At 39.9% G+C, this 1,153,433-nt stretch overlaps 2 protein-coding genes, 1 non-coding gene and 1 pseudogene across 3 annotated transcripts; 1 reads left to right on the top strand and 3 right to left on the bottom strand.

Annotated features, from left to right (window-relative positions):
• Positions 1-80,832: 80,832 nt before the first annotated feature.
• Positions 80,833-114,665, bottom strand: HNMT (histamine N-methyltransferase). Its single transcript, XM_008143485.3, has 6 exons — positions 114,428-114,665; positions 110,397-110,449; positions 95,295-95,402; positions 93,998-94,128; positions 90,619-90,712; positions 80,833-81,545 (listed from the first exon to the last, which is right to left on the bottom strand). The coding sequence occupies exons 1-6, from the start codon at positions 114,562-114,564 to the stop codon at positions 81,190-81,192; spliced, it is 879 nt and encodes a 292-aa protein (XP_008141707.2). The 5' UTR covers positions 114,565-114,665; the 3' UTR covers positions 80,833-81,189.
• Positions 114,666-331,963: 217,298 nt separating this feature from the next.
• Positions 331,964-334,856, bottom strand: LOC114232184 (60S ribosomal protein L4-like; annotated as a pseudogene).
• Positions 334,857-364,463: 29,607 nt separating this feature from the next.
• THSD7B (thrombospondin type 1 domain containing 7B) lies at positions 364,464-1,124,426 on the bottom strand. Its single transcript, XM_028148195.2, has 27 exons — positions 1,124,288-1,124,426; positions 955,149-955,959; positions 932,792-933,040; positions 919,252-919,421; positions 876,576-876,731; positions 865,471-865,668; positions 782,718-782,909; positions 780,532-780,766; positions 773,053-773,168; positions 747,989-748,118; positions 744,100-744,203; positions 639,892-640,086; positions 632,277-632,540; positions 594,951-595,129; positions 478,276-478,409; positions 469,570-469,720; positions 406,755-406,896; positions 405,035-405,150; positions 402,979-403,096; positions 384,887-385,032; positions 379,268-379,427; positions 378,066-378,239; positions 377,871-377,966; positions 375,340-375,422; positions 373,974-374,166; positions 370,503-370,590; positions 364,464-364,545 (listed from the first exon to the last, which is right to left on the bottom strand). Exons 1-27 carry the CDS (start codon positions 1,124,424-1,124,426, stop codon positions 364,464-364,466), a joined length of 4,821 nt encoding a protein of 1,606 aa, XP_028003996.2.
• Positions 583,934-584,038, top strand: LOC114232208 (U6 spliceosomal RNA). The gene has a single exon (XR_003618252.2). It is a non-coding gene; the product is annotated as a U6 spliceosomal RNA (small nuclear RNA).
• Positions 1,124,427-1,153,433: the final 29,007 nt, after the last annotated feature.

The following is a 1,153,433-nucleotide window of genomic DNA, read 5'->3' as shown; positions in this document are numbered from 1 at the left end:
TTCCTTTTACTTGTACCATTTTTATGATTATTGTTCTATGGTAAGAAAAAAAAATATATATATGTTGTGTGTGTGTGTGTATGTATATATATATATATATATATATATATATATATATATATTATTGATTTCAGAGAGGAAGGGAGAGGAAGAGAGGGATAGAAACATCAATGATGGGAGAGAATCACCGATTGGCTGCCTCCTGCATGACCCACACTGGGGATTGAGCCTGCAACTCAGGCATGTGCCCTTGGCCGGAATCGAACCCAGGACCCTTCAGTCCACAGGCCAACGCTCTACTCACTGAGCAAAACCGGCTAGGGCAGGGAAAAATATATTTTGAGTTTCCATCTAGGACACAGGAAGTGCTTTCCTGACAGAGTCCATTCAAATATCTGGCTTCCCTGGTGCCAAGTCACCTGAAAAGGGAGGAGAGCTGGGGAGAGGTGGAGGGCAGAGGCTCCCCAAGATGTCAACAGTGACTCCTCTCCAAGGATGAGTGCCCAGCAATCCCAGATTTGACTTAGGCTGACTCTCACCATTGCTTTGGCTATGGTTCTCTGATTCTATCCTTGCCATCCACTCCTATCCACACCCTCCTTCGGTTCACCTAACCTGACTAGTTTTGAGAGTACATGCGGTTTTATATGCAAGTTCTTTCTCAGGCAGGACCATGACCCATGACCGCCTCCTTGTTTCTACTCCTGATTTATCTTCTCTTGCTGTATAAGCTCTTCCACCCTGGCTGACTCTTAATCTGAGCACCAGTCTCTATGAACCTGCTTTTACCCACTGTAGCTTACCTTGCTTGTGTTAGGCATTTTCTTTGGTATGTGATTCTGTCTGCCAGTAATCATCCTCTACAACCTCCCTGATTCCCTATGCTCTCTTTGGTATCTAAAGTCAAGAGAAAATACTCCAAAGAAGAGTATGAAGAGGGGAAAGGGAAGTTATTTATAAACTTCAGTTCACTCTTATTAATTCTATAATTATTTAAGAGAGTTATCTAAGTCAGACCACTCACCTACCAACCCCACTAACCTTACCAGATAATCTCCAATTCTTTTGGGTTCTTTTGGGTGACACTGAGATCACTAAATCCCCAGCTACCTTTCAGAATAAAGCATTTGCCAGTAGAATGCTAATTCGTGGGTCTGGTGGCAGTGGCTCTTACGCTTTACTCCATTAGTATAATCTCAGAGCTTTCAGAAACCCCAAAGTCCAGGCTGCATGTCATAACAATTATATCCAAATTTCTAAGAGCAGGAACCAGACATCAGTATTCCTAAAATCTTTCCAGATGATTTCAAGATGCAACCAAATTTGAGAACCAGCAGCTGGGCTGAATGAGCAGCAAAACTGGAGACAGACTGGAGAGAGAATTAGATGGTCTGTCGGAAGGACCGGGCTCAGAATCTCTGCACCTCACTAGCTTTGCTATTTTGATAAGTCACTATACTTCTCACAGACCCCGCTAGCAGGGTCGCCTAAGACCATCGGAAAACACAGATATTTACATTACGATTCATAACAGTAGCAAAATTACAGTTATGAAGTAGCAACAAAAATAATTTTATGGTTGGGGGTCACCACAACATGAGGAACTGTATTAAAGGGTTGTGGCATTAGGAAGGTTGAGAACCACTGCTCTAAACCATGATTAGGATGGGGATTCATCAGGATTGGCTTGAGCCTCTTCCTCTAACATACCTGCATTATTTCTGTTCTAATATTGCAGAACCATTATCAAGTCTTATCTTTGTGCCTTTACCTACTAAAGTACTTAATGAACTACTCCTGTGTGATTATAATAGTTTGAATTTTTATAGTGAGCTATTGTGTATATTGAAGGAATGGCTGTCTAAAAGTGAAAAATCAGATATGATGGTAACTACCATAAAGGACATGAGGGTTTATAAACTCCATCTTCATTTAGAAATGGCTTCTACCTATACCCTCTTTCCTCTCTCTCACATATTTTCCTCCACGTACTTCCTAAATTACTTGTTTCTCTCAACTCTTCTCCAAATATAGGAGATAACACGAGAATTATTTACTGCTTTGGAAATAGTATAATAACATCCAGGCTATCTAAACAAGAACTGAAATTAAATATATGATACTTAGTTATAACATTAATGGAAACTTCAAAAGACTTGCAAAGAAAACTAGAAATCTTATTGTAGAGCCTAAACCAAATCTTGAAATAAGTGGAGAAACATAGGCTGGAATTGAAAAATTATGAAATTCTACCAAATTAATTTGTAGGTTCAATGTAATTTCAACAAAAATTATAAGTTAAGTTTGAGGTTGTTATAACTCAAAGAGTCTAAATTTCATGTGAGTGTGTAAATAAGTAAAGATAGCCAATGCTAATTTTAAAAAGAAAAATAATTATAAGTAAGTCATTTTGCTTGATCATAAACAATGGAATATTTTTAAAATAATTTAAATAGAGTGTTGGTGCACTCTTCAACCAATAGATCAGAATAAGAACAAAGTGAACACCCCATTGACTAATATTAGCCTATGGAGCATTTAGTATATGGAGACTGATAGGATGAATGAACAATAATACTTGCTTAAACAAGGAGATGTGCAACAAAATCCCCACTTCATGCACAAAAAAAATCCAGGTGGATTAGGAGACAAAGTAAATAATGAAATTCTATCAAAACTGGGAAAAATAATATAAATAATTACCTGAACTAAATATAAATAACTTTTAAGGATAAAAGCAATAAAAGAAATCATAGCCAGAAGAACTATCAGTAAATCTGACTACCTAAAAATGAAAAGTTCTGTGTCCCATATCAAGTAAAAGACAAAGGACACATTGGGAAAACACTTGAAACACTCATGATAAGTTATAGGAACCATCAATCTATGATTTGCTCATACAAAATGATCACATGAAAAAAAAAATCTTAAACCTAATAGAAAAATGGTCAAAATGACAGAGCAATCAATTCTTAACAAAAGGAATAGCAATGTCCAATTAACATATTTAAAATGCTCAGCTTCACCAATAATCCAATAAATATTCATTAAACAACAACAACAAATATTTCCTACCCTTACAATTGCTAGAGGTCAAAAAATTTCTCATTCAGTACATTAAGCCCTGGCCAAAAGGTTGTGGGTTTGATTCCCAGTCAGGGCAAATATCCAGGTTGTGGGTTCCATCCCCAGTCGGGGGGTGAGTATAGGAGGTAATCAATCCCTGTTTCTCACATGAATGTTTCTCTCTCTCTCTCTCTCTCTCTCTCTCTCTCTCTCTCTCTCTCTCTCTCTCTCCTTCTCTCTCTCTTCCTCTCTGTCTCATCAATTTAAAAAATATTTCAAGATGGTAAGTGTGAAAAGTGGTACAACCTCTACTGGAAAACAACCTGTCACTATGTTCAGAGTACCATAAAAATTATCTTTGATGTATTAATTCTGTCTGGAGATTCATCCTGAAACAATATCAGATATATACTCAATTTATTACAGTATATCACAGAGTAGGTTTAATGTAAATAAAATAACTCTAAATGTCAAGCAATTGGGGGAAATTTTAAATTATTGTACATCCAGATAAAGCATTACAGTTACTATATAGTACTCTGGCCACTACCAATAGCAGGCTGGGAGAGATGTAACGTTTTTTGCAAAGAATATTTAATAATGTGCAAAAGTACTCATAAAGTGTCAAATGGAAACCAACATGATGCAAAAGGATTACAAAGTATAGTAAGAATTTTTCCACCACATGATCATATTTAACCATAGTATGTATATTCTAGGTACTTCCATGTACATTACCCATTTGATCCTTATGAGATTGAAAAGGAATGTTGGGGTCAGATCCTCAGGTCTGTGTAAACAATGGCATAGGCTAGCATAGCCTAGATCAGTGGTCCGCAAACCGCGGCTCGCGAGCCACATGCGGCTCTTTGGCCCCTTGAGTGTGGCTCTTCCACAAAATACCACGTGCGGGCGCGCACGAACAGTGCGATTGAAACTTCGTGGCCCATGCGCAGAAGTCGGTTTTCGGCCTGGGCGAGTCTATTTTGAAGAAGTGGCGTTAGAACATTCAAGGGGCCAAAGAGCCGCATGTGGCTCGCGAGCCGCGGTTTGCCGACCACTGGCCTAGATCATAAATAATATGGAATCAGTGTACAACCTGATTCCATATTAGGAAGGCACTAAGAGGAAGTGGAACTGAAACTGACCAACTGCTCTGAATACACAGGATGTGTAAGGACAGAGAGGTGGGGAAAAGCGTCGCTTCAACAGAACAAGATCTTGATGTGAAGCAGATTTATCTTATGATTGTCTGATACAAAAAAGCTGCCATTCCTTCAGTATTCCACTCATTAGCTAGGAAGTGAGGCTTAACTAACATTTGCAAATAACACTTTTATTTTAATTAATATTTTAGGGAAGTTCAGGTATAATCAATGTGAAGCTCATTTTTTTGGAATCCTAGTTTTTCCTTTATCGTACTACCTTATGGTTAATGGTGTGAGGAACTCAGAAACAGTTCCAAAAGAGTCATACACCATATCAATCAAAAGTATCAAACACTGTGCATACTTTGTACAGGTTATTAAAACTAACCATCAAAAGTTTAACAATGAAAGGCAAACCATCAATGCTGCCCTAACTGGTCACGTGAGGTTAATGATGAGTGCAACCGATTGATCATACATTTAAGAAAAATAAAATATTTATAGTGAAAGACTAAATACAAATCTGAAATCACAGCAATATAACATAAATAAAAAAATTCTGCGAGTTGTCAATGCTTGGTCGATTTAGTTTTATTACAACTAAACTTCTCTCTTCCCTGTGAGCAGATTGCAACATAAATTGATATTTATGACATAACTATTCATAGTTCAGCATTAAGGAAACATCTAAAGATGCTTGTTACTTATTTATTTTTAGAATAACCTGCTGAAGGAAGGCACCGGGCTCTCTGCTGTGCCTTTCTCCTGGCTTGCTTCTTTGCTTTCTCTTAACCTCTGTTTATATGCTAAAGTTTGACTGCGGGGTGGGGGTGGGGGGGGGGGGGGTGGGGAGTGGTGGTGGGGGGGAGAACTTTGCAAGCTTTAGGATCAGTTCTTTCCTGTCCACCCACATATCATGACTCACATTCAACCATTCCAGCGCTGTCTGAACTTCCCACCTTGCATCCAGGGCTGGACCAGCTCAGCTGTAGCTTTCTCTGTGTCTCTCCCACTCTGCAATTGGAAGGAGCCCCAAGTGCTATGAATTCAGGATTTTTAACCCCTGCTGGGTCCCTGATGCTGTAAATAAGCCTGAACGTTCCTTCTCAGCTTCCTGTCTTTCTCATGCCTTCACTATTTCCCTCAAGACCCTTCCTCGCTCAGTGTTCTGCCTCACACTCAGTAAACACCTTCCAATGCATCTTTGCCTTTGTCAAGGAAAGCCGAGTTGCCCAAGAGTTTCCTCAATTTTTCATTTCCCTCTCCCGACTCTGTTCTTAGCACTCACAAATTAACCCCACAGCGTCCCTCCTTGCCATATCCACACCCAAGGTGGAAGAGAGTCCCCATCTCATCTAAGCTGCTTTCCTCAGAGGGGCCCTAGGGCCTGCTGCCTGCCTGCCTAGCGAGGCTTAAGCAAACACACTTTCCTGATGATTTTCTTGTTCTCTGTGTCATTTTCAGCCACATCCCTGAACACATTTAAATCGTTTTATCTTAAGAAAAAAAAAAAAAAAGCCAACAACAACCAAACGCCAAACATACACCTTCCCTTATATTAACCAACAACAGTCCCTTCACAGCCAAACTTCTTAGAAGAGACCCCCGCTGAGTATTCCACAGCTTGTTTCCGGTCCTCAAGCTTGCTCTACTTATGCTGGGCTTTTCCCTATCATTTCACCAAAACTGCTCTTGCTGGAGTCATTACAGCTCTTAAAGAGATCCCTCTAAACACAGTGTGGTTCCTCTGCTCACACGTTCACACTCAGACCATAGGATAAGGCCCAAACTTTGTACCACAGTGCAGGAGCTCTTCATGGTCTCGTCTCTGGTTAGATTTCCACTTCACCATCCTCACGTCCATTCTAGAGTCAGACACATCCGCTACTTAGAATGCCCCTGCTCTCTCCTTTGGACTACAACCTTCACCTGATTCACTCCTACTAGTGTTTCAGAGGCTCGGCTGAGAAATCACCTCCTTCAAGGAGCCTTTGCTGACGTCTGTCATCCCAACACCGCCTCTTCCCAGACTGGGTTACATGTCCCTTTGGTGTGACCTCTATCTCAGCATTTCCTATGTCAGGTTATAATTGTCTCTTCTCCTTGTCAATCAAAGTATGGTATGTCAATTCTAGGACAGCAGCATGGTATTTATCTGTATCCTGAGCTACTACCACGGTGTCTGGCATATAATACGTGCTCAAAAAATGCCTGTGGGATGAAGAAAGGAAAACTGGAATCAATAATGGTTGTGCACTGTCTCTCCAGGAAGGAAGCATCAAGGCAGTCATTCTTTTCTTTTCTTTTTTTTTAAATATATTTTATTGATTTTTTACAGAGAGGAAGGGAGAGGGATAGAGAGCTAGAAACATCGATGAGAGAGAAACATCGACCAGCTGCCTCCTGCACACCCCCCACCGGGGATGTGCCCGCAACCAATGTACATGCCCTTGACCGGAATCGAACCTGAGACCTTTCAGTCCGCAGACCGACGCTCTATCCACTGAGCCAAACCGGTTTCGGCAAGGCAGTCATTCTTGATCTTTCTCGATGATTTGCTTAATTATTTGACTCTTCCCTACTCCTAAAGGTACTTCATGATATAGTTTTCTTCCCTACTTCATGATATAGTTTTGATTTTTATAGATACAACCATTATAGTTTACTTGATATTTGGTTCACAAACACACAATCAGTAGGACAGTTTTTTCCATCCTGGAATGTGGTGGCTCTGAGCCATGCTCGCTCTAGGGGAGGAGGTACACACTCGAGCCTATTAAATCCGGTTGGATCTCCACCCCTTCTCTCTGCCTCTCTGCATCTCAGTTTCCTCCTTTAGAGTCAGCTCATCTGGAGCAATACTGTAAGTAAACAATGGAGTGCTGGTTAGCTATGATAGTTGTGACCTAGGACTCTGGTTAGGCAGCCGCAACAGAGCTAAGGAAAAACAACTGTTCCACTTGACCAACTACTCCTTCCCCCGCATTCTGAAGTCTGTTTCCTCCTCTCTCTTTCTGTCTCTTACTTTAAATGTCTTCACCTTCTTTGGTTTCTTTATTTAAATTACCTCTCACTACACCTGCTCCCACTCCCACACTCCAGCTCCTACTCCTTTGTCACCACAACCCTCCGGTTCTGTCATGATGTTGACAATTGTTTGTAATCCTAGAGTGCAAGTGTCATAATTGTCTTGTTCTGAGTTACAGCTCCAGTGGCCCTGCCTGGAAAGATAATACACAACCATTATTGACTCCAGCTTTTCCTTTCTTCATTCCACAAGCATTTTTTGAGCACCCAGTATACCCCAGACACCATGGTGGTAGCTCAGGATACAGAGCAATACCATACTGCTGTCCTAGAATTTATATACCATACTTTGATTAACAAAGAGAAGAGAAAATTATAACATGACATGGGATAGAGGTCACAACCAAGGGGCCCCAGAGTCCAGAACATAGCTAATAGGCTATCAATAATATCTGATGAATAGATAAATTGCACTATATTTTGATCATACTGGCCAACCAATTTTTATAGGATCTGCGGGGAGTTGTTTCACTTCAATGAGTTGCCTGGAAACTGTGTCTCTGCCCTCCTAATATGCAGAGAGCCTGTTTGTCATCAAATGGTGTTGGCTCTGGGTACCAGGGGTCATGGCTCCTGAGACTTCCCCTTTGCCTCCCATTCCACTGAAGAATACTGACAATTGTGTCAAAGAAGGTCCTGTGCTTGCAGAACACACTCTAGCCCATCTTCAAAGTTCTTAGAAATACATGAAAACAGAGAATATCGAGAAAAATAGGTAGTTTCTCAAATAAAGCCTCTGCCACAAAAAGAAAGAAAGGAAGGAAGAAAGGAAGGAAGGAAGGAAGGAAGGAAGGAAGGAAGGAAGGAAGAAAGAAAGAAAGAAAGAAAGAAAGAAAGAAAGAAAGGAAGAAAGAAAGGAAGGAAGAAAGAAACGTAATGAATATACAATCTATTGGGCATGCCTGGAGCAAAGAATTATAACCCAGCTCCCCACATTTTGCCAGGAGGTGAGGGAGCATGGCAGAACGTGTTCAAACACCAGTCATGCCCAGCAGTCCCTTGCAAGCTGGCTGGAGAAGTTGAGATTGACATCCTTGAAACCTAGTGAGAATACAAGTCAATATAAATGGTGGGCTACACTGTGCTTTACAGAGCGCCAGAGAGAGGGAAGATCAGTGAAGGCGAAAAGCTTCCCACAGGGAATGGGACTTAAGGAAAGCATAGAAGTGTGAGGAATAGGAGAGGCAATGCCTAGGGAAGGGGTCTGACCCAAGAGTAGTGCCCCGTGGTGGTGGGATTGCCATTCGCATAAGGGAGTATGGGAAGGATGGGACCTGAGTGGGCCCAATGCCCGGCATTGCATGTTGGAAGCCCCACATGCAAAAGCTCTGGCTTTCTGGTGGCTTCTCTGCTGCCTCCTACCTTCTCCATAAGAAAACAAAACTAAACCAACACTGCCACAGTAACAGCGAGAGAGAAAACACCCTCTACCCACAGGATTGGCAGCAGGTACAGAAGCCAGGCTCCTGCCAAAGGAACCATAAAGACAAAAGCGTCTGTAAAAATGCATCTGGCTGAGCACTTGTTATTTCCCATAAAGAACAAATGACAGCAGGACACAGAGCATGCCTGTGTGTGAGTGTATGCCGGGTATACAAGTGTTCATATGTGGTGTGTGTGCATGGGTGTGGCTGGGTACAATGTGTGTCCATATTGTGTGGATATGTGGTGTGTGCAGTGTGTCTTGTGTATGGTCGTGTGTGTGTGTGTGTGTGTGTGTGTGTGTGTGTGTGTGTGTGCTCGCGTGTAGAACCCACATCCCCATCCTCAGTTCTTGGCTCTCTAACCGAGAGAAGGAGGTTTGGGGTACAGTCCCCTGTTCCCTTTTCCACTTCTGGGTGCACTTAACGTCCCTCTTGTGCCCACTGCCCACCTGCGGGACCCTCCCTCTGGTTGGTTCTCTCCCCATGGCTGGAGGGGCCCTGCTCCCCCAGGAAGGCAGGAAGGCGGAGGAAGTGACTTTGATGGATGGCATTGCACGGAGGCCCGGCGCTGGCAGATTAGAGAGGCTGCGTCTCTGGTGCACACGCCTCCGTCAGGGGTTGTTCTGATGAGATAATTTTTCTCATTAACCTTGATAACTCCCTGCTGATATACGGATCTGTTTTCACTATAGGACTTTTTCCCCTTTGTGTCTTCATTCTACACTTTCCAGGAGGAGAAGTTGGAGCCCATTGGCAGCCTGTAGCTGCCCAGCAGCTGAGTAGTCAGTTTGCCAGCTTCTGGGCGCCCCGGACCAACTTGGAGGGAGCAGCTCAGCAGTCTCTCTCTTCAGCACCTGGGTTTTCTTAGGCATAAAGCTCTCAATAATTATTGACCAAGTGTTGGAGGGCGTGGAAGGTTTAGAGATTTAAGAAACCAGTGAGGGAGCAGGTGGAACTCATCTGCTCCCGCTCCCCTCTCTTCATTAACTTGCAGCAAAGCCCAGCTAGCTGCTTTAGCTCTTCCCAATCCCTGCTTATTTCAGACAGCCTCGCCCCTGACCCAGTTGCTCCTGTGCTGGAACATAGTGGATAGCACATTCAGGACCATTTCCTGGGGTGTCTTCCCCAGAACACTTTCTCTTCTCCCCAGTTAAAGGGAATTTCTGTATTGTGTACATACTTCCTTTGCAGTATTGATTACTATCAGGTGTACCCATTATTCCAGGCTTTGCCCTTGGTAGGCTGTGAGCACTTTGAGAATACAGGCTGTCTCTTCCATCTTTGTTTCCTCAGTTATTAATATAGTGTCTGTCACAAAACAAACACTTGATAAATGTTTTTTTGACTTTTGATATAAATTAGATAAGACACAAAATTAGGAAGTACCTTGATGCCTCATGAAGTTCAATGTTAAGGGAAAGTTAACAGAAGTTGCATTGTATCTATTTGGGGCCTAACACCTGCTCCTCTGGACACAGTATCTTCCTGGAGTTTCTCATAAGAGAGAGAAGTCAGGGCAAGTTGATACACGGAGGCTCTTAGTCCATTGTCATGATTGATTATGAAAATAGGGCCCAAGAATTTAGTATATTAAAAAATTCAATACTTTAATGAAAACTCTTCAAATGTGTCCTAGCCTTTTGCAAATATAGAGGTACATCTAAAGTCAATGAAAAGTGTTACGTTGGCTAGCGCTTTGAGGAAGCCTGGCAAATTCCAGCCAGAGCTAATTTCTGTTTTCTGCTTTCATCACAAGGCGTTCAACCTCTCTCAGTCTGTTCCTTGTCTAGCTAATGAGGTGAGGCTTTAACAAAATGAGATCATGGGAGTAATGTGCCTCACACAGGGCATGGCGTGCAGAAGACACGCAATAAAATTCCAGCTCATTCCAAAGTGAGAGAAAGACTGTTTAGACTAATTCCGGATATACTTTAATTTTTTATGCTTTGCCTTTATGCTATGAAATTAATAACATTATTTCCCCCATTTTGCTAATAAAACATAAAAGTTCAAAAATGTGATGTAGACCATGAATTATAACCCAAAGCTGTCTAAAACTAAATTTGTTTTCCTAATGATGCATTCTTAATGATACCTTAGACTTGGGGAGGGAAAATATCTGAAAGAAAAAAAAAAAAAAGCTGTTTGCTATCTGTTCCAAGGAATGAGTACACCTGTAACACTTTTCTTTTGATGTTGTGGTGCATTATCACTTCAACTTTCATAACATTATTTCATTAGATGAGAGTTAAAAACTGGATTTGTGGCAAATTGCTCTAGTCCTTATCACTCCCTTTTATCTTACACTCAGTCTTCTGCATTCATTTATATCACCTGCCTCTTCCCTTTGGCATCTGAACGTTGCCTCTTGAATATTCCTTTTATATTTCTTCTTGCAAAAGAGCCCTGACTATACCGGTTAAGTTCTTCGCAGCTTTACTCAAATAACAAAACAAAACAAAGCAAAAAAAAAAAACAAAACAAAAAAAAAGGAAACAATCCATATGTCCATTAACAATTGAATAATAAAAAAACTGTGGTATGTCCATAAAATGACATTTAGTAGGACTAAAATGAAATGAACTACCAATATAAGAAAAAAATATGGATGAGTCTCAAAAACATTAAGATGAGTGAAATAAGCCAGACACAAAGAACACATGGTGTGTGATTCAATTTATACAAGAACTATAGTTTTGTAGCTAAACTAATCTATAGATCAGATCCATGGTGCCCTTGAGTCAGGAAGTGGGATGGGTGGGAGACTGACCTTAAGAAACCTGGGCAGCTTCCTTGTGGTGCTGGTGGTTACACAAGTGTATATATTTGTTAAAATATATACTTAAAATGGGAACATTAAATTACATGTAAATTATATCTCAATTAAATTGATTTTTAAATTGGCTGTTGCTTTTCCCAGCATGAACAATAGCACAAAGCCTTTGATATAGGAAAATACCAGGTAAGGGGATAAGGTTAAACTATACCCACTTTGCAAACGTGCAGAGGGCTTAAAGGTAGCAAGCTTCCTCATATCTCCACAAATATTTGCTAAAGGATATTTGCCAAGGCCTGACGTGGAAGAATTCTAGTCCTGGGACTCTGATTTGTTTCACTGCGACAATAAAAGAAAGAGGCATAAGGAACATAAAAAGCTCAGACCACAGTGAAAAACATGATTCTGAGCATGCCAGGATTCTGAGGATTTTAACAGGAACTTAAGCCAATGGTGGCAAAGGACTGAGTAAGGAAGTGATAGAAAAACACAAATTAATTGAAAAGGCAGCTGGTCTTAAAGGACAGAAAATCCTATTACTCTTCATTTGAAATAAAGAAAGACAATTCCCAATATTTCTGAATGAAGACATGAGACTTGGTTAAGGAATCTAGTCCTTCAAATAGTCAGAAAATATATGACCCAAATACCACACACACAAACAAAATCTAAAATTGAAAAATATTCCACATGGGAGCTTTTATTTGTGATATTTGATCTGGAACTTGACATCTCATCAAGTTGCAAATAATGGAGGAAACAAAGGTTAGCTAAAGGAAATGTAGGCAGTTTGTGTGGGATCTCTGAAACTCACCCAGAATGCTTTACTTTATTGATAATTCGCATAAATCCCCCAGTGCAGTACCTGGCCCAGAGTGGGAGCTAAGCATGTCTTTGCTAGAAGAGAGGGAAAGAAAGAGAAAAGGAAAAACCATGTTTTAAGTGTTAGCTGAATCTATATACCTGAAGACCAAAGAAAAGTATTTGATTAAAAGTTCAGTAAGTAAAAGACATTAAAATATTTTCATCTACTTCACACCCTCCACCCTGCCCCGGAATAACCTATTAATTAGTAAGTGAAAAATGCATATTTAATTGGAGACATCTGTCATTATCAAAGGTGTAAATTGGGAGGGATGCTGAGAATGGATGTCTATATCCGCATTCCTCCCTCAGCAAACTCCGGGTGAGGAAGAGGAAACATGCTTACACTGCTCAGGGGACGTCCTGCCCTCGTCTAAGAACGTGGCCTCAGGAACAGGACACGGGCCGTGACTATTCAGTAGCCATGGCAGTTCAGATGAAGGACGATCAATGACTTCAACTCAAATGCACAGTTTGATTGACAGAAGATAATGCTCATTCAGTGGGAGATGTGAATTGGATTCATGATGTTAGAACATGAGAAAAAAATGTATGTCTTCCTAAATGAGAAAGAATAATCTCTTTGGTGAGTCCATCCTTTTAACTCGAGCCCCTTTGATAGTCCATGCTACAGAAGTTTGCACTTTCAAGTGATATTTTCCAGTTTAGATTCTTAGGAGTGTTCTTTGTTGGTATTACGTAGTAGGTTTTCTCAGAAAGAAGCGAGAAGGTGCCTTCTTTCCAGCAGGAGAGGGTAACTGAGCATTAGAAAGGTTTTTTTTGCCAGAAGCACAGAGCCTCGGATAAGTAATCTCACCCTTTCACCTATGGTAAATAAGCTATTAAAAATCAAGAAATAGGGTAACAGTTGGAGTGTGTGAAATGCACACACAATGTTGTGGAAACCTCATTTGTAAGACCATGAGTCTTCCCCCTTGTTTAGCCACAACGCTGAAGTCTACTCCATTTCTACTTTTGTTGGGGATTTTTCTCTGCCACCGGCTGAAGTGCTTTGCGCAGGAGACTGAAAAGCTGCCAGGGCTGGGCCATCTGCCTGCCAAATAGATTGCGCTCACTGGAGCTCTGCCAGATGAGTGTCAGTAGAAAGTTTAATTTCTGGACAGTCTGAGCCCTCGGTTCCTTTCTCAGTCTAGTAGAAATCACATTCCTATTTTCCAGAAATGCTCGTGTCTTCACCTAGTCTCACCTTCTATAATCTTGGTCCCAGTCTCTGGAGATCAGCGGGCTCAAGAGTGCAACCCATCTCTCCATCAAATCCAAAGCAGTGAAATGAGTTCGATGAAAAGGTTTATGCCAAGTGAGAAATCACCATGTTACATTTGATTACATTTGTCTGACCTTGAACAATCTTAGGAGCCAGAGTAGTCGTTTCAGTTAAGTAATTTTGTTTAAATTGCTTAATTGAGAAATAAAATTTCATGGAATTCCCTAGATTAATTTGCACTTATACTTAAGAGCATCAACATTTATAATCAATTTAAAGAGGAAATAGACCTAGAGCATTTTATAGTTTGCAGTGAAACCTAATTGGATTCATTTGGGCTGAAATAGGAAATATAGAGAGATCTGATATATTTTTAATTTCCCACATCTTAAGGACAATAATGGATATTTAATCTTTGTGAGGCACTGTGTTTCAGACTTGAAATTGTGGATTTCAGAGATAAAGTAGCTGATTTCCCCTTTTCTTACCTTTCGGGGAAGGCATTAGACAGGGCTAGATTGCAGCAGAAACTCGCAGGCGAGGTTGGCCTACACGTCGTGAGTAGGTGATGGATGACAAAGGAGGTGCCTAGGACCAGAAGGGGCCTGCTCTTGTCAGTCTCCGTATGTGCTGTCTAGGCAAGCCCTTCACTCTTGAAAGATATTTTAAATAAGAGTGTCAGGATTAGAACATTTAAGGAGATTCTGTCTGAGGTATAGAAAATGGATTTGATGGGGAATAGACAGGGAGAAAAGGGGAACATTTTTGAGCTCATGTGTCTATCCTAGTCAGAGATCCTGAAATTCTTAATTAAGACAGAAGAATAGAAATGGAGGAGAAATGACATTCTAGAGATGATATGAAAAGGATTTGGTGATCTAGTGGGAGAAGATGGGGAAAGTAGGAACAGAGAGAGATGAGGAAGTGGGAGAAAGCAAAGATGACTGACAGGTTTCTGCCTAGGGTGACAGCTAGTCCCCACACATCCAAACATCCAACTTTGTCTGGAGCTGTACTGGTTAATCCTGCAGTATCATCCTTTTATTCTTAGTGTATCCCAGTTTGGCAGGTAAATGTATATAAGGAGGAGAGGGGTTGAAGGGAGATTTTTAAATTATTATATTTGAGATGCCTGTGGTTCGATTGTATTTATTCACTCACCTCCTTTAAAACTCCCTTGACCATCCTATATAATAAAGAGGTAATATGCAAATGAACCCTCACACCCTCACAAGATGGCTGCCTATGACCAGGCCTGTAGGAGGGTTAGTGAGGGATGACCAAATGACTGAACAGCAGGCTGCATGGGGCAACCAAGCCAGCAGGGAGGTTAGTGAGGGATGACCAAACAACTGAACAGCAGGCTGTGTGGGGTGACCAGGCCAGCAGGGAGGCTGTGAGGGGTGACCAGGCCAGCAGACGGGGACAGCTGGGGGCAACCAGGCTGGCAGAGGGGGCAGTAAGAGGCAACCAGGCTGGCAGGGGGGGCAGTTAGGGGCAACCAGGCTGGTGGAGGGGTGCAGTTGGGGGTAACCAGGACGGCAGGTGGGGGCAGTTGGGGGCAATTAGGCTGGCAGGGGGGGCAGTGAGGGGTGACTAGGTCAGTGGGGGGGCAGTTGGGGGCGACCAGGCCAGCAGAGGGGACAGTTAGGGGTGACCAGGCAGGCAGGCAGGTGAGCAATTAGGAGCCAGCGGTCCAGGATTGTGAGAGGGATATCCGACTGCCAGTTTAGGTCCCATCCCAGGGATCGGGCCTAAACTGGCAGTCGGACATCCCCCAAGGGGTCCCAGACTGGAGAGGGTGCAGGCTGGGCTGAGAGCCCCCCCCCCCCCCGTGCACGAATTTAGTGCACTGGGCTTCTAGTCTTATATAATCCTTTAACCTTCCATTAACCCATTCCACTTACCTTGCTCTGCATTTTGTTTAATAGTAGCACTTAACACCTTCTATCCTACTGTATAATTAAGTTATTTATTATGTTTCTTGACCATTGTCTGTTATATGCTATGATGGAAGCTCCTTGAAGATAAAGATCTTGGTCTCTTCTGTTCACTGATGTATTCCAAGTTTCCAAAATAGTGCCTGTTATTTAGTAGGTGATCCATGAATATTTTTGAATGAATGAGAGAGTGAGTTGAATAAGTTCAACAAATATGTATTGAGTGCCCAATGTTTTTTGAGCTCATGCATCTGTCCTAGTCAGAGATGTTCATAGATTTCAGGATGTTCAAAGAAAGTGAATACATGTGATTCTGAGGCTCAAGAGAGGGACTGGACTAGAGTTATAAAATGTGTATTAGTTTTATGCAGATCATGTTTGAGCTATGACATGATTAATACCACATAGTGAAATCACTTTAAGTTTGATAAGAGGAGGACTTGGGACTGAGCCTAGAGATTAACAACAATTAGGAGAAGTTGTGGGAAGAGAAATTTGGATGAAAACTGAATAAAAGTGGCCAATAAAACAAGCAGAATCAAGAAAGGATAGTTTTATGGAAACTGAGGGAGACTAAAAAGAATTTTTGTAAAGGAGGGAGTTGTCAAAAGTATGAAATAAATTACATTATTCAAGTAAATCCAGAATTACCATTAAATTTATTGGAAAGATGGTTGCCATGGAATGGATTGTGTGCTCCTAAGATTCTTATGCTGAAGCCCTAACTCCTAATGTGACTGTATATAGAGATAGGCCTTTAAAGAGGTATTTGAGGTTAAATAAGATTGTAGGGTGGGGTGCTAACCCAATAGGACTGAAGTCCTTATGAAAATAGAGACACCAGGGTTGCACCCACACAAAGGAAAGGTCAGTAAGGACATAGAAAAAAGGCAGCCACCTGCAAGCCAAGGAGAGCAGTCTCAGAAGAAATCAACTCTTGGTTTCTTGGGCTTTTTTTTTTTTTTTTTTCATTTTTATTGATTTCAGAGAGGAAGTAAGAGGGAAAGATAGAACCAAAATGATGAGAGAGAATAATTGATCGGCTGCCTCCTTCATGCCTCTTACTGGGGATTGAGCCCGCAACCCTGGCATGTGCCCTTGACCAGAATCCAACCTGGGACCCTCAGTCCACAGGCCAATGCTCTATCCACTGAGCCAAACTGGCTAGGTAGTTTCTTGGACTTTTAACCTCCAGAATTGACATAAAATAAATTTATGTTGTTTGAAGCAGCCAGTCTGTGTAATTTGTTATGGAAACTTTACCAGACTAATAGAATGGTCATTATTAACATTGGACTAAAGACATTTTCAGAAGTAGTGAAGTAGTAAAAGCTGGTACCGTAGAGCTGAGGGATAGGAATTGAAATTAGGGGTGAGTATATAAAAGTGTAACTATGTAGGAAGAAAGAAACAGTCAGGGAACAAGAGAGGCTGTGTTGAAACCCAGGAGAGCATTATTGAAATGTGGTTGCCATAAATTTCCAAGAGACAAGCTGATCACCTGCACACTATAATATGCATAATTATGCATATTGATTACAGCATATTTCTTTGTTTTGTAACTGAAGAAAATCTTGGGAGAGTTTTTAATTTGAACCAGGCAGGAGAATCTCACAAGGACATTAGCGATGAAGCTGGGACTCTTTTGGTGGAATTTTGGGTCACTAAATCAGTTAGATCTCTCACTAATAATTATATCATGTTGATGCTTTGTCCCAAGCTGTATCGTTTAGGGTCATTGGAAGTCATCTCTCAAAAACTTTAATGCACTTGTATGTATTTTTTCTCAGAGTTTATCACTGACAATTTAAAGTCAGAACTGAGTTTTTCTTTCTGGAGAACACAGTTTACTCCTTTTCATAGAACTTCCCTGTATTAGCAGGTTATACTTTTTAAAGTGAGTTTGCATTCATTGTTTCCTAATTCCCCTCTCCCTCTAAGAATTTGCTCCTGCAGTTAGTTACTCCACATCTTTCCTGCATCACCAATTTCCCATCATAATACAAATGCATGGTTAGTCTCCAACACTAGACAATAATAATAAAACATACCTTTTAACATTACCCAAGGGTTCAGTTCTTTGTCCTCTCAGATACACAAATCATCTCCAAGGTGACAACTCCTCAACCTGGGCTTCAGTCTGGTAAGCTGAGACATTAAAATTTAAATAACAAAAAGTAAGCCATTAGTTTCCCATCACCATCTCTACCCAATTCTTACCATTAATATCCAACCTAGCAATAAGCAGCTCAATTCACCCAGGTGCTCACGCCAGAACTTCTTTTCTGTTTCCCAATGCATCACCAAAGCTGTGTTTGATCAATACCAACGTAAAAATTGACAAACAAAGGACCAAACCAAACACACACAGAATCCACGCAGTCAGAAAGGCCAGCAGGGAAGCCAGGGCTCTAGGCTGCTTCCCAGTTCCTGAAGGGTGCTCTTCCTCTGTTTCCCACTGGTCCCTGCACAGCACTCCTCCCTCCAGGTGAAGTGTGAACTCAAAGGAAGATTTAAGCTTTGCGGATTCCTCCCCGTCTTTGTCTCCAATTCCCCCCTCTCCAGATGTCCCGAGTTGGTCCCCACAGCTGACATGAACTCACCACTTATCTGCATTGAGCCTTCCCTGCCTTTTAAAAATGCCCCAAGGGGTGAAACGTATTCTACATTAATAAGAAAGGCAGCCAGGCCTCTTGGGTCCCCTGGGACCACCCACTGGAGGCTAAGCTGGGTCAGGCAGAGCTGCCTCCCGCCCACTTCTCAGCCGCACCACCTGGTCCCGGGCTGGTTCCGCCCACCACCCCCGACCCCAAGATCTTCACAGCACCAGCAGCGCGGGCCTCTGTGGAACTCGTTCTGGCTGAGACAACCAAGCACGCTAGGTGCGTCCCCACATTTGCATGTGTGGCCAAGGTCTTCCCTGTACATAGCGAAGGGCCCCCCTGGGCCAGGAGCGTTCCCCAAGCACAAGCCCTCCCGGAGCACCCTGGACCGGGCGGCTCCCTGCCTGCCCAGCTAGGAGACATTGCAGTTACTCTGCAAGCGGATCTGGGGCGGGCTTGGGGCAACTGGGACCTCTTGAGGCTGTTGCCCTTGCCGCGGTTGCACTGGACCCCACTGGCTGTGAGTCGGAGTGCCCATGCATCATGAACACCATTGGCCATCGAGGAAGACTTGAGGAGGCTCTTGATGGTGTACTTGATGGGTACACAGGGTGCAGAAGACGATGGCTCAGCAGCAGAGGTTCTGCAGACTGGAAACTCATTTGGGCCTCTAGGTCTTCTCCATGCTCTGTGGCAAGAGACTACGAAGGGCTTAAGGATACAAATGACTCCAAGATGTAAAAGTCCTGTCCCAACCACACACGGTTAGGATGCTGTCCCAGAGGAGAGAAGACTTTTCAATGTCACCCTGGAGGAGAGAAGAATCAGATTGTCAGGAAAGCACATTAGTCAGTGAGTCACAGCGGCTATATTGATGTTCTACTGCTGCACAACAAATGACTATGAACTGAGTTACTTAAAACAACCTTCTTCTGTTAGCTTGCATTTGGGCTTAATTCCGTTCTGTGCTCAGGATATCATAAAGTCAAAATCAAGACTGAGCTGGGCTCTTGTCTGAAGGTTTGGGGGCAAGATCCACTTCTAAGCTCACTCAGGACCTTGTTAGAATTTAGATTGTGGCTTACATCTCATGTCTGCCCTTTGTCACAATTTACAAATCCTCTGTAAGCTTAGGTTTCCTGATCTGTAAACTGGTAATGAAAATACACGCCTCACCTAGAGTTATTGGGAGGATCAATAAAAATACCTAAATATTTAATACACTGTCTTGTTCTTTTTTTTAAATATATTTTATTGATTTTTTACAGAGAGGAAGGGAGAGGGATAGAGAGTCAGAAACATCGATGAGAGAGAAACATCAATCAGCTGCCTCCTGCACACCTCCCACTGGGAATGTGCCCGCAACCAAGGTACATGCCCTTGACCGGAATCGAACCTGGGACCTTTCAGTCTGCAGGCCAACGCTCTATCCACTGAGCCAAACCAGTTAGGGCTGTCTTGTTCTTAATAAACGCTCAATAAATGGCAGCTCTGATTGTCCATATTATTATGTTATTGAAGAAGAAAGATGGGCAGGAAGTGGGAGTGAATCCCAGCAGAGAAGTCATAAGCCTCAAAATAGAACTACTAGTGAGTTGTCTTTAATGCACTTTCTCTGTGAGATCTGCAGCCTCAGACCTCCATAAAACTATGACATCATGTTTTCCTCCACAAATTCTATATTTTTATTTCTCTTTCTTTTCCTCCTTTCACGATTCGTGACTAATTATGACCACAGCTTTGTTCACGTATGTTAATTCATTCATTCTTTTATTTATCAATCACTCATTCGTTCGAAAAATACTTACCTGTGAACCTGCTTTGTGCCAGATACTGATCTAGGTGCTGAGGGTGTAATAGTTAATACAGGCACATCACTACCTTTATGGAGAGCACAGTCTGGAGGCAGAATAAAGGCTGTTATGAATGGTAATTGCATGTGCCTCCTCTTGTCACAAGTAGCAGTGACCCGATGAGCTATTTCACACAAAGGTCTTAATGAATCTTTCTAGGATTATTTATCACTAATGAAAAACTCCTAAAGAGGTGAAAGCTTAATCCAAATAAATGAATCTCTAATGACAGAAGTTCAGTTAACGTGGCACCAAGAATAAAACAGATATTTAAATCAAAGGCTCTGCATAGAACCCCCTAAATTCCACCACCTAGTTAACTCCTGTTCTACTGAGAAGTAAGGCTTTGACATTCTTTGCACATGGTGACTATTAATCAGGAAGTGATTCTCAGCCCCTTGCCCCAATGTGACATACTTTCTTTTCATATACTAGAGGCCCAGTGCATGGAAATTCACACACCAGCCTGTGCCCTCTGGCAGCGTGGGAGCCCTCGGGGGATGTCACCTGCCAGCTTAGGCCCACTCCCCCAGGAGCCCCGGGGATTGGGCCTAAGCCATCAGTCAGACATCCTTAGTGCTGCAGAGCCTCTCCTGCCACTGCCGTTGTGCTCGCAGCCATCAGCCCAACTTGTGGCTGAGTGGAGCTCCCCCTGGGGGAGCGCACTGTCCACCAGGGGGCAGCTCCTGCATTGAACATCTGCCCCCTGGTGGTCAGTGCACGTCGTTGTGACTGGTTGTTCCTGGTCATTCCACCATTGGGGTCAATTTGCATATTACCCTTTTATTATATAGGATAAGCTCAAGACAACTGAAATCTGTTTTATTTATTTATTTATTTTTTAAATATATTTTATTGATTTTTTACAGAGAGGAAGGGAGAGGGATAGAGAGTTAGAAACATCGATCAGCTGCCTCCTGCACACCCCCTACTGGGGATGTGCCCACAACCAAGGTACATGCCCTTGACCGGAATCGAACCTGGGATCCTTCAGTCCGAAGGCTGATGCTCTATCCACTGAACCAAACCGGTTTCAGCTGAAATCTGTTTTATATTTTAAATTATTTTTAAATATATTTTTGTTGATTTCAGAGAGGAAGGGAGAGGGAGAGAGAGTGATAGAAACATCAATGATGAGAGAGAATCATTGATGGGCTGCCTCCTGCATGCCCCCTACAGGGGATCAAGCCTGCAACCCAGGCATGTGCCCTGACCAGGAATCGAACCGTGACCTTCTGGTTCATAGGTCAACATTCAACCACTGAGCCACACCAGCCACGCTGTTTTATATTTTAAAGATGAAACAGCCTTCTTGACTAAATGAGCAAAGAAGGTTCCATAATTGGAAGACCAAGAGGCTTTTTCACTCTCAGCTGAGACATTTAAACATGGAAATTTAATTAAATTACAAAATGGAATGTGATCATTCAAGTTGAATGGAATTAAGTGTAACAGTGGTCCTCAAAACTTGCTGCACATTAGAATGACCTGGGACCTCTTTAAATTCCAGTGTCCATGCTCCATCCTAGACCAATTAAAAAAGCATGCTTGGAATTTGGACCTTAGTTTTTTGTTTTTGTTTTTCATTTAAATCTCCCAGGAGATTCTATACAGCCAAGGTTGAGACCACTGGAGCAGAGAAGGGGAATTACAGGGATTGCAGATGCACCCTGAAGGTTTAGCCAGATTTTGATAGATTGAAAGGATTATGAATGGCAGCCTGGCAAGAGAATAGTGTGAGAATAAATGGTCAGACTTGAGAATGGGGCTGAGGGCACCCTTCAGCCTCCAACCAGTAAGAAGCCAGGACCCTCAGCCCTACAACCTTCAAGGAAATGAATTCTGCCAACAATCTGAGTGAGTGTGGAAATGAATGATTTCCCAGTCAAGCCTTCAGATGAGAACTCAGTCTGGCTATCAGTTTGATTGCAGCCTTATGAGACCTTCAACAAAAGAGCCAGATAAAAAGTGCCCCAAATTCTGAGCCAGGAAAACTGTGAGATAAATATGTGTGTTGTTTTAAGCTACAAGATTTGTGGTTATTTGTTGCTCATTAACAGAGAACTGCTATACCTACCCAGAAGTACAAATCAAAATGCTGCTAAAGATGAGTCAAGCAGGTTCCAGGTGTAAGTTGTGACACTCCATCTTATCTGTAGCATTTGTTCTGTGGTGGGGGCTTCTGGCTTTCAATAATTCATTTACGGAAGGTTCATTGTGTAGAGTTATCACCTTGACTCATAAAAGCCCCTTCCAGCTGAAAAACAAGTGGGATTTAGGCAATTTGAGAACACCTTTAAAGATTTAACATAATTCACTTCATTAAAGAAAAACAGGTCAGTGCAATTCTCCATTTGTTCACCAGCATGAGATAGAGTTTTACCATGTGGATGTTGGTTATTGTAGGTACTTTAATCAATATGAGAAGGGATGACCAGTTCTTATCTTTTGAAGGCAAATTTAGGATACTAGAGGCCTGATGCACGAAATTCAAGCAAGGGGCTCGGCCCTCACAGCCCCCGGATGCCTTGGCCCTCGAAGGCCCTGGCTTTATCTGGAAGGTTGTCCAGATGGTTGTTCTGCTGTTTGGTCTAATTAGTGTATTAGCTCTTTATTATATAGGATATTAATCACCTACAAACAAGTGAAAAATGCTAGAAAATAATATCTATCTATCTATTTATCCATCTATCCATCTAATTATCCATCCTGATTAATCTCTTCTAAATTCTGTTACCCACCTTTTAAATAAAGAAAAAAGAGAGTCCTTGTATAAGCACACATTTTAAAAATGACACTGAGTCCAGCTGAAACTGGAAGTAAGTGGCAGTCCTGGGTGATAAATGAAATTGCTTAATACAAATCAAATATGGGCTATAAAAAAGATAACTTTTGAAAACTCTCCAAATGCAAAATGGTATGATCCCTTCATCCAGTATTCTCTGTGCAGAGCACTTGGGGAACATTAACTTTTTTCAATTACTGCTTTGTAGGACAGTTCAGAGTTGAACATAATTTATAACCAATGAAAACTAGAGATATTGTGATTTAGAATTATTCCTGCAATTATGATGATATAGCTAACAATAATAGTTTATGTTTGTATATAGTTTTATAAGGGTGTTCATGTTAATAATCTTATGCAATATAAGACTGAGATAATTCATTCTCCACTTGACATTTGGAGAGAGGGAGAGAAAAAGGGAGAGAGAGAACAAAGCCAAGATGAGAGTAGAGATTTTACACTTTCTTCCCTGAGGACTTATCATTATCCTGCCCATATAGCTAACACATGCAAATGTAGAGACACCACTTTTGCTTACCCAGGAATACCAAGGAAAAGGAGATTCATCAGATTTGTTGGGGAAAAATCCTGATTCTTTATAACATTCCTTCTTCCATGAGTGTAAATTTTGAATCTTTGAGCACTAGAATCCATTCTTTGAGGAAGGAACCAGAGCCAGAAAAGGTTTCATATTTTATCCAATAAGAGTAGAATTGACCAGGGGTAGCAGCTATCTATCATTCCTTCGGGTCTTACCCTGTTCCAGCCACTCTGAACATATCATCATTAATGCTTCCAAGAAACGTTATGCATGTGAGGAAACTGAGGCTCAGAGAATTTAGGGTATTAATTTATACCATACTCATAGCTGGACAAATACTATATGTGACATGAGGGATTTAAATCCTGGTCTCCTTCATGCAAAAGCCCATGCATTTTCCATTACAATAGGCCTCTACTTGAGAATTCAGTTCTCTCTATTCTCAGCTATGGCAACTTTCTTATCAATGAGGCTGAGCCTAGAGTTCTGCATTAGAGATAAAATCAAAATTGGTCTTTATCTTATGAGGATTTATCCAGACTGTTTCTCTTCCACAAATAGAGTTCAGGCTTATGAGAACATACAAGAAAAACTGCTCTCTCGTGGATGAGTTTTTCTGTGTGTGTGTGTGTGTGTGTGTGTGTATGTGTGTGTGTGCACGTGTGTGTGTCCATGTGTCCATGCACAGGCAAACACATGTCCCTGCTATTATAGATGCTATAAGAGGTGGATGCTCTCTCCAATGTTTCTGCATAGTTGTGTATATATGTACACATATTTTTATCTGAAGTGTAAATTTCATTATTTCTAGATGCGGGCTTTCCTCAGCGTGTATTAAAGATGCCTGTTGGAAAGTCCACAGGGACTGGACCACAGTAAGGCATGTCAATATGGCTGGACTATGCTTCCTAAGGGCATCCGTCTGGCATCATGGAGCCTGAGCTTCCTTGCTGTTTCCCCTCAGGAAAGGTAACGGAAGTTCACAGGCACAGAAGGACACTATTATAGATACCAGACTTTGGGCGGAGCCAGGGGTACAATGTGGTACAGTGAGAATTTACATGACAAATGGAAGGCTTTTCTTGGAGTTTTAAGAACAGAAGGTGCAGACCGACACAGTCGTCTCTCAGACATGCTTTAATGAGCCTGGGCCGTTGGGTGGTTGGCTGCTCAGTAACAGGATGTGTGTGCAGGGAGAATAGAAGCAAAGGATGCTCAGGCTCTGCTTGGGCAGGTGTCTCCACAGGGAAGAAAACGCGAGTCATGACACTTGAGCTAAGTTGACGCCGCTGCCATCACCCTTGGAAAGCAATTTGTGGGCAGAGATCTAGGTTGTTTATAAAAATGACATGAGCAGCAGCTTCGAGCTCAGGAGGCTTCGTGGGGATAGATAAAGAGGAGGATTACAAAGGCTAAAGCTTTTGTTTAAAGAGAGATTACAAAGCATTTAGTTCAGATCAAGTCGGCCTGAAGCTTAACTGCTAAAATGTGCCCCTTTTCTCTGTTCTGTGATGAGTTTTGCTGTTAAACTTAGTGCTCAAACCTGAAGATGAAGATGAGGCTTTCTTTAGAATAACTGCAGATGAGATTGTTGCTTTTTCCCTTCTGTTAATATGACTTCAGGAAACATGAGGATTAGAAGAGACTCTAATCAACTGCCTGATATTAGTTGTTCTAGTAACAAGGGCAAATATGTTTTTTCAATGCTTGAATATAGAAAGGAAAGCATGCAGCAGAAGTAGGTGCAACAAGGTTAACACCTACAGAGGTTTTCATAAAGTTCGTGGTTTCTGTTCGGAAATTGTCCAAAGTATAGACTGACCATGTTGAGAGAGTTAAAAATATAGGTTTAAGAACATTCAATCTATTTTTCCCTCTGAGACTGAATTGGATTGCCTGCATGGCTGATCCAGTGACTGCAAAAGCCTACACATTCAGCAGGTGACTTTAAAAAATGAATTGACCAAAAATTCAGTCAATTTGTCAACTATTTCTAGTATTGGCCTTTGTTCAGCTAGGTATCATTCCTGATCTCCCCTATGTCAGAGAAACTTTTTGCTTCAATGAAACTTTCTCTCTCTTTGGAAATTAAAACATAAAGAAAAATGATAGCATTCTAAAGGAGCCACGTACAAAATTAGATGCCTGTGACTTATTAATTCAGTCATTAATACAACATTGAGCCTGGCTGGTGTGGCTCAGCAGTTGAGTGTAGACCCAGGAACCAAACGGTCACTAGTTCAATTCCCGGTCAGGGCATAAGCCTGGGTTGCAGACTCAGTCCCCACGGGGGATGTGCAGGAGGCAGCCAATCAATGACTTCCTCTCTCATCATTATTTTTATCACTTTATCCCTCTCCCTTCCTCTCTCTCTAAAAAATCAATAAAAATATATTTTTTAAAAATTTAACATTGATTCATGGAATACCTAGTAGATGCCTGGCTCTATTCTGAGCACTGGAAATCCAGTTAGGACAAATAGGACAAATTCCCTGCATTTAAGTTACAGTAAGGGAGACAGAAACTACATAGTAAACAAGTATATATAATAATATATTTTCAGATTGTGGTATTACTGAGAAATCAAAGGAGATAGAGCATACACTGAGTGGCCAGATTATTATGATCACTGAATGCAAAATAATCTGGCCACTTAGTGTGTGTGTGTGTGTGTGTGTGTGTGTGTGTGTATGTGTGTGTATATATATATATATGTATATATATATATACACACACATATATATGTGTATATATATATATATATATATATATATATATATATATATATTAGAGGCCCGGTGCATGAATTTCTGCATGGGTGGGGTCTGACCAGCCTGGCGAGGGGGAGGGGACATGGGATGGGCGGTTGGCCAACCTGCCTGTTGGTCAAACTCCTGGTCGAGGGGACAATTTGCATATTAGCCTTTTATTATATAGGATATACACTGAGTGGCCAGATTATTGTATGTTCAGAGATCATAATAATCTGGCCATTCAGTGTAGGTAATGGAAAGGCTATTTGATAATGAATGTCAGGGTAGGCTTTTTTGAGGAGATGATATCTGAGCAGAGACCTGAAGATATATGTAGGAATAGGCTGTGTGCAGATATAACAAAACAGTGTTCAACAGAGAGGGAATAATAGTGTAGGAAGGGAATAGCACGTGCAAAGTTCTCAAAACAGAAACTAGCTTGGAGTGTTGTAGAAACATCTAGGAGGCCTGTGTGGCTGAAGTGGAGAAGGTGAAGAGGAGCATAGCAGGAGTAAGGCTGAAGAGTAGCAGAGGCCAAGTTATGTAGGCCAAGGGAGGTAGGTGAGGAGGTAGGCTTTATTTTAATGTGATGAGAGGCAGTGAAAGATAATTGCAGGGAAGTGACATAATCTGATGTGTGGTTTTAAAGAGCTCTGTAGAGCCCTAGCTGGTTTGGCTCAGTGGACAGAGCATTGGCCTGTGGACTGAAGGGTCCCAGGTTCGATTCTGGTCAAGGGCACATTCCTGGGTTGCAGGCTCAATCCCCAGTGGGGGGCGTGCAAGAGGCAGCCAATCAATGATTCTCTCTCATCATTGTTGTTTCTATCTCTGTCCCTCTCCCTTCCTCTCTGAGATCAATAAAAATACATTTTAAAAAAAATAAAATAAAGAGCTCTGTAGAGAATAATCTATAGTGTGGCAAGGGTAGAAGCAAGTAGACCAGTTGTGAGTCAATTTCTGAAGTCCATGAAGAAGATAATATCTCAGAGGAGTGTGATATTTGAAGAAGTGAACAGAAGTAATGGGTCTTGATTATACATTGAGAGCAAACCCAACAGAACTTTCTGATGGATTAGATGTGGGGAAGTTGGGGTGGAAAAAGGACTGGAAAGAATGGAGCCATCTAGAATTTTGCTGTGCACAACCTTCATCTGCGCACAGGCCCCAACTGAGCTTTAGCAAGTGGATGATTGTTGATGGCTTCAATGGTGTGTGTGTGTGTGTGTGTGTGTGTGTGTGTGTGGTATCAGTGGATGGGGGTCACGGTGGGAATAAAGAGTTTTGATATGAACATGTTATGTTTTATATACTTCTGAACTCCTACTATTACTACTAACTACTCAGTTAGGGACAAGTCTGGTCAGAGAGAGGTCTGTATGGGAAATAAAAATTGGGGACTATCATGTAAATGCTACAGGAGATCATGGTGATGGAAGATCACTGGGGGACTGACAACAGGGTCCAGGACCAAGAATGAGCAGGACAATATTCAGAAAAGTGTAGATGAAAAGAAACTGACAAATAAAACTGAAGTAAAGCCATTTATGAAATAAATAAATTTCATAGAGAATAAAGTGAAGAGAGTATTTTAGATCTTGCTGAATGGTTGACTAATATATGGACATTGAATTAACTGATGAATCTAGTGAGATCAAGGTGTTAGTAACATTGGTAAAATTTGATTATTGAGGAAACAAGCCAGATTATAGAGTTAAAAAAATGGAAAGTAAGAAAGTTGAAATAGCCCTGACTGATTTGGCTCAGTGGATAGAGCATTGGCCTGCAGATTTAAGGGTCCCAGGTTCAATTCCGGTCAAAGGCATGTACCTTGGTTGCAGGCACATACCCAATAGGGAGTGTGCAGGAGGCAGCTGATCGATGTTTCTCTCTCATTGATGTTTCTAACTCTCTATCCCTCTTCCTTCTTCTCTGTAAAAAATCAATAAAAGGTATTTTAAAAAAAAGAAAGTTGAAATATCCTATATAATAAAGAGGTAATATGCAAATTGACCATCATGCCCTCACACAAGATGGCCACCCCCATGTGGTCACAAGATGGCCTCCCCCATGTGGTCATATGGCTGGAAGGGGAGGGCAGTTGGGGGTGATCAGGCCAGCAGGAGAGGGCAGTTGGGGGCAATCAGGGTGGCAGGGGAGCAGTTAGGCGTCAATCAGGCAGGAAGGGAAGTGGTTAGGGGGTGATCAGGCAGGCAGGCAGGCAAGTGGTTGGGAGGCAGCAGTCCCGGATTGTGAGAGGGGTCCCAGAATGGAGAGGGTGCAGGCTGGGCTGAGGGACACCGCCCCCAGAGCACAAATTTTGTGCACCAGGCCTCTAGTTGTAGATAAAACAGTCAACGGTTTTTCTATAAAGAGAGAAGAATAAATTGACAATAGCTGCAAATAGATGCAGGACCAAGAGATTTTTTAACAACATATTTATATTTCTTTTGTTGACTGTCGCCAACTATTAGAAAAGTATTACATAAATCGAGTCCAAATGAATCTTTGGTATTTTCAGGTCTCATTTTAGAGTTCATGTTTCTTGTTAAAATGTCAATGGTTAATTTCTTTCTCTAATTCCTCAAAACTTCTTGAAGCCTTGTTCTACTAAAAATGTGCTCATAAATAACATTTTATCAATGAAAATACCAGGTTATGATTCTGTAATTGTTAATTTCTGACATGCCCTTCCCCAATTTATCAGTCTCCTTGTTTTCTGTTTTAGAAAGAAGACAAGCTAATTTAATTCCACAAATACAATATTTTTCCGTGTATAAGATGCTATTTTTTTTTTTCTAAAATCATTAGACTCAAAATCAAGGGGCGTCTTATACAAGGAAGTCAGCAGAGGAGGGAGTTGCGCGGGTGAATAGCTGCCCATACCTTGTCAAACAGGCTTCCTCCAATCACGAGCCTTATTGTTACTGACATCAGCTTATGCCATAATTGGAGATGGAGGTGGAGAGCTAGCAGTTGCAACAGGGACTGGAGCATTCTGAGCTCATAAAGTTGTCAAAAAATAAAAAGATAAATACCATTAAGTGATTGTCTTATTCTGCAAAATTCAAACTGAATGTAATCAGCTATGTAAAAGAACATGGAAATAGAGCTGCAGAGAGACAATTTGGACCTCCTCCCACTGAGTGTATGGTCCTTAAGATGCCAAAAAAAGAAGAAGGCCTTAAGAGGAAAACCAGCAAAATGTTTAAAATATTGATCTTAATTTTGGGTTGGAAAAGTGGGGGGCATCTTATACATGGGGATGTCTTATACACAGAAAAATATGGTAGTTATTGAGCTTCTATCAGCATAACAATAGGCACTAATGATAGAGTATAAACCTCATTCTCAACCTTTAAGGAATTCCTAGTCTAGTGCGGGTAGAAGATAATAAATCAAGAAGGGTGGGATAACTCCAAATGGCCACAATACAGTCTAAAATAGCTACCAAAATGAGGTATTACGAGGGTCCAAAGTGCTAAGAGGATTCAAAGGAGTGATGTTAGGGATTAGGAATGAAATGTGTGATTCTGTGCAGACCACACACAATGTGGTATAGATGTTAATGAAGAGGAGGAGGAGAAGGCGAAGGCAAAGGAGGAGGAGGAGGAGGAGGAGGAGGAGGAGGAGGAGGAGGAGGAGAAGGAGAAGGAGAAGGAGAAGGAGAAGGAGAAGGAGAAGGAGAAGGAGAAGGAGAAGGAGAAGGAGAAGGAGAAGGAGAAGGAGAAGGAGAAGGAGAAGGAGAAGGAGAAGAAGGAGAAGGAGGAAGGAGGAGGAGGAGAAGGAGAAGGGCATGTTCATTTGAGCATCTACAATTATATTAGTTACTGCTGACATGTCTATGGGAACATAGCCAGGAAGGGTCTTCATTCATATGCATGTCTGGTCTCCTGCATTAATGATTCAAATAATTAATTATCTAATAATACTAATTAGAACTTTTAACAAAAGAGGCAGTTTTTATGGTTTGTTTTGCTTCTTCAGGGGAATAAAGGCAGTTTTGGAAAACCTCTCTTGAATTTACAAAATAAAGCAAATACACAGGAGGGAAAATATCACCAAGGATTAAGGAAGCTCATGTGTCAGGATCAGAGTAGGAAACATGAAGAGGCTTAGCAAAATGAATGAAAGAGCAGTTGCTTCTTTTCTGCCCCTGAAAATACACTTAAAAACGAAATCACAAGTTGAGGAGTAAAAGGTAGGCCATTGCATGATGAGGGGAGGTAGAAAAAATAGCAGCAAATAGGATTTTGGTTTGGTTTTTAGAGGATTAAATAGGGCTGATGCCAGGAACATGATGACATATATTTCCCAAAGCAGAAAATCAGAATCAGCCTAGAAATAAATTTTGGGAAGAATATAACAGATGCATTCATTCATTGATTTAGTCTCTAAACATATATTGAATGGCTATTATAGACCAGACACTGCTAGGGAGGCATTGGTAGAAACAATGACAAGCCAGTGAGGTCTCCCTCAAGAATATTCTATGGGTGACTCACAAAAAAACAAAAACAGCCAGTAAACATGGTGATATATATTGTGAAACTATGTATGGGCCACTAAGGAAGTGTGGAGAAAAGAATTCTTTATCTGTCTGGGCAGTCTGGAAAGGTTTCCCAAAGGAGAAACCATCTTGAACTGGGATGTGCAGGATGAATAGAAATCGGCCAAAAGGGAAAAGATTAAAAATAAAACATTAAGGAGAATTCAGGAAATGTTAAAGTTTAGACAGAAAGCTTTTCAGCAAAGTCCTTTTATTTTCTACTCACAATTACATTAATAATCAAATATTATCCTGTTGATTTCTCAGTTTGGTGTGAATGAGTTTCTTTGCCTTTAATTGTTCAAGTGTCAAGAATATAGATTCAAGATTTGTTTTAGGAGGAGGAAACAAAGAGATTCTTATGAAGTCAAGCTTGTGTCTCATCTTGAGGGACCCATCCTTTGTTACCCAAGACCATTACCAGACATAATAACTTGATATATCATCTCCTTTCTCATTTGAATGTAAGAGGTGGGCTGTCTCTTTTCTGCTACCCAGGTTTTATAAAGCAGCAAGCAGGCAAAGTTCTCGGGAGGTTTAAGATATAAACCCAAAGAAAATGCTAAGTTCACCTTCCCATTCCCTGGCTGTAAATCATGCACTGGAGTGTGCCATGCTGTTCTAGTGATAGCATCGTCAGTCCCTTATACTCACAAATGAAAGAAGCACTGGCGCATAAAAAGTGGTCAAGCAGAGCTGTTCATGGGACATTTGACACAAATTCACCTACTTCATAATTTTGTCCTGAGTGAACCCTGAGTTCACAGCAGAGTCTGAACAGCAATATGGGAGCGGCCTCTCTCCCTCACAATTCTGCTACTTGAGGATGGCAGAATAATGGAGCCAACATCACTTGATGCACTAACTCTCCACCAATGGTATGAGTGGCTGCAGTTGGGATGCAGAGATTGACTATGGGGATTGGTGGGATTTTATAACAATTACCAAAAACTAATTTTCATTCAACCTCCATTAACTATGATGTGCTATATATTAAAAGTATTACTTACTAGGGATAATTTATTCATGACCTTTGGAAAATGAGGGATTATCTTGTCATGTATTATCATACAAAATCCTTTTTCTTCATTATCTAATAGCAAACAGTTTTAATAGGCCTCTGAAGATCTATTTGAAATATTCAACCTAATGCCGAATGCCTGCAAACATACACCTTGTGCAGAGGAAATGAGCTGCTTTTCTTTTTTCCTTGGAGATCCTGGCTTTAGATAAATAGACTACTAGGCGATGTGGAATGTTGAAAGCTATATTTGGGTTTCAACCCCTTATTTCGAAGAAGAGTTCAAGTTAAGAGGATAGTTGATTGTCCTAAGTTCATGGGCAAAGCAGAGGCAAAGCCTTGATTCACACTGAGTTTCCTGCATACTCTGTCCATAACTCTGTCCTGCACATTGACTTAGTGAGAACAGGGGTTTAAAAGCAACTACTGTCTCACAAGCCAAGATAGGAAAACCCACACAGGGTGAGAGGAGAAAATTCATAACATATACGTGACCCGTGCTGTCATCTAATACTGTGCTGCTAGGAGATGAAGTATTTGGTTCTGTGGAGAATAAGAGAGGTCTCTCTGGATTCTAACATAGGCCATCTTACATGTGTGTGATTATCTATCAACAAATATTCTTTACTTAGAGTGTGCCTACCACCTACAGAAGTAAAGGTAGCTGTTTTCTAGGGATCTTGGGGCTGGGGTGGGGAACTCTGTTTCCTACCTTCAGGTTTCTATGAGAAAAGACTTCACTTGGTGTCTCTTCACCCTACACACTCACATCTTCCCAGGCTGGGCATGATCTACCTCATTGGAGCATTTCAAAGAGGAACTTGGCATAACTCAGCTCCTTATTCTTTTCCTTCTCTTTGGAACCTATCTGGTCAGCTCTTGGTCTTGTGTTACGCTTAACAATAAAAGTTTTGCTCTAAGGGGGGTAGGGGAGGTGGGGGGGAGGGGGGTGGAGTCTGTGATTTCCTCTTGATGCTTGTGACCAGAACTATCAATCTAATATGAAGGCTCAGTATAATGAAACCCAATTTGCCTCAAACCATGTGAAGTTTTCTATTAGGTTTATTAGTAATAAAAGTGGCTGACATCAGGCGAAGGAGGGCTAGGTCGACTTCTCTCTGACTCAGGTTTCTCTTGTAGAAAAGATAATTCTATCTGTTCCAATTGCCTTACAGGCTCTATATCACTCTGGCCTCTACCTCTATCCCCTCCCCTACCACACAAATGGACTTCAGATTGGTTCTGTATTAGTTAACTACTAAGTTCTTTCTGTGTTTTACTGTATTTGAAGAGCACATGTCAGAGATTTTGGTGCTGACAAGGCCCCCAAGTACAAGTTCTAGAAGCTTCAGTTCTAGGATGTTAGTCCCACAGAAACCCAGGGACAGGGAGAAACTTTCTCTCAGGGTAGCTCTCATAGGCCTAATCATTTTCCATAGCAGGGGCTTTGTTAACAGACACTGAGGCATTGGAGCTAGAGTGCCTGGCAGCATGAGAGTGTGAAATATGCTTGTAGAAAGAGCCATTCTCAATGGAGGATGGCCAGGGACATGGGAATCAGAGGAGAAATGGAAATTAGAAAAGTTTACATACACTGAGTAGGGAATAATAGGCTTCGTGCTTGGATTGCTGCCATTGCAGATTTCTAAACCTTAGAAAACTCTACATATCAAATGGCACTTTCTGGGATCCCTCTCAGATATGATCAAAGTCCAGGGCCCAAATTGACCTTCGTTTAAAAAAAAATCTCCCAATTGCGTTTAAATTTACAGTAGATGGCCTCCTTAAGCAGGCATTGTCTAGACATCCCTTGGAGCCCAAATAAAAAATTTCCCCATATACCTACTTCTTTCAAATATTGAATCTTGGCTATATTCTTTGGCAGCCCTAACGTTTAGGCTTCTTTGACTGAAATTAGGGCTTGAGGACTGGGAATTCCCTTTCTTTCTTTCTCAATTTGCAGCAGGACTAGAATAATCTCTTAAATTCTAATATGTCTTTGAACTATTTAGAAAGTGAGGAACATGCTGGAGTTAAAGTAGAACTAATTCAACTCCTGTGGTCCAAAGTAAATGCCTGATGGACAACACTGGCTGTGACTTCTAAAGGACCAAACTCTATTCGGGCATTGAGGAAACTAAACTCAGCAGAATACAAAAAGGACTTTACTTTATTTTCATACCCAAGGACAAGAAATTTGATTTTGGACTTTAATTACTTTGAATTTTGATGTATTAAACCATGACTTTTCAAGGAGATCAAGTCTATGGACTTATTTTCTCCTAAGGAATTTGATCCTGGAAGGGAGTTTATATTTAGGTATTAGGAGCTTTATTATTGGATTAATTTTGTTTCCTGGCAATGTGCTTAAACAGAATGCAGGATTGGAAAAATAAGCAGGTAAATTCAAGGTGGCTACGGTGGCCTTAGAATTAGTTTAATTAATGACATATTTCAGTGGGAAGTCAGCTTCACTGTCATCAGCAGCCTGAGAAGGGTCATCATTGGAGGAGTGATTGGTATGGGGAGATCTTTATGGAGGTAAAATTAAATAAACCTAATGGGTCGACAATCTCCTCCCCCAAGGAGAGAACCATATCATTTTGACCATATATTTAAGGTTAAACCAAATAGGTTAAGGGAACTAATGTTGTGGGAATATTGATTAGGAAGCTTCCTTTATTCTGGTTTATGTTTCCAAGGGAAGCGACATCAATCAGAGTAACCTCTTGGTTTCTCTCTCCAAGGCAGATGGACTAAATGATCAGAACAGTGGGCTAGGGAGAGGAACTGGGGTGCTCAGTTCCTTCTTGATCTCCCTTTGGGCTCTCTTTGCCTTAAGAGAACACGTGTTCTTCTCTGCTCTTGGAAATTTTTTATTTTGGCTTCAAAGGATGACTAGACAATGCCTGCTTCAGAAGACCATGGACTGTAAATGTAAACACTAAGCTAAGCTTAGTGTTTGAGGCTTCTCTTTGGAGAGGCTTACGAATTCTCATACTATTCAAGGTTGGGGTGCAGTATTATGAAATGTACTATTGCTTTTCACTTAAACCACAATCTCTATCACCTCTGTAATTGAAAAAGTTGACATTTTGCTCTCTCTCTGATTTGTTGTGCACACTGGAAAAAAATTCTATTTAAGCTAGATGAACTTTGTCAAATTACTTAACCTCTCTCAGTTTCCCCAGGTGTAAAATGGGATAACACCTGTGCTTATTTTTACAGAATAATTATAGATTAAAAGAGTTAATGTAGATTTCTTAGGAAAATGTTATATCAGTGTTTGCTATTAACTCTTTATCTTACTTATCAATTTGTACAAAATTTGGAGAATGGGAATGAGAGATGCTTTTTATTTGGTCTCCTATGAAGTCTAACAATTGGTACTAGGTACACACATGATTATGACATGGCCCTGGCATCAGTATAATGGCAGACACAGACAAGTAAATCAATAATTGTAGTACAGCATGTGATATGTTATTTTAAAAAAAAAGGCATGTTCTATGCTTTGTAGGAACTCAGAGATGGAAACAACTGACAATTCAAACATTACTACAGCTGTACCCAAGAAAAAAAATGTGAGTTGTAGCCTAATATTTATCCCCAGAGTTAAACATTCATTTTAGTGCTCTCCTTCCCCATTTTTCTGCCACACAGTGATCTATGCTCTGTCACCACTTCTTGGCTGCCATCCTGGAGTTCCAGATTCAGTCACAGGTTGGCACAACAGCTGAGGCACACATCCATGATGAGCTGCCAAACCACCAGCTGAGGGTTGAGAACATCACTGGCTATGTAACAAGGTGGAAAAAATTGAGCTTATTAGAAAAGAAAGGACATTGTATACCAGATGAGTACTGTGGTTCCAAGTAGTGGAAGCTATCTTAAAATGATTAAGCAGAAAAGGAATTTATTAAAAAGATATTGAGCAGTTCACAGGATAATTGAAAGCAAGCTGGAGACTAAGTGTTCAGGGAGATGCTCCAAACCGGTCTAGTGAGAAAACTGCAGCTGAGGCCACTGCATAGTAGACAGAGCGACTTGGCCCACCACCACTTGTGCCTCAGGACTTCACTGCTTCTGCAACCACTGTTGCTGCCTGTAGCGATGCCTCTTCTACCCCAGCAAAGCAATTTGGCATATTTTACAGCCAACACAAACCCCGAATACTGGGCATTTCTCCTTTCATCTTGCAATACAGAAACAGAAAAATCGATTCTGTATGATTCTTCTTTTGCCACTACTTACTTTCTGTAACAATTTTGCAAAGGTGCAGCCAGTTGGTGGAGTCCAGTTAACATGCCTGAATTCCAGCTACAAGGAAGCTGACAAAGCCAATTTTCTGGCTTTTCCCTACGGGTGGTGTTAGAAAGTCTTAGGCAGCCAGAAAACATGACAAATGTCTAACATACACTAAGAGCCTTGGAGGCGGAATGAGGACTTTTAAAGACTTGATTGAATAATGATTGATGCCAGTAAATATTTTATGAGGTTTTTATTTCTTTTTAAAATTAATAGAGGGGGATAAATGGTGATGAAAATAAAATAAAATTTTAAAATTAAATTAAATTAATAGAAAGGTTTTATTTTCCTTTTTTCTTTTATATGTAAGTTTGGAACCAGAACTCAGAAAAATACATGCAAGGCCAATCACTTCCACTCTGGGTTTCCTTTATCCAACATTCGCCACACAGTGATCAGCCTCTCCTTTAAATATTAAAACAAATTATTTTGAAGGTGCATCAAGTCATTAGCCTACTTGGGGCACCCACTGGCTTGATATTTAATGGAGTGTCATGGTAAAGTTCTCTCTCTGCCCTTCCAAAGTACAGTGTTAAGGATTCTCTTGTACAAAGAGGATAGTGTCAGATCAAAGCCTTTTGAAATCTGGACTAAATGATCTCTACATGCTTTCCCTCACCCGATACAATGATCGCACTGGACATTATGGCCCTTGATCAAATATATCATTTTATTTGTGCCTCCAAGGATTATGAATTTAGGATTTGATACAAAAATGTTTTTATTTCATAGATAAGAAACTTTGGTAAAGCTTTCTACCCTATACTGAGAAACTTCAATACTATCAAATAAATAATAATAAAAAATATTAGCCATTACTATTATTGGTTTTGTTTTCTTCTTTACTTCTCTCATAGTTGAAGTTATACTCAATCTCTCAGTCAAAGTAAAATCCAGATGCTCCCAGAGAACCCCCCCACCACCACCACCACCACTCTCTCCTCTAACACCATTGTACTCTGTTCTCCTATTATAACACTAATCATAATTTCATGGATTGGTTTGTATTAGTCATATATTAGCTCTTCCCTCTGCCATCACCCCCACTGTGACCAACTTATGAACACATAGGTAAGTTGCTTATACAAGGCAGAATTTCAGCAACCATTTATTAGATTGAGTTAGATATTAATTCTTATTTTGTCTCATCCTCTGGCCCTTTGTTAATTAGACATAGACTCTAAAGGATTTTAATAGAATACTGAGTTATCCCTCCATGTAACTTACTTATTTTTATAAGGGTAGGGGTTCCTTAAAAACAATACATGTAACAACCCTTGAGAAAGTCAGGCAAGTAAGGTCTCATGGTCCAAAAGAGAGGTAGAATAACACGTTGTGTTTCATAGAGGAAAAAAAGAAGACTTTCCTGGTCCCTCACAGAAAGATGACAGTGCGCTAAGAGAGCAGACTTCAAGAACCAAGTAGGGTACAGTTGGGTTGAATTCAGCACCAAAAAGTAGGGCACAGGAAAAGTCTTTGATGGAAGCTGGCCCAGTGAAAACCAACAGTGTTGGGTGGACATTATCAGCCAAATTCTTCAATGACATTTTTTGGTCATAAAAATTATTGGGTGCAGAATCTGCAACAGACTGATTAGAAAGTCAGCCTCTCCTTCTTTGGATGTGGAAGTCAAGAGAAGAGGCTGGCCAACTCTGTTCTAAACTTCCTCTGGGGATTTCATGTGGCTTTGCTTTAATTTGGAGAAATGAAGCATGTCATTGAAATTATATGCTGAGTTATAATTTTAAAGCTATAATTATGTTTTTACTATTATGACTGTGCCAGTGCACGTGGAGAGAACACTGAGAAGACTGTCACCACCATGGGGAAATATCTAAGAGTATAAAATATAAGCATAGGGGATTTAATATGTTCGTAGATAGGCTTACTTCAGAGTAAGTTCTATTTGCTATTTATTCTTCCTCTCAGGACCCTTTGAGGGAAGGATCACTGGCTCTTTGACCTGGAAGAAACTTGGAAATTTCCCATTCATTTAATATGGCAAAGAAATATCCTGAAGGCCAGTGAGGAAGTGAGGCCTTATAGCAAAGTCACAGAGTGAAAAGGAGAAGTAGGAGGGGAATCAGATCTCTTTCATCTAGTAACTAATTGCTCAAAGACACCAACCTTTGCTTTCCCCCTAAGCACCAGGCAGTTTCTTTCAAACTTTCCTTTTCAACAGAATTAGTTCTCAAATTTTAACAGCCATGTTGGGAAGCAACACAATTCTAATATTAATTACTATAGATAAAAAAGGAGGTAGGCTTAAAAATATTTTACTATATCTATAAACAAATACAGCTAAGGAGCTAATTTTTTCTTTGTTACCTTCCTCCCCAATTACAGTCTAAAAATAGCCTGTCCTAACCAGTCCATTTTTCAGAATACTAACACTTGTCTTTGCCTCTCTTTAACATTGGACATCTGTGGGCCCTGCTTTGGCTTTGCTCCTAATTACTATATGATTAGCTCGCTCTTCATCTGTTCTTGGCTGTTTAGTCAAATGGACTTGTTATCTCTCCCCTACTGATGATGAGTTGGGGAGGTGGGATAGCTGAAACAAGCCCACTCAGACCCAATAGATAACCTTGTCCAATATTAATGTCTCATATGACCAAACTATCACTAACTACCCCTTAAAGTATTCCCTTTAAATCCTAATCTCTTATTTAATAAAGTTCCTAAATTAGCAATCAGGGCTCTATATGGTTTAGGCAGGCAAATCCTATGAGTTAATCCTCTTAAACCAATTTGGGGGTCAGAGCTTAGACCTGGGTTGTTTCTTGAGAAGATATATCTATTTTTTTAAAAAAACATATGTTTTTATTGATTTTATAGTAAGAAGAAAGGAGAGAGAGAGAGAGAGAGAGAGATAGAAACATTGATGAGAGAGAGTCATTGATTAGCCACCTCTGGGAAATCAAACCCAAAAACTAGGCATATGCTCTGACTGAGAATTGAACTGGTGACCTTTGGTGCATGGGACAACACTCAACCAACTGAGCCACACTGGCTAGGCAGTTATATCTAATTTTAAGGTTGTATTTGGCAGCTTCATTTGAGGAAAATTTACTAAATAGCCTGGTATGTAGCTTTCTCTGGACACCTTTGTGTTTGGGTGTGTTTTTCATACCATACAAAGTGGTAGATAATCCAGACATATTGAACTGAATAGAAAACAGAACCTAACCTGTACAGCAGAAAAATGTCTGAGACTCTTTGACTTATTCCCATACATCTAAAAAGTCATAATTTGTTTATTCTTCTCCCCAGTCTCTACTTCTAACCATCTACTCACTACTGGTGAGAACAGGGCCTCAGAAGAATTCCACACTTAGTTTAATGCTCTACTATTGCTGTCTTGAAATGTAATAATTTAATATTTGAATGTGTGCTTTGTAAGTGAAGTCCACAGGTAAAGAAACATACACTAGTATTTGAGCAAAGGATATATATGCATGAATGGTAATTACTTTGTATTTGAGTACTTAAATGGACTGTTTTTCTGCTTTTTGAGCAAGACATCCCACATTTTCATTGCTGTTGTGAGTGAGAATGGCATATATCTTAGTCTCCACTTCACCTGGGACATTTATATTTACATATGGCCCTATAACCTTTGTCTTGGCTTGCATATTACTCATATATCATCTCAATGACTAAGATCCACTTTCTCTCCCTTGTACTAGCAGTTATTTAAACTTCTTTTTAAGCACTTACTCTGTTCCAGACATTGTACTCACTGCTTAACCTACATCATTCTTATAATCATCATGGTGGCTCTCTATGATCACTGTTCTCATGATCCTTATTTTAAAAATGAAGAAATTGAAATTTATGTTAAGTAATTTGTCCAAAATCACCTGATATGTGTTGGAGTCAGAATTTGAACCCTGGCCAACTAAAGCCAGAGCAAAAACCATAGAGTCATAAGTGAGAAATACCTAAAGAATGCTCAACTCAAGATCATGATTTGAGTATTATATTCTTATTGACTTATTCCATTATTTTATCAGTGGCCTTTTAACCTATTTTTTTTACTTATTTTGACTTAAAATATCTTCAATATAGTACTGTATAGTCTGCTAAAATCCATCTTAATGAAGCTAATAAGCATCGATGAGATGATAATAGACCAGTAATCATCTGCCTTATCTAATTTCATTTTCTTTATTAAAAGTCAGAAGTATTTGAGTAACCTGTTGTTCTGCTTAAGGTCCTAATTTCACTTAAATTCACTAAATCATTCCTATTTCTTGGTACTCCTTTTCTCTAAGACTCAGCTTAAAAAAACTATACAGTACAGAAAGTTCAAAATCTGTAGAACTCAATTTCTAGGACCTGATTCCAAGAAATCATCCATGGTCTTCATACAATTCTGCAAATATGTCCAAAAACTGTTCTCTTCTGTCCAATTCACTCTTTAACTCCAGAAATTACCCAAAAGACTCTGCTGCAAGACACTCACTCTTTCCCTTGACTGCCGCCCAGGTCACTCCAAGTTCAGAACTTAAGATGATATTTCAGGCTGTGAATGCAAAGCGAAGAGTTCCCTTTTCACTTCTTTTCTCATTTCCCCCCATTGCTGTGAAGTCTAAATAAAACCTACACTTTCTATAGTGTTCCAGTTAAATGTGCTCATGCGGAGCTGGAAACTGTGGTACAGAACCTGGAGATCTGCCTGGTGGCTGTCATATTGCTGGCACTCCACTGTCCATGATGGAGAAAGTGCAGGGAGGTGCTTGCCCTCTTGCAAGTACTGGAATGGGCAACTCTGCTTAGAATTCATATATTTGCCTGCCTCTCCCGATGAGTAGCAAATTTTCATCTTTCTTCCCTTATGATCTTTGATCTAGAAAGTGCAAAACGTAACTATTTTCAGGAGACTGATTTTTCTATGGATCTATTTTCTGTCCCACATGAGTTTCCCTAAAGAAGAAGCTCTCGACTAGCAAGGAGAGAGAATGTGACAGCAGCAGGAGGCCACAGAGAAGGAGAAATGAGTCTGCACACACACAAGTCACCAGAACATTTATTACCACTGAGTGTGCGTAGGCTGTGTCCTCTGGCTGAAAGCAGTTCCACAGAGAAGAACCTCACTTGAGAAGCTCATTTTTAAAAAAAATTTTTTTGCCATTTTCCAACTTGCTCTGGCCTTTGTGCTGATAGCCTGACAATGTTTATTGAAATTAGAATGATTTCGTGATAGTTTTTACACCAGCCCTACTATACAAGGAAGAGGAAACTACTTGTGACCAAGAGGCAACTACTCACCCAGTGAAGAACTACATCCTTAGAGCTCTCCCATGACTGCCAGCCATAGTTACATCACCAAAGCTTGTGGCACCAGCGGGCTGGGAATGAAGGAGGTGCTGACCCATCATAAATTACTAGGCCTTACCTCCAGGCCAGAGACAGATCCTTAGGCCTAATGGACACTATCCTCTCTCAGGAGGCTCATGCCATCAAATGCTGAAATATAAGCATCACTAGTCATCAATCACGTTCTTATCTTTCACACCTACTCCACTCCCAGTACTGAGGTTTCCCTTCCACATCCCCTTTCCCAAACACTTCCATCGTCCCTCTGGGACACATGAATCCAATGGGCAAGTTGCCTTCACCCTCGGCCTGTTTTGCACAAGTCCGTCCATCTCTTTGTTTTGTCTGAACCCTGTTTCCCTTAGCCAACTGAAGAGCGGGGTAGTTTTATCTCATAACAGGGACAGGAGGTGGAATTGATGTCTCCATTTCTCCTTGCAGCTAATTCCAGACCATTCCTTTCTCCTCTGAGGAGGACAGAACCCTTCTATTCCGTCCTATAGTCGTTCACCAACATTGAGACATTACTTCTCATTCACTGAATATTTTAAGCCCTTGTTCATTGTCTTAATGTCCACTCAACATTGACCCCACTCCCAGAAAAGACCATGTCTATGTCTTGCACAGCCCACTGGTCTCTCACTTCCTTGAATTATTTCTTGATTTCAAATGACCTTAACCTCCATTTCACTTCAACGACCCATTTCCACATATCTGTATGAAAGTGTGATTATAAATCTATGACCCCAAATTTCAACTGAGCTTTCAAAAGTGCTTAACAGTCTAACTTGACTATGCTACTAAGCAAATTTTTCTTTGCACTTTAAAATATAGTTCACATATTCTCCACTCTCCTCATACCACTTAACCTTCAACTCTATTCAACTTCACTACCTTGAAGACCTTGCCTCATACCACAGAAATAAAACAGAAGTGATTAAATGGGACCTCTGGTGTGGCTCAGTTGGTTGGAGCATTGTCCCATACACCAAAAGGTGACAGGTTCCATTTCTGGTCAGGGCACAGACCCAGGTTGCAGGTTCCATCCCCAGTGGGTGGGGTCGTGTGCAGGAAGCAACCCATCAATGCTTCTCTCTCTCTCCCTTTCTCTCTCTCTCTTCCCCTCCCTCCCACCCTCACTTCCTATCTCTAAAATAAACTTTTTAAAAATGTTCAAATTTTCTACATGAAAACTCATCTTTCTCTTCTTTCCTCCTGGCTTTAAAGGGGAAAAAAGTATCCTTTACAAATATTAAGATTCCCAGATATTCAGGTTCCCTCTCCCCATCCCAGGGACCTCTCTATATGTTACATCTTCTTTCTCTTAAATTTTAAGTATTCCCCCTTAGCATTCAAACATGTTCATGAAGTTTTGCCTTGATCCCCATCCACATTCAGTTACTACCCCAAATTTTCAACTCCCCTCTTATAGTTATCTACCTAGACATCCTTAACTTCTCTCTTTCACTCATACTTAACATCTAATTTAATTGCAAATTATACCAGCTGTAGCTTCAAAATATTTCCAGAATTTTAACTTTCTCACCATGTCAACCACTGCCATTCAGTATAAGCTGCTCTCATTCCTTACCTGACCACAGCAATAGCCACCTGATTGCTCTTCCTGCTTCCCTGCAGCAGCCCCTGTTGAGAATCCCACAATGGCTTCCCATATCAGAGGAAATACCAAGTCTTGAATAAGGGGTTTCAAATCCTGACATAATCTGCCCCACCACCACTATGGACCTCACTTCCTACCCCTTTTCACTTCATGTGCTTTACTTCAGCCCAACTGGCTGCACTGCTGTTTCTCAAAGCTGATCTTGTACAGGTGCCTCAGTTCTTTTGTATGTGTTGCTCCTTCTGACTGTGCTTCCATATACACTGAGTGGCCAGATTATTATGATTACTGAACGCATAATAATCTGGCCACTGTGTGTGTGTGTGTGTGTGTGTGTGTGTGTGTGTGTGTGTGTATTAGAGGACTGGTGCATGAATTTGTGCATGGGTGGGGTCCGGCCAGCCTGGCCAGGGGGAGAGGACATGGGCGGTTGGCTGGACTGCCTGCTGGTCGAACTCCTGGTCGAGGGGACAATTTGCATATTTTCCTTTTATTACATAGGATATACACTGAGTGGCCAGATTATTATGCATTCAGAGATCATAATAATCTGGCCACTCAGTGTATATTATCTCTCTTACTTCCCATAGGGAAGTCTGCATCTTATTATTTCCCCTTCAGTCTCATATTTATTACAAACTGGTTTGCCTCTTTGACTTCTAAATTTGCTCTTAAGATCCTCACCTCTTTTGCTAAGTCATTATCTAACTTTACCTCTTGAATCACTTCTTGTGGCTTCTGTGATATGCCTTCTGTGTTCCCGGTCTTCAGCCTCATCACTTCTTCCTTTTATGCCACCCTTAAATTGTACAGTTCTTCAACGACCTTTTTTCTCAGGCTTTGCTTTCTCTCCAGATTATTTCATTTCCTCCCATGGCTTTATTAATAGCATATATTGCTGATAGTCTCACACTTATTCTCCTTACTAGCATTTTCTTCTGAGCTTTAGGCCTATGTTTTCATTAAGAATCTCAGTATGATATGTGAAAAACTAAATGCCAAAGTTACTTATTCTTGGGTGTTACTTTCCTCAAAAAATAGTACCATTGCTTAACTTAGAAAACTGGCAGTCTTTTCTTTTTTCCTTATTTCCTACATTCACTTCATGATCAAGTCCTGTCCACCAAATCCTGTGTTCCATACCACGCCCCGTGTCTCTGTCTTGTCTTCATCTCCTTTGTGAACATTGCACCAGTCATCTAAATGGTGTTTGTATTTCTACACATGTCTCCTATTAATCTGCTCTCTACACAGTCTCTAGTATTATCATGCCACTTTCTTGCTTAAAACACTTTCAAACAACCCTTATCATAATTAGATTATAAAGTCCATCCTGATCTTGCCTGTAATTATTTATTTTGCGTGGTACCTTATATCTCTTCCTCATACACATCAGTACTTATGAATGGCTTTTATTAGGGCATCTATTAAGTGTACTGTGGTAGCAATTTAACCTATATTATCATAACATTTTCATATCTTTCATGCAAAATGAGCATTGATGTCACTAATTTTTAGATGAGGAAATTGAATTCCAGGGAAATTAATCCTGGCACTAAAATAATATTGAATGAATGAATGAATGAATGAATGAATGAGTTTTCCCAAGAACACATATCTAGAGCTTCTCTACCACACAGGCTGTTAGGATGATTCACTTGACAATTTTGTGAAGAGCATCTTTATATATATAAAAGCATAATATGCAAATTGACCGACTGAGGAACGACCAGTCGCTATGACATGCATTGACCACCAGGGGGAAGATGCTTAATGCAGGAGCTTCCCCCAGTTAGGGGCCTGCCAGCCAACCTCTCAGTCCCTCCCCCCGGCTGGCAGGCTCCGATTCCCCTATGGGGATGGGGAACTGGGGGTGGGTGGTGATGGATGCAGGCAGCACCAGGCCAAGGCGGGTGCAAGCAGGCCCCCGATCACCCTGCTGGACACCCCACACCCAAAGGGCGACCGACAGCTGAGGGTAGGGCCGGCTGCCAGCAGCTGGGGAAGATTGGCCCTGATCACAGGCCAGGCCTAGGAACCCTACCTGTGCACTAATTTTGTGTGCTGGGCCTCTAGTAAAGTAATAAAATGTAAATTTTTTAAAAATATATATTTATTGATTTTTTACAGAGAGGAAGGGAGAGGTATAGAGAGTTAGAAACATCGATGAGAGAGAAACATCAATCAGCTGCCTCCTGCACACCCCCTACCGGGGATGAGCCCACAACCAAGGTACATGCCCTTGACCAGAATCGAACCTGGGACCCTTCAATCCATAGGCCAACACTTTATCCACTGAGCCAAACCAGTTAGGGCTAAAATGTAAATTTTTAAAAATCATAGTATATTTTGGAAATTTGTGTTACCCTATCTTACACAGGCATTCTTGTTATTTGGGAAATAAATAGTTAAGAGGCTGAGTCCCCATTATTAAATAATTTATCTTCTCACAATGTAGGCAAGGCTTACATATATTTTAGGATGATTCACTTGACAATTTTGTGAAGAGCATCTTTATATATATAAAAGCATAATATGCAAATTGACCGACTGAGGAACGACCAGTCGCTATGACATGCATTGACCACCAGGGGGCAGATGCTCAATGAGATTGGACGTTAATGAGCACTAGCCTTAATTCTCATCACATTTAGATGCTTTCTACTATTATTTATGCTCCAACTTTCTATAATCCCTGAAGTGCTGTCTGAGAATTCATAGAGAAAAATATAATATGCCACCTATAAATGTTGGGGAGACAATTGGGGAAAGTCCTCGTGCATTCTGTTGAGTAAGGATACAGATAAAAAGGGCTCCACCCAACCACCCTAATCTACCAAATCAAGTAATGGAGTGTCATAAATTACAGCCAGATCTCAATGTCCTATTTTAGAGTGCCCAGCAATGGACTTAGTTCGGCATATATACAGAGTTTGTCAAATCTGATACTATAAGATAGTATCTAACCAAAGAGGTTTTCTCTGACACTATGTCCAACCCACCCTGCAACTCTTCACCTCTTTCTTCTGGCTCCCCTTTAACATGATTTGTTTACTCTCACCACCTGACACTGTAGATTCATTTGCTTGTCATCTGCTTGTTTTTATCTCTTCTCTGTCTTCCCCAACTAGGATGTAAGCCTGGAGAGAATAGAGACTTTGTTTCATTTGATGTTGTGTTCCTGATCAGTAGTATGGGTTAGGGATTGGCAGCAACTGACTAAATAATATGTTCAATGAATGAATAATGAAGCATTAGGTTGAATACAGTCCATTCTTTAACTGACTTGGTGATTAGGATGGTCATTTTAACAATTCTCTAATATTATCCTTTTTGACTGGATAACTATCTTCTCTCAATTTTCAGGATCAGTTTCCCTGCCCTTAGGAGACACAGCAGCCCCACCCAGTGTCCCCAGGGAATATGATCAGAGACGTGGACCATGCTCTCTTCAGAGGCACTCAGAGAGCCTCCATAGTCAGCTGTCTGGTGTCTCAGTGGGTCTCACTTCAGGCATGGCTGGCTCCAATTCAGGGGATCACCAGCTCATCTCCAAATGTGCTATTTATGAGTACTGAGTTCCAGAACCCAAGAGGCCACACACTGGCTCCATTCAGCTATGACATTGTGCCCAAAAGCTACTGCAGTTTTCACTAAATTACGGAGCAAATGTCAGACTTCCATTGCATTACCAGACACACATCTTACATGTCCTCTTTATTGGGTTTTTATATCTTGAGGGGGTCTTAATAGGATGAAAGGAAGGCTTGCTAGGTGCAAATGAGTGCTATTCAACTATTTAAAGGCACATTTAATTAAACTGGATTCATTGCCTGCATGGGGCAAGTTAAATGAAAACTAAATAGATGGAGTATGATTACATATTATTAAGAAGAGAGACAGCTCTGGAGACCAAATTCTTTTAACACAACATTAAGCTGAGCTCATTTCGTATGCACAGTTTAGCACTGGCCTATAAGGAGAACGTGTTTTGAGAAAATCAGCAGAATGGTTATGAGCTCTAAACAGCTTTTAATAAAAAGCTGTTTTAGGCTAGGAGTAGCTTCTAAGCTTCACTTAAATATGCTAATGAAAGAAAATAAAGTTTCCCACTGATTCCAGGTTCTCTTTGTTTTCCATCTATTTTTTTTTTTAATATCCATCTCACCCAGGCTACTTTTCACCTTATTTTATTAACTCCTAGAAATGCTCCAGATTCCTTATTTATAAGATGTCAGGACTTGCTGAGAGTTGGGGGGAAAGATACCTGAGTTTGTCAAATTGGTTATTTTATTAGAATTGGCTCTTTGAGTCTAATAATTCCATAGACTGAAATAATCCTAAGCTTCTAACTGTTATCTAGAGCTCTTCAACCAAGTGGACCCACCAAGTTTGTCAATAATAATAAAAATAGTTGTTATTTGTTAAGTCTCTATAATGGGTAGTTGCTTTACATATACCATCTCATTTGATGCCCACCATCTCCCTAGAAGATAGATACCGTTATCCCCATTCTACAGAAATGGAAAGAACAAGGCAAATAGTCAATGGTGTTGCTCATATCCAAACTCATGTCAGACTGACTTCAAAATCCCTGCTCTCTCCCTGGCAACACCTTCTCTGACCCCATCCAGGGAATTACAGCCACGGGGGAAGGGGTGATATTTGAAAAGCATATAAAATAGTCAACATAATTTAAAAATACGCACACAAAAAAGCTTCCAATGACTTTCAAAGAATAAACCTCTTTAAAAAAAGTTTTACAAGATCCTCTTGGTTGCTGGGCAACATGTTTAAAAAGAAGTTAATAAACACTGATTTGATTTATCCCTGACTAAGTTACAATCTTTGACTTCACCTCACCATTCCCTGTTCTGATAGCAACATGTTGGTGTAATTTCGTGGAATCATCTCTCCCCCACTTTCTCTATAGTTCCATGACAGTGCATGTGTCCTTGGTCTGGTCAACAGAATCCCAGATTGGTTCATGATACCCATTCCAAGAAAGGAGCGTCAGCCCTCATACTTTAAATTTCAACTACTGAGGAAGAGATCCTCTCAAAGTTGCTAAGCTGGTAGACTATATGCCTGACAATGCTAGTTGTTCTCTTGTCTTCATGAGGGAGAGCCTGCCCAAAATAAAGCCAAACCCAGAGGTGGAAAGGCTCAGAATTCCAGTGATATTGTTTGAAAACCTGCAGCCAGAAACACAGAAAGTCAAATGCCTACAAATGAACTTTACAAGTTCACAAACCAATCAATTCCATTTTATTATTAAGCCAAACTGAGTCATGTTTCTATCACTAGCATCTGAAAAAGTATGCCCTCTTCATCCCCACCAGTTCAATAGTTGTAGAACCTGAAACTCAAGAGGGAGAATGATTTTCTCAAAATATTGACTCCTAGTTAGTGACATATTTAAGCCTAGAATTCAGAGCTCCTTCCTCCCAAGCCAGTTTTGCCATCCTATATCACTGATTCTGAAAGTTTGATCACCAGACTTTAGCCGTATCAGCATCACATGGAACTTGTTAGAAATTCAAATTCTCCAGCCCATTTCAGATCCACTGAATCTACAACTCCAGGGGCTAGGACTAGCAATCTGTGTTTAAAAGTCCTTCAGGTGACTTGGATGCCTGCCCATGTTTGAGAACTAGTGCTCTAGATTACTGTTTTCTGAATTTTTGAAATGGCAGATACATTTCCTATAAATGAAATATTGCATAGGAACTCAATATAAATACCAGTTAAGTGCAAGTTATTTTGTTTGAAATAGAGCAAAGAACATAGAGACCTGCTTGTTCTTGGAGACATCTGAGAACCTTTTCAAGGAAGTTCTGGGACTCCATGAAGCATAAGTCTGATAAAGATGGTGAGATAGTATGTTAATGAGCACTAGCCCTAATTCTCATCACATTTAGATGCTTTCTACTATTATTTATGCTCCAACTTTCTATAATCCCTGAAGTGCTGTCTGAGAATGAGCTATTCCCAAATCTCTATAAAAAGAGCTTTTTGAGTATTTACAGAGTCAGAAGGGGAAGCTGGGACTGGGAGAGAACAGTAACAGAGATCTCCCTTGGCAGGTCCCAGGTCATGTTCCAGCTCAACTCCAAATCCAAATATGGATGAAAGAAGCAAAGAGGTGACAGTTCTTTTAAAAAGGCTCACACCAAAACATTTGGTCTGGGGTAAATGGTGTGGGAAACTATTTCTATTCCTCTCAAACATGGATTGCTCTAAATCTTATAAATTTAATAGGGCTAATCCTTGACAAATTTATGAGAAACAGAATTGTTATGGAACCTGGCACTTTCCTTGCTCTATGCTCACCCAGCCTTGCCTGCAGGGACTTGGTTTCTTCCATAGACAACTGTGTTTAATCACCCACATATACCCTGTTCTCAGTCACTTGGTGTTCTACCTTTCTAGGGATGTTTGCAGGGGATAGGATGGTGCTCAACAGAAAGGGAAATGTATGCTGAGTAAAAATTGTCATTATCTCTAAGATGCCCTGTGACATTCAACTGAGCCCATTTCAAAAAATTATTTTTTGTTTTTCTTTAATCCTCACCCAAGGATATTTTTTTCCATTGATTTTTAGAGAGAGGGAAAGACAGAGAGAAACATCGATGTAACAGAAACACATCAACTGGTTGCCTCCTGCACAAGCCCTGACCAGGGCCCAGGCTGGTGAGAAGCCTGCAACCGAGGTATGTGCCCGTGACTGGAATCGAACCTGGGACCTTTTGGTCCACAGGCCAATGCTCTATCCACTGAGCCAAATCAGGTAGAGCCCCAAAATTCTTAACATTATTTTATTATAAGTTCACTTATTACTAAGTTCAACTATGACCTTTCCTATAAAACTATCTCTGCCTCCCTATCTTTCCTGTCATTACTTTCATGTTCCCATTGATTCTTGCATATGGCTCTGTTGTAACACTTAGCATACTATTCAATACTAACAATATTTTTATAATAATAGATAATATATTTTATATTTATTATTATCATTTTGGGATATATCTCTTCAAAATGTGGTGAGAGTAGGGACTGTATTGTTTCATCTGTGAATCTCAAGAGCCAGGCACAGCATCTATCACACCAAAGGTGCTCACAATTTTTTTCCCCATTCTCCCAAGATCAGTTAGGAAGTTCACCATCTTAAGAACTTAATAACACCCACCATGAATCTAATGCCTAAAATTAGCCGGGCCCATTTTCAGATGAGGAAACTGAAGCTTGGAGACTTTGTAAGAAAGCAGCTGGTAGAGAAGGGACTTAATCCCAGTCTTGTTTGATTCCAAAACTTTTGCTCTTATCATTCCTGCGATCGGAGCAGGCACCCGGCTGGCGCCAAAGGCCCGGAAAGCCCCGGGCAGCTTTTTGGGCCTTGGGCTCCGCCGCACCCCAGCCGGGTCCCTGTGACCCGATCGCAGGGGCTAGCCGAACACCCAGGTCGGCTCCCTCCTGCGATGGGAGCAGGCACCTGGCTGGCGCCCAAGGCCCGGAAAGCCCCGGGCCTTGGGCTCCAGCTGCACCCCAGCCGGGTCCCTGTGACCCGATCGCAGGAGCGAGCCGAACCCCCAGGTCGGCTCGCTCCTGCGATCGGAGCAGGCACCCGGCTGGCGCCCGAGGCCCGGAAAGCCCCGGGCGGCTCTCCGGGCCTTGGGCTCCGCCGCACCCCAGCCGGGTCCCTTCGATCGGAGCAGGCACCCGGCTGGCGCCCGAGGCCCGGAAAGCCACGGGCGGCTCTCCGGGCCTTGGGCTCCACCGCACCCCAGCCGGGTCCCTGCAACGGTTTCCTGGTGGGCGTGGTTGATGGGCGTGGCTTGGTTGGTGGGCGTGGCTTGGGCGTAGTGAAGGTGCGGTCAATTTGCATATTTGGCTATTATAAGGTAAGATCTATCTCTCCCTCTCAGTCATTCATTCATCTCACACTTAAGGAGGCCTCTTAGCTTGGCATGTGGACATTCTGAAGGGCTGTCCTCCAGGGCCCTGACTCTCCTAAGCTTAGAGAAGAGTGGAGAGAAAGCTCCTAAATCTGCAACAAGTAAACAGGCAAACACAAACCTTTATGATAAAGGCTCTTGTCTTGGTTGTACATAGTACTTTTCTCCTAAAGAATATAAAACTCACCCAGCCAGTGTGGTTCAGTAGTTGAGCATTGATCCAGTTGCCAGTTTGATTCCCTGTCAGGGCACAAGCCCAGGGTTGTGGGCTGGATCCCCCAAAGGGGGCATGTAGGAGGCAGCCAATTGACATTGCTCTCTCATAGATATTTCTCTCTATTCTTCTAAAAAATCAATAAAAACATACTTTTAAAAAAAGAATACAAAACTCTGAGAACATAAGCAGTGAGATCATAAAGAGATGATCCTTGTTTCACTAGTTTTCTCTTACAGAAACAAAGCCCATTCCTTCACAGCATTCTCAGGCTTGGAGGAAGATCAAATCAAGCAGATCATCTTGGCGCTGTTCATTATCCAAGGCCTGCTCTCCTGTCCACTGCTCTAATTGATACTTTCCTGAGCAGAAATACCTCCAGGCTGCATGCTCTGCACTTTCTCCTCCTTTTTAATATCAACAGATTTGAAATAGACACACACTGCAGCAGAGTTGCTGGAAGTGTTATAGAAGCCCAGAAGAGATATTTATGAAAATAGTTTACCTTCTGCTATGACAATAACAAATATTCACAAACTCAGCAGTTTGTTCACTTTGTCTGAAGAGATAACCAACAGTACAGTAGCAATTTAAGAAAAACTTTTGGGGGGTGGTTACAAAATGATTTTATTTTTCTTAATATTATTCCATACAGTTGTTTGTTTGTTTTTTTTGTGGCAGGGGGAGGGTGACATAATTTCTCATGCCAGACACAATGTTCTTCTGGCAATGATAAGTATGGCAACCTTGGGAATCCTCCTCAAATGTACCAATATTTTAGGTCAGACTTTTCCAAACTTAATGTAACCAAACTATACTCACAGTTTATATTTGACAAATATAATGTTGTCAATTTTTGATAGTTAATTATGACTGACCTTTTAGTTTCATGAGTAATTTTCTACTTTCTGGATAATATCTTTCTGAATATATTAAGCAAAGGAGAATGCAAATCTAACTCAATGATGACTAGTTTGTAGCCTTTTTCTAGGAAGAGAATGAAAATTCCAGAAAAAATGTTTTAAAACAGAAAGATGGAAATTATAGTCCCTTTAATGACACTAAGTTCCTGGCAGCTAAAGTTTGTGTAAGACTATCTGCAGCTACACCACCAGTTTACTGTAATCTTGAGATGGTTTAAAATAATGAGCCCATGTGACACAGGCTGAATGACATAGTAGAAAGAGCAAACACCTAGACACAAATCCCCACTCTCTTACCTACTTGCGGTGGCCTTCAGAAAAATTCTAAACTTTTTGAGATCCATTTCCATCAGCATAAAATTAGGACAGTCTTGCCCACTTTGCATTCTATCTAATAAAAGAGAAACATGCAAATTGACCATACCTCTGTTACGCCCACAAGCCATGCCCACCAACCAATCAGGAGCAAGTATGCAAATTAATCCAAAATATGGCAGCAGCCATGGAGCTGGAGCAAGCAGGAGGCTTGGGTTGCCCCTGGCGATGGAGGAAGCCAAGCTTCCCACCCACCCTGGCCTGCCCTGGCCTCTGCTCAAGGCTACAAAGTTTCAATTATAGAAGATAAATAAATCCCAGATACCAGGGCCTCCACTTGGGCCACTGTGGGGTATGGCCAGCCTGCAAACCACCACAGGCCCCTTGCCCAGGTGGCCCCAAGCCCCAAGGAAACCCCCACCCTGATCTGGGACACCCTTCAGGGCAAACCAGCTGGCCCCCACCTGTGCACCAGGCCTCTACCCTATCTAATAAAAGAGTAACATGCAAATTGACCATCACTCCAACACACAAGATGGCTGCCCCCTGTGGTCAAAGATGGCTGCCCTCATGTGGACACAAGATGGCCACCACAAGATGGCCAGCAGGGGAGGGCAGTTGGGAGGGACCAGGCCTGCAAGGGAGGGCAGTTGTGGGCAATCAGGCCAGCAGGGGAGGGCAGATGGGAGGGCCCAGGCCTGCAAGGGAGGGCAGTTGGGGGTGATCAAGCCTACAGGGGAGGGCAGTTAGGGTTGACCAGGCCAGCAGAGGAGGGAAGTTGGGGGCAAACAGGCCTGCGGGAAGGGCAGTTTGGGGAAACCCAGGCCTGCAGGGGAGGGCAGTTGGGAGGACCAGGCCTGTAGGGGAGGGCAGTTAGGGGTGACCAGGCCTTCAGGGGAGGGCAGTTAGGGGTGACCAGGCCTGCAGGGGAGGGCAGTTAGGGGCAAACAAGCTGGCAGGGGAGAAGTTAGGCATCAATCAGGCTGGCAGGGAAGTGGTTAGGGTGTGATCAGGCTGGCAGGCAGAAGTGGTTAGGGGCAATCAGGAAGGCAGGCAGGTGAGCAGTTGGGAGCCAGCAGTTTTGGATTGTGAGAGGGATCCCAGATTGGAGAGGGTGCAGGCTGGGCTGAGGGACACCCCCCCCTCCCCGTGCACAAATTTCATGCACCGGGCCTCTAGTGGTTCTATAAGTTTCAAATGACAAAGAAATATGGGATAGTTCAGGATACAAAATGTTCCAAAAATATTAGTAGATGTTCAATAAACTTACTCATGTTTAATAACCATATTCTTGGAGAATGAATTTCATCTTTCACTATATTTGTCTTGTAGTTATAGTTTCAATGCTATTAGTAGTTGTATGTATTTCCTGTGATTTCTTTGACAAATTACCAAAAACTTAATGGCTTACAATAATAATGTATCCTCTTACAGTTCTGGAGGCCAGAAGACTCAAATCAAGATGTTGGCAGGGCTGTGCTCTCTTAAGGCTCCAGGGCAGAATCCTTCCTTGCCTCTTCCAGCTTCTCTTCACTCCACATGTTCCTTGGCTTGTGGCTGCATAGCTCCAATTTCTGTCTTCATGTGGCCTTCTACTCTTTGTCTCCTACTGTCTTGCCTGCTATAAGGACACTTGTCATTTGATTTAAGGTGCATCCAGATAATCCAGAATAATATCATCCTGGAGATCCCTAACTTAATTACATCTGCAAAGAACTTTTACCAAAGAAGTCACATTCATAGGTTCCATGTATATCTGGTCACATGCTTACCTTCATGGGGACCACCACTCAGGCCACTGTTAGTATATTGTGAAACTGCTTTAAGCCAACTTAAAAGATAAATTCCACTAGTTGCATAGGAGGGTGGCTCAAAGTCTTTAAGTAAACTAGGACCCGAGTGGATTCCTAAAAGGTAATGGATGTCATGAGATGATAATAATGAAAAGCTGGGCAAGAAGATAGAAGAAAATGAACTTAGGCCAAGTTGTCTCAGTTTGTGATAAACTTGGGTGAAGGGACTTTTCCTGGACTTTGATAGCACCAGCTATGTAAAATGTTTCATTTTCTGAGCACAGAATATTTAAATATTAACATCCGTCTGGCTAGCTCTGAACTATTCTGCATACAGATTTCCTAGAACCTTCCTAACTCAAATATTTTCCAAAATCCCCAGGTAAAAGTAGGGTCATGGCAGTGAGTGACTAACAGTGAATCAATCTTATACATTTTAAAGAACTGCTAGTTTAGCTGGAAATCAGACATGCCCCCTTCCTCCCCTTTGAGACTGATTTTAATAGAGATATTCCCAAGCAACTAACAGCTGGACTCATAAACATTGGCCTCTATCATATCTCCTGGGGAAAACCCTTAATGTGTCCAGTATTGACTGTTGTAGTATTGGGGAATGCTGTCTGTCTTTCTCGTGCACCTTAGGTCTAGGGGTTCTCATCATTGTCCTTTGTAGTGAAAAAGAGAAACTGTATTTGAATAGGGCAGAAGAATGATGCATCATCTGTGTTATGCATAGCATAGGTCCTAAGTAAGCTAACCCAAGTTCCCAAGGGTTACAGCTCTTCCATTCTTACCAAACCAGATGCTAGTGATAAAATTTTAGTGTCATCTAACATACTTTTCCAGACTCATTAATAGCCTTCAACAATTTAAACCTTGGTGCTCAGTCTCTTGCAGATATCCAGCCTTCCTGCACTTACATGATCCTGTTTTCTTTTTGTTCAATCTGATCTTCAAATACAAATCCTGTACTTAGAAAATCTGATCTATCTCAGAGTTCTGGCAGTATGAATCCCTTTCATTTTCCCTGAGTCTGTTTCAACCCTTATGCAAAAAGAGGTTACAAATAGACCTAAAAAGTGAAATGCAAATGTTCACCCACCAGTAGCAGCCAAGCTCCAGACATGGCCCAGCCAGAATGTCCTGTTATATTAGGATTTTACAACTGAATTTTTGAACTGCTGCTGTTTATATCTTCATTTGAGATCATCCCCCACTCTAACTTTTTGTAAGTTCATTGGGCAAATATATGTATACTGTGTGTGTGTGTGTGTGAGAGAGAGAGAGAGAGAGAGAGAGAGAGAGAGAGAGAGAGAGAGAAATATGATCTTGATGGGGACAAAATGAAGTACAAGGATTAATGAATAAGGTCTCACCAGGGAGGTATACTCACAGGGAGAGAGTCAGGGACTAGGTGTACAGCCATTTCTTTTCCCCTGAATGTTATCTTCTGGATGTCATTTCTGTTGCAACTGTGAAAAGATTTGGGGCATCTAAGGATACAAAGCTGGGGTCGTCATGATTGATCTGAGTGTAGGGGAAAGAGTATGAGCCTTGGAATCAGAGAGAACTAGATTAGTTTAAATTTTAAACCTAGTTTTTCTTTCTCAAATAAGTTCCTTAGCGTTTGATTATTTGCATCACTACTAAGTTGAAGAATATACCACCTAATTCAAAGCATTACATGGAAGATTAAACAAGAGTTGAAGCTTCAAGTTTTATCATAATAAGAATTCATTACCTTGTAACTTGATATAAGCTTAATAATTTATAGATTGACTATGCATGCTATCTTTAACTCAGTGTCTTTGTTTCCTGCCCTATGCCTTTGGCTTGTTGTCTCATATTCTTGTGGTTCTCAGGATGCCATAAACTTTACTCCCTGACAAGTTACTTGATGGATGCTAGAGATGTAGATGAAGGTACTGTCATTTTCAGAAATCTCTTTTTAAGTAAATATACAAAATGCATAGTCTTACCTTTCATTTGCCTTTAAAAATAAACCAATATAGATAGAACTTTCTGACATACTTAAATGCTAGTTTGAGATCACTCAACTCATTTGCATGAATGACCTCTACTTGAACTCATTTCCCTGGAAATAAAAGTTTAGTGCACTACTAATTCAACTTAGAAAGTAATTGGAAGACTTCAGCAAATGAGGAAAATTCTAATTTTATTGGGACCGGGGACTTAATTCAAATGAAAAAAGCTTCATTGATGACATGAGTTAATTGTGCAGTTAACATGAAATAACCTTACCTAGCATTACAAAGACTCTAAAAGCATAATTTGCAAGTATCAATGATTAAAAGTTCTTTAACAGAAAATCGCATTTCTTGAATTTTCTCCATGTTGTACATTAAAGGACACAGCCAGTGGTTACTAGGGAATCTAATACTTTATATAATATCATGTACTAGAAACCTATTGTAACCCCCAAATCCAGGCGTTAAGATAGGGTTTCTGCAAATTCCAAGATACCAAACTCTCTCTTTTGCAAAATTCTTACCTTCTATCTTTAAATGCTGGAGAGTTCAGGGCTCATTCCCAGAACCTCTAATCTAATTACACACCTGCTTGGAGATTTCATCCATTCCTCTGGCTGTTAATACCATTCATATGCTACCGATGGCCAAATACTCCATCTCTCCAAGGTTGAGTCATATATCAACCTGCCTACTTAACATCACCCCTTGGATGCCTCACAGTCATGTCGAAAGTAACATGTTCAAAATTAAATTCCCTCTCAGGTTATTTTCCCTAGAAGCAGAGCTTCAGACAGGGATTCTCAAGTGATTTATTATATTGAGATTGATTTAGTGATAGCCAAGTGATTTATTTGGTGAGTGCTCTCAGGAGAAGGGGAGGAAAATAGGAGAGGGCTGGGGAAAAGAGCTAAGTGAGACTGGCTTCAGCATGGTCCCATACACTAAATTTGTCTTGCTTTGAGGCAAGGAGGTTGGCCTTTTATAACCACATGTCAGGTTCCTGCCTCCTCAGGGCTGGAACGTTAGAGGACATACCTTCCAAGTACTGCAGCTGTTTTACTGAGGAAAAGTCCCCAGAGAAGTTGGCAGCTGTGAGCAATTCGCATCTGATACTCATGGCATCTGGGGAATGGGTATATCCTATCTAATAAAGAGGGAATATGCAAATTGACTGTCACACTAACAAGATGGCTATGCCCACAGCAGAGTCAAGGATTCTGTAACACAAGATGGCTGCGCCCACAGCAGAGGATGAGTTCCCGTAATGAGCCTTAATGAGCAATCAGCAGGGACCTGAGGCTGCATGGTGCTGGGCTGGGGCAGGGGACCTGAGGCTGTGCCCGCCGCCTGGTGGGGCTTGACAGGGGACCTCAGGCTGTGCCCCTGCCTGGCAGGGTTTGATGGGGGACCTCGGGCCACATCCCCCGCTGGGTGGAGCTTGATGGGGGACCTCAGACCGTGCCCCCGCCCAGCAGGGCTTGACAGGGGACCTTAGGCCATGCCCCCTGCCCAGAGGGGCTTGATAGGGACCTCAAGGCATACCCCCTGTCCCGGCTCAGGCCTGGGGGACCTCAGGTTGTGCACCCCCACCCCGGTGCCGAACCGGGTGACCTGATGGGGGTGGGGCTGGCTGGGTCTAGATCTTGCCCAATGGGGGTGGGGCTGGCTGGGTCTGGGTCTCACACAATTTTGAGGCGCACGTGGGTGGACGGGGACTTGACTCTGGTTCCCGTGGTGCACCCCAGGCTCTGACAGGAGGAAGATTTTCATATACATTTTACTAATTTTCTTTCATCTCTGACACTTGTATTATAAAGGAAGGGCAAATAGCAATATTAAAATATTTCCTCTAATTAATTCCCTTTTAATGTGCATGAATTTCATGCACGGGGTCACTAGTCTGCCAATAAAGAGGGTGAAAACAGGGCACCAGTAGCATCCACCATGGATTCTTAATTGGCCCCTTAATTCATAGTCCATATCTCTACAATTTATATCTGAAATCCAAACACATCTCTTCACCTCCATTCCAATATCCAGGTTAAACCAACATCTGGACTAGTAAAATGCTTCCAACAGGTACTCCTATGCCCACCCTTACTCAGCTCAATGCATTGTTCTCATGAAGCCAGAGTTTTTTCTTTTTTCTTTTTTAAAAAATTGCCCACAAATATAATCACCTTCAAATTATTTTATGGCTTCTTATTGCCTTCAAAATTGATTTCAGATTGAAGGCCACAATCTAAAAGGCACTGAAGAATCAGAAGTCTACCCCCAATACCAACTGAATCAGAGGTCTCTCTCTCTGATTCCTCTGACGCTGCCCTTTGGTCCATTCAGAGATCATTAGGAGCTTCTGCCTTGTGGCCTTCCCTCCTCTTGTTTCCTCTGGTGCAAATATTTTTCTAGATTTCTTTGTTTGTTTGGCTCCTTTTCATTACTCAGGTCTCGAGTTCAAGGACACTTTCCTGAATGAGGCCTCTCCTGACCTACTTAGCTCATTCACAGCACTAATCACAATCTGCAAGATTATTTGTTCTCTAGAAACCTAACTAGCGAATGACCTGGATTTGGTGTATATAAAAACAGAAAACACCTTTCTGTTAACCTTGATCTCTTGACTCATTATCCTCCCCAATGGATAATCCCATACCTTTCTTTGATCCTCTCAGGCATTAAAATTCCAATTTGTGAAACATCTACACTTCAATTCTTTGACTTGCACTACTTAATGCTTTTTAGCTACCCCCACTTGGGCCTGCTTCAGGCTAGAAAGACTGCCTTAGACCGAGAGGGCATGATAAGCTTCTGTACTATTTCCCTTAGCTTATATTCCCCTCCTGCACCCACCCACCTGTGTGGACTCCCTGTGTCTCCTGTGGGGAGTTGGAACAAGGGCAGAGCGGAGTGAGACATAAAAAGACTTACTTCACTTGTAACTATGACCTGGCATCAGGGCCTTCTGTGTTCTAGCCTGACTGTTTATTCTTCCTCAAGTTGATGACACCCTATCTGCAGCTGTTTGACACAGTTCATGCCTCAGATGCTGGCTGATTACAACCCCTTCAACTCCTGGCTTCTCATGGCCTACTCCCCCAGACAACTATGCTGGGGTCACCTCACTCCTTTGAATAATTCTCTTTTAATTTTTTTTTAATTTTATTTCAGAGAGGAAGGGAGAGGGACAGAGAGATAGAAATATCAATGATGAGAGAGAATCATCGATCAGCTGCTTTCTGCACTGCCCCCCACCCCCACTGGGGTTAGAGCCTGCAACCCGGGCATTAAACCGAGACCTCCTGGTTCATAGGTCAAAGCTCAACCACTGAGCCACGCCAGTTGGGCTGAGTAATTCTCTTTTGAAATAACACAAGTACAGGTCCCTTCTGCAGAGACTATATCTGGAGAAGGGAAAATAATTCAGTCTTGCAATGCCAACTCCAGGTCTTGCGAGTCTGTCTCAGTCCATTCAGGTTGCTGTAACAAAGATAACATAGAATTTGTGGCTAAAAACAACATTTATTTCTCAGTTTAAGAAGCTTGGACGTCTAAGACCATGGTCCAAGCAGATTTGGTGTCTGGTGAGAAGATTGATGGGCATCTTCATCTTCTCACTATGATCTCACATGGTGAGAGAAGAGAGGGATTTCTGTGGGGTCTCTTTTATAAGGGCATTAATCCCATTCATAAGATCTCCACTCTCATGACCAAATCACCTCCTAAAGACTCCACCTCTAAATATCATCACATGAGGATGAGGCTTCAACATGTGAATGTTGGCGGGATACATTTAGACAATAAAACATATTTCTGCCTGGCTGGTGTGGCTCAGCAGAAGCATTGGCCCAGGAACCAACAAGTCACTGGCTTGATTCCTGGTCAGGGCACATGCCCAGGTTGCAGGCTCAGTCCCCAGTATGGGGGGCTTGCAGGAGGCACTGGATCAATGATGCTTCTATCTCGTAGATGTTTCTATCTCTCTATCCCTCTCCCTCCTTTTTTCTCTAAAAATCAATAAAAATGTTTTAAAAATTCCAATGAAGCCTGCTACCAACCATTACTCAAGGTCATTTGGAGGCTTTCAGCTACAAGTAATAAGATATCAGACTTAAAGTCTCCCGGACGTCTGCTTTCTGAGGATTAAACTTTCTGAGGATGAAACAATCTGCTCCCCTGCACCATGGGCTGTTCAGTGACAACACTCTGCCCGCCACTCTTAACTCTCAGGCCTCTTTTGTTTCCTGCTTCTTATAGCCGGGAGGTGAGTTCTGGCAATACATAACAGAACCCGCTCTATCCAATCCTCTTGCATAGCCAGCACAGAAGATTTAACACTTTGATTTGAGGTACATTATTCCTACTGTTTTCAGCTTTAGGGCTTCAGTTAAAACTCCAAGGCGGGGTGCTCTGGCCGCGTGGCTCAGCTGGTTGGAGCATTGTCCTGTGTACCAAAAGGTGGCAGGTTTGATTTCCATCAGGGCACATAACCTAGGCTGTGGGTTTGATCCCCAGTTCGGGTGCATACAAGAGGCAACCAATTGATGTTTCTCTTTCACACGTTTCTCTCAAAATCAATAAAAACATATCTTCAGGTGAGGATTTTAAAAAAACAAACTCCAAGTTGGGGAAAGCCCCATTTAATACCCGGTTATTTTTCTCCTTAGGCCTGTAACTCTCATTAAAATATACACTATGAAAGCTGGGATCTTACCCATCTAGCTCTCTGATTAGTCCTCAGCACTAGCCCAGTTCTTGGCACATAGTGTATGCCAAGTAAATTTTTGTTGAGTAAGTTAATGGTGCTATGTATATAAACTTTTTTGTTTTTGCTTAATTCTGTAATTATTTAAAACTCAACTCTCAGGATGACAGAGACAAGAGGGAAAATTATGCAGCAGAGACAAGAGTAGGGGACTGATGTTTAGATTATAACCTTTCCTTAGGATTTGAAGGGTCTCAGCAACCAGTCAGTGTCAGGGATTTACAACTCCCCACTGATTCCCTATTTTTTTTTTCTTCAAAATGTAGTGTTAAGACTGTTTAGTACTTTTTTCCTACCGTAGTTCTTGGCCAATTTTTCCCAAGTTATTCATCTTCACATCTGCTCTCCCTGGAAGAAATGCTCAGCATAAAGTGATCTGTGTGATTCTGCAAGGAGAGGGGCCCTTTCCCTCACCAGGCAGGTATCACTCTCGCCAATGATGTCCCATTCAGCTGTTCTCACCTCCCTCTCAAGACTTCAGAGGGCCACAATAATAGCTCTGTCTTTACTACACGAGGCAGAAAGAAGAGGGTTATCTGGAAATTTTTCTCTATTTTGGGGTTATCAACACATCATAGTTACTATAATAATTATCATCGTCATTATTGTCATGGCATGTTAGCAAACCATCCTGCCAGAGTCTTTTATGTAGTAAAAGTAATAAATCTCCTTTCATCACCACTTTTCTTTGTCAATACACATACTGCTTCTCCAGCTAACTAAGCAAACTAGTGTGAGTTTTCATGGTCAGCGTTGCAGTGAGTTTTGCACTACATGTTCTGGAGGAAGAAGAGCTGGGGATTCCACACTGGAAGCTGAGCCACCTCATGAGAAGGCATCTAGCTTCCCTGAGGGGCTCCTATGCATCAGATTATGATTTTGCCAGGGTCAGTGCAGGTGAAATGCTGATTGAAGACTTGGAAGAAGGTCAAGAGAAAAAAGTATGTGGGAAATCTAATAAAAACAAACATCCATGGCTGGGTGGCTCAGCTGGTTGGAATGTCTTCCCAAACACTAAAAGATTGCTGGAGATTGCTGGTTCTTTCCCCATCAGGGCACGTATCTAGGCTGTGGATTCAATCCCCAGTTGGGGCAGGTATAGTAGGCAACAGATCCATGTTTCTCTCACATCAATGTTTTTTTCTCTCTCTTCCTCTCTCTCTCTAAAAGCAATAAAATCATATTTAAAAAATATGTTGGTAAATCTCAGGCTGCTTCTTCTTCTCCTCTCTAAAAATCAGTAAATATATTCTCAGGTGAGGATAAAACAAACAAACAGTATTTGAAAAGGACAAGGACAAAGCTCAGTTCCGAATTTACATCCCCTACCCAAGTTTCTCCACAACTAATGGAAAGAAAAAGAAGGAGCCGAAACCGGTTTGGCTCAGTGGATAGAGCGTTGGCCTGGGGACTGAAAGGTCCCAGGTTCGATTCTGGTCAAGGGCATGTACATTGGTTGCGGGCACATCCCCAGTAGGGATGTGCAGGAGGCAGCTGATCGATGTTTCTCTCTCATCGATGTTTCTGACTCTCTATCTCTCTCTCTTCCTCTCTGTAAAAAATCAATAAAATATATTTTTTAAAAATCTTTAAAAAAAAAGAAAAGAAAAAGAAGGACAAGGGTAGAATTATTTCAAAAGACATCCATGAAAACCACCAAGTTTATTATTAAAGGAAGTGAATATTGAGTCTTTTTTGAGACTGGCAAGATCTGAAAGATGGGTATGAAATCATTGCTCTTCCCTAACCACTGGGAGCCCCCAAGCTGTAAAAATGAAGTCCCCTGTGTTCTGGTAAAATATCTAGGAACCAAGGAGCACCTGGATTAAGTACAGAGGTAGCCTCTTCTTCCCTGAGAAATATGTGGCAGTGAGACCTCATCTTTAGGGACTGTGATGATGGTTGAGTTCTCACTGCGGAGACATTTTCTTTGGTTTATGCTACTTTTTCATTTGCTGCCTCTTATAACTGTATTGACATAGCCAATTGTGTGACCACCGATGTGCTTTTATGTGATCATTGATCTAACTTAAATGAATGCAAGACTGAGAAAGTTGCCAAAATATGTTTACACTTTATGTACAGTACATTATTTTGTTTTCATAATAAACTTTAAGTTACACATCCTTCTATCATCTAGCATCTCTCTGGAGCCTAATTGCCCGGATCTGTATTCTGGTTCTACCCAATGCCTCCAATGGCTGCTCATTTGGCAAATTTGTGCTGATTTGAAGAAGATGAACTTTTCTCAAAATGCTTTAGTCCGATCTGTCCAAAAGTGTCATAATACAATGATTTGGTTAGAATAAACCACTTTACTGCCATCTCCTGGAAAATTACCCTATTCAATACACAATTCTACCATGACTATAATGGGAATGGTGGATCCTTAGATGGGACACCTTTTATGGTGCACAATATACAGAACACCTTAGGTCTGTTACGGTTTAGCTATGTGGACTTAAGTAACTATTTAACCTCTCTCTGTTTCTGTAAAACAAAGCCAATGATAGGGTTCTAGGAATTAAGTTAATTAATACATATAAGTACATAGGTACTTGGCAAATAGGAAACACTTAGTAAATATGAGTTATATTAATTACTAATGAAGAAATAGAAATAGACTTTGATTAAGTAGCTTTTCCAAGGATATCCAAATGCCAAGAGGAGCTGGGATGTGAACTGGGTCAGGTTTCGCTCATCCAACATTCCTTTACTTGCCCCTACTTTATGCCAACTTCTGTGTCAGGGATGTGGCCTGTGGTCAAACTTCATCAACACTGAGGTTTAACAGGATGGAAAGCAGCTGTGTAATAATCCTTTACCAGGAGGGATGGTAGAGATATACTTCTACTTGCATTTAAATTTTTAAACAGCAGTTTCCTCCAGAAAATCCTGTGGTTCTGCTCAATTTCCTCTCCTGTTACCAATCTTCTTGAAAAAAGAGTGTCCCATATTTACTACCCAATGTGGGGCCTACTGTAATTAGAGCCTTTATAATATGATCTTCTAGAACTATGCTTAATAGCCCTTTTGAGAATTTATGGAGTCTTGAAATCAGAGCCCCAGTCATAGGAAGGGAGTTAGCAAACAGCTGTGAGTGCTGCGTCCTTGGCACTCTAAAATTAAGAGGTCAGGAAGATGAGGAAGGCCTAGAAACAAAGCTTTATTAGTCACGTTCTCCTGAGAAACAGACCAATAGGATTTCTATAAAGATATGGAGCTATGTAGACAAAGATTTATTATGGGAGACTGGCTGTTGTATGCAAGCTGGAGGTCCAGGGAAGCCAATTTCAGTCCACACCCAAAGGCCTGAGAACCAAGTCATACTCCTTCACTTAAATGTGGAACCTAAAAATCAAAATAAATGAACACGCACATCAGAAACAGTCTCACAGACACAGAGAACATTTTGATAGTTGCAAGATGGGAAGGGGAGGAGAATTGGGGGTGAGTGCAAAAGGGGAAGGGATTAAGAAGTACAAATTGGTAGTTATAAAATAGTCACAGGGATGTAAAGTGCAGTGTGGGGAATAGAGACAATAATCTAATCTAATAATAGACAAATATGCAAATTGACCATACCTCCGACACACCCACAAGCCACGCCCACAAGCCACGCCCACCATCCAATCAGAGCGAGCATGCAAATTAACCCAAACCAAGATGGCTACAGCCACAGAGAGCAAGGTTTCCTAGGTAACAGAGGAAGCCAAGCTTTCCGCCTGCCCTTGCCAGGCCTAAGCCTCCACTCAAGCTAAAAAGTTTCAATTATAAAGGTAAACAAATTCAAACAAATGGCGGCAGAATGGAGCTTGAGAGAGCAGTCCAGGGTTGCCGGTGGCAACAGGGGAAGCAAAGCTTTCCACACACCCTGGCCAGGCCCACCCGCTTAAGGCAACAAAGTTTTAATTATAACACCAACACAAATGGCTTCAGGCCTCGGAGGGAGCCCCAGGCTTGGCTCTGCTCCAGGCTACAAAGTTTCAATTGTAGATGGAAAATAAATTCCAGATACCAGGGCCTCCGCTTGCATTGCCAGGGTGCGTGGCCGGCCTGCAAACCACCACAGGCCCCTCACTCAGGCCGCCCCACGCCCCAAGGGTACCCCACCCTGATCAGGGACACCCTTCAGGGCAAACCAGCTGGCCCCCACCCCTGTACCAGGCCTCTGTCCTATCTAATAAAAGACTACTATGCAGATTGATCATCACTGCAACACACAATATAGCTGCCCCCATGTGGTCAAAGATCCTGCCCCCATGTGGACACAAGATGGCCACCACAAGATGGCCAGCAGAAAAGGGCAGTTGGGAGGCACCCGGCCTGCAAGAGAGGGCAGTTGAGAAGGACCAGGCCTGTAAGGCAGGGAAGTTGAGAGGGACCAAGCCTGCAAGGAAGGGCAGTTGGAGGTGATCAACCCTTCAGGAGAGGGCAGTTAGGGGTGACCAGGCCGGCAGAGGAGGGAAGTTGGGGGCAAACAGGCTGGCAGCAGAGTGGTTAGGGGGTGATCAGGCTGGCAGGCAGAAGCGGTTAGGGGCAATCAGGAAGGCAGGCAGGCAAGCAGTTGGGAGCCAGCCATCCTGGATTGTGAGAGGGATGTCCACTCAAGCTGTTTAGGCCCTGATCGGGCCTAAACAGGCAGTCGGACATCCCTTGAGGGGTCCCAGATTGGAGAGGGTACAGGCTGGGCTGAGGGACAACCCCCCTCCGTGCACGAATTTCGTGCACCGGGCCTCTAGTATCATAATAACTATGTATGGTGTCAGATGAGTACTAGGTCTATCAGGGTGATCACTTTGCAAGTTATGTAAATGTTTAATCGTTAAGTTGTAAAAAAAAAGTTCATACTATATGATTTCATTTTTATGAAACTGTAGACACAGCAAACTGATCTCTAGCGACAGAAAGCCAATCAGTATGTTTGGGGACAGTGGGGTGGGGATGGGAGGGAGGGAGAAGTGAAGGTGATTACAAAGAAACACTAGAAATCTTTGGAGGGTGATGGATATATTCATATCTTAAATGTAGTGATAGTTGAATACATGTATACATATATCAAAACTTATCAAATTATACCATTTAAATACATGCAGTTTATTGTATGTGAATTATACCATAGTAAAGACATTTAAAATAAAAGAGAGAGAATGAAATTATATGAAAATGAATGACAGTAAGTATAGAAACTCTTTCAAGGAGAGTTTCTGTAAAGGGAAAGACAGAAATAAATGGTAGTTAAATGAAGAAGTAGAATTAGTTAGACAGGAATTTGTTTAGGTAGGAGAATGAACAGTAAGTTATGTTAATAAGAAAGGTCAGTAGAGAAAAGAAAACCATGGTTCAGGGAAAAGAGGAGATAAATGCTGCTGTGATGTTTGAGCACACTGGAGAGGTTGGCATCTAGGGTACAAGCAGAGGTATTGGTCTTAGCTAGTAGGACAGTGCAACAACAGTACCACGAGAGAAAGCAGAGTATATGGGGACAGATGCTAGTATGTGAGCAGATCTGATAGGAGTTTGCAGATGTTGTCTTCTGGTTGCTTTTATTTTCTCAGTAAAATGTGAAGCTGAGGAAGAGGAGGAATCAAGCAATCAACTAAGATAGGAGGGTAGGGGAAGAGGTATTGGAGATGGAAATAATCTACTTGTAGAGTGAGAGAGAAATGGATATGGAAATATAATTTTAGTTAGCAGTAAGTGTCCGCTTGAGATTAGTGGTCATGAATTTAAAGTGAGGCCACTTATCAGGGTTTTATGCTTTTCTTTAGTCGTGTTCATTTGCACAGTTGCAGGCATGGAATAGACAGAGAGTTGGACTGAACTTGGGCTGTGTTTTTGACTATGATGAAGCTAGACAGGGACAGAGAAGTCATGGATATATGCTATTGAGGGACTATAGTTTTTGGTCACAGAATTAAGGCTGGATAAGAAGAGGAGTGAATCCTAGATGGGTCAGGAAAAGTGAAATATTGATATCATTGATATATTGTGGGTCCTGAAGGGGTCAAATGGAGGTTGGAGAGGGAATACTGGAGGGAATGTGCTGGAAAGATAGCAGGTGGTGGTAAGAGACCGTGATGCTGGAAATAGAGGAAATAGAGGACATGTGGTTCAGATCATGATAAGGGCTATGGCATAATCATAGAAACAAATGTCTGAGGAACATAGACAGGAGGATTATAGGAGAGAGTAGCTCAGGGTCTGAGAAACCGTGATATTGGAAATATCATATTAGATTAGGACATTGTTATCACCAAGAAGCAGAAGTGGCATAAAAAAGGTGACAATAAGTCAGGTTTAAAAATCTTCAAAAATTGAAAAGTGGCCTGACCATGAGTTGATAACTATAACAAGGAGGACTGGTGTGTGGAATAGCCTGATCATCTGAGATTCAAAGCAAAGTATTTCCATGGAGAAGAAGAGAAAATAGGAAGGAATGTGCAATGAGGTGGTAGTATGACAGCCATCTATTCTGCAAGGCCAGTGTATGAGAGTGCAGGAGAGCTAAAAGCTATCATTTGAAAGGGCTGTGGGAGGCACCGTATCCGAGAGAGAGAGAGAGAGAGAGAGAGAGAGAGAGAGAGAGAGAGAGAGAGAGAGAGTCAGGGTCCAGAACATAATGAGTCTAATCATAATGGACCAGAAGTTTTATAAGTCACAGTGGTAGAGTTTTGGGAATTGGGTTTAATTAGAAGATGTGATCAGAAAAGGAGTTCATGGGGTGTACAGAGTAGATAGGGAAGGATAGCCTGGAGACCAGGGCTTCTTGTGTGGCTTTCTTTAGTTGAAACTGACTTTATTTTAACCACTGACTTAGAGCTTTGTCTAATTGTGGGGGAACTATTATGGGATAAGGTGCATAGCCATAATATGTGCTGGGTTGTGTTTAAGAGATAATCTCCCCTGGTTATGATGCACTAAGTCCAAGAAGTAATGTATAGAAATTAGGTGGAAAGCAGAGTTTGGCTCAGGGTGGTGAGATCTCTACAGATTAAGAAAAATTTGTATGGAAATGGAAGAGAGGTTATTAGAGTGTAATATATCAAACCTGAAATCAAGCCTGTTTTGTTGTCAGGGGAAAGATCCTTCCACCATCACACCAAAAACAAATATGATATGTTCTTATTTTGGAAATATAGATTTCAAGGGTGAGAGGAGGAAGAAATGGACTTATATAGATTTTGAGTCCATACATGAGTGATTGATACATATTTTGAAAGTCAGAGAGCAAAATTTTAATTTACTTTTTTTCACAAATTTGACTTACTTTCTGTTGCTTTCAACCTCTCTTCCAGCTAATGGTAGAAAATATGATACCGTCATTTTTAGGTAAATTTAGACAAATGACAGGTTACTTAGTCATATCAAGTAAAAGCTCAAAGTCAGAAACATTTTCTCTACCTATCCTTCTTTCTAATCTGAACACTATAAATTGGGGGAGATTCAGCTTCATTCTTGGGGAGAACAAGTGCTTATATTTGATCTGTATAGCGACAGTGATGTGACACAGTGCCATGGTCTCTGTCAGCAGTGAAATGTGATCACTGGCATCTGCTGTGCTCTCACAGGCTTCCAAGCAGCCCTCTGTGGTTGCATATCATCATAACGTGAGATCTGTTTGCCATGTCTCAGCCCTTGCACACCCATTTGGGGGATCGCGGGTAGAGTGGATTGGAATCTTGGGAACACTTGCTCCTGACACTCTTTCTTAATCCTATGGCTACACATAGTGAAGTGTGGTGTCCTTTGTTGCCCTCTTTGAGCCAGACTTAGTCATGCTCTACTAGAAGTGACAGTGTTACTCTGCGGTAGCTGCCTGTGATTGCACAAGGATTTCTCCTTGTGGCTTGCTGTCTCACTGGGCTTGACCCAGGATGGAAGACCCAGATGCACTGTACTATCAAATCTCAATTTTAAAATGGATTTTTTTTGTGTTACCTCATATATTTGGCATAACGTTGGGCATATGTTTTTCTCTCCCAAACTCCAAAATAAGAATTCTCTTTTATGTCTTTTTTTTCCTCTCCTATAACCATACTCTCTATTCTAAGTTCAACTCCTCTTTAGCTCATGAAGACATGGGGACTTGGTCAGCATAGGGAGAAGAAATCATTACTTATTGAAGTCATATGCTTTATCTCTGGAGTAAGACATTTGATGCCCTTGTTATTTGGTTCTCCATGAAGAAAAATTTGGGAGTATGTTTTAGATAAGTCACATGGTAAGTTTTTAGTTTCTCCTGATTTATCTATTTTTATTTAGTGAAAAGTTTGGGTTGATAAATGAAATAATATATATGGCAATTGGCATATTCTTTGAAAGAAAGGTGCTATTGGAATGGAAATAATTGTTTTAAATTCTCGAAAATGAGAAAGAGAGAATGAGCAGATGGCTCATCATGCTTTCACTGGCTTTCAGGTTGGTTCCAAATGGCACACTATTGCCTGGGCAAATATTTGGAATCAAAATGACCCTATTCCATTTGTTCAGAATATTTCAATACTCTGTTGACTATGCAAGTCATGCTCACTATTATAAAAAGTCATAAACTTGCTAGGAAAATATCTGTGATTTATTGGAGCGACTAGAATGGATTTTGAGAAGAAAGCAATTGAAAGAACAGGTATCCACCATCAAAGGGCAAAGATACCAACAGGGAAAGTAAAGAGACTGAGCACATGGTGGAATTTGAGTGAAAGTGGCAGACTTTTATCTAGGTGTGGACAAACTCTCTAGGCTACATCGTTGTAGAGACAGGACTATTTTCAAATGAAAGGTGGGTCTTGAATTGTGGATTTTATTCTAAATAAGCTAAAAATACTATTTTGTAATTTTGATAGAACCCATTATCTTTATAAATAAATTACATTTACTCTTCTTTTCTTAGTTAAACATGAAATCACTGTATTTTGGAATAGCTCTTAAGAAAACAAAGTAAAGCAGAATGATACATGACTGCAGAGCAAAGTACTTGGGCCTAAAAAGAAAGAAAAAATTAAAGCATAGTTACTTAGTGATATGAACTTAGATTTGGATGATGGGAACTTGCCATCTCAATGCTCTTGCTTATTACTAGAGATTATTTTAGGGGTGCATAGAGAGAGACTAGAGTGTGGCACAACCTATGCAATTTGATCGGCCCAAGTCTGTTTGACATTAAGCAAACCTTAACCTGTCTTAGTTTTCACATCTTGCTGAAGTATCAGTTTTCTTTCTGTGAAGTGGAAAAATATTAAAACCTACTTTATAAATTTCAGAAATGAATATATATATATATATATTATTGCTTAGCATAGTACCTGAAATATAGATTTAGGAATTTTCATGTAGTCCCTCCCAGTAAATTTGCTATGCAAAGGATTGAACCGGTATTGCCTGCACTATTTAATTTTCTTTAAATGATGTTAGGGAATAAATTCAATAAAAGAACCCACTTGCTCTGGTTTTTATCACTTAATAATTGAAGGCCCAGTGTTCTGTTGGAAGAAGGCTAGAAGGACCTAGACATTAGAGTTTCCCTGAAATAAAAAGCAGATTTATTCCTTCTCGCTATGCTTTGGCTGCTCCTATCTCTCTAAGCAATTGGTACCTTCTGGCTATGATTTTGTATTTGTCACTGTTAGAAGCTATGCAAGTCTAAATAAGTCCACCCCACCCCAATGATCATGACCACTAGTGGTCATTCCTGTAATAGGAATCTATTTTTCTCCTCATATTGTGACATATCCCAGAAAAGGGCTCTGCATTGGGGAATTGGGAGTTTCTAAGGCAAACAAACAGTGGAATTCTTCAAGATCCAGCTCAGATGTGTCCTGTTTATGAAAATGTCTCCTTAATTCGCTCGCAAGAATTAATTGCTTGCTCTGGCTGGTGTGCTCAGTTGGTTGGGCATTGTCCTGTGCACCAAACTGATTTGTTTCCTGGTCAGGGCACATGCTCAGGTTGTGGGCTCCATCCTTGGTGGAGGGCGTGCAGGAGGTGGGGCCTAGTTGATTTTAGCATCTGTGTTCTGCACTATCTCTCTCCCTCTCTCTTAAAAATCCATTTTAAAAATATTTTTTAAAGAAAAAAAAGAAAAGGACCTCTACAGCTTTGTGGTTGTTTTCCATGAGCACAAAATCCTGGGGCTTGTGCTTAAAAAAGGGCCTAGTTTCTTTGAGAAAAAAACACAAAAACAAAACAAAACAACAACAACAAAAATTAAAAAAAAAAAAGATTAATTGCTTTTGCTTTACACGCCCTCAGGTAGTTTCTATATACAGCATAATTTTGCATTTATGTCTTACTTCATCTTTATATTTGTATATTTTTATGTTTTCTTACTCTGTATTTGTTTTCTTACTTTTCAGTCTCCCTGGGCAGTCAGCACCTCAGAGCCAGGCCAAGGCTCCGTCACTGTGGCTTTCCCATCCCACCCAGCATCTGGTCTTGCCCTCAAGTATCCAAACAAGGTCAGCCCCTATCACTCCCTTCCTGCAGGACCCTGAGACTTGAAACTTGGTTCTGGTGATTGTGTCCATGAAAATGCCTGTCCTTAAACTGGGAATTGGGGCGATTTCAACTGTAATTATGCAAAACTCCATTTGGAAGTAAATAAAGATAAAAGTCTGTGGAACCAGTGCCTGTGTAATGCAGAAAGCACTGGTCCAGCTGACATCCAGCTCCTTGGCTGAGAAACCTTGCAGACTGTAAAGCTCGCCTCTGAGCAAAGGCGCTTCTATTTACACAGTTGTGGCTGTTTCTGTTTCAAATAGACATTTGCTTCTCCAATGCTCCTCTCCCTTCTCAGTGATGTTTTCTTACTGTTCCATGTAAATGCTTCTATTTTTCAAATTATTGATCTAAAGGGGGTGGGAGCAGGAGTTCTTTGCAGGAAAGGAAAAATCACGTGGCATATGAAGTCGCCTTGCATTCCTGACTTTTGAGTTTAGTTGTTACCCTCCTAAAAATTAAATAATGTCGTTTTAAAGCACAAAACTGTGACTGTTTCAAACTCCATCAGTATCTAGGCCCGACCTAAACATACTGTTCTTGGTGAGAAACGATTATGTCTTGCAGATTCCTTTTAATACTATGTGCACAAGCCAGCAGACCTTTGTTCTTTTGATTGGAAATGTAAATCATACTTAAGAATTGTTCCAAAAGAGTCCAGAGCTGAGTCCTTGGACACAAAGTTGCAACTCGCTGCAGATTCTGATAGTTGAGTTACAACTCACTGAAAACCAGGGGTTTAAAATGGAAGCGCTGACAAACCTTCGAGCAGGGGCAGCACAAATGGCGCCTCGATAATTTATAGGCTACAGGCAGCTCTTGGGTTTATTATCACAATGACAAATGCACTGTCATTGTTAATAGGATATTTCCCAGCAAGGACTTCTTGTTATGCAAGCCAGGTTCGGTATGTCATGCAGCATGATAGCAATAAAGTCTACAAGAATTTGTAATGAACTTCAATTACTAATAGATTATGGTTAATGGGAAATATGTGCAGTAAAGATATGGGTTTTTATATGCGCCTTCTGGTATTCTACAAGGCAGTGATTTATGCTACAATTTATGTTAACATTTTCTACTATGAAAAGGCCCAATTTGGTAGAAAGCCACTTCATCCATAACAAATATTTAAGATAATTTTGCACATCATATAAATGAAGCTATAAAATTAGATATTAATCTATTTAATTTTAACCTTTTCATTGAAAAGGGAGAATTTTTTTCTCTCCTGAATAGTACTGTTAACAATTCTTGCTATAAAACAAAAGCAAGAGATATATTGATGTCTTTGAGTTAAATGTAACATTTTGTATGTGAATTTCTTGTTTTAAATTCCTGCTGTGAGGGCCCCGTTAAGATTTTATATATACTTGCTTATGTAAATACTATTTTAAATTAAGAAAATCCACAAGTTTCTTGTAAAATTAACATGAATTTATAGTCCACATCATGATTCCTTCACTGCAGAGATTGAGGGCTGTGATATAAGTGTGGAGGAGCATATTTAAATTGACAAAAACTGACATTAAAAAATGCTAACCACAACTTAGCCAAGTATACGTGAAAAACAAAACAAAAAAACAACCAATCATTTCTTTTTCCAGCATATCCACAATGTATATACTCCCTGCCTATTAACCCTCTAGGTTATTAGATTCATCTGTGGCAGTATCTCAGAGCTTGTGTTCAGGTAACCCTGATTTTATTGTTATAATTGTTCTATTTTAATACCAGGTTATTGTTAATCTCTTACTGTGCCTAATTTATAATTTTTTTTTCATAGGCATCTATGCCTAGGAAAAAACAACAACATAGAACATATGGGATTTAGTACCATCCATGGCTTAAGGCAGTGGTCGGCAAACTCATTAGTCAACAGAGCCAAATATCAACAGTACAACGATTGAAATTTCTTTTGAGAGCCAAATTTTTTAAACTGAAATTTCTTCTAATGCCACTTCTTCAAAATAGACTCGCCCAGGCCGTGGTATTTTGTGGAAGAGCCACACTCAAGGGGCCAAAGAGCCGCATGTGGCTCGCGAGCCTCAGTTTGCCGACCATGGGCTTAAGGCATCCACTGCGGTTCTTGGAACGTATGGCCTGTGGATAAGGGGGACTACTATGGTAGACGTCATGCCGGTTAAACATCTGGGATCCACGTGATTAATAAAATAAGCACACTTCTCATCTTGATATTTTCGCTCTATTTGGGAAAATAAATAATGTCCTCGAAAACAGTCATCCACTCTCATAGGCCCAATATAACCTGTGTTGAGTTTTTTAAAGTTTTTCTCTTATTTTCCTCAATGTTGCTGCTTTTTAGATTAGAAAGAAGATTCTGAAAAAGATGGGAAAGACTTGGGTCAGATTAATTTACTTGTGGTAGTTAGGGCATGGGTCCAGCCACTGGAACACCAAAGAAGTTAACATTGTACATCGAAGGCAGACAGTTATTTCTCTCTCATGTAGCGGTCTGAGGGAAGAGAGTCCACCCCTGATGTGGCAACTGCTCCGTTGGGCCCCAGGACCCAACTCCTTCTACCTACTGCTTTGCATTTTCTAGACAGTGCCACTCTTCTCTGCGTGGTCTGAGATAGTTCACTATCACATCTACCTTCTAGCCATCCAGAGGGAAGAAAAGCAGAAAGAGAACATACCGGTACATCTCCCTTTGTCCACATATCCCACAAATTGTTGCTTCTCACATCCCATTGGCTAGAATTTGGTCCTCTGACTACATGTAACTCAAAAGGAATAGGAGAAATGTAGTCATCTGGGCAGCCATGGACCTAACTTAAAAGAAAAAACACATTGTGTTACCATAGAGGGGGAGGATTGCTATTAGGAATCAGTTTCTGCCACATCACCTTCAACTCTCTGGCCAGCTGAAAGAACACAGGTCTCATCATTTGCCATTACAAAGTCTCTTTCGTTATGGATATTCAATAACTGAGGTTATGTTTACGTGAAGACAAAATAACAGATCGATTCACTGGGATTGTTCTCCCCTGCCCAAAAGGCAGGCCACAGTCATATGGGAGCTGCCTTTCGAAGGTAATACATTATTGGATCAAATGTGATTAAGTCAAACAGATACTCTCTTGGAAACAGAGTCACCAGGTGAGATCAGTCCCCAGGAAATAGAATGGAATTTCAGAAGTTGGTAGATAATTCCTAAAATTAAGCTTGGAGAGTTAGGAGAGAAAGGAACAGAAAATCAACAAAAATCAACATTAGAGGCAGCCAAGATAAGGTGGTTAAGAAAATGGTCTCTGGGGTTGATCAGTGTGGGTTGAAATTCTAGTTCAGAATTCTCACCAGCTGTGAGAATGTAGGGGAAGTTATATAAGCAACTTAAGCCTTGGCTCCTTTATTTATGAAATTGGAATAAAAAGACTAACTCATAAACTTGTTATGAGAACGAGATTAAATAATGTAGCACAGTGCCTAACTCACCATAAACCCTCAAAAAATATTAGCTGTTATTAATGTGGAGGCCTTAAAAGTATTTAAGGTTTGTTTAATCTAGCAAAGAATCTCCTTCCATGATCAACCCCTTTTCAAACTGGAAATCTAGAAATTAAGGAGACCAAAGAAAACATATGGAAACAGGTGAGCCTGGGAGCCAATGTTTACTTCACCATCCTAAGACTCACAGATGGGAAACTCATGGATTGCCAAACTTGTCCAAACAAATCTACCCCATGAGGTTTCTTCTGAGGCAGTAAGACCTGGCTAATTTCCTTGTCCTGTTTTCTGGGTATCTTTTATACAAGGAGAAAGAAGTCGAAACAAAACACAAAGAGAGTAAAGCACCTCTCATTAAAAGCTGTCGTGGGGTAGATTAAGCCTCTTGGAAAACAGTAGCAATATCTTGATAAATCAGCTAAGGCTGCAATGTGCTTGTGCTGATAATAAGTAGTGTCGAACAACTGCCTCTTCTACAGAACCCTGGGATTTATATCCAGTCTGTCTGCGTTGGAAACTAGAGAATTAACTCATGAAACTCATCCATCAACCCATGGAGAAAAAGGAACCACAGCATAGAAATGAAATTAGCATGGCATTAGTTAGCTGTAGGACATAAATAGAGGTACTGACATTTTCCTGCATCTTCTGTATCATATCTTTGGAGAACTCACCCAGCTTGGACTGTAGTTGATGGCCACTGTGATTTATCCCAACATTTTCTACCCAAGGAAGGTTGTTTGCAAAGTCCTTCAAGTAACATTAGGATGAGTCCGGAAACACAGATAATTCTTCAAGAGAATATGATCATGGGAAGACACTGCTTGTACAGAATATTCACAATGCGTCATTGAAGCCTCCAGAACAGAGCATCACTGTATTTATTAATCCATTGCTGCAGAGATTACGGCAATCTGACATGCAGCCCTAATGAATTTGGGGCATGTTTGGAAATTGTGACTGTCGTTGCCCAGGGAGCCTCTTAAATCAACTCCCTTTTATTGCAGTTGCCTTTTCACGGTGTATATCACATTGAGAAATGGATTACACAATCCGTAGCTTTAACTACCCTGCATTAGTTGATCTCATACTGTGGATGTGTCCCTCAGTGTATGAATCATGGGGGAGCTAGGACATGGTGACAGATAATTCAAACATGAAATTGGTGATTCCTGGAATGGGGTAGGAATAATAGAGAAATAAAAACAAAAGTTAAGGCAAAGGGATGGGAGAATCCAGGTATTTGTTATTAGATTATAAAACAAACTTATTAGTGAAGCATAGTGTTAAGAAAGAGCTTTATTTCACCTTTCAAGGAAGATGATTTTTTTATAGTACACTTTGACCCTCCAATTACTTCTTCCCTTTGTAATCAGATTCCTTTCAGTTTGCAGATGGACATTTGGAGGCAAAGGTAATTTAGTTCTATGAAGTCTTATTCTTTAAGACAAGCTGCATCTAAGATGAACAAGAACCATAAATTTAATTTGCCCAATATATAGACATGCAGTGTGAAGTCAGATGTTGTAGGGTCCAGTTTACTTCCTGTTACAAACTTGATTTGAGAGCTGAGTTAAGCCATTGAATTACCAGTATCTTGGCTTCCTCACCATCAACATGGAGTAATAATAACCAATCTTTTAAATGCATCAACAATGAAATGAGACCTTATATACCATTCTAACTAGGACATTTGGGAGGCTTGAGGCAGACACAAGGATACCTTGGGGGAAAAGGTATTTGTTTTCAGGATAAACAGGAATTGGAAATGACAAGGAGCAGAATTTGAGACAGCCCATCTCATCTCCTATTAAAGGCCATATGGTCTTATTCTCTCTGCAAGTTGGCTCCATTCCTCTTTCTATGGTATCCTAGTGAGCTTCTCCCACATGTGGGCCCCAGTGGCAACTTTGGACTTGAATCTATCATGACCTTTTGGTTTACTTACTATATAGAAAGCCAACCAGCCTCCTAAGTGTTTTTCAAATATGTCAAACTCACTCCCACATTGGGGCCTTTGTACTTGCAGTTCCTTCTTCCTGAAATGCTCTTCCCCTAACTCTTCACCTATCTTGCTCCTTCACTTCATTTAACCCTCTGTGCAAATCTCACCCTTTTAAAGAGGCATTCCCTGAACACTCTAATATTATACCATCTGGTATTCTTTTTATCTACTTTTGTTTTCTTAACTAGAGGCTTGGTGCATGAAATTTGTGCACAGGGGGTGTGTCCCTCAGCCCAGCCTGCACCCTCTCCAATCTGGGACCCCTCGAGGGATGTCCGACTGCCCACCGGGATTGGGACTAAACGGGCAGTTGGACATCCCTCTCACAGTCCAGGACTGCTGGCTCCCAACTGCCCACCTGTCTGCCTGCCTGATTGCTCCTAACTGCTTCTGTCTGCCAGCCTGATCACCCCCTAACCACTCCCCTGTTAGCCTGATCGACGCCTAACTGCTCCCCTGCCAGCTCAATTGACCCTAACTGCCCTCCCCTACTGGTCTGGTTTCCCCCAACTGCCCTCCCCTGCAGGCCTGGTCCCCCACAACTGCCCTCCCCTGCAGGACTGGGTCCCCCCCAACTGTCCTCCCCTGCAGGCCCAGTTCCCCCCAACTTCCCTCCCATGCTGGCTTGATTGCCCACAACTGCCCTCCCCTGCTGACCATCTTGTGGCGGCCATCTTTGACCACATGGGGGTGGCCAACTTGTGTGTTGGAGTGATGGTCAATTTGCCTATTACCTCTTTATTATATAGGATTTCTAAGAGAATAAAAATGATCCATTTCATACTTTTCAAAAGGAACCACTTCAATCAAATACTGGCCAGCCTATGAATTGCCTTCTTATGTCATCTGTCCCACCCATTGGCCTATTCAGAGAGAGAACTGAGATGGGATCAGTTCATACAGTACAGAGTGCAGGTACTTACAGTGTCAGGCAGGCAGATTCCCTAAGTGGGGCTTAAGTGGTCCAACCCTGATGGCACCTTGAGTTTTGTGAAGCACCAGCTAAGACACAGAGAGGCCATATACCTTTGACTAGAAGGTCAGAAACTAGATTGGCTTTTCTCAGTACTGGCTCTCTGGCCTTAGTCATAATTTACCTTCATTTAATTATTTTCCCTGCTCTGAAATTTTTATTGAATTTTATGAGCAATTAATAATATACTTAATGTTTTTTTCAATTCCCTTTGAGCCTTTTGCTACTTTATGAGAATATTTATGTAGTTTAACTTCTGAAATCCTCATAACCATCTTGTGAGGTAGGGACTATAAGTATCTTCATTTTGAAGATAAGGAAATGTGGGAATAGAGAGAGAATAAGTTGCCTGAGATTGCTCAGTGAGTTAACAGAATCAACATTCAAACCCAGGAAGCCTGATCCAACCTCTTCATCTAACAAGATTATTTCATACATTCATTCCCCTGCGGGGTTTAGCAAAAAAAATCCTTATTTTCTTAGAAACCACATTCTGAGGGGGTAAACACATGCAAATGTGCTTTTAAAATGTCAACATATTTTGAGTTAGCTATTCTTAAAAAAATCTAAAATATAACAAACATACCCTTGGGCCTGTGCAGTTTGACAGGCTTAAGATCTAGTATTCTCTATGATCTATGCATCTGTTTTTATGTATATACACTAGAAACTTAAAATACTTTGCCCAAATTGACAGTTTTCAATGAAGACATTTGCCAATTTTTATAATAAGCAATAACCAGGCCCTAAAACACTGTGCTCCACTTTAAATAAGTTAAAGTTTATACTAATACTAAGGGCAACAGTTTTGATTTTTTTTGTGTGTGTGTGTGTGTGTGTGAGCTATGCTTACAATAAGAATATAAACACATAGGTATAAAAGAAATGCTTGAAAAGAATTCGCTGAAAACCCATTATTTATCATCTTCCATATGTGTGGCACTATGTTAAACACTGAGAGATGTACAATGATGCATATTACAATGTTCTAAATTTATGTCACAGGCTTTTTTGGTGAACCTCAAGAATAAACTTGAAAAGTCAGTATGTGACTGCCTCAGTCCTTTGTAATATCATGCAGAGTAGACAGAAACCAATAGTTCTACCCCTTGTACCTATGTACCTTTCTACCACCAACTGGTATGTACTCTTTAAAGAGGATTGAGTGTTCCCATTACATTATATTGAAGCAAGTGCAAATTTATTTATCCTTGTATTTTTTTAAAGATTTTTTGTTCATTTTTTGAGAGAGAGCAAGAAAGAGAGAGAGAGAAACATTAATGTGAGAGTGAAAGATTGATTGGCTACCTCTTGTATGCCCCCTCCCACTGGGGATCAAACCTACAACCAGGGCATGTGCCCTGACCCAGAATCAAATCAACAAACTTTCCATGCACGAGACAATGACCAACCAACTGAGCCACACTAGCCAGAGCTATCCTTGTATTTTATAGTAAGGGCTGCATAGGGATGAGAAAAAGGCCATATTTACAAATATCCATCTATGGGCTGCTATTCTTTTCTATCTTCAAGTAGCATGTTAGTTCTAGTCTTGTTTTGTTTTGCATTTGCACTTTTTAGAAAAGGCCGTAATTTTCTCTGTAGAGTCTTGATTTCCATCATTTTGGCAAAATTGTTCAAGGTCACCATGGTCCATATTAATTAATCATGTGTGCCTCATGGATTTCCTCTGTCAGTAGTACGTATCAGTATGATTAATGGTTCAGAGTTCATATTTAAGAATCTGATTGGATAACTGTCATTTCATTTGTTGGAAATTATAATTATAATTCAAAAAACATTGATGAAGTTGTTCAAGAAAAGAGGGCAATGCAAGTCAGTTTTACTTATTCTGAACAACACAGTGTAGTCATTTTTTTAATGCAAATAGGCTCCGTACTGCAGTGTACTCCCTGGGCCTCAGCCAAGAGATTAGGGAGGGACATGAACTCTTTAAAGTGACTATAGGCAGCATTAAGTGGTAGCTCTGTACTGTGAAAGAGAAACTATCAGACTGTGTTAAAGGCTTCATTCCTGGAAAAATGAGTTCATGAGTGCTTTAGTAAAACATTATTTTTGATTTTTTCTAACAGGGAGTAATAGTTAACTTACTTACTTTAAAAATATATTTATTTATTTATTTATTATAAAATCAATTATTTACTTATATAAAGAGACTAGAGGCCCGGTGCATGAAATCCATGCACAGAGGGGTGTCCCTCAGCCCAGCCTGCACCCTCTCCAATTTGGGTCCCCTCAAGGGACATCCCTCTCACAATCCAGGACTAATGGCTCCCAACCGCTCACCTGCCTACCTGCCTGATTGTCCCTAACTGCTTCTGCCTGCCAGCCAGATCACCCCCTAACCACTCCCCTGCCAGCCTGATCAATGCCTAACTGCTCCCCTGCCGGCCTGATTGCTCCTAACTGCCCTCCCCTGCTGACCTAGTCACCCCTAACTGCCCTCCCCTGCAGGCCTGGTTGCCCCCAACTGCCCTTCCCTGCCGACATGGTCACCCCCAACTGCCCTCCCCTGCAGTCCCGGTCACCCTTAATTGTCCTCCCCTGCAGGCCCAGTCCCCCCCAATGCCCTCCCCTGCAGGCCCGGTCCCCCCAACTGCCCTCCCCTGCAGGCCTGGTCACCCCCAACTACCCTCCTCTGCTGGCCTGGTCACCCTTACCTGCCCTCCCCTGCTGGCCTGATCGCCCACAACTGTCCTCCCCTGCTGGCCATCTTGTGGTGGCCATCTTGTGTCCACATGGGGGCAGCCATCTTGTGTTGGAGTGACAGTCAATTTGCATATTTCCTCTTTATTATATAGGATGTACTAATTTATGAGGGTCATGGGTATTTATTATTGAAATTTAAGTAAAGGAAATCAAATAAGTTTTAAAAAAATCCCCTGAAATCTTACTGTTTTAGTAATCAATAAAAATAAGATAGAAACTATAATTGTTGGATGTACAAAGACAAATACTTCACAAAAGGGGGAAAATCAATAAACATACTTTTTTGGTGTTCAAAGTATCAATAAGCATCTACTTTACTACTATTTAAAGAATACATAGTATATACTTTATTGATATTCTAGGAAATTCCAGTACAATCAATAAATGGAAAGGATTTTATTGTCAACAAGCCAGTAAAACTTAGTTGTTTCATTTTTCCAGCATATGTGGTATTTAGCCTGCAGGTAGTCTCTTTACTGGAGAAGGTATGGGATAAGAACAGCAATTTCATATATGATTGTACATGGAAGTCCAAGAATATCTTGGGATTTTCTAGATTTTACATATGAGACAATACTCTATTTATATTACGAGGTGTATTTGTAATCTTTAATACAGACATAAATGATCCACGTTGTTTAAAATTTAATTTTTGAATACATTCTTCTCATGATTGATATTTATGCCTCAACCACTATGAAACTCAGACTGTTATTAAAAAGAACCTTTCCATCTTTCTTTACACTGAATTCAGGCTCTTGCAGATCTTTTACAATTTCTGCTTTGAGATCAGGTGGGGCTGTGGTACTAAAGTTGCAGGTTTCTGTCAAAAAATCCCAAAGCAGGTCTCCATTTTCATTGCCATCAATAAAACAGTCAGATATATCCATGGTGGACAGAAGGTCATAACACTCATACTTAATCTCCAACTTGTCTAGCATCTGAGTGACGTCAGTGGATGTGATGTACTGGCAGAGGTCATCTCGGGGTAAGCGGGATCCATACTTTCTCCATAGCTTGTCCCAGGCACTGTCTCCTGTGAGAAAACAAAGTCATGCTTTCATTCACTCTTTCTTTCATTTACCTACCCTGCCAGGCAGTGCATTAGATACTTGGGATAAAATAGTCAATTAAAAAAATATCCTTGCCTTTGTGTAGCTTTATTCAAGGAGTGAGGAGTTGGGGGTAGGGAGAAAGTTAAATAAATAAATAAATAAATAAATAAATCACATATCAGATGATACTAAGTGCAAATGATAACAAATCAGAGCAAAAAACAAGGAAGTCAAAGATGGTCTGCTGTTTTACATAGGGTGGTTATAGACAGTCTCTCTTATGACATGACATTTGAGCACAGACATGACAAAACATCATCATACGTAATAAAATGGTAATATGCAAATTACCATCACTCCGCTACGCCCACGATTGGGCCGGCTGGAGGCGCGGGGGGTGGGACTCAGGGTGGCCGATTGGCTGGCGATAGGAGCGGGGGGCGGGGACTTGCGAGTCCTTGACCCCCGCTCCTCCCGCCAGCTTAAATGGCCAGCGCTGCTTAGGCCGGCGCTGCGGAAGACGCTGGTGGCGGAACTCAGGGTGGCCGATTGTGTGGCTGCTGGCACCAGTTTTCCACCAGCAGCAGTTTTCCTCTGGCCACCCGCCCGATCGGAACGCCTCCCGATCGGAGTTCCTCTCGGGGTGGCCTATCAGGGTGGCCGATCGTGCTGGCGGGAGGCGCTCTGATCGGCGGGTGGCCAGAGGAAAACTGCTGCTGGCGGATAACTGGTGCCGGCAGCCAGGTGAAGGAAAAGTCTATTGCATGAAACTTCGTGCAACGGGCTCCTAGTCTATAATAAAGAAGGTTAATATGCCAATTAGACCAACATCTTCCCGACGTCATTCCGGACATCCTTCCTGATGAAGCCGGGGCCGAAGGGATGCCAGCCCGGTCCCGCGTGCCTGCAGGCGGCCCAAGGGAAGTCAGCCGGGGTCCCAGGTGCCTGCTGGTGGCCGGAGGAGGGAAGATTACTCCAGGAAGCGGTAAGAGCAATTGCAAAGGACTTGAGGCAGGAACATGCTTGGCATGTTTAAGAACTAGTTAGGAAGCTGGTGAGAATGGAATTAAGTGAATAAGAAGGAAAGTGGCAGGAGATGGAAAGCCACTGAAGTGCTGTCTGATAGAACCTACTGGACTGAAGGCATGTTCTGTATCTTCATTGTCCCATAAAGTAGCCACTTGTGGCTATGGAGCATTTTAACTGTGGCTGTGTGACTGAGAAAATGTATTTTATGTTATAATTCATCTTAGGTTATTTAAATTTCAGTATCCAAATGGGGCTTCCATATTGACATTAGAGTGACTTAACCTGATTTGCATTTTAATAAGATCACTCTGGCCACACAGATGAGAAGCAAGTATAGGGGCATAAGGACAGAAGCTGGGAGAACAGTAAGAAGGTGACTGCAATCACCTGGGTGACAGACGATGGTAACCTGGACCAGCGAGCTTGGAGGTGATGAGAAGTGGTTGGATTTTTTATATGCTACACTCCTACATACATTGCCAGTTGCCAACAATTTCCTTACTGGGTGTGAGTAAAAACAAAAACCAAAAAAAAGTCAGTAATAACCCCAATAATTTTGACCCAAGCACCTAAAAAGAGAAAATTGCCATTATTGGAAGTGCGAAGAATGAGGGAGGAGCAGTTGTACATGTATCACATTTAGAAATGTAAATCTGAGATACCTATTGGGCATCCAGGTGGTGATAGAAGCAAGACAGGTGTTTGTTAGTTTTGAGTTCAAAGGAGAGCATGTAAGAGTAAAAACTGAAATCAAAAGTCAGAGCACAATAAATACAATAATGATTTACTCAAACTAAAGACTCATGTCTATCCATTTACTACATTCTGCTTTGGACTGCCAATAGCTAGGTTGATTTCTATGGGTTTTGTCCCCAACTTTAGAGGATGTTTTAGCAATATCTGTTGCATTTACTTTTAAAAACCCAGCCCAGTGTAGAAGCCTAGAGAAGCCTAAGGGAGAGAGACAGGCTGTTGGACTATTCTTCTGACATTTCATAATTGAGATGAGGTTTGTTATTTAGTCTTCCAGAATCTCAGTTTTATAAGATGGGGACAACCATACTTACCTCAAGTGCACCGGAAAGTATTAAATGAGATACTTTAAGTGAATCATTGCACAATGCTAAGCACACAGCAGGTGTGTAATTAGTACTTACAAAATAAATGAACATATTAGTTTGATAATTTCTACTGGTTATAATCTTGAGACTGTGAAAAAGCAAACTTGCTGTTCAGAAATCAATGATTATAATAAATCAAAACAAATGAAAATCGATCTGTGGACCTTCTAATACATGCCTGTAATAATGGCTGTTACATACACAGATGGTACAGTGAATTGAAGGTGGACACTAATGCCCAACTGCTTGAGTGTGAAGCCTGGCTTTTCCCCTTTCTAAACTTTTTGAACCTGTGCCTCAGTTTTATCAACTGTAATGCAGGAATAATAATAGAATCTATCCACAGAATTTCTGCAGGGATTAACAGTTTAAAATGTAAGACACTTAGAACCATGACGGGCATATAGTAAACATTGTTGAAGGGTTACATAATTAAGCTGGACTTGGCTAGAGCAATAAAGCAGAGAACTATATTTTCTATGAACTTCCAGGATTAAAAGTAAAGATTTCAAAGGCCTGAATTTATTTTGGTTCCCAAACCTCTTTTATGATCTAATGAAAGTAACCGGCTCTCTGGTAAAGTACACAAACAAGACACATCCACACAGTTGTGCATATAATCACAGGATGCTCAAACACCCCTGACCTTCATCCTCAGACTAAGCTGAAGTCCCCAGATTTAACTAAACAGAAGAGACTACTCAAGGCAGGAAATAGTAAATAATAAATAGCCTAGATAACTGATGTTCCACTTGTATTTCAGAAGATTAAATGATAACTGCAGGATATGCTCTAGGAATTGGAATGAAGCAGAAAACAATAAAACCTCAGTTCAACGGGAAAAAAATGAGGGTCATGAGTATATATTAAAAGATCTTTCATTCCAATACAGTGATTGCCATCCCGAAAAAGAATTTGCCTTACAAATAAGACTTTATAAGAACATAAATATTTCAGCGGTTGAGGAGAGGCTCTGTTATCATAATTTTTTCAACCTGGCAGAGGAAAAAGAACAAAACACTAATTGCGGAAAATGTGCTGGTGGTGTCAGCGTTCTGTGACTCGGTGCCTTTTCTGAGCTGAGCAATTATCCACTTTCTGACGGATGCATTATCATAACGGCTCTCGGTGGGCACAGCATATGGTGTTACTTTTGTTTTCAACATGGAATAAACCAGATTGTTTTCTCGCACTGTATTAAAAATCACACACAGGATTTACCTCCTTTCTTATTCAGGTAAGGAGAGGAAAGGACGGAAAACTTGAGTGCTCTCCTTCTGGCTTAGCTCCCTTAACCAGACACATTGCATATTAATTAACAACTCATTCAACTAATACCTGGCTACTACATTTGCAGAAAAACAAGTCACTGACATCATTTTAGTGTGTGATACACCTCTTTTGTTCTTAGTTTTCTTCTTTTTATTTTCAAATGGAATCTTTTATCTTCATAATCAGGAACTTCTGCTCATTATAGTTAAATGAAATGGGCTAGCTCTGTAATGGGTCCTTAGCAACAAAGAGGCAAGCCTCTCTCCCATTCAAGCAACACGAACTCTAATGGGCTGACCAGCAAATGCTGGCATTTAATTCTGACTTCAATTTCTCTTTCTTTTCTTCATGAGTTCCACTTGCCTACCCTTCATTGCTTTTGTCCACCTATGTCAGTGTAGACTGTGTGTGTGTGAATATGTAATCTTCTTTATTGAGTCTTTTATTTCTGTTTATTAAACCTAGCTTCAAATCTCCAGAACTGTCTATGTTATCTATCCGATTCCATGTCCATCATGTAGTAAGTTTTAGCTAAAACATGGTATTTATTTGTGTTTTTATTTTGGAAGGACATTCAGAACAAGTAGCTTGGATAACATAAAGGAGAAGTAATAAGCAATTATTCAGTTCAATTCAAACACATTTACTGGGTGTCCTCTAGGTGCCAAGGGCTTTGCAAGATCTGAGAGTAGACGTAAGAGGCAGAGCCCCCTGCTCTCAAGGAACTCTCCTTAAACTCCCCACATGCCTCTAATAGGAAACTCAGCACACGGCTGAAAGTGTTCACACGTCTGGTCTGAATCCTCCATTAAATTAGCAGCCTTTCAAAGGAAAAGGAAAAGTCGTCTTTGCAACTTTCAGAGCCCAGCAGTGACGGACTACAGGAGCTCAGTAAAAGCTGAATGAACCATGTGTACACAATGACCATCCTGGGCAGCCAGCGTGGAACTGAGCATTCTGTGTTTTGAATACGGCTGAGCACACCTGGATCCTTAGCCAAGCTAGGTACTCTGCATAATTAAATCTAGACACTGACCCCATATTTCATTATCTTCTAATGGAATAAACTGCAAAAATGAGTATCTATATGGTGCTCAAATAAATGAGTAACTCAGTCTATTAAGAGGAAATAAGTTGTCCTTTCAGTAACAGGTCAGTGACTAAGTTCAACAGACAAGAGCCTTAGCTGTGATATTTAATATGACCACATAGAACAAGATGTTAATACAGACATACCTTTATCTGCCTGGATAAGACAATGGCTATATGAGTGCTCTTAGAAATTTAATTTAATGATGAAATTTAATTTAGGCTTTCGGAATCTGTCTACAATGAGCACTCAATTTTCTTCATTGCAGTGAAGCTATGAGTGACAATATTGCCCTGGAATCAAGGAAATGTACAAACAGGTTTCTTCACTTCTAGGTAATTATAAAGTGGATTCCATTTAGAGAGTGACTGCGAGAAACCTGATAAAAACAGAGCCTAATGTGAATCATTTTGGTGTAGGTGTTCCAAGTTTTAGGGCAACATTTAAGTTTAAGGAATGTTTTCATTGGACAAGTATGGAGAGTGGGGTTTCAGGAATTATAATTTGGGCTGAGAAGGCTGTTTAGGGCAATGGCTTTTATACAGGGGTGAGGAGGGAAGTTGACTGGGCACCTCAGATGGCCTGGAGAGCTTTCTCAAGCTTGTTTACTATCCACAGAATGGGCTGGCAGACAGGGATTAGAAATGAAAATGAAAAAAAAATGACTAAATAAAAATGTGGATCAACCCTATACATGTTGATTGACAATTATATAATACAAATCTGACTGGACATTTCCTGTGATTAAACTTGTTTCTACTGTTGGAAACTGACCATGACTATTTTTCTAAGCGTTGACCCATATGTTTATATTGGCTGTATTAATACAACAAAGCAATTTCTGCCACTATTATAAAAGGAAACTGCAGCCACTTCTATACACTAAGTGGGCAATATAATTTATCTTGGGAAAATATATTGTTGATAAGAGAAATTTATAGATTTATCAAGGTGAGAGAGATAGAGTAAAAGGGAGTTTGCTCTATGGAAGGGGGAAGTAAGGAGTTGGTATCTTAGAGAAAGTACTGAGCTAAGAGGATATGGGTGAGGTCTGAGAGAAGTTATGAATAGGTGAAGGGAAAGCGGGCCCCAACTGAGCAAGAGAAAGGCTGGAAAAAGAGTGGCTGTGAGACGTTGATACTAAATTCTGTTTCTGCTATTCTTCCTCCTCATAGACGTCAACATCTCCCCAAATCAAAGAACAGTGCTTTGGTGAATGAAGGAAATAGAGCTATGCCCATGTTTGGGGTAAAGCAGAACAGGATCAAAAAAGGAAGCTGCAGCACATGCAAGGTTTGGCCATGAGAAATCCAAAGTTGAACTGTGAGAAGTTTGGAGCAAACAGTGGCTGGCAACCATCAGAAGCATGACCCAGGTTTCCTCAGGAGTCACAGAGCAAGTGATAGATGAACAAGTCACTTGGGATGAGGGCTTCAGTCATTTACTCTGGATTGTTAAGAGTTAAGTATTAGTCATCCAGGTTACACTAAGTTGATGACAATTTTATTTCCTTACAGGTGGAATGTTTTCTTTAACTGCAAAAAAACAAACAAACTATATTGCATAAGATGGTTTGTTTTTAATTTTTTACTTATACTTAATAACTCTCCTGATAAACAGAAGCAATAAAGCTATAACTTTTAGCCTTAATAGGGAAGTGGAAAGTCCAAAATAAAATACCTAAACCTATTTTTCCATTTGCTAAGTGGTTCTTTAAAAATAAATGTATATATTTCTTCTATAGCTGTATAAAATATTCTAAGAAAGAAGTGTATATGGTAAAGAAAGGAAGTAATGAGTTGTTACTAATTCAACAACTATTATCTGTTGCATGCTTATGTCTAGGATCAGTAACCATTAACAATATTTCCTCTTTGGGATACCTATCTACAATGCTATGTGCAGTAATGAAGAATTATGAACTGCAAACCGAAAAAGTTAGTAAAATATTTTCACCATCAAACCACACTGACTAAATAATATTTGACTTAAAATACTTTAGAAAAAGCTAACTGTTTTTAAACCTTTACTCCTTTTCTTTGATTTTCCCCATGAAAGTATATAGACATAGTACACATGAATCACATATATGCATAGGTGCAATAATGTAGGTATGATTATCCAGAAATAGCCCTTGAATAAACTTAGATTCATAGACCAAATTCACACTGCTAGGAAGTGCCTCAGCATTCTTGCTTCATGTATCATCATATGTTTCACTGGGCCTGTTTTAGTTTGCACATTTCTCAATGCCAATATACCATGGATTATATTAACTGATTCATGATATAGCCAGCAGAATCTTGTATCCATAAGGACACTTAGTCAATTCTCAGTTGTTTGTAGACTGCTCATGCCACTTTCTAAACAGGCTGTCTTTTTCTTATTGGTAGACATTTACTCAGAGAAAGCTGCCCCTTGACACTTGAATACTTTACTTCTGAAAATATTTAAGAATAAACCGAACATAAGAGTGGGTCTTCTATGGATATTCAATACATTCTAAAATCAAACATATGACTTCTGGATGAATTGCTGTTCCTGTCTACAACACTTTTTCTGTATTATTGATACAGATTGTCAAAAATAGGCTGCCTTTAATGTTGATAATTAAGTTTACTTTTAAATTGATAAGTGTAGAACAAAGTGCTTTACCCAAGTCCTAATTTGGAGAGATTAGCAGAAAGCATCCAGTTCACATAAGCACTTCTAAATAGGAAGACAGAACTCTCCCACTTAAATGAGTATTTTTAACTAACCAGAGATAAAAATAGTATATCAAAATGTTCCCTTGGGGAAGAGGTTGTGTACAGGAGTGCTCACTTGCCAGACTTCCACATGAGTTCAAACCCTGGATTAAGGTTAACAACCATGTTTATCATCCTTAAAGCCATTCTTCATATTTAAGAAAAAATGGATTTTGTGACATAGATTTTTGAGTACGGGGTCTGGTATAAGCTTAAGAAGATAGAAACTATTTTATATCTACAATTAACCTGCCTTGCACTGCATGGACAGTCCATAAAGATTGACAAATGAAAGAAATTATAAATTAATGAATTCAACAATTACAATGCCTCATTTGCTAACATGTTTACTTATGCTCTCTGTGTGGTACTTATTGTATCCCTGGAAGCAACAGGAGAGGATCAGATGCCTTATTTGAAAAATAAAGCACATAAAACAAAACAAGTGAACTATTTTTAACTAGTGACCCGGTGCACGAAATTCGTGAACATTGAAAGGGGATTAATTAGAGGAAATAATTTAATATTGCTATTTGCCCTTTCTCTATAATAGAAGTGTCAGAGATGAAAGAAAATTAGTAAAATGTATATGAAAACCATCCTCCAGTCAGAGTCTGGGGCTCACCATGGGATCCAGAGTCAAGTCCCCGCCCATGCACATGCACCTCAAAATCGCGTGAGACCCAGACCCGGCTGGCCCTCCCATTGGGCTAGATCCAGACCCAACCAGTCCCACCCTTGTCAAGCCCTGCCGGGCAGGGGGCGTAGCCTCAGGTCCCCTGGCCCAGCGCCAGGACGGGGGGCATGGCTTGAGGTCCCCCAGCCCAGACCGGGGTGGGGGGCGAGCCTTAAGGTCCTCCGTCAAGCCCCGTCAGGTGGAGGACACAGCCTGAGATCCCCTGTCAAGCCCCTCTGAGTGGGGGGGGGGCGCAGCCTCAGGTCCCCTGGCCCAGCACTGGGAGGGGGGGCGCAGCCTTAGGTCCCCCGTCAAGTCCCGCTGGGTGGGGGGGCATGGCCTGAGGTCCCCTGTCAAGCCCAGCCAGGCAGGGGGCACAGCCTCAGGTCCCCTGGCCCGGTGCTGGGGCAAGGGGTGTGGCCTGAGGTGCCCTGTCAAGCCCCACCTGGTAGGGGATGTGGCCTCAGGTCCCCTGGTCTGGCACCAGGGCAGGGGTCGTGGCCTGTGGTCCCCAGCCTGACACCAGGGTGGGGGGCACGGCCTGAGGTCCCCTGTCAAGCCCCATGGTGGTGGGGGAGGGCATAGCCTCAGGTCCCTGCTGATTGCTCATTAAGGCTCCTTATGGGAACTTGGCCTCAGCTGTGGGTGCAGCCATCTTTGTGATGGAGTGATGGTCAATTAGCATATTCCCTCTTTATTAGGTAGGATAGTTATTTGAGAAAACCTATAATGAACAGTATTGATAATGGCTCTAGAAATGCAAATTAGCCAAATATGATGGTACCCCAAATAGTTTAACCTTTATTTATTTATTAATAAACATCACAGAGGGTAAAGAGAGAGACATTCAATGGACACAAAAGAGCAAACAAAAATATTTAGTATTTTTAGTCTCATTTAAAAAGTTATTAACAGTTGTATTTGCTCTATGAGATATAAAAAAGAATTTACATATAGATAACAAATTTTCTCAGGAGAAAGAAATAGACATTTAATGCCAGGAGACTCCCTTAAATTGGGGGCTGTTGTGAAGGCCTTTCCTCATACGGCCTTCAAACACATGCATCCATACATATATGCACTACTGTTGTCTATTCAGGCTTGATAAAAATAACTTACCTGATACAAGAACAATAAGAATCTTAGCATTGGTAGCTAAGAGACTATGGAAGAACTTCAGGGTAGCTGGGATGTCTTTTACATAATACAGCATCTAGAAATGAAGGAAAAGAGACATGAGACACTTTTCTACATCAACATCTTTGTGTGCTTGGACCAGATACTCACTAGAAAGTTTGATTTTCAAGTGGAGTGGATTTTACTGGACAAAACACTTAAGATATCTAAAAAGTAAAAATGTTATATGGAGAGATAGAATAAACATTTTTTGGGGAAAAGGGAAACTTTTATTTGCTCAACTAGAGCCAAATGGTTTTACATTTACTCTTTCTGGCTTTAATAACACTGACATCTACAGCTGGAGACACTCAGTCTCTGCTCCACGTGGAGGTGATGCTTCTAGGCTTACTCCATATTTGGTGCCTTTTAATTTTCTGGGAGAAAATGGTGCCAGCACCATAAACACAGACTCCATTTCATGGAACGATTCTTTAAAATTAAGCCCTTTGTACCTTTGTACTAGCTTCACCATGTGCTTACAGGTGCTTTTTTTAAATCATGGAAAATGTGAAAAGCTCTGACGTTGACATATTCTCTAGGAAAGGATTGGATAAAGCATGAAGTTACATGCTTGGTCACAGGATGCTAAGAGTCAGTCTACCCATCCTATATAATAAAAGCCTAATATGCTAAGTGTCCAGTCGTCCCATCATCAGTTCAACCAATCAAAGCATAATATGCTAAGGCTGCTCAACCGCTCACTATGACATGCACTGACCACCAGGGGAAAGACAGTCAACCGGGTCGACCAGCCACTATGATGTGCACTGATCACCAGGGGGCAGACTCTCCAACCGGTAGGTTAGCTTGCTGCTGGGGTCTGGCTGATTGGGTCTGAGCGAGATGAGCCAGACACACCCTGGAGCCCTCCTGCAGTCCCTTCCCAGCTGGCCAACCTCCTGTGTCCCTCCCTGGCCCCGATTGTGCACTGGTGGGGTCCCTCAGCCTGGCCTGCATTCTCTCGCAATCCGGGACCCCTTGGGGGATGTCAGAGAACCGGTTTTAGCCTGATCCCACTCAATGCAGGAGCTGCCCCCTGATGGTCAGTGCACTCCCACAAGGGGAGCACTGCTCAGCCAGATGCCAGGCTCACAGCTGGCGAGCGCAGCGGAGGTGGCAGGAGCCTCTCCTGCTTCTGTAGCAGTCGGACATCCCCTGAGGGCTCCTGGACTGCGAGAGGGCACAGGCCGGGCTGAGGGACGCCCCCCGCCCCTGAATGCACGAATTTTGTGCACGAGGCATCTAGTTTTTAATAATTCTGGACCATCTCTGGTGAAGTGCAGAGAGAGGCCTATACACCCAACAGAGAGAGAGCTTGGGATTATATAATAGCAATGGAAAATTATCCCTCAGGGCTTGAATTCTTGGCATCTATCTTCATAGATACTTACTTCTTATATTTCATATTCATCTCTCTTGGACAATAATTCAATATTCTATGTAGATTCCCATGATAGAATTTATTATTGCATAAAACAAAACCAACTTGCCTAGCCAGTGTAGCTCAGTGGTTGATGTGTCAGCCTACACACTGAAAGATCACAGGTTCAATTCCTGGTCATACCTGGGATGCAAGTTTGATCTCTGGCCCCAGTTGAGGCCCATGCAGGAGATGACTGATTGATGTATCTCTCTCACATTAATCTCTCTCTCTCTCTCTCTCTCTCTCTCTCTCTCTCTTTCCTCCCCTCTCTTTTTGCCTCTCCCTCCCTCTCCTTTCCACTCTCTCTAAAAATCAATGGAAAAAATGTCCTCAGATGAGGATTAATAACAACAACAAAAAAAACACACACAACATAATCTATGCCCCTCTCGCTTGAACATGGCCTATGCTGCCTCAGCAGCATATTTCGTATTGTCATTCCATGGTGTTCACCACAGGGACCACACCTAGGCAGGTATCCAGGTACAGCTAGTCCATAAGATGGCTATGACATGACATGGTGCAAAGTGGAGGTAGACCATACTAGATGCTCTGAAATTTGATCTAATAGACTCTGAGATTCTCTGTAGTTGACTATGAATATTAAGTTGAAAGAATGTTATGAGAGTGTCAGGACTATGAGGAACAATGAAGAGACAGAGCATGGCACAGAAAAATGCAGAGTAGACATAGAATAAGAGAGGAATAGAGTCATAATTCAGAAGAAGCAGTTGCTGTAAGAAAAATCAAATGCGGAAGCTTTGAGAGAAATGGGAGAATGACTTCTGAAGCTGCAAAATTTTATAACAGGCCAAGAATAGATCCAGAGCATAAGCGGAGAGACTAGCTTTTGATAAAAGGAGGATTTGTAATGAGATGAACGGAAGATACGATGGGTACAGTTGCAGCTTTGTTTATAAATTTGGAAGGCAAAGAAAGATGAGTTTCCATCTGATGGTTTCTCTTTTCCCTATACACTATGAAGTAAGCCATTGGTTGGGAATGAGTGGTGGGATAAGGGTTACAGGAGGTGTAGGGGAGAGAGGGAGGTATAAAATAGGTGTATGAGGAGGTGGGAAGCAAGTCTAATAGAGAAATATCATAGGCTCACTAGGCACTCCCTTACAAGTAAAGGATTTTGTCAGCTGAGAGAGCAGAGGTGTAGGATTGCCTGAATATGCCAATTTAAGTTTATTCTTTTGGAGTAACTGTTCTTGTGGACTATAGAAAATAAGAAACATGTTGTTATTAATTGTGGTATTTCTAAAATATACACATCTTCTAAGGGATGCCCATACACCCATATGCTATGCAGAAAGAGCAGTGGAAATATGTCTCCATACTATCTACTGAATAGTTACCCCCTTTAGAAGAAATATACTGCCAGTGCTTGACCACGGAAATAAATTCCTACTGAATGACTAACTGATTTTAATCACTTAATTAACCTGAGGAATCATCTAACCTGCCCCTTTTGTCACATGCACACTAGCCAGGTCATCAACAGAAGGCAAAAGCAGGAGGAATTCAGAAAAACTTTGAGACATTGGTCCATCTAGACCATTAGAGTTACTGGAGAACTGTGTTAGGATATGTTACACTCTGCAGTCCTCAAATCTACTGTCCTCAAATCTATCTATGAACTTTCAGTCCTATGAAAATTAATTAAGCCAACATTGAAAAAAATCAATAAGTTTTAAGTAGAGAAAACTGGCTTTTTTTTAATGTTACAGAGAATTTCTTAGTATTATTAACATCTTTATCCTCAATTTGAATATGCTCACTTACAAAATCAGATTCTCATTTTTCTTTTTAAAGTTAGAATAGTAGGCACTCTTCATATATATTTCTGAAAAATCTCCTTTCTGAGCATTTGTAACGATAAATACTTCTTACCTGAATCATATGAATAAAGTCCCACTTCTGAAGTTCTCTATTCTCCATCACTCTATTTTGATATTCAGATGATGTCTCCTTATGCCAAGCAAACTTTATGTTCTCAAGGTTTGATGACTTGGCTACAAACTCTAAAATACAGAAAAGAGGTGGCACACAATCTATTTTAATTGCAAATGTGCAAATGTAGAACCTATTTCCACTTAGAATTTTAATGCAATCAATGTTATATACATAACAAATATAAAACACAGTTTTCCTTTTTATATAGCTCTGGAAGACCAGAGAGTTCATCTTGGTTTTTTTCTAGTATTAAATGAATTTAGAGATGAAAGAAAGTGTCAATAAGAAATAATTAGGAGGACCCTGATCAAACATAGGTTATATTATCTCAGTATTAATAGGGAATCAACTCATGGGTTTTACCGATGGAAAACTGATATAAAACAGGTGATATGATTTTGTAGCCCAGGAGTCAGCAAATATGGTGCATGGACCATATCTGGCCCAGTACCTATTTTTAAATGAACTGCAAGCAAAAAACATACGATTCTAGGAATGGCTGGGGGTTCGGGGGTCAATTGGGGAAAAAGGAGACTTATGTAAAACTTTAAACAATAAAAAACAAAACAACAAAAAAATAAAAACAAACAAACATACGATTCTACTTCCTGACTCCATGCCTCTGTCTTTTATATCTCATGCCATTACACTTTTGACTGAACAAAATCAAAATAAGAATATTATTTTGGTATATGTGAAAATAATAACAAATTCATATTTTAGTGTTTATAAATGAAGTTTTATTGGAACATAGCCACAGTCATTAGTTTATATATTCTCTATGACAGCCTTTGTGCTACTATGGTAGAGTTGATTAGTTGTGACAGATTCTGTGGTCTTCTAAATTTAAAATTTTACAACTTTTTGGCCTTTTTCAGAAAAAGTTTGCAGATTTCTATTATAACCTATTAATCGTAAGACCTTTAAGGACAGAGATTCTGATTAAATACTTCTGAATGAATTAATAACTCCGTCTCTAAGAATAAACATCAAAAATAATAATTGATGGCCAGTGAATGGATGGAGAGTCAATAAGTAAAGGACTTTAATTATTCACTGTTCATATTCTGAGGTGTTTATCCCTGCCAAAGAAACAAATTGATTAGGTTCTTCTCCATTAAGCTTACTAAGAACATACTACAATAACAATGCTATTAATGATTAAAGGGGCAAATTTGGGATGATAAGCCTTTTGGGATAGAATTTGACATATAGCACCATGGGTTACAAGTACCTTTGTACTTGGCAATTTGTTCAGCACTTGGTTCAACAACTTCATTGTTAATATGAACTCCTGGGAATTGATCCTGCACTTTGGTGAGAATTTGAAGATCAATTTCACCTGGAATACAAGCATAGGAAACAGATCACATTGGTCCAAAAAGAAATGATTAAGAATAATTTGAGCTAGTTTATTTGTCTTAGTTCTACTAGGAAAGTCCAGCATGTATAAAGAATAATGCTCAATTGTTTCCCTGCCACATTGTCTATGATGCAGAACAGCTAGATTGTATGTAGCAATAATAATGTAATTTGAGGAGGACTATGATTGCTAATCATTCATTCATTCACTCATTCATATAACATTTATTCAATATCTATTATTGCATTACATTTAATCTAAGATGCCATAGATCATAGGATATAATCAATCCTTACTTTTGTATCAGTGTCAGAAAAAAAAACCCGTTAATTATAATTTTAAGATATCATTAACTGGAAAATGTATCCCAATTTCACAGATGTTAAAATATAAAAAATATGTACCTTAGAATAAACTAGGCTAGGCAAGAAGCATACCAAAATATATGTTATATGCAAAATATGTCAGGTACAAAAAAGGGTACAAAAATATGTCAGACCATGGAAGAGAACCCTGACTGGGCTGAGGTGGGAAGAGGAAAGGAGACAGTGAGGGAGAGGATAGGAAGAGGCCAAAGAGATAAAAAGCTTCATGGAGAAAGACCACTCCTGAGCTCTGTGTTATAGGGTAAGTAGAAGTTAGCCCAGAGATTTCTGGGGAAATGAGGAAGGAACTCCAGGTAGAGAGGACAGGAAGATGGAGGCATGATAAAGGAAGCAGAGCATTATACATGGGACTACTGGCAGTTCAGAGTTCTGAAATATTGGGCAAGGCACAGCCTCCAAGAAAGAGATGATACCAAAGAGGTAAATGGATAGGAGGTTTTAGTGCAACTGATATTTAGTCATTAATTCATGCATCAACTATTAATTGATTATTGACTATGTGCCAGACACTGTACTAGGCTCTAGGAAATGATGACAAGAAGAGACACAGATACCTGCCCTGATGAAAATTTAGCCTGTAAATGATTGCGAGAGATGGTGGTAAGTTGGATGGATTTGAGTCCCAAATCTGTTTTCTTCACTTACTAGGTATATATGACCTTTGGCAATTTGCTTTACCTCTCTAAGCTGTAATTTCCTCAACACAAAAATAGCAATGATGGCACATAACTTATTGGCTGTGAGTGTTACATGAGTCAAAGCATATAAAGCACAGTGCAAGACAGAGTTGGCAACCAATAAATGTTAGCTGTTCGTTTTTATTATTATTGAGTTCCTCTTTTTAAAAATATGTCTTCTTTCCCTATTACTGATACTCCAAATTGAAGTTTTGCACTTTTACTCTCTTAGGTTATGATGTTGACACCTTCACTAAACCAGACCTATGTGCTGGCAAGACTAGTGTATTAAAATGATTTTAGTCTTTAATGTTTTGGGATAAATTACATTGACAGCACTTTTTCATGGTTAAATATGGCAGGCGACAAAACCATAAATCATGAGACTTGGAGGTCTAAGAGGAAGGGGATGAGGAAGATAAATCAGGAACACAATATGCTAATGTGAGACAGGAAGGGAGTATAATGGTGTAATAAGAGCCCCAAGTACTGGTAATAGGAGATGGTGGGGAACTGCAGGGAGGAGTGGGATGGAGGCTGAAATGGAGAATGAAGAACCTGTGTGACAGTTTTCTCCAAAGCTGGCCGTACCAACGTGAAACCTTTCATTTCTTCCTTTTCAATTCCAGCTGCCATTTATTGCTCACCTACTATTTATCTAACGTTGTACAGGGACTTTAATTGGAACATCTCATTTAATCCTGGTCACGATACTGTCACAAACTCCACAAGATTATTCCCAACCAGAAAAGGTGCCTTGAGTAATTTGACACTCAGGGGGTATTAGTAAGCCTAAAGTTTAAGGCACATTTGGCTAACTCTAAAGTATTTGCTCTAATTATTTAATAATGAGACCAAATACTAAAAGGGCACAGGAAGTTTTTATTCTTCTCCACAGTAACTATTTTTGAAGGGTAAATAAAATAACTAAGGCAAAGGCTGCTAAGAAAAGCTGTAGGCTAATGAGAAACAGAGAGATTCCCACTTGCCCCAAAAGACCAGAAGCCAAAAGTTCTGTTCTTGCCTCTACCACCCTAGCCATATATTTTTAAATTAAAAAAAAAAATCAATTATGAGGACCCCAATACCACATTTGAAACTCAGATAGTTGAAATGCAATCATTTTCCCCCTGGGGCTTGATCAGCTCTTCCCCTAAAATGGACCCGGACATTTTGGTACTCTCCAAATTGCAAAATGTATCTAGCATATCCTTAGGGTATGTTCCTATCTTGTCACTTTCCTAACCAGCACAATGATCTGCCACAGTCAGAGCCAGCCAGTCCCTTCTCCTAGGGCAGTGGTCGGCAAACTGCGGCTCACGAGCCACATGTGGCTCTTTGGCCCCTTGAGTGTGGCTCTTCCACAAAATACCACGTGCGGGTGCGCACCTACAGTGCGATTGAAACTTCATGGCCCATGTGCAGAAGTCCGTGTGGCTCTGTTGACTAATGAGTTTGCCAACCACTGACCTAGGGCAATGATAAAGCACACAATGCAAGAATTACAATTGAGACATAGAAAGCATGGTTCATATAACAACCTCTAGAGTGTGAGCCCACGTGTGGACATGAGCCATCCATGTAGTTACTGTTAGATTCCTAGCAGAAATGAATGAACAACAAGGGGAGATAATGAAACTATTTCCTCTGGAGTTAGCAGATAAAATCCATTTCTGAATTTGTAAGTTCGGGTGACTATATTCCTGCTTGCCAGGGACAGTTCCACTTGATGCTTACTGTGCTAATGCCCTATCTGGATTTATTTCTTATTTTAAGTTGTTTTTATTTCTAAAAAAGTATTATTATTAAAATTTTAATTTTGAAAATAGGTTTTTAAAATAACTGTTTAATATATAGACAAATATAATAAACAACTTGTTTGATAATAAATATTTTTAAAAGTTATAATAACTTTAATTATTTTGCCTACTCCCTCCAATTTTCACTCTTAAAAGTATTCCAAGTTTGACAATAAATAATGTCACCATGCTCATAAGTCAGTGCTGTATTTGTTTCTTATAATGGACTCTATTATTCTTATTATAGATAGATAGATGATAGAGAGATAGAGATAGAGATATAGAGATAGATAGATAGATAAAGAAAGAGATCATGTAAGATAATATATTTATTGGTAACATATCCTTCATAGTTTATTTTCTAGTATCCTTCAAAAATAGTACACCATTATACTCCCTTCCTGTCTCACATTAGCATATTGTGTTCCTGATTTATCTTCCTCATCCCCTTCCTCTTAGACCTCCAAGTCTCATGATTTATGGTTTTGTCGCCTGCCATATTTAACCATGAAAAAGTTCTGTCAATGTCATTTTATATATGAGCTTATATAAAATGAAGTTCATATATATCATTTTTTGTTTTAAAAATGATATATATGAACTTCTTCCCCAACGAAAAGAGAGTTAATAAAGAGGTAGTTCAAATGTTTTATAAAATTAAAATCTAGTCTAAAAATTTAGCATTTTGTTATATGTATTTTCATGGTACATCACCTATACTGTTTAATATCCATCTAAGCTTTGCTCTTTCCTTCATCCTCCTTCCCTGGCCATCTGCAAGTTTTCCTGTTAAACGTTTCTTTACATTCTCTTTCTCGTCTCTACTAGCAATGCCTTTGTTCAGGCTCAAATAATCTATCTCTTGGAATATTGCGATAATATCCTAAAAATTCAGTCTATGTTTTCTGAACTTTGACTTCCTCAAAGCCATCACTACAACAATTTAAGACCCCAATCACCACATTTTGAATCTCAGATAGCTGAAATGCTATCATTTTCCTTCTGCTCAACAAGCTCATCCCTGCTTATAACCTCCTAATGATTAAACAACTGGGTAAAGCCCAAACTTCTTAACTAAGCATAGACCACCCTGCCTGGTTCCTTTTCCTCATGTCTCACAACTTCATATTTTGAAACTTTTGGCTCCAGAAACCAGATTCTTACATTTCCACCCTTCTCATCCCTTCTTTGCCCCATAGACCCATGCTCTTCCACACTCTATTTTCCATGCTATCCCCTCTTACAGGATTATTCTCCCCTTACTTCCTCACTTCATCTGACTAACTCGTATGCATCTTGAACACTTCCACAAAAGACTGATGCCTTGTAGTCTTTCCCATAGAGCCTGGAAGTATCACCAGAATCCTCAGACAGAAACTACCCATCAGTTGACTGGCGATGGCAACACAGATAAAATGTTCTTGAGTTCCTTGATCTTATTTTACTCGCTAGGGGAGGCTTGATTCCAATGAGTTTCTTAAACAGAATCAAAGACTCTAAAATGGTAGATTGAACAACATCAATCACTGAGAAGTATATGAGGGGTTATCAGACCCTAGAACCATGAACCAGCAGTAAAGAGATTTAAAAAAAAAAAAAAAAAAAAGGAAGAAGACCATTTGTTCTTTCTCAACTGAATCCTTCTGAGCAGGAGCTATAACATTATGAATGTGCTCCAGTATCAGACATTAAGCGCTCTGTAAATGCTTTTAGAGAACACACAAGCTAAGCGAATGTGCCAAAAAGGGGGAGAGTAAACTAGAAATAAGTCAATCAAATAATTCAGAAATTCTGAGCAAAATCAGGGGTAAACAAAAGAAATGTGGAAGCCAACAGCCTGCTTTTTCATTGTGCATTGCAAAACCTCCTGGGAATATTAAATTTGAGACCCAGAAAACAGCATTTAAGGGAAATAAGGCAATACATGTTTATTTTATAGTCAGTCTCCTTTCACAGATGATTTCATTAGGCATTGCTTGATCATAATTCTGACAACTGTAGACTACCTATTTTGGACATCCTAAGCCTTTAGATATATAATGTCAACAGTTGTCTGTTTTCCTCAAAGATTTGGAACAAAATACACAAAGTTTCTTGTGACAAATGGAAAAATTATAATGATTAAACAAATCTATTCAAATATACAATCCTTCTTTTCTTCCTCTCCCCTTTTCCCCTCCCTCCCTTCCCTTCCCCTCTCCTCCCCTCACTTCCTTTCTGCTCCTCTTCTGCTCCATTCAGTTTCTCCCCTCTCCCCTTCATGACTACCTAAGCAAACTAATAATTTTGGTGTCTGCACTTTATGATGATGTAACTGATTTTCTCAGTTGATCAATATGTGGAACTTGAGTAAAATTAGAAAGATCTAGACATGCATCAACACCAATCACAATTTTCTATTAGGCTGGATTGTGGATTTTTTTCTATTCTGTTCACTCCTGTGTTATTTCTATCAAACAGAATATGCTGACTTTTTTTATTTGGAAAGTTAAATGAAAACTACATTTCAAACTCTCCTTCCTTGAAAATCTCTTTCCTTTGTATCTCCCTTTCTTCAAATCAGCCACAACTATAGGATGACTTCTCATGTCTCCTTCCTGGGCTATGATGAGTGCTTTGCTTAATTTTTTCAGACACATATTTTTGTGGTTATAATAGTTTGCTTCCATATAAGTCATATTTTAAATGTATCATGTCTATATTTAAAGAGGGGCATAAAATTGACATCCCTGATACAGAATTTATAAAAAAGTTCAAAAACAAGAAAGTGGAGGGATGGGAATTTCATCTTTTAGACAACATTTCTTTAGATCCTGAATTTCAAGTATTATATTTAATGAGATAGCAGAGACATGTAGTTTTTGCTTAGAATCCAAGGTCATCTGATTAAAAATGGAAAAAATTAAAATATTAAAGGCTAAAAAGAGAAAAACTAAATATAGTATTCACCAGAATTACTTCATACAAAAATTTTTATATCTCTACCGCTTAAATTACACATGTATAAATTTGGAATAATATGGTCTATGCTACAGGGTCATTGCAAAGGTTAGAGACATTATTTGGAGATAATTTACCACAGTTCATGATATATAGTAATTACTCAATAAGTTGAAGTTATTATACATTAATTCAAGAAATATTTTTGAGCAACTACTGAATGCCAGGTGCTAATCACTGGAGATTGAGCAACAAATAAAGCAGACATAAACATCCAACCTTTAGGGATGGTGTTAAGTCCCATGGAGAAAACCAAGGCAAAAAACAGTGAGAGGAAGCCTTGAAGGGGGTCTCTGTGATTTCCCACTGGGTGGTCAAGTACACTTCATGGAAAAGGTGACATTTAAGAGAAATCTGAAAGGGCCTGGGAATGAGGGAAATGAAGATTGCCCTTCCTAAGCGGGAAGCTCCATACTAAAATGACAACTTGGAAAAGCACCCATCGTACATTCATGATGGCTTGTCCTTCTAACTGAGCCTATGCTACATGAATCACAAATCCCAACTTGAGAACCCTGTGGCTTCTCCAAATGAGAAAATCTACAGGTCAAGAAAACAGGGGATTAAAGACTGTCAAGATATCTCCTGCCATTTGATTTCCATTTATTCCTGCTTCATTTCTCATATCAAAATATATGTGAATTCTTCAGATTATCAGCAGGAAAAATTTATTTTATTACATGTTGCATTAAGATGATTATCTTCCTTGTTCCCTCTACTAGAATACAAGCACACAAAAAAAATTGTTTCTAGGAAGAAAAATTGCCCAGATAACCTTGTGCTTAGTGATGAAAAATAATTTCAGCTATGGGTTTGCAACCAGTGGGAAAACAATCTGATTTTAAGTTGCAGTGTGAAAGATATAAGATTCTTGACAAGATCACTTCTTTTCCATTCTCTTTCTCTCTCTCTCTCTCTCTCTCTCTCTCTCTCTCTCTCTCTCTCTCTCTCTTTCTCTTCCGCTCCCCTACACCCTGGTGCCTCAGTATTGAGGTAGTTCTCTCAGTATGGGAAAATGATTGTAGAATATTAAAATAACTGTAGGGTCTCAGGAAGGGGATTATAAATATAAATTCTGAGTCAAAAGTGCATTGCCATTTGCTTTGGTGTGCCTTCTGGCTGTTGGCCCAGGAATAATACTGACTGAATGAATGCTTTGCAACTGCAGGAGGCCTAAGAAAAGCCGTGCTATCAAATTGTTTTATGAAATATAAACGTAGAGAAAATGCCCCAAAGGGAGCTGAACACTGAAGTATAGAGATATTAGACAACTCAGAAAAGACTAAATTTTGCCTTAGCTTTTTATTTATAAATTTTAAATAATAAGATAGTTGACTGCTACTTCAGCACAAACATAGAGAGATAAATAATATACATATACTATTGTAATATTTCTGTGATATTGAGCTACCCTTATTGAAGTGCTAATGTTCTCCTACCTTGCTCTCACCAATGATAGGCTTTACAAGACGAAACTACTTGAACTGACAAAGGCAGTCCAAGGTAATCACGAGTCGGTGACGTCATCAATACCAGTGCGCCTGCGCAGGCTCCGCACTCTCGCGGGCTCTTGTGCACTTTCCACTCCCGCCTCTTGCCCTCAATGACCTTCACTGTCTCTCTCCTGAGCTGCACTCCATTGGCCCTTATTAGTCATTTACACCCCAGCGTGAGTAGAGAGTCTGAGTGCCTGCTGTCCTAGTGGAAGAAGCAGCAAGAAATAATCAACAGAAAACAAGAGAGACAGCGGACAACTACTGTCCTTTCGGTCAGCATCACCCCCCGCCTCATCACGGAGAATGGGCTCGGCAGAGATGCTCGGCTTCAACACAGGTGCGCTGTTCTTCCAGCATCTGTGCAGGTGTGATAGATACTCTTACTGGTGAGTCAAACGTGGCCGGTCGACGCCAGTTTGTCAGGAAAACCTGTGGGAACAGCGCTTTGGGCGTCAGTCCCAGAGCTAAAGGAGCTGTCAGACGCCAGTGCGTCCACTCCTTACCATCACTCTCATCCCCTGTAACATTATTGGATTAGTTGAACTTCTTTTTCCTGCCCTTGGATATGAATAATTAATACTATAGAAAACCTGGAACATAGACAAAAGTATAGGTAGAAAATAAATATCTCACTACAAGAGAAAGAAAAAGTTAGCGTTTAGTTTATTTCCTGGGTGTTTTTTTATCCTTTGAACAAATAATTTTCTTTAGACTACACATGTGAGTTCATTATGTATATAGATTATTTTTACTTTCTCACTTGCGAGTTATACCACAAATATGTCAAAATTTAAGTGAATGTGTTATTTGTAGTGGTGATACTATTTTCTAAATATACGTGCAATAATTGATTTAACTTTTTATAAATGATATAAAACACATGAAAGTATACATTTATATATATATAGTTTTATATAGATAGTTATACTTAGTTTTAAGTTTTTTGCTATTATGAGACAGACAACAAACCATAAAATGTTATGCAAACAATCATCATTTTTTCAAACTTATTCCAAGAACCAGAATTAATGGTTAGAATGAGACCCTTGATCTTTGATTATATGGAAAAACAAAACAAAAAACCCCATCTAAGGTGCCAGCTGCTGAGAAAGGATGCAGGCTGAAGAACTATAGCACATTCTTAGAGGATCCCTGGGGGGCAAGACCAGTCCAGTTGCTGGAGCCCTGAGAGGCGGGGTCAGGGGTCCCAGAGGAGGTGGGGCCTGGGTAGGTGGGATGCACACAAGTTCAGGAGGAGGGGCTGAAGCAGCGGTTGGTTCTGTGATGGGACAGCAGGGGAGTGGCTATTTACTAAGCATGTCACTGTTTTAACAAACAGCATGACCAGGCCTTTGTGTATTAGAAGATAGTAGAACCGTTCTTGATACATAATGCCACATTACTTTCAGGAACATTTTGTTTCCTTTCATACCCTTTCCTTTTGTACATGAAAGCTTTCATGTCATTGTAACCTCATCACTATTGCATTATTGGCTTTCTGAATCTTCTCAAATAGTTCTCAGTAAATATCTGAACTTTTCTTCAAATAGTTTTAAAAATCTTTTATATTAAGTATATTATTAGCAAATACTTTAACATAATTTCCATCAGTTTATTACTGTTAGAAGAGACTAAGCTGCAGAAGACCCTGGGTGTTGACCCCAAGCTCTATACCCTCCACACCCCTTGTGGCAGGTATTGCTGGGTTCAGTATGCATAAACCGAGGATGACAACAGACCCCCACACCAGGGCTGCATGAGTGTTTGCGTTGAATCAGAAAGTTTTATTCAACAGTATATGTCAAGTGGAAGCCTATTCCCTAAGAGACTGTCCCAAACTGGAACAAGAACTGGCAAGATACAAATTTATCTTTCAGCAAAATCAGATAACCACATGCCAGGGACTTTCAGTTACATTTTAAAGAATTAAAACTGCATGAAAAACACTCAAATATTAACAAAAACAAAAAAGAATGTGGATCTCCCTTTTTTTTTTACCTATTTTACCTAAACCAGGCTGTTACTGCACTTATTAATTCTAAGGCTGTATAACTGAGTTTGTTTTTCTAAGTATATAGTCATTTAATCTGCTAATAATGATAGTTTCGTCTTCATCTATTCATTATCCCATGTTTTTCTGTTTCCTGTTGAATTAGCCAAAACAATCTTGTTTACTCTGGTTTTAATGACAATGGCTCCAATGTTGTGTAGTAAGTAAGCATCATATTCAGTTGTCTCAAATCTGAAATGTATTTGTCTTTAACCAAAATATTTTCATGTTCACTAGAAAGTTTTACATACAATACAATGAGATAAACTATTTTTTTTTTGGTAAAAATATATATGGAAAATAGTTTATTTTTAAATAATATAGCTATGAATGCCTTTATATCCAAGGCCCCAAACTGGTTACCTGAAGTAGACGGTCCTAAATCCTGTTCTATTAGTGAATCACTAGAGTTCATATCCTTCTTAATAATGGAGTAATTGTTAGTATGCTGCACATAAGTAAAACAGCTCTTACTCCTTTTAAGTAATAAGCAATTAAAATGAAGACTAAAAATTGTCTGCATATCTAGAAGTCCTATATAAATTTTACTTCCTTAATTATATCCAAACATGGTCTTAGCCACACCACTCAGGAGAATTGCCCACCTCTTTCTAGAAGGTTATTCACAAGATCATACTTTTTTTTAAAATTATTATTAAAAGCATCTTTAACAGCCTAACCACCCAAGAAACCAGTGCCTAAGTCCCTTCCATAGTATGTCTGATAAATATTTCTCCAGCCTATGCTGAGATGAAGTTTACAAGTTCATATGTCTATAGGTCTTTACCTCTAAAAATGTGTGCTCTCATTTCTGGACAGGTTTGATCATTAGTAAACTCTAATACTGAACCAAGAAATCTTTCTCTCTTTTACCACTGGCCCTTTAGGGGCAAATATTCTGGAGTTTGATCAGCAGGAAATATTTGAAAATGGTGAAAGGCAGATTCATATTCTTATTTTCTGGGCAAAAATTCCCCCAATTCTCTATATTTCTCCAATTTGCTGATAATAGGTTGTTGACTTACTCTGAATCACTGGAAAGCACTAACCTTTTCTACTTACCACCTCCTGGCTGCGAAAGCTGACATACTGGCTCTTCCAGTTTCTGCCTTAATTATTTGTTTCACTTCTACCAGCTCTCTTAGAAAACTAAACCTCTGTGTCACCTTAATATGTCATTTATGAAAAGAGAAAAGATTAATAATTTCATAAGATTAGGTTTTCAAACAGCTGGTGATTATTGAGTACCTGATCTCTCCTTTGCCAAGTCAAAAATTAACATCTATATTGTTTTGTACAATTTCTTGGACTGGACTAAAATCAAGAGACCCGAGTTTTATTCTGTCTTGGTGGCATCAGTTTTCTTATTTGTAAGTTGAGGATGTTAATGGTCTCTAAACTCTTTATTTTGTAACCCCTGTAGGAATGCTGGTGTCCATATGTTGTAGTACAAGAAAACCACCTAAATTCTGTCAACGTAAGTCAGAAAAATTATTAACAACAACAAAAAAAATGTTATGCAGGAGTTCAAACCACTTGTGCTTCATATGTGAGTTGCTTCAGTGGATTAAAAAACTATAAACATATGTATATACTATTATGTAGGGTATGGCAATTGAGTTGGTACACAATAGGTTAACAAGAATAGAAGTAGAAAGCTGGATAAAATAAGACTGAGTTATAGTCCTGTCTAACCCTTATAAAACTCTCTGGCATTTGAAGAACCGAACAGTGCAGCAGATAAAATGATTCTCCTTTAAGCAGAGCCCAGAGCAAGGAGAACACATTGCCCACACTGCCTTCTGGAACATTTTGTGAGGCAAAAGTGTATACACTATAAATTAATAGCATTCTTCCTTACCAAAAAGTTTCTTTTTCTTTATGTAACATTTAAACAACACTCTTTAAAGTTGAATAATAATGGACCTCTGTTGAGTGGCTTAATTTTAGGAAGCATTAATGTTAAAGATGGACCAAAGAGCATATTCTATGAGACTTAGAATAAATGCAATTGCTCTCAATATCTGAAAAGCAATGCTGATATGAATACTTTGAGACCTTGAATAAGGCAATCTGAGCTGCTCATTGTATTTCATTAAAGCTCACAGGACACAACTTTATACTTCCCAGTTTGACCTCTGTAAAAGCTACATGGTCTGAATTTTTGTCCATGATTTGCTTTTCTCCTGATTTTCTCTCTATTTTTTTGTTTTTGGTTCACATATTTATTTCATACATTTTCCTGTATAATCTATGAACAGCAGTACTACTTATCAATTGTATTTTATTTACATGGATTACTTCAAGGAGACATCAAAATGTTGGGCACTGATTTCCTTTCTTTTGAACTGCTCAGAGTCCTAAGCAGTTATTGCTTGGCTTCTAACCTGAATTTTCAAACATCTCTTCAAATACCTTACATTCTCTCCTCACTGAAACCTTTTTCCACACAAACATCGATCCCTACAGAAGAGTCAGGAGACAGAAAGGGTACACAAGCACCCCCTGCTTGTGTTTCTGAAAAGGAAATCAAATAGGCCACCAAAGAGCATGAGCATTAAGTGATATAAAAAGCAGCAATTTCACATAGGGAAGTTTTAGTTTGCTTTTTGTACATTTTTCCATTGTGGTGGGGAAAAGTGGTAGCAGCATTATGAATGCAGAAAGGATATTTGCAACAAAGATATGCAGAATATGATCTGCAGGTGTCAGGTCAACCAAGAGGAGAACATCTAGGAGGTAAAACCAGAGAGGACTATAAGCTAAGACTGAGGATAGAACCCAGTAAGATGCATTATGGGAGCTGAGCCAAAGGTACCAGACAGGACCAATGACCTTGTTTGCCAGGGATTAGAGTTCAGTGACTGATTTGGAAGGATACTTAAGCCACAGGATAATGCAAAAGTCTCAGACCCAATGTAGACTGGAACTTCTAAGGAGACCATTTCTCTAAGGCAAGGATAGAAGTTTCTCACCCAGGTTGTTCATCTGCAAGGTGCTTGAAGTTAGGTTATCAGGTGAGCATCTCCCTGTTGGTGTTTGAGCACTCAAACTAACTGAGTGGGGTGTCTTATACGCCGCCAAGCACTGCTCTTTTGTGCCAGGGACATCTAGACCTAGGGATTTTAAATGTATTGCTTTTGATTTCATGGAGCTCACTTCAACAGTGAAAGCTAAGTATCAATAGCTTGAATTTCTCTTGAATTTTTTCTTGTATTTCTAATAAATTTCTTATGAAGAGTGCCCTTAATGGGCACCCATATCATCCCCAAGGCAGTGCCTGTTTTTAATACAATGTTAGGGCTCAGTCAGAAGAACTCCAAGTATTGTTCTCTTTGTTTTGATAAATTCTTTAAATGAGCTCTTATGTGCACCTTTATGTAAGGAATCACTGTGCAGGCCAACTGTTCCTTTCTCTAGATAGCTTATAAGCATCTGGATAAATTTACATTAGAAATTCAATTAACTTTATATTAAAAGGTCAATTAATTTGGCCAAGATAGAGATTGTTTTTAATTACTTTTCCTTGTAGGGCTTCTCTTCTTGTCCAAGTACAAGTGACACTATCAAATGATAGTATCATTGCCTGTTGGGTGCCTGAAACTCATATGCAAAGCACACTGGAAGTGACTGCCTTGGTTAAATGAATTAACTCTGGGCAATTTATCACTCTTATAATCCTTAGGAATTATCTTACCAGTAAGCAATAATGGAATATTTTAGCTCAATTTCTATAAGATCATTCATGGCAATATCCTTTTTTATTTGTCCTTGTTATTTTCTATTTTCTTGGTGAAAGATGATAATAAAGTAAAATTATTTTAAGGGTTAATCCTTATTACATTATATCACAGTGTATTTAATGATAAATGGACAAATAATAGCATGAAAAAGTACTGTCTTATTCCATTAGCATATTCTTGGTTATTTTTGTGTTAATATGGGCCAACAATTCACTCTTTCATGTGGTACTAAAACTCTTACACTTAAGAGACTCAAGAGATTACCACTTGTCCCTATGTAACATCCACTTGTTACCAAATGGTAACAAATACTAAATAGTGATTGTTTGAAAAGAAAACAATAAAGAAAGAGGGAGGGAGGGAAGGAGTAATATAGAATAATATATATGACTACATTTTCTAATAAAAGGCTAATATGCAAATTGTCCCCTCAGGAGTTCGACCAACTGGGACTTCAACCGCTCCCTATGATATGTGCTGACCACCAGGGAGCAGCGTGGAATGAAGGAAGGCCCCGGCTGGCAGCCCTGATCGCCGGCCAAGCCTAGGGACCCTACCCATGCCCACATTTTGTGCACCGGGCCTCTAGTGTTAATATATTAACTCAGGCCTCCAGATGACTAGCAACTTAAAAATAAGGCAAACAACTCAGGAGTTTGATATGAGGCTAAGTGTGATGATGAAATTTTTTGTTTTGTTTTTGCAAAAGGGAACAGCCTGCACCTTATAGGAGCAGTAACAATGTGCTAACCACTTTATAAATGTTATCTACATAATTCTCACTACCACTCTATGAGATATGATTCATTGTTCCCATTTTGCCGATAAGAAAACTGAAGCCTAGGTTTCGGCAAAGGCCACACAGTTCATTAGTGGCAGAGTCAGAAACTATGCCTACCTCAATATTTCTTTCCAGACTCCCCATTTTCCCCTAAGGTAAAGGCACTGGCTCTAAGAGTAGTAATACAATGAAAAGCTTTTAAAAGGGGGCTGGGGAGTGTGCTGAATTTTTAGAGGGCAGATTTGGAACAAAATCAGAGGAAGGGAATGCATTAGGCAAGTGCAACTCAAAGAGTAGGTGCACAAGAGGGTAAATCAGTTATGTCATTCAGCATAGTTTTCCCCATAGCAGCAAGTTTTCAAAGAAGGGAGCTGTGCATTTATTTACATTCCAGTGCAGGCTTCTTATCTCTGCTTCTCATCTCCTCCTGGACTGTTTGCAAACCAGCATCCAGTCCACGAACCACACTTTATTTTTTTTTTAAATATATTTTATTGTTTTTTTACAGAGAGGAAAGGAGAGGGATAGAGAGCTAGAAACATCAATGAGAGAGAAACATCGAACAGCTGCCTCTTGCACACCCCCTACTGGGGATGTGCCCGCAACCAAGGTACATGCCCTTGATCGGAATCGAACCTGGGACCCTTTAGTCCGCAGACTGACGCTCTATCCACTGAGCCAAACCAGTTTCGGCACGAACCACACTTTAAAGTGGGAAAAGCTTAAGAAATGTCTTATGAAATTTTCCTTTTCTGTGAACAGTTAAATCATTTTGGATAAAAGTTAACCAAATATATCCTATGTTTTTCCATTTATGAAAAAGAAAGCTAGATCTTATCCACATTACAGATAGTAATGAAGGCTGATGTCATAAACCCTTTAGATCTATGGGGACATTAACCTTAGTTGAAGTGGTATTGCCCTTACACGTTTTAATAAGCTAATGTCTTCCAAAAGTAGTTTCCTAAAGAATGTACAATATTACCATCAAACAACATTAGTTTGGAGTGAAATTCAAATTTTAAAATATGTTATCCATACCTGCACCTCCACCAATGCTTAGAATCTTAATTTCTGATTTTTTGTCTCCAATCCTGAAAAAAAAAAAATGTAGTTTAAGAAAAATGTGCTAGATGCTTGGAAAAATCTGATTATTAAGTCTAGTTGAAGAGAGCAGCCTAAAATTACAGTGAACAAAAGCTAGGCCAACATGAAAGATTCCAATTTTTTCAGTAGTTATCTTGCTGCCTTTAGAAATCTTTAGAAATATAGGTTCTATTCAATAACAATCTTGAACTGATAGACATTTAGAAACACTCTATAAACATCTCAGAGGTAAGGTAAATCATTTGTTGAGAACTGATTTGGAGAACAAGAAAAGAAAAAGTGAATCCTTGAGTCTTGGGATGTAATTAGGCATTCGCTGTATATGGGGAAAGGCTGAGGTGATTCATACTATGTCTATGGCTGCCTTCTTTCCTTTCTTCTTGCTACTTCTTCTCAATAAACAGGCAAACATTTATTGTATGTCTAATCTAGGTACTGGGAAGATAAAGATGAATAAGACACTCTTTTGCTCTCAAGCAAAATGTGAGATGATAAAGCCTGACATTATAGCTCTAGTATTAGAAATAGAGTGGAATTTATGGCCTGGAAAACAACACTATGACTTGCTTTAGGTTGATGTAAAGGGGTCAGAAACAAGTCTGACTGCACAATGACTGCCAAGTTTCAGGCTTGGCAAATGCACAATGACTTGGTGAAGCATGGTGCCCAAAAGGGAACTGGAGAATATAGCTTGATGGCAATGTTACTAGTATGTGTTCTCAGGGCTTTTCTTCTTCTTTTTGTTTTTTGCTTGTTTTATTTTGTTTTGATAAATCTGAATTCAATGGACATTTTGATATGCAATATTTAATCTGGGTGAGAAAGAGATCGGGATAAATGATGTATTCTGGAGAATTATTGTCATAAAATAATGGTCAAAACAAGAAGAGTAGATTCTAATCACCCAAGGATATTGCAAATACTTAGAAGGGTAGTAGGATAATGAGGCAATACCGGCTTTTAAAAGTCACTGTATTATGGGACATACAAAAAGCAGACAGGGAACAGCAAAGCTCAGAGATATGATAGGAGCACTAGAGAAGGAGAAAGCCATCTGTAGTGTCAAAGGTGGCAGAGTGTACTACTGACATTTTTTTAAAAAAAAGAAAATCTCCATTGAATTTGGCAATATTAATATATTTGATAATATCAGTTTAAAAGTAGGTTGAGGGAAGAAGCCAGATGACATGGGATTTAAAGTGTGCTTGATAAAGAGGAGAAAGATCCAGAGAGATTGCTGAAATAGGATGAAAGAGTGAAAAGAAAAGGGGTAACTGCTAGAGGGGAGACATGAACTGAAAGTATGTTTGTTTGTTGTGCTTTAGGATGTAAACAAGTCTGCTCTTTGGCTAAAGTTAAAGAAATTGGAAAGTCCCAGTTCTCAAGGACTCTTATGAATGAGTTGCCTTCCTTAGTTCTAACTATCTTCCAACTCATAATCATGAGTCTTAATATATATACCCATTCCTATTTATGTTCTTGGTTAATTTTTTAAAATGCTCATATGTGTGATAGCATAGTGAGGCTATGGATCATATGGGTGGGAAACCTTTTTCCTGCCAAGGCCCATTTAGACATTTATAACATTTGCAGGCAATACACAATTATCAACTTAAAAATTAGCCTGCTAGCCTGGCTGGTGTGGCTCATTGGTTGAGCACTGACCCATGAACCAGGAGGCCATGGATTGATTCCCTGTCAGGACACATGCCTGGGTTGCGGGCTAGATCTCCAGTAAAGGATGTACAGGAGGCAACTGATCAATGATTCTCTCGCATCATTGATATTTCTCTCTCTCCCTCTTCTTTCCTCTCTGAAATCAATAAAAATATATTTTTAAAAATTAGCCTGCTATATTTGGTCAAACATTTAATTAACTCACCCATAATGCCTTGGCAGGGTCAGACCAAATGATTTTGAGGGCCTTATAAGGCCTGCTGCCGGCAGGACATTCCCCAACCAGGATGAAATCCCAGTTTAGTGATTTGTTACCTTGAGCCAGTTATTTAACTTCTCTGCCTCTTTTTTACCTATGAAATAGGATAATAATAATATGTTATAGGATTGCAATAATGGTATCTAACTCATGGGTGAGTATGAGGATTAAATTATTTAATTCATGTAAATCTCTTAGACATGTGTCTACTCATGACAAGCACACAGCATATATTAGCAATTATTATTTAGAATTAGGAAAGAAAATTCCATCAGAAACAACTAAAAGATTTTGGCAGAATGTTGCAAGTGGTTGCCTCTGGAAAATGGGTGACAGGGTTGGGAGTGGGTAGGGCAAGAACCAGTTTTTTTGTGTTTTCTTTTTTTGTTTTTGCTGTTGTTGTTATAAGCTTTTTAGAACCATTTAACTTTCAAAGAAAGTTTTTTTAGAATGAAAAATAAAGCAGGCATGTTGTGTACTTACATAACTTAGAAACAACTTTTAGAAGCAATTTTAAAGTTCCTTCAGCTAAAGCTCATTCCAAACATCACCTTGGGCAGAGTAGCGGGGGGATTATTTTTTAAATAAATGATACTTTGATTTAGATAATTTCTAATTATGTATTACCATTATAATGAAAACTTATTTATGCCTTTGAAAGTTCTTCAGTCTTTTACATATTCCACATTCAATATTTCCAATAGGATTGTATACACCTTGAAGAGAAGGGTCATCATTTATTATGTATATCCATTCATGGTGCCTTCAAACCACACTGATGGCTAAAGAAAACCAAGTGTCTGGATAAGCTACAGACATTTAGTTCTGCAAAAGGACTCAGAAATTAACTCATTACTTTTAATTTTAGAAATTAACAAGAAGACCCAAAGAAATAAACTATAATTAGAGCCCAGATAAGAAGTTTGTATTTGCTGTCTCCTTTGATTTTTGCACCATTCTTCTATTACTTCTTAATTATTAAAATTATATAATACTCTACTTTTAAAAATCACATTTGAATTGTATGTCACCTGTAAATTGAAATATTAAAAAAATTAAAACATATTAAAAACTAAGCCAAAAAAAAAAAAATAGGAAGGGAAACAATCCCATATACATCCAGCAACGTCTCTCTGTTCAGGCAGAGTACCATATTGGGGAAAGAATCTCAGGTCTATAATAGAGAAAGCCAGCAAAAGATAACATTTCATTTTCCCTTGCTGCTGCTGATTGGATCTGCAGTCAGTCATTTCTTCCCAGTTTTCCATCATTATTTCCTGAAGCAGAGTAAGTTACAGCAATCCACCCCTACATAGGTGATTTGATTATCTTTAGCATGTGGAATCTGTTACTCCCATAATACTTATCAGCCCTGGCACAAATTGAACACATTAATCACCAAAAAAAGCAGTCTGCTCGAAGGATAGGAGCTAGTGAGGTTCACTGGTAATGGGAAAATGCGTTTTCTTTTGGGCCACATTGCTAATATTAAGTTGAAAGGAAAAGACATTTTTTTGGAGCATGATAACTATAATAATGGATAAGAAAAATGAATTTAAATGGATATTAGCAGAACTGAGAGGCACCCACTCAGTCCTCAGGGGCAAATAGTATTTGGTAATTATTTATATTTGATTCTAATGAAAAGAATATTAGACTCCTTTGGGGGCATTTTTTTTTTAATGCAAAATTTAGAGGAGGGATGAAAAAAATCTGAACTCAAAGATTTGCATCTTCTCTTTTCCCAAATAAACATGGATTTGTGCCTTCAAATAGTTAATGCTTATCTTCATGCAGCTGGAAATGCTGCACAAATAGGATCCTTTGAATGTTTAAAGCAAAAGTCGAACTAAAGAATCACAGGAAAAGGAGTCCAGTGGGAGGCAGAGGGAGCGGAGCTGAGCAGGCATTGCTATCAGTGGCGGTTCTTATCCCCCTCGCCCAGCCTGCAGGGCTGGGCTCCACCCATCTATCACTGAAAGGAAAACACGGAGGCTTGTTCCCTTGACAAAGCGTCCTTTTTTGTTACCTTGCTATAATGCCTGGCAGCTTCTTGTCCAGGAATTCCTGCATGCACTGGTGTTCCGTGGAATTGCTGAGAAACCTCCGAAAAGATTCAACGTATCTGCTGTGATCTGAAAACAAGCTCCTCATGGAAGATGCCATGTTTGGTTTTCTGAGGAAGACAGGGAGGGAGGGAAGGTTTAACTTCCCCTCTCCTTCTTTTCCCAGTTCCTTTTTTCTCTCCCCACCCCCACCAATTTGTATAAAAAAAAAAAAAAAAGCTTGCTGTTTTGAATGTAACTGGCAAGGGAAAGGCTGGTGTGCAAAGCTCGTTACTAAGTCAGCCTTCAGTCTTTGTATGGGACTTTGCACTGATACTTTAACCCCTGTTTTAAAACTCCCAAAGTTCAGAGTATTGTAAAAACAAATTACATTCTAATCACTTCCTGTTTTGTCAGCAGCTGTCCAGGAGTAAGTTCCAAGTGGGAAAGTAAGTGGCTGCTTTCAGGGCCAAAGGTGACAAACAGAAGTAAACACGCCAGCTCCGAAGAGCTTTCTTAAATTTACAGCTGCTGAAATTTTTGACATATGACTGTCATCACTTTCCTGCTTTCTGTGGATCTTTATGCCTTCATGTCCCTTAACGGTTGAACTTGAAACTCATCTGCTGCATTTCTTCAAATACTGATTAATTTGTTGTGATTTGGGAAGTCTCTTTAGAATAAACTATCAGAGAAGAACCAGAGAGCTATTAGCTAGAAGGTCTCACAAGCCTATGGGGGGAGTGGATGGGGAAGGAGGGATTGGGAGAGAAGTCTTAGGGCAAGAATGCAGGGCACGAGGGTGGAAGCTGAGTTCTAAGTGCTTCTGAAGGTGGATCATAGATGCTTAGGGTTGGATGAGCCTTTAGAGACCCAGTGGTGTCACCCATCAAAATGTTAGGGTAGGTAGTTAGAAAGATTTGAGCTGGAAGAGGCAGTTGAGGCTTGGAGGGAATATATGTCAGATGAGACAAACCAAAAATAGACAATGGAGATGCAGACCCCTATGTGAGGAGGAAAAATTTAGAGCCCTCCAGCATGTGGTCTAACCGGTGGCATAACACCCAGGTGAAGGAGCCTAATAGTTTCAAGATACATTTTTTTGAGACATGAGGGAGGGGGTGACTTGCTCCTCACCTAGGGGTGTTCCAGGCCAGGGGTGTACATTCTCTGAACTTTCAAATATCGGGGTACTTAGTTTGGTTTCGGCCGGCTGAGTTGCACACTCAGGTTCTGAGTGTACTTTTTTCCTACAAATAAGTCCTCACCTGCTTTTGCTGCTATTTGTTGTCTCTTGTTTAAATTTGTCCCTACAAGCAAGACAAGAACACAACTCAGAGGCACAGAGTACTGTCTCTGGCCAGAGGCTATCTCCAGCCAGAGACCACCCCGACCACTCATGACAAAGAGCCTCCAAGTGTTAGAGTGCCCAAATGTTGGGCCTTTTACCCGGAAAGTGGTATCAAAGGAAGCCACCCTTTATCCAACCTAGGATTATTAATAATAGTATACAACTCCTGGAGGAGTTGTGAGAATTAAATGAATTAATCTATATACATCTCTTAGAAATGTGTCTGCCTAAACCATTTCCTCATTCCTCTGATTCAGTTCCAAAACTGCCCTCTAAATATTCAACATATTCCCACACCCTCTTTTATAAGCATTTTATGGTCTCACTACTTCCAGGCGATGGCTTTTATCCTAGGGGAAAATGGGAAGTCCAGAAAGGCACATTGCTGTGGGTATAGCTCCTGACTTGGCCACTAATGAACTTTGTGACCTTGCTCATCAGTGAAATGGGAACAATGAATTATATCCCATAGAGTTATGAGAATTTAAAGAAATAATTTTTATAAAGCATGTTATTACTGCTCCTGTAAGGTGCAGGCTCCTCCCTTCTGCAATACTAAAACAACAAAAATGTTTTATTTATAGACACTGAAAATTGAGTTTCATATCATTTTCATGTCATGAAATAGTGTCCTGCTTTGGATTTTTTTCAATCATTTAAATATATAAAAGTTATTCTTAGCTCATGGGCTGCTTGTACAAAAAGCTACTGGGCTGGATTTGGCTCATGGGCCCTAATTGGCCAACTCCTAATCTAGCTCTTAGGCCTCCATACATAGGCTGCTTAACACCCGTCTCTATCCAATCAGCTCCATCTTCCAAAAATGGACTCTCTAAGTTTTTCTATTACCATCTTCCACTCTTCTCTATAGAACTCAATCCAAATCATTCATCCATGTATTCATCTACTAAGCAAATATTTAGTAAAGGTCTACTGTGTGCTATTCTGCTGAGAAGAAATATCCTTGACCTTATCTTCAAAGTTCCTGCCTTTAACTAAAACCCAATCTTCTCCTGAATTCATCACCTGCTTCTCTTGTCAAATCTTCCCCAACAATCTGCTTTTAATGTAATTCTCATTAAGGATTTTTCTCTCCATTCTCAATACTTCTACCCTACTTAATATTCTCTCTTTTTTTTTTTCATTTACTGTGCTATTTTTTTTTCCTTTTTAAGAAAAATGCAGCATTTAAAACACCCTTTTAATTTGTTTTTAAATATTTTTAAGGTTTAAAGTGTTTATTTATTTCCAATTAAATCCAGTAGAGCTTTATTCTATTATGATCATTCCCTAATTTTGTTATATTTTTCCACTTTTCAAAAAATAAAGGTAGCCAATTAATCTTAATTTCTATTTTTTTAAATTTTTATTGAATTTATTGGGATGACATTGCTTCATAAAATTATATAGGTTTCAAGTATACATTTCTATAATACATCATCTGTATATTGTGTTGTGTGTTTACCACCCAAAGTCAAGTCTCCTTCCATCACCATTTAACTCCCCTTTACTCTCTTCTACCTTCCCATACCCCATCTTTTCTTCTGGTAATCACCACACTGTGTCTCTGTTTTTTGTGTGTGTGCATTATTTTTTTTTTTACTTAATCCCTTTAATTTTTTAATCAATCCCCATCTCCTCAGACAACTGTGTCAGTCTGTTCTCTCTATGAGTCTGTTTCTGTTTTACAACTTTATTTTGTTCATTAAATTCCATATCTAAGTGAAATCATATGGTACTTGTCTTTCGCTGACTGTTTTATTTCATTTAGCATAATACTGTCCAAGTCCATCAATGCTGTTACAAAAGGTAAAATTTCTTTCTTTTTTTATGGCTGATTACTATTCCATTGTGTAAATGTACTACAGCTTTTTTTATCTAATCATCTAGTGACTAGAGGCCCAGTACACAAAATTCATGCATGGGGGTGGTCCCTCAGCCTGGCCTTCACCCTCTCCAATCCGGGACCCCTCGAGGGATGTCTGACTGCCGATTTAGGCCTGATCCCGACATCCCTCTCGCAATCCGGGACCGCTGGCTCCTAACCGATCACCTGCCTGCATACCTGATTGCACGTAACCACTCTGCCTGTCTGTCTGATTGCCCCTAACTGCCCTCCCCTGCCAGCCTGATCACCCCTAACTGCCCTCACCTGCCGGCCTGATTGCCCCTAACTGCTCCCCTCCCAGCCTGATCACCCCTAACCGCCACTGTGGCTTTGTCTGGAAGGAGGACCAGAGGACTGGATGACTGGAAGATGTCCGGTCAACCCGGTCTAATTAGCATATTACCCTTTTATTAGTATAGATAGGTATCTGGGCTGCTTCCATATCTTGGCTATTGTAAATAATGCCGCAGTGAACATAGGGGTGCATATATTCTTTCATATTAGTGTTTTGGGTTTCTTCAGATGTATTTCCAGAAGTGGAATGGCTGGGTCATAAAAGAGTTTCATTTTTAATTTTTTGAGGAAACTACATGCTGCTTTTCACAGTGGCTGCACCAGTCTGCATTCCCACCAGCAGTGCAGAAGGGTTCCCTTTTCTCCATCTCCTTGCCAACACTTTTTATGGTCCTTTGCCCATTTTTTAATGGAATTGCTTGATTTTTGATGTTGAATTTTATAAGATCTTTATAAATTTTGGATATAACCCCTTATCACATGTATCATTGGCAAATATGTCCTCCCATTCAGTGAGTTGTCAAGGAAACCTGAGTACTGTACAAGCTTAGCCTCTTCCTCAGTAAATGACATTGGGTAAATTATCTAACTGCTCTAAACTTCTCCTTTCCCATCCTCCCACTATATAGAAGTATGGGGAATGAAGGTAGAATGACCTTTAATATTTCTTGAAATTCTACTTAGTCTTCATATTTTGAAAAAGATAAATAACTATAGGTTTATAAAACTAAAAATAGATATATTCATAACTAATAGTACCACTGTATCCAAATAATCAATAAATCATAAGTAATAACATAAATAGTATCTTGGTAAGGAATCCCTTGCCTTTATATAAAATGTCATGAGCCACATTTTATCAATGAAAGTTGCTTAAGCTCATACAGCTGGTAATAATGCCATATGTTTTGTTGTTTTAATGGTATAGTTATTTCAATTTCACTTTATTAATGTGGAGTTTATAATGGTTTTGTTTTAATTAACTTAGACCATTTTTTAAAAAGCCCAAAATAACCAAAAAGGAGACAAACCAAAAGAAATAATGAAGAAGAAATATTTGGGGAGTTAATTAGTTTACAGGGAAGAGGGTAGATGCATAGACACATAATGTTAAAAGCTATAGAAGAGTAACCAGTGATATTATAGAGACATAAAGCTTATATGAACTGTTAAGGGTAGTAACAAGTAATGAAACAAGGCAAAGAAGAAATAGTCAGAGAACTTAGTTCCCATTTAATAAATAAAAAAAGTAAAAAGTCACTGGAAAGATCTAGATCCCCTTTCAAAGATAGAGGTTGGTAAATATTTAGAACCTGGTAAATTATCAGAAAACAAACATGCATAAGAAATAAATAATGCATTTCATCAAACAAGCTTTGTCTGAGTCCAAGATTCAGATTATCTTAGTTACTGAGTCAGTGACCCTAAGAAGAAGGTCTAATATTGAATTAGGGATCGGGTGAAGGTTAAGGGTTCATGTAAGAGAAAGTTTGCCAAAGACAGTGGTAATGCTAATACAACTTCTCTGGCATTTGGTTCAGAGACAAGTGCTGAAGTATATACTGGGCTGGAATGGTCTCGCATCTGGGAAACCTTACCTTTGCATGATCCAGAGACAAAAACCCATGGGACCCAAAGATTACTTTTTAAAAAATCAAAGCATAATCTTTAAATAATGAAGTACATAAATCTCAACTGTACAGGTTGAGAAAGCTTTACATATGTGTACATCCTAGTAGATTAACTCATGTCTGCAGTTAATAATTTGTCCTCCCACTTCAAATAGCCACCATTCTGATTTTTATCCCCATAGATTAGTTTATCCTGTTCTTGAACTTTATATAAAAAGGCCATACAGAATGTCTTCAGTTTCTTTTGCTCATTATATTTTTTGAAACTCACCTATACTTTTTTTTTGGAGGGGAAGGCATCAGAAGTTCATTATTCTTTATTGCTAGACATTATATACTAGAGGCCCAGTGCATAAAAATTCATGCACTGGATGGGGGCATCCCTCAGCCCAGCCTGCCCCCTCTCACAGTCCGGGAGCCCTCAGGGGCAGGAGGTGACCTGGCGATCAGGGGAAGGCGACGACTCATCACACCTCTGCTTTTGCCACTGCCAGCAGCGCAAGCCTCAGCCGGCCCTAGTTACCTGAGCCTCGGGTGGCCCTGGACAGCTGGGCAGCTGCCATCTGAGGCTTGCCTGCACCTCAGGCTGGCCCTTGGCAGCTGGGGGGCTGAGGGGACTGGGGAACACCAGAGGCAGGCACGTGGAGCGGCCTGGCCGGCCTGGTGGCAGGCATGGCCTTGCCATGTGCCTGTTGTCCTGGCGGGGCTGAGGGGACTAAGCGGCACCATCTTGTGGCTATGGGCGCCTCCATCTTTGAGGGCGTGGCAGTCAATTAGCATATTCCCTCCTTGTTGGCTGTGGGTGCTGCCATCTTTGCAATGGTGTGAGGGTCAATTAGCATATTCCCTCTTTATTAGATAGGATTGTATAAATATCTCATATTTTTAATATTTTTAATTGTCACCCAAGGATATGTTTGATTTTTTTTTTTTTTTTTTTTAGAGAGAGAAACATTGATGTAAGAGAGAAACATAGATTGGTTGCCTCCTATATGCACCCTGATCAAGAATCAAACCTCAGATATGTGCAATCTAGGTATGTACCCTAAGAATAGATCTTCAACCTTTTGGTGCATGGGACGATGCTGAAAATAACTGAGCCACCTGGCCAGGGAAATATTTCTTTTTAAAAAAATCCTTATTCAAGGTTACGCTCATTGACCTTAGAGAGAAGAAGGGAAAGAGGGAGGGAGAAAGAGAAAAAGGAGAGAGGGAGAGAAAGAGAAACATCAATCAGTTGCTTTCTGTGAGGGAGGGAGAGAGAGAGAGAGAGAGAGAGAGAGAGAAAGAGAGAGAGACATCAATCAGTTGCTTTTTGTATGTGCTCTGACCAGGGATGGAACCCACAATCTAAGTATGTGCCCTGACTGGGAATCAAATCTGAAAGATTTTGGCGTATGAGATGACTCTCCAACTGAGCCACATGCCAGGGTGATATTTCATATTTTTCTCTTAATGGGCATTTGGGCTATTCTAATTTTTGGCTATTATGAATAAAGTTGGTGGAAACATTCCTTTACATGTATTTTGATGGATATATGCATTCAATTTTGCTACCATGACTGAAACTTATGTTATAGGATAAGCAAATGTTTGGCTTTAGAAGGCATTGCCTAAAAATTTTGTAAATGTCCACAATCACCAGCAAAATATAAATAAGGATATTAGTAGCTTCATATCCTCATAGATTCTTGGTATTGCCAGTTACTTTTGATTTATTACTTCTGCGGGATCTCTTGGTGGTTTTAATTTGCATTTTTCTCTGAGTAATGATTTTGAGTGTGTTTTCAAATACTTGTGGGTCATAAAAGGTGTATAGCCTTTTATAAATGACCTGTTGAAGTCTTACATCCATTTTAAAAACTGTATTGTTTCTTTTCTTGTTGATTTATAGTATATTCTAGAAGAGTCTTGTTGTGTTGTGTGTGTGTGTGTGTGTGTGTGTGTGTGTGTGTGTTTAATAGCTTGAAATCAGCCATGGTGGAATTCTTTACTCTATGGAAATTGGCAAATGCTATGAATCAGGACTTCGCTCCCCCCCCCCTTAATATCTCACAAGGTTAGATATTAAACAATTAGCAGCACCCCACTGCTTTTAGTCCTGTGATTATTTACAAAGCAGCTGCCATGACCTTGAACCTTCTTGTAAACTGACTGAGTTAATGTAATGCGGCCAAGTCCTCCTTTCTCCAGTCTCATAAACTTTCAGAAAAGTCTGACCAATTAAAGTCTGCAAGAGGTGGCCCCATCGTCCAGCATTTCTTTTTTTTTTTCTTTTTAAATATATTTTATTGATTTTTTACAGAGAGGAAGGGAGAGGGATAGAGAGCTAGAAACATCGATGAGAGAGAATCATCGACCAGCTGCCTCCTGCACACCCCCTACCAGGGATGTGCCCGCAGCCAATGTACATGCCCTTGACCAGAATCGAACCTGGGACCTTTCAGTCCGCAGACCGACGCTCTATCCATTGAGCCAAACCGGTTTCGGCCGTCCAGCATTTCTTAATCAATTAATTACTATTATCTAGAGACTGTTCTCAATATAGCTCCCAAGTCTCCCACTAACTAGTATGACACTGGGCAGATCATTTATGTACCCTGAGTCTCATTTTCTTACCTGTGAAGTAGAAATAATAATCTACCTTACAATATTTTGTGAAGATTAAATGAAATACTATGCATAAAGTGTTCAGCATAGTGTTTAGTATATAGTAATCTCTCTGGTGTGAGACAGACTTCAGTTTCTTCATGTGTAAGATGAAGACATTAATGTTTTATGAGCCAGGTTCCAATCCAAATGGCAGAGTCCATGCCAGTGAGTCCAAAGGGAATTTTTAGTAATTATAGTAAGCTAATGGTAAATGTACTGGGAGAACTGAAAGGACAATTAGAGATGGAGAGGCAACCCACCAATAAGATCCTGCTTCCTTTGGGGCTGGAGGCATAAGGGAGAACATTGTGTTACCAAAGCTCTGGACCCGGGGCTACCTAGTATGAGCTAGAATGATGGAGGGGCACAGGCACCCTTGGAGAGGTTGCCTGAAACCTAAGGAAATGAGCAGAAATGCCGACCATCTCCCTTCTTCCTACCCTCTCATCTTTGCCAGTTTCCCCCTTACTAAAACTAACTGAAAGCCACTTGGCAAGAAAGCTTGGGCAATGTAACCTACAGGATTCAGTTCCCTATAATATTGAATAGAGCAAGGGAAGGACTAAATATGGATCTGACTCCATGCAGGCAATGGGCAGCACAAGTGCCACTAGGTTAATTTATTGTGAGAGTTAAAATTTTTTTAAAGTATAAAGCAAGACACCTATAACATTAAATGCTCAATGAAAGCTAGATAATGCCAGTAAAATTGTAAGAGTGAAAGTTATTTTCACCGTATTATGCTATTAGTATATTACATGTTATATACTTGATACTATTATAGTCATTATGATAGCTACAGGGTCAAAGGAAGGCGGGTATTCATGAAATCTTAAAGAGCTGAGATGATTGACTGTGTCCATTAACTCCCTCGGAACATCAGGAGGATCGGCTTTGTTTGAGGAGGGTATTTGGTTGGAAAGTATTTTTTGGAATCCCTCAAGGTTCAATAAGTTCATCAGAAAGAACCATCTGTGGGCAGCTGGGACTCCTCTAGTCTCTGAACGTTGGAGAGCTTGGCCATGATGTGGGTCCATAGGTGCCTCTCTCCTCAGGACTCAGATGGAGTTAGTAAGTAGAGTAGTGCCTGCACTTGTGACTCTACTTATTAGCTCCCTGTGCAACTTTGACCAAATACTTAATTCTGTTAGGCTTGAATTTCTTCACATGTAAAGAACTCAATCACATCATCTCACTTCCACTTCTAAAATTCTGATTATTTGGGTTTAAACCCATTACTCAGAGGTGTGTGTGGCTGATATTTCAGTATGGAAGCAGGATAACTCTTCTCAGAAATTTAGCACTCTGTATGCCTCATTCTCTGACTCTTTGTTACTCCTCCTTCCCTAAATTCAAAGCTATTTTTCCTTTTTAAGCATAGATTATCTATATAATAAAAGCCTGAACGACCGTTATGGCGGAATGACCAGAATGACCAGTCGCTATGATGCACACTGACCACTAGGGGGTAGACGCTCAATGCAGGAGCTGCCCCCTAGTGATCAGTGCGCTCCCAAGGGGAGCGCTGCTCAGCCAGAAGTGGGGCTCACAGCTGGCTAGCACAGTGGTGGTGGTGGGAGCCTCTCCCGCCTCCACAGCAGTGCTAAGGAGCAGCGATCAGGTGGGCAGTAAGGATAGAGGGGTCCTGGACTGTGAGAGGGATGTTCACCTGCCAGCTTAGGCCCAGGCAGATACCCCTGAGGGGTCCCGGACTGCGAGAGGGCGGAGGCCGGGTAGAGGGACACCCCCTGCCCCCTCCGCCTGCCCCCCGCCCCCCTGCCATGCATAAATTTCATGCACTGGGCCTCTAGTATCATCATAATGCACTATTTGGAAAACAAAGGAGATCATAATAATTACCCATATGCTCTCAGATAGTAGAAAATAATAAAGGTCTGTTTATTGATTGGCTAATTAAAAACAAAACAAAAAAACCATAGGTGTGTATATGTATGTATGTTCTTATTATTTCCTGTGTAGGTATCTAAGAGTTGTTGATATCAATAGAACCTGAAGAATCAGCTCCTTTCCCAGGATGGCTTATAAACAGACGTTATACATGGGTGTCAGCCAGTTTAAGTAGCTAGAAGATGGCCTTCCATGAACATAAGTGCTGTTACATTTTAGGGTTATCAATTCTGAATGCATTTTGTGCAGTCAAATGAAATTTACAGTCAATAAACAGATGATTACAGGAGGAGGTATCATATATACTAAGTGCATATAAAACCTCTATTCTGCTAGTCCAAATACATACTTCCATTTGTGTGGTTCTAGCAGCAAGGAAATGCCGATTGGGTCAGAGGTGGTGAAGGTGCATGTAATTAACTTGATAAATTTTGAAAATATGATTTTGAGAATTCTAAATATATGTGTGGGTTATCTTGCCTCTGAAATGTCATGCCACCAAAAAAAAAAAAAAAAGGCCACAGTGATTTTTGCCTCCCGTCTGCTTTTAGTTTGGATGCCAAAGAAACGTTGGTTGGTATTTCAAAGTTAGTTAAAACTTTTCACACTATTGAGCCATTCATTAGTCAGATAAACACTAAAAAGCTCACCTGATTTTCATAATAATGCTGTAGAATCATTTTCCTAAGATTCATTTTATCACCTTTTTATCTCCAGTCAAGAGTAAGAAATGAATACATATTGGAATTTAATTTGTTTAGGGAATTCATTTTGTTTAATTTGATTTTAAAGTACTAACTGCAATCTGGCATTGAGAAGAGATAGCTTGAACTCCTTAATAGTCTTATCCAGAGAGATTTCCATAGTGAAAATGGAGGGAGAGGGGAAGTAGATATTGATGATATTTAAGCAAATCATTTTAGAAAACCCATAGAATGAACCAAAACTATGTGCAAAAACTCAAATTGGGATTGGAATTCAAAGCAAGGTCTCAGTGAATACAGAGCTGCTAAATGGCAGACAGAGGGAAGAATAAATGAGCTCCAGCTTTTGAGAAACTTAATTAAAAGTTATATCAAACCTGGGATTCTCCTGAAAGATTTTGTTCTTACTTTAATAAAGGTTGTTTCTCATTGAGAAGCAATTCTAATTTTATACTAGGATTGCAGTTCTGTGCTGAAAATGGCTTTTCTATGAGATCTTGTTCATTTTTTCAAACACAATATATCCCCATCCCCGGACCTTTCTCTGGCATCCAGACAGGACAGCATTTGCCAAAACAATGATAGGAATGCTTGGAAAATCATAGCTCTTCTTTGAACTTTATTACTATGAACTACAGAACAACAAAAATCCAGACCAAGGGCGCTCAGACTAAAGCAGTGTTCTCTCTGTCAGAGGCCACCTTCATAACAGGCAGTATGAAATTGAAAATTCCAAATCAGGAAATAGTGCCAGAGATCTCATTTCCCATATATTGAAGGAGGGAAATTCGACCAATTCAAGGATGAACACATCAGACAGGTTTTCCCTTATGAGGCAGAAGGTTATTAACTACAGATACATATCTTTATTTATTCTGTGCCTTGTTCCACAAATGATTTGATAAGACTAACTAGAAAAGCACAAATCTAGTCCTGTTAACCATCGTCAAGAAAGATGGCCCCCAGCACTTCCTGAGAAATTTCCTCAAGAGACTTTGGTTTTGCCAAATGTGTGTGTTTTGCTTTCTGTAGTGGATTCAATATTTACCAATACGTTGCAAAGTATAAATAGCAAACCAGTTGAGCAAATGCCCATCTGGTTTCCTAATCTCCTGGTTTTAAAAAAGAGAAAAATAAATTGCCTTTGACTTGAGGAAAAACATGGAAGAGAGAGTTAGTGGCTCCATTCCAGATCTGATCTGATCACAAACTCTTTGAACAATCCATGAAAGTCATTTCATCAGAGAGATGGCCCTTGCCCATAATCCAATACCTTTCCTGGACCTGACCCCTCACTGATATTCTCGGATATCAGTGAGATATTTTCCTTCAAAACATTTGTAAAACATGTCCTTCATTAGGATGAAATACCAAGGAGACAAGAAATTGTGTTTGAGCCTTGGGTGGACTGTGTGTTTCTCTGGTGCCTCTCATAGTTCCTGATTCTTGCTATAGTTTAAATTAATAAGAGGAGTGAACTGCTATGGAGTGCCCATACTATGTTCCAGAAAAGCTGTTCTGCCTTCCCTTTATCGGCCAGAGAGAGACTTTTTCTCCCTTCTTTCATTCCTCACTTTGCATAGTAGGAAGACTGTGTCTCATGTCAGATACATGGGAGTCCAGCAAGGGTGCAGGCAGCAGTGGGAGGATATAAAGCCACTCTTACTACCTTAAGAGCGAGGAGAAAGGTTTTCTCTTATAAAATTTGGACAGGCTGGAAAATTAGGATGATTCTTGTTTTTTTTTTCTTCACTTTAATATAAGAAACTTAGTTTCCTAAGAAGCAAAATGTGCAAAAAGTTGTGGAAAGAGCACTAAGTTTGTTATAATGGAATCCTTAAAACAGCAGAGCTGGGACTATTTCAGAGACCATCACAGCCGGTGATGTTTCCCTCACTGTGTATTAGAATCCCCAGTGGAGACTGAAATCAGTGTCTGCATGCCTGGGCCCCAGCTCTAGGGATTCAGACTCATTTGGTCTCTGTGGTATTTTGTCATTTTATTTGTTCTCAAAGTTCCTCAGGTGACTCATCTGTGCTGCCAGGTTTGAGAATGACAAATATGAACTAAAGGTGTAAGGAACATCTGTCACTTTGTTTGGCTACTCAGCATGGAAACCCAGGCCCTGTGCTCAGGGAATCCCCCACCTCGTGAGTTGTACTGGAGGCAGCACCTTTCCTCCAGGTTCCCAGCCTCCCTTGCAGCTAGAAGAAGGGTGTGAGTGAGGCTTCTTAAATCCTGAACTTAGCATGGGAACTGGAGACCCCAGAACGCTGAGGTCACAGGGACTTGCTGTGCCACCAGTGGCTGTGGCCCCAACAACAACTTTTTAGGGCACAGTGGGAACGAGTCCACCACAGCATCAGCTTCAGCAGAGTAATGTCCTCGTCACATCATTTCCAGGTATCACTTTGGGCTTGTTTCTGACAAGCAGTCCAGGATCCACTTCTCCAGACCTCCCAGTAAGAGAATCCAAATTCTTCAGAGGATTAAAGTAAATAAATGCTGCTTCTGCCTATATCAGCTGGATTCAGTTTCTGTTGCTGGTAAAGAAGGATCTTGAATACTACAAATGCTTTCTTTCTTATGATTTTTTTTTTTAATCTTAAGTACCTCAAGAGCAATATGGGAATACCTAGAATTAAACCAAGCCTGCACTTCTCTGGGTTCTCCGTCCCCTTCAATCAGAACAGCTCAACTTAACATTTTCTTATGAAAATGGGTTTCAGGGGGTGGGAGGAAGAGGGAGATTGAAAACTACATTTGGGTGGCAGAGAAGAAGTTCTTTATTCTCTATAAAATTCCATGAATTTCCCTGGACTTTCCCTGGATACAAAAGCAGAGCTGTTCTTCCACACTTGGGTGGAAGGTTGCAGTTTTAAGTGAGCCAAGGTGATTTCCTGCTCCTTCTCCAACATGGAAAGTTTGTCGAGCTTGTCCCAAACAGACTTGAATCTTCTCTGGTGTGTTGCAACCCCCCATGTAAATAGTGGACTAAAGGTGCTTCAGGACTAATGGTGCTTCAGTATTTTAGCACAGTGGTATGTGTTGTTAATTTACTGAGATTTATTTTTTATTTTATTTTTAAAAACATTTATTGTTGAAAGTATTATATATGTCCCCTTTCCCCCCCATTTACCCTCTCCAGTCGTCCCCCCCTCCGCAACCCCTCTCCCTGTCCCAGGCCTTCAGCATCCTATTGTTTATGTCCATGGGTTATGCATGTCTATAATAATAAAAGGGTAATATGCTAATTAGACCAGACAGCCAAACGACCTTCCAGATATCCTTCTGGACGAAGCTGTGGCGGCAGAGGCTGAGGCAGAGGCAGTTAGGGGTGATCAGGCAGGCAGGCAAGCAGTTAGGGGTGATTAGGCAGGGCGGTTAGGGATGATCAGGCAGGCAGGTGAGCGGTTAGGGGCAATGAGGCAGGCAGGCAAGTGGTTAGGAGTGATCAGGCAGGCAGGCAAGTGGTTAGGGGTGATGAGGCAGAAAGGCAAGCAGTTAGGAGCCAGTGGTCCCGGATTGTGAGAGGGATGTCCGACTGCAGGTTTAGGCCCAAGGGATGTCCGACTGCAAGTTTAGGCCCAAGGGATGTCCGACTGCAAGTTTAGGCCTGATCCTGCAGGAATCAGTCCTAAACCTGCAGTAGGACATACCTCGAGGGGTGTCCCAGATTGTGAGAAGGTGCAGGCCAGGCTGAGGGATCCCCCTCTGTGCACAAATTTCTAGTCTATATATATAAAAAGCTAATATGTAAAGTGTCCCCTCAGGAGTTCAACCGGGAGACCAAGAGTTTGATCCCTTGCTATGATGTTCATTGACCACCAGGGGTGGCGCAGAATGAAGGAAGACCCCAGCAAGCAGCTGGCAGTGGCAACCAGTGAAGGAAGGCCCTGGCCAGCAGCTGGAAGGCCCCAATCAGCCCTGATTGCCGGCCAGGCCTACGGACCCTACCCATGCTTGAATTTCATGCACTGGGCCTCTAGTATACATATAAGGTCTTTGGTTGATTACCTCCTACCCACCTACCCTCCTCCACCTTCCCTCTGAGATTCTGCACTCTGTTCCAGGCTTCCATGTCTCTGGATCCACTCCATTCATCTGTTTATTTTGTTACTTAGATTCCACATATGAGTGTGATCATGTGATACTTGTCTTTCTCTGACTGACTTATTTCACTTAGCATGATACTCTCCAGCTCCCTCCACGCTGTCTCAAAGGGTAAAAGATTTTTCTTTTTTTACTGCTGCATAGTATTCTATGATGTAAATGTACCATAGCTTTTGTCCACTCATCTACTGATGGGCACTTGGGCTGTTTCCAGATCTTAGCTATTGTAACTTTTCTGCTATGAACATAGGGATGCATACATTCTTTCTGATTGGTGCTTCAGGTTTCTTAGGATATAGTCCTAGAAGTTTACCAAGATTTTTTCAAGTCAAGAAATTGTGTCTATTGTTCTTAACAAACGAAACTTAGATGTCCTCATGTTTTTTTTTTTTTTAATAATATGATCAATTTCATCTTCCATCCAGAAACAGGTGTTTAACTTTCTTTTTTAAGGTGATTTGTGCCTCTGGTATTTACTGGCTAATTCTTATTTTCATTCCTGATGTTAAAATGTGACTGTGTTCACATTTTTCTCTTGAGAAACGGGGATCTTTGATGGAGGGCTGTGGTTTGTTGCTCTTAGCTCTTCCATGCTTACCACTGTGAACTCTCAATTATCTCAAGCTTCATGTCAGTTCACAACTTCTTCTTCTGTTCTTTTAGGTCGTGATATTTCAGGTGACTATTAAATACTGATACAAACAGGTATATGTAAAAAAATAAAACAAAACAAAGTTTTTCTAGTTTATATTTGTAACCAGAAGCTTGGAGATTCAGCATATGTCACATTTCTGCCACTTCTTAGCCATGTCACTATGGACAAATACCTATTTCCACTAGAATTCAATCCTTTTTTCTGTAAAATAGAACAACTAATACTCTTCTGCCAACCTCCTATGATACCTGTAAGGCTCAAATTATAAAATAAATTCAAATGATAGAACATCTAAAGTCATCATAAATTATTCTATGCATGCAAGATGAAATCATTATTACTAGTACTGTCAGTATGAAATCTTAAATCCATTGGTGAGTTTGTTTCCTGGGTATAAATGAACTAAACTAGTCCATTCAATGGAAGAAAAAGCTGGTTCTTATCACAGGAGGCTGTCTTATGCCATAGGTATGTGATTAAATTCTGAGGTGGTACTGAAAACTTATGTAATCTTTATGCTTCAAGGATATATAAGCTTTGAATGACTTGCTTGCTTCTAATATATTATTTGCAGAGAGATTCAGCAGTAATAAAAATAGTTGAAGGACAATATCCCTTATATTTCCATTTATATCAATTTGTATATACACAAATATCAATTAAAGAATAAATTTTATTAAGTACCTTCAAAGGATAACACCATATAATTCTACTAGAGGCCTGGTGCATGAATTCATGCACCAGTGGGATCCCTCAGCCTGGCCTGCAGGATCGGGCCAAAACTGGCTCTCCAACATCCCCCAAGGGGTTCTGGGTTGGGAAAGGGTACAGGCCAGGCCGAGGGACCCCACCAGTGCACAATCGGGGCTGGAGAGGGACACGGGAGGTTGGCCAACTGGGGAGGGTGTGTGGGAGGACTCCAGGGTGTGTCTGGCCTATCTTGCTCAGTCCTGATTGGCCAGACCCCAGCAGCAAGCTAACCTACTGGTCAGAGTGTCTGCTCCCTGGTGATCAGTGCATGTCATAGCAACTGGTCGACTGGTTGACTATCTGCCCCTGGTGGTCAGTGTACCTCATAGTGAATGGTTGAGTGGCCTTAGCATATCATTAGCATATTACGCTTTGATTGATTGAATGGATGACTGAACACTTAGCATATTAAGCTTTTATTATATAGGTTGGTTACATAAAGATGGATCAGTATGGGTTGTAAGAGCTCTAATTTTTAGCCCTAAATGCTTAGATCCTGCTCAGTAATTAAGAAGCCATCAGAAGTAATTGAGAAGAGTCATAGAATATCAGCAGTGTTTTAGTAAGAAGTAAAGACTGATAGAGAAGTATCATGATATCAGCAATATTTTAGTAAGAAGAAAATATTAATTGAATGTTAACAATAAGGAATTAGAAGGGTGAAATATAATTTAAAATTCCCTTTCAAAATGGGAAATTGAGAGAATAACATTTCCATAGAAAAGAAAGACCTGGTTGGGCATTTTATATGAACCTTTGGAACATGTACAAGTCCTCAAATATGGCCAGAATGAAAAGAGGAACAATGAGTACAGAGTATTATTGACTTGTAGCCACTTTTAACAAGCACTGCCACCTGGTGACTTGTGACCCCATTTCCACAGAAGGAAGAAACCCAGGTAATTCTTGATTCTGCAGGCTAAGCAGAATTGAAGCAAAATAGAGTACTGACATGTTATACCAGAAACCTATTTTTGAAGCTCAGTGGTTAAGAGCCATTAATATTGTGCAACACTATAACATGTCTAGTCCATAAAGATCTTCTAGCTGTAACTATCTATACTTTAATGCCGTGGTCGGCAAACTGCGGCTCGCGAGCCACGTGCGGCTCTTTGGCCCCTTGAGTGTGGCTCTTCCACAAAATACCACAGCCTGGGCGAGTCTATTTTGAAGAAGTGGTGTTAGAAGAAGTTTAAGTTTAAAAAATTTGGCTCTCAAAAGAGATTTCAATCGTACTGTTGATATTTGGCTCTGTTGACTAATGAGTTTGCCGACCACAGCTTTAATGTATTCTCATGAAACTCACAGCCAAAGCTGGGATCTAGCAAGATTTCTGATAGCACTAGGTATAGGTTAAAACTGTACATCCCATCACATATGTTTAAATTACTCTTTTCCATTTCCTTTTGCTTCAATAAGCCTAATATCTCTCCTGAATTACAAAGTTAATGCAAGAAATAGGAAACAAAGTAGTTAAGGAAAGAGTAAGTTATAGGCAGACTGAATTACAGTGAGGAAGACAATGAAAATGAGCAGCCTAGCCCAGCAGGTGTGGCTCAGCTGTTGAACACTGACCTATGAACCAGGAGGTCACAGTTAGATTCCTTGTCAGAGCATATACTGGGGTTGCAGGCTCGATCCCCAGTGTGCGGCATGCAGGAGGCAGCTGATCAATGATTCTCTCTCATCATTGATGTTTTATCTCTCTCCTTCTCCCTTTCTCTTTGAAATCAATAAAAAATTAAATTAACTAAATCAATTAAAAATAAAAAGAAAGCATTTCAAGGAATAAGCTTACAATTGCATGTTTCCAAAACAACATCATGATATGGGTGCAAAGCTGCTGCTGATCTTGGTTCTGAGAGGGCCAACATTCCACACCCAGAATTTCTAATCATACCCCAAGAACAACAGGCCATTTTAGGATTTCTTGATACCTTTTTAACACCTTTTGCTGCTTAAAGATTCCACCCTATTCTCTACACACTCCTTTCAGAATCTCCTCTTTCAAAGGTTCCTCATGCTGGAAAGCCTTCCAAAATTCTGCCCCAGCACAGACAACATTTCTCTTCACTGTGCCACCATGACTTGCATTTTGTTTTCATCTTACTATTTTCTTATCAACTCCTCAGCATACTCCTATCAAAACAATGTGTATTCTTATCTGTTTAAATATAAATCAGTATTACTGTATTTTTGCCTTCTTTGGATCAGACACTTTGTGCTTCAATTCTGTATTCAAGATATTCTTTTGATTGACAACTGCTATATAATACCTCTCACATCTCAGAAAAATAATTCTGGGGAGAAATTGCTAAACATGTGACAGACCTAGACACCAAGTTCTGTGAGGTTAGGGAATGAAAACAGACTTTATGTAAGCATGTGCATGCTGGGAACACCCATGGACCCTGAGCTCCTAAGTAGTTCTGAGGGTCCTCCTAAGTCAGATGCATAGATGGACTTGGCCAACAAGTGGGTTTTAGCATGCAGGTCGACCAAAGGTTTGGCTTTTTTTTTTTTTAATCAAGTATCCCTTTACTAACAATATGTAGACATAGTTTCTGAGGTTCTTCCATTTTTCTAGAGAGGACTCCTCCACCTTTACTGAGAAGTATAGCTCATGACTACCGTCAGTGTTCAGGAAGCAAGGAAAGAGAGGGTGCCCAGGAAACATAAGGTTAAATATGCAGAATGTGAAGGAAATAGAGATCATCTGAGGAAGAGAAGAAAGATTAAAAAGCAAAATAATAATATTACTAACAATCTTAAATGTATTATATCCATAGGACGAGGGTTTTATAAAAAATGAAATTAAAAATATAATCAATAGCCAAGATAAATGCAATAGAAAGGTTAGAAGATAAAATTAAGAACATTTTCTTAAAATAGAGTAAAAAGGCAAAACAAAACAAAAAGTGGAAGAAGGAAGTGGAAGAGATAGAACCAGATAAATGGCATGATGAGAAAGATTTGATGGACGGGAACCATGAGCCAAGGAATTCGGGCAGTCTCTAGAAGCTGGAGAAGACAAGAGAATGGATTCTCCCTTAGATCCTCCAGAAAGGAAGGCAGCCCTGCCAGCACCTTGATTTGAGCTCAGTGAGATGCATTTTGGACCTCTGGACTCCAAAGCTATAAGACAATTAATCCATGTTGTTTTAAATCCCTAAATTTGTAGTAATTTGATTTAAAAAAAAGCAATAGAAAACTAAAAAATACCATGTTTCATTTTTTTTTTTTTATTCTCCTCCTTGGTCATTTTAGGACAGTTACTCCAGTCTTGCTATCCTTGTCCCAAATACCTGATCTGTGGGAATCTGCCTTTCCCACAGTTCATGGCCTCTGCTTTGCTAGAACACCCAGCCACCTTTACTCACCGTGCTTGGACCAGTTTAACTCCTTGTTGGCCTTGAGTCCCCAGCTACAGGGCATCACTGGATTAGTTTAAGTTCTGGCTGTCTTCACTCACACCCACTCTTAGCCCTTGAAGACAGCATTGACAAGGATACGAAACCTCCTGAGAGTCTCTGGCATCATCCTATGGACAAAGGGGGTTTCATATTATGTCTTCTTTTCCCTCCTCGGTGCTCAGATGTACTTCTGTGACAGATTTAAACACATGGCTGAATCCTAGTTATTTTGATCAAACTCTCTATGCAGAGTTTTTAAACAAAAATGCCATCAGCTTCCCAGCTCATCTCTGACTAAATTTTGATGTCAGAAAAATTATCCTACTGGGGCCAGTTCTTGCCAATCCTCAATAACTACTAAGTAATGGTGTTTCTTTTAGAATTGCAAAGGATTGCAAAGGCTGCTGAAAAGTGGAATCTTATGGGAAAAGAGTAAGTGGGTTATTAAGAACATAAATAGCCCTGGCCGGTGTGGCTCAGCTGGTTGGAGCATTGTCCCTTAAGGTCACTGATTAGATTCCTGGTCAGGGCACATACCTAGGTTGCAAGTTCAGTCCCCAGTAGCAGTGCAACTGATTGATGTTTCTCTCACCTTGATGTTTCTCTCTTTCTAAAAAATCAGGAAAGAGTAAACATATCCGTGGGTGAGAATAAACACACACACACACACATACACACAAAAAAAAAAACAAAACAAAACACACAAACACATAGATAATGAGTGAGAGAGCCCAAATCAGACTGCTGAGTGCACAGGGCTGTTAATAATGCGGGAAACTTGAGAGATAGGAGATACCTCACAGAGTCAGGAATCTTCAAGAGTTCATGACCTAAATCATGAGAAAGTACCTGACTTGATAGAAATTTGCCCCAAATACCCCTTTCCCTATGACCTAAGACTAAAATCTAATTATAATCAGCATGAAATGAGGCCTGGTGGGCCTTCAATATCCACAACCCCTCTCTGATCTCTTTTATAGAGCACGTGGAGGTGGCCTGCAAATAAATGTAAACAAAACTTGCAACCAGGATTTTGCATCAGGCTGACAAACCTCACTTTAGAAGACAAACAAACTGCCAGGAATAAAGGAGAGACTTTCCTGTCTCCTATGATTCTCCAAGGTTGTTTTTATTAAAATGGAAATTTCCAAGGCTTTATGCAGGGCTCACATGTTGATGAAAGGGCTGCCTCACCAGCAACAGAGCTATAATTGTCGTCTCTTGTTCCTGAACTCAGCACTTGGCTGTTCATTAATTAACAGTGCACCTCGTGAGCATAGCATTTCCAAGCTGTGGGCTCCTAGATAATACTTCAGTGAGCGCGGTGTCGCCTGCATTAGTATTGCCGCTCCTTGCTGTTAAGGACTCGTAATTATAATTTTATTCATTTGGCACATCTATATTGAACTTCTAGTGCAATGAGCCACTTTATTAGCTGCTGTGGAGGAGAAAGAGATAAGATAGAATCAATGTCTTAAAGTACTGAAAGTTGGCAGCTGGGGTGACACCCAGAGGAAATGTAGAGTGTGTGGCCACCACATTGTAGTTAAGAATACAAACCCCAGATTACTCTCCTCTACCCTTAGCTTTCTGTTTTCACTATCAATGAAAAGTTTCCTTAATAATTTTAGTTGCCAATTAGCAGATTCAAGAAATGTTTGGGCAATGTTATTAAACTCTATTGAATACTGTGGTTGGTTGGTTAACCCTCATAATAACCTTATGAGGAAATGGTATGTAACCTATTATATGTAACCTCCATTTCCCAAGTTTTAATGATATTGTCACAAACAAGTTTCTAATAATTGGCTATAAGTTACATTTTACTTGCTTCTGCCAAAACTCACCAATAAAGTATTAACAGTGAATACAGAGTTAGAACATGGTTCTTGAGTTCAGCTAAGAGCCAAGAACTCGAATGTAAGAAGTTTATCTAGGAAGTCACAGAGGTAGAAAATAGTGAGCCAGCTGGGCTTCATGGACTCAGGAAACAAGTTACAGAGGCAACAGAAGGGCCCTTGGAGCTTAGGAGAGAGAAAGCAAAGGCATGAACCTGAGAAAGAAGGAGTGGGCGGGGCGGGGGCGGCGGGGGGAGGGATAGAGAGAAAGAGAAAACTGGGTCCCTTGTCTTAAGAGTTTTTATCTGTTTTCTAAAGGCAGGAATTTTAGGGGAGGTCTCAGGGTAGGATTTCAGTGGAATATTCATCAACTTTCCAGTTGTGTCCTTTCAGAGTCATGGTCTCTACTGATTGGTCAACACTAAGGTAGGGAGTCCTTAGTCATTGCATCTGGTCCTAATGTCAGCTATGGCATTACTTCTCCTGGTTTTGCTGCTTTTCAGGGCCTGGTGTTGAAACACAAATGAGGCCTAGATATTATCTCTACTAGTAATTTGACCAAAACTCTGTCTCTGTGGTCAACAGCCAGAGGCTTTGTTCCTAAGATTGCTTGATGTGGGCCAGAACCTCATTGTCCTCAGGTTTTAATGCTGAAGGGAGTGATCCTGCAAGGGCATGTATTGGAGTCCTATGAGGCTATTCTCCGGCCCCCTTTTTCCTCTTCTAAGATGGTCTAAACTACATGACTAGTGACATGCTAGGGAAGAAAGGCTGCCCTAGGGGTGAGGTTCTAGCCTACAATACTTGTTTTCCCAGTTTTGCCCTATTGCTAAGCACCAGAGACTTTCCATCCTGGTGACGTTCTGTACTTACCTAGCCTTCCTGGTATGCTCATTCCTGTCTAACTGCCTACCCTAATAGAAGGACTTCTAGGAAACTGTGTATTTCTAGGCTAACAAATCATCATTTATGCAACCCTGCTCTGCAAAGATGAGTAAATTGGGCTCTGTGAATCAGTGAGTTACCAAGGGTGCATGCATGTAAGAGATAGACTAGATCATACTTTAATGTATTTTTTTAAAATTGATTTCAGAGAGGAAGGGAGAGGGAGAGAGAGATAGAAATATCAATGATGAGAGAGAATCATTGATCGGCTGCCTCCTGCACGCCCACTACTGGAGATCGAGCCCACAACCTGGACATGTGCCCTTGACTGGAATCGAACCTGGGACTCTTCAGCCTGCAGGCCGATGCTCTATCCACTGACCCAAACCAGCTACGGCTGAATCATACTTTATACTCTGACTCTAAGAACAGTGTCTTCTCTGTATTAGAGCTAATCGATCTCTTGTCTAATTTTAAAAGCATCACTGTTATCCCACTTGTGTATGTAACTACATACTTTCACAATCACAACAATTAGTTTCTTCTGGCAGATAAGCTGGAAATACAGCAATTGAGTGCCAGGATAGAAAAGAAGAGCCGGGCAGAGGAGTCAGGACCTGAAAAGGGCCTCATGAAAGCAAAGGGCAGCACAGTGAACCACAGGGACTCGGCAGACCGGCCTGAGGAGGGGGCAGTGCCAAGCACAGGCCTCCCTATTCCTCTGGGCTGAGCAGAGTTAGATGATATATTATGTGCTCAATATCTAGTAACTAGACCACAAACTTAATCACTAAGTAGATATCCATACAAATATTAACCATATTAATCTATGCTAAGCACTATGCCATTGGTTGGTGATTTTCATCTATTTATAGCCTTCTCAATGATCCCTTAAAGTCCTTTGCGACAAAGAATGTTTCTTGCTTCTGTACTCTCTTATTACCTAGCTTATAACTCATAATTAATAGATTTTGTTGTTTGAAATTCCAAAGGAAATGGAAATTCAACTATTATTAACCAAATGGATTTTTCTGGAATAGAACACTACCCTTTCTTATGATTTCCCTTTCTCCTCTTTGAATATGACAGGGAGAGACTGCATTTTAATTTTTATGTTTTGCAGGATTAAGGAGACCAAACCCTCAACTTCCTGGAGAAAGTGCTCATCTACTACAGCTAAAATATCTCTTCTTGGAAGGCTGTGACTTCAGAAAGGTCAGCACTTGCCTTTTTCTAAAGCAGTGAATATTTCATCTCCCTTACTTTAGACAAGTTTTGAGTCTCATATTTTTCCTGCATGATGCCCAGTCTGTTCACTCTTAGCTCCTTTTTCCTCTCTCATCTTCAAGTGAGAGCTTCAAATTGCACAGGAATCCTAACTGTAGCATCCATTTTACTCCTGACATTTCTATGAGCTTCAAGTACCCAAGGAGAATTCTGTTTCCCTGTGTTTACCAACTGAATTGGTGTGGACAGAAGGGCGCACACCACACACCATTTGCAGGCACTATTTCTTATGATCAGTAATTTTAAAGCAATATACCTCCTCAGGCTCTTAAATATGTCATTCCAGGAGCTGCTGCTCCCTTTTTCCCATTTCCTTCATCATCCATGTGTCAGACATGCCTTAGGCCTGCTGGGCATCTGCTGTTTATCAGTGGGGCCCTCTCTGCCCCCAACCCCCTGATAAAGCCCTCTGAGGAATGAATTATGGAAAACACAGGCGCCAACAGGGGATACAATCCAAAATGTTTTTGTTCCCAGCTTGGCAAAAATAGATAGTGAATTAACTAAAGGTTGGCTCACTGTGGGCCCTGTTTATAAGCATAATATATAAAAATACAATAACTCTTCTGCTCCTGTGGATTCTAAAGTTCTCTGGATACCCTGAAATGTTGATTTTGTTCATTTTATTTAACCAGTGAATTTTTTGAGAGAAAACTCTGGACTGGACATTTTGTATAATTCTGATGGTATTTTGATGAATAAAGCATGGGAAAGGCAAGGCCATAGACTTACTCGGGGAGAAAAACATGTAACAGATCATTAGAGCAGAGTGTGGCTAGAACAATGGTAATGCAGTAGGAGTGCACAGGAGAGACACTCAGTGCAGCCTAATGGAGTACGGTAAAGGACCAAGGAAGTCTCTGGAAAGACAAGGTGCCTAAATTGGGAATTAAAGATTGGTTAGCCCTCGCCAGTGTTGTTCAGTGGCTAGAGCATTGGCCCATGGACCAAAGGCTTGCGGTTTCGATTCCTGGCCCTTGTTGGGGCGAGTGCAGGAAGCAGCCAATTGATGTGTCACTCTAACATTGATGTTTCTCTCTTTATCCCTCTCTCCCATGTCCTCCCTCCCTCCTTTTCACTGTCTCTAAAAAAATACCAATGGAAAAAATATCCTTGGATGAGGATTAACAGCAACAAAAAAGTATCTTTTTTTTAAAAGAGAGGAGATTGATAGGAGAAAAAAGAATTATTAATTCTGTTGTCCTCTAGGTTCTATGTATTATTAGCACACCCTAGGAAATCTGTATCTACTTCTTCAGAATTCATCACACCTGGTGAATTCCATGGGCCTCTGCCCCCATATAATTTCTGTGCATTTGCTTAATTAAGACACTGTGATAGACTGGGCAGACATTTCCTGACAATTAATAATCAGCTGGAGGAACTTAAGTCATGAAGCAAAGCTGTACAAATATGCACTTATCCTCTTATATAATAAAAGGGTAATATGCAAATTGTCCCCTCTACTGGGAGTTTGACCAGAGTTCGACCAGGGGGCGGGGCAGGCCCACCAACCACCGTGGCCCCTCCCCCTGGCTGGCCCACCCCTGATCACCTCCCCTGCTCCCTATCGGGGGCGGGGCTGACCAGCCAACCTCCCATATCCCCTTCCCCAGGCCAGCCCTGCCCAATTGGCTCTGATCGGGGTCAGCCGGTCGGACCCGAATTTGTGCACCAGGCCTCTAGTCCTATCTAATAATAGAGTAGTATGCAAATTAACCGTACCTCCGCGACAAAAATGGCGGCCCCCATAGCCACAAGATGGCGGCGACCAGTACGCTCATCCCCGCCGGAGTTCCCCAGTTCCAGGGAGGACTGCTGCTGAGAGCCGGGCAGCTCAGGGTGTCCGGCTGGGAGGCGTCTGCGCCCCCCACACCGCCAACCCCTCTGGGAGGCCGCCCGGGGTGTCCGGCTGGGAGGCGTCCGCGCCCCCACGCCGCCATCGCCGCCCGGAGGCCACCCGGGTGTCCGGATGGGAGGCGTCCACGCCCCCACGCCGCCATCGCCGCCCGGAGGCCGCCCGGGTGTCCGGATGGGAGGCGTCCGCGCCCCACTCCGCCATCGCCGCCCGGAGGCCACCCGGGTGTCCGGATGGGAGGCGTCCACGCCCCCATGCCGCTAACCCCTCCGGGAGGCCGCCCGGGTGTCTGGATGGGAGGCGTCCGCGCCCCCATGCCGCTAACCCCTCCGGGAGGCCGCCCGGGTGTCCGGATGGGAGGCGTCCGCGCCTCCAAGCCGCCAACCCCTCCGGGAGGCCGCCCGGGGTGTCCGGCTGGGAGGCGTCCGCGCCCCCAAGCCGCCAACCCCTCCCGGAGGCCGCCCGGGGTGTCCGGATGGGAGGCGTCCGCGCCCCCACGCCGCCAACCCCTCTGGGAGGCCGCCCGGGGTGTCCGGATGGGAGGCGTCCGCGCCCCCACGCCGCCAACCCCTCCGGGAGGCCGCCCGGGGTGTCCGGATGGGAGGCGTCCGCGCCCCCACGCCGCCAACCCCTCCGGGAGGCCACCCAGGGTGTCCGGATGGGAGGCGTCCGCGCCCCCACGCCGCCATCGCCGCCCGGAGGCCGCCCGGGCGTCCGCGCCCCCAAGCCGCCAACCCCTCCGGGAGGCCGCCCGGGGTGTCCGGCTGGGAGGCGTCCGCGCCCCCAAGCCGCCAATCCCTCCCGGAGGCCGCCCGGGGTGTCCGGATGGGAGGCGTCCGCGCCCCCAAGCCGCCAACGCCTCCGGGAGGCCGCCCGGGGTGTCCGGCTGGGAGGCGCCCAGGACCCCACGCCGCCATCCCCTCCCATAGGCAGCCTGGGGTGTCCTGATAGGAGGCGCCCAGGACCCCACACTGCCATCCCCTCCTGGAGGCAGCCCGGGGTGTCTGGCTGGGAGGCGTCCTGACCCCACACCGCCAACGCCTCCCAGAGGCAGCCCGGGGTGTCTGGCTAGGAGGCGCCCAGGACCCCACGCTGCCATCCCCTCCCAGAGGCAGCCCGGGGTGTCTGGATAGGAGGCGCCCAGGACCCCACACTGCCATCCCCTCCTGGAGGCAGCCCGGGGTGTCTGGATGGGAGGCGCCCAGGACCCCACACTGCCATCCCCTCCCAGAGGCAGCCCAGGACCCCCACACTGCCATCCCCTCCCAGAGGCACCCCTCAACCCCACCCCGCCAACCCCTCCCAGAGGCAGCTCTAGGTATCTGGCTGGGAGGCACCCGCGCCCCCCAGGGATCGAGTCAAGTACTGATGATTCTTCCAAAGGAAAAGTTTAGAGAAAGAGAGGATAGAAAAGGAATAGAAGGAGAAAAGTAAGAAAGGACAAAAGATGAAACATCAAGAAAAAGAAAGAGAAGAAAAAAAGGAAGAAACAACCATAGGATATCACCTTTCCAAGTCTCATGAAATTCCTGTTTAAGGAGTTTATTTTATGATTCTTTTAGTTTGGGTTTACATTTTTACTGTTTTGTCAAGACCACAGCAGGTACACTGTCCAATATGTTTTTTTAAATAAATTTTATTGATTTTTTACAGAGAGGAAGGGAAAAGGATAGAGACTAGAAACATCTATGAGAGAGAAACATCGATCAGCTGCCTCCTGCAGTATGTGCCCCCAACCAAGGTACATGCCCTTGACCAGAATCGAACCCGGGACCCTGAGTCTGCAGGCCGACACTCCATCCACTGAGCCAAACCAGTTAGAGCAGTCCATTATGTTAAAGAAAAAACCCTATCTAATAAAGAGAGAATATGCAGGGGAGGGCATTTGGGGGTGACCGGGCTGTCAGGGGAGAACAGTTGGAGATGATCTGGCTGGCAGGGGAGCAGTTAGGCGTCGATCAGGCTGGCAGGGGAGTGGTTAGGGTAGTGATGGCGAACCTATGACATGCGTGTCAGCACTGACACACGTAGCCATTTCTGATGACATGCGGCAGCATGTCGAGGATGAAACATTTGCTGCTCCTGAGGATGAAACATTTGCGACTAGAGTCTTGGAGTTAGTTTTTTCCTCAAAGTGACACACTACCCGAGTTATGCTCAGTTTTTTGGCGAAGTTTGACACACTAAGCTCTAAAGGTTGCCCATCACTGGGTTAGGGGGTGATCAGGCTGGCAGGCAGAAGTGGTTAGGGGCAATCAGGCAGGCAGGCGAGCAGTTGGGAGCCAGCAGTCCCGGATTGTGAAAGGGATGTCTGACTGCCTCTTTAGGCCCGATCCCTGTCGGGCCTAAAGAGGCAGTCAGACATCCCCCGAGGGGTCCCAGATTGGAGACTGTGCAGGTTGGGCTGAGGGACACCCTCCCCCAGTGCACGAATTTTGTGCACCGGGCCTCTAGTATATAATAAAAGGCTAATATGCAAATCAACCGAATGGCAGAACTACTGGTCGCTATGATGCGCACTGACCACCAGGGGGGCAGATGCTCAATGGAGGAGCGCCGCTCAGCCAGAAGCTGGCTTGCGGTGGTGGGAGCCTCTCCTGCCTCTGTGGCAGTTGGACATCCCTCAAGGCCTCCCAGACTGTGAGAGGGCACGGGCCAGGCTGAGGGACTCCCCCATCCCCCAAAGTGCACAAATTTTCATGCATGGGGCCCCTAGTATTTATATAAAATGTAGTCAGATCATTACCTTTTCATGGCTCGATCAGCCAAAAGTTGAACAGGCAGGTTGTTGTAGTTGACAAGTTGTATTTTCAGCTTTGGTTCTTTTCCTAATTGTTAAAAACCATCAAAGAAGAAACACGAAAAGAAAAACACACATTCTGAGGTTTGGCAGTTTTCCTTTTGCATTAGGTATTTGGAATCCAACTTAACTTTGGAGAATTTTCCTAAGAGTAATTGCTCGTTAAACTGGGATTAGTTACTTAGAGAGATTTGTGGTAAAGGCCTTTACAAATATCTTTATTTAATCAATGTAGGTTTGGCAGAGTTCTGCCTAGAGATGGCAGAGTGGGCAAAATGCGTCTCGTGATTATCTTGTAAAATGTTTTGGATTCACCAATGCAAAGTGGGATGGTTGAATTATGCACAGAAGTGACCATATAGTATGGGTTATTTACCTTTAGTGAATTCATAGAAGATTTAAGACTTTGCACCAAGTGTTTTCCATCTATAACAATTATAAGGCTTTGGAGATATTTAAGTTCTCATTTATATTCTCTTATGGATGGACTGATTTCTTGTACCCCAACCCACCGTTTGGACTGAACCATGAGACAGGAGTCTTAAGGAAAGTTAGAAACAGGAGCAAGTTCTATTCAGACAGGAGGGAAAAGTGAAAAACAACGCAAAATAAAAAAATCCCTTCCTGCCCTGAGAGATCCTGGAAGAAGAAGAAAGATACAAGTAGAACAAAAGGTTCGTTCTATGCCCTGCCTAGGAACATAGAAATTGGTCTGGAGTAGCATACAAATATCAAGGGAATTGTTCCTTCTCCTGGTCAGACTCTGGGACCAGAGTCTAACTTCAGCTGAAGTTAGATGCAATATGGCCCTGAAGCAGTTTTACAGGGGAGACTGCAGGATAGGTTAGGATGCATGAGCCCAAGATATAAGTTCTGGCTCCCCATTGTCTGCATAAGTTTCCATGGGCCTCAGGGGGATGTGGAAGTGTTGAGAAAGGAGTGGGTCAACTTTCAGAGGCTTAGAGTCAGGATGAATAACGTGAGGATAGAATTGGGGACACACATGAATGTCTGCAACCATGGACTACAGGGATGGGTGCCAAAGTTTCACTCCCCCCAAAACAGAAGTAGTCATAGCTCAGCAATCACCAGTGTAGGGAGAGGTGGACCACTCTGTCCACAGCAGGGCATAGAAGGCATCAGGGTAACCTGCAGATTTGAGCTTTCTCCCCCTTTGGCTGCAAGGGCAGAGTAAACCCCTCATATGCCTGGTGACATTCCAGGGGAGATAAGGGAAAGAGGGGAGGGAATCTGAAAGTCTGAGCAGCATCTAAAACAGCTTGTATTACCTAAATGGCTTTCCATTGCTGGATCAGGTCAAGATCACATGATTGCCTTTACTAAACTGTAGTTTATAAACACTAGACCAGCTATAGAACACTAAGAAGCTGCATTGTTCACCTGTATTTGACTATGACATGAGTATATGTCTTTGCAGCCCTACTTGCCCGTGTTTTCTTATTAAATTCCCAGAACAGCCCTGGAAGTTGGTATCACTATTTTTCAAATGATGAAACAGTGTTAGAAAAGATCAAATAACTTACCCATAGTTTCACAGCTAAATGTGTAATGTAAATTAGAGTATAGATTAGTCTGAAGCAAAAATCCCTGGTCTCCCAATGATAACGCATAATTTCCTTTTTTCTTTTTTCTAAAGGAGAAACATATGCTTCTTTGTATTTGAAAGAAAGAAAATAGAATAGATGGATTTAATGTGCCTTTTGCCTTCAGGGATTCTTACTGGGACCTGAGGGGAGATATAAAGGAAGAGAAGTTGCCTTCTAGTATGTCTAACGGTCACCTGCATAACTGGGGGATGAGTGCACGCAGTGCACCCACAAATGACAGGGTTAAAGGCTATTTGTTGGAGAATGAAGAACACAAAAATATTGATTGCTCAAGATGTAGCAAGCAGCATGTGGTGTTGGTTTAATTAGGAGAGGAGAGAATAGAGCTGAACAATTCAATGCAACAGGCATTATTAACCTCCTATTATATACATGGCAAAATGTGATAATAAGATGATGCATAGATCATAACAGGGTATAATAAGATATGCTTACAAGCCAGTGCACTGAAACGGATTTTCCCCCCTGTTATTAAAGCAGCTTCTTTCTTGCTGCTCTAACCTTTGTCAAATAAAACTAAAGGCAAAATCTTCACCTGTGCAAAGGAGATAGAGCTGAAAGCACCCAGGAAGGATTGAGCCACTTAATAAATTTGCAGCCTCGTTTCACCTTGTCACAATCTTGCTCTCTGTACTGCCATATCTGTGGCCTCTATCGCATATTATGCTTCTCTTATTTTCTTTATACTCTTCTTATCCAGTTTGGCTTTGTTTGTTGGCTCTTATGCAACCTACACAAGTGGAATTCTCCTTGGACTCCTCTGGCTCAAACATAAATTGAAAAACAACAACCCTGGCAATGGCCTGTTGGACACATTTCAGTGCACTCATATCTCAAGGAACTGAGTCAAAGAGGCCAACCCGTTTTTACTGTCAACCTAAAGACAAAAGCACTTCAGGGTTACGAAAAAGGCTCACTTTGAAAAGATTGTATGGAAAACAACAAAAGGCAATGGAATTTTACTGTTTTCAGCAAACAACAAATTAAAGTTTAGACTATTAAATCAGATCTCTGGGAAAGAAAAATGGGCCTTCCTTTGTACCCTTTAGAGAGGAGCAAAACATGCTGAGTTTAACTCCCCTAGGAGAATTAACTGGGAGGGGAAATGTGTCCTTAGGAGATCCTCACAAAGGGATGAATGGTACACCCAGCCCAACCTGCATCCAAGCTAGACTAGACCAGCTTGCTTCCTGGATTGGCAGGCCATGATTATCAGCTCATTTCAGTGATACTGGGGGATCTGATACATACTTGACCCAACCAAAGCCTTGTGCTGAGACTGATGCCCTGAAAGGACCCCAATGGCATGTAGGAGTTGCATGGGGCTCGGTCCTAGGGAAATAAACCTGTCCAAGCCATAGCTTTTCAGGATGCTTAAGGTTTGCATAGGATTCCTTAGAAAAATAGTAGAGGGTGTGAAAGGAAGGTATCTGTGCTATGCCATGCATCTTCTTCCAGCATCCTATTCTCACTCTCTTTCTACCCATTCCCACCATGACAAAAAACAGGAAGCATGCACAGGTACCTCTTCCCTTCTCAAATATACACAGAGATGCTGTACACAAATCCCGGGAGTGCATGTGCAATGTGAGGGTTTCAAGACTGCACATACATCCTCAAACTGGCTTTTCCCTGGTTCTCTAGATCTAAATCGTAAGCTCTATGTTGCCTTCCACTTCCTCATCCTTAGGTGAACACATTGCCAGGCAAAAGCAGGCAGGCAAATTCTGCAGAAAGAACTTGAAAGTGACATAAGCTAGAGAACATTCTGAAGATCTAGAAGAGCTAAGAAAAGGAAGACTTTTTCTTTCTTTATTTTTTTTTTTTTACCATGTCTAGGAGCACAAGGGCTACAGTAGAGATTGGATAATTATTCTCCAAACCCATTTCTTTACCCTGGGCATATTTTAGATAACATTTCCCAATCCCTGCTGCAGTTAGGTGATGTATGACTGCATCTGGCCCTGGACATGAGCAGAAGTGATTTCTGCTTTTGGCTCCTTACCCTCCTTTGCAAAATCCTCTTTCTCTTCCTTGTTGCTGCTGGATATTGACACTCAGGGAAGCCTTGGAAGCTTACAGTGAAGATGGTTGGATCCTCTTCCAGCCTGGATCTCTCACAGACTATGTACGTCATTGTTATGGACTGAATTGGGCCCAATCAGAAATGTATATTTTGAAGGCTTAACTCCCAATGTAACTGTATTTGGAGACAGGACCTTTAAGGAGGTAGTTAAGGTTAAAATGAGGCTGCAAGAGTGGTGCTCTAATTCGGTAGAACTGGAGGTCTTATAAGAAGAGGAAGGGACACCAGAGCTTGCTCTTTCTCTCTTTGCGCAAGCACAGAGGAAAGCCATGTGAGGACACAGCGTGAAAGCAGTCATTTGTAAACCACAGAGGCCACACCAAAAACCAATCCTGTGGACACCTTGATCTTGGACTCCAAGCCTCAGAACTGTGAGCAAATACAGATCTGTTGTTTAAGCCCCTAGTCCGTGGTGTTTTGTTATGGTAGCCCGAGCTGACAAATACGAGCGTAGATCCTGCTGTCACCCCACCCATGCTATGGATTGGATTTTACATGATGAAAAAGAAACCTCTTTTGTTGTTAAGCCACTGAGATTTTAGGCTTTATCTCTCACAGCAGCTAGTGTTTACTTTTCTAATGCCAAGACCAAGTAGAGCTAATCAAGTTTGTGATAAACCTTTTCTCAAAGTGTACAGGCTAGAATTTAATACAGTTTTGCCTCGGTGCAAATGATTCCTTGGGGTCAGCTTCACAGGTTATTTTTAAAAATAAATAAATACAAAAGGAAAGTTAACACCGCCGAAACCGGTTTGGCTCAGTGGATAGAGCGTCGGCCTGCGGACTCAAGGGTCCCAGGTTCGATTCCGGTCAGGGGCATGTACCTTGGTTGCGGGCACATCCCCAGTAGGGGTTGTGCAAGAGGCAGCTGATTGATGTCTCTCTATCATCGATGTTTCTAACTCTCTATCCCTCTCTCTTCCTCTCTGTAAAAAATCAATAAAATATATTTTTAAAAAATGTATTAAAAAAAAAGTTAACACCTCTTTATCCATTTATTTTTGTTTTGTCTATAGTGTACATGATGATTTAATATGCATACACATTGTGAAATGATGACCACAATCAAGTTAACACATCCATCACCTCATAGTTGGCTTTTTTTTTTTTTTTTGGTGGTGCAAACAGTTAAGATTGGCTCTCGAAGTAAATTTCAAGTATGCAACACAGTACTAATAACTATAGATACCATGCTGTCCATTCAATTCCCAGAAACTTTCATCTTATAACTGAAAGATATTTGGTCAACATCTCCCCATATTCCCACCCCCTGACAACCACCATTTGACTCTGGTTCTGAGTTTGATTTTTTTAAAAATTCCAAATAGAAGTGAGATCACATATTATTTGCCTTTCTGTATCAGGCTTATTTCACTTAGCATAAATTCCTCTGGGTTCATTCATGTTGTCACAAATGACAGGATTTCCTTCTTTCTTAAGGCTGAATAGTATTCTAGTATATGCATGTATATTGTTATGTGTGTGTGTGTGTGTGTATACATATATGTGTGTGTGTGTGTATATGTATATATATATAAAACATTTCTTTATCCATTCAGTTGTCAACACACTAAGGTTGTTTCCATGTCTTGGCTATCCTATCTAATAAAAGGGTAATATGCAAATTGACCATCACTCCAAGACACAAGATGGCTGCCCCCAGTGGTCAAAGATGGCTGCCCCCATGTGGACACAAGATGGCCACCACAAGATAGCCAGCAGGGGAGGGCAGTTGTGGGCAGTCGGGGGTGACCAGGCCAGCAGAGGAGGGCAGTTGGGGATGACCAGGCTGGCAAGGGAGGGCATTTGGGGGGGGACCAGGCCTGCAGCGGAGGGCAGTTGGGGGGGACCAGGCCTGCAGGGGAGGGCAGATGGGGGGGACCAGGCCTGCAGTGGAGGACAGTTGGGGTGGGACCAGGCCTGCAGTGGAGGACAGTTGGGGGAGACTAGGCCTGCAGGGTAGGGCAATTGGGGAGGACCAGGCCTGCAGGGGACAGCAGTTGTGGGTGATCAGGCCAGCAGGGAGGGCAGTTAGGGGTGACTGGGCCAGCAGAGGAGGGCAGTTAGGGGTGACCAGGCCTGCAGGGGAGGGCAGTTAGGGGTGACCAGGCCTGCAGGGGAGGGCAGGTTGGGGCAATCAGGCCATCTGGGGAACAGTTAGGCGTCGACCAGGCTGGCAGGGGAGTGGTTAGGGGGTGATCAGGCTGGCAGACAGAAGTGGTTAGGGGCAATCAGGCAGAGGCAGTCGAGCGGTTGGGAGTCAGCAGTCCTGGATTGTGAGAGGGATGTCTGACCGCACGTTTAGATCGGGCCTAAACGGGGGGTCAGACATCCCTCAAGGGGTCCCAGATTGGAGAGGGAGCAGGCTGGGCCGAGGGACACCCCCCTCCCATGCACGAATTTCATGCACTAGGACTCTAGTTGTAAATAATGCTGTAATGAACATAGTACGGCTATCTCTTCGAGATACTACTTTCATTTCCTTTGGATATATATATATGCACTGTTTACTCCCACAATGCCAGGCAAAAAACAAACATTCAGTGACTGTTTTTTGTTTTTTGCAATAAACATAGGGTATTTGTCTTTCTTCAGCTCAGGAAGGGGAGTATCAATCAAACAGATTTAAGCACACAGTATGGTGCATGGCCTTAGGTCTAGACAATACTGGGTTTAGTTCTTGATTCTGTCATTTACTGGCTTTGTGACCCTGATCAATTCACTTAACTTCCTTGATCGTCGTTTTTCTCCTAGGTAAAATGATGATATTAATAATATACAGTGTCTGTAAAATGAAGTTTAAGAGTCTGCACACCTTCCTATAATAGTTCAAGAGTTTGTTCCAGGGACTCAATTCATGTAGCTGATGGTTTTATCTCTGAGGTTCCCAAAGACTAATTCTAGAGATAAAATCTTTAAAATACCTCTCGGGAAAGGTAGATCCCAAAGTGGCCTCCCAAAGGGAAGCAGCAGAATGTTTCTCCATCAGCCTGTAGCCTGATAGAGTATGAGGTTCAAGATGAAATCTTATAAAACCGAAATCTGTTAGTATATAGCATCATTTTATTAAGAACCTTAAAGAAGTGACTAATAACATACATATTGAGAAATTGCTTCAATATAATTTTGTTAATTAATAAATTAGCATTTGTATAGTTTATCTAAAATCTGCATATAAAAGAAGCAAAGGGTTATCCTTGGTCTACAGCCAGATAGTTGCTGACAAGGTAGTTTTTAAAGGAATCTCATAGAATAAGTGATCCTGACTAAACTTCCATAAATGCACTTAGGTGTCATATATGCTTTTGTTAGAAGTGCTGATTTCCCACTTAGGGAGATATATTCAATATGGTGTTAATACACAGAGTTTTCACCAGACTAGCTCTCTGTGGAATCTGCCTTCCTACTTAAGTCAATTCCCTGTGCTACGCTAAATATCCCACTGGCTCCTGTATTAGTTCCACAGGCTGCTGTAACAAAGTACTGCAAACTCTGGATGGCTTAAAAAATATAACTTTGCTCTCCTCACAATTGTGGTCAGAGTCCAAAACTAAGGTATTGGCAGAGCCACCATTCCTCTGGAGGCTCTAGGGGAGAATCCTTCCTTGCCTTTTCTCTTACAGTTTCTGGAGGTGGCATGGCAACATAACTCCAATCTTTGCCTCCATCTTTGCATGGCCTTCTTTCCTGTGTCTCTGAGCCCCGTCCTCTTCTTTCAAGGACACTGGTCATTGGATTTATGGCCTGTTCTAAATCCAGGATGATTTCATCTCAAGATCCTTTTATTACATCTACAAAGACTCTATTTTCAAATAAGGTCACATTCTGATGTTCATGTTGTACATAAATTTTGAGAGACATTATTTAACCCCCTACACCACCCAATGTTTTAACTAATTTCTATTTGATTAAGGATGCCTAAGGTTTATTTAACAACAATAACATCTATTGTGAATTACTAAGTTTCTCATTAGAAAAAAAATATTGTCATTAGCAGCCAACAGAAAATGTGGGCCAATAAAAATCCTACCTCATTACCCATGTTACAGAGAAAAAAAGAGACATGGAGACATAAAATATACTTTGAGGGTCTGTATTCTCTTACAGCTTCTATATAATTCAATCTTTACTTTGAGCTTTTTTCATACCTTACTTTTAAATTTTAGCTTAAATTAATGTTTTATTGCCTTCAATTTACTATTATATATCTTTCTTTTTCTTTTTTTTTATACCACCAACTGGTTTGTGTTTATGTGTATAATATTTTTCTTAATGAGGAAAAATATCAAAATTTAAAAATTAGGTCAACAAAGGTGACTTTATTAAATGTCTCTCTCTAAATATATCCAGGCATGAGCTAAGGATAAGAACAATGATGACTAAAGGCTGTTCTGCCTTCAAATGCTCTAAGTCTACAAATGAGCCTGCAACCTTACAGCAAAACAAATAAACACAGCAGACTGTGGGGAATATTTCACTCTACAAAAGGTCTTCCCTCCTCACTAACTATGAAGAACCTGGGGTGGTTGGAATTTAGTAAAAGAAAGTGCCAGGAGATCATTGCTGCTGCCCCTGTGAGCCACCATGACTGCCCAGCACCATGGGAGACAAGGGTCCCCTCACAGAGTGGACTCTGGCCACAAAGAGCCTCTGCCCATCCTTCTCTGCCTAAACTGTCCTTAAAATAAATGTTATCCCTTTGTAAATCTGCACTTTGGTAAAGAACTGTCCGCCGCTTAGGGCATGTCTGTGTAGAAGAAAATATTTTTAATAATTTTGCATATATTCTTCTAGTTTGTCTCCTTATCATTAAAGTTTCTGGTTTGTTTTTTTAGCCCTTGAAAGTCAGTGTTTTGCCTGCATGCAAATGGCTCATGGTGCTGGATTCTTCCCATAAACCATGGAGTTTATGTCTCGTGCATATCGGGTCTTCTGTGAGTCTCCACATAAATGGACCCTGAGAACAGAAAGCTGCTTTCTCTATTAGTAGGACTTGGCTGGTCCAGTTTTCCTTCTTGCTTTGCTGAGTTGGATCCCAATGTGTCAAATCTCAGATGCATTAGAGGATTTGGCTTTCCTACCTATGCCTTTGTTTGTACTATATTCCTGCTATCATTTCCCATTTAACTTCTTAGGTTTCTTAATTTCAAAACATATTTTTGTAAATAATTTGGGTAAAGAGGTATGGAAATGAAGTGAGAAGAGAATGAATTTTTTAGCATTCTGGAACAAGTTTGTTTGTTTACCCTTATGCATTTATTTGTTTGCTTTCCAAACACTACATTTTTTGGTCCCAGGAGCTCTTGACAAGGAGCTGTTATGCATTTTCATTGATGAAATATATTTCTATGAATCTGGTGTTACAGCAAGTTCTATAGTAAAAATCTGTTTACAATTGTAGCAGAGGACCCCTGAGGGTGCCACTCATGACTTCTGTTCCTATTGCTGACCTTCCTTAAGGAACTGAAGTTCTTCGAGACCAATTTTCCACTAGACCCCTATTTCCCTCCACAAAAAAAAAAAAAAAAAACAAAAAAAAAAACTACATATTTCCAAAAAAATAGGACCAAGAATTTTATTCTCTTATGCATTAATTAGCAATTCACTGTAAGAAAGTTTCAAGGACAGGGGTGAAATTACAACTGCAAAACTTACTCTTTGTATAGACTTATGAAGGGCCTCTTTCCTCACAGACTATGGGAAATTGAGTATGTATTTTATCAATCAAACAAACTGGATTCATCCACCAATGTGAGTGGTAGGTGGGGTAGGATATGGTTTTATTCCCTTTTGCTCTTTAACATAGAGCCACTTTGACTGTAGGAGCCAAAATCTCTGTCTGCCTGGTCCGTCATGTTTGGTATAGTCAGACAAGACGAATGACAATGGGATATTTCCTCTAGCCAGGGTTTATGTATCTGTCAAAAGGAGAGAAATTGTCATTTCAGGATCCAGACTTTGAAGGTAGACAAACCAGAGTTTCATTTTCAATCCCCAGCCTTTCCAAGTTGTGTGATCTTCAGCAAGTTTCTGAAAATTTTGGCAATTACGAAGAAGCTTCTGTAAATATCTGTGTGGACATATGTTTTTCAACTCCTTTGGGTAAATACCAAGGAATGCAATTGCTGGGTAATATGATAACAATATATTTACTTTTATAAGAAACCTCCAAACTGTCTCCCAAAGGGGCTGTACCATTTTGCTCACCACCAGAAATGAATGAGAATTTTTGTTGCTCCACATCTCCACCAGCATTTGCTGTTGTCAGAGTTCCAGGTTTCCGCCATTCTAATAGTTGTGTGGTGGTTTGGTTTGGTTTTGTCAGCTATAAAGCAGGATATTAATATTACCAGCAAGTACCAGGTCCCTGTTGGGGACAGTTGGCATCTGAAAAGAGTAACTGCTTAAAACAACAATAAGAAAACAAACAGCCTGATTAAAAAATGGGTCCAAGATCTTAACAGACAACTCATCAGAGAAGTCATACAATAGCAAATAAGCATATGAAAAGATGCTCTACATCATATGTCATAAGGGAAATGCAAGTTAAAACAATAAGATACCACCACACAACTATTAGAATGGCCGAAACCTGGAACTCTGACAACAGCAAATGCTGGTGGAGATGTGGAGCAACAAAAATTCTCATTCATTTCTGGTGGTGAGCAAAATGGTACAGCCACTTTGGGAGACAGTTTGGTGGTTTCTTATAAAAGTAAATATATTCTTACCATATTACCCAGCAATTGCATTCCTTGGTATTTACCCAAAGGAGTTGAAAAACATATGTCCACACGGATATTTACAGAAGCGTCTTCGTAATTGCCAAAACTTGGAAGCAATCAAGATGTCCTTCAGTAGGGGAATGAATAAAAAAACTGTGGTATATCCAAACAGTGAAGTATTATTCAGTGCTAAAACAAAATGAGCTATCAAGTCACAAAAAGTCATGGAAGATCCTTAAATGCATATTACTAAGTGAATGAAGCCAATATTAACAGGCTACATAATGCCTGATTCCAACTATATGACATTCTGGAAAAGGCAAAACTATGGAGACAGTAAAAATGATGAGCATTTTCCAGGGGTGGGGACTGGACGGAAGGATGTGGATAGGCAGGAAAAGGAGATGTTAGGGTAGTGGAAATACTCTATATGATACAATAGTGATGGTTCTCTTTTCCTCTTTTCTTCCAAATATACTACAGACTGGTAAAGAATGCCCAAGTTGTTTTTGTTCTCAGTATCTAGAGAATGGTGATCAAGTTATTTTCTGCTTATAAACTTGAGTGGTTTACTCTTTAGGATGAAGCTGATATTTAAGTTTTTTAAAAAATATGGCCATAATTTATGGGCATGAAATAACATGACAAAAAATGTGAAGGTAAATTATAATCCAGTGACATTAGATGACTTGCTTTTTTTCATCTACTGTGTACTTTACTTTCCTTGCTAATGTTATTTCCTCTCCCAGGCTTACCATCTTTGTTCCCATCCCTTTTTATTAAAATCTTGCCTTCACATCACAAGTAAGTGCTATTCCTTTAAGAAACATACACTGGTTTGCCAAAACTTTATTTTGTCTTTTCCTTCTTAAACCTTTATATCACTCTCATGGCTCTTAACAAATTGAAGCTTGTATTTTAGATACCGAAATTTCTATCTTGTCTTTGATTATGGACTGTGCGTTCTCTAAGGACAAAGTGTATTTCCACAACTGCGTATTCTTCAGAGAAGGCTTGAATGACCTCTTGTATGTATTAGGTGTTTGATAATAGATGGACATCTGGAACAGTATCAGAAACCAAGATTTCATTATTTTCTATAGCACATTAGGGTGACTTACAGAATAACACTGCTTATTTCATCTACACAATGAGATAAGATTAGATTAGTTCAGGGTCCCTTTTGGCCCTTCCCTAATTCCCTAATTTCATTTAGAAGGTAGAGGATTCAATTTGTAAGTAGTAATTTTATAATTCTGTTTCATAATTTCCATTTAGAGAAAGCTAACATTCCATGATCTTACTCTTGCCGGATTATTTCTCAAGAATCTCAATGGAGCTAAATAAAATTCACCCACACCTTTGAAAAATGGAAATGTCCAATGATCCTCACTCTACTTTCTCTTTTATGCTTTCACCCCGGTGATTGCCCATTTTGCACCAAGAAAAAGCACCTCATTTCATAAGCACTTTCTAAAGCATAGTGAGAAATAAAGTTATAAATATTACATTCTATATAAAGGAATACTACTACAAATGCATCCACAAAGAACCAAGTTCATAAATGCTGGTATGTCAATTATGATGGTAAAATATGTATATATATATAATACATGTGATGTGATGGGTGCTATTGGAGTGGCTTTGGCATTTTTATTAACATTTATTTTTATGAAAATAGATAAAAAATGAAATGTCTGCTGTAAGCTGTCACACAAAAATGGATAAATACAAAAGCAAGCATAAGAGTATTCAGCAGGGAATTTTGGTCCTGAACAATCAAGTTTCAGGAAAATCTTACGTGGTTCATAATTTTAGCCCTTTTATTATGCAAAGCTTCCAATTCAATTTCACAATGCAAAGAAATGTCTGGGATGGTTCTCAATTTATATTTACTGTTCTGTGGATCTACTAAAAGATGCACTAACTTGAAAGAGACTATTCAAATTACCTCTGAACACACTTTTAGATCCTCAGTGGTAAGCAAAAGTTGACAGAGTAAAATGTATTATTCTTAACAAGCATCAGCATTTGAGACTTTAGAAAAACTGGAGCAAATGATGATTCAGTTGCAGAGCCAGACAAATGATTTCCAAGTCGACAAATTCAGAGAAAAAGTTGCTGATTCTAGTCAAATTGCCACATGTTGCCACTTCCTTTCACATGTGTCTGGCAGAAAAATCTCCTACCCATTAGATTAAAGTGCTTGTTATTTTGAACCCCTATCTGCTGAAAAATCAGGATCTAGGGAACCCACTGACAAAGCCAAAGATGAGAGTTGAGGTGCCACGTTCGAGAAACTGAGAGCCCTAAATTCTGGACCTCTATCCCCCCTCTGCTTCTTTGTCTCCCTCACCCTCTCCATTCTCCTTCTTTCCCTTGAAAGAGTTGCCTATATTTGCGAAATTAAATTTCCCTTCTCCCTCTCCTGCTTTTTGTACAATGCACTTTGTTTAAGCTTTTGTTCCCATCTCTTCACCAAAACGGTCTTTAGTCAACATCATCAATGACCTCCCTGCTTCAGAAGCCAGCCCTTCAGTCTCAGTTCTTATCTAATTTGATACAGCAATGTGACACCTGATGGATTACTCCCTACTCCTCGAAGCGTTTTCTTCTCTTGTCTTCCATGTCTTGGCACTCCTAGTTTTCTTTCTCTCCCTAGTTTCTCTTTTTTAAGGTCCTTTGCTGGTTTATCTTTTTCTTTCTTATAAATTTCATTGACCCGCATCTCTTACCGGCACTATCTGTACTCGTTGCCTTCACGAGTTCATCTTGTCTTGTTATAACTCAGTAATGTGTAATGTTAGTGTAGACCTCTCTGCTGAGATGCAGAACCAGAGATCCAGCTGTCCACTCTCTGTCTTCACTTGGATGTTCTATAGTTATTTCAAACACGACATGTCTAGAGCCAGACTTCTGATTTTCACCTCACCCTTACCAAGCCTGATTCTGCACAGACCATCCCAACTCAGTTCATGGTGACGCCATACCTCTAGTCAGGGCTGGGATAAAACTGAAGCAGGATAATTTCTAAGGCATAAAATTTAAGACATTCAGCATATCATTCAAGTGCCTACTGTGCTTTTGCATGACCCTGAGAAATTGTGTGCCCTCAACACCTCACTTACCTCACCCTGTCCACCCTGCTTCCCCTTGCTCAAGCCAGACACCTTAGCAGTATCCTTTATGCTTCTGTTTCTATCACTCCCATGTCCAATCGATGAGGAAATCCTGTTGGCTTTACCCTCAGAAAGAGAGCGTAATGTCCTGAGGCTGCTCTTCAGGGGAAAGTCTCCAGGAGTGGCAGCGATGGTCTTTTGGGATGAATTTTAAACATCTTGCAGCTTCTAGGAGAAACAACTAGTCCCAGGGTGTGCAGTGGTCTGGTGTGTTCTGGTTGCTATGGCCTTAGAGCTTGCAGATGTCAGATTGGGGTCCCAGGTTTCTACACCAGGAGCCTGTAATCCTGCCTTGGGGTCTTTCAGGTCCTGAAAAGCTATATAGATTTGTGGCCCTTGTATGTCCAGTTCACTCCCCCCTCTTCTGGCATCTCCAGTCTCTCCCCTGCACAGACTTTGGGCCAGAACCTGTCCCACTGGAACTCTGGGGTGAGTGGCTGGGTGGCTGGGGGAGGTGTCCGCGAGTACTGGAGTCTGCATGTTAGGTGGTGCAAGTCAGACTCCTTACTGATGGGCCTGGGAGGAGGTGCCTCCAGCACCAGGACAACCCAGGTATTTCTCATTTCAGGATGCCCCTGCCACTACCGAGATCCTTAGAGATCAGGATTCCTCTGGGAAGCGTGGTTGAGTCTGCGGCACTTCAGTCCTGAATCTGCCTTCTGTAAGCCACCTCTGATGCTCAACACATTCCAGCCCCTTCTTTCTCTGCCCCTCCATCAGGACCCGCTCTTACTCCTGCCACACACCTGAAGTCACTAGAGTACCCTGCCGGCTCTAGCCGTGCCAACTTGCTTTCCTGGGAAACCCTACACTTGACCCAATCTGACCAGGCCCTGGCCAGGGTCCAAGGCTGTTCCTCTACCACCAACCACCCCCCAAATATATATTTTTGGCACTCTTCCTTTCAGGCATTTGTAAAATTTGTTTCTCCTTCCCCTTGAAATTAGGCATGGCTGTGTGACTAATCCTAGGCAATAGATCGTAGCTGGATAGGATATTTGCTATTTCTGGCTAGCACATTTTATTGTTAGTTGAGATACTCTTCCGCTACTGCCACAATTGGGTATGCTCCAGATGGTAGAGCTTCCATCAACCTGAGCCCGAGAATAAGAATAATACAGAGTAAAGCCCTCACAGACATGCACTGGCCATGTAGTTTAATATAGAATTAAAGCTTAATGCTTTAAAGCCACTGAGATATGAGGAGTTGTTACCATATCATAGCATAACCTGTCCAGATTAATATAACCAAATTACCTCTAGCTTGAAAGCAAGATGATCAAATAAAAAATTGTATACAATAGAAAAAACATAAATAATATCTAAACTTATGAAATATCCAGTCTTTGAGAAATATGCTTTCAATTACTTAGAGGGAAATACATACTAGTATACACACACACCTGACATGCCTAAGAGGCTTCATTCTAGACATAGCAGATAGTCTTGTGTGTTTGGTTAGATAACTCTAATGATGTTTATAGTTACATATCTACCTAGTCTGAGCTTATCTTGTTCTGCCTTCCTGGCCAACATGATCATTACCTATCTATGGGCTATGCATTGGACTTTGAGGATAATCGAGAATGAAGATTAGTGGGTACAAAAGAGCCTATCAAAGTATTTGGTGCTATTATTGAAGAAATAGTTACAAATGTCAAAAACAAGGGGGTAATTTAAAAAAAATGTTTAAATATTATGCTTTTCCTAAAGAGAGGAATTTAAAATTCTGAGATTGTTTTCACAAAGGAAGGTCGATGCATTGTTTCAGGGACATTTTCCATCCTCAGTTAGTAGTGACATACAGGCATACCTTGGAGATATAATGGGTTTCATTCCAGGCCACCACAATAAAGCGAGTGATCCTCCTTTTTTCTGGTGGAGAATCTTGTCTTTAGTTTGTAAAAAATGGAATATTTGTGAAGTGCAATAAGTGATGCTCACTAAAATGAGGTATGCCTATATTTAGGTATGAGTAGAAACAACTGCATTAGACTTGATTATTGTTGTCCGTGTTAAGCAGGTTAGAGGCTGAGGGCAGTAACATCATCAGCTCTGCACACTGCATTTGATACAGTCAAAGGGCAGGCCCATCTGCCCAGGTGCCTTAATTACCCTCTCCCCTATTCACAAGGAATACCTTTCCAAACATATCCTAAGCATCAACTCCTCTGTAGAGCTGTCCTGATTCTTCTGGCAAAATTAGTTGCTCAATTATCTTTATCTGCTAATGATGTTAGATACAGAATTACAGCACTCATCAGGCCATCTAATTCTTTGTTTACATGTCTGTCTCCCCAACTAACCTGTGGGCTTTCTCAAAGACAACAGTTTCATCTTCATCATTTGTGTCTTCTTCAATGCTATTTGTTATGACAGTGATAATGTCAGAAAGGGTTTGGGGTAAGAGGAAAGAGGAATGACTAAAGGGAATACAAAAAAAGGTGAAGGAAGCAAATAAGCAAGGCTACAAGGGAGGGAGAGAAGGAGGGAGGGAGGGAGGGAAGGAGGGAGGGAGGGAGGCTGCACCTGCAGGCCTTTCATCACAGGTCTCCATGAGTGGGCACAGGCTTCCGCACCAGGAGAGCAGGAGGACAAGTGAAAGCGGGTTTCTCTGAGTCAGGGTTGGCATGTTCCTCACACCCAACAATGCAGTCACATAGTTGACTGTTTCTAAGATAGTCTAGCTCTTCTCACCAGACGTCCTAGTTCAACATGTGAGTCTGTTGTCTGTTATATCACTGATTTCACAGTCATGAAAACTAAGGTTGATGAATTTTATAGTTACAGGGAACAGTTTACTTTGCTAGGTTATTTTAGTTTTATATACAATTGACCCTTGAACAATGTGGGGGTTAGGGGCACTGATGTCCTGCATAGTTGAAAATGTACGTGTAGCTAAAACTGGTTTGGCTAAGTGGATAGAGCGTCGGTCTGCGGACTGAAAGGTCCCAGGTTCGATTCCGGTCAAGGGCATGTACATTGGTTGCGGGCACGTCCCCAGTGGGGGATGTGCAAGAGGCAGCTGGTCGATGTTTCTCTCTCATCGACGTTTCTAACTCTCTATCCCTCTCCCTTCCTTTCTGTAAAAAATCAATAAAATATATTAAAAAAAAGAAGAAAAAAAAAAAGAAAATGTACGTATAACTCTCTACTCCCCCAAAAGTTTAGTAATAGCCCAGTCTTGACTGGAAGCCTTACAAATAACATAAATAGTCAACATATATTTTGTATGTTATATGTATTGTATACTCTGTTATTACAATAAAGTAAGCTAGAGAAAATAAAATCTTAAGGAAGAGAAAATACATTTACTGTACTGTATGTATTTGTTGAAAACCCAGGTTGTTCAAGAGTCAACTGTATAAGGAACTCAGGTGTTTTATACTAGACTAGAGGCCCAGTGCATGAAATTTATGCACGGTGTGAATGGGTAGGGTCCCTAGCAGCTGCTGGCTGCCGGGTGGGGTCTCCCTTCCCCCAGCTGCCTTCTGCCGCCACCACCAGCTGGGGTGGAACCGGCCAGGGGGAGGGACCGCAGGCTGTTGGCCGGCCAGCCTCACCTCCTGGTCGAACTCCCAGTCAAGGGGACAATTTGCATATTAGGCTTTTATTATATAGGATGATAAGTTGATTTGATATATTTTACCAACATACAAATAAGAAAGACTCCTTTGAGGTGGACTATAGGATGTTGCTAGGCTCCAGGAGGGTCTCAGGCCTCTGTGTGAACAGCCAGAATGTCTATTATACTTGTTTGGCCAGTTCCACAATTTCTAAAAAACAGTGATGTTTTTGCAAAAAGTAAATTGCAAAACTAAATATTTTACATACTGTGCCCCCACTTATTGAAATCTTAAAGAATGGAAACTCTTTAAGTTTAAAATAGAAATATTATCAAGGGGAAAAATTCAAGTTTTAAGAGTTAATAAATTGAAGATTGATTATGATTTTAATGTTCATGTTCTTGATCCAACAATATTATTTCCAAAAATTTATGCTACAGGAATACTAAAACATGTGCACCAAGTTAGGGATAAAAATATGTGGCAAAATTATTTGTAATCATGCAAAATTCAAAACAATGCAAATGGTTTTAATTGAGAATTATATAACTATATTTAATGGAGAGTATATAGCAGGTTAAAAAAGGATTACTTTGAATAAGCAAAACCAAAACAAAACAAAACAAAACAAAAAGATTAAATGATGCATTTCCAGTGAAAAAAGTTTCAGGGTCATATGTATATATCATTCTATTTGCAAAACAAGCAAAAAATAAAATAAAATCAAAAGCTGTATGCCTATACAACACGTACACCAGTACACTGGGGGTGCCATTAATATTTACATCTGAATTATCAGCATGGTTAAGGAGTGTCAGGAAACCAGGATGTATAGCCACCTTAACTTAAGGAACTTTATATTCTGAATTAAACATTGTTGTAAGTTTGTTTTAAAGTGAACATGCACTAATTATAGTAATGACATTAAATTTTCCATACCTAAAGAGTTTTCCATCCATGAAAAGAACATTCAGATAATCTTTCCATCTATGAAAAGAACATTCAGATAAATTTGGGTCTGAAGTCTGGTACCTCCAGTTGTCTCAGAACTACCTCCCTTTGTGCTAACTCCTGTAGACTGATCTGTCTTCTTTAGAACATGCCCACAACATTTTAAATTTATGTTTCACCAGGACATTCTTTTTTCCTGCTCTCTTATTGTCAGAACACACTGTTAATCATTCCCGACAATCTGATCACTGCAAAGGTCCTAGGCTTGTCAATTTTATCTTTTATCACCCGCGTATCCATAGCAGCAGATTTATAGTACTATACAGTATTTATTTTCTTTCTTTGGGTTTTTCCAAATATACTTTTTTTTTTTTTTAGTATCTATTTAAATGGATGATGGGTGACCACTATCTTTTGCTGGTTATGTTGCTAATGAGGCCAAGGCAAGGGCCTTTGCTGGGTTTCTTCATTATCTTGGTTGATCAGTCCTATTTTTGATATAAGCTGAAAGCTACACTCACAGGAAAGTCTTTCTCTTCTCCTTTTATTCTTTTTTGTTAAGCCTCACCTGAGGATATTTTTTAGAGAGAGTGGAATGGAAGAAAGGAGGGAGGGAAAGAAACATCAACATGAGAGAGGCACATCAATTGGTTGCCTCACACACACACCCAGACTGGGATAAAATTTCCAACCCAGGTGCATGGATCTACACTCTAATCAATGAACAATGCTGGCCACTACTCACAGGACAGTCTTTCAATAGCTATTGGTTACATGAAGACTAGAAAAAAAGGGGTCAATACAAATCCATTCATCTGACAAAATACATAATTCAAGGCATATGCATTATGAATACTGAATCAGAGGTATTATCTTCATATTCAAAGACTAGCATATAATTATTAAGGACAGAAATGTAAAGAAAATGAACAACTGGATGATAGAAATTATTCATATTTATTATTAGAAATCCTATTTGAAATCCAGACAAAAACAACTGAGTGGATAAAAGCATGTCAGACAATAGGGGACAAGGAATATGAGAAAATTAAAACTATTTTCTCCACTAAATTTAAATGTTTTTCACCAAATTCCCTACTTGACTGACTGAATAAATTTGGCTCTGCAAGGATGTGGACTCAGAGAAATTCTTGCTGTCATTGTTTTAATCTGTGATGCCGCTAGTCTGGGGTTTGCATGCTGTACTGGTCACACATTCTCTCCTTCAACAAACATCAATTGAACATGAAATTAGACTTATGGTACATTTCAGAATAAGTCAAAGGTTGTGAAGTTTCCATTTAAGTTTTAAAAAATAAGGTTTTTTGTTTGTTTGTTTGTTTGTTTGTTTTTAGTGGCTTAAAACAACAACATTTATTATCTCAGTTGCTGTGAGTCAAGAATCTCAGCATGGCTTAGCAGGTCCTTTGGCTTAGGGTCTCTCACAAGGTCCCAGTCAAGTCAGCTGGAACCACAGTCATATCAAGGCTCCATGAAGAAGGTTCTTCTTTCAAGCTCTCTCACATGGTTGTTGGAGGATCAAGTTCCTCAGGGGCTGTCCAATTGGAACATGTATAACAGCTAATGGTCAGGAAGATGGCAGAATAGGAGGGACCAGGAATCTTGTCTTCTCACCCAGACAACAATTATACTGGCAGAGTGTGTCCATTTTGGAACTCTGGAGTCTATTGAAGGCTTACAATTTCCATGAGAATACTTGAATAGTAAATTTCAGCTAATTATGATAAATTTCAGCTCTTAACACAGTAGCATCTATCCCTCCCCACCCATAGCCATGTGACAGGCACTGGTGCACAATGTTCTTGAAGCAGATGGACACAGCAGGTAGGAGCAACTGTAAAAAAAAAAAAAAAGGACCCTTTTCTCCAGATATCATGAATTGATATTCTGATCACTGATTGCTGCTTTTGATCACAGAAGAGTAGACATAGAGGTAAGCACCCATTGTTTTTACACATACTCCATTGTTGCAAGCCCCTCCCTCTGCTGATGAAGTGACTTCTAGAGCATTTAAAGGGCTAATGCCCTTATCCCACTTTATTTTTCTATTTGTTCCCCCTTTGAGAGCCAGGTATTAAAGACTAGATTATTCAAACAAACTTTTTATATTGGGAAGATTAGAAAGTGACTATGCATATCTAGGAAGAAGCTCAGAAAATACTTTAAGTTTATAGCTTAGATTGACCCTCATCCAGAGATAGTCTACATCAAGTAGAGAAATAAAAACTAAAAATTTCAAAAAGAGCAAACACTGGGTGGGGGAGAATCTGATATCTTGAGTAAAAACAGTATTAGATTCAAATGGCCACAAAGGCACACACACACAAAAAAAAAAACAAACAGAAAAATATGGTTCATCCAATGGGGAAAACAAAGAAAGAAACTGTCCCTGAAAAAAGACCTCATGGCAGATATACTAGACAAAGACTTTAAAACAAGTGCCTTAAAAATACTCAGAGTACTCAGCCTGGCCTGCATGGCTCAGTTGTTGAGTATTGACCTATGAACCTGGAGGTCATTGTTTCATTGCTGGTCAAGGCACATGCTGGCGTTTTAGGCTCAATTCCCAGTAGGGAGTGTGCAGGATGCAGTCAAACAATGATTCTTTCTCATCACTGATATTTCTATCTCTCTCTCCCTCTCCCTTCCTCTCTGAAATTAATTATATATATTCAGAGTAGTAAAGGAAAATGTGGAGAAAAGAAAATGTATAAACAAAATGGAAATATCAGTAGAGATAGAAAATCTAAAGAGGAAATCTAAAAATTCTGAAACTAAAAATATAATAACTGAAATGATAAATTATAGCAGGTCCTCAAATAACATCATTTTGTTCAACATCATTTTGTTATGACATTAATGAGATCAATAGGAACTTAATTCTTATTTATATTAATAGGCCTATGGTAAATTGATTTTGTTATATCATTACACTTCAAATCATAGAACCTGTTTACAACATTGAGAACTCACTACAGAGTGATTCAAAGTCAGATTTGAACAGGCAGGAGAATTGGTGAATTTGAAGATAGGACAATGGAAATTTCTGAGTCTGAGAAACAGAAAAGAAAGATTGTAGTATAAAGGTCCTAAGAGACCTGCGGAATACTTTCAACCAGACCAACATACACATTGTGGAGTTCCAGAGAAGAGTAAGAGAGAGGGACCGAGAGAATATTTGAAGAAACAATGGCTGAAAAATTCCAAAGTTTTATGAAAATTATGAATATAAACATCCAATAAGCTCAACAAACTCCAAGTAAGATGAACTAAAAGAGATACATTCTGAGAAACATTATGACCAAACCTCGGAAAGACAAAGAACACACCTTGAAAGCAGGAAGCCAGAAGTAAATCATTACATACCAGGGCTCCTCAATAAGAAGATTTCTCATCAGAAACTTTGTGAAGGCAGAAGGCAATGGGTCAACATAGCCAAAGTGCTTAAAGAAAACGTCTGTCAACCAAGAATCCTATATTCTTCAAAACTCTTTAAAAAGTGAGGGAGAAAACAAGACACCCAGATATACAAAAGTTGAGGAAATTTATTAGACTTTCCATGCAAGAAATGCTCAAGGCAATCCTGCAGAGTGAAATGGAAGTATACTGGACAGTAACTCAAAGCTGTATGAAGAAAAAAATATCTTGATAAAGATAAAATAAAGATACCAAAAAGCTAGTATTATTGTAATATTAATTTGTAACTGGACTTCTGGTTTGTTTGTGTTTTTTTTTTTTCGTTTTTTTTGCATGATTTTAGAAACTGATACAGTGAAAACAATTATTAGTCGAATAGGTAGCATGTAACTTTGGTTTGTGACTCCATTTTGTTTTATACATAATTTAAGATACTTATGCATTTAAAAGAATGTTTATGTTTTTGAACACACAATGTATAAAGATGTAATTTGGGGGATATCAGCAATCAAAAGGATTTAGGATAGAGTGATATGACACCTGAGGCACAGTTAACAAAAGAAAAAACACACAAATTGGACGTAATGAAAATATAACATTTTGGTCATCAAAATACACCACTAGATTAAAAAAGCAACTGACAGAATTAGAGAAAATATTTGCAATAAGGGGTTAATACCCATAATATATAGAGAATTCCTAAAATTCAACAACAAAAATGAAACAACCTGATTCAAAAATGGACAAAGGACCTAAATAGATATTTCTCCAAAGAAGATGAGCAAATGGCCAATAAGCAAATGAAAAGATGTTCAATATCACTAATAATATGGGAAATACAAATCAAAACCACAGTGAGATAACACCTCACACCCAATAGGATGACTGCTATCATAGAACAGACAACAAGAAGCATTGGTGAGAGTGTGGAGAAAGTGGAACCCTTGTGCACTATGGCGAGAACATAAAATGATAGTCACTCTGGAAAACAGTATAGTTCCCCTCCACCCCCCTCCAAAAAAAAAAAATTACCATATGATCCAGCGATTCCACTTCTGGGTATATACGCCCCCTCCCCCCCAAATAATTGAAAGCAAGTTCTTGAAATATTTGTACACCCATGTTTATAGCAGCATTATTCATAATAGATAAAATTTGGAAGCAACCTCAGTGTCCATTAATGGATGAATGAATAAGGAAAATGTGGTGTATATATGCATTGGAATATTAATCAGCCTTTAAAAAGGAAGGGCATTCTTCAATATATCGTATCATGAATGAACCTTAAGGACCTTATGCTACCTTCAATAAGCCAATCACAAAAAAAGATAAATACTGTATGATTCAAATCATGGAGACAGAAAGTAGAATGGTGGTTGCCAGGGATTGGAGTCTGGGGAGATGGGGACTTACTGTTTAATGGGTTCAGAGTTTCAGTTTTACAAAATGAAAAAATTATGGAGATAGAAGGCAGTAATGATTACATAACATTATGAATGTGTTCAATACCATTGAACTATGCATTTAAAATTTGTTAAAATAGTAAATTTTGTTATATGTATTTTTGCCACAATAAAAAAAATTGAAATAAAACACTAGTGGACAACATTATCTTATGTTTCAGAGGACAAATAGAGTACTGTAAGGACATGTGTTTCAGTGTCTTCAAGTAAACATTTTGTATATATCTAAGTTTTCTCCATTATTTTTGAAACATTTATTTTCATTTTGACAAAAATATCTCAAAAGTGTTTTAATAATTTACTTTCTGAGCAGAGGAATTGGGGCGTAACAATCATGAGTTCATCTCTTCATGACTAAGGCTCATCACCGGAACGCCTCAGCATTCGGCCAGTGCTTTTACAATGTGATACCTGCCCCTGCACCAAATGACCCCAAACTGCTTTGTAGGTGTTGATTTTACCACCAATACTGTTTCCTTCTTCCTTCCCATTTTGTATTCTAGTGTATCAAATTCTAAATGTTTGTGTTGCTCACTAAAACATCAGAGGAATAAATTACTATGATAAGTAATCATCAAACTAAAGAGTTAAGGCAATGGTATGTTTTTGCCAGAGGGTGGATGGATAAACTTACTGTGTAGATAGCAGAAGTTCTCAACCCTGAGCATGCCTCAGAATCATCTGGAGGGCTTGTTAAAATACAGATTGCTGTGGGGCCATGCCAGATTTTCTGGTTCAGTAGGTCCCAGGTCGGGGGTGGGGGCTGAGAAATCACATTTCTAACAATTTCTCTGTTCATATTGCTGGTCTGGGAAACATACATTGAGAACTGCGCCACAGCACAGTGGGTTAGAAACAGTTTCAAATATCAGTAAGATTTTGAGGTTTTAGGAAATGTTAGAAATATCTAGAAGTCTACTAGTAGAAAAAGGGTAATGTTACTTTTCTTTTCACATATCGGACATTACATTTGTGGAGTTTGTAACACAAAGATGGGGAGCTGCTAAAAAAAAATCTATGAAGTAGTAAAAATTATAATTTGGTACATTACAGTTACATGTGAGTTCACTAAGAGATTTTTGTAAGATATATTAAATACATCCATTGTTATAAACTGTTACCACATCATATAAATGTGGTCTCCAAAACCATCTCATGTTGCCACTATAATAGGCTGGCCTGGATAAACCAATGGTTTGCCCCTGTGAGGCATTCCTAATGTCTCTATATTCTAATTGGTTGCCACTAAAGTACTTTGCCAACAGATTTTGTTCTTAGATAGTGCACAGCACTGAAAAGAAAATCACTTTGCAAATCCAGTGATTTCATGGACCACTGGGCTCTCTGCATTCTCTATTACCCAGTTTACTTTTTGTTCATTTAATGCATTGAAAACAACATTGATTTAGTTTGTTGGACAATTAGGTAAGATATTAAACTAAACATGTACATATAAATATGTCAAGTAATTATTTTAAGAACACATCTGCAAGGAGTAGCTGGAGAAGGTACTTTGTGAAGGTTTTTTTCTCCTGTTTTCTCTAATAGTTCAACAAACCTAAACTTTTGTAAATAATACACCTTTTTCTAAAGTGTAAGCAGCAAAAGAATTTTCTATAATGAATGTTTAAAAATTCATTTCTAAGGAAATTAGCTCTTGTAAACATCCTGGAATATGTCAGGAAATTACATTGGTGTTTGTTAGAATGAACATCCCAAATCAAATTCACTATTTGCCAATATTAGCTCAGGCCTGGTTTCTAGTCTCTGTAAGCGTCTTTCTTCCTGGGCTGTGGCAACGCAGTGACCTCCTGCAGCCTCACCAGTGCCTTGACTCTCAGCACTAATCCTGAAATGTTGCTGGGGACTTTTATATGGCTACGTGTCTGGAGCTGCGGTTCAATCCCTTTTACTTTGTTTCTGCTTTAATGTCCTACCTTAGTTCTGGTAAATGGGCCTCACTCTGTTCTAAGCTTTAGTTTGAACCCTGTTCCTCATGTTTTGTTATCTGCCATCGCCCTCTCTCAAAGGGGTACCCCAGTACTAGATCATGGCCATTAGCTTGGACCCTCCTCTGTAATGACAGATAGCCCTCATCCCAATATGCTGTCCTTCCTGTAATTGTCTCATATTCTATCCATTGTTTGGGCAGGCCTACATTTCATTTGAACTCTGTGTATATCTACTTACCTAGAGCATAACCTGCTATCATTATTGTATTGGGCGTGCTGCTTTGGTCTCTATTTATAGATGTGATGAGATCCATTCACCCTGATTCTATTCAGTGATTGAGTACTTTTCCAAATCCCAGCCCTTTCTCACCTGAGCTATATGATAATCAGTAACTGGACTTACCTGGTTTGTTCATTCTGAAAACAAACTTTATTGGATGCCTAGGGCTCTACTGGCCACTGGGGAGATGGATATGAACAAGACAAAGTTTCTCTCTTGAAGAAACTCATTCTGGATGACAGAAAAAAAACACAAAGAATTGAAATATAATATTTTAACAGTAGGTTCGCTCCAATAGGTAAGATATTTGCCCTTCAATAAATATTCGTTCTACTAACATTTACTCAAAACCCACTATGTGCCAAGAATTTTACAACACACTGGGACTGGACTTAGAAGTTCCCTTGGGGAATTGGGAGTGAGATCCAGACATTCACCCTGGCCTGAATGTCCAGACCTCTTACCTCCCAGAGACTAATGAAATGTCCTCTGGCTCTAAAAACTCACTAGGAAACCTTTATAATTGATAGATTCTGAACATGGTTTCTGCTCCCTCAATTCCCAGATGACGTACCTTGAACCCTGATTACTATAGAATCAGCTTTCTTTCCAGAATCTCTGAATCAGGTGTCGGCCTGTTTCAGTTCACCCTTCTGGATTAGCTGGAGCTGGAAATCCTCAAGGGATGAAAGTTCTGCCAGTTAATTGTATGCCTGTTGGAACAGATGGAAAGAACCCTGGAAATAAACCTACTTAACTTTCAAAAGCCAGCATTCACCTCTGAGTAGCAGAGTTGCCTGGAGCGTGTGTTTCTGTTGGAAATGACCACCAGGATGAGCCTCATCCCTCCTAACTCGTTGAAAGCTGAGCAGTCACTGGAACTCCCTGCGTGAAGAGTGACTGTCAAGGACTTCCAAAACCTTCTTTAGGCTGCGCTGTTAAGGCTGCCCATGGCCTTGGGCTGGTGGAGTGACAGCTGGGCCTGTGATAGACACAACAAGGGTTTCTTAGGACATCCTAGGGGAATGTGAGGTTGCCCTGGTGCCTTTAACCCCAACTCGAGAATCAGTAGACATTTTGCCAGGCCCTTTGGCTCTTCACCCCCAGTTCTAAACCAGTCCTAGCCCACCAGAGGATACATCTGAAACAAACCTGGAAGTAACTTCCCTATTCATCAGTGTTTCTGAAGTTTCTTGAGGATTCTGAAGAGAAGAGACGCGTGTTTGGCTTAGAGAAGGCAGGAGGGCTGAGGTGAGGAAAGGGCTCAGAGGCAGCGCCATCAGCGTAGGGTACTCCAGAGACTTGCAGCAAATAGGACTAAAGCAAGCGACATCCTAAATGCTAATTTCCATTGTGCTTTTGAGATCTTGAAAATACAAAACCAGTCATTTAACTTCTTGTATACTCATCCATAAAACATACACATTCTACCTCACCACGTTCTTCCCATGATCTAATAAGAAAAAGCATGTTAAAGTGCTAAAAATATTTTGAGAAGTTATGTAAACAACAAATTATTAGGGTAGGTGAGAAATTATAGTTCTGTCATTCATCTCTTTCCCATTTGCTTACTTCCTGAGAAGCTTTTATAAACTTTCCTTTATTTATTTATCCACTAGTAGCCCTGTGCATGAATCCGTGCACCAGTAGCTCGCCAGTAGCTCTCTGCCCACTACTCCACCCTCCTGTAGCCCCCCCGTCCCCCCTCCCTCACGCCCCCCCTCATACCTTGCTGCCCTGCCCCTGCTGCCCCACCCTCCTGCTGATCCGTGATCCCCTCATTATGCTTCACAGCGTAACAACAATTTGCATATTACATCTTTATTACATAGGAGTCCCCCCTTATTTATGAGCATACATGCTTTATGTAAGGTTTAAAATATTATTTCAGAGTCAATCAGGTGTTTCAAAAATCTAGCTGTGTTTCTTATTTGCTCACAATATTTTGTTTGGAAAAAACTGTTCTTAAAATAAAAAGGAAAAGAAATGTGTATAAAATTGTGCTATGATCAAGGCCAACCATAAACAAATGCTTGCAGGCCAACAGAACAAGTATGTCCTGCACTATGGATGACTTCCCAGCGTATCATAATAGTTCCTTAAAGCTGTTATGAATTGTTCCATAAACCCATATTTAGAGACTTTTAAAAATGCAGATTATTGGCCTGAGAGGCCATTTTTGTCTCCAAAGGAACATTGGCAGGCTGTCGTGCCAACCTGCATTTGAGCTGCTTTCTCATTATGATCTTAGTGAATTCTTGACCAGATGGACTTGAACAGCTGCCACCCATGCCCAGTAAGTAAGTCCCCTTGCTTGAGAAGACAAAATAGCTCATTTGTTTGCAATTCCTCACTGAAAGGACACAAGGGCAATTTTCTACATTGTGAATTACTTCTATCAGAGCAACAATTTCCCTGAAAAGACCAAAGCTCATTGTGCCGTTCAAAAACAAACAAGAAATATGCACAAACATTTTTTTCAGGAGTCTTATAATTTGTGCCCAGATGAGACAAGTTCCTTTTCAGATTAAGTTTTTAAAAATGTTCTTTAGTTGCCATTATGTTAAAGCTGACATGAAGGTTATAACTGAGAGAACCCCTCTGAAATAATAATGCTGTACATTTGTAAAGCACTTGATTCTTTTCAAAGTGCTTTCAGACACATTATTTCAATTGATCCTCAATTAAGGGAGGCAGGGAAAGTAGGTGTTTTCATTCATTACTTTATTGATAAAGAAATATGTTTGCTCCACAAATACTATCTGAATATCTACTAACTCCATTGTATTATACTAAGTATTATGGAGGAGAAAATAAAATATGTTTCTAAAAGGAATTTATTTTGTAGATAAGATATAAAAACGCAAAGCTACATAATAAAAAATTACAATATGTTTTAAAAGATGACAAAAGACAATACATGGTTAAAACAAAAGACAATCCATGGTTAAAACATTATAATGAACAAACAGTGCCCTGGAGGATTCAGGTATACTTTGTAAAGCAGATGGCACCTGGAATGTACGTGCCTGGAAGGAGACTTCAAATTTGTGAAATCCATGAGAATATCCACTGCTTGGCATCACAATCACATGTTCATATAACCTCAGAATATAAAAGATTTTAGCATTCATCTAATTTAATGCTTATACTCAATGCTGGAACTATTTCTATGGAACCCCAGACAAAAATGTTGGAACAGCTATAGATTTTAGGAAATTCTATTTCACATGAAATTGCAATTTCTATCCCTATAGTTCTACCCCTTGCCGACTGGAGCAACACAACACTAATCTGTTTTATTTTTCTGTGGAAAGCCTTTAATACATCTGTAGACACTATCAGATCTTTCTTTAGTCTGTTCTTCTTTTCATTAAATCTTTGAACTTCTCTGGGTACTAACATCATTATTACACTGCTGAACTCCTGTCTTAAATATACAAATTATCTGTAACACTTGCCATTCAAAATTGATACACTATTGTAAGTATACAGAGTTTAATAAGATTCTTACATCCTGGGCTTAAAACACTGTAGAGTTTAATTCACTTTTAGTATGTAAGTTAATACTGCTAGTATGAACATTCCTCACATGCAATAGTAACTATCATGCAAAAGCTGCTTAATTAATATGCCTGGAATAAGTTGTGAATGCTTTTCTAAGGAGCAAAGCCTTTCCTTGATTGCTTATTTTCCCTTAATTTTTTTTTTCTTTTTCTTAAGTCTTTCATGACCTAAGCACACCCACCCAGATGATGCTTGCTTAAGGAATTAATATAAAAGCTTCAATATAACAATGATCCTTTGTATTTTATTTCTCATTTTTATTAACTGGGAAGATAAAAATTAATAGCTCATATAAATTAATAAGCCAATACTGACCTCTGGTGTATAGTGAAGAAATTGCTTACTGGATGAACAAGTGCATGCTTGGGAAAAGTTTTAATGTATGAATATTCAAAGCAAAGAAGTTTTTTGAGTTATAATTACAAATCTAGAAATTGTGGAATATAAAACTAATTGAATAGACAACTTCTCTATGTTAGCCTCTGGTGGTAAACTAGTAAAAAGAAAAGGAGAGAATCGCTGACAATAGAACAACCTCATTACAGAAAGTTTTTGGCCAGCTTTTAAGCAACTCTTAACACAGAGTTAAGAAATGATCTACCCTCTTGCTCTTAACTCCATATGGACTAGATTTTTTTTCTAAAGGCCTGTTGTGAATTTGTCTTTGTTTCCTCTTTAGATGACAGGTGTACATTTATTGCCGGCCATGCCCCCAAATGCCTCTCTGCTTCTTTCAGACACAAGATCCCAGAGTCATCTTATTTGGTCTTTTTTATTCTCCTGGCATTTTCCAAAGCTCTACCATATGCTGGGATATACTTGTTTTATAACTTGAAGGCTGACATTGTTAGAGTGGTTCTTATTTGAGATCATTCATTCTCTGTTTTCAGTATGTATTCTTCCCTCGCACTCCATGCTCAAGCCAAATTATCCACTTCCCTCCCCCTGGGCAGAGCCACTATGGAGTGCACAGCCAGGACTGCAAGCTGAGTCAGTTACCCTCCGGAGAGGTCAGCCTTGCAGTTTCAGGGCTCCGCTGCTACCAGCAACTCTTGCTGGCCTGCCCTCTCCTGTAACAGTGCTCACAGGATCTTAGAAACTCACTTGTTGGGGGAGTCTCACTGGGCCAGTAGCCCACGGACCCAGATTCTGATTTAATCCCGGCACTACCACTGACTGGCTGTGAGAGCTTCTGCAACTCACTTTGGCTCCTAGACTGTAGGTTTCTCTTCCTAATCTGTCAAGGGGGTGATTCGACTAGGTCAGTGGTTCTCAACCTTCCTAATGCGGCAACCCTTTAATATGTTCCTCATGTTGTGGTGACCCCCAACCATAAAATTATTTTCGTTGCTACTTCATAACTAATTTTGCTACTGTTGTGAATCATAATGTAAATATCTGTGTTTTCTGATGGTCTTAGGCGACCCTGCTAGCGGTTCTCAACCTGTGCTGTAGAGCATAAGACCATCGGAAAACACAGATATTTACATTGTGATTCATTAACAGTAGCAAAATTACAGTTATGAAGTAGCAACGAAAGTAATTTTATGGTTGGGGATCACCACAACATGAGGAACTGTATTAAAGGGTCGCGGCATTAGGAAGGTTGAGAACCACTGGACTAGATGGTCACCAACATCCTGTGGTGCTGCAATCTACGATTCTTAAATCTGGACTCAGGAAGCCAGCTGGGAACCCTAGGTTCTTTACTGCCTGTAGTGCTTTCTCAATTCCTTTCTCCTCCCATCCTCTAGTTTATTTAGATGTTTCCAGTGTGCTCTTCATGTGTACTAAACCATTGTACTGTATTTGCCATTTTTCCTTCATTGGCCTCACATACGACAGGCTGTTACTATGTCCTGAATGAATTGAAAAAGAGTACGTTTATCCTACAGGTTTGTATCTGTCGTGTATTCTTTAGTAGTTCCTGGGGCCTGGAAGCTTTGGTGTCAGCATCAACTTTGTGTACTAATTTTACAAACCAGATAAAATGTTAGAATGTTGCCTCTAAAAAACTCTCAAATGTAATGAATAGAATAGTTCCTACTCACTTGTTGGGGGAGTCTCACTGGGCCAGTAGCCAATAACTAGGTGCGTTGGCTACTGGCCCAGGGAGACTCCCCCAACAAGTGAGTTTCAAGCGAGAAAGTGGAGGACCGGGATTGTTAGTGGGAGCCAAATCACTCTCTATAATAGAATGAGAAGTTGTAGTTCCTTCCCACTGTCAGGCAGATGAGGAAGAAGTGGGTAAGAAGAGAGTGGGAACATCCTATCTAATAAAAGGGTAATATGCAAATTAACCATCACTCCGTGACAAAATGGCTGCGCCCATGGCCACAAGATGGCGGTGCCCAGTCCTCTTAGCCCCGAGCCCCAGCAGAGTCCCTAAGTCTGCCCAACAGTGGCAGTCCAGGGTGTCTAGCTGGGAGGCGCCCACCCCACACACAGCAATTCCTGCCCAGTGGCGGCAGTCCGGGGTGTCCAGCAGGTTGCCTCTGAGCTGCGTGTGATCTGGGGCAAAGCGGGCAGCGGGGCTTTTGGCCAGGGTGTCAGGCCGGCAGCAACCCGCCCCCTGAGCCGTGCGGGATCCAGGGCGAAGCGGGCCACGGGGCCTGGGGCTGGGGCGTCAGGCCGGTAGAGACCAGCCCCCCAAGCCATGCGCCATCGGGGCGAAGCAGGCCGTGGGGCTTTTGGCCAGTGTGTCAGGATGGCAGCGACCTGTCCCAGAGCCGAGCGTGATCGGGGCGAAGTGGGCCAAGGGGCTTTTGGCCAGGGTGTCAGGCCAGCAGCGACCCGCCCCCCCAGCCGCACGCCCTCCGGGGCGAAGCAGGCCCCGAGGCTTTTGGCCGGAGTGTCAGACCGGCAGCGCCCCGCCCCTGAGATGAGCGCGATCGGGGTGAAGCAGGCCGCAGGGCTTTTGGCCAGGGTGTCAGGCTGGCAGTGACCCGCCCCCCGAGCCGAGCGTGATCCGGCGCGAAGCTGGCCTTGGGGCTTCTGGCCTTGGTGTCAGGACGGCAGTGACCCGCCGCCCGCCCCCCCCCCCCCCCCAGCCGCGCGCCCTCCGGGGCGAAGCCGGCAGCGGGGCTTTTGGCCGGAGTGTCAGGCCGGCAGCGCCCCGCCTCCCGAGCCACCTCGATCTGGGGCGAAGCGGGCCGTGGGGCTTGGGGCTGGGGTGTCAGGCCAGCAGCGCAGTGCACCCCCAATGTGCGATCTTCAGGCCAGGGAAGGCACCCACCAGGCTATCCACAGCCAGGCTGAGATGGGGTGTCATCTGGGTGGGCTGAGATGGCAGCCTTGGGCTGGGGTCTCAGCCTGGCCAGGGCCAGAACCCCTCCAGCGGTGGCAGCCTGGGGTCTCAATCATTGAGTCACACCAGCCAGGCAGATATAGAGGAATCTTAAATGTTTCTTTTTTTATAATATATATTTTATTGATTTTTTACAGAGAGGAAGGGAAAGGGATAGAGAGCTAGAAACATCTATGAGAAAGAAACATCGATCAACTGCCTCCTGCAAACTCCCGACTGGGTATGTGCCCCCAACCAAGGTACATGCCCTTGACCAGAATCGAACCTAGGACCCTTGAATCTGCAGGCCAGTGCTCCATCCACTGAGCCAAACCAGTTAGGACTGTCCAATATGCTAAAGAAAAAACCCTATCTAATAAAGAGGGAATATGCAAGGGAGGGCATTTGGGGGTGACCGGGGTGTCAGGAGAGGGCAGTTAGGCATCGATTGGGCTGGCAGGGGAGTGGTTAGGGGGTGATCAGGCTGGCAGGCAGAGCAGTTAGGAGCAATCAGGAAGGCAAGCAGGCGAGTAGTTGGGAACCAGCAGTCCTAGATTGTGAAAGGGATGTCTGACGGCCTCATGGATCGGGCCTAAACAGGCAGTCAGACATCCCCAAGGGGTCCCAGATTGGAGAGGGTGCAGGTTGGGCTGAAAGACACCCCTCCCCCTGCCCCATGCACGAATTTCGTGCACTGGGCCTCTAGTGGATTAATAAAACGGTTTGAGGTTGGAGATCATATGGGGTGAAGTCCCAGGGAATGTTTCCAGCCCTTGGGGTGGTCAAAGGAAATTGTGAGAACTTGGCATTAAATTTGATTTGACTAAATGTGCTTGCTTTTGCAACTCCCTGTTTCCAACTTTCAGTAAACTCCTCTATGCTCATAAATACCTTGCATGGGTAGTGTTTTGTGGCAAACAATGAAGAGGATAAGTAGTATATCTGGGTCTCTGGTTCTCATCCTTCAGGGCACTTTAGAATCACATGGTAGGCGGGGGCGGGGGTGGGGGTGGGGGTGGGGTTGGGGGCTTTTAAAATCTGGATGCTGATGTCATACTCCAGAGAATCTCTGGGGGTAGAGCCCAGAATCAGTACTTCTTAAAAGATGCCAGGGGAATCTAATGTGCAACCCTGATAATGAACCACTGGCCAGGATGTGAGAAGCAATCAACATTATCTGACAAGGTTCATGACAACATGATGCGTATACCTGAGCCATAGAAGAGATAGGCAAAGACCACGGTGAGGCAAGAATAAAATAGCTCCACATTGACTTCTTACTATTTAAACAAATTAACTAGAAGCCTCCTTTAATTGAGAAAATGCACCCAATTGGAAAGGCAACTCAAATAGTGATGAAAATAGCACTAATTTACTTAATGACTAAGTATTTCAATTCGACAACTTGCGAATAGACTCACTACCTTCCAGAAACCATTCTGCCTTATTTGAAAAAGGCTGGAATTCATGTATATGAAGCATTAATTTCACAATATATTCAACAGCTCTCTGACACCTTGGGTGAGGAACTTCCAATTGTTTTACCTGCAGGACAGCAGTATTTATACTGTTTAATTCTGACCCACCCACTTGCACAGACTGTTCACTTATGTTACCGTCATAGGCAAGTGATGCAGGATGAGAAATATAGCTCATCTGTGAAATTGGACAATACATTAAATCTGTCTTGGTCCTTAAGCCACAGTAAGTACCATGTTTAATTGGGTTTATAAAATGAGATCTTGTTCAGGGCAAGGATCAGTATGGAAGAGAAGCTATAATTGATGCTAAATTAAATGCCCATGTTAAAGCTAAACTGTTACATGCACAAGTCAGTAATTTCAGAACTATGACTCCCCAGTGAATCACCAGTTGACCTCTTTGTGTGACATCAAATGGCATAAAATTTTACAAGCCTAATCTGACTTATTTCCAATTATATGCCCCCAAAACATAAATGGGAATCTCTCTCTCTCTCTCTCTCTCTCTCTCTCTCTATCTCTCTCTCTCTTTGCATTTTCTGACATTTTTTTCTGTAGTGCCAAGTAAATGGATGGTGTAAAAGCTCAAATTATGGAGAATGAAAAAGTTTGCCAAATTATTAATATCTGGATCTTAGGATTTATCAACTATGGCATATCTAAAAATACAAAACCCACCTTTCCTGTTTTTGTGGAATCTCTGGATTTGGAAATAAAAACTTCATTGCATGCAGAAGTGCCCTACCAGGCACAGTTTTCATGAAAGAGATTTAAATGGCTGCTTTAATTTGTAGACCAGACTGTATGAGCCAGGAATCTAAGACTAATGAGCTGCTTTCTCAGAGAATTGCCTCTTCTAAATAAACAAGGCCTTTTGCACTGACCTGGGAATATGAGTTGTGGCTGAAAGACTAATTATACTAATATTATAATGGACACATTCACAATAATATGAAAGGGTGTTCTCTCCATCTTCAAAATTAGATGCTCATTCAAATGCTGCTGTAAGTGAAAATTTCTTTTCACAGAAAAGAATACCTGGAAGGGCCATCCAGAGACAGTCTCAAAAGCAACACTGGGCAGGGATTGACAAGGATTGAGGGGATCATTTGGCCAGGGGTATTAGTGGCATAGAAAATATTCCTGAAGTTGGAGATAGCAAAACCCTTGGAGAATTGTTGAGCAGGTTAGGTTGGCTTCAGTGAAGACACCATATGGTCTAAAAGGAGAAATAAAGATGTTTATGCATTTATGCAGCATTTAAAAGGTATGTCCATAGATAGAAGTACAATCCCCACAAAATGAGAGTTGTATCCCATGCGAGTGGTGGGCTTCCATGTAGCTACCTGGAAACATTAAATATTTAGGATTATGTTCAAAATAAGTTTGAAACACCTAAGAAACTAGAAGTTATCATTTGCTACATGTATATGTGGGTACACACACACATAGTTTTATTCAGGGAATTTTCCCAACTAAATTCTATATAACTATATGCTATTTTTCCCCCAATATTAGTCTATATGTCTACATAGGTTTTATTCTATATGATTTTGGCTGCTTTCAGATTGCACATATAGTGTCAAATGATCATTGAAGAGAATCAAAGAATCTTCAATAGGCTCTAAGGAAAATTTTTTTTAAAAGATCAACAAATGTATTAGTAGTTACAGCAGTGACATTATCATGCAATACTTTAGAGAGGCAGCATTTATTTAAATATAAAAAATTCTGGTTTGTTTGATAAAAAAAAAACCCTTAATAAAGTAATCCCAAGCCTGTACATTTATACTACTGTAAAATGTTTATGGGCATTCAAGTATAAGAAGAAATTAGACTCAAAGCATGCCTGGGTATCCCATATGGATGCACTGCATAATCAAGGTCAATATAATTTCTCACAGGCTGTTCCACTGGGTTAGCCAATATACTGAAGCCAATTTACCAAAGAGATTTTCTAATTTAGCAGAATTAATTTCTATACTAATTAAACAGCTTAAGACATCAAACATTTTTCTTTCAATTGGAAAGTCAAACTCTATTTCTATAAATAAGAAAAATGAAAGGCAAAATAACCATTTTTATTCTAGTCACGAAGAAGCGAGAATTTTCTGATAGATTCTAGACTCAAAGTTGTCTCCATGCCCTGATGCTTCAGGTAATGGTGAGGGTATCATGAAAGATGCATTTGAATGACCATTCTAAGCTCCATTTAACTTCCATTGTGTGCCCAAAACCTCTGGTAAAAGCAGATGGAAATGGGAAGAATTTCTAAGCCACTGAGCAGCGTTCTGTTGAAGGTAGAGTTTTGTGGGCCTAAGAAGACTAAAGGAGAAGGAAAAGAATTTGGATGATTGTCAAAGAAAAATAGAGAAGGGAAGCTATGTAGTAGTCCTGGTTAAGAAGGTCTCACCTATTGTGTTTGGTTTTTTTTCATCATTTTTTTTTCTTTATTGATTAAGGTGCTACATATGTGTCCTCATCCCCTCATTGCCCCCCCCACCCCATTCAATCAGGCCCTGAGGGGTCCTAGAAAATCTACATATGTATGTATATATAGATTTTTTAAATTATTTAACTATACATAAACAAGCCTACCTAATAAAAGAGTAATATGCAAATTAACCATCACTCCACTACACCCACCAACCAATCAGTGCAAGTATGCAAATTAACTCCAACCAAGATGGCTGCCGCCACAGAGAGCAGTAGGGAGACTTGGGTTTCCACAGCAAGGTTTCCACACACCCTGGCGGGCCCAGGCCTCCACTCAAGAATACAACGTTTCGATGATAGAATATAAACAAATCCCAACAAAAATGGCTGCGGCCACAGAGCGAGCAGGAGGCTTGGCTCCACTCAAGGCTACAAAGATTCAATTATGGAAGATAAATAAATCCCAGACACCAGGGCCTCCGCTAGGGTCACCGGGGGGCGTGGCCAGCCTGCAAACCACCACAGGCCCCTCACCCTGGCTGCCCCATGCCCCAAGGGAACCCCCACCCTGATCCAGGAAACCCTTCAGGGCAAACCAGCTGGCCCCCACCTGTGTACCAGGCCTCTATCCTATCTAATCCTCCTATCTAATAAAATAATAATATGCAAATTGACCATCACTCCAACACATAAGATGGCTGCCCTCATGTGGTCAAAGATGTCTGACCCCAAGTGGACACAAGATGGCTGCCACAAGATGGCCAGCAGGGGAGGGCAGTTGGGAGGGACCAGGTCTGCAAGGGAGGGCAGTTGGGGGCAATCAAGCCTGCAGGGGAGGGCAGTTAGGGGTGACCAGGCCAGTAGAGGAGGGAAGATGGGGGCAACTGGGCCTGCAGGGAAGGGCAGTTTGGGGGGACCCAGGCCTGCAGGGGAGAGCAGTTGGGGGGACCAGGCCTGCAGGGGAGGGCAGTTAGGGGCAAACAGGCTGACAGGGGAGCAGTTAGGCATCAATCAGGCTGGCAGGGGAGTGGTTAGGGGGTGATCAGGCTGGCAGGAAGAAACAGTTAGGGGCAATCAGGAAGGCAGGCAGGCGAGCAGTTGGGAGCCAGCAGTCCTGCATTGTGAGAGGAATGTCCGACTGCCCTACCAGGTTCGGGCCTAAACGGGCAGTTGGACATCCCTCGAGGGCACCCAGATTGGAGAGCGTGCAGGCTGGGCTGAGGGACACACACCTCCCATGCACGAATTTCATGCACCGGGCCTTTAGTGATAAATAAATTTGAGTTTATTGGTAAACATTAAAAGATAGTGGTTCACTTTAAATTCCTTCCAGATATACACCCAGTTGTACCAATACTATCCTATCTAATAAAAGAGTAATATGCAAATTAACCATCACTCTGCTACAAGCCACGCCCACCAGCCAATCAGGAGTGAGTATACTATCCTATCTAATAAAAGAGTAATATGCAAATTGACCATCACTCCAACACACAAGATGGCTGCCCCCATGTGGTCAAAGATTACTGCCCCCATGTGGACACAAGATGGCCACCAGGGGAGGGCAGTTGTGGGTGATCAGGCCAGCAGGGGAGGGCACTTAGGAGGGCCCAGGCCTGCAGGGGAGGGCAGTTAGGGGCAAACAGGTTTGCAGGGGAGTAGTTAGGCATCAATCAGGCTGGCAGGGGAGTGGTTAGGGGGTGATCAGGCTGGCAGGCAGAAGTAGTTAGGGGCAATCAGGAAGGCAGGCAGGCGAGCAGTTGGGAGCCAGCAGTCCTGGATTGTGAGAGGGATGTCCAACTGCCCGTTTAGGCCTGATCCTGGTAGGGGTCCCAGATTGGAGAGGGTGCAGGCTGGGCTGAGGGACACATCCCCCATGCACGAATTTCGTGCACTGGGTCTCTAGTTTACTAAATAATACCTCATTCTCCCATGTAATTGAACTGCCACATAGATCACATATTATTTCTGATATATATTGGATACCATTTCTGGATTCCCTAGTCTAGTTCTCCTGTCTTATACAAATACAATGATGAATTAATTATAATATTTTCTAACGAGTTAATCAATATGGGCTTCACCTTGGCTATTTTTGGTAATGTAGTCATCTTTAACATAAACTTTAAAGTTGGTTTCCCAATTAAAAATAGTTATTGCATTTATGGTTGGAATTCCATTAAAATTATATACTAATTCAGGAGAATGAACAATGCCCTGAAATTCAACTTTCTCATCAAAGACTGTGTGTTCCTTTCAGATTTTGTTTTGTACCTTTAAATACAGTTTTATAATAATTTTACTCATGTAGACCAGTGACTCTTAAACTCAGTACCTCATTGGAATTACTTGCAAGCTTTAAAAAATGCCAATGCCCAGGATTCGCACCTAGAAATTCTGATTTGTTTTGTCTGAGGACATCAGAATAATTTTAAAGCTCCCCAAGGTAATTTTAATGTAAAGCCAAGGTTGAGAATCATAAATATATATACTGTGCCATTCACATTAAATTTATTATTAAGTATTTTATTCTTTTCCAATAATATATCTTTAATCACCTTTTTGAATCTTTTCTATGGGGTGTGGCCCATCCAAATTTCCTGCTTTTTAATTTAGCAATAAGTACTTTGTTAGGAATTCATTCATTTACTCTAGGGTTTCAAATATATTTCTATAGAGTTTCATATTCTCTTTTCATTATTATAATTATAATAGTAATTATTGTGTTGCATTTGAATCTACTTATGTACATTTTTTTTAGGTTTTCTTCATTCTCTCTGGTAATTTTATTTTACTGGGTATATATTATGATTGTTCCACCTGATCGTCCTCTCTCTTGCTGCTGACCCTATTTTTCTTTGTCCTGTCATTGGGACTCATTTCTGATTATTGGAAAAATACAGATGGTATAAAAAAGCGGCTTTGCCCCTGTACTTGCTCTGACAGGCCCCTGCAAAGGCACCTGGAGGAAGCCTCTTGCTCTTTGTACTCTAAATACTGTTTACTGCAAATGCACAAAATCCTCTGCTTACCTTTCAGCTCCTTCACTTTGGGAGGATCAGGAAATCCAGCACCTTATAGGAGACCTGTGTTGCCATCCTCCCCATGTGCCCTCAGATCTTTGAAAGCCAAGCTGTTCCCTGGAAAGCTCACTTTCTCATCAGTGCTCACCCCTAGGCTCTACAGTGTTCTCTTGTTCCTAGGTCTCTTGCCTACCCAAGAGGGAGAAATGCCCACATCCCTGCTCTCAGTTGAAGCCTGAGCAGAGGCTCACGTGGCCCAATCCCTTCCTGCTAGAGTAAAGAGGAAGCTAGTTTATTCAAGATGCCACATTCCTTACAATGGTAGGATAAGAGAGCACTTAGATCACACTTCACAGCGTTTCATTGAATCTCTCAACTTGCCTCTCTTTGGTGCACATTCAACTTCACCCTCCCCTGAACTATCTTGTCCAAACTCATATCACAAAGATATTCTCCCTAAATTATAGATCTGTGTAATTGGTTTCATACAATTATTTGGCTAGCATTGAATAAGGAGATAAAGAAAAAAATCATGCATGCAAGTACATATTAGGAAAAACAGGGCTTAATGGGCATAAAAGGTATATTCAAAATCTTGTATATTAATTATAAATACACTGCATAAAATTTGATCCTTAAAAACTTTTTTTTCAGTGCTGATATCAAACCCATGCTCCATGTTAAGTAGAGTGTTTTATAGTTATTCTAAATATCAAAGAGACATCGTAAGTTTAATTGGGGAACCTCATATAAATAGCTGTTGTATTGAATTGAACTTATTTTGGTAGTGTATGATCCTATCTAATAAAGAGGGAATATGCTAATTGACCATCACTCCATCACAAAGATGGCTGCACCCACAGCTGAGGCCAAGTTCCCATAAGAAGCCTTAACGAGCAATCAGCAGGGACCTGAGGCTACGCCTTCCCCCCACCCCCATGGGGCTTCACAGTGGACCTTGGGCCGTGCCACCCTGCCCTGGCATCAGGCGAGGGGATCTCAGGCTGCACCCCAGTCCCAGTGCCAGGCCAGGGGACCTGAGGCCATGCCCCCTGCCCAGCGGGGCTTGACAGGGGACCTCAAGGTGCACTTCCCGTCCTGGTGCTGGGCTAGTGGACCTCAGGCTGCTCCCTCTGCCCCAGCGCCAGGCCAAGGCACCTCAGGCAGTGCCCCCCACCCCGGCACCAGGCCGAGGGACCTCAGACCGCACCCCCCCCCCGGTGGGGCTTGACAGGGGACCTCAGGCCACACCCCCATCCAGTGGGGCTTGATGGGGGACCTCAAGGTGCACCCTCATTCTGGGTCCAGCGAACTCAGGCCATACTCCTGCCCAGCGGTGCTTGATGGGGGACCTGAGGCTGCGTCGCCCCGCTTGGCGGGGCTTGACGGGGGATCTCAGGCCATGTCCCCCACCTGGTGGGGCTTGACAGAGGGCCTCAAGGCACACCCTCCGCCCCAGTCTGGGCTGGGGGACCTCAGGCCACGCCCCCTGTCCTGGCACCAGGCCAGGGGACCTGAGGCTATACCCCCATCCCGGTAGGGCTTGACAAAGGTGGGACTGGCTGGGTCTGGATCTAGCCCAATGGGGGTGGGGCCAGCCGGGTCTGGGTCTCACGCGATTTTGAGGTGCATGTGGGTGGGCAGGGACTTGACTCTGGGTCCCGTGGTGTGCCCCAGACTCTGACAGGAGGAAGGTTTTCATATACATTTTACTAATTTTCTTTCATTTCTTACACTTCTATTATAGAGAAAGGGTAAATAGCAGTATTAAATTATTTCCTCTAACTAATCCCCTTTTAATGTGCTCGAATTTCGTGCACCAGGTCACTAGTCTATAATAATAGAGGGTGAAACTCATATGTAAATTAGGTTTTTTGTGGTTGCATGAAATTTTGAACTGGTATTGAAGCATAGTGGTCCCTCCTTTGGAAAAACTGCTGTTTGAAACTGCTGTTTGAACTACTCTGTTATTCTTAGACAGTCTCTTATTCCGTGGGTCAACTCTGTTATTTTTAGACTGTAAAATAACTTTATTTTTTGCTTGAATAGAAAAGATAAACTTAATTGTCTGACCTTGCAAGCTAGCCACCTAAAGGGGCTGATACACTATATTAATTTACATATTCTGCCAAATGTTTGTTCATCCAAGGTTACAGGTGTTTGATTAGATATAACATGTACTCAAAGTTACAAGTTGTCTGTATAGATATTACAGGTGTTTGATTAGATATAATATGTATTCAAGGTTACAAGCTGTCTTACATGAGGAACTAGAAGGATATAAAAAGGAACTACTTCCTCCTGTGTGGTTCAGAATTTGACAGAGGTAATCTGGTCTGAACCTGCGCACAATAAAGATGACTCCTAACTAATTGGCTCATTAGGTGTCCTGTCGTATTGCATATTGGCGAGCTGGACAGGATATATATATATATATATATATATATATATATATATATATATGTATTTTCCCCCCTGGAACTTAAACACCCCAGGCTAACTACCAACAAAAACCAGGGTGAAAAATGGGGGTAGGGGTATAAGCATAATACTTTTCTCCTCCTAATATTTCTATTTTAGCTATAGAGAAATGGATTTTTGCATCTCTTCCAGTTCAGGGAATATGAAAAGAACTAGTCTGGTCTCACTCTCTCTTCACATTGAATAGTCTCCTATTGTGTGAGGCTTGTATTTGTGCACCTGAAAAATACTGGGTCACATTATTAGTGGAAAAGGTAACTAGGCCCCCCAAAATAAAATAGGATTTTCCCAGGTTTTTAAATCTAGTTTCTTTCCCTTTACTCTGTCTTGACTCAGACACAGCATGCACTTAGACTTCTGGCCCCATATCGCCTGTCATTGTGGAATAAACTCCAATGTTTTGCAACTTCTCTGCCTAAGTTTTGATGGATAGGACATACCAGCTGTGCTTCCCAGAATCACCTCTATTCATTCTCACATTCCATTTTGACCTCATTTTCCAGAAGTATTTCCAAGTAAGTTGTAACAGAGAAGCCAATATTATGGGAATTTTTATACCTCTATTGATGCCATTAATACTCCAGATCTTCATATGGAGATTCAGGTTTATTTTCAATATGTTAGAATGTATGAAGGAAAGAGTAGGTAGATCACTGTCATTCCCACTCCCAACAATCTGTAGAATTACCGCCATTGTTAAGCTGGCTAATAACTAACTTTTTAATAGAACCATTTTCCAATTAAATTTAACACTGATATTGCCTTTGCATACATATAACATTAGACTTCATGCATTAACCTCAGTGCTCACAACATATTTTAGTTATAATTTCTACAAATTTACACTTTCTTCATGTCTAAAGTCATCTACAAAAGGCCTGGATTTTCAAAGATTGAATTCTTTTGGATTTCAAATCAAAACTGGTTTGACTGTCAAATGGTTAAAAACAAGTTAATTTTATTAAAGATTCTAACAGGATTACATTTAACATTCATTACCGTTAGTAATGGTAGATGTGAGAGATATAAAACCATAAAGCCCATGTCAACATTTATTACCATTAATAATACTAGATGTGAGAAATATGAAGTTACTGCAGTTCAGTGAGGATTTTGACATGTATAGTTGTCTTACTCAGTTTGAACTGCTGTAACAAGACACCATAGACTAGGTGACTTAACCAACCGACATTTATTTCTCACAACTCTGGAGGGTGGGAAGCCCAAGATCTGGTGCCCATAGATTAGTGCCTGGTGGGAGCCTACTTCCTTGTTTATAGAGGGCCATATTCTTCTTGTGTCTTTAGGAGGTAGAGAGAGAAACCTCTTTCAGGTCTCTTCTTATAAGGGCACTGATCCCATGATGAGGGCTCCACCCTCATGACCTAATTACTTCCCAAAGCCCCACCTCCTAATACCATAACATTTGGGCATGAGGCCTCAACATATAAATTTTAGGGAAACACACACTGCCAGGAACCAATTCCAACATGTCATAATTACAAGAGTTTCATCAAAAGGTTGGTGAAGCTTTGGGGGCTCAACAAGGGCTGAGCCACATATGTAATTGCCTGTTGGAACGGCTGGAAAGGCACTTTCCCCAAACCTGAATAGGATTGTTTGCTGCCAGACAGCTCAGGGCATCTTACTCTGCATGTTATTGCCTCCTGTTGGTCAAACACCTGAACATCTGTAGGCTATTCCCCAATCTGACAATGCTTCTGTAAACCCTACCCTTTGAAACCCTACCCTTTGAAACCCTACCCTTTGAAGTGTATTATCTCCACCTTGCCTTAGAACAAATTGTGTTAATAAATAGCAAAGGGTCCTGAGTCAAGGGGAGTCTTTAGCTCCTTTAGCTGAAGCTCCTCTGACCCCCAATGCCTTTCAAAACTATCTTTCGTCCTTGGACTCCTTCTTAATCTACGCATCAGCCTTTCTCCATATTGCTGCACCCTTCATAGTGCTGGGACAAGAACCTCGGCATTAATGGCGACCATGAAGGGACACCAATATTAATGGATGCCCACCCAGGGGCACCAACAACACACATTCAGTCCATAGCGACAATTAACACTATTGATGCTCCAGCATAGATACAGATAGAGAATAGATATAGATATAGATATAGATATAGATATAGATATATAGATATACAAATTTTTCAAATATATCTTCTAATTAATTTCAGAGAGGAAGGGGAAGGAGAGAGAGACACAAACATCAATGATGAGAGAGAATCATTGATAGCCTGCCTCCTGCACACCCCACATGAGGATTAAGCCCACAACCCTGGCATGTGCCCTGACCAGGAATTGAACAGTGACCTCCTGGTTTATCAGTGGACACTCAACTATTGAGCCACACTGGCCAGGCTCCAGCAGATATTTTGAATTCCTTTTACTCTTTCTGTAAACCCTCTACCAGCTGCTTTGCACTTTGCTTCAGAAGGCCTGCACCTGAGACTCTCTTTGGAGACCTCCTCAGAGCAAAAAGTCTGCAATACCTGACATTCAGATTCAAGTGTCTGAAAATCTAGCCGTCCCAGCCTCTAGCTCAGTGGTTCTCAACCTTTCTAATGCCGTGACCCTTTTAATACAGTTCCTCATGTTGTGGTGACCCCCAACCATAAAATTATTTTCGTTGCTACTTCATCACTGTAATTTTGCTACTGTTAATGAATCGTAATGTAAATATCTGTGTTTTCCTATGGTCTTAGGCGACCCTGCTAGCGGTTCTCAACCTGTGGGTCGCGAGGAACTGTATTAAAGGGTCGCGGCATTAGAAAGGTTGAGAACCATTGCTCTAGCTGGATGAGGCTGAACCTAGACTTTGTCTGAAATCACATCCTTACTTGTCTTCTCTCTTTCCTATCTTGCCTCCCTTCCTCCTTCCCTGTTTTCCTCTGACATCGCTTTCTTAATAAAGTACGTACTTCTGCCTGAGGCCTCATCTCAAGGTCTTCTTGAGGAGAGCCTGACCTAAGATAACATGTAACAGAGAGCCTTACAATAAAGTAAGAGAATGACATTCATAATTAGAATATGAGCAGAGCCCATCATGGCACAGACCTTGTACAGATTACTTCCTAAATCAACGGCAGCCCAGTGCTCTTTAGTGATTCCTCAGAAATATCTGTGTATGATTAGAGAAGGGAAATAACTCTCATGCAACTGGGAACAAAAATCAATGAAAGTGGATTTATTACAAGGATTCCCATTTCTGCTCACAGGTTACTGAGGTCTCAGGAAGTGAGGGCTGCATGTTGAGTAGGTAAGGTGACACCGGCGCAAAGGTGAAGGAAGTTGGCAATGTGTTTTATATCAAAATTTGGAACGCAACACCAGAAATCTGTTATATATGTAAATTTGGAATGCGGTGCCAGAAGGTATCTTTTACAGGATTTCACAGAAACTCAAATATAGTTATAGGAATTTGTTGAATTTAAGAAATAGTTTGTCTAGGAATAGGCAATGGAGCACAGGAAGGATGGATCTGGAAAGGGCCGGAGATGGCAGAGGACTTCTGCAGTCTGGGAAAAAATAAACTAAACTGTTTAAGTGATTACATCAGAAAGGAAGGAAATGGAAATAAATTTGTCTTTAATTTGCTATAATTTTCTTTGTTCTCCTATGAGTTAATTTTCACTAGATTATGAGGTTATATATTTTTCTTATTATTCATTTTACAAACATTCTGTTCTGAATATTTACAATCACACAAGAGTAAACTTAGTAAAATTTGGAGCTGTGTGCTTAGATACTCCTAGGCCTGGGATGCTAACATCCTGAGGTAGTACTTCTTAACAGGCCTAGGAGTAATTAGTTGTATCTAAAACATTTGAACTAATTTATGCCTTTAAATGGATCTCATTTTTCTCTGCCACACTTCCCCATTTTCCTCCAAGCATCTATCTTCCTTTGAATGCCTGCCACTTCTTTGTCTCAGGAAAGCTTAAATTTATTTCCAGCAGATTCCCTCACATTCACATGAAAAACATACATCTGCTGTGTGTTTCTTTTTCCCTCACATCTCACTGAGAGTCTGCTAGCATTTTTCTGATGATTTATGGAAAAGTAAATATAGTTTTCAGCGCTATTCACCCCATGTAAATTTCTAATGATCCCAAATGTGAGGGTGTGTATGACAATGACGCCTTGGTAAAAAGCCAGCTGCTCTTTTCATTTGAGCAATGGTTTCATATTATTCAACTCACTAAGTGAGCTTGTTTGTTTCCACAGCTGTTGACTTCATCTCCCTCTCAATGGATGAAAAGAAAGAGAAAAAGGAACTGCTTCCCTCCACATTCCTTCCTAGCTACCTCTTTCCTAGGTGGTAGACTTATCCATTATTACAATCAGGGACCTTTGGAGCTAGAAAGAATCTAATCGATTATAACTGTCAAGTACCCTCTTTGTGAAGTAGTTTTACTTTGCATACATTATGTGTAATTAACCACTTATTGTCAGATAAGAAAATTAAGGCTCAAATTCATTAGGTAGCTCGACTATGGTCACAAATATTATGGAGTGAGAGTTTGAGTCACTCCTTTCTCTCACAGATAGAACTGGAAGGCCTATTAAACTTATCGAACTTAAGGTCTAAGAATGGCTATAAGCCATAAAATAAACCTTTTGTTAGGCTTCTAGGCTTACATTCGTATACTTGGTTTCAATCTTCAAGCAAGGGAGCTACTGCCCGCTACCAAGAGGATGTGGGGCCTCACAGGCTTAGGGGTCCTGTGGTTCAAGTGTCTGAAGGGCATCTATGACATGTTCCAACTCCCAGTCTCAAGGCCTCATTCCTTCCTTACCAAGGTCCTGACTGCTGCCGAGGACACTTCCCTCATGGCAAACTCAGCTTCTCTTGAGGCTGACGACTGAGTTGGTCCTGGGCCTGGTCTTCACATGGTCCATCTCCGGCTGTAGGAGGTCTGTTTAAAAGCTGTGAAGGGGCCGAGACTGGTTTGGCTCCGTGGATAGAGCGTTGGCCTGCGGACTCGGGGGTCCCAGGTTCGATTCCGGTCAGGGGCATATGCCTTGGTTGCGGGCACATCCCCAGTGAGGGGTGTGCGGGAGGCAGCTGATCGATGTTTCTAACTCTCTGTCCCTTTCTCTTCCTCTCTGTAAAAAATCAATAAAATATATTTTTTACAAAAAAAAAAAAAAAAAAAAGCTGTGAAGGGGTTTTCTGACTTTCGCACTGTTCCTGAAGTTGACCAACTTGAGCCTTTCATTTTCTCTTTTGCGTTTATTATGGAACCCATCCACAGTCTTTGTAATTACCATTTACCTTGCACTTCTCAAAAGCCAAAGAAAACTGCACTATCTAGTGTACCCCCTTCTGTCAGTTTCCTAAGGCTGCCATTATGAAGTACCACAAACCGAGGAATTTATTCTCTCACAGTTCTAGAGGCTAAAAGGCCAAAATCAAGGGATCAGCAGGGCTGTTTCTGAGGGAGGAAGAATCTGTTCTTTGCCTCTCGTAGCTCCTGTCTGTTTCTGGGTCTGGATGTCCCCTTTTCATAAGGACATCAGTCAGATTGGATTAGGGCCCACCTTAATGACCCCATCTTAACTTGACCTTCATAAAGATCATATTTCCAAATAAGGTCACATTTACAGGTACTGGGGCTAGGACCTGTATCTTTGGGGGACACAATTCAACCCATTTAATGATTTTAATTGACCACAGGTGAAAGCTTAGCAGTTACATTCCAGGGACTCTCAAGGCTCCACAACCACCTCCGATAGGATCCTTATTGCCATTCAGCTAGTGACATAACTCTAGAACCCCATCCATAGAGCCCAGCTCTATTCCCCCCGACCCCCACCCTGCACTCTTGGTACCAAATGTCTTATGTAGGCTTCCCAGAAGCAGACCCTGGGATACAGCTTCATGAGCAAGGGATTGGCTAAGAGCCAGGTTACTTGGAACACTGAGTGCCGGAAGCCAATTCCAGCATGTCATAATTACAAGAGTTTCATCAAAAGGTTGATGAAACTTGGGGGCTCAAAGAGGGCTGAGTCACATATGTAATTACCTGTTGGAGTGGCTAGAAGGCACTTCCCCCAAACCTGAATAGGATGATTGTCTGCTGCTAGACAGCTCAGGGCATCTCAATCTACATGTTATTGCCTCCTGTTGGCCAAACACCTGAACAGCTGTAGGCTATTCCCCAATCTGACAATGCTTCTGTACCCTACCCTTTGAAGTTTATGTCTCCACCTTGCCTTAGGACAAATTGTGTTAATAATAAGCAAGGATCCTGAGACAAGGGAAACCTTTCGCTCCTTTGGCTAAAGCTCCTCTGACCCCCAGTGCCTTTCAAAATTATCTTTCATCTTTGGACTCTTACTTAATCTACGCACAGCCTTTCTCCAGATTGCTGAACCCTTCTTAATTCTGGGACAAGAACCCTGGCAACTGAGGATTCGAGGAGGCCCAGGATGCCTCCTGATAGGACTCAGTGTGTGTGGAAGTAGGGTGTCCTGGTATGTGAGGGGAGGTGCCTGGCAGAGGTCATTCTCACATCAGTGGCAGCTGCAAAGGCTGGGAGGCAGCTCCACTGTAGGCTGGGGAGTGGCAGGAACCAGCCCTTCAGGGTCAGCACAACAGAGCAGCAGCTGCTGGTCCTGCCTGAGAACCTGTTCATGAGATTCCCCGAGAAACTTCCAAAACAAATATCAGAGAAGCCATAGTGGAGATGCACTGAGGCCTTGCAGTAGCAGGGTTGTAAATACAACCAGATGAATTAATGCTTATTGTTTTACCATGCCACACTTTTTCTTTTTAATGCTAGATGGGTATGGCAATCCTTCGTTAAAGACAAAATTATTTTATTTTCTCCACAGTGGAATAGACAATTCACAGGGCTAATTAGAAACAGTGGATGAAAACTAATATGAAGAAATAGATTAAGTTGAAAATAATAATTAAAAGAGATCAGAAAGGGGCAGAAAGAATTTGGAATTTACTTGAAGGCTGGTAGAGCAGGGATATATGAGGAAAAGATTACATAAATCCTCTCTTTGAAGAGGGAAGTGTGCAGGAAGAGAAGAAACAGCTGTCAAAATGCTCCATGCCAAACACTTAGGTATTCCCTTGAGGTGAGGTCTTGGAGTGCAGATTAAATGTATTTGAGGAAACCAAGATTCCAAGAGGTTAACAGATTTCTCTCAAAATTACACTGCTGAGGATTTTGAGAGCGATAACTGAGAAATAGGTGTCTTTTATTTTTATTTTTTATTTATTTTTAATTTTTAAAATTTTGTTTTTGTAGAAAATAACATTTGAGCTTTTATTGTTTCATTTTTAAAAAATAATTTATCTTGATTATTGAAAATATTACAGATGTCTCTCTTTTTCCACCCCATTAACTCCCTCCTTCCCATTTCCTCTCCCTCCTCTGGCCATCACTGTACTATTGTCTGTGTCCATGGGTTACGCACATAAGTTCTTTGGTTTATCCCTTCCTGTTATCCCCCTCCCCCTTCCTTCTGAGAATTGTTAGTCTGTTGCAGGCTTCCATGTCTCTGGATCTATTTTGTTTGTCAGTATATTTTGTTCATTACTTTCCACATGTAAAGGAGATCATGTGATACTTGTCTTTCTCTGACTGGCTTATTTCTCTTAGCATAATTCTCTCCAGGTCCCTCCGTGTTGTCTCAAAGGGTAAGAGATCCTTCCGTAATGTATCACGGCTTTGTTATCCACTCATCTACTGATGGACATTTGGGCTGTTTCCAGATCTTAGCTATTGTAAATTGTGCTGCTGTGAACACAGGGGTGCATACTTTCTTTCTGATTGGTGCTTCAGGCTTCTTAAGATATATTCCTAAAAGTGGGATCACTGAAATAGGTGTCTTTTTTACTACCAGAATATTCTATAGCTAATTTTAGATTTAGGTTCTTATATCCCAAACCGTGCTCAAATCCGCCCACCTCCACTTTCCCATTCTTATCAGTAGGCCTCGTAAATTAAGTAACTTAATGTGATTTCTCAGATGTATTTAACTAACATTAGCACACAACTGCCATGTAAGTTGCTTAGGCAAATTAGCACCAGTTTTGCTGCATCAGGGCCAATGTCTCCCCCATATCTGACCTTTTAGTTGGAGTGTACTTGTTGGAATGTGTCTTACACTTTCATCACTTGTCTCCTGTTAAGAGAGATTTGTGACCACTGACATGAAGCTTTCTCAGAGAGACACTCAGGTGTGAGGCAGCTAGCTTCTGAGTAGGTAACTTCCGGACTTGTGTTTGGGATTGCCCTCAACTGCTAAAATAAAATTGGTAAAATTTGTTTGTTTGTTTGTTTGTTTTTGGACACATGTGAATTTAACATCTTTAGAATCAAGTCTAATATGCTCCAAATGTAATGCTTAACCCACAGAAAGCAGAGCAAGTTAGGTCAAGATTGTGTTTCAGCTTTCTACTGCTTTTATGGGGCTCATCCGAGCTTTTGTCTCACTGGATGAGGGCGCCCTCTCGTGGCCACAGGTCCCACTGGTTTGGCAACAGCAGGGTAACAATGAAGGTTGCAGGCTTTGCAGAAACTGCAGATCAAGCCAGAAGTCATAAACCCTTCACTATCTCTTCACACTCCAGTTGCCTGGCCAGCTAACCTTACATTTGCTAAACTTAAGCAAGATTGTGTTTCTTTTAAATAAAATATTTCTATTTGAAGAAGGGATTTCATTCTATTTTGACAAAGTCGCATTGGAAAATGACTTGGAAATGTTTACTTTGAAGTGTTACCTGAAATACTGCTTCCAGAGCTGACCATTGCTTTCCTGGGACCATGGCCCTCACTCATGACAAGGAGGGTACTAAAGCTCACGTTCTGTAAGAGTCAAGCTTAGTTCTTCTCTGAATATGAGCTCTTCCTTCTCAGAGTGGATCCCTATATTTTGAAGTATCAGCATCAATCAAATCATACCCTTTTCTTCCAGTTTTAATTCCCTCTGTGCTGTTTCTATACAAGAGAGAGTATTTTATAATTTATTCAACTTATATTATATTTCAAGATATTGGCATATGGAAAAAAATTAGCCACCCCCCCTCAATTTCATTATCCACTAGCACCATTATTATTCTAATGCATTTTCTTTTATTCCTTTTATATGCATACTAGTACATGTATATGCCTACAATACATTTAAAATTTATGATTGTCTATACTATATGTTATATAATATGTTATAATTATATATACTATATATTGTTTTGTTATTGATAGGTTTTGGGTAATGTGGATCAATTATTCCCAGAGTGAATTATATTCAGAGAATATGCTATAACTATTAAAAGCTTAATAACAAAAGATCTGGACTAAAGTGGACCTGGCGTGCACCTACATCCGATTTATTTCTTTCTCCTGGAGGCAAATGAGGTTATTAAAATGTAACTTGTTTCCCATTATTTGTGTGCCCCTTCCCCAAAGATAAACTACAATGAGGAGGAAGAGAATTTTATACCTGCTAGATTGCTGGCTGGTACAGATATTCTTAGCGAGTTCATGCTGCCGCAGGCTCTTCAGGCCATTCTCCTCCTGTTCGCCCAATGAAACTTGATCTACATACACTGACCCCCTGGAGAATCTATAACTGCCTTGAGTCACATTCCATTCTGGTTTTGTGTTTAGTTCGCCAATCATGTATATAGTTTATACTGAGGGAATTAGGGTCTATTTTGGCCAACCAGGCAGCCCTGGCAATTTGCCACCATTGGACATTCAAAGTCTCAGAAATCACTCCACACCCTGGGGGCAGTACCCTTCTCTGAGTGGGCTGGTTCCTCAGGGGAGCCCCACAAAGCCCAAAAGCCAGGCTGTTCTGTATCTATTCTCTTCTTAAATCAGAGAAGGCAATGCCCCGAGGAGAGTCCATAAGTGTGAGGAAATACTGACATTGGTCACAAAGATAAAGATAGATTCTCTGGAACAAAATGGGCTCAGACTTCCAATAGCAGCAGAAATCACAGCAAGTTCCCCATTATTTGGTCCCCTTGTTGTCAACTGGCAATGGGGAGTCTGCACTATAGAACTGGGGAGCATGAGGGCCCCTGCTTCCAGACTCCCTGCTTCCAGAGAAGGAGTTGTCTGCTGCTTTCACACCAGCTTTGCCCTCTGCCCAGGCCCTTTGAGGCTTCCTCCCCAGGAGGTAGGAACTTTAGTAGAGAAGCTGGGTAGATAATTGGGTGAGATTGCTTCTTATATTTTACCCCAATTTGCATTATCACTCAGCTTCACATCAACGTCTTTACATATATAATTTTTAAACGAAAAGAAAAATCCTCTTCTTTTAGGTTTTGTACCTGAAATTATTGTGAACAATTTGGTTGCTATTGGTCAGTCACATTTTAATTCTCTTAAAATATACTCACATATTGTTGTTATTGTTATGTATCTGGCAGGCACACACTAATGTATGTTGTCGTAGAATATGCTGATGGGTATTTAATGCCAGAATAATTACTGTATTTTATTTCAACTTTAATCCACTGCATGGGACCTCTTCTGAAAGTACATATACAAAAATGATTATTCCCAGTATGGCCAAAATGTTATCTTCCTCTCTTTTCATTCCTGGAGTACATTATAGTTTATCTTCCCTCTGTAATTTTGTAATTACTGTGAGTGAAAGAAAAATGAAATGATGCTTAATTTGCTAGTGCAAATATTTCAAAACTTCATAGGTTAAAGATGCCACAAAAACATTTTTTTTTTCCAAATGGTTTTTGCCACTGCTTTAATAAAAGAATTGACTAAAGATTTGCTGTCTGATTTGAAATTATGCTATTCTCAGAACATCTTTCTCTGTGTGGTTAAAATTTATAACCTTCATGTCCTCATTTAGCTTTATAACTTGCTATCTCTAAAATATTTTAAGATATAAGAATTTCCTTTCCCTATTCCATTTTCCTAGTGAGATCTTTAATTGTTCTCATTTACTGAAACAAGTTTAAAAGTTGAACACACATGAGGGAAACATTAAGGAAATAGCACAGAGTCATAACTGTATTATAACCAAACATTCATTTATTGAGCATTTACTAATTGCCAAGCATTTTGCTGGGCGCATTGCATTCCTTCCTCATTTATTTCTCATAGCACTCTATGAGCTAAGAAAGATGAGATGCTCACTCTGCTGGCGGGGAAATGGATCTGGAAAGGTTATTTCTTTTTCTAATATCACTCTCCTGAATGTAGTGACTAATTGGAATTCAGTTCTGTCTGACTTCACATCCTGAGAGCTTGATCATTACCCTTTACTGCCTCATGTGTTCCATGTAAATAAGAGAGACAATGCACTGGACTCACGTGTGCCTTCTCTTCGGTACCACATGGCTATATGGCCTTTGGTTTGCCTTCTACATTTACCCTGAGCCACTCTTGCTTTCTGAATACTGAGAGTTCTCTAAGTCCCCATTCTCTTCAGATAATTTCAGCCAATGTCACAGCCTTAAATATTAACCAAACACTGTTATTTCCAAGTGAATACATCCAGCCATGACTGCTCCTCAAATTCCCACTTTGGCTATCTAACTGCAAAATCAGCACCTTCTCTGGGATGTGTAATAGACATCTAGATTTCATGTCCAAACATAAACCTGATTCCTCTTTGTCCCAAATCTGATGCTTCCCCTCACTCCAAATCTTAGTAGAAATATTTCTGTTTACCCAGTTGCTCAGGCCCCAAATTTAGGAGTCGGCCTGGATTCCCTATTTCTCACCCACCCTACATTGGGTCCATTAAGCCTGTTAGTTTCGTTTTCACAATGCATCTTAAATTGAGCTCTTGTCTCTTTTGCAGCTACCATGCTGGGCTAAGCTGCCATTATCTCTCTCCTAAATTACTATGGTGACTTCTGGCTTGTCTCTTTACTTGCATTATTATTTCTTTACCAAAACCAAGCCCAGGCCATTTTCCAGACAGGAGACCCACTGATTTTTTAAAAAAACATTTATCAGATCACATCATTTTCCACTCAAATTTTACAAAGGATTTCTATCGCATGAAGAACAAATACAGAGTATTCACCAGTATCTACCTGGCCCCAGGTGACCTTGGTCATCTTTTGGATTGACAGCATGCCACTTTGCTTCAATTGCTCTACACCTTTGCACTACTTTTCTTCCTACCTATTGAACTCTCCTAGCACTTGCTGCTTTTGGGCTTCTGATTGGCTATTTCCTATTCCCCCAGATATTGATGTCTATCTTTGGTCAATTCTTTCATCTGTGAGCCCTCCCTCTATGATGCTCCCCCACCACACACTCATGTGTCACTCTGTCTTCAACCAGTCTTTATTTTTTTCCTATGGCCCTTACCACAACCTAATCCATATCACATATTTCTTTCTGAACTTATTTACTTTCAATTTTCCTCACTAGAATGGAAACTCCATAGGAGTATGTATTTCGCCTGCTTTGTATTCCAAATGTTTTAAAGTGTGCTTGGCACATAGGAGGCAATAAAACTAAATGGTGAGTAAAATTATTTAAACATTTTTAAAATTAAAGTTTATACTTACTATTCTTGGATTATGCTAAGAGCAATTGGCTTTTCTTTAAGATTTGTGAGAAATACATGTTGTGCCAATCTGTTAAAAGTACACTTACAGATGGAGAAGTAGGATGAGAGAACATGGAAGGCTGGGCTGACCATAGCCTTAATCTTCATTTCGAATGGCAATGTAACAGCCACGTGAAGGCGGCTTTTCTACCTTGTGTTAAGCCACTACTGACTACACTGCCCATATTTTTCTTCCACTTCCCTTATATTCTATTCTATAAAATATATCCTCTTCTTCAAATATATAGCTACTTATATACAAATGTACTATGGGATTTATTATATTATTGTAATTTATTTATCAAATTCTCTGGACTCGTTGGTGTACAAGCAAAAAGTAGCTACTTGTTTTTTTTGTTTTGTTTTGTTTTGTTTTTAATTGCTATCAGAGAGAGAGAGAGAGAAACATCAATGATGAGAGAGAATCATCGATTGGCCGCCTCCTGCACGCCCCCCACTGGGGATCGAGCCCGCAACCTGGGAATGCGCCCCCGACCGGAATCGAACCCGGGACCCCTGAGTCCACAGGCCAATGCTCTATCCACTGAGCCAAACCGGTCAGGGCCAAAAAGTAGCTACTTGTTTTATCCACTAACTTTGAAATTCTCTTTCTTTCATCATTTTTCCACACCTGGAGGTTAGGAAAACTGTTTGGCAGGCTCTATTGGTAAATACAGTCTCCTGTGAACCAGCAGATCTCCTAGGTAGGTACCTGAGAGAAACAGTTGTACAAATATGTTCACTGCAGTTTTATTCATAATAGTCAGGGCCTGGAAACAAAACATTCATCGATAGTGGGATCGGTAAGCAAAGGGCAAATTATTTACACCAGGGAAGTCTATGCAACAGTAAAAAAGTAGTGCTGGTACAACATCCCGGATGGCACACAGAGACATAACACTGGGGGAAAGAAGGTTAAACACAAAAGATTTCATATGTACAATTCCGCTGTGTAAAGTTCAAGAAGAGTTACCCATCTAGAGTGGAAGAGGTCAGGATAGTAGTTATTTACTCAGATCTGCCAGGTGGTGACACATGTATAGAGATATGTAAAAAGTTATGTAGCTGTATACTTAGAATTCGTACTATGTGAACAATTTCTTCAAAAGAAAAAATAAAAGCCAGTCTAGGTTAGTATAAAAAAATTTCAACGCCCTGTTCCCTGCTTCCCAACCCCTCTCGGGGCTTGATCTGGAGTTCTCCAGACTTAGAGAGCGGTAAGAAGAGACACTGAAGTTTTCCTGTCTCTTTCTTTTTTCTCATCCTCACCCACTCACTAGCTGCACTCTTCAGAGTCAGGCACAGGACTGAGGAGGACTTGCAGGAAAGGCCAAGTCTTTCTCAGTGGGGGCTTGTGTGACAGACGGACAGATTCTGCCTCTCTATCCTTGAGTGGAGAGAAGGGTTTCCTCTTACCCTCACATTCGGTGGCTGGGACCCTGCAAATTCAATACACAAGAGACAGATGAACAGGAGAGAAGACAACAGAGTTTATCGTCGATCAGAACCTCAAACCTCAGGGAAGGAGGGGGTCGGTGGGAGTAACGGGGAGAGATCAACCAAGGGACTTGTGTGCATGCATATGAGCCTAATCAATGATAGAGTTTATTCTTGCAGAGTACATGCAGGAAAGACACAGTGATGAGTAACTCCCAGGGGTAGTAAGAGCTTGGGATTAATATATCTAATTGAGTAGATGATGGGGAGGGGGAGAAAGGTCACTTATGGGGAAAAATGACTTTTCGGAAAGATAAATAGGTTTTCAAGAGGAAAAACAGGACATAAGAAAGCTTGTGATAATGTTTGTCTATGCAAGTTTGAGTGGCCTCTCCGTCTGCAGGGCCATAAAACTCCTCTGGAGAAGGAATTTGGAGTAGGTTTTATTCTTGTGCTTCCTTCTAGCAGTAGGTCTGTCCGGAAGAGGGATTGATGGCAGGCCTATTCGTATTTCCCAAAGTTGCTTCTTTTAGTCAGGTAATGGAAGCTCTGAGAAAGCTTTTAAATTTCTTTTTCTTCTTTTTTGCATCTGTTGACTCTTAAATGTTTTCAGTTTAAAATAACATTTGTCATGAAGTGGCATATTTTGGGGTGGCTTATTCTGATCTGCTGTTGTCAGTTCTTGGGGGCACCTCCAAGAACTGACCCTTCAGAGGGCACCTCCCACTGCACCTTTCCTGAGCAGGAGCAGTGCGCCCCCTGGCGGACTCTCAGAGCCACCTCACCCTGGCAGGGCAGCCCCCTCTGGCATTAGGGTTTTTTAGGATGACTATAGTTCAGCTACCTCCTATAAAATGAGCTTTTCCCACATGAAAACTGTTACCACTCCCTTTGTCTTTCTAACTCTAGAATTGCAGGCTGCTCCTGTTAGGTTGTCTCTCTCTGCTCTGCGATACAAACACTTCGGCCAGCTTATCACAGAGAGGTTTCCTGTCTGCATCTGGTTGCTCTCCCTTCAGACTCCAGGGGTTCCTGTCAGGCTCCTGAAGCTTGTCTTTGGGTGCAGCTTTCACTGGTCTTGAGGTGGTGGGGGAGGCAGTTTGAGGGAAAGAAAAATAGTGCAATTTGCTAACAATTCTCATCAAGGAAAACCTCATCAATCTCCTGTGTTTATTCTCCTGGCCTCCTCTTGTTTGGAGGTACATAATGGGCGAAGGTTTTCAGGGCCAGTGTGGGGACCACCCATCAGGGAAGCCTGTTAGAGGGTCTGTCCTCTTCACCTTTCACCCATTGTCTTTACTGTTTGAATCCTAGGGAAATTTCAGAGACCATTGGAAAAAAAGCATTTCATATCTGTTATAAAATATATTTTGATCTACTTATTTTAGACACAACTATCCCCCCCCCCTATATTATGCACAGACTGAGAACAGAGACTAAAATGTCTATCTTTGTATCCACAGTGCCTAGCTCAATTCTGGTAGGCCTGATACTTAACCAGGGGAGCTGGTAAAAAAATGCATGGGAGTTATATTTGTTCAGGAAGAACACACCAGTCCCCTACATTTATTATACTTTAAACATTGATAGAAGTGCAATCTGAATGCCTCTGCATCTGGCAGGACATGCTACAATAGCAAATAAAACAAAAGTCTCAGTGACTTAAACACAAAAGTCTTACTTCTCACACATGCTACATAATCATTGTAGATTTGCAAGGGTTTTCTTCCTATCAGGGTGACACTGGGTTCTGGGCTGATGGGAGCTTTATTTCCACATGTTTCCATGATCCCAGACATAGGGAAAAAAGGGAAAATGTGAATCACATACTGGTATTTTAAGATTCTGCTTAGAAAACACATGCTAATTGTCCTCACATTTCATTGACCAAAGGAAGTTGCAAGGTGAAGACAGATGTCAAAGAGATGGAAAAGTCTCATTCTCTTAAAGTGAAGGGCAATAAATATTTGTGAACAATACTTCAATCTGGCATACAGTGTTAACCACAAACAGAATTAACCACTATTCTTTTTTTTTTTTTTAACCTCTGTTCATATTGACTATATTTGCCTCTGGCGCTTTTTCTTCTATTATAAAATGATGATTGTGTTTCATAACTATGGGTTGCTATATTCTAGTCACTGTTTCAAATATTTGAATATATAATTTTATCATCACAATAAGGCTATGAGTTTAGTACTACTATTATCAGAATTTTAAAATGAGGAAATATAATTTCCAAGCAGTTTGTTAACTTGAGAAAAACCACACAGAGGAAGAGTGATTTAAACTCATCAAGTCTAGTTGCAGAGACTGTAACCTTGACCATTATGTCTCTGTCATTCTATCTATCTATCTGAAACACACTATATAATTCCTATATATAATTCTATATAGCATATATCTGAACACACATCTAGGTATACATAAATGTATGAGGTATGCCCCTTTGAAATTTAGAATATTATAAAATGTTGCAATCTCTTTTCTAGATTTCTGTCTTCCTCTGGACTCTACCTTGTCTGAGTATTATGACTTGGTGCATGTACTTCCAATCTTACTTGGCACATTTTCATAGCAAAAGTATTCATAAGGAATATATTATTTTGTGTTTTATATTTATACTAGTGACCTGGTGCATGGATTCGTGCATATTGAAAGGAAATTAATTAGAAGAAATACTTTAATGTCGCTGTTTGCCCTTTCTCTATAATAGAAGTGTCAACCAAATTCAGAATCGAAAATGACAGATCGAAACACACGTGTGATTGGCACCAATGAGAGCTTTATATGTATCATGCATGTGTGAGTCAATGTTTATTTTTAAATTGCCAGTGTGCATCATATGTACCAGCTGGTCGGTTGGTCGGATGGTCAGATGGATGTCCGGTTGGTCACTTAGCCTTTTATATATATAGATAGATGATAACGTTTGCCCTTATTTTTGAAGTACTAGTGTATCCTTTGTTGATACATACAGACCTAGTTTATTCCTTTTAAATTCAGTGGCCCAGGGCCACCCAAGGCTGAGGTAACCAGGGCTGGCTGAGGCTTGTGCCTTCTCCGCAACAGCGCTAACAATGTCAGACTGCTGGCTTAGGCCCGCTCCCAGCAGTGGCAGCAGCAGAGGTGTGATGGGACATCACCTTCCCCTGATCACCAGGTCGCCTCCTGCCCCTGAGGGCTCCTGGACTGTGAGAGGGGGCAGGTCAGGCTGAGGGATCTTCTCCTCCAGTGCATGAATTTTCATGCACTGAGCCTCTAGTCTTAATAATAAAAGGCTAATATGCAAATGGTCATTATGCATGATCAGCAGGAGGCTTTGTCCCCTGCCCGGCAGGGCTTGACGGGCATGGAGCCAACTGGATCTGGGTCTCGCCCAATGGGGGTGAGGCCGGCCGGGTCTGGAACTCATGCAATTTTGAGGCATGCATGGGTGGGCAAGGATTTGACTCTGCAACCCAGGTGCGCCCAAGACCCTGACAGGAGGGAGATTTTCATATACATTTTACTAATTTTCTTTCATCTCTGACACTTCTATTACAGAGAAAGGGCAAATAGTAATATTAAAATATTTCCTCTAGCCATAGCTGGTTTGGCTCAGTGGATGGAGCATCTGCCTGTGGACTGAGGGGTCCCAGGTTTGATTCCAGTCAAGGGCACATGCCTGGGTTGCGGGCTCAGTCCCTGGTGGGGGAGCGTGCAGGAGGCAGCCAGTCAGTGATTATCTCTCATCATTGATGTTTCTATCTCTCTCTCCTTCACCCTGCCTCTCTGAAATCAATAAAAAAAAAAAAAATTCCTCTAATTAATTCCCTTTTAATGTGCACGAATTTCGTGCACCAGTCCACTAGTACATTAATATTGATGCTCAGTCATTCTCTATTAATGCATGTATGTGGCCATCCTTTCCTCCTCCACACCAGCCTATAGAATCAAAGGTCCAAATTACTGTTTTATAAGAATATGTAAAACTAAAGAGTTGTATGGATGTGAGTAGCTACTTTTTTATTACAAGCAAAGCTACACTGTTATTATGAGAAGTTTGTGAGTCAGGAATCAAGTAGGGGGAGTTAATTAATTGACCAGATACCTAATGGTATTCTGTTAAGAGAGGTAATATGTCCATCTTTCTATTGAATTAATAAAAAAAACTGAGAGAATCTTTAAAGTTTATAGTTTGAAGTGCTCTTTCTTTTTTTTTTTTTTACCCATTTATCTAATTTTCTCTTATATTAAAAATTTGAGTCCTATAAATAACATACTATAAGTTTCTGGGCCAATACAAAACAGATTCTTGTGGTGTTGACTATAGACCCCTATTCCCTGGGTCTGAGGACTGACCACCTGAGTTACGAGGCTAGAGTTCCCACTTCCATTGGCCAGGAAACATGACAGACCTCAATGCCTGCTGCAACCATGGCCACACACATCCTTTTGTTTTAGAATACTAACTTTTCTTTTGATTTATTTTAATAATTATTATTTTGCTATTTTTCCAAAACAGATTATAACTACACAAAGTTTCTTACTTTGAGTGGCTCACTTCATGTTTATGGTTATAATATGGTTCCCATTAGATTGTTCTGGATCTCTGTTTAAACATTTGGGTCCCAGAAAAGAAAAGAATGGGAACATTTAAATTATAGTATTATGATGTCAGATGACAAATTCATTTTTTCTGTGATCAGTAAAAAATGAGACTCCGTTGGAGGAAGTAGTGTGGCATTGTACTGAAGTTGTCCTATCCATGTCGATTGTTACAAACCACAGTACCTGCAGGACTGCTTTTCTTCTATAAGATAGGGATGGCAGTGGCTGGCACCCCTTCCCCGTTCCAAACAAGCATTCATGCCCTCATACAACGACATAGTGCTGCATCCCACGAGGGCAGCTGGGAGTACGACCCTGGCTGGCACTCTGTGCACCAGCACTGAAATACTACTCTCAGAAGAATGGAGGATTGATGTGTACATCCCATCTATCACCCTTGTCCCTAAGCACCTATCTTCTGAAGTTTGCAGCATTAGCTTCTACTGGGTATTTATTGGACTTGGACTTTGCCCATGATGTCTTAACTGTTGGTCAGCCCTCCCCCACTCTATCTCACTACATTTTTCTAAGAGCCCTCACCATTTCTGGCATGTAGCTGGCTTTCTTCCTCTATTTCCAATGTGGTATAAATATCTTCTTATGGATTTGGAGTAGTTAGAAAGATGGTGGGGAAAGTAATTAAATGTGCAAGGCCAATTTGCCCTGTTATATTGAAATATGCCACTTAGTAATGTCCATGTTTAATTACCATATTAACCTTTTAATGAATATTGCTATATAATAGTTAGAGGTGTATTGGGCTGAGACTAAGGACAAATAGACCTGTTAATAAGTTCCACATGATCTTACAAAAGCTACTTTAATCAATCTGGGCTACAGGTTTCTTACCTGAAATATGAGATAAAAGGGACTTTATGAGTTAACCCTCACATTTATATAAAAGCTCATTCCTAAATAAAAAGGGAGTGTCATGCCCTCTGAAATTTGAGCAGATTTCAGCAATACAAAACACCCTATGTGTGCCCACTTTGCTTATCTATTTCATGGTAATTGTTCATTTATAGTATCTTATGTTGTAGATATTTTAGGGACCATTTCTTCTGATGATCTTGATGAAAAAATGTTATGCCCCATTACTCAACATTTAGAACTAATGACTGTGAGTCGAGCTTGTTGTCAGCCAGCTCTCCTTTTTATCTCTAGAACACTTATGATGGCAAAGGGCATTTTTTGAGATCTCTTGAAAGATGTTAGGGTCAAGAAATGTCAAGTTTATGAAGTCCTTGTTCCCTGTCAATTTTTCAACAAAATATTTAGTCGCATTCCAGTTGATAGGCAGGGACTGCTTACTATGAAGCGCTATTTCACTAGGGAAATAGCAAACAAGACTGCTACCTATAAAGGGAGGTGGTACTTGTTCTCCTAACAGTCCAGTTCATTCATTGCTCATGCCTTCGTAAGTCATGCAAAATGTTCTGATGCATAAGATGTTCTTTTGGATTGGTATACAAGATCAATTATATGAACTAAATTGACCATCTGAGTTTTTCAAACATCTTAATTATCTTATATCCAAGTGTTACCTTGGACACCCTACCAACCAGTGCAGTAAGTCCTTCTAATGTAGCCATGACAGGGGGCCATCGGCCTTTGTCCAACATGTCTCATTTCAAAGAAATCTCTATTATCAACATAGATATTTCTGTTTTTGAACAAGTTTTTTAAGATACGTTTACTAATTTCTTCTTGGTTCTACCAGTTGGTCCTGATTTTTCACCTATACCCTCACCCCTTATCTCCTTATCTTTCACCCCTTAATCTGCAAAGAGAAAGGAAAGATCATAGAGAAAGGAAAGGTTTTCCTCTTTCATTCATGCATGTAAATCACCTGACATGTCAATTAATGTATATATAATGTGCTTGTGTATGTGTGCATATTTGTGTTTTTCATATTAGGCTCCATGCCACATACCAGAATGAAATAGTGATCAAAGTAAAAAATTATTTTTACCAATGACTTTGCCAGTTTCCTCAATCATCTCTTAGATGGAAAATGTTTATCTACTAGTAACTTCCACACAAAAAATGCCTGAGAATGTTCATAGATTCTTAAGAGTTTATAACTATTTTTATTTCTATAGTCTGATATTACAAAGAAAACTGAACTGAATATAAAATAATTAGATAATAATTTTTAAGTTCCTTGAAGATATTTATCTATTGTAGTAATGCTTTCTATAGTTTTGTTGCTCAATCTAATTTCAACACAGTTTTATTTCTAAGTGGTTTTACTTGTTTGAAGCCCACAGAACTTCTTATTTATCTTTAAAGTCCAATAATTAAATATGGAAACATCTAGGAGTTGATTACTCAGGTTTTCTATTAGGAATGTTTCCTTGAATTATAGTTTCAAATATTGGTTTTCTTTTTATATTTTCTTTTTCTTTTTTAGAGGCTCCAATTATATACTTTTTTATAGACTCCAAAAAATGTATACACATTTTGAATTATTATAAAGTCAATGTTTATTAACATATTTTTCCTTTTCAAAATTTAAAGGAATCTATAGAAAAGTGTGTATTCATTTTTTGGGGGGACAACCTATATATGTTACAATATTCTTTGCCTCTTTATTACTCTCACTGGACTCTGTTAAATTTTATTTTATCCCTATTATCTATACTATTTCTATTGAACTTTCAGTTGTATCTGTTTTTCTTTGAGCTTCTTATAACCCTTTTTTCTTCTGAGGTGACCTTGTTTATTTGTTTGTATATCTACTTATCTATTTAATTTATTTTAAACTCAGCACTTATTTCACATATCTCCTGGTTCTGAGTTTTCAAATTTGTGATTTGTGACTTTTACTTGTTCAATTAGTTGTTAGAAACAGTCATATTTTGGGGCCCTCTCTTCAGCTGCTTCCTAACTTTTTTATCATTTAATCAATGGGAACCCCCTCTTTCACATTGCCTGCCTCATTTCCCAAAACCCAGAAACAACTTTTCCCCAGGGCTATCTCCTCTGGTCCCTCACATACTCCAACCTTTTTCTTTTTTTTTCTCTCTTTTTGCTCCCCAGTAGTCAGTGTTCTGATATACCAGGACTGAGACCTATGGTCAGGTTTATCCACTCACAGGGTTTCTTTCCTCAAGATGCTCAATCCTGATGGATGTAAGCTGTATTATCCTGGGGGAACCCATGAATCACTTGTTTTCTGTGCAGTCCACTCCTGACCTGCCAGTTGAATGGACTCCATGGTCTGTCTTATTTATGTGCCCAATTAGCTACTTAGAGATAACTTGAAGTTCTAGTAGTCTCTGTCTTCTAGGTAGATGTGATTGTGCCCTCTGGGATATTTTATTTCTTTTTTTGTAGTTATCCTGTATGGTATTTTTAATGATATGTGGTAAGATTAGGGGACCATCATTTTTTTAAAACCTCTTCATGAAAAGGTTCTGAGTTAATGAGTTTAGTTATTTTATGTTCATTATATTAAACTAGAGGCCTGCTGTACAAAGATTTGTGCGAGAATGGGCCTTCCTTCTCCTGGCTGCTGGCACTGCCTTCGCTCTGGCCAGAGCTGCCTTTCTGCCTTCCCATGCTGCCCAGAGGCCCGGAGCAACTGGGGTGGTGTGGAAGGCCATGGTGACGATGCAAGCATCCCACCCCACCCCCCGCTGCTCAGTGCCTGTGTATGCAAATTGACCTGTCATCTTTGTTGGGTTAATTTGCATACTCACTCCTGATTGGTTGGTGGGCGTCACGAAGGTATGGTCAATTAGCATGTTACTTTTTTATTAGTGTAGATAGATTCTCAATTGGTGATTAAATTAATAGGCCCTAGCTGGTTTGTCTCAGTGGATAGAGCATCGGCCTGCAGACTGAAGGGCTGAAGGGTCCCAGGTTTGATTTCGGTCAAGAGCACATACCTCTATTGCAGGCTCCTCCCCCGGCTCTGGTCAGGGCTCATAAAGGAGGCAACCAATCGATGTTCGATATGTCTCCCTGTCTCCTTTTTTTAAAAAAGATTTATTTTATTGATTTTTTACAGAGAGGAAGGGAGAGGGATAGAGAGCCAGAAACATCAATGAGAGAGAGACATTGATCAGCTGCCTCCTGCACACTCCCTACTGGGGATGTGCCTGCAACCAAGGTACATGCCTTTGACCAGAATCGAACCTGGGACCCTTGAGTCTGCAGGCCAACGCTCTATCCACTGAGCCAAACCAGTTAGGGCTGTCTCCCTGTCTTTCCCTCTCTTCCACTCTCTCTAAAAATCAATGGAAAAATATCCCTGGGTGAGGATTAAAAAAAAATTGAGTTAATAGTAGAACAATAATGAAAATGATGATGATAAGAAGAAAATAGGTAGAGCCTTACTAGTATTTTTAAACTTTCCATAGTGCTTTAAGATGGTTTTTATATTTATTTATTTATTTATTTATTTATTTATTTATTTTTGTTGTTGTTGAATAGGTATTTAAAAAGACTGAGAGCTAATGCTATTACCCTGATTCCCAAATTCAGATAAAGTCAGTAGAATTGATGATGTTTTCTATGATCTAACTTGTTATGGTCTATTAGGTGTGTAATAGCACATTACAGTTTGTCAGAGAAAATAAAAAGAGAAGGAAAAGTAAGCCATGTCAGTCAGGGGATATTTCTCACTTTGTAACTGTTTTTTTTCATGTTGTAATTGAATTGCCATTTCATCTCAGTTCAATCTATGTGGTTGAATAGATAATTTATCATACTTTGGACCCGTCTCAGTCTCTCCCTTAATGCCATTTTATAAGATGTTTACATCTAGAAATATTGGCAAATTCATCTTTAATTATCACACCAAAGCTACCATGGCATTTTAGATGGTTAAGATGTAATTCTATACTTCCTTTTCTTTTCTTTTCTTTTCTTTTTCTTTTTAATGTTTTTATTGATTAAGGTATTACATATGGGTTCTTATCCCCCCATTGCCGCCCCACCCCCCTGTTTTCTGTGTCCATTGGTTAGGCTTATATGCATGCATACAAGTCCTTTGGTTGATCTCTCCCCTTTACCCCCACCCTCCCTACCTTCCCTCTGAGGTTTGACAGTCTGATCGATGCTTCTTTGTCTCTAGATCTGTTTTTGTTCATCAGTTTATGTTATTCATTATATTCCATAAGTGAGTGAGATCATGTGATATTTATCTTTCTCTGACTGGCTTATTTCACTTAGCATAATGCTCTCCAGTTCCATCCATGCTGGTGCAAATGGTAAGAATTCCTTCTTTTTTACTGCAACGTAGTATTCTATTGTGTAGGTGACAGAAGGAAGGACAAGAGACATATGAAAACATGCTTGAAGTCACTAATTATCTGAGAGATGCAAATCAAAACAACAATGCAGTACCATCTCACACCTGTCAGAATGGCTATCATCAACAAATCAACAAACAACAAGTGCTGGCGAGGATGCAGAGAAAAAGGAACCCTCTTGCACTGCTGGTGGGAATGCAGACTGATGCAGCCACTGTGGAGAACAGTATGGAGTTTCCTCAAAAAACTAAAAATGGAACTCCCATTTGACCCAGTGATCTCACTTCTAGGAATATATCCCAAGAAACTAGAAACACCAATCAGAAAGGATATACGCTCCCCTATGTTCATAGCAGCACAATTCACCATAGCTAAGATTTGGAAACAGCCTAAGTACCCATCAGCAGATGAGTGGATTAAAAAACTGTGATACATCAGTACTTCCTTTTCAACAAAAATTCAGCACCTTGGATATAAGAAATATAGGTAAAGAGTGGATGTCATCAATTGAAACATCTATACATCTCCTCTGGAGGTTGGTACTTCCAATAAGTGATCAGCTCATTTCTCTTTGTCATTACGTGGACCTGCACTATTAATTTTAAACATTTTGTTTGAAAGAAGTTAGTAACCCGAAACTTCAAGGCATATAATACCAATCAAAGAGAAAGATATTTAAAATCTACATTCAAATTTTCTCTAAAACATATGCAAAATATTAGATAACAGCAGTATATCAGTTCAGTGAGGCATAATTAGTTTGGATCCATTGACACTTGGATATAAAGAGCATTATATTTGGTCTTTCTTTCAAAAACCAAGAATTTAAGGAATCCATTTAGAATGTTCTCATTTGTTACAATTAATGTTCAAATTAAAAAAGGTATCTGGATATACAGAAAATTATAAGGAACAAATTTACTAAATTGAAATATTTTCCTGAGAAAACTGACTATTGACCAAAGTGGTATTTTCTTCATCCTTGATTAATTATGACATGATTCAAAAAGTTATTATTCTAAGCTCAAGCTTCCTCTGTGTTCCTCTTTTAATCCAGTGGATTTAACCAGAAGAGTGCATTACCATTACCTATAAAGATTTTTAAAGAATATAAGAAAAATTAGAAAACTTGTTTGGAAAGCAATGTCATTATCCAAATACAAAGCATGCATTTTGTATGCCCTGAAACCTACCAGTTCTATTTCTACAAATCTGCATGACAAATATACCTGTAGAAGTGCACAGGCATATTTTTAGAAAAGTATCTAGAAAACTAAAAAAACAAATAGCTATCAATAAGATTGCTTAAATGCATAATGGTATAGGTATATTAAGAAATACTATGCAGCCCTAATCAGTTTGGCTCAGTGGATAGAGCATCGGCCTGAGGACTGAAGGCCCCAGGTTTGATTCTGGTCAAGGGCATGTACCTTGGTTGCAGGCACATCCCCAGTAGGGAGTGTGCAGGAGGCAGCTGATTGATGTTTCTCTCTCATAGATGTTTCTTACTCTCTATCCCTCTCCCTCTCCCTTCCTCTCTGTAAAAAAAATCAATAAAATATATTTTTTTAAAAGAAATACTATGCATCTTTTAGAAAGAAGAAAAAACATAAAAATATGCTTTCAATTAGTTTTGTGATAAAACCAATTGCAATTGAACAGATATGCTATAATGCCATTTATGTAAATATATATCTGTGTAAATATGCACATATATGCATATATACACATACATATATATATATATATACCGTATACTGTGTGTATATATATATGTATATATATATATATATACATACACACACACACACACACACATATCTATGGGGTACACACATGAAATAGTAACAACAGAAGGGGAAGGTGAGTTCAGAAGATGTATTGGTATCTCATAGTTACGGTTTTTTAAAACATTCTATTCTAATATTGATAACAAAATTTAATGCAAATGTTTGAGCTCAATGCCCAGAAATTCTATTCTGTTTTAATAACCTGAGGTATGGCCCAAGCACTTTTACAATTTTAGAAACTTCACAGCTGACTTTTATGCATACCACCTTTATTTTCTGAACATAAACTATTTAATGGGAACCACACTAGCATTATGCGTCCAAATGTTGATCAAAAACAGACATAACGCTTGATCCCCAGTATGGGGCATGCAGGAGGCAGCCAATCAATGATTCTCTCCCATCATTGATCTCTCTCTCTCTCTCTCTCTCTCTCTCTCTCTCTTTCTCTCTTCTCTCTCTCTCTCTCTCTCTCTCTCTCTCTCTCTCTCTCTCTGTGTCTGTGTGTGTGTGTGTGTCTCCCTTCCTCTCTGAAATCAATAAAAATATTTAAAAAACAAGCAAGCAAACAAACATAGACATATGCCTTGACCTGTGTGGTTCAGTTGGTTGAGTGTCCTCCCAGGCATCAAAAAGTGGCAGGTTGGATCCCTGGTCAGGGTGTGTGCAGGAGGCAACCGATCAATGTTTCTCTCTCCCAACAAGGTCTCTCTATCTAAAAACATCAATAAAAACATACTTTTTAAAAATCAGACCTAACATGCACACATGAAACTCATAATCTATGGAGTGTTATATTCAATTTATTTGCAATAACAAATCTACCCCAAAATATTGATGATTTACAACAATCAGTAGGTCAGCTCTGGGACCCAAGCTGAAGAAGCAATAGCCACCTGGGTCTTCTTATGACAGATGACAGGAATGTAAGTGACAGCTACCAGGGGTCTACTTTTCTCATGACAGATGTCAGGAATGTATGTGAAAATAGGCAGATGCAGGCAAGATCTCTGGAAGCATCTGTTCTTCTTCAACTAGAGTAAAACCCAAAGTCCTTCCTTTGACTAACAAGACCCTATGTGATTTGTTCATCAGATACATTATTACCTGTGGATCTTCCCCTCGGTCCCTCTGCTGAGTGTACTCTGGCCTGGGGCTAGTCTTCCACTCCAGACGTGTCCCTCTCCTGCAGCTCTGAAGTTGCTATTTCTTCTCCTCAGCATTCACTCATTATTTGCAAAGGAAATTCAAATTGAGAGAAGAATCTTTTATTCTCTGTTTTTTAAAATATTAACTTTTATAGGTTTATTTAAAGTCATATAGGATGTTATTTGAATTTATAATAGAATGGGTGCTTTCTAAAAATTAATAAAATGAAATAATTTTCAAATTTCCATTTCCTCAAATCCAAAGAAAAGGACATTTACAAAGTATCTTCCTGACTGGTATTTAGGATTCCTGAAGAGTGGCTATTGAGTTACTCTACAGACATCATTTGAATTTCAAATCAAGCAATGTCTTGCTACCCATAAAACAAAAACAAAAAAATCCCTTGCAAAGTACAGCTATGGCTTGCATATTATCTTCTTTATCAGGCGAATAATGGGACAGCTGAAAATTGTTTCAGCCTCATGACAAAGATGGGAGAATCACTTTATGGTTTCCAATTATACTAGCTAAAACCGACGTGAATTTTCCCTGAAATATTCTAGCTTTTGCAGAGCCTTTGCTTCCATCTTTTAAACACATCCATTTCCAGTATAGTTGAATAGTTAAGTGCACCTCATTTTGCATTTTGTTTCCTGTGATATTTACATTACAATAGCAAAGTAAGATAGAGCCAGAATAGCACCTTGATGTCCCAAGTATCAGTTCATTTTGATAGCACATTGATTATCCCCTCAACCCTTTCATACTATTCTTGTATCACTTGCCTTTTGGCTTGTTGGGGAGGGGGAGCATGCCTTCCTTACCCTCCTTTAGTCCTTATGGCTAGACTAACATAAAAATAAAATTGACACAAGACTAGATTAACAGGAGAAAACCCAATTTAATGCATGTGCATGGGAAAAATCACAATATGATGTTCAGATCATATAATGACGCTAAATGATTGAATTAGGCACCTTTTAATACTTTTTAGCCAAATAAATAAGTTTTTGAGAAATTGACAGGACAAAGAACATTAATGCTCTGCTGGTCAGCAAGGAATCTAAGCAAGCTTAGTGCTTGGATAGTAAATTAGTGAAGGCGTGGCAAAGTTTCTTTACATAGGTCTTTTCTACCTGGGGTTTATAACTATGTGATCAGGTTGTCTCAGCCCTCAGGAGCAGGGAGGGCACCTATGGCATGGAGATGTATATCCTGCACTTAGAGAGGCAGAGGAGGGTCAGAGAGCTCCTGCCACTGCTGCTTCTCAAGTGATTTTACTTTTAAACAAGCAATCTTCCATTGTGAAACATCTTGGGCAGCTGTCCTGGGCCCTGACAGGCCCAAAAGAGGGCATTGGCCAAAAGTCCAAGGGAAGGAGGAGAAAGAGTTCTGATCCCTCAGGTTGCCTGTCACAGTTCAGCAGTAGCTGTGATCCCCTGCTAGGCGCCCCCTCTTTCAGCTGTAGCCCTTGCAAATCCTGGCTCCACCTCCCCTCCCCTTCAGGCCTGGAAGAGGTAACAGCTTCACACTGTTTTATTCCTCTGTGCCACACCGCATCTCATTGGTTTCCTTATCTTGGCCTCCTGCTTTCTCAATAGGGCCCTTGTTAAACCCTTACAAGGACTCTATCCTTACACCATTCGTTTTCTCCCCAGGACCATGGCTTCACAGAGTCATTTATCATGCACTGTGTCCTACAGAAGTTTTAAATAAAAACGATAAGGGTGAGAATAAGTTATGATTCTCCAACTGGCTAGTCTATTTCAAATCATAAAGATGGGATTCAACTAACCTATCCTCTCTTTCCAGGAGACTTGTTCTCCATGTTCTTCTGAAAACTGGGTTGACCTTGGTCTTGCTAATCCTCTTTTCCAATCTAGGTCCCCAACCGTTCAGCTCTGCAAACCCATTGGACCTGATGTCCGTTGAGAAACTATGTGGCCTACTGGCTTGCTTTGTGTGTTTTTGTTTGTTTGTTTTTTCCCTATTGGAATAATCTATAGCTTAAAAAAATCCTTTTGTATATGCACAGGATATTTGCTGTGGTTATTTAAACCCATTAGGCCCCCTTTCTAATGACATAATACATGAATATATTATTATTTTGCAATAATATGAAATATTATCTCAGATAGTATAAAGCCCACAGAGTAGAATGTAAGAAGTCCTCTTTGTTACCTCCAACCTTATAGTCTTCAGAAATAACTGCTCTTTGACAGTTAGCTAACATGCATTTCTGTTTTTAACATCAACACAATCATGTATAAAAATGTGAATGTATGTTACATGTATGGTATATCTTATATGTATGTTATATAAAGGCATGTCTTTATATGAATATTGCTATATGTTATATATTATCATACAAAAGGCATAAACTCTGTATCTCAATCTGTCTATCTAGAGATGTCTTGGGTCTCTTTCCAAGTCTGTACATATTATTATAATTTGTAAGTATTGCATAACATTATACAGAATCAATATATTTTCACACTATTGCAAACAATGTGGTAATAACAAAAATAGATGGTTTAAGGGTACACAAAATATTTGAGTAAAATACTATGTACACCTTTTGATAATGTTAAAATTATATATAATGATTTTTTATTTTTATGTAGAAATTTTAGCTTATGTCTATGTAAAAATACATCTTTAATATAATACTTTCTATATGCTAATCATCATGATACATTCTTTTAAATCTTTATTTTTTAACAAGTTATGCTACCAAGTTAGATTGTGTTCTTGTTTTAGGTGGAAACCAAATAAATGCTCTGAGGGGTAACTGACTTGTTTAGAGTCAGATAGTAAGCAGCTGTAATTTTAATCCCCATCTCCTAATTCCATATCTAGATTTTTATATCACAGCTACAACGATTGGAAGATAGAAAGGAAATTCAATTTATAGATTAATTGCCCATAACAAGTGACTTTCAACAACTGTGAATGCTTCGTGCGAATCTCATTGAAACCTATTGTACCTGCAAGATTTCCTAGGAAGAACTTTGGAGATCCCGTAGATAGGAAGCCTCTAAAAGACACCTGCTAGGATCACATAATATGTCCTAAGGCTTCTCCAGGAGTTCTTGGGCTAAGTTTCCTGTAGTCGCCACCTTATTTGAAGAGCTGTGAACTCTTATAGGTATGTAATTTGTGATAAAAAACAAAACTGCTTTAAATCAAAACTATACCCTCTATAGCTGTGTCACAGCTATAGTTATTCAATGATTTTCTCAAAAGGTACTGAAATTAATATTAAATGTTCATGTCAAAAGCCCGCAAGCCGCTAGCTTTCATCTGAATACATTTTTAAAAACAAACATGATCAATAAAAGATATTAAAAGCAATTACTTCTAAGTTCTATAATTCTAATTTTAAAAATTCAATATCTTCTGGACTTCTATAATTCTAGTTTAAAAAATTCAATATGTTGTCAACATTATTTTTTCTTATTTATTATTTTTGTTTCCTATTCTTTGAATTAACCACTTTCTCCAGTGGTCCTGCCAACCTTCTTTGTTTCCTTCTTCCTTCCTTACATTGTTCCTTCTTTCCTTTGTATTTTATATTTATTTTTCTTTGTATTCATAATGTCAATTTTTCTTGCATGCCTACAAATTCTTGGTTTTCTGTTCATATTTAAGAACAAGGCAGTGAAAAGTTGATGGGGCTTTGGTTTTAGAGGACTGAGGATTGTCAGTTGGTAGAATAACTATGGGAGAAGTGGATAAACTATCTTATTAACTAGGGAATTTTAAATGATTGAAGCTGGATATCTTTGAGCCCACAGTAGTTCAGCTACTTCTTCAAAAGGTCTGTTTTAGTTACTTTTTTGTATTCTTATCTTAGAAAGAAGAGAAGCATGTGATCAAGCCACCATTTAGGAACACTTCATTTAACACCTATTTTTTTTTTTTTACCTTTCTAATTTCTTTATTGATTAAGGTGTCACATATTTGTCCTCATCCCCCCCATTCCCAACCCCCACCCCACCCCCCTGTTGTCCTTAACCATTGGTTAGGCTCTGTATGCATGCACACAAGTCCTTTGGTTGATCTCTCCCCCCTACCCCCACCCTCCCCTACCCTCCCTCTGAGGCCCGACAGTCCGATCGATGCCTCCTTGTTTCTGGGTCTGTTCTTGTTCATCAGTCTATGTTGTTCATCATTTCCCCTAGATGAGTGAGATCATGTGTTACTAGAAATATACTTATAAGAACCGAATGTGAGACGAGCAATAATAGTTATGCTGACAGGAAAATGAATCAGTCTGTAGTGAGTTTCTTTCTGGACCAACAGTTCTTTTGAGACCCAATTTCAATGTCCATCAGTTCCTTATGTGTACATATCGGCACTGACTTTTCAGCTCTGGAAGGTGGACAAATGGTGGTAATGCAGGTCTGACTCCCTCTGGTTTGGTCTCGCCCGGATCCAGGGGCGCACGGCCTCACCCGGACCCGGGATCCAGCTTCACCCGGACCCAGGGGCACGCGGCCTTACCCGGACCCGGGATCCAGCTACACCTGGACCCAGGGGCGCGTGGCCTCACCCAGATCCAGGGGCGCGTGGCCTCTCCTGGACCCAGGGGCGCGGCCTCACCCAGACCCAGGACCCAGCCTCACCCGGATCCAGGGGCGCACGGCCTCACCCGGACCCGGGATCCAGCTTCACCCGGACCCAGGGGCGTGTGGCCTCTCCCGGACCCAGGGGCGCGGCCTCACCCAGACCTGGGACCCAGCCTCACCTGGATCCAGGGGCACACGGCCTCACCCGGACCCGGGATCCAGCTTCACCCAGACCCAGGGGCGTGTAGCCTTGCCCGGACCCTGGGGCGCGCGGCATCACCCAGACCCGGGGGCACACGGCCTCTCCTGGACCCAGGGGCGTGGCCTCACCCAGACCCGGGACCCAGTCTCACCCGGACCCAGGGGCACGTGGCCTCACCCGGACCCAGGGGCGTGCGGCCTCACCCAGACCCGGATCCAGCCTCACCCGGACCCAGGGGCACGGCCTCACCCGGACCCGGGACCCAGCCACACCCGGGCCCAGGGGCGCGTGGCCTCCCCCGGACCCAGGGGCGCATGGCCTCACCTGGACCCGGGGGCACGCAGCCTCTCCCAGACCCGGGACCCAGCCTCACCCGGACCCAGGGGTGTGCGGCCTTGCCCGGACCCAGGTACGCGTGGCCTCACCCGGACCTGGGACCCAGCGGGGCCTCGTCTTCTTGATCCCAATTCCTGTCGGTCAATTCCCTCTCAGCAATTCCTTCGGCCATCCTCTCAAAGCTCCGGGCTGCCACCACAGAACTCGCCGGGCAGCGGGCTCGGCGAAGCTCCGGTGCGCCCGATGCACGGCGGCGGGCCGGTCCAAGGTCGCTGCGGTGGCACTCAGGCCTGCAGCGGCGACCAGTCGCCGGGCGAGCGCACCCGGATCCGGGACCCAGAGGGGCCCCGTCTTCCCAATCCCAACTCCCATCGATCAACCCCCTCCCAGCAACTCCTCCGGCCATTGTTCTGGATGGTGTCTGCTCTGCCCTCCAGTTGCAGTCTCAAAATTGTTGTGGTAGGCAACAATCAGGTGTCTGCCCTATGCCGCCATCTCGGTCCTCCAGAAGATTCTTAAGTAACCTTATAAATGTGGTTCTGAACACTGTGTCATCCATTAGTTTACTTTCCTTCATCCCTTCTATTTGTGACCTCCTTCGGTGTCTCCATCTTTTGGCTGCCTCCCTATGTTGATGGAGTGGCTTTGTGTGGTCAGTGACCTATAGGGGCCAGTAGCTCAGCTTCCCCAATCTCCCTAGGTGGTCGCTCTTGATACCCCCCTTTGTGGGCTGAGTGCAAAGTCTTGGTGTTGTTAAGCCTTGATTGCTGTTGGTACACTGGGGAGGGATTTGAACTCCAGTCTAGTTGGCTGTGAGGATCAGCTGTGTCTACACTGGGAGACAGCCTTATTCAACTAGACTTGCAAAATTGTAAAAGCCTCTGTGCTCAGCTTGGATGGGGCAGAGTTTCAGGGTGGAGCCTACAGCCTTGGCTTCCCATCAGCCCCGCCCCATGAGGTTCCTGGGTCTCAGTGTCCCTCTGTACTCCCTGCAAACACCTCTGAGAGAAAAGCGCCCTGGTGTTTCGCCCGCTGCCAAACAGTCTAATCTCTCCCCCAATGAATCTGGATTCCCAGATTCTCGCCCGGAACTGGGTTTCAGTGTAGTCGGAACTGGGGCTCAGCGCAGTCTGGCTCCTTTGTCTCCTTCCCACCAGGGCAATCCAGCGGCACAGTCAACAGACCATCCTCTGCGCACATTCCCATGCGCGCCTCCGGTGCTCTGCCCTTCGCCACTCCCCTGTGTCTCTGCCTCACAGCCCAGGTTCCCCCAGCATGAGCCTGGCTTCCCAGGGTCTCACCTTGAACTGGGGTTCAGTGCAGTTGGAGCTGGGGTTCAGCGCAATCTGGAGCTTTTATCTCCTTCCCGCTAGAGAACACTGGCCAGGCCATCAGCCGCCCCGTCTTCTCGGGCTCTATCTTCCCCGCATGTGCACCTGCTCGTGTCTTCGCCCGTGTCTCCATACCTCAGGCTTTTACGGCTCCTCTGATTTTCCTTGTGGTTTTCTCTTTCCTTCTAGTTATGGGCATTTCTGTCAGCCAGGTTTCCTGTGGTTCTGGATGATGTCCGTTTTGACCTTTAGTTGTATTCTTGAAATTGTTGTGCCAGGCTGCAGGTTAGGTGCTTAACCTATGCCGCCATCTTGGTTTTCCCCATTTAACACCTATTAACATTATTTTGGAAATTGCTAGACTCAAGTGACACGATTACAAAACTGGACTTTAAAAAGAGCCCATATTGTTTTATTGTTGTTAAACCAAAATACATTTTATTACTGGAAAACAACTTGTTCTCTAGTTTTTACTATTTCTCTTAGTGGTACTGCTGCTCTCCTTGTATCCCATATTCAAACGCTTGAAGTTGTCCTTGGATGCTCATCTTCCTTCTGGAATTAGTTCAGTAATTTATATTTCAGCTGTCCCTCATTTCCATTTCCCCTGTAACCCCCCCTCCCATTTTGCCTGGACTTTTAAAAGTTCTCTTAATAAATAAATCATGCTTGTCATAAATGTGACCATACTTGAAGGAAGATATAGTATATCTACTCTAGAGCCAAGTAGAACTTGGTTCAAATCCTGACTTTGTCACTTACAATATGAATGAAATACAGAATTTATGCTCTCTAAACTGTAGTTTCCTCTTCTATAAAGTTGATGCAATCATATTTCCTACAATAAAGGGTTTTGAGAAAGGTTAAATGAGATTTTAAAATGTAAAACACTTCATCCATGCTGACACATAGTAAGTACTAAAATGTTACCTATTTATTTTATTTTATTATTTGTCAACTTTTACGTATTACATTTAATCCAACATTCTTAACACATATTTTCTCTTTTGCTTAGCAAAGTACTTCTAGATTCTTAATGAGAAATCATCAGCTTCCATCATTTTGCTCTATCTTTAAGCACTTGCATTCCACACCCCACCAACAATCTGAAAATCACAGATCTCTAAAACATCTTTTTGCATGGCGACCTCATACTGAGATATCTTGATTTTTCTCCTAATTGCTTAGATAATACAGCCAAGATGTCTTAGCTGATACTGAAGGTACTTTTCTGTTTGGTCTCTATCTACTTTGGATTTTTCATTGCTGCCCCATTAATTCTCTTCATTTCAGCAAAATTTATCTGCTTATTATCTGCATGAATACCATTATATATTCCTGTCCTTGTCCTTGTCCTTTTTTTGATGAAATACTCTAAATTATTTCTGGAATTCCCAATTCCAGTTTTCATCCCTAATTGAAGTGTGAAATTATATGTGCGTTTTTTTCACTTTTATGACATGCTTTGTAGTACTTTTTTTTTTTTTTTTTAACAAATATCTAAACTTAAAATTAGGCACCAGATATACTTCATCATTATCAGTATGGAGATGGTAAGTAAGGAGAAGAGGACTATTTGTAGCAGGGTGTTTAAAAAATTCATCCCTTTGATGCAACCATTCCAGTTGGCAAAATCTGGAATGAAGAATAACCCAAAAAGCAGAAAGTATTATGCAAACAGCTCTTTATGATGCTAGTTTACAATTGCAAAAATTTCAAAATAACCTAAATGTGCAGCTATAATGAGGTCATCAAAAACATCACAGTGCATTCATTTGGTAAGGAAATGCATAATGTTAAAAATTAGGTTGTAATCTGTCAGAAAAACAGGGGGAAATGCTTGCCTTTACATTCCTTACCATTTATCAAGTATTTGCTCTATGTAGAGTTGGGTTAAGAGGTTACACATACCCATTAATTTCATTCTCTCTATATTACCTGATGAAGTTAGTATTCCTATGGTTTTTCTATTAATCTATTTACAGCAAGGCTCAGCTCCCAGGCCATTGCCAAGGTAGTTGACCTGAAGTTGTGTACTATGTTATGGGTTTTAGCTTTCCCTAAGGCAATCACCCATTTGCGGATCAGTTGATCTTCATAACGTTTAGAAACTAATACAGCATGGGCACTGACCAGTAAGAACAATGCCACAGCCAATAAGAATAGACACCTGCATAGCTATGCAATAGGACCTTAGCAGTGCATAGTGGGTGAGTATCTGCCCTGGCAATTGGGGGTTAGAAACTTACTCATGCTATTCTGTCCCCTTTCAGTCACTCTTTACCAACGAACTCAGAATTAGTATTAGACTCTTAGGAATCAACTTGTACTTCCATGGGTGGCTGAGCAACGTTTTAATGAGGCCCTTGCTTAACACATTGAACGCAGTTTTCTCACGAAATCCCAATAACCAAGATAAGTAGGGTTTCCAACAAGTTATATTGGGAAATCTGTACAGAGTTCTTAATGAAGAGGCTAAGATAATTACAGACTTTTAATTAACTACTTAATTGCTCTGAATTAGTAGATATCCCAGCTTGTATAGCTTTACTCAGTTTTGTGGTTGACAAAATACATTCTCTTCAACTTTCTTTCTATTATTCTCTAATATAATTAACCATTTCCTTGTACCAGAGACCTTTTCTAAGAGACATTTAATTATTGTTAATCTGTAGCTCTTGTTTTTAATCATAAAAAAAAAAAATTAATGGCTTTAGCAGCAATAAGCACCTTAGTTTAGAACTGGGTCCGTGTAAGTTATAGAATACTGAGTCATGTGACCTTAAGACTAATATAGCCTATTTCTTAAGGAGATGAGAAACCATGCCAAATGTCTATTACCAGTAAAAGGAAAGCATTAGTTAATGTTTTATGAAACATTCCATTCTGGGCTTTGTTATATGTTAATGCATTTCTTCTCATCATCACCTCCTCATTATAGGAGAGAGAAGTGCATCTTAAATGGACAATTGAATTTAACCTTTAATTCAGGCCAGTGAAGGGGAAAGCAGTAAGAATCTACTTCAAAACAATTTTTTTCATTTACTGGACTTATTCACACAAGCTTGAGATAAAGAGCCATTGATCTCTTTCTGTTGGCTGTGGAAATAAAGAATTGTAGAGTAGAAAACAAAATTTTAATTCAATGTTTGATGAAAGAAACTAAGACATGTTGTCATAATTAATGTATGGCATGTAATATAAATTATCACACAGTTGTCCTTTCTTGATCTATAGGCGGGATAAAATATTTCATTGTCTCCCACTTTCTCCCACTGGTTGTTTTTAATAATTATTGCATCCACTTGATCATCTACTCTTTTATTATTTTATTTAATAAACCCTTATTTATCACCTGGATGATCTAATTCAGAACAAAGGGGAAAGGAAAGTCCCTGACCTATTACAGATGCTCTTGATGAAAATCTATCAGATGAACAATCCAAAAGTGATCCCTTTTTGAGTCACTGTCTACAACCCAACTGGGAGGGAATAGAGGGGACCAAAGTTGGAGAGGAGAGAAAGGTAAACTCTATCTGAGGAGACGGGTCAGTGAAATAAAAATCAGAAAAGTGAATTAAATATGTTTAAGACCTATTTGTTGGTTAACATACATGTGGCTGCTGTGTTCTTATGTAACACAGAGAAAATCAAAGGGGTTAGAGACGAAGGGGCTATCAGCACTCCTCTTCACTTGCTATGTGAACTCAGGCAAGTCTTTGATTTCTTTAGGCCTCAGCTTATCAGTGACTAAGTCGACCCACCTTATAGTGTGGTAAATAAGGAATGCATAGATATTTCTTAGTAGAGTGCTTGCCATTAGATACTAAATAAATATTACCAACCAGTCCAGTCTAAGTTCTGAATTGAGCTAGCTGCTTCTTTATAAAAGTTATATTCTATCCCATTTCAGTTTTCTAAAGGTTCCCTATGAGCGAGGAAGGAAATAAAATGAATTCTTGGGTAGACCCTTTCCTGCTTGTCTCTGACAGGGCTCTCTGACTCCCAGGCTCTACTCCAACGTGGCCTTAGTTCCCTCCATAGGGACTGAGCTGACTGCACTGCCCTTGAAGACTTCTTTCATATAAAGCTCCATGAATTTCTCTGAGGGAGGTGCTTTGCACATTCACTGGGAGTTGTCCTCATACATGGTTTCAAGGGTTCTTGCAGTTTGCAAAGGTGAGGACGGGGAGGAGGGGAAAGAAGGACTCTGGGTGGGGGCTGGCTCTCCCCAGGCCACCATAGCCCAGCCTGTAACACTCTAGTGCAGATTTCTCTTCTCTCGGATGTTGAGAAAACAGAATCATCTCCCCCACCCCCACCAATGTCTATTAATCCTCAGAACCTCTGAGTATGTTACATTATATGGCAAAGGGGAATTAAGGTAGCAGAGGGAATTAAGGTCACTAATCAGCTGCTCTTTACATACAGATATTAGATATCACCCTAGATGTCATAGTGGGCCCAATGTTATCACAGAGCTCCTCTATAATAGGAGAGGGAGATAAAAGAGGGAGAACAGAGAGATGGCAGTATGAGTAGCCCTGGGACCAAGGTTGCTGGTTTTAAAGATGGAATAAGAGGCCCAAAACTGTGGGCAGTCTCTAGAGGCTGGAATAGGCTGGAGAATGGATTCTCCCTCAGAACCTCCAGAAGGAATGCAGACCTGTTGATATCTTGTTTTTAGCCCATTGAGACCCACTTCAGATTTCCAACTTTCAGAAATATTAAGGTAATAAATGTGTTGTTTTAAGCCACTAAATTTGTTTTGTTACAGCAGCAATAGGAGACTAATACTAATAGGTGTTTTAAGAAGCCTCAGAATGTATGTTTTGTAGTGGGGCGATTCAGAGCTGTGCCCTCCCTCTCCACATTTACACAGAGGCATCGGCATTGAGATACTGAAGGGCGGTCTTGCTGGCAGTCAGCTCACACCCCTGTGCCTGGATTCAGTACCAGAATCAGTGCTGCCATGAACCTCCCGTGGAAGCTATTTTGATGTGACAGACGTGGTGTTTTAAGGTATGAATGATAATTGAAAACAAACCTATTAGTAATTTTGGTCTAAATTTCTCTCTAAAATTTTTGTCAAATTAGACAATGCTAAGGGGCACAGCTTCATTAGGGGGAGTTAGGAGAGCATGTTTTCACTTGTGATTTCAGTGCTGAAAGTGGGCCTAATTCTTTAACTTCTCTGCTACCCAAAAGATGGCCCGGTGGGCTGCATGTATGTGAGACAGGTGTACAGAGGGGGTTTGATGAGTATATGTCGTCAGGAGCAGGAAGTTGATGTGGGTTTTGATAGGCTCACTTTTTAATTTTATTTTATTTTTCTATTTCTAAGCTTGTGGATATTTTATTTTCCTGTGGATCTTTTCTTTCCTTTTTTTTTTTTTCATATTCTTTTTTAATGTTGACACTATTACAAATGTTCCCCCTCCCCCCAACCTTTCCTACCTCCCCCAAGCACTGCCCTCTTCTCCCCAGGCCTTCACCACATTGTTGTCTGTTTCCATGGGCTATACATATATGTTTTTTGGATATTTTCCTCCATTCCCCCACCCCCATCTAAACTCTGTCAGTTTCACTATTTTAAAAGCAAAATTTAAATACCAATTACCAATACCCCCAAATTTCCGTTCCAGAAATGTTATCTTCTGCCATTAATTATGATTCCCACTAGATGGCAGTATAGTGTAAGCAAAAAGAAAATCAAGGCTCAGCCTTGGGTTGTCTGGCTGCTGTTTCAAGAGGAGAGGAAAATCAAGCATGCCAAAGCAGTCAACTTAGAAGGGGAGGGCTGTCCCAGACTGATTCTAGGGCAGTGGAGTCCTAGAAAGAGCATGGACTTTGTGGGCCTCAACGCCTATAATTCCTAGCTGTGGGATCCGGACAGATACTGAGTAACATCTCAGACCCTCAGTTTCCACATTTGTACAGTGGATGTGGATATTCGTGTCTTATTTATAGGGCCATTATGAAAAATAAAATAAAGTGACACATTAAAATCTTGGGACACAATAGGCAGTCAGTTTTTAAGTTTGTTCTGTCCTCTTTGTAGAGAGAAAATAAAGTTTATTTAAAATTTTAGATCTTAAGTTCTAAAAAGAAAGGTCTTAAAAGGTAAGGAGAAAAGATTCATTCTTTGCTCTGCTTCAGTTTGGCCAAAACTTTCCAAACAGCAATGCTATAACCTTTCCTTCATGCCCTCACATGCAGTTGCTGTCTTCCCCATCTCTCCAGGACAGTTGAAGTGCACCTTTTGTGAGCTCTGTAATGCCAGCCTGCCCTCCATGGCCTTGACTTAGGCAGGGGATCACAGTGGGACTCCAACCTCAGCATTTCCTGCTTCCTACGCCTGCAGCCAGTTGGCCTTCAGTTTGTGGGTGCACCAGGAGGTTGCCTAGGGAGCAGAATTTGATGATGTAGTGAGTTGAATGGTTACCCCCAAAAGACAGGTCCACCTGTAACCTTTTTTAGAAATAAGGTATTTGCAGATGCAATTAAGTATTCTGGGATGGATCATCTTGATTATCCAGGTGAGCCCTAAATTCAATGGCCAGTGTCCTTAGAAAGGCAGAGGGAGATTGAAGACAGAGCCCCGAAGGCCAGGAGAGATGGAGGCAGAGACTGGAATAATGCAGCCACAAACCAACGAATGCCTAGAGCCACCATGTGCTGAAGAGCCGGGCATGGATCCCTTAGTCTCCAGAGGGAGCATGGCTCTAGCAACACCTTGCTTGCAGACTCTGGTCGTCACACCTGTGAAACATACATTTCTGTTGTAGTAAGCCACCAGGTTTGTGGTAATTTGTTACTGCAACCCTAGCAAACAAATACAGATTTATATCAAGAAAATTTCTGTCTCCAGATATATTTCCAGTGTTGCTAAAAATTTTATCGTTAGCAAATTTATTTCTGTAGTTTAAAGTACAGCCTCTTTTAAAATAAAATACATAAGGTCCTTGGGAAAGGTAATAGATTTCAGAATCAATTTTTCACATTGCACTCTCTGTGACTGCCTGGCTTGGATGTGTAGCAAAGCACTGGGCATGTAGTTGGAAGGCAGTCATTCTAAAGAGGTGAAGGGATTTGGCTTTAAAAGAGCAGCTTGACTGGCAAAGCAGCTTGTTTGGCATTCGGCCCAGTTCTTCCTCTTCAATGCTCCTCAGTGAGAGAAGCCAAGGTTTGGAGAAATCTCAAGCAGTATTGCCATCAAAGAAGATCCCACGCTGGGCTAATTTCATTATGCCCCCTTGCCGTCAGGTAAGGCATCCATGAGACCAATGAAACATGTCCCCCAAACTAGCACCTTCCCCTCTCACATGATGCAGGCTCCCGGAATCCCAGAATTCCTTGCTAAATAGCTCCAAGCCCCTTTCCAAGGCCTCTGCACGCTTCTCCTCCAGGTCTCCCTCCCCGGGGTGCATCACACTATCAGTGTGCACACTCCTGGGTGGTTAAATTAAAGGCCCTTCTCAGCACAGACCGGGGCATGAGGTGGACCGAAGAGGCTCCCTGGGGTTCAGGACCCATCCCTTTTGGCACCACCACATTCTGGGCAAGAGTTTTGATAATTCTGTACTGAAATATGGCCTTCCTGGTCTTTATAGAGATATATTTGTCAAGTGAGGAGGATCAAGCCTATTTTATTAAACTGTTTGTTAGCTTGGTATAGAAATTCAATAGTCAGACAAATGAATGTGGGTCTGCATTTGTATCCTTGCCCTGTGCCCAGCAGAGGTGAGAGGGTGGCCCTGACTCTGATTCGCACAGAACTTTAATAGCCCTTGGAAGGTGAGGTAGTGAGCCAACGGCAGTCCATAAAGGGCAGGGCGTAAAAGACCGAATCACGGTGCTGTAAGTGCCATGGGAGAAAGGACTTGGAAAGGAATTGGTAGTAAAACTTAAGAACTGCATCAAGCCTGTAAATGACTACAGGGTAGAAAGCAGATACAGGCTTCCCCATCTCTCAGCTATTTGAGTTTAGAAAAGACACATAAAGTCTTTGAACTGCAATTTATTCAAATACTATAAAACTGGGATGTGTAAACCCGTGCCAAAGAGTTAGAATGAAAACTCAGAAAGGAGTAAACTGAAGTCATTGCCGTAAGTGAGGGCATGTGGGGAGGGCTGTATACATTGTACTAACAATTTCTCTCATGATTTTACAGGATGAGACTTGGCATGAGGTATATTACACTGGAATGTACACCTCACTCAACACATCAAATGTGTCGGGGAAAAGAGGCAAAACTGTTACCCAAAGCTGAGTATTGCCTGGACATATACCTATGCGTGGTGAAAGTGAGCTGCCTGGGAAAATGCTGTAAAAGTGATTGCTTCTCTGGTCTACCCATTTTAACCCCGGAGCCATAAATGTGAGTTTTAAGTGTGATTTTCAGTTTGGGTTAGATCAGACCAGACATCTCTTTGACATGATACAGAGGGAGGGTTATTATCACTATTTTTTTAATAATAGTGCTCTTTCTAATGTATGAGAAAATAGCTGGGCTATTAAAAATAAGGCTATGTATATGTAGTTCATTAAAAAGCAACTTGGGAATCATTACATATGGTAAAATAAAAGTTATCAATAGCACACTCTTAAATTTCATTCTCTACTAATATCTGGTGGGTCCTTGGTCACCTGGGAACACTGATGGGAACTTTGTTTTGTTTTGTTTTGTGTTTTTTCCCAGAGTTCCTTACTTCTTTGTCTTAGCAGAACTTAATTTCCTCTGTGGCTGCATCTCCTGGGTCCTTCCCAGGTGGCTGGGATGGTGCTTCTTATATCAAGGTCTTCACTGTAATTGCAGAGATTTTTCTTTCCTACAGCTACAGCCATGGAAAGTTCAGGCTTTAAGGAACAAAGTCTGTACCAGGTGTTCCTAAGGGGGACTCTTCTTGCACTCTAGTCTGCAAAAAGCTGGCTGCTTGCTGTGGGTTTTTCAATCGCCAGGGAGGAATGCCTGTCTTTCTGCTTTCTTGGGTCAGCTTCCTTACTTCTGTCTCAGCCTCATGTGTTTGCTCTGTCTGCCTACTTGACTGCACACTGTTCTTAAAGCAGTGGCAGTGGGTGGTATTTTAAGCCTCATGACATTTTTTTTCTTCTTTCTGTATTCAAACAGGAGCTCTCCAATTAGGTCATAGCTAAATATTGATTCTCTGTTAAGCAGAAACATAAGTACCATTTTATTTCTCGTGTGACACCATTAAGCATCCACCTTGGCTATCACAGTCCAAGTGTTATGATCTTTTACTATTTCTTACCCAGTAGTCATTTGGCTGCTGAAACACCCAGGATAGAGAAAGCTGAGAAAATGAGAAGAGAGAGCTGACACTGTATCACTAGGCCAGAATACTATAGCTTAGTGGTGGTCGACGACTTCGATTTTAATTTTTAGGCCTTATCCAGTAAGAGCTTTCTTGGGAGCTTCTCAATAGGTGTGATGAGTGTGGAACGCTAAAAGATGTAGTCAATACAGTAAAAGTCAGAATCAGGGGACAACAGTATCTTTACATGGGAATGACGAGCAGATTCCAACAGTGTCAGATGCAGGATGGACACATCAATTTCTGCCCTGAAGTTGGACAACTTGCCGTGTAGGTGCAGGATGGGACATGGATCTGAACAGGCAGATGTTTGCAGATGTTCCGTCTCACACCAGGACTGGAGGCTGATGTGGCCTGCAAAGCTCTTCACACTCGGCCTTTACCTTCCTGCCTAGCCTCATATCTGATGACATTTTCTCCCAACCCACTCCCTTCACTCGGGTAATGGGGTGTTAGATTTTAGCTCAATATAAGAGGGAATTTCCTAACAACAGAGCTGTCTAAAAATAGAATGAACTTTCTCCAGAAGCACCAATAACAGGGCTTCCAGCTGAGGCTTAATAACCTTTTATAAGGTAATTGCAAAAGGGATTGAAACAGTGTAACTAAGAAAATAGACTTTGGAATAAAAAAATGTTCAAAGTTTCTTTTTTCGATAGATGCATTGTTTTGGGCGGAATGGTGGTTTCTGGAACTCAGTGGCCTAGTTTCCAGTGCAGGTCTGCCAAGTACTAGCTGTGTGACCTTGGTATGTCATTGAAGCTCTCCTGGCCTGAATCATCTCATCTACAAAAGGTGGACAATAAAACATTTCTCACAAATACTATACTCAGCGTTGTGTGAGGATTGAGCACATAAACACACAGGAAACTCTTAGACCAATATCTGACATATAGTAAGCATTTAATAAATGCTAATAATTATATTTAACTCCTTAAACCTATGTTTTATCCTTGGTAAAATAAAGATAATGTTTTCCTTTTAAATTTCGTTTGAAAAGGAAATGAAGTATGATTAACATAATGTTTAACATGCTAAACAGTTGTGATTATTAGTGATGAAATGTTGTGCAGAATATATCTAATATTTCTTATACAACCCTGTATTAAATGAATCTCCAATGGCCAGACAGCAGAGGGATTTTCTAAGCATTCTCTATGGAGGCAGATGCCTATAGCTTGCATAGAGGAAAAAAAAATTCATCATTCCATCCAATTTAATGCATTAATGATGGGGGGTAGGGGTAGGAAAAGGATGTGGGAAAAAGAAATAAAGAAAACAAAAACTTGAGGAAAATAATTCTCGTTCCCAATATTCAAGGAAACAACCTATGGACAATAAGGTACCAAAAGAGAGATAAAAAAGAAAACCTGCATAAAGACAGACACTCCTGTGGTGATGGCCATAGGGAAGGGGTGGGGTGAAGGGGCGGGGGTGGGTGAGGGGCGGGATGGGGACATGTGGATAGTGTCAACAATGAAAGTGAAGTTAAGAAGAGAAAACTGCACTAGAATCATATCCTCTCTGATAGGCAATGCATTTGTTAGTCCTCATTATCACTGTATTTTAATTGGTTTTGAAAAATATGCATTTTTCAGGTTGAAGAATGGAAATTGATTTCAAAGTCCCTACATAATTTCCCCCCTATATTCTAAAAACTATGAATTCCTATTCAGTCTAATCACCTACAGGGAATTGTCAGTATCAAGACACATGTGAATTGTGTTTCTCTGTGAATAATAATTTCTAAATACATCTCTTGATGTTGTGGAGTTAAAGATATCTCTAATACCCATCTTTTAACTTCTCTCTTCTATTCTGGTATTAACATGTTTGGACCAAGACACCTATCTATTCCCAAAGTTTCAAGGCTCCTATGAATTGGAATTGAGCTCTCCCTTCAGCTGCATTGATTTTAGCTTTCTAATTGAGCAATTCATTTATACCTCTGTGTAATAAACACTAATTCATCTGCATGCAGGGGGCCTACAGAAGATACAAAGGGGGGATAAGATCTCACCCCAGATTTTTAAGTTAACATACTGTAGTTGGGATGGAGGAAGGATATAAGAAATCCTAATTAATAATAGACAAATATGCAAATTGACTGCACCTTCACTATGCCCAAGCCACGCCCACCAGCCAAGCCACGCCCACCAGCCAATCAGGACAAGTATGCAAATTAATCCAACCAAGATGGTGGTTAATTTGCATATCAAGACAGCATAGGAAGAAGCCAAGAGCTACAGAAGGGAGCAAAGCTGCGGAGAAGCAAGCAAGCCAGGGGGAGGAGAAGGGAGGAGCGCAGGCGGGGCCGGGGGAGAAGGAAGGAGAGCAGGCGGGCTGGTGGAGAAGGCGGGGCAGGGGAGAAGGGAGGAGCACAGGCGGGGCGGGGTAGAGTGCAGCAGGAAACCCTATTGCAGGATTCTTCCTGCAACGGGAATGCTAGTATGTCTATAAAATAGTTAATTATTAGCACAAAGAGTTGGCTGTTCAGAAAGTGGACACCATCAGGACCTTGGGGTTCAGTGATGACTCTGGACTGATGTGGGGGAGTCATTCTTCAAAATGGTGCTGCTCCCAGGTAAGAGCAAGCTCTGGCTCCTGACATCAGTACTCCGTGACAATGGGCAGACTAGCCTCACTGAGCCTGCTTCCTCATCTACAGAATGAGCACAATGATGCTTCCTCCCCTGCTGGTTGTAGAACTAAAGATAATGTATAGATGATGTCTGTCATCCTATATAATAAAACCCTAAAATGCAAATCAACCAAACAGTGGTACGACCAGTCACTTTGCTGTGCAATGACCACCAGGGGGCAGATGCTTAATACAGGAGCTGCCCCCTATATTAAGTGCACTCCCACAGGAGGAGTGCTGCTCAGCCAGAAGCCAGGCTCAGAAGATGGGCTCACAGCTGGCGAGTGCAGCGGTGGTAAGGAGCGAGGAGTCCTGGACTGCGAGAGGGATGTCCGACTGCCACTTAGGCCCGCAGTCTTAGACTATGAGAGGCCACAGGCTGGGCTGCGGGACCCTCCTCCCCCTGGGCCTCTAGTATGGAAATAATAAATAACTGTGGGCTTATTACCTTGACCTTGACATGTAGTGTAGCTAGGGCTCAAAAGGATAAACGGAATTCAGAGGCACACACAGGACTTGAAATCTGAGTATGTATGACATGGAGGGGAAAAGGAGTAGACAGCGGTTGAGGGTCAAGGAAATTTGGAAAAAATGTGAGCAACCGAGAGAGAGGGCATTGAATCCCACACTAGTTGTATTTTTTTTTTTTTAATATAAGCAGGAGTGGATCTATTTCTTAGAAACTGAGAAGTGTGTAATGGGGTATTTTCATACAAAATTAGCTACAAAAATGAGTGTTTCTTTCAAATGAGGATATAAATCACAACACATTACACATTTTAAAAGGCTGACAGTTTCCAAAAACATTACAAAATTTAGGAAAGTAGTATAATGTAACTGTGAACCAGAAGGAATATGTCCCACTAAGTTGCTGTTATACAGACCCCAAGTCAAAGCTGCAAGACGTGGCAGTCTTAACCGGGTTGGGTTGAATAGCACACTTTTGCTGACTTTAAGATAGCATATGACCTTGCGAACGTGATCTGCCGTGCGGAGCTTTCAATGGTAATCCTCAGTGATTCATGGCAAGTCCACCTCTGCACAGAGACAGGTTGGAACTCCAGTTTGGAAAGGTGAGTCTAGTGTTGTTATCACTAGAGAAGCAACGCCTGTGGTGAGACCAGCACCTGGAAGTCACAAAAGTGAGAAACATCAGGGAGTACCATGGACAAGGATGGAGAGGGATGACTCTGAGGTGAGAGAATGTTGACCTCATAGGACTGAGAAAATGCATCGTGAGCAAAGTAGGTCTATAGTTGTTCATCCTATCTAATAATAGAGTAACATGTAAATTACCATCACTCTGCTATGCCCACGATTGGGCGGCGGGAGGCTGGGGGGCGGGACTCGGGGTGCCTATCCAGCCATTGAGAGGCATGGATCCGCTGCCACTGAGGGGGGCTACCCTGCTTTTGAGTGGCGCAGGGGGCGGGACTCCCTCCCCCTGCACCTCTCAACAGCCAGATCCGCGACCGCTGAGGGGGCCTGCCAAGGACACCCAGCTGCGCCTCTCAATGGCAGGGTAGCCAGGTGTCTGTGGCAGCCCCCCTCAGTGGCTGTTGAGAGGCGCAGGGGGCGGGAGTCCCTCCCCCTGCGCCTCTCAACAGCAGGGTAGCCCCCCTCAGCGGCCGCAGACCATCAAAAGTGGGGGAGCTGGGTGCCTTTCTGCTCCGGCACCAGCGGACAGGCACCCAGCTCCACTGCAAAAAGCGAAAGCGTGTAGGGGACCCTACACGTGCATGATTCAATCATGCACTGGGCCTCTAGTATGGAAAATAATACAACAACTAATCAGCAATAATTCAGGAATAAACTCTGTGTGTCATGTACTCACAACTGTAAAACTACTTTTCCCAACCCAGCATACACTGAGGCTTTAACAAGGAAGCAGCTATTGTCTGTAAGAAAGTCTGTCCACTTCATCTTGGCCTTGGATATCTGGAGGCAAATGCATAAGTGGTTTGGGAGAAAGGAAAGTGCCCCTTTCCAGCCTGATTGACCACATCAAACACAGAAATGGAACAGATAGTTACTCCAGGGCTATGTGGTTAGGAATCCGGGAAAGTCTGGGTGGCACCAGAATCTAAGGATACCCCACTTAGCCTAGACCCTCCTAGCAGAGAGAAAGCCAATTGTGATTGGTTATTCTGGGGTCTCTGCAAATCACTATGGGGAGCTGTGGTTCTGTGGACATGTGAAGAACTCATGTTGCTCAGCTTCAAAGTCTTCTCCTTAAATTTCACCCCAAGTCCCAGTCACAGCCACGACGGGGGACTGGAAGCAGATATGGTGTCCGTTGAAATTAGGCTCTTCCACAGGGTTGAGAGAAAAGCATTTCACAGACCCAGGCAGGAGAGGTTGTAGTGTGGCAAGGTTTCTTTGTGATACAGAATCAAAGGAGTTCCCCTCCTGGGTTTTCAATGTCTGATCTCCATCTGTCCTGCCATGGAAAACGTCTAGTGTTGTCTTCAGTAAGACCAAGACAAAGGCCAGTGTCCAGAGTTCCCGCTTCATATTAAAGCTTAGTCCTTTCAGAGCCCAAGTGGTCTTCCGTGGCCCTGGCAGCTGTTGGACCCACATGGTGGCATGTTCCCAGATGGGAGAGACCACAAACGAAGGAGGTGAATGTGGGTCATGTGAGCACAGTGAGGGGAGAGGAAAGGGGAGGGGGAGTGCTCTTTGCTCTTTGTTCCCTTGGGGTTTTAACCAGGACATTTAAAAAAAATAACCAATCATCTTCCTAAGCTTTCAGGCTTGCATTGGCTCACCCCCTAGCTAGCCAATGATCTTTTTCCCAGGTTAGACTGACAGGCCTCTATGGTCAAGCACCTCCCCCTGTGCGATTTTGACTTCTAATGCACTTGTGTTTATCTCCCCCTTTGTTCTATCCCTTCCCCCAGTTGTCTTCTGTAAGTGTGTGTGTGTGTGTGTGTGTGTGTGTGTGTGTGTGTGTGTGTGAAGCTGTAGCTTCCTGGTGAAGCAAACAGGCTCAGTGTCCCAGCCCATTAGGCTCAACAATGTCTGACTTCCCTTGCTCTCTTTCTATTTATCCATAACTAGCTACCTGGTAACAGATAGACAGCAAATTAAAGAGTGTTTTCCCACAGCGCCTCTGCTGAGCTGGCCTATGCTGAGCCTGGGTACTAGCTTCACCTGATTTCCAGGTGAGATGAAGAGTGACCATCTAAATCAGGGGTGGAGAACCTTTTTTTCTGCCAAGGGCCATTTGTATAATTATAACATCATTCATGGGCTATACAAAATTATCAATTTAAAAATTAGCGCACTATATTTGGTCAAACACTTAACTCACCTCTAATGCCTTGGCAGGGCCAGACCAAATGATTTCATGGGCCTTATACAACCTGTGAGCCAGATGTTCCCCACCCCTGATCTACATTAAGTGTGGGTACCTGGCCAAACCCAAATAAGAAAAGCATTTCAGCCATGGAAATGAGAAGCAGGAAACATCCATATTCTATCATCAATAGGCAAGTGGACTCAACCTACCACTCTCCTGGACACTAACTAACCTAGAGAATGATTCCAACTCTTTGGCAGAAAATTCACTTTCTTCTTCTTTTTTATATAATTATGGTTGAGATTATTACAGATGTCCCTCTTTTTTTTCCCCCATTACCCTCCTCCACCCAGTTCCCACCCCGCTCCAGGCCTTCACTACTCTATTGTCTGTGTCCACAGGTAATGCATATATGCATATAAAATCTTTGTTTAATCTCTTCCAACACCCCTTTCCTCTGAGAATCATCAGCCTACTCCATTTCCATGTCTCTGACTCTATTTTATTCACCATTTTATTCTATTAGATTTCTTATTTGTTTATTTTGATTTTTAGATTTAATTGTTGATAGGTATGTATTTGTTGACATTTTGTTGTTCATATTTTTGATCTTTACCTTTTTCTTCTTCTTCCTCTTCTTAAAGAATACCCTTCAACACTTCATATAATACTGGTTTGGTGGTGATGAACTCCTTTAGCTTTTTCTTCCCTGTGAAGCTCTTTATCTTACCTTCAATTCTAAATGATAGCTTTGCTGGGTAGAGTAATCTTGGTTATAGGTCCTTCCTATTCATCACTTTGAATATTACTTGCCACTCCCTTCTGGTCTGCATAGTTTCTATTGAGAAATCAGCTGACAGTCATATGGGCATTTCCTTGTAGGTAACTAACTGATTTTTCTCTTGCTGCTTTTAAGATTCTCTCTGTGTCTTTAGCCCCTGGCATTTTAATTATGATGTGTCTTGGTATGGTCCTCTTTGGGTTCTTCTTGTTTGGGACTCTGTGCTTCCTGGACTTGTAAGTCTATTTCTTTTCACCAGGTAAGGGGAGTTTTCTGTTATTATTTCTTCAAATAGGTTTTCAATATCTTTCTCTCTCTTCTTCTGGCACCCACATAATGTGAATGTTGGTGTGCTTGAAGTTGTCCCAGAGGCTCCTTACACTGTCTTCATATTTTTGGCAATTTTTTTTTTTTCTCTTCTGGTTAGGTGTTTTCTGCTTCCTCATATTTCAAATTATTGATTTGATTCTCAGAATCCTGTACTCTACTGTTGAATCCCTATATTCATTTCTTATTTAATCATCTCATTCACTAACAGGCAAGCATTGTCATCTGCTTCACAGATGATCCAATAGACTCTAAGTTTAGCTACTTATGCAAGACTACATGGCTATAAAGTAAGTACCAAGCCTATAATAATGATATGTAACATAGTATTTAAATAGTTTAACTAAGTTATCTCATTTAATCATCAATACAACCCTATAAGGTATAGCTGTTATTACCATCCCCAGTTCACAGGTGAGGCCACTGAGGCAGAGTGAAGTCAGGTGGCTTGTGTGAGGTCTCACAGCTTATAAAAGGGGGGCAGGCAGGATTTGAACAAAGACAATTTAAGTTCTAGAACATATACTTACCATGTGTTATTCCAACTCTGAGATTTCAAACTATGACTTCTGATTCTACCCACAGTCATCCTCCTTCAGCTCACTCCACAACCCTGATCTACACTTACTGCCAGATCCCCTCCCATACAGGGGGCGAATCTATTTCAAATGCCGATAGAAGTAAGAGGAAGAAGCATTTGGTGGGGAAGGTGACCAGTCCATTACTGGAAATGGAGATTTGTGAATGCCCCTGAGGAAAAGAAGCCTTTAGGGACCTGCCCTAGAAATGTAGATTTGAGAGTCAGCACCAGGAGGTAATAGAGCCATGAGATGGGATCTACTTAGGTATAATTATGTAATTAAAATAATGATACCTTAGAGTCATTTGGTACTTTATAATTTCCAAAACACTTTTACATACACTATTACATTTAATCACCTGTAATATTCTTAAATTGAAGTATACCGAGCCTGCTGCATTTTACAAAAATGTTTATTCGATATATAAAAGGACATATAAAAGGACATAATATAGGAAGGCAAGGAACCTGGAATTTGTTGCATAAACATGCTGTGTGCCAAGAAATGTGCCAGATGTTTATGACATTATCTTACTTAATCTGACAACAAATTCTGAGGGCAAATCATGTCCTAACTGTACAGATAGAGAAATGAAGGCTCAGAGAGTTAATGAAAATTGCCCAAGGTCACACTATTAGCAAGTGGTCAGGCCAGGTTCTCCCAGGTCTAACTGTGGAGTTTGTTCTCTTAGGCAACAGCACAACATGCTTCTTTTGCAAAGTTTTTCCACTTCTGCCAGGTCCTCAGCAGATGACACTGCCCAAATGTATATTTTTAGTTCCTTTTAATCCTCACCCAAGGAAATTTTTTTCCATTGCTTTTTAGAGAGTGGTAGAAGGGAGGGAGGGAGGGAGAGAGAGAGAGGAAGAGAGGAGAGAGAGAGAGATAGAGCGAGAGCGAGAGCGAGAGACAGAGAGAGAGAGAGAGAGAGAGAGAAAGGTGAGAATAAAACATCGTTTGCTGCTTCCCACACACCAGTTACTGGGATTGAGCCTGCAACCCAGGCATGTGCCCTGACTGGGGAATTGAACCAGCAACCTTCTGATGCACAGGATGATGCCCAACCAACTGAGCCATACCAGACAGGACTCAAACTCATTGGTTTCAACCCTGACACTTGCTGTGTCTTCTCTACTCAATCACCTACTGACCAAGCCTGATTGCTGGCAACTTTGGCTAAGAGATTTAGGGTCAGGAAGGCTGTTTAAATAAGCATGACACCATACTAGATACTGACAAAAGCCCACCATGCCAACTTGGAATAAATGTGTTTGTTGGATCCAGTCTCCCCTGGGCAGGCTCCAGGCTACATGTTCAAAGCTACTTTTCAAGCACCTAGAATGAGGAGTCCCACTTAGGGGCAGTGTGGTGTAGTGGTTAAGACTAACTGGTTTGGGGTGAATGTTGTATTCAGATCCTACCCCTATTCTTTACTTACCTTGTAGGTTTGAACCATGATTTCTAAGATATGTGAGACTCAGATTCCCCATTTATGAGATTGAAGAATGCCACCTACCTCAGGGTTGTTACATAAATTAACGAAAATGAAACATTTGTTACCTATGGAGTACTCAATGAGGCCATTGCTACTGTTAATACTTTTATCACTAGGAGTTACAAGTATAAGATTTTTGAAGATTTATGAGCCTTTAATTTTACTGTAGTTGCTTAGTGGTGATATAGACCAGCAGTTCTCAAACTTTACTATATATTAGAATCACCTGGGGAGCTTTTCAAATTCAGATGCCCATTGCATCCTAGTTTAATCAGATGTCTGGGTGTGGGAACTAGGCATCCATAGTTTTCAAAGACCCCCAAGTGATTACAATCTGAAGCAAAGTTTGGAAACCATTGACACAGAGGTGTTTTCAGTGTTTGTAACACCTATTTCAAAGGCAAAAGTCTGCATACCGGTTGACCCACCAGGACAGGGCAGTGACCCCAGCTTCAAGGCTCTGGTCTGCCTCCCCATGCTCTATGCATGCCCTTCACTGATGGAACTTTTGCTGCGCCTTCTGCAGTAAGCTGATGAAGGCAGAAGAATGGGGTGTATTAAGAAGCAGGGAGCTGGTGGGGTGCTTGTAGAGGTCACAAATTCAGGAAAATAGGGGCCGAGGGATTCAGGCCTCTGGGGCTCGAGATGATAAGAGCAGTTATTCAAAGCCTAGTCAGTCCCTCTCTGGAGCCAGAGGCCTTTCAATTACCCAGGATCTCCTCCAGGATAATCCACGTCCACTTTTGTCCACTTTTAACATACTAAGATGGAAAAATGCTGAGCTTTACAGCCAAAGCTGGCAATGCCCTTTCTCAAAGGAATTAATGAAGAGGGGAGATGAAAGGTGCCAAGAGGATATTCTTATGCAGACTGTCAAAGATAGAGCTGGGCTCTATTTAAAAGGCAAGGACAGATTTTAATCAGTAATAACTATGGCAATAGGAAGAGTGCAGCATGAACCGACTCAGCTTCAGTTTATGACTGTGCATACAAAAAGGAGGATGAGGGAATGAATGGGTGGGGGTGAGCCAGGGAAGTGAAAATTTACAAAAGGTTTGAAATCTCTCTGGGTTTGCTAACTGGGCTTTTAAAGTTCAGCTGCTACCTCCTCCCCCAGACTCAGGGTGGGTGGGCAGGGGCACTAATGTTAGGTGTTCACTGGAACAAACAGCAAATTCTTTAGGCAGCCTTGAGTTTCCTCAGGCAGCACTTGGAGTTAGGGCCATCCTAGGGCTGTGGCCTTATTGAGTTGTTAGAACCCTGTTAATGCTGTTCAGTCTTTATTTTTCTTTTTGTTCAAGTGTTTACAGGCCAAGGTTGAGGCTGATGGAGAAGAAGAGCCTGGCGAGGGAGCATTTGGTCTGGGAGAGAGTCTCCTTCAAGGCCAAGGATTGGTGAGTGTTGTTTATAGTCTTTCCTTCTCCTCGGTGTCAGCAGGTGACTTTCTGCCATTTGGTAGAATGAAGGCGAAATTCACCTCTCTGTAGCTTGTGCCATGTAGCTCATAGCAAAGCAACTAGGAGGTCATGGCTTGATTCCCGATCAGGGCACAGGCCTGACTCAGAATGGAAGGGGCTGTTGCCCTTGACATCAGGGCCCCTCTTGTTTAGCACTGACTCAGGACCCTTGCTCTTCAGTTCCTCTCTTCTTCTTACCAAACATGTGGTTCCACTCAGCCTCTCTGCTATTTTGGAGAAAATATGCTGAAAAGAAAGTGGCAGCTAGTTCAAGAAACCCCCACCAAAGTAGGAGTCCTGGCCTTCAAGGCCTCAGACCACTTGTCAAGATCCAGCCCCAGGACCACAGAAGCTGCAGTGTTGCCATGGCAGCAGAACTATTCTAACCCTTCCTGGTTGCCAACTCCCTGGAAGTAATTTTTTTTAGGATTCTGCAGAAAAGGACAAAACCACTGCTACGTAGCCAGTTGGGAAAGGCTGTCACTTAGGCGATTCACATGCTACAGCCTGGTCAGGGCAGGTGCCCCTCCCCCGAGACTGGCACGATGGGGAAGGATGAGGGTACCTGGACTAGACTCACTGGTGACGTTGCAGCTCTGCCAGTGACAGACTGGATGTTGCTTCTCTGTGCATCTGCTTCTAATCTGTAAAATGGACTAATAAACTTGAGATAATTATATAATTAATATGTATAAAGTACTTAAAACAGTCCCTGACATAGAATAAGCACCTTTTAGGTATTCGCCTTTGTTGTCCCAAAGTTTCCGATAATCTTCCAGTTTTCTTCCCCCTTTGCCAACAACTTATGCCGCTGATTACAGACTTTTCTTGAAATTTCTTTCCTTATTTTCTGTGACTCAGACCCACTTCTGCCTTCCGATTTCTCTTCTTTCCATGTCCTTATTCCTTCCCATGTCTCACTCCCCACCCAAATTAGGCTATGCCAATGCTCTGTTCATGGCCATCTTCCTCTTGGTCTTCACATGTTCCCTTAAAACAGTTTGTTTCTTTCTGTAGCTCCTTCTCTCATGACAAGATAGATGACTTGGTGCCTCTGTTCCTGCCCTGGGATGGCATCTGCCCTTTTGGTTGGAACCTGGGTATTGATTCAGTGGTTGATCAGCTTTGACATCAGGTAGACTTTGTTTGGACTTTGCTAGATGAATGACATCATCATCAAATCACTTAACTTCCTTACGTCTTAGTTTTCTTTCCAGTAAAGCAGGGGTTATAATAGCTTCTGCTTAATAGAATAATTACAAGCACTAAATGAGTATTTTATATCAAATGCATGGTAGAGTGCCTAATGCATGAAATGTGTTCTAGCTAAATGATTTGACTTCTCAAATCCAATGTATTGATAATGCAAATTAATGCCCAGCTCCCACAAAAACTGGCTCCTGTTCTAAATTTCTTATTACTGTTCATGGTACTGTCTACCAGGTTCTTGGTCACTTGTCTGCATGAGGTAATTATCCTTGACTCTTTTCTCTTTCACTCCACATCTGATGGGTCATCAAATTCTGCTGACCTTAGTTATTCAGGTTCTTGCTAATATCTATCTCCCTTCTCCCAGTTTTATTGTCACGGCCCTGTATCTTGTTTGGTTTAATATGGAAGTCTGCTAGAGTCTGAAGCTCTACTACCTGTATTGCTACTGGCAAAATCAGGGTCACAGACAATGGTCAAGGCCTAAATAGGATGGATGTGTATGTGTGTTTAGAAATTTAACATTGAATATCCTCATTCTTTCTGGTATGTCACAAATCCCACCATTTGCATTTTTATTCTGTTTGGTGTCTGATGTTTTTGCTTTTTGTTTGTTTTTTATAACCTCTGTTAACCCTGTTAATGCCAATCCTTGGATGGATAATGAGTAGAATTGTCCAAAAGTGACCGTGGCAGCTGGTTGGACATTGGGACCTTCATCAAAACTCAAATTCCGAAGTGGCCTCCTCCATCCACAGAGGATTCTGCAACAACTTATGAGCCCCGGGGTCTCCAAATTCTGGCTACCTTCCTTCCCCTGACACGTCCTGTAAATAGCTTGCACCCCAGATTCAGACTCATGTGACCAAGTAATCTATCCATTCATTCTCTATGACACATAATTTTAATGTGCGACTGACTGAGCCAAGGGCTGCCCAGGTTAAACATTATTTCTAGGTATGTCGGTGTGGGTGTTTTCTGATGAGGTGAGCATTTGAATCCTGCACTCAAAACTTGTAAATCGGATGGTGTGATACTCATGCACTTTGGGGAGGGCGATCTGTTAAGGAACTAAATAGAGCAAAAAGAAGGAGAAAAGAGGAATCCAAACCTTTTGCTTCCTTCCTCCTGCCTGAGTCTGAGTCTCCTCCTGCCCTTGGCCTGGGATTATACCATCGGCTCCTCTAGTTCTCAGGCCTTCAGACTTGGACTGGAACTACATCACCAGCTTCCCTGGTCTCCAAGCCAGCAGACAGTAGATCATGAGACTTCTCAACCTCTATGACCACCTGAACTAATTCCTAATAATCTCTATCTATCTATCTATCTATCTATCTCTCTATATATATATATATATATATATATATATATATATATATATTTCAGAGAAATATCTATCTATCTATCTATCTATCTATCTATCTATCTATCTATCTATCTATCTATCTATATACACACATTCTCTGGAGAGCCTAATACATCCATTGATTGACTAGTCTACCCTCCCATCCCATCCCCATTTCCTGTAAGAAGTGAGAGTTAACAAGGAGAAGTGGACTGTTGACTACTGCATGGTTCTTGTCAAGCTCAGCTCTGTGCCTTTGACTGCAACACACTTCCTGTGGAATGATAGCAGAGTCAGAGATCCCATGATTTCTTTTTTCCTTGCAAATCTTTGGTCTATTTAAGCTTCCCTAATAAAGGGAGGTTCCTTAATTCGTACCACGTGGAGTTGTAAACTTTGGACCTTGCCCTGGGCGTGTTCCAGATGGCAGGTCAGGAGTGGTCTACCTTTTCAAAACAGCCTGCTAGCCTGTCCTGTAAAGCTCTTTATAATCCTGGGACTAACTTTTCTCTCCCATTAGTCCTTCCAGTTAACCTTCTATGTATATTGAGGAACTCCCCCTTTTAAATTTACTACCTGTGGTTTGCTGCTTCTCCCCATTCCTCTTTCCTCCTGTGGAAATCGGCTCACCTTCTACCATCTACTCTGCAGTCAACCTTCTCCAGGAAAGCATCCCTTAGAGAACAATTCAAGGAAGGTCTCTTTCCCTAGATCGTCTCTTCCACACCATCTTTATGGCACAAAACACACAGAGCCTTGGATTGTGAATATTTGAATACACTTTTTTTGTTGTAAAATCCCCTTCTCCTTCAGAAATCAGACTCATCGTTGTATGTCCATAGTTAGCACACACTATTTTGTTCAAAGTCTTCAGTAAATGTGTGGTAAACTAGGACTTCTGTGTCTTGGCATATATGAAGAAAAAGATGGACCATTGAAATGTTTGGGGCTTTTCAAACTAACACAAAGCTGTGGTTTTGTTTTGTTTTGTTTTGTTTTGTTTTCTGTTTTTATTTTAAAGGCTGCACAAAGCCAATAATTTACTGGATGCAAACTATAATTACAACCTTTCCCTGCCATTCTGACTCATTGGAGACATGTCTTCCAAGTCTAAATGCCTGGCAAGTCCTCTGAAATGAGTTTTTATGTGTTGTCTTTTTAAGGTGCACATGGTGAATAGCCCCGATATTTTTATTTGATTGGGTTTGGTCTTTAAAACACTCTCAAACAATTTGGCTGGGCAGTGGGCCTCACCTCCCAGCCAGCCTGCTTATCAACAAACCAGCCATTTTCTGTGTTAATGTCTTTTATATTCAACCATATTTCAAAAATGAGTGAATGCTCACGATGAAGTCTGCGTGATAAAATGTCTTTCACCTTATGTAAAATAAGGCTACATCAACAGGGTGTAAAACTTCTGGATGTAATGTCAAAACAATCTAGGTGTTTGACACAAGCCATTCATCCTCCAAGTATTTTCCTTTTTCTCCCACAAGATGTTTGGTATCTTTTAAAATACATTTTCAAATTCATGATTTTTAAACCGATTTGTTCTAGCCTAAAATAAGAATGAGTGGAAAGCAACACTGTCTATATCCATATTCTAAAAGCTAATTTTATTGACTAGATTCAAGTAGACATAAAGTAACTAAAAATTTCACTTCCAGTCGGCAGTAACAGAGATTGACTTTACCTTCTGTATGGACTGGGTTTGTGCCCTTCCTCAAATTCATATGTTTAAGCTCTAACCCACAGTGTGATGGTAATAGGAGGTGGAACCTTTGAGTGATAATTGGGTTGAAATGAGGTCACAGATTTAGAGTTCCCATGATGCAATTAGTGTCTGTATAAGAAAAGGAACAGTAGCCAGAGCTCTCTCCATCTTACTCTCTACATGTGAGGACAGAGCAAGAAGGCAGCAGCCATCTGCAAGCCAGAAAGAGCGTCCTCACCAAATACCGACTGCCAGCACCTACACGTCCCATCCTCCAGAACTGTGAGAGTAAATGTCTGTTGTTTAAGCCACACGGTCTACGGTCTTTTTGTTATAGCAGCCCAAGTTTATTAATACACCCTCCAGTCTTAAACAATCCTATATAATAAAACCCTAATATGCAAATCGACCAAACAGCAGAATGACTGTTCACTATGATGTGCACTGACCACCAGGGTGCAGACGCTCAACACTGGAGCTGCCCTCTGGTGGTCAGTGTGCTCCCACAGGGGGAGCACCTCTCAGCCAGAAGCTGGGCTCACTGCTGGTGAGTGCAGCGGCAGTGGCAGGAGCTTCTTCTGCCTCTGCAGCACTGCTAAGGACCCCTCTGCGGATGTCCGCCAAGGGATTTTGGACTGCGAGAGGGCACAGGCTGGGCTGAGGGGAACCCCCTCTCCCCAATGCATGAATGTTGTGCACCGGGCCTCTAGTTAAAAATAAGACAGATATGCAAAGCAATAATTTTCACACATTAGACAACAGCGATCAATGTGCAAAACAGTGAACCCCTAGAGAAAGGAAGCAAACAAAATGAACCCTATGATTGTCCCTACTGACTGAGTAGAATTTTGAGGCAATAATGGAAAGAGAGCAACAGGAATGGAGCCTGGCAGTCTATCTGAGTTGAAGAGAACACATTTGGATTTCTGGGAGACCAGGGGAACTAGAATTCTGGGGGCAGAATACTAGAGACAACAGAGCTTCACAAAGAAAGAGTTCTAAGGATCTTCAGAGAGTTTTGCTTTCAGCCTTTAATACTGATCAGTGCACATGAACAAACTACTGATATCAAGCAAAGAACCATAAAAAAGATGCAGGAAGAATAATACCAGGAGCTCACGCAGGGCCAGGAACAGTTCCTAATTTCATCAGCCAAAGTGGAAATATCTCCTAATATATGTGCATGAAGTGGAGTCTTCAAAAGGCTGCTACCTTATCAATAGGGTAAATTAGCTCCCATATAAAGGGAGCTAATTTATATAAAGGCTGCTCTTCCCCAAAACTAACACATTTTTAAAAAAAGCTTCAAAAGGATAAAACAAATGATTTAACTGTATCCCAGAACAAAGATCCGAAATACTTAACAGAATTAAAAACAAACAAACAAACAAAAAATGCAAGCATCTACAAACATAAAATTCACAGTATCTGGCATACACTGTCGCATGTACCCTAACTCACTGGGGAAGGAACGAAATAAGAGGATGCTATGTGAGCTTTCCTTTTCTAATATTTTATTTAGTGAGGATGATACAGCAGGGGAGCACTGAACTAGATTAACCTACCTTTACTGTCTCTTTCTCAAAGTCTGTGAGCTCCAGTGCACAGCATCTGTTGTTTCAGCTTTGATTTAACATTGAAAAACACAAATATTTAGATCTTTGTCACTATCTCTGAATAATCTATGAAGAGGGGAAAATATATACATTTATAATCACTGGCTGGATTTCCATGAATGGCAGGGACACAGTATAACCCACCATTTATGCCACCAATAAAATGCATTTAAAAATATTTCCTTTAGGATTTTCTGAGTTTGTAAAATGCAAATAAATAAGATATAATATTTCTCATGTTATTCTCTTATTTTAAAAAATAATAAAATACAAATAACTCACCATGTTCCAGCATCCAACTTACACCATTCATTTAGCATGCTGTAACGGAACTAGCAGGTGATTTGGAGCCAGACACATCCAGAGTTGGTTCTACTATTTACTATTCCCATGACTGCACAAGTTAAACTCCCTGAGCCCCAATACACACCTTTATAAAATGGAGATAGTGCTCTCACTGGTTTGGCTCAGTGGATAGAGCATTGGCCTGTGGACTGAAGGGTCCCAGGTTGGATTCTGGTCAAGGGCACATGCCCAAGTTGCGGGCTTGATCCCCAGCAAGGAATGCGCAGGAGGCAGCCAATCAGTGATTCTCATCATTGATGTTTCTATCTCTCCTTCTCCCTTCCTCTCTGAAGTCAATCTACACTAATAAAAGAGAAATATGCAAATTGACCATCCCTCTGATATGCCTACCAGCCAATCAGGAGCAAGTATGTAAATTAACACAACAAAGATGGCAGTTAATTTGCATACACAGACACAGAGCGAAGACTGAAGACAGCATAGAAGGAAGCCAAGCACTGCAGAAGGGAGCAAGGCAGCAGAGAAGGGAGGGAGCAAGGCAGTGGAGATGGAAGGGAGCAAGGCAGCGGAGAAGGGAGCGAAGCCCCCGAGGCGGGCTTCACTCCCTTCTCTGCTTTGCTCATGCCCCAGGAAGCCCTATTCTTGCTGGAATCTTCCTGCAACGGGCCTCTAGTAAAAATATATTTTTAAAAAATAAAAAAATAAAATGGAGATAGTGATACCTCATAGGATTATTGTACAGATTAAATTAGGTCACAAAAATAAAGAATTTCACTCAGCTCTTGCTATTTAATAGGTGATCAGCAAATGTTAGTTCTCTTTTCTTCCCTCTCTATATTATTATTGCCTAAATATCTTAGTATAACTAAAAATTTTAATCCAGTAATGAGCAGATTTATACCTTTACTCAATATTTGGGAAAATAAGTGTTTGCTTCCTGATCAAGATGGCAAACTGAGGCACATGCGAGCCAAAATATCATTGGAATTAGAATATATAAGTACAGAATGGAATAACACCTAATAGCACCAAGAACGGGGAGAATGCCTCAGTAAGTCAGATATTCTGGAAAAGTGGATGGAACCACACTGACATATAAGCCAGAATCCAGGAAAAAGCCAAAAGAAGGCTACATTGGAAATATGAGCTGCTCCCTGACAGAGCCCTGGAAAGACTCCAGGCTCAGAATCATTAGGCAGGGTTGGGGGATAATTATCTGAATAATTCATTTTGAAACTGTCTATATAAAAAGCAAAGTCCATTGACTCTTTAAATTCAAGTACACATATATACATCAAGAATCAGAAAGCAGTGGAATTTGCCTCCCTAACTAAAGGTTAGAAATGGTTTTCCAAAGATTTTGAACAATGTGTCCATGTACTGTTGGGTTCCTATCAGAGTATGGTGCCTAAGAGTACTCTCTTTCAGTAGAGGGAAGGGAAGCTTATCTACCCACTCCTACCTGTGCACCTAAAGGGAAAACTGACAGCCACTTGTCCTGCCCTGTCACCCAGGACAGTGGCCTTGTGGTCAGCCCTTCAATTTTAAGAAGGGTTTTTTGTTTGTCTGTCTGTTTTTGGATTGGTTTAAGAGCCATAGTCAGATTGTCACAAGAAGCTTAGATCAACTATCCAATCATCTATGGTCATCCACCTCATTGATTACAAATAAATGTGATAGAAAAATCAAAGGCAGCTAGGCATTGGAGGAAAACAAATGGCTTGATAGGAATATCAAAATGAATACACAGATCAACCAATTAAGAGAAAAATAGATATTCTTCAGTGAAGATTAAATAACTTTAAAAATTACAATTTTTATTTTAAAAGAGAATTGAGATGATATTTATCTTCATTATAATAGAACTCATAGCGGGAAATGGCATTGAGAGAACACAGTAACTTAATTTAAAATGTAATTTAAAAAGATGAGAAATGAAGGTGAGTAAATCACTTAGGACCTACCTACTTCCAGCAGGCTCTTATGAGTTGGACAGTTTATCTAGAGTATAATACAATCAATTTATTTTCCAACAAAATTGAGAGTTAAAACCATGGGAGACAAATTAAAGATATAATGTTAGAAGTTGCATACCTAATAGAATCCAATATTGCAATTTAAAATCTGGAAGATTTAAGTTCAGACTGAAAAGTTAATTAAGAAGGAGGAAGGAATAACATTAATTAAGAAAGAGGAAGATAATAAAATTTACTGGAACTAGAGAAAGAAATGTTTCACTGAAGTATGAATGAAACAAGGTTTAAACTGAGACACATCCTTATGAAAGTTTAAAAATACAAAGATAAGGAGATCCCAAATTTTCCTGAGAGAATAAGATGAAATATATCAACAATAAATAAACAATAATGAAATTGGTATCACACCTTTCTTTTTTTTTCTTTTTTTAAAAATATATTTTATTGATTTTTTATAGAGAGGAAGGGAGAGGGATAGAGAGTTAGAAACACCGATGAGAGAGAAACATTGATCAGCTGCCTCCTACACACCCCCTACTGGGGATGTGCCCGCAACCAAGGTACATGCCCTTGACTGGAATCGAAACTGAGACCTTTCAGTCCGCAGGCCGACGCTCTATCCACTGAGCCAAACCGGTTTCAGCAGTATCACACCTTTCATCAAAAGCACTAGATACTGGAATAGTAATTTAAAACCATGAAAAAAAAAAAAAATCCCAACCATACATATTAAGCTTGTGCGAGTTAGAATAGGCTATGTAATGCTGAGGTAACAAATGATTCTGCTTCAGTTACATGTCCATCATGGTTTCTCTGTGGCTCTATTCCACGATGTTTTTACTCCAGAATCCAGTCCCCTCTGTGAATCATGGCTGTTTTGATGATAGAAGAAAAGAGTGTACCAAGAATAACTGGAAGATTAAAGTGGCCCTATTCATCAAAAACTATGACTTAAAAAACAGAAGATTTCAGTTATGTCATAAAGCCTGGCTTCTTCTAATCAAGAGAATAGAGATGTGATGAGAAACCATTAGATAAAGAGCTGTACAAGGCCTTGGTCAAAATATAAATCAGAGAAAATGTGGCATGCTTTGAACAACTGATAGAAATTTTAAAAAGATAATTATTTTGACTAATGCTGGAACATTCTCTTTTCATCAGCATATTCTACATGATGTTGAATTATATTTCTGTCTATGGGTTCAAGCACACTACTTGGTTCTAAAAGGAGCAGTATTTGGATAATCAAATTATCTATACTACTTATTGGCATCCAGGTTTTTAGAATCTCAGACTATTGAGATATCTGAATTATGGTTTTATACTATAAACTATATTTTATATCTCCAATAATGGTACAGGAGGAAAGAAAGAGTAGTTTTTTTGTGGGGTATGAAGTCCATCCTTTTTTTTAGGTATAAAGTTGATGGAACAAAAACATTAGCCCAGGTATTTTATTTACATTTTTGTAGATTATTTAGACGAACTATAATAATACAAGTCTCAAAACTTAGAATAAAGAGAAAGACTTGGTAGGTGGTAGAATAAGGGAACTGAATTTTTAATCTTCAATCTATAATAATAAATGCATAATATGCTAATTAGACTGGATGTCCTTCCAGATGACATTCCAGATGAAGCCGGGGCTACAAGGGAAGCCCGGGTGCCGAGTGCCAGAGGGAAGCCAGTGCTGGCAGCAGGGGGAAGGAAGGCCTAGTCTTGCACAAATTTCGTACATCGGACCTCTAGTATTTGAATAAAAGAGAACTATCTTAAGTTGATAAATCAAGCCATGGGGTCATAGCTCTATTATTAAAACATTTTTTTAAATAAATCTTTATTGTTCAGATAATTACAATTGTTTCTCCTCCCCCCCCATATCTCCCCTCCTCCCACTTCCCACCCTTCCCTCTGCCCTTACCTACCCCCCTTGCTATCCTTATCCATAGGTGTATGATATTGTCCAGTCTCTTCCTATACCCCCCACACAGACACCCCCTTCCCCTGAGAATTATCAATCCACTCCCATTCTATGCCCCTGAATCTATTATGTTCATCAGTCTATTCTGTTCTTCAGATTTTTAACTCACTTGACTTTTAGATTCATTTGTTGATAGGTATGTATTTGTTGTTCATAATTTTTATCTTTACTTTTTTCTTCTTTTTCCTCCTTTTAAATGATACCTTTCAGCATTTCATGTAATACTGGTTTTGTGGTGATGAATTCCTTTAGCTTTTTCTTATCTGTGAAGCTCTTTATCTACCCTTCAATTCTGAATGATAACTTTGCTGGATAGAGTAGTCTTGGTTGTAGGTTCTTGCTATTCATCACTTTGAATATTTCTTGCCATTCCCGTCTGGCCTGCATAGTTTCTGTTGAGAAATCAGCTGATAATCGTATGGGTGCTCCCTTGTAGGTAACTAACTGTTTTTCTCTTGCTGCTTGTAAGATTCTCTCTTTGTCTTTTGCCCTTGGCATTTTAATTATGATGTGTCTTGGTGTGGTCCTCTTTGGATTCCTTTTGTTTGGGGTTCTGTGCGCTTCCTGGACTTGTAAGTCTATTTCTTTTACCAGGTGGGGGAAGTTTTCGGTCATTATTTCTTCAAATAGGTTTTCAGCATCTTGCTCTCTCTCTTCTTCTGGCACCCCAAAAATTCGGATGCTGGTACGCTTGAAGTTGTCCCAGAGGCTTCTTACACTATCTTCTACTTTCTGAATTCTCTTCTCTTCTTGCTTTTCTGGAGGCGTGTCCTTTGCCTCTTTGTATTCCAAATCTTTGACTTGATTCTTGCGTTCCTCTAGTCTGCTGCTGGGTCTCTGTATAATATTTTTTATTTCAGTCAGTGTATGTTTTATTTCTAGTTGGACCTTTTTCATATCCTCGAGGGTCTCATTAAATTTATCGGCTTTTTCCATGAAATTCTTGAAAAACCTTATAACCGTGGTTTTGAACTCTATGTCCAGTCATTTGTTCTCCTCCATTTCTTTTGTTTGGGATCTGTTTCCTTGCCTCCTCATTTTCGCTGCTTCCCTGAGTTGGTAGGGTAACTTTGTGTCCTATTGGTTCAACGGGTCAGCCTCCCAGTTACCTGAGGTGGACGCTCTTGGTGCACCCCTTTTTAGACTGTGTGTACAGCCTTGTTGTAGTTAAGTCTTGATTGTTGTTGGTGTCACTGGGAGGAATTGACCTCCAGGCCAATTGGCTGTGAGGACCCGCTGTATCTATAAAGGAAGAATTGCTGTGCTGGAGACACGTTTATGGGCCGGGACTTGTTCCAGTAGGGCTTTGGCGCTCACTGAGTCTGCTTCTTGAATGTGTCCCTTATGCGAGTGGTTGAAATCTGGTGTCATCTCACACCAACCACAAGATGCCCTCGTTTCTGGGTCTCCAATGGGGTGTAGGTCAGCTACTGTCTGAGGCCACTCAGCAGGAGTTACAGCAAAAACTGCAGTTTTCTCCTCTTTGCTTGAGTGGTTTTGGAGCAGTCTGACTGGAGCTGCAGTTTATTTGGTTAAGCTGCCACAGGGCAGGCCATTTATATGCAAAAGCTGCTGTTTGGAGCCTGGGCGGGTTTGTAGAATGTGCGGGGCGGTTCTCAGGGCGGGGCGGGGTCTCAGGGCGTCACTAGGCTAGGGCGTGGCAAACAGCAATGGCTGCTAGTCTGCCTTTTCTGCCTTTTCTGCCTTTCCACGTTTCCAAGTCCCTGCGTCCCATGCTCCAGCGCAGTAAACACTGATTGCTGGGCGCACCTCTGCAAGAAAGTCACTCTCACTTTCCGACACGATGGCCGAGAGTCCAGCTTCTCCCTGTAGGTGTCTGGGTCCCCCGCGTGTCCCCAGAAACTAGATTTCAGAGCGATTGGGAGCTTATCTCCCTGCGGGTTGGGAAAAAAAGCCGCGCGTCCCATCGCCCACCACCAGCCCGATTCACGCGCCTCCGTACCTCAGCCCTTCCGCATTCTTTCTTTTTCCTTCTTAGTTGTAAATCTACCACTCAGCCAGCTTTCCCGTGGTTCTGGGTGGTAGACGCTTTGTCTTTTAGTTGTATTTTTGAAATTGTTGTGCACGGCGCAGTTTAGTTGTTTAACTTTGCTGCCATCTTGGTTCTCTCTAAAACATTTTTAACCACTAGAAATCTAAAAACATGAATAGTTAAAAGTAGTTACCTGTGGGGTAACTAGGAATGACAATTGCATCATGGCCTTTTTCATTAAATTTTATACCATTATATGTACATATTATTTTTATAATAAATGTTGATCAAATTATAGCAAATTTGATGAAATTTAGACAATTTTTAAAGTTGGGGGGTAATGGGGGGGTAAGGACACATATGTAACAACTTAATCAATAAAGAAATTAAAAAAAGAAGATAACCATTAGAAAAAAAAAATCAAAAGTGCCTAAAAGCTATCATAATATTAACATGGCAAGGTTATTTGATGACTGGGGCCTTTGTTGAGATACTGAATTCAGGAATGATTAGTACGTAGTAAATACACATTTACAAGTTATATTGTATATAGTTATTTTATCAATTTATATGTCTCATACTAGTTTTTTTGATAGTCTTATCCCTTTACTAAAATCAGATTTACCTCCTCACAGGCCCTGGAGGAAATCATGCTGCTTTTGACTATCTTGTCTTTGCTCATTTTTTCTGAAACAATTAACAAGTTGTGTCCCTTTTATAACTATATTATTTTTCTTATCAACTATTCCCTTTCATCTAACCATGTGATAATATTTGGAGAACTCATTATGTGCCAGACATCATTCTAGGGATGGTGATGGTGCCATCATATAAATGGCTATCAAGGATATGTTGCCTTTGAGAGGCTTATAGGCTATCAGAGAGGAGGCAATTTCAGGACATTGTGGTAAATTTGAGGACAAAGGTAAGTAAAGATATTTTAACAATACAAGAAAAGGGTTTCCTGATCCACCAAGTAGGCTCTGAGAGATGTCCCAGAGTAAGTGATATTTGAGTTGCTCTTTAATGGCTAGAAATTGGTGGTCAAATAGTGAAGAATTAGATGCAGCTTTCTATGCAGAGGGAGTACCAAGTGCAAGTTATGGAGACAACAGACAGGATGGGGTTTTAGGGTAAAATTAAGCAGTGTGTGTGCCTAGTCCGGAAGTTTTATGTGAGGGAATGGATGAGGATTCAGCCAGAGGTGGAAGTAGTGCAATCACAGAAGAGTTTATTCTGGAGCTGCTACTTCTTGAAGAAGTAACTAGAGCTTACAGACCAGAGTAATCACTCCCTACACAAGCCTTTCTATTCAGGGTTATCTTTCTCTCATCCAAAATGTCAAGCACTTTATTTTTCCTCACTAAGACTCTATATTTCAGGAGACAGAGACTATGGTTTATTTGTATCTTCCATAGATATTAGCATTGTTCTTGGTTTACAGTGGTGCTAAATATATAGTTGTTGCATAAAAATGTGATAAAATTTTTAAAAAGACATATAAAAGCCAGAAAAAAAATGTGATAAAATTTTGAGTCTCATTCTTAAGATGTCAGCTAAATGGATAAACACAGTGTCATTGTAGATGTATTTATTTCTTCCGTATGAATTTTGCACATTTGATTTTAGAATATTTGCTTTTTGGGGTTGCTGAGATTGAATGAGAAATGCAAATGAAATGCTATACTACTTTCTCAATTTACTTTTTATAATCAAGACTTTCCCAAAGTTTACAATGGAAATGCTTTCTTTCATCAGAATATGCCTACATATTCAAGAATAACATTCAAGAATAAAATAAAGGTTAAAAATAGCATTTTTTTTTCTTGTCAGTCCAGACTAACAAAGTATTGTGGCATTTTTAGCAAAGTCTTGATTCTCATTTTCAAACAAGGCTTGATTTATCCTCTAAATTCTGTGCTATGCATCAGCCAGACACCTCATTAAAACCTGGGTTTATTAAAATCAAGGAAATAGCAACTCCTAGCATTGTTTCTATAATGTGCACCATCTATAACAAACCCAACAAATAAAAATGGAATGACTATAGAGTAAGAAAATAACTAATTAGTGAGATTCATTATAATGAAATAAGAGAAGTTAGAAAATACAACATGAATAATGTAAGGGCAGAATATTTTGCATATGATCACATGGGAACTCTAGGAAAATATCATACTAGGTTCAAATAATATAGAGCATTAAGTTCCCCACAAGAACAGATAAATGATTTTGTCACTTTTCCTTTCGATTTAATTAACTCTTTTTATGCCATGGTAAATTATGCTATTGGTTATTTTATTATGCAAAACAATTTCCCTCTATGTCATCATTACTACTGTCTAGACCATATGTATGGCACATAGTAAGTGTTTAGTAAATTTTGGTTGTCACCTTTTCCTGATACAAACGACAGGAAAGCCAAGTCAGAATAAATTCCATTTTTTTTTAAAATGTACCTATCTGCTGCCTACCTTACCCTTTGCATCCACATCTCTCACCTTTTCTAACTACCACATTATGTTCACATGGTTTTGTAAGTTGAATGATAGTGTGCCCCTGACTATTCCCCCTACAAACATTTTCTTTCTCAATTTTCTCTGAAGAAGTCACTCACTAGGCATTCATTTCCATTGTAAATGGTGGTCACCAACCTTAACCAGACTGTCATTTCTATGTTTCTCTATGCAACTCTTACCCATTTCCTATAATCCTCCAACACCTACCTCTGTGGGACTCACAATGGGAAATCTATCTGGTCTCCCATTTCTTGGAGTAAACAAATGCTAAAAGAAGCAAAGTATTTCAGCTTTTTGTTATGAAAACCTCAAATCTTCCTACCCTTAAGCCCATCCATTCTGCCTTGCCTCCTGTCAAGGTCAAAGCAAGGTCTCTCTTCCCATCTAAGGCCAGTCTCCCTGGTACTCTACTGCCTTCTCACAACTCAGATCCTTTTGATTATCTTCCTTTTATTAAAAAAAAATCTTTCTCTACTAACTTGTGCATACTAGCTTTTCAACACTATACTCCAAACTTCCCTGTTTAAAAACAATAAAACCCCCCACTTGCCCTACTTTAACTTCAGCTGCTACACTCTCTGTGCTCCCCTTTATGGCCAAGTCTTTTTGAGCTTTCTGGTTGTCTTTAGTTCTTCAGCCTTTGTGCCTCAACCCATGGCAAACTAGCTAACTTGCTTATGCACTTGTCCTACTTTAGGATGTCACCAATAACTTTGTCACATCATTTAACCAGACTCTTTAGTTCTCTTTAGCTTTAATCCTCAGAAACTTTGGCACCACAGGAAAGAGCTAAGCTAAAAAGCAGGTCTCATTGCTTTCCTTAGAAAGGCCTGCTTGTATGGTTGGCCCTCCTCGGGAGGCATCTGGAAACTTGGATTTCAGGGTTCCTACTATTCCCAGAACTAATAAGAGGGGTTATCTATACCTAAACTGCCTGTGCAAACAATAGGGTTTATGCTGAAAACTTCCTTCCTCAGGGAGTCTGGAATTTTGATCTATGGCAGGCAGAGATTGCCTAAATGACCAGCCCCCAGTAAACACTCTGGCCACTGAGTCTCTAATGAGCTTCCCTGGTTGGCAGTGGTTTACTTTCATTGTCACAACTTGCTGCTGGGGGGATTGGTGTGTCCCATGTGACTCTCCCTAGGAGAGGACACTTGGGAACTTATGCCTAGCTTCCTTTGAACTTACCTCTTGTGCCTCTTCTCTCTGCTGGTTTTTCCCTGTATCCTCTCACTGTAGTAAATTAGAGCAATGAGTTGTCCCATTAGTCCTCCAAGATAACCATGGAACCTGCGGAGATGGTCTAACGCAGACACCCACTCCTTTTTAAAAACTCCACCTCTGGCAGCACACTCTCCTGGTTTTCTTCTTTCCTTTTTGTCTCTTAATTTATTTTTCTCTCCATGTCCATTAACTGTTAATGTATAGTTGGTGATATGTAATTCATTATAGCATCACCAGTGACAGTTTTTAACCTCTAAACATATCCTGACACTAACTAGCATTATTTGCTCCAAGGCACAATTATGATCCTAGCATACCTGTGTGTTTCCATTTCTTTTCTGATCTACTAGTACAATCTTGTTATGGATTGAATTGTGTCCCCCAACAGTCATATGTGACTGTATTTGGAGATGGCACTTTATGGAGATCATTAAGGGTAAATGAAGTCATAAGAGTGGGGCCCTAATCCGATAATACTAGTGTCCTTGTAAGAAGGGAAAGAGACACCAGATCTCTCTCTCTTTCTCTCTCTCTCTCTCTCTCTCTCTCTCTGCACATTCACAAGGAAAGGTCATGTAAGTACACAGTGAGAAGGTGTCTGCCTGCAAGCCAGGAAGAGAAGGTGTTAATCCTCCTGACACCTTGATCTTGGACTTCCAGCCTCCAGACTTGTGAGAAAATAGACTTCTGTTTAAGCACCATAGTTTGTGGTGTCTTTTAATAGCAGCCTAAGCTGACTATTGCAAATCTGTTCTCCATATAGCAATCCGAATAATCTTTAGCAATCTAACGCATAAAGATATATCAGGGCATGTTATTTTCTACTTAAAGTTTCAATGGCTTCTTACTGCTGTTCAAATGAAATCCAAATTCTTTACTATTGCCTACAAAGCCATCTACACTAATAACAGAGAAACATGCAAATTGACCATCATTCCTCTATGCCCACCAGCCAATCAGGAGGGAATATGCAAATTAGAAGGACAAAGATGGTGGCAGGTGCGAGTGGCTGGGCTGGGCAGGACGCCTGCTATGAGAGGGAGGGTGCGGGGTGAAGGGATCTATAGGAGCGGCACTCCAGCTGCAGCGAAGACAAAGATGGCAGACTCCACTGGAGTCTGCAGCGAAGACAGCAGACTCTGGCCTGAGTCTGCAGCAAAGACGAAGATGGTAGTCTGCAGTGAATGGGAAGATTTGTTTTCTTTGAAGATTTGTTTTCTCTAAATGGATAGAAGGCACTTTTCAAGAGTTCCAGATTTTACCACCAGTTTATTAACTCCAGTGGAAAGATGGCTTCATTCTCTTAGTATCTGCATATCAAAAAAATAAAAAACAATCAATATGTAAATGTCAATAAGAAAACAACAACTAATGTCTACCTATTGGACTAATCACTTATTCAATGAGAAGGGATAGAATGATTGGCCAGACAATGCGCCTATTCTTATATCCTGAGGAAAGTAGATTAAGAATGGATGGCTCTCTGGAGGACGTAGGAGAGACAGACTGGGTATACGTGCTGATGAGCTGGAACAGTATGAGGTAGCAAAGAGCTCATGTACTCACTTAGCCAATAACTAGCTGAATGGCTTACACTCCCTGTTTCTCAGTGTTTTCTTTTCCCTTCCTACCCATTAGATTTATGGTACCAAGTATAATGACATAGAGAGACAAGCTATTTGAAAACTTTTAGAATGCTGTACACAATTCGCATATTAACTTCTTCCAAATTTTATTTGTTAACTTTAGCTTTTCATTGTTATTTCCCCTTTACCATGACAAAGCCTGGCTAGATGACTTCCAGGTCACTTCACATCAGAGAAAGCTAAGTTTCCAAAGAGGAGAACTTCTGCTATGTTGTTTTAACAGATATTTGTATCACAAATGTCATTAAAGCTCCAAGTAGTAGTGCAGGAATGTCATTCTCTGTATGTTCCAGGAGAGGGCTCTAGTCTGTCACCTGCCCCTGTCTACATATTCTGTTGCATGATGGCTGCCTTGTCTCAGTTACCTTTTTTTAAGTGTGAGAGATACTCTGCATCCTGGGGTCCATAGCATATTCCCAAAGCAGAGTAGGAATAGTAGTCATTTATTCCATAAAGCAAGTTCTTCAGCCACCTATAAATACAAGATGACTGAAATATGACACAGACTGAAATCTGAGGGTCACATCAGTTAGATAGCAAATCAGAATGCCAAGGAAATTGAGAGAACATATTTCAGAGCATGATCTTCCTACATCTCTTTCTCAATTTTTTTTTTTTTTTACACAATAATCTCACTTTGGATCCAATCCAAATTTTGCCCCAAGATATTTAGAGGCTACACTTCTTTCAAGTCCTAATCTATAAAAGAGTTAAGAATAAGAGAAAAGTTTGCTTTATTTGATACATGAGCCACAGTTGTTTATGCAACTTGTTTCCTGCAGAAGTAACTAGGTTTATGGAAGGAACATGAGGATTCATTGTCCAGTGAATATCCTTTCTCTAATCCAGAAATCCAGGCTTAATTTTCAAAGGGATTTGACCCAATAATTTATGCATGCAATTTATTCATTCACTCAGTGAATGAATATTACTTTAACATGCTAAGCACCCTTATACTCTGGAAATTGATTGATCAATAAGCTAATGTCTTTAGATCTGGAGGAGCTTATGATCAAGTGGAAGAAATAAATCTATAAATTTTCATTGTAATTTAATATAAGTGCTAAAAGACATGTATGAATAGAATGTAAAAACACAGAAGGAATGAGTTGAACTCCCTGTAGGTGCCTAGAGGGTCTAGAATATTCTAATTATCTAACTACTGGAAGATTGCAATAAGAATTAGTGAAGGGCTATTTAGAACTATTAGCCCAAGACTAGATCTTGAAATAAATAAGGTGAGATTTTCTGCAGTTTAGATGAGTCCTAGTTAGAGTAGGATGACTGTCTAATATATACTCAAGCTGAGAAACTTTTGTGAGTCAAGGAAAGCTCTTTTTTAAATTACTCAAAGATAGCAAGCTTGTCTCAGGCTATCTTCTACCAGAAGCAGACTTGGAGACAAAAATATGAAAACAAGTCATTTATTTGGGACATTACCCCAAGAAGTAGCAGTGGGAGAGTGAAGAACTAATACAAGGACAAGAGGGAAGCCAATAGTAGATACATATAATGCAAGTTACCGCTATGGCCAACTGGGGTTCAATCCCACTGAGAAACGAAAAATATCAGTCAATACCTCAGAGCTATCCTCCAAGGAGTAAGGCATCTAGGCTGCTTACTCTTCAATGTCCATTTTCATTGAGGCACATCTCCAGAGGCATAAATAACTACACACTTCTGGCCTGCCTATCTTTTGAGCCAAGAACAAAGCCCTTATAGCGATAGTCCCAAGTGCTTACACTGAGATACCTTAGACATGGACTTAAATGTGATATCAAGGGGAAACTAATAGCATCTGCTATAAGATGTTAGCTAAGTCTGTCCCCGACAAACTGGGACATATGATTCCCCTGCAGATTAGGGGTACATGTTTGTCCATCTCTCCTTGAGCTGACTATGAATCTGAAGAGTTCAAAGCAATTAAATTTTAGGGAGGCAAATAAAACTTCCATTATTAGATTTCAGCTAAGATCTTCTTCTTTTATCTTGCTTATATAATTCCACAACTACCTAAAAGCTCACTGGATTGCTATGTTCCTTCATTCAATTACATTTGCTCCATCTGCACTTGCTTATGAAACTCCATAATTACCAAGAACACATTTAATTAAGCACTTTTTTAGTCACTTAGCATGAAGTTGTGAAAGTTGTATGAGTGAGAATCAGTCACGTGAGACAAATACCAAAAAGCATAATAGATCCACCTGTTTGGAATTGGTGTAATAAAATGAATGTCTAAAGCATTAAGTATTCTGAGGAACAACTTATACTTTATTGTTTTACAAAACAACTTTTAAGTCATCATCAATACTCTCAGTAATTAATGAACACCAGATGGAATATGAAATAGAGCCACATTCATCAGGAGGTGTTTTCTTAGAGTTAAATGAGGCAGAGCTTGGAAAGTTTTCATCTCCTGTAGTCTTGGTTCAAGATCCATTTTTACTTACTTTGGAGAAAATCTGGATGCATTCCTTGATCTCTCTAATACCCAAATATGAGATTTAGCACTTTCCTTCCACTCAGCTATTCTGTGATCTGACCACAAATACCTTTGAGCAATTTTCCTTACTCTGGACTAGGAAGACAGAACAACATTGAGAATCTAAACAATGGGTGAAAAGAGGAAGAAAGCAACTCATATCATGCCATGTGGCTAAATTATGAAAATGAATGAGTTTGTGGTTACTCCATGGATCTCTGCTTGGGGTTGAGGTGTATATTTACAGCTGAAGCATATAATCAGTAATTAGTACTTCCAAATGGTACATAAACAGAGATGCTGAGGTCCTGAAGGACAGGGAACCAGGAACTCCAACATGCAGGAAAATGATTGAAGATCAGTTTTGTAAGATAGGCGGTCCATGAAGATGCAATGATTGTGTTCTGTGATAAGAAGGACAGATTATTTGTTCTTTAGATTTTTCCCATAACTTCCCTTGTAATGGAAACTTTGGGAATTCTCAAAGGGAATGGAATAAACTCCTTGGTCCAACAATGAAAATTTCACTGGTAGAATAGTTTCCGAGGAAGCTAGTGGAAAAGAGATGCAAGTCAACCAGAGGTCATGATCAGAGGTGAAGCACAGGAGGATGGGAAAGCTCTTCTAAGAAGTAACAGATAAGTGTATATGCATAGCTCAATTGGTTATACTCCAGGTCTTGAGTTTGATTCTTATCCAAATCAGTCAGAAAGTTAGAAATGAACCAATTTCCACCATTTGAAACCAATGATATATTAAGCTACTTTCTTAATTGACCTAACTATCTTCAATTTCAAATCTGAGATCCTGGTCATATAGTTTCCATTAACTGAATTACTATTACCCATTGCCTTTGCCCTTTAATTTACCTACATGATAGATCTACCTACATTAAAACCAAGTCTAACCCTCTCTAGGGAGATTCTCTTTATCTTTTGAATCCATACTTATCTCTCCTTCTTTTGAAATATTTTGATATTCATGATCTGTTTCATGCAATTAATTACTAAAATATAGTCTGTTCTATAATGCTTATTATTATTTCACATGCATAGATTTATATCTCCAACTAGAGTGTAGATTCCTCCAGTCATGACTGTGACTTATTTTTTTTTAATATTTTATTGATTTTTTACAGAGAGGAAGGAAGAGGGATAGAGAGTTAGAAACATCCATCAGCTGCCTCCTGCACACCCCCTTCTGGGGAAGTGCCTGCAACCAAGGTACATGCTCTTGACCAGAATCGAACCTGGGACCTTTCAGTCCACAGGCTGACGCTCTATCCACTGAGCCAAACCAGTTAGGGCATGACTGTGACTTATACTTCTGCATACCCATATCATTGAACACAGAGTAACATTAGAGTAATATGGATTCATGAACTTTTGAGCTAGAAGGGAGATTTAACTTAAAATCCCAGATTTAAGGATGAGGCAGCTGAGACTCAAAAAAAGAAAACAACTTGTTCAATGCCTTTTAAGAGTTAGTTATAGTGTCAAAACTGGGATATGAAATTTCTGACCCAAGCCTAAAGTTTATCTATTATGCCAGATAGCCTGCGAGATCTGATGGGTAATGGGACACATTTAATGACTTTAAAGTCCTGGAAATTCGTGTGAGTATTTTCCAAAATATAAGGATCAGACCTACCACCTAGGGGGTTGAAGGGGGAGCCCTCTAAAAGTTGGCAAATTGAAGTGTTTCCCTCAAAAGAACATTTAACCTGTTTCGGTGGGAGCAGAGGCCTTTGGTTTTTCTCACCCCTGCCTCTGCTCTCTGGTTCTACCTAATAATCAGCAAGAAGGAGGGCTAATGTCATGTCAAATAAATCACTCTGTCTGACCTTGAGACCATCTTTCTGTCTTCCCTAGCAGTTAGAAAATCTATAAATTTGGTAACAAGTGCCAAATGGAAAAGGTCTAGCTACGACTCAAGACTTCATAAAAAACCTGTCTGTCCTTTCTAGCTATAAATCATTCAGCATTTTTTCAGCCACATAAGAACTTTCTTCCAAAGAAAAAGGAACACACACACAATAAGAGAAGAAAGGGATGGGGCAGACAAAAACACGAAGTGGCACAAAATAGCACAGTCTCTCTTTTGCAAAGCTCACACTGCCTGACATTGTTAGAGAGTGGGAATTTTTGAGCATTCCAGAGAGGCCGTGGACTATGCCCCAGATAGAGTTGTCAGTGCTGACACCAGGCCAAGCCTTGAGATATGGTCTCATGGCCCCTTCCCAGCACGTAGGCCTTCTTTCACAGAACACTGTCAGCTTTCTGAAGAACAGGATGACCCTGTGAATAACATGGTCGTCATTGGCATGATCCTGACGTTGCTTGGGAAAAACTGTTTTGTCTTGGGTTACTTGTTCTGCAAAAACCAGATGTGGTTAATATGCTTAAAAGCGGTCCTAAACAAAAGGTCACTGCTGCTCTCTGGTCTCCCTGTGTGGAGAATGGCAGAGCAGTCGCCAGGTCGTCTGGCCGCCCGGCTAATAAAGGCTCCCTAAATTTTAATTTGGTCTGGGCTCCAGTGGTTGTTCACTCGCATCTGCTCCACAACAACATCCAACCTGATCCCCATGCCCCACCCAAAGATAAGGATGTGACAGCTGCCTGTCTGCAGACACAAGTGTGAGCTGCTGGAAATACACAACATCTGGATTCCTCAAAATCTGATGGCAAAGATTAGCTGGAAAGAGTCTTGTAGGGACAGTGAATATTGAGCATAGGCACAACAGCTGCTTCGGAGTAGCAACAACTGGGACTTATATGGGTGTGCATTTTTCTTGAACCCTGAACAAATAGAGCATTCATCTTAGCAAAGGTTGGCTAATTAATCCTATATTTGAAACTTGAAGTGCTTCTAATCAGTTTCTGGATTTTAAAATTTGTTTTGGGCCCGGCCGGCGTGGCTCAGTGGCTGAGCGTCGGCCTATGAACCAGGAGGTCACAGTTCGATTCCCGGTCAGGGCACATGCCTGGGTTGTGGGCTTGATCCCCAGTGGGGAGCAGAGCATGTAGAAGGCAGCCGATCGACGATTCTCTCTCATCATGGATGTTTCTATCTCCTTCTCCCTCTCCCTTCCTCTCTCTGAAGTCAATAAAAATACATTAAAAAAAAAATTTGTTTTGGACTATTTTCTCTCTCTGCTGGGCTAGGAAGTTGTCAGAGCTGCCTTATAATAATACTCTCTCACATTTCTCTTTTTTTAAAAAAATATATTTTATTGATTTTTTTTTTTTTTTTTTTTTTACAGAGAGGAAGAGAGAGGGATAGAGAGTCAGAAACATCGATGAGAGAGAAACATCAATCAGCTGCCCCCTGCACACCCTCTACCGGGGATGTGCCCGCAACCAAGGTACATGCCCTCGACCGGAATCGAACCTGGGACCCTTGAGTCCGCAGGCCGACGCTCTATCCACTGAGCCAAACCGGCTTCGGCACATTTCTCTTTTAAAATGTACTCACAAAGTTGTGTTTCTTATATGTGCCAACTTATAAAAATCACTAGGTATCTCTCACGTTTTGAATATCTTAGAAATAATGTTGAGACTATGCTCAACAACGAAAGGAAGTTGGAAACCAATTTATGTTTATGCCTCTCTAAAAACCACTCCTTTAACATGCCCATGATTTTCTTCCTATTATCCTAAATCAAAATGATTCCTGGAGCCAAGATAATAAGGCCTGTCCTACAGGGTGCTGATTAATTATAAAATAATTTGTCACTGAAATATATGATATTTATGAGCATGTATATTTTAGCATTGATTTATAACACAATTCATTGCAAACTAAAGCTGATTTATTCTTCCCAGCTTTCAGTGCTATAATACATTTACAGTCAATGGGAGTTCGTGTTGCAATGCAGGGCCAGGACTAAAGTGGAGTGAGTGAGGGTCCCAGGCGATGACACTGCATCTGCACAACGCTCCGAGTGCTTTCTTACATCTGCACGCTGGAGTTTCGCTGGCTCCACCTGAGTTCCAGCCCTAGTTGCAAATTGTGCCCTACATTCTTCATCAATAAATGATCAGCCATACTGTCTTGAACTGAGTATTGGAGTGTTGTCTACCCTGACAGAGCCTCTCCTTTTATCATCTCTTTGTGTTCTAGTAAACAGTTTAGATCTAAAAGTGTCTGATTAAATGTTTTCCGGTGATAGGAATGGATCAAAGACACAAAAGAAAATATATTAGAAGCTAAAATACCAACTATATAATGAATGAAAGTAATGGAGGAAAACATACTAAAATAACAGGAGGTTGTTGGGATTGGGGAGTGTTTAAAATGATCAAGGATATTATAAACTTCCCTGGCTGGGATAGCTGACCAACCATTACTTGAAGTGTAGCTGGAAAAACTGTGGGTAGTAGCATGTTCCAACTTCAGGGGATTTGAAGCAAACAGAAGAAAAATGGCCAGTTTCTGGATCTGGCAACCATCTCCTCAGAGATTCACCTATAAAAACTTAATATAGCTGTGATTCAGCTATTTCTGGATCTGTTTTGTGAGTACCTACCTTGTTCTAGATATTATGCTAGATGTCCATCACAGTTCTCTCATTCTCACAGCAACCTGTTTGTTTTACAGATGAAGTTACAGAGTATCAGAGTGATTATGGAGATTGCTTGCACCCATGAAGCTAGCAATTGTTAGAACCTGGACTTTAACACACGTTCATTGTGTAATGTAATTGTAAGATGTAAAAACAAAGTAATTTCTGTAATTAAAAAGCCAGAATGATGTTATAATCCATCAGTATATACTGTGATTAGCCTTATGACTTGGGCTATATTTAAACATCTCACCTTCAAACCAGACCACTATACTGTATTGTATGTATTCTCACTGAATTTCCCAGTAGAAACTATACACTATACTGCACTACACACACACACACACACACACACACACAAACACAGATTCAAGCAGAAACAAGTTTTCTCATTTCAATATGCAGAATTAAAAACCAGCTTTCTAAGTTTGCATAAACTTGCAAATAATCAGCTTCCCTATAAACTTTTAGGAAAATAAATATCTCAGTTCAAGTAGTAATCACAGCAATGTTACAGGGGCTCAAGCAGATCCAAGTTTCTCATTTTAGCATTATAAACCTTATTCATCAATAAGAGATTGTTCATTTGGATTTGCTTTTAATATAATTAGAGAGGAGCTTCTATATCTTGGGTTCACAGGAAGTAAAAATAATAATGCTCTCCTGAATAAAGGAAACGTGTCTGACCCCATAGTTAGGAAGATATTTTTTTCTAAGTTGCTTCTTTCAGATTTGGGGGATAAGTTTGTGTCACTCCATCTATTCTCATACATCACTATTTGTGTTTGGAAAGGGAGCGTGCCCGTGGGAGGTTGGGACTGAAATTTGTTGAGCATCTTATATTTGACTGACCCTCTGTTTAGCTCTTTATGTTATTTTTTTCATTTCATACAAAATTTGATGATACTCTATATTTCTCAGATTTCTTCTGGTTACAGGTGACAGAAATCCAACTCAAAGTGGCTTAACTAAAAAGAGGTTTATGAAACAGGCTCACATAACCACAAATGCAGGGGTGGGCTAGCTGCAAGCACAGGTGAAGCCAGGGGCTCAGACACTATCGTCCGACACAGTACTAGTCTCCAACTCCAAGGTCTACATGGTGTTGTCCTGGCTGAGTTCTCCATCAGCCTCTCAAATCATATCAGCAAAACGGCTGCCAGCAGTTCTAGTCTTACATCGGTATCTCATCTGGGCCACAGAAAGCAAATTCATCTCTCAGAGTTACTTCATTGAGTCCTAGGATTGGGTACAACTGGCTCCCTGTGGGCCACATGACCATCTTTGTATGAGCAACATTGACAAGGAGAATTTGGTGCTTGATTGCCCAAACGTGCATTCTATTAGCTGTTTAGTGCTGAGTCCAGAGAACACTCCCTGAAACACATGGGCTTACTTTGGGGAAGGGGAGCGTTTCCCAGGGAAAATCAGGACTTATCAGAGAACAGGGGGATGGGATAAGCATAGAGTTGCTGGATGAAATACAGGGTTCTTATTTACATTTTAATTTCACATGAATGATGTGTATTTTTTAGTATAAGTATGTCCCAAATATTGCATAAATTTTAGCATAAATATGCCCCATGCAGTATTTGGGACATACTTTCACTAAGAAATTATTCATTGTTTATGTGAAATTCAAGTTTAGATGGGTGTCTTCTATTTTCATTTGCTAAGTCTGACAGCTTTAAATGAGCAGAAGCAGCAAAGGTCCACCATAGAGATCCTACTGCTTACATTTTTCACTTGAGAATGTTATAGCCCAGAGAAACTTCATACCAAGCCCCAAATCATATCTAGATTAAATATCTTGACAGGATACAAGTCCATGGCTATCTGCTTATAAAGCCCCCATTTATCCTATTTACAACCTTCCTCATCCCACACCCCTTAAAATAAGAGGTGCCAAGTGTTCACTGGAACTATGGGACCAACCTTGGTTTTCAACATAGTAGTGCTCAGCTGGGGTGAATCAAAATGACCTCCTGAATTATCAACACTAACTTCAGTAGGATCAGCAGACATTGCAGCTCCTAGTAATTAGAATAATTCAATTTAGCCAATGGTCTTTTTTATTTTATTTTATTTTATTGATTTCAGAGAGGAAGGGAGAGGGAGAGTGAGAGAAGGAAACATCAATGATGAGAGAGAATCATTGATTGGCTGCCTCTTGCATGCCCCACCCTGGGAATCAAGCTCACAACCCAGGCATATGCGCTGACCGGGATTCGAACCGTGACCTCCTGGTTCATAAGTCTAGGCTCAACCGCTGAGTCAGATGGGCAGGGCTAGCCGATATTCTTTAAAATGTACAGTTCCCACCAGAGACCTACTTGTTCACTTGGCTTGAGAGGAGTATTTCAAAGCAGACAGAAGGATGATCTGAGCAGGGATATGGAGATCACACAGAAATTCACCTCCACCACATCAGCTTACCAATAAAGAGATATCAAAAGAGGTTTGGCCGTGCCTGGAGCCAGAGGGTTCCCAGGGGCAAGGAGAGTCGACCACCTGGGCTCAATGGAGGAAAAACCCAACAGAGAACTTAAAGAGAACAGAATTCTGGTTGGAGTGGCTTTAAGTACATAAAGCAAACAGCAATTTCAGACTTAGTGCTGTCATACCAGTGATGCCTGCTTGGTTGTCATTTCAGGAAGAAAAATGCAGCTGCTCCATTTCATCTCCTGATACAGTGTATTTCCAATTTTCATCACCTCACAAAAATGAGTATATTAAGGCTAGCTGAACCTTCTATTCTAATTACCAACCTTCTTGCTCTGCTTACACATTTCCCTCTGAAGACAAAGTGCAAAGAATTAAGAACATAGATGGCAAAAGAGCCAGGAGCATGCCTGCTTTCACGGATTTATTCGCTCATTAGGATGGATTAGCCCCTATCACTTACAGACACTTGGTCTAGATGAAACCAAAACAAGCAGTCAATTCAGACAAAATAATAAGACATAATAATAAAATCAATAATAGGATTCAGTTAATGGGCCATTCTGCTCAGTTCATCTATGTTTCCTGAATGATCCAACACCACCAAGTTGACATAACCAGTAACCATGACAACACTTATTTAACACTTTCAGTGATGAAGGCTATAAATACTCATATGAGCTTATTTAAAATTTACAACACTAAGGTAGATTTTATCTTCACATTTCGCATTTCAGGAGTCTGGTTCCAAGGTAAGTAATTTAACTTGCTCAGTGACAGAGCTGGGGTTTTAACACAAATCTATTCAGTTTGGAAACCCATGCCATTAACCTCCACATCACACTTCCTCTGTAGACTGCAAAATAAACATAAAGGCTGCAAAATAAACATAAAAACAAGGTCAAAAAAATTTTTAAAAGATCTTAAACATGTTTTAAAGCATATTTATTCACACATTTGCTACTCATCAACATAACTGAAGCAGATGACCTCTAAGATTCCTTTCAGGAAAACAATCACCTGGGGCCTAATACCCTCTAGGGATGCCTGTCAAACCCTTCCCTGTAACAGGCCCAGGGCTCCTGTTGGGGCCTCACCTAGCACTTCCTTCCCTGGCCAGCACCTGAAGGCCCAGGCTGAATCCCTGGAATGGGCACTGCGGCTCTCACTGTACAGAGAATCTGTGTGACAAATACCTCTGGTAGAAGGAGGTCAGACACCTCACCAACCACCACATCCTGGGCCTGGATGTTCAGTGGCTGCTCCTCTCTGAAATACCCCTTCTTATTTCCAGTGCGTCATGATCCAGCAACAAGTCAATTTACTGGTGAGTAAACTACTATTCTTCAGGATATAATTAAGGAACTATCCAGACATATTTTGGTGGTAAAACCTACATACGGGCTGGTATTCATTTTTCTTGATGCCCCACAGTTCCCAAACTATAAATAGCACCACTGCTTAGCTGTTTAGGTGTGCCAATCCTGATGGATTGGTGAGGTAACGGATTACCTGTGGCTGTGGGGTTTTTTAGGTTAGACCAGTGGTTGGCAAACTCATTAGTCAACGGAGCCAAATATCAACAGTACAACGATTGAAATTTCTTTTGAGAGCCGAAAAACCTACTTCTGCGCATGGGCCATGAAGTTTCAATCGCACTGTACGTGTGCGCCCGCACGTGGTATTTTGTGGAAGAGCCACACTCAAGGGGCCAAAGAGCCGCATGTGGCTCGCGAGCCGCGGTTTGCCGACCACTGCCCTGGGTGATTCCTAAACAGACACAGTGCTAACCATGTTCTAATCCAGGCGTCCTCAAACTACGGCCCGCGGGCCACATGTGGGTGTTTTTGCCGTTTTGTTTTTTTACTTCAAAATAAGATATATGCAGTGTGCATAGGAATTTGTTCATAGTTTTTTGTTTTTTTTTTTAAATTATAGTCCGGCCCTCCAACGGTCTGAGGGACAGTGAACTGGCCCCCTGTGTAAAAAGTTTGAGGACCCCTGCTAATCTTTAAAACAACTCATCAGCCTAAGCATTCTTACTTCCTCTTTGCAGGTGAGAAAACCAAAGCTCAGTGAACTTTATAACTTATCTGAGCTTAAAAAACAAAACAAAACTGGTAAAGTCAGCAAGATTTCACTCCACATAACCGGATCCTGCCTTTGTTCACAGACATGGACAGAAAACTCGCCTTCTTTCTGTATTGCTGCTGATTGGAGTAACTGGACACAGAATCAAGGGGTGAAGGAAGGCTATGGCATTCCTCCAAGGAAGTATAGCGGAGTCATTAGGGACTGATTGATTGCTCTGCAGCCAGACAGACCCAGGTTCAAATTCTGTTCCTGCACCATTAGCTTTGTGACCCAGGCATCAACATGTGTTTCTGATGCTTTGAAATCAGGGGCCTTGCTGACCCAGAGAGGCTGCCTTTTCCAGGTTACCAATTCCTGGAGATGGTAAAGGACTCACCTAAGAGTGTACCTTTCATCTGCAAACCAACCAATCCAGAACCGATACCCCTAAGGCCTCCTTATTGGGGCTCTTACACACCTGGCCACTTTCTTTCGGCCCTAATCACACAGCCCAGGTGTCTTATAACTAGGGGCAGCCCCCACGCCCTAGAACCACCTGAAATTGCTCAAACCAGCCAATCCAAAGCCTCCTGACCCTGCCTCGCCTGTTCCTCCCCCCGGAAGGCACAAAAAGGCCCGTGTGCACATTTCCTTTCCTTTGCCCTGCCTGATCAACCCTGGTGCTTCCCTGTGTAGCCTGGCGTGGTGTGGCGTGGCGTGGCGTGGCGTGGCGTGCCTCCTCTTGGGAACTGTGAGTGACAAACTACCTTTTCAATTATAATCGTCTCCTGATCTGTTGGCTTCACCGTAATTGAATAATAGTAAAATCTACATTTTAAAACATGTTGGGAAGTTGATTTCACCTCTCTGAGCTTAATGTTTCGTGTGTTTTTCCTGTAAAATTGTTGGTCATAAGTTTCTACATGAGAATGTGCATGAAAGGCTCAGCACAGGGTCAGGGCTTGTGGTAAGAATGCAACTATTGTGGATATCTTTAATTGGATCATTATTATCATCGCAGTGTGCTCCTGGCAAGCACAGACCAAATCTCATTCACCTCTGCATCTCCAGCGGCCCGCACAGAGTGGCATTCAAAAATCATTTGCTGAATTTCGGATGGTAGGGCTTTTCTTTTTCTCAGCGTCCTCTATGACTGATGTTAAAGAGAGGGTTGAGGCAACCTACCTTTATTCTCCGAGTGCTTTAAATTATCAGCACCTGCACAGAATGGCTGAGCAAAACCTTTAGTTCTTGGGTGTATGTATTTTAATCTATTTATTTCCTTGATAATTAATGTGAACATAATAAGCATTTACATACAAAAAAAAAAAAAAAAAACACCAATTCTTCCATGTGCAGTTTTCTGGATCCTGCCCTATACATGTTCAAGAATTAGAAGCTTGGAATATATTCTTTGAGGGGAAAAAAACTTAGACATTCTTTTAAAAATTAAATAAATAATAAATATTCTTCCCTCAAAACACGGTGTCTGCTGGGGACAAATGATTGCCACACAAAGTGGAAACAGCATGCATCCTTTATAAACAAGGTTCTTCTAAAATTACTCTGACTTTTTATTCTAGTTGTGAATTCTAGAGGCATCTGATAGCACAAACCCTGGGGAGCAAAGTGGGGCCACTCTCAGGAAGGCTCTGGACTCAAATGACAATTAGTGAGGAACGCAATGAACTGACTTTCTGTCCCATATGTGCAGGCTCTGATCTGCCTCCAGCATGGATTTCTTTGCCTGTGTTGGGGAAATGTTGCCCAGTCCGCCAAGCAGGAAGGGCTGATGTTAAGAGCAGATACTGTCGTGTCTGGGCAATAATTCCTCGGAAACCCAAATTCTCTGTGATAGTTCCAAAATTCATGGTAGCTATGGGAGAACAGAATATAAGAGACAAGGATGTTTTAACAATTTCTAAATGCCATTAGCACTGATTCTAACTGGCAAGTTCATTACATGGTGACGGCTACAGAGTGCCCGGGCTGGCCTCCTCTCCTCAGTCCTACCTCTTACTAGTACCCTCTCAGTGAGTTGATGCAGACTGGTTTAAGAAAGAACTTCAGCCCAACCGTGGGGCATGGTGGTTGAGCATCAACCTATAAACCAGGAGATCATGGGTTCAATTCCGGTCAGGGCACATACTGGGGTTGGGGGCTCAATTCCTAGTAGGGGGTGTCCAGGAGGCAGCCGATCAATGATTATCTCTCATTGATGTTCCTATCTCTCTCTCTCTCCCTCTCCCTTTCTCTCTGAAATCAATAATGTGTGTGTGTGTGTGTGTGTGTGTGTGTGTGTGTGTGTATATATATAATAAAAAGGAAAGAACTTCAATTTCCCTCTTTCAGGTCATAGAACGTACTTTTTTGGTGGTTTATTTGTGTTGCAACATCTATTCCTTAGGAAAATTTGGGCCAATATCAGTAACACACACTTTATTAATAATTTATGTGCTTTGAAACCCATTGCTTGGCCTGTGCCAACCAAATTCATTGCACTCATTATCTATAATCCCTACCAAAATTCTCTAGGCTAGACATGCCCATTTGACAAATGTGGAACCTGAGAATTTGAGAGGTTAAATTGGGGAGCAAAAGTCACTCAGATATAAGTGGTGGCTTAGGAACCCTACAGTTGATATGTTCTTGTACGACATCTTGTGTTTCTTTCTTTTTTTTAAATTTTATTGTTTAAAGTATTACAGATAGTAGTACATATATCTCCTTTTTTTCCCCATTGACAAATTACTATTCATTTTCAGTGTTTGCCAGAGTTTTAAAAAGCATTTATTTGATTTTTTAGCATAGAGATTCACATTATTTCTGTCCTTCAGCATATTAAGAAACAGAGGGTTGGTTTTCAGGTTGATTCAGATTTGTCAGATTCCATAGCATTTCCGTGGAAAGTTGATATTTTAGTTCTTGTCCAACTTCCAAAGTGAATGTCTGCCTCTATGGTTTTTCCTTTCCTGTGAGAACATTCTACTCAACTGTGAGGAGTCCAGGCGTGAACGAGCCCCCCTCCTGATGTCCCCTTCCCCAAAGCTGAGCTGGGATGGCAGATGTTTCTAGATTTCATGAAGACCCGGGATTAGGTGGTCTTTGACAAGGCATTCAATTTGGAGTTTAGCATTCTTTCATTCAGCAAGTGCTGCTGGGCTGTTGATAATGCCTGGGGCCTAGGCTTTTAATCAGGATGTTTGGATGTTTGTTCTGTCTTGCTAAAGTGATTTCTTCAGCTTAACATAAAAAACAATAAGAATTATCAAACAGGAAGCTGCTTGAATGCCAGCAGAACAAGCACTGGATACAAGCTAAAGCTAAAAGGTTTAATGAGTGTCACCCACTAAAGACTCCTCATAGGGATAAAGGTGAAATGGAAGGGAGAAGTCTGGATGAGCTGCCTTTATCAGCAGCCATATTACCAACCACCATTGTGGCAGGATTTATTCCCTTCTTTCTTCTCTCCTTTTTTTTTTTTTCTTTTCAAGTGTTTTAAGCCTTAGAACAAAGGGGTATTTTTTGTTTTCCCCCCAACCTTATTATTAACAGTTAATGCTGAGAAATTGGAAATCTCAGAACCAATGTTCCTCTGTGGCCTCAGCTGTTTAGTGGTGACAGCAGGCTCTGCCATGCTGTACCTTACCGACTTAACTTGAGGATTTAACTTGTTGAGGACTTGCCTGCCAATATAGCCTAAGACTTTTGTTGCTATTGGAAATATTAAAAAGAAAAAGCAGACTGCTATGGAAGGAGAAATGGAAATAGCAGATTGCAGAGCTGGAGAGCTGCTATTGTACAATAGCAGATTGTTGGGTATGAGTGGCATGACGATGCCAGGTCAAAGGGTTTGTTTAGTCCTTCTGGGCTCTGAAAAGACACCATCAGGAGTGAAGAGAAAGCTGAGAGATCTAGGGTTATGATGAGCAGGTTTGAAGACTCTCAGCCTACACCTAGACCTTATCTTCTCATCTGTGCCAGGCAGGGTAAGTTAAATAAAGTCACCGACACACTTTTTTTTTTTTCTATTGGTGAAAACACACCAATAGAAAAATACAGGAGAAAAAAAGTTTATATTTCCTAATCTAAACCAAACAAATTTTGGCATATTTGCTTTGAGCTACCTTTTCCCCCTTAAAATTGAACATTTTTCAATTATCATTATAAAAAATGAAAAAAAGATTCTTACAGAAAATTTAAACAATTATAGAAGCACATAGAGTATATGAGAAGATGCTCCATATCACTTGTCACCAAGGAAATACAAATTAAAACAACAGTGAGACAACATTACACACCTATTAAAATGGCCAAAGTCCAAAACAGGACATCACCAAATGCTGTGAGGATGCGGAACAGCAGGAATTCTCATTCATCTGGTGGGAGTGCAAAGTGGTACAGCCACTTTGGAAGACAGTTTGGCAGTTTATTACAAAAAAACACATGCTGTTACAATATTCCAGTTGAAAATTTATATCCACACAGAAGTCTGTACAGGGTTTTTCATAATCCTATCTAATAAAGAGGGAATATGCTAATTTACCCTCACGCCGTCACAAAGATGGCGGTGCCCACAGCCAATAAGGAGGGAATATGCTAATTGACTGCCATACCCTCAAAGATGGCAGTGCCCACAGCCACAAGATGGCAGCGCCCAGTCCCCTCAGCCCTGCCGGGGCAGCAGGTGCGCAGCTGCACTGTGCTCCTGCCTCCAGAGTCCCCCAGTTCCCTCAGCTCCCCAGCTGCCCAGGGCCAGCCCGAGGTGCAGGCAAGCCTCAGATGGCGGCTGCCCAGCTGCCTAGGGTCACCCGAGGCTCAGGTAATCAGGGCTGTCCGAGGCTTGCACTGCCGGCAGTGATAGCAGCAGAGGTGTGATGGGGCATTGTCTTCCCCTGATTGCTGGGTCACCTCCTGCCCCTGAGGGCTCCTGGACTATGAGAGGGGGCAGGCCGGGCTGAGGGACGCCCCCCCTCCAGTGCATGAATTATCATGCACCAGGCCTCTAGTTTATTCATAATTGTCAAAACTTGGAAGCATAAATATGGCCTTCAGTAGATGAATGGATTAATAAACTGTGGTACATTCAGATAATGTAATGTTATTCAACATCTTTCATCATTTCTTTTTAGAAATAAGCTATCCATGAAAAAACATAGAGGAAGCTTAAAAGCATATTACTAAGTGAAAGAAGCCAATCTGAAAAGGCTACATACTGTTATTCTGTGGTAGGATAGTAAGAAGTGAGGAAAATTCCTGAGCAAGTGGAATAGAGAAACTGAGAAAAGAAAAATTAAACAAGGCCAAACAGTTTGGGCAATTTGCAGCCAGCTTAACACAAGACCTTATCTTCCCCAACCAAGGATATTTGAGAGCAAATGGTTAATACCTCTTCTCCCTAACCAGAGAATACAGGTAAGGGGGAAGGGGGGAAAGATGGGAGAGTTTTATCTCACCCACTGAACAAAGAAGTCAGCTGTTTTAGGACTTGCAAGATAAGCTACAACAATATAAAATGAGGACTTTGAAACCTAATCTGGAAGAGGACTCTTTAAACCTATAGGAAGAAGGGTATAAAACACCTCGAACTCCCTCCAGGCATGTGCTCAGATTAGCTGTTGCCTGCTTGTGCTTTATGCCAAGTGTATTTTTTTTCTCTCTCTTTTTTTAAGTGAAACAATTTATTCTTTTTTTTTGCCATTCTTATTTTCTTTTTTTCCCCTTTATTAAGGTATTACAAATGTGTCCTTATCCCCTCTTTGTCCCCTCATCCCCCCACTCATGCCCTCACCCCCAGTGTCTGTATCCATTGGTTATGCTTATATGCATGCATACAAGTCCTTTGGTTGATCTCTCCCCCTTAAATTTGCTTTCTTTGCTTCCTTAATAAACTCACTTGCTTTGCTTTAACACTGCTGTCACTGGTCTGAAAACTTTCTTATGAGTCTGACAAGAACCTAGGAGGACAGCCCTCACCCTCTGACCCAGGGTGCTCTCCAATAACAATTCCAACTACATGACAATATGGAAAAGGCAAAACTATAGAGATAGTAAAATGATCAGCAGTTGCCAGGGTGAGGGAGGACAGAAATGAATAGAAGGAGCACAGAGGATTTTTATGACAGTGAAACTATTCTGTATGATGCTATGATGGTGGATACATGTAATTATATATGTCAAAACCCATGGAATATTCTACTCCAAGAGTAAACCCTAATGTAAACTATGGACTTTGTGTGACAATGGCGATCAATGAAGATCATTGTAACAAAATATCTGTGGGCTCGTGACAGTGGGGAAAATTAAGTGTGTTGGGGATAGTGGATGCATAGGGGATATATGAGAACTGTACTTTCCAATAAATTTTGATGTGATGCTAGAACTGCTCAAAAAAATTAAGTCTATGAACACACACACACACACAACACACACACACACAAAGGTGAAGTACTTTTTAAAAAAGAAACATTACTTTCACCATCTATATATTTTTATTGACATGATTGGTTATTATTCTCTAGATATCCAGATAGATGAATGGTTTATAAATAGATGGATAAAAATAGACAAACAGATATAAATACTTTTATAAAATGAATTTAAAAATTACATATTTTAATAAGTTGTTGACTATTCTGGATATTTTGCTCTCCATATAAACTTTAGAGTCCATTTGTGGATATCCATAAAATAACTTGCTGTCTACTTTGATTGGGTTTGCATTGAATTTGGGAAGAACTGACATCTTGACAATATTTAGCCTTCCTATCCATAAGCACAAAATCTGTTTTTATTTAGTTCTTTGATTTTGTTCATTAGAGTTTTATAATTTTTCTTATATGGATCTTGTACATATTATGTTAGATTTATATCTAAGTATTTTATTTTTGCAGGTGCTAATATAAATGGTGTTGTGTTTTTAACTTCAAATTCTACTTGTTCATTGCTGGTGTCTAGAAAAGCAGTTGACTCTTGTAGCTATTTTCTCTCTTTTCTGTGTCCAGTGTGGCTAGAGAGCGGGTCCAATTCCTGAGTAGAGGCAGCTGGGGATTGAGAAATAAAAGAAAGAGACAAGACACAGACATAGGAAGAAAAGCTGGGGCCTGGTAGACCACTGCCCTCTTCTGATGGAGAGACGGTGACCCAGAGCCAATGCAGCGTGTTTATTTTATACCCCCAAATACCAGGAAGTTTCACCAAAAGGTCAAGACAAAAGAGATTATTTGCATTCTTGAGTAGGCCCTGAGCATTCCTGGTGCTAGGCTGGATTTAGATATCAAAACCCACTTCCCCACACCATGGGCTGAAATGAAGGTCAAGCTGACAACACCCTTGCCCTTTTGGCAAGGCATGTTCCCAGGGCGTGGCTTTGCTGATGCCACTGGGTTCAGCTGACAATAATTAAAGAATGCCCATGTGCCTTCCCAGGGGGCCCTCTACAGACTTTTGTACATTATTTTTGTATCCTGCAACCTTGGTACAATAGATTATTAGTTCTGGAAGTTTATGGTCAGTTCTTTCAGATTTTCTCCTTAGACAATTATGACATCCATAAATAAAGACAGTTTTATTTTTTCTCTAACAATCAATATTTTGTCTTATTTTCCTTTTTTGTCTTACTGCATTTGTTAAAAGGGGATATCCTTGTTTTATTCTTGATCTTAGTGGGAAAACTTTTAGTTTCTCACAATTAAGTGTGATGTTAGCTATAGGTTTTTAAAAAAAATATATTTTATTGATTTTTTTTTACAGAGAGAAAGGAAGAAGGAGAGATAGAAATATCAATGAGAGAGAAACATCAATCAGCTGCCTCCTGCATGCCCCCTACTGGGGATGTGCCTGCAACCAAGGTACATGCCCTTGACCTGGAATCGAACCTGCGACCCTTGAGTCTGCAGGCCGACGCTCTAGCCACTGAGCCAAACTGGCCAGGGCTTAGCTATAGGTTTTTGAAGATGTTCTTTGTCCAATGAAGGAAGTTCCCTTTTATTCCAAGTTTGCTGGGAGTTGTTATCATGAATGAGTATTGTTATTAGTTGACCTCCATATATTGTATTTTTTTTGCAATTAATATTTTTAAAGCTAATATGTTTCAGACTGACTTAATCTCTCCCCAGAAAAAAAAAAAAATACCTTTTGCTTCTGTTACATGGTTAGGTTAAGCAAATTACCTAGAGCTAATGTGAAATTGGAATTCTGTGAAAACTACCTATTTCCAATTTGCCTTTATTTTAAGTGCATGGCCCTCTTAGGGCCTTTAAGTATGTGGCCCTTTGGAATTGGTTGCAACTGGAAATCTGAAATATATACCAAGGCTCTTTCTCCTTCTTGGTTACTGAACTCTAATTTTTGTGAAATAGCCCAAATCTTCCTCAGACTCTCAATTTCTGTACTTCGGCTCAGATTTTTAGACTCTGTGCCACAGCTTTGAATTAGCAAAGTCTAAAGTGGAAAAGTGACACAATGTAGGATTTACCTCTTTGTAATGCCCTTCACTCTATGTTTTTAGCTCTGCACTCAACTTTTGTTTTTTTCTCCAGTAGATTTATATATAATGCATATTTAGTAATATATTTATTTTGTCCATATTTCTTGTTATTTATTGAAGGAGAGTTGGTCTAAATTGTTTGTCAACCAATGCCAAAAGTGAGATTTTTGTTTTCTTTGTTCTTGAAGGACATTTTAGCTGGATAACATTTTTTTGGACTTTATTTTTTCCCCCCGAACTTTGAAGTCATTGTCATTGTCTCTGACATTAAGTAATGCTTAGAGAACTCTCAATCTGCTCCTGATGATGATTTAAGTCTTCTGCCTGGGTATCTAAAAAGAATCTTTAGCCCTGGCTGGGTGGCTTATCAGTGGTTCTCAACCTTTCTAATGCCGCGACCCTTTAATACAGTTCCTCATGTTGTGGTGACCCCCAACCATAAAATTATTTTCGTTGCTACTTCGTAACTGTAATTTTGCTACTGTTATGAATCATAATGCAAATATCTGTGTTTTCCGATGGTCTTAGGTGACCCTGCTAGTGGTTCTCAACCTGTGTGTGACCCACAGGTTGAGAACTGCTTCTGTAGAGCCTAAGACCATATTTTTCTATTTTATTTGTAGTATTTTCTACCAATTAACATTGTGGAGTACTGTCTGTTGAATTTCTTTAACCTGTTTTTACTGTCTTTGTTTTTTTCTGTATTTACTATGTTTATATCATGTTTTTATCTATGTCAGTAACTTGAAAAACAGAAATGTTTATTTTTGTATTTCCTAACTTACTTAATTCCATAATAATGTTTTTTTTTTTGTTTTCTAGGTAACTTTTTGTTGTTTTAATCCTTGAATTATAGTTTCATCTATCATGAGCTCAATTTCTCCTTTTTGCATGCATAGTGAATGTTTTTGTTAAGGTAAAGCTGGCTGCCACAACAAAGAAATTAAAAAAACAACAACTCTATAATGGTTCACATGTGAGAGAAGTTTATCTCTTATATGGATGTTCCTGAGAGTGAGCAGCTTTCTGCCCAGTTTCTTTTCCAAGAACCCAGGCTCTTTCTATCTTGTGGCTCTACCATTTTCAACACATAACTTTCAAAGTCTACAAATTTATCTGTATCAAGCTGGTAAAAGGCAAACAACCATATTGTAATTCATGTGGAATGTGGAATTTTTTGATGGGCCAGTTCTTTCTTCCTTTCTTCTCTCTCCTTCCTTATTTCAAATCCCCCTTTCCCCCACCCCCTTTTTTTAGGTTGGCCTAGTTGCTAAGATTGCTTTATTTTCTATTTTGTTTCTCTGTTTCTTTTTGGGAGTCTCAATCTACACATTCCATCTGCCCTGACAAATTGTGGTTAACTTTAAGACTCTCCCCAGAAGCACATTTTTGTTTTTTTTTTTTTTTTTCCTTGCTTTTTCACCAAGAGCAGTAGTGATACTTTGTATTAATTCAATTTTTCTAGAGCCTGAGGAAATGGCAAAGATATGGGTAAAACTCAGCTGAGCTGTTGTATATTCTTAGTTGGAATAGTTCAAATCTTTTTTTTTTCTCCTGAGACTTTTTAATGGGAGTAATGAAGTAATAACATTAATTCCTCCTTGCTACGATTATGGTGAACTTGTGGCAACATTCTGATAACAACAGACACTGAGGGATTAGTTTTCCCAGAGTCACTGCACTTAAGGTGGGGAAGGGTGGAAGACACAGTTCCCTTTGCAACACACCTTAAACTCCAGCACATACTGGTATTTTTGTCTTCATTATATAGGCTTCAATCCCTTATATCTCTCCAAGAAAGTCAGTTTCCTACTTCATGTTTCTTTTCTTTTTAAAAAATTTCCTATTATAGGAATTTATAGTCATCTTTCCAGTATTCTTCCATCATAGTCCAGAGTAACCAAAGTGCTCTCAATTATTCAAGTTGTTTTATTATACAGTCACATGAAGCAAAATAAACATGTCACCTGATGCTCCCTGACTGTAAACAGGGCAACAAATTATAGGTTCTGGAAGATAAGAAACTACCTTACTTTAAAAATAAATAAATAAATGGTCCAGCCACATCCCTAAAATAGGAAAGTGATTCCTAAACCATATACCCCCTCGTTGGGCATTTTAGTTCTTTCTTTAGACCAAAGCCACATAGAAAACTTAGGGCTTCCCTAATGGAAAGGTTGCCTTGGTTTAATTGAAATAAGTGAGAATTTTTACCTCAAGCCTCTTCTTTTGGTAAGTGAGTAATATTTAAGGATAATATATTTATAGCCCAATTAGATTTATTAATGAAGACAGCTATCATGTTCCCAGATAGAGAAACAATTATGTAAACAATGGTACTTCTCAATAATGGGAGATCATTAAGCTTAAAAAAATATTTCAGTAGTTGTGATTGACAAAGCAAAGACTATGATAAAATGTCCTAATGAAGTTGTCAGTCCTACACAGTCAAATACAGCATCTATGCTCTTCACCATTTTAAAAAACTTTTCATCTGAGACTATTTATTTATTTATTTATTTCAGAGAGAGGAAGGGAGAAGGAGCGGGAGAAACATTGATTGGTTGTCTCCAATATGTGCCCCAATCAGGGATCAAACCCACAACCTGGGTATGTGCCCTGACCAGGAATCAAACCTGTGACCCTTCAGTGCACAGGACAATGCACACTCCAACCAGCTGAGCCACACTGGCCTGTGCTATGCTCTTCAGCAGGGATATGCTCTGTCTATTATAGTGTCTGGACAGAGGGAGCAAATAAATGAGAGTGGATATGACTACTTTCCTGCAAAAAAAAAGGTTATAAGGTGGTAGATACTCAAGTTTAATCAACTCCCAGGATAACCACTTTCAAGTAGAGGCCCCCATCCAAAGGGCACTTCCTAAGATACTACACAAATTATTTCTTTTTCTCCCAATGGAACTTAAAGTTTTGAGTTTCCTTCATGAATTCATGCCACTTAAAAAAAAATCTCAAAAGAAATATGTATCACATTGAAATTCTACCAAGTTCTAAGCAGCCACATTCTTTTTTCTTAGCTCAGCTTCTAATTACTATAAAATTTTGACAAGTAGTTCACGCACTCAAAATTCTGTGTTCTGCTCCTCATAGATTCCCAGAGCCTTTAATCATCTCAGCACTGTCTGCTGTGTCAGCAGCGAACAGGGGAGCAGTGCCACAGCCAGGAAGGAAAGGAGTCCCCCAATGCCGCTTGCTTTCAAGCCTAGAGTGGCAGACAGGGTACGGAGTGAGGCACTGTCACAATGCTTGGGTGTCTTTTTCAAACGCCTACTGAAATATAATGAAAGGGGAAAATTTTCATGAAGCTGAAGAATAAGAGAAAGCAAAAAGTTTGAGACATACATTTTTCTTTTAGAGGAGTCAGGAAATAGCAACTTTGAAATCAAAGGATGTTTAGGGCTTTGAATACATGGTCAGGTCGTTTTAAAGTACCTACTCTGCAAAGATTCATGTAAGATTACAAAGAGGGAGAACACTATGATTTTAATTTCTCAGCACTTCATAGTTTATTCATCCAATATTTACAACTTTGAATTGTTTATCTTCAATGAATTAATAATTCATAAAAGAGATTGTCCATTTATTCATTCACTTAGCAAACTAGTGTAGAATCACTTTACTAGGCACAGGAAAAGATACATAGTTTGATGTCTACTTCATTCTATGTAGTGAAATAAATCATACTAAAATGTTTATGTAGCATTGCTTAAATTACATACAAACATACTCAGCTTAAATGTTTACACTTTATCGTTTGAATTGTGGGAGCAGATAAAAATAACTAAGTAGGAAACGTATGTAAAAATTTCAAGTTCTTCCGCGTTTTCTAGGGCAGGTCAGCAGAGGGAAATTGGAGTGTGTGAACTCTGAGACTTGACTGTGTTTGCATCCAGCTCTGCTTCTCTTCACCTGGGCAAACTTGGCCAAATAATTAAACTCCACATTGATTTCATCATTCTGAAATGTGAACACTAATAACACTTATTTCATGTGGCTTTTGTGAGGAATAATCAAGTTAAGATATATAAAAAATTTAGTGTGTTACCTGTGTCATTAAGTGGTAAGTGGAAGCTATTATTGCTTAAGATACATCATTTAAATGTTTGATAAAATTCAGCCATGAAACCATCTGTCCTTGGTTTTACTTGGTTGATAGTTTAGTTTTGTGTTTAAATATATTTTTTATTGATTTTAGAGAAGAAGGGAGAGGGAGAGAGAGATAGAAACATCAATGATAACAGGGAATCATTGATTGGCTGCCTCTTGCATGTCCCCTACTGGGTATCGAGCCTGCAACCCAGGCATGTGCCCTTGACCGGAATCGAACCCGGGATCCTTCAGTCCACAGGCCGAGGCTCTATCTACTGAGCAAAACCAGCTAGGACATTAATTACTAATTGAATCTGTGTTTTTTTTTTTAAAAATCACTAATCTGTTTACTTATAAATTTAGTCTATTTTTTCTTGCCTAAGTTTTTGGGAATTTGTGACTTTTTTAGAAGTGTCCATTCCATCTCAGTTCTTTAATATATTAGCATACAACTCTTAATGGTATTGCTTTTTCTTTTTATAATCCTCATCCAAGGAAGTGTTTTTATTGATTTTATAGAGAAAAGCAGGGAGACAAAGAGAGAGAAGCATTGATTGGTTGCTTCCTATACTGGCCCTGAACAGGGATTGAACCCATAACCTAGGTATGTGCCCTGACCAAAATTCAAACCCACAACCTTTTGGTGTATAGTACAACACTCCAACCAATGGGGCCACCTGGCCAGGACTAAAGTATTCTTTTATAATCTTTTGTGTTTCTGTAAGATCAGTCATAATGTTTCCTCATTCATTTCTAATTCACTTCAAATTACTCATTCACTAGTAATTTGAGTCTTCTAGTCCCACCCTCATGCCCCTTAGTCAATCTAGCTAGAAGTTTGTAAATTTTAGTGCTCTTTTCAAAGAACCTACTCATTTTATCAATTTTTCATATCTTTTGTTATTCTCTACTTCATTAATAAGTAGTCTAATCTTTATTACTTCCTTCTACTTGGTTTATGTTTAGATTTCTTAATTTTTCTCAGTTGTGAATGTATAGAGTTAGGTTATCAATATATTTCTTCATTTTTTAAATATAATTTACCTCTCAGGACTAATTTAGCTGCCTCCTATAAGTGTCAGTTTGTTGTGTCTTCATTATCATTAATTTCAAAGTATCTTAAATTTATTTTTCTATTTCTCTTACCCAGGGGTTATTAAGGAGTGTGTTTTTAATTTCCACATATTTTTGATTGTCCCAGATTACTGAAAGCATAATGACACACCATAAATAAAATATTTACAATTTCTAATGTTGAAGAGAATATGAAGCAACTGGGTCTCTCATACACTGATGATTTGAGTGTGACATTGTCCCACCAGTTGAAAAAACAATTTAGTAATATTTTCAGAAATTGAATACATACTAACATGATGACTCAGCAATTCTACTCCTATTTACCAAAGATAAATGAAACTATATGTCCATAAAAACTTGTAAAATAATGTTTATTACAGCTATATTTATAATAGTCCTAAACTGCAAGCAATTCAAATAATAAGTGATAAATGAAAAAAAGACATTTTGGAAAATTCACACAATGAATTCTCAGCAATAAAAAGGAATGAATCACTGATAACACTCAACAATACAGATGGATTTCAAAGAAAATTATGTCAAATAAAAGGCGCCAAACACACATGAAGTTCTAGAACAGACAAAAGTAAGCTATGGTAATATGGTGACATAAATCAGTGACTGTCCTTATGTGTGTCAAGAAGGGGCATTTTGAGGGATCATTGTCTAGAAAAGTGTTAAGAAGGGGGAGTAATGCCCTAACAGGTTTGGCTCAGTGGATAGAGAGTCGGCCTGCAGACTGAAGGGTCCCAGGTTCGATTCCGGTCAAGGGCATGTACCTTGGTTGTGGGCACATCCCCAGTGCGGGGTGTGCAGGAGGCAGCTGATTGATGTTTCTAACTATCTCCCTTCCTCTCTGTAAAAAAAATCAATAAAATATTTTTTTTTAAAAAGAAGGGGGAGTAATGGAAGATTTTTGTCTGGAAAAGGACACAAGGGAACTTTCTGGGATAATGGAAATATTGTATGTCTTGATTGCAGTGGTATTTACATTGGTATAAAAAATTCTCAAAATGTATTGAACTGTAACTAAAAATCTATGCATTTTATCAAATGTAAAGTACCTCAACTTAAAAAGAAATTTAATACATTACTTTTTAGTTCTTGAAAAAACAAGACTACCTAAAGATAAAACCTCATAAATAAAAAATTAATTAAAACAAAGACACTAGGATAAAGGAAGTCATGGTTTAAAATATATTGAACCTATCCTATAAAATAAAAGGCTAATAATGCAAATCAACCGAACGACAGGACGACTGGTTGCTGTGATGCACACTGACCACCAGGGGCAGCCGCTCAATGCAGGAGCTGCCCTCTGGTGGTCAGTGTGCTCCCACAGGGGGAGCACTGCTCAGCTAGAAGCCTGGCTCATGGCTGGTGGGCACAGAGCCTCTCCCACCTCAGCAGCAGTGCTAAGGATATCCAACTGCCTAAGTCATCAGTCAGACATCCCCTGAGGGTTCCCGGACTGCGAGAGGGCACAGGCCGGGCTGAGGGACCCTCCTTTCCCCACCCAAGTGCATGAATTTCGTGCACCAGGCCTCTAGTTTAAATATAGAATTTAAATTCAATTATTTTAGAGATTATGGTTCTGGTATAGAATATAAATTTTTAAAATTTGATCATGAAAAAATTAATATACATTAGGGGGTCAGGTGTGGGAAAAAAAGTTTAAGTACATTCATTTCATCAGCTTTAACAAATGCTTTTTTTTATTGGTATCAGAGAGAGAAAGGGAGGGAGAGATAGAAACATCAATGATGAGAGAGAATCATTGATATCCTGCCTCCTGCACACTTGCTACTGGGATAGAGCTTGCAACTCAAGCATATGTCCTGATTGGGAATCAAACCCTGACCTCCTGGTTCATTGTTCGATGATGCTCAACCACTGAGCCACACTGGCCAGGCCATATAATTAGTTTTTATCATAAAAATATTGTTCTAATTTTTGTAGGTAATCTTTTATTATGTATGTCAACTGGATGCTTGTGAATATATATGTCGAACATAATTTTTGATAAAAAAATTTGAAATAATATCAATTTTGCCCTGACTGGGTAGCTCAGTTGGTTAGAGTATCATCCCCATATGCTAAAATTGTGTGTTCAACCCCTGGTCAGAGCACATACTGTACAAGAATCAACCAATGAATGCATAAATAAATGGGACAACAAATCTCTCTCTCTCCTCCTCCTCCCCTTCCTCCCCCCTCTCTCTAAATTAATAAAAATTGAAATAACTTTTTCTATATCTATCTAAACTGTATAAATATAGGTTATAAGGATGTATTTGTTTATTTAACATGCTCAATTATTATTAAGTATCAGGCTCAACTATTAAAGGTATGCATTAGAATTTATAAGGATTTTTTATGATTATAAAAACTGAATATTTACTTTAAGTAGTCAAACAAAGGTAGAAAAAAATCCCCAGAAATCAGAGATATTAATACCAAACTTACAGAAATATATTTCATATCTGAGATAACCCTGGGGACTGGCAGAAACTAAAGGATTTCTGCCATCCGGAGCAGCATGAGTATATATGAATATTCTAAGAGCTTCTATCAGCATGACAGCTCCAGACTCTCAATCCCTGCATGCTTCTGTTACAAGTTACATGTTCCCAGACAGAAAACTCTAATGGGCCCATCTTGGATCAGGATCTAGAGTGAATTAGTTGACTATGGCCATGAAGATAGGACAATGTTTAACAGACCTGGACAGGTGGCACCCACTGCGGTGTAATTCTCACAGGAGAGAAAATAGTTGTGAGCTTGGAACACGCACCAAGATGTGCCTACTACACCAGATGTCTAATTCTTTTTTTCATCTTTTGCACTCTATTTAGAGCATTTGTTATTTCTCTTTTTGAAATTATTTCTTGCATGTATCAGAGAAAGACTATCTGGATTTATCTAGTTTTAGGTAAGTCATTTTTCTTCAGTTGTTCTAATGGCAATGACTGTTTTTTAAAACATATATTTGAAGAGACCTCCAGATCAATTAAATAAAAGATAAACTAAAAATGAGGCATTTTACACTGTCTCACTTTTAGTCTTCAAGCATTAAACCAATAACCAATTCTAAGCTTAGATTCAGGGAACCCAGTTCAGCACCCAATAATCATTAAGTAGGTGATGTGAAATTACCTTTTAAAGAGTTACATTATGAGGCAATTGATTAATTTTTATCTCCATTATCTGGATTTATTTAAAGAAATTCCTCAACTGTAATTATTTGCCAATAATTTTAATTCAATTATTTTTTAGCATTAAACTTAGAGTTAACAACTTGACTTACAAATTAGGAATGAAAATGTTAATTGAAATTCATCACTTTCTCATGTTAATATTTTATTGCACATATTTCTGGCTTCATGAGGAAAATAGATTTACTAATCTGTGTAGTTTTCTCATGCTGCCATAAATTCAAACCTTAATTCTGGTCCTTTAGCAGCTATATAATTGTGTTCAATATACATATGATTTATTTATATGAAATGTATTTTTAAATTTTTTCAATTACAATTGGCATAATATTGTATTAGTTTCAGGTATACAATGTAGTGATTAGACATTAATAAATCTTACAAAGTGCTCACCCCAATAAATCTAGTATCCATCTGACATCATACATAGTTAGTAAAATATTATTGACTATATTTTCTATGTTGTACTTAACATCCCGGTGACTATTATTATAACTATTATTTTGTACATTTTTTGCATATTTATAAGACTTTATTTGAGCCAAACTGACAGCATATGCCAGGAGCAAGATCTCACTCTTCCTGGCAGTGATGCCCCAGGTTGGGAGGCCTGTGTAGGGCTGGGACTCCTTCAGGAGTGACCGCTGCAACTGAGATATCCTTCTGATTTTTTTTAAGTTACCATAATCATGATCTTGATTCTTTTATAATCTTTTAAAGTCTTTGTAAATCTGTTTATCTGTGCATTAATATATGTGCACATTTTTATTTGTAGGAATATTTTTTTCTTATTTATCTTTGTTTTTAATTACACATATACATAGTGCATGTTTACTATAGAAACAGTAGAAAATACAGATAACTAATTTTAAAAAGCTTTCCTATAGTGATAATCATCATTGGCATCTAAAATGTATATTCTAAGAAAGTGGTTTTACATAAAACAATATGTATTGATTTATTATTTTTCTCTTAAAGCATGTATTTTTAATGTTAAAAAGATATATATATGTATGTATATATATGTATATATATATTCATATATTTATTTAAAAAATTCTTTATTGTTTAAAGTATTACATATGTCTCCTTTTTTTCCCCATTGACCTCTCCCCAGCCACCCCCACCCCCCAGCACATGCCCTCACTCCCCTAGTGTCTGTGTCCATTGGTTATGTTTATATGCATGTGTACAAGTCCTTGGTTGATCTCTTATCCCCTCCCCTTACCTTCCCTTGCCTTCCCTCTGAAGTTTGATGGCCTGTTCAATGCTTCTATGTCTCTGGCTGTATTTTTGTTCATCAGTTTATGTTGTTCATTAAAATCCACAAATAAGATCACGTGATATTTATCTTTCTCTGACTGCCTTGTTTCGCTTAGCATATTTTAATTGCCACACCATGGTTTTGGGAACTGCTCCTCCTATCAGTCTCTATATGGCTTCTTCTTTATATTCTTAGTTATAGGAATTCTGATCAGCTAGTCTTCAGGTGGTTGTCAATGAAGTCTGTTCTATAATTTAGTTGTGATTTTGAAGTGGTCTTAGGAGGAGGATAGTGTAGAGTTTACCTATTTTGCCATCTTGACCAGAAGTATGTAGTGTATTGATAATGAAAACATTAAGGCAGAATATCACACATAGTGGTTGCTTCATAAATGGCTTCAAATCTTATAAGGAGTTTTTTTCTATAAGATAAAGATAGAAATGCTGACATAATGGATTTTCACTGAGTCTTTGCCTAAGAAGAGTGATGGGGGATGGCTAGAGAGACAATTTTTTTGGTTAATGGTAGGAGACATAAATAAAGGCAAGGATAGACAATCTTACGAAGAGCAAATGAATAAGAGTGAAAGCTAATAGTTTTCGACTTCCAGAAGTCATATTCTTCTTCAAATGTATGGAATTTGTGGTGCTTTCAAGTTAACAATGTGTTTCTTGTTAATTTTACCCACATTCTGTGGTGACAAATAACCTCTTATATTGCCCCTTTCTATTGTCCCTATGTCAGACATTTCTTATTAAATTTGGTTGCGGTATCAAATAACCCCCTACATCTCAGTGACTTCAACAAAAGTTTAGTTTTTGCTGTATTGCATGTCCATCATGGACTAAATGCAACTTATCTTTATTCTGGGTCACAGGATGAAGGAACAACCCCCATTTGGACATTTCCAGTCTCATGTCAGAAGAAAAAGGGAACACTAAAAGAAAGATAATGGCTCTAAAGTTTCTACTCATTAGTGACACACATGATTTCTGCCCATTTTTATTGGTCAAAACTAGTTACTTGTAAGACAGAAACTAATAAGTTTGGTGTATAATTCTCCCATAGGAAAGGGTAGAGATTATTTTGCGTTATAATATAGGGCCTATCTTTTCCTCCTCTTCAATAAAAAGCTTACGGATTAAATAAGTGATAAAATAGAACTAGAAACATACTGTATATTCATATTTTACTCTGATTTTAGTTAATAGTAGATTCCAGTATTTTTTTTTTTTCATTGCCAGGGTAAACCTAAACAAAGAACTCTCTCAAGTGTCTAGCTAATATATCTAGATATATAAAGGTTTGCACTTTGCCATTATTATGCTGTCAAATATTATCTTTAGCTTACATGGATTCTTATGCTACCAATATTTGGATAACTATTGAAACCTAATTCTAAGGAGTATTTCTGAAGTTGAAAACATGTAAGAGTTAGGAAAATAATTAACTTTAGAAGGCAACTGAGAAAACTAGCTTTGTCAGCTCAGCAAGATCACTGCTGACATCTGCTGGATGGAAAATTAAGAAAAAAAATTAGCTTGAGAGAGCTGTTTTGATTGGCATATGTTACATTAAAAAATGGTTTTCAGAACTGGCTATTAATTTCTTTTTGGCCATCCAATTAAACTTGAAACTCATTCTTTTATGATGTTATGATGATAGCTATGACAGACTATTTAATATTAACATTTTATTGAAAAATCTGAGCAATCCCTCTGTCAGTATATCTTAAACATCTACTGTATGCTGAGTGTTGTGACATGATGGGAAATGAAATCTCACGGCTTCCAATATTAAGGTTATTTATTGTACCGGAAACTATATTAATTGCTTATGTATAATGTTTCACCTTTTCCTATTATCAAAAATTCTGAAGGTTCTAAGATTTTGCTTTTCTTGCAAGCTAACAAGTTAGCCTGCCAGTTTTACAGATGTTGGTAGATTTACATGACATTCCTAGTCCAGTCAGAAAAAGAACTGTTTATTACTCATAGTGATAGCATTAGCTAAGGTAGCTAGAGTAGTTGCATGTTTTTTACAGTGTACTTCTAAATCCCAATTCCCACACAGCTATGTGAAGAGTCCCAGAAAGCACTTATACATACTGTGGGTTGTGTTAGAGAAGAGGAGTGCTATGAGTAGAACCCTAATCTATAATAATAAAAGCGTAATATGCTAATTAGACTGGGACAGCTGAACGACCTTCTGGACGTCCATCCAGATGAAGCCGCGGTGGCAGGGGCCGAGGCAGAGGCAGTTAGGGGTGATCAGGCAGGCAGGCGAGCAGTTAGGGTGGTCAGGCAGGCAGGTGAGTGGTTAGGGGCGATCAGGCAGGCAGGCAGGCGAGTGGTTAGTAGCCAGTGGTCCCAGATTGCGAGAGGGTACAGGCCAGGCTGAGGGGACCCCCTCCCCCTGTGCACAAATTTTGTGCACCAGGTCTCTAGTCTATATAAAAGGCTAAGTGACCATCCGACTGTCCAACTGTCTGACCAACCTGTACCTATGATGCACACGGACCACCAGGGGTCAGACACTCAAAGCAGGAGGTGCCGAGCTGTGGTGTCTTGGCAGCAGCAGTTCTTGGGTGATACAACCTGGAACCAGAGAGGAGGGAGCCCAATTCCTTGCGGGGCTGCGTGATTCCACCTTCAGCTGTGGGTTATGTTGTTCCTGGGGCACTGTTGGCCCCGAATCTGGTTTACTGTACACTTGCACTTGCGTTCCATACCCTGTACAACAGCAACTTTGCAGAGTGCCCTCTTGCACTCCGGGACCCCTCGTGGATATTGAAGAGCCAGTTTGGCCCGATCCCCACAGGCCAGGCCAAGGGACCCCATCTGCTAGAGGGACCCTGCTCACTCTGCAGATGCCCTTTGAGCTGCAGTGCTGCCCCAGGTTCAGCCGGCCAGGGAGGGACCACAGGAGGTGGGCTCCAGGGCATGTCCAGCCCATCTCATCCAGTCCCGCCCCACCGGCCACCACCCGGGACTGCCTGCATTAGCCCTGACCCCTGCACTGGAGGCAGCACCGCGAGCCGGAAGACCCAAGCATGAGTTTTCTTTATTCTTCCCCTCTCCCCCTCACTCTGTAGATGCCCTTGGAGCCGTGGCGCCACCCCAGGAATTCTAATTTCCTTTCAATGTGCACGAATCCATGCACTGGGCCACTAGTGTTTCATAATAGAAGTTTATAATAGGCAGTAAGCATGACTGTCCTTTGTTGCATAGGGAAATGTTATCTTCATTACATTTGACGGTAAACATATTTGTCTGCTGTTCTGGATGGAAACACTATCTCTATGTTCCAAGGCTGTTCTTTTCTATACAAAACATCCTTAAAAGGATAGTAAAAATAAAGGGAAGTAACTGCTTTCCTTAAGTGATATAAAAAATTTGAGAGATCCCTGGAGAATTATCTCCCCACAATATCTGCCCAAAATTGCTACCCTCTTGACTCTGGTGAGTTTCCCCAAAAGTATGCCACTCTGTTGGCCACTCTCATTAATCTGAACAACATGGGTTTGTTTCATATATTATTTATGTGACCGTCATTGTGAGGACTCCAAGCAGCAGGACAGTCTTCAATATTGACCATTCCTCCCAGCTGGACTAACCTGGCTGAATACCAAAAATCATCAGGGTCTACCACAGAAATCTATATAATTTTCTTTTTAAATTTCTGCACTGACCTTTCTACTTGGTCCAAAACCTTAATCCAGGTGCAGTAAGATGATCAGTGACCATACTGACTCTACCTTGTACCAGAGGAAGAGTCTAGAGCAATTTTATTATACGTCACAACTGTAGCCATTGAGTTGTTGTTGATCTGAATACATTCCAGAACTGAGACAGTGTTATTGATCATGTCAGCTAAATTAGAAGCTAACTTCATGCCACCTTTTCTAATTGGATGACTTTCATTGTAGGAGTAACTATCCACAGTGTATGCATAAATGATGAGTCATTATCTCGCCAGGAACCTCCTTGGAATAACTGAGGGTGACCAAAGTTATTGGGGAGATTTCCACAGTCATGTAAGCACTACATGATCCTAGTGGTAGTGTTTTTCTTAAATACTCTCCTGGTGACCGGATATTGTTCTCTTCACTGCCACAAATACAGTGCACGCCTTTCAGTATCAGCAACTTTGCCATTTTTAAAAATAATCATTCCCTACTCAAAAAGGTCTTATACAAAAAGGTCAGGTATGACAGGAAAAAAAGGCATTTCTATAAAACTTATTGAAACCTGTTAAGTTCCCCAATGTGGCCTGGTTAGGTCACTGTATGGGACTCAGTGAACAATCTAGTCAGCCAGAAGATAATTATCCTATGATCGAGGACCACGTCAATCCAGCATGAGAACCCAGGTGGCTGAAGCAGAATTAAGTTTATATCCTTTATGCCTCATTTTGGCTGGACTTCTCTCCAAAGGGTATACCAACCAAGCTTGCCTGGGTTTCCGCTAGGAAATAACAAGAAGCTTCGTGCCCATGAATGATAAGGGAAGAATCCTAAATTTTCCAAATGGGTCTGGTTAATCTCCCACCCCTTTGATCTTGATCATTACCCAAGAAGAAGCCACAAGGAGTTGTTCACTTTCTTAGCACAATTGGATTCTGTGACCAAACTGCCTTACTACAGTGTGTAGGCAAGGGGGAAGTGAGAAGGGTGTAGTGAAAAATTGTTAATCAATTTTTGAGGGGAATGTTGTAGTGTATAGTAGCAGATATATGTGGATGAAAGAGAATATAGAAATTTCATGAAATACCTTAATATTCAACTCATTGTTCAGTGACCTTTGTGATTAACAATCAGTTAGAATGCAAATGGTTGGGAAGGTGAAACACATGAGGAGAATTGGTTTCAAGGGCTATAATTAATACAACTGATGGTATAGGAATGCTGTAACAAGACAAAGTATAAAAGGTGGTGAAGCACCACTGTTAGCTTTAAGAAGGGGTCAAAGATTTCATCTAGCGAGTCTCCAGGAGTGGAAGAATCTGAAGGAGTGGATGAGAGCCATGCCCTTTTGAATATAGTGCCCATACCACAAAAAAGGGGTAAAATTCTGCCACGGTCATGAGACTGGCAAGTCATGGTAATTATCATCCTCTATATTGTGTCCACCCTATGATAGTGGATGTATTGACCTATGTGATATGATGGTGGCAATCTGAGCAGTACAAGTTTGAGCAGACTTATCAGAAAGTGGACCCTAAGTGTGCACATCTACATGAGTAACCAAAATGACTCTGTGAGTAGCCATGATTTGTTTTTGTTTTGTGGCCCAAAGAGGGTTTACTTTAATCTGCCCATCTCTAGTGTGCCAAGTGGCATACCAGAACATCTAGGCCATTAGCAGGAGCCCAACAGCCAGTAAAAATATAAGACGGGCCATAACTGGTTTGGATCAGTGGATAGAGTGTCGGCCTGTGGAATAAAGGATCCCAGGTTTGATTCCAGTCAAGGGCATGTACCTTGGTTGCGGGGCACATCCCCAGTAGGGGGTGTGTAGGAGGCAGCAGATCGATGTTTCTCTCTTATTGATGTTTCTAACTCTCTATCCTTCTCCCTTCCTCTCTGTAAAAAAATCAATAAAATATATTAAAAAATATATGTACGACAGTTCACCAAGAAGAGTATTACCTGCAGAAGAGAGCAATTATATCCATTTTGGTTCTTCCTAGGTGGTGCAGAGACAGAACAACTGCAGCAGCCCAATGGGCACCACTAGGTTACAGCTTAGGTGTATCCTCACATCTAAGGTACACAGGCTCAGGCAGTGTATTGAGAGCACAACTGAGCCAGCAGCTTTGTTTAAGTAGTGGAGAAGAAGATCAAGATTCCCCCAAAGTGATAGTTGTCAGGTTTACTGTAAAGCCAAGATGGCAGCCCCAGGCCAGGCTGGCTGTGTTCTTAAATATACCAGATCCATTTGACAAGTGAGGCTTGATGGACCTTTCACACCTTGCTAACCATGGAGATGACTCGCACTAAATGGAAATATCAGGTTGAGGAGTCATCGAGCTTCCATGAGTCCACAGTCTACTATCAACACGAAGCCAATAGCAAGCCAATAACTGCTTTTCCATAGCGTGTATCTGGTAACCATGTAAAGGAGGCGGCAAGCCCAAACCCAAAGGGGTGCCAATAGATGGAGGCTGCCTCTCTTGGCAAGGAATCTAATCCACAAAATCATCAGTCGCAGAGATTTGTAACTTAAAGAGTCATTAGAGAAATACAAGTAAGATGAACACAGTGAAACTGTACCTGGGCACAGCACAGCCAACCTGCTGAAATCATGAGATTAAAAAGAAAGTTTTTAAGGCAGTAAGAGAAAAAATGATACATAAGTTGTAACAGCAATAAGATACTGGCTAACATCTTGTCAGAAACAACAAAGGTACAAGGAAAATGAAATCTTTAAATTGCTGAAAGAAAAGGTAATTCTATATCTAGAAAAACTACCCTTCAAAACAGGGGGCAAAATGAAAACATTTGTAGGTGAAGAAAAAAGTAGAGAATTCATCTCAAGCCCCTTGCATTGCAAGGAATGCTAGAGAAAAGTCTTCACTCTGATGGAACTGATGATAACAACTTTTCTCCAGATGCCAGAAACAAAGATCACTGGAAATGGTAAATGTAGGACATGAAATATAATTTTCTAATTATTTTTTAAATGAAATATATTTAAAGCAAAACTTTAACACTGTAAAATATGTATATAATGTATATAGATATGAATATATACCAATATCACAAAAGGCAAGGTACTAAACAGAAATATTCTATTGGTGCGAAGTTCCTATAATCTACACAAAGAAATAACTCTAATTAGATTGTGATAATTTCCAATTCATATCGTGTTCCCTAGAACAACCACTAAAGAAAATAATGCAAGTAAGTACAGCAAAAAAGCCAAAAACATTTGCTTAAACCCAAAGCACAAAGGAATGAAGAAACAGAGTAACAAAAAAACAAGATGAGCCAAATAGAAAACAAATACTAAATGGTGGCAGATTTAATATATACATAAAAGCATAATATGCTAATTAGACCAGACGTCCTTCCGGACGACCCTCCGGTTGAAGCTGGGGCTGCTGTGAGAGCCAAGCCCCTTGCATGAATTTTGTGCATCAGGCCTCTAGTATATTATATAAATAGACTATAAACTACAATTAAAAGGCAGATATTATTGGACTGTATAAAAAGTAAGACCAACTATTTACTTCTTACAGAGATGTGTTTTGAATATAAAGTTAGAGTAATTTGTACTTGATATTCTTTTTGACAATAGGCACCCTAACATAGGTAGCTAAACTTAAGCCTTAAATTAGTCTGCAAATATTCACAGATAAAAAGCATAGAGACTGAGATGAAGTCAGATTAGAATTTATTATTGTTTGTAGTAGTGTTACTCCTATTATTATAGCAAAAGTGCAGTCCCGAGTCCTGAAAAGAGTGAAAATATGAATGACATTTTAAAAGAAGAAAAAAGTGCAATTGATAAGAAATTGGATAGAAAATGAAAGGGTTAAAAAAAAGGACTTATGACTTATTACAGAGACATTTTTAAATTAATAGTTACTGAGGAACCCTTTTGTGTTAATTCAGTTGTTTCAGTGGTTGGCATAAAGGAAGCAAATACAGTTTTGTGTGTTTGATTTTCTTCTCCCCGATTTGGCCTCAATTAGTGACAAATGACTTCAAAAATGGGGAGAGAGCATTAAATTGAGGGAAATGGCAGAACCCAAGAATATCATGAGAGTAGAGTAATAATAGAGTTTCTACCAATTTTGTTCATAAACCTGTTTTAGAGCTAAATTTTCCCTTCTGGTAAGATCAAAATGCTCAGCCGTATTTTTCTTCTCCTTAATCTTCCTAGTTCTTACAAGTTATTTTATATGTAATGGAAAAGCTTATCTTGCTGAGGGAGCAAAACTCTAGATATATAATTGTTATAGTACAAAGAACCCACAATGTGGTTGCCATCTCACTTCAATATATAGAGATAGACAGCTTACCATATTATGAGAATGCGGAGTAAATTCCACACATTCAACTTCAGTGTCTATAACTTATGAATAAATGATACCTAAAATCAAAGCAGTTTTGGTTTTTCCATGAAGAGACATGTTCATCTTAAAATCACTAGGACTCTGCCTGGAGGGTTGGATTGATTGGAGAGCATGTTGTGCTTCATTACCTTTTTTTTTTTTTTTTTTTTGCCAATTCTCATGGGAATATTTTCTGAACAGATTTTCCTTTGATGTCTATAGTGCCCTATGTTTAGATAAGTTTTATAAGCTCATAGAAGAACAAGAATTTGCCTCATGGGGATAATGTCCCTGAAAAAAAGACATCAATAATCCAAATAAATCCCAACTGTCCTGAGGAGATAAGATATGAAAGAAGAAGGAGAAAGCTGAATATAGATTGAACATGAGACATTAAGTACATAAAAGACTATTCTAGAAAGAAAACTGCCTACCATTTGAATACATGCAGTTTTAGACATTGATATAGTGATTTACTAGAGCAAACACTGCAAGGTTGATAAGAGTTACTGTATCTTCTGAAAGTATGTATTGTAAGTCTCAAAACATATATTGCATTTTAAAGTTAGTTGAGAGAACATCATGTAAAGTAATTCTGCAATTATCCTCCCTTATAATCCTGCTGAGATGTCCTCAGCTGAAGCAAAGGGCCTTCATGTTCAATGGTAAATATAAAATATTTTGGAACGTAAATTTGTTTCCAGAGAGTTAAAAATTACAGTCTTGATAAAAAAATATATTTTGAATAATTACTGCTTTTGATTCTTGGCCTATATTTCTTCATCTGGGTGGAGTCTGCCAGGACAGAATTAAGCCTCATTAGGACTGTATTCTATTCATGTAGTGGCTTACCTGTTTAACCCACTCAAGGCATGGGGATCTTGACTCTAATTTTATAAGAAGGTTTTCATTCATCCCGTAACAAAACAGGGAGGACTCTTTACTTAGGGAATATTTGAGAGGACAAAAAGAAGACAATAAGAGCTATATAACATTTCAATTAAACACATAGTATAATGAATTCTAAAGTAATTCAGTGGTTTGTGATGTCTATTTGCAATCCTAATTACCACAAAACTGGGGGAAAAATCATCTCAAAGATGTGCTAAGGGACTAGTTTCTATCTTCTCTGGTATATCTTTGGGTGAGCCCTGTGATCGGCTACATTGTTTGGTTCTAATTATTTATTTTGTTTCTATTTTTGCTCATGATACAGCCTTTATCAATGGATTTCCTACAAGTTATGTTTTACTTCCATAGGTTCTGCTCAATGCTAGATTCCTATTTTTCATATTATCAGAAATAGTTGTAGACTCTTGCATGCCTGTACTCTCTACCTGAGGCTTATTGCTGTACTCTCTCCTGTATCCTCTCTGTGTGATCACTATCATCCCAGGTGCTGTTGAGATGGGAAGGGCATTTCAAAACCACCTCAGTGGGAGAAATCTTTTTTCTGCCCAGAGACTTTATAGAAAACTAGAGGCCTGGTGCATGAAATTTGTGCACGGGTAGGGTCCCTAGGCCTGGTCAGCAATCAGGGCCAATTGAGGCCTTCCGGCTGCTGGCCGGGGCCTTTCTGCTGGCTGCCAGCTGGGGCCTTCCTTCCCCGGCTGCTGGTCACTGGCCAGGGCCTCCTGTCCCTGGCTGCTGGCTGCCAGCTGCTGGTTGGGGCCTTCCTTCATTCCACGCCACCCCCTGGTGGTCAGCGCATGTCATAGAGAGTGATCAAACTTCCATTCTCCCGGTTGAACTCCCGTGGGGACACTTTGCATATTAGCTTTATATATATATGGATGTTCTCCAATCTAGCTAAGTAAGCTCATGTAGAGCGGTTGTTCACAATTATGAGGTTCTTTATTGGTTGGTCCTGGGAAGTCTCCAGTAGTTTAGAGGTAGTTGAGAGCTATACGTATTTATTTCCTTTACAGTCTCTTTACCAGGTAGTAGGTTACAATGTAAACAAATTCTGCTATACATATCAAGGTTATTATCAAGCACAAAAGTATTCACAAAAATAAACTTAGAACATGTTCAGTAATATTGTTGCAGTCCCAGCTCTCCGTCCATTCATTGTTCCAACATCACATTTCATGATCCCTGTAAACAAATGTGGCATCATTCTAGAGTCAGCATTGACTTAATGTTATAGGTTGGGGCAAATGTAAACATTTTTGGATTGGTGCTTGTGATGGTTAGTTTTATGTGTCAACTTTACTGAGCCTTAGAGTGCCCAGATATTTGGTCAGCTCTTATTCTGAGTGTTTATGTGAGGGTGTTTTTGGATCAGTTTAACATTTAAATCAATAGGTGGAATTAAGCAGACTGCTCTTTCTAATCTGGGTTGGCCTCATAACATCAGTTGAAAGCCGGAATAGGACAAAAAGGCTGACCTTCCCCCGAATAAGAGGATATTCCTTCTGTCTATCTGCCTCTGAGCTGAGACATTGGTTTTATCCTGACTTTGGACTCAAACTAAAACATTGGCCTTCAGACGGGAACTCACAGCATGGGCTCTAGGGAGGTTCCAGCTGGCTTTCGCAGATCCTACATCTTGTCAGCCTCTGTAATTGCTTTAGCCAATTTCTAATAATAGGTACATATTATAATCTCTACTAGAGGCCCGTTGCACCAAGATTTGTGCAAGAATAGGCCTTCCTTCCCCTGGCTTCGCTCCCGGCCACCTGAGAGCCGCCAAGTCCCTGCTCCTGGGTTGCCAAGGAGCCACCAAGTCCCCACTCCCGGGCCGCCCAGGAGCCGGCAAGTCCTCGCTCCCGGCTGGAGCACCGCTCCTGTAGCTCCCTCCACCCCTCCTCCCCCTCATAGAAGGCATCCCGCCCCACCCGTGCCTGCATATGCAAATTAACCCGCCATCTTTGTTGGGATAATTTGCATACTCACTCCTGATTGGCTGTGGGTGTAGCAGAGGTATGGTCAATTTACATGTTTGTCTATTATTAGGCAAGATTGGTGATGCTTCTTTGGAGAATGCTAAAACAAGGGTAAAATGCAGGTCTAGTTTCAGAATCCTAAATTTAAGACAAGAATTTGTAGTATTGAACCTATTGTGTTTCCCAATTCTTACTTTGTTTTTGCAAAGGTGTTGGAGTGGGACATGTTGTGGTAAACAATACTCTCCTCCACACCCATCTTACATGCCACTCAGTTCACTGATGAAAATGCATTTTATTGTCCAGTATGTTAACTATTAGGGACTCTGTTGTTTGCAGGTAAAGACAGTGAGAGCCTCTGCACTGGGAGCTCACAGGACAATAGGCTGGTGTATTCCCAGGAAAGGAACTCACTCAGCGCCCCTAGGTTGTAGATTAAAAATAACATAAATATGTTGTCTGTGCTGAGATATTTTAAAATCAAGTACAGACAATATAACAAGACAGGTCCCTTACTGCAAGTACTAGTATATGAGCAGCAAAACCCTTTCTATGTAAGCCAGTGATTTCCCCTCAACAGCGGTAACTTGAAGCCTATTTCACTATTCCATGTCCTGTATTATGGGGCTAGTCAAGGAAGATGACATTTCATATTAGGTATACGACCAAAACTTCAGATTCAGGCTCTCTTACCAACACTTTGAAGAGCATTTAGAGACAGGCGTCTTTGTGACACATTCTTACAGGCCCGTATTCAGAATCTCGGCTCACAAGCATTTCTGAAGATATGCCGTTTCATTGCCCAAGTATAAATGCGTCTTGCAACATTTCATGGAAGGGAATTTCATGGCTTCTGGGTTGCTTTGAATATGCAAATTCACAGACACAAAACACATTCACTCCATATTATTCCTGCCTCTCAGTTGGATAGCTCTTTCTTGAAAGTAATCCAAAGAACTAAACACTCTTCTTCATATTCATATTTATTCCTTTGGGTAAGAAAAATGATATACAATTCTCAGTCTCTTTCATTATTTAAAAAAATACCACTGAGCTTGCGGCTGGTGCCCAATGCCTCCTAAAACCCTGGCATATAGACAGGATCGCTAGAAATGAACATCTCTTCCCTTTTGATAATAGCCTTGTATTTAACACAGCCATTGCTGGTCATCGTCCAAGGTTGACTCAGTTTAGCAGTGCCATCAAGGCACGTAATTCAATTATTGCTGACCACTCACTAACTACGCTGCTTTTTAGCATCCAATGCAGTGATCCACCTCAATTCCAAGTATAAGAAACTCCTGCTTCAACACAAAGGCCATATCCAAATGAAGTATCTCTCCTATCAGTTTGGCCCTCACCACGGAACAGCAACAAATTGAATAAGCAGAGTGCTCTGGGGGAATACTTCCTCCTGTGTCCTTCCCAAGTGACCCAGGCTGTCGGGAGAGCTTCTGCTCCTTTTGGAATTTAAGGTATAATCACAATACTTCTTAATTAATACTTCTTAATTATGATCACTATTTGGGCTAAAATTTGGGCCATTTCACCTGAATACAATCTGAAATGAAAGCATTGGGCACCTAGTCCCCAGACTCAGTCCGTCAACTTCTGTGAAAAATAGTTTTCATCCTGTAGTACCAGGCCTTAAAGAAAAACGTCAGTCAGTAACTTGACTAAGTTATACTGTTATCTGATTGCATTTAGCAGCCTGTTTACTTAAAACAAGTAACCTAGAGATACATTAAGTGGGATCCCTTCTAGTATATGAGAATCTACTGGTAATCTCTCTGGCCTATTGAATAGACTGCTGTATCACTTTCTACATTTGATGAGACAAACAGTGAGAGAGGAAGCAGTAATTCTATGAAGAATTTTGCTCTTGCATCCTCCTCGCCCGCTCCAGAGTGATTTTGGAAGCCAAGTCCAGAGAGACTGCTGAAGACTGTGAATGCCAGACAGTTTTGTTTTGGGCAGTTTTGGTTTTGTTCCTGGGGCCTAGAGCCTGGAGGGCACGGGAGGAAGAGGGCCACACCTTCAGATGCTTTCATAGACTTTGGCACAAATTGCATCTGGAAGCAAGTCTTCTAGGGCTGGGTGGAAAGTGATAATATTGAAAGCTTATGTGGGTAACAGGGAAGAAATCGGAGGCAGAAGACAAAGAATACAATGACCTGGGGTGACTTGGTGTCACTCCAGTCATCCCCCAAAAATGACAAAGCGGACTTGGTTAGGAGAGATTAGAGCGCCTGCATGGACAGCAGCAGCAGGGCAAAGCACCTGCTTAGTAATCAGATCAGTAGCTGCCTGGGCACTGAGATAAGGAAATGCAAATGCGACAGGGTTAAGGGGGAGAATAATGCACTGTGTCTTCAACTGACAGTTCTGATTGTCCTGTAGGCTGGAGAGGATCAGCTGTCTAAGGAGTGCACTTCTAAAAATACCCAGCAGAAACCCCAGGCCGCTCCGCTGCTGAGAAATCGGTGCCCTTTCAGGCAGGGTCCCTCCTTTAAAGGAGCACTCAGCTTTGCAGCACTTGCTGGTGATAAAGTGACTGAGGAGGAGGGGCTGAACAGATGGGCTGCTAACAGGCTGTTTCCAGGTCAGCATTTTGGAAGCCATGGCTAAGATGGGTTTGGATTTTTCTTAAAGCAGTATTGGTAACTGTTCAGGGGAGAGTTCTGGAATCACAGAGTATAGATTCACATTCTAGCTCAGCCACCCACTGTGTGAGGAACTTAATTTCTCTGCCCTGGTGCACTCCACCTATAAAATGAAGGGACTAACGTTTCTGAGAGGATAAAAGGTATGATGTGTATAGAGGGCTTAGAGCAGTGCTTGGCACAGACTGATGCCTTAACAAATGTTTGTTATGATTTCTTGTGGCTCCCTCATCCTGGTATGTGCCTCGGCTGAAAGAAAATGTGCTTTCTCTTGACCATGAGAATGTACCTGATGGTGTGGTCCTTTTCCATGTGCCTTATTAAGGGAGGGATTTAGGTGGTGATTATAGGAAGGAAGACGAGAAAGAGACCTCCAGGGCACGGTGACGCCCCCAGAAGTCTATTCATAGGAGAGTGACAGTCTCCTGCAGACAGGATTGGGGATTATCGCTCTCTTTGTCTTCTTTACTTTCCATATTTAACTGATGCTTCAAAGCTTCCTTATGTCCACTCCTGGCATTTTCATCCCCTGCTTTAGTGAGTTCCAGGTGTCACAACAGGATAACTTGGTGGTGCTAACATATTTCCAGAAATCTTTTGAAAAATACCTTTTGAAGGGAAGAAGCCAAGTACTTCACACAACTAAGCTGTCACAGGTATTGTGAGGGGTCACAATCTTTTGCTAAATGAATAAAGTAACAGCCTCCCACCTACAGCTTATATCACCCTGTCAGTTCAGTTTGCTTTCTTGCCTGTTTTCCCTTCAGAACATGAGGCTGTCGGAACTGAACTGCATTACTTTTTGTTGAGGCACCTGCTTTATATTCATTCACTGTGTGGCATTTTTATGCCAAGAAAACCACATTTGCTGTCAGGAAATGACCCTAAGGTAATAAGCCATGAATTATCTTTAAAACCTGTAAAGGAATTTGAATTTATAAATAAGTTATAAAATAATTTGCAGGCACTGTTATTTCCCCACCAGATTTACCTAAACAGACTATTTTATGACAAGATTGATTTATTACTTAAATTATTGTAAAGATGGCGAATGGCTATTTCAATTTGTATTTACTTTAAAACTGGGAGAAGAGTACAGGTAGAAAGTGTGAGGTGAAGCTCTAATATAAAGTTCAATGAAGAATTAGAGAAATAATTTTAAAGTGAGCAAGCACTTACAGTACCTCACATTATGTTTCATACTAGAGGCCCGGTGCACGAAAGTTGTGCACGGCGGTGGGGGGGGGGTCCTTCAGCCTGACCTGCACCCTTTCCAATCTGGGAGCCCTCAGGGCATGTCCTACTGATGGCTTAGGCCTGCTACCCATGGTTCTCTGCTCTCTGCGGGGCCTGCCTGCTCCACACCACAGAGATGGGCAAGCAGGCCCTGCTGGGTGTTGCCTGTGGGCTCGCTTGCCTGCTCGCAGGTCGCTGTGGCTATGGCCAAGCAGGCCCTGCTGTCTGTTGTCAAGCTGTGTGGCCGCCCTCGTCTCCTGGGGCTGGCAATGGTCCCAGGAGCCTGTGGTACGGCCGCCTTCGCCTCCTGGGGCTGGTGATGATCCTGGGAGGCTGTGGGCTTGGCGCCCATCCCCGAGACCCAGGCTGGTTGGCGCCGCTCTGCCCTGGCCACTTGGCGCCTGCATATGCAAATTAACCTGCCATATTTGTTGGGTAATTTGCATACTCACTCCTGATTGGCTGGTAGGCATTGTGGAGGTATGGTCAATTTGCATATCTCTCTATTTAGTGTAGATAAGTGTAAAAGATGGGAAAATTTGCTTTAAATCTGGTATAGAATAAAATGTTTACACTTTATACCTATGCACTCACATGGGTATTTCATATCAACAAATATATGCTATGAAAATCATTGGGATCAAAGATGTACCAACAGTGCCTTTTTTTTTTTCTCTGCCAGTAATAAGTGTTCTTACTATTTTGTAACAAAGCTCTCTCTAAAGAATACTTACCTGTACATCTCATGTATGTGTGTATATACATGTGTGGCTATGCATACTATACAATAAAAGCCTAATATGCTAAGTGTCTAGTAACCAATCAAAGCATAATATGCTAATGATATGCTAAGGCTGCGCAACCACTCACTATGACGTGCACTGACCACTAGGGGGCCGACAGTCGACCGCTTGACCAGTCGCTATGATGTGCACTGACCAACAGGGGGCAGACGCTCTGACTGGTAGGTTAGCTTGCTGCTGGGGTCTGGCCTATCGGGATTGAGCGAGTTGGGCCAGACATGCTCTGGAACCCTCTTACAATCCCTCCCTAGCTGGCCAACCTCCTATGTCCTTCTCCGGGCCTGATCATGCACTGGTGGGGTCCCTCGGCCTGACCTGCGCCCTCTCGCAATCCGAGACCCCTTTAGGGAGCCAGTTTCAGCCTGATTCCACAGGCCAGGCCAAGGGACCCCACTGGTGCACAAATTCGTGTACTGGGCCTCTAGTATGTGTGTGTGTGTGTATGTGTATATACATACATATATATATCCAATTCACTGGTGCGATTAGTCATTTTTTTGCCTGCTAAACTGTTCATTTGCCTTCTCTGTATATTTTTAAAAATTTCAGTAACTTGAGTGAAACTGTTGTAATTAGCTAGTGATTAAAATAGGAATGAGCAAAGGGAAGCCAGACATCACAGGGATGTCATTTGGGCAGCTTCACCAGAAATCTGCAATTTCACACTCTCCAGGGAACAATTAGCCCATTCCCTGCAGATCACTGGGGGAAAGGGTCCAACAAAGGGGAGATAGATGCATGCCCAGTGAAAGGGTGACATCGGAAAGGTACTTGCCTGTCAGTCAAACCTGGGGATAGATGGTTGGCTAGAATGAGCAGGGCCACTATTTAGTTTATGAAAATTGGAGGATATGTACTCCCCGCAAACACACACACACACACACACACACACACACACACACACACACAAAGAATTCCCTCTCTTGTTGCGCTTGACTCTTGACTCATGGGGCTCGCTTGTTCCTGCTTCCTTGCATTTACCCATGTTTCCTCCATAGTCATGTGGCCCTGCAGTCCCTACATGCAGTGGGCTGATGGACTATAGTGGGGATTCAAACTACGCTACGCTGGTGCTGGATTGAACTCTGCTCCAACATGGAAAGGAAACTCAGGACACTCGCTCTGATTCTAGCTCTGTTGAAGCCCCAGCTACACTTCTTCTATGACTGGACAAAGGGAAATGGAACTTTGGATTTAATTCTACACAAATGAAAATTGCCCATTCTCCAATGGGAGTCTTGGAAAATTCTTTTTCTTAGAACATTTCAAGAATTCCATGCCCACTAGAAACAGATGGGGACAAGGCCCTCTCCCATTTCCACTGGTAACACAAGTATTTGGAATGGTGGTAGAAAGAGAGTAACCAGTTTTTCAGAGTTGTACTGTATATTTTAAAATGCATAAAATTGAAGAGTAGATTAAAGAAGAAATGGAGGTGAAAAAAAGATAAGAGAAGGGGGAAAAGCAAAGGAGAAAAGTAGTTTAAGAAGGTAAGCTACCCTAGTTAGGTGGCTCAGTTCATTGGAACATTTTCCCATACACCCAAATGTTGAGGGTTCGATCCTGGTCAGCATTCCATCCCTGTTTGGGTCATGTCTGAGAGACAACCAATTGATGTTTCTCTCTCAGTTTGATGTTTCTCTCTCTCCCTTCTTCCTCCCCCTCCCTCACTCCATCCCTCCATTCTTCCTTTCCTTTCTTTCTATAAAACTCTCTCCATTCTTCCTTTCCTTTCTTTCTATAAAACAAAGCAAAACAAAGCATATCTTTGGGTGAGGATTGAGAAACAAAAAAGGAAAGCCATGGGATTTTGAAGTAAAAGAATTGGAAATTAGAGAAAGAAATGGAAAAATATAAGATTAGTATGGTTTTATAAAAGAGAAAAAATCTAAGCCTTAACCAGTTTTGCTCAGTGGTTAGAGTGTTAGCTTGCAGAATGAAGGGTCATGGGTTTGATTCTGGTTAAGGGCATGTAACTTGGTTGCAGGCTTGGTCCCCAGACCTGTTTGGGAAGTTTGTAGGAAGCAACCAATAGATGTGTCTCTCTCACATTGATGTTTCTCTGTCTCTCCCCCTCCCTTCCATTCTCTCTTTAAAAAAATCAGTGGAAAAAATATACTCAGGTGAGGATTAATAAAAAAAAGAGAGAGAGAAAATATAAAATAACAGATAAAAAGTAGAAAGTCCTACTTACCATTTTGTAACAAAAGCTCTCTCCAAAGAACTAACCAGTGCATAAATGTGTGTATCCTATCTAATAAAAGAGTAATATGCAAATTGACCATCACTCCAACACACAAGATGGCTGCCCCCTTGTGGACACAAGATGGCCGCCACAAGATGTCCTGCAGGGGAGAGCAGTTGGGAGGGACCAGGCCTGCAAGGGAGGGCATTTGGGGGCAATCAAGCCTGCAGGGTAGGGCAGTTAGGGGTGACCAGGCCTGCAGGGGAGGGCAGTTAGGGGTGACCAGGCCTGCAGGGGAGGGCAGTTAGGGGCAAACAGGCTGGCAGGGGAGCAGTTAGGCATCAATCAGGCTGGCAGGGGAGTGGTTAGGGGGTGATCAGGCTGGCAGGCAGAAGCGGTTAGGGGCAATCAGGAAGGCAGGGAGGCGAGCAGTTGGGAGCCAGCAGTCCTGGATTGTGAGAGGGATGTCCAACTGCCCGGGCAGTCGGACATCCCTCGAGGCGTTCCAGATTGGAGAGGGTGCAGGCTGGGCTGAGGGACAACCCCCACCTCATGCACGAATTTCGTGCACTGGGCCTCTAGTGTGTATATATAATCATGAAGCATCCATCTTATATAAAAACTGCTGTTTGAAATTTTAACCCTGCTATTTGGCTTCTGTAAATGCTTGCTTGCTTAAATAATAAGGAAAATGAGACTACTCGCATTTCAGAGAGGCCATTAAACTTTCCCCAGATGAATTATCAGTGCTGGCACCACACCAAGCCTTTGGTCAAAGTCTCAAAGCCCCAGCACATAGGGGCTCTTTAAGAACTTGCAAAGGGGACCAGAACAGAGCCCCATAGTTGGGAGACAAAGAGGGTAAAAAGGTATAAATACAGGAAACTTCCTGTGTGATGGGGCCCAGAATTTGAGAGTCATTTTCCTCTGGGTCCTCGCGTAACAACAACAACAGCAATAATAATAATAATAATAATAATAATAATAATAATAATAATAATAATAATAAATGTAACTCCATCTCTCTAAGTGTTGCTTGGTTCTTCTCCGGTTTTCTGTAACAATCATATATACGTATATAAATCATATATATGAAAATTTGATGAATTATACACCTACCTTCTTCTAGTTTTATGTTCAAATATCTTTACCTCCTTCTATAATCAAGGTTGCTACATGGACAAAGATGATATCTGGAGTTTAAGCCATCTTAACTTCAATCAGGCTATAAGAAAGTTGAAGAAAGGCAGAGAGGCTGTGGAATTAAGTCAACTCCCCTTAAGCAATTTCTCTTTAAGTCACATATAAGACTTAGTAATATATTCATATGCCCACACTTCCTTGAAAGGAAGGCTATAAAAAGTAGTGGAAAGTTGATTATATTGTAACTCTAAATAAAGATTGAGTTCTGTTTTTATGGAAGAAGTAGAGAACGGATATTGGGTGGCAATTTGCAGTATCTGACACAGTGAGTTAAAACTATTCTACTTTCAGCATTTATCAGGGTTCTTGACACACAGTCAATAAATAGGGAAGTGGCCACCCAGCCCAATTCATGATTACAAATAGCAGCTTCCTGGCACATAAAACACAACAATGACAGCAAAGACAAACGGTCTGGGTTGCCTACTGTCACATGTGGAGGACCTCTGTAGCCTTCACGGTGCCTTGTGCTCACGTGCAAGATAAGCTTAGCATTTGGTAAGCTCTCTCGCCCACCCCCCACCTGCAATCCTAAATATCCAACCTTGAAAGATTTGCTGAATTGCTGAACAATGCCCATGTCAGTGAAGCTTTGCCTGGGGAAAGACATGATCACTTTGCACATAAAGCAGGGAATGTCTCTATGCAATTTCAAACCACTTGGTCTTCCTTCATGGGTTTGTTTTTTTTCCCCCGCCTCAGGTAGCCACATCTCTCCCCTCTGTTCCAACCCCTTCTTATTCAGAAGGTTCTCGTGCCTTCTGTTTGGGCAAAACCCTTACTCAGAATCCCAAAGCTTTCAAATCTCATCCACGGTAATACCCACTCGGGTCCAGAAGTCCTTCAAATGAAGAACACAGTGTCTCTTAATTAATCTCACTTCCTGTTGAACCAACCTTGCCTATTACATGTTATGTAGACATTAGATGTTTATATCAGTTATAGCAAGGTTCTGGACTCTTAGCGGAGTCTAAGGCACTGACATGTGTTTGAGTTTGAGCTCTAGTGTAATAGAGATTGTAAACTCATGAGATTGGGCTTGTTCTGCTTGTTTACCAGTGAGTGCAAACTATCATGGTCAAGCCTCGCCTTTGTGCTGCAGGGCCCAGTGTACTTTTGCTGCAGCTAAGTGTTCTCTCCTTGGTGCTTCTGTCAACAAAGGCCCTTCTGGAGTCTTTTTGCTCCCATTTTTCTAGCTGCTTTGTAGTAAACATTAAAAACATAAATTTGTCTTTTTTTTTTTTTTTGCGTAAGTAGCAGGGAGTGTGCTTCCCACAGGGTTAATAGAAATAGCTATCATTATCTTACCTTTCTGTGTACCAAGTACAGCACTAGGAGTCTTGGGGATATTATTTCATTTCATGCTCTAAATCAGGGGTAGGGAACGTCTGGGGCCCACAAAATCATTTGGTCTGGCCCTGCCAAGAGATTATGGGTGAGTTAATTAAATGTTTGACCAACTATAGCATGCTAATTTTTAAGTTGATGATTTTGTATGGCCCTCGAATGATATTATAAATATCCAAGTGGCCGTTGGCAGAAAAATGGTTCCCCATCCCTGATCTGAATAGTTCTTTGGACTAAGTATCTTGAGTATAACATAACTAAGATTTTGGAGAAGAAAGGAACCTAAAATACTCTGATGGAAATTCTGTAGTATTTTCACTCATACAGATAAAATAAAACTATAAATTATGTTTAACAATTTATTAGATTAACTTTTTTCTATTTTGACAATTTTATTATAATTTTGATGGTTAAAATTTTTCCTACCCAGCAATCCCTGTCCTGCCTCTGAAAGACTGAGAGCAAGGTAGACCTGCCTCTGTTCTTTGGCCACCTGAACCTTACCTAACTTAACATATTTGTGAATTGTAGGTGAAGAAGCTGAAGCTTAGAGACATGAAGTAACTTGCCTGAGGTTAGGTAACTAGTAGCAGGACAGAGATGTAAAATAAGAACTGACCAACCACAAGTGTTTTCCTAATCAGTATGCTATTCAGTCTTTTAGATTCTTAATATTAGGAGAGGTTTTCCCAGAAATGAAGAATAAAAACTCCTTTGGGTTAAAGTTTGAATAACCAGATTATTCATTAAAAAGAATGTGCTGGTAAATGCTTTGGAACTAGTTATCATCCACCCTCCCCCCACCCCAAACACACAAAACAACCACCAAAACAGCTCTAACTTTTAGCATCTTCAGATTTCTATGGTATAAATATTCACTCCATGGCTTATTTCAAGCTATCAATGTGACCGCATTGAAAGAGAAGCTGAGAAAAGATGTGAGCAAAAGGCTCTTTTAGTATGAGCCGGCACATCACAAACTCAATAATAATTAGTAAAAATATCAGAGCCCTGCATTAACAATTAAAATAGATAATCAAACTGTATACTAAATAATGCAGTACGTTTTGTGAGAAAGACAGATTTTTCACCAGGTGCATCAGAATTGAATCCTGGCTGTACTCCTAAATAGTTACACGACCATGTGACTGTGGGCAACCTGTCTTCTCTGAGCCTCAGTTGCCTTATCTCTTACATGGTGATAACCCACCTGCCTCTTGAGATTAGTTGAGTATTAAATGTAAAAACATGGAAACTGCCTGGAACAGGGTGAATGTTATAGATATTTAGATCCCTACATATTAACACAAACTTATTTTCATTCATTTCATTGGCAAGCATTTATTAATATACACAAAAGAACCATTTTTACTGGCTTTATGAAGTATATCTTTCTTCATTTTCTTAATTATAAAAAAAGCCATTTATTAACCTTTTCCAACTTTTCAAAGAAATTTTAATATGATAATTATTTTATTTTTCTTTAATATCACTATTATAGGCAATATGTTAACAAGCAAAACTAACACAAATTGGTGACTACTACCCTAGTCTCAGTCTTAGGGAGGCAGGAGGGAATGGAAAGGTCTGCTCCATCTAAATACAGAGGCCATTACTCAGCTCTGACAGTTACTGTGCAAGAACATGCAGGCTCAGTATTGCCAGATCATTCCATTTCTGAGAACCAGAAATCTGAATCTGTTTGTGAAACCTCCTAATTTTTACTCATTTTAATTTTATAACTGGAAGTTTGTACCTTTTGACCACTTTCACCCATTCTGCACACTCCCCCCCACCCCCACCCCTACTTCTGGCCACCACCAATCTGCTCTCTGTGTCTGTGATTTCATTGTTTTATGTTTTCAGATTTCACATATAAATGAGATCATCTGGTATTTTTTTTCCCTCTGCTTGACTTATTTCATTTAGCATAATTCCCTCAAGGTTCATCCATGTTGTTGCAAATGTCAGGATTTCCTTCTTTATATGGCTGAATAATATTCCATTCACATTTTCTTTGTCCACTGAAGCACACTTAGCTTGTGTATGTGTCTTGGCTATTATAAATGATGCTGCAGTGAACACGGGGGTGCTTATATCTTTTTGTTTTAATTTTCTTCAGATAAATACCCCAAAGTAAAATTGCTACATCATATAGTAATTCTATTATTATTTCTTGAGGAGCCTTCATACTGTTCTCCATAGAGACTACAACAATATATTCCCACCAACAGAGAACAAGGGTTCCCTTTGCTCCACATCCTCTCCAACACGTAGTTCTCAACTTTTTATAATAACCATTCTAACAGATGTGAGGTGATATCTCTCCGTGATTTTAATTTACTGATGTTGAACACCTTCTCATGTACCTGTTGGCCATATGTATGCATCTTTGGAAGAATGTCTGTTCAGATCCTCTGCTCATTTTTAAACTGGATTCTTTTTTCTATTGGGTGGTATGAGTTATTTTGGATATTAACCATTTATCAGATATAATGTGCAAATTTTAATCCCATTTGGTAGGTTGTTTTCATTTTGTTAATGGTTTCCTTTGCTGGGCAGATGTAGACCCACTTGTTCATTTTTGCTTTTACTGCTAATGCTTATGGTGTTAAATCCAAAAATTCATCACCAGGGCCAATGTTAAGGAGCTCTTAAATTTTACTCTAGGAATTTTATGATTTTAGGCCTTACCTTTAGGTCTTTAATTCATTTTTGAGTTGATTTTTGTGTATGGTCAACTTTTATTCTAATTTTCATATATCTTCTTTTAAAACACCATGAAACCACTGCTGGATAGGCCAGATCAGTTTGTGGCTACTGAGTTAATGGATGAGGATGTCTTGGGGAGCAGAGAAAGCTGGGAGAGGAGCCTGAGCAAGGGGTAGAGGCAGGGACGTGAAGGGAGTAGCGTGCCAGAAGCAGGGTAGGGAGCGGTCTGGTGGAGAGAAGCAGTCTTGCTGTAGACAAGCGTGGATCAGTGCCATTGGGAGTAATTGAGCATGGTTTAGAGAATTCTAAGAATTTTTTTTCTTCCATGGAAAATGGGCACTTTGTAATCATATAAAGTGATGTAATTAATCTGGTAATAGTTGAAGGTAAATCTGAGAATGGGAAGAAGTGCGTGTAAGTGTTTTAAGAGTCTCATCCTCAGTGCCAGGCTGCCTGGACGTGCATCTGGCTCACCACTTTATGGTTCTGTTACTGTGGAGATGACGTTTATCTCTCTGGGTTTCATGATAATTAGGTTGCTGTAAGGATTTAATAAATTACTGATAATGAAGTATTTAGGTAGTACCTACTACATAAGTATTCAAAACATGTTAGCTATTATTTTAAGTGTTTAAATAAATAAAGGAAATGAATAGTAGAAACATTGTGGAAGAGGTCACTATAAAATGCAGGTGCACATTCTTCAATGAAAGAATCAAAGGCATTTGATGGCCTTAAAAAGAGAAGGAAAGGGAAATATAAAAGTAATGACTAAGGGTATTTTTCATTTTTTAACTTGGCTAATAAGAAAAATGTCCTACCTTGACAAAAATAAGGAATTGTAAATGAGGAATAATCTTGTGATCAGGGGAAGAGGAGTTTAATTTTAAATATAAGTAAAATTTGAGATAAGATGAAATAAAATGTGCTGTCAGCAGTTAAAGATGTAGGACAAGAGGTAGATTGAAGTTTAAATGTGGCACATTGAACGGTGAAGGATGTGCAGCACCTTATGTTTGGTGTTAGAAGAAAAACACGTAAAGCTATCTATGCCCTGCCCTAACCGGTTTGGCTCAGTGGATAGAGCATCAGCCTGCAGACTCAAGGGTCCCAGGTTCGATTCCAGTCAAGGGCATGTACCTTGGTTGCGGGCACATCCCCAGTCGGGGGGGGGGGGGGGGGGGGGGTGTGCAGGAGGCAGCTGATCGATGTTTCTCTCTCATCGATGTTTCTAGCTCTCTATCCCTCTTCCTTCCTCTCTGTAAAAAATCAATAAATATATATATATATATTTTAAAAAATAAACTATCTATGCCCTTCATTAAACAAGATGCAGTTTATTTAATACTAGAAGCCTGATGCACAAAGATTCGTGCTAGAATGGGCTTTCCTTTCCCTGGCTGCCGGCACTGCCTTTCCACTCCAGCCCAGCTCCTTTCCGCTCAGGCCCCAGAGCCTTCTCTTTCGGTTCTGGGAGCTGCCTCTTTGCCTCTTTCTGCTCCGGCCTTACCTTCCCATGCTGCCCAGAGGCCCTGAGAGACCGGGAGTGGGGCAGAACGCCTGCGTTGTTGCCATGGCGATCATGCAAGCATCCCATTCCTGTCGGTGCCTGTGTATGCAAATTAACCACCATCTTTGTTGGTTTAATTTGCATATCTCTCCTGATTGGCTGGTGGCATAGCAGAGGTATGGTCAATTTAAATGTTTGTCTATTATTAGGTAGGATGGACAATTAGTCAAAGACACAAAGGGCCATTCTGCCAGGGAAGCACTGAAGAAATGGTGGCAATAAGTACAGGGGAGAATTCAAGGATCAGGTTAGTTTGGCCGGAGAAGGGTGGCCCTTTGGTTGTACACATTGTTGAAGAAGAAAAGATTGGTTAGGGGCAGATTAGAGAGGGTCTTGCTGTCAGGACGAGGACTTTTAATGCATAAGATGAAGCATGTGCACTGAGCATTTTGGCAGTGCAGTAATACAAGGAATCTACTTTTGAAAGATGATCATTTTTTTTAAATAAGTGACTGAATACATGGAGAAGGCAAATAACTACATGAACAATTTGTATAATTTAGCATTGACTATGTGCAAAGTGGAGGTGGTGAACTTGGAAGTGCCTAGAAGTGCCTTTATTTATTTTTGTTGATCCTCATCCGAGGCTATTTTCCTATTGATTTTTAGAAAGAATGGAAGAGAGAGGGAAAGACAGAAATAAATATCTGTTTGAGAGAAATACATTGATTGGTTGCTGCCTGCATGTGCCCTGACCAGGGCCCTAGCCAGGGAGGAGCCTGCAACCAAGGTATGTGCCCTTGACCAGAATCAAACCGGTGACCCTTCGGTCCTCAGGCTGGCGCTCTATCCAATGAGCCAAACCAGCTAGGCCTGGAAGTGCCTTTAAAGGAAGCAGTTAAGTTGTGCAAAACAGCCAGTCCCCAGGAAAACATCTATAATTCAGAAAAGAGACTGGGTTATAAATTACAAATTTAATAATCACCTAGAAATCCTTGTTGAAACCAGAAAGTAAATGAGATTGTCAAATGAGCAAATTTACAAGAAAAGATAGATGCTCTAGCTGGTTTGGCTCAGTGGATAGAGCATTGGCCTGTGGACTGAAAGGTCCTGGGTTTGATTCTGGCCAAAGGCATGTACCTTGGTTGCAGGCACATCCCCCTTAGGAGGTGTGCAGGAAGCAGCTGATCGATGTTTCTCTCTCATCAATGTTTCTAACTATCCCTCTCTCTTCCTCTCTGTAAAAAAATCAATAAAATATATTTTTTAAAAAAGAAAAAAGATAGATTCTGTGTTAGAGCTTTGGATGATGCCTACATGGAAGGAGTAGGAGGCAAAACCTTCAGTGAATAGGACAGAGAAAAAGGGGTCATTGAGGTAAAGGAAGAGCTAAGACAGTGCCTGTCATGGGAAAAAAAAGACAGAAAGCTGAGCAGCAGAGGGCCAAAGTCGTGATTGAGCATGTGTTCCCGGGTCCCCTTCATTCTTCTCCTTCAAAGAGAAGAGGATCTGTGGGGAAAGGAAGGTGCCCGCTGAGCTCTGCCTCACACTTAGGGGGCAGAATAGGAAGAGCCAAAAAGGCTTCAGAAGCCCAGTGTTCCAAATTACAACTAGCAATGCAATTGAATTTCTTAGAAATTCATCTACATCATATTAGCCTGTACAACTTGTTTAGATGTTTTTCAAGTTGCTTACTTTTAACAGAAATGTCTGGTTCTATGTAGACATTTGTTGGTAATGTAAGTCCATTGCACCAAGGAAACCATTCTGTAGTTCAAGATTTATCAACCTTGGCACTGCTGACATTTTGGACTGGATACTGTGTTGTGCCGGACTGTCCTGTGACTTGTAGGATGCTTAGTGGTATCCCCAGCCTCTATCTGCTAGCTGCCAGTGGCATTTTCAACAGGACAAAATGTTTTAGTCACCAAGTACTCTTTGGTGGGCACGATTTCCCACTACCCCTGCATTGGGAACCATCCCTAAAGTTTACTAATAGCCAGAGCATTTCCTTCCTTCCTTCCTTCCTTCCTTCCTTCCTTCCTTCCTTCCTTCCTTCCTTCCTTCCTTCCTTCCTCCCTCCCTCCCTCCCTCCCTCCCTCCCTCCCTCCCCTCTCTCTCTCTCTCTCTCTCTCTTCTCTCTCTCTCTTCTTTCTTTCTTTCTTTCTTTCTTTCATTTTTTTTCCTCTGCAAGGGGAAATAATATAAACCTAGGCAATGAAGTTGCTGGAGCAATAAAATTATAATCACCAGATTTGTGACATAAAGATGTGACATATACATAAACGTACATAGATTTGCAGAAAGAAAGAAGTTATGTTTTCAAGTATCTAACGCGTGGAAAAGGCTGAAGTTATAAAACCACAGAATAAATTAAGCATTATATCTAAACAGATATGCCAGAGGGTAAGATTTTCATTTAGTGGCAAATACAATTAAACAGACATTTAGTTTGAAGCAAATCAAGTCCTCCATATATCTGGTGGCATCTTTACACTGATACAAATTGCAGTGAGAAGCAATTTGTATAAATCACTATTATTCCAGAGAGAGAGATATATATGGACCAAGCAATTCTAATGTGACAGATGTTGTAAATGTCATCATTATGGTTTTTCATTTCAATTAAAACAGTTCAGAGACTTCCTCCACTGATTATATTAAATAGAGGATTAGAGCTTTTCCTGTTGGAAAAGACAACAGCCTTGTCACATAGCTAATTTCTTCACGCAGGTTGAGCTTTCTTACCTTCCTGTGGATACAATGGGCTCCATAATATGGTTTTCAAAACAAATACATTGGATCAGAAATCACAGGTTAAGAAAAAGAAAAATTTTGTCAGTATGTAAACAACTTTAGATAAGTATATGCTAAATAATGAATCTTCTATTTTTCATAGCACTAAATGTTAGAATGCACAATACAGTGTCATGTCAATGGTTCAAAACGTCTTAATTATCATATGCAGAGACCGTGAGAGCTGTCTTATAGCAGAAACTGGCAATGAGATTTTATTCCTTCAAATGCAATGAATGATGTACAGCAGAATTATCTCTGTAAATATTTCAGAGTATATTTCTGTAAGGCTATTTCATGAGAAATATTATTTCTGCTTAAGATCTAGATCTTTCCTAAAATAACCATACACTGCTATCTGTTGGAGATGAGTTGGCTATGTAATCATAACTGCAAAATACAAACTTTATTTTGAGAACCATTTCAGAATGTCTAATCCAAATCAGAATGTCTAATACTTATTCTACACATAATTATATATATATGTAAATATAAATATACATATATATATATATATATATATATATATATATATATAACTAGTATATAATAATTTTATGTATATTATCTATTATATACTGAGTGGCCAGATTATTATGATCTCTGAATGCATAATAATCTGGCCACTCAGTGTATATCCTATATAATAAAAGGCTAATATGCAAATTGTCCCCTCAACCAGGAGTTCAACCAGCAGGCAGGCCAGCCAACCGCCCATGTTCCCTCCCCCTAGCCAGGCTGGCCGGACCCCACCCATGCACGAATTCATGCACTGGGCCTCTAAATCACACACACACACACACACTGAGTGGCCAGATTATTATGCACTCAGAGATCATAATAATCTGGCCACTCAGTATATATACATGCATAAGTACAAATTAAAAATTACTCTGAAAGAACACATACACATGAAACCTGTGTCCTTGACTTTACTAAATCTTATGTCCTGAATTTTCCCCCAATTTATCTGGTGACACTGTGACTGTATTTGGTGATAGGACCTATAAGGAGATAACTATGTTTAAATGAGGTCCTAAGTATGAGGCCCTAAGTGAATATGACTAGTGCCCTTTCACAAGGTAGAGACAGGTGGGATGCCTGTGCTCAGAGGAAAGGCCATGCGAGGACACATTGAGAAGACGGCCATCTGTAAGCCAAGGGGAAGGGATAAACCAGATCTGTCTCAGGATAAACCAGATCTGTCAATACCTTGATCTTGGACTTCCAGCCACAGAACTGTGAGAAAATAAATTTCTGTTTTTTACGGCCCCTAGTTTGTGCTTGTGATATTTTGTTGTGACAACCTGAGCAGAGGAGATCACCTTTCCCTGAATTTCCCCAAACCTCCATGCTCACTGCTACCATCTCTTACACTTATAATAACACATAGACTTTAAAAGACTCTGCCTCTACAAATATCTCCTAAATTCCCTAGAAGCACATATGTTTCTATCCACAAATGAGAATTTGGTAAGACTTGCTTTGCTGTTTTTTCCCAGTGGAATAGCAGTGCATATGGGCTTGTCAGGACTCTGTAAACCATTGGTTTTAACGTTAGTTGCCTAAGAAACACAGGGGCTGCTGCCATCTTGGTCATTGCTCCACAGTGATGGTCATATAAAACCTGAAGGAGACTGGCTTGAAGGACTAGCCTGGAATATCTATTGCTGCTCTCATATTCCAGGTGCCATTTCTGCAGCAAAGCACAGTGCTGTTCCCAGCACCTTTGTGGCAGTTGAGCACAGATCTAAAAGCAGCCGGGGCAGCGTTCCTGTCAGTATGGAGCTGGTGATCCAGTGAGAGAAACAGAAATTATCTTGTAATTAAAATGACAGAATTTTCATATATTGGAAGCACCTAACCTAATCTTGGAGGTTTGGGATGGCTTCTCTGAGGAAGCCCCTTTAGGGCTCAGGCAAGACTGATGAGTACAGGTCACCTGCTTGACGAGTTGGCCAGTGATGGACTTTAGAGAGGACCTGAGGAAGCACAGAGCTGAAGGAACCAGACAGCACAATGCCTACATGGCTACCCTGAGGAGGCACAAGGGGGCTGCATAGGCGGGTGAGAGAAGGGATGGTAAGAATACATACCAAAGGAGGACAGGAGGAGGCCTGGTGCAACATGATGTTTTCAAACCACATTTTGTGTCTGGCAAAAGGGAAAAGAAAAATCCACTTTGTAACCCTTCCAGGTGATTAATTTTACTATGTCATATAATTATAAAACTAATTACCTTGAAGTGATGATTTGATATGTGTATTGGCAGTAATTGAGCAGTCAAGTGAGATTAATTCAATTGATTATATAAGAATATTTCTTTGGAGCTGGTGCGGAGTCTGCTTATATTGAATCTCTTGCTTGAAATATACGCCTGTGGGAAGCAATTAAATTGTTTGATATGGAGCTAGAGAGTGTGTTCAAAATATGTAAAACCGACCCCTGATAAAAGTCCCACTTTGAATCAGATGATCTCTTACTAGTAGTTTGTTGCAGCCCCAGAGGTCAGCTGCCTTAAGAATCACCACTCCTGAGAAAAATTCCTTGCTAAACTAGAGAGTTGCCCAGAGTTTGGGAGCTGAGATTGCAGGGACCAGAATACCACCCCCTGCCATGTGCTGTGCCTCCGGCCGGAAGGTGAGCGTGTGCCTTTCCCTGTGCGGCTGAAAGCCCCGCTTAGTCTTATAAGAATTATATCTTTGATATCAGGTCAACTAGTAAGTGTATTCTCAGCTAACATTATTATTCCAGAAAGAATGCTGCTTATTTTGGAAATCATTTCCAGTCAAAGTAACTTTTCAAAGTGTTACACAGCTGGCGCTTCAGCCACAATCTATTATAACCCAGCCTAATAATTTCAGCAAATTCATCTTAAATGCAAATTGCTCACCAATGCTTTCAGCTTATAATTTATATCTGAGAAACTTATTATTGTCTACCCAGAGCAGTTGAAGTTGTTTAAGGTAGGAAATTAGAGATGCCTTTAAAAAGGAAAGCTATGTAATTAAGGATGGCCCTCAAATTACCTCCAGGTTATCACTCGATTCATAAAGCAAAGATAATTGGGGAAATGAGACTTCGTTTGTTTTAAGGTTGTATTATGTTGAGCTACTTGGTGGTTCCTACAGTAAAGATTTAAATATTGTGGGTAAAAGAAATCTTGGTTTGCCCCAATTTTACTCTCACCTATTTCCCTCTTAACTCTGCACTGAACTTAAAAAAATAAAATGAGATAAAAACAGCTGCTCCTGGGCGGCATGCATAGCATAGTCTTCAGCAGTTTATTAGTGAACATTGACTGTATATGAAACATGTGCTAGGGGCTGGCTGGGTACCAAGAGTATGAAAAAGATGAATAAGAAAAATGCTTTTTTTCCCAAGGGGAGTAATGGAAGAGAGAGAAAGGTACCTTAATAAATTTAATACCAACTATGAACTGACAGGTGCTAAAAGTGGCGAATGAGAAGTGACACCAGACCGAGGCTTTAGTGCCAGCTGATTGTGAAAAATAAGGAAAATGTACAATGATGTTTTTATCAAGTTAAATATATTTAATTTTTTGAGGAACATCATATTGTTTTCCATATTGGCAGAACCAAGCTACATTCCCATCAATAATGCATCCTCACCAACACTTTTTTGATGTATTGATGATAGCCGTTCTGAAAGGCGTGAGGTGATAGCTCATTGTGGTTTTAATTTGCTTTCTCTGATGATTAGTGATGTTGAGCTTCTTTTGGTATGTCTGTTGGCTATCTACATGTATGTCCTCCTTGGAGAAGTGTCTATTCATGTCCTTTGCCCGCTTTTCAATTGGATTGTTTGGGGGTTTTGTGTGTGTGTGTGTGTGTGTGTGTGTGTGTGTGTTGAGCTATATCAGTTCTTAATAAATTTTGGATATTAACCCCTTATTAGATGTGTAAATATCTTCTCCCTTTTAGTAGGTAATCCTTTTGTTTTGTGGATGGTTTTCTTTGCTGTACAAAAACTTTTTAGTTTGTTATAGTCTCATTTGTTTATTTCTTCTTTGTTTCACTTCCTTGGGGAGTGAAAAGCCAAAGATTTCACTGCCTGTTTTCTTTCCATGAATTTTACCCTTTAAATGTTAACAATTTCATCATTTTAAATAATGACGATGTCTATTATTTATATATTCTTACCCCATAAATAGGACCTTTAACATAATATTGAAAAGAATAAATCATGCCCTAGCTGGTTCAGCTCAGTGGCTAGTGTGCCCGCAGACTGAAGGATCCCGGGTTTGATTCCACTCAAGGACATATACCTTGGTTGCAGGCTCCATCCCTGGCCTTGGTTGGGATGAGCAGAAGATGAGCAGAAGGCAGTCAATTGATGTCTCTCTCTCACATTTATATTTCTCTCTCTCTGCCTCTCCCCTGCCCTTCCACTCTCTCTAAAAATCAATAGAAAAATATCCTCAGGTGAGGATTAACAGAGAGAGAGAGAGAGAGAGAGAGAGAGAGAGAGAGAGAGAGAGAGAGAGAGAACAAAAATCAATGGAAAAATATCCAAATATCTTCGGGTGAGGATTAACCAAAAAAAGCAAAACACAAAGCCATGTCTCCATTAGCAATGATAACTCATGTACATAATTATATTAGGCTAAGGGAGTTTGCATTTATAATGAATTTGTTAGCAGTTGTCATCATTATTAGATATTGAATGTAATAAAATGATTTATATATTTTCTGAAGTAATTTTTTTATTTCCCTTGCTTTAATCAATAAATTTGTTTTTAAATGTTAAGCCATCATTGCATTCTTAGGAATATACCAGATATCACCATGATACTTCAAAAATTTATATTTTATTAAATACTAGTGGCCTGGTGCACAAAACTCATGCACATTAAAAGGGAATTAATTAGAGGAAATATTTTAATATTGCTATTTGCCCTTTCTCTATACTAGAAGTGTCAGAGATGAAACAAATTAGTAAAATGTATATGAAAATCTCCCTCCTGTCAGAGTCTGGGGCACGCTGTGGGACCCAGAGTCAAGTCCCTGCCCACCTGCGTGTGCCTCGAAATCATGCAAGACCCAGACCTGGCCAGCCCCACCTTTGTCAAACCTTGCAGGGTGGGGGGCATAGCCTCAGGTCCCCTGGCCCAGCGCCAGGTGGGAGGCACAGCCTCAGGTCCCCCGTCAAGCCCTGCCAAGCAGAGAGCGCAGCCTCAGCTCCCCTGGTGCAGCCTCAGGTCCCCTGGCCCTGGTGCTGGGGTGTGGGGCAAGGCCCTAGGTCCCCTGGCCCAGCCTCAGGTCCCCCATCCCTATCTTGAGGGCATGAGGGTGTGACAACTATATGCATATTAGCTCTTTATTATATAGGATAGTTGATATACAATATTATGTTAGTTTCAAATATACAGTACAATGTATTAATGCAACATTTATATACCTTACAATATAATCAAATCACCACAATAAGTCTAGTAAACATCTGTCACCATACAAATTTATTAGGATATTGTTGATTATTTTCTCTGTACTTACATTACATCTCCATGAGTTATTTATTTTATAACTGGAAGTTTGTACCTTCTTTTACCCTTTACCTTTTTCACCTGGCCACCTAGCTCTCTTCTCTGGCAAGATGTGCTCTTTATCTATAAGTCTGTTCCAGTTTTAATCTGTTTTTTGTTTTTTTTAATACTTTTAGATTCCACCTTTAAATGAAATTGTATTTGTCTTCTTCTGTCAGACTTATTTCACTTAGCAATAATACCCTTTAAGCCCATTCATGTTGTCCCAAATGGCTAAGTAATATTCCAATACACACACACACACCACATCTTTATTATCTATCAATAGACACCAAGTTTGTTTTCATATCTTGGCTATTATAAATAACTAGAGGCCTAGTGCATGGATTTGTGCACCAGTGGGGCCCTCAGCCTGGCCTGCACCCTCTTGCAATCTGGAACCCCGTGGGGGATGTTGGAGAGCTGGTTTCGGCCCGATCTCTGCAGGCCAGGCTGAGGAACCCCACTGGTGCACGAATCTGTGCACTGGGCCTCTAGTATGCATATAATATCTTTGGTTATCTTTGGTTAATCTCTTCCCGCCCTCCCCCCTACCCTTTTCCCTCTGATCTTCATCAGTCTGTTCCATGTTTCCATCCCTGTATGATGAGCGTCTGCCCCCTGGTGGTCAGTGTGCCTCATAGCTACCGGTCGAACAGTCGAATGGTTGAACTGTCACTTAGGCTTTTATATATATATATAGATATATATATATATATATATATATATGCTATAATGAACATAGTAGTGCATATATACTTTTGAATTAGGTTGGTTTTTTTTTTAGATAAATACCTAGAAGTGGAATCTGGGTGACATGGTAGTTCCATTTTTAATTTTCTGATGTTTTCTATAGTTGCTGCCCTAACGTACAATCCAACCAACAGTGCACAATGGGTCCCCTTTTCTCCACATTCTCTTTAAAACATGCTATTTGTTGATTTTATGATAATAGCCATTCTCACACATGACACTGTGAGGCGATATCTCACTGGGTTGATTTTTATTTCCCTAATGATCAGTGATGTTGAGCATCTTTTCATGTTTGCTTCCTATCTGTATGTCTTCTTGGAGAAATTTTTATTCAGGTTTTCTGCCCATGGTTAATTTTTAATGTCGAGTTGAATGAGTTCTTTATATATTTTGAATATTAGCTCCTTACCAGATATATTGTTTGCAAATATCTACAAAGTTTATCTAGAGTTGCAGTACCAATTTATACTTCCAATAGCAGTATATGAGTGTTTCCATTAACACTTGATAGTTACTTATTTTTAAAATTTTTATTTTTATTTTAGCCATTTGGCAAATGGGTAGTGATAACTCATTGCGGTTTCAATTTCAGTGTGTTGAGGACTAATGAAATTGAGCACTTTTTCATTTACCAGTCACTTGAATATTCTATTTTATAAATTGCACATTCAGGTCTCTTCTCATTGTGCTGTCTTTCATTTATTGGTTCATAATAGTCCTTCATATATTCTGGATACATGATATATATTCACTATACTTTTTATTTTACTTTTTCACTTTCTGTAATGATGTTTTTGATAAATAGATATTTTAAATTTTAATGTATGTTATCTATCATCTTTTATTTCATGGTTTAAGTTTTTATGTCTAGTATAAGCAATCTTTGCCTATCTCAAGCTTAAGATATTCTAACATATTTTCATCCAGAAATTTTTATTGATTTATCTATTACATTTAAAGTTACAGTCTTTTTGGAATTGATTTTTGCATATGGTGTGAGGTATTTGTCAAGGTTAAATATTTTCCTATATGGTTATCCTATTGACAGAATTAATTATTAAGTATATTTCTTCACACTATATTACAGAGTCATATTTGACATAAATCAAGTGACTATATATGTACAGACTGTTTTTCTGTATTCTCTATTTTAATCCTCTGATTTATTAATCTGTCTTGCAACACCACCACATGACTTTAATTGGTATAGTTTTATAAGAAGTTTTGACATCTGGTAATAAAATTTCTCCACTTTATTTTTCTTCTATAGATTTTTCTTATTTACTTTTGGGCCTTTTCAGTCTCATATGCATTTAAGAAGCAGTTTATGAATTTATACACACAAACACACACATTCTGAGATTTTTCTTTAATTTATAAACCAATTTGGAGATAATTGGCATCTTACACTTCTACATATTGTAATTTATAAAGCTCCATTTAGTTAGGCAGGCCACCTTTAATATCTCTCAAAAATGTTCTTTAATTTTTCTGTGTGTATGTCTTTCATGACTTTTAGTTTCTTTGATTTTCAATCATTTTTATGGTAATTTAAATGGTTTAATTTTTAAGAAAACATAAGTTTGTAATTTTATCTATTACTACATAGACATATTCACTTATTTACATACTAGGGACCCAGTGCATGGATTCATGTACATTGAAAGGAAATTAATTAGAAGGTGGTCGGCAGGGCGGAGCAGGGTGGGGAGGAACTGGGTGAGTAGAGCCCGACACGCCCTGGAGCCAACATCCCATGGTCCCTCCCCAGTGTCTGCAGAATGAGTGGGGTCCCTCCGTCAGGTGGGGATCCCTCGGCCTGGGCTGTGGTGATCGGGCCGAAACTGGCTCTCTGACATCTCTTGAGGGATCCCAGAGTGCGAGAGGGAACTCTGCAAAGTTGCTATCCTACAGTGTGCGAAACACAAACGCAAGTGTGCAGTAAACCAAATTTCGGGCCAACAGTGCCCCAGCAACAACATAACCCACGGCCAAAGGTGGAATCCCGTGGCCCTGCGAGGAATCAGGCTCCCTCCTCTCTGGTTCTGGGGTGTGTCACCCGAGAACTGTAGCTGCCAAGTCACTGCAACTTGGCAGCTCCTGTGTTGAGTGTCTGTCTCCTGGTGGTCAGTGTGCATCATAGCTACCAGTCAGATGGACACTTAGCATATTAGCCTTTTATATATATAGATTGCCTTTGAATCTAGAGACCTTATTAGATTTATTTTTTTAAATTCTATTTTTAATAATAAAAATTGTTCTGTTTACATAATGATGTTATGTATGAAATAAAATATTTTTTAAATTTTTTATTGATTGATTTTAGAGAGAAAGAAAGGGAGGGAGAGAGAGAGATGTGTTGTTCTACTTACTTTTGCATTTATTGGTTGAGCCCTGACCTGGGATCACTCAACCCGCAGCTTTGGCTTATTGGGACAAGACTAGAACCAATTTTGCTACCTTGCCAGGGCAGGATCTTTGTTTTTAATCCCCTGCCCCACCCCCCACCCCCCACCAAAGCATGTGCATTATTTTTCTTGCATTTACAATAGGGAGGACTTTTCCAGAGTTGTACAATGTTGAGTGCAGGTGGTGATAGTGGAGGACTTCTTTATCTTGTTTGTGAACTTGAGGTAAACTAAATAGTTTACTATTCAGTAGAATGTTTACAATATGCATATTTTATATTGTTTTTAAAGTGAATTGTGCACAAATATTAAGTTCAGTCTAATTAAAGGTTACATATGTGTATACTTTTGGATCCACCAGTGGGTCAAGATATTTGCAGTATACCCCAAGCATCTCAGAACACTAATATGTGCCCCTCTACCACTCCTATCAGTGCCTCTGGCTTAGTGACTGAATGCAATTGGTATTAAATGGGCAAGGGAGCTCACTGATGAAATTTGAAAATTGTTTTCTGGAGGCTAGGAAAATGTGAAGCTTAATCTGGTAAAAGGTAATTATTCAGCTTTTTTTCTCCTTAGAATTCACTTTTGCTCGTTGTTCTGTTGAAAAACATTAGTTCCGCACTGGACAGGTAGCTAAGTTAGTTAGAGCACGATCTCCATATGCCAAGGTTGAAGGTTTGATCCTTGGTCAGGTCATATATAAGAAGCAACCAATGAATACATAAGTATACATAAGTGAAACAACAGGTCTCTGTCTCTCTCTCGCGCGCGCATTCTCTCTCTCTCCCCCTCCATCTTTAAAAAAAAAAAATCAATAAAAATTAAAAAAAAACAAGAAATTCATTAGTCCCCATGTCAAGTCTCAACAGCTACCATATTATTGTAAGATTATATCAATTCAGTCATACTTCTTCTATAATCATACTTTTTCTTGAAACATATGATACTTTTTCTTCCTCTTAATATAAGACAGCAGTAAAAAAAAAAAATGGGTAAAGAATGTGAGAAAACTCCAAAAATAACATAATATGTTGGAGTTTTTATCTCCAATTATAGATGGTCAAAAAATAAAATTGTAACATTAAGAAAAATCATCAACTTTAAAATTTTTATAGTTTTTAAAATCATTGAAGAGCTACAGGAAAAAGAAGTCAAAATAATTTTAGAGAAATGTTAGCCCTTCAGAGTTGAGCAAAATCCAGCAACATTCTTTATTTCTTAATGCATTTGTTGAGTCTACAGAAATAATAGGGCAGAAAAGTAAGTGTTAAGAAGAGGGACTTTAAGGAGAGAGAAGAGATTAACTGAGAGTTTTACCCCTGAAAGTTGGCTATCAGGCCTGTTAACCAGTTCTCCACATAAGAAGTTTGGTGACTTAATGGTTCTGGACAATCGAAGGCTGATAACAATGAAGCTAAGTGATTTAGAGAGAAAGCTTGATGAAACCAAAAATTGAAATTTTACAGCTGAATAATATAATATTTGAAATGAGTAATTCATTTGATTGCCTTTAACAAAGACTGGACACATAAGAAAAAATAACACTATTAACTTTTAATAGGGTCATTTAAATTTCAACTCATGGAGAGAGAGAGAATTAATTCATTCTTCCTTCACTTTTTTGTTCTATTTGGGCCCTCAATTGATTGGATGATGCCCACCCACACTGGTGAGGGTGAATCTCTTTCCCAGTCTACTGAGTCTAATGCTTACCTCTTCCAGGACTCTCCTCACAGACACCCCCAAAATAATGTTTTACCAGCTATGTGAGTCTCTTTTAGCCTGGCCAAGATGACACATAAAATTAATCAATACAACAAATATCACTGGAGAAATTGAATATCCATGTGGGAAAACAATGTTTATAAAATTAATTACCATTGATACAACCCTACCATACTCCTTACACCAAAAGTAATGCAAAATGAATTATAAACATGAATGTTAAAGCTAATATTTTTAAAGCTTCTAAAGCTAAACATAGAGGTTTCTTCTGTTGAAGGAAAATATTTGTTAATTTGGACAAAAGCATTAACCATAAAAAATGTTGAAAATTGGACTTAAAATTAAAATATCCTGCACACCAAAAAGATAAAGGCAAGGAAATAAAAAGATAAACCACAGAAAGTAGATTCATAAAACATATATGTGGCACAGGATTTATATCTAGAAATATTTAAAAATCCTACAAATCAATAAAGAGCAACTTTATATATGTATGCCCAATAAGCATATGAAAGGTTTTTAAGATCATGACAAATACAAATTACATCCAAAATGTGATTTTAAAATCAAAACAAAAACTTACTACACCTGCCAGATCAGCTAAAAACTCCAAGGCTTTGTGAGAATGTAGAGCAACTGAAACTTGTATGTTGATAATCTAAAATTGTACAGCCACTTTGGAAAATTGTCTGCTAGTCTCTAATCAAGTTAACCAGGCTTTGAGCATATGAACCAACAATTCTCCATATATGACTGTGCATGACTTGCACAAGAATATTTATTAAAATTTAATTTATGAAAGTACATAGTTAGAAACAACCCATATTTTAAGCAATAATAGATTGGGAAAACAATTTGAGGGCCCCAAGACCTCCAAATATACTAAAAATCCCAAACTGTTGAATAGATGCAACTTTGATGGGGGACTGGATGAAATCCTAAGAGAAATCACTCCTACCCTGCAGTGAGCTGAATGTTTGTGTCTGCACTTCCCCACCCCAAACCAAAATTCAAACATTGAAACCTAGTCCCCAATGTGAGGGATTTGAAGGTGGGAGCTTTGAGAGTGATTATATCATGAGTGTGGAGCCCTCATGAATGGGATTAACTGCACTTATAATAAAAGGCCCAAGAGGTTGCTCTCCCCTATTCCTGTAATGTGGAGGTTAAAGGATAAAGAGAGCTATGTGGGAATGGGGACTATCCCATGTGCTAGTGCCTTTATCTTGAATTTCCCAGAACTGTAAGTTCTTACACTTCCCAAAACCATAAGAAATAAATTTCTGTTGCTTATAGGCCATGCAATCTATGGCGTTATGTTCTAGAAGCCAGAACAGACTGAGACATCCTCTTCCACTTTGATTTTAGAATCCGTTCATGGGGGAGAACATTACTACTTAAAGGAGCTTATTGCCTCCTTTAGAATGCTCCTCCTGACCTTGAAGAGGTCAATCTCCTAGATGTTGCCATCCATAAGTAATTCTACTATTCAATCCAGCCAGCTTTTTATTGGTTATAAGGACATTTGTTAAAAGAATGCTGAATTTAGTGAGCTTATGTTCACACTTTATGTGTCACAAAACGAGTTTACTAGTTCAAGGTGATTTTGTGTGGAATACATGGCAAATCGTAATATATTTTGTTAACCCATGAAGGGAGGTGCTGATAAAGGTATGGGACAGAAATCTGATGCTGGAATATATTTCCATCTGTGTGACATTGATTTCTTATCCTCTCTTTGATGAAGGGTCCAATATAAGCAATCAGCCATCTGGTAGTTAGCTGGTTTCCTTGGAAATTGGTTTCCTTTATTAGCAGGGTTTGTACTCAACAATGATGATATGTAGCTAAGCTTTGGTGAGGGAAATAACAGGCTATTGAGCTATGTATAACCTCCATGACTATCATCAGGGCCTCATTGTACATGAGCCCACTGAGCAAACACCAAAGTACCTGGGGAAAGGGGCAGACTGACATCAAACAATAGATCTTGTGCATCTAATTATTACGAGTGTCCCATGTTGTGGATATATCCTCTAGTGGGCATTTATGTAGAACATGAATATCATTATACTCTGTGCCAAGATAGTCATCAACTTTACTCTCAAATCTGGACACCAATATTTTTTAAGTCCTTAACTTACCAGCCAGCATATAACATCACCTATGAATCGGTGTCAAGCATCATGAGCCATCTCTATCTTATGTAAAGTGAACAACCAGTCCACTGGAAAGATACACCATACTCACCGTCTTTCCCTTTTCTCCGTTTCTTCTGGTTATAGAACACTGTGCCTATTCACTCATAATCCAGATTTTCTTTTCCATTAAGTGATCTTACAGTCCTTTCTGTGAGGTCGTAAGTAGGATGAGGAAGAGACAGCGAAGCAGCAAGAGTAGGCACCGATATACAAAAGGAACAGGGCCATTTTGTACAGTTTACACATATATTCAAGACCTGCTAGTGTTGGATTGCATGTCATTTCCACTTTGTAATTCAATGGCTGCTGAAAATATCCCAGTTTTATAACTTGGTAAATTAGATAATAAATACTTAACAGGAAATTTCGATTGCAGAGGTACTTGGTGTCCTAGAGCAGTGGTCAGCAAACTCATTAGTTAACAGAGACAAATATCAACAGTACAACAATTGAAATTTCTTTTGAGAGCCAAATTGTTTAAACTTAAACTTCTTACAATGCCACTTCTTCAAAATAGACTCGCCCAGGCCGTGGTATTTTGTGGAAGAGCCATACTCAAGGGACCAAAGAGCCGTATGTGGCTCGTGAGCTGCAGTTTGCCGACTACGGTCCTAGAGCCATGCATTCCCTTTCTCCTAGTATCCAGTAGCAAGCTAGGGGCTGCTTTTCAAATGGAGTATAGTTGTCAGACAAAGAGGGAAATGAATATGTGACCCCACTCCAAAGTCCTCAAGGTCTGCACTATGATTCTTATATGGGAGCTTACTAAATGTTTCATTGAGCATCTCTCCAACACTGATATGTCCAAAAGAGTGTGTCTATGGGTCATTAGTCCCAAATGACAGGGCAGCTTGCACTGATGCCTGTACTTGCTGCAGAAACATTTTGCTTAAAGGCCCTACTCAAAATGGGGGGGGAGGGGGCTTTCAGTTAACTCAGTAAACATCTTGAATCAGCATGCCTGAATACATTATAGTTAACCCCAAATCTAGAATGTCACCACTACTAGGTCTCTTTCTTCATTGGAGAGCAGGGTAAAGACTAGCAGTCCCTTTGTACTTTATAAAAGCTACCCCACATGCTATAAGTCAGTAGATTCAGAAACCCTGATGTGGCAGGCCTCTGAGTGTTCATGGTTTGCCAACCCGCTGGAACATGTATTCCTTCCTATTCAGTAGGCACAATGAGGACAATGTTATCAATATAATGAACTTGGGTCATGTTTTGTGGGCTCTCAGGAAAATCAAGCTCTATATTATGGACAGAGAGCAGGAGGATTAATATAGTCTGGTGACCAGATCATAATAGTATACTATTGTAATTAATATGTTAAGACAAATGGCTTCTAACTAACTTTCCTGATAGAAAAAACATTCTTGTTAATATTTGTATTCTAGGTTCCAAGGGCTGTGTTTGTGTTGTTTTGCTCCAGAAAAATACCACTTTTTTTTTTTTTTTTCTGGAAAGACAGCTATCATTGACATCACTATCTAAGTTTGTGCTAATGTAACCTAGGAGACATCTGGCTTTCGCCTTGTTCAGACAAGAAAAGGAAATGAAAAGCCTCATTCTATGAATTAGAAGACCATATTTTGAGAACCACTGATCTGGAACACGCAGTTGGTTACCTGAACCAATTGAGTAGGGTTCTCAAATGACAATCTTCAGACTAAAAGCATCACTTAGAAACTCAGACATGCAAATTGGTGGGCTCCATCAGAGACGCAGTGAGGTAGAAGTTTTGGGGGTGTGCTCAACAATCTGTGTTTTAAGAGGTTTTCCAGGTGACTCTGGTGGATGTTATGTTTTAAAAAGCTCTGTTCTCTTTACTATTATAGCTGTGCTAAGTCTTAATTCTTGGGTAAGGTAAGTCACCACAGGGTAAGTTTTAGCTTTCTCTGGACTCATTATGAGATGAATTGGAGTAAATGGATAATCTAGCACCTGGTTTCTGTAAGTTCCCTTTTTGACTTGTGAAACATATTAAGTTTTCAGTACCTAAGCCTTAGTATTAGTAGAGTCACTGCCTAATCATGTCCAGAAGTGTTAGGGTATGCACGAGGCCAGAATGGGTAAAGAATTACAAATTTACTGTTACATCTGTGAGCAGAAGGTCTGAGACCAAAATGGCATCAGCGAGGCAGAGTAGGGTGAGCGGGATATTTATATCTCTTGTAAGGGTCAGTCAGAGTAACTGGTCGGACCAGCTGCCGGTATAGGCGGTACACTAGAAACTGGGTGAGGCAGTTTACTGGAAACCAAAAGCCATTAATCATGAGACCTATAATAAGAATAACAGGAAAACCGCTAGGAGGGGCAAGAGCCCCACGCAGAGCATAATGGAGCTCAAGAATGAGCCTAACACGAAGGTCTGTGTATTTCCATTTTTGTAGTGTGCAGAGATGATAGGAAATGGACACAGGTATCTTTCAGGGGGACCTCAAGGTAACCTGTATAGTATACTGCATGGTCATATTGTTTCCTTTTCTATGAAGGGACACTAGATCCATAAACTAGCTTGGTTAGATCTTAGTATAGTATAAGAGCCCACAATTCTCTACTGTGGTGAGCCATATCTGTGTCACCAGACCGAGGATATTTTTGTCCTTAGTAAACTTTTAATCTATTTCATTTCTAGGGAACTTGTGATCAATTAACAAACATCAAGAGAACCCCATGGGTCCAAATACCATGATTACCACCCTATCCCTGTGAATTTTTGTGACAGTTATGCCTGATTTTAGCTGCTGTTTTAAGTTCAGCAACCTGATCTTTTCCATGTTGGAACTTACAATTTTTATTAAAAACAGGGAACCCAAACCATTGCAGCATCCTCCACCATCACCTCTGACCTACAGAAGTCAGCCAATACATAACTAATCATGAAAGCTGGTGTGCTCTTGCCAATGCATTCCTTTTTAAAAAAATTTTACTTTCTTTTATTGAGATACTAGAGGCCTGGTGCATGAAATTCGTGCACGCGGCGGGGGGTAGTGTCCCTCAGCCCAGCTTGCACCCTCTCCCATCTGGGACCCCTCGAGGGATGTCCAACTGCCTGTTTAGGCCCGATCCTACCTGGATCGGGCCTAAACGGGCAGTCGGACATCCCTCTCACAATCCAGGACTGCTGGCTCCCAACTGCTCGCCTTCCTGCCTTTCTGATTGCCCCTAACTGCTTCTGCCTGCCAGCCTGATCACCCCCCTAACCACTCCCCTGCCAGCCTGATTGATGCCTAACTTCTCCCCTGCTAGCCTGTTTGCCCCTAACTGCCCTGCCATGCAGGCCTGGTCCCCCACAACTGCTCTCCCCTGCAGGCCTGGGTCCCTCCCAACTGCCCTTTCTTGCAGGCCTGGTCGCCCCCAACTTCCCTCCTCTGCCGGCTTTCTCACCCCTGACTGCCCTCCCCTGCAGGCTTGATCACCCCCAACTGCCCTCCCTGCAGGCCTGGTCCCTCCCAACTGCCCTCCTCTGCTGGCCATCTTGTGGTGGCCATCTTGTGTCCACATGGGGGCAGGATCTTTGACCACATGGGGGCAGCCATCTTGTGTGTTGGAGTGATGGTCAATCTGAATATTACTCTTTTATTAGATAGGATAGAGGCCTGGTGCATGGGTGGGGGCCGACTGGTTTGCCCTGAAGGGTGTCCCCGATCAGGGTGGGGGTTTCCTTGGGGCATGGGGTGGCCTGGGCGAGGGGCCTGTGGTGGTTTGCAGGCTGGCCACACCCCCTGGTGACCCAAGCAGAGGCCCTGGTATCTGGGGTTTATTTATCTTCTACAATTGTAACTTTGTAGTCTAGAGCGGAGCCAAGCCTTCTGCTTGCTCCCTGGCGGCAGCCATTTCTGTTGGGACTTATGTATCTTCTATAATTGAAACTTGGTAGCCTTAAGTAGAGGCCTGGGCCAGCCAGGGTGTGCAGAAAGCTTGGCTTCCTCCATTGCTGGGGGAAACCCTAGCCTCCTGCTCTTTCCAGCTCCGTGGCTGCTGCCATTTCTGTTTGGATTTATGTATCTTCTATAATTGAAACTTTGTAGCCTTGAGTGGAGGCCTAGGCCGGCAAGGGAAGGTGGAAAGCTTGGCTTCCTCCATTGCAGGGGAAACTCAAGCCTCCCTCCTGCTCTCTGTGGCTGTAGCCATCTTGGTTGGATTTATTTGCATATTTGCTTCTGATTGGCTGGTGGGTGTGGCTTGTGGGTGTAGCAGAGTGATGGTTAATTTGCATATTACTCTTTTATTAGATAGGATAATTGACATACAGCCCTATATAAATTTGAGATATATAGCAAAATGACCTATATATATTGCAAAATTATTACCACTATAAGTTTAGTTAACATCTAGTATCTCATATAGATACAAAAAGAGGTGTGTTTTTTTTCTCTGTGATGAGAACTTTTAGAATTTACTCTCTTATCAATTTTCAAATATTTTATACAGCAGGGTTAAGTATACTCATCATGTTGTACTAATCTTATAACTGGAAGTTTGTACCTTTGATCACCTTCCCCCATCACCTACTTTTGTTAAGCACAAATATGATCTTTTCCTATGAGTTTGGTAGGTTTGTCGTTTGTTTAAAATTCTAGATATAAGTGAGAGTTTACAATATTTCCTTTTCTTTGTCTTATTTTACTTAGCATAATGCCCTTAAGATTCATTTATGTTGTTACAAATGGCAGGAATTTTTTTTTTTTTGGGTGCTTAATAGTATTGTCTGTATGTATTTGTCTATATATAACAATATATTTTATCTGTTCATCTGTTGGTGGACACATGTCTTAACTATTATAAATAACTAGAGGCCCAGTGCATGAAATCCATGCACGGGGGTGGGGGGGTGGGGGGTGTCCCTCAGCCCAGCCTGCACCCTCTCTAATCTGGGACCCCTTAGGGGATATCCAACTGCTGGTTTAGGCCCGATTCCTCTCACATTCCGGGACTGCTGGCTCCTAACCACTTGTCTGCCTGCCTATCTGATTTCCCCTAACTGTTTCTGCCTGCCAGCCTGATCGCCCCCTAACTGCTCCTCTGCCAGCCTGATTGAAGCCTAACTGCTCCCCTGCCAGCCCGATCGCCCCCAACTGCCCTCCCCTGCCGGCCTGGTTGCCCCCAACTACCCTCCCCTGCTGGCCCGGTCACCCACAACTGCCCTCCCCTGCTGGCCCGGTCACCCACAACTGCCCTCCCCTGCTGGCCTGGTCACCCACAACTGCCCTCCCCTGCTGGCCTGGTCACCCACAACTGCCCTCCCCTGCTGGCCTGGTCACCCACAACTGTCCACTCCTGCTGGCTTGATCGCCCACAACTGCCCTCCCCTGCCAGCCATCATGTGGGGCTATGTGAGGGTGTCATGCGAGGACCACCTAGGCTTTTATTAGTATAGATGTTGCAGTGAACATGGGGGTACAGATGTCATGTTTTATATTTTTCAGTTTAAAGTCCATTTTGTCTAAGTATAGTTATGTCTGCTTTGCTTAGTTACCATATATTTGTTCTACCCTTCCTTTCAGCATATGTGTTTTTAAAGCTAAAGGAAGTTTCTCAATAGGTCTGTACTTCAAACTCTGATCTAACTCTCCTATAAGCCTACAGGAAATAAGTAGTGATGGTAATTGATCCTGAGGAGATATTGCATCTACTGTGATACAATTTTCTGAAGTTATTATACAGAAAAATGGCTAATTTCCTTTAAAGGGGGTAGAAATTATACCTTTATTGGCAAAGAAATTTCAGGGGTGTTGGTGGTTTAAAGTTTCAGAATTATTTCTATCTGCTCAAATGCCCTGTCCCATATCTTATAGTCCCACTACTTTCAGACCAGTGGTCTCATTTTAAGATAACATACCTACAATAATTACATTCAAACCTTGGGCTTATGCATCACCCATAATTATCTGGGAACACCAGCTGCCATATGAATATTTTTCACTCATATTCTGAGTTGACTGGTTCTAATTTTTCCTTTGCTGGTTCATACTGTCCTTCATGATTATAAACGCTTTTTTTCATCATGGAAATGAAAGACCATAGGTGATCTCCCAATGTCTTGCTCTGTTTGCCTTCTATACCACCGGTGTTAGTCTGGGTAATTGTGAATCCAGTGCATGCCGTCAATTACTTGGGCAAGAAAGTAATTTGTGCTTCACTTAAACCTAGAGTAATGCAATACTGAGTCCCATTTCATGGGGTCACTCTGGTACAAATTACTTTATCACTCTGAATTTTTACAGGAAAGAAGTGGCTTTCTTAAACAGTTGATTTATTTGAGTTTAATAAAAGTAATTTTAAATAAATTAGTAGGATTAAGGGAACTCAACAGGCATAAGCAAGTATCTATCTTATGCCTCGAAGAGCAAAGGAAGAGAGACAGAAGGAGTAGGTACTGGAAGCCACAGGGAGAGCCTCTAGTTGTGCAAGAAAGCCACTTGACAGAGCTGTGGCTTTTATTAGAGGGAAGGAATCAATTTATGGCAATCCAGCAGGGAGGCTGTTGACTGAATAAATATTCTCTATTTGCTATTCGATTGCCTGCCAGTACCTCTCATTGGCTGATGCCTACCAGAATGCAGAGTTCAAGGGACCCCATTGATATAGTCCATAAATACAGTCTTCAAGAGTCAGTGAAGCCTGGCTGGTGTGGCCCAGGGTTGAGCATCAACCCATGCACCAAGAGGTCATTGATTTGATTTCCAGTTAGGGCACATGCCTGGGTTTTGGGCTCATTCTCCAGTAATGGGTGTGAAGGAAGCAGCTGATCAATGCTTGTTTCTCACTGATGTTTCTATCTCCCCTTCTCCCTCTTTCTCTCACTAAAATAAAAACAACAACAATTTTTTTTAAAAAAGTCAAGAGTTGAGAGCAAGTTTGAAGAGAAAAAAATGGAAACATCTAGCACATGCTCCCATTTAAGTTTTCTTTATCATACAGAAAAACCTTATATATCCTGTTTTGAATTTATTTGAAGTGATTTTTTTGGGGGGTGGTATTATTTCAAATGGCATCATTTATTGCATTTCTAACTATTTGCTTTTATTATAAAGAATTGCAGTGGACACCAACATTTTATTTATTTTTAAATATATTTTTATTGTTTTCAGAGAGGAAGGGAGAGAGAGAGAGATAGAAACATCAATGATGAGAGAGATTCATTGATTGGCTGCCTCCTGCATGCCCCCAACTGGGGATCAAGCCCACAACCCAGGCATGTGTCCTTGACCAGAATGGAACCCGGGACCTTTCAGTCCTCAGGCTGACGCTCTATCCACTGACCCAAACCAGCCATGTCTGGACATCAACATTTTAATTTCCTATCTGACTAACTTACTAAATTATCTTATTAATTTTAATAGTTTGTAAATTCTTTGTATTATCTGTTTGCATTATCTGTTTACAACGTTTCATCTGTAATAATTAATTTTTTCTTTCACAGTATTTATAATCCACCTTTCATCTTTTTTTGTTTTTCCTTTTCGCTGCCTCTTTTATCAGGTCTTTGTCAAAAATAGGCTGACCAACGTGATTTAATGTTTATGGGATAAACACATTTAAGTTTATGCAATAGGCTTCTTTCCTTCTTGGTGGATTTCTCTTCTGCTGGCTTCTTTTCAGCTGCTAGTTTCCTGCTTGCTGCAATCTTTACCCCCACCTAGGGTTCTGATTCTTAATACAAACAGTCCTTTCATTACTTCCTTGCAACAGGCTTCTTGCCTGGAAACCTCTTCTCAATTGATTTGGTTTCAAGTGATGCTGTTGCCTTATCTACCTGGAGTTTGTGACTGTTGACCTGGCAAAGAATGGTGTTACAGCATATGGCCTTTGCATATGGGTTTAGCTTCAACTTGATTCTCAGGTTTTTCTGTGAATTCTTTTTTAGGACTCTGCAATTAATCTTGTGTGGTGCTTTTCAAATTCTGCTAAGGTTTGAACCAAGAATCTTCACATGGGGAAATTGTAGCTACTATGAGGGAGGCATCTTAATGCCAAGTGCCATGCAGATCATCTAACTTGTGAAGGGCACATCTAGTCCAAATGCAGTAATGTCCCACATGCCCTCTAGAAGTAAGTTCCAAACCATTCAATTCGCTACTGTTGTCTTCATTTAAAAAGATGCAAGTTCTACTAAGCTAGATATAATGATTGCTTCTCATTTTGCCTTTGCCAGCTCTCCTTTGCTGAGAGGCACTGACCCTTTGCATATATCAGGCCTTAAGTTTCTTAAGAAGCTAAGCAGCTTCCGTGGTCTTTTCATAGCTTTCAAATTTATCTTCAACCACAAAAGGAAGTTCAAGAACTTCCTTAACACAGTGACCTTTAGATGTGACCAGCATTGGTAAGATGTCATATTGCTTCTGTGTAGTGTTCACTCTGTGCCAGGTTTGGTTGCTGAAAACATGTGGCCCCCACAACACGTATTTCCAAAAACACCTTCTCCAGAACTGTGAGTATCCACCATCTTGAACTCTGGGAATTCAAGCCACCACTCTGCCAGGATCCAGGACTCAGCTGATAGCTGACATGCTAATTCACTAACAGCACAGGGCGCCTGTTGTTTTGTACAAGTTGGTGTGAACGAGGTTCACAATAGCTGGTCAAATAGGAGCCTTGAACATAGCAGGCAAAGTGAAATTTCTGCCAAGTGACCCCACTTTTGGGTATCAGTGAATGAGCACACACCATAGTGGGGAGAGGAGAAGGCCAGGCTCCTCTCAAACCAGAGCCTCCAATAGGAAATGATATCCCCAACTTATTGAGCTGGCTAGACCTTCTTATATGTGATATTGTAAACAAATGGTGATACCAGGATTCCTTGTTTTATTTTACATTTAACATAAGTATTTTAACATTTTAGTGTATATTAAGAATTTTATCAGTTTTTATAAAACCATTTTATCAGGTTTCTCCATTATCTATTGCTGCATAACAAATTACTTTAAAAAAGATTGACTCAAAATAACAATAAACATATATTATCTATGGGTAAAGAATCTGAGAGAAACTTAGGGGTATGATTATGGCTTGAGGTCTCATGAAGTTGTAGTCAAATGTCAGCCAGGATGCAGTACGTTGCCATCAAAACATCAGTCAGAGTTGGAGTCATCTGAAAGATTGGAGTTGGAATATCAGCTTCCAAAATTGCTGACACGTGGTTTGCAAGTTGGTGCTTGTTGTTGTATGGAGGCTTCAGATCCTTTCTTCATGGGTGTCTCTGTAAGTTTGCTTGGGTGTCCTGACAACATAGTAGCTGATTTCCCTTAGAGTGAACAACCCAAGAGACAGCAAGGCAGATAACAAACTATTTCTATAACAGCATTCAAAACCACTCACTCCTATTTCTATATTATCTGACTGGATTCACAGATCACTCAATACAGTGCGAGAGGGGATTACATAAGTGCATGAATAACAGGAGGTAAGGATCATTGGGGGGCATTTTGGAGGCTAACTACTATTATCAAGTTAGTATTTTCCTTCTATTCCTTCAATAAAGATTTTTACATAAATTATTTTTATCTAACTATCTTTCAGTATTTATTGAGATGATCATGACAGTTTCTTGTTTTAATATATTAATGTGCTTCATTATTTTGGCTTATCATTGATAATCAATCATATATATATTTTTTGATGAATCTCCAAAATAATCATGATTTATCTTGCTAGGTAAAATTTATTAATATTTTCTTTTGAATTACACTTTTAAAATTGGCTCATGACTTTCCTAACTCATTTAGTCTTTTGTTGTTTTGGTATCAGTGATATGCTAGCCTTGTTAAATGAGTTGGAAAGTGTTGCCTCTTCTACAATTCCATTTAAATGTTTGTGATCAGTATTTGGAATTACTTTTTGAATGTTTGCTAGAACTTACCAGCAAAACCATCTGTGCCAGTTCTTTCTTCTTTAGGAAAATATTTAATTATTAGTTATAGATCTTAAATATTAAAACATCTGTTCAGGTTTTCAATATTTTTGAGTTTTATTTTTCCTAGGAATTTTATGTAAAGCTGTGCATTTTATTTTGGGGAAGTTGATCACGCTTTTCTCATTACTTTTCGTGCACCATGCCATGCAATATGTCCTTTTATTTCATTCTAGATAGTCTTTATTTATAAGTCTTCTTCCCTTTTTCTCTTGGTTAGTCTTTCCAGAAGATTATCTGTTTTGTAGTATTTTTTTTAAAAGCCCAAGCTTTGGTTTTATTGACCCTCTTACTTTCCTGTTTGTTTTTTTCCAAAAAATGTCCAACTGCATATGCCAGTTTGTCTTTGTAATTTACTTACAATTATGGTCATACATGTTTTATCTATGCATGGAAACACACATACTTGTCAGAAAGCTTACTCTTGAATGCATGGGCTGGGTGCTGGCTGTGGAAGAACAAGCAAGGTCATGCTGGTCTGAAGGAGACTGAGTGTAGGCAATTCAACCCAGAAAGCTTGATAGCTATCTGGGGAACATGTACCAACAATAGAAGCAGAGTGAGCAATAATTGAATAATTCTTAACATTTTGGAACTGGGTACAATGACCAAATGAAAGACAAGTTGGAAGCTAGTGAGCATGTTCTGGAATGACTGCCCGAAGCCCAGAGGATGTTCAAGGCATTGTTTTTATGGGACAGCCATTGCTTGCTATGTGTATTGGACTGACATAAAAGTTTAGCAGCATGAGGGCACACTGGGTTTTGTCTCCTGAGCTGCAAACTCATAAATTACTAGTGAACAGAATGATGAAAGAGTCTGATGATAATTTTGAACTCAAGTGAAAAAACAACCCACAAACTTATCCTTTATGGTAAACTAAACCCATCAGCCAATGGATGATCAGAGTTATAAAGAAAATCTGTCAGGTGAAGCAGTTATAGGGCCTTGGTAACCATCAGCATGACACAATATTTGATGGAAACCACATTTCTGTTGCATTAAAACATCCAAATTTATTTTTAAAAGCATGACTTTCTTTCATTTCACTTTTCAGCATGTAGCAAGATACCATTCTGACCCATTGCTCCTGAATTTTATATGATTGAATGACTTTCTTAGAATATATACAATAATACATTCTTTGCTCACCAGCCCCCAAAGAACAGTGTACTTTAGCATATACGTTAGACAAATGTCTGCTCATCTTAGTTTCCTATGTAAAAGGGATTGAAATTGGTTCCACCAAAGAAGCAAAATCAACACACTTAAAGGCTGGGTGCAGGATATTAACATTTCAGAGCCTAAAGTGTCCTAACTGGTTTAACTAAACAAAGCTATAATGGGCATTTCAGAAAACTGCTGGAAAGGAAAACCAATTTTGTTTTTGAATTGAATCCAAACAAATCCAGAACCATGTGTCTGTACTATGCATATCCCTGCTAGAATTTGCCTGTCCTTATATCCAAGGGAAGATACAGTACAGAGCCATTAAGAGGTGATATCTCATTTTGTTAAAAATAAAAGAAGCTAAACAGTAACTCCTAGGATTCTTCAGTGATCCTGCTTGGGGCATAGCCACCTTCCCACGCTTGACATCATGAACAAATCTGTCCAAAGATGTCAGTTTGCAGTGTGATACCAGTCATTCTTAACGTTGGCTAGGCGACCAGATTACAGGTTATAGCCTGTCTGTTGATTAAAATATTAATTCCTTAACTACTTGCAGGCCTATTCTAGTTAATTCATTACAACTTACTGATTTAAATAATCATCTTTTGAAGAAGTGAACCTCATCTTTAAACAGAGGATAATAATTTCTTGCCTAATGTAGTGAGTTGCAATATATTAACTTTTGAGTGGTTCCAGATATATTCTTGTTGGTCCTAAATTTGGGTTCCCCAAGGAAATGCCTACAAATATATGTGTGCACACAGTGCATGCACACACATGCATATTTGTTTATACACACACATACACATTCTCAGACAATTTTACAGTCAGGAAAAAATTTTCATAAATTGTTTTTAATGGCAATGGCTTTGAATCCTTTCAACTGGTAATAATCAGCTGAAGATTTCTCTCCTTTCCTTAAGTCCATTCTTTCCATTTCTTTGTAACTTTTTGCCATCTCCTATCTGCTATTCTAGTTGCATATTCCCTGTTTACAATTTTGTAATGTATAAATATGGTCCTGTTAAATAGATGTTAATGAGACTATTTAGATAAAGGGTCTGGTCATAGGAGACTTGGTGGGGAATACCTATTACTCTATTTTAAAGAAATCCTCTATAAAATATCTATACAGAATATATTTACTAGGGGTGCATGGTTACACACACACAGAAAGTCTTTTGACTGATCTCCTTGTGCTTTGAAATATGCAGCAAATCAATAGTGTTTGATAGATATTTGGAGATATGAGAAATAAATTGAAGATGTACATTTAAGAACAAGAGAAAAATGAGGCTCAAGTGGCTATTCATCCCTGAAATCACAAACATACTCCTGAAAAACAGACATAGACATATGAAACCCTGTTGTAGTCATGGTCCTTCAGAAACACAATTCTAATTTTCTGTGTGTCAAAGGTCTCTTTGGGATTGTGTCCAGCAGATATTATATTTACAAGGAAAACACAGCAAAATTCAGTATTGGTCAGATATGATATGAACTACTAGCATAAGGTAGTTCATATTTTAATATTAGATTGCACTACTTTTTTATATCATTTTATTTGAAGCTGAGTTTTCATTGATTGTTGTGATCAAAATGAATTGTGCATAAAAATCAATATGGAAAAGGAAATGAGGGTGGCTGCATCTAATTTGATTCCAAGGTTTAAGAAGTTCCAAGAGCACAAGTCCACTTAGTATATAATTGTGGTTATTTATAATTTAAAAATTAATTTATGTGTATTTTTAAATGTTACTAAGTTAAGCATAAATTATTAAGTTGTTTGAGCCTAACTACCTCATAAACAGAACGGTTAGGTATTGCTTCTAGCTATTGATCTCCATGAAAAAATTACTGAGACACTAAGGGTCCTGTTGAACTATTTTAATCTGTTGAATTTTCTTTGAGAATAATCAAGAAAGGCCAAGTGAAAGTCCAGGAATTATTTGAGTTTGTGTGTGTGTGTGTGTGTGTGTGTGTGTGTGTGTGTGTGTGTGTGAGTGATTCGTAAACAGTGGCTAAATATTTCCAGGTCCCCAGTCTCTAAATACGCATGCATTTAGGCAGGGTTTTCTTAATGAGGTATTTGAGTAGCATGGTCTGCTTTCCACAGTTGTACTCTGGTGTGAGATTGAGAGGCTGCTCCATGGTAGACATGGGATAGAAGCCTATTAGTAGGAAGATTCCTAGTGATTCGGCCCAATCATAAGGATGTGTAAATGCAAAACCCTTTTGAACTGCTTGATAGAGGAATTGATACACACACACACACACACACACACACACACACACACACACACATCACTTTGGACTGATACATTCTTGGACCATTCTAAGAATGTGAAAATTATCTTAAATATCTGGGCCAGCAATGCCAAGCCAATTAACTATCACCTTTTCCTCTACCCATCAAAAAGTCTTTACTATTCAGTGTGTAGTTCAAATTCCAAATTTTTCCCGAGTCCTTCCTTAACCCCTCAAATGATATTTTTCATCTTCCTGTGCACCGATTATACCAGTGTTCCTTAGTGTTTATATGTGCTTCACCTAGTGTGTCTATTTATTGGAAATAGTAATAATACCTAATGAATCTTTGTCAAATTATCTTAATGAGCCTCATAATTTTAGCCATAGCCACAAATAGAATGGCTTTTCTTCTCTTTTGGAAAACAGATATTAACAATTATGATTGGTGTCCACTGCAGGACTACTTAACCTTATCACATTCATATAAAATAATAATAATTCTGTAACATATCTGGGCTACAAGCATGAACAAAATTGAGATCCTTGCCCTCATGGTATTAACAACTTAGTACAAGAAAAAAATAGTTTATTATCTATAAAATAAAGGTATATAGTAAATATAATTATTTTAGTGATAAGAATATGAAAAAAAAGTTGAGGATGTTAAGAAAATTCAGAATATCAACAGGAATAGGCTCAGTTTGTTTGTTTGTTTGTTTGTTTGTAAAGGACTGGATATTATTTTAGGCTTTGCAGGCCGAGAGTCTCTGTTGCACCTGCTCATCCTTGCCCTGTAGCACAAAGGCAGCCATTGGCAGTAGCAAATGAGTGGGCATGGCTGTGTTCCAGTAAAACTTCAAAAACACACACAGTTGGCTTATTTAGCCAATGAGCTATAATTTGAAGACTCCTGGGTACCAGTATTGAATTATCACTGGGGAATACCTCATGGAGAAGGAAGAATTTCAGCAATGTTACTTTTTGTGCCATTTTCCTGTATAGTTTTAATCATAACATTTATTACCATGTTAATATGTTACATGTTTTATTTGAGTGTTTGTTGGCAAACGTTTCCTCTCCCTCTCTAAATACCATGATAACAGTAAGCTGATCTTATTTTGCTCATCACTTAGAGTAGTGTCTGGAATATAATAGATATTCATTTAATATTTGTTAAATGAATGAGTAGAGAGTGAGTGTTATTTTAAAAAGGGCATCCAATATTCAGTTTTAGCAAATTATTACCATAAAATATTGAAGCATTTGTTACCAGATTTTCTGTTTCAAGAGAAGCTACCAATCCAAATTCTTGTGTAAAATCTCTCAATTTTAAATGACCGCAACTACTTTAAAAATATAAAAATATTTGCATGCCAAACTAAATATTTCTATAAGTTAGTTATCTGGAACTTCTTCTATGTACTTATGGAGGAAAGCAATTGGTGTTTTTAGTCTCTTTTCTACACTGTGCAATATGACAGGTGACATGGTAATTTGTTAAGGTCAGTGGTTCATAGCACTGCCAGGTCACACTTACTTCTTTGGACTTCCTACCCATATACTCTGACTGTAAGAACTACATGTGATGAAATTGTCTTTACTGTAGGAGAAATATGCTATCATAAGAAAAAAGAGTTCACAGACTTCATGAATACATTTAGATTCTCTATCAGCCTATGGAAATTGTTTTTCACTCAGATCTCTTTACTTGGTTTTGCTCTACAGGGGTGAAGGCCCCATATCTTTGGGATTGTACAGTATAATTTTCAAGTAAAGTAAAAGTCAGAGGAAATAATATTTTGTTGATTCTAAAGTATACCTCCTAGCACTGTGCCTTGCCCATGGTAGATGTTTAAGAAATATGGATTGTTAGAATGAATGAATGAAATATGTATTAATTATTATAGTTGAAAAATAAGTATTAACTGGAATAAAAATATTTTGAGTAATTACTTCAAAAATTATTGTACTCAAGCCATGGATGTTGAAAATTTAATATATAAACACAGATTCAATACCTGGATAATTGTTGAATCTATAATAAATGAAAAACTTGAATAAGCTAAGGGCCGTAGCTGAGTATGTTATATAATACTAAATATAAGTAATATTTATTGTACTTTTGAAATGTTATTAATACTAATTATTTTATATTTATTATTATTGTAATAAGGTAAAGTATTTATCACCAATATCATAATTATGCAAAAGTCATATGATCTATACAGTTTTAAAACTATGGCAAGTGATTACTGTGTACTTACTCTCAGATGTACTAGTTTATTTCTCAGTATCTAGGATTACTCATTTCACATCATTTTGAAGATAACAGAAAAGAAAAATACATGATACTCTAACCTATGAGATAAAAGGCAAGAGATCAAATATTGACTTTTTAAAAGTTTCTGATGCTTTGCTTTGGGGGTCAGGTTTGGAAAGGACATGAATGATCTTTTTGTGTATTGCTTTTAAGGGACAAAATTATCACAGATACTTAAATATGTAGATGATATTTAGGATTTTTTTGTTGTTGTTAAATTACATTGACTTAACAAGCTGTAAGGAGAACTATTAGTACATACTTGTTAGAGTCACTGAAAGAGGAACGCACGAGGCCAAAAGGGGTGAAGAATTATGAATATATTAGGTCATCTGGATACCCAGATGGGCTGAGCCCCAAAATGATGCCAACAGCCAGGGACAGGGAGCTGGAGATTTTAAAAGACTCTAGGAGGGATTTTTTTGGGCAGAGAATTCTCTGGGTGGTCCTGACAGGAAAGATAATTTAGCCAATGAGCTATAATTTGAAGCCTTAGCAAGTGAAGTGTGGTCTGAAGGTCAGTTCCCAGGGGAGTGTGTGTCCATTCAATTATTTGATCAGACCTAACAATACTGATAATTTTAGTTTCTCCTACATTTTTATTTCTTATTGCAGTATAATTAACATGTAACATTCTATTAGTTTCAGGTGTACAACATAATGATTTGATATATGTATATATTGTAAAATAATCACTACAATAAGTCTAGTTAATATCCGTCACCACACAGTTACATTTTTTAATAGTGAAAACTTTAAGATTTATCATAGCAACTTTCAAATATGTAATATATCATTATTATTCTTTTTTGTTAATCCTCACCAAGGATATTTTTTCCATTGATATTTTAGAGAGAATTGGGGCTGGGGGAGACAAAGAGAGAAACATCCAATGTGAGAGAGACACATACTAGATGTACCAGTTAATAATGCGGTTGTTTTTTTTTTTTTTTCAGTAGATGGAGTTACACATATGTTGATATATATGCAATTTGATATGTATGCTATTTTGTTGTATTGACAGAAAGCTTCAAAACTTCATATGTTAAATTTGCTGAAGGTGTTAACACCATAGATATCTTTAGGCTTAAAAATGTCGAATTTTGTGCCAAAAAAAGAGCATTTGCGAGAAGTTTTAATTCATTACCTTATTTTGAAGAAAAGTTATTCGGGAAGCCGATGGTGAACATGCTCCATCTCAAGATACTTGTGAATGCTGGTTTAAACGCTTTAAAAGTGATGATTTCGATGTGAAAGACAAAGAACGTCCAGGTCAACCGAAAAAGTTTAAAGACCAACAATTACAAGCATTATTGGATGAAGATGCATGTCAAACTCAAAATCAACTTTCAGAAAGATTAAATGTTGCTCAGCAAACAATTTCCAATGGTTTACAAGCAATGGGAAAGATTTTAAGGGAAGGAAAATGGGTGCCACATCAACTGAATGAAAGACAAATGGAAAACCGAAAAGTCAGCAGTAAAATGTTGCTTCAATGGCAAAAGAAAGTCTTTTTTGTATCAAATTATGATTGGCGAGGGAAAGTGGATTTATTTTGAGAATCCCAAATGTACAAAATCATGGGTTGATCCAGGTCAACCATCAACATCGACTGTAAGGCCAAATCGCTTCATAAAGAAGACAATGCTCTGTGTTTGGTGGGATCAGGAAGGTGTGGTGTATTATGAGCTTCTAAAACCAGGTGAAACCATTAATACTGATCACTACCGACAACAAAATAATTAATTTGAACCATACTTTTATCATAAAATGACCAGAATATTCCAGAAGATGAGGCAAAGTAATTTTGATTTATGATGACGCACCATCATACACTTCAAAACCAGTTAAAGACACGTTAAAAGATCTTGCCTGGGAAGTATAACCCACCCCCTGTATTCACTTGCTCCTTCAGATTACCACTTGTTCCAATCAATGGCACACGCACTTTCTCAGCAGCACTTCAAAACGTACGAAGAAGTGGAAAATTGGGTCTCTGAATGGTTTGCCTCAAAACAAGAAAAGTTCTTTTGGGACAGTATCCACAAATGACAGGAAAGATTGGGGAAATGTGTAGCTAGCGATGGACATTACTTTGAATAAAGCACTTTTGATGTTTCTCTTGAAATTATCATGTTTTCTTTGAATACAAAAACCATCATTATTAACCGGTCCACCTAGAGGATTGGTTGCCTCCTGCACACACTTTGACAGGACTGGGATGGAGGTACATGCCCTTGACTTGCCCTTGACTGGAATTAAAGCTAGCACCCTTCAGTCCATAGGCCGACTCTATGTAAACTCAGCTAAGGCACTAATATATCATTATTAACGATAGTCATCATGCTGTACATTACATGTCCAGGACTTATTTCTGTGAACCTTTTGACCACTCATCCATTTTGGCCACCCTCAATCCTGCCTCTACCAATCTGTTCTTTCTATGAGTTTGGTTTTTGTGTTAGGTTTCATATAAGTGAGGTCATACAATATTTTTTTCCCCTCTGTCTGACTTATTTAACTTAAGGGCCTCAAGGTTCATCCAGGTTGTTTCAAATGGCAGAATTTCTTTCTGCTGAATCATATTACATTTTATACCACACACACACACACACACACACACACACACACACACACACACACACACAGAGGCCTTTAGGACGTTAGTTTTATTCCAGATTACTTTAATAACAAAAACAATGCAATGCAACAAGTAACACAAGTTTATGGTTTCACTGTGCATATAAAATTTTTCTTTACACTATACTACGGTCTATTAAGTGTGTAATATCATTATGTCTAAAAAAAACAATGTACATACAAATTTCAGAGGGAAATGGGAGCAGGAAGAGATTAACCTAGGAATTTATATGCATATATGCATAACGGATGGATACAGACAATAGTGCTGTGAAGGCCTGGGGAGGGGGAGGAGTGAGGCGGAAGGGGTCATTGGAGGAAGAAAAGGGGACATTTGCAATACTTTCAACAATAAAACATACTTTATTGCTAAAGAATGGTAAAGATCATATGAGTCTTTTGTAAAAATGGTACCAATACTTGCTCAACCAAGGGTTGCCACAAACCGTAAATCTGTAAAAAGTACATTATCTGCAAAGCTCAGTAAGCAAAGCTCAATACAACAAGGTAAACCTTTATGCCACACTTTCTTTCTACACTCATCCATTGATGGACACTTAGGTTGTCTTCATGTCTTGTCCTATATAATAAAAGCATAGTATGCAAATTGTCCCCTTGACCAACAGTTCGGCCAGGAGGTGGTGCTGGCCGGGGGAAGGGAGGTAAGCCCCAGCCAGCAGCCAGCAGCCACTAGGGACTCTACCTCTATTATAAATAACAAGAGGCCTGGTGCATGAATTTGTGCACTGTTAGGGGCCGGCAGGCCAGGGGGAGGGGATGCTGGAGGTTGGCTACCAGGCCCTGTCCCCGATCAGGGCCATATTGGGGTTGGGCTGGCATGGGGTGGAGGGGCCGTGGGAGGTTGGCCGGCTGTCCCCACCCCTGATCTGGGGTGGGGGGTTTGTCGGGCCTGGGCTTGCTGCGGGGAGGAGCTGCGGAAGTTTGGCCAGCCGGCCAACTGGCCCGATGCAATGCATATCATAGGGACCAGTTATTCTGGTCATTCTGGTCGCTTGGCTTTTATATGTATAGATGCTGTAATGAATGTAGGGGCACAGATATCTTTGCAAGTTATTATTTTCATTTCCTTTGGATAAATATCTACAAGTGGAATTTCTGGGTCATCGAGTTTCTGTTTATAATTTTTTGAGGAACCTCCATGCTATTTTTCATAGTGGCTGCACCAATTTACATCTCTACTAATATTTCACAAGGGTTCCCATTTTTACACATCCTCACTAGCATTTATTGTCCCTTGTCTTTTTTACAAGAGCCAGTGTACCCAGTGTGAATTGATATATCATTGTGAATTTGATTTGCATTTTCCTGATGATTAGTGGTGTTAGTAAACACCTTTTCATGTACCTGTTGACCATCCATATATCCTCTTCAGAGAAATGTCTATTCAGATTATCTGCATATTTTAATTGAATTGTTTGCTTTTGAGTTCTATGAGTTCCTTGTATATTTTGGATATTAACAACTTGTCAATTACATGATTTTCAAATGTTTTCTTGCATCCAGTAGGCTGTCTTTTAATTTGATTGATCATTTCCTTTGCTTTGCAGAAGCTTTTTAGTTTGATGTAGTCATGCTTGTTTACTTTTGTTTTTGTTGCCTTTGCTTTTGTTGTAGAAAAAATCTACAAGAATGACTAAGAAGGTTACAACCTCTGTAATCTTCTAGGAGTTTTATAGCTTCAGGCCTTACATTCAAGTCTTTCATCCATTTTGAGTTAATTTTTGTATATGGTGTAAAATAGCGGTCCAGTTCCACTCTTTTGAATGTGACTATCCAGTTTTCCCAGTTCACCCTTTATTGAATAGATAATCCTTTCCCTATTGTATATTCTTGACTCTTTTGTTGACCATATATATATATGGGTTTATTTCTGGGTTTTCTGTTTAATTCCACTCATCTATATTTTTATGCCAATAGCATACTATAACTTTGTCGTGTAGTTTAAAACCAGGAAGTGTGTTGCCACCAACTTGATGCTTTCTTAAGATTTCTTTGGTTATTCAGGATCTTTTGTGGTTTCATACAAATTTAGAAGTGTTCTATTTTTGTGAAAAATGCTATTGGAATTTTGAAAGGGATTGCATTGAATCTGTAGATTACTTTAGGTAGTATGGATGTTTTAGCAATATTGATTATTCCAATCCATAAACATGGAATATTTTTCTATTTTTTGTGTCTTCAATTTCTTTCATCAATGTTTTATAATTTTCAGTACACAAGACTTAGACCTCACCGGTAATATTTATTCCTGGATATTTTTTAAAGCATTTATAAATGGGATTATTTTCTTAATTTATCTCTTTATATTAAAATATAATTTTCATGAGAAGTTATTTCATTTATACAACATGATGATTTAACTTTATGTACCTATGATGTTATTGCCATTGTAAGTTTAGTGCAACTAAATCATCTGCTTGTACAAAGTTATTACAAAGTGCATTTCCATGATTTATTTATTTTAAAACTGGAAATTTGTTTCTTTTATTTCCCTTTAGCTTTTCACCTATGGACCTCTCCTATCTCCCCAACTCCTTTGGCAACCATCAGTTTGTATTCTGTCTATTAGTGCAAAGTTTCTTTTTGGTTTATTTTTGAGTACAGAGGTGTTTTTTGTTTTTGTTTTTTTGTTTTTGTTTTTTTTATTCTGTTTCTTTTTGGTTTTATATTTTTAGGTTCTAGTTACAATGAAAATTTTGGTATTTGTCTTTGTTTGACTTATGTCACTTAGAACAATACCCTCTAGGTCAATCCATGTTGTCTCAAGTAGCAACGTTTTATTTATTATTTAATCTGAGATATAGTCTCGTGTGTGTGTGTGTGTGTGTGTGTGTGTGTGTGTGTGTCACATCTTTTTAAAATCCATTTATTTATCAGTAGTCATCAAGGTTGCTTCTATGTCTTGTCTATTGTAAATAATGCTGCAGTGAGCATAGGGGTTCATATATCTTTTCAAATAATTATTTTTGTTTTCTTCATATAAAAACCCAGAAGTGGAATTGCTGGGTTGTATATTCATTCTTTTCTTTTCTTTTCTTTCTTTCTTTCTTTCTTTTTTTTTTTTTTTTTGAGAAAGCTCCATGTCATTTTACACAGTATAAAGGCCACCATTTAGTAATACCACCAACAGTAATCCCACCAACCACGATTCCCTTTTCTCCACATCTTAACCAACATATATTTGTTGACTATTGATGATAGTCATTATGAAGGGTATAAAGAGATATGTCGTTATGTTTTTAATTAGCATTTCCTTGATGATTAGGGATGCTGACCATCTTTTCATATGTCTGTTAGTCATATCTATGTCTTCTTTGGAGAAATGTCTATTGAGGGCCTCTACCTATTTATATATTTTTTATTTCAGACTAGAGACCTGGTGCATGAAATTTGGGGGTCGGGGGTGTCTCTCAGCCCAGCCTGTCCCCTCTCCAATCTAGAACCCCTCGGGGGATGTCAGACAAACCGAAGTAAGACATCCCTCTCACAATCAGGCACTGCTGGCTCCCAACCACTCTCCTGCCTGCCTGCCTGCCTGATTGCCCCTAACCACTTCTGCCTGCCAGTCTAATCACCACTAACCACTCCCGTGCCGGCCTGATTGATGCCGAACTGCTCCCTGCCAGCCCGATCGCCCCCAACTGCCCTCCCCTGCTGGCCTGATTGCCCACAACTGCCCTTGCCTGCCGGCCTGGTCACACCCAACTGCCCTCTCCTGCTGGCCTGGTCGTCCCCACTTCCCTCCCCTGCTGGCCCGGTAGCCTCCAACTGCCCTCCCCTGCCAGCCTGGTCACCCCCAACTGCCCTCCCCTGCTGACCTGCTCACCCCACTGCCCTCCCTTGCTGGCCTGATTGCCCACAACTGCCCTGCCCTGCCGGCCATCTTGTGGTGGCCATCTTGTGACAACATGGGGGTGGCCATCTTGTGATGATGTGAGGGAGAGACGCCACCTAGGTTTTTATTAGTATAGATTACTTGTTTTTTGTTCTGATGTTGAATTGTATGAGTTCTCTATGTATTTTGGATACTAACCCATTTTAAGATATATAATTTGTGAATATCTTCTCCTATTCAGTAGGGTGTCATTTTATTGTGTTTATAGTTTCCTTCACTGTGTAAAAACTTCATTTTGATGTAGATTCATTTATTTTTGCTTTGTTGCTAATGCTTGGGGAAACATACCAAATAAAATACAGCTAAGACCAGTGTCAAAGAATTAACTGCTTATGTTTTATTTTTTAAATTAAGTTTAGTAGGTAGACAATATTATAGTAGAGTACAATATAGTGATTTGACATTGTTATACCTTACAAGTTGATTACCAACTAATTCTAGTACTCATCTGTCACAATGCATACTTATCACTTTTTTTTTTTTTTTTTTTTTTTTTAGTTTCAGGTCTTACATTTAGGTCAAACCCATTTTGAATTTATTTTTGCATATGGTTCAAAACAGTGGTCCCATTTCATTTTTTGCTAGTATCTGTCCAGTTTTCCCAACATTAACCATTGAAGAAACTGTCATTTATCCACTATATAGTCCTTCCTCCTTTGTTATAGATTGCACATGTAAGCATGAGGTTATTTTTGGATTCTCTGTTTTGTTAGATTAATACATGTGTCTGTATTTGTGTTAGTACCATAGTGTTTTGATAATTATAGCTTTGTAGTACCGTTTGATATCAGCTAGTATGATGCATCCAACTTTGTTTTCCTTTATCAAGATTACTTTAACTCTTTGGAATCTTTTATAGTTTCATATAAATTTTAGGATAATTTTCATAGTCCTATGAAAACTACAATAGTATGTTAATAAGATTGCATTGAATCTATAGATTGCTTTGGGTAGTATGGAGATTTTAATGATATTAATCCCTTAAATCCATGATTGCAATATATCCAGACATTTATTTGTGTCATCTTTAATTCTTTCAAAAATATTGTATACTTTTCAGAGTACAGGATTTCACCTCCTTCGTAAAATTTATTCCCAGAAATTTATTCTTTTTTTGATGTAAATATAAATGAACTTGTTTTCTTAATTTCTCTTTCTAATAGTTCATTATTGATGTATAGATAAACTACATATTTCTGTATATTAATTTTTTTATCTTGAAAGTTTACTAAATTCATGTATTCTGACAGGTTTTTGGTAAAGCACTCAGAATTTTCTACATACAGTATCATGCCATCTGCAAATAAGAAAAGTTTTACTTCTTTCTTTCCAATTTGAATGCCTATTATTTTTCTTGTCTCATTTCTATGGCTATCACTATTTCTATTATTATTATGTTGAATAAAAGTGGTGAGTGTGTGCTTCCTGATTTTAGAGGAATAGCTGTCAATGTTTGACCAATGATTATGATTTAGCTGTGGGTCTGTTATACATAGCTTTTATTATGTTAAGGTATGTTCTTTCTACACACATATCATTAAAAGTTTTATTATAAACTAGAGGCCCGGTGCACAAAATTCATGCACTGGGGGGAGGGGGAGGGTGTCCCTCAGCCCAGCCTGCACCCTCTCCAATCTGGGACCCCTCGGGGGATGTCGAACATCCCTCGGGGGCCTAAACTGGCAGTCAGACATCCCTCTCACAATCAGGGACTGCTGGCTCCTAACCACTCGCCTGCCTGCCTGCTTGATTGCCCCCTAACCACTCCCCTGCTGGCCTGATTAACACCTAACTGCTCCCCTGCCGGCCCGATTGCCCCCAACTGCCCTCCCTGCCAGCCAATTTGGTTCGATTGGTCAGTTTCTATGCCAGTCAGTGTCAAAAGCTCCGCCTCCTAGGCAGGCATCGGCTCCTCACAGTTGACTCAGATTTGGTTCTGATTGGTTGGTTTCTATGCCAGTCAGTGTCTCTGGGCCTATCAATGGAGCCTGATCAGAAAGGCAGGGCTATTCAGCAGCCCCGGTGGAGGCCTGAAGAGAAATGGAGGTACGGCTACTGACCAGGCCTGGAAAGAAAAAGGCAAGTGCTGATCAACAGCTGCCACAGAGGCTATGGATCAGACCCTGCTTCTTTCTTCAGGCCTCTCTCTGGGCCTGATTTGCAGCCCCCTCAGCAGTCAGTGCTGGGTCACTGTGCCTGCAGCTGTAGCAGTCAGTTCTGGGTTGCCACGGCAACCCAGTGCTGACTGAAAGACTGCTGGTTGGTTGAGCCTCCAGGTCATTGCAGATGTGACGGACGCAGGGTGTTTATATATTAGGATGGATGTTGAATTTTTTCAAGTGGTCTTTCTAAATCTACCAAAATATCATGATACCTATCCTTGGTTTCATTAATGTGAAGTATCATGTTAATTGATTTGCCAATGTTGAACCATCCTTGCATTGCTGGAATAAATCCTTGATCATGCAATATCTTATTGAAAAATTTGTATCTATGTTCATCAGTGATTTTGATATAATTTTCTATTTTTGTATAGATTTTTTCTGGTTGTGTTATCAGTGTAACATTGGCCTCAGAATGAGTTTGGAAGTATTCCTTCCTCTTAAATTGTTTGGAATAATTTAAGAAGAATAGGCATTATTCACCTTTAACTGTTTGATAGAATTCACTTATGAAGCCCTCTGGTCCTACACTCTCTTTGTTGGGAGTGTTTCCTTATTACTGATGCAATTTTGTTATTAATAATTGGCCTGCACAGAATTTGTTTCTTCCAGGTTTAGTTTGGAACTTTTATGTTTCTAGAAATTTATCCATTTCTTTCAGTTTGACCAATTAGTCAGTACATATTTGCTAGTAGATTTTTTTTTTTTTAATGATCCTTTGTTTTTCCATGGTGTCAGTTGTAACTTCTCTTTTATTTATGATTATTTATTTGGGCTCTTTCTCTTTTTGTCTTGATGAGTTTTGCTAAAGGTTTACCAAGTTGGTTTCTTTCCAAAGAATGAGCTCTTAGTTTCATTGATCCTTTCCATTGTTATTTTAGTTTCTACTTTGTTTATTTCTACTTTGATCTTTATTATCTCCTTCCTTCTAATAACTTTGGATTTTGTTTGTTCTTATTTTTATAGTTCACTAAATTACAAAGTTAGATTGTTTATTTCGGATTTTTCTTGTTTCCTGAGATAGGCCAGTATCACTGTGAACTTCTTGAAAATGCTTTTGCTGCATCCCCTAAATTTTGGAAAGTTGTGTTTCCATTTTAATTTGTCTATTATATATATAATAAATTCCTATAAATTATATAAAATATATCATATACAAATTATTTATAAATAAATATATACAATTTATAAATAAATATATAGATAGTTCTTTATTGAGCCATTAGTTGTTTAGTAGCATGTTTTATTAGTTTTGCTGTGTTTGCTTTACCCTTTTATTTCTTATAATTTCTGTTTTTATAGCCTTGTGATTCAGATAGATGGTTGTTATGATTAAATCATTTTGAATTTATTGAGGCTTCCTTGGTGTGTGGACTAACATGTGATTTATCCTAGAGAATGTATGATGTGAGAAGAATGTGCATTCTGCTGCTTTTGGACCTCAGGTTCTGTAAATGTCTATTAAGTTCATTTGGTCAAACATATCATTTAAGATCAAAGTTTCCTTATTGATTTTCTGCCAGGATAATCTATCCATTGATGTAAGTAGAGTATAAAAGTCCCCTACAGTTTATATAATTCTATTTTTATAGGTCCAATAATATTTAATTTATATATGTAGGTACTCCTACATTGGGTGTATAAATATTTACAAACTAGAGGCCCGGTGCATGAAATTCGTGCACGGAGGGGGGTTGTCCCTCAGCCCAGCCTGTACCCTTTCCAATCTGGGACATCCCTCTCACAATCCAGGACTGCTGGCTCCCAACTGCTTGCCTGCCTGCCTTCCTGATTGCCCCTAACCGCTTCTGCCAGCCAGCCTGATCACCCCCTAACCACTCTGCTGCCAGCCTGTTTGCCCCCAACTTCCCTCCTCTGCCGGCCTGGTTACCCCTAACTGCCCTCTCCTGCAGGGTTGATCACCTCCAACTGCCCTCCCTTGCAGGTCTGGTCCTTCTCAACTGCCCTCCCTTGCAGGCCGGGTGCCTCCCAACTGCCCTCTCCTGATGGCCATCTTGTGGTGGCCATCTTGTGTCCACATGGGGGCAGGATCTTTGACCACATGGAGGCAGCTATATTGTGTGTTGCAGTGATGATCAATCTGCATAGTACTCTTTTATTAAATAGGATAGAGGCCTGGTACAGGGGTGGGGGCCAGCTGGTTTGCCCTGAAGGATGTCCCTGATCAGGGTGGGGTTCCCTTGGGGCATGGGGCGGCCTGAGCGAGGGGCCTGAGGTGGTTTGCAGGTGGGCCATGCCCCCTGGCAACGCAAGCGGAGGCCCTGGTATCTGGAATTTATTTTCCTTCTACAATTGAAACTTTGTAGCCTGGAGCAGAGCCAAGCCTGGGGCTCCCTCCCAGGCTCGCAGCCATTTGTGTTGGGGTTATAATTGAAACTTTGTTGCCTTAAGCGGGTGGGCCTGGCCAGGGTGTGTGGAAAGCTTTGCTTCCCTTGTTGCTGGCGGCAACCCTGGCCTGCTCTCTCAAGCTCCATTCTGCCGCCATTTGTTTGAATTTGTTTACCTTCTATAATTGAAACTTTGTAGCTTGAGTGGAGGCTTAGGCCTGCAACGGCTGGCAGAAAGCTTGGTTTCCTCTGTTACCTAGGAAACCTTGCTCTCTGTGGCTGTAGCCATCTTGGTTTGGGTTAATTTGCATACTCGCTCTGATTGGATGTTGGGTGTGGCTTGTGGGTGTGTCAGAGGTATGGTCAATTTGCATATTTGTCTATTATTAGATAGGATGTTATATCCTCTTATTGGGTAACTCCTCAGCATTTTATAAAAGCCTTGTTTGTCTTTTATTACAGTCTCTGTTTTAATATCTAGTTTATCTAAATGTAAGTATAGCTACACAGCTTTTTTTTAAGTTCCCATTTGCATAAAGCATCTTTTTTTCCAGCTCCTTACATTCAGTCTCTGTGAGGCCTTATATATGAAGTGAATCTATTGTAGGCAGCATATGTTTGGGTGTTGCTTTTTAAAAATCCACTCAGCCAATCTATTTTTTTATTAAGTTTAGTCCATTTACATTTAAAATAATAATTGATAGGAATGGTTAGCATTTTGTTAATTGTGTTCTAGCTGTTTGGTAGTTCTCTGTTCCTTTGTTCTCTTAATTTCTTCCTTTGTGATTTGATGATTTTCTATAGTGGTATGCTTAGATTCCTTTCTCTTTATGTTTTGTATATCTACAATAGAGTTTTGCTTTGTGGGTACCATGACATTACATTAAAAAAAATTATATTTATTACTGTCATTTTAAGTTGATAATCACAACTTCAATTTGAATGCATTCTAAAGCTCATACTTTTATTCCCACCTTCCCATCTCATGTTTTATGATTTTGATATCACAATTTACTTTTTTATCTTCTGTATCAATTCTATTTATTTATTTATTTATTTATTTATTTATTTTAATGAATCTTTATTGTTCAGATTACAATTGTTTCTCCTTTTTCCCACATATCTCCCCACCACCCAGTTCCCACCCCCCCTCTGCCCTTACCTCCCCCACCTGCTGTCCTTATCCATAGGTGTATGATTTTTGTCCAGTCTCTTCCCATACTCCCCACACAGACACCCCTATCCCCCTGAGAATTATCAATCCACTCCCATTCTATGCCTCTGATTCTATTAAGTTCACCAGTTTATTCTGTTCCTCAGATTTTTAATTCACTTGACTTTTAGATTCACTTGTTGATAGATATGTATTTGTTGTTCATAATTTTTATCTTTCTTCTTCTTTTTCCTCTTTTTAAAGAATATCTTTCAGCATTTCATATAATGCTGGTTTGGTAGTGATGAACTCCTTTAGCTTTTTCTTATCTGTGAAGCTCTTTATCTGCCCCTCAATTCTGAATGATAACTTTGCTGGGTAGAGTAGTCTTGGTTGTAGGTTCCTGCTATTCATCACTTTGAATATTTCGTGCCACTCCCGTCTGGCCTGCATGGTTTCTGTTGAGAAATTAGCTGATAATCGTATGGGAGCTCCCTTGTAGGTAACTAACTGTTTTTCTCTTGCTGCTTGTAAGATTCTCTCTTTGTCTTTTGCTCTTGGCATTTTAATTATGATGTGTCTTGATGTGGTCCTCTTTGGATTCCTTTTGTTTGGGGTTCTGTGCGCTTCCTGGACTTGTAAGTCTATTTCTTTCATCAGGTGGGGGAAGTTTTCGTTCATTATTTCTTTTTTTTTTTTTTTTTTAAATTTCTTTATTGATTAAGGTGTCACATATTTGTCCTCATCCCCCCATTCCCATCCCACCCCTCTCCCCACGCATGCCCCAATCCCCTGTTGAACTTAACCGTTGGATAGGCTTATATGCATGCATACAGGTCCTTTGGTTGAACTCTCCCCCTCCCTCCACCCTCCCCCTACCCTCCCCTATCCTCCCTCTGAGGCCCGATAGTTCGATCGATGCCTCCTTGCTTCTGGTTCTGTTCTTGTTCCTCAGTCTATGTTGTTCATCATTTCCTCTAGATGAACGAGATCAAATGTCACTAGATATATACTAATAAGAACTGAATGTGAGACGAGCAATAATATTTATGCTGACAGGCAAATGAATCAATCTGTAGCGAGCTTCCCCCTGGACCAACAGTTCTTTTGAGACCCAATTTCGATGTCCAGTAGTTCCTTATGTGTACATGTCAGCACTGACCCCTCAGCTCTGGATGGTGGACAAATGGTGGTAATGGAGGTCCGACTCCCTCTGGTTTGGTCTCGGCCGAACCCAGGGGCACGGCGTCACCTGGACTAAGGGGCACGTGGCCTCACCCATACCCAAGGGGCGCGTGGTCTCACCCGGGCCTGGGACCCAGCCTCACCCGGATGGATCAAGGGGCGCACGGCCTCACCCGGACCCAGGATCTGGCTTCACCCGTACCCAGGGACGCTTGGCCTCTCCCAGACCCAGGGGCACGTGGCCTCACCCGGGCTTAGTTGCACAAGGCCTCACCTGGATCCAGGGACACATGGTCTCTCCCGGACCCAGGGACGCTTGGCCTCTCCCAGACCCAGGGCCACTTGGGCTCACCCGGGCCTAGGTGCACGAGGCCTCATCCGGATCCAGGGACGCATGGTCTCACCCGGACCCAGGGACGCTTGGCCTCTCCCAGACCCAGGGCCACTTGGGCTCACCCGGGCCTAGGTGCACGAGGACTCACCCGGATCCTGGGACACATGGTCTCACCCGGACCCAGGGATGCTTGGCCTCTCCCAGACCCAGGGCCACTTGGGCTCACCCGGGCCTAGGTGCACGAGGCCTCACCCGGATCCAGGGACACATGGTCTCACCCGGACCCAGGGACGCTTGGCCTCTCCCCGACCCAGGGCCACTTGGGCTCACCCGGGCCTAGGTGCACCAGGCCTCACCCGGATCCAGGGACACATGGTCTCACCCGGACCCAGGGACGCTTGGCCTCTCCCTGACCCAGGGCCACTTGGGCTCACCCGGGCCTAGGTGCACGAGGCCTCACCCGGATCCAGGGACACATGGTCTCACCCGGACCCAGGGACGCTTGGCCTCTCCCAGACCCAGGGCCACTTGGGCTCACCCGGGCCTAGGTGCACGAGGCCTCAGGCGGATCCAGGGACGCATGGTCTCTCCCGGACCCAGGGACGCTTGGCCTCTCCCAGACCCAGGGCCACTTGGGCTCACCTGGGCCTAGGTGCACGAGGCCTCATCCGGATCCAGGGACGCATGGTCTCACCCGGACCCAGGGACGCTTGGCCTCTCCCAGACCCAGGGCCACTTGGGCTCACCCGGGCCTAGGTGCACGAGGCCTCACCCGGATCCTGGGACACATGGTCTCACCCGGACCCAGGGATGCTTGGCCTCTCCCAGACCCAGGGCCACTTGGGCTCACCCGGGCCTAGGTGCACGAGGCCTCACCCGGATCCAGGGACACATGGTCTCACCCGGACCCAGGGACGCTTGGCCTCTCCCCGACCCAGGGCCACTTGGGCTCACCCGGGCCTAGGTGCACGAGTCCTCACCCGGATCCAGGGACACATGGTCTCACCCGGACCCAGGGATGCTTGTCCTCTCCCAGACCCAGGGCCACTTGGGCGCACCCGGGCCTAGGTGCACGAGGCCTCACCCGGATCCTGGGACACATGGTCTCACCCGGACCCAGGGATGCTTGGCCTCTCCCAGACCCAGGGCCACTTGGGCTCACCCGGGCCTAGGTGCACGAGGCCTCACCCGGATCCAGGGACACATGGTCTCACCCGGACCCAGGGACGCTTGGCCTCTCCCCGACCCAGGGCCACTTGGGCTCACCCGGGCCTAGGTGCACGAGGCCTCACCCAGATCCTGGGACACATGGTCTCACCCGGACCCAGGGACGCTTGGCCTCTCCCAGACCCAGGGCCACTTGGGCTCACCCGGGCCTAGGTGCACGAGGCCTCATCCGGATCCAGGGACGCATGGTCTCACCCGGACCCAGGGACACTTGGCCTCTCCCAGACCCAGGGCCACTTGGGCTCACCCAGACCTAGGTGCACGAGGCCTCATCCGGATCCAGGGACACATGGTCTCACCCGGACCCAGGGACGCTTGGCCTCTCCCAGACCCAGGGCCACTTGGGCTCACCCGGGCCTAGGTGCACAAGGCCTCTCCCGGATCCAGGGACACATGGTCTCACCCGGACCCAGGGACGCTTGGCCTCTCCCAGACCCAGGGCCACTTGGGCTCACCCGGGCCTAGGTGCACGCGGCCTCATCCGGATCCAGGGACGCATGGTCTCGCCCGGACCCAGGGACGCTTGGCCTCTCCCAGACCCAGGGGCACGTGGCCTCACCCGGGCCTAGGTGCCCGAGGCCTCACCCGGATCCAGGGACACATGGTCTCACCCGGACCCAGGGACGCTTGGCCTCTCCCAGGCCCAGGGCCACTTGGGCTCACCCGGGCCTAGGTGCACGCGGCCTCACCTGGATCCAGGGACACATGGTCTCGCCTGGACCCAGGGGTGTGTGGGCTCTCCCAGACCCAGGGGCGCTTGGCCTCGCCCGGGCACGGGATCCAGCGTCATCCGGGTCCAGGGGCACTTGGCCTCACCCGGACCCGGAGTCCGGCCTCACCTGGACCCAGGGGCATGTGGCCTCAGCTAGACCCAGGGACGTGAGGCCTCACTTATACCCAGAGGCGTGTGACCACACCCGAGCCCAGAGGCGCGCAACCCCGCCCGCACCCGGGTCTCAGTGGGGCCCCGTCTTCCCGATCCCAATTCCTGACGGTCAATCCCCCCTCAGCAATTCCCCTGGCCATCCTTCCGGAGCTCCAGTATGGCTGCTGCAGAACTCGTCGGGCGGCGGCTCGGCGAAGCTCCGGTGCACCCGGTGCATAGCGGTGGGCCAGTCTGGCGTCGCTGCGTCGGCCCTTGGGTCTGCATAGGTGGCCGGTCGCCGAGCATGCGCACCTGGCCGCTTCCGGGGCGTTGAGATTCTTGACGGACTCAGAGGTCAGCAAGCGCGGAGTCTCCCACCCCATGTCTCATAGGGGCTCGTCTGTCCGTGCTTGGCTGCCAGTGGAGCCGTCCCCTCAGCCGGAGACCGCCGGGGGAACTGCGCCGAGTACGTTCCAGGCCGCTGTTGTATCGCCTGAGCCATAGTTCTTTTGTGTCGCCTGAGCTGTAGTTCTTAAAGTGTGGTCTTTGGGTCACCGGCATCAGCATCATCCCACATACCCCTCTTTTATTCTAGTTGTAGAGCATCTACTCAGCCAGCCCTATGGTGGTCTTGGATGGTGTCTGCTCTGCTCTTTTGTCGTAGTCTCAAAGTTGTTGTGGTAGGCAACAATCAGGCTTCCGCCCTATGCCTCCATCTTGGTACTCCTTTGTATAGTTAAGTCTTGATTGTTGTTGGTGTCACTGGGGGGGCTCTCTTTGTCTATAAAGGAAGAGTTGCTGTGCAGGAGACACGTTTATGGGCCGGGTCTTGGTGCAGCAAAGCTTTGGCGCTCACTGAATATTCCCGTTGAATGTGTCCCTTATGCACGTGGTTGAAATCTGGTGTCATCTCCCACAGACCACTAGATGCCCTCGTTTCTGGGTCTCCAATGGGGTGTAGATCAGCTACTGCCTTAGGCACTCAGCAAGGATTACAGCAAAAACTGTAGTTTCTTCCTCCTGTCTGAGTGGCCCTGGAGCAGTCCGACTAGAACAGCAGATCATCTGGTCCGCTGCCAGAGGGCAGTCCACCCACATGCAAAAGCCGTTGCTTGGGGCGCAGGTGTGCCTGCAAGACTTGCGGGGCAGGTCTTCAAAACGTGCGGGGCGGGTCCCAGGGCGGGGCGGGGTCTCAGGGCGCCAACAGGCCATGGTGCGGCGAGCCTCGATGGCTGTGAGTCTGGTCCTTCTGCCTTCCATGTATCTAAGTCCCCTTGTTCCGCACTCCAGCGCAGCAAACACTGATTTCTGGGCGCACCTCTGCAAGAGTCCCGCCTCTCCCCGCAGGCATCTGGGTCTCCCGGGGTTCGCCAGAAGATGGGTTTCAGGGTGATGGAGAGCTAATCTCCCTTAGGTTTGGAACAAAAGCCCCTTTCCCCCGCCACCAGCCAGACCCACGCACCTCCACACCTCATCCCCTCCGATTTCGCTGGGTGCGAGGCAACAGAACAGCCTTTAACCTCCGCCGCCATCTTTTTCAAACTTCTCAATTTGTACTTCTTAATCCCTTCATTTCAGTCAACTCTACTGAAGTCTAGTGCCGCCGGGAGGTGCACGGAAAGGGCGCCCGGGCCTCCATCCTGTGCGCGGTGCTCGCGTCCCGCGGAACCAGACGCGCGAGGGCCGCGCGGCTGGGACGGGCGCTGGGCGGCCGCCGATCTCCAGGCACCGCCATCGCCGTGTTCCGGACGTCGCCGCCGCGGAGTCCCCCCAATTTGTACTTCTTAATCCCTTCAATTCAGTCAACTCTACTGAAGTCTAGCGCCGCCGGGAGGTGCACGGAAAGGGCGCCCGGGCCTCCGTCCGGTGCGCGGGGCGCGCGGCCCGCGGCACCAGGCGCGCGGGGGCTGCGCGGCGGGGACGGGTGCTGGGAGGCCGCCGGGCTCCGGGCGCTGCCGCTGCGGCGGTGTCCCCAACGTCCCGGGCCGGGCAGCCTGCGGGGGCGGCGGAGTTGTGAAAGTGAGTGAGTTTCCCAGGGTTTCGCCCGGAATGGGGTTCAGTGCAATCGGAGCCGGTGCTCAGCGCACTCCGGAGCCTTTATCTCCTTCCTGCCAGTGAACTCCGGCCAGGTCATCAGCCGCCCCCTCCTCTCCGGTTCCATCCTCCCCGCAGGCGCGTGTGCTCGTGTCTCCGCCCGTTTCTCCATACCTCAGGCTTTTACGGCTTCCCCGACTGTCCCCGTGGCCTTCTCCTTCCCCCCAGCTGTGGGCATTTCAGTCCGCCAGCTCTCCTGTGGTTCTGGACGATGTCCGTTCTGACCTCTAGTTGTATTTTTGAAATTGTTGTGGCCGGCTGCAGGTTAGGTGTTTAACCTATGCCGCCATCTTGGTTTCTGTCATTATTTCTTCAAATAGGTTTTCATCATCTTGCTCTCTCTCTTCTTCTGGCACCCCCATAATTCTGATGTTGGCTCGCTTGAAGTTGTCCCAGAGGCTTCTTACACTATCTTCAACTTTCTGAATTCTCTTCTCTTCATGCTTCTCTGGAGGAGTGTCCTTGGCCTCTTTGTATTCCAAATCTTTGAGTTGATTCTTGCAATCCTCTAGTCTGCTTTTGGGTCTCTGTATAATATTTTTTATCTCAGTCAGTGTATGTTTAATTTCTAGTTGGTCCTTTTTCATATCCTCAAGGGTCTCATTGAATTTATCGGCCTTTTCCATGAAATTCTTGAAAAACCTTATAACTGTGGTTTTGAACTCTATGTCCAGTCGCTTGTTCTCCTCCATTTCTTTGGTTTGTGATCTGTTTCCTTGCCTTCTCATATTCTCTGCTTCCCTAAGTTGGTAGGGTAGTTTTGTGTACTAGGTGTCCTATTGGTTCAACGGGTCAGCCTCCCAGTTACTTGAGGTGGACACTCTTGGTGTACCCTTGTATACTATGTGTCCCCCAGCAGGAGCTACAGCAAGGGCTAGTTTTCTCCTCCTTTGCTTGGGCGGTTTTGGAGCAGTCTGACTGGAGCTGCAGTTAATTTGGTTGAGCTGCCCCAGAACAGGCCATTTATATGCAAAAGCCGCTGTGTGGAGCCTGGGCGGGTTTGTAGAATGTGCAGGGCGGGGTCTCAGGGCTGGGCGGGGTCTCAGGGCGTCACTAGGCTGGGGCGTGGCCAACGGCGATGGCTGCCGTCAGCCGTCTCTGCCTTTCCACTTTTCCAAGTCCCTGCGCCCTGCGCTCCAGCGCAGTAAACAATGATTGCTGGGCGCACCTCCCCAAAAAAGTCACTCTCACTTTCCGACCCGATGGCCGAGAGTCCAGCTTCTCCCCGTAGGTGCCTGGGTCCCCCGAGTGTCCCCAGAAACTGGATTTCAGAGTGATCAGGAGCTTGTCTCCCTGCGGGTTGAAGAAAAGCCGTGCACCCAGCCGCCCGCCACCGGCCCGATTCGCGTGCCTCCGTACCTCAGCTTTTCAGCGATTGTGCTCCTTTCTCTTCTTAGTTGTAAATCTTCCACTCAGCCAGCTTTCCCGTGGTTCTGGGTGGTAGACGTTTTTGTCATTTAGTTGTATTTTTTAAATTGTTGTGTGAGGCAGCAGATTAGTTGTTTAACTATGCCGCCATCTTGGTTCCTCCTCTCTTCTGTATCAATTCTAAAATCTTTGTTTTTATAATTGTTTTTACTACTTATGTCTTCTAACTTTAAACTAGCTTTGTAAGTGATTAACTCGCCACTTTTACAGCTTTAGATTATTTTGAATTTTACGATATATTTACCTTTACTAGTGAGATTTATATTTTCTATTTTTACATATTTCCCTTTTACTATTTAGTACCCTTTTGTTTCAGCTTAAATAAGTTGCTTTGACATTTCTTTAAAGCAGTCTAGTGGTGATGAAATACTTCAGCTTTTGCTTGTCTGGAAAACTCTTTAGCTTTTCTTTAATTCTGCAGGGCAATTTTGCCAGGTAGAATATTACTGTTTGGCTGGTTTATTGTTTTCAGAACTTTGAATATATCCTGCTTTTCCCTTTTGTCCCAAAAGTGTTTGCTGAGAAATCCCAGTTTATTGGAGTTCCCTTGTATATAACCAGTTGTTTTTCCCTTGCTGCTTTTAAGATTGTCTCTTTGTACTTAACTTTTGATAACTTAATTATGTGTTTTGGGTTGGGTCTCTTTGGGTTCCTCTAATTTGGAACACTGAACTTCTTAGATCTGCATGAGTGTTTTCTTCCCCTGGTTAGGAAGGATTTTAGCCATTATTTCTTCCCATTCTTTTTCTCTTTTCCTTCTAGGACCCTAAATGCAAATATTGGTCCACTTGGTATTTTCCCATAAGTTCCTCAAACTATCTTCATGTTTCATTTGTTTTTTCTTTTTGTTGCTCTGATTAGATAATTTTTTCTATCTTGTCTTCAAGTTTGCTGATTCTTTTTTCTACTCTATCTAGACTTCTAATGAACCCCTCTATTGTATTCTTCAGTTCTACAATTCTGTTTGGTGCTTTCATATATTTTCTTTCTTTCTGTTGAAATTCTCTCTTTGTTCATGCATTGTTCTCCTGGACTTAGTAAACATCTTTATGACCATCATTTTGAACTCTTTATTAGGTAAATCACTTATCTATGTTTCATTAAGGTGTTTTTATAATATTTTTCTCATTTGAAACACATTTCTTTGTTTCTTTATTTTTCGTGACTCTCTTGTGTTAGTATCTATGTAGTAGATAAAACAGCTACCTCTTCCAGTATATATTTATTTTTTAGTTAATCCTCACCTGAGAATATATATATATTTTTTCTATTGACTTTTCCTTTTAGAGAGAGTGGAAGGGACAGAGAGAGAAAGAAACACTGATGTGAGAGACACACATCCATTAGTTGCTTCCCTCACGTACCAGGTCCAGAGCCAGGTATTGAGCCTGCAACTATTAAGGCCAATGCCATGCCCTTGACCGGAACTGAACCCAGGACCCTTCAGTCTGAGGTTTGATATTCTATTTACTGAGCCAAACCAGCTAGCCTCTCCCAGTCTTAAATAAGTGACTTTTGTAGGAAATGAACTTTTTTTTTTTTTTCAGCACTACCTTAGCTCTTGTTTGTCTGCAAGTACCTTTGTGATTTTCCTGAGAGCAGTCTACTCTGTGCTTGGTGGTTCCCAGTAGCTGAGAGTGTGTCAAGATCTGTCATGTCCTAAAGTGGGTAGGATCTAAATAATAATCTAGATTTAAGCTGAGTGGACATCAGATTCTCAAGCAGTAGCCTTTGAAGTATCTAATTAGGCCTATTTCATGGAAATACGAGGAGGTAGGCATTTCTGTCTGTTCCCTCTGCATTGAGGCACAGGGTGATAACCAGTTAAGACCTGTTTGTTTGCTTCTATTCCACTAAGCACATGAACACAAGTCCCTCTGTTCACCAGAACTACATTATCAAAGAATCTCAGCCAGATTGCCAGATGTGTGCCCAACCTCCTTTCTTGGGGATACTGGTGTCTGGGGTGGGGCGCAGGGAGAGTCAAAGATGGTACCCGCCAGCCTCCCTGGTCTCTGATGAGCATTGCAGTCAGGCTGCTAGGTGTGTGTTTAATTAGAAGTCTGCCCTTCAGGCTATGGCTCTGAAGACAATAAGTCCCTTCCATGTGTGGATGAAAGGGGCCACATGCTGACCTGACAAGCTCAGGGGAGGCCTGCATGGCAGTCTTGCAAACTCAGAGACCTAAAGTAACCACAAAGGATGGTCTGAAATTAAACTTTAACTAAAACCAGTTATGGTGGGCAGTTACATCCTAGGCCGGTATCTTCACTGACAAAGTCAACCTTTACCTTAACTGAGCCTATTTCTTTTTGCATCTATGATAACATACCATTGAAATGTCTGGGTAACTTGTAACTTCCCTTTTTCTGGAGCCCCTGGGGCACAAACAAATGTGGTGGGTGCCAGGACAGATACCACAAATTTCTTCATTATCATGTTAATTGTTCCTGGACATAACTAAGTATGTGTCCATCATTTTACTTTTTATCCAATCCCAGTGGTTTCCCCTGCTTTGCTTTATCCAACCTCCTTAATCTATCACCAATGAATTTCATATAACCCAACTACATCCCTCCTTTGATTGCAATGTATAAATACAGATGTAGCCCGCCATTCTCTGGAGCATTATCTCAATTCGTTGGGGTTCTGCTTCCCGGCATATGTCAACAGTTTGGCTCAAATAAACTCACAAAAATTCTTTACAGGTTTCGATGTTTTTTTTGTTTGTTTTTGTTTTAATGTTAACACATAGAAAAACTGGGTGTTTCTGTTTGCTGCTTCTGAGCTCTGCCCTGGATGCAGGAGTAGCTATGGTCCCATTTGTGCCCTTTAATCACTTTCTCGGTTTGCTACAACTTAGAGGGTCTTTGGATACCAGCCCCTTTGGCTTGCAAAGCTAGGTGTTTTGGTGTCATCTTTCAGGTACAGGTCTTAAAACTTAGGTTGCCAGATACTGGGTTCAAACCTTTTGCTCCTCAGAGAATAATGGGGGGCTGTGAGTTCCCTTCAAATTATGGATTGCCATGCCGAGAGTGGGGTTTATGGTGAGATTTTTGTCTCAGCCATTTTTTATCCATTTTTATGTGTATCTTTCCTCATTTTCCTGAGGTGTAAGAGTTGCTCAGTTAGTTTACCTTCTTTCAGAGGGAATTGTTCCAGATATAGTGTGTCTGTGGGAGGAGGTTAATTCAGATCCTCCTACTTTGCTATCTTTAACTTGAATTCCATTTTACATTTATTGTTTATCTTAAGAGGAAAAAATTATCTTTATTCTGTGGGTCAAACAATGGGAACAGAGAGCTTGTAATTTGTGTGGGGTAAACATCACATAGGTGATGAAGGGAACAGTCAGATTTTGATTTCCAAAGCAGGATCTCTTGAACTACTACAAACAGTATTGAAAGTTTAGCTAAAGTGAACTAATAAAAGGGCAACTTTAGGAGCTGTTTACTCAACCACACTATTGGCAGAAGATGGTATCTTTTTAAGGACTCTTGTTTGAGGCATTGAAGTGTTACATGGTTAACAGAAGCCATACTGCAAACATTCTCTATCTTGCTCATTGTATCGCTTCTCTAACATTCCCATTTTCTGAGGTCTCTCAGGTCACTGGCATGTCAGCATTTGCCTTATTATAGTTGTTTGTTCTAATATTGACTGAGCTTTAAATATATCTTAAGAGCTACTTCTGTGTAATTGTGTTTGACTATTTTGCAGTTTGCTAGATAGAGCTGAGACTGTGGGGTAAAATTCCTTTTCTCTGTGAGTGATTTCAGCTTTCAACCTCTAAAACAATGAAACAGGGAAACTGTTATTAAAAGTGTGTTTTTCAAAATAAGGGCACTTCAGAAATGAATAAATCTAGAAGAGTCAACTTCTCAGTCTCTTGAGCACTTTATTTGTTATAAATACAAGTCAATACCACAAGATGGCACCTTCTTACTTTCAACATCTACTATTACAAACAATTATCTTCATAAAATGGTTTCAGCTTTTAACGTGTTTTAGATATTATTGAAACCTTATAAAAGCAAGACTTGCTATAAACAGGATCGGTGTTTGATGTATATTAAATGAGGTCAGATAATTAACTTCAAAAAAAGAATTTATAAATATTCGGGTAAGAAAATTGAAATTACAAAAGCAGAGTCTGTCATCATTAAACTGAATTACAACCGTGTGATTAATTCTATATCTACGTTGCTAAGTTTTTGTTAAAATGCAGTTTTAGTAATCAAATAATCTACCTCATTCTCCAATATGACCACCTATTTCATTTGTACACCATCACACTCAATACACATTTCATTTAGAAACCACCCAGTTTTCATCTATCTGTCAATTATTCACATTCCATTTCTTTCAATAGATGCAATCCATGAAGTGCCATCACCCCCCGGCTACAAAACAAAATACAATATTTAAAGGTAAAAACTCAGACAATTTCTGAAATGGCAGCCCAGTCTCTCTGTGTTCATGAAAATAGTCAATGCAATTTGAAGGTCTCTGAACTAATGTAAACTCTAGAAAACTCAGTGTTTGAAATATGGAAAGAATAAACATTTGCACTAATATAGTGCGTAACAATGCAGTGTCAAACTCGCCATTTATAGTAAATGTCTCGATTGGACTTTCCTCTGGATTGTCATCATGCTGCTGAAGATAAAGATTACTCAAGTCTGTGGGAACTCCATCACGTTTTCTTCCTCCCATTTCCAAACAGGAAGAGAAGGGTTTTCAGGTCCCTTGAGAAAAATCAAAAAATTAAACACACCCACAAACAACGTGAAATCAAAATGGCAGACCGAATAGTCCTTGACTCCATGTCCAAATGAAGTTGAGGCAATATTACTTTTGCAGTATTTGTATTCTGCCTAATATATCGCACTGTGAGATTCCTCAAAAAACTGAGAAGTCTGAGAGCTACAAAAGAGAAAGCAGTTAAGGCAGTCGATGTCTACATTTGGATTTCCTTTTCAGGTTACATGTCTAAGTCTCCATCGTAGGCGAAGGTCAGAGGCTTCTGTTGGGGAGGTGTGCTTTGATGTGGTTTTGGTTTCTTGCTGCAAAGGGAAAAGAATTCCTGAGATAAAGTTCACAGAGCTGTTTCATCTGCCAAAGACAATTGTGAGGTTTAGAAAGTCGATCAGTTCAATGACAAAATATTATTTTCTCTGGACTTGGGGTTTTCTTACTTGACTACTTTAATGCTAGTTTTAGGAGAAGCCTCGTCTTTCAAAATCTTAGAAATAGTTTAGGGGAAACAGTGACCTTGGTAGAGGGCTACTTTCTTTCTTGTTCCTTTTTATACACAGTAATGTGAGCATCTGCGGCTCACTAATTCCTAAGCTATTGCAGCCTTCATGTTGCAGGTGTTTAACATCCCAAGCTGCTGGAGTAGCCATAATCTGATGCCTTACCCTGGTCTTGTTTTTAAGTAAACACACTTCCACTCTGGCCTGAAACCTGGCATTGAGCTGCCAAATCACCTGAGCTTGTCAGGAAAATTAGGAGGAGTCTGCACCATGCAATGCCATTCTCACCTGGTGTGTTTTACCTGAGGCCACCCACTTTGCCAGGTCAGGAAGAGCTGTTGCTCCTTCTCACAGAGAGAGAAGCTGGAATTGGTGCCATTCCCAATCCACATGGTCATGCCCCAAACAACCTCCCTGACACTCTTTGATGCTTAGTATGGGTGAACCTCTATGTTATGAATATTTATAGTTTGAATTGCGCCACACACTGCCCTACCTTCCTGATTCCTTCTTCCTCAATGCCTTTGGCCCTGCCTCTAGAGCCCAGATCTCTTTTAGGTTATCCTCACTAGCAGGGAGCCATCTCACTCCCTGTCTCCAAATTATAGTGACACCTATTAAATAAGTTCATAGTTAGTGCCAAGCTCTTCGATGGGCATTTCACATAAAATATCTCAATAAATCCCAGAACAATCCTGAGAGGGAGGCACTAGAATAATGGCTACTTTACAGAGAAGGATGAGAGAGGTTACTGAACCTCTCTCTGGTCACTGAGTGAGTGGCAGAGCCTGGATTCTAAGCAAGACTAACACCCAGACCTGTACATTTACCCTCTTCTATACCTGCCATACATAGGCATCTGGTAGAAACAACTTTTTTGTGTATCTATAAGAATTTGTATACTCTGAGTGAATTTAAATTACAAACAAACATGTTGATGTATACAATTCAGTGACATTTAGTACATTCACCATGCCCTGTAACCACCACCCCTATCTGGTCCGTGCACATTTTTATCACCTTAAAGGGAAACTCTGCACCTAATAACCAGTTTCTCTCCATCCTGCCCAGCAACCACCTACCAACGTTCTGCCTCAGTGAATTTGTCTATTGAGGATATGTCACATAAATGGAATCACTAGTGTACTAAATGTGGACTTTTTCATCTGGCTTCTTTCATTTAATGCTTAAAACAGAGAATTTTATGATAGGAACTTTATCATCGTTAAAAAAAAATGTTTGATAAAATTAATAATGCTTGTCAGGAGAATGTCCTAGTTTAAAATGCTTTAGTTCTAATTTAAGGAGAAAAACATTTTAAGGGTTGAAGCATAAAGCAACTTAATAGGAGCTAAAGAGATAAATTAAAATGATTAAATAAACTATTAAAAGAAACCAGGAATCCTATCGGTGTCCCCACCCTAACAGCTGCCAGGCAATGGGTGCTCAATGGACAGCTACACATTTTACATAAACTACCTCAATCAATCCCAGAACAACCCTGAGAGGGAAGCAAATAATATCCAACCAGGGAAGTTGAAAGGCAGCAACATGCTTTAGAATTCTTTGTAAAGGGACCCTCAGCCTCCAATTCCCAGCTTCCCAGGTATTTCCCACTTCTCCAAAAGGTATTTATTGCATCATTAGACAAGTAACATTCAATTTGACTTTATATTAATAGATACATCTATTCCAGTTGCTCTAGTCACATTGCTGAGTCAGGCTCTAGTATGGAAAATGGACCCAGATTGAAATTGGGTCCTGAGTACTCAAATCTGAAACATTTAAAGGGACTAAGAAAACACTCCAATAAGAGTTTAGGACAACTTGGAAGTGACAGCTTGTATACCCACCCTGGGGGTTACCTTAATGTCAGAAAGAATACCTGGGCATTCCTCTGAAATGACAGTAGAAATGACAGTAGGGGTCCCCTCTCTCACCTATTTTTTTTCCAGGGCAGGGGAAGAGAGGGAGAAGAAATGTAAGTGCTTTCAGAGAATTTTTGGCAATCCACTCTTAGTTGGCATTTGCTAAATGTAATTAGTCAAAGTGAAATGGAATTTTATGATAATCCTTTGGGGTCTGCATAGTTTTCTGTTGGGAAATCAGCAGATATTCTTATGGGAGCTCCCTTGCACATGCCTGACTGTTTATCTCTTGCTGTTTTTAAGGTTTCCTTAGTGTTTAGCTGTTGGCATTTTAATTATGTGTCTTGGTGTGGGCCTCTTTGGGTTCATCTTGTTTGAGACTCTCTTGCTTCCTGAACTTGTATATATGTTTGCTTTGCCAGGTTAAGGTATCTAGTCATTAGATCTTCAAATAGGTTTTCAATCCCTTGCTTTCTTTCTTCTCTTTCTGGTACCCCATGATGCAAATTTTGGTAGTTTTGATGGTATCCCAGATGTCCTTTAAACTACCTTAATTTTTAAAAATTCTCTTTTATTTTTGCTGTTCTGATTTTGTGTTTTATGTTACCCTGTCTTCCAAATCACTGATTTAATCTGCTTCATGTAATCTGCTGTTAACTCTCTCTAAGGTATTCTTCATTTCAGTTATTGTATTTTTCATTCCAGATGGTTCTTTTTTCATGGTTTTTATCTCTTTGTTGAAGTTTCCATTGAGATTTCTTATTCTTCCCTTAATTGATCATACTTATAACCAGTTTTTTGAGTTATGTTTCCTTTTCATTTAGTTTTTTTTCTGGAGTTTTACCCTCTTCTTTAATTTGTGACATGTTTATTTGTCTCCTCATTTTGGCTGCTTCCCTGTGTTTGTTTCTATATATTAGGTAGATCTGCTACATCTCCCAGTCTCCACAGAGTGGCATTATGTAGTTGGTGTCCTGTGGATGCCAGCGGCACATTCTCCCTGGTCACCTGAGCCAGGGGTTCCAGAGTTGTCCCTTGTGTGTATTCTGCTGTAGTTGAGCCTTGATTACTGTTGACATAACAGTGGGTGGGATTGACTCTCATGCTGACTAGCTGTGAGGACTGGCCAAGATGACAGTGGACAAGCTGTTCTTGTTGTTTGAGGATAACCCATTGGAGATGGATTTGCTATAGCAGGGTACTGATGCCTGCTGAGTTTATACTTGGGTGTGTCATTTTTGGAGCTGGTTGCATGGTGCTCTGAAGCTGGACATGAGGTGTGTTGGTTGTTGGTTCTGGCCTTCCTTGATGCAGGCCAAGATCAGCCTTGGCATGTGCCCACCCTGGGGCCATGTGGGAGCAGCTAAAAAGTGATCTGCAGTTGGTCACCACCTGTGCTGGGTTTGGAGGTGCCTGGGAGATGCCATGCTGTGAACAGAGGCAGGCTGCCACTAGCAGTAGTGTTAAGTCAGCTCACAAGAAGTACACTGCATGCCAAGGCTAGCTGTAGCGTGTTTGGACCTTTGAGAGATTTTAGGAAAGTCAGCAGCAGAAGCTAAGACAGTCTGTTTGTGTGGAAAATCCACTGAAAGAGATTCAGGCCAGTCTCAATGTGGCTTCTTTATATTTTTAGTTATAGGACTTCTGTTCAGCTACACTTCAGATGATTCTCAGTGATGGTTCTTCTATAACTTAGTTGCAATTTTGATGTGGTCGTGGGATGATGTGAGCACAGTATTTACCTCCTCTGCTATCTTGACCCAAATTCCCCAGGAGACTTTTCTTTAGAGTTCCTGCTCCCTTTCTTTTCTCTGTTACTTATATTCATTATTCCCTTAAAAGTGCATTTTATTTTTATACATACCTCACCTCAATTTTGGTATCAGAAAAGCTATGATCACCTCACTCACCATAAATTAGGACCCAGAAATGCCTGCCACATAGGCCACCACCAGCCATCTCTAATCCATCATGCAACCTGGCTGTAAGAGATCATTGACCCATTTTAAAGTGACCACAGTCATTTGCATCTTAGCAAAGTATAAACCCATTCAGCCAGAAAAGTGAGCTCATTATAAACTGACAGGCAAGCTGCTAGCAGTTCTTAGCACAGTTGAATTTAAGCCACAAGGATTCATCATCAGGCTAGTGGAGATTAAATAGTTTGATGAAAGCCAGAAACTGTTATTTAGGCTGACCCTCTGGAAGTGGGGGCACTACTCTCAAAGTTCAGCAGAGTAAAAGCCCATTTCCTGAGTTGTTCTGAACAAGGCGGAATGGATGTCATTATCTGGAATAACTTCCAGGTACTATGTCTAGATTAACTACAAACTCACCTAGTGGCCATCCCCATTAATTACCTCATAGATCTTTATTGCCAGGGGAAGTAGAACATCAGCAATATTTCAAAAACTTCAAACACTAATGGCAGAGATACACAGTAGTTTCTGAATAAAGTGGTTCTTAAGAAGAGTATTTTTCTATATTTTCTCAAAAGCATTTCCAAAATGTATTATAAATTGCTTTCCTCTAAAGTATACACCTAAAGACCTGGCATATTATAGCAGTTGTCTTGTCCTGAGCCTTTTACTTTGGGAAGAAATATAAAACCTTTAAAACTGTTCTCCTCTAACTCTTTTGCAAGCTATTTAATAGAATTATATGTTTGAATTCTTTAGGCAACTCATAGGTAAGGGCATATACTATGTGTTTTGAGATCAATTAGATTTTTTCCAGGTCTGTACCTTAATTTACTTGGGAATGAAGAAGCCTCTAAAAATGTGAAAGCAGTAAACACTGCATTCTGTCTAAAGAAATTTTAGGATTACTTAATAAAAAGAAACTATGGAGACTGGACAGAGCATATGCTCTGGAGTTGGGCAAACCCAGAGTAGAATTTACCAGGCTGATGACCTTAGGTTTATTACTTAACTTTCCTGAGGATCATTTACTCTCTTTAAAATGGGGATGATGATAGCAACATCTCATTAGATTGTTGTGAGGCCTGACTAAGGCAATCTACTTCAAGTACTTTGTTTGACATATAAATATTAGACATTTTTCCTGACATTTGTCTCTAAAATTAATGAGCAATACATTATTGGTTGTACTTATCTACTCACTTATTCATCCACTTATTCTTTTGTTCAATACACATTTATCAAACTTGTGCTCTGAAAAATATGTCAATAAAGCATAGTAATTATAACTCTTCCCCTCCTTCCCACAAAGTCCTTGAGGTTTGGTAGAGGAGGAAGATGCTTATACAAATAACTACAATACCAGTGAGGAGTAAATGTCATGGGGGTGGGGGGAGGCATGGCAAGTTAAATAAGGAAATGTTGACATTTAATGTTTACTGGGAAGAACTGGTGGAATGCCAATAGATAATGATAAAAAAAAAGTCATTCTAGATGAATGGGATATAAAGAGTAAACCATGGAAGCATAAGCCTCCTTTTGAAATTAGAAAGTTCCATCCTAAGTTTTTTTTTTTAATATAAAACTTTAAGAAGTAGAATTATTTAGAGTAATGGTTTTCAGCCTTGGTTGCATATTAGAATTACTTGAGATACTTTAAAAGATCTAAATGACCTGGCCACACATAAGACTAATTAAAATAAGAACCCTCTGGGGTTGGAACCCAAGTATCAGTCCCCTGGAGGTGGCAGGAGATGCCAGTGAACACAGTTGCCAAGCTGAAAGCTACTGATAAAAGTCAAAATAAAAGAACGTTATTTCAAATGAGAATAATAAAGATAATGATCTCTCACTCACACTATTCAACAATTTTACTGTTGGTGATTATTTTGTTGGTTAAATGACCCTGACATGTTTCCTCTTAGTATAACGTGCTACCCATAAAAACGCCGAGTATAAATTAATAATTCGTACTTACCAAACAAGGTAGGAAGTAAATACTAGGAAAATCATGATAAGAAAACCACCACCTGAAACACCATAAACCCAGATTTTTACTCGGCCATCTGTTTAAAATAGAGATAAAATAACAAGCTTAGCATACAAAATCTTTTTCTCATCTGAATGTATTATTCATTTTCATCTGAATTTCTGGTCTTGCACAAGTCAGAAACATCCAATTGTGACACCTATCAAATGTAAATGTTATATCATCTATCAAAAATTTCACAGTGCTAAAGAAACACTGGCAATCATTACTTCATAAAATCTAACAACTGGTGAACTATTTTAATTTATCTTCATGTGTGTATTGTCTTATACATGTAACACGTCTTGACTACATAAATAGAACAAGAAAATAAGTTGTAATTAAGAAACAATCTGCATGCAAAGAGAATCACTATGCCTATTTTTGGTGACTTTGCTTCCTGAATAATGTTGAGCGAACAAAAATGTCATGACCAAGCAAGCTAATCTATTTACCAAATTATAGTCATATGTGTACAAATATACATTATTTGGGATTTTATTATTTGCTAGAGTTAAAGAAAAAGAGATTAAAGGAAAAAATAGATTAACCAAAAAGTCTGATCAATGGAACACTATCTCATTTTACTATGAGATAACTCTGACTTGATTGTATGCATGTTTTTTCTATGTATGTTAGATATTTGACTTGGAACTCTAAAAGTTTATGTGAGCATAGAGTTAACTAAAGTCAGAATTGGGCTGATAAAGGAACTGTATTCCTTTCTGAAAGATATTCACACACATTAACTACAGGTTTAAAAAAATACATTAACATCTAATTCTAAATGTTTCTGTAGGATAAAAAAACAATCAAAATTTGTTGAAAAATATTTCTTTAGAATAAAACCATAATATGTTCAATTATATTATGACCATCTATAGTAATTTTTGACACTTTCAAGCATCAATCTGGTTTTAGGATGAGATTTCAATGTATTAATGCTATTTTTCTTTTTACAAAGCTTTGATTCTGATCTCTTGAAACACTAATGATGAAATCCCCCAGTCTGAGTTTTTTACAATGACAATTTATAAAAGCCTTCCCTGAGTGAGAATGCACCTTTAATCTTACTACCCCTAAGCCTAACGGAGTTGAAGTATTAGGAGAATCCAATGCTTTTAAATCCCCAGTGGAGAGGGATGTGGTCCATGGCCTTTAAAAGCATGTTCCTTAAAAAATAATTAATATATTTTTTTATAAAAACATAATGGATAGGGCCAAATTTCAAACTATTAAAAGATATGTAGTGAAAAATAAGTCTTCCTGCCCCTCTATCAGTTTCTGACCCATGTGCTATCACTGTTACCAGTTTCCGTGGGAATCATTTCACAGTTGTTTCTACATATGTAAGCATATGTATACACAAACACATTTTTTTAAAGACACAAATTGTATATACCATTCCCTTTTGATTTGTACATATTTTCATAAAACTATTTCATTCTTTTTAATATATCTGATATAATGTATAATTGTATTATTTTTGCTTTTCTCATTTATCCTATTTACACATATTTATGTTGTTTCCACTCATTTGCTATATAACAAGCAATTGTGTAATGGGTAGCATTTACATACTTATTTGGTATATATATATATTTGTATGACGAATTGCTAGGAGAGAATTTTCCATCACCATGCATTATCTATATTGTCCAGATGACCTCCTAGAGGTTGATCCAATTCACATTCTCATCATGAAGACCTCTTTTCCAAAACTAAATATATATAACATATATGCTTATATACATACACATAGACACACATGTATATTTGCTTGTATCTTATTGATGCGTTCATTTGACTCCTCAAAGGTTAAGGACCTTACTTGTGGATTTGAAGACTCATTTCCCTGGAACCTTACCCTCATTCTCTTCTGAAATATGGTCTACAAACAACAGGTGAATCTGGCTACCTTTCATTTCATATATCCTTCAAAGAACTTAGTCACAATGTGAATAAGATTTTAAAACAACATTTATGGGATACCCAGACATCTAGGGCAGTGGTCGGCAAACTGCGGCTCGTGAGCCACTTGCAGCTCGCGAGCCGTGGTTTGCCGCTCTGTTGACTATTGAGTTTGCCGACCACTGGGATAGGGGCTTTATCACAAGGAACAACAACAGCCTGTAATTATTGGAATCGAGAGTCTAGCTCAGTGGTCAGCAATCTCATTAGTCAACAGAGCGGCTTGCCGACCACTGATCTAGGGGAATCAAAATTGAGTTCAGATATTGTAGTCATCCTTAAAAATTGGTTGAGGAATATACATCTTGTTTCTCCCACCAGATCTAGGGGTTATTGGGGCTGGGCTCTGGTTTCTGCTTCATTTAAGCACATCATTAAGGCACTTTTGGTCCAGCAAAGGCCTAGGTTCTGGAAGGAAAGTAGCCAGGGTATATTTTGCCTGAGCTTTGTCCGTTTTTTTCTTCTCCCTGCCCCCTCAGTTATGCCACTTTGCTCAGTCATTAGCAGCATTTTGTTTCTTAGAAGAGGCATGTGTGGTAGGCAAAATACCCTGCGTTCATTTCCTGCCCACTTGACAAGGTGGGAAGCAGAGACCAGTACTATGAAAAGGCCTGAAGGACCTGCCTTTCAAACCTTGCTGTCACTTCCTAGTGGCGTGACTTTGGTAAAATTAATTTGTGTGGGCAGTTCCAGACTCCTAATCTCCAAAATGTGAATAATTGCATCTCATTAGATTGCAAGAACATAATGAGAAGATTCATGCAATAGAGTAAGCACAGACCCACGGGGTACATGGAAAGCATCTAATAACTATTCATTCCTGTTTAGTAACCACCGATTCCGGAGCCCTGCAGGCCTGACACTGTGCTACTACCCACAACAGTCCTACAGGGTAGGTGCCTCTGGATGGATCTCATCAATGAGGAAACAGGTCCATAGAGGAGAAGAAATTATACTCGATGGCAAAACAGACACATTCTGAGCCATGATATCAACAAGGTCTGCCTGTGACCATTGCTTCACTACACATTGAGTGTTGCTCAAACCAGATAGTGTCCTTGGACATTTTCTAAGGTATTTGCATGTTCTGGAGAATCTATTCCACCTTTTGATTTTAATTTAAATTATATACACAAATTCACAGTTGTAGAAGCATATACTGTTGCAGAGATAGTTTATCATGAAAAAAATATTTTAAAGGTTAATATTTTGGTTATTTCATTATCTATTAGACTGAAGTTGGCAGACTTCTCCTCAACAATCTATGAAAATGTTTACATTTAAAAGAGATTGTGCATTATCCAATGTTCAAATTTGGGAAACCTTGCATAGACCATATTGCCCTTTCCTTCTTTTCCTCCATTCTTTCAGTCATGAATATTGGTCACAATATAAACCCTAATGTCCCATAAGAAAACTTACATTTCTTAACACATAACTGAAATGTACCTGGATCAAGGGGCTGAATAGACCATCCTTTAAAAATATCATGTATTTTTGAATTCACAGGTCTGTTCTTCCCAGCAAGGTTTTTCACATGAGCTTTTCTATCCTCTGAGCCAGGGACTTTCATGCAGTAATCCAGAAAACCATTTGATCTCATTATCTCCGTATAACCCTTCTCACAACCACAGACTCCGCCCTACAGCAGAAAAGATATTTTTATGATTACTCGTTGAGTTGTGTAGATAAAAAATAAGTGTTGAAATCACTTGATATTTGCATATGTCATGGCAATTTCTGGGTGTGCTTTTTCTTTCAGCAACAGTCTTGCCAAAGAGATGAAAATCCAATAAAGTCAACCCTTAAATAAATCACCAGCTTTTTTTCCTAGTGGTTTACAATTTGTACACCTTGCAAATATGAAATCACAATTATTTGTCAATAGAGGGTATTAACTATACCTTTTTCTCTCTTGTGGAGATCTTTAAGGCATTTAATCAAAATATCCTCAACTCTTCCCCATCCCCAGCTGTTTAGATTCCTGCCCTTGATACTGAGAAGCGAAGCAATAGGAATTATGTGCATATCTTCTTTGAGTTATGAGCTCTGTTGCTGTCCCAGCTGCTGAATGTCTCTCTCACCTGCTACCCTTGATCAATAACTGGTCTGAACTACCTCCCTGCTTGTAGGCTTGGCTCTGCACTCAAGGAGGGCAGCCCAATGAGAAAAAAAATTTCACCAAAGGCACATGTGTGTGACAAGAAACCTGTTTCAGGAACATGACATAACTTTAAAAATTATATGTGCACTGCACAGTTTTTAATAATTCCTGAGCAGTGGTAGATGGGAGTTAAAGGAGAATGATTTCTGCTTTAAAATATATATTCATGTTCGTATATATGAACATGCATGCCTATATGGTACTTTTTATTCATAGGCATTTATTTAACTTATTTAAAACGAACTAAAAACTTACATTATAGTATTTATAGTGTAATCAATTTAACATTGAGCACATACAAACATGCATTTATAATAACTTTCAATAACTTTCCAAAGAATTTAGGTAGATGAAAGGCTAAGAATCAAGGAATAAATCAATGGAGAACACTTATTGATAAGTAGAGCTAATATAAATTAGATATCTGAAAAACAGATTTAGCTATAGGCAGATTTATAGAAAAAGACTGCCTGCCTTAACACATATTCCCGCAAAGAAATCCTTAATCACTGTGACTACTCCTGCCAGTGCCTCTAGATGGTATCGTGGGCACATGGAGCTGCTGCTTGCTGTAGTGACTGGAAGGCATCCAGCCACATGTGTGCAACGCAACAATTAAAACTCGGGCGGGCGTCTCCCGCAGGGACTCACCTGAGTGCAGTAGGAGAACGGTTTTCTGCAGGCTGGATTGCACTGGCGAATGGCGGCAGGGCGTGCCTGAGGGGAGCAGCCTCCTACAAAGGAAATCCCATCATCACTTGCAGATTTGTCTATGATAAACACTAAAAAACAGTTTTTCTCTCTCTGGCACTGGCCACTTTGTAACAGTACTCGTATTATTTTTTAAATCCGTTTGCTGAACATGTGGCCCAGTCTTACTTTATTGATTACTCCAGGCTGGATGGATAGAGATGGGAGGCTCTGCTCACAGAAGCTATTTATAGATTTTTTATACCTGCTGCTGGCAGTATGATTCCATCTTACAGCTGTGCTGGAGGGTGAAGGCTATGAGTGCCAGCATCAGTAAAAGAATCGGCGACATCTCAATTTAAGTTTAGGAGCATAAAATGTATCAGCTCGAGACTTACTCTACATATATTTTTCTCCAGTTCTGGAGGACCCCACCTAGGCACTGGGCCAGTTCCCAGCAACCACTTGCTAAAAGAAAGCCACTAATCAATGTATGACACCAGAATATCAAACACGTTGGCAACATTTTAAAACATATTTCAGTTAGGATATGCATACCCTTTGACCTCCAACCCCCCCCACACACACACCCTCTGACCCCCACACTTATTTTTAAGAGCAAATGTAGAAGCACCAGGAGGGGAATCATACATCTGATCTAGTATGTATAGTACTTGGCACAGTAATTGCATATTTGTGAGTAAGTGGATAGAATAATGCATGCCTCTACAATCTGAAAACCACTCACATACTAGTCTTGCCTTCCTGGATTGCATGTACTAAGCAAAGAAGGTGCATACTATTTGAGGGAAGTATTTAAACCTTATTTATAATATTGGTTGCATTTATAGACTGTAGTCTTTACCTTACTATTGTTAACCAGTTATAGTTTGATTTTGTAGCTAGTAAAAGCTTTGGGCATAAGGCAGTGTAGAGAACAGTCAGGACACTTTCCCTGAGAATGAAGCAGATAAATTCTCACTGTTACTTGGAAAAGGAAATAATCCACACCAGAATTAGCACTTTGGTGTGGTTATGAATTTGGGCATTAGTGGCAATAACCACACAGTCCCGTTGCTACCGGTTGAGTTTGGAGGGGGTGCTGCCCACTCTTTAAAGCAGCAATGTCCAAAGTGCGAGTGTGGGCCCCTGTAGGAGGGCATCTCTAGGGAAGAAAATGTGTGAACTTATCTAGTTTATATAACACTTTTAAGAATGAAATTGAGCTCCAGTAACACTTAGCAATGATACTAGTACGCTGAGCTCATGCATCAGGTGTCCACGTGCACTCTGTGCGGAGAATTTGTGGTGAGACGGTGCCACTTTAACTCTCAGCATATTGCAGAGTGTGTATGCATTCTGTGTTCCTGGTAAGGCTGATTTACAACATGTTTACTTTTAATAACTGATGAAATGTACAAGTAGCTTAAAATAAATTACCGTATGAATAAACTATGGGTTAAAGGGAATACCAACAATGCAAAAACACACGTACAAGGAAAAGACAGAGCTGACCCTCCTATTCCTACAGAAGAATAGACGTTCTCCCTACAATAAGTTCTTTGCCCTCCCAGTACTATGTAAAAATAATGGCAATTTAATTTTCTCACATAAGAAGGCATAAAAAAACCTTTAAAATTGTTGAGAAGACTAGACTATAGATCAAATTGTATCCATCATCGTGAATGAGGAACACTTCCTCAGTCTAAATTTAGATATTAAATAGTAACATGGAAAAGACTGTAAAATTTCAGAGGGAAGGAGGGGTGGGTGAGAGGGAAGAGACCAACCAAAGAAATTGTATGCATCTATGCAAACCCCATGGACACAGACAACTGTGTAATGGGTGGCAGGGGGCAGGTGTGGGCTAGAAGGGGTCAAATGGGGAAAAAGGGGGACATCTCTAATACTTTCAACAATAAAAACAAATTTTAAAAATAGTAATCATGACTAGCACAATCTTCAAAAACGAAGCTTCCAACGAATTAATATATGCATGTATAATTTGCAGCAAATTTTTGTACCATTAACAAATATAATATTTTAAATTTTTATATGTCCTAATATACCCTTTTAATTTAAATTTCTGTACATTTTATAATATAACTTATAAGCATATAATATGATATATAAACATGATATGTTGAGATAAGTCCTCAAAATCTTTTTACTAAGAAGGTACATGATTTAAAATTTTAGAGACAATTGTTTTAAGTTGGCATCTGTCTTTTTCAGTCTTTCTCAGATAATATTTGAGAAAAAATTATTGTGTTTCAGCTTATTCCTTTAAGTTGTCTGCTATATTATGATGGGTCTTCAAATAGAATTGTTTGCTTTCTGAGATGCAAAGGTCTAATGACAACTGGACAAGAAGATAACCAAAGGCTGTCTGTTCAGTGTTACCTGGCTTATAATTTGTAAGCGAATTCTCTTCACAAACAGCAACACTCAGATCTTTAGGAAGCACCCACATGAATCTGAGGTAGGAATACCTGTGACATTAACGCCATCTGAACGTTGGCACCATACGGTTCGTTCATTATTATCCCAAAGACTCGCTTTCCATGTGTAGTGATAACATTTGCCTCCTGCAAGCAAGTATGACAATAGCGGTTCCATTACCCCCGACATAAGAAAAGAATACACTTAAGCAATCAAAGCTGAGAATTGAAAAGTGCTCTTGGTACCTGTACAAGGACGTGTTTCTAGAACCTGCTGGGGGCAGCTGTCTTGGTTTTCAAAAGACTGAATTATAAATGTCCTTGACCTAGATTGGCGGCCCATGGTCTCGAAGCTTCTTCCATCGATGCAGGTTAATTCACACGTGCTCCACTCCGACCAGCCCGTTAGATGACAGTCTCCTGGATGGGTGTGCAGTACAGAGCGGGGGCAACAGCATGGAAACTGGTACTTGACAGCATTTACAGGGACAGGGTTCACGGGAGATGGCTGGTGGGGCAGTGGTAGGGTGAGTTCCATAGGCCAGACATTTTACTTTGACGAATTTTCCAATTAGAATGTACTCAGAATGATGAATTAATTGATAGTTTAGTCTACTTTAGAAAGATAATGCCAAAACTAGATTGGCATTGCTTTGCTTCAAATCATAGTCATATCTAAAGAATACTACATATCTGCTAGTGATATAAACTTTTAAAAAAGGGAGATGTAGAGGTTAAAGGAACTAAGTTTTCAAAGAGCAGCACAACATTGTAAAATTGAGGTTCACAGAAACCATAAAAAGAGAATAAGTTGGTTATTAAAGTGAAACATCTTTGGGCCTAAAGAATGTCAAATAAACTAAACACACACATTTGTGTGTATATATGTACAAAAGCATATGTGTTTACATACATGCACATGTACATGTCATACTATAAGGATATATTAAGTCACCTTAAACTTATGCCATATACCCTAAGTTATTAGAATTAAAATAAATTCATACATTTTATGCAAATAATAATGCCCTTCACAGTTACATAGAACGTGGCTGTGTGACAGAATGCTTTCATAAACATGTAGCCTGATTTGTCCCCACCACGCCATCCCCCTGAGGTTCATCCACTCAAGGATTCAGTCAATAGTGTTGGAGTACTGGCCAATGTGCTGTCAGGTCAGGTGTTGTTGACACATTTTCTAGATGGAGCAACCATTGCTCAAAGGGTGAGACCATACGTCCCAGGGAAAACACCAGGGAAGTGATAGAAACAAGATTCTAACTTGGCTCTTAAATTTCCAAGTCCAGGGTTTTTCCCCTCTTGCCTCCATTGCCAGCATATTCCAAAGTTATAACCAAAGTTAAAAATTAATTAAAGTTAATAAAAAACTAATAGAAAATAAATAAGGTCATCATGGAGGGCACTCCCCATTGTTTGAGGCTGCATACCTGGGCAGGGCACAGAACACAGCTGCTGCAGGGTGCCATCCTGCCAGGGCACTTCTTTACACTGGGCATCGTCTACACGTACAGCTGAGCTAGCGACCGAGCCATTGTGGACCACACAGGAGCGGCTGCGGATCTGGACTCCCTCCCCACAGTCTCCGCCCTGGGAGAGGAAAGGATACTGTCAGAATCACCCAAATAATTAGTAGCTCAGTTTTGACTTGTGCTACCTCTTGCTAAAAGAAAAAAAAAAATGGTAAACCCTAGTTGTATATTTCAGCAACTTCCTCCTCCTGGGAGTTCTCTTTCAATTCTTGACAAAGCACCACTAAACAATTCTCTGAGAGCGAACAGAGAAGCTGAAGAAGAAATGCAAATTTATGCCGTGGAATTTCTCTTCTCAGAATGTGACCATTCATTCTGGAACTCGGCTAGAATTGACTGAAAAAGAAACACCATTCATAATTTGTATAGGTGTATGGGATAAAATGGCCTAGAATCTATAACCACCCCTCCCCCAGGAGAGCATGTACAGCCATGGGCCAGACATTCCTCTTTTACTTTTTCTCTTGTAGGCAGCTCAGTACTTCCTCATATGGATTAGGTTGGGGTTTCCCATGCAACAGTGATTTTCTCTATTGCCATGAGTTGTTTTCCCAGCATGCCTTCTGTGATGAATAACGTCCTTTGAATATATTTACAAAGCCCACTCTGATTATTCCTGGCAATTAGAAAAAAATTACATGGTGTCCCACAGGAAGAGAAGCTTAGAATTGAAAGGCTCTTAGTGGGTGTCTGGCCCATGCATCTGCCTGATGAAAGGTTTCCGGCTAGAACACTTGTCAGGTACTCCTGAGAGGAGCGGTCTTTCCTCGGCTTTAGTCAGGTGCTCACACTTCAAACAGAATTCCATTGGATATTTCAATAACTTAGGTGATAGCTCTCTTTTTGCACAATAGCTTCAAAAACCCGAACCTAAGGTCAACTTTTCTGCTAAGGAGCCGAAATCCCAAGAGGGCAAGAGTGAGGGTAAATTAACTGAAGCAAGAAGGGAAGGAAAGTGAGTATAAGGTAGTGTTATCATGCCGGCCTCACTTCCAAAGTCAGCACAGCTGCTTTCTTGGTCGCCTACATCCTCTTTCAGACAGGCCACGTGGTGTCACCATGCCTCAGTACCACCCATGGTGGGCAAGGGAGGAAGAAGGCAGAGGCATTTAAATGCCAGCTCCTCCTTGGATCCTCTTTTCATCTGCCAACTTTCATCCTAGGGAGTATTAACTGCTCTGTGCCTCCAAGGTGTGCTGCTCAGTTTGCACTAAGTCCAGAAGTTGAGAGAAGAGCTAGAGCCTTTCTGACTACTGCTGGCATGGTTGAGGGGGGACAAGGAGAGAACCAGAGAGAGGGAGAGAGGAAGGGAGAGATGAGAAAGGGGGGTTAAGGGGCAGAAGAAGGCACTGTGGGAGAGTGCTGGAGCCCTGTACCTCTGTTCCTGCAGTCATGAATGACATGCTGCATAATCCATTATTAGGGAGCAGCATGGTAACTGCTCTGCACTGGGCACCTGGATTTCACCTCCTTACCCCTTCTCCACCGCAGGGCTCAGAAACTGCATCGCCTAGACCTTGGAGCTGCTGTGGCTCTGGCAGTGGCAGGAGCAAGAAAGGTCAAGGTGGTCAGCCAAAGCGGTCAGGACATTGTTGCAGATGTGCAACAGGTTATCCAGGGCTGAGGGGCCTGCGGAGCCCCGCCCAAGTCAAGGCACAGTTCGTGTCAAGGCAGGTGGTAGGTAGACCACTGGAGGTACAGGAGGGCACACAGTGGCTGCCGAGACACATTCATCAAGTAAGAAAGTTAGGGGTCAAAGGCATATTGGCAAAGAAGAAAAGGCGCCACTTGGAGGAGGTCCTGATTATAGGAACTTAAAGCCTAAAAAGCCTGCGTAGGCACGTTACCTGGGACCATCACAGTCCCTTCTAAGACAGCAATCCCCACACTTGATCCATCAATGCCTCATAATTGCTCTAATCTAATTTCTACAGCTGTTGTGAAATTGTCAAAAATGCACTCTAATTTTGAACCCTAGTGCATTTTTTAGAAGATAAGTGGAGGTTCAAAATCAGTTCATGGTAGATTCAGTCAAAGCAAATGCTGTAGAAAATGTCTACTCCCTGAAGTAGGAAATCACTAGAAGGAGTTAAATTTCATTGTGGGGGAGTATTCTCCCTATCACTTGTTATTCTACAGGAGGGATCTAAGAATTGTCTGAGGTGTGTGTTTTGCTGAAGAGCAAAGACTTTGTGGACTTGGAGAGGAGTCTGAGATCCCGCAGCAGGTATGAAATTTGAAAACCCTGCCACCTGGAACCTCAGTAACAGAAGATGCGATTGCTTTGCATTTTGTCTGACATTCCAGGAGATGGAGTATAAGGAAATGGCAGGAAACAAATCCACATAAGGGGTCAATTTGAAAACCAAGACAAACTATAATATACTCCTCGGATGTATCCATATTTAAGCTTAATCTCTCATACCTTTGACAACAACAGCCACAGTAGGAAGATAAATCAGCATCAGAATGATCATTTCGCTCATGGAGCGGGCATGAGCTCGCTCTCGGCCCTGAGCCTTACACACTAGGGCCTGAATAGAGCCTGGCTTCTCAGAGCAAGATGATCATCTGCGAGGATTCTCTCATTAACTCTCCACTGTCCAGAGCACTAATGGACTCTGTATGCTCTTAATTGGCATCACCAGATGTGCTTAGGCAGATGGTGTTAATAATCATAATTATAGTTTTAATCAAGACTATAATAGTAACTATAATAGCAATTACAATTTATGAGCTCTTCTCTTTGCCAAGTACTATGCTAAGCACTGCATATGAAGTATCTAATACCTTCCAAAAATCTCCAGCAAAACTTCTACTATTTCTACTCCAATGATACAGATTTTGAAATGGAGGCTTGGAGACCTGGCAGGTGTGTCTCAGCGGTTAGAGTGTTGGCTCAAAAACCGAAGGGTCAAAGGTTCAATTCTCACTTAAGGGTAGGTATCTAGGTTGCAGGTTCAATGCTTGCCTGGTCAGGGCTTGAGCAGGAGGCAACCAATTGATCTGTCTCTCTCACATCAATGTTTCTCTCTCTCTCTCTTTCTCTACCTCCCCTCCTTCCCTCTCATCCACTCTCTCTCTTTTAAAATAAAAAAAAGCAATGGAAAGAAAATATCCTCACTGAGGATTAAAAAAACAACAGAGGTTTAAAGAGTTTAGAGACTTTGCCAAAACTGCAGAGCTAGGAACTGATAGAACATTGACTAAAATTAGGGTCTAGACTCCAGAGTCTGAGTTCCTAAGACAGATTGACCAACCTATGCCTGGATATGTGTTATCAGCTAAAGAATTTGGAAAGAGTTACAAAAACACTTAAAAAAAAGTGAAGCCTGAGGATAAACACTTCTGTTTGCTGATCTCTCTCCATATAAGATAAGGGCACATCAGCAGTGCCCTACGCAAGCTTCTCTGATTAAGGTTTGATACTGCTTGATGGTAACCAGCCACTTCCCCATCATCGCCACCTTCAGTGAATGAGCAGGTTACATACCTGCATTTGGCAGGTTAGGCTATGCTAGGACAAGAAGACACAGAATCGCAATTGAGAGAGAAATGCTTTTTCCTTTGTGGCAAAGGCCCACTTGTATTTGGATCAGTAATTCCAAAACTTCAGCTTACATATAATTTTAAGAAAAGGCAACTCACTGAAAAGATAATTGTGCTTTCTGACTCAGAGAATTCACAATTAGGCTTCAGGAAAAGCAGAAATTCAATTTGAATGCAGGACAAAGCAGAGGCACATATCCTGATCCCCTTTCTCCTTTTGCCCCTGCTTTTCTCTGCATTACCTCCCTTAGTCATTCTCACTTCTGAGTGACTGTCTTTATCTACAGCTAAGAGTTCCTAAATACAGCATCTTGGAAAGCTTCAATCCCATTCCTCCTTCTTAGGGAAGAATGCTGATTGGCCCCGTTGGGTAAGGTGCCAGAGCAATTAACTACAGACTTGTTTCCTTCGAGCTTTGCCTGGATGAGGTCTACCTCCAAATTTCCTCCTAACTGAGCGTGTCAATTAGTGGGAATAGCCTCCCCGGGAAATCTGAGGAGCTCTGAAGTTTCTGGACACAGCTGCTCTTATGGTCTCCAGGGCCTCCAAGTCTGGGTGTTGCTCACCGATGCTATCACCCGCTTTTCTCACCCGCACTGCTGCAGAGAATGTTCACCGCACACCACTCTTGCCCCAGTGGTTCTGCCAAAAGCTCAGTAGCAAACAACAGAATTAGAGATTGCATTTGGCATTTCCCATAATGTTTCTATGGGACAAGATGGAGCACTGGTCTATTAAACAGAAAGAAAGGAAAGGAAAGGCTCGATACCTGAGAAGATAAAAGGGAAAGTACAGAAGAACCGGTAAGTTATAGTAACAGTTGTGTGCCTGGTAAGACCTTGAGCATGGAGTGTCAGTACTCTCTCCCTCCTTTCTTCCTCCATTTCTGTTTCTTTTGTCTCCCTGCCCCTGCAATGGGCTCTTGCATTCTTGGAGCTGATTTTCTCTACTCTGTCAACATTTAGTGCAATTATAAGGAGAAACATTCCTTTCATTCTCTTAATTGTGATTCCAAGCATTACTTTAAAATTGCTGAAGTAGTTTAGGAAAGAAGGTTTCAGATTAGCGGACAACGTATTCATATTTAAAACCATTAGGCTAGTATTGAATTACTTAGCATGGTTACCTTTTTTTTTTCTGTAAAAAGGAGACTGAACAAATGTACCACACATTTTTGTTCCTCTGGGACTTATTATAATACATGGGCTTTTAACTTGTGTGAGATGATAATGCTGCGAGACAATGTCATTTGACAGGGACAGCAGACATCTTTATGAGACTACTCTGCAGATTGCTTAATGCATAATGGAAATTATTGTTACCTAATTATAATAAGCTTTGGAATATGAACTAGAGGATAAACTAGTAAAGAAAGAAAACAGGAAAAATCAATGTGCTTTTTCTTACACAGGAAGCTAGAGAGAAAATGCAGTGGAGGATCTTTGCTGATCCAGCAAAAGCATGTGATATATTATGATGTTTCTAGACATTTATATTTCAGGCCAATAAAAAAGTAATCATTGAGGAAAATGTAGTAACCTTGGTTTGTGTAATAATGTTAAAATATAACTTTCATACCCATTTGGTTTTCTGCCCATACGCAAGACTTTGTCTAAGCCTAAATGTGCCTCTTTAAGAAATACAGTCTACAGCAAGCTGTGCTATTTCCATAGCATCAGGGTTTTGCCTAATTAAATAATAATATTTCCAACAAGCCAGGAAAATAACAGAGAATTCTTGAGGATGCCAAGGAGATTGACAGTCCTGTGACCTGGCCCATTATAATCAGCGCCTAATGAATGGCTCTGCATTTTCCTGGCAGTATCACGCTGCTTGAGGTTAAGCCATTCATTGTATTTTTCCATGTACTCCATTGCATAAAAATACATTGTGCCTGGCCGCTGCTGCTGTGAAATGTATTCCGCCAGCGCACAGGTTTGAGCAGAACATTCTCGGTAGCAGACCTACCTCCAATTTACATGCAGACCAGTTGCTGAGGACCCAGCTGTAGCAGGGGGTCACCGGGCAGGCTTTCTGCTGGGCGAGCTCTGGGGAGCACGGCCGTCCTTCCCCTTGGGTTGGCAGCATGATAAATCGAGTCCGGCTCATTCGACCTAAAATGTTAAGGAAGATGTCAACTTTTCAGGTAGAATTTAGCTTAGAAACGGAACTAAAGGACAGGATGTTGCCTTACATACATAAGTCTTCGTTGAAATACACCAAACTTTGTCATGTCCAGCTTTCAGTTTTTCTGCCATTTTAATTTAAGTTTCTACAGAGACACAGCTTATCTGCATAATTCGTAGGATCTGAAATTCTGTGTCTTCTACTCCCTCAGTGTTCCCAATTACAAACTCTGTATTGTTTCCAAATAGATTGATCCTGTAAACACGGGCAGAATGCTAATTCATTCAAACAATATTTATTTGTAGTAGCATCCTGCTGTGTGCTAGGGATACAGTAATGAAATACAGGAGTACCTTCCGCCCTCACAGAACTTATGTTTTAGGCCGGGATTACTAATGTTAAAAATAGAGACAGTTGCATCTTCTTTATCTGTTAGGTTCCAAATTATCAAGTAAGGTAAAAGTTGCACACAATCTGAATTACCCTGGAAAATTCCCTAGGAAGTGCTATCCCAGCGTCCCAATAGTTTTTCTCAATTAATTCAACATGGCAAATTTTCTTAGAGTTTAAAACCAGTGGCTTTTGTGTGTGTGTGTTTGTTATTTTTTCACTGAGCACAGGGTAAAGTTTTTGCTTTATGTAAAGGAGCCATGATGTTTAAAAAACATGTTCAAATTCTGGTATTCTATTTCATAATTTAAAAATTGGTTAATAAATATAACTGAGGAAAGGGCTCCCATGTCAACCTATGCCCACTCCTAGGCATTAGGTCATAAGCTCTTTAGTTGGAATTGTGAATGGAATTTAAGTGTCTGTCTCTCTCTCTCTCTTAATACCTTACTCACTCTTACTTTTCTTTTACTACTGAGGTACTATGCATATGTAGTTTCATTACCATTATATCTGTGAATATAATGCCCTTCCATTGTTGTTATAAAATTATGTATTTGTGACAAAATATTCAAGAACAAACCTAGGGTTCTATTAGAGAATATTAGAGGGATGCAGCCCATTCTGGGATGGAATCAGAAAACATTTCCTTGAGCAGTGGAACTTCAAGCAGAAACTTCCAGCAGTGCAAGCCAACATGATGTACAGAGAGTGTCCCATGCAGAAGAAAGAACATGTGAGGAGGTCATGATATGAAAAGAGATAGAATATGTTTGAGGAATGACAGAGGCCAATGTGGCTGGAACACAGAGTCAGGGAAAGAATCGGTTGAAACAATAGCTGGTAAAGCTATTAAAAGTGGGGTATTTTAGTCAATTCCAAAACTTCTACATTTGTATCTTAAGAGAACTGAAAAGCTAGTGATGACTTCACTGCCATGTAGAATTCAGGTGCTGGGTAAGATTTCAGGCCCTGGGTAGAACAATTCTCAGATGCTCTCAGGTTCAGAGTTAAGCAAGCACTGCAGCATTATTCACACTTTCAGTGGACTAGGCATCTTACTGGCCTCTGGAACATTATCATAGATTTGGTGATAAACTAATGACCCTTGAAGAAAACCAGGAAGTTCTAACCACTGAATTCTAAATTCCTTGGGGTTTGGGCTTCTGTCCCTAACATAGTGTTTCATATATATTAAGCACTAATCATATTTTTGTTTAATTCATAAATTATCTACATGATATTATCTGGTATAAGCAAATGTGTAATAATGTAATAATACCAATACAATTATTATTTGCTAATTCTAAACACTTTATAGACACTGATTCATTTAATAATCATAACACCCCTAGAGGAAAATTCTATTATATTCCCATATTATAGATGAGAGAACTTACTGTAGGCACAGAGAGTGTAAGTCACTTGTCTAAGGTAAAAAAAAAAAAAATGAGTAAATTGCAGAACAGAATTCAAATTCGGAAGCTTTTGACCCAGAATTTGATGTATTAGTCATGATGCTAGGGAGACACAGGTAAGACAGAAAGGATAGTACCAAAAAAGATGTAAAAGAAACTTTGGAGATGATAAAATTGTGTCAAACATACTATGGGTTTGGTGAACAACAGAATCTACCCATTCTACATCCTTGGGCAGTGAGTGGAGCATATCTATTTGGACAGATATTCTTCCCAGCATCACTAAATCAAATCATGTAGGTTGGACATCACCTCATTCATGTGACATGTTATCTCTGCTTGATGAACATGTTTTGCTCAAGATTTTATATTAATTCATGCTTATACACTCTTTAGTATTATAATAACCTTTATGCTTATGTTCTTGACCTAAATAACCATTACCTTAATGTCATTATAATTGTATTTTGTTCTAGGTCCACCTTTGGAAGAATAATGATAATGTAGTGTTACCTTTATCATAGCTAAAGAGTCTCTATTTCATTATAACCAAATAACTTCAAGCTTGTTCTTGAATTGATGTCATGTGGATGGCCATTATTTTATAACTATTTTATTTATTCCCATTAAAGTGACAGATATCTTCTCCTGGACATAGGGGTGGAGGGAACCTGCCTAATGGATTTGATACTTCAAAAAATAACAGCATTATTTTTTTCCCTAAGGTAGTCTTAAAAAATCATTTGTTGGCTGATAGATATATGAAAAAATGACCAACCTCACTAGCAATTAGGGAAATGCAAATCAAAACTATAATGAAATACCACCTCACACTAGTTAGAATGGCTATTATCAACAAGACAAGCAATAACAACTGTTGGAGAGGTTGTGGAAAAAAGGGAACCCTCATTCACTGCTGGTGGGAGTATAGGCTGGTACAAGCATTATGGAAAGCAGTCTGGAGATTCCTCAAAAAATTAAGAATAAAATATGACTCAGCCAATCTCTCTCCTGGGTATATACCTGAAAAACTCGAAATCATGTATTCACAAAGATCTATGCACCCCTATTTCATTGCAGCATTATTTACGGTGGCCAAGACATGGAAACAACCAGAGTGTCCTGCGATAGAGGATTGGATAAAGAAGATGTGGTACATATACACAATGGAATACTATTCAGCCGTAATAAAGGATGAAATATTGACATTTGCAACAACATGGATGGACCTTGAGAACATTATGCTAAGTGAAATGTCAGTCAGAAAGAGCTAAGAACCATATGATTTCACTCACATGTGGGATGTAAAACTGAAACTTGTGAACACAAAAAGCCATGTGGTGGTTGCCAGAGGGAAAGGGTTGGGGGAGATGAGGGTCCTAACATATGGTGATGGGAGAAGATGTGACTTTGGGTGGTGGGCATAGGGTGCAATGTACAGATCTTGTAACATAGAAACCCACACCTGAAACCTATATGATCAATATCACTCTAATTAATTTAATTGAAAAAATAAATTTAAAAAATAAAATCATATTTAAAGCACAGCCATATTATTTTTCTACCTTTTACTATCCAATCACAAAGATAAGATTTTCAAACAATGCTAATTACTTCCAAGGACATATTTTTTAAAAACAAAAAGCACATAACAATCCTAAATTTTGAAGTATGAAGAATGTTATATTTAATTATCTAATACTAAACGTCAGTTAAAATTTGCTAATAAAAGAGCAAGAGTCTAATAGGTAACTCCTGGCCCTGATGTTTCTGTGGGGTACTTGAGAGCTCTTAACATGTTCCTTTTTCTTTTTACGTCAGGGATATTTGGTTGTATAAATTAAATAATTGGAGAAAGTACCCCTCAAAGTAGGTACTCTTTCACAGGTCCCAAAGTTGTAAATATAAATGTATCTACGTGGACAGTATAACAAGGAGGCCTGCCATCTCTGATGACAGTGGTCAAATACTACATGGGATTCCAAACATCAGACTGGATGGGATATTCAACCAAACTGTCTCTCAGCAAGGGTTCTTCTAAAAGGGACCCGATAGCAGGGATTGTTCTGGTGAAAGTAAGTTTTAATGAGTGGGGAAACAGTGGAGGTAGCTGCCAAATTAAACATATTGTAAAATGTGATATAAAATAGAATATTATAGAAAGAGAATATTAAAATAGTTGATGTGTGGTGAAAAGAAACCAGGACGTGGCATCAAAATTTTCTATTTAGAAACAGTTCTCTCAGATTAACAACTAGGAACTGCTGTGACAACATGAAAGTACTTTAACTCCTCTGAGCAAAAATTCTCTCTTCTGTAAAATAAAATTAAACATACAGAAACTCCTTATTATCTGAGGATAATTCATGCTGGGGAAAATGCCACTTAAAAGTGAATCTATTTAAAATGGGAATTAAATTATCTTAAATAATAAAATGTCTAAGTGGGCCATTTTCTGGAACTAAAGAGTTTGCAAGTGTGTTTATTTGATCTAATATAAACTACCCTGCTGATTATAATTGCAACTATGCAGTCATTAGGGAAAAGAATTCATCAGCTACTGATATTTCTTTCATAATTTTATGATTACCCAATAAAGAGATCCATTGTTTTATGACTGGCTTGAGCAGTTTGATTATAGCATCTTTGGCCTTTGAGTCACTTTTCATCAATTTTCTCAAGAGCTCCCTTTAATCTTTGGTGTAAAGATCACTCTATTTTGTACTTCATTTGCAACTAGAGATTGACAAACAAATACCTTGATGCAATGACAGCACATGTGTGTTAATGAGGATGTTTGTTGACTAGGGCATGGCTTTATAAGGGGTCAGTTCACTGGTGATTCAGATGGACTCCTTTGACTTATCTCACACTAATTATATGAATAAAACATATATAAACTATATGTAAAATATAGAAGGTACTTGTTAAAATTTTTAATATTTTTAACTATTTGTTTTTAACAACTATTTCAATCAATTCTGAGAATAAGCCTGAAATGGTTATATAAAGCATGCTATCAGTATGCTATTGGGTTTATAATACTAAAAGCACATGAATACGAAATCCATAATAATCTAGCCTAATAATTTAGCCTGTTCTCAATCTACCAAACCCCTTATATCCTGGTCTGGACTGCTTTGCCCTCCAGAGTGAAGGTTGCTGCCATATATATCCTCATGTTTCCAGACAGTGGGAGATTTTCTTGAACACTCTGGACTTCTCTTTTTTGGGGTTTATTTTTTTAATATAAGCATAATATAGGGGTCTAGGAATTTATTTGGAACCCAAATTCAGTAATAGATATAGATAATCTGCTTAAAGAGAAATATCAGTGAAATATAAAAACATAAATTGACTCTCTATTCATCCACTCTTAAGGCTATAAAAGAGAGCAAAGCACTCCCTACAAAATATGACTCCATTTAATAAAAACCAAAATTATCATAGGGTAAGTTTTCTAGCAATTCTCTCTGAGCCTTTTTTCTCTCCTCCCTTGGGAAATATTTGGAACTCATTATAAGCAACAGTGATATTGAGCCTACTATTAAATTAGCAATAATTACTTGCAATGAAGGAAAAAGGGTTGCCTGGTAAGACCTCATTAAAAAAAAAAAAGACCTCATTAAAAAAAAAAAAAAAAGACAATGAGGCATACTAGGTTTAAGCTGCATATAGGTTCAAAGCATATTGTCCCAGATCACATTTCCATTGAACTCATCTGTAGTCAAACTTCATACTGCGGCTTCAGTGACAACATGAACATGGAAATTTTAAGCAGTAAAAATTCTCAAAACTTGTTAAAACTTGTCAGTTTGTATAGTCACAAAAGGAAATGGAGTCAAATGCAATGGTTTTCTGTTCTGACCATACCTTCAGATCTAAGTAGCCAGCAACCATGCACCTTTGCAGTGCCATGTTTTAACAATGGCTCTTCTGTGATCAATTGAATTAACTGAAAAAGATGGTTTAGATAGCTCTGGGCAATTTAAATATGACCCAGGCAAATAATGAAAAGTATGTATGTAAAAGAAAAGGGAATACAATAATGCAGAGAAAGGAAGAACATACCTATTTAACCTTACATAGTTCATTAAATAAGCTATCTGAGCCATTTACATGAATGCACCTGTAAACCCCAATCACCATAGACACAAATACAATAACAGAAGATGAACTGACTTTGAGCTTATAACATGTTATTTGAATACTAGAGGCCCGGTGCAAGAAAATCGTGCACTGGAGGGTGGGAGGTCTCTCAGGCTGGTCTGCGCCCTCTCCCAGTCCAGGATCCCTCAAGGGATGTCTGACTGCCGGCTTAGGCCTGCTCCCCCGGGGATCAGGCCTAAGCCGGCAGTCAGACATCCCTCTTGCAGTCTGGGGCTCTCGCACTCTAGGACCCCTCGCTCCTTACCGTCCGCCTGCAGAGGCTCCCGCCTCAGCTCGCCAGCCATGAGCCCAGCTTCTGGCTGAGCAGTGCTCCTCCTGTGGGAGCACACTGACCACCAGGGAGCAGGTTTTGCATTGAGCATCTGCCCCCTGGTGGTCAGTACGCATCATAGCGACCGGTCATTCTGCTGCTCAGTCGATTTGCATATTAGGGTTTTATTATATAAGATTATTATTACTGGTTTTTTACCTAGGCATTATTTCTTTTGAATATGAATTAAATATTTAAGACATATGCCCAGTTATTGGCAGGAAGTGGCCTTCCAGTGCTGACATCTATAAGGGGTTGGTGAACTTTTACAGTGAGGGAAGGGATTCAATGTCACTAACCTCAAGTTGATGGTGGTCATTCCTAAAAATTAGGTTATTGAATAAAATGTTTCCGTGTTTAAGTATTTTCTCCTGTGAATTTATGCTTAAGAATTTGGCACCTGCCAGAAAATACTAGCAGATGAAAAGGAAGCAAGGGAAACTAACAAAAATTCATTAAGAGCTGATCATGCCAATCTTTTAATCAATTTTAATAACATGTCTCTGTATAATATCTATTGTCATTATAAAAGTATTTCTCATTATGGAGGGAGGGACTAAATTAATTGAATATGATGTGCTATGACAGAGATGAATAGCATATTCTTGCTTAAGTTTTTACTCTTCCTTATCCTGATTTGCTCCCCTTCCCGAGAGCACCTGCATTCCCCAGTGCCCCTCAAAGAAATCATTGCAACAAGAATCCCAGTCTCATACTCTGCTTTAAACATGGTTATTAATATTCTCATTTCATACATGATAAAATGAAGCTCATAAAATTTAAATAATATTTGCAAAATCACACAGCTAGAAAGATTGGAACAAGGTTTGTCCAACAGCATATGCCTTCCACAGATCTCAATCTCATTCGGTCCAAGTCAGGTATTAGATGGTTACCTGTATTCATAGATTTTATATTTTCCTTTAGTAAAAAGTAATTATAAGTATTGTGCTAACAGCTTTCTCTGTGGTAACTCTTCATTTGCTTTTGGGTACTTGTTAGTTAGATTAAATTTTGAAAGTAGTGGAAAGTTAGATTTTTTATAAAATGCTCAGTTAATCTCATGTAGCTCTGTATGCTAGGTAACTACTTTTTATTCTCTTAAATATCATCTGGAATTTTTATCCAAGTTTTTAAAGTGCAACATTTGTTTTAAATATATACCCCAGTGGACATGGATTTATTTTCTAACGTAACTAAGTGGAGAAAAATTATGGTCCTGACCTGCAGTATAAGACAAATCTCTGGCAAGGTTAGAGATGGGAGACGCAGCAATGGGTCTCATTCATAGCTGCAGTCCATGGGTTTCCTGTGGAGAGGGTTTTCCTGGCTTATCTGACTATTGCTTCCGGCTCCCAGATACCTTTCATCCTAAAGAACACTCAATTTAGGCAAGGTACAGATTCCATAGCTTTTCAGAATAAAACAGACTAGGCCCAGCCACAACCATCTATTTGGGATGGTAGTCAGCTAAGGAAGGAAATTATAGACACAGTTTTCAAGTCAAGATAGTCCATCACAGGACTGGGGTAGTTCTTTCTAGGGCAGAAGATCAGGTACTCTTGGTTTTGCTTGTAAATAAAGAACTCCAGACTTCTCAGTGAGGAGCAAATTTATATGCTTTGATCTCTTACCTCAGTAACACATGTGAGTCCCATTAAAAGCTATTAAAACTTGACGAACCACTGTAAATACATATATACAGCAGAGATACTCCAAATGAGGTGCTCCCCTTGGGATGAAATATGAGAAGGTCAGAGAGAGTGCTTTTGACAATCCTGGATCTACTCTGTCTATCATAGTCACACATTCCCTATCTGGAAGACTGGCTCCCTGCCTGTATCCCAATTTGATGGAGTAGATAATATGCAACATTATTGATCATGAAAGAAGTATTCAGAGAGACTTCTTTTTCTATGTTTTTTGTTTGTTTATGGGGGTTTGGGGAATTTTTTTGTTTGTCTTTCTTAATCCTCACCTGAGAATACTTTTCCCCAATTACTTTTAGAGAGTGGAAGGGAGGGAGGGAGAGAGAGAAATATCAATGTGATGTGAGAGAGAGACACATCAATTGGTTGCTTCCCACACATACGCCAACCCAGGCTGGGGAATGAACCTGCAACCCAGATATGTGCCCTTGATCTACCATTTGGTGTGTGGGCTGACGCTCTACCACTGAGCCACACCAGTCATACCCTTTGTATTGCAATCTGAGGTTCATTTCCTCTTATTTTTAAATATACATATAAATCATGAGAATTTTTGTAAAGTGGTATAGCACCCAGCCCAGGTCCATGCACATAACAGGAACACTTATCTGTACAGAGTGTCAGTTGCAAAGGGGCATATGGAACAAAAGGCGCTTGGAAACACCTCAACTTGGTTCATGTCTTTCCTCTGCTACTTAAAAGCCACATCACCTTAACCAGGTTGCTTAATTCTTATCAGCTCACCTGTAAAATTATGCCTATACTTCATAGTACTCCTGTAAAAAATTACTAAAACATCCCTGGCACCAATAATTGTGCCTTTGCACAAATGACATTGCAAAGTACTTAATGTAATATTTTATCATTTCACAAATTAAAAAAAAAATAGTGCAAAGGAGTTCTGCAGAGACCAGCTCCAAGTCCCAGGACTTGCTATGGAAATACCAGCTCTAACTCACACGTGTTCTGGTTTCTTTTTTCCATTCTACCATTTAGCTTCCTGTTCTCTTGTCATAGGAACTAGTTAACTGATACAGTAAATAAGTTTGAACTGTTACAATGATTGGACTGTGTCTGATCAAGAACACCACACTGCTTGCTTTTGAAATCTAAAAAAGAAAAGCTGGAAATTTAAAAGTTGTGGGGCTTGTAATTAATATTAGATTATTTTTTCATTATGGGCTACAGTTGATAGAAAAATGATATGCCACTTTGGAATCACAAGAGGCAGGCTAGATGACATAGTATAGGAACATATTATAAACTCACATACATTGAGTTAAAAACATGAAATAAGAAAAAAAATCATAGACTGGGATTAAGACCTTTCTTAGAATGTTATTACGTAATCATCATGAGTAATTCATGAGATGCTAAATTTAGGGAGTTCTCCATTCCACTGAAGTGATGCAAATTCAACAGACAAAGACTAGGACTAATCCAAATATTAAGCTCTTCTATTACAAGCTTTGATCTTTGAAATCTATCTAAAAAGATCCCTCCAGTGGAAGCTTAGCATCAGTCTCTCTCTCTCTCTCTAATGTAAATTAAATTGGATTCAAACTGTTCTGACCTTGAAATCTTTAACACAATTAGAAAGTATACATGCCCAGCATCAAGTGTACATTAAAGAGACACTCCAGACCCTGGGAGAGGAAGAAAGAACTCATTTAAAAATTGCCCCTCAGGCCCATGTGGTCCTGTGGATTTGAAGGTGAGGTGTGGCTCCTGGGGCAGCACGGCCAGAGATCCAGCTCGCTGGCTTTCGCCTGACAACCCAGTGAATTCATGAACAGAGACAACCCTGTGAGCCTTTGCCTTTGATAAAGAAGTCAGCCAAGAGCCACAGCTGCTGAAGTCAGACTCCCGCGCAACTTGCTAGCCCACTTTAACGTGACTCCATCGTCTCTACCCCCTCTTGTGGTCTCTGCCCCATTGCCAGGACCAGGGGGAACAAAGCAAGCGACTGCTACAAAAAGACAGCTGCTGGCAGACTGTCTTAATAGACAAGCCGCAGGTGGTGCCCAACCTTTTCAGCTCCACATTTTGGTCTCTTTTAAGAAATGAGTTCACCTGCGCATTACCATTCTGCTTGTGATTATCGCTTGTTTTAGGTTGTGCTGTGTGAGGATTAGGGAAACCTCACTGTCTGCCAGGGTAACCAGAGGAGTGGTGCTGGAAGGCTGGAGCTGGAAGATTGGGATGGGGAAGTTTGGGAACCGGTGAGGGATAATATAATATTCCACAAGGCTGTCTTAGCAGAGTCCTGAGGGTAGATGCTTAACATTTCAAAGGCCATGTTTCCTATTTTTTGGTACTGCTCTATTCTTTTTAATATTGAGGGTGGGCACAAATATAACCCAAAATACTCATGTTTATATATTTCTCTGTGGGTCCTAACATAAAGCAGAACACTGGAGGGTTTGTCAGATTTCAGGATCAAGGAATATTTTTTAAAAGGCATTATTATACCTGATGATTTAGGAGATCAAAACATCTAAGGGTTCAAGAAAAGAGTCCCAAGAACTTATCCTACTAGAGCAACGTTTGTCAACCTTTTTCATCTCATGGCACATAGGAAATGATTACTAAAATTCTGCAGCACACCAAAAAATATATTTTTTGCCAAGCTGTCAAAAAGTAGGTATACTTTTGATGTGTTCACGCCAGATGGCTATTGTTCTTGTTGGCTTTTGTCATTTTTTTATTAGGCAATCAAAGGGAAAAGAGGTCAGTGCCCCTAAGTAGTCAGGTATTGCATGTTTTAAAAATTCTTGCAACATACCAGTTCAAAATTGCTGTGCTAGAGCATCTGAAATTGGCTAGAGGTGATTTGTAACTCGTGCTTTATCTATGCACCAATGGATACTATTTAGATGATTTATAAGTGCTTTACACACTAGATTTCTCAAGTAGTTAACATTCCTTCCCTGGTTCCATTGTGCATTCATTTACACAATGACTTTTCCTACGGAATCTTTGATTGTTTATTTTTGTTTATTATTCTAAGGATTATAAAAGGTGAATTTACATTCTAATTGCCTAGAATTTTCAGATTTGGAATGAGTTTTTTGTTTGTTTGTTTTTCTTTATAGTAGACAAGCAGGGTCTGATGAGTCCACATCACTAATAGAAAACTGTTTGAAAAATTAAAAGTGAAATTTTAATGTTACACTTACAATTTGGGGTCTTATTTTTAAAGGTCGTTTGTTAGCATAACATGACAATCTGTCATGTTTCACTGAGCACAGTGGCAGAATGAAGACTTTCAGGAAAATTATAACCAACATTTTCTGTCTCCTTACACTGAACATATTATTAGGTGATGATACCTAAGTTTTCTGTATTTAGTTGGGGGAGAGGGAACAGGCAGGGGCTGGATGCCTTTGGATATGGGATCTAGTCTGTAAGCTCTTCCCGTTCAAGCTTCCCCTGATAGTCCAGAACCACCTGTGCAATGACAGATATTAAGAGAAAATTCTCCAATGTGCCAGGTACTGTGGTTCATGGGAACTGGGGATATTCACCCATGAAAAACCAAACAGTGTGTTTTGCCCCTTAGACAGACAATCATTAAAATTTAATTAATCCCCTGGCCGGGTGGCTCAGTTGGTTGGAGCATCATACATGCACCAAAAGTGTTGAGGGTTTGATTCCCAGTCAAGGCATATACCCAGATTGCGGGTTTGATCCCTGATCAGAGCAGGTCTGAGAGGCAACCATTCAATGTTTCTCTTCACAGCCATCAATACTGCTGTCTTGTCTGTGTGGGCCTCTGCTGGATGTGTGACTCTTACAGTGGTCAAGGGTAGAATGAAACAGTAGAGAAAGGATGAAGTCCTGTATTGTCAGCATGGTCCATTTTATCTACCTTTCTCTCTCTCTCTGCCTCTCTTTCTATGATGTCTCTATCTCTCTGTCTCTCTAACATGTCTTTCTTTCTCTCTAAGATCAATACACATATTCTTGGTTGAGAATGAAAAAAAATTAATTCATGCATGATAAAAAGTAGTAAGATGCAGTAATGGGGGTGATGATGAAATGCTTCACACAAGGAAAGGTGCCAAGGTACAGGGCAGTACCCACTCAAGGATGCGCCTGAACTATGCTACACTGGAGCACAGAGAGCCACTGGACAGTGGAGGGTGATGGGGACAGAGAGGCAGGCATGGTGAGCTCCTGCATGTCCTTGTGGACCATGCTGACAATACAGGACTTCGTCCTTTCTCTACTGTTTCATTCTACCCTTTACCACTGTAAGAGCCACACATCCCAGCAGAGGCCCACACAGACAAGGCTGCAGTGTTGATGGCTGTGGGATAACCTTGGTGGGTCACCACTAGACAAAAGAGGAACCAGTCATTCTGAAGAAAGACATCACCGATGTGAATGACGCCTCTCATGTGTATGAGTCTTTAGTGAACTCATCAACATACAATATTACCTATTTATTTATTTCTTTACTGCCTATTTTTCCTCAACTAGATTGCAAGCTCCATGAGAATAGGGAAAGTATCTTTTATTCCTCTACTGCTGCAACCTCAGCTCATCCAACTGTAACTGGCACATAGGCGTGTGTTTGTGGAAAATGAACTGATGACTTTGAAGTCAAGAGGAAAACAAGGGTTCAGATTTGCAATTTTACAAGTTCACTTAAGCTATGACTATAGCATATGGATTTTTAGTGAGGTAAAAGGATGAGATATGAGAGTGGGAGATGAGAGTGACTGAGCCTATGGACTAATCTTTAAAAGATTCTAGGGAGTTTCTGACAGCTCTTTCTAATACTGGTGGGTAGGAAGATGGAGCTGGACATTAACATATACTAAATTAGCATATTCCAGGTACCTTCACACATCACATCATTCAGTTCTCAAATCAAAAACAGTGCCTATAATATGTGCATGAATTCCATTTTATAGTTGTAGAAGCTGCGATTCAGTGTGGGAACGATGCCAGGGTCCCTGGATAGTCAAGGCCAATGGGAGCACAGAGGCCTTGTTGTCAAATACACCAGAATGGCCAAGGCCGCGTTGAGCATGAGCCTAGTCAGGGTGCCCAAGGCCAGGATACCGTACACAGCTGCAAGGCCGCAGCGATCTCATGGTACGCTGTGCCCTTCTGTAACCCAAATGATTGATGTCACTGTTGGCAACTCGCCTTCTTTGTCTCTGTAGTAATAAACAGGTTCCTGACCAGCTAGTGAGAGAGAGCAGCTGGGCAGAGCAGAGGCTAGGGAGCTCAGAGAAGCAGAGGCAGAGGCGGTAGGCACAGAGAATGTAGCGTGTATGTGTGTAGGAGACGCTAGAGCGCTCAGACTGAGTTGAGAGCTGGTATTACAAGGCTAAGAGCTCAGAGAGAGCTCAAATATTGCTACCATGTTAACCAGCCAGTGTGCTGAGCCAGAGAGCTTAGGTACCACTATGATGTGAGGCGGTGAGTCTAGAAGGCAGCGTGCGGCTGTTAATAGCTGTGGGTGCAGAGACTAGTGCTGCTTTGTGGGAAAGATGTACATTTTAACCAGCCGGTGTCAGGCTGCCTGCCTGTATGGACTTTGCTGTGAAGGATTGTCTTGTCTGATGTCTATGTGGCCATTGGCTTCTCAATAAAGACTCAATCTTATATACTCACAACCTCTCATGGCTTCTCCGTCTAAGACCTGGTGTCCTAGGAGGCCCAGCCCAAGGAAGAGGGTCTCGGACCCAACACTTGTAACTAGTGAGCCAAGGATAAAGGAGGAGCTTGGACTAAATGGGAAGGGTTCAAGAAGGAACCAGCCCTGGCATAGTTGGGAACAATTGAGAAGAATATATGGACTCAGAGCAACTCAGATCAGCAGAGCCGTGCAGAGAGTCAGAGGGTGCTCCCGCTGTCTCTGACACTCAGAAAACTTAATCGGCTTAAACAGCTGCACTATGAGCCTGAATCCACACAACTATAAAGTGGATGCCCATGGAAGTTACGCCATGCTGCTGATCAGAAAATTTGAGGAACTCTAGATCAATCACTGAAATGTTGGTCCTAAACTTACTATTTAGTCTTCAGAGGTTCTTTGCAGGCTCTAAATTGTGCAGGAAATGCACATTCTGTTTAGATATTGAAATTCCTATATTTCATTTTGAGTCATGCTCTTTGCAGAAATAGTTTTCAATTTCCTTAGCTACCTTTTCCTAATACATAGTCTGCTACTGTTTTTAGCTCTGCCCTTTCCAGGATCTTCAGTGGAGTCCACAGATGAGCCCCTTTTCCATGCTGCATCCTGCCTCCATTTTTCAGATAACCCCACATAAGGCCCCCAGCACACGTCTTCATGAGTAGCTCAGAAATGAGCCCATTTCTAGTGCCAGTGATCCAGGCACAGGACTTTTAGACAACTGCTTGCAAATATCGTGGCACCCCCTCCTCCACCCCAATTTCATGATGCCTCCAACTTGCAGTTCATCTTGCTTTCTTTTCCTCTGATTAGTGCCTTGCCACATAACTGGATTTCTTTCTAGGCCCCTATTCCAAATTTCTGACATTTACTCATGATAAATTGTAACTCTCTTTCAGGAGTAGAGAGCTATTCCAAACCACATTTGTGTTCATTCCTGTTAAACTCTTTTTGTAAAATACGTTTTTTTATTGATTTTAGAGAGAAAGGAAGGGAGAGGTAGAAGCATTCACTGGCTGCCTACTGGGCATTGAACCCACAACCCAGGCATATGCCCTGACTGGGAATCGAACTGGCGATCTCTCAGTGCATGGAATGGCACTCAACCAACTGAGCCACAACAGTCAGGGCCCTGTTACGCTCCTGCTACACTCCTTGCATGGGCACATGTTGTGGTCCCTACTGTAGCCTGGTGGCTGGACTGTTGTGCTGTCTGTTTCTGATTTTGACTGCCTTCTGCATTCCTTGCCATTACGGAAACTTCATTTCCTGCCCTACCACCGTGCATAGAGCTGGGGCATGGGACTAAATTTTGTCTAGTAGAATACAAATGGGAAAGATGTATGCTTCTTCTAACCTCTTCCATAAAAACCTCCACAGAACCAGCTGGGTATAACTCTCCTGAGAAACTTGTTTATTTTAAAGTGGTAGAGCCTTGGAGAAATCAAGATGGTGGCATAGGTAATCACCTATACTTGCTGCCTCTCACAACCACATCAAAACCACAACTAAACGGCAGGATAACTACCACCCAGAACCTTGGGAAAGCTGGCTGAAAAGAAGTTCCACAAATAGAGAGGTGAAGAAAGCTCATTGAGACTGGTAAGAGGTACAGAGGCACTTAAAGTGCTGCCCCTGGATGTGCTGCTCTTTAAACCAGGAGGGAGATACAAGCTCCTGCTTGCTCTGAACTCCAATTCCGGGCGAGACTCTGGGGGACCCAGGCACATAAGGGGAGAAACTGGACTGTCTGGCATCAGGACAGGAACGGGAGGGCAGCTTTCTCTTAGAGGTGCTCGCAGCGATCATTGTTCCTGCACTGAGGCGCAGGACGAGGAGAAACAGGGACTTCTCAGGTTTAGGGCAGCCCTTGCTGTTTGCTCTGCCCTGGTGATTCCCAGAGACCCCCACCCCACCCAATTTACAACCCCACCCAAGCTGTGCGCATCGGCTTTTGCATATGAATGGCCTGTTCTTTAGCCTAAAAGGAACTGCAGCCAGGTCAGAGAGCCCCAGATTCCAAAAGAAGGCCCACTACCTGCAGCAGCAGCAGCTGCCTTGCTTCACAGCTGGGCCTCATCTGGGCACTTCCAAACCCCATACAAAGAGGATGAATCTGTAGATCTCTCTGTAGCTCCTGTTGGGTGGCCCCAGACAGTGGCTGACCTTGCACCTCCTTGGAGATCCAAGAGCCAGTGTACCCAGTGGTCAAAGTGAGACCATACCAGATTACAAATCTTCACATCTATAAGAGACACACTCAAGGAGCAGACTCAGTGAGCACCAAAGCCCTACTGAAGCAAGTCCTGCCCCATAAGGGTGTCTCCTGTGCAACAGATCTTCCAGTGTAGACACAGCTGGTCACCACAGCCAATTGGCCTGGAGGTCAATTCCTCCCAGTGATGCCAACAGCAACCAAGGGTTAACTACAACAAGACTGTGCACACAGCCCACAAAGGGGTACAACAAGGTGACTGGGGAGGCTGAAACACTGGACTCTATAGGACACCAACCACACAAGGCCACTCTATCAACTCAAGGAGACTTAGCAGCTACCCAGTACATAGAAACAACCACAGGGAAGCAGCCAAAATGCGAAGACAAAGAAACAAGTCACAAATGAAAGAAATGGATGAAAGCAAAATACTAGATATAGAAGAGTTCAAAACCATGGTTATAAGGTTACTCAAGAATCTTCTAGAAACCTCTGAGAAATTTAGTGAGACCCTCAAGGATATGAAAAAGGACCACTCAGAAATTAAGCATACACTGACTGAAATAAAGAATAATGTAGAGATCCAATAGCAGACTAGAGGGTCCCAAGAATCAAGTCAAAGATTTGAAATACAAAGAAGCAAAAAACACCCAACCAGAAAAAAAAAAAGAAAAAGAATCCAAAAATATGAAGATAGTGTAAGGAGCCTCTGGGACAACTTCAAGTGTACTAACATCTGAATTATGGGGGTGCCAGAAGAAGAGAGAGAGCAAGATATTGAAAAACATATTTGAAGAAATAATGACAGAAAACTTCCCCTACCTGGTGAAAGAAATAGACTTACAAGTCCAGGAAGCACAGAGAACCCCAAACAAGAGGAATCTAAAGAGGACCACACCAAGAAACATCATAATTAAAATGCCAAGGGCAAAAGACAAAGAGAGAATCTTAAAAGCAGCAAGATAAAAACAGTTAGTTACCTACAAGGGAGTACTCATATGACTGTCAGCTGATTTCTCAACAGAAACTATGCAGGCCAGAAGGGAGTGGCAAGAAATATTCAAAGTGATGAATAGCAAGAATCTACAACCAAGTTTACTCTACCCAGCAAAGCTATCATTCAGAATTGAAGGTCACATAAAGAACTTCACAGACAAGAAAAAACTAAAGGAGTTCATCACCACCGAACCAGTATTATATGAAATGCTAAAGGGTATTCTCTAAGAAGAGGAAGAAAAAGGTAAATATAAAAATTATGAACAACAAAGTGACAACAAATACATATCTATCAACAAGTGAATCTAAAAACCAAGTGAATAAAAAATCTGAAGAACAGAATAAACCAGTGAATATAATAGAATCAGGGGCATAGAAAGGGAGTGTACTGACAATTCTCAGGGGGAAGGGGGTGTGGGGGGTGCAGGAAGAGATTGGACAAAAATCTTACACCTATGGATGAGGACAATGGGGGCGGGGTAAGGGCATGGGGTGGGGTGGGAACCTAGTGGAGGGGAGTTGGGGTTGGGGGGAGAGAGGAACAACTGTAATAATCTGAACAATAAAGATTTATTCAAAAAAATAAAAAATAAAAATAATAAAGTGGTAGAGCCTTCATCAATCTGTATTCTTAATTGACTTTGTGAAGCAAAAGCTACTCTACCCTTTTCGTGAGTGAAAAATTAGTCTAGTCTATGATGTTAAGCCACTTTGATGTGGGCGTTTGTTTACCTGACACAGGAGCCAGCTTTACTTATACAAAACATACTTCTTCCAAAAACAATAAAGGCCAACATTTGTATAATTGGTTGAGCTTCTGACCTTTTGAATAAACACTGCCCCACATGGCCAGCAGCTCCCCTGGCATTGGCCACTGTTCCCAGGCAGTTCTTCAATCTCTGCCTGATCGTAAAGAACTGAGAGGAGGCTAGCTTCTCTCTACTCCCTGTGTCAACTTCATGTTGCCTCCAACTGGCCAACATGCCTTAATGCCCGTTTGTCAAGCTACAGCATACTGAAAGATACTCAAAACTAAATTGTTTAGTGTGAACATACATAGGGAACCAGATACCTCCATGGCCACAAGTCTGTGAGCACTCCGTCCAAGCTGTCCACTCTGAGAGCTGACAGTTGACCACACATTCCACCTGGCAGTGAATGCTCATTCTCTGTGGCTTCGCCAAGTTATGCTGCGGATGGAAATGAAATATGATTTCAGCGGATAATTCAAATCAACATCAAGTCAAAACATTATCCTTCTATGGGAAAGACTGCCCTTTATTCTAGATAATAATCATTTTCATTTTTTGGGGGGGAGGGGGATATCCTTTCTTATTTAAATTGATGGCAATTGCATAAAATGACTGTCCTTACCTCACAAAATCAAAATTGTCAGCCAAAATTTCTTTTTATAAACTGTAGAAGAGACCTGCAATTAGGGTGCTGGGAAAGCAGGCGGTTATATCCTCTTGGTCCCCTACTCAGCCAGCAGGGGACCAAGAGGATGCTCAGTGTCAAATGCAAGCACCCTGCACTTCTGGGTGAGCCAGAATGAACAGCTAGCTGGGCTAAAACATAAATAAAAAACAGTAAAGCCCAAATCAATAACCCATCTAAAGTTTATTAAAAAGACCAATTATGCTAAAAAAAACATAATCATGGGCTTAATCATGAGGAAAGTTGGTGATAGAGTTTGCTTTCCTCTCATCCACTCTGAAACCCCTATCTAGGCAAAATCTACAAATTGTCTAGTGATCAAAGTAGAAGAGGTCTTAGCGAAAGAAGAAACACAGGAAGAATAATAAAAAGTTCTGTTTTAGGAATCACATACCATGTGCACATTGAGGAAAACTTTGACTTTCAACACATGTTAGGTGTTAGCAAGCTGAAATTAATGGTGACTTGGCAAGTGGGCAACATGGCAATTACCACAGGGAATGTATGATCCATACAAGAGTATGGGTATTCTAGTTAGGTTAATAATTTGGGACTTCTTTAAACTAATATTTTAAAAAATATTTGTTGGACATATGATATTGGAAAGCAGAGAAACTGGTTTTTCTATTAATGAAAACTTTATATCTTTCTTTGTATCGAAATAAAAGATTTATTATACATATTGAATGTAAGATTTTTCACTTATTTGGAGTTGTTGTACATTGTGAATTTATTTTTCTTGAAGCCTACAACTTCTTGAGAAGCAGATGAGATGATGAAATAAAATGTTAAAATAAATCACTGACTTCTGGGAGACAGAACTCTGCCATGTGTTAGCCAGTTTCAGAATTTCACCAAATGGGACATCTGATTTCAGATGGTCTGGTCTCAGAGTTGGTGTTGGTCTATAGCTATGTGTTTGGTTTAGAGACTGTGTGGTCATGACAATACTTAACATGCTAAATCATGTTAGAGGAGGAAGATTTTGTTTTGATTTTAATTCTACTTGTGTATTCCCCTTATGTTAGGAGACATGGGACAACAATTATTTTGCTAGTTTATTAAAAAAGTTTCTGTGGCAATCTAAATTAACTGGCCCCATATTTTCAGTTTATTTGAAAGATTGTTTTAGTGATTCCTATAGTGTGAAAGCATATTGTCATGTTTATTTCTATTATATTTCCCCCATAGTGCTTTTCACTTGTACATTGGGAAGTAATGCTGACTTCTTTGGAACAGCTTTTATACATACTTTATATAGTTTATCATAGGTAGAAAAGGGAAACAATTCTGAACCTGCTCATTTGAAACTTGGTAGGGAGACATTTTAACTTAGTTTGAAAAGGAAAATACAACTGAATTAATTATATAACAATCAGATACTAAGAAAGCAGACTATTCTAATAGCAAATGTCAGTGTTCATCTTATATGGAAGTGACAGTGTTTATCACATATGCAGATGAATCACCTGCCCAATACAGAGTCATATCTAAATATTAGAGTCACCTGACGTCAATAGTTTCCTGGTCAACAAGTACATCTAAATAATTCCCTGAAAATCATACAAAATAGTTTTTAATTAACTCACATCCCTAGTGCCAAATGACCTTTCCCAGTCATTGTGATGAAGTTGAAACTAGTGAGATATAACTTTACTATTACCAATTGAAAACAAACATAAACAAATTACCTGCTCACATTGGTCCATGCCCACTGGCTTGCCGTCACTGCGCACACAGCTCAGAAGGCGGGTTCTGACGCCTTGCCCACAGGTCGCATTTTCACTCAGCTGGCACGTGCTCCACTCTACAGGCATAGAATCACCACAGTGAGTTTCAAAATTCTGGGCAGGTGAGCAAAATACAACCTAAGGTTATCTGTATTGGTGGAGGACGGTGTGTACATAACTCTAAAACCACTTCAGCTGTGTTTAAAGACATCATGCAATTCTTTCATAGAAAAACAATCAAATTAATATGAGTGAACTAACTTCCTATGTGTACTTTAAGGTAAAAAGGCCAAATCTTTGTTAGAAACCATCTCACAGTTGGCTGGGAAGGAAAGGAAAGACACTCACTAACCAGGATCAGAAAGGAAAACAAGTTTGTCATCCTCTAGTTGCTGGGGATAGTTGAGAGAGAAAATAACCCAGAAACAAAGCTAGTCTTTGATGTGAACTTGAAAATGTTTTCAGGGAATAAATATAATTAGCTAAACAATTTGGTACAGTGAAGCCAAAGAGGCACTGTAGAAAAGGAAGAGTTCAACCTGTTTAGAACTATATGGCCTATTCTCAAAATTCTAATTTTTAAAAATTATTCTCATCAAAGAAGATTTTATAGATTTGGCTCATGGCATTACAAAGTAGACAACTTTGAGTTAGAATATATTCTCCTGCTTCTTAAAAAAAAATTGTTGGTGTGGGTCCAAAGGAAGATCCTTGATCATATGCAATGAGACCCTTTTTAAGGAGATTTTCCATAATTGTTAGATGACCAAAGTTTAATAGGAATAGCAAAATTTGTATAATGAAATCAGTGTTTTAAAGACATGCTCTTCCAGTAAAGCAAATTTAATTGTATTTCAGAAAAAATTTATATGAAAACCAAGGTTCTGACGCACCTTTAAAAGAGGAAAACATGAGATCATCTTCACCTATAAACACAATCGTACAGCCCCACAGAATTTTCCACAAAGTTTTCTACATGAGAAATCTCAGCAGCGCCCCTGGGATGTCAGTGGGGAATTTGCTCCAGAAACCAGTATTGCTCTGGGGGCAGTTTAGATATCAGTATTGAGTTCAATACTGAGACTTAACATGGTTTCACATTTTGTGGCCTTTTGTATATCTGTTACTGCAGGAAATGGTGGGTAGCAGATCAATGTATCTCAACAGTCTTTGGTATTAGACACTGTGGTGTCCAGGAAAAAGCTAAGCATTTGGCTGAATAATGAGGCTATTATGATTCCCACTGCCTCTCAAACAGCCATGTCTGGCAGGCCTACCATTCATTCTTACTGAGACCCATAGAACAAGTGCATCACAAGTTTGAAGTTCTTGAAGTAACAGAGACCATTAAAGAGCTACATTCTGTGACAGAATGATTATATTCTTTTCCTAAATGGTAAAATATTCCATGATATTTTTTATTGTTTCAGTTCATCGTGGCTTAATTCAACTTGATTCTGAAACTTTGTCAAATCTTTGTAAGCATCTTTGAATTCAGAGATTCTAGGTGGTGTTGCTGAATCTACATGGTGAGAGTGGGCATGTAGAGGGACACTGGAAATGTCAAATCCTCAGCCTGCCATGCAATGGATTTGCACATTCTACTGGCAGTCCTAATCTGGAGAACGAAAACCCATGCAAACTTACTCCCGTTAGTCAGTGCTACGGGAAAAGGACATACCTGTCAGATTGTACTGGAACTGGAAGCAGTTTTCATTGAGGAGGCAAGGCCGCACCTGGGAGTCTTCAGCACATGTCCTGGAGCTCAGGGAGGGTCTCAGCAGATGGCGGGTTCTTCTCTGCATTGTGTGGGGATCACATGACTATGAAAATCAAAGAGCAGGCAGAGTTAGGAAAACATGAGATCATCTTCACCTATAAACACAATCGTACAGCCCCACAGAATTTCCCACAACGTTTTCTACATGAGAAATTTTTTCTGAAATACAATCAGAGTTCGTTGATAAATCATGATTATCTGTATACATGTAGGCATCTGTACAATAAATACAGGGAAGAGACTATTGGAAATATTAAACATAATATTTAGAACATAAAACCATTCTGTGATTCAATGTAAGTAGTTTTTGGTTTTGTCATTTGACCACTCTTTCTTTTTTTTCTTTTTTTTCTTTTTTTTTTTTGTTGTGGCAAAGCCTGCATTTTTAATCTCCCATGCATAATTAGGCACATGGAGACCATTTTCATCAATTAAATGTACTCTGTACTCTCAAATAGGCTGCCCCTTTGCAAGAGATTAATTCATTTTGAATGTTTAAATTAATGTAAAAAGGAAGACTGTCCTTTTGCCCTCAGATAGTCTAACCCAATAGAAATAACCATACAGAACATTTTAATGAGAAAGTCATTTTTAAAACCCTGGAACAAACAGATACACAGAGAGTTATGAAACCAGTATTGCCAATAGACCAGAACTTTCCTCCTATTTGGGATGCTCTCTGAGCCACCAAAGACAAGCCACTGCATGCCGTGGCCTTTTCAACAAAATAAGCATATACATGTGAACTTCAGAGATCTCCTGCAAATATCACTTTTCCTGTGGGTCCACATGTTCTCTCATATAATGCCCTTGAACCTAGTAAACATACCAGCCACATCTTCAAGCTCCTTCTATTGGAATAATCTCCTTTCAGCCGTCCTACATCCTCTCCTTCCCCTTCCTCAGAACACTAATCAGGTCTTCATCAGTAATGGTCGTTCTTTTACTAAAGATAAATTCTCTTCTTTCCCAAGTAACATTTCACCCATGCTTAGAAATTGTCCTATATATGTTTCTAAACATATATACATACATACACTTACATGTTACACCTGCCCTTATATTATTATTATTTGTTGTTACCCTGGCTTCTTCCCTTTTTATAAACTCATTGAGGGCATGGTTTCTACTTGTCATATCACTTCCTGAAATCTTGGTATGTAGTTTACACAGTGGCTGTTCAATAAAGACCTTTAAATAAAGTCAAAACAACACAATTCCAGACCCAGAAATCTAAAGAGGTGCAGACATGCTTAAACCCTGGGAGAAATAAAAATCTTTGAATTAAGGCAACCGGACCATCATTTTAGTATTTGGGATATTTTGTTTATTTTTATTCCTTTTACCTTTTCAGATATTATAGCAAGAGCACAGCCTGTAAACTGAATCTTCGCTGCTATTAATCAAAATGATAATGTTGGATTGCACTGAACTATGCAGGGAAATGCCACTTTAAAAAATTTTAAGTGTTTGGAGCCATTGAAAGACATTTACTACTCATGTGACTTTATAGTTGGATAACCTGTCAATACTTGTAATTTTATATTTTAATTGTATTGAGTGATTAAGAAGTGCCATTAAAACTAGATAATTATTAATTATCTGTAAATGAATCCCTTGCTAAATGCTTACTAATAATTTAGTATTACTTCACTAATTAATTTGTTCACATGAGAAGGAATAATAACTTAAGTAATTTGCCAGTGAAATAATATGAAATTATCTCGGTAGATACTCCTGATTACTTCTTTTCTACCTTAAAAAATGTCTGGACCAAGTGAATATGTGTAAAGACTTAAGTGCCAGCTTAGTGTAAACCATCAAATAAAGCAAAAGAGAAAACAACACACGCACACATGCCTGTACAAATGAAATTGCTAGGTAACCTTGAACAACTCACTTACATACTCTGTACCTCATTTCTTTATCTAAACCTAGGTAAGAAAGGGGTATCTTACCTAATAATAGAGAAACATGAAAAGTGACTGTACCTCCGCTACGCCCACAGCCAATCAGAGTGAGTATGCAAATTAACCCAACAAAAATGGAGGTTAATTTGCATACACACCTGGGTCCTGGGAACCTCCTCAGCACCTAGGTCACTCCCAGACGGCCATTGGGCAGAGGCTTTAGGTTTGGGAAGGGGTTGAGCCTGCGATCGGAGGGGCAGGGGTCCCCCTTCCCAAGCCTAAAGCCTGGGGCGGAGGCTTTAGGCTTGGGAAGGAGCCGAGCCTGCGATTGGAGGGAAGGTGAAAAAAATCAATGGAAACATATCCTCAGGTGAGGATAAAAAGAAAAATAAAGAAAGAAATATCATATCCTTTGAAAGACACATCTTGAAAATGCTTAAAGAAAGTTGTCATTTTTTCATGGTGAAGAGACTGGAGTCCGTGTTGATGAAAATACCTTGGTGGCTGCGGTGACTGGCAGTGGCTGCAGCAGTGGGGTGATGGGGCTGGCGCCTTCCCCTGATCAGTCTGGTCGCCTCCTACAAAGGGAGGCCAGACTGCGGCTTAGGTCCACTCCCAATGGGGAGTGGGCTTAAGCCATCTGTAGGACATCCCCTGAGGGCTCCCAGTATGTGAGAGGGGGCAGGCTGGGCTGAGGGACCCCTCTCAAGTGCACAAATTTCGTGCACCGGGCCCCTAGTCACTTTATAAGATTTAAAATTTTCCTCACAATATTATCCCACTCTAGTCTCTAAGACTGCTGGATATGGTTTTAAAATATCCTCTGGAACCTTACCTGTCATTCATAACCATGTAGAAGTTGCTAACCACTTTCTGGAAATTAGCATATTGAAAACTAGCACTGCAGCTAACACTAATACTTCTTCTATAAAAACAGGCAAAGAGGGGAGCACGAGTAATAAGATCTATGAACACAATCCAACTTAAACTTAGGCAGTATTTTCATATTCCACCTGCTCCCCTGGTGATCCATGCACTCCCACAGTGGGAGCGCCGCTCAGCTGACCGACCAGTCCCGGTGGCCCACTAGCCCTGTGCCAGCCACTCACTCCTGATGGTCCAATCTCTGGAGAACAGGCCAGGCACCAATGGACCAGTGCTGCCAGCAAGATCCCTGACAGCGCTGCTGGCCTCCTGGAAGTCAGCCTAGGACACTGAGGCCACTTCCCCTCCCTAGATGCTCCACAAGGAAGAAAAAATATAAAAGTGGCCTCCAGGTGGCTCCCAAGAACCAGCACTGATGTCAGCAGGAAGGATCCAGATCCCGGGCCAGTAAGAATGTCCCACAGCCCACCCGGAGGGCCAATCACATCCGCCCCCCACACCCTCTTTGGGACCCCACCTGTGCACAAATTCATGCACCAGGCCTCTAGTATTTATATAAAGACATTTTGTCAAGTTTCTGAATAAGAAAGCAAGAAAGCAATGTGTTGAATACTAACCTAAAGTAAACTCTAAGCCACTTCCATGATAAACATCAATGTTATGTAGCTCAAGTTCATTTGCTATGAAAGGAAATGACCAATAAGACCAGTTATAGTACTCCTCACTTATCCACAATTTTGCTTTCTGTGGTTTCAGATACCCAATGTCAATCATGGTCCAAAAATATTAAATGGAAAATTCCAAAAATAAGCAATTCATAAGGTTTAAACTGTTCATGGTTCAAGTAGTATGATAAAATCTTACACCACCTCACCTGTTATGTGAATCATCCTGTTGTCTGGTGTATCTACACTCTGTATGATTCCCACCCATTAGTCACTTCATATTTGTCTCAGTTTTCAGATCAATTGTAGTGGTATTGCAGCACTGTGTTCAAGTCACCATTATTTTACTTAATAAGGGCCCCAAAGATTAATGATGCTGACAATCTTGATATGCCAAATAATATTCCTTTAAGTAAAAATGTGTGTGTATATGTATAGGAATAAAAGATAGCATATAAAAGGTTCAGTACTATCCATGGTTTCAGGCATCCACTGGAGGTATTGGAATGTATCCTGCACAGATAAAAAAACAACAACTACTATAGTTTCTTGTACATATGACCCTTTATGAGATTAGATTTTCTAACTGATTACCTTTCAAAACCAGCACTTACCTTAAAGTTCAATCATTCCTTACGACATTATTCCTTCACACTTTTTGTCCTTTCTAGCAATAAGGCCTTTACCCATAGGTCTGACCTGAATATTTGTATTTGTCAAAATTAAATCAAATATCCCTTCTATCATCCTCTACTGACTTCCTTGCTCCCCTATAAATGGAACCACCTTATGTAGTACACATTTCCACTGCACTTGTACATGTATTGATGAGTGTGTGTTCCTTCCCATGGGCTATGTAAAAAAAAGAGCCCATGTCTTAATTTTCCTGGAAATTGAGAGGCTTGTTCTGTGTCTTCCATACAGTATGAAAATAATAAATATTTGTTGTGTAGAATAGTTTGGTTTTCATCAGCAATATGACTTGAATTTTGTAAGTGGCCATTAGCAAACAAATGGTCAACCCGGGACTGTGATCATCTTGTCTGAATGTAAGGATTCTCCATAGGTCTCTATCTGAGGGAATACAATCATTTCTGTAATTTTCATAAATTTTCTATAAAATTTAGATGACAGTTCCCAGAATAATAGTCTATCACTAAATTAATAAACTTATTAATAAATCAATATTTATTTATCATCCTATATAATAAAGAGGTAATATGCAAATTGACTGTCACACCCTCACACAAGATGGCCACCCCCATGTGGTCATAAGATGGCCACCACAAGTTGGCAGGCAGGGGAGGGCAGTTGTGGGTAATCAGGCCAGTAGGGGAGGGCAGTTGGGGGTGATCAGGCCAGCATGGGAGTAATTATGCGTTGATCAGTCTGGCAGGGGAGTGGTTAGGGGGTGATCAGGCTGGAAGGGGAGTGGTTAGAGGGTGATCAGGCTGGCAGGCAGAAGTGGTTAGGGCAAATCAGGCAGGCAGGCAGGCGAGCAGTTGGGGGCCAGCAGTCCCAGATTGTGAGAGGGATGTCTGACTGCTGGATCGGGCCTAAACTGGCAGTCAGACATCCCCAAAGGGATCCCAGATTGGAGAGGGTGCAGGCTGGGCTGAGGGACATTCCCCCCCGCCAGTGCATAAATTTTGTGCATCAGGCCTCTAGTATTAATGATAACAGATAACTTAGATATTTTAAATAAATCCATGTAAGAATGTGTAATTTGATATTTTTATCATTAACACTGAACTATTAAAGTTTAATAAAACCTGGCATAATTCCAAGTACTTGTGAATTTAAGTTACTCTGAAAATATCTTGTCTGGAGATGAACATGACTCCAAGACCTTGCCTTGTCAGCTCCCATCAGATATAGACACCCAATGCCTTTATTCTGTTACAGGGTTTATCTGATAATTCTGAGATGGACTCTCCCTCAGTTAGCCAATTAGCCTTCCTGTCTGCAGCTGTGCTATTTCTCTCTATATCTTTCATGAGGCAACAATGGATATATGCTCTGAACTTGAGTTTCATTTGGAAAAATGGGGTAAAAAGATTCACAAAATACCATTGCAATGTATTATAAGGAAATTTTAAATAAAATTAAACCCGTTCTCACAGGTTGATAAGGAATGAGAAAACCTCTAGGGGAGAAAAATCCAAGACTGGAACATTGTTAGTCATACCTTTCATATTTAAATTTTATTCAGAGATTCTGAGGGGATGGCTACAGAAGTAAAAAGTTCTTTGCACTTTACAGTGCAATAAGGAGAGCAATGTCAAAAATATATAGACAATGTGCTCAATAAAATTAAGTGTCACGTTATCTCCACAAACCTCAAACTATGAACAGGTGGGACCAATGATTGAAGTTACAGGACCTCTGTGCTATCAGCTCCCAATAGGAGAAGGCAGAAGGTAAAAAAAAAATAGCATCTGACATATTCCAGAACATCAAAATGGAAAATTAAACCTGAGAGGAGATATGAAATATCTCAAAGCTGTAACTATCAAGGTTCCATGGAGAGGTTGGGGATCTGATGCAGTCTGGGTCCCAGGGACTCTTAACATTAATAAGTCAAAGCCCCCTTCCAGGAGGATTTCCTGCAAGAGAAACTTGTGGGAAGAGTTTCCAAACTGAGCAAAATAGGGAACTAGTAATAAAGAAAAAGGAGGGGCCAGTAAACAAAGCAGGGAAGGAAAATGAATCCAGTAAAATCTCAAAATAAGCTGTTTTATTTTTGAACACTGAGAGAGAAAGAGAGGGAGAGAGAATGAGAACACACCTTGGACCATGAAGATGGAAGTAGGAAAAAACGACTTCTAAAAGTTCACAAAAATTGATTTTTCAGAAAAGTAAGCAAAGAAAGGGATCAAATTAAAGCTCCACAAAACAAATTAAAGCGTGGCATAATTCCAAGTACTTGTGAATTTAAGTTACTCTTCAAATTTCTTGTCTAGAGATGAACATGAGGAAAACGAAAATAAAGGTCAGAAATAGCAACCCCATATATTAGAAAGTGCAGAGAAAAATAAAGGTATGGGAAACAGATGAAAAACTATTTCAAAACAAGCTAACAGTCATTTAGGAAATGAAAGAAGATATGAAAGAATAACACAAATAGGAATTAGAAAAACCAGAACTGAAATGATAAGCCTCAATAAGTAGAAATAAAACTAAAATCATTTTCAGAAATAAAGAGAAAACTAGGAGAAACAGAAGAATAAAAATACAACAAATAATGCCTTAGTAAAACAAAAAATGAAAAAAGAAAGAACTGAAATTAAGTGAAACTTTTAAAAAAGAATTTGAGAATAACTAGTGAGTAGGAAAGTGAGGCAAAATAGATGCCACATGCATAAAGTAACATTTTATAAAAAGGAAAACCTAAGAGAACAGAACAACACAAAAAGACTTAAGAAAATTCTAAAGTCTTAAAACTGCTATTTAAAGGATATATCAGAATCACTAATTCTGAGACAAACTAGTAAAATTATTGTTTTAAACATATTCTTTTAATATCTAGGCAGAATATGAGGTGGTTTATAAAGGCAAAACAAATTCAGATTATCATTAGACTTTGACAGGAAAAATGCAAAACCATCTATATACACTGAGTGGTCAGATTATTATGATCTCTGAACGCATAATAATCTGGCTACTCAGTGTATATCCTATATAATAAAAGGCTAATATGCAAATTGTCCCCTTGACCAGGAGTTTGACCAGTAGGCAGCCCGGCCAACTGCCCATGTCCCCTCCCCCTGGCCAGGCTGGCCAGATCCCACCCACCCGGTCACACACACACACACACACACACACACACACACACACACACTAGAGGCCTGGTGCACGAAATTCGTGCACGGGGGTGTGTGTCCCTCAGCGCAGCCTGCACCCTTTCCAATCTGGGACCCCTAGAGGGATGTCCGACTGCCCGGTGGGATCGGGCCTAAATGGGCAGTTGGACATCCCTATCACAATCCAGGACTGCTGGCTCCCAACTGCTCGCCTGCCTGCCTTCCTGATTGCCCCTAACCGCTTCTGCCTGCCAGCCTGATCACCCCCTAACCACTCCCCTGCCAGACTGATTGATGCCTAACTGCTCCCCTTCCAGCCTGTTTGCCCCCAACTGCCCTCCCCTGTAGGCCTAGTCACCCCTAACTGCCCTCCCCTGCAGGCCTGGTCACCCCTAACTGCCCTCCCCTGCAGGCCTGGTCCTCCCCAACTGCTCTCCCCTGCAGGCCTGGGTCCCCCCCAACTGCCCTTCCCTTCATGCCCGGTCACCCCCAACTTCCCTCCTCTGCTGGCCTGGCCACACCTAACTGCACTCCCCTGCAGGCTTGATCGCCCCCAACTGCCCTCCCTTGCAGGCTTGGTCCCTCCCAACTGCCCTCTCCTGCTGTCCTGATCGCCCACAACTGCCCTCCCTTGCAGGCCTGTTCCCTCCCAACTGCCCTCCCCTGCTGGCCATCTTGTGGTGGCCATCTTGTGTCCACATGGGGGCAGGATCTTTGACCACATGGGGGTAGCCATCTTGTGTGTTGGAGTGATGGTCAATCTGCATATTACTCTTTTATTAAATAGGATATATATATATGTATATTGAGTGGCCAGATTATTATTCGTTCAGAGATCATAATAATCTAACCACTCAGTGTATATAAAAGCTTAAGTGACCGTTGCAACCTAAACAACTGAATGGACGACCGAACAGGCTGCATGGGGCAACCAGGCCAGCAGGGGGCTTAGTGAGGGATGACCAAACGACTGAGCAGCAGGCTGCATGGGTGACCAGGCCGGCAGGGGAGTTAGTGAGGGACGACCAAATGACTGAGCATCAGGCTGCATGGAGCAATCAGCTCGGCACGGGGGGTTAGTGAGGGCCAACCAAACGACTGAGCAGCAGGCTGTGTGGAGTGACCAGGCCGGCGGGGGTGGGGGTGAGTGAGGGGTGACCAAACGACCCAACAGCAGGCTGCGTGGGGTGACCAGACTGCCGGGGGGACAGTTAGGGGTGACCAGGCCAGCAGGGGGTGGGCATGATCAGGCAGGCAAGCAGGTGAGCCATTAGGCATGATCAGGCAGGCAAGCAGGTGAGCCATTAGAAACCAGTGGTCCCAGATTGTGAGAGGGATGTCCGACTGCTGGTTTAGGCCCAATTCTCGGCAGTCGGACATCCCCTGAGGGGTTCCGGATTGGAGAGGTTTCAGGCTGGGTTGAGGGGACCCCCCTGTGCATGAATTTTGTGCACCGGGCCTCTAGTAGTAAAGATACACAAAGAAAAAGAACCAATCATGATCTAAAGATTTTATATCCAGAAAAGCTGTCAATGAAAAGACCATAGATAAACTGTTGACAACATGCAAGAACTCAAGGAATATCATTTCCATGAGCCCTTTCCTAGGAATTTACTGGAGACTGAATTTTATGGCAGGAAAGTCATCAACATAAAGATTACTGGTGAGCCAAGTTCACACGTAAAACTTAGATACAGGCTGAATGCTCTCAAGATAGAGATAAATACAACAGTAAAAGAATGAGGAGGGCCTATGTAAAAACGTTAACATTTTTAAGAACTTATGTTAGTGACAAGTATTGGTATTATTATTACGAGAATGTTTTCTGTATTATGTGGGATAAAGCAAATGTGTAATTATGATATATATTTATCTCCAGTGTCCTTGACAAAGTCAATTCTTAGTATAGAGAAAAGGAGATATAGATGTAAGATGGAACTTAAGAGAACTCTTATAGTTCATCATTATAAACTCGTGAAATATTTCATCTCCAAAATAAGGGAAATAATAGTATATATTTCAAAGTTCTGTCTTCTGAAGTGGACTACAAGGAGTGGAAACGAATAGCAGGCATGGGAATCCTGGGACATTAAAGAGCCCTTTCCATTAAAAGGGGCCAGAGCTTTTTAGAGAAACAAAGAAAATGTGGAATATGTGCCTAACACATCTTATCAGGTAGCAAGGAAGTTAACGATGGCCACCAGTCTTTATTAAAATGTTTGTGGAACAAATTATCTGAGTATGAATATAGCTAATAACTGAAAAGGTTTAAAACACATCAAGTTTATTTAAATCTATAATTTTATAACTACACAAAAATAGTCACATGCAGTTAAAGATGCTAGGAAAAAAACTTATTTTGAAAACTGGTAAGTAAAGGGCAAGTACACATTTTTCATGCTGCCTTTTCTAAATAGAATGGATCAGTAGTTAATTAAATAGCAGTTGGGGTAAAATTTCGCCTTACAGAAGTAGTTCCACAAGTGAGTAAAGATGATAGAATTGGGATGTTCCAAATTTTTCTAGTACTTCCTAAATCATAAAGACTCTAGGAATTGATCACCAATGACAGCTAAACTAATAAAAAGAGATAATCATACACTGTTTGCCTTCTGAAAAGGAGCACACATTCTATGGTCTTGCTAAAATAATGAAATTTGAATTTAATTAGACCTCTATATACAACTCCCAACTTACAGGAATTTTAAGGACAGAGGAACATGTAAGCCTCACCGTGGGGATGAAATTTACCAGTTAGACTGGGTAATTCTATAGGAGAGATGGCCTGTTTTCCATATCAATAAATTGCTAGCGCCCTAGCCTGTTTGGCTCAGTGAATAGTGTCGGCCTGCAGAATGAAGGGTCCCAGGTTCCATTCCTGTCAAGGGCACATGCCCAGGTTGTGGGCTCGATCCCCAGTAGGGGGCATGCAGGAGGCAGCCCATCAATGATTCTCTCTCATCATTGATGTTTCTATCTCTCGCCCCCTCTCCCTTCCTGTCTGAAATCAATTATATATTCCTTAAAAATAAATAAATTGCTAGGAAAAAGGAGAAAGAAATGAGAGGGAAAAACTAGATAAAAGGAGATGTAAGGCATTATAAAAACAGGCAGAGCTAAGCAATTATGTCTAGTCACACGGATTCTAGTTCTAAAGGAAAAGATAATCACAGAAGTCAGCTCAGCGTTGGCTTTGAGGGAAGTGAGGAGGTTATAATTAGGAAAAAAACTGTGAAGCACTTTGTGGACAGCTGACAGGTTTCCACCTCCTACGCTGGTGGCTGTTTGATGACTAAACTGAACATTGTTTTTTTTTGTGGTTTTCCATATTTGTACTAAAATCAATATTTTAAAAAGTTTAAAAATTTTCCCCTGTCATCCTTGGTTTCTTTTCATTTTGGGATATGAGAGCAGACTTTTCCGAAGTGTGCTGTTTTCTGGTGTGTTAATAGATCTGAAATTGCAGACGGATCACGAGAATTCTCGCTTCACATTACACAGTGTTTTACAAAGTATCATACTTTAAAAATATATTAGCTTGTAAGAACATGTAATAAATAACTTCAAAATGCAATGGGTATTCAATTTTAAAGCGTGCCTTTAACATTTATGTAAAATGTTTTTTGTACTCGTTCAATAGAAACGTATCTGGCCACTGGGTAAAGCTAGCAATAAAACTACTGGTCTGCAATGTGTTAAGACAGAAAAGGGTTTGATAAGCAAATGCATTTAGGACACATTGAGATGCAGAGTGCTAACAAGAATTTTTACAATAGATCTTTACTGGGTTTGCAGACTCTTCTATTACGTCACTAAAATTTACTCTCCTTTCTACCTGGGCATAGAACTGGACCTCATTCCCCAGCCTTCCTGGCAGCTGGTGTAACCATGCAACTGAGTTTTGACAAATGAAAGGAAGTGGGAGGCTGTGTGTGACACTCCATTCCTGACCCTAATGCCTCCCATTTACCTTCCTCCATTCTCTTCACCCTCTCCCATGACCACGGTGACTTTGGATGTCAAGATGGTAGACCCTCCATTAGCCTAGGTCCCAGAATGACTGCATGAAGCAGCAAATGCCCTTTTTCCTTTGACAAAACCCTCTTAGGACTGTTTTGTGGGAGACAAATAAATTATATTCCATTTGGGGTTATATATTTTGGGAAGTTACAACTACTTCACTGTACATTGTGACTCTCTAAGAGTCTCAGATCTTTAGTATCAATTTCGCATTCTATAGGACACATTTGGGGAAATGGACTTACAGATTTAAAGATATGAATGAACATGAACTTCTTTGTAAATTATAAAGTGGTTAAATTATTATCTATATGAATCAATTGCTATCCTTGAAAACTCTTCTAGTAAGGTTTCCAAACACTTTAAACAAATAGTTTTTGAGAATACATTAAATGCAAGGCACTGCACCAATGAATAAAACATCACCTCAGGGAGGATTTCCTTTTATTCTCTGGATTTTCAAGAGATCATATCTTGTCTCCATGAAAGACTTACAATTACATTTTAAAAGGACATGTTTAAGGATTTAAAAGGAAATATAGTTATTTCATCCTCCCTATAAAACAAAAGTATTACTGAACTTGCCTCTGAGGAAGTTAAGTTCAATTTACTAATTTGTGTGTGTTGGAAGGTAAGGTGGCAGGAGGATGAGGTTGGTCTCAGTCATTCAAAAAAGTGTTTTTTCAAATGTTGAGTTGTGACGTATTGCTGGGTTGTGAACACTCTATTAATAACTGACACTTTTATAATGCTTACTAAGTGCTGGTCACTGTTTTACATTCTTTAAATTAACTCATTTCATTGTCATAATAACCTTATGATGCAGATCTATTATTTCCCTCATTTTACAGCTGGCACAGAGAAGTTAAGTAATTTTATCAAGCTCACACAGCTAGAAAAGGGAAGAACCAAGATTCCAACCCCGTCAGTCTTATGCTAGAGTCCATGCTCTTTACTACACTACTACACTATCTTGGTTTTCAGTTTATTGGATCAAAGACAGCACCTTTAAAACTCATAGCATAGCATAGAAAATGTCTGTCATATACTCAAAGTGAGAATATTTCCTGAAATGGTTATTTCTGATTATATATATATATATATATATATATATATATTATACACACACACACACACACACACACACACACACACACATACACACACACACACACACACTAGAGGCCTGCCAAGAACCAATTCCAGCATGCAATAATTACAAGAGTTCCATCAAAAGGTTGATGGGACTTGGGGGGCTCAACAAGGGTGAGCCACATATGTAGTTTACCTGTTGGAAACTTCCCCCAAACCTGAATAGGATAATTGTTAGCTGCCAGACAGCTCAGGGCATTTTATTGCCTCCTGTTGGCCAAACACCTGAACAGCTGTAGGCTATTCCCCAAACTGATAATGCTTCTGTATTCTACCCTTTGATACCTTACCCTTTGAAGTGTATATTTCCACCTTGCCTTGGGACAAATTGTGCTAGAATAAAAGCAGGGTCAAGTCAAGGAGTCTTCAGTTCCTTTTAGCTGAAGCTCCTCTGACCCCCAGTGCCTTTCAAAATTATCTTTCATCCTTGGACTCCTTCTTAATCATCTACGCACAGCCCCTTTCTCCAGAATGCTGAACCCTTTGTAAGGCTGGGAAAAGAACCCCGGCATTATGGCAACAGAATGTGTGACTGGACCTGGACCCTTACAGCACCAACACTAATGGAAAGCTTCTGGAAAAAGAAGGATTCGCCTGAGCGGAAAACACCGGAATGATGGTAAAGTTTCTGTGCGTAGAGCCCATGTCAGCTTCAGAACCCCACAGATCTGTAAGTGCATGAGTGATTCTTTGTGTTTAAGTCAGATTATTATAGGGGAAAATTTGGTCAAAAGGCAAAATTATCAAGAAATTGGAATATCTAAAGGTACTTTTTAAAATCAGGTTGAAAAAGAGTACCGTGGTCATCTTTAATATGGTTTCTTGTTCAAATCATGAAAAACCTAATTTGTTTGGAGGATCAAAATTCTGAAATTTCTAAAAAGCCACCAGATCCTCTGCCCCTGGAGAGGAGAGACTGGGCAGCTAGAGAGATTAAAGCTGTCAGCTCTCTCCCCAGGAGATTACTCAATGTTTTGTTTAAAAATTATAGAAGAACTCGCAGGGAAATGCAAAATTTGGCAAAGGTCACCTTGGGTGCTAGTAATTACTTTGGAAAGCGAAAAAGGAAAAAATTTAAGATGAAGAAGAGGGGAAGACGCAAGAGAAAGCAAGAGAGTGGGAAAGATTGAGATTAATAGTGTGCTTAGAGAAATCAGTCAGAAAACATTAAGAACCTTATGATTTAACTTATATGTGGGATATAAAACTGAAAGCAACAAATAAACAAATAAGAACTCATTGATGCATACAACAGCATGTGGGGAAGGAAAGGTGGGGAGATAGTAAAGGGTGAAGGGGGTCACATCTATGGTGACAAAAGGAGATTTGACTTTAGATGGTGATCACACAATGCAATATGCAGATGATGTATCATAGGATGGTATATATAAATATGTCATGGTTTTCCTACAGTGTATCATGGTAAAAAAATATTTAAAAGCCACCAATCTAATAAAAATGCTTATCAAAAAAATCTTTTCATTAAATAGAGTGTCATGATCATTATTGCAAAACTGTGTTTTATTATATAGGTTTGTTTTTTTTCAAGTATAAACTGTAACAGTTTTTAAGGGGTGGATGTTCATTCTTTCTAGAATATTTCTACCATAAAAACTATTTGTCTCTTTAAACACTAGGATTCATTTCAGAAAATAATTATTAAGTTTGTACCTAGAAAACTCACATTTATTTTCAATATATTTCAATATAGTTTAAATATAAATCTGTAAGTAAAATTAATTTCTTAAATATATCCATTCTTATAGGAAGTGGTTAGGGGTTTAGGTTGATACCTGCATCCTTTCTCGATAAATTGGACCTAGTCGAAGGGGAGACCAACAAGGGATAGCTGTGTCAATTCTCCATATATTAAAAGAGCAATTACATTCAGGAGATTCCCTTCCACAGGGTTCTTTAAGACAGACTAGATCAGTGATGGCGAACCTATGATACGCGTGTCAGCACTAAATATTTAGTGTTTGGTTTATTAAATATAATTATATATAACAATTATACATTTGTGTTATTTAAACTATAAATATCGCGAAATAATGTTTTTTCCTCAAAGTGACACACTACCCAAGTTATGCTCAGTTTTTTGGCAAAGTTTGACACACCAAGCTCAAAAGGTTGCCCATCACTGGACTAGGTCCTAGTCACTAGTTACTAGGAAGTGGAGTCAAAATTCAAAAACTGTTTTTCACCATTTAGGCATGTGCTAATACACATGTATCATGGTCATAAACTGGAAGGGAGAGAAGGTGGAGTATCAGACGGGGAACCCCAGCAGAAAGGCACCAGAAGCATCTATGTTTTAACTCCTCTCATCTATGATCTGGTCATTCTCTTTACCTCAGCCAACCTCTTCTGCAGATACCCCTACTACTAGAATAGAGGTTCTGCAAGTGTGGTCCCAGGACCAGCATCAGCAGTCTGAACATCATCCTGAAACTTGTTAAAATTGCAAGTCATTGTGCCTTATCCCAGACTCAATGAATCAAAAACTCTGGGGATTCTATTTTAGTCATCAATTTACTGTGGCATGGAAACATGGAATACACTGATGAATGTCAGAGGGAAGGGGGAGGGGGCTGGGAAGGGAATAGCCAAAGAATTTAGATGGATATATGCATTCCCCATGAACACAGATAATACATTAGTGAATGCCTGGGGCGGGGCCTGAACTGGATGGTGGGAGACAAGGGGGTAGAAGGTGGGGGAGGCATATGTAATACTCTCAACAATAAAAAAGAAAAAATCTGGGGTGTGAAAAAACACACCACTCCTGGGGTGGGGTTGAGTTATCCATGTTTTAATGAGTCATCCAGGTAATTTTGAAGTACTATCTAGTTTTAGAACCACTTTCCTCAAAACACGGTTTCAACTTTGTATGTACAACAACAAACTCCTAGTTTCCTACCCCCAGCATCCTCTTCCAGTCTTTCCTACCTATGTTAATGGCACTCCAGCCATCCAGAGCTCAGGTCAGAAACTTGGAAGTCATCTTTGACTCCTTTATTTTTCTTACCCCTGACAACCATACCTGAGCAAGTCCTTTCAGCTCTAACTTCAAAATAGAATTGATGATCTATGTACTTCTCCCCATGTGCACCACATCTACCTTGGTCAAAGTCACCTTTCACTTAGATTATAGCAATAACCTCATAACTGTTTTTTCTATTCTACAGATTATGTTGAACTCTGGGGCTAGAATCAACTTTTTCAAATAATACAAATTAGAACCCTTATTTCCTCTCTTCCATACCCTCAATGGTTTCCCAACTTAGTGTGAAAACCAAGTCTGATTCGATGGCCTACAATGTCCTACACTATCTCGTCCTGCACTACCTCTGAATCTCATGGCCTTCTACTCTCCTGCTTGCTCACTGCTCCATTCGCCACTCTGGCCTCATAGGTGTTCTTAGGGAACTCCAAGCATTCCCTTGTCTAAAGGTTTTTGTTCATGTTCTCCCCTCTATCTGCAATGCTCTTCCAGTGCCTGCATGATTTGCCCCCTTATTCCTTCAGTCACTGTCCCCTATTAGAGAGACCTTCTTTGACCATGCAATATAAAATATCAGTAACTCCTCCATGTCACTCTTTGTCCCTCTATGTATTTTCTTCTCCATATCGCATTACTGCCTGACATTCTACATATTAAATTAATGTTTTTGAAGTGATAAATTATATATTAAGCTCCATAAAGGCTGGGACGTGGTCTTGTTGATTGTTGATATTCCCAGGACCTGAAATAGGCCCAGGCCCATAAGAGATGCTTTCAAAAGACAGTATAATAGTGAGTGACAACCCAAGCATTGCCAGGGCACTCTGTCTTTCTCATTGGCTCAAATACAGAAAACAATTATTACTCAGCATTCCCAGGACTTTAAGATAGTTAATGAATTTAATGAGTATAATAAATGTAAGTACTCTGAGTTTCTGGGAGTTTTGGGGTTTTACAAGTACAGTGAACTATTATTATCAATGCATTTTGTACAGGTAAAAAATAGCATACAATAAAGTAATATCACTATGACATCATAGCAAACCTGATCAGAAATTAAAACAGTGAAAACTAAGGTGATCGTCAATCAGAAGGGCCAGAGGTTGGATTTCTGAGCCCTACAGTGATCTGTTTCTTTCTACTTTACCCTAGATTTGCGGGGTCCAACAAATATCTATTAAAGAATAGGCTCTTATAGCTTCTGCTTGTCCTTTGAGAGTTTAAAGTGATAATAACAATGGAAGCTGAAAACATATTCTGGATTCTGTCCTATATCCTAAATAATAGCAACCGGCAACATTTCAGCGTATGACCACATGCCTGGTACTGTAGTGAACATTCCATGGGGATTATCTCATAAAGCCCTTCTCCCTTTATCTCACCTCCAAATAATCTAGGTGTACTTTTAATATCCTTGGTATTACAGATGATGAAATAGAAGCTTAGAGCATATAGCAACTTTATATTCAGTGCTCAAGCCAGGATTTGAATCTGGGAGCACTAATTTGCTCCTCAGTATCTTCAACTGTAGTGGTACTTGTGCAATATTTTATGGTAGGGGCAGTGGGAAGAACAATGCGTCACAGAGCTATATTGTGATTGTGGTTATTGGACCTGCTATTTATTTCAACCTGGAAAGTGTTTAGTATGGACAGCGGTAATTAGAGATGCAAAAGAGAGAGAGAGCAGATGTAAGGTACTATCACTTATTAACGAACCAAAAAAAACCAACAAGATAAATCACAGACTGAAGAACGGAGAGTCAGCTAGGGATGGAACAGTGAACCCGGCCTGCTGCCTGCCTTTAGGAACCTGCAGGTGCCCCTTGCCCAGGGTCCGACTGATCAGATTTAGGGAGTTAATTGGAAGCAGGAGTGCCAGACACATCTCTGTCAAATGGCACTGACAAGAGCAGGGCAGAAGCTATGATATCATCAAAATGATATAACGTTCCTCGTAAGGCTTTGCTGGACGGAAGTTAGGATAACACATAAATGTCAGGAGAGTGTTGCTTAGCTAATATGTTTGAGTGGGGATTTTAGAATGGTCACAGACATCCCTACATAGTCCTTGTGGCTGGTATTTGACTAAGAAATTGTGAAGGTACATATTTATAAACCAATCAGAGGCCCTGGAACTGATGAATGATATATGGCATATCCGATGATAGAATCTGAGGTTGTCACCTGTTTATATTATTGTTGGAGATTGGGAAAGAAGAAAGGATTTAAATAGAGACCAAAAATACAAGAGTTGTGAAAGAGAAATAAAGACCAAAGTGATTAAAGAGATATTGTCACAAAATGCACCCATGTCTGGATCCAATAATCAAAGGAAAATGAATGTTAAAAAGGGCTTCAATGTGACGATTGGGAACATGGGAATATGGCCTATACAATGGTTATACATATTGTATCAATGTGATAAATCACTGTTCTATGATTTTGTTAGAAAATAGCCTTAAACTTAAGAAATGCATGCTGAGTTATCAATATTAAGGGTAACAAGGTATGATGCCTTCAACATATGCTCAAATGGTTCAGAAATTATAATAGTGTATGAAAATATACACATGTATACCACTGTGTGTGTGCTTGTGTGTGTGTGTGTAGAGGGGTGGCAGAGAGAGTTGATCAAGCTTATGTGGCAAACTTAAAATTTCAATGTACATATTTTCTTTCAGTTTGAAATATTTGAAATAAATGTTCTTCAGTAAGAAAGAACTATAAATGGCACTGATGCACCAATATTCAGGAGATGCTAATAAATGATAAAAATGAAGCATGCATTCATAACTACATGCTACTCAGAGAACCATTAAGTGGCAACTCCTATTTGAACCGAGGGCACACTAACTTTTTTTAAAAAGATTATATTTATTGGGGTGACATTGGTTACTAAAATTATATAGGTTTCAGATATACCATTCATCATCTGCATCTTGCATTGTGTATGCAGACATACATCATCTGCATATTGCATCATGTGATCACCATCTAAAGTCAAATCTCCTTTTGTCACCATAGATTTGACCCCCTTCATCCTTTACTACCTCCCCACCTTTCCTTCCCCACATGCTGTTGTATGCATCTATAAGTTCTTATTTATTTGTTGCTTTCAGTTTTATATCCCACATATAAGTTAAATCATAAGGTTCTTAATGTTTACTGACTGATTTCTCTAAGCACACTATTAATCTCAAACTTTCCCACTTTCTTGCTTTCTCTTTTATCTTCCCCTCTCCTTCATCTTTTGTTTCGCATATGATGCTTACATCTCTTTCTTCACTCTAATCCCCAACCATTCACAGACCAAATGAAAAGTCAAGCCAAAATAAGCTATAGCCCTACCTGGTTTGGCTCAGTGACTAGAGCATTGGCCTTCAGACTGAAGGGTCCCTGGTTCGATTCCGATAGAGGGCACATGTTGGGTTGGGGGCTCATTTCCCAGTGGGTGGCATGTAGGAGGTAGCCGATCAATGATTCTCTCTCATCATTGATGTTTCTATCTCTCTCCCTCTCCCTTCCTCTCTGAAATCAATAAAAATATTGTAAAAAATAAGCTATAAACTGCACTGGGGCTCCTGCCTGTGCTGGACCCCAGGATGCTCCCTGGAATGAGAATCCCAGGACAACAGTTCCGGTCTCTGCCAGCTGCGTAGGAGTGCTGGGCCACTCTGTAGGCCCCAGAAGACTAAAAGAGGGTCACTTTTGTGTGTTTTCCTTTTACTGTTCGAGTCTCTCTCTCTCTCTTCCCAGTCCCCACCATACACCAAAGAAAAGTGTCACACTCTGCATCCAGAATGTGTCTGGGCTCTCTCTCTCCTGTTGCCTTTCCTTTCCAAGATTATTGGCCCCTTTCCCGTAGGAAGAACCTCACCCTTGGTTAGCCACAGCCTCTTGATCTGCTAGAGGAAGATGCGTTATTAAGCTCCATACCCAAGCTAACAACACAGAGGTGCCCAGGGGACTCACCTCGGTTTATTCTTTCTATTCACACCATTGTTCTAGGCTGTCATTCTTAATCTTCTCTTTTTTTTTTCCTTTTTCCCCATTCTTTCTCATTACTCTTCCACTCTTGCTGAAGTAACCCTTACTCATCTCTGAGGTTTCCATATGGATATTCTCTCACTAGAAAATTTACTGATCCTCCAAGGGGTTTGAAAATGTGCCAATATGTGCTCTCATGACATCCTGTGCTTTTCTCTTTTAATCATATGCTTCTAGCTCTCTGCTCTGTTTAAATTGATTAGGAGCTTTATGTGTCTCTCATAAAATTAGGTATGTTTTTTCAGGACAAGGAATCTTCATCGTCATAGCCTAACATAGCATTGTCACATAGTAAGCTCTTAATACTTGTTGAGTAGAAAACATTTACAATTTATTTTTGGACTTATGTGCTAGTCACTGTGTTAAATGATTTAGACATATCAATCCCTGCTCTAACTTCCAATTTTCCTGACTTTGAGGTTAAATAATTTGCCCAAAGTGCCAGTGATAAGAAAGGAGACAGAGAAGAAAGAGAATGCAATGCATTTGGGCTATTTCTAAATCTCAAATGTATTTTCTATAATTGTCTAATCAGCATTGCTATGGACTTAACACTTGCCTTTCAGCATAAAATTGAGCATCTGGAAAATAAGACAAACAACTCAATTGCATTTTATCTGAGGGCCTTCTGGAACAGAAAAGTAATACTGGGGATGGGAATATGATCTCCATAAAAATCTATAATTATAACTAATTTGAAGTTATGAACACTCATAGCGATTGTATCTGCAACTCCAGCATTATTTTCTATTAGTACCATATAATAAATGTAGTGTTTAAAACTTAAAACAACCCTACAGTTAAATATGAAGAACTAGAATGATGAGAGATAGAGGGGAAGAAAAAATGGCGACGGAATAGAGTCGGGTTTGGAGTCTGTTCCTGGGGCGGAGAGTCGGAGCAGCAGAGGCTCGCAGAGGGAGTGTATGTGGGCAAGCCAAGGGACAGCTAAACTCCAGGAGAAGGCGGGGGAGTGCTGGGCAGTGTTCCTCTGACCGCGCAGCACCCACAGGGGCTGGGTCCCCTCCTGGAGCTGCGGGCTCGCCGGGCGCCTCGCCATCTTGCAAGGAAAGGAGGATTTTAGTGGAAACCTGACTTTCCGGGACAACTGCAAACACTGAACTGCTGGGAGCACCAGACCACCGGTCCCCTATCAGTGCAAACATTTGGATTCAAAGAAACTCTTCACTGCACCACCGAAAGGTCAGATTTTGTCTGAAATAAGCTGCGGTTTCTGATCCCCGCGGTGGGTGAGGGAAGCGCTGGGTGAGGGAAGTGCGGCAGCCGCAGGACCGGCAGGAGCCGGGAGGTCTGTGCCTAGAAAAATCGGCGGCAGTTGGAACTGCCGTGATCCGTGAATGAGGAGGGGGGTCTTCTGAGCTGCTAACAGAAGTGACCTCTTGAAAGCAACTCATTTTAATCTGACGAGGAGGGTCAGACTAAGAATTTTCAAAGGAGTGCAGGCTCCTTAGTCTGGGGCACAGACCCACGGTCCGCACACCTGGGCTCTTTCCGACTCTGATTGCTAAGCCCAATACAGAGGTAAACCCAGGTGGAAACCCTGAAAGACTGCAGAGGGAAGGTGTTTTTTCGGAACCTGGGGCCAGAGCTGCGTGTGACCATCAGAGAGGCAGCTCTGAGGCGCAAACCTCCACAAGCTCTGAGGCGAATACCTCCACAAACCTGTAGTGAGTGCCATAGAGGGGAAAAAAAAAAAGAGCTAGAGAGGCCCGGAAGTCAATTCAGAAATACTGCCACCCAGGGGCTGAAACGGTAATTGTCTCTGGTGTAATCAAAAATAATTACGAGAAATTAAGACAGGGCTGGCTTAAAAAGCAGGACTGGCTTCCAACACTGAGGAGCCCTGGAATGAAGCTGAACTGAAATACCGCCCAGACTGGGAAAAAGGCGTACCAAACAGAATAATAGAGGAAGTGAATGACAGCCGCTACTGCACATTTTAGTCTTCCTATTTTTTAATTTTCAATTCTTTTTTCAATTTTTTAAATTTTTTATTCTCATATTTTTTTATTTTCATTTTTTGCATCTTTTACTTAAGAAACTAATATTTTTTTCTTTTTCCTCACTTGATTTTCACCTTTTTAATTATTACATTTTTATTTTCAATCAGCACTATTATTACTATTATTTTACTTTTTTTTTTTTTAATGTCATTTGATTTTCTCTTTCTTTTATTTTTGGATTAGTGTCCTACATTCGATTTGCATCTTTCCCTTACAATCGCTTTACCCTATCTCAAAGCTAACATTATGCCATCACTCTCCTCCTAACCTTTCCCCTTTTGGTCCCCAGTTTATCTTAACCCTTTCTGGCTTTAGATTTTCCCTACTTTTTCAGTTTACTCCCTGCTAAAACTTCACCCTACTTATATATCTAATTCCCAACCCCCTGCTCCAAATCCATACAAACCTCTCTCTACGCTACCTTAAAAAAATTATTTTTCTCTCGGGCCTTTTGTTGTTGTTTGCTTGAATGTTGATTAGATTGAATTTTTATGCTTTTTTATGAGATTGTTTTGATTATTCTTTTTGTTGGTTTGGTTGGTTCTTTTGTTTGCTTTGTTTTTGTTTGTTTTTTACTTTTGTTTTCCCTTGCCTCACTTGATATTAGCTGCTGTTGCAGTTTGTATTAATCTCCAGGCTCGTGTTGCTGGAATTTGCTGGGAATAGTGGTTGTTCTAGTGGAGTTTACTCCCCATATATATAGTTTGTTCCCCTTTTCTCTCTTAGTATCATTCTTGTCTCTCTTATTTTTTTTTCTTTTCTTTTTCTTTTCTGTTATTTCTTTTTCTTTTCTTTCTTTCTGCTCTTTTCCCAAGTTCAGATTCACACTCGTTGTTTTTTTTTTTTTTTTTTTTTTTTCGTTGTTGTTCTTTCTTTTTACTCTCCCTCTTCCACTCCTATTCCCTAATTTGTCTTTCTCTGGTGGTTACCTTTATTGGAGGTTATTAATATCGTGAATACAATTCTGTTCAGTGCCTTGTCTGTTGTGCCTGGTTGTGTTGTATTTTATACCTTTAAATCAATGCCAGAGAGAGAAATCTATATAACCAGACATCCGGAGAAGAGAGACCATGGGGAGACAAAGAAACAGCCCCCACAGGAAAGAGAAGCAGGCATCACCAGAAAAGGAAGTAAATGATTTAGAGGCAAACAACCTATCAGAGAAAGAATTCAGAGAAATGGTCATAAAGTGGCTGAAAAGGATGGAAGACAAATTCGACAATATGAGTAAGAACCAAGAAGAAATGAAGAAGAACCAAGAAGAAATGAAAAATGACATCGCTGCTGTAAAGAACTCAATAGAAAGCATCAAGAGTAGACTAGATGAAGCAGAGGACCGCATAAGTGAGCTAGAAGACAAGATGGAAAAAAATACCCAATTACAACAGCTTCTAGAAACAAAAGTTAGAAAGATTGAGGAGAGCGTAAGGGAACTTCGGGACAATACAAAACAAAACAACATCAGGATAATAGGGGTGCCAGAAGGAAAGGAAACTGAGCAAGGAATAGAAAACCTGTTTGAAGAAATAATAACAGAAAACTTCCCTGATATAGGGAAGAAAAAACCCACACAAATCCAAGAAGCTCACAGAGTTCCAAGCAAAATGAACCCCAAAAGACCGACGCCAAGGCACATTATAGTTAAGTTGGCAAACACCAACGACAAAGGAAGAATCTTACAAGCGGCCAGAGAGAGACAGACAGTTACATACAAAGGAACCCCCATCAGACTAGCAACTGATTTCTCAACAGAAACTCATCAGGCCAGAAGGGAATGGAATGAAATATACCAAGTCATGCAAAGGAAGGGTCTAAATCCAAGAATACTGTACCCAGCAAGGCTATCAATTAAAATTGAAGGTGAAATCAGGAGCTTCAGAGACAAAAAAGGACTAAGGGAGTTTATCACCACCAAACCAGCAATGAAAGAAATGCTAAAGGGTCTGCTGTAAAAAAAAAAGAAAGAAATAGGAAGCAAAGAAGGTACACAGGGGTATAGAATAAAAATGGCGTCAAATAAGTACCTATCAATAATAACTTTAAATGTAAATGGACTGAATGCCCCAATCAAAAGACACAGGGTAACAGACTGGATAAGAAAACAAAACCCAGATATCTGCTGTCTACAGGAAACCCACCTCAAAAAAAAGGATGCATACAGACTGAGAGTAAAGGGATGGAAAAAGGTTTTCCAGGCAAATGGAAATGAAAAAAAAGCTGGGGTTGCAATACTTATATCTGACAAATTAGATCTCAAAGTGAAGGACATAACAAGAGATAATGAAGGCCACTTCATAATACTAAAGGGAGAAATCCAACAAGAAGAAATAACTCTGGTAAACATATATGCACCCAATACAGGAGCACCAAGATACATTAAAAAACTCCTGGAAGATATCAAAGGAGAGATTGACAGTAATACAATCATAGTAGGAGACTTCAATACCCCACTATCACCATTGGACAAATCCTCTAAACAAAAAATCAGCAAAGAAACATCAATCCTAAATGACTCACTAGAACAGATGGAATTAATCGACATCTTCAGAACATTTCACCCCAAAGCCACAGAATATACATTCTTCTCAAGTGCACATGGGTCATTTTCAAAGATAGACCATATGTTAGGACATAGGCAAAGTCTCTCCAAATTCAAGAAGATAGAAATCATATCAAGTATCTTCTCAGATAACAATGGCATAAAACTGGAAATCAACTACAATAAAAACAACCCAAAGAAATCAAACACTTGGAGACTAAACAGCATGTTATTAAACCATGACTGGGTTACCAAAGACATCAAGGAAGAAATAAAAAACATCATGGCAACAAACGACAATGAAAACACAACAATCCAAAATCTATGGGACACAATGAAAGCAGTCCTGAGAGGGAAGTTCATAGCTCTACAAGCCTACTTCAAAAAACAAGAAACAATGGTAATAAATTACCTAACCCAACAACTCAAAGAGTTAGAGAGAGAGCAACAAGATTAGCCCAGTGTAAGCAGAAGGAAAGAAATAATAAAGATCAGAGCGGAGATGAACGACATAGAGACCAAAGAAACAATACAAAAGATCAACAAAACCAAGAGCTGGTTCTTTGAAAGGATAAACAAGATTGATGGACCTCTAGCCAGGCTCACCAAGAAGCAAAGAGAGAGGACCCAAATAAACAAAATCAGAAATGAAAGAGGTGAAATAACAACAGACCCCGACGAAATACAAAGGATTGTTACAAAATACTACGAACAACTCTATTCCAACAAACTGGACAACCTAGAGGAAATCGACATATTCCTAGAAAAATACAACCTTCCAAAACTCAATCAGGAAGATTCTAAACAGCTCAACATGCCAGTAACTATGGAAGAAATTGAAGCAGTCATCAAAAAGCTTCCGGCAAACAAAAGCCCGGGGCCAGATGGCTTCACAGGAGAGTTTTATCAAACTTTCAAGGAAGAACTAAAACCTATCCTCCTCAGACTATTCCAAAAAATTCAAGAGGAAGGAACACTTCCAGGCTCCTTCTATGAAGCCAGCATCACCCTAATACCAAAACCAGATAAAGACAATTCAATGAAAGAGAATTACAGGCCAATATCCCTCATGAACATTGATGCCAAAATCCTCAACAAAATTCTAGCAAATCGGCTCCAGCAGTACATCAGAAAGATCATACACCATGACCAAGTAGGATTTATTCCAGGAATGCAAGGATGGTACAATATCCGCAAATCAATAAACGTGATACATCACATAAACAAATTGAGAGATAAAAATCACATAGTCATATCAATAGATGCAGAAAAAGCATTTGACAAAATCCAACACCCTTTCTTGATAAAAACTCTCAACAAGGTGGGAATAGAAGGCTCATACCTCAACATAATAAAAGCTATTTATGATAAACCCACAGCAAACATCATACTCAATGGGCAAAAACTAAAACCATTTCACCTAAGAACAGGAACAAGACAGGGATGCCCACTCTCACCACTCCTGTTTGACATAGTACTGGAAATATTAGCTATCGCAATTAGGCAAGAAGAAGAAATAAGAGGCATCCAAATTGGAAAAGAAGAAGTGAAGCTGTCCTTATTTGCAGATGACATGATATTGTACATAAAAAACCCAAAAGATTCCATCAAAAAACTAATAGACTTAATAAATGAATTCGGCAATGTAGCGGGATACAAAATTAACGCCAAGAAATCTATGGCTTTTCTATACACCAATAATGAACTTACAGAAAGAGAGACTAAAAAAGCAATCCCATTTACCATCGCACCAAAAAAATTAAGATACCTAGGAATAAACTTAACTAAGGAGGGAAAAGACCTATACGCAGAAAACTACAGGACACTGAAAAAAGAGATAGAGGAAGACGTAAACAGATGGAAGAACATACCATGTTCCTGGATTGGTAGAATAAACATCATTAAAATGTCCATACTACCCAAAGCAATCTACAGATTCAATGCACTCCCCATCAAAATACCAACAGCATATTTCACAGACCTAGAAAGAACTCTCCAAAAATTCATCTGGAATAAAAAAAGACCCCGACTAGCCTCAGCAATCCTCAGAAAGAAGAATAAAGTAGGTGGGATCTCAATACCAGATTTCAAGCTGTATTACAAAGCCACTGTTCTCAAAACAGCCTGGTACTGGCACAAGAACAGACATATTGATCAATGGAACAGAATAGAGAACCCAGATATCGACCCAAACCACTATGCTCAATTAATATTTGACAAAGGAGGCATAAACATACAATGGAGTCAAGACAGTCTCTTCAATAAATGGTGTTGGGAAAACTGGACAGATACATGCAAAAAAATGAAACTAGATCACCAACTTACACCATACACAAAAATAAACTCAAAATGGATACAGGACTTAAACATAAGACGGGAAACCATAAAAATACTAGAGGAATCCACAGGCAACAAAATCTCAGACATATGCCACAAGAACTTCTTCACTGACACTGCCCCTAGGGCAATGGAAGCTAAAGAGAAAATTAACAAATGGGACTACATCAAAATAAAAAGCTTTTTTACAGCAAAAGAAACCATCAACAAAACAACAAGAAAGCCCACTGCATGGGAAAACATATTTGCAAATGCTATCACTGATAAAGGTTTAATCTCCAACATCTACAGGCAGCTTATGCAACTCAATAAGAGGAAGATAAATGATCCAATAAAAAAATGGGCAACAGACCTAAACAGAATATTTTCAAAAGAAGACAGAAGGAAGGCCAAGAGACACATGAAAACATGTTCAAAGTCACTTATTATCCGAGAGATGCAAATCAAAACAACAATGAGGTACCATCTCACACCTGTCAGAATGGCTATCATCAACAAATCAACAAACGACAAGTGTTGGCGAGGATGCGGAGAAAAAGGAACCCTCGTGCACTGCTGGTGGGAATGCAGACTGGTGCAGCCACTGTGGAGAACAGTATGGAGTTTCCTCAAAAAACTGAAAATGGAACTCCCATTTGACCCAGTAATCCCACTCCTGGGAATATATCCGAAGAAACTAGAAACACCAATCAGAAAGGATATATGCACCACTATGTTCATAGCAGCACAATTTACAATAGCTAAGATTTGGAAACAGCCTAGGTGCCCATCAGCAGATGACTGGATCGGAAAACTGTGGTACATCTACACAATGGAATACTATGCTGCCATAAAAAAGAAGGAATTCTCATCATTTGCAGCAACCTGGATGGAATTGGAGAACATTATGCTAAGTGAAATAAGCCAGTCAATGAAAGAAAAATACCACATGATCTCACTCACTTAGGGATAGTAAAGAACATTATAAAGTGGTGAACAAAAAGATAGATACAGAGACAGTAAAGCATCAAACAGACTTTCAAAGTACAGGGGGAAAGTTTGGGAAAGGTGGGGGAGTTATGAAATCAAACGAAGGACTTGTATGCATGCATATAAGCATAAACAATGGACGCAAAACTCTGGGGGGGGAGGGCATGTGTGGGTGTGGGGTGGGGGGGTAATAGTAAGATATGTACACATATAATACCTCAATAAAAATATTTAAAAAAAATATGAAGAACTAGGAAATACTACTGGGATATGATAAACCCAACACAGTAAAAGCACATTACATTTTTTTTAAGAAACTGCAGTTCACGGAAAATTATTCATAGATATTTTTCAAAGTAATATGTTAGTGTAACCTAAAAGGAAAGGAGGTTAAGACTTGGGGAGAAACACATACATTTTAAAAAGCTGAAGTGTGTACAAAAATCAACAAGACATTTCTATGTCCATTATGACTCCTCAGACATACCGTTTTGTGGAGAGGTTCCTGGCAATCAATGCTGTAATGTGCCGTTGGTGGAAGTACATGTTTACATTCTTTTTCCATGCAACCAACATGGGGGATGGAAATGATTCAAAGAATGACTTATAGGATAACCTTCATGTACTGTAAACATGTTTAAAATTCAAAGTGAAAATATGGCCTTTTCTTTTGGACATGAAACACACAATTGGGATGGACTAGAAATCACAAGTGAACTAGGATACAGATCACAAATCGAATTCAAAACCGCTAACACGTCGTAGTTTGATACTGACATTTTAATAGCTGCCATGATAATGAAATATCATTGACCATAAAGACAGATCTCAAAGAGACTAAGGAGAGGAATTACATCATTTAAGAAAAATTATATTTTACATTTCACTATTTTAAAAAGTTGAAATAGCCTCTCCTTTCATAATTCCTGAAGATAACTCTGGACCTTCTTCACAAAGCTATGAGCAATGAGAAATATTATAAGTGAATTTGGGTTCAGGCTCTGTTGTTTTATAATTTTCAGTATTACTAATTTTTTATGCATTTGTAGCCACCAATAAAAAAATCACATTCAATATCTCAAAAAGTGGATTATTATATTGACTTTTATATATCAGTGAACTGAGCTTCAGAGTGTCAGCGACCTATCAAAGTCACATGGCCTAAGCAGAACAGACACCAGAACCTTGAAATCCTGCTCTTCTTTCTGTTCTGCTCTCTTCTTGAATGCCAAGAACAGCATGAAGTACTGTCTTCATATACTTGCTTCATGAATGATGTTTTACCAATATTAATTCAATAGCAAGAAGAATAGCTTTATTATTATAACAGTGGCTAATTAGTCTTCATTCCCCATTTTAAATTATATGGGTGACTAAAATCTTCCAAATAGACTCGACAGTGATCTGGATGTTCTTATGTCAAAATTATCCTATAAGAAAAGTTGAGATTTCACAAATCTATTTCAGCACGTTGTGATTATGAAGGGGGCCATTGACAGAAATCTATTTCCTTAAAATACTAAAGTCAATGCCTCTAGAAATAAAAGTCCTTTCTCCATGTTTCTGTTTCTTCACTCAGAGACTTACTCTATACAATTCACAGTGAAGTAAAGGCAATGCAAAGAGATTAGTCTGAGATCACTTTGAAGAACAAAATTATTCTACAAATGCAAAGTCGTGTCCAGGCTGTGATTATGGGGCACTCAGGAGAGGGGTGGGGGTGATGCTGGTCTGGGCCATGAGAGAGCAGTTCCTCAAAACATCTTCTAAAGGAAAATGCAGGTCATCCAGTTCCAACTCATCACCAATTACCCTAAGGTGGGAGCCACTCAATCAAGTGCCACCAGAAACAAATTGAAAATTGGTGGAGCACAACATAGATGACAGTCAGACTCCAAAATGCGAGTCAGGGAGCATGAGGACGGCTGATGACATGTGTGGCACAAACAGAACTCCCCATTGCAAGGAGTCTCCACTTCCCATCATCATGGACGCAGAGGGAAAGGATATGTATAAAGGAGAATGGGAGAGTATTCCCTTAAGAAGCATGGAGTGTTCCCTTAGCTGGAGGCCCATGAAGACCAGAAAGAGGCAAAGGAAAGCAACAGGTAAGATGGGAGGTAGCAGGCCACTGTAAGTTTAGAAACTCAAGCACAGTTAATGGAGACAAAATTTCAGAGCATTCAATTGAATAGACATGACAGCTTTTCAGATTAGAACAGTTATGAGCAAGTAAGTCAAGCTGAAAGAATACAGTTGCCGTATTTTGAATTAGGCACTATTTCAAATTCAGAGCCTGCAACCTCAGGTCGTATGAGTCTGATTCGTTTCTTCACGTCTGCATCTTTCACTTTCCTCACTAATAAAAAGGAGATAATAATGCTATATGAACATTAAATGATTTAATACATAATAATTTATTTCTCTCAGGAACCCCTATCACAGAGAAAAATTGTTTGTGTTTTATTTTAATTGACTTTTACTTATAAGAGTGGTTCCAAGGATACATTGAAACCAATGGTCTACACTTTTTCCAACGGTGAATGGTGAATTCCCATTTTGCTTCTGATGTGCCCTGAATTCTAATGAAATTAATGGAGTTTGGAGTAGACAAAATGTGTCTACTATGGTTCCTATATAAGTGTGTGTGTGTGTGTGTGTGTGTGTGTGTGTGTGTGTGTGTGGAGAGAGAAAGGGGAGAGGATGAGGGAGGGAAAGAGAAAGAAGAGGGGAAGGGGAAAGAAGAGGGAAAAAGAGAACATAAAGGAGGCCAAAAACATTGAAAAATATTAACTTTTTGTGGCCCCAAGACTGCTGGGAATACCCAAGTCTTCCAGGAATGATAGCTTGGTAGGAAAAAGGCCAAAAAAAAAAAAAATATGTGAGGAGCCAATATGAGCAGTGAAAATCACTCCATATGCTTCTAGTATATTTCTTCTTGTTATACATTAAATTCTTTAGCTTCTATTAAATAGCAAAGCTTTATAAAAGCATTCAAAATAAATTTCTTTGAGCTAGATGCTTGTCGATATCATATGAGAATATATGAAAAAACAAGAAAAAATATCTAAGGTTTTTTTAGAGGGTTGTAAATCATTGAATTATGAGTTACACAGATATTTACAAGCTTGGCCTAGATAGGGTATAGTAATCTATAAATGCTGTTCAAGTGATTTATGGCGCAACTGTTCTATCACATTAACAATAGCAGGAAATGTGTTTAATTTATTCTCAGGGATGCACATTTATGTTATTCACAACAAGCCATTTATGGGGAAATGTGAAACCCTTAAACGAGAGTGAGTGAATCTCTAGTGGGTTTTGAACAGTTATAACTGTCTAATAAATGCTTGTATCCCAACTTACTGTACAGGCCAATGTAAATGTTCACTAGCTATCCTGTAAGCACTTTATGCTGTGAATTAGTGAACAGCCCTGGGATGCATGGCAGAATCAGTAGTCTGAAGTTGTCTGGGTCCCGAATAATAAAGAACCGACACTCCTGACTGAAATTTTACAAAAGCATGAAACAGAAAAGCATGCTTTATACGTGGTCCCACAGTCCAGCTTTGTCAGAGGGAGCAGAGTGATAGTGTAAGGTTCTGAGGACCTCTTGGCATTTTTGGCTACTGTCTGGAAAGTGAACCACCTGACAGTCTACCACATCAAGATGGAAATAATATCCTGGGCCTTTCGGGTTCTTTATCAAAATATATACATGCACACAGTTTGGTGGCTGAGATGAAGAAGAAGAGTTAAAATAAGAGACAGGAATAGGGATGACAGGGATCGAGAGGGTGAAGAATAGGGAGCCCCATGCTAAATTACCATTGGCTTTCATATGTTCTATCATTTATTTCTCCCAGGAACCCATGGATGTATAGTTACCCAAATAACTATATTATGTATGTGGAAAGTGAAGACTCTAGATATAATTGAAACCCTAATACTCAATCTCTTACCAGTAAACAGTGTAGCCCCAATTTAAAATAATTAAACTGGAATTGCCCAAGCTGTGCAGCCTTTACAGGTCTTAGCTTAGAAAACCCAGAACAGAATGTTGCTCTTTCATGAATTTACACAGCTAAGCTTTGTAAAGTGGAATTATTTAATGTGTTGGAAACAACACATTGCATTGACTTTGGGTAGTTTATTCTTGATGGTGGCTCCAGTTTCCCTAGCTACATGTTCTCTGTCTCTTGGCCACTGGCCAGGTCATTCCTTTGATTATGCAAAGACTTGAGTGAACTAGAAGCCTGATAAGTTCTCTTGTAGGGAAACAATATTTCACAAACAACCACCTTCTTTTATAAAATAATGGTTTTCTCCCCACTTTTTCACCCGGCACCTTCTTAGATTAATAAATGATGTTGATAGCTAGCTCATAGAGCCCATGCATTTAAAACACACACTCGAACCCACTGCTATGCACAGAAAGGCCATACCCTGAGGCCCGATGAACTCTGGAGAGTTCCATGTTTTAATACTGGTTGAAAGCCAGGGGATCATCACAGTTGTTGTTTTTTATCATAGAGGCAGAATTCCTTTATTCTAATGCCATTACGACAGATTATATCATAGGGCACAATCTATTTTCATGTACCATTCAGTTGTCCATGGAATTAGGAATCTGTTGTATTAATTACAATAATATTATATTGCAAGAATTTGCTCAACAAAAATGTCAGCCCATTCCTTTCAAACTAAAGTTGTCTGGATCCTGAATAATAAAGCACCTACATTCCTGACTGAATTTTTACAGGAGGATGAAACAGAAAAACATCTTTTTTTTTCTCAATGAGAATAAAGTATAAGAGTTTAATTTAATAACCAAGTAATTCTTATTACTATTTCTCTGGAAAGGTAAAAGTCTGAGTAGGGAAGAGCAGAGAAGCAGGCAAAAGCTTTATAAAAATAAAAGTACTAGAGTGTACTTTATTTAAAAAGATTTTCCTCAAAGTTTTTTACTAACCTTTTTAATGGAAGAAAGAGTAAGTTAGTGTTGGTAACTGACCAGACCATTACCAGCTGCTGTAGTCTAGGAATAACCCCTTCGCCTTGTATTCTCACCTACTGTGTGAACATGACTGCAGCATGTCCCCAATCCTTCACAGCATGGTTGGGAGATCCTATAGGTGAAGTTGTGCGATTATAATGAACATTTCTCTCATAGTGGATTTTCTTGGCACTCATCAGCACATTCTGAAGAATCTAGTTTTATTCTGTTTTGATATTTTCTCTGGTGACTGTGTGTGTGTGTGTGTGTGTGTGTGTGTGTGTGTGTGTGTACATGCAGAACAATCAGAGGGGAAACACATATATGTCATTGTGTCATAAATTTTACCATGTTTATATAGTTCCCACTACATCTAACTTTTTTCAAAGTTATGCTGAGATTTACTCTCAAATCACCCTTAACATTAATTACTTCCAATGTAGTAATCTCCATTCTAATAGCATTTCAAAACCACACAACATGTAACCTCATACCTATGATCTCAGAAACTGGGTTACTGGAAATGCTAGTTTCAAAATATTTCTTTTTTGTGAAATACTATGCAATAGCTTAGATATTTATGAAACAAATGAGCAAACATTATTGTACCCTTATATTATATTGATTCTATGGTAATGTACACTCTCTAGAATCTCTGAAATCTATATATATAAAAGGCTAATATGCAAAATCCCCTCAGGATTTTGATCGCTCGCTATGACGTGCACTGACCACCAGGGTGTGGTGCAGAACAAAGGAAGGCCCCAATCAGCCTTGATCGCTAGCCAGGCCTAAGGACCCTACCCAGGCACGTATTTCGTTCACTGGGCCTCTAGTTTATATATAATCATTTTGTTTAATTATCTCATTTCAAACCTTTAAATGTGAAATCTATAGTAACAGAGAAGTAAATGTACTTATCAATCCATTGTTACTGTACCTTAGAAAAATCCCACATAGTATTATCAACTTTGAAGAAGAAGAAAGAAGAAGAGGAAGGATAGCAGAAAGAGGAGAAGGAGGAAGAAAAGGGGAGAGGAGATGGGGAGAGGAAGAGAAGAGGGAGGAACAAAAGGAGGGAATGGGTTGGGGAGGGAGGAGAGAAAGAAGAAAGAGAAGGAATAAAACAAGGAAAATTAAAGAAACTATTCATGTTAGGAACTCAGCATAACTCTTTAACTCAATTTGTATGCACTTTGATGAATTTGATTGAAGTCAATTCATTTTATTTTGATATATACGCCGGAAAATACGGTAAGCTAAATACAAGTTGAGATATACCTAGAACTCTTTGATACTCTATTTGTGTATGTTTCACTATAAAGATAAGATTTTGGTGTCAGGAGCTTTATCTGTGCCTCTGAGCAATCAGATGATGTTTGAACACACAACTAAGTGAGGTGTAATTAAAGGAATATCTTTAATCAAAGTTTTAGGAGTGTGCAGTTTTCAAAACACATATTAATTCTAAACACATATCAATTCAAATATAATTCCTTAGTCTGCCATTCCAGACCTTAGTTCTCTGCACTCAGTTAAGTGAACCCTGCCGTTTGGTAACTGCTACATCGCACACCAGCTAAGACAGTTTCTGCTTGTTGCTGGGGAGGTGGCGCCATCCATCCGCATTCATGCTTTCTGTGTGTTCATTTTCTGTGTGCTCTCCGTGCTTGAAGACACATGACTTTCACAACCTCTCAGGTTTACAATAATTTCATTTTCTCTCGATTCCACAATAATATTTAAAGGGTGAAATTTACTTTGTATTGTTTCCTGTTTTTGTGTTATTTGCTTATGTATATAACTTTTTCTTCATTAATTTGCTGATTTTTTTAGGGATTAAGCAATATATAAACTCTCTAAAGCTTATACTCAGTACTTAATAATTTGAATGAACTATTAAATAATCCATCTAATATAACCTTAATTATATATATGTGTGTATATATATATATATCACCTAAAGAAGTTTGTAATAAATAACATTACTTTTTAAAGTTTTGTGTGATTAATAAGTCATTCATGATCGATATATATTTTCATTACCACATATGGAAATGGGTATACACACACACACACACACACACACACACACACACACAGGGGTGGGCAAAGTAGGTTTATATTTGTTCATATGGAAAAATAAATAAATGAATAACACAAGATTAAACTGTGTTTCATGTACTCACAACTGTAAACCTACTTTTGCCAAAACCTGTATGAATTCCTTTTAATATTAGATTCCCCCCAAAGGACAATCAACAAAAAGGGATAATAGCCTATCTATAAAAGATAGTTCATTGTGTTTTAAAGTGAAAGTTGACTACTTCCAAAACCAAGCCATTTAGGCCATGGGGCCCATTTTACAATCCCAACCTGGACAGTAAAATAAGTCAGCAGCTCTGCCCAAATGCTAAGACCAATTCCAGCCCCATTTAATCAGGAATCCTTGCCGGAGGCCATCCAATGACCAGCCTGGGCAGCAGACCATGCCACCAGTTCTGCATGATTGAGCAGAGCCACCATCTTTACCTGACCAGAAACCCAGCCACAGGCCACAGGCAGCTGTAGAGGCCGTCCTCAAGCCCTGTCAGACAGAGAACCTACCCAGCAGCCTCTGGCCTGCCTGACCATGGAGCTTGGCAGTGACCATGAGCAGCCTTCTAACCCAGCCTATATGACCATCCCACTGTGGAGCTCCACATATAGCCCCACCTGGAAACAGAGCCCATCCTATAGCCCTGCCCAATTGCTGAGCACAGACTGTGGCCATACCCAGGCAAAAACACCTGCCAGCAATCCTTCCCAACCATGCAATCCAGCAGTTTACACTGCTCTCACATGAAACACAGCCTGTAACTCCGTACAACCAGAAGTCCTACTTGAATGTGGAGATCAGCCAGCAGCCCCCCAACTACAGAGGATGGGCAACAGCCCTGCCCATCTAAAGACCAAAACAGTAAGCCACCTGCCTGGAAACATTACCAGCTGGTCTGTCCATAACCCCAAACTGAACTGACTAATGAAGGGAACCTTTAAATGCTGGAAGAGGAGGCCACTTCCCCCGCACACTCCCCCCCCCCCGCAAAAAAAAAGATACCAATGCAAAGATAATAAGATTAAGAAGATGGTCAATAATTGATTCTAAAGAAATGGAGATCTATGAACTATCTGAAAAATATTCAGGATAATCTTAAAATGTTCAGTGAATGCACAGATAGACAACTAAACAAAACTTGTCAATGCATAAACAAAAATAGAAGTTCAATAAAGAAACAGTAGCCATCCAAAACAAAACAAAACAAACAAACAAAAAAATAAATCCACACACAGAAATCCTAGAACTGAAGAATACAATAATTGAACTGAAAAATTCAACAGCAGAGGAGGAACCAGTGAACTCATGAGAAATCACCTAAAATTAACCAGTTAGAGGAGCAAAATGAAAAAAAAATATATATATAAATAAATATATATATAATAAAGGAGTGAAGAGTCCATAGTACTATGAGACAACATCAAAAGAAACAATAGACAGCCACAGAACATTTTTTCAGTCCATGATGGACTGCATCTACAATAGGGATCCCATAGATTATAGTGGAGCTGAGAAATCCCTATCACCTAGTGATGTCATAGTCCTTATAATGTAGTATTCCAACATATTACTCGTGTGTTTGTGGTGATGCTTGTGTAAACAAATCTGTGCTGCCAGTCATATAAAAGTATAGTGCATATAATAATTGATAGTGACAGTGAACAAATATGTTTTGGTTTATGTGCTTACTATAAGTACTTTTTAAAGTGTACTTTTTCTGCTTATAAAATTGTTTGCTGTAAAACAGTATGTCATGTTATGCAGACAGCAGCCTCATATATCTTGTGTTTACTTTGTCTCTCGATTGCATTATCTTACCTTGTGCTTGATTTAATCTGTGTTGTTTTGTTTATTCTCTACGGGCTTATAGCCTAGGAGCAATAGACTATAGCATATATCCTAGGTGTGGAGTAGCTAAACCATTCATGTTTTGTGTAAGTATATGATGTTTCCACAATGCCAAAATTGCTTCATGACACATTTCGCAGAATATCATGCTGTCATAAAGTAACAAATGGATGGAGACAAAGGGACAGGAAATTTATTTTAAAAATAATGGCTAAAAACTTCCCAATTGTGGGGAGATGAATGGGCATTCAGATTCATAATGCTCAAGTATCCTCAATATATTGAACCTAGAAAGAATTACACCAAGACACATAAATTGTCAAAAGTCAAAGACAAAAAGAGAATTTTGAAAGCACAATGCAAACATAAATGAAAATATATGAATATATAAAATCACCAATGAAAGTAAGTATATAGTCAAATCCAGATACTCTAGTATTGTAATGGTGGTGCATAAATCACTTTCAATTTTAGTTTAAAATAACTATAATTAGAATAATTTAGTTTTGAGTGCACAACTTTAAAAAGATGTAAGTTGTAACAATGACTTAAAATGTGAGGGGGAAAGAAAAAAATGTATAGAGTTGTTGCCAGTGGTTGGCAAACTCATTAGTCAACAGAGCCAAATATTAATAGTACAACGATTGAAATTTCTTTTGAGAGCCAAATTTTTTAAACTTAAATTTCTCCTAACACCACTTCTTCAAAATAGACTCTCCTAGGCCATGGTATTTCATGGAAGAGCCACACTCAAGGGGCCAAAGAGCCACATGTGGCTCGCGAGCTGCAGTTTGCCGACCACGGTTGTATACTATCAAAGTCATGTTGTTGCCAACTTAATATAGGATATTATCCCTATAAAGTATATTATGTAATTCCCATGGTGACCACCAGGGAACACTCTGTAGTAGGTACACAGAAGTTGAAGATAAAGGAATCAAAGAATACCACCACCAAAGTCATCACATCACAAAGGAAACAAGAGAGGAAGAAAATGAGCAGATACAAAATATGAGAACACAATGAACAAAATGGCAATAATAAGGCCTTTCTTGTCAATAATTATTGGAAATATAAGTGGAATGTCTGAATGGAGTAAAAAAAAGATATAATGGTATGTTGCCTACAAGAGTCACTTTAGCTCTAAGGACACAGGTTCCATTGAAAGTGAAAGGAGGGAAAAAGATACCTCATGCAAATGGAAACCAAAAGAGCAATAGTGGCTATACTTTCATCACTCAAAATAGAACTTAAGCTAAAAATAGTCACAGAAGATAAAAATTCATTAAGCTCTAACCAGTTTGGCTCAGTGGATAGAGGGTCAGCCTGCAGACTGAAGGGTCTCAGGTTCGATCCCGGTCAAGGGCATGTACCTTGGTTGTAGGCACATCGCCAGTAGTGGGTGTGCAGGAGGCAGCTGATTGATGTTTCTCTCTCATCAATGTTTCTAACTCTCTATCCCTCTCCCTTCCCTCTGTAAAAAAAAAATCAATAAAATATATTTAAAATATTCATTAATATAATAGTGAAGGAGTCAATGCATCAAAAAGATGCAAGAATTATAAATATTTATGCACCTACCACTGGAGCACCTAAATGTATAAATCAAATACTTACAGAAATAAATGGTAAATATAAGCAACATAATAACAGGGGCTTTAATACCCACTATCAAGAAAGGGTAGATCATCCAGACAGAAAATCAATAAAGAAACAGTGAATTTGAACAACACTATAGACAAAATAGACGTAACAGATATATAAAGAACATTCCATACAGCAATAGTATAATACACATTCTTCTCAAGTGCACACAGAAAACTTTCCAGGACAGATCATATATGTCAGTCCACAAAACAAGTTCTAAAAAAATTCAATAAAATTGAAATTATATCAAGTATATTTTCCAACTACAATGGTATGAAACAAAATATCAACAACAGGAAGAAAATGGAAACTTGAGAGGAAGAAAAGATGGCGGCTGGCAGGACAGAGGTGAGGGAGAGGAAGTGAGTGAGTGAGGTTATGAAAGGAGAGTGTGTGGATGTGTGTGGTAAGTGTGTGAATGAGTAAGGGACAGTTAAATCTCACAGGAACAGCAGGGGCTGGCAGACCAGGCTCTCTTGGACAAGGAGAGACTACTACCGCTGTGGGCACTCCCTGGACTACAGGACTCAGGCATGGAGTCCATGCCATCTTGAAGGGGACAGCTGCCTTTTCTAGGAACTCATCAGCACCACCACCCAGACAGGACTTTGACACTGCCCGCAACCCAGCAGCCACTCCAGCAAAAATCCTGCTACACCAGTTACAGACCCACGGACCCTGGGACCTACACCTCCAAAGGTGCACCGCTCCGGCAGCAGTAAGTGCATCTTCCCCCTCCCCAGCGGCAGAACTCAGGACACCACTTTCATGCGTTTCCAGCTGCACAGGCATCCAGGGCACACCACTCCTTAGGCAGTGCCTAGGAGCCACAGAGAGGCACTGCTGGGTGTGATTCTGTACAGACAAGGGCGCACTGCCCTGCAGTAGAAATTCTGAATTTCCTCTGCCTGAATAACTGCCCACAGACACCTCAGCTGTGTAACTTCAGCGCCAGGGCGCCTCAAAGTGCATCAGAGCTCTGTGCCGGCAAATCACTGCCACAGACGTGCACAGTTCCAAAAGGCAGGCACCCTGAGCCCATATAGCCACAGGGTCCTCTGGGGAGCTGCTTTGAGCCCCTGCTGGGTGTGATTCTGCACAGACAAAGACGCACTGCCCTACAGTAGAAATTCTGAACTCCCTCCTCCTGAACAACTGTGCACATACGCCCCAGCTGCTTAACTTCAGCGCTAGGGCCCCTCAAAGTGCGTCAGAGCTCTGCACCAAACGCACCTTCAGCCCGCGCGCATTTCTAACAGTCAGGCACCCTGAGCCCATCTATCCACAGGGCGCTTGTGGGAGCTGCTGTGAGTCCTTGCTGGGTGTGATCTTGGACAAACAGGGATGCACTCCCCCTGGCAGTAGAAATTCTGAATTCACTCATCCTGGATACCTGCACACAGACACCTCAATTCCACGGATTCAGTGCCAGGGTCTTTCAGAGTACTTCAGTGCCCCTCGCTGGCAAACGCACCACAGGTGCCCCTGTGAACCTCCACTGGGAGCGTGCACATATCTACCACAGGTGCAGCAGCAAAAGCTGAGTCTGCCCACTCCAAAACTACAAAACTCTGGATACCACAGTCACACCTTTCCAGAACGCAGGCCTCCTGAGACCCATCACCCCAACAGATGGTTCCTGGGTGACACTGTGACTCCCCACTGGACACGCACAATTTCAATCAAGGGTGCAAGACAGCAAAAATTGAGACAGCCCCCTCCACGGCTGCTGACTTCTAGACACCACAGTTGTACCTTTCCAGCTCACAGGCCTACATCAAGAGAACCCAAATAGCTCAAGTGGGGAGCTACATTAGATTACCAAGCCCAGGAGACCTGAGAGATCACACCAGTAGCACGATCTCCACAAGAACCTGAGTATCAAACCAATTGGACCTACAATTAAAACGTTACAGTAAAGCATGGGAAGACAAAAAAGCAATCCCCAAAGGAAAGAAAAAGAGGAATCACCAGAAAGGGAGTTAAATGCAATTGAGGCTAGCAGCATATCAGAGAAAGAATTCAGAGTAATGGTTATCAGGATGTTTGAACAGCTGGATGACAAATACACACAACTCAATAACAAATACACACAACTCAATGAGAACTATAAGGAGCTGAATGAGAATGTCACCAACATGAAAAGGAACCAAGAGGAGATGAAGAATGACATAGCTGCAATAAAGAACACAATGGAAGGCTTAAATAGTAGACTAGAAGAGGCTGAGGACTGCATCAGCAAATTAGAAGACAAGGTAGGAAAAAACACACAAACACAGCAGCAACTGGAAAGAAGACTTAAAAAGCAAGAGGAAAGCCTAAGGGAGCTTTGGGACAAAACAAAATGGGGGGAAGATGGTGGCTAGCAGGACGGAGTGGAGAGAGAGAAAGTGAGTGAGTGAGGGTATAAAAGGAGAGTGTGTGGTGTGTGGTTGTGCATGGGGTGTGTGAGAGTGAGTGAGGGAAAGTTAAATCTCGCAGGAGCAGCAGGGGCTAGCAGAAAGCCTCTCCTTGACAAAGAGAGACTACCACCGCTGTGGGCACTCCCGGGACGGCGGGACCCTAGCACAGAGGGAGCCCACGCCATCTTGAGCAGAGAACGGCCTTACGTAGAAACTCATCAACACCAACAACAAGACAGGCCTTGGAACTGCCCCGCGACCCAGCACCCAATCCAGCCAATATCCTGCTACCCCAGCTGCAGACTCGCGGAACCTGGGACCTCCACCTCCAAAGACACAGCTTTCCGTAGCTGTAAGTGCAACTCCCCCTCCCCAACAGCAGAACCCCTGGTTCCTGCCCGCACGCGCACGAACACGCACTCGTGTGGTCTCATCCCCAGGACACTTCACTCTGGGTGCAAACCTGAGGATGAGATTCTGTGCAGACGGGGCCCCTGGCCCCGCAGTGGAAATTCCTTCTACCTTCTTCCTGGAGGGTTGCCAACATTAACCCCAGCTGTGCACGCACTTGCGCATTCTCAGCCCCAGGTCACTTTACTTCGGGTTTGCACCCGAGGTTGTGATTCTGCGCAGATGGGGGCACGCTCAGTGGAAATTCCAAACTCCCCCATCCCGGAGGGCTGCCCACATTAACCCCAGCTGCCCCCAGCTGCGTGCATACGCACTCGCACGCGCTCTCATCCCTGTGACACTTCACTCCTGGTTTGCACCCGAGGGTGAGATTCTGTACAGACGGGGGCCCGCGACTCCGCAGTGGAAATTCCTTCTTCCTTCTTCCTGGAGGGTTGCCGACATTAACCCCAGCTGCGCACACACTTGCGCGGTTCTCAGCCCCAGGTCACTTTGCTCAGGGTTTGCACCCAAGGGTGTGATTCTGTGCAGAGGGGGCACGCGGCCCCTTAGTGGAAATTATGAATTCCCTCTTCCTGGAGGGTTGCCCACATTAACCCCAGCTACTCAACCGTAGTGCCAGGACCCCTCAGAGAGCATCAGAGCTCTGCGACCAGAGAGCGTACCTCCACAGATACTAACACACTGAGCCCAACCAACCACAGGGTGCTAGTGGGAGCCACTGTGAGCTCTCCTTGAGTGTGATCTTGAACAAGCAGGGGTTGCATGCCCCTCCAGCAGTAGAAGCTTTGAATTCACTTACCGTGGATACCAGCCCACAGGCACCCCAATTACCCAGCTACACTGCCAGGGCCCTTCAGAGCCCTTCAGTGTGCCTCACTGGCAAAAGTACCGAGGGTGCTCCTGTAAAACACTGCTGGGAGTAAGCACCTATCCACCACAGGTGCAACAGAAAAAGCTGGGTCTGCTCACCCCACGACTGCAGATCTCAGGGCACCACAGCCACGCCTTTCAAAGACCAGATCCCCTGAGCCCCAACACCCCAACAGACGATACCTGGGGGCCACTGTGAGTCCCTGCTGGGCATGTGTGATTACAATTAAGGGTGCAAGACAGCAAAAACTGGGACACTCCACTCCATAGCTGCTGACTTTTAGACACCACAGTTGTACCTCTCAAGCTTGCAGGCCTACATCAAGAGAACCCAAGTAGCTCAAGTAGGGAGCTACACTAGATTACCAAGCTCAGGAGAACTGAGAGATTACACCAGTAGCACCATCCCCAAAAGAACCTGTGTAGCAAAGCAAGTGGATCTACAATTAAAACATTACAGGAAAACATGGGGATAAAAAAAGGAAATTCCCAAAGGGAGGAAATAGAGGAATCACCAGAAAGGGAGTTAAATGAACTTGAGGCTAGCAGCTTAACAGAAAGAATTCAGAGTATTCGTTATAAGGATGTTTAAACAGATGGATGACAAATACACACAACTCAATGAGAACTCTAAGGAGCTGAATGAAAATGTCACCAACATGAAAAGGAACCAAGAGGAGATGAAGAACGACATAGCTGCAATAAAGAACACAATGGAAGGCTTAAAGAGTAGAGTAGAAGAGGCTGAGGACCGCATTAGCGAATTAGAAGACAAGGTAGGAAAAAACACACAAACACAGCAGCAACTGGAAAGAAGACTTAAAAAGCAAGAGGAGAGCCTAAGGGAGCTTCGGGACAACACAAAACAAAACAACCTTCGAATAATAGGGATAAAAGAAGGAGAGGAAGAGAAGCAAGGAATAGAAAACCTGTTAGAAGAAATAATGACAGAAAACTTCCCTGACATTGGCAAGAAAAAAACTATCCAAGAAGTACACAGAGTCCCAAACAAGTTGAACCCCAAAAGACCGACACCAAGACACATCATAATTAAATTGACGAACACCAATGACAAAGCAAGAATCTTAAAGGCTGCCAGAGAGAAACAGAAAGTTACCTACAAGGGATCTCCTATCAGAATATCAACTGATTTCTCAACAGAAATACACCAGGCCAGAAGGGAATGGAATGAAATATACAAAGTCATGCAAAACAAGGGACTGAATCCAAGAATACTATACCCAGCAAGGCTATCATTCAAAATTGAAGGTGGAATCAGAAGCTTCACAGATAAAAAAGGGCTAAGAGAGTTCATCACTACCAAGCCAGCAATGCAAGAAATGCTAAAGGAACTGCTGTAAAAAGAAGAAATAGAAAGGCAAGAAGAAAAACAAACACTAAGAAAAAATATGACAACAAACAGGTACTTATCAATAATAACATTAAACGTAAATGGATTAAATGTACCAATCAAAAGACATAGGGTAGCTGAATGGATAAGAAAACATGACCCATATATTTGCTGTCTACAAGAGACCCACCTTAGAGCAAAGGATTCACACAGACTGAGAGTGAAGGGATGGAAAAACTTTTTTCAGGCAAATGGAAATGAGAAAAAAGCTGGGGTTGCGATACTTATATCAGATAAAATAGACCTCAAAGTAAAGGCCATAATAAGAGATAAGGAAGGCCACTACATAATACTAAAGGGAGCAATCCAGCAAGAAGATATAACTCTGGTAAACATATATGCACCCAATGCAGGAGCGCCCAAATACATAAAAAATCTCCTGGAAGATATCAAGGGAGAGATCGACATCAATACAATCATAGTAGGGGACTTTAATACACCACTGACATCAATGGATAAATCCTCTGGACAAAAAATCAGCAAAGAAACAGCAATTCTAAATGTCACACTAGATCAGATGGACCTAATTGACATCTTCAGAGTATTTCACCCCAAAGCCATGGAATATACGTTCTTCTCAAGTACACATGGAACATTCTCAAAAATAGACCACATATTGGGTAACAAGCAAAGTCTCCCCAAATTCAAAAAGATTGAAATCATATCAAGCATTTTCTCAGACCACAATGGCATAATATTAGAAATAAACTACAATAAAAACATTCCAAAAAATTCAAACACTTGGAAACTGAATAGCATGCTACTAAACAATGATTGGGTTATCAATGAGATCAAAGAAGAAATTAAAAACATCCTGGAGACTAATGACAATAAAAACACAACATTGCAAATCCTATGGGATACAATGAAAGCAGTCCTTAGAGGGAAATGTATAGCCCTACAGGCCTACCTCAAAAAACAAGAAAAAATGGTAATAAATCATCTAACTCAACAACTCAAAGAATTAGAAAGGGAGCAACAAGAAAAGCCCACAGTAAGCAGAAGAAAGGAAATAATAAAGATCAGAGCAGAAATGAATGACATAGAGACCAAAAAAGCAATACACAAGATCAACAAAACCAAGAGCTGGTTCTTTGAAAGGATAAACAAGATTGATGAACCTCTAGCCAGGCTCACCAAGAAGCAAAGAGAGAGGACCCAAATAAACAAAATCAGAAATGAAAGAGGTGAAATAACAACAGACCCCACAGAAATACAAAGGATTGTCAAAAAATACTATGAACAACTCTATTCCAACAAACTAGACAACCCGGAGGAAATGGACACATTCCTAGAAAAACACAAACTTCCAAAACTTACTCAGGAAGAGACTAAAAATCTCAATAGGCTGATAACTATGGAAGACATTGAAGCAGTCATCAAAAAGCTTCCAGCAAACAAAAGCCTGGGGCCAGACAGCTTCACAGGGGAGTTTTACAAAACATTCAAGAAAGAGCTAAAACCTATCCTCCTCAGACTATTCCAGAAAATTCAAGAGGAAGGAACACTTCCAAGCTCATTCTATGAAGCCAGCATTACCCTAATACCAAAAGCAGATAAAGACAACACAATGAAAGAGAATTACAGGCCAATATCCCTCATGAACATAGATGCCAAAATCCTCAACAAAATTCTAGCAAATCGGATTCAGCAGTACATCAGAAAGATCATACACCACGACCAAGTAGGATTTATCCCAGTGATGCAAGGCTGGTACAATATCTGCAAGTCAATAAACGTGATACATCACATAAACAAATTGAGAGATAAAAATCACATAATCATTTCAATTGATGCAGAAAAAGCATTTGACAAAATCCAACACCCATTTTTGATAAAAAACTCTCAGCAAGGTGGGAAATAGAAGGATCATACCTCAACATAATAAAAGCCATATATGACAAACCCACAGCCAACATCATACTCAATGGGACAAAAACTAAAACCATTTCCCCTAAGAACAGGAACAAGACAGGGATGCCCACTCTCACCACTCCTGTTCAACATAGTACTGGAAGTATTAGCCATTGCGATTAGACAAGAAGAAGAAATAAAACACATCCAAATTGGAAAAGAAGAAGTAAAACTCTCCTTATTCACAGATAACATGATACTGTACATAAAAAACCCTAAAGACTCCATCAAAAAACTATTAGACTTAATAAATGAATTCGGCAATGTAGCAGGATACAAAATTAACACCAAGAAATCTATGGAATTTCTATACACCAATAGTGAAATTACAGAAAGAGAGACTAAAAAAGCAATCCCATTTACCATCGCACCAAAAAAATTAAGATACCTAGGAATAAACTTAACCAAGGAGGTAAAAGACCTATATGCGGAAAATTACAGGACACTGAAAAAAAGAGATAGAGGAAGATATAAACAGATGGAAGAACATACCATGTTTATGGATTGGTAGAATCAACATCATTAAAATGTCCATACTACCCAAAGCAATCTATAGATTCAATGCACTCCCCATTAAAATACCAATGGCATATTTCACAGACCTAGAACAAACTCTCCAAAAATTCATCTGGAATTAAAAAAGACCCTGAATAGCCACAGCAATCCTGAGAAAGAAGAACAAAGTAGGTGGGATCTCCATACCAGATTTCAAGCTGTATTACAAACCACTGTTCTCAAAACAGCCTGGTACTGGCACAAAAACAGACATATAGATAAATGGAATAGAATAGAGAATCCAGATATTGACCCAAACCACTATGCTCAATTAATATTTGACATAGGAGGCATGAGCATACAATGGAGCCAAGACAGTCTCTTCAATAAATGGTGTTGGGAAAATTAGAAAGATACATGCAAAAAAATGAAACTAGACCACCAACTTACACCATACACAAAAATAAACTCAAAATGGGTCAAGGACTTAAACATAAGACGGGAAACCATAAAAATACTAGAGGAATCCACAGGCAGAGAAATCTCAGACATATGTTGAAGCAATTTCTTCACCGATACCGCTCCTAGGGCAATGGAAACTAAAGAGAAAATAAACAAATGGGACTACATCAAAATAAAAAGCTTTTGCACAGCAAAATAAACCATCAACAAAACAACAAGAAAGCCCATTGTATGGGAGAACACATTTGCAAATGTTATCACTGGTAAAGGTTAATCTCCAACATTTACAGGGAACTCATACAACTTAATAAAAGGAAGATAAATGTTCCAATAAAAAAAGTGGGCAATGGACCTAAATAGAAACTTTTTGAAAGAAGACAGAAGGAAGGCCAAGAGACATATGTAAACATGCTCAAAGTCACTAATTATCTGAGAGATACAAATCAAAATGACAATGAGGTACCATCTCACACCTGTCAGAATGGCAATCATCAACAAGTCAACAAACGACAAGTGCTGGCGAGGATGCAGAGAAAAAGGAACCCTCGTGCACTGCTGCTGGTGGGAATGCAGACTGGTGCAGCCACTGTGGAGAACAGTATGGAGTTTCCTCAAAAAACTAAAAATGGAACTCCCATTTGACCCAGTAATCCCACTTCTAGGAATATATCCCAAGAAAACAGAGACACGAATCAGAAAGGAAATATGCACTCCTATATTCATAGCAGCACAATTCACCATAGCTAAGATTTGGAAACAGCCTAAATGCCCATCAGCAGATGAGTGAATTAGAAAACTATGGTACATCTACAAATGGAATACTACGCTGCTATAAAAAAGAAGGAATTCCTACCATTTGCAGCAGCATGGATGGAACTGGAGAGCATTATGCTAAGTGAAATAAGCCAGGCAATGAAAGAAAAATACCACACAATCTCACTCATTTATGGAAAATAAAGAACATTATAACCTGATGAACAAAAAGATAGATACAGAGGCAGTAAAGCATTGAACAGACTGTCAAATTACAGCAGGAAAACTGCGGTGTGTTGGGGAGAGGGGGAAAGAGATCAACCGAAGGACTTGTATGCATGAATATAAGCACAACCAATTGACACAAGACACTGCGGGGGGGGGGGGGGCGATGAGGGCATGTGACAGGGGGTAGGGGAGGCTGGGGGAAGTCAATGAGGTGGGGGAAAGGAGATATATGTACTACTATATGTAATACTTTAAACAATAAAAAGAAAATGGAAACTTGACGGATATGAAGACATGAAACAACACATTCCTGAATGACCAAGGGGTCAAGGAAGAAATAAAAATAGCTCTACAAAGATATCTTGGTACAGAGGAAAATGGAAACAACATACAAAAGTTTATGGGATTCAACAAAAGCAGTTCATAGCTCTAAATATCTCAAATTCATAACCCGACATTATACCTCAAGGAACTAAAAAATATCATATCTAATAAAAGGGTAATATGCAAATTAACCATCACTCTGTCACAAAGATGGCGGCGCTCATAGCCACAAGATGGTGGCACCCAGTCCTCTCAGCCCCGCCAGAGTCCCCCAGTCCCGGGGGCGGGGGAGGGGGGCCGTGGAGAGCGGGCAGCATGAGCAGGCCGGACCTGGCCCCCGGAGCTGGAGTGGACAGGGACAGGGGGCTGGCCCACAGCCTCCGTGGCTGAGTGCACGCCCGGAGAAGAGACGGTGGGCCCGCCTACCATGGAAGCAGCACGGGTCCCTCCCACCTCCTGTGGAATCGGCACGGGTCCCTCCCGGCTCCCGCATAGGCAGCATGGCTCCCGGCGGCGTGCTGTGGTTCCCGCTGGCTCCTGCGGAAGCGGTGGGCAGCCTACTATGCATGATATCGTGCAATGGGCTACTAGGAAAGAAATAATAGATTAAGCCCACAGTTAAAAGAAGAAAAAAAATATTAGTCTAGGAATAAATAAAATAGAGAATATGAAAACTATTGAAAATATCTATAAAAATAAAATGTGATTATTGAAAAGATAAAAAATTACAAACCTTTAGAAAGACTTACCAAGGGAAAAAAAGAAAGGACTGAAATAAATAAATTATAAACAAAAGGGAAAACACTACAACTGATACCACAGAAATCCAAAAGGCCATGAAGGACTACTATAAACAAGTACCTGCTAACAAACTTGACACTTAAAAGAAATGGATCGATTTCTAGAAATATACAACCTCACAAGACTGAGTAAAGAAGAAATAGAAAATCTAAATAGACCAATAATGATCTATACTAATAAAAGGGTAATATGCAAATTGGTCATGATGCCCTCACAGTAACAACCAAACAGCAGGCTGCATGGGACAACAAGGCTGGAAGGGGGGTTAGCGAGGGACAACCAAACGACCGACCAGCAGGCTGCGTGGGACGACAAGGCTGGCAGGGGGGTTAGCGAGGGACGACCACACGACTGACCAGCAGGCTGCGTGGGGTGACCAGGCCAGCACGGGGGGCAGTTGGGGGCAACCAGGCTGGCAGGCAGAGGCGGTTAGGGGTATTCAGGCTGGCAGTTAGGGGCGATCAGGCAGTCAGGCAGGTGAGCAGTTAGGAGCCAGTGGTCCCGGATTGTGAGAGGGATGTCTGACTGCCAGTTTAGTCCCAATCCCTGGGATTGGGCCTAAACCAGGAGTCGGACATCCCCCGAGGGGTCCCGAGTTGGAGAGGGTCCAGGCTGGGCTGAGGGGATCCCCTCCCCATGCACAAATTTCATGTACTGGGCCTCTAGTAAGGAGATAAAAGCAATAATTAGAAACCTTCCAACACAGAAACCCCCTCAAACCAGATGGCTTCACCTGTAAATCCTATTGTTTAAAAAAGAAATACTACTAATCCTTAAACTCTTCCAAAAAATTGAAAAGGAGAGAACACTTTCAAACATTTTATAAAGCCAGTATTACTTTGATAATAAAACTGAGTGCAGAAAAAAAAAAGAAAAAAATTAAAAGGCAACTTACGGAATAAAAGAAAATATTGGCAAACTACATATCTGATAAATAGTTTACATAAATTCATACAGTCAATAGAAAAAAATAAAGCCCTTTAAAATGTTCAAAGGACTGAAATAGACATTTTCCAAGAAGACATAAAAATGGCCAATAGGTACATGAAAAGATGCTCAGCATCTCTAATCATTAGGGAAATGCAAATCAAAACCACAATGAGGTATCACTTCACACCTGTTAGAATGGCCATCATCAAAAAGACAACAGATAACAAATGTTGACAAGAATGTCGAGAAAACCATTTTGCACTGTTGGTGGGTATGTAAATTGGTGCAGCCATTAAAACATTACGGAGATACCTCAAAACATTAAAACTAGTACCACCATAAGATTCAGCAATCCCACATCTGGGTATATATTCAAATAAAGTGAAATAACTATCATGAAGAGATATTTGTGCCCCTATGTTCACTGTCAAATTATTCACTATAGCCAAGACATGGAAATAGCCTATATATCATATATATATATGATATACACATACATACACACACATACAATGACATATTATTCAGCTGTAAAAAAGGAAGGAAATCTTGCCATTTGCAACAGCATGTATGAAACTTGAGGGCATTATGCTAAGTGAAATGTCACACAAAGACAAATACTATATGATCTCACTTATATGTGGAATCTAAAACTGGATTAGAATAATGGTTGCTGTGAGCTTAGGGGTGGGGAAAATATGGAGATATTTCAGTTATAAGTAATTTCTTGGGATCTAATATACAGCATAGTAACTACAGGTCACAATAATATATTGTATACTTAAAATTTGATAAAAAATAGATATTAAGTATTCTCACCATACACACACACACACGCACAGAAGGTTATCTCTGTGATGTGATGAATATTTTACCTAACCTTATTGTGGTTATCATTTCACTACATATATATGTATATATATATTTATCACAATGTATACCTTTAAACTTTCACAATGGTATTTGTCAATTATTTCTCAATACATCTGGTAAATAAAAAGCCCTCTCCTCCAAATAAAGTAATGCATTTAAAAAACAAAAAGTGAAAGTCTTGAACAGGCATTTTACAAATAAGATGTCTAAATGACCCATAACATATGTAAATTTATTCACTGTTATTAGTCATCAGGATAATGCAAATTAAAATAACAATGAGATATTATTAAACACCCAATGGAATAGCTAAAATTAAATACACACACACATACAAAACTTGAAAACACCAAATGTGAATGAGGAAGTTTAAGAATTAGAATTTTCATAAATTGCTGGAAATTATATAAAATGATTCTATAACCTTGAAATTTATTTGAATGTTTCTAATAGTAGGTATATATCTATCTTGTGACCTAGCTATTCCATTCCTAGATATATGCTCAAAAGAAATGAGTGCAAATATTAAAAAAAAAAAAAAACACTCACAGAATGGTCACAGTAGTTATATATTCCCCAGGGAACTAAAGTGGAAATGACCCAAATGTTCACTAACAAGAGAATATATAAATAAATGGTGCTATATTTCTACAAAGACATAGTATGTAGCAACAAAAATGAACAAACTAATGACCTCAACGACACTCATAAATCTCAAAAACAATATAATGAGTGAAATCAGCTAGACACAAAATAATATATACTGTGATTTCATTTATATAATGTACAAATAATATTAAGCTAGTAAGATCAGACATAAAAGCATACATTCTGTGTACTGTGTCGTTTCATGTTTGTTTGTTTTTTATTCTCCTCACCCAAGGATATGTTTTTATTGATTTTAAAGAGAGAAGAAGGGAGAGAGAGTGAGAGAGAGAAACATCGACTGCCTCGTGTACATGCCCTGATTGAGATCAACCCACAACCTAGTTATATGTGCCCTGACTGGGAATTGAACCCACCACCTTTTGGTATAAGGGACAATGCTCCAACCAACTGACCACCTGCCCCCCCACGCCCCCAACTAGGAACATACTGGAAGTTCAAGGCAGAAAACTAATAGATATGACAGATGTAAGTCTAGAGGCTAACTTGGGACAGGGAAGTATCTGTATAAAATGAAACAGCAGATCAAGGTGCATGTAGGGTGCTGGAATTGGCCTATATTTTTATCTGTTGGTGGTTAATCAGATGTATGAAAAGTAAAAATGAATCAAACTGTACCTTTAAGATTTGTGCATTTTAATGTATGAAATATATACATCAGAAAACTTAAAATTTCCTAGAATTGGAAAGGGAAAATGCTCATATAATACTCAAACTGTACTACATTGGATAATTGAAAAATTCAGTAAGAATAAAAATATATCCAATGATGAGTGGTGTTGTAGGAATAATAATGATGGTATTAGAATGCACAAATGCAATTGAACTTGAAATTTTGTCATAATGAAGTAAACAAAAACTTAAGGTATCATTCCAACCTTCTTGAGGTGATATATTCCAATTACAATGCATCAAATAAAGAGTACCATGCTCTGAATAGCAAAAAAAAAAAAAAAAAAAAAAAAAAAAGTCTAATAAAAAGAGAAAAACATTAACATTTTCTATGTGGAAATCTACAAATATTATATGATCATATAATAGAGAGAAGCTGACAATAAAATAATCATCTAGGTCTATAATTTCAGATTATCTGGACAACGAAAGATTTGGAGAGAAATAAAACCAGCTAAATATCCCTGATATACAGTGTCCATTATTTTGTTTAGAAGTTTATAACAGAAAAAAATATATGTTCAAGACTTTTTTTGTAAATATGAAGGATAATCAGTAGTAATATTGAATTACTCAAATACATAGAAAAATGCAAGGCATAATCCATAAAGTCATTGGAAACAGTAGAAATGTCAAGAATCCTTTTTTTAAAAAAGTAAAAACAATATATACCAGTTATAGTTAAAATAAATTTTAACACTCTTATGAAAAGCCAAAAGCATTAATTATACTTGTAAAACAAGTCTTTTTAAAAAGAAAATTAGCCCAGCCAGCATGGCTCAGTGGTTAAGCAAAGACCTATGAACCAGGAGGTTACAGGTTCGATTCCCAGTCAGGACACATGCCAGGGTTGCGGGCTTGATCCCCAGTAGGGGGTGTGCAGGAGGCAGCTGATCCATTTTCTTATCATGGGTGTTTTTATTTCTCTCTCTCTCTTCCTTCCTCTCTGAAATCAATAAAAATATATTTTTTTTTAAAAAGAAAATTATATGGGGGAAAAGGAATGAGTGAAGATAAAAACACATGAAAATGAAAGTAAAGTAGAAAGATCTATGTCCAACAAAATAGAATAAAATGACAAAGTTCTGATGTAGCAAAGGTCAATTAAAAATATTGAAGCAAATATTTATGAAGCTGGTTGTGCTAAATAACAAGGTATCAAACTATAGAAATAAAACACGATTATAAAGGCAAGGAGAATTTGACAGAAATACAATCATAACAGCATACTCAGATCGCTGTCAGAATATAATTTTTCAAGTTGGCTAATGATAAATATGGAAAAAATAATATTGAAAAACATGTAATATATAGAGCTGAATTGTCTATAAACACATAACATGAATTCTAAGAAAGAAAATAAATTGTGTGTTTGTTTCAATCATAGTAGAAAACTAATAAATGATCGTACAGCATCCCCTTAGCAAACCTTACTACATTTTTAAAAGCAAGTAGTAATAAAAAAGATTAAATAATTAAGAAAGCCTTTGAAATTTTAAAACTTAAATATAATTTGTGAAACAACTATTTAGGACATAAGAATGTTTGCAATTTGGTGGGCTTTTCAGGCAGTAGTGAAAGTGAGAATACTTCATATCAACTTTAAGGTCAGAGCCAAACCCTAAATATTCCAGCTGGTTTCATCCTGCACAAATTCTATTATAGGTAGATCCTATAATAATATCCTTGATATTAATATCCTTGAGTGTTTTCATTACTGCAAAATACAGTAAATATACTAAAAATGTTTTATTCTAGTTGGAAAAATACTATATGTACCTTAAAACCCAATGAAAATAGGTTAAATGCAAGAACCAAAAATAAAAAAAAAACCCACACAATTACAATATAAATGTAGGAAGACTAGAATTTATCATGAAATAAAAGTTTGAAAAATAACTTATCTAGCATAAATTTCTGACAAATTGAACTAATATAAATAAAGAAAAAATAAACAAAAGGTAAATGAAAGCAGATACAATAATAGATACAAAAAGTCTCTCCATAAGGGGATTTTTAAACAGTATATAAAAATGTTCCAACATTAACTCAAGAGAAACTAGAAACCCTAAATGGACTGATAATCCTGGGAAATTAAGTAAGTGACTAAAAGTTGTCTACCAAAAGGCTCCAAGCAGTTTCACAGATAAATTCTTTCAAGTACCACTTTTTTTCTTAGATTAAAAAAAACAAAAAAAAAAAAAACACAAACATTCAGAGTTTATTTTACAGCATGTGATATACCTGACTTTACTTATAATAGTAATAGATGAGAAGGAAATTATGTCAATCTCAATTATACAAATATAATGCCAAAGCACTATAATGCTTTATTATATAATATAGATACTAATATGTTTAAAAAACAAGTAAAAAGAATGAGTGCTACATTAAAAAATGTAATTCACTGTAAATGATTGGAATGTGTTTCCTGGGAAAGCAAAAATGCCTAAAAAACCTTTCAAAGTATCTTTAGTACAGTGATTTACACACACATAGACACATATACTTACACATGGAAGTACAATGTGACCTCAATACATGCCAAATATTTATTAAAGAAAATCAAAAGCCTATGCCTGATTAAATCTCATCCAAATATAGAAATAAGCATGCTACTCTCATAGTCAGATATACTAGGCAGGATATGGTGCCTGTCATGCACATTCCTGGGCCAGAGGGCCTCACCTGCCCACAGTTCCAGCTCGGAAACCAGTCATCGAGCTGACGCCCTACATTGCTGTGTCTTGGCCAAAAAGTCTTTGTCTGGTATTAGCCATGTTAACTAGCTCAGCCAGTGGTCCACTTCTTTCCAAGACTTGTGTAAGAGAATGTTGTGAGTACTGTTCAGTGAAAAAGGAATGTTAGAAACCCAGCTCAGACATGCAGAGTGAAGCACAGGTAGGTACTGACAGCAAAGAGAAAAATCATAGGGAAAATGGAAGAGAGATGTGGAACCAGCATACAATAACTTCACTTCAATTTCCTATAATTATTTAAAATACAAATGACTGTTTTGTGGTCTTAGTTTTGTTTTTTAATCCTTGAAGCCCAAAGAAAAATATTATAAACTAGAGGCCCAGTCCACGAAATTCATGCATGGGATGAGGGGGGTATTCCCTTAGCCCATCCTGCACCATCTCCAATCCAGGACCCCTTGGGGGATGTCCGACTGCTGGTTTAGGCCCGATCCCAGGGTTCAGGCCTAAACCAGCAATAGGACATCCTTCTCACAATCCTGGACCGCTGGTTTCTAATTGCTCACGTGCCTGCCTGCCTGGTTGCCCCTAACTGCCCCGCCCTACCGGCTTGATTGCCCCTCACTGCCTCTGCATGCTGGCCTGATTGTCCCTAACTGCCCAACCCCACCAGCCTGGTCACCCCTAACTGCCCCCCCCCCCCGCCAGCCTGGTCACCCCTTACTGCCCCCCCCTGCTGGCCTGGTCACCCCTCATTGGACATCCCTCGAGGGGTCCCAGATTGGAGAGGGTGCAGGCTGGGCTGAGGGACACGCCCCCCCCCTCCATGCATGAATTTCATGCACCAGGCCTCTAGTATTTTAATAAATAAGAGAAAGAAACAATGTATTTTTAAGTTGATAGATGGCCACCACAAGATGGCAGGCAGGGGAGGGCAGTTGGGGGTGACCAGGCCTGCAGGGGAGGACAGTTAGGGTCAATTGGGTCAGCAGGAGAGGGCAGTTAGGGGTGATCGGGCCAGCAGGGGAGGGCAGTTAGGGGTGACCAGGCTGGCAAGGGAGGGAAGTTAGGGGTGACTGGGCCAGCAGGGGAGGGTAGTTCGGGGTGACCAGGCTGGCAGAGAAGGGCAGTTAGGGGTGACCAGGCCTGCAGGGGAGGACAGTTAGGGACAATTGGGCTGGCAGGGGAGCAGTTAGGCATTGATCAGGCTGGCAGGCAGAAGTGGTTAGGGGCAATCAGGCAGGCAGGCATGCAGGCGAGTGGTTGGGAGCCATCAGTCCTGGATTGTGAGAGGGATGTCCCAGATTGGAGAGGGTGCAGGCTGGGCTGAAGGACACCCCCCTCCTGTGCACGAATTTCGTGCACCAGGCCCCTAGTTTTGGAAATAAAGAGATTAATATGAAAGACTGTGCATGTAATAAACTTTGAGACCACTAGCATTTTTTTCCTATTTTGTTTTTAGAATATTGTAAACTGGTATTATATGATCTAGATAATATTATCTGAAGACTATAGCCAGAAATCAACAATTTTAGCCACTCCATTCTTTTTCTGTCCATCTCCACTCTCCTCCTGAAAGGACTCCATTTATAGTTATGTTAAACCACTTGTTAATATTCCATGGATCATTTGGACTTTACTCATTTTATTTCATCTCTTTTTTTTTATTTGCATTAGTGTAATGTCTATTACTATGTCTCAAAGTTCACACATATTTTATTTTGCAGAGTCTGTTTTATTACTCCCATTTGATAAAGTGTTCATTTCAGACACTGTATTTTAGAACTCTAAAAGTTATATATGATTCTTTTCCAGATCTTTTATTTTACTCATAATGTGCATATTTTCCTTTAAATTCCAGAGCATCCTTAAAATATTTATCATAGCTATTTTAAGCTCTTTCTCTTCTATTTCTTCTTCTATTGACTTATTTTCCTCTTGCTTATGAATCACAAGTTGTTGCTTCTTTAGGTGTGTAGTAATTAGGTATAAGACATAGAAAAATACACGTGTAATAGGAATGCAGCTTCATGACTTTTCACAATGTGAAAACACCCATATGACTTGACCAGAGCTCAAGAGACAAAATATGTCAGCACTACCTAATCCCATAACATGCCTTATAGTCACTAGGCATTGTGAATGTTACATTTATTAACTTTTTGTGTGTTATTTTCATTTAAATGTGGTGAGGTTTAGTTTGGCAGACAGTAAGGTTAATTATGGATGAAACTGATTTTTTCTAAGTTTGTCTTTAACTTTCATTAGGAAAATTCTAGAGTAGATTTTACTCTAGGGTCTCCTAAGACGTAAACCTTTTGGTCATTATCAGATGTCCTGATAATGAAGGATGGCCTTGAAAAGGTATCTCTGTGTTGGCTGGATAGAAATAAAATGTCTCCCACATCTGTGTGAGCTTTAGAATGTTTACACCTGTCAGCAATCTAGAGGACATTCTTTGCTTTTACTTAGACAGTTTCACTCTATACATGTATAAGTTAGAATTTGTTTTATTTATTTATTTCTTCCAGTCTGCTTGTTTATTTTGATTTTAGATTATACATATAAGTGAAATCATATGCATTTGTTTTTCCATCTGATCTTGCTCACTCAGCACAATACCGGCTAGGTACACCCATGTTGTTGCAGATGGCATGATTCCATTCTTTTTTATTGCTGAGTCATATTCCATTGTATATATTTTTATCCATTCATCTATTCATGAACACTTAAGTTGCTTCCATATCTTGGCTATTGTAAATTATGCTGCAATGAACATATGGTTATATATGTATTTTTGACTTAGTATTTTGGGTTTCTTTGGATAAATGCCCAGAAGTGGAGTTGCTGGGTTGTTCTTTGTCTCATTATAGCCTTTGTTTTAAAGCCTATTTTGTTTAGTATAAATATTGCTACCCCAGCTTTTTTGTTTTGTTTTGATTTTCATGAAATATCTTTTTACATTTTTTCATTTTCAGTCTCTGTGTGTTTTGATCTGAAGTAATTCTCTTCTAGACAGGATATGTAAGGGTCTTGTTTTTTTATTTTTAATTGAATTTATTGGGGTGACATTGGTTAACGAAATTATACAGGTTTGGACAAGAACGCTAAGAAATCTTTATTTAGATATCTAGATTATTTTGCCTAGCCTTACCCTCTTCAGTATTTTGCCCTTCATATTTCAGCTTCCTCTACTTCTCAGATCTCTGATCTCTGGCTCCTCCTATGCTTTTGTTAGGCTCTCATTCCTGGCACCATTACCCAGACTATCTCCTTCCGGAAACCATGACGATTGTTAAGGCTCATCTCACTTGGTTTATCTTCCCTCAGGATTATAGTTCATGCTACCTGTTGTCCAATGTCTGAAAACTGTTGCATTATATATTTTGCTCTTCTTTTTGTTGTTTACAATGAGAATGTTCATCAGTCTAATCCCCAAAAATCCAATAATATTTGATTATTGCTAGAAGTAAAAGTTTCCTGCCCTTTACAGTTCTTGTTGGTCCAGCCTTGCAATCATGCTGGTTTAATCATCAATAAGTTAATTAATTTTGATACTTTGTATGAGTCATGTTTTTAATTTTTTGAAAAATAAACTCCTACAAAGTATAAAATGGTATTTTGGCTATATTTTGCTGTAGTTGTGATTAGTCATTTTCTCTTAAGAAAAAATATATAAACATTCATGGATAAAATAATGTGAAATGTGGGATATACTTTAATGTCATCTATAGGAGAAGGACTAAAACAGTGATGGCGAACCTATGACACACATGTCAGCACTGACACGCGTAGCCATTTCTGATGACACGCGGCCGCTGAGGCGGCCGCATGCCGAGGATGAAACATTTGCTGCTCCTGAGGATGAAACATTTGCGAAATAATGTTTTTTCCTTAAAGTGACACACTACCCGAGTTATGCTCAGTTTTTTGGCGAAGTTTGACACACCAAGCTCAAAAGGTTGCCCATCACTGGACTAAAAGGTGGAGAATAAGAAATAAAAATGTCATATGTAGATAATTGTTGAAACACGTGATCAATGTTGAGCTGGTTGATCAATGTGTGGGGTCATTATTCCATTTTTTGAGAGAATTTCTACTATAAAAAGACAAAGTCAGGTAGAGAGATTGGGAGAAAGAGACCAAAGGATTGAGAACAATGAGCCCTTATTTAGACTTCAAATTTGTGGTAGTGAGATTCAAAGAAATTAGACTGTGTAAACGAGAATGATAATATATTGAATTTTAAAAACTGGAACAGCCCAAAGACTGCTTTCATCTAATTGTCATTTGCTGCTACACTGCATGACATGAGGCACCCTTTCTGCAGGGCCTAATTGGTTCTGGAAATATTAATGGTTCTGAGTGATACTGATACCATTGCAATTAACCCAGTTATTAATACTAGGAAAGAAGCAAAGGGAAGGCCAAATAGTATAGGTATGTTATTTAGATAGCTTCACCAGGAAGCTAAGCTTTACACTCTCCAGGGAGCCACCAGCCTATGCCCAGCAGATCTGTGGGGGAAGGGACTAAAGAGGGGGAAAGAGATGCAAGCCCAATAAAGTTGGAGGGACTGGAGAGGATGCTTGCTGGCGATCACACCTGGGAATAGGTCATTGGCCCAAATAGGTGAAAGGCCAAGAAATTTCAGATATTTTATCCCCTAAACACAGGGGTTCACGTTCACTCTCTTGGTTCTCTTGGGACACTTGTTGCAGGTGGAGCACTCTCTTGGCTCCCCTGCACTCACCCACATGGCCCACGGCCAAGTGAGCCCCACAAACAAAGGATTGATGGATTGTAATTAGCCTGAGGCTGTACTGGACCTGGCTGCAACATGGATTGGAACTGGCTTTGCTTCTAGCTCTACTGAAACCCCAATTACACTTCTTCCAGAACTGGACAAAGGAAAATGGGACTTTGGAAACCCAGGGGTATAATTCCAGGCAAATAAAAACCACTCATTCTTGTGATATCTTAAGAAAATCCTCTTTCTTGAGATATCAAAAATACTCCACTGTCAACACTCAGTGAGAAAAGGGATACCTCAACTTCCCCAATAACAATATGAAACCTCACAGCACACAGAGGTAAAATACTCCATTCACCTTGAGTAATGAGTTACTGGCTTCTTACAAAAATCAGTATCAATTTAGCAGAAGCAACCAAAACTTTCACTTCAGTATATATAAAATTTTAATCATTCTCCTCTGGCTTTTAGTTGTGAGCCAAAGAGAAGCAGTAGGCAGCTTGGTCATGCTCTAGACTGTGAGGATACGTTGATGAAGAGCCTGCAGCTGAGCACTAGTAGAAACATTGGGGAAATTCGCTTCCCTGGAAACATAACTTTCAGGGATACTTAAGGTACTGAAAATGCTGAGTCATCAGTAATGGAAGTCATTGTTGATGGCATTTACCAAAAATAACACTGGAACACCATGAAAAAAAGATATTTTTCTTAACCTCAACTGCTTAATTCTTGACCATGTATCAGAAAATGAGTGCATTTTTCTTTCTCTTCTAAAGAAGTGTCACTGCTTGCAGGAGTAATGGCAGTGTGCATCTGCTGATATATACCTGCATTGGCTTTCACTAGATTACCCTGCACTCATAAAGAGCTGGAGAAAAATATATAAATAAGATGTATTTTGGAAGCACACTACTAAGTCTATGATAGAATTCAGATTTTGATTATACTGAAGCCCTATGTAGTGTTCCTTCCTGATTCTTCTTTAGAGATTGTCCTGGTGATGGATGATGCAAAGATCCGAGTCACTGTTTGACCAGGAGGCTGCGCTTGAACCACTGTGTATTGAATTTCCATTTCCCACAGTGTATGGGGATGCAGGCTATATCTAGCCAGCCTTTGATGCATTCAGCTTGAAGTGAATCAATAAAAGTTCAAATGGGTTGGCTAAACTTGAGTCCTCTTTCTGGAGAAGGATTCCAAAAGCTTGCTTCTGTAAAGTATGTATCAGTTTGGTAATTCTTCTCCAAGAACCTCTTTGCTTCTTTCTATTAATATGATTGATTAAGATATTCCTTTGTCAAACCTCCAAGGAGAGTCATAAATAGAAAATCTGTATTATTTACTGGAAATTTTCTGCAGGGATTGCTGGTATAAATGAAGAGAACCATACAGAGAAATGTACAGGGTGTGGCAAAAGTATGTTTACAGTTGTTCGTATGGAAAAATGATACAATAATTAATAAATAATAATACAAGAATAAACTCGGTACTCACAACTGTAAACCTACTTTTGTTCCACCCTATATAGACTACCTGGGTTTATATAGTCACTGTGCCTTTTACTAGCACAAAAAACAACAGGTCACTAACCCCTCTGAGACTTAGTTTATTCATCTATACATTGGAGGAATAATAGTATCTATTTAATAGTGACACTGTGCAGATTAAATGGGATAATAAGTGTAAATGCTGAATGTATTGTCTCTAGCAAATGGAAAGCATCTGTAAATATAAGCTAAGTTCCCACATGATATTGTCATTAAAGTGATACTGAGAAAGAACATGACTAGAATGCAATGACCAAGAGACTTGTGACCCAAAGAGTGTTCTCCAAAGTGGTTTAATTAGCATCACCTGGAAACTTGTTAGAACTGTAAATTCATGGGCCCTACCCTTGACCTACCAAATTGCAATCTCTGGGATGGAGCAGAAGAAAAGTATAAATATATTTTTATCTCAGGAATATTCTGCTTTTTTCTTTGAATTTATTTTTTGTTTTGTTTTTTTGTTTGTTAAGTGTTTGGTTTTAAAGAACTGCCCTGGGAAGAAAACAAAGGAGAGTAAAAAACAAAATATAGTGAATTGGTTCCATTAACATATGTCACCCTGCAGACTATCAAAAGAGAATTTGGTAAAATAATGGCCAATATTGTACTGTAATTCAACATGGTATAAAAAACAATTATCCAATAATAGTTTCTATTTTTTCTCAGAAAATGCACATTAATGTGCTAATTAAACTTTAAGCACAAAGATCCAGCTTGCTAACTTTGCCATTATCATGATCATGATCATCACCAAGTACTGTTTAAGCATCTATGATGTTGGCACATTATGCTAAGATGTGGCAATTTATTAAAATTATGCAACATATATAGAGATAGAGAAACTTATAAGTTGTGAGTACTAATTAACATTTTTTCACTTTAAAATCTTTATTTATACTAGAGAACGAGGGACATCTGAGGAAGAACATGCTCTGTCAGACCTGAGTGACCATGGATAATGTCTATCATCAGAACATAGTGTTGTTATAACTCCAGCACAATGTTGTTTACTGAAGATGTGCTCAATGAAAGTTACTGTTGTCATAACTATTATTGTTATTGCTATTACATTATTATTATTACATATCTTCAAAGATACAACCCCATAGTGACAAGCAAGTACCTATGTCATTTCCAGACACACAAAAGGAGATTAAAATATTTTCTCTGTCACCAATTAATAAACACTCCAAATATAGAGTGACTATGTTTAGAAAAGCAAATTTAAAGAAAAGTGTCTCTTAGAAACCCAAAGAAGCAAGCACACAATGCCAGTCATCAGGACACTGCATGAAACACTCCTCCAGCAAACATTTTCACTCAGTTATCAGCACTTTGACTTAAGAGGGCAACATTTTCATTGCAAAGTGCTCACAGCTTAATGGATTCTGCTGTGAGCAAATTAGAAAAAATGAAGTGAGAGAAATCACGACCTTTACATTTAATTAAACTTCTCCAGGTTGTTAATTCTTCTCTAAGTTGATTAATAAAAAGTGTAGGCTACCACACTTTCTAAACTGTGACGATATGTACTCAGTATAATCAGACAGATTATTATAACTTGCTAAAATAACTCACTTGGTTCTTTAAAAAAATGTTGCATCTTAAAGCAAGAGAAATATTGAGTCTAAATCTACCTTAATTCTTCTAAGAGAAGTGAACCAAGGTTGTCAGAGCAAAGGCTCTGGCTTCCTCAGACAGAATAAGGTTCAGGCCCAGCTGCATCGCTTAATCACTGTGGACCCCTGTGAAGCTACTTAGCCTTCCTGAGGATCAATTTCTTCATTTGTATAATGGATTTCATTTGTATGAAGATTTTATTCAAGCTTTCCACAAACATCAATAACACCACTGAATTCGAAGTATCCTAATTCTTTCCTCCCTCATATTTGGACCCATAAAATATGTTCCTTATCCTAATTTTATTTTTTAGTGCTTTAGGCAGAAACATAAGTCTAATACAACATTGGAATTTATCTTCTGAGAATATTAAGGTGAACCACATTAGTTGAAGAATATTCATTTTGGCATATTCAGTTATGTTTTCATTTTTTAAAAGAATAACAATGAAGGCTAATTCTTTGGACTTCAAAAAAGGTTTGTTTTTGTTAAGTTCTGGGAAAATATGGCCAAAGAACACCACATCTTTGGGAACACAGCAAAAGACATCACTAACAGAAGCTAAATTACACAGTGGAGTTGAGCTACTAAGATAAAATTGATTCTGCCACGATAAAAATGGAACAGAACCAAGAGATGACAATGAGAATTGTCTGAGTACTTAAGAGACCACTTTAACAATGGGAGTGCGTTCGAATCCTAGCATCATCATTATAGGCTCATTTTCCCTCTTCGGTTCCCTTGATAAATGCCTAAAAAGAGGCACTGGCATTTTAAGTTGCTCAGTCTTGATAGCTGAATTTTTTTTTTTCTTTTCCTATCTTAGGTAACAATATTTTCCTCTAGAACTAGAAAAATGGTTTTGAGAGCAGCACTGTGAATGTCTAGCGAAGGCAGCCCCGGAGGATGAGGGCATTGTCAGGGGAAGAGAGTTACCTGTGGGCACTTGCTCCAGGTTCCCCACTCGGACATGACGCATTCATTGGGACACAGAAGCGAGCAGGGCTGGGTTTCTGGAGGCATCTCGTCCAGGTTGCAGAGGCTGTTATTTACTGCTCCGCCTTCACTGGAGGCAGTGTTCACACATCTGCGAGGCAAGATCACAACATAAGGCGATTACTTAAAACAGAAGAAAGTACATTTAAAATAGTTATGATGTGTCATAGTTACTTACTCCTCAAAATAACGTAAGATGAGCAGAGAAACCAGGAAAAATATTCCAGTGGGCCTTCACGGAATGACAACTCTGTGCTGACCCTTTTATTCCGCAGAGCAGGAAAGATCAACAGGGACAGGAGATAACTACTGTCCTTGAACACCTCTCACTCTAAAGAGACCTACAGTATATTTGCTCAGGTCCAGCACAGAGTGAATTTTCTTTTTATTGTAGCAAATCTTGAAGGCGCTCCTTTTCAGAATGAACCCATCACTGTGTAATAGCCAGGACCTCTGGTTGCCATGATTCTCTCAGATCTTCCCTAGACTTCTATCTCCTATCATATCATCCACGCCTCCCTAACCTGTGTTCAACACATTTAAGGTCATGACAAAGTAAAGAATATTAATTGAACATGTTTTTCTTTTAGGTGTTTTCTGTAATTCAATAGGAGGTTTTGATGCCACAAACCAAAGGACAATGAGCAAGCACTTTTGTGCACAAGATATAGACGCACACATTATAGTTGTTTGGACTCCCTGGTGTCGGGCTTTGAGACAAATGCTGGTGAAAGCTAAATCAATGATCATGATGTTGATACCACCAAATGAAAACCCAAGTCTTATACCACTATATACATTCACCAGAATGGCTTAAATAAAAAACATGAAAAATATCAAGGGCTGGCAAGAATGTGGAGAAATTGTAACTCTTCTCTAACTCAGCTGGTTGGAGCACAAATTCTTTGGTAAATTAGGTGTCAGTATCTACTAAAACTAAACATATACATCCAGTGTATTCCAACAATCCCAATTTTATATTCCTCTGCAAAACAAATGTGGAAAAATGTGTACCATAACATGACTGAAAATGTTTATGGCACCACTATTCATAATCAGCCAAACTAGAAACAGTTTACCTAGACAATGTAGCCAGCAACAGTAAAATAAACACATTGTGATAAATTAACCCAAATAAATGCTATACAGTGGTGACAATGCATGAACTATGATTGCATACAAGAGCATGGGTAAAGCTTATCCTATATAATAAAGAGGTAATATGCAAATTGACCATCACGCCCACCCTCGCATAAGATGGCCACCCCCATGTGGTCAAAGATGGCCGCCACAAGATGGCTGGCAGGGAAGGGCAGTTGTGGGTGATCAGGCCATCAGGGGAGGGCAGTTGGGGGTGACCGGGTCTGCAGGGGAGTACAGTTAGGGAAAATCGAGCCAGCAGGGGAGCAGTTAGGCGTCGATCAGGCTGGCAGGGGAGTGGTTAGAGGGTGATCAGGCTGGCAGGTAGAAGTGGTTAGGGGCAATTAGGCAAGCGAGTGGTTGGGATCCAGCAGTTCTGGATTGTGTGAGGGATGGCTGACTGCCAGTTTAGGCCTGATCCCCTGAGAGGTCCCAGATTGGAGAGGGTGTAGGCTAGACTGAGGGACCCCCCCCCCCCCCAGTGCATGAATTTTGTACACTGGGCCCCTAGTAAATATAACATTAAACAAAAGAAGCTAGACACAAGAGAACATTCTTTATAATGCCATTCATATAAAGTTAAATGGACAATCTCCTTGGTCTCAAAAATCAGAATAGTGATGACATTTGGGGTTACTGACTGACAGGGGCTTAGGTGGTCCTGGTAGTATCTTGTGTCTTGGTCTCTGGGCAGTTATAAAGGTGTGTTCACATTATGAAAAGTCACCAAGCTATACCCCTATGATGTGGCCTTTCTTTGTATTTATATTATACTAGAGGCCCAGTGCACAAAATTCATGCACTTGGGGGGGGGGGGTGCCTCAGCCTGGCCTGCCCCCTCTCGCAGTCCGGGGAGCAGACCTAAGCAGTCAGTCGGACATCCTTAGCGCTGCCACAGAGGCAGGAGAGGCTCTAGCCACTGCAGCTGCGCTCGCCAGCAATGAGCCCAACTTTTGGCTGAGCGGTGCTCCCCCTGTGGGAGCTCACTGACCACCAGGGGGCAGCTGCTGCATTGAGTGCCCGTGCCCTGGTGGTCAGTGTGCATCATAGCGACCGGTCATTCCACCATTCGGTCGATTTGCATATTAGCCTTTTATTATATAGGATATCAATTAGATTATTTTAAAAATATTTTTTCAAAAGTGTTTAATAACGACTTGGTATGTACAAGCTCTTTTGCTAGGTGTTGGGATAAAATGTTATTCTTTGTTAATAATAATTCACATAGTAAATATTTTTAAGGGATTACAGTGCACCAGGCCCTTGCCTGGATGCTGGGGCACACAACTGAAACAATGACAGGAAGGTTCTTTATTGTTACCAATATGTTCTTGGAGTGATAATGATCAGAGTAAAGGTGAAGATGACCATGATGATGGGATAAAAGGTGCCATTTGCTGGCCTGGTTATTTCAGACACAAGGCCACACCAAGGAGAAAACATCTTAAGCGGGGTGTGCAGGAGAGCTTTTGGTACTCCCCAAATCATGCTGTGCTGAAGTGAATTGTCCTACAGAGTAGGAGTCTTTTTACATATATATATTAATAATTGTTTAAAATTTTAGGAAAATCTTAGTCAATCACTAGTCAATCACTATTAGTAGTCAATCACTATTCCAACAATCCCAATTTTATAGAGGAATATAAAATTGGGATTGTTGGAATACACAAAACAAAATAAACTTTATTAGTGCTAAGTAATGGGAAAGCAATGTATAAAGGAGGGTAGGAGAAAACAGCAGACAGAGAGAAGATATAAGTATATAATGCTTTCCTATATTGGGAGGCATGATACAGAGTTATCCTTAGACTTTAATTTCTCCCACAGTAATAGTCAATAGTGGAAGGAGGGACAATGAGGTGGCTTATTTCTCCTTCCCTGGACAAATTTAAAGCTCGAAATTGCTTTTCATTTTGACTGCATACTCTCAGCTGATGTCCTTTTATCATTTCACTGAGAAGAAGAGGTAAGGCTACTTCTGGTCAATGGTGACTAATTGAACTTATGCATTAGTCTTTTTTCATCTCCATATGCCACAAAAACAATATCAAAATAATTTGTTACACACACACACACACACACACACACACACACACCAAGAGGGAGGGAAAGGCATTATCCTGTGAGGACAAAGAAAAAGAAGACAAAGGCAACAAAAGGAAAATGGATGGGCTAGTGCTAACTGCCTTACCTCACCAGGAAAGCTGAATACAAATTCTTCAAGGAAAAACAAGGAAGTACCTCCATTTACACCACAGAACACATGAGCTATTTGGGAATTTGTGTCACTAAGAAAAACTGGAGAATTCATTGAAAGTATGTTTAAGTACCCAGTCCCTGGGACCCCCTCCCCTAATCTACACAGCTCAGTGTTAGTCCCTCTCTGCCAGTGCAGGAACTGAAAGTTTATTAGCTAGAAGAGGTCATAACAAAGGCCTTTTGATTAGAAAATACACAGTCCCATAACATCATACTGAAAACAAGAATTAAGTTCAAGTTTACATACTGTAAAAATCACCACAAACTTAATGTCTCGAACAATGTAAATTTGTTATCTGATAATTCTGAAGTGCAGAAATCCAGCGTGAATCTCACTAGGCCAACTTGGTGCTTTGGAAGAGCTACATTCCTTCCTGGAGCCTCTAGAGGACAATATATATATATTAGAGGCCCAGTGCATAATTGAATCATGCACGTGTGTAGGGTCCCCTACATGCTTTTGCTTTCGATCACGGGGGATCTGGGTGCCTGTCCGCTGGTGCACCAGGCCTTTCAGAAGCCTCCGGCATGGTAGAGGCTTCTGAAAGGCCTGGTGCCTGAGCGGACAGGCACCCAGCTCCCCGCTTTTGCTTTCGATCGCAGGGGAGCTGGGTATCTGTCTGCTGGTGCACCAGGCCTTTCAGAAGCCTCCAGCACGGCGAAGGCTTCTGAAAGGCCTGGTGCCTGAGCGGACAGGCACCCAGCTCCCCCGCTTTTGATGGTCCGCGGTGGGACGTGAGCTCGCTACCCCAGAGGCCACTTGCCGCCGCTGGCGACGTGAGCTCAATCGGCTACCCCGACCACCCCGAGTCCCGCCCCCCGACGCCTCCTGGCCAATCGTGGGCATAGCGAAGGTACGGTCAATTTGCATATTTGTCTATTATTAGGTAGAATGGAGATATATATATATGGTGTAACACTTAATAATACGAATTTTTTTCAATAGATGGGAGTTACACATATATTGATATATATGCAATTTGACATGTATGCTATTTTGTTGTATTGACAACAAACTTCAAAACTTCATATGTCATATTTTCTGAAGGTGTTAACATTATAGATATTTTTATACTTAAAAATGTCGAATTTCATGCCCAAAAAAGAGCATTTGTGGGAAGTTTTAATTTATTACTTTATTTCGAAGAAAAGTGCTGCTGAATACTTCGGGAAGATTATAGTGAACATGCTCCATTTCAAGGTACTTGTGAATGCTGGTTTAAACACTTTAAAAATGATGATTTCGATGTGAAAGACAAAGAATGTCCAGATCAACCGAAAAAGTTTGAAGACCAACAATTACAAGCATTATTGGATGAAGATGCATGTCAAACTCAAAAACAACTTGCAGAAAGATTAAACATCGCTCAGCAAACAATTTCCGATCGTTTACCAGCAATGGGAAAGATTTTAAAGGAAGGAAAATGGTTGCCACATCAACTGAACGAAAGACAAATGGAAAACCAAAAAGTCATTAGTAAAATGTTGCTTCAACAGCACAAAAAAAACTCTTTTTTGCATTGAATTGTGACTGGTGATGAAAAGTGGATTTATTTTGAGAATCCCAAATGTACAAAATCATGGGTTGATCCAGGTCAACCATCAACATCGACTGCAAAGCCAAATTGCTTCAGAAAGAAGACAATGCTCTGTGTTTGGTGGGATCAGGAAGGTGTGGTGTATTATGAGCTTCTAAAACCAGGTGAAACCGTTAATACTGATTGCTACCAACAAACAAATAATTAATTTGAACCATGCTTTGATCGTGAAATGACCAGAATGGGCCAGAAGACACGGCAAAGTAATTTTGCTTCATGATAATGCACCATCACACACTTCAAAAACAGTTAAAGACACGTTAAAAGATCTTGCCAGGGAAGTATTAACCCACCTGCTGTATTCACCAGACCTTGCTCCTTCAGATCACCACTTGTTCCGATTGATGGCACACACACTTTCTGAGCAGCACTTCAAAAGGTACGAAAAAGTGGAAAATTGGGTCTCTGAATGGTTTGCCTCAAAACAAGAAAAGTTCTATTGGGATGGTATCCACAAATTACCTAAACATGGGAGAAATGTGTAGCTAGGGATGGACATTACTTTGAATAAAGCACTTTTGATGTTTCTCTTAAAATTATGTTTTCTTTGATTACAAAATCCACATTATTAACCGGTACACCTAGTATCTACACTAATAAAAGTGAAATATGCACTGGTTTGAAATATGACTGTACCTCCACAATGCCCACCAGCCAATCAGGAGTGGGTATGCAAATTAACCCAACAAAGATGGTGGGTTAATTTGCATATGCAGGCGCAGAGTGGCTGGGCAGGGTGGGAAGCCTGCTATGAGGGGAAGGGTGGGGGGCGGAGAGAGCTATAGGAGCAGCGCTCCAGCTGGAGCAGAGAAGACTGAAGGCTCAGGCCTGAGCAAACACTGAAGGCTCTGGCAGAAGTGAAGACAGAAGGCGGTGGCCAGAGCGAAAGCCTGGGTCCCAGGTTTAGGAGGAAAACCAGTGCTGACAGCCTGGGGAAGGAAGGCCTATTGCACAAATCTTCATGCAATGGGCCTCTAATCCTCCCTAATAATAGACAAATATGCAAATTGACCATACCTCCGACACAACCACAAGCCACGCCCACCATCCAATCAGAGCGAGTATGCAAATTAACCCAACCAAGATGGCTACAGCCACAGAGAGCAAGGTTTCCTAGGTAACAGAGGAAGTCAAGCTTTCCACCTGCCCTTGCCAGGCCTAAGCCTCCACTCAAGCTACAAAGTTTCAATTATAGAAGGTAAACAAATTCAAACAGAAATGGCAGCAGAATGGAGCTTGAGAGAGCAGGCCAGCATTGCCCCTGGCAACAGGGGAAGCAAAGCTTTCTGCACACCCTGGCAGGGCCCACCCACTTAAGGCTACAAAGTTTCAATTATAACCCCAACAGAAATGGCTGCCGGCCGCGGAGGGAGCCCCAGGCTTGGCTCTGCTCCAGCCTACAAAGTTTCAATTGTAGAAGGAAAATAAATTCCAGTTACCAGGGCCTCCACTTGGGTTGCCAGGGGGCGTGGCTGGCCTGCAAACCACCACAGGCCCCTCGCTCAGGCCGCCCCACACCCCAAGGGAACCCCCACCCTGATCCGGGACGCACTTCAGGGCAAACCAGCTGGCCCCCACCCCTGTACCAGGCCTCTATCCTATCTAATAAAAGAGTAATACGCAGATTGATCTTCACTGCAACACACAATATAGCTGCCCCCATGTGGTCAAAGATCCTGACCCCATGTGGACACAAGATGGCCACCACAAGATGGCCAGCAGGAGAGGGAAGTTGGGAGGCACCCAGCCTGCAAGGGAGGGCAGTTGAGAAGGATCAGGCCTGCAAGGGAGGGCAGTTGGAGATGATCAACCCTGCAGGAGAGGGCAGTTAGGGGTGACCAGGCCGGCAGAGGAGGGAAGTTGGGGGCAAACAGGCTGGCAGCAGAGTGGTTAGGGGGTGATCAGGCTGGCAGGCAGAAGCGGTTAGGGGCAATCAGGAAGGCAGGCAGGCAAGCAGTTGGGAGCCAGCAGTCCTGGATTGTGAGAGGGATGTCCTGGATTGTGAGAGGGATGCCTGTACCCTCTCCAATCTGGGACCCCTTGAGGGATGTCCGACATCCCTCGAGGGGTCCCAGATTGGAGAGGGTATAGGCTGGACTGAGGGACAGCCCCCCCTCCGTGCACGAATTTCGTGCACCGGGCCTCTAGTATACACACACACACACACACACACACACACACACACACACACACACATTTACCTTTTCCAGGATAACAAAAGGAATAATCTCCTTTCACCTTGTTCTAGAAGACGACATGATTTGAGTACTGGCACCAGCACATGAGGCAGCTTGTTATCACAAGCCCACGAGGTTGCTGGTTTGGATGCTTCTTTCTTCCTGGAATCCTCTTTCTATAGAACCTCATTTATTTAGGTCCCTCCTCAAATATTGCTGGTCAATCTCCCCTAAATAGTATCCTTCATCTCTCTGACCCAATTTTATGTTTCTTCTTGGCATTTAGTAGCAAAGACTTTCCAATATATTTACTTATGTGTCTATTTTTTTCTCTGCTACTATACTCTAATGTCTTTGAGGACAGGAACTGTTTGTTCACCATTTTTATCCCCAGTTCCTAGAACAGTGCCTGATAATGGAAGGGAAAGATTCAAAGGCTATTTTTTAAATTAATAAGTGATAGCAGTCATGCATGAACCATGAAGATGTCCTCCAGTTTGTAGGTTTTAAGAAAGAGAACAGATAAGCTGTTTCATGTATTACAATAGCATGCTGTTGCCCTTACTGGTGATTGTTCAGTGGTTAGAGCACCGACCTGGGCACCGAAGGGTCATGGGTTCTATTTTCAGTCAAGGGCATGCACCTGGGGGGCAGGTTTCCATCCCCAGCCCTGACAGAAGTGCATGTGGGAGGCAAACAATCAGTGTGTCTCTCTCATATTGATCCTTCTCTCTCTGTTACCCTCCCTCTCTCCCTTCTACTCTCTCTAAAAATCAATTAAAAAAATATCCTCAGGTGAGGTTTAAGAAAAAAAAAAGAGCATGCTATTAAACTCAATAATAGTTGCATTGCTAAGTACCTGGAAAATCCGCTTCACATATTTAAATGTGATCATACACATAAATCACATGACACAGTGAGTATGTGTGAGTTAGCAAGGATCTCATAACAAAATGCCACGGACTGGGTGGCCTGAACAACAGAAATGTACGTTCTCAGAATTGTAGAAGTTAGCAGTCTGAGATCAAGGTGTTGGCAGAATCGCTTTTCCTGAGGTCTCTCCATCCTTGGCTCCTGGATGTCCCTCTTCTCACTGTCCTCACCCAGTGTTTTCCTCTGGGTGTGTGTCCTAATCTCCTCTCCTTATGAGAAACATGGCAACACAGCCAAACCTCCTAGTTTGTTGACAGTGATGGCCAGGAGTCAGTGGAGGGATGCCGGCCGCTCCATGCCATCGGCTTCCCACCAAAGGCACTGGCAGGAAACGGTAAGGATTGTGGCTTCCTTGCTGAGGAAATCCCACCCCCTCTTGGCAGTTGAGGGCACATGTGCTCCACGGATTCTTAAAGACGAGCAACAGCCAGAGTACACTGTGTGAAAATCAGAGTGTGCTTGGCAAACAATGCTGTTGCTTTTACAGAAATGTCGAAGTCCCACTGCCCCCTTTCCCAAATGCCTCCGTTTCCACACACCTGATTTTCCTAGATTGCGTTCCTCCGCCACAGCGCAGGGGCCTCAGCTCGTTGTGGATTCTGCATGGGGACCAGTGTTCTACAACCCAGGAATACTGATTGCACTCGCTGTAACACGGGACTGCCTCATGCACCTGTGAAGAACAGCAAAGGAAAAAAAGTATGTTAAACTATCCAAGTTATAGAAAAAATGCCTCTCTTTTTGTAATGCCTGCTGAGCATAACCTGAGAACTACACTCTGGTCCAAACAGCCAATTATATCCCTCAAAGCAAGATATATTCGGCTTCTCTGAAATTACTGACTTGCCTAAAGAAATATACCGGGGAAATCAACTAAGATACGATGGCATGCCTTTGCAGAAGAGAACAAAGGACAGTCATTTCCCTTCAATGAGAATAGGGATTCCATTATCATTTCATTTCCTCAAAGAGCTCACACAGCATCTATTAGCCGGTTCAGCTCTCAATTATAATGGTGTATTGTATTCTCAGATGTACTTTAAGATGTCAATTGAAACAAATACATGTAAGGGAAATTTACTCCTGAACATAAGAGGATTTTAGAATGCATAAGAAAAGTGGTATTTTTGCACTGAAATTTTCTTTTTAGGCTCCCAAATGATCAATGCTAGCAGGCAATAATTTAGCCTCCTGGGCATTGCGGCTTCATCTGAATGTAGCTATTTGTAGGATGTTTTCAGAGCATAGCTAAAACACACAGACACACACACGCACAACAAATGATGCCTAACTGTTAGAGGCTGTGCATGATTGCTGACTGTGAATACCCACAATGTCATGGTAAATTCACTAGATGCCATAAATTAATTCTTAGATTACTTCCTATGTATTTGTTTGTAATATTTTTTCCTGAAATTGATGGGTAGTTAAATGCATTTGTCTGCCTCTTAGAGGTCGAATTTGAAATGTATTAGTTCTCAATAGAGAGCACAGTGTTCTTCCTCAGTAAGAAAAAAAACACACAAAAAACTGTTCCCTGGCGTGATATGTTGCCATAGCCCATAACGATGGCTCTAGTTCAGCCTGCTGCTAAAGAGTGGCTCAGCCCATTACCCAAATAGTTAATTAATGCCTTTCCTCTTAAATAAGAATTTAAGCCTGGATCCTTTCCTCCCCTTGCCTTTCTAATTCCATAAAATTGTAAATGATGACTAGGCAGTGCTATCCAAATAGAACCATTACTTCCGAGTTTCTACTAAATGCAGGGGAGAGCACTATGTAATGGGATAATCAGAAGATGAGATTGGAGCACTGTCAGCATGTTAGATGGAAATCAAATGAGAAAGGGTTATTTGCGAGACTACATCTTTGGAATCACAAATAATGTCAGAAACTATTTTTATCTGCGGGGTTCTATTTGGCTCTCATGTAGAGTGCACACGGATAAGGGAAGCCACGAAGTGAAAAATATGTGAGGGCAAAATGAAAGGAGATGGAAAATAGAAGTGGAAATGGGTGTAGGGAAAGTAGGAATTAAGTCATAAAAGAATCACATTTCTTGCTGTGAATGCCGACAGGAATGAAATGAAAGGGTCAGAAGCAGTGCCTACATTAGAATAACGTGTAAGGAAGGAAAGTGCTAAAAAAACCTCATAGGATGCTAGAGGTAAGAGAAAAATCTATAAAATTGAAAAGACATGACCCCAACCGAACAGACACTGGGAAACAGAGCTGACAGCCACTGAAGGTTTAGTTGACCCAACTGTACCCTGGACATGAAGCTCTCACTAAGTTTATAGGTTCATTCTATAAGCTCCTTAATATGTATCAGACAATTCAAAGAAAGCTTGTTGATTTACATATGAGATACAAGGAAGTCTGTCAAACCACTTTGCACAAACAGGGGATGGAAAAGAAACTGATTATAAACAATTTCCCCCACACCTCCCGATGTGTCCATCTGTAAGCAAATGGTGGGCTAGCCCCCCTGAGATGAACTATCGATACTAAGCAGAGCGTATAATTCCAGCCATCAAAAGCCCAAGGTCAGATGGAAAATGAAAAAGGGCTTAGTTGCATGTACCTCTTATATAAACCTTGAACGCTTGGTGATAGATTGATTTAATGCTTTTATTCTTCATGCCCCAGCGATCTCCACCTGTGGCAGAGTCGCTAACCTCAGTGACGAGCTGCTGGAAGACAGGGAGTAGGTCTATGTAGGACGATGGTGACCACCTTCTTGATTAACGGTGGAAAAATAGCTCCTCTTAAAGAAGGTTCTCCAGTCCCATGGATTTACTGGACATGACCCCATATGCATCAGCCATTTTAATGATATTCACACTGTCACTTCTAGATGATAAATCGCTACCCTTCCCTCAAAGCACAGCAAATCCCACCACTTCCGCAAGGCTCTCCCCATGTTGCCAGTTTCCCAAGTTTCCACGCCTTTGGTACTCAGTGACAGTCTCAGTTTTTAGCACACTTGCAGCTACATTATAATGTCAGGTGCACATGCACAGGGTGGGGACAGTGATGGTAGCTAGGGCCAACTGTGGGTTCTAGGGCAGCAAACACATTTGAAAAAGTCATCACTTTGATTCCTCTATATGTTTCCTATTCTCTCATACTAGCATAGCCCTTTTTTTCACCTCGGTCTTAATACCGTATGTGTTTACTTTTTATCTTAATATTGAGAATATGCTCAGGGAAATACAATTTGTATTCTCCATACCTAAATATGCTTTTCTATCAGCACATCTAACCAGGAGTCAGATCTGCAATAGCAACGTTATTTATGTGACTACTTAAAAAAGAAACTTGTGAGTCTCAGGCAGGCTGGGACGACGTTTCTATGACGTCTGTATTTCACAAGTCATGGAGAGGACAGTAGTGCTCAATAAGCACTTATTGAATTAAAACTAATTTTTGAATGTGCCCAGGTTGCTAAATGATTCTTAGTTAATTTTCTAGAGAAAATAAGCCCACTAAATGGAACATGTAAGAGGTACTTTACAAAGCTCAAAGGACAATAAGAAGGAATAAAAATGAAAACTTTTCTTTCCATTATGGGCTTTGGTGAAGAAGAGCAATCACTATTTTATCAAAAGGCACTACTCGATGATTTTGTTAATGGAAAAAAAGGTCCTCCCTTAACAATTGTGAGAATTGTCTCCTTAGAGCCCTTGTCCGCCAGGCAAAGGAATCTTACCTACAGGATCCACAACAACTGGAAGAGGCAAAAAGGCAGCTCACTCATTTGTGGGATACAAAGAACATTATGAACTGATGAACAAAAATAGATACAGAGGCAAAGAATCATCGAACAGACTGTCAAACTACAGCGGGAAGGCAAGGGAGGGCTTGGGGCGGCGGGGATAAGAGATCAACCGAAGGACTTGTATGCATGCATATAAGGATAACCAATGGACGCAAGACACTGGGAGGGGGGTGAGGGCATGTTCTGGGGGGGTAGGGGAGGCCGTGGGGAGGTCAATGGGGGAAAAAAAGGAGACATATGTACTACTAATTGTAATACTTTAAACAATAAAATAAAAATTTAAAAAAATGAACTACCCAGACACCTGATTTCTTCCCCTGTCAGTCCTCTATGTTCTCCCTATTTCATATTGCTACTCAGTTGCTGATTATAGTTTTATAATGAAAATGTGTTAAAACATGGGCTTTATCAGGGAATCATATGGAAATGTTCTGAAGGAGAGAAATGAGCCATGGGGAAGTTAAATGAAAATCATGCTTTAATGGCATGAATTAGGAAGAAAATAACAGTTTAATAGGGTCATCGAGGCTACAAATGCCACTGAAAAGTCTAGATCCTCTGAGAGAGGTAACATTACGTTCTCCTGGTAATGAGTCCTATTTATTACTTCTTCATTGGAGAATTCTGTTTTTACATTTTGATAGTTCTGGAGTCATAATCATAATGGACTCATTGAGTCAAAATTTTAATAATTATTAAGTAGGCCACTGCTCATGGTAACTGATCAATTTTAATTTGGTATTGTTTTCTGATACCACTCTTCAACTTCAGACTGACTCCTATGGGGGAAACAATTGGAATCTAATTGGGCATCAGTGACTGTCATCATTACATATCAGAATCTTAGGCTTCAAGGGCTCAGATAAAGCAAACAATCCAACAAACACAATAATAACAAAGACAAATCAAGGAAAAGTCATGGTCTCAGCTTTTCTGTAGAGGCAATCCTTTGCTCCAGTGAAGCTGCTATCAAGACCAAGGACTCTGGCTACTTTGAATTTGAAAATTGGTTCAAAGGCCCATCTGGGGCCATAGTCAGGGGCTTTCCTATGGGAAGCGGGGAGGAACTGGTCCCCTGGAGTGATGAGCTCACAAAGCATTAAGGATTCCCCTCTCCTTCAAATGTTGTGAGCCCTTAACATAAGATGTACAAACTTGCCTCTGACCAGGCCTAGGGTCCTCAGCCCTTACCTACTCTTCCCCTCTTTCCTCCTCCAGGCCTCATGCTCTCCCTTCAGAAGGATCTTCTAGGCAACACCTTCCTTCAAGTTACCAAATTTGCCCCTTTTCTTATTCAATCAGAAACTTAAGTTATATTCTCCTCCATTAGGACCTGTCTGACTGACTGGAAAGTATCACATTTACACAACTACCCATTAACTTTTCGCTTCCATTTTTATTAACCAGGCATTTAAATCTGTTTATTCACAGTGTGACATATGCAATTAAACCCAGAAGCTTTGCCCTGTGCCCATCAACAGTCCCCGGTCAGTACAATAATGCTGTGTAAAAGATTATCCTATCTAATAAAGAGGGAATATGCTAATTGACTGCCCCACCCTCAAAGATGGCGGCACCCACAGCCAATAAGGAGGGAATATGCTAAATGACTGCCATGCCCTCAAATATGGCGGCACCCAGTCCCCTCAGCCGTGCACCTGCCTCCAGAGTCCCCAATCCCTTCAGCCCCGCAGCCGCCCAGGGCTGCCCGAGGCTCAGGTAACCAGGACCGGCCGAGGCTTGCCCTGCTGGCAGTGGCAGCAGCAGAGGTGTGATGGGGGCATCACCTTCCCCTGATGGCTGGGTCACCTCCTGCCCCTGAGGGCTCCTGGACTGTGAGAGGGGGCAGGCCGGGCTGAGGGACCCCCCCTCCAGTGAATGAATTTTCATGCACCGGGCCTCTAGTAGCTTATACGAGACATTCTATGTCTTAGGTCTTGATTATCACAGTCATTTGAGTTAGACAATATTGGTCTGACCTCTATTTACAGGGAAAAATAACTAACATTTACAGAAACTAAGTTAGTCACTCATGGCTGGTCCCCAAAGTGAGATTGAGTATCCCAATCTGGTGACGCTAATTGTGCACTGGCTGCCTGTTTAGCTGGTTCAGGCACATCACCATGCTCTTAGAGACAGTCAATATCTTCTCAGTGACAAAGGTAATGTTAATATTTATAATTCCCAAAAAAGGAAAACCAAGAAGAGAACGTTCAAAGATGTCTATGTAGTAGATGATGCCTATTTGCTTTATATAGCAAAAATATTGCATGAACAATGCATTCCTTGCCTTTGGCTAGAGTTTCCTTTCACAATTTCAAAAACCCAAGAATTGTCTCAAAAAACTAATTTTCAAGTATAAAGCAAGAGCAGGCCCAAGTGCTTTAGATGATTGTTGTCCTCTGTGTGAAGATGGTGCATTAAAAATTATCCACAAGTATTTTAAATTGTTATCTATGGAAAAACCATGTCATCATGTGCTATGGGCTGCTGAAGAGTGCACCATTTGAGGTAAGGGTTTTTCTGGAGATCTTGGAGTCCAGGGATCCATTCGCAGGGGTATGGATAACTCCTTTGGAGCCCAGATGCTCAATTCTGAGGCCCTGTGGCCGCCCTCTTTGTGGCCGCCCCGTGGCCACCCTGGGCATTTTCACATACTCGCTTCTTTAGCACAGCAAACCAAAGACTTCCTCAGGATGCTCTGAGCTTATCACCATGCCTGCTTTGTGAATTTCACCATTGATTTTAAATATTATATGCTTTGTTTCAATTTTGATGTTAAATTATAAAATAAACCTAATAACACTAAATCAGCATTACCTGCAAAATTTATTGACAAGTAAATTGTTGAACTTTAGCCAATAAAATGTTTATCATACTAATAATGGCGGTAGCTACTAGTACATTCTCCGTATCTTAAAAACTGCAGTTTCCAGCTGGATGTGCAGACCCTGAGAACTACAGCATTAGTGCAAGGGGCTCTTGAATGCATTTCCCTACCCAACTCTGTCTGTGGTCTTAATGAATAATATAATATCAGACATGTTACCACCACTAGTAAATGAATGTACACGATGTTGTGATTAATGTAGTTTTCATTGCATGTGAAAGAACTGCTGAATTTGAAAGCACTGATTAGAAAGTTTGTCAATGTAGGTTAAGAACATAAAGTCCTCATACCAAAACCCCAGGGAACCACTGCCTTTATATGTAAAGAAGAGAAGAGATGGACCACTAGCAGGCTATGCCCTAAAAGAACATTACTCTTTACATTTTGATAAAAGATATGTTGCACAGAAGAGCCATTTTTTTCTAAAAGTGGATATTAAAGAATATTTTTTGCTGATAAGTTCTAAGCTCCCGATTCATTACCTTACATTTCCTAATGGTCTACAGGACTAAACCCCTTCCCTCCACCCTAAAGATCACTGATAAGCTTTTAAGCACAGCATCCTCAGAGTCCAGACCAACATCCATGCACAGCTAAACCATCTCCATCACCCACATAGTCCTATTTTCCTTCCCATAATGGAAGAGGGTGGTGAAGGGTGGGTAGAAAGACTTAACAAGACCACAAGTCATGTACATCTTCCCCTCCCCCACATTCCCTGCCTTTTTGCAGGAACTCACACACAGCCCATTCACTATAGAAGGTACATAATAGAGGGGAGCCCCAAAGCCCTCATCTAAAAAGGCTTGGTCAAAGCTCTGTTATCTGTGCTGATGGACTTTAGATGATCTATAAATGCAAATAAGTAAAAATGCTCCAATTAAAGCATAATAGTATATAGGGTGTCCCCAAAAATGTATACACACACTTAGAATAATTATAAAGGCTGTGTTTATTAAAATACATTTCATTTTCAAAATTGAGCTGTCAGCTGTTAAAGTGTGTATATATTTTGGGGACACCCTGTGTTTCTCCCTACAGAAGATTTACATTTCTTATTGTGTGTATTTAAGCAACTATGAAAGTAAACTGAAAGGGCAGAGCAGGACAGTACAAAATGTACTGTATCCTCCATCCTGTGTAACTATGTCCTTGATATGCAGTTACCAAGCCCGCCCTTAAATCAGCCAATAAGAATGCAAAGGGAGATAATCAAAGGCCAAAAGAATACTAACCGCCTTCTGTCTTTGTGTAACTGGACCCTAGCCCTCACCCGACCAATCAGGGTCAGCCAACTCAGGGGTCCAACCCTCCCCTGCCCCAGACCACTTTAAAACCTTTGTTCTGTTGAAGCTTGCTCTCTCTTTCCACCTCGCCGCTGCGCCGGTGGGTGTGTGTGGGACTGAGCTCGAGCTAGCTCGAATAAAGGCTCTTTGCTTTTGCATCGGACTCTGTTCCCTGGTGGTCTTTGGGGATCACGAAATCTGGGCATGACATAAACCATGGCCTTGAAGTGTATTGCATAGTAATGGACTATCGGCAAGAGAAATGATCATTCTGCAGGTCCTGTAAGGGCATGGTATCTGCAGTAAAGCTTTAACACACGTGTGCGTGACCATGAACATGAGCACTGATCGGCCTCCCTCTGTGCCTGGTGTGTATCACAGAACTGAGTGAACACACTGACATGGCCAGGTTGGGGCAAGTTGAGCTGCACGGCACACACTCTGCACCATAGCACAATGTAAACAGTCATCGCAAAAAGAAGGAGAGAAGGAAACTCACTGCAGAATCTGGACTGCCTTCCCCGACACCCTGGGGGTGCTGCCTACCGCCATGCTGTGCAGAGGCAAGACATCAAGTGGCATTTGGGAGACTGCTCACAGCACACCATGGGCGACAGTCTTGGTGGCCCTCTGGGTTTTCATTGAACAGACTGAAGTTATCAGTCAAGTTGAAGTAAAAAAAAAAAAAAAAAAGCAACACTATGTCAACTATGATTGATACTTCCAGCAAACTGAAAGAACTGAGCCCATAGTTCTTTAGAGAAGAGGTTATAGATAAGCCTTGAGGACATTATGCAAAGCGAAATAAGCCAGTCACAGAAGGACAGATACTACCTGAGTCCCCTTCTACGAGCTACTCAAATAGTCAAACTTGTTGAAGCAAAGAATAGAATGGCGGTTGTCAGGGCATCGGGGGAGAGAAAAATGAGGAGATCTAATCAACGGGTATAATATTTCAATTATGCAAGATGAATAAGTTCTAGGGGTCTGCTGGACAACACTGTGCGTGTGGATAAGGACATTGTATTATACACAAATGCATATAAGGTGTTTTTAGCACAGTAAAAAATTAATTAAAAAGAGGTATGTGTCTCAGAGGGAATTGGACTTCACCCTGGAATCCTGACTGGGGGGGTGGGAACTTCCGTTGTAAACATCCAAGAGAAACTGTGTAGGAGTCTAGTGCAAATATTAGATACAGATAGATACTAGATACCAGAATATGACCACCAGACATCAGGTAAGAAAGGAAAGTTTTCTTTCTCTGTTGCAATAAAAAGCAGTGTGAAATGAAGACTGCTCTGCCTCCTGGCAGGAAACAGCAGTTTTATAAGTTATGACATAAGGCGGTGCTAAAGCAGAGCTTAACAGATCCCAGGTCTCAGAAACAGATGTCTGAAGGGTAAATAAGTCACAATGGTCTAGAGCACTGTTTGGGATTTATTAAGAAATGGAGAACAGGGGTTTAAGCCTGAAGCTTGCAACTGTCAAACAGAAGTGGCGGCTTTGGGGGAGACCTTTGCTTTCCTTATTGGCCTTTGCTAGGAGAGGTCTTGTACAGCTCCCACTGGTTCTCAGTAGTTGGGAGCATCCACATTATCCCTATATGCTAGGATACGTGCGACTTTCTCTTCACTGAATAAATGCAAGAAGCCTATGGGCTTCAAAAAGATGTGCTTTTCAATTATGCCCAGAAAAATCAATGTAATTTGGATTATACAAATGTATTTGTATAAAGAAGCAAGTATAATTTAAATTGCATACCCCTTAGGCAGAGAAATCCCATGTTTATGTGGCTGGACTATTGCATTATGAATGGACAAGAAGAGTAGCCCTAGTTAGGAATGACCTAAAATGAACTACTTTGGAAATATAGTCCCCCAATTTTATTTGGAGTATCTCAAATGGGAAATTTGATGAGATAGAATCTCATTGTAGACAGTGGGAGCCACTAAGACTTATAAGATTTATATCAAGAGAGCTACTCCAAATAAAGTGGGGGGACTATATGTCATTTTGAATATGAGAGGGATAGGAGCGTGTGACTGCGCTGAGAAAGGCAGAAATAGCAACAGGCTCAGTAAGAGGTTATGCTTATGGATTGACTGCTATTTTCACAAAGCTTCCAACATAACAAGGAAGAAAAGACACCCAGATTTGGTAGTGAAAATGAGAGTCAGCCCGAAGATCACTGCTGTTTTTGGGAATCACTTAAGATTAGTATGTTCTAGAACCTAGGGATACATTAAAGCGCCCCTCTCCCTTTTTTTTTTTTTTTTTTCCTCTCCCAACAGAATTATGAAGAAAATGATGAGGCATCAGCCTCCCAATGCCCTGAATTCCAGGGAGCTTTGCTAATGAGCAGATTAGCAGAAACCCTTGGGTACTGCAAAAAAACACTTTTCCATAAAGTATTTATCATCTTCTTTCATCTCATGTTGGCTGACTTGGGACACATCAGATGCTGTGTGTGACCTAAAAAGCAATCTGGGCTTTGGAAGGTTTGATCATTTACGGATATTCTCAGGGGGCAAGCACAAAACTGGCTTCCAGCACCACATCTGAAAGGCAGCCCCATAATTGATAAGAAGTCCCTTTTCACGTGTTTCTTATCATGCGAGGAGCTCACTCGGCCCACATGCTACAGTCTCTTAATCATTGTCACAGACAAACCTGTCCTACTCTGAAGCAAACCATAGTTCTCACATATCATTTACCCTATTAAAGAGAACAGAACAAAAGAAGGAGCCATAAAAAATTGGCCATTATTAGCCTGGCCAGTGTTGCTCAGTGGTTAAGCCTCCACCTATGAACCAGGAGGTCAAGGTTGATATCCAGTCAGGGCACATGCCTGGGTTGTGGACTCAATCCCCAGTAGGAGTCATGCAGGAGGCAGCCAATCAATGACTCTTTCTCATCATTGATGTTTCTCTCTCTCTCCCCTCTCCCTTCCTCTCTGAAAGCAATATATATATATTTTTAATGGCCATGATTCTATCTAGTAAGACCAACATAAAAAGGAGAAATATAAGAATTATAGTCTGCAAACTCCATTCATAATTTGGCTAATTTCTAATTGATCCTATCAGAACAGGCAGGAGGAGAGGAGGTCGCTGTATCTTTCCATCTAAGAAAAAATAGACATAATTATTAATTTCTTATGGTCTGGGAAAAAGAGAAAACTAAAGCTTACTACTATGAAATACCCTTAAAGAGATTATTCGCACAAAGATGTTCTGTGTTACACACACAGACACAGGGATCTTTATCTTCTTCTGTAGATAAATATATGAGAAAGCAACTCTTAAGCTACTTTGTGCGCCAACAGTTTTCTTGCCTGTTAAAATACAAGGCCAGGCACAGCACAAATGGCTTTTTAAAATATGAACTCTTAGTGTGAGTTCTCCCATAACAGACCGGATGTGTCTGGGGCTCAGTTAAAGTGAAACGAAGAGCCACAAGTGGTGTTTTATAACCAAGGAAGGCACAGCCTGACCTTTGCAGAAATGAGAGGCGAGATTGATTGGATAATGGAATCCCTGCCATTCACTTACGTGGTGATGAATTGGGATCTTGGCACTGATTTCCGCCCTAATTCCATCAGTTGGAGACCCTTACTGGGGACTAATTGAAAGCTGCTGCTTTATGGAATACAGAGTATCTTGTTGGAAACATTCTTCCGCTGAGGCAGACAGTGAAGAAGAGACAAGGACTGATGTGGCCTTTTTGGGTCTTCACAAAATAAAAACAGGGGAAGAACACAGAAGGAAAGTGATAGTTTAAGGTAGACTTGTATCTGGCCTCCATTTTAAGAAACAACTATTACTAAATACAACATAAATAATGAAAATATTCCTGGGTACTCGCAACATGGGTTATTTGGAAAACATGACAACGGAGGCCTTAAAATGTGTTACAGAATGATCAATTAACCCGTTTACACAAAGTTGGCGCATTTCTACACACTAGGCCTCGATAAAAAGGTAAAATATAACTACAAGTGTGCATATACAACTGACAGCCCTTCTCAGATGTTTACTCAGGACTAAGAATTCCAGAAATCATATTTTCTGCAAACAGCCTTTCCTTCTGCCAAAACACACACACTCAAAACAGTAACAAAACTTTATGCTCCATGTCCCTGGTTTATCCGCTGTGCTCAATAAATGTATATGGGCATAAATAATGAATGAACAACTGCAGAAATATTTTCTGTGCATGCTTCCTGAAAAACATACCTAGACCAAACCATAATGCTGGTATCACCAGAAGTTAAAAGTGTCGCCCTCTTCGTAATTATTTTTACAAGGATTTTAGTATCATGCATCAATAATTCAAATGTAATTGTTTATAATTAGACTCTGGTCGCAATATTTGAAAGTGGATATCCAGATGAATTCACAGAGTCTTTCTGATATTTCTTAGACATATGTAAGTTCAAAGTTCTCTCATTTCTGAATTCAGTTATAATTTCTCTAAATATAATGCCTGTAGTACCCCATATCCACATCATAATTATGGATGCCATGACTTCATTAAGAAAATACAAGCTTCTAAAAGGATTGAGTTTTTCTTCCCTTGAAGGCAGGTAATATTCAGAGTGGTCAGCACTCACCAGGCCTAAGTAAAGGTAGGATCTGCTGGCATGAAGGAGCCAGGCTCACAGTGACAACTGAATCTCTCAGAAGGCAGGGACTATATCTCTGGAGTTGCACATCTCTATGGTGTAAATAGCATCTGATATGCACTGGGCCATATGGCAGGCTCATAATAAATAAATGTTGAACTTAACTAAACTCTAGGAAGCATAAGGTTTATGGTTCTAGATCTGAGCTTATACCTGACTTGGTGGGGGTTGGGGTCTGGTAAAATATTCCTCCTTATCAACCGAAGGACTTGTATGCATGCATATGAGCATAACCAATGGACACAGACGGGAGGTGGGCAGGTGAGTGAGGGCATGTGCTGGGGGTTGGAGGTGGCTGGGGAGAGGTCAATGGGGGAAAAGGAGACTTATGTAATACATTCAACAATAAAGAACTTAAATTAAAAAAAAATTGTTTCACCAAAAAATAAAAAATTCCTCCTTAACAGGAATCGACACTGCTTTGGATTGATGAAATGGCATCTGTAGAGCAATTTAGGAAATGGGCACCATCAAGTAGTCTACTTGTATTGGATTCCTGCCCTCCATTATTGGATTCCTTGGTTGGATCCATTAAATTGATAATGTGGTCCTCTATGGGGGTGGCTGCATTTCAGTGATGGGAGAAGGGATCCTTTATACTGTGTGAAAGATTATCTGTGGTCTAGTGTGCAGAGAAGTATGAAGGAAGCTGTGAGAATGGGGTTTGGCTTCAGGTTCCGCCATTAATTTCCTGGCAGCTCACTTAAGGGACTTTTGGGGTCTAGCTTTCCTCTTTATAACCTGACATTAGAACTTATTTTTAAAGGAAGAACAGCATGGTACATGAGCTTTAGACACTTTGAAAGAGTTCTCTATAATAAATAATATTGGTTTTGAGTAAGATTACCATTACGGCATGGAGTTGAAGTTTTGGAGCTGGAAGTAAACTATATGTGATCATATATTTCAACTGCATAATTTTCATCAAAATTATACTTGCACTCTCATGTAAATTAACCTAATAAACTTTGAATACTTTCTAACATTGCACCCAAACATGGGAGGTAACATTGAAAGAGAGAGACAAATGCCTTGATGTTTTACGTGCTTTTTCACCTTTCACATACCTAATACATTGCTGAGAAAAGTAGATACCCAACCAGGACCAGCTAAGCCAGCAGAGCAGCCAGAGTCACTCCAAAAACAGCAGTATTATTTCTGATAAGGATGCAAAGGAGTATTTACAGATTTCATAGTCCTATCAATTTTGACATTTCCCTTGAGCATGAAATTATTCCTCCTAAAAAAGAAAAAGTCTCTAATTTTATAGCTGAGATATATAAAGTGTTCTATGCTGAAAGACTTAATTAAAAACCATTATTAATTTAGGGATCATTTACTACATACAAGGTGGAGTATAAGATATTGGTGGGAATAGACAGAAAATAATGAATATCATAAAAATTATTTTTCATTAAAGATAAGTGTAACTGGATACCAAGTTATAGTCTTTTTACAGTTTCAGCTTTGAACAGGTGCAGCTATACCTCTCATCCTTACTCATGTGTTAATTTATCAGACAGGTATTAAATTCTGCTATGTAAGGCTCTTACTCTCCTTAGATGCTAGATAAAGAAAGATGCCATGAATCCTTTCTTCTCAGGCACTAGTGTTGGAAAACTATGGCCAATGGACCAAATTTGGCCTGCTGCCTATTTCTGCTTTTCATCTTTAAAAATGGGATATAATTTACATATCATTTAAGTTCATTCTTGAACATGTAAAGTTCAGAGGTGTTGTGTTTTTTTTTAATATATTTTATTGATTTTTTTACAGAGAGGAAGGGAGAGGGATAGAGAGCTAGAAACATCGATGAGAGAGAATCATCGACCAGCTGCCTCCTGCACACCCCCTACCAGGGATGTGCCCGCAGCCAATGTACATGCCCTTGACCGGAATCGAACCTGGGACCTTTCAGTCCGCAGACCGACGCTCTATCCATTGAGCCAAACCGGTTTCGGCAGAGGTTTTTTTTTTAATACATTTGCTAAGTTGTGCAACCATCACCCGCTATTTCTAATTCATAGTATTTTCATCACCCCTCCTCCCAAAGTCACAACCCATATTCTCCTTCCCCTGGCCCTTGGAAACCAACCACCAATCTACACTGTTCCTCTATGAATTTTCCTTTTCTAGATACTTAATATGTTAACTGAATCGTACCATACAAGGCCTTTGTATCTGGTTACTTTTACTTAGCATAGTATTTTCAAAGCTCATTCATATTATAGCATACGTACTTCATTATTATTTATAGTTGAGTAACATGCAGTTGTTTGATAACATATATGTTAATCCATTCTTCAAGTTGATGGGCATTTGGGTTGTTTCCATCTGTTGGCTCCTATGAATAATGCTGCTATGAACATTATTATTCTGTATGGATGTACATATTGATATTATTATATTTCCTAATATCTGGCCTATCATGGAAAATGTTCCATGTGAAAATGAGAAGAATGTATGTTCTGCTGCTCTTGGGTAGAGTGTCTTGTATTTATGTAGTTACCTTTAGCTTTACTGGTAATCTTTATTTCTTCCTTGTATTTGAATTTGAATGACTGTCAAGTGCTCCTTCATTTCTGTGTGGAAAAACTCCCTTTAGTATTCTGTGTAGGACTACCAATACATTCTTTCAGTTTTCATTTATTTTTGGACTTTCTTAATTTCTTTTTTTAATTTAAAAAATAATTGAATTTATTGGGGTGACATTTGTTAAAATTATACAGGTTTCAGGTATACACTTTAATATATCATCTGTATATCATATTGTGTGTTTATCACCCCAAGTCAAGTCTCCTTCCATCACCATTTATTCCCCCTTTTCTTCTTCTATCTTCCCCGCCACTCCTTCCCTCTGCTAATCCCCCTACTGTGATCTGTGTGCATGAGTCTTTATTTTTCACTCTGCTTAGTCCCTTCACCCATCATCCAATCCCCTCCTCTCTGACAGCTGTCAGTCTTTTCTCTATGTGTCTATTTCTATTTTGTTTGTTTGTTTATTTTGTTCATTAGATCCCCCATATGAGTGGAATCATATGGTACTTGTCTTTCTCTGACTTATTTCACTTAGGATAATATTCTCTAAGTCCATCCATGCCAATGTACCACACTTTTTTATCCACTCATCTAATGGACACTTGAGCTGCTTCCAAATCTTGGCTATTTTAAATAATACTATAATGAACATAGGGGTGCATATATTCTTTTGAATACGTGTTTTAGGTTTCTTCTAATATATTCCTAGAAGTAAAATAATTAGGTCACAAGGAAATCCCATTTTTAACTTTTTTGTGTAACTCCATACTGCTTTCCACAGTTGCTGCACCATTCTGCATTCCCACCAATAGTGCACTAGGGTTCTCTTTTCTCTACATCCTCTCCAACTACTTGTTTGTTGATTTATTGATGATGGCCATTCTGACAGAGGTGAGGTGATAGCTCATTGTGGTTTTAATTAATTTGCATTTCTCTGCTGCTTAGTGATGTTGAGCATCTTTTTATCAGTCTATTGGGCATCTATATGTATGTCCTCTTAGTAGAAGTGTCTATTTAGGTCCTTTGCCAAGTTTCTAACTGAACTATTTATTTTTTGGTGTTGAGTTTCATAAATTCTTCATAATTTTGGATATTAATCCCTTATCCGATGTATCATTGGAGAACATGTTCTCCCATTCAGTGGGTTCTTTTTACATTTTGTTGATGATTTCCTTTTCTGTGCAAAAACTTTTAAGTTTGACTTGTTTATTTTTTCCTTTTGTTTCCCTTGACCGAGGCGATGTATCAGAAAAAATATTGCTATGGGAACTGAGATTTTACTGCCCATGTTTTCTTCTAGGATTTTTATGGTTTTGAGTCTAACATTTAAGTCTTTAATCCACTTTGAGTTTATTCTTGGTACAATATCAACAAATCAATAAGCATGATACACCACATAAACAAAATGAAAAATAAAAACCACATGACCATATCAATAGATGTAGAAAAAGTATTTGATAAAAACCAGCACCCATTTATAATAAAAACTCTCAGCAAACTTAGAATAGAAGGAAGATACCTCAACATAATGAATATCCAGAAATCAGTTACAATTTTATATACTAACTAGTGACCTGGTACATGGATTCATGCACATTGAAAGGAAATTAATTAGAAGGTGGCCAGCAGGGTGGACTGGGAGAGATGGGGCAGACATGCCCTGGATCCAACCTTCTGTGGTCCCTCCCTGGCATCTGCAGAGTGAGCAGGGTCCCTCCGGCAGGTGGGGTCCCTCGGCTTGGCCTGTGGGGATCAGGTCGAAACCGACTCTCCCACATCCCCCAAGGGGTTCCGGAGTGCGAGAGGGCACTCTGCAAAGTTGCTGTCATACAGTGTGTGGAACGCAAACGCAAGTGTGCAGTAAACCAAATTCGGGGCCGACAGTGACCCAGCAACAACATAACCTATGTCTGAAGGTGGAATCGCCATCCCGCGAAGAATCAGGCTTCTTCCTCTCTGGTTTCAGGGTGCGTCACCCGAGAACCACCGTTGCCAAGTCACTGTAGCTCGATAGCTCCTGTGTTGAGCGTCTGCCCCCTGGTGGTCAGGGTGCATCATAGTGACTGGTTGGACAATCAGACACTTATAGATATAAAAGGCTAATATGCAAAGTGTCTGCATGGGAGTTTGGCCGGGAGACTGGGAGTTTTATCACTCACTATGACGTGCACTGACTACCAGGGTGTGGCGCAAAAGGAAGGAAGGCCTTGGCCAGCAGCCAGCAGCCAGAGAAAGGAGGCCCCAGCCAGCAGCCAGCAGCTGGGAAAGGGAGGCCCCAGCTGGCCCTGATCGCCAGCCAGGCCTAGGGACCCTACCCATGCATGATTTTCATGCACTAGGCCTCTAGTATATAGATAATGAACTATCAGAAAGGGAAACTAAGTAAAGAATCCCATTCATAATTGCTTCAAAAAGTTAAATACCAAGGAATAAATTCAACCAATGGTATAAAAGATCTGTACTTAGAAAAGTATAAGACACTGAAGAAAAAATTAAAGAAGATACAAGTAAGTGGAAGCTTATACCATGTTTCTGGGTAGGAAGAATTAACATCACTAAAATATCAATACTACCCAAAGCAATCTATAGATTCAACAAATATACCAATGGTGTATTTCACAGAACTAGAATAAATATTCCAAAAATTTATATGAAACTACAAAAGATCCCAAATAGCCACAGCAATCTTGAGAAAGAAGAACAATGTTAGAGGAATAGTACTACCTGATATCAAACTATACTACAAGGCCACCCACAGTAATCAAAACAGCATGGTATTGACATAAAAACAGATATATAGATCAATGGAACAGAATAGAGAGCCCATGAATGAACCCACACCTTATAGTCAATTAGTATTTGGAAAATGAGGCAAAAACATACAATGGGCTAAAGATTGTATGTATGTTTTGTACATATCTGTCCAATTTTCCTAATACCATTTACTATTCAGCAAATGGTATTAGGAAAATTGGACAGATATGTACAAAAATCTATACTAATAAAAGCGTAATATGCTAATTAGAGTGGTTGTCTTCCAGACATCTTTCCAGACAAAGCCGCAGTGGCTACAAAGGCCAAGGCTCAGGCAGCCATAACCAGCTGCAGTGGCAGCAGCATTGGGGTTATGGGGGTGGTGCCTCCAGAGGGAGGCCAGACTGGGGGCCAAGGCACAGGCAGTTTGGGGTGATCAGGCTGATAGGGGAGGGCAAGGTAGGGGCAATCAGGCTGGCAGGAGATCAAGGTAGGGGCGAGCAGGCAGGCAGGCAGTGGGGTTAGGGACAATCAGGCAGGCAGGCAGGTGAATGGTTAGGAGCCAGCGGTTCCGGATTGTGAGAGGGATGTCCGACTGCTGGAAGTTGGACATCCCCTGAGGGGTCCCAGATTGAAGAGGGTGCAGATTGGGCTGAGGGGCACACCCCCCCACCCCCCAGTGCATGAATTTCGTGCACCGGGCCTCTAGTAAAAAATAAAACTAGACCACCTTTTTACACCATACACAAAAATAATTTTAATTTTTGAAGAGTGTTTCTCTCTAGTTATAGAATTCTTGGTTGAATCCTCTTTGTCAGCAGTTTTGAATATGTCTCATCACTGCCTACTGATGATCACTCAGCTGTTAATCCTGATGTTGATGATCACTTGTCAATTGTAAATCACTCTCTTTTGCTTTTGGGAAGATTCTCTTTTTGAGTTTTTATTATATCCTAATTGTAGATCTTTTTTAGTTTATCCTATATGGTATTTTTTGAGCTTTATATCTTACATAGAACTAGAAGCCCAGTGCACGAATTCGTGCACCAATGGGGTCTCTTGGCCTGGCCTGTGAGAACAGGCCAAAACCAGCTCTCTGACATCCCCTGAGGGGTCCCAGATTGTGAGAGGGTGCAGGCCAGGCTGAGGGACCCCACCAGTGCACTATCAGAGCCGGGGAGGGATGCAGGAGGTTGGCCAGCTGTGGAAGGACCGCAGGAGGGCTTCAGGGCGTGTCCAGCCTGTCTCACTCAGTCCTGATCAGCTGGACCCCAGCAGCAAGCTAACCTACCAGTCAGAGCATCTGCCCCCTGGTGGTCAGTGCATGTCATAGCAACTGGTTGACCAGTTGACTGTCTGCCCCCTGTTGGTCAGTGCACATCATAGCAAGTGGTTGAGTGGCCTTAGCATATCATTAGCATATTATGCTTTGATTGGTTGAATGGACGACCAGACAACTGGACACTTAGCATATTAGGCTTTTATTATATAGGACTTTTGAGCTCTTGAATGTGTAAATTTTTTAAATCAAATTTAGGAAATTTTAGCCTTTACTTCTTCAAAATTATTTCTGCCTCTTTTGATATTCTCTTTTTTTTCCCTAGGACTTCCATTATGCATATGTTTGTATGCTCTACAAGATAAATACAAAATTATTTCTGCCTCTTTTGATATTCTCTTTTTTTTCCCTAGGACTTCCATTATGCACATGTTTGTATGCTTTATAGTGCCCCAGAGATTTGAGGCTCTATTTTTCTTCATTCTTTTATCTTTCTGTTTATCATATTAGTGACTTGATTTGGTACATTTCTCAATTCATTAATTTATTTATCCTCACCCTTTCTATTGATTTTTAGAGAGAGTGGAATGGAGGGGGAGAGGCAGAGAGAAACTTGGATGTGAGAGAGAGACTTTGATTGGTTGCCTCCTGCATGCACCCCAACCAGGGCCAGGGATCCATCCTGTAATCAAGGTATGTGCCCTTGACCAGAATTGAACCCAGGACCCTTCAGTCTGTGGGCTGACACTCTAACTGAGCCAAACCAACTGGGGCTGATATTATTATTATTATTATTATTATTATTATTATTATTATTTTGCCTACAAACATCAACTGATTAGTATCTCTAGTAAAATTTTTTAGTTTTCATGCTTTTTAACTCTAGAATACCTATTCTTCATTATAATTTCTACATTATTATTAATATTATCTATTTTGTTTAACATCATTCTTATATTTCCCTTTAGTCCTTTAAACATATTTAAAAATAGCTGATTCAAAAACCTTTGCCTAGTAAGTGTAACATCTCAGCTTCCTCAAAAAGTTTCTGTTGACTGCTTCATCTGTGTGAACCAAGTTGTTGGGCTTTTGTTGTTGTTGTTGTTTTGCATGTCTTATGATTGATTTGTTAAAAATTGGAGATTTAAAATAATATAATATGGCAATTCTGGAGACCAGCAGCTTCTTGTATTCTTTTAGTGTTTGTTGTTATTGCTAGTTTTGTTGTTGTTGTTGCTGATTTAGTGACTTTTTGAACTAATTCTGTGAAGTCTGTGTTATTTGTCTTGTCCCATGATGTCTTCAATAATCTGACAGAGATTCCCTTTAATGCTTGGGACTGATGAGTCTTCCAGTCTTTGATGAGGGGCTCTATGTATTTTTTGTCCCCACAGAAAGAGCTGTTCTTACTGGGCCAATTCTAAGTCTGGCCAAACACAGACAGCATTATGAGTGGGGTCTTCCAGGGGGCCATCAGATAGTCAAATAATGAAAATTCTTCAAAAATAGGATTTTGAAGAAGTTCCAAACCTGTTCTGCCCTCTCTAAATAGTTATCAAGCTAGTTATTTTTTATCATAATTTTGGGCAGCATTTTTCAAGGCTATTGTGGTGCTGGAATTGGTGACATGGGAATAACATAAGTTAAATGCAATAAAACTTTCTAAGATTCAGCCACTTTTATTGAGTACGTGCTCCCCAGATTGCTGCAGTCTTTGATTAATTTATAGAGTTCTGATAAACTGATTTGGACTATTTTTGCCAACGATCTTATTGCTTTTATGCTGGACAGGATTTTGTGATGTCCTTTCTCTACTATTTTGACTGATTGCCTGCTGTTTTACATCAAGTTTTATTGAGTCACATCCATGCTCATACAGGTATGTATTGTCTATAACTACTTCTATGCTACTAGGAGAAATTTTAAGAGAAATCTCATTGCCTGCCAATATGTATTTGCTTAACCTTTCTCTGTGTTTCACAGGCCATTTTATATATGACATCATAACCTATGTTAAACTTTTATTTTTTAGTTTTTATGTTGTATGACCAAATTATGGAGGAAAATCTTAAATGGGATCTTCTTTAGTGTAAATTTAAATAAAAATAAAATATACTAAGAAATAAAGGATTGATTCATCAGAAAGAAGTAATCATGAAGTAGGAGAAAAAAATGCCCATCATCTTCAACCTAAAATAAGAAAATGACTTTTTGGGTTAAAATCTAGAACTATCCACCTATTTGTGTGTGGTGTGGTACAGACTCTTCTAGCAAAAAGTCATTTTTCTTACTCAGAGAAATTTTTTTCCATAGGATTTTAAGATATCTTGAAAAATTGTTATAACATTCTTAAAAGTTAAATATGAGAACAGAAATGAACATTCAATTTTAGCAAATTGGTCCTCTATATAAGCTGTTTATATATGCTCAGAACATGAAATGAAAGACAACTCTAAGAAGATCATGTAATGATTTTGTATACCTTATGACCAGAAAAAGCCAACTTGAGTATTTAGAGAAGCTTAGACAACACAGACGGTATGACACCATAAAATTCTTCAAATTTTCAAGTCTGTTACCTAAGTCTCAACAGAAGGCTGGGTGTGTCTGGAGTTGCAAATTTTCTACTCTCCCTAATGCATGGGACCTAAACAACCTATCCTTCCCTGTTAGCTCTTATAAACACTTACACATGAAAAAACCTGGATGCTCTTTGACTGACAAACTCACATTAGCTGTGCTTAGCTTCTGTCCCCTAAGGCATCATGCACATCATTCTTGTCTACTACTCAGGGGGCATCCGGAAACATTACTTATGTTTTCATTCATTATATGACCAACAGCATTTCAAACAAAAATTGGGCTGCTCAGAAATAACATGTGACTTTATTAAAACTATAATACTAACGAACTGAGATTTATATGAGACACTGATACAATCTTAAAAAAAGATTAATACCTTTAAAAATAAGGAGAGATTTAGAGAACTTCTGATATTCTGAATGGTATTTGATAAGAATTTGGTGATTCTAGAATGTGAATAGGAAGCTGTGTGTGGGCTTTTCAATGCTACGTTTGGAGCTACAGAGTCATGCACAATGCCATCCAGTACACTCTGAACGTAGAGAGCAGATTCAGTATCAAAACCATTTTCAGAGCCTGGTATATTCTGAAACATTACAGCATTGTTGTTGTTGTTTTCATATCATGAAATAAGCCAGCCATGGCAAATTGAAGAAGCTATAAATCATTTTTCTAGGTTTCTGAAATAGTCATTTTGCTGATGTAAAGGAATTCGTTCAATAGCAACAGACAAGAAACTGACTCTCCTCTGTGACTATTTTTTCTCTCTCCCATGTATGAACAATGTTTTGATCAGGATTTATAAAGAGGGGGGGAAAAAAAGGCTGATTTGTGAAGAAAAACACCAAGGCTTCTTTTCACTAAATGAAAACAATAAAGATCAAAACGGATTGCAACACCAACCTGAGCCTTTGTAGAAGTCCATGTTGGCAATGCATGACAAGCAAAAGGGAAAGAAAATTATATATTCATTAGTTGAGCTGCTGTTATAATGCAAAATTGAAAAAAAAAAAAAGAACACCTGAAAATCCTTTTCCCTGGTTACTCAAAATTAATGGTTTACATTTCAGGTAGTGTTTGAATGTTTCCTTCCTGATTCTCAAACAAAAACTCCCTCTAAGTGGACATCAAACACATGATTCTGTGGGAATAAAGAGCATATATGGATCTGAGAAAGCTGAGCAGATTTTCTCTGCTGTCCCCTGGCTATGAGAGCTGATTCCTAAAACCAAAGCCTAAGGAAATACAATAAATCTCTGAAGCTTAACTCAAATTCCCTAAAATGTGTCACAGTTACAGCTCATCAATCTTGGCCAAAAAAGAAAACAAAAAAGACATAAGAAATGTTATTTTTGAAGAATATAGCACATAGAGACTAGACTAATTCTTGGAATGTGGATTCCATGAACCTTGTTCCTTCTGCCCACTCCCACCTACCCCCCAATTATCTCTACTTTGTAACCTTACCACACTTTTAATTTTAAACCTATTTGACTCATTATTTAATTACTATCATCTCTACAACTAGACTACGTTCCCTGAGGGCAGAGTTAATATCATTTTATTGTTGTTGTTCATCATTATACTTCCAATACTTATCCAGTGCCTGGCATAAATATTTCAAAAATATTTGTAAAAAGATAAAAGAAATAATGTAGTTCCAAGGCAATATACATTACACATATTTGGATACATCTGAAAAATTATAGGCCAAATCCAAATTTCATTTCAATTTGAATTCAAGTTTTACTCTTTTATGTAACAGATCAGAAATCTTTAATTTACAGAATAATATTTCCAAAGAAACTAAGCTGGGTAGGTTAATTAAACAGCCATATACCTGGCCTCTTGGGAACTCTAATCACATTTGTATTAATCCATCATCACAATTTATAAATAGTGGTTGTTTGTAACCAGAAGTCACTGAGTCCACAGAGCTTTACAAACTTAACCAGACTTACTATCACTATTTCAAAACCATTACTAAAATTGATACATTTTTCCAGCTATAATTATATAGGTTAATCAAAAGAAGAACATCTTCATCTTTAGTTAGAAGTATAAAATAATTAAAAGTGCTCAACAATAAGGAAGTCTGGGAAGATATAATTAACTCAGAGTTAGGTCATCAATGAACAGTAAACACTGTTCACATAATTATTTTATTGCACATTAGTATTAACTATATGGAAATGATTTATTCTCGGATTTAATATTGCTACCAAATCTTGATGATTACTGCTCATCGATTAGAATTTAGATCAAGGAACACAAAAATTTGGATATATCACTGCTTCACCCTTTTCGTGTGTTTTGGCTTGTCCAGAGCTCTGATTTAGCAGAGTTCTAGGACAATGGCTCCATAGTTCAAGGTTGCTAAACCTTTTTTAGTTCCTCATACTTATACAATAAATATGTACAACTATGTCTAAATAATGAAAGCATTATTAATATTGAAGGCTAAGAATTCCTTCAATAAATAATGATGGGTAATATTTTATATAAATGGTTAAACAAGTTTCTGTGGGGGCAATAAATAAACAGAACCTCTTTGCTATTCCTCATTACGTACTGAAGTTTTCCGAAGCAGTAATAATCTTATTAGATATGAGAATTTGACTGTATTCTTATGAACTACGTTGTTTTCCTGAAATTACATACATTACTTTTTTGAAATTCTTACTGTCACAATTAATCTCTGGTTAGTATACATCATTTTTGGATAGCATTAATCCTCTATTCTTCTGCCTCAAAATTCTTTCAGATATTTCAACCACCTTTACCTCTACATGCCGCCTTCATCTTTCTCCTTGGCTTAGTCAAACTGCTTTTTGGTATTTCTATTTCATTTTATTTTATTTTAGGTTTTTATTGTATTTTATTTTTTATTAACTTTATTGGGGTGACATGACATTGATCAACATAGTATATAATTCAGGTGTGGGGTTTTTTCCTGTATATAGCACTGTGTGCCTACCACCCAAAGTCAAATCTTCTCCCATCACCATATATTAGGACCCTCTTCTCTGCCCACCCCCTTCCCTCTGGCAACCACCACATGACTTTGTATTCATGAGTTCAGTTTTATATCCCACATGTGAGTGAAATCATATGGTTCTTAGTTTTTTCTGAGTGACTTATTTTACTTAGCATAATATTCTCAAGGTCCATCCATGTTGCAAATGGTGGTATTTCATCCTTTCTTATGGCTGAGTAGTATTCCATTGTGTATATTTGTCACATCTTCTTTTTATTTTATTTTAAATCTTTATTTTTGAAAGTTTTACACATGTCCCCTTTTTCCCCCATTGATCCTTATAGCCTGCCCCTGCCCCCTGCCCACATCTTTATTCAATCCTCTATTGCAGGACACTTTGGTTGTTTCCATGTCTTGGCCACCATGAATAATGCTGCAATTAACATAGGGGTACATATATCATTGAGAATACATGTTTTGGAGTTTTTCAGGTATATACCCAGGAGAGGGATTGCTGGGTCATATGGTAGCTTTATTCTTAAATTTTTCAGGAATTGGCACACTGCTTTCCATAGTGGTTGTACCAGTCTACCTTCCCATCAGCAGTGAATGCGGGTTTCCTCTTTTCCACAACCTCTTCTACACTCATTATTGCTTATCTTGTTGATAATAGCCACTCTGACAGGTATGAGGTGGTATCTCATTGTATTTAATATGTATTTCCCTAAGTGCTAGTGCAATTGAACATCTTTTCATATATTGGCTGTTCATATGTCTTCTCACGTAAGGTATATTTTCAGGTCCTCTCCCACTTTTTGATTAGGTTGTTTGCTTTGGCCTTTTGGCTATTTCTATTTTAAAATGCTGCTACCATGTCAGCTATAATGATCCTATACAGAAATTGCTTAACTTTCCCACTGGGCCAACTCCATTTCCACATGTCTAAATACTAGTCTTTCCATGAAGCTTAGTTCAGGTCTTACTTTCTCTTACCCTCTAAATTTGTGCTTCCACATTCCCCTGAATTCTGAGGCACAACAGAAAGTGCCTCAGATTTAGCTTTTTAGACCTAAGTTCTATCTCCCATGGAATCCGAGTCTGTTTTGAGATGGGGACACATAGCATATACATCAGACAAGCCCAGACCAATTCACTTGACCACTCAAAACACTGCAGGGGCTCCTGTCTCACTTGGAACCATACCCATGGTTCTCTTAGTCATGGCCCACTGAGCTCTAAATGACTGACCCTGCCTATATCTCTAAAATTATGTCCAACTCTCTCCCTGTAGTCCTTCTGCTCCAGCCCATGGCCCTTCATGCTGCTCCTCAGACACAAAGAGAAGCTCACTTCTGGGCTGTCCCCTTGGGCTATAATATTCTTTCTTCAGGCCATCACAGCTTCCCTCTCACCTCATTCCTGACTGTGCTCTGATGTCATCATCTCCTCCCTGATCATTCTATTCCTCTACCCTTGTCTATTTTCTTCACACTTCCCATCATTACAACTATTTATTTATATGTTTACTTTTTTGCAATCTATTTCATCAGAATACCATATAAGCTTCATCAGAGCAGAGCTTTTGAGTGTTTGGTTCTTAGATGTATCTTAGCATATGACACAAGGGAGGTATTAAAATATTGTTTATTACATGGACAATTACTTCCTACATGTTAGGCACCTGGTAAAATGTCTTAAGCATGGGCTGAGAGTATTGACAACTACAGAATAAGAAAACTTGGTAAAAAAACAACAACTCTGAAGCTATATTAGATTACATGGAGTCAACTGTGGTTATTACACTTGAAGAAATAGGGATAGGTGTTAGAATTCCATTTTCATGCCATCTGATTGTTCAGCACCTGAAATATCAGTTATGGTAATTATGATAATTAAAGCTGCTTTCTTGGAGATATGAAAACATCACTCCCCACCCCCCCATATGTGTGCACAAACCTCCTATACATTTTCACAAATATTGAATTTCAGTCAGATGCATTAACATGAATGGAGAAAAATGGTATACATGTATACAGGGTGGGGCAAAGCAGGTTACAGATGTTTCATATGAAAAATAATACAATAATCTATACTAATAATAGCCCAGATGGTCATCATGCCCTCACACCGTGATGCCCTCATGCCGTCACAATCCCACAATCCATCACCAGGAGGCTGCGTGTGCAGTGGGTGCGCACGGGTGGGTGTGGACTTAACGCTGTGTGCACGGCGCAGAGGCGGGGCCCAGCGGCCACTCCGCATGGCCAGGCCTGGGGGGGGTCCCACTGTGGGACCCCCAGCTCCGGCCTACCTCTTTGGGGCAATCCATTGAAGAGCCCCAGATGGGTGGGCAGGGCCTACCTCTTTGGGGCAATCTTATCCCAGGGCTCCTGCAATGAGAGAGGGCACAGGCCAGGCTGGGGGACCTCCCCACTAAGTGCACGAATTTTGTGTACCCGGCCTCTAGTTAACAAATAATCATACAAGAATGAACTCACAATGTGTACTCACACTGTAAACCTACTTTTCCCCCACTCTGCATAAGTAATGAATACTACTGAGAAAAATTTGAGCCTGAAATATTAACCATAACTAAAAATGAACAGAATTGTTATCAACTTTTACATATTAAAAATTTTCACAGTATTTATTAACTGTACTCACAACTTTTAATAGACCCAAACACCATAAAGTTAAATATAATGCTAAAGAATATTTGAAATCCTCCTTATAAAAAAATTGGAGAAGAATAGGGATTTTTATGAATAAATAGTTAAGGAAGATTCAATAGGCAAAAGCAAATTTGAATTCTAGGAGGATAAATGAATTGAATGTTTATTTCTTGAAATATTATAATTAAACCAAGACATACCATATACTGTTATTCTCACTACTTTAATATGGGACCACATAAGAGGAAATGCTATCATATTGCTTTATATAAAAAATATGTGAGGTGCACATAATCAATATGCCTTTCAGCTTATTTTAGAACCTAAGAGATGCTAATGACATATTTATTACAAATCTATGTGTATGCTTCTACATATCTTAGAATTTGAGGGAAAAAGAAAACATGTTGATAGCATATATTTTTAATAAGCAGTACATAAAATGTTTCCAGAAGTTATGTATTTATTTTGTATTTGGTACATGGTGGTCAGAATGAATTAGGTATTGTACACAGTTTATATTCTAAAGAAAGGTAGAAAAGTTGTATGCCACAAACACAACTCAAACATGCTCCCTCTTTCCTTAAAGCATCTGTATTTTGCTGTCTCCTCAAAGACCAAATGAGAAAAAAATACATTGCCCAGGAATTTAATCAATGATGTTTTTCTAAGGGTGCAACTTCTCGTTGGTCATAAAATGCTATTCTATGCTCACAATGACATAAAAAGGATTGCTATATACTATTTAATAGCCACCAATGTCTTCTCAAAATAAATATACTGCTGTTAGAACCCTGGTTCTCATTAAACCTCTGAAATCTTCCAAAAATAGGTAAGGAGTCAGAAAAATAAATGTTTTCTATTTTACGGTATGGAAACTATAAATAGAGGAATGAAACTGGATCAAAGGCAAAAGAGGAAATGAAAGGATTAGGAAATTAATCTGTTTTAAATTGTAGAAAATCAAAGCTGGAACAAAACAAACTCCTTTCCTAATATTATTGTGTGCGTGTGTTTGTTTAGATATTTGACTAAACAAGAGTGACAATGGAGACAGAAAGGTCCTAAAATTGGAGTTGCCAAATCAAGTGTTTAGTTAAAGTTTTCCTTATGCTTCCATCGAATAAGAGAATCAATTAGGCAGTGAAACAAGCATTATCATCAGAGGCAAATTGCTGGTTTAGAGGGCCCCTTAATCATATGCAACTTGCTGAAATCTCAAAGCGATAGAAAGTCCAGTGGCAGCCCAGGCTAAGAGCATGCATGCTATGACTACATTAAAACCAATATAATCATCTATCAGGGAAATCATTACTTTTTTCTTTTGCAGAGAGCTATTTACATAACAATTACAATACACTGCTTTGCATATTCTTAGACCAGGTCCCTAAACAAAGCCTTTGTTTAAATGGAAAATTTAAAACAAACAAACATGCAAATACCATAAAGTAATAACTAATAACAACAACTAATGCTCTGGTCACTTTATTTAACTTCTTGCTATATTGCCTAATAACAAGAAATCTTTTTTTTTTTTTTTTGTAAGTAGAGTGTTGAGACAAAGGATGAGTAATTAATTGAGTTAGTGGATTAAGGTAAATATGAAAGTTACAAAATAACATGACAATGAAGCTGATTTTCACATGAATACAGAGAGAAGAGGTAGATTTAACGAGTATAGGAATGGCAGGTTCTACTCTTTATTCTACTTGTTCCCTATGGAATAATGATGTGGAGAATGAGAACATTCCTAATGCCAGAGGAGTCAGGAATCACATATTCTGAAGAAATTAAATTAGCAATAGGGAGTTATCTATACCCAAAAGCTATTTGGTGGGTTAAATAAAACAAGTATACTAGTATATTATATTTTCCATCTAATATTTTTAAGCTACACTGTTAATAAAATAAGCTATTTCATTACAGAGACTTGTATCATGTATCCTATACAATAAAGAGCTAATATGCTAATTAGACCTGACAGCAGAACAACTGTCCGGATGACCTTCTGGATGAAGCTGGGCTGCGAGGGCTGAGGCAGCCGGCCCCTTGCATGAATTTCATGCATCGGGCCTCTAGTTTATATATAAGTACTGTTATATTATATGTATATTATATAAGATAAATTACATAGATATGTATGTATATAAATATGAATGTCAGATACAGATATATACCATATATATATATATATATATATATATATATATATATATATATATATATACACACACACATATATATATATTAGTTAGAGCATGTATCTTACCTGAGCAAACAGTATGTGGTCAGATACACACTTCCCCATCTGAGTATTTTAAGATGTATGAATTAAATTCTTATATCAAAACCCCAACTTGCCTACTATTTTGACTTATTGTCATCAGATTTATCCCAATGACTATGATTTTATCTTTGCAGTCACTAAGTAGCTAGTTTATAGACTTTTCACTTATTGTGAAATTTCTAAATGACTCACTATCAAAAAAGCACAAGTGAGATAATAAAATCTTGCAGATAAGAGCATAGTCAGAGTAAGAAAGAAAAACAAAGAGGCAAGGAGAAAGACAACCATACTCTGTGTCTTGAGACAAACTCTGAGGGATATGAACAACATATTTTGTCTCTATCCCCTCACCAAACAGTTTAATTCTTTACAGCAAATCATTTAATTTCTAACGCTCTAGGAAATCTTACCTTAGAGATGTTCATTTTCCCTCAAGGGTTTTGGATCCCATTAAACTAAATCTAAATTATATGTGTTTTGTAGAAATTTAGTAAGTTATAAAACATAGAAACAGAATAATGTAGAACAATTATTTTCCTTAATTTAAAAGTTTTGCCTTTTCTATAATTAGTAATAGTGATTATAACATCAAAGATCTAGAATTTCTCTTTTAGGAGCAAAATCAGTAATGGCTTTATGTGTTTAGAAAAAAAATCTATTTTTATTGGCATTCAATATGCAGAAAAACTAGCAAAATACATTTTATCAAGGTGATTCTATGATATCCCAAGGTGCAAATTTAAAATGATTCTAAAGTAATTGCAAGGCTTGTTCATTCATTCATCAGACATTTACTGAATATTGTGTTCTCAATATTATTCAAAGCAATTAAATTGGTAAATCAGAGCCCCTAACTCACTTCTTTAAGATTCAACTCCAAAAACATGATTAAAATAAGCTCTCCTTTCCAAATACACCTTGCTCTTTCAGAATGAACACTCTGTTTATTTTATATACATTTAATCATCTCGATTTGGCTGTGAGTTCTAGAACAAGGCTCATTTCTCTGCCCATAGAACTACTTGATATTCCGTGAGCATAATACCACAATTCGCCCGAAGTCTCCATGTCACTCAAGCAAGACACTGTCTCTACTAAGAATTTAAAATGATGCTGAATTAAGCACAAAACACTAGGCAGTGGTATAAAGCACCATGAGTATTAGGGGGACATCATCACAGAGGGTCCTTTGTTTTAAGTTCATCTTTAGCCCTTGCAGTTAACCGCAGGTGTACAAAATTGCATGCAGGTATAATTGCACCTGAAATGAGTCTACTGCAGGTGTAACTGGTCAGTTGTATCCTCTGAAGGGACGCCTTGGTTAATTATACCAATTATTAGGTAATTATAGGTATAATGATAAGAATTTCCATCCAACTTTATTGCTTCAAAAACCCTAATGCAGAAACTAAGACATGAACATAAGCTTTTTGGAAAATTTTCATTAAGTGAGAATGCGTCTGGATTCTGAGTGTTTAAGACCTGAATTTCACATGCAGTCCTCAGCCTGGGTGCCTGGCTCTGACTTAAGTCATTGTTTACTGGAATCATACCCATACCATACTTCCTCCAACGAAGTGATGTGGCAAGGGCATCTGTGTTAGGATACTTTCTTGGGTTCAGTATTAAGTCTAAATGGCATCACTGCCTTTTACTTTGATGAGACATTTGATTTTCAGAGCCCAGCAATGTAACTATTATATAGTCAAGGGCTGTTTTCAGAAGAGAACAGGGCATGTGCCGCACCAGTTCAGGCCTTACTGCTGTGGGATAGGACGCCTATGTTTCCCTAGCAAAATTAGCGTGCTCACTGTGATTTTGTCTTATTTTCTGGCTGTGCAAATAATGAGGCTGCATTCTATAAACCACCACTTAAAAAAGGAAGATTTAGGCTACAAAAACACTTCGTACTGAGAGAAAATCTATCCCAAGGTTGGCATGTTTGGATATTGGAGAACTGGTGGGTCTGGCTGGTTATAATCCAAGATCACTGGTGCCTGCGCTCCTCAGTATCCTGATTCCAATAACCAAGCTCTGGACATACTCCTTGTGGGATCAAGCCTGTATCATCGAGAGCCTGGTGATCGGTCCTGCTCCTGTTCTCATGTGCGTCAATCGCCTTTGTGCTTTACAGAAACCGTTTGCTCCTTCCAGGCCTCTCGGAGTCCTGCTTCTGCATCCCGGCCCCTAAGATCAGGCCTGTGAATACTGATCACCAGAACTCCCCTTTCTGTGGCATCTTTGGATCCCCAATTTTGCCTGCAACAGTGTAGCTCATCTCCCCATCTTGGTAAATAAAAGAAAAGAGCCTAATGCTAAAACAGCATAATAATCCAACCAAGACCAATGACCAAGTTGACTTAAAGCTCTGTCTTGTCATGTGAGGGTCATCTGAGAAGTCCAGGAAGTATCATTCCTGTCACAGGTCAGTCCGATTTCTGTTCTGCTCCAGCGATACCATTCCCGGGACCACAATATGAATACTGCACCTTCTCAGGGAGAAACATGGGGAGGCCTGGTAGGTGATGACGCCATGGCCAGCAATATCCTCATGCAAATCTCATAAATGGTTTAAGAGATCATATTGCAGCATCTTCATGGTCAAATACAAGACTGAAAATCTGTGAAACATTCATCTTTTATAAAGTTTTATAATCAAAGATATTTGTAAAAGATTGCATATATACATGTGTGCACATACATGTGTATGTGTGTGAATGTGGGTGGACACCCACCCACATACATTTTTGGGATACCCACCCACATGCACAGAATATCCCAAAAATGTATACACACTTTGAATAATTATAAAAGCAGTGTTTATTAAAATACATTTCATTTTCAAAATGTAATAGAATCAGCTGTTAAAGTACATTTACATTTTTTGGGACACCCAGTATATATGTGTGTATAGATACACTCTTTCATAGCGAACATTTAAATAAAAAGTTCTGAGATTTCCAAATAGTAGGTTGAAGTTTTGTTAAAATTCATGTTTTTTAAACTTATTTTAACATGAAACCATTTGGGAGCAGAATATGTGAAAATAGCTGGTATGAGATCCTTGGAACTTGCTAGGAGGATGCTGTTCAAAGGTTGCATTTGTGTACACGGCGTACTCATTTTGGGTCCCTAGAACTTCTTTACCTGTGAGTCAACAACTGACTATTGGAAAGGGTAGACACATGTCTATAGCTGACTGCAAGAGCATCAGTAGGATGCTGATGTTTTCCTATAGGTCTGCATGGCTTTTAAGCTCTAATTCTCCCAGGTGTACTACAGGACATGTGCTAATAAGCAGTAACTGGTTTTCAATTAACTATCGATATTTACAGGTAGTAGTAAAAAAGATTTTAAAGGCTCCTTTCTAGTTAATTTTTCCCACACACCACTTAAAAGGCACTCTCTATCCTCTTAATGTTAATTGGATCATTATCCACTTGTCACTCAAATTTCAAATGCATGGCAGGACACTCCCCTGAGCACTGCCACCTAGATAGATGGCCACACTATAAACCCGCATCTCTGTTCTCCCTCCTCATCTCTACCATGGCAAGAACAAAATGCATGGAACAGACTGACAGCTGTCAGAGGGAAGGCAGTTTGGAGGACTGGATGAAAAAAGGTGAAGGGATTTAGCAAAAATTTATATATATAACTATATATAATTAGTTATATATTAGTGCTGATAACCAGAGGAAGAGGAGGGTGGGGGTAGCTGGAAGTGGGAAAAGGAGGGAAAAATGGGGACAGAAAGATATTTTGCTTGGGGTGATGGGCGCACAATGCAGTGTGCAGATGATGTTTTATTGAGTTGAACACTTAAAACCTGTACCCCAATAAATTCAATAAATTTAAAAAATAGTGTGATATCTAAAGGACAGTTTAATTCTGCTAGTGATTTTTTAAAAATATCCCTCTCTAAAGCTTAAAATTTCATTTGAATTTCTGAAGTTTCCTATGTTTTGTCTAATAACAGGTACATTGTGGATGTCTTTTTTTTAATTAGAAATTTCTTAAAAATATCCAGTTTTCTTGAACATTCTATATTGCACTTGCCTGTCAAATGCTGGTTTATTCTTCTTGAAGATTCAACTCTTACCTTACATTATTTATGAGGCCCCCTCCCTGCCAAGCACAATGAAATGATTTATCCTTTATCTTTTGGATGATCATTATTTCCTGAGCACTTGTAGGTCTTATATTATTAAATACATTTTAGGTGGAGGAACTAATTCCTAAACTACACTAAAAATCCCCACTTGCCAGTATGTCATTGTATCCCTAATGCCTGTCACAAGGAATTATCCATTCTTTTATTTAGCCAACAAACGTATATACAGAGTGCCTCATTAAATCATAATGATCATATCTGATTGTTCAGAGTCCAGTGGAGAGAGAGAGGGAAGGGAGGCAGGTAACAGTCATGTAAAACAAACAATTCATTAATTTGAAAAGTGTCTTAGAAAGAAAAAGGACTAACTCTGCTCATGAATGTGGGAGAATCCTAGAAGGTTTAACTTCACCTCTATCACTGGAGATAAGTAGGAACTTAATAAGTGAAGAGACAGATTTTCAGGTAAAAATAACTGCATGTATGACACTTTCAGTGACTGGAAGACCACTGTTAGCTTAACGAATGCCAGGGATTTTGGTGTGGCTGGAACACAGAGGGTGGAGGAAGAGCTACATGGCAGAAAGGGGAGTCGGGAAGCGAAGACACTCCCGTACTTTGTGTGCCATCCCAATTAGCGAAGTCCTGATGCCACGGGCCAGGTCACACTGCAGTGTGTGGTTGTGAAACTCCTAAAAATTCTACTAAAGTAGGTCCACAGTGGAGTCCAGGAATGTGTATTGTAACACCTCTGGTGCCTCCTCCGATGCTGCATGCCCTCAGGAATGCGGAGAAATGCCCTGTGTCAGGGGGTGATGCAATAGGCAGTGTGGGCTGGATTAAGCTGGGGGGTTCAATCCTCCACTGCCAGAGGCTGCAGCCTCAGGTTGGGCAAGGGCTGTCGGTGATGATTATAAACAGCTTCTTTAAAAAAAAAAATATATATATATATATATATATATATATATATATATATATATATTATTGATTTTTTACAGAGAGGAAGGGAGAAAGAGAGAGTTAGAAACATGGATGAGAGAGAAACATCAATTAGCCTCATCCTGCACACCCCCTATTGGGGATGTGCCCGCAACCAAGATACATGCCCTTCACCGGAATCGAACCTGGGACCCTTGAGTCCACAGGCCGACACTCTATCCACTGAGCCAAACTGGTTAGGCCATGAACAGCTTCTTTAGTTAGTTAGTTGCTACTATTCTTTTTTTTACAAGTTTTTATTTTTTTATTGATTTCAGAGAGGAAAGGAGAGGGAGTTAGAGATAGAAACTTCATTGATGAGATAGAATCATTGATCGTCTGCCTCCTGCTTGCCTCACACTTGGATTGAGCCAGCAACCCAGGCATGTGCCATGACTGGGAATTGAACAGTGACCTCGATGTTCAATCACTGAACCATGCCAACCAGGCAGTTGCTACTACTCTTGCATAGAAAAAGAACCTATCTGAATAATCTGTTAGGGCATTTAGAAGTAAAGACACGGCACTGAAATATATTTTGTTTGATTCACAAGATTCCACCAGACATCACTCTTCTCTTGTTACATAACATATTAGCCCAATTAAGCCTCATAAAAATACTATGAGGTGGTCATCGTCTCTAACCGAGGAGAAAACAGGGCTCAGAGAGGTGAATGACATGCTCAGCGTTACAGGATGCATATGTGATAAGACTATGCAGATTCTTTATTCTACACCATGCTGCCTTTGGAATAACTGCAAAGTAACTTCCAAAGTATGCAATGAAATACAACAGACCTCAATCTTGTGCACAATAATGTTGAACATGAACTTGATATTACTGAAGGTTAAAAATATAGGTATCCAAATAGCTTGTATCAGGATTGTTCTTACTGCAAATGACAAATACACGCCCAAGTGATTAACGCAAAATGAAAATTTATCGATTTTTATGCCTAAACATTCCATGGTAGGCTCCAGGTAGTACTTGATTCTGGTACTGAAATATGACCCTGGAAACACTTCTCCCTCCCTATCGCTTATCTCCACACTCTGTCCACACTCTGGTGCTGGCAGGATGGCTTCCTCCAGGGCGCTAGCTTCATATCCTCCCAAGTTCAAGTCTAATGAAACAGCACCTTTTCCCAGCCATCTCTGCTAAAGATCATTGTAGTTCTTATTGGGTTATGTCTCCTCCTGAGTCAACCTCTGAAAGCAGAGCTCCTCAGTCCTCTGAGTCTCCACGTGGGACTCCAATTTTCCCTTTGGATCCAGCAGAGTTAGTAAGTATTACCACACATCACAGACTGCTAGTGGGGGAAACGTGGTTGGTTCTTCCAAATGAAATTGGATTCATGGTACCAAAACAGGGGGATTCAACTTGGAGACAGCAACACTAGAGAATATACACTGTGATTGGCTAAAGAAAACAGCAGGGTAACTGAGTGTGGCTGTAAATTATTATGACAGAATATGCATGGTGCCAGGTGGGTTCTGGAAATATAGGGGGGCACTTTGTAAGGTATCTGATTGCCTAGCCACTATGCTGTAATACTAAAATTAATACAAAATAATATTGAAGAAAAAATGATAAATTATGACAAAATAAGTTCAGCTCATATCAGGAGTTGGGGAATGTCTGGCCCGTGTACCCTGTGAGGCCCATGAAATCATTTGGTTTGGCCCTGCCAAGGCATTAGGGGTGAGTTAATTAAATATTTCACCAAATATAGCAGACTACTTTTTAAGTTGATAATTTTGTATGGCCCATGAATGATGTTATACATATCCAAGTGGCCCTTGGCAAAAAAAAAGGTTCTCCACCCCTGAATTAGATAATACTTTTTTTAACCTTTTGCACTCGGATGTCGAGTGTGACTCGACATGGTTAGTATTAGAATAAAGGAATTGAGAAAAAAGCAAGCGAGTGCAAAGGGTTAATTTCCTTATTTCCTTAGGATAACACAACACGAAAGTAAATGAAAATTTATTTTACAACTAGAGGCCCGGTGCACAAAATTCGTGCATGGAGTGGGGTTGTCCCTCAGCCCAGCCTGTACCCTCTCTAATATGGGACCCCTTGAGGGATGTCCAACTGCCCGTTTAGGCCCGATTCCAGTGGGATCGGGCCTAAACGGGCAGTCGGACATCCCTCTCACAATCTAGGACTGCTGGCTCCCAACTGCTTGCCTGCCTGCCTTCCTGATTGCCCCTAACCGCTTCTGCCTGCCAGCCTATCACCTGCTAACCACTCTGCTGCCAGCCTGTTTGCCCCCAACTTCCCTCCTCTGCCAGCATAGTCACCCCTAACTGCCCTCTCCTGCAGGGTTGATCACCTCCAACTGACCTCCCTTGCAGGCCTGGTCCCTCTCAACTGCCCTCCTTTGCAGGCTGGGTGCCTCCCAACTGTCCTCTCCTGCTGGCCATCTTGTGGTGGCCATCTTGTGTCCACATGAGGGCAGGATCTTTGACCACATGGGGGCAGCTATATTGTGTGTTGCAGTGATGATCAATCTGCATATTACTCTTTTATTAGATAGGATAGAGGCCTGGTACAGGGGTGGGGGCCAGCTGGTTTGCCCTGAAGGGCGTCCCGGATCAGGTGGGGGTTCCCTTGGGGTGTGGGGCGGCCTGAGCGAGGGGCCTGTGGTGGTTTGCAGGCCGGCCACACCCCCTGGCAATGCAAGCGGAGGCCCTGGTATCTGGAATTTATTTTCCTTCTACAATTGAAACTTTGTAGCCTGGAGCAGAGCCAAGCCTGGGGTTCCCTCCCAGGCTGGCCGCTAGCCATTTGTGTTGGGGTTATAATTGAAACTTTGTTGTCTTAAGCTGGTGGGCCCGACCAGGGTGTGTGGAAAGCTTTGCTTCCCCTGTTGCTGGCGGCAACCCTGGCCTGCTCTCTCAAGCTCCATTCTGCCGCCATTTGTTTGAATTTGTTTACCTTCTATAATTGAAACTTTGTAGCTTGAGTGGAGGCTGAGGCCTGGCAAGGGCAGGCAGAAAGCTTGGCTTCCTCTGTTACCTAGGAAATCTTGCTCTCTGTGGCTGTAGCCATCTTGGTTTGTGTTAATTTGCATACTTGCTCTGATTGGATGGTGGGCGTGGCTTGTGGGCATGTCAGAGGTATGGTCAATTTGCATATTTGTCTATTATTAGATAGGATGGTTTATATACACACACACACACTGATTCTACAGGACTACTTTGTTAATATGGATTGAATCCATTAAAATAAAATTATTCTGGCCGAAACCGGTTTGGCTCAGTGGATAGAGCGTCGGCTTGTGGACTGAAGGGTCCCAGTTTCGATTCCGGTCAAGGGCATGTACCTTGGTTGCGGGCACAAGATGTGCAGGAGGCAGCTGATCGATGTTTCTCTCTCATCGATGTTTCTAACTCTCTATCCCTCTTCCTTCCTCTCTGTAAAAAATCAATAAAATATATTAAAAAATAATAAATAAATAAAATAAAATAAAATAATTCTGTAAACAACTGAATTTTGTTATTTTGTTTTCAAAATAACCCACTGTTCAGTCAAATTCAAGCCCTTTTGTATATAAAACACACCCACGAAACAAACTTTAATTTGTGTGCATATACAGCCACAATAATTCTTCAGCCAAATTACACTAGTTGGTTCTTTTAATTCTTTAATCAATACTTTCTTCTATAAATTCCTACCCTTTTCTTCCCTTTCCAAAAATCATTCGTTTCTCTAAAGAAGGTGGAAGGTTTGCCTGATCTGTCTCTTTGGTGGTTTCTTTTAGATTAGAAAAGCTTTACAAAATTCCTGGGAATTTTCCCCTTTAGTGATATTTTATGTTCTTTTGAGTGTATGTGTTAATTTTCAATCAGCTGATTGTTCAAATTTCAGTTCAAGCCTCTAAGACATGCCCACTATGCTCAATAGCCCCTTATTCAAAACATTTATCACAATGTGCTAAGTATTAATACCATAATCATAAATTTAATTAATTGCACAGAAAATAATTCAATTAAACTAAACATAAGTTTCCTCTTCCATAAACCAAAAACTCATTGAGGTCATAGTTCCAGCACTGTCTTGCAAATATGAATTGTTAATTGAATAAATTAACATATGATAAGCAGTCACGTATGTGCTAAGTGAATATTTTCTATTTTCAAAATGTTGACTTCACTCCAGTCTCCTGGATCATAGAGTTAGGAATGGGCCCCAGGAGCCCCTCTGACACTGGGGAGAGGAAGGAGAGGGAGAGAGAGGAAAGGCCAAATGGATGTCAGGGTGGGAGGGGCTGGCTATGTGCAAACCTTGGAGCTGAAGTGTCAGAGCGGGAAACAAAGACCCAGGGACAAGAGAAGAGGAACTTACAGACGAAGGAGGCGAGGGGCTGGCACACCAATTTAGCAGAGGCGGTGAAGCTGGCTTTTACGTGAGGCCTAAATAGAGATGTATGCCTATGTTAAGAGCTAGGAACAGCGGGAGTAATTTGGCTACATAGACACTCACTTATGCAGACCCCTCTGACTCATTAAATACTTAAATGTGTCAGCAGCTCTTGGCTTACCAGCTTTTCTTCCCATTAGTCGCCACACTTTCTGACTATAACATTTTCATTGGTAAGCATGACACATTATGAAATTTTCCTATTGATGATATTTCAACAAATTAAATCACACTATTATGTTTGCAAAGTGTGGCCCTCATCCATCAACACAACAAATTACAAATGTGAAACACTACTCAAGCCGCATAATGACAGCATAATTTAAACTTGATCCCTGAGTGCAGTTAGGAGTTTCAAGAGAAGAGAGGAGAAATGTACATGCCTGGGCAATGGATAAATAAGAATAAGTAAAAAAAAAAAAAGCCGAAACCGGTTTGGCTCAGTGGATAGAGCGTCGGCCTGCGGACTCAAGGGTCCCAGGTTCCATTCTGGTCAAGGGCATGTAACTTGGTTGCGGGCACATCCCCAGTAGCGGGTGTACAAGAGGCAGCTGATTGATGTTTCTCTCTCATCGATGTTTCTAGCTTTCTATCCCTCTCTCTTCCTCTCTGTAAAAAATCAATAAAATGTATTAAAAAAAAAAGAATAAGTAAAATAAATAAATAAAAAATAAATAAAAAAATAAATAAAAAATTCTTGGAAAGGGGTTTGTCTAGTGAAATGTGTGCCCCAAAGACATGCTGATAAGCTGCCCACCAAGGTGAGGATTAATTCCTTCTACCAAGAAGTGGAAGCTCCCGCCTCATCGATGATCTGGGGTAGTGGTTCTCTTTTGTGATGTTAGGAGTTAGAATAAACTGGAATGCCTGGGGTCAGTGAGAGAAAGTCCTGGAGCTTGTGCATGGTCTGTGTCTCTTTATTTCCTCTTTAGAAATCCATGTTCAGACACCAGCCCTTGAAAGTATTCTGCTCATGTGAATATAACAGTCATGTGTGGCCCTGCTAATCTTGATACTTTGAACCTCCTAACTGAAAAACAAACATTAATTTTGTACTACCTGAGTGCCAAGCATATGGGGAAATTAAGTCAAACTCAAACCAACTAGCAATCACAAAAAGACAAGCCAACAACCCCACAAAACATGAAGCATTAACTCTTCTTGTCTTCGATTCAGTTGCTGACATACATGAAAAAGAGCAGCAAACTACCCAAGAATGTTGCGTTCAATTATCCCCATAATTCAAGGGGATACCAGTCTTAGAGCAGTGATGGTTTTCAAAATATTTAACAACCTGTATAACTATGTGACATAATAAATATATATATATATTTGGCCCAGCTGGTGTGGGTCAGTGGTTGAGTGTCACGATTTGATTCCTGCTCAGGGCACATGCCCCGGTTACGGGCTCAATCTCCAGGGAGGGGCATTAAGGAGGCAGCTGATCAATGATTCTCTCTCATCATTGATGTTTCTATCTCTCCCTCAACCTCTACGAAATCAATAAAAATATATTAAAACTCTGTGTGTGTGTGTGGGTGTGTGTGTGTGTGTGTGTGTGTGTGTGTGTGTGGTCTCTGTCCTTAATTATTGATATAAATAAGGATGCAGCCACCATCTATTAAAATTGTAGAGGTTTCTGTACTGGACTGTGTGAGAAGGTGATAAGGCACCTGGTATTCCAAACTAGCTTGGGTCCAAAACCAGTAGTAAGTGGGAGAGAAATAAGACTAAACAGTGAGCTCTAACAAGCATGGGCTCGATGCTCCGCCAGGCAAGCAGGAATTTCCAGTGGCCTATGGCAGGGGTGGCAAGGAGGCAGTTCCACATGAGGAGCCTTCATGAGTTGGACAATATCTCTTAAACTAACTGCAAAGCTTCTCCATGCTGGGCTGATATTTTCCAATGGCGTAGTCAGTATCCTATTAGTATCTCAATGCGTTCTTTTACACAGAGGTTTTGATGTCAAATTTCTGACATTTTGACAGGCTACAAAACTCATAGCAGCAGGACTTGCTGTTGGTGCTGTTGTTCAGGTTTCAATGCAGTAAACACGTGTGCAGTTTCACTTAGTAGACTGTAAACAGGGTTGCATGAAATCCAGAAATTGATTAGTCTACTTCAATGGGGAAAATCCATAGAAACAACCTTGACATGAAATTAAATCTCCTCAATGCATTTTTCAAACTAAGAGGCATGTGTTGAGAACTTATTTGTTCAGGATATGCTATAGTAGTGGTTTTCAACCTCATGTTTAGAATCATATAATGATCTTAACAAAAGGATGGTGCCTGAGTCCCACCCTACAGCTTAAGAGAAGAGTGTATTCCAGAGGTCTGTAAGTAGAGACTGAAAGAACCAGGTCACAGAGGAAGGAAAACAGCAGAATGAAAAAACCATGACCAGCTTAGAGCCATCATGAAGAACTCAGTGGAGCTGGATGTATAATTGACTGAGCACATTGGGTTCTATGAGCATGAAAAAAGCAATGGCAGGAAGAATGGCTATTGAGCAGGCAATCATTGGGCAGGCAGCTAACTGTGTCTGCCACCTACTCCCAGTATTTCAAATTATGCTTACAAATTTTCAGAGTGAGATGGGAAACTTACCAGAGCATAGTTTGAAAATGATGGTATTTAATCCTATCAATTCTTCTTGTACCCTTCCTATTCTATGTGAACAGACAAAAGTAATTCACAAAATGTGGGGTTGCATTCAATTTCTAAGCTTCTTCCTACCTATTGAAACCCATAATTTAAGACACTAAGGGAAACTTCAAAGGTGAGAAGAAATATAGCTTTCTGGCCTTGAAAATATGATAATCGTGAAATACAATAACATCGTGGACACAGGGAAAACATTTGAAGATTTTATCAACAAATAAAATTGATGTGTCAAACATTGAACTTTCAATTAATGATAAAGAAGGCTATTAAAATAACAACTGCCACCTAAAATCAGAGTACTGAGCAGATGCACAGTCCATTTCTATCTATATCCGTAACACTGAAATAGTATTTATACAATTATATCGGCCTAAGGAAAATACAGTCCTTGCAGCTCTTGTGGATTGTGGCATTTGCAATGTCAGACACTAATCCTCTGGGGCATTCATTCAAAACACACACGTCAGTTTAGTAGCCACCCTGTGGAACATCCACTACCATATGGTAGGGATATTTAAAGATGAACGAGATGCCATCAGACAGATAAACAACTAGTTTGGATGCAGTTGGCCAACACAAATGGTATTAATAGACAGTCTAAATGCTGGGATGACCTATCTGGAATAAGCGCATATTGCATCACAACACGTAATTCTAGGTACTCCGCCTGGCTGTTGAGAGGTTTCTAATCAAAATCTGCTTTGTCCTCATTCAAGTAGCAGGTGTTTCTGCTACAAAACTTGGTCCTCTGAAGCAGGTTTATAACAATGCCAATGAAATAATACAAAGGGGTGGAAAGTCTAGAGCAAAAGGAGATGCAACTAAGGTTTCTAACTGGTGAGGAATTCCACCTTTGCCCCATCCTTATTCTCTTCCCTCCCTTAACCCAAAAAAGTACAGAAAAAAGCTACTGGAAATTGCTTTCTTTCCCTCATCTGCAGTCCCTTCAACAAAGATCCATCAATCACTTCCTACTTTTTAGCAAAAAAAAAAAAAAAAAAAGTACTAAACACAGAGGAAAAGACCAAGTATGCAAGACAGTCACAACTCTGGAATTTCTGCATTGTTATCAGCCTGTTTTTGAAGAGAACAAATTAAGACACATTCATTTACCTACATTTCAAAAGAAACAAGTACAAAGTTAGACATTAAGCTTAGCTCTTTCACATTGAGATGCTGTTTATACAGGGCATCCATGGGGGTGTCTTGGTTACTGCACCACAGGTGGTTTATCTGAGCTGGTCCAAACCTCAGAAAAAGATAGCCCAGTCTATATATCCTCAGGCTGAATTCAGAAGAAAGGGAGGCTGTTCAGGTTTATCAAGTTCAGGGCCAAGCAGGACTTGCGGGGCTGCGCTTGATGACCCCCACAAGGAGAGATCTGAGCACAAGAACATAGCACAGGATTGGAGTGCGGCTGCTCCACAGCTCAGGGACACGTGCCAGCAGAGCCTGCCCTGCTGGGGGGACGCCCTATCACTGCTCTGCTGTGTGGCACAGTGCCCATATGCTAAAAAGCTCCCTGCCTAATGGGAGAGATTGTCAGAGAAGCCTCAAAACCCAGGCAGATGCCAGCGTCCCCTCTTCTACTGCTGTTCTCCCAGAAACAGCTCTGCCAGATGGCATGTTTACCTCCTCGCACATACTCTGATCACAGGAAACAAACAAGCTGAAACACTAGCAACTCTGTCCCTGTATCAGCTCTGCCAGTGAGAGAGGAATTCATGGGCGAGGGAAGAAGTGCAGAGAGAAGGCACAGAGGCATAGGGTGAGTGTGGCTCTGCCTTCCTCCAGGCTTCCTTTCCTTAGACAGCTTGTGTTGCCTTTTGCATGGTCTGTTATAATTCACCTATTGAATAATCCCTCCACCCAACAGAGTTCAAGGGTCTTAGTGACAATGATGGTATCACTGACTTTCGTGGTCACAGTTCCTACGTGGCACGATGGCTGGCACACAGTAACTGCTCAACAAATATCTGCGTTATTGTTTTAAAAAATGATGCTGTAAGGATGAGTTGGGCTAGAATACCTATTCAATGACAACAGTACAATTTCCCTTATATGAGGCCCTGAGATCCCACGACAGCTCCTTCTCACCCAGGAATTCACAGAAATTACATGTCATCCCATGGGCAGTGCAGAAATGGCTCTTCACCTCTGTAGCAATTTTTACCTGTGCCAGCTGCACTGCCAGGTAGCAGGGAAAACAGCCCCAAGCCCAGCCCCAGGTCAGACAAATTACTAGAAATAAAGGGAGAGCTAAAATTTTATTTCCATCTGACCACAGAGTTCACCCCTAAAAGACCATGAGACATTATTTTCAAACAATTTGAAGATGGTAATAAAGCCCAAGTACTGATCATTTCTGAGGAGTCATCCTGATCCATCTAGCATATTACATTATCCAATGTAATTCTGTGTCAATTTCACCACCCTCTAGCATTATGAAAGTAATGACCTCTAATTGTGATTTAATATGAAGCACCGCCATGTTCATTGGTTCCCTGGTGCAGATCCTATGCCACAAAGATGCTGGAAATAAAAGCACCTTACACCAAAGAACAGCATGCGAATGGTCTGGGAAATGAAATCAAGCAGTAAATGACCGTAGCATTCTTACAAGTGCTTCTGCTGTGAGAGGGCGTACCAGGGAGACTACAGACACAAAGTTATGGCTAGAATTCACAGACCTCTTTCTCTCATACCTTTAATGGAGAATTGGAAGTTAGTTTCAGTTTTGGATTAAGCTACCCTCACATGAGCAAAGAAACTAGTTCACTTACTTGTACCTAATTTACTCCTGTTAAATAGGGACGTGTCATTGTGTATGGACAGAGTTACTATGTAAGTCTCTAGGAAACTGTTAACTTTCACCACAATTAGTTCTGGAAGTTATCGTCACCACCATCATTATGATCCGTGTCATCCTCTGATGGAACGGCACATAAAGCTAGGTAAGACCTCATGCGATTGAACTAATTCTAACTTTTCTTTTTCTCCTGCGAAGAGAAGACACACTCTGCTAACTAGTGTTATTACCAACCAACTGGAGAGGAAAATGAAAACAGCAACGCCTCCTGACTCCAAGTTTAGATTTGTTTCACCCAAATGTGAAATAATATGAAGTGTTTTAGGCCGTTAAGGCCATTGAACAGGGTTCTTCGTCTCTTAGCATCTCTCTTGCCAAGTCCCGGGACAGCGCGTCCCATTCCTCAGGGCTCTGTGTGAAAGGAAGAAGCAACAGGCACTGAAAACTTACAATGCTCTTTTCCCGACATCACTCACTCTCCGAGGTGTACATTTCCTTTAAAAAGTAAGGCTGACAAAATAAAGTTGTGTTTTTTTAAAAAATATTTTAAGTATTCATGAACTGTTTCTATGAAGACACTTCTAAGTAGATTTGTAAAACATTGTAGGAAGGTCTGAATGTATAAAAATAGACACCTACCTCTGACAGAGGCTTTATTTTCGTTTCCTTTTAATGTGCTATAGACATTTACCTATTAAGTTTCAGCCCCACACTTGTCCTATATTTACCTTCAAAATGCTCGGGCTAGAGCCCTGCAAACTATTATTTTCAAGCTTCCTTGCTAGCAAGTCTCTGGTTACATTCTGTCGCTTGGAAACACTTATGCCAAAATGGAAATCAGTAAGAAGACATTCTGCTTCAGGCAAACCCTCCTTCAGTGGCGGCAGCAGCAGCCTAGTGCACAGACCATTCCGCCGAGACACTGGGAATAAAAGGGTCTTATTTTAGATAAGCAGCAGCCCAAGTTCCAGTAATGAAGCATTTCAGAAGCAGCTGCCAGCAGTTCCATCAAATGCAGAGACAAGAGCTCCTGCTCACAGCCTCCGGCCGTGGTTTCAGGGGCCCTGAAGCTGAGGGTTCTAACAATCTTAGCGGCAAGATTGCTCTCTGGGCACCCAGCCCAGAGACGGCAGCAGCTGCCTGACATCTGAGTAATGCCTTCCTCCCCTCTGTCTTCTCCAGCTCTTGGAACACTTTGTAAACGTTCCTACCAAAAGTCCCTCCTCCGACTTGCATACCTGACATATTTTCCTACTGGGCAATAACTGATAGACACACCTTACAATGTCTGTTCAAGCCGGATCGCTGTTTCCATGGTACAGATGAGGAAAGGGATGCTTAGAAGCGAAGTGACATGCTCAGGAGAATCTGGCTATCAAATAAAAGAGCTAGACTCAGAACTCTAGTTCTATTGAGCTCGGATACCCTGATTACTCAATGTGAAGAACTATCTATTTAGACTTGTTATAAAAATTTCAGTTGTATTTTGATTTTGAAATCATACATGATAAATTTACAAAACTCAGGACAATACAAAAAATAAACATCACCTTTTAAGTGTCCAGATGAATTGTGTAGCACTGTGGTCACTCCCCATGGACTTGACTTGATGTGACATATGATACAGTATCTATCACATATATTAGTACTGTCATATCTATCAGCACTAAGAGCAGATGCAAGGTCAACTGGAAGGCATTCATTAATTTTCAGTCACAGAAAGTGGAAGAAAAAGAAATCTATGTATACAGTGAGGCATGCAAACAGAAAACAACTAAATTACCACTTTGTAATATAAAATTGTATTTTACAAAGGTAAGTGGAATGATACAGTCAAACTCCTGAGTCTGGCAGAATTGATGACCCCTCACATTGCCTCAGGATAATACCTGCCTCCCAAGATCAGGCTCTGATCACACAGACGCCCACCTCCCATCTCTGCCTCATCTGCAAACTCTGCTCCTTGTCTGGACAACGCCTGCTCATGTGTCAGGTTCCAGAACAACCCTCACCTCATTTCCTCCAGCTTTGCCTCAGGATCTGTTTTCTAGGGTACCTTGTATAAGACAGATGGCAAAGAAAATCATTCTTAATGAAAAAAAAAGTACTTATATTAGTTATTTGTGGTAAAATTTATATTACAGAATTTTTATTAGATTTAATATATGACTATATACTTGTAAAGTATATTGAAAGTTTGAAATTAACAATGCACACAATATATTTACACCTAGTATTCAGTTTTGGATCATGTTTTTTCAACTATAAATTATTAGAAGATGTTATCTTTGGTTAAGCCTTGATTGTTGCGTGAGGATGAATTTTACACTCTCCATTTCCTCCACCTCCAATTAAAACATAAAACCTATAGCAGTCATCAGTTTTTCAACACTCACTTGATGATGCCCTTTATGAGAGGTAATGCAGCAAAACTTCCTCTCTCCCCAAAATTCCTGACCTCAAAGAAATTCATGCAGAATTGCAGTGTAACCTGCTGCTTATTATAATTTAACTGGTTGAATGTACTAAGTATGGGGGATGAGTTAGAGAAATAAATAGTATTGTTTAAAATATATGACCAATAAGCCCCAAATGGCTTAAAGAAACTTGAATTCTTTAATATGGAAAAGAATGAGGAAGACACTGGTAAGTATCAGGGGTTGTATACCATTCTGAGGTTTTCAATGGTGTATCTTGGATAGTTTCACCTTTTTTTTTTTTTAACTATAATCCAGCCAATATCAGAAGATGATTAACAGTTCTTTAAACCTTTTGATACGATCCTAGATTTGCCTCTTTAATGATATGAAATAAGAGAATGTATATAACGGCAACTATTCCAGACTGCCTGAATTTGACTCCTGGCTCCATAATTTAGTAGCTGGGTGATTTTAGGCAAGTCATTTATCCCGCTTATTCTTAGCTTACTCATCTAAAATGAGGACAATAATACTGCCTCGTTGGAGTGCTATGAACATAAAATGAATTACTACATGTATTTACAATTGTGCCTGTATGACATTAATCTTTAAATACATAATATCTTTTATCACTGGCATTTCAAGGTCTTTTAAAACTCTCTAAGCCTCATTTAAAGTAAAGCAACTTATATAATACACACAATTCCATGAATGATTTATGAAAACACTTAATATGAAATGAAAGAATTTTACTTCTAATAAAACCTTGTTGAGAGAGCTGGCTGATTATACCCTGCAGACAAGTTTAAAATTGGTCAGCATTATTTGATGACATTGAAAAATGACCAAAGGTAGGTGATGAGTTGAGAATTGTTTATTTGTGACAAACTGCTAGTTCATCCACTGGAATAGTGATTTTGTGGCCATCTTGCTGGACACATTCACTTTCCTCTGCTCCAGTGGCAAAATCCCTTAGTTTACCAATTGATGTTTGCAGACTCAGTTCAGAGCAGGTGGCAAATCAATCATACTTTTAAGGGAGAAATTGTGAACGTGAGGGAGACGGAGCAGCACTGAAATAATAAACTCTCCATACACCACTGGCTTGGTCTGAAACTACACATTCAGGTATGGAACACCAGGGATTCAGGGAAAAGTCGGAAGTCTTGAAGAATCGAGGATTTGCCATCCCTTTGAGTTCATTTGTTAACGAACACAGAGCTTAGTAACAGAAGACACCACCTTACTGGATGGGGGAGTGTAAGTGTAGCCTTTGCATATGTCGCTGGCTGACTGTGAAACTACAAGGAAACCAGGTTATCAGACACTGAGCAGACCAGACCCCATACACACTGCAAGGCAGACAGATTTAAGTCCAAGAATTTAAGTCCAAGAATTTATTTTATGATGGTTGTTGTGCCTGTTAAAACAGCACAACAACCCTCATAAAATAAAACTGACATAAATGAAACTACAACATGTCATCTACATTATCCAATTTCTTACAAAATAAATTACTAGGCCTGCAAAGAAACAGGAAAGTTACCAATGTACAGGGATAACATGTTCAATAGAAATTGACCCAGAATAGATTTAGCAAACAAACTACAAAGTATCTATTATAAGTATGCTCAAGTTTAAGGATAATGTAATCAAAGAAAACTATGTTCAAAGATTTAAAGAAATCCTACCTAATAAAAGAGTAACATGCGCTGAAACCGGTTTGGCTCAGTGGATGGAGCATCGGCCTGCGGACTCAAGGGTCCCAGGTTCGATTCTGGTCAAGGGCATGTACCTTGGTTGTGGGCACATCCCCAGTGGGGGGTGTGCAAGAGGCAGCTGATCGATGTTTCTCTCTCATCGATGTTTCTAACTCTCTATCCCTCTCTCTTCCTCTCTGTAGAAAATCAATAAAATATATTTAAAATTAAAAAAGAGTAACATGCAAATCAACTGTCACTTAGTGATAAAAATGGCCATGCCCACAGCCAATAAGGAGGGAATATGCAAATTGATGGGCCAAAATGGTGGTGCTGGCCAGAGCCATGGAGCCTGTGGAGACTGGGGGGAAGGCTTGGTGTCCTGGGTCACCCCAGAGCAGAGTGGGAGATGGGCAGGAAGGCTTGGCATCCTGGGTCGCTGGGGAGGGCAGTTGGGGGGATCAGGCCTGCAGGGGAGGGCAGTTCGGGGGGACCTGGCCTGCAAGGGAGGGCAGATGTGGGGAAACAGGCCTGCAAGGGAGGGCAGTTGGGGGGGGGGGGGACCTGGCCTGCAAGGGAGGGCAGCTGGGGGGGACCAGGCCTGCAGGGGAGGGCAGTTGGGGGGGAATCAGGCCTGCAGGAGAGGACAGTTAAGGGTGACCAGGCTGGCAAGGGAGGGCAGTTAGGGGCAACTGAGCCAGCAGGGGAGCAGTTAGGCATCGATCAGGCTGGCAGGAGAGTGGTTAAGGGGTGATTAGGCTGGCAGGCAGAAGCGGTGAGGGGCAATCAGGCAGGCAGGTGAGCAGTTGGGAGCCAGCTGTCCTGGATTGTGAAAGGGATGTCTGACTGCCCATTTAGGCCCGATCCCATCGGGCCTAAAAGGGCAGTCGGACATCTCTTGAGGGCTCCCAGATTGGAGAGGGTGCAGGCTGGGCTGAGGGACACAACCCCACTCCCCATGCATGAATTTCATTTACCGGGCCTCTAGTCTTACCTTATAATAGACAAATATGCAAATTGACCGCACCTTCGCTATGCCCAAGCCACGCCCATCAACCACGCCCACCAGGAAACCGTTGCAGGGAAGCTGGGGTGTGGCAGAGCCCAAGGCCCGGAAAGCCGCCTGAGGCTTTCCCGGCCTTGGGCGCCAGCAGGGTGCCTGTGATCAGGTCGCAGGGACGCTGGGGTGCGGCGGAGCCCAAGGCCGGGAAAGCCAGCAGGGTGCCTGCTCCGATCGCAGGAGCAAGCCGACCTGGGGGGTCAGCTCGCTCCTGAGATCAGGTAGCAGGGACGCTGGGTGCAGCCGAGCCCAAGGCCACCGCCCAGGGCCAAGCCGGGACCCTGAAAGAAGGTAGAAGGCGGTGGCCACAGCCAAGGCCTGGGTCCCTGGTGCCGGCAGAAAACTGGTGCAGGCAGCCAGGTGAATGAAGGTCTATTGCATGAATCTTCGTGCAACCGGGCCTCTAGTATGGAAATAATGAACAAATAAATGAATTTGAGGATAGGTCAATACCCAATCCAAAGAACAGAGATAGAGAAAGAGTTATGAGAATAACAAAGTTTCAGGAATTTGTAATATGATATCAAGCATTATAACACTCAACAGTCTCAGAAAAAGATGAGAGAAAGGGAAAGGGAAATATTTTAACAAATAATAACCAAATTTTTCTAAGTAAGTAAAAAATATTAACTATATACCCAAGAAGCTCAAGAAACCCCAAACTTCATAAACTCACACGAGACTGCACCTAGACATATGAGTCTCCTGCTGGTAGCCAAAAAGTACAGAGTAAATCTTGAAATCAGTAACTGAAAAATGACCAATCATATTAAAAGGAAAAACTATATGATTAATGGAAGAATTCTCTTCAGAAACAGTGGAACCCAGAGACATTGGAATGCCATTTGAAGCACTGACAGAAAAAATAATCAACAAAGAATGTTATATCCAGAAAAAAATCATTCTTCAAAAATGAAGGTGAAATAAAGACTTTTCCAAAATAAAGAAAACCAGAAAGAATTTGTTGCTAGGAGAACTTCACTATAAAACATACTGAAAGAAGCCCTGTAGGCTGAAGAAAAATAACCCAAAATAATAAGTTAGCTACACTGGAAGAAATAAAGGGCACCAGAAATCATGAGTACAGGGTAAATATATAAAATACACGCACAAGCACATATATTTTTTTTAACTGCTTTAAGACTTACAATTATGTAAAGCAGAATTTAAAATACTATATTTTGGTGTTTGTAATGCATGAAGATGTAAAATAGATGACAGCAATACAAAAGGATGGGGGAGTGGAGCTATGTTTGTGCAAAGTTCCTATATTTTATCAGAAGTCAGTGTTAACTTATATTATAATAAAGTAAAGATGCTATAATTCCTACAGAAATCACTTTAAAAAGAGTATTGAAATATAGGAAAAAGACAACAGAGAGGGTGAAATGGCCATTAAAATAGATAAAAGAGGACAGAGAAGAATAGAGGAATAAATAATAATTGAGAGAATTAGAAAACAAGTAGCCAAATACCATCTCTCAATCTAGCCATATCAATTATTATATTAAATGTAAATTTACTAAACACGCAAAACAGAAATAATTTTCAGATGGATAACATACAAACTCCAACTATATGATATCTACAGCAAATAGTTTAAATTCAAAGATATGAATAGATTGAAAAATAAAGGGATGGAAAAAGTTAAATGAACCTAACAGTAAACGGAAGCAAGCTGGAATTGCTATACTATTCCAGGAAGAACAGACTTTAAGAGAGGAAATATTACTATAGATAGAAGTATCATATTTAATGATAAAATAAATGGTAAGCCTAAAACAATTATAAAAGTAGAAGCACCTAACCACAGGCTTGGCTACAAATTAACACGAGGGAAATTTTGAGAATAATGGAAGTATTCTAAAACTTGATTTGGGGAGCAGCCCAAACTCTCACTATATACTTAGAATGGCTGGATTTTATTGTACATAAAGCCACACAGAATAAAAGAAAACCCACATACACTCAGAGAAAACGAGGCCTCTAGGCTATTCAGGCTGTCACAGGGTTGCCGGCCCTGGGCAAACATTTTTGGTGATGTTTCTGTCTATCTATGCAGTTCGAGGCCTCCAAAATCAATGTCAGCACCTTTTTGTCAGCCTCATCTCATATGATCCTGAAAAAGAAATATTGTTCTATGGACGAGAATGACTCACTGGCCAGGTTTGCCTTTCAGGAAGCAGACCTGGCCGTGCTTCCCCAGGAGAGGGGCAAGCCCTGGGACCCACAGGGAACCCAGTGGCGAAGACCCACCCTGAGGCCAAACAAGGCAGGCTGCCCTGCAGGCCCAGGTCTAAATCCAACTCAGGACCCCACCCAGGAGGCCCTGCTGACCCGGGATGGTTCTAGGCACAGGGTGTTTTCTAGAAGCCGGGCCCTCCAGCTCACAGTCCTTGCCCCGGGCCAGGTCCACGGGCAGTGTTGAGACTACACTTATGCCTATAAATTCAGTTGAACGAATCCACTTTAAAGAATTATTCCTTTCAAACAACTGAAATCTAAACTCAGTTCAACTGATCAGTTTTCAAATAACACTTTCCCTAGGGTGCCTAATTACCATTTAACAAATACAGGGATTACTCTCTACCAGCCACTATTTTAATTGATTAATAAATATTCACTTATTTCATTATTATACAAACCTCATGAAGTAGATACGATTATCTTTTTTTTCTTCTTCATTTTAAAGATGAGGAAACAGATGCACATGAACGTTAAGTAATCTGTTCACGTTTACACGGCCAGTTCGTGGTGACGGGATTTAATCCCAGGGAGTCTGCTTCGACAATACCTGCTCTTCATCACTACTCTATATTAATTAAAGCCCATATGTGCAGAAAATTTATTGATTGGAGTAATGCTTACAGACCAAGCCATCTTCCTATACAATCTACTTCATCTAACATAGGAAGAAAAACAAAAACAAAAAAAGGAAGGAAAAAAGTGAGAGAAGGATGAAAGGAAAGAAAATGGATTTGAATATATCAAGAAGAATTCAGGTTTGAAATTTATTTCTTATGTGAAGGGAAATTATAACTTTTCAAGGAGTTTCATTCCAATGTATTACCTATTCCGGGCCCTCATTAAAGTCACAAGGGAGGAAGTGGGGATTGCTGACTTCACGGAGGCTAAGCCAACTGCTCAACATGGCAGAGCTCACTTACAGAGCAGTTCTGACTCGGCCTCACTGGGCTTATTCCCTCAACCCTCACGCCAGGATTTTCAAATCACTGAACTCCAAATTCAGGGGAATCTGTTGCCGTCAGGGAGAGACCATGGACTTTGTGGTCTGACTTATATTCTGAAAATCCCAACCCCGTAAAGGGTGACTTGACCTCCCTGTGGCTGCCAAGCTTGGGCTGTGAGTGTAGGCGGCTCTATTTTCAGCGGATTGAAGAGAAGCCTGAAGGTAGGACTATTACTCGGTGGCCCAGGAGTGAAAGCCATTTCCTCCCCACGGCTAGCTTTGTTGTCAAATGCCGGTTGGCAAAGAGGCCAGATTTCGGATGAATGAGAAGACTCTGTGCCTGGAGGGACTGTCTATTTTTCTCTCATGGATATAATTATGAATTGTGCTGCCCTCCCAAATACCTGCCCGCTGCTGGTGTCCGCCAGCAGAGTCTGTATTGTTACGTTAAAGTAAACAAGACTGTCTCCCGAAAACATCAATTATGTGATTGTTACTTCTTGCAGGCAGCTGGCTGCTGAGTGTTAGGCTGTCAATTCACCTTTCTTTACATTTGCTGTGCAGGACTCCTTTCTGCCTCCTGTATTGTGCATTTTTACTATTAGCGGCCTCCTGAGATAGCAGCCAGGCAGGCTGGCAGCAGCTCCCAAGACATTCCCAGACAGCACACATTTAAAGCCCACTGAACTGGGTCTTCATCAAGAGGTCATCCCCAAACTCGAATACTGCATGATACCGTAGAGCAGTGGTCGGCAAACCGTGGCTCGCGAGTCACATGCGGCTCTTTGGCCCCTTGAGTGTGGCTCTTCCACAAAATACCACGTGTGGGTGTGCACGTACAGTGCGATAGAAACTTCGTGGCCCATGCGCAGAAGTCGGTTTTCGGCCTGGGCGAGTCTATTTTGAAGAAGTGGCGTTAGAACACTCAAGGGGCCAAAGAGCCGCATGTGGCTCGCGAGCCGCCGTTTGCCGACCACTGCCTTAGAGAGTTGGGGAGAGAAAGATGTCCACTCTCTGAAGCTTGTTGTGTGGTAAATGCCAACGGACACCTCTGTTCGTGGGCTTTCTGGAAACCCCCTCCTGAGCATTTATCTGAGACTTTCCACATCCCCTTTGCTCTCCACAAAGCGATGGGTGAGAGAAGTACAGTCAAAGGCCAGGAGACTCCGTCTTCCTAGAGAAATAAAAGGGTGACTTTAATTGGCCGACACTAGTTTAGAAATAAGGATTTAAATATGTTCTTATCTGGAAGTACTAAAAAAAAATTAGGAGTAGGGAAGAAAATGCTTATTCCGACTAGAAAATTATTTCCCAATGGGCGTTAACTCTAGAGCAAGGCCCCGTCAAGTGTAAGTGATGATGCTCATGGCACAGAGACAGCTAGGCCTGCGTGTGCCCACAAGTCACTGCTGAAACAGCCACGGGCTGTATTAACCACTTTCTGGTTTCTATAAACCTGGTACTTGAACATCTGCCTGGCATGCATACGCCAGACATTCCTGGTTTTGGACAACCTAACGGTATATGCCTGCGTCACTTCGCCATGACCTCCTGCCTCCATCATGTAACCCAGCCACTCCTCAGGAGGAATTCTCTTTAAATGCAAACCACTTCATCCAGAGCCCACATCCCAACCACCTTCTTTATCGGGCTCTCACACTTGAGGCTGCTATCCTCCTGCCCTAATCCCCCAGGGCCAGGTAACAGACAGCTTGGGTGCCCCAGAGCCTGCTGAAATGATTCCAACTAGCCAGTCCCAAGCATGCTCACCTAGCCTCACTCACTCCTTCCTGCGGAAATCACAATAAAGGCTCTTGCCCAGTCCCCCTCCTTCACCTCCCCCCGCCTGCCTCGTGCCAACCCTAGTGCTTTCCAGTGTGGCCCTGGGTAGCGTGGTGTGTTCTGCTCTTGGGACTTATGAGCAACAAATTATCTTTTTCAATAGCAGTCATCTCTTGATCTATTGGCCTTACTGTAGCTCCAATTTTCTATTAATGCACAGTTTTTTAAAACACTGGCTATTTCCCAGCCAGCATGGCTCAGTGGCTGAGCGTCAACTTATGAACCAGGAGGTCATGGTTCAATTCCCAGTCAGGGCACATGCCTGGGTTGCAGGCTTGATCCCCAGCAGGGGACATGCAGGAGGCAGTCAATCAGTGATTTTCTCTTATCATTAATGTTTCCATCTCTTTCTCCCCGTTTCTTCATCTCTGAAATCAATAAAAATATATTTAAAATAATAATAAAATACTGGCTATTGCCCCTGCTGGGTAGTTCAGTTGGTTGGAGCATCACCTCACACACTGAAAAGGTAATGTGTGAACCTGGTAGGGAAGTGAACCAACTGAGGTTTCTCTCTCATATTGAGATGTCTCTTTCTCTCTCCCTTCTTTTCTCTCTAAAATCAATAAACATATCCTTAGGTGAGGAGGATTAAAAAGCACACACTTATGGCTACTTATTATGCAAGGTTACCATACCTTGTATCTTATCCCACAAAGCTGGTTACATATTACTGGTTCTTGGATGATCATGTGACACATAGCAGTCCTCCATAGACTAGACAGCAAGCAGCCTATGAGTCGGTCTAGTACAAAAGTTCTATGAACTGGACTTCCCTGGTTGCCAGTGATGGAGAAGTAATGGACCCACTATGGTAGACTGATCAATCACTGAGTACTGTCCACCCCTGCAACCCAACGCATGGTCCTTGCCCAGGGGCTTAAGCAGCTCCTGGGATCCTGGGGAGCTGCAGACACTCAGGTCCCTCTGATGAGCTACTGCATCAGAACATGCATTTCAATGAAAATGTGTAAATTTGTATGCTCATTAAAGTTTGAAAAGGACCGCTTGTGGTGGTCCTGAGAATGGAGCTCTCAGCACCACACACTGCTGAACTCTGGAATCCTTCCATGTGTTTGCACTGAAGCCATGTTTCCCACGGGCTGCTCTGGCCTGTGAAGGATTGCGGCGGGGATTCTAAGCAGATCTGTTCCCGGGAAATGTGGGACTACCCTGACAGGAAGATTTGGCTCAAGGACTCTCCTGACCTTGCAGAATTTCCCTAACACTTCTTTCTAAGATGCCCACACCAACCTCCCTTTCTTTCCTCTCCCCTTTGCTCAGGGTCCGACCTGCAGTGTGGTTCAATGGCTCCCCCAGCACTGCTGCCTTTTCCCTCACAGGAACTTCCTCCAATAAGTAAATTGCTTACATCTTTAATTCTGACTTGGAATCTGCCTTTTGGACCATCTGGATTAACAAACAGGTCTATACCATTTTAAGTGGCAGCTTTCCAAATCGACACAACTACATAACTGACACAAACAACAATAACAATGACAACAGAAAACTGGCTGAGCTGTAATTACCTGGATAGACCCACATCCTTCCTCACCAGCTAAGCAGCAGTCTCATATACCCCTTCCTAAAGTTACAATGAAAGACTGAATATCAAATATATGTTTGACTGGATAACTACATAGAAAATACCCTCCAAAATGGACAGTTTAGCAGATCTATAGTAAGGATTTAATTTTTGTTTGACTCAGTCATATTTGTGTTAGAGTACTAGCCGTCTTAGGTTAAATAGTAATAAGCATCCTCGTTTAAAGGATAGGTGTCAGGGTTACTGCTGTTACTCTGCGCATGCTCATGAAGAAAAATTCTCACCCTACATGGAGTAGATGTAAGGAAATAATCTAACACCAAGCCTGGAACCCAATCTTTCAGCAGTGCAATGAGAGTGAAAGGAGAATGGCTAGGCCTTATCAGGCGTCCTCAAACTACGGCCCGCGGGCCACATGTGGGTGTTTTTGCCGTTTTGTTTTTTTACTTCAAAATAAGATATGCGCAGTGTGCATAGGAATTTGTTCATAGTTTTTTTTTTTAAACTATAGTCCGGCCCTCCAACGGTCTGAGGGACAGTGAACTGGCCCCCTGTTTAAAAAGTTTGAGGACCCCTGCTAGATTATATAGATGTAATAATGACTATTCTAAAAAATACACAGAAAAAAAAAAAAACAAGATTCTCCAATTAAATTGTATTGAACATACATACATACACACTTGGCTTAAATTTTTTCAGTACTCTAAGAAGTTTATAAATTCAACTCATCATCCTGAAATTAAGCATAAACCATGGCCCATGGAGTTGAAGATATTGCACAGGGCTGAGACTACCAAGGGTCAAGTTTAGTAAGAAGCTACATTGTATTCACTTTGTCCTGAGGTTTCACTCACAGACTCAATGTAAGACTTTTCAAATGCTGAACTAACTTCCTTCCTCCCTTCCTTCCTCCCTTCCTTCCTTCCTTCCTCCCTCCCTCCCTCCCTCCCTCCCTCCCTCCCTTCCTCCCTCCCTTCCTCCCTCCCTCCCTCCCTCTCTCTCTCTCTCTTTCTCTCTCTCTCTCTCTCTCTCTCTCTCTCTCTCTCTCTCTCTCTCTCTCTCTTTCTCACTGGCTATCTGTCTGTCTCGTTGTCTCTCTCTATACATGTATATATGTACACAAACACCGATATACATATATGCATTTTTGTATCTATTAGTAAGGATTTATGTTGCACAGTCTGACTTACTGATTTAGAAGCCTGCTAAAGTGTAAAATCATTATGATGAAAGAACATTAATGTTGGAAGTACAGAAACTACAAGGATTCTGTCCCCAATGCCTAGAACTTGAGTTCATCATCACTGGTTTTATTATCCACTATATTTTCAGATTATACTAAAATGTTTCACTCTGCATCATTTATTGGTTTATGAGTTTCTTATAGTATTTAGGCTTAGGATAAGCACTGAGAGCCAACAAATCAACACTCTTAGCCTGTGATTGATCATCAGTGTCCATTTAATCCTTTCCTGTTTAAATCACTCCATTCATTAGCCAGACCACAGCTGCCAAAGCACTTCAGTGCATTCGGGGGAAGCTCAGCACTCTTCACTGAGGGGATGCCCTGCTTAGATTTCTAGAACTTCCCTCACAATTAGCAGCTAAATTTAACTTACCTCTGCTCCTCTGTGGCTTCGGAGATATTAATTTCCTTGCTAACCCACGATTAGAGGAGTAAATCATAGGCAATTTTCTCAAGGAAATCTTGAATTAAGTGCGCATTGCTTGAATGGTTCCTCTACGTATAATCATAGTGTGAGGAACCCAGGACCCCTTCCTCTGTGTCTGGGGGAGAAAGTGAGACTCTTAAGTCCTATTCTACCTTAAGGCAAGTTTCCCCTCTCTGAAGCCATCTAAAGAGGTATCTACTAATACAAGTAGAGCAACGTGAAGTGAGACATGGATTCATTTTCATAATATGTCATTGAATAAAACCCAATAAAAACCTTTTGCAATTACATATTTTGAACCCTTCAATAAAATACTTTTACCAAATGTATTGTGTGTGTGTTTTAAGAGATGGATGTAGATAATGTAATATTGAGGTGACTCTAATTTAGGAATGAATTCATTCATCATTCTCTACTTCCTGGCCTTGCATTTACTGCAAATACTTTGTGGGAAGAGAGATACCCTAGTCTACTAAGACAGGCCATGTCCCCCACCCCTTGGTGGAATCTCCTCTTTTCAATATATGGATACCCATCAATGTTGATTCAAGAGACACATTTTCTTTGCATTGGTGGTATCTAATTGCAAAAGGATGGATGTAGTGAAATCTTGGTTCTATGATTTGGGGAAGGATGCTAGGCAGAGCAGTATACTTCCCTGAAAGAGCCGACCTTTTAAAGTAAATGTCACAATTCAGTGTGATTCTAAATGTTAACTGTCGCTGCCAAACAGTTTATTCTACCCCATGTGAGGTACCAGAATGTTTAATCATACAAATCTAACAAAACTGGAAAATGTTCCTGGTTTTTTTCTTTATAACATAAAAAGCCACAAAACCTGAAAGGTACTAAGCTTCCAGTCACAATGCACATTCTCAATAATCCTTTCTTGTGTGACCATCATGTCCTAGGCCAGTGGTCGGCAAACCAAGGCTCACGAGCCACATGTGGCTCTTTGGTCCCTTGCGTGTGGCTCTTCCACAAAATACCATGTGCGGGCACGCACGTACAGTGCAATTGAAACTTCATGGCCCATGCGCACAAGTCGGTTTTCGGCTCTCAAAAGAAATTTCAATCGTTGTACTGTTGATATTTGGCTCTGTTGACTAATGAGTTTGCCTACCACTGTCCTAGGCTCTAGGCCAGCCTGTACCAAGGCACTGAGCGATGGACCTACTGGATATATAATATGCACTCATCATGTGTGCTAAAATGCTTAGAAATTTCTGTGATATATTTTATTAACATATATTTTATAAAAATAATACATATCAATGAGTGCTTACTGAATGTCATATTGTCATATTGTCCGTAGTCCTTCCAGAAACCCTCAGAAATACATATTAGCATACAGATTTAAAAAGCAACTATAAGTGACCCTCAGTTTGCACTGGTAGTAAGTGACAGAGATGCAAAGCAAGATGTTAGACCTTTCTGATTTGCCTCAGCTGCTGTGTTGGTGTGGAAACTCTAGGCCCAAGGACTTCAAAGAACAAACTGTGGCACATGTTAAACCAAAGTGAGAACTTGGTCATCTGCCTGAATGTGGACATCCTTAATATCTAGATCTTGCTACTGGATCTTTGCCATTGAGTCAGAAATATGGGTCTGAATTATACACATAATTGCTTTAATTTTTATTTTCCACGACAGAGCTAAACATGTAGCCAAAGTTTATACTCGGCTTGTGTTAGTTTATGTTATTCTGTCTTATGCACTCAGATTTGTTTTGCTATTCAACCTTCAATTCTTTACTCTGAGATTTCAAAATAGGGACGCTAATTAGGTCAGTATTTCACTGGCGAGTAGTAACAGTTTTTCAAGGAAAGGTCATTTTCAATTGGAAATGAGGGTTTTTATCTAAACTCCATGCTTAAACAGTGGATATCTTAAAAACTATCTGTTCTTGTTAATGTTTTCTCTATATTATCAAGGAATAGACACCACTACAATCCCTTATTATTCTATTTTTTTAAAATAAACTGCATTCCTTTTGACTTAGAATATTTTATGCTCATCTTTCTCCCCAGGATTTATATAGTTTTAATATTCTCCTCATTGATTTCAGATCATATTGTATTGCCCAATCTCTTGCAATGTGATCCTCCTCCAAGAACTTCCAATAATTCTTCAAGTTGTGCAGGAGGGCTGTGGGGGAGGGGCTACACCTACTTACTTTCTTGTGATTCAACACAGTCACCACATGGTATTCTCTGTCCATCCTTTCACACTCCAGCTCATGTTCCCCGTGGTTTATATGCTCTGTTCACGAAGTCACATGAAGGAACTTTGACATGTTCATGGCTCATGGAGCCCTGGGAGAGAACACTGATATCCAGTGATAGGTACTGGTGGGGATGTAAGCAGTTCAATCCTTGTTAGATGTCAATCACATCTTCCATATGAAAACCCTCCAGTGCTGACAGGCTGGCTGTCTTTCCATAAAATGCTAAAAGATCTTAAGTAGAAAATGACATGGATTTTCTAATGTAAATTTAGAAGTAGATACAAAATTAGAGGAATGAATTGTAATGATAATGAAACACTGGAATGAAGAAATTGCTTTGTTGTTTATGAGAGCACTGAGCATAACATATTTGTGCTTTAGCTAGATTAAAAATCTCCATATTCACCAAGATATGTTAAAACTAGTAGCCTGGTGCACAAAATTCATGCACAGGATGGGGGGGAGGGGGTGTGTTCCTCAGCCCGGCCTGCACCCTCTCCAATCTGGGACCCCTTGGGGGATGTCCAACTGTGGGATCAGGCCTAAATCAGCAGTCGGACATCCCTCTCACAATCCAGGACCCCTGGCTCCAAACTGCTCACCTGCCTGCCTGCCTGATTGCCCCTAACCACTCTGCCTGCTGGCCTCATTGCCCCCAAGTGCCCCCCTTTCTGGTGTGATCACCCCTAACTGCTCCCTCCTTGCCAGTCTGATCTCCCACAACTGCCCCCCATGCTAGCCTGTTTGCCCCCAACTGCCCTTCCTGCTGGCCTGATCACCCCTAACTGTCTCTGCCTCAGCCCCACCACCATCATTTTGTCTGGAAGGATGTCCAGAAGGTCTCCTGGAAGGTCTTCCGGTCTAATTAGCATATTACCCTTTTATTAGTATAAATATTCTCACATTACAATCACCATTTCACTTTGTGTTGACAATGAACAACTGAGAGTAAAAGAGGAATTGGACACTGAACTAGAATACACTGCAGAAGCCAATGTCCTCTGGACATCACTATCACAAACATATAATTAGTTCCATTACATCAATCATTGCAATTGGCTGATCATGCTTCAGCTGCTCATACCAGACCTCCACATTTATTCCTCTCCCAGGAAGAGCCACTCATCTACCCCAAATTTCCTGGTAGTTTGGACAAGTGTCCACAGACACTTGTGAGCATACTCCCTTCCCCCAGTATGGTGCAGCTCACTCTCATATGGGACCTGAGATACTTTTGCCCTCTCTTGGAGTCTCATAAAAGCTACCATGAACATCATGAACATAATTTCCTCAGATGTAATACTCGCCTCTGTCCCCTCTTACTCACAACTAGTCCAGGTGGCCAATTCCTACCTCTTCCCCTTTCCCCCTTTTGTCTCTGACTGGGTAGAGGATTTCTATAATAACTAAAAAATAACCTATAAACAATTAAAAGCTCCGCTCCCACTTTCTATTCTCTCTTCAATAATAAAACATCTCCATCCAATAGATCCAAAGAAAGGTCACTGGCCAGTGAACCTATAAGCTCTGACGGTTAGTTTGGGATTGGTGGGACATCTTGTCCTAGATTATCCAACTTGGGAAGATACATGGGATCACTTGATTTGATGCTTTCATTTAAGGATAAGAGACTGAGACCTCAGAGGCATGTTCAGTGTCTCAGAGCTACTTGGTTATGAAATCAGTTTAAATTGTCTAAATCATAATGAACTCTCTACCTGTAAAACAAGATTCCACTGTCTCCTTACAGAGATGTGATATACTGAACTCCATAGTTTAAACTAATCTTTTTACTCCCTGAATTTAACATGATACCTTGGCACATAGGGAGTAGGGGCTCAAAATATTCATCCTCAATGAAATCAAAGAGGGTAGTCTAATCTCTAGATCACTGTCATTTAATAATTATCTAAAATATTTTTAAAAACGTAAGAAATCACAAGGCATATTAGTTATCATACTACCATATAATATGTGGTTGAGTTCTTTATGCCTCACATCGTTCAAATTGCCATGGAAGCAAAGCCAGTATTCTGTGGTACAATGAGTCCTTTATGCTGCTTCATGTCCAAGATTGCAAGGAGAAAATTACCATCAAATCTTAGTTCTCAACAGGAAGGTTAACTTCTGTTTCATCTTAGTGGAAAATATTCCTTTGATATTTTTGAGACTTAAAAGGAAACCAGCTATCCATGAAAACCAATGTTCATTTACTCTCTTAAAGTTGCACATGTGTGACTTTAAAAATGGGAGCCAATGAAGGAATCATGAAACCTTTAGAGAAACCTTCCTGTGACTTAACACTGCCTTTATTTCGTGAGGGTCACTTCAGTCGGTAATTTCTGGCAGTTGGAATGGCGACACTGATGTTATGAAATTTTTTTCGAAGGAGTCAACAATTTTTCTCCATATGCCAGAGGAAATTCTTCATTCAGGAAATTTATTTTTTGCTATAGTCTATCACAGAAAGGTAGTATGCAATTGATAATTTTGGGAATAGATCCAGCCTCAAAACAGAGCTAAAATAACCATAGTTAATAATATGATGTTTTAGGGCAGGCGTCCTCAAACTACAGCCTGCGGGCCACATGCGGGTGTTTTTGCCGTTTTGTTTTTTTACTTCAAAATAAGATATGTGCAGTGTGCATAGGAATTTGTTCATAGTTTTTTTTTAAACTATAGTTCGGTCCTCCAACGGTCTGAGGGACAGTGAACTGTCCCCCTGTTTAAAAAGTTTGAGGACCCCTGTTTTAGGGTAATCTACACCAAGTTGGAACAATCTCTCTTATAAAACCCTAATATGCAAATAGACAAAATGGAGGAACTACTGAACAACAGGTCACTATGATGTGTGCTGACCACCAGGGGGTGCATATGGAACATGGCGGGCACTGGCCATGGCGGGATGGTGGAGCAGGTCAGCGGGGGCACCAGACCAAGGTGGGGCACCAGTTGCTGTCATCAGGGCGAGCCTCTGGTGGTTAATGAAAACTCTTTGTTCCCGCGTGCCACAGTCCCACCTGGCACTCTCACCTGCTGCCCACATCAGCTCTGCTCACATCTGCTGCCAGCGCTGGAGCCATTGCTCACACTCACTGCCAGCTCCTGGCACCAATCGCTCAGCGCCATCAGCATGTGCAAATGGTGGCTGCCGGCCCTGATCGCCCCTCAGGACTTCTCCACCTCCCCCTGCTCCTGAGGGGCAATCAGGGCTGGCAAGCCGCCTCTTACACCTGCTGCCGGAGACGGCCCCACTTGCACCCGCTGCCGGCACCAGCCCAGCTCACAGCCAGTGCCGAAGCTGCCGCTTGCACTCGCTGCCGGTGCCTGGCACCGGTCCTGATTGCTCAGCACTGTCAGCAGGTGCGAGCGGCAGCTGCCAGCCCCAATCGCCCCTGAGGGTTTCTCCACCTCCCCCTGCTCCTGAGGGGTGATCGGGGCAGCAATTGCTGCTTGTACCCACTGCTGGCGCCAGCCCCAATCGCTCCACACCATCAGCAGGTGCAAGCAGGGCTGGTGCCATCAGCGCATGGGAGTGGAAGCAACAGGAGTGGAGTTGCTGGCAGAGAAGGTGGGAGGGGCTGGGCGGGGGCGTGGAGGATGGGCTGAGACCCGCTCCTGTGCCCACCGTAGCCTCTCAGCTCACAGTTCCTTTCAAGGTGCACAAATTCGTGCACTGGGCCCCTAGTACCATATAATTTCACTTAGATGTGGCATCTAAAAAACAAAATAAACAAACTGATAGATACAGTGAACAAATTGATGGTTGCCAGATGGAAAGGGTTTGGGGGGTTGGATGAAAAAGATGAAGGGATTAAGAAATACAAATTGCCAGTTATAAAAATAGTCAATGAGATGTAATGTACAGCATAGAGAATATAGTCAATAATATTGTGGTAACATTATATGATGTCAGATGGATACTAGACCTATCAGAATAAGCATTTCATAAGTTATATAAATGTGTAATCATTATGTAGTACACATTATCCTATCTAATAAAGAGGGAATATGCTAATTGACTGCCATGCCTTCAAAGATGGCGGCATCCACAGCCACAAGAGGGCAGCACCCAGTCCCCTCAGCTCCAACAGGGCGGCAGGCATGTAGCATGGCTGGGCCTGCCCCCAGGCAGGTCTGGCTGTTCCAGGCACCTGCCTCCGGAGTCCCCCAGTCCCCTCAGCCCCCCAGCTGCCCAGGGCTGCCCCAAGGTGCAGGCAAGCCTCGGATGGTGGCTGCCCACCCGCCCAGGGCTGGCGCAAGGCACAGGCAAGCCTTGGATGGTGGCTGCCCAGTCATCCAGGGCTGCCCGAGGCTCAGGTAACCAGGGCCAGCTGAGGCTTGCGCTGCTGGCAGTGGCAGCAGCAGAGGTGTGATGGGGGCATCGCTTTCTCCTGATCACCAGGTCACCTCCCACCCCTGAGGGCTCCCAGACTGTGAGAGGGGGCAGGCCGGGCTGAGGGAACCACCCCCCTCCAGTGCATGAATTTTCATGCACCAGGCCTCCAGTGTAATATAATATTGTTTGTCAACTGTAACTGAAAAATTAAAAATTAAGACCATGTTAAATATTTTTATGATTTATGATTCTTTTGCCAGGAAGTAGTGGTAAGAAAAAGTAATTTTATTAAAAGTTATTGTACCACCAATGGTCATAAGTAGACCTTTATCTTAACAAGCAGAAAAAAGGCTTAAAGTGTGTGTGAGAGAGAGAGAGAAAGAGAGACAGAGAATGTGTGTGTGTGTGTGCGTGTGTGTGTGTGTGTGTGTGTGTGTGTGTGTGTGTATAGAATTTCACCTGTAAGAAGTCTAAGAAAAGAACCAACAATCTTTCTCAAAGTATTTACTTGTATTACAGTTTAGGAAGGGTTGGCCTAAATGAGTATTTTTTAACCTAATTGTGGATAATAAACCCTTAGGGAACCTAATGAAAATTATTACTGTTCTTTGCCTAAAATTTTTCCTTCAAATTCAGGTGACTCACTGACCCCAGAAGAATACGTGGACTAGATGACTGGGATTCCTTAGGAAAACCTCTGAGAATGTTAATTTCCAAAGCCCCAAGGCCAAGTACATTGTAGGCACTCAAATATTGTAGCTGAAATAAAAATTATCTTTTTTAAAAAGTTAATGAGCAGAAATTAAATCCATTTTTAATTTTCCCTTATTCACAGGGTATTTACAACATAATGATCACTTTAAAACTCTTCCAATTATAAGAGTTTATTTTATAAACAAGTGAATCTGAGATTTATGTTGCCAAAAAATGATTAACTGTTTCCCAGGGTTTTTAGAAATGCAACAAAGTAGAAAAGTTTTTGATATAATGGTAATTATAACTGAAAATAATTTAAAAGAGCTGGTTGCATGAGAGAAATCTGCACATAATAAAAGCTAGAGTATAAGGAAAACTACAATATGGAAAGGACACAGATATGTGGGAAATGGGCCCACAATTTTGACAAAGGGCCCTGATTAACATATCTAGATTTAAGTTTATCTTTAAAATGTGAGAGGAGACAGATCCAGATTAGCTGGAGTGAAAAGAGCATTGATGTGGTTATCAGGAGACCAGCTTCTAGTCCAAATCCATCATTGTTTGACTGTACACGTCACCTGAGAGCACTGGGCCTGGAATCTATGCATTATTGCAAGATGAGGAGGCTCATTAACTGAGCTTGAAAGTCTTTTTTGGCAATATTAAGAAAAATAACACTAACCTCTACTTGCCAAATTTCAAAGACTCCAACTATATCTTTTGGGCACATAATGTATTAAAAAATAAGAGTAAAACAAGTAAAATGCAAATAATTAAGTCTAAATTGAAGTGCTATTCACTGGAATGAAAACTAGATTTTATTTAAAATAGGAAATTAGGTAAAAAATTTAAATTTGCAAATGAATGTAGCAAGCTTACAATGGGGTAGAACTTTAATTTTATTTATAAGTTGTGTCAAAATGTACCATGTAAAAGTTGATGCACATATATTTGCCCATATATCAATATCAAAGATATATTTAGAACAAGAATTCTGTTAAGAACCATGTGCATAGTCTCTTTTAGTTTCATAACCCCTCTCTCCCCCCCTTCTCCCCCCCCACACACTGTTCAGAGCTATGGGGTTAGGGGTATTTGCAGAGGTTAGTAGGCAGTTGGGTTCTCAGAACCCATAGGCAGGCTCTTAAACCCGTCATTGGGTGGTTATTGAGAAGTGAATTTCAGATCTTTTAAATTATTAACTTACTCACTCTAGAGGTTGAATGTTTGGCCCTATTTATGTGGAAAGGAACCCTTCTCTAAAAGCAGAGGGAGTAAATAAACCTCAGGGTAAAACTTCTTGGATTTTGGAAGTATTATGAATGAAAGATTAAGGGAGGGAGGAAGATTGAGTTTCCTGCCAACACCAAAAGAGGAAAAGTGTCCAAGTGGGCAGAGTGGATATGATAGCTGGGGATCGGAAGGCAGCAACTTCTAAGGAAAATAAAGAAGGCAAGGTGAAGGGCCTGTTGCCTTATTGTCTGGATATGGTGAGTATTATATCTTCCATCTATTCTGTGGGTTATTATTGAATTTGAAATGGTATATTAATTGAAGCTTTTATGCATTCCCCCATGCATTACTAAATAGAAAAGATTACTAATTGGCTGAATTAACACTTTGAGTACACAGTACTTGGCACTACCACATATAGAGAGACAAAAACAAACAAACCAGTAATTACATTAATGTAAGTGATGAGAGACAGAGTCTACCCCATATCCACACAATGCAAAGCAGCACTGGGTGTGGTTTGGGTTGGAGATGGTGATTAGAGCAGCAATGCTGGAGATGAAGGCATAAAGCATGGGTATCAATGCATGGAAGTTATAAAGCAGAGAAAAGAGAAAGGGATTGGGTGGACAGGATGGGGATTGAACAAAGTCCACTGTTTGTGGGAAAGAAAGGAGGTTTGAATGAAATTTTAGATAACTGACAAAAGATTGTCCACACAGGTGTGGCACCAGATCATAAAAGCCATGGTTACAAAGCTAGAGGAGTTCAACCTTCTCTTGATATAATAAATGGTAGCTACAAAAATGATTATGGAAGCAACAGAGCTTAAAAAAGTTAATAGTAGATAGCAGGTAAAAACATGCAGGACGAGTAAGGAGGTACTGGGCAGGGATGGTCAAGTGTTTTAATAAATGCTTCCTAGAAAAATGAGATGACCATTTTGCCTGTGTCTGCTAAACTAGATCCTTAAAAAAGGGCAGAGAAATAAGGAGACAAGAGCGTATTCCCTATCCATATATCACATCATCACAGATTGATTTTATATTAGAGTTCAGAATAAAACCACAATTATAAGATCTCAGCTAAGTACTAACCTTATTTTATTTCCGTACTTAACTTCCAAAAATAATGACATATTAAAAAGTGGCAATAGTACCAATTTTATTCTTTAAACGGTAAATTTTTAAGGAATATTTTTAGTTGATACAATCCACTCTCCTATATCTAAGGAATATTCATCTATTGTATTCTCAGGTGCAAAATAAAGATATTAAGGAAATATAGGGATCCGATCATCAGAGAATATGCCATTCATTACATTCAGCCTACCATGCTCTAGTTAATAAGGCTCTGAATTAGATTAATAATTTTTAATTTAATTTCAACAGCAAAGATTAAATTAGTAACTTTCCGTTAACCACAGCTTTAAAATTGAATAATGAATGCCCTCGCTTCATGCCTCTTGGTTAACCAAGAGGCAGGAAGATTGATTTCTCTTGGGGAAAAAAAAGACATGCTATTGTTCAGTTTATTTACTAGTAAATATTTATATTAAAAAACTTCATGCATCAAATGTCATTACTAAGCAGATGATTCCATGTAAAGAAAGGGCAAAGCAGTATGAAATGGGAGGACTTGAGCCGAAGTTTTAACATTATTGTTTTCCAGAGGATGCAGGGGGCCTAACACCCAGTGATGTAACACTCTTCCTAAATTACATTCTGACAAAAATGGAAAAAAATAAAAAAGGAAAATAAAGTCGGGGCAGAGAACAACACATTTCCATTATGTTATTATTGTCTGCCTTTGAGATTTCAGACTTTAAAGGTTGTCAGCATGTTGCCTCCTATCTGTGCGGCCTTGTTTCTCTCTGATCCACAAACCAAAGGGAAAACTGGACTCATGAGCGGGCCTTCACCACCACCCACTGTTTTATTTGGAGATGATAATGGATCTTCCTTATGGAGGAAGGTGTGAGTCATGAGTTCCCTCACTTATGTCCCTGCTCGAATGTGCAAAGTGGCCATGGCAGGGGGGCAGGAGGAAGCCACTCCCACGACAGCAGAAGACAGGGAGAGCTGGGTCCTGGCTTACTCAGAATGTTCTCTGATTACATATAATAAAGTTAGTCTCGTGTTGACATTTAACCTGCATCTTGGTGGGTAAACTCATAAGACCCACTCTACAAGCTATGAGCAAAAGCATTTGTTAAAACTATAAAGTAAAGGTCTCAGTAAATTTGGCTCCTAATTCTAATAAATCTGTTTCAAAAAAAAAAAAAAACAAGGAAGATTTGAGGAATAGTATGAATAAAACATGAAAACAACAAAGATCTGCTGTTCAAAAATATTTTCATTTGCCATCACATTTGAAAATACACCATTTCTAAGTGCTAATTTCTTATGTTATCTATTAACTGCTATTTTATGTTAGACACTATACTTGGAGTTATACAAACATTATCTAATTTAATCATGGCTAGATTCCTGGAAAGTACTCATTGTGAAACATTTTAGAGAGGAGGAAGGAGGAATAAATGGGGCTCAATGACTACTCAGCTATTCTTGTTTCAAATCTCAAGCTCTTTCTATTAAGGCTATTTACCTCCTACTTCCTCTTTATTTAGTTTGAATAAGGGCTAATTTTTCTTTGCAAGGCAAACCATCCTGGGAAGATAACAATATTAAGCATATCAACCACTTATTCTCTTATACCAAAGTGTGATTTATTTTAATTTAGATAATTTATTCCCTAGAGTTTGTTTGGCTAATGCTAGAATAGGGGTGGGGAGGGGAGGTTGATAAAAGTAACATAGAGAGAGATGTAAAAGGCTCCTAGCAGGCACATGGACACAGTGGACATTTGGTGGATAGGGACAGTGAACCTAGAAAATAGGTAAAATAGAAAGAAAAGGAATTTTCAAAAATTAAATTCATTATTTTGCAATTAGCCAGTTCTGCTTAACTGGGGTGGTTTTACAAGTTGTCATATGAAGTTTCATTTCCCTTCTGTTGTAATACTAGATACGGATTTGTACCCTAAGTAGCAGAAAAGGAATTCAGGGTTAAATGTAAAACTGTTGTGCGGACGAAAGAGGCCACATGCTAACCTGACAAGTTCAGGGCAGGCCTGTGTGGCAGTCTTCAAACTCAAAGACCTAAAGTAACCACAGAGAATGGTCTGAAATTAAACTTTAACTAAAAGCAGTTTTGCTGGGTAGTGACATCCTAGGCTGGTATCTTCCCTGACAAGGTCAATCTTTACCTTAACTGAGCCTATTGTCTTTTTGCATCTATGATAACATATCCCTGAAATCTCAGGGTAACTTGTAACTTCCCTTTTTTTCCAGACTCCTCAGGGAACAACCAAATGCCTTGGGCGCCAGGATAGGAGACCATAAATTCCTTCATTGTTATCATTATGTTAATTGTTGACTGTTAACTATTCTGCACCCACCTAAGTATGTGTCTATCATTTTACTTTTTATCCAATCCCAGAGGTTTCTCTGTTTTGCTTTCTCTCCCCCCTCCCTTCTCTAATCTATCACCAATGGATTTCATGTAACCCACCTACCTCTCCTCCTTTGCAATGTTTAAAAATAGATGAAAAACCACCATTCTCCGGAGCATTATCCCAATATATTGAGATTCTGCTTCCCGGCAATTGTCCACAGTTTGGCTCAAATAAACCCACAAAAATTCTTTACAGGTTTGAATGTTTTTACATTAACACTGTTAAGGATGGATACAGTGAAAAATAGAGCTAATCAAGAGATTGCTCTGGTCTTCCTTATTGAAATGCAAAGACCAACTCAGGCCAGGACCAGATTAGAACTAGTACGCTTTAAAAAAAAAATAAAAGGGAAAAGAAAAAGAACAGCTTTAGATTTTGCAAAAATCAAACAGCACTGATTGCTTAATCGAATCAGATAATAATCATAGCATGTAGAATACCAAAAAAAAATTAGAAATTAATGGAGCTGTACATTAATCTGCTAGAAACCACTTCATTCATTTTCTTTAAATAATTTTCCCAACTTGTCATCCGTAAAAAATTACCTTTCTTTCAATTAACATCAAAAGTAGGGAAGGAAAAATCTCTTCAAAAGGAACTGGAACAGAATTTCAACCAGGGAAGCATATAACAGGTCTTGGCTCAAAGTTGTGACAAACATAACAAACTGGCTTCCAGAAGCCTGGCATGAGGATGCTTGTCAACAGCTAAGCCTTCGAACCAACCCTGCATCCGAACTTGTATCCACATGATGCCAAGAAACAGTCCACCGAGAGCAAAACACTGAGAACAGGGGATTTGAAGGAAGCAGGTAAAGTCACTGTGTGCATCATCTGAATAGAACTGACTTCACTTTTTTTTTTTAATTTATCTTTTGTTGAAAGTATTACAGATGTCCTTTTCTCTCTCTCATTGACGGCTTCTAGCCCGAAGCCACCCCCCACCCCAGGGCTTCACCACACTATGGTCTGTGTTCATGGGTTATGCATATATGTGTATAACTTTATGATTAAACTCTTCCCATTCACCCACACACCCCTGCCTTCCCTCTGATATTCAACACTCTGTCCATGTTTTTGTGTCTGGATCTATTTTGTTCATCAGTTTATTTTGTTCTTTAGATTCCACATATGAGTGAGATCATGTGATACTTGTCTTTCTCTCACTGGCTTATTTCACGTAGCATAATACTCTCCAGGTTTCTCCATACTGTCTCAAAAGCTAAGAGATCCTTCGTTTTTACAACTACATAGTATTCCATGGTATAAATGTACCACAGCTTTTTTAATCCACTTGTCTACGAGGGGCACCAGGGCTGTTTCCAGAACTTATTATAAATTGTGCTGCTATGAACATAGGGGTGCATACATTCTTTCTGATTGGTATTTTGGGTTTCTTAGGATATATCCCTAGACGTGGGATCACTAGGTCAAATGGGAGTTCCATATTTAATTTTTGAGGAAACTCATACTGTTTTCCATAGTGATTGTACTAGTCTTTATTCCCACCATCAGTGTACCAGGGTTCTTTTTTCTCCTCGTTCTTGCCAGCACTTGTCATTTGTTGATGGTAGCCATTCTGATGGGTGTGATACCTCATTGTTGTTTTAATTTGCATTTCTCTGATGATTAGTGACTTTGAGCATTTTTTCATATGGCTTTTGGCGATCTGTATGTCTACTCTGGAGAAGTGTCTATTTAGGTGCTTTGCCCATTTTTAATTGGATTGCCTTCCTTTTGTCAGGTTGTATGAGTTCCTTATATATTTTGGATATTAACCCTTATCAGATGTATCATTGCCAAATATGTTCTCCCATACAGTGGGCTCCCTTGTTGTTTTGCTGATGGTTTATTTTGCTGTGCAGAAGCTTTTTATTTTGATGCAGTCCCATTTGTTTTTCTCCTTTGTTTCTCTCGCCCTAGGAGATATATTGGTAAACATATTGCTATGAGAGGTGTCTGAGATTTTGCTGCCTATGGTTTCTTTTAGGATTTTTATGGTTTCACAACTTACATTTAAGTCTTTGATCCATTTTGAGTTTATTCTTGTATATAGTGTTAGCGGTTCAGTTTTACTTTTTTACATGTACATGTCAGATTCTTCCAACACCATTTATTATTGAAGAGACTGTCTTAACTCCATTGTATGCTCCTGCCCCCTTGTCAAATATTAATTGAGCATAATGGCTTGGCTTGATTTCTGGGGTACTCTGTTCTGTTCCATTGATCGATATGCCTGTTCTTGTGCCAGTACCAGGCTGTTTTATTTACAGTGCTCATGGGTTGGCTGAAATAACATCATCAAAATGTCCATACCACCTAAAGCAATCTATAAATTCAATGCAATCTCTATTTAAATATCAATAGCATATTTTACAGAACTAGAACAAATACTCCAAAAATTTATATGGAACCAAAAAAGATCAAGAATAGCCGCCGCAATCTTGAGAAAGAAGGAAAAAGTTGGAGGGATCACAATATCAGATATCAAGTTATACGGCTTGACTTTATCTTTTTCCTTTAGTTCCTAGCTGTCACATAAACCCAGATTAATGGACAAAGTCAGAAATAGTAATAGTTCTATCAAAAAAGTTGGCCACACCTATAATTCCTGATAGTATTTCTAGTAGTGAATTCAGAAAAAAAGATGGACCTGTTTTCTCTTTCTCCCTCTTCACCCTTCACCCTCCTCCTCTTGCTTTAAATCTAGTTAAGAGGAAAATATATTGCTATTTCTTTTGTGTGACATATGGGTCACATGTATGTGCACATGTGTGTGCATGTGTGTGTTTCTTTCTGGAGATCAGCTGAAAAGCTTCCTCTTGGCTTAGTTATAAGGTGCTTCATTACACAGTGTTATTATGCACATAGTAAGTATCCAAATTGGGAATGGCTTATGTGCTGGTGAATCCATTCTTGGAATAATCTGGGACAATCTGTCTTTAACTTAAAAATACAAGACCATACACAAACTCCACTCCCATGTTCAGTGAAGCATTATTTGCAATAGTCAATATGGGGAAACAGTTAAATGTCCTTTGATAGATAAAGGGATAAAGAAAATGTGGTATATACATACAATGGAGTATTATTTAGCCTTAAAAAAGGAAAGCCCACTATATGCAACAACACGGGTGAACCCTGAGACCAGTATGCTAAGTGAAATAGTCACAGAAGGACAAACACTGCATTATTCCACATGTATGAGGAAACTAAAGTAGTAAAACACACAGACGCAGAGAGGAGACTGATCATTGCTAAGGACTGGTGGGAGGGGGCATGGTGAGCTGCTACTCCACAGGCATGGAATTTCAGCCACACAGAACAAGCTCTAGAGATCCGCTACACAACCCTCTGCCTTTGGTTAACAGGGCTGCGCTGTGCACCTAAATTTTAGCAAGAGGGTAGATCCCATGTCAAGTGTTCTTACCACAATGAAAAATATAGGGAGCCAACGGAATAATTCTGTCAACTGTCATTAGTCTAGAGATCTCAAATCAGATTTAAGACAAACCATTTAAGTAATTACTTGTTACTAGTGTGACTAGAAACACAAATGTAAATAAAGGTTTGAATATATCCTACTCTTGCTTATAAAGGGTTTATTTGGATAACCCAGAATATACTTAAATGTATTCTTTTTTACAAGAATTATCTTTGTAATAAAAAATCATAAATACATGCATGCATAGTTATTTTAAACTACGTATGGGCTGTCTGGACCAGTGGTCTGCAAAATGCGGCTCGCGAGCCACATGCAGCTCATGAGCCGCGGTTTGCCGCTCTGTTGACTAATGAGTTTGCCGACCACTGACCTAGACTCTTGATTCCAATAATTACAGGCTGTTGTTGTTCCTTGTGATTAAGCCCCTCTGGACTATGCCCATTATCCCCTGGCACCATCAGACCCCAGATGGATAAACTTTCATGTAGAAGATTAGCATATTTATCACGTTCTCAACAACAATGCTGTTAGAATTCTCTGAGGGACAAAACTAAGTGAAATGAAATAAAATAAAGCTCCAGCACCCCATTAAAATCTTTAACTTTTAACTTCCTTTCTAACATCATTAGAAATGGGTTTTTTTAAAATATAGTCCCATAGTCTTGTTATTTAAACTGTGAATTGTCATCAACTGAAAACATAATTAAAGTGTACACTTTGACTTGTATACCATCTAGCAAAATAAGCATTCTGATAAGTCATCGTCGCTGTCAATGACTCATAGTAACTCGCCCTTATTCGTTACTTAATAGATTTCTTTCTTTTCAATGTTAGTGGCCAAATGCTAAGGCCAGAAAATACATGTTTTAGCTACTAGTATACTCACTTCACCATTATTTATAAGGTCATAATCCTTATTAGCTTGGTGATTACTCTGATCTTATGTTCTGTTTGATCAATTTGCATTTCTCCTTGGTGAAACTCAAATTACCATTGATTTTTCTGATGGATTATTTTTTTTAACAAATACCAATTGTTCTAGAGTTGCTCTCTGAGATACCACACAGAAAAAACAAAAAGAAGAAACACACACACAAACAAAAGAATGTTGTTCTACAGGGGACTTCAAAACCAGGTGTGGTAGATCAAGTGGTGTGAATGCAGCGATGGAGGAAGGAGACAGTAAAGGAAGAAATGATGAGTGACCTTACATATGGACAGTGAGCTCAGACTGGCAAAATATAAAAACATCCCACATTGGGAATGTATTTATGATGTGTGTATATGTGTGTATGAGTGTGTACATGTGTACACATCAAGAATAACTCCAGCCCCTTTAGTTCCTAGCTGTCACATAAACCCAAATTAATGGCTCAGTGGTTGAGCATCGACCTATGCACCAGGAGGTCATGGTTTGATTCCCAGTTGCAGGCTCAATCTCCAGTGGAGGGCGTATAAGAGGCAGCCAATCAATGATTGTCTCTCATCATTGATGTTTCTATCTGTCTCCCTGTCCCTTCTTCTCTGAAATCAATAAAAATATATTTAAAAAAAGAATAATTCTAGGTTCCAGATTTCCTTTTTTTCTCTACAGCTTTATTAACGTATAACTGATATACAATAAAAGCTGCACACATTTGAAGTATATACGAGGTTTGACATATGCATGTTATGATTTGACATATGCATATCAATCTATGATACCATCACCACAATCAAGGTCATAGATATAGATATCATCTCCAGAAGTTTCCTGTGTCACCTTTTTTGGGTGGTATGAAGCCTTAAGATGAGAATCTGCCCTCTTAACAAATTTTTAAGTGCACAACACTGTATTGTTAACTAAATGTTAAGTGCATAACACTGCATTGTGTATATAGGCACTATGTCAGGATTTTCTTTTTTTAACCATTTAAATCAGCACTAATCTGGACCATATCGCCTATGAAGTGACTCAACAGTGATTCTTAAAGCCACGGTAAAGATTTTCAAATATTCATATGATTTTACTTCAGTGAATATAATTACAAAATAAAAACAAAATAACTTACGGTCACTAAGACTAATTGGTAAATAGCAAACAAGCAAAACCTAATGAACTCTTTTCAATTGGTTATGGATTTGGGTTGGTTAATATTTTCCTGAGAAGAGATCTAGGAGACCAACTTGTGTTTTCTATTTGTAGTATTATAAGCCACCTAGAAAAAAAAAAAAAGTAAAGTTTCTCCTTGAATCCAATATTAACATAATAGAAATTATGTTAACATGAATGCAGCTTCAACTTTATCTCTAACATCAGAGAGCTGAGGGCAGCCAGAATAAGTGCTGCTTTGGGAATCCTGGAAAGTTCATTCTAGTCCTGGATTTGCCTGTCATGCTAAGAAAATCATATTACATATCTGTGGCTCATGCTGAAGAAAAGGTAGAATTTTCTCGTGGACAAAGTTCTCCCTTCATTAGCATTTGGCAATTTCAAATTCAATCCTAGTCCACTCCGTTCTGGTGATTTGCAACTCTCCTCTCATGCAATGCACCAGTGACCATTCCCTTCTCCAAAAACTGATAGGGCATGTGCTAGTGGATCCACCTCAGATTTGTGCTTCTGAATAATATGCTACGTTTATATACATGTACACAAATGAAATGGAGAAAATGAGAATGAGAACAACAATGTGAAACGGAAGTCCCATATAGATAGAGGTCATCATCTTTATCACAGACATCTATTGTGGCGATCATTATTTCTCCCGAAACAGTAACATTTGGGCCTCTAACAACTCTATGTCCAATTTCGCTATCAGTCGGTGAATATTCTATATTTTATACTGTAAGCAGTTGCCAAAAAATGTGTAGGTCTAATCTTAAATAAATCTAATTCTATATCAATGTTTTGAAACTCAAAGAATCTTTTCTCATGGAAGATATACACATTATATATACAGGGTAGGGCAAAAGTAGGTTTACAGTTGTGAGTACGCAAAACACAATTTATTCTTTTTTAACAAATATTTTTAATGATTTTTAGAGAAAGAGGAAAGGAGAGGGGGAGAGAGAGACATTGATGTGAGAACCGAACATTGATCAGCTACCTCCTGCACATCCTCTACTGGGGATTGAGCCCACAACCAGGGCACATGCCCTGACCGGAAACAAACTGGCAACCTTTTGGTGCATGGGAAATGCCCAACCAACTGAGATACACTGGCCAGAATTTATTCTTGTATTATTATTTATTAATTGTTATATTATTTTCCATACAAACAACTGTAAACTTACTTTTGCCCTACCCTGCATATATGCATATGTACCAGTATACATATTGTGATATGTATGTATGTACATTAATATCCTATATAATAAATAATAGACAAACATGTAAATTGACCGTACCTCCGCTACACCCACAGCCAATCAGAGTGAGGATGCAAATTAGAAGGCCAAAGATGGCGGCCACCCAGCTGCTCCAGGCATGAAGTGGCCAGGCGGGGCAGGATGCCTGCTATGAGAGGGAGGGCGGGGGGCGAAGGGATCTACAGGAGCGGAGTGCCGCAGCAAAGACAAGACTGCAGATTCCGGAGTCTGCAGCAAAGACGAAGAAGGCAGACTCTGGCCGGAGCAAAGGCCTGGGTCCCGGGTGCTGGAGGAAAACCGGTGCTGGAAGCCAAGGGAAGGAAGGCCTATTGCACGAATCTCTTCGTGCAACGGGCCTCTAGTTCTATATAATAAAAGGCTAATATGCAAATCAACCAAATGGTGGAAGGACCAGTTGCTATGATGCACACTGACCACCAGGGGGCAGATGCTCAACACAGGAGCTGCCCCCTGGTGGTCAGTGTGCTCCCACAGGGGGAGCACTGCTCAGCTAGAAGCCGGGCTCACAGCTGGCTAGCGCAGCGGCGGTGGTGAGAGCCTCTCCTGCCTCTGCAGCAGCACTAGGATGTTCGACTCCCCCAAGGGCTCCCAGACTGCAAGAAGGCACAGGCCTGGCTGAGGGACACCCCCCGCCCCCTGAGTGCACGAATTTCATGCACTGGGCCCCTAGTTTATTTCATAACATCCTTTAAGTAGAAGTTCTGATTTTATTACAAATGTTAATATCAGTGGAACTATTTCACCTTTTTGTTCCACCTCAGCATTGAGCATTGTGCTATGCTTCAACTCTAAGTATCCAACTATTGACTGGGAAGCTGCAGCTGAGTACCTTAAAGAACCACAAACTAAGCATGTCTGGAACTGATCGCATCACATCCAAGCCCTCAAGGCGTTTCTGTCCACTAATGTTGTTAGCATTTCATCAGCCATCCAAGCTTGAAAGATGATGCTTCCTTGGCCCTCTCTGCCTCCTTTCAATCCATCAACACATCCTGTAAATTCTGTCTCTGAAATGATTCCTAAGGCCATCACCAGTGTACAGACAGCTCACTGCTGCCTGCCTCCCCCAGGGCTGCAGGCCATTGTGCTTTCCCCTGTCCCGGGGCTTTTCTTCTGTCTACTACTTGTTAAAATCCTCTTACAGGCTCAGCCCTGTTGTTACTTCTACGAAATCTTCCCCAAATTCATCAGCTAGAATGAATTGTTCCCCCTTAGTGCTTTTGAAAATTCACCTATAAAAATATAGATAATAACTGCAATTCAACGAAACAGGGGCTACGTGCAAGTGCCTTTGGGTAAGAGTTAGAGCATGTCCTCTTCGGAGTGTGCTGCTCCTGTTGCCCAGCACATTCACCACTTAAACTCTCTGCTGGGATTAGGGGCTTCTCTCTCTCACACACCAGGTCATTAGAAACAGGCACTCGCGAAGACTCTGGAGACAAGCTCTCTTGGGTTTGAGTCCTAGATCCATGACTACTAGCTGTGCAGCTAGGACAATGATGTAAACCCTCTGGAAGGTTTAAATATATGTATAGGCATGATGGTAGTACCTTCATCACAGGATTATTCCAAGAACTAAAACAGATAATAGAGGTGAAGCATTCTGCTCATTAGTTTGAGCTCTTAAGGTTATGATGCCCTTAAGCAGGAGAGCCACTAGAGCAGAACAAATGACAGTTTGGTGCAGCAGAGTGCCAGAGGATGAGGAGCTACTGGTCTCAAGGCATCAGGTTGGGGACATTTCTCAGTCCCAGAGGACAAAAATATGCTTTCATAGCTATACCCATGACTCTGCCACTTAATAACTTCCCACATTTTCTCTCTCATCAAGCTGTTTGTTAGAACCAGAGCACCTTGCATGTTTTATGTTCCAGGAGTCTGACCTACAATTCGTCAGTATTTCAGAAAACCTAGACTGTATTGGGCATAAAGATCTCTTATACCCTTCTTTTATGTCCCTCATTCTTGTCACCCTTCCTGTTTTGGAACAAGGTGAGAAGTTGGAACACAATCAGGTTGGAAAAAGTGGTTCTGAGATGTACAAGAGGAGAGAAAGTCAACATGGAGGTTGGAAGGAGGAATAGATATCTTTAGAAGGCTAATGAGCCTTCCAGATGGGAAACTATTGCCAGAATGCCAGTCATCACTAAAAATGCCGTTAGGCACACCCAAGCCCAGGACTAGCTATATTAGCATTTCTCAAATTATGTCCCATGCATCTCCTGTGATTACTCAAGGCGGGTTCTATGATTAAATATGCTTAGGAAATATAACCTATTTACCCTGTCACCTGAAGATTTGTACTGTTTAAATGATTATAAATAAAATACATAGAAATTTAACTTAGTTCAATCCCATGTTTTTGAAAATTATTTGAACACAAGAATTTATACAATCAGCTCTAAAAATATTAATGAACATATTAGTGAATATGCTGACTAGTCAACAGTTTTGTATGCAAAATAAGCCATATGGCTAAGATCTTATAGAATGCTATTTCTATTATCCCAAAGGAACCACATATCAATTTTAGAAGAATTGCTCCTGAAAGCCTTTGCATGTGTGAATATATAAATAGGATCTGCTATTTTATTTATGTAATCTCCAATTTATTTATTTAGTTATTTAGTTATTTTTATCCTCACCCAAGGATATGTGTTGTTTTTATATTGATTTTAGAGAGGAAGGATATGGGAGAGAGAGAGAGAGAGAGAGAGAGAGAGAGAGAGAGAGACAGACAGAGACATTGATCAGTGGCTTCCCATGTGAGCCCTGACCAGGGATCTAAACCACAACCTAGGTATGTGACCCAACCAGGAATTGAACCTGCAATCTTTTGGTGCACAGCATGATGCTCCAACCAACTGAGTCACCTAGCCAGGGCTGAGATCTCTGATATTAAATACTAGAGGCCCAGTGCACGAATTCATGCAGGGGTGTGGTCCAGCTGGCCAGACCCAATCAGGGCCGATTGGGTGGGGCCAGTCGGAGGGAAGGGCCATGGGTAGTTGGCAGGCTGACCCCACCCCCGGTCAAACTCCCAGTCCAGGGGACAATTTGCACATTAGCCTTTTATTATATAGGATTGTCTCTATCTCACACATTCTAAAAAAAACTGTTCTTATTTAGGAGGCTTTAGGTTTGGCAAACTATAGCCCGTAGGCCAAGTCCAGTCCACTGTTTGTGTAAATAAAGATTTTTTGGGGACCCAGAGATGCTAATTTACTTATTTATTGCTTATGACTGCCTTTGCCATACAACAGCAGAGCTGTAGTCTTGGCAGAGATCATGTGACCTGTGAAGCCTAAAATATTTAGTATCTGAATCTTTTACAGAAGAAGCTTGCTGACCCTGGTTCCTAGGATTATTTTTTATTTAAATTTAGGTCATATCTTTCTAAATGTAATCTTACAGAATTTATTATTCATATTAATTCAATTTTCAGCCTTTTTTACTATTACAGATATAAAGCTAAAACATCAAACATTGGTATTTCTCTACAACCTGCAATAGTTGTAGCATTAGGAAAGCCTCAGTATTTTGAGAGGGAACTACGAGTTGTATGCATAGAACTTCTGGAAGAAAAAAAAAATTTTTTTTTAAATTACGATGATCTTTACAAAGTTGTCTCTGTACAAATAGATACGTCCCATTGTCCTTCACAGGATTAAAATTTTGATCTTGTTAATTTATTAATGCACTTAAATTTAGCCACTTCTGAACACTAATGAAAAACTCTATTTGAATTATAATTAATTGGAAAGTTCTTGAGAATTGCAATTTAGCTTAATCAAAAGTGAAAATTCTGATCTTTTCTCATGAGAGATATAACTTCAGAGTAATTGCTCACTATGTAGAACACTCTACATGTAAATTTAATACAGTAATCTAACACAGCTAGTTTTTTTAATGAATTGCAGAATTTGATGAGACCTACACAAGGACTACGGAAAAGGTTTTGTTTTGATATTTTAAGTTAGCATATTGTACTGTTAATCAAAATGAGTCTTTGAAAACTTTATAAGAACATGGGCACAATTTTTTGGTGAACATTAAGATGATAAATATGATTTTAAATTGCAGATACAAGAATATCTTGAGCATTTCTTTGTAGAAGTACTAATGCTAGTCTAATATTGTATTCTTATTCCAAATGTTAAAGAGCACCCCAAAAGTATTTCAAAAGCAGTAAGTCTAAGACCTTCGCATTGAATGTTTATCTAAATACCTATGAACAAAGACTCCAATAGGACTGTTAGAAACACACATGGAGAGTGGATGACATCACTCAAGCACAACGAGGACACTGGCCTGTCTTAAAAAGGTTCCTTAGAGTCTCTGAAAAAGAATACATAAGAGACTTACACTTGGCCAGAATTACAAAGAGCTAAAAGAAAAGGTGAGTAGAAATGAAATATGAGTCCTTAGAATTATTTTTTTACTATCATTTGAGTCTCAATATAGCCATAGACTGCAGTACATCATTTTTGTGTATTATCATGTGCTAATTCAATAATATAGATATTATTACCACCATTTGTTTTTTGTTTGTTTGTTTTAATCCTCACATGAGGATATTTTTCCATTGATTTTTAGAGACAGTGGGAGGGAGAGGGAGAGACAGACAAATAACCATGTGAGAGAGACACATTCACTGATTGCTTCTTGCATGCACCTCAACCAGGGCCTGAAGCCTGCAACTGAGATATGTGCCCTTGACCGGAATTGAACCCGGGACCCTTTAATCCACAGGCCTATGCTCTATCCACTGAATAAGACTGTAGATATCATCATTTATGATGAGGATGTCAGGATTTTATAAGTTTAATCTTGCCAAAGATCAAATACTAGTGAAATGACTACAAATCTTAAGACATGTCTAATGGATTCAATGCCTAGGACATTATAACTGTGTCCTAAGACAATGATGGAGAGGCTCACTACTTAGACAAAATGATGGACCAAGAATGCACAATTTTGTTAAAATTTGATTGTCACCGAAGGTGTCTGTGTTAAGGTCTAGAGTTGGGAGAGGAACACAAAGCTTGCAGGGTAAACAAAGAACACATCTTGTGAAATATCTGGCATTCCCATTTATCCTGGTCAGGTCCATTTGTCTGTGTGGCCTCTCTCTTGCAAGTTGGGGGAAAGAGTACCACTGGTTAAGCTAGCAAAAGACAAAGAAAAGGTAGATCAAAGGGCACAGACTTTGACAAATAAAACCTGAAACCAGTTCATTTCCTTCCTCCAGGTCTGATGACTTAAATGACACTGACACAAATGGAAAGAATCTAGGGGGAGGCTGGGTAATGGCACACAACTAAGTTTTAGGAAAGCCTGGACATTTCCAATAAATAGAAGACTGAGTAACAACTCAAGAGCAGTATTTACCAAGAGGAATTATAAATAGCACAGTAAGGAATTTTGGTTATTAGTGAAAACAGCTTTCTGAAAGTGAGGAGCAGAAAGACTTGTCTTGAAAAGAGGTTAAGTAGCATTCTTTAAAAAAAACCAAAACCTTAAAGTTGCTCTATAATGGAATTATTACAAGAAAGTAAGAAATCTAAGGGGAAAATGCAGTTTCATTTCTTTTTTCTCCACTACCTCTCCCCCACCCCCTTTCCAGAGGTTTTACACTCATCCTTCTACTTCGAAGGTAGTAGTTTTCAAAGTATGGTTTGTGGACACCTAGGAAGTCCTTGTCATACATACAGAGGGTCTATAGACCCAAAGTATTTTCATAATAATGACATATTACTGGCTTAAAAAACACAGATAACATTTGTAATGATGATGTCAAAGCAATGGTGGGTAAAACCACTGGTACGAACATGAATCAAGGATGGCAAACCATTGTCCTAGTAGTCACTGTATTCTCCACTACTATGCACTAGGTCAGTGGTCAGCAAACTGCGGCTCGCGAGCCACGGTTTGCCGCTCTGTTGACTAATGAGTTTGCCGACCACTGACCTAGACTCTTGATTCCAATAATTACAGGCTGTTGTTGTTCCTTGGGATTTAGCCCCTATCCCAGCGGTCGGCAAACTCATTAGTCAACAGAGCGGCAAACCGCGGCTCACGAGCCGCAGTTTGCAGACCACTACACTAGGTTATAGATCTTTGTATTATGCTGCATGGCTCATCTTAAAACACTTCTACTGCATTCTGAAGTTTGATGGTTCTCACCCAGTAAGACACTGGTGCAAATGAGTTACAACACTAGCTCCTTCGATCATGGAACATTTTACTTAAAAGAACATCTTATAGACAAACAATGATTATACAGACTTCAATATGTAGCAGATCATTTTTCAAAAAATTAAGTGAGTCTGTTACTTAAAACAAGTAAAACATGAATAGTATTTATTTATAATGATAAAATTCAAGTGTCAAGCAAAAATTAAAATTAAAAAAAAAAACAACACTTGTATTTGCCCGCCATAAATTTGAGAGCTTCTCAATACTTAAAGACTTTTATGATAAGATTAGTGGAGATATTAATGAGTAGGAATTTTTGATACTATGTAGTGAAACGTTAACATTTAGGCACAATTCATTCAACAAATATATTCCAAATGATCAATGCATGAAGTTACAAAATAATGTATGGATTAATGATGTATTCAAAGTTCCAGAGAGTCCAGTGGATTTTACTGTAACTGAGTATAAAAGTACATTATTATGATTTCAGATTCCACATTGCAACCAAACTTTGAAAAATATAACTTGTCAAGTTTTGGTACAGTTTCAAAGACTACCCAAGGTTCTTGAAAAACATCTACTAAAATACTCCTCCTTTTTCTGCCATATATCTATGTAAGGCTGGAATTTCTTCCTATACTTCACTGAAATAACCCATTGTAAAAGATTGAATGCAGGAACTGATGTGAGAATTCAGCTACCCTCTATGATACCAGATATATTTAAAAAAAATGTAATGCATGTCACTTTTTAAAATGATTTTTTTCTTTTAGAATATGTTATTTTTCATAAAAATATTACTAATGTTTGCATGTAAAGGATTTAACTTTAATTACATACTTTTAAAAAATGAATAAATTCTTTTTCAATTTCTCACTTTAAATTTTAGTATAGTAAATAACCCCCAAAAAACAAAATATCTTTTGAACTCTTGTAAATTTTTAAGAGAGTAAAGTACCCTGAAAACCAGAAAATTTGATAATCACTGTTTTAAGGGCACTTGCCTAAAAGAAACTCTCCCAATTTCTTTCCCATTTCAACTGAAATAATGTAATAAGTGCTCCACAAATCTCCCACTCTGGGAGTAAGACCAGCAATTAATATTCATGAACACCCCCTTTGTACCATAAATACTAGTAAGCCACCAGAAGATGAACAGGAGAAAGATGACTAAACAAGGGCCTCAAACTTAAACATGTGCAGATTCTAAGTATGTGACATAAATAAGTAAAATAATCTCTATCTAAGGATTAAGCCCTTTCTGTTTTCTTGAAACTCTCCACATTATTTTTTCATCATTTGTGTTATCATTTTTTACAAAATTCCAAAAATAATGCTTTAATCTTAAAGCTACCCTATGAAAGTAATAGTATAAGTCTCAATATAAATGGTCATTGACAGGACTGCCTTCTGTCTTTCCCCACCCTCCCCCAGTACAGAGAAACCCTCTCTGGGCCTCCTCCAACTGTACCCCTTCCCCACGGGCGAATAACCTGCGGAGTCAAGGGGCCATGCCCATAGAAGCCTGTTCTCTGCCTCCTAGAGTCTGTCAGACCACATCCTACAAACTCTGGGCCCCACAATTCCCTGCCAATTGAGTCTAAGCTACTTCCATGGCTCTTCCCTACTCTGTCCTCCTGAGAGGTAGGACTGAACCCCCGACCCAGGTGAATAACCTAGGCCTGCAGAATGGGCATGGGGGTGTGTCTGCAGCAGGCAGAGCTTGTACACATAGACTGGGGTCTGGGACAGGGTCGGGCTGGAAGAGAAGGAGCTCATAGCACAGGCTGGAGTCTGGCTCACCCTGCAGCACCACCTTCCACCTCTGAGCTTGGAGAATCTCACAGTTGAAATTAACCTTCTGGATTGTTAGGAAGGCATATCTGCTAAGGTAGGAGATCAAACCTAGTTTACACAATACAGTAGTTTTTTTAAAATAATATCTTATGAAATACAGGTATTTATTTGTATTCTCACCCTAGTTCACACATATTAAGGCATGAACCTGGCTACTGTTGCTTGGATGGGTGTAGGAGAGACTATGGGGAGAGGGAAGGAAGATGGCCATTATACTGATACTAGAGGCCCAGTGCATGAAATTCGTGCACGGGGGGGGGGGGGTGGGGGTGTACCTCAGCCCAGCCTGCACCCTCTCCAATCTGGGACCCACCGGGATTGGGCCTAAATGGGCAGTTGGACATCCCTCTCACAATCCAGGACTGCTGGCTCCCAACTGCTCACCTGCCTACTTTCCTGATTGCCCCTAACTGCTTCTGCCTGCCAGCCTGATCACACCCTAACCACTCCCCTGCCAGCCTGATTATTGCCTAACTGCTCCCTTGCCAGCCTGTTTGCCCCTAACTGCCATCCCCTGCAGGCCTGGTCACCCACAACTGCCCTCCCCTGCTGGCCTGATCACCCACAACTGCCCTCCCTTGCAGGCCTAGTCCCTCCCAACTGCCCTCCCCTGCTGGCCATCTTGTGGTAGCCATCTTGTGTCCACATAGGGACAGGATCTTTGACCACATGGGGGCAGCCATCTTGTGTGTTGGAGTGATGGTCAATCTGCATATTACTCTTTTATTAGATAGGATAGAGGCCTGGTGCATGGGTGGGGGCCAGCTGGCTTGCCCTGAAGGTATCCCGGATCAGGGTGGGGGTTCCCTTGGGGCGTGGGGTGGCCTGGGCGAGGGGCCTGTGGTGGTTTTCAGGCTGGTCATGCCCCACAGTGACCCAAGCAGAGACCCTGGTATCTGGGGTTTATTTATCTTCTATAATTGAAACTTTGTAGCCTGGAGCGGAGCCAAGCCTCCTGCTCGCTCCGTGGCTGCAGCCATTTCTGTTGGAATTTATTTATCTCCTATAATTGAAACTTTGTAGCCTTGAGTGGTGACCAAGGCAGGCCAGGACTGCAGAAACTTGGCTTCCTCCATCGCCGGGGGCAACCCTAGCCTTCTGCTCTCTGCAGCTCCATGGCTGCCGCCATTTCTGTTGAAATTTATTTATCTTCTATAATTGAAAGTTTGTACCCTTTAGTGGAGGCCTGGGCCCGCCATGGTGTGTGGAAAGCTTGGCTTCCTCCATCACCAGGGAAACCCAAGCCTCCTTCCTGCTCTCTCCGTGGCCACAGCCATCTTGGTTGGGGTTAATTTGCATACTCGCTCCTGATTGGCTGGTGGGCTTGGCTGGTGGGCATGGCTGGTAGGTGTAACGGAGTGATGGTTAATTTGCATATTACTCTTTTATTAGATAGGATTTTCAGATTCACCTGAAACTTGTCAGACATTCCGATATTAAAATCCAATTTTAATGCAAAAATTCCTATTTTAAACATCTTGACAACTAAAAAACCAAAACAAAAAAACATTAATACCTGGTAGCAAACACTGCACAGTCCAAATTACGCACTCTGCAGTCGAGAGCTTGCCAACATCTGGATGGCAAGACACTTTGTAATGTGGTGGTGTTTCCAAAGACCTTCTCCCAGAATCCTCATCAGCATTGTTACCGTAGGCAGTGAGTTATTAACAAAAGGAAGGCAGCAAATGAAACCTCCTGATTAAGGAGGAGAGGCAGCTTTTTATAGTCATTCTGGTGTCCATCAGATTAACTGTGGGAGGAAGAAGATGGAGCAGGAGAAGTCCTTTTCCTAAGTGCATGTGCAATAGAAGCCTGATGAGGAAGCGGAACTAGAAGACATGTAAAACAGGAGCCAAAATGGGACCATACAGGTGGGAAAATCTGGGGAAAAGATCATATAGGTTTCTAAAACCCCAGAAAATCCAGGAAAGGTATTAAATAGGGGACAGCACTAACATAGCCCCAGGAAAATCCAGTAAAGAGAGTGGATAGTTTGAAAGAAGGCCTGCCCTTTCCCAAACCCAAGGCAATATAATTAACGCTTAACAAAGGCTCGTCTCTGGGTGGCAACTGGGCACCATCAAGACTTGGCGGCAGATGTAAAGATGGGGGAATATGGCACAGAGAAGTTAAGTAACTTGCCCAAGATCACACAGCTAAGAATTTGATGCCAGCTCTGAGCAGAGGTTGAGCTGTACTATTGGAGCCTTGGGAGCCATTGCAGCTCTGGGCCTAACCCTTGGCCGGGTATGCACAAGTGCGGGCCTGTGGCCCTGGATTCTAGACTTCCTCCATAGCCAGTCGGAGCTGAACCACTGTGGATGAGAAATCAGGCATGGTGTATGGGGACAGATCGACAACAGACAAGGTCGACCAGCTTCTGCTACCGGACCCACTGGGGAACCACGTCCTGGAGTACAGCAGCCTTTTCAAAGAAGCTCTAATCAATCTTACCACCATTGCTCAAATCCTCTTTCATGAATTTCCCTGAAATGCTTTTCCCATGACACCATAAGAACCTATTTCCAGACCAATCTTTCTCTGGTAACAGCATCATGATTAATAATGATATTAATAATAACAGCTATTACTTACAGAATGTCTAATACACACCAGGCATTCTGTTAGGTCCATTGAACACATTATCTCAAAAGCATTCATATGCTTTGTTTTGTTTTTGCATCTATGGGAAAGATTTGGAGCTTAACTATTAAGTTTCACCTAGTCCCCTTTATGTTATTCTTATTAAGAAATCTGTTTATCCTTTTGCATGATGACTTGACTATAGCAAGCATAAAGTATGTACATGTACATTAGGACAATCTACCTGGTCTGTGCAGGAATTAAAACTTAGTACAAACTGCACTTAAGTAAGTCCACTCCCCATATTGATTCCAGGGCAGTAATTCAGTAACAGGCACCGGGCAAGTGTAACCTGAACCTTTCTGAGTAATATAGGCATTGGGCATGAAACTCTTCTGCTTCTATGCCAATAAAGTGTCATCTCTTGATTATGACTCCTTTTATAGTCATTTTATAATGCCTTTATATGGTATTCTAGATGGGCTATAAAGTAGTTAATCAGAATTAATTAAAATTTATACTTGAAGTGTAAATTAAGTGTATCTTTTCTCCCCAATCTAACCATATACATTAGTGCTTTGTTCACTGTAATGGTGATAATTTTAGCAAGTTGTTTAAACTAACTCTCCCTTCCTCATGGCAATCTGAAGGGTGCAGCTAATGTGTTAGCATCAAAGCATCTCTTACAAACTCATTAGAGAAGCACGGTCCTCTTTGGTTCATCATAAAGTAAAATAGAGCAGAACATTGTCATCTGCCCATTGCCAAGCAATGAAACCCCTGGCCTTACTGTGAACAAAGTTTACAGTTTTCAAGAATGAAGGGCATTAAATACACACAATGAATCTTCCCGCTGCCATGCTTTATACTTTCCAATGTCAATTTTCGCCAGCTGTGATAGTTTCTTCTGTAACATCTGCTAGAGTAGAAAAGATGCACAGTGACTGTACTTAAGCACAGTCATTCTCTTTTAAATGATTAAGGCCAACTGGATTATGAGAAATTCATGACTTACAAATGATATAAATTATATAAAGATTGAAAATGATCATAACTTACTTTTAATTAAGTAATAAGCCAGAACAGATTTTCCAGTACTTTTGAATAATACGCATTTCAAATGACAGGCAATGGCTCATGCAAGGAGGATCATATATTAAGTTAAAAATGTTCATATTTCATTTTTACATTCTAAAGCACTTTCTAGTCAGTTTCTAGACCAATTGCTTCTCCATAATTATTCGGTATTTTGTTTAGTTATGTTTATGGTTTGGTTTCTTAAATATAAAAATGCCGATTCTAAAGTTTACAATTTGGAGAAAGGTGGGAGGTGAGTATGTCCACACAGGTTCATATTCATGTCACCAAAGATCCCAAATTTGTGGATTATTTCCCCTGAACTTTATTGAATTTCTTATTTCAGATTCACATAGACATGGATGGCTTTAATCACCACATGCAGAAAAATCACCATTTTTAGAAGAAGTGAACAAATATACAGAGTTAGCAATTCCGTTTTCATAAAAAAGCCACTATCTCTTTTTCACCAAAAAGAGAAGAATGAACCAAACTGATACCGCCAGGCTACTGAATCAAACTCCCCCCTTAGTCTAGGAGCCAGGGATCAACTGTGCTTATCTAGTTGCTCTGAGTTATAAATTAAGCACCATAAAGAAACCATCAGGGCAGTAAATGTCTGGCTAAATATGGAATCTGAACGTAGAGTATCTAACTACACATGTTCACAATTACAAAAACACCATGGACTGGGTGGCTTACAAACAACAGAGATTTACTTCTCTCAGTTCTGGGGGCTGGGAAGTCCAAGATCAAGGTGGTGGCAGATTCTGTATGTGGTGACAGCCCATTTCCTGGTTCACAGATAGAGGTCTTTTCCCTTTTTCCTCCCTGGGAGGAGGTCCAGGTTGCTCTCTGGGGTCTCCAGAATAAGGGCACTAATACCATGATAGCTTTGTCCACATGTCCTCATCATATCCCCAAAACCCCACCTTCCAATGCTATCACAATTGGGAATTAAGGTTTAAGGTGGACTTTTGGTGGACAAAAACATTTGGTCAGTAGCATGGATACTGCAAATTCAGAGTCTAGTTTCATCCCTCAGGAGCTTTTTATTTTAAAGCAACTCTAAATATTTTAAAGCAACTCCATATCCAAATTTAAGTATATAAATCTCCTTAAAGGAGCAATTTTCACTACTATTTCTTTTCACAAATATGGGCTCTTATTTCATTTTTATACAAAACTAGAGGCCCGGTGCACGAAATTCGTGCACTGGGGAGGGTGTCCCTCAGCCCAGCTTGCACCCTCTCTAATATGGGACCCCTCGGGGGATGTCCAACTGCAGGATTAGGCCCGATTCCACAGGAATCGGGCCTAATCCTGCAGTTGGACATTCTTCTCACAATCCGGGACTGCTGGCTCCTAACCGCTCACCTACCTGCCTGATTGCCCCCTAACTGCTCCCTTGCTGGCCTGATTGCCCCCTAACTGCTCCTCTGCGGGCCTGATTGCCCCCAAATACCCTCCCCTGCTGGCCTGATCACCCCCAAGGCTTTTATTAGTATAGATATGACCCTGCACAGAAAATTTTACTAACCCTGCTTTACAATAAGGGCTTGACGATTGAATCATTAGGACCAGACACCAAGATTTCCTTTCTTTGAATAGTGGAGGGAATACTTATCTTGTCTTTAAGTTGCCCAGAAATTAAAATGAGATAATGACTTAGAAAAGTATAAAAGCATCACATAAAGACAACTGTCTTTTTAATGAAGTGGCAAAATGAAAAACACTTTTTATTCTCCCCTTCCTTCCTTTACAGCTTTTATTTAAACTTTGAAATTTATAAAAATTTCACTCCAATTTTCATTTCTTTATATTCAACATTATTTTGTATTGGTTTCAGGTTTTATATTAGTTACAGAATAGTGGTTAGACAATCATATACTTTACAAAGTGTTCCCCGATATTTCTAGTACCCACCTGGCATCATACCATCATTACAACACTACTGACTATATTCCTTATTTAAGTGACAATGGGTTTACAGGTTCCTTTCAATCTTTCTTTTGTGTTTTTTTGTCCTTCCTTTTCTTTCTCACTTCTTCCCTCATTTTCTTTATATAGTATCTCAATTGGCCATCAAAGATCAGTGAAGGCACTGGGACACGCTTCATCCATTTTACAGAAACTGAGGCCAATTCCAGTTGGCTGTGGAACTTGATTCAGGAAGCCCTCAGAGCACACAGGAAGCCCTCAGAGCCATGCTCTTTGCGCTTCCTAAGGGGCAGCGGCCCAGCAAACAGAACAAACCTTCCAGTCAGGCTTCGGAGCCTCTTTCTCAAGCACCTCTTCATTGCAGATGCTCCACATTCTTTCCTCTCCCCCCATTCTTTACTGCCCCCCCTTCTCCGAAGCAGGTGGAAGGCTTCCCACTCACTGCCTAGGCATGCTCTGCTATGGGGCAGGGTGTAGCGAGCTTGCTTTTGGGTGAAGGCAGGAGCAGTAGTCACTGCCTCTGAAGTGTGAAGGCCGCCTGAGCGAGGCCCATTAGCACTGGGAGCTTCTCTGAATCACGTCAGTCAGTCCCGTACCCTGCAGTGCAGCACCCCTTCACTGAGGTGGCTCCATCCCTCAACCCCCGCCTCAGGGGTGAGGGTCCTTGCCCCTCTGCCAGGAGTCCTTCCATGCCCCTTGACCCCTGGCTGGGCCCACCCACATCTTGGGGGCACTGCAGAACCTCCGTCTCTCTGCAGATGAAGCAGATCCCTGCCCTAGGTCTCCACAAAGCTATGAATCTGTGGCCAGAGGCCTGGTCTGGGTCTCAGCAACCACATGCCTGCAATGTTCCCAGGGACCCTGGGAGGGGCTGGGCGAGTCCTGCCACGCCCCACCCAGGGTGGCGATGGCCCCCGGATCCCCCGGAGCGCCTGGCTCAGCCGGACTCGCCCCCCCAGGGTGGCGATTGCCTGGCTCGGAACGCACACGCCCCCGCAGGGTGGCCATCGCCTGGCTCGGGACCCCCAGCAGCGCCTGGCTCGGACCGCACATGCCCCCGCGGGCTGCCCCCGCGGGTGGCGATGGCCGCCCGGGACCCACGGCAGCGCCTGGCTCGGGTTGCACACGCCCCGCAGGGTGGGGATCGCCTGGCTCGGACCGGACACGCCCCCCCGGGTGGCGATCGCCGCTGGGGACCCCCGGCAGCGCCTGGCTCGGACCGGACACGCCCCCCAGGGTGGCGATCGCCTGGCTCGGACCCCCGGCAGCGCCTTGCTCGGACCAGACACGCCCCCCGGGTGGCGATCGCCTGGCTCAGACCCCCGGCAGCGCCTGGCTCGGACCGGACACGCCCCCCCGGGTGGCGATCGCCTGGCTCGGACCCCCGGCAGCGCCTGGGTTGGACCGGACACGCCCCCCAGGGTGGCGATCGCCTGGCTCGACCCCCGGCAGCGCCTGGCTCGCACCGGACACGCCACCCCGGGTGGCGATTGCTGCCCCAGACCCCCGGCAGCGCCTGGCTTGGACCGGACACGCCCCCCCGGGTGGCGATCGCCGCCCCAGACCCCCGGCAGCGCCTGGCTCGGACGGGACACGCCCCCCCGGGTGGCGATCGCTGCCCCAGACCCCCGGCAGCGCCTGGCTCGGACCGGACACGCCCCCCCGGGTGGCGATCGCCTGGCTCGGACCCCCGGCAGCGCCTGGCTCGGACCGGACACGCCCCCCAGGGTGGCGATCGCCGCCCGGGGACCCCCGGCAGCGCCTGGCTCGGACCGGACACGGCCCCCAGGGTGGCGATCGCCTCCCGGGACCTCCGGCAACGCCTGGCTCGCACCTGACACGCCACCCCGGGTGGCGATTGCTGCCCCAGACCCCCGGCAGCGCCTGGCTTGGACCGGACACGCCCCCCCCGGGTGGCGATTGCTGCCCCAGACCCCCGGCAGCGCCTGGCTCGGACCGGACACGCCCCCCCGGGTGGCGATCGCCTGGCTCGGACCCCCGGCAGCGCCTGGCTTGGACCGGACACGCCCCCCCGGGTGGCGATCGCCTGGCTCGGACCGGACACGCCCCCCCGGGTGGCGATCGCCTGGCTCGGACCTCCGGCAGCGCCTGGCTCGGGTTGCACACGCCCCGCAGGGTGGCAATCGCCTGGCTCGGACCGGACACGCCCCCCCGGGTGGCGATCGCTGCCACAGACCCCCGGCAGCGCCTGGCTCGGACCGGACACGCCCCCCAGGGTGGCGATCGCCTGGCTCGGACCCCCGGCAGCGCCTGGCTCGGACCGGACACGCCCCCCCCGGGTGGCGATCGCCTGGCTCCGACCCCCGGCAGCACCTGGCTTGGACCGGACACGCGCCCCCGGGTGGCGATTGCTGCCCCAGACCCCCGGCAGCACCTGGCTTGGACCGGACATGCTCCCCCGGGTGGCGATTGCCGCCCAGGACCCCCGGCAGCGCCTGGCTCGGACCGGCCACGCCACCCCGGGTGGCGATTGCTGCCCCAGACCCCCGGAACTAAGAGGATTGGGCGCCGCCATCTTGCTCTTCTCAACGGCCGGATAGGCCACCCGGAGTCCCGCCCCCAGCCTCTCGCAGACCCAATCATGGGCATAGCGGAGGTGTGGTCAATTTGCATATTTCTCTATTATAAGGTAGGATGATATTCAGTTCTATTTATCCCTGCCATCTACTCACATTACAAAATGGTTTCACAATGTTGAACAGTCTACTAGTACAAAAGGTTTAGAAACATTCTGGAGGAATACAGAGGAGCTATTACACGTGCCTTTCTTCATCGGTGTTAAGAACCCACACCTCACAATTAATTTGTCCACCATCCAGAACTGAAATGTCAGTGCTGACATGTACACATAAGGAACTGTTGGACATTGAAATTGGGTCTCAAAAGAACTGTTGGCCCAGAAAGAAACTCACTACACACTGATTCATTTGCCTGTCACCATAACCATTATTGCTTGTCTCATTTTCGGTTCTTATAAGTATATTTCTAATAGCACATGATCTCACTCATCTAGGGGAAATAATGAACAACATAGACTGATGAACAAGAACAGACCCAGAAACAAGGAGGCATCGATCGGACTGTCGGGCCTTGGGGGGAGGGTAGGGAAGGGTAGGGTAAAGGGGGAGATCAACCAAAGGACTTGTGTGCAGGCATATGAGCCTAACCGGAGGTTAAGGACAACAGAGGGGTGGGGGCATGTGTGGGGAGGGGGGTGGGATGGGAATGGGGGGACGAGGACAAATATGTGATACCTTAATCAATAAAGAAATTAAAAAAAAAAAGAACCCACACCTCTATGTGCATAATTCCAGTATGCCTTTAAGTTACTGGTGAAATACTAGAGACAGGTTTGCATGGGCTACATAGAACTAGGAAACAGGAGACACATGGCATATGAATGTATTGCTTATCTCATTTGAAGTCTGCTTATTTAGCATATGAATGAGGCAGTGGAAGGATGGTTATGCCAAATAACTTGCAAAATGGAATGATAACACCCAAATGAAAAAGAAGCATCATGGAAGAGCTCTAGTCAAGGCAGTTCATATCCTCAGAAGGGAAGGATTTGGTCATCTTTCTTAACATAAAAGAGACTTTCTGATATTCAATTTAAAACATTGCTTAATTTTTCTATCTCAATATAAGGCTCAAAATGTTACTTAAATCTAGCGATGCTTCTATCAAATTAGATGTCAAAAAGAGTAAAATGAAGAGCGTAGAGTAGATGTTTTTGTTCACTCAACATGCACACCGCCATTGGTCTAGGAAAAGGCTCCCCCCGCCCCCACCCCCGGCATACAGCAGCATTTCAAATGGACTCTGCAGACCAGCAGCTTTGGTACCACCTAGGAACTTGTTAAGACTGCTCTTCCCATTCACCCAGAACTACTCACTCAAAGTCGGCATTTTTAGGAGGATCTGTCACGTGATTCATATGCACATTAAAGTTAAGAAACGCTGCCCTACTACACCCGTGTCTCATAAGTGGATTTTAGGTGTGCCTCAGACGTGGATGTTACAAATTCAGTCTGGTGTCTCAGACCATTCACTCATGCCCAAATCAGGTGTGAATGCACATCCCAATTTGCCAGATTTCTATGTGTGTCATGAAGTTTAAATCATTATAGATTTCTATGTGTTTCATGAAGTTTAAACAATAAAAGTTTGTACCCCTATGTTCATAGCAGCACAATTTACAATAGCTAAGATTTGGATACAACCTAAGTGCCCATCAGCAGATGAGTGGATTAGGAAACTGTGGTACATCTCATCTACACAATGGAATACTACACCACTATAAAAAAGAAGGAACTTTAACCATTTGCAACAACATGGATAGAACTGGAGAGCATTATGCTAAGTGAAATAAGCCAATCTGAGAAAGATAAATATCACATGATCTCACTCATATGTGGGATATAATGATCAGCATAATTTGATGAGAAAAATAGATCCAGAGACAAATGGTAGGGGAGGTGGGGGGGGGGTTAGAGAGCAACCAAATGACTTATATGTATGCATATTAGCATAACCAATGGACACATGCACTGGGACAGTGGGTGCTTGCCCAGGGTGAGAATGACTGGGGGGAAGGGGCTCAATCGGGAAAAAAGGAGACATATATGAAAGTCTAGATAATAATTTTTAAAAAGTTTGGGTAACACTTGTTTGAACAAATCATGTTTATCCCATGACTGCTTCCAGAGATAAATTCAGGAATGCACACAAAAGCCAACTTCAGCCAATGAGGTGTGAGGTGAGGTCTTTCTGGGAACCAGGGAGGCTCTGGGAAATGTTTCTTGCTTCCAAGATTGCCAAAGGAAAGGCACTCTCTTATTCTGCTGGCCACTGCTCCTTCAGAGACTACATTGAAACTGCTAACATCCAAAGGATGAAGCCATGGCTGAAGATGACAAAGCAGAAAGACAAGAGAAACTATGTCCTTTATGACACTGCTGAGCCACAGAAGCTGCCATCCCCAGAGCCTGCATTACCACTGGATTTCTTGTTATATGAGGCAATGTATTCCCTTACTGTTTTAGCCAATTTGGGTTGAGGTTTCTGTTAGTTGCAAATCATCTATCTATCTATCATCTATCTATCATCTATATATATATATAAAAGCCTAAGCAACTGGCTGACCAGTAGCTATGATGCACACTGACCAACAGGGGGCAATGCTCAATGCAGGAGCTGCCTAGCTGCAGTGACTTGGCAGCTGTGGTTCTTGAGCGACGCACCCAGAACCAAAGAGGAGGGAGCCCAATTCCAGGGTGCATCACCCAAGAACCACCCTCTCGCAACCCGGGACCCCTCAGGGAATGTCGGAGAGCCAACTTTGGCCAATCCCCACAGGCCAGGCCGAGGGACCCACTGGTGCATGAATCTGTGCACCGGGCCTCTAGTCTAATATAAATGAGGAACAGGCAATTATGCCCATTGAGTCCAAACTGATTTTGCGTGTTTTTAAAGAATGTAATGCAGGTGTGATGCCATGAGCATTACTATCTACACTTCAACCTATCCAAGCACTCGCTCAAGTCTCCAGGAATGCAAGTTCCCAGTAGGAACTCCTGGAGCCATGGTTGAGATGAGCCTTATCAATATCTCCTCCTGGCACATCACTGTTCTCAATGTGTTTGCTGAAAGAATGGAAGAGTGAATGGATAACAGTGCAGGTGCACAGAATTTAAGTGACCTCGCAAAACATTTACAGTTACCTTGAATTCCATTTTATTTCTACACCTCTTCCTGAAAGCTAACAGAGCTCATTAATCAATCATTGTTACTAAGAGTCCCTGTCCACATAATGTACTTCCATAATTTTACCCACCACATTACAATTCTTTTTTAAATATGTTTTTATTGATTTCACAGAGAGAAAGAGAGAGAGAGAGAGAGAGAGAGAGAGAGAGAGAGAGAGAGAGAGATCAGCTGCCTTTTGCACACCTCCTACTGGGTATTAAGCCCACACGTCAGGCATGTGGTCTGACTGGGAATTGAACCAGCGACCTCCTGGTGCATGGGGCAATGCTCAGCCAACTGAGCCACACTGGCTGGACCACCTTACGTTTCTATAGGTCTGCTCTCAATGCCCATAATTGAGGATATACATGTGATATTTGTTGATTAATGAAAAATAAAATACATTTACTGTCATATCATACCACCCCAAACCATAGGTTCATTGGACATCTTATATTTTATTTTTCTACACAGGGGTGTTTGCACAGCCACCAGGTAAGTCCTGTCATGGCTGAGGAAAAGGAAGTTGTTGGAGGACACATGATCAGTTAAATCATCTCCCAAAAGAGGTCACTTGCTCATGGTAAATGCCACTTGCCTTTGATAGTGCAGAGAGAGCCAATGTCAGCGGAAATGGTGCAGGATGGGGTTGGTGTGCCCCTTACCTGTTTTCCTAAGAGAATAATGAACATGTGCACATCCATGTCACCAATATTTTTTATTGCAATCGTGTTCATTTGGAGGGAAGATGTGTTCAAAGAGGAGAGGAACAACAATGCACCAGAGGCAGGACCCCTGTTCTAGTTCACAGTCAGGTGTCAAGTCACGTCCCTGAGCCCCCATTGCCTCATTCACAAGATGATGGGGTTGCATTAGACAGCAATTCTCAGCCCTGGTTTCATATTAGACAATCCTCAAGTGGGGCTTTTAAAAACAGACAATTGGATCCCACCATCCAAAATTCTGTAGTTGATCTGGGTTAGGGAGCAGCAATGTCCAGCTTCTAACGTAAATCTAATGTGCGCCGTGATTTAGAACTAGATTAGATGCCTAGAATAGGCTTTTCCATCTTGAACTGTCTATCATTCTAGCATACAATTATCTTGGAACTTCTTAGTTGTGCTCAGATATTTTTTTTATGCATGAAGAATGCCGCCTAAGAGTCTCATGCTAGTCCCACTCTTTGTCTCCTGCTTACACCTACCTCTAGGCAAGAGAAACTATACTTGGTACCAGACATAGAAAAAACACACAGTATGATACACAGTATCTAACAGGAAAAGAAAGCAGATATAGGTAGGGCTGTTCTGAAGCCTTCCGAATGATCTTATTTCTATCTCATGAATTGGGGCACAGTTGGTCTCTGTACTCAGATTTACTCTTTCCCATCACCTTGGTCCAGCATCCATTGATCAAGAGCATGGGATCAGTTTCAGGTGAAACCAGATGAGATTGCACAGCCTGATGATTATAAATCCACTTTACTCCAAATGCAACTACCCAAAGTGTATATCCATCTGACCATTGGGCTGTAGTGAAGTGTATTTGTATTGGAAAAAAGTGGGCTTCTGATTATAACATAAACAGCACAGACAACACACTGCCCTCAGTAAACATAACCAATTGAGCAACTTCATTGTCTCCATTTTAAATCACATGGTAATAATACCCATAGCAAATGCTCACTGTGCTCTGGCTATATTTCAACTGCCAGTATCTGTATCTCCATGCCCATGAGCTTTTTTTCCAGAACAGAGAAGACTGGCTATGCTTAGCCCCAGTGCATAGCCTTAACATTCCCTTCAACCAGGAACTCCCAGAAATGTCCCCATTAATATCCCAGCTTCCTGGATCACCAAGTGCAGTAAATCTTGGGCGTGTGTTCTATACAGGCTCCCAGAGTTCCCCCTAGTCTTGGTGGCCACTATGAGAATCTCTTATTGGTTTTTTCCCTTCCCTGTAGCACTTCTTATTCATTTCCCTAGTGGCGTTCCCTTCAGTTGATAAATACATTTTTGAATCCTGTCTCAGGCTCTGCTTCCAGGAGAACCCAACCTAGAGACAACACCATTACCAGCTTCCAAAGTGCTCTTCAGGAGCCAGGAGGGTGGCAAAGAGAGACAGGCAAAAATTGAAACTAAAAATAAATGAGAAAATAATACAATAGGAAAAGTAAAGCAAGGAAAGGTAAAAGGTTAGGAGTGGGTTAGGGAGGGGCAAAGTATACTATTAAATAGATGATCAGAAAAGACACATTCAGAAGTTAAAAACATATAGAGTATGCAGTTCACATGTCCTTTTAAATAAACAAAAAATACAATTTTAGATCAATAATAACTTCAATTTAGTTGTATTCCATTGCTCCAAAAACAGAGCAATGCAACAACAATTTCACTGTTGGCCATTCTAGTTAATAGCACATGTTCCCTGCTGGCCCCAATTAAAAGAGTGCATTCAAGGGTAAGCTTAAGTCAAACTTCTCTCCTTATACCACTGCTCAAATTAATTTACCTTCAGGTCTAAGGGTGACAAGATTGTGTCTATTAGGGTGGAAGTTGGCTTTGTACAATCCTGCTGATTTGTAACATTCTTTGAAAGCAGACTTTGCTATTGGTTCCATACTTGCTTTCAGCACAGGAGATAAGCAGACTTACCTTGTTATCTAAGAGAAAGAGCTTTCTCTTCAGGGAGGAAAGCAACAACTTCAATCTGCCTTGGGCAGTCTTTCCTTAAATGACAGGGGAGCATGATTTTAATCCAATGTAGAGGGAATTTGCTAAGTAGCTTCCAGAGAAAGGACATAAGAATAAATCCAAATATCTAATTTCATTAAAGAATGCTTGGAGAATTGTAAATTGAAAGGCAGTTTCTGTTAAAAGACACCAAATTGGAATCAATCAATTGATTTATACAATCATCCTGAGAAAGTGAAATTATCATTCTTTATGAGAAGGCCTGTGTGAGGGATGATAAGGAGATAGAAAGATAGAAGCTCTGCCTCCTGGATCAGCAGCAGGTTCCCTGGCCTGAGGGCTTTGCTGACTGAGCTTAGAGAAGTGTGGCCAGAACCAGGTCATGAAATCTCTTATAAAATACACTAGAGGCCAGGTGCACGAAATTTGTGCATTCGGGTGACGGGGGTCCCATAGCCCTGCCTGCACCCTCTCGCAGTCTGGGAGCCCTCGGGGAATGTCTGACTGATGGCTTAGGCCTGCTCCCAGTGGGGTGGGGAGGAGCAGGCCTAAGCCATCAGTCGGACATCCTCAGCACAGCTGCAGAGGTGGGAGAGGCTCCCACCAACGCCGCTGTGCTCTCCAGCCGTGAGCCCGGCTTCTGGCTGATGGCATTCCTCCTGTGGGAGCGCACTGACTACGAGGGGACAGCACCTGAATTGAGCGTCTGCCTCCTGGTGGTCAATGTGCATTATAGTGACCGGTCATTTCGTCATTTGGTCTATTTGCATATTAGCCTTTTATTATATTACTAGAGGCCCAATGTACGAAAATTTGTGCCAAAGTAGGCCCTCCTTCGCCCAACTGCCAACACCAGCTTCTCTCTGGCACCCAGGACACGGGCTTCCCTCCTCCTGCCACCAGCAGGCTTCCGGGACCTGGGCTACTTCCCTCCTCTGGCTGCCCGCAGGCACCTGGGACCCGGGCTGGCTTCCCTACAGTCCTGGCTTCATCAGTAAGGACGTCCAGAAGACCTCCAGTCTAATTAGCATATTACCCTTTTATTATTATAGATTATATAGAATTATATAGTTTGTACTTTATCCCAAAGGTAACAAGAGACCCATGAAAGACTTTATGTATGAATAGATTCGTGACGTGGAGAGTTTACTGAGGCTGCTGTGTAAGGAATAGAGTGTGTGTGTGTGTGTGTGTGTGTGTGTGTTTGGGGGCGGGGGAAGGCAGAGGAGATTAGAAACAGAGGAGAGAGTGGCTATGATGGTTGCTTAGGAGAGAGGTGAGCAGAGTCCAGTAGAGAGGTAGTTAGTGCTCATACTTGCTCTCTTTAGACACAGAGATGAGGCTTGGGAGTAAGTGGCAGGCACCGCTCTAAGGTGACACAAGAAGTGCTGAAGCAAACATTTAATGCATCCATATGGCTTTCATACTTCTTTTCATGGTGTCAGGCAGGTCATATGTCAAGTCTTTATCTATAATTATATACTACCTGTATTTATGAACCATGTGAGAATTTACAAATTAAAATGAAATGCCAGTTATCTACTGAAGCTGAATATATGCCTATCCTATGAGCTAGCAATTCTACTCTTAGATGTGTACCCAACAGAAATACACAATTATGAGCACCAAAGCCAGGTACAATAATGGTCATAGCTGTGTTATTTGTAATATCCCAAACTAGGGGAAAATTCAAGTGTCCATCCATCAACAATGAAAATGGATAAAATGTGGCATATGAAATGTGACAAGATAATGGGATATACATAAGGACATGACATAAAGCAATAAAAATGAACAACAATGACCCATATATATGCTGTCTACAAGAGACCCACCTTAGAAAAAAGGACTCACACAGACTGAAAGTAAAGGGCTGGAAAAAAAATTTTTATGAAAATGGAAATGAAAGAAAGCTGAGGTAGCAGTACTTAAATCTGACAAAATAGACCTCAAAGTGAAGTCCATAACAAGAGATGAAGGCCACTTCATAATTCTAAATGGATCAATACAACAAAAGGCTATAACACTGGTAAACATATATGTACCCAATACAGGAGCATTTAAATACATACAAAAACTTCTGAGGGATATCAAGGGAGAGATCTACAGCAATACAATCATAGTAGGGGATTTTAGTATCCCACTGACATCACTGGATACATCTTCTAGACAAAAAATCAACAAGGAAACAGAAATCTTAAATGACACTCTAGAACAGATGGAACTAATTGATATTTTCAGAACATTCCACCCCAAAGCTACAGAATATACATTCTTCTCAAGTGTACGTGGGACATTTTTAAAGATAAACCACATGTTAGGACACAAGCTAAGTCTCTACAAATTCAAGGAGATTTAAATCATATCAAGCAACTTCTCAGACTATAATGCCATGAAATTAGAAATCAGAGACAATAAAAACACTTAAAAAAATAAAATACATGGAGGCTCAATAGCATGCTATTAAACAATGAATGAGTTACCAAAGAGATCAAAGAAATAAAAAAACACCATGGAAACAAATGAAAATGAACACACAATAATCCAAAACCTCTGAGACACAATGAAAGCAGTCCTGAGAGGGAAATGCATAGCACTATAGGACTATCTAAAAAAAAAAACAAAACAAAACAAAACAAAACAACAACAACAACAACAAAAACCACAAGAAAGACTGGTAATAAGTTATCTAACACTATAACTTAAAGAATTAGAAAGAGAACAACAAGGAAAGCCCAGAACAAGTAAAAAGAAGAAAATAATAAAGGTCAGAGCGGAAATAAATGACTGTGAGACCAAACAACAACAACAACAATACAAAAGATCAATAAAACCAAGAGCTAGTTCTTTGAAAGGATAAATAAGATTGGTGGTCCTCTAGCCAGGCTCACCAAGAAACAAAGAGAGAGGACCCAAATAAACAAAATCAGAAATGAAAGCAGAGAAGTAACCACTGAAACCACAGAAATACAAAGAAGTGCAATAAAATACTATGCATGACTTTATTCCAACAAATGGGACAACCTGGATGAAATGGACATATTCCTAGAAAATTATAACCTTCCAAAACTCAATCAGGAAGAATCAGAAAACCTGAATAGGCAGATAAACTGCTGATGAAATTGAAGCAGTAATAAAAACATTTCTAGCAAACAAAAGCCCCAGTCGAGAAGGATTCACAGAGGGGTTTTACCAAATATTCAAAGAACTAATACCTCTATTCCTCAAACTTTTCCAAAAAATTCAAGAGGAAGGAACACTTCCAAACTCTTTCTATGAGGCCAGCATCACTCTAATTCTAAAACCAAATAAAGACACTACAAAAAAAAAAAAAAACAAACAAACAAACAAACAAAAAAACTACAGGCCAATATCACTGATGAAAATAGACACTAACATCCTCAACAAAATTTTAGCAAACCGGATCTGGCCATCCATTAAAAAGATTACACATCATGACCAAGTGGGGATGCAAGGCTGGTACAATAGTCACAAATAAATAAATGTGATACAGAACATAAACTGCAAGACAAAAATCACATGATCATATCAATCAATGCAGAAAAATCATTCAACAAAATCCAACATCCTTTTTTGATAAAGAAAACTCTCAGCAAAGTGGGAATACATGGAACATACCTCGTCATAACAAAGGCCATACATGACAAACCTACAGCTAACATCATACTCAATGGGAAAAAACTAAAACCATTTCCCCTAAGAATAGGAACAAGATAGGGATGCCCACTTTCACCACTCTTATTCAACATAGTTCTGGAAGTCCTGGCCATAGTGGTAAGACAAGAAGAAATAAAAGGCATCCAAATAGGAAAGGAGGAAGTAAAACTCTTATTATTAGCATATGACATGATAAGGTACATAGAAAACCCCAAAGACTCCATAAAAAAACTACTAGATTTAATAAATTAATTTAGAAATGTAGAAGGATACAAAATTAATACCCCCAAATCCATAGCATTTTTATACACCAATAATAAACTCTCAGAAAGAGAAACTAAAATAAGATCCAATTTATCATTGCAAAACAAAAATTAAGATACTTAGGAATAAACTTGACCAAGGAGGTAAAAGACCTGTACTCTGAAAACTACAGGACATTGAAAAAAGAGATAGGAGAAGATATAAACATTTGAAAGAACATACCATGTTCATAGATTGGTAGAATCAACATCATTAAAATGTCCATACTACCCAAAGCAATCTATAGATTCAGTGCAATCCCTACTAAAATACTAACAGCATATTTCACAGACCTAGAACAAACACTCCAAAAATTAACATGAAACCAAAAAGACTCCGAATAGCTGCAGCAATCTTGAGAAGGAAGAACAAAGTTGGAGGAATCACAATACCAGATATCAAGTTATATTACAAAGCCACTGAATACAAAGTGTGGTACTGGCACAAGAACAGGCATATAGATCAATGGAATAGAACAGAGAACCCAGAAATTGACCCAAGCTACTATGCTGAATTAATATTTGACAAAGGAGGCAAGAACATACATTGGAGCAGAGACAGTCTCTTCAATAAATGGTGTTGAGAAAATTGGACAAGTATATGCAAAAAAATAAAACTAGATCACCAACTTACACCACACACAAGAATAAACTCAAAGTGGATAAAAGATTTAAATGTAAGACATGAAACCATAAAAGTCCCAGAAGAAACCATAGGTACCAAAATATCAGACATCTCTCACAGCAATATGTTTACCAATACATCTCCTAGGACAGTGGTCGGCAGTTTGCCGCTCTGTTGACTAGAGTTTGCCAACCACTGTCCTAGGACAATGGAAACTAAGGAGAAAATAAACAAATGGGACTACATCAACATAAAAAGCTTCTGCACAGCAAAAGAAACCATCCTCAAAATAACAAGAGAGCCTGCTTGGCAAACATATTAGCCAAGGATACATCTGATAAAGGGTTAATCTCTAAAACATATAGGGAACTCAGGCAACTTAACAAAAGGGAGACAAACAATTCAATTAAAAAATGGACAAAGGACCTAAGTAGACAATTCTCCAAAGTGGACATACAGATGGCCAAGAGGCATATGAAAAAATGCTCAAAGTCACAGATCATCTGAGAGATGCAAATCAAAACGATAATGAGATATCATCTCACACCTGTCACAATGGCTATCATGAACAAATCAACCAAAGACAAATGTTGGTGAGGTTGTGGAGAAAAGGGAACCCTGGTACACTGCTGGTGTGAATGCCGACTGGTGCAGTCACTGTGGAAAACAGTATGGAGTTTCCTCAAAAATTTAAAAATGAAACTCCCATTTGACCCAGTAATCCCACATCTAGGAATATACCGTAAGAAACCTGAAACACCAATCAGAAAGAATATATGGACCCCCATGTTCATAGCAGTGCAATTTACAATAGCTAAGACTTGGAAACAGCCTAAGTGCCCATCAGCAGATGAGTGAATAAAAAAAAAACTATGGCACATTTACACAATGGAAAGCTACGTGGCAATAAAACAGAACTCTTACCATTTGCAACAGCATGGATGGACCTGGAGAGTATTATGCTGAACTAAATAAGCCAGTCAGAGAAAGATAAGTATCACATGATCTCACTCATATTCGGAATTTAATGAACCAAATAAACTGATGATCAAAAATAGACCCAGAGATATAGAAGCATGAACAGACTGTTGAACCTCAGAGGGAAGGCAGGGGAGGGTGGGTGGGAAGAAATCAGCCAGTGAACTTGTATGCATATATGCATGACCTGTGGACATAGACAATGGGGTGGTGAGGGCCTGGGGCGGGGGGAGGGTGTGTGTGTGTGAAGGGGTGGAGGAAGGGAGTGGGCTGGAAGTGGTTAATGGGAGAAAAAAGAGAACCTATGTAATACTTTCAACAATAAATATATATTTTTAAATGAACATATTGCTACATATCACAACATGGATGAATCTTACAAACAAGTTGAGAAAAACAGGCAGACACAAAGTAATTCAAAATACAGAATCCATTTATGTCAAGTGTTTTGTATGTTAGCACTAACTTATAGTGTCCAAATACTGAGAAGTAGTTCCACATGGTGGGAGGCAGTGGTGGTGAAGGAGGTGGAGTACAAAGCGGTCTCTGAGATACTGATAATGCGCAGTCTGCCCTCCATATCCACAGGTTTCCCATTCACAGATTCAATGAATCACCACAGAACAAAAATATTCAGCCCCGCCAGGACCGCTCAGTTGGTTGAGCATCACCCTTTGCACTGAAAGGTCACTGGCTCAATTCCCAGTCAAGACACATACCTGGGTTGCGGTTCAATCCCCGGTTGGGGTGAATACAGAAGGCAAGAGCTCAATGTTTCTGATTCACATCAAGTTTTCTCCTTCTCTCCCCTCCTCTCTGTAAGCATCCCTCAGTTGCAGATTAAAAAATATACATTTGGGAAAAAAGTTCTGTTGTTGCTGACGTGTACATGTAGTTAGGCCTAGGTTGGTTGCATCTGTGAACATGTACAGACGTTTTTCTTGTCATTATTCTCTAATAAATTCAGTATAATGCCTATTTGCACAGCATTTGCATTGTGCCGGGTATTATAAGTAATCTAGAGATGTTTTAAAGTATTTGGAAGGATGTCCACAGGTTATATGCAAATACTACACAATTTTATGTGAGGGATTTGAGCATCCATGAAATTTGGTATCCTCAGGAAGGTCTTAGAACAAATCCCCGTGGGTACCAAGGAATGACTGTTATTTCTTGACGTAGGTGGTAATTGGATGGAAAGGTTCACTTAGTGAAAATTCTAGAGCTCTACCCATAATGATTTGTGTATCTTTTGGTTACACTCCTTAATAGAACCATTTATATGGAGACCCAAAGAATCACAAATTCTTAGGAAATTAGTTATAAATATGTAAAGAGTTATATTCCCTTTTGCCACTAGAAAAATTGCAATGCCGAATAAGTTGTTTAGAAATAAAATGAAACAGACTTCCCATACAGGAAGCAATGACAGCAGCTTTTACTATGCCTTCCAGCTGAGTTATTGCAACTAAATTATAGGACTTTAAATGTTTTAGTAAACTGTTTACTTCAGCAGCACATCTACTAAAATCGAAGCGATACAAAGAAGATTAGCATGGCCCCTGCATAAGGATAACATGTAAATTTGTGAAGCATTCCATATATTTTTAAAAAGTTTCAGTATATAAAATACAAAAAAGAGAAGCAATTTGCACAATTTAGTTGTGAAAGGCAATATGGTATAGGTGAAAGCCAACTGAATTTGAAACAAATTATGTGTTTGAGACTAAGGAAAAAGAATCCCACCTAACATTTATCAAGCACTTGCTATATGCCAAACAAGGAGATAGGATATTTATATTTATTTTCATTTTATATGAATGCAATAGTCTTTGAGGTAGTTGCCATTGTTATACCCATTTGACAGATTATAAAACTGAGACTAAGAAAGGTTGAATACTTTTCTCACTCTTCCACAGCAAGTAGATGGCAGGGCAGCATTTGATCTCAGACCTGATTGACTCTTAACCCCTTATATTCATCGTGGTGAAGTTGGGCAAGTAATTTCTATAAGCTCTAGACTCCTCTTCTGCAAAATGGGAGAGTCTTCCCGGATTTACTGAGTGGCTAATTATGGTTGTGTTCATTGTTTAGATTGGGAAGGGCAGGCTAAAGATAAAATCTTTTCCAGAGCTAAATTCAGAGGAAATGGTAGCCTCAGTGCCAAGAATCTTCCTCCCGGCAGTGTTCACCAACTTGCCTAATCAGAAGCCTGGCACAACAATTTCAAAAATGCAACTAAAAGTCAAGACGGACATCATCCAGAACCACAGGAAAGCTGGCTGACTGAAATGCCCACAACTAGAAGGAAAGAGAAAACTACAAGGAAAATCAGAGGAGCCGTAAAAGCCTGAGGTATGGAGACACAGGCAGAGACACGGTCGGAGACAGGAGCACGCGCGCATGCGGGGAGGATGAAGCCAGAGAGGACGGGGCAGCTGACGGCCTGGCCGGCGTTCTAAAGCGGGAAGGAGATAAAAGCTCCAGATTGCGCTGAACCCCAGCTCCGACTGCACTGAACCCCAGTTCAAGGTGAGACCCTGGGAAGCCAGGCTCATTCTGGGGGAATCTGGGCTGTGGGGCTGAGGCACAGAGGAGCGGTGAAAGGCAGAGCTCCGGAGGCGCGCACGTGAATGTGCGCAGAGGACAGACTGTTGCCTGTGCCGCTGAATTGCCCTGGTGGGGAGGAGACAGGGGCTCTGGACCGTGCTGAACCCCAGTTCCGGCTGCACTGGGCCCCGGTTCTGGGTGAGACCCTGGGAAGCCAGGCTCATGCTGGGGGAACCTGGGCTCTGAGGCAGAGACGCAGGGGAGCGGCAAAGGGCAGAGCACCGGAGGCGCACATGGGAATGCGCACAGAGGATGGTCTGTTGACTGTGCCGCTGGATTGCCCTGGTGGGAAGGAGACAAAGGTGCCAGACTGCGCTGAGCCCCAGTTCCGACTACACTGAAACCCAGTTCTGGGCGAGAATCTGGGAGTCCAGATTCATTGGGGGAGAGACTAGACTGTTTGGCAGCGGGCAAAGCTCCAGGGCGCTTTTCTCTCAGAGGTGTTTTCAGGGAGTACAGAGGGACACTGAGACCCAGTAACCTCATAGGGCGGGGCTGACAGGAAGCCAAGGCTGTAGGCTCCACCCTGAAACTCCGCCCCATCCAAGCTGAGCACAGAGGCTTTTACAATTTTGCAAGTCTAGTTGAATAAGGCTGTCTCCCGGTGTAGACACAGCTGATCCTCACAGCCAATTGGACTGGAGGTCAAATCCTCCCAGTGTACCAACAGCAATCAAGGGTTAACAACACCAAGACTTTGCACTCAGCCCACAAAGGGGGGTACCAAGAGCGACCACCTAGGGAGATTGGGGAAGCTGAGCTACCGGCCCCTATAGGTCACTGACCACACAAAGCCACTCCATCAACATAGGGAGGCAGCCAAAAGGTGGAGACACCGAAGCAGGTCATGAATAGAAGGGATGAAGGAAAGTAAACTAATGGACGACACAGTGTTCAGAACCACATTTATAAGGTTACTTAAGAATCTTCTGGAGGACCAAGATGGCGGCATAGGGCAGACGCCTGATTGTTGCCTACCACAACAATTTTGAAACTACAACTGGAAAACAGAGCAGACACCATCCAGAACAATGGCCGGAGGAATTGCTGAGAAGGAATTGACCGATGGGAGTTGGGATCGGGAAGACAAGGCCCCGCTGGGTCCCAGATCCAGGTGTGCTCGCCCGGCGACTGGTCGCCGCTGCAGACCTGAGTGCCGCCGCAGCAACCTTGGACCAGCCCGCTGCTGTGCACCGGGCGCACCGGAGCTTCGCCGAGCCTGCCGCCCAGCGAGTTCCACGGCAGCCGCCCCGGAGCTTTGAGAAAATGGCCGAAGGAATTGCTGAGAGAAAATTGACTGACAGGAATTGGGATCAAGAAGACGAAGCCCCGCTGGGTCCCGGGTCCGGGTGAGGCCGCGCGCCCCTCGGTCCGGGTGAAGCTGGATCCCGGGTCCGGGTGAGGCCGTGCGACCCTGGATCCGGGTGAGGCTGGGTCCTGGGTCCGGGTGAGGCCGTGCCCCTGGGTCCAGGTGAGGCTGGATCTGGGTCCGGGTGAGGCCACGCTCCCCTGGGTCCGGGTGAGGCTGGATCCCGGGTCCAGGTGAGGCCGCACCCCTGGGTCCAGGAGAGGCCGTGCGCCCCTGGGTCCAGATGAGGTCGCGCACCCCCGGGTCCGGGTGAGGCCGTGCGCCCCTGGGTCCGGGTGAGGCTGGATCCCGGGTCCACGTGAGGCCGTGCGCCCCTGGATCCGAGTGAGGCTGGGTCCTGGGTCCAGGTGAGGCTGTGCCCCTGGGTCCGGGAGAGGCCACGCGCCCCTGGGTCCGGTTGAAGCTGGATCCCGGGTCCGGGTGAGGCCGCACCCCCGGGTCCGGGCGAGGCCGCGCGCCCCTGGGTCCGGGTGAAGCTGGATCCCGGGTCCGGGTGAGGCTGTGCGCCCCTGGATCCGAGTGAGGCTGGGTCCTGGGTCTGGGTGAGGCTGTGCCCCTGGGTCCAGGAGAGGCCACGCACCCCTGGGTCCGGGCGAGACTGTGCGCCCCTGGGTCCGGGTGAAGCTGGATCCTGGGTCCGGGTGAAGCTGGATCCCGGGTCCGGATGAGGGCGCGCGCCCCCGGGTCCGGGCGAGGCCACACGCCCCTGGGTCAGGTTGAAGCTGGATCCTGGGTCCGGGTGAGGCCGTGCGCCACTGGATCTGGGAGAGGCTGGGTCCCGGGTCCGGGCGAGGCTGGATCCCGGGTCCGGGTGAGGCTGTGCACCACTGGATCCGGGTGAGGCCACGTGCCCCTGGGTCTGGGTGAGGCTGGATCCTGGGTTTGAGTGAGGCCACGCGCCCCGGGGCCCAGGTGATGCTGGGTCCCAGGTCCGGGTGAGGCCACGCGCCCCTGAGTCCGGGTGAAGCCGTGCCCCTGGGTCCGGGCGAGACCAAACCAGAGGGAGTCAGACCTGTATTACCACCATTTGTCCACCATCCAGAGCTGAAAAGTCAGTGCTGACATGTACATATAAGGAACTGGTGGACATTGAAATTGGGTCTCAAAAGAACTGTTGGTCCAGAAAGAAACTCACTACAGACTGATTCATTTGCCTGTCAGCATAACTATTATTGCTCGTCTCACATTCAGTTTTTATAAGTATATTTCTAGTAACACATGATCTCACTCATCTAGGGGAAATGATGAACAACATAGACTGATGAACAAGAACAGACCCAGAAACAAGGAGGCATCGATCGGACTGTCGGGCCTCAGAGGGAGGGTAGGGGAGGGTGGGGGTAGGGGGAAGACATCAACCAAAGGACTTGTGTGCATACATACAAGCCTAACCAATGGTTAAGGACAACAGGGGGGTGGGGTCATGGGGGAATGAGGACAAATATGTGACACGTTAATCAATAAAGAAATAAAGAAAAAAAAAACGAAAAAAAACAAAACAAAAACCACCTCTGCTAACAATACACTGTAACTGTACTGACCACAGTCTTCAGAGCAGGACCTGGGAAACTCTTACTATACCGACTTCCCTCCAACCCACAGTGATTTTTCTGTTCAGTAATGGTTTAGAAAAAATAGACTATGGATTTCAAAAGATCTAGACAAGCTTCTCAGAGAGACTATGTTTATCTTGACTCTTAAGTCATATTGAAAATATAAATCATGATCCAACAAATGCTTTTCTGCAGGGACCTATGGAAGGATCTCGTCAGGATCTAGGTAATTTGTTTTCTGGTGATTTAATATAGGGACAAATACTGAAAATCTAAAGCATACAAATTTGCCACTGGCAGACAAATCAGCCCTGGCGCTCTACTGCACAGCTTAGTGATTGTAGTCAATTATAACTAATTATAAACTTTAAAGTGGCTAAGAGACTAGATCTTAGTTATTCTCAACGCAAAAAGGAAATGATGTCATGTGACCTGAGAGATGTGTTAGATAATGCTCTGGTGGTAATCAAATTGTAATATATAAATGTATCAAATTAACACCCTGTGCATCTTAAACTTATAGTGTTACATGCTAATTGCACCTCAGTTAAAAAGGAATTAGCACGCCATTTAGAGTCTTACTTTAAATAGGTCTCAAGCAAGTTATTTTTTAAAGAAGGTGCTGTCCACCCATCAGTTAGCCTTTTAATTTTCTAACATGAATGTTTTGGCCTGGCCGGGTAGAGTGTCGTCCTGTATACCAAAACGCTATGGGTTCAATTCCTAATCAAGGCACATACATCGGTTGCGGGTTAGATCCCTGGTCAGGGTGGGTACTGGAGGAAACCGATGGATATTTCTCTCTCAAAACGAAGTTTCTCTCTCCCTTCCTCTCTCTAAAATCTTTAAAAAATATATTCTCAGGTGAGAATTTTGAAGTATGTTTGGTATAACGAAATGCTTGTGGTTAAAGTCACATCCATTTTCTTTCAAGGCACTACAGAGGGACATTTCCATTCTGTATTGAAAGTTTAAATGACAGGCTGATTCAGAAAATACATAAAAATTAGGTTCTGCCAATATTTTCTCTAGAAAAGTACTTAAGAATTTCTACTTGATGTACTTGATTAAGAAGACAGTTTTTCAAAACTGCAAATACAGATGATGTGATTTTCTGCTAAGCTGATGTTATCTAAAATACTATTTCAGGAGTTTAAGAATTCAGGACCCAAAGATAATATGAGATACTAGAGGCCCAGTGCATGAATTCGTGCATGGGTGGGGTCCCACCGGCCCACCCTGATTGGAGCCGATTAAGCCAGGCCAGTCGGGGAGAGGGGACACAGGAGGTTGGCCAGCTGGCCCCGACCCCTGGTCGAACTACCTATCGAATTCCTGGTCAAGGGGACAATTTGCATATTAGCCTTTTATTATATAGCATGGGAGCACATTGAGAGAATTCCAAAGACAAAATGTGCCTGCTTCCCAATTTTACAGCCAACCCCTGCCCAGCCAATCTTAAAAACCCTGTTTAGGGACAGCATTTGTGACATTTTCCAAGCCTGTCTAGTATAGAACATTCTAGAAGGGCAAAAAATATCTTGATTAACAAGTAAACATGAGTTTGAACACATACAGAGCAGCAATGCCCCGTATTTAAAAACACAATAAAATGCAAGACAGAGTGGACACCAGGTATAGGGAAACTGCTTCTCATGAAGGACTTTGGCAGCTCTCAAGAAAAATGAACAAAGTTGCAAAAGATTTTAACAAACCTGAGGCTTTGGAATGATCAAGAATAGGGGATGAGTGAACACAAATGTGGGGGAGAGGAATCTCTTGAGAAGAAAAGACAATTTTTCTTAGACATGGTGACGGGGCAAAAACAAAAAAGAAAAGCTGCCTCTTCTCTGAGCCCCTCAGCTCAATTAGCACAACATCGTGGCCAGAGAGTTGGCAGCCAGACACAGAGGATGCAGATGGCAGAACACTCACCCTGAGGAGCCCTTTCACGGGGCTGCCGCTGACACGGGGTGTCGTTACCTGGGCTTTGGGATAATAATTACCATCTGGGGGAAAGGTAAAATGTTTTAGGAGTATGTGCCTCTATTAAGTCACCTTATGTAGCCCTGAGAACAAATCACTCTGCATCCCTTAGTTCTGTGACATGACATTTCATACTTAACAAAAGGTGAAGCCACAACCCTCCACCCCCGGAGCCATGCAAGAACAGCCCACCTGAATGTACTTAATCATGGGTGGGCTTGGGCTGCCTTCCACGTTCACGCTCAAGAAGACTTCTTGCTCATTGCAGTCTGGGGCTCCTGCCAAAGTCCTAAGTCCAAAGTGATCAGACTGTGCCAGGAATGGTTTGGATTAGGTGAGAATAAGTGCGAGTGTGGCTAGCTGAAAAGAGGAGGCCACAATTGGGTAAGCTGAATTAAACCTAACTGTCGATGTACTTTCATGAGTAAACACACATTCAGACACAATGACAGCTAGCCTATTTCCATATCCTAACATGTTGCTAATACTTAATGAAGCAGTACTAAAATGTGCCCAAACTATCTCTCTATAGAAACCCTTTCACATCTGAAAGCCTTCTAGGGGAGAAATGTTCCTGTTAAAATGTATCTGTATATCTTTGAAGAAAAAAGTACTCTTGAAAACAATTTTACCCTGCTATGAAAAATAAAATGCATTTTACTCATTATTTCCAAATTTAGGCCACTTCTCTTTAGGGAGAAGACACACCTTTAAAATAGCAATTTTTCTAGAGATCACACATATTTAATTTGTATCTGCTCAGTCTGTTGCAAGAATAAAAACTCTTTCAAAAATGTATTTAAATGGATAGCATGCATTCGTAAAAGTATAGGTAATGAATCTCAGCCTAAGATTTTTATTCAAACACACTGTGAAAACAAGATTTGCAACAGATAAACACAATATAATTTTCTGGAAGTCTCTTGCCTTCAATTGTGGGAAGAACTCATAAAGGGTAATGCAAGCCCAATGAAGCTTTAATGTCCCCATATTTAATTTTCTGTTAAGCATAATTCCAAAAGAAAAAAGAAAGTATCACAAAAATATATAGCACGAGTGCAGTTAAATCCACCCAACACATTACAGATGGCAACAAATTAAAATGCATTATGTATTTTATTATGCTCAGTAGTGTCAAGGCCATCAACCAACTGATCTGATAATCCATTAAACTATTTAGAAGAAGTTTTCCTCTTAGATGAGAGCTCTGGGTGAACTGCACGCTGCAGCAATTTAGCATCACAAATATATTTAGCAGAAAGCTACTCAAGTATTGCTGTCCTATCGGCACTTCTAGAGAAAGAGCTATCTTGTTGATAGGTTTTGGTGTCAAAGAAAGGCTGTTTAATGAGAGACTATAAATGTTGATTTCACTAACAGATTCAGAACAGTATACACGTTATATTATACCAACCTTTCCTTGCACATCACTGAGTTAAATTTCAACGGGATCCAAACACCAGGATTTTTCAGGCAAGTTTTTTTAAAATATATTTTTATTGAATTCAGAGAGGAAGGAAGAGGGAGAAATAGAAACATCAATGATGAGAGAGAATCATCAATCAGCTGCCTACTAGGGATCGAGCCCACAACCCAGGCATGTGCCCTCGACTAGAATCGAACCTGGGACCCTTCAGTCCACAGGCTGATGCTCTATCCACTGAACCAGACCAGCTAGGGCTCAGGCAAGTTTTGAATGACTCTGGACAATAATATTTTGGAGGTTCTTATTTCTTTTCTCTAGATGAGTTGATGTTTTTGAGAATTCATATGAAAAATCACAGCATAAGAGACCAGAGTTCTTACATATTTTGTCTTGCTATGGAACTGTCTACCCACTAATCCAAAGAGAAGGCTTCTTTTCAAATAAAGCATCCAATGGATATAATTTGACAATCCACTAGGGGCTTGAATGCACTACAGAAGTAGAAAGACAGCCCTTGCCCTCAAAAAGACCTATGGAGAAACAAAGAAGGAGAATGAATAAGCACATGCAGGTATCTAACATTTACGTAGGCATATGCATAATAGGCAGCCCATACACAAGACCCGTGGTCGGCAAACTGTGGCTCGCGAGCCACATGCAACTCTTTGGCCCCTTGAGTGTGGCTCTTCCACAAAATACCACGGCCTGGGCGAGTCTATTTTGAAGAAGTGGTGTTAGAAGAAGTTGAAGTTTAAAAAATTTGGCTCTCAAAAGAAATTTCAATCGTTGTTCTGTTGATATTTGGCTCTGTTGACTAATGGGTTTGCCAACCACTGCACAAGACAAAGTTTAATATGTGTTTTTACAAACAGTATGCCAGGCTCAATCTGACATATACTGAATTTTCTACATGCACAGGTGCTAAGGATATGTGCCTCTTTTACTGGTTAATTCGGTTCCAATTTTTATACTCTTGTGGGTGAATGGATGATAGTATATTAATATGGTTCCAAAAATAGGAAAATAAATCTGAACCTAAAAACCAATTGGAAAGAAGACAAATGTCCTAAAGCCAGTTGTAAAATTGAAGTTTACAAAAGAGCCTGAAGTGGGTATACCTCTAACTAGACCATATTTCCAGCTTAGAAAAACGAATAGCGGCCTCTTCTACAGAAGCATCAGCATAAATAATAGAAGCTTGGAGATATTTCCTAAATAATGAAAATTCCTGAAAACCCTATTTATTTTCAAGTGAATGAAGAAAATGTGGATAACTTCAAAAGAATTCTGTATATAACATCACATACACACAGAGGGTTCACGCTTCCCACAATTATACTTATAGGCAGGTATGTGCTTACTTTAGAAAAGTTTCTTTGAAAATTAGGGTTTTTCACACTAGTATCTTCCCTTTGCTATTCACAGACTTACAAGTGAGAGGGGTAGCTATTTCTTATTGCTGTTACCAATTAACTTCTGTTAAAACATAAGTATGGATTGGGGTGAAGTTTTTTTATTTGAGTTTAATTAAACCATATACATGCTAGATATCTGAAACCTCTTTATATTAAAATATAGGCAATACTAAATTCAATTGCTGATCATTAATGTCAGGATTTATTTCTGAGCATCACAAAACACAATCATCTTTGGAATGCCATAATGTCTTTCTGGAACTTAAAAGAAACATTTCCTGCAGACAGGCACACATGAACTTAATTTTAATTCATAGAATTTATCTAAATTGTGCAACCTGGGGTTATCAGTTTGTACTACTTCGTAAGTTTACAGGTTTTATATGTAAATGAAATGTTTAGAACATGTTTCCTTTAAGTCACAGGAGCTTACAAGTACATTTATCTCATTCATACTTTCAAATTTGAGAGACACATTTCTACACATTTGCCTTTGTGTATTGAAAATACTGTCCTAAAGTCTGTGGTCAAATAAAGTCATTTTATTCCTTTGATAATTTCCTAGTTCATAAAATAAACATATTAAAATAATATTTAATACCAGTGTTATAAGGACTTAGCTTTCATTGTTGCTTTTCAGAAAGATATAAGAATTACTATACATTATTTATAACTACAAATTCTTAATAGTGTTTCCATTTTAAATTCCCAGAAAAGCCTCTGGGAATGGTCAAATACTCTTCATAGAAAATATTCATTTGAAAGTCTTCCTTCTGACCATAAGCTTGTACTGAATTAAGGTGTATCTCCTCAGCTTATTTCTTCTCTGATTATCTCTCTCCTACTTTCATTAATCAAATCCCTTCATTAATCATCCCTTCACCAAACTACAGTACTTGGTCCTCTGCCTTATTTTCTCCAATAGGTTTATATTTGCTTTTTGGGAGGAAAACGAGGTCATTATTTTACCACATAACCTTAAAATACAAGACGCATCACACTGTGCCCTGTCTTAGAACTTAGCTGCTTTTATTGGAACGATAAGTTTTTATTTGTAATGCGTTATATGCCTTTTGTCAAAACTTAGAAAGAGTAGCTAGATATATTGGTCTTGAATTGACAAATGATATCTAAAGCCAAGTAGTACCAGACACACTATTAAAATTAATTAAGAATAGATGCATGAATTTCCCTTCCATTAGACAACCTGTACAGAAAGTCTAATCAAAATGGGGTTAAGATGACAGAAATTAATATACTAGAATTAGTAATACAAGCCCGCATAGCTATTCTGTTGAAGCAGTTCTGGAGTATAGAGACTCTACATGCCCACACAAGACACACTTCACCTCTTTAAGAATAAAGAACTTCTAACTCTCATCACCTTGTTCCCTGCCTATTCAACTAGATTTAAAAAATGTATGTCAGCCCTAATCTAATAATCAGTATGCAATTGTGGGAGAAAATTTAGTTCTTTATTATAATTCTTACCTAAATTTAGACTCTGTTATATGGGTAAAGTCAACTGAAATACTCAAACCAACTGTGCTTAGGATGGCACTTTGGTTAGACATCTACATGGAAGGGTATTTAGGGTTCCATTTTATGAAAACAGCTTTGATTTTTGGGGAAACAGGTAGAGAAATAGCTCAGAAGAGACATGAAGAGCTATGGAAACACTGGCAAGACTGAGAACAACAACAAAAAATCAGAAGGAAGAGTTAGGGAAAGGTAAAATAGAACACCATTTTTGCACTATATGATGAGACCAGTAATTATATTTATGGCCATATTAATTGACATTCTCCCAACATTAGTACATATGCGCAGGTGTATGTGTATTATGTGTATCTATACACATCACTTTTATTATCACAAATAATCAAATTACATTTCAAGATTATTTAAAATCAATTGGATGTAATTTTTGTAAACACGATTACTGCTAATAATACCAAGTTGAACTCAACACTACCCAGGAGTGCCCAAGGCTTCTATGACTAATTGTATTATATTAATATCTGCTGCTAAACCCCTCTCTTCTGAACTTGTGATAACCTTTTATGAGCTGCTTCTAACAAGATAATGGCTTCAATTTCAATAGGAAATAATAACGAGGATGATTCTTTAGCTTTTTATTTGCTGCTTCATGCACTTTACCTGATTCTTGAGATCCAGTTTGGGACATGGGCGACCTCCATTGTAAGGTTTTTCTTTTAGCCATTTGGATCGCATTCTCACGCCAATCCCACAAGATGAACTGCAAGATCCCCAGCTGGACCAGTCGCTTAACTTGCAATCAAATGGGCAGGGGATGGCACATTCTTCTTGAATATAACCTGAGAGAAAAAGACCCAAGAGAAGGGAGGAAAGTCTGATCAAAATGTACTGATCAAATTCACTTGCTGTTCTCTTATTAGAGCTCAGGTTGCTCAACAATACTGCCACAGGGACCTTATAGTTTTCTACTCAAATACACAGACAAAAGTTCTCAGAGACAGATACTTATAATTATATCTGCAACCCAAATTTGTACTTCATAGACAATTCTGGGATGGAAGGAGCAGGAAAAGTACACACTTAGTCCTTTCTGATAAGAAGAAATGAGGCAGTTCAGGGCTAATGATACCATTTCCCTCACTGAGCACTGTGTCCCACCAATTCCTATAATTCTGTCTGGAGATAAGGAGCATAATAGAGTCAATCTGGATATTATTGAAAGAGCAAAGTAGAGGCACAGTGAAAGGGCATCTAATGAGATATTGGACTGGAATCAAGAGATATGGATTGAAATACAGATGCAGATGTTCTAGCTTTACTTGGTCTTGCTCTTGTCCTCAGCCCAGTTCTTGCTATCATCTTTCTCTAGATAATCTAATTATTTAATTGTAACCTCAAATGACCACTATCAGATATATATTTCTAAGTCTGATATCTCGAATGAGCTCTATACAACCTACTCATCCACTCAAGCTGGATGGCCAACTACCCCCAAATTCAACACGTCTAAAGCTGGGTCCATTGACTTCCTCCTAGACCATTCTATTATATTCCTCTTAATTAACTACAACATATCTAATTCTTATAGGCTGATGGGCATGCCTACATAACCTTGGTTTTGGGCAGGACCCGTAAATGTGATAGGATGGTACTCCTGTGATTAGGTTTTAGTGTGTAGCAAAAGGGGAAGGGAACTCACAGATAGAATTAACATGACAAATCAATTGATTTTGAATTTACTAGAAGAGAGATTATCAGGGCGAATGGGCTGGATAATTGGGTGAAAAACCTTAAAAGAGTGATTGGGCCCTTTTTGTGGAGGAAGATTCTCCTGCTGGCCTTGAAAAAACAAACAGCTGTGCTATGAAATGCCTGTGCATTGCCACATAGCAAGGGACTGAGAGCAGCCACTTGGCTGTCAGTCAGCAAGAAAACAGGCCTCAGCTCTACTGGCGGGAAGAGATGAATTCTGCCAATAATTCCAAGGGAGCCTTCCCCAGTGAAGCATTTGCTGAGACCTAGGCCTTGGCCCACACCTTGCCTGTAGCCTGGTGAGAAACGTAAGCAGAGAACCTGGAGAAGCCACATCCGTACTGCTGACCCTTGGGAGCTGAGCTAATGTTTTGAGCGAAGTCTGTGGGTAAGTTTTTGATGCAGCAACTGAAAGCTAACAGATTATCCAAAATAAAAAACCTGAGTCATCTTAGGCCTTCCTCCATGATCTCACACATGAATTAATAGGTGTAATGAGTTCTTATGTCAAAATGTCCCAAACACAGCCCCTACTCAAATCCTTTTGTCAGTCCCTGGTTCAAGATCTTAGTTTCTGGTCTGGAATACTGCAATAGTCTCTGCACTAGACTCCCCTTTTCCCTAAGCATTCTCTTTTAATATTGGTCAGTCACTCTGAGGAAAAAGTTTCTCTTTTAAAGCTGTATCAACTATAATGAACAGTAAATTTAATAAATAATCTAAAAAAAAGAAAGATAAAAATACATGATTTATGCTGCTCCTTTTAAACTCTTTGCTGACTCTCCATTGCCTTGAAAATAAAGTGCCAATTAGTTTGCAAAAACTATACAATTCTTTACAAGAGCCTCTAAACAAGGGATTTCATCTTGACTGTAAAATATATTCCTATTGCCCAGGACATACTACAGGCCAATTTGACCAGAGTCTCCGAGATGGATCTAGGCAGCGGTAGTTTTCAAAGGTCCCCCGGGGAGTTTAATGTGCAGGCAAGGCTGAGAACTGCATCCCTAACTTGTTTTGCTCCTGACCTTCCCTCTCCTCTGTCTCAAAATCTATCCACATAGACTACTCCATATTCTTCAGCAATATTGATGCCTTTCCTCAAGCAAAACTACTCTTTCTGTAGCCAGTTTAGCCTTGCTGGCTCATTTTTATTTTTATCTATATTCGCATGTTGAATGATTTTAATTAGAGAGCCTCTAATACACTGTTTTATATTTTTTCCTCCTGATAAGACACAAACCTAGAGGATCTCTACGACACTCAAGGTCATAAATTCAATGAGTATAAAATAGTTTTGAAATTCAACAGGACTAAGCAACAATGACATTTATTTTTCAGGATAGTTATATCCATGCTAGAGTATACCCCAAAGGAAAGCCCTTAGTGAAAACCATTAACAATTGCATATTCTCATGTCTATCGCATAATTGAAAAGATTAGTTTTACCCACATACTTGAGACTTACAATTTTTGGCAATAGAACATGATTACATGTGGCTACATACAAGGTTAACCTGCCAAATGAGAATTCAAATTCCTGACTATGGAAACTTCACTAATGTTTTAAAAACTCATTTCCATAAAATATATTACAGAATAGCTTCTCTGGCAAATTTCAAAAATATAAATCCAACTGATATAAAAGAAACTGTTTTTCTATCAAAAATATTCTACAGTCCTGGCCGGTGTGGCTCAGTTGGTTGGAGCACTGAAGAGTCCTGTGTTTCATTCCACGTCAGGACATGTACCCAAGTTGCAGGTTCAATCCCAGGTCAGGGTTCTGACCGCATGGGAGGCAACGAATCGACATTTCTCACATCAATGTTTCTCTCTCTCTCTCTCTCTCTCTCTCTCTCTCAAATCAATAAAAACATATCCTTGGGTGAGGATTTAAAAATATATATTTTATACTATAATTCATATGCAGAATATATTGATTGGACCATCATATTATTTAGCCTGGAGATGTTTCCATGTTCTAGTTTAGTTATCTGTATGCATATGAAGTTAGATATGAAGTATTTACTACATAATTATTAGTAGAGCATATACCCAACATTGTGATTTTGTAAACAATATACATTACAGATAGCAGGTACCCAAAAAGTATCTGTTGTTATTATGAATACAGATGAACTAAATAAGATCTGTGATTATTATCTCTATCTATGTTATAATATTTAATGACATACTCATTCAGGCTGAAACCCAGAGACCTGGAATGGCTTTTCAATCTACATTGCTAACCCCCAAATATTGTTCTTTAGGTTAGTGTAATGAACATAGGAAAAACACAGCTCAATGTATAAGGCTGTCTTCTTAATGAAACTACTTCCCAGGATATTACCTACTGTAATTTTTTTCCCTCCATCATCTGAGGACTAACACATTTTTCTCTCTATAAGAGCCTCTTTTGAAGGATTAGAAAAAAAACATTGATGATATTCATAGCATGAGGAAAAAACCTAGTTTAATTTACTTATATTTTCCTACTGTGTAAAGTAATGGCAAATACAGTGCATGTTCTATTCATTGGCACTTTAATAATGAGAACACAGGACCAAAAATAAGACAGGAAAAGACGAAGAAAGTGCTGATTGTCTCTTCCCCACTTCCAAGTGAAGATCTGGGAGAAATTTGTGAGTTAAAATAAAATGATGTTTTCATTTCTCCATATTTAAAGATTTACTGTTTTAATTTATACATTTTAATACTACTATTTATCTAGTAATGAATGTACCATACTAAAAAGTACCTGATGACTTACATCAAAGTACTTTAAAGTATATATTTGTTTAGAAGAGGTGAGGAATATGGGGGCGGAAGTTTTTGACATGGTTGCAAGAAAGACAATTTGAGAAATTAGATCAATACTTTGCCCTTGTATTCAAGGGAAGACTGGCAGTATTGGACATTTATTTAAAATATCCGTCCATTAGTGTATGGAGATATAGGTCAACCTCAGTAAGGTTGTCAGCTTGCTTTGGCGAATTTACATTTTCACCTGAGAATATTGCCCATGAATACTAGTTACCTTCTTTCAAAGATGATTCCAACCCTGTGTAGGCCTCTGTAAAGCCCAAGAGGAGAGAGTTGGAAAGTACCTACATTCCCATTATTTCTTCTTTTTTAAAATTTGAGTTATTAAAATAAATATTTTGAAATCCCATTTGCGAGTAGAAAAAATAGTCTTTACTGCATATTTAAAACCTCGTCAGCATAGACGCTCCAATGTTAACATTATAAAGTGATGGTTATGGTACTGTACATAACAAAGTATCTTATTTGGACCCAAAATCAGATACATGAAATTCTGCTGATTTAGAAGTTATATAAAATTCAAATAATTATATTGACAAAAAATGTTTGCCTAGATTCCTTGAAACTCAAATATATTCCTCAGAATAATTATTTATTAAGTTGTATTCCGTTTACCAGAAAAAAATCATTTAAGTGTAAAGCACTTTTTAACAATAAAGCATGTGAACTTTATTTTAAATGTAGGTTCAAGGTCATCTGGGCCAAAAGCTTTATTTTCTAGAATGGGCAGAAATAGAGAAATAGAAAGGGAAATGGAACCCAGACTTGACTGTGATACTCAGCTCACTATCAAGTAAAAAAAACAAAACAGCATTATGGCCCCAGAATGTTCTCTTTAGTGCTGGAGTGACAAGGTAGAAAATCAACTCCTACTCGTAAAGAAATTCATATTTTGGAGGATATCAGGCTTTTGACAAAAATGTTTTAATTGATTTTAGAGAGGGAGGGAGAGGAAGAGAAACACGTCCCCTACTGGGGATTGAGCCCACATCCTGGGCATGTGCCCTGACAGGGAATCGAACTGGCAACCTCTTGGTTGGGAGAATGACTCCCAACCAACTGAGCCCAACCAGCCAGGGCGAAAAGATCAGTCTTATTAATGAGAAGGGAAATAAAAGGTACATAATCAACTACTTAAATTATATGATACAAATAATATATGCAAATTATATGACAGTTTGAGGTAATATAAATGGATCCTGGTTTCAATTCCTGTGAGAATATTTATTGGGGTAATTTGTGGCAGAAACAGGTTTTTGACTAATTGTTTGATCTGGTTCACTTGCTATAACTAAAAGGATCAGTATAAATTTAATCAGCCAACCAAATAATATGACAAATGGATGTTTTAAATTGAATTGTCCAGGCAAATTCATCACGATGGCCATCTCCCGTTGTTCACATAGACAGAGTTTCAGCATTAACAACCTTGTGCCAGGTTCTCCGGCAGACAAGAAAGATGTTTTTCTCTTAGAAGATATTGAGGATATTAGGGATAAATGGAACATCAGACGCAGAACAACCTGAACTGTTCCATCAGGACTGTGTGTGCTAAGTGGTTTCCATCAGTGCAAATAAGCACTGTTAAAATTGAAGAAGTGACTGAATGAGTTAATCACATAATAAACTCAGCATTTGAAACATTACAAAGGTATACAGATTGTTGATACAAGCTGATATTACCAAGGAATTCTTGGAACTGTGTCTGTAAGAGCCTGTGTTTCTTGCCCTGCGAAAAATCTTAAATTGTACCAAACATTCATCTACATTACCATAAAGTTCCAATAGCTGATCTCAGAGCATGCCTTGTATTTGTTAGAGCATGCCAAATATTTCAGGGTTTGATCCTCGAGATGTAGTGTAATTGTACTTCGCAGCTTCTTGAAGTGAGGGGGGAATCTTAATTTGCTTTAGCCAATGACATGTGAGCAGAAGTGAGGATGTGACTTCTAGGTGAAAGCTTTAAGAGCCCTAGTGTAATTTGCCACACTATTTCTTTCCCTATGCCCACCAACTGGAAATGTTCCAGATAGTAGCTGCTCCATCAGGCAAGGTCCTGGACTTAAACAGAGTGCCCCAGGCAACCCAATTTTGATAAAAGATGTACATAGACGGTGAGTTATCTTAGTGGCATTGATCCACTAAGAGTCTGACACTGTCTGTTACATTCTGTACTACACCATAAACCATTGCACAGTTCATGCATCAGCCTTGGCATAGTAATCTATACCTTCAGCAAATGAAATAAAAAGCCATATGAAATAAATATTTAGAATATTTTGAGAGTCTATATATAATGCTCTGAAAAAATAAGATTAAGCTGTGTCAGCACTTAGCACAGTCTGAACAGAGACACCATCAAATTAGAATGTGACTTTGCAAAAGTTGAACCAAATGGATATATATTTCAGGAAAATTTATTATTTAAAAAGGACTGGTAATATGGATTATAAATCAAGGTCTAACCTTATGTGATCTGGAATGGAAATTTAAATCTTAATAATTCAGTTTCCTTATGTAAAAATAAAAATGTAATAATACCCACCTTTTAAAAAAACCTCCTTTCATTCTGTAAGAATAAAATGTAATAAGTAGAAGTTTGTGGAAAATTTCAAATATAAATCAGATACTAATATTTTGCCACTACTAAAAACTAATAGCAGGATAAAAAAATGCATTTTTCTTATCCTCTTTTTAGTGCTAGTGATTGATAGAGAATATAATTCTGTGGAGATGCTTTAGCAAAAAAAGCTAAAGGGTAATAATGATCGAATTTGGGTGCCAATTTACATTCCAGATCATTTCCAGGCAAATTAAAGCCTAAGATAACATTGAAAAGATGAGAGATTCTGTATTGGATCAGTAAAGCAATTGTTGTTTGAGCCCATCTCTGCCACCAGCCAAGGCCAGACACTCATTATCCCTCACCTGGCTCATGTTCATGGCCACTATAGTGGACTCCGAGGCCCCCAATCTGTTCTAACCCATTCCATGTCTGATCGACTGCTGTACTAATGTTCCCAAAAAAGCAACTCCAATATATCATAGTTTAACTCAAAGTAAATAACCTCTAAAGCACAGCAAAATTAAAAAAAAAATGACATGCAGATGGCAATCTAGGCAGGAGAGATACCACACATTAAATTAAGATGGGAGTGAACCCAAAATCTCCAAAAATCAAGAGAGAAATTCTCTGTACAAGAATTTGAGGCTGAAAGAAGTATAAAACTGGCTAAGTCAAGTGGTTCCACATGGGCTTTCATGCTAAGGATTCAGAAAGTTGATTAAAATGCCTGATATTAATTCAGGTGGGCTCATGAGTGTAAGAAAAGACAGCATGAGAACAAGTCACCTTCTTAATAGGTAAATGAAATATTTAGAAGTTAAATTAAAATGACTAATAGCTAGGCTTTAGACTTAAAGACCACTAAATATAATATTATATACATAAATATATACATATATGATGTACATATACACATTTTCCTATATTGTATTTACATATATATTGTTAAAGAAAACATTTAGCCCTAGCTGGTTTTGCTCAGTGGATAAAGCATTGGCCTGCGGACTGAAAGGTCCTGGGTTCGATTCCGGTCCAGGGCATGTACCTTGGTTGCGGGCATATATCCAGTAGGGTGTGTGCAGGAGGCAGCTGATCGATGTTTCTCTCTCATTGATGTTTCTAACTCTCTGTCCCTCTCCCTTCATCTCTGTAAAAAATCAATAAAATATATTAAAAAAAGAAAATATTGAAACATGATAGACTCTTGCTGATAATTAGCTCTCACATGTACACACAGCTAATATACTGTCTAAATGGAAATTACTATCTTCAGAATGACCAGTGAACCAGCTCTTTAAATAGCAACTTCATTTTCCAACTGTTGAGACAGGTTTAATTAACTAATTCTAAAAATGAATAATGGTCAGTTTGTGAATAGATAGATGCTTCTAAATATCCAGGGAATTTAGAAAAATATAAGCTTAGAATAAAAGGGTCTTTGTCCTTTTTGCTTCATCTGGGAGGTCCTAAAGGAAGTTCTGACCTGAATCCAGACATTATATTGGGCCAGCACACAGGATTTATTTATTGTTTGCCTCCTTATTTATTTTCTTGTTTATTTACATAAGGTGGGCAAATAAAGGTTTACAGTTGTTCATATGGAAAATAACACCATAATTAATAATACAAGAATAAACTGTTTTCGATACTTACAGCTGTAAACCTACTTTGCCCCACTCTGTATATTTATTCTGAGGCCAAGAGTTCAATATTGAGGGATTTCCGATGAAAATAAAGATTTCTGGCTTCTCTTGAATATGTTGAGGATCTGGGGACGTCTGGGTCCTTATTCTAGCATGGCACCAACTGTGCAGCAGGGTCTCTTCAGATGAAATTTCCCTTTGGTGTCCTCTGCTGCCCCTTAGAGTGATAATCTAAATTTCTAAAGTAAGGATTTCTCCCCCAACGAAAGCAATGCAAAAACATAACTCATAATTCCAGTATAGAAGCAGATGAGGAAGTGCTGCTTGTATTGTAGGAAAAGGCAGAAGATACAGAGACCCAGCAGTCAGGGCTCACAATGCTCATCACACGGACACATCTACGGGAAGTCTAGATGGAAACCTCGCTTGGAAGACACCCATGCAAGAGAGAATTTCTAATGCTTAAGCTTCATTAGGTGGATTGAGTTCTACTTCCATCAGTACCCTGCATATCAGTAACACCAGCACATAAAGATAATTCCTGAAGGTGGCAACAAGAGGCATAAAAAATACCTGGAGCGCATGACTACCTAGAAGAGTGGTTGGCAAACTGCGGCTCGCGAGCCACATGCGGCTCTTTGGCCCGTTGAGTGTGGCTCTTCCACAAAATACCACATGCAGGCGCGCATGTACAGTGCGATTGAAACTTGATGGCCCATGCGCAGAAGTCAGTTTTTGGCTCTCAAAAGAAATTTCAATCATTGTACTGTTGATATTTGGCTCTGTTGACTAATGAGTTTGCCGACCACTGACCTAGAACAAGCCAACCTCCACCATGAAATGATATGATTGCATGAAACACACTTCAGGGATGAAACTCCATTTTTATTCGCTGGAATGTTGGGTCATCCCACAATGATTTGTATTCATGAACACTAACACAAGCTGTTATTATAATTCTAAATTATGGATTACAGGATGAAGAAAATTTACCTCCAAAAGTTGCTTTAACCAAAGAACTGCATCTTTCACTGGGCTAATACAGAAATCAATGTGCTGGAATGAATTCACAGTACATTAACTCCTTGCAAGTTACTGTAAAAACTTCTGAAATATCGCTAAGGTGTAAAATTAAATATGACTCCCAGCTTAGATTTATACTGAATGCTGGTAATGGTGAATTTGTTTCACTTACCAATAAATTTATTTCCCAATGGATTGCACACCAGCTAATCCAAAGACTTATATTTAGGCTTCTCTTGCCTTCTATAGCCAAACAAATATCTTATGGTTTTATTTATGGATATTTAATGATATACCTTCTAAAGGAATAAAAAATTCAGGAAGTGTGAGACACTTATTTTCTTCTAAGAAAATTGGAAGTCGGCAATCTCTTAATTACAGTCATCGTGTCCAGGAGCCGTGGATATGAATACTTTCAATTCACAGAGAGAGAATCTTTCAACCACTAAAAAAGTTTCAAGAGCAACCAGAAATCTCCCTTGAAAAAAGAGTTTATTAGTTTCCTAGGGCTGTGATAACAAACTGTCAGAAACTTGGTGACTTCAAATGACAAACATGTATCCTCCCATAGTTCTGGAGGCCAGAAGTCTGGAATGAAGGTGTTAGTAGGGCTGCACTCCCCCCAAGTCTGTGGGTGAAAACCCTTCCTTACCCTTCCAGTTTCTGGTGGCTCTTGGCATTCCTTGTCGTGTGGCAGCATAATTCCAATTCTGTCTTTTCCTTATATGTGCCTCAGATATGTCAAATATCCCTCACCTTCCAATTATAAACATGCCCATCATTAGATTTAGAGCCCACTGTAGATCCAGGATGATCTCAAATCAAGTTCCTTAACTTTGTTACACCTGCAAAGTTTCTATTTGAAAATAAGGTCACATTTACAGGTACCAGGGGGTTTGGGACTTAAACATATCTTGTGGGGGAACTTAATTCAACTCACTAAAAAGTGAAATAAAACCTATAAGGAAGACAATATAACACATGGATAGAATCTGGCCTTTGATATCAAGCCAACCTAGGTCTCTAACTCACAACTGGAGGCCTGATGCATGAAATTCATGCAAGGGGCTCGGCCCTCACAGTCTGGGCTTGCCTCAGCCCTTACAGTCTCGTCTTCATCCGGAAGGTCATCCAGAATGCAGTCCTGTCTGGAAGGTCGCCGGCCATCTGGCCTAATTAGCATATTATGCTTTTATTATTATAGATAGCTGCTTGAATCCCCTAAATTTCAATTTTTATTATCTACAAGAAAGATTGGCACATTGTGGCCTGAAGGTCAAATACAGCCATTGCCTGCTTATTTTTTTTGTTTGTTTGTTTTTGTTTTTGGAAATACAGTTTTGTTGGAACAGAACCACACCCAATGTTTTAAGCATGGTCTATGGTGGCTTTTGCACAGCAAGAGCAATGGTGACTAAAGGTGATAAAGACAGTATGGCCCACAAAGTTTAAAATATTTACTATGTGGACCTTTATAGAAGACATCTGCAAACTCTGATTTATAAAATGGGGATGATAATAGTACCCACAGCGTAAGATTATTATGAGGATCAAGTGAGAGCACTAAGCAGGGCTGACCACACAGCAAGCACTCAGTAAGTTGTTTCCATTAAAGAGGCATGGTGCCATGGTGGATAATAGCATGTACTTAGAAATAAGGAAGACCTAAGTTCAAAGTCAACCAGAACACTTGTTACTAGTGGTATTAGTTTGTGTCTGTCATTCAACATTTTCAAGCCTTGATATTTCTGTCTGCAAAATGGAGGTAATTATTACACCTATGCCAAAGAATTTTTCTGTAGACTAGATGGTCTGAAACAAGGAGTTAGCCATTGCCATTACTATTATTATTCTCCAAAATCATGGGTATAAAAGAAAAGGTATAACATCATCTTCAGTGTATGAGATGGGGAAGAGAGGTAGAAAGACAGTAACAGACATAGAAACCCCATAGTGGAGGAGATCCAACATCTTGAGTCTTTTTAAAAATGATGTTTTATTCTCAAGGTCAAAACTTGTGTGGCATGCAGGGATGGGTGGAGCACTCCTGTGAACTTTTGTCTATTTGTTGATCAAATACACAGAGCAAATAATGATAAGCTTTTGGTATGTGGAAAGTAATAAATTCCATGCTAATTAGAGCAGGCATATATAAAATAATGAACAATTTGAAGCTTGACGGCCACCAAAGATGTGAATTAGGTCAAAAGACCTTAACAACTTCACTTATGTTAAAATTATTATGACCCCCACACTCCTAACCAATTATGTTCCTCCTTCCATTTTCTCTATCCTGATCCTATTTTAAAGTCCAACTTCTTTGGCTTCCAGGGACGTCCATATCTATCCATTGCATAAGGGCACATGGAGTTCTGTAACTTCACAATGCTCAAGATGGGGTAACAATTTCACAAAGTCAAGATATAATTCAGGAAGCATTGAAGATAGTTCCTTTGTTTTATTTTATGCTCTACAGCCATCTAAACTTTGAAGGGATCTCATTACAATCATCATCAGCTTAGGAAATTGAGGCTATACCTGTGTATATTTTGAAATATAGCTTTGATCCAAGAAAGTAATGAATTATTCCATCTGAACTTAAAATGTACTGCACTCATTCTTTCCATGTCCTAAATTTTGATGAATTGAAAAACAGATGAGATAAAAATCTTCAAGTCTTGTCATTCCAGAGAACTGAGATAGTGCCAACTAACCTATTTTAGGATATACATTTCTTTTGCAGATGTTGGAAATGATCAGGTGAAATAAATTTACACTTAGATTATTCAAAATTCAGGGACCCAATATACAGACCACAAAGTCAAACCTTTGGCTCTGGCCTGGATTCCACATGGAGACTCAAAGTCTGAGGGCTTGTCAACACTACAGTTCTGTATACAGATACATGGAAATGAAAAGCAAAAAGAGGAAAGTGTTGGAAGAAAACATTCTCAGTATTTAAAGGCTACCAATTGCTACTATCTTGGCATACTTCTCCTTTTTGGCTAATGGTTTTGTATTTAGTGTTGTTGTTGCTTGTTAAATTGTATTATCTTACTATCTACCTAGTAATCACACTGCAGTACAAGATGCCAATATTGGACTAAATATATAGCATTCTTAGTTGACTGGCTAAGACTAGAATGAAGCCTGGATAATTTATCACTATTGGGAAGGATATATAAAATGCTGAATATGTGTACAAGGTGAAATGCTGTAAGTATTTTGGGGAAAAGAACAAATTAATCTACATAAAGAAGAACAGAGGCCATTAATATATTAAGAGACACACTCTAGAACCAAATTACATGGGTGAGGAAACAAATGATGGCATTCCCTAGTTGAGAAAGCTTACGCAAGTTCCTTAACTTCTCTGTTTCTTATATATAACATAAGAATGAAAATAATATCTGACTAATCCTGTTGATAGCAGAATAAAATGAGCTACTAGAGAGAGAGCACTTAGAGAAAGGTATTACATATTTATAAATGCTCAATGAATGTTGGCCATCATAATTTTTTTTTTATTGATTAAGGTATTACATATGTGTCCTTGTCTCCCCAGTGTCCCCCCACCCCTCCCACTCATGTCCTTGAGACATAAAACATAATGACACAGAAAACTATTATTATGACCTTCCAGATAACTGTTATTTTTCTCCTGTTCAAAGCCCTGCAATGGTGAAACAGCAATGAGAAAAATGGTATATTTAATATCTCCAGTACGGTAATTCATTGTTCCAACACTTTGAATCATCTCAAGAATTTGACAAAATTTTAAACATTTTAGTTAATTCCAATATGATGCCATATCAAGATTGAACTGTTGGGCCTGGCATTCTATTCCTATTAAACAGATGTCATAAAATAACATAAGCAAAATCCCCAGCAGAGCACCTAATACGTAGTATATATTTAAAAAGCCAACATACTGCCCCCCACCTTCCCTAATCATGATTCCACTTACCCAAGAATAAACCCCGGAGGGCTAGACCTAGCCAGAAGTGATAGAACTGATTGCTACTCACATTGATAATATAAGTGGGAAGGAATAAAACTGACGAGAAATCTGAAAAGTAGCTGCTGGGACTTAATTGTCTTAGATATGAGGTTAAGGGTTTTTTGTTGTTGTTGTTGTTTGTTTTTTACCTAAAAAGACACTTTTGAGAAAGAAGGGGATAGAGAGTAAAGTGTTTGCAGTATAGACAGGATTGAAGAATGGGATTAAGTATTTTAGGCTATGAATTATAATAGACAGATAGGCAAAAATGAAGTTCTAATAGGAGAAACAAGAAAAAACGTGTTTACTAGTAAGTCAAACTTGAGGAGTGGGAGGAAATGAGACAGGAAAAAAATATAAAAATATATAAAATTGAGAACAAGACTAGAATCAAGAGTAGTAGAAGCCTGAGTCCTTGAAAGGAGAAAGTAATAGAATAGAAATTGAAGAATAATAATTGTAACCACTGTTATCTGTAGCTCAACATCCAGAATAAAATAAACACAGTAAAGCAAAGACAGGTCAAATCAGTATAGGAAATATATTCTGCAGCTGCATCCCCACATCACCCTGTCTGCCTACTAAACAGCATCGCTACCTGAGAGGAACTATCAGCTGTTAAAGGACCCATTCTTTTTGGGTGTTTTGTAACTTGGCCTGGGTTGCAAGCCCATTGCCTTTGTCCCGAAGGGCTAGGCCTAGCCAGAAGTGATAGAACTATAGCAGGTTATCGCAACGCTATGGCAGTGACTAATTCTGACCAAAAAAGTCCATGGACATATTATTAAAAAGCTTGTGAATCTATAACAATAAAAGCATAATATGCTAATTAGACCGGACAGCCAAAAGACCTTCCGGACAAAACCGGGGCTGCGAGGGCCGAGGCAAACCGCCACGGCTGCGAGGTTGGAGCCCCTTGCATGAATTTCGTGCATCGGGCCTCTAGTATTTTAATAAAGAAGAAGTGGGCAATGGGCATCAAAATGGGTCACTGAGATCAATTCCAGAGAAAGTGATATAGTTTATTTTCATGCACTTACTAGACTGGTAGAGAAGAAGAGGATATTATAGGTAGAAAGTACTTTGACAAAACTCTCTCCTCATACTCTTGTAAACAATTATAGGGAGCTAGATGGATATTTGTAGTTACAAACAAAGTTGATTAATGGATCATCATGTCTTCCTGTGGCTGAACGCTGAGGGGTGAATGCTCAATCCTTTTCATTCAACATTTTGATTAAGAACTTAAATAACGACACAGATGGCATGCTCATCAAATTTGGGGATGATGTGAAGCTAAGAGTTATCGCTAATATGTTGGATGTCAGAATCAAGATTTAGAGTGGTTAAAAAGCTAGAATAATGAGCTGTAACTCATTATATGAAAGGTAATACAGAGAAAAGCACAGTTCTACGAGACTGTGCCCAAAAGGTGACTGAACATCTATACTCAGAATGGGAGATGCAAAATTTTATAGAAGTTCCTAAAAAACAGATTTCAGGATTTTTTTTTTACTGCAAACTGAAAAATGCATTAATATTTACTATACAAAATGAATTATGCATTTTGTTTAATGTAAATCTCATATACCAAGAAGTATTTGAGATGGCTTACAAAACAAAACCTACACAAAAGTACTATGGCCCAAAGAAAGTAGGTGAATAGAATTCTGGGAATATTATACTCATATTCATTCAAGAGACGTTACGTAAGTCTCTACTCTGGCTGAAAGTGTGTCCCTTCTCAATTGTACACCTCCCCAGCCTTCATTTTTTAGATCCCTAGAGTGGCCTCCTCTGACTCCCCAATTTGAGTGATCACACCTTGCTATTCTTTCACAGTACCTAATCCTTTTCATCATAGCACTTAGGAAAATGATATAATATTATATATTCTCTGTATATATTTCTTTAATATCTCCCTCAACTTCCACACTGCTAACTCCAAGCTCCATGAAGGCAAGGATCACATCCGTTTTGTCTGTCACTATATGACCAAGGTATGCCATAGTGTTTGGCACATAGGTGTTTAATTATATGCCCTGAATTGATGAATAAATGAGCTAATAATTGATGCTAATAATTTGGAAAGGGAGGAAACCCTACAAAGAGATGCGGTCTAACAGAAACCATGCTCTGCATGAAAGTCTGGCTCCATTTCTGTGAGAAGGTACAACTGGTCTGATGGAGAAGTTTGCAAAAATGCTCTTTGAATAATTGAAGAAACTGCTTTGCTTTAGGGCTTAAAAGATAAGTAGAAAAGTTCACCTTTTAGAGAAAAAGACATCAGACGGAGAGAAGAACACAGGCAAAGGAATGGAGTCATGCAAGAACAGAAGGTGCATGGGGAACAGCGGGAGGAAGCGCAGGGTGGCTGCAGCATATGAGACATGAAATGTGTGGCTGAAAGTGACATTGGGACATCATGTTCCTTTTGCTGTCATTTAAGTGCTCTCTGCCAAATGGAAACATAGTGGAGAAAGGAGAGAACACTCAGGAAGGGGCTAGAAACTGCATATGAGTCAGACTACAAAACACTCTGTATATTTAGCCTGGAAAATGAAATATTTATACAATTTCAGAGTTTTTAAATCCTCTTATGCAAACAATATTTTAGATTTGTTTTTCATTTGTACATATATATGAAGCCACTTCATCACGGAGCCAGAGCTGCCATGCCAGAGGAACAGCCTTGCACATCTTATACCACAAACCACTAAAATGTTTAAAAAAAAAAAAAAAAAAAAAGGCAAAGTGACCTTTGAACTAGGTCTAAAGCAACCTCATTAAACTATTGTAAGGATAACAAGAAAGCAGATATTATGACGACGGGACTGACAACAACCAAACTACAAATTAAAAACTGTTCAGAATTAGTGTCACTATGTTAGCTTATCTAGAAATACCCCTTGCATTTGTCTTCTAATCAGAACTCTATTTGGGCTTCTGTCTGAATCAGTGCTTCCTGAATAGCTTTTGTTTGTGTGTGTGTGGGGGGGGGGGGGGGGGGGAGAGGAATCTCAAATATATGCTTATTGCCTCTTACTTTGGCCTTTTATTTTTAAGTTAACAAATTGAATAAAGTTAATTTGGCACCAATGGATGAATAAAGCTACATTTAGACTTAAAGTAAAGATCGCTCCAGGTTTAGAGCTGTCCAACTGACTTGTAGCGATGAGCTCTTAATCAGTGAGGAGGCTGTAGGCACACGGTGGACGATGCTCCTACCACCATCTCAAACACAAATATTGCTTGAGGTTTTGAGGTCATAGTTTCCAATTGTCAACAGTATTCACACCACCTACCTTGCCACCTAGAGGCTATTCCAAATCTCTAGTTATAAAAACTTATTTCTTCTGACTTTAATCAAATATTTCCAATTGTGGTATTTTGTTTTTTTTTTTACATCTCTAACGATGGTTCTGCTCAGTCCACTCTTAAGCTGTACCTTACCTTGTCAGTGTCACAAGCCATCACTGGCCCAGCTTTCAATGATTCAACTCCAGCCTGTCTCTAATGCTAATCCCCTCCGCTAATCAGTGTTATCTGCCTTGAATACTCAATTCTATTTAGCATATGAGTTCCTACATGAGTTCACTCCAACTGAAATGTCTAACCTCGTCTTCTATCACCTACCTATACCTCGATCACACAATACTAGTTATATTTACCAAGAGACCATGCACCTTTTCCTTCTTCAAGAGTCAGATCAAAATCCTCTCTCTTCTGAGACATTAATGCTGAGACCATCCCTGAATTAGTTCATCACTGTTTTCCCAGAATACTTCATATTTATTTTCTGGTATGTTCCACATTTCATTAAGTTTACCTATTTACAAGACTATTCCTAACATAAGACATTCTCAAAAAAAATTCCTCCAAGTAAATCAAAATCTCTAGTGTCAATATTTTAGATGTGTCTGTGAATGTGTGTATGTATACACACATATGCAAGAAAACACATACATACATGTGTAAACATACATAGAAATGTTAACCTATTTTGCACTAATTATTCTTTTGAATTATAATTACTTTATTAGATCTCAGATTTTTAATTTTTTAAACTTTTGAGATATAATTCACATACATATATTTAAAGTGCACAATTCAATGCTTTTTAATATATTTATAGAGTGGAATAACCAATTTTATTTTTTTTTATTTTTATTTTTTTTGGAATAATCAATTTTAGATCAATTTTAGAACATTTACATAACTGCCCAAAGAAACCACATATCTATTAGTAGTCTGCTATGGACAGCACTGTGTCCTTCCCAAATTCAGATGTTGAAACCCTAACCCCAATGTGACGGTGTTTGGAGACAGTGCCTTTGAGAGGTGATTAGGTTTAAATGAGGTAGGGAGCTGGGGACCTCATGCTGAGATCAGTGCCTTTTATAAGAACAGCCACCAGAGAGCTTGCTCACTCTGCAATGTGAGGATACTGCAAGAATGTGGCCATCCACAAGGCAGGAAGGGAAAGGAGCTCTCATCAGGACCAAACGTTGATGGCATTCTGATATCAGACTTCTAGACTCTAGAACTGTGAGAAATACGTGTATTTTTTAAGCCACCCACTCGGATATTTTGTATGACATCCTAAACTGACTGATACAGAATCTCTCCCTGCACTCCTACCCCCTCTCTCCCTCTCAGGCCCAGACAAACACTAATCTACTTTCTATATCTATAATTTTGACTGTTGTAGACATTTCATATAAACAGTATTATACAGTATGTGGTCATTTGGGACTGACTTCTTTCACTTATTGTAATGATGTTAGGATTCATTTATGTTGTAGTACGTATCAATAAGTCACTCTTGTAAGTACCCAGTAATGTTCATTTTATGATATGCTGCGTTTTATCCATTTATGATAAAAATATGAGGTGTTTCCACTTTTCAGCTCCCATGACTAATGCTGCGAAATATTTGTGTATGTTTTATGTGAACGTGTTTGTTATTTCTCTTGGGTATATATCTAATTTCTGTTGGGTCATATAGTAACCATGTATTTATCTTTTGAAGGAACTGTCAGTTTTCCAAAGCAACTACAACATTTCACATGCCCACCAGCCATGTATACGGTTCCAATTTCTTCACATCCTCATTGACATTTTTAGTCTTTTTTATTGTAGCCATTCCAGTGGGTGTGAAGATATGTCTCATTATGGTTTGATCTGAATTTTCCTAATGACTAATGATGTTGAGCATCTTTTCATGTGCTTATTAGCCATTTGTATATCTTCTTTGGAGACAGATATATTTAAATACTTTGATCATGTTTCAACCAGGTTGTCTTTTTATTGTTGACTTATAAAACTTCTTTATATATCTTGATACAAGTATCTTATCATATATCACATATATATATATATCACCTAAAACTATTTTCCCTTTTGTAAGTTGTCTCTGTACATTCTTGATAATGCCCTTTGCAATGTGTTAAAATTTTGATGAAGTGTACTTTTAGTATCTACACTAATAAAGGAGAAAGATACAAATTGACCATACCTTCGCGATGCCCACCAGCCAATCAGGAGTGAGTATGCAAATTAACCCAACAAAGATGGTGGGGTAATTTGCATATGCAGGCACCGAGGGCCCGGGGGCAGGGCGGGATGCAGGCGTTCTGCACCACCTCAGCCGCTCAGGGCCTCTGGGCAGTGTGGGAAGGTGGGGCTGGAGCGGAAAGAGGCGGCTCCAGGGCCAGAGTGGAAAGGCGGTGCTGGCAGCCAGGGAAAGGAAGGCCCGTTCTTGCATGAATCTTTGTGCATCAGCCTTCTAGTTGTATATAAAATGACTTTACCTAGCCAAAGTCACAAACATTTACAGCTTTTTTTCTTTTAAGAGTTTTATAGTTTGAGCTATTACATTTAGGTTTATCATGCATTTCGTGTTAATTTTTGTATATTGTGTAATCAAGGGGTCAAGGTTGATTTGTGTGTGGACATTCAGTTGTTCCAATCCAATTTATTGAAGAAACTATTATTTCCCCATTGAAGAGTCTTGGCACACTTCTGTAAAATCAGTTGAGCATAACTGGATTTCTAAGTCTTTCATTTATCTATACATCTATCCATATGTCAGTACTCCAGTGTCTTGATAACTGTAGCTTTGTGTAGTAAGTTTTAAAATTGGAAAGTGTGAGCCCTCCAAGTTTTTTCATTACTTTCAAGATTATTTAATTATCCTTGGTGCCTTGCATGTCCATGTGAATTTTAGGATTACTCTGTCAATTTCTATTAAAAAAGTCAGCTGAGATTTTTTAACAGGGATTGGGTTGAATCTATAGATTTGAAGGGTATTGACATTTTAACATTATTAAGTCTTCTGGTCCATAAACATAGTACATCTTTCCATTCACTTTGGTCTTCTTAAATTTTTTCAAGTGTTTTAAATTTTTTAGAGCATATATTGTTTTGCTTCTTAAGTATTTTGTTCTCATTTTTGTTATTATCAATGAAATTGTTTTAACTTTATTTTCAGATTTTTCACTCACTTGTTATATTGATCTTTTCTTTTTTTCCAGCTTTAAAATATAATTGATAGTATACTGATACTATATCTTGCAAAACTGATAAATTTCTTTATTAGCTCTAGTAGTTTTATACAGAAATTCTTTAAAATTTCCTATTTACACGATCATGCTATCTGCTAATAGATACAGCTTTACTTCTTCCTTTTTAATCTAGATACTTTTTATTTCTTATCTAATTGCCTTGTGTAGAACTTGTATTAGAGTGCTGAATAGAAATAAACAGTAGACATTCTTGTTTTATTCCTGATCTTAGGGAATTGAACTACGTTTTTAAAGCAATGCACGCAAAGAGTTATTTTGCATTTCATTATAAAATATCTACTTGTTTATATTTAAAAAAAAAGAGAAAAAGACAATCAATTCCTTAATTAAAAAGCCTTTGTTTAGAAGTTCTGTTTACTTTCTAATTTAAGATAAGACATGATGTTATTTATTTCAATTAGGTTAAAAGAAAAGCTGTACATGAATTTAATCATGGATCCTTAATGTCTCCCCTGAGAAGGTTTACAACACACACTGCCTTTTTCAGGAAGGTACTTCAATCTAATAATAGATACAAGGTTATAAGGCCATAGAAATGCCTTGTCATTGTCTACCTCCAATCACTAACAGAAAAACCCTGACACTATATCTGGACATTATTCTGGATAAGAAAGATAGGTATGTGAAACTGTTTGACTGTTTGAGGTCCTGAATTTTTTGTCTCATTGTAATTAAGAAAAACTAAAGTATGGTCTGACTCAGAGAGGGAAGATAATCCCAAATTTGGAAGTACTTAAAATAGCACTATATTAGACTGAATATTTTCAATGAGTAGTATTTATTTACCTTTCTATATTGTTATATAGGAATGAGGCTGACTACATAGATGTTTGTTAAAAGAATATATGAATACAAACAAATGAACCAATATTCCCAATGTATTCCTTCATTAGGCGAGTTCTTAGTCTGAGTGCCTTAAACACTGTCAATAGCAGAAGCCTCTCTTCAAATGAGATCTTATTAGTAAGCCTTTGTCTCTAGGGACCATTCAATAGGTCAAAATTAGAAAATAGAATATAAGAAATAAACAAGATAAAGCTAATATATGATCTGAGACAAGGGGATACCACATACCCTGCAAAAACAAATAATAATGGTTTCACATATCATTGTTCAAGGAAATAACTAAAAACAGTTTTTGCTTCCTTCATTACATTTTAGCCAATAACATTTGTCTAATAGTTTTTGGAATTATGATATCCATCATTCACATAAATACCCTCTGTGTAGGCACACATAAAAAGAAATAAAATAATACTATGTGAATGCTTCTAACACTTGAGAGAAGTTTTCCATTCTTTTTCATTTTCATATCTTTGAAGTTTAGCTAAAAAACATTAACAAAATTAACATATTGTGGCAGGCTGAACAATAGCACCCAAAGATATCCAGGTTCTAATCTCTACAACCTGTGAATGTTACCACATATTTCAAAAGAGGCTCTGCAGTTGGAATTAATTTAAGAATATTGAGATGGGAAGATCTTCCTGAAGTATCAGCACAGGCTGGGTAACTCTAAGTGTCTTTATAAGCAGAAGGCAGAGGAAGATTTGATAGAACTGATACAAACAGAGAAAGACATGAAACACTGAAGCAAGATGCTATACCACAGGAAGAGGCCATGAGCCAAGGCGTGTTGCTCTAGAACCTGGAAACGCCCCCCCCCCCCAAAAAAAAAAAAAGATTCCCCCCTAACGACTTTAAAGGTAGCATGGCCCTGACTATACCTTGATTTTGATCCAGTGAAACTGACTTTGATTTCTGACCTCGAGAACAGTGATAGAAAAAAAAAGTGTTTTAATCCAATAAGTATGTGGTTTTGTTAGAGCAGTCATATGCATTTGTATATTACAATTCTTTATTCAGAAGCATGGATTTATACTCTGTATTATATTATAAAGTATTGAGTATAAATGATGAACCGACACTTTTCTAGGTGGTTGTAAGGATAGAATGATGAGGTAGGCACAGCCCCTCCATGGGGAGCACACACCCCTCTGTGGCTGGATAGGCTAGCAATAAAGTCGGCAGGTAAAATATGAGAAGCAATAGGACTGTACCTGTATCTTGATAAGGGATGTAAACCAGATATGTTCAGGGAAAGGAAGGCCCGTTCTTGCATGAATCTTTGTGCATCAGCCTTCTAGTTGTATATAAAATGACTTTACCTAGCCAAAGTCACAAACATTTACAGCTTTTTTCTTTTAAGAGTTTTATAGTTTTAGCTATTACATTTAGGTTTATCAGCCATTTCGTGTTAATTTTTGTATATTGTGTAATCAAGCGGTCAAGGTTCATTTGTGTGTGGATATTCAGTTGTTCCAATCCAATTTATTGAAGAAACTATTATTAACTATTATTATCCCTAATGGGCTCTAAGGGATGGGCAAGGGCTGGCTGGCAAGACTGCCTGTAATTTCCCAGAGGAGGTAATATTTCTAATGTAAGTCCAGAAAGGTTACTAGGCACCAACTACAGAATTAGGTTTCAAGGAGAAAAAAATTAAAGTTATAGCACAAGTAGAGTGTACAGGTACAGAAGGCAAAGCCCCATGAGAGTGAGTGGTATATACTGAGGTGCAAAATTCAAAGATAGCTGGAGTTCAGCATGGAAAGGAAGAAGGATGAGGCCTTGAGGGGTGGAAAAGGGTAAAGTCATGAAGGGTTACAAGTCCATGCTAGGGGTCTGGACAATAAGTTGACACTGAGAGTTTAAACCTTATGTGGGCAATAATCAGATTTGCCATTTGGGCAGTTTCCTCTCACTGAAATAGGAGGAGAGGATGGCAGGAGGAAGGACTGAGTGAGGATCGTGATGGACAAGCACTGCCTTGAATATCAGGAAAAGGCAAGAGAAGTATGAACTAAAAAGACACGCTGAGATGGAAGACATGGCTAGAGAGAAAAATCTCTAAAGCAGTAATATCATGGCAATTGTTACAGCAACATGCACAGTAAAACAAAAAAAAGAAAAAGAAGCAAAATCTCAACATGAAAAACAAACATTTTTCACCTTGTCAAAATTAAATTTCCTTGCCCTAGAGTAGGCACTATTAATTCCTCCTCAAACAGTGTTGTGAAAACATTTGCAATGTCTCAAGAAACAGAAAGGTGTAGATGATTTAGAAAACAGGTCATTTGGCAAAAAAAATTGAAATGGCTGTTTTTTCTTTTATACAAAAGAGGGTGGAATATAATTATTCAGTCCCTTCTGTGTGATGGACTTATGAGGACAGCACACAATAGGTTAACAGAAACCACTCAGTAATTTAAAACTTAACACATGCACAGAAAACATAAAGTTTCTAAATGTATTAAGATTAAATTCACATACTTTTGAGTGACTGCAAATAAATGAAATTATAGTTTGTCACAGAGATTATTTATGTTATTTAGCTTTGTCTTCTATCTATATCTCCTTATCTATAATAATAAAAGCATGATATGCTAATTAAAGCAGATATCCTTCCAGACATACTTCCAGACAACCTTTCAGACGAAGTCGGGACTGTGAGGGAAGCCCAGTTCCCGGGTGTCTGCCGGCCAGAGGGAAGCTGGTGCCAGCAGCTGGGGGAAGGAAGGCCTATTCTTGCAGGAATTTCATGCATCAGACCTCTAGAATATGATAACAAACTAATAAAATTGCTACAATAGAATTAAGCTGCAAATGCTGTTATTTTTTGGAATATTAATGGAGATAATTAATTGCCTATCAAAAGAAGTAATATTTTATCTGGAATCAGATATAAAACAGATTGCATTTTTTTATAATTTGATGAATTAAAATTTATTCACACCGTTATCACTGGGTCACTTGGAAAATTGTTTTTCTGCATTTTCCATTCTTTCAAAATCATTACTTGTCCACTTGTAGCAATGCAATTTCATTTCTTCAAATCCCAAACTGTATGTCAACTGCAAAATAGAATCCCATATTCTGCAGAGTTTACTTCATGATACAGAGCTATTCTACTCAAAGAGCTATTTAAACACACATATCCCATCTGATGATTGCACTTAAATTAGATCCAGACTCCTTTGCTTTGTCCTATCAGATTCTGCCAACTTCTTCAACCTCACATCACAAGACTCTCGCCTCACATCCTACATTCAAACCACAGGACTTCCTTTGTTATTTTGACCAGAATGGCTTTCCGATCTACATCCTCTTGACATGCTTGCCTACTAACTAAAATTACCTTGAATATACTTTTCGCATGATTGCCTGCCTTCTCCTCATACTCTTCACATCTCAAATTTATGTCATTTCAGTGAGGTTTAGGGAAGGTAGAGGTAGATGGGAGGACGGAAAGAGATTAACCAAAGAATTTATATGCATACTAGAGGCCTGGTGCATGGATTCGTGTGAGGTCCCTCAGCCTGGCCTGCGGGGATCGGCCCGAAACCGGCTCTCTGACATCCTCCCAAGTGGTCCTGAATTGCAAGAGGGTGGTTCTTGGGTGATGCACCCCAGAATTGGGCTCCCTCCTCTCTGGTTCTGGGTGTGTCACCCAAGAACCACTGCTGCCAAGTGACCACAGCTCAGCAGCTCCTGTGCTGAGCATCTGCCCCCTGGTGATCAGTTAGCAATGGCTAACGTCATAGCTACTGACTGGCCTGTTGGCGAGTTGGCCGGTCACTTAGGCTTTTATATATATAAATATACATAACCCATGTACACAGACAATAGTGTGGTAAAGTCCTGGGGGTATGGGGTGGGGTGCAGGGGGTCAATGGGAAAAGAAGGGGGACATATGTAATATTTTCAACAATAAAGATAAATTTAGAAATAAAAAATAAAAAATAAACGTTTCTATTCATAGCAGCTTAAGAGCTAGACAAGACTAGAAATTCCTTCTTATTATTAAATTTCTATTCCCTACTAGAAAATAAATGGCACAATTCCCTGATTTATCCATAACTGTATATCCAATCATATAAGGTGTTGGGTCACAGCCCCTCTGCTAGGGGCTGGACCTCTGTGGACACTGGGAATTGGATGAAGACACGAGTAGCCGCAAGCAGATGGGAGAGACTTTACTGAAGATAGAGAAGCCATTGCTAACAAGGAGCCACCAGACAAAGCAGTTCAAAGTAGCTCCCCACAGCAGCCGCACATGGGCTGGTCAGCAACACATCTTGATACCAACTCAGACAAAAGAGGCTTCTTGCCAAATAGTGACATCAGTATTTGGGTTATAGAAAGGTACGCCTGCTCAGTGCCTTCAGGGAAACTGCTGTGTCATTGCCTTTGCTCATGGGTATGGCAAATAGGCCTTTATCATCTGGCATACTTATGGCTGGGTTCCTACAGAAGGGGGCCAGGTTTCATACATAGCAGGTATTCAGTATTTAGGTTTTTATCAAATGAATGAATAAATAAACCAATAGGTAGGGGCATCAGAATCATGGTGGAGTAAAACATTCCTCTCCTCTCTTCCCTTTTTATAACAATGAATTAGACTTCTGTTGCCAAACAGAAGGCCTCCAGCACTACACTAAGAAACCTGCAGGTTTCTAGTTCATCTGTGCATCTGAAAAATAAGTAAAGGGAGCTGGTGGAGGCTGCAAATCCAAGGCAGTCAGTGAATTGCCCCACCCCCACTGGCTGCAATCAGGAAAGAAAGAACCAGGAGAGCACAGGACTGGGCAGATACCCAAGGGCAAGAGAATTTTAGAAAGCCCAACCTGTCTAAAGGGAGGTTCCAGAACACATTGGAGTTGGATAGGAAGGAGTTTGGATACAGAGAAGAGGGAAGAAGTTGCCCAGGTGGATCCTCCTCCCTAAGATGACAAGGCAAGAGGTTAGGCTTTTTGTGGTGGCAGTGGCTACCCTTCTGGCAGAGGAGGTAGAGAGCAGTGACCTTTCCTGAGGAGGAGGTAATAACCACAATGAAATATCTAGAATATATTCACCGAACATAAAAAAGGGAAGACAACATACCACCATGAGAAACCACCAATTTACAAAAGCAGGTAGAAACAGAAGAAAAAAGAAACAATGAAGATAAAAATCAACTAGAAGACAAACAATAAGATGGCAGTAACAAGTCCTTACATATCGATCACTCTAAATGTAAATAGATTGAATTCACTAATCAAAAGGCAAAGAGTAGCTGACTGGATAAAAACAAGCAAACGAAAAACACAGAACAATGGGATACACACAGCAATACCTAACTATATACTGCCTATAGGAAACTTATTTCATCTCCAAAGACACCCACAGGCTCCAAGTGAAGGGATGAAAGAAGATATTCCTGGTAAGTAGAAACCAAAAGAATGTAGATATAGCCATAGCCATACTTATTAGGTTAAAAAAAAAAAAGACTTCAAGTGAAAAATGTAACAAAAAACAAAGATAAAAGACAAAGAAGGTCATGCTTTAATGATAAAGGGGTAAGTACATCAAGAAAATATAACAAACATAAACATATATGTAGCCAACATCAGAGCACCTAAATATATGAAGCAAATACTAACAGATTGGAGGGAGAAATAATGACACAATCATAGTAAGGGACTTCAATATCCCACTCTCAGCAATGGATAGATTATTCAAACTGAAAATCAACAAAGAAATGTTAGAATTGAAACAAAATAGACTTGACATAGATAGAACATTCTACCCAATAGTAACAGAATACAGTTTTCTCAACTGCACATAAAGCATTCTCTAGGCTAGATCATGATAGGACATAAAACAAATCTTAGCAAATTTAAGAAGATTGAAATCATATCAACTATTTTCTGACTAAAATGGTGTGAAACCAGAAATCAAGAAAAAAGCTAGAAAATCTATAAATATGTGAAAACCAAACAACACACTTCTGAACAAGTGAGAAATCAAAAGAAAAAGTTATCTTAAAACAAATAAAAATGGAAAGACAATATATCAAACTCTATGGAATGCTAGAAAAGGAATTCTGAGGAAAGTTTATGGTGATAACTGAATATATTAATATATTTGAAAGATTTAAAATAATTGAATTTTACTAGTATACCTCAAACAACTGGAAGAAGAAAAAAAATAAGCTAAAAGTTAGGAGAAGGATGGAAATAATCTAAAGGAAATAAATATTGGCATAGAAATGAAATGAAAACTGAAAAAAAAACAAAACCACAAAAGGATAAAAGAAACTAAGAGCTGGTATTTAAAAAACACACACACACACAAAATTGACAAACATTTACCTAGAACTGTGGTCGGCAAACTGCAGCTCGCGAGCCACATGCGGCTCTTTGGCCCCTTGAGTGTGGCTCTTCCACAAAATACCATGGCCTGGGCGAATCTATTTTGAAGTGGCATTAGAAGAAGTTTAAGTTTAAAAAATTTGGCTCTCAAAAGAAATTTCAATTGTTGTACTGTTGATACTTGGCTCTGCTGACTAATGAGTTTGCCGACCACTGACCTACACTAACTAAGGGAAAAAATGGGGAGAAGACTCAAATAAAATGAGAAATGAAAGAGAAGACATTGCAACTGATACTACTGGAATACATAGGATCATAACAACTATATGCCAACAAATTAGTGTAAAAGAAATGAATAAATTTATAGAAACATACATCATACCAAGACTGAATCTGGAAGAATTAGGAAATCTGAATTGAATCAGTAATGAAAAAAACATTCCAACATGGAAAACACTAGGAACAGATGGCTTCACTGGTGTTTTAAATTCTACTAAACAATTTAAGAATTAGTGTTAATCCTTCTCAAACTTTCCAAAATAATTGTAGATAAGGAAAAACTTTAAAATTCATTCTACAAGGCGAACATTATCCTAATACCAAAGGCAGATATACAAATAACAACATAGATCAACATCACTTATAAATATAGGGCAAAAAGTATCAATAAAATATCACTTATAAATATAGATGCAAAATGTATCAGTAAAATATTTGCAAACTGAATTGGACACTTTAAAAGGATTATACACCATGACCAAGTGGGATTAATCCCTGGGATATAAGGATGGTTCAGCATATACAAATCAAACACAATAAATTCCATTAATAAAATTAAATATAAAAATTAAAAGATCATCATAAAAGATTTAGAAAAAGTACTTGACAAAAAGACAACATCCTTTCATATTAAAAAACAAACATTTTTCAACAGATTGGGTATACAAGGAACATAACTCAACACAATAAAGGCCATCTATGACAAATCCACAGCTAACATTATACTCAACTGTAAATAACTAAAAGCTTTTCCCCTATGACAGTGGTTGGCAAACTCGTTAGTCAACAGAGCGGCAAACCGCGGCTTGCGAGCCACATGTGGCTCACCAGCTGTGGTTTGCCGACCACTGCCCTAAGATAATTAATAAGACAAAGTTGCTCATTCGCACCACTCTTATTTAGTATAATATTGGAAGTCTTAGCTAGAGCAATTAGGCAAGACAAATAATAGATATCTTAACAGGAAAGGAAGAAGTAAAATGACCACTATTTTCAGATGATATGATTTTGTATACAAAAAATGCCAAAGATTGAAAGAAAATACTGTTGTAACTAATAAAAAAATAGATAAAGTTGCACAACATCAAATCTACCTACAGAAATCAGTTGCATTTTATACACTAATAATGGACCATCTAAAAAATAAATAAAAAATTATCCCATTCACAATAGCATCAGAAACAATGAAACATCAAGAAATAAATTTAACCAAAAAGTGAAAAAGTTGTACAAAGAAAACTACAAGAGTTGTTGAAAGAAATTTAAGAGGACGTAAATAAATGTAAAGCAATCCCTGTTCATGAGTTAATTAATATAGCTGAAATGTCCCTACAACTAAAATCCACTTATCTATATATATAAAAGCCTAAGCAACTGTTCCACCATTACTTATGACATGCACTGACCACCAGGGGACAAACGCTCAACACACAGGCATGAAAACATGGAACAGACTGATGAATCTCAGAGGGAAGGGGGAAAGGGGGAGAGTGGGAAGAGATTAACCAAAGATCTTATATGCATACTAGAGGCCCAGTGCATGGATTCATGCACCAGTGGGGTCCCTCGGCCTGGCCTGCGGGAACTGAGCTGAAACTGGCAGGTTGACATCCCCTGAGGGGTTCCAGATTGCAAGAGGGCACCGGCCAGGCCGAGAGACCCCACTGGTGCATGAATCTGTGCACCTGGAAAGCTAAAGCAATCCTGAGAAAGAACAAAGCAGAAGGTCTCACACTTCCTGGTTTCAAACTATACAACAAAGCTATAGTAATTAAAACAGTATAGAGGAGAAAAAAGATGGCGACCAGCAGGAAGGTAGGGAGGGAGTGTGAGAGAGTGAGGAACCCATAGAGGAGAGCGTAGACATGTGTGGTGTGTGTGTGTATGGGCTAGGGACAGTTAAATTCTGCAGGTCTTCCAAGGGGCTGCCAAACCAGGCAGTCTTAAACGGCAGAGCCCCGCGCACAAAGAGGACACTGCTCGGTGGCTGGTGCGGGCACGGAGACCACGCCATCTTGAGAAACAGAGCTGCATGAGACTAGGATCCTGGCTTCAGACACAAACCAGGACCCTGCAGCCACTGGGGACAGAGAACTGCTATCACAGCTTCAGACCAACAGACAACAAGAATCCAGACTTCCCGGCAGCAGATTTCCGTGAGTCGAAGAGCCTATCCCCCTCCCCGCAGGCTCACGGATAGCGCCATAGTAATGATAGACCCGCCCCTCCTCCAAGCTGCAGAGTGCACACGCACAGACGCGCTCCCCTTCAGGGAATTTAGCGCGCAGGACACAGCTCCCCTTTAGGGAATCTGAGAGCGTGCACTGAGGGCTCCCCTTCGGGGAATTTGGCGCGTGGGACGCAGCTCCCCTTCGGGGAATCTGAGAGATCAGTACACAGAGGCAGCTCCCCTTCAGGAATTTGAGAGTGTGTGAAGCCCTAGCTGGTTTGGCTCAGTAGAGAGAGCACACACAGGATGCAGCTCCCCTTCAGGGAATTTGGCATGCTGGACACAGCTGCCTGGGATTCCTGACTCACAGTGCATTCACACTAAGAGCCAGTGACTCCAATTGTTGGTGCATGCACACACAGGGACCCTGATTCTCAATGAGAAGCCGCACAAGGCAACAGAGACTCTGACACTCGATTCTTGGTGCAGACACAGGGAAACTCTGACTCCTGGCACATGCTAAGGAACTCATTTTCGGCACATATCAACAGTGTAGTGCAGACAGGGCCCCTGATTCTAAGTGTGCACACGAGACCACACAGAACACCGGGGACACTGACCTTGGGCAAGCCTGGTTCCCACCAACCAACGGCAGCCACACGTCCTAGTGTCAGAGCACTTCAGTGAAACTCGGGTGGTGCGAAGTTCCCACAGCACACAGCCCAGGTCCACACAAATTAAAGCTTGAGCTTTCTGGTGATAGTCAGAATGGGGAGATGAAACAATTCACAGAGGAAAGAAAATGAGGAGTCGCCAAGAAAGGAAATTAGTGAAACTGAAGCATGCAACATGACCGAAAAAGAGTTCAGAGTAATGGTCATGGAATTTATACATTGGATGGATGAGAAAAATCAACAACTTATGCAAGAATCAGGAAGAAATGAAAAGTGATATAGCTACAATAAAAAACAACATGGAAAGTTTCAACAGTAGACTAGAAGAAGCAGAGGACTGAATTAGTGAGTTAGAAGATCAGGTACAGAAACAAGCTCAATCTGAACAGCAATTGGAGAAAAAAATTAAAAAGCAGGAGGAAAGCCTAAGGGAGCTTCAGGACAACATGAAACGAAGTAACATAGGTATAATAGGGCTGCCAGAAGGACAAGAAGAGCAGGAAGGATTAGAAAATCTATTTGAAGAAATAATGACAGAAAACTTCCTGGATATGGGGAAGACAAAAGTTACACAAGTACAGAGAGTCCCAAGCAGGATCAACCCCAAAAGACTCACACCAAGACACATCATAATTTCAATGGCAAATATAAATGACAAAGAGAGAATCTTAAAGGCGGCAAGAGAGAGACAGAGAGTTACCTACAAAGGAACACCCATCAGATTGTCAAATGATTACTCAACAGAAACACATCAAGCTAGAAGGGAATGGAAGGAGGTATACAAAGTGTTGCAAAGCAAAGGACTGAATCCAAGAATACTCTATCCAGCAAAGCTATCAATCAAAATTGAAGGAGAAATCAGGTGTTTTGAAGACAAAAAAAGGCTAAGGGAGTTTATCACCACCAAACCAGCAATGCAAGAAATGCTAAAGGGAATACTGTAAAAAGAAGAAATAAACAGGTAAGAAGGGACACAGACACAAAAATAGATATGACTACAAACAAATACCTTTCAGTAATAACTTTAAATGTAAACGGACTAAATGCTCCAATCAAAATACATCAAGTGGCTGAATGGATAAAAAAACATGACCCATATATATGCTGTCTACAAGAGACCCACCTCAGAACAAGAGACTCACACAGATTGAAAGTGAAGGGATGGAAAAATATCTTTCAGGCAAATGGAAATTTAAAAAAAGCTGGAGTAGCAATACTTATATCTGATAAAATAGACCTCAAAGTAATGCCATAACAAGAGATAAGGAAGGCCACTTCATAATACTAAAGAAAGCAATCCAACAAGAAGAAATATTCTGGTAAACATATATGCACCCAATATAGGAGCACCCAAATACATAAAAAAAACTTCTGGAGGATATCAAGGGAGAGATTAATAGCAATACAATCATAGTAGGAGACTTTAATACCCCACTATCACCATTGGACAAATCCTCTAAACAAAAAATCAGCAAAGAAACAGCAATCCTAAATGACTCACTAGACCAGATGGAATGAATTGACATCTTCAGAACATTTGTCCCCAAAGCCACAGAATATACATTCTTCTCAAGTGCACATGGGTCATTTTCAAAGATAGACCATATGCTAGGACATAGGCAAAGTCTCTTCAAATTCAAGAAGATAGAAATCATATCAAGCATCTTCTCAGATCACAGTGGCATAAAACTGGAAATCAACTACAATAAATATAATCCAAAGAAATCAAGCACATGGAGACTAAACAGCATTCTATTAAACAATGACTGGGTCACCAGAGAGATCAAGGAAGAAATAAAAAACATCAAGGCAACAAATGACAATTAAAACACAATAATCCAAAATTTATGGGACACAGCGAAAGCAGTCTTGAGAAGGAAGTTCATAGCTCTACAAACCTACTGCAAAAAAACAAGAAACAATGGTAATAAATTACCTAACCCTACAACTCAAAGAGTTAGAAAGAGAGCAACAAGAAAAGCCCTGTGTAAGCAGAAGGAAGGAAATAATAAAGATCAGAGCAGAGATAAATGACATAGAGACCAAACAAACAATACAAAAGATCAACAAAACCAAGAGATGGAAAGGATAAACAAGATTGATGAACCTCTAGCCAGGCTCACCAAGAAGCAAAGAGAAAGGACCCAAATAAACAAAATCAGAAATGAAAGAGGTGAAATAACAACAGACCCCGACAAAATACAAAGGATTGTTACAAAATACTACGAATAACTCTATTCCAACAAACTGGACAACCTTGAGGAAATGGACATATTCCTAGAAAAATATAACCTTCCAAAACTCAATCAGGAAGAATCTAAACAACTCAATAGGCCAGTAACTATGGAAGAAATTGAAGCAGTCATCAAAAAGCTTCCGGCAAACAAAAGCCCAGGGCCTGATGGCTTCACAGGAGAGTTTTACCAAACATTCAAGGAAGAACTAAAACCTATCTTCCTCAGACTATTCCAAAAAATTCAAGAGGAAGGAACACTTCCAAACTCCTTCTATGAAGCCAGCATCACCCTAATACTAAAACCAGATAAAGACAATACAATGAAAGAAAATTACAGGCCAATATCCCTCATGAACATAGATGCCAAAATCCTCAACAAAATTCTAGCAAATCGGCTTCAGCAGTACATCAGAAAGATCATACACCATGACCAAGTAGGATTTATCCCAGGAATGCAAGGATGCTACAATATCCGCAAATCAATAAACGTGATACATCACATAAACAAACTGAGAGATAGAAATCACATAGTCATATCAATTGATGCAGAAAAAGCATTTGACAAAATCCAACACCCTTTCTTGATAAAAACTCTCAACAAGGCGGGAATAGAAGGATCATACCTCAACATAATAAAAGCTATATATGATAAACCCACAGCAAACATCATACTCAATGGACAAAAACTAAAACCATTTCCCCTAAGAACAGGAACAAGACAGGGATGCCCACTCAAACCACTCCTGTTTGACATAGTACTGGAAGTATTAGCCATTGCAATTAGACAAGAAGAAGAAATAAAAGGCATCCAAATTGGAAAAGAACAAGTAAAGCTGTCTTTATTTGCAGATGACATGATATTGTACATAAAAAATCCGAAAGACTCCGTCAAAAAACTAATAGACTTAATAAATGAATTCGGCAATGTATCAGGATACAAAATTAATGCCAAGAAATCTATGGCTTTTCACCAATAGTGAACTTACAGAAAGAGAGACTAAAAAAGCAATCCCATTTACCATCGCACCAAAAAAAATTAAGATACCTAGGAATAAACTTAACTAAGGAGGTAAAAGATCTATACGCGGAAAACTACAGAACACTGAAAAAAGAGATAGAGGAAGACGTAAACAGATGGAAGAACATACCATGTTCATGGATTGGTAGAATCAACATCATTAAAATGTCCATACTACCCAAAGCAATCTATAGATTCAATGTACTCCCCATTAAAATACCAACGGCATATTTCACAGACCTAGAACAAACTCTCCAAAAATTCATCTGGAATAAAAAAGACCCCGAATAGCTGCAGCAATCCTGAGAAAGAAGAATAAAGTAGGTGGGATCTCAATACCAGATTTCAAGCTGTATTACAAAACCACTGTTCTCAAAACAGCCTGGTACTGGCATAAGAACAGACATATAGATCAATGGAATAGAATAGAGAATCCAGATATTGACCCAAACCACTTTGCTCAATTAATATTTGACAAAGGAGGCATGAACATACAATGGAGTCAAGACAGTCTCTTCAATAAATGGTGTTGGGAAAATTGGACAGATACATGCAAAAAATGAAACTAGATCACCAACTTACACCATACACAAAAATAAACTCAAAATGGATACAGGACTTAAATATAAGATGGGAAACCATAAAAATACTAGAGGAATCTACAGGCAGCAAAATCTCAGACATATGCCAAAAGAACTTCTTCACTTATACTGCCCCTAGGGCAATGGAAGCTAAAGAGCAAATAAACAAAAAGGACTACATCAAAATAAAAAGCTTTTTTACAGCAAAAGAAACTATCAACAAAACAACAAGAAAGCCCACTGTATGGGAGAACATATTTGCAAATGGTATCACTGATGAAGGTTTAATCTCCAACATCTACAGGCAGCTTATGCAACTTAATAAAAGGAAGATAAATGATCCAATAAAAAAATGGGCAACGGACCTAAAAGAATCTTTTCAAAAGAAGACAGAAGGAAGGCCAAGAGACACATGAAAACATGCTCAACGTCACTAATTATCCGTCACTAATTATCCGAGGGATGAAAATCAAAACAACAATGCGGTACCATCTCACACCTCTCAGAATGGCTATCATCAACAAATCAACAAAAGACAAGTGTTGGCGAGGATGCGGAGAAAAAGAAACCCTCGTGCACTGCTGGTGGGAATGTAGACTGGTGCAGCCACTGTGGAGAACAGTATGGAGTTTCCTCAAAAAACTAAAAATGGAACTCCCATTTGACCCAGTAATCCCACTCTTAGGAATATATCCCCCAAAAACAGAAACACCAATAAGAAAGGATATATGCACCCCTATGTTCATAGCAGCACAATTTACAATAGCTAAGATCTGGAAACAGCCTAGGTGCCCGTCAGCAGATGACTGGATCAGAAAACTGTGGTACATCTACACAGTGGAATATAAAAAGAAGGAATTCTTACCATTTGCAGCAACCTGGATGGAATTGGAGAACATTATGCTAAGTGAAAAAAGCCAGTCAATGAAAGAAAAATACCACATGATCTCACTCATTTATGGATAATAAAGAACATTATAAACTGTTGAACAAAAAGATAGATACAGAGACAGTAAAGCATCAAACAGAATATCAAATTGCAGCAGGAAGGTTAGGGAGAGGTGGGGAAGATAAGAGATCAACCAAAGGACTTGTATGCATGCATATAAGCATAACCAATGGACGCAAAACTCTGGGGGGTGAGGGCATGTATGAGTGTAGGGGGGAGCAATGGTAAGATATGTACACATATAACATTTATAAAAAAATTAGGAGAAAAAAAAAGTATAGTATTAGCATAAAAATAGACACATAGACCAATAGAACAGATTAAAGAACTGAGAATTGAATCCCCATATGTTCAGTTAACTAGTATTGGACAAGGGAGCCAGGAATACCTGATGGGGAAATGGCAGTCTTTTCAATCAATGTGTTGGGAAATCTGGATATACACATGCAGAAAAATGAAACTGGACTGCTGTCTTACACAACTCACAAAATTAACTCAAAATGTATCAGAGACTTAAACCCAACTCTTAATTCCATAAAACTCCTAGGAGAAAATGGAGGGAATAAGCTCCTTAACATTGGTCTTGGCAATGATTTTTTTTTGGATATGACACTAAAAAACACAAAACAAAAGAAAAAAAAATGTCACTACATCAAATCTCCAAGCTTTTGCATAGCAAAATAAATAACAAAATGAAAGGCAGCCTACAGAATGGGAGAAAATTTTTTCAAACCTAACCTTGTATAAGGGGTTAATATCCAAATATATAAATAATGCATACAACTCACAACAACAAAAGCCCCAAAGAAATTAAACAATAGGCAGAGGAACTAAATAGACTTTTTCCAAAGAAAATATCTGAATGACCAACAGGTATATGAAAAGATGCCAAACATCATTAATTATCAGGGAAATGCAAATAAAAACTATGAGATATAACCTCACACTTGTCAGATGAGTAACATTAAGAAGAGATAAGTGTTAGCAAAGATGTGGAGAAAAAGAAACCCTTGTACACTGTTGGTAGGACATAAATTGGTTCAGTTGCTATGGAAAACAATATGAAAATTCCTCAAAAATTAAAAATATAATCCTATATAAGGCTAATATGCAAATTGTCCCCCGACCGGAAGTTCCACCAGGGGGCGTGGTCTGCTGGCCAGCCAACTGCCTGAGGCCCCTCCCCCCAGCCGGCCCCACCCCTGGCTGACCCACCCCCTGATCATGGGCGGGGCTGGCCGGCCAACTGGCCCTGATGGCCCCAATCGGGACTGGGAAAGATGACCCATTCGGCCCGGATCACTGGCCAGGCCAAGGGACCCCACTCGTGCACAAATTTGTGCACCAGGCCTTTTAAGCAATATAACCAACAATATTATGGTATAACCAAACTTGGTAAAAGACTAGAACTTCTTTTGTAAAATGGGTCTACTATTGCCTTGTGATGTGTTTAATGTTTCTGAAAGTCAAATCACTGAAAGCAATTCTATAAACTAACCTGGGAAACAGAAAAATGGCAGCACCAATTTTTTAAAAAAATCATTAAACTTTAAATTGCATTCATATATTGATACAGGTATATCCTAAAGACAAGCTAATACATTTACAAAAAAGGCAATAAATCATTTACCTGACTTGTATGAAAGAATTAAATTCAATTTGCCATTTCTGGTATTATTCAAAAAGCTTATTTAAAACATAAGACCTTGATAACAGAGACTAAGAATCAATCATTTCCCCTCTACCCCACCCCCGCCTACTATTCAAACACAAATTCTTTCTTTTCATACCCTCTATAAAATTCCTAACTTGTTTAGTCTCTTAAAAACAGTAGTAACCCTCCCACACAAATAGAGCAGGAAATTCATAACTCCATCATAATGATGCCTCAGCCTCTTCTATCAACTCTTACCCCAACTGTATTTAATCTTCATTCTTTTCTCCATTCACCCATATTTTTCAACTTCTCAAGTTCAAATAATAAAAAAGCAAAAAAAAAAAAACAAAAACAAAAAAAAAAAACATCTTCTACCTGATTACCATCTCAGAAAACTCTTCCAGATTGCCTAATTTATTTTTGTTCTTCAGTTCTACTCTACTAATCAATTAAATTAATTTTAAATGGTATTTTGTAAAATCCCTTAGAAGTTTGGGACCATAGCACCAATAAACACCACAAAATATATTTATTTGTATTGGGATTTTGCTTTCTTGGTTAACTGGAGCAACGATGCTCACCACCAGCACACAAGTGGCCAAAGGTGAAGTATAGACTGAGACCAGTAATGGATCCAAAACACATTCAAGATAATCATGGATAATCATGAGATATGTGCATTCATATGTCCATATTTTACTAGATGCACTGTGTTATTGACAAAGGAGAACTGAAGCCATTATTAAAGAACAAAGCTACTAATTCTAGACCTTAGACAAACCTCCTGGGCTGTATGTCAATGTTCTCATTTCTTACTCCCCATCCATGTCCTTACCAGAGCTACTGCAGTGGGAGGGGTCAACAGGCCTTCCGTTTTTATCAGAGCAGGCTATTGCTTGAAAGCGCACGCCCTGTCCACATTGTTTGCTGTCTCCTTGTACCCGCAGTCCTCGCTGAGGCTCCCTTCTGCTCTCAGGAAGAATGCAGTCTGACCAATTTCCAGATGGTTGGGATATAAATACATCGCAAGGACACAGTTCTGTTTCCACTAGAGGGTACATGTCAGCATCCTGGCACTTCTCCTTCTTCCTGCTTTTTCCTGTGCCAATAAGAAACATTGATGTATTAATTTCATATCTGCTGTTTTGTTAAAATTCACTCACAGTATTATATCTAAAAGCTCTTAACAATATTGTCTTAAATAATATAAAGTCTTTCTTATTTTCATTCTTTTGTGCATGAAATTAAATCCTAGGACAATGGAAGCAAGTCCCAGAGTAATTGTGAAATTCAAGTTAACTTGACAAAAAAAAAAATTGTTTGATGTTGGGGAGTGGCACAAGATAAAACGAGAAAACATTTGCTACAGTGGCTCAACAGCTAGAAAATTCTTGTCAATGTATTTATTATTTTCCCTACAATATGTTGATAAAAACAGATTGATTACCTTGTCACCATTTTCCTTGAAAGTTTTGGTTGCCAAGGAAACTAACAAAAGGTATAAATATTGACTCCTTTTCCTTTTTTTCAAGTGACTTTTTAAAAACAGATTATTTATTCAAGGAGCAAAATAATATCCTCCCATACCATGGAGTGAGTCTGGGTGTCACTTAGATGTGATAGACAAAGTGGAATTTATTTTGTTTCCCATTACCAGGCAGTTTACAAACATCAGCAGAATCAATAGATTGAAATACATGCTAAAATCATATTGAATAATTTAATCTGAAAAAAAAAAGCTATGGCTTCTACTTTGAGAGAACTTTCTTGCTTAAGTATTCTGAATATGACTTTACCTTACCAAATGACTTTAATGAACATTTTAGTTGTAGTCTCAACTTTGAATAATGACAATGTGGAGTCATTTTTCACAGCACTGAGTACCAGATACCCATGTTTAATGGATTCCAAGTCAGCCTGTAACTTGATTTAACTTTTCCACCAATACACTTCCTCTAGATTCCTAAAAATTTCCCTAGATCTAGTAATTCCACTTTTTGTTTCCTCATTAGTGGGTCATTAGCTAGCCAGGGCTGTTTATTAAAAGTGGGCATCTTTATTGATCTATTCCCAGTCCTTATGATTATTCTTTAATATATTTTTATTGTTGATAGTGTTACAGATATCTCCCGTTTTGTCCCCCTTCACCCACTCCTCCCAGCCCCTACCCACTCACCCCCAGGTTTTCACCATCCTATTCCCCGTGTCTATGGGCTATGCATATAAGTATGTAAGTTCTTTGGTTTATCTCTTCTTGTCCCCCCTCAAAATACTCGATACAAGCTAATACAGAGACAACTTTCTCCTTATCAAACAGTTTACATTATACACAACAATTCTATATTTGTCACCTAATGAGTGGCTTTCTGGCCTTTTGTGATTTTTTAATTATTTTTAAACTAGAGGCCTAGTGCATGAAATATGTGCCAGGGTAGGGTCCCGAGGCCTGGCTGGCGATCAGGGCCTATCTGTAGAGCAACTGCCAAGGCAATCAGGGGCTGCCCTGAGGCCTGCAGGCAGCTCTTGCATTGAGTATCTGCCCCCTGGTTGTCAGTGTGCATCACAGTGACTGGTCATTCTACCAGTCTTTCTGCTATTTGGTCGATTTGCATATTAGGCTTTTATTATATAGGATTATTAATTGACTTGGAGAGAGAGAGAGAGAAAAAGAGAGAGAGAGAAGAGAGAGAGAGAGAGAGAGAGAGAGAGAGAGAGAGACAAGCAACATTGATTTGTTGTTCCATCTATTCATGAGCTGCTTCCCATAAGTGCCCTTACCAGGGATTGAACCTATAATCGTGGCATATTGGGACAATGCTCCAACCAACTGAGAAATCCTGCCAGGGCCTTCTCTGATGCTTATGGCCACAATAAACAAGGGTTTTTACAGGACCTGAAATGATCTTGCAAAAGCTTCAGACACACCACTGTGCCTCTGTGAGGATGTATTCATTCACTTTTCCCATTAGAGGTACTTACTAAGAACGCGTTTGAAAAACACAGTTCCTATCATGGCTTGAAATTGTACTGGTTGAGAGATGTACAAATAGGTGGTGAATAGCTCCTTCCATCAGCATTTAATTTAACTTACCCAAGTCAATTATCTCCATCTCTTCTAACTCCACTGTCTTCTCAACACACTTAACCCTGAATTCATAATCTACCTATTGGTTGAAACCACTTACTCTTGCCAAACTAATAAAACAAAGCCCTGGAATATCTTTTTGTCCCTTATATTTCAGACTTGGTTGTTTAATGACAGTGCAGAGTGAAACTTTATCATCATTCTTAAAAGATCCTTTCCAAGTTCTATCACACCTTACCTTTTTGTCCCTCACCCTTATGCCACCTCTCCACTATTTCTCTGGTAACACCTTACTTGTTTTGTTTTTTATTTTTTCTTCCTCTATATCTCCCTTAACTGATGGGCTTCCTGGGGGCATTGTCCTAGATTCTCTTCTTTTCTGATCCTAAATTTTTAACAACATATGGTATAATGTTTAAATAACCATCTAGAACTCATAAATCCCTCATTATTATCTTCAGCCCATATTTCTTGCTCAAGTGTCTGAGCCACAGAGTAGAAATCTACACCTAAAATACCAATCAGATTTAACCTGGCAAAACCCACACTCATCCTCTTAGTACCTCTTTCTCCTTCTCATTTCCCAATTATATCAACATGACCAAGTCAAAAATTTGTCATGCTTAACTCATTCTGTTGTATACCTATATCTATTTAATGGCAACGACCTATCATTCCAAATACCTATATATCTCTTGAATTATCTCATTGTTTCCATTATGCCCAATTCCACCCATACTTAGCTCACCTCCAAATCACCAGCTTAAATCACAACAGCTTCTTCCAAAATTGTATTGCCACTTTGCCTCATCCCCTTCAATCTATTGCCCACATTGCAGTCAGGACCAGCTTACAAAGATTGAAATCTGATCACATCATCCATCTACCTTAAACTCTCCAGTGACTTATCACAGTTCATGGAATGAAATCTGGCCTCCTCACCATGGTTACCAAGGACCATAGGATCTAAGCCCATAAATGTCTGCCTCCTGCCTGCATTGGACTACTCTGCCTCTGGCATGTTTGGACCAAAAAAAATACCCCCCCCCAAAAAACGGCTATAATAAGTCATAAGTTCCAAACTGGGCAGGTCATGGTGGGTAGTCATGCTCCAGGCCTATAACTTCTTTAGTGAAAGGTTTTTAAGCAAACCCTGCCCATTGTTCTTATGAATCTAGTTCAGACATCTTTGAAACCACAGAACAAAAACCCCTTGAAGGTGTAAGCACCCTTAAGAAAGCACGTAATCTTGTAATCCACCCTTGCCTTGCTTTTCTCCCCCCTCATATAATCTTCCTTAGGTTCTCTCCTTAATTTCAAATGCATACAAGAAACTGCAAAACTATTCTTCTCTGGAGCTTTTCAGATCTTGCTCCCTGGCATATGTTATCAGTTTTGGCTCAAAACAAACAAACAAACAAACAAAAACAAACACTTATAAAAATTCTCTACAAATCTGGACACTTCTTATGTCAACACATGTGACAAGCTAGTAAGATTGAGCACCTTTCAGTTCCTAGAAATTATCCATTTGGCTTCTGGCCTTTGCATGACCTACTCCAGACATTCTCAACAGTTCCGTTCTCCCGCCAAAGCCTAGTTACTGCCTACATGTTCAGGTCAAACTAACAGACTGCTTCCTCCAGAAAGCCACGTGGAATATACTCTTCATCTCAGGTCTAGAAGAGGTGTTCTTCTCATATAGTTAGTTGTAGGCAAATGATGGCTCTCTAAGGAAGTTCCTATCCTAATCCCTGAACCAGTAAACATGCTCCATTAAATGGCAAAATAAACTTTGTAGATGTGAATAAGACTACAGATTTTTGAGATGAGATTAGTGTGGATTATATGGTTGGGCCTAACCTAATCACATGGTCTTAAAATCAGAGGACCTTTCCTGATTGACTAGAAAGTCAGAGAAAAATATGACTATGGAAGAGTGGACGCAGAGAAGCAATATTACTAGATTTCAAGTTGGAGGAAGGGAGAGCCATGAGCCAAGGAATGTGAGCAGCCTACAGAAGCTGGAAAAGGAAAGCAAACAGATTTTCTCTTAGTGCCTCTTGAAAGGAATTCAATCCTGCCAAGATCTTGTTTACAACCCTATGAATCCATGTCTGACTTCAGACCTACAGAGCTGTAAGATAATAAATTTGTATTGCTTTAAGCCAACACGTTTGTGGTCATTTGTAACAGCAGCAAATAAGAAACCAATACAACACCCTTTGTAACAGCGATTGGAGCATACTGCACTGTGTTGTACCACTAAGCAGGTACTATATTGGTCAAAATCTCTCCCATTAGACTGTAAGCTCTAACTTAGGATCATGTCTAATTCCCTTGTAGTATTCTCAACGCCTCACACACATAAGTGGTAAACAAAAAATGTTTATGGAATAATTGAAACAAGAACATTTTGAGAAGGGAGAATGAAGGAAAGAAGTGAGTAAGTGAGATGAAAAGAGAGAGAGGAGGAAGAAAGAACATGTTAATCACCAAGGCAACCTAAAGTTCCTGGCAGAACTAATATTCTGTCAATATACACTCTCTCTATATTTATGATTTACTTAACTACATGGAACCACTGTTTGACCAACTTGAGCAAGTTAGTTAAGCAGAAATGGTCTCACAATAAGGAACAACATTTCTTTATTTTGATTACCTTCTTGTCAATATTAATATTAACCTTTGGATTCAAATTAGCTACTACTAATTAAAAAAAAAATCAATCCCTACTACAACTCTAAAGACATTTTTCTCCTTAAGTCAGAGGAAAATTTGTGACTAATCCCACAAAAAATAAACAAACAAACAAATATAACTATGTTTGTATTGGTTATCTAGTTACTATATATATTAAAACCTGGACATATCTTCTATATGATGGATTATTTCCAGCATTATGAAAACAACTACTCTGATTACCAGTCAATCTAAAACCTGTGATGATTTAGTTTAGATACAATGCACAAACACCCAGATATGTAAGTCTTCTTTTAAAATGTAAAAAAAGAAAAATAAGCATCCTCTATGGTCCCCTATTTAATGGAGAGGCTAGTATTTGTGTGTGCGTGCCTCTCCATGTGAGGCTGTGTTAAAGAAGCACATTGTTTTATGGTCTAAGTTCATGCCTTTTTTTTGTCATTAATGCTCTTGATTGCTTATTAAATTTACTACCAAATTACATGGAGGAAAGCAAAATACAAGAAGTATATCACAATCAAAATAAGTCTTCAGAAGTTGAAAATTTCAATTCACTACTTTTTTTCCCCAACAAAAATACGAAATGATTTATTTGACTGATTTTGCAAAGCTCCTATTTAAGTAAGTTGAGAAGTTATTTTGGTGTAACTTAGATGTTAAGACACACAAAAGATCATTCAGCTAGCTAAAAGCATGGCAGTTAATAACTTAGAAAAGAAATTCTAAATACTTTTTAGTACAAGTAATTTTTAAGATAGAGTTTGCAGAAAAATGTTCAATATTTCCATAAAAATAGATTTTAAATAAATTAAATTCATTAAAGTTTTGAAAATGCACCAGAAAAACCCTATGCTGTTCGTAAAATGAAAAAAATATCCTAGGATTTTCAATATTTTATTTTCTTAGTTTTCAAGTATAAACTATCATTAGCAAACTTCAAGACAAGAAAAAACTGGTCACTAATGAAAACATTTTCCCCCTTTATAGGAGATTCTTGTTCACCTCAAAGATATAGGTGAACCAGAATAACGTCTTCTACATCATGATGTATGAACATGCAAACCAAGTTTCACTGCCCTGTGAATTTGAAACTATTTCTGTCACACACATGTACCCTATTATATTGTTTTATCTTAGAAACGTAAGCAATACTGCTTAAAATCACATATGCAAACATTTTTATAGAAGAGAAAGCATAAAGTACAGCATATTTTATTTGATGTTTCTATATGTGATCATAAGTTTCACCTACACTTCTGAATGAGCTCCTGACTTGTATGCAGAAATACTCTTAAAGGCTCTCACCTGTTAAGTAAATCTATTAGAGTGAGTTACATTTAAAACAATCTTATAAGCAATGCATTCCAATAAAGGGGTCTTGTACACAAGAGAATCTGCACTTGAACTACCGACAAGAACAAATGGTCATTGTGCCGAGGTCAACACCGATTTTATTATGCCAATGATTATTTTGGCATTTTTCCTTTGGCTGCCCATTGCCTGAATTAAATTTTCTACATATAGAAATACACATATAATTAAGAGAAGTTTTGGCATGTCTACCTAGACAAGTAGTAAAATGCACTACTGCTCCAGGTATTTGTACATTGCAAGCAAAAAATGCTGCAGGACCTTGATTAAACTAGTAATTGCTTTAATTTCCATTAAATTTCATGGATGCAAACAGAATCAGTAATTAATAACATACCACAAAAGCAGAATCTATGTATGTAACTTGATTTTTACCTCATACTACTAAAATTTTTAAATGCTAAATTGCTCATGAGGTAATGGCAAAAGACTATGATATAGGTTAGATATACCTTTGATGTTCTTTATAAATTACCTATTGTTTCCAACCTTGCTGGAATCCTGGCACCAGAAACTTAGCCATTAACTACTCCCGGAAAATTGGTAAATATATTGCCATTTATGACTACAAGGTGGGGCAAAAGTAGGCTTACAGTTGTTCATATAGAAAATTATACCATAATCTACACTAATAAAAGAGAAAGATGCAAATTAACTGTACCTTTGCAGTGCCCAACAGCCAATCAGGCATGAGTATGCAAATTAATCCAACAAAGATGGCAGGTTAATTTGCATACACAGGTGCCTAGCGGCTGGGGGTGGGATGCAGGTGTTCCACACCACCCCAGTCGCACTGGGCCTCTGGGCAGTGTGGGAAGGCAGAAAGGTGGCTCCGGGCCAGAGCGAAGGCGGAAAGGCAGTTCCAGGCCAGAGCGAAGGTGGAAAGGCGGCTCCGGCCCGAGTGAAGGCAGTGTTGGCAGCCAGAGGAAGGAAGGCCCACTCTTGCACAAATTTTTGTGCATGGGCCTCTAGTTAATAAATAATAAAACAAGAATAAACTCCGTTTCATGTACTCACAACTATAACCCTGCTTTTGTCCCACCCCATACAAAGTTTATAAAGCTGTATAGAGTGTGTCATAGCTATAGAATTGCCCCATTGTTCATTCGTTTCACAAATATTTAGTACATAGGATGTGCTAAGTAGAGGCACAGAGGATAATAATGGCACGGAGGGGTGGGAGATGGGGAGACCTGACACCGTTTCCTGTCTTTCTGGAGCTTACACTGTCCTTGGAAAGTTCAGGAGTGCAGCACTGGGCTGCAGCTGAGACGTGGAAAGCACATCTTACCTGTGAGCTGTCGCCGTCTGCTTCGGGTTGTTTCACAATTTGTGGAGCAGGACGTAAACTTGGACCAGGCAGTGAAGGTGCAGTCGTCTCGACATGGGACCGTGCATTCTTGCACAAGGGGAGGCATGCTATTTGCCTGCTTGAGGCATTCAGTCATTTCTGCTGACTGGTTATCATCAGAGATGCAAGAGACAGCTAAAAAAGAATACACATGTGGATTATTTTGTTTTTAGTAAATTAGTCTGCTGCTGCTTGTTTGATAAAAATAAAATGCTCCAAGGTTTAAAAATTTAGTTGTCACTGTGAATGCAAAAGGTCTTCAACATAGCTATCCTTATTTCTCTCTGAAAATTAAATGTTTATTGTTGCCATGGAGGTATTTGATTATTTAATTGGTTATTAAATAACTTTCAGTAATTTATTATATATGTCCTGCCTGTAAGCATCTGATCTCGAGGGATGTCACAAAACTAGGTAAGAGAACCTGTGAGAGTAATATGTAGACAAAACAAACAAAACACATGCACACACACAAAATCGTCAGAACTCTTCTTAGGGGTTCTTGTCAATTTTCTTGTTTAAATGTCACTTATGGAAGTGGTCCTGTTTTCACTTCACACATTATTTAAAAAAGAATTTCTGCTGTCAATAAGTAAACTTTTCTTCTCATTATTAAAATTTCAGAAACAGTTAAAATTTTTAATTTTTTTCAAGTAGAGGCATACCCTATTCAGATAATTCCCACTACAAGTATCTTATCAATTGCAGATAACACTCCAAAGTTTCTTTCACATAGTTTTTATTTATTTTTAATTTATTTCAGAGAGGAAGGGAGAGGAATAGAGAGATAGAAACATCAATGAGAAAGAAACATTGATTGCTGCCTCCTGCATGCCTAATACTGGGCATCGAGCCTGCAACCCAGGCCCATGCCCTGACTGGGAATCGAACCATGACCTTCTGGTTCATAGGTCGATGCTCAACCACTGAGCCCACCAGTCGAGTTTTCACATAGCTTCTTAACTAGACTGCCTCTAGTCATATCATAAAATAACTAAAATAGTTATGAACTTTTGCTTATATTTTGATTTTTGGACTTACATTTATTTAATTATGAATGAATGATATGTTTGTATATCTTTTATTCATCCTGGTTAACTGGGAACTCTCTAAGGATATATTTTTATATTCTCTAGACCAGTGTTTCTTAATCTTTGCATTATTCATGTTTTAGATTGAGTAATTTCTTGTTGGTACAAGAGTGTTTCTTGTGCATTGTATCTCAGGCCTCTACCTATTAGATACCAGTAGCACACATACCCTCTCAGCTGTGAAAACCAAACATTACTCCACACACTGGCAAACAGTGCCCCAAGTTGAAAACTATTCTTCTAAATGATTCCTAACCATGGACATCTCTGAGAATACAGAAGTCCCATGGCATGGCTTCAGAACTGCTCTATCAGCTTCTCTGGGGGAGAAACCCAGGAATATTTTGACTGTAAGTGCCCCAGGTGGTTTTGATCAACCTGCCCACTGACCACCCATATTTGGTGTGGTGCCGTTGGACATGTATGTCAGTGGCTATTTGCTGAGTTCATGACCACAAAGAAACCATTGAGTAGAATCATTTTATTACAGCTCTTTAAAATTTGCCAAGTTACAAGGGATGAATAAACTACAGCTTAGGATCAACATGGTTAAAACTCTTTATATAAATGATTCCAATACAGGGTTAATGTACATAGGGGTTCCTTTCAGTGGCCCATTCTTATATTCTGAATTATTTTCTTTAATCTGAGCACAACAAAGAACAAGTCCATCTGAATAACATTTTTTAAAAACTGGTAAAAGCCAAACCTACCTAATGCTTTAAGACCAAGGAATTAGCTAAGATGACAATGGATGGATACACATTACTTCCCGGTGACAGGCCAGGCTATTCATTCATTTTGAATAGTTTTATTTTTAACCACATCTTGGGGACAGAATTCATCATACAGCAAGACAACATCACATGCATTTTTTAAATTGGGACTATTACAGCCATTAATGATGAACACAGCAAAATACTTTCTTAAGTAGTGTACAAGCAAACATTATCTGAATTGTATGTTTAGCTAAACAACTTAGAATCAATTTAGGAGACTTTTATCAGGCAAGGTTAATTTTCCTCCAAAATGGAAATGTACTGAATAACATGAAGAACATTAAATACTTTTAAAAAGCATTGCTACTTTTCCAGTGATAAATTAATTTATAGTATTCAAAAGAAATACTAGAAAATAAATGTCTAAAATTTGAAAGCTATGATAAATAACATTTCAAGTTCTACAAACTATTTAAAGTAGAACACACTAGACTTATGTCTATTGGAAGTATTTTGCATTAATAAATGAAAGAATAAGAAATTTTAAAATAGCTATAACATTATGTTGGAATTAACAGACATCATTATCAAATGGCATGAATGCAACTACAAATCTAAACATCTGGGATTTATATGTACTAAGATACGTTATTTAAGTTTTTATGCTTTCATTTCCTCATCTTCAAAATGAATATGATAAGGACATCTATAACAAAGAGTTGGGAGCATCCTTAACACATTATCTCATACAGACTAAGAGCTCAATAAATGCTAAAATTATTATTGTCCTTTATATTTGTTTTTTAAATTTGTTTTAAATCAATCAGGCTCTTGTTGTCCTACCAAGTATATATGGACTTACTTTTACTCTCCACGCCTCATTTCTTCCTTGGTCATTCTCAGAATCCAAAGGATAAAGGTGAGGAGGAAACCTGATTCTGGCACTACACTATAAATCATTAGTCAGCCAATATATCAGATAAACCCTGAACACATCTACTATATTAACAGAGCTGCACAGAGCAAATCAGATCCATCACTCCTGTAAAAACTGATGTAGTAAACTAGCCTAATGAAGACACTGGAGGCCTTACGTGCCACAGAATGCATTACAAATGGTAGCATAAAGTTGAACAACACCCACACTAATCTGAAGAGCACTGCTCTATGTTACTAGTGATGATCAAGTAACCTGAGCAACTGACACACTACAGGTCATGCAATCATCAGTTTTGTCTAAGCATTAAGGTTTTCAAATTTCTTCAAATTCAAGATTCTGATTTATTTTTAAGTGTGAAAAGAGTAACTAACAAGACAAAAACAAGTCAGATACAGAATGGTGGTTATCCGAGGGGAAAGAGGGTAAGGGCAATGTGAAGTGAGTAAGGGTTCAAATATATGATAACAGAAGGAAACTAGACTTTGGGTGGTGAGCAGTCCACAGATGTTGAACTATAATCTTGTACACCTGGAAATTACATAATGTTATTAACCAATGTTACCCCAATAAATGTAGTTAAAAATAGCTAGAAACAAACATTAGAACAAGTTAAATGAAGCATTTTTCTTCTTTGGAATGTTCTAATATAAGAGCAATCATTTATTTAATAAACATTTTATGAAGGACGGCTTTGAACCTTCAAAAAGGTTAGGAAAACACTGAGGCAACAGCAAGCAAGAAGTTTGCAGAACTGGAAAACGGAAAGATAAACACACAAAGAAAATATTTAGAGAAAATAAGGATAACTGGTATCCAGATATACAACCCAATTCAGAGCCCCTTCCATAGGGCAACTATGGGCAAAGGATATTTTTAAAATATTACTTTCTACCCACAATATAGTCCTGTGACTAATATTAAAGGTGTATAGACTCCCTAATCCAGAGAACCTCTTTAGCAGAGTGCTGCTCAAATTGCAGGCCTTGGTGTCAAATGAAACTAATGGTGATTCTTGATTTTTTTTTATTATTACCTTGGGCAAATTATGTACTAGTAAACTCTTTTAAGACCCAACTCATCCAGACTATGGGGATGATAATACCAGCATCATATAATAAAATTTTAATACATAAATTAATACAGATATAGTGCTAGGAAGAGAACTGAACACTTAGTACCTTAATACATGTGCCCTGAGAGTGATACATTACTATGAAGAAGGTTATTGGAAATGAAATGTAAGAAATGGAAATAAAGAACCCAGCATCACTTGTCTTGGTTCTTGAGAGAGAAAGAATTTTCCAAATACCACCCAAACCTTCTTGACCCCTAAGAAGTGTGACTGGAACCTTCTTTGAATTATAATGTTAAAGTCAGCAGCTTCTTCCAAAGACTGCATGGCCCTCCCAAGGAGATGGTTATATTTCCAAATGAAGCCCCGTGCACTCTGCTCAGTGTCAACAAAATTAGGCTACTGCATAAGCTTGCAACTCCTGGAAAAGCCAGAAACTGAAATCTAAGGCCTGTAGGAAATTTTTCCCTGAAGTACCAAGATTAAACTACTTAACAACGCTTAGCAAAGAGCTTAATGAGAGGAAAGTGAACATTTGTACAAAAGAGTGCTGGCCAACTCTACATCTTTCCACCTTACTTACTAGTACTTAGGTGGTCATGGCCAGCAGAAACAAGTACCATGCCCTTCTGTGCTAAAGCTGGATTCACGAGGATTTTAATATCTGAGTAGTCTTTAGGGACATCTATCAATGCTTTCCTGATCATGAGAACCATTTGGGCTTCACTACTGATCAGAAGAGTAGTAAACATTAATCAGAAAAAAAACAACTTATGCCCTGGGACTAGGAATGAACCTTGGTAAGGACATTTTCTCTCCCTCCATGATGGACTAGACACTAGACTTTGCATATATACCTGGATCCTTACTAACTACACCTTCTGCCCTAATAGACCTTATTGAACACCATCCATTCATCCATCCATCCACTTATTTGGTTATATATATATATATATATATATATATATATATATATATATATACACACATACACATATACACATATACATATATATATATCCACACATGTAAATAATTGAGCTTCCAAAAGGCTAGAGCAGTGGCAGTGGTAGTGGCAGGCAGGGAGACAGATAATGGTACCACATTGCTGTTTTCCCAGTAGCAATAATCAATGGCATAGAAGATAACCTGTAAGTGGGTACTTCAGTCTTAATGGAAAGAATGTACAATGTGCAAGCAAGAAAAATAGGCCATTACTGAGGACTCATCTGTCAGACATCTGCCATTTAGTTGAGCTCTGAGTCCTGGGCCTTTCAGATCATAGCAAACCACTTGTAGGCCACAATCTAGAGAAAATATTTTTCTTTTGGTGCTTTTAAGTATTTAACAAACTGTATTAAACTAGTGGGAAAGGTCTTCCCATTAGGAAAGAGAGAGGCAATTACTCCTGACTCTTTTCATCATATACTAGTATTTCTACCTGAACTGAACTGTTTAAGAGGAGTGGCTCTTCAGTGCTAAATGATATTTATTTATTAAACTAGAAATATTGTCAGGGGGAAAACTGCACTGCCAGGTAAAATTAGTTCAAAGAGCTCCAGAACAATCTCATCACCTGGCACTGATGGAAATTTAGCATATTAAGCTCTGGGCAGAAAGTGTTTAGAGCAGCTGCCTGGGACATCCGGGTATTCTCGTTAAGGAATGATGGAGAAGCAGGTGGGTCAGCCAAGCCGCTCAGACAAGACCTCTCAGACAAGAGCTGTCACTGGTCAGTGGGTGTGGAGGGTCACTTGGAACCCGCCCCAAACCTCCGTGAAACTCGAGATCAAGCTTCCTGTTCCTAGTGCCCAGAAATGCACATCATACAGAGAACTGAGTTCAGCCACTTCATCTTCCCCTTAATTACTACACACACGAGCCTTGAGAAAGCATCACCAGACAGGGGAGAAGAGACACTAATTGCTTTCTCCTGTTATCCGAGTTTCAATCCTAGCTGCGTGGAAAAGCACACCCTGACACGACATGCACAATTACCAGAGAATTTAGTAAAATAAACAAAACCAGAGTATTGCACGAATTCTCTGTGTCTCATAGTTAATGTTTTAAAAGGAACTGCGGTTTGTGTGGGATGGTTAGGCAGCCTCCTTAGGCTTCCATGAAGACTAAAAGCAGCAGATTGTTAACTACAAGTAAATGGCTAGTCTTCCATGCTATCTCTACCCCCCACCCCCACAAAAAAAAACCCACAACTGACAGTCTGACAAGCCATTTTACAAGTATGTCTGCCTTCTTGTCAATTATTATCTGAAGAGGGTGGGGGTTGCGGGCCTTGTGATAAGAAGCTATAATTTCTGCCTGGAAAGACTACATGAGGACATAGCCTGCTGTTTCAGATCTGCCCGCGCTCACCACCTTCACCAAGGACATCCACATCACTCTTCCGAAGTTGCTCCTGACCAGCGTTCAACTCTCATAGTTGGCAAGAAAGGGCAGGAAGAATTCCTTTCAAGAGGTCATGGTCTTCAGGACATGGAGCTCCTGAAGAGAGGAGCTCGCTGTCCTGCAATTGTGAGCAATTTTAGTTCAGGACCAGAGCCCAGTTTGCATGCACATCAAGGAGTGGAGGGGGTGGGCACTAACGCCTTGGCTCAGCCCACATCCAGACAGCATGTCCTAAAGTCAGGCCCTGCACCAGTGGCCTGGGACACACAGATGGAACCTGAAATCTCATTTCTCTACAGGCAGGGTCCTGCAAGAGCACAGTGCCAGGGCCTCAGGCACTGGGCAGTCAGAGGCGCCTTCCTGGGTGGCATGTGGAGGATGAGTGGCATGTATGCAGTGAAGACAGCATGAGCCAGGCCGGGGCTTGGCTCAACACCTGCCTGTGCAGAGAAACAAGCCATGTGATGGCCAGCTCCCTGCCCTGGCCCTGCACAACTGTAGACTCTCCCATTCCCCTTGGCCAGTGGTCAGCAAACGGCGGCTCACGAGCCACATGCAGCTCTTTGGCCCCTTGAGTGTGGCTCTTCCACAAAATACCACGGCCTGGGTGAGTCTATTTGAAAGAAGTGGCTTTAGAAGAAGTTGGCTCTCAAAAGAAATTTCAATCGTTGTACTGTTGATATTTGGCTCTGTTGACTAATGAGTTTGCCCACAACTGCCCTTGGCCAAGCCTCTAACACTTATAATTACATGTTTGCATGTGAGTAGAGAGGTCGTAACTTAATGACACTATGACACATATTAGGCTGCCCTAATATGTGTGGGGTCCAGTGTTAGAACACAAGAGGTCAGGAAACACAAGTCTCAAGAGTTAAGTGATAAGAAATTAAGCAATGTGCAATAGATGGCTCTATTCTCCTACCTTAACATATATGTCTATATACTGTCTGAGGAAGCCAGGTTCCAGGGTAAATTCTGGGAGACTTGGAGTTTCAGACTGGATGAGGCAGCCCAAGGACTGTGGGCACCGCCCTGGGTCCCTGGCCTGCTCCTTTCTTTTCAAAAAATGCACTCCACCCCAGGAGGGAGGGACCTTCCTGCACTGTGAGTAGGCACTGCAGTCAATCCCCCAAAGCTCAGTTCACACACCAGCTCCACCCCCAGCCCTGCCCACCCTCAGACCTGGGCTGTACACACAGGCACTGCCAGCTTTCCTCAGAGGTCACACGCAGAGAAGAGACGCCTGCATGTTGTTGGACAGGCTCAGAGCCCTTTGGTCAGGGAATTCAGCCTGAGTTTAAGGAGGACCGGAGGAAGCATGGGCTGTGGTGAGACTACTCACCCATGGGAAGCAGAGCTGGAAACAGGCCAGACAAGGGCCCTCTAAGGCATGGAGGCCGGGGCAGGCCACCTCTTGCTGAGTCTAAGGACAGAATTACACTCCACTCCAATTATTTCATTAAAGACTGACAGAATCACCCTTAAGAGCTCCCTTCCTAGTAGGTAATCAGGAAAGGTACAAATACCAATGAACATTATCTCAGTTTTGGCCACTTTAATTAGCTTTCTTCGTGTTTTATATATATAACTATATTATATATAATACTAAATATATATATATATATATATATATGTATATATATATATATTCAGTATATATATATATATATATATATATATTAGGTAAATGCACAGTCTTGTTCTTCCAGTCACTTCCCCTCTACTCTCCAGGATGGCATCTGAGTATCCTTGGCAGCCAGCAAGGGTCTGGGATCTGCACAATATCCTTCTGAAGCTCCCTGGGGCTCTGCCAGCATCTGTAATAAGCGGCCTTTGTCCACTCGGTGACTGTTCAACCTTGACATTCATTGTCAAGGTCTCAGCTAAGGCTAAAAAGGTCATGACAGTTCTCTCAGCCTGGTCAGGGGCCATCATCCTCTAGCTGATGAGTGCTTGTCACATCTTGGTGTGGAACATTTAGCTGGGGTATGTGACTGGAGCCCAGAGAGATCGAGAGTAGGGGCTCCTGTTAAGCCTGCTAGGCCGCATCATCAGGTGCCAGCCAGCATCCTCAGGTGCCACGCCCTCCTCAGGGCAAGGGAGACCTGCTGAGGCTCTCTATGGCACAGGAAACTCAGAGGGCATCTGGGGAGGCAGTAGGGCCCTCCTTCTGAAGTGGGGCCCCTGTCAGTCATCTCTTCCCAGAGTTCCAAACAAGATATGGAGCAGAAGCATCTCAGCTTTTCTCTTTTCCTTAGCGAACGCTCCACTTCTAGAACATCAGCCTGAGTCAGGGGAAACCATGACACAAGTTCCTTTTGCTTCCCTTTCCCATCCCCCCATTTCTTATTTTTTCCTTCCCATCACCCCCTGGCAAGAAGAGGGACCTTTTTCTTTTACTTCCTGTCTGGAAGACTTCCCATGCCATGTATCCATCTGCTAGCTGAAGTGGCATTTATGCCCTTCCATGAAGCCATGAGGACACTCAGAATGCAGGGAGAGAAATCTGATTAGATTAAGGATGTGAACTGAGAAGCATTTTAAAAATATAAAGCCGGTCATACACAGGCTTCACCAGTAGGTGCAGGGGCCCAGGAGCTGAGTGGGACAGATGCTGGCTTTTGTGCCTATGTCTCCTAATAAGTGACCAACACCCATTAACCTTTTGCACTCGGATGTCGAGTGTGACTCGACACGGTTAGCATTAGAATAAAGGAATCGAGAAAAAAGCAAGCGAGTGCAAAGGGTTAAGGTGCCACTAAATACAGTTGGTGGGTTTTTTCAAGCCCATCGTGGAAGGGGAGGCAGGGCCGTGTACAATGTGCCTGGGGAGGGCTCCGTGTTGGGTGCTGGAGGACTCAGATGCTCCGCTGAGGAGCTGCTGGCCCGGTGTAAGCACACTATGGTCTACTGTGCTTTGCTTAATTGCACTTCACAGATGTTGCTTTATTTTATTTATTTATTTTTTTTTACAAATTGAAAGCAAGGCCCTCCACCAGTAAAAAGATTATGAATCGTTTTACTGTGTTGGTCTAGAACCACACCAGCAATATCTTCAAAGTATGCCTTTATCAGGAAAGCCCTATGAGATTTTTTTTAAATGCTAGCATATTTTGAGGTATTATTGTTTTCCTGTTGCCACTGTAACAAATTAACAAAACCTAGCAGCTTAAGAGAGCAAAAATTTGTTTTCTTACGATTCTGGGAGTCAGAAGTCCAAACATCAGTCTCACCAAGCAAAACGGTGTTGGCAGGGCTGGCTCCTCCCGGAGGCTCCAGGGAACACCAGGTACCTTGTCCTCTCCAGCGCCCAGGGCCGCCTGCACCCTTCACTCCTGGCACCTTCCTCCAGCTTCCCGGCCAAGCTTGGGTGTAGTATCACCTCTCCTCTCCTCCTCGCTGCCTCTCTGCTCTGTCATCACGTGGCCTCCCGCCTCCCTCTTATAAGGGCTGTTGTGATTACATTGGATCCACCTGGATAACCTCCCAACCTCAAGATGCTTAACTTAATCACACCAGCAAAGTCCCTTTTGCTGTGTAAGGTATATATTTACCGGTTTGGGGAGTCAGACCTTGGGCATTTTGGGGGGCTGTAATTGAGTCTACAAGACAAGGGATGGTATTTCTTCCCAGCCCTACAGCATTGCTCATCCTCTAGAATAAGAATAACCTGCTTCATGCACTCCCGTAACAGGAAGAAAAGCAGATTTGACGCAAATTTTCCATGATTTCTCCGTCCCTGCTCTCACACAGGTTTGGTTTGTTTTTAGTTACTTGATTGTTCAATGACCCTGCCTGCTTTCCATCAACCACCAGGCTACCTTTAGAACTGCTCCCCTCACACCCTGCTGGGAGTCCTTAGGGAAGACAGACTGGTAGACTGATTTTTTATTCTAGACCAAGCATAATTAGGAGTGTGCATTTCAATAAATAAAAGTGCATTCCAATGACAAAGCGGGTCGGTCTGAGCCATGTAAAATGCAAAGCCACTTTCTCCCTTGCAACTATCCTGCTTCAGTTTTTGAAAATCTCAGTTTGGAATGTCAATTGCAATATTTCCAACACGCAGAGAAATACTGGAGCTGGAAGGACATGAGAACAGGTAGAAAACTTCTCTATCTGGGAAAAGAAGGCTAACTCTGTGCTTTCCTTCACAGCAAGCTTGTTTTGTTGACTCTCCAATGGGGACGTGCTCTGAGCGAAAGCCGCCGGAGCCCTGCCGCCATCCACCCCCTGCTCAAGAGCCAAGGGCTGGCAGCGTCAGGATGCACATCAATATGGTCACTTGGATGCTGCGTGGAAGTCGCCCAGCTTGTCTGAGCCTAGGCAGTCTGGCTGCAGAGGAGGGGAAAGAACTGCCTTATCCCCTCCCTAAGTGGCCAGCACTGGTGTGGGGAGGACCAGGAGCCCTGGTAGCATTGGAGGATCAGGAAAGGTGGCCCCAGCACTGGTATTTCCCTGCACAGAGACTGGGGTCATCCCTGCCCGACTAAGCCAACTTCTCCATTTAAAGAGCCAGGCCCTTTCCTTCTGGACCTTAGTCATCTCAGCTCAACCAAACAACCCCTCCATGCACCCTAATTCACTCAGCGAATATCCTCGCAATTCCCTTTCTGCGACAGTTGTAAGTAGTAGAGAACACATTTGTACAGTACTTGCTATTAGCTAACAGAGTCTATTTAGAAGTAAAAGCCAGTTATTGCCACACCCCCGTGCTTTCATGCTTTCACTTCCCCCTTCGTATTGTCTCTCCCAGTCAGAGCACACTGTTGAAAGCACAGTATTTGGAAAGTCCCATTCTTCAAAAGCAGCATTTGAGTAAAGGGTGTGCTTATTATTACATGCTGACTGACATATATGCAACTTTTGAGGGGAACAGCATGAGTTGTGGAAATTGAATTAAACAATAAACCCCTAATTGCTTGTTAGGGTGCTTTAATTGACTCCTAAGTACCATATGTGAAGCTTCGAGGCTGCAGGAGCCCAATTATAAGCTTGCTTATGGAAAGATACAACTCATTTTGCATGTTGGAAATATATCCCCTAATTATTGTTGCCCTCTCAGAAAAAAAATCAAATAAAGAAGAAATGCTTTGTAAGCTAATAATGTATACTTAGTCCTTAGGTAAACCCGAAGCACTTTATTTAGGTTCTAATACAAGAGCAGAAAAATGCACAGTTAAAAATTCTATTTGCTTCCATTTCCGAGGCCTTTGTTAAGTCCTGGAGCTCTCTGTGTTCACAGCCAAACAAAGCAGTGTACACAGGTATGGCTCTTGGTTTCAAGGTATCTGCCCCCTAGCTTAAAATGATTGACAAGAATAAACATTTCAGGGGAAAAAAGAATAAAAAAAAAAAAAAAGAAAGAAAGAATAGCAACACATGTGAGGATCACACAATGGGAAGAGGAAGAGAGATCTTAAATCTCTGGTTGCTGATCTTGTGTGGCAAATTCACGAAAGGAATGCTAGGAATTGTGGTCGTTACTCAGCCAAGGTTGGAAGACAAGTGATCAGGATCAGCTGTGGATCTTGGGGAATGGGTGATAACCATGGGACACACAGGAGATCCAAGTTGCCCTCTTAGTAAAATCAGAAAATCAGGAGGTCCCACACAAGTAGCCCGAGCAGCTTCAAAGACTGAGTGGAAAAGGAGTAATCAGTGGAAATGCTAAATCCAAAAAGAAAAGTAGTAAATTGTCCTTCCCAATGCAGCTTGGTAATGATGTTTGCATGAACACAAGTTGTCCTGGAGTAGCTTTACTAGTAGATTCTCAGGATCTCCATAAGCCACAATGAAACCCCCCAAAATAATATGTAAGTACAAAGAGTAGCTTGCTTGTTAAGAAAACTACAACATGAGTATCTTAGTCCCCAACCTCTCCATCCCCTAAATCAGTGGTCGGCAAACTCATTAGTCAACAGAGCCAAATATCAACAGTAAAACAATTGAAATTTCTTTTGAGAGCCAAATTTTTTAAACTTAAACTTCTAACACCACTTCTTCAAAATAGACTTGCCCACGCTGTGGTGTGGAAAAGCCACACTCAAGGGGCCAAAGAGCCGCATGTGCTCGCGAGCCGCAGTTTGCTGACCACTGCCCTAAATAGACCAATAAACAAACAAACAAACAAACAAACAAACTCTAAATAGAGGGAACATAAGATGCAAATTGAGCTTGAAAAGTGCCTCTCTGAGTCCCTTCTCCAGTAGATAATATTGTAACCTACAACCCGGTGCATGAAAATTCATGCACTGGAGGGGGGTTCCCTCAGCCCGGCCTGCCCCCTCTCATAGTCTGGGAGCCCTCAGGGGCAGGAGGCGACCTGGCGATCAGGGGAAGGCAACACCCCATCACACCTCTGCTGCTGCCACTGCTGGCAGCGCAAGCCTCGGCCAGCTCTGGTTACCTGAGCTTCGGGTGACCCTGGGCGGCTGGGCAGCCGTCATCCAAGGCTTGCCTGTGCCTCAGGCGTCAACTGGGCAGCTGGGGGGCTAAGGGTGGGTCTGGCCTCACTGCGTGCCTGCCACACACCGGTCCCCCCCAGCGGGGCTAAAAGGACTGGGGAACTCTGGCAGGGCTGAGGACACTGGGTGCTGCCATCTTGTGGTTATGGGTGCTGCCATCTTTGTGATGGTGTGACAGTCAATTTGCATATTCCCTCTTTATTAAATAGGATTGTGGGAACCCTAGTCAGAGTACATGGGATGACCAAGGCCCATTTGCCATGCACATGTGTACATGAGAGGATGCAACCTGTATGGTTAAAGTAGCAGGAGCGTCACAAATTGGCACAAGGCCTCTTCTGTTTGAGCATGTCTCTAAGTTGCCAATGACCAGCCAGGAGGGCTGGACCACTTTGTGTGACTGTTTTTGTGGGGCTGCTTTTTGGGGGCTACTTTGAAGGACTACTGTGTTTACAATAGTAGCAATGGCTCCTATAGTAGCAATGGCTACTCGGTCTACAATAAAGTCTCTCCAGTATGTGCCTAAGACTTTCCATGTCTTCCTCGTCTAATACCTGGTGTACGAGGACCTATACTCCCACACCTATATTATAGAAAGCCATTATAAGTGCATATAAAACATCACATATAGCAAGATACTTATCAGCAATCACTTTATATTGCGCGACAGTGAATATGACAGAGTCATCATGGCAACATAGCTTTTTACACATCTCTGCTTTTACAATTGCTAGAGGAGCTGCATTTAATTCAGTTGACTTTATTTCCCTTAAAAACTTTTCAATAGGGGAAGAATGCTAATGATAAAGTATTTCTTTTGGGGATGATGAAATACTCTGGAGTTAGCTTACTTAAAGTAATGGTTGAACAACATTATGAATATACTAAATTGTACGGAGGCTGGGGGAGGTCAATAGGGAAAAAAGGAGACATATGTACTACTATTTGTAATACTTTAAACAATAAAATAAAATTTAAAAAGAGTGCAATTTTATTTCAACAAAGCTGCTATAAAAATTCTGAATCTCAAACAAATAAATGTAATTTTAGAAAAAGAGCTCAGGAGTCATGTCACAAAATCATGTGAGTTAGATGCTGCATTTTTAGAAATCCTAGGGATCAGAAGCATTGACCACCTAGCAAGGAATTTATTCTCCCCAAAGTTATGCTCAAATCATTTATATTAACTTTATAAATGAGAGTGTGTCCATAAATAATGGATTAAGATTTTATCAAGAATGAAGTTCTTTTTATATGCTTCTGGTTTGCAAAGTTTTGTTTCTATTAAATTTTGTCCTGCATTAAGAAAAAAAAAAGATACACGCCTAAAATTTCTGTGGTGCCATATTTACTAAACTGAATTATGTAGAATGATATCTGGAGAATACAGTCAATGGAACTATGAAACATAACAGCAATATAAGGTAGAATATATGCCCTAAAAGGGTTCATAATCTACCTGAAATACCCAACTCCCAGTATGTAGAGAGAAAACACTAAATATATAATTATATATGAACCACCTAGATTTAAGTGTATACAGAATGCATAAGCATTGCATGGTAGAGTTCATTTCTTACTGTGTTATAAAATTATGTCAGGTGAGACATCATCTAACTCCCCTTATCAATGTGCGCTCTTTTCCTTTCCTTCTTTCTATATCACAGCCTCATTAGAGGTGTAAACTCACAATGAGATGCTTTCTAGTATTTTCAAGTCATTTTTCTCACAGCCACTAAATGACATCAGATCAGTTTCCTTTGGTAATATCCCCGACATATAAATTCTGTCTTATGCCTAATTAAGTCCTCAATTCAAATAGTATGAAACTTATTTGACATTTCTTTTTTATATTTGGAAAAGTAAATTATACACCCTCCTTTCCACAGAATATCCTACCTAATAATAGACAAATATGCAAATTCACCACACCTTTGCTATGCCCAAGCCATGCCCACCAGCCAAGCCACGCCCACCAACCAATCAGGATGAGTATGCAAATTACCCCAACAAAGATGGCGGCTAATTTGCATATCAAGACAGCTTAGAAAGAAGCCAAGAGATGCTTAAGGGAGCAAAGCTGCGGAGAAGCAAGCAAGCCAGGGGATGGGGGGGAGGAGAAGGGAGGAGCAGAGGTGGGGCCAGGGGAGAAGGAAGGAGAGCGGGCGGGCTGGCGGAGAAGGCGGGCCGGGGGAGAAGGGAGGAGAGCAGGCGGGGTGGGGTAGAGTGCAGCAGGAAACCCTATTGCAAGATTTTTCCTGCAACGGGAATGCTAGTTGCCTATAAACCATGCAATATGCTGGAAGCTTTAAGCTCCTCCAGCCTCTATTTTATGTACATGTACAAGGGAAATGTATATTTGGCAGATGTGAAAGAATAAATCCACACACGGCATGTAGAAGGTGATTTATTTCATTATTAAAGGAATATGGCGGTATTTCCATATGTTTCACCTGTATCTCTGCCAACAACTGTTGTACAACCAACTCCCAAATCAGGAGAAGAAATGGGCTGGGCATTTTTTAACAGGTGCGCTGGGTTTGACAGATGGATGGTACTTTAGTTACCTGCTGCACTTCACATAAAGGCACAGGAAAGAGTTGGGCCAAATCACTCTAGCAAGTTATTCTAGATTTTAACAAATGTACCTACTCTTGGAGTATTAGAGGTAAGAATCTTAAAAGCCTGTGTAAAACAGGAATGTTAACTATTATCTGCCATGAAGTAAGCTATCTTGATAATAAGTATTGTATCATTCATCAGGAAGCTAAATGTTGTCATATAATTAATCCAATAACAGCAACTAAGTAACAAATGAGACGTGAAACACGAATTTAGAAATAATTTGGTGTTCTCTATTGAAAAACAACTGCAAAGACCCAGGATATTAATTACCTCATTGCTATAGAGAAACAATAAATCAGCATAACATCCACATTTATTTCCCTCCCTCTCCAAAGTATACTACATTTTCTCATGGCTCTGTCTGCTTAAAACCTCTTCTAAGGAACTCTGCTTTTTCTGCAGATGATTTCCTCTCTGTAGCTCACTGTGAGTACTCATGCTTTACATGGAACCATAATTACTGCTATTATAATAAAGTGTCTGTTATATACAAAGCTGATGCCATGTCAAGAAGACATTTGTTTTCATTTCGTTGGGTCTCCTCCTCCATAAACTCTGCCTAGCTACTGCTGAAATTATGTTTATTCATCTACATTTCCTCTTCGGTCCCTCAGGAGACCATGCATTTGCTACATCCTTTATGAAAAAACAAAATTTGTTACACTTTAATTCTCTTTTAGAATCACAAACTTAATAAAACCCCATAATAAAAGTATGAGTAATGGTGGATTTAGAGGATCATATTGTAGTTCTTTCGCACTATATATATTCAAGACTAAGTCATACGACAGTTTCTCTTACAAGACTTTTTAGTGAAAAACAACTCACTTCATATAATATGTAGATGGATTCCTAAAAAGTTGTATGAAGGAAATGAATCTATTTTAATGCAATAGGGAAACCTGCTATTTAAAGGCTTTCTCTCCAGAAAAGTGCTATTTAACTTCAAAGATACATTTTTTTTATTGTCTAAAGTTTTACATATGTCTCCTTTTCCCCCAATTGACCCCCCCTGGCATTCCCACCCCAGGCAAGCCCCTACCACCCCAGTGTCTGTGTCCATTGGTTATGCTAATATGCATGCATACAAGTCCTGTGGTTGCTCTCTAACCCTCCCCCCCTACCATTTGTCTCTGGATCTATTCTTGTTCATCACATTATTAGTATGTTGATCATTATATCCCACATATGAGTGAGATCATGTGATATTTATCTTTCTCCAACTGGCTTATTTCGCTTAGCATAATGCTCTCCAGTTCCATCCAAGCTGTTGCAAATGGTAAAAGTTCCTTCTTTTATATAGCGGCATAGTATTCCATTGTGTAGATGTACCACAGTTCCCTAATCCACTCATCTGCTGATGGGCACTTAGGCTGTTTCCAAATTTTAGCTATTGTAAATTGTGCTGCTATGAACATAGGGGTGCATATATCCTTTCTGATTGGTATTTCTGGTTTCTTGGAATATATTCCTAGAAGTGGGATCACTGGGTCAAATGGGAGTTCCATTTTTAAGTTTTTGAGGAAACTCCATACTGTTCTCCACAGTGGCTGCACCAATCTGCATTCCCACCAGCAGTGCATGAGGGTTCCTTTTTCTCCACAGCCTGGCCAGCACTTGTTTGGTGATTTGTTGATGATAGCCATTCTGACAGGTGTGAGATGGTATCTCATTGTTGTTTTGATTTGCATCTCTCAGATGATTAGTGACTTTGAGCATGTTTTCATATGTCTCTGGGCCTTCTGTATGTCCTCTTTAGAAAAGTGTCTATTTAGATCCTTTGCCCATTTTTTGATTGGATCATTTATCTTCCTTTTGTTAAGTTGTATGAGTTGTCTATAAATTTTGGAGATTAAACATTTATCGGGAATATCATTGGTAAATATGTTCTCCCATGCAGTGGGCTTTCTTGTTGTTTTGTTGATGGTTTCTTTTGCTGTGCAGAATCTTTTTATTTTGATGTAGTCCCATTTGTTTATTTTCTCCTTAGTCTCCATTGCCCTAGGAGCTGTGTCTGTAAAAATATTGCTTCAACATGTCTGCTATTTTGCTGCCTATTGAGTCTTAAAGATTTTTATGGTTTCCCGTCTTAAATTTAAGTCCTTTAGCCATTTTGAGTTTGTTTTTGTGTATGGTGTAAGTTGGTGATCTAGTTTCATTTTTTTTGCATGTATCTGACCTAATTTCCCAACACCATTTATTGAAGAGACTGTCTTGACTCCATTATATGCTCTTGCCTCCTTTGTCAAATATTAATTGAGCATATTGGCTTGGGTTGATTTCTGGGTTCTCTGTTCTGTTCCATTGGTCTATATGTCTGTTCTTGTGCCAGTACCAGGCAGTTTTGAGAACCATGGTTTGGTAATATAGCTTGATATCTGGTATTGTGATCCCTTCAACTTTGTTCTTCTTTCTCAGGATTGCTGTCGCTATTTGGGGTCTTTTTTTATTCCAGATTAATTTTTGGAGAGTTTGTTCTAGATCTTTGAAATATGCCATTGGTATTTTAATGGGGATTGCATTGAATCTATAGATTGCTTTGGGTAGTATGGACATTTTAATGATGTTGATTCTACCAATCCATGAACATGTTATGTTCTTCCATCTGTTTATGTCTTTCTCTATCTCTTTTTTCAATGTCCTGTAATTTTCTGAGTACAGGTCTTTTATGTCCTTAAGTTTATGTCCTTAAGTTAAGTTTATTCCTAGGTATCTTAATTTTTTTGGTGCAATGGTAAATGGGATTGTTTTTTTCATTTCTCTTTCTGTGAGTTCATTATTGGTGTATAAAAAGGCCATAGATTTCTGGGTGTTCATTTTGTATCCTGCTACATTGCCAAATTCATTTATTAGGTCTAGTAGTTTTTTGATGGAGTCTTTGGGGTTTTCTGTGTATAGTGTCATGTCATCTGTGAATAAGGACAGTTTTACTTCTTTTCCAGTTTGGATGCCTTTTATTTCTTCTTGTCTAATCGCAATGGCTAGCACTTCCACTATTATATCAAACAGGAGTGCTAGAAGTGGGCATCCCTGTCCTGTTCCTGTTCTTCAGGGAAATGAGTTTAGTTTTTGCCCATTGAGTATGAGGTTGGCTGTAGATTTGTCATATAAGGCTTTTATTATGTTGAGTTATGATCCCTTTCTTCCCACTTTGCTGAGAGTTTTTATCAAGAAAGGGTGTTGGATTTTGTCAAATGCCTTTTCTGCATTGATTGATATGATTATGTGATTTTTGTCTCTCAGTTTGTTTATGTGATATATCACATCTATTGATTTGTGGATATTATACAAAGATACATTTTTCAATATAAACAACCAAAGTTGTACTTATGTGAAAATGAATTTGTTTAAAGTGATATATATTTCAAAATCAAATAACCTCCACTTTCTTCTGTGTAACTTTTTACCTGCTAAATGAACTAAATTAAGAATAAAACTGCCTTCCAATTTTTTTACCAGTTATGAGTTAAGTCAGAAACTTGATTTGTTTTTACCTCTAAGCACTGAGAAATAATTCATCTTAATGTGACTAACAATATTCAAACCATACATTTAGGTATTTTGAGGTAGTAATGACTACACCCATGATTCAAATGATCAAGGCTAATTGGAGCCTGTAACTAGATCTTCTTCTGGTAACACATCCTTTTACACATTTGCTTGAAGTCTTTGCACCACTTAATGGAACTTGTTTTCAGCCTGAGTTCCATGCCATGACCAGGACCCAAGCACAATCTGTGGAGGCAATTTGGCCAGTCAGGAGAATGCATGCAGCTCTGATTTCCCTCTAATAGCTGCATGACCACTGGGGGAGGTTCATGGAGACTTAAGCATATTCATATGTAAAAGAAAGTTGGACCAGGATGATCTGGATTCCTTCCAGCTCTAATAATCCTTGATTACATTATTGGTACAGGCCTGTAGAAAGCATTCTCAGGAGTATTGCTAAATTTTCTATGGAGAATTGGCAAGATTAGTATAGCCAGCTGGTACTTAAGTAGGCATTTATGCCGAATTGTTTTTATTTCACTACGTGGCATGTTGTTAAGTACACATTGCATGGTAACACATGGAGGAAAACATTCTACAATTTTTGTAAAAAAAAAAAAAAATCCATGCTTCACTTAGGAAGGCATTTTACATAAAAATTTTATGTTAATTGAACTTCCAAGTAAAGATTACAGAGTGGAAGCTTGAATATACTTCTACTTCTTTCTACAGCCTCATCAAAACTTTGTTAAAATTAAGAGAATAAAAATGCAGAATGGTGTCATGATTTTTGAAGCTGTAATTCCATAAACGTAAGGATTGGACAGACCAAAGAAAATATTAAACTCTAAGGTGGAAATAGCAAAGCCAAGGATTAATCTGTCATCACAGAATCTCTAAAAGTGGGTTTGAATTGGGGAAATGGGTGTGCTTGGAAAAACAGTCCAGAGTGTGTTTATTAAGCAGTCAGACCCCCAGCTCTCTCACTCTCATGCTCCATTCTCTTTGCAAAAGACTGGAGGTTAAAAAGCACCTGGAGGCCAAAGCCTAGTTGAGATTACTTGACCATTGTCATACAGAATACTGAAACCTCTCCTCTTTTTTTCCTATCTCAAGTCTCAGAACACTGACAGTCAAGTCTTCTCCTCTAGGCAGAAAGTTTTAAAATCTTCTCTGAGAAATCCAAACAGTGAAAGAGAAAAGATCCAACTATGTTGGCATGAAAGTTTCCCAATTAATCAGCCCAGCTAGATCACCCTACTCTGAAGCTCACAGGGGCAGCCAAATACATATAATTCAGCTGTCAGTTCTATAGAGAAGCAGAAATCCAAGGGTTACCAGATACTTGAGAAAAATTTCTGACATAAAAGACAGTTGCCAATACTTACCATGAAATAGAAACCAAGTTGGAACAAACTGAACTATTGTAAGGCAGAAAAACTTTGATAACAGAAAAAATATACCTAAAACCATTTTCTACCATGAAACTGGAAATGAATACTCGGGGGGGAAAATTGAGCAATAAACACTTTTTTTTACAAATTAAAATGACGTAGAGGAAATTAAAAGAGAAACTCAAAAAGTATAAGATTAAGTTGAGGAAAACTTTCAAAATAGAGTAAAATGACAACTAGGTAGAAACTAGGAGGGAAAAATATTTAGAAAATTTATCCAGGGATCTAACATCTTGATTTTAGGAGTTTTAGAGCTAGAGAACAAACAATGCAGGGGAGAAAATCATAAAAAAAACATTTAAAGAAATTTTAAGAATATATATTTTCAGATTTAAAGGGAAAGGTGAATGTCCATTAAAGACAATTTATGTACATCCATATGAGGGTACATTTTAGAGAAGTTTTAGGACAATATGAACAAAGATCTCAAAAGCTTATAATTTCTTGCCTCTAGTGAATCCTATAGGAGATTAGTTGCAAAATTATAAAGGAAAATTGTTTCTGACTTAGAATTTTACACCTTACTAGAGGCCCGGTGCACTAAATTTGTGCATGGGGAAGGCTGTCCTTAAGTCCTGCTTGCACCCTCTAATAATCTGGGACTGCTGGCTCCTAACCGCTTGCTTGCTGGCCTGCTTGATTGCACCAAACCACTCTCTTTGCCTGCCTCATCGCCCCTAACCATTTCCCTGCCTGCCTCATCACCCCTAACCACCTCTGCCTGCCTAATCACCCCTAACTGCCTCTGCCTGCTTGCCTGATCGCCCCTAACTGCTTGCCTGCCTGATCGCACCTAACTGCCTCTATCTGCCTGCCTCATTGCCCCTCATATTACACTTTTATTATTATAGATAGTTGCCTTGCTCCAAGTTGTAAGGACCTGCTTGTCATTGAGATAGAAAAGTTTTAATTTTTATTCTTGATTATGGCAATTAACTAACACAGATGGCCACCAAAAAGGTGACTTACCAAAAGGTTTATTGCAAATGGTGCTGTTAAGTCCTCTTCTGTGAAAATGTGCATGTTGTGCATTGTATCTGCCTGGGTACATGAAAGAGTGAAGTTTCTGTCTGTCTTTGCAATCATATGAGCAAATTGTCTGAGACCCCAGCCCAGTCTGGTTTGGTGCTCACAGAATAATGAATCATAGAGCTCTTTTTTTTTTTCTTTGCTCCATTGGTGGAGATTTCCTGGAATTTATAGGATATCTTCCTTTTAATTTTTCCTCTACACTCTGACTTATGTCTATCACCTTTGCTTTCCCTCCATCCCCCACCTGCAACAGTAACTTGCTCCAGGCTCACTTTACTCTAGTGTCTAGGAGATCACGTAACGTATCTGCCACCAAAACCATGATTCCCAGCATTCCTGGTGCTCCCCGAGCTCTCAGCTTCCACTTCCAGCCCAAGGCCCCTCACCTCCCCTCCCTCAGCGTGGATGCTAGGCTTGCATTGCCGGGGCCACGCCATCAGTGTCCCACCCTGTCCACTATGGGGGTTGCTGTCTTTGTTGTGGAGTGATGTTTAATTTACATATTACTCTTTTATTAGATAGGATAATTCAGGTATGAGAACACAATGAATACATTTTCAGACATTAATGACTATGAAAATTTTACCTCCACATCTTTTCTCAGGAATACAGAAGGATGAACTTCTCTAAAAGAAGACAGTAAACCAACAAAGAGCAGAGGACAAAGAAAAAGTGAGGATGCTTTTCAAGAGAGATCCAGTCCAGGTTGGGTAGGTCAGAAATATCCAGGAGAGTTTTTCTGAAATATGAAACTGATTATCTGGAGAAAATTAATCAATGAAAAATGTGTTGGTTTTTTTTCAGTGCTGAGAAGATGAAAAACAAAGCCAAGAAAAAAATCTAGAAAATTAACATGCCAGGGATCATAAAGAGTTGCATGGAAAGAAACATTATCATAATTTACTTACACATAGTTAGCCTTTCAAAAATATTTATATTATAATTATTCATTTAATTACAAGCTGCATATATTGATCTAATAAAAAATAGATAATAACACTATGGGGAAATGGGAAGTGTACTGCATAATAAGGGCAGGATGAGGGGAGAGCCAAATCTTTATTGTTCATAGTGGAAAGGCAATAGGTAATGCTTAAATTTGAACATATAAGAAGACACAAACAACTTATTTTCTGGAGATGTAGTTTAAAAAACAACATAATCAACTACAGTTGATAAAAGCATTTGACTTTGAGGGGAGGCAAGTAGAGGCAAATATCACAGAACTATTTTTATTTTTAATTTTGTTGCAGAACTATTTGACCTTTTAAATTTGGGGCATGTGTACATTTGCTAAAAATAAAACAAAAATTAAAATGAATGACTGAATGGATAAAACAGATTAAATCTAAAATCTTTAAGACAGTCTCACAAGAATATAAAATGGCATATAAAACTATATACATAACATACTGGATTATGTATCATTAATACATTCTTAATAGGCCAAGTCTTTTTAATTTGCCTCCTTTTGTCAATAAAATACAGTGGAGCATAATTTAGTATTTCAATCCTTTGTTATTCTACCTATTTATTTCTTGTATTTCACAACCAAAACAACATAAAGAGGCAGATTTTTTTCTTCTGATTTTATCAAAATAACAGAAAGTTACTAATTATTTTTTAAATTAATGGCTTACTATGTGTCCGTGTTCTATTAAGCATTATGAAGTAAAAACACACAATAATAGAAGCCCAATCCTTGGCTTTTGATAGCTAAAGTTCTTGGTTGGAAAGAAACTAGGTTAGATGGATGATATAACTTATTTTTAACCTCTAGAATGAGAAACTAGAATAGGACACACACACACACACACACACACACACACACACACACACACACACACACACACACACACACACACACACACACCTCTATTGGTGACAGAGATCAAAACGGTGAGGATGAATTGCAGTGCTTATTGGCTCATAAGGAGAGATGAACCAACAGAAACACCAGGGCCCACTAAAAAGAGTAATTGTTACTGATGTGTGTGGAAAGATAAAGCTGGTTACTTAGAAGTTCCCAGCTCACTTTCATTATTTCTTATTCTGTCTCTTCAGGACATTCCACTCCCTAAAATTACAGATTTAGAGATTACACAATTTCAGATTTTATTTCTACATTCCTATTTCTCCATTAATAGAAGAGTAGCATTAATTTCTGTATCCTTTTGATTTCACAAGTCAGAAAGAAACAGTTCAGTGTAAATCTAAGAGAGTAGACAGAAATTCTGATATGTGAGGGCATCTCCACTCCTCCAAGCTCCTGCTTATTAAACAAGTAATTCCAGAAATCAATATGAGAGACTGCCCAGAACAATGAATAAACCCAAGCCAAAATAATCTCATTTTATTCTGAGCCAAACAAACTCATTTGTGACTATAAAGTACCTGCTTCCTTTCAAAAGGGGGAAAAGTGATGCAAATGTAAAATATTGTCTGTTGGTTATTTCAAAACAAAACAAAACAAAACAATAAAGCAAAACAACCAGGAAGAGATAGTGGGCAATAAAAACATCTAAGAAAACAGTTGGGGGCCTGGGTTTGAAAATGGTAAAATATTCTTAAAATATTTGGCTTTAAAACAGTTAAGTCGACTGCTAACAACCGAATCTCCCAGTGATCCATTTACATGGGAAAGTTAAATCATTCTAAAACAGTGGTCGGCAAACTCATTAGTCAACAGAGCCAAATATCAACAGTACAACGATTGAAATTTCTTTTGAGAGCCCAATTTTTTAAACTTAAACTTCTTCTAACACCACTTCCTCAAAATAGACTCGCCCAGGCCCTGGTATTTTGTGGAAGAGCCACACTCAAGGGGCCAAAGAGCCGCATGTGGCTCGTGAGCTGCAGTTTGCCGATCACTGTTCTAAAAGAAAACAAGATGATTCAGCGATCTGTGTCCAAATGAAACTGAGTTTGAGAAATTCCAAGCAGAGCTCTAAGGCTCTGCCATACTTAAATATGACTGAGGATTCTGAAAATTACATGCTGGCAGTCTTTTTCTGGTAGGGATTCCAAATGCAAGTAACATAATTTTCTGGATAGGTGGAAATTGGGAATTAATGAATCAGGAAAAAGCTACAACTTCCTACCTAAGTTTAAGATGAAAGCTTAGTTTCCTTTTAAGTTACTTTTCAAATGGTGGAAACTTAAACTTCATCTGTTCTATTTATTTATTTATTGTTTATTATTTTTCAATTACAGTTTACCTTCAACATTATTTTGTACTAGAGGCCCAGTGCACGAAATTTGTGCACGGGGGTGGGGGGGTGTCCCTCAACTCAGCCTGCATCCTCTCCAATCTGGGATCCCTCTCACAATGCAGGACTGCTGGCTCCCAACCGCTCACCTGCCTAGCTGCCTGATTGCCCCTAACCACTTCTGCCTGCCAGCCTGATCACCCCCTAACCTCTCCCCTGCCAGCCTGATAGATGCCTAACTGCTCCCCTGCTGGCCTGATTGCCCGTAACTGTCCTCCCCTACAGGCCTGTTTCCCCCCAACTGCCCTCCCATGCAGGCCTGGTCCTCCCCAACTGCCCTCCCCTGTAAGCCTGGTTGTCCCCAACTGCCCTCCCCTACAGGCCTGGTCCCTCCCAACTGCCTTCCTCTGATGGCCCAGTCATCCCTAACTGCCCTCTCTTGCCAGCCTGGTCGCCCCCAACTGCCCTCCCCTGCAGGCCCCATCCCTCCCAACTGCCCTCCCCTGCTGGCCTGATCACCAACAACTTCCCTCCCCTGCAGGCCATCTTGTGGTGGCCATCTTGTGTCCACATGGGGGCAGCCATCTTGTGTGTTGGAGTGATGGTCAATTTGCATATCACTCTTTTATTAGATAGGATTGGTTTCAGGTGTACAGAACAGAGGCCAGACAATCACTTCACAAAGGGTCCCCACCCGACACCTCCAGCACCCACCTATGTTGTACCCCACATTCCCATGATTATTTTGTAACTACCAATTGGTATTTCTTAATCCTTTCACCTCTTTCACTCAGCCCTCCACAGTACCTTCCTTCTGGCAACCACCAGTCATCTCTGTATCTATGAGTCTGGTGTGTGTGTGTGTGTGTGTGTGTGTGTGTGTGTGTGTGTGTGTTATTTTAACAGTGAATTGCTCTTGGTTCTATAATCTCCAATTCTTCAATTCTGTTGTCTAAATTAGCACACTAAAAATGAAAATGCTATGATTAACCTAATTATTAATTAATTAACAGGAGGGGTGCAAAGGGAAGGCCAGGTAATATAGGCATGCCATTTGTACAGCTTTGCCAGAAAGCTGCTGTTTGACACTCTCCAGGTCTGCTCCCCACAGATCATTGTGGAAAGGGACTAGACAATAGATGCCTGCCCAGTAAGGTCTGGGTGATGTGGGAAAGTGCTTGACTGTCAATCACACCTGGAGTGAGTCATTGGCCAGAATAGTTGTGGCTACTATAAGGGCACAAACTCTGAAATATATAAGCTCCTAAACAAAGAGGGATTTCCTCTTGGCCTTCTAGGGCTCCTAGCTCTCTTGTTGCAGGGGGCACACTCCCCTGCACTTGCCCATATGGCCCACAGCCAGGTGGACCCCACATACAATGGACTAATGGACTAAAATTAACCTGATGCTGTGCTGGACTCAACTCCACCACGAAACACAAAATTTGGACACTGGTTTTGCTTTTAGCTCTATTGGATCCCCAGCTGCACACATTCCAGAACTGGCTTAAGGGAAATAGGACATTGCAAACTGCAGTATATAATTTCATGCAGATAAACCTTTCTGCCACATCTCATTCTCCCGTGCAAGTCTTAGAAAATTATTTTTCTCAAGATATCACAAGAAACCCACTCCCACTAGCAATGGAGAAATCTCACCCGTGCAATTCAAAGATAACAAAAATATGTCTGGAAAGTAACCCAAATATTTGAATGTGATATCATTGACAAAATGAGTTTGTGTTGAAGTCAACTGAATTGATATATTATCCTTTTACAAACAATGAAATGTAAGTTAGCTGAAAAATCCAGAACTATTTTAGGTAATACACCCCTTATTGATGACAGGAAAAACCCAAAGTGTTAGATAAAGGCCTGACTTACTAATTCACACTTTTTTTTAGAGAAAAAAAAATAGGGAGAAAAGAAGAGAAAAAATAGCATAGTCTTCTGATAGCAAATCTTAGAAAAATAATCTATAATTTCTTAAAATCTGAATACTTAGGTTCATTTATAGATATTTTTCTTTTATATATCTTAAATCTATTTCTCTTTATTTTGGAAGGTAGTTCCTTTTTCTTTCATTAACAGAGACAGAAAACAGTGAGCTCACAGTCTCTGCATAATATTTAAATATATGAAAGCTCTTCTTCCTTCTCAATCATCCACCATCAAAGGAATATGTCTCTGCATTCTTTAGAGCCTTCAACTACATAGCTAACTCTTTCCAAGATTTTCAGGCAAACTCTGAATGGGATATATTATGGATTAAACATTTGTGTCCTCCAAAATTCCTATGTTGAAGCCCTAGTCCCTAAAATGAAGGTGTTTGAAGATGAGGCCTTTGTGGGATAATTAGGGTTAAGTTAACTCATACTGGTAGGGCCCTCACATTAGGATTAGTAGCCTGATAAGAAGAGGAAGAGAAACAAATCTCTCTCCCTCCACCTGCACACACCCAGGAAAGACCATTCGAGGCCCGAGCAATAAGGACGCCATCTGCAAGCCAGAAAGGAAGTCCTCACCAGAACCTGACCCTCTGGCACCTAAATCATGGACTTCCAGCCTCCAAAATTATAAAAAAAAATAAATTCTGTTGTTTGAGCTATCTAGTTGCTGTTTTCTGTTGTGACAGCCAGGGCTGACTAATACAGGTCATGAGTATTACAGAATTTTGAAGCTGGAAAGGTGCTCAAAGATGATTTATTCCAAGGATTAAAAAAAACACTTTAAAAACTATTTTAGAGGTGGTAACTCTAATTTTACACTAGCCCTATCACTGTTCACTGCATTACTCCTGTCCTAACCACACATTTGCATAACTTCCTTCATGCCTAAGACTTGATTTCTGCGAACCTTCTCCTTTTAAGCATGAGAAACTAAAGTTCAAAGATATAAGGTGACTTGGCCAAACTGAGTAATTAAATGAAAAAGTAACTAAAATGAAAAATGGGTCTAGAATAAGGTGACCAGATTTTAACATTGGTAAAGTGGGACACCATTGATGGGGGGGGGGGGTAAGGGGGGGTTCTTTTTTTTAAAAAAATATATTTTATTGATTTTTTACAGAGAGGAAGAGAGAGGGATAGAGAGTTAGAAACATCGATGAGAGAGAAACATCGATCAGCTGCCTCTTGCACACCCCCTACTGGGGATGTGCCCGAAACCAAGGTACATGCTCTTGACCGGAATTGAACCTGGGACCCTTGAGTCCGCAGGCCGACGCTCTATCCACTGAGCCAAACCAGTTTTGGCCCGGGGGTGGGGGGTGGGGGGGTCCTTGATTAAAAATTTGGTCTATATTGTAATCACTTTTGTTTTTTTTAATAAAAGGAAATTCACTTCTTAGATCATCATTGAATTTGCATCCTCTTTTCTTACTCATTATGTTAAAAATCTAAAAAAATAATTTAAAATTTTATTATAAATTATTATATACATATTGCTTAAAAACACAGTAAGTAGGTACATAATTACATGAACATATTTTATTGTTAGTTTATAAATTAAATTAATTTGATTGTTATAAAGTAACTATATTTTAAAAATTATTTTAATCCTATATTTCTTTCTAAATAATAACAATACTAACTTGTATTACTTTTCCTCTGAATTTGCCGTAACGTAAGTCGTAAGTGTCACTTTCAAGGCCAGCGCTAGACATTTTGCCACCACTATAAAATATAAATAATACAAGTACTGTCTGCTAAATTCAAGAAAATTTATGTATTTATGAAATAAATAAATAAATTACTTACCTAATTATCTGAATAGCTGATTTGTAATGACATCACTTGTTTAACTAGCTTACTAGCACGCAGTACGATGTGTATTGTCTGAGAGACAGTTACAAAATGTTTTCATCGTTGCCAATCCCAAAAAATGCCATTGTTCATTAAGTCCAAACAATGGTGGTCGAATTCTAACAACTGATCAACAATGCGAACTTTGATAAGCAGTTCTCGATAATCAGTTGTCAACAATTATTTGTTATTATTAAAGTTTAACATTATAAAATTAACAAAAATAATATAAAACTCATATCCTGGCTAAATAGCCACATGGCCGCCAAAAACCGTATATTCTCTTCCTGTTCTCCCACCGTTCCCTAGCTTGTCGTGCATTCTTTCCAAAAATCGGAACTTTTTTAAAATGCTGCGGGACGCGGGACAAATTTTTAAAAATCGGGACTGTCCCGCCAAAAGCGGGACGTCTGGTCACCTTAGTCTAGAATCTAGATCTCTTGATACTCTATCTGGTTTCCTACTGCACAGCATGTAAGGGATATGTTAGTTAGCTATCGCTCCAGGACATGGGACTAACAAATAACTTGGCTCCCTGAAGCGTATGTGCCAGGGGAAATTATCAAGCAAAATGAAAAAAGAAAAAAAAAAAAGTGGTAATTTATTATTCATTTTATCTATTCATCTGTCCAGATGATTAATTCTGAAAAAGTAACTAGTAACTTTGAAGATAAAATATTTTCGTTCTGGAAGTAAACAGGAAAAACAAAAATTAAGAATCCTATATTTCTTTTTTTAAAATATATATTTTATTGATTTTTTTTTTACAGAGAGGAAGGGAGAGTTATAGAGAGTTGGAAACATCGATGAGAGAGAAACATCAATCAGCTGCCTCCTGCACACCCGCTCCTGCAACCAAGGCACATGCCCTTGATCAGAATCGAACCCAGAACCCTTCAGTTCACAGGCTGATGCTCTATCCACTGAGCCAAACCCGTTAGGGCGGAATCCTATATTTCTTGATGTAGTTCTGTTAATAATGACTTCAGAAAGAATTTAAAGGGTTTTTGGTAGGGAAATAAAATAGCAAAGGAAATAACAGAAGAAGAAATATAGTTATAAAAATTCTCTAATTTAATATTATATTAAGAGTGTGAATATATCTATTAAAGTGTCTATATTTTCATCTTATTGCATTATGTACTTCCCATAAATATTAGATGGTTATTGTAATTAATGTCCCCGGAAGTTTCCCTTTCTGTCACCTGTGTGCACCTGTTCTTTTCTTCAAAATATGCTAATGGTATACAATCAGTAAAAGAAAAATGGGAGAAAAACTAGGCAGTGATATGCTTTTCTTATAAGTCTTGCAAAGATCTGAAAAGGGCAAATAATCAAAGAATCATTATCTAGGTAATAGGTCCTTGTGCTCCTCTAAATTAATGTGTTTATCAATAAAAATAAAATGTAACATTTGTAAAATGTGAACATTTACCAAGAAATTTCCATAGATATTTTATTATTTTATCCTTCTCCAAACTCTGTGTAATAGGTAATGCAGAAAATTGTCTCTACTTCACAGAGGAGGAAACTGAAGCTCAGAACTGCTAAACCTTATGTCCTACAGAGTCGGCCACGAATCCAAGTTTTCTGCAGTCATGCTATTCAATATTTCACATGGTAGAGGGTAATTTTCTGAGGACATTGTTACATTCATTTAAAAAGTTCATAGATATTTGGATTCTAAATGTTGAATGATATTTCCTGTTGTAACCATCAATCTCTATTTCTAAACTGAGTAATTGACATAGGAAATATTTCCAATCTAGTATTTCTAACCCAATTATATAAGGTTTGGATCTTTTTAAGAGGAATTTCTTTATTTGAATTTCAGATTTATTTTACTTGCCTCTTTTACACTTAGACAAGGATTTATTAAATTGATGACTCAGATTTTTTGTATTAATATTATACAAAATATTTGTTTTCATAATGTCATGTCAAATACAGAAAAAGCCACTTATCATCTATCAGTTCTAAACTGTTTAAGATATACAAAATAATTTGTCTCTGTCACTATGGAAACTTCATCATGTCCTTGTTGGGCAAGTCAATTTTTAGTAGGTTTAAGAAAACGTAGCAGTTACTCAGTTAATGTAGCCCTACATGATATATTTTTAAGTCTACTTTTATCCATATTACTGGATTTCATATTAATATTCCTATATTATAAGTGACTTAATCATTCATTGATTTATTCAGTATTTTAATAAAAATATTTTGAATACCAACTGTCTTCGGAGTTCATGTGTTTGTGAATGTGGGGTGGGAGAGTGAAGGTAAGTATGGACCAAATCCCAGCTTCTAGACAGGACCTTAGAGTAGAGCAGGAGAGAGATGGCATACGCACATCTACAAACAATACCAGGCTCTGGCCAGTGTGGCTCAGTTGGTTGGACATCTTCCTGTGCGCTGAAAGGTTTGATTCCCATCAGGGCACATGCCCGGGTTGCAGGCTCCATCCCTGAATCCCTGGTAGGGGGTGTGCAGGAGGCAGCCTATCAATGGTGTGCTTTCACATTAATGTTTCTCTTTCTCACTCTCCCTTCCTCTCTCTCTAAAAAAAATCAATAAAAATATATATTTTTTAAAGTGAGCACCTGGTATATGACCTGTGTTTTCAGAAGTTCATGGTGCCCAAGGAGGGGGTAAATGTTCTAGCAACTGTTGAAGGTTAAATAGCCCACAGGCTATCATGCTCTTTTAAAATGTACGTCTGGAGTAAATCCAGATCAGATAAAGGCCAAAGCCTGGCTGTACCATCCTACTGCCCTCCTTCAGTAAGAGCTTACCCTGAACCACCCACCCCCATCGTGGTGGTCTTCCTTGGTGGAGACATGGTTTAAACTTCTGAATAATCTCTTTTGATTTTACCCCCTTTTCCTTTGTTCTGATGGCTTGATACTGATTCCCCTCTGCTTTAATTTAATTCTTGTATTATTTCTAGATAAAGATGTTTTTTCTCTCCTGGTACAAAGCCCTACCAAGCCTTTCTCCCACGCAGCCTATCAACGCCCTGGTCCACCCACCATCTGCTGCTCACCCACCTCTGGACTGAGTGGTGGCAGAGATGCTCCTGCAGCTAGCTCCTTCTCAGGACCATGAATGATGGCTAGGATTTTGCCTGATTCTATGAGGGAAGGAGACATCCTACAGAGAGGGAATGGCATCAGCTAATTAGTTCTTCTCAGACGAAAGCCTAAGGTTTGTGTGGGAAGTGGGACTATACAAGTAGGCAGAGAGGCCCTGGATGCTCTATTAAGGATTTTGGTCTCCACAGGCAACGGGGAGCTATGGACTCTGTTTTGTCTTGTTTTTCAAGAGAGGGATATGTGTTTTAGGATAGCTAGTGAATGTCCATAGCAAAAGCCTTTGAAAAGAGCTGCAGGTGCTCAGAGAACCCTCAGGTCCATACATTTATGACCAAGACACTGATTTAATGATTCATGAAGGCTGACATCCAGGTTGTGATACCTGGAAAAGTAAAGTTACCATAGTCACCCACTGAGTATGTGTTTACTAACAAGCACCTTCTCAGTGGGGTGACTGTGTTCAGCACTGAAGAGCCAAGGTGTAAGACACAGCTTCTGCTCCCAGTGGGTCTACAGCAGCTCCTGATTGCTCTCCCTTCCCTTGAATCTCTGGATGGTGACATGTGACACCAAAATTAGAAGCAGAAAGTCCCTGAAGCTGCCAGTGGATCATCCGCTTACCTGAGAGCCATTCTCCAGAATGCATTCCCCTTGCTTCCTGTGATGCTCTGTTTCAAAAATCAATAGCAGGCTTTCTATTGTTTAAGATATTTTGTCAAATTAATTTGACTTATTCACATCCAATCTTAAATAAATATTTATACAGTTGTAATAAGTTTACATCTACATTATCTACTGCCTAAATCAGCCCCTTAATTATGACCACAAATGCTCTCACAGCTGCTGTTACATGAGCGTGAAAGGTCAGCTCCATTCTCAATCACTTTATAAAATAAGAGAGAGACCAATAAGGTTCTCTGTAGAGCCTTGGCTGGCAATTAATAAAATGTGTCTTTTCAGGGAATATGTCCATGGGGAAATTTCAGTGGAAATCTCAGAATTCCTTTTTTTGTGGTAGTGGGACATAAAATGTCTTCTACACTACAAGAGAATTTTTTAAATTTATTATTATTATTGACATTCTTACAGATGTCCCTCATTTTCCTCCCTTTTGTCCCCCTCCATCCAGACCCCACCTTCCTCTCACTTTGGTTTTACTCTTAAAAGATATATTTGAAAGTGGCAGAAAGAGGCAGAGGCTCAGAATCAGTGTCTGAGGGCACAAATGCTCACTTAAGCAATGGGGGTGGGGGTGGGGCTGGGGGGGGGGTGGGGGTGGGTAGGAGGGAGGGACCTGAAGAAAACATGAAAAGAAAAAGTCAGCATGGAAAGAAGGAAAGTGTCAGAGCAAAGGCACAAGAGAATAAGGAGAAATATTTTGCTCTGAGAGGTGAATAAGTGATAATATTAAAATGTGCACTTAGAAGGGGACTGGCAGACACACAGGGTAAAGCCACACTCTCTATTCGAAATGTTCTAACAGGTTAAGAATGAGCAGTGGAGTAAAATATCATTGCAGCTCTTCCCACGTCATTATTACATAGATTATTAACATTTTATCACTGTTATTTGTCTCATCCTACAACACTGTTGAGCAGTGTCTTGACATTTGGGATGGAAGATTCGAGAGTGGAGGTTGTGGCAAGTGGGCATGCTTTTAGTCCTCGAAAGAGAAACAAGTTAGACTACCCATCTTCTCAAATTTCGTTTTCAAACAACTTTTTCCAGTGGCTTAACTTAAAATTATGTCCAGATGCCCTCAGAACTTGCAAACCAGTGATGGGGAGAAGAGAGAGCACTCAATGTGTTAAATCACAATAAAGACATCGAAGGCCCAACATTTTGCTGCAAATCTTAACATTCATTGTCTAATACACAAGCCACTAAGTTAGATAACGCAGCCTTCAGTTTGTAGGTGAAGAATCTAAAGCTCAGAAAAGCCTATCATGTTTCCTTAAATAAAAAACTAGCAAATTGAGGTGCCAGATTTATATGCGTAGCAGCAGGGCAGCTGCCAAACTTCACAGCATGTGGTCACTGCAGTATACTTAGCAGCTTCCAAACAGGAAACAGACAGTTTGAAGCCTAAGTACATTTGAAGATGTTTAATTGTACAAATAAATCTTGTGGGTTTTTTTTTTAAGTCTCATTACATATTTTCCTTAACATTGAATTTCCTTAATACCCAACTAAATATTTTCCTGGGTATTTATTGAATCTTTCCTTTAGTGAATTGTACACATATAATGTCAGAAATAGGTTTTGACTAGTATAATTAGAAAATACATTTCCTATTAACAGCTAATACACTTTCAAGCCAAGGCAGCAAGTGTGCTATCAAAGATAAAAATGTGTAAGAGTGTGTGTGTGTGTGTGTGTGTGTGTGTGTGTGTGTGTTCACGTAAAAGAAGTGTTGAAAGTACTTTAGCTTGAACAGTGGGCAGTATGTATCAGGTATCTGCTGCTGCATACAAAGTACCCAAAACAAAGATTTAAAAAAACTGTGGGTTGCCCAGGCAATTTTCCCAGGCTTACTTATGGGACTGCATTCCACTTGAGGGTCGGTTAGAAGCTGAGCTGAGCTGCCGTAGATGGGGTAGCTGGGCTTCCTTTCCACGTGGTGTTGCTCCCTCAAAGAGTATAAGGCTTCCTCAAGTGACGGTGACAGCTATCCAAGAGGGCACTCCAATGAACAAGCATGTATCGAGTCTATGCTTGTCATCTTTATTAATGTCCTATTGACCAAAGCACTTGACATGGGCAAGCACAGAATGCATGTTGGAGGAGTCCTTACACCAAAGGACACAGATACAAGGCTCTGATATTTATTAGTGCCTATTAAAATAACGCTCTACCACAGAAACCTTTTGGGATGTGAAAATAGCTTTCCTTTGCAGCCTTGTTGTTCAGACGAAAAAAGATATAATCAGATGCTAGGTTTTTGAGGATTTAAGGGAAAATATATCTAATATTTGAAATAAATTCCCCTATGTTAATTATAACATTATTCATGGTGGTCAAGACATGGAAACAACTGATGTATCCTCCCATAGGTGACTGGATAAGAGGCTGTGGTACTTATATACAATGGAATATTACTCAGCTGTGAGTAAAGATGAAATATTGCCATTTGAGACAACATGGATGCGTCTTTAGAATATATGCTAAGCAAAATAAGTCAGAAAGAAAAAGTCAAGGACCATGATTTGAATCATAAGTAGATATAAAACTGAAAGAAACAAGTGAAGAAACAAGACAAGCAGACAAAATAAAACTCATATGCTAGGCAAAATAAGCCAGTCAGGGACAGACAAGTATCACATGACCTCACTCCTATGTGGAATCTAATGAACAAAATAAACTGATGAACAAAATAGATCCAGAGACATAGAAACATGGAACAGACTGTGGAATCTCAGAGGGAAGGCAGAGGTGGGTGGCTGGGTGGGTGGGAATCAACCAACCAAAGAATTTGTATGCATATATGCATAACCCATGGACACAGACCATAGTGTGGTGATGGCCTGGTGTGAGTGATGGAGTGGGCAGGAAGAGGTCGGTGGGGAAAAAAAGGAGTCATATGTAATACTTTCAACAATAAATATTTAAAAAACAACTCATAGATACTGACAATAGTATGGTGGTTACAGAGGGAAAGGGATGTGGGGGTAGGGAAGGGTAAAGGGGGTCAAATATGTTGTGACAGAATAAGATCTTACTTTGAGTGGTGAGCACACAATGCAATATACAGGTGATGTATTATAAAATTATACACTTGAAATCTATGTAATTTTATTAACTAGAGGCCCAGTGTATGAAATTCATGTATGGGTAGAGTCCCTACTGGCTGCTGGCTGCAGCCTTCCTTCATTCTGCACCACCCCCTGGTGGTCAGCACATATCATAGTGTGTGATAGAACTCCCGGTCAGTCTGTCGGTCAAACTCCTGAGGGGACACTTTGCATATTAGGCTCTTATATATATAGACGTGACCCCAATAGACTTAATTAAAAAAAAAAGTCAATTTCTAAAACAAAATGGGGCAGGGGACCAAAGTTCTAGCCCCTGAACAGAGGCCCTAGACCAGGTATAGCTGTGAGACGTGGATATGTGTGAAAAATAAGGGTCCTGAGCATGAAGATATGCAAAATTGGTAACACTCCACAGTGCACCCTTGTGAGAATATTTTCACAGTAAGAACCCTGGTGGCCCAGTGATGCTCACTGCCGATTAGTACTATGTAACTGTTTGGTAAGTGTGGCTTAGTGGTTGAGCATCAGTCATGAACCAGGAGGGCACAGTTTGATTCTAGGTCAGGGTACATGCCCGGGTTGCAGGTTAGATCCCCAGTAGGGGTCATGCAGGAGGCAGCCGATTGATGGTTCTCTCTCATCTATGTTTCTATCTCTCTATCCCTCTCCCTTCTTCTGTCTAAAGTCAATAAAAATATATTAGAAACAACAACCACACACACACACAAAAAAAAACCAACCAAAAAAATGAAAACACACTACAGGAGCATCACAGCAGACAAGCCTCAACAGCACCTCCCTGCCTCACTGAGAAGCCATGCCTATAGTGGATTTCACAGATGTCTGTCCAACTCCTCCTGATTGGATGTGCATGACAACTACCATGTCTGTGATCTTTACAAAACAACAAGATAAAGCAGATGTAAAAAGACCATAGTGCTAGCTAAACTGTACAGAATGCTTACTTGATTACATGTGCTATTCCACACACTATATAGTTGGATACTATTACCATTCCCATTTTATAGACAAGGAAATAGAGGCAAAAAAAATGGTTAATTAATTTTCCAAAGCCAAGGAGCTGTATGACACAGAGCTATGACTCAATTCCAGATCCTGGTTTCTCAACCACTGCTCATGTTGCCTTCTGAGGATATCAGTTAATTAGAGAAATTAATGGTGTCATTATATTCCGATTTTAAAAGCATTTGTAAGTTGGATATTGTCTAGTAGAATGTTCTAATCTTAACCATATTTCTGGCCCCGTCCCAGATCCCTCTGTCTGTGCAAAGATACATTACTTTTTCTCAATAGTGAGCTGACATTTCTTATATTTTATTTCCTATTTTGAAATACTTTAAGAAATACATATAGATGCTACAATATATATTTACAAAAGAAATACTTTATTCTTATTAAATTACTAGAGGCCTGGTGCATGGATTCGTGCACCGATGGGGTCCCTCGGCCTGGCTTGTGGGTATCGGGCTGAAACTGGCTCTCCAACATCCCCCGAGGGGTCCCGGATTGCAAGAGGGTGGTTCTCAGGTGATGCACCCTGGAATCGGGCTCCCTCTTCTCTGGTTCTGGATGGGTCACCTGAGAACTGCAGCTGCCAAGTCACCACAGCTCAGCAACTCCTGCCTTGAGCATCTGCCCCCTGGTGGTCAGTGTGCATCATAGCTACCAGTTGGTTGGTCAGCAGGTCTCCTAGGCTTTTACATATATAGATTCCTGCTTATGAGTATGTATTTAATTCCTTGTAAAATAAATATAAATCATATGCTATTACTTGTTTTGCAACACAACTTTAATGGGCCATTCTCATGGTAGCCTTTTATGATCCTTTGAATTCTGTGTTATCCTTTGTAATGCCTATTCTGTGTTTCATTTATATTTAGTTGATTTTGACCCTTTATTGTTTCCTTGGTTGGTCAAGTTAAGGGTTTGTCAATTTTATATTATTTTTCAAAGAACCAACTCTTATGTTGGTTAATCTTTTTTATTGTTTTTCTGTTTCATTTATTTCTGCTCTTATTTTCTTCTGCTAACTTTGGGCTCAATTTGTTTTATTTTTTTCTAGTTCCTTAAGATGTGGAATTAGATTCTTTATTTGGAATCTTCCTTGCTTCTTTTTTATTATTGATTGATTGTGGAGAGAGAGAGAGAGAGAAGAGAGAGAGAGAGAGAGAGAGAGAGAGAGAGAGAGAGATTTGGTATTTCATTTACTCATTTGTGTATTCATTGGTTGATTCTTATATGTGTCCTGATAGGGGATTGAACTGAAAAAATTTGGCATATTGGATATTTGGAACAATATTCTAACTACCTGAGCTACCTATCCAGGGCCTTTCTTGTTTATTAATGTATGTATTTATTGCTGTAAACATCCCTCTTAGAACTATTTTTGTTGCATACCAAAAGTTCTGGTATGTTGTGTTTCTATTTCTGTTTCTCAAAAAAATTTATTTCCCATTTAATTTATTCTTTGATCCTTTGGTTGTTTAATGTATTATTTTTATTTAACAGTTTGAAATCTCATAGCATCTGCTGAAAGCTTTACTATTCATTTTAGGGAAAATGAAAATGCATTCAGAATATTCTCTTTTGATTAGATGATCAAGGCACAGGAAAAGAAAAACAACTGTTTAGATACCCAGAGGGACCTGAAATTTGAACTTCATTCAAAGTAGGATTGAGTTTATGAGCTGTTTTTTGAACAAAAGTAGTTCCAATTTAATTCTAAATTTTATAACTAAAGAAAATCCAATTTTACCATAGATTTCATAATATGATATATATCCATAAAGGCAATCACTAAATGACTCAGTGATGATAAAACCTGTGGAGCAAACTCTTAACTTGTGTCTATTTCCTATTTCCAGTTGTACCCTATTTTATTTAAAAGAAGAAAATTATAAAATTATTTCCTGGACATCTATAACCAAAACTAAATGTAATAATATGTTATTTTATATTGTTTACCAGAGGGCTTAAATCTATAGTAAAGAAAAATCCATTCAATGGTCAAACTATGAATATGATTATAAGTTATTGGCTTTTACCTGTAGGTACGTATTCAGTTTACTTTTCCTCTAAAAATAGACAGTTTTAAAAAGTAAAGTATCATGCTTTATACACTTACCAAAATTAAGATATCCAGGGTAAAAATATGTTTTCTGACTGCATTAATTATATTTATGCATTGGATGTCTGAGATCTGTGAGACCCTGGGAATGCAAAGGCAAATAAGACACTACTACAGACCTTAAGAAGCTCATAATCTCATGGGAAAGCTGAATATATAAACAGATAACTATAATAACATTGCACATCGTTGCTTGGAAGCAAAGGGGAGAAAAATACTAGCTCTGCCTCTAGGGCCAATCCTTTTATTATAAACAGGATTAGTTGAGACAGAGAAGAGTATCAGACATCAGACCCAGTTGGAAGACTGGAAAAGCAGGCCATATGACTATAAGATCACTTTCTCTAACAAAAAGTGACTCAGAGATTGATTTGAAAGTATTGTATTTTTCTCTTGTAGCTATAGCCTGCTAATTTTTCCAAAAATAGACCTCTTTTTCAACCATAAATGGAATCTCCTAAATTATGTAAAACTAGAGGCTCAGTGCAAAAATTTGTTCATGACGTGGAGCCGGCGGGGGGGGGGGGGCAGCAGGGGAGGGGTTGGTCCCTCAGCCCAGCCTGAGTCCTCTCTCAATCTGGGATCCCCCGGGGGATGTCCGACTACAGATTTAGGCCCAATCCCTACAGTCAGACATCCAGCAATTGGACATCCCTCTCGCAATCCAGGACCACCTAATAGCTCCCCTGCTTGCCTGCCTGCTCACCCCTAACTGCTCACCTGCCTGCCTGCTCGCCCCTAACCATTCACCTGCCTGCCTGCTCAGTGTGCGTCATAGCAACCGGTCATTCCAGTCGTTCCAATCATTCCACCTTAACATTTGCTTAGGCTTTTATATATAGAGACTAGAGGCCCGGTGCACGAAATTCGTGCACAGAGGGGGGTTGTCCCTCAGCCCAGCCTGTACCCTCTCCAATCTGGGACCCTTCAAGGGATGTCCGACTGCCCATTTAGGCCTGGGATCGGGCCTAAACGGGCAGTCGGACATCCCTCTCACAATCCAAAACTGCTGGCTCCCAACTGCTTGCCTGCCTGCCTTCCTGATTGCCCCTAACCGCTTCTGCCTGCCTCTCACAATCCAGGACTGCTGGCTCCCAACTGCTTGCCTGCCTGCCTTCCTGATTGCCCCTAACCGCTTCTGCCTGCCAGCCTGATCACCCCCTAACCACTCTGCTGCCAGCCTGTTTGCCCCCAACTTCCCTCCTCTGCCAGCCTGGTCACCCCTAACTGCCCTCTCCTGCAGGGTTGATCACCTCCAACTGCCCTCCCTTGCAGGCTTGGTCCCTCTCAACTGCCCTCCCTTGCAGGCCGGGTGCCTCCCAAATGCCCTCTCCTGCTGGCCATCTTGTGGTGGCCATCCTGTGTCCACATGGGGGCAGGATCTTTAACCACATGGGGGCAGTTATATTGTGTGTTGCAGTTATGATCAATCTGCATAGTACTCTTTTATTAGATAGGATAGAGGCCTGGTACAGGGGTGGGGGCCAGCTGGTTTGCCCTGAAGGGTGTCCCTGATCAGGGTGGGGTACCCTTGGGGTGTGGGGTGGCCTGAGCGAGGGGCCTGTGGTGGTTTGCAGGCCGGCCATGCCCCCTGGCAATGCAAGCGGAGGCCCTGGTATCTGGAATTTATTTTCTTCTACAATTGAAACCTTGTAGCCTGGAGCAGAGCCAAGCCTGGAGCTCCCTCTGAGGCCAAAGCCATTTGTATTGGGGTTATTATTGAAACTTTGTTGCCTTAAGCGGGTGGGCCTGGCCAGTGTGTGTGGAAAGCTTTGCTTCCCCTGTTGCCGGCGGCAACCCTGGCCTGCTCTCTCAAGCTCCATTCTGCCGCCATTTGTTTGAATTTATTTACCTTCTATAATTGAAACTTTGTAGCTTGAGTGGAGGCTTAGGCCTGTAACGGCTGGCAGAAAGCTTGGCTTCCTCTGTTACCTAGGAAACCTTGCTCTCTGTGGCTGTAGCCATCTTGGTTTGGGTTAATTTGCATACTCGCTCTGATTGGATGGTGGGTGTGGCTTGTGGGTGTGGCTTGTGGTGTGTCAGAGGTATGGTCAATTTGCATATTTGTCTATTATTAGATAGGATAAGGATTCTGAAAGGTTTGAAGGAAAACTTCTATGTGGTTGAAACTTCTATTATATTTGGCAGAAGTAGGTATAAGATTCTTTTATTCACATGTTTTTATTTATGAGCCTATATCTAGAAAAAGAAAAAGGATTAATGTAGGTGAATTTGCACTGCTTAAGTATTTAAAAGCATTCCAGGCAAAAAAAAACTGACTATCTGATTTACAATTCACTCTAGAGGATCTAGAAAAATGATTCCCATAGGGAAATCTATGCCATTATCCAGGATAGAATATACAGTCAACTTCTGCTTAGAAGACATTCCAACTTGCATGGAACAGGGCATGGCTGGTCAGGTCAGTGAAGGAGATACACAGGGAGTCTGGGATGAACCGCTTTTGGATAACTGGGACAAAGGTTCATTATCACCAAGAAGCTAATAGCTAACAGGAGCAGCAATGATTTGACAGTACCTCCAGTAATTGCACATCTTACTAAGTGCTCAGGTGAGTTTGTCTGTTTCTCCCTAAGTTAGCATTCCACCACACTCATTACTCATATTATTTCTGACTGTTTTTTTCTTACTACCCACATTTCCATTTACTCCTGTTGTCGTTCTATCACTGCCTTTCTGTCTTTTCCAATAATGAGAATCTTACTGGGTCAATCAGTCATCTCAAATGAGAAGAATTTTAATTAGACCAATTAACAGGTGCCTAATCTATTTTTGGCTAACTCAAAAATTTTACTGTAGCCCTAGCTGGTTTGGATCTATGAGTAGAGTATGGGCCTGTGGACTGAAGGGTCCTGGTTCAATCCCAGTCAAAGGCACATCCCTGGGTTGGGGGCTCAGTCCCTAGTAAGGAATGTGCAGGAAGCAACCAATCAATGATTCTTTCACATCATTGATGTTTCTCTCTCTCTCTTCCTCTTTCTTCCCCTCTGAAATCAATAAAAATTATTTTTAAAATTTACTGTATTCCAGGGGACATTATCTCTAGGAGATATTAATCAGATTTTATTCCATCATCAAAAGAGCTTTGGAAAATACACAGCAATTCTACCTGTTAGAAACTCATAATCTTACCTAATAATAGACAAACATGTAAATTGACCATACCTCCACTATGTTCACAGCCAATCAGAGTGAGTATGCAAATTAACCCAACAAAGATGGCTGTTAATTTGCATATGTACCTGGGTCCCAGGAACATCCTTGGCACCCAGTCACTCTGAGCCGGCCATTGGAGGGGCAGGGGCTGAGCCGGCGAACAGAGGGGCGGGGGCCCCCTGCCCAAGCCTAAAGTCTTAGGCTAAGGCTTGGGCAGGGGCTGAGCCAGTGATCAGAGGGGTGGGGGTCCCCCTGCCCAAGCCTAAAGCCTGGGAAGCCCGAGCCGGCGAACAGAGGGGTCGGGGGCAGCAGCCAAGCCGGCGATTGGAGGGAAGGGGAAAAAAAATCAATGGAAACATATCCTCAGGTGAGGATTAAAAAAATAATAATAATAAATGTCATATCCTATGAAAGACACATCTTGAAAATGCCTAAAGAAAGTTGTAATTTTTTCATGGTAAAGGGACTGGAGTCCATTTTGATGAAAATACCTTGGCGGCTGCGGTGACTGGCAGTGGCTGCAGCAGCGGGGTGATGAGGCTGGCACCTTCCCCTGATCAGCCCAGTGGCCTCCCACTGAGGGAGTCCAGACTGCAGCCTAAGCCTTCAGTAGGACATCCCCTGAGGGCTCCCAGTATATGAGAAGGGGGCAGGCTGGGCTGAGGGACCTCTCCCCAGTGCACGAATTTCATACACCGGGCCCCTAGTACATATTTATATCAGGAAGGCTCTAAAATGTTCAAGTGAAAAAAAAATAATCACTGTTTAACTCAGCTTAATAATTAACTAAATTTATTTGAAATGTAAGACTTTATTTTTTCTGAACACCTTTATCCCTCTGAACATTTTAAAACATTTCCACAAAGAGAGTAATCTTAACTACAGTTTGGCTGATAAGGGGTCCATGAATTGTGGGTATAATGCCAAGAACACATAATGTATCTCAACAATTTACATGTCAGGAACCAATGATGGACATTTGCCTTAAGATAGATGCAACAACGGTCCTTGCTGGTTTGGCTCAGTGGATAGAGCATCAGCTTGTGGACTGAAGGGTCCCAGGTTTGATTCCAGTTAAGGGCATGTTACCTCGGTTGGGTTGCAGGCTCCAGCTGACCCAGGCCCTGTTTGGGGCTCATGCAGGAGGCAACAAATCAATGTGTTTCTCTCACATCTATATTTCTCTCTGCTTTTCCCTCTCTTTTCCAACTTCTCTAAAAATCAATGGGAAAATATCCTTGGGAAGATCAAAAAGAAAAGAAAAAAAAAAAGATAGATGCAAGTTCTTTTAGCTCATCTCATGCTATAGAAGTTCCACACTATTGATCTTCCACATTTTATCTATTTCCTTAACTCTACCAAGATTCACTCATCTGGTGCCTCATTCTATCAAAACTCTATTTTCTCTTCAGTTGGAAATCATTCCTAATAGAAATATTTACTAAAGTGATAACCTACTCTGCTTATGCAGAGATAGTTGGGCAGTTTTTAATTATGCCAAACAATTAATCAAAGTTTTAGAGTCTAGGACTTGGTTGAAATCTCAGAAATACTGTAGTGTCCTGATGAAAATATAGTACTTCATTGAAGGGTGATAAAACAGTATATCAAATGTATGACTTTAATATCCAATGTTAATCAGATCTTGCTAATTATTTATACAGGTTATTAAAAGACACATAAAATTCATACCATGTTCTGCTACTTGAACTTTAAATGTTGGAACTCCTCAGGGCTAGGCCTTGTGCTTCTGTCTCTTCCTACTTGACAGTCTCCCTCTCTCTTACACTAGAACTGCTGACCTAATCTCAAAGATTCAGTTATCAAAGGTGATATCAATGATTACCAGGGTTGAATCTGCAACTCAGATTTGCCTATTTAGCTCTAGTTGACTACTAAATATCTCCCTAGGCCTTTTTTTTTTTTTTCAGGTCTTCAAGTTTCACATGTCTAAAGTTCTGTTAGTGCTGTTTTCTGCCACCTGCTCTACTCTAGTGCCTAATTTATCAGTGGATCCCCATCAGTACTGTCATTGCTCAAGTCAGAAACCTGAGTCCTGTCCTGGACATTTCTCTCTTTTTTTACTCCCATATCCAATCAATCCTGGGTATTATACTTTTTTAAATTGATTTTTTGAGAGAGAGAGAGATTTGTTGTTCCACTTATTTATGCATCCATTGGTTGATTTTTGTATGTGCCCTGACTGGAGATCAAATCCTCAAAAAGGTTGGCTATTCTACTTTTAACTATTTCTTCAGCACTCACTGTTCTCTCCATCTCCACTGGCTTCTTGATAATCTATTAACATGTCTTCACTCAATTACCAAACTAGCCCCTTACTTTGTCTCTCTTAATCCAATCTTCCTCCTCTCCTCACTCTGACTAGTGAGTGCTTCCCAGTGATTTTTCTAACAAATAGAAATCTAATAATGCCGCTCTTTCATCGTAGAGTCTAAATATATTAACATGGCTTAATGCCCCTTTGTGATTGCCCTTCCCCCCACTGATACAGCTTTACTCTGACCCACTCTCTAACTCTCCCTATTGCTAGCTATAATTTAGTCATGATATTCAGTTTCAATTATTTCAATGAACTAAACAACTTCCTTACATTCAGATTTACTCACACTATTCCCTTTCTTGGAAAAAGCCTATTTCCTCTTTATCCAGTACTGGCTTAAATTATATTTACTAAAGAAAACCTTCCAGGATTCCTCAGCTTTATTATACTCCCTCATTTACTCTGAACTTTTCCTTTGTAACAGCTATAGACTAATAATTGATTATTTTATAAATATCTGTTTAGTACATAATCACTAATTAAGTTAAAAGGTGTACAAGGGTAGCGTTGAATACACCTTGTTCTCCATACTATCTATCCCTAGTACCTTGGTACATAGCAGACTATCAAACAGTACATCTTTTTCAAATAAATTAGTGAGAAACAGCTAATGTTTAAGTAACACTTATAGTGACACATGATAGCAATATCACTCTTTCCAGTCCCAAACTGTGTGTTCCAAAGTAGAAGTCTGGGAAACAGTCTAGAAAATTATGGTTAACACATTATGAATCATCTGAAATTTAGCGACAAAATAGACACCTTAAAAAGAAATTTATCCCTCTTAATTTCTGGCAGTTCTTTTGATGTTATGACTTTAGCATATTAAAGTTCTCATTGGCTGATCATTAAGCAATATTTTGATAAAGTATGGGCTCATTTTTAACATGAGAAAGAGAGAGAGAAAGAGAGAGAGAGAGAGAGAGAGAGAGAGAGAGAGAGAGAGAATAGAATTAGAAATAACTATCACAATTAACTAGCTGAGTATTCAAGAGTCAAGGAAAAATGATCTCAATAATATGTTCAGCACAGCAGGTAACATCAATAAACTACTCTGGAATGGAACTGGAAGCAGAGTTTGCAATAACTGTAAGTGGGTCAGACAGCTTTGCCCTCCTGGCATAAGTTTTTACGGCAATGGAAAGGTTCATGAATTAAAGATAGACCTTTCTAAAATATTACAAATCTAAAGCTATCACCTGGCACATTGTTTAACAAATTGCTAAGGATTTTTATGAACTTTGCACATGCCAGGGATGATTTTTATAAACCCCATTGAATTTAATCAGCTGAAATGGAATGCAATCAGCATCACAAATTAATAATATTCATTATCATAATCATTTTGTTCCATAAAGATATGGCAATCGAGTAAAAAGGCTATTAAAATCACAAAAAGGTCTCCATAGGGAACATAATTTAATTTAATTAGTAGATTACAATGATTGCTTACATATGATTTCCCAAACTAATACACTTGAATGGATGCTTCTGAAACCATTTTCCATTTTGATCACAGAGTCAAATAAAGGATTTTGCCATAGGACAAAATGCATCATCTACCTTATTTAAATTTATTCTAGTCTGTGAAAATACACACGCACACACACACACAAGCATGCATGCACCCACACATGATGCATTCACATTCAGAAAATCACAATTGTAGATGGCCATACTTATCATTTCATACTTATTTTGTTATATTGATTTCTTTAAAAACTTTCAGATTTATTAGCACTTTTTAAAAGCTCAAGTAAAAAATATCAATTTAAAATATCAATTAAAATATCAATTTAAAATATTGATTAAAACATCAATTTAAATTAGCACAATTTAAAAGCTCAAGTACAATATCTTGTAGCCAGCAATATGCTATCTATATTCACAAGTTAGTCTAGTTGCAAGAAAATAGCATTGAAAAATGCAATATTTAGATTCCAGTGCCTTAACTTTGACCTCGATTAAGTTAAACTTTGGAAGTTAAAATCTTTCTCTCTAAAAGATCGGGAACAAAACAAGGATATCTAGTCTTACCACTTTTATTCAGCATAGTTTTGGAAATCCCAGCCAGAGCCATTAGACAGTAAAATGAAATCAATTAGACAGTAAAACAAAATACAAAAATACAAAATGGAAGAAGTAAAACTGTCACTGTTTGTGGGTACCTGATTTTATATTTAAAAATCTTAAAAACTACACCAAAGAACAGTTAGAACTAATAAACAAATTCAGTAGTGTTGCAGGGTACAAAGTCAATAGATTAAAAATAATCTCTGTTGCATTCTATACACTAAAAATAAAATATTGAAAAAAAAAGATAAAAAACAATCCAATTTACAACTATATCAAAAAGAATAAAATACCTAGTAATAAATTTAACCAAGGAAGTCAAAGACCTGTACACTGAAAACTATAAGACCTATGAAAGAAAATTTAAAAAGCACAAACAAATGGTAAGAAGTCCATGCTTATATATTAGAAAAGTTAAAATTTTTAAAATGTCCATATTACCCAAAGCAATTTACAGCTTCAATGCAATTTATATCAAAATTCCAATAGTATTTTTTCACAGAAATAGAACAAACAATTATTAAATTGGTATAAAACCACAAAAGACCCACCAAAGCAATCTGGAAAGAGAGCAAACCTGGACCCATCATTCTCCCTGATTTCAAACTATGTTATAAAGCAATAATAATCAAAACAGTATAGTACTGGCTTAAAAAGAGACACAAATAGATCAATATAATTGAATAGTGAGCTCAGAAATAAATCCATACATACATGCTCAATTAATTTATAAGAAAGGAGGCAAGGATATAAAATGGGGAAGAATAGTCTTTTCAATAAATGTTGATAAAAAAACTGGACAGCAAACAAACAAACAAACAAGCAAAAACAACACTGGACAGCCACATACAAAAGAATGAAACTAGACACTATCTTACACCATACACAAAATTAACTCAAAATAACGATGTGGACATAAGACCTGAAACTATAACACTTCCAGAAGAAAACATAGGCAGTATGCTCCATAATATCAGCCTTGACAATGATATTTTGGATCCAACTCCAAAAGCAAAGGCAACAAAAACAAGAATAAACAAGTGAAATTACTTCAAAGCAAAAAGTTTCTACGCAGCAAATGAAACCATCAACAAGAGGAAAAAGCAACCTATTTAATGGGAGAAAATATTTCCAAATCATATCTATATATATAAAACCCTAATATGCAAATAGACCGAACCACGGAACAACTGAACAACTGGTCGCTATGACCACTAGGGGCCACACGAGGAACATGGCAGACATCGGCCGCAGCTGGATGGTGGAGTAGGTGAGTGGGGGTGTCAGACATCGGGGCAAGCCTCTGGTGGTTACTGAAAATTCTTTGCTCCCACACGCTGTGGTCCCGCCAGGTGCTTGCACCTGCTGCCAGCACCAGCTCTGCTCGCACCCACTGTCAGTGCTGAAGCCACTGTTTGCACCTGCTGCCAGTGCCCAGCGCTGGCCCAGATCACCTGACTCCATCAGTGGGTGCAAGCAGCGGCTGCCGGCCCCAATCACCCCTCAGGGCTTCTCCACCTCTCCTGGCTCCTGAGGGGCAACAGGGGCCAGCAGCTGCCTCTTGTACCCGCTGCCTGCGCCAGCCCCGCTCAAACCTGCTGCTGGCGCCTCGTGCCGGTCGCGATTGCTTGGTGCTGTCAGTGGGTGCAAGGGGCGGCTGCCAGCCCCAATCACACCTGAGGGCTTCTCCACTTCACCCTGCTCCTGAGGGGCAATCAGGGCAGCAGCCACCACTTGTACCTGCTGACGGTACTGGCCTGTTCACAGGCGCTGCTGGCGCTGGTGCCAATCACTCCACACCGGCAGCAGGTGTCAGTGGGCCGGCGCTGTCAGTGTGTGGTGGCGGCAGGAGCAGAGCAGCCAGCAGACAGGGGACCAGGGACCATGGCAGCAGAGGGTGAGGGGGGGCGCAGAGGATGGGCCAAGACCCACCCCTGTGCCCACCACAGCCTCGCAGCCCATAGTTCCTTTCAAGGTGTACGAATTTATGCACTGGGCCCCTAGTATTCAATAAGAGCTAATACCTAAAATATGTTAAAAACTCCTACAACTCAGTAGCAAAAAAAACACACAACACACACACAAAACCAAAACAAATAAATAAACAAACAAACAAAAACACTCCAAACAATTTTAAAGATGGGCAGAGGAACTGAATAGACATTTTTCCAAAGAAGACATACAGTTGATCAACGGGCACATGAAAAAACGCTCAACATCACTAAAAATTAGGAAAATGGAAATCAAAATCACAATGAGATATCAGCTCACACCTGTTAGAATGGCTACTAGCAAAAGACAAGAAATAAGTGGGGTGGATATGGGGATAAAAAGGACCCCTATGCACTATTGGTTGGAGTATAACTTGGTGCAGTCACTATGGAAAACAATATGGAGGTTCCTATATATAGGAAACTAATATAACTACCATATGATCCAACAATTCCAATTCTGGGTATTTATCCATAGAAATAAAAACACCAATTTGAAAAGATATATACACCATTTTGTTCACTGCAGCATAATATACAATAGTCACAATATGCAATCAACCTACGTTTTCACCAATAAATGAATTGACAAAAAAAATAAAAAAAGAATAGTCTACACAATAGACTACTACACCATAAAAAATAATGCCATTTCGCCATTTGTGACAATATATATGGATCTTGCGTGTTACATTAAGTGAAAAAAGTCAGACAGTGAAACACAAATGTTGTATTATTCCGTTTATATGTGCAACCTGGAAAACAAAATAATGAGCAAACAAAACAAAACTCACAGATATAGAGAAAAGATTGGTGACTGTCACTAGTGAGTGAGATTAAGGGGTACACAAACTGGGTGACCGGGTTAACAGGTAAAATCTCCCAGTTAAAAAATAAATAAGTCATGGGGCTGTAACATACAACATGGTGACTACAGTTAATAATATTGTACTGCATTATTGAAACTTGCTAAGAGAGTAAATTTTAAAAATTCGCATTTTACAAAAAATTGTAACTTTATGGTGACAATGGTAAGTAGACTTATTGTGGTAGTCATCTCACAGCATGCAAATATGGAATCATTATGTTGTTAGCCTGAAATTAATATAATGTTTTATATTAACTATAATCAATTAAAAATAAAGTTGAATTTTTGAACTCTCCCAGCCCCCCAAGTAAAACTCAAAAGGTAAAGAAAAAAGAGTTCTTAGAAATAGGATAATGAACTGTTCTACACAGCTCATGAAATAATACTACTGCATCAGATATACACTTTGATTTAATGTGCATTGGCAGACAATTCAAAAAATATGGCTGAGCCCTTATATGACACACAGACTCACTGCAAAACTTGAATTACTCATATGTTTATCTTATAAAGCACAGACTGGTGCAACATAAGGACATTCCTAGCACACTACAGGGGGGCATAATCTGTAACTGTTTAAAATGATAAAAGGCTAACAAAACGGACTGAACGCTGCACATCGAGGATTTATGTTTAACAGCAGCAGGAAATAAAACAACTAAAGAAAAGCATGAGTCTGAATACCTGGCCCTAGAGTTATGGAGTCTGTCAGTAGGCTTTCAGTGGCAAACGATTGCTTTGTAGTTACTAAATCATGCTTGGCTTTTGACTCTGCCTTGTACAACCTGTATCTAGATAGTCTACTGTTGACAGTTTAATCATATCTTTTGTTGAGTGTCTATTTAAACTGGATATCCATGAAATTGTCCCCTTGGTTTTTCACAAAATCTTTCTTCACATGAGAGCCTTTAAGATGGGTCAAATGCCTCCATGTAGACTTTCTACATTGTTGATTTAACACAAATAAAATGATTAATGGTCCAATTTAAGTGCAGCCACTGTAAAACTGATCTAGATTCCCTCTAGCAAGATTATGTATTCTTTTTAAATAAAGCCCCTACAACTCAACAACAAAAAGAACAAATAACTAGATTTACAAATGGACAAAGGACTTGAGTAGACATTTCTCTGAAGAAGATTCACAAATGACGGAAAAGCACAGGGAAAATACGTTCAATGTCACTAGTGATTAGAGAAATGCAAATCAAAACCATAATGAGATAACACCTTACACCCATTAGATGGCCACTATCAGAACAGCCCCAACAAACAAACAGAAACTAGAAAATAACAAATGCTGATGTGAAGATGTGGAGAAATTGAAACATGTGTGTACTGTTTGTGGGAATGTAAAATGGTGTAGCTGCAAGGAGGTTTTGTTAGGAAATTAAATATTAAATTACTAGCGGCCTGGTGCACAAAATTTGTGCAGGGGGTGGTGGTGGTGTGTGTGTCCCTCAGCCCAGCCTGCACCATCTCCAATCTGGGACTGCTGGCTCCAAACTGCTCGGCTGCCTGATTGCCCCTAACCTGCTTCTGCCTGCCAGCCTGATCAGCCCCTAACCACTCCCCTGACAGCCTGATTGATGCCTAACTGCTCCCCTGCAGGCCCGATTGCCCCTAACTGCCCTACCCTGCAGGCCTGGTTCCCCCCAACTGCCCTCCCTTGCAGGCGTGGTCCCTCCCAAATGCCCTCCCCTGCTGGCCTGATCTTCCATAACTGCCCTTCCTGCTGGCCATCTTGTGTCCACATGAGTGTGGCCATCTTTGACCACACGGGGGTGGCCATCTTGTGTGTTGGAGTGATGGTCAATTTGCATATTACCTCTTTATTATATAGGATTGTATGATGCAGCAATCCATTTGTGGATATATATCTAAAAAAATTGAAAACAGGATGTCAAAGATATATTTGCACACCCCCATGTTCATTGCAGCATAATTCATAATAGCCAAGAAGTGGAAATAACCTAAATGTCCATCAAAGGATGAATGGATAAACAAAATGGCATACACTCATGATGGAGTATAATTTAGCCCTAAAAAAGAAGAAAATCCTGTCCTATGCCACAGCATTGGATACATCTTGAGGACATGATGCTGAGTTAAATAAGTGAGTCACTCAAAGACAAACACTGCAGGATTCCACTTATATGAGGTATCTGAAATAGCTGAACTCTTCAAAATAGAAAAGTTGTTTTATTGAGGAGAGTTGTTTTATAATGGGAATAGCATTTTTGATTGGCAAGCTAAAAACAACTAGAGACCTGTTGCACAACAATGTAGATGTAGTTAATAATTCTATACTGTACACTGAAAAATGGTTTTAAACGTTAATTCTATTTTTTTTTACCACAATAGCAAAAGGCCCATGAAAGAAAGGTAAAGAGTGTAAAGAAAGGTACACAAGTCTAAGAAGAAGCTGAAGACACCAAACTCTACACAGAAATGGAGGGCAAGTTCTGCATCCACTGCCCCCACCACACCAAGCAACCCAGAACACATCATCCAGGTGCGGGGTGCAGGTGTTTATTAAGCTTAAAATATATACACTATGTCTTGTTTATACTTATTTTCTTCCACTGCTTCTTACTCTTTTGCACTTATTTATTTATTTAGCATCTGCTGAATTGCTCCCATCAAAATTTCTTTCCCATCTCATAAACTCTCTAGTCCATGGAATACACTTGCCCCTCTGTCCTCTGGGCTAACTGTTCTCTGGGCCTGATGCACCGCTATTTATATGTTTTTATTTAATTACTCTTCTTGGTCACAGTCACTGTTCTTGGGTCCCAAATTCATTCCCTCTCTCCTGTTCCCTTTCTTTCTCCTTTTTTCTCTCTCTGTTTTTAATTTTTTTTAATGTTAGCTCTTATTTTTATTGAGGAAATCAATAGCATTTATTCTTACATTGTATTATTTTTCTTCTTTCTGTGTCACATCTTTCAATTATTTCAGAAAGGCCTATGTAAAGACAGCATTATATGTTTCTGTGTGTCTGATCCTTCTTAAGTTTTATCTTTTCCTCACACATAGGTCAGAGAGTGTGGGTTCGGCATAAAATTCTAGGTGGCACATTATTTTCCCTTAGCTCTCTGAGGGCCTTGTGCCAGTTTCAGCTGCTAATCAGCAAAGTGGTATCAAAGTCTGCTTCGTTCCTAGAGTCCTTCTTCAATTAACTCCTTTTCATAGTAGTTTCTTCCATTTGTTGAGTTTTTCTTCCTTGCTTTGGTGATAGTGGCTTTCCTTAAAAGCTTGGTGTCTAATTATTATTGTATTTGTTTATAGTGGAGGTTTTCTGTTAAACCATTTGATGTATTAATGTACCCTACATGTCTGAGGATGGCAGTTAGGGAAGGCAAAAGGTTCCTTCTGTAGCTTGTATTCACACCTGTTTTCAGGAGGACTAGGTGGCTGGATATGTAGTCAAAGAAGCCCTGGGGTCAGTCCCTGAACAGGACACTCCCTATAACACTTGGTAATTACCAGCTTTTCTTTTCCATAAAAGTTACCAAATACCAGGCTCCATCACAACATCCATCCCTGTCACTGGTGCTTGACCCAGAGAAAGCCTGTTACTGTTCTCTACGTGGTAACAGATCAGCCTTTCATTTATACTTAGACTATCCCCCTGCTCTTTCGGCTCTTTATATCCACTCCTTTGAGACGTGGTATCCCCCTGCCTTTGCAGCAGTTAATTCCAATGCAGTAGAGAAATCGACTCATTCAAGCTCATGATGTTCCCTCCACATGAAGGAAGCTCCAGTGGCTGTAACACTCCTGGGTCATCTCTTCTATTCATTGTCTCTTCTCTGGAGGACAGGAGATTCACTCTGGGGTATTTGGAATCATGTGGACATACAAAATCTAGTAACTTGCTTTTTCTTTCCTTATTAAAATGTGGACCTGCCTGCAGAAATCATGAATCTCCTTTGCTCATCTATACAATGGATATAACAGGCAGCAACCACAACTCCAAGTGTGGGAAGGCCTGTCTCAGTCTGGTGCTGAAATGAATGGTAAATCTGTTTCAATCTTATAATCTGAAACTCATTTGTCCCCAGAAGAAGCCATATTTTCTGATAGCAACATATTTAACTAACACAGAAATATTTAATTCTGCGTGTTTTAACCCATTTTCTTTTTTCTCAATTCATTCAGAGCTCAAAGAGGAAAAAGAAACATTATTTATTAAGTCATCTTAACACCCAGCGTATGTAGTCAAGAACACTGCTTCCATCATCTATATAAACATTTTTGTTAAGATGTTGATTTTTTAAAATTGATTTGGGAGAAAGAGGAAGATAAAGAGAGAAAGAGAGAGAGAGAGAAGCCTCAATTTATTGTTTCACTTATTGATGCATTCATTGGTTGCTTCTTGCATGTGCCCTAATCATGGCTTATTGGGACAACACTAACCAATAGAGCTTCCTGGCCAGTGCTATCAAAACCTTTATGTTAGCAATTTCTGGTCCATCAAGGACCATTGCAAAATAATGAAGTTATGCATTAAAGTTATTTTTATATCATTTCTAAGGATTATGTATCGGAGTTGTATACTATAATATGTGCTCAACCTAACATCAAGAATCCAGAGACATGCAAGCATGCGACAGACTGAGGATCCTCAGAGGGAGTAGGGGGAAGGGGAGGAAAGAGATCATCCAAAGAACTTATATGCATATATACACAAGCCCATACTGGGGTGAAGACCTAGGGAGGGGACGGGAGTGGAGAAGAGGGGGGTCAATGGGGGAAAAAGAGAAGATCTGTAATGCTTTCAACAATAAAGATAATTAAAAAAAATTACATTCCCCTTGTTTCCAGACAAATAAATACATATATAGTCTAGTTCAGAGGTTCACAACTAGAATAACAGTGTTCCTCTAGTTAAAATTTAAAAATGAGAAGCTTGTGGTTGTTGCGATGACTGATGGCATTTAGTACCTAGGCACACAGAAGCTAGACATCCTGCATTACCCAGAGCAGCTCTGCACAGCAAAGAATCACCCTGTCCAAATGACCAACAGTGCCAAGGCTGAGAAACACCACTCAACCCAACACTGATTAATCAGATAATTGTCTTCTGAGTCCCTTTTAAACCATTCACATACCTCACTTATGAATATTAAAATATATTTCATCACCCTGGCCTATGCACTGAAAGGTTGCCAGTTTGATTCTTTAAAAAAAAAATAAAAATATATATATATATATATATATATATATATATATTTTATTGATTTTTTACATAGAGGAAGGGAGAGAGATAGAGAGTTGAAACATCGATGAGAGAGAAACATTGATTCAGCTGCCTCTTGCACACCCCCTACTAGGGATGTGCCCGCAACCAAGGTACATGCCCTTGACGGGAATCGAACCCGGGACCCTTGAGTCCACAGGCCAATGCTCTATCCACTGAGCCAAACTGGCTAGGGCGATTCTTATTCCTAGTCAGGGCACATGCCTGGATTGAAGTAGGGGCCATGCAGGAGGCAGCTAATTGATGTTTCACTCTCACATCTGTTTCTCTCTCTCCCTCTCCCTTCCCCTCCCTCTAAAAATCAATAAAAAATGTATTTCATCTGTAACTTGAAAATTTTAAGTGATGTCTAAATTTTCCTTAAATTATACATATTGAAAATATATCTTCTATTTATATTTATTTGATTAAAGGAAAGTTCTGAATATAAGAGCACAGTTCAAGATAAAATGTCTATAACAAAGGAACTGATTTCAGCTTGTATTCACTATAAACCATAATATCTTCCATATGAAGTGGATCTCCAATATACCAGACATTGAACCAGTAAGTTCCTGTGTCAAAATAATCCTGATGTAATTAGACTTTCATTCTAGAAAAAAAAAAAAGAACACGAGGATATCAGAGGATTAAGCAAACTGCCAAATATCATTTGGTTAGTAACTAGAGAAATGGGGATGAAATCTCAGGTCTATCTGATATTTAAAAAATAAAGCCCATTCTGTTCTGTCAAGTCACTCTGCCTCTCTGCATTGCTAAATTAGGGAGCAGGGAGAGAGCTACAGAGAGGTGTGGGCAGAGCCATGTCTTGATAATTACTTGGCTCAAAGCACTTTCCTTTATTATTCTCATCAAGAGACCCATTTATTAACAGTAGCTGACTTTTAAATTTACCAAAAACCTTAAACCAGAAGTGAAGAGCCTTTCTTTAACAAAAATTCAATTTAGAAATTAGGACAACCACTTGAACCCCATGCTTTTCTCTCTGCTTCTTCCATTCCCATGTTCCCAATATGGGAAGGAAGATTCTCTCTTGACATGTAACACTTTTTCCTCTTCCCCTTGAACTCAGTGGAGCATTCAGGAGCTCATGCTTCCAGCTCTCCTCTCATTACTTTGTGCTCCCACCAGCACACCTGCTCCAGCCACTCCTGGATGCACTGGCTGCGCCCACCTGACAGTGACAGTTGTGCTTCTTTGTCTGAGCAGAAGGACTGCACTTCTAACGGCACAGGACTCCGACTGGTGACACGGCTCTTGGGAAAGAAGTACCAGAAGTCCGTCCTTAATTTGTCTTCAAAGATATTTATTCAGAAAAAAAGAAGTTGATCCTTTGTCAACTTTTAAGAGAAAGTTCAGACTGTTACTTCCTTATGTCATGGAGAAATAGATTTTAAGTTTCTTGAGAGTGGAGACTGTATATATTATATATGCTACCTTGTGACTACAAACCAGTAGTTAGTTAGTCATAGAATCATGGAAAAGATAACTGCCTGAGGCCAACAGACTTTAATAAAATCCCTAAAAACCAATTAACCTCCACAGACATGAGTTTTAGCACCCTTTCTATACTTCTTCCCTTCCATCAGCAAGTTAATTCATGATTGCAGTATAGAGGCAGTTTTGGTGTGTCAAATTCAAACCTCCTTCTCTACAGTACTTAGTACCATATCCTAAGCAGAATTTTGGTTTCAATGAAGCAAGATCAACTATCATGTTAAATTAATATAGTTAATTAAAATATATTGGATTTTTTTCTTGAATTTAACTTGCATTGCTTTATAATTCATAAGCACTGTAAGCATAAAGAACATTTTTTTTAGTTTTATGTATTTAGAAGTATAAGTAGCATTAAAATTAAACTAATGTAAGTCAACACCAAGTATGTGGAGCAGTTTATCTCCATGACACCATCCTTAGTTTCTTCTCTTCCTTCTCCTCTACCAATCCCTCCACTGAGAGTAGGGCAGCCCTCCCATGCCTCAACCTTGAGAGCACTGGCCCGTACCTGCTTTGATCAACAGGATATGGTAGAAGTAATGATGTGTGACTTCTGAGGCTAGGTCACCAGGGGCCTGGTAGCTTCCCCTCAGGTCACTTGGAACACTTGCTCTGAGAGAAGCTAACTACCATGTAAAACATCCAACCCTTTTGAGAGTGCAATGATATGATGACACCTCACGAGCCATTCAGAGTGACTATACAGAACAAGAAATCTTTGACGGGCCCCCACCTGTTCCAATAATTCTTGACTGGGCTTCAAACAAGTAACTAAAGAAGCCCTCAGCAGTCTTAGCAGCTGGTTCAACTGAAACTGTCTGAGGGATCCCAAGTGAAAAACACTGAAGTCAGCCAATTCCCAGAAGCTTGAAAACTAATAACATGATGTAATTACAGAGCACTATGTTTTAAGTTTTTTACATAGCATTAAATAACTGGAAGTACAAGCATAAGAATATGTTTTTTCTTATTTAAAAAATGTTAAAATATGAAGCCAACCTTAATGAGTTCTCGGTGGCCAAATCTGGAACAATTAGAGCTGCAAAATAATGATAGTAGTGGATTATAATTCATTGAATGCAATAAGTCTCCATGGATCCATACTGGTATAAATAATTAAACAAAGAAATTGATGGGGTTTGGGGGAAGAGATAATACTTCTGGTCCAAAGTATTCAAATGAATAAATATAGTAAGAATGATGGAACTAGAAAATCAACACTTGACAAATATGACATTTATACATTTTGCTGATAAGATTTAAAATCAATGGGCAAAAGAATAATAGTAAATAAGATATTTGAATAGTCTCAAAGTAAGATCCCACAAAATTATTTATTAATTACAAGAGAAATGCCTGCTTCACCATGGAGAAACCTGCCAGCTACCACATTAACAAAATGATCAGAATCAAGCTGTAACAAGACATCTTGACATCACACAACTCCTGACTTGATACCATTTTTGCCAAAAAATATATAACTTCAATCTAATGAAGAGAAAAATGTCAGACAAACTCAATCTGAGAAACATGCTACAAAGTAAATGACAAGTGATCTTCACAATTGCCAGGGTCATGAAGGAGAAAGATGGAAGTACTGTCTCAGATTGAGGGAAATAAAGGATAAATGACAATTAAACACAATATAGGATCCTGGATCAACACTTACACACACACACACACACACACACACAAAATCAATATTAATGGAATAATTGTGAAATTTGAGTAAAGTTTGAAGATTATTAATAATATTATATCAATTATACTTTCCTAGTTTAAGTAATAATTATAGTATTATTTAATGTAATATGTTAACAACAGGGAAAACTGGCATACAAATAATCAGTGCATTATTTTACAACTTGTTTGTAGGTCAAAATGATCTTAAATAGAAAGTAAATATAAAGTTGATACATTAAAAATTTGGATGGAGGAGGATTAGGAGTGGCTAAGCAGATTCTTTTTTTTTTTTTTTATGAACAGACATTTACATAGTAATTTTTAATGGCATAAAAATAATGGGACTTTTTATATATGTAACTAGAGGCCTGATGCACAAAATTCATGCATGGGGGTGTGTGTCCCTCAGTCCTGCCTGCTCCCTCTTCAATCCAGGACTGCTGGCTCCCAACTGCTTGCCTGACTGCCTTCTTGATTGTCTCTAACCACTTCTGCCTGCCAGCCTGATCACACCCTAACCACTCCCCTGCCAGACTGATTGATGCCTAACTGCTCCCCTGACAGCCTGTTTGCCCCTAACTGCCCTCCCCTGCAGGCCTGGGTCCCCCCCAACCGCCCTTCACTGCAGGCCCGGTTTTCCCCAACTTCCCTCCTCTGCTGGCCTGGTCACCCCTAACTGCCCTCCCCTACAGGCTTGATTGCCCCCAACTGCCCTCCTTTGTAGTCTTGGTCCCTCCCAACTGCCCTCCCCTGCTGGCCTGATCACCCACAACTGCCCTCCCTTGCAGACCTGGTCCCTCTCCTGCTGGCCATCTTGTGGCAGCCATCTTGTGTCCACATGTGGGCAGGATCTTTGACCATATGGGGGCAGCCATATTGTGTGTTGGAGTGATGGTCAATTTGCATATTACTCTTTTATTAGATAGGATGCTTCACTAAAGTTTTCAAATAAGATGATTTGTAGCTCAAGGTTGACACACACAGTTGTGTGGTCTTCTGTTCAAAAACATGACTTTAGAACTGAATTGCCTATGCTGTGGTTTATCTCATTGTGGCCCTTCATGTTCCCAGCACAGAGGACAAGACCATGAAACAATGTGCTGTTATAGCAATTGATAATAATGACAGTTTCCAAACATCTTGCTTTTGCTTTATTTTGCAACCTATTGTGGAGGTGGAAATGGAAAGGATGGAACACTCTAATGCTATCTCTGTCAGATGTTTCTGATGCACAGTGTAGATCCTTGCCTGTACCATGGATGGTACAAAATCCTACCCAATTGAAGCAAGAGTTGAACTTATGTAGGTTAAAGTGGAGTAAAACAGATGTCATCATTCAGTTCCAGCATCGCTTCCAAAGATAGTAAAAGTGGAAGTTAGGGAGAAGGTAGCTCACTTACGACCTTTTCCTGCTTTAGCTCTTTATATCGCAGCCTTGGCAGGCAGTTAATTTTCTTAATGTCAGATATAAATATTAAACTACAAATAGGCCTCAAATATTTAAAGTGACCTTGAATATTTTTTATGATCCAATCCTCATGATCAACTGATACCCTGACTCTTCAGTATTGATAATTGAGAACTTTCTTCTACTGTTTCAAGAAAGCAACACAACTTTTAATGATCAACAAACTTTTTGACTTCTTTCATATTTTTCTAATTAGTAAGCATCTTGTTCATCTTTCTGCTCTTAAATAATACTCATTAATGGTCTACCAGGCGTTCATATTATCACCATAAGGAAGCTACAAGAAAATATATAAATAAATAAATTGGTAGAAATAAACTACTACAAACTAAAGAAGAAAAGAAAAACAGACATTTCAAACTTGGAAGAAAGTGATGTTGATTTATTTAGGGGCTGTAAGCACAAGCTATTAGCTTTCACCAGAAAATTCAATGTAGACAAGAAAAACTATCTCTAAGAGAGGCCCATAAAAGAAATGTTAAGATAAAAGAAGCAAGAATTGATGTATCAGTTGCTAAGCTGAGCCTTCATGGAAACAGCAGGAGGATGAAGATCAGATAGTGTTTACAGAGCCCACGGAGAACACTTCTTCTTCAGCCATTTATTACCAATGGTCAGGACTGTAATTACCTCATCTGTGAGCACTCAGACAATCCCAACACTAGGCAATTCTTGGCTTGAATAAGATTAGGAGCAATTTCTAATTTATGAATGCTTGTATTCTTAAAGTTCATTATGTTAAGGTTGACTCAGTTTGAATATACAAATAACTAGTTTATGTTCCCATAGAAATAAAATGTTCCTGGGGGTATAGCATAGAAATCTATTTAGCCCAATTCTAATCATATGTATCTTCTATAAAAGAACCTATAAGGGGAAAATGGACTCAGAAATAACTTTGCAATGCCAGAAGCATATGTCCTTACCAGATGTCCTGTTGAGTTAGGCACTGGTACAGAGCTGCTGGGGCAGGAGATGAGGGAATTGGGGGAGTAAAAGCATTTGTTAGAGGCATAATAATGAGTCAATATTGGGCTGAAGGGACAAGGAGTTAATAATAAGGAGTTAATATTGGGCTGAAGGGACAAGGAGAATTTTGCATAAGACATTGGGGGGAGTGACAGAAGAGACCAAGGCTCTTAAAAGTAGAATCAAGGAGTGGAGAAAAAGATAGGCAGAGCGTATCCACTCCTCTCATCAATTTCCTTCTCTCCCTATCTGCCTTCTAACTCCTGTGGAGATGATGCTGGGATAAGCTGAGAGGGAAGAAAAGAAGAGTGATGGAACAAAATGTACCAAATATGCTTATCACTTTCCTCATTTTTCTGGAAGCTAGCATTGAGCTAGAAAATGATGATATAGAACAAGCCTCAGCAATCCATAGTCTGTGGGTCAAATTTGGGCTGCTGCCTGTTTGTAACTAAAGTATGATTTGGGTGACAGATACATCCATATGTTTGGGTATTGTCTGTTGTTCCTTTTGTGCTAAATGTCAAAGTTGAGTAGTTATGAAAGAAACCATATAGTTCACAAAAACAAAAATATCTGCTATCTTGAACTTTACAGAAATAGTTAAGATCCATAATGGAGAATGGGTTTGGGTACTGAATTTTAAAAGTCCTATAAATAGAGAGAACTTTTCCATCTAAAGCCTTTCTTCTCTTCCTCACCCCATCATGACTATGCATATCCTGCTACAGGCTACTGTGGCCTGGAGGGGGTGCAGCAGAAAGAGACCAGGGACAATACAGAAGAATACCAGAAGACTAAGAGATCATTGAAGAAAGGTTAATAAGCAGTGGTACAAAGTGCAGAACCAAGGACAGGAAGTGAGGAGAAAGTACCTGGGAAATCAGAGGGAATGGGTCATTTCTAGCTATCCAAGGAAAGCTTACTTTTTTAGAAAAGGTCAAATAAGGCTCCTTGAGACTCTCTTTTCTCTAGTTGTCTATGCTATACAATGTTAGATTTGTCTACTTTCTCGCTCTCTTTCATGCACATGGGAATTTTATTTTCTCAATTGTGCAATAGCTTTTTTATATATAAGGAGTATATGTCTTATATGTCTTTTATGATGTCTGGCGCAGTCTAGAAACAGGCTGAGTAACATACTACAGATTTACTGATTGATGAATTAGGTACAGAAGCTATTTATTCATGTAGATGCATTCAGAGGTAAGAAAATACAAAATTTAATTTAGTGAGGTGAGGATCCCTGAAAATTCTGAGAATGTACTGATTAAAGAACCGTTACTTCTTACAAATATTTTCTAAATTGTACTTAATTTCAAAAAGGTACAACTGGAAAACAAATGCATTTTCATGAAAGATTTTTGTTTCTTAGCCATTTTAGGAAATTATACTGTGAGAAGTCTGACATTTTATCATTATTTTCATCTTTCAATATTGGCTCTCCATTGCATGCTTGTTATTCTATCACATATAATGTTTCAAGTGCTTACATGCTGAGGAAAATATTTCATTCCAATGATGAAAGAGCCAGCTAAAAGAGAGCCACATAGTCAACAGAGTCCAAACTTTTATAGCATAGACAACAGAGAAAAGTAGATAAAATCCAAAACTCATAATGTAGCTAACTAAAGAAACCAGATCCAGATATACTGTTCAATCTCCAAGGGCTCTCAGGATTTTTTAAAATATATTTTTATTGATTTCAGAGTTGAAGGGAGAGGGAGAAAGAGATAGAAACATCAATGATGAGAGAGAATCATTGATAGGCTGCCTCCTGCACACCCGCCTACTGGGGATCAAAAGTGCAACTGGGCATGTGCCCTGACAGGGAATGGAACTGTGACCTCCTGGTTCATAGGTCAATATTCAACCACTGAGCCACACCAGCCTACACTGGCTGGGTGGCTCTCAGGATCTTTAAGGAAATTCTCACCAATACGAAATTACATTTTTAGCATCATACTAACTATTCATTTAGCTAGCTTGCCATAAATTGCCCTTAAGGGAAATTAGAATGTTGATTAATGCAATATTACCATGGAGCTAAATAAGGTAATAACTGCATAACATTACTGGAGATAATTTTATTGAAACATTATGTAATCTTTATGTCATATTATTAGCCCTGTTGAAAACAGTCTATGAATCATTATGAAACCTTTTCAAAGGAAGAAATGTAATTACCACTAGTGTATATTCTGCTATGATTTCTTCAATCATGTTTTAGGCTGAGAATAAAAATATTTTGTTTCTGTTTACACACTAAAGAAAAATAATGGGATAATTAACGGTGTCCTGTTTACAATTTAAATGTTTTATATTAAATTTCAGCAGTTTTTCCTTAAAATGCAATACAATTCACTTTAGAGTAAGAGGACAACTAAAGTCTGTTGCTATTGGAAACTGGCTACTGTATTTGCTCATAACTTTTTCCTGTCCAAATTTTAGTAGAGAAACTCTTATGAGATAAATGAATCCAGTTAAAAAAATTAGCCATTTTAAAATTTATTTTTTGAAATAATATGCTTTCTGCCCTGGCTGGTGTGGCTCAGTTGGTTGAGTGTTCTGCACCAAGAGGTAGCTGGATCAGTCCCAATCATGACACATACCTGGGTTTTAGGCTTGATCCTCAGGAGGGGGTGTGCAGGAGGCAGCTGATCAATGCTTTTCTCTCACATTGATGTTTCTCTCCTTCCCTTTCCCCTCCTCTCTCTCTGAAGTCAATAAAAGCATTAAAAATGTTTTCTTCATCTAATTGATTAGATCTACCTATGTTTATCTAAGAATAAAATATTAAGTGGGACAGAATCATGCCCCACTTACAAAAGGAATGCAGTGAAAATGCTAATTACTTATAAACACCTAATTAAAAAGTAAAAAAACCCATATCAATAAGGCAAGACAGTGCAAGAGCTTTGATATTCTTTGCCTCAGTGTTGTATTGAAAATTCATCCAGCTAAGAAAAAATTGTCAAATTGGACTTTCCACTTTTTGAAATGTCAGCATACCTTTCACAAAAAGCCCCCTGAAGAATAATCTGTAAACTCCAAAGGCCACATCTGTAGAATTTGACAGCTTTTATTTTATAATGATTAAGTAATGCTGTTTAGCTATTGTGCTACCAAGAAATACATGTGTAGGATTAGAAATTATAATTAACTTCATTCTCTAACAATTCTGAAATTGTTTCTTAAAAACATCTTTTTACTACATCTAGCTTTACATATTTTATAGTTGGAGCTTATTTAAAGCTACCTACTATAAATACTTGTCTAACTCATATTTATTCATCTACCTATGATAAGCTTGCAATAAATATTCAATGATGGAGAAAGTTAGAGGAGAAAGGTAGAGAGATGAGGGAAGAGGTACATATGACATAAAGGATTGCAAGGAGAGGAGGAGGTAGGGGATAAGGGAGATAATGGAGAAAGGGATAGAGGAGTTGTAAAGAATATGAAGAGGGAGTAGAAAAGACTCTATGGAAGGAAAAGGAGAAATGCATCATTGGAAAAGTTTCAGTTGGAGATTGGGTTAATTAATCAGAGTAAGATTATACTGGGTTTCCACTTTTTAGTATCATATCATAAGTTTAAAAACCACTATAATGAGGTACTTCTAATATTAACAATAACAAACCAAAACTAACCAACCAAGTCCTGAATGCATTAGGTGTTTGGCATGGGCCAACACTCTTGGGTAAGACCAATAGGAGGCACACTATGCTCAGCCAATGGCACTGAAAGTCTCGGTCTTGGCAGTGGCCAAACTGTTCCAGCTCTCTCTGATGCATGCCTGCTCTCCAAATCAGGGACTGCAGTAGGAGGATATGCAGATCCTGCAAAAACTACACTCAGCTTTGATTTAGAAATAACAACCTGCTAACCACTAAAGGAAGGAAGGATGGCTTAGTCAAATAGAAATAAAACCATTAAATGTGTGGATAAATGTGTTTTCCAGGAAAGAATCAACAGGTTTAAATGTTCTATCATTGACCCACAGAGAGATTTTTATGCACTTATTATTTCTACACTTAAACATTTATCACAAAGCTCATTTAAGCATGCCCGCTGTGAGTAAAAACACAACACACAAAACTACTTTCTATTTTTTACTCTTAGAAAGTCTTATGTTTACAAATAAAGAAGGACACAAACATATAGACGTACAAGTTAACATATTGACAAAGAGCCTTTTAAACTACTATTTTTTAACTGCATGTTTCAAGGGGGGGTGCGTTCCTCTGACATTCTTATATTGATTTGTGCTGGTCTACTTGCCATTTTGTGAAGACTCAAGTCACTTTCACTTGTGAACATCCAATTTCATCGGCTATTTTGTTTCCAAAGAAAGTTCATTCCAGTGTCTTCTATTTATTTTGATATCTCCAAGCAGCTCTGTCTGCATCTGACAGAACTGAAATCAATGCTTTGTACCAACTGACAATTTTTCTTACTAAGGACTGGCAGGTATGATATTGGGTGGATTTCATATTTAACAAATACATATATGGAAACTCATAAGGCCACTCTTCCCTCTGTCAATCATTCAGCCCATTTCATTTAGGAATGTAAATAACCTTGTGTAACCTACTATGGAGTCTCTTTAGTTAAGCTTACTAGCACATTGAGCATAAGTTACATCTCAGGCAAAGATGTAGGCATGTTTACATATTGTGCTAATGCTGTTTGTTTTTTTCTGCATTATTTATTCCCTCCACCCCTTCCTGAAAAAACAAACAAACAAACAAACAAACAAACAAAAAACAACCTAATTTTTTTTTGGGGGGGTTCTATCCCTTCCTATCTATGCTCATGTAGCTCAATAGAAGCCAAGCTCCTCACCACTGCCAAAGGTAGGCTAGAATAGTCTAAAGATAATACTCCTTGAAATATTGTTTGAATTAAGAATGCAAACTTAAGCAAAACAGTTCTTGATAATCCATATAGACAAGATTAGTTCTGAAATGGGCTTATAACCCAATCCAAGTCAATGGTACATGAGAGATTTTCAAGGGCTTCTAGGAAAACATTTCCTTCACACTTAAGAGAAGGCACTGGGAAATTACTTCTCTTTTGGCAACAAGAGGATATATTTGGAATTGTGCAGCCACAGAGAAGCCAGTGAATGAAGGAGGTACAGAACAGAGTTAAGATAATTAGAAAAACAATGAGGCAGACACAAAGACTGGATTTCTGGGCAGTAAGATAATTTGGGTAGAATTTTTAATTACTTGCATCAAAATAATCCCTCCAAATATTTTATATCATTTTATGTATTTTTGTCAAATAAGAGAAATGGGTTTTATTTCCATTTTACTGATATTAAACTTAGCTAACATGTATTGAATGGCAGGCATGGTACTATTTGTGTGTTGTTTTTTTTGGTGTGAATTATTTCATTTAGCTCTCAAAACATTATCTGATGTCTGTCATCAGATAATGATGACATGAAACTGATGAAGGATACATAATCTCACCAGGTGGACAACCAATATAGAAATAATGCATGTCTGGCAAACCCCATCACCAGGTTTCCTTCAGCAATGTCACTTTGATGGATGTAGGCATTTTTAACCTGTTTCATTGTTGTCCTTGCTTCTTTTTATGGGAAGCAAAAATGGGAAATTTAAAAAAAAAATCAAAACTCTAAATGAAAGCAAGCCAAAGGAGAGGTCAATTGATTGCTTCCACTTCCGTTTGGAGCATTGATTCTCCTGGCTCTGTCTGTGACTGGCTTTAAAAAAAAAAAAAAAGAGGAGGCAGGGATGACAAATCAAATCCACAGAGGCGATTTCTTATTAACCTGCATCTGCCTGTCCAGTAACTACTTTTTACAACAACACAGTTTTGAATAGACACATCACTTCATGCCAATGCCTACGGCAAAACCACAGGCTAGATTAAAAATAGAAATACTGAATTTGATAAGTTCTGTCTTAGTGTCTCATGGAAACTGAGCCACCAGTTGAATGCAGTTAACTATGAAATGGATTTGCTGACCTCTCTCCACACGGAGGAGGCATGTATTGATCAAGGTGACTCAATGTCTGAGGCTTTCTTCCTCTTGGGAGAAAGCTTCTCAGAAAAGGGTTGGAAGAGGAAGCTTGGATTTTTGTTCTGGCTCCCATTTTAATTTGTCTTCTTGGTTCTTTCTGTTAACCAGTCCCCTCTTGATTTGATTAGTTTTTCCCCTGACTTATACAAAACATACTTTCTGTTAACTTTCATTTTTCTACAGGCTGCATGCACATTTTTCTTAAATGGTCCAGTTATAGAATCATATGAATAAGTAGCAATTCCTCCAATAAGTCTATCTGTTAGTAATCATATCACTTATATCCCTTGTAACTATAATCATTTTGAGTGTATGAACGATAGAGGTTATTTTATTGTAGCTATTTCACAAGGTGTCTGATAAAATTCAAAGCAATGAATGAATGGGTTCTGAAATATTCATTAATTTCTCAATGAGTGGAATGAACATTATGAATTTCATTAATTATTTGCTGACTTCATTTTCCTCCTTAAGTAATATTAATTCAAGCATTGTAGATGTGACCAGGGATATATAACTCATTAAAGAGGAGGTTTAATATTGTTATTTCATTTTTTTTATCCACTAATTGAACAAACATTTCTTGAATGCCAATCATGTGTCCAACTACACAAGGCTGCTGGGCTGTATATGTTAAAGGGGTTGATCTCTGCCTTAGGGCATTTAGGAGAGGAAAAGGCAATGAAAAACTATGAAATAGTGGGATAACTAAAGGGAAAATGGCACTGTGTGTCAACTGCCCAGTGTAATCTCTCCCTTTTTCCTCTAAAAACACTATATCCCTAGGAGTTTTGACAACTGGGGGAAAGATGATCAATTACTCCAATGATGATGTCTCTTTTGTGACTACTCATTGCTCTGAGCCTCAGAGAGTGATGCATTTTTCTATTTAAAGTTCATGTTCAGAATGATTATAACCCAGAGAAAACATGAAAATAAATGAAAGGTGTTTCTGCTGAAAATAATGCAGAATTTCGCCTTGCTAGAACCTGAACATTTATTCTTGTCAAATAGAATCTCATTTGTCTTCCTAATTTTTTTCATATAAAATGATGAATATTCCTCTGTGAAATTTATAGAATTAATATCTTTCAAAATTACCAATTTGCCACAGTTTGTCTCCAGTTTGGCTTAAAGACAAATTTGTCATCAAGTTTCTAGTCAAATTCATTCACATAAGCAAGAGACTAAGCACTCATCTCGTTATTACTACCTAATGAAAATAGCTTCCTTCACTCCTTCAATAGCTAATAAGTGTCAAATAAGTGATTCAAGCCCAGAGCTGTGTACAGCCAAAATCCTCTCTTCAATGCCTCGCAGTACCTTCCAGCATAGTCACCGAAGAGTAGATGCTTTAATTAATTCTTTTGATTAAAAATAAGAAAGTTATTTATGATAATTCAATGGGGAGTGGGTTAGTGCTGTGGGGTTATTTTAACAGGAACTAATGAGGAAGGACTTCCTGGGACTATGAGAGGACACTGAGCCCCGAGCTTCTGGTGAAAGACACTGGGTCCAGGGCAGCTAGAAGGCCAGGCTATTGCTCCCTGGCGCCTGGCTGAATGGTCATTCTATCACGCCTCGCTGCCTCCATCTTTGTGTTTGTCCCAGGTTACTCTGTCAACTGTGCTATTTGTTTTTTTCTCTCGTATGTGGTAGATTATTTTTAAACCCCTGGTATTCTATTCACTCATAGTTCTTTTCATTCAAAATTGCTATGTGTAACTGCGTGTTGACTGGCTTGGGCCAGTGAACTTGTCCAGGAGTCAGGAATATGGCACCAAACGATACCACTGTGGTTGGGTAAGAGCTGCCCTTTCAACAAGAGGTTTGTAGTGACTCCCCTTTACAAAAGGTGTGTGAGTGTCAGACAGTATTCTTAATGTATTTATGATTGATAGAATGACACACCCTCCCCTCCATGTCTTCCCTCAACAATTAAAACTAGGTTTCAGTGCCCGCAAGACAACAAGGTGAGACATTGTGACAAACAGAGATGTTCCAAGTCTGGAAAACAGAATGAATGAGAGGGCATTTCTTATATCCAACCTAAACTTACCATAACCATTCCCATGGCTATGATTAAGCAGTATCTGGTCAAATCTCAATTCTAGGTCAAAATATGCTTTTATCTCGCCTTTAGTTAAAAATCTGTCAACTAACGTTTATGAAGTTAAGAACAAAATTATGGATGTCAGCTCTGGGATGGGGCTGCATGGGCTGGAATCCTGGTTACCTACTGTCCTGCTGAATGACCTTAGCAGCGTCCATTTCCCGAAGGTTTCATTTCCTCTTACACAAAGAGGGTTCAGTAACAGGAGCCCTTACAGGATTTACTGAGCTAATCCATATAGTTAGAACAGAGCTGAAAAGCACCTTCACTGGCTGCTGTTATTACTATGTGCCAGGCTCCCTGCTATGTGCTTTCCTCCTGTAATTGCATTTTAATCATCATAACATCTCTACTCGGGGGGGGGGGGGGGGTGTTATCACCCATCTTTGACAAAGAAGGTGCTAGATCTGAGACTGGAATTAAAGGTTTCACAGAAACTTCCAGTCCAGTGATTTGAGACTTTATAAAAGCTTCTACTCAAAATCAAGATAAATTATGTTAGTTTAAATTATGATCCTACACCAGGTTGGAAAAGGGAACTGAGTTTTGGAATGAGCAAATGACTTTTTAAAGTTCCAAAATTATATTCCCACAGTGGTATTAACACTCGACAGCCTTAATGCTCTACAACCTTAAAACCCTGCTTAATTCAACATATGAGGAGTAATGGCAGCGCATAGGCAGCCACAATGCAAAGTCTTGGAGTGCATAAAAAGCATCTGCTTCCCCATAATGTCTCAATGAATCATTATGACAAACAGAAATAAAGCCAATGCATCTCACTATATAGCTGATGCTGCTTTTCTGCTCACGAGTGCAGAAGTTAACTATTATGAACAGATGTGCTTAGATTGGACAAGAATTTATACGCCATGAAATTCAGCATGAACTAAAACAACACAATATGGTTGGTATATTTGTATTTTTTGGTGAGCATTAAAGGGATACACTGCTCACCATCCCAGAGTGTTGGTTTGAGTGCCCTGAGGGCTTGATTTTCCTACTGCCAACCACTTCTCAGACATATTTCTCCAGAAGAACCCACTTCACACATTGTCACACTGCCTCACGCCTATGGTGACAGTGACTGGTTAGCTCTGCTGTTGATATGCCAGGCTAACGAGGCCAGGATTATGGCTACCTTCCCCATCTGGAGGAGTTAATTTTATTCAGTATCACAGTAAGACTTTCTCACTCTTTCTGGAATACATGACTAGAGAATAATAAGTATGTGGATTCATTAGCACAAGCACAATGCTTTCCATATAAACCTTAGCATGCATATGCATGTGCTCCATATAAAAAGCATAAGGTATGTGAAATAAATTATTAATTAATTAATTAGTTCAAAAGGTACATATAAAAATATAAAGAAGTCTTACCACTCAATAGCAAAAATATAAAAATGTTTAATCCAAACATTGTTTAAAAATGGGCAGAGAATCTCAGTAGACATTTTTTTTAAAAAAGACATTAAGATGGCCAACAAGTATGTGAAAATATTCTAAAAATCACTAATCATCAGAAATGCAAACCAAAACCACAATAAGATACCACCTCACACCTGTTAGAATGGCTATGATCAAAAGACAAGAAATAATAAATTATAGCAAGGATGTGGAGAAAAGAGAACCCTTGTGCACTGTTGGTGGAATTGTAAGTTCAGTGCAGCCACTATGGAAAACAGGTTCTTCAAAAAATTGAAAATAAAACTACCATATGATTCAACAATTCCACTTTTTGATATGTAACCAAAGGAAACAAAACCACTAACTAAAAATGACATATGCACCTTCATGTTATTTGCAGCATTATTTACAGTAGACAAGCTATGGAAACAACGTAAGTGTCCATTGATGGATGAATGGATAAACACACACACACACACACACACACACTGGAATAACATTAAGTTATTAGAAAATGAAATCTTGACACTTACGACACATTAATGGAACACAAGGGCATTGTGCTAAGTGAAATAAGCCAGACAGAGAAAGACAAATACTGTAAGATCTCATTTATATGTGGGATCTAAATAAAACAAAAACAAAAAACAAGCTCAGAGATATAAAAAGAAATTGGTGGCTGCAAGAGGTGATGGTGGGGAATGGGTGAAATGGGTGAAGGAATTCAAAAGATATAAACTTCTATTTATAAGATAAATAGGTCTTGTTAGTATAATGTATAGCAGAGCAACAACTATGGTTAATAATACTGTATTGCATATTTGAAAGTTGTTATGGGAGTAAATCTTAAAAATTCTCATCAGAGGAGAAAATCTATAACTATGTAATGTGACAGACGTTAACCACACTTATGGGGATGATCATTTTGCAAAATATAAAAATACTGAATCATGTTGTGCACCTGAAACTAATATAATTTTATATGTCAATTACACCTCAGGAAAAAAGATACTTTAGATTTACCCTGTTCAATAAACGAGTTATTCACTGTTAAGATCTGGGCTACGCAAAGATGGATATAAAACTTTTCCTGCTGCACAGTGCACAGAATTTAGCCTATAAGAGAAACAATCCTCTAAATTATAGCATATGTTAAGTGAAAAAGTGAAAAAAAAAAAAAACTCGTGTAGGGCTAAAGAAGAAAATAAGCGTTGTGAAACATTCTATAAAGTAAGGGTTAAAAATAGGCTGACTTCTTTGTAAAGACATTATATAACTAATCTCAAAGCTACTTTATTGAATAGGTATTAGTATTGTCATTCTCAATACGAGAAACTTGAGGTTTAAAGAAATTAAGTAACTTGTCTCAGACACAGGCAAGTTCTAAGTCATAGAGTCTGGATGAGTTCCCAAATGCATTTTGCTGCACATCTCTGGGAAACCAATAAAGAGGAAGAATAATTCTGTCTTCGAAGCTATGAAGGTTTCATAGAAAAAGTGCCATCTCATTAGGGCTTTGAGAATAAGTAGGATTTTATCAGTCAAAGAAGGATAGGGCTATTCAAGTTGAAGGAGTAGTTGGCTCAAAGCTAGGAGCAGAGAGAAATTAATGAGTTTGCACTAATTGGGACATACTTCTTCCAATCCACCTTTGAGAGCATTTATATGTATACATATATGATAATATATAAATATATCTCTATATGATAAAAACTCCTCTTCCATTTAGATATCAAAGCATTATCTGGGGCATTTGCTAGAAAGTTAGAACTACAACACTAGTCCAAATATTATAGTCAATTTCTATATGGCCCAAATATACAGAGATTAACTCAAAATTAATCAGGCTTTATGATGGACAAATTCTGCATCTAATGTTATTTCCTTACACAAAGATTGTAAATCTTCCTGAAGGTGTGAGATTTTAAAATAATTATACTTTCTAATAACTTGGATGATTTTTTAGAGGAAGAGGACAATTTTTTTCTTGGTATAAATATGGTAAAGTAGGTTAAAATATTTAAAAGTTCTGTTCCATTGGAAAAAATACATTGATATATACAGAAAGAATATAATATTGGAATATATGAACTGGGCTACAACGTGATATAATTATATCTTGTATATAAATATATTTATATGTGTGTGTATATACATGCATACACACTATATATAGTTATGGTCACTTGTGTGAGATCATGTGCTAAATACGTGTACTATGACAAGAAGAAAGAGTCTCTATGGGAGTGTCTATCAGTTAGGACTTATATTCGGCTATTAATAACAGAAATCCAATGATAATGGCTTAAACACATTAAATTAACTTCCAGTTTTATTCTCTCCTGTAAAACAAATCAGTGATAAGCGGTCCTGGCTGAGGGAGCAGCTCCTTTAGGCTCCTTCTGCCATTGTGGTCTGAAAACCGGAGAAGAACCAAGCAACGCTTAGAGAGATGGAGTTACATTTATTATTATTATTATTATTATTATTATTATTACGCGCGGGCCCAGAGGAAAATGTTTCTCAAATTCTGGGCCCCGTCACACAGGAAGTTTCCTGTATTTATACCTTTTTACCCTCTTTGTCTCCCAAATATGGGGTGTTTCCGGCCCCCTTTGCAAGTTCTTAAAGAGCCCCTATGTGCTGGGGCTTTGAGACCTCAACCAAAGGCTTGGCATGGTGCCAGCACTGATAACTTTCGTCTGGGAAAGGTTTAATGGCCTCTCTGAAATGGGAGTAGTCTTATTTTCCTTATTATTTAAGCAAGCAAGCATTTTCAGAAGCCAAAATAGCAGGGTTAAAATTTCTAACAGCAGTTTTTATATAAGATGGATGCTTCAGTCTTTCGTCCTGCTACATGCCCTCCATCCTTAGGGCCACAGAAGACAGCCAGGGCTCCATCGGCAGTCTCACCCCCAGCCAGGCAGGAGCCAGCTTGAGGGCAAGCCACGTGAGCCCCAGTTAGGAATATTTCCCCAAAACCCTTCCCAATATTCTGCTGATAACTTATTTGCTACCTCTGTCTTCAAGGAAGCCTGGGAAACAATGCATGTTTTTAAAGCTAGGAATTCCCTAGCTTTAAAAAGTCACGTTTCTGTTATTAAAGAAAAAGAGAAAAAATGAAATTTTGCAGGTAGTTAAAGGATCCACCATAGTAGGACATGAAAACTCCAAACTGTTAAATATGTTGAGACAACAGCAGCAATAGCAATGATGATATCTCTACAGTGCTTTATACTTTGGGACATGCGTTGCAGTTTACACAATATTGAACACAAAGTGACTAAACAGCAATGGCCCAGACCACAGGGTTTTGGGCGCACAGATACTGAAACGCAGAAAGTGTCACTGAGGGATTCATAACAAGAGCTGCCAAGATCATTGTAAACCACCCACTCCTCCATAGCTATGGTGCACAGTGGCAGGTGAACATCATCCTCAGGTGAGAGGTACAGCTTTAGGTATCATCATGCAGCCACGTTCATTACCAAGCGGGGAAGGAAGTCAGCAGCTGCACTGCACACTGGAGGCAAGAAGAGATAAACACCCATTCCTCTAAGCTTTGCCAAGAGCGCTGTGAGCAAGTGCTTTGAATAAGAGAAAAGCCAGACTAGGGCCTCTCTCTGTGGATATTAGTAAGAGCTTGAAGCTGGATGTGAACCTCCTGGTAAAGATCATATGCAGTGAGACCCAGGAGCCATAGCAGCCTTCCCAAGACAAAGAAGAAGATTACCAAACAGAACAGAGTATTTCCAAAGCCAAACGTGTTGCACATTATTCCCAGTGCCTTCATGAGGAGCAGCTGGCTCTCAGGACCCTCACACTATCCATCCTTCACAGAAGTAACAAAGCACTTTTTTCCTTCTTTCTTTCTTCCTTTCTTCCTTCCTCCCTCCCTCCCTCCCTCCCTCCCTCCCTCCCTCCCTCCCTCCCTTCCTTCCTTCCTTCCTTCCTTCCTTCCTTCCTTCCTTCCCTTCTTTCTTTCTCCCTCTCCCTCTCCCTCTCCTTCTCCCTCTCCCTCTCCCCCTCCTACTCTCTCCCTCTCCCTCTCCCTCTCCCTCTCCCCCCCCTCTCTCTCTCCCTCCCCTCTCTCTCTCCTCCTCCTCCTCCTCCTCCTCCTCCTCCTCCTCCTTCTCCTCCTCCTCCTCCTTCTTCTTCTTGGTATTCAAGAAGACCCAAGTTTAAGAATGTTCTATGTTCTTCATGGAATTATAGAGAGGGTAGAGATAGCTTGTAGGATGTACTACACTCCAATAGGGTAAAGATTTTAGGGTCAGAAACAGTAAGACAGATAGGCAACTTCCATTACAAAATTCTGCTTAATGAGTCTTATTTGCAGATATGCTACTTTTGCATATTGGATGCAATTCAATCTTTATAACATCCTTTGAGGGAACTATTCCCATTTTAGAGATGGGCAAACTGTGGGGCACGGATGTAAAAAAGTTAAAATCAAGGTTATACAGCTATTAAGTCTAGAAACAAAATTGAAATTCAGCTAATTAGATTCCAAATGTTGTACTATTTCTGCCAGAAAGGAGTAGAGAAATCCTGTTGGGTTGGGGCTTTCCAATGTTATTGTCATCCAGTGTACATTCTCCTCGGCTGTCAGCAGTAGCATGACCTCAAATCAGGCATTAAGCCTCAATTGCCTGCACGCTTTGGAAAGGAAAGATTCTCATTGTCCTGTGGTTAAGTCTGAACTGGGGCAGTCAGGGAATGGAGCCAGCACATAGAGAGTGGAGCCAAGCAGAGAGCTCAAGCTCGGATGACATTTGTGTCCCCAGATTCAGTCACACTTGATGCAAGATCTAGACCCTTGAGTGAGACAATGTTTCTTGTTTGTGTAATTAGCCTAGTTTGTTATACTTTCTGCTATAGTAATAAAAACAATCTTGACTAATAAAGTTATTTTATAGAAGATGAAATTGTTATGTAGTTACTATGAAGTAATTAATGTTGATTAATTAGAACTCAATCAGTGTATAATTACATGTAACCCAGGACCAATGCTTTTCAGCGGCCAAGTGTTTTGAGTTTGTAAAACTGTTTTACCTTGAGTTGATTTGGGACCTTTTCCCTCTCTGGAGAGGTTGGTAGATAAACTATAAAATTATTTGATTAGAATATTCTAGAGTCTTGTATTTTTTTAACTTGGCATCACTCAATCCACTAAAATGAGTAGTTCAGTTACTGTATTCCATAAAGCCCCTCTGTAGGTAAGTAATTGCAGGAAATATAGTCATACCATATCATGAAAAAGGTTTGTGTGTAAATAGGATCATATACAATTATCAATAAACACTACTGAATGCTCTATATCAGTATATATAAAAAATAAAACTTGACTGCTCACAGATGTTTGGAAAAAACAAAATTAGATACCAGAAAATTACTATGTACTAGTGCCATTTTACTGATAAAAATAGTATCTGATCAATATTCTGCAAAGATAAAGATACAGGAAAAAATCAAGATATAAAAAAAAAATTATGTATAAACATCACCTGAGAAAAACTGTCAACTGCTTGCAGGGATCAATGTAATGTTATGAATAAGAATCACATTTACATATGATTTCAACTTATACTCTAAATTCTACAGACTTTTTCCCTATGGTTTTACTTTTACTCTTTAAGTACAGGTTATGTCAGAACCTTCCAACTCAGAGAATTAAAAAGCCTTAATAATCCACTGGGAGTAATAAATTTATATAGTGTTAACAACACTCAATGATTATAAATTCTAGTTTTGCTGGCCCACTCTCCCCTTATTCTTTTCCTAACCCAAATTAAGGTATACATAAATCTGTTTGCTGCTTCTTCATAGCAATTAGTTCTTACATAGATGACTAATTTTGGTGAACCTAGATTTTTTTTCCAACAGTTTGGAAAATATATGAAAAATTGGAAGGAATAAACTCAACGGGGAAACTGTTAGAGCGAATTCATAATAACTTTCCTTTTGGCTAATGTCAGAGGTTATTTTTAGCACAGAAATGAAGACTGGATCTCAGTTAAGATAAATCATTTAACCTTTACCATGTTTTAAGGATTCATTCGAAGCTACCACTTATGGTAATCTTCTCTTTCACACATGCAGCCTTTGCAAAAGTTCTAACACATCTGTGATGATATATACCTCTTTGCTATAATAGCTAATATATTTCTACCAGATTTATCCTGCTGAAGTAATATGTTTACCCAAGTAATAAATCTGAGATGATATCCAAGACTATGGCATGCACACAATACAAGCCTTAAAAATCAAAATAAAAATTTAATCCAGGGTTGAAAAATTCACATGGAAGATTAAATATAGAAAATTCTAAAACTAAGTGTACAATGGGAAAAATTTGGCTTAGATGTTAAAACATAACACTTGGGCTATTACAACAGTGAAATTACTAAAGTGTGAATAAATGGATCAAAGCAAAAATAGGTTTCAGAAACAGACCTTTATATAGGAAGTTTGATAAGCAACACACACACACACACACACACACACACACACACACACACACATACATATATATATATTATTGATTTCAGAGAGGGAGGGAGAATGATAGAAACATCAATGATGAGAGAGAATCTTTGATCGGCTGCCTCCTACACGCCCCCTAGTGGGGATCAAGCCCACAACCCAGCATGTGCTCTTGACCTGAATCAAACCTGGGACCCTTCAGTATGCAGGCCAAAGCTCTATTCACAGAGCCAAACTGGCTAGGGAGATAAGCAACTTTTCAAAGTGGGGATAACTGTCTGACTACTTAGGAAACAAAACATCTGATCTCTACTTCAATCTTTCCCTCATACATAGTCCAATGCAATACAATCATTAAATTTAATTTTTTTCAATGTAACAGGAAAAGGAAGTACAGGTAGATATTTTATCCTCTTGGGATAGAGGAACTTTTCTAATATAATATCAAGTATAAAACCCCCAAAGTAAAAGTTGATATATATGCCACCAGAAAATGTTTAAATATATATATATATATATATATATATATATATATATATATATATCAATGACTGAACACTAAAATATATATATCAATGACTGAACACTGTTTAATAATTTTTAAAAACACATAAAAAATTCTAAATGAGGTCAAAAGACATACAAAATTGGGTACATAATTGAAAATTACATGACAAATAAATGCTTACTATTCATTAACATAGTAAGCATTTATTTGTCACGTAATTTCATATATACTTTTATATTCATAAACATAACTCTTTTAAATTTTAGGGAAAGACAAAAAGTCAAACAGTGACTATATAAATAGACATAACTTTGACAGGTAATGTTTACAAAGGAATATAATTGGCTAAGAAATACTAGCAATTGAAGAAATATAAGCACAAAAACAAATGCTCACTTATTCAGTAGGATTGACAAATCCCACCAGGCGTGAGTAGCCGCAGCATTAGATAAAGGAGGGAAGGAGGGAACACTGTTTTATGCTGTTGTTGAGAGCATAAAATGATACAACACTTCCAGAAGACAATTTGGAAATATTTATAAACTCTCTAAAGACAGCATTAACTCTGACTCAGCAATTTCACTTCTAGAAGTAAATTCTAAAATTAAAAGTGGATACAATTGTAGTTCAATGCTCTTTCTAATAAACTTCACATTAGTAATAAATTGGTTACTACAAAATAGAGCATTCATATCATCAGTAGCCTTGCATCAATAATAAAAGGACTCTTAGAAGTGTCTGTGTCTAACAGGAACTATTAGGAAGTGAAGAAAGCAGGTGTGTTCCTGTGTGTGTAGGGAAAACGATGTTTGAAAGGTTGCTCACTAAAGTGCAAACAGTGGTTTCCTCAGTCTGATGAGATTTCGGGTGATTTTTATTATGTTATTTTTTTCACAGAATTCTATGTAAAAGTAAAATTTTTAAAAATACATAGTATATTTATGATCATAATAAAGCACATTATGAAAACAAGGGAATTACATAAATATAAAACAAGCAGAAGAAGGAAGTTGCTTGTCTAATATCTGTAATTTGACAACTATGTGTTAATGTGTGCCAATAGACAATGTAGGACTATTCGTAATGATTCTGAATGAAATATAAAAAAAAGCCCTTTTCACTGTGGTGTGTTAAATGTAATTCTACTCTGTCACTTATAAAGCTCCTACATAACGTAAAAGCAGAGAATCGCTTCAGCCAGGTCTCTATTCATAGATGAAAAAAGCCTAAGAAGAAAGTAAGTTGAATTGGAACCTGATCAGAAAGCTCAGCCAGTAAAAGGCATCGCCAAACAGTTTTAAGGTGTCTGCTCCCTTATTCCTGGTGATCTGTTTCACTTGGAGCTCAAATAGGGTAGAGCCATTCCCATCACAGCTGGGGTTGTGGCTTGAGTTTGTGAGTGTGAGTGCCCATGTGTGCAAGCTGTAGGGGGAGGTGGGAGGAACAAAAAGGGATTAATTTAACACCAGGAGCAAAGATAATGGAAAGCTTCCATTCTTTACTGTGCATCACACATATTTTTCAGATGAGACAGCAGGGACAGAATGATAAAGAGCATATATGATAGGAAATGGTTGCCCTATTTGCAACTATTCCCAGAAGAATTCTTACCTCTTGCTGGCAGGTGGTAGGTCAGAAGCTTTCATAAAAGCGTCCCCAAGAGGGGACATCCCTACTGGTCAGATTCTGGAGTTCACTGACTGCCAAAGGCACCAAAACCAAGAATGATAAGCCCTAAAATACATGCCCATCCAACAGTTTACTCTGATAAGAATATAATTTATGCTTGTGCAAGGTTAAGTCTAATTTATGCCTAGCAGTATTCAAACTGCATACAGAGCAATAAGATAATCTTCAGTGTCATTTACCTTTCATGAAAACATCTGTGTGGCTTCCCAGGAGTGGGGAAGCCTGATAGCATTTTTATGAACACATCTCACATTTGGCATTTGACATGCCCATTCCCACAATTTCAATAAATAATATGTCAACTTATCCAGAGAATTCTCATGGCTTTTCTAACGTGTATGAGGGTAAATGAACACCACCTTTGATTCTGTATGAAGTGGAAATCGATATTGATTCAGAGCTCCCTCTTATTTCTGGGCGGTCAAGACATGTTCCTAGGAAGTTTAGTGTCTCTTGTTCTTTGCCTGTTTGTGATCCTAATGCTTCCTCTTCTAGCGGGGACCTGGGAGTTACCTTGACTGAAGGAGGGCTGGGGGCACCCACATCAGTGGTTTCAACAACACAAAAAGTCAGCCTGAGCTCTCCCACTAAGGTTTCCTATGTGTTGCTAAACCTGAAAGAGCTTCTAATCACAAAATAACCTTTCCCTTTCAATATATAAATGAACAACCAAGAATCTCAAGGCAAATGAGGAAATCCACAGTTTAATAAAGAAAGAACAAAATGAACAGAGATAATGCAGATTAGAGAAGATAATTTGAAGTATTCCTGTTCTCAAAAATTTAAGAGGATATTGCATCAACTTAAAAATTGTTATTACTTGAAAATATTGTTCCATCTATCTATCAATCATCTATTTTTCATGTCTTCCTTATATGTTTTGTGCAAGGGATGATCAGAAAATAAGAATGAATTCTTATAATTTTTAAAAATAACATAACTTATTTACAAATACTCAGTAAACATATTAAAAATACAATAGGAATGCTGCAAACCATCTTAGAGACCTGGATAATAAAATAAAAATTAAGGGAAAGGGAGATAGACAATAAGAAAAATAATTGAACTACAGAAGGTACTAGTAAATAAATATAGACAACATATACAGTATAAAGCTATCACAAAAATATAGAAAAAAGAAGCATAAAAAGAATAAAATATAATTCTTCTTTACAAAAGAAATATGCAAATCTTTAAATTTTGCCCCACTAAGTATAGAGCAAAAACTTAAACAACAAAACAATAAGATCTACTTTTACAGTAAACTATGTAGATAAGGGTGAGAATGAAATGATGGTAATGATAAACACATTGGTGAATACTTTTTAAATTTTAGAAGTTCAGGTTAAAAAAAAAAGCTTAAAGGTTTGGAGAAAATAAAATAAAAATTCACAAAAGCAGACTACCTCAAATAACTAAGAAACCACATGACATTCCATCATATCTAGTTGCCCAGAAACTTGGCTATATTTCCCAGAATTCCCTTGCTTGTACATGCAGGAAAGGGTGAGCCACAGGAAAGATTCTTAGGGATTTGAAAGGAGGAAGGGAAGCAACAGCTATTTTTAGCTCATAGACATTGTTACTGATCTGCTGACTGGATAGAAATCTAGAATTTTTCTATCTTCCCCTGGATACCCCTTTTGCTTCTCTGACTCCTGGGCCAGGTTGTGTGTTTGACTCTGACAAAGAACCCAGCTTCTGCAGGCTGTCCTCAATACTAAGGGTATAGACACAGGCCTGCGTTTCAATCCTGTGAAGCTCCAACTAGCGCTTGTGGCCTCCAGTGTACGCATGGCTGTTTTTCTTGAGTGACTGCCCTGTAGACCTCAAACTTCAGCGTCAGATAAGAACAGCCTTACAGAAAGTGCCCAACTAGCTCCCACGACTGCATAGGCCAACTCCCGTAATGCATCCATAACTCCTGCTGATTCTGCATCTCTGGTTGGTCCTGGACTGAAACAGTGAGTGTCTGATTAGCATAATATTTCTGACCTGCAACCAGGAGCAGGGTGGGGGAGGAATTACTTCAAAGCCAGAATGCCATTTTAATTTGAGAGGAAAATAAAATCATTTTTGAGTACATAAGCACTCAGAAAATTTAACACTTCAGGACTCCTGAAAAATAAGTCAAGCAAATCCAAGAAATGGAAGTAGAACTAAATGCATGTTCAAGTCGTATTTTTATAATCATGTAGTGATGTGGAAAACCCCACAGATATGTCTCCAACAAGACAGCATTCACCATAAGACAGACTGTACACTCAGTATGCTCAAAATCACAAGTATGATTATGTTGCTCAGATGCTAAGAAAAACTGACATATTTTAAAAAATTGAATAAACAAACAAAAAGAAAACTCCAGAAAATTAAAAATTAAAAAGAGAGCCATGGTTCATAAATGAAACAAGATAAACATGATATGATGTGAAGCAATTAACAGGGTATGTTATAATTTACTGGAAAAAACAACAACAGCATACATATATCAGTGAAGAAACTGTGGAGGGATAAGGAGGCCTACTGAGACTATGAAGTCATGTGATTTGCAATTTTTATTTCACTTATAATAGGTATTAATTATAATAGTTATCCTACAATTTATTATTTTATTTTTTTAAAAGAATCTTTTAGAAATTATAAAAATTTAGCCTTTAAATCAACCTTTCCCAAATATTATTTTAAAATCTAGATTAATATCAGAAAATGTATTTTCTGTTCTGAAAATGACTCCATAAGGCAAGGCATTTACCTTACTCTAAAAAGGCAAGGCGTTTACTTTCATTAAAATTGTTGCACCCTCACTTCTGAGCACATTATCAGTGCTGGACAGATCTAACTTAAATTAGTTAATTAATTTTAAAAATTTAGGAAGAATTAGTTTGCTGTTTAGATATCAGTAGACATTCTGATTTTTAGGATAAAATTTGCCAACTAACATTGCAAATAAATTTATGGTAATTAAGAAGCACAAAGTTACAATAATGATTTCAATTTATTAATGTCTCTGGATTTTTAGACTTTAAATTAATTTTTGAGAATGAAATCATTGTTTTTGAAACTAAGAAAAAACATTTGAATTATAGAAAATCTCTCATGTTCATCTGTTCTTTTTGTTATTGTTGTTATTATTACATTCATATAAAGTAAAAGTTTTAAATTTTAAAAAATAGCTTTATTTCTGGAAAAATGAATTTAGAAAAAAAGTATTTCTTTATATAACATAACTAGAAGCCTGGTGCATGAAAATTCATGCACTGGAGGGGGGATCCCTCAGCCTGGCCTGCCCCCTCTCACAGTTTGGGAGCCCTCAGGGGCGGGAGGCAACACCCCCATCACACCTCTGCTGCTGTGACTGCCGGCAGCGCAAGCGTCGGCCAGCCCTGGTTACCTGAGTGCTGGGCGGCCCTGAATGGCTGGGCAGCCGCCATCCAAGATTTGCTTACACCTTGGGCCTGCCCTGGGCTGCTGGGCAGCTGACATCTGAGGCTTACCTGCACCTAGGGCCGGCCCTGGGCGGCTGGGGGACTGAGGGCAGCTCAGGCCGCAACATGTGCCTGCCACCCCTCTGGCAGGGCTGAAAGGACTGGGGGACTCCGGCGGGGCTGAGGGGACTGGGCGCCGCCATCTTGTGGCTATGGTTGCTGCCATCTTTGTGACAGTGTGATGGTCAATTTGCTTATTACCTCTTTATTAGATAGGATTAGAAAATAAGGAAAAATCCTATCTAATAAATAGGGAATATGCAAATTGACCATCACTCCAACACACAAGATGGATGCCCCCATGTGGTCAAAGATGGCCACTACAACATGGCCAGCAGAGGAGGGCAGTTGTGGGCGATCAGGCCAGCAGCGGAGGGCAGTTGGGAGGAACCAGGCCTGAAAGGGAGGGCAGTTTGGGGGGACCTGACCTGCAGGGGAGGGCAGTTGGGGGCAACCAGGCCTGCAGGGGAGGGCAGCTTGGGGCAACCAGGCTGGCAGGGGAGGGCAGTTAAGGGTGACCAGGCTGGCAGGGGAGGACAATTGGGGGTGACCAGATTTGCAGGGGAGGACAGTTAGGGGTAACCAGGCCTGCAGGGAGGGCAGTTGGGGGTGACCAGGCTGTCAGAGGAGGGCAGTTAGGGGCAATCGGGTTGGCAGGGGAGCAGTTAGGCATTGATCAGGCTGGCAGGAGAGTGGTTAGGGGGTGATCAGGCTGGCAGGCAGAAGCGGTTAGGGACAATCAGGCAGGTAGGCAGGCAGGCAGGCGAGCAGTTGGGAGTCAGCAGTCCTGGATTGTGAGAGGGATGTCCGACTGCCCGTTTGGCAATTGGGCAGTAGGACATCCCTCAGGGGTCCCAGATTGGAGAGGGTGCAGGCTGGGCTGAGGGACACTCCCCCTCCCATGCACGAATTTCATGCACTGGGCCTCTAGTTTTATTAATAAATGTATATCCACTTTTCAATCAGAGAAAAAATTAAATGTAAGTTACAAATGAATGAGAAACTTTTACAAATTATTATTTGGAAATACATTTGTATCATTAATATTTTAAAAAACTGCAGTAGTTATAGCACAGTATGAACTTATATTTTAAGAGTGCCTTTCTGGGTGCCAGTGCGGCTATCCACATGTGTTCTTCTAGAGAGATGCGTGCCAAGTTACTTTTAAGCTCATTTGAGAAGTGAGATTGTGGTTGGACAAATGAGGGTTAAGGAATGAATTTATACTGTACTGTGGTTTTTTTCTTTTCTATTCAATGGTCATAACTTCATTTTTTAATAGATAAAAGATTTAAAACATAAAAATCATCTCCTTTTGCCTCAAGGGCATCCTTCCAGCAATTTTTTCTTCTTTCTACATCATGAATCATTCCCTTCAGCTGTTATTTTCCAGTATTAGAAACAAATAAAATAACCAACCAAACAAAAAATCACTTGCTTGACTTCATTGTTCCCTATTACCCTATTTCTTTTCTTTATTTCTTTTATTTTCTATTTTTATTGATTTCAGAGAGAGGAAGGAAGAGGGAGAGCGAGATAAAAACATCAATGATGAGAAAGAATCATTGATTGGCTGCCTCCTGCATGCCCCATACTGGGGATCAAGCCCGAAACCTGGTCATGTGCCATGACTGGGGATGGAACTGTAACTTCATGGTTCATGTGTTGATGCTCAACCACTGAGCAACACTGCCCTGGCTTTTTTTTTTTCCTTTTTTAGCAATCATGCTCTTGCAGTCTTCCCAAGCCACCTCATAACACTGTTTTTATCAAGTTCAACAATGATCTCCAACATGTTACATCTTATGGACAAATCTCCAACCCATCTTACTTGTGCTTTTCATAACATTTAGCAGTCAATCCCTCCTCCTCCTTGAAATATGTCCTTATCTTGGTGTCCAAGGCTCCATGCATTCTTCTGGTTTTCCTTCTTTAATTGGTCTCTTGTCTCCTTTGCTGGTTTCCCCTCATTTCCCCAACCTCTTAGCCTTAGCTCAATCCTTGGATGCTTCCCTAGCTACATGGAATACCTCGGTGATCTCATCCAATCTCATGGTTTAAATATCAACTATGTGCTCAAGATTCACAAAGCTGTATGTATCTCCATTCATCTTAGGATGACCTTTCTCTCATATCATTCATCCAATCCTTCTCCAAATCCCAAGAGCCCTATTCTCAAAACCTATTCAAACCCTGAGCATTTTGTACCTCTAGTGTAGCATCTTAGTTGAAGTCACCATCATCATTCCCCTAGACGGTTCTAGCAGCTTTTTAATTGGATGCATGCTTGGATGTTTCCACTTATAGTCTACTATCCACTCAACAGACATGTAAGTCAGATCATAGCAGTTTTCTGCATAAAGCCTTCAAGGCTTCCCATTCCACTCAGAATTAAAATCAGAGGTCCTTCAGAGTCTCTCCTCTACCTTTCTGACCTTCTCTCCCCCCTTCCTCATCCTGGGCTTTCTGCCCAAGTTTCACTGTCTTTTCCTGTTCCTTGAATGCATAGGGTCTTTACTGTCTTGGGGTTTTGCATTTTCCAGATATAAGCATCATTCACGTCCTCCCGTACCTCCAAATTTTTGCACAAATGCCACTTTCATAGCAAGAGCTTCCATGATTAACATATTTAAAAGTAAGTCGTTTTGCCCTGGCCATGTGTCGCTCAGTTGATTGGGCATCAACCTGTGCACTGAAAGGTTGCCGGTTTGATTCCCAGTCAGGGCACATGCCTGGGAATCAGTAGGGGCTGATCAATGTTTGACTTTCACATCAATGTTTCTCTGTCTCTCTCCCTCTACCTTCCTCTCTGTCTAAAAATCAATTAAAAATAAAATAAAATAAATAATTTTCCTTACCACACTCGTGCATTCCCTATCCCTCTTTCCTGGTTCATATTTCTCCAGCACTTCATTTTATTGATAATCCATTTCTCTTTACCACAATATAAATACCAGGAGATAAGAAACTACTGATTTTGTTTACTAATACATAACAGTTTCTAGAACTGGTACTTATGATGTAGTTATTGACCATGAAACATTTGTTTAATCAATTAGTAAATAAATAAGTGAATAGCTTAACAAACAATCATGCCTGAAAGAGTCCTTACTATGTATTGAAAGCTGGGGTCCAGAGCCAATCACGGTGGCCAGGATAAAAAAGCAAGAGCAGCAATTCAAAGGAAGCTGGAGGCCGATGGGTTAATGCCCATAATACACATTAAAGAGCCAGCTGTGATTCTGTGCTGGGTGCAATAATTTATTTAGAGCCAGTGGAAGGGAGGTTTTCATGTTGCTTTATATAACATAAGAAAGGTTATAAATTCCAACTATCAAAAGACTTTAATCCTTTTGTTGGTGGTGAGAATTGCAATAAAGAACTTCATACCTAGCATAGCCACATATACTTCACAGATGGTTTTTAGAGCTTAAATATTTTCCCCACATAGCCCCCCCCCCCACCCCTCCCTGGCCTCTGTCCTCACTGGCCTGTCTTGGTCTCCACTCTCCACAGTCATCGCAAGAGCTCTTTCAATTTTCTTCCCATATACATTATTTTTCTCATATTCAATATCAAATCGACCCATCATCACAAACATAATTTTTGTGTGTGTGTGTGTGTGTGGTTGATTTCACTTTTGCTTTTTCCAGCACGTGCCATCTATGTACAACACTGCTATTCTCTCATGAATTCTTATAAATTTACCATCTCTAGATTTTCAGGGAGTATAAATTACATATTGGGGACAACTTATTTCCTTTATTTCACATAGAATTATTAATACATTTTGAAACTTTAATTTTCCATGTGGAAATGTCCTAATGAATGATTGCTGGATTAAAGAATCTTATTATATAATCACTGGATCAAGTTGTGACACTAAGAAGGTAGGTAAAATAGAGATGGCATACCACTTACTTATCATTCAAAAAAGGAAAGGAAGGAAGGAAAGAAAGGAAGGAAGGAAGGAAGGAAGGAAGGAAGGAAGGAAGGAAGGAAGGAAGGAAAAGCTACATTTTCATAACATTTTATACATTACAAAATAATTTGCCCAAGTTCTTTATTATAACATTAAATGATAATGGTATACTCAGAACGGATATTTTAGTTAGAATAAGTTAAGTTATTTTTCTTTCTCTGGTTTAGAAACTTGCAGAGGGCAGGGGTGAGTAGGAATAAGAAGCAATTAAAATAGAATTAAGTTTATAAGTGCTAAGAATAATGAGATTCATATTTGATTTCCCTTAGCACATAAAATGTAGAGGAACAATTCCATTCTCTATGCAAGAGAATTGTGAGAAATCATAATCAACCTTTATCTATTCCAATGCATTCAATAAAGTAGATAAAATGTTTTTCATCAAGTACATAACAATGAGACACAGCAATGTTCCTGTAAGAAATATTGCTCAATATTTTATTGCCCAATTGAGAGAACAGATGTAAAAGGTTGCATATCCTATCTAATAAAAGAGAAACATGCAAATTGACCGTGCCTCCACTCCGCCCACCAACCAATCAGAGCGAGTATGCAAATTAACCCAACCAAGATGGCGGTGGCCACAGAGCTGGAGCGAGCAGGAGGTTTGGGTTGCCCCTGGTGATGGAGGAAGCCAAGCTTCCCGCCCACCCTGGCCAGCCCTGGCCTCCACTAAGGCTACAAAGTTTCAATTATAGAAGATAAATAAATCTCAGATACCTGCTTCCAGCCCACCCTGGCCTCCACTCAAGGAGGCACTGAAAAAAAATAAAGGAGGGGCTTGGAGCTTGGGTCGCTGGGGGCCATGGCCAGCCTGCAAACAGCCATCAGCTCCTCACTCAGGCTGGCCAGGCACCCCAGCGGGGACCCCCACCCTGAAGGAGCTGTGGCCAGCCCGAAAAGAGCCCTCAGCTCCTCACCCAGGCTGGCCACACCCCTATGGCCCGATCCCAGTAAACAGGCAGTCAAACATCCCTCGAGGGGTCCCAGATTGGAAGGGGTGCAGGTTGGGCTGAGGGACACCCCCACCCCATGCACGAATTTCGTGCACCAGGCCTCTAGTAATACATGTTTATAGTTTAAGAGAAATTTCTCAAAAATATAACAAACCTATAGAAAGAGAAAATTTAAATATCACATCTACCATTCACTTAGCCAAATCAATTTCTCATAGTGAATAAAGAAAAACCTAAAATGTAGTAGCAACTAATCAAAGTTAAGTATAGATACAATATTTAAGTTTAATATTATAAACTAAAATATTATATCTTGGCCTGACTGCACCATAGTCATTTAAGAACATAAGTTTAAACATTTTTAAAAAGGGTGATAAGAGTATATTGCTGTTTTTCAATAAAAGATAAGTTTCCCCAAATCTTTCTGTATCTTAATAAAGTAGTTGATAGTTTTTTTATAAACTTGCACTCTGAGATTTCTTGATCTAAAAACCCTAAAAGCAACCTTTCAATAGTACAAAATAAAATCAATAGCTCTTACAGTTCATCATATATTTATACATGTTTAAATAAGAACTACAGCAAATTACTTTAGTAAAATTCCTATAGAATATTGTTATGCTACAGAAGTTAGTCACTTTGGATTAAGTCCAAGAGAGTGAAAAGAGAAAATGATGTACAATATCAATTTCAAGGGCATGTAATGTCATGATGGAACTATTAAATATTAATTGTTAATTATTAAAATTGCCATATTTATGGAATCACCTATTGGTGATCCATTTATTTCCTTTTAGGTATCTGAGTATTTCTTACCTGAAATCTGTGGTTTTAAAACATTTCCCAAATCTGACCAGGCTGAGCTCAGTATGCTTACTTATAAAGTGTCCATAAAAGGCTGGGAAAGGATGAGAGGACAGTGGGGCAATCCCACTAGATATTTTATGAGGTTCCCCCCTGACCTTCATATCTATAATTTTTTAAAAGAAAACAAGAGTGAACAAATCCACACATTAAAATAATGATGATGATAATGATGATGATGATGATGATGAAACAGTTTACTGAAGACACAAACAGTCAAGGCAAACAGTAAACATGAGCCAAATATTTGATTATGCCAATAGGAAGGAAGCCCATTTGAAGAAGGTGGGTTTTTTGAGGAGCAGCTGAGTGTCTCAGAATGGTCCAAGCAATGAAGAAGGAAGCCAGAACATCCATGAGACCCAGGCATTGCAGCTTGCCTCTAGGGACCAACGCTACTTGTGATGGTTAACTTTTAGGGCCAACTTGACTGGTCCATGTGCTGCCCTAATATTTGGTAAACATTACTTTAGTGCCTATGTGAAGGGGATTCAGGGTGAGATTCATGTTTGTATTGATAGACTGAGTAAAGCAGGCTGCCCTCCCCGACGTGGCTGGGCCTCATCCAGTCATTAAAAGAATAAAAGCCCGAAACACCAATGACTGAATAAGTGAGAACTTCCCCTGCATGTCTGTTTGAACTACATGTTTTTTCTTGAGGTCTTCCTGGATTCCAAGCCAGTCGACAGGCAGACTGGAACTTAAACCCTCAGCTCTCCTGAGTCTCCAGTGCGTTGATGCAAATCTAGGCACTTGTTAGCCTCCATAGTCATGTGTGTTAATTCTTCATTACAATGATCTCTATATGTATTATATATGTTATATTTCATATGTAACATATAGTACACACACATATATATATATGTACATGCATGTCTGATATTTCCCCCTGGAGAACCCTAACTAATATAGCATCCAAAGCCTTATTGGGACTCCTGAGTGCACCTGAGTGCACCATATTCTGCACCTGACTCTGCATTCATTGCCTCCTCTGATGATAGTGAGAGATGCAAGAATGTTCTTCACAATAACTTCAGTTTATATGACCTCATATGTGCAGAGTCAAAACTTGTCACTTAGAATTCAAATGTAGTATTGGTGTCAAGCAATAATTACTAAATATAAATCGCACAAAATGTTTTAAAATTCTATCGGCCATTATAAGTTTAGAGTCCATGGCAGCCACATTACTTTCAATGCAGAATCTGGAAAAGAGAATGTCATCTACAGCATAATCACCTACCTTCAATAGCTCCATGAATGAAGTCTTACTAACTCACATGTTAGCCTCTCACATTGTGGGACATCTCTATTTTGTAGAAAGTTCTGTTAGCTGGGTAGCATACTGAGTCATTGTAACCAAGAAAGAAACATCAAATGATTTTTAAAAAATATATGGTAAATAAGAAAGATCACATTTCATTGTAATGAGTCAAGCTAAAGGACACTAGCAAAAATTCTAGTTAAACATAGTACAAATGACTTATTAATTTGCAAACAACATGGGATGTATTTTCTTCATTGTCTAGAAGCTTATGGTTTAACAGAGGATATTTAGAAGAAATTTGTGATATGAAATATGTGAAAAAACAAACCCAGTTCAAGCAAAATGGATTTTTTTCTCCCAAATAATATTGATGCACTTATAACAGGAGGATAATGGTGTCTGACTTATGATGCTGTACTATGTCACACTGATAGCCATAAGACATATATCAATCATTAAAATAAAAACTTCATTCCTGGCCCACATGGCTCAGTGGTTAGAACACCAGCCCACACACTGAAGGGTCAAAGGTTCAATTCCCAGTCAAGAGCACATACCTGGGTTGCAGGATCAATTCCCAGCCCTGGTCAGGATGAGTGGGGGAGGCAACCAGTCAATGTGTCTCTCTCACACCGATGTTTCTCTCTCTGTGTGCCTCTCTCTCTCTCTCTTTTCCTCCCGCTCTCCCTTCCACTCTCTAAAAATCAATGGAAAACATATCTTCCAGTGAAGATTAACCAAAAAATAAATCAATCAAAGGAAGAACTCAATCCTTGTTGATTGAAAGAGATCAGGTCATGCAGGACACAGTTCACAAAGCTTAATCTAGGTTGGCAAATGAAAGATAAAATATTTGGGCACTTCTAATATTAATGGAAGCAAATTAGTATCAGCATTTAAAGAAATACAAGCCAGGAAATTCCACTAATGAAAAATACTTTCTCATTTCAGTAGGGCAAAATGCTCTATTTAAGGCTGACATGTTTTTCACTGTCCATTTGGTATTTTTGTACTGTTTGAGGGGCAGGGGCATGATATGTAGAAGAGTTCAAAATTCCAAAGGAAATCTTTAAAGGCAACAGATAAAAAGGAAAGAAAAAATTGGTGTATGTGTGTATTAAATATATTTTGGAGAAAAAGACTTAGAATCTGCCATTCTAATATAGTATTATAGACTAGATAAAATAGAAAGGTATTTATTCAATTGACAAGTTATGTAGATTATTTAAGCTATTTCTGTAAAATTTGTTGCTATGCTATTGCTGGTTTGTTAGTGTTCTGATTAAAACAGACACTGCTATTTTTCTATAGTGACTCCAATGAGAAAATGGAGATAATTACAAGTTCGTCTAACAAATAATATCTGAGACATGTGAGCAAATAGCACAGTGATGGGAGAGAATAAAGCAAACATGAAAGTAGTATGTTAGTCATTATTTAATATGGGTATATGTATATGCATGAGTTCTATATTTGAAACCCAATAATAAAAAGTAAAAAAGTCAGCATTAGAATTTCGTGACACAAGAGAACATAAGCAATGTCATAATTTTCTAGATATTTATTTGATGCCTAAAATGAGCCAAACAGTTGTATAAGGTAAACATAATTTCAGCACACCATTAGGAGAGAGATAAGTAAACCAACAATAATAACTAGTACTACAAGAGCCCGAGAGAAGGATTTTATGGGAGAGGAGAATCTCCTATTCCAGAAGAACAGTAAAGAGTTTGAGAAAAGAGAGAGGACAACCCATCTGGGAAAAATAAAGTGCATTGCTGAATTAGGTACTGGAGGGATAGGGCCAGGTAAGGTGAGAAATGAAAGTGGGGCCAGGCCATGAATAGCCCTATATTTCATGTTTTAGATGTAAAAAGGGATGTATTAAAATGTTAAACAGGTAGTGACATATGAGATATTAATTCTAGAATAATCATTTAGAAATCTCAAGCATACATTTAGAGAATAATATATTATAGGCCAGATATGATGATGAGGACTTGAACTACTAGTACATTGGCAGTAGTACAAAGAGAGAAGAGAATAGATTTGGGGAATAATGTGTAGGATCTCATGCTTAATAAGATATGATTAGTTAAGAATTGAGAAGATTGCAGAATAACTTCACAGTTATGCTATTTTTAAAATATGAAATATAGGAATATAAAATATAGAATATTGATATACATATCAGGTAGGGATTTAAAATTGCAATCCAGAGAGTCAATTCTGATTAACTTGAGAGAGAGAGAGAGAGAGAGAGAGAGAGAGAGAGAGAGAGAGAGAGAAGGATATGAGGTATTTAAAAGAATATGAAAAATATGAATTCCACATCTCAAAACAAAAACTAGGGCAGTTCCTAATTCTTAATAGCAAGAAGATTCTCTTGAAAACACCAGTTTTTAAGAAAGAAGAAAATTCTCTTTCTGGTGGAGATCGGAGTAATAATGTACAAATTTAACCTAAGAGACAAAATAAATGAAGAGAAAGTCTTCCTTAATGTAGAAAAGACCAATGCAGACTAAGGTCATGATGAAGTCATGAACCAGAGCAATTAGAAAGAGCTGAGATGATGTCATTACTGCTGGGAGTGAGGAAAAGGTGAGGGTCTTTATGTCCAACAAATATTGGTAGTTAGCATGAGGTAATAAAACCTAATATGAAAAAGATAACCTATATAATAAAAGCCTAATATGCTAAGTGTCTGGTCAGCCATTCAACCAATCAAAGCGTAATATGCTAATGATATGCTAAGGCCGCTCAACTGCTCACTATGATGAGCACTGACCACCAGGGGGCAGTCGACCTGTCTACCAGTCCCTATGACGTGCACTGACCACCAAGGGGCAGATGCTCCGACAGGTAGGTTAGCTTGCTGCTGGAGTCTGGCCAATCGGGACTGAGCAAGATGGGCCAGACATGCCCTGGAGCCCTCTCATGGTCCCTCCCTGGCTGGCCAACCTCCCACATCCCTCCCCAGCCCTGATCGTGCACCGGTGGGGTCCCTTGGCCTGGCCTGTGCTCTCTCACAATCTGTGCTAAGGGAACCACCCCCCGCCCCCGAGTGCATGTATTTCGTGCACCAGGCCTCCAGTTAGTTGATAAAAAGAGTAGTGGAGACAAAATTATCCTTCTGGTAATTTAAGGAAGAAGTAGTTAATAAATGCAAACTGTGTTAGCTGTAGATTAGATTGTTACAACAATGCCACTATAAACTAATCTTAGCAGATTCTGGAATCTAAACACAGAATAAATAGCTCTTTACGGAGAATATAATTATACCATTCACTTCAAAACCCAGACTTTTAAGGGAACTTGCTGATAAGGTGGCACAGTACTCAAGTTTTTAGTCAGCATAACTGTTTCAGAACTAAATCATGAGTTTGAAGTTTTGCATGTGTCATGTTACCATCCTCCATCCAATTGAAAATTCTGAAGTGCTCTGGAACCACTTATTGAAATAAATTATTGTAAAAAGTCTCTAGTGGTTCTCAACCTTTCTAATGCTGCGACCCTTTAATACAGTTCCTCAAGTTGTGGTGACCCCCAACAATAAAATTATTTTTGTTGCTACTTCATAACTGTAATTTTGCTATCTTTAATGAATCGTAATGTAGATATCTGTGTTTTCCGATGGTCTTAGGTGACCCTTCTAGCGGTTCTCAACCTGTGGCTCGCGACCCAGAGGTTGAGAACCGCTGCTGTAGAGCCTAAGACCATCGGAAAACACAGATATTTACATTACAATTCATAACAGTAGCAAAATTACAGTTATGAAGTAGCAACAAAAATAATTTTATGGTTGGGGGTTACCACAACATGAGGAACTGTATTAAAGGGTGGCGGAATTAGAAAGGTTGAGAACCAGTGCCTAGCACAACTACAGATTACAATGTATTTATAATTAATTTACAGCTATACATATAGGAAACCAAACAGTTTATGTTACTAACAATAAGCACAAGTTGTAAGAAATATTATTTATATGGGAAGCATTCTGATAAGTCCTTAAAATAAAAAGGAATTTTTAATTTATATCTGTTTAAAATCATGAGAAAATAAAGCTAACACTACACTTCTGATTGCAGAAATAGGATTCCTGGACCTTGCCACTACTGATATGCCAGAACTGTGCCAGCTGTAACTTCTGCCCCCCAGGAATGTCTCCAGATGTGGCCAAATGTTCCCTGGGGGGCAAATTCACCACTGGTGGAAAACCACTGCTCTAAAGAGAGCAAAGCAACACCTATGCCCCCACTGCTATGGTAAGGAACAAAACCCTACCACTTTCACGTAAATTGATAAGGAGGCATCTGATAATTACAGAAGTTCAATTCACAGTCTTGACGTCAGAGAATCAGGTTGTATGGTATTTTATCATCACCTCATTATCTTACACTAGAAATACACTTTTGAAGCAATTAGTAAAATGAACGCACTATAAAGTTGATACAGACTACTCTCTAGGAGATTAAATGCTCATACGCAGAGTTCTACTTTCCATTACTTGATTTAAGCATAAAGTATTTTATAATAGTAATTTTAATACGTTATAATTTCTGTTTTTGCCTTCACAGAATAAAATTACATATACATTATACATATTTTCATTCACCATATTTTGGGCAATGTCCTGAACTTCCTATTTTGGTACACAGTATAATAATTATTGAGCAAAAATTTATTGAGCAAATATTATGTTTATAACTTAGGGCTATTTGGGACATTGGCGATATAAAGATGAATAAAGTTCATTGTCTGTATTTCAAGGGTTAAAAATAAAATAAGGGGGGCATTCAAGATATAATCTATAATAATAAAAGCATAATATGCAAATCGACCGAACAACCGAAAAGCAGAATGACCGTCCAGATGACTGTCCTGAAGATGATGCTATGACACGCACTGGTGCCAGGCCAGTCAAGGCGGGTGTGATGCGATTGGTTGGGGGGCCCTGCCATCGCCCCACGATTGCCCCCTCAGAGGGAGGCCCAGGCTACCCAGTCAGCGGTGCTGCTGTGGGTGGATGGGGCCTCCTTCTATGGGGTGATCAATAGTAGAGCCCTGGCCGGGTGGGCAGGGCTTACCTCTTTGGGGTGATGGATGGCGGAGCCCCACAATCCATCACCCTGTAGAGGGAGGCCCAGGCTACCTGGCCGGCGGCACTGTGGCAGGTGGGTGGGGCCTCCCTCTCTGGGGCTATCGATCACGGGTTCCAGGACTGCAAGAGGGCACAGGCCAGGCTGAGGGACCCACCCTCCCGAGTGCACGAATTTCGTGCACTAGGCCTCTAGTATAAATATAAAACATAAAGTATGAGTAATTAGGGAGTGCACCCCAAGAAGAGCTTACCCACAACTGGAAGAATACAGTTATTTAGAGAAGGAGGTGATATCTGAGATGGGGCCAGGAACAGGTATAAGATGACAATAAGTAGAGGAAGATAAGAAGGATACATCCAGGCTGAAGGAGAAATGTTAAGTTGCTGAGTGCTTTGTGTGTTATAAATGGTGCCTGGGAAATGGCTATTTGGTACCAACTCTGGGAGACAAAATAGGAGAAGTGGGTAAGAGCTTAGGAGGATATTTAAGGTAATGACTTTCATTGGGAAAGACACTGAAAATTCTTTGGCTGGTGAGTGTTAAAAGCAGATAATGTTACACCCTGGCCTGTGTGGCTCAGTTGTTTGAGCATCATCCCATGCACTGTAGGGTCTCCAGTTCGATTCTGGGCACATGCTCAGGAAGCATGCAGGAGGCAGTGGTCAATGTTTCTCTCTCTATCCCTCTCACTTCCTCTCGATCTAAAATCAATAAAAAATTTTTTTTTTTTAAATCAGATGAATTCCTCTACACAAAACTTAAGGGTGGATTTCTAAGGAAAGTGCCTGTGATAAGAACATTATGGAGGGTATTTTTTAAAAAAAACCAGGACTACATTAACAGTGATCAGGAGAAGGGAGGCAGACACAGTGGAGTTTTATAGAGATGAAATTCACAGGGCTAGATGGCTGGCTATCTCTATCAACAGATGAGCGCAGATGCAACCATTTGAGAATGAAAACTTGGGATGAAAAATCCAGCCTCTGGAAGGAGAAAGTAAGTTCATTTTTGGAAACAATAAATTTGAACTATCGATATAGTGTCTTCAGCAAGTGAGAATTCTAATGATCAGGAAAGAGAGATCTTTCCCTTGAATTGAAGACTTGGTGATCCTCTCGAGAGCTGAAATCCTGGAAAGAGCTGGAGTTATGTGGGGAGACATAGATGGAGATGATAAAGGTAAAGAGAAGAACTAGGAAGAATGATGTCATGTAAGGGTTGGGTGGAGAGAGAGAGAAGTCAGGCTCAGAGATTGGGACATAAGTATTCAAGGGAGGTAGAGAAGCACCGGGGAAAACTGGACATGGGGATAGTGGTGAGGGGTCTCCAAAGGAAAGCCAGACCCTTGTGGTATTAAAAAAAAGATAACTGGATTTACGACGAGAAGACCCTGGGTGAATACTGGGAAGGGGTTTCTTGCACACTGAGCTATGTAACAAAGCTCTCTCATGTTTTTTCTTCTTCACTGGCCCTACATCTGTGTTCTGAGAATTTCCTAGGGAGTTTAGAAAAAAGGAAAACAGACTCTTCTTTCCAAATCCAGAAAACCTCTACATTCCGTCCCATCACCTTCTGTCTCCAGAACCAAGCTCACATCCGTGTGTTTTTATGTTTTCCCCACTACTTATTTCTATTTTGTCTTCATATTTGCATAATATGGTCATATTTTCACACTTTGAACTCTGAGTTATAATGCTAATTCTTTGACAAATATTCTTTAAAGTCATCACTTCAACATCTGTTTCCTTTCAGTCTGTAGTTGTCAAAGTACACTGAGTGGCCAGATTATTATGATCTCTGAACGCATAATAATCTGTCCACTCAGTGTATATATATAGATGAGGCTCAGTGCATGAATTCATGCATGGGTGGGGTCCGGCCAGCCTTGCCAGGGGGAGGGGACATGGGCGGTTGGCCAGCCTGCCTGCTGGTCGAACTCCTGGTCAAGGGGACAATTTGAATATTAATCTTTTTATTATATAGGATATACACTGAGTGCCAGATTATTATGCATTCAGAGATCGTAATAATCTGGCCACTCAGTGTATAATTTTGTTTCACCTACAATTACTTTGCTAAGACTAGACAGAATATTCTGTTATGTCTACTCAATTGCGAAATCATTTCTTCCATCTTTAGTTACACATTTACTTCTAAAACATTAGCCATACCACATACACATTTCTTTAAAACTTCCCCTCTATGATTTTATGATCATGTGCCATATTTCTCAATAACAAAAATGAGTTAGTTGGTATGTCATAAAAAAATAGACCCTCTGAGCAAATAGGTTTGGGAAAATTCTCTGATGAAAAAAATGGTGATAGACTTCTTTACTGCAGCGCTGTAAGGGCCTTCAATATGCTAATTCCACACCGAGATCTCCAGAGGGGTTTAATTTGGTCACAGAATCCTTCTTTTTTCCATGTAACCAATGAATCTCTCCACTCAGTTACTTTAAAACCATGCTCTGTGACATGACATCCTCCCTGGATTCTAAATACATATTCCTAACCTCCAAGCTTCGGAAAAGGAAAGGAGATTAGCATTTCCTGAGCAACAATGAGCACTGGAAAACGCAGCAAGAAACTGGAATCATTATCTCTATTGCAAATGAAAAGAAACCTGAGGCACAGAGAGGCGAGGTCTTTTATCCACACCCATGAAAGGAGTCAGTGGCAAAACCATGAAACCTTGAGCTAAGGGCCTTGATGTTCCACAGTGAAGAAGACGTATTTTCATCACACCAGGTTGCCTCCAGGCCTTAGGCCTCTCCTTTGTGTTTTCCCCCATAAAGAACTGACATCATATGCAACCTTTAAACAAGTGATTCAAAAAGGTATTTCTAGATGTGATTATTCTCACATACTCAAATACTGCATCTCTCTCTCCCTTTCTCTCTATTTTATGTCAGTTATTTATATCAATTATTTATGTTCTCTTTTTTTTTTTGCATCCATAGTGTCCATTTTCATGGGTGTAAAACAATTAAATACTGCCGATCCATCCCTATCCTTTGTTCTATATGCAAAGTTAGCTATTAATTCCAACTGATTTTTTAAATGCCTTTTATGTGTATTTCTTCTAATTAATTCCTAAAGTCTGGTACAGGCTTTCAAAGCCTTTGTGGTATAATTTACAAAAACTCCATGAACCCCAAACTTTCTACTTATAGTTCCTCCTTTCAAGAATTTCCTATGAGCTTGATTATTCTCTGTACCTAGTGAATTTAATGAACTCCAACAGGTTTATAATTGTTATTCCTCACGCATCTGGTTGAAACACTGTATTTTATCACACCATGTGAATCCTTCATAACATGGTTGGCCTGAGGTGGCACTTATTTTGCAAAGTTTGTGTCCGTTTGAATTCTGAATAGCAATGAAGACAAGTTTGAGTTGTTAGAGACTCTAGAGCAAGTGGGGCTCCTCCTGCTCTTGCTGCTACTAAAGACTATTGCAGTTTCTGTTTTCTTTTAAAAGGAAAATAAAAATGTAAAAACAGCCCTAGCTGGTTTGGCTCAGTGGATAGAGGGTTGGCCTGTGGACTGAAGGGTCCCGGGTTCGATTCCAGTCAAGGGCACATGCCCAGGTTGCAGGCTCGATCCCCAGTGTGGGGTGTGCAGGAAGCAGCCAATCAATGATTTTCTCTCATCATGGATGTTTCTATCTCGCTCTCCCTCTCCTTTTCTCTCTGAAATCAATAAAAATATATTTTTTGAAAATGTAAAAACATTGCTTCCTTCCCCTACAATCCTAAAATGGCTCCTGGGCTACACAGAAATGCATACCTTGGCCTTAGTAACCATAGGGTGAAGGGAAGCCATGAGATTCACATGATTTGAACAGACTAAATTCTGGCCCTGGACAAGAGAAATGTAATCCTATTACATTTATACAGTTTGCAGTAGACTTTAAAATCCATGTTAATATTCCTGAAGGGAAGATAGTTCTGTAACTGAGAGCCAGGCAGTCAGAAGAGAAATATATTGCTCCTAGTTTAGCAAATAACTGCATTCCGCAAATGAAAAAAACATTACTCCCTACTCACCCTCACCCTCAACAGGATTTAATCAGGGAGGTATTAGCTGGGATGTGACTGAGGTGGGGGTGGAATGAAGAGATACTTTGGGTTTTGCATTAGAACTTATTAAGTTAAAAATGGAGAGGCCGGTGCAAGATGCCATGTCTGAATCTGTACGTAGTCAACATTGTGTTACTAAAGCGTCATGCCTTAGGTCACCCACCTTCTTTAATATATATTTTTAATTTATTTCCAACTTTTTTAATGGGTTCATATTTAACCTGCAGCAACCATGGAAGCCACTAAGTTAATCCTACCCTAGGACATGCCAAGGGAATGAAAAACACCTCCCAGAATCATTATTCCCTGAGACTAAGATGTAATCTTTGCAATCAGTCATTTAAGTCACATATTTCCATGTCTTTAAGTTCATTTTTTTAAGATGTTTTATTTTCTTTCTGAGCTGCCTTGTTACCTTGGTGATTTGTGATATTTGGTGAATTCCTTCTCTGTCTAGGCATCTATGTATGAGTGGCATTTCTCTAGTAGATTAATACAAATAAGTCAATTCATTATTTTCCAGTAGGTAGTGCTGATTCACAATCTGTTTGTTTATTGATCTGTGGATTTATTTATTTATTTATTTATTTATTTATTATTTTAGCTCTCTTGCAGTTCTCTGACTTTTCAGACCAATTCTGGGTGGTGGAAAATGGCCTGTGCTCCCTGGGAAGGTGGGCACTGCCTGTATACTCAGATCACCCTGGTCCCAGGAGACCAACCCCTCAGGGGAATGTGGTGAGTGACTGGGCTCCAAATCCATGAAATCCCAGTGCTGTTTCCTGCAGCCAGATGCTGCTGGCAGTGTGGCAGTGGTTCATGGCGGGGACGGAGCGGGAGGCAGCCGGCTTCTTTGTTGTTTTGTACTCCTGGTAATGGCAACCAGTGACATTCCAGGGTATCCCTCTGTACCCCTACCACAGGACCAGTCACAGAGTGCATTTGCTCAAGGAAAAACAGTGACTCTGTAGCACCAGTTCTTGGGTTTGCAGGTAATGTGTTCCACAACCTGACACCAAGGGCAAAGGGGGGCGAGCTCTGGGAGGTTATGGGGTGGCTTTGTTTCTCCGTCTGTAATGTTGGCCGCCCAGCAGCAGCGGCGGCACCATTGTGCTGTGTCCTTGCCCAGGTCTCAGGGCTCAGCTGCAGCTGGTACTCCCCACTCCTGCAGGGACGCTCACTGAATAGCGTTGTTCCTCCTGCTGAAGGGAGTGCTAGCCACAGTCTGATTCATCCCCTCCTGGGGCTGAGCCTTGTCATGAGCTCCTACCTGTAGGGCTGCCTATGTGGCTTGTCTCAGCATTTCTCCCTTTTTACCTCCCGGTTCATTCTCACCTTCCTAACTTTAGATGCTTCCATGCACAGATCTCAGAAGTGTTTGTGCATTGAGCAGGGAATCTCTTGGCACAGATCTCAGAAGTGTTTGTGCATTGAGCAGGGAATCCCTTGTTGAGTTATATCTGTTCAAATTGTTTAAACTTCAAGGGGAGAGGGGAAAGACGAAGGGGATCTCTCACACAGCTATTCCTCTGACATCACTCCTGCCTAGCAATTTCTTACCCCCTCCCTCTATAAAAATAAAGGTAATCCAGAACTTATTTTGAAAGTGGATCACTTTGCCAACTTATTTTTCCAGAAAAGCACCTTCATTTTAAAGCGATTCTTTGACTGCAAAGAAAATGAACAGATTCCATCAAAACTATTATGTAAGAAGACTATGCCTTTCCTGGTGACAAAAAAAAATAAAAAAAAATAAAGAAGAACAAAAAGATTTGACAGAGATAAGAGATCTGCCTTCTTTGGTCCATATAAACAGTGCTCAGTGAAAATGAACCAAAAAGAATTCAGGTATTTCATAGAAGTCAAGAATATCTCAGGACAACTTGGATATATAATACCTACTCTGTTTCCATTATATTGTTGTCTCTATGCTATGATAGTGTACACTTATAAACTAATGAATGAGAATATAATATCCAAAAGAAACATACTGGCAAGTCCATTAAGCCAGTTTTCAAGTGGTCACTGTGAACAGCAAAATAAGAATCAGACCACATCACTTCATAGACAAATTCACTCCCTTCAGGAATGTCAGCATCTTTCTTTTTTCTTTTTTTTTTTTAGAATTAATGTTTTACCCTGTTAAGGTCAATTTCAGCAAAGTATGTTAGAATATTTAATTTTCTTCCTCTTATGCTTTCATTTGCCATAAAAGCTGAGCTACCATCCTTCTTTATTCAGATTCAGCAAGAAGCTAGACAGAAATATACCTCTGTCTCTGAGACAGCAAGGACAGTGGGCCTTAAAATGTTCATCTCCATGGAGAAAGTATAGACTTAAGCTACTGCTATAATCCTATAGTGTATACTACACAAAGGTGCCATTTTAAAAAACACATTCATGTAGATAGTGCTGATCTAGCTAAAGGTAAGCAAAGGTCTTGTAACAACAAGATTGTATTATTACTATTTTCTGACAGATGGAAATAAATTGCTTTTTGGAAGCCGTCTTTCCTATAATTTACACAGAGTCACTGCCTATACAGCCTCATCACAGTACTGTATCTAACAACCTTGCTTATTGGTAAAAGTTCACACAGGGCCATCATTTGCAAAGTGTAACTATTATGAACTGAATTGTGTCCCTCCCTAAAGTCATGTTGAAGCCATAGCCCCAAATATTGCTGTATTTGAAGGTAGTAAAGACCACTAGAAGCAGTTTGCTTTTAGCTGGCAAGTCCAACAATATACATTCACTGTTCTCTATCAGGGACACAGTAACTCTCCAGCCCTGTTTTAGAATTTAGTTTGTGGTCAGCTTGACCAGTCTTTTCTCTCAATAAGATACCATACTTGTCCATTACATTAATGACATTATGCTGATTAGATCTAGCAAGAAAAAAGTATCAACTAATGTAGACATTTTGATAAGCCAGTGGGGGAAGAAAATACTTGAAAAAATCCAGGGGCTTTATACCTCAGTGAAATTTCTAGAGGTTCAGTGGCATGGGGCATTTTGAGATACCCCTTCTAAAGTGGCAGGTCAATTGTTGCATCTTTCCCTCCTACAATCCAAATAGGCCTCTTTGGATTTTGGAGACAACAACTCTTCATTTGTGTGGGTTATTCCAGCCCATTTACCAAGTAACTAGAAAAACTGCTAGTTTTGAGTAGCACCCAGAATAAGAAAAGACTCCAAAACAAGTTGAAGCTACTGGGCATGCCGCTCTGTCACTTGGGCCACATGATCCAGCAGATCCAACACCACTGAAGTATTAGTGACAGATGGGGACACTCCTTGGAGCCTCCGACAGGCTGCTGTAGGGGAATCGCAGTGCAGGTCCTTAGGATTTTAGAGAAAAGCCCTGCCATCTGCTGCAGATAACTACTGTTCTTTGCAGAAACAGCGTTTGGCCTGTTACTGTAGAGACTGAAAGCTTAACCTTGGGCCAGGTTATCATGCAACCCGAGCTTTACATCATGAATTGGGTGTTACCTGGTCCACCAAACCATAAGGTAGGGTGTACAGTAGTACTCCATCATCAAATGGCTGACTGGGCCAAAGCAGGCTCTGAAGGCACAAGTAAGTTACATAAAGAAGTGGGCAAATGACCATGGTACCCACTCCTGCTACACTACCTTCTCCCTCCCAGCCTGCACAGAGGGCCTCATGGGGAGTTCCCTGTGATCAGCTGATAGAAGAAAAGCCTTAGGTCTGATTTACAGATGGTTCTGCATGATATGTAGGTACAACCCCAAAATGGACAGCTGCAGCACTAGAGCCCCTCTCTGAGACATCCTTGAAAGACAAAGGTGCAGGGAAATTTTCCCAGTGGTGCACCTGGTTGTTCACTTTGCTTGGAAGGAGAAACAGCCAGATGTGTGACGTACATAGACATTTATAGTCTGTGGCCAATGGATCTGCTGCTGGGTCGGGGTCTGACAGGAACATGATTAGAAAATTGGTGACAAGGGAATTTGGGAAGAGGAATGCAGGTAGACTTTTCTATATGGGCAAAACATGGGAACATATGTGTAGCCCACATAAGTGCTCACCGAAGGGTGACTACACATTCTGTGGACACCAGAGAGCCCCTTTTTCCCAGCTATACTTGTCATCACCCAATGGGCTCATAAACAAAGTAGCCATAATGGCGGGAATGGAGGTTATATATGAGGTCAGCAACATGAACTCCATTCACCAAGGCCTAACTGGCCATGTTCACCACTGAGCATGCAATTTGCCAGCAGCAGGTTACCAACACTGATTCCCAATATGGCACCATTCCCCAGAGTGATCAGCAGCTAACATAGTGGCAGGTTGATCACATTGGACCACTTCCATCATAGAAGGAAGAGTATTTTGTTCTCACTGGAATAGATACTTATTCTGGATATGAATTTGCCTTCCCTGCATGCAATGCTTCTGCTAAAACTACCATCTGTGGACTTACAGAATGACTTATCCATAGTTATGGTATTCCACACAGCATTGCTTCTGACCAAGAAACTCATTTCATAGCAAATTAAATGTGGCAAAGGGCTCATGATCATGGGATTTACTGGTCTTATCATGATATATACTATCCTGAAGCAACTGGCTGGACAGAATAGTGGAAAGGCCTTTTTAAGACTCAGTTATGGCACCTGCTAGGTGGCAATCCTTGCAGAGCTGGGACAAGGTTTGACATGCTCTAATTTGACATCCAATAATATTGTTTCTCCAACAGCTATCAAAGGACAGCAAAGCAATAATTAGGAAAAATCATTTCAGAAAAGATGTGTCATTAGAGACCCAAACTAAGATCATCCACATCCTCATATTCCAAATTATTTTGTATAGATGCAAAAGTTAGACGGTGAGAAAGGCTGAGAGAGGAAAAAAAAAATCAATTGAAATATGGTATTGCAAGAGAGCTCTATAGATACCCTGGACTGCCAGAAAGATAAACAAGTAGGTCCTAAAGCAAACTAAGCCTGAAACATTGCTAGAGGCAAAAAAATGACAAAACAGAAGCTGTCATACTCTAGACACATCACAAGAATGCAGGGTTCTTTGGAAAGACAATAATACTGGGAAAACAGAAGGCAGCAGGAAACAAGAAAGACCAAATATGAGAAAACAGACTCCATAAAAAAGCCATAAGCATGAATTTACAGGAGCTGAGCAGGGCTGTTGAGGACAGGACATTGTGGACATAGAGTCACCAGGAGTTGGGCAAGCTGACTCAATGGTATGTTGTAACACACAAAACTCACTCTTGCCCCTAGGACCCTTAGTAACACTTTTGCTTCCTGTGCCCAGAATCCTATGCGCTGCTGGCCTATAGGTCTTAATTCCAAAGAGAGGAAGGCTTCCACTAGGACGGTGGTCGGCAAACTCATTAGTCAACAGAGCCAAACATCAATAGTGCAACGAGTGAAATTTCTTTTGAGAGCCAAATTTTTTAAACTCAAACTTCTTCTAACGCCACTTCTTCAAAATAGACTCGCCCAGGCCGTGGTATTTTGTGGAAGAGCCACACTCAAGGGGCCAAAAAGCCGCATGTGGCTCGCGAGCCGCAGTTTGCCGACCACGGCACTAGGAGATACAACAATGATTCCACTGAACTGGAATTTAAGACTGCTGCCTGGCCATGTCGGGCTCTTCATGACTCTGAATATATTTCCTGTGCTGGCTGAGATGACTGATCCTGACTAATACAATAATCCATGAAACAGGAAGAGAAACTTAATTCTAAAAATGCCTTTTAGAAGAATTATGAAACCAGTGTAATGCAGTTGGTCCCACAAGTTCTGATTTCGCTACACACATCCCTTGAGCGACAAAGTGATCAGATTTTAAGATTAAAGCACTTCTTACCAAACCTCATATTACTAGCAAGGAGAGAAGTCTGATGACTCTTTCAGTGTTTTTCATAGATTTCAATATACAACCCTTCCAGACATTTCACTCAGATCCAGAAACCTATTCATAATGACTTCTAGAAATTCAATAGTTCCTTTCTATGTATATATTACATATAGGATATTATATATATATATGTAATTATAAATATATATATATATATATACATATATATATAAAACAATAAGGTTTAAGTCATGATTATTAAGATTAGTCAATTAATTCAGTTATCCTTTCATTCATTCAACAAATATTTAATTAGCACCTAAGAAATACAATGCATATTATTGAGTCTAATCTTGACATATCCTTCATTCCTTGGGTAACATCCAACATGCATTTGGAAATCATAATTGGGGTATGTTGATGACTTAGAATAGATATTTGCTTACACTGCACTAGACCTTAGATGCACTAGCTGGTTATGGTTAAAATATAGTATAACATCAGCATTAACTGATACCAAACTTCAACTCAAACACTTACAAATAAGACAATCTAATAATACCGCAACTTACTCCAATATAAGCATAGTCAACAATTTATAAGAGTAACATAATGTAAATCACATTCTAATAGCAAATCTGTTTGAAAATCCTCTTACCTCTTGTTTGCACCCCTTTCCCACAGGCTTCGCTGGTGCTCATTATTCCCTGCCTGACAGATTCCGGCACTAAGGTACAGGGGCTCCATTTCTGTGGCTTCCACCTGTGATTACAAAGAACAGGGAACTAGAAATTTCACCATGACAAACACACAAAGGACATACTTGAAATGGATAAGTGGGAAATCCAAAAGCATAAAGATAGTAATTCAATAAAAATGGATTTGAACCCAACGCCATAAAATGGAGCCCTGGTATGCACTTGAGATAATAATCCACTCTGCCTCAGGCTCACGGTTAATGCCCTGATTCCATTTTTTAAAACGTGGACATTTTGCACGTAAACCTTAGTTCATATAGCAAAGTGGCCATAAAAGCATTAGAAGCACAGATCAAATCTAGAGTGCTAACCACTTTATGAACTTACAATTGTTAGAAAAAGAGAGAATTCTTATGTTCCATTAGAGCATTAGAGAATCAAGTTTCGAACAGCTAAAAGTGCCACTTGCACACCTTTTCACTTGATCTTCTAGTTCAATATTTTAGAAATGTGTTTCCTAGGGCTTTGAAGTAACTCAAACAACTCATAGGTTGTCGAGTAAAAGGGAGGTGGGGGAGGCACAGGTACCTATGTATGTGATAGTTCATTCCAAGGAAGAGGAATTGATCCACCTCTGATGAATTACCGATATTTCTATTCCTGCGAGGAAATAGTCTCTAAGGACCCTGTCCGGCTTTTCCCTGTTTTTCCTTCCTCAGATCAACAAAACTTTCTATTTTTATGACCCACATGACAGACTGTGCCTTGTGTCCTTAGCCTGTCTATTTAGAATGTTCCATAAAACCCAAACCTTAAGTGAAGCCACAGCTTCTGTTCCTTTGCTTAATATATTTTTACACTTTTTCTATATCAGCCAATACTACCAACAAGAGATGTTAATTCAAAGAGTAAAATAAAAACAGGGAGTAAAATATCATTGCCCAGCCTTGCAAGATGAAAATGTTCTAGATATTTCTTGCAAAACAGTTGCATAAAATTAACACTACTATAAAGTACATTTAAAAATAGTTAAGATAGTAAATGTTATGTGTTTTTTTACCATAATAAAAAAAAAGTCTTAGTGAAGAAAGACTTTCTTTACTCAGGAAAAGTCAGTTTAATGTCCTTCTTAGTTATGTGAACATAGCTTGAGATAGTACGTGGAGATCACCTAGCATAGCCAGCCATTAATATCAGTACTCACAAACTCCCTCCCCCCCCCCCTTTTTTTTTTTTACATTAAGTGGGTCTCTTAGACAATTGGAAGCAAGTGAGGCAGAGATGGTCTGAAGGGGAGATACAGACCATCCTGCAAAATCAAGCCAAGTACATTAAAATATAAAAGTGAAACAAATATATCATTGACTTTATTCAAGTGGCCTCCATATTGGGAAGAATTGGAGAGAAATCAGAAACAGCTAACTAGCAAAACCTGTCATTTTTAAATAAATCACCTGTTGATTTTAAGTAGTTCTAAATTTTCTTTGTATATGCATAGACTCATTCAGTATAATTCCAAAACACAGAAACTGATACAGTAAGGGTTTTTCAGTCTGACTTTTCAACTAGGATATGTCATCTATTCAGATCTCTTAAATGTACATGGGCTTTCTACACCAAAATGAGACCAAGGAATGGAATCTAGTTTAGTATTCTACAGAGACGGAAGTAGAAGGAATGACTTTTCAGGGCTCTCCTGTGAAAGCCTCAGTGTTGGGATGAGGAACCTGAGCTCAGGGCAAGTGATATGTCCCAGACTGCACAAGTCAGGGAAGGCCAGTTTTCAATCCCACATCCCTGGATGCTCAACCATGGACCCCTGGCCAATTCCATATAAGGATCCTCGCCCATGCTGCTTCCCCATTCCTGTACTAACCTAACATATTGGAGGAATGCTCAAACTCACAGAAATATTTCTGTGGACAATTTGTTTCTGTTTTAATTGGTAAATGTGTTACTATGTCACTTTAATGGAGTAAAAAAGAATAATCACAAGATAACGATAAAGGTCTACATTAACTTGCTTCCCTAAATACCAATGATGGGGAAAGCAAAAACTAAATTGGAACCAAATTACTCAAAATTCATGGATGCTTTACTAAGGAGCAGAGAATCACGCTGATAACTGGGACATATATTAAACCACACACACCAGGAGAAATGATACATTGATCCAATCCACACACAGTGGAACTGATTTCTGGGGAAATGGCAGGAGGTCGATGATGGAAACTAGTTCAAACATGAGTGGCTAAATTGAAGTGCAGCAAGAGAGTCAGGAGAGTGGACAATAGAAAGGAAGAGCCCACTAATAGTTCCTAGGATTTTCTCTGATTATAATAGCCCTTGGTTCATAAAAATGTGAAATAATATTTGATTTGGCTAATTTTTTTCAATTGGCTACTATCCCCCAGCGATCGTTAGCTGGGCTCAGAAGTTTCAATATTTACATACATGGCACAAAAGGATGGATATTGACAGAGCTTCCACAATGCTCCTGTGGTTGATGAGGAAAAACTAGTAGTCTGGGCATGTTCCCAGTGTTTGTCTACATCCTTCCCAAACTGGTCATCATATAGAAACAATAGGAGTACAGGGATGATAAAACCAATAGGAATTTAGATTTCTTCAATGAGACTCTAAACTTTATCTAATGTAAGGATCATCTTAAAAGAAGAAAAATAACTTGTATTTTTATTAATGAATTAGTCCTTGAATTTCATAGATTTAAGATGTAGCTTCTTAAATAATCCAGGGAGATATTAGGCATTTTTGGTAAAGGCAGTTTTAAATGTGATGATAACCAAATGCCTTTTAAGATCATGGGATTTCTTCACAAACCAGTAAAACCCAACAGTGAATTTAATGCAGATGTCCTTTAAAGCAATGTTTCAATCCAATGTTGAAAGAGTGGAAGTTTATGTCTAGACACACAAGCCTCAGGTATTGCTTTTTATAACCACCAACTTGCCAGAAGGAACATTTATAGTTTTTATAGTTTAAAAGTTACTCATTTTCTTTTCATTTTTAACATTTTATCCATAGGTTAAACTAATATTGCTAACTAGATCTTTTCTTAAAATGTGTACATAATTAAAATTGAGAACCAAAACAATTTTTGAATTATATACTTATTAAATAAGTACAAATTTGGTTTGTGGTTCTTGATAAAAAAAGGTTTTAGGATGAGAATAATGGAATGAAGTAAGTTACCTTTGCATGGGTGCCTGTGTGTGTGTGTGTGTGTGTGTGTGTGTGTGTGTGTGTATGTGTGTGTGTGTGTATCTGTGGTTCAGGTAAGGACCTCACCCTGAATCTCCTTGAATCCTGATCCTGAAAAGATGTCCTGAGTGGCAAAACTCCAGAAGCTCATTTACTATCAAAACATGTCTGTTTCTTTTTCCTATAAATCAGACTGTCATATTCTTTATCCCTCAAAATGTATTCCAGATAGGAAGGGGAAAAAAGTAGAGGTATTTGAAGATAAACAACATTACCTTATCTTATCTCTCACTAAACAACCATCTATATATATGTAAAAGCCTAATATGCAAATTGTCCCCTTAGGAGTTCGACCTGGAGACTGAGAATTCAATCTCTCGCTATGACATGCGCTAACCACCAGGGGGCAGTGTGGAATGAAGGAGGGCCCCAGCTGGCAGTTGGCAACTGGGGAAGGGAAGCCCTGGCTGGCAGCTGGAAGGCCCTGATCGGCCCTGATCGCCAGCCAGGCCTAGGGACACTACCTGTGCAGGAATTTCGTGCACTGGGCCTCTAGTATATTATATAAAAGAAAATGTCATAATTTATGTTGAAGTTTAATGATTATTCCAAAAGGTAACTAATTACCGATATGTAGGGCACAATGAAACATCTTCACACTCTCGCTCTTCAAATAAGGTGTCTGGACATTCTTGGCCTCCATTAGCTGCTTCCTGGTTGATAATCCTGTATCGAGACTGTCTTATTGTGGCATTTCCTGTGGTAAAGGAAAAATAAAATGAGAGTGCTCTTTTATGTGGATGCAGAGAAAAATCCAGGGTTAGAGAGCCACTGAAACAAACAAACAAACAAAAAAGAGGTGAAGTAAGAACACGTGGAAAGACTAGCGGGAAATGAGAATAAAAGCAAAAACCAGCAGTTAATACTCAATACACACTTGGTGATTTCAAATCTAGGTGTTCAAATATGCTAAGGCATAGCTTAAGGTTTTGAAATTCATCGGAATCCATATTGCCTATGGCATAATCTGAGAGGTCACAGAAACCCTCTTTCATCTCAAAACAACAGCTCAGGGCCTAGCATTTTCCAAGCACCAAGTCACTCTCTGGGGTAAGGCATTTCTCTCTCTAAGCTACTTCTTAAAAAAAAAAAATAAAAATATATATATATATATATATATATATATATATATATACTAGAGGCCCGGTGCATGAAATTTGTGCACGGGGGTATCCCTCAGCCTAGCCTGCACCCTCTCCAATCTGGGATCCCTCTCACAATACAGGACTGCTGGCTCCTAACCGCTCGCCTGCCTGCCTGCCTGATTGCCCCTAACCACTTGTGCCTGCCAGCCTGATCACCCCTAACCACTCCACTGCCAGCCTGATTGATGCCTAACTGCTCCCCTGCCAGCCTGATTGCCCCTAACTGCCCTCCCCTGCCAGCCTAGTCGCCCCTAACTTCCCTCCCCTGCAGGCCTGGTCACCCCCAACTGCCCTCCTCTGCAGGCCTGGTCACCCCTAACTGCCCTCCCCTGCTGGCCTGATCACCCACAACTGCCCTCCCCTGCTGGCCTGATCACCCACAACTGCCCTCCCCTGCTGACCATCTTGTGGCAGCCAACTTGTGGCCACATGGGGGCGGCCACCTTTGACCACATAGGGGCAGTCATCTTGTGTGTTGGAGTGATGGTCAATTTGCATATTACTCTTTTATTAGCTAGGAGATATATATATATATATGTGTGTGTGTGTGTGTGTGTGTGTGTGTGTATACATATATATTTATTTGTTAATTTCAGAGAGGGAGAGATAGAAATATCAATGATGTGAGAGAATCATTGATTTGCTGCCTCCTGCATGCTCCATACTGGGGATCAAGCTCTCCACCAAGGCATGTGTCCTGACCAGGAATCGAACTAGCGATATCCTGGTTCATAGGTGGACTCTCAACCACTGAGCCACACAGGCCAAGCTCTAGGCTACTTTGTAAAATACAAACACTCATAAAAATAACTACATTAGTAACATATTTATGGGTATTAGTTTATTAGATTTTTTATTCCTTTATCACCTGAGACAATATATATGTAATTGAGATTTAGGAAAGAGGCACTAAAATTGTGACAAAATATTGTTTAATTCAATGTTTTGCTAAGGAGCAGAATAGTATTAGAGTCAACCTGCTAAAAAGACAGTTGATGTTCACTTGAATGTGTTCTAGCATTTCTTATAACTTTAGATGCCTTCTGAATCAACAACAGCAACAAAAGCCAATTATAGTTACAGTGGTTATCAACTATTTTAATTACTATGTGTAACATATTACATTAGGTATGAAGATACCAATTCTTCAACTTACAACTAAACAGGAAAAGAAGGGGCCAATAATTCACAACTAGGTCTGAGTCATTGTAGAACAAGAAGTGTCAGACTGGGGTGTAGTGTTAGGAGAATGCAGAATAAAGCATCATCTTGCATGTTTCTGGAAAGGGGACATCTCATAGAAGAGGCAGAATTTATTCTGGGACTTGAAGGCTGAATAAGAAAAAATTGCTAAAGCCATTTCAAGCTAAAGAAACAGTTTGAGAAAAAGGCACTGAGATATAAGGGACATAGGATTTACAGAGAAAGACATGTAACTGCATTCAGAAGGCAGATGTGTATATGGCTTGTGTGTATGCACAAGAGGGGTTTATAAAAAATGGAGAGATGGGGAGTATAGGGGAAAATGGAGTTAATCTGTAGGTTTGGGACAGATACTGGACCTAACCATGTTAAGAAGAAAAGTCCTAGAAAGCCAAGTAAACTAAGTGGAGTGAAAGAAAAGGGAACTAAAAGGAGCCTTTATTAAATTATTTATTCACATGGCTGTTAAAAACTCATTACTACAAAAAGACATAGTGAGAAGTGACTGATCCATTCCCTGTCCTCCTCCCCAAACATTATGAACTGTTTCTTATTTGCTTCTTCTGTGGTTACCTCCAAATCTATAAATAACATGCTGATGGCATTACTTTTTTATTTATTAACTTTAGACATCATCGATTGACTTTCTGCTATACTTGATGAGAATTTACTTTGCACCATCGTTCAATTTTTTTATAATTATATCGTTATTTCTACGTGTTTACTGGTTATTTAAAGGCTTTATATAACCCATTTCTTTTCAGTCCCACTGCTCACTGCTGCCTTCCATCAGACCAGCCACCTATGGTCTAAGAAGACTTCCTGGGTAGACGGCTTCCTCTCTACTGCCACCCACACTCCTGTTCAGTTAGGTCATGGCTTCCTGTGATGTCATCAGCTCCTCTGTCCTTCAGCCTTTGGCCACTAAGTCTTCCATAAATTAATTTAGATCTCTCATCCACTGATGGTCCTCTTCTTTTTTGTTGACAAGGAATTAGGGCTTCTAAAATTCCTTTCTATCATTTTAATGAGGTTAAGGGGAAAAGGGAAGACTAACACATTTGTACATTTCATGCTCTTGAACTGATCAGTTAAGGCATGCATGGAATCTTTGCCATCTGCTCCCTTTTTTGGTTGCCCTCCTTTCCCCTGCTCTGTAACAAGAAGGCTGACCATAGAAGGAGTCTGCTCATCCATTGGCTTCTAGTTTGGTTTGGCCAATAGGGATTGGGCAAACAATGGAAGGAAAAAAGATGGCAAGAGGAGAGAGAAAGATCAGAGTATTTATTCCACCAGATTTCATCCTCTGGATCACCACAAGTTGGCTTCCCACCCTATAAAAAGCCACAGTTCCTATGGAGTGGCACCTCCTACACCACTTCCTCTGAGTTCTACTAACAGCTCCTACCTCTATCAGCTTTCAGGATTGGGGCTGTCACTAGGGCAAGTACTGTCAGTTTACATTCATCCTGTCCACTGCTTTGTAAATAATCCATTTAATTTTCTCCAGTTGCCCCATTTGACAGCAAATGCTTATATTATCAAAGGATAGATGCTACTAGTATTTGACAGAGAGGGGTGCTATAATTGGTTCCTCCTGAAATGTAGTTAAGGCCCTGTAAGGAGTACAGAAAAAAAAAAAAAAGATCAGAAAAAAAAGTATAATTAAAATTGCTTGCAAAATAATATTAAAGTTATCTTCATTTGGGTAGGAACACTATTTTTAAGTAATTATGCCTATGGGGAAAAGTCTAGTCCCCCACTCTCAGTTAATTCCAATTATACTGTACTTATGCTAAAAACTATTGTTTACCTTTAGGATTTACACGTGTGTGTGTGTTTGTGTGTATGTGTGTGTGTGTGTGTGTGTGTGTGTGTGTATTTTATCCAAGTGTTATCTTTGGAGATAAAAAATAAAGACTGGAGATGATAGAAAAAATAAGGGATGCCTTTACTTCATATTGAGAGACAACATGACCAGTGCCTCTTCCTTCACAATGCAGCCACACACACACACACACATATTAGTACACACAAACACATGCACAGTGCACATTTGCACACAGAGGTATTCTGCTTTATAGTTTAACTAGAGGCCCAGTGCACAAAATTTGTGCACTGAGTGGGGAGGTGTCCCTCAGCCCAGCCTGCACCCACTCCAATCGGACATTCCTCTCACAATCTGGGACTGCTGGCTCATAACAACTCACCTGCCTGCCTGCCTGATTACCCCTAACTGCTTTGGACTGCCAGCCTGATTGCCTCCTAACCGCTCCCCTGCCAGCCTTATAGCCCCCTAACCGCTCCCCTGCTGGCCTGATTGATGCCTAACCATGTCCGCTGTCGGCATAATTGACACCTAACTGCTCCCCTGCTGGCACGATTGCCCCCAACTGCCCTCTCCTGCTGGAACAATCACCCACAACTGCCCTCCCCTGCAGGCCTGGTCGCCCCCAACTGCCCTCCCCTGCAGGCCTGGTCGGCCCCAACTGCCCTCCCCTGCCAACCATCTTGTGACAATGTGGGGGCAGCCATCTTGTGACAATGTGGCGGTGGCCATCTTGTGGTGGCCATCTTGTGACAATGTGGGGGTGGCCATCTTGTGACAACGTGGGGCAGCCATCTTGTGATGCAAGGTCATGGGAGTCAATTTGCATATTACCTCTTTATTATATAGGATTATAAGTAAATAAATTCAAACTTTGGGGAAAATAGTTGCATTGATTTTCATGCCCTATAGATACTAAGGTGAAGGTTGAGAAGGGGAAAACAGTGGCTTTGCAGGTGGAAAGTATTTGTATTACAAATATATGTAAAATATAGTGGAAGTTTCTGGGTATTATAACTGTAATCTATACCAGATCCAATTCTGAGCATTTTTAATATATATCATTTTATTAGTATAATACTTTATGTTGTTGGTATTAGTACTATTATTATTATTATTATTACACCCATCCTATCTAATAAAAGAGTAATATGCAAATTGACCATCACTCCAACACACAAGATGGCTTCCCCATGTGGTCAAAGATAGCCACCCCCATGTGGACACAAGATGGCCACCACAAGATGGCCAGCAGGGGAGGGCAGTTGGGAGGAAACAGGCCTGCAAGGGAGGGCAGTTGGAGGCAATCAAGCCTGCAAGGGAGGGAAGTTGGGGGGGACCAGGCCTGCAAGGGAAGGAAGTTGTGGGTGATCAGGCCAGCAGGAGAGGGCAGTTGGGAGGGACCAGGTGTGCAAGGGAGGGCAGTTGGGGGCGATCAAGCCTACAGGGGAGGGCAGTTAGGGGTGACCAGGCCGGCAGGGGAGGGAAGTTGGGGGTGACTGGGTCTGCAGGGAAGGACAGTTGGGGGGGACCCAGGCCTGCAGGGGAGGGCAGTTAGGGGCAATCAGACTGGCAGGGGAGCAGTTAGGCATCAATCAGGCTGGTAGGGGAGTGGTTAGGGGGTGATCAGGCTGGCAGGCAGAAGCAGTGAGGGGCAATCAGGAAGGCAGGCAGGCAAGCAGTTGGGAGCCAGCAGTCCTGGATTGTGAGAGGGATGTCCGACTGCCCGTTTAGGCCCAATCCTACCAGGCTTGGGCCTAAACGGGCAGTCGGACATCCCTCGAAGGGTCCCAGATTGGAGAGGTGCAGGCTGGGCTGAGGGATACACACCCCCATGCACGAATTTCGTGCACCCGGACTCTAGTCCTATATAATAAAGAGCTAATAAGCAAATGGCCATCATGCCCTTGCGCCCTCAATGGGGGACCTGAGGCCATGCCCCCTCACCTGGTGCTAGGCCAGGGGACCTGAGGCTGTGCCCCCCACCTTGCAGAGCTTGATGGGGTGGGACCAGTCAGGTCTGGGTCTTGCACAATTTTGAGGCACGCACAGGTGGGCGGGGACCTGACTCTGTGTCCTGTGGTGTGCCCCAGACTCTAACAGGAGGGAGATTTTCATGTACATTTTACTAATTTTCTTTCATCTCTGACACTTCTATTATAGAGAAAGGGCAAATAGCAATATTAAAATATTTCCTCTAATTAATTCCCCTTTAATGTGCACAAATTTCATTCACCGGGCCACTAGTTTTATAAATAATAGAACAGAGAGAGAAAAAGATAAATAATTTGCACAAAGTCACCTAGCTATGATTAAAACTGCAGCTAAACAGACATCAAAAGTCATGATTTTTTTTCCATAAAAGAGGCTTAATAGTAAGATAAAGAGAGGAACATTCCAAGTATGAGTCCACATAGCAGGTCCTCTGTTATTCCCAAAGGATATCTCGTCCTTTCTAATAAATTCTTCAATGACACCCTATTTGCAGAAGGCTTTATGTGTCAATAAAAATACAGAGTTGTGGGGCTTAGTGAGTGATGGTACCAACCTCATTAGGCCTATGAAAAAATAACAATAAATTAAAGTGCCTTTTTACAAACATAAACTACTGCTCCAACATGATTATGGCTAATAAACATCTAATCTAAATTCAATCTTGATTTATACATATTTTATAATTACTAAGTCAGCAGGCATACGTAAGTTGTTATAGTCAAAGGCAATAAATTTAGAAAAGGTGGCAACTTAAAGATCAAAAACAATATTTAACAGGAAATACATGAGTGGGATACACATCTGGAGGAATATTTATAGATTATAAGACTGTTGTAAGGCCTACAACAGTCTTTCCTGAAAAGATGGCAGCAAAGGCGGGAAAAATCAGCATGAGTAGAGTATTTATGGGTGATTCATGGCCAGGTGAGCTGGGGCACATCACACAGAATTAAATAATCATGATTTTGCCTTAGCTTTTTTGGCTCAATGGATAGAGCATTGGCCTGTGGACCAAAAAGTCCCAGGTTCAATTCTGATCAAGGCACATACCTTGGTTGCAGACTCCTCCCCAGCCTGGGCTCTGGTCAGGGCTCCTGTAGGAGGCAACCAATAGATATTTCTCTCTGTCTTTCTCTCTCTCTTCCAACCTTCCTAAAAACCAACGGAAAAATGTCCTCGAGGGAGGATTAACAACAACAAAAAAATCATGCGTGTTGATCCCTGGTGCTGGGTTATTCAGCAATGACTTGAAGTAAAGCACTGATTCCCTAAGTTTCCAATTGATCTGAAATGTGAGAGTACGGGAAAAGCAGGTAGAACATGATGAACATGAGCACAGCTTACAGAACAGTGTTGGATATGAACACTGGGAGATGGATCCTAAAGGCAAAAATATGTACAAAGTAGAGGCAGGATAGGTATTTATCAGCAACTCATAGCAATTAGTTCAACACCAGTCTTCAGAATTCTGATGGTAGATTTTTAAAATATGACCACTTGCCTTTCCCTTATTTCTCAAATACCTTCATTACTCATAGGTCTAATAAATCTCAATGACTCATTGGCTTCATGGCATCAACAGTCTTCCAAGCTAATTGTCTTGTAAGGCTTGGTTCTCCTCTGGTACTCTGTTTCTCAGCACCACTTACACTTCCAGGTTACCATTCAACAAACAAAACCTCAAATCTGCTGATTACCCCTCTAATTGATCTTGAAGCAAAAGGATGGCACCAATCCTATATAATAAAAAGGTAATATGCAAATTGACTCTCACACCCTCACAAAGATGAACGCCCCCATGTGATCAAAGATGGCCACGCCCATGTGGTCAAAGATGGCCACCACAAGATGGCCAGCAGGGGAGGGCAGTTAGGGGTGACCAGGCCGGCAGGGAAGGACAGTTGGGGGCAATCGGGCCGGCAGGGGAGCAGTTAGGTGTTGATCAGGCTGGCAGGGGAGGGCAGTTAGGGGGTAATCAGGTAGGCAGGCAGGTGAGCACTTGGGAGCCAGCAGTCCCAGATTGTGAGAGGGATGTCTGACTGCCGGTTTAGGCCCGATCCCTGTCGGGCCTAAACCGGCAGTCAGACATCCCTCAAGGGGTCCCAGATTGGAGAGGGTGCAGGCTGGGCTGAGGGACACCTGCCCCTGTACCCCCCAGTGAATGAATTTCATACACCAGGCCTCTAGTGATATATAAGTTGCATATTATAAAAACAACCACAGATGAAATACTTTCTGGGGTTGAGCTTACCACCCTAGTATCTGCTAGACTTCAAGTAATCCCTTTTATCTAGCTAAGCCTCAGCTTCCTTGGCTATAGAACAGTTCAAATAAAAGTTTATATTTCACATGATTGCTGTAAGAATTAAATGTTACTGCATGTAAAGTATGTACAGACTGCCTGGTATAGGAATCTTCTCTAGCACATTATGAGTTCAGGAGAGAAGGTGCAAAGAAAGATTTAAAAATAGTAGAAGAAAAGCTTTCATAGTTGAGGCTGTTTCTAATCAAAAGAAAAATATAACAAACCACTCTTCCATTGAGTACTGGGTCTTGTCCATGTTCTGAGCATCTAGGGGACAATGAATGACTTAAAATAATTCCAGGCCCTTGGTAAATTAAACTACAATTGTCATGCAATTGTTACCAACCATCTTCTCATAGCATTGATTAGGGTGATCAAACATCCTGTTTGCTTAGGGAAGTTCTAATTAATGCCTGTTATGCTGGCTTAAATATTAATAGCTCATTCACTCACTTTCAGAAGTGCCTTAGTTTGTATGGAAGGTTATATGAATCCTCACCACCCCATGAGAATCTAAGAAACATGCACATTTTGTTTTTCATTGTGGCATTGAGTTACATTTCAAATGTGCAGAAAAGGTAGACTGCACTGCTAGTCTTAAAATTATCTATTCAATGTGATTACTGGACCTTTATTTCTTGCCAGAGTTTCTGTTTGAGATGGCAGTTCAAGCATCTGAAGAAGACTGTTGTGTGCCCCAAGCACATTAGCTCATAAATCATTAAATCAAAAATTAAAGGGAAAGACAATTGACTGGAGCTCCTTTATGTTTTCTTGATAGAAACATCACAGAATTCTTTATATGCAAGCCCTTACCATAGTTTTTAGTTACTAAGTAACTAAAGAGAACTGGTGTTTACTCAAAGTAGAGCATGAATGTGAAGAGTAAATAACTTTCACTTGGCAAAAAATTCCAAATGGTCATTAAGAAGTCTGTTTCTAAGCCAATTCCATAGACAGAGATCTCAGTATGATGTTAGGTAGCCCATGTTTCTTCAACATTAAATCCCCTAAAAAGTACATTCTCTCTACCTACTAATTATGCACAAAAGAATACCCCTTTCTAGTTTATTCACAACTATTATTGATATTGAGTTGAATTTCTTTATAAAAAAGGTACAAACTAAGCTCACCATCACCCCAATTATCTCCCACTAAAATTTGGAAAAACAGAGACTGTGACCCTAAGTTCTCAGAGGGAAGCACTTACCACATACAGGGTTGTTACTGTTGATAAATATTTAGCAGGTGTCTGCTACATGTAGGGTGTAGGAGATGCACCCCAGTGCTGTGTGTTATAAGGAAAGGCACACACATGCATTATTAAATCTCCCAGTGAAGCAGAAGTGAAACTTAATGGATGGATAATAATGTAGTTCTCCATAGTTTTATAACCATTCAAAAATGATGACATAAACTTATTTATTTATTAACCAAAGGCCATCAATCCACTATGTTCTCTCTGTTCAAGGAGAAATGAAGGGCTTGAGTGGTGAAAAATACAATGCCCTAGAAAAACTATGAGTGGGAAGTTTTCATAGACTTCCTTCCTATTTTTCTGGATGTTCTAAATATAGAGCAGACACATTAGAGCAGCCTTCTCCCCCCAGAATTCCTGCCCAGCCTAAATATCTAAGTACTCAAACTTCTCTCTATATACATATGCAATTAAACAGCACTGCAAAGATTTTCTGCTAAACTTCCAGGAATGTTCAAAATAGGCTACAGGATATCCATATACTTCTTTCATTCTGAAATGTTGCCTGAAAAAATGTATGCTATATTCTTAAATTTTCATAATCACCATTCACTTTGCAACAGAAGCTAAATTCAATGGCTCTGGCAAAAGACAAGCCTTCAGGGCACTTATTTCTAATACCAGCTCATTACAGGATTGCTATGTGACCTTGGGTGATGCACGTAACCTTTCAGAGTTTCCATTTTCTTGCTTGTCCTCAGTGGGTAATTCTGTTGAGCTAACGCACAGGACAGCTGTTAGGAATGCCTAATTAAATGGGATTTCAAGCATTTTGCAAAGGTAATACATATATCACTAACCACTTAAAATTCTTTATAGACAAGCCCTTGCCATAGATTTGAGGAGGAATAACTCATGCTTATATCTGCATAAACCATCTAGGATGGCAGTCCAGGCAAATAAACAGTTTCTCTCTATGGTAGGCACCACCCACTCCCTGAATCTATGCAATAGTTCTCATTTCTAGAGACTACCTCTAATATCCTCTACTTGCTGTCCTCAAGCACTACTGCTCTTAAAACACCTCCAGTTTGAAGAGCTAACCTTATCAAATTGTGACAGTCTAGACTCTGGTCCTTCCTCTCTCAAATATCACAAGTGAAGTCACACATAGGTAAGTAAGCTTGAGGTCTACTGGACCCATGAGGAACTGAACCCTAGCTGCATATTAGAATATCAAGGGAGGCTTTTATAGACTCATATTGTACCCTCCCCAACCTAAACCATTTAAATCAGTATCTCTGGTGGGTAAAGCCCAAGCATTGGTGTGTTTTAACAATCTCCAGGGCAATGGACCACTGATTTAGCACATTTAAAGCTAACATCTCTTATTCATCCAATATGTAAAACAAGAAAAAAAAACAATGCAGCATGGTTAACCAAGCAATAGAAAACAAATGAGCACCAGCTAAATCATTACTGCTCTCAACACATTTAAAAAATGCAAACTGCCCTCTAGCTAAGTACATCATAATGGGCATAATTGGAAATGTGTACTATAAACGACCAGGGTTAACAACACAGTTTATAATGACAAGTTGTACTTGTCTTTTCTTCTTGCCAATGTGTGTGAAATAACAGGCATTTGTTTCCCCCCATCCTGGCCCCTTTTCGTTTCAGCAGATGAAATGTCTAGTGGCTGCCGGCTACAAGGCTCCCTAATGTGCTGCACTCCATCATCATTGATACTGAAACCCACGGCAACACCATATTGCACTGTATATTAGCAGGTTTTTGAGGGCACAGGTGTCACCTAGGGTACAAGCTCAAGATGTCACCATCATTATTAGGCATGGATACTGAACTACATATTAGAAAAATCCTTTTAAATAATCCATGTGGGTGTTATGTATTAATGCTTTATATCCTCATTGGCATTAAAGGATGCTATTCATGCCTAGCACAGAGCTGACAGCTAGAGGACAGAAGGGCTTCTAGGTCAAGATTACGTGTCATAGCAGGGAGGACACAACTTAGAAATGCACAGCTAGCAACTTCAGCTCCTCAGCTCCTCTGATCTTACAGGATGTTGCCAGCTATTTGCTGTATGGAGATGGCCATATTCTAAATGCTCCACCACGCATCATGGCTCAACCACATAAATCCTGATTTCTGAAACTTTTTGTAATGCCCTTTCCAGGATGCCTCCACCTATAAAAACTGGTTCACCTAAATTTTTTATTGGGGGGGATAGTGGTAAGACAAGTTAAAGAAAAAATAACTGTGCAAGCAAGTCAATTAAAATAAACCATTTAATTTTTAACTACAAATTTTATCAGTGTCGACAAAGACACTTAATTATCCATTTTATGCACATAGCATGTGTTACTGTTTGTCTTGCTGTCCCCACTGTTTTGCAGCATTAACATAAACTGACTGGCTTTTAAAATTCCTCTTATGATTTAGTGTTGATAAACTAATATGACTTTTTAACATGAGTGATTCTGTGAACTTGGAAAAATTACTTACCTTCTGGTGCCTCAAAGAGAAATAATTAGTTGGGGCTTTGAAAAAATAGAATACACACACACACACACACACACACACACACACACACACACACATATACACACACACAGCAATATAAAGTAGTTCAGGGTTTGGTGTCTGGTAAGTATGCAAAATGGTTAGTTGGTATACAGGTTAGTGTGGGGGATTGGTTTAGTGTATTTTCTCTTCCTCTACATCTAGATAACCTGTATGCTTCCTTGGAGACTGTGCAGAGGACCAAGTCTTTCAAGAATTCTTTCCAACCCACCTTCTTTTCATGCTTCCATGTCTCTACAAAAATCTAGGTTGGACTCCTTTGTCTTTTTGTCTCTCTCTGCCTCCAAACAGTAAGCATCTATAGGACTTACTATAGTTCATAAAACCTAGTAGACAATAGTAAATTATTTTTTGAATAAATGAAAAGAATCCATGATTAGATAATCATATAACCTTCTACAATTATTTTTTCTTGAATGAAAATCTGGAGACATTAGTTTCTACCCAAGAGGCAGAGTACATGTCTGAAGAAGCACATGGAAACTAGAATGCTGGAGAAGTTTGGTTTTAATTCATTTTATAATGTTTATATTTTTAACTTAACAAATTTTCAAACATATCAAATGAACTCAATGTATCCACCCATTATTATCAATAATTACATGGCAAGCTTGTTTCATCTATACCTCTGCTCATTCACACACAACTGAATTATTTCAAAGAACATTTAGCTACCACATCATTTTATTTGTAACTATTTCAGAATAGATTTATAAAAGATAAGGGCTTATTTAAAACATAACCATAGGAGCACTATCATACCTTGAAATATGAATACCAATTATCCTAAAACACTTCAATTATCCATCTGCCATTGGGTTACAATTTGTGTCCCAATTATCAAATGGGTTATAATTGATTAAAATGTCCTATAGGTTTCTTTTCCTTTCCTTTCCGTTTCCTTTGCAAGTCTCTTTGAAATGCTTGCAAAATATTTTTAAAACACATGACAAAGAAAGGTAGAAAATTAAGGGAAAATTTTGGATCATTGGCCCTTGGAAAATTTATCTATTGCTGGTGGTGAGACCTGGACTTTTAACAGCTATGATAAATTAGGAAATAAGAAACAAAGCCTGAAACCAGAGCATAGGGCAAGGTTTGGTCAGTGAGACCCCTACACACACACACACACACACACACACACACACACACACACACACGCACACTCACAAGTCTTTGGTGTGTGGACTATAAAAAAATTCTGCTCTCGCCGAAACCGGTGTGGCTCAGTGGATAGAGCGTCGGCCTGCGGACTGAAAGGTCCCAGATTCGATTCCGGTCAAGGGCATGTACCTTGGTTGCGGGCACATCCCCGGTAGGGAGTGTGCAGGAGGCAGCTGGTCAATGTTTCTCTCTCATCGATGTTTCTAGCTCTCTATCCCTCTCCCTTCCTTTCTGTAAAAAAAATCAATAAAAATATATTTAAAAAAAAATTCTGCTCTAAACTAGAGAAAGACTGGGAGTGCTATCTGTCTTGGCTTTCACTTTAGAACTAACAGAAAAAAAATAAGTCACCAAGAGATTTCCTAAACAGATGCCTCTATTAATTAATATATGTGTGGAGCTAAAATTCCCACCGCACTACTTGGAAGACAAAACCCAAGACATAACTGTTTATAAGGTATTCTGCATTGTTCTGGAAAAAAGAATAATGAAATCCTGTAAGGAGGAGATACTGTTCTAGAAATTGAGAATATGGCACAAGAACAGAAAAACAAACAAACAAACAAACAAACAAACATTAGTCCTGTCCTCATGAGCTTTCCATTCTAAGGAAAGGATAAAGAAAATTAAAAAATAAATTTTAGCCCTGGCCCATGTGGCTTGTTTAGTTGAGGGTCATGCATTGAGAGTCACTAGTATCTGCCCAGATTGCAGGCTGATCCCTAAAAGGGGGCATGTAGGAGGCAGTTAATAGTTGTTTCTCATCAATGTTTCTCTCTCATTCTTCCTTCCTCTCTCTGTCTCTCTCTAAAATCAATAAAAAACATATTTAAACATAAATACAGTTCAAATATTTAGTGTTTATTTGGCAATTAAGTGTCATGCAAGAAAATGTGGATGAAAGTTAGGGAGTGTGTGTGTGTGTGTGTGTGTGTGTGTGTGTGTGTGTGGCAGGGGAGGGAGGGAGTTGTAATTTAAAACTTCAAAAGCCTCAATGAGAAGGGAATATTTGAGCAAGAACATGAAGGAGTTTGGCAGGTCATCTATATAATATCTAGGGGAAGAGAAGTCTAGGCAGAGCTAATAGTAGGTATAAAGGCCCAGGGTCAAATTCCAGAAAGAGAAAAGGAGACAAGATTGGCTGGATTGCCTTGGCCAGGTTGCTCAGTTGGTTGGAGCTTTATCCCCCACCCTTCCAACCACAAAGGTTGGGGGTTTGATTCCTGGTCAGGGCACACACCTAGGTTGAGGATTCCATCCCTGGTTGGGGTTCACTGGGGCCTGCATGTTCTGTTGGTCCTGAGAGGAACAGATAGTCATGTATGTAATGAGTGAGATCCTCTTGGTTTGGGGTATTTTTTTCTTCTTGGAAGCATGTACTTGGTGAGGTGAGAAGGAAGGGTTTGCTCTGTCCTGGAGTCCTCACAGTTGCTTACTGGTTTTGTTTCTCTTAGCACTTAAAGCCTTTGAGCAAGAGGAAGCATTTGCATAATCATCCAGTTACATGAACTCCGTGGGATGGGCAAAGAGCCCAGTCATGAAGACAGGCTATTAAGCAATGTTGAGTTATAGTAATTTATATGCTCACCAATGATGCACATTTCTTTTAGTCAAGAAAACAGATTCTCCTCATTACTTCTCAGATAATTGAATGACCTCATAATTTTCTTGGCTCCTAATACTGTCTAACCTCATTATTTTCTGTACTATTTTTGTAAAACACATAGCTGATATTATCACACCAATGCTTAAAATTTAAATGGTCTATCAGAATTCCATGTAATGTCCAATCTTCTTAGAATAGCTTAACTATTTTCATAAGCTGGCTCCTGCATATTTCTCTAACTCTATTCTCATCACTCCCTCATAATGCATTACGCATCCCAAGTGTCACAAGCTGCCTGCCTGTAATTCATTTAATTAAAATGTACTCTCATACAGTCGATCCCTGCACACACATGCCCTCTACTACCTACCTGTAAGAATGTCTACCCCATGTTTACTTGGAAACTCCTGATATAACAAATCTTACCTCCTATGGCCACTTAGCTAGAATTAGAGCCCCTACTCTTTGGCTGCAAATACCCTGTGCTCATTCCTTATAGAAAAACAAAGTTTGCATACTTGATTCCCCTGTTAAAAAACCCTATGATTTAACTAACCTTGTGTTAGTCATCTTAATGTTATTAGCAGTTGACATAGAACTTGGTATATACTAGTAATAAGCCATAAAGAAAGGATTTGCTAAGTTAATGATACATTCATCTATTATCATTCATTCAATAAATGGTTAGGCACTTCCATTATGGCAGCCACTATTCAGTGTGTGTAAGCAGTGCACAGCACTTAGAGACTACTAACTGCCCTGAGGAAAGTACCAGGGTAATGAGCAAGATAGAGAAAGGGGGGTCTCTAGTTAAGTTACCAAAGAAAAACTCTGAGTCATGACTTTTGAACTGAAAACGAAGTGTTGATCTAAAGCACCTATGCCAAGGGCTGGGAGAAGAGCGTTTTAGGGAGAAGGGGTAGCAAGTGAAAGGTTGAATAAAATGGTCAGAAAGGAGGCCGTGGCTAGAGAAAGGTAAAGAAAGCAGTACAAGGTAGGATGTCTGGTCACAAAGTTGCAAAGCAACAGACGTGAGGGTGAAGCTCTCCTGATTATTCATTCCTTCATGTGGAGGTGATCCACTTCTATAGCCTCATTAGCTCAGGACTGACAGCCTCCCTCACTGTTTCTCCTTTGGGAAGAAGGAATGGCATGTAACTCATGACTTTGGGAGGAGGAAGTGGGCATATGTGGCTCCTCCTTCCCTCTCCTTTTCTTTCTTTGGGCTACATCTGCTCAGAGGAAGCACGTACTCTGATCTTTTCTCACTCATACCCAATCAAGTGTTGAGGTATACAGCATGGGCTGTGACCAGGTGGTTAATCCTGTCTAATTTTGGGGTTGAGAATCAGCTGCTATTTTGATCCCCTTCTGCTCTGACTCAATTGTTTCTGAATCAGGATGGGAGGACTAGATGAGTGAAAAAAGTTAGACTTCCTCAATATCCAAGACAATGTATGAGCTTGTTGGTCACACACTCTTAATTCTAAGTATCTTTTCTTTATTAAAATAATAATTTAATGGCTTGACCTTGAGTACTCATGCATCCTATAACTTACTCAGGGGAGATGAAATATAGAAAAGAAGACAAGGAGGGACTTAGCAATGCTGAGTTAGCCTCTACATGTAGGATAAGTAAGCCCTAGGGAGTAAGTTGTCTCATGAATGCTACATGTCAGAGCTATGCTAAAGATGAGTATATATAGTCTCAGAGAGGTAAACTAAATAAAAACACCAGGAGTCCATTATAGGTATGTTAGATTCTATAGGTCAAGCTCCTTCCACCACACATGAACAAATTAGTGAGAAGCTTAAAACAGAATATAATTAAGAGCTTTACTGAATATAATCAAAGCTCAGTTCAAAAAGTGCTGTGGTCATTCAGCAATGGGAGAGAATATTGCTGGCTCAAGTAAGAAATGAACAGAACTACTCACAGAACTTGTCATTGCATTCATGTAGTCTATATATTCCTACTTTGGTTATCATTCACAAGGCCTCTAATTTTTTTAAAAAAAGCATATTTTAAGTATCTGGAAAATTATATATAATGAGGAAAATCTCAAATGGCAGAGAATCTATCATTCCTAGCATATTGATTTTGGAATATTTTATTCCATATCACTGTAAACATGTCATTCAGTACATATTCTATCTGAACCATCTCCATGTAGCAACTCAATTTTGAAGGAACTTCAAGAGATTAGCAGAAGATCCAGTGATACCTTTTCCATTAGGAAACACTTAAAAGCTATTTGTTAAACTTGAGGAATCTACTTGATTTTGAGCTTGAATTTACTTCCTTCTTGATTTGTTACATAAATTATTTGATGTTCTTATACAAACTAAAGTTCCAAATTGACATATTAAGATCCCAACATTTAACTTTACCTCTCACTCTAGGCATTCTAGGCTTTGTTATAGTAATGCAAATTAAATAGTTTAAAAATCTACTATCATACTAGCTAATCCAGTCAGTCAAAAACCTCCTGAAATCACATCTAATTGAGAATCATATTAAAATGCAACTAAAGTCAAGGAAGTGAAAAATAATGTATTCTTTTTAATTGTAGAAAATTATTTAATAAATTAACACCCTGTTAAATCAAAACTAATTTATTCTAGTTCTTCATAGGAAGTACATTGAAAGTCTAAAAATAAACTTCTAATTGGAATGGGTACCTTGGTTTCCGAAAGGCAATTCATTTAACTCTATAATCAAATAAGGATTATATTGTGTTATACTGTATTGTCTGCAGAGAATTCTCCAGATATGAGAAAGAAACCAGCCAGAAGTAAAAACATTTGAAAAGAAAGAGCCTTCACATCCAAAGAAACACAGGTTATTTATTTATTTTATTTTTTTGCTACTAAGGCTAACAATAAATCATTGTAAATACCCATGTGAGCCTTAGGATTTATTTATGGTAATGTAGCTTGACTGCTGAATAAAGAAGATTAATGATGCTTTAGAGAAACTATTAGATGCAAACTAAGAAGACATAACTGTGGATTTCAGGTGTAAAGACAGAACTTCATGCATTAAATCGGCATTTGTTTATTCTGTTTGCTTTTTTGTTTATTTGATTTTGTTTGATATGTTAGTTTATTTTATAAGACAACCAGGACAACACTGTTTATGATTGAGAATTCCTAGGCATGATAGCCTAGGCACTGTACTAAGAATTCAAGTACAAACAGACTGCATGTTTTGTTTGTTTAAAGTAAAATATTTGGCCCAGATCATGCTCAAGGAGAGAGAGTCCTTTCTCTCTTCTCCAAGTTTCTGTTCTACAATAAATGTTATTCTACTGCATTTATATTCCCTGGAGCTTCATTTTCCTTCTCTGCATTTCCACCTTATTTACAACAGCTCTCCTTTCCATCTGAAGCTCTACAGTGGCTTTTGCATTGGAAATAAGGAGGTTGGCTTTGTTCCTCCTCTGCCTAGAGGTCAGCACTGGTGGAAACATAAGTGAGGAAATTAGTTATATTCTGCATTCTCACCCAAAGCACTTAGCTGGGATGTCATGGAGAGATCAGTCTCTGTGGTGAACAACCACTTGCCCTAACTGAGCAGAGCGCTCCCATACTCAGTTCCTGCTGCCTTTCGACACACTGTCCCCTTCCCTTCTAGACGGGGCCTGATGATAAGGGAGCTGATCTACAGGCGGCTGGGTGATTGAGGGACTGGAACAAACTGGGCCATCAGACTCTTTTTCCTTGTAAATTGAATAAAGAGATGCATGGGAAGTTTGTGTGAGTGTTAAGTGCTTGATTCAATTTTGTAGAACAGGGTCTGGGCCAGCGATTCTGAGCTCTGTGTCTGCTAGTTATGAGCACAGAGACTCAGAGCAAGCCTGTTAGAAGGGAGGGGGTAGCAGGTGTGCACAGAGGAGCAGAGGGAGCTGGAGGAGGAATCAGCCAGCTCTGAGAGTTGAAAAGAGGAGCCTCAGTCCCTTTTGCATTTCTAGTCCCCATACCACCCACGTGATCATCTTTTCTTTTTCTTTGGCATCTATAAGAATTGCTGTTATAACTTCCCAACAAGCCCCTTTCTGCCTAAGGTAGCTAGAGGGATTGGATCCTTGAAAACTGAAATAGATTCTATCAGAAAAATATAGCAGATGCAAGTTACACATTTCTCAAAGAATCCAGTGGCCCATGGTTAAATTATTTCTATAGTTCAGTGATTATCAAGCTTTTATATGTCTTAGAATTACTAAGGTAGTTTGTTTAGATGCCTATTTTGAGGTCCCAGTCCCAACTTCTAAATCAGAATCTCTTAGGGTTCTAGCAAACATTCTTGGTGATTCTGAGTTGGAAGTCACACTTTCAGAAACCTGATGAAATTATCTTAAGTTTTACACTTGGGTCAATCTAGGCCACCAAAGCCTGCACATGACCATGATTTTGCATTTTAACATTATACCCTTGGGTTTCATTAGGAAAACAAACAATGAAACCCTACTCCATTTTCTATAGATATATCACTTCTATTGGAGTCCTCTGTTGAAATGGGAAGTTACAATAGGAAATGCCCTTTAGGAGTTAGCAATCGAATAGCCTTTGCTTCCCATGAGATACTCATAAGATTTCATTAAAAATAATGATAAACTGACTTCATTAAAAACAATAAACAAATGAATGAATGAACAAATCTATAATAATAAAAGCATAATATGCTAATTAGACCGGACATCCTTCCGAATGACTTTCCCGATGAAGCCGGGGCTGCTGGAGTGAGGCAGAGAAGGCAGCTGCCTGGGTGGTGAGGGCCGAGCCCCTTGCACGAATTTCGTGCATCAGGCCTCTAGTAAATAAATAAAATGAAAGTACATGTTTTCCTTTTAACCACATTTGCCAAGTAACCAGAACAAACCTGATTCTAAGTGCACATATGCTATCTCCGGCATCATCATGTGTGTTTTTGTAGTAAGTCACACAAATCATTTAAGAAAGAAATTTAGTTGGAAAGGCAGATCACCTTTTTTTTTTTTTTAGAAGTTTGTTACATTTGCTTAAGGATGCAGGTTTTAACTGGCATCCGTTTATTTGACACGGGTTTACTGAATTCTATTCTGTGTTAAGTTTATTGTGAGGCACTTTGGGAATGAAAAATGAAAAGGCTGCAGGCCCCAAGGACTTCACTGTCTTCAGAGAAGAAACAAAATACATTCAGAGAAGAAATCAAGTGCTAAAATGCAAGCCATTCATTTGGGGACTCAAGAATGAGGACTAGTTACTTCCAGCAAGAGGAGCAGGATAAATTGAATGGAGGAGGCAAACGTTTACACCTGGTAGAATGGACAAACAGTAGAGACTAAGAGAAAGATATTCTAGATGGAGGGTCATTCTGATTTTCCTTACTACCTTCCCCCATGGCACCATGGATTTCTGCAAAGCACATACCACGTTTTGTTAACTGCATAGTCATTTGGGTAATGTGTTCAATCGCTCTATCTTCCTCCACTAAACTGTGGTCTCCATAATGTCTAGATGTGCTTTTCAGTCACCACTCTATGCATATGTAGTACCTAATCTAGCAAAGTGCCTAGAACACAGTGATTGTTCAGCAAATGTTAACTCCTAAATGAGTGGTCAAGAGACTAGGATTCCACATGGTTTTGCCATTTATCAGTTTTGCAATCTTGGGCCCTATTTCTAAGTCTCTGTATCCTCATATGTAACATGGGGTTATGATCATTCTTTTCATATAGGGTTGAAGAAAGAATTAAATAGGATAATGTATATCAATGCTACAGGTATTACTAATTTGGTAGAAAAAGGCAGTGATATGAAGCCAAGCCAAGACAATTAAGTTACAATGATAGCTTGTTACTAATAAGAGTTAGAACTGGTCCAGCTTTGTTTTCTGTAGTACTGTACAGGCTCACTAGGCAAGGCAATGTAGCAAGTTTAATTTAAACCAGGTATCTTTGCTTCTATTGGACCAGGTGACCAGGATTGCTTTCCTTGAAGATCCTCATTTACAGAGCAGGACTCATGGAACAGCTGTTCCTTTGTCATCAAATTGTTCTGACAGTCAATGAGATAGTGCACATGAAAGCAATGTGTGGCAGGACTGTAACATGCGGAGCCTGTTAACAAATCCTATATAATAAAAGTCTAGGAGGTCATCACAAGATGGCCGCCATGACATTATCACAAGATGGCCACCACAAGATGGCCACCACAAAGATGGCTGCCATCATGTCATCACAAGATGGCTGCCACAAGATGGCCACAACAGATGGTCACCACAAAATGGCCAGCAGGGGAGGGCAGTTGTGGGCAATCAGGCCAGCAGGGGAGGGCAGTTGGGGGTGAACAGGCCAGCAGGGGAGAGCAGTTGGGAGTAGTTGGGACCACAGGGTAGGGCAGTTGGGAGCAACCTGGCCAGCAGGGGAGGGCAGTTGGGTGTGACTGGGCTAGCAGGGGAGGGCAGTTGGGGGCAACCAGGCCTACAGGGGAGGGCAGTTAGGGGCGATCAGGCTGGCAGGGGAGGGCAGTTGGGGGCAATCGGGCCAGCAGGGGAGCATTTAGGCGTCAATCAGGCCGGCAGGGGAGTGGGTAGGGGGCGATCAGGCTGGCAGGCAGAAGTGGTTAGGTGCAATCAGGCAGGCAGGCGAGCAGTTAGGAGCCAGCAGTCCTGTATTGTGAGAGGGATTTCTGACTGCCGGTTTAGGCCCGATCCCTGGGGTCGGGCCTAAACCAGCAGTTGGACATCCCCCAAGGGGTCCCAGATTTGAGAGGGTGCAGGCCGAGCCTGAGGGACAACCCCTGTGCACAAATTTTGTGCACTGGGCCTCTAGTCTTCTTTATAAAATTAATTTACTTATTTTTAAATTATTGTACACATGCAATATTTTATGCATTTCAGATGTACAACACAGTGATTCCACATTCATATACCTTACAAAGTGAACACGGCAATAATCCTAGTAATCATCTGCCCCCATACAAAGTTATTAAAATATATTGACTATATTCACTTGCTATACCAGGCTTCAGGTTCTTGAATTGTAATAAACAAACCAGATGAGCTGTGCTTAGGAATATGAGAAATAACTTGTTGTGAGATGAATACAGGCAGGCCCTGGAGTCACAGAAATCTAGATCCCAACCGTGGCTTTGCCTCTGACATGTTGGGTGATCTTGGATCAGTGATTTTATCTTTTTGAGCTGGGTGTTTCTCACCTGTTAGTCATGTACAATTAGACCTACCTCCTGGGGCCATTGCCAGAAGTAAAATAAAATCCCAGCTGGTGATACTGTGAACTCCAGGTCTCTACAAATGTATATCAATCTCTGGCCCAGAAGGAAGTGGAAAGGAGGACGTGTGTGGACTGAGAATGCTTCCCTATCAGCTACTGTTTTCACTAACATATGCTGTGAAGAAGTGTAGGTATGCCAACTAAGAGTTCCAATCTCTGAGCAGCAGTTCTTATCAGTGGTCTCCCTGAATGTGGTCATGAGACTTTAAAAATAATGTTCCATTTATTTTTATTTTCTTGCCAAATCAAATCCACTTCCCACTGGGTTTTAGTAGAGACAGGCAGAAGAAAAGAAAAAAAAGAAAAAAAAAAAACACCCACATAGGAGGAAAATTTTAAAAGAAATTAAGAGAATTATATCTCTCTTTTTTCCCTATGAATTAAGAAAAGTGTCTTTTATGAATTTTATTAGCAGAAATCCTCAGTTTAGTAGGAGTATGATTGAGAAATGTAACCTCTACAAGTCCAAGTGTTTATAATTCTTCCTATTAAGTTTTTGGGAATATTTACTAGTAGAGAACTAGGACTTTGTGGTGATCTGTGATCTATGGGTTTTAAATTACAGACTAAAGGAGGTATGTTGCCCCTAGTGGAATCAAAGGGGCGACATGCCTCCTTTAGTAAAATCAAAGGCACCTATACTCTGTATTATGAGACATGTGCTTGGGCCATATATGTGAGATGCACATCTTATTTCATTTTTCAAAGAATACTGCGAATAGGTAACATCCAAAATGTACAGAGTTGAAAACTGAGACTTAGGTTAAGTCACTTTCTGGAGGAATGTTATTAGGTTATTACATTCTCTCCAACATTATTTTGAGGACATGTTTCAGGCCCCAAATCTTGATCTCTCACACACAGTAGACTCCTCATTATTTGGGAGTAAATTAGTACTTTATTCTCTACTTCCCAAGCGGACAAACGTACAGATGAATCTGTGGGGAGAAAGACGGGATCATGTGTGCTTGAAAGGAGTAGGTAAAGAGAAAGGGTGGCGACAGTTTGCCTTTGAGTAGAAGAAATTCTCAAGTCCAGATGAGGAGATGTTTGACTTGTTTGAAATTCTGAATGACCCATACAGGGGTGGGCAAAAGTAGGTTTACAATTGTCCATAAGGAAAAATATGTAATACAAGAATAAATAATAATACAAGAACAAACTTTGTTTCACATACCCACAACTGTAAATCTACTTTTGCCTACCCCTCTACTGCTCCCAAGGTGTGAACTAACAGGAGGGTAAATAGAATTGAAGTGGAAAGCCGGAAGAAATCTGAAAATTGAATCTTTGCTCCTCCAAGTCCCTTGGCTGCCAGGCTGTGAAAAGAATTATCCAGGCTTGAAAAAAGTGGAGGCCAAAAGAGACCACAGAGGTTTAGAACTATTTTTATTTCAATGCCAACATTTAAATAATTAAGTGACTTTCTGGAAATTGGAGTAAAATTTAATATTGCTAGAAAAGCAATCATTTCACATGCCCTATGATGTCTCCATCCTTAGCCAGTGCTAGGAGAAGACCCCTGGGTGGCAGAGGGATTTTTCTTGAGTGTAGAATACGTGCAATAGCAGTAGCTGAAATAATCTGTGGCCATGAGGGTGCCCCGGCTCAGCAAAACTAATATACCTCCTGAGGGTCAGCAGGACCTAACTGCTCCCCCATCAATATCTGGCTGCCAGTGGGTACCCTTTTTAATTCAGTCATTTCCTTTCTTATAACCATTTAGCAAAGGAATTATGCTTATCTTTCATGGGAAAAAAAACTAAAAGAAATAGTGGAACCTCAGTAAAATTCCACCATCACAGATTATTTTATCTTCGTAAACTTTTCCAATATTTATCTTTAAGAGTTGGTATGCTTTGCGGGTTCATTACTATTAAAATTCAAAAAGCCGGTTTCGTAGATGCTGGCTTCCAAATGGTTCCAAATATAGATTATTCTTCTGTCCTACTCTGTCTGGAAATGGCAGCCCCCTGACTTCTCTGAACCAGCCCTGCTCATTCAGTTCACTCATGTCAGAACTTCATTCAGAAAAGTACGTTTTGGAGAATTTCTAGAAGAGATTGTTGTTCCCCCCTTTGAAAGATTAGCTAAATATCTCACTGTATTTCCAAAGCTCTTTTATATTCAATATATTTATTTCTGATTCTATCCATAAGCAAAGCTCACTGGATGCTGCTTCATTACTGCTTTGACAGTCATTAAGAAAAGGAGATGGCAGTTATAAAACTTTGCACAGGTGCCCCGTCACTGCTTACCGAAACACTGATGATGATCATCTTCAGCAGCGGTCACCACCCTTTTGCCAGTCACTGGGAGGTGGTTTGAAATGGCAGTCAGATCTATGCCAATGTTGGTCACATGGTCATGCCACTCCCAGGAAGATGTGTGAGAGTCAAAGTACTACATTTGGTTGATCCCAGATTCATTGACCTGGGATTCTGCACAGAAAGATGTTAATGCTCTCAACCTCTGTGATGGATTCCCTCTTTGCAGAATGACACTTTTTTCCTTCCGCCAGGAGGTTAGTGCAGCAACAGCGAGGGCCATACCCTGCTTCAGAGGACATGGCTATCAAGCGAAGGCCAGGGATGTGTGGCTGAGCCCCAATTGACTCTGGGCACTAAGGTTAATATTCTCTCCATCCTTCCTTTTCTCGGATGTGCCTTTTCTTACTGTGACAATGGTAAGATCTACAGGTCCAAGGCCAAGGTGTGAGACTAAGGAAGAGCAACTACATTATTAACTCCTGGTCTTAGGCTTAAATGGAGCTTTGAGGCTAGGACCCTTTATATTTCCATGTGGACTAGCTCATCAGGGAACCGTAATAAATATGGGGGGAAAGTCCTGTTCTAAGAAAGAGGATCATGTTACCGAAGTGCTTCTGTGTGCTTATTAGGACTTGGTATTAAGGATTCTGGGTCATAGTCCTATAAATACACCCGGGGGACCAAGCGTAACCATTAAAATAAAGAAATACAAATGCACACGGGAGCAACAAATAAATGGTGATGGTGATGATGTTTTATAAGGAACCACATATGAATGGTTCCAAATGCCACGCAGGGTTAGCAGAAGATGAGTACTCCTGTCGTGCACACCAGTGAAATCACGGCACATCACAACCGAATATGTTTTCCCTGCCTAGTTCCGATGGATCTGAAATTCAAGACTTCATTTACCAATGTGACAAACCTTGTTCCCAGGAAGGGTGCCCCCGTTCCACATTCTCTCACTGTTTAGCGGTGGGGAACACAAGCACGTGGTTAGGAAATAAGGCAGAAAGAAAAAGCATCCGCCTACCTGGCTGGCACAGCCTCGGGCAGGGCGTCCACTCGCTGAAGGCGGTCACAATGCAGTCTTTTCTGCACGGGAGGAGGCAAGGGCGCACTGTTTCAGGGCGAGTGGAGTCTGGACATCTGTCAATGTGAAGAGACCATATCAGTGCCTGCTGGGGAAAGTAAGTGCTTTAACACAAAACTGTAGGAGACAGAAAATAGCGCCCTGTTGTTTTTTTAGAGGCCAGGAAAGACAGACCCAGAGCGGGGAGCTACTGCCCAAGGGCTCTCAGGCGGAGGCAGAGCAGAAGGAGGCCTCAGCTCTCTAGTCCCAGACACCACATACTTTCCCCCAGACCAGGAAAAGCACAGCCCCTGAAACTAACCAAAGACAAACGCCAAGAGGGGTCTCCCTAGCAGCATCAATTCAAACAAAACAAAAAAATTGATTTTTTTTTTTTTTTTAGAATGAGCACATATTTTTTAAAGTGTTTTATTCAGGGTAATATATCAAATCAGTGATATCATTCAAAATGAAGAGGAAAATGCAAGGAAATATATGTCTATTTACAATAGTCAGGTGTCTCTTTAGAACCTGTAGATTGATGAAGTGGAGTAAGCAAGATATGACAGACTGCAAGTAACATATATACTGACTAGCATTAGCATGAGAAGCACTTCAATGATCTTGTTGATTATTCATTTAATGCTCATCTTGGGATGAAAAGTAATACAAATAGTCCATGGATTCATTTCACTGGGAAGAACTAAAGTCTCAGAATATGGCAAACAAGTTTTTTTTTCTTTTTTTAAATGATAACATAGGGCTAAAAACCACATTTATTATCTTCTAAAACAATGATATGCCAGGAGGAAAAAACAGAAAAATACCTCATAACATGTTTGCACTTTAAATTCTGTTCCTCATAAGTTTCTAATACAAAACCGAGATGCAGTATGCACAAAGCCTGATGGTGTGAGCTTTGGTATTAGGTGCCCAGTGCAGCATTGCGTTTTGCCTACATTCTTTCATTTATCCCTAATGACAAAGTAAAAGGCACTATGATCTTCCTTTTCAGATGGTACCACTGAGGTGCCAAAGCCACCTGGGGACAGAGTACTTGAGAAAAATTATAAAGCACCAGGTCTAGCAAGTTCAAACAGACAATTAAAAGTCCTTCCAGTACAAGAGAACAGAAGATGTAGCAGATAAAATTCACAAGAAAATACTGGATTAAAAAAAAACAAAGAGGTAGCCCTGGCCAGTGTTTCTCAGTGGTTAGAGCATTGGCCCATGCACTGAATGGTAGGGGGTTTGATTCCCAGGCAATGGCAGGTACCTGCCTTGCAGGTTTGATTCCTGGCCTGCTCAGCGCATGTAGGGGAGGCAACCAATCGATGTGTCTTTCTCACATCAATGTTTCTCTATCTCTCTCCCCTTCTCTCTCTCCCTTCCACTCTCTCTCTAAAAAAAAACAAACAAACAAAAAAAAACAATCAAAATTATATCCTCAGGTGAGGATTAACAATAACAACGACAAAAAGAGCTGATGAGAGTGTGAAGATTCAGATGAAAGCCCACCAATTGATTTACAAAATTACAAATATGCAAACACAGAGATTGTCCAAATTTCAAACACTAAGAAAAAGTAAGAGAAGCGATGATAATGGTTGAGGGAGAAGAGGAAGGAAAACAGATTATCCAAGAAGAAAGAAGAATCTGATTAATATTAGACCTCATGAATTTACATAGTTATAAAAATGAAAACATCTTCTTTGTTTTAAATCGTTAGAAACAATACATAGACAAAACATGGGAGATGGAGTCTGGCTGTGGAACAGAATGTACATGATATTATTCTAGCACTCATAAGACACAGTGGGCAAAGGACCGGAGATGGAAGGGAGAGAGGAGGAAGTGTAGAGGAATTAGTGTGAATGGGCTGCATTCATTGTTTGCATGAGATGAATCAATGAATGGACATTTTAAACTGAGAAATGAAGAGATATATAAAGGATATCGGAAAAAATATATCATGTAGCATTAGAAACTAACCCTCAGAAAGGGAGAACAGATAAGATATTTACATGGGCTGGCCCATATTGACATAAAGACACAGTGGATAGATAAGAAACTAATAAAGCTGTAGCCGGAGGCAGGGCAGGGGAGCAGGGGTATCTGAAGGCTTCCTGTTGTTACTATTATATATCTCCTTGTATATTGTTAAGATTTGTAAACCATGTGAAGGCTTGCCCAGTCAAAATAAAGGGAGAGGGAGGGAAGAAACCTGTAACCACTATTAAGAAGTGGTTGTATCTGGGATGTGGGGTACTAAGCGAAGGAGATAAGTTGGGGACTGGTTGCTTTCCATCATCCGCAAATAAAATGTATTATTTCAGTTCTATTATAGAGCATAACATTTCTTTGATGAAAATGGAAAATATACTCACAGAAAATGAATTACTCAATTCCTTATAGTGGCATTTTTATTAATTATGCTTAACACACAAAAGCCTGTCTACCAAATAGTTCAATTCAATGAATCTAACAACAAAAAGAAAAAAAAAAAGAATATCCTTAGAGTGTCTTTATTAGCATATAGTGTTATTTAAACAAGCTACTCTGGTAGGAAAAATTTATGTCATACTTTAGTAGAGATAGCAAAAAAAAAAAAAAACCACACCAAAACAAAACAACTAAAATCATTCCCAAGTTCTTTATTCACACTCTGAAATATACTGAAATTAAACTGAATTGCTGTGAATTCTAACTCCTCTCCAGCCTCTCCTGGTATTTGACTGGAAATGATAGTACAACCTGAGTGAAGCCAACACCCTGTGTGCATAGTGGGGCAGGAGGGCCCACAGCATCCTACTGCACACTCACCCAGACACTCAACAGAGCTGAGAAATGTGTGGTGGTAGCTGGAGACATGCTGCAGAGGCTGGCGTGCTCTGCAGGGACGTGGCTCACTTCCGTTACGAGTGAGAGGTCATCTTTCTAGGGTACTGATATCGTCTGCTTTATTTAAACTGTTTTAGCATCACTCACAATAATCACTCACTGAGCCTAATGTCAACTCTCCACAGTATGGCCCCCTTTCTCTCCGTGTTCCTCCACTAGGCCCATAAGAGAGAAATGGTATCTCCTCAGTGGCAAAGGTCAAGATGCTCAGGTTATATTGCTTTTAAAGAGTCCATGACCTAAAGGCTTTGTTGGAATGTCTACGGCTTCAAGGATCATCACATTTTCAATATCCATGAATTTCCTCTTAGTCTTTAAAAATATTCTCTTTGACCATTAGCAACTTATGTGCCCTCCCCTTCTAAAAACTACAGGGTTTTATTTTCTGTACTCTTGTATTGTCACTGACTGAAAAAAAGACTTTTGACATATTTTGTGCTGCTGTTTTGTTGTGTGTGTGCAAATGCACACACAAAATACATACACTAACTTTGAATGCTTTGATCTTAGAACTCCATCTTATGTCATAACTTAAAAATGCCAGATCTTAGTGCATTGCAAATATTAGTAACAGTAAGTCAATGATTGAATAGTATCCTATGCTTTTGGAGCCTGAAGACAAATCCCTGGGAATATTGACAAATTTATCCAACTTTTTCCAAAACAAAATTGAAGCCTTAAAGTGCAAGGAAACATGGATTCACTTTTTAGAAAACCAACTATGACCCTTGCCTTTTGTCACAATTGGTTGTGTTCTTGATAAAAGGATGAAGGCATCTCAACTGAACACATATATTTTCCTGGACTTGCACTGGCGTATTCTATAATGATTGTTTCTCGGTCTCCCTGTAGGCCAAATTTCCTTATAAGCATTGTGAGGAAATGTATTAAATTGAGCTACGAAGACTTGTCACTTTTCAGTTTGCCTCCATAATCAAGATGCAGACACACAGTGTTCCATCTTCTTGAGCAGACCTCCTACCCCAGGACTGATGTTCCAGCTCACTCAGCTAAGGGGGCAAACCTGACAACTGTTTAAACATTAAATGTTTCACTGGAACTTTATATTCCTATAGCTCACAAAATGCCAGGGGTTTTTACATTAAAGGCAGAGAGTGACTTATCAGGGCCTTTGGAAAGCTTTGAGTTGTGTGTTTTTAATCTTATTATTATTTTTCTACATTGCAGCTGAAAAAAACAACATTGAATCATGAAGCAAACCAAACAAAACCCCGAAAATATACCAACAAGCTCTCACTTCTGTTTCAGTTGTGCCCTAGCTAGTTCTCATTTTCTGATATGATCAGTTCTATTCCTCATACAATGGTAACATTCTCACCTACACAATTGCATGGAAACCAAAACACCAACCCAGGGAAGCAAGAACTTGCAAGGAATTCTGTGCATCCCAGTGCAGTGAGTTTAGAGATAAAATGCATTATGTTAGCTGATCCAGTCCATGGAGGCATGCTTCTTTCATTGTACCCCACGGCCACTGTGTTTTAGGAGATTTTCCTCTCCTTTCCTTTTTCTCTTGCCCCACCCCCACTTCAAGGATTTCACAAATGGCAGGGGATCTTTCTCCACTGCAATGGCTTTCACTTAAAAATGAACAAAGATATTTATTTTTTAAAAGGGCAGAGAAAAGGATATTTTCTACTGTTGATAATCTCACTATCTCACGATGTGTTTCACTGGACAGTATATATTATTTTCTTAGCTCAATCTCATTAACCTCAAGAATTTTAATTGACTTGACTAAAGTCAATCAGGCTCCTTATGTTTAGCAGGATTGTTTGGAGATGTACAGTAAGAATTACAATTAGGGTAAGTCTCCAGCCTCATTAACAGTGCAAAAAGTAATTAGTAATATCTCTGTGAGTGTGTGTGTGTGTGTGTGTGTGTGTGTGTGTGTTAGGGAAAACATCTGTGCAATTCATTTTTCTTGTTGGTAAACTGAACAAAATTGGAGGTTATTCACTGGAATAATAATAGTTTAGTTTCACTTACATAAATGTTTAAAGAAAAGTATATTCATTTGTGAATAATGTTTTAAACTATGAACTTGTGTTCTTGTGATTTGGGGGGGGGCATAAAAATATCATTGAGTTAAAAGTTGAGTAAGTTGATGTGCTAGACTTTAATTTAAAAAACCTGTCTCATTCAAAGTAATTATGAGGATAGAAAAGGAAATAGAGTGCTATTTGAACATATAATCCGACTTTTCATGCCCAAATAGCCTTTACAATGTAATGATAATTTATTTGCTAAATGTCAGTCTCAATTCCAATGCTTTTTTGCTAAGAAAGAAACAAATTGTATTCCCGTCAAGGAAATTGTTATCTGTTGTGATTCAGAACTAAGCAACATTTTGTCAAAGGTAGGAGATCAGAGTTCAAGTATGCAAAAGGTTCTCATCACTATAAAGAATATTGTTGTATATCATGTAAGGCTTATTTCCACATCTAGGACCTATTTATTTTTATTTGTATATCAAAGTTAATATTTCATGTATCCTTTTTTAAGCAGTTGAATATTTCCATTATAAAAATAACATTATTAAGGCTGCAATCCTTTCCAAGATAAAACGAGTTCTCTTCATACCTTTTTAAGCCATTTAGGATTTTACCATAACCTCAGTAATTAGATAGTCACCTCAAGTAGGTGATATGTAAACATTATTTCCATGTTTAGCTATAACTAACTCCCATGGATACCAGGCGAAGGATACCAGGCAAGTTTCAACACACAACTGACATAATTCGATGTTAAAGAAACATCACGAGCAATGTAGCAATGGATGCTAAACAGGAATAAAATTTATGAGTTAATAAGAGCAGAAGGCCACATGTATGATCTCTTCATTCCTCTTCACGGCAGTCCCCTTTGCCAAAATTTATTATGGTAGATAAAATATATTTTTGAGGCAAATAATAAACATCATCTACTCTCATTTTTCTCTAGTTTATATCCGAGCCTTGGCAAGCACATAGGTCAAGTTAATTCATAAATTCTAAAATGCTTATAGAACACTAATACACGCCCAACACTGGTCTAAAGTCTGGGGTCCTTACAGTCGAGAACATCAACCCCAGCGCTTTGGAAGGCACAGTTGGGGGGTGGGGGGAGATGAGGTCTTCCTGACCGTGCTTCACTTCAAGTCACAGTTATCTTCAATTACACTCCCAGAGCCAGCTGCCCATCGGCGGCTCCACTACCAGCAGCATCTGGCCAGTTTGTGCGATCTCTGCCACCAGCAGTTCATTTCCCTTAACTGAACGTCTATGACGTTCCTTACGCAGGGCGAATGTGGTTTCCATGGCAGTGTGGATGAGGCCCAGAGCCTGTCATCATGGTGCCCCAAGATGAGATGAATCAGGTGTCTGAGTTGCCCATGGCAGCAACACAAATTGGATTGAATTAGGCAGGAGAGCAAATGCACTTGCCTTGGTTGCCAGGAAAGGCAGTGGTATAATTAAGGGCGATGGGACCAGGGCTTAATGCTGCCAGGATTTGTTCTGCTTCGATTTCTGCTTCTTTCTGAGCATCAGCTTCATTCTCCTCTCTTACTTTTTCCACCAAGCCTAACCAGGCTATGGAAACTCTCAATTCATATAGTTAGAGCATCAGGAATAGAAAAAGAGACGGTTTCATTTTCCCATTTTGAAAATTCCTTGGGAACATCTCCAACTTGCCTAGTGTGCACCAGTCCATCCTGGTGACCACCACTCCTGTGGCTGGGTGGGGTCTTCACCACAAATAGGGGACTATTCAAACATGGCCACTTGGAAACCTCTATGGATAGGCCAGTTAGCCAGTCTCTGCATACTGCATAGGCCCTTCACGTTTTCTTCCCCACGAGATTGCCCGCATGAACTTGAGGAAGAGTTATGTCTCTTTATTTGGTCTAGAGATGAAACCTCTGCAGCTGTGCTTTCTACTCAATTACACTTTTTTCCTCCAACACTTGTAATTATTCCTGACCCTTTTTTAGATCTGTATCCTACTCTCCATGTCCAAAATCTCCTACTGATTTTTATTCATTTATTTACAACTTCATGTGCCAAGTACAGTGTCCATGAGATTGTAAACCTGCACAAGGGAATGAATTAATATATTCAAAATGGCCGCATAGGTTTATTTCTCACAGCAGAAAAGATCAATGGGACCTAAAGAAGAATAAAATACAACCCTATAATTTCAAAGTTCAAACCTGCCTTCATGTAGACCTAGTCTTTGCATGATTAAGAGTCAAAACTATTGAGATCAGCTCTAAAAAATTGAATTACTCAAACAGATTCCCTATTTGTGGGTCTTATTTACTGTTATCCATTAACTAATACACATATTATAACTTAGTAAAGTGTTTACCTTTGATAAGACACACTTCTTAATTTTTAAGAGTCAAACAAGACAAAACAAAAATGTATTACTCTAGCACAAACTGAGACATATTCAGTGCTTAAAAAAAATGCTTTTAACTAAAAATACTCCAATAGGCAAAAATCCTATGCACTTTCACTAAATTATTGATAATACCTTTTGGTCATCACTTGTCCCACGTGACTCTTGATACAAAAGACCTTCCGTGTCTGAATGCCCACACCACAGGCAGCTTCTCCATTCCATCCAATGGTTGCATTAAGAGCAGTACCCAATGTGTCTTCAGCACAGGGGCCCCAAGGCGATGTCTCCCAATAGAGTTGCATACAGGAATGGTCATTGCATGAGCGATATTCTTGGAGGGCCTGACTAGGGGGACATGGTTTTCCACCTGCAAAAATCAAAATATGAAAGAATGCCATTGTGGTTGTTGTTTTAAATATATTTTTATTGATTTCAGAGAGGAAGGGAGAGGGAGAGTGAGATTGAATCATCAATGATGAGAGAGAATCATTGATTGGCTGCCTCCTGCATGCCCCCGAGTGGGAATCAAGCTTGCAATCCAGCATGTGCCCTGACTAGGAATCGAACTGTGTTTTCTTGAATCATAGATCGATGTTCAACCACAGAACCATACCAGCCAGGCTAATTGCTGTCTTTATTAACATGCTCCTGTTGTTGTTATTGCTATTTTTTAAATTTATTTTTGCTATTTTCATGGTCTAGAAAAACAGCCTTTTCACACAGCTATCGAAAGGCCTAAGCAACTGCACTCCTTTTCCCACTTTAAGGACATGCTCTTTTGTCCTGAATAATAATCTGAGGACAAATGTTATCCATTTTCTAAAGAACAGGGAGCAGTACATGTCAATTATATTTTGAAAAATAACTGATTCTACTGCCCGCCTCTGAGTCATGCATCGCCAAGAAGAACTCTAAAGAAATCTGCTTTTATTTTAATATTACTATGCCTAATAAATTAGTCCGTTAGATAAAATATCCCATGACCTTGAATTGATACTGGATCCAACATACGTGTGTGCACACGAAAGCGCGCGCACACACAGACACAGAGAGAGAGAGAGGTATGCACACACAAGCACTCCTGTTGCCTATCAATGGCCTCTCTTTGCTAAGCGAGCCTTATTTTATCAGAGTACCATTTTAAAACACCCATCCTCCATCAAGCAGTGCATCTTATAACGATCTGAGAAATCCAGAAGTCTCTCTCAAAGTTTGGCGAGAGGAAGCCACCCTTGACCTCTGAAATCATATTTGACCATGTGTTATCCACAGGCGGGGAGACCAGATAGACATGGATCTTCACACTCTTGGTGAGTCACACAATCAGATTTCAGTACTGTCTTTTCTTTCACATTTTTATATGCATGTGAAAACTGGTATTTATCTAAAGCATTTGATTTCTTTTCTCGATCTTTCACACCATTTTATTCAGTGGGCCAAATGCTCAAGAAAATTTGTGACTCTGCTTTTGTTATTCTTGTGAAAGTTTTTCCCCATTAAATACTACAGACTCTTTTTCCCCCCTCCATCCAACATTATAAAAGACAGAAGAGGAAGCAGTTGCACTTTAAGAATATGAAAATCTTCATTCATCTTGACACTGGCCCCTGTCTCAGACTCACAGAACAGAATCTTGTTGATTAAGGAGCTCCCCGCATCCGGAGGCCACACTGCCTTGCTGTTCCAACTGAGCTGTGGGCAGACAAAGCCGAGGGAGGTCCCGAGAGAATGACACCCATCGTCTGGTTTCAGACGCTGCTATCAATGATAGGAACAGCTGCTCCTCTAATTTTTTCTGATGCCAACCATTTACATTCCCATCACACATTTTAGCTTCTTCAAAGCCATTTGCACAGCCCTCATCCTTTCTCCTCTCACCACATGCCAGCAGGACAGAACAGAAAATCAGGGCTCAGGGATCAGGTAGCTTGCCGAAGTGACTGGCAGTTTCCAGTTAAAGAGCCGTGTCTCTCAATTCCTAATTTGGCACCCTTCTTACCAGACATATTCCAATTATGTCCCCAACTACATGAGCTGGATGTGTATCAACCAGACTTTGTTTTCTTCTCTAAAAGAGTTTAATGAAAAAATAACATAGAATGGACTAAAACAATTCATGCAAATAAATGGAACTCAGCACAGACACCCTTGAGGATTAAAGAGAACGGGCACACAATGACAGAAAAGTGTTCATTTGGACTCGCGGAATATCGAAGATCACCTATATGTGTCTACGTCTGTTATATCCTCTTCACAGTTACCTACCGGAAAACAATAATTGGGCAATGGACTTCCTTGAAGCCTTTACTATGACCCACCTTCTCCAGCCAAAGCCAGGATAGTCCTTGACCTGGTTTGTTTCCCATCCGAGTTTTTATTTGAACAAGACTGGGAGCAGGATGACCACTCTGTCCACTCGCTCACCACGCAGTCCATCCTGCAGGGAATTTCACAAGCCGTCCGTTCAGGAGGAACAGATGCTGGGCAGAGACCCCCTGACACATCTTCTCCTGTAATCAACCAGACCAAGACACATGCGGGTTAATGCTCAATCCAGGCCAGTCCAGGGAACATTGAGGCTCACTGCTTCCTCTATTACTTCACCTTGTGTCTAAACCAATAAAGCACGGAAAATGATGGTTTCTCCAGCCATTCATAATGCCTGTGTCAAGGAAAACTGCCAGGAGATCATTTGGCATTTAGAGAGGCAGATACTACAGCAAAACTGGCACTTGTTATTCTTCACAGGGACACAATGGGCTTCTTCCAGCAACAGTTCAGCCATGGATGGCTGGAGACAGACATGATTGATGCATTATTGACAACCATAGGTAACAAGTATATGCTTTACTGCAAAATGGGGGTCACGGTAGCCTGTCGTCCTGAAAGCATAATTTATGTTGAGCATTCTGTTCTACCCTATAAAAAAGAATTTTACCAGTCTAATTTTCTGCTGTGTGCCTTTGCTCCAAATACGTAACCTTAAGCAAGATGATCACACCATTACTCTTTTACTTCATTTGTGCATAGCGGCAAGTAATCCAAAACCACAATGGAAATGGATCCGTGGCTGAATTATATAATGTGTTGAGACAAAAGTTGAAAGGCAGTCCAAAATTCTTCCAAATGCATTTACTATTCCCCCTTTGAATGCACTTATAAATTACTTAAATGTATATGTTTTTATAACATATATTTACTATAAATATATATTTACAATTGACAGATGTTAAGACTTAGGTGATTTATTCTTTTTTTAATATATTTTTTTATTTTATTTTGTTGTTGTTGTTTTTTTAATTGATTTCAGAGAGGAAAGATGAAGGAGAGAGAGAAACATCAGTGATGAGAATCATTGATCAGCTGCCTCCTGTATGCCCCATACTGGGGATCAAGCCCGCAACCTGGGCATGTGCCCTGGACCAGAATCTAACTGGGACCCTTCATTCTGCAGGCCGATGCTCTATCCATGGAGGCAAACTGGCGAGGGCCCCAGGTGATCACTTAGAAGTTACTTTCTATGTCTCAGATTATTACAATGTTTTCATTAAAAAGCTCTCTTTTAGGTTATTTCTTCTCTATTTATAGAATTAAATATGCTTCACAATTAATAATTCAACTCCTCCTCTTCCCCCGTTCACAGTCACCCCATAAAAACAGCAGACAGGAACAACAGTGATGCTGTTTATAGTTTGACGTAACAACATGAAATGTGGAATGGCACCTCTAGGAGAGAGCCTGTTTTGTGTGTGTGTGACTTTGTGCCTGTGAAATGCTCTTGTCATATGCTGACATAAAACTACTACAAAGGGGATTAATATTTATAAAGTGTCTCCTCTGTGCCAGGCACTGTCCTTGTAGGAAACTCTCAGAGCAGGCGTGACCCCTGCTTTATAGACGAGGAGTCAGGGGCTCTGAAAAGAAACCTTGGACAGGATCACACAGGCCTGAGCTAGGAATCAATTTAAAACGTTCTGACCCCCAACTTCTGCTTTTCCCATGGACCATGCTGTGTCTAATTTCCTGGAGATGGATGTTCCTTTTCTGAGGAAGTAAATAAAACCACGTGACAGTAAGCAAGCTGCCTGAAGAAGAGTGTGCACTGCTAATATCTGCATTCATATTTGTAAATGAGGTCAAGCTCATTGTCCTTGAGGTACAAATAAAACTTTTCAAACATATTATGAGAAGTAATAGAGATCCTAGCACATAATCAAGCTGAAAGACCAGTTCCAAACATTCTCTTCTTAGTCTTGATCTATTTTCAGGTTAAGCCTACATTATATGGCACACACTCACACACACACACACACACACACACACCAATACTACAGCTAATGGGTAGTGGTTTTCCAAGTACAGAAGGAGGCAGGCAAAACAAAACACCCAAATTACATCTCTAATCAAAATTCAATTTCCACATTTATAAATATTAGTAGCATCATTTATATACAAAACACTTTAAAGCAGTGTCTTGCAAAGAACATTTTGAAGAATAAAGGATAAAAGTGGGGAGGGCTGAGAGGTACCGGGTTGAATTAGTAGAATAGTCTTATTACTAAAGAATTCCTCAGTTTTGAAAATGCCAATTTATAGTGTAAATTTCCTAGGGTGGAAATGGTATGTAGTGTTTTTCAAGCTTATTTGACCAATGGCCATCCCTTTTTAAGGAGCATCTGTCCCAGAAATGGTATTTTTATGAATATGTTTTGAGAAAGCTCTGCTTTCAAGAGTTATATATAATTATCAACCATTTGATGAGCAGATAGTATGTCCAGAGTATATTATGGTATATAAGTAGAGGAAATAACTTATTTACCTCATTAGAGCTCATAGTTAATAACAGAGATTAGCTATAAACACATGAGAATAAAACTATCTCCAAAAGTAAATGCCAAGCCATGGCTCAATTGTTTGGGCATTGTCCTATACATCAAAAGGGCTTGGTTCCCAATAGGGAGAGTGCAGGAGGCAGCCAATGGATGTATGGCTCTAATGGATCTCTCTCTCTCTCTCTCTCTCTCTCTCTCTCTCCTTTCCTCTCTCTAAAAATCAATTTTAAAAATCTTAAAAACAAAAAGGTACATTCCAAGATGCAAATGTGTGTTTTGAACAAGAAATGCTACAGCAGTGCAGGGAAGAGAAGGACCTCTGGGGGTTAACATGACAGCTGAAGCCTTTCAACAGGGAGAAAGAGAAAGGTTCAGGGTTGGTGGCAATGAGGGCGGGCATTTCATGCATCAAAGTGCCAACAAAGGTATCATAGCAGAAGAGTACAAGGTATTTGGAAGACAGTTAATTCTGAAGCTATGTGAGGAAAAACGAATGCCTATGTTGGAAGAGTTATTGGACATCAAATTCTGAATGACTTAGACGGACACACAAGTTGTTTCATATTTATTCCTCCCTTAAATTCCCATTGCTTAGGTTTCCCATTACCCAAACTCAACATTCTCCCTAGTCACCATTCAGCACCCATTCTCTTTAGGTGCTTGAATGTTTTTCAAGGGCTAAGCATTCATATAAACTGGTACACACTCTTCCTCGGTGCAATTCATTGTCAATTCTCCACTAACAATTTGATAGCTTGTCTAGACAGGCCAATTAAGAAATAAGAGCAAGGTGAAGAGCCATTCTTTAGGGGGGGCAAATTAATAGTCATAAGCACACTCTGAAATATGTGTGAGCTATTTTTTATAAGATTTTATAACAAAAAAGAAAACAAAAAACCAGCACAATGGGATCCTAGTCACAAGTGTCCTAGTCTGACAGTTAAGCATCTGAAGGTGAATCATAGCACCACTTATCCTCGTGAGTATGTCATTTAACATCTTCGAACCTCAGTTATCTCACTTCTGAAAATGAAATAGTAACAGCTACTTTTCAGAGATATTCTAAGTATTAGAAATTATTTATGCAACATACATAAGCAAGGTGCCCAACACTTAAGAGGACTTTCAAAATAAAGGGACCTTAAAAAATGTTCTTTGCAAAAATGTTTACCACAAAAACCCTCATTCATCTGGAAAATTTAGATATTTATGCCATAGCCATGGAAAGCATCTGCCTTACCATTCGTGTATAAGCACAAATAACTCCCGACAGCTTCACAGGCTGGTTGACACAAAATATAAACACCATTTATAATTTTCCATATCATTTTTATATGGTCAGCTAAGCTAAATGATTTTTAAGAGCCAAAAATGAAGCACTTGTGCCTGAATAACTTCACCTGCCCGTCAACATTGGTATAATTATCTTCCCATTTCACAGAGAGAACCCATCTCGAAAGAGGAGCATTTATTATCTCCTGTGTTCATTTTTTTCAGGTGGATCAATGAGATCAACTGAAATATCAGTCGAGCATGGGAAATAAAGCGGCACCTGGCACAGAGACATAGCCATTAAAAATCATTTTCACCAGCTCTGATAATCTCATATCATAATAAAATAGAATATATTTAAGAGTGAAATCAAATTCATCTTTCAAAATACTATAAAATTACTCCCAGTCCTCCTCAGCCTCCCTGGGATCAATAATGACAAACTCCGCATTCTCTCCTCTTGGGGTAGACTTAGTTAAACCATTTGTGATTCTGAGAACATGGGATATGGTGCTGCTTCAACCTTGTCACTCAGTGTTTTTAAAAAACAATAATTTAATATGGTGAAATTCACATTACATAAAATGAAGCCTTTAAAAGTAAACACTTCAGTGGCATTTAGTAAATCACAACGTTGTGATTTTCTAAACCACCACTTCTACAGAGTTTCAAAACATTTTAATTGCTCTAAAGTAAAACCCTTTACCCATTAAGCATTTTCTCCCCATTACTCACTCCCCTCAGTCCTTGGCAGCCACTAATTTATGTTCCATCTCGGTCAATTAAATTATTATGAATATTTCATGTCAATGGAATCATACAATTTGTCATGTTTTTTGCTGGCTTCTTTCACATAGCATAATATTTTAGAGATTCATCTATGTTATGACACATATCACTACTTTATTCCACTTTATGATAAAACCAGTGGCCCGGTGCATGGAATTCGTGCATGGGGAGGGTCCCTCAGCCTGGCCTGCACCCTCTCCAATCTGGCCCCTCGAGGGATGTCAGACTGCAAGTTTAGGCCCGATTCCGCACCGGCAGTCGGACATCCCTCTCACAATTCAGGATCGCTGGCTCCTAACTGCTCACCTGCCTGCCTGCCTGATTGCCCCTAACCACTCTGCCTGCTAGCCTGATTGCCCCAACTGCACCCCCCTGCCCCCTGCCGGCCTGTGGGCACTGGAGAAATGCTGGAGAATGGAAATTAGGAATTGTGAGCCATTTATTTTCATTACAGTTTGGCCGTTAGTGACTGACTTCTGGGGAGACCCTCCTTCTCTCTGGACCTCAGTTGCCCCAACTGTAAAATGGGGGCTTGGATAACTGGATTCCTAGGCCCCTTCCATGGTGACAACTGAGATTCTGCGAAAGCTCTAAGCAGCTGGGTGTGGCCCCGCCCCCTGGGCGCCCTGAAAGGCCCAGGCTGGGGTCACACAGGGAAGGGCTCCAACCCCGCCCAGACCATGATATGAGCTTCCCGAAAACTCGGGGTCTCACTTCAATGGCATGTACCCTGTGAATGCACTGTGGCTGGCACTTCTGCACCGCAGGCCCTTCCACCTGGGCAGGGTCCACACTCCACACCCTGCGCCTGAGCTACTGCCACCCCAGAGGTGCTCGGGCCCAGGGAGGCTGGGGGTTCCTGAGGCATGCACGGGTGGAGGGTCGGGGGAAGGAAGGAGGATTTGCAACAATACCTCTGGGAGGAGGCAGCCAGGGCAGCTAGAGGCAGAGGCTAAGGCATAGGAGGAGGTGCCCAGGCACTCCCCCTCCCATTGTCCCCAGTCCTGGACAGGCCCGGCCCCGCTCCCCACAGCGTGTCCTGTGCCCTGGACTGGGCAACCAGCCATAATCTTGCAGGGCCTGCTGTCCCCCTGCTCACTAAAGCTATTTATCCCGCAAATGCTCATGCGGGGACCGGGAGCAAACCCACACACAAAAAGTGAAACTTTGGCAGGGCTGGAGCGACTGCTGGTTGGTGCCTTTCCCCCTCTTTCCTTCCCATCGTCCCCACCCCCGCCCCTCAGTCTCCCGAACGGTGCCCTGAGAGCTAGAAGCTGATGTTAGGGGCCTGAATTCCTGACTTTGCCTGCACACATTTGTCCATGTAAGTTATGGGAAGACAGGTGTTGGGAGCTGCACAGCACTGCCTGCTGGGGGAGGGGGTGCCCACGGTGGGCAGGGGGCTGTGCCAAAAGATGGGCGCACAGCAGACATTTTATTTCCTGGAAATGAGAGGAGGGGACCTAGGGATGCAAGTTGTGTCTACTGGCTCTGGCTCCAGCAGCCCAATGCCGTGGCCTCCACAGGGCTCCAGACCCCCCTGCAGGCTTGTGTGTCAGCCGGCTCCATGGCTCTGGCCAGCGCCACCATCTTTGTGGCTATGGGTGCCACCATCTTTGTCACAAAGTGATGGTTAATTTGCATATTACTCTTTTATTAGATAGGATAATATTTCATTGTATGTATATACCACAATTTTTTAATTCATTCATCTGTTGACGGACATCTTTTGGCTATTGTGACTAGTACTGCTATGAACACATTTATACATGTACATGTTTGAATACCTGTTTTCAATTCTTTTTGGTATACATTTAGGAGTGAAATTCTGTGGTTATATTCATTACTAATATTTTTGTTTGTGATTCTGGGAGCCATGGCATAAATGGCTGTATGACTAGGTCTTAGCCATAGTTTACACTCCTGTTCTCATGCCTAACCATTCCTGGATAACAGCAAAAGTACTTAGATGAGAGAAAGATCTTTGAATATATTAGTGTACTCAAGAGTCCCTAAATTTTTCCCATTCAAATGTATATACTACTTTAAGTATAAATACCTCATGGCAAACATTCTACAGCTATTAGTCAAGCAATCATGTAAATTTAACACTAATATAACTATCATAGTTTGGACTTTCAACATAAAGCTAATGTTTAAACTATACATTTGCAATCTAGTACATTCTGTGGCATTTGTCGTTTTGTGACTTTGGAGGAATTATAATTTAATTTTATGAACTACTATCTATCTTGTATAACAATAGGAAAAAAAAAACAACTATAGTTATTTAGTCCTGACCTAGACTATTGGTGTCCAAAAAGAGTAAAAAGATATAGATAAAAGATAAACTCAGATATCCACAAATCTACAATATGATTTGAAAAATACATCAACATTTTGTCATTATACAAACTTCAAATTACCATATACTTTCAAAAATAATTCATGCTCAGCTATTTTATGGCTACTTCCTCTTATATACTATTAAACTATCTATGGAAAATAATAAAACAGTTATTGAAAATACTCTCCCTGTCATAAAATTTTATGTGCTATTTAAATCTCAGAGAAGAAAAGCCAATAAACATTGATTAAATGCTTGCCAACAGCTGAGAAAGATGTCAACAGATAGCACATAGCAAATTTACTGGAATTCATATATACTTAATTCCATTTTTAAAATTTAAATGTTATCTCCTTACAGGCAAGTAGCCCATGGCTACTTCTGGACTGAGAACCTAATCAGCTAAGGAAATGTTTATATTGCAAACCAATAAAATATGAAACAAAGCTAAGGGCTAAACAGAAGTTATCTATGTGCAATGATGCTATGCCGGCATTGCAATGAATATTTCTGCTTGTTAATACCACGATCTGAAGCTTATCTGTCTATGTAGTTTATACATAAAAGAAGACAAATAAAGAAACCTGATTTTAAGTATGATCATATTCATAATAACAAAAAATCAACTGCCCTAAAATAACATTGATAGCTGATATTTGTGTAAGAGTGGGCTATACTCTGTGCTAACCACAGAACATGGAGTGGTTTAATGAATATCCATATTAATGTTATTAGTGGGGCACTATTCTTTCACCTGAAGCACAGAGAAGCTAAAAATCCTTGTCAGAAAGTTAGGTAGCTCATAAATGTCTGAGCTGGGACAGGAAAAGCGGTTAGACATTGCGAGCTATGTTCTTTCTATCATGCTGTATTGCTGCTTCCTGGCTCCTATCTCATATGTATCATTCCTATTACATTAATTTTAGCTGATGCCAAACCATAAAGAAGGGACTCTCTACAATCCGTTGTCAGCTTCTCAGGAAGTTTAGTATTGGAAAGGGTAAATGGAAAGGAATAGGCACTTGGATTATCTGGGAATTGCATCTTGGGATGGGGCAGAATAGGACAAAACCTTTCAAAAATAGAATAGATAAGCTCAGAATGGAGAGATGGAAGAATCAGACAGAAGGCAAGAGGAATATCAGAGGAATAATCCTAACTCTTTTGGACACAGTGGATAGCTCAGAAATCAACAAAGGGCTGAGGTCCTGTCCAAGAAGGCACAGAAGTGCACACTGAAAAGAAAATCCACACTGCTGTATCTCAAAATGCAATCTGAAGACATTTTCTTAGTTCAGAAACTTTGTTTCTCCTAAGAATTTTATAGGGACTGAACAGTGTTAAAAACATGAATAAGAATGGCAATAATGGAATAAATGACCTTTGTAACACAGGACATATGTCTTCAAAAAGGAAAAATCTTGCAGGAAGTAAACAGTACATTATAATGAATAAGGTATTTGATGAGGAATTGTAACATCTGGATTGGTGTTCTGACTTTAACACCTACCAAAATGTGACCCCACAAAATTGTTACGCTTCCTTAGGCTTCAGATGACTGTATTAGTGGTGGTGGTGGTGGGGGGGGGACAGGGGGGAGATTATATCAGTGGGTCCAGTGATGGATCAAAGAGGCTAATGTAACATAATACTTTGGAAATTGCAAAGTACCATTTATACATAATGTGGCTTTTTATTACTGGTGAAAATGGGAATAGAAGACATTACAAATAGCAAAATGATTTGTGTCAAAGATACTAGCTCTATTCTCATCCCATTGGTCTTAGCAGAAAAATAAAAGAGGAACTCAAATGATTATAAAGGTGGAAATAATATTACTCATTTTGTTTATTTTTCTACCTATCCATTTATATATATTTATCAAGTTATGTAGTTTTACAGAAAAGCATTCGAACCAACTTGAATATGTAGTATATTTTAGAAAGTTATCTAGAAGTTTTAAAATATTTGAAAATCAATATTTTAAAGATAAATTGGGTAAGTCAATAGAGTAAACTGATAGTACATAAGTGAAGAATGATAATTTCTCTATGTAATTAACCTTCACAAACATATTTTAATGCCTGTAAGTGGGAAATACATCTTTATTTAACTACCCCACTATAACTGCATGATTAAGATGTTTTCAATTTCTATCTATATATATAAAGAGCCAGCGTCCATAACATCCAAAATGTTACCAAAGGCTCGACCCAGCCAGGCTGTGCACGCAGCAATGCTGAGCGGGCTGAACTGCTAACCTCTGGGGGGGGGGGGGGGGGGGAAGAGAGAGAAAGAGAGAGAGAGAGAGAGGCGGGGACTTGCAGCAGGGACTTGTGTGAGGCTGCCTCCTGGCCGCAGCCCTCCCTGACCGACCACTGCAACTGCAAGCAGCTAGGGCCGCCTCCAGGCTGCAGCCCCAGGTCCCTTGCCCTCACCCCAGGCCCCAGAGCCTGGCACAGAGCAGGGGCGCCCAGGGGTACGGAATGCGGCGCAAGGGGCCCCGCGCGGTGTTGGGGGGGGGGGGGGCGCTGTGTTTAAACCACCAAGTTCCCTGCTTCCACCCCAGCCTGCACATCCCTCCTCCCTCCCCTCGGTGGCCCAGCTCCTGCCTATGTGCTTGCTGGGCAGGCCCAACTGCACCAGGGAGTGAGCCATGGCGATCTGGACGGCCACTTCCTGGGACAGGATGGCCTGTCTGTGGCGATTCACAGGGTGACAAGGCCCACAGGGCACGCGCAGCCCTCGGGCGGTGGGGGCGGCCGGCCAAGCCAAGTCTGGGTTCGGTGGGGCCAGCGGGAGCCCAAGGCCACCCTGGCGCCCACAGGTCCGGGCCTGGATGGTGGCTCAGTGGCGAGTGGTGTCTCCATGCACGGAGCCTGGGGGCAGCCACAAGCTGCTGCGATCCTGCCTCACGCTTCAGGGAAGGGGAGGAGGCTTGTGGCCACCGGTGCCCTAGGCCGCACCACCGCCTGCTGGGCTGGCAGGGTCCAGAGCGGGTGAGCTGCTTTAGCCCCCCAGTGGTGAAACAGGGAGGAGGGCGCTGGGTGCAGGGAGGGGACCTCAGCCGGGATCCTCCAGGCGCTGGGAAGGGGCCTGGCCTGGGCTTGGTGGGGAGCTTAGGAAGTCTGGCTGAGCAGGCACTGGTTCATACCAACTCTTACTCTGCCATCTTCCTCCAGCTCTCCAAGCCAGCCCCCCTGCCCCACCTGGCCGGGGGAATGGGCTCTGGGCGACCACCCTGAGCACAGACTTTGGACCCGGAGACCTCAAGGAAGAGTGCCCAGTGGGGCCTGGGCGGGGGCCAGTGCAGAACTACCAGGGCAGAGCTGCTTTGGTGTCTCCGTGAAGTTTGCAACAGACCAAAGTAGGAAAACCGAGAGGGAAAAAGCCGGGAGCTGTGGATTCCCAGTGCTTTAGCCACTTGAAAACAGCCCCGCTTGGAATGTGAGGTGGCTGTACGTTCAGCTGAGAAGTGAGGGGGCTGAACCCCACCATCGCTGGGCTCCTGTTGGTCTGAGGCCTGAGTGTCCACCACAACAAGGAAAAAACGGAGGGAGGGGCCCAGAGGAAGGGAGGACAATTGAATGAAACCGTGTCTAGACTTGTCCCAGCCCTCTCTCTCTTTCTGCTGCCTACAAAAGCCCCAGGCCCAGCCACAGGTCTGTCTCCACCTTTTAGTCCCCTATTCTACAACCACAGAGGAAAGAAATAAGGAAGGAGTCCATGCTGCCTTCAGAAAGTATCTATATACCTGATTGGCTGGTTGCCTCCTGCAGAGGGAGGCCAGACTGCGGCTTAGGCCCGCTTCCCGTGGGGAGCGGGACTAAGCCGTCAGTAGGACATCCTGTGAGGGCTCCCGGACTGTGAGAGGGGGCAGGCCAGGCTGAGGGACCCTCCCCCGCTCCCCCCGCAGTGCATGAATTTTCGTGCACCGGGCCACTAGTGTGATTAATAATACCTCAAAAAAATCTTCACTATATTGTGGATTGCTTTCTGAAGAACACATTTCAGAGATGGACAGACAAAGCCAAGGAATTCAGGGGAAGTGAACTTCATTAGAGTTCTTGCACAAAAAATGTGGCAATTGTGTGTTTTATCCCCATTATTTATAATTTTCATTATTTGTCAAATTTTTAACTTACATACAGTTAAGGTATTATACAACATTCACTCTTCATGTTACATAATTCTATGAGTTTCAGCAAATGCATAAAGTCTTATACCCACTACCAAAATCATGATACAGAACAGTTCTGCCACCATAAAAATTTCCACATGTTGCCCACTTGGAGTCAACCCTTTCTCCCAATCCTGAAGCCTAGAAGCCACTGATCTTTTCTTTGTTCCTACAGTTTTCCTTTTTACCCTTAGGATGTCTTAAAAACAGAATTATACCGCATGTAACCTTTGAAGAAGAGCACATTTGGGGTTTATCCATGTTGCTACATTTATCAAGAATTCATTCTTTTTTGTTGCTCAGTAGAATTCCATTGTATGGATGTAGCACATTTTGTTTATCCATTCCCCTGCTGAAGGTCATTGAGATATCATTGAGATATCTCCACATTTTCATATAATTATGAATAAAGGTTTTTGTGTAAATATATATATTTTTTATTTTGGGGGGTACGTATTTAGGAGGGTTATTGCTGGGTCATAAAAATCTGCTCTTACACCTGTCAGAATGACCATTATGAAAAATACAACCAATAGCAAATGTTTTCAAGGATATGGAGAAAAGGGAACTCTTATGCAATGTTAGTGGGGATATAAATTGGTCTAGTCACCATGGAGGTTGTGCCAAAAATTGAAAATAGAACTATCATACGATACAACACATCTACTTTTGGGTATTTATCCAAAGAAATAAAAAACAGTAATAAAAATAAATATATCCACCCCTACGTTCACTGCAGCACCATTTTCAATAGCCAATATATGGAAGCAACCATTGTGTGTGTGTGTGTGTGTGTGTGTGTGTGTATCTAATGGAATATTACTCGACCAAAAAAAGTAATGAAATCTTGCCATTTGTGATAGCATGGATGGACCTAGAACGTATTATGCTAAATAAAATAAGTCAGACAAAGACAAATACAACAAATACCATATGACTTCACTTATATGTAGAATCTACAAACAAACACATAAACAATAGAAATAGACTCACAGACACAGTGAAAAATATTTGGTTGCCAGTTGGGAGGAGGGTGGTGGCAGAGGCGAGACAGATTTAGGGGATTAAGAGGTACAAACTTCCAGTTATAAAATAAACAAGTCAAGGTATATAATCTACAGCACGGGAAAGACAGTCAATGATATTGTAAGAACTTTATATGGCGATAGATCATTAGTTGACTTACTGTGATGATCAGTTTGTAAGGTAGATACATGTTAATGTACTATTTATACACTTGAAACTAAAATAATATTATATGTCAACTATATCTTAATTCAATAAATAAATATTTTCATCATAACGTTAATACACTGCCAAACTCTTATCCAAAGGGCTCACTGTACCATTCTGCATTTCCTTCAGCAATGAATGGGAGCTCTCATTGCCCTGCATCTTTACCCGTCCTTAGTATGACCACATTTTGTTGTTTAAGTTTTAAACATTCTGATAGGGGTATAGTGGAATTACATGGCAATTTTCATTTACATTTTCCTAAAGACTTAGGATGTTGAACAAATCTTTTCATGTACTTATCTCCCATTTCTGTATCATCTTTGGGGAAATGTCTTTTTTGAATTTGAACTAGTGTTGAATTGGATTGTGTTATGGATTGAATGTTTATGTCCCTACAAAATGCATATATCAAAGTTCTAAGTCCCAGTGTGAGGGTATTTTGTGGTGGAGCCTGAGGGAGGTGATTAGGTCATGAGTGTGGGGCCCTCATTACGAGATTGTAAGTGTCTTTATAAGAAGAGGTAGAATGTGCACAGTGAGAAGGTGACTATCAACAAACTAAGAAGCAGGCCCTCTGCAGGCACAAGTATGCAGGCACCTTGGCCTTGGACCTCAGAACTGTGAGAAATAAACGTCCCAGTCTGTGGTATATTATTATAGTGGCTGGGCTTAAAGACAGGTTGTTTGTTTTCATATTGTTGAGTTTTGAGATCATTTATATATTCTGAGTACAAATTCTTTGTTGGACTTATAATATGCAAATACATGCACAGAGTCTGTGTGTGTTTTTTTCTTTTCATTTCCTTAAGAGTATATTTTGCAAAGCAAATTTTTAAATGTGTAATTAAAAATTTAATTTAAATCTAATTTGTCACATTTTCCTTTACAGATTGTGCTTTGATGCCACATCCAGATCTATTTTCAGGAAGGAACCAAAAATACATCGCCTGCTTCAACAAACAATGAGTTGAAGCTTACATATTAGGACCTAAAATTTCATAATTTCAGGTATAGTGAATTCTCCAGCCAATGTGCCCTAGTGTATAACATGAATACAGATTTTTCAAATATGATACTAAAGCATAGCTTTCCCTTGGCAAATATTTATGGATGCAACAACTGCGAGTCAAGCATTATAACATACTGATATGTGCGATGCAATGGAAATTAGCTTCTGGCTAAAATAACATTTATGTAGCATCCAAGCAGTACAATGCATGATCTATAAAAATGGAACTTTGTCTTTTATAAAATTGCATCAGACATCTGGCACAATGTCTGGTGCATAGTAGGTCTCTCAGTCAATTCTGGATGATAACAATAAGTGAGGTATAAAGGGAAAGATGTTTAGTCTGTTTAAAGTGTAAACTGTATCTTATGTTTTTGTACTGTGCACCCCAACCCTACTACTGATAGACACCTATGATGAATCCATATGAAGATGCCAGGCAGTAATTAGGAAACAGGTGAGATTTTAAACCCTCACATTAACTGGGAGCCAGTATGGCATAATGGACTCTGGAGTCAGACTGCCTGGGTTCAAAATCTGCACCTGACACACATTTGCTAATATTTAACTTCGCTGTACTTCAGTGTCCTCATCTGTGGACATATTATAGGTAACTGTAATGATAATAGTACCTTTCTCACAGCACTCCTATTCTGCTAGGTTATTGTAAAAATGTAATCACTCGATATATATAATCCCGAAGATGGTGGCCTGTACCATAATAGCTCATATAACAGTTATTATGATATAATTGTGGTAGTATCATATTGAAAGTAATAGACTATGGCAAACTATTTTCATTCCAACAAATTTTTAAGCTCAGGCCTCTGGGAAGATTGTCTTCAAATAAAGTACAGTGAAGGCAAGATACGCTTGCCTTTTTGAATTGGTGCATTCTCCTTTTCTTTCTAAACCACATTCCTGCTACTATAGGAACTACAATGTCGCCAGTTCTTCCTGTCAGACCCTGCACTATTTAAGATCTATGAAGAATATGTACCGTTCACCAAAATCTAATTTTTTTTTGTACTGGGGAAGGATTCTGCAAAAGCAGAATATTTTAAATCAGCCAAATATTCCTGATTGTATAATTCTCAGAGGACAACTGTGGCATTTCCCTTTAAAAAGCATTGCTGCTGCCTTTTCCATGCTTGATCCCCTGGCTATTAAACTGTTCATATTCAATTTTGCAGAACATGGCAGGGGTCTAATGACTACTTTTGTACCATATTAAAGAAGTATAACAAACAACAAACCACAAAACTCTATCAGAGGTTTACAGTGTTGAACTCATGACGAATCATGCTACAATCTTTTTCTCATCGAAATGTTGCAAACTAATTAAGACCCTAAATAATAATTGGATACTGCTTTTCCAATTTGTTCCACCAACTTAGTGCAGAAATAGGATTACAGTACCATAGTACACAGGGCACATCGACTAATGCTGAGAATGCTTCATTATTTATCAGAATTTGAGATCCAAACAGAAAACAGCTTTTAAATGTTTCGTTCACTCTTTAAAAAAACCTGAAAGATGAAAAAATAAGGAGGGCCAAGAGACATATGAAAACATGCTCAAAGTCACTAATTTGAGAGATGCAAATCAGAACGACAATGAGGTACCATCTCACACCTGTCAGAATGGCTATCATCAACAAATCAACAAAAGACAAGTGCTGGCGAGGATGCGGAGAAAAAGGAACCCTCGTGCACTTCTGGTGGGAATGCATACTGGTGCAGCCACTGTGGAGAACAGTATGGAGTTTCTTCAAAAAACTAAAAATGGAGCTCCCATTTGACCCAGTGATCCCACTTCTAGGAATATATCCCAGGAAACTAGAAACACCAATCAGTAAGGATATATGCACCCCTATGTTGATAGAACAATTTACCATAAGATTTGGAAATAGCCTAAGTGCCCATCAGCAGATGAGTGGATTAGAAAGCTGTGGTACATCTACACCATGGAATATTATGCTGCAGTAAAAAATAAGGAATTCTTACCATTTGCAACAGTATGGATGGAACTGGAGAGAATTATGCTAAGCGAAATAAGCCAGTCAGAGAAAGATAAATATCACATGATCTCACTCATTTGTGGAATATAATGAACTTCATAAACTGATGAACAAAAACAGATTCAGAGACAGAGAAGTATCGATCAGGCCATCAAACCTCAGAGGGAAGGTAGGGGAGGGCAGGGATAAGGGGGAGAGATCAACCAAAGGACTTATATGCATGCATATAAGCCTAACCAATGGACACAGACACCAGGGGGGTGAGGGCAGGGCTGTGTGTGTGGGGGGGAGCAATGGGGGAATAAGGACACATATATAATACCTTAATCAATAAAGGAAAAAAAAGAAAATTTCCAAATAAAAATTTGGTAACTAATAATTATACCAATAAAATGGTAAAATAATAAACACTGAAGTTTTATTAAAGTTCTCATTCAAATCAAGCTGATGTCAGCTGGAAATTTGCACATATAATAAATAAAAATGTTTTCACCTACATTAATTATTTGGATGGGATAAGGTCCAAGAATATATAGATTTCTACTATTATAACTTTTACCTACTATACTTCACTAGTATTGGCTTAAGACTGATAATGATTTCTTCCAGAAATTGAATAAATTCTCAAGGAGAATAAACCCTATCTCTGTTTGCCTATCTCCCCAAACCAAACTGATCTTCTAGTACAAGAACTCAATCAGACAATGCCATTTTACCAGTCTCAAATAGTTAAAAAAATCAATTAATGGAACTTAAGTAGATTTTAAAGTCAAGTAAAATATATGCTGAGATATTTCAAAATACATGGAATAAACTTAAGGAAACATTTCAAAAATCCAAACATCAGTTTATAACATTACCAAATTCTCCTCAATGCTTCATAAGAGTGATTGTTCCATTTGATTCAAGCTGTATGCTCAGAATAATAAAAGATGAATACAGACATTTGAAATCTGTATACTCTTTTTACTCCTGCACTGACACCAAAAAGAAACATGTTCCTATTTCATGAAATAAATATTATTTTATCAAATGCCTGTTTTACTTAAGAGGTCAAATCCTTAATTACATCATTAATAAATATGTTGACATTTATTGCCTGCAAGGCATGGCTTCTTTAGAAGCAATTTGAGCACATTAGATATTTATGATCATTTATCTTATTCTAACTGGGCCACTGGTTAGAAGAATAATTTTCTAATTCTTCTAGGCAGTGAAACTAGCAGTTATTAGGTTATTTGTACCTAGGCACTTTTTTCCTGAGACATGATAAACAGAGAGAAGCATCTGCTCAATAAATTGAAGGTTGTATAATGTCTTACGTCGTTTAACCCATTGCTTGCTTGGCCAGAGAAAATTATGAGTGTTATGTATTTCTGAATTTCCAGTGCTTACAACAGTGCCTCACTCATAGTAAGTATTCAATAAATGCTAATCAGAGTAAAAGAAGTATAACTGACCTGAACAGATGTTTTAGGGTCTGAGACATTTCTGGCATCCTTAGGGCTAGCACAAATTGAGGAAATTTTAAAGTGATTAGGAATGCACCAACTTCAATATATATCTGATTGAGGTCTACTACTATGAGTCAAAACATTGGTTTAGAAGCAGAAAAACCTGGGTTTGAATTCCAGCTTGCCCGTAATAGTTGTGTGTCACTAGGTAAGTTATTTCAATTCTCTACATACTGATTCCTCATCTAAATATGTGAATACTGATTCCTACCAAGGTATCACAGGAGTTATGTGATGATGAAATTAGGTAAGATTAAGGTAACAGGCACATACTAGTAGAGTAAGTATTCAGTATGTGTTGGAGATAATGATGATGATGATGATAAGGATGATGATGACATATGTCTACTAACCTCTTTTAATGCCTCTAGATTTTTCATAAGTTCATTATAGATATAGTCAAATCTTTGAAAGACTATTCTAGCACACAAGAGGCATGCAGAAGAATATGGAAATAATGAACATACCAAAATCATTGATGCAAAGCTTTGCAAGGCACTATCAGATTTGTGGGTTTGCTTGCTTTGGCAGTGGATTTACCTGTCTGGGATTTTTGTTTGGAGTAATACTCCATTAGCATACGATTCCTCAGGGTAAATGCTGAGAAACAATGCTGAATGGCAAAAGGACTGTGTCACAATAAAAATCTTGCAACATGGGCTCTGATTTAGGTAACCCAAAAGACTGAAATTGCTGAGAGAAGACAGCCGAATATTCAAAATAGAATTAAATGTCCATTACACATATCTCTCCAGAAGGCACAGGAGAAAACTTGCTCTGAGACAGGAAAGGGAAGTACTATTTGAGCATCCTTAAAAATATGGCGCTGTCATTGGCAGCCTGACCGTCTAACGCATTACTCTACTTACAAACTTGGCCTCATGTGATTGTCCAGTTTAGTTGGTAGAGATCAGCCAAGACACAGGGAACCACATTATTTTCCCTGTGAAATTTCTCAAACTATGAAGGTTTACTCACCCGCCCAGTCTGTATATCAAGCCAAGGTTGAGCTGATTTATTTACAAGATCATTGTGAGCATGCCAACCTCATCCTTGGACATCTGGTTACCATGGGGCTCTTTTGTCCAATTCAGAAGTAGCTGTCCATTGTTTAGCACTAGGCACCGACAGGGGTTCCTATCATTTCACATTTATGAAATTTCAGCAACATGGAAAGGGAAATCTGTTCTGTTTCCCTCACCTATTGTTTTACCTAAAATCTCAAAACTGCAAAATTAATTTTGACCCACTCTTCCAAACTGACGTATTGAAATGGAAGAAGTGTATGTGAGATAATCTGCCTCAAAATTCAAAAAGCCCCAGAGTGAAAGAAAGCAATATTGTGTCTTTAACTTTGAAAATATTCTGCAATTCTCTGCATTATTCAGTTATTATAATGGAGAGAATATCCTGAGAACTGGCTTGGGCAGAAGTTTTTATATTTTTATGTGCAAAGAAATGTGTATGTAGAAAAATATTAAAACATAGAAAAATATTAAAATTTTCAATGTTAATGTATATTTCAATACCCAAGTATATTTCAACAAACTTTCAAACACAGAATGCGTGAAATTTATAAAATATATATGAGCTTGATTACATTATTGTTTCTAATTTATTTTCCCCCTCAACAAAATTCTGCTTTGGAATTCTTATTTATTATGCCTTTTATTCAATTGAGTACCCAGGCAGAAAATACAATAAAGCTTTGCTAATTTCATAAAATACTGAAACATTGACACTGCAAATAGAATTTCACTATCTTTATGTACTTCTGGGCTTATCTCATAGTTTAATCTAAAAATCTAGTTAAGGAATGCACAATTTCCTAGACTCTAATTCTGAGAAAGTACTTTCAGCATCTTGGAGAAGAATTCTTCAAACAAGATTCAGAAATAACATTTCCACTAGTTCAAAGGTAGTTAAAGAGCAAATTCACAAAGATCAAGAGATTTAAAAAGACGACAAATGTGGCCAACATTTTGACAATCCTTCCAAGGTGTGTTTCTTGCACTCATGCAAGGTTTACCTTTGAGTCGAAACCTCAAAAGAAATGAAGGACTACTTCTGGGTGTTCATCTTTATTAGATCAAGATTTTGAAACTTCTGGTACTATCCTGACTTCCTAATGAACAGATCTTCACTTGCTGAAGGCTTATGGAGCTCCTCAGGCCAGCCAACTCCTCCCTGCATTCAAGAGGTGAACTCCTCATTCCTCTCTCCACAGGGACTGGACTATCAGTTTTCAGAATTCATATAACTTGCCTTGGAACCTACAGCTCTTGTAAAAGAGGATAAAAACAGTTTTTGTTGCCCAGCTGGCGTGGCTCAGTGGTTGAGCATTGACCTATGAACCAGGAGGCCCTGGTTCAATTCCCAGTCAGGGCACATGCCTGGGTTGTGGGCTTGATCCCTAGTGGGGGGCATGCAGGAGTCAGCCAGTCAGTGATTCTCTCTCATCATGGATGTTTCTATCTCTCTCTCCCTCTCCCTTCCTCTCTGAAATCAATAAAATATACATTAAAAAAACAATTTTGTTAAAATGTTTGTATCTCTCTTTATCTTCTATTAAAGGTGTTAACTTATTTATTACATAACATACTAAAGGTACTTATTAGAGAGTATATTCTTATTTTAATAAGCTGCGGTCCATTTGTTACATGGTCCCTGATGTCAACATATTCTAAACATAGTGAAGATGGTAAACAGAAGGAAAATCCATGAACAACCATATAAATAGGCACAGTAAAAATGTTAAGTGCTTCCTAAGCCCCCCCCCCAAACACACACACATACACACACACACACAAAATATTTGGGAAAAGCATGTATACTTTTCAATAGGATAATGTTATCAGATCTATGGGTTAACATTATCAAACAGAATCATTTCATCTTAAGTGTATTTCTTTTCCTCCCACCTGAAATATACTGCATGCAAATTCTGTCTCTTCAGAATAAAATATTTTATTTTTATTACATAATACTCTGAATTTTACTACAAAAACATTTTAAAATATCTTTTATATTTTGATGTTAAATCATTGTCTATAATTTTCCTTGTTTCTCTTTCTTTTATGTTAACTTGATCTTCCATACATTCTAGGAAGTAAAATGTAGTCATCCTCTTACAAACCAAGGCTTACATAACATTCTCTAAAGGGAATACGCAATATGTAATAGATCTGTGCTTTCTTACATGTTTATTTGGCATGCTCACATTTATATCAATCACAGTAATTTTGCACAACAATAAGAATTTTAAAAACTGTGTTTCTATATCATATGTTTAATATGACATTATGCTTTGATGACAAGTATGAGCAAATAAAACTGGCTGAGGTCTTTGGTTTATCTTTGGTGTTTGGTATAAACTTTTTATTATTTGAAAAGAAGAAGATAATGCTTTGTGTATACATCTAGAAGTTAAAGAGAAAAATCTTACTTAATTTTGAATGGCTCTAACTTTAATCACATAAAGGGTGATCCAAGACATTAAACCGTAAACAAAACCTGAATTCACGGCTTCAGTGCATTAAACTTCACCCTAATGCAATGAGTGCATTCTATAAATTGCAATTGCATGAAATATATATTGCATTAGTGGGAGGTTAATGGAATGGCTGTGATGCACCTGCACAGATCTGGCTCTGCGATCCAACTCCACCTGCCATTTGTCCTCACCAGAGGCTGTTGTCTACTTTTGTTTAAATGACAATGAGAAGAATTACCGGTCCTAAGCCGGATTGATTTCCAGGATCAAGATCTAGACTTCAAAATGGGTTTTGGATATTAGTTTTGTCAGCCCTGTCTGACTAGGAGAATATTGGGAATGAGGAAATCAAGGCCCTGCTTCTCTACTTGAACTTTTAGTATCAGTAAATAATTATCTATAATAATAAAAACGTAATATACTAATTAGACCAGACAGTCAGACGTCCTTCCGGATGAAGCCATGGCTGCGAGGGCTGAGCCTCTTGCGTGAATTTCGTGTAACGGGCCTCTAGTATTATATAATTATTGTAATTATCTGCTATTATATATAGTACTAGAGGCCCAGTGCATGAAAATTCATGCACTGGAGGGGGGAGTCCCTCAGCCCGGTCTGACCCCTCTCACAGTCGGGGAGCCCTCAGGGGCAGGAGGCGACCTGGCGATGAGGGGAAGGGGACACCCCCATCACAACTCTGCTGCTGCCACTCTGGCAGTGCAAGCCTTGGCGAGCCCTGGTTACCTGAGCCATGAGCCGGCCCTGGGCAGTTGGGCAGCCACCATCCGAGGCTTGCCTGCACCTCAGGCCAGCCCTGGGCGGCTGGGCAGCCGCCATCCAAGGTTTGCCTGTGCCTCAGGCCAGCCCTGCTTACCTGAGCCTCAGTCAGTGGGGGGTGCAGGAGGACCCTAGGCCCCCAGTGGGACTGAGGGGACTCTGGCAGGAGGTGCGCGGAGTGGCCGGCCTCAGCTGAGGAATGAAGGATACTCTCAACGACATGAGTTATAACTGCCAATTTGTTGGACACCACAGTCAGGCTTCAGCTTCGGGGGAAGGAGGAAGAGAGGGATGGGCAGCTCGTTGGAGGAGCCTGGGCGAGCTGTCAGTCAGTGGGGGGAGCAGGAGGACCCGAGGCCTCTGGTTGGGCTGAGGGGACTCCAGCAGCAGGCATGTGGAGCGGGTGGCCCCACCCCTGCTGTGGGTGCTGCCATCTTGTGATGGTGTGATGGTCAATTTGCATATTACCTCTTTATAATATAGGATATCATACTATGAACTATATTACGATATAATATAAACTGTATTATATTATGTGCTATATATAACCTAATATTAACTTAATGTTATAATCTAAAAATTGCTTCTTATTTTGTACATAACTTTTATAATATACTAGAGGCCCCGTACACAAAATTAGTGCACTCAGGGGGGTCCCTCAGACCAGCCTGCGCCCTCTCGCAGTCTGGGAGCCCTCGGGGGATGTCTACTGCTGCGGAGGCGGGAGAGGCTCCCACCACCACCGCTGCACTTGCCAGCTGTGAGCCCAGCTTCTGACTGAGCAGCACTTCCCCTGTGGGAGTGCACTGACCACCAGAGGGCAGTTCCTGTGTTGAGCATCTGCCCCCTGGTGGTCATTGTTCATCATAGTGACCAGTCATTCCACTGTTCGGTCGATTTGCACATTAGCCTTTTATTATATAGGATGTTAGCCTAATAAATTAACTAATATAAAATATACACTGAGTGGCCAGATTATTATGCTTTCAGAGATCATAATAATCTGGCCACTCAGTGTATATAGTGTGTAATATATAGTATATAATATGTAGTATATAGTATATACTTCATAGTACATAGTATATAGTAAAAAAAACTAGTAAAAAAAATCAAGTGGAGAGAGAAAGTTGGTGATAATTAGCACATGATATATTTTGAAGAAATATTAGATATATATCTTATACTGAATAACTATCTCATCTTACCTAATAGACAAATATGTAAATTGACTGTACCTTCACTATGCCCACAGCCAATCAGAGTGAGTGAGTATGCAAATTAACCCAATAAAGATGGCAGTTAATTTGTATACGAAGGCAGGGCTGGCATCACCATGGCCTGCTTCGGGGGGTACGGGTCCATTGGGGGCAGAGGAGGCCCTGCAAGCAGCGCCAGACACCGCCCACAAGGTACCAGTCCATCGGCAGGGGAGACGGTGGGGTGGGCAGCGCCAGACGGCACAGGAGGGGTCCAGGTCCATCGCAGGCCCCAAAAGGGGCAGCAGCCTGCCTAGATGCTCCCAGGGGTCCCTGGGTACATTGCAGGCATGGGGTTGCTGAGACACAGACAGGGCCTCTGGCTACAGATTCATAGCTTCACGGAGATAGAGGGCAGGGATCTGCCTCATCTGCAGAGAGACAGGTTCTGCAATGGCCCCAAGTCGTGGGTGGGCCCAGCTAGGGATCAAGGGGCATGGAAGGACTCCTGGGCAGAAGGGCAAGGACCCTCACCCCTGAGGCGGGGGTTGAGGGGTGGTGCCACCTCAGTGGAGGGGTGCTGCACTGCAGGGTACTGGACTGACTGATGTAATTGCCTGCACCTCAGGCTGGCCCTGGGCGGCTGGGCAGCCGCCATCCAAGGTTTGCCTGTGCCTCAGGCCAGTCAGAGAAGCTGCCAGAGCTAAAGGGCATCGCTCAGGCGGCCTTCACACTTCAGAGGCAGTGACTCCTGCTCCTGCATTGACCCAAAAGCAAGCCCACGACACCCTGCCCCATGGCAGAGCATGCCTAGGCAGTGAGTGTGAAGCCTTCCACCTGCTCCGGAGAAGCAGAGAAGCAGGGGCAGTAAAGAATGGGGGGTGGGACGGGGAGAGGAAAGAATGTGGAGCATCCGCAATGAAGAGGTGCTCGAGAAAGAGGCTCGGAGGCCTGCCTGGAAGGTTTGTTCTGTTTTCCGGGCGGCTGCCTCTTAGGAAGCACAAAGAGCATGGCTCTGCGGGCTTCCTGTGTGCTGAGTCAAGTTCCACAGCCAACTGGAATTGGCCTCAGTGTCCTGGTCTATAAAATGGATGAAGCGTGTCCCAGTGCCTTCACTGAGCTTTGATGGCCAATTGAGATAATATATAAAGAAAATGAGGGAAGAAGTGAGAAAGAAAAGGAAGGACGAGCAACACAAAAAAAAAGACTGAAAGGAACCTGTAAACCCATTGTCACTTAAATAGGGAATATAGTCAATAGTGTTGTAATGATGGTATGATGCCAGGTGGGTACTAGAAATATCGGGGAACACTTTGTAAAGTATATGATTGTCTAACCACTATTCTGTAACTAATATAAAACCTGAAACCAATACAAAATAATATTGAATGTAAAGAAGTGAAAATTCGAGTGAAATTTTTATAAATTTCAAAGTTTAAATAAAAGCTATAAAGGAAGAAAGGGGAGAATAAAAATAGTGTTTTTCATTTTACCACTTCATTAAAAAGACAGTTGTCTTTATATTGTGCTTTTATACTTTTATACTTTTCTAAGTCATTATCTCATTTTAATTTCTGGGCAACTTAAAGACAAGATAATTATTCCATCCACTATTCAAAGAAAGGAAATCTTGGTGTCTGGTCCTAATGATTCAATCGTCAAGCCCTTATTGTACAGCAGGGTTAGTAAAATTTTCTGTGCAGGGTCATATCTATACTAATAAAAACCTTGGGGGTGATCAGGCCAGCAGGGGAGGGTATTTGGGGGCAATCAGGCCTGCAGAGGAGCAGTTAGGTGTCAATCAGGCCAGCAAGGGAGCAGTTAGGGGGCAATCAGGCAGGCAGGTGAGCAGTTAGGAGCCAGCGGTCCCAGATTGTGAGAGGGATGTCCAACTGCAGGTTTAGGCCCGATTCCAAAGGGATCGGGCCTAAACCTGTAGTTGGACATCCCCTGAGGGGTCTCATATTGGAGAGGGTGCAGGCTGGGCTGAGGGACACCCTCCCCAGTGCATGAATTTCGTGCACCAGGCCTCTAGTTGGAATATAAATTTTAAAAGTAATTCACAGGAGAGAACCAAGATTGTGGCATAGGTAAAAACCTGTATTTACTGCCTCTCACAACCACATCAAAATTACAACTAAAAGACAGAACAACTGTCATCCAGAACCACGTGAAAGACAGCTGAGTGGAAGTACAACAACTAGAGAAGTAAAGAAGAAAGAGCATTGAGACTGGTAGGAGGTTCAGAGGCACTGAACGGGCTGGCACCTGGGTGAATTGCTTTTTTACTCGGGAGGGAGATACAAGCTCCCGCTTTCTCTGAACTCCAGTTCCAGGAGAGACTCTTGGTGACCCAGACTCATACTGGGAGAAATAAGACTGTCTGGCATCGGGGCAGGAATGTGAGGGCAGCTTTCTTTCAGATGGAGGTACTTGCAGTGGTCATTGTTCCTCATTATTCCTGCACTCATTATTCCTCCAGTGCAGGGCTGACTGGCAGCCATTGCTATTTGCTCTTCCCTGGTGATTTCCAGAGACACCCCCGCACCCAATTTACAACCCCACCCAAACTGTGTGCAGTGGCTTTTGCATATGAATGGCCTGTCCTTTCTCAGCCTAATACCTGTCAAAGAGGCAACAGCTGGGTCAGAGAGCCCCAAAGCTATCAAGAGAAGGCCCAAGGCTGGCAGCAGCGCCTGCCTTGCTTCACAGCTGGGCCTCATCAGGGCACTTCTAAAACGATACAAAGAGGAGAAATCTGCAGATCTCTCTGAAGCTCCAGCTGGGTGGCCCCAGGCAGTGGTTAACTTTGCACCTCCTTGGAGATCCAAGAGCCAGTGTACCCAGTAGTCAGTGTGAGACCATACCAGATTACAACCCTTAACATCCACAAGTAACACACTCAAAGGGCAGACTCAGTGAGCACCAAAGCCCCACTGAAGCAAGTCCTGCCCCATAAGGGTGTCTTCTACACAACAGCTCTCCCATTGTAGACACAGCTGGTCCTCATAGCCAATTGGCCTGGAGGTTAATTCCTCCCAGTGATACCAACAGCAATCAAGGCTTAACTACAACAAGATTATGCACACAGCCCACAAAGGGGTGCACCAAGAGTGTTCACCTCAGGTGATTGGGGAGGCTGAGCCACTGGGCCCTATAGGACACCTACTACACAAGGCCACTCTATCAACTCAAGGAGACTTAGCAGCTACCCAATACATAGAAACAAACACAGGGAAGCAGCCAAAATGTGGAGACAAAGAAACATGTCACAAATGAAAGAAATGGAAGAAAACAAAATACTGGATATAGAGTTCAAAACCTTATAAACAGTTATAAGGTTACTCAAGAATCTTCTAGAAACCTCTGAGGAACTTAGTGAGACCTTCAAGGATCTTAGTGAGAATGCCAAAAAAAAAGGAAAAGGATCAGTCAGAAATTAAGCATACATTGACTAAAATAAAGAATAATAGATTAGAGGATCCCAAGAATTAAGTCAAAGATTTGAAGAACAAGGAAGCAAAAAGCACCCAACCTGAAGAGCAAAAAGAAAAAAAGAATCCAAAATATATGAAGATAGTGTAATGAGCCTCTGGGACAACTTCAAGCATACCAACATCTGAATTATGGGGGTGCCAGAATAAGACAGAGAGCAAGATATTAAAAACCTATTTGAAGAAATGACAGAAAACTTTCCCTACCTGGTGAAAGAAATAGACTTACAAGTCCAGGAAGTGCAGAGAACCCCAAACAAAAGGAATACAAAGAGGACCACACCAAAACACATCATAATTAAAATGCCAAGGGCAAAAGATAAAGAGAGAATCTTAAAAGCAGCAAGAGAAAAACAGTTAGTTACCTACAAGGGAGTACCCATACAACTGTCAGCTGATTTCTCAACAGAAACTATGCAGGCCAGAAGGGAGTGGCAAGAAATATTCAAAGTGATGAATAGCAAGAACCTACAACCAAGATTACTCTACCAGCAAAGCTATAATTTAGAAATGAAGGCCAGATAAAAAGCTTCACAGATAAGAAAAAGCTAAAGGAGTTCATCACCACCAAACCAGTATTATATGAAATGCTGAAGGGTATTCTTTAAGAAGAGAAAGAAGAAAAAGGTAAAGATAAAAAGTTATGAACAACAAAGTGACAACAAATACATATCTATCAGCAAGTGAATCTAAAAATCAAATGAATAAAAATTCTGATGAACAGAATAAAGTGGTGAACATAATAGAATCAGGGGCATGGAAAGGGAGTGGACTTGCAATCCTCGGGAGTAAGGGGGTATGGGGGGTGCGGGAAGAGACTGGACAAAGATCTTACACCTATGGACGAGGACAGTGCAGGGGGGTAAGGGCATGGGGTGGGGTGGGAACTGGGTGGAGGGAGCTATGGGGCGGGGGGGAAAGAGGAACATCTGTAATAATCTGAACAATAAATATTTTTTTTTTAAAAAAGTAATTCACAGACAATTTTGACAAAGCTTATGTTCTCTGTCAAAGAAAAGCCAGAGAGCCTGGCTGGTGTGGCTCAGTGGTTGAGCATTGACCTATGAACCTAGAGGTCACCGCTTGATTCCCAGTTGGGGCACATGCCCAGGTTGCGGGCTTAATCTGGTGTGGGTGTGTAGGGGGTACAGTTATTTTCATTAATGAAGCTTCTATCTCTCTCTACCTCTCTCTTTCTCTATGAAATCAATAAAAATATATTTAAAAAAAGAAAATCCAGATATGGACAGTAGTTATAATGGTAAAGACAGATTGAATAAAGGACTCTTGCAATAGAGGAAAAGAGACCTCAATATAGAACTGGGCTCAGTTCTGAAGACAAGAAGAATAAGGGGGCTTAGAGCTAAGGAGCAGAGTGAGGAATTGATGGAAACAGTAGTTTAATTCTTGCTGATCTAACCTAACTGAACTCTTGCTGAAGGCAGGCCAAGATGATCACACATCATTTGGTAGATGATGGAGGATGAGGAATTAACTCAGGTGTTGATGGTGATCTGTAGGGAGCGGTTATAGGGTTAAGCCTCAGACTGACCTGCTGGCAAAGTTGCAAACAAGTCCCAGCTTGGAGGGCACAGCCCTCTAAGCATAATTAAGCTTGATCTTGTGACTGCTCCCTAGATCTTTCCTGGGTAGCTAGTGGGCTGTGGGAGGTGCAGCAAGTGCTGCCAAAACAAGTGAAACTTACAAGAACATTGTAAATTACCTTGTTTACCTCTGACTAAAAACATACCATCAGCTTGCAGTCTGGATCTGTTCTGTGGCCTCAGCCAGGCACAGAAGATCCAGCTAGACCCAGCTTATTCTCTCTGTCTGTCTTTTCTTCATCCTTCACTGGCCCTCCCTCAGGCTCGCCGAACCCTTGGCTGTGCTGGTGCGGCACAGTGATCAGATATCAAGGATGAGGATTCTCTCTAAACTGACTTAGCAGGATTCTTGTTAAAGTGGACTTCATTCCTTAGCCAGTTTGGCTCAATGGACAGAGCATCTGCCCGTGGACTGAAGGATCCGGGGTTGGGTTCTGGTCAAGGGCATATAACTTGGTTGCAGGTTCCCCGGCCCTGGTTGGGGTCTGTGCAGGAGGCAAACAATTGATGTGTATATCTCACATAGAAATTTCTCTCTGTCTCTTCCTCTCCCTTCCACCCTCTCTAAAAATCAATGGAAAAATATCCTTGGTGAGGATTAACCAAAAAAATAAAATAAAAATAATGATAAAGTGGACTTCACAAGGATGTAGACAGAATCTTGTGGTGTGGCTTAGTCACACAAAGGGCCCCAAGGGGCCTGGCTGAAGTTTGGCCAAAGAATCTTTGTCAGTTCCTAATATGCTAATATTCCTCAAGGTATTCAAAGTGACTTCAGAGCCTCCTTTAAATTCAGGCTTTCAAACATACTAAAGACTTGATAAGATTTCCCTGTAACTTGTTGTTTAGCATACAGATATGAGCTTATGGAGTTTAGAACAGTTTCTGCTTAAGCAGATGCCATAAATCTGGGCCTGAGTTTAACTACATTCCTGCCCTTGAACCTTTATTCAGCTATCAACTGTCAAGAAGAATATTCTAGTTCTCCTCTTGATTTGAGTCATAATTTTATATCATTTGCTGTTCTTTCCCAGGCCTTCACTTTATAGCATCTTAGTTTCATCCCCGGAGCTATCTCAATGCTTAGTGCAACTTTTTACACATTAAACATACTCACTTCTAATCCTGAAAACACTTTATGTTCATGACTGACTATAGATGGCCTTTCATTAATTTCTGAACTAAAAGCACAGGTAAAAATGATACTCTGAGTGTAGAAAGCAAATGTTAACTTAGAGAAGAGGCCTATCTTGAAGCATTCAGTATTACCAATGAGATCTCAGTACATTACACTTTGAAAGCTACTGGTCTTAATTCAGACTGTGTTTTAATTTGCTTAAAAATTATGTTACATGCCCAGGCTAGTGTTGCTAAGTGGTTAGAGTGTTGGCCCATACACCAAAGGGTCACAGGTTCAATTCCTAGTCAAGGGCAGGTATCTGGGTTGTGGGTTAGTTCGTGCTCCATCTTCAGTTGGGGCCAATGTAGAAGGCATTTAGTCAATGTGTCTCTCACATTGATGTTTCTCTCTCTTGCCCCTCCCTCCCTTCCACTCTCTGAAAAAGCAATTGAAAAATATATCCTCTGGTGAGGATTAAATATATATATATGTTACATTCTATTTCATTTGGACACATTTTCAATTATCCACTTTGACAAAAATCTTGACAGATCAAATTAGACCTGGAAACATTTTCAAGCATCCTCAGATCTTGCCAAATAATGATAAAGATTGTCCTTATGAGGTATTTTTATAATTCTAATAAGAATAGCCAATTCTGTACCATTTGAGTGGCTCTAAAATTAGTGAAGACATGCCTTTAAGAAAAAAATTAAGAAAATATCCACACATTCCAAAATAAAATCAGCAAAAGCTACCCATAAACACACACACACACAGACACACACACACACACACACACACACTGAAATGTTTAAAAAACAAGGAGGTTAAAACTGACCAGAATCAAAATGTAGTTAATCCAAGAGTAATATAGCTTAACACAAAATGTAAATATGAAATAATAAAATATTTCACAAAATTTGTTATAATACATGAGTACAAATGCTATTGTGCTTCATATTTGAGTGATATTTGAATTTTGGGGTTAATGTTACAATTCCTCTTTCTTTTATTTTGCTCCAAGATATTAGAATCTCTTTGTGTTTTTCTCAACATAGTATATTCACTCTAAACACTGAACCTAACACAGAATATGCTATCAATAAAGACTTGTTGAATGAATGCATGTAGGCCTAACAAAATGACTGATTTTCCCCCAGTTTTATTGATGCATACTTGAGATATGACATTGTGTGAGTTTTAGGTGTACAATCTGATGATGAGACACATGCATATACTGCAAAATGAAAACCACAATAAGGTTAGCTAACAAATTCTTCACTTCACAAAGTGATGGTGTAAACATTTAATATCTACTCTCTTAGAAACATTCAAGTATAAAATAGATTATTGTTAGCTATAGTCACCATGCTGTACATTAGGTCCCCAGAATTTATTTATCTCATAACTGACCTATCTAGTTACTTCCCCCAGGCACCAACAATCTACTCTCTGTTATTATGAGGTTGGCTTTTCAGAATTCATATATAAGGGAAATCATTCGGTATATATCATTCTCTGACTTACTTCAATTAGCATAAGGTCATCCTCAAGGTCTATCCATGCTGTTGCAAATGGCAGGATTTCCTTCTCTTTTATGGTTGAGTAATATTCTAGTGTATATGTATATCATATGTTCTTTTTCTCTCAGTGGGTACTTTGGTTGCTTCCATGTCTTGACTATTATAAATAATGCTACAATGAACATGCACATATCTCTTTGAGATAGTTGTTTTATTTCCCTCAAATATATACCCAGAAATGGGATTGATGGATCATATGGTAGTTTTATTTTTATTTTTTTTAAGAAACTTCATACTGTTTTCCACAGTGGCTGTACCAGTTTATAGTCTCACCAGCAGTACACAGGGTTCTCTTTTTTCCACATTGTCACCAGTACTTTTGTTTCTTGTCCTTTCTATGATAGCCATTCTGATAGGCATGAGTGATATCTCATGATGGCTCTGATTTATTTTTATTTGATGATTAGTGATGCTGACCATCTTTTCATGTAGCTGTTGGTGATCTGCATGTTTTATTTGGGGAAAATATCAATTCGAGTTCTTTGTCCATTTTTAAATTGGATTATTTGTGTTTTTGTGTTGTTGTTTTTTGTTATTAAGTTGTATGAGTCATTTGTATATTTTGAACACCAGCCATTTACCAGATGTAGCAATTAATAAAATGCAGATTTTTTCAATAGATGGAGTTACACATGTTAATAATACGATGTGATATGTATGCTATTTTGTTGTATTGACAATAAACTTCAAAACTTCATATGTCAAATTTTCTGAAGGTGTTAACATCATAGATATTTTTATACTTAAAAATGTTGAATTTCATGCCAAAACAAAAAGAGCATTTGTGGGAAGTTATAATTCATTACTTTATTTTGAAGAAAAGTGCTGCTGAAAGTTATCGTATACTACTTTGGGAAACTTATGGTGAACATGCTCCATCTCAAGATACTTGTGAACGCTGGTTTAAACGGTTTCAAAGTGACGATTTCGATGTGAAAGACAAAGAATGTCCAGGTCAACCGAAAACGTTTGAAGACCAACAATTACAAGCATTATTGGATGAAGATGCATGTCAAACTCAAAAACAACTTGCAGAAAGAATAAACGTTGCTCAGAAAACAATTTCCGATCATTTACCAGCAATGGGAAAGATTTTAAAGGAAGGAAAATGGGTGCCACATCAACTGAATGAAAAAAAAAAGGAAAACCAAAAAGTCATCAGTAAAATGTTGCTTCAACAGCACGAAAGAAAGACTTTTTTGCATTGAATTGTGACTGGCGATGAAAAGTGGATTTATTTTGAGAATCCCAAATGCACAAAATCATGGGTTGATCCAGGTCAACCATCAATATGGACTGCAAGGCCAAATCGCTTCGGAAAGAAGACAATGCTCTGCGTTTGGTAGGATCAGGAAGTTGTGGTGTATTATGAGCTTCTAAAACCAGGTGAAACCATTAATACTGATCACTACCGACAACAAATAGTCAATTTGAACCATGCTTTGATCGTAAAACGACCAGAATGGGCCAGAAGATACAGCAAAGTAATTTTGCTTCATGATAACGCACCATCACACACTTCAAAACCAGTTAAAGACATGTTAAAAGATCTTGCCTGGGAAGTATTAACCCACCAGACCTTGCTCCTTCAGATTACCACTTGTTCAGATCAATGACACTTGCACTTTCTGAGTAGCACTTCAAAACGTACGAAGAAGTGGAAAATTTGGTCTCTGAATGGTTTGCCTCAAAACAAGAAAAGTTCTATTGGAACAGTATCCACAAATTACCTGAAAGATGGGGGGAATGTGTAGCTAGCGATGAATAAAGCACTTTTGATGTTTCTGTTGAAATCATCGTGTTTTCTTTGATAACAAAATCCACATTATTAACTGGTACACCTGGTATAAGATACATGGTTTGCAAAAATTTTCTCCTATTCCATAGGTGCCTTTTTTTGTTTGTTTGATTGTTTCTTCTGTGATACAGAAGCTTTCCTAGTTTGATATTATCCCACTTATTGATTTTTGTGTTTATTGCTTATGCTTTAGGTGTCAAGTCCAAAATAGTCTTGCCAAGGCCAATGTCAAAGAACTTTTCCACTATGTTTTTTTCTAGGAGTTTTACATATTTGAGTCTTAAACATTTAAGACTTTAATCTACTTCACACAATTTATTGAAGGGTCTATCCTTTCCAAATTGAATCTTTGTGGCTTCATGTCAAATATTAGTGGACTGTGCAAGTGTGGATTTATTTCTGGGCTCTCAATTCTGTTCCATTGGTCTATGTCTTTGTTTTTATGCCAATATCATACTGTTCTAGTTACTATATTTTTGTAATATAATTGGAAATCCAGAAGTGTGATGCTTTCAGCTTTGTTCTTTTATCCTGAGGTCTTTTGAGAATTCCATACAAATTTTGATTGTTTTTCCAATTTTGGTTATAAATACTATTGGAATTTTTATATAAATTGTATTGAATCTACACCTAGATTTGGGTAGCGTTTTAACAATATTAACAGTTCTAATCTAAAAACACCAGATATCTTCCAATTTATTTGTTTCTTCTTCTTCAATTTCTTTCATCAATATCTTATACTTTCAATGTACAGAACTTTCATCTCCTTAGTTAAATTTATTCCTGAGTATTTTATTGTTTTTAATGCTATTGTAAATGAAATCATTGTCTTTATTTCTTTTTTAAGTAGTTAATTGTTAGTGTACAGAAACACAACTAATGATGATTTAGTATCCTGAAATTTTACTGATTTCATTTATTAATTATAACTGTTTTTTGGTGGACTCTTTAGGAATTTCTACATATAAAATAACATCTGCACAGAGAGACAATTTTACTTATTTCATTCCAAATTGGATGCCTTAAGACTGATTTTCAATCCTTGATTTTCTTTCATAATATAATAGTAGGCAGGTGTTCATGTTAATTTTAAAAATGAAGACACTTTGAAATAGCAACCATAATTACAATGATAAAAATAACAACAGCAAAGCACATGTGGAGCATTTACTTGTCTATCAAGCAATTTCCCATACCATGAATTATATAACTCTCATCATAGGTATTAGTAGAGGTATTAATAGCTTATTTTTACAAGAAATCTAAGGCACAAGAAAATTAATTGAGTTGCTCCAAGTCAGCTAACAAATGGTAGAGCCATATATCAAACAGGTCATTCTACTAATCCTATATAATAAAAGCGTAATATGCAAATCAACTGAATGGTGGAAAGACCTGTCAGTGGGGGCCAGGGCCGGCGAGCAGGGGGCACCAAGCCAGTCAAGGCTCATGCCAGCAGGCAGAGGGAAGGGACACGATTGGATGGTGATTGGGGGGCAGCAGCTACCAGCAGCAGCAGAGGGGCAATTGGGGGGGTGGGGAGAGGCAGGGTCGGCCACTCACCAGTGGCTCCATCCCCTGATCGGCCCACCTGGTCACCTCCTGCAGAGGGCTCCCGGACTGTGAGAAGGCACATGATTGGCTGAGGGACTCTGCCCTTCCCCGAGTGAACAAATTTTCCTGCATTGGGCCTCTAGTGTCATTATAAATTGAATACTAAACATTCATTTACATAATTAATGCACATTATTGAAAGATTAAAATAAATGAATTAAAAATAAAATGTACATAATATACATATACTTATCAAATAGTTTAATGTTTAATCATTTAGTTCATATAAAATACTGGCTTTATTGAGAAAATCTTAAGTTTAAGATAATGGGAGCACAACTATGACATATTCCCATGATGTGTGTGTGTGTGTGTGTGTGTGTGTGTGTGTGTGTGTGTGTGTGTGTGTGTTGTGAGTGGAGGGCAGGCAGAGTCTGGGTGAAATAACTGGGAGGCAATCTGGGTTAATAGTTTTAAATGGGTTATGTCCCATTACTCAATGTCAGATTTTATGAAAAAAAAATAAATTAGTTGGATCACAAAATACTCTTTTATCATGGCCAGTATCTATATCTGTTTCTAGAAATCTTTCTTCCTGAGCTGAAGTGAAAGATATTTGAGGTCACTTGATACCTTCAAAATATTAAATGTCTGGTAAGTACCTAGCTATACTAGAGCTTCAGAAAAAAAGTATAGCTAAGAAAGAATAGCTAATGTTCCAGCAATCGATAGAATCCAAGCTCAAAAGAAACAACTATAATATGAATAAATTCTCCTTTTCCCTTAAATGAATTATTCTAACATCCTTTAAGAATAAATAAAAGATAAATAAGGAGTTCAAAACCCATATGACATTGAAAAGCCTGATATGCCTAGAGGGCTAAATTCTATTTTCTGAAATAACTTTTTTTAAAACTTTAACTAGGACATACTCTCATTAAACAACACAATGCAAAAGTGAACATAAAATTTGTACAAGAGAAATGTTAAATACTTTCAGAAGAAATGAGTGTTTATTGCTATAGTTTTTGATATGCCTTTCATCTCTACTTAAATTCTGTTTAAATGTATACATCACATCAAGCCAGCCTAGTAATTTCTTAAAAATTCTTCTACTCAAAGTTTATAAAGATTTGACAATGACTTATAGGTATTTTAAAAAGAGATTTGTTCCTGAATGTTTTCAATGTTTAAACATGAAAAGAATAAAATAGAGGTTTGTACATGATTGTGAGAACAAATATTTCAAATCAGCTTCAATAGTTGATTTTAAATAACTCCATATATTTAATATCATTTCACAGAGTACTTCTTTTCCCCATATATCTTTGCATCAATTATGCAAAATTTTCCAATTACATGTGGCAGAAGTTTTTAATATTTCATGCCTACATGCTTAGGCATAATCTGCATATGCTTATTGATTACTTAGTGGTAAGAACTACTTAAATGTCCAAAAGAAAAAGCTTAACTGACTATAAAGAACTTAGATTAACAGCATCATTGAGAAGAAAAAATAAATAGCATGCTGTGATAGTTTGCTCAAGCTGCCATAACCAAATATCACAGACAGTGTGGTTAAACAACAGAACTTCGTTTTGTCAAGTTCTGGAAGCTGGAAGTGCAAGATCAAGGTGTCAGCAGATTTGCCTTCTTCTGAAGGCCTGTCACCTTGGCTTGAAGAAGTCCACCTTTTCACCTGTCTCCACATGGTCTTTCCTCTGTGCACGCTCCTCCCTGGTGCCACTTTGTGTGTTCAAATCTCCTTTTCTTAAAGGGGTACCAGTCAAATTGGATTAGAGTTCATTCTAAACGCACGTTTTAACAATTACCCCTTTAAAGGCCCTATATCCAAATACAGTCACATTCCAAAGTGTTGAGGATTCAGACTTCCACATACGATTGTGCGGGAGATACAGTTCAGCCCATAACACATGCCAAGTTATTGCAACTGCAGCATTTCTTAAATTCAGATAATACTTTGTAACTTGCTTTCTATATCTCATAGTTAGAATTTCAGGTAAATTAAATAATTGCTTGGGCATTATTATAGTGATTTGATCATTTGCAGAAACCACCAGTACCTTATTCAAGCTCTTAAATTTCAATATGAAACAAATGATTTTATAGATCTGATCAGATTTTTAAAATAGCTGATAGGTATCACAGTAATCACATTATTTCCAGGTTAGCAATGTAATTGTGACTTGAGCTTGACCACAAATCTGGCACAATCAGGGACCTGGTAATAGTCACTAAAGAAAAGTCAATGCTCATTCATTCATTCATTCATTCATCTATTTATTTTTCTATCCATTTGTTTTTTAATGGGAGAACACATCCTGTGCCAGGAGATATAGATTCAAGGAGAATTAAAGCATGGTCTGCTTTCAAGACTGTCAGAATCTAGTGGAGGCAGCTATGCAAGCAAAGGCCTCTTTGTTCAGTGTTATAGGTATTTGAGAATAGCAATGAAGGACAAGGAGGTGGAGATCAGAAAAGGCTTCACAAAAGGGTTGGCAAAGGGACCGTGGTTTGAATGCATAGAAGAAAAGTACACGGTACCAGGTTTCCATTTTTGTGTTCTTGCCCATCATCTCCTTCTTAGTGACCTACTAACAATAATTTATGTGGAGCATAAGGCATTTTTGGGGGGCTAGCAGTCTGAATTTGTTCCAGTAACCTGCCTTCTACTGCACACTCTTGCTAGCTGATAATTAGCTCCATTTGAGAGGAGACTAGCAGCCTGACTCTGTACTTAGGTAATCAGTATCCCTAATGCACATTCCTGAAGTCACTGCCCCTTCCTTAATTATCTGGTCTTGCAAGACCTATTTACCTAAATACTTCCAATGTACAAGGGCCATAACCAAGGATGTAACAGCTTAACTGGCGCCATGCAGGATGGGCATTAGCTACAATCTAAGTTAACCATTCTAACTGACTCGAGGGGGGCTGAGAGTCCACTACAGAAACTTGGTAGTTAGGAAACAAAGAAACTCAGGAATATATAAGGAGAAAATCTCATTGTCTAAGTTGTTCAGGATCTGGATCTTTGAGTCCCCTGAACCAGCAGCGCTGCTTTGAATGAAGGCTTTCCTAAACCTTCTGAGTGTTCAACTGTCTTCTTCCATGCCAATTCCATAACATAATTGCCTACAAATAATTTAATCCAATGTCATTTCTTAGCACCACTACCAAAGCCATGCTGTGTACCCATACTTATAGCTCACTTGATTTCTTTTTCTCTTTGCAGCTGCTTTGATGCTGCATAATTTAGTGATACACTTTTCTTCCTGCAAATCATTGGCCAAAACATGAACAGCAAAGCAGTAGCTAGAAATTTGTCAGCACCTGCTACTTCACAGGCATTAATTCAACAGTTCCTGATTAACTGATGGCTCTTTGTGTGTCCTTTATATAACAGGGTGGCTTGATAGAAAAGTGATATAGTTTAATGAGCCAAGCATCTGGACCAGAAAGACCTAGATTTGAACGACAACATCACCCATTTCTAATTTTCTGATCTTGAGCAAATAATTCAAACTTGCTGAACCCTAGCTTCCTCGTTTGCAATAAATAAGATGTCCATAATAAACTCTACCTGGTTGTTAACATATGAAAGCACCAGAACACAGCAGGGGCCCCTGACTAGCAGATGCATTATCTCTTTCACATCCTGCCTCCTCTCCTCATTGCTGCCTTTTCTCTTCATTCCTGCCCTAACTGACCTATTTAAGTATCTATTCCTTTCTAACATCAACACCCACTCCCCTGTTGAACTTTCCTTTCTAGAAAATTATCATTCATTGTTCTCAAGCCTAACAGGATCACATCCCTTCTCAGAAGAATACATCATGAAAATGCATCTATTCTTCTTCTTGTATTCAACTTCAAGTACTTTGCCTCAGCAACCTATGTGCTCATGAATAATGACTGTCTGAGAAGTTAAGCAAAATCTGTTTTTGCCTTTACTCAGATATACTACCACAAAACATTCCTCTTCTTCATACTCTGAGCAAAACTCACCACCATTTTATTCTACTCGAACATTCAATTCTTATATTGAGATGAGTTTTTTTCAGCCCTGTTTGCATATTAGAATCATTTGGGGATCTTAAAATATACTGATGCTAAGTTCCAATAAAAATTCAATTAAATCAGAGTGTGTGGGGATGAGGTCCACTATATTTTTTTAAAACCTAACCAGGTAATTTTAATGTGCCTTCGGGGCTTAGAACCTGTGAATGGCAACTGGTTACATATGATTGTATGTTTGGGGCTTTAAACACTTTCATTTATGTTTATTACTTTTGCCTCATTAATTACATTGTTGAACATAAAGTCCATTTTTTGTCCAGGTACTAGATGCATGTTCTTACACAAGTCATCTAACCTCTCATATCATAACCACACTTAATGGCCTCCAACCTCCCAAGCTAGTGCTGTCAATTAAATGAGTGCAGTTGTAAGACGACCATACAGAGCAGTCTGCAGCTGCTTAGAAATCAGCCACTTAAAATTAAATGCCCGGCCTCCAAAATAACCCCCCACAACCCCTCCCTCTTTAAAAAAATAGAAAGGAATACTAAAGGCATGCTGATAAAAAATGCAAAAGGGAAATTTCTGATAAAATATAAATTATTTTCTTTGTCAGAATTGGCACAGATTTGTATTGTCAATGTACTTACTATCAATATGGAGAAATATGCTGACAATAATTTACTGCTGGCATTATTCTTAACACAATGATAAATAATGTATTAGAAGAGCCGGTAAGGTCTGAATTAATGCAAACAACTGTAAAATAAATGCACAGCTGTTGTAGAATCACTACCCTGGGATTTAAGGCACAGATGATATTAAAAGTGAAAATATTTAAATTCAAAGGACTCTAGAACCTTTACATGCAGAGCCATTCCTATGCACCTGCATTTTTGTAGAGAGGAATGAACTTGGAGGAAAAGAGCTTCCAAAATGGAGAGCAATGTTCAAACTCACCTAAAAACCATAACTCGGAAGCCTCATATCTACTGAACTCAGATATAACAATGAGAAAACAGCTTTTGCCTCTAGTGTACCAAAAACAAACAAACAAATAAGTAATTACAATTAACAAACAGAATAGTCATAGAAGGATTGGGTTTAGCCATCCATTTCCTTAATTTCCTGAAAACATTGCTAGCCAGTGGTCAATCACTGCTTAATTTTTTTTTCCAGTGACAATAATCTTCAGATCTTCCTTATATTGGCTAAAAAGATTTCTTATAAATTCCCTTCACTTGTGGCAGAGGAAATTTTGGAATTCTCTGGAGTCCCTTTAGGGCCATACCGAGCACATTTAAAATATGTTCTACATGCAGACTTTTAAATGCTTAAGGGCAAATTTTACAATCCCAAAGAATCTTCCCTAAAACACCCACTGATTTTCAACTGTCGCCGACACTCTATTCAGCAATAAAACTGGCATTAGGAAGGTGGCATTGGTGGCATCCTGCTATCTTTCCTCCTCTGGGATTTGGGCTATGGCAGGATCTGGACCCAGTTTACCCAAAGTCAACAAAGAGACCAATGAGGGTGGGGGATGAAGGATACTCTTTTAGAGCATTCACTTGGGGGAGGTGGAGAAGCAGGCATCCTGACCTTCTAGCCTCTCACACAGTCATTGGGCATCATATTCAGAGCCAGCATTCCATAATGGTGAAGGTTTTTATCATGCATTATTGATGTTCCTTGACTTCAGTTTTGTTATTCATTTTCACAGTCTTACAAACACCAATGTATTTTAGTGATTTTTTTCCCTTTTAGTAAATCTGCTAAAATTCTATGTGAAATCACTACCTCATGAACTATGTAAAATGCTACATAGCACAACTCACACTTCTCAAGTATAACAATACTTTTAGTTGATTCTTGATTTCCTGATATATTCCAGGTAGATAGGATGCCAGAACAAAGCCAAATGTATACTAAATAAATGTGTATATAAACAAGTTTATATATTTATGTCTAAAATAAAATATCTCTGATTTGTCTATTCTAATAAAAATGAATTAATCCTGCCTTTTTACCTTTAAATATACAAAAATACGTAGTTTTTTCTCCTTTTGGTTGTATGTATGTCCATCCGTTGGCCTATGTATAATTTTTTGTTTTAAAAAACCTGAAATTACATAAATTTTAATGTGCGTCAAGAACTTGTTCTGTACAGCCGATGTATTGAGCAATGATGTGAATAACTTTTGAAATTATATAAACTATGCTTAATAATTTATATTAAGAATTAGTACCATGATACAAAAGAAAAAGAAAAAGAAAAGAAAATGCTTCATTTTACATGGTTTCCTTAAAACCATCAACTATAGAATGTCAATTAGAATTTCTCAAAAAGACCAATTATTTAACTTTAGATATAAATCACATGCAGACAACTGAACAATACAAAAATAAAAATTCAAAAGGAGACTAGTAAAAATTCATAGCTTATATTGCACCACAGAAAATACTGAAATCTGAAGACCACAACCCCAAGGAAAAATAATATGTACAGCAATTCTCCTGACCATTACCAGGCATTTTCTACAAGAAGATAAATAAATAAGGGGGAAAACTGATTCTTCTCTTTTGTCTCTTCATTAGAAATATTCTGTACTCATATCTTAATTTTATTTTGAAGAACATTGAAGCAAGTTTTTAAAAATTGATTTTTCTTAAAAAAAAAAAAGAAGCAGAAGCAGCTTCAACTTTAAACTAACAGATTTGAAGATTGTTTTCCTGGTGCCCAACCAGGTGCCAGGCAGCTGACTGCCTTTGACACAGAAACCCAGAGCACGCAACAACACACCTCTTATCTGTCACTCCATTCCAATTATCATCATATCACCAATATTGGAAAAGTTTGATGTTATTTTGCTTACAGCTCTAAACTGTTGCTCTTCCCTTGGGATTGTCTATGGTTATCCTTCTTTCACACACTCAGATTTCTCATTGAAAGGCCTTCATACTCTCACCTGACAAGGAACAGATTGTCTCTGACGAGAGTGTACTATATTGTAGCATAGCTCCAGATTCTCTGGATAGCAAGGTTCATGCACAGGCATGTGTGATGATAGACTTTTCAAAGTTCCTGTTCAAATGTTTCATTGTAATGAATAGAAATTTAAAGTGAGAAATATAGTGCACAAAGTCCTATTTTCTGAAATTCAAAGATCCCACTTTTAATACACACATCTTACTCCTCATTGACATGCTTTAATGTTCCCAATGTTATTATCAGTCATCTCAGTTCTTAAGTGAACTAAGCAACCCCATGACTACTAATAAAATTCTACTTTTAACTATTAACAAATTAATTTTTTAATATTCCTTGTTTCATATCACAATGAAAAAGAAAGATGAAGTTTGGGGCTAGAACCAGAAGCATTACACAGATCTAGTCCACATGTTAGTTCAATAATTAACAAATAAAAAAAAATTAGATGTTATTTTTCATTTCATCATTGAGAACTAGAAAAATATACTTTTTAAAAATTGAATTACCTTTCTTTACTCCCTTATATTCATCTTAATGCTGGAAAATAGAACAATTATTATTTTCCTATCCTATAAAGAACAAATAAAAATAGCTATATTTCAGGAATTAAAAATATCAGTGAAGAAGGTAAGAGTTATTGATCTATATTCACTGCTTAGTACTTTAGACCAGGGAATGCCTTATCTAAGAATTGGGAATAGTAATTATTTATCTTTCTTGAGAACAAAGTAAATTTAGAGAAGTAGTGGGAAGAATTCCAATTTTTTTTTTTAAAAAAAGTAAGTTTATATCAAACATCTGCTTCTAGCTATAATGGAATAATTTGACACACACCAACAATCCTACTGAGAACAACCCCCCTCAAATAAAAAAGCCAAATATAACACTATCTATGTCTATCTATCTATCTATCTATCTATCTATCTATCTATCTATCTATCTATCTATCATCACCATAGGTAAGTCAAATAGGAATCTGGAGGCAAGATTCCAGAAAGCTAGAATCATAGAAACTGGGCTAACCTGCAATCTCTCTGTCTTTAGAACACTTTTCAATTCTTGGTTTGAACCTGGGCCAAATTCATGGCCATACACTTGAGAAACCCTGTGAAACCTGCACTGGTTTCCTAGGGCTGCTGTAACAAATCACTACAACCTTGGTGCCTACACCAACAGAAACTTCTTCTCTCACAGACCAGAAGCCCACAAGCCCAAAACCAAGGTGTCAGCAGGGCTGCCCGCTCTACAGCAGCTCCAGGGGAGGATCTCTTCCTGGCCTCTTCCAGCTATTGGTAGCATTCTGCATCCCTGCCTGTGGTCACATAACTCTAATCTGCTTGTCTCTTTTTTATTTTTATTGTTTGAGGTATTACAAATAGTAGTGCATATGTCTCTCTTTTTTTTTTTCCTCATTGACCTCCACCCAGCCTCCCCTACCCCCCGGCACTTGCCCTCACCCCCTCACCCCCCAATGTCTTGCATCTGTTGGTTGTGCTTATCTGCTTATCTCTTTGTATCACTTTCTCCTCTATCTTCTCTGGTTATATTCCTTCTCTTCTCTTCTCTTCTCTTCTCTTCTCTTCTCTTCTCTTCTCTTCTCTTCTCTTCTCTTCTCTTCTCTTCTCTTCTCTTCTCTGGATATTTGGAATGGCATTTAGGGCCCTCCTGAGATAATCCAGGAATATCACTTCATCTCAAGATCCTTCATAAGTTCAAGGGACATAATATAGATATCTCTTGGGGAAACAGCCTACCACAAAACTCAAGGAAAACAATTAAAAACAATAGCACAGCCCTATCCAGTTTGGCTCAGTGGATACAGTGTCAGCCTGTGGACTGAAAGGTCCCGGGTTTGCCCAGGTTGCAGGCTTCATCCCCAGTAGGGGACTTGCAGGAGGCAGCTGACCAATGAGTCTCTCTCATCATTGATGTTTCTATCTCTCTCTCCCTCTCCCTTCCTCTCTGAAATAAATAAAAACATACTTAAAAGAAAACAGCACCCACAAGTTCACTCAAAAAAGCAGAATCCTTAAAAGAAAATTGTTTAAAAAGGTACTACTTAGAAATAAATAAAAATGTCCTTTCTTAGTCTCTTCAAATTCAAGAAGATAGAAATCATAACAAGTATCTTCTCAGACCATAATGGCATAAAACTAGAAATCAACTACAATAAAAACAATGAAAAAAAATCAAACACTTGGAGGCTAAATAGCATGCTATTAAACAATGATTGGGTAACCAAAGAGATCAAAGGAGAAATTAAAAGCATCCTGGAAACAAATGACAATGAAAACACAACAATCCAAAATCTATGGGACACAATGAAAGCAGTCCTGAGAGGGAAGTTCATAGCCCTACCGGCCTACCTCAAAAAATAATAAAAAATGATAATAAATTATCTAACCTTGCAACTTAAAGAACTAGAATGAGAGCAACAAGAAAAGCCCACAGTAACCAGAAGGAAGGAGATAATAAAGATCAGAGCAGAAATAAATGACATAGAGACCAAAAAAAAAAAAAAAAAACAATACATAAGATCAATGAAACCAAGAGCAGGTTCTTTGAAAGGATAAACAAGATTGATGAACCTCTAGCCAGACTCACCAAGAAACAAAGAGAGAGGACATACATAGAAATGACCATTAAAGTAGAATAAATGTCCCGGATGGTATAGCTCAGTGGTTGAGCATCAACCAAAGAACTAAGAGGTCACTGGCTCGATTCCCAGTCAGGACACATGCCCAGGTTTCAGGCTAGATCCCCAGAAGGCAGCCAATCTATGATATTTCTCTCTCATCAATGTTTTATCTCTCCATCCCTCTCCCTTCCTGTCTTTCTAAAAATCAATAAAAACCTATTAAAATATAATAAATAAGCCTATTAGAGTTAAATAATGGATTGCTATTTAGCAATGAGAGAATGAACTGCACAAACATTTAACTGCACAAACATTATATTAAACATGAATGAATCCTAGAAACATAATGTCAAGTGAAAATAGGTTATTTCTATGTAAAGTTCAAAAAGATTATGATGTTATAAGTCAAAATAAGAATTACCTTGGACAGCTTGTATAACTGGCACTGGGCACAAGGAGGGAGTCTGGAACATAGGGATGTCCTATTTCTTAATATGGGTATTGTATTTGTGTGTGATCATGCTTTTAAAAGTTACCTAGAGAGCACCATGATTTATACTGATTTTTATATGTGGATTATACTTTATTAAAATTTTATTTTATAAATAAATAGGAGGGCAATTTGAGATCTTGCTCTCAGACATATGGCCTTATTTTGGCTCAAATAAACTCTTACAAAAAATAAAATAAACAGGATAACCCCATTTTAAAAATGAATTCCTGATAAACCAAGAAATAAAAATGTAAAAAAATAAAATAAAAATGTAAAACAACTTGAACACCCAACTTAAAGTATTTACATAAATTTAATGTATATAATGCCACAATAAAATAGGTTCAGATAGATATTTAAATAAAAGCTGATGACTTAGCCCTGGCCAGTGTGGCTCAGTAGTTGGAGTGTCAGCCAGCTATATACCAAACCATCTCAGGTTCAATTCCCAGTCAAGGGCATGCACTAGGGTTGTAGGTTTGACCCTGCCCTGGTCGGGGCTCATGTGGGAGACAACCAATTCATGTGTCTCTCTTCTCTCTCTCTCTCTCTCTCTCTCTCTCTCTCCCTCTCTCTCTCTCCCTCCCTCTCCTCTTCCCCCCTTCTTCTCTCTCTTCTTCTCTCCCTCTCTTCCACTCTCTCTAAAATATCAATGGAAAAATATATCCTTGGGTCAGGATTAACAACAAAAACCCACAAATAAACAAAACAACCCTGATGATTTAGTTCTCTTATTAAGTCAACAAGTACCTACAGAGTATCCATATCATATCCAGATGGGGTGGGAATGACTAAGGTGCATAAAAATATAGAAGAAAAAGGCACTTCTATGCTCTTGAATAATTTATTGCCATCACAGAGAAAGATCTATATGTCTGATATATCTAAGGGAGAATGCAGTGGTACAGATGTAAGGGTTTAAGTAGAGGGAGCATCATTAAAGGCTGAAGAATATTCAGGTTTCCAACTCTCCTTGCAGAGTTAAAAGGACATAATTATGTGAAGATTTTGCAACAGGCTAGTCAGATTCTGAGGCTATTTCTTTGCAAATCTCAGTTGTATCTCTAGAAATATTTGGCCACCAGCATTGTTTTCTCATTAATCATTCTAGCCACCTGGTCTTTGAAAATATGCTTGCACTAACTTCATATTTTTCATCTTCTCTATTAAAACTTACTTCCAAGTAAAGTTCAAAAGTGTAATGCAAGATTCTCTCTCATATTTGCATATTTCCCTTAGTTAAGCATAAAATAAAGAATTATTTTTAAATTTGAGGTAGGGAAATAAATCATCTTCACTTATCATAAGCAAAGGTGCAATATGCTCTATTTATTCTGAAAATTATTTAGGCATATTTATCACAGCATGATTTTTCTCATTACATGAAATGAGTATTGAAATTAGCTTTCACAATCATTTTTAGATGACCATCACTAAAACTAAGTATGTAAAATCCTTGAGAAACAAGTAAAAGGAAGTACCTAATATGTCTGCATTCAATACATGACAAAGTTTATTAAAAATAATAATAAAATAAACTTAGCATGTAACTTTGCAATGTATCTTGTGTATTCTTTCTTTCCCTAGAACTTTTTAAAATTTTTATTGAATTTATTTGGGTGACATTGGTTAATAAAATTATGTAGATTTCAGTTGCACAACTCTATGACACAGAATCTGTATACTGTATTGTGCATTCACCACTTCAAGTCAAGTCTCCTTCCATCACCATTTATTCCCCCTTTACACTCTTCTACATCACCACAACCCCCTTTCTCTCTGGTAATCACCATGCTATTGTCTGAGTCTATGAGTTTGTTCTTATTGTGAATTTCAAATAGATAATGCAAATCCAGGACATCCAAATTCCTCTAGCCAAAGATCTTTGGTGAACTCATGATAATATTCCTCCAAGGGTATCCTAGTACTGTATTCAAATAATAAGGGTAAAAAATAATAAGGTAACTTAAATTCTTAATCTAGAAAACGGAAACAAATATGTCTTCCAAAAGATTTTTCATGTATAACTTCTCACTTACCGATATATCTTAGAGTAAAGGTTTCTGTTGAGGATGCAACTATTTAATGAGAATCTGAGGAAATCAGGAGTTAATCAGGATACAAACTCCCATTTATACATGTAGAGCTCCTACCTCCAGCCTTTTTCTAAATACATTTTGACCACTCAAAGAGCATGAATGTGGAGGGGACGAGACATTATCTGGTCATTACTCAGATGGTTGAAAAGTTACTGAGTCTCTTTTCTTCAGAAGGTTAAGTGGTAGACATCACAGCTGAATTGTCTTGCATGTATATATTCTCAGATTTTAGTTAAACATAAGTCATTCCTTTCTAAGTGTCTTGATATGCTTTTCAGAGGTTTAGGGATAATGTTGCTTTTATCAGGTTTTAAATACATTTTTATTGGCATAGTTTTAGATTTACAGAAAGGTTGTGAATATAGTATAGAGAGTTCCCATACATTCCACACTTTGGAAATGACTGGAAAGTGTAAGACTAAGGGCAAAAGAAACTCTACATAAGCAACTCGAGGCTATAAAATTGTTTCCCACACAAAGGGATATAGGTTAACAATTTTGAGACCACTATATTTATATGGGAATTGAACATTTAAATAAATAAATAAATAAATAAACAATAGTGGGTGGCGAGAGCCAGGTTTCTCTCTGTTGGAGTGGAAAGCTACAGACAAGGAAGCGGGGAGGCTAGAATGATCCTTGTGGTAAGAGTTTAGAATTGAAGACATTGGTATAAACTCACGGTTTGCTTAATGTATATACAGGTGGATACACATAAGAATATTCATATATATGTGTATCTACATGTGTTACTATGTGCACATATTCCCTACCTCTTTCAGCTGAGAGGGTCTGGAAGCAATGGGATAAATTTAGAGCTGAGTTTTGGTGAAGTCTTTTTCGGAGACAGTAGGCCTTGGGAATGGAGGGCCTTGGCATATTTCACAATTGTCCCTCTTTATCTAACCCCTGGAAGAGCCAGGAAGGGATCTTTCTGATATCTTCACCGTAAGAACATGATAAGGTTCTTAAAGGGACAGCCTTTAAAAGTGTGAGCTCACTCTGTTTTATTGTAGCCCCTAGGAGTTGCTCACTGTCAAGCTACCCCACACTCCAACTCTAGCAATTAGTCAAAATTACTACTTTTGCGCTCTCATTTATTTATGTTTCTAGCAGCTTCTGCTCCATGTACACATATCCCAGTTGCTTTATTTATGTGGATGTATCTAGCTCTCTAGCTCTCTAGATGTTAGAGTGCTTTTGCTCTGAGTCCTTGGTTCTCTAATCGGTCCAAGAAAATTAGTTTTCAGTTTTTTAGCTTTTCTTTCTTGTACATATGGAAATGAAGACTTGGGAGCTCTTTACATGTTGAGATTGAAACCAAAAGTCTCTATACACATGTTTATCAGTATCTATCTATCAATTATCTATCTATCTATCTATCTATCTATCTATCTATCTATCTATCTATCATCTATCTATCTCATACTCCAGGCCATGATTTCACACTGTTATTGTCAATTGTTCATTCCATGATTTCTCCTTTCCAGATTTGAAAATCACTTCCCCAAGAGCAAAATATGGCTCATAAAATGAATTAAAAGTAGTTTCAGAATTGCTAATCCATGCCTCTGCAAAGAAAATTTTTATTAGAGAATTGGCATTCATTATTTCTTTAGGGGTTTTTAGTTTATTTTTTGTCTTATGATGAAGACCATATGATTCAAATACAGTAAGTCCTCACTTAAAGTCTTCCATAGGTTCTGTTAATTTAAGTATAATGTATAACAAAGCCAATTTAATCATATGCTAATTGATATGAATATGTTCTTACAGCATCTCATCAACATTATAATAAAACTAGAGGCCCGGTACACGAAATTCGTGCATGGAGGGGGGTTGTCCCTCAGCCCAGCCTGTACCCTCTCCAATATGGGACCCCTCAAGGGATGTCCCACTGCCCGTTTAGGCCCGATCCCGGTGGGCAGTCGGATCCCTAAACGGGCAGTCGGACATCCCTCTCACAATCCAGGACTGCTGGCTCCCAACTGCTTGCCTGCCTGCCTTCCTGATTGCCCCTAACCTGCTTCTGCCTGCCAGCATGATCACCCCCTAACCACTCTGCTGCCAGCCTGTTTGCCCCCAACTTCCCTCCTCTGCAGGCCTGGTCACCCCTAACTGCCCTCTCCTGCAGGGTTGATCACCTCCAACTGCCCTCCCTTGCAGGCCTGGTCCCTCTCAACTGCCCTCCCTTGCAGGACAGGTGCCTCCCAACTGCCCTCTCCTGCTGGCCATCTTGTGGTGGCCATCCTGTGTCCACATGGGGGCAGGATCTTTGACCACATGGGGGCAGCTATATTGTGTGTTGCAGTGATGATCGATATGCATAGTACTCTTTTATTAGATAGGATAGAGGCTTGGTACAGGGGTGGGGGCCAGCTGGTTTGCCCTGAAGGGTGTCCCTGATCAGGGTGGGGTTCCCTTGGGGCATGGGGTGGCCTGAGCGAGGGGCCTGTGGTGGTTTGCAGGCGGGCCACGCCCCCTGGCAACGCAAGTGGAGGCCCTGGTATCTGGAATTTATTTTCCTTCTACAATTGAAACTTTGTAGCCTGGAGCAGAGCCAAGCCTGGGGCTCCCTCTGAGGCCCGCAGCCATTTGTGTTGGGGTTATAATTGAAACTTTGTTGCCTTAAGCAGGTGGGCCCGGCCAGGGTGTGTGGAAAGCTTTGCTTCCCCTGTTGCTGGCGGCAACCCTGGCCTGCTCTCTCAAGCTCCATTCTGCCGCCATTTGTTTGAATTTGTTTACCTTCTATAATTGAAACTTTGTAGCTTGAGTGGAGGCTTAGGCCTGCAACAGCTGGCAGAAAGCTTGGCTTCCTCTGTTACCTAGGAAACCTTGCTCTCTGTGGCTGTAGCCATCTTGGTTTGGGTTAATTTGCATACTTGCTCTGATTGGATGGTGGGCGTGGCTTGTGGGCATGGCCTGTGGGTGTGTCGGAGGTATGGTCAATTTGCATATTTGTCTATTATTATATAGGATAATATTGAATGTAACAATGCTGTGGACCAGCTGTACTGGGTTCAAAAGTTACTGGAGTCAGTTATCCCCACGCCCCGACTCATTGTGACTATGTTTATTCATTTTAAGCACAGTCAAGTTCATTTATTTCTATTTGCTTTTGCTTTAACTCCTCTTCCCCCTTTTCCTTGTGGATTTTATTTCTTTTCTACTCCTTTTCTTTCTGAATATGTGAAGCATTAACAAGGTTCTAAAAATCAGATCTATAAAAAGGTATAGTCACAAAAGGGTCATTCTCTACCAATGCCATCCCTAGTTCCTTCTATCTTTTCCACTCAATTCCTGCTCACACACTGTAGGTAACCAATCTTCATCTCTGGGTTTTCTCTTCTGTGTTTCTAAATGTTTCTTATACAAAAGGTAGCATAGTATAGTAACTTATGCACTTTGCAGCTTTCATTTATCAATATTTCCTTGAAATCTGTCTATATCAGTTCATGAAATATTCCTCATTCTTTTTTTTTACAGCTCCATATTACTATAATGTGTAGATGTGTGTTTATTCACTACTTTCCATCCAATGCCTCTGCTATGTTTGGGCATTTAGATTACCACCAGCATTTTTCAATCACAAATAATGACGCAATGAATGACCTTATGCATATCGTTTTTTTTTGTACTGTGGGAGACACATTTTCTGGATAAATGCCTATAAGTGGGAATTCCAAATTAAGATATAAAAGCACACATAATTTTAATAGATTTTTAAAAATTTCACTTCTTAAGGGTCAGACCAATTTTTATTCTATCCAGCAATATACAGAGGTGCCTGCTTCCCCACAGTTTCATCATCAGAATGTGTTGTTAAAACTGTTAAATTATAACAATACTATAGGTGATAAATCATATCTCAGTGTAGTTTTCATTAGAACCATCATGAATAAAAATGAATAAATTTTTATATATCCCAAGGTCATTATATATGTAAATTTTCTATTCATGATTTTCCAACATTTACATTTGTTTTCTTACATTTTTACTTCAGAACAAGGATTTCTGGGCCATAAAGTAGCTCTATCTTTAACTTTTTGAGGAACTGCCATACTATTTTCCATAGAGACTGTACCAATTTACATTTTTACTAGCAGTGTACAAGGGTTCTCTTTTTTCCACATTCTCCCCAATAATTTTTATTTCTTGTCTTATTGTTAACTAGAGGCCAGGTGCACGAAATTCATACACTCAGGGGGCAGCCCCTCAGCCCAGCCTGCACCCTCTCACAGTCTGAGAGCCCTCAGGGGATGTCCAACTGACGGCTTAGGCCCACTCCCTGCAAGGAGTGAGCCTAAGCCATCAGTCAGATATCCCTAGCGCTGCTGCTGAGGCAGGAGAGGCTCCCACCACCACCGCTGCATTCACCAGCCATGAGCCAGACTTCTGAGTGGTGCTCCCCCTGTGGGAGTGCACTGACCACCAAGGGGAGCTCCTGTGTTGAGTATCATAGTGACGGGTGGTTCCACCATTCGGTCGATTTTCATATCAGTCTTTTATTATATAGGATACCCATTCTAACAGGTGGAGGTGGTATTTCACTGTGGTTTTGATTTTCATTTCCCTCATAGCTAGAGAATTTGAGCATCTTTCATATATCTGTTGGCCATCTGTATGTCTTCTTGAGAAAATTGTCTGCTCAGGTCCTCTGACCATTTTTTAATTGGATTGTTTGTTTGGTTTTTGTTGATTTGTATGCATTCTTTGTATATTTTGGATATTAGTGTCTCTCAACTGATAACTAAATAAAGAAAATGAGGTAAATATATAAAATGGAATACTACTAGGACGTAAAAAATGATGAAATATTGCCATTTGTGACAACATGAATGGATCTTGAGAGTATCATTCTAAGTGAAGTCAGATGAAAAAGAACAAAAACAATATGATTTTACTAATATATGGGATATAAAACAGAAATCAACAAATGAACAAACAAAAACTCATAGACACAGACAACAGTATGGTAGTTACTAGAGGGAAGGAGAATTGGGAGAGGATAAATGGAGTATAGGGGGTCATATATATGGGAACAGAAGGATACTAGCACACAATGCAATATACACATAATCCTATATAATAAAGAGGGAATACGCTAATTGACCCTCACTCCATTGCAAAGATGGAGGCGCCCACAGCCAATAAGGAGGAAATATGCTAATTGGCTGCCCCGCCCTCAAAGATGGCAGTGCTCACAGCTAATAAGGAGGGAATATGCTAATTGACTGCCACACCCTCAAAGATGGTGGCGCCCACAGCCACAAGATGGTGGTGCCCAGTCCCCTTAGCCCTGCCAGGGCAGCAGGCACGCAGCAAGGCCAGGCCCTGTACGACTGCCTCCAGAGTCCCCCAATCCGCTTAGCCCGCCAGCCACACAGTGCCAGCCTGAGGCACAGGCAAGCCTCAGATGGCAGCTGCCCACCCGCCCAGGGCCGCCCAAGTCTCAGGTAACCAGGGCCGGCCGAGGCTTGCTCTGCCAGCAATGGCAGCAGCAGAGGTGTGATGGGGGTGTCGCCTTTTCCTGATTGCTGGGTCACCTCCCACCCCTGAGGGCTCCCATCACTTGACAAAATTCTACATGCATTTCCAATTAAAAAAACATACAAGAAAATAGAAATTTATGGATACACTCAAAATATATTTACCGTAGTCCTAAAGTTGGTTTATTTCTTAATGAGAAGACAGTAACAATATCTTTACTAACATTAGGTGAAAGCAATATTTCCCACCATATCTACCACTATTCTTCATATAATACCCAAAGTATTAAAACAAGATAAATTACTTTTAAAATAAAAAATTAAATAGAAATAAGTAAAACAATAGTTATGTGATGATTATATAAATTTATACTTGAGAAACCCTGGGAAATAATGGTACCATTAACTCAAATATAAAAGAATTAAATAAAGTAGCAAGCTATAAAATTAACCTAAATCAATAGTCTTCAATTATACACATAATAATTAGTTAGAAGATAATAAGAGAAAAGAACCCAAATACAATAGCAACAAAAGGATGAAATATTTTGGGATAAATTTAACAAGAAATGTATAAAACCTATGTAAAGGAAATATTACAACACTCCTGAAACACACAAATGTTGCTTTGAGCACAAGTAAGGATACCCTTGCTCTGACAGGGAGAATCTACATTATAAAGATGGAAATCCCCCTATGTTAATTTATAAGCTTAATGCAATCCAATCACAAATACTCACATGTTTCTTTCCCCCATGGAACATTATCCTTCCAGAACTGCCCGAGCAGATCGGGCACGCACTTTTAAATCTCTTCCCAAAGGAAAAGCGCAGAACTGAAGTGCATTTTTAACATTTTCAACATGTTCACACGTAGGGTGGTTTTCTTCTGTCCTGTGGTGGCTTTATGTCCAGTGTAGGTCTGCTGCTAGTTCCCCTGTTCTCTCTACCAGTGCACCACTCCCTTCCCACCCCTCAGGTACCCTCACATGCCCTGAGGGCAGGGAGTGCTGGAGAGAGCCCACTGAATTTAGTGTTTATTTTTCTACTGCATGTAATTGGAAGCTGTCTGTCTTCTAGTTATGCTGATGTTGTGGGGTTTGTGTTGTTTTATTTGCTATTCTCATTCGTTCTTATTGCTTTGGAGGAGAAGTTGGGAATATCAATTTACATGGCGTGCATTGCGTTGGCTATTTTATCTTTACAGATAAGAAAACTGAAGACTAAAAACTCACACTCATCTAATATCAAATAATTGAAGAGGTCAAGAGTATTTCTAAGATGCACACACTTATTTCTATGATTTACTATCCTAGCTCTAAGAAAGGATTAATGCTTCAAAGCATTTAGGTCAGAAGTCTTATATCTATCCTCCACCTTATGGCTTCGGGTGCTCATATCCAAATTTAATACTAAATTCCTTAAACAGCAACTTCTTGATTCTATAGGAATCTGCTATCTTTACAGAAAGCCCAATGGGGCACTACCATTGAGGTCATCTACAAGGTGGGACATGGTACTGCCAAGAGCATCTGCCACCGTTCTTTCCTTTCAAAATCTGGATCTCCTACATCAAGATGCTTTCTTAGTAATCAAAATTTTCCTGTCACTTGTTGTTTCCATCTTCACAGGCTTCTCAAAAATAAGCTAACATACACTCATATACAATTCAAGCTACACACACACATGAATGTCCACGGGTGTGTACACCACACACACACACACACACACACACACACACACACACAAACACACACACACTGATGTGGCCTGTGTACTCATCAGGTTGCTGCATCATGGTGAGATCTGGTAAATCAAATGGTGGATAGATATGGGACTATTTACTAACTCATGCTACACTATTTCCTTGTTTTAATTTTAAATCTTTATTGTTGAAAGTATTACATATGTCCCTCTTTTCCCCCATTGCCCCTGACCGCCACTCCAGGCCTTCGCCACCGTATTGTCTGTGTTCCTGGGTTATACATGTATGCATACAAGTTCATTGGTTGGTCTCTTCCCAACCCCCCCACTCCCCTGCCTTCCCTCTGAGATTTCGCAGTCTGTTCGATGCTGGTATGTCTCTGGATCCATTTTCGTTCATCAGTTTATTTTGTTCATTAGATTCCACATATTAGTGAGATCATGTGATACTTATCTTTCTCTGACTGGCTTATTTTGCTTAGCATAATGCTCTTTTTATTGATTTTTAGAGAGAGAGGAAAGGAGAGAGAGAGAGAGAGAGACAGAGACAGAGACAGAGAGACAGAGAGACACAGAGAGAGAGAGAAAGAAACATCCCTTCGGCTGCCTCCTGCAAGCCCCCTACTGGGGATTGAGCCAGCAATCTGGGCATGTGATCCAACCAGGAATCCAACTGGCAAACTTCTGGTGCACAGGACGATGCCCCACCAAGCCACACCCAGCCTAGGCCATGCTACACTATTTTAATATTTCTGCAACCAGTACATACCCTCTGAATATTAGCCATGCAAACACACATACATACTCACACGCACACTCACACACATTCAATAACTTAGCTCAGTGGTCGGCAAACTGCGGCTTGCAAGCCACATGCGGCTCTTTGGCCCCTTGAGTGTGGCTCTTCCAGAAAATACCACGACCTGGGCAAGTCTATTTTGAAAAAGTGGCATTAGAAGTTTAAGTTTAAAAAATTTGGCTCTCAAAATAAATTTCAGTCGTTGATATTTGGCTCTGTTGACTAATGAGTTTGCCGACCACTGATTTAGCTTAATGTAAAAACCTCATGCAGTGTTTTCTATGACTCCTCATCTTTGTCCCAGGTTTTTCAAAGGTAAAGGTGAATAAGGAAATACTGATTTTCCTTTTAAGGTGAAATTGTTTTCTTTTTATATATTTACTTAATGAACGACACTTATTCGTTTCAAAATATATATTACATTAATAAAAGCATGCAATTATAGCAAGAAGTATAAAGTTGGTGTGCAAATGACAAGAGTTTAAAAACATAAACACAGCTATTTCTCATGCATGTGGCAACTGGAAACTCTCACTACTCTGGAAAAACGCCTGTTTCCCTTCTGCTTCTAAGCTTTGCTTTCACAATTCTGTCCACTTAGAATTTTCTCTGCACCTCACATTTCTCTTCCCAGTATACAAGTCACAACAATATTTTGAGTGTCATTTCAAATACCACCTTTCCAGAAAACTCCCTGCCCATAATCACCCTGGCCAGAAAAGACATTCGTGATTGATCACCAACAGCACTTCACTCTTTCCTTATGAGTTTTTCCTTGTTTGTAGTATTTTTGAATGAATCTTATTCACCTCCTATACCATCAAATTCTTAGAGTATATGTTATGCATCTTCCCACAACCTAGAACACATGTACAATCCTTACCACCTTTTGTTGAATATGCTATATGAGAGCATTTTATTTATGATATACCCATTATCAAATTAGAATAAACTTAGTGTCATAGGGGATTTCTCCATCTCCATCCTCTTTCCCATGCTGTGGTCTTCTCTCCACTCCCAGCAGGAGGTAAAAAACCCCAAAACACAAATGGTAACAATTCAACTTTTATCAACTAAGGAAAGCATAAAGATTTAGTTATACACATATCTGTCTCAGCATTATTTGTAAGAGCCAAGGAAGTGGAAACATCCTAAATATCCAATAATAGGTGATATCTTAAGTGAGTCATAGTGCATCTGTCCTATAATATACAATGAAACCATTAAAAATGACAGAGAACAGCGTGTAAATGATTTACTCATTATTAAGTATATACACTATACACTATTTCTGCAAACCTAGGGCTGTGTAAGGCTGTGCTTATGCTACAATGGTGGGGTACTTGGGGATACCCAACCGAATGAGGGAGCAGAGAAAGCTTCCTGGAGACAACATGTGAGCTGAGATGAGTGACTGAGTGAAGGTGGGAGGGCAACAGTGCTGGGGTGTGAGCTAGAACAGGCTACAGGCAGACAGAATGGTGAGAATGAAGGTCAGAGGCAAGAAGAAGCATACGCTTGGGAAACCCCTAGTAGTTTACTAATCATTATACTCAGACACCCAGTAAGGAAAGCAGCAGAGCTGGGACAAGCACCAGCTCCCCTTCGCCTGTGCCAGGCTGGCTCACAGCAGACAGGCAGCTCCTCACGCCCACCTAAGCCCATACTCGGTTCCCATCTGAGCCTTGAGGTTGTGGCCAAGGAGCAAGGCAAATACAATACTGAGATACGCTTCTGAAAATAAATCATATATGGATCATAAAAGAAGCACAATGACATATTATAATAAACTAAAATGGAGAGGATGACGTTGAGAAGAAAATCACTAACCCTGCCCTTTATGGACAGTAGTGTTTGGTTGAATAAATACTTGCCAGACCAGTGGGTCAAGCGGCCACTGGTAGTAATATTTTTGTTTTTAAATTGCTTGCTGGGCTTGCGAAGAATGGCATCACCTGCGGGAGTTATCGCCAGCACTTCTGCAAGCTGAGCAAACCCTCGCTAAGAGACAAGTCCCTCCTGGTCCCCGAGACCTTCTGTAAGGGCCATGACACATTGCAGTGGGCAGCCGGGCTTGCGGGATCCCCTGTGGGCAGCAGAGTGGCTGTGAAACTGCGCATCTCTCAGCCCTGGCTTAGCCCCATGATAAGTGGTCTGCCTCAAGGAGCTATATGGAAATCCGCCGCTGGCTCACAGTCACACACTGTGAGTGGGCAGCCGTCTCCCAGAGCAGCAGTGACAGCTGACGGAGCATGTGCCCCATCAACTCTCCACATGAGGGAAAAGGCGAAATCCCCTAAAAACCCAGAAAAAAAACCCCTACACTTGTCAGAAATGTGATTTCCTGACATTGTGAACTGCAACTCGTTTCCTCTGTGAATTTAGGCGGTAGATCTGCACACATGCTTTCACCAGCCCCGTGGAGCCTTGTCCGGTGTTCAACACTCACATTGTCACTCTGACCCGGGAAAGCCCAGGAAAACATGACAGAGAAGCCATGCAAGACAGAAAACAAGGCCATAAACACCCCGGGGTACTTTGCCATGTGCCATCAAAGTCAATGGGTTCAGAGAAAGTGGAGCTCCCTCGCCACAGGCAGGTCTGGCAGAATCTTCGTCACCATGGCAATCCCACACTCCCAGCCCTCCTCAGAGACCGCTCGGAGTCGAAGTTATGATGTTGATTCCACATCATATGCTGCCAAAACTCAGACAACTTGCTCCAGTTCTTCAAGCAATTTGAACACAGAAGAATTAAAAACTGGACGCAAACAACTGATTTTAACTATGATATACTAACTTCCTGATATGTCCCCGATTCTGAATAACACATGACATATATACTGTCTCATCCAACCCTCACCTCAAGCCTGCGGAGTTTATAAAATCATCTCCATGTGATTGACTCTAGGAAATACTGAGGAGACAATAAGGGAAGACATTCCTCAGTCAGTCAAACCCAGAACAAGGTTTCAGTCATATGGACCTTCCCAGCCTTAATTGTGGGCTACACCTTCTTATTAATCAATAACTGGCCTTCCACACATAGGTGACCTTATGAAAGGGCTCAACTCATGCTGTCTAAAATATCTTCCATGATTGAAACTCTCCGCTTTTATTTGAGTCATATATAATGCTAGGTACGGCACACAATTCAGAATCATTAAAACAGTTTCTGTGTTCAAGGAGCATATATTATATGAAAGAATGTAAAATTAAATATACAGTAGAGCAATTAAGTGCAAAGCTGCATAGCAATAACTATATGTGAATGGAAGAGGAGAGAAGGGAAGAGTCAGGGCAGCATAGTCACAGAAGGCTCCACATGAACACAGAGCATGGCACCATGGCAAGTCTCTACTATGAAGGGAGTCAAATGACCAGAAGACCCCAGTGAAGAATCCTGAGGCTCTTGTGGAGGAAGTACACTTGAACCTGAGCTCTAGAGAGTGCAGGCCTTGGGTGAGGTGGGCCTTGTGGTCTGCAGATGGTGAACCTGCAAGCACAATGAGAAGGAGCATGGCCTATGGTGGACACCATGTTTGGTGTGGACAGCACAGGGCTTCTGCTGGGGACTATGTTACAGGGTCTATTTAATAGAGCTGTTTGTTTCAATGTTTCTTCTGATTATTTCTCTCATAGGTTCATACACCGAACATGAAAATTCTTTGGTAAGGAAAAACCATGTCGAGAACTTTTGGAAAGCTCACCCTGCTGGAAAGAGCTGGCTCCCAGCTTTCACAGACCTAGGTGTGACTCTGCATAACATGGCAGCAATGGAAGAAGGGAGAACTGAATGTGGTGTGGAGGAAGGTCAAGGAGCATGATGGGATGGGAACCAGTTGCCAAGGAAGAGAATGAGTTTACTAGAAATGGTGACTAATGTGGTAGGGTAGGACAGGGCAGAATAATAATGTGTCCAAACAAACCAGGACACTTTTGAGATTGAAAACAGGTGGCATTCATGATCATGGAAGGACGTTATGAATAGACTGAGTTTTTCTGAGCAAACCAGCATGATGAGCACCCTATGCAAAATCCTTCTTACATCCTTCCTATGAAAACTTCAATACAATATATATTTCTCACAAATGCCTGGGGGTGACTAATATCTTTGGGGGAGAGGAGTTCAGTTCTCACTCAGATTATCACACCATAGACAACAGCCACATGAAAAACAGAAGCTGCTCCTTAGAACAGCGGAGAATTGGGTTACACTTGGTCAACCCTGAAAGTTTGATGACAGCATTCCCAAAATGTCATCCCTTGAATACAAAGCGTCAGTATGCACATTACAAATAAAGTGCTCAATGCTCAAACAATTTTAGGAAACTTCCAAGGAGAACCATTATGGAGGTTTCTTCAAAGGTGTTCTTCTTGGAAACCTTTCTAAGGCAATGTGCCTTAGGACTGTCCAAGGGAGAGATAACATGCATCATTTTCCACTTTTATTTAAACAAAAAAATCTATTTTTTTTTCAGTTACTCATTAGGCATCCCTTGAACTAATGTCCCATGATACGGGATTTAGAAAAAATACTCTGTTACAAAGGGATGAGCTACATTTCCTGATATAATATCTGCACAAATGCTCTAACTCATAAAGTCAGAGACATCAAACTAACTTCACTTTGAAAAATAAAATATCCATTTGCTCATAAATGGAGTGGTAGAAAGAGGGCTTGACAGACTGCAAAGGGCCTGGATTCTAATCACAGCTCTAACTTTCTTTAAAAAATCAAATCTATTGAATCTCAGTATAGTGGCAGGGTTGTATTCAATGCCTAAGGGTCTTCTGACTCATATATCTTATGAGTCGTATGGTGCCATTGGGTAGATTTAGCATTCCTTTTCACTCATCAGACAAATAGGAACACCTACCACATGTCAGGCACTGTGCTAAGTTGAACACATAATGAACAATGGGACCTACTTTGCAGTATCTAGAACTGCCATCTTTATCCTCTGGGGATTTCCCATAGGAAGCAAATAAAGGTGTGTTTTTGCAAATGTGGTATAAAAATCTTAACTCTTGAATATATTCATTTTTTGGAAATGGTGTGAATAGGCTACAGTTGAAAAAAATAAAAGTAATTAAAATTGATTACCCAACTAGAGAAACACTGAGTTATACATAGATCTATGTGACAAAGAAAATACTGGTTGTACATTCTAAACAGCACCAGATATAACCTCATGCAAAATCAACAATAATCTACTTCCTTCATCACAGCTCAGCTCCCTCTCACAGGCCTCCCCTGCTCTGTCTGGGGTGGTAAGAGCTGTGTTTGTTACTCTGGCACTCATTTCAAGTCTCCCAAATCTCATCTACAAATATTGGACTTCTAACATCTTAAAAGCAGAGGGATCTGGAGTGTGTCTGCCTAAGCTGTGCACTGGCCCGTTACATTTGTTCAAGGTTATTAACATCCTTCCAGGACAGAACTTCAGCCAAAGAACAAAGTCCTTTAGAATTCAAGCACTCCCTGCCCTCTAAACCATAAAAAGATATTGCTGCTCTTGAGCTTCATGTGAAACTGGCACACAAGGTCTATTTGTTGGGTCATTGTGCAGAACACAAATCTCCTGAGGAATGGACCCAACCTTACTTCCTGACGTTCATTGCACTCTGGTTCACATGCTCACTATTCATCTTAGCCTTTCAGAAGCCACGCCACCATTCCCCAATGCCTGCCTCTCTCTTCACAGAACACTTTCTAGGAGCAATATCGGCCCGATATCAAAGATGAGGCAATGAACTACATGTCACAGTCACAGTGATGACCTCAAATGTCATCTCTTAGTGAAAGAACTGGAAAATGGCACAGGGAAGCATGGCCCATACTCTCTTTTTCTGTCTCTGGGACCACCTGGATTTTCTAAATCAAGTTTGTAGAAACATGGAACAGATGAATCTCAGAGGGAAGGTGAGGATGAGTGGGGAGAAATTAATCAAAGAATTTAAGTGCATATATGTATAGTCCATGACACAGACAATAGTGTGGTGAAGGCCTGGGGTGGAGGGCCAGTGCTGGCTGGAAGGGGTCAATGAGGAGAAAGAGGACATAAGTAATACTTTCAACAATAAAGATAAATAAATAAAATAAATAAGTAAATATAAAAGGTAACTGGGATAAAACGTTGTAGCTAGCCTGTGGCTAGAGTGTCCAGCAGACTTTTTTTTTATTCATTGTTTTTAATGTGTTGATTTTATTCTGGGAGCTTGTACTTTTCTGGGTAGGTGTTTGCCATTTCTGGGGCTTCTTTTTGGGAATATCCGAACATTTAATCAAGCACTATTTCTGCTCTCCATAATGTAACTCTACATTACTAGTTGTAATGCCTGAGTCCATGGGGGAAATCTTATCTAATAAAACAGTAATATGCAAATTGACCGCACCTCCGCTACACCCATAAGCCACGCCCACCAGCCACGCCCACCAGCCACGCCCACCAGCCAATCAGAAGCAAATATACGTTAAACCAGCAAAGATGGCGGGGGGAGAGGGGAGCACCCATGCCAGTGAGATCCAAGCCATGATGGTGGACTGGGGCAGGCGGTTAGCGCTGGCAGCCGGCTGACCAGGTCTGCCATCACCAATGGCAGACCGGGGCAGCCGCCTGCACAGGTCCGCCATGACCGATCACAGACCGGGAGCCGCCTGCACAGGTCCGCCATCACCGATCGCAGACCGGGGCAGGCGGCGTGGGTTGAAGCCCGCAGCCGCCTGCCCAGGTCCGCCATGACCTATCACAGACCGAGGCAGGCGGCGTGGGTGGAAGCCCGCAGCCGGCTGCCCAGGTCCGCCATGACCGATCGCGGCCAGGGGCAGGCGGCGTGGGTTGAAGCCCGCAGCCGGCTGCCCAGGTCCGCCATGACCGATCGCAGACCGGGGCAGGCGGCGTGGGTTGAAGCCCGCAGCCGGCTGCCCAGGTCCGCCATGACCTATTGCAGACCGGGGCAGCCGCCTGCACAGGTCCGCCATGACCTATCGCAGACCGGGGCAGGCGGCGTGGGTTGAAGCCCGCAGCCGGCTGCCCCAGTCCGCCATGACCGATCGCAGACCGGGGCAGGCGGCGTGGGTTGAAGCCCGCAGCCGGCTGCCCTGGTCCGCCATGACCGATCGCAGACCGGGGCAGCCGCGTGCACAGGTCCGCCATCACCGATCGCAGACCGGGGCAGGCGGCGTGGGTTGAAGCCCGCAGCCGGCTGCCCCGGTCCGCCATCACCAGGTCCTCCATCACCAATCGCGGACCAGGGCAGGTGGTGTGGGTTAAGGCCTGCAGCGGCCTTCCCAGGTCCATGATCAGGGATCACGGACCAGGGCAGCTGCCTGCCCAAGTCCATCACCGATCATGGACCAGGGCAGGCAGCGTGGGTTAATGCCCGCAGCCGGCTGCCCAGGTCCGCCATCACCGATCGTGGACCGGGGCAGGCAGCGTGGGTTAAGGCCTGCAGCTGCCTGCCCAGGTCCACGATCAGGGATCACGGACCAGGGCAGCTGCCTGCCCAGGTCCATCACCGATCTCGGACCAGGGCAGGCGGTGTGGGTTAGCGCCCGCAGCTGCCTGACCAGGTCTGGGATAAGGGCTTCAAGTCAGCCATCGCCAGTGGCAGCTGACTCAAAGCCCCTATCAGGGATCATGGACCAGGGCAGGCAGCGTGGGTTAATGCCTGCAGCAGGCTGCCCAGGTCCACGATCACGGATCCAGGTGGCCTGGGTTAGCACCCACAGCCATCTGACCAGGTCCACGATCACGGATCACGGACCAGGGCAGGCGGCATGGGTTAGCACCCCCAGTCGCCTGCCTAGGTCCCCGATCGCGGATCCAGGTGGCATGGGTTAGCACCCACAGCCATCTGACCAGGTCCCCGATAGGGACTTGGAGTCTAGCATAACGAAAAGAATGTTCAGCAAAAGCAGGAGACAAGGTTTCATAAGTTCTCCCCCAGGTCACCACTGTTCTCTTATACGTTTTAATTATCCCAGACTTTGCATGATGGGATTTGAATTATGCCTGATAGAGATTACATGGCATGAATTGTAGGCTCATTCTTTCTTTTTGTGGTTGCCTGACTGAGAAAGGCCTTGGAATGAGAGAAGGCACTTTTATTCTCCTTTTTCATTCTTTAGAGGCTGAGGAATTACAGTTATATGAAGAACTTAGTGAGAGAATGAAAGTCTCATGCTGTATTTTTCTGTAAGTTTTATCATGTGGACTATCAAAAACTTGGTGGGATCCTTTTCAAGAGGTGTTACAAAAATTATGTTGGAATTAACATTCAAGAGTAAAAGGAGAGAAGTGAGTGGTGGGTAAAGGAAAGAACTTTGTCCTAGAAACCAAATAGAAGCCACATAAACCTTCAGATTCTTACTCATTGTGCTTTGGAGATATTAAAGGATAATTTTTTAAAAAGTTAAAATCATGACTTATAATCTGTATAGATAAAAAGGCTAAGTGACCGACATTTGTCCATGCGTCCAACCAACTGGTACATATGACGCACTGGAAATATAAAAATAAACTTTGACTCGCACACGTGCCATACATATAAAGCTCTCGCTGGCGCTAATTTGAATGTTGCATTTGGTGGGAAAGTTCTTTTCAGAGGGGATTTTTGTGTTGCCATGCTATACGATTAGCCATAGTACAAATAAGTTTTAAAGTACTGTAGTGTTTGGGGATGTTTCAGACAGTTGTCTCTTAAAACAAATATGAGATCAGAGGATTCTGCTTATAGTGAATGGTTAGTAAAACTTGGAGATGGCAAACTTGATAGCAATTTTCATTTAGGAATGGATATTATTGAAATTCACCATGAAATGATTTTTAATGGATCTATTATTTAAGCCATCTTTGGAAATAGTATATCTATAGATAATATTAAAAATATATCTAAACATGCAATTCTTTGTTCAAAAAATGAGCACGTTCAAAAATTAAATGAAGAAATTTTGGATATACTTGATAGAGATTTTCACGCCTATTTGAGTGGTGATTCCATTGACTCAACAGATGATGCTGAAAAGGAAAATTTTCCTATTGAATTTCTTAATAGTATTACTCCTTCTGGAATGCCATGTCATAAATTAAAATTGAAAGTGGGTGCAATCATCATGCTATTGAGAAATCTTAACAGTAAATGGGGTCTTTGTAATGGTACCAGATTTATTATCAAAAGATTGCAACCTAACATTATCAAAGCTGAAATATTAACAGGATCTGCAGAGGGAGAGACTGTTCTGATTCCAAGAATTGATTTGTCCCCATCTGACACTGGCCACCCATTTAAATTAATTCGAAGATATTTTCCTGTTATGCCAGCATTTGTGATGACTATTAATAAATCACAAGGACAAACTCTAGACAGAGTAGGGATATTCCTACCTGAACCCATTTTTGGACATGGTCAGTTATATGTTGCTTTCTCTCTCACTTTTTTTTAAAGCATTTTTAAAAAATATTTTATTGATTTTTTAACAGAGAAGAAGGGAGAGGGATAGATAGTTAGGAACATCGATGAGAGAGAAATATCGATCAGCTGCCTCCTGCACAGCTCCTACGGGGGATGTGCCCGCAACCAAGGTACATGCCCTTGACCAAAATCGAATCTGGAATCTTTCAGTCCACAGGGCGATGCTCTATCCACTGAGCCAAACCAGTTACGGCTGTTGCTTTCTCTTGAGTTCAAAGAGCATGTTACGTTAAAGTTAAAGCTGTAAATACTTTATCTCAAGGGAAATTAGTCAAGCACTCTGAAAGTGTTTTTACTCTTAATGTGGTATACAGGAAGATATTAGAATAAGTTTAATCACTTTATCAATCATTATTTGCATCAATGTTGTTTTTATATTACGAGTTTGTTATTGTTATATCAGTTTGTTATTGTTTACTTATTAATAAATTTATGTATTATTTTCATATACATTGTACTCATTTCCTTTTATTTCTCACACTTTTATTATAGAGAAAGGGCAAATAGCAATATTAAAATATTTCATCTAATTAATTCCCTTTCAATGTGCACGAATTTCGTGCACCGGGCTACTAGTTACAAAATAAAAAATAAACTAAAAGCTAAAAGTTGTTCATCTATGATTATAAATAAGTACTCTCTCAAAAGAGAGTAAAGGACCCTTCCCAATAATTTTGTTTTGGGTGAGTAAAATGAAGCCTTGTATCCACAAATGCCTCTCATCATCTGCAAACATATTTCAAATTTTGTTTGGCTTGTTCATGCCTTATGAGTGGATTTCCAGTACAGTGTGCAGTCTCTACCTCACCTCTGGCCTCCTGACTCGTTTTCCTCCTCTTTCCTAAGATATTAGTCTAGAATCAGAGTTTTACATGTAACTGGATATAGATGTAGACATGTAGATAGATGTAAACATATATAATGCAGACATAAATGAATATAGTGATGTATATTTTAGTCAATTACATACATATATAATTTAATAATAACTATTTCAACTTGTGCTCCATACAGAACTCCAGGATTCAGTACCTAAGATCTTGAAAATATATTGGTTCATGAGTAAGAAGACAACACAGATGTTTGCCTTGTGACCACAGCCAAGCCACATAAACCTCTCATTTTAATCTTCTCTATCAGAAAATGAGCATAAGCTACTAATTCCTGACTACCATGCAGGGCTATTATGAGGAGTAAAGTAAAATAATGTCATAAAAGTAAGTGTTTTGAAAAGTGGAAAGCAGTATATAAATGGAAGGAGCCATTATCTTTCATCAAAATTACAGAGAACACATGCATTTTTTCATCCTTATTGCACACCGTGAACAAATTTGAACTCTAAAAATGAAATCAGCCCAAAGTGAAATGTTAGTGAATGACAATGAGTCATTTTTCACAACAAAGAAATTGATTTTCTATAGATGTTCTTTCCTGTTGCATGTAAAGTCCTACATCCATCAATGCCCAGGTCCCCTGTTTTGACATTAGGTATAATTATAGCTGATCACATAGTCGCTTGGTTCAAGTTCCCATCAGAGCCTCAAGGCCACTCAGTTTCCTTCCTATTACCACAGGGATATGCCAGATGTATAGTAAATTGTGCTGTTGCCAAGGCATTTTTAAATTAATTAAAAAATAAAAGTAATTCTTTTCAAGGAGGTGATGTAAGCCTGAATCTCAGGCTTTGTCAAAAGATGTAAATCTTTTATGATCATCATTTTTATTATTTTTTAAAAATATATTTGTATTGATTTCAGAGAGGAAGGGAGAGGGAGAGAGAGAGATAGAAACATCAATGATGAGAGGGAATCATTGATTAGCTGCCTCGTGTATGCCCCCTACTGGGGATCGAGTCCACAAACCGGGCATGTGCCCCTGACCGGAATCGAACCCAGGACCTTCAGTCCGCAGGCCAATGCTCTGCCCACTGGGCCAAACCAGCTAGGGCTGATGATCATTTTGAAGCAATTAATCAAGCACTATTTAATCAAGCACTTTCAAACCTCCAGATGGACTGAACATCACCAGACATTCTACTTTTGCAGACAAGTAGTGAATTTTTCAAATTCTAGAAAAAGAAAAATTGCTGCCAGATTCTCCATTAAGCCCTTATGTTAGTTCCTTTAGCCCTCACAACTAGCTATATTGTACCAATGTTAATTTTTGGTTCTTGGTAATTAAACTATGGTTATGTGAGATGTTATCAATGGGGGAAGCAGTGAAAGACATAAGGGAACTCTTCTTTGCACCATTTTTACAACTGTCTAAAATAAAATAAAAATCTTATAAAATAGCATTTTATTCCCACAAGTCTGGACACTAGGCCTCTAATATATTAATCATTTGTCTAAAGTTGGTTATTATTTCCATTAATTTACACCAGCAATTTATTCTAAAATATTTAAAACAGTTTATATGAAAACTAATAACTATAGGTATTATAGATATTATAATCATTTTTGCAGCAGTAACCACATGCCAGGAGCTGCCTTAAGAACTTGACATAGATGAAATAGATACCAACATCTACCCTATTTGAGGTGCTACCCTAATTTCCTTTTCACACGAGGAAACTGAGATGCCAAGGAAATTGGTAACTTGCTCAAGGTCACACGTCTAGGAAGTGGGGAAATGAGGCTGATCCCCAGTATACAAGATGGCATTCAAATGGCAAATAAGAAAGGTAGAAGCTAAGCATGGGAAAGTGAAATGGATCCAGGAGAGAGGCAAATACAGCTGTTCAGACAACAGTACAATTTTCTGAGTGCATTCAACAAAAGCCTACCATATGACCAGGAGATAGACAAGCATGCTTGACTAGGACCCGCCAGTGTTTCTCCTAAGAAGCTTCACACAGGATGCAGATATGAACGATTTAAAGCACCTAACTCTCATACCTTTTGAGGAAATGACAATTTTTCATGAGGAACACACTATAGGCAGCTGATGCCACAGCAACAAATGATTCTGTAAAAACAATTTTGTAGGTTGTCAATAGTATGTGCTCCAGGCACCAGCTCTTCTGCACCATGACTTAATTCAGGGAAAATTTCAGGATATCAGGACTGACAGTATCTCTCTCAGCTGCATATGTGATAAATATTGGCCAGAAATAATTGTGGGAGTGTTCTCCTGCCCAGTTCCTGAAGTACAGGGTTCTACTTAGCTCAGTAACTAACTGCCATATGTCCTACTATTCTTCTAAAGAGGAAGTCGCACCTCTCTCACCTCCTAGAACACCATATGAAACGGAAGCTAACTGGCCCTCTGGATAAGTGAACTTCTTATTTATGTGAAATCTAAAATGTTCACTGGTTGGTGTGATCTTATTTAGCAGTTTGCTTTCAATTGCAATGCATTCAATGTGCACAGCAAATTTCCTCGTATTGATTTTGATTAATTATTTAAAATAAATCACTAATTAAAATTGATTATAGAATTAAACCTAACCTTTTCTTCATAACTTTGAAAAGACTCTGGGCATCTCCTTGCCTGCGGCTTCCCATGAGGAGAAAGTCAGCCTGAGATGTTCTATCAGGAGAAATCCTCCTGGGGGTGATTGGAAATAAGTGGGACCATTGGGAGCTGATGAAATGAGTAGAACACACAACTGACATTTTATGGGGAGACCCAGAGATGCTAAACATCCTCAAATGCAGGAAAATCAAGAGCAATACAGAATCGTCCTATCCAAAATGTCAATAGAGGATCTACAGATTCCTCTAAGTGGGGCTTCCCACCGCAGTAATGCTGAGGTCTCCAGCCTCTGTGTAAGTGTGTTCAGTGACATTGGGCTCATAATTCTAGTCACCTTTGTTAGATAAAATGGAGCATATATTCACATGTATATCCAGAATTTGTTATCTTTGAATGTCTTCCTGTTTGCCTTCTAGAATATGTCACAGGAAAATTGCATCTTCTTCTCAATGAATCACTAAGTATATTTTTAAAAACTCTGATGTAATATGAAGGGCCACTATTGTGTACAGAATTTTCTTGCTGTGTACCAAACTCTCTCAACCTTCATTTTATGATGTTATTAGCAGTGCTGTCTTTGCATTCCTCCCTGTGGAAATGCCTCTACTACAAAGAAGTGAAAAGCTGCTCATCCTTAAATAGCTGTCTCCGACCTTTCTTTTGTGGCTTCATATCATTCTCTTTTTCAGAGAATCTGCTTCTCTCTCTACTCCCAATCCAGTCTGATGAATAAACTCCATGCTGTTTAGCTGTCTGAATACATTCAAGGTTATAACTAAAGTTACCAGTGAAAAGCAGATAATAAGTACAATACATATAACTCAAATGTGTTTTGCACCAGAAGGAAACATGTACAGGCTTTGTACAATATTTTCATTGTACCCAGCAATCTCTATCTCCTTCTGTCAGCCCCCACCAAGAAAAAGAGAAGTAAAATTATTAGTGTGCCGTTAGAAACAGGTTTCATTGTTTGTACCTACACCAGTCAGTTGGCAGTGGTTGCAATAAGAGTAAATCTCAGGCCAAGTCTCACTTAAAAAAAAAATAACATCTTAACTAATGAATGTCACTACCTGGGTGTGAGACATGTAGTTGTTGGCACATGTGATATGCATTTGCTGAGATTCATAAAGTAGAATAAGCACTGGTTTGGAGTCCTAAGTCTAAAGTTCAAAATTCTGTGTTAGAACTTACAAGTTGAGTGACTTTGGGCTGTCAATGTCTCTGACTTACAATGTTCTCATCAATAAACTTGGAATAATAATTTCCAATTGGGCTGTTGGGCAAATCAGTTGAAATAACTTTTTTTAAGTTTCATAAATATTTATTGAGCACATTCAAATATACCAGATACTCTGGCATATCGAGCCAAGAATAAAATGATAAATGAGTCAAGGTCTGTGCCCTCGAGAAGTTGAGTAAAATGAGAAAAATAGACAAATTAGCAGACAATTTCAGTATAATGTGATAACTGAATCACAGAGTGTAATGAGAACACAGAAGACAGGCACTCTATTAGGATGATTTCTGTAGCAGCTCATATAAACTCTGATAGAAACCGGCTTTTACAGTAAGGAAATTACTGTTAATCTGGGGATTTAGCAATGTCTTCCAGGACCCAGAATGTCTTTACACCTCTGTTCTACTGTACATGGCAACGCCTTTACTCCAAAGCCACATAACCTATAGATCTTACAATGGGTCACAGCAGCAACTAAAACAAATCCCTTCCCTGACCATGTACCTCTTCTCACAACTTGTTGGCTAAAAAGATTGAAACTGACACATTTTGGAACCAATCACCTATAATAGAAAGTGAATTATCATAATTAACTATAACATTTGAGATTCTAGCCCACCTTAGGAGATGCAGAGTGAGCGTGGAAGGATGTTCTTCTGAAGGACATTAATCCAAGATTTTAAAGAATGAGTAAGAATTAGCCAAAGGAAGAAGAGGAAGATGAGCATCTCAGACCTGGGAACAACATGGACACAATTATGGAGAAAAAGTACTTTAGAATAACAAGCAAAAGTAGGACTTATTGTGAGCTATGGATATCCTTGGTGCTTGTTGGTGTCTGAAATTTACCTATGGAGTAAGAAAGTATTAAGGTCTTAAGTTATCTCTGAATTAACTTTAGACACATTTTCCCCTTGAGTTCATGTGTCTTTGAAACAAAATGTATGATGTTCTCCAAAAAAATATTTCTACTTTTTATATATTATCTCCATGGAAAATTATATAATTCTTTGGGCATTGCAGACACTCAACTCAGTAAGTATGAAATGAACTACATCGAATGTCCACATAGACACACATGGGATGTCTATATAGAAGGAAACACGGGAGATGTTATTTCAGGTGTTATCAGCTAAAACAACCAAATACCACTTTAAAATGAATTTCAGAATGAGAAAACAAAACTATATCCCTGTGACTTATACTGTAACTAATCCCTGTTAATAACCCTAGTAGAATACACAATGGAATAGAAAAACTTAGAGCATGAACGAGAGGAAAGTTGAAGGTAATGACAAGGGTGACAATCTTACTTTAACTCCCACTGAAAGGTTGAGTTGACCATTTAATCATATAAACTACATTTTGAAGTATGAGTACAATCTAGGATTCATTTTGCTTTTTGAATCACATGGGATGGGAACAGAAAATAGACTGCCCAGTGAAAATTTCCAAAAAGATTGAAAGAGGTGACAGCCTTTCTAGGCAAGACATAGACACACTCAGGAAGCAATTTCCTCTAAGCTATTTCTAAGTGTTGAAATATGAAAAAATCGGACTATACTTAGTCTAACTGTAAATTACTGTTAGGGTAGTGATGTGAATACAGTAATTTGTCTAGGAACCTCCAGTATAAGAGAAAAAAGATGAAAGCTATCATGTGCTGTCTAGATATGTAACAGAGTGGAAAAAGGGAATAATTCAAAATACAATACCTCTTTATTGACAGACAACATACAGTAAATATATTAAAAACTGTATTACAGTTCTTCTCCCTTTAGCATTTAAATTAATTCACCAGTTATGTCTGCTCCCCACCTTCCATTCAAACATAAATGGGGAAACTGATTAGAACAAGTCTCTGTTTTTCTCTTTTGGATTCCCTCCTTGCCAAACATTATTAAAGTTTCACTTTTAATTTCACTGCAAGATGTCTAAATGAAAAGGAATGAGGGAAGTGGCTACAGGAACTCTCAATTTTAATCTCCTTTGTGGTCTGATTCCTGTTGCGTGAATAGCAGCCTTATCTTATTAGCACTTTCAACTGCAATGTCAGGCTCATTTAAAAATGTAATACAATGTATGTGTCATCACCACACTTCCTTCCTAAGAACACTGACACCAAACTGCTACCAGCTGGTGGTCTGCAAAAGAGAGCTTGCTGAAAATGAAAATTCCCTCCTCTAAACCTAAATAACTCATCTCACACATTACATGTCCTCTGTTTCAGTAAGACTATACTATTGCTTTCCATTATTTGATCTTCTAGTAAGCTATCTAGGTAACAATAATAAAAAAAAAGAATATTTACTCCCTGCTTGCTTCTGCAAAGACAGTAATATATTTCATGGATTTCAAGAATAACTTTCCCAGCAGGAAACAAGAAACAACAACAGATTGGAGTCAATAGTACTATGTATTCTGACTCAGTGTAAGACAGGCCTTTCATTGTTCTAGCCTACTTTTTTTATGTACTATCATTTTAATTCTGCCTTTAGGCCCCCTACTGCTCAGAACAGTGTTCCTGCAAGTATTGTCCCTGGCTGGCCCAGCATCATCAGTATCACTTGTGAAATTGTTAGAAACACAAATTCTTGAGTCCATCCCAGACCTACTGAATCAGAACTCCATAGTGAGGGCAGGAATATGTGTTTCTATAATCCCTCTGGGTGATTCTGATACACACTGCAGTTTAGAACCACTGATCTAGTACAAAGGAGACAGAGCAACATGTTCCCCAAACACTTCAGAATCAATTTTCCCAAAGAAATAATCCCCTTAACTTTCAAAAGAGGTTGATCCTCTTGTTCTTATTAAGAAACATCCAATATACTCGGAATCCAGTTCAAAATGAAAATATGAATAAGGTAGTCCTCTCTTGAGAGTCATAAAATGACTCAGAAACTGTTGGAAAACAAGACTCAAGAGGATGGTATAAATTACTGGTATTGCCTAACTGGGGGGAAATGGGATTCAATACTGTTTTTGTTTTTGTTTCCAGAGGGAGGACAGAAGCAGTATATTAAAGCCCTTCAGATATTACAAATAACTGATAAATAGTGAAGGTTGTTCAAAATATTGAATGAGGTCTTATGAGAGACTATTATTTCTCCCTTGGAAAGATATAATCTACATATTTTAATCAATATAGTATGTTTGAACAGGATTCTTCGACTCCTGGATACAGGAGTAGATCTACCAAATATTTTCGAAGCATCCTGGTCTTAGTTTGAGTTGCACCATAACCAAACTCTGCAACAATGGTTCTTGAGCAAGTATTTATGAGAGAGCGATGTCAGGGAACCAGTGCAAATTCAGGGAGCAAGTCAGCAAAGGAAAGGAAACTGATAAAGGATGTGTGGTTTAATAACTGAGCACCATGAGTAAGTGGAACTTCATCTCACCAGAGACTCTAGGAAATATTGAAGAACATACACCTCAAGGTTTTTCCATCTGAGGGCATGTGAGTTGGTATTTATACACCAACTCTCAATCACTGGTTGAAGGCTGCTCCCTGGGAGTCAATTCCCTGACACTTCTGACTGCATATGTGGGAAGAGAAGGCTGCAATGACCAGAGAAATTCCTTAGGCAATGAGATGCAGGTGGTATCAGTGGAATTTCAGGCTGACATTCACAGAAATATTAAATGGCCAAGAGGATCTGGACAGGAAACAACAGTATGTGATAGTCTACTCCCAAAAGCTCTTTATCCGAATTTGCATTGCAAATATAAAATATTTATTCTCCCCTCTTTTGCTCCCTCTGAACACTTGGCAATATAGTTCTAAGATCCCTAAACCTTATGTAAACACAATTGTAAGCTTTTTCCCTACTAAATAAACAAGAAAGAAATAAAACATGAAAAAAATTAATTTATAAGAAAATGACACTTTTAAAAAATATATATACCCCAATTACAATTATCCCTTCCAAAAAATGCGCATTTTAATAAACATCATACTTATTTCAACCAAGGTACCATTGCTCAAAACTTTTAGAAACTTCATATTGGAAATGTACTAGCATTTTAGAGAGAGGCTCTGTATTCTCTGTGGTGGCTCTGATTTTGTAGTGTCTCTTGAATAGGTTGATTCACTACAGGGATATACTTGTGTGGCAAAAAAAATACCTGCTAAATAACCTATTATTCATTCTTCCTAAAAGAAAAGAAAAGAAATATTGTGCTGAAATAGCAGTTAAAAATTCTGGTAAGAAAAATAAAAATAGATATATGTACAGAAAAGTAAATCAGCACTTGTTGACCAAGATAGGGTACAACGTGATCAAAGGGTTTAGAAAATAATGACTTGAAAACACAAAATAAGTTCTATTTAAAATTTTTGTGGATCACAAAATATTATAATAAGCAACTTATTTGAATGGAGTTTGACTTTATTCTCACAAGTGAGTCAAAGAAGATTTCTTGAGACTTAAAGATAAAAAAGAGGGATCCAAGATGGTGGCCAAGTAGGTGACTGTTATACTCACTCACCGCCACCTAGGACCAATGTGTAATTAAAACTAAAATATAGAGCAATCAATGGCAATAAACAATGGAAAACTAGTGGAAGAGAAGTCTTATAACCAAGGCTTTACTGAAGAAGCCACATGGAGACTGGTAGGAAGGACAGAGACACAAAAAGGGCAGTCCTCACTCCCATGGGTGGTGGCTGAGAAACTGGAGGGATAGCTCAGCTGAAAAGATTTCCCCTGAGAACCCTGGGGTCTCACACAAGCCAGGCTCCCCATCCCAGACACCAGAGCTGGGAAAAAGTGCGATTTTTACCTGGCTGTAAAAATTGGCAGGGATTCTGTCCATCAGGGAGAGATGCCAGGGAGAGCCAGAAGTCTGCTAGAGACACAGATGCTCTCTTTAAGGTAACACACAAAATAATATTCACAATCCCACACCCTGGGTTCTAGCAGAGGGAGGGTGGAGTGGACTAAAGTTGGGAGAGGAGAGACTGGGGTTGGTGGCTCTGGGGAGAAAGCTGAAGGGACAGCACCAGGATACCTTTGAGGAATCACTCTCCCACATTGTAGACACCATCTTTCTTGGTGCAGCACTCCCCTCCATTGGTACCATCCCATCCCCAGGGAAAGAAATAGCTCTACCATCTAGACTCCCTGTAGCCACACCCTATAGAGCTTTCATCCTGCTGAGGAGTCAGCTGCCTGAGCCAGGGTGTAGAGTTATGGGAAGATTCAGGTGGTGTCAGTGATTGAGTTGTGTGGCTTTGGGGTGGAGGCCATTTCCCCCCACTTTCCTGTAAAACTGACTGGCACCTCCTCCTCATGGGAGATCCACTAGCTCCACTCTCTGGGATATCTTCTGGTGGCTATGCCTTGCTGAGGTCTGGGCAGAAACCAGGTAGACTGAGTTGTGTGGCTCTAGGGGTGGGTACAGCCCTCAACTTCCCCCAAGCCTGACTAACAACTCGCCCTCATGCGATAACTCCTAGTCCCATTCTCCCAACTCCTGACAAAATTAAGGTCAGACAGAGTTGTATGGTGCTTGAATAAAGGTCAGTATTCCCTTGCATGCCCAAGCAGTGTAGACCCCTCCCTTTACATGGCCAAATCTTGGTTTGAGCCTAATAAACTCTAGACTGGCTCATCCTGAAGACTTCCTGAGATCCCACCCCACCACAAAGGTGTGTGAGCACCCAGCAGGAGGATTTAGAGTTTGTATACCCTGGGACATTTACTGAGTGGCCTCAGACCCAGCATTGGCACCGAGTTTGGACCCATATCAGTTTGATGAACTTATCATTCACCCCTATCTGGTGATTCACTTAGCACATACATCATGCAATCTGAGTAGCACCACAGGTTCTTTCAGTGACTGGGCCTAACAGGAAGCCAACAGCAAAGGCAGGTAGATATGAATGTCAGGGTACCATGGGACATTTGCTGGTCTGACCTCTGGTCAGAAGCTGATAAAAGTTGACCTTGGTGTGAAGCTTGGTCCTTCCTCTGCACACCCAGGTACAGCAGAGGCAGCCACAAACTGGATAACTTTGTAGCTCCAAACAGGTTGCCAAGGGCCAGTCACAGGTAGCATCTGACATTGGCCTGCATCAGAGTCCCTCCCAAGAGGCCCCAGTATCAACACATCCAGTGGCCAGCTTCAGACAACATCAGAGGAGAATCCAATTAACTTCACAAGCAGCATATCCAATGAGAGATCTTGGCAGGTTCCAGACCCTGCTGAGGTGAATTCCAGTTAGTGTGGTCAACACCTGAACAGCAGCTCCCATACTGAGATAAGGATCCTCACAGTCAAGTCAGCCTGAGTGTCAATGCCATGCACAAACAGGCCAATAGAAATCAAGGCTTAATTACAAAGGGAGGCCATTCTAGAAGCACCCAGCTCAGGTGATTAAGGAACCTGTGCTATTGGGTCTCACAGGACACCTACAACATAAAGTCATCCTACCAAGACTGGGAGTCATAGATATCTACCTAATACATAGAAACAAACAAAAAGAGACAGTCAAAATGAAGACACCAATAAACAGTTCCCAAATGAAAGAACAGAATTTCTAAAAAAAAAAAAAAAAAAGTAAGTGAAATGGAGGCAAGCAATTTACCAGCTATAGAGTTCAAAATAATGGTTATAAGGATGTTCAAGAAACTCAGTGAGCAGTTCAACAAAGAAATAGCAAGCATAATAAAGAACATAGAACCCATAAAATTAACCAGTAAAAATGAAGAATACAATGTCTAAAATGAAGCATACACAGTAGGTTGGATGAAGCAGAGGATCAAATCAGCAATTTGGAAGACATCATAGCAAAAAACAACCAATTAGAGCAGCAATATGATAAAAAAAATTTCATAAATTATGATAGTTTAATAAGCCTTTGGGAAAAAATGAAGTGTAACAACAACCACATCATAGGGGTACCAGAAGGAGAAAAGAGAGAGCAAGGGATCAAGAAATGATTTGATAAAATAATGACTGAAAAATTTCTTAACCTGATGGGGGAAAAAAGACTCACAAGTCCAAGAAGCACAGAGAGCCCCAAAGTAGATGAATCCAAAGAGGCCCACACCAAGACACATCATAATTAGACTGGCAAAAATTAAAGACAAAGAGAGAATCTTAAAAGCAGCAAGAAAAAGGCAGTTAGTTACCTACAAAGAAGCAACCAAAACAACTCTCAGCTAATTTCTCAACAAAAATATCTCAGGCCAGAAGGGCTTCACAGGAAATATTAAAAGTGATGAAAAGTAAAGATGCAGAAAAAGCCTTTGATAAAATCCAGCACCTATTTATGATAAATACTCTCAGCAAAGTGGGAATAGAGGGAACATAACTCAACATAATAAAGTCCATATATGACAAATGCACAACCAACATCATACTCAATGGGAAAAAATTAAAAGTGCTTCCCTTAAGATAAAAAACAAGACAGGAATGGCTGCTTTCACTATTCTTATTCAACACAGTACTGGAAGTGCTAGCCATAGCAATCACAAAAGAAGAATAAATCAAGGGCATCCAAATTGGAAAGGAAAAAGTAAAACTGTCATTATTTGCAGATGATAGGATACTTTATATAGAAAGCCCTACAGATTCCACCAGTAGCAGGATACAAAATAAATATCCAAAAATCAGTTGCATGTTTATACACTAATAATGAACCATCAGAAAGGGAAACTAAGAAGACAATTCCATTTATAATTGCATCAAAAATAAATAAAATAAAGTACATAGAAATAAATTTAACCAAGGATAATGTAAAAGATATGTACTCAGAAAAACATTAAGAAACTGAATAGAAAATTGAAGAGGATACAAATAAGTGGAAGTATATACTGTGTTCATGGAGAGGAACAATTAGCATCATTAAAAGTTGCATACTACCAAAAGCAATCTATAAATTCAATAAAATTTATATTAAAATTCCAATGGCATATCTCACAGATATAGAACCAATATTCCAAAAATTTATATGGAACCAAAAAAGACCCCAAATATCCTTAGCAATCTTGAGAAAGAAGAACAAAGCTGGAAAAATCATGCTACCTGATGTCAAACTATACTACAAGGCCATAATAATCAAAACAGCATAATACTGGTTTAAAAATCAGATATATAGATCAATGGAATAGAATAGAGAGCCCAGAAATAAAACCATTCCCATATTGTCAATTAATATTTCATAAAAGAGTCAAAAATATACAATGGGATAAAGATAGTCTACTCAATATATGTGTTGGGGAAATTGGAAAAATACATGCAAAAAATGAAACTAGACCACCTTCTTATACCATACACAAGAATAAACCCAGAATGGCTTAAATATTTAAATATTAGATTCAAAACCATAAAAATTCTAGAAGAGAACATAGGCAGTGATATCTCTGACTTTTCTCATAGCAGTATTTTTTTCTGCTATATTGCCTCGGGCAAGGGAAACAAAAGAAAAAATAAGCAAATGGGAATATATCAAACTAAAATGTTTTTGGACAGCAAGTGAAACCATCAACAAAATTAAAAGACAACCTACCAATTGGAAGAACATATTTGCCAATTATACAACTGGTAAGGGGTTAATATCCAAAATTTATAAATAACTTACACAAATCAACACCAAAAAAACAAACAAACCAATTAGAACATGGGCAAAGAACCTGAATAAACATTTCTCGAAAGAGGACATACAGATGGCCAATAAACAGGAAAAGATGCTCAATATTACTATTCATCATAGAAATGCAAATTCAAACCACAATAAGATATCACCTCACCCCTGTCAGAATGACTATCATCAATAAATCAAGAAACAGCAAGTGCTGGTGAGGGTGTGGAGAAAAGGGAATTCTCATGCACTGTTGGCAGGAATGCAGACTGGTACAGCCACTGTGGAAAGCAGTATGGAGTTACTTCAAAAACTGAAACTGGTACAGCCACTGTGGAAAGCAGTATGGAGTTACTTCAAAAACTGAAAATGACCTAATGATACCACTTCTGGGAATATAAACAAAGAATCCTAAAACACTAATTTGAAAGGATATATGCACCCCTATGTTCATTGCAGCATTATTTACGATAACTAAGATGTGGAAACAGCCCAATGCCCACCAGGAGATGAGTGGATAAAAAGCTGTGGTACAGTTACTCAATGGAATACTACTCAGCTATAAAAAAGAAGGAAATATTACCATTTTTGACAGTTAGGAGGGACCTGAAGAATATTATACTAAATAAAGTAAATCAGTCAGAGAAAGACAAGTACCAGAGGATTTTCACTTATATGTGGAATCTAATGAACAAAATAAACTAACAAACAAAATAGAAACAGATGCATAGAGAACAGACTGACAGTTGTCAGAAGGGAGAGAATTAGGTGTGTGTGTGTGTGTGTGTGTGTAAAGGATGAAAAGATTAAGCAAAAAAAAAAAATACTCATAGACACAGACAACTGTTTGGTGATTATCAGGTGAAATGGGGGTGGGAGATGGTTGAAGAGGGTAAAGGAGGGATAAATGGTGATGGAAGGAGACTTGATTTGGGGTGATGAACACATAATATAATATACAGATGATGCACTATAGAATTGTATACCTGACACCTATATAATTTTATTAAGCAATGTCACTCCAATAAACTTAATAAAAATTTTTAAAAGTTAAAAATAATAAAAGCAAAACAAAACAAAACTTCTGACTCTTTATTCATAGATTTATCTATGTTAACCAAAAATTTAGTGCAACTCAAGTAAATAATTATTCTAGAGTACAACTCACCAATTCAAGTTATCTTTTAAAGGGTTCTTACTTTGTTAGAGCTTATAAGCACATGACATTTTAGTCAAGATTAAAGATCATATTTTTGGATTATTCAAGGTTAATGATGCAAAGCAGGTACTCATAGAAAAATGCCTCTGAACTAAAAAGCAAATTCACTTTAATGATAAGAAATCATTCCTCATGCTTTCTGTGCAAATGGAGAAAAATATCTGCATTGGAAAGGTCTAGTGCAATTGTGAGAAATAAGAAACCTTGAACTTGAGCTCCATGTACCTGTGAACATGTGAGCATTCTAACATTCTTCCTGATGTATTATGCTCTTGACCAGTGTGGGCATTTGCTTTCCACCAGGGAAGAATTTATACTGGGTTACCTCTAAATAAAGATGTTTGGTTAAATATACAAACACTTGTGTGTGTTTTTTCAAGACAGATTTTTAGCAAATTATAGAGCAGTATGTGGTGAGTATCAGGGTTTGATTGTTCCAGTAAACAGTCTGGTGTTTATCCAATGACCCTAGAGTATCACCCACTTTGCATGATGGAGACATGAAAGATGATACAGAGTGGCCACGGGAACACCATCCACTGATTTGGGATTATGTGGATTTTCCCAATCTGTTCTGGGAAGATGTCACGTAGTGGTAAACCTTTATATCAATTGGCAGGGAAACCTGGCAACAATGAACTGGTTACATGTTGGAGAAAAATAGTGCCCTGACTGGGAATTGAACCCTAACCTCCTGGTTCATAGGTTAACACTCAACCACTGAGCCACACCAGCTGGCCGGCTGGGCCTATAGAATCTTAATAGTGACTATGCAGAAACCTCTCCATTTCACAGTCTGAATTGTATATATATTGCAAGGATGTGGAATGTTCTTTTGGTATATGAGGATACCTGGCATGAGTTAATATGCTAAGCCTAAAAATAAGAGACAAAGCATGTTACCTTGCAAATGGTAACAAGCCTCAAGTTTGACTAGATCTACTACAAGGCTGTTTTTTTGTGTGTGTTTTTATCCAAAGAAAGACATTTCTTTTGGTCTTATGCATTTAACTCTGAATAATTCTGAAATAAAAAGCTTATGAAACAATTAAACTCACAGTGATGAAAAGAAAACTACCAAATGTTACAAAAAATAATCATAGGAGACTTACTAAGTATATACACAGGGTGTTCCAAAATAATACATACATACCTTAACAGCTGATAGCTCAATTTTGAAAATGAAATGTATTTTAACAAATACTGCCTTTGTAATTATTCAAAATGTGTGTATACATTTGGGACATATCTATACTAATAAAAGTGCAATATGCTAATTAGACCGGGAGACCTTCTGGACGTCCTTCTGGACAAAGCCATGGTGGCGGGGCCGAGGCAGGGGAAGTTAGGGGCAATCAGGCCAGGAGGGGAGGGCAGTTGGGGGTGATCAGGCCAGCGAGGGGGCAGATGGGGGTGAGCAGCCAGCAGGAGGGGTAGTTGGGGCGATCAGGCCAGCAGGGGAGGGCAGTTGGGGGTGAGCAGGCCGGTGGGGGGGACAGTTGGGGGCAAGCAGGTTGGCAGGGGGGGCAGTTGGGAGTCGAGCAGGTTGGCAGGCAGAGTGGTTAGGGGAGATCAGTCAGGCAGGCGGATGAGCAGTTAGGAGCCAGCAGTCCCACAGGGATTGGGCCTAAACCAGCAGTCGGACATCCCCCAAGGGGCATTTATATGAGTGTCTGTCAAGTCTTGCAGCTATGGAAAGACTATAATAACATGGGGGAAGTCAAACAAAAATACTTCTCTGCTGAACTTCTATCATCCCAAATCTCATAGAAACTACACTGTGAAAACTGCAACCAGACCACATTTTCAGTTTCTCAGTGGATGGAAGACTGCTTCAGCCATTAGGAGGCGAGCATGTTCTCATAACCATGACCATAGCTGTTGCCCCACAAATAATGGAGACAACAAGATATTTAAAAAACACAAAGAATTCATGCAACTGATATGAACCAGCAGTAACTCCTACTTCTCATAGAAACTGAGTGAGATCAACACTGAATATTAGTCATTTCATAGGAAAAAGCGATAAAACTCTAGAACTGCTGTAGAATAGTAAAGTCATTACCTATGATTTGCACCAGCTGATTGTCCTATCATTCAACTCAATTCTGACACTACCTACCCAAAGACAGCATCATATTCCACAGCCCCATATGTCCACCCTCCACCTCAGACACCCGTGGTTCTGAACAACTGGCTATAAATCAGAGGATTCCAAGATCCTGTTCTTGGGTTCCATGAATTTGCTGGAGCAGCTCACAGAACTCAGGAAACCTGTTTTACTTACTAGGTTACTGGTTTATTATGAAAGGATATAACTCAGAAACAGTCAGATGGAAGAGATGCATAGGGCAAGGTTTGGGAAAGTGTGTGGAGCTTCCATTTGCCACCCTCCCCAAATCTCCATGTGTTCACCGAACCCCATCCTTTTGGGTTTTCATGGAGGCTTTAGTACTTAGGCATGATTAATTAAGTCATTGGCCATTGGTGATGGATTCAACCTCCAACCCTTCTCCTTCCCTGAAAATCAGGGGGCGGAAAGGAAAGTTCTAGCCTTTCTTTGTGGTGGCTCCTCTGGCCCAGCCCTGTTTTGAGATGGTTTCCATAAGTCTCAACATAAGACCAGTGGTGTTGAGAAGAGGCTTGGTATGAATTATAAGACACCATTTCATGGTTATGAAAGCAATTTCAGGAACTGAGGAACAGAGACTAAATTTAATAACAAAAGATGTTTCCATTGCTCTTATCACTCAGGAAATTCCTCGGATTTTAAGAGCTCTGTGCCAGAAACTGGGACAAAGACCAAATATATATCTCTAATTTTAAATCTGAATGTCACACTCTGCAACACTTTGGAAGGAACAGCACAAAATGTGAAGAAGTCCCAAGCCTTACAGACATTACACTGAGTGGCCAGATTATTATGATCTCTAAATACATAATAATCTGGCCACTCAGTGAATATCCTATATAATAAAAGGCTAATATGCAAATTGCCCCCTCGACCAGGAGTTCGATCAGCAGGCAGGCCAGCCAACCGCCCATGTCCCCTCCCCCTGGCCCGGCTGGCCAGACCCCACCCATGCATGAATTCGTACACCGGGCCTCTAATATATATATATACACACACACACACACACACACACACACACACACACACACTCTGAGTGGCCAGATTATTATGCGTTCAGAGATCATAATAATCTGGCCACTCAGTGTATATACCATCACAAGTCTGCAAGTGGGCTATGAAATGACAAAGCCTGACAGTCATTTGTAATTGTGTCTCAACCTAAAAAATGATCCTCTTGTTTCCACAGCTGGAGTTTGGGAGGAAGAAGTATGATTATTCTAATCCTCATTATTATTTTCATTCCTAAAGGAATGCTTTTTGCTTTATTCTCCCAGCCCAGAGAACACTAATAAATGTACATTATAAATAAAATATGCTTATATAGCTTCTTTTGAATGGTTATATGACCAGCACCTCACTATTCACTTTTACAACACTTATTGAACCCTAGCATTCTGGGCATGAGTGGCAGGTTTTGTTATCACCACTTTCCAGCAGAATGAAAGGATGTTGCCACAGTTAAATAATTTTCCTGAAAGCACCTAGCAGCTGAGTAGCAGATTTGAAATTCCAACCTGCCTGACTCTAGAGCCTCAGTTTTAAGCCCAGGTTCTAAATCTCTATTCTACTCTTCCTGAATTCAAATAAAAGCAATACAAAAGTGACCTCATTTGCCTCTTAATAAACTGCACATATGTTATCCCAATTCAAAAGTTATTTCTTAAAATTAGAAGCCACTATTTGTTTTAACTATTTAGTCAAAAAGGACTGAGCTAATACAATCTGTTGTTGCTCTCTATTTAATTAAACAGCCACCTGGTTTCAGGGGTTACCAATTACATCACCTAATAAGATGTATATTTGTCTAATTACATAAATAATTAAAAAAAAGAAAAGACTGAGAAAGAGAGGGAGAAAATAAAAAAGGAGGAAGGAAGTGACAAAGTGACTGAGAAAAGGAGAGGAAGGGAGTGTTGGGAAGGAGGGAGGATGAGGGAAATAGAGAACAGTGAGAGAGAGAGAAGGGGTGGGGAAGCAAGAAAGGAAACAAGGAAATGCACTGTTGAATATCAAGTCTGTGTAGATGTTAATATCCATTCAGAATCCGCTCTGACTTCCCTTCTATGTATTACTTCATCTCATAAGTCAAAACATTTCACTCCACACACCGAGAGCATTATAACTGCGCTTCTTATGGTAGAGCTGATTAATAGACAGACTCAATATTCTTCCAAGAAACTGAATTTTTTAACTGTTGGATAAAGGTTTTAAGTGTCACTTTTCTCATTTTTATGTTACTTACATACTTTATAAATTCATACATTTCACTTCAAATAACCATTGTACTAGAAGCTTGGCAATAGAGAAAAGACACTATTGTTACAAGTTTTGTAAATCTCAACAACTTTCATTTAAAACTGATTCTTTAGAAATGTTAGTATTACATCTAGAACTGATTCCAGTCTAATGCTCTATAAATAAAAAGATGCTTAGTATTTTTTTCAGAAGTGGTAGCCCTGAAATCTTTACAGTGTAGTAATTGTTGCTAATATATAAAAGCATGTTACATATGGACCTCCAAAGCAGCAAATGAAATTTGTTTTGTGCTGATAAGTTGAATACTACCCAGAGAATTTCTGTGTTCTATGTGTCGATAAATTAAATACTTCAGCGAAATCTCCAGGTTCACTGTATTGCATTTAGGCAGAATCAAATAGTGTTCTTTTTGTCAGGGAGTATGTGGCCCCATATGAAGTCAAGGCAGCTTACTCGGCAGCAATGTGGCCCTTGCATTAAACATATTCAAGATTAGAAAAGGCTGTTTCTCCCCCTCAGGAAAAATGACCTGGTAGAGACTGCTGCTGTTCCACTGCTGGGCAGATATCACTTCGAACATACTTGTGTTTGTGTGCGTCTCACCTCTGTCGTTCTGGCAGACAGCCTTCAGGATGCGATGTCCCGGGCCACATTTCCCATGATCTGGGATACAGATGCCTTCAGATGCCAGCCATCGATAACACATCGGATCCTCACAGGGAACAGATTCGACCAAATGTGGGCAGTGTCCCATAGGCCCCGTGGATTCCATGAGGACATGGCGCTGTCTCATTCTAAATCCTAAAAAGAGGAAAACAAGACTTTTATGGGGTTCCAGCCCTAACCAACAAAAGAAATAGGTAGCAGCTAGTGAAGAGATGAAGCTTTCATTTGAATACTGATAGCTCTAAAACATGAATCATTATGATGAGTTTTCTTTTATGGGAAATGGGAATGATATGAAGGTAAAGAAGTAAATGGAAAAGAACTAGAGCATGAAATCTGTCTTCTCAAGATTACAACCTGGAAGTTGGAGAGTTCGGACATAATCAAAAGAAATCATAAGTAGCATGTGTCCAATGGTATAAATAAATAAGTAAAAATGAATGAATACTTATAGAAATAGCCTAAGCACAGATAAATCCATATTTTCTTTCTGCTGTTGTTTTTGACAGTATTGTTACTCTGTATTAAGTCAAATATAACTACACTTTGGTCTATTCCTTTGGTAGATGCCTGAGCATTCACAGCTTCATTCCCCGAGACTTTCAGGTCAGCCTGCCCTGTGAAGACTGTACCTCATTGGACCTGCACTCCCCATTCTGGGTAAACATGGGTCCTTGCACTATTATTCAGTTAAAAAAAGAAAGTACTGTGAAACTAGGGCACAAAGTTCCACCACAATTAGGATATAAATGAACCTTACATGCTACAAGCCTACAGAGTCACAAACTCAATCTCATAGGAGTCAAGCAGGTACAAATTGAGGAAAATGGGTAAAGTGTAAGTCTATAGGGAGTGGTGGGGTCTGTGGTGCTATGGAGGATATGCCTTGCTCTGAAATAGTTGGCTAATCTTCAGCTTCCATTGACTGTGGCCATGAGGGAATATGGACTCTCTTTTGTCAAATCTTCTAATTTTTGTCTAAGAAATCAGAAATCCAAGTTATATTTTGTTTTTATATGAAATCTCTCCATTTTTAAATGACAGAAACTAATAAATAAATTATAAAAACACAGTGAGCTAAATAAAAGTGACTGAGAGCTAGATAAATCCCTTTACTCAGCATTTCATATCTGTGGTCCTCCTGATGTCTCACTTCTGAGGGCTGCACCCACCTTCCATCAATCTCCTATTTTATGTTCCATCCTTTAAAAACCAAATTAAATCAACGGCTTCAATTATTTTAATTCATCTATAATAATAAAAGCATAATATGCAGATTAGACTGGACAGCCGAAGGACCTTCCAGACAAAGCCAGGGCTGTGAGGGCTGAGGCAGCCGCCAGGGCTGTGAGGGCCAAGCCCCTTGCATGAATTCCGTGCACCAGGCCTCTAGTTTTTAAATAAAACCAATCTTATTGTATGGTGACATTTAACAATTAGTATTCATTTATGCCTTGGGGTAAGTAAAAAAATGAGTCTTGGATAGAAACATAGCATGAAAGTGAGTTAGATGCCACATCTCCCTTTCAACAAGAGGACACATTTGGAAGCATGAGGGGTAACAAAGCCAGGTATATCTCTCCCAGAGGTTTTCCAGGGTCATGCCTATCATTCCACCAATAGTAAGCAAACAAAAAGGTTACAAAGCTCAAGGTGCAGGTGGCAAAAGACTGGCTGCTCTCAGCACAGCAAGGAGGCTAGAACAAAGCGACACATGGTTTTAGGCCACAAGAGGGAGCCAAGCTTCCTTAGAATACTGCAGGGCAGGGCAAGTGCTATAAACAGTCCTAACCGCTGGATTTGGGTTTTCCTGGTCTAGGGTTAACCCATGACCTCCCTTTAAAGGAGACTCTTAGACTCTTTACAGATCACACGTTCCAGTCTTTGTTATTAATCAGTCAAAATAAACCCAAGGAAGGGCTCAGCTCCCTTCCTGGGCCACCTCGAGTGGAGATGCCTGAAACATATCGGGCTTTAAACTACACGTAAACAGCAAACTACAATGACCTCTGAGCTCTCACTGCCACACACTTTGATAACCTCTATTCTTCCATGTGATGCCCATGTTCCACTTATTGACGTCTATGTCTGTGCTTGTTAATTTACATCTTTGAGTAGGACATGGCATGGGGTCACCACGATTTACATTGTTTGACAAGCAGCTCAGAAATTGAGCAGTCTTTCCAGAGGGCCTCTGGGCGTCCTATACCTACACCTTACTGCTGTGGAGGGGCATGTGTAGTTTTCCTCTATCAATCAAGGTGCATCCATCCCACCATAAATCTATAGATTACAGCTCTTCAGTCAACAGATTCTTCCAGTCTCTCATTTGTGCTGCCCTTGTCCTGACTCTAACTAGGATCAAATCATGGCACAAGCTCAGCATAAAACAAAAACCTTGGATTCTCTGGTTAGCACTTAACTGTAATCACACCTCAGTGTTCATGCCTGCAGTAGACATCAGGCTTCCCCCGGTGCTTCTGCTCTGAAAGATACACAACTGCCAAGCCCCTGGGGTCTGAGGCCAGCCAACCACTTACCTTCATTTACTAAATTTCATATTAATCAGGTAGCATCATCCCGTAAACATTAACTGCTGTATGTAGATCACTATAATGTACTGTGGGAAGCCACAGGAGGAACAGAAAACATAAATCTCATCTTCACAGCGAATGCAGTCCAACAGGAGGAAGACACATGCATTAATTAAGATGTACCCTACACCAAGACTGTGACAGCCACTTTACTTATATTACCCCGAATTAATAAATCATCAAAACTATTTCATCACTTACTATGCTCATTTTACATATTTAAAAACTAAGGCTGGAAGATGCTTTATTGCTTCTCCGAAGGCTCATTACTCCTGAAATGGATATGTGTGAAACACAGCGGAGGTCTTTCTGAGTCGTTACCTCCTCACAGGAAAGGATGCAAGTCAGCTTTTGAGTGAGAGGTTCCCCAGCCCCACTTCCCCCAGTGGATCTGACAGGTGCATGGATCATCTCCTCAAACCAAAGGCGTACAGTTTAGAAAGTGGAATTTCAGCTGCTGGATAGCAAGAAGGAGTTACAATAATCACTTCCTGATCACAGATTCAGATCACCTTTAGTGAGGCAAATACTTGGAGGGTTTTAATTTTTATATGAACCTAAGGATATAGTGTCTAGTCCACTAGCTTAGAGTATATTCTACTTGAGATAATTAGAAAAAAAGTGAATGTGGATTGGAGAGAGAGAAGAGAAGAACAACAAATAGCAGTAGGGTCAATATTTTTTAACTGAAGCCATGAACAGTGAAAGGAGGCTTATGTGGGCTTTTCCAGGTTTGAGGACTAGTGACCCACAGCTGTGCACGTAAGCTTCAACGAAGCTACCCATGGCCGAGCTGTGTCTCCACACTAACTCCATGGGGACAAGCTGGGAGCGAGGTCCAGCAGGAGGAGCAAAGCGGACAGTGTTTATTCCACCTTAAACACCCCACCTGTCCTTATCTCTGTCAGTCTTGCATATGTTGACAACTCTGAGTCAAAGAAGGTGAGCAGATTAAATCTTTCAACCCAATTCTAGTAATCAAACCACCATCCCTGCAGGGGTAGCAGTTTATAGCATCATTATAATTTACACCCTGTTGTGAATACAGAAAAGAAGAGGAGGCATTGATAGGTGATCTTGAGCGTGAGAACTCAATTCTTAGAATGAAAAGTAGGCACGGCCTTGCACCAGCTCCAAAGCACCAGACACAGAGAAGAGAAAACTGTCTCTTACTCTACATCTTTCCTGTGACAAAGCAAAATGATCTCCTGTGCTTCCCATTAAAGGTGGATTTATCCAGCAGACAATAATAGAAAATGGAAATTATCCCCATTATTATTATGTGAGGTATAAACCATGTATTTCTCTACTTTAATGTGTTATCTAAATTGATTTGTTTCAGAATATAAAAGAGTATCTTTTCAAGGATAGTCATGGCCTCTCAGTTTCAAAATGCCATTTCCTATGGAGACTTTTAGGATTTTAGGTGCTGTGCTTGGGTGGGGGGCGGGGTGGGCGGGCAGTGAGATATGGGGTAAGGATGGAATTCCTGATGTTCTATCACATAAGCAATTATCCACTGTGATGTCATATCCAGGGGCCCCAATCATTTCCTCTTCAGAAGAACTCCTATGAGCAAGGTAGTCTTTCCAAAATATGTCTAAAAGGAACAAAAATATGTCTATATATCAAAAATATTTTTTAAAATGCGCTGCACATGTAGGTAGAGTTCATCCATCAGCAATGTTTCGGGTTATTTCTCTTTCACGTATCTCTAATTATAACTCTGGGAATGCCTCAAAAACACAGCCACGAATGATAAAACCTGACCCGATTCAAATCCCTCTGGAAGGTGTTCTGGCTTCACTTGACAAGTACCAGCCTGCCGAGCACTGCTGTCCTTGTCCGCCTGTCACAGACTAGACGGAAGATGCAAAGGCCGTGTACAACAGCTGCCTTCTGATTTACTCGGAATGGCTGATGGGCACAAATCCTATTCCTTACTGAATGATGTCTGCCTGAGAATAACAGCCATATGAAGATCATTTCTATAGTAGCTATTAGATAATAAAAAAGTTTATGCTTTCTTATCTTTTTCTACTATTTAAAAAATGTGAACAAAAGGAACATACTAAAGTTATAACACAGTGGCTGAGAAAAAAATCAGCGAGGAGAAAAAAAAGGCATTATCTCTAGCTTTGCACATTTATTTTCTTGTTGTTGTCTTGTTTCCCGCTCAAATCCTCCATCAGATTAGATATAGATGTAGATATACATATACATATACGCAGATAGATATAGATAAAGATATGGATATGGATATACATATAGATATAGAACCTAGGAAAGTATGAACCTTTGAGATTTCTGCTAGTGCATTTCTTTAGGGTAGAGAATACAAATGGGAACAATCCAGATCACATGCAGAGGTCAGTGATGTTTAATGCATTAGCCTGTGCCCTCCAGCCTCCATGGAATGCTAAACCACATCTAGTTTGTGCCAGTCAGTGCCTGGCAGAGCCCATGGTACTACCACGAGACAGTCCAAGATTGAGAGCATCTCAGACCTCATGCTCACAGTCAGTAGGAATAACAAAAATATTACTTTCTGCTATCATAACATGCTTGGATTCCTGGAAAGCACAGAATCATTTCCCTAGAGGAAAAACTCCATTCTTTATTTGTCCCAAGAGGGATTACAGGCAGGTGGCCCTGGCAGGTTTTAGCAAGACCTTAAAAATCAAAATTCTCGCTGCTCTGGGGAAGCATTTATAAAATAACAAACTCCCAGACCTGAATAATAATCATTGTACTTACACTCTCTCCTGTCTGCAATTACATAGTGCCTAAAGCAGGTCATTTAGCCTCAGTATGGGCCCTATAAAACAGCCTAATGCTTATCCATCCCAGCCTGCCCCTAAACTCTGCAGGAGGCTGTGGTGACACTCAGGTGAGAAGTTCTACTCTCTCCACCCTTTCTTTGAAAAATGTGTTATTTAGGGTACAAAATACACATGCCTGTGACTTGGTGCTCTAAAACTGTCCTTAGTACACCCTCCTTTTCCCACACATTGCAACCTATTTTCCCTCTCCCTCCAGAGAGAATGCATTAGTGCAAAGAGGCATCCCAGACCCCACCCTTATCCCCCACCTCAGCTCAATGATTGGCTCTCAAGGCTAATTGTTCCCACTGGCCAATGGGTGCACATGGGCAGAGGACTTCTCTGCTGACCTCAGGAATAAGCCTTCGCTTGATTCAAACTTATTTAGGCTCATGGAGGACATCATGAAGGAAGCCTAGTGTTTGAGGAACACTCAACTGAAGAGTCAGAAATCCAGGTCCTTATTGCTGGCATGGCCATTATGAAATCACTCTGGGGTTTAAGACAAATTGCTTTAGTTTTCTACACTTTTGTTTTGGCATTTTATGAAGTGTTGGGTTCTCGCTGAGCCTAAATGCTGATGCAAATGTGGGCAGTTAATTCGTTTCCTAGGACTTCCAAAACAAATCACCACAAACTAGGTGATGTGAAGCAATAGAAACTTATTATCTCATAGTTCTGGCAGCTAGAAATCAAAAATCAAGCTGTCAGTAGAGCCCTGCTCCCTCTGAATGCTCCAGGGAATGACTGTTCCCGTGTCTCTCCTAGCTGTTGGTGGTTTTCGGCAGTCACTGCATGCCGTGGCTTGTGGAGGTATCACTGCAATCTCTGTCTCCGTCTGCACATGGCCTTCTCCTTAGTCTTCTGCATCTGTCTCTACACAAGGCACTCTTCTCTGTGTGTTTCTGTCTGTCCAAATTTCCCTCTTTGCGTAAGGACATCCGTCCTTGGATTAGAAACTACCCTACTCACATATGATCTCATTGTAACTTGACTACATCTGCAGAACCCTATTTCCAGATAAGGTCACATTCACATGTGCCAGGGGTTAGCACTGGGCATATTTTTTTGAAGGACAAAAGTCAACCAACAGTAGATGATGTCTAAAGAATAATGGACCAGAGTATATTTGCAGGTGTTGACTTCTACGATAGGGGTATAGGGGCCAATGAAGAAAAAGTTTGGCAGATGGAGGGTTCAGAATGTTGTGAGTGTCCCAACTGAGCTCCATGGACCAGTTCTGTGTTATGTAGAGAAGGAAGACTGAAATAAAAGTTAAAAGAGCAGTTTTTCACAAAGTTTTTTTGTGAAAATTTGGACTCAAGTGACAAAAATTATAGCATAGAATTAGGAGGGGGAAAAAAAAACACAAAAAAATTGTCTGAATTTCTGTAGAGACTCTATGACCCAAAACAAAGGGGAAAAAAAAACACTTATTACATCTGACCATAGCATTGCTTCTACCTTCTTGTTGTAGCGTCAGCACATCATGTTCCCTGGAGGGAGTTGCTTCTCTCCAACTTTCAGTCTGTGAGGCTTGGATGGAGCTGGCCCCTTGTTGGACCTGGCCTCTAATCAGAGCGACTGGGTTAGGGAAGAGCACCTGATTCAGATTAGCTAATGGGATTCAGCACCAGGACTCTGCCTGGAACTATTAGGAAAGACATTCTTTCTATTTTACTTACTGTCTAAAAAGAAAATTCTCTTCATTTTTTTTTTTTTGATGTTGAGAATTTTAAGATCTACTCTCAGCAACTCCTAAATAAATAATATAGTATTTATTGTTACCTGTAGTCAGAATGCTAAGCATTAGATCCTCAGAATGTAATCATTTTATAACTGGAAGTTTGTGTCCGTTGACCAACATCTCTTATTTCCCCACCCCCCAGCTATTATTCTACTCTCAGTTTCTATGAATTCAGGTGCTTTTTTAAAAAAAAGACTCCATATATAAGTGTGATCAAACAGTATTTGTCTTTCTCTGTCTGACATTTTACTATGCATAATGCTCTCAACATTCATCCATGTTATCACAAATGGCAGGATTACCTTCTTTTTATGGCTAAATAAGATCCCTTTGTGGGTGAATGTGTATGTATGCATTTATATGTGTGTATAGATTTACATTATATTTTATTTAATCATTCCTCTGTCAACAGACACGTAATTTCTATGTCTTAACTATTATGAATAATGCTGCAATGAATATGGAGGAGTACAGAGAGAGAGTAGATCTTAAAAGTTCTTACCACAGACACACACACACACACACACACACACACACACACACACACAAGGTAACTATGTGAAATGATGGATGTGTTAACCAACCTTATTGTAGTAATCATTTGGCAACATATGTGCACATTAAACCATTATGTTGTATACTTTAAAATTACATCATGTTATTAGAGGCCCGGTGCACAAAATTTGTTCATGGGGGGGGGGGGGGGGAGTGTCCCTCAGCCCCGCCTGCACCCTCTCCAATCTGGGACCCCTTGAAGGATGTCTGACAGCCCATTTAGGTCCGATCCAGTGGGATCGGGCCTAAACGGGCAGTCGGAAAACCCTCTCACAATCCAGGACTACTGGCTCCCAACCACTCACCTGCCTGCCTGCCTGATTGCCCCTAACCGCTTCTGCCTGCCAGCCTGATCACCCCCTAACCACGCCCCTGCCAGCCTGATCAATGCCTAACTGCTCCCCTGCCAGCCCGATTGCGCCTAACTGCTCTCCCCTGCCGGCCTGGTTGCCCCTAACTGCCCTCCCCTGCTGGCCTGATGACCCCTAATTGCCCTCCCTTGTCAGCCTGGTCACCCCTAACTGTCCTCCCCTGCCGGCCTGGTCACCCCCAACTGCCCACCCCTGCAGGCCTGGTCCCCCCCAACTGCCCTCCCATTCAGGCCTTGTCCCTCCCAACTGCCCTCCCCTGCTGGCCTTCTTGTGTCCACATTGGGGTGGCCATCTTTGACCACATGGGGGCGGCCATCTTGTGTGTTGTTTTGAAGTGATGGTCAATTTGCATATTACCTCTTTAGTATATAGGATATGTCAATTAAATCTCAATAACACTGAAAAAATTGACCATTAAAAATATATTAAGATGCCATCCTTTTTAAGACACTATGTTGGTTTTATTACAAGTCTTTGGAAAAAATTTCCACACAAAATGTACTTATAGATTTTATGATACAATTAGACCTAGATATTTTAAATATATATATACATTTTAATATATTTTTTATTGATTTCAGAGAGGAAAGGAGAGGAAAAGAGAGATAGAAACATGAATGATAAGAGAGAATCACTGATCTGCTGCCTCTTGTATGCCCCTCACTGGGATCTAGCCTGCAACCCAGGCATGTGCCCTTGCCTGGAATCAAACCCACGATCCTTGAGTCCATAAGCTGAATCTCTATCCACTGAGCCAAACCAGCTAGGGCTAAAAAATATTTTTTTTCCCAAAATATTTAAGAATCAAGGAAACAAAAAAATTTGTCCTCACTCTCCAATTTGCAATTTGTAGACCATGTTGATGCCATCTTTTATCGGAAAGTTTAAATGGAATTGAAAGACTTTCACAATCTGCCCTACTGAGTTTTTTGTTACTTGAACATAGATTATTAGGATAAGATAATGTTGCCTAATTTTAAATCAAATGTCAATTGAAGAAACTAATGTTTAAAGGTTATGTTGGCTTCAAATAAACAGAAAACAAGTAATTTATCACATACATGATTTAGAACAACACCAAAACTAGAATTTTTTAACGAATTCTAAGAAATAGATGTTTCAAATCAGAACACTTTAAATAGTTATGACAATTTGTTGATGTCCTGTAATTCTTAAGATGAATAATCACTAAAATGTGTATGTTAACTAAAAGTAAATCTGCCAATAGCAAGGACACACAATAAAGTTTAGCAGTTTAAAAAAATTAAGACTTTTCTTTATCCCATGGAGAGGGCCTGCCTTAAAAGGAACCTAATACAGAGAAAGATAGAACCAAAATACGGAGAGAGAGAAGGTTTTAAGGGCAGAGAGAAAATAATAGAAGAGTATAGAAACAGAAGATCATAATGATAAAGAGAAAGAATGAGGAAGACTGAGACACATAACCTTATAGGTACTTTTGGACACAGCCCTATATTCTCTTTTATTTTTTTATTATATGTGCTAATAAATTTCTTCATTTGGCTTAAGTCACTTTAAATTGTGTTTCTGACACCTATAAGCAAAAGTGTCCAGAGGCCCCAGTCCTCTGATCTAGCCCCACCTCCCGCCCCCTCTGAAAAGTGTCCCAAATAAAGTAAGCTCCACTTGAACTGGTCTAGGTTCTACAACTTGAAAAACAAAGGAAGGCAAGACTCAATACAGTGAAGTCCCACCAGCATGTCAGCCACGGCCACAGAGGCCAGGGGAGCCTAAGTCCAATTACAACTCATTTTCTAAATAGTGACCTTCAAACAGAGTAGCACAAGTGAGACAGGAGAGGGCTGGTTCTAATAACACACAAGTCACCCTGGGAAATCTCATATGCAATTCCAAGAGACTTACATGGCCCAATTATGCATATGTGGACCTCAGACCACGGATTGTGGGTCTTAGTATTCATGAGAAATTATTTGTCTCCATAAGCTGGCAAGGTTTGGGGATACTCTGGTTTCATATAGAATAAGGAAGTAGCACTAGCCCCCACCACTCCAGGTCCCATTTAAATCCAGATCTATTGTTTGATAACAAAATTAAAGTTAGATTCCTTTCCTTGACTTACACTCAATATACACTCTCCTCTTTTGCCTTAGAACAAGAGTCAGAATAAAGGAAAGCCCAGGGACATGGTGTTTGAGCCTAGCTGGGCACATAATGTGCATCTGTGTATTGTGGGGACTGCTGAAAGGTGGGTCTTCAAACAGACCTGAATTTCGGCTGAGAGCACCAACTTAAAACATCAAATGCTTGCCTACGTATTCTTTCTTTGCATGTGGTCACTGGAATTAGTGCTTAGGAAATGTGACCTCACTTCTGGGCTGTCCTTGGATAGCATTCGTCTTAATAAAGGGAATATTTCCTTTTAGCCCTGCCATGTAATGGGGCATGATATCAATGCATAGGAAGAGCCAATGAAAGAGAAGTCAAGATGTTCACAGCAAATGAAAGAGAGCAAGACTACCAAGGACTACAAAATTAAACAAGGACATAAAGTTTTAAGATTTCACCTTAAGGCTGAGCACAACTGCAAGTATCAATGTGTATAAATGTCCTTCATGAAAATATGAAAAATAACATCAAATTCAGCACGTGGAAATCTGAAAACAATTTTTTCCTGATGTGTCTACAGAAATCATGTCTAATTTCCTCACTATCCCTTTATATATATAAAACATCAAGGTATATGATTTTTTGAGTAATAGTCACTTCACTAGCTATGAGCCTAATCTGAAAATCAAGCAAGGTCAGAGTTTCTGTTCCATAGAAATATCCTCAGTGCTGCCAGAGCTGAGCTGGTTATCTAAAATGTACAAATAAATATTGTCTTAAGCAGGCTTAATTGGCTACTGAGCCTCCAGAATAAACGTGTGTACACTGAAAGCGACTGAAGCACACACACAGACAAGCCACTCACCTTTTCTCCCCTGGAGATCGCGGCAGTTTTCATGGATGCACAGACCCCAGGCTGACCAGGAGGATACCACGCAGTCTGTAGAGCAAGGAATGCTGCAGAGCTGAGAGGCTGCAGGGGCAGGCCCCAAACATAGTGTTTTGTCCACAGGTCTAAAGACTAAAGGACAGAAAGAGAAAAAGTAATGGACCATGTCACATTCTCTGGTTATCCCTAGAACTGCTCCCGTCTTTGAGTGCTTGCCTTGCCCACATCAGCTTCATGGTTAAAAGGGTAAACGCAAACAAAATATAAAACACTCTCTAATATGCATGGCTCAGCTACACAGTATTAGCATTTGGGGTAAGAAAAGACTGGGGGGGAAAAGGGGTATTCAAAAAGGGCATTCACTTGAGTTTCCTGCCTCACAGAGTATTCCCTGGAAGTCAAGAGAGGACTAAAAATATAGATACAATACCTAGAGTTATGATTTAAAAAATTAAATGGCTTTGTGAAGTTTCAAGATGAGTCTATCTCAACAATATAAATGACTGGGTTGCTGTGAAAAAAAATCAAAATTGAACTCCTGAGGTGGGGTGTTTAGCATAACCAATCTACTGCGGTTACTCCCCTGGGGTGGAGCTCTCCAAGACAGTAGAAAAATGATTCTTAAAATGAGAAGAATAATCAGGATCTGTGACTACAGAATTAGCCCTGAAAGTCAGTTTCATTAGTGAGGCTACCCAGAGGCACAGGAGTGTCTAAGGAGCTACAGGGACTGAAAACTAGGAGCCTGTGAGCTCTTCCTGTGTGGCCCTGCACCCAGAGAACATCCAGAACGGGTCCCCATCCTGGCACCATGAAAACACACAGATGAAGGAGAAGATGAGATACTGATCCCTGTGGAGTTTGAAACATAAAAGTAACTAGGACAGCAATACCTAAAATGCACCAAAAAGAACACCAAATGCATAACCACACTTCACAGAATGGCCCCATGCTAAGGTGGTTTTGGAGCATTTTGGAGTTTGTGAGCAAATGACTTAAGTCCAGAAGGTTTTATCTTATGGACAGGCTTACACTATTATCTAAATATTTCCTTTGTTATTTCCATCCAGCTAAGCAGATTAGAATCGCTTCAAAGGCAAAGACTGGCATGAGAGGATTGGGTGGTGAATCACGCCATCTATTTGTCTCCTCACACTACATGCCATGTGAATTAAATTGGATAAAGTTGGCACTAAATCACTGCTCTGACCAGCAGAACTTTGAGCATAATTCAAAACAATAATAAAATAAAACTTTAAAAAATACTGTCATGAAGAAGTTGTAACCCATGAGGGGGAAAAAGGGTTTCTACTGAACAATGGGACAGCCTGAGGTGATTTTGAGGGTGAATGAGAAAAGTAAAAGGTTGCAATGAAAAATAATATAATATTTTGTTTGAAATTAATTCTTTTACAGCTTACCAAAAGGATTTGACCTGACTTAAATAAACGGCAGGGCAAAGCAAGATTAGAAATATAAATTTCAAGGACACAAGCCAGTGGAGGAGACAGGTAGAAGAAGAGAGAACAGGTGCGAGTGGAAAGCAAAAAGAAGGGTGACGAGAGTTGATGATCAAACAAAGACAGTGCTGGTGATGATAACAGTGGGATGGGAGGTTGGTGTGACCAGGACTGGAGATGAACATCTGACACTGATGGATTGTGGGTAAAAAAGAACCAGCGAGATGTGGGAGGGGTTTTGATTTATTTCCTAGGAGGGAGCAATGGCTGACACACAGGACAGCCATTCACTGAGTTAAGTATGCATTCATTCCAAACCACTGAGCACCCACGCTCAATCAGGCGCTCTTGAACGCGGTGTCTGCTTTCAAAGAGCTCTAAGTCAAGTAGCGTATTAACAAACTTGATAGAAGGCAGAAGTAGGTTTGTGTATGGGTCCATGCTTGTTACAATGTGTTCTCACAAACTCAACTTTAGTTCTAAAAACAAAACCTCGATAATGAAGGACAAGGAATCAGGGCATGTAAACGGATTAATCTTCTTAGTTAAAAAAACACATTTATAAATGCACGACAGGCACCAGTTATAAATGTATCAATTAAGTTAAGCTGCATAACTGCTTTGAGATATATATTATTACTAGTCCTAGTTTAAAAATGAGGAAATTACGACAGAAATATTGACTCTCTTTCCCACATTTCCAGTTGGTGAGCAGAAGAGCTGGGATTTGGACCCAGGGGTCTGTCTCTTAACCACGGCACTAAGTAGCCTCTTCATTGATTATTCAACCTACGTTGTTGAGTGCCTCCCATGTGTTAACACAGTGTTAGGTGCTCACACCAGAATAGTCAGTAAAACAGATAAGGCCCCTGCCCTCATGGAGCCGGTATTTCAGTGTGGGTTGACACTAACCATACATGAGTCCATGGGCTCCAACAAGACTGGAAAGCGGTTACAGTTACTCCTTTTTCCTTTGCCATGCCTGTCTCCCTGCAACACCAGTCAGACGGACTTAAGTGTCTGATGATCAGTGCCGAGAAGGTACCCCAAACCACTCAGCAACAAGATCCAGAAGACACTTGCTGCTATAACCTCTGTACCTGAGTTGAAATCAGTCAATCTGCCAGTGCAGTGACCGAGCACACAGTAGGCCTGCATTACATCTCATCGGGAGCTCTAGATTGTCTGTGTCAGCAAGGCTCCAGGTTGGCAGTGCAATTGGAAAGAGACTGGGGAACTTGTGTTTGTTTTTACAGATATTAAGCTTCCGTGGCTTATTTTTGGAGGGCTGTTGAGGATTACTGGAAGGTGTGGGGTTAAGTTCCCTGAGGTCCCCTTTGATAAATACTTAGGGCTAATGGTACTACTAAGATTAGAAAGTAGGAGAGAGGGACATGCTGCACTGGAGAAGAACAAGGCGGGACTTCCCCGGGGACTTATTAAGTGGCATAATGGGAGGCACAGGGGTGGGGTTGAGGCCATTTGTCAGAGCACTTACACCTCTGCAGCACCTGCAGCTTTGACAGACAGGGGATCTTTATCCATATCAATAAATTCTTCCAGTCTCAGGCGACATGTCACAGATGCTTCATTTAAGCACTGAATCAATGTGCTTGGGTCAACCTATCTCTCTCAAACCCCCTGGGCTACATTTGCTCTACAAATAAATCATGAGGAAGTCACAAAGCTCTTACCAGCTTCAGCCCACTTAGGTAGTCATCTCCCCGAGAATAGTGAACACAGGATATTTCTACACCCATTGACTGTTAGCGCTAGAAGGGGGTTTTTGAGCTAATTTAGTTTAATTCATCAATTTTACTGAAAAAAAAAATGAGCTCCAAAGACCTCAGGTGCTTCTAAAGACCTTCACTCAGCAAATCAAGAGCAGAGCAAGCCTAAGTCTTATTCCAGGTGGTTTATTTTTGTTTCCTGGAATGATGGCATTGGACAGCGCATATGAGGTTATTTATACCAAGGACATTTGTTGAGGAGTCACAGTGACCATGACTGGAGCAGCCAGTGCCAAAATCTATCTAAGGTCTCTCCCAGGAATGCTGCAGGCTCCCCTTCACCCTTTAAACGAAATCCAGACCCTTCTCCTCCTTCACTGGTACTTCTCCAAACCTCTTCCCAGACGTCCCTCACTAAGTAGGAGGTAGTAGATAGGAAGACCAGCATTTGCTGCACTTCAAATGACCATTTACTTGTTTAATTGGCAGCTACTCATGTTGTAACAAAATTATTTTGGGAGTGGCTGAGTGGGGGCCATGACCTGGACCACCGGGAATTGGCTGGTATAAGCGTCTTACTTTTGATGGGGCCTCATTTCTTCTTGGCCAAACTCTAGCCATAATGTCTGCAGGAAAAACCTGCTGCTTTCTGCTAACCTGCACTCCCTGCTCTGGAGCTATGGACTGAAATGACTTTATTCTATTTACTAACTCTTTTTTCTCAGAGTGTCCATTCAGTACATGAGTGTGCTTGTCCTGTCCCACTTTTTCAACTGCCTTTTAGACCATGTCACCATGAGGCCTTCTGCCATTCCGGTGTTAACCAACTGCCTGATCAGATAAGCAATTACCCAAGGACTTATAGGCCACTTAGCCTGTGTAGGCAGCAATGTTAGCTCGTCCAGAGCCCTCTGGTAGCCACAAAGTGTTAAAGAGCCAAAATAACATATAACTAGGGTATATTGACATCACTACATAGTGGTAGCTTTCTAAATGCTAGGGAATGTAGCACAGTATTATAAGCAATTGTACATATGCAATATTCATTAATATTTTAGGTATTTTAGTACCTAACCTGGAATTTTTTATTTGCAATTATTAAATTGACCTGCCTTACAAGAAATGTGCAAGTCTGCTACTAATGATTGCAAAGTTTCCTTAAATAATGAATTACTCCATGAACAGCATGGTAATTAACAAGGGGGAAATATGCTGGGTAAATGATACGTTGAATGTTTAAAAAAATTATTTTAAATTCTAGAAATGTACAGAGTTCATGATTTTCCTTAATCACAAGGTAATTTCAGATGAGCATACTAATTCAATCAAAATGAATTGTGATTAAGAAGAAAAATGCCTGTTGTGATCATTAGCATGTGACTGCCATTGTAAAGAAAAATTAGTTCCTTCACATTTTATTCTTTGAAACTCTATCAAGCTCTAATTCAAACTAATGTGAATTAATACAGAAATAAGTTGGCAAGAATTCAGTAAGAATATATTACCTCCCCACCCCTGCTGATGGCCATTTTGTAAGATCTAAACTTCAATGCCTTTTAACTCCTCAAAAATAAATTAAACTGAAATTGCATAATACCTAATGATGTTAATAACCTAGCATCTCTCTCTAGTTTATTTTAAAATTAGTTATATTTGTTTAAAGTAAAAAGAGTTATTATAGAAGTCGATGGGACTTTCTTATTTTTTAATATATCCGTTATTGAATAAAAGTGTTTCAGTCTTTCAAAATTCAGAAAGTATTTGAGGTCATTTCATCATAGCATATTGGAGTTCACCTTTTCCTCTGGACCGAAAAAAGTATCTTGAAGACAGTAAAGGAATTAGTCACCAAACAGTGCTTTTGTCCTAGTATTTTCAGGGAGATGAAAAGAAAATAAAGGTGATGTTATTTCCTGAGAACTCTTAAACCTGGATTATCTGTCTGCTTTCCATGAGGGGTACGAAGTTCTCCGACAAACAACATATCCCATCTCTGGTTGATTTTACATAACAGATTTGATTTCCAGAATGACATCAACCTGCACCAATAAGTTAGGCAAAGAAGTCCTCTTCACTTCCACTTTCCAAATCAAATGCAGACACTATGCACCCCAAAGGGAATTCCCATCAAAAGTCAGGACCCCCACATTCAATAGGCTCTCTGAGAAATAACCATAATAGAAACAGCAATTGCTAAGATTTAATCCAAAACTAATGAAAGAGCCTACTTATGCAAAAATGCTGCTTTCTAAATGATTTTTGAGAAACAATATTGCCTCTGACATATGCATTTAGTGAGTATACTGACTTGGCAGAAATTCAATCCACCTCGCTGCTAAAATAAATAGGCCTCTTCTGCAGACGGAAGGAGTCAAGCAGTTGAAGGGGAAGATAAATAATACTACAATTTTAAACAGAAAGCTGATTTCCTTCAAGAAGCTTCGTGTGTTATTTCAACTGACTTTTGCCACTGGGATTTGCGAAATAATGTATCATTCTTTCAGCTTAGTGGATAGAATAAAAACAAAATCTGTCTTCTAGCACTTATAGTCAGCTTAAAGAATGAAAGCACATCTCATCCTATTATATGTAATAAAGCTTAATTTTAGCCATATTGCAACTCTCTTGGCAAAGTACTGTGCAATATAATTTGGCAGGAGGCTGGGTGTGTATGTGCAGCAAATTTAATATCTAAAAATAATTCCTGCAATTAGAAATGATTATGTGAAATTTGGCCACATGTTAAAAAGCTTTCCAAATTTCATTCACTTCACATAGCCACTTGCTAAATATTTATCACATAGTGATTTTCTCAATGCTACAGATTAACAACACTATAAACAAAGATAAAAATCAATATTCATAATAAAAATGAAGACAAAATAAATGAAGTATGTATACAATTTTAGTAAGTAATCAGAAACAAATCCAACAATTACATCATTCAGGGAGAAACACAGTAGCTTTCATTCCTAAATTTATATATTTTATCATCAGATATTCTCTCCTCTGTTTCAATTTTGAGAATTTTTTTTCTGATTATTCATCAGACTTCTAGCTAAAAGCCTATATGGGGGTCCAGAGAGGATGGAAAAAGCAAGAGCTGACCTAAATGGCATCTTTTAGAGTTGGAAATACCATCAATGATGAGAGAGAATGGAAAGGAGATAAGTGAAAGATGAGGAAGTGGTCAGGCAAAGAGAAAAAGTGAAAAGGCAGAGAGGCAAGTGAGAGAAAGTTATCTCCAGAGATGTCAGCAACAGGATATGCAGTGCCAGAAGTGCATCCATTAGAAGGGTTTCAGTGCAAGAGTCCTCTTCATACTCAGCACTCTGCAAACAATGGCAAGAGCTAATTGAGAGAATGACACAAGAGACTCTTTCATTTATTAATGTAAAGGTGAATACGTATTGACAGCCCACTTGGTTCTAGGCACTGTGCTAAGCACTTAAATGAAATTCCTCATTTATTCATCACAATCACTCCAAGGTAAGCACAATTATTGTTCCCATTTTATAGATGAAATAACTAAAGAGAAATTATTTGCTTAAAACAATAAAGCTAATAAGTGATAAACACTGAACCAGGGCTCTTAAAAGTCCAGATCCTTTAATACTACACTATAGTATGATATTATCTTTGTAATAAATTATGATAGAAAAATCTCCTGTAATAGTAATAATTGATCAGAAAAATAAATAAGTGAACATTGAGTCCACTTCCAAAATTTTCTTCAAGGGAGATCAAATAGACCAAAAAAAAAAAAAAGGTTTAAAATCTCAGCAGCAAAAGCCAAACCTCAGGAAAGGGAAGTGTTGTTAAAGGAGAATGAGGAGCTAGGTTGGTATTTTTTATGTGATTCTGAAAGGTATTTATGATTATTACTAAAGGTGTGAGGGAGTAGATAAAATTATATTATAATGACTACTTTTATCTTAAGTTTAGTTTTAGGGCCACTCCTGAGGTATTACAATGAGTTCACAATAGCACCCCTCCCCCCACCCCTTTTAATATTTTCTTAGAGTAAATGATGACCAAAGAAACCATTCTGGCAGCTTTGAAACTGGGGAAGGACGACAAGAGTGTGCAAAATCCAGCCTGCACTGGTACACGCAGTCTCACTAGCACAATTCTGTCTCCTTGTCAACCCTCTCCAACCCATCAACTGAGAAAGCACAGCCTAACAGTACAATGTTCCTAGATCCACTGGGCAAGAACTGGAAAGAAGAAAGATGTTTTAAAAACACAAAAACAAACAAACAAACAAATAACATGATAAGGATGCTCCAGAGAAGGAAAAGGAACTGGAAGACCAGGTAAGAAGGGTCAGAAGGACGTGACAGAAAGCGGAGCCTGGACTCTCAGACTTCAGGACTGGGCACGAGATGCCCCATTAGTCCATCTGCACAAAGCAAGTCAGACCTTCATCTGTGTTGATTTAGAAGGTGGTCTCTCAACCTGGGAATAACTGAACAAGAAGTTTTAATAATGGTAACAAGAATGGGAAATCCATATTCTCCAAGGTGACATAGTCCTCTAAGAACAATATTGCTAAAACCGGAGCTTACAGCTCTTTCTAAAGGAACAAAAAGCAAGTAGCAAAATTTGTACTTCTTAATCCCTTTCACCTTTTCCACCATCTCCCCAAGCCCTTCCCATCGGACAACCACCAATCTGTTCTCTGTATCCTAAGTTTGTTTCTGTTTTATCTGTTCATTTACCTTGGTTTTCAGATTCCACATATAAGTGAAATCATATGGTATTTGTCTTTGACTTATTTCACAAAGTATAATACCCACTAAGTTAAAACAGCCCTGGGGGTGTGAAGTACAGTATAGGGAATATGGTCAATAATACTGTAATAACTATATATGTATCACATGGGTACTAGACTTATCAGGATGATCACTTCATAAGGTATATAAATGTATAATCGATATATTTTACACCCCAAAGAAATATATCATCAAATTTTAACTGCAACTGAAAAATAAATTAAAACATTTTTTTATTATTTTAGATGGTCAAGAAAAAACTATTTGTCCCTAAAATAAATACGCACATTTTGTTTTCACAGGAGAGAAAAACGAAGGCCTCGCTGTACTGGATATCCTTGTTAGCCTATGCTGCTTTAAATTTGCAAATTGTTTTAGACTGAACAAGTAAATTCAGCTTCAAAGGAAGGCTCCTTGGATTCAGCAGGCCCCTAAGTAGTGATAAGGACAATAAATACCATAGTAATTTTTTAAATGCAGAATAGTTCTTTCTATTATATAAGGAGCCACATTATGAATTTTTAGATGTAAAATGAAAATTACAAACTGACACCTCTGAATTGCAAAACTGAATGAAAGCTCCTTTTTCCCAGGCCCAGTTGGATACATCAGTCATACACTATATATCTCTTCACTGTGTCAAGGCAAATATTATAAATTAGTAGCTTCCAACCTGGCTACACCAGTGGTGTCTAACATATACCCAAGCACTGTGTCAGAATTGGGAAAGGGGTAGCAGAGAGTACAGTATGGATTTATATCTTTAAAAATCTTTATTATTAACAGGTTGGGGACTAAATCTTATGAATAATTTATGGAATATGATTTTGAAAACCCAATTGGCAAAATACTATCATTAAAAAACAATCAAACCGAGAGCCTACCACTACCTGTGTGAATTGGACAAATCTCTTAGCAATTGAGCTTCTGTATAATAAACTACCCAGTGTTTCCAACTTTTGTTACATTATCTTCTCCCTAAGGAGCCTTTGTAAACATTTTTCCCGTAATTGTCCCTCTCTTCCCTATGACATTTTCACACCACACATATACTGTGTGTGTGTGTGTGTGTGTTGTGTGTGTATATATATATATATATATATATATATATATATATATATATATATATATATATATATATATATATATACACACACACAATGGGGATGCTACTGACCTCATGGCATCCAAAATTGGTTCTTAGGGTGAAAAAAATCTTATATTTTAGAACCAATTTTGGATGCCATGAGGTCAGTAGCATCCCCATTGGGAATGCAAGGAATAGCACACAGGGTGAGCTTAAATTGTGTTCCATTCAAGCAATTTACAAGTATGTCCTGATTTCATTAGTAAAACAACTCTCTGAGGAAGTACTACTAGTATTTCTAGTATCCAATAAGGGAAAGTTTTAAAAATCTATCCAAGCTTCTATAATTAATAAATGGCTGAGGCAAGACTTGAACTCAGCCAGCATGAGTTTGTTTTTCCCTCTTCATCACCATGTTAGACTTCCAGGATTGAGCTCTGAAATTCTTAGATTCTGTGCATTTCCATGGCTGTAGGCTGAAGACTATGTTTTTAATTTGGCTACTATGTTTCTTAATGCCTGTGTTTGCATGAAACTGGAATTGATCTGCTAATTTTTTCATTACAATAAGCAGGAGATAATGATTTTCCCAGCCAGAGTGGCTCAAATTGAGCATTAACCCATGCACCAAGGGGTCACTGGTTTGATTCCTGGTCAGGGCACATGCCTAAGTTGCAGACTCATTCCCCACTAGGGGGCGTGCAGAAGGCAGCAGATCTATGCTTCTTTCTCATCTATGTTTCTATCTCTCTTTCCCATTCTCTACCTCTCTCTAAAATCAGCAAAAACATATTTTAAAAATAAATATGAATTATTTAAAATAGCTGATAAGCTGTAAAAATTTTATGAATTTGTCTTTTGCTTAAGTAGCAGTCATGTTATTAAAAAGCCATCTTGAGAAGTTGTATACCCTAAACTTTTACAATTATACTATACATCAGAGCAAAATAGGTTATAATACCAAGAGGACAATGACAAATATTTTAAAATATTACAGTCATTTTCTAGGAAGTCATAATTTGAGAGAAAGAGCATAAAAATAATAGGATAACAGCAATTATTTAATTTTAAAATGCACTTATGTGATTTTCTATTAAAAGCAACATGATGTATTTATAGGTTATTAAATGCAAATAAACATTAATTCTGAAAATGTTATTACCTATTTTCAAAAGGGTAGATGAATCAAATTTCTAAAGTAAAACTAGAGTATTATCACATAAACAGATTCAGTTTCAATAATTGTGTTATTTTTGTAAAACATTTATACTTTCTTAGCTGAGGCGCTTTAACAAATATTGTTTTGTTCAACGCAATGAAACTCAAAGATAGGACATGTTCATCATAAGAATTATTTCTTTTGGGGGGAAACCCTGAATGAGTAAGTAGTTATGTTCGTTTAGATCATTTTCAGACCTCTGGCAGCTTACAGTAAGATCTTTAAAATAGGGAACTCAGCACAAAAGTCAGGGAGCCTTTATGGGCTCCCTGTGCAGGTTACAGATCATGATGAAGCACCTCATGTGAGGACCAATGTTACCTTTCCTGAACCATCTTGCCCAAGCTGGCCCAGCAGGATCCAAACAGGACACAGTCCTAACACCACAGCATAGGAAATGACAGATTTCTTATTCTGAGAACAGAGATAGGGCCATATCTTGCAGGCCACCAGGTAATAACTAGTCTATCTTCTCTACTTAACATTAATAATTAATTAAATATTTATAGTTATTTTCTTATATTATAACTAGAGGCCCGGTACATGAAATCCATGCATGGGTAGGGTCCCTAGACCTGGCTGGTGATCAGGGCCAATCAGGGCCTCCCTTTCCCGGCTGCTGGATGCCAGCCTGGGCCTTCCTTCATTCTGTGCCGCACCCTGGTGGTCAGAGCACATCATAGCGAGCGATCGGTCTCCCAATAGAACTCCCAAGGGGCAATTTGCATATTAGGCTTTTATATATGGATAGATGATCAAAAACAAGTATACATTGCTATGTTTCTAGAAAAAAAGAAACTTCTCAATCCTATTCTGAGTTAAGACATGTTTCTGAGTAAGTTTTCTGTCTCAAGGGAAACCAGACAGATCCCGAAGAAAGTGGGGGCCTACTTGGAATATCCGAGTAGATCAGAGATATGCTCCCTCCTGGGACCTTGGAATGGAGAGATCTCAATGGTATCTTTTACAATATTCTGCTTCTACAACAGAAAATCAAGGCCTAAAGTGGTTATATGACTTGCCCCAAATCAGCATATGGTTAGTTTAAAAATCCACCTGGAATTCCCTGACCTGACACTGCGTTTACTCACTTATGCCAACTCTAGTTGGAAAGAAGAAAATATATATGCTTGATTAATCCTATCATATCTAACCACATCTACACTTCTCATTCATTGAGGATGTATTTTATTCTGCAGATGACATTCTACATGAAATAGACATTTCTTCTCCTCAATTAGTTTGCAAAAACCCTGTTGTTAGGACATTATCATATACTTCTACCCAAGAGTCCATATAAGTATATTTGATCTAGTGAAGTGACTATTGCCAAGGAAAAAAGATCAGGATTTTTTTCCCCAATAAGCATTTTGAAAGAAACATTATACCCAAGATGAACAGCTGTATAGATATATAAATAAAAACATAAATGGAGTTAAATGCTCACTGTAATACAACTTCCCCAGAAACAGGCACTCCATCTGTCCTGCTCATCACTGTAACTCCAGTCCCTCTGATATTGACCAGTGGATAGTCAGCATTCAACAAATTTTTAATAACTACATAAATAAATTAATGTGGCTATATGCATTTCAATTCTAGCCCAGATATTAAATGAAAAGGGAGTTGGGTAGCAAATATTTGATGAATATTTGAGAGTATGAAGATAATTGAAGAATGCTGATATACAAGTTCTACATAGAGATGTACAGGTTGAGCCTGCAAACAAGTCACCTTGCCAAGGGGGCAAGCAGTGCTGAAATCCGGCCAGGTTCTGCTAGCCAAAAGCCATCCTCCAGTTGATGCTCAAAAGGATATGTCTTTCTAACACTCCCTCTCCCAGCAGGTGACTTTGTATACTAGTAATTCACACAATTATGCCGTTTATGCTGCCTACGGCCCTGCTTATGTACCATTTGAAAGAATGAGAAGTACCTGCAGAGTCAGGTCCATTTAAAAATGTCCCTTGAAGTTGAAGGTACCCTTATAGTCATAAAGGATGTTGACTGTTTAATAATTGAAAACTAAAAAAATAGGCACTTCATCAGAGAAGTTTCTTTAAAAATCAATAAATACATATTTTCAAAAGTAAAAAAAAAAAAAAATTCAGGTGTCTGATCAAGAAAAGAAACATAATCCCACACCAATAAAAACAGCAGATGGAATTGGTAACAGATTCTTCGGGTCTGAGATCAGCCAGTAGAGTTTATTAGAAATAAGTGAGACACAGAATGAGAAACTAGTGGAACTAAGAGCCAGGTTAATAGAGGCATGCATTAAAGGTCAGAATGTTAAATGTATTTGTTAATGATTTCAAAGTCCAAAAATTTAAATAGAAGTAATGTGACAGGGTCCACATTAGGCCACTTACCTTTGCTAACCTCTTAGCAATAAGCAGTGCAGTTTTAAAAGGAAAGAATATATTCTCACAAAAGGAAATATTCTGGAAGCAGAAAGTACCCACTTAACACAAATCACTGTCAAATAAGACATGCTAACTGAGCTGCAATTGCAAAATAATAGAACTATTAAATCTCCCTTCCTACCCACTGCGCTGACTGCTTCCTAGAGGCTAAGCAGATCATTAACCCTCAGCCCCTTTTCTAGGCACCGCTACAAAGTCCCAGAGAAGATTTCACATAATCCCATGTTTTGGCAACCCTATAATTTGATCAGAGGAATTAGATTCACACATAAAAATAAGGAACCGTTATTAATTAGGACAAGTATTAATTAGGTTTCCATGTGTCTAGTACCAATTGTACATGAGAAAGGTAACTCCAGAAGAAAATCAGGGTCTGGTGAGTGATTCCATATAAAAAAATTCTTACAAAATTAAATGGTATGTATAATAAATTGCATTATAAAATAAGTGTGCAAAAATTCCAAATGACAATCATTCAAAAATATTCCTGTTTCTACTATGTCCGTGGTACTGGAAATTTCACCCAGCAAGCACATTAAACACAAAAATAATTGAAAACACAAAAGAGCAAGGTGTTTTTTCTAAAAATGCAAAAATGGATCAACATTGGGATATCTATTAATATAACTTACTGTACAAATAGAGAGAGGGAGGAAATGCAATAACTCTTCTCAATAAGTACATGTATATATAGATATGATATATTTTATAATATATGATGTAATATATAAGTACTATTTATCTATAACTTCCACAGTTAACAATAATCAGACATTCAATGTCCAAAACAAATAAAGAAACAAACAACCAAATCATTTAGAAGTAAACATTTTTAAATATTTAGGCCAGAAATAAGGCAGGAGTATCAGCTAACATGTTATGACCTTCCCATTGTGCTCGATTTTCTAACCAATGCAATGAATTTTTAAGAGACATAAAAGTTATAAATTATACATGAGAAGAGAAAAACATTATTTATATATAATCATTGCTTAATTAATTTAAGAATATCAAATGAAAATGTTAAGAATTTATAAGAATGTTGAGCAAAGTTTTAACTATTGTCTTTAATTTCTGAGTATTATTTATGCTTACTTTGTATTGTTATCTAATATAATTTATAACATTTCTTTTTCCAGTTAAAAATGTTATTGATGTATCATTTATTAAAGTATGGAGTGTCATATGTAAGAACCACTATATGTAGGAAGCTTTTGATAACAGTTTAAACAAACTATGTCTTGATCCATATTAAAACCTGAATTCAGTGTATCTACTTTCCAAGTGCTTAGCAGACAAGAGTGATAATGAACAGCATGACACATAAATCTGAGTCTGTAAGGTAGCACCGAGGGTGGGGCATGGGGAGTAGCCTGCCCCAGGGAGGGAGTATTTTATCACTGATAGTGCTAAGAAATGCAGGTTCCGGGTGATACCTTTTTTTCACTTTTTATTTTGAAGTGATGATAGAGTCATAGGAAGATTTTTTTTAAAAATGTGAGGGCCCTGTATACTTTTCACCAAGTTTCCTCCATAATAACTTCTTGCATACTAGAGTTCAATATCAAAACCAGGACGTAGACATTGGTAATATCTACATAGCTTATTCAAATTTCATTAGCTTTACATGCATTCATTTATTGTGTGTGTGTGTGTGTGTGTGTGTGTGTGTGTGTGTGTGTGTGTCTAATGAATTTTTTTCACCTGCACATATTTGCATGACCAGAAACGCAATCAAGATAGAGAAGCATTGCATCTGCACAGGCTCTCTCATGCTATCCGTTCATAACTGCACCTGCCCCTTGCATCGCTAACTAACCTGGCAACTATTCACTCTGAATTTTTTTCTGACTGGTCTTATTATAGCTTGTACATTCTCTACAGACAGCCCACCCCTGACGGCGGCTAACCTCTTGCATTGCTCTGCCCTTGGTTCTCCACTGGGTTGTGATAACGCTCAGAGAAAGCAGGCATCTCATCTCACTGGACTAAATCCAAATGTTTGCACTGGCCAGCTCACCTTTGCTTCACCTGGCCTGGTCCAGGCTATCCCTGGGACTTAGCTACTCCTACCTCCCCTGCCTAGCATCCTCCATGTGAGCATCTCTTTGCATCAAGCACACTGCTACCCTAGGACTTCAAACTTTTTTCTTCTGCTTGAAACACTCCTTTTCCAGAGAGCTACAGTCACACTCTCTTCCTTTACTTAAGTTTCTGTTCAAAAATCACCTCTTGAGAAAGAATTTTTTCTGAGGCCCCTATTTAAAGCAATACACTGTCTTACTTATGTCTTCATTATTATCTTTTCTCTTTCTTTAATTAATTAATTGATTTAAAAATTTTAACTTCTTATTTAAAAATAAATTCAAATATATAAAAATTTATAAAAGTAAAATTAATATAAAGAATACCGATGTATCCAAGCTGTATCATTTGCACTCATTCTCTCTATCCACTCATCCCTCTCCTCATGTATGTGTATAGGTGCATGTGTATGGTGTGTGATGTATGTACACACACACACACACACACACACACACATTTTTTACTGTGAACTATGCAAAGGTAAGTTGTATACATCATGGCTTTTACTTCAAAATACTTCAATGTATATTTTCCAAAAGTAGGATATCCTCTTTTATAACCATACTACATTTATGTTCAACATCAATAGATCTAACACAGGTATGATACTTTTTTTTCTTTTTTACCATCACCATTTATCTCTTTTCTTAGCCTGCTCTATTTTTGTTCATACCACCTATTATCATCCAATATATATTTTTGGTCAACTTATCTATTCATCTCTCTTTTTCCATCAGTATGAAAATACCACAGAATAGATTCTGACTGCTTTCTTTAAGGCTATATACTAAGTGTCTAAAACAGTTCCTAGAACATAGTAGATGCTCAATAAAAATTTGTTGGATAAGTACATTCTCACTAATGACCATGGGGGGAAAACTTTAAACAACAATACTACAATTTTCTCATCTAGTCAGCAAAAAAAATTAATAAAAATGAATTAAAATATTTAGTACTGGCAAGAATATAAGAAACTGGTATGCTTGAATACTTGGACACTGTTAAAAATTTTAAATGTCCAGCACTTTTGGAAAAAATTTTGACAGTGTCTATCAAACCTGAAACACACAAATCCAACAATTTCACTTCTTAGAATCTTATTAAACTACAATTAAAATTTGAACAAAGCTCAATGTATAGCTAGATGTTCTCCTCAACATCATTTGAGAGGTGAACATTCTCCTTACACACTATTGGTTATAAGAAAAAGAAGACTCAATGTCCATCTAATTGTAACTGATTAAATTAACTATGATCATCGAGACCATGGGCATTATACAACTACTATAATGATAATAGTGGCCCAGTGCACAGATTCATGCACATTGAAAGGAAATTAATTAGAAGAAAGATTCGTGTGGTAGCTATGTTACTGCAAAAAATTACATGTCAAAATAGTATATATAATGTAGTATTATAAAATTAAAACATGTGTGTGATTGGCACCAGCAAGAGCTTTATATATATCATGCACGCGCGAGTCAATGTTTATTTTTAAATTGCAGTGCATGTCATATGTACTGGTCAGTTGGTCAGTTGTACGGTCGATGTGTTTCATGTTGAATGTCAACAAAAACAACCAAATTCACAATCAACAATGACAGATCAAAATACACATGTGCAATTGATGCCTGCGAAAGCTTTGTATGCATTGCACATGCGTGAGTCAGTTTATTTTGAAATTTCTAGTGCGCATCGTATGTGCTGGCTGGTCAGACATAGTCAGTCACTTAGCCTTTTTATATATATACTAGAGACCTGGTGCACAAAATTTGTGCACAGGCAGCGGGACCTCAGCCTGGCCTGCACCCTCTCCAATCCGGGACCCCTCTTGCAATGCGGACCACTAGCTCCTAACCACTCGCCTGCCTGCCAGCCTGCCTGCCTGCCTAATCACCCCTAACCATTCTGCCTGTCGGCCTGATCACCCCTGACTGCTCCCCTGCTGGCCTGATCGCCCCTAACTGCCTCTGCCTCAGCCCTGCCACCACGGCTTTGTCTGTAAGGATGTCCAGAATGATGTCCAGAAGGTCATTCAGCTGTCTGGTCTAATTAGCATATCACACTTTTATTAATATGTGTGTGTGTGTGTGTATATATATGTATATATATATATACACTCACATATATATAGTCATAGAAAAATCAAGTGACAAAAAACAAGTTGTTCAAAATTGTCTGGTATAATTTTTTTGTATTAAGAAAAAATATGTATCTGAATGCATATTTATATATTTCTATGTTTATATGTGTTTTGTGTATATACAAAATCGGAAGTATTTATGCTAATTCACTTATAATAACTATTCCTGAGATTCTTGAGGCAGGCTTGAAGGAGAAAATTTTTTAACTTTTTGCACTACATATTATCTATATAAATTTTTATAATAACACATTTCTTTTTTAAAATATTTTTATTGATTATAGAGAGGAAGGGAGAGGGAGTGAGAGATAGAAACATCAATGATGAGAGAGGATCACTGATTGGCTGCCTCCCGCACGCCCCCTACTGAGGATGGAGCCCACAACCCAGGCATGTGTCCTTGCCCAGAATCGAACCCAGGACCCTTCAGTCCTCAGGCTGATGCTCTATCCACTGAGTCAAACTCGCTAGGGCCACATTTCTTTTATAAATAAAAACTGATTGGGAAAGTTAAAAATTAAATGGAATGTTCTTTCATTAAACTAGTTCAGATTAGAACATCCTTCACGTATAATGTCATATGGTATTTGACACAATGTGTTAGCCTTTCACTTAGAATACTTTCATTTAAACACAGTTCTTAAGCCAAAGGACTAAACTGCTAATAGCAGAATTTCAGCAAGGATATTTCTATTATGGAGGGCTTCCTAGAGCATTTCACAGTGAATCATGAAGACAAATGCAATATTTTCATCAATCAAAGGGCAGTTTGGTGGTATCTCTAATTCTCCTTTTATTCAGTGCCCAAAATTGTGGCCCATTGACTGGCAAACTACTCAAGGCCTTGGAGTGCAGTGTTCAGGGTTCCATAACTGGCACTCAAATGACTACAGGTAGAGAGAAAATTCTCCTCTTTTTTTATGAGCTGTAACCTTCATAACACCAGGTGTCTACTGTGGCATTGCCTCCTGCTGGTCTATCACAGCAGCATTGGTCAGTGAGTGGACTCACATCTGTATTACACAGGCTCTACACTACAGCCAAATTGCCTCACAAATGTGCTCCTTTAGATCCAGAAGAGCAGATCATCCCCTTACTTACTCAGTCTTTTTAAGGTAAAAAAAATATCATCCAAAGAATTTCTCAGATGTTCTGCTAGGACAGTGGTTGGCAAACTGCGGCTCGCGAGCCACATGCGGCTCTTTGGCCCCTTGAGTTTTTAGCAAAGGCCAGCTTAGGAGTACCCTAATTAAGTTAATAACAATGTACCTACCTTTATAGTTTAAGTTTAAAAAATCTGGCTCTCAAAAGAAATTTCAATCGTTGTACTGTTGATATTTGGCTCTGTTGACTAATGAGTTTGCTGACCACTGTGCTAGGAGAATGGGGATGACTAAGTACAACCTAGTTAACATTGCTTGAAAATCTGTGCACATACCCCACTGACCCTCAGTCAGCAGCAACATGTCTATACAATAGGGACTGCATATTAACACAGCATTTAACACCCAATGAATAATTATAGGGTGTACTTCAAGCTGACATGAATGGAAAGAATAAAAGACCAATATAAAGCTGCAAAATGGAATAAATGGAGGACAGAATGTTGAATGACAGGACAGAAAAAATCAGCAACAGGGAAAGATATGCTCAGCAATACATAGGAGTAAATACTTGGGGACAGTCTTAAATAATAAAATGCTACCACTGTATGGAATGATCTGGAAATATAACAGAAGGAGTTAAATAAGATATTGTAAATAACACCATGATTTTCTAGACTAGGGGCATGCAACTAGGGATGGAGAACATTTCTTCTGCTAAGGGCCATTTGGATATTTAGAAAATCATTCTCAGGCCGTACAAAATTATCAACTTAAAAATTAGCCTGCTATATTTGGTCAAACAATTAATTAACTCACCCTTAATGCCTTGGCGGGGCCAGACCAAATGATTTTATGGGTTGTATACGGCCCATGGGCCACACCTTCTCCACCCCAGAACTAGAGTATGGCACATAACAACCTTAAAAGTGACCTTCACTTGGATATTAAAAGTAGGCAAGAAAATAATTCAAATTTGTAAAACTTTCAAAACATAGATTCACATGCATTTTTACATTAAATGTCACAGCTATGGTCATCTGCTTGGAAATCAATGAATCTAAATACATGTTAGGTAGCTCAGGGGAGTCACAAAAAAAGATATGGAAGAAGATAAGTAACTTTTGAGAGAAAAGCCAAGCTCACCTGCTGGAGAACATGGACATTATTATTCTATAGTGAAAATCTATCACAACCCTTCCCCAATGGGTAAAAGATACCAGCTTTATAAAAGAAGATATACTATGAAGCAAATGAAAAAATATTCCACATCATTAGACACCAGGAAAATGCAAATTAAAACCACAATAAAATATCACAGTTCACCCAGCAAAACAGTCAAAAGTAAAAAAGATTTAAAAAATGGAGTGTTGGTAAGGAGATAAAGCCAGAACCTCATAGTTAGACACAGCCAGCAGGTATGTAAAATGGTACAATCTATGTGAGGAAGAAAAAAGGAAGTGTGTTTGTGTTTTTTTTTAAGTAAAACTAGACCTACCTGATTACCCAGAATTCTCCCCCTAGATATTTACCCAATAGGAATGAAAGCATCTGTTCACAAAAGCCTTGTAAAGATTTCCCATAGTAGATTTATGAATAGTAGTGAAAAACAATCCTGACGTCAGACAACAGAATGAATAAACAAATTGTGTTACCGTCACAAAGTAGAATATTACTCTGCAATGAGAGATAATATGGATGCTGTTCAAAAATGTTATTCTCAGTGAAATACAACACAAAAAAGTACATGGCATCTGATTCCATTTATATAAAATCTTAGAACAGTACAATCTAACCAAGGGTTACAGAAATCAGATGAATGGTTCTTCTGGTGGAAACTGGGAAGGCTCACAGGGAACTTTCTGGAGTAATAGAAATGCTTGGGTCTGGTTTTGCCTTGATCAAAACATACACTTATCATTAGAACATTTCGTTATATGTAAATTAAACCTCCATTAAAAACCACAGAGGTATGTTAAGGTAAAATGAGAATTTCAGCTGTGCAAATACTTCATGAATATCTCATTCAACCAAAAGCAGAGCATCTGGAAAATTCTATTGACAGTGCATTCCTAGTTAAAATTATAAAGGAAGTTGGGAAAGGAGCTGCTACACCAGGACAAAGTCTAATAAATGAGAAGTTATCTTTGGTATCCTGGACGTGAGAGCACTGGCAGAAAGCAATTGAGTGGGATTAACTGAGATTCTGTCCCCTACAGACCTGTTTAGTGGTAATAAGGACACTATTTTTCTAGCCCTCACAATTTTGATTTCTAAATGTAATACAGTTAACATGAAAATAATTGAGTTGTTTTTGTTTTTAAAAAGAAGAAAGGTATGTGTTTAAAGAAGAAACAGAGATGAAAAAGCCAGCAGAGAATAGGAATTTAGAGGATGATATTGAGGAAGAACAGTGAGTCTAATGGCCCAATGAGGAATGTTGTTAAGTAGTTTGATATAGAATTTGTCTCTTCATTTTTTTCTTTTCTAAAAATGTCAGGAAAACATCTGTTTCTTGTTAAATCATTGTGTCATTTGAGATCTTGTTTCAGATTATATTCAGAGACTGGGTCTTGTTGTAAGATGCAGATGAGTCAAGACTGGGGACCACTATGGATGGCTCTGATCCTCCCAGACATCCACTCAAGTTCCTCTAGAGTTTGTGAAAGACACACATGGTTGATTTAGCCATGCACCCTGACTTCAGAAATACCAGCTCCAATAAGGTCAGAGTAAATCCATGGGTTAAGTCTTTAAGGAGAATTTCATTTTAAGGTGTAAGTTCTCCCGAAAGGAATTATGACCCACAAAATGCAAGAACCCCAGGGAAGATTCAATAGAATAAAGTTCTGAGGTGGGGTGTCTTATGAGACTGCACAGGGATTTCTGGATGAGCACATATTTTAGACTTGCACAAGAAGGAAACAGCAAGAGCAGTGACTTCAGTGTGGCATTAGAATAATGTTGTCAAAAGTAATGCTTGAAATAAATTGGGCCTGTAAAAATGCTAAGGGGGACCACAACAGGGGAAGGGGCACTTTAAACATTTTATGGTAAGCAAATTAAGTGAAATGACAGGATGACTTTTCATCTCAGGCAAATAGGATAATAAGATAAAAAGAGTAAAAATGGCAATGATAGTTTCAGAGGTAACATTTACTGAATATTTTCTAAGTGCTTACTATTTTATATGATGCTTACTACAGCCTGGTGAGGCCAGTGCTATTATTAGCCTTAGTTTAGGCTTAGAAGAACCTGGGGTTCCTAAGAGAGTTTGTCTAGGTCACACAGCTGTCAGGGAATAGGCCAGCCTGCCCTCTTAGGCACCACACAGTAATTCACCTTTTTAATGCTCATTTTTACTATTATTATGGAAAACCCTGTCTACATATTAGTATCGAAAGGATAAAAACAACTGGATGATGAGGGGGGATCAAAAGGCTCAAGTAGGCAAAGAGACAATGTCCCTTTTGAAAATAAAACTAGCTGCCTGTTCCAGGTAAATCACAATCCAGAATAGATGAGACAATATTAAATAAAAAATTTCAGAAATAAACAATATTTAAGTTTTAAACCGTGTGTCATTCAGAGTAGCATGATGAAATCTCCAGACATCTTGCTCCATCCTGCCTCGAACTTGAACCATCCCTTGCTCCCAGGCCCTCAGTCACTTAGTAGCCTTCTCAGTCAAGGTATCACAGTGCTTTTGTCCAGTAACCCTTGCTAGTACAGTATGTCAGGATGCCTACATCATTCATCTCACTTCATCTAAGCATGTAGGCATTATGTCATGGCATCATCAGAAGGGTGAGTACAGTACAATAAAATATTTTGAGAGAGAGAGAGACCACATTTACTTAACTTTTATTATAGTGCAATATTATAATTTTTCTGTATTATTATTATTATTTATTATTGTTCATCTCTTCTTGTGACTAATTTATAAATTGAACTTTATTTAGGCATGTAAGCATCAGAAGAAACATTGCATATACAGGCTACTGTACTCTCTGTGGTTTCAGGCACCAATTGGGGGTTTTGGAATATATTCCCTTCCCATAAAGGGGGCTACTCTATACCCAATGCCTCAATCATTGTTGAGATGGGAGAGAAGGGCACACCGCTATGCTGTTGACTTTTGGAATAGTAACAAAATCATCAAGCCTTCACCCCATGTGGTTATTCTCTGTTCCCCGATAATGGGGTTTGAGGATTCTCCCAGAATGTTCACTTACCTCCTGATGCAGGTCCCATCAACCTCTGGACCAATGGTCTAGCTGACCCAGGGCCTCCGATGCAGGGGCTGCACTGCAAGTGTATGAACCAGATCCTCCTTGCTTCCCCACAAACCATATTTCCCATACCCACTGACCATAGGAGGCTCCTGTTACTAAGCTGTAGTAGTTAATCAACTGTACCCAAAGCTTAAGGATACCAGAGGTAAACAACATCCACCCTATAAATATTTTTTGAAGCTCAGCCTTAGAGTTCAGAGGCCACACCCCTCCACAGGGAATCATGTTGCCTGCCTTTCCTCCCTAAGGCCAGGCCCTGCTGCTCCTATGCCAAGAGGACTTGCTTTCCTCTGGAGCAGTAGCTAAGAGCATGCGCTCCAGAGTCATACTCTCCAGATCAGAATCCTGGACCTGCCATTGTGACTTTAGATCAGTTACTGCCAGCTCAAAACCTTGCTTTCTTCATCGGTGTAACGGGGATAATGATGCTGCTTATGGTATGGGGATGTAAGGATTGTATGAGATGATTCGTTTAGAGCATTTATATGACACATCTGATAGCAGTACCACACACAAAGTAGACATCAACAAATATTAGTTCTCTGTGTTATTTCCAGGCTCTGAGAGATCTGGATCTGAAGATCTAGAGCGGCACTACCCAATGTGGTAGCCAGGAGCCACTGGCCACATAGAGCTACTGGGCACTTGAAATGTGGCTTATCCAATAGGAGATGTGCTGTAAGTGTGAAATACATACAAATTTTAAACAGTACAAAACAATTTAAAATATTTTCATGATTTTTATATTGATTGCATGTTGATATAATTATGTTGTGGATAGGTTGTGTTAAATAACATATTTTAAAAATTAATTTCACCTATTTCTTTTTACCCTTTTTTCTTTTTGCACTCTAAAGGTGGCAACTGGGAAATTTAAAATCACCTACATGCCCTGCAGATTTCTACTGGACAGCACTGTTCAAAGTATGGCCCATGCATCTCCTGGAAACTTAGAAATTCTGGATCCCCCCAGATCTCTTAATCACAATCTGCATTTTAAAAGATTTTCAGGTAATTTGCATGCTCATAAAAACCTGAGAAGCACTATTATGGAGAAAAAAACACTTGGCTTTCAGGTTGTCAGCATATCAGAGAGGGGACTCCCTTTTACTTTATTAGATCTAGAATTTGAGGTCAGACTCCAAATAACTAGATCCATTAAAATCTCCACCACCTTCACTTACCCATGCAAGGAACTATGTCCCTTCAGGCTGTTTTAAAATGTATTATTTAGGGCCTCACTTCATGAGGAATTTGAGACATGGAAGTAGAGAGAGAAAACAAATCAATTTTGGATAGTTGTTCCAAATGGGAAAGAGAATAGATTCAATGGTGTATTCAGTGTGATAAAAATCCCAGGCAAAAATTCAAAGGCTTGCTTTTAATAGGCAGTAACCACAAAAAAAGGAAGTCTTATTTCATTATGAAATTATTTGAATTCATTAAGCATCCTTTAGGATGAAAGAGTATGAAAATATGACCCAGGAGTAAAAATTCAAGACTGGGGGTGTTTGGTATAGAGAGAAAAATGTAGACAGGATAGTGTGGCTGTTTTTAAATTTTTGAAGGGTTTTATATGAAAAATAGATTAATTTTATGTAGCTCCCAAGTGCAGAACTGGGAGAAATGGATGAAAATTAACAAGAAGCAATTCAATATAAGAGAAGTCTTTGTAATAACTGGAACTTTATAGAGGAATGAATTAGTTATCACTAGCGTGCAATCCGAAACTACACTCGGGGACACTTCAAAGGGAAATCACTGTGTCTGAGAATGATTTGCATCGATCCACCCACTTTCAAATTGCAGACATAATGATTCCACTATCTCAGCTACTAAAGATTCAGGAGTGGTCACAACACTGCTAAGGATACACTTCTAGTCCTAGCCTTCATCTGCATAAAGAAGAGCATAGACAGGTTTAGTTCTGGGCCAAGAGACAGTCACTTAATACTGTCAGATAATAAACATATTGCTAGTATCTTATATGAACACACGGTGGCTCCTTACTTGAGTTCTGAAGGACCTCCTGTTTTCCTTGGCTTTGACAATGCTTTGGATAAACATCAAAACTCTCAGACATATTCTGGTATTTGTCCTCTAACACCAAATATCAACTCTACTTGAATAAACATTTCCTTCACTTCATATGCTTACCCCAAATGTGTATCCATTTGGAAATAATAAAGAGGCACTCAGAAATAGACCTATTTCATAAGTTCGGATCCTTCATCCTATGATATAAATGGTCAAAATACAGGTTTAAAATGCTTGTAGTTATAAATGGTATAAGGAAACAGCTGTATAAAGTTGAGTTTACATGCATTATCTGATGTCCAAAATAGAAATGGAAAAGAAAGAAAATAACGCTCCTCTAAAAAGTCTTCCATCTAACATAAAAAGAATAATAAAATATGTTGACCTCTGAGAATGGGGTCTAAATTATAGTATATAGCATTTTCCACTCTACTAAGGATAAAAGAGAAATCAGGCGAAAGTCATAATAAATTGAACTTCAGAATTCCAAGGAGTAGACTTATACCTAGTATATGGTCACCATGTCTTTTAAGCTTTAAGTCCCATTTCAGGCCATTTAGAAACTGAGTAAAAAGTAATAATTTTGTCTTTATAACAGGTTACAGATTTTCAAGGATCTCTGACACATTGTTATCACAGTAGAAGTTTTCTGCAGGGCCATAAAGAGAAGCCACGTGGCTTATATATGACACAAGAATAAAGCAGAAAAGAGAAATCTGTAAAATCATAACTAAGAAAGGAATAGTGTTAGCAATGCATTAAAAGCTTTGATGCTGCTCTGGCAGGGATTGCTCAGTTGGTTGGAGCATCAAAAAGTCAGGGGTTCAATTCCCTGATCATTGATGTTTCACTCTCAATGTTTCTCTCTCTCTCCCTCTCAAAAAAAAAAAAAAAAAGAAGAAGAAGAAGCTATGATGCTAAAGCTGCAAACTACTCTTGAGCCTGACATCTAAAGTCAGCATTACCCCTGAAACAAGTTCTTTTGGAGCTCTGTGATACCAAGTCTACTCCCTAGAACTTGGGAATTGTTGCTGAATTTACAGAGGAAGAAATTATAATAATAATGAGTACATAGTGTAAGTTAATAGAGAAAATGTATATTTTATAATCACATTAACTTTGAGGCTAGGAAAATGGATGGAAAACTGAATGAGGTGCCTCAAGTCTAAAGCATGGGCCTAAGGTCTACAACTGACCAACTTTGAAAACCAGGCAAGTTTCAACTCCTCCAGGTTCCAATTTACATATTTTAACATAAAAATATTGAATTACATCAATATTGCCCAATCATCTTCATGTATAAGAATCACCTTTTTTATTTTAAAATTTACAAATTAGGCCCACACCAGATATACTAAAGCAGCATCTTTAGGAGAGGAGCCCAGGACCGACTAAGTTTGACAATACCATGGGAGATTCATACCACCATGTTTGTTGATAATTACTGCTTAAATGATATCTACATTTCCTCTCGGTTCCAAATTTAGTGTGTTTTTTTTAAAAAACTTGCTTCAAATAATACTTTCTTATAGCCTTAATAGATGACTAGAGAAAGGTACAACTCAACCAACAAGTAATTACATAGTTTATTTTAATAAAATTAGTCTTAAAAATGAAAGATATTATTTCAAGCTGTATCCAGTCTAAAGAATACTAAATAAATATGACCAATTTGACAGTATATCCTAAATAGAAAATAAATGACAGATATAGAATCTTGGGGAAATAATATACTTGTAGTGTCCCCAATCAATTCTATTTCAGTGTAAGAAGAAAAAGTGTATTACATATAAAAATATTTTATTCAGAATGTAACTGAGTTTTACATTTATATTTCCTCCTAATACTTAATACACTTATGAGATAGAACAAATGCATCCTATTATCCTTACGTTTTTTTATTATCCTTACTTTATAAAAGGATAAACTAAAGCCAAAATTTAGTAACTCATCTACCCAATTTTAAGTATTATTATCAGTTACAAAGGGAAAATCAAAAAATCTGTTTACTTAAATCCTAGTTCAGTATTTCTGTCTACATAATTTCATTTTGTCCAAAAGTAATCACTATTATCTCAACTTTATGTACATTTAAAAATTCCCACAATGAAATATTTTTTTAAAATGTTTATTATATTGAGATTAATAGGAGAGGCAGTTTATAGACAAAAATATTTAACTGTCTGAAATAGAATTTCCAGAACAGTATCTCTACCAACCAACAATTTGGGCAAAATCATTTTAAATTTCATATCTCAAAAATTTCTACAGGAGAAGCCAATCTGATTTATTTATTTATTTATCCTTTAAAAAATATGTTTCACTGATTTTTAGAGAGAGCGGAAGAGAGAGGGAGAGAAGAGAGAGACAGAAACATGGATGAGAGAGAACGATGGATCAGCTGCCTCCTGCACATCCCCTACTGGGGAGCAAGCCTACAACCCTGGAATGTGCCCTGACTGGGAATCGAACCGTGACTTCTTGGTGAATAGGTCAGTGCTGAACCAATGAGCCACACCTGCTTGCCTATTTCTTTATCCTGAATAAATTATTCTCATGGTGCGTTGGCTGAAGCTACACACCAATAGCCCAATGCCTCTATAATATCTATTTGATTCAGGGAAACAAAACAAGTGTCCCAAGAACAGTGTGGATGCTGCAACGCCCAAAGGAGAATGGTCATTTTCTACATAAAAGCATGTGTTGTTTCTGGGGTTTGGGGGACAATAATAATTTTCTTCTCTGAATTAGCACCACAAGGTAGGATATCAAACAATGAAGTTGCTTTTAGCCAATAAAAGATGTTGAAGAACATAAGCATTTTATTGGTTTATAAAGTGGATATACTATTCCCTTGACTGTAATTAGAAAACCAGAAGATCGGCACTATATACAATTATTTTTAGTTACATTTTTAATGAAAATGGATATATTAACCAGTGTGTGTGTGTGTGTGTGTGTGTGTGTGTGTGTGTGTGTGCGCGCGCGCGCGCGCGCGCAGGCATGCATGTGGGTTTGGGTATTGTTGTTGTGAGATAATTTTTCCATGGATCTGTCATATTTCTGCATGTCTTATGATCAGAGATACTGACAGCTTTTGTTCCAGACTATCTTTTCAAGGATGTTTAAATAGCAAATAGCCTTGGAAAAGAAGGACAATGTCATCCTAAGAGGCAAAGGTTGCGCCGATTTGATTTCAGCCTCCTTATAGGAGATTCGTGTTTCTAAAGCTCAGTGTCTCCCTATGGACACACAACTCACTATGTGTTGAGGTATCACATGGCCATGTGTGTTGTACTGTGGCAACTATGACTGAAGAAACTAGTACAAATGATGATATTCTGGCTACTGACATTTCTGTGAGTAACAAACGGACTTTTGTCTCTGATCAAGGGGCCTCATGTCTTCTGCCAGTATCTATAAAACAGCTGCCGGCTAACATGTTATAGCTGAGACCTTTGATAGTTCTTGGTATGTGTGTATGTCAGTTATTCACATTTGAGCTTACAAGTAGTTCTTCCTACAATGTGTTTGCACAATTCCTTTAGAATTGTTTGTCTTTCAACTCTCTGTGAGCTAAGAAATCCTAGATAGTCATTTTATGACTGGTCATTTCAATTAAGTAACTGAACAGCCCTGGGAGATTTTCTGAACACATCAACACTTTTTTTATATGTTCTACTATATCATTCCAAAATTCTCACAACCACTTTTTATGTGTCAAACTTTTTATGGAATGCTTAGGTCACAGTCTGTAGACTTCTTCCATTAAAATCAAGTGAAATGCTTTAAATGAAATGCTGATGTACCCAATTCTCAAATTTGTAAGGAAGTACAAAATCTATTAGCATTCAATTCTGAAAGCACTCATAGAGGACTCATACATTAATGTCCTGTTCTCAGTGATTGACTATCTCAAGTAGAGCTTAACCAACAAGAAGCTTAAGTAGTGACCCCTGGTACACACGCCTTGACAGCGAGGGCAATTAAGTGTCCAGGCCAGTGCCTGGGTCATGTCCTACTGGCTTTACACATTTTTCATACTACCCCTTCTCAGAGAGAACAGATCACATAAACTTATTACTGAAAAAAATTTTGCCATTAGATCATATTCCAACTTCTTTATTTTACAGATGAAAAAGCCGAGTATTTGCATTTTAATAGAAACTTTAAAGTACATACTCTTTTCTTCTAGGTTACTTATTGTTTAATCTTGCATCTGAAAAATACTTTCATATTAGACCAACATAATTCGTTTTTATTTTTCTCTCTCCAAATTGCCTTTGACCTCCTAATATTAAAGACGGGTTTGTTCATCCTTCTGTTCTAATAGTATTTCACAGAGTGTCTAATCTATGTCAGGGTCCCAATAAATGTGTGAATGCAAAAAAAGCAAAGCCTTTAGTGTCTAAAGAAATAAAAAAAATGGATGCCTTGTACTTATTGAGTATTTACTATGTACTAGGGACTGTGTTCTGATTTTTTTCTCCTTTACATATGAATCATCTCATTTAATCCTGACAATTCTATTGTTATCTCCATTATTCAGATGAGAAAACTGGAGGCTTAGAGAGGCTGTGTGACTTGACCAACATCGTATAGTCAGGAGGTGAGGGAACCGGTGCTCAAATGTGTCAATCCCCACTTCAGAGCCTAACGTCTTCATTGCTAAACTAACTAAACCTCTGTAACCCTTCACTTTATACTGCATCATCTATATATTCATAAAAACTATCCTCTTATTTAATTTTAATAAACACCAAGAATTTATTTATTTCTGAGACAGAAAAGAAGGGGTTTCAGGAGGCAAAAATAATAACCACACAAACATGTGGTTTGTGTAACCCCTCCTCACCTGTGAATATGTTAGGTTACGTGAGAAAGGGGGATGAAGGTTGTGCAGAACTGAGGTTGCTAATTAATTGACCTTGCAATGAGGGGATTGCCTGCATCATCCAGGTGGGCCCAACTTACGCACAAGGGTCCTTACACGTGGATGAGGGAGCGAAAAGGGTCATAGTCAGAAAGGCCTGGGAAGATGTTATGTTGCTGATTTTGAAGAGACTTAGGAGTCATGAGCCAAGAAATGCAGGCAGCTTCCTGAAGCTGGGAAAGCAAGGGAAGGTTCTCGCCTAGAGCCTCCAGAAGGTGCACAGCCCTGCCCCCGCCTTGATGCCTTGATTTTAGCTCAGAGACAAACACTTTGGACTTCTGACCTCCAGAACTCTAAGATCATAAATGTGTGTTGCTTTAAGTCATTAGTTTGTGGTGATTTGTTACATCAGAAATAGGAAACTGATTTAGGAGTGCAATTAACAGGGAAATAATACCTGTGGCAGAGCCTGCCCGCTGCCCCTCAAAGCCTGTGCTTCCATTCCCAAGTGTACAGTTGTTGCTAACAAACGGCTGCCCAGCAGGACTCAGATTTTCCAAGGACTTCTAATCTTCCCACCCTCATTTATTTACACTGAGAATGGCATACAATGACTCGGTGGACTGTGGAAGTGAATCAGTCAGGAGTCAAGATGTTTCAGCTCTGGGTCCCTGACTCAGGCTCTCTGTTGCCTGGGTGATGATGCAAAGCTACCAGTAGCTTCTGGCCACAAGATGGAAACTCAGCACAGAAAGGTCAACTAACTTGCCCGAAGCCCCACAGTGTGGCAGAGATAGAATGAATGAAAGGGACAGTGGAATAAGTTTAAGCTGGGGAGAATGGCAAGGGCTATATCATGCATGGCTCTGTGAGTGATGTTAAGAAGCTTTTAATTCAGAAGAAACCTCTTAAGTCATTTTGCATGGGAATGATATATTCAGATAAGGTTTCTTATAAGATTTTTTTGGCAGGAGTTTAGAGAAGAAAAATAATAATAGCTAATAGTTGTTTTTTTTTTAATAAGGTTCTGTTCTAAGTGGTGTGTGTGTGTGTGTGTGTGTGTGTGTGTGTGTGTTTTCATTCAATCCTATAGTACTCCAATAAGCTAGGAAGGTTCATTATCTCTATTGTAAAGATGAGGAAACTGAAAGTAAAGGATTACAAGGTTACACAGCTTGTAAATTACAGGGTAAGAATTTGGACAGAGGTAGTATGTCTGCAGGGCCCATATGATGAGCCACATGAAACTTGCCCCACTCTGTTTAGGAGGAAGAGCAGAAGGGAGAAGTCAGTAAGGGTCCTATGATAGGAGTTCATCTGAGAAATAATGCTAGAAGGGAAGATAATTAGAAATAAATAAATATAATAACCAAATAAAAAATATATATAGGGCTTCCAAAAATATATACAGATATATTTTTGATAGCTCAATTGATGTTTCTTTCTTTTCAAATTTAATCCATTGGAGTAAATAATCAAAGTGTGTATACATTTTTTGGGACACCTTGCATTTGGAGGTAGAATTAAAATAATTTAGTGATATAGTGAATGTGGGCCAAGAGGTAATGACAGTAAAATATGAAGGACAGAGCCCAGGTTTCTAGCATGAGCACTGGGCCAAAGGAGGGACAAATTCCTGAACTGTGGAACCCTGGATTTGGGGTTTGCAGGATAACATAGAGTCTAATATGGGGAACACTAAATTTAAAGTGATATAGGTTATTAAAATAAAAATAGTTGTTTACAATTCTGAGTTCCAATCTTAGAAAGAATTGGGACAACTTGGATAAATTTCATCAAGAGTTGAATACAATTGAAGCCTCAGAAAAAACAGATCTTAAAAGAGTAAACAAACTACAATGATATATTCTACACAGAGACGCAGAGAATCTTAGAAGCAGCATCACGAATCAGCTTGCTTTCCAGATTTTCTCTTGATGTGGGAATTGATTCTCCTCCCCATGATGCCTGAGAAAATGGCCAGAAGGTAGAGGAGTAATTGAGCCATTCTTAAGCACATAGAGATTTTTCTTTAAAATTTTATTTTATTGTTTAAAGTATTACAAATAGTATTATATATGTCTCCTTTTTTTCCCCATTGATCTTCATCCCTGCTTCCCCTACCTCCTGGCACATGCCCTCAGCGCTCCCCACCCCCAGTGTCTTGCGTCCATTGGTTATGCTTATATGCATGCATACAAGTCCTTCAATTGACCTCTTACCTCCCCCCCTCAACCCTACCCAACCTTCCCACTGTAGCTTGACAGTCTGTCCAATGCTTCCTTGCCTCCATATCTATTTTTGTTCATCAGTTTATAATGTTCTTTATATTCCACAAATGAGTGAGACCATGTGGCATTTTCTTTCCCTGACTGGCTTATCTCACTTAGCATAATGCTCTCCAGGTCCATCCATGCTATTGCAAAAGGTAAGAATGCCTTCTTTTTTATAGCAACATAGTATTCCATTGTGAGATGTACCACAGTTTTCTAATCCACTCATCTGCTGATGGGCATTTAGGCTGTTTCCAAATCTTAGCTATTGTAAATTGTGCTGCTATGAACATAGGGTTGCATATATCCTTCCTGATTGGTGTTTCTAGTTTCTTGGGATATATTCCTAGAAGTGGTATTATTAGGTCAAATGGCAGTTCCATTTTTTAATTTTTTGAGGAAACACCATACTGTTTTCCACAGTGGCTGCACCAATCTGCATTCCCACCAGCAGTGCACAAGGGTTCCTTTTTCTCTGCATTCTCTCCAGCACTTGTCGTTTGTTTGTTGATAATAGCCATTCTGACAGGTGTGAGGTGGTACCTCATTGTTGTTTTGATTTGCATCTTTCAGATGATTAGTGACTTTGAGCATGTTTTCATATGTCTCTTGGCTTTCTGAATGACCTCTTTCAAAAAGTGTCTATTTAGGTCCTTTGCCCATTTTTTGATTGGATTGTTTATCTTCCTTTTGTTAAGTTGTATGAGTTCCCTGTAAATTTTGGAGATTGAACCCTTATTGGAGATATCATTTGCAAATATGTTCTCCCATGCAGTGGGCTTTCTTGTTGGTTTGTTGATGGTTTATTTTGCTGTGCAGAAGCTTTTTATTTTGATGTAGTCCCATTTGTTTATTTTCTCTTTAGTTTCCATTGCCCTAGGAGCTTTATCAGTAAAGATATTGCTACGACAAATGTCTGCTATCTTTGTGTCTATGGCTTCTTCTAAGATTTTTATGATTTCCCACCTTAGTTTAAGTCCTTTATTCATTTTGAGTTTATTTTTGTGTATGGTGTAAGTTGGTGGTCTAGTTTCATTTTTTTGCAAGTATCTATCCAATTGTCCCAACACCATTTATTGAAGAGACTGTCTTGATTCCATTGTATGCTCTTGCCTCCTTTGTCAAATATTAATTGAGCATAATGGCTTGTGTCGATTTCTGGGTTCTCTTTTCTGTTCCACTGGTCTATATGTTTATTCTTGTGCCAGTACCAGGCAGTTTTGAGAACAGTGGTTTTGTAGTATAGCTTGATATCTGGTATTGTGATCCCTCCAACATTGTTCTTCTTTCTCAGAATTGCTGCGGCTATTCGGGGTCTATTTTTATTCCAGATGAATTTTTGGAGAGTTTGTTCTAGGTCTTTGAAGTATTCTGTTGGTATTTTAATGGGGATTGCATTGAATTTATAGATTGCTTTGGGTAGTATGGACATTTTAATTATGTTGATTCTACCAATCTATGAACATGGTATATTCTTCCATTTGTTCATGTCTTCTTCTATCTCTTTTTTCAGCTTCCTGACATTTTCTGAGTACAGGTCCTTTATCTTCTTATTTAAATTTATTCCTAGGTATCTTAAATTTTTTTGTTGCAATGGTAAATGGGATTGCTTTTTTAGTTTCTCTTTCAAGCACATAGAGATCTTACTGAGTCTTCTGTCTGGAGGACATAACTGATGAGAAGTACAAACTAGAGCATGGAAAAAATGCCAAATACTAGAATAAGTTAGTGAGTAACTTGTGAAACTTTCATGCAGGAAGATTTGTACAATAAGCAGATGTTTCTTCTATATCCTGCTTGCCAGGGTACTCACATATTCAACAAGGCTGGAAAAATAGATTTGGAAGGAATAACTTTATTTAGAAGATTGCTCTGCCAAGAGGAACCTCATTACCTCTTGGCTTGGTGCTCCAGAAAAATCGAATCCAGCTGACAAAATAAAGTTTAGTGAGACACCCAACTAAAGACTGTAAATGCTCTCATCTCAGCATGTTTTTCCAAATGTAATCTTCTGATCTGGAAAGGAGAACTTAACTGTTCATTAATGAAGTGCAGGTGGACGTGAGCAATGGAAATCAAGAGAAAAGTTGTCCCCACGTGAAAAGAAAAGCCTAAAACTGAACAGTAAGACTAATTGTAGGGGATTACATTCATTAGCTCAAGAAATGCCTGTTGAGCTCATACTGCCTGTGCCAGGCAATGTGCTACCTGCAGTGAAGTATACCACAGTTACTAACACTGTTCTTGCTCCCAAGGTTTATGCCAGATAAGAAAAAAGAGGAAAAGGAAAACGAAGGAGAAGAAATAGAAAAATTGCATGATGAGAAAGATAAAATATAGAAGAGGAGGAAAAGTGAGGCTGAGAATAAAAAAGAGAAGGAAAGTAAAGTGGGGCCAGAAGAGTTGTTTGCAGCTCCCACCCTACTTCAAGCTCATACTAGGTCCTGCTCACATACACTATTATAATAAGTCCTTAAAAACAGTGTGTCTCATTCTTTCTTTTGACATATGTTCACTGAGTTTTATTGTAGCTGAGGTCATCTAGAAAGCAGAGCCTACAATGAGAATTAAGGTGTTAGTACTTAATTTGTGAGCTGGAAGGCCAGGAGGCAATGTTAGGGAGAAAACAGTGGGAGTAAAGCAACGATTCAATGCTATGTGGTTTGTTATTGTGCTGACTAACCATTTCACATTCAACCACAGAGACATATTGCAGATTTGTGTATTTGGAGACCAGAGTTCTTGGAAGGGTTGCAAGAATATACTTGCATAACATACAGGTGCACTGGGAAGAGCCTGGCCCCCTCCTAAATCATGTTTCCCATTGGTGAAGTTCCACTCATCAAGTAGCTATCTTTAAGGCTGCAACATCCAACTCCTCAGCTGCCCTAGAAGCCAGATCCCATGGATCACAATGTGGTGTTATATCCACGTTTGAAAGTGGACTAGCAACTGCATGCTTTCAGGGAATCAACAATAAGAAAGAAGGTGGTGAAAGGAATATGAGAAGGGGCAAAGCCTTGAATTCAGTGCAAGCATCGTATATGTGCTAGATATTGTGCTGATTGCTGAGAACAACATAGATGTGGTCCCTGATCTCATGGACCGTGCATGGTAGCCTGGTTAACAGGGCACACAAACAAACAATGATAGTGCAGTGAGATAAAGTGCTTTGATAGATGAGGAGAAGAAACCCTATGTAGTCTCCTAAGTTTGGTGACTAGGTAGGGGTTATTCAGGTAAGAGTTCAGAGTCAAGGATTAAGTTTGCTAGGGTGGAGGGAAATGACAGAGATCTTAGGATTGTGGTCAGTAGTCAGACAGAGACTGGCTCTAAAGGCCTAGAGTGTGCTAGAAAATGTTCCGTGAGTTGGAGTTCAGAGTGTTGGACAGGGATGGAGAGGCAGCAGTTCAATCCCACCATCTCAGGATCTGATCAGCAGCAGCCCTAAGACGACAGAATGCTACCTCTCTCTACCCTAAATCCATAGCCCTTACCTTCACCCACCCATATCCATGTTCAATTTATTTCTCTATGCTACCCCAAAACCAAAAAGAATTCAATAAAACACTCTCACTTGAGGAGTTTCTCAACTTGACTTCCATAAGCATGTGCACTTTTCCATTTATAGTCAGGCACTGGTACTTAAAAACACAAAAAAGAAGGCCCCCAAGAATGGTCTGCAAGGACTTTACTGCCTAATGGGTGACAAAGATAAGAATATCAATTGCTAGAAGTCAGGCAAAAAGTAATGTGTTGTTACAGGGGCATGGACTTAGTGCAATAAGATTAGGAAAGCTCTAATATTACCTGGTAAAACCATTGGGAAACATTCAAACATATCTTGCTCTTGACAATTCTGCTCTTCCTTGATGACAAACACTTCAGTTTCATTAATGCACAGAATTAAGTTATCAATTCAGTATGTTAATTTTGAAGAAATATAAAGTATGTTACACAAAATATGAACACATATTCTTCCTCTTTAGGAGATAATATTAAGCAGGACTCACATGCTATCAAAAAGCATTTTTCCATAAGCATTTTTTCCCTAGGAGTAACCTTGACTCAATGCTGGATTTCCTCCTGTAACATCCTGCTTATATAATTTTTTCCAGGGCCATTCTCTCCTGCTCTCTTTTTAATCATGTGAATTACACCTTGAGCTAAATAAATTAAGAAAATTTTAATGTCAAGAACAGCCTGATAATTTAATGAATGCTTAATATAGGAACTCTTCAATATTTTTGCTAAGCACAGTAATTCAATAAACACTTGCTATAGCGCACTAAGGATCAGTTTGTTACACTTGATTAAAAAGTCACTAAACTGAGATACAAATGCAATAAACAGAACCAATAAAAACCAATCTTAATTTAGACTCCTAGTGACCACATAGCTTCTAAGTATTTAGTGTGCTTTCTCTAAACTTTTCTCAGCTTTCCCACTTTAGGACTTTTGGAGAGAATGTCTGAAATATATGAATATATATATATATATATATATATATATATATATATATATATATTCCCAATAATTGAGTATGTTTCCAAGGTAGAAAGTTTACAGGCCAGTGGCCTTCTGTTCCATGGTCTCAACTGAACTGCCATCAAATACCCTGGTGTTAATTAGCAAAAATTATTTCATTAGATTATCTCTGCTTCTCTGTTAGCAGAAAGCAAGAGAAAATGCTGCAACCCCCTTTAAACAGTCTTATTCCTCCTGTGAGGTTTTAACACTAAGAAAAGTTCTAAGTGCATTGTTTTCCTGACACTATTCTCACACCCAAATGAGCTTATTGACTTTAAAACCAATTTCTTAAGACAGGTAAAGGATATTTGCAGGCCCTTAAATGATGGTGAAATATCTCCTTTAATTGCCCCTTAAGAAATCTGTTCATCTGTTCATAATGTAAAGTACTTTAGTTCATATCTAAAAACTTCTTAGATAATCAAATAAGTTTGAAAATAGGACATGACCACTCATGAGAATTTTCTTAGCATACTGACATTTCTACATTTTTAGATACAGCTAAGAATATGAGTTTTCTTCTCCACTTGAAAGTCTACAGTGGGTACCCACAGTCTCAAAAATAGTCTTAACTCCAGGGGAGCCCAAAGGCCTAGTTTTCAGGCGCCATTGTCACTTCCTGTCCCCTGTGCTCTCCTTTCTCCAGTGCTCTGGCCACCCCTAAATATAAACACCTTAGTTCTTTTCCAAATGTCCCTCCTGCCCCACTTAAAACATGCTTTCCTATTGATCCTGCAAACTCTCATTAAGCATCACCTCCTTTATAAAGATTATCTTTCGGCATCATTATAACATGGTATATACACACATACACACACACACACAAATACACACACACACAGAGTGGGGCAAAAGTAGGTCTACAGTTGTGAGTATGCAAAACATAGAGTTTATTCTTGTATAATTATTTATTACTAGAAGCCTAGTGCACGAATTCGTGCATGGGTGGGATCTGGCCAGCCCGGCCCCAATGGGGGCGGATTGGAGCTGGGCCTGTTGGGAGGAGGAGATGGCAGGAGGTTGGCCAGGTGGCCTGCCCTTATCAGGGCCCAATCAGGGCCAGGCTGGAGGGGCCGAGGGCAATTGGCTGGTGGGCCCCACCCTCGATTGATGTGGTGGGGCCCATTGGGGGCAGAGCTGGCTGGGGAGAGGGGCTATGGGCCAATCGGGGTGGTGGGGGCTGATCAGAGGTGGGGCCAGCCATCGTGAGGCGCTGTGGGCAGTGGGCCGGCCCCACCCCCAAATGGGGTGGGGGGCCAATTGGGGGCCAGCAGCCTGGGGAAGGGGCCAAGGGTGGTTGGCTGGCTGGCCCTGCCTCTTATCGGAGTGTGGGGGTAGATCAGGAGTAGAGCTGACTGTGGGTGGGGCTGTGGGCTGACTGGGGTGGTGGGGGCCTATTAGGGGTGGGGCCACAGTGGGGGGAGAAGTCGCAGGCAGTTGGTGGGTGGTCCTGTCCCTGATTTGGGTGTGGGCCCCGATGTGGGGTGGGGCTGGGCGGAAGGAGGGGCTGCAGGAGGTTGGAGGGCCAGCCCTGCCCCCTATTGGGGTAGTGGAGGCCCATAGAGGGCGGGGCCAGCCAGGGGGAGGGGCTGCGGGCTGATCAGGGTGGAGCGGACCGATCAGGGGTGGGGCTGGCACAGGGGACGGGCGGGGGGGGGGGGGATTGGCCAGCTGCCCTGCCCTCGATCTGGGTGGGAGAGGCTGATTAGGGGTAGGGCCGGCTGTGGGGAGGGGCCATGGAAGGTTGGCTGGCGCCCCATCCCCCATTGGGCAGGTTCACTGGCTACAGTGGGCATCATAGCAACTGGTCGTTCTGGTCATTATGGCATTCTGGTCGCTGGCTTTTTATATATATAGATTACATTATTTTCCATATGAACAACTGTAAACCTACTTTTACCCCACCCTGTATGCACACATATATATAATTAGAGGCCTGATGTACGAAATATATGCAAGGGCCTTGTCCCCAGGCCCTGGGCCCCAGCCCCCGCCTGCTGCCACTGTGGTCAGGGGCCTCTGCCACCTCTGCCGCAGCCCTGGCCCACTGCAGCTTTATCCAGATGGAAGGACATCTGGAAGGACATCTGATCTAATTAGCATATTATACTTTTATTATCCTATATAATAAAAGGTTAATATGCAAATAGACTAAACAATGGAACAACTGAACTACCAGTCGCTATGATGTGTGCCGACCACCCTTGGGTATGTGGGGAACATGGCTGGCATTGGCTATGGCGGGATGGTGAAGCAGGTGAGCAGGGATGCCAGACCAAGGTGGGGCACCAGTTGCTCTCACTGAGGCAAGCCTCTGGTGGTTACTGAAAATTCTTTGCTCCCACACCACAGTCCTACCTGGTGCTCGCACCTGCTGTAGGCACCGGCCCCACTTGCACCCACTGTCTGTGCCCAGCACCAGTTCCAATCACACGGCACCATCAGCAGGTGCGAGAGGTGGCTGCTGGCCTCAATCACCCCAAGGGCTTCTCCGCCTCCCCCTGCTCCTGAGAGGCGATCAGGGCAGCAGCCACAACTCACACCTGTTGATGGTGCTGGCCCTGCTTGTACCTGCTGCTGGCGCCAGCCCCAATCACTCCACACCATCAGCATGTGGAAGCAGTGGCTGCAGGAACGGGGCTACGGGCAGACAGGGGACGAGGAGCCGCGGTGGGAGGGGTCGGGCAGGGCACGGAGGATGGGCCGAGACCCGCCCCTGTGTCTACCACAGCCTTGGGACCCACAGTTCCTTTCAAGGTGCATGAATTCGTGCATTGGGCCCCTAGTTATAGATGATCACATTATTAAGACACAATATCCTAAATGTTTGTTCAATTGTCATTCCAATTAAGAGACTATAAATTAATGAAGTGTACCTTGATAATAACACTCTAAAACATAGCTGTAAATAAATTATTTTAAAAGTATGAATGTGTCATCCATTGTCATCCACCATTGTCATCCACCATTAACTGACATCGTCAGTATATTTAAAACCAATTTAATGAACTAGAAGACTTGACAAACACTTATGTGGTTTATCAAAGTTCCATACAAGTCAGAATTAAAACCCAGAACCAAAACACATTCAGCTTTCATACACTAGTTAGACAAAAATATATAAAGTCTTCCCATAGTACTCAGAATTCCAGGCCATTCCCATATCTGATTATTCCCTCCCTTAATATCAAGTCTGAGCCCAGCATAAAAAAGACTTAGGACTCTCAGGAACTACGGAGTCTTACTGGAGTACAGGGGTGAACTAATGTATTCAACAATTCAAAACCAAAGTGTGCTCCATTTTCAAAATAACTGTGTCCATTTAATGTCAAGTAATAAATCTGAAATTTGAAAACAAACAAACAAACAAACAAACAGGTAGTGTTCTGCTTAGTTGCAACCATACCAATACCTTTTCCCAATTTTTATTTAGTTTTTGTAGAGTTTTTGGTTTCATTTTTTTTTTTTTACCTAATGAATGCATTCTATCTCTATGCTGTTTCACTCCATATTTGTTGATATTCTAGGCCCTACGCCACATTGTCATAAATAGATTAAATCTGTCCCAGTCTTTATTAGGTTTTAAAGGTGTGTACCTTGTTTCAATGTTTTACCTTCTGAGAAATGATCTTTGAATGAAAGCTAAGTGGCTTTAATTTCATTTGAGAAAAGGGCAAAAAAGAAAGTGGTCTCACCAAATATAAGCTTTTCAATTTGCAGATAAACATCACTCTTATAAGTGCTTCTCTTATAAAATAAAAACACAGTTCTCCCTATAACAATAAGTGGTAAACAAAATAATAAATAACCCTCTATATTTGTATCCCCAATTCTATTGGCCTGGCTGCTATCACTGGTAATACTTCTCATATTGATTGTTACAGCACTATTTTGACTGCAGCTAAAACATCACATGAACACTGAACAATAGAACCAGGTAAATATGCCATAGCTGTTCTTATAGTATTCCTACACACACCATGAATTGAGGTCAAATGGAAACTGGGACATCAGCAAGAATAAGTTGCCACAGAACACAATTCAGTCTCAGCAAGAGATTGGCAGCCTGAAGGAGAGAATTACCATTCTCCCCCAATCCCCATTCTAGCATTTAGAAATTCTATTGTATGAGAGACCCATAGAAATGAATCTTGTGTTTTTTACCTGCCCCTCATCAACCCCCATGATTGTTGATTGGTCTAAGATCAGGTTCTTAGAAAGCAGTACAGCTAACTCACAATGAATGACAGGATTTTGTGGGGGGAAAAAGTCAAGCAATTCCCATTGCAGAAACTGAACAGACAATCCTGGAGTCTAAGGAGAAATCAACCTTGTGGGGAAAGTCAGCTGTGACTGAGAAAATCGATGCTATTAAAATTCTTTCTCCAAAATCTAACATAATAATAATCATAAAAAAGATGTTCACAAAAACTGAAATGCAAAATTGTCATCAATTTTGGCCTTCTTTCTGCATTAGCTGAAAAGGTTAGAAATATTTAAATTCTGTCACTTTAATTGGGCAAAAACACTCCATTGGCCCCATACAATGGCAATTCAATTATTCTCTTGTGTTTAACTTGAGCCAAGGAAGAAATTCTCATGTTGCCAGCTTTGTCGAGGCATATCTATAAATGATAACAGTAGGACGGGAAAGAATTTATAAGAAAGGAAAGTGATAGCTGAACAATCTTTCTGGTTCACTTCCATACAAGAGCAAAATAACAACCTTTGTTAATGTCTACAAAGGTAAGCAGTAAGCTATGCCATGCCTTTAATGCAATTGCGACTGTGTTGTATTTTCCAATGCAGCAATCGTTTGACTCTCTCTATTCAACTTTGCACATGAGTACATGGTCTTGGTATACATCAATGCGTTTACATCTTGTCCCTACATCTAAGACCCCTCCAACCCTTTACCCCTCTGAGAACTGGGCTACCAGGCTTAGGGATTTCTACGTACTTTCTTGTTTCCATGTGAACCAGCATACTAATCTGAAAGTGCAATTTGGCCTTAGATTTGTTTCCTCTTCTTTACATGCTTGAAGCATATGGTAGCAGGGTTTAATAGGCTGCAATATATATATTTAATACCCCTCCTTTCTTGAACTGCCTAGCTTGCATGTCATGCTCAGCTCTATAACACCATTCATCCACCTCTTACTAATTACAACCTTCCTACCCAAGATGTTTCCATTAAGAATGTTGGAAAGATTAAAGTTGAAGAAATTTCAGAAATAGGTTATCTATAATTAAAGCTATTTTCACTAAAGAAACTTTAGGAAGATGAAACTGTCAAAAAAAGATTAAAAGTTGAAGCTAAAAGTAGATAGGTCATAAATCTTCATTTATGTGTTGACCCTGAATACCCTAGAACTTGAGACAATAGTAAAAGGGGGGAAGAAGAAGGTGAAATAGAAAGGTCACCAAAATCTGGAAGAAAAAGCTGGAACTTTTTATCGATCTTCTGTTCTTCCAAGTTCAGAGGAGTAAGCATAGTCATGTTTTGTCGTGGACCAGAACATGTGTAAATTGTCACTTTGTAAAAAAAAAATTTACTATCACTTTTATAAATCTTTATTAAAATTTAGCTATCACTTTTAAAATAGCCCGGGCCCTGTAAATATGGAAGTAACTTGGATTGTTGAAACAAATGCTAAGGAGTCTATAAAGATTATTCCTCTGTGAGTTATAAGGTGCATCACCCAAAGGCTATGGTCACAGAAGCCCCTGGAACAATAAAAGCCCATGTCAAAAAAAGACCCTTGGTAGGAAAAGCTTTACAGGATAAAAAGGATGCATTTCCATAGCAAGAAAGCTCAGATCTTACCTCCATAACTAAATTCCACAGGAGAGAACTTATGTATGTGCACACCCAAGAAAACATCCCACCTTGACCACTCCAGCAGAGGGCACTGCTGTGGTTGGAATATGTCACACCTTCTTCTAGAGTAAAAGCATCTTGTCTACTCTTGGCTTTTCAGTCAATTGACTAAATAAGTGTGGGCCAGTTTTTCAGTCTCTATATCTTATCACTGTCTCAAAGTCTGAAACAAATGGACTAGTGCTGAGGTTGCACCTGCCCAGGAGAAAGCCTACCATGGAAGAAATTGTTTCTTCTCCTGCTTCTTTTCATAACATTTAAAATTGTCAATTTGGCAATAAATCGACATTGACCTTAACATTTAAAAGTAATACATCTGCAGAAATTCCCATATTCACAAATTCACACACACACACACACACACACACACACACACACACACACACAACACTCTTGAGAAAAAAAGCAAAACTATTTCTCATTCATTACTAACTGACTCACTCCAGCCTCTCAGAGTGTAGTATTCATTTGTGCTACAGACGTTAGATATATTTTCTCATTTCACTTTCACAATGATCCTTTGAGGCTGGTGTTTTTGTTACCGCTGTTGTTTTTAACTATTCCAAATTACTGCAAGTGGCAGAATTTAGGAATGATTTGCAAATAGTCAACAAAACAAATATTAAATGTGTGAATGCTGAGGGTCCACAGTATCCAGAAGAATCTGAGGGGAGAGGGCTGGAGTTGATTTCCCTTCAGGCAGTGGCACCATCTGTCCCTGGAACTGGCTGCCTACCTTCCTTGGCCCTCTGTGCGGTGGACGCTGGTGTGCTCTGGGCACAGTACACCGCCCGGGTCTGGATCCCACCTCCACACACGGGTCCCGTCACAGGCCAGTGGGGGTCCTGCTGCTCGAGGAGGAGAGAGACTTGGCATTCTTTCCACTCAGAAGTCCGCCAGGAATACCTGTTTGGTTTGATTTATTTAAAAGAAGAAGAAGAAGTAAGGAAAATATAAAACTCTAAAGAAAACTTAAGTCATGACACCAAGTGTGCATAATAATCTCTCTTTCTAGGGCCAAATCATTGCCTGGGTCAGGAAGTCCACTGGCGTGGAACACTAAATCCCTTTTATGTCCTAGAGAAAAACCATCCTAACCAGAGGAGGTTAAGGAAGGAAACATGGATAAACACTACAATTTTCTCAGCCTTGAAGCTATAAGAGTAAAGAATTAGAAGGAGGAGTTGGAAACCAAATGAGCTTCATTCATAGCAGCTGCACTTGTAATGGGGCCTCATTTCACAAAATTCTAGACAACTCTGTGTGAAATTTGGCCTTTCTTCTTTTAATTAATAGGATACTGTTTGAATGTGTGAAGCTGAGAATATATTAATTTTAATGAACTGAAATGACCTCCAACTTTTTAACTTTCTTGGTAAAGGAGAGTATTTCTACCTGTTTGACCCCACTGGGAGAAAGATGCACATATTAAAAAATGAGTTAATGAAGTTCTCCTTTATTTAATTGATGGGTACTTTTTTTTTTACATGTGCTGACATGTGTTATTTAAACTGACTTAGCAATATAACCCTGTGGCTTATAACTGGATAAGATACACACTAAGAGAAAAACATACATACATGAACATACACTCAAATAAGGAATGAAAACACAATGGACTCTGTATACAACTGGCAGAAAACAAAACAACTGTAACAACACTACGCTCATACCTGAAGAATTGTTTCAGACAGAATTTCCTTTTGCAGGTTACTACAGCATTCCTCAAACCCACAGTATTAATATAATTCTATAGCATTCAGTTAAATACCAACAGAGTTATTAACTTCTGGAACAATAAATGAAACCTAAGAACATTTTCATATCTGCTATCCCATATCAGATTTCAGAAAAAAACTCTCAGCTTTGTGATTGTTTAAAAGAAAACAAATAGTAATAAAATAAGCACGTGTCACCAAGACTCAGGCCTAATGGAAAGAGTAAAATTGAAATCAAGCAACAGAGGTTGAAATCAGGAGATCAATCTCTAAGAAAACCTAATGGTGACCAAACCCCTCATAAATAGGTGCCATCATTCTAAAAGGTTTGAAAGCCCTGGCCAGTTTTTTCAGTGGTTAGAGCACTGGCCTGCAGACCGAAGGGTTAAGGGTTCGATTCCCAGTCTAGGTCACATACCTTGGCTGAGGATTCGATTTCTGGCCCAGGTTAGGGCACGTGTGGGAAGCAACCAATCAATGTTTCTCTCACATCAATGTTTCTCTCTGTCTCTCCCCCTTCTTCTCTCCCTTCCACTCTGTAAATCAATGGAAAAAAATACCCTTGGGTGAGGATTAAAAAAATAAAAAAATAAAAAATAAAAGACTTGAGAATCATTAGTCTTGTGAAAAGACCACTAAAGAAAAAAGATTTGCATAAACCTTTGCAGTTTGTTGTAACACAACTCTTCTCCCTCTGCTTTGCTACTTCACTTTTGTATGATTTTCAAGGCTTGGAAATGAGTGGGCTGGGCAAGAGTTTGGAGTACAGAGTTTAGGTCCTGCTGATGCCGGTGAATATAGACAACACCTTCCTAATTCCTGGGCGTGAGAGACCGGGAGAAGTTTGGTTCTCCCCAGAGGTAGTCCTTCTCCAGGGTTGAAGCTCCTAAGCCCTTTCTAACTCGCTCAGAGTTGCCTCCTGACTCATATTCTCTATGGCCTCTCAAGCCAAGGCTAGTTCCTCCTGCCTCTGAGCCTTAGGGCACAGGTGGCTCTGTATTCCAGGCCAAGACACAATGATGCAGGGATGTGCTGCAGTGGATGGTTGCGAGGTCCTCATTTCAAACCCTCTTCCTACCACGGTTCCCTGGAAGAGCTCTCTGGCTATTAAGGAGGGGGTGAGCTGACTCCTAGGACAGCAAATAGGAGGCAAAAAGACGGTAGCGTGGTGTAGGTGACCAGCATGCCTCAGAGTCCAACTGACCTGGGCCTTGCCACTTAGTTACTAGTCATGTGACTTTGGCCCAGTTCTGTTTGCTCATCTGTAAAATGGGGGTAATAACACAAATGTTGAACCTGGCATATAATAAATATTCAATAAATATTGATTCCCTTTCTTCTTATGTCCCTCTACATGTGCCTTTGCCCACTCACTGCCACAGGAAACACACGCACACATATACACACACAATTCACATTTTATGTATGAGGATTTCATTGATTTCATCAACAGTCTTAATATTAGGGACTCAGGAATGTCATTGTGCAACTTCCAGCAACTAAAGTTCGGCCAAGAGCATACTAGTAAAAGAAACAATGTGAAGAAGTATAGCAAGTCACAGTCATCTGTTCACTTGTTTGAGAGTAATGGCCCATGCGGTAGGAATTGCCTTTTCAAGTCATTTCCCATGACCCTATAAGAATCAGCAATGGAGGAACTTTGGAAGTCATTCTAGAGAAAAATGAAAAGGAAAGTTTAATGACTTTAGTTTTGTATAAAGTAACAAAAACCCTGTTGGTAGCTCATTAAGCAAAGACACACAAATTCCATTCACTCGCAAATGACAAATTCTCTAAAGAAATATAAGACATTTCTCACTGTGGCTCAGAGATCGCTTACCGCTTCAGAGAAAATACCAGCCCGGCAAGGGGCAGAGGAGGAAGCATGCCAGTAAAGGACTTCTACATTCCTTTGTAAAATGAGGATCTTTTCATAGTCTTTTCTCATCCTTTTATCTTTATTTTTTCAAAAGCACCATCTACATTTAGTCACAAATCACCCAGCAGTCATGCAAACTGGTCATCCTGAACTCCACCGACCTGGGAAAGTGTCTCCAGGATCTGACAGAATGAGACATCAAAGGAGTTCACTCTGCTCCAGGTTACTAGCTTTCTCCTTTAGAAGCCCTTGCAGTGCTAGTCCTGCAGCCTCTGAACAACGTGGCTTTGCAACTGTCTGGGACACTCTCTTTAATGGCTACTAGTAAGTCTGTGTCAGAGACCAGGTCCTTTCCACTCTCTCTCCCAACTCGGATGCCTTTCAACACCTCATTTTGTCCTTCTGCTCAGGAGGGAAATTTGGGGATTCTCAAAGGCCAGAGCCCTACCTCCTCTGAATGAGCAGACTTTGAAATTGATTGTGGAAATGCCTCAAGTAGAGTAGAGGGCCATGACATGAATGAAATTAGATCGTCCTCCCAGTCCTTATCAATATGATTGTGTAGGAGCCATTTGCTCATGTCAAAGGGCTCAGCTGAACAGGATCCACAAGGCATTGACTTACTTGGGCTACTAAGATATCCTAACATATCCCCCCAGTTAACAACCAGTAATGTCTGCATGCTCACTCTGTGGCAGATGGGTCACTAAAAAATTTAGGTGCATTACTTCATTTAATCCTCCTAACAACCTTATCAGGAAAATATTATTTCCCCTTTTAGAAGTGGGTAAATTGGCATAAAAGCTTAGTAATTTTTCTAAGATCACATAATTAAATAAGTGGGAGAGCAGGGCACAAAGTCAGATTTGTCTGATTCTAAAGCACATCTGCTTAATAAAATGACAATCTGGTAGATTAAAATAGTGAATGGCAAACCAATGAAAACTAATCAGAGGCTACAGGAAGCAAATTCAGCTATCAGCCTAACTCACTATGAGGACAATCAAATGTTAGTCTGGGTCTGAGGAAGTGTTTTCTAGACTGAAGCAAACAACAACAACAACAACACACACACACACACACACACACACACACACACACACACACACAAAATAACAAAGAAAAACACACAATAAATCCTCTGTTGGTAAAAACTAACCGATGACATTTTGCATTGGAAATACAAATGCAATTTAAGAATATTTTATAGCCAAGCATTTTATAATTAGAGCACTGTGGTGACATAGGGTCAGATTTCAGTACATTCAAGAAATAATTACAAGTTAATGAGAGAAACAAAATATAATCAAATAAAAGGATCTATAAATACAAAAGTTGAAATTCCCACTAAAAATTATAGCAGACAACTTTTTTTTAATGCCCTTTCAAGGCCCTGCAGCCAAAATCCCTACATGTCTCACTGTTGATTCTGAATCTTAGGAAAACTTGCCATCATCCAGTCACTGAAAAAACTCCTGTGCCCCCCAAACCTCTGAAAAGGGGAATGCTGATAACTCAAATACTGAATACACAGGGAAAACAATTCATACAAGGACATTGTTGTTAACATAAATATATTTATGACAGACTGAAGGCAGGAAGGATGTAAAAGTCAGGACTCCCTAGAAAAAGAAACAGGCCTGTCCAAAAAATAAGTGAATCACTTAACCATGAGTTCATTTGTCCTTTCTTTCAATAAGTAATTCTTGAGCTCTAACTATGTGCCACACACAATTTCAGACGATAGAAACACATTGTAGTGAGCAAGACATTGACCTTGGAAAGTTTATCTTCTACAGAGGCAGACAGAGAAATGCATCAAGACACAACATGGCCTCGGCTAATGCAGGGGAGAGAGATGAAGAGAGCTATTTTAGTGTCATGCCCAAAGAAGTCCTCAGAATTCTCAATAAAATGATGGAGTGAGTACAAGAGTAAGTAGGCAAGCAATTTTCAAGGCAGAGAGAACAAAGATCCCAGGGAGAGAGAGTGCTTGGCATTTCTAGAAAAGTACAGAAACCAGTGTGATTGGGACAGGCGAGTCAAGATCGGAAGGTCATAGGAAATGAGGTGTGGTCAAGAGCCAGGGTACAGAGAGCCTTGTCAGCCATTCCAAATACACTAGGAAATTGTTGGAAAGTTTTGAGAACAGTAATATGATGACGCAATTTCAGCTTTAAAGGACCACCCTAACCACTGAGTGAATAGACTATGAGGAGGTGGAAGGGAGGGGACAAGTTTAGAGGCCTTTGCTGGTCCAGAAAAAAGATAGTGGCTTCCACTGGGACAGTCATAGTGATGAGGAGTGATCAGACTGGACACACTGAAGGTGGACACAACCTTCTAATGACTTCGATGTGGATGGGAGACAAGGAAAGGAGTGAACGATGCTCCCAAATTGATTTTACTCTGAGTTTTAGCAGCACCATTTCTTGGCACTAAATTATTAGATGAGACAGCCCAGGAATGGGGACAAGAACCCGATCATCAGGGAAACTATGTAGTATAACCCTGAAGTTCAGTTTTTCTTCATTTACCTCCTAGAATCTGCTTTCTGAATCATTTTTTCATACCTAAAACTCATCACCCAATTTCATCATATGCCCCCATATGTCTTAGCCTACCCCTAAGGAATGGTCAATAAATATATTCACATTATACATTATTAATAGTAAGCATGTTACCATTCTAATGAATTATATACAGCTTGAACAAAGAAACCAAGATTAAGCCTCAGGAAGAAATTGTCTAATAGTGGAAGTACATATTCCCATCAAGAAATTCTGGTTTAGAAAAGCCTGCTCAATGCCCTGAAGTTCAATCACCCATGGTAGCCAGCTTATCTTCCTTAGGGTTTTGTTGGCTAAGCCAAGGAATCCCGTAATCAAACTATCCTCCAAGTGAAAGTGGGGAGAGGAGAAAGGGTAAGGAATTAATTAATTGCTGTGAGGTAATAAGCAGCGATGTCCTAAATTAGCAAAGCCAAAATTAGAAAAGCAGGCACATTTAGCAACTATTTTTAAAACACCCCCCCATCCTATTAATGTAAACTAAAGTGATTCTAATAGCAATAGGAAGGCAGGCCCATCAGAGTTTTATAGCAAGTTCTGCCCTTTAGAATGCAGGCTTTGTCACTTTCACAAGGCGTAGAATTGCTTAAAAAGAGTAGATTTATTTTCTCCTGCTAAAGGTTTGGACTCCAAGCAGAGTAACATGAGGTAGAATCTTAAGTAATTTAATGATGACAGATTGAAAGAATAATTGCATTAGTTAATGGTCATGTTTTGACTAAGCATGTTTTGAAAACACACTTGGATTTAAAACACTGGTGCAAGGTATTCAAATTGAATGTGTGTATGTTAAAAATTAGTTACTGCAGCATGACTAATTTATGATAATGTCTGTTGTTCTTTTAAAGTTGTAAATGCATTTAGAAAGAATTAACTTGTCATTTTTTTGCTGAACAGACAACCAAATAAAGGGAACCGATCAAGGTTTCTACATTTTATGCTCTAGTAATTTTTTATTGAATAGAGTGGAACTATTGATTATGGAAAGCTACTCTGAAGTACAAAGCTCTTTGCTCTTCAGCAGACGGCTTTGCTAGCCAACCTCCACACATGTATTATTAATAGAGTTCTATCGCTATGCACAGCACTTAGCAGTGTGTTACCTTTCTTACACTAACAGGGGAACAAATCTTCCATCCGGGAGGACTTAAAGTGGCACAGTGGGGACTCATGAAACTATACGCATCAGCAAAAGGTGGACTCAATAAAAAGCATCAGTTTCCTTCTGTTGAAACACTTTATAACTTTGAAACAGTTGTTTATTTTCTAAAAACAGATTCTCCTGAAGGTTCCAGGCCATGGCCCCTTTACCCCTCAACTGCTGCAGAAAAGCTACACTTTTTATGTACCAGGTGTTGGGTGCTGTGGCAAATGGAAGGAGATAGAGAAGATGTGTTCGGTGATATACATGCTGTTCTGTTCTGGAAGGCAAGCTTTCCCAAATTTAGATCTGAACTCATTCCTCACCCTTTTGGAGCTATTCTTATAACCAATGACAACAGAAATGTTTCTTAGCTGGCAAGGCAGACATATTGTTAGCAAAAGCAAGGAGGCCACTGGGGACCCCCTTAAGCTTGGTGTGTCCCTCTCTTCCCTGAGAAGGTGTTTGCATTTGACCTCCTTGGTGATGCCAGCTTCAGCTGTTATTTGTAAGAAATGGCTTTGGATCCTCCATACACACATTATATAGCAAGTATAAGAATGAAATAAAGTATCCCGTATACCATATTTTTTGAGAACTGTCCTACATTTGAGTATTCATTCATTCATTCATTCATCCACCTATTGTTTATTGAGCATTTACTATGAGTCAGGTACTTTTATAGATGCTATCCATTCTACATAAAGGAAAAAGATAAATAAACAAAAATGATTTGTGGAAGCATTACTAACTATTAAAAAATCTTAGAGTATAAGGTTACCATGTTCTGGACATTTTCATTTTTAAAAAGTATACTACACTAGATTCTTTTTTAAAAATATATTTTTCATTGTTGATAGTATTACAGATATCTCCCATTTCCCCCCTTTACTTCCTCCTCCAAGCCCATACCACCAGCACCTCCAGGTCTTCACTACCCGATTGCCTGTGTCCATGGGCTATGCATGTAAGTTCTTTGGTTTATTTCTTCTGGTCCTCCCAACCCCACAGCAAGGTATATCAGTCTGGTCCATGCCTCCATGCTTTGGGTCTTATTTTGTTGGTCAATTCATTTTGTTCATTAGATTCCACAAATAAGTGAGATCATGTGATATTTGTTTTTCTCAGTACACTGGATTCTTAAGATGAATAAACTAAGTGATCACAAAAGCAAAGTTTCCAGTTTCCCAAACTGCACAGTTTCAGGCTGAAGCAGGTGGTGAACAGACATTTCTTCATGACATGTCACCCCAGCACTAACTTTGTTCCAATGGATGAAGGAAGCCAACAATTGAGCCAGCTTTTAAATGCCCCCCTTTCCCTTGGCTCTCTCCCTGGCTTCAATATCCATCTAAAAAGATCTGGAGAAAAGATGATTTTATCTAGAACATCTGAAATTGGTGCAGGTCCTTAGAGAACTTAAGGAGACAGGGGCTTGTTTTACAAGGGTTTTAATTAAAGTAGCTGCAGGAGACGCAGAACTCTTAATATGAGTCTGCACAGATTACCTTTTCATGAAGAATCTCTGGATTACCCATAATAAGAATAAACTCATCCATACCAGAGACAAGGAGGGGTGGAGTATAAGAGCTTATCTATTCAGTGCAAGACTCAACTATTGACGCAATGTTTTATATACTGGCTCTCTGTGCAGTAATATCACGCAGTCTATATAACACTGTCAGCCATGCAGCTTCTGCCTTGAGATCTTTTAAGAGTTTCACTCTACATTGGTCACTGTCACCTTTTACTAGTGCTATCTTGTATTGTATTTCAAACTCTAAATGACCAGTTCTGAGGCAGAATAGTCAGTTCTGCATGAAATCTGCTGCCTCCTTGTTAGGAAGGTCATCTGAGCTGCCACTCCCAAGAAGGATGTCTGCAGCTGATGTTTTGCAATATTCTGGTGTGCTACCGTGTCTTCAACCAGAATGGGCTCTTCTTAAATACATGGGATCTGGAGTCAGAGCTGTTTCAGCCTCAGGTCATGTCTAAGATCTCTGACATTAAATATTTTAAATATCATAGCCCCTGGGTCCTCTGACTTTCCTATGCTATCTAGTAAACAGGGCCATCTGACCATTTATGGTCTTAGAATGCTTTTCACCTTCCTCTTAGTTGCATCAGGATCTAATAATTTAGATGTCAAGCAGAACATAGGAACCAAGTTTCCTTGTCTTTCGGTATTTTGAAATAACCAAGAATAACATAATGCCTAAGGTCTTAAAGGTCAATGGTAGAAGATAAACACACCAAGAAAAAAGGTGGCAAGTGACATGCAAATGTATTCCCTCTCTTATTTCTATCCCCACCCTTTAATATACAATTTGAGAGCTTAATGTTATGTTGGGGGCGGAGCAAAAATTACAAGTAGACTGTATAATGATGGAGGAGAGGTTATCTTGGCTATGTATGTCTTGGTCAACTATAGCAAACCCTTGAAACAAGCTTAAGGCTATACACAAAGCTAAATCCCTGATAGTGCTAAAATTTCCCAAGTTAGCACAATTAGTCTATCTCCTTTCAAGTTAAGTCGGTTGCCCCAAGGCAACTTCCAAAGTATCCCTTTTATGGAATGATGCCTTAGGGACTGTCATTCATAGTTTTTGAGTTAAAATGATGGTCTATGAATCACTAAGTAGCACCAATGCTATGCAACTGAACAATATTCATATACAGAAACTAGAACCCTTTCTAGCAATACCCTTTTCTTGAAAAAATAATCTTCCCCAAATTACATAAATGGCAGATTTCCTTACTTCCTTCAAGCCACCCCCACCCCTGCACCCAAATGCTGCCTGTTCAAATGAGGCTTCTCTATGACCCTGTTTAATTCTGTACCCTGAGCTGACCCCCATCACAGCATCCCAGAAGCCTCAATCTTTACCCGGCTCTAATATCTTACTTTTTCCACAGCTCATACAAACATAGTTTATTTAATGTATTATATTTACTTGGTGTATCTTTACTAAAATTTAAGTCCCTTTATGAAGAGGGAACTATATTTTATTCTCTGATGTATCCCAACAACTTACCACAGTGTTTGACACATAGAAAGAGCTCATTGTGTATTTACTGAATGAATGAACATGTGTCCTACAGCAAAGACAGTAGAAGGGTAAAAGCCAAACCACGTTCTAAGAGAGTTTTAAGAAACACTATGAAAAGTCATAGAAATGTACATTTACCTGCTGGAGAGAAATTTGGTGAATGAAATTGCTTGATGCTTATGAATTGGTCATGAATTCTGGGAAAGGAAAAATGGGCATTTTTGTTCCCTAATAGATTTTTGCTTCCATTTCCCTTGTTCACAATGAATTTTAATCACCAATGTCAAAATAGAAACAAGTTTGTAGACCGCTTTTATTCTTTCCTGTGGTAGAGGCCACAGCTCAGATTGCAGACAAATAAGAATGTCAGCCAATGTTAATTTTGTTGCTGTTATGTATGCCTTGTCCTTTCTACCACTAATTGGAATCTTTAATTAACACATCATTCTCCCTAGAAACATTGATTGGTATTCAGTGAATTTTCAAAGATTCCCATTTCCTGCAAATTCACTATTTGAAAAGGTTTTAAAAAAATGACAAACTCACTCTGGCCATGTAGCTCAGTTGGTGAGTGTCATCCTAATGCACCAGGGATATGAATTCAATCCCCGATCAGGGAATGTACAAGAATCAACAAATGAATGCATAATTAAGTGGAACAACAAATCCATCTCTCTCTCTCTCTCCCTCTCTCTCAATAAATAAATAGGTAGATAGATAAATCTCTTCTAAAAATTTAAAATAAATAAAAAATGTCAAGTTCAGTAACATCATCAAGTAGCAGAACTAGGGGGCCAGGTTCATCACCAATATAATGTTTCAGCCTCTATTTTCAGATGTTGAGGTACAATGAAATGAAGATCAATAGAAAAATTCATATTGGGTACATCTTGAATATTTGCCATTCCCATTTTGGTGGATAAATGATACATATGAATACATGTATATGTTTATATACACCCATATCTTGGTGTGTCTTCACTGTGAATATCATGAAATTGTCATTTAATGGAAAGAACACTAACTTCAGAGTCAAATGGCCCTCAACTTGAATCTGAACAATACCAATGTATATACCTTTTACTCTCAAAGTTTGCCTTTGGATGATAAACTGTGTTATTCTAAAAGATCTTTACAAAATCTCTGACTTTTAACTCTCAATAAGTGTAGTAACTAACAAATGTAGATGAAAGTCAACTTTCTTTGCAACATTAGGAAGGCACCACCCTGACTTCCAAGAGAATTTTAATCATTATCAACAAAGAAGAAAAAGTGGAGTAATGTCTATAAATCAAAAAACTGTTTAAAATATCTGGAAGACATCATTTCTTCCATGAAAAGAATGAAGAAAAAAGTCATCAATATCAAGGTCAACATTAAAACCAATTCTATTCCTGGAAGTTCACCATTGGGAACCTTTCTATAAGGGAAAAAAGATTTTCAAATTACCCAGAATTAATTACCACAGTATGCCTTATACAGAAAGAGAGATTCTCCTTCTGAAGGAAATCAGAATACCAGCAAATAGCAATAATAAAGGTCACCGTTCACACTGGGACTAACATTTTACATATCTGGTATGTAGCTTTTTAACCTTCAACACAGGTAGCATAATTAGACATTATATATATATATATATATATATATATATATATATATATATATATACACACACATTGATTTCAGAGAGAGGAAGGGAAAGGGAGAGAGAAACATCAGTGATGAGAGAGAATCATAGATCAGCTGCCTGCTGCACACCTGCTACTGGGGATCAAGCCCACAATCCAGGCATGTGCCATAACAGGAATTGAACCGTGACCTCCTGGTTCTTGGATTGAAGCTCAACCACCAATGAGCAACACCAGCTGGGCTAGACATATTTTATTGAAGACTTAAATGTCTTAGAGAAATTGCACAGTTTGTCCAAGGACATGCAGCTAATAAGTGATGGTGATGCCATTTTAATCCAGGTCTATCCAACTTCAAGGACAGAGATCCCACGTTTTATGTTGTTCCCAACACCATGTTTTGCCCCAAAATTAGTGATTTGAAAGACAGGACATGTACTCAACAAGATGAGGGAAAATTCTGTGAGATAAATCTTAATCTATAAAGAATTATGAAATGCACCTACTGTCTCTGCTTTTGAGGTAAAAAGAATCAGAATCTAAGGGGTCATTATAAGGACAGAAAAAAAGACCTCTCCTTTTCTTTGCTGTGGCCTTTCCACAATTTATGAGAAGCACCTGGTAATTAAATCCCAAGATTGTTGGCTCCTCTGTGCAAACTGTAGAACAAATTAAGACTACTCTTAAGGTTGCATTCTTGCATCCCCCTCCTCCCTGCTGTTTTAACAACTCCAGGATAATTTGCACCAGAGTCTCCAGTTAATAGAAAGTTCCCTTCTCCCTTCCCTTCAGACAAGCCTCTTTTGAACTCTTCATAACATTTTCTCTAAGCACGTTTTACAGGCTGAGAAGAAGTTGATAAAGAGACTGCCCTAGGACATTTGCTGGACTGTCTCCCGGAAAGCAAACTGAAACTTTTCAACACAACCTCCCCCACCCCCCCATCTGATCAACTTCAATACAATTACCCTCCCTTCCTTATCACCTAGCAACAGCAACTGGTTGCTCTTTAAAAGTACAAGCCACTCTTTCTTCCCCGCCCTGTATTGAGTAGCAATACACCAGCCCTTTTCTCCTTGAAAAGTAAAATAAATTTCCTCTCTGTATCTGTTCTCTCAGTTGTTAATTCTTTCATTGCCCATGTAACTGTCCCAACCCTAACAGTCATCATAGTAAAAACATGAGCAATCAGTATGTAAAGAGTATTCTGAATCTACACTGATATCAATGGGGAGGCATAGGAAGTGAGTAGCTAAGAATATGACAAGAGAAACTTGCCCCCCTATTTACCCTTACCACCCAATACACACATCATTTCAGGTTTAAGAAATAGCCAGGTCCATCAAAACACCTATTGAATTTGTAACCCACTACCCTTCCCATATCGACAGGTGATTTATTTCTACAATAAGCTATTTGTTTTGCCTCGTTTCATTTTTTGCTGGGAAAATGATTCTCATATCTTAGAAACTATAGGAAAGGTCTATATCAAATACCTGCAGATTTAGCAGATATACTTCAGGGCAGCTGTCCAATAGGAGTTACCATAAATCCATCCCAAACCCACTCTGAACAACCAGCCATGAATGATTTCTGTGATTATCAGACTGGGCCCATCATGGGCCAACAGCACAAAGGAAAGCACACTGGAGGTCTTGCCCAAGGGCTATGTAGCCAGAAAAAATATAACCAATATCAAGATGTTAAAATATAGCTACTAATCAATGGTAACCTTATGTCCAACATCCTCTGGCTGCTGGAGGGCTCTGTAATAGAATGCCACAGGATAGTAGTTAGGTCTGGAGACAGAACTGAATAACAAAAGGGGTACTCCAACTCATTAATTTTATAACCTCAAGGATTATTTAATCTCTCTGAGCAGTCATGACCTCACTTGCAAAATGAAGATACTATGAATGTTTTCTTAGGTTGTTCAAAATGTTAGGTATAACATGTCAGGTAATGATAACTAACAGTCATTGAGCATTTATTATGTGCCAGGTGATGAATGAAGTACTGCTAGTAGAGATATAAACTAGACACTAGAATTTAGACACTTGCTGAAATTCACATAGTTAGAAAGTCACAGTATAAATAGGATTGGAACCTAGAGAACCGGTACCAAAGCCCATGCTTTTAACCTACTGTGCTATAGTAGCATGGAACTCTGCATTGAGTAAAGACTCAACACATATGAGTCATGGATACTGTTGTTATTGTAACATCCCTAAATCACATAACATGAGGTTTTATTGAAACCTGAATACTCACACCACAGGACGCACAGTACCTGGGACACGGCTGCAAACTTTCTCCTTCGACAATGCAGGCCTGTTTCTCCAGAAGTTCAGGGCACTCCTTTCCACCTCCAATAGCAATGTGCTTCACATTCCGGCTCCTGCTCCTGAATCCCGGCGAGAGGCTCCCTGAACGACACGTCTTGGAGCAGGGACCCCAGGAGGACCACTCGGTGGTCTCACAGTCTTTCGGCATGATGCAGGACTGGACAGTCAAAGGGAAGGAGTCTTTCATGCAAAGGCTAAAGGGACATAAGCAGAAACCAGTCAGCCACCAATTAAACTGATGCAACCAACACTATGAAGTGCCTGTAATTAAAGAAAAGATTGAAAAGTGGTTTATGTGTTCAAATTTGAAGATCCAAATAATGTTAGAGGCACCAAGATAAAATATGAAAGGATGTGCATTTAAAAAATGCACGCTCTCTTTCATTTGAAACTATGAACTTATTTCACTCTAGCAAGACACATATGTAGGTGAGTATATCTTACATTTATAATGCAGGATCATCTAAGTGTTTCACCTAGGAGATAGCCTACGGTTACCATTTATTGACTGGTCCCCAGGTGGCACATACTGCTGCACTTCACAGGCACTTCCACAACCTCATGAGCTCACGTATTTTTTAAATATGTTTTTATTGATTTCAGAGAGGAAGGGAAAGGGAGAGAGAGAGAGAAACATCAATGATGAGAGAGAATCGTTGATCAGCTGCCTTCTGCATGCCCCTACTGGGAATCGAGCCTGCAACCCAGGCATGTGCCCTTGACCAGAACCGAACCTAGGTACCTTCAGTACGCAGGTTGACGCTCTCTCCACTGAGCCAAACCAGCTAGGGTGTTGAGCTCACATATTATTATGGCTATTTATAGATGAAAAATTCTTGGCTTAGGAAAGCTAAAACATTGGTCTAAAGTCAAACAAAGGTAAATGTAAGCTTTAGAGTATTCAGCTATCCTAGTATTTATTCTCTTAAATACTAGGTTATTAAAAAACAAAACAATAAATATGATGTTTCCCTACACTTTTAGGCTCTGAGCAGCAATTTCCTCATCTATAAAATTTGAGTACTACCAAATACTAGCAATCTAATTGAGAAACAGATAAAGAAATAAAATAATGTGATAATGTGATGAATTCAATATAAAAGCATGTATAATTAGTGAAGAGGACAAACACTGATGAGGCAACGTTGGGCCACCTGGAAAGGCGGAGGTGGAGGTGGAGGGGGTGGGTTCTAAGAGAGGACATCTGAGCTGTATTTTGGAAGATTAGTAGGAATTTCTCAGGAACAGAAAGAAGACTAAGTAAGAAAAGTGAATATTAAAGACTTGATATAACACTTTGTGGGGATGGAAACCAGTGGTATGGCATAGCTCTTTTATAAGAACCAACTGTTACATTTTCAAGAATTTTGCAAGCCAGTTGACTTCATGTAAGTCACTTAAAATGGGCCACAGTGGGAGTATTTATACTACAAATATCAGCAAATGCTACAGATCAAGCCCCTGACACCTGCACCCCAAAGACTGGTACTTAAACATTTACAGGCATACTGCTGGAGGAAAGTAAAAGCCAACTTGTCAATTGTCGTAAATTTTTCAAATTATGAAGCATCAAGTACAAAGAGGAAAGTAAAGAGATATTAGGTATGTGGGTTCTTCAAAAGTATGTCTGGAAAGGCTTTTTATCAAGGACTTAGAAATTTGTATTTAATTGAACATTAAATAATTTTAAATGAAGGAAAACAGACTCACATAGCAAGGTGATATTTCAAATATTGATTGGCATACATTCCTTTTACTTTCTTGGTGTTAGCTTTTCCTTTATTCAATCAAAAGTATTCTTTATTTCTGGGGGGGAATGGGAAATGATAATTTTGATAGGAATACAAAATCAAAGACAGGGTTTATGGTATCTTATGGAGTAACTAGAGGCCTGGTGCACAAGAATTGTGCACTGGGGTGGGGGTGGGGGGCCCTCAGCCCAGCAGTTGGACATCCTTAGTGCTGCCATGGAGGCAGGAGAGGCTCCTGCCACTGCTGCTGCACTCGCCAGCCATGAACCCAGCTTCTGGCTGAGCGGCACTCCCCCTGTGGGAGCAACACTCCTGTGTTGAATGTCTGCACCCCTGGTGGTGAGTGCGTGTCATAGCAACTGGTCATTCTGCCGTTCAGTCTATTTGCATATTAGCCTTTTATTATATAGGATGAGCTATAGACAGAGTTTGGTAATGGTTCCTCAGAATGTATCCAAAAAAAAAAAAAAAAAAGGAGAGAAGTATTAAAATTATTCTAAGTTTCTGACTTGGGAAAATATGTAGCTAAGGGAGCCACCAACAGAGAAATGGATTACAGAAAGTGGTGTGAAGTGGGAAAATAACACATGTGACCATTTTGATGAACAAATCATAGTGAGACTTCTATATTGATATCCTACATGAAGCCATGGGGAGTTAGTGTGTCTTTCAAAAGTTACAATAATATAAGAGAATCCTTGGGTCCAGTATTATTTTGAAATCTATTCAGATCATATTTTTTCCTTCCAAATGAAAAAGGCAATGTATACTTCATTACCACTACTCCTTCCCATGGGACCTTCTGGAGGCTTGGAATCAAGGCACACTGGGAAGAACCTCCCTTGAAACGATCCCATCTAACACAGAATGTACCCACTGCACAACATGCAGGTAGGGAGAGAGGGACACTTTTCAGAAATTGCTATTGACTGAGATGCCCCATCCCGAAGTCCTAACTCCAGTACTTCAGATGTGTCTGTACATGAAGATGAGGTCCTTAAAGAAGGAATTAAGTTAAAATGAGGCCACTAGAGTGGGCCCTCATCTAATATGACTGGTGTCCTTATTCGAAGACATGAGGACACAGACACACAGAGAGGGAAGACTATGGAAAGACAGAGAGAGAAGACAACCTTCTACAAACCACGGATAGAGGCCCAGCAGAAACCAACCCTGGTGGCACCTGATTGTGGACTTTCCAGCCTCAGAAGTGTGAGGAAAGTAATGCCTATTTTTTCAGTACCTAGCCTGTGGTAATTTGTTCAGGGAGCACTAGCTAACTGATACAGAAACTTAAAGCTTTTCAATTTGTGTATGTGTTTAGAAAGAATTTCAATTTCCAAGGTGGACTTTCTTCTTCCTTTTATAAAGAAGGTCTCACAGTATGCAATTCTCTGTCTACAACTGAAGTGGTGGTTTTTTTCTTCCCATTTACCAACTTTCATTCTCTGTTGCTCATCTTCCCTGAACTGGCCCATGCTATTAGACCAGTGGGATGAATAACAGGACTCCAACAGCACAAGCACTTGCATGGAGTTGCTGGGCTTATTCAAGTATTCTTGTGCTTTGGGAAAGGGCTCCTAATTATTGGAATTAGAAAGGAGATGCATTCTGTTAATTAGATATTTACTTGTTTTAGTGTTATTTTTCACTAACCAGCCTCCTTAGTTAAAAAAAAAAAAGTAATCATAAAAGGTATCACACAGGACCCTGGTCTAATTTGATCCATGATATTCCATTTTACTAGAATATCGAATCAGAATTAAATTGTGAATCAGATATATCTGGGTCCTGAATTTTGCATCACATTATCATGACCTTAGTCTCTTGACTGCTTGATTTCATCACTGAGGGGAAAAACAGAATAATAAAACATGATCTGCTCACACCCCAGAGTTGTGGTGACCCTTAGTGTAAGCAGAATCACCTTGTAATACACCAGGGTGGGGAACGTCCAGCCCACAGCGGTATGAGGCCCAAAAAATAATTTGGTCTGGCCCTGCCAAGGCATTAGGGGTGAGTTAATTAAATGTTTGACCAAATGCAGCAGGCTAAATTTTAAGTTGATAATTTAGAATGGTCTGCAAATGATCTTATAAATATCCAAATGGACCTTGGAAAGAAAAAGGTTCCTCACCCTTGCAACTAAAGCCCCTAACAAAGATTCTTGTCTGCAGCCAGAAATGGGATGGACCCTTTCAGAGAAGATGGTGTACCTTTTTAATAAAACAGACATATTCTGTTGATTTGTCTTTTCAAGAGAAGCTACAGTAATTGTACCTACTTGACATTTACAGAGTTCATTGTCATTTATAAATTACTTTGGAAGTATTCAATTGTAAAGGAAATTGTGAAACTAAAAATTACTCTAGTAATTCTTACTTCCTCTGGAAATATAAGGAAAACTCTTTACTTACAAAATAAGGACAAGGACTGTTATAAGAAAAAAATCACCAGAAAAGTACTCTCACTTCACTAACACTTCAATTACTACTTTAAAATAAAATTAAATATCTTGAACATTCAGAAAAGAAGAGTAATATAATAAATAATCCTATTCTTTATTTTAAAAGGACAACATCTCATTCAGATTTCATTAAATAAATAATTACAAATTTAGGTGAAATTTCCTGTGTTCTTTGCAATCTCAATTTCATCTATTTCCCCAGACATAGCCACTGTCCTAAAATTGATTTGTATTTTTTTCTTTTTTTTTAAATATATTTTATTGATTTTTTACAGAGAGGAAGGGAGAGGGATAGAGAGCTAGAAACAACGATGAGAGAGAAACACAGATCAGCTGCCTCCTGCACACCCCCTACTGGGGATGTGCCCGCAACCAAGGTACATGCTCTTGACCGGAATCGAACCTGGGACCTTCAGTCCACAGGCCAACCCTTCAGTCCACAGGCCGACACGCTATCCACTGAGCCAAACCGGTTTCGGCTGATTTGTGTTATTTTCTATCATGTTTTTATACTTATAACTAAATATGTATATGTTCATAAATAGCATGGAACATTCATTGTTTCACATGTTTTCAAAACCTTTGCTTAAATGTTGTTTTATTATATATATTACTCTGGAAATAGTTTCCCTTCCTTAATATTATGACTTCTAAATCTATCTATCTATATAAAACTCTAATATACAAATCGACTGAATGGCAGAATGACCAGCAGAATGATAGGCAGAACGACCAGTCGCTATGATATGCACTGACCACCAGGGGGCAGACACTCAACACAGGAGCTGCCCCAGCCCGTAAGCACCGACCAGCCAAGGTGAGTGCAAGCAGGGGCCCCAATCACCTCGTTTGGTCACCCCACAGATGGGCCCTGATCGCTGGCCAGGCCTAGGGACCCTACCCGTACACAAATTTTGTGCACTGGGCCTCTAGTCTATATTGATAAATACAGATAATCGTCATTCTTTTTTATTAGTGAGTCACATTCCAATGTATATGTATTCACTCTCCCATTAGGGCACCCTTTGGTTTGCCTTATTTCTTGCAATTCCACGGGATTATATATTGAAACTCCTTTATATGTGTCTATTTGTTACACATGTGTGATAAATTTTCCCTAGTATGTTTGCCTGGAGTTGTGTGGGGAAACACAGGACTTGGTTGGAAAGTCTGTAAGGAGGATTCTCCAAAAGGTCGGGGGCCTCTAGGGGGACCTTGCCAAAGGTGGCACCCCCTGCCTTGACTTTTCCAAACAAGGCCAAGCCCCTGTGTGTTTTGCTAAAATCTCTGTTTAGTCTGTTAGACCTGACCTTGTAGAAGCATGTGCTTTATCAAGGATACTTACCCTACTGATAGTATCTAATAGTTAATTTTAGTTCAAGCTGTTGTTACAAAAAAAGCCTGAGGAGGCAGGTAATCGAGGCTGTTTGCTCCCAAAGCAAAACAGCCCCTTAGCCTTCTCTTTCACAGAAACGTGTGTCAGAGTAATCATCCATCTGTTGCTCAGGGTCTGCTGGTCAGTCCCAGCAAAGTGGTGTCCCATGTGACGAGCTAGGAATGCAATGAAATGTGGCGGAACCCTCAAAAACAAAGAGAAAGAAAATGAAAGCAGTAACTGTGCAGTAAGCCATTGGAGCCCACTTGGGATTTCCAAGTTTGAGGGAATTGTTTCTCACCTAAGGAATTCACTATCTTTATTATGCTTCTTAAGAATGTAAGTATGTTTTGCATTGGAAAAAGAAGCCTATTTCTGAAAGTAAGGAAAACAAAAGGTTTTTCCTGTATTTGCATAGGAAGTAATGGTTTTATATATATTATTAAAATGATTATGTTGTGTTAATTAGGAAGTTGATTACTTTAAATAAACAGATTACTTAATACTGTTTAATAATAATAATACAATAATATAACATATTTGACTACTTTCCCAGGGTTTGAATTTTAAGATTTGCTTTCTTTCCTTATGAAGGAAATTTTATTTTAAGGTATATGGGAAGTTCTGTCAAATAAGGAAATAATAATTATATTCTACTTATATGTGCATATTAAATAGATTCTAATATGCTTTCATTTATAACTAATTGTTATAAGTTACAATATTGTAGAATATTGTGTTTTGCAGAAAGGATAAGATTCCATGCCATTTGCATTATAATCAAATCAATAGCCATGTAATTTTAAATTTCTTCTCATTTGGAGACAGTCACTGTTTTACTGTAATGTGTTTTTAAAAAAAAGTTACATTTTCTGAGGGATCCATAGAAAGGACTCTGATTTATTTTAAGCTACATATCTCTGAGAATAAACTTTCAGATCATCCCCTTGAATTAGATAAAAATTATTAGAACTCTATAGAGTATCTAGATTTATAGAAATACTGGCAAGAAAAATCAGGATAAAAAGAATTTAATTATAGGACTAAATGAACTAAAAATAATTGTAGTTTTGGTAATTATTGTTCTCATAGCAATGTGTTTGTTTGCATGAATCTAATAAGAATCTGAATTCTTCATAACAGGACATAAGTCAGTTTCCAATTGTGGTTTTATTAACCAAAACATTGCTGAAATGTCATGTCTGACAGAGACACATGCCAGGACTCTGGATGTCACTAGAAAGCTCGAATAAAGATTGACTTTGAAGCCGATAAGCCCTGGATAAAGAGCCTGGTACCTTGCTTGGTCACGTGATTCATGGTGGTTTTTCCAGGTAAGGGACGAAGGCTGCTTTTCTAAGAGATGGGATGAAAGGAACCTAAAAACACCTGGTGGCTCAGACTTGGTTGGAAAAATCAAGGCAGTGGCTGCGGCCTTCGGCAAGGTCCCCCTAGAGGCCCCTGACCTTTCGGAGAATCCTCCTTACAGACTTTCCAACCAAGTCCTGTGCTCTCCCACAGAGCTGGACCATAAATATTCATTTACTAAATATTGTGAAAATTCTTTTTTCCTACATGTTCAAAGCTTGGTATTATTAAATGTAGTTTTCCAAATTGTTGAAAAAGTGCATTTTCTTTTCTAGATTATCACTGAGATTTATATTCTTCTCACATCTTTAGTAACTACTCAATTTTTCTATTCTATTAAGTAGACTTTTCCTACTGTTTGTCCATTATGGTTGGCTGAATAATGGCCCATGACAGATATCCACACTCTAATCTCAAGAAACCTTACATGCCAAAAGAAACTTTGCAGTGTGATTGCTAAAGATTTTGAAAGAAAGATATTATCCTAGATTATGCAGGTGGGCCCAATATAATTACAAGGGTCCCCATATGAAGAAGGCAAAAGGCCAGAGATAGAGAGGGACATGTGATAACAGATTCACAGCTTGGAATAATGCAAGGCCATGAGCCAAAGAATGTGGGCAGCCTCTAGAAATGGAAAATGTAAAGAACCTCTGGAAAAACGTGCACAGAATAATGTCCCCATTTCAAGATTTCTTAACTTTTAGGCTTCTGACCTCCAGAACTGTAAGACAATACAATTTGTATTAAGCATCTTCGTTTTTTTGTGATGTGTTACAAAATCAGTTGGAAATGAATATATCCATTTTTCTATTGATCTGAATTTTTTCACATTGAATTTAAGAAGTACACTCACAAACATATGTAGACAATAATGACAAGTAAATATATAGACACCTATATTATATATAGTAACCTGTTCCTTCTTCTATATTTTCCTATAATTTTGTTTTTAATTTTGTTTATAGTATCTTTTTGTGGGACACAATTTTTTAGTTTGTTGTTCAGTCTTCCCTTTAGAGTTTGCACATTTATGCCACATTTAAGATTTTTCCTTTATCTCAATGTCATAAAGTTATGCTCCCATATTTTTTCTGCTAGAAAAAAACTTTATACTTTACAATTTCACATTTAGGTCATTAATTAATTTTATATAGATTTTCATATATGGTGCTTTACAAGACCTCCAATTTTGGAAACATCAACATTGTATATATTCATTCTTTGTATTTAACCTATATAATTCTGATATTTTTTTCTCTATGTTCAGTTATTTTTTGTCTTTCAAAGAGATTTCTTCAAAATTATCTTTGAACTTCGTATTAATTCTTAACACACATTGCAATAAAATATTTAATGTGTAAGATTACTTTCTTATTCCCTACTTATTTCTTTTTAATACCATCCTGCTTTTATTCCATGAAATGAAATATCTCCCTTCATATCTTTGACAATATAAATTACAACTTTCTGTTTTTACTTTAATGATCCTTTGCTCTTACAGGTTTCAATGAGGTACCACAAGCAGAGATTGGAAGCTCTTTGACTATAAGATGGGATTCTTCAAATAGTAAACATTGCTGGTGACTGATGATGCAGAACTCACACCATTTTATTTGGGACCCTCACCATTAATTCCAGAATAGGAATCCTTCTATCTCTTGTGTTGCGCTTATAGACCTAGCTGGTGGCTTTCTGAAAGCTGATTAGAGAAAGAGAGCTGTCAGGGCACTCTCACAAAACCTGCATTTTCACAGAATGATGTTTCATACTTATACTACAGTCTGTAGGTAAAGGAATAATTTTTAGGCATATTGAACATATCTGTCCTCAGAGTTACTTATCACCTATAATTCTTAAGCCTTCCCAGAATCTTGTATTAGTTAGAATAGAATGAGCTATACTGTGGTGACAAATAAACCCTGAAACCTCAACGGTTTAACAGACTAAGAGTTTGTTTTCCTTTCATATAGAGTTTGACACAGATAATCCAGCTATCCTAGAAGGCACTCCTCTACCCAAATACTTAAGCATCCAGTTTGTACCTGGATTATAGATTTACCATCTAGATTGCGTGCCTTCCAAGTTCACCTTTAGAAAAGGAAGGTAGAGTAGGAAGATGGCCCAAAGTGATTTATGACTTTAGCCTCGTAGTGACTTGTGTTACAATGCCCACATTTCATTGGTCAGATCTCGGTCAAATATCCCCAACAGAACTGCAAAGAAGACAGTGAAGCCTGGCCGGTGTGGCTCATGGTTGAGTGTTGATCCATGAACCAGGAGGTCATGGCTGGATTCCTGGTCAGGGCACATGCCAGGGATGCAGGCTAGATCCCCAGTCAGGGCGGGGGTTGTTAGTGCAGGAGGCAGATGATTGATGTTTCTCTCTCAGAGATGCTTCTCTCTATATACTAGTATACCTCTCCCCGCCTCTCTCTAAAATCAATAAAATTCTAAAAAATTACAAATAAGACAGTGAAATATCTTTCTATGTGCGATGGAAGAGACAAAGTGTTAAAAGCACAGGTTGCGTGTGTTATAGCTGTGCCATGTAAACTGATTTGCTTCTTGAAGATCTTCCAACTGAAGGGAAGCTTTCAGCTTTCCCCTCTGCTAAGAAAATTACCACTCATCCATCTGCTTCCAGCTCCCAGAATCTGTTGATTTTTCTTTTTAGCTTTTATAGCCTTTCCAATTACTTTTGTCCTTCAGGGTTCATGCCTTTTTATTCCTTTATTTAAGTGGGGTTTCAGAGTATAGCAGTAATAAATAGCTATGTTCATGTTGCCCTATTTGATCAGAAACTTGAAAAGTTATTTGACAAAAAAATCCTTGCTAAAGTCACATAATGACAAATTTATAAATCAACAAATCTCTAAAGAGCTTAATCTGACTCATACCTGGAAAAAATACTAGTAAAAATTAATTTAAAATGCACATGTAAAGTACTGAATTGTGAAAGTCTAATTTCTACTAATCTTATTCTAATTTATGGAATATTTTTTATAGAATTTAATATTTCCAAGGATTGCAACAATTACCTAGAGGTATCTGTGCAGACTTTCTTAGAATGCAATAATTACTGACTTATTAGGTCTGAAGGCATAGCTGATAAGAACTCACCAGATTCTCAAGAGTTCCTACATTTTAACTGTTGATAAATTCATTGTTTTACAGCCCACCTAAGTGTGGGTGTGTGGGGAAGGGGCAGGGGAACTCACTCACAATGTAACCTAAAGGAGGTAACCATCTGTGGAGATAAGTATCCAATGATGATCACATACAGGAAAACACAAACCGTTCTTATCCTTTATCCCAGTGAACTTGAGGTACTCATCACGAAGAACCGGATAGCACTATGACCTCCTTGAGTGACATGCCCCTTGGTTTCTCTCGTTACTTTTTTGTTTCTGTTTAATATGCAAATGTGAGTGTGAGATCTGCAGTGTTTTTGCATACACTAACTTAAAATGAATATAAGTACAGTTTTCTGAAATGTTTCTATTGAAATACATTACCTAAAAATAAAAAATAAAATTGCCCTGACCAGTTTGGCTCAGTGGATAGAGCGTCAGCCTGTGGACTGAAGGGTCCCAGGTTCGATTCCAGTCAAGGGCATGTACCTTGGTTGCAGGCACATCCCCGGTGGGGGGTGTGCAGGAGGCAGCTGATGAATGTTTCTCTCTCATCGATGTTTCTAATTCTCTATTCCTCTCCCTTCCTCTCTGTAAAAAATCAATAAAATATATTAAAAAAAAATAAAAATAAAAAAGAATTGAATACTTTCAACGTATTCTTTACAGTAAAAAAGTTATTTTTTAGAAGCAAAAGTACAACTAATTAAGAAAATACATTAGAAATCTTTGAAAGCACAGTTATCCCAATTATTAACAAAAACACTACTATCCCTATGGTAGCAGTTCATACAAATTATAGCACAGTAACAAGAGAAAAGTTGCTTCAGGAGATTACAAATTCTAATTTAAAGAATGACTCCAAGATGTCATCATGAAAATAACACCAGGGAATAAAATGTGAATGGAGAAATGAAGAGAAAATGACCAGAACTGAGAGAGACTTTAAGAGAATAGATTTGGGAACTCAAGTAAAATATGTGCTATTTATTTTAATGATTTTTATTACAAATGGATAACAATTTTCTGCCACCATTCAAACTAATAAGAATAGCTTTTAAAAATAGGAATAATAATCTGAAGAAGAAAAACATGTACACACCAAGATTGACGTGAAATACCTGGATGCTTTAGAAACTAGACTAAAAAGTGAGCTGCCTACTATGAGATAAGATTCAGCAAGTAAAATAATTTGAATAAACAGTTTGTTTTTAACATTGTCTGGAAGACAATTTTTAAATGCAAAAAATAATTTTAAATTACTAGAAAAACATTAAGAATTACTAAGAAATTTTAGCTGGATGATTATGAGTTTTATTTTCTCTACAACCTCCTCGATTGGCCAAATTAACCTGAGGTAATTTATGTCTTGCTTGAGAAAAGTAATGTTTATATTAGGTTAGAATTTATAGCAATGGGGGGATACTGCTTGAATTATATAACATTTTTCTGTCTAATTCTCAATAACATAAATCTGAGCTATTAAAATGCTTCTTAATTTCTTATTTTGAGTTATACCAACAGTTAATAAACCTAAGATCATATATTAAAACTAAAATAGCAATATGAAATCATATTTTAAATATGCTGTTCAGTTGCTTCTGTGGGATAGAGATTATTCTATAGATATGAGTCAAACACATGTATACTGAGATATTAAATTCTTGAGAAGGAATATTCTTAAAGTGATACTATACCAAAATAAAATGTTTTTAGTATTGTATTCATTTCTTGTTACTACAAAACAGTTTTCAATAGAGATATGAAATGCAGTGCAAGTCTCAGAATACAATGGATTTTAATCTCCAAATTTCTTAGAGTACTAAAAATGATATGTAGCTACATATTTCAATATGTGTGTTTAAATGGTTGGAGGTAATAGACATAAAAAACAAAGTAACAATAGTATTTGAGCTTTAGCAATGATGTTTCTTTGATGGAGTTAAAATGTATTATCCTACAGGAACTACTTTCAGAGGAAATCATTATACTGGCCTGAGAATTTAGGTATGTTTCAGTTGTACCAAATGATCACAGCTCTTAAAACAGTGTCCGTGCCAAAAGTTCCTCTATATTTAAGGATATGAAAGTACAATCCATAAAATTCATCTGAATTTTATTCACACAGACAATAAATTAAACCACTTTCATACTCAGGTAAATGGACTGATTGCCTAGTCTTCAGATTGGATTTCATAATTCAGATCTACTTTAATTTAAAGAAAAGAAACAAAGTAGAAAAAAAACTGAATATAGAAGCCTACTTCATTTTGCTAAGTAAGGTGGTATAAAAATTCAATAATAGCACAACTGATATCTGAGAATCCATAATGAACAGGCTGTAGGACAGCTATTTTAAAAATGTAATAATAGAATCTCAGAGAAATTTCTGTCAAAATAAAAGAGAAAAAGAATAGGACATGCAATGAGAACTAGAAACGAAAGATGTTTAAATCCAATAGGCAAATCAATGATTAGGGAGCAAAGTGGCACCAAGAATAATAAAACTGCCTACCACATTGCAAATATAACTGTGAACAGAAAATTGCTTGAGGTGATTATCAAAAGTTACAGTAATCAATGGAACACCGTAAAGGGCATTAATTAGAGCTCCGTGGTGTCCTAGACTGATAATGTGACTGTCCAGGAAGGCAGCGGCAGGAGCTTTCATCGGAGTAAATACAGGGCGCTCCGATTATAAATGACCTGGTGACCAGCCATTGCCATAATCAGAAAAGAGAAAACAAAATGCCACTTGTCCCTACAGGCTCACAGAGTCCATCAAAAGGAAACTGATCTAAAGGTAGATATAAGGACAGAGTAAAAGGGAATCTATACTTTTGGACAATTTTTAATGATTACAGAAAACAAAGTTCATCCTAGAAGCCAATAGACACACAAACATAACAATCGTTTCCGGAATGAATCGGATCCACTGCACACACACATGCGCACACACACATACACACACAGTGTACTTTTCAGAGATAGATTTAGCCTTTTTAAAATAATCTTGGTTGACTGTGCCCAGATAGTCCACAGTTCATCAGGTTGGATGGAAATGAGACAACTGTGTCAACAATGCTGCCGGACAGACGTCAAGGGCAATGTTTTTGTTTACTGCAGTGGAAGGAAGCGGAATAGAAATGCCCCCTCTGAACACCTAGTAATCTAATCATTTCATGATACTATGTTAGTCATTTCATAATGCTTTCATGACTAACTAAAATGACTGGTTTAGATTTCATGACATAATGTAAAAAAAAAAAAAATAGTTGTTTTGGTTCAGTATCCTACCTAGAACTCAAAAGAGAACATGGTGATTTGTGATTTCCATTTCAGCTTAGAAGGGGTCTCTACAGTCCTCATAACAACAAAAAGGCCAAACAAACTGAAAATCAACAGCTTTTTTTAGATCCCTCAGAAAATGTAATCACAGGGAAGATGGATTCCCTCGAAATTAGAGAGACAAACAGGTGGATGCAGAGGATCACAAAAGCCTGGAGGAGCCCCTAGGAGAAGAAATGTTAAGAGATCTCTGGCCTGTGTGGCTCAGTTGGTTGAGTGTCTTCCCATGAAACAAAAGATCACAGATTTGATTCTGGTGAGGGCACATTGCTGGGTTGCAGACTTGATCCCCAGTAGCAGGGGCACAGGAGGCAGTTATCCCCAGCCACCCATGTCTGTCTGGCTCTCTCTCCTACCTTCCTCTCTCTAAAGTCAATAAAAACATTTTTAAAAAGAAATATTAAGAGAAGTTCTTTGGAAAATAATACATATAAGTCAGAAACTTAGATTCACATAAATAGAGAAGGCCTGTTGGGGGGGAAATAAAGAAGGTAAAATAAAATATTTTATTTTTATTCATAATTGATCTAATAGTTAATAATCTGTTCTAAATTATAATAATAATGTATTCAATGATTCAAATGTAGGTAAGTGAAACTAATACCAGCAATGTTATAAGGGATGGGAAAAAGGGACTAGGAATACTCTGCCATCAGGTATTTGCAGTAAGTGTAAAGTGGTATTGTGTTATCTGAAAGTGGACTAAGTTGGTGGTAAACTTACAATGTAAACTCTAAGGCAACTACCAAAAAAGGTACAAACAATAGTATAATTGATATGTTAAAAGAGGAGACAAAATGACATAATATAAAATGTTCAATTATAAACAGAAAGATGAAAATCCGAAGAAGTCAATAAATGAAACAAAGAACAAAGGCAATGAATGGAAAACTAGAATAAGTGTGGTAGATGTTAATCCAGTTACATCAATAACCATTTTAAGCATCAATGATACAAATATATAAATTAAGGGACGGAAACTGTCAAAATGAATAAACTAGCAAGATCAAACTTTATGTCATCTACAAGAAACTCACACAAAATATAAAGACACACAGATTAAAAAGTAAAGGGATGGATAATGGGGGGAAAAGGAGACATATGTAATACTTTCAACAATAAAGAATCTAAAAAATAAAAATAAATAAATAACTACACACAAAAAATAAAGGGATAGAAAAAGATATACCATGATAACAGTAATCAAAAGAAAGATGGAGTAATTATATTAATTCCAGACAAAGCAGAATTTACAGCAAGGGACATTATCAGGGATAAAAATTGGCATTCCATAACAATAAACTGGTCAATACTCCCAAAAGACATAGCAATCCTGAAATATGTATATGCTCAACAACAGATAAAACTGCAAAGAAGAATAGATGACTCTACTATTATAGTTGAAGACTTCAAGACTTCTCTATTAGAAATGGACAGATCCAACAGGAAGAAAATCAGTAAGGACATAGTTGAACTAAACAGCACCATTAATCATCTGAATGTAATCGACATTTATAGAATACTTCTTCCAACAAAGTAGAATGCACATTCTCTTAGGCTTACACAGAACATTCACCAAGACGGACCACATTTTGGGTTATAAAACACACCTGAATGAATGTAAAAGTATAGAAATCATACAAAGTATGCTCTCAGAGCACAACAGAATTAAACTACAAAATAATAATAGAAAGATGGCTGGAGAACCATGGTGTTTAAACAACACACTTCGAAATACTACATGGCCCATACTAAAAAGAAATCAAGAGAAATTAAACAATATTTTGAACTAAACCAAAATTAAAATTAGTAGGATACAATTAAAGCAGTGCTAAGAGGAAAATTTGTGGCATTAAATTTGCATATTAGAAAAGAATAAGTATCTAAAGTTAAAAACCTAAACTTCTACTTTAGTAAATAACAAAAAGAACAAAAATTAAATCCAAAGTAAGTAAAACTAAATAATAAAAACTAGAGCTGAAATCTATATAATTAGAAACAAAAAATAAATAGAAAAAATAACTAAAATCAAAAATTGGTTTTTTAAAAAGTTCAATAAAATTGATAAATCTCTGGGTAGGTTAACTAAGCTAATAAAGAGAAAGAGAAGATACAAAGTACTAATATCAGTAATGAAAGAGGGGTCATCACTAATGATCCCATGGACATTAAATGTATACTAAAAGATGATTATAAACATTCAAAAACATAAGTCTATGACCACAAATTTGATAACTTAGATGAATTAATCAATTCCTTAAACAATATACTCAGCTAAAACTCACACAAGGAGAAATTTATAATCTGAATAGATCTATATCTATTTTTAAATATGTTTGTTAATTGATTTTTAGAGAGAGAAAAAAAATAATGATCAGCTGCCTCCTGCACAACCCCTACTGGAGATCAAGCCAGGAACCCAGGCATGTGCTCTGAACAGGTGACCTTTTCATGCATGGTACAATCCTTAACAGCTGAGCCACACACACCAGGGCAGAATTGCCCTGGCAGATCTATGTCTATTAAAGTAATTGAATCAATAATTAATAACCTGTCAAAACATAAAGCACCAGGACCAGATGGGTTCACTGTCAAATTCCATCAAACATTCAAGGAAAAAAAAATATAGCAATTCTCTATAATTTATTTTGGAAAAACAAAGCAGAGGACATATGTCCCAATTCATTCTATGAGGCCAGCTTTATCCTAATGCCAATACTGAAGAAAGCCATTACAAGAAAAGAATTTAAGACTGATATCTGTCATGAATATGCATGTAAAAAGGGCCAACAAAATATTAGCAAATAATATCCAACAATATATTAAAAATATAAAACACCTCAAGCGAGTGTGATTTATTTCAGGTGTGCAAAGCTTGTTCAACATTCAAAAATCAATAATGTAATCAAGAATATTAATAGCCCACCCAGCATGACTCAGTGGTTGAGCATCAACCTATGAACCAGGAGGTCATGGTTCGATTCTCGGTTAGGGCACATGCCTGGGCTGCAGACTCGATCCCTGGTGTGGGGCGTGCAGAAGGCAGCCAATCAATGATTCTCTCTCATCATTGATGTTTCTATCTCTCTCTCCCTCTCCCTTCCTCTCTAAAATCAATAAAAATATATTATTTAAAAAGAACCTTAATAAATCCTATCTATATATGGAGAAAAAAGCATTTGACAAAGCCTAAGACCTATGCAATGATAAAAATTCTCAGCAAACTAGTAATAGAGGGTGACTTCTTCAAATGGATAAAGAACATCTATAAAAACCCTACAGTTCACATTATATTTAATGGTGGCAAACCAGATGCTTTCCTGCTAAGATCAGGAACAAGGCATGGATGTTCCTTCTTACCACTCCTATTTTAGATCATAATGGAAATCCTAGATAATGCAATAAAACAGAAATAGTAAATAAAAGATATATAGATAGAAAAGAAAAGAAATATTTGCAAATGATATAGTTATCTATATAGACAATTCCAAAAAATCAACAATAATAACAACAAAAAGTCTCCTGAAACTAATAAGCAATTATAACAAAGTTGTAGGGTACACGATTAACATACAAAAGACAATTGCTATCTTGTGTACCAACAATGAAGACATTAAAAACACAATACATTTATATTAGCTCCAAAAATATGTGAAATACTTAAGTCTCAATCTAATAAAATATGTACAAGGTCTATATGAGAAAAAGTCTGATGAAAGAAATCAGAGAAAATGTAAATAAATGGAGATATAGCCCATGTAAATAAACAGGAAGATTAAATATTATCAAGATGGTAGTTATTCCCAAATTGATATATACATTACAAGAAAATTATGAACAAATGTGTGGTTATGGACCAAATGCTTCTAAAATTTATATGAAAAGACAAAAGATACAGAAGAGTCAATCAACACAATGTTAAAAACTAATTTAGAGGACTGACACTACCCAACTTCAGGATTTACGATAAATCTTTAGTATTAAAGACAGTGTGTTATTAGCAAGCAATAAATGCAATAAAGACAGCTCAGAAATAAATACACACAAATAGAGTCCACTGATCTTTGACAAAGGAACAAGGCAAGTGGAGAAAGGATAATCTTTTGAATAAATGGTGATAGAACAACCAAAAAATAGTAAATCAAGACACAGACCTTACACCTTTCACAAAAATTCACTCAAAATAGATCATCACCCTAAATGTAAAATGCAAAACTGTAAAACTTGTACAAGATAACATTAGAAAAAATATAGTTGACCTTGGATTTGGTGATTTTTATTTATTTATATTTTAGATTTAACACCAAAGAATGATCTATAACAGAAATAATGATAAAATGAACTTCATTAAGGTAAAAAAACAAACAAAAAAACACAGACATAAAAAACTTCTTTGTGAAAGACATTGTTAAGAGAATAAGAAGACAGGTCACAAATTGCACTATATATATACTAGGGGCCCGGTGCAAGAAATTCGTGCACTGGGGTTGGGGTTCCCTCAGCCCAACCTGCCCCCTCTCACATACTGGGTGCCCTCAGGGGATGTCCTACTGATGGCTTAGGCCCGCTCCCCACTCTCCTTTGTGGGAGGCAAGCGGGCTGATCAGGGGAAGGCACCAGCCCCATCACCCCACTGCTGCAGCCACTACCAGTCACCACAGCCACGAAGGTGTTTTCATCAACACGGACTCCAGTCCCTTCACCAAGAAAAAATGACAACTTTCTTTAGGCATTTTCAAGATGTGTCTTTCATAGGATATGCTTTTTTTTTTTTAATCCTCACCTGAGGGTATGTTCCCATTGATTTTTAGAGTGTGGAAGAGAGAGGGAGAGACAGAGAGAAACATCAATGTGAGAGGGACACTTTGATTGGTTGCCTCCTGTATGAGCCCTGACCATGGGCGCCAGGTTGGGGGGCATGCAGGGACCCCTGGGCCGCACGCAGTGGTGGCCCCCAAGGGTCTCCACACACCCCAGAGGCCAGCAGCCAGCCCCCCATCATGTGCGCCAGGCTAGGGACGTGGACCCAAACTGCCTCTTGGTGCTGGAGCATTCCCAAGCGGCTGGGGGCACTATGGTGACAGGGGATGTTTCCATCCCGCCCCGCCCCCAGCCCCTTGGCTCCTGCACCTATAGGCTCAAAGTGGCCAGGGGGGGCGTTCTGGGAACCCTGCCACTCAGGACCTAAGCAAGGGGCCTACAGGCTCGGACTGGCCTGGGTCCTGAGGATGTTTGTGGGACCCAGCCCCTTGGCGCCTGCACCCTTAGGCTCCAAGTGGCCAGGGGGCATTCTGGGACCCTGCCACTCAGGACCTAAGTGCGGGCCTACAGGCTCTGATCGGCCTGGGTCCGGAGGATGTTTATGGGACCCAGGCCACTCAGGACCTAAGCGCAGGCCTACAGGATCTGAGAGGCTTGGGTCTGAAGGATGTTTCCCAGACCCAAGACTGCTGCAAGTGTTTGGGGGCGGGAACTTTCCAGTGTCGCTATGGCAACATGGGAATGTTCCCGCCCCACCAAGGCTCCCAGTGGCCAGGGGGCGTTCTGGGGCCCCTGCCCCTCAGGACCTAAGCGCGGGCCTACAGGCTCTGAGCGGCTTAGGTCCCAGACCCCAGACTGCTGCAAGTGTTTGGGGGCGGGAATGTTCCCGCCCACCAAGGCTCCCAGTGGCCAGGGGGCGATCTGGGGCCCCCGCGGCTCAGGACCTAAGCAATCCCGCCTGGGTCCGGAGGATGTTTATGGGACCCAGGCTGCTCAGGACCTAAGCGCAGGCCTACAGGATCTGAGAGGCTTGGGTCTGAAGGATGTTTCCCAGACCCCAGACTGCTGCAAGTGTTTGGGGGCGGGAATGTTCCCGCCCACCAAGGCTCCCAGTGGCCAGGGGGCGATCTGGGGCCCCCGCGGCTCAGGACCTAAGCAATCCCGCCTGGGTCCGGAGGATGTTTATGGGACCCAGGCTGCTCAGGACCTAAGCGCAGGCCTACAGGATCTGAGAGGCTTGGGTCTGAAGGATGTTTCCCAGACCCCAGACTGCTGCAAGTGTTTGGGGGCGGGAATGTTCCCGCCCACCAAGGATCCCAGTGGCCAGGGGGCGTTCTGGGGTCCCCGCGGCTCAGGACCTAAGCGATCCCACCTGGGTCCGGAGGATGTTTATGGGACCCAGGCCGCTCAGGACCTAAGCGCAGGCCTACAGGCTCTGAGCGGCCTGGGTCCCGGAGGACGTTTACAGGACTCAGGCTGCTCAGCACCCGCATATACAAATTAACCACCATCTTGTTCGTTCTGATTGGCTGTGGGCGTAGCGAAGGTGCGGTCAATTTGCATGTTTGGGTATTATTAGGTTGGATATATATATATATATATATATATATATATATATAGAGAGAGAGAGAGAGAGAGAGAGAGAGAGAGAGAGAGAGGAAGGGAGAGGGAAAGAGAGAAGCATCAATATGAGAACAAAACATTAATTGGTTGCCTTCTGCATGCCCCCTACTGGGCATGTGCCCTGATCAGAAATTGAACCTGCAACCTGGGCATGTGCCCTGATCAGAAATCAAACCTGCAACCTTTACGTGCATGGGATGATGCCTAACCAACTGAGCCACCTGGTCAGGGCTGAAAGATTTTTTTAAAACACATATCTGGTAAAACAGCTCTTAAAACTCAACAATAAGAAAAAAACCTACAAATCAATGGACAAGAGATCTAAACAGACATCTCACCAAGGAAGATATACAGATGGCAAATAAGCATATGAAAAGATGCTGAACATCATATATTATTAAGGAATGGGAAATTAAGGCAAGATACCATTATGTATCTATTAAAATGACTAAAACCCAAAGCACTGAGAACACCAAGTCCTGCCAGTATGTGAAGCAGTTGGAATTCTCATTCATTGTTATTGGGGATAAAAAATTATACAGCCACTTTGACAGACATTTCGGAAATTTTGTAGGAACTACACATACTCTTACTATAATATCCATGAATTGTGTTCATTGACATTTACCCATATGCACTGAAAACACATGTCCACATAAAAATCTCTCATGAATGTTTCTAGCAGTTTTATACATAAGTGCGGAAACTTGGAAGCAACCGATATGTCCTTCAATAGGTGAATGGATAAAAAAGTGTGGTACACCCGGACAATGGAATACTCAGTGCTAAAAACAACTGAGCTACCAAGCCATGAATAGACATGGAGGACCCTTAAATGTATATTGCCAAGTGAACAAAGCTGAACAGAAAAGGCCATACAGTACATCCGTCCAATGCTCTGACATTCTGGGGAAAGGCAAAATATGGAGACAGTAAGAGATCATTGGTTAGCAGGGATTCAAGGAGAAGAAGCATTAGATCAGCAGATGGATTACAGATTTTTATGGAAGTGAAACTATTTTCTATGATATAGCAATGATGGATACACGTCATTATACATTGGTACAAACCCGTAGAACTCTAATGTACTCTGGGCTATAGTAATGCATCAATATTGGCTCATCCATTGTAATAGATATACTACACCAATGCAAGGTATGTGTGTGAAACAGTGTATGTGTGGAAGGGGAGTGATGAGAAGGCCTATGAGAACTCTGTATTTTCCACTCAAATTTTCTGTAAATATAAAACTGAAACTGCTCTAAAAATAAAGTCTATTAATATTTTTTAAAGAACTTGGTAAAAACAAGCAAACTAAAAATGAAAACATTCTATGTAATAATCCGATGTGCAATATTAAGAAAACAATGTTATTACAGAATTCCACATACATATTCAAATAATAATCACCCAAATCATCTACTTAATCTTTTGGGCTTCACAGAGGGAGGCAATAAGAGGCAGAAAATCACTCTTCAATGGACTTGCAAATTGTAGACAGCATAAATCAGAATGAAGCACCCAAGATAAAATATGCTAATTTTTGAAGTCAAATTTTTAAAAAAATCATCACATTTCTTTGTTCTTGAATAGCAGAGGTAGTCTTCTGAACCTCTCTCAGTCAGCTGTGGATCCACAGAAAACAGTAACTGGTGATAATGATTAATTTTAAAGATGAGTGTTTCATTGTTTGATAATTTAAATACTATTGAAAAGCATCTTAATTTGGAAGAAACTTGGCAATATACCAGTGTTTTCATTTAAGACCTTCTGGGGGAAAATTAAACAAGTATTATTTTCAACATAGTTCTCTGGGCTTAATGTCATGATGTTTTATAATACAATTTAAAATAAAACAATTATAAATAATCTTGAAACCTAAACAATGGCTTTTAAGTTTTACTTCATACCCTGTAGAGGTTGTAATTCTAATTATTTGCTGTTCAAGTTAATATTTTTATCATATCAACACCAAAGAAAGCAGTCTTAGATTAACATATCAATATTAGTTCTACTGTAAAAAAATCTACATCTCAAATATTAAAAAAATCATTCTTAATCATGAAAACAAAACTAAAGCAAGAATAAAAGAAGTTTAAGAAACAAAAATTATGAAAAATTATCATTTAAATAACATATCACCAATTTGAGTGAACTTGAATATTTATAATCTCTTTTATTACTGTAGTAATAAAAGACTTTTGTTTTAATTGGTTGATATTTGATAAAGTGTGGAACTATATGACACCCAATATAGTTTCACTATCAATTATGCAAGAATTCAGAGCATTGCCTTGTCTACACTCTGGTATTTTTAGAATTAAAATTGAAGATTTCTCAAATAAAACTTCTAAAAACCCAAATCCCAAACCTGCTTACAATTTTCCTTTTGTAGAAAATCAGAAATAAACGTTATAAAATTATACTGTACAATATTCAGGCGAGTCAAAAATATAAACACTGAAGGCCTCCTACCTTATCATGGCATTTTTTCCATCACTCCTTGTACACCAAACCTGCCGGGTTTGATAACCTATTTCTATGTCCCAGGGCTTGGCATGGTGATGTGGCTTGTAACTTGGATATCTCAAGGTGACTTGCTCCTTTGAATCAGAGCTAAAATCCAGAACAGTTCTTCCGGTTAGGTTAATGTCCTTCAGCTGAGGCAGTCTACATTTACTCCACGGGCCAACTTTAAGGCTGAAAGTGTATTCCTCTTCCCCAAGAGGACAGGAAATGGGAGCGTCACAGATCCTTGTCTCCGTCAGATTGGGACAGTGAGAGCCTCCATAGAGAGGGGGAGCGATGGCCACGCGAGTTCTGTGCTGCAGTCGCTTCCCGCACCCCTTGCTACACTTGGACCATTGTGAGAACTCAGACACAACACAATCCCGGGGGCAAGGAATGAGGCAAGCTTGTTCTGTGGGGGGCTGAGGGGCAAAGTGTTCACATATTTCACTTGCAACCATGGTTCTGTTCAACTTCTGAACACAGCGCACAGTCCGGTGCTGCAGCCCATGCTGGGCTGTCACGCACTCTGAGGTCCGAGGCTTGGCCTGGCCCAGGACGGGGGGCACAAGCACACAGTGGTGCCAGTCAGAGACCTCCCACTGGAAGAGGTCGCTGTGCCAGTCACAGACTCGGAAGCAGCTTCTCTCCTTTGGAGGCCTGTGGCTCTCATCACAGCTAGACGGGTGACTTGTCCAACCTTCAAAGTGGAAGCACCACAGTGTACGAGTCTGGACTCCCCCAGGCCCACAGTCTCCTGTACACCTTCCCCAGGGGCCTACAGGCAGAAAAACAAAGTGTCAATTACTCAGAGCTCCATGCCACCATCAACACAAGAACAGGACAATCTGCATACTTTTCGTACAGCTGATGTGAAATTACAAATTTTGGTGGACAATATAATTTAGTGGTTAAGAATGTGATTCTCCATCAGTTGGCCTTTATGTAATCCCAGTTTATTTCCTCTCTTACTAGCAATATAAACTTGGACAAATTACTTCAAATTTCTAAACCTTGTCTGGCTGGAGAGGCTCAATTAGTTGAGTGTCGTCTTATGCACTGAAAGGTTGCTGGTTCAATTCCTAGTCAGGGCACATGCCTGAGTTGCAGGCTTGATCACCAGTCTGGGCATGTACAGAAGGCAACTGAATATTTCTTTCTCACATTGATGTTTCTCTCTCTCTCTCATAATCTCTATCTACCTATCTATCTATCTCTCCCTTGCTATCTCTAAGCATGTCCTTGGTTGAGGATTAAAAAAAATGTCTTATGGAAAACAGTGTGGAGTTTCCTCAAAAAATTAAATATGGGACTGCCATTTGACCCAGTGATCCCACTTGTAGAAATGTATCCTAAGAAACTTGAAGCACCAATCAGAAAGAATGTCTGCACCCCTATGTTCATAGCAGCACAATTTGCAATAGCTAAGATCTGGAGACATCCCAAGTGCCCATCAGAGATGAGTGGATAAAAAAGCTGTGGTACATTTTCACAATGGAATACTATGCAGCTGTAAAAAGAAATAACTCTTACCATTTGCAACAGCATGGAGGGACCTGGAGAATATTATGCTAAGCGAAATAAGCCAGTCAGAGAAAGACAAGTATCACATGATCTCACTCATATGTGGAATATAATGAACAAAATAAACTGATGAACAAATTAGATCCAGAGACATAGAAGCATAGAACAGACTGTCGAATCTCAGAGGGAACATGGGGGAGGGTGGGTAGGTGGGAAGAGATCAACCAAGAACTTGTATGAGTATATGCATAACCCATGGACACAGACAAAAGGGTAATGAAGGCCTGGGGCGAGTGGGGGGTGGGGGTGGGGCGGGGAGAAACAGGATAGAAGAGGTCAAGGAGAAAAAAGGGGGACATATGTAATAATTTCAACAAAAAATAAATAAATGTCTAAGCCTTAGTTTCCTTAAATACATAGAAAGAAGATAATAAAAAGCACTGTTCTGAAGATCAATGATATAATGTGGTGCCAAGTAGACAATACTTAAAAAAAGATTGGAATCACTGTAATTATTATGTTCTAAAGCCTATATATCTAATTCATTATTAATACTTTCCAGTTGGGCAGTGTTTCATCTAAAAGAAAAGCCCTAAATCCAAGTTTTAATAAAGTAGGATTTATCATGTTTTCAATCCTTTGGCTCATATCCTAAATAGCTCAGAAGAGAAATATGTTATTAAAAAATAACCTGCCAAATTATCCTAAATATATTTTCATTTTCTAAATAGTTGTCCTCAATTGTGGTGTTTTCTTGCAGAATAAATTGCATAAAAAAGAAAAATATGACATAGGGGATAAAAGTAAGGTCATAAAGGAATAATTAGTGCAGATTTGCCTTTGGAAACCCTGCTCCTACAGTCCTTGAAATATATCCCTTTTGATTTCTGATAGGTATTGACTTCAGGTAAAGCTTCCCACATTGCCTTGTCATATGCCAAATCTTTAAATTAATGAATTAGTGTTTTGGGGAAAGAGTCCAAGAAATGAGCAGATGAAAAACCTGCCAGTTTGATGTTTCTCACTTTTTTTTTTTTGGTGACATACCAGCTGGCTTGTCCTAGAGGCCAATTATCTATCTTTTCACAAGGACTCCAAGTGACCCCATTTTGTGTCAATAGAAAAAATAAAAGATTTCTCCCTTTCACTTTACTTAAATATGTAATATAAACCTGGAAAATGTTTTTCAGCTGAATCAGGTAACTTTTGCCCCCTATACTAGGGTTGTGATAATCATAAAAGCAAGTCACACCCTGAAAAATGTTTTAAATTATTCAAGTGAGAGGAAGAAGGTATAGTCTTTCCCAAAATTGGATACAACATCCAAAATGTCACTTAATTACTTCATGGAATATACTTCATGCACACCTATTGCATGTCTAGGAATAGTACATGTGTGCACAGTCACATGCACTAGCAGCCCCAGAGACAGGTATTTGCAACTGGGGCCACATGCCACATGAGGATCTCACAGTTTAGTGGACAACAGTTTGGGTTCTAATACACACCGTCATCCTAGTTCTTCCTCACAGCCCCGCTCTGGGTATGTAAACCTGATGTTCTAGGCCAGTGGTCGGCAAACTGCGGCTCGCGAGCCACATGCGGCTCGCGAGCCGTGGTTTGCCGCTCTGTTCACTAATGAGTTTGCCGACCACTGTTCTAGGCATTATCCTGTGAAGCTAGAGTTCCGGTGATTCTTTACTTTGTGAGCGGGATTAACATAGAAAATACGCCCTCTTCTTTTAGTACCTCCACACTAGAGTCTCCTCTTGCAGAAATGGACAGAGGAGTTTCACTAGAGTAAATCGGCTTCTACTCACCAAACGCCCTTGGTTTCCCACATGCTTCCCCAGGCCTGTTGCCCCAGCCTTGCTCGTGGCCCAGGACATGTGCATGGAAAGTGGTGCTCTCAGCACAAACTGATCTGCTCTCAAGTCTCCTGGTTCCCTACTAGATCGCTCACAGCTTTGTACTTTGTATATTGAGATATCCATCGTTACATAAAAGGTATTTTCAGGCTTAATATGTCCAGCTGTTCTGGAGTAGTTTCAGTTTAATATGCCATTCCCTGTCTATCATGTCAGACTAAACACGCAAATTTTTATTATTACCAAGAAAAAAATATTTCCACAGTTATTCAGTAAAGGAACATTTCAAAAAGACATATGATTGCAGCCAACTTTTAAAATCCAAAATCAGCCTTGAGTGGTAGAAAAGTTATTTGGATAAATTTAAAGGAAACATTTTTGTAAAGCACTGGGTTTTAAAATAATGGCTGCCAGTTTATCTCTATTTGCTTAGGTATCAAATGCACACTTTTCCAGTTAGGATTTATGTGTGTGTGTGTGTGCGTGTATGTGTGCAAATTAAAGAATTTAATACCAGAAAAGTTAAGTCATTTCAAACTAATGTTGAAAAAAGTTAATATTCAAGTTAACTCACCCAGAACATTTTACAAAGGGATCCCTATTCTTACTTTTAACGCATTTAATTAACACATTTCTTAGTAGTAAATGTTGTTTTCTTATAAGTTTTCTGCCTACTTCTAAAATTCTGAAGGTAGCTTTTTTTTTGTTTTGTTATTTGAAATCATTAACATTTTAAACATTGTAAATTACTATTCTTTCCTTAGCTTTCAAATCCTCCATCTAAACAGAATTTTCCAAACAGGAATATTTTTTCTAGATCAATGGAAGACAAAAGATATCTATCCTATATAATAAAGAGGTAATATGCAAATTGACCCTCACTCTGTCAGGCCGTCACAAGATGGCTACGCCCACAGCGGAGGCAGGGTTCCTGTAACGAGCCATAACGAGTGATCAGCAGGGACCTGAGGCTGTGTGGCATTGGGCCTGGGCGTGACACCTGAGGCTGTGCCCTCCCTGCCTGACAGGGCATGCTGGGGGCCCTCAGACTGTGCCCCCAGCCCCGGCGCTGGGCCGGAGGATCTCAGGCCATGCCTCCAGCCCAGTGGAGCTTGACAGGGTACCTCAGGCCACACCCCACCACTCGGCAGGGCTTGATGGGGGACCTCAGGCCGTGCCCTCCACCCCGGCATCATGCTGGGGGACCTCAAGCCGGGCTGGGGGACCTGAGGGTGTGCCAGGGGACTTGAGTCTGCGACCCCACCCAGCAGGGCTTGATGGGGGACCTAAGGCTGCACCCACCACCCAGCAGGGCTTGATGGGGGACCTAAGGCTGCACCCACCATCCAGTGGGGCTTGACAGGGGTGGGACCGTCTGGGTCTGGATCTTGCCCAATGGGGGTGGGGATGGCCAGATCTGGGTTTTGCGCGATTTTGAGGTGCACGCAAGTGGGTGAGGACATGACTCTGGGTCCCGCAGCGTGCCCCAGACTCTGACAGGAGGAAGATTTTCATATACATTTTACTAATTTTCTTTCATCTCTGACACTTCTATTATAGAGAAAGGGCAAATAGCAATATTAAAATATTTCCTCTAATTAATTTCCTTTTAATGTGCACGAATTTTGTGCACTGGGCCACTAGTCCTATATAATAAAAGGGTAATATGCAAATTGACTAAATGGCGGAATGACTGGTTGCTATTACGCACACTGAACACCAGAGGGCAGATGCTCGACCCAGGAGCTGTCCCCCAGTGATCAGTGTGCTCCCACAAGGGGATCGCAGCTCAGCCACAAGCCAGGCTGATGGCTGGTGAGCACAGAGGCCTACCTCCGAGGCAGTGCTAAGAATGTCTGACTGTGGCCATCAGTCAGACATCCCCCCTGGACCGCGAAAAGGCTGGGCTGAGGGACCCCCCCACAAGTGCATGAATGTTGTGCACCAGGCCTCTAGTTAACAAATAATTACTGCCATTTATTGAAGGCTAGCGATGGTGGGCTGCACTTGGCTGGCACCAGGGGACTGTTCAATATTTAGGAATTTTACCAGGTGGCTATTAAATCATTCTTAGTTGGAAATTGGCTGGGGTGGGAGGATTTATATCACACTACAAATCAAGGCCTTGTGTGTGTTTTTAAACAGCCGGTTTACATCATGCCATAGTGATTTGCCAAGTACCTTCCTGTTCCTTAATTGGCCCTGTGAGCTGGAGCACCTCTTATCCATTGGTGAAAACGAACATCAGAGAACTTACAAAGCACGTCCAAGGGTACACAGCCAGCATGTGGTCACCAGAATGGGACTCCGGCCTGGGGGCCTCCTAGCTTGGGCTCTTGCCCTGCATTTGAAAGAAGCCCTTTCTAGGTGGGCGTTGGTATGTGTGATCCTAAAATCACAAGGCAGATTTGTTTGTAGCTTAGTTGTGATCTATTTGTTAGTTAATATTCTTTTGAGTATGAATAGAACAAATAATCAAAATGGTATGTGAGCAGGGGTTTCCACTCCTGGCCCTGGAAAGTTAGGAGAGCAGTTTCTGCACAGTAAGATGCATGGGTGTTTACAAACACTAGTCAGGACATTAGGGAGGCACAGTCGAGAAGGAATAGTTTCTTCTTATGTTAAAACAACTAAAAACCAAGTAAATAACAAGCAGATGTAAAGTGAATTGTGTTCGCTTGGAATAAGTGAAAAAAAAAGTTGCAAGCAAGACCTATGCGATGGAGAGCAAGACCTCTCAGCAATTGACCTATAACAATTTTCATTTTTCAGGCAAGGAGAGAAAATGTATTCTGTTATTTATTCATTTATGGTTGACTATGAACGTTAAACACACACAATAGTAAAAATCACACGGCCCTGAGAAATTCTGCCAATTCAAAAAACATGCATGTTAAAGTGAAACGTGACCTGCAGTTTAAGAAATCTTATGCCCCTTGTCCATGTTCAGAAATGAAAGAGCATATTTAAGCCGAAACCAGTTTGGCTCAGTGGATAGAGCATCGGCCTACGGACTGAAAGGTCCCAGGTTCGATTCCGGTCAAGGGCATGTACCTTGGTTGTGGCACATCCCTGGTGGGGGTGTGCAGGAGGCGGCTGATCTATGTTTCTCTCTCATCGATGTTTCTAACTCTCTATCCCTCTCTCTTCCTCTCTGTAAAAAATCAATAAAATATATTTAAAAAAGAAAGAGCATATTTAAATTTTGAGCAGTTGCATAAAGAAAAAATATCACCTTTAAATTTATCATACATATAAAATATGGTTATATTCAGAATATATATCTAAAGATAATCTAAAGAAAAATATAAGAAACCCTTATTTTTAGACATCGGTCATTTTATATTTCTTAATTGAGAATGGGTCTCAAGTAATCAAATAAAACAAAATTTAGAAAAATTAAAATTTAAATCAAAAGTTTAACTACAGACATAATATGGCTCTAAATTAAAATGCATACTGTGTTATATTTGCAGAAAACATTTCAATGTTATAATGGGAATAGTGATTCTGTACTTTTTTACCTGGACCAACATTATATAAAAACATCATCCACCTGCATCTTGCTACCCTTTCTGTGGAATAAACACAGTTACCCTGGAATAAATTGCTACGTATTTTAAGTCATGTCAGTTTCAATTAGCAGGTTAAAATTCTGGTGTAAAAAGTAAATTGTTTGGACTGGAAGGGTAGCATTAATGAACTCTCAGGTCACATTCACAATTAATACTGTGATATCTCTCTCTCTCTCTCTCTCTCTCTCTCTCTCTCTCTCTCTCTCTCTCTCTCTCCCTCTCTCTCCCTCCTGCCTGTGTTTTTGTAGAAAGTGCAAATATCTGAAGAGTCTAGTGTAATATTCCTCCAGAAGAAGAAAAGTGCTGGCACCTTTCTTCTCTTGATTAAATTATCCTAACTGAATTAGTTTAGATGAATGTATCACTCAATCTAAATCATCACATTTAAGACCACCTGCTAGTTGTCTGAACTTTAGGTTGGTATTCACTATGATGCCTTCAAAAAAGAAAAAAGAAAAAAAAGGAAGAAGAAGAATCCTAGAGGACAGAGAGAATAAGCATACACCCCACAGTTTTTGCACAGTTCTTGCCACTGTTTGAGGCAGCAACCCTGATTTAATACCATTCATTCAATAGGAAATTATTTTTTTATTATTCATTTTTTAAACCACAGCTTTTATTATTCTGACATTGCTTTATTTTTAACTGGAGCAAAAGGGGTTGAGGAATGACATAAATGCCAATGCAGAGCTTTAGTGTCTTAAACAAATTGTTTGCAGATCATTGCTACATCAAAGCTCTCATAAACCTCAGAATTACAAAAGGCAAGATCAGACAACACTGGCTTACCTGTAAGATGCCTCACCTCCAAGAAAAAGCTTGAAATTTATGTAGTGTCTTTTCAAAAAGCTTTCATATCAACCATGATATAATTAATGTCATATCTTCCTTTACATAGTGGACAATTATCTAAGAAACGGCATTATCTAAGAAATCATATTTCTAAAATACATCAAAGAACTCAAAGAATAAAAAAAAAGTGTCATCTGAGTATTCATTTGTTAAAATAACCACTATTAATTAACCACTACTTGAAAGGCAGTGTATTATACTCTGGGGGTATAAAAATGAATGAGGCATTAAATATCTCTCAGAACCTGTGCATTGCATGTCATGCCCATTTGCTCATGAAAAGGACATGGGGCCCCTACTTCAGCCCTATCTATACTTAATTTATACACAGGACTGACAGTCTTTTTTATTTTTTATTTTATATCATTTTTAATTGATTTTAGAGAGAGAGGGAGAGAGAAATAGAAACATCAATGTAAGAGAGAATCATTGATCAGGCCACCTCCTGCATGCCCCCCATTGGGGACCAAGCCAGCAACCTGGGCATGTGCCCTGACCAGGAATCAAACCGTGACCTCCTGGCTCATAGGCTGACACAACCACTGAGCCACACCAGCAGGGCAGGACTGACAGTCTTAATGCTTGGACTTCCTAAAGCTCATTGGATCTAAAGCAGTAAACCGGAAGTTGGGAGAGAGCACTGGAGGCAGATATGCTCACAGAAGCCCCAAAGAGATGATAGTTTCCAAGACAATGTTTCTAAATCTATCATGATAATTAATAACCTTCCCAATACTAGCCACCCAATACTTTCTAAACTCACAGAGGAAACCTGTTCATCAGTAACAGCCATTAGTGAGTCATGCATCAGATATCAATAGAAATTCAATGGATAAAAAGTTTTTAAATGAGAAGGCATTTCAACCCTAACGCATTTCATCTAAAAACTCCATTGCACTTTTTACAGGAACCCAAAATTCCTTTATTAATATGAAAACTATTTCCAAATCACACGTTTTTGATCTCAAGGATGTGCGTGCTAAAACATTCCAATAAACCTCTTCAGAAAATTTTAACAGCAACAGTTAAAAGCTTCCAAATATAACTTCCTTTTCATAGGTATAAAGATATGCTTTTGAAGACAGTTCATGACTCCATGTGAGAACACCACAGAGTGATCGGACTGAATACTTAAACTCCAAAGTAAGCACAGCCATCTTTACTGGCATCCAGGCTTTCTGAGGGCTTGTGTTTTTGTTTGACACCTAACAGCACTTTCTGAGTCCATTTCATCTTGGTTAGACAGATGTCTCTTAATGAAAAGCAAAGTGCCTCTGTTACTTATCACTTATGGCTACAAATTATTAGTTGCCAGTGGCAACTAATCCATTAAAACGAGTTCAACAGCAAAGCATATTGGAAACCTATCTGAACGACTCATCAGTTAATGCCAACACCACAGACAGAAAACTACCCTTTAAAGATTGTTTATCAATATTTTTGGTTCCCGTTCCACTTTCTAAAAATTCTGAAGCCCAGAAGAGACTCTCAAACCTCATAAACGTCACTGCATTCTGACACAAAGTTGATCTTTTCTGATCACTAAACCCTATAGCCTGCTTACTGCCTAGAATGTGGGAATGAAAAGGGAATCATTTAGCCCACAGTGTTTGGAGGAGGCAATAAAGCCCAGGCAAATTCTTTTATTTGCCCCAGGTCACACAGTCATTTTGAGCGAGAAATGGGACTGACAATTCCATCCCAGACACCCGATCCAGTGCTATTTACACTACAGCACACTGGCTTCCTTTATGAAGCTCGAAGACTACAAGGAAAGAATAGGACCCCCAAAATGGTTGTAATCTGAGGTGTGGGGAAAGGAAGGGAGGAGAAACAACAAAAAGGTGGAAATTTCATAAAAACACAAAACACACAAGCAACAAACTGCCTGTTAATGCTGAGGTTTTTCGGTCCCCTGGATGGGCACCGGAAGCAGCTCCTCTCAGGGTCCCCTCGCTGTATTATGTGAACTGCGTCCCTCCGGCCTGTGCAAGCTTGAGGACAAGGCTGAGCTCCTGTTCGAGAACATCCAGCGACATCCAGGGGGTTGTCACATGAAAGAAGCCTCAGGCACCAATTAGAAACTGTGGCCCAAGAATAACTACAGCAATATTAGTAACAGCTGTCTTTTTCTTTTCTTTATTTTTTTTTTTTGGATACCTATTTCCCCAAGCCCATACATACTTATTGATACCGGTCTGCTTTGCTAGATGAGACCATCAAAGCATGAAGTCAAGGAACCTGGTCAAGGTATACAGCTCGGGGGCCAGGAAACTGGATTTGTCTCCACAATTTTGACTCCAAACTGTTTCCACGTCAATTGCAGTTTAAGTGCTTTTATGTAAAAAATTCTGACTCGAGAATATGTTTATTTATTTGAGAGAGAAAAGAAGAGAGAGAGAGAGAAAGAGAGAGAGAGAGAGAGAGAGAGAGAGAGAGAGAGAGAGAGAGAGAGAGAGACATCAATGTGAGAGAGAAACATCAATTGGTTGCCTCCCGTACATGCCCCAACTGGGGATGGAACCTGCAACATTTTGATGTATAAGAGGGGCTCCAACCAGCCAAGCCACCTGGCCAGTGCATAACCATTTTTAATAACAATATCTCTTGAGCAGATGAAGCCTTGCAAAACCTGCAGATCAATATTTGGAAGGGGTTCCGTCCTGCGTACAGCTGGTGTGAGGACCCAGAGCTGCCCCTGCTCTCCAGCCTAAAGCTCCTGGTCCCTCTCAATGGCCGGGCTCGGCGGTGGCCCGGGAACTCCTGTGGCTCTACTGCCTGTCCAGGGATATTTAAGGAGTGTTCTCATCCCATTAGTGTGTCTCCATTCAACCAGGACTCGACTTCAGCTAAGCCTTCTAGCTCCCCTGAAGGAATCCTTTACTCAGCATTTTCCATGGGCCAGTGGAAAGGCAATGAGAGTAAGTCAGACACAGAGGAAAGCCAGGTCCCTCGCCATGTTCTCCTGAAGGGCCTCCTCCCTGAGTTCCTTGACCGCCCAGCAGAGAACACACTCAGGAGGCCCAGAAGTCTGTTTCATTTTCCTACTCAGAAAGCAAACTGGAACAGGCACTCAGGAGGCTGAGTTTTTAAACTCTGTGCCCGCCCCCAAAAGAGAGTAAAGTGCTAAATCCATACTGAATAATCAATGCACGCTGGGCTTGGTAATGGAGGCCTTGTGTACCGTCCGTGGCAGGTTCATCCAATGCTGGGACTATGCACATAGGCTTTAAAATACATGAAGCAAAAGGGCCAGATGGCACCCAGATTGTTCGCCACTAACGCAATTCAAGAATTAATTGTTTCTAGGATAAAAATTGCACTAGAACATTCTTGAGATAATATTTTTTCTTAGTAACATCAATTTTTTACTGGTTACATGGAGTATATCTGCTTCTCAACACATCTCTCTTTTTAGGGGCAGACATTCATAATGGACAGTGAGAGAGAACAAAACATAAGCTGCATTTCGGTGGAAAGAACATCCAGTCCATCTAATTTCTTTTTCAAAGGAGTGATGATTCCTGTGTTAAACAGTAATGTTATGAGTATTTGAGACACTGCTCATATGTTCTGAAAAATAATTTCCCAATTATTGCATTTAAAAAAAATATGAGAAACCATGGCTGAATCACAATGTTATTTTCTATGTAGAAACAACTAGAAATGTTTATTTATCCAATACTAGAGACCCGGTACACGAAATTTGTGCATGGAGGGAGGGCTCAGCCCAACCTGCACCTTCTCGCAATCTGGGACTGCTGGCTCCTAACGGCTTGCCTGCCTGCCTGATCACCCCTAACCACTTGAGTCAGAAACCCAGTACCCACCTACATTTGGAGTTGGGGGAATGGGAGAAATGTGTTCAAGAAATATGTCTTTCTTACGGAAACACAGATTTATTCAGAGAGGGTGATGTGAGGACATTTTTGAAAATGCACACAGCCCACCAAGCATCTGGTTTCTGTGTTACCAGAAGTCCAGTCTATTAACAAGGTTCTGCTGGATGTTTCTTAGTGAGAGACCCTCTCCCCCAGGCACATACCTTCTAGCTCAAAATAAAGAGCTTCCTCTCTGGCACTTCTGTCTGCAGCAGAACAGATAAGGACATAAAGGGGAGAGAGGACAGGGAGAAGAGAGAGACAATGTTTGCTGCTTCCCCAGAAGGTAAGTGTCAGCCCGGGAGGCCAAGGCCATTGAGCCCCTCGGAGATATCCAAGGGCTTGGCACAGCAGAAAGAAGCACAGGGGACTAAGAATGGCACAGAGTTCCAGAGTCACCAGCCAGCCTGTCAGGAACAAGGGTCCTCTAAGTGGTGGCCAGTGTGTTCTGATGGCTTAAGGAGGACATCCCAGAGAAAGAAATGAGGGACCCTGGTGGTAAAGGACTCAAAATAAATAATCAAACTGAGTTAACGATGAATCAAAAAACTGTATTGCTAATGCACCTAAATATTTTTAGCTGAGATGGGTACCCGCAACAATAATTGTCACTACATATAATAATTAAAAGGAATCAGAGAAGTTAATAATTAATACATCCCTCATCAACCCAAGGGCTGACAGCCCCACAGGACATTCAAGCTCTTCGTTCAATAGTGCGTTGAAAAAAATCCATCCTCATTACCCTTTTCTAGCTGGGTGAGCATGTGGCAGTGGCCTGCAGCCTGCGTCAACTCCTTTTAGCCTCCCCGAGTCCTCTCCACCCCCTCCCACTCCTCTGAATTATTGGAATTTCACAAAGTGCTTTGTGGGAATTTCACTTACAATGAAATGGAATCGAAGAAGTGTCATTTGAGTTATGAGGGTAGTTTACATTTGCATAATGAAGATAATAATTATTATAAGGTAGCATTAATCACTTGATAGACTTAATGCTAGTATGCAAATGATTTTAAAAATATACTAAATTTTTACCAACTTCTGGAGACAAGGAAGCACTGTGCTGCCCCCCTGCTTTTCCTGGTGTAATCAGCATCCGATTGGGACTGAAGACACCATAACAACCTGTGGGAACTGCCCAAATGTTTCCTGGGGAATGGCAGCATCCTCAGAGATCATATAACAGGGAGTGACCCAGTTATTATGTAAGTTTGGGAACTATAAAGAGTTAACATTTAGCCCTAACTGGTTTGGCTCAGTGGATAGAGTGTGGGCCTGCAGACTCAAGGGTCCCAGGTTCAATTCCGGTCAAGGACATGTACCTTGGCTGCGGGCACATCCCCAGTGCGGGGTGTGCAGGAGGCAGCTGATCGATGTTTCTCTCTCATCGATTGTTTCTAACTCTCTATCCCTCTCTCTTCCTCTCTGTAAAAAATCAATAAAATATATTTTTAAAAAAGAGTTAACATTTAAAGTTATCTTGTTTATAAGACTTCTCAAGGTTTTTAATATACATTGTGAATCCCTAAGAATTTGCCCCTAGTGTGCAAAAGTTCACAAACTTTTTCCCCCAAGTCACTCTTTTACTAGAGGAAAAACAAAAAGGAAATATTTTGCATGTGTAATGCTATTCTCTTATTAGATGAGGTAGTTGGTCATATGTTTAAATCTTCATAGATAACATATTATAGATAACATAAAATGAAACCATTTTATTATTATTATTATAGATAACATAAAACGAAACCATTTTCTAATTTTAATTTTAGGATCTACATCATAAATTGAGGTTAAAATGCAACTTCTGATCCAAAGCCTGTACATCCCTTCCTGGATACACAAGCACACAGAGCAATGAACACCTCACAAAACATCTCAGATCTGCCGCCAGTTCACGAAGAACGAGATGATATAAAATGCCGCAGAGACCCACATGTATGGGTCTAATGCCCACCACTTCAAAGACAGAAGACAGGAGATCAAAGTGCACAGTGACAAGGCTGAATGCTGGAAACGCATGACCCAATTCAGAGTAATCATTACACACATCACTAATTTACAGCCCAATTTAAAGCTCTCTAATCTTAGATTTTCTATATCTTTTCAAACATAGCTTGTGCTGTGCTGGGTTTTACTTCAGGATATGACAAGATGTATTTTACTGTCCATATATTAGTGAATTATAGTTTTGTAATCATCAATTCAGGTTTAAAACACTGCTTTATCCACATTGTATGCCATGTCGAAACAGTACAATATTCTGCAATAATCTATATATATATAAAAGCCTAAACAATGGAATGACCAGAACAACTGGAATGACTGGTCGCTATGATGTGCACTGACCACCAGGGGGCAGACACTTAACGCAGGAGCTGCCCCAAGCCCGCAGGCCCCAATCACTGATGGGGCCAGCCAGCTAACTTCCCAGTCCCTCCCCGTGGCTGGCAGGTCCTGATCGCCCTATCTGAGCCGGGCTCCGGGCTGGGACTGGGAACCAGGGGTGGGTAGCAGCAGACATGGCAATGAGGGAAGGAGGAGGGGAGGAGCCGGGATGGTGGGAAACCACATGGTGGTGGCATGTGGGCGGCAAGGGAAGGATGAGGCAGGAGGCGGGGAGGCGGGGAACCTGATGGGCCCTGATCTGATTGCCAGCCAGGCCTAGGGACCCCACCCATCCATAATTTCATGCACCAGGCCTCTAGTACACAATAAACAGAATTGATGTATATATACATACATATATATATATATAAATATAAATGTATATATATATATATATATATATGTAGAATTATATATAGAGAGAAAATTAAATTAACCATATATTATGTGTTATAAGAAATAAATACTTTATATAATATTAATATTACATTAATATATTTAAGCCAATTCTATTTCTTATACATTATATCCTTTATATAATTTATTATATATTTAGTATTTAGTATATGTAAATGTATATAATGTGATAACAATATATTACATTATACTCTCATTTATAAGTGAGTATGTGTGTGTGTATATACCAGTTGATTTCATTACCATCTTAAAATATTTTGTTAGTGCAGCTCAATACCCATATCTAATATTCTTTCCCTCTATGACAGAAAGTACTGCATATCGGCATCTCCCATCCTATTCCATCCTCAGTTCCCTCAGGGAGACTTCCTTCTACACTGCCCCCCTTAGTTAAAATACTGTGCTTCTGAATACAAAAGTCAGTGTGATGATATCCAGCAGGTAAGGAAGTTCAATCCTTTAGTTCTTTCTCCACACAGAGACCACAGAAACAAAACAAAGAAAGGTATTTCTGAATCACCCACAAAATGATTAATTTATATTCATTGTCATTTTAGAGTGAACTATCCTGTTATATTCCTGTCCTACAAAAATCAATATTTAATTCATTGGTCTGGATATGGAAATTTAATGTGGACCATAACATTCTACTCCCTGGGTACTAACTGACTGTAACATGCTATTACAACTCTTTATCCCCCTTATGATTTCAGAGAATTAGTCTGGGCACATCCTAATTCCTACCTTGATGAAACACATTATCCGAAGCCTATACCACTTTGAAATACAGTAGTCCCCTATTATCAGCAGGAAATGTGTTCCAAGACCCCTGTGGATGCCTGCAACTGCAGATTGGAGCAAACCCTGTATATACTCCATTTTTTCCTACACATAAGCACCTATAATAAAGTTTAAATTACAAATTAAGCACACTAATACATTAATAACAATAACTAATTATAAAATAGAACAATTACTACAATATATTGTAATAAAAGTTATGTGAATGTGGTCCACCCCCTCTCTCTTCCCGTCTGAGATATTATACTGTACTCACCTTTTTACTCAAAGAAATCACCTTACAGCTACCCTTTGGCCTATCTGAATTGCCAGCATCACTACTCTTGCACTTTGGGGCCATTATTAAGTAAAATGAAGGTTACTTGAATACTAGCTCTGTGATACCACAACAGTCTAGCTGATAACCACAGGGCTACTAAGTGATTAGCAGACTGGGAGCATATACAGCGTGGAGATGCTAGACAAAGGGATGAGTCGTGGTCCCAGACAGGACTGAGCCAGATTTGTAAGATGTCATCATACTACTCAGAATGGTGTGTAATTTAAAACTTATGAATTGTTGCTTTCTGGAATTTTCCACCTCATCTTTTCAGACCATGGTTGACTGTGGGTAAGTGCAACCAAGAAACACAAAACCATGAATAAGTGGGGGCTACTATAATTGAAGCCCACAGTTCCTAATCTACGTGAAGATTTAGTTAAGGTTTTCTTTTACTTTGTTCATGATACAGCCTCACCATGAATCCCTGTCCTTTACTTATTTTCCAGTTGATCACATAAACCATGGGATATGTTGGGCAACTCATCTACTGGGTCCCAGAAAAAGATACTGCTACCTCTTTGACTACTCACTTACAGGAAGAGATGAATCAAAACTAGCTTTCATACTCAGTCTTGGGGGAGGGTGACCCCACAGCTCCTGTCTGTCTTTCCTTCTATTAGAACACATTTGAAAGCAATGTCCAGTCTTGGGTATTCTCACTGAAGAGTCCACTTTAAGGGCTAACACCACTATTCCTCTTTGACCTGCTTCTTCTCATGATAATTCCCATAAGTAATGGAGGCAGAGCATCGCTTACAGTGCTGCCAAACCTTTTGTTCTACTATGGGGGTAACAGCAGCTAGCCACAACTCCTTCTCTGAGCACCTGGGCATGTAAATAGACAGTGGTCAGAGCTCTGCTCATGTGTCTGACAAAGTGGCCTTAAATGCTTGTGTTCATTTATTCTTTCAAATAGCTAAAGCAATGAGTCAATGACAGTAGCTACTTTAAACTAGAAGAAAGTGGGTTTGTAGGAAGCCCTGTGAAGCTACATGGGCTTTAGTCCAAATCTTGATTTTGCTCTTTAACCCCCTGTCACCATGGGCAGCACTTTTCTACTTGATCTTCAGTAATTTCAAGCTATAGGCTTGTGAAAACAGATGGTTTTAGTAAAGCTCTTGAAACAGTGCTTGGCACACAGTGAGCAGCAGGTCCATGTGGGAGGTGTTGTCAGTTACCAGGCTCTTGATCTACACAAGTGTTGATTTCAAGATCAACATTTGACATTTGGGGCAGAGCTGTGCTGTGCATTGTAGTACGTTTAAAAATATCCTTGACCTCCACCCATGAAATGGCAGTAGCACCCCTCCACACACAGTGTGACAATAAAAATGTCTCCAAACATTGTCAAATGTCCCTTGAGAAAATGGTTACAATTGAGAACCACTGATGTACACTATATATCATTGAATCCTAACAAAAATTCTGAGACTTGTCCACACTATGAAGAAGCCACATCACCGTCCAAAATCCTAGAAGTGATGAGGAGAGACCAAGGCAGTGAGCCAAGAGCCTGAACTCTGTCCCTGTGTTCCACATTTACAAAATCTGTATTTTAAAGAATCTACACTAATAAAAGAGAAAGATGCAAATTGACCGTACCTTCATGATGACCATCAGCCAATCAGGAGTGAGTATGCAAATTAACCAAACAAATATGGTGGGCTAATTTGCATACTCAGGCACCAAGTGGCCAGGGGTGGGGTGGGGCAGGATGCTTGCATTGTGCGCCAGCAGCTCTAGGCCTCTGGGCAGCATGGGAAGGTGGAAAGGCGGCTCTGGGCCAGAGCTAAGGCAGAAAGGTGGCTCTGGCCAGAGTAAAGGCGGTGCCATCAGCCAGGGGAAGGAAGGCCCATTCTTGCACAAATCTTCATGCATTGGGCCTCTAGTAATAATAGAAGGGCCATGATGTCTAGAAGGGCTATGAAGGGCATTCTGAGTTTAGCTTTGGGCTGCCCAAAATAATATTTGTATGATTGTGTTTTACCTTTTATCCATTTTTTGTTTGTATCTTGATTTTACAGAGAGAGAAAGGTATAGGGAGAGTGAGAGAAACTTTGATGCAAGAGAGAAGCATTGATTGACTACCTCCCACATGCACCCCTACCAGAGATCAAGCTCAAAATCTGGGCATGTGCCCTGACTAGGAATCAAACTGGCAACCTTTCAGTGCACAGGACATAGCTCAACCAACTGAGTCACACTGACCAGGGCTATCCTATTTTTTAACTTCAAGAAACAAAATTTTGAGATCAAACCTTTCACATATATTTTAGTTATACCTTATTAATATTTGCTTTACATTTCTCATCCTCTGCTTTAGAAATAACCTGGACTTTGCCATCAGACAGCCTGGATTTGAACTGTGGCTCCTCCACTCTCTAGCTATATGACTCTGGGCACTTACTTAATCACTTAATCTCACCTTTCTATCCTACAGAAAAGCAAACCAAATTTTGTTGACCTCACAGTTGTGTAGACAGCCAACTCTCCAGTGCAGTTGGCTATGCAGAGCAGAGGTACAAGGTACAAAATTGCAGTTGTGGAGTGAAAGCCTGCCCTCAACTCTTTTCTACAGAGTAGAGGTAATATCATTATTTTCCCTCTCTTAAATGCACTCTGTCTATTCACATGCTCCCCACAGAAACACAAAATAATTCAACCTCCTTGAAATATTGGGTGTAAGTAAGTCCAACATAACCCAACTTCCCCATTTAGTCTAAACTATGAGACTGTGGAACTGGGCCCAGCAATGGTGTTTGTTAGCTGACAAGGACAGTGGTGGTTCTTTCCCAAGGAAAGGAGTACATGAGGGGACAATAAAACCTGCTGCCCAGCACAGACAAATTATTCCTTTCATCAGGTGAGTTTGAACATGTCAGTCTAGCTTTCCACCCTTCTCTACAGTGATTTTGAATGAGAAGGCTTTAAGAAGATGCATTAAAATCTCATAGAAAAAATGTCAAATATTTCTATCACTTTTCACTCCCAGAACTTTAAAAATCATGAAAAATCTTGAGAAAAAACATTTCTAAGGACACAAGCCCCTTAAATTCCAAACTGAATGATAACCATTGTGAGTCCAGATGCAGAGTGAAATGAAAAGCTATGAATCAGAGTTCTATGTTGTATTAAAATTTTACAAAATTAAAATATAGAGACCAACAACATAGTTATTATTTTTTTAACATTAAACTAGTGGCCGGGTGCATGAAATTCGGGGGGGGGGGGGGGGGTGGGGTTGTTCCTCAGCCCACCTGCACCCTCTCCAATCCAGGGATCGGGCCTAAACCGGCAGTAGGACGATGAAGAAGCCACATCACCTGTCCAAAATCCTAGAAGTGATGAGGGGAGACCAAGGGTCCAGCCACTCACCTGCCTGCCTGCCTGCCTGATTGCCCCTAACCACTCTGCCTGCCGGCCTGCTCGCCCCCAACTGCCCCCTGCCGCCGGCCTGCTCACCCCAAACGGCCCCCTGTGCCAGCCTGCTCACCCCCAACTGCCCCCCCTGCTGGCCTGCTCACCCCCACCTTCCCTCCCCACTGGCCTGCTCACTCCAAACTGCCCCCAGCTGTCCTGATCATCTCCAACTGATCCCCACTGACGTCCTGCTCATCCCCAACTGGCCCCCCTGCTGGTCTGTTTACCCCCAATGGCCCCTGCCATCCCATCATGGCCTGATCACCCCCCCGCAACCCAAGGTCCCAGCCCCTCCTTTTTTTCTTTTCTTTCCTTTTTTTTCTTCAGCCTCCTTGAGCAGAGGCCAGGGCCAGCTGTAAGCAAGTATCTAGGATTTATTTATCTTCTATAATTGAAACTTTGTAGCCTTGAGCGGAGGCCAGGGCCAGCCAGGGCCAGCCAGGGCCAGCCAGGGCGGGCGGGAAGCTTGGCTTCCTCCATTGCCGAGGCAACCCAAGCCTCCTGCTTGCTCCATCTCTGTGGCCAGCCGCCATCTTGGTTGGGTTAATTTGCATACTTGCTCCTGATTGGCTGGTGGGAATGGCTGGTGGGCATAGCAGAGTGGTGGTTAATTTGCATGTTTCTCTTTTATTAGTGTAGATAGGATGAATATCTTAACACATACATAAATCCATTTTGTATTGTCCTCATTGGTAACATGACCAACACTGATGTCACATTATCCATCATCCCTGGTTTCAAATATCCTCCCTAGCATCCCTAAAGTTATGTCTAATGTACTCCAAATGTCCTTCTCCATATACTCTTTTAGACATGCAGCTAATACAAACTACCTTATTTATACCACCTTGTCACACCATTGGGAAGATGTGAGAAAAAGCAATCTTAAGATGCAACTTGTTAGTGCATAAAGAACTTTAGTCAGATAAATCTATATTCATCTTATTAAGAGGTGAAGAGAGGAGGGGGTAAAAATAGCAAAACTGTGATTACCCCCATACCAGGTCAAGACTTGTTGGGAAATAAAAATAAGACCTTCACTCAGATACAGAAGTGTGAAAAATAAAAACAGAAGACTGTATATACATGAAAAAATAAACTAGATTCATAAAAGCCTTCCTTTTTTAAACAAAAACACAGTATTCATATTACACAAACACACAGTTCTAAAAACGCGAGCTCCATTTTTATGTGGTTCTTTATTAGTCTAACTAAAAGAATATAGTGTCCATATATATTTAGATAATTTTGATATATAAGCATAAACTATTCAGAGCTAAAATATTCACATAAATAAAATATTCAATTCAGTATTAAATACTATAAATAGTATTATAGTACTATTTATAACACATCTATAAATTTAATTTATTTCAGTATTAAGTAACTATTTTCAAAAAACAATATCAGAAATATATCAGAGCTATTAAAAACAGATATTTAATATGCCATTTCTGCCTTCAGATTGTTTAGAATCCCCTAGGAAATGAATACATACCTTAAATAATGTTAACATGGAGAATGAGAAGTTATTCCAAACAATGTAGAAAGGGTTAAAAACACTGAGACAGAAATATCATTCCCTCAGAGAACTAGATGTTTCCTGGAAAGCAGAGTATTATTATAACTACACTTTCTTCTCAGAGGAGGAGAAAATAGGAGTGATGTGAGCAATTTTTTAGGAATTCATAACAAATGATCTTCTGAATCAAATAGGAGAGAAGCAGAGAAAAGTTCTGCCCAGCCACTGTGGAATCCAGTAGGGATGAGTAATTGCCCCTCTACAGCTGCTGGATGCTATTACACTATGCAAATATTTAAAGGTTACCTTGCATCTGTAATAGGGAACCCCTTTCAATGGTATTCTCCTGTTCTGCTCAGTCCCCCTGGGAGAGGAATGCACTCACCATTCTGATTTAATACCTGCAGAATAATATTCTTCTACAGACCCTCTATGGCACTCGGGAGTCTTTGAAAGTAACCCCATTTAAGCAAAAGTCTACTTGTGACAGATATGCCTTCCTATGCTTTAAAAAATCATATTTAGAAAGTTCTTCCTTCAAAGATATTGATGTGAATAATCACTCTTTGGCAACACTGGCAATGATAACCTATTTCCATCATTTATAGTTAGTTACTCATAAGTTCGATAGTGTAAGTGAGGAGGAGAAATGAATATTCCTTTGAAAAAATGTGAATATTATATTTGCCATGTTGGCAACATAAAACCAAGAAATAACAACACGATTAAGTGTGCTGACATTTCATTAAAAGCTCTGTAGACATTTGTATATGGCTATTAAGCAGGAACATCAGGAAATGATTACTTTCCCCCCCAAAAAAGCATAAAGTAATTCTATCAAACATGTTGAAGTGAGCAGTATATCATGTGAATTAGCAAAAATGACTAAAAATTTCAGCATTTGTAAGAATGTCTAAAAATACTTATAATTCCACATGAAAAAAAACTCTGAATCATTTAATAATTTTTGAAAGCACATGGTAATTTGTGTTAAGTGTGTGCTCACTTTGAGCATATGAAAGCACATTTAATGCACTTTAGAGCACTGCTGATGTTGTAGGCAGTATATCATCAAACTACAGCTGCAGCAATTCCTAAGGTCAAAGCTATTGCTTTTGGATTTGATACATTGTGTACATGATTTATGGATTAATTTTATGGAAAATATGTAAGCTATATGTCCCAAAAAGCATTTTATGGTATTATAACAATAAAACATTACAGGTGTGGGACGCCCTTCATCTAGGCTTATCAAAGCCCTTTCCTGACATTAGTTCACTTTGTAATACCCCTCAGAGGCAAGAAACATTGCCTGCACCACCTTCATTTTTTTTTTGGAACACTGAAAGCACTGGGGATTTTCACAAGTCTCCTTAGGCTTAAAATACTACAACCACCCACACATTTATTTCTTTGTCCTACCTGGCATGAGCCCTACGCCTTGTGCGAGCACCTGGGGATAGACCGGTGTGAAAAAACAGGAGCATCCTCCCTGTCCCCCATCTTGGAATTTAATGTGAAATGTGTGAAATGCTTCCATTTATGGGAAATAAAACAATATGTAACATCTATCTGTAACCTCACCCTAGCAATCTGGAAACATACTGCTCTACAATATTTTCTAGCAGCCAAAAGCTCTGCTTCCAAGCTGTGAAAACGCATCACTCACAGGGGTGCTCCTCGTGCCATAAAATTTACTGAGAACGACTTCGACATATTTCTAATAGACACTGGTCAGCTGGTTTCCAATCAAGTGAGTCAAAGGAAAACTTGAAAAGAGAAGGGTATAGTTAAATGGCTGTGAGAAGTGGGCACCTCCAGAGCAAAGGTAACGTAGAAAGCCTAATGACAAGAAAAGAGGTACCTAGGCCCTAAAAGGCAAACAGTAGAGCTCAAAGTTCATACCGGTCTGAGGCCAATTAGCATCAGGAGCTGAGAGGCCTGAAGCTCATGCTTTCTTGATGATATTTAGGTTGTTTGCAAAAAAAAAAAAAAAAAAAATAGCCCCAGGTTTTCAACTCTCCCTGTGTCTATACCCTTTGCAATGGGACTTTTCAGCAATTCCATCACCATGTGGAGTTTACTGTTCCAGCCCCTGAAACTGGGCTAACATCACGATTTAGTTTGCCAAAGGAGTGCAGTGGAGTGACTGTGCCCGGTCTCAAGAGGCCCTGTGTACTCCTGCTGCCTGCGCACTCCTGCTAGGCCCCGTGAAAAGCACGGGCTAGCCTGCGGAAGGCTGAGACACCACCCGGAGAAGAAAGGAACCCAGTAGCTTTGATCATCTTACATCACCCAACGTGTAGCAGGCCCTCTAGCTGCCTAGAAATGCAAGAGCCATTCCAGGCCAGACCGGCTCAGTCCAGCCCAGGTCAGTAAAACCCCACAGATGACCTGTCATGTAGATATGGATACATATACAATAATAAAATTATCTTGGTTTAGGCCACTGAATTTTAAAGTGTTTCTTACAAAGGAGTAAGAACCTAATTTAACTACATTTTAGTAAATACTAGCTATTCCATAAGATAAACTTGAATCATTAGAAAAAGTTAAAATTCTGCCCTGTAGCCTACATTACATAAAGCATAGACATATAAACATATTTTAGAGGTATTTCTATCTAAAGTGGCCATTAAAAAGTACATAGAGGAGATATTCCAAACAAAGGCCATCCAGGGAAAAGAAGGGATAGTCATACTTATATCATATAAAATAGACTTCAAGACAAAAGGTAACAAGATACAAAGATGGACATTTTATAATGATAAAGGGATAAATTCATCAAGAAGACATTAACATTTATTAATATATATGCTTCCAACTTGAGAGCAACAAAATATATAAAGCAATTACTCATAGACCTAAAGGGAGAAACTGGCAAAAAATACAATTATAATAGGGAACTTGAATACCCCACTTACAGCAATGGATAAATCATACTGATAGGAAGTCAATAAGGAAATATCAGCCTTAAGTGACACATTAAACAAAATGGACTTAATTGACATTGATACAACTTTCTATCCCAAAACGACAGAATACATGTTCTTCACAAGTGCACATGGAACATTATGTCAAGGATAGACCATATGTTGGGACACAAAAGTAGTCCCAAAATATAAGAAGATTGAAATCATACCAAGCATTTTTTTCTGATCACAATGCTGTGAAACTGGAAACCAACTATAAGAAGAAGGCTGGATAAATGACAGATATGTGAAGATCAAACAATATGCCAATAAACAACTATTGGGTCAAAGAATAAATAAGATATCAAAAAAGACAAATAAAAATGAAAATATGACATACCGAAATTTTAGAGATGCGGCAAAAGTGTGCTAAGAGGGAAGGTTTTATCAAAACATAACTACCTCAACAAACAAGAAAAACCTCAAACAAACAATCTATTATAAAACTATAAGTGCTTTATAAAACTATAAAGCACTGGAAAAAGTAGAAATGATGAAGACCAAAGTCAGTAGAAAGTAGAAAATAATAAAAATCACAATGGAAATAAGTAAAATAGAGAATAGACAATAGAAAAATATAATGAAACGAAGAGCTGATTCTTTGAAAAGATAAACAAAATTGAAAAACCTCTACCTAGATTCAATAAGGAAAAATTAGAGACAACTCAAATAAAATCAGAAATGAAAAAGAAGTCACAACAGACATCCCAGAAATACAAAGCATTTTACAAGAATATTATGAAAGGATATACACCACCTAGAGGTGGACAACCTGGAAGAAATTAACAATTCTTAGACACATAAATCTTCCCAGTCTGAATCATGAAGAACTGGAAGACTGAAATACACCAATCACAGTAAAAATTTTAAACAGGAATAAAAACTTCCTCCCAAAAAAACAAAAGTCTAGGACTGGGAAACTTCATTGCTAAATTCTACCAATCATTCAAAGAAGATGTAATAATTATCCTCTCAACCTCTTCCAAACAAACAAACAAACAACCAAAAAATGCTTCCTAACTCGTTTTACAAGGTCAGCATTTCCCTGAATTAAAAACCAGTCAAGGAAAACCCATACAAAAAATTATAAGCCAGTATCTATGATGAATATAGATGCAAAACTCCTAGAAAAGCACTAGCAAATAAAATATAACAATATATTAAAAAGATCATACACCATGAGTGGAATTCATTCCAGAGATGCAAGGATGGTACAACATCCACAAATCAATCAACATGAAAACCACATTAACAAAATAAAAGATAAGAATCATATATCTCAACAGATTCAGAAAAAGCATATGACAAGACACAATATCCATTTTTTATAAAAATACTCAATAAAATGGGTATGGAAGGAAAGTACCTCAATATAATAAAGGCCACATATGACAAGTCCTCAGCTAACATTATACTCAAATGGTGAAAACCTGGAAGCTTTTTCTCTAATATCAAGAACAAGACAAGGATACCCTTCTTCTCTTGCCACTGTTATTCAACAGAGTACTGGAAGTCTTAGCCAGAGCAATTAGGCAAGAAAAATAAAAATAAAGACACCCAAATTGGGAATGAAGAAATAAAACTGTTACTATTTGCAATTGGTAATAGTGTGATTCTATATGGAGAAAACCCTACAGACTCCACCAAAAAACTATTTGAGATAATAAATGAATGCAGCAAAATTACAGGATACAAAATCAATATAAAAATTTGCCAAGTTTCTATATACTAACAATAAACTATCAGAAAGAGAAATAAAGAAAACCATCTCATTTATAATCACAGGAAAAATAATAAAATACCTGGGAATAAACTTAAAGTAGGTGAAGGATTTATACAATGAAAATGACAAGATATTCTTGAAAGAAATTGAAGAAAACACAAAGAAATGGAAAGATACTTTGTGTTTATGGATTGAAGGAATTAACATTGTTAGAATGTCCATATTATCTAAACATCTACAGATTCAACGTAATCCCTATCAAAATCCCAATGGCATTTTTCACAGAAATAGAATAAAAAATCCTCAAATCTGTTTGAAACCACAAAAGACCCCAAGTAGGCAAAGCAAGCCTAAGAAAAAGAATAACAAAAATACATAAAGGGAAATATCCAAACCTCTGAAAACACACAGTGTGGCTTATTCCCAAGGGTGCCATATAATTTAATTTTGCTAGACATGAAAATCAGAATTATAAAAATGACAAATTGGAGGGTATAGTGCATGAATTTTGACGCATTGTAAATGATCTATTTGATGGCCCCCATAGGAGTTTAAACTATAAATCCAATTTTGGAAAATTTACCTCTCAAGCAATTTTCCAGATGGAGACACTTTTGTGCCAAGTTGTGTGAAAAGCTGATTTTACTAAATGAGCTAATACATTCTAAGGTAGTCAAGAAGAGAAGTGGAAATTGGTGAGCATTGGCAAGCAACTGCTGGAGATGCCTTTTCCTTGTGGGGGGAAGACCTGTGATAGACACCGAATATTATGAGGTAAGTCACCAGCTGGAAACCACTCATTCCCTCAAATAATAATAATTAAAAAAAGTATTCCTGGGGAGCTACATGTGCCTGGTACAGTGTCAGGCACTAGTATGTCCAGAGATGACTCTGACAGGGCTTCTGTCCTTGAGGAGATGCAATCTGTTTAGCGAGACCAGCAAATCCAAGTCAGGGATTGAAGTGCCAACAAAAGATCGGAGGTCAAATATCAACACACAATGCAAGATACTTTTATAACCTCAAACCTTAATGTATCAGGTGCTCCTGGAATGCTGCGTAAGGTTTCTGAGACCCTTTCCAAGCCCATGAAAAAGCATGCAATGGTTGGTCAGTGATGTAACATATGGGTAGAGAATGAGATATGGTGGCATGGGTAATTTTAAAACAAATATGTTTGCTAAATAAATATATTTTATTCCGCTTTGTGACCACATTAAATGAGGTTCTACAATGAGCTAGGTATTGTGCTAGTCACTAGGTATAGGCTGGTAAACAAAATTTACCTACCACTGCCCTCCTGGAGATTACAGAGTAGTTTAATCTTTGTCATACTGCCTCTGAGACATAACGAAATACAAGACTCCTGTAAAATTAAAATTACCGACTACTTTCAATAGAGAATGGGTACAGGTATGTCAACATTTTTTGCAACTTTAAATTTCACTCTAGTTTGTCATGGTATGTAGATAGTAAGGGTATAAATAGCTATAATAATAAAAGCATAATATGCTAATTATTTCGGACATCCTTCTGGATGAAGCAGGGGCTTTGAGGGAAGCCCGGGCCCAGGTGCCAGAGGGAAGCGGTGCTGGCAGCCGGGGGAAGTAAGGCCTACTCTTGCTCGAATTTCATGCATCAGGCCTCTAGTTAAAAAATAAATATACTAATGACAACAATTACAACATAGTGATTTTTGAGCACTTACTTTGTGTCAAGTGCTTAAAATATATTATCACTAAATCTTCACAGCACACCAATCATACCCCTTTTGGAAGCTGGGACCTAGCAAGGTTAAAGTATCAATTCAAGGTCACACACTCCTGAATTGTACAGTTCCACAACTTTCTGACTCACAGCCCAGACTAAACAAGGAGGCCATGCTCTTTTGACTAATATCTAAATATATTCTGGATAAACTTAATCCAATATTTCATGTCATTACTGATGAAGAGCCCCAAAGCTATGCTCCATGGAACACTTATCCCATGAGAAGCTCTACATAAACAGGATATCCTGACTAAATAATTTTGGGAATCACAACTTAGTGATATACCCCATCTCTTATAGCTTAGCAATGCATATTGGCCTATTAAAGGCTCCAAGAAATCCCACAATAAAACATTTCAATACTGACCAACATTTCTAAGAACCCCTAGTTCACATAATACAGGGATACTTAACAAAACACTGATTCTAATAAAGACAATCTACAGAGATTATAAATACCAGAAGATTCTACTTTTGCCATCAGGGTAGCCAAGGAAAAATAATCCTCCCTCTATTTTTCTCTATGAGTTATCTTCAGGAGATATAGACTTTGCCATATTATGACAACAAGTATGTTTACATACCTTTGAACATCTTTAAAATAGAATATTAAGTCCCAGTAAATTTTAAAATGTTAAAAATGGAAATAATCTAAATGTACAACAATGAGATAAGTTTTGTATTTACTATAAGATGGGGTATTTTTTAGCCATTAAAACAATGCTTATGAAAAAAATAAAAAAGTCTTCCAATATTATTCTAAGTGACAAAACAGAAAAATATTTTATATTGCTCGATTTCAATTAAATAGAATTTACACAGAAATAGGAATGAAATAAACTAAAATATTAACTGATTTTCTTTAGTTGATGGGATATGGAAAATGTATATATACATCTGTATATTTTCTATATAAGTTAATATAAAACAAAACTTCAATTCTATAAGAGCCAAAGTTTTATTGACCAGTCTAGCTCCTATCTATTTTCCAGGTCTGACCTTACGTATGATTTCCTCTGGGGATAATCTGGGACCCCATAACTCTAGTAGATGCCCTTCTTTTTAAAAATATTTTTATTGATTTTAGAGAGGGAGAGATAGAAACTTCAATTTTGAGAATCATTGATCAGCTGCCTCCTGCACACTCCCTACTAGAGATCAAGCCAGCCACTCGGGCACATGCCCTGACTGGAAATTGAACCTTGACCTCCTGGTTCATAGTTCAATGCTCAACCACTCAGCCACACCAGCCGGGCTAGTAGATGCCCTTCTTGAGAGTGTCCATTGGATGCTGTACTATTTCCTATTGTGGCACTTATAACCTGGCATTCCGTTTTCCCATTCCCTTGTTTATATACCTCATACTACCACTCCTCTCTGTCTAGTTCATCACTATAATCTCAGTGCCTACCACAGTGATAGGAACAGGATAGGCATTAAATAAAAGTTTATTGAATAACTGGAAGTTTAGGTGTTTTCTGATTTCCTGAGTGTGCTGCATAAAGTGTGGCAAAGATAATGTAATATCATTCTGAAACAACAATGAAATTCCCCCCCTTAAATGATACGTTTTATTAGGGCAGCTGATTTTTTTGATAACTTGTCAATAATTTGTTTCCTATGAAATGTTATTTCCTTCATATCCAGTATAAAGGACAACAGGGACACTCCCATTAGTTATATGATTTTATCAGCATGACTATCTAAGTACTATAAGGTTATATATGCCCCTATTTGAGGCCCTGAATTTGCTTTACATACTATCTAATAAAAGAGAAACATGCAAATTGACCATACCTCTGCTACACCCACAAGACATGGCCACCAGTCAATCAGGAGCGAGTATGCAAATTAACTCAACCAAGATGGTGGCGGCCACAGAACTGGAGCAAGCAGGAGGCTTGGGTTGTGCCCAGCAATGGAGGAAGCCAAGCTTCCCGCCCACCCTGGCCAGCCCTGGCCTCTGCTCAAGGCTACAAAGTTTCAATTATAGAAGATAAATAAATCCCAGATACCTGCTTCCAGCCAGCCCTGGCCTCTGCTCAAGAAGGCACTGGAAAAAAAAAATGCAAGAAAGGAGGGGCTTGGTGGCTTGGGTCACCAGGGGCTGTGGCCAGCCTCCGAACAGCCATCAGCCCCTCACCCTGCCTGGCCAGGCACCCCAGCAGGACCCACCCACCCTAAAGGAGCTGTGGCCAGCCTGAAAACAGCCATCAGCCCCTCACCCAGGCTGGCCAGGCACCCCAGTGGGGACCCCCACCCTGAAGGAGCTATGGCCAGCCTACAAACAGCCATCAGCCCCTCACCCAGGCTGGCCAGGCACCTCAGCGGGAACCCCCATCCTGAAGGGAGTATAGTCAGCCTGAAAACGGCTCTCAGCCCCTCACCCAGGCTGGCCAGAAACCCCAACGGGACCCCTACCCTGATCCTGTACACCCTTCAGGGCAAAGCAGCCAGCCCCCACCCATGCACCAGGCCTCTATCTATTCTATACTAATAAAAGGGTAATATGCTAATTAGACTGGGAGACCTTCCAGGAGACCTTTCGGACATTCTTCTGGACAAAGCCATGGTGGCGGGGCTGAGGTAGAGGTGGTTAGAGGCCAAGAGGGGAGGGCAGTTGTGGGTGATCAGGCTGTTGGGGGGCAGGGCTGATGGGGGTAAGCAGACCAGCAGGGGCCAGTTGGGGGTGAGCAGGCCATCAGTGGGAGTCAGTTGGAGGTGATCAGGACAGCGGGGGGGGGCAGTTTGGAGTGAGCAGGCCAGTAGGGGGGCAGTTGGGGGTGAGCAGGCCAGTGGGGAGGGAAGGTTGGGGCAAGCAGACCAGCAGGGGGAGCAGCTGAGGGTAAGCAGGCCAGCAGGGGAGGCAGTTGGGGGCGAGCACACTGTCACGGGGGGCAGTTGGGGGTGATCAGGCTGGCGGTTTGGGCATTTGGGGGCGAGCAGGCAGTCAGGCAGGCAGAGTGGTTAGGGGCAATCAGGCAGGCAGGCGAGCAGTTAGGAGCCAGCAGTCCTGATTGCAAGAGAGCTGTCTAACTGCCGGTTTAGACCCAATCCCTGTAAACTGGCAGTAGGACATCCTTCGAGGGGTCCCAGATTAAAGAGGGTACAGGCTGGGCTGAGGAACACCCCCCCCCATGCACAAATTTTGTGTACCGGGCCACTAGTCCTATCTAATAAAAGGGCAATATGCAAATTAAACATCACTCCGTCACAAAGATGGCGGTGCCCATAGCGGCCTGGGCGCTGGACGCTGGCAGCATCACCCCGGCCACAAGCCCCAGTGTCCCGTATGTCCCAGCCCGTGGAGGGAGGGAGTCCAGCCGGGGCGCGCAGAACGCTGGCATTGTTGCAAGCCAGGCTGAGGGACACCCCTCCCCCCCGTGCATGAATTTCGTGCACCAGGCCTCTAGTTACAATATAAATCCTCTAAATTTATGAATCCAAGACAGTGACTTGTTTTAACATCAAACTCCTACTTAGGTCCCAAACAACCATTTTAATAATGAAGTCTGTTTTAAATTTAAGAAGTAACATTCTATTCAATTATCTTCAATTTTTATGATATGGTGTATTTGTATAGGTATATGCACATATTAGAACAGCATTAATAAGATTAGTTAACATTTACTGAATGTTATGTTGACTATATTTACTATTCACTAAGAATAATGCTAAGTATACACACACACACACACACACACACACACACACACACATATATATTAGTGGCCTGGTGCATGAAATTCATGTGGGGGGGTCCCTCAGCCCGACCTGCACCCTCTCCAATCAGGGAGCCTTCAGGGGATGTCCTACTGATGGCTTAGGCCCACTCCCCATGGTTCTATGCTCTCTGCGGGGCCTGCCTGCTCCACACCGTGGCGATGGGCAAGCAGGCCATGCTGGGTGCTGTCTGCAGGCCACGTGCCTGTTCACAGGTCGCCACAGCTATGGCCAAGCAGACTCTGCTGTCTGCTGTCAAGCTGCGTGGCCAGACCCGCCTAGGGGCCAGTCCGGCTGCACTGCCCACCCTGGAGTCGCCGGTCTGGCCCTGCCTCCCTCTCCAGCCCTTGAAGCAGCCTCAGCGGCTGCTGACCAGGCCCTCCTGCAGCACAGGCAAACGGAGGCCCCTGCCGCCCCGCCCCTGACACTGCATGTGCAACCTCCTCCTGTCCCTTATGGCTTCCTGGTTAATTAGCATATTTCTCTATTATATATATATATATATAGAGATAGATAGATAGATAGATAGATAGTATCTTATTTAGTCCTTACTTTGTAAGATAGATAATGATTTTACTTTTGGATGATGAAGAAATTGAAACAACCACCTTGAGTTTACAATACCTGTCAGAATCAGGACAATGAACCCCAGAGTACAATTTATTAATCATAGTGTCATTTCTTCTACAAATATTTATTGAGTGATTATTCTAATCAAGATATTATTCTGTGCCATGGGACTATACCAATGAAATAATAGGAAGAATCTGGGCTCATAAGGTTTACATTTTAATCAAGATGCACGATAGACAGAAACTGAAGCACATGCATGCATGTGGCAAAGATGGCTGCAAGTCCACCCACACACATATTTCCTCTTTCAGAGAATATATTTGTTACTGGGCAGCAATTGTTCAGCCAAGATTAAATTTATTAGCTCCCCTTGCATATAAATGTGGCCATGTGACTACTTCTTAGCAATAAAAGAGATCTGTGTCCCTTTTAAGCAAAGGCTTTAAGAAAATAGCTGTAGGGTGCAATTCCCTCTTATCTTTGCCTGTCTGTGACCCAAATGGAGGTGATAATAATAACAATGGCCCCAAGGAATAGAGATACCTCCTCATGGAAGTTGCCTGAGTCCCCAAATCACTATTTGAAGGAAAGACACCTGCTAGTCAGGAAGCCCTGCCCTGAACTGCTGTGGAAGTGGTAAGCAATCATCTATAGGTGAAGCCATTATACAAGAATCTATACTAATAAAAGAGAAATATGCAAATTTACTGTACCTCCGTGACACCCACCAGCCAATCAGGAGTGAGTATGCAAATTAACCCAACAAATATGGTGGGTTAATTTGCATACATAGGCATGGAGCAGCCGGGTGGGGCAGGATGCCTGCTATGAGGGGGAAGGCAGGGGGCAGAGGGAGCTACAGGAGAGGCTCTCCAGCTGGAGTGAAGACTGAAGGCTCCGGCCAGAGTGAAGGCCTGGGTCCCAGGTGCCAGAGGAAAACCAGTGCCAGCAGTCAGGGGAAGGAAGGCCTATTCTTGCATGAATCTTCATGCAATGGATCTCTATTCAATAAATAATAACACAAGAATAAATTCAGTGTTTTGAGTACTCACAACTGTAAGCCTATTTTGCTGCACCCCATATTGTGAGGTCTGTTTGTTACCTATCCCAAACAATATAGAACCAGTACCATGATTTGAGTGCTGCTATGAAAATAAGCTGAATATGTGGGCAAGCAGTGAGTGGCCGGGAACAGATATCACAGGCTAGAAACACGAAGACCTGCATTATGCAGTTAAAAATATCTGAGAACACTCTACCCTATAATAACTGGGAAGGCTGAGGAAGCACCTGCCTAGCCTATTGCTCCACTTTTTGGGTATTAGTTTGTGTCAGGTTATAGTTACTGCTTTTTCCAACATATTATTAAAAACTAATAAGCTCAGGGGAACGTTGACTGCTTAGCAAACAGAAACTAAGGGACTTGTTGAAATGGAGAGACAAATGATAAATTACCATAAATATCAGGAGATGAGAATAAAAAATGAGGACAAGTACTTATTGGAATTGTAATTTAAACATATAGACTCAGTTGGAAACAAAAATAAGATTATAGGTGTTGCTTTCCAGCTCATACATACTGTTTCAGGTGACACCATAGGCCTGGGGTTGAAAGGCATGGGTTTCAGGAAGCAAAAATATAGCAGTATCAAAGTCATTTCTTTTAACATTGTTTTATTGTAATGTTGCTAAGATGCTGTAGGAACTTCACTCTAGTTTATATCAATGAGGCTGGGGTAAAGTTGCTTTCCTTACATGTTGTGTTACTTCATTTCTTAGAACCTATCAGCAATGTTAATGAGGACATACAGTACAGGAGAATACTGTGGACACACAACATTGATTGGAAGCAAATAGATCAAAATGCTAATAAGTTTTGAGGGCACTTTATTGCTAAAGAAACCAAGAGCCTGGCCTTTAATAAGCCTTGCCCTCTCAAATCCTTTGGTCTCCCAAAGTTACATGAGCAGGAAGCAAATTGCAAAAAAAAACCTAATGCACAGCCTGTAAGGAAGACATATTCCCAAACCTCACTGCAGATGTGGCCATAGAGGAAAGAAACTGTAAAAGAAAGAACCTCTTAGAAAGCAAAGGAAAAAACCACAAATAGTAATAAATATGGGAGTTCCCCACAAGCAATCTAGATTCTAAGTAGGAAAATTCCTTCACTGGAAAAACAGATTCACAGTCCCTGTCTCAAACATCCCATCACTGGTTTGGACTATTGACTTGATGTGTTTCCCAATTTCATATTCAAATTCTCATTAAAACTCCCTTTATTTTTTTTTTTTTTTGGATGGGAATGCATAATTTGTCCCTGATGTACCATTTTATTTAGGGGTAGGTGAATGACAGCTCATCTTTCAATTCAGTCATCAGAACATGAGGAAGGACATCTGGACCTCATGAAAAGAACTGGGAATTACTCGGAGATTCTGAAACTTGAGGTGAGCACAGTATCTGAAATGTCACCTTGGGCTGTCTCAATTGGAGAGGAAATGAGTGTCTAAAGGAGCAGCTGTGGCAGAATGTCTAATTTCTAACAAAATCTGTTCCCTTCCATGGAATATTATTATTGGTTATTAGCATCTTAACAATGATGAACTCTATTGCCCATTACCTCCACTTCCTTGCAGGTAGGTAAGGCCATGTGACTAGTTATCACCAAAAGAATTTGAACGTAAGTAGTATGTGCCAATTCTGGTCCAAAGACTTTAAGAAATGAGCATGCTTCACACACACTCATTTTCCCCTTTTGTTGACATCAGACTCTAAAGAATAGCAGAGCCACAAGGTGAAAGGCATCTGGGACTCTGAATCCACACATGGAGGAGAGTTGTCTACAAACAGGAACACCTACCTTGGACTATTTCATGAACAATAAATAAGTTTCTATAGTGGTAGAACCATGATACGATTTGGGGATCCACTTATTACCACCCCTTACCTACCCTAAATAATCCGCATTCACATGTGAAATTGCAAATAGGGACGTTCTAGGAAGAAAATAAAGCAGGGTGATGGATTCCTGTGTGTCAGTGCGTTGGGTGACTAATTGGGAGAGGAATCAGGTCTCCCTCGAGAGGTTAAATTATAGTTGGAAAGAGTGGAGTCTGGAAAAATCTGTGGGACAAGCATTTGAGACAAAAATTAAAACTCTTAAGTTATAAACCAATTTTATGCTTTTATGAAAGAGCAAAATGGCCTGTGTGGAAGAAGCATAGAGAGAAAAAGGAGAGAGGCAGAGTTGCTGGTTTGTGAGTCTTACTGGCTTGGTGAGAAGACTGGATGGATTTTAAGTTTAACAGGAAACTCCTGAGAAGGTTTAAGCAGTTCGTATTTCTGGCTGCATGGAGAATGACCAGTCACCAGAGAGATGCAGAATGGCTATTATCAATAAGTCAACAAACAACAGTCCTGGCAAGGATGTGGAGAAAAAGGAACCCTAGTGCACTGTTGGTGGAATGCAGACTGTTGCAGCCACTGTGGAAAACAGTATGGAGTTTCCACAAAAATTAAAAAATGGACTGTTTATGACTGAGTGAAACCGCTTCTGGGAATATAGCCTAAGAATCCCCAAACACCAATTCAAAAGAAAACATGCACCCCAATATTCATAGCAGTGTCATTTACAATAGCCAAGATCTGGAAATAGCCCAAGTAGATGAGTGGATAAAAAAGATGTGGGACATTTACACAATGGAATATGTGGCCGTAAAAGAAGGAAATTTTACATTTTATGACAGCATGGATAGACCTGGAGATCATTATGCTAAGTGAAATAAGTCAGTCAAAGAAAGACAAACACTGTACCATGTGATCTCACTTATATGTGGAACATAATGAACAAAATAAACTGATGAACAAAATAGAAACAGAGGCATGGGTACATGGAACAGACTAACAGCTGTCAGAGGGTGGAGGTGGAGGCTGGATGAAAGAAGGTGAAGGGATTAGCCAAAGAAAATATATGTATAGCCTATGGACAGAGACAATAATGTGGTGATGGCCAGAAGAAAGGGGGAGGTGCACAAAGGGGGGGAGGAGGAGGAGGGTATCTGTAATAGTGTCCACAAGTAAAATAAAGCTTAAAAAAAAAAAAGGAAAACAAATGCTAAGTCCTCCCTTCTCCCTATCACAGGCAGCTCTAAACAAAAGCATGCCCACACTGTAGCGAGGTTTTTAAAGGCCTAAAGGAGAGCATAGGCCATTTCATGATTGCTAAGAAATGGGCCTACGAGGGCTTGGGACACATGTCTAGATCTCTCTCCCAAATCCCATTCAGTTCAGCCTGCCCCAGTCTTGTGAAGAGAGTGAGGCAATGGATCAGGAGTCCAGGAATGTTACCTGACATATAAATATAAAGAAAAGGAGAAGGAGTTTGTCTCTTAAAACAAATGACTAAGTGAATGTTAGTGGCATCTGGCAGCATCTCTGCAGGACACTGTGAGGACAAATGAGGGGCTTTTCAGTGGATTGATGTCATTTCAAAGATGAGTGAACATATTGTCACTGGTCCTTACCTTTGCACTTTCAAACCCAGCTCTAGGAAGCCTGGAATGGATTGAAGCAAAATTGAAGTTTTACCGTATTTCACATAGTAAAAGAAGGAAAAAAAATAGAGGAAAAAATGCCTTGTCCATTAGTTGGATTTAAAGTGAAATTCAGTTTGCCTATTTTCCAATCTCACATTGTATGGGTGGCTCATGCCCAGAGGGAAAACTTGTCACATTTCCTGCTGCTGCAAACCACCAGCTCACGATCCATCACTGGCATCACGTCTGCTGGCTCCTGATGATTTACCGACAGAACTGATGGCTCCATCTGAGCACACGGGTCCTGGGGCCTGACATCTTATTCTGTTTTGACTAACTATCTTCCCTGAGGGATTAAATAATAAAACTACTTCAAAAGAGTCTGCACGAAGAAAGGAAATATGCGGCACAAAATGCTGTTCTTGGCTACCAGGCTAGCTCAAAGCTCCTTATTTCCCTTTGATTTTAGGTTTAATCCGTGGATTTAAAAAGCATTGTTCTCAGGTCCTTTCTCCATGCTTCCAGGGCTCTGCCCTGCACCAGAACTACATTTCCCAGATTCCCTTCCTGCTGTGGGTTCACCCACTGCAAGGCCCTGGCACAGATCTGATGGGATGAAGGCAGGGGAAACCCTGGCAGCCACTGCACTCCCTCCAGTGTCTGGATTACCTAAAGCCATTCCCTCCACAGCCCCAGCCCCTGCCTGGCAGCGCCCCCTCCCCCTCCACTCCTACCCCTATGGCACTGGCTCCCTTTACTCTGAGAACACCCTCCTCCCATCCATTGTCCCTCCAAATCTGGGGGTGGTAGCATTTTGCAGTGGTTGCTCATTTCTGAGAGGTTCACCATCCCCTGTTTAATTTCTCTGCTCTTCCATCCAATACCCTGTTAAATTCCTTCTATCGACTAGAACATATCTTACAGAGCCAAGCTGTATGGACTTTTCTGCTGTTTGTATGCTTAAATTAAATTCATTATACCAGGAATAGGCAAACTATAGCCCTTGGGCTCACTGCCTGTTACTGTAAATAAAGTTTTATTAGAACACAGTCATGTTCAATCATTTAAGTATTAGCTATAATTGGTTTTGTGCTACAACAGCAGAGTTGTACAGTTGCAAACTCGAAAAGGGAACCTTTATGGCCCACAAACGCTAAAATATTTACTAGCTGGCCTTTCACCGAATATGTTTGCTGACTGCTGCAATGAATAAAAAGGCCCTCCATCTAGAGGCTCAGCTGAGTCTGTGATCATTACGTTCTAGACCAGCTTGTCAAACAGAAGCAGAGTGACCACCAGATCATTTCAAATTTTCTAGTAGCCACATTTGAAAAAGAACAGGTCAAAATTAATTTTTAAAATACATTTTGTACACACCAATGTATCCTATAATCATTTCAACATGTTACTGATATTAAAAAAAAAAAACTGTTGAAATATTTTACATTTTTAGTACTAAGTCTTCAAAATCCAGGGTGTACTTTATACCTAAGCACATTATATTTTGGATACTAACTCTTCATTACAAATACTTTATTTCTATGCATATTTCATAACATTTGCAGTTGAAAATGTACAGTCACACTACACACTACATACCTACATTCCTATATACCTAGTAGGAAAAGACAAAAAAATAGGAATAATACTAAATGCTGGCAAAGACTCAGAGAAATGGGCTCACTCATATTCTGGTAGAAATACAACGTGTCACAGCCACTCTGCAAACAATTTGCCAGTTTCTTTTAAAACTAAACATGTAACTACCATAGGACTTTCACTCTTGGGCATTTATCCCAGTTAAATAAAAACTTATGTTGACACAAACCTGTACACAAATGTTTATTGTAGCTTTACTCATAATAGCCCCAAACTGGAAAAACTACGTATGTCCTTCAACTGATCAATGGTTACAAAAACTGGGATATTCATACCATAGAACATGACAAACTCAAAGGCTAACATGGGCCAAATAAATGAGGCATGTGGCCTGTGGGCCACCAGTTTGACATGCTTGTCATAGAACATTACTTAGAAATATAAAGAAATAAACCTGTCCTGGTGGTGTGGCTCATTTGGTTGGGCAAAATCCCATACACGGAGAGGTTGCTGCTTCTATTCCCTGTCAGAGCACATGCCTGGGTTGTGGGCTCAAACCCCAGTGGGGGCAAACAGGAGGCAGCCAATTGCTGTTTCTCTCTCTCATCAATAAAAACATATTTTAAAAAAAAGGAATCTGCAACCATGTGGATAAATCTTTTTTTTTTAATTTCTTTATTGATTAAGGTATCACATATTTGTCCTCATCCTTAAATAAATTAAGCGAAGGAACCCAGAATCAAAAATATGCTTACTATATGATTCCATCTATATAGCATTCTTGTAATGACAAAATTATAGAAATAGAGAACAGATTAGTGACTGCCAGGGTCAGAGATGAGGGAATGTGAATGATGTGGGTGTGACTATAAACATATAAAAGGACACCATGAGGGATATTTGTGGTGATAAAAATGCTCTAAATCTTTCAATGTCAGTATCCCAGTTGTGATCTTATGCTATCATTTTATAAAATGTTATCATTGGAGAAACTGGATAAAGGATACATGGGATTTCTGTCCTATTTCTTACAACTGCATTTAAATTTGCAAAAGGAAAATTTTCATAAAAGTCGATGCATATAACTAAAGTTTTTCCAATAACTGAAAGTTTTCTAAATAACTGAAGAAAATGTTTTTAATTTTTAAAAATTAATCAAACTTGGAAAAAGTAAAAATTTAATCCTTAGTCGCCCTGGCCACAGTTCAAGCATTCATTAGCCACGTGCAACGAGAGGCTGAAGCATTCACAGTGACTCTGGACCCTCTTTGGGGGCTAGAATGGCTGAACTACAGCCACATTGGAGCCATTAGAGAGGAAAATGGCCACCCAACACTCCCAGAAAGCACACTTCATGCAGAGAAACACACATTTTCAGTCTAAAACTCTGCAATTCCAAAAAAAAGGCAGTAAAACCTTCATGGTATTAAAAATTAACCAATTGTGACAAACTGCTTATAGAGATGCACTGTTCTTTAGACAGTTCGTCAGCCCGCTAACAAGATGTTGTCTCCCAGATAAGATATACATTTCCTCCTTAAACTCCCTTATTTAAAAAGAATGAATAAAATAAATAAGAGGATGTTGTTTTAGATTACAGCTTTTCCCACCGACCCTATATCTTCATGAACAATGGCATTTAGTGTGATGAGTGGTGATGGCAATATTCACAACAGAGAAGCTAGTGCTCTACTCGGAAGGCTCCCCTCTTTGACGAGCTGACAAATGAAACCGGAAGATGTAATGAAATTGTGGCTCCTCCAGGCACTGGTTGCCTGCCATGCAGAAGGGCCATGGAGGCAGGTGGGAGCTGTTAAATGAGCGCTGGAGAGAAGTGTGCAGGCTTTGACAGTTCTGCTCTTCTTGGAGACTGTTGTGATTAGGTTCTCCATGAAATAACAGTTGGGGGTGGGGGTGGGGGTGGCTGGCACAGCTTAAGCTTCAGTGCTACTTACATGTGGTTTCCATGGGTGGGGCCTTGTGCAAAGTAGCTCTATTTGAATGGACAGCAATTGGATCACATTGGGAGAAACTCAGCAGAACAATTTTCTAAAGGGATTGCTGCGGTTTAGCAGTTCTGGGAAGAAGTCAAGGCCAGCCGCTCAGTCTAGCACTCAAGGCCCTCCACCATCAGGAGCCTTGTGCCTGCTGGCTTCATGTGCCTCCCTCCTTCGCTCACACGGGTCTACCTGCTTCCTTCAGAAAAATGCCTGATCAAGTTCTATCTTTGCCTGCAGTGACACCTGTCTCATCTCCTTTAATTAGGGTCTTAGTCCTCCTTTAAAATCCAGGTTAAACCTCATCTCCTGGGAATCCAACCCAGCCATACATGATCTTGACTTCTGTAGGATTCCCAGAGCTAGTAATAACATCTGCCTTTCATTGGGCAACTGTATGCTCCCACATCTCTGCCTGGCATGTTCCTGATCCCCAACTTAATCCGCACAAACCTATTAGACATGAATTATTGCCTCCATTTTACAGACAACTGAAGATGGGAGCTATTAAGTTTCTAGCCTAAGCTCACATAGTGGGTACCAATCAGAACCACAATTCAAACTAAATATATTTTTTCTGTCTCTAAGACCTGTGCTGTTATCCTTGTACTATTCCATTAACTCAGGATACAGTCATTTAATCAGATCACATTTACGGAGCATCTGAGAGATGCTGGGCACTGAGCTAAACTCTAAGGACACAATACAAATTAAAAGCATTTACAATACAATCATATAAGTGCATTTGGTAATACATGTACAAAGAATTATAAGGTATCACAGAAATATGGCACTTATGGTGGGTTTGCAAGATGTATGAAAGTTTACCAGGTGGAAAGGGCCTGGTCAAAAGCACAGCATGGGGTGGGAGAGAGCAGGGGGATATAGTGGAGACAGAGGAAATGCATGTGCAAAGGCAAATAATTATAAGTCCACAGTGATGAAAATAGTTCAGGAGCATGCTAGAAACCTAGCCCAGGACAGCTTGTAAGGGCGTGCTTTGTCACACATAGGAGTTGGATTTTTAAGCACAAGATGATCAAGTCACATGGGCAGCTCTTTTATTTACAGTATTCACCAAATATATACTGAGGACCAAGCATTGTTTTCCAATTGGAGACATACTAGTAAATAAGAGTTGAATGGTGGAGAGAATCAAATAGCCCAACAATTTCAGAAAGAACACAGTAACTCCTGGACAGAGGTATGTGTAAGGTAACATGGAGCAAAGAGGATGGGGCACTGGTTAGAATGGCAGGAGGTGGCAAATGTCAGAAACACTTCCCTGAGGAGAAGTAGCACTGGCGGGGAGGGCTGGAGGATGAACTGGAGGGTATTAGAAGGGGAATAAAATGAGAGAATTGAAACTACAATGAAAACATACTTGAGACTTACTACCTCATAGAAATGATTAAAATATTTATTAACTTACCGGAAGGGGCATGGAAACAAGGAAGAAGAGAAGGAAGGATAGGGTTGTGACTAAAACCTTTAGCCCATAGTGTTTATGGGATGGAAGGTTTTCGGAACAGAAAAATCAGTGTTTTTGCAGAGAAAACAGGTCTGCATTCAGTCTTGTTACACAATATGATAATTCACAGAAGATTTAAAAGAAAGACAATAATGGAAATAAGACAACAGAATCCAAGATAATAATAGCATACGTTTGATATTTTTATCAAAGCTATGATACTATTACTTGCCAAAAATGGTAAATAATACTTGCCAAAAGTGGTAAATATTTATCAACAGAGTACATGTGAGCTTACTAACATAATAAATCCCATTGTGTTTGTTTTTTGCTCCAAAGGGGTCTTCCACAATGCAAAGTGAATATCCTTCGGATTTGGCACATGCACTTATAAAACTCACAATGAAGTTTCCAAGAAGCTATATTTTGTTTGATGATGGCATCACTCTGAGAGCATCGACGTGTGCTTAGGAATCCTTGTGTTTTCCCCAGTTTTTCAATATTTTTAGTATAGCTATGTAAACTTACAGAGTGTAAGTTTGTTTCCAGTACTTCTATTATGCTCATATGAGGGTTTTTTTTTTTGTTTTATCTGCTATCATTTTTGAAACCTTATTACCAACCAATAAATCATTGATTTAAAATCTTCAAAGTGTTCCTAGGCCTATGTGGACACATAAAAAAAAAGTAAGTATATTTTGTTATTTTGTTTTACAATATTTTCCAAATTTTTAAAAAAGTTTTCTAAAGTTTAAATTTTTTCTTTGTTTTTTAAATTAATAGTTTTAATTTAATATTTAATCTAATCTTGAATAAAATTTACTTATAATGCATTTTCATTATATTTAAGGATAAATTGTTGGATTTTTTTTTCTTTTTATTGAACTTATTAGGTTAACACTGCGTAACAAAATTATACAGGTTTCAGGTGCACAATCCCACAATATATCATCTGTACATGGTATTGTGTGGTCACCACCCAAGTCAAGTCTCCTCCCATCACCATTTATCCCTCCTGTACCCTCCTCCACCTCTCCCTCTACCCCTGGCAGTCACTGCACTGTTGTCTATTGACCATGTTTCCCTCTTTTTAAAAATCTTTTTGCTCAATCCCTCCACGCGCCCTCAATTCCCAAACCTTCCCCCCATAAGAGCTGTCAGCCTGCTCTTTATCTATGAGTCTGTCTCTATTTTGCTTGTTAGTTCATTTTGTTCATATGAGTGATATCATATGGTACTTGAAATTATTGGTTTTCAAAAGAGAGAGAATTGAAGACTTGCTCTCTCAGCTCACAGCAGCATCAATCTATGTCTAAAGATGCCGAAAAAGATTGGAGTTCTTGACTGCAAAAAAGGGAAGAATCTACTCCAAAGAAAGTTAAAATGTAAATAAAACCAAACATGTCTTTCCCTCAGCCCCAAAGAAAACAATTCGCCTTATCGCATCTTATACAACAGAACCTTTGGAAATATATTTATAATGGTGCAAGCTGAGGCTCTCTGCATTGATTTTGAATCCAAATGCTCAAAATCTAAAAAAAAAAAAAAGGAATTGGATATTACTTTTTGATGAGACCTTCAAAAGTTAAAATGATTTTGTGCAACTTTCAAACCAGAAATGAAAAAGCCAGGGAAGAGTCTCATAGGGCAAGACATTAGCTGGGGAAGGGCCCGTGACAGCTGAGGGACTACCGAAGGCTGTACGATTGGCAGAGCACAAGGGAGGCCCAGACAACCAAGAGTTTGAAAATCAGGGATCTACACTCCAGCTAAAGGGTTGTTTCCACTTGACAGTCTGTTTTGCACATCGGTGTTTGCCATTTCCAACCCAAATACTGCCCAGACATTGAGCAGTGGCACTGGCCCCTAGGATGACTTGAAGACCCAGTCACCACACCTGTACTTCCATGTCCTGCCTCCTTTACACTCACACAAGCAGCTGCTCACCCACGCCCCCCCTGCTCCTCTCCTCAAGGCTGTGCTGGCAGTCCTTTTCCTCCTGTTCTCTCAGAGCTACATGTCTCTCTTGCAATTTCTTCCCCAAATTGGTTCCATCCCTACTAATAATTAAGTTATTATTATAAAGAGAAAGAAAGAAAGAAAGGAAGGAAGGAAGGAAGGAAGGAAGGAAGGAAGGAAGGAAGGAAGGAAGGAAGGAAGGAAGGAAGAGAGAGAGAGAGAGAGAGAGAGGGAGAGAGAGAGAGAGAGAGAGAGAGAGAGAACACAGAGCCACTTCTTTCAGCTTTAGTTTTGCCTCAAGTTAATATTCCATCTTATTTTTGGTTTTGTTTCCTTTCTGGTTAAGAATAGTGAATACATACTACAGCCCACAGTCTCTCATCCACAATGCTAACATGCATAAAGCTGTAAAACAAAACAACATTATTTTGTAACTCATTTGAGGGCAAAACCTGATCTTCTAATTTGGCAGTAAATTCTGATAAAAACTGACACTTGAAGTGAATGGGCTTATGTATCGCTGTGGAAACATCAACTCTGATTGATTCTAGTGCACTGGGAGGCCATGTAGCAAAGTCTGTGAGCACTATGTTACATTTTTAAACAACTGTATTTTGAAAGCATCTGGCCTCAAGTACTTTGGGTAAAAGATTGTACACCTATACTATCTTTCATATCAATCTCAATATTTAGGAGCAATCACAAAAGTATTTACACTACATCTTTGATTAATGCAGAGGTTGATATGGAACACGAGTGGTTTCCGACTTTAGTTTGTCCACAGGACTGCGGTCTAATTCACCCTACAAAACTACATTAAGGTGCATTAACATGTCTAGACACTCTTCACATACCACTTAATATTCTCAGAGAATGGATTCTGGTCTAAGTATGGAGCATCGTCTTAATGAAATAAACCTTGATAATTCCCATGAGAATCAAACAATAGATATAATGAGAAAATACCTACAGCCGCACGCCCTGCCAGGAGCCTTGTAGAGCTGTTTACACAGAAAGGTGTGTGTACCGGGGATGTCGATGTTTGTCCAACTTACCAAGAACTTGCCCTGTCATTGGAACTGAGGTTAAAAACTGCAGCTTTCTAAAAGATGCAGTTGGAGAGAGATGGTGACAGTTGACATTTATCAAACATATCTCCTGAAGTCTACTGGATACTATATTCTTATGTACCCAAAACTCTCATGGTTATTGTTATTGTTTTACTTCAGAAAGTAAAAGTGCCTCTTTATTATTAGTTGGTTAGGAAAGCTCTCATAGGTCTCCTTTATCGGATTATTCATCGGACAACCTCCTGTAAGTCTTGGGAAGGGAAACAATAGTGGAGGTGAGGCTGCAGACTCTGAGGTCAGGCTGGCTGGGCTGAAACCCTCCCTGTGACTCAAAGGCCTGGCTGAACCTCTCTGAGCCTTTGAGCCCTCATAAAGGAGATTTACAAAGGGTAATAATGTAAAGTCCTCATTATTAAGGATCCCTCATAAAGCATTTAGCACCACATCTGATGCACAAAAATGTTAGTAGCAGGATGTGAACATTCAAGCTCTTTTACTATACAAATTTAATTGTTTTGCTTTACCATTCACTGCTTCACTAGATGAAAGAAACACAAATATTTCCATTTCTCTCCATCTCCTGGGAGATTTTAACGATTAAGCCCTCCCTGCTCTCAAGAAACGGGAAACTAATTTTTGTGTTGCACTAGTTCAGGTTCTATAATTTATAGGTCATCAAAGTCTACTTTTGAAAGAAAATAAAGTGGTGGTGTTTAGAATAGGAAGCAAGGAAAAAGTGGCTTAAATGAGCTTTGAGGGAGGCGGAGGACTGATTTCCGAGGACCCATCACTTTGAATGACTCTGATGCTCTGAGCAGGGCAGTTCACAGCTGAGTCAGTGCAGCCCTGGTGGTCATGACCATGAAGATCAGGGAGAAGATGAAGAAGAGGCCAATGCTGAGCAGCCTGGACAGGGAGTTGCAAAGGGAAACTGGAGAAGCTTGGAGCAGAGCATGAAAGAACTGGACACCATGTCAATATATATTTACTTGTGTGGTCTGAGTGGGTGATTGATAAATTAATGAGGACTTTACATGGAAATTAATTAGAGAATGTAATATGATCTATCTCTTCCTTACTGGCCATAGTATAGGATATTGTTATGAACTAAATGTCTGTGTCTCCCCAAAATTAATATGTTGAGGCCCTGTTCTTCAATACAATAGTGTTAATGAGTGGGGCCTTTGGGAGATAATTAGGATTCAATTAGGTCTTAAGGATGGGGTCTTCATGATGGGATCAGTGCGCTTAGAAGACACCAAAGAGTGCTGGTTTTCTCATTCTCTCTCTCTTTCTCTCTTTTTCTCTCTCTTCCCCTCCCTGACCCCTCCCTCCCCACCTTCCATCGCCCAGCTATTTGAAGGTATAGACAATTTAACAGGAAGCCATCTTCTAGCCAGTATTAGGGCCCTCACCAGTACCCCAACAAACATGCTGGCACCCTGATCTCAGACTTCCCAGCCTCCAGAACTATAAGAAAAAAATACCTATTGTTAGAGCCACCCAGACTCAGGGAATTTTTTATAGCAGCCCGAGCTGACTAAGGCATTTAACCACGCCCCCCCCCGCCTTTATTGTTATAAGTATCACAGAAATCCCCTTTGATTGTTTGTTTGTTTTCCCCACTGACCCCCTCTACCCCACATCTGCTCCTCCATGGCCTTCACCACTCTATTGTCTGTGTCCATATATGCATATAAGTTCCCTGGTTAACCACTCATCAACCCCCAACCCCGTCTTCCCTCTGAGATTCATCAGTTTGTTTCATACTTCTATGTCTCTGGCTCTATTTTGTTCATCAGTTTATTTTGTTCATTACATTCCACATATGAGTGATATCATGTGATACTTGTCTTACTCTGACTGGCTTATTTCACTTAGCATAATACTCTCCAGGTATATCCATGCTGTTGTAAATGGTAAGAATTATTTCCTTTTTACAGCTGCGTAGTATTCCATTGTGTAGATGTATCACAGCTTTTTTATCCACTCATCTGTTGATGGGCACTTGGACTGTTTCCAAATCTTAGCTATTGTAAATTGTGCTGCTATGAACATAGGGGTGTATATATTCTTTCTAGTTTCTTAGGATATAGTTCTAGAAGTGGGATCACTGGGTTAAATGGGACTTCCATTTTTAAAGTTTTGAGGAAACTTGATGCTGTTTTTCACGGTGGCTGCACCAGTCTGCAATTCCCACAAGCAGTGTACTAGGGTTCCCTTTTCTCCACATCCTCGCCAGCACTTGCCATTTGTTGATAGCCATTCTGACAGGTGTGAGGTGATATCTCATTGTCATTTCAATTTGCATCTCTCAGATGATTAGTGACTTTGAGCAGGTTTTCATATGTCTCTGGGCCTTCTGTATGTCCACTTAAGGTCCTTTGCCCATTTTTTAATTGGATCATTTGTCTTCCTTTTGTTAAGTTGTATGAGTTTCTTAGATATTTTGGAAATTAACCCTTTATCAGATATATCATTGGCAAATATGTTCTCCCATGCAGTGGGCTCTCTTGTTATTTTGTTGATGGTTTCTTTTGCTGTGCAGAAACTTTTTTTATATAGTCCCATTTGTTTGTGTGTTTTTTCTCCTTAGTTTCCTTTGCCCTAAGATAGGAGATGTATCTGCAAACATTTTGCTATGAGAGATATCCAAGATTTTGCTGCCTATGGCTTCTTCTAAGATTTTTATGCTTTCACGACTTACATTTAAGTCTTTTATCCATTTTGAGGTTATTCTTGTGTATGGTGTAAGTTGGTGGTCAAGGCATTTACACTTTTATTGTCCAAATAAAAGTGCTCTGACAATGCTTGGAAACTTGAAGCTGAGGGAATGGCTTTAAGCAAGTAGGCATGACTTGAGCAGTTGTGGAAAGCAGCAGAGAGAACTGTCAATCTGGCCTACAGGTGAGGAAACATATTTTAAGCAATGGGCACAGCTGCGTGCATGATCAGCCGCACAGAGGAAAAGGCCAAGACCACACCAGTGTGCAATCACAAGACCATTCACAACACATCTAGTCTGCAAAATGATCCTCAGCGACATTAAACTGTGCTGATAGAAACCACAGCCATGCAAATAGTTGCAGAAACATGGGAATGTTGAGCACAGGGCTTGGAGCCTGGCTTGGCCAAGTCCTAGCTGCACTGCTCTGGATGAGTGATTGGCTTCTCTGGACTTGACTTTTCTCACTAAGAAAACAGAGGAAATAATTTCTTTCAAGGCTCTGTTGGCAGAAACCCAGTCAACTGGTACAAGCAAAATAAGATGACTTTGGTTTAAGGATGAGGATGATGACATGGAACCTGCTTACAGAACCAGTAACAGATCTCCCAGGAAAGGTAAACAGAAACTAGAACACCTGGGGAAAGCAATTACTCTCTCAATGGCTGTGATTTCCCATGTCTGCTTTACGTTTTTCTCTACATCCTCTGCTTTCCCAACATGAATGTGATGGACTTGGCTCTCCATGACTACAGGTTAACATTTAGTTATCAGCAAAAACTAACTAGTTTCTGTGCATATTAATTCCTAATTCCTAGGAGAGTTCCTGGTTGACCCAGCTCTGACCCAGGGGCATCAAGTCACATACAGAAGCCTGGCCCCTAAAGCCCTCCTTGAGGGAGGTTGGGAGTGGGCTGGGAGGATTCTTAATTAAGGGACTGGGAATGACAGGCACCTCAAAACGGAATTCTCTACAGGAAAATCTCACAAAAGGTTGTGTTTAGGATTTACTGAATTACTATATGTAGAGTAGCTAGCCCCTTACTGTGCTCTCACAAAGAATTTAGTAAATATTCATTGCATGCAGGGTTATCCTGACTGACTAAAATGAATGGATATAGCATTTGATCTATGAATTCTTCTCCACATGGGCATATCTTAGGTAAGTTTATACCTGAGGAAGTTAATATCCAGTTATTATATTTAGAAATAATACAATTCATTTTACAATCTTAAAGAATTTATTTATGACAAAGATGAGATAGGCCCATGTTTCAGAAATATCTGTACAGTCTGTTAAATGTGCAAATGAAAGCTGAAAGATGACTATCAATCTTAACTTAAGTGGAGTGAACACTGGGAGACTGGAGACACTGGTATGTGAGGTTAGAACGTTGTAGTTAGCCTACACTTCTCAAATGTCATTAAGAGGACCTTAATGTCATTGGTTCTCCAATGCTCAGTCATTACCTTAATGCCACATGAGTACTGAATTTACTGAACAAACAGATCTACTCTGAAGAACAAGCTGTATTCAGGCAAAAGAATTAGATGCAGGCTTTCCTTCCAGTGAGACCTCTAAACCTCCCCTCTGAGAGTTAAACAAAACCATCAGCTTCTAGAGAGACAAGTTGTTATGGATGCCACTTTCCATATATTCCCCTCAAATGACCTTGTTTCCTGATTACCAAGATGATCAAGTGCATGGTCTTAACTAGCTATGTAACCATCGTTTGCATAAAGAGCTAACACGTAGGTGAGCTTTGTAGTTGAGCTGAAACACCATTGTTTAATCTGGATCTCCAACTCTGTCACCCTAGACTGAAATCTCTCAGAAAAAGTACTTCTATAAACTCAGTTTTGCCCGCTGTCAGTTACCAGACCTCCAGGACACACTTGTTATTCTTAAATGGAACATTGGGTTTATTAAAAAAACAAATTTCCAAATTGATTGAGTTATGAAAACTACCATTTGTTTTATCTATCACTTCTCCTTGTTAAGGATGAATTTGGTGAATAAGATTGTTTATGCTAAATTCAACCTATTACTTAATGAGTTCCCTTATTGCACATATTTTTAGATGCTTTAAATATGACTAAGTTATGGTCTCTCCATTCAAAGAATTTATAATATAGTTGACATAAAAAGATGTAAATCTTTCAATAAATAACAGTGGGCTCAGTAATGGATGAAAATGACAGTGACCAAACAGAAAAGACTTGGAATATGAATTCTGAAGTTGAAAAGGTGGAACAGGCTGCAGCACATAGAGGGAACTCTATGTAGTAGGGGAAGGTGTAGTTGGGTTTTAAAGGATGGGTGGGATTCAAAGAAAGGAGCTCCTGTTGCTGCAGAAGCAAACCCAAATGGGGCAGCAGATGGTCCTGTAGGAAACACTATGCGCCATGTCTGGGAAGACAGAGAAGGTTCCTGAAAGGCAAACATTTTTAGCTGAGGCTGATTTTAAATCTCAGGGGACACTTTCTTTTCTTAATTTAAATTTTATATTTCAATTACAGTTTACATTCAATATTATTTCGTATTAGTTTCAGGTGCATAGCATAGTGGTTAGACAATCATATACTAGTACTTCAGAAAGTGCTCCCCCTTCCTCCCCATACTTCAAGTACTCACCTAGCACCATACATAATGTCATTGACTATATTCCCTATGCTGAACTTTACATCCTGTGACTATTTTGTAATTACCAATCTGTACCTCTTAATCCCTTCCCCTTTCACCCAGCCCTCAACCCCCCTCTCCTTTATCAACCGTCAGTCTATTGTCTGGATCTATGAGTCTGTTTTTATTTTATTTGTTCATTTATTTTGTTCTTTAGATTCCACATATAAGTGAAATTATATGGTGTTTGTCTAGCTCTGTCTGACTTATTTCACTTAGCACAATACACTCTAGGTTCATCCATGTTGCAAATGGTAAAATTTCATTCTCTTTTTTTAAATATATTTTATTGATTTTTTTACAAAGAGGAAGGGAGAGGGATAGAGAGTTAGAAACATCGATGAGAAACATTGATCAGCTGCCTCCTGCACACCCCCTACTGGGGATGTGCCCACAAACAAGGTACATGCCCTTGACCGGAATAGAACCTGGGACCCTTAAGTCTGCAGGCTGATGCTCTATCCACTGAGCCAAACCTGTTAGGGCAGATTTCATTCTCTTTTATGGCTGAGTAGTATTCCATTGTGTAAATGTACCACCACTTTTTTATCTACGTATCTGCTGATAGGCACTTGAGTTGCTTCCATACCATAGTTATTGTACATAGCACTGCACTGAACATAGGGGTGCATATATTCTTTCAAATTAGTGTTTCAGGTTTCTTCAGATATATTCCCAGAAGTGTAATTACTGGTCATAAGGAAGTTCCATTTTTAATTTTTTTAGGAAGCTGCATACTGTTTTCCACAGTAGGCAGCACCAATCTGCATTCCCACCATCAGTGTACAATGGTTCCCTTTTCTTCACATCCTCATCAACACTTGCTGATTGTTGACAGCCATTCTGACAGGTGTGAGGTGATATCTCATTGTGGTTTTAATATTAATTTCTCTGCTTCAGGAGACATTTTCCATTATTATAGCTGGAAAGGGAGTAGTACTGGCCTCTATCTAGAGATACATGCAGGTCAGAGATGCTGCAGAACATCCTAGAATGTGCAGAACAGCCCCCCACGACAAAATTGTTCAACCCAAAATGTCAAAAGTGCTCAGGCTCAGAAACCCCATTATAAGAAAAGCTTAAAAATGATTTAAAGTAGTTAATTAAAGTTGCCTTCTTTAAACCAAGCAAGAGAAAAAATGTGGGAGGTTGTTTAGAAAACAAATAGTGTACAAGTCTACTTCTAAATGTAGAGGTAAAGCCTCCTTTTAGAGTTCCTCATATGCAGAGTGGCTAGAGTAAGGCCACAGTTTTGATTCATTTCATGTTCAAATCTCCATTTTCAAGGGATCAGATCTACCTAAAGCTCTATTTCCCACTGTTGGTTTCAAGGGGAACCAGGTCAGAGAATGTAAGCAGTTCATCACTACGAGAAAAATGAATCAAAGTACAAGTTCTGCTAATGAAAGACTATTAGCATCACCTTGATGACAATGTTAATTATGACAATGATGAAAACTACAATGTTAATTACTTCTTGAGAAGCCTTTCTTTGCTACTCTCCATAGCATGTACCCATTTACAATTATCAGAAATTAGGAAGATAGATGATTAATAGAGGCGTCAATTCTTATTGACTGCCTGGTCCATTACAATTCACGCTCCATGAAGACAAGCACTTAAATTTATTCTCTGCTCTATGCATTTCTGGATTTTGGAAGTGTTTCCAACTGGGCTTTGTAAAGTAGGTGCTCATTAAATATCTACGGAATGACTAAATGACAGTTACTAACATTCATATAGAGTATGCTATTACAAAGCACTTTCATTTCTTTGAGGAATAACATGCATTGGCACTGTGACTGAGAGAGATCAGAGCCTGCCCCTTACATACACACCTCACAGGCCAGCAAGAGTGACAAGCAATGGAAAATGTAATTATAACCAAGTGGATGAGTATTCCATAGAGAATGTTGAGTCACCTGGAGGAGCAGAGCAGAGGTCCCTAACAGTAGCAAGGAGGTAGGTATAATTTTTCTTTCTATTCCCTGAGTGAGAAAACAACAGGTCAGAGAACTTAGCAGATTTGTCCCAAGTCATGTAGTTGAAAAGTGAAAATAAGAATCTTGTGAATATATGCTGATCCATTAGCTATGAAGATAAACAGAGGTTACTATTTTGACCTACAAAGCATAACTTCAGTAGGAGCCCCATCTTCACTCTGCTGATATCGTCCATCTGTGCTGTGAGGGTGTCTGTGTGTGGCTCTGTATCTGACTGGAATGTACTGCATGGTACCTCCCCTCAAGAGCTGAGATGTCTACACAGTGAGATGACCTACTGTTAGCAGTTTGCCAGCATTGCGGAGTTACAGGTCCTCAAGCAGAGGCATGGGGAGGGTGGGAGGCATGCAGAGGGGGTGGAAAAGAGAAAGTCATCCAATTTTCTTCAGTTACATTAGAGAATCGGAGTTGGGAAATCAAGCTATTCTACCACCCTGACATGACTAAATGACAGTTTCAGAATCAGTCCAACCCAGAACAAATTGCTGAGTTCACTGGTAAAAATTTGTTGTTTTATCCAGCATCAATAGCTGCACTTATTTATTCAAAATATATTTACTAAATGTCAATGATATACCAGACATTAAGTTAGTCCTCATCTGTAGAAAGGGTATGGGATAGAGATCTGGCATCTAGAGGCCAGAGGCCAGATATGCTGCTAAGTAATTTACAATGAACAAAATAGCCCCAACAACATAGGATTCAGACATAGAAAGTGTCAGTAGTGTTAAGGTTGAGAAATCCTGGTGTAAACCTAAATATCAAAAGAAAGAATCCCTGCCTTCAAGGACTCAGGGTCTGTGAATAATGACAACCCAACATGGTCAGCCCCATAGTGACAATATCTAAGGTACGCAAGAGCACAAGGAATGCACTGCCTATGTTCCCACTCCTGAGAGTCACAAGCGGAAAGCACAGTCCTCTTCCCTTGCTCTCTGATAACCCACTATTCCTATGTCATAGTCCATCTGGGTTTTTAATCCTGGTGCCAGATATCGCACCAAAGGCTGAAGGAAATTACTGCCAACGATGTTTAGCTTATTCTGTTCCTTTCTATCTGCAGAAAGGCAAACAAAAATCCCGCATGGCATTTTAGGTGCAGAGACTGTCAGAAGCATTTTTATGTCAACATTTAATGAAGAGACCAAACTGATGTTTCAAATAACAGATTGTACTGTAATTCGTACATGAATTTGGAGCAAAGGACTTAGTTCAAAAATGAAAAAATGAGAGGAGACCACTTTAAGGTCACGTAATCTCCACTGGTTAACATTAGGTAAATTTTATAAAGTATCACTATCTCCTTTATAAGCAATGCTATTTTTATTATGACTCTCATGATGTACATGCACATAAAAGCGTTTCTATAAGATAAGCTCTTATAAAATTTAGAGTTCTATCTCATAACATTAGAAACACACACACACACACACACACACATGCAATCACCATAGAAATCAACCACATCAAACAAGAGATCATCATCAACACTCTGAGAGACTTATTTCCATCTGGTTAACTAAAGAAATACACCAAGCACTTGGGGTTGTTCATTAGGTCGTAAGTTCGGTTTCATTAACAGCTAATGAAAACGTTTTACAAGATGACATCTGAAGACACAATGTACCCTTTGGGCTGAATTATTTGCTGTAGAGTTCCTACTTAGTTAATTTCCTCTTAATCTTTTAGCTTTTTTTTTTCCAAAAGGAGACTTCTTTAAATAACTGTTTCAACATATTCAATTCACTGTGTGCCAAAGGACATTAAATGCACTTCTACACACACTTCTACTATTACATCATTAAAAAAGGCTTAACTCTAGAGAGAAGTAGAAGTTTTGCAAATAGATGAATTGCAAATCAATGTGATCACAGTATATTTTCTTGGTACAGTCCAAACTAGGATACAGTCCTTTTAAGATAATATGAGACTTATTCATGCCTTTGCTAGTACAATGGATTCCATATGAAACTATTAAGTCTAATTACCTTAACATCATATAAAATTTATCTGGATATCTGAATCCCCCAAGCAATTGTTGCTGAAACCAAGCAACTAATATCAGTCATGCTCAGAAAAGTAGTCCACATATCATTTAATATTCTAGGGTGGATATTTATTTCACAGATATTAAAAGAATTAATGATAGCATCAAATGACCTGAAAGGAAAGTGGTATTTAGGTGGTTCATAGTTAAATAAAAAGATTTCTGGCCTAATGAATGAATCATGTGGAGTTCTTTGTCTAAGTTTTTCATTGGCAATATGATCCCTATAGAAACATCTCTGTTGGTATTTGCCTTAATTTCTGCCTTGTTATGTTACCACCAAAATGGCACAAGAGTGTCTCTGCAATTTTTGTCTCCCAATGCTGTACCTTTGGATTGTGGTCCAAGTGTAGAAATCAAGGTATGAGCAGGTGACACATTTCATTTCTCCTTTACTGATGCAAATTTTACACGCCATCTGCCATGAACTTGTACTTCCTTTGTGAGTTATTTATTTTCTGATTTGGAAATATATTAGACTAGGTACCTCTGATCTTTTCCATAAAACTCCTGCCTTCATTTTTCTATTAGATAGTCATCTAACTGTCTTGGATGTTAATGTGATTCAAATCCACAGGAAACTTTTAATTGCTGAATGGCTTCATAGTATAATTTAAACATTCCTGTAATAATTAGCATACATTTTAGTCATCTATATTTTCTCAGATATAATTTAAGCTGCCCACAAAGTGTTTCCTTAAAGTGACAAATGTCTGATTTAACTATAGCTTCATTTACTACTGCCTGTTTTGCCACCTGCATATTTACCCTCTTACAACTGATACAGCCTACACATTTACACTCAGGAATGTCTGTCTGCATGTCAATTTTCACTATATGTCATATGAATAATGCGAATTAGAAAATTTTTGAGGTTACTCTAATAGGTTTAAATGCAATACCTTCAAAACTAACAGAACATGAACATTAATGTGCTTGTCATCTACACAACTAGGAAGAAAATGTTTTGTATAATAGTGATTTGAGTAAAATTTTACATTTTTTGGTATGGAAAATTTTCTTTAAATTGTTTCCAGTAAACAGTGATTCTAGTCTTTGAAATCACTGTTTCATACAGTCCATGAGTGCTGTTTCAAAAACATTCAAATCTGTAAGATAAAAGAATACTTCTTAACTGTGTAGATATAGGGAACATTGAAGACTAGATGATACAGAAATTTCAAAATGTAAAATGGTCAACAAATATGAAATGAGATACATATAATTAATTCACATTTTTAAATTCATAATTAATTCATATTTGTTAATTTTTTATTAACCTGCATTGCGATAAACATTTAATTATTATGTCCCACTGATTTCAAAAAGGATTGGGAGAGTTGGCTGTTTTCTCTGTCAGCACCGATCCTGGAGGATGGGTGCTGAGTACAGCAAGGACTTGCCTTTCAAATAGAATGAGGACTCTAGGTGGTGTTCTTCACCTGCCTTCACACAGATCCCAGGCCACGTCACAATTAAATGTGCATCCTTCTCACACCCCCCACAGGTATTCCTTAAAGCAACTCAGATGGAAATTCAGCTTACACATTTTTTGAGGTAGTTCTTACTGTTTTTGTATTCAAAGATGTGAAATTGGTTCTCTATTTAATATTGTTAGCTCAGATCATTCTTCTTAATAATTTTGAAAAGATGGAAAGTTTATGATTTGTTGTAAATGTGTACATAACACACACATAAATATATGTACACACACATAAAATCTCAAATGAGTTCTCTCTCCACTCTGGCAACACCCAAAATCATGTAATTTGGTCAATACTTTATTAGATTCAATTCTAAAGCAGACACAATCATAAAATCTTTAGAAGGTAAAACTTTAGTTAATACTGTAGCATGACTGTGCTATTTCAAATATATACCAAAGAATCTAGGGAAAAAATAGCTTTTCTTCCTCTTCTCTGTATAATGAAAAGCCTACAGTGTGGGTTCATTTTTCTCTACAATAGAAGACACATTAATTGGCTAACTTTAAATTCATGAAACTGTGCATGGGTTAGCAAAAAATATAGGTATACAATTATTTCTATTAAGATGTCTCAGTTTCTTCCTACAGTGATGCCAACACATGGTTTCTGGTCTCCAAGCATTCTAACATCTCACAGCTGAACGGATGTGAGAAGTCACAAAGTGCCAGTGCGCCACAGGAAAGGGTGGGCAGTTCCCCTGATGGCAAAGTAAAGTATTGCCCTCGGGAAGGAAGACAGCAGGTGACATTTTCTGAATCAGTCCCTGCATTTCTTCCCTTAGGGGATTCAAGCATCCAACAGCAGACATGCTTTGGCAGGCTTCAGCATCCTTCACCTCCACCAACTGACTTGCTCATAAATATTTGTTGGCTCAAGAGAAACATTGTTGGCAAAATAAACTGGTTGAGTACTGACATAACAATTTCTTTCACAAAGCCTAAAAACCAAGAGGATGACAGAGGGTGTTCCTGATTTTGCCCCTCCTTACAGTAAGAACAATGAACAGCTTTTCAAGAATGAGACACCACAGAGAGGACCCTCCAGGGTGAGACTGAAGCACCCCCTGAGCCTCAGGTTCCCACAGTGGGAAAGTCTTCCTGAGCCACTAGTTCCTCCAGTGGGAAAAGAGACCCCAGGAAGAACCACTAGTGCCCCCAGAATTGTGGGTAGCTTTGTAGGAGCCCTTACACTGATATTACACCACTGGGACTTCAGGGGAACATGCAGGGTTCAACCAATTGGCCCCAAAGTTCACCATAATAGAGCACACCTACCCAGGGGGAGTGAGAAGGGGCTTGCAATAACACAGACCTTGGCAGACGAAGATCATTCCTGCAGTGTCCAGGTAGTAATCCCAGCCAGTGGCTTTGCTCATCTGCAGAAGCAAGTTGAGGACATACCCTGACTAGGGAAATCAGTGGGGTGCAGATCTGCTTGACTTGGATCCACAAAGGAAGAGTTTTGCTGACCCTCAAGCCCAGTTTGGCCACATCAGGCAAGGAAGATGAGACATGGCCCCACCCTCTGCGGAGAGTGTCTTCTGGCTCCAGCTGACAGGAAGGCTGGCGACAACTCCTGGAAGTTGTGTGGGCCTGCCGCACTTGACCATTGTGGAGTAACTCCAGTGGCCCTATTCAGTCAGGGAACTTGGGGTACAGGCCAGCTTGAGTTAAGGCAACAAACAAAGAGATGTACTGCCTTTGGAGCTCCTTTTTCACCTACGCCTCAGCAGGAAATCTAATTCATCATCAAAACATAGCCCTGCTCATCGCTGAATACAGCCTTCGTTCTCTCCAACCAGGGAACCAAATCAAGCATTCAGGAAGCTGCACAGCCCATTAAACAGCCTTACCTACAGTGGCACTTGAACTGAGAGTACCATTGCTTCCCTTGTCTGCAGAGCAGCACACTGGCCTTGCCTGACCAGAGAATTCAGTACACACTCTGGCTTAATGCAGAGCTGTGCAATTCCTGGGCTCAATACTGATGCGCTAACAGGGCAGGGAAGCCACTTCATAGCTGCATCCACAACTGGACATAATATCCAGTCCTGACCATCTAGTAAGCCTGACCAGAGAATCCAGGCATCCTCAGAGGCCAGCCTACAGCCTCACTTGAGTAGCAAACCAAGCCAGCAGTCCTATCCAACTATCCTCAGCCAGTGGCACACCACCCTGATTCCCATCTGCATAGCTTGAACAGTTGATTTGCCCCAAAATTGACCATAATAGAGGCCCGCCTACCCCGGGACATTATCAGCAGAAACATCCAGAACCCCAAGTTTGGCAAAGCAAACTTGTAAAGACTGGAAGATAAGCTCAGTTACTCAAATATGCAGATATCAATGTAAGGAATCAAGAATCAGAAAAAAAATTAGGTAAATGTGACACCACCAAAATAAACTAACAAAGCTCCAATAACTAAGCCTAAAGAAATGGATATCTATGAACTTTCAGACAGAGAATTCAGAATAATCCTCTTAAGGAATTTTAGTGAATTCCAAAAAAAAAAGCACAGACAGACCACTAAATGATATTAAAAAACAAAACAAAACTAAAAGCACAGTGCATGGAAGAAGAAAAAACACAAACAAGAAAATCAACAAGGATATATTAACCATCAAAAAATTATAATCTTATAGTTGAAAAATATAATAACTGAATGAAAGAATTAAATGGAGTTTCAAAGGTAGACTCAAACATGCAAAACAAAAAAATAAGTGGCTTAGAGTATAGGACATTGAAAATTACACAGTCAGAGGGGCAAAAATAAAAAAGAATGAAGAAAGCCTACAGGAATTACAAAAAACAAACAACTTTTGTATTGTGGGAATTCCAGAAGGAGAAGAGAAAGAGAAAGTGACATAAAGTATATTTAAAGCAATAATGGCTGAAAACCTACCAAACATGGGGAGAAAAATATCCATAAGGCCTAAAGGACCCCAAAGAGTTTGAACATGAATAGGACTCACTAAGACACATTATAACCAAATTCTCAAAAGTTAAAAAAAAAAGAATTTTAAGAGCAGCAAGAGAAAAGAGAAAAGTTACACACCAGGGAATCCCCATAAGACTATCGGCAAATTTCTCAACAAAAAAATTTTGGTCAGGAAAGAATGAATTTTTATATTCAAAATATTAAGTAAAAATAACTGTGAGCCAAGAACTCTATAGCCAGCAAAGCTGTCCTTCAAAACTAAATGAGGAATACAGACTTCCCCTAAAAAACAAAAGCTGAAGCAGTTCATTTCCACCAGACCTGACTTACAAGAAATTCTAAAGGGAGTTCATTGAGTTAAAGGAAGAGAATGCTAATTAACATAATGGAAGCATAGAAAGATACTATAAATCTCCCTGGTAATCATAAGTAAAGAGTCATAATTAGATTCTGCAATATGGTAATAGTGGTGCACGATTCACTTACAACTCTATCTTAAACATTTTTAAAAGTGTAGTAAAAATACCAATAACTACAGTAATTTGTTATTAGTTATAAACACAAAAATGTGTACATTGTGACACAAATAACCTAACATGTGAGGGGGTAAGTAAAAGTTTAAAGGGTATTGATTATATTAAAGATACACTGTTACCAGTTTAAAGTAGGGTGTTATAATTTTAAGATATTTTATGTAAGCTTCATGGTAACCACAAGGGAAAATCCTGTCGTAATTATACAAAATACATGATAAAGAAGTCAAAGCATCTGATACCAAAAAGACATCAAAACACATACACACACAAAGACAGCAGGATGAAAAACAATGAACAATGGAACTACAAAACAACCAGAACACAATGGACAAAATGGCAATAGCAAGGCCTTACCTAGCAATTATTACTTTATAGAGCAGATTAAATTCTCTAAGCAAAAGACATTAAATTCTCTAAGCAAAAGAATGGCTGAATAGATTAAAAAACAAAACAAAAATAAGATCTAATAATATGCTGCCTACAAGAGACTGACTTTACCCTGACACACACAGATTGAAAGTGAAGAGATGGAAAAGGAAACATCAAGCAAATGGTAACCAAGTAACAACAACAACAAAACACAAGGGGTAGTTATACTTGCACTAGAGGCTCGGTGCACAGGTAGGGTCCCTAAGCCTGGCTGGTGATCAGGGCTGATCATGGCCTTCTGGCTGCCAGCCAGGGCCTCCCTTCCCCAGCTGCTGGCCAGGGCCTCCTTTCCCTGGCTGCCGGCTGGGGCCTCCCTTCGTTTCACGCTGCCCCTGGTGGTCAGTGCACGTTATAGTGACCGATTGAACTCCCGGTCTCCTCCAGGTCGAGCTCCCGTGGGGACACTTTGCATATTAGCTTTTTATATATATAGGTAAGACAAAATAAACTTCAAACTAAAAATGGCACAAAGAGACAAAGAAGGTCATTATACCATGATGAAGGGGTCAATACATCAAGAAAATATAATAATTGTAAATAGTTACAGACCCAATATTATAAAGCATGTAAATATTTAAAGCAAAAACTAACAGAGCAAAAATGTGAAAAACCCATAACAATAATAGTTGGGGACTTAAATAGTCCACTCTCAACAATGGGTAGAGAATACAGACTGAATCAATAAGAAAACAGGGGATGTGAATAACACTAGAAACCAAATAAATATAACAGATATAAAAAAGAACATTAAATTAATCATCAGCAGAATACACATTCTTAAGTGCACATGGAACATTTTCTAGAATAAGCCATATGTTAAGCTACAAAACAAATCTTAGCAAATTCAAGATTAAAATCAAAACAAGTATTCTCTCTGACCACAATGGCAGGAACTAGAAATCAAAGAAAACTAGAAAATTCACAAACACATGGAAATTAAACAAAATTCTCCTGAACAACCAATGGGTCCAAGAAAAAAAAATTAAGGGGATAGAAGAAAGTTTGTTGAGACAAACAAAATTGGAAAAACAGTACAAAATTACTTTGGGGATATAACAAAAGCAGTTGTAACAGAGCAGTTCATAGCAATAAACACCTATTTTAAGAAGCAAGAAATATCCCAAATAAAAAATCTAACTCTACACCTTAATTAAAAAAAGAATAAGGTTAGCAGAAGGAAGAAAATAATAAAGACTAGAGCAGAAATTTTAAAAAATAGAGAATATAAAAACAATAAAATGATTGGTTAGTTCTTTGAAATGATAAAGAAACTTGACAAATCCTTAGCTAGACTAATGAAGAAAAATAGAAAAAAATTATAAATATAAATGGGGTAAATACAATTTCTTTGAACCATAAAAATTAAAAGTAACTAAGAGGCCCACAAACTGAACAATCTAGAAAAAAATAGAAAAATTCTTAGAAACAAGCCACTTATCAAGACTGAATCAGTAAGAAAAAGAAAATCTAAATATATCAATTATAGTAAGTACATTGAATCAGTAATATCAATTTTCTCAACAAAGAAAAGATCAGAATGAGATGGCTTCACTGGTAAATTTTATCAAACATTTAAATAAGAATTAACACCAATCCTTCTCAAAGTCTTCCAAAAACTGAAAAGGAGGGAATGCCCCAACTCATTTTGAGGTAAGCATGATCCTAACACCAAAAACCAGGAAAGGATGCCACCTGAAAAGAACACGATAGGCCAATATCACTGATGGATACAGAGGTAAAAATTCTCAATAAAATACTAGCAAACCAAATTCAGTAGCACATTAAAAAGTTCATCTACCATGATCAAAAGTGGGATTTATCCCTGGGATGCAAGGATGGTTCAACATTATACCGGACATTAATGTAGTGAAAGAAGCCCTATCTGCTTTGGCTCAGTGGATAGAGCATCAGCCCTGGGACTGAAAGGTTGTAGATTCTATTCTGGTCAAGGGCATGTACCTTGGTTGTAGGCTCGATCCCGACCCTACTCAATGAGTGTACAGGAGGCAACCAATCGATGTGTCTCTCTCACATTGATGTTTCTCTCTCTGTGTCTCTATCTCTCCCTTCCACACTCTCTAAATATCAATGGAAAAATATTCTTGGGTGAGGATTAACAAAAAATAGAGAGAAAAGACTAATATGAACATCTCAATTGATAGAGAAAAATAATTTGACAAAAACTCAACATTCATTCATGATAAAAACTCCTAACAAATTAACATAGAAGGAACATATCTCAACATAAAGAGTGTCTACTTTTCCTGTTCCTAGTCCACATAGTACCAGAAGTCCTCGCTAGAGCATTCCATCAGGCAAGAAAAAGATATCAAAGGTATGAGAACTGGAAAAAAATAAAATAAAATTGTCTCTATTTGCAAATGGTATGATTTTATATTTTTAGGGAAAATTCTAAAGACTTAACCAAAAGCCTGTTAGACTTAATAAATAAAATTGGTAAAATTGCAGGATATGAAATTAACATACACAAGTCAGCAGCATTTCTATACACTAACAACAAATTTTCTGCAAAAGAAATAAAGTAATTGATCCCATTTATATTGCATCTAAAACAAAAAGATATACTTACATTTAACTAAGGAGGTGAATGATCACTACTTTAAAAACTGCAAGACATTGAATCTATCGATTCAATGCAAACTCTATTAAGAATCCAATAACATGTTTTACAGAAATTTAAAAAAAGCTTTCCTAAAATTTATATGGAAGCACAACAGACCCTAAATAGTCAAAGAAATCCTTAGAAAGATAAAACAGGGGCATCTGCCCTGGCCTATGTTCCTGAAGGGTTACGGGTTTGATTCCTGATCAAGTGAACATACCTGGTTGCAGGTTCGGTTGGGGCATGTACAGAAGCAACCAATTGATGTGTCTCTCATATCAGTGTTTCTCTCTCTCCCCCTCTCCTTCCTCCCTTCCACTCTCTCTGAAAAACAATGGGAAAAATATCCCCAGGTGATGAAGAAAAAAAACAACAAACAGAAAGCATTACACTTTGATTTCAAGCTATACTAAAAAGATATAGTCATCCAAAGAGTGTGGTATGGCCATAAAAACAGACAAATAGAGGAATGAAATAGAACTGAGAGCCCAGAAAGAAACCCAAGTATATACAGTTAACTAATATTTGACAAGGGAACCAAGAATAACTTAATGGAGAAAAGACAGTCTTTTCAATAAATGGTCCTCGGATAATTGGATATTCATGTGTAAAAGTGAAACTGGAGCATATCTTACTGCATTCATATAAATTAACTCAAAATGGATTAAAAACTTAAATGTAAGACCTGAAACCATGAAAATTCTGGAATTAAACATAGGAATAAATCTCCTTGGCATGGGTCTTAATGATTCTTTTAATACGACACCTAAATCACAAGCAACAAAGTAAAAAATAAGCAAGTAGGACCACATCAAAAAAGCTTCTGCATAGCAAAAGAAACCAGCAACAAAATGAAAACTTACAATGTTGCCAAAAATGTTTGTAAACAATATATCTGATATGGGGTTAATATTCAAACAATGTGAAGAACTCATACAATTCAATAGCAAAACAATTTTAAAAATGGGTAAAAAAGATCTGAATATTCATGTCTCCAAAGAAGAGATACAAAAGGCCAACAGGTGCATAAAAAGATGCTCAACGTCACTAGGTATTAGGGAAATGCAAATCAAACCATAATGAGAACTATCCTTATTCCTGTTAGAATGGTCATCATCAGATAATGTCATTTTTTCCTGTGAAATGAAGTATCTGGTCTTTTGTAGTTCACTGACTGTTTTCAATCCATGATAGGGGGCACATTGGTAGACTTTAATAATATCCACCAACTCCCTAACTAAGCAAATGTTTTCTTAAGAAAAATAATGTCATTTATAGAATAAAGAGCTACAGCAGTTCTTCCAGAATAATGAATATGTGAGTGTGCATTTGTGTGTGTGTGTATGTAAATGTGCACACTTCTAATTTTACACAAAGCCATCTTTGAATTCTTTTTTTAATATATATTTTTATTGATTTTAGAGAGGAAGGGAGAGGAATAGAGAGACAGAAACATCAATGATGAGAATCATTGATCGGCTGCCTCCCGCATGCTCCCTACTGGGGATCGAGCCTGCAACCCAGGCATGTGCCCTTGGCCGGAATCGAACCTGGGACTCTTCAGTCCACAGGCTAACACTCTATCCACTGAGCCAAACCAGCTAGGGTCATCTTTGAATTCTTATCATAATGACATTATTTTTTTCCTTTTGACTGAGGACAACCATAATTTTGTACAAAATTATCAATTAATGTTGGCTTTTCAGAAACTCTCCATCTTTTCACAATGGAGGCACTAAAACAGAGTTGGAACTGCAACTGAGGGACCGTTACCTTCAGGAGGCAGCACTGAGTGGTGGGGAGGGGACGGGCATTTCTTTGGCATCAATGGGAGAGGACAGACAGGCTATCATTTTTTGACTAGAATTCATAAAATTTCTATGATAGCCCTAACCGGTTTGGCTCAGTGGATAGAGTGTCAGCCTGTGGACTGAAGGGTCCCAGGTTCGATTCCGGTCAAGGGCATGTACCTTGGTTGCGGGCACATCCCCAGTAGGAGGTGTGCAGGAGGCAGCTGATCGATGTTTCTCATCAATGTTTCTAACTCTCTATCCCTCTCTGTAAAAAATCAATAAAATATATTTTTTAAAATTTTTCTATGACATTTTTAATAATGAGAAGTAATGCGGGGCCTTGGAAATCACTGTACTCACACGTGCTGACTGTGCTTGCCAGTGGCTCCTGCAGCAGGTTTTGAAACAGGAGTCCTTGGCTCATCCTGACTGCCCTCTGCTTGGGAACAGACTCTGCTGCTGCCAAACCCAGTCACAGTTCAGTTGCACAGTGGAACCAGTAGAGGGCGACAGCTGGAAACCACTGGTATGTAAGGAGAATGAATAAGGATGGAGAAGAGCAGGGTGGGAGAAGAATAGGAAATTGATTGAACTGCACAATCAGGAGCAAGGCCAAGGGAAACAGCTTCACCACAGCAATGAATGCCTTTGGTGACGTGACCAATGGAGAATGCAGGCAGGTGTAGAATGGCCTTCACAACCAGAGCGCAGGAAGGGGGAAGTGTTCCCAGAACCTCCCTTCGCTGAGATCCCCCATCTGTGGATTGGAGAGAGAAAGGCTATGTAATTCCTCTGAGGGACCAGGGTCGGTGTGGCTCCTGTTGGGCTTGTGATGCAACTGGTGCCTTGACAGATGTTACAGAAAACAGGCAAACGTGTCTCATGGAGTGGACAGAACCTGGCAGACTGCTCTTAGTCTCAAGGCAATGAGGGCTGTGATGGTGGCCTAATGGATATCGCCTTCTATATGCTGAGGACAGCAAAGGCCTGGACTCAGAGGAATCCTATGCATATCACGCAAGGAATGAATCCTGCAAAAACAAGCCTGGGTTTTCTGCTGCCAATGACACTGGCTTTGTGGACACCCATGTGCAGGAGAAGTCCCTTAGGAAGGCAGTGGCAAGTGTGGGGCCATCTCTGTTGCTATAAATGTGAGCTGTAGATTTTTCCAGTTTTATAGAAAAGGTATTTATTATGAACCAGGATGCAGCAGCAAAGACCTGTGTTATGGTGTTCTGGTGGTTGGCTATGGCTTTGACAAAGCAGAACTGAATAATTATTGGATTGTTAAAAAAGGGGGTACAGCTTGGGGCATGGGTGTCTACATAAAAATGGTCAAAGACTGGAACAACCACTTTGGAATTGGCACCACGGTCAGCTAGGCTACCGTGTGAGACGATGGTGATTAAGGGAGATGTGATTAAGAATAGAATATCCAGAGGAGAAATTTTGTCTTATAACTCACCAGATCTTATTCTGTGGAATAAAACACTTTAATTACTGAGTATCTAAGCTGTGATTTAAATTGTGTGATATTTTACACTGGTACTATGTTACCACTTCTTTAATTATTTGTGCAGTTTTGTATGATTGACTTGCCTAATGACTTTTGAATTTTGACGTTTGAAAAGGATGTATAAAGTTTCATATTTTAAAATAAAGCTTACTTTCAAATAAAAAAAGGTAATGTAGCCTAAAAGTTAAAATGCTATAAAGTCAGATAAATGCCAGATTAGAATCTTAGTTGTGCCACGTGCATTGTTTAACTGTGGTATGTTATTGCACAGCTTTGTGACTTTTCCCTGGCCGGTATGATGGAACTGATCATGTTCAGTTCAGAATTAGCTGTGATGACTGAGGATACAAAGACAGTCCTAACCCAGAGTGGGTATGTGGTAAGTAGGTGCACATAAGAATGTTTCTAGGTGAAGAAAGTCATCTGAAGATGGTACTTTAAAGAAATTCATATGCAAGTCAGAGCCTTTTCAGTTCAACAAAGAAAGGGACCCTTTCATTTAATCATTTTGTATCTCAATGGCTGTGAGGCCAAACTTTATATTTCTGCTTTATATCTAATAAGAAATACTTGGTCATTGACTTCAAGAATTTTGAACAACTCTTCTCTTATTATACCCCTATTATCTTCTTAATCAACTCTTTAATTTCTGCTAAAGTCAAGAAAACACAGGAACCTGCTCCCTCTACCCTCTAAGCATTTAATCAGGCCATTTCTCATTCCTGGAATGTCCCTCCCACTTTCTTTAGCAAAATCTTCAACCTGCCTCTTTCAAGATTTTTCTATAGGATCATGACTCCAGGACAAATTATGTCTCTGAGTTTTGTATGCTAAGCATTTATTAAAAAAAAAATCTATGTTGGCTTCCACTCCATCAACACAGCAAACCAGCACCCAATTCAACTCTTCCCATTAGGCAGATCAACAGATAGTTGTTAACTGCCCTACAAATCTATTAATAAAGAGATTTTCTACTGAAAAATGTTAAACATTTGAAAGTATATGAGATAACTATAGTTAACTAGATAAAAGACTGAGTTAGTCCACAGAGGGTTAATTTATTCAGACACTGTATAAATAAAGCTCAGTGATTTCAACAAGAGAGTCACTATCTACCTTTATCTTCTAACTGAAATGTAGATATAAGAAGTATAAGAAAAAAATTGAGCATAAAATGGAAAGTTAATATAATGCAGAGATATGCAATTTTTAAGGTAATGGGAATTGGAGGGAAAGTATTAAGACAAAAGAGAGGGAAGAAAAGAAGAAATGGAAACAATGATACAGAGTCAAATATGTAGGGTGTCCCCAAAAATGTACACACACACTTTGAATTATTATAAAGGCAGTATTTATTAAAATACATTTCATTTTCAAAATTGAGCTATAATCTGTTAAAGTATGTATACATTTTTGGGGACACCTTGTATATAAACTAAGGCAGGAAACAGGAAACAAATTCTAGAGATGGACAATGGCATTTAACTATAGTTAGTGAATTGTCCAGAATTCAATTTGTGTTAGATGTTATGGAGAATGACGGAAAACAAAGAGTAAAAGCCAAAAGATTTTTCAAAAACGGAAAAAATAACTGAGGTGGGGAAAGGGCACATACATAAAGGAAGTGTTTTAAAACACCTCCTGAGACAAAAGAGGAAATACTAGTGTATGTGCTGAGATACAGCAGGTGAAAGGGAAGAGCATGGACTCTGGAGTCTCCTATGACCTATTCTGACACTGAAGGGTCTCAGACTCTTGTACCGCTCAGGTGACCCTCTCTGAACCTCAGTTTCCGCATCTGTAATGATCTCAAAGATATTTAGAGTACTCTGTGGTTCTAGTTCACTGAGGAGGCATACATAGCTCATAATCTTGATGTAAAACTTTTTGGAAGAAAATAATTTTGAGGAGGAACATAAAGGAGGGGTGTAAATGGATATTGACATGTTAAAAAGGAAATCTCAGGCAAAGCAAATGTCATGTACAAAAATCCAAGCTAGAAATGAGTCATATGTTTAAGGCAAAACTTATACCTGATAAGTTGAAATGTGAACTTAGAGAGAGATAACAGTAATGAGATGGAAAAGAACGTAGGGACAAGGAGATCAGCTGCTCCATTGAAGACAGGGCAACAGCAAAAACACATAGGAATAAAATGATCAGACAGTATCTGAAGAATGAGCACAATTATTTCTTAAAGGCAAAAAGAAAAGTTTTGATCAAGGGGAACAATGAAATTGAAATGCAATTAAAAGTCAGAAAAGTAGAAAAAATAGATCTTGGGTCGGTAAATAGGAGACAAAAGTAAGTGGGAGTAAGAAAATGAATGAGTAGGAGGAGATTTAGTAAAAGTAGATTAAGGTTAGAACGTAGGTAAATAGTCAAAGACTTGAGCATTCCTTCTGAATTGGAGCCTTCAGCACAGCATCAGAATGGGCATTTCAAGGTCAATAAAACAGCCAAGAGAGTTTGGCTTCTGCCATTGCTTTAGCTGCCAAACTCAAAGCATCTCTAAGCAGGACAAGTGCAGAAGAGGAAGTGAAATTGTTGGAGATTTCTGACGAAATATTTCTTCCTCCTGAGGTCAAAACCAATTAATTGGTCTATAATTGGACTTCTGGTGGGACTGAATGCAATGCAATCCTAACAATAATTATCTTAGCAAACACTTAGGGAACACTCCATGCACCGGGAACCATGCTGTGTTTAAAGGCACAATTTCATCTAGTGATTCCTATGAAAGGATAAAGTAAGATGTACATGGCCAGAAAGTAGGATTCCATCCTGTTAATCGCATCTTCATTTGCATATGAAAGTCAACCAGCCTAATAAGGAAGAGTATTAAAAAATCGGGCGCTGAGGGCAAAAGAATACTCTTCCTAAGGTGTCAGCACACAGGAAAGTACCTGGAGAAGCATCATTATCACCTCACACAGGAGAGTCCAAATGAATCCACAGCATTAAAAAGAAATCAGGGAAATGCCAAGCTGGAAAGCACTGCAGTGCATAAAAGTTAAATGAGACAATATAATAGAACACACGCTCTAAAGCCTTCAGCCTCTCATTTTTATTCTATAATGTAAACACAATATTGTTACCTGGAGGGTGGATGAGGAACAGCTGAGGATAGTTTAGTTCTCATGAGGAGTAAAATAAAGAAACATCACTCATATTTATAATTAACTAGATTGTCTCTAACAACTATGGGAGACACCCTTTCATAATGCAATGGCTGGTGGTTGAGGTTTCCTTCTCGTCAAAATAAAATAAAGTAAAAGCAACTGCAAAGGTATTTCTCTAATTAATGTTTAAAATGCATTTACTTTAGCATAAGCTCACATTTTCATGTAAAGTCTTAATTTGATCGTAATTAGCACAGACTACAGGACTTAATTAGGACTAATCATTCCTTAATGCAATCAGAATCCCAGAAGAACAATATAAACAGATTTTTATTGGTATTAGTGATGCAAACTTGTAAACTATAGAGCCAATTAACCTGTGACAATGCTTCCAAAATCTATAATAAAAGCATAATATGCTAATTAGACTGGACAGCCTAAGATTTTCCAGACGTCATTCTGGACATCCTTCCGGATGACCTTCCAGATGAAGCCATGGCAGTGGTGGCATAGGCAGAGGCGGTTAGGGGCAATCAGGCAGGCAGGCAGGCAGGCATGCAGAGTGGTTAGGGGCGATCAGGCAGGCAGGGACGCGAGCAGTTATGAGTCAGCAGTCCCAGATTGTGAGAGGGTTGTCCAACTGCCAGTTTAGGCCTGATTCTGCAGGGATCCCTGGGGGACCGGGCCTAACCTGGCAGTCGGACATCCCCCGAGGGGTCCCGGATTGCAAGAGGGTGCAGGCCAGGCTGAGGGACCCCCGCCCCGTACACAAATTTTGTGCACTGGGCCCCTAGTATAAAATAAAGATAAATGATTGGTGCATTACCAAACAGTTCCATGAGTACACTAGGAACATAGTAACAGAGTTCATCATCAAACCCCACAGGGTCAGTTTTCCTTCTTCAGGGCTAAAGAGAGCAGTCACAACTGGGCTGCATAGTAAAATACGCTACCTCTTAATGACATTAGGCATGAAAAGACTTGCAAGACATTCCAGGTTCTATGATGTCAACATAACTCCCGGTTAAATTCTGATAGATAAGAAAATCTACAATTTCTAGGTCATGTAACAAAATTCTGTTTTAGTCCCCTTTCATTTTGAAAAGTTAAACTTCCAGTAGAAGTGGGGGGCTTAGTGAACATGTCTGCTTTACAAGTCCAGAGTATAACAGCAACTGTTTTTCTTCTGTCCATTACATCCTAACTTAGTGTGTTTGCTCCTTCAGCCTCATGAAATGGTTTATAACTCCCCTGAAGGGAAACTTGTAGCCATTATCAGCAGTTAGACATTCCTGCTACAATTTATGAAAAGACAGGAAATGTAATTTGTCTTAACATAGAACTCTCTAATAATAAAATGTCTCCCTGGAATTAGAATCCACCCTAAAATACCTGGAATAATTCACACAGTTCAATTTGAAACTTCAACCGTTCTATATATTCATTTCCAGAAAGTGCCAGACTGAACACCTTAGCACAGGATAGGTCCTCTTGACTAAGCTTTGAAACAAAGGGTAAAAGTACAAATTGGCATACAGCTTCTCCTGCACCAAGATGACGTCCCAGCTGGAATTTAGTAAGACATTAACAGGGAGCTGCGATCTTTGAAATATGTAGTCTAAACAGTATGCTCAGATTTCTAAACTGTTGTGGGTTTCTCCTCACAATGTTGCAGATTCAGAGCAGCTTGCTGGTGAGACAGATGCCCCAAATCATATGCTAGGAGGGTAGGGGAGCAGACTTCTAGGTTTGGTGAACTAATTAGTCCCTTACCTCCTGCCAGTTTTTCAGGACTTCTAGGATGAGTTCAGTCAAGTTCATATTGATGCACATATAGGATAAATCAAAGCTACTGCCATGCTTGAACAAATAACAAGAGTTCTGACTTACATCAACCACCCTCCACCTTTACCCAGAACCTTCTTAGTTGTTGTTGTTGTTTTTTCAGTAAACACACACATTCTTCATGCTCACCGTTTTTTTATTAAAACTGACTTAACAGAGCCGATTAGAAGGATTCACCAGAGATTTCTAAAAGACTTGTTTATTTGGGATAGTTGTATGGTTGTGATTTTAGGTACCAAGTATTAGTTATGTCCTTTGTGCCTGGAAGAGTAGGACGAGATCGCAAAACACGGTTGTTGTCTTTATGCAACTTCCAGTGTCTCCTGAGGAAACACTGGGCTCTCATTAAACAGTTGATAACTCTTGAGGTAAAATACAATTAGTCCCTAATGAAGGAACACCGAAAATAGGATCTTCACCCAGGTTTAATATGTGGATAAAAGGAAAGCAGAGGGGTGTGTGTGTGTGTGTGTGTGTGTGTGTGTGTGTGTGTGTGTGTTGAGGATTATTATTTCAATGAGCATGAAATAGCAGATGATGAGAAAAAATGAATGTCACAATCACCTCTTTTACCCATCAGCAAGTATGGTTTTAAGCTTCTCAAAGCTGTTGCTTATTTTTTTGCTTTTTGAAACAGCTTTAGACCCAGAACTTGAGAACCTGAAACCTGAACTTCGTATTCTCCAGAAAGGAGTCACCACCAGCAGTATTTTTGAGGGATCTAAATATTAAAAGAAAGCAGGTCTGTACATCGATGCTAGAAAGCCATTCTCTATTCTACAGCAAACACTCTCTCCCACTCAAAGGGGTATGTGCAATACGACACCCCACATAACTCAATATTGTAAAGCTTTATGTTCAAAGTCTAATTCTTCAGCAAACTGCAAAGCTCTTCCAGCCTCTGACATTAGGAGTGCCCTCCCACAGAAGGGACATGAAGAAGAGGAACATCTGTCTTTGGACATTGTACTGTGAGTTATGCATTAAATTTTATACTTGTTACAATCAAATATACAGGAAAACATGTCCCCATCACATGAAAGCCAAGGGAAAAACCAACTTAAATTCTTAAATTTGCTACTAAAGGTGTCATCTTTTCTTTTCTTTCTGTGTGTGTGTGTTTATCTTGTTTTGTATTCTTTTCTGAGATGACCAGTGAGGTGTGACCACAAGAGGGAAGAGAGGAGAGGCTCAGGAAAAAACTAAGGTGATTATGCTCACAGGCCCCAGAGAGATGGTCACTCACACCAAAGGGGACCAGACGAGAGAGCACCAAGGGAGCGGGCTCAACCAAGCAGGTGACAAACAGAACAAACAAGCACCCCTGTGCTTTTACTGGGGGTCAGGGTGGGGCACAAAAGAAAAAGTGCAAAGTGATGTCACCGGTGCACTTGAATATTATTAGGTTACAGTTAAGGGGGGAGTTGGGGTGGTAGGAAGGAGAACTTGTGGCAGGGTCCCACCTTGTCCCACCCATTAGTGCACCTGGGCTCCTGGGAGGATGCTCACAGCCTGTTTATGAGGCTGTTGAGGCAGCAGAAAAGTAAGAAGCTTTAAAGGTTACAATGAAGGTCTTTTAGTCTTTGTTTATAAGATTACTAGAGGCCCAGTGCATGAAATTCGTGCACTGGGAGGCTGGGGGATCCCTTGCAGTCCGGGAGCCCTCGGGGGATGTCTGACTGAGAGCTTAGGCCCACTCCCTGGACATTCTTAGAACATCCTTAGTGCTGCCACCACTGCGCTCACCAGCTATAAGCCATAATAAGCCTGGCTTCTGGCTGAGTGGAGCTCCCCCTGTGGGAGCACACTGACCACCAGGGAGCAGCTCCTGTGTTGAGTGTCTTCCCCCTGGTGGTCAGTGTGCATCATAGCAACCAGTCATTCTGCCATTCAGTAGATTTGTATATTAGCCTTTTATTATATAGGATTTTAGAAAGAAAACTCTGTCTTTAAAGATAAATTGTAGGCTTTCAGTGTTTCTAATGCTTCCTCTTCCCAAAATGACATCTTAAGCGTAACAGAAATCTTAAATGATGACATGGCAATTAGGTGGGACCCTTGATTTTTATGTGGGTCATTGGTCTGTGTCTTCTGCTGGTCCAGTTTATCCTGCGTACCTTGTGAAGTTGTCTATTATGATCTGACTAGTGAATTCCTGGCTTCTTTCCAAGCTCACACAGGCCAGTTCTCTGCCCCACCTCATCCCGTGCTAGTGCTGTAGCCATGTCCTAAGGCTCAACCTCAGCTTAAGCTCTGTACCTGCAAACTATGTGGTATCAGGGTTTGAGCTCAGCTTCCTCCTACATGCCAATAATTTCAGCAGAGAATGTCTGAATCACTTCCAGGACATAAGCAACCGGTTAGGCAAGGAGCCATTGACTTAGGCCCTCTCCCTGATAAGCATTTCTATTTTGCTGTGACTGGAGAAAGGAAAGTACGACATACATGCCACTCTTTGTTTCTACTCTCAAGCGTTGGGGGCTCTGTCTTAGCCTCTTCAACCTTCTGGCAGTGCCTGTGCACCTGCTTTGCTTTTTCAAAAGTGGCTGGAGTAGAAAAGTCAGTGGATGAAGATAATAAACCATAATCATGTAATATTTTCAAAATATTAACCCCACTGTGTCTAGAATATGACAACATTTGTGCAAAAATCAAAAATATAACTTGTATAAAATATTTCATATTTTAATCCCCACTTAAACACATCTGTCAAGCATGGGGAGTTTGTCTTACTTATATTTGCACTCTAGTGTTAAAAGAATAAAGTAAATGTCAATGAAACAATTTTGTAAGTAGGATTATGACTGAAGAAAAAAGAGGAAGGAGATAAGATGGGAAGTAGCTAAAAGAAAAGAAAGAGGAGGAAGAAAAGAGGGGCAGCTTTCAACACTAGGGATATTCTCAGCTTGATACAGACAGATTCAACACAGTCTACTTTACTCCTCAATTTATGATAATCCTTGATGTAGTAAATTGGTGGTACTTGAAAAAGATCCTGACTCTGAAGAGCTATCAGTTGCATTATTAGACTCTGTTTCCAAGGAGAAGACTAGACAAAATAGTATTATAGATTTTTAACAATAAGTATTAAATTTTTTTCCATCCCCACTTAGAAAATGTATTCCATAAAGATAACCCACTCCCCAATCACTCAAGTTTGCAAAAGTTAAATCATAAATGTTTCCAATTCAGTCTAACAACCGAGAAAGTACAATAGCTCGTTAATAAAGTAAACCTAAAGTAAAAAGCTCTTTCATTCATTTGTTAGATATATTTGTTTTAGCATCCAACATGCTTTTTCCAAGAGTGCCCAATGAATATTGATTAATGATGAGATTATTTTATTAAAAGCATAATTTGTGTTCTTTGTGTGCTTCTAAATCACATGTTAGAAACACAGTCTGACTCATTTGTTAATAATTTAATAGTTGTGATGTCTCTTCCAATTATGTATTGAGAATTGTGAAGTAGCTTCTTTCAGTCTGCTAGCCCTGTGCACAGACAGATCAGCAAAATCAGAGATTAATGCTAACCCAGCATCTCTGCTGAGATGTCAACACACAGGATTAATACATGAAAAAGTCAATGTAACTTCAAATAATGCTATTACATCTTTAAATTATGTGTTGCTATTCAGAGAGACAAAATGTTATATGAGATGAAAGGGGAAAAAAGGGATTCCTTAAAAACTTTAGGAGAAAAATCAATTGGTAGACCAAGAAATAAGGATTGAAAAAGAATATAATGTGGGACATACCACTATTGACTCCAGTCTCAGTAACAATATATTGTTTGTCCTTATTCCACCCATCCATAAATAATACCTGGCATTAACATGAATAGCCCAGAGAAAAATGCCTCAATATGGCATGTAGAGTTCTACCTTTGACAAGTTTTTTCTCAACTTCCTCTCTAAAATGAGGACCAACAAAACGCATTTAACATGATAAATGTGGTATCATGAGGTTTGTGACCAAATGTGGTATCATGATAAATGTGACCACATGAGGTTTGCATGAGATTTTGTCTCCTTAAAATGATGAAGTTATGATATTTAATAATTAGACAAACCATATTGTTCTTTTCCCAAAGAAGGGAGAAAATGATGGCTTCAATATTGATCCACTTCACACTTGCCCAAGTAATGACCACTTAGATGGGGTCATTCTCTTCAAGAAACAGAAACATGGTCAGACTTTTTCAAATTAAAAATAGGTATTTATTGGAAAATTTTGGAGAACAGAATGGAAATATAAGCAGGAAGAAAAGCTTGGTCTCTGAGAAGCAAAAGGTGACGAAACATCATCACTCCCTCCATTTCTCAGGGAGGCAGATTTGCTGGTCTCTGCCCTTTTCAGTGAGTTTTGGCTCTGCTACCCTCAATCTTTCCTTCTCCCCTATCCCAACATCCAACCCCATTGCAGCCTTTGTTGCTTTGATGACACATCACACTGAACATCCATTGGCAAATGTCCACTTCCCACCTTCTGATCATAATTCTGACCAAAGTTTGCTCAGAGAAAGCCATTCACAGCCAGGAAGTTCTGGGTTGGGTAAGTTAATCTTCCTCCTCTACTCAAGGTGCAAGCTTTCAATAGGTTGCAATGTCTGTGGACAGAGCAGCACACTGCTGTGAAAAATTTAACTAACCTGTAAGAAAGACCCCAGGGAACACATGAGCCCTGGGAGTAACCCAGAGTCAGGCTAGCTCAATTATCATGAAAGACACATGCTCAAAATCAAGCAACACTTATCAACCTCTATACCAAATAGGGATGTCACACATAAATACACATTAATGCCTACATTCCTACTTTCCAGAAAATGTAGACAATACTTGCTTAGAAAACCTTATGCACAGGTTGTATGTGTTCTATACATGAGCCTTGGTACTGATGTATATTATTTCTTTTTTTAATATTATTTTTTTCTTTATTTCAGAGAGGAAAGGATAGGTAGAGAGATATATAAACATCAACGATGAGAGAATCATTGATTGGTTGCCTCCCACACGCCCCCTACTGGGGACCCAGCCTGCAACCCAGGCATGTGCCCTTGACTGGAATCAAACCCAGGGGTCCTTAAGTCCTCAGGCTGATGCTCTATCCACCAAGCCAAACCAGCTAGGGCCTAATGTGTATTATTCCTATAATCTGGATCAAATTGTTTAAACTCTAAGTCTTTGTATACATAGTTCCTTGACAGCATACAAGATTGCTCTTGGGACTAAATGAGACAACAAAGGCAAAATACCTATCTTAGGACTCAACATCTAGTAGCTATCAATATAGGCTTTTTCGATTCTCAAGGTACAATCCAAAGTTCTTACAAACCTTCCAAACTCTCTCTTACAAAATAAGCAGTTTAAATCTCTTACCTTACGCCAAACCTATTTAATTGTGGAGTTCCCTCTAAATCTACCTACTCACCCAGAAACCCCTCTTGCAAAAATAGTTTCCAGTAAAGGCAAGGAGTTGGTGATACAGCAATGCCTGAGTTGGTCTTATTAAGAACATAATTGAAATGACAGAAATATACAGAAAATAGTTATTTTGCTATCTTGTCTACTCATCATCTCAGAAAATATACTTATCTCATTGTTTTCAATGTGTATGTATACATATGCACATATATAAATGCATGAACACACCAGGTGATCCCTGTCCGCTCACTGTCATAAAAACAGACACACACATACACAGACATAAATTCTTCCTCCTTCACCAGTGAAAGTCATCTGCTATTCATACATCTCTCTGTGTCAGATATCTCAACTAAGTTTGACCTACTTGCTTAATCTGGTCAGCAAATGTGTTTCATTTGGCCTAAATATATGTGGACCAAAGGGTATTACCTACTCATTTAAAACTTTTGACAATGTCACATGAACATCAATATACACCTACTATGGAAAGTTTGGATAATCCCTAACACTAGGGCTGCATCTCCATATAAAAACTGTCTGCTTTAGACAGAGCTCAAGTTCTCCATTTTACTAAAGACTCTACCACTCACTAAGTAGTACTTACTACTTCATATTAAACTGTCTTGCTTTCCATTCACTACCTTCATTGCCCTCATGGGCACTTCATTTTGTATACTCTGGACTATGCTTTTATACTCATTTCAGTGTCTTCTTCAGATTTTAGATTCCAAGGGGGGAATAAGCACATCGGTTTGACTGCTTTCTATACTGCTTAAATGTATTTTATTCCAATGGAGATGTCAAATAAATGTGTGACATTAATGATGACAGTGATACAGTACTCAATGATTTGTTCTTATATACAGCTGAACCATCTAAGGCATCCTCTGAGTTGCAAAAGCCTTTATGACAACTGTTGATTATTCATGGTCTGCTTCTCCAGTTTATGAATCATTCGGGTAGCTTTGTTTCTCTCCATTTTGCCCACTACCTGATTGCCTCTGTGTATCTCCCCCAGTGCAAAAACATGAGTAGAGAGATGAAGAAATCTCTTGATTAAACTTATCAATAAGAGAAAATATAGGGTCAATGGCTTAAAAAAGAGCAAAGGTTTTATCATTTAACTTTGTTCCCTCTATTTGGCAGATCTTTAGATAATCTGAAATTTGACAAGCAATTATAGCAGGCACTGTCCATGGCCCATACATTGCCCTGGGACGTATGGGCCATTGTGTGTTGGTATCAGCTGACTTTCAACCAATAGCTGACCTTTGTTTCTGGAATGAGGGAAAGGTGAGTTGTCCAGAGGTGCTACTGCATGGCAGTCCAGGAGTTGCAAGGCGTTAACACTCCCAGAGGCAGGAGAGTCTTCAACAAATGACTAGTGACTTAGTATGCAACTGTCTTACCTCATCATATCTCAGTTGTGTGTGTTGCATTATTTCCCAGAGTCTGCCCTCTAGGTCAGGTTCCAGGCACCCACTATAATGCTCATTTACTAGATCATCTTTATTGGCTACATTCCCTTTCTTGCATCACTCCCCCACTCCCCATGGGTTTTTCCTGCACTTCCCAAACACACTTCTTTCACTCAATCCCAACCTCCAGATCTCATGCCAGGTGATCCCACAATAAAGTATATGTATGTCAGAAATAGGTAGACTACCAAGAAACAAGCAAATTAGTCCCCATGATTTTCACAGTACCAAAATCACACTTTAAGATGGAACTCCTTCAGATTAGTTACAGCTTTCAATCAGTAAAAGTTTTGCCAGAGAACACATTTTATATACCATACTTTAGTCATTTAAGATAGGTTTTGGTAACTTGAGAAGAAATATTATTGTGAAACAAAGACATTTTAGTCAAGGTTTTTTATCTTAGTTGATCTAAAATGTCTTTTTATTGCTATATCAATCAACTAAATGATTTTTTTCCAAGTTTAAAATAAAATTATATACATATTGTGTGCTGGGCAAGAGAGACAATGAGGATACAATTTTAATTGGTTTTCATGAACATGACTTTGTAGCTTATGTGACTGCTGAAGGGGACTCTGTAATTTTCATTACTGTAAAGTGACGAATGGAGAAGGCAGAAGCCAAATAAGATATCCTGTTTTAGGGCCAGACAAGCTTCTGAAAATTGTGAAAATCTAACAGTTGTGGTTTGGCATTCAAAGTTTATGGACCTGAGTTCCAAAATGCTCTTTGACAAATTTAATTTGGCCTCGGGGCAGTGGTGAGGAAATATGAGAATTCAAAGAAGTGAGGCAGAAGAAAAATTAATGGGGTGAAAGAATTGGCTGTGAGGACAGAATGCAAAAAATAAGGCTAAGTAGAATTCTTAATTCTTGCTGCCTTATAAATGAGCAGCAAATGAAAGGGCTTACCAGCAAACTGATGTACTGCACCCAATTTACCCAACTCTTCCAGCTACTCAGAGACGCATTGGGAATCATCCAGCTTCCATTTAGTTTTCTGCTACTCTGGAGCCAAAGTGATGTAAGTACAGAAGTGAAAAGTACTGCAAGCCAGGCACATTAATGACTGCCAACAATACAAAAGTAACCACAAGACAGACTTTTTATCTTGCAAATATATCATTTAGCCAACCCATCTTTCTAAAGACCATGGTTGAACCTCATATTTTAATTTCTTATTCTCATATCATAGACATTTATCATTCATGTGACTGAAACACTTTTTATGTACCTCTATTATAGCAGCTATGTTAAAATCATTTTTATGTGTATTTTCTGACTCAATAATGAGTGATTTGAGATTTGGGATAGGATTATTTTCAACTTTTGCCTTCCCAGAACCCAGCATTTGGCCCATAATAACTGCTCAAAAAAAATCTCTTTTAAAAAATATATTTATTGAATTCAGAGAGGAAGGAAGAGGACAGAGAGATAGAAAAATCAATGATTAGAGAGAATTATTGATTGGCTGCCTCCTGCCCATCCCAAACTGGCTGTGCCCTGATCTGGAATTGAACCGTGATCTCCTGGTTCATAGGTCAATGCTCAACCATGCAGCCAAGCTCAAAAAACAAAAATCTTTTGAATTAAAATGCTAACTTATATACCTAGAACTTTCTGATGAGGAGAAAAGTATAGCCTTTCTATTGCATTTAATATTTGTTCAAACTCCTTGTATTTAACATATAACCATCTTTCTTTATTTTATTTTTTGGTATCCAACTCTGCCAACAGAGATGATACGGTAGTTTCAATGACTTTCCCACATCTGATTCTCCTAATTCACCTGCTTATGTGTGTTACAAAGTCAGCTCATCTGTCATGTTATGCATTGTTTTCCTTCTGAATATTTAACTTTTAAAGAAATTCTAATTTTTTTAAATGCTCAACGCTCAGAAGAAATGCCATTGCCCGGGTATTGTGGCGTGTCCTAATCGGTATCTCCATCTCAAACATGGTATTAGAAGAAGAGAAACTGCAAATATCTCCCTGGTACCTCAATTTAGTGCATTTAATGGGGAAAGCTGTTGTGCACTTGCCCATCATTATAGCAAACGTCCTATGAAATAAGGCTATTTCCCCCCATGTTTGGCAAAGCACCTCCATCACTAGTAATTAGTGTCAATGACAGTGTTACTCACCCCATGTTCCGGTGCAACCCATCTGCTCACTGTCCTGCAATGCCCTCAGACAGTCTCAGGTTCATCTGCTCCCTGCCTGGTGTTCCCCCCTACAGTTCTGTCCATCTGCTGACTTCCTCGCTCTGACCTTTTAAAGTCCTGTTGATTTGCTGACTCTCTGCCATCCTGGCTCAGGCATTTTGATCACCTTGGGCTGATACAATGAATGGTCCACTCTACCAGCTTGTCCTATTAGCTCAGGCTTCTCTGTCCACTGACCAATCCATCTAACCCCTACATCACAGAATACTAAAATATGTATATTTTATGAGACTCTAAACCAGGCTGGACATTAGTGGGAGGAGCAATTGATGAGAAACCTGGAGTCCTAAGTTCTGTTCTTGGCTCTGTCATTACATAGATGTATAACTCAGACAAGTCCCTGATTTCCCTCTTGACCTCAGTTGCCTCAATTCTAAAATGAGGGGATTGTACTATATTCTCTCTAAAACATTTCTAACTCGATGATTGAAATGCATCTCCACTTGGCTTTAAAAAAGAGATAAATCAGAAGATGTCATTACCAGGACAGATGCACAAAGAATGAAGAGAAAAAGCCTCACATTAAGTCATCAGCATGTGTGAAAATACCAGAAGGCACTATGACCCGAATACAAGCCACCGCCATTATCATCTCCAAAGGGATGCCCAGCTCCTTCCAGTAACTTCTAGATTCCATCTTACATGCAGTATTTAGGATTATCTTTATTAAATGTATATCAGATCTTACCATGACCTCTCTCCCTATTGCACTTAGAATAAATCCCAAATCCCTTACATGGGCCCCAGCCTCTCTGACCTCATTTTGAATCACTCTCTCCCTTATTGAGTTGTAGCCACACCAATCTTGCTTTCGTCTTTCAAACACCCCAAGCTCAAGCCGTCTACTTCTGGCAATTGTTACACTATCTGCCTGTCTAGCAAATCTTCACACAGCTGGCTCCCTGTGTGACTGCAGTCTCAGCTCAAATGTCCATATTGCCATAGAGACTTTCCCCCATCACCTTATCTACATTAACTCCAGCATCCGGCATCACCCATCCTTTCTACTCCAACACCCTGATTTGATTTCTTTCTATTATTTACCTCTACCTAAATATACCTTATTTCTTTCTTTATTATTTCTCTCCTCCAACGAAATATAAACTCCTCGGGAATAAAAGCATTAGATTTTGTATTCACACCTATGTCCCTATCATCTAAAACAATGCTTGAAATGACAAATTCTTGTTCAATGGATGAATCAGAGAAGGGACAGTTGTTAGGGTAGTGAAACCTCCTTGGACATTTTAAATGACAGATTTGGCTTTGAATTGAGCAGGAGTAATTTATTTACATTATGAATGAAATTAAGGAATAGGGACCCTTGCTTCCAAATCTGCCAAGAGAGATGAGAGACTTCTTTAAAAAAGTAGTTAGAGCTTGTTTAATTCTTTCTCTGGCAAGAGCATGACCTCACATGATCTTACTAGGGAAGACTGGCCACCATGATGGTGAGTCAAAACTCATGTGCCCAAAGTTGGAAATGCATGAAGGCTCCTCAAGGTTACAGACAAGTTTCTTTGGAAAATGCCAATATATTCAGAGGGTGAGGGCAAAGTTCTCCCACCTGCAGCCACCCCAGGAACAGTCTTGGGTGGAAGCTCCTCACACGTGGAACCCCTTTTCTCACACATCAGCGGAGGCCGATCTTCCCCAGTAAGATCACCTGAGGTCACACTGGCCAGAGACAGAATCAAACATCTCAAACTGCCTTTTAAAGAAGTGTCTCAACTGTCCCTGGCAGATTTGGAAATAAATTCAGATAAGATATGGTTCCTTCCACAGCCTGAGGCCGCTGTCTGATACTATAGGTAAAAATCAAAATACTTTTACAAAATTCAGACTGCAGTACCTGGGCTTATATTTAGCATCCCTACCCATTTGTGAGGCCAGAGACAACCAAAATTCACCCTAAGAACTTCCTGGCCCAACTTGTTTTCCTTAAAATAAAGCTTTTGGCAAATCTGTGGAGACCTAAAGAACATTAGTGATGCCTGACATTAGTGGCTAAATGGTTAAGCCTCGACCTATGAACCAGGAGGTAACGGTTGGATTCCAGTCAGAGCACATGCTCAGGTTGATCTACAGTGGGGGGTCATGCAGGGGGCAGCCAATCAATGATTCTCTCATCATTGATGTTTCTATCTCTCTCTACCTCTCCTTTTCTCTCTGACATCAATATTTTTTTTTAAATGATATATTTTTTTTAAAAGAACATTAGTGGCTACCTGGGACTGGAAGTGGGAAAGATTAACAACCAAAGGGCACCAGTGAATTTATTGGGTGGTGGACATGTTCTACAACTGGGTTTTCATGATGGTTGAAAAAGTCAGTAAACTTACCCAAAATTATTAAATTGTATACTTAAATTGGGTGAATTTTATGCAATGTAAATTATATCTCAATAAAGTTTTTAAAAATGAAGTCTTTTAATTTAACCAGCTGAGTTACCCTGGCTTTCTGTTTCAAAGGGGACACCATTTCTACTCCTTGCACTAAAAATAAATCCCAAATGCCCTTACATGGGCCCCAGCCTCTTTTTGACTTTTTTGAGAAAAAATAAATTTTTCTCTTTTTGACTCTCAACTTAATCTGAGGATCTGAGGAAATCTCCACTTGCCAGCATTGCCAGAGGTTCTCAGAAAAGGTAGTTTCACTCCAAAACTATTGTCATTTCTTTTTTAATCCTTTTTGGCAAACAGAAAGTGGCTAGATGTAAACCTTGGGCACATATCTTATACTTGATGGAATACAAAAGGATGCAATCACTAAGTTATCTGAATTGTTGGTAGAATAATCCAAACCATGTTAAAATGACACCAGTCTGGAACTAAAGACAGAAGTCTGTGTGTGGTGGAAGGGGTGGTGGGAATGGCGGGCTTCCATGCCTTTCTCAGCAACCCCCTGAATTGAAAACACCCCTGCTTCTCACCTTTAACCTATCCTCACCTGCCCCACATCTTGTCTACGTTGCTCCTATTCCATTTATTCCTGTTGATTCAGTTTTCGTCCTACTTTTCACATTTTTAAAAGTTGTCCTCTCATCAGGGCACTAAATAAGTGAATAGCCATGATATTGCTATCGCTATAGCATACTTGCCCAAGGACACACCAATCTTTCATTCTGCAGCAGTCACAGTCATTGCCCTGGCTAAACACCTTTGCCAAATCTAAAGAAGGGCCCTCTTTTATTTGCTCCCTGTTCTATATTGTGAATGTCAGATGGGACAGACAGAGCTAGGTATGGCGCACATTGGAATGTTGCGTGAACCATTGTGAACCTAAGTGTTCTCAAATTTAAAATGGGTATATCAATAACTACCTTTCCATATTGCTGACAGGTAGTGAGATAACACCATGGTGCTCTCAAAATGTAAGTGCTGAGTTTAGGGTACATAATAACTTATAGTCAATATATTTTCTGCCACCAAAATCTAGGATAGCACAAAGTTACTCCCAAAACCCACTAGACAAGTCTTTAATGTGTCAAAACAGCTAGGTCCTGCTTCCAAAATTATAAGCTGTCAAAATCACAGTTTCTTACCCGTGGGAGCTGACAAAATGACAGAAATATACTTTCTAGAATGATGATTTACAAAGGCATATCTATTTCTATTGGCAGGAATGATTATCTACCCTGTGATTTATATTATCAGATAATTTACAGTAATCTGATCTGAAAAAACTATGGCAACACCCATGTGGTTTGATATTTCCTTAAGATGCCCAGAAGAAGCATCCCAACTACTTCCACATTTAGAAGCCTGTTCCACATACCTGTTCACTTCCCATCCTTTACCTCTAGCCTGCTGGATGGTACCTCTCAGAGGAGTTAACAGTCCTGGCCCCATAGTGGCCACTCCTTGAGTTCCTAAATTATCCCAGCCCTAGGAGTGACAGCCACTTTCTACAATTACCAGTTTCTGGGCTATCTCTTTGACAACTTGATATTCTCACAGGTTCCCAACACATATATTAAATTCACTCTGACTTAAATGCCTACTGTAGTTTCTATTTCTTGAATGGAGACTGATTGACATATTATGCTACATTTTAAAAGAATAATTATTTAATGTATGAGAGAAAGTAAGATATACCATCTGGTTCAAACTCATATTTGCCATAAGGCCTGTGTGGATTTCGAATCATAACCTCTAAGCCTCTGCCTAATCATATAAATAAAATATAATAGTAATATCTATTTCAGATGTTATTATTATTATTTTTGTAATAAACTTACAATAAAAGTAGTAAAATAGCACATTTTGAAGCAAACCACATAAAAACATTTTAAATCATAAGAATACTAAAATACTATAGACATAACAATAGAAAGCGCAAAGAGCAAATAGTTATTAATAGCAGTGTGAAAATAAATGTTATATAAATTCAGATAAACACTCATTAAATTCTTATAGAAACCATAATGAAAAAGCATAATATGAATCATCGTTACTTAATCACTTTCATTTAGTCTTTCATTAAAGGATACAAACCTTTTGAAATACATGATTACACAAAACAGTATCTCATGATATATTAGTTTTAAAATAGTTTCTCTAACTAATACAAGTCACTGAGAATAAAATATCGGCCTTTATCAAAACTCCATATACTAACTTGTACTTTCCAGAATGCCAGAGTTCAAGATTATTATTCTAAATATTAAAGCTCAAGGTTGTTATTTTAATAAACTTAATTATGCAAAACACCAAATGCAAGAAATTTGAAACAGACGGGTAATTACAGCAACTAGCTACAGATGGCATAGCAGTACAATGTATTTTTCAAGTGTGGTTTAATAAAAAAAAGAAAAGTCAATTGAAAACACTTTTCCACTAGTACAATCATGGAGTGGATTACTGTTGAAGACTTGGAAATTCATTTTCACAAATAACTTTTGAAAATAATGAATTTTGCTTGTCCTATAATGACAATGGCAAATACCATTTTTAAAAACTCCATCATAGGAATAAAAGCACAGTATAAAGAAAAATATTTAGTCTTTAAATTCAATCTATTTGCCACAATAGAATGTAAAAATAAAAATAGTCTTCCGCATTGAAAAGCTGGGGCCATAAGAGAATATGAAGAACTCCGCATGTGAGGGGCATAACACTGGACAAGATACTCACTGCACATCTGAAGAGAAAGCAAGGTCAGTGAGGGAAGCACATAAATCAGAATGGCCAGTGCAGATGGGACACCTCTGCTCCTCTGGAAGAATAAGACTGGCTACAATAGAAAATAAGGGAAGAAGAAACAATACCCCCCAATTCTAACCTTTGTGCTTCCTATGATTCCTTATCTTGAGGCATGGGGATGGAAGTATGAGCATGCCAGAGAAGGCAAGACTGGAGATGAGAGAAGATCTGAAGAGGGTAATTGGTGTAAGAAAGTATATAATTATAAGTGTGATTCAATTTATACCACAAACATATTAAACGTTTTAAAATCACGGGGGGGAAGGGGTCAAGGATTGGCAGGGAGAATAATCTCCCTGAAGTCAGTGATTCTCATTTCACTAGATGACTGGAAGAGTTTTAAAAATAAACCCATGTCTATGTAGCTGCCCCGCCCTCCAAAAAAGTATTGACTGGGTTGGTCTGAGGCACAGCTCAAGCACTGAGATAGAGAATGTCTGCAGTAATCCTTAAGCGCTGCCATGGCATTTGAGAAGCATAATTTAATCCTTTGGTACTTTCAATCAGACAATAACTTGCCTCAAACCCAAGTCTATTTACTGTTTATAACTATCTCTAAAGTATTATAAATGAACCAAGGATCAATCTTCATGATTCGTAATAAAGTTTTCAACAACCTAAATACATTTCAATAAGGGATTGATTAAATGCTACAGAAAACTATGTAATGAAAAGTTAGACTGTTGCTTTAAATCATACTATTAGGTCTAACAGTTATTATTTTAAACAATATTTTTATCAAATTGTTATGCACATTGTTTGAAATATCAAGTAACAATAAAAACATAATAAAGTATAAAAAGAAACCTGTCTTTCCCCTTCCTGCCTGTTCCCCAGAGAAATTGTTTTTATCTCTGTTGATAATTACCATCATATTTCCAAATACTATATTCATATTTCTATTTCTTAGCTCATCAATGTTGGACATTATGTATTGCCTCCCAAGGAAGATAAGGACATAACTCTCACTACTCCTGAACAATCCCTATGCCAAGTTCAGGAGAAAATGCTGGTTGCTTATCCAACACACCCTTGGTTTAAGACCGAGCCCTTCAGAGCGGTCCATTCTCCTTGGCGGTGTTGTTTGAGGGGTGTGCATGGAACTAATCCTGGTCATGGAGACTTGGTGAGAAGGCTTCTGCGGAGTTACTAGAAAAGGTTGCCTAGGTCCTAACAAGGAGGCTTCAGCAGAGATGATGGCCCTCCTCTTTCTGGACTTTCTCATGACTGAATACAATGCCTGGAACTTGGGCATGTTCTTGCTCTCTGCCTGAGGCTGAAGACAAAGGAGAGGAGAGAAGTAAACACTGAAGGAGGAGTAGAACCGAACCCTGAAAGCACTGTGGCAGCAGCTTCCTGATCTCAGACTCCTAATGTGAGATGGCAAATTTAACTTTTGGTGAAGCGAAATTGAGTTGGCATTTCCCATTACAGTTGGATGTAACTTAACTAATAGCCCTCGGTTATCCTCTCCAGCATCCAATATAATTTTATGGCATGTTTTTGTTAAGCTAATGATTCAATGTTTGTGTTTAGTATCTACAGATGTTTGTTCAGTAATAAAAATGAGTACATTTGCTTTTCTACACAACATTTCAAGTCCTTGACATTTAAAATCTACTTCATGTTTCATATTTTTAGCTTATTTATATGCCTATACCATATGAGACTTTTAAGGCAATATTTCACATGGCAGAACATGTCTAGGATGACTGTTTCTGAGAGTAAAAGTGGGTTTTATCAAAGATTCTCCCAGAAATATAGATATTTAAAGGAATTCTAGGGACAAAATAGTCAGTATAAGGAGGCTTAGGAATAAAGGGGGTCCATGGGGGAGGAATGCATAGGTGAGGGCTTGGAGCCACCAGAAGGCATACATTCACAGGGAATAGAAAAGTGCCACAGGATAAGGGGAGAGGAAGGCATACATTCACAGAAATAGAGAAAAGTCACAGAGAATGGGAAAAAAGCCAACATACATTCACAGAGGAATGAGAAATGTGGACAGATGCTGGAAAGAGGCAAATATATGTTCACAGGAGATAGAGAAATGTTGCAAGATAAGGGGGAGAGAAAGGGGAAAGGCACCACATGGGTTTTGGACTTTGAAGCTGATATTCTGCAAAAGAGTGACCAATTAGAAAAGCACAGGGTCATAAAATGGGGAAGGGGTCCAATTAGAAGGGAGCATGAAGAGACAAAGAACTACAGCCTTTATAAACTTTAGAAAAAGGGGCATGGGAGATCCTTCCTACATGGTAGTCTGTATTTGCTTCCAATAAATGTCCACCCTTTTACTAACAAGTACTAAAGCATTTTGATATTCTGAGTGTCTTTTTTTAAGAACCCTAATGTCTTAGGTAATAGGTTCAATATTTTCTCCTATTTCTTTTTATATTAATTTTTAAAAATATTTTTCCAGTATTGCCTCTACTTTCTGAAGTTCCTTTGGTTATTTGTGGTTATTTTGCTTCTCCAATTTATGGTGTTCATGTTGGAGGTTTCCCTAAAGCATATGGTGATCTTTATATTATACATGGAACACTTAGAAGTTGATTGGAAGCTTGTCAACTGGTGGCTTTACTAATGGTGATTAGGTGGTGGTTTTTCTAGGGAAGTCTGGGTTCCCCAAATATTGCTATTTCTAGGTCTTTCTTCTGAGGTTATTCAGCTTCTCTAAAGAAAAATCCTCTATGTCATGCCTGATGTGTTCTGGGAATAGGGTAGCAAATGAGGGCTGGAGGTCTCCATTTATTCCTTTCTTTTATATTTTCTTTTTGCAAAAAAATTACCCTTAGATAATTTTTGCAAAAAATTTACCCTTATATTAGATAATTTTTATAAACGCAAATTAAGGAAGAAAAATAAGCATAATGAGTTAATGAACAAATTAATTTTTAGAATATTTTTGAGGTCCACAACATGTAAAGCATTATGGTTGATGCTCTCTGAAGTTCAAAAGTTATTAAGATTAAATATTTGCTCCAAAATAGTTAACAAAGTACTGAAGAGAGACACTGGCATAATAAACTAAAACAAGATCTGTTTCATGTTATTACAGAAAGGTAAGTCTGGAAATGGAGGTAGACTCTAACCAGGGCTGAGAGATAAAATAAAGTGGTATAAAAGTGCAGCCAACATTTCTCACCAAAGAAACCTGGACAGGTTTTGAAAATGAGCTAGACTTTAGAAGATGCAAGTAGTTCAGTAGGACCAAATCAGATAGAGAAAGAAAGGAAGAGTTTCCAAAGAAAAATGTATCTTAAATTTTAGAGTAAAAAATGTAGGCTGTTTTCTCTGAGCAATTGAACATCCTTAACACTTTTTGTCCACTTAATTAATCCGTACTGTAAAGCCACCAGGTAACATGCTGCATACTTTTTATATACAAGTTATCAACCTGCTGTTTCAGAGATGAGTCTGGTCACAAAGTGTGAGATAGATGGGAAGAGAGAGAAAAACCAGAGGGCAAACCTAAAAGAGTTAAAACACGAATGCCTTCCATTTAAAAACTTAAGCAAAAAAGCAATAAAAAATGACATGAAGACCTAAGTATTACAAACTTCCACAATACAATGGAAGTTTGTGGGAGATGTCTGTATAAACACAGAGTTGGAAAGGATTTCTTAAATAAGATACCAAATGTACTAACTATAAGTTAGTGATAAGTTTATCTACATTAAAATTAAGACTCCTGTTTTTAAAAGACACTACAAAGAAATGAAAATAAAGACATAAAAGAAAAATATATGAACAACAAATATCTATCAACAAGTGATTCTAAAAATCAAGTGAATTAAAAATCTGAGGAACAGAATAAACTGGTGAACATAATAGAATCAGAGGCATAGAATGGGAGTGGATTGATAATTCTCAGGGGGAAAGGGGTATCTGTGTGGGGGGTATGGGAAGAGACTGGACAAAAATCATACACCTATGGATAAGGACAACGCGGGGGAGGGAACTGGGTGATGGGGAGATATGGGGGGAAAAAGGAGAAACAATTGTAATAATCTGAACAATAAAGATTTATTAAAAAAAAAGAAAAAGAAAAATAACTTGCATTACATATAACCAACAGAGGGCCCATCCCAGGAACATACAAGGAATCCCTACAAATCAATAACAAATGAAGAGAAAATAAAATAGATAAATGGGCAAAAAGACATCAATAGAGTATTTAACAGAAAGGAAATCCAAATGGCTAATAAACATGAGAAAATCCTCAACTTTACCACTAATCACAAAAATGCAAATAAAAACTACAAATACATGCCTTTGAACATATATATGCTCACACAAAATAAACAAAAAATATTTAAGCTAATACTACATATCATTAGGATATGAATAATATAGATACCCATATAATGCTAAAACAAGTATAAACTGGTTTAATCAATTTGAAAAAGAGCTTGTCATTAATAGTAAATTAAATATATACACATCCAGCAAATCAACTCCAACCAACATATCCCACCGAAAGTCATGCACATCTGTATCATGATATAGTACCAAAATGTTCAGAGCAGTACTATTTGAAAAAATAAAAATGGAAACGATCCAAATTTCCATTAACAATAGAATGAAAAAATAAATTGTATAACATTTGTTCAATAGAATGCTGTGCAGCAATAAAACATAAAGCAACATGGCACTGTGTGGATGAATCTCAGAAAAAACAAGGAGAGTAAAAAAAGAAAATCACAGAAGATCCTTATAGAGTAGTAGAGGCCCAGTGCACAAAATTCATGCACTGGTAGGGTCCCTAGCAGCTACTGGCTGCTAGCCAGGGCCTCCCTCCATTTCCTGGCTGGCCCCGCCCCCTGGTCCAACTCCAGGACTAACTCCCGGTTGAGGGGACAATTTTCATACTAGACTTTTATTATATAGGATAATTCCATTTACATAAAGTTCAAAACTAAGCTCTTTTCTGTAGGGAAGCATCCAATAGTGCTAACTCTAAAGAAAAGAAATGGTAACATTATAAACAAAAGGGAAAGTGCTTCCTTCTGGTTGAGGAGTGTGATAAGGACAAGGCACATGGGGGGACAAGGCGATATTCTATTTCATATACAACTAGGTTGTTGTATCATGGCTCACTTAACAATTATATTTTAAACCTGCATTATGTTTTTCCCTAAGAATATCTACCAAAAATAAAATAATATTTAAATATTTCAAAATACACAAATAAGGGAAATGACTGAGAAAAGAAAATATCAAAAGCAGAGGAGTGAAGAATGGGTTATTTCAATGACCCAGGAGAAATACCTGAGCTCTTGAATAATGGCAGAAAAGGGGGAGAAATGGGACTGATGTTATCATAGTTAAGATAGAATTAATAAGATTTGGTGAATATTGGATACAACAACAAAGAGAAATAGAGGAAACAATGATGTCTTCAAGATTGTATTCAGGTGACTGATAGGATAAATACACCATTTAACTGGGAGAGGCAATAGAAGAAGGTGAACAAGTTAGCACGAGCAAGGTGAGGAAGATGTTAGGAACAGCTGGGATATTTTGAGTTTAACATCCCTGTGTGACAGCCCTGTAGAGATATGCAATAAGATTAAAATACTGGTGTGGAATATAATTGCATTGCAATCATTTATTTCAAATATCCAACCAACAAATGTTGTTGTTTTTTAGTACCCCCACCTGCAAGGTATCATGCTGAGCACTGTAGAGGCCACAATAAAATATAAGTAGCATTTTCTTTCCCAGAAAACTTACAATTTAGTCAAAGAAACAGGACATGTATAAAAAGGAAATGGCAGCTAAATAAAAGGCAAGGCTAAATGAGTTCCAGATATGGTAAGTGATAGAGAGTTTATTAGAGGAGGAGAAAAGGTAAGTGGGTATATAGGTAGGTAAGTAGGTAGGTAGATGGGTGGATGCATGAATGGATCCATAGATAGATATACAAATAGGAAGGGGTGGAGAGAGGAAAGGATTCACAACTAGTGACTTCTTTTGATCTGTGTCTTGAAACATGTGTAGGACTTAGACAAAAGGAAAAAGTATTTCAGACTCAGGGAAGGTGCTTAATAGTATATTCAGAGGAAACGAAATAGAGCAGTCTGGGTAAAATTCGAAGACCAGCAAAGACAACATGGAAATGGTTCAATGGAACTAGATTTTTTTTATCAGATGAATAGGAGGTAAGAAAACAAAAGATAAAGAACCATGCTACTATATCAGTCCAAACAAAAAGATATAAGACCTGAGCTAAAATATAGCAATAGAAATGCAAATAAAGGAACTGACTTAAAAATATATATATTGTTTAGAAAAATTCACATATATTTTATTTGGGGGGAGAGAGTAAAGCTAAAGCCAAATCTGACATTTGGTCTAGACAGAAAGATCCCTGAGACCACCACGAGAAAGAAGAGAGCCAGGAGAGGAGATTTCGGAGAGGGACATGTGTATAATTTTAAGTACTAGGAGGATAATGAGACAGAAGCTGATTAATCAAGTATAAAAGCCCACTATGGTCTTGGAAAACTAGAGCACTTACTTGGGGAAAAAAGTTTGGTCAGCAGAATAATTAAGATTCATGCTCAGAAAAGTGAGAGTTGAATCTAGAGAAGTGATAAATATCTCTAATGAATTTAGTACAGAAACATGTATTGAGCACCAACACATTATGCACCATAGCAAGAATATAGATAAAGAATTATAGAGAGAAAATGCAAGGAATTCACAAGTTTAACAAGTGGGAAGAAAACAAACCATTAAAAAGTGACTATGATTAGCACCTTCCTCATTTCCCCCTCCTCTTAAACTCTGGCAACCACAGGTGTAAGGTTTTAACTATGCAAGACTATAGTTAACAATATTGTGCCTATAGTTAACAATATTGTACTTACACTTAAAAATCATGAGTTAAGAATAAATCTCACATTGTGTTCTTAACACAAAATATTTTTTTTAAACAAAGACACACAGTTGACCCTTAAACAACGTGAAGGTTAGATCACCAACTCTCTGAGCAGTCAAAAATCCAGGTATAACTTCTGACTACCAAAAACTTAACTACACTGGTTGTTCCTTGGTTTCTGTGGGGGATTTGTTCCAGGACCCCTCTGGATACCAAAATGAACAGATGCTCACAACTATGATATAAAATAGCATAGATCAATGCATTCAGTTGGCCCTTCCTATCCACAAAATCCCAACTATGGATTGGAAACAGCATGGTATTTATTGAAAAGCATTCAGGTATAAGTAGATCTGCACCATGCAAACCCATGTAGTTCAAGGGTCAATTGTATTGTAATATAATAAAATAAAAATCAGAAGCAAAAGGAAAAACCAGATTATTTCAATTGGACAGTAAAAACTATGGTAGAAGACTAAAAGAGCCAATAAAACAGAGATTTCAAGGATAAAAGACAAAGATAGGGTCTTTGAAATGCCACTGACAATTAAAAAGTTAATGGTGGACTCAGGAAAGCGGGTTCATTAACGTGAAGTGGACAGAAGACACATTAGGAAGGGAGAGTTCAGCACTGTGTCTTCTACCCAGAGCTCTTCCCTCGTGGCTGCTTCTTCATCTCCTTCAAGTCTTTGCCCAAATGTCATCTCACTGAGACCTTCCCTAATTCTCCTGTTTAAAACTATAACCACTCAGCACTCCTTTTCCATTCCCATACTCTATTTTCATCACAGCACTTATCACCAAACTAGTGACCCGGTGCACAGATTTGTGCACATTGAACGGAAATTAATTAGAAGGTGGCTGATGGGGAAGGGCCAGACCCTCCCTGGAGCCAACCTCCTGAAGTCCCTCCCCCCTGAGTCTGCAGAGGATCAGGCCTAAACCGGCTCTCCGACATCCCCCGAGAGGTCCCGGAGTACGAGAGGGCACTCTGCAAAGTTGCTGTCCTACAGGGTATGGAACACAATCTGTGCAGTAAACCAGATTCGGGGCCGACAGTGCCCCAGCAACAACATAACCCACGGCCCAAGGTGGAATTGCATGGCCCTGCGAGGAATTGGACTCCCTCCTCTCTGGTTTCGGGATGTGTCACCTGAGACCCACAGCTGCCAAGTCACAGCAGCTCGGCAGCTCCTGCGTTGAGTGACTGCCCCTTGGTGGTCAGTGTGCTTCATAGCAACCAGTCATTCCATAGTTCGGTCGATTTGCATATTAGCCTTCTATTATATAGGATGCTTCTCATTTACAATTGTTTATATGCTCTCATTCCACATAAACCGCATGAGAGCAAGAATTTATGTTGTGTCCGTGGCTCCAGTACCTAAAATAGTGTCCACGGAGAGGATGTCCTGAAAACCAAGTCAAAGAGATGCATCCAGAGGAAGGCCTGTTAATTGTGTCACATGAAAGGTTGGATGACATGAGGACAGAGAACTGGCAAGGGCAATTTCAAATGAGCAGTGTGAAAAAATATCTGATTGATGTGGGTAAAAGCATTACTGGGTAGTAAGGAAGTCAAGCTCACAATATAACAGCTTTTCTAAGGAGGCTTGCTATATAGATAAATGGGATGATAGCTGGGGAGGTGTGTTTGCTTTGGGACAGGAGATAATATAGAATATTTGTATAAGGATGAGAATCTTTGAGTAGAGAGGGGGAAAGTTGGTAATCCAAAATAAGAGGAATGGTGAGTAAAGCAATGCTGTTAAGAAGTCCAGAGGTGGCGATTCTGGTGCACATGGTTGGATGTGGCCCTAGCCTGAAGGAGAAATTACCCCAATGGGAAAAGTAGCCAGGCCTGGCATAGATGCAAGTTGACAGAAGACAAGGCAGCTCTCTTCTGATTCCTTTCTTAGTGAAGGAGAATTGAGTGTGCTGAAGATTTAATCAAAAGAGACATGAAACCGTTGTCTTGGGGATGAGGAAACTAATTTACCGAGGAGATGTGATAGAACCTCTAGGTACTACTGAGTATCTATGGGAATTTTGTGGTATGATATTTTAAGTGAGAACATTCAGCAACAAAATTATGGATCTTTTTCCCAGCTATGTTCAGTTGCAGGTACAACTGTAGAATGGATTAAGAGTTGAATTTAACCATTCTGACTAGCACTATTTTCTACCAAATGATAAACAGTAATACAAATAACAGTAGCCCAAATAACAGTTCTTCATGTGGTCTGGTCTCACCATGTTAGGACATTAACACACACATACATAAAGTATAATAATGAAAAATGAATTGTTTGTTCACACTTCTCAAAGAATACTAGTATGTGAGGAGATCCAATTCAAACCACAAAATGCCATTCCCTTTTCTGTTCACGAACTCCCTCACTCAGGGATACCCTTAAAACCTTTCACCACAATTTATTCACAACTCTGCCAATCAAAAGCTGTGACAGGAGGCTGGCATGGGCTCTGCTCTTCCCTCTTAATTTCCCTTTTCTATTGCCTTCATTTCCTTCCACTTCTCTTGAGCAAATCATGAATCTTTCCAACACAGATTGCCTTCGTTTTCCTCTCGTTTTCCCATTGGGGTAATGTCTTCTCTATGCTTCTCTACTAATTACTCTGATCAGAAAAGTAAATGGAAGGGTAGAGTGAAAGGGATGTTAGAGAGCACACAGTGTCAACCACGCCAGTTAAAATCTTCCGGAAAGAGGAGGGACTTTTCCAAATGTCACATATGCATCCTTGTTACATCACTTTCATTACATAATTCTGACACCCCCCCAAAAAAAAAACACAAAAACTAACACACACACAAAAACAAAGAACCATTGTCTCCATCTCTGGAATATAATATTCAGAAATAGTAATGAAATCTCTAATTGCCATTATATTAGAACTTCTACTTTGATCTTCTGTTGAAACCAATAACAAATGAACAACAATAAAACCTGGATTTCAAAATAAACATTATGATCAAAATTGAAGAACTAGCTTTTATGTTCCTTCTTTCAAGCTCTATGTTTGTTTTATAACTGGCAAAAAAAAAATCCCCACAAATGTGTTATTTCCTTAGGAAGAATAATAGATCACTTATCTTCCTTAAGTTAAATTTCTCAGCAGAAATATGTATTGTTTTCTGTAGTGCTTTAACATCATTGCACTGTCAACTTTCCCTCAGATGCCTTGGGAGTGTTTCTAAAGTCTTGAAGCCCAGGCCAATCCTGTGTCCTCTCTTTCTTCTATTCAACTAGCCTCAGGGACTGTTTCCTTTGTTTTCAGGGTCTGACCTGATACATATCACCTTGGAAGTGCTGCTTCCTTCTTTTCACTCAGTATTGCCTGTGGAGCAGGGTTGAACCATCCCAACTCTGCTGCTTGCAAAGGCAAGGTTTTCTTCAAGTTTTAGGATTTTTATTGCAATATAAAATATATATTGTGGAGAAACAGATAACACTTGTTAATAATACAAATAGTTATGTTTCATATTGCTGCTATAACATATGACCGCAAACTTGTGACTCAAAACAACACAAATTCATTATCATATAATTCTCAAAGTCAGAAATCTTCAAAGGGTCGCACTAGACTAAGAACAAGGTACCGGGCAGGCTATGTTCCTTCTGGAGGCTCTAGAGAGGAACCCACGACCTTGATTTTGCAACTTCTGGAGGCTGCCTGTGTGCCTTGGCTCATGGCTCCCTCCCATGTTCAAAGCCAGCAGCAGTAGCATCTAGTCTTTCTCATGTAGCATCATTCTTACCATCACCCTTCTGCGTCTCTCTGACTCATCAGACCCTGGCGATTACACTGGGCCCATCCAGCAAATACAGGATACTCTCCCCATTCCCCATCTCAAATTCAGCTGGTTAGCAACCTTCGTTTCATGAGTACCGTTAATTCATCTTTGCTATGTAACATATCATATTGTGAGATTCTAGGGATTAAGACACAGACATCTTTGGGGAAGGGGGTGCATTATTCTGCCTACCAGAGGTACTAACATTATAAGAATCTAGGAAATCATTTTTAATTCTCAAATTAATTTTCTTTAGTTCCCAATTCTTTGCTGATACAATAATTGAAAGTTGCATGAGACTTCTATGCCTTTCCATTATTATACAAGATGGCACTAACCATTTCACTGTTCATGACAGCCCACATGGACTTCCCTCCTTCATAATCATTTGTCTTCCTTAAATATAAAGCTAAGGATGCAGTAAATCCATAATGATGAGTGCTTCCTTGCTTCAAGCTGGACATGCCTTTTTGAAGACCTCCATAGTAACGGGCACCAAGTCCAGCCAGGAATGAGCCATTCTGAGCATTCCCTCTTAGCTTTATTATTTCCATTGAAGAATATATGCATAATTATCAATACTACCTATAAGCTTTCCATCAAAGGAAAAAAAAATATTTTTTACCTAAGAACTTATCAAAACTTTCCTGGTCTCACATTTTCTAAAATACCATTTCCCTGTTTCCCCCCACCCTCACCCCCACCCACGACAAGTCCACATTCCATCCCCTATTCCTCTGTTCGTTAGGACCATACGTGACAGTGGTAGCTCCAAAAGTTCCCGTATAAGGAGATTCAAGGGAGGAACCTTGTTTGGTGGGGAAGGCCTGGCATTAGAGGCCATGTGCCAAAACTGCTTTTCAGAAAGCACTTCCAAGAAACAACACTGACATTACTCACATCCAAGAATGGGTGAAGCTGAAAAAGCTCATGGAAAAGGTAAAGGCATTCCCCACCCAAAGCTGCCCTGTTGTTATCAGTGATGATGGAGAAAGAATATAGAAACTGTACATTTGGAAGAGACATTTGAGACCATTCCAGTAGAGGCCCCAATCCTCAAATGAGTATCTGAGAGATGGCTCATCCATCCTGCAATGTCAAACAAACAATCCAGAACTCTGTCACTCAAAAAGGTAAGCATTTTAGCCCAGCTGGTGTGGCTCAGTTGTTGAGTATCAATCTATGAACCAGGAGCTGACGGTTCGATTCCCTGTCAGGGCATATGCCCAGGTTTCAGGCTCAATCCCCAATGTGGAGCATGCAAGAGGCAGCCAATCAAGGCTTCTCTATCATCATTGCTGTTTCTATCTCTCTCTTCCTCTCTGAAATCAATCAATCAATCAACCAATATTAAAAGGTTAGCATTTTAGCTCTCAGTTCTGAAACTGGGTGATTTTCATTCTGAATCAAATACTCCTCCAGTCTGGTGTCCTGCTTCTTTACCTAAACTTAACAACTGCTTCCTGCCACTGAAGTCCCCTCCAGAGTCTCTCTTTCTTGCCAACTCTCTATTCTAGTTGGGGATAAACGTCAGAATTATTTTAACCAAATAAACACAAAAACATTCCTAACTATATCGGCAATATATTTATGGAGGTAATTGGTAGGGGCATGATCACCTCCCTCTGTTGAGCCATGCATTTTATGTCTTGTCACCCAGATTTCAGACTAAAAGACATTTGGATTTGGAGAAATAATGGCTGTAAGTAACAAATTTCAGACCACCCTGCTACAAAGTCAACAAGGAAACTCAAGATGATTTCTCTGACCAGTTAATATGTGTGATTGAAAAAGTTCATGAAGTGAGATTTTGACAACAAGGTAACTTTGAGAGAATGTGGGAAGCAGCAGGTTTCTACAGAACCTGTGTTTAGGGGCAAAGGGAAGCAGTAAGTTTAGGGAATAAGAAGCACTGTAACAAGAAGAGTCCAGCTTCAGTAATTCACTTAGACAAACGCTGCGAACTGGAATGTAAGGTTGCTGAACTGTTCAAGAGGAGAGAGCCACAGCTTCCCTGACTCAATTCCTACCTCCCTGGGCAACCACAAGCAGGAGAAGTCTGGGGAAAAAGCTGCACTCCCAGACAAAGAAGCAGGAAATCACTAGGAAAGTCATAATGGCTGGAGCACATTAGTAGAAACTGTCTCTGTCCTAGTAGCTTCTGCTCTAGGATGTGCTAATGATCCCTAGATGGTGACTAATCTCTGAGGTTTCCTTGTAACTCTGCAGCCAATACCACTTAAGACCAATTCCAATCTGACAGAACTTGCCAGAGTAATCCCAGGCTGAGGCAATCTGACGGGACAGGCACACTGACCCTCCTGTCCACCACCACCACCATCTCTCCCAGCATCACCTCCACCCCCCCACACACACCTGTCTCTGAGGCTTACCTGTTGGAAACCCACTCTGGAGGAGATCCAGCTCACATTGGGACAGTGCTGCCCATTAGACTGCTTGGTCCTGTAGTAATCTGAAACCTGCCTTCAAAAACGCATGTCCAGTTTTGTTCTCCAGTGCTACCCAGAATAAATTTGCTCATATCATTCAAATACTTAAAGAAGGTTCTGTTCACTCTGAGTCTTCATTCCTCCCAGGCAAATTCCCCCAATTCTCTGAGAATAGCCACAGGTCCTCTCACCCTTGTTCTCTCCTTCCTCTGTCAATATCCCTCAGGCACAGTGCCCCCAAGTCCCCATTCTTCAGATGTGGCTTCATTATCACAGAATGAAAGGACTATTACCTCCCAAGTTCAGGGTTGTGCATCTGGAGGAAACCAGGCTACCTCTGAATCAATGCATCCAGATGAACCATTTTGGCCGGTACACCAGGTCCAGGTCGCTAAATTATATTGTGCTTGCAATCAACTAAAACCACTCAATATTTTCACCAAGCTGCAGATAAACTACACATCTCCTTCATCCTGTGCTCATGCAGTCTGCAGTTTAGTTGAAGGACACAACTATAGATCTTACTTATAGAGCTCCTTAGAGCTCCTTGAGCTTTTATTTTTTAAAAATTGAGTTTCCAGTATTTGCATTTGGATAAATTCCAAAATATATTTATTCTCTCTTTATTCATGACTTCTACATTTGAACTTGTTTCTGCAAAGTAAATTAAGATGGAAATATTAATGTGTTTTACTGCTGTAAATAATATGATAAATAGGCTTGACAAATCTTACCATTGTGCACCATTATAAAAAAATCAAAATTCAAAGTTCATCTGGTTACATACAAAGAACTATTGTAGTTATTGCAAACCTTTGCATATCCTGATTTAGATATGCAAGATATTAATAATCACTTTTAGCTTTGTGTCTCATTAGTAAATATCCCCATTGATGGTTAGCTTCAATATGCTAAGGAAAATACCAGATTGTAACTACTAACAGCCCAAAGGCACGTTGTTAGCAACTAGTATCTGGTTAGTAATGCAACTCTAATCCTCACAATTCAGGTACAGTCTTTCAAATAAGAAGACCGCACACTTTGGGCTATCATTGAGTTCAAATTTTTCGTATTTTACCCACAAAGTGATGCTATATGATATCACCTGACTTACTGAAATGTACAAGACCACATTCATTCAGATGTAGAGTGCTTTAATCCAGACACAAAATACAAAACTCTATGGGTTCTTTGTAACATAACAACAAAGAAAAATAAAATGCTTTAGTGAGACCAATAAAACTGTATTTGCCAGGACTCTGCTATAAGATTAAAGAAGGAAGCATTAATAATAATTAATGATAATAATGATTAATAATAATGAATTAGTCAAGGCAAGAAACATAATAATAAATCGTATTGGTCCATGTAACTAAAAAATCTCAGTAGCCACAGCAGGATTCTAGGCTCACAGAATGCCATCAGGACCTGGTCTCTCTCCATCGCTCAGCTCTACTCTCCTCCTTGCTGGCTGCACATGGACCACCCTACATCCTCTCAGACTCAATTCTTGATTGAAAATATATGTCCCTTTCTGGCAATACCAGCCCAAGACCCAGGCTAAATGAACCAACACAGAAAGTACAGCCATGAGTCAATTAATGACAGGGTATGTTCTGAGACATGCATTGTTAAATGATGTCATCATTGTGTGAACATCATGGGGTGCTCTTACACAAAACTAGATGGTATAGCCTACTACACACCTCGGCTGTATGATATAGCCTGTTGCTCCCAGGCTATAAGCCATATGGAATGTTACTATCCTAAATGCGGTAGGTCATTGTAACATTTGTTTATCTAAGTATTTATGTAACTAAATATATTTGAACATAGAAAAGGTACAGTAAAAGTGTGGCATAAAAGACTTTTTAAAAGATATTCTTGTACAGGGCACTTTCTATGAATGGAGATTGCAGGACAAGTTGCTCTGGGCGAGTCAGTGAGTGAATGGGGAGTGAATGTGAAAGCTTAAGACATCGCTGCCCACTATTATAAACTTTACAAACACTGCACACTCAGCTATACTAAATTTATAAAACAATTTCTTCAGTAATAAATTAGCCTTAGTTTACTGTAACATTTTTAACTTTATAAACTTTTTAATTTTATAAGGTAAAAAAGTTACAGTAAGTAATGCGTACAACTATGGACAGACATTACAACAGCTAAAATGTCACTAAGCAATAAGAATTTTTCAACTCCATTACAGTCTTATCAGACCACCACTGTATATGTGGACTGTTGTTGACAGAAACGCTGTTATGCAGCGTATGCCTATAAATGACACTAATTGGCCAGGCCAAGTAATGTGCTCTTGTCTGGAACCAGGAGGGGAGCCCTTCCTGAACATAATCTGAGGAAGACAGAGGGTATCTGAGTTACTGCCACCCAAGGAAGGGGCAATTGATGTGAGATAGACGCAAACCTCAAATGGCCACTCACTGCATAAGCCCAGTAAAATTCTCATGGTACACCGATCATAGAACACTTTGTAGATCAAAGAGAAAGATAGGTCAGCTAGGGGTCAGACCAATAGACAAACCTGTAATGTTTCCAGGCACAAACAGCCAAGCGCTCTCTCCCAGATTTGCAAAACATGCAACCACATTTTCCATTTCAGCCAGTGTTAAGATCCATTCTCACTCAGGGCCAAGCTGGCATTGGATGCTGCTGAATAATTTATTTTGCTGACACTAAGTTAAAAACCAGTCATGTCTGCTTTGCCAAGTGCCCTTGAGATCAAAGGTTTAGCTCAGGATTCATGTGGCTGGCTTTGTTACATACTTAAAGCATTTAGGGTAAATTTAATCTTATTCCATGCCTGACCTATTAAATAAATGTCTACTGCCTTAGAGGGGAGAACCGTAATGTTTTCTCATATTCAAGAAAACAAGTAGTTTCTATATTCCTCTTTTCTACTGCCTCCGGTGAATGAAATGCCCTCACTTTTGCCCTGCTTTTGCATTCACTTATTTTATATACAACACGCTAAGAAATTTCAATACCAACTTAAAATCTGATATTAAAAATAAAATACCTCACACCCTAAACCTAATTGATACCAACATCGTTTTAAAGGGAACTGCAACTGTAAAGGAACTGTGCCAGCTGATTCTGTGACTGGGCTTCCTGAGGTGGCCTATCTGCTTCCCTGAGAGATTCCTATTTAAGGAACATGGGAAGCTATTATTAACACGTAGGAAAATTATATAGAGTAGATTGTGTTAGTCATACCAAATCCAATTCCCTTCTGGAGTGAGGCTAATTCAGCCAGGTGACTTTCTACATTACATTACAACAACTTGATATTATAAGCTGGAACAAACTCAGGTAATGATCTGGGCAAACAATAGTTCTCCAAATCCCCATCCATACATTAGCTCCGTGGAGGTGACCCAATTTATGCATCCCAGCGCTCCCAAAATTACCTTAAATCGCATACAATTCTATTCTCAGATCTTTTCACACAAGGGCAGAGTTCTCCCATGCTGAGACTGTTAAGTTTTCCAGTGGGTGGCCCTCATTTCTACACCATTAGTGTGACTGGTCTGCCCCTCACTCCCCATTATAGGTTCTAGGGTCCCTCTGGTATGTTATTCCAAATATGTGGTATTAAAGATAACGAAAACGAAGAAAGCAAGATTATAATCTATTGGTAAAAAGCAAAACGGTTAACTCTAGAACCTATTGAAAGACACAGAGAAATTACTACAAACAACCATATGGAAACGATCAATACAAAACAAAATATCTGGCAACTGTAGGGTAAAGCTTGAGAACCCAGAAATGCATCCCTTCGCAGTCTGTTAGAAGAGGCCAGAGGGACAACGTAAGACCAAGAAAAGGAAGCTCTTTATGTGATGCTTAAAAACAAGGCAGAGTCTGTAACTGGTCAATATGTCCAATGAGGAGGAAAATCACTATGAGATGAGCTGACCAAGAAAGATTTGCAAAACACTTTTAACCTTTTTGGCACCTGGCTACCCTTTGATGGATTTCTTCTCATTTCAGTTTAACAGCCATCTCCTCAGGGAGCTTCTGGAATCCCAGACCAGATTAGCCCCCCTCCCATCAAACATCTACAATAGCCCGTTTTCCTTTTTAAAGCAAGTTTCACAATGGAGACTGCAAAATGAATAACAATGATTTAAAAATATCTGATAACTGTACTACAAACTCAGTGACTGCAGGGATCACACCCATGTCCCAGCACCTAGCAGTGTCAATAAATGATCCATTAAGTACTTTTGTGAGTGAAGGACTGAATGAACCATCTAACTCTCTCATCCCTAGAATGTGACTCTAAAATAAAATCCCTTAAGCATATCACTATTTAGATGACTCGGCGAGGCTGTGTTTCTGACACATTTGTCATTAAGTAAATCTCTTATATCTCTTAAATTCCAACTCTTGAACTGTGGACAATTTTGATACGTCTCATTAGCTTGGAGAGAAATGAGCATAGAAAATAAGATAATGTCCATGAAATTATCAGGAGAGAATAAAAACTCTATTTGAGGATTAGGAATTATTGGTGCTTTAGGAATATATGCTTTTTTGTACACTTGTGCTTGCATGTGTTTTAGAATTGATGACATTAATGTGTGAGCAAAGTGATGTTTGGTCAATGCACGAAGATGGTGGAGTGGCTCTGGGGTCATTTCTCTTTCCACTATGCTGCTCCATTTAAAGCTTACCCCTGGGAACCCTTACTAATGACTGCTAGGGTCACCAAAAGAGGAACACAGTGGGAAGGGATTACAAATGTATTAGGTCATCTGGATACCAGATGGGCTGAGCCCCAAAATGGAGCCAGCACCCAGGGACTGGGAGTCAGACTTTTAAAGGACTCTAGGCAGGCTTTTTATGGGTGGAGAATTCTCTGTGCAGGTCCGGATTCTGGGAAGGTCTGCAAGGGAGAGATTATGGTTTTAGCAAGTGGAACATGGTCTAAGCAAAAGGGCATGTTCATTCTGAAGTGACCTAAAGGTCAGTTCCCAGGGGAGGGATATCAATTCAATTATTTGATCAAACCTAACAATGGCTTTCGTACATTTCTACATGAGGGGCATAATAATGAAATAATCCTAGAAATTTTTCTCTTTTGAAGCACATTTCACATCGAGACTCTATAATGAGTAGCATAGACTCTATAATGAGTAGCATAGTAACATACCTGACAACTACATTAAAAAATCAGTGACTGCATGGATCACACCCAGGTCCCCAGCACCTAGCAGTGTCAATAAATGAAGGTAGCCAACTCTCTACATGTACAAGTAAAGCTTAAGTATAAGAAAATACAATTCTTTTTCCTTTTTCTCTGTTTGAGTCACTTATTACTTGAGTAGTAAACATTATACCCTAATGTGAAAAGAAGTTCCTGGGGCTCAAAATAGTTGTCCTTTAAAATAGCTTAATGGCGCCTTAGAAACCAGTAATTGGATTAAGGAGCAGTGTCTCTGAAGGAGTTAGCTAGCTTTGAAGCCCAATAAAGAAGTTCGTCTCTCCCACAAAATTTATCTAAGTAAAATTTTATCTCTACAAAGGGGCCTTCAGCTGTCCATTCCTTTCTTCTCAAAGTATAAGTTAAAAACTGCAAGTGAAAGATCTCAAAAATGTTTATCTTACTGTTTTTTTTTCTCTATAAACTTTTCCTTTATTTTCCCAATATTCTGCCACTTTGGATCAGTAACAAATAAAGTATTTTTCCATGTTACCAACAAAATATTACATACTTATTTACTAACTTTGGTCTTCAATTATTCTTCCTGAGAATAATAACCAAGTAGCATGTGATTTATCTACAGTTATTTGGCTATAAGTTATAAATTACCATGAATGTTCGCTTTGGAAGAATCCATATGAAATGGTAATTCTAAGTGGTTTATGAATTTTTTATTCCCACTAATAGGAAATCTCACATATACACAAGGGAGAAGGTAACCCACTCTCTTAATATTCTACAAGGTCATTCCTAGAGACTCAAACTTTATAGTCTGTTCAAGGTCAAAGGTGAAATGGACTCAAGGTTTTCATATTTGATTCTAGAGAACATGGTCAAGACAACAAAAATAATACCTCCTTGTTAGCCATACTCAACATAAAATACATGAAAAATTTTAGGTTCTCTGGGAACCTCTTTACAAGTGCTGATAAATCATATATTTCACATAGTAATTCACAAAGAGTAAAAATATTAAAATGGATTTGGGTCTCTTGGAAGATTTACTGTCTTACTCAGATGAAAAAAAATTCTCCAAAGATGAGGTCTCTGCCACTGAACAAGCCTATACTTAAATCATCTCAGTGATTTCTAGGAAAGGAAATTCAATAACTTACACTAACAAGCAAACAATATTCACACGCAAGAAAGTATTCTGCACAGGCTATGTCTCTCAGTGCATTTATAATTTCATGGAAACTGAGAAATAGAAGCTACAGTACATGAATCATATTCAAGTGCAGGAAAAGTCTCATGAAAACAATTACCTAGATAAAGAACAATCTAATATCCAAAGTTATTTCCATATCATGACCCAGTGAAATATGTTTAGTTAATGCAATTCCAATGAGTTCATTATAATTATTATTTTTTTACTGGCCCATCTTTAGTTTAAACACATTGGTTATAAAAAATAATCTTGATTAGTTAACAACACTGTAATGGCAGAGAAAAGCTGATTTATAATTGAGGTTGGAATATTAACAGCTCATTTTTCTGACCACCACAGAGCGATGATAATGTTGGTGACTATTCTATCTGAGATATCTGAATTCTAAAGCCATTCAAAACTATCAAACCATCATCCCTGATAAAACACCATTCTGTAGCTCTGATAGTCTCAGCCAAAGATGAAGGATGGAAAATAGAGAGGAAATTGGAATAAGGAAATTTAGTAACTACTATCTCCTTCCAGATTCGTTCTATCTAGTTTATTCACTGTAAAATCTGCTACATATTTGCTGTGTTTTATCCCCAGACATGATGGCTAGGAATAGAATTTACACATATAATGTATTCTAACAGTATGTCTTTACCAAAAAGCATACTGATATTAGAGTTCACTATATTAGAATTAAACTTATATTTTTACCTAAATATATTTCCAGAATACATTAATCAACAAATGACTTAAATTGAGTGTGTATACATGTGTGTGTGTTTGAGACAATAATAAGGAAATGAGGAGTGGGGGCGGGGAAAGAAACTATTCTGTGGTGTCTCTCTCTACCTTAAGTTACTTAATGAGTCTATCGTCTAAAGGCCAGCTCTCAAGTGCATGCTTCATCCTCACGGAGACTGATTCTCAATAGCAAGTCTGCTGCATATTACATCCCCACGACTTACTTATTTCATAACTGGAAGTTTGTGCCTTTTGACTTCCTTCACCCATTTTGGCCAATATGGTATAAATTTTTTGTCACTAAAATTAAGTGGTTAAACTTGCATAAATTAAAATCACATGTGATGCCACTCCACTGTGTTCTATAATGCATTAGAAGATTTGTTCCTTCTTCTCTACCCTTTCAAATTGTGTCCAATTAGTACAACAATCCTGTAGCATCAGATATTTGTGCATGTGTAAATGAGAGACTGCAATAAGGACTTATAATATTTAAATATTACAAATAATGTGAATCATCTGTATGTATTTTTTAAATTATCAAAACCAGATGGTACCTATGCCAGCAGACTCAATGAATTGTAAGTTATACCTATATTATTGCCACATGGCAACTAAAACAAGGTTTGTCAGGAGTAATCTTAAAATCTTCAAGTTTTCTACTATGCTAGAGTGAAACTTTCTCTCACATAAGATTTGAACCATATGTTGCCTATATGTTTATTTGGTGTGAGATTTAAGTGAAAAAATACTTATACAGCTCTTAACACTCTGAGGGACAAATTGTTTAATTTCCAGTGTGTGTGTACATCATATGCAAATAATGCTGTCCTTTAGTAAACTACCCTAATTTCATTCCACTGGAAGTAATGTTTTTCTTACCTAGATTTTCATGTTGTTTTATCTCAATTTTTAAAGACACATATATGATATATACATAAAAATATATCTACTTATATTACATATGATTATTTCTTTAAACATATTCTTACATATGAGCCTATATATATGCATGTCATATATATATATATATATATATATATATATATATATATATATATATACACAAAAGTGTCATATACTAATTAGACTGGACATCCTTCTGGACAGCCTTCCGGATGAAGCCAGGGCTGCAAGGGAAGCCTGAGTCCTAGGTGCCAGGGGAAGGAAGGCCTACTCTTGTACGAATTTCATGCATCGGGCCTCCAGTATATATATATATAAACTAATAAACTATATCATTGAAATCCCAACAAGAAAAACACAATTTCAACTGTGTGAAACTAGACAAGGTTCCTAAGAGACAACAGCACTTGTAAGCACTTGTATCATAGAGTAAAGTGGGGAAGTCCTGGCATTCTGAAGTGTGGCCTTGGGAGGAGCACTCTGGAGGAGGCAGCAGCTACTTGAGCAAAGAGAAGGAGGTTAGGGTTAGGGTTGTGATTCCATTCAGTCAACCATGAGAAGTCAAGATTGTCTGTGCGAGGGTGGCGGTGGGGGTGCGGGGATAGAATAGAAGAATAGCACATTGGATTATATCTAGATTGTGAGGGCCTTGTCTGCCAGGCTAAAGAATCTAGATTTTTCTAGAGACAATGGGAGGTTTGCAAGCAGGAGGGGCATGGCATGTGCCACTTACATTGCTAAGATAGTCATCTGTGACGTATTGGGCAGTAATGATGGATTTCTTCATGTATTCAGTGCACAAACATTTTTCTCTCTCTCTGTTTTATGACCCACACTGTGACTCATTAAAAAAAAAGCAAACAAAAAACCTCTTATGGAGTTAGAAGGAGTAGATAGGACTTGTGAGCTTAGAAAAGACTTAGTTTATAAGGAAATGGAAGATATTCATATCAACTCAGCTGATGGTGTCGCCATTCACAGCACAAGATAGGACTGTCAGTCAGGTGAGGGGCGGAGGTGACAGAACCCCTCTGGACACACAAGTGTGATGTACCTGCAGAATATCCAGTGCAAAGCAGCAGACACCTCTGTGCACACTAGCACATAGCAGGAATGAGTGAAACTGAGGTGTTAACTTTCCAAGACAGAAAAAAATAACAGACAAAATGTTTCAGTTATTAAATGAAGAGCCAAAATCACATAAAAGTGATCTTTAGAAATCTCACATGATCTATAAAAATTAATAGTTCAGTCTGATGCATACTTATATCCGTCTTAGAATTAATGACTGGCCCTGGTAGGGTGGCTCAGTTGGTTAGAGTATTTCCCAATAAGCCAAGGTTTTGGGTTTCATCCCAGTCAGGGTACATACAAGAATCAACCATGAATGCATAAATAAGTGGACCAATAAATCAGTGTCTGTTTATGTGTGTGTGTGTGTGTGTGTGTGTGTGTGTGTGTGTGTCCCCTTTCCTCTCTCTCTATAATCAATCAATAAGTAAAGAAGAATGACCTAAATAGGATATCCCCTTTTGTTCCCTCATTAATGAGAGCTTCTGCTCAGAAAAATGACAAATAAATGAGAGAGATAAAACAAAACAATCTGCAAGTTGGATAATCTTTCATGAGTGTGGGCAATATTACAAATCTTTTTATTTAAACTGTCTCTCCTTCAGGAAATAATGTCTATAAAAAAGTAAATTAAATGGAAACTTAATCCCTGACTGGCATTTGATATATGTTTCTTTCTTATAAAAGGTAGGATTGTTACAATAGCTAATACATGGAAACCACCTAACTGTCCATCAATGGACGAATGGATAAAGATGTAGTACACACACACACACACACACACACACACACACACACACACACACACACAATGAAATACTACTAATACTAAGCAATAAAAAAAAAGAAATCTTGCCTTTTGAGACACCACCGATGAAAGTTGAGGGTATTATATTAAATGAAATAAATCAAACAGAGAAAGACAAATACCCTCTGATTTCACTTATATGGGAATATAAAAAAACAAAACAAAGGAACAAACAAAACAAGCCAAAGGCATACATACAGAGAACAAATTGGTGGTTACAAGAGGGGTTTGGAGGATAGGCAGAATGGGTGCAGGTGGTCAACTGCATGGTGATTGATAGTAACTATAGACTTAATGTAGTGATCAATTTGTACTGTATACAAGTATCAAATTATTACATTGTTCACCTGAAACTAATATATTATATACTAATTTTACCTCAATAAAAAGGTAGCATTGTTTATGAAAACATTCCAACAAATTTAGAAAATCATTTGAAATCTAATTCCTTCCCTGTGTGCTTAAGAATTTTGTTAAAGGAGGTGAAAGGTAGATTTAAGATATCTCAGATTACATCCTAGGAGAAGAAAAGTAATCGCAATAATTCTTCAAATATCTCAATTAACCAAATATTTTATAACTGCCTATCATCCTGTCAGTGCCATCTCTCACCTCTCCATTCTTGCCTTTCAACGTGGTGTGGTACTAGCTGGAAAAGCAGCAATAAATAGAAAGCGACAAAGCTTTAAAGACTTTTTCCTTGGTAGAAGAAAGACTTTCTCTTAGTTTCATTTAATCATGACTATTAAGATTGCATAAAAATAAGCTATTTGAGGGTGAGTTTTGCAGACCCCATTTATTATAGAGAAGAGAGGGTGTCCTGGCTAGGATGACAATTAGACACATAAATATATGCTGCCCTTTCAAACAAACAAACAAACAAACAAACAAATAAATAAATAAATAAATAAATAAATAAATAAAAAAGCTCTGGTCACCATGGGGAAATTTAGGATCAGAGAGCAGGGGCAGGGGCAGGGGTAGGTACTAAATGATCCAAATTCCCTTGCCTAGAATCCCTTGTAATTGACACTGCACGTTCACCAGATGGCTGAACATAGTTCAGGGTATAGTTTTTGTCTATGGAAAAAAAAAATGAAGAGAGGGAACTGTACAGAAGTGAGGTGGTGAGATGCAAATACAACACAATGGTAAGAGATATAATGGACAATACGTCCACAATGGTTCAGAAAGGAAAAGACCATTGCCATTGGTCAGAGAGAAAGGAAGGCTTCATGGAGGAGACAGGTGAGCTGAGGCTCAGGGAATATCTGGTGACTGGGAATGTATACACCACATTCACATTAAAGGGAAAGATGCAACTTAGCAGGAATTATATTAGACAATCACAGGGCATCAGATTGTAAAGGCCAACAGGCCACGTGAAAGTGAATGGGACTATTTACTCCATGTAATGGAGGGGAAAAGTTAAAAATCCCAATATATTAGCATCTGTGTCTGGGGAAAATTAATCCCATATCTTCCACTCTAGAATTGATTGGAAAAGGTTATATCAAGAGAATGAAGAACGATTTGGAGGCTGCTGCTAGGGTGGTAGCAATAAGGATGGAAAGGTAATTTGAAGAAATTCTCAACATAACATGGTGACTAATTGCACTTGGGAGACAAATGGAACTGAGCTAATAAGGCAGCTTCAGGAATGCAGGTCCAGGTAACCAGATAATGATGCAGCCAATAAAATGGATGGGAAATTCATTTTTAATGCAACCTGCTTGAAAAGAAGACACTTGGAAAAGATGCCATGGAATCATGTTGTTGTGTTTTTTTTTCTTTAATATGCTTTTATTGATTTCAGAGAGGAAGGGAGATGGAGAGAGATAGAAACATCAATGATGAGAGAGAATCATTGGCTGCCTCCTGCAAGCCCCTAACTGGGATCGAGCCTACAACCCAGGCATGTACCCTTGACCGTAACTGAACCCGGGACCCTTCAGTCCACAGGCCTACACTCTATCCACTGGGCCAAACCAGTCAGGGCTGGAATTGTGTTTTGCATGCCCAGGTGAGCTAATGGGCAACATGAACTCAATGGCAAAGGAGTTATGTAAAATCCTTCCCCTTGCCATCGTCAAGTCACATGGATTTATCTAAATTTCTATAGCAGCGGGTACTGTATTAGTTTCCTTTTCCCCCACATTAATTCTCCAGTGATGAAAGTCTGCATGAGAACAATATTCTATTTTGTCAGTCACCTCTATTATGCCACACAAAGTCAGATTGGCTTATTCATCAAATTACCCTATTACGCACACGGATACAATAGGGGCCCCATCGATTCAGGTCCTCATCTTATTTTTTTTTTCAAAAGCTCTGTCCACACATTGCAGCACCACATAAAAATCTTCCCAGTTGTGTACCACAATAGGAAAAAAGGGAAAATGTGTTTCAACACAGTCTCATCTCTGCAACAACAAAAGCAGAGAACATTATATTATATTTTCTCTGACTCCAAACTAGAGAACATTTATTTCAGATCCTACATACCACAAATGCCTGAATAAAAATATGTATATATTTATATAGAATACATTTTTAAATATTTTTATTTGAGGAAAAATGGGAATAAGTCAATAGTAAAATTTTAGTTTTAAGTAAAGAAAAATAAAAAAATAAAAATAAAACATCCACCTTGCCTTTCCCCATTGCAGGATAAACTAAATCATGCCCTTTATCTTCCTTTGGCTCCTCCGTCTCCACGTTCTGCATCTTTCTTGTCCCTCGCCCTCCTGCTTAGCATTCTCCTTCAACCCCGACTCCTCTCAATATTTCACACACTGTTGTTTGCAAGGATAGGACTTCATTCTCTCCTAGTATGATTTTTCCAGGTGTGGTCTATGGCCCTGGCCCTCCCATATCAACACTCCCTTCAGGGTAGGCCAAATGCATATTCTCAAATACAGCCCAGGTCAAAGTGAGTTGGACTTCTCACCCCTTCCTGCCCTCACACTCTTCTGAGGACTTCTTTCACCTCTAAAAGCACTCTTTTTATTTTTTTCATTACTTTAATCCAGCCTTTGTAAATCCAGAAAGAAGCAGAGTATGTCTTGGTACAAACCCTACCCATGTGGGAGGCACCTTCCTTAGGTTGCATGCTCAACTATGCAAGTATTTTACTTAATCACAGAATCAAGCAACAGCTCTATTCAACTAGTCCTTTAATAATTAAACGTGAGATCTCTTCAACTGCAAGTGAGGCCATGGCTTTCTCTGGACAAGAGGTATCTACCATCCATCCAAGCAGCAGAACACGTTCATTATAAGAAAGCGAAGATGACCTAGAGCCAAATTTGGGCAACTGTGTCAAGCTAATGAATGAGTAAGGATGATGGTTAATATTAATTTTTGCTTTGAAGTAAAAAAATCAACAAATACTTACTGAATATCAACTCTTAATTTGATAAAATAATGCCAACATCAGAACATTTAAATGAGATTTCAGTTTAAAATAGCAGGAGGTTTGACATAAGATTGTATAAAAGCTGCCTGCCAATTGGAGCAACCCAAGGTCAGAGAAGACTTAATGAATAAATCCTGAGACATCAGCAAAGATTTCACAGAGGAGTTGAGATGTCAGCGGGGATTAGTTGGGTCTCCCTGGGTAGAACAGGCAACAGACAGGGTTAGCAACATGGGTGGAGGTAGTAATGGGAGAAAAAGGCACAGATGGCAAAGCAAAAACCATGTACTAGAGAACTTGAGTAACCCAGAGTGGCTGGAGTAGAAATGCTAATGAGAAGAAATGCAAGGGAAAGGCTCAAAAATAAAGTGTTAGAAAGTAGATTAGTGGTTGCCTATGTCCCAGGTGAGGGGGATAGAGAGTGACTGTAATATATATAGAACATTTTCTGGGGTGACAAAAACTGTAAAATTAGAATATGGTTGCATAAAGTCAAAATACTAAAAACCGTTAAACTGAATATTTTAAATGGGTTTGTATATAGGGTTGTGAATTCCATCTCACTAATGCTGTTTTTTTTTTAAAAAAAGGTATGGAAATGCAAATCAAAACTGCAATGAGATACCACCTCACACTTCACTTCCTCACTTATCACTTGTCTTGTTATCACAAGACAAGTGATAACAAGTGTTGGAGAGGTTGTGGAGAAAAAAGAAGCCTTATTCACTACTGGTAGGAATGTAAACTGATACAGCCACTCTGAAAAACAGTGTAGAGATTTCTCAAAAAATTAAGAATAGAGTTACCATATGACCAGCATAATCCCTCTCCTGGGTATCTACTAGAAAAATTTGAAGATATTTTTTTCATAAAGATATAGGTACCCTATGTTTATTGCAGCATTATTCACAGTAGCCAAGACATGAAAACAACTGAAGTGTCCCTCAACAGATGATTAGATAAAGCAAATGTGCTACATACATACAATGGAATACTACTCAGCCCTCAAAAAGAGGAAATACTGCCATTTGCAACAGCACGGGTAGGTCTTGAGAATATCATGCAAAGCGCAATAAGCCAGATGGAAAAAAAAATCAAGAACCATATGATTTCACTCAAATGTGGAATATAACACAGAAAGCATCAAATGAACAAATAAGACAAACAAAAAAATCCATAAACACAGACAACAATAGTGTGGTTACTAAAGGGAAAGATGGGGAGGTAGCAAAGGCTAAATGAGGTCAAATATGTTGTAACAGAAGGAGATTTGACTATGTAATTTTATTAACCAATGTCACCCCAATAAATTTAATTTTTAAAAAAGCAAAAAGGGCCGAAACCGGTTTGGCTCAGTGGATAGAGCATCGGCTTTCGGACTCAAGGGTCCCAGGTTCGATTCCGGTCAAGGGCATGTACCTTGGTTGCAGGCACATCCCCAGTGGGGGGTGTGCAGGAGGCAGCTGGTGGATGTTTCTCTCTCATCAATGTTTCTAACTCTCTATCCCTCTCTCTTCCTCTCTGTAAAAATTCAATAAAATATATTTTAAAAAAAATAAAAAGCAAAAAGGGGGGATATATCTGAATCACTTCTTAAAAGTCTTCAGATACTTTTAAGACTGAATATGAAACTCTGCCTTGCGATCCATGAGCTCATTCTAATGGTCATATTCTGCATAAATACTGCAGCTTTATCTTGGAAAACCCTAAATACTTTTACATTCATCTTAATTTAAAAACTTTTTTGAGTGCCCTTGAAATCATGAATTATAAATTAGTATTATGCTCTCTATTCACTAGCTAAAATTGTGATGTGATTTAGGAATAAAAAAATCTAAGTACAAATTGAGCATTTTTACACAATGAGCTGGTAGAAATTTTGGGATAGGCTAAAATGATTAAAATTTAACATGCACCCAGAGGAAAAGGGAATTATATGCTAAAGTACTAAAATGACTTAGGTATGCCTAATTTCTTTTTGCTATACTACATTGATTTTCTAAAGTAAATGCTGACTAATAATCTCTTCTTAGTGAAAACTGATTTCCCCCAGTGCATATACAACTGCTGTCTATCTGTATTCACAGAATATGCTGAGATTTCTACATCTTGCCAGACAAATAAAAACTCTGTGGTTCTCCAAATTCATTTGGCAATAATTTGTTTATGCAATGATAAAGCAGTGGAGTCATTTGTGTTTAAGTGTAAAACAATGGAGGATATAAATTTATTTTTACTGTAAATGAGAGAGTGTTCCACTGTTCTGCACAATCCATTAACTACTCTACCTAAACAAAGTCTCTATAATGTTGTGTTTCTCATTTTATGAATTTTTATAGCTAATGTGTTTTCAGCCAGGAATAACATGGTGACTAGCAGAGAGTTCAATAAGAATATGTGGCAATGCAATAAATGTAGAAGAATTTCTCAGGGAATAGAAAATAATTATTGACCACCAAGTTTTGGAAACCTTTAAACTAGATTTTTACTACAAAAAAAGTTTTTGAAAAAAAACAAAGAGGAATCATATAAAAGATTTCAAAACTAATAAGATATGAGTTTTCTTATTTGTATGCTAATTTGTAGATTTAATAGCCCCTAATTCAATTAGACTAATGTCTTTTATGTGAGCATGGCTTGCAGATAAAGGCTATCTGGCAAATTATCTGAATTTCTGAATTGATGTCTCTCCAAAGAGGGAGAATTAATACATTTTTAGCTTGGGAACCTCAGTTAATAGCCCAACCTAAGTTACTATGCATTTGGAAGATACCTGCTTATTTTCTTGCCCCTTTATATCCCCAGAAGAGATTGGCAATTGCTTAAATTTTCAATTAGGTTCACTACCAATTAGATTAATGCAATTCAGAATTAGAATATGAAAAGAGAGTAGAAGCAACATTTCTGTGATAATGACTAAGGATAGGGCAGCAGGGAGCAGAGAGAAAGAGGGAGAGAAAGAGATTAATTATAGAAATGAGAGTAATATAATTCAAATCTATCAATGATATAAAATCTAGTTGAAGTCTCTTAACCAGTCAATAATTTTCTATGACAACCACTAGGTAGTAACCACAATAGATATGAGCTTATCTTTTATTTTCTGAATGTAATCTACTTTAGAATGTATTGAAAATACAACAAAAATAGTAAAATGTTAGACAAAAAGAAAATGAATAATCTAGAAATTGAATAATTACTCCCCTGGGATTAAAGTCTGAAATTAAGATACCGGTACTCCCTAACTAGATTTACCAATACCACGTTTTTCTTATTTAAGCATTCTCAATGCAGCCAATGCTTTATCTACACCCCAGTCAGTAGATAGATATAAATATAGAGATACATAGAGATAGAGATAGAGATAGAGATAGAGATAGAGATAGAGATAGAGATAGAGATAGAGATAGAGATAGAGATAGAGATACAGAGCTAGATATATATCCTCCATGCTTCTCTGGAATATTACCACCCCCTGGTGGCCAGTTTGGGGAACTTGCTTCCTTACCACCTTATTTCTCCCCCAACTATAAAAATGCTCATTTTACTTTTCACTGTTTCCATATCTTCCTGCTTGACTCAAGTAATTTCACCTCAAGAAATCAATTTTCAGATATTCACATGTCTAAGGATTTATTATCTTCAGTTATTATATCTCTTCCAACTTTTAGTAAATTTCTTTAGGAAAATAATTTTCTATCGCTCTCCTTACCCTTCTTCCTATCTCACTCTTTGAACTCTATAATGAGTTAAATATGGATCAATGAGTTTAGGGTTCAGGTAAATCATCACTAATAAATGTATAATTTCTGGTAACAGGACTTTAGAAAATCATACCAAAGGGCCATAAATGGGATATAATTATATAAAGAAAAAATAAAATTCACAAATATAATTTAAATAAATATCAGAACCAGTACTATCTACATTAGATGTAATTTTAAAAATGTTAGATTCAGTAAATCTACATTAAGTATAATTGAAAATATATTAAAACTACTACTGTCTCCATTAAGTAGTTTGAAAAGTGACTAAAATATCATTTCAAATCTCTATAACTGTTTCCCCACTTATTGGAACCTTTTAACTAAATATGCCTACATACTATATGTGCTATACAATAAAAGCTATTTCTAGATTAATTTTCCTGCTTTTTGTTTTTGGCAACAATGCATTCTATTCTTTTGTTATTAACATAGAATATTTTATGAACTATAATATTGATGATATAGATTTTTTTTTTGGTTGGGTTTGACTAAACACTATACTTTCTCTGGAGAGAAAAGCTTTCCATGTTTTGTACATCCTATGACGGTAGAGAAGAAAATGTTACCTTCCTACAGCACAGAGCAGAGCTATTATGGCTATGTTTGCTGAGAATACACCCTCACAGCATAATCAGCATTTAGTCTGAACATGAACCGCCCCCATTGTGATGAAAGGCAGTCTCATAAGAACAGAAGGGCAATGGTTTGGAACCAGACAAACTTAGGTGTCAGTTCTCAACCTACCATGTAAGTAGCTATTTAACCTTGACCAAATTGCTAGGTTCTGTGAGTGATGATTTCCTCATCTACAAAATGTGGCTAGTAAGGCTATATTCTAGGGCTGTACTAATGCATGCAGGCGTGTATGCATAAGACAAATACATATACCCATGCGTGCACGCACACACACTTCCCTCCAACCCCCTAGTCATTGATCTCATCACTACTTTTCTCTATGCTGGCTTTTCTGTCTCAGACTTGCTGTGCCATGAAGCTGTAACCACAGTGGAAGGCAGAACAAGTGGTATATCTTAATAGATTCATGGGAATATAGGACTTTTCCTAACTAGAACCATCAGAAAAATATTCTGGGAAAACACTTTCATTGGCCCATATTGAGTTAAATACTCATGGCTAGCCAAATTACTCTACCCTGGGAAATGTAGCACTATAGTGAACAAGCTTGAGCAGGACTTAGGGGCACAAGGTGTCAGGCAATAGAAGCTGGGTGGGCACCCTAAGGAGACACAGATACTGGCCTATATGTACACCACATTGGCATATTGAATTCCCCATTTTCTAGAATAAATAGACTTACATTTTTAAGTCATTAGTCATTATTCACTCCTCAAATAAATCTATCTGCCTGGATGACTACAGTAGCTTTCTTGCTGGGTACCACTTCCAGATTCATCTACCTGCCAATCTCCTTTCACATTACTTCCAGGCTCAAGAAACAACAGTGATTTTGTGTGGCCTGTCAAAAAAAAAAATCATATTTCATTTAGCCATAAAGCCATTTCAATGCCTGGCCCTTCCTTATCCAACCCTCCTTATCTAACTTTTCCTTAATATGAACCATTCTTCTCCAGTACTTAATATTTCCTGTCATATTGAAACCATTATCCCCAGGCCTCTGATTATGCTAATCTCATTAGGTAAACTGGTCCACTTTTGCATTTCCAAATCCAATCAACCTTTGCAACCTAATGTTCCATTTTTTTCTCTTTTTTTTATATGCAACTCATACTGATTCTGTCCTTCCTTGAATTCTTACAATCCAAGATAATAATAATAATAATAATCCAAGATAAATATTAATAATTTATTATTTCCCAATTGTTTTGCGATCTCTCCATGTAGGTGATAAGTGCTTTGGGAGCACAGACACATCTTTGAAATACCATCCTCTAAGATCATGTTCCTTAGAGACAAGGTCCGCACAGTGCTGGGCCTCAGGGGCACTGAGCAACAAGTACCTGAGTGGCATGCCCTCTGCAAACAGAGAACTTCAATGCTCTCAAGAGTTAACCCTGGGATAAAAATAAACAGAGCTGTTCTGTGATTAAACTCATCTATCTCATTTCTCTGTAGCTGTCATGAAAATGCTGTTTCTAACTCAACATTTAAGTCCAGTTCTGCTACTGGATAAAGGTCATCCTCAGGTGGTCATGTGACAGAAAGGGAGTCAGAGACGGGAGATGTGCACATGTTTACAATCTTTTCTTGGCCAGAGACTCTCCACAGGGGAGACCTGGTGCTCTCATTCATAAATAGGTCAGCAGTCTGCCTCTGTGGACACCAGCAATCATCTTCTAAAAACATTTGAAAACCTTAACTCCTGAATCCTAAGTAGTTAATTCATCCTTACATCAGGCTGAGAAGAAAAATACCATTTCTTCATGTCTTAACTGATAGGTGGTTGCTATTTTCAGGAGTGATAAAAACTGCCCAACTTAATGGCTTCTTAAAATGCCATTTCTTTTTTCTTTTTGACTTATAAATTCACAGAACCTAAAACCTACTAAAAATTAGATGAAGAAAGCTGACATTCTGAAGCAAATAGATCAGACCAATGACTGTAGAAAAACAAGATGTACATACTTTAGTACTATTGATCTATTTATGTGGAAAGCTCCAGAAATGGGAATTCATAGTGGGAAGGGATAAGGAAAGTGAACAAGTGCTGATTTAGAGTGATAAGTGTTTCAAAACTAAATTGAATAAACTAAAGCAACCATCTGTTTTATAAACTTAAATGAAAAATTGTTAGTAAATCTTCTGATGGGACACTATTTTTTTGGCAGAGAACCAATTTATAAGAAACAGAACAAATGGGCAATCCAGCATAGTTCATAAAGGATAACTACATTTCCCAGTTATCCATCTGGGTCCTTTTCATTTCAGTGCTTTAATTAAAACTCAATGGTATTATCAATCTGTTACATTTTTCATGGTGATGGTTATTACATTTACAGTACAGCAGGACTACAAATTAAAGTGAGGCAATGATAAATTTCAGCTCCAAATTTCATTTCTGTTTCTCCAGTAACTAATACTCTGGTAATATTTTTTAGCTCACTCATGTTTACAGAACAATTTCCATGATTTTTTATGATTAAAATAAAGGGGGAAAAAGAGAAGCATGATTTTTTTCACAGCTTTTTTTTTTTTTTTTGGCATGAATTATATTTTATGACTTTTCTATCAACCCACTCTGTAGATATATGTGAGTTGGGCTCCTAAAATCTTTAATAAATTTGTTCTTATGGCTTTCTTTTCTAAAATATTTGTTTTCTTTTTCAAATAATATTTTTCTATTAGACTCCTTTGAATTTAAATAAGAAGCATATCATTCAATTATGAATTTCAGGGATATAATTTATGTGTAAAATATGGTTAATTTATATAAAAATCATTCACAAAAAGAAATTATTACCTATTTGTATTAAGGATATCTCTTCAAATCCAGAGCAATAAATATGTATTCTTTGGAGTATACCAGAAATATAGTCACATAATGTTGTTATCATATGATTATAAATTGATTTAAGATAACCAAACATAGAATGCAGTGGGTTACACTGAAAAACAAATGCCATACAAATGCTTTCAAAATATTAAAAACTATACAGTGATAAGCAAAATTGTAAAAAAAAATCAGATTGAGGAAAACATTCAGAATAAAATGTTAAAAATGTACAAAATACATCTCTCCCTCTCCCATCTTCCTCTCTACTGACCCCCAGACCTGAAGAGGATGCACATAAAAATGGATATAATCCAATGTGTCCTCACAGACAATCAAAAGGGCTTTTACTATCCCTTAAGAAGAAGAAACTATTGTTTTGAAATAAATCGTGTCAAATATTAATTTGAAAAATCTCCACTCTTGTCAACATTCCTACACACCTAAGCAATGGTTGTTCTCTATCAATGTCTTCCATCAGTCAGTCCTGACCATCTACAGTCTACTTGTTTGGACCAAGGTAGACTTCATTCCCTGAATTAGGTTCAAGTCAACCTTTCTCAGAATGAAACACCCATTCCCCATAAATGCTAAGTAAATGCTCTGCCCTTTCTCACTCGCACTTAAGCCCTTTGTTACTCACACAGGTGATCAATGTTCAGTACCAAACAAGGGCTCCATCCCTGAAGCTAATTATTTAATACGGATCCCAGGACATCATTTAAATGTTAAAAGATGTATATTCTTTTTTTAAATTTAATAAATCTTTATTGTTCAGATTATTACAATTGTTCCTCTTTTTGCCCCCCATAGCTCCCCTCCACCCTGTTCCCACCCCACCCTCTGCCCTTACCTCCTCCCCACACTGTCCTCATCCATAGGCATACAATTTTTGTCCAATCTCTTCCCGGACCCCCCACACCCCTTTCCCCCTGAGAATTTTCAGTCCACTCCCTTTCTATGCCCCTATTCTATTATATTCACCAGCTTATTCTGTTCATCAGATTTTTAATTCACTTGATTTTTAGATTCACTTGTTGATAGATATGTATTTGTTGTTCATAGTTTTTATCTTTACCTTTTTCTTCTTCCTCTTCTTAAAGAATACCTTTCAGTATTTCATATAATACTGGTTTGGTGTTGATGAACTCCTTTAGCTTTTTCTTATCTGTGAAGCTAAAAAATTGGGAGGGAAAGGAAGGGAGAAAGTCAATAGGGGGAGGCAGAGAGGGGGAGGGGCAGAGCTATGAAGGAAGAGAAATAGACTTCAAGGAAAGACAAGTAATTCCATAATGCTCAAAATTGTGTGCAATGAAAGACAGAATATAAAGCTGAGGCAGAAGATAAATCATAAGGAGGTGTTTTTTTGGTATATAACAAAATTCAGATTTATCCTAAAACTGGTAGAGAATTAGTAAAGGATTTCTGCAGGAAAGTGTTAGAAGCAGGTTTGCATTTTATAAAGATAAGTTTGAACTAATTCAAAAGGTGAAGACAAGGAGACCTCTTAAGAACAACAGAATAGCAATGCATTTGAAAAGCAAGGATAAAAAATAGGATCATTTAAGACAAGAAAGGGGAAGGGACTTAGTGTTAGGGTGGAATGAATAATTATGTATTAATACAACCAGCCTGGCTGAGAAGACCTCACAGAAATTCACAATGGGATGGACAGAAGAGGTTCTCAGAGGTGCTGGTGAGCACCAGTTTGGACCAGTTGAGTTTGAGGGAGACCTGCACATGATAAGCAAGCGAGGATTTCAGACACAAAAATTGGAAATGTGTCGCCCTAGCTGGTTTGGCTCAGAGGAAAGAGCTTTGGCCTGTGGACTGAGGGGTCCCTGGTTCGATTCCAGTAAAGGACACATGCCCAGGTTGTGGGCTTGATCCACAGTAGGGGGTATGCAGGAGGCAGCTGAACAATGATTCTCTCTCATCATTGATGTTTCTATCTCTCTCCTCTTCTCCTTTCTTCTCTTAAATTAATAAAAATATTAAAAAATTTGAAAATGTGTGTGTGTGTGTGTATGTGTGTGTATCTGCCATGTATGTGTTCTGAATCCCACATGAATATTTAAAATGTAGGTGTGCCTCTGATTGCAAGAACTAAGTAGAGTGAGCACAGGAAGAAGAGAGTTGAAGATAGATCCCTGAGGAATGAAGACACAAAAAGGCAAGTGAAGGAAATGAACTTACCAAGAAAGAAGAATTGAATAATCAGACATGTAGAAAATGAGAGAAAGGTTTTCAAGAGAGGAAACAATTTCTATGAAGAAAATATTCCAACTGTGTGAAATACACCAGGGATTTCAATAAAGGTCAAGACCAACATGCCTGTTTAATAATTTTTGTTTGTTTTTGTTAATGCTCATCTGAGGATATTTTTCCATTGATTTTTAAAGAGAGTGGAAGGGAGGGAAGGAGGAAGAGGGGGGAAAGAGAGAGAAACATCAATGTGAGAGAGACACATTGATTTCCCCCCCTAACACACCCCAATTAGGGCTGGGGATCAAACCTGCAACCCAGGCACATGCCCTTGACAGGGAATAAAACCCACAACCCTTCCATGCACAGGCCAATGCTCTAACCACTGAGCAACCAGCCAGGGCTGATAATCTTTATAATTACAACTTTATAAGGGAGGTATTATCCTTGTTGTTTTGTTATGTTTATTTCAAATGAAGAGAGTAAAGGCTCTAAAGGTTTATATAACTTTTGCAACATCACAAGACAAGTGAGCATTGGAGCTGAATTTTGAATTCACACTATTGTAGACCACATTTTAAAGCTTGCTCTTTCTACCATGACCTTTCAAAATTTGACTGTAGGAATTCCAGTTATATAGAGGAAAGTGAAGGTTGAAGGGAAAAGCATTTTTTTAAAAATCTATACTAATAAAAGGGTAATATGCTAATTAGACCGGGTTGACCAGACGTCCGACTTCCTTCTGGACCATTAAGGGGCGACCAGGCCAGCAAGCAGAGGCAGTTAGGGGTGATCAGGCAGGCAGTAGAATGGTTAGGGGCAATCAGGCAGGCCGGCAGGGGAGCAATTAGTGGGCAACCAGGCTGGCAGGGGGACAGTTAGGGGGTGACCAGGCCAGCAGGGGACCAGTTAGGGGGCAATCAGGTTGGCAAGCAGAGGCAGTTGTGGGTGATCAGGCAGGCGGGCAAGCAGTTAGGGGTGATCAGGCAGGCAGGTAGAGTGGTTAGGGGTGATCAGGCAGGCAGGCAGGTGAGTGGTTAGGAGCCAGCAGTGCCAGATTGCGAGAGGGATGTCCAACTGCCAGTTTAAGGCCCGATCCCTGTGGGATGGGGCCTAAACTGGCAGTCGGACATCCCCCGAGGGGTCCCGGAATGGAAAGGGTGCAGGCTGAGCTGAGGGGACCCTCCCCTGCACGAATTTCATTCACCGGGCCTCTAGTATAAATATAAAGAGGAAGAACAAAGAGAATGAGAGAGACAGGAAAACAGAGAGATAGAGACAATATAAGAAGTGGGTCAGGTCATTTTTTGGAGCAAGTTAATAAAGACATTATCAAGATGGAGATTCCAGGGGAAGGGATGTGACCAAAATAGTAGGAGGGAGCCACCTGTCTCAGATATGGGAAAAGAAGGGAGTGCTATGTACACAAGCAAATGCAGCAGCAAGGAGTTTGTCAAAGTGGAGAGATATTTTGTCTGATCTTTTTATTGTAGGTTTTTGTTTGTTTTTCAGCTAAAGTTGATTAAAAATCTATTTGCAGAGTGGAAGGAGAGTGAAAGTATTAGAAAAACTTATAATATTCTGCCTAGCATTTCTAAATTATTTTACACTCTTAAAGGGGTAATGTCTTATCCCTTTCCATTATGAACAATAGCATAAAATACATGTGTTCTATGTTTAGGAGAAAGGGAAAATCAAGAAAATGGTCTCACTACATTTTTTTTTACATGAGTAAAGAGTAAGGAGATTGAAGCAGTAACAAAAAGAAAAAGTCCATGACAAAAGGGCTTTCCTGGATAATTTAAATAAACATTAATAAAGCAATTAACACCAGTCCTCTTCTAATTCTTCCAAAGAATTAAAGAGGTGAGAACATTCCCCAACTCATTCTATGAGGCCAGTATTGCTCTAATATCAAACCAGACAAAGACACAATAAGAAAAGAAAACAACAGATCAATATCCCTGATGAATACTGATGCAAAATCCTCAACAAATTACTAGCAAGCCTAATTGAGCAGCACATTATCAAGTGGGATTCATATGTGAAATGCATAGATAGTTCAACAATCACAACAACAAAATCAATCAATGTAATAAACCATATTGGCAAAGTAAAGCACAAAAAACACATAATCATCTCAAATAATGTGGGAAAAGTACTTGACAATTTCAAATTCTTTCACAATAAAAACACCCAACAAACTTGTAATATAAGAAAATTATTTCAACATAATAAAATCTGTATATGAAAAACCTACAGCTAACAACATACTCAATGGCAAAACACTGACAGCTTTTCCTTTAAGACCAGGAACAAGGCATGGTTACTCATTCTCACCACTACTATTCAACACAGTTCTGGAAGTCCTAGCCAGAGCAAGTAGATAAAAATAATAATCCTATCTAATAAAGAGGGAATATGCTAATTGACCTTCACACCATTGCAAAGATGGTGGTGCCCACAGCCAATAAGGAGGGAATATGCTGATTGACTGCCCCACCCTCAAAGATGGCGGCGCCCAGTCCCCTCAGCCCCGCCAGGGCGGCAGGCGAACGTCAAGGCCGGGCCCACCCCCAGGTGGGCCCGACCGCTCCATGCGTCTGCCTGCAGAGTCCCTCAGTCCCTTCAGCCCCCCAGCTGCCCAGGGCTAGCCTGAGATGCAGGCAAGCCTCAAATGGCAGCTGCCCAGGGCCACCCGAGGTTCAGGTAACCAGGGCCAGCCGAGGCTTGTGCTGCCGGCAGTGGCAGCAGCAGAGGTGTGATGGGGGCGTCACATTCCCCTGACCACCTTCCACCCCTAAGGGCTCCCAGACTGTGAGAGGGGGCAGGCCGGGCTGAGGGACCCCCCCTCCAGTGCATGAATTTTCATGCACCGGGCCTCTAATAATAAATAGAAGGCATCCAAACTGGAAAATAATGATCTGATTACTGATAACACGATCTTATATATCAACTAGAGGCCTGGTACATGAAAATTCATGCACTGAAGTGGGGGTCCCTCAGCCCGGCCTGACCCCCTCTCACAGTCCTTGAGCCCTCAGGGGCAGGAGGCAACCCAATGATTAGGGGAAGGTGACACCCCCATCACACCTCTGCTGCTGCCACTGCTGGCAGCACAAGCCTCGGTCGGCCTTGGTTACCTGAGCCTCGGGCAGCCCTGGGTGGCTGGGTAGCCGCCATCCGAGGCTTGCCTGTACCTCAAACCGGCCCTGGGTGGCTGGAGGGCTGAGGGGACTGGGGGACTCCGGAGGCCTTGCTGTGCACCTGCCGCCCCAGTGGGGCTGAGGGGACTGGGTGCCGCCATCTTGTGGCTGTGGGCACCACCAACTTTGAGGCAGTCAATTAGCATATCCCCTCCTTATTGACTGTGGGCACCATCATCTTTGCGATAGTGTGAGGGTCAATTAGCATATGCCCTCTTTATTAGATAGGATAACTCAAGATTCCATAGGTAAAAAAAAGATAAACTGTTACAATTAATAAACAATTTCAATTATAGAGTATCAAAAAGAATAAAATACTTAGTAATACTCTGAAACAATGAGATGAAATACTTGTTCACTATAAAACATTACTCAAAGAATCACAGAGGGTACAAAAAGGAAAGATATCCCATACTCATGGACTGGTAGACTTACTATTGTTAAAATGCCCATAGTACTCAGAGCAATCTACAGATTCAATGCACTCTTATCAAAGCCCTAAAAAGCATTTTTTTTGCGGTAATATAAAACCCATTCTAAAATCCATATGAAATTGCAAGGGACCCAAATAGATAAAACAATCTTGAAAAGAATAACAAATTTGGAATCCTCACAATTCCTGATTTCAAAACATAATACAAAATAACTGCTATAAAGACATATATAGACCACTGGAACAGAATAGAGACCCCAGAAATAAACTTGTGTAGATACAGCTAAACGATTTTCCATAAGCATGCCAATACACACAATGGGGAAATGACAGTGTCTTCAACAGTGTTGGGAAAACTGGAGTATCCACATGCAAAACATGAAGTCAGACCCTGATCTTACACTATATACAAAAATCAATGTAAAAATAGATTAAAGACCAAAATGTAAGTAGTAAAATGATAAAATTTGCTCAAAACACATAGGGGGAAATCTTCAGAACCTTGTATTTTAGTGATTTCCTGCATGTGGCATCCAAAGTACAGGTAATAAAAGCAAAATAAGACAAATGGGACTTCATCAAATTTTTAAAAAATATGTTTTTATTGATTTTTAGAGAGAGAGGAAAGGAGAGGGATAGAGAAATAGAAACGTCAATGAGAGAGACATATCATCAATCGGCTGCCTCCTGCATGCACCCCCACTGGGGATGGAACCTGTAACCCAGGCAGGTGCCCTGACCAGGAATCAAACTCACCACGTCTTGATTCCTGGGTCAGATGCTCAACCACTGAGCCATGCCAGCCGGGCAGGACTACATCAAATTTAAAAAGCTTTTGTGCATCAAATAAAACAATAGACTGAAAAGGCAACCAAACTACAGAATAGCAGAAAATTTTTGCAAATAATATTCCTGATAAGAGGTTAGTATCCAGAATATATAAGGAATTTCTACAACTTAACAACAACAAAATAAACAACTTGATGTAAAAGATGGGCAAAGACTTGAATAAACAATTTTCAAAAAAAACAATGAATGTTCAACAAGCATATGAAAAGATGCTCAACATCACTAATCATAAGAGAAATGCAAATCAAAACTATAATGAGATATCAGTTCACACTTGTTAGGATTGCCACCATCAGTTGAACAGAAAATAACAAGTATTGGCAAAGATACGAAGAAATTTGGAACCCTTGTGCATTTTTGGTGGAAATGTAAAATGGAGGAGCCATTATGGGAACAGTGTATGGGGGGAAGGAGTCCTCAAAAAGTTAAAAATAGAATTACCATATAACCCAGTAATCCCATTCCTGGGTATATATCCAAATGAATTCAAAGCAGTATCTTGAAGAGATATCTGCATATTCATATTCATCACAGCATAATTATAATAGCTAAAGATTGGAAACAACCCAAATATTTCTCAACAGATGAATGGATAAAGAAAACGTGTAATACATATATGCAATGGAATATTATGTGACTTTATAAAAGAAGGAAATCTTGCCATATGCTACAACATAGATGAACTGCATGGATATTTTACTAAGCAAAATAAGCCAGCCACCAAAGGATAAACAGTGTATAATTCCACTGATATGAACTATCTAAAGTAGACAAAATCATAGAAATAAAAAGTATAAAGATGGCTGCTTGCCAGGAACTGAGGGAAGGAGCTTGGAAACTAATGTTTAATAGGTATAACGTTTCAGTGTTGCAAGATGAAAAAGTTTGAGGATTTGTTGCATTAAAATGTGAATGTACATAAAGCCACTAAACTGTACACTTAAAAGTGGTTGAGATGGTAAATTTTATAGTCTATGTTTTTTATCATGATAAAGAAGAACACAAAAAACAATTTTGAATTCACATGCACATAAACTACATGAACATACAGGGGAAATGCAGTTGGGTAGAATAAAGTGACATGCAAATAAGAGGGTTAAAAGTTTGGCTTTCCTTCCTGGGCGGTGTGGCTCAGTGGTTGAGTGTTAACCTATGACTCAGGAGGTCACAGTTCAATTCCAGGTCAGGGCACATTCCTAGTAGGTAGCATGTAGGAGACAGCGATCAATGATTCTCACCATTGATGTTTCTATTTCTCTCTCCCTTCCTCTCTGAAAGCAATAAAATTTATAATAAAAAGTTTGGCTTTCCTGTTTTAATAGAAAGGTGGGCTATAGCTAGTTTAATAAAAAAGAGACTAGTCATATGTTAGAAAAATATATATAATTCTGTCAAGGTTATCTACTTTACAAGTAAAACATAGCAAATAAGTGTTCATTAAGCAAGTATAGCAAACAGATGGATGTCTCATACCTATGTTTCAAGCTCACTGGACAAGCTGAAAACCGGACAAGCTGAAAACAGAAACATGTAATAAAGATAAGAGAGCTCATTACATTTTTAGGTCTAATTTTTGGTTGATAGGTTGAAAGATTATCAACTAGAAATTGCATATCATGGCCAACTAAGTGGATGCTGTCTTCCAAAATAAAGTAGCTTTGTTAGACACACTTCCCTTCTTCTTTCCACCACCTTCAAAAAGATAGAAGTAGCAAGATTTCCAGCCTAGAGAAATTGATTAAGGGGAGGAGGAAGTAGACAGGGCCTGGTACCAATAGAATCAAGTGGGGAAGAAGGGCAGACAATCTATATATATAAAGAGCCAGGGTATGTAACATCCAAAATGACAGAACAGATGACGGAACACCAGAAGTCAGTCCTGCAGTCAGTGCTGGGTCGCCGCACTGACTGTAGCGCTGCCGGTGCTATGGCGACCCAGCACTGACTGCCGAGGGTGCTGCGGATCAGGCCCAGAGGGAGGCCTGGAGAGAGAAGCTGGGTCTGATCCACAGCCCCTGTGGCAGTCAGTGCTGGGTTGGCGCCATGGAAGTCAGTACTGCAGTAAGTACTGGGTTACTGTGGCGACCCAGCACTGACTGCTGCCACTGCAGGCGTGGCAACCGAGCACTGACTGCCAAGGGGGCTGCAGATCAGGCCTGGAGAGAGGCCTGAAAAGAGAAGCAGGGTTTGATCCACAGCCTCCATGGGAGCTATTGATCAGCCCCGCCTCTCTGATCAGGTCTGGAGATAGGCTCGGAGATGCTGACTGGCATAGAAACTGGCCAGTCAGAACCAAATCTGGGTGAACTATGAAGGCAGAACCTAAAGTGGGGGCTGAGGAGGGGTTTTAAGGGCAACAGCTGTTTGGTGTAAGGTGTAAGAAAGTGGTTCAATTTTTTAATGGCTGGTTTGGCAGTATAATGCATATGGTTTGCTATTAGTACAGATATAGAGATTATGTATTTTTGTCTGCCAAGAGCATCTCCTCCTGCTGAAAAAGCCAGCCCTCCCACATTTAAGCAAACCTATCCTTTATAATCTATCTATACTAATGAAAGGGTAATATGCTAATTAGACCAGGCCATCTTCCGGACGTCCAACTTCCTTCCGGACAAAGCCATGGTGGTGGGGGCCAAGGCAGAGGCAGTTAGGGGTGATCAGGCTGGCAGGGGAGGGCAGTTGGGGGCAACCAGGATGGCAGGGGAGGACAGTTGGGGGCGAGATCAGCTTGGCAGGGGAGGGAAGTTAGGGGAGAGATAAGGCCTGCAGGGGAGGGCAGTTGGGGGCGAGATCAGGCCAGCAGGGGAGGGCAGTTAGGGGCAATCAGGCTGGCAGGCAGGTGAGTGGTTAGGAGCCAGCGGTCCTGGATTGTGAGAGGGTTGTCTGACTACAGTAGGACATCCCCCAAGGGGTCCCGGATTGGAGAGGGTGCAGGTTGGGCTGAGGGAACCGCCCCCCATGCACGAATTTCATGCACTGGGCCACTAGTATGATATATAATTACATGACAAGTTATAGTCAATGTGGCATTAAGTCTATTCTGGTCAGAGAATGGCTGCAGTGATTCCCATAGTGGACTAGGCAGCCAAGTGGGAAATAAGGTAAAGATGATGTTAGACGGTCATCTTGAATGTGGTTGCTCTTGTCCACCAGAGGTGGGGGCAGGTGCCTAAGAACCAAGAGACCATACAATCTTAATAATAAAAGCCCAGGATCGTAATGACCACTCACTACCAAACCGCTGACCATCCAGAAGTCAGCGCTGGGTTGCCCAGCTGCAGCCGGGTGACCCAGCACTGCCCAGGTGGCTGAGACCCAGAAAGTGAGTCAGGGTCTGATCTGCAGCCTCAGTGGAAGCTGTTGATCAGTGTACTTACCTCTCTCTTTCTCTCCCTCTTTCTTTCTGATCTTCACCAGCAGCCAGGCTTTTCTTTCTCTCCCGGCCTCAGCAGGGACTGCTGTTAAGCCCCGCCTTTTTGATCAGGCCAAAAGTTAGGCCTGGGGATGCTGACTGGCATAGGAACCGACCAATCAGAACCAAAGGTGGGTGCTGTGGGAACCAATGGCTGCCTAGGAGGCGGAGCATCTGACACTGACTGTCATAGGAACCTACCAATGAGAACCAAATCTGGGTGCTGTGGGGAGCCAATGGCTGCCTAGGAGGCGGAGCTTTTGACGCTGGCATAGGAACCGACCAATCAGAACCAAATTGGCCAGCAAAGGAGGGCAGTTGGTGGCAACATCAGGCCTGCAGTGGAGGGCCGTTAGGGGTGATCAGGCTGGCAAGGGAGGGCAGTTAGGGGTAATCAGGCAGGCAGGTAGGTGAGCAGTTAGGAGCCAGTGGTTCCAGATTGTGAGAGGGATATTTGACTGTCCCTGGGATTGGGCCTAAAATGGCAGTCGGACATCCCGCAAGGGGTCCCCAATTGGAGAGGGTGCAGGCTGAGTTGAGGGAACTCCCCCTCTGTACACAAATTTCGTGCACCAGGCCTCTAATAGAGAAATAAAAGAGCATTGGGGCTCTTTATTCTTTTGCTATTATGTATAAATGCATAACTGAGATTAGATAGTAAATACTAAGGATAAATGAATACTAAAAAGCACAAAAGCAGCCCCAGGCTCCAATTTCTCCAACCTATCTTTACAGCTTGGGGAGTTTCTAAGGAAAATAGCCATCTCTGTGTGAAGTGATAACCAGTCAGAAAGATCATGGACATCTGAGTTCTCACAATCTAGGGGCAGGGGCAATTTGGCCCAATTGCTCTGTTAACTGCAATTAAAGCTACAGTGCACAGTTTTTCAAATAATGGTTTGTAAAAACAGAGACTTTGTCATCTAATAATTTTTTCATTAACATGCTAATTAATTATATAACTAAGGTGATATTGGGAATCTTAGAAAATCAAAGGAATGCTGATTTGAAATTACCGTCCAGCCCTTAAGACAGTACTGCCAATAGTAAACCTCTGGAACAAATTCCAAACATTCTACCTTCTTTATAACCAAACTGTGCTTTCACTTCCCTTAGCTTGGAAAATCTTACCTAGCCTATGGCCTGAGCTTGCAAGAGAAATGAAATCCAGTCTTGAGCATAAGCAGAGTATGGTATTGTTTATGGGTTTCCAGAATGAAAAGTCCCCTGGACTTCAATGTGGACAAGCCTGCCTATTATGCATGTAGATTTAGTCCTTGGGGTTATGATATAGCCCATTTAGAATAAATCTATTGGGAGGTAAGCATTCCAATGAGAAGTAATTTATATTAAAAATGGTTATTAACATAATTTGGTCTGGGTTCTCAGACTGAAGTAAGCCAGGCTCCTAAAAAGCAGATTGCTGAAAGGTTAAAAGAAGTATAGACAAGAAAAAGAGGGGGACTCTTCAAGGGAATTGCCTCCTTCCATACTGCGGGGCCGGGGGGGGGGGGGGGGGGTTAGTCCTAATTACAAGGAAATGATCAAGACTCTATTTTGGCAAAAGGAAAATTGTACTCCATGCATTACTGCTTTAAACAACTGTTTCTTTTGGGGTTGTTTTATGAGAGTGCCATCTTTAGTTAAGGGCTTGAAGGGAGTAAAAAGGACTAAAGCTATTGAATTGCCAATTATTTACTACCGCTGTCCTAGACTGCATGCAATTTTTATAAATTCATCATCTGGGAAATTGTTTTGCTTTGGGGCTTGGGAAGTACTACTTTGAAGGACTAGTACTGAAGCCACTGTAAAAGGAGTTCTAAATTGAGTGCCTAACAAGGAAGACCAGAGGAATAAGGGCCTCTAGGAGGAGAGTGCCAGTCAAGGCCAGCACTCCCGCCCACGGGACTCACGCCCAGGGCCCGGTGTTAGGAGGAGTTGTCTGCCTTGTTCGCCCAGGTCAGAAGACAGCACAATATAAACTACAAAAAGGAAGATATCAGCTTGAAGAAACTAGCATCCCTTTTAACTCCATTGGTGAGTCTGGATATCTTTTTTAAAAGGGGGAGCCAATTAAAAGTATCACCTCTGGAAAAATCACTAAAGAGGCCAGGTTCCCCAGTCTGGTCCCCACAGCTAGAATTCAAAACCCTTGTAACAGAGGAGAAACAAAGCTGTGGACACTTTCTGCCGTCATCATTCCCTCCCAGGAGTGTAGTTATAAACCCATCAGCAGTGGGTCTGTAACTGCTAGACCTGTGCCCTCAGGGGTGCTGTCACCTGCCAGTGTCCCCCAGTATCTTCATGACACGCATTCAGGGAAAACTGAGGACAAGCTCAGGAGCAGGCCTCACCCAGACAAGGATGAGAATAGATAAGATGCAGCCACTATATTTAGCAAGGTGACTCAACGAGAGGAAAGGGGAGATGGATTTAGTTCCTCTTTCTTTATCTATTTCCAACTTGCTGAAACCAGAGTGGGGGAAATGAACATAAAAGAGACCTGGGTTTTAATTCTTTCCTAAAATAGAATTATGTAGGTGGGAGATGATGTAATGGAAAGCTTCTTCCAAAAGTCAGGGGACTTGGATTCTGGTTCTAACCCTATGACCTTGAACTAGTCAATTTTGTTTCTAGACTCAGAGCTCATCACACAAACTGAAGAGATGATACAAGAATAATGTTTGTAGTCTATTTCATCTCCCCCAAAAGTCCATGCTAAATGTATTTATGACCAAGCTAACTTCACAAATGAAAGCAATAAAACTTGAACTTTTCAGAATCAGTGGAAATTAATGGAGTTTACAGATTCAAATGTCTACAGACCCCAACTAGTGACACTGTTTTAGAACTGCATTAGTAATCTAAGAATTTCTTCCATCTATCCCTAAGCCATTATCATTCAGTTAAAGGATGTTAAGCTTTTGGATATTGTACTTGAGACTTTATGCCAAAGTAAAGATATCGCTCAAGGCACATTTGAATTTTTATGGCTCTAATGATGTCAGTTTGCAAGGTGGACTATTTCCTTTGGAAAATGAGGAGTCGTCCCAGGTGACAGAGCAGACGGTGGGCCCACTTTTACTTATGGCTCCGATTACATAGACTCTGCACCTTAAATAATTCATATGATGTGATCATACTAGGGCCTCATCTGTGGAAACAGACTGAACTGAAACCAAATATGTCCCAATCTGTATACTAATCACTGTTCAACAGCAGAGATGCCATGGAGAGTCCATTAGGCTAGTGGAATCGGGAGGCTCATGCTACTTAGGCGCTGAGCAGATGCTCAATTCTGGTTCAAATGCCTCGTTCTACCCCACCCCCAGCCGAGAGCTCCGTAATGTAAGCTGACTTACTGACTCAATTAGACAAGAGCTGGCTTTAGGGGTTCATAGACAAAACCATGCAGCAGTCAGCCTCCCCATTCTCACTGGAAAAAAACCAAAAAACAAACAAAAAAAAAACAACCACAGCAAGGACTGATATTGCAGTAAGCTAGAGAATGTCTACAAACACTCCGGTGATGTGCACATACTTCCGTTTGCCAACAGGAACACAGTGAGGGACAGCAATACCACTATTTTAAACTGAAGATTCCATTTAAGTTCAAACTTTGTGCTTCAAAGTTGGAGATTGGGTGATGCCATCATTTATAAAAGTCATACCAAAGGAAAAAAAGGTTCCTCATGAAAATTAATTGATTATTCATATGAATTGCCTCCTATTTGAGACCAGTGAAACCCTTGTCAAATGTGAATGCTATTTTTCTAGATAGAATCATGCCCCCTGTAATGTAGGCTGGATAATTCTAATTATAGATTTTATAGATAGGGGCCCTGAGGTCTATTTAGTAAAGAAGTGTAACTTCAAGACTAAATAATCAAACCAGTGATTCATGACATCAGGGTTTGTGTCCTTGTCCACTATAAAATATTTAGTGCTATTTGCTGTCTTAATCCTTACCTGTGAGCCAGATGAAGTGGCAAAGCAGTCCTCACATGGCTGAACTACTGGCATCAAAAAGGAGGCAGGAGAAGGGGAGGGACTGCAGCAAACCTCACCAGCTAGCAGCTGCACCTTATGCTCAGCAAGAAGCACTGAAGACCAAATATTTTCTAGATCACACACTTGGACTAGAAGACACTATGGTATGGTGGAACGTGGGCAGGAGCCAGAGATGCCAGGTCAACACTGTGCTCTGTTGCCCATGAGCTGTGTGACTAGAGCAAATTTCTAAACTTCCCGTGCCCAGTTCTTCTCACCTATAATGCAGGGATAATATGCATTCTTTGCATTGTTGCAAAGAAATGAGTAAAGTCTACATGGCATGTTAGGCCTCCATCCATAGCACCTTTCTTAGCACACGTGCTGCATGCAGCCACCAAGTCCTTTCAAGGCCACAAGGTTTAATCTGAACCAATAGACCAAATATCCCCATTGTCCATCACAGGCAAAAATTAATACGTGCTTTTCCCACACAGTTCCCAACAGGCCACAGACAATCAAAACATTCTCCCATATAAGAAGCACATTGAAACTTGCTCTTCCAGCACTTTGCAGGGAGATAGCTGAAAGCGGATTAAAAAAAAAAAAAAAAAAAAGAACCGGACCTTTCCCTCTAGCAAAGTCTAGAACAAAGGGAAAGAAATAATTTTAAGTAAAGTAAAAGTGGCTCTTTATCTCCTTTTCTACCTGAAGGAAAAGAGATGTCTGATTATTTCTACAATTGTTTTTAAATGTCCTTCAAGTACACGCACTTGACAAGAAGCTACAAACCTGGAAAAGAACTGTCATGTTGAGCAGAAATGTGTGTATGTGTGTGTTGCTGTGTTTAATATTAGATTTTTATTACAACCATTTAAAAATGTTACTTACTGTATAAGGTTTAGGACTCAGGCTCTGAATCAAAATGGGTTTGAATCTTGGCTCTCGCACTTGCTGTGTGATGTTAGGCTGGATACTTAATCTCTCTGTTCTCCAGTCTCTAGATCTACAAAATTGAAATAGTAATAGCACCAAGTTCCTAGCAATCTATGTGAGACTAAGGAATACAAAAATCCATGCGAAGCAATTGGAACAATGCCTGTTTTTTAAAAGTAGTAGATCAATGGGGGATAAAGGGGAGGCATATGTAATACTTTCAACAATAAAGATGTTTTAAAAAGAATAAATACCATCTCTCTATATAAAACCCTAATATGCAAATAGACAGAATGGAACAACCAGTCGCTATGATGTGTGCTGACCACCAGGGGGCGCACGTGGAACATGGCGGGTCAATGGGGCGAGCCTCTGTTAGTTACTGAAAATTTTTTGCTTCTGCATACTGCAGTCCCTCTGGGCACTCAAACCTGCTACCAGCACCGGCCCTGCTCACACCTGCAGCTGGTGCTGGAGCCGCTGCTCGCACCTGCTGCCAGTGCTGGGTGCCGGTCCCAATTGCTCAGCACAGTCAGTTGGTATGAGTAATGGTTGCCGGCCCTGATCGCCCCTGAGGGCTTCTCCACCTCCCCCTGCTCCTGAGGGGCGATCAGGGCAGCAGCCGCGGCTCACACCCACTGATGGCATCGAGCGAGCGGGGCCAGCGCCATCAGCATGTGGCAGTGAAGGCAGCAGGAGCAGGGCTGCCAGCAGACAGGGGACTGGGGCCTTGATGGGAGGGGGCTGGCGGTGGCACGAAAGATGGGCCGAGACCCGCCCCTGTGCCCACCACAGCCTTGTGGCCCACAGTTACTTTCAAGGGGCACGAATTCATGCACTGGACCCTTAGTTTAAAAATAAAAGTATTAAGGCAACTCATGTGATTCCAATATTCACATCTTCATTGCTGTATAAACTGTAAAATCCTTTTGTGACCTTTATCTTTTAAGATAAAAACGTGTATATGTGCCTTCCAGTTTACAATCCTATCTAATAAAAGAGTAATATGCAAATTAACCATCACTCCGCTACACCCACAAGCCACGCGCACCAGCCAATCAGGAGCGAGTATGCAAATTAGCCCAAGGAAGATGGCTGCGGCCATGGAGTGAGCAGAAGGCTTGGGTTTCCCTGGTAATGGAGGAAGCCAAGCTTTCCACACACCCTGGCTGGCCTAGGCTTCCACTCAAGGCTACAAACTTTCAATTATAGAAGATAAATAAATCTCAGATACCAGGGCCTCCACTTGGGTTGCCGGGGGGCGTGGCTGGCCTGCAAACCACCACAGGACCCTCGTCCAGACCGCCCCACACCCCAAGGGAACCCCCACCCTGATCCGAGACACACTTCAGGGCAAACCAGTTGACCCCCACCTGTGCACCAGGCCTCCATCCTATCTAATAAAAGAGTAATTTGCAAATTGACCATCACTCCAACACACAATATGGCTGCCCCCATGTGGTCAAAGATCCTGCCCCCATGTGGACACAAGATGGCCACCACAAGATGGCCAGCAGAGGAGGGCAGTTGGTAGGGACCAGGCCTACAAGGGAGGGAAGTTGGAGGCGATCAACCCTGCAGGGAGGGCAGTTAGGAGTGACCAGGCCAGCAGAGGAGGGAAGTTGGGGGCAAACAGGCTGGCAGGGGAGCAGTTAAACATCAATCAGGGTGGCATAGGAGTGGTTAGGGGGTGATCAGGCTGGCAGGCAGAAGCGGTTAGGGGCAATCAGGAAGGCAGGCAGGTGAGCAGTTGGGAGCCAGCAATCCTGGATTGTGTGTCGGACATCCCTCGAGGGGTCCCAGATTGGAGAGGGTGCAGGCTGGGCTGAGGGACACCCTCCCGCCCCCGTGCACGAATTTTGTGTACCGGGCCTCTAGTTTCATAATAAAGTCGCTGAAAAACTCTTTGTTATTCATGTTGCCTGCTCTTATCACAGGAAAAACAACATCCCATCACCACATTTACACCTGATACAGGACATGAAGCAATCTATAATAATAAAAGCATAATATGCTAATTAGACCAGACATTCTTCCAGACGTCCTTCCGGATGACCTTCTCGACCAAGCCAGGGCTGCAAAGGAAGCACGGGTCCCGGGTGCCAGAGGGAAGCAATTTATAATAAAGTCCTCTAACTCTGGACTGATTATTTTTTATATTATAATATATCCTGATTATTTTTACACTGTAAAAAAGCCAACCATTTCACCTGGCTTTGGCAAAGAATTTTCAAGTCCCTAACTCAGTTGAGAGGACAGTGTGGTCACCAAATGAATGTTTCCTCAATACCTAAATGTCTTGAAAAAGACTGGTACTTCATTCTACTGCCTAGATGTGGTTCCCCTTTACCTAAGATCCAGCCCTGGAGACAAAACCGTCTTCTGTTTAGGGCATTTTATTACCCAAACAGCCCAATACCCATCTGTGATTACCCAAAAGCCTATTTATGTTCCTTTTAGCTAAAATGCAATTATTTTTATCTTGTATTGTTCTAATATAAAATGGTATCTTAAAATTTTTATTTTATTTATTTTATCTCTTTCTGTTGAGTTACTAACAACATAGCTCCAAATTATATAGCTGCATAGTACCTATCATGCTATGGACCCTGAAAGCAACACTTCACATAACTCATTTTCATCTTCACAGTTGAGTACAATGCCCATTGTCTTACAGCAGAGACATACACAGCTAGTGGCACACATACACTAAACTCTTTAATTCCTCCGTTTCTTCTTTCCTCTCCCTTCCCTGCATGCCTTCCACCAGCCATATGTCTGTATCTATCCATCTCCTCGTCTAGCTATCAACTAGACAGAAGAGGGGGAGGAAGAAGGAATTAAAGCACATGCTTAGAAAGAAATTTGGTATTTAACTAATTCAAATGCATCAGTGGGACTTGGTGGCCGCGAAGTGCTCACTTGTAGTAGTAGGCTCAGCATGGCATGCATTATTAAAGAAACAGTACTTTAAATGCCTGCCAATTTTTCAAAATGTGAAGACTGGCTCTACTCAAGAAACCCAGCAGCCTTGAAGGGACGTGTACAATCTTACTATTCAGCAGCCATGTCACTGAGATATGAACATCATATAAAAAAGGAAAGATATAATCAACAATTGCTCCTTTCAGTAAGACAAAGGCTAGGTAGGAGTTGGTCTAAACTATCTCTCCTTCCTTAATGAAACTGCTATTGATTTTCATCCCAGTGAATCACTGCCTTGAAGCAATTTCTTTTAGCTGCAGGTTCTCACATTTAATTTGGATGTATGCTTAAGGGAGATTTTATCAATAAAATCTCCAGAGGAACACCAAAAGGTTTTTATTAGAAAGAAACATTGAGAGCAATTTTATCAATTTTGTTGAACAGAAAGATGATCAGAGAACTACTAACCAATGACATTTAAAGAGTAATTTCAATGTGAATATGGGTCATATCAACATAATCATCACTCTAAATGTTCTCAGTGAATATGAACATTAAAGATTTCCATGAGCATCACATAAATTTGCCTGCCCTTAAAGGTAAAAGCAGACCGAAAGTTGACTGCTGACCAAAATCAATATCTCCCCAGTTCATTTAGCATCGTCCCTTATTATTTACTTGTTACTAAACAAAGAATGAACTATGTATTGCCTTATGAGATCTTATAATCCCAGTACCATAAAGCCCAATTTATACATAAATAAAGTGAGGTATAGATATCAAGAAATTTTCCCCAAATTATATAATTGCCAAGTAGCAGAGCCAGCATTTAAACTCATGTTTGTGTGTTTCCAGAACCCACATTATAACCACTGAATAGTTCATATATGCAAACAACTTCTATTCTGCCCCATATATAATACTGTTGGAAGCCGCCCATTGTCCTCACTAGCAGAGAGGTGTGGACAAGGAACCTGGAAGGCTGGTCAACCTTGAAGCTCTGAAAGGTCAGAGCCAACCACCCACTGTTTGGTTGAGACAATGGTAGCTAAAGCAACTTCCACCTTTTAGTTTTATGTAAATTCTTGCTGATTGGCTATTGTTGGAATTGCCTGCCTAAAGGCTATGGGTATATCCCATAGTCTTAATAAAAGGGATAGCAAGGCCAGAGTGGGGTGAAGTCCTTCCCCTTGAGTTGGGCTCCCACCTGGCCCCCAATATTTCCAAATTAATATTTTCTAGTCTCTTTCATTTGTGTGCGGCCTCCTCCAGAACCCGAACCCTGAACCTGAACCCTGAACCACGCGGGACGTGAAAGGGGTTCACTACACAATACAGCCTTCGAATGAATAAATATTTTCAAAACAATCATCAATGCTCCAGGATCACTAATTTTTAGACCAATGAAGTTATGTCCGTACAATGTCAATCACCACAAACCCCATGTGCATGCTAGAAGACAAGACATTTTTTAAAGCAAGAAAAGATTCTTGAGGTTCAACTTACTTACTTTAGTTTTCAATATATATTGGTATCATGCAATCCCCATATGGAGATGACTAAGTCCCTCTCCAAACACAGCCCCTTAGCCGTAGAAGTGTGACACATTCCAGATTGATACCACCAGGGACAGGACCAGTTCCAGAACCATCTGCACATTGACCTTTTTCAGCCCTTCCTCTTTGAACCCTCTCTTTATTCTCTCTTGGCCCCCTTTCTGCTCTGCACCTCTTGCTCAATACTCTGTTTAGTCTATAGTCCATTCCAGTTGTTTATTGTTCAAGTCATTTTCTTCCTCCTAACAGAGTTTCTTCACAGACTATTCAACACCACTTTCCCTAGAAACTGTTCCTGGAGTCCCCAAACCTAGGGAGATACCTCATCAAAGATTCCAGAGGGGGCCCTGCCATCAATATCTATTTATGAACGTGACAGCTTTTTCTGCCTGCCAATCACACTCCATCCTATGCTCTGCTGGAAGGGTTCTCAGCAAGTTGGCCCATTATGTCAGTAACGTGTATGGAAATCTTGCAGAAGAATGAGCAGCAACTCAAACCAGAACAAAACATTATCAGTAACAACAGAAAAGGACTTACATAGTTTGGCCATATTATGAGTACTAAAGCATCACATAGATTCTACTGATTTATTTGTTTTGAACATGGTTGGGACATGTTCACAAGCCATGTTAGTAATGCCATCCACTTGTAATTTTGGACTATATGTTAGATATGACCTGATTAGTATTCAGGGTTTCTCAAATAAGTAGAAACTCAAACTGGATTTTCCAAAGTCATGTGTGTATTTTGTCAGCAATTCATTCTTCTGTTCTCTACACATTTATTGAGCTCAAAATGAACCAGACTCTAGGGAGGGATAAAGATGAGTAAGAAATAGTCACGCTATCAAAGTTTTTCTACTCCATGAGTGCAAACAGCAGAGCACTGGCCACCATCAGTGATGGACAGAACAAAAAATGTCTCTTGCTGTCCTTCCCTGGCCTTTTTTCTGTCTCTTTTCTCATCTATCCCTCATTTCTCCAACCGCTCTCCAATCTTGCCATCTTGTCAGCATCTAAACTACACTTTTCACTCCTGTTCTACTCTCTAGTGCCTTACACCAGAAATTTTCAACATTTTTCATCTCATGGCACACAAAAACTAATTACTAAAATTCTGCGGCACACACAAAAATATATATATTTTTTGCCGATCTGACAAAATATAGGTATAATTCTGATTCATTCAATAGGATGGCTATTGTTGTCTTGGCTGATATCATTTTTTTTAATTTGACAATCAAAAGGAAAAGAGGTAAGTGCCCCACACTAAATAGTCAGGTATTGCATATTTTAAAACACCAGTTGAAAATTGCTGCCATAAGCTAAAGGACAATTCTGATGCATTTTCTAGGGCAGTCCCACTTTCAATTAATGTTCCCCATTATTCCCATAATAATAAGTTCACTTATTAAGTAATGTTCCATTTTTATGTATTTAGAAAATATAATCCATAATATCAAAATATCCTACTTTTCCCCTATACAGAAAACTCTAATTCACTCAGTCTTTGCTGCTTGTTATTGATGTAGTCAATGTGATTAATTAAGGTGTGATGCTATTCAATCAAAACTCTGTTCTGCTGTATCTGTCCATTCAATAAGCATGTATTATGGCCACATGTCTGTAGAATATCTCTTAGGTGGTTGATCTATAGACTTAGGGTCCAGCAGAGGTAGCCTCCTTCAAATGAGACTCTAAGGTTCATGATGGACCCTCATCTGAGGATCCATTTTATATATATACTAGAGGCCCCTTGCACAAAAATTGTGCACTGGAGTGGGGAGGTTCCTCAGCCCGGCCTGCACCCTCTCACAGTCTTGGACCCCTCGGGGTATGTCCACCTGCCAGCTTAGGCCCAATCCCCTGGGCCTAAATTGGCAGTCAGACATCCCTCTCATAGTCCCCTCGCTCTTTACTGCCTGCCTGCAGCAGAGGCAGGAGAGGCTCCTGCCACCACTGCTGTGCTCACCAGCCTTGAGCCCCGCTTCTGGCTGAGTGACACTCTCCCTGTGGGAGCGTACTGGCCACCAGGGGGCAGCTCCTGCATTGAGCATCTGGCCCCTGGTGGTCAGTGCATGTCATAGCAACCAGTCGTTCTGTTCAGTCGATTTGCATATTAGGATTTTATTATATAGGATATTTTTATTGATTTCAGAGAGGAAGGGAGAGGGAAGGAGAGAGAGAAACATCGATGATGAGAGGAACCATTGATTGGCTTCCTTTTGCATGTCCCCCACTGGAGGATTGAACCCGCAACCCTGGTATGTGCCTTGGTTGGAATTGAACCTGGGATGCTTCAGTTTGCAGGCCGATGCTCTATCCACGGAGCCAAACTGGGTAGGGCTGAGGCTCCATTTTTTTAAAGCAACTGTTTAGGAGCACAAATCTACTGTAAAGAATATTCTAGCTCAAATTCTAACTCGGCTACACACCTCACTGTGTGACTCAGTTTCCTCAAATGTAATATGGAAAATAATCTCATAGGATATTTGTGAAGATTTAATGAAATAAAGCATGTAAAGACCACCAGGATGTAAAATCTGGTCAATCACCATAAATATTATTGCTGCTATTTTTTATAGCACATTTTCTTGGAAATTTATGAGGTTTTTCTTATACATTATTAAATTTTTACATGACACAGTAGCTCCAGAGATTTTAAAATGAGCTTTGGAAGCAAAATTTGGCAGTTATACTCAACATTTCTCAAAAAATCAAAATTAAAACTGTTAAAAAAAAACATGAAACAGTTTAAATCAAACCTGACCAATAAATTCCCTTAAAAAATTAAATAGAAATTCACCCACTCAATTTTTAGAACTTTAAAATATTAAATTTTCGGGCAAATATAAAAAGTTCAGATAAATGTGTGTGTTTTTTTCATGTGATAGAGCCACCTATGTCAAATTTCTTCTACTAGCATGCCTATCACTTAAAATACTGCCCCAAAGGAGACATCTTGCTGCTTAATTCTGGTGACCTCTATTTTTCAGCTTGGACAGAAAAAACACAAACTTCTAAAGTAAAATCTTTGCAGGTCAGTGAAATACAGTAGTTGTCTTTTCAAAAGAAGAAAAATAAGACAAGATTTCAGCATTTGAGATCATAATTAATACTTGAGTTTCTCTTAAAACAAAATAAAAATTTTCAGATTCTAAGAAGTAGGATTATACTATTGATAAAACAGTGCATGAAATGAAATTCTCCATTACTTCTAGGTATAAACATTATTAGGATAATAGTAGTTCTAACAATTTAGACATTAAATCAATTAAAGTTATCCCATGGTTCTTACTTATCATTTTACCATTTTTGTTTTGTTATCAAACATCAAACACTCTTGGTTATCAAACATTTCTTTGATCCATTCTAGGTGAATAAACAAGTGGATTAAAATGTACATGCTTATACAGACTTGGAAATAAAAAGTTTAAATTTTCACTTAAAATTTAAAAAATAATCAATATTTTCTACATTTATAACTGATTTAGTGAATACATTTTGAAGGCTACTAACTGCATGCTATGCTTCCTCTTTGGTATAATTTTTAGTGAAAAAGATATGGAAATCTTTTTTTCTATTTCTTATCTAGAAAATTTATGTATTTTTTTAAAATTTTACATATAAATGAGATCATACAATATTTGTTTTTCTCTTCTTTACTTCACTTCACATAATTCCTTCAGGGTCCATCCATGTTGTCACAAATGGCAGGATTTTCTTCTTTTTATGGCTGTATAGTATTTCATTGTGCATATCTACCACATTTTCTTTATTCATTTGTCAATAGAAACTTAGATGATTTCTATGTCTTGGCTCTTATAAATGATATTTCAATGAACATGGAGGTGTAGATATATGTTTGGGCCAGTGATTTTTTTTTTTTCATTTCCTTTGGCTATATAGCTAGAAGTAAGATTGCTGGATCATATGAGAGTACTATTTTTAATTTTTTTAGGAACCTCCATACTTTCCATAATGGCTGCATGATGAACCCCAAAAGATCAGGTTTCTTTTATGTGACCTCACTCTTTCCCTTCCCCCAAATAAATCCACTTTTTCTACTAGGAAACACCCTACAAGTACAAGAAAACCAATGTGTGCATTTTCTCCACCCATACACCTCCCTTTACTCTCCTCCCTACTATATATATAGTACATACATATGTACATATCCTATATAATAATGAGCTGATATGCAAATTAGCCCTCACACCCTCACAAGATGGCTGCCTACGATCAGGCTGGCAGGGAGGTTAGTGAGGGACAACCAAACAACTGAACAAGCAGGCTGTGTGGGGCAACCAGGCTGGCAGGAGGTTAGTGAGGGACGACCAAATGACTGAACAGCAGGCTGCGTGGGGCGAGCAGGCCAGCGGGGTGGGCCATGAAGGGTGACCAGGCCAGAAGGGGGGGAAAGTTGGGGGTGACCAGGCCAGCAGGGGGGCATTTGGGGGTGACCAGGCTGGCGGGGGCGGGGGGGCAGTAAGAGGCGACCAGGCTGGCGGGGGGCGGGGGGTGCAGTTGGGAACTACCAGGCCAGCAGAAGGGGGCAGTTAGGGGCAACCAGGCCAGCAGAGGGGGGAAGTTAGGGGCAACCAGGCCAGCAGAGGGGTGCAGTTGGGGCCGACCAGGTTGACAAGGGGGGCAGTTGGGGGCGATTAGGCTGGTGGGAAGGCAGTGAGGAGTGACTAGGCCAGCAGAGGGGGGCAGTTGGGGTCAACCAGGAAAGCAGGCAGGTGAGCAATTAGGAGCTGGTGGCCCAGGATTGTAAGAGGGATGTCTGACTGCCGGAAGTTGGACATCCTGAAGGGGTCCCGGATTGGAGAGGGTGCAGGCTGGGCTGAGGGGACCCCCCACCTTGTGCACAAATTTCATGCACAGGGCCTCTAGTATATCTATAATAATTAAAATGTAATATGCTAATTAGACCAGACGTCCTTCCAGATGACCTTCCGGATGAAGCTGGGGCTGTGAGGGAAGCCTAGGTCCTGGGTACCAGAGGGAAGCCAGTGCTGGCAGCCAGGGAAAGGAAGGCCTTCTTTTGTACAAATTCCGTGCATCAGGCCTCTAGTATATACACACACGTACATATTCTTTTTCTTTCTCACCAATATTCAGAACACATTTTGGAAGACTAGGTATTTTAAAGTTAGGAGGCTCTCATAAGGTATCTTTTTGCACTGAATATTAAGAGTTCACCCTCAACCTTACATTGCCCTGAAAATTCCTTCCAAACAAGAGAAATTGGACAAAGGAGAAAATAAATAATATTTTAAAGACCTCTATTAGGAAATAGAAAATGAGAAATGGGATCACAAAAAGGAGATGGGGGAAGACCATTTTAAATGTGCTACAGTGTTGACACTTAATTCCACCAGCAATTAAGGGAGAACCTGTCTACACTTGCAAGGCTGGCCAGGCAGGAACACTGCCACAGCTTGATTCTGCTGGTAGCTGTGAGCATCTCCCACTGGTGTTCAAAACTCAGAGCCACCTGCATGCCTTCCTTCCCTCCCCAATATGTACTAGTAAGGCTTTGATGATAGCCCAAAATGGCCTCTCCCATCTGAATTTTACTGTTTTTCTGTCTTTACATAAGACTACATGCTCCTTCAATTTCAGATGATCCATAATGATAATTTGTCTCAATGTTATGAGGAACTTGTCTCAAATTGGTTATAGTTGGTTTATCTGTCCAAAACCAAAAGTTATACAATATTGTATTAGACACCAGAACATTCTATCGAAGCTTAGGGAAGAGTACAAGCAGTATCATGACTGGGAGGTTGACTTTGATCCTAGCTATTAATTTATGACCAATGAAACAGTCTTTCTAATGCATATACAGCAAAATTCATGCTAAACACTTAGCATAGTGCCTGGGATACAGATTATTACAGCTCTTTTCCACTGTTCAGAGCAATATTTCTCGTGTAATTGTTGTACACTCATAATGCTTTTGATATATGTTAGCGTTTCATTCTGTAATTATCTGTTTATGTACTACATCACCAACTAGATGGTAAACTCCCTAGAGTACAGAAAAGGAAATAATCATTGTAACCTCGGGGTTTAGAATGTGGAAAGCTCCATGGAAAATGCCTCATAAATTTCTAACAGACTATTGAAGGAATGAAAGTAGAGTTAAGTTTTATGAAATTTCACTCAACCACTTATCTGGAAAGCTTAATTTTCATTTCATCTCTACCAGTGGTTTTCTGCATTGTCTTAAGCAACCCACGTGAAGTTGGAGAATAAAACTCATGCACAAATTTCGTAGGGTTGCTACGAGGATCACATTAGATAAATGGGAAGATGAAGGCCAGGGGCTCAGTCAAAGAGTCAATTCCCCTTCCACAGATGGTTTTCTCAGTTGAAAAAATGGGAGGTGGTACTCACTCCAGCATTATAGGAATCCAGGGAATCCCCAGATGAACTACACCAAAGTTTTCAGATGAATGAAAACAAAAAATTATATCAAATGGAACATACACTTGTTGGAAGCAAATTTTTTCTCAGCGTTCTCTAGCTCCTTTTTTCAAATTATTTCATTTGTTCCAAAATTACCTCCCAATGCAATACAAGGGCCAATCACTGAAGGTTCCTGGAGGTCTCCAGAGCACTCATTGCTTCTCCCTAACTGTGATCCACCAGCTGCCCCACCCTTGGATGTCCTGGTTAGGTGAGGTGAGAGGTGGCCTCTGCAGCAGGACATGGGGCCTCATCCAGGTGCCAACTTGGTTTCCCTATGCCAACAGTTCAATATTAGCTCAAGTTTATCTTCTATGGAGCATTGAACATATATCCAGGCGCTGTGCTAAGTGTTTCAGTAGATTATACCTAATTTCACACTTTGAAAAAGCCTTCTGGGTAGATATCATAACCCTATTTTACAGAGTATGGTAGGGCCATAATAAATGCTACATAAATGTTTATCAAGTGAATGAGGGAAGGAATTCAGAGCTAAGGAGAATACTGAGGAACAGAGAGGATGCACAGCTAGCCCACACTCACACACTAGTGAGAGCAAAGCTCAGACACAAACCAGTTTCAATCCAACTTCAAAATGCCTCTATGCTGGACTAAACTGTAATGTTGGCCACTTTTGGCGTTGATGTTAAAATGAAGTTTCTCCCACGTAAGTATTCTGAAGTGTCCACTTTTGTTCACCAGGTTCCAGAGTCGCCAATGCTGGTCCTATCTCTCAGGTGCTTCTCCATTGTCCAATGATGGGAGAGGAATCTGCTATATTCTTTCATCTGCCCCTTTTCCTGAAAACTCTCCTTTGAATTCATTGATTTTATCCCCACTTTTAATGGCCTCCTACTATTTAGACTATAAGCAGTGGAATGTGTACCACTCAAGTCCACCATCTGCTCGCTAATGGCCAGGCTGTGGTACTTTCCATCATCTGCCCTTTTGGAAAAAGAAAGTGAACTGAACCTAAAATTGTCCTAGGACAGTGGTCGGCAAACTCATTAGTCAACAGAGCCAAATATCAACAGTACAACAATTGAAATTTTTTTTGAGAGCCAAATTTTTTAAACTTAAACTATATAGGTAGGTACATTGTTATTAACTTAATTAGGGTACTTCTAAAGCTGGCCTTTGCTAAAAACTTAAGGGGCCAAAGAGCTGCATGTGGCTCGTGAGCCACAGTTTGCCGACCACTGTCCTAGGAGAATGGGTTCAGAAGACACCTGTCCCAGTTCTGTCTCTATTGCTCCAACCTGTCTTCCTGGCCCTCAGCTAGCTCACCTGTTAGTGGGAAGGCCAGGTTTAATGTAGGAGTGGGGAGTAGGTAGTCAATGGGGGACATCTGTAATACTTTCAACAATAAAGATAAGTTTTTAAAAATCCTATATAATAACGAGGTAATATGCAAATTAACCCTCATGCCATCACAAGATGGCTGTGCCCACAGTGGAGGTAGGGTTCCCATAACACAAGATGGCTATGCCCACAGTGGAGGCGGGGTTCCTGTAATGATCGATCAGCAGGGACCTGAGGCTGTGTGGTGCCGGGCCGGGGGACCTGAGGATGCGCCCCCCACCAGGCGGGGCTTGACTGGGGACCTCAAGGCACGCCCCCCGCCCTGGTGCCAGGCTGGGGGACCTGAGGCTGTTCCCCACCTGGCATGTGCCAGGGGACCTAAGGCTGCGCCCCCTGCCCAGCGGGGCTTGATGGAGGTGGGGCCGGCCGGGTCTAGATCTCGCCCAATGGGGGTGGGGCCAGCCGGGTCTGGGTCTCACATGATTTCGAGACGTGCGCAGGTGGGCAGGGACTTGACTCTGGGTCCCACAGCGTGCCCCAGACTCTGACAGGAGGGAGATTTTCATATACATTTTACTAATTTTCTTTCATCTCTGACACTTCTATTATAAAGGGCAAATAGCAATATTAAAATATTTCCTCTAATCAATTCCCTTTTAATGTGCACGAATTTTGTGCACCGGGCCACAATTAAATAAATAAAAACTAATCTCAAGGTCCCTTCCAGCCCCAAAATTCTTGGAAAACATTGGCTTAAATACATATTTCTTAGTGATCCAAACAATCATAGCAACCTATGAAACTACTAAAGTAATAAATTGTACATCAGCGGGTCTCCTGTGTCAGCACTGACATTGGTGTTCAGATTTCTATTTTAATCACCTTAAAACTTGGTCCCTGATCTTCCAATAAATTCAGCGTTGCATTTGTCCTCCCCTTCATTTTCATGCTCTAGATTCCTTAACAGTCTCAGAATTCCCACTATGAGACTTAATTCCAAATTAAGAGGCACCATTAACTTCAACCCTTTGACATTTAATGTTAAAGACCTAAAAGGGAAACTAAAATAAAATCAGATGGACCTAAAAAATAAAGAAAATAAAAAGACCTGAAGGGAGATACATTACTTTTGGGTCAGCATGTGTGTATCAAGTATCAGCAACACATATTCTACATCTGTTCACTTATTCATTCTGAACACTTTCAACATACCTTTAAATCTGATTCCGGGCCTTGAGTTCTGTAATAATTAGATCATCCTCCTGCTCTGAAAGCTGGCTCATCTATTTCAAAATTAATCAAGGGCAAACAAATCAGAGATTCTAACAAAGATGGAATAATATATGGTAAAACCTAACTTTTAATGTATCACTGGCTTTAATATTGAATACAAACTACTTTTCAAAAAAACTTTTTAAAAAAAGGCATTATTGATTTGCAAAAATCCTGGTGAGAACACAGTTTCTTTTAAGTGCTATAAATATAACTCCCTGGGGGAATCTCTTCTTGTCAAAATTCACCCCAATAGAAATGTCTCCCAAATATCAGAGGGGCTTAAAGAACTACATTGCATCCCCCAGTAGTTTTTAAAAGTGTAACCTTAGTGCTGAGGATTGTTTAAATACCCATAAAATTCTTCTCAAATGTCCCCTTTCCACTAATCTTGTTACCCACCATTACCAACCTTACTGGCTATTCCATTATTTAATGATTAGGAAGCACTTGGGCTTTCTCAGGTAATATTCTAGAGTGTTAAAAAGTAAGAAGCACTGAGGAAAGGATATATTCTTAAGACATCCAAAGTTTTGCATCAATATAACTTAGAGGGAAATTCTTCTTGATGTTCTCTCAGCATGGGCCTTTGAGGGGGGCAGTCTACATGCTCCAAGTTGGGGGTCAGGAAAGTCCTACTTGACACAGGAGCTGTGTCTTGCTCCACTTTGCAACTCTCGTAGCACAGCACCTGTCATATAGTGACACCCAAGGACTGTTTGACGCATGAATAGAATCTTAACCTTCAAGCATACAGGCAAGAAAAAGAACCTAAGATATTTCAGAACAATACTATTCTCTATTAAAACAATCAGCCCTAGCCAGTTTGGCTCAGTGGATAGAGCATCAGCCTGCGGGCTGAAGGGTCCCAGGTTTGATTCCAGCCAAGTGCACAAGCCCAAGTTGTGGGCTTGATCCCCAGTGTGGGGTGTGCAGGAGGCAGCCAATCAATGGTTCTCTCTCATCATTGATGTTTCTATCTCTCTCTCCTTCTCCCTTCCTTTCTGAAATCAATAAAAATATGTTAAAATAAAAACAATCAGAAAATCCAAGAAATGAGAATACTTTCCGGATTTACAGAATCACTAAGTAAAAATTGTGAGTTTTCTAAGAAATATCATGAATGTATATAGTTCTCTCACCTCATGCCTTATGATTGAGATTTGTATGTGAGACTTTCCCAAAAGGAGAACGCATGTATTTTGTTTATCCAGGAACATACGCCTGCTGATTTACAGAAGCAAAAACAAAACTCACTACATTCAAGATCCATGCTAAAATCACAGCTGTGCATCTTTTTTTCATTAACCTTTTAGATGTTTTATTTTTATCTTAAAAAGTAAGTTTTCAATCACTCTTAAATTGTCAAAAGTATTTAAAATGTTGCAGAATGCATGAAAATAAAAAGAGTAGTATAGGAAAGTCATATTATGATAAAGTGTCCTTGGAAATACGAAGTATCCAATGAATATAAGCTGATAAAGAATTAAATAAACAGAACCTTTATTGATTTTTATAAAATGTAATCAAAGGCTTTTCTTTATGCTCACACTGCTTTAATATGCAAAATGTTTTCCGCACTAAAATATAGAGAGGTTTTGGCATGCATGTGTGTGTGTGTGTGTGTGTGTGTGTGTGTGTGTGTTCTGCATTAAGCCCTAGTTTGGAGGAAATCTTGTTTGTATTGATCAATAACAACACACAACTCAAAGCCATCCCTAGGGTAAAGAGGACAAAGGAATCTTTTTGACTGTCACTAGTAGTGCATTACAAAGATAGAGAAAGTCAGCAAGAACAGACACACTATACACATGTATGCTGAGTTATGAGCAAGACCCCACAGTCTATAGGGCCAAGTGGATAGAGATCCCATTGGATTTACTCTCAGCAGCAATGGGATACAAAGTAAGGGTACACCTCTCAGCTGCAAACATGTCTGATCTTCATTCATGGTGTTCCAATTGGATTCTCTTTGAACATACACCCTTTCAAGTGAAATTAATCAATCTCTTTATCACTCTCATTGCATCTGGAGCCATAATCATTACCCAACTGCTGGGAAAGAAATGAAACCACTAATCGCATAGGGAGTAGAGCTTAGTGTTCAGATTAGGGAAGTTTTTATTAAGTTCTAATTTGAAAAGTGATTTTTCATGTCTAGCCATACAGACATGCTTATGTGCAGGGAGCTGACAGCTAAGATTCTACCAGCATACTCTCAACATGCCTACAACTACAGAACTCACACTTTGTTTAAATTATTCAATGACTGGATCTTAATATCAATTTGCAATACTCAACATGTAATATTCGCCTAGGAAAATCAGAATCCATCTGATTTTCTGAACTTACTATAATGCTGGGAGGTATCAAACATATGAATGTCCAATTATTCATAATACTGAAATTTTCCCACCAGTAACTTTAGGAGCCCCACTTACAACTATAACATAAACTCACTGAGATGTAATCAACAAGATTCTCACTTACTTTTACTTTTTGAACTTTTTAAAACCTCCCACTATTTCCATACAGTAAATAGACCTGTGTTTCACTGGAAACTATAGGCATATTCTTATACAAAATTGATTCATGTTAATTGAAATATATTCTTCAATAGACTTACCTTATAAAATTGGGCAGGTGTTCTTAGAAGAAAAATTACAGTGCCAAAATACAGTTTCAAAATCACATTTAAGAATACAATAAACAACTTTATGCCATCCAGTTGATTGATCAATTGTAGTTGAAGTATTTAATAATATACAATATTGATAAATACTAAAACAAAAATAAGAAATTTAACTCCCAGGAGGCTAGAATTATAGAGCACCAGACATAGGTGTTAGGATTGATCTTTGAAGAGAGCTTAAAGAAACAGAATCACAATAGCTCTCAAACTAGGTGCTCTCAACAATATAAGCTAAAAGACTAGGTTCTGTTTTGTCTCAATAGTCTATATATTTAACCAGGGGTATTTTTCTTACCATGGTTCATTGGTAATTTAAAGGGTATTTGTTCTACTGATTTGTTTGCTGGAAAAGAAGATTCTTGCCATAGTAAGATGCTAGGAGAGGCCTTCTGAACATAAGAGATAGCAGTGATCATTAAGAGGCTCAGGACCCAAGTATTATGTCCCAAGTGAGTTTTAACACACTACAAGCTTCTGTTAGGTGGGAAGTACTGCAAGCAAAGTTAGGTAGGAAGTAATACAAACACATACACTTAATATCCTGAAAGTCCAGAAAAATTTAGATAGCTCCCTAGTATCAATTTTACAACATGGAGAAGTAGCTTAAACACTGAATAGTAAGCTTAATAACCACTCATGGCAAGACAGAAAATCTATATTAAATAACACTGTATCTCTTTGTACTAGCAGTGAAGAATTTTTTGTAACAGCAAACAATCTTAAAATAAAAATTAAGAAAACTCCATTGAAAATGAATAATACTTATGAATAAATTTAACAAAGGTTTGTACATTGAAAACACTCTATGTTCATAGATTGGAAGACTCAATATTCTTTCTATGGCAATTATTTCTAGATTGATCTATAGATTCAGCATTATCTGTATGAAAATTCCAGCAGGCTTTCATGCAGAAATTGACAATCTTACCCTAAAATTGAAATGGAAATGCAAAAGACTCAGAAGAGCAAAAGCAATGTTTAAGGAGAAAAAAGTTGAAGGATTTTCACTTTCCAATATTAAAATTTATTATAAAGTTATCATGATAAGCTTTGGTTATCAAGACAGTATAGTACTGGCACAGGGATAGCATAGATCAGTGGAACAGAGCTCAAAGTCCAGAAATAAAGCCTTATATTTATGGTTAGCTGATTTTCACAAACATGCCAAGTCAATGAAATGAGGAAAGCATAGCAGCCAAGTATGTGAAAACAAACCAAATGTCCATCAATTCATGAATAAATAAAAAAAATGCTATATCAATAAAGTAGAGAATGTACTATTCAGCAATATAAAGGAATGAAATATTGATATATGCTATAATATAAAGTTAAAATGTTCTTCTAAGTGATTAAAGTCAATCACAAAAAATAACGCATCCTGTGTTATTACATTTATATGATATTTCCAGAAAAGGCGAATCTATAGAGACAGAGACTAGACCAGTGGTTGCCTAAGGCTGGGGTGGGAACGGAATTAACTGTGAAGTTAGATTGTGATGAGGGTTGCACAACTTAGTAAATGTAGTTAAAATAGTTGAAATGTACATTTTAAATGAGTGTATATGGAATATATAAATTACACTTCAATAAAGTTATTAAAATAATCTTTCATGCTAAAAATTATAGTATTGTAACAGCGTAGAATGCTGTAAAAAAGAAACCTCCACTTATAAACATATATCTGGATTACTAACCACCAAAATGATAACCAATTAACATGAAATCTGAGGAAATCTTTAAAAAGTAGTAATATTTTTGGTTCATGAGCCTCTCTACTGAGAACAGCAACATCATAAGCAGTTTCAATTCAAAGTTTCAAAAGCAGAAAACCAAAGACCTTTGAAAAATGAAGATTCAAGTAGGGAAAAGGCACTGGGCTAGTATCAGTTCCATTACTCAATATGTGTGCTCTTCAAACTCAGTCTCTTCCTGAGAAAATGAGAAAACCTGACAACATCTCAGGTGTCGTGAGGACCACGTAAGATAAATAAAAGAAAAGGTATTATAATATAATATTATTTTTACCTTTTGCCAAATATAAAAAGTGTTGCTTGCATCCTTGCTTTTTCTCATTTTGAGTCTGAAGATAGAAGAAGTCAATCTTAGAGACCCATCTAAGTTCAAACCCAGGTTTGGTCAAACAGGCCACACATTCTTGGCTCTTGAGAAATCTTTGAGATTGCATTCTGCCTGGTAATTGCTCTGATAGAATCCCATAGCCCTTGTTTTGAAAACAATAATATAGAGTGTTATGAATAGAAATGCCAGGGGAAATATTAGAGGTCCAATACTTGAAATAGCTAAGGAACATGAGGAATACCACTAGAAATAAGCAATAAAATGGAAATACTTATTTTAGAAAATAAACTTTAAAGTGAAGTAAACTAATAACAAATGACCTTTTAAAAGAAATGATATTTACTATAGGTGTATGTTTATATATCCAAACTAAAGTATATTCTACATGTCAGAAGGCAGGAAGGGCATACATCTCATAAAGTAGCAACCATTAAACAACAATAAAAATAATGTTAATTGAGTACTGAATTATGACTTTGATCATGTAATATTTATTTTGAGTATAGATAATATACTCTGAGTATGTATTACAGAGTATGAACTATGTTTTACTCAGATTTTCTCATTTATTTCCATTTTACTGATGAGAAAGCAAAGGCATAAAATTGAGGTTGCCCACAGCTTAGCTTAGCACTCAGTCTGACCCAGTGTCCGTGCTCTGAACTCCATCACTCTGCTTAGTATGTAGCATCAGCATCTTTACTGTTCACAGGTTCTCTAAAAATACAGCTAAGTAATTAAGCCTCAAATGGTTTTCTTTAAAATTAAAAATGCAGCCACTTCTTTTCAACATAGTGCATATGCTAAGCAACAAAAATCTTTGAGCAGCTGCATTCAATTAAAAAATTATTAACCCTGAGGAAACACACACACACACACACACACACACACACACACACACACACACACACACACACCGGTATCCATATGTCATTCTTACCATTTCTTATGTTACCTTTGTAGTGAAGTGTACCCATGAGTGAAATCTAAAACTACTTACTTCCACAATGGTTTATTATTTTCCTCTTTTGGGGCAAAAGTGATCAATATAAGGGGGTAATAGTATCTCAGATTCCCTACACTAACCACAGTTTGGTTACCAGAGTAACTCAAAAAGCAAAAGAAACATAAGGATGACATGGTTAATTCATATTCATTTTTTTTGCTAAGAAAATAAGCTTAAACAATGCATAGCAATAGAGAGACTTCCCATTAACTGAGGGACATGACACAAATACATATTCTCACTCCCTCCTAATCTCCTAATACCCCACTGAAATGACAGTAAAGGCACTAAAAGATATAACTCAATAAGGGTCAAGAACACAGAGCTAGAGACAGATAACAGAGAGCAATGCGTTCTGGAGCATGGAGAGCAAATAAAGGAGCAGTAAGCACCCTGCCAATAGGAAGGAAGCTGAAGGTTAAGTGCCTACAGAAGAGTCTGGCAGCAAAAACAACAGGGAAAGCCCATTTATACTTGCCGGACTCGGAGAAGGTCTGGGGCCTAGAGACAGTGGAAGGAGTAAAGCTTGTGGCTTGATGGGGAATAATTAAAAGTCTATAAATGGAACTAATTAACCCCTCAGATCCCTTCCTCTGTCTTTTCCTCAATCTCCACAGACAGCAAAATCCATCTCCTCTGAGGACATTCTTGAGCAGAGCAAATACACTGAAAGGGCTGGAAGAAGAAGGATAATAAAAATTTTAGAAATTAGAAAAATACAAACAAAAGAAAAAGTAGAAAAATATCTAAAAGTTGAGGATAATTTAGAGAGGTGCAACCACGGTCTAAGGAGGTTCAGAAGAAACAGACAAGAAGGGGGTGGAAACATAGAAAAAATATATATCAGAACTGTAGGACATGGGCATAGTGATTGAAATATCCTCCTATTGCCAACTCAGTACAGGAGAAAGGACTCATCCCTAAGTATGTAATCATGAAATTTCAGAATTCTACAGTAAATAGAGAAGTCCAGAGAGGAAAACAAACAGGTAAGGTGCAAAGAGATGAGATGAGAATAACATAAAACTTCTTAGTAACAACACAGGAGGCTGGAACACAGAATTTCCTTCAAAATTCAGAAGGAAACATGCTCTTTAACCTTGAACTCCACATGCAAGCTATCCATCAAGATACGGCAAGCACAGAGAACCTCTCAGATGTGAAAAATTACTTCCAAAGTACCCTATTTTGGCAGTTCTACACGATAAGACTAGCAGTATCAGAAAATAAAGCAATGGGGCGCAAGATGAGAAATGCAAGGAGGTTCCGAAGATGACAACTGTGCAGCAAGACAGACTGCGTCAGAGGGAAGGGACTCCCAAAGGAAACACATGACACGGTTTGGAGCAGTGCATGAGTATGTCAACAAAATTAAAAATGGATGTGTAAGCTCAAAGAAGGTGAAGCAAAAGCTGAGGTGTTGTTTTTTTTAAAATAAAAGTTCTAAGTAAAGTAAAAAGCTGATAGAAAAAATATACATAAAAGGATACGAAAGCATAGTACCCTGCCTGGCCCAGTGGAGAACAATAGCCATGCAGACATAATAACATAAGCATTGCTCAATGATTTAACTATTTTGATGTAACTATTTTTGAAGAGAGGCAATAATAAAGGAAAGTAGGTAGTAAAATGAGAGATAAATCTTAAATTATGATAACATAAAATCACTAGAAAATATCCAATAGTTATAAATCAAGAAATATCAATAATGAGTATATTATAGCGATATGGAGGTGAACATCGGAATAAACAGCAAAAGGAGCTGAAACTGGCTGTCTCTGTGGAAACAGACTGGAAGGTGACTGGCAACTACATCTCATCATAACAATTGTAGTAATAGTTGACTTTCTTCCTTATGTACCTATTTCTTTTTATTAAAACCATGTTCAACTTTCCCAGAGATAATCAGAAATTATACTGGAGCCAAACAGTAAGGAAATAAGGATAATTTATTTTTATGTTTACTGATTTATAAAATTGATTTTGGTTTGCATTCATTATATTTTATTTCCTGAATATTTATTTCAAGTTCTAGAATAATGGAGATCATACTTTCTTTTTCTTTAGTCTTATCACTTCTCACTTTCCTAAATATACCCATACACACACACACACATACACACACACACACACATCATCATCATCATCATCATCATCATCATCATCAGAGGTCCTCACTTAATGCACTGTACTTAATGTACTGGGAATATCCTATATAATAAATAAATAATATGCAAATCGACCCTCACACCCTCACATCACAAGATGGCTGCCCTATGTCATCACTAGATGGCCGCCCCACATCGTCACAAGATGGCTGCCACGAGATGGCTGACCCCCACATCATCACAAGATGGCCACCCCTATGTCATCACAAGATGGCCACCCCCACATTGTCACAAGATCACCGCCCCCATGTCGTCACAAGATGTTCAGCAGGGGAGGGTAGTTGGGGGCAACCAGGCCTGCAGGGGAGGGCAGTTGGGAGTGATCGGGCCGGCAGGGGAGCAGTTAGGTGTCAATCAGGCTGGCAGGGGAGTGGTTAAGGGGCTATCAGGCTGGCAGGCAGAGTGGTTAGGGGCAATCAGGCAGCCAGACAGGCAACTGGTTAGGAGCCAGCAGTCCTGGATTGTGAGAGGGATGTCCCAGATTGGAGAGGGTGCAGGCTGGGCTTAGGGACACCCCTCCCAGGTGCACGAATTTTATGCACCAGGCCTCTAGTTTCATATAACAGCTATTTATGTTGTTGATACTTGGAATTTATCAGTCAATAAAACCAGCAAAGATCTCTGTCCTCAGGGAACATACATTATAGTGCTATTTAGGGGGAAAAGGGAGAGTTGTTTATTTTATACTAGAGGCTTGGTGCACAAAATTAGTACATGGAGGGGGGGCTCCCTCAGCCTGGCCTGCACCCTTTCACAATCTGGGATCCCTTGGGGGATGGGCCAGGAAAGAGGGGAGGAAGGAGTGTGTGTGTGTGTGTGTGTGTGTGTGTGTGTGTGTGTGAGAGAGAGAAAGAGAGAGACTCCAGACTCTTTTATTCTAAAGCACAAAACTTTGCTTTCCTCATGTTTATCACATGTCTAAACACAAACCATTGTGAACTTCAAGTAACATTGTTAGGGAAGGAGAATGCAGCCTTAAAGCAAAGGGTGGGGATGTCAGAAGTGAGCAACTCCTCTCATCCCCCCAGCTGAGGCTCCTTGGGGAGCCTGCCTTTGAGAATCCACATTTATCTCTTGGCACGTGGGAGTTTAGGGAGCGCAGCATTAACCCGGGAGGGGAAAGTCACGGGGAGTACACCTGTGGTACTCGCCCCAACTGGATGTGGGAGAGATTGGGTGGATCCACGGTGGGTGGCTCTGTGGCTAGCACCTTTGAATTGCGTGCTATTGGGCGGAAAGAAAAGCCTCCTCTGAAAAAGGTTTTTCAAAAGCCTTCAGGAAACCACCGATGGTTAAACAGAAATCAGGGGATGTCTGACTGCCAGTTTAGGTCTGATATCCAGAAGCCGGATATCCCCTGAGGGACATAGCAGTGCACCAAGCAGCAGGTGGCCAGGGAGGAACCCAAACCAGGGCTGGGCACCGTGCAGCTCACACTCATATTGGCTGCTGCGCCTGCTGCCGCCACTTTGTAGTGCTACCATGAGCCCAGGTTCTGGCTGAGCAGCACTCCCCCTGTGGGAGTGCACTGACCACCAGGTGGCAGCTTCTGCACTGAGCGTCTGTCCCCTGGTGGTCAGTGCGCATCATAGCAACTGGTCGACCATTGGTTCTGGTCGTTCTAGTCATTCTGCCAGGTCACTGGACTTTTATGTATATATTAGAGGCCTGGTGCATGAAATTTGTTCACGGGGTCCCTCAGCCCAACCTGCACCCTCTACAATCCAGGAGCTCTCAGGAGATGTCCTACTGATGGCTTAGGCCCACTCCCTGTGGTTCTCTGCTCTCTGCAGGCCTGGAGGTTTCGCTGCAGCCATGGAGATGAAGCCCTCATGCCCTGCTCTCCTCTCTCTGCCTGTCTCTACCATGCGCCATGCTAAGGAAGCCCCAATGCCCTGCAGTGTGCTCTGTCTGCCAGGCCTGGGGTCTTCGCTGACACCGACACACTAAGGAAGCCCCCATGCCCTGTTGTCCTGGCTCTGTCTATGGGGCCTGGGGGTGTCCCACTGCCACCTTGCTAAGGAAGCCCCCAAGCCCTGCTGTCTGGGCTCTGTCTGCCATGTCTGGGGACTTCCCCGCCACTGCAGCACTAAGGAAGCTCCCAAGCCCTGCTGTCTGGGCTCTATCTGCTGGGCCTGGGGGTGTTCCCGCCGCCTCTGCTCTAAGGAAGCAACCAAGACCTGCTGTCTGGGCTCTGTCTGCCATGTCTGGGGACTTCCCCGCCACTGCCACGCTAAGGAAGCTCCCAAGCCCTGCTGTCCAGGCTTTGTCTGCTGGGCCTGGGGGTGCTCCTGTCACCACTGTGCTAAGGAAGCTCCCATGCCCTGCTGTCTGGGCTCTGTGTGCTGGGCCTGGGGTGTTCCCACCGCCCCCGTGCTAAGGAAGCTCCCAAGCCCTGCTGTCTGGGCTCTGTTTGCCGGGCCTGGGGCTTCCCCGCTGCTGCCGTGCTAAGGAAGCCTCCATGCCCTGCTGTTGGGGCTCTGTCTGCCATGTCTGGGGGCGGATCAAGCCTTGCTGCTTGGTCCCCCCGAACCCCGGCGGGGCTGACAGGCCCAGACACTGCAGCAGTGGTGGAGCGGGGAGGCTGGATCTGCCTCCGGAGGGGGCGGATCCAGCCTCGCTGCTCCTGCGGACAGGCCAGACATTCCAGCAGCAGGGCTGAGGGGACTGGGTGACACCATCTTGTGGCTATGGGGGTCGCCATTTTTGTCACAGAGTGATGGTTAATTTGCATATTACTCTATTATTAGATAGGATAAATTACTTGTGTAATATAGACTATTTCAGACTTATCAGGAGCATGATAAAATTAGTACTTATGGTCTCTATGAAAAATAATTAGAACTTTCTGCCATGAATCCCATGCCATGTTTGCCTATGCTTTTGATATCACAGAAATAACACCACTGAGAGTTCATTATACACATGCCTCTAAGATAAATTAATATCCATAAAAATAATTAAAATGATTTCAATTTAATCAAATTCCTAGGAGAAATATTTCATGGATTTCTAGCTCATATTCAAAATGAGCTCCCTACTAAGAACATTTTATTTCTCTAAGATTTCTAAACTTAAAATATACATATTTTTATATATTTTATCTCAAAGTATTTTCCACAATGAAAACATTATTATTTAAGCTATAACTAAGTATTAACTTATGTAAGATCTTTTCTCATAGTCTCTCTCTCTCTCTTCTTTTTTCTCCTAAGAAGATTAATTCCAACTTATTTACTTAGTTCTTAGAATACAGGTGATTATTTTGACCCTTTTTATTCACTGTGAAGGAGCTACTGAAATTATAACTTTCTAGGAGTCTGTCATATAGAAAATTTAAGACCTAAACAGTCAGCAAAATTAGACAATTTATTAATAAAATCTATATAGCTATTGCCCTAGCTGGTTTGGCTCAGTGGATAGAGCACTTGCTTACAGACTGAAGGGTCCCAGGTTCAATTCCAGTCAAGAGCACATGCCTGGGTTGTGGGCTTTATCCCCAGTAGGGGGCATGTGGGAGGCAGCCAATCAATGATTCCCTCACATCATTGATGTTTCTATCTCTCTCTCCCTCTCCTTTCCTCTCTGAAATCAATAAAAATATATATTTTAAAAATCTATATAGCTATCAAACTGAGCTTTCTCTGTTGTGTGTCTAAGGACAAGAAATATGTATAAATTGAAAAGCATAAAAGCAAGATTATTTTAAACATCAAATTATTATATAACTAGAGGCCTGGTGCATGAAATGCATGCACTCAGGGGTGGGGGTGTTCCTCAGCCTGGCCTGTGCCCTGTCACAGTGCAGGAGCCCTCGGGGGATATCCGCCTGCTGGATTAGGCCTATTCCCCCTAAGCCGGCAGTCAGACATCCCTCTCGAAGTCTGGGACCCCTCGCATGCCTGCTCACTGCTGCTTAACACTCGGCTTGCTGCTCCTTAGTGCTGCCATGGAGGCAGGAGAGGCTCCAGCCACCACTGCTGCACTTGCCAGCTGAGAGCCTGACTTCTGGCTGAGTGGCACACCCCTGTGGGAGCTCACTGACCACCAGGGGACAGCTCCTGCATTGAGCGTCTGCCCCCGATGATCAGTGCGCATCATAATGACCGGTTGTTCTGGTTGTTCCACCATAATGGTCACTTAGGCTTTTATTATATAGGTAATGAAAAATAATAGCTAAAATTTATTGAGTAGACACTATACATTAGCTATTTCAATGGGCCTGGGGCTTCCCCGCTGCCCTGTGGTAAAAATAAATTATTTTACCTAATTTTCATAACAGTCTGTGAAATATTTATTACCCTCAATTTCAGATGGAAAAAGAGAGCTCAGAGAGGTGCAATATCTTTCTTCTGTTTAGAGACAGGATTTAAATGTGGGCCTGCATGTGTACAAGGCTCTAGGTCTGTTTAGTACACTAGAGCCGTGGTCGGCAAACTGCGGCTTGCAAGCCACATGCGGCTCTTTGGCCCCTTGAGTGTGGCTCTTCCACAAAATACCACGGCCTGGCCGAGTCTATTTTAAAGAAGTGGTGTTAGAAGAAGTTTAAGTTTAAAAAATTTGGCTTTCAAAAGAAATTTCAATCATTGTACTGTTGATATTTGGCTCTGTTGACTAATGAGTTTGCCGACCACTGCACTGGAGTGATCTCTTAGGATGACCTAATACAATTAAAAGAACCTCCCACAAAGAGAAAATATGCATTTTTTCTTTCAGACCTCATTATTCATAGCACAACATTTTTTCATTCTTTATCATAAACTCACTGTAATTTGGAATGATGAAAATGTTCTAAAACCACATAATGGTGATGTTTCTATCATATTGTGAATATACTAAATGTCACTGGATTGTATACTTTTAAATGGTTAAAATGGTAAAGTTTATGTTATGTGTATTTTACCACAATAATTTTTTAAATTTCTTTATTGATTAAGGTATCACATATTTGTCCTCATCCCCCCATTCCCATCCCACACCCCTCCCCACACATGTCCCCATCCCCCTGTTGTCCTTGACCACTGGTTAGGCTCATATGTATGCACACAAGTCCTTTAGTTGATCTCTCTTCTTTATCCCCTCCCCCACCCTCTGAGGTCTGACAGTCTGATCCATGCCTCCTTGTCTCTGGGTTCGTTCTTGTTCATCATTATATGTTGTTCATCATTTCCCCTAGATGAGTGAGATCATGTCCTACTAGAAATACACAATAATTTTTTAAATGTCATTTGACCCAAAGGAAGTACATTTTGGAAATGTATTCTCTACATATGCAGAATCATAAATTTCAAGGCTACCTCTTCATTTCTAAGGCTACACTTTGAAATTCTACCTCTTTGCTAGTGATGTCCAGATTCACATCTCTAAGAAAGACCTTTCTCTGGAATTCAGATCCACATACTCAACTCCCTGGTCAACATCTCCACAGAAATTTCTAACAGATTCAAAACTTTAACACATTCAATACCAATGTCCTAATATTCCCTCACACCAGCTCCTCCATAGTCAGTCCATATTAAATGATGACAAGCCGACCCTTCCAGTGGCTCAGGGCAAAGCTTCAGTATCACCATGGTATCTCTACCCCCTTCTACACATCAGTAAATCCAGATAGCTTTACCTTAAACCAGGGTTTCCCAATCTGGCACTATTGACATTGTGAGGCCTGATAATTCTTTGTTGTGGGGAGCTGTCCTGTACATAGGATGTTTAGCAGCGTCCCTGGCTTCTACTCACAGATGTCAGTAGCACACCTCAGTTGTGACAATCAGAAAGATCTCCAAATATTGCCAAGTATCCCCTATAGGAAAAAATTACCCCTGGTTGAAAGCAAGGCCTTAAATATTTCCAAAGTCCAATCCCTTTCCACCATCTTCACTGCCTTGACCTTGGTTCAAGCTACAACCTCTCCTCTTTATTTCTGTGTTGCCTCCTAATTGGTCTCCTCCTTCTACTATTCTCACTGATGGCCCACATTGATTCTATTAAAATATTACTAAAAGGAAAGTTGGATCATGTCACCATTCTCTCAAAACTCTCCAGTGCCTTTCTATCTCATCCAGAGCAAACGCCAAAAGTATGTTTTTAAAAATTTATCTTTATTGTTGAAAGTATTACAGATGTCCCTTTTTTTCCCCGTTGACCCCAATCACTTTGAACTCCTCCCTTCTTCCCTCATGGGTCACTATTGTCCCTATTGTCTGTTGACCTATGAGGACATACCTGATTCAGGTCCTATTCTTCTCCGATCAATTGTACAGTCAAAATCCCCATGTTCACTCTGTTCCACATGCTGGCCCCTCTCTGCTCCTCAAACATGCCACACATGCTCCTGCCTCAAGGCCTTCTGACTCAGTTCCTTCCATCTGGAATATTCTTCACCTTGATATCTCCACAATTGGCACCTCACTACCTTCAAGTCTCTACCCAAATTCACTTCCTCAGTGAGTCACCCTATAACCCACCTGCTTCAAAGTTCCATCTCTCACCCATCACTGTGTGTCTCTCCTCCTTGCCTTATCTTTCTTTCTAAGCACTTACCACCACCTAACAATTAACTTCTTGATTGTGTTTTTCACCCTGTTTATGAAGACCGAGGATTTGTCTTTGTATTCTTGATTTATCTCATGTGCCTGTAACAGTACCTGGCGCACCATAAGGACTCGTCAAGTGTTAGTGGAATGAACAAACCTCCAACACTGAGGGCTTTTTTAAAGAGACCATTAGTTACTGTGACTTCAGAAACATGACCTGTTCATCTCTAAAAAGTGTGTAGACATGAATAGTTACATTTACTTAAAACCACCAACATCACTTCTTATCTGATATTCTTGCTGACGTGATCCTTCTTTCTTGGCATGCAAGACAGACTGCCTGACACTAAATATAGATCAGAGGATGGCAGCACAATGATGACAGGCATTCAACATCCTTGCCAGATCAATGATCCTGCAGCCTACAGCTCTTGTCTCTCCCTGAGAACAGAAGTCCTCAGCAACATATATATCATTCTCTTAGGATTTATCAATCCATTGTTTATCCAAAGCCAGGACTCACTTAGAAATGCCTCTAAATTGGATTAGGTTGACTCAGGGGGGAAAACAACAGACACCAGCAAAGAGCTTTAGTGGTTGACACTACAATCTAAACCAAAGAATGGTTTCTAGGTTTCTGAAACAAAGTATATTTAACTGGGTCTCCATGGAAATCTGTTCAACTTCAGATTACATTGGACTTGAATGGCTGGATTTGATAACACCGTCCAAAGAATTCAGCAAATTTCAGTGCAGTACATTTTTTTAATCCAAATAAAATATAATAAACTTAGTCATAAGCAGAGAATAGAATCTTAAGATGTTTGGGTTGTCTTTGAAGGTGATTACCCAAAATTGCTCTAGGACTTATGGATCCTCAAATTGATTTATTGTTTATCTTTAAAATAATGTACTTATGTCAGTATTATTTATAACTAGAGGCCCAGTGCATGATTGAATCATGCACGTATAGGGTCCCCTACACGCTTTCGCTTTTCGCGGTGGAGCTGGGTGCCTGTCTGCTGGTGCCGGAGCAGACAGGCACCCAGCTCCCGCACTTTTGATGGTCCGCGGCCGCTGAGGGGCGCTACCTTACTGTTGAGAGTCCCGACCCCCGCGCCTCTCAACGGCCACTGAGGGGGGCTGCCATGGACACCTGGCTAACCTGCCGTTGAGAGGCACAGCTGGGTGTCCGCGGCAGGCCCCCTCAGCGGCCGTGGATCTGGCCGTTGAGAGGCACAGGGGGCAGGAGTCCCGCCCCCTGCGCCTCTTAACAGCAGGGTAGCCCTCCTCAGTGGCAGCGGATCCATTCCTCTCAATGGCCGGATAGGCCACCCCGAGTCCCGCCCCCCAGCCTCACGCCGCCCAATCGTGGGCGTAGCGGAGTGATGGTAATTTACATGTTACTCTATTATTAGATAGGATAGCAAAACACTAAAAAACAGTGAAATTCAAAGCAATAGAGGAAAAAATATAAAGCAATGGGGTGCTGTTTAAATAAATTATGGAATAAAATATAAAAGAATACTATGTAACCATTAGAAGATGAAATTGATCCATTTGAACTGAAAAGTAACGTTCATCAAGACATCATTATATGATAAAAAGCAAACTACAAAAATAGATGCAAAGCATGACTGATTTCATGAAGCAAAGTGTGTGTATGTATGCACATATGCACATGTATGAATTTGGTATTTTCATATTAACATTCCCCACCATCCTTCACCATGCTCCCTGCCCAGGAGGTTGTCTCTGTGGACACATCAATGGGCTCCCTTGTCTTGTGGCTTCTGGTTGGATTCAGCCAATGAGAGCCCTGGTAGAAGATTAAGGACAAGGTTTGTTCATGCCCCTTCATACTTCTACTGCAAGTTGATTATATCCCTCTATAGGTAAGGTGACCAGATTTTAACATTGGTAAAGCGGGACACCATTGACCGGGGTGGGGAGGGGGAGGTCCTTTTTTTAAAAAAATATATTTTATTGATTTTTTTACAGAGAGGAAGAGAGAGGGATAGAGAGTTAGAAACATCGATGAGAGAGAAACATCGATCAGCTGCCTCTTGCACACCCCCTACTGGGGATGTGCCCGCAACCAAGGTACATGCCCTTGACCGGAATCGAACCTGGGACCTTTCAGTCCGCAGGCCGACGCTCTATCTGCTTAGCCAAACCGGTTTCGGCCCAGGGGGTGGGGGGTTCTTGATTAAAAATTTGGTCTATATTGTAATCGCTTTTGGTTTTTTTAATTAAAGGAAATTCACTTCTTAGATCATCGTTGAATTTGCATCCTCTTTTCTTACTCATTATGTTAAAAATCTAAAAAAAAAAATAATTTAAAATTATATTATAAATTATTATATACATACTAGGGGCCCGGTGCACGAAATTCGTGCACTGGTGGGAGGGGGGGGAGGGGGGGTGTGCCCCTCAGCCCAATCTGCACCCTCTTCAATCTGGAACCCCTCAGGGGATGTCCAACTTCCAGCAGTCGGACATCCCTCTCACAATCTGGAACCGCTGGCTCCTAACCACTCACCTGCCTGCCTGCCTGATTGTCCCTAACCCCACTGCCTGCCTGCCTGCTCGCCCCTACCTTGATCTCCTGCCAGCCTGATTGCCCCTACCTTGCCCTCCCCTATCAGCCTGATCACCCCAAACTGCCTGTGCCTTGGCCCCCCGTCTGGCCTCCCTCTGGAGGCACCACCCCCATAACCCCAATGCTGCTGCCACTGCAGGTGGTTATGGCTGCCTGAGCCTTGGCCTCTGTAGCCACTGCGGCTTTGTCTGGAAAGATGTCCAGAAGACAACCACTCTAATTAGCATATTACCCTTTTATTAGTATAGATTTGGGGACCATTACAACCACGCAGAACTTGAAGAAAACACATGGCCCTGGTCAGTTTGGCTTAATGGAGAGAGCATCGGCCTGTGGACTGAAGAGTCCAGGTTTGATTCTGATCAGGGGCACACATGCCTGGGTTTCGGGCTCAATCCCCAGTAAGGGGCCTGTGGGCAGCAGCTGATCAGTGATTCTTTTTTTTTTTTTTAAATATATTTTATTGATTTTTCACAGAGAGGAAGGGAGAGGGATAGAGAGCTAGAAACATCGATGAGAGAGAAATATCTACCAGCTGCTTCCTGCACACCCCCCACCGGGGTATGTGCCCTCAACCAATGTACATGCCCTTAACCGGAATCGAACCTGGGACCTTCCAGTCCACAGACCGACGCTTTATCCACTGAGCCAAACCAGTTTCGGCTGATCAGTGATTCTTATCATTGATGTTTCTATCTATCTCTCCCTCTCCCTTTCTGAAATTTTAAATATATATATATATTTTAAAGAAAACACATGATCTTCACTTTGGGCTTTGTCATCTTACAATATCCTTTGTGCAGTGTTTTAACTTCCCTCAACTTTCCTTTACCCACCTTTAAAGTGCAATCTATTTTGGGGAAGATGATCAGGAAAGTGATTCCAATGGGTAGAAGTTTTTTTTGGAGGGGATGGGTCATGAAGATATTTAAAAATTGAGCATGGTGATGGTTGTACCACTCTGAATTTACTTTAAAAAACCAGTTCATTGTACACTTTAGGTGACATGTACAGTATATGGGTTATATCTCAACAAAGCTGTTCTTTTATTTCTTTTTAAATAAAGACCAGTCTTATAATCAGTTGCAGGTGTTTTCAGAGGCCCCTCAAGATTTGCTTACCATGTCCCAAATCACGGCTGTGATTCCCAGTTGCCTCCAGTCCTGGTGGATCTGGATGGTGTGGTTTGCAAAGGAGAAGGTGGCAAGAGGCTTAGGGAATTTCCGCAACCCCATTCCCCCGGTCTCCTCATAGGGCAACAGGACCATTCCCACTGTGCCAGCTCTGCTCCCTTTAACCTATTGGGCAAAAGAATCCTGCGTGCTCTGGCCAGAAAGTGCATTGTTTCTTAGGTGGCCCGGATGCTTTTTTTAAGGTCGTTTTATGGATTCAAAAGAATAAACAGAGATGTGGAAAGCTTTTGTCAAGGCAGACACCCAGGGAGCGCCGGGCTCGGCCCGGACACGCCCCCCGGGTGGCGATCGCCATGCTGACACCCGGGGAGCGCCGGGCTCGGCCCGGACACGGCCCCCGGGTGGCGATCGCCCCCGGGACACCCACGGAGCGCCGGGCTCGGCCCGGACATGCCCCCCCGGGTGGCGATCGCCCCCGGGACCCCCACGGAGCGCCGGGCTCGGCCTGGACACGCCCCCCGGGTGGCGATCGCCATGCGGACACCCGGGGAGCGCCGGGCTCGGCCCGGACACGCCCCCCGGGTGGCGATCGCCATGCGGACACCCGGGGAGCGCCGGGCTCGGCCCGGACACGCCCCCAGGGGTGGCGATCGCCCCCGGGACACCCACGGAGCGCTGGCTCTGCCCGGACACGCCCCTCGGATGGCGATCGCCATGCGGACACCCGGGGAGCGCCGGGCTCGGCCCGGACACGCCCCCCAGGTGGCGATCGCCATGCTGACACCCGGGGAGCGCTGGGCTCGGCCCGGTCACGCCCCCCCGCGTGGCGATCGACCCCGGGACACCCACGGAGCGCCGGGCTCAGCCCGGACACGCCCCCCGGGTGGCGATCGCCCCCGGGACACCCAGGAGCGCCGGGCTCGGCCCGGACACGCCCTCCGGGTGGCGATCGCCATGCGGATCCCCGGAACTTACAGGATTGGGCGCAGCCATCTTGGTCTTCCCAACGGCCGGATGGGCCACCCGGAGTCCCGCCCCCTGCCTCTGGCAGGCCCAATCATGGGCATAGCGGAGGTGCGGTCAATTTGCATGTTTCTCTATTATAAGGTAAGATTGCTTAAAAACATAGTAAGTAGGTACATAATTACATGAACATATTTTATTGTTAGTTTATAAATTAAATTGATTGTTATAAAGTAACTATATTTTAAAAATTATTTTAATCCTATATTTCTTTCTAAATAATAACAATAGTAACTTGTATTATTTTTCCTCTGAATATGCCGTAACGTAAGTCATAAGTGTCACTTTCAAGGCCGGCACTAGACTTTTTGCAGCCACTATAAAATATAAATAATACGAGTACTGTCTGCTAAATTCAAGAAAATTTATGTATTTATGAAATAAATAAATTACTTACCTAAATTATCTGAATAGCTGATTTGTAATGATATCACTTGTTTAACTAGCTTACTAGCACGCAGTACGATGTGTATCATCTGAGAGACAGTTACAAAATGTTTTCGTCGTTGCCAATCCCAAAAAATGCCATTGTTCATTAAGTCCAAACAATGGTGGTCGAATTCTAACAACTGATCAACAATTCGAACTTTGATAAGCAGTTCTCGATAATCAGTTCTCAACAATTATTTGTTATTATTAAAGTTTAACATTATAAAATTAACAAAAATAATATAAAACTCATATCCTGGCTAAATAGCCACATGGCCGCCGAAAACCATATATTCCCTTCCGGTTCTCCCGCCATTCCCTAGCTTGTCATGCATTCTTTCCAAAAATAGGGACTTTTTTAAAACGCCATGGGACGCGGGACAAATTGTTAAAAATCGGGACTGTCCCGCCAAAAGCGGGACGTCTGGTCACCTTATTTATAGGACACAGCATTTGTCTGGCATTCTCTCTATAAAGTTTTCTCCCCAGATTCTAGAAACCACTTTCTTTCTTTGCCCCTCCAGACCTGGAAATCATAAAGATTAATACAGTCCTAGCCCAGGGAGCACTCTACAATTCCTTGTAGCTGTTCTTCAACCCTGCTCACACTTTCCCACTTGAGCAAATGATCCTTTTATTAAACTCTTCTTAATTACTTAGTTTTCATGAGCCATTTATTTTCTCGGCAGAACCCTAATTAATGATAATAGTAATTTGTGTGTGTGTGCTTTTTGTGATTTATATACACAGTTATGAACTTTTGTTTTTAATTTTGTATCTTTTAACGTTTTTCTACTTTAAAAATATCTGGTAAACTACAAGTAATAAATACGCAATGCAAAAGTAAAATCAAATACTTTGACCATTAACAAAGTATTCATCCATTGTAGAGTGGATTTGTACCATCTTGTTCCATTGAACTACTTTTAGAAAAGCAGACTCACTTTTAAAATTTTGTTCAAAATGAGCCTATTTTCTTAAAACATCTCCTTTGTCAACAGATGCTCAATGGCACTAATTCAACCCCAACAGGGATCCCAATTTGGGGTGCAGTGGAGAAGGAAACTATTCAGTGCACAGCAGCTGGATTGTGATATGGCATGGCTATAGCATAGCCCAGTGCCAGGCGGCCCTGGAGCCGGGCTCGCACTGACTACCCAGTGCAGCTCTGCTCCTCATGGTCTGGTTGGCTACTCTGCTTCGAGCTGCTCTCCTGAGACATCTTCCGTGTTTCAGCTCAGCCATGGAGATGCAGAAGACTTTATCCTCGGAGTAAAGGGGAAGTGTACTCCCTCAGCCAGAGGGGAGCTGGCTTATGTGGACAGCCCCTGACTGACCCATTCTCATGCAAATAAGGACTCCAAATTCTTGAAGTTTGATTAGTCCAAAGGGCACTGTCCTGACTGGTCAGAATAGAGCCTCTCTGATTGGCCAGAGCTGCACAACTTCAATTGAATGGGGAAACTTCAATCGGTCCTATTGGTTGAAATAGGATTGCAGGAACCCCTTTAGAAGGCCTGATTCAGATGGCAAAAGCAAAGTGCAGGTAGGCAGTTCAGTGCTGACCTCATGAAGGGCAGTTTGCAGGAGAGGCCCCTGTGCCAAAACAACTACTGGGCTGTTCTTTTTTTTTTTTTTTTTAATTTTGAGCACAGTTAGCCACCAGCAGCCCTTCTTAGTAGGTATCTTTTCTTCTTCCTTATGGTTCACACCTTTGTATTACAGATTGGCTACTTTCCATTTTAACTGCATGTTTTTGAGAACTTTAGAAAGGAGTATAGTCATATAAATGTGCTTAATGGGGTGGGGACAGGGGCACGCTAGAAAGGGTCAATGGGGAAAAGAATGGGACATATATAATACTTCCACCAATAAAGATTTAAATTAAAGATTTTTTTGGTAAAATATTTAGTCTTTTGTGATTAAAACAAAATAGTCTGATTCATAGAAATACAATATTGACTTTTAGAACTATTTCCAAAGCTTCCTAAAAATACCATGGTAAAAAAAAAAAAAAAAGCAAATCACTAATGTGATATTAGAGCCCACAATTAAATTAATTTATAGTGACTTTAATGCAATTAAATTTTCCTCCAGACTGTATCTCTAATGGTGCTGGGGTTTTTACTTAATATACTTTACAGCATAATTTACTTCATTTTTGCAAAGTCATTTAAATATTATAAATTTATCTTTTACACATATTTTCATGCTGACACGATACATTTGCAGTCTATTTAATTTACAGATGATGAGACTAAAATGAAAACTCTTTGAGGACCATACATCTTCTACAACATCACATTTCCCATTCCAAGTTATTAAGTATATAAGTTATCTGTATTCACAAGAACGGACTCTTGAAACAGTAATACATATTTTATATGATCTGATTATGGAACTTTAAGAAAATTAAAATCTAGAGCAAAGAAAAACATCAGTGATACAAAGCACCAAGATGTCTGGGGTTCATAATGCAAGTTAATAAATTATCAGCCTTTAAAATTAAATTCAACAGATCTTTCCTACAGCCAAATTAAGGAAGTATTTAGAGAAGAACATAAGTTATATGAAAGCCTCCGAACTCAATTCACCTTATTCATTTGGTTTTGTACAGAACACATTAAGGTGACTTTATAGTCACAACTAATAAGCCAAATGGTTAGGAAAATTTTTCATGCTCCCAAACCTAGGAATACAGGTTTATTGGAAAGTAGTCAATAATAAATAGCTAACTAGCTTGTACCCTAAAAGAAAGAGACATACGGAACTGGTTCAAGACATTTTAAGCCGAGGATATCAGCTAAATTCAGGTGTCACTTTGGCTACACGTGTGCTGCACAGGGGTGAAATATCTGGCAAAGGAGAAGCAGATGTAACTACGGAAATCATATCTTTAATTGACAGCAATGTGAAAATTCAGAAGGATAACAAGCATCAAGGATGGAGGTGACAATTACGCAGGAATAAAAATCAAATGTAAGTTTTATTATAATGAAGAAGAATCTAGTTTTCCTCTCTGGATATTTCCCACTACTCCACAAATAAGAACAAGGAGAGAAAGAATACTCTTCTCATTAATGAAAATCGGACAAAGGAACAGCCAGGACATTCCTACCTGGTTTCCAGATGAAGTGATTATCCTTTCTGCCTTCCAAATGAGCTGCCTGGGACAGCAAGAGAGAAAGGAATAGAAATAGCTTCCTCATGTTCCTCCATACCCAGCAAATGACAGCCACATTACCCTTTGGAAACATTCTTCAGATTTTCAGCCTCTCGACTTGCCTATTCCTAAAAGGAAAAAAGAAAATCAGGTAAGTTTCTTCTGTACAGAAATTCTAAAAACTCACGTTGACTGCTAGAACTTTTATCATGATGGCATTACAAATTTCCAATTACCATAAAGAGAGGACACATTGTAAGGTTAGCAGTTAATTAGGCACGTTTTCAATCCACACCTAATGAAGACATTATCAATGCTAGAAACTCCACAATCCCTCATTCAGTTTCCTTTGACTTTTAAAAGGACTGTTGGCAGATACATAGCATATTCTATTTAGCGAAACTCCTTGAGGAGCTCACGATTTGAGGAGAAAGATACACATACACAACAAAGTCTAAAACTGGGTGAGGACTGCTCTAGCAGTAGTGTTAAGAAAGTGAAATGGACAGATTGAGGAAGAGGCAATGACTTCTTTTGTAATCAGAAAAAAAAAGAAAGGGGAATCTCTCACAAAAAATATATATATATTTGAAAAGAGCCTTAGGGAAACATAAGGGCTTACAGGTGCCCGGAAGGGCATTTCAGGCCCTGAGAACCAGGTGTGAGATGCGTTTTGTGTTTGGGGACTGGCCAATGGTCTGGTGGTTGCTGTGAAAGAGACAGAAGGGGAGGGAGGGAAGAATGAAGATGAGGTTGAGAACAAAGGCTGAGAACAACTCCTGCAGAGCCTTGACTGTTAAGGGAAGGATCTGGCTTCATTCTGTGTACAGCAATAAAAACTATAGGAGAGCAAATGACTTAAATAACTGACATCACTGTGCATAACAAATCACTAGAAGATGAGGGTGGAGAACTTGAGGGCAGTTAGGGAGCTCATGAACTAGTTTAGGCAGGTACTGATGAATTAGGAGAAAGGAGAACTGTGGTGCTGAGTCTGGATTAAAAGGATTTGGATGGCATAATGAGAGAGAAGATTAAAAAAGATAGCAAGAGGGCAAACTCAGATGACCAGACCCAGGGGAGCTCTTTACCAAAGATGAGAAACAGGAAAAGGGGCAAATTTGAAAGGGAAGATACAAAGAATTTCTTTTAGGGAATATTAAATCTGATGTGCCTACCACATATTCAGGTAGAGTTTTCCAAAAGATAATAAATAAAATTCTACCTTGAGTTAAGAGATCTGAAATAACTTTCCACAATAGATGTATTAGAAAAATAAATCAAGAGTCATAGGTAAAAAGGGATAAAATGATAAAGCTTAAAAGATATCAAGGATTGAAGTTATTACCCCTAAATATTTAGCCACACATGAGCTAAAAGTGGGGAGCAAATCTGACTGTGAGCTTCCTACTGACCAAAGGAAAGAAGTAGCTACTATAGCCATGGTGTACATATGATAAAATTATGTATTTTTTTAAAAAAATTATTGTTTTAGAAGAATTGATGACCCTGCTTATGGAATTGACCCAAGAGTCCTCATAAATACAGATGATGGTCACCAATAAAATAGACACGGGAAATCAGTACACAGGGGAGTCTCAGAGCACACCTAGAACATCCCAAGGGCGCAGTGACAAAGTACACATCAGTAAAAATGATTCTGCAAGGAGTCAAACAGTGAAGTTCAAGTAAACAGCTCTCTGTGGCCTGCCTCGATGCAGAAACGAAGAGAAAACTTGCATAAGCAACCAAAAGCTTTTCTTCAAACTTCGGTATTGCATACCAAGATTGCGAAGCCTGAAAGCGGGTGCTCCAGCAGGAATAACACAGGGCTCTGTTGCTTGACTCTTTGTCCTCAGGGGCCTGTTAGAATATTTCATGGAACCTTTGGGACATTCCTGGACACAATCCCAAAACCTCTGACCTAGACAACCGAACTGGCCACATTTCTTTGGCGCAAACATGCAAGTGTATGATTTACCACAACTGAGGTTTTGCTAAAGGTTGGGCAACACAGATATTAATTTTAGTTTATGCTAAGGCTATTGCTGACTCATATGGTAATTTATGTGTGAATCAGAAAAAGTAAAAACATTTTAATTTTTATTATTACACAACCTGAATTGCTCTGGCCAGGAGACCTTTCTCAGAGCCCATAGGACAGCAGCCTCACCTGTGTGCACACACGGGGACACTCTAGCCCCTTGCACACATGAAGATTACAGACATGCATAATACCAGCAGGAAGCATACGCTGCACTCTCCCTCTTACTCTCCAGATGAGGAGATGCTCTTGTACTCAGAGTTGGAGCTGCGGGGAACTAGAGAAGTGGCTCAGAGACCCCTGGAGGGGTTGGGAATGGAGTGCAGCCACGGCGTGTGTGTCTGCCTGTCGGTGCCTGCTCTGCTGAGTGTACAGGGCCATAGGGGCCACTATGGATTTATGTAGGAAGGGGCTCCCTTCTATCTAGATGCCCAGCAACCTCAGCTCCCACCACAATCTCCCATGTAAGCTAGCGTCTGTCTACCAGGTGAACTGTGCCCCCTTACCGAGACACCTTTGTACACACACACACACACACACACACACACACACACCCTAGACTATGGATATTTCATGTTGCTAATGTCAAATCCACATGCCTTAGAAAACAACACAACAAATGTTTAGAAACTGTATAATGGAATTTTAAAGTGTGCCTCAGTCCATTATCTCAATGAATAGTAATTCCACTTCTGTTGAAAGGTGAACTAAGTAAGCCAGGCCATTATTTTCCTCAGAAACAAACAGAATTTTTTTCCAGGTATGCACATAAGTGCGCACACACACACACACACACACACACACGAATGATTAATTCTTCACAATGTAGATTTGATTCAAAGACTTTAGTCTGGACATTTTTAGAAGACACCATTGAGTCTGTTGAAAAAATATAAATATCACCCCCATAAAGCAATATAATGTCCAAGTGAACCCTATAAACAAATTACTTGAAAATATATCCCTGGGAAAGCAAGTGGACTGACCCTCTGTATAATGATGGATAAAAGTCCCTGCAATATAAGAAAAGTATTGATAAAAGTGATGATTTGTGTTTTAGGGAAGTTGATCCTAAGCTGTTATTATTATTGATAAAGTAATTAGCTAGCAGGACCAGCTCTCTACTGAGGCTACCTCTTCTATGACAGGAAATCACCAGGGTATAGGAGATGAATTTGTCCAATCTCATTAGTGGGACACAAACATCAAGCATACATAAAAATATATCCAAGTCATTGAAATGTAAACCAAAGAGAGGGAAGACTAAATGCATATTGCTGCACTCTAAATGGCTATAAGTGGAAGCCAGAATGATTTAAAAGAATTAGGAGCCCTGGCTGGTTTGGCTCAGTAGATAAGAGTGTTGGCCTGTGGACTGAAGAGTCCCAGATTCGATTCTGGTCAGGGCACATGCCTGGGTTGCAGGCTCGATACCCAGTAGGGGGAGTGCAGGAGGCAACTGATCAATGATTCTCTCTCATTATTGATGTTTTTCTCTCTCTATCCCTCTCCCTTCTGCTCTAAAATAAATAAAAATAAAAAAAGAATTAGGAATTCCAGTAAGACTGCACATGAGCTGAAATAATTAACTGAGAATCTATATATATAAAAGCCTAAACGACTGTCCGACCATTAGACCGTTCAACCGGTAGCTATGATGCACAATGACCACCAGAGGGCAGACACTCAATGCAGGAGCTGCCAAGCTGTGGTGACTTGGCAGGGAGCCCGATTCCGTGGTACATTACCCAAGAACCGCCCTCTTGCAATCCAGGACCCCTTGGGGAATGTTGGAGAGCCGGTTTTGGCCCGATCCCCACAGGCCAGGCTGAGGGATACCACCTGTGCACAAATCCGTGAACCAGGCCTCTAGTTCATATATAAATACTTTGAATTTTACATCAACTTTTGGATTTTTACTGCAAAAACCCCACAATAACCTACATTAAAATTATCTGAGTATAGGATGCTATGAATGCTGCTCACCTCATAGGCTTCCTCTCTAGTCCAGAGACATGTACTGACTCTGCCAATGGACCCAATGTCTTTATGGTTTCTTTTGTGTTCACATAAGCCAGGACCCACAACTCCATGGAGGATCCCTGGGCAGAGTGGCTGGGAGAGCTTACTAGACTCCTGTAGTCACCACATCACTCTGTTGTCACTGACTAACAAGGATAATGCCAGTAGAAAGCCAAAACTGATGTTGACAAAAAATATATATGAAATAGAGAACTTATCGATGATGAACAAACATCTTAACTTAGGATGCCACAGCAATCCTACTCTTAAAAACACCCACACGTTTTTAGTATCTGAATTACCCATAATCCTATACCTCATTGCCTCCCTTTTCCCAAGAAGCTCGAGGACAGAGGACAGAAAACCAGGCTTGATGAAGCTTTCGCCATTTGCCATGCTGCATGACTTACACACATAAGTAAAATGAGAATCTCTGCTGACTGATGGAAAGGGCAGAATGGAATTTGGAAATGAGTTTGTCTTACTCCACTAAACTATATTGCCTCTCTTTCCTCCAAATGCCTGAAATTCACTAAATTATTCCTTGGCAAACACTGAAAGTCATTCTTTCATCCATTACTTGAAAAGGCCTACAAGAGTTAACAATAAACAAAGTGAGAGGAAACAAGAAACAATTAGATTCCTCTCTTTTTTTGTATAACATAAATGTAAAAATGCTGTAACTACAATAAAAATACATATTATGCAAGAAATATGTGCTACCTATGATGGCATGAATAATTTATATCATGAAGGCCGCTGAGCTTCCAAATCAACTTATTTACTATATATCTTAGCATCTAAAATATATTTGCAAGGTTAGCTCTAAACTGATGAATACTAAGAGAAAACAAAAAATACAGCTTTTCCTTTTAGCCTCAGTTTTCTAATCATTTAAAGGCCATTCAAACTATGAAACATGTATCTTAACCTTCATATGCATTTCATTTTCCCTTAAACATATTCTTATCATCGGAATCCTTGAATATTTAAAAGGCACAAAAATCAAAATAATAAAATAAAAGAAAAACTGCTCCAATTTGCTCTCAGTCTGCAGGAACAGCAATAAGTGGGAGAATGCACTTGACCCTCCCTATCCCCATAGCGCCATCTCATGGCAATGTTCCAGAGAAGATGGTTCAATAAAGATGGCTGAGTGACTGGGCTGGAGATGAGGACACCCATTGTCCAGACTGACGCAAATGCCCGGATGGCCAGTGCAGGTGATGGTCAACTAAATAATCGCTGGTAAAAATGCAATTATCTGCTTTGTCTCAGCTATCTGCCTAGTTTCTGATTGCAATGTTGTACTTTCCACTTCATCTTTCATAACCTGTCAATATACACTGAGTGGCCAGATTATTATGATCTCTGAACACATAATAATCTGGCCACTCAGTGTATAGCCTATATAATAAAAGGCTTATATGCAAACTGTCCCCTCAACCAGGAGTTCGACCAGCAGGCAGGCAGGCCAACTGCCCATGTCCCCTCTTCCTGGCCAGGCTGGCCGGACCCCACCCATGCATGAATTCATGCACCGGGCCTCTAATATACACACACTTAGTGGCCAGATTATTATGTGTTCAGAGATCATAATAATCTAGCCACTCAGTGTAAAAAACATTGGCCTAAGTACTTAATTTAACTCTAACCAAAGCTCTATGAAGTAGGTATTTCTATTTGCCCCCATTTTAGAGATGAGGAAACTAAGGCATGGAAAGTTAAATGACAAGTCCAAGGTCACAGAGATAGCAAGCTGCTTTCAAGTGGTCTCAATGGTTTTCCTCTGAAGTGCGAGAGAATAATGTTGTAACCAATATCAACACAAGAAATTTATCATAACCCTGAAAATGTAGATCTTTTATAAACCTGTGTCTCTCAGAAGCTTCTGCAAGGCAATTTACATATCATTTCACTAAATCTTCACATAATACTATGAGCAATTATTCCTATTTTTCAAATGTAAAAAGGACTGATCATAAGGGTGTTAAATAATAATTCTGAGGTCACCTCAGCCAGAAGACATCAAAGCTGGATTACAAAACAGGCTGGCACAACAGCCCCTGTCTGTTCCCTACATCACATGTGGTGACCCTGGCAGGTCACCTGGCCTGGAATCCTCTGGGTCCTCATCTGCAAATGAGGAGGACAGTGATCCCATAACCCTTAGTGGGTAAGGATGGAATAAAATAATGGATGGAAAGTACTTAGGTGAGTGTCAGCCAGAGAATGAGCACTCTCTAAAGGGCTACGGTTGTTATGATTGTCCTTATTCTCTCAAAATTCAGAAAACCTCCTTCTTCAGCAATTTTTAAGGAACAGTTTGAGTGCAGCCCTGTAGCAGAGGAGTGAGAAATGATTTCTTCAACTGCCCAACCTTCAAAACTGGTGCCTTATTTCTGAAGAGCTAAAGGAACTCTGTACCAAGAGCCCCATTAAAGATTCCCACTGACCCCGTGAAGGAGAAAACAGGTTTCATCTCTATTTCATGAGAGAGTTCCCTCTGGCCTCACAATGACATGATGTTTAGTAACTCCCTCATGATGTTTTTAACCACCAGCCTCTTCATCCATGCACCTCACTCTACAGAATCCTAAACTACACCAATTTAAGCTGGGATACCTGCAAGCACACCATAAAAATAGACAATCTTGTGGATTTTGTTTACTGTATTAATAATTGCAATAGGTTTGCTTCATGTAATGAGTTCACAGAAAATTTTGCACAAAGTCTTACACAAATATTTGTTATATTTCTAAACAAACTTTTGTCACAGGACATAATAGATAAAAAGAGGGTTTGAACCCTGCAGGTGTGGCTCAGTGGTTGATTCCTGGTCAGGGCACATGCCCGGGTTGCATGCTCAACCCCAGTGTGGGGCCTACTGGAGACAGCCAATCAATGATTTCTCTCATCATTGATGTTTCTATCTCTGTCTCCATCTTTCTTCCTCTCTGAAATCAATAAAAAATATATGTTTTTAAAAAGATGGCTTGAAACAGGTTTGAAAAAACCTTTAGGACTACATCTTGGCAGACATTGCTATATTCTCCCTTTCTTCTAAAATTACAACTTTTTCAGAATGTCCACCTACCCTGATTAAATATATAGATATATAGTTCATATCTATATCTATATCCATATCTATATCTATATATAAAATCCTAATATGCAAATAGACCGAATGGCGGAACAACTGAACAACTGGTCGCTATGATGTGCGCTGACCACCAGGGGGACACACATGGAACATGGCAGGTGTTGGCAGCAGGTGGTGGAGTACGGAACATGGTGGGCATCCACCACAGCGGAATGGTGGAGCAGGTGAGAGGGGGTGCCAGAACAAGGTGGGGCACTGGTCGCTGTCATCGGGGTGAGCTTCTGGTGGTTACTGAAAATTACTTGCTCCTGGGCACTGTGGTCCCCCCAGGAACTTGTACCTGCTGCCAGCACCAGCGCCGATCACTTGGCACCATCAGCAGGTGCCAGCAGTGGCTGTCTGATCACTCCTGAGGGCGTCTCCACCTCCCGCTGCTCCTGAGGGGCAATCGGGGCAGCAGCTGCCCCTCACACCTGCTGACAGTGCCAGCCCTGCTCTCACCTGCTGCTGGCACCAGCCCCAATGGCTCCACGCTATCAGCTGGTGCGAGCAGGGCCAGCGCTGTCAGCACGTGGGAGCAGTGGTGGCAGGAGCAGGGCTGCCTGCAGATAGGGGACCAGGGGCCACAGCAGGAGGGGCCAGGTGGGGGCATGGAGGATAGGCTGAGACCTGCCCCTGTGCCCACTGCAGCCTCCTCACAGCCCACAGTTCCTTTCAAGGTGCACAAATTTGTGCACTGGGCCCCTAGTATATACCAGTATATATATTTCTAGATTTCTTTGCAGTTACAGTGGCCACGTGACAGCTCTTCCAATGATTTGCATGGTATCAAGAGTATCAAGAGGGCCAGGGAGAATGCCTTCCCTTCTCCAGAAAAAAATACAAAACTCCAAGGAGAAAGTATGGAAGTGTGATTCTTTGCCATTGGCTCCCTTCCCATCATCCCTGCCTAGAAAACAGGCAGAATGCCTGGAGGTAGGACAGCCATCTGGAGAGCATGAAGATGGGTGCTGCCCACCAGGAACCAGGGAGCAGCAGGAGCCTGAGACTCAGATGCCATCATGGAGCTTCAGCAACTGTTCTGGATGCTCAGCTTCTGAGCTCTGTGCTTTGTGAGGAAAATAAACGCTGTTGTTTTAAGCTACTTTTTGTGTGCTGTTACATGCGCTGAAAGCAACTACGACTCCTGTAGTACCCATGTCCCCAGCCACAGCTACCTGTAGGAGGTGCCTCCACATAGCTTCTCACATGAATCAAGCTCACACTGGGACTTTGTCAAACCTGAATGCAGAAGTCCCTGTTTCTAAGCAGGCGAAGTTGGTTTATTTCCTATAGTGACTTCTTCACGTAATACATGCACTATTCACAGAAATGTAAAAGTATCTGTTGTCGTTTTTTGTAAGTGTCATTGCCGTGAAGAAAGGGTGCTTCATGTGTGAGAAACTATACATAAAGAAGAAAGGTAGTGACTACTCTAGTAAGCTTTCTCAGATCCCCCAGTAAAAACCAGTCCTTTCATACAGACCTAGTCCAAATTAAGAATATATTTATGTAGCTGTGTTCTATACAGTTGTTAAACCCTCCGTGATTCTGAAGGTATTATGAACACAGTGTTGTAATTTTAGAACCACTCATCACCTCATGGAAAATCTTACCACCTCATAGAATCATGTCCTCATTACTCCCATAATTCCTGATGAGTGCTCAAATCTTCCACTTCCTCTTTCTTAATCACTTTTTTTTTTTTCCCCACTTGAGACCAAGCTTTCCTCACTTCTTTACTTCTCACTGGCCACTTCTTCTCAGCCTCCTTTTCCAGCATCTCTTCTCATTTTGACCTTCAAATTGATATATCTGGCTCTTTTTCTCAGACTCCATTTTTTCTTTAGCTTTGCCCACTTCTCAAGTGATTGTATTTAGTCCCCCAGCTTTAATACCATGCTTCATGATTCCCATTTCTCCATATCCATTCCCATATTTCTAGTGCTGGCTTGTTCTTGAATCTGTACACCCAACTTACCACTGAACATCTCCACATGGATGTGTGATAGGCAACTCACATGTAGCATGCATAACAGAGTTCACAATTCCCCCATGTCACCTACAGCCCCTTTCCTCCCTCAGTGTCCCTGCCTCAATAATGGCATCACACTTTATCAGACCAGAAGCCCAGGAGTTGTGCTGAAATACTTTTTCTCACGTCTGAAAACCATCTATCAGCAAACCTAGTTGGCAACACCTTCACAATCTATGCAGTACCACACCACTTCCCACCTGTTATTACTTCCTAGTGCAATCCACCATCATTTCTCACCTGAGTTACTGTATCAGCCCAACTGGTTCCTCCACTTTCACTCATGGCTGCCTTTTATGCATTTTTAGAACATCCAGAATAATCTTTTAAAAAATGCATCACCATGCCAAAACCGGTTTGGCTCAGTGGATAGAGCATCAGCCTTTGGACTCAAGGGTCCCTGGTTCGATTCCTGTCAAGGGCATGTACCTTGGTTGCGGGCAAATCCCCAGTAGGGGGTGTGCAAGAGGCAGCTGATCGATGTTTCTCTCTCATCGATGTTTCTAACTCTCTATCCCTCTCTCTTCCTCTCTGTAAAAAATCAATAAAATATATTAAATAAATAATAAAAAATGCATCACCCTCCCTAATAATCATCATCTTGTGGCTTCCCATCACAGAATAAAATCTAAAGACTTTGCTGGTTGGACTTCTGCTTCCTCTCCTTATTGCTCTCCAGTCTTCTAGCCCGACACGTTGGATTTGTTCTTGTTCTTCACTGATACACCTTCTCAAGGTCCTTGTACTACTTTTCTTTAGGTATTCATGTGGCTTGCGTCCTCACTTAATTATTCTCAAAGGCCTTGCCAGACCACCAACTGTTCATCACATTTGCAATTGCACTATCCTCTTGACATTTGTTTGTTGGTAATACTTAGAAAAGATGGATACCTGACAATCTAGTATATATTGGTTTATTTGTTTATTTTCACCTTCTCAAGTATTATTAACATACTTTATCTCGTTCAATGTTATATGTCCAGTGCCTCGTATATTGATTGGAAAAGAGTAGATATTCAATAAAGATGAATTAACAGATTATTGAGTCTACATTTGTAAATGTTTTTCTAGTTAAGTTTTCTTGATCTTGGACCATAAACTTGATTAAAAGTCTTTAGCATACAATGAGAGACAGATGGCCAGAAAAGACCATATACCTAAAAATTAGACTGCTTTGAAATATATTAAAACTCATGAACAAAACCCTAACATTTGGAACATACACATTTAAGTACACTGGTATGGGATTTTATCCAACACACAGAATGATCTGCTGCATAAGATAGAACTAAAAGTGTTGACTCTCATTTTTCAAAAAAATGATATTTTCATTTTTTCAGCTGAATTTTTTAATTTTATTTTTCCAATTAGCCTTTTTTATTCAATTTATTGGGGTGATATTGATTAATAATATTATATAGGATTCAAGTGTACATTCCTATGATACATGATCTATAAATTGTACTGTATGTCCACTATGCAAAATCAAATCATCTTCCATCATCATAGATTTGGCTCTCTTTACCCTGTAATACTCCAAGCCCCCTTCCCTCTGGCTACCACCATATTGTTGTCTATATCTATGAGTTTTAGTTTTATATCCTACATCTGAATGAAATCATATGGTTCTTAGCTTTTTCTGCCTGACTTACTTCGCTTAGCATAATATTCTCAAGATTCATCCATGCTATCACAAATGGCAGTATTTTATCTTTACTTATAGCTGAGCGGTATTCCATAGTACATATGTACCACATCTTCTTTATCTAATCCTCTATGATAGGACACTTTGTCTCCATGTCTTGGCCACCGTGAATAGTGCTGCAATGAAAATGGCCAGATTCCCGCAGGCCACCAAGAGGGGCCCCATCTGTGCACGAATTTGTGCAAATGGCCTCTAATAATACAAGGATAAATTGTGTTTTGAGTACTCACAACTGTAAACCTATTTTGCCCCACTCTGTATAGAATCCTGTTATCTGCTAAAAGTGAAACTTTTACTTCTTGATTTCCAATTTGGATGCTTTTTATTTTTTTCTCTTGCATGATTTCCAGAACCATCCTACCTAATAATAGACAGATATGCAAATTGACTGCACCTTCGCTATGCCCAAACCACGCCCACCATCCAAGCCACACCCACCAACCAATCAGGATGAGTATGCAAATTACCCCAACCAAGATGGTGGTTAATTTGCATATCAAGACAGCATAGAAAGAAGCGGAGAGCTGCAGAAGGGAGCAAAGCTTCGGAGAAGCAAGCAAGCTGGGGGGAGGAGAAGGGAGGAGAGCAGGTGGGCTGGCGGAGAAGGGAGGAGCGGAGGCGGGGCTGGGGGAGAAGGAAGGAGAGCAGGCGGGCTGGCGGAGAAGGGAGGAGCGGAGGCGGGGCCGGGGGAGAAGGGAGGAGCGCAGGCGGGGCAGGGGAGAAGGGAGGAGCACAGGCGGGGCCGGGGGAAAAGGAAGGAGAGCAGGCGGGCTGGAGGAGAAGGGAGAAAAGCAGGCGGGCTTGCGGAGAAGGCGGGGCAGGGGAGAAGGGAGGAGAGCAGGCGGGGCAGGGTAGAGTGCAGCAGGAAACCCTATTGCAGGATTCTCCCTGCAACGGGAACGCTAGTCCTACCTAATAAAATAGTAATATGCAAATTGACCGCACCTTTGCTACACCAAAGCCACGCCCACCAGCCAATCAGGGCAAGTATGCAAATTACCCAACAAAGATGGTGGTTAATTTGCGTACACTGAGGGAAGGAGGAGTGAAGACTGAAGACAACTTAGAAGGAAGAGGGAGGAAAAGCGGAAAGCAAGGTGGCTGCCAGACGGAAAGCCCAGGTGGGGCGGAGCGGGATGGGCAACAGCGGTGTGCTGGTGCAGGCCTGGCGGCTGCAAAGGTGGCAGCAGCGGCAGCGCACACGGCTGCAGCGGCCGCTTGCAGGATTCTTCCTGCAAATGGGCTACTAGTCTTGAATAAGAGTGGTAAGAGTGGACATCCTTGTCTTGTTCCTGATTTTAGAGGAACAGTTTTTCACCATTGAGTACAATATTAGAGGAGATTTTGTCATATGTAGCTTTTATTATGTTGAGGTACTTTCCTTCTATACTCATTTTATTGAATGTTGTAACCACAAATGGATGTTGTAGCTTATCAAATGTGTTTTTTTCTACATCTCTTGATAAGATCATGATTTTTATCTTCTATTTTGTTAATGTGCTATATTACATTGATCGATTTGCATATGTTGAACCATCCTTGTGCTGTGGAATGAACCCTACTTGATTGCGATGCATTATTTTTTAATGTACTGTCCTATTTTACTTGCTAGTATTTTGTTTAGGATTTTCGCATCTGTATTCATCAGAGATATTTGTCTGTACTTTTCTTTTTTTGTGTGTTATTTTTGCCAGGTTTTGGTATCAGGGTTATGTTGATCTCATAAAACATGTTAGGAAGTATTGCCCCATTCTCAATTTTTTGAAAGAATTTGAGAAGAATAGGTATCAAATCTTCTTTGAATGTAAAATTCACTAGTGAAGCCATCTGATCTTGGATTTTCATTTACTTTTTTTTTTTTTTTAAGCACAAGATGGTTTCCAAGTATAAAGTTTTTGCCTCTTGTGGGGAACAATATAATTATGAAAAAAAAATATCTAAAAGGAATGGCTTCTAGAATGTATATTTCCCTACTTCTTAGCTTAGGACCTTTCTCACATTATTATTAAAAAACTACTATCACTATTGAATGCTAATCTGTTTCAATAAAGATGTTGTCAGGATCCTAATTTTTGCAGTTAAAGTAAAAAGAAAATAGTTGATTAAAATGTATATTTGTCATTTTAACTTGTTTAGCTTATATAAAAATGGAAATTACTTAAATTGACAATAGCAATAGGTTATCTCTCGAATAACTTTTAAGGGAGTTTTGCACAGGTCAATGGTAAACTTTTTTTGTAATGAGTTTCTTTTGGTTTGAGTTTCTAAATTCCCTTCTCTGTGCTCAGTAAAGTTAATTTAGTAGTTGTGAAACCCTGAAAATCATTTTGGTGATGGTAAGTAGATGAAAAATTCCTCTTGTTTTATAAATAAATTACAAACATACCATACTACCAGCCCCAAAAGAGCAAAAGAAATGTTGAAAATGTTACATGTTGTCTACAATTTTTAAATCCTCGAGTGGAGGACTGTTTTTCATAAAGAAAAAATGAACGTTAAATAGTTTAATGGAAATAATATGAAAATACATAAGGTAATCACTAGAGAAAAAATAAAGTCTTTATAATCTGGATGAGCTTAGGTTAATTATAAGAAGAAAATGCATTCAATTTGAAAGCACTGCATGCTAGAAAGAGTAATAAAGTCAGTGCAATTACTTCTGAAGATATTTTAAGAACTAAAATAGTTACCTTATGATATTAGTCTATATCCATTCTGCTTTAAGTTGCAGGAAATAATTTAATGATATATTTTAACCAAATTCAACAAATCAATATATATTTATAATGTTTTATATATAAATATATAATCTGTAAAATATGTTATATATCTGTATTTGTATGTAAATACACATATTTATATGTAGATTATATGTATAAATGAGAGAGAGAGTGTGTTTTTTTGTGGGGTTATATATAACATTTACTATAAAGAGCTTTATAAGAATTCAGTATACCTAGACTATGTGAACAAGATAACATCCCCTTCTCAAGCTATTGACCTTTGAAATTAAAAATACTTAATTACTCATTAATATTTTCTGCAATGTAAGATTATAAATATTTAATGTCAAGAGAACTATCCAAATAAACTGTAAATATAGCTTTGTGTTCTCTTGATTAATTATGCATCTACTGTTGCAAAGGAACTTATTGAAAAATGTGTCCACAGTTGACATAAAAAATTGCATGTTTATAAGCCTTTAAAAATTTCTAGCACTATCTTCCAGTATCTTCTATAAGTTTTCATTTATTAAGGTTGGGCATTAACCAATAATAATTTTTTCATTAGATTCAGCAGATCTGACAGAATTTACTTTAATCCAGTCTCATCTCATTCTTCCCAAAAGAATAAACAAAAATCTTAAAGAGAACATTCCAAATGTAATTGAAATGCAAAAGGTGTTTTAGATTATTTTATTGCACAAGGAAATGTGTAAGAACACACTTGACCAACAGAAAACAGATTTTATTATTTCCACTAGCATCTCTAAGGGTGTTTCTTTTTTTATTTTCTCTAGATGTTTTAAATAGAGCAAAAGAATCTCAAAATAACATATATTTTATTTCTCATTTTCCTACCTTTAGAAAATGCAACACACTCACTTACACCATGCTACCTACCTCTAATTTCATAGAACCAGGCAGAAATTGGTGATATCAAACAAAAATCTACCCTTTATCTTCATGTATCACATTACACTATCAATGTATATATGTATACATATACACACACACACACACACACACACACACACTTAAAAATAATAAAATGATTGAAACACAAAACCAAAATTTTCAAAGAGGGATTTCTCTCAGAGTATGAAGGCAAGTTCACTGGGCACTCTGGCAATTTGCCATTGGAAATTTTACTTTAGAACTTTAATTACAAACTTAGATAAGTGGATTATAATGAAAAATATCTCTAGCAAGGGAGCCCAGACAGATGCATCATGAATGCATTAAAGAAAACACTAGAGAGAGAAGTTCCCATCAGCAGAAAGATTTTAATTAAACAGCAATAGGATGGATCTCTTCTGTGAAATGATATTACTATTACCCACTGTTCAGGAAAACGATTTATTGTAGAGTATATTCTTTGAAACCATTCCTCTCTTTAAAGTATGCCTAAACCTTTCCATTTGTCTTACGAGGGCAGGGAAAACCGTGGGTATGGAAGAAGGAACAGGTCCATAGGTGAAGTGTGGGACTGAAAAACCATCTATGTTTCTGCATGCTGTAGTTGGTGAACTGTGTCTGAACTGGCTCCACACTGTGTGGAGACCCACAGGCTTCAGAAGAAGGCACATGAGCCAAGGGCGACCACCAAAGTGTCCACTGAATGTTTGCACTGTTCCCCCTGGGACAGCCCAGAGGGCGGCTGAGATCGGTGTCTGATAATGTCACATCTGCACTTTTATTCTTGGCATTAATTCAGTTACTTACTTGGGATATTTGATTGTTAAATACATGCAGTTTCAAAAGACTCAATATACCACAAGGAAAAATACCAGTGATTTCTGAATCTGAAACCAAAGAAAGTGAAAATGAGTTTCATATCAAAACAAAAGGAAGCTAGGTATTCTGCTAAAAAAAAAAAAAAAAAAAAAAAAAGTCTTCAGAAATCTGGTATTAGGAATGAGTTTCCAATGATTGACACACAAAATTGGATTTGATAAGATGAAGAAGTGTTCCTTAGACTGCCTGGGAGGAGGAATGGAATAAAAAGGAGTTACAGCCCTAACCGGTTTGGCTCAGTGGATAGAGCGTCGGCCTGCGGACTGAAGGGTCCCAGGTTCGATTCTGGTCAGGGCATGTACCTTGGTTGTGGGCACATCCCCAGTAGTGGGTGTGCAGGAGGCAGCTGATCAATGTTTCTCTCTCACTGATGTTTCTAACTCTCTATCCCTCTCACTTCCTCTCTGTAAAAAATCAATAAAATATATTTTTTTAAAAAAGAAAAGGAGTTACAAAAACTTCATTGGTAAGTATTTAGATTTGACTCTTAAGTATCTAGAGTGGCCACAACATAGTTGAAGGCATGAAGAACTCAAATAAGGGCCTAATTTAATGATGTCTCATCATTAATATGGAAGATGTCATCCAAAAACACAGAGAAATTCTGATTTATACACAGAATGGAGGGCAAATAGAGGTAACTTCCAACTAGGTACTCTGTGGCCATCTATACAGCCTACATATGCGGAAAGTGAAAGTGAGCTTCTTTTCATTTCCATTTAACACTTCACCTCACCCCAATCCACCAAAGAAAGGTAACTATGTGAGGGGATGATGTGTTCATTGACATGATTACAGTGATCATTCCACAAGGTGCATGTATATCAAATGATCATGTATAGCTTTTAAACACATACAATTTTATTTGTCCAGTATATCTCAATAAAGCTGAGAAAAACATTTCAACACAAAATGCTGCTTTCTCAGACATTATATTTTAAGAAATATTTTATCCTTTATACTTACTACAAAACCTTAAAACACACACACACACACACAAGACTCAACAATATTCCTGTGGCTTCTGTACTGTCCAACCACAAGTTTGTTCCTTGAAGTTGGGAACCATGTTTTCTTCTCCTTGTGTTCCTAGCTGCATCCCACTATCTAGATTCAGTAGGCTGCATGGCCAATGTTGAATAAATAAAGAAATGAATGAAGCAAATAGCTACAGCAGGGTACTTTCTAGTTTAATAAAATTATAATGAACCAAAAAGAATTTCTAGAGGAAAGACAGTAATCTAAAACACATACAATTATGTGCCCCCCTCCCAAAGTGCAAATTCCACTCTCACAGATTTTCTTAGATACCCAACATCTACTATTCACCCTATCAACCTTACTAGTACACCTTTGCTAATACTTTCCAGACTTGCCAATTCCACAGCTGGAATGAGTCTAATGTTGGAGGATCTCTAAAGCCCCTAGGAGGAAAATTTTTCTGAGTGTAACAATACATGGAAAATAAAACTCCAAATAGATCCTATCTAATAAAAGAGTAATATGCAAATTGACCGTCACTCCAAGACACAAGATGGCCACTCCCATGTGGTCAAAGATGGCTGCCCTCATGTGGACATAAGATGGCCGCCACAAGATGGCTGACAGGGAAGGGCAGTTGTGGGCAGTTGGGGGTGACCAGGACTGCAGAGGAGGGCAGTTGGGGAGACCAGGCCTGCAGGGGATGGCAGTTGAGGGGGGGTGGGTGACCAGGCCTGCAGGGGAGGGCAGTTATGGGCGATCAGGCAAGCAGGGAGGGCAGTTAGGGGTGACTGGGCTGGCAGAAGAGGGCAGTTGGGGGAGACCAGGTCAGCAGAGGAGGGCAGTTGGGGGGGAACAGGACTGCAGGGGAGGGAAGGTGGGGGGGGCAGGCCTGCAGGGGAGAGCAGTTGGGGAGGACCAGGCCTACAGGGGAGGGCAGTTGTGGGTGACCAGGCCTTCAGGGGAGGGCAGTTGGGGGCGATCAGGCCAGCAGGGAGGGCAATTAGAGGTGACCGAGCCAGCAGAGGAGGGCAGTTGGGGGGGACCAAGCCTGCAGAAGAGGGCAGTTTGGGGGGACCAGGCCTGCAGGGGAAGGCAGTTGGGGGGTACCCAGGACTGCAGGAGAGGGCAGTTTGGGGGGACCAGGCCTGCAGGGGAGGACAGTTGGGGGGATGACCCAGACCTGCAGGGGAGGGCAGTTGGGGGAGACCAGGCCAGCAGGGGAGGGCAGTTGGGGGGGACCAAGCCTGCAGAGGAGGGCAATTATGGGTGATCAGGCCAGCAGGGAGGGCAGGTGGGGGACCCAGGCCTGCAGGGGAGGGCAGTTTGGGGAGACCAGGCCTGCAGGGGAGGGCAGGTGGGGGGATCCAGGCCTGCTGGAGAGGGAAGTTAGGGGTGACCAGGACTGCAGGGGTGGGCAGTTAGGGGTGACCAGCTAGCAGGAGAGAGCAGTTGGGGGCAATCAGGCCGCAGGAAACAGTTAGGCGTCAATCAGGCTGGCAGTGGAGTGGTTAGGGGGTGATCAGGCTGGAAGGCAGAAGTGGTTAGGGGCAATAAGGCAGAAGGCAGGCGAGTGGTTGGGAGCCAGCAGTCCTGGATTGTGAGAAAGATGTCTGACTGCCTGTTTAGACATCTAAACGGGCGGTTGGACATTCCTCAAAGGGTCCCAGGTTGGAGAGGGTCCAGGCTGGGGTGAGGACCACACCCTCCCCCTGTGCATGAATTTCATGCACCGGCCCTCTAGTATTTTAATAAACCAAATAAGCATTAGTTAATAATTAAGTAAATTCTTTAAAAAATTTAATGACTTTTGTCCCTGGATTAAGAGTCAAACTGTCAGATGCCTTATTATTTTTAGAAATAATCACTCATTCTTACAGAGTTCAGAGTGAATTTCCAGAAGCTTTCAAGGGATCTGATCCTCTAAAAATAATGTATTAACATAGTCATTTTTATTACAATTCAAAATAACTTCCTACAGTCTGGTATTTGCTATATTAGAGCAACACAGACATGACCGCTGTCAGCTAGGAAAAGAACTCAAATAATGTTCAGAAATCTGAAGGCTGGGAAGAGATATCTGTAGGGGGAAAAATAGTTTTAGTCTGAGAAAAAGCAAAGAAATACCAGAAATTTCTTAAACCCATTCAAACAAAAATGAGTGAACCAAATGCATTAGTTCAAACACAAGGTTTTTTCCTTATGAAGAACCAGATAAATGACAAGAATGAAACTAAAATAGGCATTCTCACAAATGTTTAAGGAAGTGTCCCTTCTGCCCTGTTGGTAAAATCACTGGAAAAATGACAATTGCACCCACTATGTAGGTTTTTATAAAGCTTTGGGGGAAGCAGAAGTAAAATTCATCATTCAAGTTTATCAAATCATACTTATTAATGAGACAAAAAGAAACACAATGTTTCACCTTGTGGGTTACTTGGGTCACTTTGTCTATGGCCAACGATGCAACTTAACCCTCCATTTGTTTTAATTTTTAAAAATATTTATTGAAAGTATTACAAATACTCCCCTCCCTCCCCCATTGACCCCTTGTAGCCAGCTTCTGCCCTCCCCCCACCCCAGGCCTTCACCACACTATTGTCTGTGTCCATGGGTTATGCATATATGCATACAATTTCTTTGGTTGACCTCTTCCCACCCACCTGCACCTACTTTCCCTGAGATTCCACAGTCTGCTCCATGCTTCTATGAAAGCTTCTGCACAGCAAAAGAAACAATCAACAAAATGAAAAGGGAACCCACTGTATGGGAGAACATATTTGGCAATGATACTCCATCTGCTTTAGAATAGCTTGCCATTGTCATGGGGCGGGGTGCTTAATAAGCTTAGATAAGGGCAGATGGTGCACTTCAGCAAGTCTCTGTCACTATTTTTAAAAACAGAGTAAAATGATTTGTATAGTCTAATGAGGACACTGGTTTTAAATGGTGATGTCAGCTTCCAGTGATGATGTCATTTCTTTTTTCCCCCCACTTTTTAAAAGATGAATTTTTTGGACAGTTTCAGGTTTACAAAACTGAGAGGAAGATACAGAGATATATCCCCTGTCTCCACACATGCATATCCTTCCCGACTATCAACATAACTCACCAGAATGGTACACACTTTTTGAAGGATGATCCTACATTCACAGGTCATAATCATCCAAGATCTATAGTTTACCTTAGCATTCACTGTAGGCATTATAAATTCAATGGGGTTAGACAAATTTATAATGACACATATCTATCATTATAATATAGTGATGATATCAATTCTTAACTGATGATGTTATATTCCAATACATGTTTTTCTAAACCCGCCCCTCCTCTTACAGTAGAGCAAGTCCTCTAGCATCTCTTCTAGCTCACAAGCACAAGAAGAAATGAATGTTGAAGTCAATGTAGAAACATAGAAGAATAACAGTAGGTCAAACACAAACACTTAAAGGATCAAGAGATAAAAGACTGCTAGAAGAGATCTCTATAACTGAACATTTCTCTAATACTCTTAGCAGTAATTGAATATTTCCAATGACAGGGAATTAATTCAATGCCCCCACAAAGCAGCCCATTCCACTTTTGGATTGGTCCAATTATTAGGATATGTAGCTCAATGTGGATAGTTGTTTTCCTTTCTTTATCTAAAGCCCTTGATCTTAAAACACTTCCCTTGCAGTTATAATTTTTTTAATATATTTTATTGATTTTTTACAGAGAGGAAGAGAGAGGGATAGAGAGTTAGAAACATCGATGAGAGAGAAACATCATCAATCAGCTGCCTCCTGCACACCCCCTACTGGGGATGTGCCCGCAACCAAGGTACATGCCCTTGACCAGGATCGAACCTGGGACCCTTGAGTCCGCAGGCCGACGCTCTATCCACTGAGCCAAACCGGTTTCGGCGAGCCAAACCGGTTTCAGCCCCTTGCAGTTATAGATAAAGTATATCTCATGTGTCTGCCCTTAACAAAACTCCAAGTTTTATTTTTTCTCAGCTAAACATGTCCAGCCCCCTTACAACCATTCCCCATTAGTCATGGTTTCCATCCCTCATCAATACGGCCCCTTTCTCAGGACATGCCTCCAGAAGGTGTAGGGCCGTTCTCTGGAGAAGGGCATGACCATAAGCTATTAGCAGCCTGATTCTTAGCAGCCAGCCAGGTAAAGGAGATTTGGGTGAGATGGCAACTGCTCTAGAAATAGCCCTAAGTAAAGGGGGTGGGGTGGGAAGACTGTGCACAGAAGTATTCATATCAGGACTTATTATTAAGTTAATTAGAAACATGGTAAATGTTCATCAGAAAGACAGTAACCTAAGAACCTACTGTAAGGAAATGATTAATTAACTTTATTATATCATCTCAATGGAGTCATATTACACAATTACAAAGAATATAAAAAGTGTATATAATAAGTTGAAAAATCTCAACATTACTAGTATATTATATTTGACTATGACTATGAGGAAAACTCTATGCCTTATGTTTTTTTGTAAAAATATACTAAGGATGTTAGTTGTATTGATGTAGTAGAAATATCAGATTTTGTTCTTTGTCTTCTTACTTATCCAAGCTTTAAAAAGTCTTAATTGGGATGTATACTCCAAACTACCTCTACTTCACAGATTTTTTAAAAAGAAAACACAGAGAACACACTGTGTGCACCCAGCACAAAACCCAGCACCACTTGGAGCACATAATGGGTGCTTAATGAGCATCCGCTGCCCCCTTGAGAAGCTAACTCAGCGAGGCCATTTCACCGCACTGTGTGGATTTTGGCAATTTGTCAGGGAAACCATATTTTTCCCAGGAAGGAAAATAATCTGCTGTAACAGAAACTTTAATGACTACTTTAAAGAAGCGCTGTTTCCCTGTGTAGCCATTCTTCTCCAAGTAGCAAAGAGGGGAAGTGTTTCCCCACTCCTTTGTGCTCCACAAAGCTCATCTAAACACAGAGTTACTACCAACTTTTAATGGAAATGCCTGCCGCCAGACAGAAAGAAGACCCTTGAGTGTCATGGTCCCTGTAAGAAATCAAGGCCTGTTGCAGGATAACTTTGATATCTTTTATCATGAAAATGAAAATAAATGTAAACCATTTGCCTCTTTCAAGTTTGATTTATTTGTATTGAAGCTGCTCAGGCATTTAGTAATTAAAGCTTATAATCAAACAGAGATCAAGATGTCTACTCCTTCTGCTTCCTTTCCCATTCCCCATAGTTGCACCAGTCATGGGACCCTCTCCCTAGGCCCCCAAGGCAACTGAAATCCATGGTAATATTTTTTCCCAAGCAGTTGGCTGTCCATTCAGAGAAGTGAGGCCAAATTCTAGCACAGTGATAGTCACTGCTCCAGCCAACTGAAAGCCTATTTCATTTAATATTATATGAATTTCTAGTGCAAAAGCATCTGAATGATCCCTTGAGTGCTGTTAAAATCTAACTCCATGATATTATACTTCAAAAATATAGTGAATAGAATTCCATGATTCTGTTCCTACTCTAACACATTTCATATCAAATATTGCCATCATCAAATATTTAGTAAATACCGGAGTGCAGAGACAAAGTACCATGCTAGGCTCAGGTGAAACCAAAAAGATTCTCACACAGTCCCCCTTTCTGGGATGCCTACCAACTACTTGAAATGAATAAGTACAAATTCACTTAACTAAGTCAAGGAGCCTTTGTAAGTGCCAATTTCCCATTACAGACTGTGAGCAGTATAGGAGTTCCTAGAATTATTTTAAAGAGAAGACTTTGAAAAATAAGTAGATTTTAGACAAGGTTGAGGCATGGGGCCACCCATGGAATTTTAAGGAAGCAGTTGTATGCAGTAAAGTACTAAGAGTTGGGATAATGTTTTAAAAGAAGATTGGACCCACAGGGCAAATGGTCTAAAATATAAAAGCTTCTGATTTTATTCAACAGTCAATGGTGGGGTGATCATGAGATTCTCCAACAAGAGGCAGTATAAAACTGTACTTCAGGATATAACTCACAGTAGCATGTAGGGTAGATTAAAGAAGATGAGCTCAGAGTAGAAGACTAGGACAATGACTTATATGTAAAGTCCTGTTGTAGATACAGTGACTACTATAGAAATGGAAAAATGAAAAGACAGCAAGAGAAATAACAAACAAAAAAGAACACACTAGAGAAAAAAATGAGATGGTCATAGCTAACAATGAAGTCTCAAGCTGACAGAGTTGGAAGGAGGAACCAGTTAAAAGTGATGACAATTTTTGCTTTGTCAGAGTTTGATGTAATGATGTAAAATAACATCCAAGTAACAATGTCTCTTAGAGAGTGGGAGACGTGAAATGAAGAAGAGTCAAAGTTAGATTTATGATTTGGAAAATCAGGCACATTAAGTTGGTAGTTAAGCCCAGAAAAGTAGAAAATAGGGCAAGCTCTCCAAGTGAGAGATTTCAGTATGGGAAGAGCAGGAGGCTAAGGGCTTAGCCTATAGTCTGTTCATATTCAGAACAAGAAGAAATCAATTTTGCTCATGCTATCTCTTCTGGGTAATAAGCGCCCTTCTATTTGATGGCTTTATAAACTTGTCTGCAACACTCAAAGCCAGCACAAATGGTGCCTCATCTGTAGGATCTTCTCTTCCTCATCAGGGAAGAGTTACTATTCAATTTATGATACCAAAGTATGTTTGTGCAATAATCATTTACACCTCTCATCCATTAGACTGTGAACTCCACATTGATAAAGATTCTGCCTTATCAGTTTTTATGTTCCTAGTACAGTGTCTTAATGCTTATTAAATATTTCATGTTCAGCAAAGTTGAGAAAAAATGACCTGACAGGTAGCAAAATTTTATGGAATGACAGTAATAATACCTCGACATGATTTAGATGATGGGATTCTGGACATTGAGCTGATGCTATAAGATGAGATGTGGGGGATGTCTAGAACAGGAGTAAATGGGAAAGAAGAAAATCATTGGGGGACATAGGGAAGACTGTGGAAGCTAGCCTCCAAGATGGCCATGAGTGATTCTCACTTCTCGGTATTTACACCTTATAAAATCCCCTCCCACACTGAATAGGAAATTGTGAATGTGATAGTGGGTGACTTCCTAGACTAGGCCATAAAAGATGCTGCAGCTTTTGCCTTACATTCTCTTGCTCATTCACCTGAAACACTAGGTCCCATATCATGAGGATACTCCAGCAACCCTACTGAGAGTCCATGTGGCATAGACCTGAAACCTCCTCCAACAAGCAGCACTAATATGCCAGGTATTTATGCAAGTCCCCTTGGAAGCAGATCCTCTAGCCCCAGTCAAGCCTTCAAGTGACTAAAGCCCCAAATAATATCTTGATTGCAACCCCTTAAAAGACTCCAGGCCAGATTCCTGACCTACAGAGATTATGTGAGATAATAAGTGTTTTAGGCTATTAAATTTTGGAGTAATTTGTTACACATCAATAAGTGACTAATACACTTAGGTTCTTTCAATTTCTCTAGATATCTTTCCCAAAAGGAAAAAGAAAATAAGGGATATTCAATGATAATGACTCTTAAAGAGTAGACCCATTATTATTCTACTGATGGATTAAAGACTGCCAAGTGGAATTAACCTGACTCAAAAATAAAAGAACCAAATTCAAGTCCTTATTCTGTAACTGGCTTACTCTGAGACTCTGAATCTCTTTTACCACCTGCCTTGCAAAATGAGAAAAATACTTAATGCACAGGTCTATTATGGGATTGCCTTAAATGAGATAAAATGTCTTGAGCACTCATCATCATAGGATCCAGCACATAGTGGATGCTCAATAAATATGAACTGAATAAAAGTCTAAAGACAATTTACAAAGAAACCAGATTAAAAGTCTAAGAAATAAGTGGAAAAAACCATTATAGAAGGTAAACCACAAAATAATGAGGTCCTAAAATTCTATTTCTGCCTCACACAATACATTTCTACACCAGGTGTTGCCTCTTACATGTGGTAGAATAGGTCCATCTCACTTCTTCAGCAAATCCCTCCCATGCTACCCAAATAGGTAGGTTAGCCTTCAGGTACATATCTGAATTCAAAACAACTTAATTCTCTCAATACATAGTTAGTGAGTGCATACCGTATATAAATATTATTTTTAGGGATAAAAATACAATAGTAAACAAAATAAATTTAAAGCAGATAAGAAGTGAGCTATATGGATACTTGGAAAATAGTGTTCCAGGGAGAATGAACAATAAGTGTCCAGGTTCTGAGACATGGAAGCAATGAAGTTGGAGTAAAGTGAGCAAAAGGAGAAATAGAGGAAATGGTGCCAGAAACGCAACAGAATGAGTATAGGGCTTCTGCAGAGCATAATAATTTTGGCTTTTACTGTTAGTAAAATCTGGAGCTGCTAGAGTGTTTTGAACAGAACAGTGACATTCTGTGACATATTTTAGCAGTATCTCTGTAGCTGCTGTGTTGAAAATAGACTTCAAGGGGGGAAAATATAGAAACATGGAGACTAGATATCAGGCAGTTATGAGTGAAGGTGGTAGGAATTAGTCCAGTTCTAGCAATATTCTCAAGGCAGTGCCAACAAATTGCTGATAAACTAGATGGGAGTAAAAGAGTAGAATCTCGGATGATTGCAAGATTTTGGACATGAGCAATTGAAAGAACAAATCGCAACCAGCAGAGAGGAGAAGACTATGAGGCGAAAGGACCAGATGTGAGTTAAGAGGGATGCCAGGATTTCAGTACTTCAGTTTTAGATGTCAAGATTGGAGTGCTTATTACATATCCTAGTAGAGATGACAAATATGAAATTATATCCATGAATCTATAGTTCGGTGGTGGTGGTCGGGGGGGGAGAGCTGGAGCTGGTGATTTTGGAAGGCATTAGCTATAAATAGTGTGAGGTTACATGAGGTCATCAAGGTAATGTGGTGAGAATAGAGGAGACCAAGGATTGCTCTGAGCCCACCATCAACAATCATATGCTCCTTCCACTCACATCTCTGTCTCTTCTGTGTTCTGCCTCATTCCACTCCCTGGCCTCCAGAGTGACTGCTCTCTACAATTCAAATAAACCATGAACCATCTTCTTCAATCCACTTCAATATTAAACTGGGTTCCACACTTAACTTCCAATTCCCATTTCTGGAATGATTTTGGTTTCTTTCGCTGCTCTCATCATCCACTGAGAAACAACAGGAGAATTGATTGTCAGTCCCTGCTGTCATTCCCACTGCAGTTCAACTAATGTGTCTGAATTCTTCCTTCCCTCCAGTTCTGGGCCTTTCTTTTGTGGTCATTCCACTTCGCTTAAAATAAAACACCAATGGGCTTGTAGGATAGCTCTTTGCAATGAACATTAAAAACACCTTTTGCTGTGTGTGCTTGACCATACATTCTTCTCTCTTGGATGCCACTCACAGGTAGAGGGTTTACATTCAAAGCCATCCCACCCCTCCAATCAACCCCTTTACTTGTCATCTTATTTGGTGACTGCCACTCACCCTTCCTCTGAACTCATTTCTAGGATCATTGTCAATTATAATCTCAATGTAGTGTCTTCTCTGACTATTGGTTGCTATAGTCTATGAACACATCAGTGTAGTGCTTGTTAAACTTGGCCAACTCTGAGTCCATCTTCTGCATCAAATTCAATTATTTGAGTGGGAAATTTTTAATTCTAGTTCAAGTGACTTTTAAAATAAGTATATGGGTAATATGTATCTCCTTTCAAAAATAATTGGCAAACGTGTGAAGGAATCATTTCATATACTAGTAGGTAATGTTTTATCCTTTTTAAAACAATGAAATTATAGGTGACTTCTCTAAAGCCATGATTAATAGGACTTATAACTCCTGGGTTTAGTAACCTGTTAACACATCACAGTTAAAGAAATGACAAGTTGATTGATAACAGGTGTCAACTGTGCGACACTACTAATTTTAGAGGACATTAGTTCATTGATATATTGTAGCTGAAATAATATCACATTCTTTCTCATGCATATGAAAAAAATAACACAGAAATTGTCAGCCCAACCCAAGTTTCCATGAAGGTCATAAGAATGCAGAGTTCAAATTGCATCTCTGCTCCCGTAATTTGTTCTTCCCTGCTGTCACTCCCATTATGCTTCAATTAAGAGTGGAAGCCGGGAGCGACTTGATGAACATCTGTCGCATCCACCTGGAAATAATTCAATAAGGGCACACCATGGGAAGATATTATGGGACATCAGCCTAAGTTTTTTTTGCATTTTTTTTTCATTTTCACACTGAGTGGCAAGAGAAATTCAGATAATGGGAAGGAGAAGGGTACTTCATCACTTAGAAATATTAGGACAATTTGCCAGTGTAGCACTCCAACACATATTTAAAAAATATATAAAAATACAAACACAAATGGATTGGACTTATGAAGCTACATGATCAAATGGCATCACTTTTAGATCACACAAATAAAATACAGTGTTAGCAGAAGCTTCTGCCAATTGAAGTATCACTACCTAAATAGTGTGTATTGTGTAAAATAAAATATTTTTGATATATTATCCAAGCACATCACACGATGCCCAAGGTTGATCTGCAAATGGACAAAAAAGTGAAGGACCATTAGCTTAAATTACCCTATATAATAAAGAGGTAACATGCAAATTGACCATCACTCCAACACACAAGATGGCTGCCTCTATGTGGTCAAAGATGGCCTCCCCCATGTGGACACAAGATGGCCACCACAAGATGGCCAACAGGGGAGGGCAGTTGGGGGTACCAGGCCTGTAGGGGAGGACAATTTGGGGCAACCAGGCCTGCACGGGAGGACAGTTGGGGGGAACCAGGCCAGCAGGTGAGGGCCGTTAGGGGCAACCAGGCCTGCAGAGGAGGATAGTTGGGGGGGACCAGGACTGCAGGGGAGGGCAGTTGGGGGCAACCAGGCCAGCAGGGGAGGCAGTTAGGGGTGACCAGGCTGGCAAGGGAGAGCAGTTAGGGGTGACCAGGCTAGCAGGGGAGGGCAGTTGGGGGTAACCAGGCCTGCAGGGGAGGGCAGTTGGGGAGGGACTAGGCCTTCAGGGGAGGGCAGTTGGGGATGACCAGGCCAGCAGGGGAGGGCAGTTAGGGGCAATCAGGCCGGCAGGGAAGCAGTTAGGTGTTGATCAGGCTGGCCGGGGAGTGGTTAGGGGGTGATCAGGCTAGCAGGCAGAAGTGGTTAGGGGCAATCGGGCAGGCAATCAGGTGAGCAGTTGGGAGCCAGCAATCCTGGATTGTGAGAGGGATGTCCCAGATTGGAGAGGGTGCAGGCTGGGATGAGGGACACCTTCCCCCCCACTCCCCCATTCATAAATTTCGTGTACTGGGGCCTCTAGTGTGGAATAAAATACAATGGAAATAGCAATTTGGGACAAGTCTGGGATGAACCACATTTCTGCATCTCTGAAGTTCCCAAATTAGATATAGTGATCATTGGATAGAACTAGATTCCCTTTTAAATAAAAAGTGAATCTCTTTCATTATTTGTTGAAATCTTCAAAATAGATATTTTCTATCCCCAAAAGAAAAAAATTCCAGAAAACTGTGCTACCCAAGCCTAAAAAGATATTTCTTCAATAAACATTACTTGTAAATTATTTTAATTAGCATATCTAAGTAACAAATCTCTATCATTTAAATATTTATTTTCCTTCAATGCTGTGCTCCAATATTACGTTTTTCCTCCTATGTTATATTTTTAAGATGGCTGTTTGCAATGCTACACCTATGCAGAGTAAAAAGTTACGGTATTAGGCTTAGGAGAAGAGGCTACAGGAACTACAGATATTTCAGAATACAAAATAAGACAGCCAGTGAATAAATATAATCACCTTCAAGCAATACAATGAGTAAGAGACAGACAAGAAAGGCATACCACTATTCTCTACAGATGCTAAAACAGCAAGAAATGGGATTAAGCTGCAGGTGCAGGAGACAAGATTCAGTTTGGACAGAGGAAAGATATATCAATGTTCAATAATGGCCAGTGTTATTATAAAAGATATGGCTCCATTTTCCCCCTTCAATTATTGTAAAACTGTTTGATTACTGTGTGAGATTTTGTTGGAGGTGTCTTGTGTGAATTTAGCAACCCATATCTGGTGGACCTCCCAATCACTTCTCAGGTTATATCATACCAGCAAATTTCACATGGCTATAGAAACATGTCATAGGCACTGAATAAGGTAGATCCAAGTGCAAAATTAAACAAGGGAGAAAAAAAGACAGACAGGATGCCTAGAAAAACTTGGAGAAGGGACAGCTGCTTTAACACTACCAGGGTCAGGAAACAGAGAAACACGGTTTGCTACTGCTTCAGCCCCTTACTGCTGCATCTAGTAGAAAGGTAAGCATGTAGCCGGCCATGGGAGCATCAGTCCAGTGAGATCAGAGCATTCCCACCCCACAGCCTCAGCACAGGGTGGACATACCAAATGTCCCATTGAGTACCTATTCTGGCAACTCAAGATCTTGTCTTTGTTTGTGGTTAAACCTTTTTTTTTTTTATTGTTGACACTATTGCAGATGTCCCTTATTTTCTCCCTGTTTGCTCACTTCCACCCCACCCCTACCACCCCTGCCCCTGGCCTTTACCACACGGTTGTCTGTGTGCCTGGCTATGCATATATGTTCTTTAGCTAATCTC

This window comes from Eptesicus fuscus, chromosome 11 (assembly GCF_027574615.1).
Source record: "Eptesicus fuscus isolate TK198812 chromosome 11, DD_ASM_mEF_20220401, whole genome shotgun sequence".
Lineage (NCBI taxonomy): Eukaryota > Metazoa > Chordata > Mammalia > Chiroptera > Vespertilionidae > Eptesicus > Eptesicus fuscus.
This window is presented reverse-complemented; position numbering and strand designations above follow the sequence as displayed.

Excerpts from the sequence above, each read along its gene's own strand:
- HNMT (XM_008143485.3), bottom strand. The coding sequence starts at position 114,564 with ATGGCATCTTCCATGAGGAGCTTGTTTTCAGATCACAGCAGATACGTT. Across the intron at positions 110,450-114,427 it reads CTGCCAGGCATTATAGCAAG|GATTGGAGACAAAAAATCAG; the intron begins GTAACAAAAAAG and ends TTTTTTTTTCAG. Across the intron at positions 95,403-110,396 it reads AAGCATTGGTGGAGGTGCAG|GTGAAATTGATCTTCAAATT; the intron begins GTATGGATAACA and ends CTTGTATTCCAG.
- THSD7B (XM_028148195.2), bottom strand. The coding sequence starts at position 1,124,426 with ATGTTTCCAAAGGGTAATGTGGCTGTCATTTGCTGGGTATGGAGGAAC. Across the intron at positions 933,041-955,148 it reads GGAAAAAATGCCATGATAAG|CCTTTGCATGAAAGACTCCT; the intron begins GTAGGAGGCCTT and ends ATGTCCCTTTAG. Across the intron at positions 748,119-773,052 it reads CCCGAGGCTGTGCCAGCCAG|GAAATGCCACAATAAGACAG; the intron begins GTAGGCGGATGC and ends CCTTTACCACAG.